Source organism: Lagenorhynchus albirostris, chromosome 12 (assembly GCF_949774975.1).
Source record: "Lagenorhynchus albirostris chromosome 12, mLagAlb1.1, whole genome shotgun sequence".
In the NCBI taxonomy this organism is placed as follows: domain Eukaryota; kingdom Metazoa; phylum Chordata; class Mammalia; order Artiodactyla; family Delphinidae; genus Lagenorhynchus; species Lagenorhynchus albirostris.
Window position 1 is genome coordinate 2,819,090 of NC_083106.1, and position 1,153,433 is coordinate 3,972,522.

At 42.4% G+C, this 1,153,433-nt stretch overlaps 5 protein-coding genes, 2 long non-coding RNA genes, 2 other non-coding genes and 1 pseudogene across 13 annotated transcripts; 7 read left to right on the forward strand and 3 right to left on the reverse strand.

The window, feature by feature from the left end:
* Positions 1-760: 760 nt before the first annotated feature.
* Positions 761-14,581, reverse strand: LOC132530409 (uncharacterized). 2 transcript variants are annotated; one of them, XR_009543793.1, is made up of 4 exons: positions 14,374-14,581; positions 11,759-11,844; positions 9,910-10,020; positions 761-1,853 (listed from the first exon to the last, which is right to left on the reverse strand). It is a non-coding gene; the product is annotated as an uncharacterized LOC132530409 (long non-coding RNA). The 2 variants fall into 2 exon arrangements; XR_009543792.1 differs by having other exon boundaries at positions 14,129-14,581.
* Positions 14,582-20,429: 5,848 nt separating this feature from the next.
* SFT2D1 (SFT2 domain containing 1) lies at positions 20,430-35,895 on the forward strand. 2 transcript variants are annotated; one of them, XM_060167910.1, is made up of 9 exons: positions 20,470-20,579; positions 21,367-21,480; positions 27,960-28,046; positions 28,625-28,707; positions 29,840-29,921; positions 30,865-30,900; positions 32,283-32,341; positions 33,878-33,907; positions 35,363-35,895. In XM_060167910.1, exons 2-9 carry the CDS (start codon positions 21,478-21,480, stop codon positions 35,400-35,402), a joined length of 420 nt encoding a protein of 139 aa, XP_060023893.1. In that variant the 5' UTR covers positions 20,470-20,579; positions 21,367-21,477; the 3' UTR covers positions 35,403-35,895. The 2 variants fall into 2 exon arrangements, with proteins under 2 accessions (XP_060023892.1, XP_060023893.1); XM_060167909.1 differs by lacking the exon at positions 21,367-21,480 and having other exon boundaries at positions 20,430-20,579.
* Positions 35,896-36,755: 860 nt separating this feature from the next.
* LOC132530629 (uncharacterized) lies at positions 36,756-39,309 on the forward strand. Its single transcript, XR_009543840.1, has 2 exons — positions 36,756-38,861; positions 38,958-39,309. It is a non-coding gene; the product is annotated as an uncharacterized LOC132530629 (long non-coding RNA).
* Positions 39,310-43,695: 4,386 nt separating this feature from the next.
* PRR18 (proline rich 18) lies at positions 43,696-47,252 on the forward strand. The gene is made up of 2 exons (XM_060167609.1): positions 43,696-43,945; positions 44,043-47,252. The coding sequence occupies exon 2, from the start codon at positions 44,074-44,076 to the stop codon at positions 44,875-44,877; it is 804 nt and encodes a 267-aa protein (XP_060023592.1). The 5' UTR covers positions 43,696-43,945; positions 44,043-44,073; the 3' UTR covers positions 44,878-47,252.
* A 96,815-nt stretch (positions 47,253-144,067) lies between these two features.
* On the reverse strand, positions 144,068-144,171 carry LOC132530956 (U6 spliceosomal RNA). Its single transcript, XR_009543962.1, has one exon. It is a non-coding gene; the product is annotated as a U6 spliceosomal RNA (small nuclear RNA).
* Positions 144,172-169,499: 25,328 nt separating this feature from the next.
* TBXT (T-box transcription factor T) lies at positions 169,500-177,781 on the forward strand. 3 transcript variants are annotated; one of them, XM_060167948.1, is made up of 8 exons: positions 169,500-169,705; positions 170,189-170,453; positions 171,211-171,345; positions 172,175-172,236; positions 172,352-172,413; positions 174,288-174,464; positions 175,509-175,638; positions 177,508-177,781. In XM_060167948.1, the coding sequence occupies exons 1-8, from the start codon at positions 169,500-169,502 to the stop codon at positions 177,779-177,781; spliced, it is 1,311 nt and encodes a 436-aa protein (XP_060023931.1). The 3 variants fall into 3 exon arrangements, with proteins under 3 accessions (XP_060023931.1, XP_060023932.1, XP_060023933.1); XM_060167949.1 differs by having other exon boundaries at positions 174,291-174,464; XM_060167950.1 differs by lacking the exon at positions 174,288-174,464.
* A 99,524-nt stretch (positions 177,782-277,305) lies between these two features.
* Positions 277,306-278,298, reverse strand: LOC132530907 (putative uncharacterized protein FLJ36797; annotated as a pseudogene).
* A 414-nt stretch (positions 278,299-278,712) lies between these two features.
* PDE10A (phosphodiesterase 10A) lies at positions 278,713-858,886 on the forward strand. The gene is given in 24 exon segments (XM_060167479.1): positions 278,713-278,842; positions 278,845-278,931; positions 520,138-520,272; positions 683,332-683,460; positions 747,806-747,834; positions 767,380-767,500; positions 767,990-768,039; positions 777,221-777,361; positions 779,364-779,519; positions 780,867-780,917; positions 781,728-781,786; positions 783,720-783,771; positions 791,454-791,596; positions 794,014-794,106; positions 795,453-795,639; positions 807,129-807,271; positions 809,691-809,774; positions 811,340-811,490; positions 814,937-815,092; positions 824,690-824,862; positions 849,655-849,766; positions 852,824-852,904; positions 855,356-855,444; positions 857,682-858,886. Coding segments are annotated over 24 exon segments (2,670 nt in total). The 3' UTR covers positions 857,800-858,886.
* On the forward strand, positions 512,808-512,914 carry LOC132530960 (U6 spliceosomal RNA). Its single transcript, XR_009543966.1, has one exon. It is a non-coding gene; the product is annotated as a U6 spliceosomal RNA (small nuclear RNA).
* A 25,846-nt stretch (positions 858,887-884,732) lies between the features above and the next one.
* On the forward strand, positions 884,733-900,500 carry C12H6orf118 (chromosome 12 C6orf118 homolog). The gene is given in 8 exon segments (XM_060168318.1): positions 884,733-885,386; positions 886,477-886,599; positions 887,698-887,757; positions 890,136-890,260; positions 893,085-893,143; positions 896,039-896,220; positions 898,441-898,494; positions 900,450-900,500. Coding segments are annotated over 8 exon segments (1,224 nt in total). The 5' UTR covers positions 884,733-884,816.
* Positions 900,501-1,153,433: the final 252,933 nt, after the last annotated feature.

Sequence of the window (1,153,433 nt, forward strand, 5' to 3'; positions counted from 1 at the left end):
CCAACAATATAAAGAAAAATGGTTTCTCAGTCACACCATTATTACTGTAAACAATGAAACTACTGAATACAAGCCCGAAATTTCCCTTATTCTTTGTCCTTGGAATGAACGTCCCAAGTATGTAGGTTCCAAGTAATCGTTCTAAATTCACTTAAAATAATCTTTTGTCCCTGCTACGCAAGCACTTCCCCAATGTAGAGTTCAACACAGTTGTTCATATTTATTTTCAATGTGAAGGCTCTTGCATTCTAGCGGCTGCTAGTTCTTAGAAGGTGGCAGCTCCTGGCTCGTGTTCCTAGTACAGGAATTGGAGGCCAGGCTAACAGTTAAATGACTATCGGGGAAATTCCATCTCTATGATCGCTTCAATTCTCCAGTGTAGACGGTGAAGTCTGTCTACACTCATGGGTTCTGGCTGAACAAATCAACTCTACCTTTTCCTACTTAATTTCTAGTACTGTTACAACCTACATAGTTTAATTTTTTAATCTTGTACTGACGTGCAAGTTTTATCTTGTGCCCTTTTTGAGCTATCACTTTTCTCTTTAAATAGAAATAATAATATCCAAATTTTCTGCATACCACGCTCTGTATTTTCACACCAAGGCTTACATTATATACATTCAAATAATTCTCAGTTAATATTTTCTTAACCGCATGCAGTCAGTGTTTAATTTTCTTGTACGGAGATTTTGAGGAGACACATGGTCCCAAGATTCCACAGGGTAAGCAGAGGCAACACATGTAAAAACAAGCTCTCTTTATTTTTTAAATTTTTGTCTGAAATCCTCTCTTCACTCAGAAGTCAGAATGCAGGGTTTGCTTTCTTAATATATTTTCTAGCACAATCAGATACCCTCTAAGTAGTTCACCCACCTCAAACCTTATAGTGACTATAGTTATGTCCTTTAAAATACAAATAAAACACAAGAGTTTAGCCAGACCACATGTGCTTAGTTTGCAAGAGCAGCACCACTTTTGACACAATTTTTGCCAAAAGTCAGGGTAAAGGTCCAAGCGAGCCAGCTGGAAGTCTAATGTGTGCAGCAGTGACTTTCGCTGCAATATCTTTGCTTCTGGCCAAGAGTGAAACAAGAGCACGGGGTGAAACACGTTCAAACAGGCTCCAGTCACCTGCCCTGGGCCTGCCGAAGTCCTTCCTCTGTATTTTTAAACCAGCACTACAGATATAATAATCTGCATTATTATATAGATGATAATAACAGTCTATAATGGATGGATCCAGTCTTTCAAGTTTTGCTTCATTTAAATCCAACCACATTCCATTTTCTTCTAAAAGTCTTTCTAATTAAGCCTCCCTGGCAGCCGGGAGGCTTGGAGGGCTCCCTCTGTGCCACACAGCCTCCCAGGTGACCCTGCGTTTGGAAGCGAGCATCCCAGGAAGCAGGCTCTCCACACAACGTCCACTTTGTGGGTCCACGTGCAGCTTCCGTCACTGAGAAGGGGCGTCAGTTCCGGCAGCAGATGCCCAGGCTTTAAGCAGGTGGAGGCCACTTTCTCACTTGTCCAGTCGCATCGCACGGTCCAGGTGTTGGTCCTGGAAACATAGTCTTAAAACTCATTTCCATTCTGCACGATTCCGTGGTGGACCTCAAAGCATTTAGTAAATCCCTTTTCTGCTTAAACTGGTCCAAGTAGATTCCACTGTTTGCAATCAGCAGCTCTAACCATCCTGAGACAAGGAACGTAACGTCTTAGGCTTCATGTCCACAATTCCTGATGAGACATCAGTGGAGCCGTGGGCATCTGGAAATATCCTTTACGATTAGCCCAGTGTAATGTCATCCACAGGGGATGGGGCTCCTGACTCCGCAGGCCCAGAATGCCTAAGGCTGTGAAAGCACTCAAAAATTAAAATGTACTGGAGACAGAGGTGCAAAACAAAATCCTTTTAAAAAATTTGCAGTAATAAATATACGGCTCACATAGACTGAAAGAGCTGTTGGCAGGATAAGTGACTCTCTGCATTTGACTACAATGAAGAGTCTGGGAGTGAAAGAAATTACAGCAGGAGTCACTGGGACATAGATGCAGGAAGGGAAGGGAAGGAAGGAAGGAAGGGAGGGAGGGAGGGAGGAAGATATGGCTCAAATGGAAAGAATTCATAGAAGACCAAGTAGGGGACAACAGAAAATCCACACCTAGGGACTTCCCTGGTGGTTCAGTGGTTAAGAATCTGCCTTCCAATGTAGGGGACACGGTTTGATCCCTGGTCGGGGAACTAAGAGCCTGCATGCCTCAGGGCAACTAAGCCCCCGTGCCACAACCCCCGAGCACATGGGTCACAACTACTGAGCACGTGGGCCACAGCAGAGGATCCTGCCTGCTGCAACTAAGACCCAACGCAGCCAAAAATATAAATAAGTAAATATTTTAAAAAAGAGAAAACCACACCTAAAAGTGTTATAGCAAAACCCAAGAATATCAAATGAAAGAAAATTCTAAAAGCTTCCAGAGAGAAAGAAGTAATCATCTATAAGTGGGGTGACTAAACCACCTGTAAGTAAGCAGAGTATTATGTCTCAGTTTACGCAGGATCATCCTGGTTTACACTGACCGCCCAAGCTTAATTACTGGTAGTGCCCTCTTTACTCTCAAATGTGTCCTGGTTGAACGATAAATTTTATCTCCACCCTAACCTATAAAGGAGTAAGAGACAGACTGGTAGGGAAATGGTACAAGGGGATACTGGTGTAATGGTTTTAAAGTAGTAAAAGTAAAGAACTTTGAATGTCAGATTTTTTAATCCAAATTGTCACTCAGATGTGAGGATATAAGTATTCTCACTCATATAAAGCCTCAAAAATGTTATCACACAGTGGAAACGCTCTTGAAGGAAGGATTCAGACAAGAAAAGAGACAAATTCAGGAGACTGCTATAAGAGGTGTGGAATTAAGGATAATCAAATGCTTAGGTAAAGTCCACTATAGGACCCAAGTGGGAAACAGACTGTCCATAACAGTCTAGAACTAAAATCTCAGCACTATGGGGCTGAGGGAAGAGGGAGACCAAGGGACATGATCGTGGGCAGAAAATCCTGACTTATAAGGGCACAATAAGATATTTCTAAGTTTACTACTACAGGTAAATATGCATAATTATAGGTTTTAAGTAGAGGGTAGCCACAGTAAGAACGAAAATATAATGTTTAACTTTTTAAACTGGCAGAATACTCAAAATGACCAAGGAAAACAGGAAAAGAGAATAAAGGAAGCCAAACAAAGTTCAATAAAAGCAAAATATGAAATAAGATAAATCCTAGTATATGGTCACCATAATAATTATAAATAGATAAAACTTACAAATATAAAAGATAAAGACTCTCAGATTGACTATTAAAAAAAATCAATGTCCGATAATATGATGTCTAGAAGAGACATAATTAAAACAGAAAGATACCGAAAAATTGCATATAATGGATGATAAAAATACAAATAAGATGTTAGTAAGTAGAAGTCAATACCACATTAAGAAAATAATTCCCCATGACCAAGTGTGACTTATTCCAGGAAAGCAAAGTTGGTTCAATATTTGAAAATCCATTAATATTATTCACCTATTTACAGATCCAGGAAGACATCATATAATTACAGTATCTCCACATCATATAATTACATCATATAATTACAGACATCATATAATTACAGATGCTGTAAAAGCCTTGGAACAAAATTCAGAACACATTCCTGACCAAAATTACTCAATGGATTTGAAAGATGGTTTCTTTTGTTGTTGTTGTTAATAAATTGATTGATTGATTTTTGGCTGCATTGGGTCTTCGTTGCTGGGTGCGGGCTTTCTCTAGTTGTGACGAGCGGGGGCTACTCTTCGTTGTGGTGCGCGGGCTCTAGGTGCACAGCTTCAGTAGCTGTGGTGCATGAGCTCAGTAGTTGTGGCTTGCGGGCTCTAGAGCACAGGCTCAGTAGTTGTGGTGCACGGGCTTAGTTGCTCTGCAGCACATGGGATCTTCCCAGACCAGGTATCGAACCTGGGTCCCCTGCATTGGCAGGCGGATTCTTAACCACTGTGCCACCAGGGAAGTCCCCAGATGCTTTCTTAATATGATAATAATAAAGATAACATACATATTCCTTGGTCCTGAAGCCAGCATCTTATTTAATGGAGAAACATTAGAGGCATTTTTACTAAGATCGAGAACAAGGTTAAGGATGCCCAGTATCTCCTCAACTATTCAACACTGTATAGGGATACTAGGCAATGCAATTAGAGAAGGGTAATCAAGTACAGGTGTAAGGATTGGTAAAGAAGAAGTAAAAACTCTCTCTTTGGGCTTCCCTGGTGGCGCAGTGGTTGAGAGTCCGCCTGCCGATGCTAGGGGATACGGGTTCGTGCCCCAGTCTGGGAAGATCCCACATGCCGCAGAGCAGCTGGGCCCGTGAGCCATGGCCACTGAGCCTGCGCATCCGGAGCCTGTGCTCCACAACGGGAGAGGCCACAACAGTGAGAGGCCCGCGTACCGCAAAAAAAAACAAAAAAACAAAAACAACTCTATATATGATATGAAAATATACCAGGAAAACCCTAGAAAATCAATGACAAAACTAACTCAATAAAATAATTTAGTGTAGTAGCAAGATATAGACCTCACATACAGAAATCAAGAGTTCTTTTACACAAACAATAACCAATTGGAGGACACGGTAGTAGAGAAAACCCTATTTACAAAAGCAACAAAGGAGATGAAATACTTAGGAATAAACAGAAGATGAAACACTTAGGAATAAAAAAAACATGAAATATGCAAAAACTATAGGAGGAAAACTTTAAAGTACTCTGGAAAGACACAAAATTAGACTTGAACAAATGGAAAGACACCACCTGTTCTTGGATAGGATGATTCAAACTTAGAAAAATGTCAGTTCTCCCTAGATTAACTTATGAATGCAATAAAACCCCAATAGAAATTAAAATATCCATAGGCTTTTTTTATGGAGTTAGACAAGTTAATATTAAAGTTCATTTCGGGGACTTCCCTGGTGGAGCAGTAGTTAAGAATCCGCCTGCCAATGCAGGGGACACGGGTTCGAGCCCTGGTCCGGGAAGATTCCACATGCAGCGGAGCAACTAAGCCCACGCGCCACAACTACTGAGCCTGTGCTCTAGAGCACGTGAGCCACGACTACTGAGCCCACAAGCCACAACTACTGAAGCCCGCGCGCCTAGAGCCCATGCTCTGCAACAAGAGAAGCCACCTCAATGAGAAGCCCGCGCACCACAACAAAGAGTAGCCCCCGCTCACTGCAATTAAAGAAAGCCCGCGCGCAGCAACAAAAACCGAATGCAGCCAAAAATAAATTTAAAAAAATTTTTAAATTTCATTTGGAAAATTAAACATGTAAATATAGCTAGGAAAATACTAAAAAAGAAAAACTATGAGGGTGGCTTATCTCTGCCAGAAACCTTTTAAGCTACAATACTGTGGTGCGGGGGAATGAGCAGACAGAGACCAGTGGCAGAGAAAAGGAAGCCCAGGGATAGATACAAGCACATATGAAAATTTAATATACTCAGGTCACTGGGGCAAAGAATAAGTCAGATTGAAGTGGATTCTCAATAGCAAAACAGGACACCAGAGGACTTTGATAAAGTAAGAGAGTGGCATGGACATATATACACTACCAAACGTAAAATAGATAGCTAGTGGAAAGCATCCGCATAGCACAGGGAGATCAGCTCGGTGCTTTGTGACCACCTAGAGGGGTGGGATAGGGAGGGTGGGAAGGAGACACAAGAGGGAGGAGATATGGGGATATATGTATATGTATAGCTGATTCACTTTATTATAAAGCAGAAACTAACACACCACTGTAAATCAATTATACTCCAATAAAGATGTTAAAAATGAAAAAAAGAAGAAGAAGAAGACAGTCAAAACTCTAAAAAAAAGAGGACTTTGATAAATGTTGCTGGGACAACTGGGTAGCCATTTGCAAATAGACATTGTCACAGTCCTACGTCACACCATACACGAGGATAAACACCAAATGAAACAAGGACATAAGTGGAAAAGGAAACCATTCAAACACTGGAAGAAACCATGGGTGAATTCCTCTTTAACATTAGTGGACAGAAAGGCTTTTTAACTATGACTCAAAATTCAGAAGTAATACAAAAAAAGGTGATAAATTTGACTTACCAAAATAATTTAAAAATTTTGCATGGAAAAAGCACTATATGCAAAGTCAAAAGGCAGCTGTCAAGCTGGGAGACAACATTTGCAACTCATGTTACAGAGAAAGGCTAATAACTATAATATATAAAAAACTCTTTAAAATTGAAGAACAAAAAACAAAATTGTGATACAAAAATAGGAAAAATACACCATCGGACAATTCACCTAAAAGATATTAAAATGGTACTTAAATGTATGGAAAACATGTTCACACTCACTCATAATTAAAGAAATCAAAATAAAACAACATTGAAATATTTTTTACCTGTCAAATTGGTCAAAATAGAAATGCCCAATGATGCATCGTGTTGTCCAGGCTGTGGGCAAACACACTCGTACCTGTGACTGGTGGGAATGCAAATCTGTGTAACCTACCTTGCGGGGGAATTCAGTGATGCCCAGCAAACCTACACACACGGACTCTGGCCCAGCAATCCTCTGCTTTACCCTGAAGATTCATTCTGTGACAGGCAGGCTCTGCAACGGCTCCCCGGCATCCCACCGCCTGGAATTCAGGCCCCCGTGCACTCCCCTTCTTCGAGTGTTACCTGGACCTACTGACTCACCTCTAATGAACAGAATGTGGCAAAGGGATGGAATGCCACGTCTGACATTAGGCTGCAAAAAGCCTGTAACTTGGGTCTTGTTCTGTCTTGCTCGCTTGCGCGGATGGAAGCCAGCTTCCTGTGGATGACCTGGGGACGGAGAGCAGCCTGCAGCCAGCAAGGCTCTCAGCCCAGCGCCACCACGTGACTGCATCCTACCAACAGCCGCGTGAGTGCGCCTGCACCTGGGTCCTCTCAGCTGAGACCGCCGCCCTGCTGGAACCTCGACGGCGCTCTGGGACAGACCCGAGACAGATGACCCAGAGAAGCCGTGCGTAGATTCCTGACCCCCGGATTCCGTGAGGTGATAAACGTTCGTTGTTTTAAGATATTATATTTGGAGGGAATTTGTTATGCAGCAGTAGATAGCTCATAACTCCACATACACATATGTATATATGTATGTATGTGTATATATGTATGTGTATCTATATATGTATGCATTGTTATTCATTGTAACATTATTTGTTATGGAAAAAAATGTAGAAAGAACCTAAGTAGTCATTAAGAAAACTGCAGAACACAATGTAGCATTATGCAGCTGTAAAAAAAAAAAATGACCTCTAAGAACCGATATGGATATTCCAGAATATAGTGCTAAGTGACAAAAGGGAAATACAGAAGGGTACCTTAGTATACCAGCCTCGTGTAAGAGAGGAGGGTGACGCAGGAAAATACGCATGTATCTGCTCTTTGTGCAAAAGAAATGCAGAAGCACAAACCAGAAATTAATGAGATTAGTCACCAGCCAGGGAGGTGTGGGAATGGGGTGGAGACAGTGAAGGGAAGGGAATGAGGAAAAGGAGGTGAGGGGAGAGAGACACCTCTGTGTATCCTTTGGTTCTAGAACAACTCCCTCAAATAAGTACTTAAAGTCAGCCAGGATGTGGGGTAGCCCGGATGTAGTGCACTGGTTCCAGATGAACCTGGCTGTGGGGAGACTGGATGACACAGGCAATGAAGCGAGTGGGGAAGAAGATCACGAACCCGTTACGTTTGGAAAACGGTACATCGACTACACGGTGACGCTCAGGACAAAACGATCCACATTCAAATATCTCACTCTCGTTCGGAAATGTGTTTCCCAAGGAGTGAGGGTAAGAAATTGTGAACTGAATTACGTTTAATCTAGGATTGAGCAAATATGTAAATACACCACGGATGATAAAAGCCAGGTTTCTCACTGTCAGAAAAAGACAGTTATGAGCCAGGCAAAGGGGAGGACAGGATGAATGGGAGGTGTAAGAATCAACTCATGGTGTCTATATATTGATCCAGTTCTGTCTGCTTGGGTGGCTGAGAGTCAAGGACACCCAGGGGCAGCACAACCGAGAGGTCAGATACCCGTTTCTAAGTATGAGTTTCCAATAAAAGAAACAGTACTCCTTGGAAAATGGTCAACTCCAGCGTGGGGTTAGGAAAACACACGATGAGCTTGGAGCATTTTTATGGTGCCAGAAATTAAGGAAGTGCTGAAAAAATCATGAGGGCATATGTTGCAAGAACACAGGAGCCTGCTTGAAGAGCCCCAGTGGCCAAATCTGGGACAGTTTTGGCAATAAAATAATGATAGTAATTACTAACCCATAGAAGAAAATCAATACCCATAAGTCCATAGTCATATCAATGAAGAACGAATGAATGAATGGATGAATGAATGAATACACACACACACATACACACATACATACATACATGCATACATACATACATACATACATGCATACAGCAGAGAAGGGACAGTTCTTCCTTACAGTAGAATTACAAAGGTAAATGTAAATGATGGAAATAGAAAATTTCCCTTAGGCTGACACCACAGTAATAATGGGCCTAGGCCAGAACCATCTACCGGTGCTAAACGTGGTGGGTGTGGGCATGATGAGGAATCATAGCTGCAGTCTCAATGTATCTCCTCCGAGGTGTGTACCAATTACAGATGGGAAAACAGTGACTCTACGGCGAGGACACGTGGCTGACGCCACTGGAATAAAGTTAACAGAACAGTCGTCCCTCATTATCCAAGGCTGACTGGTTCCAGGACCCCCCTCGGACACCAAAATCCGCAGGTGCTCAAGTCCCTTGTATACAATGGTGCAGTATTTGCATATAACCCATGCACATCCTCCTATACTTTAAATCGTCTCTGGATAACTTACCATGCCTATTAAAATGCCAATGCCGTGTAGTTGTAAGTACGATGTAAATACTATGCAAATATTTGCTGACACCTGAAACTTAAGGTTTGCTTCTTGGAACTTTCTGGAAAAATTTATTTTTAATGTTTTCATTCAACCTCAGTTGGTTGAATCCACCAGATTGGGAACCCATGGATACGGAGGACCGACTGTGTCCGTAATAAGACATATCAACACACGTCTTTCCTGACAGGATGCACTGAGAATTCTGCGGTATTCTTGCCCCAGAATGCGTAAGCTCAGTGTAATTGTGAGGCAATATCAGATTAGCCCAAAGCAAAGGACATTCTACAGAATCACTCGCCAGGAATCTCCCAAAGTGGTCAGGTTGTGAAAGAGGAAGGAAGCCTGCAGACCCGCTAGGGGCTGAGGAGTCGTGGCCGCTGAACCCATTGGGACTGGGTCCCGGACACAAAGAAGCACGTTAGGGAGACAGTTGGAGAAACACGAATAGAGCCTACAGCTTAGTTAATGGTGTTGCATCCACGTTAATTTCCTGGTTTTATCCCTGCGGTCTGGTGATGTAAGATGTCAACATTAGGGAGAATTAGGTGAAGGGTATGAGCAAACTCTACTATAAACATTATGACATTATAATAACAAGTGTATAGGAAGCACTTAAGACGCTCTGGGTACTTTACATGCCGCTATGTTCCCTCTTCCACAGATAGAGACTGGACACAAAGAGGTTAGATAGCTTGTCTGAGATCAGTCACACAGCACGGGGCTCAGGGTTTGAACCCAGGTCTTTAAGACCAGAACCCACCACCCAACCACTAAGCAACATGGTCAACCTCAGTCCCCAGTAATCGTGGAACGTTCACCTAAGACAAGTTCTGTCTGACGTGTTAATTGCCAGTAGTCGCAGCAGCAAAGACGTTTGTCTTACTTTACCTGATCTCAGCTCAAGTTCCGTAAGAAGAGTACGGGCATCTGCCGTCCAGCTGGAGTTTTCCTAACTGGAACTCAGATAACACACAACAGTCAGAGAAAATAATTTTCATCCTGTGGAAGCAACACAACCAGTACGAGAAGAAGTCCTCCCAGAAAGCCTGGAGCACAGAGCTGCCCTCCCAGGTGCGGGCCTAGCCCTCTGCGCTTTCCCCCGTTTGCACTGGCACTTGTGGGCTGGTCCCCAGGCAGAGGTGCAAGATCAGGGCCAAAAGAGGTAAGGGGATGGGCCTTCCCTGGTGGCGCAGCGGTTGGGAGTCCGCCTGCCGATGCAGGGGACGCGGGTTCGTGCCGCGGAGCGGCTGGGCCCGTGAGCCATGGCCGCTGAGCCTGCGCGTCCGGAGCCTGTGCTCCGCGACGGGGGAGGCCACAACAGTGAGAGGCCCGCGCACCGCAAAAAGAAAAAAAAAAAAAAAAAGGAATAAAGAAATGAAGGGGATGGAGTCTCCTAAATATGAGTTAGAAAGAAAGAGAAGGGCGGGGGAGGGAGGAATTTGTGTGTCGTCAGTTTTAGCAGCCAATGAAATATTTGGGGTTTTCAATAAAATACACAAATCATTAAGATCTCCTATGCCCTCCACCTGTCTGCAGGGAGGACACTGCTCTTCCTGTGTTAAGTTGTGATGCCCCAGGGACACAGTCACTGGGTTGGGCTGGAAGAGACTCTGCCCCCGGCTTTGGGAGCAAGGAGCACCTGAGGGAGAAGGTGGAAAGCGCAGACACCTGCTTCTCCTCCCGGATGCAGGTGGTTCCCAAAGCGGCTTTGCTCTCCTCGGCTCTCTCCAGGCTTGAGACTCTTTTGTGGCCAAATTACGCCCCCTTGTGGCCTCACAGATTCAAACCCTGAGGTCATGGAGTCGTGATTGTGTTCAGCTAATGTTTGTTGTAGGGAATACAACAACACTTTTAAAAACACATACATCCTCCTTATTAGAATCTCCCTTTCACCTCCTAACATACACATGAAAACCTAGGACAAAAATCTCACACGTTTCTGAGATTTAGCATCTGGGCCAGTTCAGGCAGGGCCAAGACTGTCTGAAAACACAGCGCTTTAGATTGTACAACTTTTATTTTTTTGTTTGTTCGTAACCAACCCTTCTGCAAGAGTGATTAACAATGAAATTGATGCAAAAACAAATCTACCCCTTAACCACCTTCTGCTTCCATAAATATCTCTGGACAGGAAACGCAAGTGGTGAGTGAAGAAGACCCTGCATGTCAGGAAGGATGTCTGGGAACCGTCCTCGTGACCTCTCTCCCACTCAGGCCGAGCAAAATGAGCCAGTCTCGTCACCAACGGCCTGTTGATGTGGGTGACATTTGCTCAGCTCTTAACCAGCTGTAAGACCGCAAGAATGTTACTGAATGAGGATGCTTGCCTTATTTATTTAAAAAGGAGGAAAGATGAGATAATTTCTAGTGAACTGTTGGAACTGTTCAACTAGGATAATTTCTAGTGAACTGTTGTAGTGAACTTTTTGTTCGTTCATTCATGCAAAAAATATTTAGGGAACATTTACTATGTTCCATGACTCTCCCAGACTCTGGGAATACATAAAGAAAAGGAAACAAACAGAATGACATCGATGTGGTACCTGAGTTCAACAAGCTTACCCTGAGGGGAGTTGTTCCCCCTCTTCACTGGGAAGAGTGTACAGTGTCATGGGCAGGGATACCACAATCACAAGTCCAGACTCTGATCCTAGGAAAACCATGCAGAGAGCTGAGGAAATCACCTTGCACCTGCTCAAACACCTTATAGCTTATGGAAAAATGACCCTCTACTTACTGCAATACACCAACCGCCGGGTAAAGCTGGAGAGCCCCCGTGGACATATGATCCAGGTATACAGGTGTGCTCCCATGGCAAAGGTTCTAGAAGGATTATTGAAAGGCTAGTTAGAAAACTAGTGCACACATCTCTGGGTTACCCTGGCTTTTATAATAATTGTCACAAATCATCCCATTTACATCAACAGAAACTCATATGAGCACCTAGAATGGACAGTTTGCCGTTTAACTTTTTAGGCACTTTTATCAGCATCAGTTATATTTCCTGCACTTGCAAGAGCTTTTTATACAACATATGAAAAGTCCCTGCCTAAATTCCTGTAAAATACATTCACTGTTCTGATGACAGGAAAACAAAGACAGACTTGACAATCGTGACAGACGTCTATACATTTTCTGAAGTTGAAATATGCATTATTTTGGCATAAAGATAGCTTGCGATTCAGTCAGCCCACGTAATGGAGTACCAAGAAAGAGAGTGCTGGGTGCTAAGTGAGACCCCAGCTCATGCATCTTGGATGTTAATATTCTTTGTAGCAGCACAAAACAGATGTTTCCTTTTAATCTTTGCTTATCTTAACACAAATTTGCAATTCATTTTCTTAACCAGGGAATAGAATTTCCAAAAGACGCAATCAACGAAAAGTGCATGAAATAATGTTATTTCTAAGCAGAGACATGAAGTAAAAAAACAGCAACAGAAAACCTGCACAAGGTCACAGCACCTAAGAGGCCAGGCTGGAATATAATTACAGGTTTATCCAAATAAATGATGCTAATACCCATTATCACTGAGCAAGCGTTCAGTGTGTAGCAGGCGCAGTCCAAGATCACTACTTCACAACGTCCCTATCATGTCGGTACTATTATGATTCCCAATTTACAGAGAAGAAAAAGGAGACAGAGACAAACACGAAGTGAATGGGTCATATAAGTGACAGGATTCAAACAGAGACCCAACATTGGTATAAGCGGTGCCCAAGCTGTCTGTAAACTGACTTCCTCTTCAGCCAAACCAGCTTCAAGGACTCAGGGGTATGGGTCTAACTCAGCGCTCTCTGTTCCCACATGAGTCCCCCTGTGGCCAATAACCTTTTCTGGCCACGGCAGCTGTAGCTGCATCTCCCCGCCCCACTCACACTGGCCGGCTGGCCATGGCTGCTGCTGACGGTGGCTTAGCTCCTGACACTGACCTTGCAGTTGGCCCCACGGTGGTGCTCACTTCTCCTTGGTTCCCAGGCTGACTGCCCCTCTCACACATAACCTCGGTGAAGCCACTCGAGTGCTGGCTGAGTCCTCTTGGGGAATGGCCGCCTCACACCAGGTCACGCCTGTCCCCAGGGGCAGTCCTGTCCAGTGACAGATGGACGCAGAAGTGGAGGCCTGGACCTTTGCCCTCATGATGGGTTGCCTCGCGGGAGGGGCTCGAAGCCTCTGCCTAGACTCTATGCCATCGTCTGGGTGCACACCTGCTCCTGTCACGCCCCTGCCGGGGCTGGTCCTGCGTCCTGCACACAGACACCTGCCGCACTGTCTCCGTGGGAACCCAGTCAGGGCAGGTGGTAAGGACCTGACCTGTCTGTAAGGGAGCCGCACGCAGGTGTGAAAGCCGAGGGGCTGTCACCTGCGTTTCACTGGTCAGCGGGATGGGAGCCGCATCAGAGTAGGAGAAGGGATGCCCGCCGAGGGGGGCCGAGGCTTGGGCTCTGCAGAGAGAGTTGAGATGGAGAAAGAAGAACGGAATCGATACAGATTTGGAAAGTAAGGTCTCTGGAATTCGGCAGCAAATCCTTGTTTTTATACAAGTATCCCTCCAAATCCGCCTCCTGAATAAGGCTGCCTCGGGATCTCCCTGTTTCCCTAGTGGAGGCCAGCGCTTGCACACTTCGCTGTGCATATTCATCACCCGAGGGGCCCTGTAGCGGGAAGCCCTCACTCCAGGGTCTGAGGCTCTACGCTTCCAAAACAGTCCCAGGTGCTGCCTTCAGGGGCCACGAATGTCCAAAGTTAAAATTCACCCTGTGCTGTCTTGCTTTTGTTCATTTATGATTAAATATCATTTCAAAAATTAATTTGTAACTTCTTCAAGGGTGAGATAGTATCTTTTTCTTCTCTGAACAAAATAACAAGTACACAACAAATGCACGTTAATCTACTAATTCCTTAAAAGGCAGATTGGGTTATTTTTAATTGGATTGTCATTTAGTTGCACTGATACACACTCTTTTTCTATAGATTGCATCCTGGTCGCAGTTACCATGGGAACATATTTTAACCATTCGTGTAATACTGCAGTCATGTTTCCCTCATCCAGTAGGGATATAGCAAATGGAGCGGGAGAAATAAATGATCAAAATGCTGGATTTACCTTTGCTTTTAAGCAAGCAACATCCAAAACTCGTTTATAGCTGGTTCACTCATTCAAAGTCGTGAGAGGGTCCCTTGCTTTGAGGAACTAGTGAAGGAGTTTCCTGAAGACCTCAAATGGACATTAATAGGGTGACTGGAAGCTCCATTTACAGCAGAGCTGTGACCTCAGCAGGGATTTTATGGCTGACAACACCACCTGTTGACAGAAAGACAGAGAAAGAGCAGAGTTCTGTTCTTACCTACCAGGCTCTCTGCTCTCTCTCAGGAAACAGGATTTGGGGGTGGCATTTTCTCTCGTCAAGGGGTTTGAGTTGCAAAAACTTTTCCCTTGGGGAATTCCCTGGAGGTCCGGTGGTTAAGACTTGGCCTTTCAATACAGGAGGTGCGGGTTCAATCTCTGGTCGGGGAGCTACGATCCCACATGCCTCGGGTCCAAAAAAGCCAAAACGTTAAAAAAAAAAAAAAAAAGAAGAAGTAATATTATAACAAATTCAATAAAGACTTTAAAAATGGTTTACATCAAAAAATCTTAAGAAAAGCAAAAAAAACCTTCTCCCCTGGAAAGATATAATGCCCAACAGATAATCATAAAAAGAATCACCTTTGTGTCTTTCTTTGGAATAACATATTTGAGCAAAATTAAGAAGCAGGATATTTTCCAAAAGAGCAGATCTTTGGGGGACACACCCCTTCACTCAGCACTCAGTGGTTCACGCGGCTCAGTGTGTGAGAAGGGAGCCTGAGGGTCAAAGCACACTGCACACCACTTAGCTCACACATGGCAAAGGTTCGGACCTTCTCCTCCTCAGTAGTGGAGTAAGCCCCGTGAGCACCCACGGTGGAAGAAACGCCTGGCTTATCTGGGCCGTTTGAACGCTCAGCTGTATCTTTCTAGACCTCACCAGCCCGCTGAAGGGACAGCTACACACAGAACGTGCTCAACACATAATTGTTCATTTATTGACACCTAGATTTACTTTCACCCCTACAATGAACTTTAGACGTCGTATTGAGGCAAATTATGTCTCAGATCCTTTAAACGTGCTCTCGTTACTGTTACACATGTATTCATTCTATAAACATCCTCTGAGCTTCCATCACGGGGTGGGGTCTGGACACGAGGCAGTCTAGTGGGATGACCGACCTCGGCCAGGCAAAGCTGGGGAGAGACTGGTGACCCCGCTTAGGGCTGGACAGAGCATGAGGAGGGCTCTGGGCTCGGACCCCTGGCCACGTCGTAAAAGGTCCAGGAGGGCTCCCCCGAGGAGGAGACCCAGAGGTCAAGTGGGCATTGGCCAAGAAAGGAAGTTTGGAGGAGTTGGGGGTGGGCCTTGGGGGACACGGGAGGCAAGATTTCAAGCAACGAGAACAGGCCTGAGGATGCTGCAGACGCTGAGCACGGAGGCCTGGCTAAACAGGTGGGTCTCCACGTGTGTTTACACGGTGTGCGTGCAGGCATGCACGTACGTGTGCCCCTGTATGTGTTGTGGAAAGAAAGATGTGGTGATGTGTGAGGCTGGAGAGAAGAGCCGGGGCTGGGTCAGGACCAGCTCTGTGCGTTTCTCTAATCTGCCCTGCCCTTTGTTATCACCATAGTGCCCTTTACTCTGAGGCTGGAGTGGAGTCCTTGGAGGTTTTTCAGCAGAGGAGTGAGATGAATAGATTTACAATGACCTCCACGCCACGTGTGGAGAACGGCCGGCTGCGGGGCCAGACGAGGGATTGGCTGGAGCTGACGCCGGCCACTTCTGTGCCGTGTGCGTCCTGGGACAGTGGCGTTGCCAAATCACATGCTGTTTGTCTGCCTGCCCGTCTGCCTTCCCCTGGGTGCGGGAGCGGTCTGGCGATCATCTCAGGGGCCCTGCTGACCCGGGAGCGTGGCGACGGCGCCCACCTCCTGTTCCAGTGGGACACTCTGAGTGTCGCCCTTGTGGCAGGGCCTGTCAGGGCGCTCCGCTTTGTTTCCAGGGGTGTGGTCGGGAGGCAGAAAGGAATGAAGGTCTCTCCATCCCCACCCCTGCACAGTGACAGCTGGTCCGCACCCTCTGCCTGGGGCAGCCTCACGGCCTTAACGGGCAACCGACTTGGTTCACTCACAAAGCATTCTGGGGCCTCAGTCCTCGAGGAAGAAGAGCTATTGTGTTGCATTTTGTGCCCAGCTTTGCTATCAAGTCCAGAGAAGGGATTAAGGCAAGCTTATGAGACAGAGTAAAGGGCCAGTGATGAACTGTCACCAGCTCTATCCCAACTCATGGCTGCTGCACTCTAAGGCCCTTCTAGCTGCTCAGGGGCTCAGATTCAAGTGTAATTTCCTACCTGAATTGTCACTGGAGAGTGTCTGATACATTTTTCTACAAAGTACTGTATGAAACTTAAGAAATGGGAATAGGAAACTTGAGATGTTTTGTATTGTCTTTGTTTCAAAATGCTTAAAATGTTTCCATGGGGAAGGGTTCCCGCAGAGGCTCACCAGGTGTTACCTCTCCTAAGGCCCCTCTGGGAACCCAGCCTCTTTCACCACAGTCAGCTGGTGAAGGGGTGCTGGTTTGTGCGTGGGGCCCCTTGGGGGCAGAGGTCTTGACGTGGGATGGAGTGGCCTCTGGGGGGTGGGCTGGCCCTGGGCTTGCCTCCGGAAAGGACCACACGTCTCCCGGGGGGACCTCAGCTTCCCTGACCGAGGGCTCTGCTGGAACTTGTTGTTGCTTCCTTCACTCGGGCTCCCCTGCGGGCTGGTGAAGGGACAGAGGGAGGGTGGGTGGAGGGAGGAGGGAGGAGGGACCATCGCAGGTGCGGAGACCCCCTCTGGCGGGCCTGGAAGGAAGCGGGGACCCTCATCTCGGGGCCCAGGAAAGATGTTCTCAAGCTTTGCATCTCACCACTTGGACCCGCCTCCTGCTTGTCCGGCTGCCTCATGTTTGGATAGGCCATCGCCTCTGGAAAGCCCTGTGGCTAAGAAGCAGGAAGAGGAAGGAAGTAGGAAGCTCCCGGCTTTTGTTCTAGGATTCTGGGCACGAAGTACAAGCTAACTTCGGGCTTCCTTACAGACTGTTCACTAGGATGTGTCAGACAAAAAAAAAAAAAAAAAAAAAAAAAAAAAAGCAGGGTGCAAATAGGAAGAATCTATTTGGGGTCTTAAGAATTGCAGTCTGGGAGACAGATTCAGGGCAACCCCAAAGAAGTGTTCCAAGGAAGAGAAAGGATCAGGGGCTTCTGAAGACACAAAGCCAGGAAAAAAGAAAACAAGCCAGGAGGCTGTTAAAGGTTGCCTGGCAAGAACCGTGATTGACAGTCGCAAGTGAGAGAAGATTTGTCCTTAAGGCATCGTCAGTTGTTTTAGGGCAGGGGTCCAATAAGTAGATAGACTGTCTCAAGTTATTTTAGGGTAAGCGTCCGATAAGTATCTTGCGTTTCTGGCAGGTGCTCTGGACAACTTCATCAGGTCAAAAGGTCAGAGTCCATCCAGGCTGAGGCATGCATGTCACCTTCCTCCGTGGCTTCCTGGTTCCAGGTCACAGAGCTCTCTGAGCAATAATGACTCCGTTTAGATCTTCCTTTCACAGATGGGAAGGGAGACAGGGACCCAGAGCAGACATTAGACACGATGAAACAACAGTAATGGTTAGAATCACAAAACCCAGCATTTGTTCAGCACTTGGCATGCGGTAGGCCCCGTCCTTACACCTATAGTCAATCCTTGTCATCTGCAGGTTACGTTTGATAAAGTCGCTGCAAACACTGGTTTACGAAGACTGAGGCCCCACTCCTGCAGACACGGGTCAGGGTCCTGCGAGCCTCTGACTGCGCGTTCCTCAACTGATCAACCCATAACCTTGTCTGAAGTGATTCTGTTTAAAAACTTCATATTCAGTATGTATTATTCATTAATGTGGAACTCACAGACATCAGCATACAACAGCCTGAATGAAGCTTCTCTAACACATACTTTTTTTCCATAAGCCTTCTTGTGCTTAGGACCCTAGACAGCACTTCAGCACTAGGCTTGGGGGCTATTTTAAACAGTGAGATCACCAAGAAAAGGCACAAGTATGTGAAAAAATGTAGCACTAAGCAGACCGCAAAAACGGCGCCTCTTTGCAGTATGAGTTGAAACAGGAAGGCACACCACGGCCTTGTTCCACCCCAGCCGTGATGGTGAGTGTTGGGTGTCTGACTTTTCACTGTTCTGCACATGTCCTGAGTGACTGCGAGAGTGCTTGCAAGTATTGATCTCGGGGTTACAAATAAATTTTGGCATGTAGGTGAATTTGTAATATAGAACCCCTGAATGATGAGGGTCGATTGATGTATTATTTAATCCTCATAACAACCCTGCAAGGTAGGCACTATTATCACCTTGATTTTCGCATATCAGAAAGTGAAACAGGAGTTTAGGTTGACTTGCCCCAAACGTCACAGCTACAAAACGGGGGAGCCAGGATTCTAACCCAGGCAGTCTGACTATGGAGCCTAGACTCTTATTCAATTATCTCCATTGGCTTATGACTTCAGTAAATTTTATGTGGTATTTTTTAGGAAACCAAGCTTGGCTCATAGGGCATGAGAAGTGAAAAGGCCCAAATCACATTCTTAAATCTTCAATATTCTTTTCTAAGTAAAATTTCTTACACCCAGGTACAGGTTGAAAATCATGAAATTGCCCTTTTTAGGTTAAACACAATTGGACACTGGCAAATTCCATGGCTCAACCTCACATATCCTTGGAAAGCTTTCTCCCCATTAGTAGAGGTATCAGTTTGTTTCGTCTTTTTGCATACGCAAAACTAAAGATACTATACTTCAAAAGGAAAAAATTTAGGGAATGTATAGATGTACTCTTATTATAGAAGCACACAGGTTTATTATTTCATAGCATTTTTTCCGCTCTATTTTCTGATCTTTTTAAGTTAAGGACAAAAGAATAGGATCTCACACTTCAGTATAAACAGGCCAAATATAAGTATTTTCCACCTAAAAGATGCTGAACATTGGACTGTTTTATCAGAGCAAGTGTATCATCTGTGTTTCTAGGGGTCTTACCATGTGTTTTCTATCTCATTGAGATTAGATAAAATTCTACTGAAGGCAGTAAGGATGGGCAATAAAAGCCTTTGGGGCTCCACCTTTTAATTGTTACATTTTAGGGAAGGAACGGAGTAGGTGATGTAATAAAACAAAACAGCAGGCATTTCATCACGATCACACCAAACTGGAAAGCAGGAGTGTATTTATGGAAAACTCCTGGATTCTCTGGAATTCACACTGTACAGGAAGCCCTAGTTTCTCATCTCTCCTTAGCAAGGTAGAGAATAAGAGAGAAAATAAGTCACTACCGGCAGACTGAGGAGACGGCTGACTAGTGTCTCCGATAAACCACCTTATCGGGGTTTGGATGCCAGCTTCTTTTATAGCACAGAAAGGGGTTAGAGACGAGGAAGCAAAGTAAAAAGGCCATACGTTTTGCAAATATTCCCTGGAATTGCCAGCCTGAGTGAGGGGATGTGTTAATGTCTTTTTTTTTTTTTGGCAGCCATCTACAGGTGGGCGGGGTGAGACTGTCTCCTTGGGAAACGAAGAGAGGCTCTTCAGTTTAACATTCAGGCAGAGGGGCAGGGTTCCCTGGGGCAGGCCATAATATATGTATATGATTACACCAACAAAAGCGACGAAAAACAAAGGCTGAAATCAAAGAAACAGACGGAACAGGGAGTCGCATTTAGCTCTTCCCTGTTACACCACCAGCGCCCAAAGCCTGCCCCTTGTTCCCGGACTCCCTTCGAGCGGAGATACTCGGCGAACGGCAGTTTAGAACGGAATCCCTGCCAGTATTGGCACAAGGGCCCCAGCCTTCTTCTGTCGGGCCTGGAAGCGGGTCTAGGGCACGGGGCCTCAGTACTGGACCTGAGTCTGCAGACCTAGACTTCTAGTCCCGGCACTGGAGCCCGGGTCCGCAGGCCTGGACGTGGGCCCAAGGCACGCGGCTTCGAGGACACTCGTGAGGATCCGCGTTCGTGGGTCTGTTCATCCAACAAGCAACGGCTGTGCGCACCTCTGGGTCCCGACTCCCGGAGGTCGGAGGCAGCGACTGCTGAACCCGAGCGCGGGAGACCGCGGCTCTCCGCGTCCTTCCCTGACAGCTTCCACCCCGCGGGCCGGCGAGCAGCTAGCACAATGTGGACGCCATACCCCACACACCCCCGCCCGCGGCCACAGGGCCCACACAGGCCAGCGGCGGAACCCGGCGCGCATGCGCACGCTGCTACGGAGGCCGCAAGGGCCGCGCCGACGTGCCGGAAGCGGACTACCCGGACTTCCGGTCGACCCCAAGAGTTTCCGGTTCCGGGTTTCTCGGCGGGCGAGAGGGGCCGTTGCGGCCCAGGAGCAGGGCCATGGATAAGCTTCGGCGAGTCCTGAGCGGCCAGGACGACGAGGAGCAGGGCCTGACTGCACAGGTAGGGAGCCTGCCTCCGGCCTCTGGGGTGAACGTGTGTTGGGGCGGGGCCGCGGAGCGTGGGCAGCGGGCCGCTTCTACCTGCAGAGGTGATGCGGGAGGGCGCCACGGGCCTCCCGGGAAGAACTTGGGGCGCTTTCCAGGTTTCCATGTAGTCTACAGAAGCTCACTTTGAGACCCCCCCCACCCCCAATTTGGCCTTGCGACTCTCAGGAACGTACTTCGCTGCATGTCTTCCTTTCCCAAATAACCCATTTGCCCCCACGCTGCTCTCCCCCAGCCTCCGCTTGGTTTTCTGCGCCTGGTGTGGACTTTGAACTCGGGCTGGCAGCGCAGTAGCTGTGCGGGTACTCGTCCTGCCAGCTGCATAAGCTGAAATCTTAAAGCTTCGTTGCATCTGTTAGACCCTGGAATTAAGTGAGGTGTTGTGAGTGTATGTTTTTTGGAAGGAGGGAGACTGGAGGGAGAAAAAAAAAAACACAGGTCATTGAGAAGTGAAATAATACTGAATGAAAAGTTGTCAGTTGAGCCCTCATAAGCGGTTTTTTTTAAAAAACAATCCTTGTCTGCGTACTTTACCCACGAGACTTGAAAAGGGTTACTTCCTTTAAAAAGAGGGATAAAAATAGTGCAGGAGGAACTGCTTTGTAAGTATCTTTGTCATTTGCATGCAGACAAATTCTTGCCTGCCTGTCACAGAAGTGGAACATTTAAAATGAAACGGTATTACATAAGGACCTTTTATTTGTCCCTTCTCTTGTCCTAACTTCCTTCCTTGTTATAAACAGCACCTCTTGTGAACAGGATTCTGGACTAGTCTGTGAGGGTTCAGAGACTGAAAGCCAGGCATCTGCTCTAACCAGTTTGGCGAATCGTAATGGTAATACAAGAACCCATAAATGGTAATATGAGAAACGTCCATTAGGCAGCAATGGCTTACCCAGCTCATTTATTTATTTTATTTTATTTTAATTGTTTTATAAATTTATTTATTTTATTTTATTTTTGGCTGCGTGGGGTCTTCTTTGCTGCGCACGGGCTTTCTCTAGTTGTGGCGAGCGGGACTACTCCTCTTTGCAGTGTGCGGGCTCCTCATTGTGGTGGTTTCTCTTGTTGAGCATGGGCTCTAGGCGCGCGGGCTTCAGTAGTTGTGGCACGTGGGCTTAGTAGTTGTGGTGTGCGGGCTCATTAGTTGTGGCTCGCGGGCTCAGTAGTTGTGGCTCACAGGTTCTAGAGCGCAGGCTCAGTAGTTGTGGTGCACGGGCTTAGTTGCTCTGTGGCATGTGGGATCTTCCCAGACCAGGGATCGAACCTGTGTCCCCTGCATTGGCAGGCGGATTCTTAACCACTGTGCCACCAGGGAAGCCCCCAGCTCATTTATTAAACCACTGTTTTATGCTTCACGTTATGCTTTAGGTCTGTGCTATACAAACAGTAGCCCTAGCGACATGCGGCTATTTAAATTTAAGTTAAATAAAATTTAAAATTCCTTTCTCAGCCATACCAACCATGTTTTAGGTGCTGGGTGGGCAAGTAAGTTAGTGGCTGATGCATAGGACAGTACATGCTTGGGGCATTCCATTGCAGAAAGTCCTGTTAGACGGAGCTGCTCTAAACCTTGGGGGCGTGAAGGTGGTGGTGCCACTTCTCTTGAGCCCACTCTCTAGAGGGGAGAAAACTTATGTAGAGAAGTCATTGACCAAAGATTGGAGTGATTGACTGGAATGGACAAGTGCATTGAGTTCAGAAGAGGTGATCATTTATTCATTCAACAAATATTTTGGCGCCTGCATATGTTTGGCTCTGTTCAAGATGCTGGGGTTATAACAGTGACCAAAAGAAAGGCCTCTCCTACATGGAACTTACATTTTAATTGGGGAAAACAGTTAATAAACAAGTAAATATAAAAGTATGTCAGCCAGTGATAAGTGCCATGGAAGAAGGTAAAGCAGGTGGATGAGGTTGGGATCATCTTGTTGTGTTGGATGGTCAGGGAAGATGTGTCTGTTAGGGTGACATTACAGCATAGATCTGAAGAGCACTGGGATATCTGGGTAACCTGTACAAGTAAATATCTCCCAACTCATGCAACTATAGATCCTGAGAACAGGCTCAGCACGTTCAAGACCCGTAAAGAGGCCTCAGGGTGTCTGGAGCCAAGGGCCAGGGAAGCGGGAAGGTGGGAGGTGGGCTCCAGGTCATGTGGGGTGTTGCAGGACACAGTAAGGACTTCAGCCTTTACTCTGAGTGTGCTGAGGAGCTGTTGGGTTTTGAGCAGAGCGGGCATGTGACTGCCTTGGATTTTAAAGGGTCGCCCTGGCTGGTCTGTGGAGAACAGACTGCAGGGGCAAGAGTGGCAGCTGGAGCCTGGTCAGAGGACTAGGGTAGTGGTCCTGGGAAGAGACCTGGGTCAGGGAGGTGGGAGTGACGGTGGCTTAAAGTGAGAGTGGCCAGGCTCTGTAAATGGTCCGAGTGCAGAGCTGACGGGTTGGGTGTGAGAGTGCTGCTGGAGGGGCCCGGGTGCCTCTGGTTTTGACCTGAGCCGCTGGAGAGATGGAGTCGCCCTTGACTGGGACATGGAAGGCGCATGTTGGGGGGTCATCTGGATGTTGAGTGAGATGCCAGCTAGCATCTGAGTGCAGGTTCTAGAGCTCATGGGAGGAAGTACTTGAGATAACCAAGGGATTGTGGGTAAGTAGAAAAGGGAGAAGGCCCAGGGTTTGACCTCTGGAGCTTTCAGTGAGGAGCTCAGGAGACTGGGAACCTGGAGAAGGCCAGGTCCTGGCAGAGACAAGCTCAGCAGCTCAGGCAGAGCCAGAAATGAAGGGGCTAGTTCAGCCGCAGATCACTTCCTGCGATGTAACCAGCCCGGGGCTAAAACCAGGGACGGGGTGGTGATCTGGGGTCTGATGGGGCAGCGAAGGCCTGGAGTCAGGCAGTTTTATGGACTCTGAGGTCGGGGGAGGAGGGTGATTGGGAGGGCTGAGGGGGATGAGTCAGGAGGAGTGTGTCCCCTGTTGGACAGGGAGCTCTCCTAAGGGCCTCAGACAAAGAGCCTCGGGGCTGGGGGTGCAGGGAGGTGAAAGGGCAGGACCAGCCGCTGTCCTTGCCTGCAGCTCCTCTCAGGGGCTGTGGGCCTGGCAGCTTCCCCCACATGCCTTTTTTTTTTTTTTTTTTTTTTTTTTTTTGCGGTACGCGGGCCTCTCACTGCTGTGGCCTCTCCCGTTGCGGAGCACAGGCTCCGGACGCGCAGGCTCAGCGGCCATGGCTCACGGGCCCGGCCGCTCCGTGGCACGTGGGATCTTCCCGGACCGGGGCACGAACCCGTGTCCCCTGCATCGGCAGGCGGACTCCCAACCACTGCGCCACCAGGGAAGGCCCCCCCCCGCGCCTTTTAACCAAGAGCCAGGCCCTCACCCCGCACTTAGCACCCAGGAGTACCCAGTAGGTATTTGTTGAGTGAATCAGTGAATGACTGACTGAGCAGAGGCTGGAGGGTGAAGTCAGGCTTTTTGTCTGTTTAAGATGGAAGAGGCTTACGCGTGTTCACAGGTTGATGGAAGGGGGTCTCCGCAAGAATGTGGTTCACTGTTGTACACGGGGAGAAAAGCCAGCTGTGTCGGTTCCCTGGGATGTCAGGGGGCTTGGCCTCTGAAGCAGGGCGGCCACGTTGGCCTTTGCCCCTGTGCTGTGGTCCGGGGCCAGGAAGGGAGGGTGAGTGTTCCTAGGGTGAGCTTGGTGTTTGGCAACAGCAAGCGGTGCAGGGCATCCCCACGGGGCTTCCGTGTTCTGTGGGAAATAGAGGCAGTGTGTCTGCTGACTGGGGAGGTGCCAGGGCAGGAACTGGAGGTTGAAATGGAGGTGGGTTGGCAGGGTCAGGGGGTGACAGTGAGAAGGCAGGTCCGTGTGACTCCACCCAGAGGAAGAGGAAGGAGGGCTTGAGTCATGCCAGGGTTTTGCTGGTGGATAGAGCAGAAAGGGAACTTGCGCTTTTGTATTGAAGTAAAGGAGGGGATAAAGGGGCCCGAGAGGCTGCGAAGCATCCAGGCAGGAGCCCTTGAATCAGTGCCCTGGGGAGGATTTCGCAGCTGGAGAGCAGTGTGGCCTGGACTTGGAGTGATTTCGGGGAGTGCGAGTCCCAGGGTCTCTGAGTGGAGGGGAGAGCAGAGGCTGTCGGAGAGGAGAGAGTGAGGAACAGAAAGGCTGGGCTGTCAACGTGCATGTAGAAAGCACCCGAGACTCTGCTAGGATCTGGGGCAGGACCTGTGGTCGGGGCTGCTGAATGAGAGAGGATGCCTGGGAGAGCGGTGGGTGACGGCGATGAGGAGCCTCTGAGTAGGGGAGGGGACCCCTGGGGAGGTGGGTCAGGACCGCACTGGAGGGGCCGTGGGCGCCTGCTTCTGTGCTCGCTGCTGTCCTCTCGTCTTTATCTCATCGTCCACCACTGTCTCTGGAGGAGCAGTTCTAGGAATTGCATGTATGCGGTGGTTGCCTTTATTCGAGTGGTGGTGGCCCGGGAGCCAGGCCCAGGTGCCCACGCTGTTCCCTTGTGATGGTGTCCTTCTCCTCCCGGCTTCTCCATCCCCTAGGAAGGCAGCTCGTATCTGTGCCATGGGTTCATTCATTCACCTGTAATGTTGGTGCTGTGGTGAAGACGTTTTCCTCCATTGTTTTCAACTTTTTTTTTAATAAGTTCTGGTTCCAGGTGAGGTTGATTTATTGCAGCAGGAAGAGGGCACCGGCGAATGGGAGAGTCGCTCCTGCTCTCACGAGGTTTATTCTTGGCTTCCTCTTCCTTTGATAACAAATAAGTAAAATAACTGGTGGCCACTTCAATGTGTGTTTCTTTGCTAAGACTAAATTTACAAGATCAGAATAGTTGCTGGTTTTGGTGGGCTCCTTCCTGATCCCGTTGGACAAGCACGTCACACCTACAAGCACATGTTAACGCGGGTCTGCGGGGTCAGGGCTCCCTCCGTCTCCCTCATGGACAGGGCAGTGCCTGGTTTTCTTGCATGGTGGGCACTGTATCATTTTCCCAATTGGGAGCTAGGGAATCTGTGATTTGTTTCTGTATCCTGGGCAATCTGAGGGGCTTGCGACAAGTCATTTGCTTGTGGATCAAATATTCCAAATTTACAAATGGAAAGAATTTGTTACATGTTTTGATTTGAAGATCACTTGGCTGATGGTAATGAGAGGAAAAATATCTACTATTTATACAAATGACTCTGCTTAATACTGAGTTGAACTTAAGAACAATGGGGTGATTGAAACTTGTAAAGGAAGTAAAAACAGATGCTTCTTCCACTCTCATAAGTCCTCACGTCATCCTGTATTCGCACTGACCACTTAGAAACCCTGCTTACTTAGGGTACCGTTTCTCCTTTTTTACAAACCAGTAGATTCCCGGTGCGATACGCAGTCTTCAGGGTTTATTCTGTTCTATGTGTATTCTACCTAATCAGATAAAAATGAAATTTAGATGTTTTTATAGGCAGGTTCATTCTTTGTTTAAAAAACAGTGATCAGTTTTAGTATAAACAGATGACATTGCTGGAAACAAGAATGTCTGTGGATTAAAGCAGATTTTAAAAAATATTTAAAATGTGTTCAAAAGTGATGGATGTTACATTGACAGAATCTTTAGTTGTTTTTATCTGCTTTTCATGCTGCATAAGGATTCACAGATCAATCTATTGAGGTAAGGAATTTTGAGCTTTTGCATATAAAACTTTGTATTTTTGCATCATTATTCTTGAAAATACATTATAAGCATGTGGTCTTTTAAGTATATGATAATGCAAGTTAATAATAATTTTGGAATATAAATCCTTATTGTATATTTCTAGTTTCTTGAAACATCTGTTGTTGATACTTTTTCAGCCTTGTTGGGAAAATGAGTTTTAATGGTGTACTTAGTAATGTAAATGTGTACTTACCATTTGCAACAATGTAGATGGACCTAGAGAGTATTAAGCTTAATGAAGAGAAAGACAAATACTGTATGTTATTGCTTATATGTGGAATCTAAAAAATAAAACAAATGTGTATAACAGAACAGAAGCAGACTCACAGATACAGAGAACAAACTAGTGGTTACCAGTGGGGAGAGAAGGGGGAGGGGCAATATAGGAGGAGGGGATTAAGAGATACAAACTGGTGTGTATAAAATAGCTAAGCAGCTGAGATGTACAGCACAAGGAAATATCCCCGTTATTTTGTAGTAACCTTAAAGGGAATATAATTTATAAAAATATTGAATCACTGTGCTGTACAGCTGAAACTAATGTAATATTTAAATAATATTAATAATATTGTTAGTACTTCAGTTACACTGTACTTCAGTGAAAGGAAATGTGTGCTTAATCGTTACTGTGTGCCGCATCATAGTGTGACGTGTGTGGAGTGCGGCCCTGTATAATCTGGTTGGAGTCCACGTGACATGCGGGGATGTTGTCCCCCTGCAGATGATTCGCGTGCGTTCCAAAGTGCGTTTCTAATAACGGTTGTGAGGACGCCAGGGCTTCCGTGACTTGTAGCTGAGGTTGTCAGATGTGCCCCGTGGTAGACGCTGCGGGGGCTCCCCAGGTCCCAGTCACTGGGCGGACGTGCCCGCTGCCCTGCAGCTCAAGCTGTCCTCTTGTGCTCACGCTGTAGCTCCTGCAGCAGCCTGGGCCCTCCGCCCTCTGCCTGCAGCCAGCCACCAGCTGCTGGGAGGAGGGTTCCAGAAGGGCGGCCTGGCCTCAAGCGGCACAGACAGTGAGGTATGGTGTTAACCGAGCTCCAGCTGCAAGCAGGGCCTCACTTGTCCCTCCCCTTCTCTGTCCAGCTGCCCTCCCTTGCCTGAGGGCTCCCCCCCCGCCCCGCCCCCAGAGAGGTTCCGGCAGGACAGTCCCCGTGTCAGGCTCTGCGTGTAGGGACTTTGCCCAGATACCCTCGGACATAGAGATGTTGAGAGAAGGTGTGTGTCCATGAGTCCACCTCAACACCTGTCAACATTTTGCCTGTGTTGTTTCATCTTCCCCTACTTTTCAATCAATGAGTATTTTATAAGGTATCTCATAGCTTATGTCATTTCATCCACATCAGTGCTTCTCCTGTCCCTAACAGGTGAGAGCTTTCTAAAACCGTATAACACAATAATGCTGTTATCTCACCTGGCAAAGTTAACAGTGACTCCTCAGGACCGTCTCATTCCCAGACCTGTTGATATTCCCCTTTACGGCCATGGAATCGTAATGTTCTTAACACTACAATGTGCAGAGTAAAACAGATTCATTGTCTATATTAACATGAAGCTTTGCTTTAATGTAGTATAAAGCATCAGGTCGGCAAGTGATGATTTAAAAACACGTTCTGATTCCCCTTCTTTCCTCAGGTCCTGGACGCCTCGTCCCTCAGTTTCAACACCAGGCTGAAATGGTTTGCCATATGCTTCGCCAGTGGCATCGTCTTCTCTATTCTTGTGCGTTAAGGCTGTATGTTGCTCCGTAATTTCTATTTTGTGTGAGACTGATCATTCCATTTAGTCCCAACATGCAGTCCACTTTATCTGGACTGTTCTGATGGGACATATTTAGTCCCCTGAAATAAAGGGGTAGAGATCAATAAAAAGATGCAGAGATTAATATTTTGGGGGGTTTATGGATTGTTAAAATAATTTCATTTAAGAAAGATCAATGTGTATTAGGAGAGTTGCAGTCAGTGATTTAGATGTGATTTAGATTTTTGACTTGCCATTTATAAAAAGAATACTTAAGTAGAGTGAGATTTACTCAGATGTATAAATAAAGTTATGTAATGGCTCATTTATATATACTTATATGCAAATAGGCAGAAGATTCAAATTAGCAAATAACATTGAAAATTAACTACTTTTTAAAAAACTATATAGAGACTATATATTAACACATTTATACATAAACTTTATAATATATGTATATTCTATTATTACTGTTCTTTTATTACTACAGTAGCACATTTATATTTTAATCTATTACAGTGGTAAAATTACTTTTAAATAACTATAATATCTTAACTCAGGGAACTGGATTACTGTGGCTTCCTGGTGGCATAAAGCTTTTTGCAGTGTTTTATACCCTTGGAAATATTGCTGCCTTAGCCAGGTATGTACAGAAGTTTGGCTTCTCAAAATATTTCATTTGCCATCATTATCAAAATTTTCTTTTCTAATAGGATATATTTCTGTAGATCTATACATACTGTGAATTCAAAATTTACATTCATTCAATAGATACTTAGACTCCTGCTGTGTCCCAGCTGCCATCATAGAGTGTTCATGGTGGGAATAGCCAGCATTTGGAGGTACTTACTGTGCGCCAGGCCCTATCCTAAGTGTTCTGTGTCTGTCACCCCATTTGTGAGGTGGGCACTGTTATCAGCCCATCTTATAGCAGGGTGTAGTAGCATGGGGCGGGGGGGGTCACTCCCCGGGGAGGTGCCTAGTGAGGTGACCAGGCCTGGTTCCCACCCGAGAGTCCTCCGGAGCCCTGGCTTGTAGCTGCCTCGGCGAGGGGACCGTCAGATGCCCAGCCGACCAGCGGCGGAAGCAGATCGGGGGTGGCAGTGCCGGGCCCAGGAGTCGGACAGGGCCACACAGTGGCAGTGACTCTGAGGACTGTGCACTGGGCGCTCAGGGAGTCCCCCCCGGGGGCCTTGGGTGCATCTCTGGGGGAGTTGATGTCTGTTAGCGTAGTTGTCACGTTTACGAGCTCTCAGCTTTCAGAGGTGAGCTCCTGCCTCTTCAGGGACGTTCTGCATCAGAGGTGCTGCCCAGTGCAGAGGCGTGAGCCGTGGCCAAGCTCGGTCCCCTCTCCTGGGCTCGCCCCGATGCCCCTCCTCAGACCGCAGCCTGGAAGAGGCCTGAGGGCGCAGTTGCACACTTTTGCCCTTAGACAGTGCTTGTGGGGCTGTTCTCCCCGTTATGACGGGGAACGTGCGTAGAGGTGAGGAAGCAGTGGCTGAATTGGCACCAACGGAGAGCAGGCTGCCTTGTCAGCCTGGACCGGCTCAGCGGTCGCGCTCACCGGCACTGTGAGTGATTTGTGACAGGCGTTCCTGTGTCTCAGAAGACAAAAGGAGTAACGCTTCCTTCTAATGTTAAGGAGAAATGCAGCAGACTCAGTGAGATTTTCTAATTAAACTAACATAGGGTTTCTTTTCTTAAAAGTACTTATTTTTACACAGCTGGACAAGTTAATAGCTCCCTCTCTCATTTCTTTTATTTGTTTCAAATAGTACATGCTTTTTAATGGGACCCGTGAAACAACTGAAGAAAATGTTTGAAACAACGAGATTGCTTGCAACGATTGTTATGCTGGTAAGTAAATAATGATACTTTTAAAAAACTTTTTTCGAATTTTTTTTTTCTTTTTGCATTACTTTGTGAGGTACTAATGTTATAATTCTCTTGTTGAATATGACAGTCACATTCTTCAGGCTGTGTGTTTAAAGAGTTTGGATTTGTAGCATTACCTAAAATGATTGGCTGGGTGAATCCTGTTTTCTTTTGTGTATTCTAACAGTGTAGCTCTGTGTATTGCACGTGAAAATGAGAGCTGCATGTATTTCATTTTCAGGCCCCATGGAGCACCTTAATGGACCCCTGTGTGTACTTTCTGGAGGGTGGGCCTGGAAGACGGGTCACTTCTGGGTCCATATGAGGCTTCTCAGGGAGAGTTGGCTTAATTTTGGTGGCCTGTCACCTGGCCTTTGTCGCTCCCCCGTTGGACTGTTGCACAAATACCTAGGCCTCTGTCTCCACGCCTGCCCCACTGCTTTCCCTGCCTCTCCTCGTCTCTCCCCTGCCTCCTCTGGGGGACATAGCTGTGGAATGACAGTGCAGTCTTTCTGTGTGAAATCATTATAACAGGTTCCTTTGTAAAGCTAAGTAAAACAGAACTTACTGTACAGGAGCGGTTGTACTGAGTCCTGCGGTGGCGGCTTGAATTAGTAAACGTTAGCGCAAGCATTCATAAATCCATAACAACAGCTGCTGTCACTCTCATTCATTCTTGAAACAGTCTCTCTGTTGGCTTAGTCAACGGGTGATTTATTACGTGCTTTCAGTTTACCAAGGAATATATATTGCAGCAGTCACAGACTTTAATACTCAGGGAATATATAAGGACAGCTAGAGTAAGCGGTCTCATTAATTTTGTTCTCTAGTGTGTTACCATGCAAATGAATGCAGAATAGTGTATGCATTTTTGTTAAGCTTTGGAAAAGGCTCAAATTGACGATTTTTCTTTCCTTTCCTGTAGTTGTGTTTCATACTTACCCTGTGCGCTGCTCTTTGGGTAAGTTACCTCAACCATATCTGTTTTCTACTAACTGTGTGGCCCCTCACCAGGTAGACTGTCATCGCACCATCATTTCCAAGGAGCTCAAAGTCTGGTTTCTTAAAACCCACCAAAGACTGGGTGTCCCTAAAACCTAGTTAACAGCTAGACTTGCAGTGGATTCTGCCACCTAAAACAGACAGAAGTGAGCTCGTGCTTGTGTCCAGGTCAGACTGGCCCCTGTCTCAGGCCCAGGGCCGTGAGAGGCCCTCGCTGAGGGTCTGCGTGCTCTGTCAGCTGTGCTGATAGCCTCGCTGTGCTGTGGCTCTAGGGTGGGGGGTGCATCGTGAGCATCAGGGTGTCCACACAGTGAGGAGAAAGGGCCGGAAAACAAACCCAAACAGATTAACACAGAGGGACAAAAGGACTTAAATTATTCTTGCACCACTTATGGATGAGGTGAACGGCTCCTCATTAGCCTTCAGAGAAGTTACTTTATTACAATTCAGTTTACTCGTCGATGCTCCTGATTCTTCATTACATTTGCTTATTGTTCCTTATCCACCTCCAAAGGGGTCTGAGGAGGTTCTTGAGCTCCCAAGAACACTGCGCACTTTAAAGAAGATGGGGTGGCATACGACACACTGCAGAAACGTTCATCAAAAATGTTCTGCTTTTAATTTTGATGATTTAAGGACCGGACTTTAGTTATGCAAGAATGCACTTAATACATCATTTCCCAGTGATAACTTAAAAGAATTTTCGTAAACAATCTTCGCATTTCCCTATGGAAAATTGATTTCTGGTTTGGAAAGGTCCAGCAGTCTGTTTATAAGCAGTAGATTAAAAATAAGTGAAAAAGTAAATAAATAAAAATTTAAAATAAAGATGGACAAGAAATTCTAAAAATAGATCATTTTAAAACAACTGTGGAAACTTTATCTTACATTATTCCAGAAGATCACAATAAAATACAATTTTAGTTCAAAAAATAACTCAAGAAAATGAACAAGTGTGAGTGAGAAAGATACGTAAATTCCACATAGGATACAGGTCTAATAACCAAGTGGGTATTTTAGAAAGGTTAACCTTGACTTAAAGGACCTAACATGAGAGAGATTTAATATTTTCGGCCTGTGCACATTTATTTCATTAATGTTTAATGCCATATACTTAGCAGCATTTGAATAAATGGAATCAGAGGATTCTAGAAAGAAGATACAATTTATAGATATGTAATTCTCAGATCTCCTGAATCTTAAATTTGTCATACTAGGATTTAATGAAACAAGTTGGAGCTATCGTTTATATTTTTGAAGGGGAGGAACTGAACTTGCTTGTGAAAAATATTTTTTAAAAAAATGTTTAACTCATTATTTCTTTGTCTTTGCTGTTGTCAGTGGCATAAGAAGGGGCTGGCCTTATTATTCTGCATATTGCAGTTCTTGTCAATGACCTGGTAAGTCTTACACTAAATAGAAAGTTAAAATTTCCCAAGCAGTGCCACGCATTTTGTTCTGAGCCTGTAAGCCTAGGAAGGTCATTGGCATTTTACCGGGTCAGGTAAGCCTGTGCCTTGGAGGGGAAGGGCTCCTGAGAGGTCAGGTGCCTGAGGTCTGCAGTGTGTCCGGGGGCCCAAATGTGGGAGAGCTGAGGAGAGTTGGGGGCTGCGCTTGCCCAGGCGCACAGGGCTGCGTTCACTTCCCTAACGCGTGAAACAGAAACGCAGGACGTGCCACACGCACCCTGAGGTCCAGGCCGAGCCACAGGATGAGCCCGAGGGCACGGCGGGGAACCACTCACTGCCTGGTATTGCTGAGCACCTGCCCAGTGAGTTCGTTCCGGTGCCGACTCCTCGGCGAGGCTGCTCTGCCCTTGCCTCTCCCTGAGGCGCCCTCCCCTCTGAGCGTTCAGTCACGCCGTCCTTCCTGATTGCTCCCTCCCCAGGCCACGTTCAGGTCCTGGGCTGACGGCCCAGCGAATACGATTGAGTTGAATGTGCCCTCCTTGCACGCTCCCGCGTCAGACCAGAAAGGTGTTCTTCACGTACAAAATATTTCTACGAGTGTTTTTCCTTTTTCTTTAGAGCTCAGTCTTGTTTGCTTCCTTGCAATCGTCAGTAAACCCCTTCCTGACTTTGCTGTTTTAAATTTCTCCTTTTTGATATCACCCAATCTGAGATCAGTGGTTTTTGGTTTTTGTTTTTTGTTTTTTTGCGGTACGTGGGCCTCTCCCTGTTGTGGCCTCTCCCGTTGCGGAGCAGAGGCTCCGGACGCGCAGGCTCAGCGGCCGTGGCTCACTGGTCTAGCCGCTCCACGGCATGTGGGATCTTCCCGGACCGGGGCACGAACCCGTGTCCCCTGCATCGGCAGGCAGACTCTGAACCGCTGCGCCACCAGGGAAGCCCCAGTCTTTGTTTTGATGCTGTTTCTACCTTTCCGCTGATGGAATGTCAACAGATGTTAAATGCAGTTCTCTGCATGTTACAAAAGAACCTTATGATGTTGTTTTACTCTTTTTCAGTGAAATGTGGAAAAATTTAAATCTTTGTTATTTTCTATTAATATGTTGCTTTTTATTGTTAATCTGTACTTAATGATTGCTTTATCCCTGAAGGAGAGTGCAGTTTATTCTGTTATTTTATAGTTTTTATTTTTAAAAAATAACTTGAAAAGGGTAATACAACAGGCTTTTTTTTTTTTTTTTTTTTTTTACAACAGGCTTTTTATTACAGCAGGCTTCAGCAGGCATCAGAATCAGAGTTTTTTAAAAGCACATTGCTTACTGAGACGCAGTTTCTCATTCAGGAGGTGTGGGGGGGCAGGAATCTGCGTTTTTAACAAGTTCCCCGGTGATGCTGTATGCCGTCAAGGGTCATACTTTGAGAATCACTGTGCAGTAGTCTACTGCTTCATTTTTTATGGTGTTAGAATATGGCCATTTGGCAAAAAGGAAAACATCATTCAGTTTCAACGTTCTTGAATTTTTCTTGCAGGTATAGTCTGTCGTACATCCCGTATGCAAGGTGAGCTTGTTTCAATTCTGTCTTGTTTCTGTTCCTCTAATGCTCTTTACACAGATACGTGAATTTTAGTAATTTTCATATTAAAATGTGATTTAAAAGGCTGATTTTGGTTGACTTTGTTCCCAGAAGGAAACTATTTTTTAAATGAGTGGAATAGAAGCTTGCCATATCAAGAAAAAACATGTTGAACAGATGTAACAGGTAGGCTAGGAGTGTACTTCTGATTTACCACCTGAACATTTGCAGTTAGTGAATTTTGGCAAGAGATTCTAGATCCTTCCGCGACTGCAAGTATTCAGTAAATAGGATATGGAGACTTCAGCAAAAATAAATTCTACTTAAAAAAAAAAGAAAGTTAATGAAAAAATGAATCTGATATAGAAATGTTTAAGCCAGTAGAAACATATTTATTCTGTATGTCAAGAGGTAATTGCCCTTTGTATATCAAGAGGTAATTGCTGTTTTCTTGTATCTTTTCAGAGAAATGTACTAATTTAATTATGGAGGAAAAAACAAATACTTAATTGCAGTCTTAAATCTGACCGATTTGGAGGAATATTCTGTTGAGGCACAGCTTTGTTTCTTTGTGAAATTTGGAAACATAGGTTGCATATGAAAAACAGCAGAATTGTATGCCTGATACGAACAGTGAAGGAAATTGATAGCAGTTCTATTTTTATTCAGTTTCAAATGGATGATTCTTTTTGATGAACACCTAAAAGGAGAAAAAGCAAAGCGGGGTCAACTAAAGGAGAGCAGGCTTAGAACAGGAGCGCAGAGGTAACTTGCCAGTCCTCAGGATCTTGGCTGGGAGAGCTCTTGCTGTTTCTCAGCGAGGGGAAAAGGTGCCCCAAATGATGTCCACTGCAGTAGAGCTGGAGCTCACAGCCAGGGCAGGGCGTCTGGGCAGTGACCACCCTCCCCAGAAGTGTCGGGCCCTGCCCTTGAGAGCAGCATACAGTCTGTCCGTACATCTCCAGTCTGTTGGTGCTCGCCTTAGCAGTCCGTATTCATATAACAACAGTTCAAACTAACTGTTGTGAAGAGACACGTGAAAGGCGAATGAGGTTTTTCACATGAATTTTTTTGGAATTCTTAGGGACACAGTTATAAACGTTCTGCTTTTTAAAATCCAGTTCATTGTTTCTTTTTAAAAATACTTTCGTTGTTTTGGGTATTTACATTTATTTCTTCATAATAAAATTAGCATATGTGTTGTTTAAGATTTTGAAATAAATAAATACCATTTTAGCAACTAAGAAATTATTTCCATGTCTCAGTTCTTGATTTCAAGTGATATTCAACAAAGTTTTAATTATGGAAAGGTACTGGGGGTTCCGCTGAGTTCTGACGGGAAAAGGTGATCGTGTATTTGTCTCTCGGCAGGAATCTTTTTGCAAGTTCACTCTGGAGGCAGGTTATTATATTGTTTTTCCTCTTTTGTTTTTTCACCAGGGATGCAGTAATTAAATGCTGTTCTTCTTTGCTGAGTTAAAAATCAGAAACTCTTTGAAAAGACCATTTGAAAGCTGATGTTCTGTTTTTGGTGAAGTATACTTTTCCTGATACAGTAATCACTCCAAAAAAACAACTGCACTGACCATTTAAGACCATTTTGTATACTGATAAAAACTACATGCTAATTAAACTGTTAAATGCTTGTGATGTTAAATTCATTTTGTGTCATTAAGATGCTCTTCCAGAGATAAGGAGATTTTAATCATTGCCACTTGTAAATGATTTTTAGCCAGTTTCTTTAATCTTTTCTAAACAGCATCTGAGATGTGTATATTTAAGGGTAAACCTATGCTGCAAGATATATTCAGCTTTTTTGGTGGTTTTAAAATGTCTACATTTTAAAAATATCTTATTAAAATAAAAACTTTAAATGTGAAATTTTTTATAAGCTAAAAATTGCTAATTATATGTAATAAAAATAATATATAAATCTGTATAATTTTGAAATAAACCCACACTTGGGAAAAACATTTTCTTGATCAAATTTATGTTTTAAGTGGGTGGTACATTGATTCAGTTGAATAAAATTTAGTTTGGGCACTTATGCAATCTTTCTGCAGAAAAACGAGTAGGATACAATCTCTGTCCTAATAATGGGGCTGAGCACAAGTCTGTGAAGGATGAGAGGCCGAGTAACAGTGAAAGCGTTTATCCATCAGTGTGCTGTTCAGGGTGCGAGCCCGGACACAGAGCCGGCCAGGACGGCCGCCCGAGGAGGCGGGCAGGCGGGGCGGAGCAGAGGAGCGAGGAGGGCTGACCGGCCAGGTTGGGTCGGGGAAGCGGGCCAAGAGGAAGGAGCCGGGCCGCCGAGGAGGGAGAGCCTGCGTGGCCTGCGCCAGCTCGTCTGCAGGGAAATGGCCCGGGCCCGGTGCCGGCACCACACCTCCCTGGGCAGAGGGAAGGCGGCCTCGGTGAGGAGAGCGGGGGAGGACGGGCTCCCGGGAGGGTGTGGGAGAAGGACTTGCTGAGTCGGTGAGGGGTCTGCTGGGGGCCAGCACGAGGGCTGGGCTGGTGAGCAGAGAGCAGACACACCCCGTCCTGGACGGGGTCCTCGTCTCCAGTCGAGCCCACGGTTGGAGTCATGCTTTAGAGCCACGTGTCCGCAGAGCCGACTGGAAGCCCGTTGCTGTGTGGGTGCAGAGGATCCCAGGACGGTACAGAGCAGCTTCGGGTGAAGACGTGCTCCGTGGAGGTGGGGCGTGGCCTCGGGACGGGGGGTGGGGGGGAGGGTCACTGAGTCCGCTGAGATGGTGCGGGAGGGAGGGACAGAGCCCTGAGACAGCCGGGCTGCGGCCCCTCGGAGCTCTCCGGCTTCACGGGGACCCTCTGTCCAGCCAGGCGGCAGCAGTGCAGATGCTCCTGGCGTCCCCCCCATAGCTGCTCCGTGTCCCCCTACAGGGGGTGGGGGGACAGTTCAGTGAGCTTCAGAGCCTGTTGGCCTGGGTGGGACACGGTGCACGTGTGACCCCTGCAGGCAGGGACGGCGTCCGAGGTCTGCCCGCGCCGCGCTGGGCCCTGCCTTGCGTGGAAGTGTGGACCAGTCTCTCGTTACTTGCAGAATTCCTCGTCAGACTACTTGCGGCAGCCCTTCGGCAGGGGGGTGCCCCTTGGGAGGGGGCCTGTCGTGGTCGGAGGTCCGATCCACAGCAGGATCATCACCAGAGCGGCCCTCACCTCCGGGTCACCGCTGGCCCTGCGGCCAGCCGGCAGCGCGCACGGAGACCATGGCGGCCCGGGCACCTGCCTGCGCCTCCCTCTCGGCCTCCCCGAGAGCAATTCGTGCTGCTGCGGTCCCCTGGCGGGTCCCTGGGGAGGCTCCCCTCGTCCCCGCACGTATGCAAACCTTAGAGTTCCTGTGTCCCATCGCTTTTGCCAGCTCCTCAAAGGCACTCCCCCCTGAAGTTACAATCTGCCGTAACCCCTGAGGGGCCTCCGCTTGTGGCCGCGGCAGCCGTCAGGAGGGGAAGCGGGGCTCGGTGACCTTCACCAAGACTGCCCGCAGCTTGGCCACCCTTCGGAGGACAGCGTGTCTCGGGCGTGGGGTGGCCCTCCCACGTCTGGCTATTCGAGCTTGGACAAGGTGCTTACTTACCTCTGTCAGCTTCCATTTCCTCATCTCAAGAAAATGTCTAAACATGGGGTTCTACCGGTGTTTCCCTGGCAGGACAGCTGGGAGGAATAAAGGAGTGAGCAGTGCCTGGCGGCAGCCTTCTATACACGGACCATTCAGAAAGCCTGTGGGCATCTGTTGGAAAGGCTGCTTTACACTCATCTCTGCGAGCCTTTGGGACACAGTGCATTGTACCCGAGGGGCCCCAGAGTGACCCTCAGGACTGCGGGAGGGGACGCCCAGCCCCACAGGCCCGAGGGCGTTAGGATCGCCGTTTAGGAGCTTCCGCGGGAAGCGGTGCCAAGGGTGTCCTGCTGGAAATGGCAGCGATGACAGGGCTTTGGGGCGGCCTCTCAGGTCCTGGGGCGTCAGTGGCTGGCGTCCAGTCAGGAACTGGGCTGGGAGATGACGGGCCCCGTGTGGCAGTGTCCACAGAGGACCCGTGGGGGTCTGGGAGAAGGACCCGCACCGGAGTCGGGGTGGAGCAGGGCGAAGAGACAGCAGCTCCTGTTTGCAGATCCTTCATCTTCTCTCTCCCCGACTCGTGTGATCCGGGAAGATGGGGACTTCGCTCTGTTCTTCTCTTCCAGTGGTAATTAAGCCATCTCTTGACATATGAACTAGCCGTGAAAACATCTGCAAGGTCATTTAAAATCACGGTCTGCTTCTACAAAGCCGCTTTAAGCCTGTCGTTGCACCTGCAGTGCTGGATTGGGGGTACGGGACACGCACGGGAGTCGCGGCCCACGTGGGACTGTCCGCGTTAAAGAGCGCCGTCCTCAGTGGCCTTCTCGCCATCCTTAATTTAGGCACTTTTCTTTCAAGTGAATTATTTAAGGAACAGCTTACAGCGAGATGCTTTTGTGGGGTGAGGAAGCACATCACGCCACCTGCCTCTCGTGGAGACTGTCTAGTGCTTGTGTTTAACGTGTCATGGGGTGCGTGGAGGTGAGCAGGGGTGCAGTCACACAGAAGGGTTCCGCCCTGAGAAAGCACGCTCACCTGCGGGTAATGTGGGCGGCGAGGCCCCAGCGAGGCACACCTGCCCAGGTGACGGCAGTGGTGCCTCCACAGGGCCGCGCGGACCACTGCTCTTCTGTCCTCCACCCGCATTTCTTTCACTCCACCAGGACTGCAGCCACCTAACTCCATTTCTCCATTCCCGGAAGCATCTGCTGGCCTGGGGTTTCTAAGAAAGCGTTCATCTGCACACACGTTTCAAGCACAGGATAAATAAGACTTACAGCTGCTGCTTCTCCCTGCCCTATGGGAAGACTCTAAGTACATTTCATACATCTAAAAACCTGAGCTTTGCAAGAAAAAGGGGTAATATAAACTGAAGGCGTATCATTTTTAATAGTACAGCTTGTGACTTTTCTTCCTGTGTGATCTCATGTTTTTACTTGCTTCCCTTTTTTCTAGGTTGTTACAAGAAGGAACCAAGTATCAAGTTTTGCTTTCAATGGAGGACATGATGATGGTGATGGTTGGTGACATCAGAGAGGTGTTCCTTGTGCCGCCTGGCAGGCAGTGTAGCAGTTCTCAGTGTGGCCCAGGCCAGCAACATGCCTGGGCGTCCCGGAGACCCTTTCAGGGTCCACTTTGGTAATTACCCCGACACTGCACTGTTCACTCTACCGCGAGTGCACAGCGGCGTCACAAGGCTGTGGGCGTGCGACCGCGCAGGGATGGAGCACAGAGCCCGCCACTCATCTCTGACTTGTTTTAGAAAATACTATTTTCATTAAATGTATTAGTAAACATTTTTTTTAAAGTCTCGGTTTAAATTCTTTTTTTTTTTTAAATCCTTAAGCCAACTATTTTTTTTATCATTAAGTTATTTTTGGCTGTGTTGGGTCTTCGTTGCTGCGCGCGGGCTTTCTCTAGTTGTGGCGAGCGGGGGCTACTCTTTGGTGTGGTGCGTGGGCTTCTCACTGCAGTGGCTTCTCTTGTTGCGGAGCATGGGCTCTAGGCACACGGGCTTCAGTAGTTGTGGCTCGTGGGCTCTAGAGCGCAGGCTCAGTCGTTGTGGCTCGCGGGCTTAGTTGCTCCGCGGCATGTGGGATCTTCCCGGACCACCGCTCGAACCCGTGTCCCCTTCATTGGCAGGCGGATTCTCAACCACTGCGCCACCAGGGAAGCCCCTCGGTTTAAATTCTTAACAAGGTTAACATCAGTAGATAGAGGCCACAGAACAGAAGCTCTTTGGGTCCTGAGAGTGTAAAGGGGTCTTGAGACCCACTGGCGCTGAGTGGTGAGCGTGCTTTGGGCTCTCACTCCCTGGACGGGTATCGCCCCCGCCATGCTCTGGGGCTATTTGGGTAAACCTTCATTTCTTCATCTGTAAAATGCAAGTGTTACTGCTGCTTCTCTCATAAGACTCTCAAGAGGTTTCAATGCAGTAATCTCGATAAAGCAGATTATTATCTTAATGATGGGAAAAAAGAAAGACTAAAGCAAATAATATCTGAACAATTTCCTAAATGTTTTCTACTCGCGAAGGCTTTCACGGTAACAGACCAGTGTTACAAGGAAAAATGGAGGTGTTTTCCAGTTATTGGCCAAATTCTCTATGTCTCAGTAATAAAATAGGATTTTTAAAACTAGAATGAGCTTTCCACATTTTAAAATTCAGATTTAGTTTTAGTTCTAGATGTTGGATCTAGAACATTTACTTCTCGCTCTATTAAGTAAAATGCTTTGAATTAAAATATAGAAATGGAAAGAGGGTGTAACTGGAAAAATAAGATTGATTTATTTTCCTTTTTGAAATTTTTCTGAACATTGAAGTATATGCCTTAGTAGAACCAAGAACCTAAAACGTTAATGAGGAAAATGAAACATTTCTTGAAATAATGGCTAATTTCCTGGTATTATGGTGCGATCACTGGCTGTAATTTAATCAACTTGTAACTCTGTGGTGATGACCAGTTGATCACACATGTCTGTGTGATAAAGAGCACACGTCCATTTTGGATGTATCTGTGGGGTCCAGGTGTGAAGTGGGAGCATGTCTACAGCCATTATTTGCAGAGCGGGGTCATCATACCACAGCCTCCATAATTTTCAGTTCAGTTTCAAACCTGTGGACCAGTAACCCTCTATAGTTTTACTTGGGATATACTCCTGGATATGCTCTTCTTGGTATTTTATTTTAATGATTGAAATATTTTCTGCATTTATTTGACTCATCCTGGAAATACTTTAAAGGGTTGTTACAGTGAAAAGTCTTTCTCCATACACTGACTCTGCTACAATAGTAGGAGAAAAACTTACCATTAATTTCCAAACGGTGGAAAAGTATTGTCCTTGTTTATCTGAAATTTGAAAATAGAATAAACATAATTTGAAAATTAAATATCATAAGTAAAAAATGTGGACAGTTCAAATACATATATTTGATTTTTCCTTTCAAATTAACAAGCTTATTTGAAATAGTAAATTTCACATCCTCGAGGTGAAATGTAATCATCGTGTTTTTTGGAGATCAGCTCTTTCTGATGATCCCAGAAACATGTTTGTGCAACTGATAAGCTTACCACAGTGTTCTAGTGCTAAGTTGTACTATTTAATATATAAACAGTTTATCCCCAATGTTGTGTTCTGGGCTTGTTATGCAAAATCCTATGTAAATTACGAATTAAATTGTACCATATTTCTTGACTAATCCCTTTTCCATCTGAACGTAAGTTTGGCGGTCTTCTCCTGGTGTGACTTGCCTTACTGGTAACTGTCACCGGCTAGCAACTCAACCAAACAGAATGTGTAAATAGATTCTTTAACAGCCAGCTGCCCGTGACAGTGCCAAGACCCGTGCTGTCTTCCCAGGCTCCCTCCCAGGCCCTTGCTGGGGTTTCTAGTTTCTAATTTTCGAGGGGCTGGAGGTTTCATGTAGAAGAGGTCGCGGGCAGGGACCAGTAATGCTGTCATTTGGGTGCGTCGGCAGAGTCTGCGGGCCGGAGTCCCTTCAGAAATGCTAACTCCCCTGTGGCTCCTGGGACAGCAGCCACCCGCCACGAGGCACGGGAGCTCCTCTTCCCCCATGGGTCGGGGGGACTGTGGGGCCTTCAGCGGGGAGGGGGCAGAGGAATGCCCTTCCAACTTGGGCGGGTGATGGGGGGCAGGCACTCAGCATTTACTCTCCTGCCTCAGAGGTCTGGCGGATTATAGTCTCCCAAGTCCCCAAGCTTCTGGGCTGGGACAAGACATGGGGGGGACTGGGAGAATCCCGTGACCAGGCTGGTCAGATGTGCTGGGCAAACTGAGGACTCTTTCTCTTGGGGGAAAGTGCTCAGTCTCTGCTGGTGTGGGTGGCGGAGGCTACTTACCCCCATCACCCCTGCCCAAAGACTGTCCTTCTCTTCGTTAGTGTGATGGCTCAGACGCGGCTCTGGAACCCCGTTGCTGGTACTGAGGCTCATCTCCATCCCATTGGGTCCGTGTGCTGTTGGGAGGTGTTTCCGCACCTAAGCCCCCATTTTCTAGTAGATTGGAGATAGTCAGAGTGCCTGCCACGTAGCACGTCAGTCACATCCCTTAGCTGTTATAATTATGAGATGCCAATCCACACTCACCTCCGACCCTCACCCTTCAACTGTCATTACTTCTGAAGCAGCCTAAGAATTAGGAAATCGGAAGGAGAGAAACCCAGTCGCTGATACGGTTACAGCTTTTGAACTGCTGGGGACCCTACTCAAATCGCTGGGCGTCCAGCTACCGCTGGGCTGTACCTGCAGAAGTGGTACCATAGCCCCCTCCTTGTCCTCCGGCCTCCAGCCCCACCCCCCCACCCCCCCACCCCGTCTTCACTGGCTTCACCTCATCTCCTGCCCTCCACACTCCCGGCAGGAGTGTCCACCTGCTGCCGCGGCTAACATACCTAGTCCACACCCACCCAGAAATACCTGGAATAAAATGCACGTGTGATTTCGGGACCTACGACACAGATATCTTGTGACCTAAACGGTCTCAAACGTATTCACCCAGGGCTATGGGAGGAGACAGGTTGCCTCGAGGCCCTGGTGGGGAAGGGGAGAAGGTCCATGTCTGGAAGCTGTGTTTGCATATTTTATGGAGAAGAGGTAAACGGGGGGTGGTGGGGTGGTGGTGGTGGTGGTTTTGAGGGTGCTGGTGGAGATGATGGGGCCTAAACCTACCCCCACCCCCAGCCGTCATGAGAAATGTTTCTGGTCACCTATCAAGTTTCCTTCTTGGGGTGCCTGACCCAGTGGGGACACATCAGAGTAGGCAGGGGGGAAAGTGACCGGTGCCCTCGTGGCCACCGACCACAGAGAGGTGCCGGTGCCACGACAGGAGCGTTCAGAGAGCTGGGCGGGGCCGCTGGGGCCGTTGGTCACATACGAGTGTACCCACATTTGAATGCTCTTAGCTAAGCTGGGGCCATACCCCACACAACCTACTTACGTTCCTGGGTTAGCCCAGAAGAGCATATCCTATGGAAAATGTTTTTTTGCAGATCTAAACAACCGACAGTTCTCCATAAGTAATGCAAGGACTGCTTGTATGAAACTTTGACTTTATGACGTATTGCTCTGTAATTATTCACTGAATTATTCATGTATTCAACAAACGTTTGAATATCGAAGGAGTGTTTTCGTGTCTCTACCACTAGAATCTAAGTTGACGGTGAAGCTGTCTCATTCATTCTGAACCACTGCTGCAGCAATAAATACTCTCCTTTGCTCACAGGAATCACTCCTGAAAAGAACTTAATGTCTGGTACTTCCTATATCATGATTTCACTGAAACTGGTCTATTTTGCCTATTCAGGGAAAACTAGGTTTTTAATTTTAAAATGACAGTCTTTCAGCAGTGGCATCAACATTATATAAAAGCAAAAGCAGGAAGATTCCCTGAAATGTCTTTTCCCCACCTCTGAGCTCCAGCCAGCTTTCTCCTCCGACACCGGACTGCAAGGCCGGCCCGGCCAGAGGTACCACCCGCCGCCGCCGCCTGGCCCACCATCTTAAAGGCACCGAGAGGCTACTCAGGATTTTCTCTCCAACGTGCAAGGACTCCGCCTAGGGCTTAGGACACGCCCGGCTCTCCCCGCCTCTGGTGGATTAAAACTAGCCCCTGGCGGTGGAAGGCCAGCTGGGGAGCCTCGCCCGGTCCAGTCGCTCGTGACAGCAGCCGGGCGCAGCGGCTCCTCGCCCCGCCGCGTCCTCGGCCACCGCGCTCGGCTCCTTCTCCCGCCGGCGCGTCTGGCTCGGCGTGGCCCGGGCGGACGGTGCTGTGCCCGCCGAGCCAGGCGAGGAGGCCCGAGTCGGGGCAGAGCCCCCGGCCCCAGAAGGGAGGGAGGGAGGAAGGAGAGAGGGGTGCCTTGGCGTGAAGCCCTGGCTGTGGGCGCCGGGACGTGAGGAAGCCGGAGATGCTGCGGCCGGACCGAGGTGGGTGCGGAGCGAGGACGAGGGCCAGACCCCGGCCACCCACGGGGAGGGCGCTGAGCCCCGCGCACCGAGACTAAAGCCGCCCCTCTCCTTCCAGGGCGCTGACGACCCGCCGGCCTGGCAGCACCATGCCGTTCCCGCCCCTGCAGCCGCCGCCGCCCACCCCCGCCCCGGGGGTCCCGGCCGCGCGCCCACCGCCCCGGAAGCCGGGCGCCACCCGCAAGGCGGCCGTGCCCGCCTGCGCCCCGCCGGGGCCCTTGCCGCCCGCCGCGGCCGCGGAGAAGAGACGGCCCCCCGAGCGACCCCCGGTGCTGCTGTCCAGCTCCTGGCCCTCTGCCACCCTGAAGAGGCCGCCGGCCCGCCGCGCCCCCGGCCCGGCCTCCCCGCGCGCCCCGCCCCCGTCCGCGCCCGGCCGCCCGCGCGCCCCGGCTCCGTGCACGCCCCGGCCGGCCGGCTCCGGCGACGGCCCCGCGGGGGTCGCCACCTCCGGGGCCGGGCCCGACGCAGCCCTGCACTTCTCCCTGAGCCTCACGCCCGAGGCCGTGCTGGTCATCCAGCGGCGCCACCTGGAGAAGCAGTTGCTGGCGCGGCCCCGTCGGGCGGCGCCCGCGCCCTCGACCGACGCCGGGCGCCCGCTCGCCCCCTGGCCCCGGGCCCGGGCCGCAGGCCTCGGCCGCCGCCCGCTGCTGCCCGGCGGCCTGCAGGGCCCCGACCCCGGCCCACGGCCCGCTGACCTGCGCCCGCTGCTCAAGGTGTCGCTGCTCAACGAGCGGCACAAGTACGACGACGTGGAGTACGAGGAGGAGGTCGCGGCCGCCGACGAGGGCCTGGTGCGAAAGTGCACCGAGTGGCTGCGCGGCGTGGAGTCGGCGGCCGCCGCGCGAGACCGGGCGGGGCCCCTGGACGCGCTGCCGCACCTGAGCTCGCTGTGACCGCGCCCTCGGGGGGACTCGGCCTCGCTGACGCCCCGCGCCCCTCCCGGGAGCGGAGGGGCCCAAGCGGGACGCGGCCCACCTCCCTCGGGGGCGGACGGCCGCCGACCTCTCCCTGCCGCACGCCGGGGCCTGTGGGTCTGCCTTCTGCACCTGCGGGCCTCTTCCACACCCACAGGTGTCCTCGGGGCTCGTGGTGGTGGTGGGGATGAGCGGGGGTGAAGGTGCCTCTCAGCTCCCACTCCTAAGGTTCGCGTAGGTCCCGGAGACCCTCCGCGGGGCGCGGGCCCCCGTCTGTGGGTGTCGCTCTGCGGGTGCGCTACGCCAGGTGCCCTGGTCCGAGCAGTGGGTGACAGCCACGTGTGGGTGCGGGGCGAACCAGGAGGGTGGCCGTCTGGTGCAGAGCTGGACATGGTGCTGCACTTAGGATTTTGTTTCTGCTGAGTAGAAACATGTCCCGGGGACTGGAAGGCCTGGGGGCTCAAGTGAACCGAACTTCCCAACGGGAAGGGGGAGGGTAGTGACCACCAGGAAGGTCCGCCTGGAGAGTGGGCGCTGTGACGGGCACAGTGCTCGGTGGTCACAACACTGACTCGTGGGGGCTTTCGAGCCCACGTACACACTTACACACGCACACTCACATGCTTACACTCACACACGCACTCAGCTCTCACACTCATACTCGTGCTCTCATGCACACTTAACACACCTCACACTCATGCTCCTACAGGCACACATGCTCACACATCCTCACACTCACACTGGTTCACATGCATGCTCTTGCCGGCAGTCCTGTCTCCACTCACAAACCTCACACGCGCGCGCACACACACAAGGCTTTCTGAAGCACAGCTGCGGGAATTGTTTTCAGCGTCTGGGGTAAGGTGTGAGCCGGAGCGAGGCTCAGCTTCTGGAAAATGCATCCTCTGTACTTGAAGTGCTGCTCACAAATGTCTTTTGTGCTACAGAAAGGAAGGGTAGGCAGAGGGAGGGGGCAAAGTGCAGAGAGCTGGACCCAGACGCAGGACAAGATGTGCCGGGCCAGAGAGCCGCTTGTTTAGGGAGCAAAGTGGGGAGTGCAGAGCAGATGTGTGTTTTCAGTATTTTTAACCGCTGTGTGAAAATCAGTGACGTGGTGGCTTTGTACATTTGTATATAGTGATTTGAGAAAAGGAAATTTCTATTATTTGAACAAAGGGTGAGACTCTTCTGCCTTTCAGGGGTCGTGCTCTTCCCCACTAACTCCAGGCTGATTTTTCTAGATTTGTTTTTTTCCATGCATCTATTTCACTCGAAGGTTGAGAAGGGGGAAAAATGTTATAATCAGATAAAGCTCGTTATAGAACAGTGTAATGTATTACCTCAATTTTGGACTTATTTTGTAAAAGTTAATAACTAGTTTGATGTTTATCTCATTAGACTTTAATGTGTCAAGTCTTGATTATATTTACATTGAAGCTTTACATTTTTAAAAACCAGTTTGTATTTTTCTTGTGGAGATCTTTGCTCTAATCTCGCTCTCTCGGGCCAGGCACAAGTCTAGGTAGACACGGAGCATCTAATTTTGTGGGAGCTAGATCAGCCGCCAGATGAGATGCAAAACCAAATACCCCGCCCGCTGAATAGCTTGCCTCCTGTTTGAATGCACAGAGCTAGACCGTCTTTTATTTTAAATGAGTGTATTACTACCAGAGAGGCAAAGTCAGCAATCGTTCGGAGGTGAAATTAAGACACGTGTCTCATGAATGCTCCGGGCACCCCCGGTGGCGTCTGCAGAGCTGGGTCCTGGGGGAGAAATGAAAGCTCGTTCTGGACGTCAACCAGCAGGTTGAGAGTGAACTGTGAATTCAAGGTGGGCAGAGTCGTAACTTGCTCTCATTTGCACTTAGCGCAAATACCGGTGATTAAGAGGCCCAGGGTCCTGCCCATCGTGACGATAACAGCATTTTAAAGACTTTGCTAAAGGAATCGACGTTTGCAGAGCGTCTTTCTGCGTCTGCCCGTGTGTGTCTGGGTCCTGCTGCTGCTCATGCGTGGTCTCTGTGCCCCTGTGTTATCCTTTGTCTGTTTCCCTCTCCTCACCCTCCCCCCTTTTCTGGGCTCCTAGCCCCATCTTGCTCTTAACTGGCAGCAGTAAGACACCACACACATTTTTCTCCCTTGCGACGTCGGGTAGAGTTGTGTGCCTTGTTCGTCACTTTAAAAGCAGATGTGTGGAACGTTTATACTACGCTGGTTGACGACCCTCAGTAAAACGCGAGAAAGGTTCTACACATGACACGTGACGTCTGTTCATGTTGTAACTGATGTTTTGAGGATGTTTTCTAAGTCACTGTGCTGCAGCTTCTTAATGCTTAAATAAAAGAGAAATTTGATGGCTGTATTTCTTTTTAGGAGGCTATTAAACACTGATCAGGAAGAGATCACCGAGATATTTAGAGATCTTCTGTGGGAATTCCCTGGCGGTCCAGTGGTTAGGATTCAGTGCTTTCACTGCCAAGGGTGAAGGTTCGATCCCTGGTCAGGGAACTAAGATCCCACAAGCCCACAAGCTGAGCAGCGAGACCAAATAAATAAATAAAGTTCATCTGAGATGGTCTCTCCGTGGTGCTGCCCCACCTGGGGCTCTGGAATTTCCAGGGGTTGGCAAAGGGTCATTGGCCTTAATTACTTGCCAGCAGTGACCAGGATTTTAATAATTCTAATGCTAGTCAAAGAGTATTGAAATAAGGTTGGCAACGGTACTTAACCTCCTGTCGTGGCACAGACCCCCCCATGAAAGCTGTATTCAAATATGCTCCTAAGGATATGTTGCAGAGCGTCTTGCTGGAAAGCAGGTGCATCTTTTCCGGAAATAGCAGATGCCAGAAATCAGAAACTTCAGTTTTGTGGTTTCACAAGAAATGATACAATTCTGTGGAAGGTGGTGACCTGTGGGATCTGGGTCTATTAAACTGACTCTGAAATTGTAATTTTGTACCTTTGACGTTAGCATGGACATTTCTGCGAACTGTGAAATGAGCAGTAAAAACACTTGCGTGTTACAGACCTGCACACAAACGCCTTGTCACCAGTGAGGGGCCCAGCGTGACCTGGTTCAGACCAGCACTGCCTTTGTCCAGATGCTGCCCGGTGAAGAGGGCTGCTGTTCCCGTGGCCTGGCATGGTGGCCCTGTGCTCAGCTTAGAGACTGAGCACCTCCCCAGTGTGGTCCAGGAGAATGTTCACTTGGAGGTCACAGGTGGCCTTTGGAGCCGTCCAGCCTGCTGTTCTTTGTCAGCCATCTCTCATTAAATTTCTGCGTCTCCATCTCTTAAGTGTTATGGGGATAAGAGGACACGGTGGATCCTGGTAAGGATTATGCTGAGGTGTGTGTGTGAAGCGTTTGGGACCACACGGTGCACCCCCAGCTCAAGGTCAGCTGTAATTACTACTTCAGAGAATCTTTACTCTCCAGAAACATGATTCTCTGGCACTTATGTGTGCAAAATCAAAACCCTCCCTGGCTAGAGTGTTCTGAGATTTTTCTCTCTAACCATTGAATGCACATGTGTGGCGAGGGCTAAAGATTTATTTCCCTGAGGAGTTTAAAATAAAAACCTGTCTTGTGGTTCACCTCCTTATTTCAGACTTATTTCAAGCCAAACACAAAATTTAGCTCTGAGCTTCCTGGTAGCAAAGGCAAAATTTAAAGTAGTGATCTGTTAATTTCCATATCTAATAACAAGACACACTAACACATTACAAGAGACAAACCTTTTCTTGGAGGAAACTATTTCTGTGTTATGTATATATTTGTATTACATACAATATGGTAGAGCGAATCCCTAAATGCAGTTTCCAGAAGATGCATAAATGTCCTTCATATTACTCTTAGTTCTTAATGAAAGCCAATGGGATAATTCAGTTGCATCCTCTCTCATGTTGGGCCGTCCCACGTGATGGAGGTGGATTATATGGAAACCTGAAAAAATAATAATAGAGAGTCTTTAGGAAGTAGTTTTAGATCTGCTTAACTATTTAGCAACAACAAGCCTAAAACACCAGAAAATTGTCTGCAAATCAGTTCCCAAGCTTTTTGGTCTCAAGACCAAAACTTTTAAAAACATATTATGCTTAAAAGTTATTGAAGGAGGCCAAAGAGCTTACATCTATGTAGATTATATTTCTATCAATACTTCTTGTATTAGAAATACAAGCCAAGACCCTAGAGGAATCTGGGGACCCTCAGAAGCCCCTGGAGCCCGCTTTGAGAACCACTCGTTTCCACCATGTGTATCCTCAGTTCCTGCTGCCTGTCATCTCTTTGGGGGGTGGAGGCCTACGTCTGAAATCCTGGGGAAGCATTTGAAGACACAGACCATCCAAACCCCATCTAGATGTCCTAATTCAGCAGACCTCAGGCAGGGCCAACTCAGACAGCAGGACCAGCTTCGGGGCAGCGCGGGGCCCAGCAGCCTCAGACAGCAGCTCTCGGAGTCTCTTGCTCCGGCAGAAGGGAACCTGGCAGCCGCGTGGCCTGCAGGGACCACCGTGGACGACTCAGGCCGACTGCGTGTCGCCACCACTGCCGCCGCCCTTCTGCGTTCTGAAACCCACGTGCGGTGTTAGATTCCCTCTGCCTGAAATGGCCGCAGCGCGCTCTACCTGGTGGAGACGCGCGGGAGAAGACAGAGCCGGGGCTTGCGGCCTCTGCGGGATTCCCGGGGGGCCTCTCCATGTGCCCCAGGTGGAGCCTCTGCCAGTAGGAGGCTCGGGATGCAGCCCCGGCTGCAAGGACACAGCAGCCTTCTCTCCATCTGCAGATGTAGAAGATGAGTCTAGAGGGGAAAGCAACTCACACCAGCACCTGTACCACCACCCAGTGGTAGAGCTGACCTCATACCCAGGTCTCCTGATTCAACTTCTTAACCTTCACACAGAGGGTCCAGTGAATGTGGAGGGCACGTGGGCGAGCGAGGGGAGGACCCTCACACGGCGCCCCTTCCAGGAACCTCCCTCGGTGGGTTTTGGGAATCTTAAATTTTCCGTGGAGCATAGATTTAAAACCTTTTATAGACAAAGATCACACCAGAAATCAACAAAGTAGGACACTTACAATAGAGAGAACTTACAAAGCCATAAGTTGGTTCTTTTTAAAGATTAGTTGAAATGAGGGCCTTCCCTGGCAGTCCAGTGCTTTAGACTCCGAGCTTCCACAGCAGGGCGCGCGGGTTCGAACCCTGGTCCGGGAACTAAGATCCTGCATTGCTGTGCAGCGTGACCACAAAAAAAAAAAAAAAAAAAAAAAGCATCTAGTGTGACTGATCAAGAGAAAAAAACACACAAATCGCCAAGATCAGAAGTAAGAGGAGGGATTTAACTGCAAATCCCACAGATTTTAAAAGGGCAGTTAGACCGGGAGACAGAAGGAGGCCTGCCTTCCCACCCACCGCCGGCAGTGCTGGTCAGAGCAGGCGCTGGCCAACGTGTTTTCTTAGTGTTAATTAGCGTTCGCTGTTTATTTTAGAAAAAGTTCCTTTCCAAGGTCAACATCTAGTTTGCCGAACAGTAAAGCACCTGGTATTTGCATGTCGGAGGCACACGTGTTTATTCTGCACTGTGACTCAGTTGCCTGCAAGGAGGATTTTGCTTGTTTCCTTAAGCAAAAGATTAAACAGAAAGCCTCCAACGTACAGTCACAAAGACGCTGGAAAACGTCACTTCCCTTCTGCAAGGAGCGCCTGGTTTGCGGGCCACGTCACTCGCGGTGCGGGGCCTCTCCCGTGCCCTGGGCATCCCCCCTCTCTGCCCCGGGGCCGCTCGGGCTCACTCTTCCCCCACAGCAGGCTGTGCTCTGTGGAGCCGCTGGGTTGAGTCTCTGCCCTGGTCCCTGGCGCTGTGGATCTGCCTGCCTGCAGCCCTGTTTGCCTTTTTATTGCATCAGTAACAACACTAGCCTTCATTTCAGAGCTCTTACATTCATCACCAGTTTGGATGAAACACTTTGGCCAATTTTATAGACAAAAGGGGCACCTGTGATGTGTCCCAAGCACTCAGGTATGAGTGGCAACAAGCAAACTGTGGCCGGTGCTCCCCGGGTGCTGGGGCGGCAGAGGGGGGTGTGCCCGCCCCTCCCCCCGGCTGCTGTGTCCCACGCCCACAGGGAAGCATCCGGGGAAGTCTGCCCAGGACGCCTCCTGACCTGGACTCTGTAGTTTCACGAGTTAGTTTCACTCTGTAGTTTCACGAGTCGGAGGGGCCACACCCTTCAGTTATGATGCTTGTGAGGTGTTACAGTCACCTGAGACCCACGGGTGTGTCACACAGCGGAGGGGTTGGGATGGGGTGATGTGGTCTCCAGGCCAAAAGTATGAAAACCTTATCCCAGGGACTTGCTGAAAAGGCGCTCTTAGAAGAAACCAACTTTCTGGGTGAAAGAGAAAGCAGACCCTGAGGGAGACTCAGTGACCCTGAGGGTCTCTGTGTCCAGGTGTCACCCGGTGATGCCGGTGGGCCGGCAGCACCGAGCCCAGTGCCTGGCCCATCCCTGGTCCCCACGTTCTCAGTGACCTCTTCGGTCACTGCCTTCCCGGCTTCCCCCTCTGGACCAGGGCGATGGGAGCTCCGGCCGGGGGGCCGGGCCTGGCACGCGGTCACGCGGTGCTCGCCGTCATTGGGCACAGACCCCTGAACATGACCCCGCTGACCGCAGCGCCGCACCAGCAGAGAAGGCCCAGCCAGAGAGTGCTGGAACAGTCTCTTAGTGGTGGGGACAGGCCTTCCAACAAAGGGCTCACTCATGACTAAGCACAGCCAGTACCCGCTGCTGTGCTGTCCTGGCGCCTGCAGAGAAACACCACGGGTGATGGAAGGGCCAACGACAGACGATCAGATGATTTCATCCTTGTTATAGAGCACAGCTGTCCCGGGCAGACTGGCCGGCGGGCGCCCACCGCCCCACGGTCGAAGCCACGTTAAGGAGATTGTTTCACCCGCGTCCCTCACTTTCCATCTCCACAGAAGGCGTGTCTGAAAGTCAGGGGCACCTTTTCAAGGACGCCTGTCTGTTCTCAGAGCCTAGCAGCTCCTGGCAGAAATTACACCCGCTCTTCCACTAACAACAGAATAGTTGACCAAATTTTAGAAAAAATGCCCTCAAAATGTTAAATATGCAGCACAAAGAGAAGGGACCCCTCATCGGTAGAAAGGAAAGACGAGCAGACGTCCGGGCAAAAACGGAGTTGTGATTACATGAGTGAGCGATGCTTCGCCATTTGTGGTCTTCTAGAATCACCAGTAGATCCTCGTTAGGAAAGTAAATGAGCTGGGAAATGGCCGACGTCGGCCTGGGGTACAGATGCTCTGCACCGCCCCCCGTCACTGAGCTAGGAGTGCACGCGCTTACTGTCAGTGGCGTGAAGATTCTAGTTCTGCCCTAAAACGCAGGTAAGTCTACATACAGCTGTGCAGGCAAGGCCGACAGGGGCCTCTCCTGTCCAGGAGGGTGGCCCGTTTGCTCCAGGACAAGCTGTGGGATGTTTTCTCCCAGGGGGTGGAGTGGGGAACATGATGCATCTGAGGAGGTGGAGGGTGGGCGGAGCGTCAGGGCCAGGAGAGATGGGATGCAGGATCCGGACAGCCGCGTCCACTGTGGCCGTCGTGTCTGCCAGCCCTGCGGGAGGGGCAGGAGAAAGCCAGTGAGCAGGGAGGGAGTGGGCCCGCCGGGGGCGGGCTCTGTAATGTGCCCAGGGGTCCCCGTGGGCCACCCTCCTGGGAAGGGCACAGGCCAGGCGCCCTCCAAAACCTCCCTCGCCCTCATCCTCCGGGTCCGAGCAAACTCTCCAAAGCTTGAGGCAGTTCTGATCCCTCTGTACAGAAAACACCCTGCGTCCGTTTCTCAGGAAACACACCCAAATCAGTACCATGACATCATTGTTCAAACATATATTTGAGCGTAAGACATGTTTGGGGGCCCCATTCTTGGGAGGGGCGTGAGCAGAGGCTCCGGGCATGCCTGCTGGCGGGGTGCCCGCCTGGGAGCACGCACACCACGTGTGTTCAGATGCCGGCCCATTGGCCGGGGTGACTGGTATGTCCCGGGCGGCTCTTTCCTTCTGCACGGCAGCACAGTGAGGCTGGCTGTGCCTCAGAGCCCTGACTGTCCGTTAACTGTGAAGAACCATTAACGTCCCACACTGAACCGCAGAGAATGAAGAGCTTGTTCACTCAGCTGGGGCCGCAGAGCCCACCGTTTCCAGAACGTGACTGTTCGCTCTGGTCGGTATTGGTGCTCCTTCAAGAGATCCGGAGCCCCGGTGCTCAGTGCCGTGGATGCCCCCCCAGGGCACGTGCCATCGTGATGTGCTGGTGCTACCAGGGACACACCCAGGGGTCTTCCGGGGACCTTGAACGGGTCACGCAGATTTACTCCTGCACGTCGCTGAGCTGTGAGCGGTGTGTGCTAGTGGGTTATGCTGAGCTGGCTCGTGTTCATTTCCCGGTGGTGCTGGAAGGACCCAGAAGCTGTCCCACGTACCGTCTGCAATCCCAGATACGTGACGGAGACAGCGATTCTCCCACGTCAACTGAATAGCAGGCGTCGCACAGGAGGATGATACCGTCGCAGCTTGCTTTATCAGATTTTTAAAAATTATAAAATTACACGTGCTGATCGTGACCAAAGATACCAGATTTTTAAAGAAAAAGGAGTCTGTGTCGCCAGGATGAACCCAGACTGGGTTCCTTCCAGCTTTCTCCACTCGACCTCAGATTTGCTGTTATCTCTGCTGCTGGGGTTACTAACCTGTGCATTTTGCAAAATTAAAAGAACTGAAGACAGATGAAATGATGTGTTTTTTTTTAAAGCTTATTAAAAATATTCATCTGATATTAGAAAAAAAGACTCCCCCATTTGCCCACCAAAAGACTTTGATGGTTACGGGTGTGACTCAAAGGGGCCCCGGGCCCCGGCCATGTGTCAGCAAAACCCTAGGCAAACGTGCTGGTGGTTGTCAAGGTCTCAGCCACTGGGCTGCAAGCTGCCAGGACAGTGGGCTGTTTGAACAGCTGCCCTGGCCGTACTTCCCTGGGGGCCTCATCCGCACCCGTTGGGAGGAGAGGGAGGGGAATGCAGTTGCCCAATCACCACACCCACGAACTCCGGGCTTTCCAGGGACGTTCTGCTTCACTGAGGTTCTTCCCCCACGTCGACTTTACCTCCTGTTGGGAGAAATCGAGGGCCACTGCCCAGGTCAGGCCTCTCTCATTTTTCTCCCTCCTCTTGTCTCCTCTGCCGGCTGGAAGGATCCGGAAGGCCCCGATGTATTCCTCCAAAGTAGCCCCTTCCAGCTCATTGCAAATAAATAAGGGACGCTTCGGTGCACAATAAACGCAGAGAGAGGAAATGATCGCCTTTATTCAGAATTCTCTCTGTGTCTTGGTCAAATAATAATATCTTAAAATAACAAAACCACAATAAAGAATGAGCCCAGGGCAGAGTACATACCTGAACTTGTGGATTAAAGCCACCATGGAAACAATCATAAACAGGAAAACCTTTCCCAAGGTCTCCACGATCCCGGCTTCTCAAGAAGTTGGTTTTATTTGTCTATCAACTAATTAGACTGCAGGACCCTCTTCATTTGGCGTTTCCTTTCTCAAAAAACTTAGTATCTTATAAAAGCTTGCGATCAAGTACACAGCTTATAATTTACAGTGAACAGAAATACTAGATTTCCCCGCATAGCTATGCAATATTAAAATCAAAAACATAAAGGATCAGTTGGGAGCAAAGATGCAGGGAAGGCTCCCCATGATCCCGTGATCTTGGTCAAAAAGATTAACTCTCTCTTGTCGTCCCTTTTCTTAAAGCAGGGAAAGAAATAAGATTTAAACAAAAGTATTTCATGCGTTATGTGCTTGGAATTAAATATCAATTCAAATCTGAACACTGCTGTGGTTCAGATTGAAATTGGGGTTTAATTCTAAGGATGAAAGAGTTTGGATTAACCCTTCCCTAATCTTCCTGTTGCTTTGGAAGTCAGGAAGAACCACGTTTTTCCCCTTAATTAAGATCTGATTGGCCTTCTCAGCTCCTCTAAATGCATTTATTCATACTGTACTCATATTTAACTCCCACCTTAAGTGTGAGGGTCCGAGGAGATTTTAAAGGACAGGTGCTAACGTAGGGGCAGGGGCTGGGAGCTGTTCTGAGCAGGCGCCTGGCTCTGCCCCTCAGGGCTGTCCTAGAGCCGGCAGTTCAATCCCTGGGGCCCCCTTCGTGTCAGGGGCTCTTCTTGCGCAACCTCCAGCCCCCAGCGGCTCTCCCGCTGCGCTCGTGCTAATGAAAGCAGACGTCACTGTCACACCTGACATCTCAGTGCCCCCTCCAAGCTGGAACCGTCCCGGCACCCGCAGCAGAGTTACCTCCCTTTCTGCCCCGCTCTCCCCTGACGTGGGCCGTATTCTGCCTTGAGTTGGAGCTGTTTTTGCACCGTTCTCTTCTCCCCTCTTAGACACATCCCCGCCAAGGGCAGGACCTGGGAGCTGCGATTCATCGCTACACACAATACCGGTCCTGTGACACTTGCTTGAACGTTGTCAGTGTGTAAAAATGCCTCTTGAATGAGTGAATAGTGAATGAGTGAGTGAATGCCTTTTGATTAAATGAGCAATCTATCTGGCTCAATTCACTAATCAGAAATCGTTCATACAACACCCGTAAAAGGGGACTTGGATTCTCCTTTCTCAGCACGTGGAGAAATCTACAGGCAGGTAGGACCACTGAGCAAACACTTCCGGAGAATCAGCAATGAAATAGTGTTGCTCTGTTCACCAAGTTTTCTACCCACTAGTTCCGACCGTCCCTCTGATCTGTTAGAGTTTTAGGTGGGGTGGGACTACCCATCACCGATAGACGTTAGCTCTCCAGTTAGTACTTGAAAACTTGCCACGTTCACTCTTCAATTATCTTTCACATTCATCTTTACCTAAAGTATTAAGTAGCCAAATGAGATGGTGATCTGACGACTTCTCAACAAGGCAGCAAGAGAGCTGGTAACTCAAAAATCAGTTCACCGGGAGCCCCTGTCTCAGCCAGAGATGTGGGCAGACGAAGTGAGGTGCTTTCTGCCCACAGGGTCGTGATGTGAGTGAGGGCTCCGGGCCCTGGGGTGGACGGGAGGATTTTGACTTTATTTCTTTGGTATTGGGTCCTGCTAGAATTAACACTGGAATTCCTAGTTCATGGATCCGCTAGGCGTAATCTGCCGCTCTGCTTGCCCCTGAGCGGCTCCCACGGTCTGCAGAATGTGGGGTTGCTCTGTGGCTTTCCAGCTCTTGGAAGTGACCAGTCAAGGGTTATTTGGGCAGGAACTACACACTCAGTCCAGTTATTAAGTAAAAACAAACAACTTTTTAACTTTGGTTTTCACCATCCATAAGAGCATTTAAATAGGGATATGGAGAAAGCAAAATCTACTTGTAGGGTTCTTTGGTTTCTAAAAATAGAAGCTAACTTTGCTTCAACATGAACAAAAAGAGAGTTCTGCGAAGGTTATGGACTCTGAAAAGAATGGAAGGGGGAGGGGTGAGAGACATCTGTGATGGAGAGGGACAGGTACAAACTTCCAGCTTTAAAATAAACGAGGCGGGGGGGGGGCTTCCCTGGTGGCGCAGTGGTTGAGAGTCCACCTGCCGATGCAGGGGACACGGGTTCGTGCCCCGGTCCAGGAGGATCCCACATGCCACGGAGCGGCTGGGCCCGTGAGCCATGGCCGCTGAGCCTGCGCGTCCGGAGCATGTGCTCCGCAACAGGAGAGGCCACAACAGTGAGAAGCTCGCGTACCGCAAAAATATATATAAATAAATAAATAAACGAGGAGGGGCACGCGCGGCCTAGGGAATACAGTCAGTAATATTGGAGCAACTTTGTATGGTGATAGATGGTAACTAGACTTATCGTGGTGATCATTTTGTAATGCATAAAAATATAAAATCACTATGTTGTACACTTGCAACTGATACAATATTGTAGGATTGTAAGTCAATTATACTTCAATGTAAAAAGAAAATAGAAAGAATGGGAGGAAAATCTGAGGAATCAGGCTTTGGAGAGGGCGGGACCAGAGCAGGCTCGGGGATCCAGGGCGCAGGCACTAATGGGGAGCCCGCCTTGGCTGACTCTGTGTCACTCCCTGCAGGATGCAGATTTTGGGGAGAAGACGGCTGTGGTTTGTCCTCACCCAGTGGGGGTGGGGAAGTGAGGATGTCTGCCCACAGGAGGGCAGGGTGGATGCCACCGGCCACTGCAACTCAGAGACGCAGAGCACCTGCTCTGCGCTGGGCACCTATGCGCATTGTCTCATGCGGCGGCCACGGGCATTCACTTACCAGATGCAAACATGTGCCGGCACTGGTCTGAGAGCTGGGCGTGCATCACGATGCCCCGGCTCTGAATCCCCGGCTGCCTTTGCTGTATTTGGAGCCGAGCCCAGTCTTTCTCCCTGTCGTGACAGTCTTGACCGTAACGCAATAGTCCCGAAGAGCATCTTCCTTACCGCTTTCACAAGTGCCAAAATAATTTTTTCTTTAACGCCACACACGGTATGTATATGAACTCATTGAATTATCTTGACACCTTGTGAGGTAGGCGCTATTCTGCAGACATGAAGACTGAGGCCCAGAAAGGCTGCTCAGCTTGCCCACTGTCACACAGCAGTGAGCGTGGGAGCGAAGATTCAGCCTGGGCCAGTCTGCTCCTAACTGCTGCTACACGTCCAGTCTCACAGGATTTAAGGATGGAGGGAAGGGGGCTTGTAGATTTATAATCGATAAAGAAATCCCCTTCCAAACGGTTCTATTTTTCTTTGAGTTGTTAGATGGCGCTCTGCCCTTAGAGTCCCGTGGGCAAGGTTTGTGTGGGGTAACAGGAAGCCTCCATTTGAGGGTAACTGTTCACTCTTCCCAGCTGGGGTCAACAAATTAAGTGCAAAAGGGAGGAACTTCAGATGTGTTTCCTGCCACCAGAACCTTCGCCCCTCCATGAATGTGGGTCCACTCAGAGCTTCCCGGCTCCCAAATCTGCCCAAGCCACACTCCTCACCCTCCTGATGCCAGGATTCATGAAAGCACCTGAAAGGATGGAATGATGTGATTGATTGAATAATAAACAGAAAGTGACTTCTATTCCCATACTTATTTAGCCTGATGAGGTATTACCACACTATATATTTAGTATAATTCTCAGTATCACAAACGCATGCAGCTTTTGAAAATGCAAACACTGGGGGTGTTCCCCAGTGCTTACTAATTTCGAGGCAAGACCAAAAGTCCAAAAGCTCAAGGAGCTTTCTTGGGGGAAGGAATCTAACAAGAGCAAGAAAGTTATACAGCGAGGACAAACCAGCACTAAATTCCCACATGAACCAGCAGCTGTTGGTAGAACGGTAAATGAGAACAAAGGATGCTGGAGCAGCGCCTGGGAGCACCAAGGTGTCACCAAGCACTGCTCGTGTGTTGTGACAGCCGGCTATGGAGACGTGCGGCCCGCGGTGAGTCCCGGGCCGGGACGTGCCGGGACTGGGGCGTCGCGCACCGGACCGACCGGCTGGAGCTGCGCCCCAGAGAGCGCAGAGGGGGGTTGGGCACGCGGGGCACCAGAAGGGCGTCTGGGGTTGGGGGTGGGGGGTCGTCGTCAAAATCAGGGCTGGAGCGAGGCGTGAGGAGTGTGAAAGGGAGCGGAAGAGAGGAGATGGGAAGGACACGGGCATGGGCGCCTTGACCCCTGCCGGGTGAGGCCACTTGGGCACCCTCTGTGCTGGCCCGGGAAAGACTGCTGGCCTGTTTCTCTAGGGAATCAGGAGATTAATATCACGCATGAAAATGCTGCAGCAGGCCTGTGAGGCCTCTTTATTTAAAATAGCACCGTGGAAAAACAAACATCACCTTGTTTGGTATCTTTTGGATTTGTTTTTGTTTTGCAAAAATAAATCGAGCAACGGAGATTAGATTGTTATACTCCTCTAATTTTCATGAAAAAAGATTCAAGAAAAAAAAAAAGAAATGTATTATATTCTTAAATACTCCTGGCAGTAACATGGAGGGTTTGGGGTTGTTTTTTTTTTTTTTTTTTTGAGTCATTAAAATGACTTTTAAGTGGCAGTGACATTAAACTATCTTTTTCCTTCCCAGCTGAGTTAATGGCTGTTCTCTGTCATGGGCGGGTGATCTGTGTTCAACTCTGGCTGCCCCTGGGTAATTAGAAACAAAACAGAACAAAACAAGAGACAACGCCCGGTGATTCAGAATCCCGGGATGGCCTGGACATCAGGCTGAAACTGCCCAGGTGATTGTAATGGGCGGCTAGAGTTGGGAATCTCTGTCTAAAACTTTACTTCCCACACTAACCGCCCTGCCTCATGTAGTTCTCTAAATACATCACACACACCAGCAACTTAAAACCCGGGCGTGTTTTATTTCCTTCCTCACCATCATTTGTAGAGGAGAAACCTTGGAAACGCAGGTCCCAGGAGGGCGCCATGTTCACCGTGTAATGGGGGTGGGAGGGGAATAGAAAGGGATGCAGGGGAATTTCAGTTCCCGATACAAAAACCCGGGGAAGCAGCGTTCTGGCTTTCAGTAATGTTGAAACTTGTCCAAGGCAATGGGGAGAAAAGCCACACATTTTACTGAACAAAACAGAGCCCAGTCGCCTCCAGCAGGTTAGGGGTATGGACAGGATTAGCCCCTTAGAGTGTGAAGCCACAAGGTCCCAAGATATTGACTGGGACTCCCGGCCTCCGGCAGGTAAGGGGTTCTTCCAATCCCATTTAGAAATTAGGTAACTGAATTTAAAGGGAGGCCGAGCAGTCCCTAACAGATCAGGGTGTTAATACACGTCGGAGTCGGGGTCAGAGTCCCAGGGGAGAACCCCTGTCTTCCCACGTCTTGGTTACCTGAGCTTGGAGTTGAGTGGCCAAAGTCACAGTTAACGGCAGACCCTGGACACTGGCCCCAGGCCTCCCGCCTTGCAGGGCCCTTTCATCGCTCCAGGAGCCCCTTGCCCCCAGGCCTTCTCTGTGATCGGGACAGACGACAGAGCCTTGAGGGACCCCTCACGTGCACCCTGACTGCTGGAAGAGCTCCTGAGAAGCCCCTGAGTTTCCCTCCGCTTGAAGGTGCTTCCCTCATGGACCAGATCATCTTCTTCGTCATCGTAGGAGCACACGTTATTATTGAATGTTTTCCTGTGGGTACCGAAGAGGTACCGAAGGTCAGCCTTGACCTTCTGACCAGCCCTCCCCCTCCCCCCGGGGAGACTGTCCAGGAGGAAACCAGGAGGAAACCGTGTCCGTAGAGTAGCAGCCGCTTGCTCTTTCTTCATCCTCCTGTTGGCCATCGTCCCAGCATGGTCTGCGGGGAGGACGGTGGAACTGGGGGTCCTTGGAGTGGCTGTGACCCTGCTCTGGTGTGTCACACCTTGGCGAGTGTCCTCAGGAAAACCGATCCGACTTTGTCCTCTGTCTTCACAGCAGGTGGTGGAGCCCCTTCTGGGTGATGGCGGCTGGCCCTCACTTTTACCAAGAGATCACATTTCCCTCTCTCCCAGTGGCCCCTGCCGTGTCACTCTCATGAACTGGTCATATACTGGATAACTGGCAACAGAGGAAGTAAGTATATTCCAGTTATAGAAGTGGAACGGTGCCCCCCCTGTCTTTCCCCCTTCATTTGTTTGGGACTGTCTCCATGACGGGCCTCTAATAAGGCCGGATTTGGGATGGGAGAAAGTGTGTGGAAATCCAGGGCAAGGCGGGAGTCATGGAGAGCTGGCCACGTAGAGGGACGCGGTGTTTGTGGAGAGACCCGGCACTCAGCGACACATCGGAGGGTCTCTGCTTCCCGAGCAGCTAGTCTTAATGAGATAAAATGTTGATGTTGATTTTAACACAATTACAACTCGTTCCCAGCGACAGGTAATATTTTGTGTGTTTGTAAAACGCTGAGCTTTGTTCCAAGGCCCCCTGAATATCCTGGTAAAACAGAAATCCCAAGTTCGGCAAAGCTTTGGCGCTGACCCTCCCAGGTGGTGCTGGGTCCCGGGGCGTTAGCAGAAGGCATGTGAGTGAAGGTGGGCCTGGAGGGGTGCTGTAAGAATCAGCAGAGCATCTCTGAATTGTATATGATGTTTTTGGAGCTCTGGATGTGGCCCTTCTCAGAAGATGTGGGCCCTGGAGACCGGAGTTTCTCTAACTGTGAACGTGTAATCTGTGAAGAGACCAGATGGTTCCAGGCTCCTTCCCGCATTCTCCCTGTGTTCCCGGACCTCACGGAGGACATGGGTGCTCCTGAGGGTATGGGGCTCAAATCACCCATCCGTCCCTAAGCTGGGCCTCTTCCTCTGACCTGAAATGTCTGCACGTAAGTAGGTGGAGACCCACAGAATCTGGGCGGTCCCTGGTCACATGGGTGGAGCTCCTGAGAAACCTGCAGCTTGGCCTGTGTGTCGGGCAAATGGAAACATCTTGACCGAGGTCCCTTGAGATGGTGCCTATCCTACTCTGGAAGAGGACACTTTCCAAAAAGATGGCTGAACCGTTTCCCGGCTCCTGGTCCCCTACCTAAGACGAAGGCTTGAGGTTACATAGCCGGGGGCTAGGAGGATTCATCTGGAGATGGTCATTGGTGTTCTGCGGGTCCCGACATGGGGGTCACGGCGGCTGCTCTGGTGGAGACAGACCCTGCCCCGCGCCGGCCATGTTGAAGCCCCCCTTAGGTGCCCTCAGGTTCGGAAGTCAAGCTCGCTCCCACTTAGGAATCAAAGGCGCTGCAGCGGCTCCCGGGACACAGGAGTGGCTGCCTGTGGACCCTCCCTCACAGTTCACGACCCAGTTCTACGTCGGCTCATTCTGTCCAGTTTTACACCATCAACCTCAGAACAGGCGGCTTAGGTTTTCCTTTCTGTGCGCCTGACGCTGGGTCATGGGCTCTGTCCTGTGGCTTGCCAGGCTGCGCTTCGCCGATGTTCACACCTGAGTCCCCGCAGCGACGCCCTGTGCCCCCGGCCCGCACGCTGTGACCGCAGGCACGGCTCCCCTCTCCCTGCCTCCCTGCAGACAAAAGCCTCCGCTTCCCTCCCCGCTGCAGCACACATCACAGACACCCTCCCCGCTGCAGCACACATCACAGACACCCTCCCCGCTGCAGCACACATCAGCTGAGATGGATCACGCCATGCTAGCCTGGATGTACCCAAGTTCAGCGTGAATACGTTTGCAAACACCCGGGAGGGTTAGAGCTTTGATCCTGTGGTGAGAGTGTCCGCTGAGTGTGGTCCTTCTGGGGTGTTGATCCCTACAGCTCGGTGGTGGCGTCTGAGTCACGTCAGCCGCAGGCCAGGCTGCCGCCTCCTCAGCGTCTCCCTTCGAGGGGCCTGGGGCTGGCAGGGAAGCCTGGCAGGGACGGTGCTTAGGGCAGAGGAAAGAACTGTGGTGCAACTTGGTGACAGTCCGCCCGGGCACACGCTGGCCAAGGCCCAGTGCCCGACTTCAGGGCTGGGGGCTGTGCCCCCGAAGTGCAGGCCCAGGAGGGGCAGACAGCAAATGGGAAACAAATAAGACCATCCACCATCCTCTTCCTCCTTGTCACAAGGAATTGCTTCTCTTCTCTTCCACGTGCAAAATACACTGCTTCCTCCCCAAGGGAGACCCTCCCCAGGCTCCCGGGCTCCACGTCCAGGACTGAGGATTCTGAAATCCCAGGGGCAGTGCTGCCAGGGGCAGAGGGATGGAATGTTCCTCGATTAGCTCCTGCGGCTTCTCTTCCTGGAGGTAGGTCCCAGGCTGTGTTCTCTGGCTTTTGGCTCAGCCTTCTGGAAGGTTCTTCATTTTCCTGGTAGGAAAACACCCGGGGGAAGAGTAACAGAATATCAAACAAAGAGTTCACTCTACCACATCAAGCTTTGCCCCATCTTAGTACTTTCATTCTATGCTTTTCCCCCTGAAGATTGTTCTATTAGAAGTGAAATACTGATCTGACCGATTTTCTACAAACTATTACTTCCATCGATCAGCCCATTATTTTATTTTATTTTATTTTTTTTTTTCGCGGTACGCGGGCCTCTCACTGTTGCGGCCTCTCCCGTTTCGGAGCTCAGGCTCCGGGCGCGCAGGCTCAGCGGCCATGGATCACGGGCCCAGCCGCTCCGCGGCATGTGGGATCTTCCCAGACCGGGGCACAAAGCCGTGTCCCCTGCATCGGCAGGCGGACTCTCACCCACTGCGCCACCAGGGAAGCCCAGCCCATTATTTTATACGGTATCTTTGCTTCTCAAGTTGTCTGGGGTGAAGAATCAGGTTTTTTCTATTCTCAATTTCAATGAAAATTTAAAAGACCTACAAAATGCAAGGCAACGTTTTCTCTTATTAATTTCACAGGTGTAAAATATCTACATTCAATTTTCTAAACAGTTTCTCGTTCCTCACTGTCAGTTTCTGTACTTAACGGCCCATGAACCACGCTTGAGCATCATTGTTCTGCTCTTTGTGTGTTTGCACATGGCATAATGTTTAGAATCTTCTAGATGTGACTTTTTTTTGTGATTAGGAGACTGAACTCAGCTCCTGACAAACTGAAGGAGAGAATTTCTCTGGATTAGGAGACTTGCACGGCACACTTTTTATTGGACCTTTGCTTCAGGCTTCACCGTACCTCTATCATTAAGCCCCACTCTATTTAATATTCTTCTGTGTTGTTTTCAGTTAAATCATTAGTTTTACACAGTTCCCAGTCATTCTTCCTGCTTATTTCATGTGCACAACAAGTGTGGGCTCGTTGGATTTAACCCCAGAGGTGCGTGTGTCCACCACAGCACCCATCCTTTGCAGGGTCATTTTCCTTTTTTCTGACTCTGTTTTGGAAAATACTTCCTTAGCTTTGGGATGAGGCTATAATCTAATCCATCTTCCATTTACTCTGAAAAGCCAGCGTGGTAGTACAGAGGCCAACTGTATTTTTGGGCAATAACTGTCTTGCCCCATCCACGATGCTATGACGTCCGCTGAAAGGGTGACTGCCGCCTTGCTGGTGGACTGGAACGTCCAGATTTCCCTGGTTTTATGTAACCATGCATTCTTTTCACTTTCCTTCTTAGTAATGACATTTATGGAACAAATATTTATTGAGTTCTTTTTAGTGCCAGACACATTGAGTAACAAGGGCTGTACCAGTGAGACTCTTGGCTACAAACAGTAGAAACTAATTCTGAGTAACTTTATAAAAAAGAGAATTGATTGGAGGGGCGGTAAGCAGCTCACAGAGCCGACAAGGGGTCTAGGTAGCGAGCGGGACAGAAGGAGACCGGGTGTGGGCAAAGTCATAGACAGGGACAGTCATCTAGCGCCACGACTGACCCTGCTCCGCTGGGGCGCGGGCGCCCCACTGTATCCTGGCCACCACATCCTCTGCGTCACCCCCTCGGGAATCACATTACAAGCCAAAGCTCTTGTTTGGGCAGGTGCAGGTCCCACGCCCGGCTGAAGCTGCCAGGACCGGGGATTTGGAAAGAAGGTGGCGGGGGCTTTGACGAGCACGGTGAGTGGGGACAGCAACCAACCATGGGTCTTGTTGAGGGTCTTCCCCGGGGACAGCGCTCAGGGGAGTCAGGGGGCCTCATGTGCCCTGCGGAGGAGGGGACGGAGCCCCCAACCTCCACGTCGCTGATGCTTTATTTTATTTTATTATTTCAAAAGAGTAACCAGATTGCAGACTTTATTCTATTCTACAGAAAGGTTAACAAGAAGCAGGTGGAAAATGCTGGCTAGTTTAAAGATTAGTACCAAAAAAAAGATACACTGTTGTTTTAAAAAAATTCCTTCCCTTAAACACAATTACATCACCAGCAAAACGGTCCAGCGAGTTGTTTGAAAGAGATAGGGAACAGAAGAAGAGTATTTATTCAGCGCAACTTTGAGTCCAGACACTGATGCCTGAGGCTGGAGAGCTCTCGGCGCTGGTGGGCGGGTGGACTGCCCCGCGTGCTGGGAGATGTTGACCAGCATCCCGCCTCTGTTCACTGGACGCCACAAGCGCGCCCCCGTCCTCCTGCCTGCGGCCTCCCCACCCCACTCGAGAGTTTTGTTAAAGTGTTAGGTTCCCGTGCCCGCGTCAGAGCTCCTGGAGCAGAACCTCTGGGATGTGAGGTTAGACCCTGTCTTTTCAACAATCTTCCCAGATGATTTTACACACGTTAGAGTCTGAGCGCCGCAGAGATGGGAAGAGCTTGGAAAGGAAGCTTTGTAAGTGCGCGCGGAGAGGGTGATTAGATTTCCCTTCTGGAAAGATCGCTCTGGCAGGCGGAGGAATCTAGGCAGGCCGCTTAGAGAGGGTGAGGGCCGAGACAAAGGGCAGCGATGCACCTGGAGCAGAGGGACTGAACCTGAACGCTCCTGGTGGGGGGATTTCACAGGATGTGCTGGCTGATTACGGGCAGGGGGAGGTGTGTCCGAGCACCCCGTCTTCTGATTTGGTTGATCGTGTGATGTTGCCCGAGACAGGGAATGTTGGTGTGCGGGGGACCCTCAGGAGAAGAGAAGGAGCTCAGGTGTGGACGCATGGGGCTCCGGGGGCTGACGGGACCTCCCGATGGATGTGGAGTTGGGGTGTGGCCCCCTCCGCATCCCGGGGTCACGGCAGAAGGGCCAAGAGGGCCGAACAGAGCCCTGACTAACCAACTGCACGTGGGCAAGTGGGAGGACCCACGAGGTAGACGGAGGTGAGAGGCCATGGAGACAGGAGGGGAACCAAAGGACCAGCAGCTGAGGGAGAAAACAGGGGAGGGCCAAGGGGTCGGGTGCCACAACGAGCTGGTGGGAGAAGGGCCCGTGGGTCTCACACTCCGCGGATAATTAGTGGCCTTTGCGAGAGTGGTTTCGGTAGAGCTGCGAGGGTAGAAATCAGATCACAGCGGCAATAAATAAGAGGCGAGCTGGTGAAGGAGGTGAATGTCATCTTTAGAGGGAATAAGACGGTTGACAGGGGTAAGAGGGGCCTGAGAGGCAAAGGAGGGTTTTTGATTTATAGTTTTTTGCTGTGTCATTGACATACAATCTGCTGCGCTTATGTAAACCCATATACTTTGGTCAGTTTTGACGCATGTGTGCACCTGCGAAACCATCACCATGTTCAAAACAGTAGATGTGTCGTCACCCCCTAAATATCCTTGTGTCCCTTTGAAAGTCCTCCCCCTTATCCTCCACTGATTGGCTTTTTGTCACAATAGATTAGTGTGCATTTTCTAGAATTCTATCCAAGAAGTATCTTCCCACATGCACTCTTTACTTTTTTTATTTTTTTATTTTTGCAGTACGCGGGCCTCTCACTGTTGTGGCCTCTCCCGTTGCGGAGCACAGGCTCTGGACGTGCAGGCTCAGCGGCCATGGCTCACGGGCCCAGCCGCTCCGTGGCATGTGGGATCCTCCCGGACCGGGGCACGAACCCGCGTCCCCTGCATTGGTAGGCGGACTCTCAACCACTGCGCCACCAGGGAAGCCCGCGCTCTTTACTTTCTTTTGTCTGTCTTTTTTTTTTTTGCTCTTGGAGAATTGGTCTTGTTTCAGGGTGCCAGGTGTATCAATGACTTACCCCTTTCCACTGCTGGGTAGCTTTCCATTCCGCCGAGTGGCCTACGAGCTCTGCTGTCTACGTGCCTCTTGATGGACACTGGGTCATTTCCAGTCGTTGGCTGTGACATGTAAGGTTGCTATAAACACGCATGTACACATAGGCACATACACTTTCTCCTGGGTAAATACCTAGAAGTAGAAAAGGGCTCCAAGTGGTAAATGTACGTTTAACTTTTTAAGAAACTGAAGCTGGTTTCCAAAGTGGCTGCACGTTTCACATCCTCACCAGCCAGAGGCAGAATTCCACGCCCTGGCCCACACTTGGTGTGGCCGCCTGTTGACGTTTAGCTGTTCTCTTAAGCCTGTGGTGGCGTCTCACCTTGGTTCTGATTTGAACACCGTCTTCATCTGCCAGCCCTTGGTCTTCTCCGGGAGGAGCGTCTATTCACATCTTTTGCCCGTTTAAAAAACTGGTTGTTTTCTGATGATTAGCCTCATTCTAATCTTAAGGAGTCCCTGAACTTACTGAAAAGGCATCAGATATTTGACGAGGAGAAATTAGATTTAGAACATACTACGCTTACACAGATGCAGTTGTTGGATGTGGTTTTCTTAAACAATTTCCTTTGTCTCTGGTATTTTTGTCCTTATGAAGGTGTCTTCTTTTCTCAGTGACTGAGAGATGAAAATGCAGACACTAGATAGTGAAGATGAAGCAGGCTCTGAATAGAAATACTGAATCTACGTCTCGATGAGACCACTTTACAGTGGTCCCCAGGGCCTGCTTTTGTGGCCCTTCTGTCTCTGGAGCGTGAGGAATGGCACTCAGTGCCCTCTCCTTTCATCTTGTTTCCTCACCAGCGAGGCTGCTGTCCAATCCTGCGCCACAGGTTCAGGCTGTCACCAGGGAAACAGGGACTGTTTTCTGTTCTTTCCACTCCCCCCCTCCAAGCCCTGTAAACGCTTTTCTCATGTAACAGGAAAAAACACGACAGTAGAGCTTTGCCTGCTGATGAGAATCGTTGGGCCCCGGGGCGGGTCTCCTGTGCTGGCTTCGGCCCGGGGGCTTCCCATCGGGCTCCCTCCTCCCCCTGGTCTGTGGGTGTCAGGGGCCGGGGATGCATGGGGACCCCAGACAGCGGGTTCTCACAGGCCCATCGGGGAGAAAGACAGGATCCTGCAAATGTGGAGACTGCGGGAGCGGTTTGCCATGGCAACCCAGGGAAAGGCCAAGTCTGCACAGGCACAGCCTGATTTCTGCCTGCTCGGTGGGTAAGAGTGTCCTCTTGTGGTTAGAGGGTCGCGGCCCTCTCCCGGCCCCCTCACACCTTCACTGTGACCTGCAGAGGAAATGTGCTCTACACTGGGACCGTGTGTGTCTGAAACAACCAAAATGTAATGATACCACCCTCACCCTTACTATGTGAAATGCAGTCTCTTCTGCTCTGTTACATTTACGTTTTATAGAATATACGTTACATTGTTTTCTCTGCTATTACATTGCAAAATGCTGGCCAGATCCCCTGAATTGGATACGTGGAGCAAGGGGTGGCAGACTTGAGGTCTGGAAAACTGCCCGAATTGACATGCCTGCGCCGGGCGTGGGGAGCTCAGGCTTCCCTTCTCTCCGCGTCCTGTCTGGCTCTCCCGTCCTCAGCTTTGAGGGCTAGCAGGAGGAAGGATCAGCTAAGGGAGGCGAACAGCCCACGATTCTGAATTCACGCCTGTTGGTTCACAGACTTCCAGGGGGTCAGAGGCTCGCTTTCTTTCTTTCGTCTTTCAGGCGGGGAGAAACTGAGGCACAGACTCACGGCGTGCCCTCCTGTGGTCCCAGCTGAGGTGGCAGGGCCTGGGCAGCCAGGCCGCGGGCTTCCCCGACATCCACTGCTTCCCCTCTCAGGGAGGAAGGAGCGTCCAATTGCAAACGAGAACTTTGCTTTCCAACCCTGAGGTTTTAGTAAAGTTAAGGCTGAAATACATCAGCCTTTACTGGAGGGCTCTAACTGGTCCGCAAAGGCACCAGAACGTCATTGCTTTCTTTCTTTTGCTTTTCTTGGAAAACATTTTGTTTTCAGGGATAAGAGTTAATATTTTTAGGATTTCCAAGTCTCCCAAAGCAGTTCACCTCAAAGTTTAGAAAGTTTTCTGGGGAGATTTCCTCCAGTTTAGAAAGTTTAGGTACATTGTCAAAACATTTTTGTCTAGGAATGCATTTCAATTTCTCTTTATTTGTGTTTTCAAAATTGAGTTCGTTCAATTTAAATTCTTCTGCTTTCTTTTTAGAATTTAGTGCTACAAGCTTCTAGGTTGTAGGTAATCTACATGGTAAATCAGGAGGGGCCCAGAGCCATTAGTATAATTACTTACTGAAAAAATAAAACTCTGCAAAGAAGCACAAACTTATGAGAATTCTCACAGGAGTGTAATATTTATTTCAAATTGCAAAAGCTGGTTCTGTGTTTTCCTCTATTTTTTTTCTACCCTGTCTTTTTTTTCTTTCTCTTTCTTCCTCTCTCTCTCTTTCCTTTTCTTTTTCTTCCTCCCTTCCTTCCTTCCTTCCTTCCTTCCTTCCTTCCTTCCTTCCTTCCTTCCTTCCTTCCTTTCTTCCTTTCTTCCTTTCTTCCTTTCTTCCTTTCTTCCTTTCTTTCTTTCTTTCTTTCTTTCTTTCTTTTCCCACTTAATCTCTTTCCTTCCCATCCATCCTTGAGGCTGAGTATGACTGTCTGTTTTGAAATGGCAGCAATATTTCTCTTTAGGCATTGGTATTATAGTCCAGTTAAACATCCAAGCCATTCACCTTTCTGTCTTTTTCTTTTTCACCCTCATCACCTTCACAGCGATGAGGTCTGAGCTGTCCAGAGACCCAGCACAGGCAGGAATTCTGATGAAATGAAACGGAGAGCACCATTGACAAAGATTCCCTCTAAAGTGAAAATATAAAAGGTCCTGGAGTTTAGCAAGGGAATGCTGAGTTTGGATGTGACAAACACAGTCGATAATAATGCCATCTTTCTTTGGGGAAACAAGGCTTTCCTAGGGGTGTGTGGGAACAGCTGCAGTCGGCAATGACCTCACTTCTCATGGGAGGGGACAGGGGAGGTGACTGGCTCCCGGCCCATCCACCAGCCTGGCTCCCCGGCCACTGGGCTGTGCTGACCACCATCAGGAAAGATGACACAGTACCTGCTGGAGACAGAGCTAAGCAGCAAACCCACGATGAGTCAGTGGCTTTTTTTTTTTATAATAACATGTTTTTTGTCAGTTTTACTTTTTAGTTTCTAATTTCTTTTTTTTTAACGTCTTTATTGGAGTAGAATTGCTTTACAATCATGTGTTAGTTTCTGCTTTATAACAAAGTGAATCAGCTACACATATACATATGTCCCCATATCTCTTCCCTCTTGCGTCTCCCTCCCACCCTCCCTATCCCACCCCTCTAGGTGGTCACAAAGCACCGAGCTGATCTCCCTGTGCTATGCGGCTGCTTCCCACTAGCTATCTATTTTACATTTGGTAGTGGATATATGTCCATGCCACTCTCTCACTTCGTCCCAGCTTACCCTTCCCCCTCCCCATATCCTCAAGTCCATTCTCTAGTAGGTCTGTGTCTTTATTCCCGTCTTACCCCTAGGTTCTTCATGAGTCATCAGCTTTTTTTTTTTTTTTTGCGTTACGCGGGCCTCTCACTGCTGTGGCCTCTCCCGTTGTGGAGCACAGGCTCCGGACGCGCAGGCTCAGCGGCCATGGCTCACGGGCCCAGCCGCTCCGCGGCATGTGGGATCTTCCCGGACCAGGGCACGAACCCGTGTCCCCCGCATCAGCAGGCAGACTCTCAACCACTGAGCCACCAGGGAAGCCCCGAGTCATCAGCTTTTAATGTAGACTCCACCGACCTGTCGTGAAAGGCCAGCTCATAACAATCCCTTGGGGGCAGAGGCCAAGGTACCTAAGTGCTAATTGCTTAGAAGCAAGTGTCGCTCTGATCCCCTCTCCACACAGGACTCAAAGTCCCCCCAACTCTCTTGCACACAGACAGCTGCCACTTCCCTCCCCAAGTTTCAAGAACAGCTTGTGGGGCAGAAACGGGATCTGCAGTTTGTGGTGGAGTCCTTGTCCTTCATGACGCGAAGTGACCTTGGCCGCACGGTTCCCTCTGCTGGGAGCACCGTGTCCCCATGCAGTGTCCCCGTGCAGGAAACTGGCTTTGCAAATGTTTTGGAAAGCGGGATATTGGCATTTATAGTTGCATAAATTCTCTTTCAAAGCAACAGTTCAATTTGTCAAACTCTCACCAGACAGGGAACTGGGGCTTGGAGCTCTGGACTTGTGCTACTACGGAAACTCCATGAAATTTTGAGTCAGTGGCATCCCATTCACTCAGAATCAGTATCTGATGCCGAAAAGAAGAAAAGGATCGACGTGAGAGCTGAAATCCTCTTCGGTTACAGCGTTTAAGAGTCACAAACATATTCATGCATGTTATGTAATCACTATTGTTAAAGGTAACCGTATTACTTCAGGAGTTTAGCTCCAACACCTTAAAATTTACAAATTACGTACTCAGATAAATTTTTCTCAAGAAAGTTAACTACAGAAAAAGGAGTATTTAATACTCTGTCACACAGAAAATAGCATAATAATTATAATGCTTTTAATAGCCATGCCTTCAATTAAGACTATTTTCTTCTACGAAATACCATTGGTATGAAAATCTGAATGTTTTAGTTGGTAGGGGACGAAATAGAAATACTGAAAAGTTGAAAACTGGTTTCCTGGCAGTGAAATGAAGTTGCCAAAATCCAAGGAATCTGGACTTGAGGGGCGTGTGGACGGTCGCCAGCGGGAGGGGCGTCCCGTCTGCTGTCTGTTGTCGTTTCGGGGATGGCGCCTGTCCTGTACATCCTGCGCTATGGCTACATTCATGGGTTGGGGTGAGAACCTTGCTTGCAGGGAAGGGACTGACAGGCACCTGGTGGAAACAAACCACTAGAACCACAGACAGAGGATACGTTCTCTCCCTGGGGTCAGGTGGCAGGTTGGGAAATGGGGGCGGGCGGGGAGGGTGGTAAAGGGTTAAAGATGGAGGGATAAGGCTGCATCCAGAAGCCAGCTGGGAACAGCTCCCTTTCTTGGGCTTCTGCAGGGAACAGAGCTGCCATCACAGAATGTAAACAAAACCAGGGAAGCGTCTGACCACACCAGGGCACACGTGCACACGCGTGCACACACAGGCACACACACGCACACACACGCACACACATGCACACACACACGCGCACACACACGCACATGCTCAAAGAGGGAAATTCGGCAGCATAACTGAAGCTGTGTGATCCAGAAGGAGATTCTCCTCCGGCAAGAGACAGGGTGTCAGTTTGCTCACAACGACACGCTTTGGGGGCAGGTGTGACACTGCACAGCTGCACGCGTGTGGTGCATGCAGAGCTGGGGGGCCCAGCGCCTTGAGCACGTCAGGGAGGCCAGTCCGCCAGGACGGAGAGGACAATGAAGGCTTCCCTGAGGAAGAGGGAGTCGAGCAGGAGAAGCCCGGTGATCTTCCCTCCCGGGCACAGAGAAAGGCGGTTGAAAACACAGAGATAAGAGAGGGCTGCGCATGGGGGTGCGGGATGGGAGCTGCTAAATGATTAGGGACCACATTAGGTCACACTAAAGCATTTGGGAGCAGCAGGCCACGGGATATTTTTTAAATGGGGTGCTGATGTGATATGGCCATCGTCCTGGAGACACTGCTCTGAGGCCAGCCATGGGCACTGGTTTGGAGACCAAGGGCCGGAAGTCCAGGTGGCAGGATTTGCCCAGGTGAGCAAGGCCTGAACTGATGTGGTGTCGAGGGGATGCAGAGGGGATAACGGGTCTCAGAGGGTCCAGACGCAGAAGTGACAGAGCTGAACTGATTGAGGGCCAAGGAGGGAGGGGCCGAGCACGGTCACCAGGCTCCCGGCTCCCATGCCGCATCACCAGGGGCTGTGCGCCCGGCAGGAGCACGCCGGGGACGGTGTGTGCCTGTGAGTCAGTTTGGGCCGTGTTGCCTTCCAGATGTGTCTGAGATGTCCAACTATTTCCACCCAGTGACTGTTACATATTGAAGAGAGAGAAGGTGAGACAGTGTCTGGAGGGCGGGGTGTCTGGAGAATTCCAGTGACAGCGACAGGACAGGGGAGGGCTCTGGGGGGCTGGGGGTTCCAGGTGGGGGGCAGGGGCCGGTGTGAGGATAGAGTGAGACAGAAGTCACTGGGTGAGAGTTGGGTGTTTGGGTAACAGCATCAGATGTGAGATAGGGACCAAGAAGCATCCACAGATGTAACTACATGCAGATCACCAGTGTCCTTGCAAAAGCCATGTCCGTGCACTGCGGGAAGGAAGACGAGACTGGGGAGGGTGGACAGATGGACAAGAGACGTGCGGCTGGAAGCAGCTGCCGGGCCGCGCTCTCAGCTTCCACTCTGCAGGGAAGGGAGCAGCTGCCGGGGTCACGGTGAGGTGTATGCTGGCTTTCTTTTCTTTTTCTTTTTTTTAACATGGAAGAGGTTTGAGCATGTTTAAATCATGATGAAGAGAAACGCAGACAGAGAGAGGCTTACGGCGGGAGAAGACAGAGCGAGGCCCCGGAGAGGTGGGAAGGTGGGGGCACGCCCGTGAGGAGGGGGGATAACGGGAGGGAAGAGGACGCTGGAGGAGGGGCCGGGTCAAGGCGGGCGCGGCGATGGGACGGGGAGTGGAGGGCTCTGCAGGGGGCCGGCTTCTCCCTGTGAAGTAGAAACTGAGGTCGCATCATCCAGGGGGGCGGGGGGGGGGGCGGTGCGCAGCCAGCAGAGCAGGGAGGAGAGAGGCCGCAGGAAGTGGACTTGGGAGCTGGAGACCTCGCTGGGCGGTGGGATCACGAGCCGCCGCGGCGCGGGACCCCCGCTGCGCTGCAGGCTGGCCGCGGGGAAGGTGGTCGGCGGGGTCCGCGCGCAGATGCAGATGCGAGCAAGAGGACGGCGGCGGGCTGCGTCAGGGGCTCGGCCTGGCCACCGAAGGTGCGGACAGCGGCCCTGGCGCGGGCGAGCGTGGAGGGCAAAGGGCCGAAGGGCCGAGGACGGAGGCAAAGCAGGGTGCGCACGCGGCGTGGCCCGGGGCGCTGCTTCTGATGGAGGCGCTCCAGGTGACAGCGGAGGAGGGGGAGGCGGGCAAGGTGCAGGGGGACAGGGCGGGCCTTGGCGAGGCAGACGCGGACGTCACCCGGATCCCCGTGTGGGACGGGCTGGCCAGGAGGCCAGCAGGTGACGAGCCCGCCTGCACCGCTCACACTGAACCGCTGGCCTCTCTCTGCCTCGCTGACCAACGATGGTGCGAAGCGGGGCCCAGGGACACCAGCCGTCCACGTGCTTCTGGGGGATGTCACCCACGATGGACTCTCTTTTTTTCAGTCAACTCGTTAATTTATTTTGAGACAGTAATAAAGCCATTGCGCGTCAACATAAAATTTTTACGGAAAAAAACCGCTATATTTTCCAAACCAAAGGAAAATGGTGTTGTTTTATGTTTCTGCAGATTTCTTTAAATGTATGGCTTAATAGAAAACAGCCAGATTCTCATACCTGCCTCTTCGTTTGATCTGTTAGAAAATCATTTGTCATAAAGCCCCTGGAAAACCCTAATGTACACTCACGACGGGATGAGAGTGAAAGAAAGAAAAAGTTCTGACCATGGAGAAAATTGGTTTGCTCTCCTGGACTACTCGGAAGGGTCTTGGGGATTCTGGCGACACTGGACCATGTCCTGAGGGCTGCTGGTTCACAGTCCACTACTCTCTGTGCCCTGGACTCTCTTAACGACTGAAATGCGGGGAGAGGAGACAGGTGCAGCCTCTAGAACTAAGGGGATCCTCAAAGGAGAGGCAAGTTGAAGATACAAATGGATTGGGGGGCTTCCCTGGTGGCGCAGTGGTTGGGAGTCCGCCTGCCAATGCAGGGGACACAGGTTCGTGCCCCAGTCCGGGAGGATCCCACATGCCACGGAGCGGCTGGGCCCGTGAGCCATGGCCGCTGAGCCTGCGCGTCCGGAGCCTGTGCTCCGCAAAAGGAGGTCCACAGCAGTGAGAGGCCTGCGTACCGCAAAAAACAAAATAAATAAATAAATAATGGATTGGGGACTGCTTTACCCAGCAAGTGGTGAACTTCCACATCTTATCCCAAGACTAGCAGGCCACAAACAAACGACAAACAAAACAAACAGAAGCCTTAAGAAGTATTTATTAATTTAATAGGAGACGAATCTGTGATAGACTAACATCTCAGAGACATTCCTGACGTCCTTGGTTGGACTGTTAGAGGACGTCCCTGTGCCCCTCATCACGGCCCCTCTGAGCCACGGCCAGGGCTGCACTTCTGCACTGACGGATGCAGGACGGGGACCCTTTTGTTCTGAGCCCGTGGCCGCCCCTCTAGAAGAAGAGCCGGCCAGTGTCTCGAGGACATTCGTGAGGCAGGGGTGGCTTTCCGAGAAGCAGCCTCCATGTGTCTCTGGCCCTTCAGATCTCCTGTCTCCAAGGTGACAGTGCGGCCACACAAATGGAATTGCAGTTTCCTTGATTTGGGATCTCAGTACTCATTTTTTTTCTCAGAGTTTAACAGTTTAGGTTTCTCCTTCCTTAAATTAGTGGCATTCATAGCACCAACCCTCAGGTCAAAATCTGACACAGAATATTCTGGATTTTAAAAATAGCTTCCCCCAGCCAACTAGACAAAGATACCTGAATTTCAGCTATGAGTACTCTGTTAGTTTGCTGTAACAAAGTGACACAAATTGGGTGTCTTCAACAGCAGAACTTTATCGTCTCATAATTCTGGAGGGCGAGGTGTGGGCAGGGCTGGGTCCCGCTGAGGCTGTGAAGGAGAATCTGCTCCAGGCCTCGCCCCCGGCCCCGGCGATCCTCAGTGGCCCTGAGCTGTAGATGCATCATCCCAAGTCTGCCTTCACGTTCACGGCGCTCTCCCGCGTGGGTGTGTCTGTGGCCAAGTTTCTGCTGTTTTTAAGGACCCCAGTCATATGTGATCAGGGCCCATCCTGCTCCAGTATGGCCTCATCCTACCTACTTACATCTCAGCCACCCTATTCCAAGTGAGGTCACCTTCTAGGTTCTGGGGGTTAAGACGTCAACATCGGAATTTTCAGTGAAGGCAAGTCAACTCGTCAGAGTTGCGGTCCAATTACTGTTGCCATCTTTCCTTTATGAACTGTAGCTTGTTTTTAGTGTAATGTGTACCCGGACCTCAGATCTTCAGAGGTTAATTCTGTCATCAGCAGCGGGCTCTGTGAGAGTTACGAAGTTAAAAAATAGATTTCAGAATGCCTTGGTCGTGCTGGCTTTAGTCCTGTTTTGACCAGACCACCGTGTTCTGATGCAACACTAGGAAAGAAACGTTTGGGTTTAATGTGATGATGATTTCTTTTCGTAAACCTCTGTGACATCATTTGGAACCTTGCTGCTTGTGAAATAGAAGGTCTGGGTATATTTGTACTTCAATCATGTGTGACATTTCCCACCTGTTGTATCTTAAGATTTTTCTTCCTCTGAAGCCCTCCCATTTCTGTTACCAGGGCGAAGCCCAACACTTGTCAGGGAGAAGTTTATGGAGATCTCAAGGACTTTAAATAATTACTTTAAAAGCACAGATTCAAGTTTGACATGAAAAGATCTCAATTATATTATGGTATTTCATGATCAAAGTTTAAACACATTCCTTTAAGATGATCAGAGTCGCTGGGTTACTTGAACTTGAAGCTACTGCCTCTCATTTTCTCCTCTGACGGGGTTAGGATCATCACGAGAGTGACCAGGGTTTTCATCAGCTTGTTGGGTTTTCTTTCTTCCTCTGAGCAGTGTAACACACGTTCAGCTCAAGGAACACCATGGTGCCCCTTCTGTGTGCCAGGCTGTGTTCTGGTGGTAGAGATGCAACAGGTGAACAAAACGCAAATCCCAGGTCTGGTGGGCATTGATTCTGGCAGAGGGAGACGGCCAGGAAGTCAGAAAAGTAAAACATTTATGAAACTACATAAAATCTCGCACAAGTAAATTATATATATAAAAATAGTTTGCTAAGATGTACTAAGCAGTATGGAGGAAAACGAAGTAGGGATGCGGATAAGGACCAGGGGTGGGGAAGGCCCAGAAAGGCGCATGCTGAGAAGGCAGCTGGAGGGGCCCACGGAGCAGACGCCACAGCAAGGGCAGTGGGCGGCCGGGCTCCGTGGCCTGAGCCTGAGCTGGGGAGGTGTAGGGGCGCAGGTCACAGGGGCAGAGGAACTTCCATGGCAGCAAGCCTCAGGGAGTAAAGGGGCGACAGAGCTGTGTTCTGGAAGGGCAGCGAGAGGGGCAGCCTGGGGACCATCACGGTGGGAGTGGGCTCTCAGAGCCTCTCTGGAAGAGCCCATCCCAGAAGCTCACAGTGTTTGTCAAGCACCAGCTGAGTTTGCAACCTTGTGTGGGGAGGATGGTCCAGGGAACCGACAAAGTCACTCTGAGCAGGAGATGATCTCTTCCCATGGGAGGAGGACACACATGTACATGTCTGTGCGTGCACACACACACACCCCCCCCCACGTGCACACACACGTGCGCACACGCACACTTAGACAAGGTCAACACTGCCAACCTGGATGAGCTACAAAACCATCATGTAAGATTCGATAATGGGCCTCACGACCATTGATTATGTTTCTGATGTTTGTGAAAACATTGGAAAGGGAGGCACAGAGAAGGAAACTATGTTACGTTCCCCATTCTCGACCCAAAAGAACACCGTAACCACAACCAGCTGTCTCACTAACTAGAGTGGCCTAATAAAAGAGACAGACGGTAACAAGCCTTAGTGACGATATGGAGAAAGCGGAGCCCTTGCACGTCACCGGTGGGAATGTAAAACGCTGCGGCCGCTTTGGAAAGCAGTTGACAGTTGCTTAAAAAGTTAAACATCAAATCACCGTGTGACCCAGAAATTCCACTTCTAAGTATGTACCCAAGATAATTGAAAATATATGTTCACGCAAAAACTCGTACATGCTTTTCATAACAGCATTATTCTTAATAGTCAAACAGTGAACACAACCCAAATGTCCATCTAGTGCTAAATGGATAATCAAAATGTGGTCTATCCCTACGATGGAATACTAGTTAGCCATAAAAAGGGATTAAGTTCTTATATATCTGCTATAACACGGATGAACCTTGGAAAAGTTTCACCTTTTGCTAAGTGAAAAACTACATCTGATTCTATTTGTATGCAATGATTCTATTCGGATGAAGCATCCACAACAGGAAAGGCTATTGTATTAGTCCGCTGGGGATGCGCTAACGAAAGACCAGACGGGGGAGCTGAGACACTTATTTTCTCACAGGTCTGGAGGCTGGCGCTCCAAGATCAAGGTGTCAGCAGGTTTGGTTTCTCCTGAGGCTTCTCTCCTTGGCTTGCAGACGGCTGTCTCCCCGCTGTGTCCTCACATGGACTCTTCTCTGTGCACCTGCATCCTTGGGTCTCTCTGTGTCCGAACCTCTTCTTCTTAGAAGGGCAGCAGTCAGACTGGATCAGCACCCACTCTAAGGGCCTCATTTCAACGATCCTCTCTTTAAAGGCCCATCTCCAGATACACTCACGTTCTGAGGTCCTGAGGTTAGGACCCCAACATGTGAATTTGGCAGGAAGGAGGAGGGCACAGTTCAGCCCCTAACATCTTCAGAGACAGGAGGGACTTAGTGGGTGCCAGGGGCGAGGGGGGAGGGGCAACAGGCGTGACTGCTAATGGGGAGGGGCTTCTTTTGGGGGCAATGAACATGGTCTAAAACAGGTCCTGGTGACGGTCGCACAGCCTTGTGAATTTAAAAGGGTGAGTTTTATGATATGTGGATTATATTTCTCAATTAAAAAAAACAATATTCTGCTAACCTCCAGAAGAGGTTAATATAGGCGCCAGTGGGAGAAAAACAGGAGAAATAAGGACAAAATCATGAAGAAAGTGTTTCCTGTAGCTCTCCTGGGCCTCCTGACTGTTTCCCGATGCCTTTGCTGAGCCACCTGCTAAGGACGCCATGCTGTTGCCAGGCTCCGAATTCCAGGAAGGAAAAAAGCCAAGAAATAGAACAAAGGTTCCGTGGTGGCTGAGCTCCCCAGGCCCAGCCCTGGTGATGGCTTCTGCGGGCAGAGCGGGTCTGGACTGCGGGCTGCTGTGCTTGGGAAGACATTCCCTCTGCAGCGTCCCATACGCCTGGGTCTCCGCTCCTCTCCTTGTCCACAGCCTTCTTCTTTTGTAAAGATCATCATTCCTGTTCTGAGCCCATTCTGTGCCCCAGACGAGCCCGGAAGGGGGTGGTTTGCGGAGCCGTCTTCTGCTTGATCGATTCCCCGGGCCTTGGGGCAGGAGGGCCTCCCACTGGCGCTGGCGGCTGCCTCTGTCATCTGCCCGCTCATCCTTCTGGCTGTGAGTTTGCACAGACTGAACATCCCAACATTGTTGGGACCACACTTGTTAAGTGTGGGGAAAAACACAACGTGAGCCATGTCTTAGAATAGAAATTATCCTGATCCAACATTTGATACATTTTTTTAAATGTGTGACTTAATACGTCACGAATCTTGAAAGATCTAAAACAGCGAAGGGAAAGAATGTCAGCAAGAGACATTTTCATGCTGCTGAAGACAAAGAAAATACAACAGGTCCTGCCGGAGCAGGTGGTAGCCATTTGTGTCACAAGTTGAACTTGTGGTCTTTAATATTTGTCTATTTAATATCCTCAGTCCATATGTGACAACACGGCCATGATTAGTGGTGGAAAATATCCCTGTGCCTTTATACTAAAAGCCGATAATTCTGGCAAAATTAAAACTTTTTTTGAGAATATAAATTTGCACCTTCTAACCTTTCAGAAAAAGGTCACTTTACATGAATGCATGTGAAAAATTCACACAGCTCTTGGTCATCCACAGTCACAAAAGAGAACATGAGTTGAAGTCAACCAATAATGTGGAAAATCCAAAGACGTCGCGTATTTTAAATTCTTTCCCTTGCTGTGTCAAGATTTGCGCTAAGTAGCAGAGGGAGCGGCGGCTCCTTGGTCCATGGCGCCCTCTGGAGGAGGAAAGGGGAAGCGACGCGAGGCGGGCGGGACGTCGAGGTGCAGCAGATGTGAGCAGGTGCGCTCCTGGGAAAGCCAGCTGTGTCCGCAGGCAGGATCTCAGGCTGTACAACCGCTCGGGGGTCCTCTCAATTTCAAGTTGAGAAACTCGCATCCAGAGAAGAGGCGGTGTCCACCCTGGCTCTTTGAGGCCAGGACCCTGGAGGGGGGAGACCCTAGTCACTCCCCCCCTAACCACCGGCGCTCTAGGGCGCGGCAGGCAGGTCCCAGGATTGGATGCAGTGAGCCTGAGGTCATCCCGGAGCTTTCTGTGTTCTTTTTTTTTTTTTTTCCTTGCGGTACACGGGCCTCTTACTGCTGTGGCCTCTCCCGTTGCAGAGCACAGGCTCCGGACGCGCAGGCCCAAAGGCCATGGCTCACGGGCCCAGCCGCTCCGCGGCATGTGGGATCCTCCCGGACCAGGGCTCGAACCCGTGTCCCCTGCATCGGCAGGCGGACTCTCAACCACTGCGCCACCAGGGAAGCCCGCTTTCTGTGTTCTTTATGAGGGAGCGCCAGGGTTTGCAGCCCACGTGTGTGGGTAGTTTGGGAACACTGGAAGATGTTCCAGGACACTGCACAGAGTGAGCCAGCAAAGGCCAGAGCGGGGCCCGGCTGAGGCTGGGGGGTGTGACTGGACGGCAGAGGTTGGAAGCTTGTTGGAGCAGGTGGTACCTGTGTTCGTGTTAACAAATTGAATTTGTGGCCTTTACTATTTCTCTAGTTGATTTCCCGGCTCACGTTCTGCCCTGTGTGGCTCGGGCAGCGTTGCTTAACCCCTCTGTGCTGAGGTGTGTATGACTGGAAGTTAGGCTACTACCCACACCTATTATACATCTTGGGTTGCCCTGAGGGTTTAACGGGTTAATTTGTATATAACACTTGGAGCTGTGCCTGTGCTCGGCACACGGCTACCACGAGGAAGCTAAGGTCCGTGAAGGTGGTGATGATGAGAGTGTTTGAGCCAGTCTAGCGAGGGTTCTGGGGGCACAAAGGCGATCTTGTCACACACCGCGGAGTTCAGTAAGGTCCTCCACCTCCGTCCTCACTCGGGGCCGCAGAAACGAAAGCCGGGTAAAGCTGCTAGCTCCTTTGCCGTGTCTTTACCTCCAGTTGGCTAGATTAAGCAACATAAATAACTTTGCCCCTTATTTTGTTGGTAGATTAAAAGATACGAACGGGAGACCCACAAATTTCGAAAAAAAGTTAAAAACATAAAGTATCAATACTGAAAAAAGCATAGGCCCTGCCACCTAAAGCACCACCTCCCGTGCCTGAAATTAATGAACTTACAAATGCACATGAACAGGGGCATATACACACAAACACATATGTGAGCATATGAGAGCATACACACAGACCCACACAGAGACACACACACATGAGCATACACACACAGACACACACACACAGACACACTTGAAGAATAAGAAGACAGTGAAAACAAATGATCAGACACAGAAAAGACTCAAAGGTGTAGGACAGGGGAATCATTTTGAGGTTTCAGAGTAATTAGTATCATACAAAACAAATTTACTTTTTAATACAGGGGAAAAAAACTAAAGGCCTCATCCTGTTTGAGACATTATTTCATCCAACAGAGGTGAGATCAGCAAAGATTGCGTTCAGATTAAAAACACGATTTCATTTTTAAAAGCAATACAAACAAAAGAACAGCTGCACTTACCCTTCAACCTGGCAAGCCCACTTCTGGTAATCTATCACGAAGGTATACCTGCACAAGGACAAAGTTACCAATTGCAGAGTTAGTTGTGCTAGTACAAGGCTGGAAACAACCGAAATACCCATGAATAAAGGGCTGGATTTGAAGCTACACAAGAAACAGGAAGGTCTCTCTGTGTACTGAAACATTAAGACCTCCAGGGTCTTGTATCAGGCGAACAAAAGCAAGAGTCAGAACAGAATAAACAGAACCTGCCTCTTGTGCACAGTGGGTGGGAGATAGGATATAGGTATGTACACATATACCCAAAGAGAAACAGATGAACCACAAGCTCGCGGTTCCATGGTTACCTATGGGGACAATTCAGGGAGAACAACGATGGAATGAGAGTGAGACTTCAATCATTAATTCTCGAATCCTCCTTGATTTTCGAATCCTGTAAATGTGTCATGTAATTAAGCGAAAAAAGCAAACCGTAAAATTGAAAGCCATAACTAGTGAGGCTAATTGTAAATATGTCAAATTGGTAACGTAACCACATAGAGAAAAGCAATCACTTCATGGGTCCGTAAAGCATAAGATTTTTATGATTTATATTTCTGTGCATGTTTAGAGGAATACAGTCAAAGTACAAAGGGAGTTACAAAGAAATCTTAAACATCATATAGTCATTTTGTTCTTAGTCATAATATTAAAATTATTATTTTGAAACTATCTTTTAAGTGTTATTTAAAAGAACTAACGTGTTAACATAGTGGATTAAATAGATTGATTTTAGAATACCAAGCAGTCTTATATACCTGAAATAAAACTTAGCTGGTTGTGGTGCATTTTAAAAAATGTATTTGCTAAATTTTATTTGCTAATATTTTGTTACAGATTTTTGTGTCTACAGTTGACCCTTGGACAACATGGCTTTGAACTGTGTAGGTCCTTCAATGGGTGAATAGTTAAACAACCATACTGGAATATTATTCAGCAGTAAAATGGAATGAACTACGGAGACACTCAGTAATTTGGGTGAATCTCCAGAGGGTTATGCCGAGTGTGAAAAACGAGCCCCCAAATGTTACATACTCTATGATTCCATTTCTATAACTTTCTTCAAATGACAAAATTATAGAAATGGAGAACAGATTTGTGGTGGCCAGGGGTTATGGCGGGAGTGGTGGCAGGGAGGGACATAGATGTGGCCACAAAAGGGAAACACGAGTGATCATTGTGGGAATGGAAACCTTCTGTATCTTGAGTATATCGATGTCTGTATCCTGGTTGCGATAGTGAACCATAGCTTTGAAAGGCGCTATCATTGGGTGAAATTGTGACGCTATCACTGAAAGACGCTATCATTGGGTGAAATTGTGACCCTATCACAGATCTTGCATCATATGACTCTACAAATAGCTCAAAATGGAAAGTTTAATTAGAAAACAAATTATATATGTACAAATGTATAAAATATATATAAGTTATGTAAGATATATATTTATATATGAAATGCTTTAAAACACTCCTGAAATACACACAATTAGATCTGAACAAATTGGAAGACATACAATATTCTCGTATAGGAAGACTCAGCAATATAAAGTTGTCAATTCTCCCAATTTTCAAAAAATTACGTAATTCCAAATAAAAACCAACAATGTTTTCCCCTGAAGGTAGATAAATTGATTATAAAGTCTACATGAAAAATAAACAAGTAAGAATAAAGAGGAAAACCTTGAAAAAGAAGAATTTAGTTTGGGGGACAGGGCTAGACCTTCCAGACATTAAAATACACTATAAAGTCTCTATAAATAGAGCAAGGTAGGATTAGCGCATCACCGGAACAGAACAGAAAATCAAGACGTTGACCCCTGTGCACATGGAAATTTAGGGTGATAAAGGCATCATCTTAGATCTTAGTGGGAGAAAAGATGGGCTTTTACTAAATGATGTTCAGACACATGGATAGCCTTTGGAAAAATGTAAATTACATCCATATTATCCCTTACTGTACTCAGGATAGATTCCAATGCTTCAGAGATTTGAATGTCAAAAGTGAAACCACTAGTACCTGAAGAAGGGATTGGTGGTATGTCATGTGATCCTAGGCCTATACGTGTGTAGTGCTAAATTTTGAGGCCGATCCTACCACGGAAGCTGTGTGGCGTTCCCATCGCTAAGAGCTGTGGATTTGACAGTCGGTTATGTGTCAACTGCATGGACTCAGCACATTTCCGTTCGCTGGTGCCCAGGCAATGAGCGTTCTCACTGTGGTTCATGGCACTGGGTATCCAACATCCTAACTCTTCAAAGAGGAAGAGACTTCACTGAGGCGAACTTCCTCAAAAGTGAAAGGATTAAAAAGGACAAAAGCAACAAGAAGTTAAAGTGCAGTTACACCTTTGATTTAAATAACATTGCTACTCCCCAACTCTGAAAGAGATAAAAAAGGTCTTGATCTGAGACAGAGTACCGCTTTTCTGGGTTGGAGTGTTCCCGAGCGTGGTGGATGACAGCCCACCGACCACCAGGAAAAAGTGTGTCTCAACTTTGGAGAGTGAACGTTTCTTCAAGTCCTTCCTCCTATGTTTCCCTGAGTGAGGCTAGAGAGCGATCTGGGAGGTCTTGGCTCCCTCCTGCTTTCTTTCTATCTTCTTCCTGGGCCCAAACGTGTCATTTTTTAAGGTTAAGTCAAAGGGATAAATGTAATTCTCAAAGACGACTGTAAATTGCCCATGGCAATAGATTGTGTCCTATATTATATTCTTTTTTTGACTATTTGATTATAAAATAATAAGGCTGATGTTCATGCCAGCTTAAGGGTATTAACCTTATTTCTTTATAATTAAAGCTTGTTTATATAGAACTTTTCTTACCAGAAGAATCATCTATGATGTAAACTAAGACGGTAGAGACCAATTTTATTTTATTTTTTAAAAAAATCATATAATTAATCGACCTTATTGAGGTGTAATTTACACACAACAAAAATTCACCCATCTTAAGTGTACCGATGGATGACTTTTGACGACTGTATATCTCTGTGGACCTTCACCCTAATCAGGATATAGAATACCCTATCCCTAGTAAGTCCCCTGTGCTGTGGGCATTGTTTTAATGACTAATTCCTAATTCCGGAACAGGATATTTCTTTTAGCACGACCTTGAGTGCCGCAGGACAAGCACAGACTCAGAAACGCTCTGTGTGTGAAGACGCTCCATGAGCAAATGAAGACGCAACGGGTGCAGATGAAACGCCCGACCTTCAATTGCAACAGGACCTTGAGAATCAGAAGAGAAAGGGATTCTGTTTCCTGTCGTGCTTTCAGGCTGGATTTGTCTGCTGCCTTTAACGTGCTTTGGGAAGCGAATTTCAGGCTTTCCATCCTTAGCACGTGCCTAGTTACATTTCATCTATTTTGTTAACGTGCAAGCCCTTCCAGTTGGGTTTTATTTAGACCCATTTCCCAGATGAGAACTTGGCTGGGAGAGGTTAGAGAATCGACCAGGGGCGCAGCTGGCCGGTGGCAGAGCCAGGGTTTGCTCCAGGCCCGTTACTATTCCTCACTGCCTTTGGCAGAACGAGGTCTCAACGGCTGCCGTCCACCCCGCCTACTCCTTCGTCGTCCAGGCCCGGCATCCCTGTGCCCATTCAGAGTCGAGTCCGTCTCTGAATCCCTTCTCTGTCTGAGTTTCCTTCTCAAGGCTCCCCAGACAGGCTGCCCGAACATCTCAAACATGTTCAAGCCCTAATATTTATTCCTCCCTAATTCAAGGTTCTTCTCAGCAGACTGTGTGCCCGACGGCGGGAGGCCTGGGGCTACCCGCCATCCCTCCGGTTCAGGGAGCTTTCGTCTACTTCCGGCAGCACCGCGCACACGGAACCGCTTGTGAAGTTTGCCGGCCTCGGGCCTCTTGCCCATCACCAGCCCCCAAGCCCCCAAGTTCCGAGCACGTGGGGGCCTTCTCTAGAGGACATGACGAATGCACTTTGAACCTCCATGAAGTTTACTTGGTGCAGATGAGGGACAAACCATGTAAAAATTTAAAGCAAAGATAAAAAATAAATTGGACAGTATGATGGGAGAGGATACATGCTGTGAAAAAATACAGGGCAGGTTAAAGGATATTTGGGGTGCTGGGAGGGGCTGGCCAGGAGCAGCTCCTTCCTGTGTCCCCTGTGGGTATCTGGGTCCGACCACCCCAGGAGAGGAGCGGCAGGTGCGAAGGCCCTCGGGTATGTGTGGTGTGCAGGGAACAGTGAGGACACCAAAGCGTTTGGAGAGTAGAGACGCCACGGTCAGGGGACGGAGCGCGGATCACGTGCCTCCAGGGCCCAGAAGGGACTCTGGCTTTGTTCCGGGTCAGACAAGGCACCACTGCAGGGTTTCCGCAGAGAGTGGTGCAGACCATTAACGAGCTCACAGTTTATTCCCGAGTTTCAGAATCCAGTCTGATGCTTCCAAGTGTTTTTGCCTCTTGCTGTCTGGGTGTCCTCAGGTGTATTTATCTGTGCTGTGTTTCCTTTGAATGCAGCACACTGAGGGCTGGAGTGTGTCTGGAACGCGCCCGTCTCCTAAGATGTGATAGCACCTTTCTTTTTTCTGCTGCGCCTCGAGGCTTCTGGGATCTTAGTTCCCCAACCAGGGATCCACCCTGGGTCCTCGGCAGTGAAAGTACCAAGTCCTAACCACTGGACCGCCAGGGGAAGTCCCTGGCCGTGCACCTTTGTGAGGTTGTGGGGAGACATCACGTCTCAAGAGAATCCAGTGCGCGCCCCAGGCCACAAAATCCACATTTATTAATTGTGCTGGGCAGGTGGCTCTTGGGATCCGGACCCCACACAGGGCAGTTGACAGGCCTTGGCAAACGGTGGAGGGAGGAGAAGGGCCCACAAAGAAACAAGTGTGTCATGAATGAGCTCTCTGTCATAGGTTGTATTGGGTCTCCTCAAAGAAAGCTGCTGAAGGCTTACACCCAGTAACCCAGATATAGGGTCAGGGAAGGTGTGATTAGTTAGATGAGGTCGTCCGGGAGGGGGACCCTTATCCAGTGTGATTGGCATCCCAATAAAAGGGGAAATCTGGACACAGGCCTGTGAGGACAGAGGCAGAGAGGGGAGGTACCTCCAGGGCCTGGGGTCCCTGCCGAAGACTGTCCGCACCACCGAAAGCTGGAGGGGCCGGAAGCATCCTCCTCTAGGGCCTTGGTTTCACACTTCTGGCCTCCAGGACCACGAGAGGAGCCATTTCTGTGGTTCTAAGCCCCCGTCTCTGCTGCTTTGTCAGGGCGCGCTCAGAAACCACTGCTCTCTTGAGTGGAGTGTGGATAGCCTCCTCGGGCACGTGTGTGTTTGCTGGGAAATCACACAAAACCTCGGACCCGCCCGGCAACCCCTTCTCTCTCTCTGTATCCAAACCTCATGGCTCTTCCCCATATGTGGAACCTGTCCCTGGGGTCACCTACCCACGGCCCTGGTCCAGGCCACGTCCCCCAGACGACGGTAGCACCTCATTACCGGCCCTGTTTCACCTTGTGCCACTGCGGTCCCATCTCTGTCGGGTAGCCACACTCAGTCTGGTCCGGGCCGCTCGCCGTTCTGGCGTCCTTGCTACCTCCTGGGTCCACAGGTGGATCCCAGGGTCGGAACTTTGCCCAGACAGCCGGCTTCCTTCCCCCTCACCTTCTCATCTTTGTTCCCCTTGCTATGCCTGCTCAGCTGTCCTCCCCACGCCCCCGTTCCTCTGCTTCTCCTTCTGCCCCGCAGCCCCGGCCACCCTCCCAGGCCGCGTAACTGACTTAGTATGTTTCTCGCTGGTTGCCCCCCCTAAACTCCACTGGGGAGGAAAGGGTTTATCTGTTTGGTCTGTCTTGTTCCTCAGTGCTTCCCGAAAGCCCGCAACAGTGCCTGCCACAGAGGAGGCATTTAAGAAATGTTTGTGAAGCAACGAACAGCTGCATGAATAAAACGCAATTAGTGTTTCTCCTGTGTCTATAGCTTATAGCACAATGCAACCTGTAGTTAAATGGCTTTTATATCCCTACCAGGGAGCAGATCTGTACAAAGACAACTGCAAAAACAAAACAAAACAAAACACAACACAACTGCACGACCTGAAAGCGTGGGTTTCCCTCACCTCCTCACCCACGACCTGACCCACAGGCCTCACCCTGTGGAGCTGGCTAGGCTTCCTACCGGCACCGATGAGCAGAACTCCCTCACCCCGTGTGTAGCGCAAACTCCAGTTTTCTTCCCCCTTTTTAGGAACAGTGCGAGCTTGCGGGGGGCGGGGGCGGGGGGCGGTCTGAGAATCTAATGGATGCTGAGAGCCGTGGGTCTCCGAGTTTGGTCCTCGGACCAGCGGCATGGACGTGAGTGGGAAACGCCCGCCCTGACCTGCAGAATCAGAGCCTGGGGGCGAGGCGGGGACGGCAAAGGGTGGGCGGAAGCTCCAGGCGATTCTGGTGAGGCCCCTGGTTCAGAGCCCTGCTCTCGGCGAGCGGAGTGGGGCTAAACAAACACCGGCACCTGGGGACTCTGAAGGAATGCTCACACCTTCAGAAACCTCCTTGATGTGGAGGTCATACTGCAAAGCTCTTTGCTCGCCACCCAACTGTAAGGCAAACCCGGAATTCGTTCCCAGGAGCCCCCAATACCGCCCCCACCCCCACCACCCTGACAGGCACCTTGATGGGATTTAAAAAATACACCCAAACCCTTTCTGTTGACAATACTTCGTGTCAAATACCGCTGTCCTTTCGGGAGGCTCATTTGCATTCTATTAATATGTGCATAAAACGTTGTCTGGTCTCAGCCCAAATACACAGCCTGGGAAATCAAAGGGAACCTCTTCCCACCTTTTGCTGGCTTCCTCCTGAACAGTGATTTGTTCTAAAACAACTTCCTCAGGGAATTTCCTTCCCAAAGAAACTCCTCTCCATTTTAAAGGAAAATGACCCCTTATTCCCGGCTCCTTAAACAATTTCTGACAGGGAGCCCTAATGAGAGCGGGAGTTTGCAACTGGCGTTTTTCCTGCCCTCCTTTTTAAAGCCGTAGGTGAGACCCTTTAGAAAATATTCTGAGGAAATTTAGTGACTACAAAGGACTTGCATTTTGTGTGGAATTTATACGAACACCTAACTAATGCTTTTATTTTGGGGCGGGGCAAACAATTACTGAAATGCGGTAGACTTTGAACCATGTTCCTATGAGGAAGTTATAAAAAGATCTCTAACCAAATACTTATGGACATTAAAGAATAGATTTCCTACTCAGAATAACACGCCATGGTTAAAGGAGATTAAAAATGGTTCCGGAGAGTAAAAATAGAAAAAAACATCAACTTTTAATGCAAAGGTTTAAAGTGTTTAATAACGTTCAGCAAATATTGTCGGTAAAATTTCGATGCTTCCAAGAAGTTAAAATGGGGGGAGGGGGGGTTGGACAAAATCTTCCTGTCTCTGAGACTGATTTATTGAAGATCCTAAAGACGTTAGTGGACTTGTTTAGTTACGTCATCTTTCTCATGACCGAGGATGTGAAACTCTTAAAATTTGTACAATTGCAGAGTTAGATGGAGCTTAGAAATCATTTGGTCCAGCACTTTATTTTCCCAGTAGGAGAGTGCGGAGGGGGGTCCCTCCCAAAGTTCTTTCCACGCTCAGCCCTCTGTCTGATCCAGATGCTTCAGAAATCATTCCTTTTTTGTTACAATGTTTAACAAGTTTTTAATCACTGAAGGAATCATTTTCTTACTGGTTGGAAGTGAATGGGATGCACATGTACTGTATCAATATCTGCAATTCACCAGGATTTGGGAGAAGTGATGCTGCCCTGCTTTGCATCAATTTCATTAAGGCTCAACCCCATGAAAAGTGCCTGCACTTACTTGTAAAACCATCCCTTGGACTCTAAAGTCTGTGTTAACTGGACTCTGGAGAGGGGATCTGAATTGCAGTATCCCGAGTTCTGGGCTTTCCGCCCCGGTTTCCTGCTCTGTAAAGCGGGATGTGACTGGGGGGCAGGCCTCAAGGGCTGCATCAGATGATGCCTGGGCTCCTTTGCTCCACTTTCTGAGATTCTCTTCCTATACTAAACCTTCTTGTACCACGACTTTCCTTTGGTCACATTGTCCTTACCTGATTTTCATGGAATTTCCTTAGGCACAAAAGCTCTGTTTTAAAACACATTTTTGTAATTGACTTTTGAGGGATTGGACAGATTTTATACCAAGAAACATTAGAGTGAGTTTCCAACTTGGAAAATGACTCCCCGTTGTTGCCTTGTTTGTGTATTTAAGATATGATTTACATCGTACCTCGAATTTCCAGACTATATGTCTTCGGTACAATGAGTCATGTCTACAATACAGACCTATTTGAGAGGGATGTGGTGTCATTTGGCAAAAGGCAAAACAACTGCTTTTGTTTTATTTTCTATAGATAAGCTAAATATCTTGGGCTGAAATACAAAAAGGTATACTTCATAGCACAGTGAGGTCCACAGTCATTTTCATCATCACCGCATACATAGCGCCTGATTGATGCTGGAGGAATGAACAGAAAGATGAGCGGGGGAAGGTAATGGGTTGGTACATAGGGCTTTGTAAGGAAGGAGGAAAGAGGAGGACCTTTTCAATCAGCTCAGGGAAGGACTTGTATTTTCCAGTGAGAAGCGCCAACACCCAGAGCCAGGAGTAACTTGTTCGGGACCATCTGGTCTCCCCGCCAGGGGCTCGCAGACTCACTGGGGAGTTAGTACATGGCACATGGACAACGACAGCAAGCCATGCCTTTATTTCATTATCTACTTAATTACACTTACACCATGAATATATTCTAAGTTTTTAATGAATGTATGTTGGTTTGAATTAGTTAACATTAAAAATGGGTAATTTCCTCCATAGTATATTTTATTGATTTCTTCTTTCAGCATTTCCATTTTGAAGTTCTTCTGCCTAATTTCATTAGGATGTAATGACACCTTTTAAGGACATGTGATTTGGAGTTTTTTTGTGTTACATTTGCTAAATGGCTAAATTTGAATTTGTTTTTACTTTTCGATGGTTTTGATTTTTTCCTTCATTGGAAAGATCTAGACTTCCACATTTAACCAAATCAATAGATATTAACATCAAGCAGACTGTTGAAATAGAATTAGTGGGAACTAGGGCCACACCTAACTACCCACGGCCTCTCCCACCCTCCGCCAGCCCCTCACATGTAGATTCTCTTACCATGTGTTTCAAGAGGGGCCCACGAAGGGGCTTCCTGGGCGCCGCCATCTTTGCTGGGAAAATTCAGCGCCCATTCTTTTTCTTTTCAAGTAGCTGTGAGCGTGTATGCCACTTATTTGTCTCAAGCATAGCGTAGTGGTGGTGGCATTTGTTGTTAGGAGGATTAAGTTTCTAGAGGAGAGAGCTGGACCAATGCAAAGCAAGATATTTTTGGGAGAGTTGGCGACAGGCATCAGCCCGTCGATTCTCCAGGGACTGTGATGCCAGGGCTCTTTTCCATGAGCTGGACAGTCATTCCATACACACGGCCAGTGCTTTTTTTTTTTTAATTTTAAGCAGCTACGCTTAAATTAATTAAAATTAATTAAAATTTAATTTAAATTAATTTTAATTTTAATTTTTTAAGCAGCTATGCTGCTTGTAGCTTGAGGGATCTTAGTTCCCCAACCAGGAATCGAACCCATGCCCCCTGCAATGGAATCGTGGAGCCCTAAATACTGGACCGCCAGGGAATTCCCATGGCCAGTGCTTTGAATGAAAGAAACCAGCCCCGCCCTAACCCAGTGCATGGAAGAGGAGGTTTCCCAACCTCCACTCCCAGAAAAGAAGAACCTGATATAAGCTTGTCCTCTCAGAGAGTTAGTAATTCCCAAGATGAAATTGATAACTTAAAGCATATTAATATAATAAATGTGAATAATTTAGTAGGAACTGAGGCTTATGGGAAAGTGCTAGCATTTGGCAGACTTTGATGGGTTAGAAATAGCATATCATTCATTGTTTTCAGCAAACATTTTTCAGGTGGGCATTGTTCTAGTAATATTGTACTTGAAGACATATCAAATAGATAATAAAAATATATGTATCAGTAATGGAAAAAAGGATTATAATTAAATTATTTCTGGTACCAGAAATAATCGAATGGTTTTCAAAATAATAGAAAATTCTATTTCTTTTGCTACTTTGCATACATTAGGTGAACAATAAATATTTGTTTTATGGGCTTTGCTTACAAAACACTGAAAAAATTGATTTTTTTTTTAATCGAAACGGTGCTTTGTGTCAGGGAATCTACAATTTCCTGTGGTCTTGAACTCAGTGGAGAAGACTATGCCATGAAAACCTACATTGTAACCCAAAAAGAAAGTAATCAGAATTAAATTGAGACAATCCATTTCAATACAGTAGCATTATTATTTTCATTGCTCTCAGGAGAGTGCTTTTTGCTAGTCATGATGACATTAAATCTGCCTTTATTATTTTGCACAAATGAATGCCTGAGATGTGTGCATATGTATATGTATGTGTGTCAATACATGTGTGTAACTTTTTTTTTTTTTTTTTTGTGGTACGCGGGCCTCTCGCTGCTGTGGCTTCTCCCGCTGCGGAGCACAGGCTCTGGACACGCAGGCTCACGGGCCCAGCCGCTCCGCGGCATGTGGAATCTTCCCGGACCGGGGTGCAAACCCGTGTCCCTTGCATCGACAGGCGGACTCTCAACCACTGAGCCACCAGGGAAGCCCCCCGCATGTGTATAACTTTTAAAATCGTACTGCAAAGACAGAACAAGATCAACCCTCTCTATCACATCGTTAATACATCCCTGAAGCATCTGTGATCTCTCTCCCACACAGGATTAACTATCCAGCACCCTGAGCCCTTCTGAACTTTACTGATTATAGGAAATAAGCCCAATGACCTTAAATAAACAAAACAGATGTCATAGAGTCCATGTACTGTATATAAATTGATATTGATAAAATTGATAAAAATATAGTAACAACAGGCACTTCTACAGGCCAGACCACCTCTACGTGCTTTTATGTATCAACTAACTTGGCTCTTACAAAAACCATGTCAGCTAGACACTGTTATTTTCAACTCCATTTTACAGATGAGGAAAATCGAGGTACCATGAAGTGAAGTAACTTGTTAAGGTGATGTAGCTTGTAAATGGCAGAGCTGGGATTTGAACCCAGGCAGGATGCCCTAGATTTTAAGCTCCTAGACACTGTTTTAGTTGACCTTCCAGCCTTTCAAATGGCCTTTTGTATAAAGGCATTCATGTAAGCTCATGCATTTTCCTGGTAGGCAGGATATCAGGACTCTGGAGACGTTTTATTTTCTGTGCAGTTGGCCAACCAAGTATCTGATTTTGTTGCTGTTGTTTATAAATATGGTCATGATACTCATAGGCTTTTAAAAACTCTTAGTTCTATCCAATTCTAACAGATATGTATCTGTTTTCCAAGCCCATGACAGATTAGAAGTAGAGAATTAACATGGTAAGAGGATGCAATAAAACAGTAGGAATGACAGTCTCAGGGCAAAAAAACTGAGAGAGAAAAAGGCAACCAGGATGGTTTGCGTAGCTCCTGAGATTGTCAGCACAGTAACGCACAGAAGAGTTATTTGTGGACCTAGGCACGTGGCTGAGTTGTGAGAAATGTTTCTCCCTGTTTGAAATCTAGCAAGGCCCTGGGCAGGCCTGGCCTGGGCCCTCACGCGCCTCACAGGCCTTTGAGGTGATGAGGAGGCAGGGACCTGAGACTCTGGGGCCCACAGGACCGCAGGGGCACCTCAAGACGAACCCTAGACTTGAAGGATTGAGCCGCCGACTGACAGACAGCAGGAAAGAACAATCGGATGTTTAAGTCATTAAAGTACCTTCCACCTTCCCTTCTCGGAACTTAGGACCAGAGCTGCCCTTTAGTTGGAGACGGCAGAGCTGTGAGCACGTATAGGGGCAACCCTGCCCCTCCCCCTCAACCCAGTGGGGACGAGGTTTGGGGAGGGGCACAATGGGCGGCACAGAGAGGGCAGCGGCCCCAGACGGGGCCAGACGGGGCAGCCGGGGGGACAAAGAGTGGCACCTCTGTCCCCAGAGCAGGAAAATAGGCCTCTGGGGACCTGGCCGGCCGTGGCAAACCAGCCACCGGAGGGGGGCGGGGTGGCAGCACACACACAGCGGGCAGGCCTTCGGGGCCGCCACGGGGACAGGCTCGTGGCTTCGGAGAAAGTGGAGAGGGTCCAGCGCCCGAGCGTCTGCGTGTCCTTGAGTGGCTCCCATTCCCTGCCTTCTCCACTCTCTGGACCAGGTTAGAAGGTGAACCCTCTACTCCCCAGTGAAGTCACGAGAGGGAAACGGCCATTATACAGTGCTAATTATCCGTGTGGAACTGAAACAGGCCGCGGGAATCAACCGCAGAAAGAAATCCAAAGTTACATAGGCCGAATCTGTAACAAACTGGAATAATAAACCAGAGGAGCGGGGAAGGCCTACAGAATAAATGCCTTACCTTAGGTTTACTCTTCACACACCCCAGTTTCAAGCCAGGTGAACAGCGAATAGCACATTGGTTTTTTTTTAGTGGATCAATTTGTTCATCTCAATGATGGAGAAGTTAATTTTTGCCTATTGGATATAAATAATAGAGTCAGAGACACAGCTGTTAGATTTAACCCAATAACATTATAATACACAATGAAAAGAAACTTCATATAATAAGAAAGACACTGAAATCTAAAAATAATAAATGTGAAAACAGGATAAAAGTTTACATCCAAAATGTATATGGATTGATACTGATAAACATATAACACACTTGGCTAATCAGATATTCAAAGGATATTAACAGTTCCACATCGACAGCAACAACGTGTGTTTACCGATTATATGAAGCCTCATGACCCCACAGTGAGGGACAGAGCGCACATGGCAGAACCAGGACTAGAGCCTGGACGTGAGAGAATAGAAATAACGGACTTCTACATAAAAAAGTTCAACTCGGGCTTCTCTGGTGGCGCAGTGGTTGAGAGTCCGCCTGTCGATGCAGGGGACGCGGGTTCATGCCCTGGTCTGGGAAGATCCCACATGCCGCGGAGCGGCTGGGCCCGTGAGCCATGGCCGCTGAGCCTGTGTGTCCGGAGCCTTTGCTCCGCAACCGGAGAGGCCACGACAGTGAGAGGCCCGCGTACGGAAAAAAAAAAAAAAAAAAAAGTTCGACTCAACTGGTAAACTTAAATTAGAGTCACTTGAGTTATAAGCATTTTACTATCAAAGAAGCCAGAATAAAAATCCCCACCCTGGGCAGGCCACAGGGGACCAAGTAAGCAGAGTCCTCATTCTGGGGAGCAGTCTGGTCATCAGACTGTGCTGGGCAACTGTCCCCACCCTCTGATGCAGCAGTCCCACCTGTGAAATGATCATCTGGGGTAGACAGAAAATATTTGTAAGAGCGGCATTGGTAACAGCCGAGATAGCAATAACTCTATGTCTAATCATTGGTAAACACACGTATCGCATTGCATTACACTTAGTTTTTCACATGTTTGTCTCCTGGCTAGATAAAAGTTTGAGGGTAGGGACCGTATATTGATTACTTTTGTGTCCCCAGCATTTAGCAGGAGCCAACACATAAGCAATCAAAAAATATTTATTGACTGGAAATTAGCCGAATCCAGGTAGCTAATGGGATGTAATAATGTTGCCATAATAATTATGTAAACCTACATCACTTGGAAATGTGCACACAATATAAGTAAAAAATCAAAACACCAAACTGTGCACACCAGCTCCACTCTGTAAACTACAGGTGTCGATGCCCATCACAAGAGGACGCATGGGGCAACCCAGTCAGACCAGCCTGCATTGGGGTCACCGAGAGACCTGGTTCTAGGTCAGTTTTCCCACCTATGAACCAAAATGTCCATCTTGCAAGGTTGCTGTGGGTTCATATTGAGTTCAATAGATCCAGAGCACAGAACAGGGTTTGGCTTATAATATGTTCAATACACAGTTGTCGAATTAGGTAATGAAAGCAGAACCCAGCAGACTGCAGGGGACTTGGAAGGTGCTCAAAAGTGGAAATCACTTGGATTATTTTTTAGAAACATAATGTGAAGGGTTGATGATTTAGTCTTATATGTTTATTTTTTTTTTAAATTCACTATAATAATACACAGCGAAAAAGAAAAAGCCAGGGAAGGAGCTGACGCATTTTTGAAAAGAACAAATGAAAAATGAATGTAATGTTTTAAACTTTATTCAAAATCCTGTTATCTGGGCACCCTGACAATCCAGCTTATCTCAGTCCTTTAAGCCTCTGAATGGCTGAAGTTTTACTTCTTAGATTTCTGGAGTAGAAAAGGGCCTGATGAATTGTTTTTAATTTATACTATTGCCTGAAGGAATCTGATGCGGCTTATGGTAAAGACACACAAACACATATAATGATACCTTTAAAAAAATACCAAAACGAATTGAATGTTTAGGACAAAATATTAAATCATCGCTCATTCCACAAATGTTTGCACCCTCAGCACAAGAGGTTATGACACACGTGCCCGACAGCAAGCCCCCCACTGCCCTCTCCAGGGAGGTGCTCTTGCGACACTTTACATGTATCAGTTCAGCTGTCTTCACAACTGCATGGGGTGGGTTCTGCTATTCCCCTTCCCCTTCTGCAGATGAGGAAAATGGAGCACGCAGAGGTCAGGTATGTCCCGGAAACCCAGCTAGAAAGTGCGGAGCTGGGAGTTGGGCTCAGGCAGTCTGGTGAGGGAGGCCACATTCCAAAACTCAGGAGATTTCTCAGGAATTCAGCCCAGGAGGGGACAGAGGCACACTGGCAGGCGACGTGTAAAGTAGACATATGCAAATGACCTTTGCGTGGAAGTGAAGATGACCTCACAAGACCACCAGCTGATGTTACTCCAGGTACACTGCTCGCTCGTTTAAAAAGCAGCTGTATCTGTTCTTTAGTTCAGCACATTAGTCCCCTAGGGCTGCAGAACACGTGGCCACACACTGGGCGGTTGATACAAAAGTTTAGTCCCTCACAGTTCTGGCGTCCGGAAGTCTGAAATCGAGGTGTCAACCTCTCCAGATGTGGTAAAACATATTAAAATTAAGACATTATGTTTGGGAGGAGAAGCCAAGGACGCGACTGTACAAAGTTTTGATGAGGCCTCAGAAGGACACCAAGGTCGGGGAGTCCAGTCACACCAGGACCTTTTCAAGGGGTTAAGGGGGAGCCTCAGAGCCTATCAACCAATCCTGGGGCCTCTAAGGAGCTTCAGGGCATCGACCCAGGGTCATCTCAGCAGGATCCAGACAAAAAGGGGTCTTCTCCAAAAGATCTATGAGCGAGGCCTTAGTTTCATGGAGTGAGTCCCATTGAAGTCCATGGGAGACACACAACGTTTCTGAGAAAATTACTTCTGCAAGAACACTGGCAGCTTGGGCATAAAGGAATGAGGAGAGTACAAACCCCCCAAGTTCCACTGTCAGGAAGCAGGCTGAGAAGGCCACTCAGCTGCACACATGTGCTACCTTTCATTTCAAAACAAAGGAAAGACTCAGAAGGTGGAACGAAGAACCCAGACGGTGAAGCCATGAGAATTATCCTCAGGCCTTGAGGCTTAATCAAGGAACTTCCAAGCTCACCCATCTGGCTTCAGGACTGCTATAGAGCAGAGACTCCCCTTTACCTTCCTTTTTCTCCTCTTCCGAACTGAACTGTCAATAGTCCTCATCTGCTGCCTGTACATTGTACATTGGGTAAGTTGAGGACATGACTTTTCAGTTTCACAGGTCCATAGATGGGCAGAAATTGAACTTAAAGATTGTTCCCAAGAGGCTTCTCTGACCTTTGACCTGATTTAAATGAGGAGATTTGGGACTCTGAGTTGATGCTATAAGAGATAGGAATCTTGGGAACCCTGGCAGGGGCTGAATGTCTTTTGCATATGACAGGGACATGAATAATAAAGGCCAGAGGGTGGATGGTGGCAGACAGACTCTGAGGTGGCCCCCTGATTCTTGCCTCCTGGTACTTAATGCCTCCCCTGAGTCACAGAACAGGACCTGTGACTTGCTTCTAATCAATAGCTCACGGCAAAGGTGATGGATATCGCTCTGGTGACCATGGTACAATCTACAAGATTCCATCTTGCTAGTAAACGCACTTTCTCTCCCTTTGTTGATTCTGAAGATGTTGGTGACCATAGTCCCATAACTAAAGGAAACTGGATACTGTCAACATCTTCATGAGCAGTGGTATGCATGCTTCCCCAGTCAGACCTCCAGATGAGAACACAGCCTGGCCAACACCTTGTGAGACCAAGCAGAAGACCCCACTAATCCATCCCTGGACTTCTGACTCACAGAAACTGGGAGCTCATAAACGTGTATTGTCTGAAGCTGTTACAGCTGTGGTAATTTGTTACACAGCAACACATAATTAGTGCATGCAATTTATTCCTTTAACACAAGTAAAGGGTGTGATGCCAACAAATGGTAAAAATGTCAATGGCTCTATGATCATTAGTTTGCATCATTATTTTTATTAATCTGAGTAGATCTTTAGAATATTTATAGCCCAGGTAATTTATGAAATAGATAAACGTTAAGATTTTAAGACAATCTTGCACACAGTAGTAGTTTTTCTGTAGTTTTTAGCCCTCCAGTTTTAGTTGATAGTTTACTAGATCAAACGTAGACTCATGGGGTGTAAAAGGGTTACTTATTGTGCTTTGATCGCCTACTGTTTACCAGATAGTTCCAGGCACTTTCCAGACATGATCTTATCCTTGAAACAATTCTGGGAGAAAGATATTATTACTACGTCTAGTTTAAAGCTGAAAAAACGGAGGGTAGGAGATGTTAAGTAACTTGCCCACAAGGGCAGAGCTTGGATTTGAGCCCAAGTTAGGTGTACCCCCAAAACTTATGTCCTTTACATACATTATGCTGTTTATTTTTTAAAATTTTAAATGTTAGAGAGGTAGAAGATTCTTTTCCCTCAGTTTTTTTCATCTGTTAACTTTTACCAATACATTTTTTAAAAGGAGGATCTTTAAATAGTTTTAAATTTTCATAATTGTGTTGAACACATGAGTAGTGGAAAGGCAAACACTTTCCTTTATTGTTTCAGCAACTTTTCCAAGTTCATTTTATGAAGCCAGCGTTATTTTGATACCAAAGCCAGACAAGGATGCCACAGAAAAGAAAATTACAGGTCAGCATACGTGCAAAAATCCTCAACAAAATGCTAGCGAGGCAGGAGTTCCTTGGTGGCCTAGTGGTTAGGGTTCTGGGCTTTCACTGCCATGGTCCAGCTTCAGTCTCTGGTCGGGGAACTGAGATCTTGCAAGACACGTGGTGAGGTCCCCCCCACCAAAAAAAAAAAAAACTAGCAAAGGAGAGAATATTTGCAAATCATATATCTGATAAGGGACTAATATCCAAAATATATAAAGAACTCATACAATTCAATAGTAAAACCCCCAAACAATCCAATTAAAAAATGAGCAGAAGATCTGAATGGACATTTTTCCGAAGAAGACATACACATGGCAACAGGTACAGGAAAGAACGCTCAGCATTATTAATCATGAGGGCAATGTAAATCAAAACCACAATGAGATATTGCTTTACACCTGTTAGAATGGTTATTAAAAAAAAGACAAGAAATAACAAATGTTGGTAAGGATGTGGAGAAAAGGGAACCCTTGTGCACTCATGGTGGGAATGTATATTGGTGCAGTCACTATGGAAAACAGTACGAAGCTTCCTCAAAAAATAAAACTATCATATGATCCTGCAATTCCACTTCCAGGTATTTATCCAAAGAAAACAAAAACACTAACTCAAAAAGATATCTGCACCCCCATGTTCATGCAGCATTATTTACAATAGCCAAGACATGGAAACAACCTCAGTGTTCGTTGATGGGTGAATGGATAAAATAGATGTAGCACACATATACAATGGAGTATTATTTAGCTATCAAAAAGAATGAAAATTTACCATTTGTGACAACATGGATGGACCTCAAGGGCATTATACTAAGTGAAATAAATTAAATGTAGAAAGATACTATATGCTCTCTCTTATATGTGGAATCTAAAAAATACCCCCCCACCCCCAATCAAGCCCATAGATACAGAAAACAGATTGGTGGGGAGTTGGAAGGTGGGAGAAATGGGTGAACTGATTTTTTTTTTTTAGTAAAAAAAAAAAAAAAGTAGCAAAGATTTAATTCAACTAATTAGTTAATAAGGGGATAAGATGTTAAGACCCATTCAAAACAGAATCTCACATATGAAGATCTATGTAGTGGCTGGTAAACAGTGAGTTCTCATTGAGAAAGACAAACCTACAAAAACATAAAGGCACAAAAACCCAGAAGACAGTAGAATCGGCTTAGTGGGGAAATAACCATGCTGCACTGCAATTCCTTTTAGGATTATTTAGTTAAAGTGATATGTGGTTTTAAAATAAAAAGTGATTTGTGGCTATCTCTCCTTAAACTTTACCAATGTTCATATCTTCATATGTATCTATAGATTTATGATTAAATATCTTTTCTTCTTCCTACAAAGGGAACTTATCACATATAAAGAAACCATAAAGAATAATTCTCAAGTCTTAGGTGATGCCTAGTGAATCCTTGCTTGTGGGAGCATCTAATGCAGATTTTTCTGAAATTTACCGTAAGCACTTTCTCACTTTCTTAAAAAAATGTTTAAGGTAAACAGGCTTAAAAGGCAGGTTCTGTTGGAAGCTCCTTTGCATACCTCTCTAGGTTTCTAAGCCCATCTCCGTGTGTGGTCTGGTGCTGAACCCGGGGAGGGAAGACCCTGGGGGTTCCCAGGGCCCAAGTACCCGGGGGCCGAGGCGGACGCGGCAGGGGTTTGACTGGGACGCCCGGGCTGACCGCGGGGTGTCGCTGCAGCAAAGACCTGGCCCATCGCCGAGGCCCGGGCTGGGCCCCGCGGAGGACGCACCGGGACCGCGGGTGCCGCGCCACCTGCCCCGGCGCATCCGCCCGAGTCCGGGGAAAGAACCATCGCTCCGCAAATCAAAGCGAGCTCTAAGGCATCTTAAATAGTTCAGACGGCAGAGTTAAAGTGAGGCCGTCAACCCTTGCTTGACAAACCCCTGCTACTTGAAAAAAAGTTGTAAAGAATGGTTTAAAATTTAAGGGCGCACAAAGGAACATTTGGTTATTCAAAAGGACTGATTTTTACGAGAAACTGTTTCAAAAGACTCTCTGGAACGTGCGCTGGTACTCACAGCTCCGAGTCCCTTTACCTGGGAGCTGGTGGAGGCCCCTCCCCCTCCCCGCCCCCTCCGCTGAGGTTTCCACTCGCTGCCCGGCAAGGCGTGCGAACGTGCGAGATCAAGGCATCCCAATTTTCTTTTCTTTGTCCCCCCGGAGTCCTCTTATTGGGGACGACAGTAATTGCGGCTTCTAATGGCTCGACTTGAAGGGGACAGAAGAGAGCGGCAGGTTTACGGCCGCCAGCGGGGCTCCGGGAGGATTGGGGGCCGCGGCCGCTTCCTCGACGGGCGGGGCGCGCGGCGGGCGGCGGGTCCCCGCTGCGCGCTCATTAGCGCCCACTCTGCTTAATGGCTTCCTGTGGCTGGATGTTTACTTGTCATTTGTTTTCGCCTTTGTTTCCCAGCTACTGCACCTCAGACTGACCGCGACTTCTCTTTCCTTCTCTACAGCGCGCTGCTGGAGCTGGACGGGCGCCCCAGCGCACAGCCTCCGCGCGCACAGCCGGGCCCCCCGCGGGTACACCGCGTTCCGGCGCCTACCTGGTAGGACACGGGCCGGGGCTGGGCGCACGGCTGAGAACCCCGGGACAGGCATTCACGGTCCGCAGTATTGTGTGTCCGGCCTCAAATGCGCTTCATCGTCAGAGTGACTCAGGAATCGGGGGTCCCGGGCCCCCTCAACCCTTCTGGGGCAAGGCTTTGCTCTTGGAGCCCCTCTGCCCAGGTGTTAGGTGCAAGCAATGCCGGCCCTCATCAGCCCCTCGGGGTCACGTGAAATGCTGGGAGCTGGACACTAGGAGAGACCCGACCACCACGGCCCCCAAACCCTTTACGCTCTTGGGGAACTGTCCGTGCCAAAGCGCGGACTGGTGATGAATCTCATTCCAGACCGACACTTCATTTTGAGCAGAGTCCTGAGAACAGCCCCGGTGAAGGAGAAAGCTCTTCCCTGTAAGGGACCTACCTGGAGGGGCCGCTGCCCTGAGTATCTGAGGAAGTCCAAGTTGTCCACATAAAACAACCTCATGTATTAATAAATGAGGAATTGCTCTAGACATTAGACTGAAAAAATTGTCTGATCGGTGCTGATGTAAGCTACACTGGCAGCCTCCAAAACTTATCCCCCAACTTGACTTGAATGGAAAATTCCACCCTCAAGTTATAAATCCTTGGGTAAATTAGAGGGTTCTTCTGGGGAGGTACTATTTTAAAGAAGTTATTTCATAAATCTAGTTATACCTCCTAAAACAGGCCTTATCAGTTTGATGTGTCCCCCAATTTCTAAGAGATGAAATGATATTTAAAAGAGGTGAGACTCCTGGTGCCTGTTTTCTATGAACTTGGCAAATACGTCATTTATCACAAGCAGCATATTCCTATGGGACAATTGGTTTACAGTGTATGGTAATTCTAGCGTCTCCATGTCAAAGGGAGATAAAGCTAGAAATTGAATTTTAAGGGAAAGATACCTTTATCTACTTCCTCTCATTGCCCTCAAGCCTACCCACCCCTTTCTCCCTTCCTTTCCTAAAGCCCTCCTCTCCCCTGTCATCCTCTCCAAAGAATTCCCCTATATTAACTCCTAGTTACCACTACCTAGGATTAAAGAAAGAAAGGAAAACAGTTTACTACCCCTCAAATTGTTTCCTTTAGTTTTTAAATATAAATACCCCCTAGAATTAAGGGACAGAGACTTTCAAAGACGTTATTTTTTTGGTGTCAGTTACTGTTGAAAATAACCCTTTCCTAACTAGATAGCTGCCAGTTATCCAGATGTTATCCTTTGGTGCTTAGAAATGGGATTTTACATTTCTAATTACCCACTGACATAATTTGCCATTAAAAATGTCACTTTGCTATATATATGTATCAGTATACATACATACTGTTCTTTTTGAAAATAAGATTGTAGGGTTGCAAAATGAACTGACCGAATGTGGAATCTTGAAGAACATGAACGCCAATGAGAAGTTTTGGAAGCTGATTCAGGAGGAAACTTGTGGAACAGAAACCAAACAAAAACTCCAGAATATAAAATTTAAAAGTTTGTATTTACCCTTTTTTTCTTCTGAATTTGAATAATTTTTTTTCACTTTTTAGCAGTTAATTCTGGGAAATAGTGCTATAATCTGCCTTCCAATTAGGTTAATATTACAGGAGAACCATTTTTTAAATACTTTAAAACTATATTTTTAAAACTATATTGATTTTTAATATAATTTCTTAAATAAGCCTGTAATATAGTGCTTATGTGTTCGAAGTTTTGTTTAGTGTACTGACATCAGTGATAGCAATAATCATCAAAAACTACAGTTCAGAGGGAGAACAAAACTACACGTTGTTTTCCCTCAGTACATTACTTGGGCTGCTTCTCTCACCAAAGAAGAAATCCATTTCACTAAAAGTGGAGCACGCACTTCTTGCTCAGAACTGCACACAAATGCAAATTGCCTGAGTGATGAGAAACCAGGGTTCCCAAAGCCTGCTTGAAGTTTGAGAACATGAGGTTTTCAAGTAAGGCTGCAAGGAAATATGTAAGCTAACTCTTCTTTATTGAGTCATATAACGCTAGTAACATCCCACAGCATCACTTATGCTAATGGAAGCATACTTTTTCAGCAAGTACGAGGTTGCAATCATTTGGAAATAAGTGAAACTTACACCAGCACCTCTGGGTGGCTTGTGGCTCGTTTGGATAAACTGGTTGGTTCAAATGACCTTCATGAGAACCTCATAGAGTTTGGTGGTTGAGTGCCACCTTCCCTTAGGTCTGCAGTATTCTATGATGAAACCCTCTGGATTCTTGCATAAATATTTATTAACTGCTCACCATGTCAGGACTGGTTTAGGCAATGTAGATACATGGGGAACACGACAGGCTGATAGTCACTGATAGTTTTTCTATGGACAAAATGCTGAGGCAAAGTATTTTGAGGTGCGCATCACCCTTTATTAACTATGCATTCACGTTAATGTCCTGCATGAATATTCTAGTCTCTCTTCTCTAACCTACTGATAAATGGACTATTTCCTGCCGTATCAGTAAACAAAGGATGTAGCTCTCTCAGGGTTACTTGACATGCTTCCTCCTGGGCTTGAAGTCCTAAAAATTCCTGCTGAATAAAACAACTCAAGTTTTAGGTTGTGAATATTTTTTTTATTTTTATTTTTTGGTTGTGAATATTTTTTAAGTTGACACTACGTTCCGGGTTTTACAGGCAGTATTATCTTTCACATTACCCCATATATGGTTGTGTGCTGTTTCCATAAAAATGTCTAAAGAAATTTTGCTCAAACTTGCATATTTCTTAAGTAATTTGTGCATTTAATCCATTTAACATGAAATTTCCAGAGAAGATTTCAACACCGTCAGTTAGAGTGACTTTTTTTTTAGAATGGAAAAATCAAGTGCAAATTTTGGAGTGGTGTGTTGAACTTGCAGCCCTCCTGAAGGGAGGGGATGGCATGCCGGCTTCTGGGGAAGCTCCTCTGAATAGACAGTTATGGAAAGGAGCCAGCGGTTTGATCCCGGTCAGGAAGCAAGGAGTGCGGGACCCAGCCTGGAGCTGGTCACTGTTGAATGCAGGCTTATGTGTGTTCACGCTGACCTGCCCATTTCTCTCTGTAAGCAGGACGTAATCCTGGTAACTCAGGGTGTACCTTTTTGAATGGACACAGAAAGCTGGGCTACCTGAACAAGGGTTTTAAATTAGAGATAGAAAGTCAAACAAAAACACCTTCCTCACTACTGAGACCGTGTATGTGTGAAGGTGAAAGATGCAAGTTTTTTGTGTTGTGTAACAGACCAGTGTGATGAAGGGGTCCTCATTACCACTGGGAATCTCAGTCATCGTTGGCAATCAAAGATGTCACAGTTGGGAGCTGAGGCTTAGGTGTCAACCATGAGGGAATCTGAGCACCAGGTTGGCAGCCTGTTCATAGACACTCACAAAAGAAAAATTGTACATTTTCTAGAAAGTACAGGACTTTGATCTAAATAGGTGTCTACAAACGTTGTTTACTAAATTTTGGAATTAAAAAATAATTTATTGAAGTATACTTGATTTACAATGTCCTGTTAGTTTCAGGTGTGCAGCAAAGTGGTTCAATTATACATATATGTATATATCTATTATTTTTTAGATTCTTTGCCCTTCTAGGTTATTAAAAAATATTGAGTATAGTTCCCTACGCTATACAGTAGGTCCTTAGTGTTGGAATATTTAAATAATGTATATAAAATGTGGGGTTTTTTTTGTCTCTACCAAGATACGTTTCATTTCTCTCAGAATTTTAAGAATTAAAACGCATTGATATATTTTTTGACTTTTATACAATGATAAATTTAAAAATCTACCAGCAGTTATGTTTATAAATAATAATATTAAATACTGAAATACCAGAGTAAATCTTGAATAGTTGAAAGGACAGTAAATTTCCAGTTTCGTGCCAAAAGGAAGAACTTATTGTTCAAATGTTAAACTTGGTCTTAAATATTAAGCAGTATATGTCAATGTGAATTCATATTCTTTTCTGTTTATAAGGTAATGAAAATTTACCATATGAAATGCTACAATACACTACTACATGAGCAAATAGGGCCTTGATAATGAAACGTTCTCTTTCCAGTGTCTTCTCCTAGGAGAAGAGGAACTAGGCTATTGGTCAATGTTGACCAGAGGAAAGAGGTGAGATTTCTCTTATTGATGAAAAGTGTGTTTTCTAATACTATATTTTAATTTTCATTTGGGAATAGTTCTTTGCATGTCTACTATGTTCCAAGCTTTTTAATTACTTAGAATTAACATATTCATTTCAGAGAAGTGGTTAGTGTAATAAGCATTTTAAAATTCTCACTGTATGCAGAATAATGTTTTGCATCATCCAAATGGTTTCATTTGATTGATGTAAAAGAAGGAAGTCATGATCCCTGACTCCAAAGAGACTGTAGTATGTCTGGGAGAAAAAACATACACTAAACGTGACTCAAGGAGAATGATGAAATCACCAAATAGAAACGCGTTTAGAGAGAAAGAAAATAAATTATTCTTATCCTTTATTATATAAAATCAGGGTGAAAACAAACTAAGGAGGTTTCCTATAGATAATAGGTTTCAGTACAGTCTTAAAGGATTTGCTTTTCTAGAAAGGAGAGGGCTCGTCCCGTGTGTCTCTGGTGAGTTTAGGTAGTATGGTCTCTAAGTTCCCAGCTCTACTACTGCCGGACCTGAGAATGGGTTTCTTCTGATAGGATGTGTGTTTTCCATCCTTCTGCCTTTGCTGTTCTGTGCATCGCCATTCCCTCCCGAGTGGCATTTTAACTGCTATTCCAGAGCTCAGATAACATCTTCAGCAAGAAACTAACATGGCCCAACTTAGAAACTGAAAGACAGGAGAATCTAGGATAGAATGTGAAATATCATGAGCTGTATTTTCATACCTGTACTTCACCGGTTGGGTTTCAAAATGAGATAATTTTTTTGAGTTGGTTCATAGCGTTGGATTTTTATTTGCATACTCAGACATAGCAGCAAGGATAGAGGGACCCCTCAGGTTTGGAGTAAGACAGTCTGGGTCTGACTCCTTGCGTTGCTCCTTTACAGGCATTCTGAGCAGGTCCTCAGACCCCTGAGTGCATCTAGGAAGTGGTGATGATCATGCCTATTTCATGAGGTTACCATGAGAAGAACCTTAGGGGCAAGTGCCCGGCACAAATTCGCTTAAAGACAAAAGTGAAGAGTGTATGCTGTTTCAAATGGATTTTACTTTGTCGTGTATGGTTTTTATCAAATTCTTTTTCTGAACAACTCGTTATGCTGTGTCCTGAACCTTTTCTTCACCAGAAAATTGTATGGGTGTCTGTGGTACCCAAAGCCGTTGGTGGAGGGCAGGTGTTTCGGTTTGTCTCTTGTCCCTGCGGTGCGCTGGTGGGCCAGCGCACCGGTCTCTGGGTCCTCCTAGAGGAGCCCGGTGGGCCGGGCCTTCGCACCCGGGTGTCAGGAGCACAGCCTTTTCCATTGCTAGACAGGGCAGGATTTGGGGGCCGCTCTGTCAGACGGTTGGAGACAGCTGAAAGTTTAATTTGCAGCCAACATTCGTCTTCTGCCCTGCATTCTCTGGAAAGAAGACAAGATGCTTTCATGACTGCAGACTCAGAACTTCCATTTAACACTTTTCAATCAAGATAAACCTTACATATTAGACTAGGAAGGGTGGTTTTCTCAAATAATGTTAGAAATGTGGAGCTTTTGAAAAAATATCATGATCCACCTGAAAGTAAGGCTTTATTGTCTCTGCAGAAATGAAGAAATTAAAAGTGTTTTTGATGTTAATTGTTTCTGGTCACCCCTCTGCATTCAAAGAAGAAATGAATGCAGTTTCTTTGTCCACATGTACATGCATGTGTATAGAAGTATTTATGCTGGCAACAGTGGGAAAGGTTTTGGTAGGCAGCTTATAAGATTTCATGGAAGTTTCAAGACAAGGATGGAAATGCCCTTTAAAAAATCCCCCCAGAAAAAAAAAACTGGACTGGATGGTAAGGCTCTAGAAACTTCCACACAGGAAAGACTCAGACAGGTGACCTGAGCCTGGGAAGATATGTTTAAGGAAGCATAAGTGGCCTCATACACTTGGGGTTCTCATGCAGATTTCATATTTAATTCATATTCCAATGAGCATATTTCATATGTATTTCATATTTATCTTAAGTAGCTTCAGAGACCAGACTAGGACCAGTGGGAAGTAATTACAAAGAAGTAAATTCCAGTTCAATATAAGAGGAATTTTTTTAATGACTAAAGGTGTATCCTTGGTCCAGGCTGACCTTTGGTAACTTGGAAGTGTAGAAGCCTAAAGCGAACACTACCATCCCCTTTTCTCCCTAACTAACCCCCTTCACCCTGCCCACCCTGGAATTTCAGGTTTGAGATGGAGTTTCACCTAAGTGGATGCTAGGTGAATCCACCTCAGTGGATGTTTCTTCCAATTCAAAGTGTATAATCATCTAAATACAGAGAAAAAACAACTAGAAAAATAAAAACACACAATGTGGAAAACAAACACACTAAACAGAAAACCCCTGTACAGAAGACTGCATATATACACTAGTTCATAAACCAGAAACCATGATACACATGTAAGTGCTTGCTAATGTGTGATCCTACAATTAGAGTTTTCCATTTTATAGCTTTCTAGGAGATGGTAAGACTTTACATATATATATAAAAAAATAGCTGAATTTAAATAAGACTTACAGGCTTCAATCTGTGATATTTACAGTGCTATGGGAAAAGGCTTTACAGAATGAACTAAAAATAAAAAGTATCCTACATATAATAGTATAATAAGGAGCAAAATTGTTCTTATGTTTTTTAATTAATTAATTTTTAAAATTTAATTATTTTTTTATACAGCAGGTACTCATTAGTTATCTATTTTATACATATTAGTGTACATATGTCAATCCCAATCTCCCAATTTTCATCACACCACCACCACCCCCTTTCCCCCCTTGGTGACTATACGTTTGTTCTCTACATCTGTGTCTCTATTTCTGCCTTGCAAACTGGTTCTCCTGTACCATTTTTCTAGATTCCACATATATGTGTTAATATACGATATTTGTTTTTCTCTTTCTGACTTACTTCACTCTGTATGACAGTCTCTAGATGCATCCATGTCTCTACAAATGACCCAATTCCGTTCCTTTTTATGGCTGAGTAATATTCCACTGTATATATGTACCACATCTTTTTTATCCATTCATCTGTCAATGGGCATTTAGGTTGCTTCCATGACCTGGCTATTGTAAATAGTGCTGCAATGAACAATGGGGTGCATGTGTATTTTTGAATTATGTTTTTCTCTGGGTGTATCTCCAGTAGTGGGATTGCTGGGTCATATGGTAACTCTAGTTTTACTTTTCTAAGGAACCTCCATACTGTTCTCCATAGTGGCTGTATCAATTTACATTCCCACCAACAGTGCAAGAGGGTTCTCTTTTCTCCACACCCTCTCCAGTATTTGTTGTTTGTAGATTTTCTGATGATGCCCATTCTAACTGGTGTGAGGTGATGTCTCATTGTAGTTTTGATTTGCATTTCTCTAATAATTAGTGATGTTGAGCATCTTTTCATGTGCCTCTTGGTCATCTGTATGTCTTCTTTGGAGAGATGTCTATTTAGGTCTTCTGCCCATTTTTGGATTGGGTTGTTGTTTTTTTAATATTGAGCTGCATGAACTGTTTATATATTTTGGAGATTAATACTTTGTCCGTTGATTCATTTGCAAATATTTTCTCCCATCTTGAGGGTTGTCTTTTCATCTTGTTTGTAGTTTCCTTTGCTGTGCAAAAGCTTTTAAGTTTCATTAGGTCCCATTTGTTTATTTTTGTTTTTATTTCCATTATTCTAGGATGTGGCTCAAAAAAGATCTTGCTGTGATTTATGTCAAAGAGTGTTCTTCCTATGTTTTCCTCTAAGAGTTTTATAGTGTCTGGTCTTACATTTAGGTCTTTAATCCATTGTGAGTTTATTTTTGTATATGGTGTTAGGGAGTGTTCTGATAAAATAAATAAAATAAAACATTTTTATTTATAATAAATAAATAAAATAAAATAATAAAAAATAAAATAAAATAAATAAAATAAAACTGTCCAGTTTTCCCAACACCACTTATTGAAGAGACTGTCTTTTCTCCATTGTATATCCTTGCCTCCTTTGTCATAGATTAGTTGACCATATGTGCATGGGTTTATCTCTGGGCTTTCTATCCTGTTCCATTGATCTATAGTTCTGTTTTTGTGCCAGTACCACACTGTCTTGATTGCTGTAGCTTTGTAGTATAGTCTAAAGTCAGCAAGTCTGTTTCCTCCAGCTCCCTTTTTTCCCCTCAAGATTACTTTGGCTATTCGGGGTCTTTTGTATCTCCATACAAATTTTAAGATTTTTTTGTTCTAGTTTGTAAAAAATGTCATTGGTAATTTGATAGGGATTGCATTGAACCTATAGATTGCTTTGGGTAGTATAGTCATTTTCACAATATTGATTCTTCCAATCCAAGAACATGGTATGTCTCTCCATCTGTTTGTGTCATCTTTGATTTCTTTCATCAGTGTCTTATAGTTTTCTGAGTACAGGTCTTTTACCACCTTATGCAGGTTTATTCCTAGGTATTTTATTCTTTTTGTTGCAATGGTGAATGGGATTATTTCCTTAATTTCTCATTCTGATCTCTTGTTGTTAGTGTATAGGAATGCAAGAGACTTCTGTGCATTAATTTTGTATCCTGCAACTTTACCAAATTCACTGATTAGCTGTAGTCGTTTTCTGGTGGCATCTTTAGGATTCTCTATGTATAGTATCATGTCATCTGCAAACAGTGACAGTTTTACTTCTTCTTTTACAGTTTGTGTTCCTTTTATTTCTTTTTCTTCTCTGATCGCCGTGGTTAAGACCTCCAAATCTATGTTGAATAATAGTGGTAAGAGTGGACATCCTTGTCTTATTCCTGACCTTAGAGGAAATGCTTTCAGTTTTTCACCATTGAGAATGATGTTTGCTGTGGGTTTGTCATATATGGCCTTTATTATGTTGAGGTAGGTTCCATCTATGCCCACTTTCTGGAGAGTTTTTTATCATAAATGGATGTTGAATTTTGTCAGAAGCTTTTTCTGCATCTATTGAGACGATCATATGGGTTTTTGTTTTGTTTGTTTTATTTTGTTTTTTTGATCATATGGTTTTTATTCTTAATTTGTTAATATGGTGTATCACACTGATTGATTTGCGTATATTGAAGAATCCTTGCCTTCCTGGGATAAATCCCACTTGATCATGGTGTGTGATCCTTTTAATGTGTTGTTGGATTCTGTTTGCTAGTATTTTGTTGAGGATTTTGGCATCTATATTCATCAGTGATATTGGTCATTAATTTTCTTTTTTTTGTAGTATCTTTGTCTAGTTTTGGTATCAGGGTGATGGTGACCTCATAGAATGAGTTTGGGAGTGTTCCTTCCTCTGCAACTTTTTGGAAGAGTTTGAGAAGGATGGGTGTTAGCTCTTCTCTAAATGTTTGATAGAATTCACCTGTGAAGCCACATGGTCCTGGACTTTTGTTTGTTGGAAGATTTTTAATCATAGTTTCAATTTCATTACTTGTGATTGGTCTGTTCATATTTTCTATTTCTTCCTGGTTCAGTGTTAGAAGGTTATACCTTTCTAAGAATTTGTCCATTTCTTCCAGGTTGTCCATTTTATTGGCATAGAGTTGCTTGTAGTAGTCTCTAATGATGCTTTGTATTTCTGTGATGTCTTGTAATTTCTCCTTTTTCATTTCTAATTTTATTGATTTGGGTCTTCTCCTTTTTCTAGATGAGGCTGGCTAAAGGTTTATTAGTTTTGTTTATCTTCTCAAAGAACCAGCTTTTAGTTTTATTGATCTTTGCTATTGTTTCTATTTCATTTATTTCTGCTCTGATGTTTATGATTTCTTTCCTTCTACTAACTTTGGGTTTTGTTTTTTCTTCTTTCTATAATTCCTTTAGGTATAAGGTTAGATTTTTTATTTTGAGATTTTTCTTGTTTCTTGATGTAGGATTGTATTGCTATAAACTTCCCTCTTAGAACTGTTCTTGCTGCATCCATAGGTTTTGGATCATCGTGTTTTGTTGTCATTTGTCTCTAGGTATTTTCTGATTTCCTCAGTGATCTCTTGGTTATTTAGTAATGTATTGTTTAGCCTCCATGTGTTTGTATTTTTTACAGATTTTTTTTACTGTAATTGATACCTAGTCTCATAGCTAGGTTGTGGTCAGAAAAGACGCTTGATATGATTTCAATTTTCTTAAATTTACTGAGGCTTGATTTGTGACCCAAGATGTGATCTATCTTTGAGAGTGGTCCATGTGCACTTGAGAAGAAAGTGTAATCTGCTGTTTTTGGATGGAATGTCTTATAAATGTCAATTAACCTATCTAGTCTATTGAGTCATTTAAATCTTGTGTATCCTTAGTAATTTTCTGTCTAGATGATCTGTCCATTGGTGTAAGTGAGGTGTTAAAGTTCCCCACTATTATTGTGTTACCATTGATTCCCTCTTTTATAGCTGTTAGCATTTGCTTATGTATTGAGGTACTCCTATGTTGGGTGCATATATGTTTATAACTGTTATATCTTCTTCTTGGATTGATCCCTTGATGATTATGTAGTGTCCTTCCTTGTCTCTTGTAACATTCGTTTCTTTTTTTTCTTATGTATTTTTTTTTTTGGCTGCATTGGGTCTTTGTTGCTGCATGCGGGCTTTTCTCTAGATGTGGTGACTGGGGGCCACTCTTTGTTGCAGTGTGCGTGCTTCTCATTGCAGTGGCTTCTGTTGTTGTGGAGCACGGGTTCTAGGCACGTGGGCTTCAGTAGTTGTGGCTTGAGGGCTCTAGAGCGCAGGCTCAGTAGTTGTGGCACACGGGCTTAGCTGCTCCGCGGCATGTGGGATCCTCCTGGACCAGGGCTCAAACCCATGTCCCCTGCATTGACAGGCGGATTCTTAAGCACTGTGCCACCAGGGAAGCCCCACTTTCTTTATTTTATTTATTTATTTTTTTTGTGGTATGCGGGCCTCTCACTGTTGGGTCCTCTCCCGTTGTGGAGCACAGGCTCCATACACGCAGGCTCAGCGGCCATGGCTCACGGGCCCAGCTGCTCCGCGGCATGTGGGATCTTCCCAGACCGGGGCACGAACCTGTGTCCCCTGCACCAGCAGGCGGACTCTCAACCACTGCACCACCAGGGAAGCCCACATTCTTTATTTTAAAGTCTACTTTATCCGATATGAGTGTTGCTACTTCAGCTTTCTTTTGATTTCCATTTGCATGGAATATCTTTTTCCATCCCCTCACTTTCAATCTGTATGGGTCCGTGGGTCTCTTGTAGACAGCATATGCATGGGTCTTGTGTTTGTATCCATTCAGCGAGCCTGTGTCTTTTGGTTGGAGCATTTAATCCTTTCACATTTAAGGTAATTATCAATATGTACGTTCCTATTACCATTTTCTTAATTTTTGAGGGTTTGTTTTTGTAGGTCATTTTCTTCTCTTGTGTTTCCCACTTAGAGAAGTTCCTTTAGCATTTGTTGTAGAGCTGGTTCGGTGGTGCTGAATTCTCTTAGCTTTTGCTTGTCTGTAAAGCTTTTGATTTCTCTGTTGAATCTGAATGAGATCCTTGCCGGGTAGAGTAATCTTGGCTGTAGGTTCTTCCCTTTCATCACTTTAAATATATTGTGCCACTCCCTTCTGGCTTGTAGAGTTTCTGCTGAGAAATCAGCTGTTAACCTCATGGGAGTTCCCTTGTATGTTATTTGTCATTTTTCCCTTGTTGCTTTTAATAATTTTTCTTTGTCTTTAATTTTTGTCAGTTTGATTACTATGTGTCTCAACATGTTTTTCATTGGGTTTATCCTGCCTGGGGCTCTCTGTGCTTCCTGGACTTGGGTGGCTATTTCCTTTCCCATGTTAGGGAAGTTTTTGACTATAATCTCTTCAAATATTTTCTCAGTTCCTTTCTCTCTCTCTTCTCCTTCTGGGACCCCTATAATGTGAATGTTGTTGTGTTTAATGTTGTCCCAGACGTCTCTTAGGCTGTTTTCATTTCTTTTCATTCTTTTTTCTTTATTCTGTTCCATGGCAGTGAATTCCACCATTCTCTCTTCCAGGTCACTTATCCGTTCTTCTGCCTCAGTTATTCTGCTATTGATTCCTTCCAGTGTATTTTTCATTTCAGTTATTGTATTGTTCATCTCTGTTTGTTTGTTTTCTTTAATTCTTCTGCATCTTTGTTAAACATTTCTTGCATCTTCTCGATCTTTGCCTCCATTCTTTTTTCGAGGTCTTGGATCATCTTCACTATCATTCTTCTGAATTCTTTTTCTGGAAGGTTGCCTATCTCCACTTCATTTAGTTGTTTTTCTGGGGTTTTATCTTGTTCCTTCATCTGGTACATAGTCCTCTGCTTCTTCATTTTGTCTCTTTCTGTGAATGTGGTTTTTGTTCCACAGGCTGCAAAATTGTGGTTCTTCTTGCTTCTGCTGTCTGCCCTCTGGTGGATAAGTCTATCTAAGAGGCTTGTCAGTTCTTATCTTATGTTAAAGCAATAAGATATGGTCTAGGAAAATGACTACAGTAATAACACTACATATTTATTAATGTGATATTTCAAGCATTGTGCATGGATTATCCCAATCAGACCTGCACAAATCCTGTGAAATGGTATACCTACTATTTTTTAGTAAACCCATTTTGCAGATGAGGAAATGGAAACTTAGGACAATTGATAACTCACTTGCCCAGGATAACCAGTTAGCACAGCATGGACCCTGTGTCCACGGACCCAAATCTAGCCTGTCTCCAAAGCCCATAGATGTAGCCACACTGTTGTATCACTGTTGTACTGTTCTAGGATAGAACACGAAATTACTCGATGATGTACAACAAATGCACAGAGAAGGAGCTTATGACCAGTGAGCATTAGTCCACCGACTTCATTATTAACGTTAGTTAATAAAATGATATAAAGTACATTACAAGAAAAGACAGCTACAGACCAATATCTCTCATGACATAGATGCGAAAATTCTCAACATATTAGCAAATCAAATCCAAAAAAGTATAAAAAGAATTGTACACGTTGACCAAGTGGGATTTATCCCAAGTAGGCAAGGCTGGTTCAACATTTGAAAATCAATGCATGTAATTCATTAGATCAACAGACTAAAAAGAAAAATCACATGATCATGTGATCAGTATCCTGCAATTTTGTATCCTACAATTTTGCAATTTTGCTATATCCTGATTTTCCAGGATCAGTAGATGCAAAAAAAGCATTTGACAAAATCCTATGCCCATTCATGATAAAAACTCTCAGTAAACTAGAATTAGAAGAGAATTTCCTGAACTTAATAAAGACTGTCTACAAAAATCTACAGCTAAGATCATAGTTAGTGGTGAAAACTCAAAACTTTCCCTGTGAGATCAGGTACAAGGCAAGGATGTCCTCTCCCACAACTGCATTTCAACATCATACTAGAAGTTTGTTTATGCAATTAGACAAGAAAAAGGAAATAAAAGGTATACAGATTGATAAGGAAGACATAACTCTGTCTTTGTTCACAGATGACATGATTGTCTATTTAGAAAATCTGAAAGAATGAGCAAACAAACAAACAAAACACCTGGAACTAATCAGCAGTTATAGCAAAACTGCAGGATACAAGGTTAATATACAAGTCAGTTGCCTTACTATATACCAGCAATGAACATGTGGTATTCGAAATTAAAAACACTATAGCATTTACATTTGCACCACGCAAAATGAAATACTTAGGTATAACTTTAACACAATAGGGACAAGATCTATATGAGGGAAAGTACAAAGTTCTCATGAACAAAATCAAAGAACAATAAATGGAGAGATATTTCATGTTCACGGGTAGTAAGACTCAGTATTGTCAAGATATCAGTTCTTCCCAACTTGATCTATAGATTTAGTGCAATCCCAATCAAAACCTCAGCAAGTTGTTTTGTCGATATCAACAAACTGGTTCTGAAGTTTATATAGAAAGTAAAAGACCAGAATAGTCAATACAATATTGAAGTAGAAGAACACAGTTGGAGGTTTGACACTAACCTATGAAGCTACAGTAGTCAAGGCGGTGTGGTATTGGTGGAAGAATAGACAAATAGATGAATGGAATGGAATAGAGAGCCCAGAGACAGACACATAAATCTAGCTAACTGCTCTTCAGCAAAGGGATAAAGGCAATGCAGATAACCAAAGATAGCCTTTTCAATGTTCATGCTATAACAATTGCAACATGCAACAAAGTGAACTTGGGCATAGGCATTACACTTTTCACAAAAATTAACTTAAAATGGATCATAGACCTAAATGTAAAAGGCAAAACTGTAAAACTCCTAGAAGATAACATAGGAGAAAACCTAGGTGACCTTGGTATGGTGATGACTTTTTAGATGCAACATCAAAGGCGCAATCCAGGAAATAACTAATTAATAAGCTTGGCTTCACTCAAATTTAAAACTTCTGCTCTGTGAAAGGCAATGTCAAGAGAACGAGAGGGCAAGCCACAAGACTAGGAGAATATATTCGCAAAAGACAACATCTACTAAAGGAGTGTTATACAAAAACATATAAAGAACTCTTAAAGCTCAACAATAAGAAAACAAACAACTGCCTTTTAAAAACGGGCTAAAGACTGTAGTAGACTCCTCACCAAAGAAGATATACAGGTGGGAAATAAACATGTGAAGAGATGCTCCACGTCATATATCGTCAAGGAATTGCAAATTAAAACAATAATGAGATATCACTACACACTTATTAGAATAGCCAAAATCTGGAACGCTGATAACACCAAATGCCGGTGAGGATGCAGAGCAACAGGAACTCTCATTCATCACTGGTGGGAATGCAAATTGTACAGCTACTTTGGAAGACAGTTTGGTGGGTTCTTACAAAACTATACATACTCTTACCATACGACCCAGCAATCACGTTCCTTGTTATTTACCCAAAGGAGTTGAAAACTATGTCCACACAAAAATCTGCACATGGATGTTTACAGCAGCTTTATTCATAATTGCCAAAACTTGGAAGCATGTCCATCAGTAGGTGACGGATAAACAAACTGTGGTACCTGCAGGCAAAGGAATATTATTCAACACCAAAAAAGTAGAGCTGTCGAGCCATGAAAAGACATAGAGGAAACTTAAATGCATATTACTAAGTGAAAGAAGCCAATCTGTAAGTGTACATACTGTATGATTCCAACTGTATGACGTTGTGGAAAAGGCAAAACTAGGGAGACCGTGAAAAGATCAGTGGTTGCCAGGGGTTAGGGGTCGGGAGAGATGGATAGGCGGAGCACAGAGGATTTTTAAGGCAGTGAAAATACTCCGTATGATATTATAATGTTGAATGTATGTCATTATACATTTGTTCAAACCCATAAACCACCAAGAGTGAACCCTAATGTAAACTACAGACTTTGCGTTGAAGTAGGTTCATCCTTGGTAACAAATATAGGTCCCTGGTGAGTGATGTTGATAAACAACGAGGCTGTATCAAATCTGTACCTTCCCCTCAATCATGTTGTGAACCTAAACCCACTCTAAAAAACAAAGCCTTCATTAGAGACAAAACAAAGCTATAAACCGTAGAACACAACATTTATTTGTATGCTGAAAATAAGAAGGCTTCTTTCTACATTTCCCAATTTAGAAAAATGATAGAGAGTGACTCTCAAGCCCGAAAGTCCATTTCTGATCACTGCTTTTGGCAACGTGTAAGTATTTTCCCCTGGAGCCTTTCTGCACAAGGACCCTTCAGGTGAATTTGAAGCCTGGTGGGTGCAGCTCGCACGGAGCTGTGAGAAAGCCTCCCGGCCTTTCATCTGGCCCGTGGGTCTCTGCCGGCCTCGAGCTCCTGTTTGGTTTGCCTGCACCCCGGCAAATATATCTCCGACTCAATATTGTTGCTCCAGAGCTGACCTAAGGAGGAGACTGTTCACAGAAAGGCGAGAAAAAAACAAAGCTGAAACGAGGCAAGACCCCTCTTAACATGAAAAGGAGAAGCGCCACTTGAAATTAAATTCAAAATGAGTTTAAGGTGGTCCCTCTAGCAGTTTGTCAACAGAGAGGATAAATGAGTGTGAACAAGCCAGGCTTTAGAAGAATGACAGGGAGGAAATTAAAGAAACAGAAAATAAGAGTGGGACGTGGCCAGCCCGCGTAATTCATGCTCATATCTGTGGCCTGCAGTGTGGGCAGTTATACCATTTTTGCCTGTGTAGTTTCATGTTTTCTTTCTAAGACCACATTGCACTGGGTTGTGGTTTCTATGGGTGAAGTGATCCAAGCGGACCTGTGAGCACGGTCGCCGGTATGAGGGGCCGGGCGATGTTTAACCAGTAAGCCTCACAGAAATCCCCGAAGGGATGCCCTTGAGGTGCTGAAACCAGGTCACGTGGGTGGCAAGCAGCTTGGCCCACGTGGCCATAGGTCTCCTTTGAGAGGCCTTGTGTCACCTCCCGGAAACCCAGACACCAAGCAGTCTTGCTTTTCATAGACACGACAATTGTACTTTCTGCTGCTTGGGGGCAGCTCGGAAGGCCTGGGATGAGGCCGCCTGTCATGTTGGTGGAAGTTGGGCCCCTCCGCCAGCTGCTCAGTGCCTGCATTCTGACACCTAGCCCTTGATCACGCGGGTGGACTGGCTTGGCCGGGAGTGATGTAATGTACTTGTGTGCGCAGGTGTGGGAGTATTAGCAAATCTGCTCCTTTTTATATTTGTTGGGATGGATCCTGCACCCCCATCAGAAAGCAGCACACCCGACCCCATACCTACACGGCATCAGTAGTTTCCAAGAGCGGTCCTGACCAGAGCAACTCCAGCGGACTTTTAGAAATGCAGATTCTCAGGCGCAGAGCACACTCACTGAATCGGAAACTCTGGGCTGGGGCCAGAAGTCTGCTTTAACAAGCCCCCCCTGGTGATTCTGATGGAGGCTCGAGTGTGAGAACAAGGGCCCCGGCCAGCACCCTGCTCGGGGGGTTAACTGTCCCATCTGATTGTAGGAACGGGGTCCACTTCTGGATTTGCCAGTGGGCGCCTGCTTGCCTTCAGGCGATGCGCACCAGGGCTTGCCTCTGAAGGTGGGTCTTTTCCATTCTGCCCGCCAGCCCCAGGGGTGGGGGGGCTCTCGCTGCTGCCCCCGCCCCATGCCTTTGCTGTAGGACACCTGCACTTCAATCAGCCGTCAGGTGGCCGGGCTCTGAGGTGTTTCCTTACTGGTGGCAGCGGACTTGGCCCGTGCAGTTACCCGGCGACCAGTGGCGCGCATCGTGAGAAATTCATTGCTGGTTAAGCTGTTGCCCGCTGTGCTAACGCCGCCGACCCTGATTCATTAGCACGAGTCTGAGCCCTGGGGGCTGCAGGGGTGAGCCTGCGAGGTGCTCTCCTGCCGGGAGGAGCAGGGAGAGGAGGAGACTTCCCTGGGATGTGAACAAGTGTGTGTGGGAATCCCGGCTCCGCACTCCCTAGAATACAGGTCCCGGGCCCTCCCAGCACAGGGCGGTGACCACAACTGGTTCCCAGAGGAGTTTGCGTGTGCTTCCAGATCACATGAATTGCACACACCCTGAATCCTCTGCAGGCCTTCGACTTTAGTCTCACACCCTGTTATTACTGATAACAGCTGCCGACAGCCCTCACACGTTCTACCCAGGATTCCACGCGCTTTAGGGTACCCGGTGGGCTTTCAGCTCTTCCTCTGCTCAGTTAAGTGAGATCCGTCGTTTTGTCTCCACAGCACGAGACGTAGAACTGACACCGGCCAGGCTCTGTGTAAACGCTGTCCCGGGAGAGGAGAGGAGAATTAGCTGGAGAGAAAGCATGGGGAGGGAAGGAGAGGGGAGAGTAGAGAACGTAACACAAGATGCAGAGCAACGTGGCAGCGTTTCAGCCGTCTCTGCTGTGCGACAAAGTGCCCCCAAGCCCAGTGGCTTCAAACAACACGGGACTGTTTCTAAGCGCTGTTTGGGGCTCAAGTGGAGGGTTCTTTCATCGGTCTCCCCGAGGTTCAATCACGTGGCTGCATCTAGCTGGGAGCTGGGTTGACTCTATTACATCTGGGATGGCTTTAGGCTTCTTTCTCTCTGTCTGTCTCTCTTTTTGTGCCTTTCCCTCTCTCTCTCTGTTATTTTCTCTCTCTCCGTTTCTGTCTCTGCCTCTCTCTCCCTCTGTCTTTCTCTGCCCACTCCCTTTCTCTCTCTCTCTCTCTCTCTCTCTGGCAGGGCATCCATGTTTCCTAAATGGTGCCTGTCTTCTAAGAAAGAGGCAGCTGAAACTGGCTGTGCTTTTCAGGCCTGGGTTTGGAAGTCTCAGAATTTCACTCTGTCATGTTCTGTGAATCAGGAAGTCACAGGGCTGCCCAGGTGCAGAGGAGGGAAATCCATCCCACCTCTTGATGATGGAAGCAGCCACATGTCTGTGCAAAGATGGAGAAGTTGGGGCTGCCTTCGGAGACCAGCTCCCAGGGCTGCCAGCCTGCTCCTGTGAACTCCCGGCCGAAACCCTCCCATGGCTTCACGTGTCGTAAAAGCCGAGGTCCTGCCTCGTCTGCAAGCTGACTTGTTTATTTGCTTCTTGTCTGCTGTCTGTCTTTCTTCACCTGGTTGCAGGTTCCTCGTGGGCAGGCATTTCTATCCATTTGTTGCCTGCTGTCCTCAATGCCCAGCGTGGTGCCGGGCACGTAGGAAGAATTCAACAAATGTTTGTTGAATGAGTAAAAAAAAGTGCACATTCGAGTAAATCCAAACATATGTTTTTATCTAATTGCCAGATTGTATTTTTTTTTCTTGTGAGTGGCAATACTTTATTTTGGTGTAAAGACAGGAAGCTGGAAAATACGCTGTATTTAAAGCTTTCTTGGTTCCCCTTCACACTGTGGAAACCCCTCCCCCCAGAGCTAATCTGTCCAAACTCAAATACTTAAAAATTACAGCAGCGAAACAAAAGCGTAGAAAACATAAAACCAGATGGAGAAGGTAGCCGGGCCAGTAGTGTCACTTGGTGTGGACGACTGAGGTGCTGAACAGGAGCTTCTGTTTCTGTTTTTTTCTTTTCTTTCCTCCTTTCTCTGCAGAGAGGGCATCTGAAGTGGCTGGCGCATCCAGTCGACAGTGTCATAGGTACCGCTCTCACTTCCGCTCACCTGCGAGTTCAGCATCTGTGAACTGGCTCTGCAGCCTTCTCTGGTCTCTAAGGAAACCCTAGAGATATTCTCAGGTGACATTGAGAGCAGATTGTATTTTATAAGCATGCCCTGAAGGATGCTGTATAAGACAATACCCCGTGGGACTTCCCTGGTGGTCCAGTGGTTAGGACTCCGCGCTTCCCCTGCAGGGGGTACAGGTTCTATCCCCGGTCAGGGAACTAAGATCGCACATGCCGCTCAAAAACAAAGACAAGGCCCTTAACTTCTGGTTGTTGTGACATATGTGAGACAGAAAATATCATCCTGAGTCTGGCTGGGTTGAGGTTTTGAAGAAAACGTGTAACTGAGCTGAGAGCCCAGCATGACTGGAGGGGGGTCCCACGTACCCTGGCTACCGCAGCGCGCAGAACTCAGCCTGCACGGGACAGTGGGGCATCGCCTGTGCCGTCACCCACAGCGAACGATGACACAACACCCAGGCCCGTGGGTGCTGGAAGGCAGCTCCGTGTGGGACCAGACTGGGCCTGTTGCCTCCCAGGATTTATCAGAGAAGCTTCTCTTCCTGTTAAACTAGTGCTCAGTCTTAGAGTGATGGCTCTCGCCTTCCCTGGTATCTTGTTAATTTGTGAATTCTTACCAAGGGAATCTTTTCTTCTCCTTCTTCTGGTTGGTAAACAAAACCGTGTCAGCTTTAAGATGAAACTATGTTAATATCATATGGCAACAAAGTGGCGCTAGCTCTTCAGGGCATCTCCAGAGCTGAGTTCTTTCCTTCCGTTGCCTTTGTTTTGGGGTGAGTGGTAGTTAAGCCGCTCAGCTGAGAACCTGAGTTGAGTCTATTCACAGGGTATGATAAATGGCAAACACCAGGTTCTAATTCTCGAGGCTTCGTCCGTGACATTTTGTTCAACATTAGGGCCCTTACATTTGGGAGGACCCTTAGTTTTTACACTACAGGGAAGAGACCTGCTGATGTTTTCAGACAGGATGGAGGTAAAAACAAGTGATAGTAATAGTGTGTCTAGGATGACAGTAATAAGGAATTCTTTATGCTTCTAAAACACCAAGGATGTCAGAAACACGTGAGAGATTCTTTTAGAAGACCTTTATCTGGCCATTCTCCACTTCTTTTTTTTTTTCACTTCTTTTAAATTGTCATTTTTACCTATCTTTCACAATTTTGAAGCCTTTATAGTTTAGCGGTGAAGTTTTGTCAATCCACTCGGTTAGAGCACACACTCGCTCTTAGTGGATAATGTTGAAATCTGCATTTTCCTTAAATGTAAATGGAAAAAAATATTTGTTGTTGATTTATCAGGAATAATAAAACTTCTCTAACTTCAAAAATGAAAAGACAAAATGATTACCATTATGTGAAATATAGTCTAATTTGATTTGACCCAGTTTTAATGAATCTGAAATTGCAAAGTATATTAGTTCAACTTTTCTAATGATAAGTTATTTTTCTTGACAGTCTGTCCGTCCATCCTTATTTTGACCAGAGGGCTGTGCCGAAAGCATATCTAGATATTCTGAGAAGCAGTAAAATAATACGGCTTTTGGATACTTAGTTCTATGTTTTACAAATATTGTTCATCGCTAATATTCACATAAAAGGACTTCAAGAACCAGAGATAATTTTCCTCTAAAAATGACGCGGAATAACAGTACATTTGGGGCATCTTATTATGTGCAGGCGTTTGTTACATGTGGAGAAACCAGACAGATATAAAGACTACATTTATTTGAGCGGGGGAAACGTTATGTCAACTACCAAATACCAAATAGACATGCGACAATATGTTTTTAACTCCAGAAATATTGAAATACATGATAATATCTCCAAATAAGAAGTGTTTTATTTTTGTGAAATGCTTTTGTGCAATGAGGTGTCTCTTCTTCAGAGCTCACCGGCTGTTGGAATTGAGGATTTATTGTTCTTTACAGACGCTGATGTCTCCCCCAGCATCAGCACGGGAGGTATCTCAGCAGCCCCCTCCCTGGGTAAGTGACAGAAGACGCCTCAGTGCGGCCTGGAAATCTTAAGGTTATTTATCCACTTGATAACCAAACCAGGACTGAGTGTGGTGAAAAGCGGTCTTCCTCCCCAAGACGTTCACTGCACAATCTCTAAGTTTGTGGGCTCGATAATTACGCTGTCCCTGTGACGGCCTTTTCTCTGTGGAGATGAAGCTGGCTGTGTATTACTGCTGTCTGTGTGCTTTGTCCTTCATTTTATCAGCATCCTTCATCTGTACTTTAATACTCACCCTAAACGGTTCTTCATTAAACATGGAAGGAACACTTCAGAATGATTTTTGCAGATGCTGCTAAGAGGTAAAAATACAGAGCCCTTTCTGCAGCTCCCATAATTGGACTTGTAAAGAATCTTGGAGTTCCAGGGTCCCCCAGGGTTTGGACAACCCCCTAGAATAGACAGAAGGGGGGTGTGATAGGGTTTTTTTCCCCCGTTTTTCTTGCAATTTCAGCAGGCAAATCACCCGCTGCAAAGAGTTTCCTCCCTTTTCACGTTGTAAAATAAAAGGTGGAGAGACTCTGACTGGCTTTTACAAGATAGAGGTGGTGTTGGCGTGAAAAATAAAGTTCCCTAAGAAGAGGCTGCACGCTGTCCCTTCTAGGACGAGGTGTGGACGCTGTGAGCCGCTTCCCGGTGCCTGAGCCCGAGGGGCTGAGTCGTGGGTGCTCAGGCCATAAACAGCCTTCAGGGCACTTAAAGCATCTGCATTTTGTGGGCGTCGGCAGAGCGCACTGGCTTTCTCACCGCCGTCTGTGCTTTGTGTCTGAGTCTCCCTTTGAACATTTGCCTTGGCTTGTAAACACTGCCATTTATTCACTTCCGGCTTCAAGTCGATGCCATTTTGCCAAATGCGCTTGCGGTCTGTCCGTTCCTAAAAAAATCTTCATTTTTGTTCACCAGACTCGGCTTTTCTTGCTGGTTTTAGGGCCCCCCTGAGAGCGGGCGCTTCCGCTGATGACGAGGGCGAGGATGGAGGCCCCTTGAGACCTCACATTCAACCCCAAAGCCCCAAGTTAGAGTGCTCTCCAACCAGCCTCAAACGCAGTTTTCTTCGTTGTTGACTCATCAGGGCTGAGTCAGGGCAGAGGAGGTAGACCCGGTGTCCCCGCCCGTCATTTACAGGGCATCTGAGAAAATGCATTGTTTCAGGGTTTGTTCCTGAGAGAAACCCACCTCCCTACATGGGCTGCTTCCTGGAGGATTCCTCCTTCTTCTGTAGTTCGTGCTTCATTGATTTCTTCATTGTGTGAGGTGAGCAGAAATAGGTCTAAAGATGATCCTGAGCTGCAGTAGGAAGCTGCCTCTGCTTCATGTCACCCCGTTGGCCGTCTGCTCCTGGCTCTTTCTGCCTGGCCACACGGGCCTCCTGTTCTCTCAGCACAGCAGACGTCCTCTTACCCCAGGGCCTTTGCACTGAAGTTCCCTTTTCCAGGAATGACTTCCCGCAGACTTCCCCACGATACTCCCTCACTTCCTTCTGGTCTTTACTCAAAAGGCCGCACCAAGGAAACCATGTGATGTTTCCTCACTGCCTCCACGCCCTGCCCGTATTTAAATCACCTTCGCCTGCCTTGGTTTCCCTTCTCAGCACTTAACCACCATCCAACATAATACACGTTTCATTTATTTATTTTCCTTAGTGTTTTTCTCTACCGTCTACCCTCGAGCATCTTTCTCACTCTGTTACATAGTGTTTTCTGTAATCCCCAGTGTCTTAGAAAAGTGCCTGGCATTCAAGAAATACTTGATGAATAAATGAAAAGAGTCGGGAATTTTCTAAAAACTGTTATTTTCCTTGGCAATACTTTTCATTTTCTTTCATTACACGCAGTCTCTGAACCATGAGCCTGGACACATGAAGACATTTAGCTGTGGACGTGATCACTGGGCTTCCCGGCATTGGCCACGCGGCCCCTCTGTCCCTTCCACCTGTCCCCCATGCTGTCCTTCTCCACCTGTCCAGACGTTTCCCTTGGCCAAGCTGGCGCGTCGCTGCAAACCCTCCCCCATGTATCCCGCTGATGACGTGCGCTCTCCTCTCCAGTTTAGCCCGCACGAGAGGCTGTACATGCCTGGATGGGGTGGGCCGCTTCTTCTGCTTCAGCTCCGGCCCAGGGCTGCCAGGACTCCTCTGCCAGGAAGCACCCGGGGTGGGAGTCCTCATGGCTGGCCTGTGAGCGCACAGCTCGTCTGCTTAGTCCGTGGGGTTTTATCCTCAGCCTCTCATCCCCAGGAGAGCGCTCAGCACGGCACCTCGGACGAGTGTGATTGTGATGATGCTTAGCGCTCAAAGACGGTCTACAAAAGTCACCTTCCTTTTCTAAGAACTTGTCTTTTGGTCCAAAATTCCATTTTAGGAAATCTCTTCTTCCTTTGCAATGAAGAACATGCCATGGCTTGAGAGAAGTGATCAGCCTTTATACTCTTTCATAAGCAATATTAGACCCTCTGTGAGACCTAAATGTGGGCCTTTAGAATGGAAGGAATAAGGGCTAATATATAAAATGAAGAAAAAATAAGTGGTGATAATCATCTCACCAGCGCTGGCGTCTGTTTTTAAAGTGTTTCATTTTCCTTTGGGAATATACTAATTATTATTCAGTTATGTGGATTCAATTTGGAGTGTTTTCACTCATCTTGTTTTCTTATTTAATCCGTGTATGAGACTGTGAATGTTTTTAGGCCTGAACTAGATCTTTTTGTTTTTATCTTTATGTATCTACCTTCTAGCACAGTTGCAGGTACAGAATTAGTAGGACACAATAAATATTCAAGTATGAGGAACGAGTGAATGAATGTGTGAATGAATGAGCCCTAACGCACCATACTGGGTAACGAGGATGATCTATGATAACACGTGTGGCAACATCTTACAAGTTGTCACCAGCGTCAGTGACATCATGGGGCCCTTCATTGGGACCTGTAGATTCGTGGCTTCATTTCAGGGCAAGGTCAGCAACTTTTGAGACACAATCCCTACCGCTGAGAAGGTTCAAAATTCTTTCTACTCAATCAGGATGCCAAGAGAGAGGTAGGAAAAATCTTCTTTTAAAGCTTACTTACTGCCTACATATAGGATTTTCACAATTATGCCTAAGAGCACTTCACTTTTTTAGCTTTGTTGGAAAAGTTTTTAAACTGCAAAGTGCAATATTGTTGAATTATTCTGAGTCAGCCAGTCGTGGGCTTTGAACCTGGTTCTTCCAGTTGCCTGTTGCAGACCCTGGGTAAGTCTCTTCTGTCTGCTGCATCTCAGTTTTCATATCTGTAAAATGGGAGCAGTAATTCCTACCCCATTTGGTTACTAAAGAGTTTAATTAAACAAATTAAATCATACGAAGTTCTGCTCACAAACTTATCACCCAATGACTGTGTTTGCTTCTTTTTTTATTTCTCCAACTGAGTTCAATTAAAAAAATAATACCCCTGGGCTTCCCTGGTGGCGCAGTGGTTGAGAGTCCGCCTGCCAATGCAGGGGACACGGGTTCGTGCCCTGGTCCGGGAAGATCCCACGTGCCGCGGAGCGGCTGGGCCCGTGAGCCATGGCCGCTGAGCCTGCGCATCCGGAGCCTGTGCTCCACAACGGGAGAGGCCAAAACAGTGAGAGTCCCGCGTACCGCCAAAAAAAAAAAAAAAAAAAAAAAAGTCCTGATAGGAGTGTGAAGTAAAGAATTGAAAATAGTGGAAAGAGAGCATTACACTGTACTGTACCTCTGCTTATAAGTTTGTCGTCAGAATAAACTCAGTATTCAGGTGATGCTACAGCCACTTTCTCTAATTGTTTCATAAATGTAAGAAATGGTCCCACATCACATCGATCCAACGCACAATTTTATTCTTTTACAGGTAGAGCTGGGCTGGGAAGGTTTAGCTGATGGGCAATAGATGGGTGCTGGCAATCAAAGGTGAGGCCGGCTTTCAGTGTTTCCATATGCTTTCCGACACCAGGCTCTCCTTGCCTGAAGGGGCGCCTGGTTTCCTGCCGAGGGGAGTTAGCTGCTTGCCCGTCAAATACAGACGGCATTCTGCTCACTTCGGCGGTTTTGCTGAATAAGAAGAGTCACGTTCATGCTCCTCAAGATCTCTTTTCCTCAAATTTCTTGGGAGCATTTAAGAAAGTCGGCAAGCCTCTTTTGTCTTCAGATTTACTCCAATAATCTTTAAATAATGACTTGTGTCTATTTTGTAGCATTTCTCCCCTGAACTTCCAAGTTGGCAGAATCCTCTGGGCCACAAAAAAATGTGTCTCATTATGTTCTATGCAAAGGGATTGAACGAGAAACCCTGGGAAAGTGTGTAGCTGTAGCTGACAGGACGGCTTGCCTTTACGCAGATTTGAAAACAACATTTTTTGTCCTTAGTTTATAGCTTCAGTTGGGAATTTTACATGCAGTTGCCTAATTGTGGCAGGCAACGTGTACTTAATCAGACCCTGCTCGTCCCGCAGGTAAGTTGTCATCTATAACTCAGTGCCTGTCCCTGTTGGGTCCGGCCGGCTGTGAAATGTGGCTGTAGCCCTGGGTAGTACAAATGGCATTAATTACCTCAAACAGGCATAAGCCAAATGGAGTCATTGGTTTTAGGAACTAACCATATCCTCCACTTAGATCAAGGATCAAACTTTTATTCTGCCTACTTCCAGGAAAACACGTTTTGTTATGTTTATATTGAGCAAACATGTCATCAGTAAAACGAGGAAAGTCCCAAATAAACTTTCTTCTAATTTGATTTACTTTCTATGCAGATGCTCTGCATATGCATAAAGAAATCCAGGCTGATTGTTTTTGCCTTAATATCGCAAAATGTATAAATTCCTCTTCACTCCCGAGTATATAAATATTAAAGTATGCTTAAAAGTAATAGAAAATGCGTAAAGCAGAAATTCTAAAAATTCCAACTTTAACATATGAGTAGTTTACCAACTGAAAGAGAGTGATGAAAAGGACAGCATGTAAATTTATCCGTGGAAATCTAAATGGCCTCACTGTTTACTCCTGGTAGAAATCAACAATGTCTGAGATCTTGCTCAAGCCATGTAGTTTATTAGGGAGCACAGACATAATTTAGTGATTAAATAAAGACTTGTCTTCAATTATATCTGAAAAGTAGTTTTGTCCCCAGATGAAACAATCTTTGTGGTTTAACTGCGATTAGATATCATGGCTCTTAAAAATGTATATTATTCAATATATGTATTTATTTTAAGCAGGTAAAATGTCTGGGTTATAAGAGGTAGCATGGTGGAGTGGCCAGAAAGACCTTTCAGAAATCAACAGCATTTGAATACTGTTAAAATGTTTAATGTACTGATGCCTTCATTAAGAAAAATGTGACATAATCAATGGTAAACCAGGAATTCAGATGAATTTAAAATGAACCTATATTAGCACTCCAATATCTGAAACCCTGAGAACTCTAGGAACAGGAAGATGATAAGCTGGAGAAGCGTGGCCCTTCTTCTAGATGTTCTTCTAATCGAGGCCAACATTTTCTGGAAAGGACAGATGGCAGTCATCTTAGATTTTGCAGGCCACATTCATCTCTGTGGCACCTTTCTTTCTTTCTCTCTTTCCTTCTCTCTTTCTTTCTCTCTTTCTCTTTCCTTCTCTCTTTCTTTTCTCTCTTCCTTCCTTCCTTCCTTCCTTCCTTCCTTCCTTCCTTCCTTCCTTCCTTCCTTCCTTTCTTTCTTTCTTTCTTTCTTTCTTTCTTTCTTTCTTTCTTTCTTTCTTTCTTTCTTTCTTTCTTTCTTTCTTTCTTTTTCTCTCTCTTTTCTTTCTTTCAAAAGCTCTTTAACAATCTAAAAACCACAAACTTGGCCCACAGGCTATAGCTGGCAGACCTCTGATCTAGTATGTTAACTTGGCGATTCTCCTTTCTGGGCTTAAATTATAGAAGAATGAATTGAAATATGTCTTGCATCTTTTGGAATCTATAAGTACCAAAGCCACCTTCTTTATGATATTGCATTCTTCTGTCTACTACAGGCTCTATTATGTTTCTCCTTATATGCTAGGATCCTAACCCAGTGCCTGATACATGGTAGGCTTTCAGAAAATCCTTGCCATATGATAGCATTTCTTATTTCATCTCATCCTACAGCATTGAAAGGGTGACTTCAATTCTGAGAGATGGTTTTTATAATCAGTCTTAATAGAAATATTTTCTTGGGCCACCCCATCCCAGCCCTACCAGCTTTCTGTAAAATTTAAGGTATGGACCCCAACAGATACAATTTATCAAAACTGTTTATCACCTCTATGAGCAATAGTTATGTATAGTGCAAACACAATAGAGAGTGAAAATCATTTAAAGGTATAAGATAAATTCTTAGCCGCTGAGTTTTAAAATGTGTTTAAGTCCATATCGTGTTTATTTGTTGGGTATCTCTGATTAAAAATAGTGTCTCTGAGGGCAAAACCAGGACTCTTTCTTTCTCTTATTTCTTTCATGCTTCTTTTTTCCTTCATTCCTCCCCTCAAATGGCAAAGAACTCACTACTCAGCACACAGTGGGGGCTTAATAAATGCTGCAGACCCCTTGCGCTGGCCTTCTAGACTCTCTCCAAGATGGTTCTTCTTCTTTCCATTCTCCTTTCTTTTTTTGCAAAAATGCTGCAACCACTTCTCCATTTCTTTAAAAAAGTATGTATTTCTCAATCTGTCAAATAAACACTATATGAACAATTTAAGATTGCTTTAAATAAATTTATTTTCTGTTTTTCCCCCCTTCTTAAAAAAAAATATTGGCACTAAGCCATGAGGCATAATGAGCTAGGGGTTTGCAAAGTCTGATTACAATTGACTGACAGGTAGTGTATAATTATTAATTTCTTCTATCACTAAAAGAAAAGGAAGAGGGCAAAATTATTACATTCTTACTACTTAAAAAAAAATTTAAGTCTAGTTGACTTACAATCTGTTAATTTCTGCTCTACAGCAAAGTGATTCAGTTATACGTATATATACATTCTATTTTTACATTCTTACTATTAAATACCAGCAGAGATCTGCCATCTTTGAAAACACATATGATGTTTATTCATCTCTCCCAATTTAAGGAAGTAAAAGAACCTGGTCTTGTAGATCTTAGAAGCATTTTGTTATGGTACTTGGTGCTGTTTAAGACATTTTTTAAACTTGGGTTATAAATGTCAGAGTTAATTTGGCTTCCGTCCACTTCCCTCCTTCTGTGGCCTGAGTTTTGGGGGACGTGAGTCCCACTAGAGCTTTCTGCTGGGAAGCCACGCAGACTTAAGGGTCTGAGGGGGTCATGAGACTCTGGCCCCCCCCATGCCCCGGCACATGGAGCACGGAAATTTTGGGAATCATTTCAGGAGCTAAAAGCCTTGCTGGGGAGCTGAGCTGAGCTGGCATGGCTCCCAGGCAGGGAAGCTCCGTCCTCCCCAGCTCCTCTCCCGTTTCTCAGCATGGGGTGTCAGGGGAATCATTAAGGGGGCATCCTGGCCTCGGCCTCCCACACCTGCCGGTCCTGGTTCCCTGCTGTAATTTTATGGGCCGTGAGGAGGCAGGTTTGACGCCACGGAACACAGTCTCTGCCAACAGCTGCAGACAAGTCAGCTCACCAGACAGTAAAATGTAAAGAGGGGGAGGGAGAGATAACCTTTGAAGTTTACAAAAAAGCATGACTTTGACCACTTCCTTTTTCCTTTTTAAATTGGTGTCCCAGGTATGTTGAGAGCAGCTATCGGCTAACTTTACAAGGAAAGATTCACTTCCTCCCAACACTTAGGGGCTTCGTGGTTCTCAGCATTTTAATTCCAGAGCTGAGTGGCCTTCATTTCAGAGACAACGTCTGTGAGAAGCAGATGAGAAGTGTGGCATTTTGACTGAGGTGTATATTAAAGGATGATGCACTGAAAATACACACCCACACGTATACAGAGAGCTCTCTGGATTCAAGTTTAAGGTTAAAGGGTACAAGCCATCACTGAGCCCCCTCATCTTTCCCACGTGTTTACTCTGCATTGGGCCTTCAGGCTTTTGTCCTTTAAAGGAAAAACGCTAAGAAAGGGAATTGAAACTCTGGCGCTATGTTTTCCTCTTTTTTCACATCGCAATTTTAATTTCCCTTTAATGCTTTTCCTGTCTACTTTTCTTGCAGTATTTTTCTCTCTTTGTTTAAAAAAGGAGTCTGGGATTTTCGTTGTTCTGTCACTTTTATACAGTTTAGCATGGAATGTCCCGGAGGGTGTGTGTGTGTGAATCCCAGAGCACTGATCTTGGGAAGACCCTGCTGGATTGTGGGATTTGAGTCTCCAGTTTGAACCATGCACGTGAGAAAAGCATAGAAGATTCCTTGCAAATTACATAACATACCTTACATTTGGCAGCACTGTGATTTCCAGACGTCACTTCATGCATTTTAACAATGCTCTTAACTTTCTGTTTAATGAAATGTAGGCAGAAGGGATCAAATTTAGACTCTTTGATGTTCAGTTCTAAAATAAGAATTAGGGTCATTATAAAAGGCTGTTTCCAGGCCAGCATAATGTTTAGAGAGAACCAAAAACACCTCACAGTTCTCTTACGTTTTCTTCAAAACTACTAAAAGGAACATAAATGCTTGCATCCTTCTTTTTAGGGTGGGAATTAACTTAGAGACCAATCCATGGGTCCTCACAATTCCATCACTGACGTGCTCAGTGATGAGCACTTACAACGTAGTTGTTACAACGTAGTTGTTAGACTTCAAACCAATCCCTAACTCCCTGGGACTCCGAAAAAGTAAGGCAAGTGGTCTCGACCTCTTCTGTCTGATACCGTAGCCACTCATCATGGGTGACAGTTTAAATTTAATGCAGTTAAGTAACATTAAAAATTTAGTCCCACAGTCGACTGGCCACATCTCAAGTGCCCAACAGCCCTGAGTGGCCAGTGGCTATTGTACCAGGCAGAGTGGGGAGGGAAAGTTCTGTGGGACAGGGCTGGCTGGTAAGTGTGTGACACCGTACAACCCGAGAGACAGCACCCAGGGCAGTGCAGGCGGCTGGGCTCCAATCACAGCCTTCTTACCCTCCCCTTGTCGTTGAAAGCTTGTTGAATCACTATTATGTTATTTGTCACAACAGTTCTGCAGAGTCATTGATTCCTTAAACATGTGATGAGCACTTGCTGTGATCCAGGAATTGTGCCCTAGGCTGGGGACAGAAGGACAAAAAGCGTCACGCTAGTGTGCTAGGTGCCTACTGCCTGCAAAAGAAGACCAGCAAATGGACAATGCCCCAATGGAGAAGCAACTCGGACGCTGTACGGAGGGAGCAGGGCATCGTGCAGGGGTTGCTTCCCAAAGGAAGCTAAGCCTCAGTGGGGGACAAAAGTTTGTGCACAAATCATTACATAAGAGCGCCATGAGGCGAAGGTTCGGAAGTGGTGTTGCTGAGTTAAGGTGCACGATGTGTCTACAAGAACTGGTGCCTAGATTGTCTTGTTTGACAATAGAAGAGCATCCGTCTTCACACTTTGGCCAACACTGAGGCGTTTCAATATTGCAAATAAAAAATGGCTAGTTTTGCATTTCTTTTATTACCAGTGAGATAGAACACACTTGCATTATTTCACTGATACACGTTCATAGGTCACTTTCATCATCATCAGTTGGGCCGGTGCACACATATGAGTGTATTGATGGTCTGATTTCTTTTTGATTTCTACGATCTCTTCCTTGGAATATTAACCTTGTGCCTGCCATAGAGTTGCAAAATTCAAGTTTGTCAATTCCCTTTTAATGCTTCTATATTTTACATTTATGGAAGCAACAGATAGTTTTAATTCTTAGGTAATTTAAAAGCTTCCTTTTTTTCCTTTATGTTGTATATCTTCCCAAAGCAAATATTATATAAACACTGACCTATATCGTGGTTCTGCACATTGACGGCGGCGGGGATTCCTCTGAGGAGCTTGAAGAAATATGGATACCTGGGGCCCACCCAGCTACCCAGGGAATTCCACCTTGCAGCCACGCGTGAAAGCCATGATTCACATTTTTTTTTAATTTTAAAATTTTTTATTTATTTTATTTTTTGGCTGCGTTGAGTCTTTGCTGCTGCGTGCGGTCTTTCTCTAGTTGCGATCAGGGGCTACTCTTCGTTGCGGTGCGAGGGCTTCTCATTGCGGTGGCTTCTCTTGCTGCAGAGCACAGGCTCTAGACTACTGACTTGTGGCACATGGGCTTAAGTTGCTCCGCGCGGCATGTGAGATCTTCTCGGACCAGGGCTCGAACCCGTGTCCCCGGCATTGGTAGGCGGATTCTCAACCTGTGCACCACCAGGGAAGCCCCATGATTCATATTTTGTAGTAGTTTTATAATTCCATATTCTACGTTTATTTCATGTGACATTATATTTCCAAAATATTTAGCCCTTTGTCTTAAAACCATTTGTTTAATAATCCAATCTTTCCCAACTTCTTTGGAATGCTATCTTTACCACAGACGACACTTTCAAAGACATTTGGGCTTTGTCTATACTTTCTATTCTGATTCCTGTGAGAGCATCTTACAGTATCCCATAGAATGAATCCTCCCTGGTTACTTTTATGGATGTGGAACTCATGTTTTAAATTTATTTATTTTATTTTTGGCTGTGTTGGGTCTTCGTTTCTGTGCGAGGGCTTTCTCCAGTTGTGGAGAGCGGGGGCCACTCTTCATCGCGGTGCGCAGGCCTCTCACTGTCACGGCCTCTCCCATGGCGGAGCACAGGCTCCAGATGCGCAGGCTCAGTAGTTGTGGCTCTCGGGCTTAGTTGCTCCGCGGCATGTGGGATCTTCCCAGACCAGGGCTCGAACCTGTGTCCCCTGCATTGGCAGGCAGATTCTCAACCACTGCGCCACCAGGGAAGCCCCAGAACTCATGTTTTAAATAGCACTCATCAAGTTGGGTGGATTAAGTAGAGGGGACCTAGAAAGTCATGGTCTGAATATAATAATCGATAGAGCCATCTGGATTGGTTGGTAGTGAGTTAATATTAAAAGTTGGTTTATTCTTGGCTCGTTCAATGCAAATATGTTTAAAGCTAAATATGCGTAGTTCATTAACAACTTCTGACGGGGCCAAGGACTTCTCCTTTGAGGTTGGGTCTGCTGATGAGTTTCCTGTGAATTTTCTCACGTCACCAACAACTTCAATGCATTGTCCACGTTTTAGATTTCTGGTTATGTGATTACCTAAACGCCCCTGGCATCCAACCTGACTGCAGAATCCTTTTCAGACTCTGATACAGTTTTCTCGATTGACCCAGTCCGTTGGGGTCTTTTACTGTTATCATGTCTTCCCAAAGCAGTCAGCACGGCGGTTCTTTTTGTTTAGAAATAATTCCCTCTCACAGTCATAGTTTTCCAGATTATGTAAATAGTTCACTAAATTATAAAACTCTGATTATAACTACACTTGGCTTCAGTAGGAAACAAATACAGATGACCGCGGATAACTGTCACCTTGATGGTGGATAGAGCCACGTGGTCACACACGGAGGTCCTGCCACTTGGCTCACGTGGCCCTGGTGCCTGTTAGTATATTCCAAAGGGCGCTGTGGGCTAATCTGGTTGGGGTTTCAGGGAATTTCGGGGCGCTCGTGAAGTGGGTGTAGCACGGCGTTGGGAAGCCGTGGGGGAACCCAGTGCCCCAGGGGCTGGGAGCATGGACGTTACTTCCCTCCCCGCACCCCACCCCCGGTCCTGTGCCCACAGGGTGAACTGCTGGGTCCACCTGAGGGTTCAGTGTGGTAACACCAAGGGACTGTTATGGAACCAGAGCCCTGGGGACTGCCCCTCGCCTCACTCTGTCCCCGCCTCCATACCTAGTCCACCCGCACTTGTGTTTTACACCCCAGACTTCAATGTCACTGAGGTCCAAGCCTTCTCTCCATCTCCGCATCCCACGCTGGGCCTGGCCATTGTCATCTGCACCCAGACCAATGGCCTCCGCATCCACTCTTGTCCTTGTGATGTGGATTTTCATTAGGATCGTGGCTTCGAAACACGCCCAGGATCATGTCAGCCTCCTCTTCAAATATTTCAGTGCTGTCCTGGTGCTCCTAAGATAAAGACGAAAACCCTGATCTTGGTGGGCCCCATGCCCTCAGCTCCCATCTCACTGGCCTTTGGGCCCCGAGGTGGACGGAGCAGCTCTTCACGGGGAGCCTTGCGCACACTTTTCCCTTCTGCTCCCTCCTCCTCCGTCTGCCTCCTTAGAAGACGCTCATCCTTCGCAGGTGGACCTCGCTCCTGGAGGAGCCCTTCCTCTGCCCATCGTCCCCCTGCTATTCTAGGTTCTCCGGTGGGGTCCCCATTCTGCTCACCCACCTGCAGCTGCGGGTGTATTTCTGTTTGGTTAATAGCATCTGTGTCCCCTGAGGAGCTCTGGGCTCCTTGGGGGCAGGAATCCTGGCGCTCGCCAGTGGGCCCACCACGGCTGGTACAGGTCTCAGCAAACGCTCAATAAATCGTTGATGGAATATTCATCAGAGTGGACGAGAAATGTAATAAGGCCTGTAACAGAGTCTGACATGTAAGACGCACTTTTACACATATATTTCCTTTTTCCTGTCCTTTTCGTCAGTCAGACAGGATCATGTCACCTATTAAACGACATATGCAGCTTTGGGCCAACTGCCTTTGATGTGGAGGGAAATGAAATGGCATCTACCTTCAAAATGATTTCTAGATCATTCGATATAAGCGAACCTGAGAAAATGTCTTAGCAGATACAAAGACAGTACATTTTCTACAGAAAAGTGGCAGGAGGATCCTACGTTAGTACTGAGTCAACTGCTCTCCATAAACCTTCATCCTCAGTAGCAAGGCGTCACGGTTGCAGACGGTACCAAATTGCAGCTTATTTTTAATTATATTAGACTTTTTTCTCCCCTGTGGAGAGCGCGGGGAAGCCAGGCTCCCTTTGATCCCGGGTAGGTATGTTAATGCTAGAACAACAGGAAGCCCCGCCGGACCGGATTGCGTCCCACCCCCATGGCCACCTTCACCCCGCCTGCTGCCACGCCATTCATCTACTCCGCCTGATTAAGGAAACCAGCTCCAAAGGGCCCAGGCCCTCGGTCGTATCGTATCTACGTCAGCTGTATCCTTTCGCGGGAAGAAAATACTTTAAGGAAGAAAAGTTTAAGTGATTCACTGGTTAATTTGAGTCAACAGTTAGTCCAAGATCTGGACCTTTTAGTTTCTCTTTTGCAGGGTCTGCAAACCTTTCTGTAAAGGGCCGGGGCGGGGATGGGGCACGTCTCACTCTGCTGCTGGGAAGCTCTCAGCCCTGCCTCGGGCCCTCCCCGGGGGCGCCGCTGGAACTACACCCCGCCTCGATCCTCCACAGGCCTTCCCCAGGCCGCACACCCATCCTCCCAACTGGAAGATTCCACTGGCGGGCCAACACTCCCAGTCCCGCCCAGCTGCCTGCTGGGCTAAGTCGGATCCCGGGAGGGGGGTTGGCGACCACCCTCTTGTCTCCCTGGCCCGAACTTTGTCTCACCCTCCGCCCTCTGACTTTGGCATTTACATTCCAGGCTTTAAGGGTTTTCCCACCACTTAAGTCGTCTTTTTTCTCCCTCACCTGTTCAAAGCGTTCCGGTCAAAGACCACCCGATGCCACACTCTCTCCACTGTTTCCCACCTTCCCTTTCCCCCAACAGTCCAGCTGCCCGCTGAGAACACGCATCTCCCTTTGCTGGGTCCACCTGGCGTTCTCCTCACCCTGACTTCTCCTCCTAGCTGCTTGCAAACCCCGACAGCACAGAACACTTGTATTCCTTTTGCATCTTCCCCAGATATGACAGGTTCGTTAAACACTGAATGAGCAGAATAAATCACTGTTCGTGACTTCATGTGCAGGGTTTGCGGATTTGCATCCCCTGCGGTGGCCCAGGGAGGCCTGGTCACCAGCCGCCGTGGTTGCCTTTTAGGTAAGAACTCCCCGGCAAACGGAAGCATCATTCAGAAACGTAAGCCTGGGAGTCAGTGCCCTCCAAAATAGGCTGCTCAAAATTTCCCATTTAGGGGAGGGAGAAAACGTCTATCCATAATTTTTTTCTAAAAATAAAAAAGGAATTAAAGGTAACCCATTTAATATACAGGCTGACCCCGAGCTCACTGTCCCATGTGTCAGTGGGTCACACAGCGCCAGGGCCGGGCCAGGAATTGCGGGACCTGGAGTTTATACAGTTCTGGGGACAAAAGTGGGATTTGAGGAACTCTTTACCAAAAAGAATTCATACCGGTAAGTGAAGTACCCTGAGGCCACCCAGTGCCCGGACGGTCAGTCTGAATGTATTGGTGGGCTATTGGAGGTGACACCACGTCGAAATACTTCTCTGCAGGTTGGTGAACAGCCTCTGCTCCCAGGAAATATTTCCCACGTCCCCCATTCAGGCCACAGTCCAGCAGCTGAACCCCAGGGACAGCCAGCTTCTGGTCGAACTCTTAGGTATCTGTGCAGTACCGTTTTTAAACACTTTGAATATCACCCATGGGTGTATACAATAAAGATATATTCTTAAGAGTAAATAACTTCTTAATTTAACAATTATGGAAAATCAGTGAAAATGCAATTGCTGATGTAGTGACAGCTTTGACAGGAATTACAGAGAATGAGTCTGGGGCAAGGTTATAGATGCCGCATCATACGTGAAATTAATTCATTGCATCATTCCTGGGTAAGCTCACGCAGAATGAGTGGAATCCAGAAATGGGCAAAGAAAAGTAGGATATCATTAATATGATTATAAAAATAAAACATAAAATATGTCAGGATTGTTATAATGGCATGTGTCACGACATGGGCCCTGACCGTGGCACTCTCGTACCTCACAGAGGTGCTTACTGGTTCCTTCTGAACGGAGCACTTGGAAGATTTCAATGTTTGATGAATTATATACCTTTCTCCTACACAGGGAAAGTGTTAGAAATTTGCTGACCTTTTCTGTGATAACAAATGACTGCTAGGTTGCTACCTTTTAGAGTTAAAAAGAAAAGTCTAACTAAGATCCTTCAAAGCAAAGATAAAATTATCACATTTTATTATTATTATCATTATTTTTGAGGTACGCGGGCCTCTCACTGCTGTGGCCTCTCCTGTTGCAGAGCACAGGCTCCAGACGCGCAGGCTCAGCGGCCATGGCTCACGGGCCCAGCCGCTCCGCGGCACGTGGGATCTTCCCGGACCGGGGCACGAACCCGTGTCCCCTGCATCGGCAGGCGGACTCTCAACCACTGCGCCACCAGGGAAGCCCACATTTTATTATTTTTAACTGAAGTCCATTGTTTGCATCGGGGTTCACTCTTGGTGATGTATATTCTATGAGTCTTGACAAATGTGTAATGTCCTGTATCTACCACTTGAGTGTCATACAGAGTATTTTCACTGCCCTAAAAATCCCCTGTGCTCTGCCTATTCATCCCTCCCACTGCTCAGCCCCTGGCAACTAACAATCATTTTACTGTCTCCGTTGTTTTTCCTTTTTCCTCCTGTCTTATAGTTGAAATCATACAGTCTGTAGCCTTTTCAGATTGGCTTCTTTCACTTCGTAATATGCATTTAAGGTTCCTTCATGTCTTTTCAAGGCTTGATAGCTCATTTCTTTCAGTGCTGAATCATATTCCATTGTCTGGATGGACCACACTTTATTTATCCATTCACCTACTGAAGGGCATCTTCGTTGCTTCCAAGTTTTGGCTGCTATAAACATCTGTGTGCAGGTCTTGGTGTGGACATATGTTTTCAAATCTTTTGAGTAAATACCAAGGAGTATGGTTGCTAAATCATATGGTAAGAGTATGTTCAGGTTCATAAGAAGCTGAAACTGTCTTCCAAAGTGGCTGTACCATTCTGCACTCCATCAGCAGTGAAAGGATCCTGGTCAGCATCTGGAATTGTCAGTGTTCCAGACACTGGCCATTCTCACAGGTGTGCAGTGGTATCTCGTTGTTGTTTTACTTTGCATTTCCCTGATGACATATGATGTGGAACATCCTTTCATATGCTTATCTGCCACCTGTATATCTTCCTTGGTGAGTTGTCTTTTAAGATCTTTGGCCCATTTTTTAATTGTATTGTTTTCTTATTGTTGAGTTTCAAGTGTTCTTCGTATATTTGCAATACAAACGCTCAGATATGTTTTTGCAAGTATGTCTTCCCAGCCTCTGACTTGTCTGTTCAGTCTCGTAACAGTGTCTTTCACAGAGCAGAAGTTTTAAATTTTAATGAAGTCCAGCTTATCAATTTTTTCTTTCATGGATTGTGCTGCTTTCAGTGTAGTATCTCAAAAACTCATTGCCAAAGCACGGTCAGCTAGATTTTCTCCTACGTTCTCTTCTAGAAGTTTTATAGTTTTGCCTTTCACTTTTAGGTCTCTGATCCATTTTGAGTTGAATTTTTGTGAAAGCTCTGAGGTCTGAATCTACATTTTTCTCCCCACGTGGATGTTCAGTTGTTCCAGCATGATTTCTTTCTTTTTTAAAAAAAAATAATTAATTTATTTTATTTTTGGCTGTGTTGGGTCTTGGTTGCCACGCGCGGGCTTTCTCTAGTTGCGGCAAGCGGGGGCTACTCTTCGTTGCAGTGCACGGGCTTCTCATTGCGGTGGCTTCTCTTGTTGCAGAGCACAGGCTCTAGGAGCGTGGGCTTCAGTAGTTGCAGCACGTGGGCTCAATAGCTGTGGCTCACGGGCTCTAGAGCGCAGGCTCAGTAGTTGTGGCATGCGGGCTTAGTTGCTCCGCTGCATGTGGGATCTTCCCGGACCAGGGTTCAAAGCCGTGTCCCCTGCATTAGCAGGCAGATTCTTAACCACTGCGCCACCAAGGAAGCATGATTTCGTGAAAAGACTGTTCTTTATCTGTTGAACAGCCTTTGCTCCTTTGTCAATGATCAGTTGCGTGGGTCTGTGTCCTGGCTCTTTACTCTAGTTCGTTGATCCATTTGTCTGTTCATTCACCAATACCCCATTGTCTTAACTTTTGTAGCTTTACAGTAAATCTGGAAGTCCAGTAGGGTCAGCCTCTGACTTTCTTTTTCTCCTTCACTATTGTGTTGGCTACTCTGGGTCCTTTGCCTTTTCATCTAGACTTTAGAATCAGTTTGTTGATAATCACAAGATAGCTGGGTAGGGTTTTGATTGGGATTTTGTATTGCATCTATAGATCAAGTTGGGAAGAACTGATGTGCTAATGGTATTGAGTCTTCCTGTCCATGAATGTGAAATCTCTCTCCATTTACTTAAATCTTCAATTTCTCAGTTTTGTAGTTTCCCTCATATAGATCTTGTACATGTTTTGTTAGATTTCTCCCTAAGTACTTTTTTCAGTGCTAATGTATTGTGTTTTTAACTTTAAATTCCATTTGTTCACTGCTGGTATATCAGAAAGCTGACTTTTAAATATTAACCTTGTATCCTATAGCCATGGTATAATCACCTAATTCGAGGCATTTTTGGGGCTCAATTCTTGGGATTTTTTTACATAGACAGTCAGGTTATGCATGAACAAAGACATTTATTTCTTCCTTCTCAACCTATATACCTTTTCTTTCCTTAATGCATTAGCTAGAATACAGTGTTCCAATACAGTGTTGGCTAGGAGTGGTGAGAGGGGAAATGCTTGCCTTTTTCCCGTTCTTAGGGGAAAAGTATCTAGTTTCTCACCATTAAGCATGAAGTTAGCTGTATGTTTTTGTTTTTTTTTTTTTGCGGTACGCGGGCCTCTCACTGTTGTGGCCTCTCCCATTGCAGAGCACAGGCTCCGGACGCGCAGGCTCAGCGGCCATGGCTCACGGGCCCAGCCGCTCCGCGGCATGTGGGATCTTCCCGGACCGGGGCACGAACCCGTGTCCCGTGCATCGGCAGGCGGACTCTCAACCACTGCGCCACCAGGGAAGGCCAGCTGTAGGTTGTTTGATGTTCTTTATGGATGAGGAAGTTCCCTTCTATTCTCAGTTTGCTGAGACTCTTTTTCATGATGGCATCTATCTCATCTATTGATGTGATGTATTAATTGATTTTTGAATGTTGAACCAGCCTTGCCTACTTGGGATAAATCACACTTGGTCATGGGTGTATACTTTTTAAATACACTGTTGGATTTGATTTGTTAATATTTTCTTGAGAAAGGTTTATTTTATTTTATTTTGCCTACAGTTATTAGTTTGCTCCAGCACTATTTGTGGAAAAGGCTATTCCTCCTCTATTGAATTGCTTCTGCACCTCTGTCAATTTGATAATTTCATTCTCTAGTCTGTTTCATTCATCTGTGTGTCTAACCCTTACCAATATCATAGCAATATCATATCAATCATAGTCTTGATAATTGTAGCTATAGAGTAAGCCCTAATATTGGGAAGAGGGATTCCTCCCATTTTCTTCTTCTTTTTCATTTTTGGGGGACTGTTCTAGGGTCTCTCCCTTTCTGTATAAATCTTAGAATAAACTTGTGTAAGTTTACAGAAATTTTGCTGGACTTTTGATAGAGATTCCATTAAACCTATGGATGATTTTGTGGAGAATTGACTTCTAATACATGAGCATGACAAGTCTCTCCAACTATTTACATCTTCTTTGATTTCTGATATCAACATTTTGTCGATTTCTATATTTGACTTCTGTTTCACTTGTCCATTTTTAAGATATATAGATGTAATTAATCTTGTGTGTTTACCTTGCGTCCTGTAATCTTACTAAGCTCATTTATTAGCTCTGGGAAGTTTTTTGGTAGATTGCTCGAGATGTTCTACACAGACAACCACGTACCATCTACAATACAGACGGCTTTATTTCTTCCCCACAAATGTGGATGGCTTTATATCTTTTTATTTTTCCCCCTTATTGCACTAGAACATTCAATGCCATGTTGAACAAGAGGGGTGAGCACAGGCATCCTTGCCTCATTTCCAGTCTTAAAGGAAAATAATTCAGTCTTTAACCTTTAATTGTGATATTGGCTGTGGGCTTTTTGTAGATACTCTGTATGAGGCTGAGGAAATTCCTCTCTATTCCCAGTTTGCTGAGAGATTTTATATCACTGGGTATAGAATTTGTTCAAATCCTGTGTCTGTATCAATTGATTTCTTAGCCTGTTGATATGGTGGTTTACGTTGACTGATTTTTGAACGTTGAACCAGCTTTGCATATCTGGAAAATCTACTTTTTCATGGTATATTAATTTTTTTAGACATTGCTAGATTGGATTTGCTAATATTTTGTCGAGAATTTTTGAGTCTATGTTCATGAGAGAGATTGCTCTGTACATGTTTTTGGAGGGAGGCTGTCTTTCTCTGCTTTTGCTGTCAGGGTAATATTAATCTCATAAAATGAGTTGGCAAACATTCCTTCCTCATCTATTTTCTGGAAGAGATCGTATAAAATTTTGTGTTAAGTCTCACTTAAATGTTAGATAAAATTATCTTGTGATACTATCTGGGTCTGGGGATTTATAAATTCGATTTCTTTAACGGTTTTGAGACTTCTAAGGTTACTAAGGTTACCTTTCTCATCTTGCCTGAGTTTTGGTACTTTGTGGGTTTTGAGAAATGATCCATTTCTTCTACGTTGTCAAATTTATGTGTATAAATTTTACAGTATTCCCTTACTATCGTTTTGATGGCTGAAGGATCTGTGGTAATATTTCCTGTTTCATTCCTGATGCGGTGATTTACGTCTTTTTATTTTTGTCAGTATTGCTAGAGGTTTACAGATTTTATTGAGTTTTCTTAAAGAGCTACCTTTTGTTTCATTGATTTTTTTCCTATTGTTTTCCTATTTTCAATTTTATTGAGTTACACTATTATCTTCATTATTGCCTTCCTTCTGCTTGCTTTGGGTTTCTTTTGCTTTTCTTTTTCTAGTTTTCTGAGGTAAGAACTTAGAACATCATTTTGAGATTTTTCCTTTCTATGTATGCATTTAGCGTTATAAATTTCCCTCTTAGCTGCATCTCACAAATTTTGATATGTTGTGCTTTCATTTTCATTCAGTTCAATTTATTTTAAAATTTCCTTTTAGACTTCCTCTTGGACCCATGGATTATTTAGGAGTGTTGGCTACTCTCCATATTTGAAGATTTTCCTTTTGTCTTTCTGTCATCAATTTCTAGCATGACTCCTGTCATTGATTTCTACTATGACTCCATTATGATCAGATAACAAACTCTGTATGATTTCAGTTTTTTTAAAATTTGCTAAATTAAAAAAAAAAATGATCCAGGATATGATCTGTCTTGGTGGGTGTTCCATGGGTGCTTAAAAGGAATGTGCATTCTGCTGTTCTTGGGTGATGTTGTTTCATGACATTGCTCAGTTCTTCTGTATTCTTGCTGGTTTTCTGTTTAGAGGTTCTATCAATTGCTAACAGAGGGGTCATGAAGTTCCTAACTGTAAATGTGGATTTCTCTTTTTCTTCTTTAAGTTCTTTCAGTGTTTTCTTCATGTTTTTGAAGTTCTGTTGTTTGGTGCATACATATTTAGGATTGCTATATCGTTTTGGTGAATTGATTCTTTACTAATTGTGCAATGTCTCTCTTTGTCCCTAGTGATTTCTTTGCTCTGAAGTCTACTTAATCTGATATAATGTAGCCATTCCTTTTTTGATTTTGCATTATATATCTTTTTTCACCCTTTTACTTTTAAACTACTTTTGTACTTAAATTTGAAGTGAGTTTTGTGAAGACAGTGTATATTTGGGTTGTGTGTTTCTATCCATTCTACCACCCTCTGTTGTCTAATTGGTGTATTTAGACCCTTTACATTTAGAGCAATTATTGAAACTTAGGGCTTATGTCTGGCATTTCAATTTTTGTTTTGTTTCTTCTGTTTCTCATTCCTTTGTTTCTCTTTTCTTGCTTTCTTGTGGATTACCTCAGCATATTTTAGAATAGCATTTTTATTTATTTATAATGTTTTTGATCATATCATTCTATATAGCTTCCTTAGTGGTTGTTCTAGATATTACAACATATATAAGTAACTCATCACAGCCTCCTTATATCAACATCTTACTATTTTGAGTGAAGTATTGAATGTTTACTCCCACTTGGGTACCTTTAACCCTTTTCTACTTTTTAAATAAAATTGTCTTAAGTATTTCCTCTATACACATGGAGCACTACATCAGGTAGTGTTAAGTGTTATAATGTTTGCTTTAACCATCAAATCTAATTTAAGAATCTCATGAGAAGGATGGTCTATGATTTTTACCTCTATTTTTACCCAGTGAATTAAACTGCTAGAGTTGCCATAGCAAAATTCCACAGATGGGGTAGCTTAAACCACAGAAGTTTATGTCTCACAGTTCTGGAGGCTGGAAGTCCAAGGTCAAAGTGCCAGCATGGTTGGGTTCCTGGTGAGAGATCTCTTCCTGGCTTACAAAGGGCTTCCCTCTCCCTGGGTCCTCACATGGTCCTTCCTTTGTGTGAGAGCACCCCTGGTGTCTCTTCCTCCTCCCAGAAGAGCACTGGTCCTATTGGGTTAGGGCCCCACCCTTATGTAACCTTACTTACTATTTTAAAGGCTCTATCTCCAAATATATTACATTGAGGGTTAAGGCTTCAACATAAGGACTTGGGGGGAACATAATTCAGTCCATAACACTCAACCATTTCTTTCCCTTTCTGAAAAAAATATTGAACATCTCAAGAATTTGTGTATCATCTTGTGCAGGGGCCATGCTAATCTTCTCTGCATTGTTTCGTTTTAGTATATGTATTGCCAAAGTGATCCTTCCAATAGTTTTTTGAATACTTAAATAATTCTTGTTGATTGAGTCTGTTTCTCACCATAGACTCTGTTTCTCACATAGATTTTTTTATCTTTATAATATATTGAATAGATTCATTTTCAAAAGCAAGTTAACATCCGCTTGTCTATGTTGACTAAATTTCTACATGTCCTTAAAACATTATAACTTTACCAGTGTATTGGAGCAATTGGTGAAATTTAGGATGTAAATTAGATAATACCGTTATAGCAATATTCAGGTCTTAAATTTGGTCATTTTACTGAGGTTATATAAGAGAATGACGTTTTTATTGGGAACTATATGATGAAATATTTAGGAGTAAACGGTCATTATGCCTGTAACTTTCTCTTAAATGGTGAACTAATAATAATAATAGTATAATTATATGTACATGTACATACATGTATACATATAAAAACATATGTAAAGAGAGAGAAAGGGAGACATAAAACATGCATTTTATGTGACACAAAATGAAGTATGTTTACAATTGATACATCTAGCTGAAGGACTTATGGGAGTTCATTGTACGATTCTTGTACTCTTGTATAAGTTTGAAATTTTTTCAAATTAAACAGTTAGAAAAACCTTAGAGTTAAAAAGACAATTCCCTCTCAACTTTACCTGGGGATATCATAGATTCCAAGATAAAAATAGCCTTAGTTCTATTTTTCTTCAGTATATTAGCATTACTAGTAAAGATAGAATGAAAACAAAACGACAGTGCTAACTGCAAATATAATCAATAGTCAGTATGTGTTTCCAAGCACAGAAAACGGTTCAACAGAATTTGGCATTTTTGATTCCCTTGGACGGTCCAGTGATATTGTTTAAGATGTGCAGAACCTGTGGGAAAGCATCCTCTTCATAAGCCAGTTGACAAGCTTGTTATGAATTAGAAATCATTTGAGACAGAAACCGTAGGCAAATGAGTTCTCTGCAGCTGAAGATTGGAAGAAATCCAACTAAGCTCTTATACAGATATGGCAGCGGATTGGATGGTACTCTGATTAAAGTGGGTAAGCCCATGAAACATTTGTGAACAAGAGCAAGTTTCTGGAAATGGAGGTGACTGATTTGATCCCTTCAGTGCAGGCAAAATTTCAAAATGGGTTGAGAAAATGAATACAGGTCATAAAGGGAAAGCACGTTAAGTGACCTAAGATCTAGATTGCAATATCTAGACATATTTGAGAATGTTTATAAACTCTGAGATACAAAAAATTCTAGACTAAAACAAGGAAATAAAATATTTGAAAACCTTTACTTTTGTTTTGCCTGGAGGACTGGAAGGATAGGCCTACTGGGGTGGGAGAGACAGGATGCTTTCTGGCAAATACACTGATCCCGAGGTTAGACAGAGCATACATTTGGCTCCAGGAATTTGGGCCAGTTTGAGAGGGAAGGGACTGAGCAAAACCAGACAGGCTGACCTGGTCCTGAGTCCCAGGTGCAGCGGGTTAGCACAAGAGGATCACAACTAACCAGTTTCCCTGAGCATCTCCTGTACTATGAAGTTTTCTTCATCTGGGTACCTTGTACCCCAGAGCAATACCAGGGTACTCTTAGTAAGGAAGAAAATGGGTGACAGGTGTTGGGTGGGCAGCCAGCAGTGAGGCTACCAAGCGAGAGTCCTGGCCACCCACCGGGCCCGGCAGTGACTCCACACTGACACCGGGCAGATGGCCGTGAGGCGCCTGCACCTGGTGCTCGGAATGCTTGTAGAACCAGCAATGAGAGGAACCAAAACAAATAAGCAGGAAGTCGTCAATACTGTTATAGATCTGATACACTGCATTCATACTTAACCAGAGAACAAGAGACCAAACACAGCTGCTGTCGTTCTGCATAAGACACAGTGACACCATCATAATTCAGAGATAGGTTCTGGCATCATGAAACCAGAGAGAAGAGGCACACCTCTTAAAACCGGGGATGAAAGTTATTACTGAAATTTGGGTCTTGGCCACCCTGGGCTGCATTTGGAATCTTAGCCTTAAATTACAGGGGACCTTGCCCCTTGGCCTGGTACAAAACGGTGAGGCAAGTTTCCCACTTTGTACATTGTGGTGGAAATTGGAGGGACACAGCTCGGCTGACAGTGTTAATAAACTGTGGCATTGAAGGATATTCGTAAAAAGATATCTCACATTTCCCTCTAAGGGCCTTCTTTCTCGGCTTACAGAGCGGAGGGAAAAGTGTGAACAGCGAGAAACTGCAGACAAGTGACCCCGAGGCCCAGAGAAGGTGAGTTGTGTGCGTGTGTGTCCTTCACTCTCTGCTGGACCCCTCCACACTTCCCGCCCCGCCGCCCTCCCTCCCGTCCGCCTCCTTCCACACTGGGCCCCATGTGGATTCAGCTGGTTCAGCCTGAGAGAAGGCCTGAGGTGGTAGTGGAGAAGAAGAAAAGGAAGGTCACAGACAAATGCTTTTCTTTATCGTGAGAGTACCCACAAAGCCTGGCTGAGGGCTGAGCAAAGGTTCCCGTCCTATAGGTGTTCCTACAGGGGCTATCTTTACTGATCTGGACTCAAAGCCAGATATATTGGCTCAGTTTCCCAAAAGCATGTTGAGGTCACGTTAGGATAACCTGAGCCATATTTGAGCTTCTTAGCGAGCATGTGAATTCTTGAAACTTGTGGAATTTAATGAACAAACTTTCTTCCAAAGGCTTACTGTCATGGATTATGAAAGCTAGCATTGGACTCTGTTTAATTCATTTACAGGCTATAGGTTAAGGGTGTAGCCTCCAGAATTCCCCTAAACTCAGAAAAGGGTCAAAGACCCACACCTATAATATGCACTGTTATATGCACAGATGTGCAAACTTACAAGCACACAGGTGCGTCTCTTGTCTGTCCAATGAGGGAGTTTGAGAAGATGATCTTTGTAGAGACTCATTCAGACTGTAAAATGCCATGAATATACACGTCTAGAAATCTAGGGACCAGATACCACCACCCCAGGGGGACAAGTAAACTGGAAACACACACACACACTTACTAATGCCTTTCATGTGTAAAACGAATCTTGTCCTATCGCTAGTATAGTCTAGCTTTACATCTGATTCTTTAAGCAAAGACTATAATGGTGGGTCGTAGGCACATGCTCTGGGGCTGTCTGAAAGATGGACCCATCTCTTTCCTTACTTCCGGTTTCTCTTCCTGAGTCATCCTTGGCTGAACGAGTGTCCCCCAAATGTGCTGGACCCCAGTGGTCACTGGGGGCCCCTGGTGGAACGTGCAGTTCTAGGCCTTTGCCTGAAGACTCTGATTTAGCTGGTCTGTGTTGGGACCCAGGAATCTATATTGTTATCAAGCTTCTCAGTGAATTCCTGTGACGATTAGACAAACTTGAGAAATCCTGAATCAATGCACCTGGCTGTGACCACTGGTGCTGATTCGATCCGGCAGACATGAAATTAAAGGCTGTTTCATGATCACAGAGCTCCTTCCTTGGAGCACTGAATGAGAATGAGTTCTGAGTTACCCATGAAGTTTCCTCACCAAGGTCTTAGGGTTTGAAAACGCAACACTATGCCATTGATTTCTTAGTCCTTCCATTCTTCTGCCTTGCTGGTCCTACTTGTTTCTTGGTTTATTTTCATCTGTTTGGAATTTTCTCTAATCTGAAATTCTATCCCATGGGACTACTCTAGCTTTCCAGCTATTTCTATGTTCTTTTTTTTTAAATTTCTCCTCATCTTCTGCACTTACAGTGATGTAATTTACATCACTACTTTTGGATTTTTAAACTATTGTCTCAAATACTGCACTTGATACCACCCTTAATTATGCTATGCTAAATAATATCTTTTTGTGTGTACCAATCTTAGCCTGGGGATCTAGCTGTCTTTCAGATGTTTTTGCTGTCCAATGGCATCAGTGTTGTCTTGCCAACTAATTTACACTGGAAGGCCAAGGCAGAGAAGTCTAAGTATTCATAGCATACCGAGAATATTTTGACATGCATCCAAAAGCATTATAAATGTAAAGTATGGAGAATAACTGCTGGGTTTACTCATCATAAGAAACAACGTTACCGAGTCCAAGCTGTACTGCTCTGCACGACAGGCCAATAAATTGAGAGACGAGCTGTTGGGACAAGGAACAGTGACTTTATTCAGGAAGCCAGCAGACGGAGAAGGTGGTGGACTCGTGTCCCAAAGAACCATGTTGCCTGAGTTACAATTCCGGCTTCTTTTATACTAAAAGGGGAGGGAGTAAAGTCAAACACTTCCTGGTTCTGGTCCACCTCAGGAGGGAATGTGTTAATTTCTTCCTTCCTGCAGTCATTCACAGATGGGCCTGGTCATAATGTTTCCTGTGAGCTAAACAAGGTATTTTAGCTTAATGCTCATGACCTGCAAGGCAGGGTTCCCAAAGATGGGCCACTATGTATAATTTAAGCTTATTGGCAACATCCCTTTAGTGATTAACTTGTAATAGAAGACAAGGGTCCTTCCCTATCACAACAATGCAGGGCACACTGACTGTGTGTAATACGTGAATCTGTGCATTAGAAATATAAAGAGGGATAAGTGCCCTTTTAGACAGTCTTAAAGTCTAGCCTTGGAGGTAAGACATGAACATAAAAAATAAAAATAAAACATTTCTTTCAGAACAAGACTATGTGTAAATCAGACGAGAAGGATTCTCGAAGTAAAAGGTATCTTGGTCACTTACGTCAGATGTGTTCTACTTCCCTTGCTAACATGCAGTTCTCCAGGAGGTAGGTCCCTTTCTAACACATGCATGAATGCCTATTCTGAATACCTTTTGCACAGTCATATTCATGGTGTTTTCACAGGTATATGAAAGAACTGTCACTCCACAATATGGTTTCAGTACTATTTCCCAGTAAAAGAAGCGTCATAAATAATCCATAAGAAAGTAACCAGCACAGTGTAAATCTGAAAAGTAAACAGAAGTAACCCCTGTCCTTTGAGGTTGCCGGGACTGTAGCGGGGGAGGGTAGAGAGGAGAGAAAGGGATGGCTATCTTGGAGGATCATGTAACAGCTCCCTTGGGGCTGCAAATTGTTAAAGCCTCTTAACTCATGCAGATCTAAAATCAGCGTTGCTCCCACCAAACACGCAAGATTCCAGAATAGAGCCAAGTCCAGCCAATGCACCAGGGGCTCGAGGGTGTAGCCCTCGGCGAGCAAGGCGCCCCAGCTGGGCACGGGGTGGGTGCAAAGTCTACATGTGCACGACTGCGTGATTGGTGGGTAAGGTGAAAAAGCAAACGTTGAAAAGACACATACTGTGATAATGGCAGCGAGGCATAGAGACTGAGGAGAGAAGTTTTGAAAACCTCTGTGTCATCCCCCCGATGCCTCGCCTGCCGGGTTCCCGAGTCCCACAGCGCAGGCGCCCACACGTGGCGCGGCGTCTGGTGTCGCAGGAGCGGCTGTGACGTGGAAGGGCACTCGGGCGGGAGCGCTAGCCCACCTGGTCAGGGCCGGGCTAGCGTGGAGCTGCAGTCAGTCTGGCCCGGGCCCCCATGCGTGTGTGTGCACAGCCCCTCACCTGAGTGGGGAGGTAGGCGCTGGTCCCTCTCTGCCCTAAGACCGCACTCCTGAGGACGCAGCGTGCAAGGGGCACACAGGGCAGAGCCTGGTCACGGCCCGAGCAAGCGGCAGGGCTGGAACCTGGATCATCGGCCGAAGCCTGGCTGTCTCCAGCTACCCCCGCAAGCAAGCAGAGCACTGGGCTGCCTGGTGGGAGGGCCTGGGGGGATGCGGCCACAGCAGCTGAGGAGACACCTCCTTTTCTCCTTAAAGCCAATGGGATCGAGGCCACCTCGGAATCAGGACGAATTAGGATGATGGCAGCCAACCCTCAAACTGCCACCTTTTCCAACAAAGAATTCCAAAGCTGCTTCAGAGGTGTTCCCCTCTTCCTGGATGTGCAACAGGGAGAAGGGGCGTTTCCGCAGAGATCCTGTTCCTTGGGTCAGAGCTTTGCTCAAATTGAAGGTCCTCTTCCCTTCCCCAGAAGCTGCACCCTAAGCAGGCTGCAGCCCGAGACCACCTCCGGGAGGTTTCCCATGAAGCAATTTCACAGACGTCCAGCTGGAAGGGTCCTGCAGATTCTTGGGCAATGGAGTGACTTTCTGGTCATTTGCAGAGAAAAGTGTCTCCCTCTTTTAGTGGCCAATTCAGACCCCCGCTATTAGCATTTGAATCAGGCAGCCGTGCTGTTTTGATTGAAAAGAGAAACCCAGCCTTTGTTGTTGCAATTCAGGGGCGTAAGTAATTTTCTACCCTCCTTTAATCAGGGCAAATAGTTGGGGAAATGGCAATATATGGGAAAAGTGTGGTCTGGCCTCGGAAATGCAAACGCAGCTCCTGTCCCTCCCGCAAGTGACAGCTCCCAGGAGATCAGAGCCTCCCTTGGCCGGCTGTCCTGCCCATAAGAATTTGGCTGAATGTCTTCAGAATATTCTCTTTCTTTGGGTTAAACCAACTCCAATAATTACAGAAACGCAGCAAGACATGATTGAATCATGGACGGTCAAGGTCTCCTCTTCAGTCCGCTGATCCATTTCCTGCACACAAGGAGAGAAGCGGGGAGCTCCATGGCGGGTACCAATGTGACACCAACGCTCTCTTAGAAGCCAAGGCCCCAGCTCCTGGGAGCACTTTGTAATATTTAATCTGTGCACTGGGGAGACACCCTGTTCACTTTTCTAACGAATAAGAACTGCAAAATTTCAAATTTAAAAAGATTGCAAGACCAGGTTTTCCAAAACCTTCATATGCCTCATTGTTCCTTTATTTTGCTCCCATTTTCCCATATTGTGTACGTGGAAATGTGAAGATTTCAGATTCTTAGAAGCGCAGATGACTAAGGACAACCCATCTGGGGAAAAAAGGTCCTTGCAAAGTTGAGTTTGCAGCCAAACTCAGAGCCAAGGTTAGCGGGACTCCTTACTTCTGCACCAGATACTGCAGCAAAGGCCACCACCCTTGTAGGAAGCTCCTGGCCGCCCTTCGGGGCCTGCAGCTCCTGGGCCGCAAGGATGACAGGCTTGACCCTATCCCCACTGAGCATCCAGCAAAGTTGCCTGTAAAACACCAGAGGTCGTGTGAGCCTGAGGCCCCAGCCCAAGGGAGGGGCCCAGGACCCCGGCCTTGGCTCCAGCTGGGGGGACCAACACAGGCAGCGATTCCGAAGCTGCCCGGCTCCGCTCTGCATGGCTCTGCTCTGCGTGTTCAGAGACGCAAGGAGATGCTTCTCCCCTCCGCTACCCAAGACCCGGTTCAGCAATTAGGAGAAACTGCTCCCGGCATCACAGCGGGCCTTCAGAGGGTATCCGTGCAAACCAAAGCACGTTTTGTCCACTCTTCTAGCTAAAACGTTTGCTAGCTTCCTTTACTGCTCCACTTGCCTTTGGATGACAGGCGAAGTCCCTCCTCTGAGACTGGGTTGACTCACTGCCTTTCCCTCCCCTTCTTGCCCACAAATCCATCACCCCTTCCAGGAAGCCTTCCAGGATGCATTCCCTCCACCCATTAGCTCCTCCTAAGCTGGGGCTGAAATTGCCCTTCTTCCACTTACATTCTTTAGCTGTTTGAGCTCTGTAAGAGCCTCAAAGGCAGGTACCGCGTCTTCTAATTATTGTGTGTCCTCCCGTAAGCCTGAGTACTTTCCCAAGGAAAGCAATTTGTCAAACAGCTGTTCCCCAGGAGGGATAAAAGGCTGTGTTTGTTTCTGCCTCGGTGTTTGCTGTATCGTGTGTACAGAGGCAGACGGCAGGCAGGGCGTTCAGGCATCTGTCTCATCCCAGTGTGAGGGGCACCCGTGCTGAGGGAGCCCGACTTGCCCCCCACTGCTGGCGCCCCCAAGCCTTGCCGTGCGCCCACCTCGCCAGAGCTCGCCCGCGGGGCAGGCGGTCGCCCTGTACTTTGCTTCAGCTGTTCTGGCCTCACCAGGAGAAGCAACGCAGAAAGAGAGGATGAAGCCCCGGGGCCTAGCCTAGGGCCACCACTGGGAGCTGTGACACTGGGCACTTGTCTCACCAGCTCTAGGGCCTGTGTCCCCACAAATCAACCGGTGACGACAACCGTTACACCGCGTTCTCTAGAGCCGCTGTGAGCACCAGGTGAGGCCGTGTGGGGCCTGCGGCTGCCACTGCGGAGGGACATGTCCTTGTCACCATCCCTGTGGGGTCCGAAACTGTGGCCCCAAGGTAACCCTTGGGGCCCGGCCTCCTGAAGGGACTTCCCCATGAGACCGCGGCCTCCTGGCCTCTGTCCCCATCTTCCCAATCCTCCCAGGATGCAGGCAAGGGAGGGAAGGCACAGCCTGGTGACAAATATTGCATCTGTTATTAGCATTGAGAGGGAGGCGGCAGCTAGTGAGGCCGATGGTGTTACAGACACCAGACAAGCATCTCCTGCAAGTCCTTCTCTGAGTCACTGGTGTTGCAGACCAGGAAGCAGGCTCAGGGGCTCGTGAGTGCTCTCGTGTCCACAGCAGTGAGCAGCCCGCCCGGGGGGGGGGACAGGCGGGAGAACTGAATCCTCACCCGCTTCCGGGAGGCACCCCTCCAGCCATGCGCTCTCCTTCAGCCCCAGACTTCCCGGGTTTAGGCCCAGTTTGTGCCAGGTGTGATTACTGATGCTCTAGAGGAATAAAAGGAAAGCGCAGTTTCTTGGGCTATAATAATGGGTGGATTCAATATGCTTCACACAGAATCCATATAACTGTCCACACGTGAATGCACACTGCATGGGGTCGGGAAATGCTTTCTTCCCCCCCCCCCCGCCCCACCCCGTCGTTTGCTGTTGCTTCTTTCAGGATGGGTATGAGCGAGCGGCTTCCAGCGAGGAAAAATATGGAGGCATCCTAATAACAGCACTGTGTGTTCAAGGCGTGCTGAACCTGACAGCTTGCTTCTGTGTTTGCTTTTCTCTGTTTGGTGCTACCTTGAGCAGACTGCTGGAGAGGAGCGGCCAGTTTGCAGATGTGGGCCCAGAGGGCAGAGCTGGCGGTGTGGTCAGTGTTGTCTTGGTCTGGAAGCTGCACAGTGAGGCTCTGTCTTAGATCTGGGGTGGGGGGCGTGGGAAGGGGCGGCCACAGCACAGTACCCTCCCGGCTGCGTGTCAGCAGACTGTGTGGTGAAAGTCCTGACACATCCAGGGGGGCTGCCTGGAAGCAGTGGCCACCATTTATAACTAAGCATGAAAGCACGTCCATGTGTACTGAACTGTGTTTTCATTCTGGGTCTTGATGTGACCAGAGGACAGAGACATTAGTTTTGGTCTTAGAGACATAAAAATCTAATCTTGAGTCTAATTTACAAACAAAATGAAACCAAAGCAGCGCCCGCCTTTCTGTGGTCTGATTTTCCTACCACTTTTCTCCATGGACTTGTACAGCCCAGAGAAGCTGCCCCTCGGTAGGCGATCACAGACGGGATGAACCCTGACTTGAAGGGTATTTCTTAGCGATAAGGTACTATCTTCTAAAATATCAGGTAGTATATAATGAAAATTTGAAATATGAATAAATATACACATTTTAGTGATTGTTGTTAGTCCAACTTTACCAAATTCTGTTTTAAAAATTATTTCTCACATTTTGAATGTAATGAAAACAATAACCACAGAAATCATGTTTGCTTCCGATAGCCGGGTCCCGTGTTCCCCAGGGCACACAGGCAGCGTGGGGTGCGGCCCCAGGGAGGGGGCCAGAGGGCTCCCGTCGGGCTGGTCACCAGCCCAAAGCATGGCCTCCCCTCAACTTCCTGGGCTTCCCACAGCCCAGCCAGTGGGAAAAAAGATTCCAATCAGAAAACAAGAAGACACCAAGCGGCCCTGGGTGGCATGTGAGTAGTCTAGAAAAACACCAGAAATGAGAAATATTTGAAAAATAACAAAAAAAAGAACAAAAAAGCCCTGCTGTTTTTGAGAAGAATTTGGTAGAGAGAGGGGAAGGGAACTGAGGGATTCTGGTTTCATGTGGCTCCTCCTTAATGTTATTTTATTTTTAGTTTTAATTTTGGCTGTGCCTCACGGCCTACAGGATCTTAGCTCCCCCACCGGGGATCAAGCCCGGGCCCACAGCAGTGAGAGCCTGGAGTCCCAAGCACTGGACGGCCGGGGACGCCCCTGTGTGGCTTCTGCTTTTGATCTCAACCCAAATATCACTTCCTCCAGGAAGCCTTCTGGGATGCCACAGGGCAGCAGGGGACACGCACTGCCTCCCGTGGCCCTCACCCTTCCCATCTGGTGTTTTCCTCCTCTCATCACCGTGGAGGGATGGATGCTGGCTTGTCCGTCTGCTCCCCTCCTTTCTCCCTCCCCCACCCCACCCCATGTTGGCAACCCAGCGAGGCGGCAAGGGCTGTCTTGGTCCCTGCAGGGTCTCCTGCTTCTGGAACAGTAACTGGCCCACAGAGGAAATCAATTAATTTTTCCTAAATGAATGAGTAAATGAGCTCCTTCTGGCTCAGTTTTCCATCTATAAAATCTGTGTAATGCCCCCCCCCACAACCCTTCTCGCCCGGAGGCAGGATGGCGCCGCAGGCCGGCAGGACACGCCTGGTTCAGCTCCTGCCTGACCCTTTCTACCCATGTGACCTTAGTGAGGCCCGGCCTTGGTGTCCTGGTTTCGTGCGGTGGGTACAAGGATACCTACTCCAGGGTTGCTGTGAGGATGAACTCAGCAAGGTAGTTAAGGTGCTTACATAACGCCCGGCTCATGGTACAAGCTCTTTGACTGTCCAGTACGTTGTACAAGATGGGTTGCATCCATTCAGGTGGTGGTGGTGGTGATGTTTCTAGTGTACGATGGTGCACGTCCTCCATGCCAGGTACAACCTTTCCCAACAACCTCGTAAATAACCGGAAGGGGAGGCTTGGGCTGCCTGCTGGGGCCCCATGGGTGAGCCGGCCTCCGACTAGAAGCCCAATTGCAGCCTGGTCGCTGATGGTGGCCGATCGCATCTGTGAGCCCAGATCGACGTTAGTCCCGTTTGACGTGGCAGGCACGGGAAAGCCTTCAAGACAAGACCCTGGGATTCAGTCTCTTACTACTTGCTCTCTGGTCAACTCCCCTTGTCTTTTGGGGGTCCTTATCAGACGGAGTGAAATGAACAGAGTTCAAGTTTTAATTAAGGGACCTTGCACTGTAAAGAGCCCCCATCAGTCAGAGGCCGAGGCCTTGCAGAGAGGTCGGGAAAGCCAGGCTTCTGGGGGCGCCTGAGAAAGCCGGCCCGCTGCTGGTGAGGTGTCGGAAGCTCCCCTCCAGTCCAGGCCGAGCCTGCCTCTGCCCTCCAAAAATGTCACGGATGGCTTGCTTCTGGGCACGCAGGTGCAGACCTATCACTGAAGACAGGACAGGGTCATCTGCTACCAATTGTCCTCTAGGCGCTGTCTCCTGGGGAAGCCTTCAAATTCTATCCATTTATAGGTGTTTTACAGATATTGACTTCCAGTCAGCACATAACAGCAGATTTGGATTCATCAGTCATTAGTTTGTTTGGATTTTCATGCAAGTTGCGGTAGAGATGATTTTTTTTCCTATACACACAGACACACATACACATGTACACATACACACCCTTATTAGTAACTATTTGTTTTTATTTCTCTGATAATTGATTTTGGTGAAGATTGATTAATTCGTCTTGCTAGAAACAGATGCTGTTTTATCTATTTAGCCAGTACCTGTGGTTCTCAAATCATCTTCCCAGGCAGGATTGTTGAGTATGAAATGCTAATCCAAATTTTATATGCTTTTTCCCCAAAATTTTGGAGAACGTTTCCATAATTTCCCCAGTGGTCAAAATTTCCAATTTGAGATATAAGAGCTTTGTGAATTTACATGATCAGGAAAGAAAGTAGGAATATTGGTAAGGGTGGGTAGATACACAATGAGAAAATTTACAGGTAAAACAGTCTTGAGAGAACCACTGAATTGGTGAATCTATTGTCAAACTTAGCGTAGACCAGGGTGCTTAACATAAAATTCAGAAACTTTGGGGGTGTAACCCCCTTAAAATATGTTGTATATGATTATGTACATATGATTTTCTTGGAGACAGGATTCATAGTGTGTGTGTGTTTTAAATTAAGTTTTTAAGGAGGTCTGTGATCCAAAAAAAGTTAAATGTCATGAAGTTTTATCCAACGAAGTGGATAAAACCTTTTATTTGCAGAAAAAATTATACATTGGTATAGTAACCATTGTTAATATTGGTACTGCCACCATTTAAAGAGTTTATGTATAGAAAAAACGATTTAAATACAATTTCTTTTCCAGTTTTGTTGAGAAATAATTGACATGCATCACTGTATAGGTTTAAGGTGTACAGAATGATGGTTTGATTTATGTATATTGTGAAATGTTTACCACAATAGGTTTAGTTAACATTCATCATCTGATATAAATACAATAAAAAGAAAAGAAAAAATATCTCTTGTTACGAGAACTCTTAAGATCTACTCTCTTAACAATTTTCCTAAGTATCACTACAACTTTCTTATACGCCACACACAGCAGTGTTAGCTATAGTCATCATGTTATACATTACATTCCTAGTGCTTATTTATCTTATAACTGGGAGTTTGTAACTTTTGATCAATTTCTTCTAATTTCCCTTTCCCGAAGTCTTGCCTCTGGTTCCACATATAAGTGAGATCACACAGTATCTGTCTCTCTGTCGGACTGACTTCACGTAGCATCATGCCTTCGAGGTGCATCCATGTTAAGATTTTTTTCTACGTTTTTTTCTAGGAGTTTCATGGTTTCAGATCTTACATGTAAGGCTTTAATCCATTTCAATTTGATATTTGTGAGTGATGTAAGAGAGATATCAAGTTTTACTCTTTAAATGTGAATATCCAATTTTTCCCAGCACCATTTATTGAAGAGACTGTTTTTCCATTGAGTATTCTCGGCTTCATTGTCAAATATTAGTTGTTCATATATTCTTGGGTTTATTTCTGGATTCTTGGTTCTGTTCCATTGGTCTATTTATATGTTTTTAATGTCAGTACCATACTGTTTTCATCACTATAGCTTTACAGTATAGCTTGAAACCAGCAAGTTTTATGCCTCTTTCTTTGTTCTTCTTTGTTCTTCTTTCTCAGAATTTCTTTGGCTATTTTGGGTCTTTTGTGTTTCCGTATAAATTTTACGAGTTTTTTTTCTACTTCTGCAAAAAATGCCATTGGAATCTTGATAGGGATTGTGTTGAATCTATAGATGACCTTTGGTAATATTAACATTTTAACAATATTAATTCTTTCAGTCCATGAACATGGGATACCTTTGCATTTATTTGTGCCTTCTAAGTTTTCTTTCATTAACGTCTTATAGTTTTCAGAGTAGATATCTTTCATCTTCTTGGTTAAATTTATTCCTAAGTACTTAATTGTTTTTGATGTTATTGTAAATGGGATTGATTTCTTTTCTTTTCTTTTTTTTTTCTTTTTGTGGTACACAGGCCTCTCACTGCTGTGGCCTCTCCCATTGCGGAGCACAGGCTCCGTATGCGCAGGCTCAGTGGCCATGGCTCACGGGCCCAGCCACTCCACGGCATGTGGGATCCTCCTGGACCGGGGCACGAACCCGTGTCCCCTGCATTGGCAGGCAGACTCTCAACCACTGTGCCACCAGGGAAGCCCTGATTTCTTTTTCAGAAGATTCATTGTTAGTAAATACAATCTTTAAGAGAAGGCTCTGTCTCTTTCCTTTAGGATTAACCTCCCAGAACACGTGAGGGGTGAGCCTACTTCTCCGGGGATGACCACAGTACCCAGGACCACAGTACCCTTGACCCTGGAACAAGCAATTCAGATACACCATGTTGTGGTTGGCTCCTGTCTTTTCTCTGCCCAGAGACTTAGAAGATGTAGTTCCCCAGGAGATCAAAGAACAAGTTAGAGAGGGATTAAAAGCAGGAGATGCCAGAGGATGAGAGACTGTGGTTGGAGCAGGACACTGAGCTTAAGATTTGAGTCCGCACAGCGCTGGCAGAGTGGGGGTGAAGGTCACTGAGATTTCAGGGATGCTGAATTAGAAGGGTCAGCAGCCTGAAGAGATGGAAAACCCAGGACAATGGCAGGGGGAAAGTGAAGGGCATGAATTGTTTCCCAGTTCCTTGGTGAATAAGAGCCAACAGCCAAGAACTGCAGTGGGGGTGGCACATCTCCAAGGCACTTTGCCTTCAGAGTACGTACATGTAGTTTTTTCCCTTTTTTGCTTCTAGGAGGCTAAGACAGCAAGTCAATACTGGATTAAGTATGCAGATTGAGAATGAGACTGTAGTATCCTACCTAGAAGAAAAGGATGAAGACATGCTGAAACTCCCAAAGAAGTAATTAAATGGCAGATATCCTTTTCTTTAATTCAAAGTTATGAAGAGCAATGATGGTACCATCAAGTAAATAATAATATATTTATTATGAATGTGACATTTCCATGGAGAAACCCAGAACCATGAATAAGAACCAGTAGAAATCAGAATCAGCAGAATTAGATTCACACAAAAAAATCAAGATAATGGAAGTTATCAGATGTGGAAAGTAGAATAAGTATGACTGATACAGTTAAATAACTTTCACAAACAAAATTTAAATTATGAGTAAAGAGTAGGAGACTATGAAAATGAATCAAATTTGTTTGAAAAAGGAAGAAATAGAATTTTTAGAGTGGAAACAATAATAAATAAAAATATGTAACAAGTGGGTTAAAGAGTAGATTAGACATATATATGAAGATAGAATTAGTGAATTATGTAGATCAACAGAAATTACCCAAAATGCAGCACAGAGAAACAAAATGGTGGTAGAACATATAAGAGAGCGTTAAGGGACATACAGGCCAGAGTAAGAAAGTCCAACATACGTTTCATCACAGTTCCGGTGGAAGTAATCAAGAGGATGGGGAAGAAGCAATATCTGAAGAAAAAAGTCTAAAATTCCAGAATTGACGAAAGACACCAATCCTTAGATTTATGGATTCCAAAGAACCACAAGAGCAATAGATAAAAAAACAACAGGGCTTCCGAAGTGGTGGCGCAGTGGTTGAGGGTCCGCCTGCCGATGCAGGGGACACGGGCTCATGCCCCAGTCCAGGAAGATCCCACATGCCACGGAGCAGCTGGGCCCAGGAGCCATGGCCTCTGAGCCTGCGCGTCCGGAGCCTGTGCTCCGCAACGGGAGAGGCCACAACTGTGAGAGGCCCGCGAACCGCAAACAACAACAACAACAACAACAAAAAACACCAAATGTAAAGTGAAGTTCTTTAAAGAAGCCAGAGAGAAAGGACAGATCACTCACAAAGAAATAACAATTAGAAATACAGACGACATCTCAATAGCAACAGTGGACAAATCATTTTAGTAAGAAGAAATAGAAAAATCCAAATAGTCCTGCAATTATTAAATAAATTGAATCCATAATTTGAAAACCCTCCCACAAAGAAAATAAGAAAATTCTAGGCCCATATGGTTTCACTAGTGAATTTCATCCAAATATTTAGGGGAAAAATAATGTCATCTTTTCTAAGTAAACTCCCCAGAAAATGGAAAAAGAGGGCGCGTCGTCCATTTCTTTTTGCGATACCTGCATAGCCTAGAAGGAAAAAAACAGGCTAATCTCACTCAAGAATGTAGTTGCAAAAATTTTAAACAAAATATTAACAAATTGAGCCCAGTAATATATTCTTTATTTCAGTAATTTCTGCTCATAATGAAAATGATAGCAAATTATAAATAAGAGGGAAATTCCTTAATCTGTTAGTATATTTTTAAAAAAATTGTAAATAAATAATGTACTTAATGGTGAAATGTTGAAACTGTTCCTTTTGAATTTGGGAACGACAGAAAGATGCCTATTTATTCCTATTTCTCTTCAAGCTGGGACTGGAAGTTTGACTAGTATAATAAGAAAGAAAAGGAAAAGCCATAAAGTTCATAAAAGATATAAAACTGTATTTTTTAATAGAAAAACACCAACAGAGAAAAGCAAGAAAGTAATTATTATAATTTTCCGGAAAATGTTTAACTTTAAAGGGGAGGTTGGGGCTTGTGATTAGGAAGTGAACCCTCTGGGGTGCTGCGAATGGGCTCTTTCTTGATCTGGGTGGGGATTACTAAGTGTTTGTATTATAATGAGGTGTTATATGAGATTTTGTAATAAGATGAAAGTGTTTACATAAATATTATTTAAAATGCGTGATTTTATAAAATAATTTGTAAAATATTCCATTTACAATAGCAGTAAAAATTAATTATCTAAGATTAAATTTGGGGAAAAAATGTGTAAACCCTTTATGAAAAAAATTGTAAAACATTACTGCGAGACACTTAAAAAGACCTAAATAAAAGGAGTGTCATGCTCATGGAGAGAAATACTATATATTTCAAAGATGTCAGTGCTCCCCAATCGGATCTTTAGAGTTAATGCAATTTCAATCATTTTTCATGGAATTTGACAAGCTAATTCTTACGTTTATGTAGAAGAGCAGCCAGTTGTAACAGACAAGACACACTGGAAACAGAAAATAGTAAGGGCTGGGGCTTGTCCTACATGTCAGGCCCTAACTTAAAGCCGTAGAACAATTAAAATAGTGCTTCATTGGCACCAGCATAGATAAAACCATCCATCAATGAATTAGAATAGGGAGCCCAGAATCCGAGGGCCCAGAATCAGATGCAGAACAGAAACTATTTATGGCAGACTTATTGCCGATCTTTAGTGAAACAATGGATGATTTAATAAGCGGTGCTTAGACAATTGATTTTCCACATTGAAAGGGGATCTCTATCTCATCTTATGCACAGAAGGCAGTTCTGAGTGGTTTAAAGTCCTCAACTAAAAAGGCAGGGCTATACAGCTTTCCAAATATGAGAGACTATCTTGGGAGTTGGAATGGCTCTCTTAAACAAAGGCACAAAAACCATAGAGTGGAAAGGAAAAGTGTGACACCTTTGACCATATTAAAATTGAGAATTCCTATTGGCAAAAGGGTATCATCAAGGACATGAAAGACTCGTCATTAAGGGAGAGAATGTTTTACTATTTATAAAATAGCCAAATGATTAGTATTAGCGTTACAAAAAAACCTCCTGTAATTGAATTAAAAAAAATTCAATGGACAAATTCCATACGATATCACGTATATGCTATCTAAAATATGACACAAATGAACTTATTTACAAAACGGAAACAGACTGACAGATAAAGAAAACAAACCTATGGTTACCAAAGGGGAAAGGGGGTGGGGGAGGGGTAAATTAGGAGTTTGGGATTCACAAATACAAACTACTATATATGAAACAGATAAACAACAAGGACTTACTCTATAGCACAGGGAACTGTGTTCAATATCCTATAATAAACCACAATGGAAAAGAATATGAAAAAGTTATATATATGTATAACTGAATCACTTTGCTGTATACCAGAAACGAACTCAACATTGTAAATCACCTATAGTTCAATTAAAAGAAAAGAAAAAGATTCAATAAGATGCTCAAAATCCTTAGTAATCTGGGAAGCGCCTTTTGAAACCATGACATTCTTTTTTATACCCTTCAGATTGGAAAAATTGTAAAATTCGACAATATCAAGTGTTGGCCAGGATGCAAAGAAAGAGGAACCTTACTCACTGCAGGTGGCATATAAAACTGGTGCAACATCTTTTGGAAAACAATTCAGCCAATTCTATAAATACCGAAGGTGGACCTTACCCAGAAATTCCCTTTCTAGGCTTACAGCTCATCTATGGGAACTCTTACTCACGGGCATCACAAGATGTATAAATTTATAGCTGTATTCAAACCTCAGCAGATAACACTGTACAAGTTCCCACAACGTTCCAGGTTTTTCTTTCAGTGCCTTTATTTATTTATTTGGCTGTGCGGCATGTGGGATCTTAGTTCCCTGACCAGGGATCGAACCCCGGCCCCCTGCATTCGAGACATGAAGTCTTAACCACCGGACCGGCGGGGAAGTCCCTTTCTCAGTGCCTTTAACCTCATCAATTCCTCTAGCACCCAAAGGAAGTAGCTACAATAGTAGAGTGGTCTTTTTTTAAAAGCCAGCCTCTGAGGTTAATGATGATCTTGAAAGTTATACAAGTTGACAAAAAGTGAATCGGGCAAAGTCCAAGAACACAATTTGAGTCTTCCTACGTACTTCTCTTCTGGAATTACTGTAGTCCACTAGTATAGCTTGGAGTTACAGTTCCACATGAACTCTGTGACCCTGGGGAGACTTCTTCACCTCTCTGATCTACATTTTATTTTATTATGAAAATTTTTAAAAGAAGGAGGATAATAATTCTGTCTTGTATAGGGTGCTTCGGAAGCACAATTAGGATGATGTATTCAGGCTTAAGCACTATTTAGCCTTTGCTTTTCTCTCTAATTACCAGCATCTCCGGCTGGATTGTGAGTTGTTTAAGGATGAGATGTTTTCCTCCTCCAGTTCCTATTATATTGTCATCCTTCGTATTATGAAACTGTTTTTTCAGATTTTTCAAAGTATTTAAGCCAACCAGTTCCCCTCCCCAAACCACACACACACACACACACACACACACACACACACGCAGACGCACACACATGCACACGCACACGCACACGCACACACATGCCACATTCCATTTATAAATAGTTTTTTGAACGTGGTGGGTAGGAGAGAGATAAACACATTTGTTTCCACTTGCCATATATTTAACCTAGTTTGGTGGAAACAAGATGAGTCTAAAGTAAGACAAACCAGAAATCCAGCTGCTCTCCATTTTTCCTTCTCTCTGGAGCCTTAGTTTCCTGAATATAAAAGAGGACCTCTCACCACCTTGCAAAGCTGATGTCTGGCTGATAACATATGCGGGACTCCTCGCATATAATAGACCCGCGGGGAATATTACTTCCTCCTGCCTGTGTTCTCGGGCTGGGACACTTGGACCCTGGAAGCTGTGTGAGTTGAGGTTGTAGAACGTGCTAATCCTGATTTCCAAATGGGTTTTCCCCCTCAGCGGCTTCTTTTCAGCTGGCAAGCTCCCCGTGGTGGGAACCATTGACTGGGGCCCTTTTCTCACCGACATGCCAAGCCCTCCCCTTTGTCCCGTTTTTTACTATCAGTCTGGTACTTGATATGGAGGGAGGATGCATCTTAGCTCCCCCTTCTTGTCGTACCAGCCCCCAGCTCTCCCTCGGGGCGCCCCCCATGGACACCCTCCGGCTCTCTGTTCTCACCCCAGCTGCGGCATTTCTGCTCAGGGCTCCGTCTGTCTTCCTGTCTTTCCCCCTCCCCCAGATAGGCCTTCCCCAAATATCCTTACAATATCTCTCCTTCTCCCTTGTTTTCGTCTTGGTCTATGGTATTTATGGGAATTTCTACAAGAAGTCTCTAAAAGTGCCCCCAGAGTTTCTAGGATACAGTGCAGACCTTTCTAGAGTTCTTCCTATCTAGTCCATGAAGATCCCAGAATCCCACCGTCTCAAAAGCCTGCCCAGTGCCCCCCCCCATACCTGCCTGCTGACCTCTGCCCTCCGGTGTCCTCTTCCCAAACCACAGGGCACCTAGCACACCGGCCTCACCTTAAGCTTTCCCACCAGACTTGGCCCTCCTGTCTTAACGTCCCCTTTGTTCTTATTAAATAGGTGATTGGGTCTTTGGAGTCTCCACTGTCATTAAAAGTCCAGTCTCTCTTAGTTGTCCTCAGCTTTGCTCCAGAATCAAGGCACTGCATGCTGTTTTTTCCAGCAGCCTCCCTCCCACTCCTGGGCCTGGGACCTTGCGCTCTCCCTGCTGCTTCCTCTAGGAAGCGTCAGGCTCCTGACCCTCTGGGCTCAGAGCCTTCGTGCCAGGCCCCTCTCACCGCAGCAATCACAGGCTGGCCTCATTTGGGACATAATGTCGGCCTTTCCTGTTGAATAGTTGCACTGGGAACCTCAGAGCTGGTCCAGCACAAGCAGTGTACGCCACTCATTCCCAAATCCGTTCGTGTCCAGCATTCTTTCCTATAAGAGAATTGGTTTGGGACTTCAGATTTAATTCAGTGCCAAAGGAGGATTTTCTAAAATAAGGTATAGAGAAAGGAGAAATGCCATTTTATAAGGTCACCGATTAAATGATTGGGTAGAGTTCCCGGGCATGATTTCTTGAGTAACTTTATACCCGAAAGGATGTTCCTACTGCTTCACCCTCACTGCTTCCCTTGGAGGAGCTGATTTCTTTTCATTCTTGGGTCTCATTTTGTACACGACTCCGCAGGGGACCCCTGCTTTACCGTCTTCAGGACGATGGGCGATTCAAGTCAGTGAGTAGTGGCTCAAGAAAGGCCGCTCCGGATCCCGTGGCTCTTGCATTTTCGTGAATGTTAAGGGTTCATGTGTCGCCCACGTGTTGTTAAAATGCCCCCTAGCAGGTCTCCAGGGGGGCTTGAGAGCGGCTGGGCCCGTGAGCCATGGCCGCTGAGCCTGCGCGTCCGGAGCCTGTGCTCCGCAACGGGAGAGGCCACAGCAGTGAGAGGCCCGCGTACTGCAAAAAAAAACAAAAAAAATAAACAATAACAAAAAGCCCATGCTGGCAGCATCCCAACTTTGCCAGTCTAGGCACTCAACAGCAGGAGTCCAGTGCTGGTTCGAGTGAGTAAGACAGACCCTACCCTGCACCTCGCCTGTCCCACAGTGTGGCTGAGGGGTCCCTGGGGCAGCCAGCAGGCTGGGGACCCCCGGGCACCCCGTCCCAACGGAGGAGAAAGAAAAGAGCAGGGAGCCAAGTGTGAAGGGTGAGGGGCAGTGCGGTTATTCCTAGAACTCAGAGGAGAAGCAGTCTCTGGAAATAATAGACGGCAGGAAGCAAAAGATGAATTCAGAAAACTGTTTGGCCTTTTCAGTGAGACACAAAAGCATGGCTTCTAAGAAACAGCGCCTCAAGGAGCGAGGAGATTGTGATGCAAGGCAGAGGCGAGGGACTTGGGGGATCAGGACTGTCAGAAAACCGAGGCGACAGCAGAAAAAGAAACTGTTCATTGGAGGCAGTAAAAACCAAAAGTGACGGAGAAAAGCAAACTGACAGAGTGGTGTGGGAACAACATTTCACAAGCCACTTAATACATGCAGAAGAGGCTAAGGGATGAAACAGTGGAGAAGCTGAGAACAGGCAAGAAATCTGATTTGGAAACACAGATAAGGTGGAAACAGAAGGACTGAAATTGTTACCACAACACAGGCCAGGGCTGAAGAGATGGCTGAAAGGGCTTTCGCGGCCTTCCTGGAAAAATGGGAGAAAGACATTCCACCCTGAAGACAAACTATGAACTACGAGGCCTGAGAAACTCAAGAACCCAGGAGAACAAGCTACCCGCCACAGAAGGGACCATAGTCCAGCCACCTACAGATTTCTCTTCTGCTGCCTGGGATTCCAGGACGGAGGCAACTGCGCTGGAGTTTTACGGAGAAAAGTCACAATCCCAGGCGTTCAGCCTCACCAGGCTTGTTTGTTTGTTTTTGGTGTGTAAACGCCCATCAGGAAACCGTACACTGTCATCTGTGACAAAGCTTTGTGGCTGAGAAAGTATAGCCAGGATGGATTTGGTCTGGAAGCACTTCCTCGGGCTAATAATCCAACTCCACACCTGCCAGGGCCACACCCTCGCGTGCACTTCCGGAGAGAGGTCTGGAAGCTCAAAATGAGAGCCCGACTGCCCTCTTCCTGGGGCTGCAGTGACAGGTCAGCCAGGTCCAGGGCTGGGACACTACTGGGAAAGGCTTTGAGAAACAAGTCTTTGCTCTCTTCCACAAACCAGAGATGCCCCAGACAACCCAGTGGCCTTTGAAAACTTTCAATGCTATGGAGTCTGAAGAATTATATTGTGCAACTTTAAAAACCATAACAAAATTCATCGGGTTTCTTTCAGTGGGATAGACAGAAAACCCACTAGTGACAGAAAAGATTTGCTATCAAGCGCCCTTTATATGTTGTCTTAAATTTAGGACACAGATGCTTTTGTTAAGTCCGCTTAACCAGGATGGAAGAAGGGCTCACCAGAAGAACAGAATGAAAAAAAAAAGTTGAGGAAAACACACCCACACATGCAGTGATCAGCGCTTGAGGTTTGCATTTTCATAGGCGCGCGCACGCACGCACACACACACACACGAGCACACACACATCATGTATATACAGATATGTACGTCCATCATGTGTCCAGTATATTCTACAGTGAGCACAAACTATCTAATCAAAAATCAATTTATTTTTTAAGGAAGAAGAAAAAATAAAAGAAGGTAACTGGAGGGCATGGCGGGGGTCCCACAACGCTGTCCCTGCCCTGACTGCCCTTGAGCCTGTTACGGCACCATTGATACCCGCTCCCACAAGACAAATGGTTTTGTTGCTTGAGAGGAGGGTGGGTCTGGGGAAAACCGCCTCTCTGGGAAATGAGGGGTGTGTGTGTGTGTGTATGTGCTTTTTTGTAAAATGTTTCCTAAGTTATTGGTGGAGTCTAAGGCCTTCACTTATTTTTCTGGACCGGCTGGCTAGACTTCCCAACGGGAAAAAGACCTTGGGAAAGAAACATCTGGGGAGCCCTGGCCCCTCCTCCCCGCAAGGAAGCACCTTGTTATTAACTGGGAATTCTTTATAGCTGGGCGGGAGGAAGTTTTTGGCTGTAAACTGTCATGCACGGCAGCCTTCATTGAAAGGACCCGGAGAGCGGAGACGCTTATCCTGAGAACCAAGAAACAAAGATCCAGAAAATCAGGCACAGAGGAGAAAGGAAAATTACTAGGCGGTGACAGTCCGGGGACCTCCGCAGCTACGGCGCAGCCCCTAAGCCCGCGTCTCGCCCAGCTGCGCGCTGAGCTTCCCGCGCGCCGCTCTGGAACCCTGGACCTTCCTTCTGGAGGGAAGAAATGTCGCTGCTCACGTTTGAGAGCTAACATTCTTTTCTGCCGGAGCTTTATTCTTATTTGTCCGTGCCCCCTCCCGTTTGTGGAGCCGAATTGAAATCGAACCACAGTTACCGGAGCGACCTGGTAAACCCGCGGGTCCTCACCCGCGCTTCTAGACTTTGGGAAAATCGACCCCGAAGCATCAGCGCCAGGAGAGCTCCCGCCTCAGGGGTCAAGGAGTGTCCTAAGCTTCGCTCCCGGCCGGGGGTTTTAGAGACCCTCAACTGCCTGGTACCCACGCTTCTTCCCCCTCCACCTCACACCCACCCCCCTTTATTCTAAGTGCGCAGGCTCGGGAGGTCTCAACCGCACAGATGACCTTTAGACATCTTTAATTTCTCCGGAAAGCCCCCCAAAGCCTATGGCCCGAAGAGCCTGGTGGAAGGCGACTCAGCAGGGTCCGGGTGCCGGGAGCAAATGAGGTCCTTTTGCTGCCTCTTTCCAGAAGGAAACTTTCCCCCTCGGGTCAGCTCCCTGGGCATTTCCTTGCATCCTAGACAACAGCAACAAAAAAACTGAGAAATGCGACAGTGGCGGGGTGCGCCGGGCCTCGCGACTCCGCAGGCCCCATCTGGAGAGGGGCGGAAAGGTAGCCGGGGGAGCGCGCTCACCCCTCCCCAGGGGGCTGCGGGCGCGCGGTCCCCCGGCATTCTCGACCCCGGAGAGAGCCCGGCCCCGCGCGGGGCAGGGCAGGGTTAGCGCGGGGCGCAGATTCCACGACCTCCCCGCAGAGCCAGCCCCCTTGCTAAGGCGCAGGGTTGTTCGGAATGGGTGCCCCGCCGATGCGTGGCTTTTCCCAGAGGGCGTGAGGTGGGGTGAGCGCCGAGCAGACGCGGGGAACCGAGGCTGGGACCACGCGCCCTCTTTACCGAGGCGCGCAGACCGCGTCCCGACGCCGAGCATCTGCTGCCGTCCCCCTTCCTGGGCTCCCGTTTTAGGAGGAATGTTATTGTCTGAAGAGACCCTATTGAACTATTTCCTGCTCTTTGTCACCTTTCCTTCGCTCTCCTGGCGGAGGTTCTCCCCGAAAGGTGATAAACCACTCGAGCCGCGCACGGCCGGGCGCTGCGGCCGGCCGGGTGGGGAGACGCCCCTGGAACCCGGCTCGCCAGGAACGCCTGGCCCGCCCCCCTCCCACTCTCACCTTCCGCGAAAGCAGAGACCAGAACCCACAGAAGTGGAGCCACCTCTCGGGTTACATTCAGTGCGCGCACAGACCTCGTCCTCAAAGTCCTGCTTGGATAAGGGGGGAGCGAGGAAACATCCCTCAAGGGGTCGTTTGGTTGATTTCGGCCTATCATCTCCCTCTCGGGACGCTGGATGGGCCCGTGGGCAGAGACTCCGAGCGTGGGCCCTCCCTTTCCAGACAAGCGAGGGCTGCGGAGAACAGGGGACGCCGGGTGGGCTGATCCATGGTCGTGGGTGTTAGCGGAGTCACCTGAAGCGCCGCGGGCCGAGGGACGTGTCGGAACGGGACCGGGCTCGGTGGCGGGCTGAGCCTTCGGAGGAGCGGAGACCAGCCCGACCCGGGCTAGGCACAGGGCGCGCCCTTAAGCGTGGCTGTGCGCGATGGTCGCTGGCGAGGGACGGACACAGTCTCGGGCGCAGGTGAGAGCCGCGGTGCGACTCCAGGCAGGCACACCTGCGGGGTCCCGGGTGCACTGAGAGAGAGAGAGAGAGAGAGAGAGAGAGAGAGAGAGAGAGAATTGGAGGGCCCCGCGCGCGAGAGTTGGGGAGCTTCGCGGGCAGCCGGGTAACTCCTCGGCGAGGTGCGTGCGGGGCGAGCTCGGGAGCCCTGCCCGTCCATCCCCACCCCGTCCGTCCCCCATCCCCTCCCGGCCTTCGGGGCCAGCCCGGCCGCTTTGATGGAGGTGCAAACATTTGGAGGAGGGCGGAGGTGTAGGCGCTGGGCCGGGGCTCGCGGGGCCTGGCTCCGGATTTACAGAAGGCAGGCGCGGGAGCCCATTGTTGGCCCCCCGCCTCCGCGGCGCGCCCGGCTGAGTCTGATATGGCCGCTCGCGGCCAATGGGCAGCGGCCCTGGCACTTCAAAGGGCGCGCGGCCCAATCCGCCGCGCCCCCTCGGCGGCTCCCCAGGCTCTATTTATGCCGAGGGGCGATTTTCTCTCCCCGGAGACCTCCTCCAGTAGCTCCTTGCGGGAGTTCAAGTGGAATAACCTTCCCCCCACCCCTTTCCCCCGCCCCTCCCCCCCGGATCTCTATCCTCGCCCTCCTCCCAGGTCTGTGCTTGCACCCGGGCGCCTCGCAGGTCTTGGCCCGAGCGGCCCCTCTTCCTGGAAGAGCGGCCGCCTACTGGGGCGAAGGTGGCTCTCGGGTAGCAAGTCGGGGCTTCGGGGGGCGGTGGGGAGGAGCAGGCGGGAGGATGAGCTCCCCCGGCACCGACGGCGCGGGGAAGAGCCTGCAGTACCGAGTGGACCACCTGCTGAGCGCCGTGGAGAGCGAGCTGCAGGCGGGCAGCGAGAAGGGCGACCCCACGGAACGCGAGCTGCGCGTGGGCCTGGAGGAGAGCGAGCTGTGGCTGCGCTTCAAGGAGCTCACCAACGAGATGATCGTGACCAAGAACGGCAGGTAGGCGCGCACCAACCCGGCGTGTGCCACGCACTCGGGCGGGCGGGCAGCCGGGCTGCAAAGTTCCTTACCTTCCAACACTTTCTCCCGGTCTTTTTGCTCATTTCCGCTCAGACTGGGGAACAGACCCTTGTGGCCCCTAATTGTCCCTCTGGGACTTCTTCGCGTAATCCTCACTTCTGGGCACGAGGGTCTGCCGGGGGACTCCCTCGAGCCGCGCCTCGCCCACGCTTGCCCCGCGGGCTGGACCCGGGTGCTGCAACCCTCTGCCAGGTCCCCTCCCGCCCTGCCTCTGGAGGCCGGGGGGTGGGTAGTGAGGAGGGTTCCTGTGGATCTAGGAGAGTCCTGGGAAGGGGGGCGCTCGGGCGTCCCCTTTGTAAGTTCCCAAGGGGGCTCCTCTTTGCTCCAAATGCAGATGCCCCTGGCTTCTTCGTTCTAACGGGTCAGATCCGGGGTCCTCCAGCTGCGCTCCTTCCTTTCCAGGAGGATGTTCCCGGTGCTGAAGGTGAACGTGTCTGGCCTGGACCCCAACGCCATGTACTCCTTCCTGCTGGACTTCGTGGCGGCCGACAACCACCGCTGGAAGTACGTGAACGGGGAGTGGGTGCCAGGGGGCAAGCCTGAGCCGCAGGCGCCCAGCTGCGTCTACATCCATCCCGACTCGCCCAACTTCGGGGCGCACTGGATGAAGGCGCCGGTCTCCTTCAGCAAAGTCAAGCTCACCAACAAGCTCAATGGAGGGGGCCAGGTAGGTGTGATGGGGTGCGGGGACGGGGCGGCGGACGACGCGAGGAGGGGCCCCCGAGACTCTGCACCTTGTCCCCGGGGAGCCTTGGAAGGGCGCTGCGCGCACGGAGGTGACATCTGCCTTCCTCGGTTCAGCCTGCAGTGTTGTTTATAGTAAACTGACGACGGTAACACCAAGGCCTGGAGAGCGGGGAGAGGGCGCAAAGCCTCCCCTTTGAACACTCAGGCAGATCTCAAGTTTGGGGGAACTTTTGCGTCCTAGCCCTCAACTTTCCTAGGGGTAGAGAAAATACCAGTCTTGATAGTTAAACGGTCGCTTTAGCGCTGAATACGTCCACATATTTACTGCGTGGAGTCTGAACAAACTTGTAAATCTGTCCTTTTCTACAGAACGTCTTTACTTGGGGATTGTTACTGGGAGACCCGGTGTTCCCGTAAGCTGTGATCTCGCTCAGGCATTTAAAGCTGTCTGCAGCTGCCCTGGAAGCCTTAGAACTTTACCAGGTCAAAGCATTTCGTGATGGGCATTCATTGCCTTTAATGGTGTGCAGCATCTCACATTCCTTTTCCAAACTAGTGGTGAGAGCAGCACCTAATGGGAAACCTACCGACTTCAACAGGAAAGACGTTTTCCTGCGAGCTGCAGGATTTTCTGCATCTTGGATGTGTTTTTCTCCTCCTCAGCAGGACACGTGGATGTTTTCTCGTCTTAACGGTAGGACTTTGATGATCACCATTCCCGTGTTTATGTCTCTCAGATCATGTTGAACTCCTTACATAAGTACGAGCCTCGAATCCACATCGTGAGAGTTGGGGGTCCGCAGCGCATGATCACCAGTCACTGCTTCCCGGAGACGCAGTTCATAGCGGTGACCGCTTATCAGAACGAAGAGGTGAGAGGGGCGCGGGCAGCCATCGGTCTGGCGAAGGCTCTGCTGGAGGTTCCTGGGAATGCCAGGAGCCTGTGTGATGATTGTACTTTTAGACTGATAATTAGTGCCCTTTCAAGTAATTTACCGTAACTATAAAATTGGAACAGCGGGAGAAAAGTTTTAAAATAAGTACTCATTCAAGCACTTTCCCCTTTAGTTTTCCATAAAAGTGTCCACTACTAAAGGCTCAAAATGAAAAGATGAATAAAACATTTAGGTTAAAGGACTGTAAGAAATTAAGAACAGGACTTCAGAGAAAGGGGCGGGGGGGCCTCTCCTTACTCTGGGAATCTTCCTAAAAGGGTTGGGGGCATCCCTCCAAATCTGTGGTGTCAGGAGTCACCTAGATACAGAATCCAGTCTAGTGCCTGTAAATCCGTATCTAAGTCTGACCCCAAAGTGCAGGCGGTTTGTGATTAGCGGGTCAAGCTGTCGGTGGGTGTTGACTGCCAGCTAGAACCAGTCACTGTTCCCAAGCAGACCCGGGTTATGTTCTGAGCCCTGTTTGTCTGGTTGATACACACAGCACATTGTCAGCAGGAGGTTAAACGTATTGTGAATTCCACTCGGAAAGTCAGCCTCTAAAAGCTTTCCGTGACTGTGCTCTTCCTTATAAAATACGATGATTCCTCGGCTACTTCAGATCCAAATAGAAAGATACACCAGGAAATAAATCTGATTGCATTTGAATATGTAGAGGGGGCGCTGGGGGTCCCCGATTTCTTGGGGCCCGATTGAATCCTCTGGCGAATGAGCAACCTACTAGTAAACGCAACTTCTTGTTTTTCAGATCACAGCTCTTAAAATTAAATACAATCCATTTGCAAAAGCTTTCCTTGATGCAAAGGAAAGGTGAGAGAATTCTAACTATACCCTTTGAGCAAAGAAGTGTGCAGAAAGCTGAACTATTGCTGCAAATACTGTGTCTGAATGTCCTCCTTGACAATTCGCTGCACTTCTTTGGCAGAAGCCATCACAAGGACGTGATGGAAGACCCCGGAGACAGCCAGCAGTCTGGGCACTCCCCATGTACGGTTTGTTGCGCTCTGGCCAGATGTACCTTGTTTCAGGGGCTAGCCTGCTGGGAGCTGGAAGCCGGGGATGGAGCAGACAGGGCTTCTGGGTGCCCTTGGGGAGCACGTTGCCCTTTGCTGTGCGAGGCACCTGGCCCTGTGTGTTGATGCTGTTACGACTGGTCCTCAACCTACTGGCCCTCAGCCTCTGCTCCATCTGGGCTTGCGGATGCTCCCCCCGCCCACAGGACTCCTGACAGAGAAGCCTGGGGAGAAGTTGCGGGGGTTCTTTTGCTGTGCTTCAAGGCAGCTCCAGCCATGGCCTGGATGGGTGTTTACACCCTGCTGTGTGGCACAAGAGGAGAGCCCGGCTCGTATCCACTTTGAGATGGTTTCTCTTTTTGTTAATGACTGAAAACTGGAGGACCATGTTTGGGATGATGCTTGTGATCACGTGTGGTTTTCCCCTTAGCCTGCTTCGGTTCTGGGAATGGCCCATCAGCTCATGCTGGAAGCAGTGGAGCGTAGGATGGAAAAGTCTGCTTTAAGTCTAGCTTCCTTTAGGAGTTCCATGAGCCAGCGAAGTGATGCAGGTCTGCAGCAGAGTCCGTTAGGAGGAAGAGCTGTGTCTAGCCCTCCTCTCCACGCAGGGAGGGGACCCTGAGAGAGGAAAGTTAGTGTTTGCTGCCCACTTCAGGAGTCTGGACGAACCAGCGTGGCACCCTCCTCAAACTGTGTGTGTTTCTTTCTTTTTCTATTTCTTTTTCTTTCTTCCTTCCTCCCTGTCTCCCTGTTTCCCTGTCTCCCTCCTCCCTCCCTCCCCCCTCCCTCCCTCCCTTCCTCCCTCCCTCTCCCTCCCTCCCTCCCCCTCCCTCCCTCCCTCCCTCCCTGTCTCCCTCCCTCCCTCCCTCCCTCCCTTCTTGTCATCTTCTGGACTAATTTAGCAAACAGCTCTCCTAAGTGGCTCATGGGCTGCCGCGTCATAGAGCAGAATATGAACAACTGCTTTGGCAAGTGATGGAGCCCAAACTTTGTGGCCACATCTGGACCTTCCCCTCATTTGAATGCTGTCTGAAGAATTGTTTGTAGTTTGGGAATTGGAGCCAGAGTTGTCGTCCTCCTAGTGGTTGTTTTTCTGATTTCTTTTTTAAAGTTAAAAAGGAAATGGAGAAGAAATTGGCGTTTTAAAGGAGGGCAGGGCAATGTTGGAACAATTTTCTGATTGATGTGTAAGGCGGGGAGAGTGTGGGCCTAAAGCAGAAGAAAGGTGAGCGGAACACGGGTGCCCCTCCAGCCAGGACAGCAGCCCCTCCGTGCTACGGTGTGGGGTGGGATGAGGGGGACGAGGGCCTCCGCTGCACGGCTCGTCCTGTGTGTCCTGAACGCGCCTGGCTCTGAGTCTGAATTCTGTCTTTTTTTACATTATATTCAAGCTCAGAGGGTAGGCCCTGAAAGCCAACCTGCCTGGGGGAACGGAACATCCCGTAAGAGGCCGGGAGGATTCTGGGTGTTTAGGAGGCTTCAGGCTTGGCTGAGGTCGGGGTCAGTCTCCCAGGGTTTCGGCTGTCCTGTGGGTTTAGAAACCTTGGCCAGCCTGAGGCACCTGAAGACTCCGCTGGGTCCTCGGTGTTCCCGAATCCTGAGCAAAAGATCTGCCACTTCCTGGCCTCTGCCCTCCCGTCTTTTGGTAGTTTTTGTTTGTTTGTGTGTTTTGGGGTTTTGGGGGGCCATGCCGCTCAGCCTGTGGGATCTTAGTTCCCTGACCAGGGTGAACCTGGTCCTGGGCAGTGAGTTCGGAGCCCTCACCGCTGCACCTCTGGGGCTTCCCCTCCTGTTCTTTAAATAATGGAAGTGGTGAAAAGTCAGGCACTCAGCATTCTTCTCTCACAGCAGGGGGGTGGTTGATTCCTGGAACCAGCACCCTGTGTCCACCTGCCACCCCTCACCCTCAATTTGGAGGCCCCCTCTCTCTTCCCTCCACGCACGGCTGTGAAAGGTACCCGGCCCTGAGGAACCACCGCCCAGCCCCCTACCCCAGCCCTTACGCGCATCGGAACAATTCTCCAAGTAAGTCCTGAGCGGAAGCAGGCCCGGGCTTTGGGGGTGGCCAGAAGACCTCTGGAAAGGGAAAGGCAGTCTGCAGGGCTCCAGAGGGACCTTCTTTTCATGTCCGTGTTACTGCTGGCTCGACCACAGAGACGTCCAGTCCAGGGGGCCTTTGGGGCTGAATGTGGCCGTTGTTGCTCCAGTGTTCTTACTCCAGGACTGTGGGCCCATGTCTAGGCGCCCAGGTTTGGATATTTCATGAACCCTTCGAAAGTGATGATGTCGGGCCAGCCAGGCACTCGAGTTCCTAGCTTGACTGACACACGGGTGTTTCTCCACGTATGGTACCCGGGTCAGCAGCCCCAGTATCATCTGAAGAGCCCCCAGATTCACGGAATCAGAAGCTCTAGGGGTGGGCCCAGCACTTGGTGGTTTAACAAGCCCCTAGGCGACCCTGGTGCAGGCTCGAGTCCTGTGATCAGCGGGCCAGACCGTGAAGATCCCTGGACCTAATTCTCTCGAACACCATGGATGCCCAGACTTCATTTTGTCTGGCTCCAAAAGGAGGGAAAAAGTGAATGAACACCATAAAACAATGAAGCAATTAAAGCTGATTTGAAATGAAAGGAGCTTATTTGGGAAGGAAATAGTTGTCCAGCCAGAGGCTAGAAGATCATATTTTAAATTTTGCCTGGTTTCTAAAGCCCTTTTAATTCTTAAGAAATAATCCTTTGGGGAAAAGTCAGGTTAAAATTGCATTGATTTTATTTTTAAAGGTAATTAATCCTCAATCATGTGATTGTAGGATTCCATTTCTACAGGGCAGCTGTTGATCTAATGATAAAGAAAAAGCCTGGGGACTGGAATATATTCAAATATATACATTGGACAATAAGTGTTAGCCTCTGATGACCAATTTAGCAGGCTAGTGGACTGTTTTCTCTACTTAATATCGCACACATTTTGTTTTCAACGTTGGGTAGCTCCAGCTATTGGTAGTATTTCAATGCACTTTGTCACTCTTGGAAGATCCCACCAGTAATGACACTTTCTTACGTCCCGTAGCGTATTCTGACAGTTCATCTGCGTGTTTGTCCATGCTCCCATCCCACGACAATTGGTCCAGCCTTGGAATGCCTGCCCACACCAGCATGCTCCCCATGAGTCCGAATGCTGGTTCTCCTACGGGCTCCAGGTAACGTATGTCTGGGGAATGATGCAAACCGTCCTGGGAGTGCCTGTGACTTCATGCCGTCTCATTCACTGGCCTCTATTCCGCCCTTCACTTATGGGTGTCAGGTTTTTGTTTATAACTTGACCGTTTAGCCAGGTGTGTCCGGGGACCCCAGGTTACATGAATGCTGTGAGTTCCTGCTTCAGCCTGTCCTCTGGGAAGACCAGTTGCTCCCTCAGGCTGGATGGGAGCTGGGCTGTGACGCAAGGGAACCAGGAACCCTATCCTGCCTTTGCTGTTTACTAGTTCTTGTGATGGACAAGTCTCTTGAGCCTTGTTTCTTCAAGAAAAGGGCACTAGATAACCCCAGCCTCAGCCTGTCTTTACAGGGTTATTGGGGTCAGTAGGTGAATTTTGCAGAAATGTTTCCAGAACCTTTTTTGACAGGCGGATTTAAATTAAGGAAATAACTTTGTTGGATTTCTGTGGATGTAGAATCAATGTTCTTAACGAATATGCCGGGCAACTTGTAAAGAATGATGACTATTTTCTTAACTCGAAAATTATATAGAGGGAGACTGGCTTAAAGAAATCGAGCCGGTCGGTAAATGTACTGCATTTCTTCATAGGATTATTACAATAGAGAACTAAAATAACAAAACTAGAGGTCAGTCCACATTTTCTAATGAGGAAATGGACTCAAAGATATTAAATGATTGGACAAGTTGGCTTACAGCAGACTGAGTCTGTAAACAAGGCATCTTGACCTCAAAAGCAGAACAGTTTCTGTGTATAGAATATCGCTATTTGCCTAAGATCTTAATTCTTTATTTTTAGGAAACAATTCCTTTAAAATAAGATACTGTTAAAAGTAAAGCAAGCAATACATAATCCGGGGCTCTTCCAAGGCTAGAAAACTAGAAAATCTAGAAAACTGCTGTAAATTGGATGATCTGTAGGTTACAAAGGGCCCCCCCCGCCCCGAGGATGTTAGAGGTTGTCAGTGTATCTCGGAGCCTTGTTTCTCTGCATCTGTAAAATGGGGATGGTAACCTACCTCACTTAACTCAGGCCTGTTTGCACGTTCAAATGCATCTGAAGTGCAGGACATGGCTTGGTGAACTGTATAGCCCACGACAGCGTATAGTCTCATTATTCATTTATAAAAGGATTCTACTATAAGAGAGAGACATTTTCCTGAAACAAAATTGTAGCCTAGTGTCATGCTACTCAAGCCTGTGTTCCCAGATTGGGGGGTTTAATACCCATTTCCAATTCCTTCTTTCAGAGATGGGGAAACAGAGCCTCAGAGGTGGTCGCAGAACAAGGCTAACGTGATAAAGCTATTTAATTGGGATTTGCTTCCGGGTCTCACTGCTGGTGCACTTCTTCCTGCCGTGGGTCAGGCTAACTAACGCGTGCTGAGATGTGCTGCCCATACAGCAGTCACTGGCTGCTCACCCTCCACCACTCGGTGTTTGAGAAGCCTGTCGTCCCCCTCGAAGGAATCACTGCAGGGTGGGGGGCATGCTAGTTAACAGATACTTAAACACATCCTCTGAAACATCTGATTCAGTATATCTGAGAACTTTGGATTCTGAACATGAGCAAAGCTGGAGTGTTTTGCTCTGCCAGGAGTTATGTCTACGTCAGCAGCCTTTTTAACTATTGATTTTGTCCTAATGATTTTGTTCATTGTTAATACATGAGACAATAACTTCTATGCACGTCAGAGTGTGGTTTAGTGACACAGAGGAAGGGGCCCGTTTGAAAGAAAGCTGCCATGTAACCCACTTATCAGGAGTGGGATTTGGGGGGCTTGTTTTCCCCTCCTGCAGCTGACCTGGAGCCCCTTCCCAGGTCTCTGACTTGTCTGTTTTTCCATTTCAGTCAGTACCCCAGCCTGTGGTCGGTGAGCGGCGGCACCATCACCCCCGGTGCCCAGGCGGCAGGGATATCCAACGGGCTGGGAGCCCAGTTCTTTCGAGGTTCTTCTGCTCACTCTGCCTCTCTCGCCCATCCAGTCTCCGCTCCCCCCTCCTCGGGATCCCCACTGTACGAAGGGGCCTCCTCGGCCACAGATATTGCCGACAGCCAGTACGATGCCTCCGCCCAGGCCCGCCTCCTAGCCTCATGGACGCCCGTGTCACCTCCGTCCATGTGAGCCGGAGCCTGTGTCTTAAAGATGCAATGACTTTCTCGTGGCAGCAAGTCTTGGTTTGATTGGTAGGCTCATGGGGAGGGGGAAGGGAATAAGGCCTTAAAATAAATAAGAGGAGAACACACGTTCGTTGGAGAGCCGCACTGACACCACCTTTGTTCATCCTCGGTGGTGGCAGTGCCGTCCTGGGTCCCTGTGTGCTGCAGGTGAATTCAAGCGTGCAAGCAATGCAGCTGGCCTAACTCGCCGTGACTCACAGTAAAATGACTTGCGAGCGCGCGGAAACGTTGTTTCCCCTACAGCACGCAGGTGACTGGCACTTATGTAAACTCCACTGGTCCTACGCTCCTGAGATAAAAAGCACACTTTTAATTCTCTTCCTTGTTGCTTTCAAGTAGCCTTCAGGTCCCCCTTGCGGCAGGGGTCGCAGTTGGAGCTGAGCTGTGAAAGACAGAATCAAATCATAGTTGAGGACGGCAGATTGTAGTTAAAGTGGAAGTGTCCAGCTCTGCCCGCTAGCATGTGTTTATTTTATGCATATGTAGCTAATCTCTTGTACTGTTAAACCTACCACTGTTTATATTTTTCTTCTGATAATGTAGCCAAAGACAATCAGCAGAAGGCATTTTCTGCAAAATAAAGGCGATGTGCAAAGTTGGTTGGTCTAGTTATTGTTCAGACTTCTCCTCTTTCGGAATGAGATTTTGCTGTTCGTTATAGCTGGTGGTTAAGACTGTCCTGGAGAAGCGCTTTCAATCTGTTCCAGACTTTAATATTTGACCTAATCAGTTGCAGGACTGGAAGTGAAATTTGCATGTATTTATTTACTCAAGGCTAATGGCCACAAAAGGCAATGTTAAAAGATTTTCCAGAGAGTTAAATAGTCGGCACTGAATCATGAATATGGTAATGGCAGAATGTAGGACATACAGATGCCATAAAGATTAATATGGGATGTCTACCCCATTCAAGCAAAAATACATAAAACGAATTGACAAAATGTTACAGTTTATAAATGTAAGGTGTAGTTGCCACAGTCATTTAAGCAATATGGCCCTTGTAAATATCTTTCCTGCAGGTAAGATTTCCCAGCAGGGAGCCAGAACCGCGCTTGTGCTAGACTGGGGCAATTTCTCCATCTAGTGGCAGAATCCTTCCTTTAATCCTACTGGTTCAAGCTTGATATTCTGAACCTCTGCTTTCTAACTTAGAATGCAAGTGTAAAGGGCTGTATTTTTACTGTGTGTGTGGCTGCTTTCCAAGTGGGACGTGCTTCTTGTAAACTGTTTGCCGCTTAAAGTTTTTCTGGGTTTTATTCCTACTAGGTTTTATTGCAACTCATGTAGAAATACCCCAGATCAGAAGACTTCTTGATGTAAAAGTATTGGAAGAATATTTTTTAAAAAACCAGTGCCCAAGTAGGACTGGGAAGTAAACTGGCCTCAGTGGTCTGGCCCCAGGCGTAAAGTCTACTGGAGAAGGGTGAGGGGCCTTAGGGAAGGAGGTGAGGGGTGGATGGTACACGCTGCGATCCCGGGATCCTGTAGTGCAGGTGTTTCCCAGGAAGCTTGTCTGTCTCCTCCATCACCCGGACTGCTCTCTGAAGGCTGGGACTATATTCCAAGGACCTTCCCCAGCCCCTGTCCCTTCCTGGGCCTTACAGAACGCTAATGAGCAATGACTGACCTGGGCTCCAAGAGGAGCCTGGGTCCACTGAGACTCGGATGCTGCGGCTTCTTGAGGAGCTGTTCCCAGGAGCACCGCCGGGGGACGTGGCCCTGCCCCACACTGGGGGCTGCGGGGAGACGGAGTCACACAGTCCTGACCCCAGGGACCTTCCACTTAGGGCTTTGACATGGTTGAGTTTCTAAAGGTGACCCAGAGTCCAAATTCAAGGAGTTCCTATTTTAAATATACCAAATAGCATCTTTTCAGCTACGCAGCGGGGCAGTGGCAGCCGCATAGCCCCAGGAGCCTGCAACTTGGTACAAAAGGCCTGGATATGAGTGTCCATTTGCCTCCCTTGCTGTTGGGACCCCAGGAAAGTTAGTTACCGCTCCAGAAGTTCAAGTCCCTTATCTGTCAAGGTGGAGAAAGAAAAAACTGGATGGTGTTAAAATGGATCTGTTTTATCCTGAGCACACATCAGGGCCTCAGTTTGTCCCATCGGCCAATTGAAAAATGCTGTGAAATCGATACAAGAAGAGACTTAACCTATAAGATACCAGGAATTTTCATCAACAGCATAGAAAGGAAAAGGATTGTGTCACACAAGAGCAGGGAAAGAGGCCACCAGGGAAAGGAGAAGTAGAAGTTACTGGAATGACAGCATCTGAAGAGGATTTCACGTTGCTGGGAGGGGTGCTGCATCTGAGCCTGGGTGACAGCAGAGACAGCAGAAGATGGCCACAAATAGATAGAGGACAGCTTACGCCCCTTTTATCCTTCCCTGCATTTTAACCTGTAATTACTGTCTACCACGGACGGACAGAAGACCTGTGTTAGCAAACATTATTCTTAAAATAAAATTTGGCTTTAAAAACAAGAAAGGGGACTTCCCTTGTGGCGCAGTGGTTAAGAATCCGCCTGCCAATGCAGGGGACACAGGTTTGACCCCTGCTCGGGGAAGATACCACATGCCGCAGAGCAACCAAGCCCGTGCACCACAACTACTGAGCCTGCGCTCTAGAGCCCGCAAGCCACAGCTGAGCTGGTGTGCCACAACTACTGAAGCCCATGCGCTTACAGCCCGTGCTCCGCAACGAAGAGTAGCCCCCCTGCTCACCGCAACTAGAGAAAGCCCGCGTGCAGCGACAAAGACCCAGTGCAGCCCAAAATAAATAAAATATTTATTTAAAAAATAAACATAAAAACAAGAAAGCACTGTAATTACAAAGACATTTATTAATGGGAATAGCAAAATCCCTTAGAAAACCAAAAATACAAGTAAAGCAAAACAAAACCTACAGCTGGACGCTTCCATGTGAGCAGGTGCGATGTCCCATGGGTGAATGCACGGGAAGGGGCCCTGTAAGACGTCCGATCCCTGGTATAAGGGCTGCAAAGGAGCACCCACACCTGCTTTCTCTGCAGCGCGTCTTCCTCTGGTGAACGTTTGTATGGACACGTTTTCCCAGATCCTCAATCCATATTTCCTCTTTCCTAAAGCTGGTCTGCTTGAGAAGGGCCTTGAGGTGGAGGGTCCCCCTTCCCAACCTCTCACTACTGCCCCTTTTCCACTTAGAAGAAAGGTTTACGGCCCACTCACCAGGATCTTCATTGACTCAGGTGTAAAAACCTCCGGACATCAAACGAAAAGACAGTTGTTCAATTCTAAGGCCTCATAAAGGTTCCCAAGCTCCCCTCCCCAGTAGATCCCACCAAGGATCCACATGGTAGAGGGTGCTCGCTTCCCGCACCCGAACACACATCACTTCTGGCTCCCAGCTTTAAAGTCCCGGGAGAGGATAACAGCTGTCATTTTGGTGCTTATTATGTGCCTACCCCTGTTCTGAGTACATTGCTTGTGTCACTTTGACCTCCTAAGAAACCTCTCCTCTTCTTACAGAAAAGCAGGTGGAGGTACAGAGAAGTAGAATGTCTTGTCCAAGGTCAGGTCGTACAGCCAGCGAGTGGAGGGTAAGAGACGCTCCCGGGAAATCTGAGTGTGGGGCCCCTGCTTGCTCCTGTGTGCTTGGCCCAGCAACGCGAGTCAGGCGCGCTTCCCTGGTCTAATCACGTGGGACCACGGAGGCTCGAGCGGGGTGCACGGAGGTGCCTGCCACAGTACTAGGAGAAAGGTCTGGTGAGCTGTTAGAATCCCAAGAGGCATCTGATACCTTGATGACGGCGTGCACCGGAGACGTGGCTTACCCTGCCTTACAAGGACCTGAGACTGGATGCTGAGGTGTAGGTGGGGCTAGGGCGCAGCGACCAAGATGCTGAGGTGTGAATGGACCGTGAAAGAGTGAGAGCTGCCCGTGGGCCTGCAGAGCATCCAAGCGAGGTAGTGGGTCGCCCCGAACCTCCACGCGCTGCTGTTGCCCAGCCCACCCCCGGCCCTCCCTCCCTCCCTTCGCAAGTCTGTGCTGAACACACCTTATGTGCCAGGCCTGGGCATGCCTGTCGGAGGTGGTGAGGGAGTTTGTTACTTTACCCAAAATTGTGAAGATATCCTCCAAGTTTTCTAGAATTTGTGTGGTTCTTAGTTTTATACTTAGGTTTGCTCTGTACCACACATTTTTTTTTTCTGAGTATGGAATGAGGTAGGGGGTTACTTTTCATTTTTTTTCCATGGAGATGTCTAGTTGTTCCACCTACGGTTGTTAAAAAAAAATGTTCCCTTCTACATTAGTTAACGAGTAACTGGCCATACAGGTATGGGTCTATGCTTGACTTTCTATCCTGTTCCAGTGATCTGTTTTCCTATCTTTATACCAGTGTTTCACTGTCTTGCTTTTTAATTAATTAATTAATTAATCATTTTTGGGCTGTGTTGGGTCTTCGTTGCTGCGCATGGGTTTTCTCTAGTTGCGGCCAGCGGGGGCTACTCTTTGCTGTGGTGCACGGCCTTCTTATTGCGGTGACTTCGTTTGTTGCAGAGCACGGGCTCTAGGCGTGGGGGCTTCAGTAATTGTGGCACGTGGGCTCAGTAGTTGTGGCTCGCGGGCTCTAGAGCGCAGGCTCAGTAGTTGTGGCGCACGGGCATAGTTGCTCCGCGGCATGTGGGATCTTCCTGGACCAGGGCTTGAGCCCATGTCCTCTGCAATGGCAGGCGGATTCTCAACCACTGCGCCACCAGGGAAGCCCCTCACCGCCTTGTTTTATAATAATTCTTGAATTTAAAGAGTGTAAGCTCTCCAACTTTATTCTTCTTTATCACTTTATAATATATATATACACATACATATATATATATCTTACAAATGGTTATTATTTTTGGTTTAAACCATCAATGTATGATGTAATATTTACCCTTTCTGGTAATCTTTACCTTTTCCTTCAGATCTGGAGTTCCATCTGGGAAATTTCTATTAGCATTTCTCATAGGATGGGTTTGCTGGAAAGGAATCCTTTCAGTTTTGGTCAGTGACTATCTTTAGTTCACTTTCAATTTGAATAATATTTTTACCAGGTATAGAATTCTAGTTTGTTTGTTTGTTTATATACTGTGGGTGTTTTTTGGTCATTCCCTTGTCTTCTGGCCTCCACTTTTTCTGGTGAGAAGCTGGACGTCATTCACATCACTATTATATATTGTGCTATACCTATACCTTTTTTCTCTGATGCTTTTAAGGTCTGTTATTTATCTTTTGTTTTCAGCAGTTTTACTACGATGTTCCTAAGTTTATTTTTCTCTGCATTAATCCTGCTTAGGGTTTGCTGAGGATTTTGTATCTACGAGTTAGTGTTTTTCACCAATTTTGGGAAGTTCTTAGCTATTGTCCCTTGATAGGTTTCCTCTGTTGCATTATCTCCTTTTCCTCTGGGACTCCAATTATTTGCATGTTTGATGTTGTCCCACAAATATTGTTTGCTCCTACCTGATTTTCCTCTACTTTTTTCTCTTTTTATTCAGTTAGGATGCTTTTCATTGACCTGTCTTCGATTCACTGATTCTTTCCTTTGCAGCATCCAATCTACTATTAAACTTATCTAATGCATTCTTTATTATTAATTGTTTTGTTTCTAACATCTAGCATTCTAGATACTGGTTCTAATTTCTAGTGTTCATGTGTCTGCTGAGTTCATGTGTTCGTGTGTCTGCTGAGTTTAGCTGTCTCTTATACATGCTATCTTTTTCCACTGGATTCCTTAGCATTCTTAACATAACCATTTAAAAGTCTCTGAAAAAAAAAATAAAAGTCTCTGACTCTTAAAAACTCTCTAAAACTTCTGAGTTTATTGACAATTTCCTTTTTTAAAAAACATGGGTCTCTTTTCGTTACTTTTTCACGTGTCTTGTAATTTTCCATTTTCTGCTGGATATTTTTGTAGAAAAGACTAGTAGAGGCTAAAGTAAATACTATTTACCTCCAGACAGAGGCAAAATCTTATTTGGTCAGGCTGAAGTGAGGGGATAAGCCAGTCTGATCTGTCATTCAGTGCAGTGTGGGTTTTGTTGCCGTCTCACTTTGATTCAATTCACTGCTGGCTTACATATTTTGATGGACGGGTCAGCAGAGCCTGGGATTTGAACACTGGCATGGTTCCAGGGGCTGTCTCAGCTGTTTCACATCTGAGCTGTGGCCCTGCAGTCTTGAAAGTCTCAGGACACCTAAGAAGGGATGCTCGCAGCTCTCTTGGGCACCTCTGGCCTTCTGAAAGGGATTCCCTGTACCTGGGTGAGACCCACCTGACTGGACTCACTCTCAGCTCTCATTCCCTGACCAGCTTTTGCTCTCAGCACCCAGTGAAGTGCTCAGTGGAGGCCTATGGGGAACGGCTGGCAGTTGGGAGCAGAATTGATTCAAGACTCCGGCTACTCAGGATTCTACGTAGCCCATCCAGCTCATGTGCAGATGTAAAAAATTTGACTATTTCTTCTTACCTTCAGCCATGGTAGATTCATCCTAGTGTTGCCATCCGTTGTCACGGATGCGAGCATTCTTGGGTGTCCTCCCTTCTGTGAATGGCTTGTCACCTTCTAGACTTTAGTTCATTTGCATATCTTTGTGTCCTCAGAAATCTGAACAAATTTTGTGATTTTGTAGCTTATCTCCTTTTTCTTATTAAGTTAAAATCAGTGGTCTCAGGCAACTTGTTTTTTATTCAAAACAGAAGCAAAAACTCCTCTGATGTGTCAATGTGTTATTCCCCTATCAAATGCTTTCCTTTTCCTTTCCTCTGACTTTTTTTTTTTTTGAGATTTAAATGTCTAGGTATTGAGCTGGTTACATTTTCAGTGCTCATCTTTACATAAAATGAGATTTTTTTCCTGGCCAGCTATTGAAAGGAAAGTATAAGACCATGCTTTACACTAGCAGGAATTTCCCTCGTTCCCCAGTTGTGTGTGTGTACACGTGTGTGTGTGTGTGCATGTGTGTGTATGAGCATGCATGTCTCTAATGGAGATAGGTGAAAAAATGTACTGTGCTTATGACGTGGTGTCACTCTTCTGTCTCTATGACACACTTATTCCTTCCAATATAACCTGTCTCTGGATATCCTCACTTCCAATTTAACTTCTTGATTTTTAAATTCCTAATGATCATAATTTAAGTCTGAAGTTCTTGAGCACTTCTTTTTGAAGCATATAATTTAGCATGTAATTAAATGTATAGTAATTTGTATCGCAGTCTGACTTTCATGGGTTACGTTAACCATGTTATCTGAGTTTCTGGGGCTTCATCCGAGTAATAACCCAGCTACTATTGACTCTCATTCTCAGGCACTGAGGTAGTGTTCTGGATTCCTTAAGATTTCCCTCTCGTAATTTTGCAAGTCTTTGGGACAGTGCTGTTTCTCTACTGAACGGTGTCACCAGAGCTGGCTTTAGCCCATATGGAATCCTTGTCATATCAGAGTGAAGACCTGCTCTGGACTGATGCAGCCATGTTGGGTGGGCAGCATGGGGTGCAAGCTGGCTTTCGGCCACAACTCTTCTCTCCCTGGTGCACTCAGACAGACACATCCTGCACTGTTATATACAGTACCTGCGTCACCTGGAGACTCCTGTAGTTTTAAAAATCTGAATGTGTGGCCAGATTATTACATCAAATATTATTACATCAAGTATTATTACATCAAATATTACATTATTACATCAAATATTACATCTCTGGCTGAACACCGAAGGCTTTCACTGAAGCTGTCCTTGCCTGGGGGCTGCCAGGTTTGCCTTGGAACCCTTGTGATGCCAAAGGTAAAAGATGACTGGCATATTTGGGGAAAGCGTGCCCCTCTCACTTTTGTATTTCGCTCTGTAAGAGGAGCTCCAAATTTTTTTTCATTTGTCCCTTAGGGATTAAGAGAATTGTTAGTGAAATGTTTTCTTTTTTCTAATTCGAAAAATCCTTACAACTGTCTTCTGCCTAAAGAGACGTTCACTACAGCACACAAAATGACAGTTAACACCTTGTTCCTGGGTCAAGCCCATCACACCGGGCTCTTCAGCCGTCATAGAAATCAGCTTCTACCAGATCCTTGGTTAAACAGGTGCAGGTATGTGTGCATGCAATTAGGTACAACTTAGTGCCCCAACACTGGGCCATGCAGCAGTATCGCTCCAAAATCCACCGAAAGCAGGTTGCATGTAGGGGGCATGTACCTACGTGCCTTTCACTCTTGATTCTTCCTTGCAGCCCACCAGAATTCTAAGTCCACGTGGCTCAACGAACATTTTTACTTGATTTAATGTATATGGGATCTGAGGCTCTGATTAGAATTTATTTATACCCAAGAGGGGTATGAGTTTTGCAAAAACCACATGGCCCCAAATAGTCCTGGGTAAAGTTGGGCCTTCTTTTTGCATCACATAATGAGAAACTGGCGAAGGGTAGTCCAGGATTTACGATAAGGCTTCATGTTGCTGACAGGAGCCCAGATTCTTTTCTCTGCTCCACAGTCTTTGCCATGTTGAATTTAACCCTTATGTTTTCGCCTTCTTCGGGGGGCTGCTACATTTCCAGGCTTCCAGTGCGGGAGGCTGAGAAAAGCTCTACAGACAGCTTTTATAATCTCTGTGGTAACAACAAACAAAGTAAAAGAGGGCTGAGTAAGCTAAGAAAATGTGCAGATTCCTGAAGCTTCTCTAGGAGATGGAGCTTCCAATATGACACGGGTGTTGAAATGTTGACAAATGATGGTGGTGGCCAAGGGAGTATCTTTCGGGTCCTTCACGAATGATACCACCATCTATATAACCTTTTGTCCAGCTCCTTCTCAGATGGTACTACATATTGTAGCTTCAACCTCATCCCTTTTCATTGCTTTGAATTTATGCCTAATTTTCTAGAAGCAAGAATTCTGCCTTATTTTCTACTTAGTAATGTTGCTTAATAATATACTAGAAGACAGGCCAAAAATGGTTTGAAAAATTACAAGAAGTGTAGAACAGATTTCTTTCATGACCTTGCTCTTCAAATAATCTCCTCCAGCCCAGATAGGGCTTCCAGAGTACTTCTGCGACTATATCACGTTCTTTTAGGCAACTTCCCTCAGAACGTGGACATACCATTTCTACGGCAATACTTGGACATGCTATTTTCCTGTCAAAGACCAAGATTTTGTTAAAATCACTTTTGTTGATTCATTTTACAGAGACAAGAAAGCACTCCCCCGACACAGAGCTACGACGTCTTTCTGGTAGGAATCGGGGCTGCCCTGAGGCCAGCACACGCGGGGACAGGGGGTGCGTAGCTCCGATCTCCCACTGCAGGCTGCATCTCCATCCAAGTTTTGTGTGTGTGCTCTGCTCTTAGAGGCCCAGTGTGTAAATGAATGCCATTCCTCACCTATGTAGGAGAATTTTCTCATCAGGAAAAACACATAGTTCAGACAGCGTTGAGGAAAATTCCTTGGGTTTGAGTGATTGATGGAAGGTGGGCTGAAAACCAGGAGGTGGTGCGTATTCCAGTTAAATGGTACATGTTTTTGAAGAAAGTGGCACAACTTCAGAGTGTCTAAAGGGCTCGTTTTTGACACAGATAACTAGCTATAGTTGAACCATGACTTATATCTGACTTTTTAAATAAAGTGTCTCATAAAAACAATTGGCATTCGTGTGACTTGTTTTTAACACGTATTTTCGTATTAGGGGAAATGAATACCCTGAGGAACATACCCAGAGAACAGTATTTCGTGAACTAAGAGTGTTTCTGAGATGCTTTACATTGTTATTCGATATACTGAGATGAGATTAAAGAAAGAGCACGCAAATTATTTTAGAATTAGAAATAACCTAGTTTTGCTGTTTTCAAAAGAATGCTACTATGTTGAGAGTATTCAAAAGCAAGAAGGGACTGCATTTTTAAGAATCTTGTATTAGAAACGTTGTAAGCACTCATGAAATATGAATCATTTGTTTGCAAGTTTTAGTCTACTGTACTACCAGAAATAAACTGTTTTGTTGTGTTACTTAATTCTGGGCTTCAATTTTTGGTTTTGAAAATGTGTCCACTATATCTGTGTAAGTTTTACAAGGAATAGATTAGCATAATGGCCTTAGTCTTAATGAATAGCTTTGTGTATCTTGTTTCATTTCTGCATGAAGACCGTTATGGAGAAGAACACTGAGTATAGTAAGATAAATTCTATTTTTGAATGGTTATTCCCCTCATGTCTTCTACCTTGGTCGGAATTAGCTGCTTTCCATAACGTGGATGGTTTTTCCCTCTGTTCTTCTCTTACTAACTTCTCACCTTCTGCTCCTTTCATAGCATCTCTTCCATAGTTTAATTTTCTGTTTCTATTACAGACATTGACCTTTCAAAAAGTCCGACAGAACCTTGAAAAAGCGTGGTCATCATAGCTCACAGACTCACTCACTCTGTAGACTCACTTACTCTGTGCCAGGAATTATACCTAATAATGTGTTCTTATTTTCTCTCCACACTAACCCGTTGGGGCAAGCGCCGTTCCTACATGCAGTTTATACGGCAGAGCCCTGGGACCTCAGAATACAGCACATTCCCAAATTCAGATGTGAACTACAGAAAACCAGAGGAGGACAAAGGGAAAGCAACATGTCAGTCTTATGCTGGACAGTGAAATGCCCTGCCATAGCTATCTGTCACCACAACAACTTTGATGGGGTAGGGGTTACACAACTACTTTTATAACCTTACCGCATCTTGGAGTTTCCAGACGCTAGGCCAAGCTTACTTACTTAATGGGTCGCTGAAAGTGAAACCCAGGTCTGTGTCTGTCTCTAAAGCCCGTGACCTTTCCACTACTTCTTGCCCAGGATGCTTGCAGGGACAAGACAGTTACCATGGGACGTGGTCCCTCTCACCTAATGTAACTAAGTTAAACTTGATTGTTGGATTAGTCATTTTAAAAGTCATTCTACATAACTCTTTTTTTTTTGTTTTAAAGACTCATCTCCCTTTTTTATTTTATTTTATTTATTTATCTATTTATGGCTGTGTTGGGTCTTCGTTTCTGTGTGAGGGCTTTCTCTAGTTGCAGCAAGTGGGGGCCACTCTTCATCGCGGTGCACGGGCCTCTCACCATCGCGGCCTCTCTTGCTGCGGAGCACAGGCTCCAGACGCGCAGGCTCAGTAATTGTGGCTCACGGGCCCAGCCGCTCCGCGGCATGTGGGATCCTCCCAGACCAGGGCTCGAACCTGTGTACCCTGCATCGGCAGGCAGACTCCCAACCACTGCGCCACCAGGGAAGCCTCCTACATAACTCTTTAAAGTATAACAGTGTATGCTTCAAACGGGATGACACTTGGCTCAATTGTTCAAAATTTCTTACCGTCTAAGTTTAAAGTATTATTGTGAAATCTGTTTAGTTCTTTTCTTTATCGTGGGAAATTAATGCCATGGGTAATGCATTTGAAAACAAGTTCCAGTGAATAACACTGAACGTCACAGAAAAGATTTAAAAAATCCTGAAGATGTGATGGAACCATATTTACTGAGATGGTTTTCTAGCTTCCTGTAGGTATAAAGCCACAGGGATTTTTACCCCTGGTGTCCATGTGTTCTCGGGCGAGGTGATCAGCACAGGAGAGTGACTGCACGAGCCAGAGTGGTGGCTGAGTTACCTTCTGTGGATGACGAGGTGGCCAGGGTGCCTAATTGTTGCTTTCTGTCCCGCTAACTGAAAGTTGGGTGGGCATAAGATTCTCCCAGGGCGCATCTGGCACTGGTGTGGATATTTTCTTCATGTCATGGCGACGACTCATGAAAAAGTTTCTGATGCAATTTTTAGGAAGAGAACATGTTGAGTTGGAATTCTTTTTTTTTTTAAATTCTATTTTTTTAAATTTTTTTATACAGCAGGTTCTCATTAGTTACCTATTTGAGTTAGAATTCTTTAAGATGGAGTTCTCATTTGTTTCCAAAACACCTTTTAGGCCCCATAACTTTTAATTAGATGTGGCTGGCAGTGTAGAGTCGTCTTCCTGCGTGTGGGTGGGGTGGCAGTGGATCAAAAACGTCAAGGGGAGGAGGGTGATATACGACTCTGCCTACTGCAGTCCTGACTGTGAGAATATTCCCTCCAGACGAAGCAGACAGAGCCCATGTGTGTTCTTGGACGCGTGGTTACTCAGGAGGGTAAACAGCTCTGACTGCAGGGCTCCTCGGGCTGGTTGAGTGACTTGCAGAGGTAACTGTGCACAAGTTAATAGTGGGCCCTTGCTCTGGAGGCTTTACTAGGTTGAAGGAAAGTCTTCCAGTTCTGAATCCAAGGGCAGTGGGGGCAGAGGCGCAGTGGGAGGGAGATGAGCTGGGGCCTGGGGCGTGGAGAGAGAAGGACCGCCAGCACCCGGGGCTGAGACCTGGCCTTTGCCTGACTTTCGGTCCTAAGGGTAAACGTTGCGACATGCAGCATTGCCCTCAACATTTCACATATCTTACCGTACTTGGCCGAAGCCAAATAGCATAGCTGTTGTGAATGTGGGTAGTAATTGGTGGGGATTGAATCCACGCTTGTCCAGCTCCACAGCTGGTGATTTTCTGTAACTCTAGGTGGTCTCTCTGTCAAGTGCAAAGCACGGGGCAGATAGGAAGTAATAATATGAAGCTCACAGTGCCATGGGACAGACATGAATTGAACTTCAGTGACTACATGCTGAGCCGCTCTGCTCACCCTCCGCACAGCCCACCACTGCTACCGCCTGACCTGCTCCTTCTTGGTCCTGCTGGCTCTCCCACAAGCCCCTCACAGACTGACCCCTTCAGAACTCTCTCCCGCCCCCCGTCACTCCAACAGTAATTTGACTTCCTTACTTTACCTCTTATGTAAAGACTTTTTTTTCCTTTGAGTAAAACTACCAGGATCAGAGACTCTTGTCCTGTGTGTCTGACCTGCAGAAACATTTCGTTTGGTCACCTAGTTTTAAAAATAATTTGAATTTAAATGCCTTTTCCAGGTAGGTCCCATCAATGCCTGTTATTCTGTTCTGCTTTTTTACTTAATTAGCTGTATCTTCCCGGTTCTTGCAAACACTGAATTGAGACTTTTATATACAGTGTCATCTGTGGAAAAGAAAAAGTCATTGTCTCACTTCAGACGGTGGTCCCATTTCTCAGGCGAGACCATTACCAGCTTCTCGCTCAGTTGTACTTCGTTTTCGGTGTTTTTTTTATTCTTTTCAGTATTGCATATGTTAGGTTTTGCCCTTTGATTCGATTTGAGAGTCTATATTTTACAAATGAGATTAATCAAATGAAACTAATCTCATTTTATCCTCATTGTTATGGAGGATGTTTTTAGTATTTTGTCATGATTTTTACGTTACATTTACTATTTTTATTGCTTATTTAAAACATGTTTTCCACTAAATCGATCTGTGTTTGTTTTTGTGGTTGTTTTGTTTTACTTGTGTACTACTAGTAAGCTGGACATTTGTATTTTGTTCTAGCAGTTACTTTTTTTTTTTTTTTTTTGGTACGTGGGCCTCTCACTGTTGTGGCCTCTCCCATTGCAGAGCACAGGCTCTGGACGCGCAGGCTCAGCGGCCATGGCTCACGGGCCCAGCCGCTCCGCGGCATGTGGGATCTTCCTGGACCAGGGCACGAACCCGTGTCCCCTGCATCGGCAGGCGGACTCTCAACCACTGCGCCACCAGGGAAGCCCTAGCAGTTACTTTTATTACTATCCATTTATACTTCCTGTTCTATCCTTTTATATTTAAGTGACAATTTGGCTTGGTAGAAAATTTATCGGTCACATTCTTTCTTAGAAAACCTGCAGATAGTTTTCCCCAGATGGATGGAACGTTTCTCGGAATTACTCTGGAGCCAGTCTGATACTTTCCTCTGACAGGTGACTTAGTCTTTTTTGTCTGGATGTTTAAAGGTTTCTTCTTTACGTTGCTTTTCAGTCACTTGTGAAATGTTCGGTGTCTGTTTTTCAGTGGCTGCTGTGGACTTTTCAACCTAAAGAATACATTTTAAAAATTTCTTCTAACTTGTTGTGTATTTCTGTATAATTTATAGCTTGATACTTGTCCTGTTCTTTTGGTTCCCTGTTTTGGGGCTATCTGTTATACATTTGTCAGGCATTATATGCATGTCATTTGCACTCATCACTTTTACCTTGACTTCTTTGAATCGTTATTCATTCCCACTCTATTCCGCTTGCTTCTGAAGTGTGTCCTAAACCTCACTCCTGTGTCTTAAGCAGTTTTCCGTCCGCTGCCAACCCCATCTGAATTTCTGTGTGTATTACAGACACACTGACTGTAGTTCCAGCAGTCTCTTTGACCTTAGATGGGAGCCTTGTGACAACAATGATAGAGAAGAAATCTAGAAGGACCTGGGCCTCTAAGACATCATGGACCTTCAGTACAAGCCTTGAATTGCCTCCCTCGAGATTTATACGTTAGAGAAAATTAAACTTCAATCTTTTCAATCTACTGTAATTTGAGTTTTCTATTTTATCTAGTAAAACTTGTCTCTTACCTGATATGACATGGATGCATTACAAATTACCTAATTATGGACATTTATCTTATCTGTAATATCTTGCTGCAAAACATTGCTGAGAAAAATAAAAGAAGATCTAGGTAAATGGAGAGATACACTATGTTAACGGCTTAGATTAGAAGCCGGTATTGTTAAGACGCTGGTTCTCCTTAATTTGATCTATAGATTCAAGGCAAAATTTCAATTAAATCCCAGCAGGCCTTTTTTGTTAGGTGTTGAAAAGCTAATTGTAAATTTTAAATGGAAATGAAAATGACCTAATATAGTCAAAGTAACATTGAAAAAGGACAAAATCCTAAATGATTTCAAGACATATCATAAAACTACATTAATCAAAGCTGTGTGTTACTGGCATAAAGATAAAAAAGATAAATTAAATAAAAACTACAAAAATAGATCCACATATCTATAATCAGTTGACAAATGTGCAACCGCAATTCAAGGATAATCTCCTCAACAAATGGTCCTGGGGCAATTGGTGGCCATATAAAAACAAAAACAAAAGTGTAAACACCTACTTCTCACCATTTAAAGCATCAACTTGAAATAGGCCCCAGGCCCAAATGCAACAGATAAAACCATAAAACTTGTAGAAGAAAACAGAGGAGACAAGCTTAGTGACCTTGAGTTTGGCAAAAATTTAAAGAAATTTAAACCCCAATGCCACAAATTGTAAAAGACAAAAAAATCAATAAGTTTGACTTCCTCAAAGTGAAAATGTTTTCTGTTTAAAATACCAATACATTGTTATGAAAATGAAAAAGCAAGTCACAGCCTGGGAGAAAATATATATCCAGCAAAGGACTTGTACATATACAGACCTCTTACTGCTAAATTATATGAAAACAAACAACTCATTTATAATGGACAGAAGATTTGGACGGACACTTCACAAAATAAGATATATAGATAAAAAATAAAAATGAAAATACACTGTATATAATTATTATGGAAATGCAAATTGAAACTACAATGAGAAACCACCACACACCTGCTATCATGGCTAAAATTTAAAAGACTGACTGTAATCAGTATTGACAAAGATTTGGGAACTCTCACACACTGGTGGTAGCAATGTAAAAGTGTACACCTACTCTGGAAAATGTTTGGTAGTTTCTTTAAAAATTAAAGACATATCTATATGTGGTCCAGCTTTTCCACTCCTAGATATTTGTCCAAGAGAAATGGATATTTTGTTCCACAGAAATACTGGTGTACAATGCTTACAGAAGCTTTATTTGTACTACCTAGCAACTGAAAACAGCCCCAATGTCCATCAACAGGTGAATGGATAAGCATATTTTGGGTGTATCCACACAATGGAATACTACTCAGTAATAGCAAAGAATAAACTATCTATACATGAAATAACACCGAAGAATCTAAGTATAATTATGTTGCATAAAAGCAGACAGACAACAAAAAGGACAAAGTATATTTTTCCATTTATATAAAATTATATAAAATACAGTTACAGAGAACACATCTGTGGTTGCTGCAGGGTGGAGGTTGGGAGGGAGAGATGGCTCACAAAGAGGAAATGGTTGGGTGTAATGGACATGCTCATGACCTTGATCGTGGTGATGACCTCACAGGAGCACACACACGTCACAGCTCATCAAACTGCACAAATTGAACACGTACAGCTTATTATATGTTACTTATATACCAGTAAAGCTGTACAAATTTGAAACGAAAAGAGCTTTCAGATGTGCAGTGGAAGTGTTTGGGAGTGCACAGAGCAGAGGAGAGGGTCTGGGTGAGGACGATCTGGGTGACAGAGTGACTTGGTGTGACAATCTCTTGGAGGAGTCAGCTCAAGCTGGACGGTCCTGGGGATACTGGCCACACCTTTGTCCTGCAGAGGCTGGTGTGGCCCCCCCAGGATGCAGGAGGGGAAACCTCTGCAGGGCACTGCTCTCAGGCAGGAAGGGGGCTCTGGGACCTGGGGTGGTGTGGGTGCAGGCAGGCGGCTTGGCCTACCTGGGGCAGCGGTCAAGGAGGTGATCATGTGATGGTCACTTTACGTACCACATACATAGTCATATACATATATACATGCTCATTTAGGCATACACACATATCCATGCACATAGGTACATATTCATATAGGCTCACATGCACACATATATTCATATAATGTACATATACTTATCTTATACATATACATAATGTACATGTTAATACACACATTCATAAACATATATACATACCCACACACACATATATTTTAATTTTTATTTTGTTTTACTTTTTCCCAACCAAAAGCTTTATTTCGGCAAGGGTGAAATTAAAAGGAAAATAGCGATAAAGGTGCTTTAACTGTGAATAGTGTATACAAGTGCACAAAGAATAACACAAAGAATAAAATGTTTCTTGCTGTTTTAAAAGTTCATCTGTCAGGAAAACCCAGTTAGGAAAAACTTAATCATTGCATTTTTAATCTTTATTACAATTAATGGAGTGGTTCTCTCCTCATTCTGCCATTCTGAGCAAGATACATTTCGGAGATAGGAGGGAATTTGCACAGTAAAATTCATAATTAATACTACGTAATTAATGATGAACACATGCAGCCCTGATCGCTCCCTTGCCCGAGTCTAGAAGGGGGAGGGACTTCCTCGGCAGCAGTCCTGTGAGCCTGGCGCCGTGCCCTTGATCCTCGACCCTGTATGGCCGGCCTGGCTCGGCCGAGCTGATGAGGCTCACTGCCCACAAAGGACCCTCCTTAGCCGGCTGCGGGCTGAGCCTTCCCCATGCTCCCGGCACTCCCGTTGTCCCCACGCCTCCAGACGGCCCGTCCCCTCCACTGCAGACCTGGCATCTGTCACGTACACCGTCCTCCGAGCCGTGACTCAGCTTCTGTACGTGCCCCACGGTGCCCCTTGGAATTCGGGGGTGACACCTTGCCAGGGTATCCCACGCACTCTCACTGCGGCGCTGCTCAGATGGACGGGACAAGAAGCTTATGTGTCTGAGAAGCAGGTTGGCTTCATGGAGACGTGCACAAACAAACTGTTATGTGTTGTTTCTAAGTTGTTTGCCCTCCTCCAGGCCTACGAGACCTTGGGGTGATGGGAGGGGAAGTCGGCTGTTTCGGGAACTTGCTGATTTTCACACAGCTGTCATACTCTGGGAACAGTTTTTACCTGGGGGAGGGGGCAGAAAGTTGATCCCAGTAACTGGAAAAATGACACATCACTCTCTCGCAGGCTTCCCAGTTGCAGCCTCGCAGCAGCAGGGACAGAGCTGTGCTCGGTGGGTGACACTCCCAAGTCTCCCACCTGCTGCAGGAATCCTGGCTCCCCTGCTCCCATATTCCCTCACCTCCAAGGAAGCACTGTGGAGGGAAGTCTCAGCCCAGCGTGCCCCCGGCCCCGGCCCCGGGCAGTCATCACCTGTCACTGCTCTGGCCCCGGGACTGAGTACTGTCACCACCATCACCACGCCCTGTCCTCCATAAAGTGATGCTGGTGGAAACGCAGCCGCCCGAGAACTCTGTGGGGTGTCAGAAGGGATGTTGCCTCCCCTGCTGCCCCAAGGCACTTGCATTCCAGCCCCAAGAGGGAGATTTCCCTGGAAGAGTGAACAAGATTCGATGCAGCTGAGGCGCCAGGGGCAGGGCGACGGCGGGGCGAGGGGGTAAGCGTGTTGCTCAGCTAGGTCAGTTTGCCCCACATGCAGCAAAGCCAACACTGAGATGCAGAGGTTTGCTGCAGAAGAAGTGTTGAAACTCGAGGCAACCATACGAGGAGATGGGAGAACAAATCTCAATTCACTTTCCCCCAAGCTCCCCGGGCCTCAGACCACCCTTTTTCTTTTTCCCATAAGTATCCGGAGCCCTTTGCCTTCAGGAGGAATACTTGAGATTTGCCCAGACGCAACCGCGCTACAGACTTCTTCATGGGTTGCGTGCTCAGAAAATGGCAGCGTTAACCAGCTCTGAGGGTGGATTTTCTGGCTCTCTGACATCAAATGGTCACCTGTCAGACACTCGCATGTGCCCAGTTGGAGGGTCGATGGGTCCCAACCAGTCTTAACCAGCTTGAACTGGAACTGGACACAGCTGACTCCAAGTTCCAGAAAAATAACTCAAGCAAACATCTTAATGTTTAGGCTACATGCCTCTTGGAGGCCATGCAAGTTTTTGTGAAAACACAGAGAGCTCAATCAGTGAAGGCAGGTTCATTATTTATTAAACCAATTACAGTTTAATGGATCTAACTGATGACTACCCTGACTTTCAAGAGTGACACCCAGGTCAGTTACGAGGGAGAAGGGAAATGATGGCAGGATTAGGGGAGGTAGTGAACACTGGGGGAGAGCACATCAGGTGGGAAACAGACAAGTGAAGACATATCGTTTGATTCAGCTGTGAGGTTTACACATGGATTTGTCAAATACCATTTTAGGAAGTCTGAGCTGGGTATATAAATCTGGGAGTTGCTGTGCACGGGTGGATCATGAAGTCAAAGAATGGATGAGTTTCTTAGCAGACTTTGAGGTGAGGCACAGAAGAGGGTTCTGCATGGAAATCGGAGGGACTTTTTTTTTTTTTTTTGACCAAATCGTGTGGCTTGCAGGATCTTAGTTCCCTGACCAGGGATTGAACCCTGGCCACGGCAGTGAGAGAACGCCGTGGAGTCCTAACCACTGAACCGCCAGGGAATTCCCCAAGGAGGGACTGTCATTTACAGATCAGAAAGGGCAAGGCGCTGGCAAAGACCACAGGATGGTGACATGGAAGGACTAAAACAGCACTGATGGACTGACAGATGAGGGAAGAGAACTTCAACGGGGACTTAAGCCCTGCCCGGTATGATGAGGACTAAAATGTGGAAGCAAATCCTAAGAACCAGGTTTAAAAGAAGAATTGCTAGAAAAACAGCTCAATTTTCCTCCTGTTTATTCTTATCCTTCTGCAAATCTGCCGTGGCTATTCACCTTGCTCTCTGCAGTGTTTTATTGGATGCTCGATAGCAGTACCCAGGATCAGGATGCCATACGAACCTTGTGTGTCTGGTCCAGGGTCCATCCCGTCCCGGAGGCCAAGAAGCAGTTAGTAAAAGCCAAGAGGAAGCTGAGATGACTCCTCGTAGCTGTCCCTCAGGGTTGAAAAAAATACGAAGGCAGTCTGGCGGTTTGAGGAATTTGGGTTCGCTACTGTTTCTTTCCTCTCGTTTTGGCTCAATCCACATCTACTCCTGCCGATAAGAAAGCGTAAAAGCTGGGAAGATTTTGCTTGTGTCGCACAAGGATTAAAGCAAGAAGCAAATAATGGTCTCCATAGGAATCTAGAGACGTAGGAAACGTCTGGGGGAAAAATGGTGCATGGTTGCTAGGGACTGGCTACTGTTCTCTGTCGAAGCTGTGAGTTATCAATTCCGACAAAAATAGCTCACAGGAGCCTGCTGAGCCTGGGCAGAGAAGCTCACTGCACCCTCCTGGATGGGCAGATGGCATCTCTCTGTGAACCAAGACAGCTCTAGGCACGGAAATCATGGTTTTTGAAGGATTTTCCCTCCTTCTCCATCTGATTCCCCTTTCTTGCATCGCAGGGACACAGGGCATCCCACAGAAACACTCTTTTCCTTGGAGGCAACCTGCAGTGGAGAAAAAAGTACCACCGCGAAGCAAAGGTATTTGCTGACCCTGTCAAGTTTTTCAAACCAGAAGCTTGAATCCTGGATCCTGTGGGAAGTTCCCAGGACATTCGTGGACTCATGACGTTGATTGCAACCATTTTTGTATTGTCCTTTTTCTGTGCACTTTCTTTTTCTTTTTAAAATTTTTATCGGAGTACAATTGCTTTACAATGTTGTATTAGTTTCTACTGTACAGCAAAGTGAATCAGCTATACGTATACATATATCCCCTCTTTTTTGGATTTTCTTCCCATTTAAGTCACCACAGAACATTGAGTTCCCTGTGCTATACAGCAGGTTCTCATTTGTTGTCTATTTTATACATAGTATCAATAGTGTATATATGTCAATCCCCATTTCCCAATTCATCCCACCCCACCCCTTTCCCCCTTGGTATCCATATGTTTGTTCTCTGCATCTGTCTCTATTCCTGCTTTGTAAGTAAGGTCATCTATACCAATTTTTGTGCACTTTCCTTTTAATAATTTGTTATAAAAACATATACAAAAATTTCAAAGAATAATGCAATTAGCACCTAATATCTATCATGCAAAATAAAGTCACCTCTCTAAACATCTTTCTGATCGTATTTTCCACAATCCTGACTGCAGGGAACTGTTCTGAATTGTGTTCATTTCCAAACAAACACCTATTTTTTGGCTATTATGAATAATGCTACTATAAACATTTATATATGTTTTGTGTAGACATATGTTTTCATTTCTCTTGAGTATATTCCTAGGAGTAGTATTGCTGGGCCATACGGTCACACTATATTTAATGTTTATTTAATTGAAATATAGTTGATGTTATAAGTGTACTACATATTGCTTTGACATTTGCATACATTAAGAAATGATTACCAAGTCTAGTAACCATCTGTCCCCAACCAAGTTATTACAATATTATTGACCATCTTCCTTATGCTGTATATTACATTCCCACGGCTTATTTATTTTAGTTTGTTATTATTTTAATTTTTATTTATTTTGGCTGTGTTGGGTCTTCGTTGGATCCACGCTGCGCGTGGATTTTCTCTAGTTGCGGTTAGCGGGGGCTGCTCTTTGTTGCGGTGTGCGGGCCTCTCATTGCGGTGGCTTCTCTTGTTGCAGAGCACGGGCTGTAGGCGCGTGGGCTCAGTAGTTGTGGTGCACGGACTTTGTTGCTCCATGGCATGTGGGATGTTCCCGGACCAGGGCTCGAACCTGTGTCCCCTACATTGGCAGGCTGATAATTAACCACTGCGCCACCAGGGAAGCCCTGGCTTATTTATTTTAAAGCTGGAGGTTTGAACGTCTGAATCTCCTTTACCTATTTTGCCCAACACCACCCCCGCTCCCAGCACCCACTGTTTGTCTTCTATTTCTAGTCATCTGTTTTCATTTCATTTGCTTGCTTTGGTTTTTGACTTCCACATATAAGCGAGGTCGTGTGGTATTTTCTAGAACATATGGCAGTTTGTTATTTGTTGTCTTTCTGTTGATAATCATTCTGACAGGTGTGACGTGGTATCTCATTGTGGTTTTGATTTGCGTTCCCCTGATGATTATTGACGTTGAGTACCTTTTCATGTGTCTGTTGGCCATCTGTATGTCTTTTTTGGAACAATGTCTATTTAGGTCCTCCACCCATTTTTAATTTTTTTTTTTTGATGTGCAGTAGTAAGAATTCTTTGTATATTTTAGAAATTAACCCTTATTAGATATATCATTTGCAAATATCTTCTCCCATTCAGTAGGCTGTCTTTTTGTTTTGTTGCTACTTTCCTTCACTGTGTAAAAGATTTTTAGTTTGATGTAGTCCCATTTGTTTATTTTTGCTTTTGTTTCTCTTGCCTGAGGAGGCAAATGCAAAATATATTACTAAGACCAATGTGACAGAGTATACTGCTTATGTTTTCCTTTAGAAGTTTTATGGTTTCATGTAAGTCTTTAATGGTCTTACATTTAAGTCTTTAATCCATTTTGACTTTATTTTAGTATATGGTGTGAGAAAGTAGTCCAGTTTGATTCTTTCGCATGTAGCTGTCCAGTTTCCCAGCACTGTATTGAAGAAGCTGTCATTTCTCCATTGTATATTCTTATCTCCTTTGTCATAAATTAATTGACCATATAAGTGTGGGTTTATTTCTGGGCTCCATATTCTTTTCCATGGATCTGTGTGTGTGTGTTTCTGCCAGTACCATACTGTTTTGATTTTTGTACCTTTGTAGTATAGTCTGAAGTCAGGGAGTGTGATTCCTCCAACTCTGTTTGTCTCTCTCAAGATTGTTTTGGCTATTCAGGGTATTCTGTGTTTCCATACAAATTTAAAAATTATATGTTTTAGTTCTGAGAAAAATGTCATTGGTGTTTTGATAGCAATTGCACTGAATCTGTGGATTGCCCTGGGTAGTATGGTAATTTGAGCAATATTAATTCTTTCAACTCATGAGCATGGTATATCTTCCCATTTGTTTGTATCATCTTGAATTTCATTCATCCATCAGTGTCTTATAGTTTTCTGAGTACAAGTTTTTTACTTCCTTGGTTAGATTTATTCTTAGGTATTTTATTGTTTTTGATGAAACTGTAAGTGGGAATCTTTTCTTTTCTTTTCTTTTCTTTCGTTCTCTTTGGCCGTGCTGTGTGGCTTGTGGGATCTTTAGCTCCCTGACCAGGGATTGAACCCAGACCCTCAGTAGTGAAAATGCAGAGTCCCAACCACTGGACCAACAGGGAATTCCAAGTGGGATTGTTTTCTTAATTTCTCTTTCTTATAGTTCATTGTGAGTGCATAGAGATGCAACAGATTTCTGTGTATTAATTTTGTATATTGTAACTTTGCTGATTCATTTATTAGTTCTAATAGTTTTCTGGTGACATCTTTAGGATTTTCTCTATATAGAATCATGTCATCTGCAAACAGTGACAGTTTTACTTCTTCCTTTCCAATTTAGATTTCTTTTATTTCTTTTTCTTCTCTGATTGCTGTGGTTAGGGCTTCCAATACTATGTTGAATAAAAGTGGTAAGAGTGGACATCTTTGTCTTATTCCTGATCTTAGAGGAAATGCTTTCAGCTTTTTACCATTGAGTATGTTGTTAGCTGTGTGTCTGTTATATATGGCTTTTATTGATGTATGCTCCCTATATACCTACATTCTTGAGAGTTTTTATCATAAATAAATGTTGAGTTTTGTCAAAATCTTTTTCTGCATCTACTGGGATGATCATATAATTTTTATTCTTCAATTTGTTACTGTGTTGTATCATGTTGATGGATTTGTGGATATTGAATCATCCTTGGGATAAAGCCCATTTGATCACGGTGTATGATCCTTTTAATGTATAGTTGGATTCAGCTTGCTAATATTTTGTTGTGGAATTTTGTACCTATGCTCATAAGTGATATTGGCCTGTAATATTTTTTGTACTGTCTTTTTCTGGTTTTGGTATCAGGATGATGCTGGTCTGAAAGAATGAGTTTGGAAATGTTCCTTTGCAACTTTTTGGAATAGTTCATGAAGGATATACTAACTCTTATTTAAATATTTGGTATAATTCACGTTTGAAGCCATCTGCTCCTGGACTTTTGTTTGTTAGTAATTTTTAAAATTACTGATTCAATTTTGTTACTGGTAATTTGTCAGTTCATATTTTCTATTCTTCCTGATTCAGTCTTGTGAGATTGTATATTTCTAAGAATTTATCCATTTCTTCTAGGTTGTCCATTTAATTGACATATAATTTTTCATGGTAATCTTTTATGATCTTTTGGATTTCAGTTGTGTTGGCTGTAATTTCTCCTCTTTCATTTCTGATTTTATTTATTTGAGACCTCTTTTTTCCTTGATGAGTCTGGCTAAAGGTTTATCAATTTGGTTATCTTTTTAAAAAAGAGTTCTTAGCTTTGTTGATCTTTTCTACTGTTTTTCTACTCTTTATTTCATTTATTTCTGCTCTTTTTTTTTTTGCTCTACTTTTTATTTTAGGCTTAGTTTGTTCTTCTTTTTCTAGTTTTTTTTTAGGTGTAAGGTTACATTGTTTATTTAAGATTGTTCTTGTTTCCTGTGGCAGACTTGTATTGCTAAACTTTCCTTTTAGAACTGCTTTTGCTGTGTCCCATAGATTTTGGATCATTGTGTTTCCATTTTCATTTGTCCCCAAGTATTTTTTGATTTCCTCTTAGATTTCTTCAGTGACCCATTTGTTGTTTAGTAGCGTATTCTTTAGCTCACATGTGTCTGTGGGTTTTTTTCTAGTAGTTAACTTCTATTCTCATACTGTTGTGGTCAGAAAAATGCTTGATATTATTTCAATTTTCTTAAATGTACTGAGGCTTGTTTTGTGGCCTGGCATGTGATCTATCCTGGAGAATGTTCCATGTACACTTGAAAAGAATGTGTATTCTGCTGCTTTTGGATGGAATGCTCCATATGTTTCTATTAACTCCATCTGGTCTAATGTGTTTACTGTTTCTTCATGGATTTCCTGTCTGGATGATTTGTCCATTGATGTAAGTGAGGTGTTAAAGTTCCCTACTATTATTGTGTTACTGTCAATTTCTCTCTAATGTCTGTTAATATTTGCTTTATGTATTTAGGTGCTCCTATGTTGAGTGCATATGTTTACAATTGTTATATCTTCTTCTTGGATTGATCTCTTGATCATTATGTAATGTCTTTCTTGTCTCTTGTAACAGTCTTTATTTTAAAGTCAATTTTGTCTGATATAAGTATTGCTACGCCAGCTTTCTTCTGATTTCCATTTGCATGGAATACCTTTTTCCATCCCCTCACTTTCTGATTTCCATTTGCATGGAATACCTTTTTCCATCCCCTCACTTTCCATTTGCATGGAATACCTTTTTCCATCCCCTCACTTTTTAGATCCGAAGTGAATCTCTTTTAGGCAGCATACAGATGGATTTTGTTTTTAAATCCATTTAGCCACTCTCTATATATTTTTTCCTTTTTAACATATTTATTGGAGTATAATTGCTTTACAATGTTGTATGAGTTTCTGCTGTATAACAAAGTGAATCAGCTATACGTATACATATATCCCCATATCCCCTCCCTCTTGCGTTTCCCTCCCACCCTCCCTATCCCACCCCTCTAAGTGGTCACAAAGCACCGAGTTGATCTCCCTGTGCTATGCAGCTTCTTCCCACTAGCTATCTATTTTACATTTTGTAGTGTATATATGTCCGTGCCACTCTCTCACTTTGTCCCAGCTTACCCTTCCCCCTCCCCACGTCCTCAAGTCCATTCTCTATGTCTGCATCTTTATTCCTGTCCTGACTCTAGGTTCTTCAGAACCTTTTTTTTTTTTTTTAGATTCCATATATATATGTATTAGCATATGGTATTTGTTTTTCTCTTTCTGACTTACTTCACTTTGTATGGCAGACTCTAGGTCCATTCACCTCACTACAAATAACTCAATTTCAGTTCTTTTTATGGCTGAGTAATATTCCATTGTATATATGTACCACATCTTCTTTATCCATTCATCTGTCAATGGACACTTAGGTTGCTTCCATGTCCTGGCTATTGTAAATAGAGCTACAGTGAACATTTTCGTACATGACTCTTTTTGAATTATGGTTTTCTCAGGGTATATGTCCAGTAGTGGGATTGCTGGGTCATATGGTAGTTCTGTTTTTAGTTTTTTAAGGAACCTCCATACTGTTCTCCATAGTGGCTGTATCAATTTACATTCCCACCAATGGTGCAAGAGGGTTCCCTTTTCTCCACATCCTCTCCAGCATTTATTGTTTGTAGGTTTTTTGTTGATGGCCATTCTGACTGGTGTGAGGTGATACCTCATTGTAGTTTTGATTCGCATTTCTCTAATGATTAGTGATGTTGAGCATCCGTTCATGTGTTTGTTGGCAGTCTGTACATCTTCTTTGGAGAAATGTCTATTTAGGTCTTCTGCCCATCTTTGGATTGGGTTGTTTGTTTTTTTGATATTGAGCTGCATGAACATTTCTTGTAAAGGCAGTTTAGTGGTGCTGCACTCTTTTAGCTTTTGCTTGTCTGTAACTCGTTATCTCTCCTTCAAATCTGAATGATAGCTTTGCAGGATGGAGGTATAGAGGGTGCAACAGGTCTTCAAGTCTGTGGGACAATATAACTCTAGGTCAAATGTGAAAAGTTAGGTATGTATATTTTAATCCATAGAACAGCCACTATAAACACAAGAAATATAGCTGAAAAGACCATAGATAAATTAAAATAAAATAGAAAAAAAATCAGATTTTCCAAAAGAAAGGAGAATCAGAGGAACAAAACAAGAAAATAATAATAAAATGGAAAACAAAGACCCCACTATTTCAATGCTTACATTAAATGTTGATGGTCTAAACATGGTAATTAAAAGCCAGAGATTGTCAGAGCAAACTATATGCTGGCGACAAGAGACATAATTTCAGTATAAAGACAAAGATAGCTTGAAAGAAATGGAACAAAAAGCATACACCACGAGCAAGAATAAGTACGATATAAGAAAGCTTGAGTGGTTGTTGTAATAGCAGAGTATTACCAGAGACATTTTATTATCATAATAATAAAAAGTAACCATTTGTCAGGAAGACTTAGCAATTAAATATGTATATATGCTTAACAACAGAGAGTCAGACACATAAAGCAAAAATGGACAGAATTGGCACATATAGACAATTCTGCAATTATGGCTAAGAGTTATTATGCCTCTTTCTGCAACTGGTAGAACAGACTGACAAAAAATTAGTAAAGACACAGATGATTGAACAATACTATCTACCACCTTTATCTAATTGATATCTATAGAATACTGCATTGAATAAGTGCAGAATACAAATTCTTTACCAGTGCACATAATACATTCACTAAGATAGGCAATTTGTTGGCACATAAAGCAAATCTCAATAAATTGAAAAAGATCGAAATCTTGCAAAATGTATTTCTGAACACAATGGAATTCAGTTATAAATCACTAACAATAAAATATCTAGAAACCCCCCCCCCAAATATCTAAACAATACAGTTCTAAATAATTCTTGGGCCAAAGACAAAATCAAGGGGAAATTAGAAACCATTTTGAACAGCATGACAACAAAAGAAAGAAGCTTATATCTGTGAATGCTTAAATGAGGAGTCTGAGCTTGGGGAGTCCGAGGTCAATGGGTGAGACATAGAATTAACGGCCATTAGCATGCAGGTGTAATGGGCCAACACACACTTCCCAAGGAGAAAGACAGAGGCCGCACATGGACCTCAGCGAACACTGACTCTAAGGGATGTGCACAGACACAGACAGAAAGGGAGGTAAGAGAGAAGCAGGTGAGCATAGGAGATCTGATTAGCTTCTGACCTAGTTCCACCAGCCCATGGGCCAGCACAACAAGAATTATCCTCATCTGGAAAACAGCTGTGAAAATGCAGTTCCGCTGTCTTCCGCTGCAATAGCCTAAAAGGCCACACGATGGCGGCACAACATCGGCAGTGCTTCCCAGGGCCCAGTGTCATAAAATGCTTGTGTGTTAGCGCACCCTCTTCTGTTGTGTGACCACACACTCATCCACTTACTACGTCGCTTATTGTTCTGCCAAATATTTATGGAGTTGTTGCTGTGTGTTAGGTACAAGCCCTACTACTGAGAGCAAGACAGTTTACTCCCCACGTGTGGGATTGGGGTGCAGACAAAAAACCGTAAGTCAAACAGGATAATTTCAGAGAGCAGTAGATGTCTGAGAATAATAGAAATCCACTTTCTGGACAGCAAGTAGTGCTGGTGGAGAAGCAGAGCTGTAGGCGAGACTTGGCTATCACTGTATGGTCAGGACCTGCCGGTCACACACTGACGCACAAATGTCCGGGACAAGCAACACACACACATCTGACCATCGAGGCTCATACTCAGCTTTACTGCTCTTGTCACCCTTCAACACTGAGATAAACAGCTTTTATTTTGCCTAGCTGTGGTTTGACTTTCCTTCTGATGTACGGATCCAGTTTACCTGTCTGTCTATCTATCTATCTACCTACCTATCATCTATCCATCTTCTATCCATCTGTCTGTTCCTGTCTGCCCATCCCTCCATCCCTCCATCCATCCATTTAGGGCCCCATTCCACTATCGACCCCCCCCACACACACACACACTTTAGATGCCACTTACTTCTTCTTGGGGAGCGTCCCTCTATGTGCTGCACAGATCCTCTCAGGCAAGCAAAATTCAGAGTTTAAATCTACATAAATTGGGACAGGCTCAGTGACAGGAGAGTGGAGAATAAGAAATCATATCTTGGGTAGCAGTTGAAGAAACTTGGGCTGTTATCTAGAGAAAAGAAATCTCAGAGTTTCGGGGCAAAGTCAGGGCAAGGTGAGAGCCTTCCATACCTGGAGTGATTGCGTGAAGGGCAGGGATGGGGTTTGCCCTTGGTGACCTCAAGCGCAGAAGTGAAAACGGCTGTCAGAAGCCGGTTTTGATGGGATACGTGATAGAGCTCTCCACAGTGTTCGGTAGGCAGGGTGCACTGCCCTGCATGTGGGCGTTTAGAGAGGGATATGGGGGTGGGAGAGGTCAAACAGTGGATGGCAGTTCAACCAGGTAACTTTTGAGATGTCTTATCATCCTGAAATTATCTGATTTTTAAGAGAAAATGAACAAGTCAGGAGTAACTAGAAAGAGGAGTCAGGAAAAGCAGTCAGACAAGATGACAAAGTTGGAGAAAAGCAAGAAGGTACAAGACGGGGTCAGGAAGCCAAGGGGAGGGGCTTACACATATGTACTAGTAGCCAGATTGCAAGGGGCCAAAGAGAGGGGCCGACGCAGGGGCTAAAGAGCAGACAGCATCTTAGAAACGTGTGCCCTGCGGGGACACGTTAGGCCTGGAGCTGGAGGGAAGGCAGGAAGGAGAAAGGGGTTTTTGTCTCTTGGTCTGTTTGTTTAAGGATTTTGTGAGCAGAGGGGATTTACCAGCAGAGAAGATGGAGAGGGAACCGCTGAAGACAAGTGGTCATGGAAATACTCAGTTTATCAAGGAAGAGACCTGTTGGTGTTATGGGGTATTCTTGGCAAAGGTCAGTGCTGTCTGTGAGGTCACCACAGTAAGACAGTGTGAGAAAGGCGGCCAGGAAGCACGGCAAGAGGAAGGACTAGGGATTGAAAACAGAACCGAACCTGGATTTGAACCCTAGCTCAACCTCTTCAGATTGTTGGGATCTTGGGCGAGTCATGCAACTAGAGCAATCTTGGGTTCCCATCAAGTAATATTCAAATGATTGCTATGATTTATTGAATGTTTATTGAGACCCAAGTGAGCGCTCCCCATGTGTCAGCTCACGGAATTCTTAACACTGCGTGTCTGGTAAAATGATTTCCCGAGGTCGCAAAGCTGACCCCAAGCACTATGGGATACGGGGCCTCCCTAGCTGTCTGCCTCACAGTTGTTCTAAGGGTTAAAAAAATCTTTACTATTCAGAGTAGTTGTGATTATTGTGGTGGAATAAATATGCTTTATTTTATATTACTTACTGTTTCTTATATTACTATATAGCCCAGTGTTTTCTTTTTTTTGCGGTACGCGGGCCTCTCACTGTGTGGCCTCTCCCGTTGCGGAGCACAGGCTCCGGACGCGCAGGCTCAGCGGCCATGGCTCACGGGCCCAGCCGCTCCGCGGCACGCGGGATACTCCCGGACCGGGGCACGAACCCGCGTCCCCTGCATCGGCAGGCGGACCCCCAACCACTGCGCCACCAGGGAAGCCCTGTTGCCTCTTTTTGAAGGACCTTGAAAAGATCCTGCTGCTTGTTAACAGTTTACCAGCTGCAGCCATGCTGACTTGGTCCACACGCAAGCATCATGCAAAGTGCCGGGGAAACCCGGGGTCTCAAGCTCCCCAATCCAGGCGCTACCTGTTTCACCTTTTCTCACAGTGAAACATACTCTTATGGTTCTGGTGTCTCCTCCAGTGCTGTCTTAGAGGGATGGCAATAACTAGGTATCTGTCAAGAAAATAAATAGTGAGTAGTTTATTGCGTTAAAATATGCAACCAAAGCAAAGAGTATAAAATGCAATCTTAAGATGAGTAGGTAATTTAAGATGTGTTTCACAACCTGGTAAGTGCTATAGTTATTAAAAAATGTTATGCTACAGTGCTTTTATGCACTTTTTCAAACATATTTTTTGAGCCCATAATGTGTGTCAGTGGCCTTGCTACATGACAAGGGTAGAATGATGAGCAGATAAAATGGTGTAAGTCTTCATGAAGCTTGAAGTCCAGTGGGGCAGGCCATATCGGTCACATAATCAATCAACACAATGTCACACTTTAACGGTGACAAGTGACATGGAGAAGAATGCCCAGGTCAGTGATGGCTTCAGAGTGAGGTGTGACCTCATCCAGGAGACCAAGCCCTCAGGGAACCAGTAAGTGAACTAACATCTGTTGGATGAGCACAGCTGATTCTTTTAGAAGCTCTGAAGCTCATTTTAGGGCTGATTTCGCTCGTTTATTCCCCACTGGCCTTTTGCAGATTACGATTTGCGATCTTGAAGGAAGGGGAGTAAAAACCAGAATTCATCCAGGTCGTTGAATTTCCCTAAAATTGCCAACCTTCCCTCCAGTTTCCCATAGAACTTGCCCTTCCTCCACATGTTTAGAGAGTGCTTTATAAAAATCGTACTGTCTTTTTAACGCAATGTAAACAACTATATTGCCAATTATATAGATAGCACATCTATATGAAGCAAATTCAAATGAAACAGAAAATTAAAAAGAATAAATTAAAAATCATTTAAAAACTCGTAGCCACTAAGATTTCAGTAAACTTTCTTTCCAGATCTGTGTCTGTACAAGAACAGACATGCTATATTTTTAAACTTTATTGAAGAAAACTGACAGACACAATTTTATACATGTAGTGTACAATATGATGATTTGATATACATACACAATGTAGAATGCGTACCTAGATCAATGCGTACCTAGACAATTCACACATACATCACCTCACATAGTCAGCTGTGTGTGTGTGTGTGTGTGTGTGAATGCTTAAGGTCTATTCCCAGCCGCTGTCAAATCTGTAATACAGAATTATTAACCATAGTCACTAGGCTGTACATTGGATCCTCAGAACTTATTCTTGTAACTGAACAATATATCCTTTGAGCTACATCACCCAATTTCCCCTCCCCCAGCCCCTGCTAACCACCATTCTATTCTGTTTCTATGAAATTTTATTTTTTTAGTTTCCACATATAACTGATACCACCCAGTATTTGCCTTTCCCTGTCTGGCTTATTTCACTGAGCGTAATGTCCTCCAGATTCATCCATGTTGTTGGAAATGGCAGAATTTCCTTTTTTTTTTTAAATTCCAGTGTGTGTGTGTGTGTGTGTGTGTGGTGTGTGTGTGTGTAACTATATTAAATTTTCTTTATCCAGTCATCCATTGAAAGACATTTAGATTGTTTCTGTGTCTTGCCTATTGTGAATAACGCTGCAGTAAACATGGGATTCCAGATGTATCTTTGAGATCCTGATTTCACTTCTTTCAGATTTATACCCAGAAGTGGAACTGCTGGATCCTATGATAATTCTAGTTTTTATTTTTTGAGGGCCTCCATACTGTTTTCCATAGTGGCTGCGCCAATGTACATTCCCACCAGTAGTGCACAAGAGCGTTCCCTTTTCCAGCACTTGTTATCACCAGCACTTGTTATCTCTTGTCTTTTCGATGACGGCCATTTCAACAGGTGTGAGGTGATACCTCACTGTGTTCTGATTTGCATTTCCCTGGTGGTTAGTGGGGTTATGCACCTTCTCATGTACTTGCCGGCCATCTGCATGTCTTCTTTGGAAATGTAGGTATGGACGTGTTGATATCAATTGTGGCTCCGTGCTGGGCAGCCTTCTTTGTGGTACAACACGCCAGGTCGGTGTTACAGATGGGTGTCACTCTCTCCATGGCTGTGTTGTGGTCACGGGCAGGGAGGCAGTCCCACACTGAGGACATGAATTCACTGACCCTTTGCCGCATACGAGGGCTGCATTTCTCAAGATGCCTTCTCACCCTCCGGTAGGTTAAAAATCTGGTGCCCTGGGACCTTCTTATTCCTGGTAACTCATTTTTCTCATCCCTTCTCTCTCTAAGGTACTGCAGATAAAGAATTTCACCGAGAGGAATCATGGGAGAAAAAGAGGAGACTTGGGTGAGGACACCCCAGCAGGATGAGGACGGCGCTGGTAGGAATCCTGCAGGCTGGCCGGCTTCCCTCATTGGAGCGCACAGCAGCCCTGGGGCTCCAGGTAGAACACGAAAGCCCACACTATCGCTGCCTTTCGCTGCAACATAGACTTGGTAAGTTGTATCTTTCCATTGCAGTAAAATGATTGGTTTTGTAGAAAGGCGTTGCACGGGTAATTCGGTTTTAAGAGAAAGTGGGTGAAGACGGACGGGGTTTGCTGGCTTGTACTCTGTTAGCCTGCGGGACGTGCCTTCACGTGTGAGAAATCACATTCCCTTTGCTTTAGGAGGAAGCTTTTAGCCAGGGTTTTTTTAACAGGATTCCATCCAGGTTCCAGTGCTAACTCTGCAGCACACTTGGGCGGAATAAAATGGGGTATTTCCCTCCCACTCACGTGTTACTAGTTAAGAGCAGTCCTATAGATGTCATTAGTTTTGTTTCTTTTTTAAAAATTTTTGTGTTATATTGGAGTATAGTTGATTCACAATGCTGTGTTAGTTTCAGGTGTACAGCAAAGTGGTTCAGTCATATATATACATGTATCTATTATTTTTCAGATTCTTTTTCCATGTAGGTTATTACAGAGTATTGAGTCTAGATCCCTGTGCTATACATTCGGTCCTTGTTGATTATCTATCGTATATAGTAGTGTGTATATGTTAATCCCAACCTCTTAATTTATCCCTGCCCCCCCTTTCCCCTTTGGTAACCATAAATTTGTTTTCTAAGTCTGTGAGTCTTTCTGTCTTGTAACAAAGGTCACTTGTACCATTTTTCTAGATTCCACATATAAGTGATATCATATGATATTTGTCTTTCTCTGTCTGACTTACTTCACTTAGATAAGTTTGGTTTCTGATTTATAGAAAACTTCCCTTCTGGGGAGTGCAAATGTGTTTTCTGTTTATCCTCTTAATCTCTCCTGAGAGAGGTTTGGTGATTTCCGACGCAGGGAGGTGAGCTCAGAGCCCAAGGTCCCAGTGACGCACGGCACCATCTGTGGCATCCCTTGAAGTTGGTTGATAATAGGAGTCACGTAAAGCCTCCCAGGTTTGGAACTCTTTGGTCTTTTTTTAAAACTTTTATTTTATTAAAAATTTTGCACAAGGTAAAATTCACCTGTTTTTTTGGGGGGGTACTGTCCTATGGGTTTTCACACATAATGATGCCTGTCACCACGACACAGACAGGATACAGAGCAATTCTCACACCCATGAATTCTCTCCCGCTGCCCCTAATCGCTGGCAATCCCTGACTTGTTCTCTGACCCTAGGGTTTTGCCTTTTCCCAAGAGTCGTATGAATGGAACGGTGGGGTGTGTGTGACACGGCTCCTCCTGTTCTCAGCAGAATACTCTTGAGGCAGGACTGTGCCATTCTCTGTATCAACAGCTCATTCATTTTTACCACTGAGTGGTGTCCTTGGCGTGGACGGACCACAGTGTGTTCACCCATTCACCCACTGAAGGCCATTTGTGTTGCTTCCAGTTTCTGGTGATTATGAATAGTAGTGCTATAATTATTCATGTATAAATTTTAGGTTTTTGATAAGGTTTTTGTTTCTCCAGGAGAGATACCTAAGACAGTATACGTGGGCAGAGTTCATAGGTTGTGCTAAGTATAGATAAGTAGTTAGTAGCATGAGAGTGTTAAATAGCAAATAGACAGCTAATATTCATGAGTAGCCTGGGTACTGAATATTCATAATACATCAAACATACAAAGGTCTTAAATATTCATAATATCCTGAACCATTATATGCAGAATATGCGTGATGCTGAATGCCTACGTCACTAAATACTTAACACTAAATGTACATGAGCACTTAATATTAATGAGCCCACGTATCAGTGATTCCATGTGCTCTCTTCCCAAGAAGCACAATTAAACCCATAGCTGTTCCTTAGGCTAACTGGTAAATCACAGCCAGGCATACTGGCCCCCGAACTTACCTAATGGAACCACTATGTGTTATTGGCCTGAGGCACCGTCTTAGGGTGGGCTCCCTTGCTCACAATTCAACTCTGGTCCTTATAATGGCATCATTAGTGGGAAAGTCTGACGCAGCAGAGTGGGCGGAAGGGGGAGAGAGAGAGATGTACAGAAATACAGATGATAGACAGATAGATAGAAAGATAAACGGGACGGAGGGAGAGAGAGAGACAGAGAGACGTATAGCTATACAGATGATAGATAAACGGGATGGGGGGAGAGAGAGAGAGATAGACAGAGAGACGTACAGTTATACAGATGATAGATAAACGGGACGGAGGGAGAGAGAGAGAGATAGAGAGACGTACAGTTATACAGATGATAGATAAACGGGATGGGCGGAGAGAGAGAGACAGACAGATAGACAAACAGGAGAGAGAGAGCACCGCGTACCCAGGTTTCAGGTGGTGCGACCCACCTGCTTGCACCTCATCCTAACTAATGCTAACTCTCCCCATCTCTTTCCATTTACTTCGTGCCCTGTGTTTGTAACTGATGTTAGTAACCTGTGTGACGTGAGCATTTTATTCTGCCTGTGACCTCCGGTATAGCTTACCCAGTAGTGTGCCTGGAGGCTGCCATTGCGTCCAGGTGATTTCCTACATGACCTGCTCTCTGGGGGCGGGGTGGTCAGCTGTCTTCCCCTCTTTTGCATCCCTAGCAGAGTTGTAAGAGCCATTGTGGTTGAATCCCCAGCAAACAGCCATTCTCCCCCCAAATACTGAGCATGAGCTGGTGGTGGCAGTCTCGTGCTCTTTAGGGATGGGCTGTCGCCCCAACGAGACGGGAGTCTGCTCGATTGCTTTGGGAAAGGTATCTCTGTTCTCAAGAAAGACACGCGCTCCTTCGCTTTCCAGGGTTGCTGTGGCGAGATCTGACCCGTGGAACTGCTTTGGTCATTTTGTGACCAAGCTAAGAAGAAAGCCAATAGCAAGGTGTAATAGAAAAATTTTGCACCGGACACTTGTTAAAAACAGCAAGACAGATTTTATTTGAGCTCCTGACTTTAGTACAGAACTGAGCTCAACTCTGAATGCAGCAAAGACAACTGGGGACTGATAGCCTAAGAGCAGAGTGAGGGGCTCCGTGGATGGGAATTTACTAAGAGGAGCTTGACTAGACATCAGGGTGGGGATTCTCAATAAACTGACTTCGCAGGAGTCTTTGATAAAATTGGGTTCAGCAGGCCAAGGGCAGGCAGGCCATGGGCAAGGCTGGTCAAGACGAGAGCTCGGAGGAGACTGACCGCAACTGGTCGAGGAGAGGGTCTTTGTCAAAGGACAGCAGAGTGGAAAGATCTTCCCATCTGGGACCTTGGGTCTCAGACGACATCCCTAAGAGATTGTGGGCTAATCCCAGTGTACAATTAACCTCTGCTGTTCTTGTCATATGAGATTATAAATTCCTTATATTTTAAGTCACCTTGAGTCATGTTGTTGTTATTATTATTTTGGTTGTAGTTTTGTTTGTCACTTGTAGCCAGAAACATCCTAACTGATAAAACACGGCTTGCCACAGAGTAGGTTGCTAAATATAATTTGGGGTGAATAAAAGAATTCTCCCACATAAATGGCGTGGGTATTTAAAATTAATTTGCTGAAGAGAATTTTTAAAATCAGCATGTGTATTCTTGTAAAACATTTCAATGACTTTTATTATTATGGGATTAGACATCTTATATATTAAAATTTTACCAGTATATAGGCATAGAAGGTAAAGACCTAATATACTTACTTAAATTGTTTTACAAAGTATTTTCCAATAACATGGTTTAATTTGATTTGCCTGCTCCTGAAGTATGCAGCATGAGTTTTATTATTAAAAATAATGATTTTCACTCACTCTTCAAATATTTATTAAGTGCTTGCTGTACATGCACATGTTGTGCTGGGTGCTGGGATGGAAGGTTGAATTGGACAGTCTGACCCAATGCTCATGGCATGTGCTCTAGAGCAAACTGACATGGTTCTCATAATGGTATGTGTGGGCGGGGGTCATGGAATAACTTCACGTGGTGTGATATTTCGTTAAGACATAAAGCATGAGAATATGACTAGTCACACAAATAGTTTAGTTGCAAGGATTCCAGAGAGAGGAAACACAGTGCAAAGAGCCCTTGAGGAAAAATACAATTTGGCGTATTCTAGGAAGTGATGAAATTCCACGTGAGTGAGCGAGAGAGAGAGCAAATCAAGGAGAGGGTGGAGAGATGGGTCAGGGCTTATCCAATAGGCAGGGTCTTAAAGGCCATGATAAACAATTTAGGGAAAAGAGATGGGCTGGTGGGGGAGGGGAGCACAGTGAACTCAGAGGACATGTTAGGGGCGGGCAGCCCTCCGTGTGAAAGATGAGAGCCCAGGTTGTAGGGCCTGGAGAGGGATGAGAGGTGGACCGACATCTGGGAGTTGGTGTGCCTGGGTTTGCTGGGAATTGGGTGTGAACACGAAGAGAAAGGGGCGGGGAACTGAGCTGTTTCTGTCTGTTTCTGTCTTGAGTAACTGGATGAACAAAGACCCTACTGACTGAGCTGGGGGGACTGGGTGTTGGGTGCATATTTTAGGGGAGAAATCCAAAGAGTTTCCTTTCAGACACCTGAGTTTGAGATGCCTGTGATTCCTATCGGGTAATCAAGTTTGAAGCTTAGAAGAAAGTGTGGACTAGAGATGAACGTTTAGAGTCTCCAGCATGCAAATGGTAACTGAATTTCTGGGACAGATGAGAAGAAGGCTTAGAATCAGGCAACATTTAGGGTTCAGGAAGAGGAGCAGAAGCCCGCCAAGGAGAGAGCGATGGAGCTGCTGTGCAGGTGGGGCATCCCAGGGGAGAGCCAGAGGGAAGAGGTCAAGGGAGGAGGGGTTTCCAACTGGTGTCAGCTGGGAAGATGCTCCTCCAGGTAAGATCAGGACAAAAACATAACAAGATGGAAGGTGTGGTGAAGACTGCGAGAACCAGGTCCGGGCATGTTGGGCATGGAAGCTAGACCCAAGAGAGACCAAGGGTACATGGCCCAGAGTGTGCAGACAGAGTGTAGACAGTGTGTAGACAAATCCATGGAAAGATTGTCCATGAGGAAAACAGGAGTGGGGTGTCAAATGAAGCAACAGTGTTTAGAATGTGCTGTCCTGGAGAATGACTGTGTCCTGATGGGAATCGTCCAGTGGAAACAGAGAAACTGCTAATGTGGGACGTCCCTGGGATGTGCCTGTGCCGGGGCCCAGGCCATGGATGCGATGTGCTGGGTCCCTGTTGACGGCCAGCATGATAAGTCTCAAAGCCATGCTGATCGGCCCCTGATAATCCCACTTGCAGGTGAAGAAAACAAACTCGCAAAGAGATTAGTGAATTTACCCCAAGTTATGCAGTAGCGGGACTCAGAACTGGTTTGCTCAGCCTGGTCTTGGTCTCTCCGCTCGTGGTTCCTGCAGTGACAAGTTTACTTATGAACAGTCAGCCACAGAGCTTCCCTTGAACCTTCTCAGGTGAGAAACCTTCTCTGTCTGTGCCTGGGCCCTGCTCCCCCCGAGCCACAGGCAGACGCGCTGGGTGGGGACACTGCTGTCATCGTGCGAGGCCATCGGGAAGGGGGCAGACCACGTAAGGAGGTCCCACCCAGACCTCACCTTGGTCACACTGTCCTCCGGACTGTGGAATGAAGGAGGTCTGCATATTCTGGGGGGGATCCTGAGGGGAGCCGGAAGATCCTGAACGCGAACCTTTGGCAGACTGAAAGTAGTTTTCGTTATTTGAGATCAGAATGCGTGGAATATTCAACTGGAATAAATGAACAAATAATAAATGGAATCCATTTATTCAACTGGAATAGCTTCAAAATATGACCAGCGATCAAAGTGAATGCCTTGAAAACTCCGCTGGTAATACTTTTCCAAGCCCACAGCTACTCTAATTTAATTCTAAGGTACTTAAAAGTAAATCCATGATTAGCCTTGTGTGTGTGTGATTTTTGGGGTGGCCTTTGGAAAACAAATCTGGACTCAAGATTCCTTCCTCCCTCCCTGCCCCCTTCCTCCCTCCCTGCCCCCTTCCTCCCTCCATCCCTCCCTCCCTCCGTCCTGCCCTCTTCCCCTCCTTTCCTTTCCTCCATTCCTCCCTCCCTTCCTTCCTTCCCATCCCCGTTTCTCTGGGAAGCTAAAGAGCTACCTGGGAAACTGGGCCTTGGAAAGCTGACTCTATAATTTATCTTTTCCATCTCTACCCCTCTCTTGGCCCATCACATTTTTTCTGAGTCTGTGTTTGTCATGATAAGACATTCAAATGAAAAAGGATGATTCCAGACCGTTGTCAAATAAAACTTGTCAAATTCACACTAAGTCTTATTCTGTGTTCCCTCTCAGTGTCTGGAGACGGTGAGGAGGGGTCCCCGAGGCTGGCACTCCTGTGGGTGACAGAGGAGCAAAGCTCCAGGTGGAGGCTTTTGGCTGCCGAGTCCTGTCTATTGTATGTCCGTCTGGCTCAAACCATTTACTAAAATTTTTGGATGTTACCTGAGATTTTCCAAAAGGCAGTTGACTTTGCTCATGTTAGGAATTAAATTTCCAAAGTGGGAACGTGTGTCTCCTGCCATTGGCTCAGTTCTTTCAAACTCAAAGAACTAGAATCATTGTTAGTCTGCCCATGTAAATTTTTTTTTAATATTTATTTATTGCCCATGTAACTTTTTATAGCAGGGCTTTTATTTCACACACAACCACGCGGGCTGAAAACATGATTAGAATCAGTTTCAATTTAAAACGGAAGTGAGAAATGAAGGCCTCTCATCTCAGATGGGGGGCTGGCCTGAGGTCTAGGTGAGGTCACAGACAGTCATTTTTCACTCAAATTTAAACCGGAAATTGTGTCATCTAAGTCGGCATCTGTAGGACGCATTTGCACTAAACTATGAAAAACACACTTTGGTGTTGTCAACAAATGTTTCCACGTGGCTAGGTTTTCTGCGTTCAGAGTTTGAAAAATAATTGGGCAGAAACCTTGGTGATCTGAATACGCCGAGTCTAACACGTACATTAACTATGACCAGCCTCTTCTGTCCTTCCTGGACACACGTGCACACTCACACATGCACACACACACACACGCCCCTGGGGCAGTCCAGTTAGGCTTGTTTAACAATTACTTCCACATCCTGAGGAGCAATGCCCTGTATGTTTGGCCCTGGGGTAGAATAGACCTTTGGAATCCTGGCTCCCCCTCTTGGCGAGAAACTTCCAGATCCTTCCTGATTCTTCATGTGTTTAACTACAAGCTGGGGATCGTATCTCCTCCCCCTAGACTATTGTGAAGGCTGTTTGATAGGCACCAGGCCCTTCTTCCCCGCTGAACCTCCTCTGAGTTTTGGGGGTGCCCCACTGCAGGGATGGGCTTGCCCACGGTTCCTCAAATATCCACCTCCCCGGGTCCGAGGGGTGGCGTGGGCACATCCCAGAACTCTTCAGATCTCAACCCTGCTACGCGGTTAGGATCCACTCCTCCAAGCCCAGTACATTTGTCTTCATTCAGACCGATAGGATGGCTAAAAGTCAACTAGGTGGTACCTCGGAGATAACACTCTGTGTTGCCTTTCCTCCTGGTCACACGGCTGGACCAGGGTCGCTGAGTTAAGGAGCCACGTGCCTGAGTTCTCCCTGATGGGTGGGGTGATGTCCACACTCCAGCCTGGTCCCCACTCTGCCAGCCCCCTGCTCTTGCCCATCTGTCACCTGAAGGCAGAGGACCCAGGGCCCCTGGGGTTCCAGGGGAGGGAGGAGCCGTGAGCCACCAGATGGAAGACCCTGGGCCCTGGAGGGACCACGTGCCGCCCCCAGTGCCTCGCCAACCAGGGCTGGATGTGACGCGGCAGTGACACGGGTCAGACTCCCGGGGCCGTTATTCTCTGAATCAAAGGCGAGGATTTACAATCTCACTGAAACGTGTGCTAAAAGGAGCAATGAGGTAAAGCTTTGAAATTAAGACTCTTCTGGGAAATCCGGGAATATGAATAACGTTCCTTTTCTCAGCCCTAACTAGGTGAATGTCAGCCAGAGGCATGAACTGGATGGTACACTGAGAAACTTCCATGGCTCCTCCTTGCCGTCCCATCTTATCTCTAATAAAAGAATTTGCTGCGGTTTGACTCTTGAGAGTCATTTTGGCATTTGCATATTTCACTTTAAAATGTATTCACTGTTCTTTCTTCCCATCTGGGAATGGCCGTTGCTGCCCCATCACCCTGCTGTTCACCGGGTGGGCCCCAGATGAACAGAATCAGCATCTCCCGGGGGCCGGTGGGAAATTCAGAATCTCTGTTCTCACCCCAGACATGCCAGATCAGATCCTGCATTTTAACAAGATACTCAGGTGGTTTGCATGCACATTAAATTTAATGTTTTTTCCTCTCTCTCACAACACTCCATAATGTGGTATCTGGTCACCCGTTCTGTGAACTAAGAAATTGAAGCTCTTAGAAAATGTATTTCTTCCCAAGAACCTTATTCCTAGAATCAGAGTAGTTTTTTTTTTTTTAATTAAGAAAACACGGAAGCTGTTTTATTAGACTGTAAGGTCGACATAGATTTAAACCAACCCTTACCGTACCTTCAAGTATGAGAGTGATGGACGGACACTATGTAAGGCTGACATACAAGCCCAAGAGTTGTAGGTACCAAAGGCCTTTGCTTTTTATTCCGAGTCTCACCATCACCTCGCTGTCTTTTCTCTGACGCTCTGTAGCTCCGACCTACCTGGAGCCCAGAATAAGTTGATTTGTGCTTCTTTCCATGAGAGCGCAGAACAGTCTGGAAACTGGCCACTGATGACCTGAAATGTGGCCACTGTCACAGCCCCTGCCTTGCATGCTCCCTGTCCAGTGGGTGTTGGTGCCCACACTTCCCAAGAGCTTGGCCCCAGAGCAGGTTACCCCTTCCCACCCATGCTGGGGACAGAAATGGCTTTTCTCTGCCTCAACTCTCCTGGAAAGAAAAGGTGATCAAGTGATTCAAACCATAGCAGATGTCCACCTCTATGCTGGCCCTGAAAAGGGATTTGGAGGCTTGTAAAATGACCAGTCATGTGCCATGACTGATTTGAGGGAAGTTGGGTTGTTTATTTTTCCAAGTGGAGGTTCTACCCACGTTTCTGGAAAAATCTAATAGCTGTGTCTCTTAAAACATATGGCCTCTTGCTCCTACACAAAAGGGGTGAGTCAGCACTTCACCAACCGTCATAGCTATGGGCAACCTTTCAAAGCTTTGGAGAGGCAGTCGATTTTGTAATATTGATTCCAAAACTCAGATTTTTTATTCCTAAGCTGTTTCAACAGTCAACAAAATTGGCCAGAGGAGGCTGCTAGCTGCAATATGCTTAAAGATATTTAAGGGTTGCATCTTCTGTTAAGAAAATCAGACACCGAAGAGAGAAAAAGGGAAAGATAGAAGATTGGCAAAGACATGTCATTTGAGGTTCTTAATTTTACAAGAGCATGTAAGAGGAGACCTTGGGTGATAGAAGTTCCATAACAAACATGATATCACTTATATTTTTACCTCTTTCCAGAACTAACATTTATAATAATACTCTGTGTGTGTGTGTATATCCCCTAAAAATGCAGAAATTGATCTCTCATTTTAAAGTAATTCTGCAAGTTTGCCTGTCTAATCGGTAAGCAGTAAAGCCTGGATAAGTACTTGTTGTTTTAAAAGTGTATGGTTTTGATAATTCAAAAAGACACAGGTATCCCAATGTTCATTGCAGCACTATTTACAATAGCCAGTTCATGGAAACAACCTAAATGTCCAGCAACAGATGAATGGATAAAGAAGATGTGGTACATATATACAATGGAATATTACTCAGTCATAAAAAGGAACGAAATTGGGTCATTTGTAGAGAGATGGATGGACCTAGAGTCTGTCATACAGGGTGAAGTAAGTCAGAAAGAGAAAAACAAATATTGTGTATTAACATATACATGTGGAATCTAGAAAAATGGTACGGATGAACTTATTTTCAGGGCAAGAATAGAGACGTAGACATAGAGAACGGACATGTGGACACAGCGATGTGGGGGGATGAATTGGGAGATTGGGACTGACATATACACACTATCATAAAACAGGTAGCTAGTGGGAACCTGCTATATAGTGCAGGGAGCTCAGCTCAGCACGCTGTGGTGACCTAGATGATTGGGATGGGGGGGTGGGAGGGATGTCCAAGACGGAGGGGATATATGTATACATATAGCTGATTCACTTCATTGTACAGCAGAAACTAACACAACATTGAAAGTAATTATACTCCAATTAAAAAAAGTATATGATTTTGAAAGATCTAACGCTCTCCCCAGTAGCTCAAAAAATATAAGGGCAGAATACTTTATATGCTTATTAACACTTAGATTTTTAAATGCTTGATACAGATAAAAACTACCCCTTACTTAAAAAAGAAGAAGTCAGATGGGTATGTTACTCTATTGCTACTCAGCAGTTTTAAATCTAATTTTCCGTTTCATTAAAGAGAATATGGTACAATTCAAAATAAAATTTTTTATTGATGTTGAAATCTGAGGGTAAATTTTTAGTAGAAACAGCAACTCAAGCACTTTTGTATTGATGCAAACAGAAAGGATCTTTGCCATGTTAAAGCTACCAGAATTTAAAATCCTTAGATTAATCTTTATTATTTTGGAGACTAACTTATTCACAATTAAAATGCAATTGCCTGCAGGAGATATAGCTACTTGGTAAAGAACTCCACACATAAGGAACTTGTCTGGTATATTTGTCAAGGCTTCACCTTTTAGTTGGTGCCTTGAAATCTGCACTGCCCATCACTCTAAATATGTTTGTAAAAGTTTCAGCCAACAGCAGGGCACGGGCGTTCACTCATGGGCTGTTTAAAAACCAACAATCCACACCAAGAACTCCATTCCCGACAATGGGGTATGATGTTTCCCAAGGGAATTACGTTCAAATACGACTTCTGTGCATTTCAGGACAGGACTCAAAATTAAGTTTTCTCCTTTTCATGTCTTTACATATTTTTCCCTACTCTTTTCTTGGAGTGTTTTTCTATTTAAACATTTTGATCCTTTTAGGTAACAGGTGTCAGTCCCTGTGAAACCGGCCCTGCCATAATTTGGAGGGTTGTGTCTTCAATGTGTTGTTAGGATTCCAAATTATAAAACAGTAATAAAAAACACCCATTAAAAAAGTTTACACGCTCTTTTAAAAAAGTATAAAACCACATTGATGAGTAACATTAATTCATTTACGAATTTGAAATATTTTGCATCTTACCACATGCCAGGAGCTGTTCTAGGGGGGATTGGCCTGAGGACAAATACTCAGTTTACCCTTAAAGATGTCACATATCCAGAAACGGTAAACGCTAAAACCACCAGATAGCAAAAGAGTCATTAAGAAGAGTTTACTGTGCACGTAAGCACAGTTTGCCAACTAGGAGCTTTCAAACCCCAAACTGATGGATGTCAGAGGCATGACAGCACAGGGCGGCTTATGAAGAGAAAAGGTGGAAGTTGTTTACCCTTTACAGTGACTGGTTACTACAATGGGCAGGGGATTCGTTAAAAGTGATTACCTTATACCATTTTAGAAGATAACCTCAGTTTCTTTTATGAGTATCAGAGACACTCATAAGAAATAACCTAAGTTCAGTTTTGCTTACGTTCACGAAACAAGTTAGATTTAGCTTTGCTTACCTGGCCTGCTTGGTTTTGTCTGCTTGGGAGGGTTTTAAGCCTGGGCTCCCTTTTATTTTATTTTAATGGGGTTAATGCTCTATTGGAGAGACAGGCTTGTGAATAAAGTTGATGTCTGTGAACAGCGCTGTGCTGCGGGTGTGGACCTGGTCACGTCTGCTTAGAGCTGACTTGCTTCTCGGGGAGAGAAGACGAAATAGCAAATGCATGGGTGTTTCCCACACACTCTGTCTTTGCACTGTGCCAGGCACTTGAACTTTTACAATCTGATTTTAGTTTGAATAATCTTGGGAGGTGGATACTATTTTCATCGCTATTTACAGATATGGGCAAAGATGGTACTGAAGGGACACAACATCATTTAACTAGTAGATGCTAAGTGCCAAGTCCTGACCTGAATGCCAAAGTCAAAATTATTTTTAAAAATGTTTAATGCGTATTCATTTCATTTTTCTTTTTGCGTATTCATTTCTATTATAAAAGCAAAGATGTTCATGAAAAGATTCAGAAAAGCATAAGGAAGAAAAAAAATAATATAAGTTTCCACCAAACTATTTTCTTGCATAACTTTAATGTTTGTATGTTTTATATACATAACTTTTTAATTCTGACAGCCACGTGGTCCACTTGCATTCAAAGAAGCACAGTCTAGCAACGAGTACAGTAATTTGAAAGGAAATCCAGTCTTTAAAAGTCTTCCTTGAAGCCCGTGAAGAGAGGTCATGGCACCGCTGACCCCTCCCACAAGACCTCTTTCATTGTCAATTCTTGTTAAATTGCTGTTGAGGTGCACGTGTGGGTTCCATAAAGGCAAGTAAAATAGTCAAACTTTATTGTGTGTGACCTTGGGGAGGTCTCAGAACTTGTCTACTTATCAGTTTCCTCATCTGGAGGGGGTCTACTGACGATTAACGAGATAAGTTATGAATAATGCCTGACACAGGGTGGAGATTCAATGTATATTGTTCTATTCCTGGTTTCCCTTCACTCTTTCTTTCCAATAGTTTTTCATGCTGGAGTATTGCACAGTACATGGATGAAAAATAGTGTAGGTCACAATCCCTCCACAACACTCTAGTTAGGGAGAAAACATACATACAAGAGTTAAGAAGTAATACATAACTATCTATGATTACAGAAGAAGTATAATGACCATTTCTCCATTCATAGAAGGTCCTGACATGCTCATCCCTTTTGCAGTAATTCACTTAATTCCTGCTCTGATGGGACAATTGCGCGCTCTAAGAATCCAAGAATCTTAATTAGAATTGAAGGTTGTACTGGGTTGAAAAGTGTCCTGAATTATGAATGCCTAGAACCTCAGAATGTGAACTTATCTGAAATAGGGTCTTCACAGATGTAATTAGTCAAGCGAAGGTGAGGTCATGCTGAAATAGGATGAGCCCTAATCCAATGATGTCCTTATATGAAGAGGTATATTCGCACATAGATACACAGAGGGGAAGACCGCGTGAAGACACAGAAACACACAGGGACAACACGTGACAACGGATGTAGAGATTGGAGTTATGCCCTCACGGGCCATGGAACGCCCAGGATTGCTGGCACCTGCTGGAAGAAGCTGGAAGAAGCTGGAAGGATCTATCCTTAGAGCCTTCAGAGAGAGCAGGGTCATGCCGACATCTTGATTTTGGACTTGCAGCCTCCAGAACCATGAAAGAACAGGTAACTGTTGTTCTAAGTCACCCGGGCTGTGGCACTTTGTTGGGGCGGCCCTGGGAAACAGATGCTGAGGGCCTCCAGCCGGTTCCCGCCCGTCTGCAGCTCCCTCACCCCGTCCTCCTCTTCGCCTTGTTGCCGAGCTTTTCTCCATCTGGATGGAGTTTCTCTTCCTACGCTCTCTTCCATCCACATCTCTAGCTCTTCTATGTATTTAGAGGCTCTTCACTAAACCCACTAAATGCAAGGGCTTTAGAGCAACTATTTCAAAGTCAAGTCCCTAATTTTGGGCAGATACGTATCTTTTGTGAGGGTTGTTTTACACAGTTCTTTACTGAAAGGACTTCCTGGCTCTGTAACCACAAATAACTGTGCTGTCCTTCAGCATGTCACTAGTGTCCAGGCAACAGCCTACACAGCCCTTTGATTTATTGAGTCAATCAGGAAGTAACAAGGCTTAACAGTAGACGGTTGATTGCTTTTTTGGATTTGGGGAGGAGGTGGTCTTCGTGGGTATTTGGATATATGTGCTTTACATTTTTCCCAGTGTGGAGCTCTTTTAGTAATCTAATGCCATTTGGCAAACTAGCCCAAAACTCAGTGGCTGAAACCAGTAACCGATGGTTTGCATAGGACCCTTCAATCTGGACTGGGCTCAGCTCAGCTGTTCTTCTGCTCATCCTACTTGGTATCATTCGTGTGGCTCCATGATGACTCCACTCACATAGCTGGTGCTTCTGCTGAACGGCCGTTTCAGCTGGCAGCTGGCCCAGCCTCTTTCTCTCTGTGCGTGGTCTCTCCAGCAGGGTAGCCATCCTTCTTTCCATGGTGTCAGACTTCGGTTACATCTCAGTGAGCAACTGATAAGGGTCAGGAGCCTTCAGGCCACGTGGTTGTACCCCTGGCTACTCTGTATCCTTCGCAGTGCTTGTTTGCTCTTCTGGTTGTAAGACAAACTGCATAGAAGCCTTGAACCAAGTCTTCATTACAACCAGTTCTTGAACCCAGCCTAGACTTTGTGGGATGGTCTCATTAAGCTGAAATTGCCTTGGCCATTCTCTGTGTTGTAATCAACCCACAATTGCTTTCTGAGGAAAACTTTGAATCCATCTTTAGATACTGCTCCAGAGCTCCTCCCTATGAGGGGGAGTTGGTCCTCATAGGACCAACTGAATGGTCTAGGGATGGTACCCATCCTGCATATTGACTAGAGGGTATGCAGTCCATCAATTTCCCCTGCTAGACCTTCAGAGAGCTGTGGGCTTGGGTTGCATTATTTTGACCCCCAATAGAATGTCTTTTACCCAGTTATGTTTGGTTGCTGTGCCTTAAGTCTACATTAGGGAGAGCTGTTTTCCTTTCAAGCTTTTCTTAATGTACAGAAGTTGTCAAGGATACTGTTCAATACATCACAAAGAATCATCCCATGTTGGGGCTCAGTTAGGTTAACTTGTGTTTCTCTGGAACAACTAATTTTTAAAAATTTTGTTTGTGCTGTCAGTTAGGCAATTGATTGTATTTTCCTCTTTTCATTGGTTGATTGGAAGTATGGAACCAAATATTCAAGTGTTCAGCAACTTATGATACCTTTTTTGTGTACTGACCCTGCTTCCACATTTATTTTGTTTTCTCTCCAATTGTCTCATGTCCCCAAATTCTTATTATTTATTTCCAATTATATAGATATTGTTCTTTATCTTTTTATTCTCATGACTTCTGGTACGGTTTCTTGGGCATGGTAAGTACTTTATGATACATTTTCATTGCCTCTCTTCTGCCAGGCATACTCTCCTCTTACTTAGCTGCCTAGAAAATCTCGAATTACTTTCCATGTTTTAGTTCAACAATGGTAGATAAGCTTTGTGAAGTTTTCACAACTCTTTCAGGAAGAGTTAGGTACTCATTTTCCTATGTAACATGTATTTCATCCCTCACCTCCCAGCCCGGAGGTCTGACCAGAGTGTTATTGCATCACAAATACATATATATATATGTATATATATATTTTTTCTTGGCGTGGGGGCGCTCGGGATCTTAGTTCCCTGACCAGGGATTGAACCCGGGCCCTCGGCAATGAAAGCGTGGAGTCCTAACCACTGGACAGCCAGGGAAATCCTGCATCACAAATACTGTTGGGAATTCCCCGGTGGTCCAGTGGTTAGGACACCATGCTTCTAATGCAGGGGGCACAGGTTCAATCCCTGGTCAAGGAACTAAGATCCCGCATGCCATGCAGTGTTGCCAAAAACAACAACAACAAAAAAAAAACAACAGGGGCTTCCCTGGTGGCGCAGTGCTTGAGAGTCCATCTGCCGATGCAGGGGACACGGGTTCGTGCCCCGGTCCGGGAAGATCCCACATGCTGCGGAGCGGCTGGGCCCGTGAGCCATGGCCGCTGAGCCTGCGCGTCCGGACCCTGTGCTCCGCAACGGGAGAGGCCACAGCAGTGAGAGGCCCGCGTACCGCAAAAAAACCCCCCAATATTGTTGAATGATTAATGGAGTGATCATAGTTTTTGCTGGGTGTAGCTCAGACGTGATCTACTTCTCACATAACTGAGGAGTGCAGGGGTTCTTTTTTCAGTGATGACAGCTGTTAACCCTCCCCTTCTATCCCCACCAGCAGCCACCAGCAGCCCCACCAAGACGGTACCAGAGAAATTCCTATGTCCACATCTGTATTGACACACATCAAACGGAAGCCTCAAGTAGCCAGTTATGGCTCAGTGCTTTTTGCTTTGTACCCCTAAAACTTTGAGCCAAACTAAAAGTGTATCCATTATACTAGGAAGTAATGACCATTATAATGTAACTTTTGGTAAAATGTGCTTAGATTTCCGGTTCAATAAGTTGCTCTCGGCTGTGTGCAGGCTTTCAGTGCAGTAATAATTTGATAGCCATGAGTTCCCTGAGAGCTTCAACAGTTGGTTCTTTATCCCTTCTCATGTGTAATGCCGAAATTGTAGAATGCGTGATATTTTTAAACTAGTTATTTCTACATGGTACTGAAATATATCATAGCCAGGCTACAGGCTGTGAGCTGAGACCATTCACACCTCCCACATTTAGCATTTTCTTGTGTTCCCATAAAGAACTGGTTTTCAAATATAGGAGGAAAAGAAATCCATGAAATCGGAAATATTTACAAAATTCGGAGGTACATATGATTCTGGTTATTTTAACTACAGAAGTTTTGTTCAGGAGAAATCTGTGGAAAAAAATGTTTGATGGTTGAAATCTTTAGCATTCACATATTTATGCATTCATGGTTTTAAGAAATGCCCTCAGTTTCACAATACTTAATAGTGCCATATGGCTGCTTATTAGAAATTGCTTAAGAATATATGGTCTGAGATAACTTTCTATAAAAAGGGGGAAAAACCCAAAGAAATGGCTTATTTTTTGAATAGTAGCAATTGTTGGAAGGTTTAGTTTGTGTCGAGATGCTGAAAATTTTGTGTTTTCTATAGCTCTAAAAGAGTATATAAAACAGCCATGTAGGTAGCCACTCTTTTATCATCAATAATGTGGGAAAATTGCAGAGGAGTTTTATTATGTGGTAGAAAGAGGACTGGGTGGGCAGCTGGGGACATGGGTTTAACTCGACGTTGACCACTGCCCTTTGAGATGTGACAAAATGGGCTCCAGACACTCCCTTCTCTGATGATCCGTTGATTCCATCAGCGGAGGTGACTCCCTGAGCTCATTTTTAATTTAGAGATTTGAGTGGGCATTTCCTCAGCTTTAGGTGCTGGTACCAATGGTTCTTGCTTAACAAAGAAAGGTGCAAATCGAGGAGGGACAGCCCATGGGTCTGTGGGCATCGCCACCTGCAGCCCTGGCCACTCAGGCCCTTCAGTCAAGGGGTCACAGAGACATGCCCCTAGAGCGATGTTCCAGGACCTGGTGACCTTGCGTCTGTTAGAGCCGCCCATCAGGTACCAGCTTGACAAGCCAATTCTCACCTGAATGAAAGGAAACTGCACCAGTGTGTGCTGAAACGTGTTCTGGGTTTAAAATGCCACCTGGACGACAGCAGACATCTCTCAATTTCTAGACCAAGATAGGGAAAAAGCAGAAAACTCAAAAGACCTCTGACTGGAAGATTTTTGGTCAAATTCTTTTCCGGGGACTTATGAACCCTGTAATTGATGGCTTTGTTTCCCTTTCTTGAGGGAATAAAATGGAATTTAAAAACTATATCCATTAAGGCAGTTAGACCACGATCTAAGTGTTCTCCCTGAGACAATAACTTATACGCAATGCAACAAGGGAAGAAAATGTGTACTCTTGGCAGAATTCTGGTGAGAAGCCTGCTGTTGTCCAGAAAGTCGGCTTGCTTGCCGACTGCGTTTCAGCTGGATGGGGCGGGGGTGGGGGCGGGGGGGCGGCGGGAGCTCCCCTCAGTGCCTGACCGTCACCCCAGCCCACTGCTTCTGCCCCAGGGGGCACAGAGCCCAGCCCTCTGAACAGTTACTTGATGGTCTCTCGAGGTGCTGGCTGTGTACAGGAGCCACTGCCCAGTTTTCTGCCCCCTGGAGCGGATTCTGTGGGTGCTGCTACACGTGGGGTGCTGCTTCGGTGAAGTTGCCCCTGGAGAGATTCCTGATCAGTGGGGCTGAGTCTAACCCTAAAGACAGAAGGCAGCTGGAAAACAATGATGGTACTGACCTGAAGGTGGTGGGCGAGATGGTCAGATGGTACAATTGACTATAAAGGGCCACGTGCACGAAGCGAACCCGTGAAAGCCTGGAGGAGAGTCAACTAAGAGCAAATTCCAGCTGGATCAGACCAGCCAAGCAAAGAAAAGTAGAGGACGCACTGCGTTTCACACCAGACAAAGGCATCTAGTCAATAAACGAACTAACAAGAGGCCCCCAAAGCCCAGACAAACAGAAACCTTGTTATTTTATCCAGAGCTGGGAAAGCCCGGACCGTAGTATATGACCTACCGGGACACCACAAGTTGGTTGTACCATAGTCTCACTGTGACAGTTTTTCCTAGTCTTTGATTGTCTCCAACACCTACCCCATGATTTGACTCCACATAAAATAATTGGTGTGTATGTCCTCAAGTATAAAGCTCTCTTTTTATCCCTTAAATTGTCAACTGTATGTTTTGATCAACAGCAACTATAAATGAGGTGAGGGGAAAAATTGGTTCTCCGAAAATACGCTCTTTTCTTCAATAGTGACATGCTTATTCAAATTTGTAATGTTTTTATGTCAGTAAGTTATTTTCATCTCAGTGTTTAATGATAAACACAAATAAAAACCCTTTATACATTCCTTGATAGATTTTGCTTTTAATTTTTTTATATATTCCTGTCAATTGTAGGGCATTCTCTGTCTTTGAATAGGACTAAATTATCCTAACAAAGCTGATATGGAATAAATTCTCCTTCAAGTCAAGCATCTTGTTTTGTACAGGCCACACATTCTTTAAAAAATCAAGTTCATGAAAGACAAAGAAAATCAAGGAGATGTTCTAGATTAAAGGAGGCTAAATAGACGAGACAACCAGATGTGGCACGTGATCCGGGATTGGAGTCCAAACCAGCACTTTGTCTCCTTGTTTGTTTCTCCATCAGCAGCATTAGTGGGACACTTGGAAAAATTTGGAAAAGGTCTGGAGATTAGATGTTAGTCTGTACCAAGTTTACCTCCTGATTTTAATCATTGCACTCTGATTAGATAGAGCAAGCACTGGTTTTTAGGAAATGTGCACTGGGGCTTCCCTGGTGGCGCAGTGGTTGAGAGTCTGCCTTCCGATGCAGGGGACGCAGGTTCGTGCCCCGGTCCGGGGAGATCCCACATGCCGCAGAGCGGCTGGGCCCGTGAGCCATGGCCGCTGAGCCTGCGCGTCCGGAGCCTGTGCTCCGCAACGGGAGAGGCCACAGCAGTGAGAGGCCCGTGTAGCGCAAAAAAAGAAGGAAAAAAAAAGAAATGCACACTGGAGTATTCATGGGTAAAGGTGGCATTATGTCTGTGGCAGTGTGTTTGTGATGGTGGCAGGTGGAGGTCTAAAGATAAGGGCCACCAAGAAAATAAGAGAAAAGATGCAAATGCATGATGTTAAGACTGAGGGTTGCTACGCAATCATACGTAAAGAAGAGATCAAGAACATTATAAACATATACTCTGCACAATTCTATAATGATAAACTGGAAAATTTAGTCAGAATATCAAGTCAAATTCTCAAGAATCAGAAATTGCACTCATGGACTTCCCTGGTGGCTCAGTGGTTCAGAATCTGCCTGCCAATGCAGGGGACATGGGTTCGAGCCCTGGTCAGGGAAGATCCTACATGCCGTGGAGCAACTAAGCCCGTGCGCCACAACTACCGAGCCTGCGCTCTAGAGCCCACGAGCCACAACTACTGAGCCCACGTGCCACAACTACTTTGGCCCACGCGCCTAGAGCCTGTGCTCCGCAACAAGAGAAGCCACCGCAATGAGAAGCCCGCACACCGCAACGAAGAGTAGACCCCGCTCACCGCAACTAGAGAAAGCCGGCGTGCAACAACGAAGACCCAACACAGCCAAAAATAAATAAATAAAATAAATAAATTTTAAAAAAAGTCATTGCACTCATTATTAAGCTTTACTAGTGATTCAAAAGGTACAGGTGACCATGAGACAGCAGTGAGTCTCTAAGTGGCAATTTGCTTAGAATGAGGGAAGACAGGTAGATTTCACTAGGGCTTTTGGCTAGAAAAGAGGCAATCCACGACAGCTGCCTAAATCTGATCAGTTCAGTTCAAGCTCTGCACCAGGCAGTGTGACTCATAGAGGAATATAAAGAAGAGGGTGGTATGTGGGGGGAGAGGGATAGAGCCCTACAGACAGATTATACAAGAGGTAAGTGGTCCACTGAATCCCTTGACCAGGGCCTCTGAAATTGTTTTAATCATACTTTCAGCCGGCACCCAATTCACACACATAAATATAACACTTAAAAAAATCTCCCTCCTCACCCAAACGCTAAATCCCAGATGGCTTTATTGATAAGTTCTCTAAACCTTCAATGAACAATTAATTGCTACTTTATAATGTTATTTCCTGCCAAAGTTAAACTGACAAAAAATTGCACTTTTCATTCTATAGCTAGAAAAGGACAATTCAAGAGAAGAAAATTATAAGTCTAGTTTATTCTGAACACAGTTGTAGATATCTTAAACAAGATACAGCTAAGAAAATCCAACAGCATATTTAAAAAGACACAATAATTAAATGACATTTTCACGAATGCAAGATGGTTCACCATCAGGGAACATGTCAGTGGAACTCACCACACTAACTAAGACTCAAGTGTAAAACACATGATTATCTGAGTTGATGTAGAAAACGTTCTTGGTAAATTTGACACACATTTGTAGTGAAAACTGTTAACAAACTAGAAATAGAAAGAGATTTCTTCAACTTGTTAAAGTTATATACCTTGAAAGTTATAGCATACTTTAAACTTATGAAGGTCATTTTAATATTTCCTCCAAAATTGTGAGCAAGAAAAAGACGTCCATCACTACTCCTATTATATAACATTTTTACTTAAGCTCCTGACCAATGTTATAAGGAAAGAAAAAGAAATAAGGATTGGAAGGAAGAGATAAAGCTGTTGTTATTTGAAGATGATATAATCATTTATCCCCCCCAAATCCAACTATTAAAACTAGGAAAATAATTCACCAACATTTTCAGATACAAGACTTGTGAAATCTTAGCATCTCTCTACAATGACAATACTAACTGAAAAATATAATAAAAATTCTATTCCAAATAGTAGTCAGAACTCTAGAGTACATAGGAATGAATCATTAATGCATAGAAAAAATATTAAATGTTAATGAATGACATACCATGAAATGGAGAAATGGGGAGACAATCCGTACTCTTGGACAAGACCTATTAATGTTATAAAGATGCTAGTTTTCCCCAAGTTAAAGTACGAATCCAAGACAATTCCACCAAAAAATTCCAGTCAAATTTTTTCAAGGGATGCAAAAACATTACTGTGAAATTTGTATGAAAGAATAAAGGTCCATAAAGGTAAGTAAAACTTGAAAAAAAAGTACAAATAGGGGAGACCTGCCTCACCATATATTAAGACATACTACAGTGTTAAGATCCTAAAAAATATGGGACTTCCCTCGTAGTCCAGTCGTAAAGAATCCGCCTTCCAATGCAGGCGACACGGATTGGATCCCTGGTCAGGCAGCTAAGATCCCACATGCCGCAGGGCAACTAAGCCCGTGCGCCACAACTACTGAGCCTGTGCACCTCAACGAGAGAGCCCGCGTGCTGCAAACTACAGATCAAAGTCTACTCTTCTTACTGCATTTAAATCTTTAATAATTTGAGGACAGCTATGATTTCTTTTTAAGCTGAACGTTACCAGTTACTTGAGCCTTGCCCAGTCAACAACGATTTTGTTATTCCCTGCCCTCACCCCAGGACTCGGGCTGCTCATAATGGAGTTTATGCAAGTTTGCCAACATCCCCTGAGAAGGGTGCCCACAGACCCCACTGCAGATCTGGGTGGAACAGCCACAGCAGGATTAACATCTCCTTTCCTTCTGGAAATACTTTTAATGTAGCCCAAGAGCACAGTCAAACTTGGGTTTTTGGTCAGTGGATTGTGCCAAAGTTGCCCCTGGAATTCTAGAGTTTCTTAATCCCCGAATTTCTTAATTATAAACTGATGTTAAGTTGTGCTGTCCTGGTGCAGAATTCAAACGCAAGACTTGATATGGTACTTATTAAGTTTCATTTTTTGGGATTTAGACCAATATGTCAGACTGCCAAGGTTTCTACTTTTTGTTTTATATGGTTTTAAAGCCAACCTACACATTTTCCTATCCATGAGAGCTTTCCATATTGAATAAATGCTACACGCAGATCATTTTATTCCAAGACTGGTTTCTAAGACTGTAGACCGTATTAAAAGCTTTGTGGTGTTCCACTGGAAACCTCCTTCCATATGGCGTTATTCCATTAACCAGTGCACCAAACTTGCTATGTATCCACCAATCTGTACGGTCGTCCAACCTTTATAGAGATGGTTTCCGTTAATGAACGAGGACAATGCATTCAAAAATACCAAATGTACTGGGAAGTGAATTTCATGATTGTTAATGTGATTTTTATTATACCTGAAAGTAATTTTCTTTCTGTAGGAGAGTATGTCTGAAATTATAATGGAAATTAATGAGAAATGTGACTCAGTGTATAAGCTTTCACTGACACTTTCTGGAAAAGCCATGTGAAGATGTACAGACGAGATGTGGATGAGTAGAGGAGCTGCTAGACACCGTAGAGCTGTTTCTTCAAAAAGATTTCAATGGAAGTCAGATTCAAAGAGCCTGAGAATGAACAGAAGGATCTAGAAAGAGGAGGTATCCATACATTCAGGCAGGTCTGAAGTGAGTAACAGGGAAGCTGGTTTACTACTCCTAACCTGTTCAGCCTGATAAACATTGTTCAAATTAATGCTCTACTTTATTTAAAGGAACAACAGGAGGAAAAAGAAGGGCTGATTAAAGTCACAGATTTTAAAGGAACAAAGGTTTGGGGTGACAGTCCTCAGAAGTTGGGAACAAAATGGGCTGAAATCTTAGAAGAGGTGAGACTAAGGGTGAGCTCATAATTAAACAGGGATGAGATGGAGACAGAGAAAACCAGGGAAGATAGCAATTGTACTGTCCGTCTTAAAAACTGATCAGGACATGCCTGGAAGTTTCCCAGAATAGGGTGAGTGGGGGGAGGGAGGAACATGGAGGGAGAGAATGCACGCTGTGGAACTGTCCCTGAGAATATGGGCGAGAGAATTCTCAGGGACAATGGCGCCATGTTGCCTGCTATGCAGCAGGAACGCTGAGGACCCAGGGACCCTGGGCTCGCCGGTCAGCCAGGTAGCTGTCCATAGGACTCCTTCACTCTTCCTCTTCCTGTTTCTGTTTTTGGATCTTAGGCACTCACGTCCCCTAATTAAACTAGACAGCCAACATAGCGGGAGAAATGTCAGATTAAAGCAAATGCTAGAATAAATGAGATTCTTTAAGAAAACCTTTCCTATTTATATCATGAACTGTGTTAGTTTGGGGTTCCCCCCCCCCACTCAATTATACACTAAACTCTCATGCGTTTTGTTGTGTGATTTTTCTATTTGATTTATTTGCACACTATAGTGACAAAGAGGTATACTGTTCAACAAGCCTAACCAAGGAAGCTATTGGTCTTCACACACAAAGTGAGAAAAAATAAATTCATAGACCTTAGCAAGCAAGTGAAGAGAACTGGTACATCAGTTGTCATAATCCTCTGCTTTGCACTGCTCGACAGCTCTTCTCTGCAAAACTCTTCATCCTCCTTTCAGATAGAAAACCTAAAACCTTAAAAGGATGGGTTCGGGTATTCTTTAAAAATTACCATTAATACCTTGAGAAATAAATGGCTAACTAAAAGTGTCATGAATTGTTACTATTCACACTTAATTCCCATCTTTTTCACTGACCTATTCACAGGTTGAGAGTAAGACTGAAGGGTCTAGAAAGGTCACAGATTTCCTTGTTGAGGAAATTGTAGGAGATGAATTTGAACACTGAGAAGCAAAAGTTAGCTGATAGGACTGGGCAGAAAGAGAAGCGCATGGGAGGAGGTGGAGTGGGGGCTTCTTCCAGGCTGGGCTCTGCCAATGACGTCAGCAGCCGTGAGCTTCCCCAGCTCGACCAGCTGGGCCGCCCAACTGTGCAGGCCGTGGGGTTGGCGTTAAAATATTTGGATACGGCCGAGGAGTGTGAACAGACTCTTAGAATCACAGACTGTTTTTAGCAGAAGCCCTGGAGATGCAATTCCTAGGAGAAAGGATGTTGTCCTGAATTCATTTTTGTCAGTTATATAAATCAAACGATCCTTAATTTCCAATCAGATTTGAATTTAGGAGTGAGGTCTAGGAGTTAAAACCTTTTTTTTTTTTAATATTTATTTATTTATCTTCGACTGCATTGGGTCTTCATTGCTGTGCATGGGCTTTCTCTAGTTGCAGCGAGCAGTGGCTTCTCTTGTTGTGGAGCACGGGCTCTAGAACGCAGGCTCAATCGTTGTGGCGCACGGATTAGTTGCTCCGTGGCTTGTGGGATCTTCCCGGACCAGGGCTCAAACCCGTGTTCCCTGCATTGGCAGGCGGATTCTTAACCACTACGCCACCAGAAAAGCCCCTAGGAGTTAAAACCTTTTGAAAACAAATCATTTTGGAAGTTCTTGTTTTAGGGCTCAACTATGTGACCTTCCATTACGTGCATGAGAATGTTTTTAAAAATTTGGGTAGCATTTGGAGAGAAAGCTAGTCAAGCTCAGTAAGCCCGGGTCTCCACGTCAGCCGCTGACGGAGTGAACAGTTACTGAGCGCCGCCTGTGTTGAAGGCACCCAGCGTACATCCGTGAACAGCAAGCAGAACTCCTGCCCCTCCTGGGATGGAGAGCCCTAGTGGAGGGAAAGAATAACAGAAAAGAATAACATGAATAGGTGAACTGCTTCGTATGCTGTAAGATGGAAATACTACGAACGACACAGCCGAGTCAGGGGGTTTGGAAGAGGTGCTGGTGAGGGCTGGGATTGGAACGATAGAGTGTGGGCCTCACTGCTGGACAGTTATTTGGGCAGCAGTTTGGAGAGGGTGACAGAGTGAACCACGCAGGTGTCTGGGGAAGGTGTTCCAGGTGAAGGCCCCCGGGTCGGACCACACGCAGTAGCACTGGGAGATGTGTCCACGGAGGGGTCGGGGGACCTAAGGGGCTTCGCCATTGTAAAGTCTCAGCCTTTGACGCAATGGAATGGAGCTCCACAGAGGGTTTTGAGTCGAGGAGTGATATTATCTCATTTACATTGTTGAAGCATCACTTCGGCGGAAGTCTGCCGCACACCAAGGCAGCGGCAGTGAAAGGGGAAGAAGAGTCCAGGTTCCGGATACACTGCATTTTGGAGGGGGAGCAAACCGGAAGAGGTGGAGGGATGGGTGTGGGAAGCGAGAGGAAAAGATGAGTCAAGACTAGCTCAACGTGTTCGGCCTCGGCTCCTGGAGAGAAGGCGTTTCCATCAGCAGAGCTGGCGCTGCAGTGTGATTCTGTCACCCGCTCTGCATCAAGCATGGTGCCACATGCCAGCTGAAGCAGGAGCTAGGTCAGTATTTTTCCATCTCAGGACATGACCAATTACGATTCAGCGATTCTCAACTAGAATTTTAAAACTTAAGATCGAATGCTGTGGTGGGTACTCTGATGCCCCATGACGTGCCTGGGAGTGCCCTCAGCTCAGAGCTGCCTTCCTCACCGCGTGATACCTGTGACCACAGGGACCACCTTGCTTAAGGAGGAGCACGTGGCCAGGGCCTGGCTGATGGGGGCACGGAGTCTGAGCTCTTGACTTCAGCTGGGTAAGCAGGAAGGATCCACCTAGTGCCAGGGCTCCCCGCAGGATCGGCCGAGGCCCCGGGGGAGAAGAGCTCCATCTTCTATTCTGGGAACTAGACGGATATCAAGGGTCAAAGCCTAGTGAAGTCCAACTGAGGATACGCTGGGCTCGCCAGGAGCATAGAGGGAGTGTGGGTGGATGGGGAGGGGCGCTAGGATCTGAAGATCTCTGCTGGCAAGGTCCTGGGGCATAGGCAGAGCAGGGAGAGGTCTGGAACACCAAGGAGGCTCTCTGGGGCTTTCCTTTCCACAGGACATACAAGATGATGACCCAGGGCAGTAGGTGAGGTCTCCAGGTAAAGTGTAGGTCACCTCACACAGCAGGGCATGTCATAGGCTATGAAACATCCCCATTTTATGCCCAGAGGATTGTATTGCCTATGTGACATTTTCCAGCGAACTATGGGCCATAAACCCACAGATTTTAGGTTTGTTTACCACAGGTTTACATTCAGCTAAAAACATTCAACAGTTAATGACTCCTCTAGAAAATGCCATTTGTCATGAGATCCAGTTATCAGCGTGTTCAAAAAGAGATCAGACTGGGTCACCTAACTTTTTCCTTTTCTTTTAGTGTCTCCCTGCTAATTACCTACTGTACCTGGAGCGCTTTGCAGTGACATAAGGTGTAACACCCTGGCAAGGACCCCAGAGGATAGTGGAAACATACAGTTAGACTGACCTGGAATTTTGGAAAAGTGATGGATTTTTCTATTAAGTGAAGCAGGAATGCCAGAACTGCCATGGTAGATGATGGAGGGAGGGATCTTAGAAAAATGGTCACGAGTGGCTATCCAACCGAAGTCCAGAGCGCCCACAAGCTGCTTATGTTTTGTGCAATGTCCAGAGGACACCCATTCACTATGTAAACACAGGAAGTGCTGGGAACTTCCAATTCTAACTCAGATGGAGTAATAGGAACTGGATTTACCTTCTCAACTAAAGCAACTATAAAACCAGACAAAGTGTAAAACAGGGTTTGCAGATACTGGACAGTAGGCAGTGCAGGATTGAGAGCCCCGGGGAAAGGAGACAAATGAGGCTCCAGAGGGAATTGATTTCCTTGCTCTTTCCATCTTCTAAAGCCACATTCTTTGCATTACTTGACTCATGACCCCTCCCTACATCCGCAAGACCAGCAGTGTATCACCTTCAAATCAACCTCTGCCTCCCGGTCACAGGGTTCTTGTGATTACGTTTTAGACCCATCAAGATAATCCAGGATAAGATCCTTAACTTAATCCCATATGCAAAGTTCCTATCACCATATAAGGTAACATTCACAGATTGCAGGACTTGGATTTCTTTGGGGGCCATTATTCAGTTTACAACGACCATCCAGATTGAGAGCATTGACCTTTGTAGTAGACTCTGTCCAACAACAGCAGTTTTTCAAGTACAAATAAAACATTTATCAAAAAAGACTATATTCTGGGCCATAAAGCAAGTTTAAATAGATTTAAGAGAACTGAGAGCATAAAAGCATATTCTCCTTTCACAACAGCAAAATACCAGAAATTAATAACAAATTATATTGAAAATATCCAAATATTTGGAGACAGAACAACACATTCTAAATAACGATGGATAAAAGAAGAAATCACAAATAAAGTTTGAAAATACTTTAAATTGTATAAAAATGAAAGTACAACATGCCAACATTTGTGGCATTCACATAAAACTGTGCTTACAGAGTAATTTTTTAGCATTAAATGCTTATATTAGCAAAGAAGAAAGGTCTTAAATCAATCCTAAGCTTCAACTCTAAGAAATTAGGAAAGAAGACAAGTTAAACCTAAGCAAGAAGAATGAAGAAAATGTTAAAGAGAATAGATCAGTGAAATAGAAAACCAGTAAAGAAAACCAGTGAAGCCAGAACTGTGTTATTTGAAAAGGTTGATGAAATTACTAAACTACAGTATAATCAAACTGATTAGAATAAAGTAAAGAAGACAAAGTTGACCAAAATCAGATATGAGAGAAGGTCATCACTACAGTGCCTACAGGCATTGAGGGCATAATAAGGGAAGTACTTTATTTCATAGGAACTAATATGTCACCTTACATGAAATAGATTCCTTACAGACAGGAGCTACGAAAGTCACTCAAGAAGAAATTGATAACCTGAATAGCTTTATAACTATAAAGTAATTAAATTCTAGTTAAAAATATTCCCACAAAAACACCCCAAACAAGCAAAACCCTCCAGGCTCAGGTAGCTTCACTGGTGAATTCTATGATACACGTAAGGAAGAAATAGTACCAGTTGTACACAAATTCTTCCCGAACATGGTAGGAGTTGAGACACTTCCTAACTCCACTTAGGAGGCCAATATGACCCTGACACCGAAAGCAGATCAATATACCTCATGATCAGAGACCTTAACCAAATGAATGCTGCCTGTTAAAAAATATAATACGTCATAAATGGGTGGGTATGATTTCATGAAAGTAAGGTTGATTTAACGTTTGAAAACTAATTAATATAATTCACCGTATCAAAGGACTAAAAAAACCCACCATATGATCATCTTAATAAATTCAAAAAAGATGTTTACAAAATTTAATATTCATTTTTAGTAAATAAAATTCTTGGAAAACTAGGCATATACATTAATTTTATCACATGATAAAGCACAGCGATAAAAAACCTACAGTAGCCAACATTGTACGTGATGGTGAAAGACTGAATGCTTTCCCCCAAGATCTGAAACAAGGCAAGAAGACTCACTCTAGCCACTTCTATTCGACATGATTTTCGAGGTCCTACACAAGCAAGGAAAAGAAAAAAAGAAGCATATAGATTGGAGAGGAAAAATTAAAGCTGGCTTTCTTCACAGACGACATGATTGTCTACAGAGAAAAATCCCCAAGAAACTATGAAAAAGCTACTAGAACTAATTATTTTAGTAAGGTTGCAGGTTACATGAGCAATACACAGAAATTAACTATATTTCTGTATGCTAGCAATGACTGATTGGAAATTAGAATTTAAGTGTGAGCCTTTACATGAGCATCAAAAGGTGAAATACTTAGGGATAAATTTAACGAAATGTGTCCAAAACCTCTATACTGTAAACTAAAAAAAAAAAAAAAAAAAGTTGAAAAAAATTAAAGACCAAACAAGTGTAGAGAGATTCCATATTCACGGAGCAGAGGAATCAATATTGCTACGATGCTTCCTTTCTCAAAACTGACCTATGCTTTCAATGCAATCCCAATCAAAACCCAGCAGGTATTTTGGTAGAAATCAACAAGCTGATGCTAGACTTTATTGACAAATGCAAAGGACCTGGAAAATCCAAGATAGTTTTTAAAAATTATGACAAAGTTGGAGGACTTACACTGCTGATTTCAGGGTTATTACAAACACATTGTGGTATACGTATGTAATAGAATTCTATCAGGCAGTATAAAGGAGCAAATCACTCCACCCGAACATGGCTGAACCCCAAAATCATGAAATTAAGCCAAGGAAACCAACCACGAAAGGCCACATACTGTTTGAGTCATCTCTATGAAATTCTAGAAAAGCTGAACAGAGACCACATTGGTGGTCTGGGGGAGTTGGCATGGGGGTATGGGAACTTTTTGAGGTAGTAAAAAATGCTAATCATGATAAAAATCCATGAATTCTACACTTGAAACTGTTGAATTTCATTGTGTGTAAGTTACACCCCAATGGAGCTGATTTAAAAAATAAGGAATGCCCTCGTAAGAGGAGCACCAGTGCTACTGCAAGTCTCTGCCCTAATCAGTGACCCCTAAGTGGTGCTATGTCCCCAGCAGCTATGCTCTATGGGGCTGGGGACAGGGCAGGAAGGACAGTGGTCCCACCACCATCTTGATCCAGTCTCTCAGTGGAACGTGTTTGCGACGTTCTACAAGTCCTGGTTCCCAGAGGGCAGACATTTCTGAATTCCCATCTGGGGACACTGTGAGAGTCCTATGAAAATTCAAGCTGTGGCTGTCACCCAGGTGTTTCAGGGTCCTGGTACCAAGAAAGCAGCAGGCAAGGAAAGAGGAGCTGAGCTGGCCTCTGGGAATTGACGGATCTTCGGGAAGAGCGAGGCTGTGGCTTCGCGTGGGGAGGGAAAGAGTGTATTTGTTGTTCAGACGAGCCACTCGTGCTCCTATGCTCAGCTTTTAAATCGAAAAAGATTAATCTCAAACTTACAAAAAAGTTGCAATTCAGAAAATACACAGGATGGTTTTTTACCTGCATCTATTGAGAGTAATTTGCCAAATTGATGCCCTGTTACCCCCTAATACTTTAGTGTGTATTTCCTAAATATAAGGGTATTTTCCCACATACCCACAAAACAGCCATTATAAAAGATTAAAGTATAGTTGATTTATAACGTTGTGCTAGTTTCTGGTGCACAGCAAAGTGATTCAGTTATACATACCTACATATATTCTTTTTCATATTCTTTTACATTGTAGTTTATTACAAGATATGGAGTAGAGTTCCCTGTGCTAGACAGTAAGTCCTTATTGTTTATCTATCAATATTTTACATATAGTAGTTTGTATCTGCTAATTCCAAACTCCTAATTTATCCTGCCCCCCTTCCCCTTTGGTAACCATAAGTTTGTTTTCTACGTCTGTGAGTCTGTTTTCTATTTCGTAAATAAAATCAGTGACACACGCCTTCTACCCGATCTGCAGACCTCGGTCAAGTTCCACCAGGGCAAGCTTGTTGGTGACAGTTGCAGCCCTCGTGAGGTGGCATTTTAGTGGCAGATTCAGAGCCAACGATGCAGCTGTGGTGCAGGCTTGGGGACCCCAGCTCAGGGCCGTTAGCTCCCTGACCCTCGGATCAATCACTTCATTTTTGATCTTCCTTCCCTCTCCTCCCTTTTCCTCTCAGCATTTCCAGCTCTGTAGAACTAAATTCCTCTAAGCTTGAAATACCTACAGTAGCTTCTGTTGTCTCGAACGGATCCTGGCTGATATGCAGTTTTAAAGGATAAAAGAAAAAAGGTTTGGCTGCAAACCTTGGTGATACTCACGAGACCCTACAAAGTCCAGGGCTCCCTGGATCCTTTCATCTGTCCCCGTGGTTTTCATTAGGTTTACCCGTGAAGATCTCAGTTCTCTTCCGCTCCCAGCCACTTTCCCACCCACTTTGAACTTAGCAGTGACCATGTCACTTGCTTTGACAAGAGCCATGTGCCACTTCAAGGAAGAAGGCTGAAGAGTCACTGCAGATCCTCCACGGCCCTTTTCCTCGCCCGGCTACGGTGCAAGCATGTGCTAAGTTCGGTCCCCGCTGAGCTAGTTCCTAAGTGACCACAGCGAGTAAAGACCTGCCACCTACACACAGTGAACAAGAAGCATGAGCAGGAAATACATATTGCTGTTCCAAGCCACTTAGAAACAGGAGCTGTTTGTCACCGCAGCATAACCAAGCCCACTGATGCACACAGTCAGGCTGCCCCTGACCTTTCCCGAGGGCTGCCCCTGACCAGAGCACTAATATGTTTGGACTGGGCTGCAGAAATCGGCGCAGGGTTTGGTGAGGTATCCTTGATTGAAGAGTGGAATTCCCACCTCCTAGAGGTTTGTCTCCCTCTCTACATTTCTGGCCTCCACACTGGCATAAGGAAACTGTACCATCGAGGACACCTTCTCGGGGTAATGGATTTCCCTGAGGCCAGAGAGGCCTTCCCTTGGCACGTTGCAGGCTTGTTTCTTTGTTATTGTTTGACTTTTGTTTTTTACCACAGAAGAGCTTTTGTTACTTATTTTGAGTGATTTTAAATTTTAAATAAAGAATTCAACATTCAGGAATGCATCATGACATAAAATAATCAATAACCGATCATTCAAGTCTCCTCGTGCATTTAATGATTATACATGTTTACTCTGGCCTCATAAAAATGATGAGTTTGACGGACTCTAGTTAAGATCACCTTTGAGGAGACAGAGGGGCGTGTGTCCTGTTGGTTACAACAAGCTCTTTCCAATCCCAGGGGTGTATGGATCCTGAAATCCCTGTGACACTGCTTCCCCCATTCTTCCTGCCACTAACCCCTACTCAGATAAAACCTGTCTTAGACAACTTAAAGAAGCCCACATTCACTTTAAGTTCTCCTATGGTATTTTTTCTTCTTAATCTCAACAAATTGGCCATTGTTTATTTCCCTTCACGGTGACGTGTTTAATGTCTATATCCACACTAGATTGTAAAGACCAAGAAGAGAGGGACCACGACAGCAGAAAATAGTTCGCCATGGTATCTTCATCACCAAGAGCACTCCCTGGCACACAGTAATTGCTCAACCTGTATTTTGTTGAATAATTTAGCTGATTAATGAAAAGGCAGGACATACTCATTCCCTTGTGCCTCTGTTCATCACTTAGCATTGCAATACAACTTAGCGGCTGTGTGGCTTTGGATGTGTTATATAACCTCTCTGAGCCTAGGTTTCCTCCTCTGTAAGATGGGAATAATAATAATACTTACCTCTAATTGGCTTTTTTTTTCCTGCCCAGCATATGAACACACATCCTTTTGGATAGTAATGGCTTATATTATGAGTCTCGGTGGAGGCAACCCACCTCCCCCCAGAAAAGCCCTCAACCCTGGCAGCAAAGACAAGAGCACATAACCTAAGCCCACCAATCAGATGCTCTCGGCCAAGCTGCTGAATCCCGAGGGAGGGTCACAAAGACGGAAGGTGGGTCAGGATGGACAGCAGAAGGGGGTCTTAAGCGGACCTACTTCTTGGAGGTGACATTTGCCCCATCCCCGGACCTCGACTGGTTTCTGCTCATTGAGCCTTTTTCCCCAATCTTCTCACAGATTTTATGAAATACATAATATGCATCCGAAGTATTCCCTTTCTGTACGTTAGGCACTTGATTTTCATGAGTAACGGCCAGGACCCCTGACCATATGAGACTTGTGAGGGATCCATTACACGATCATGCCAGGAGCACCGTAACTTGGTGTCTGATAAATGCTCGGTACATGTTAGCTTCTGTGTTATCCACTGGCTGCTCTGCCTAGAAATCCCTCCCAGACACCAAGTGAACAAAGAGGATAGCCCTGCGTGTACTGTCTCACTTTTAATTATACAAATGTGACAAAATGGCACGGCTGAGACTGTTTACCTGCAGAGCCACAGTAAACATTCCATTTTCCACGTGTCTATTTACGCAATGAATACAGTCATTCAGTAAATATTTACAGATGTCTTCTATGTGTGACGCCCCATGTTACTAGTCAATGGGAAGCAAAGCAAACAAGAAAGAATAAAAAGAAGGAAAGGAAAGAAAGACAAAGAACTGGTGGGGATGGTGACCCGTGACACATCTGGGAGAGGTCTGTAGCACCTGAATGGATTCTGGTGACGTCCACCCCGGGCAGCAGCCTCATTAGCTGATGACATCTGGTCTGGGAAACAAAGCTCTCAGCCCAGAATCACCTCTGGAGGAGGCTGGCGTCCCCACGAGCACAGGGTGCTGCTTCCTTACTTTGCACGGCTGGAGAACGCAGTCATGCAGCCCACTTCCTCCTAGAGATGTAGCGAAGAAAAATACGATCATAAACAGGTAGTTGCTCAAAAGTTCTCAGAGGAAAGTTATTTTAGGTTGCATATGATTTTAGGTTGCATATGATATCATTGTTACTAATATTAAAAATAACGATGTACAGTTATGATATAAAGATTGACATTTTTGTCCTAACCTCAAATTACTCATTCCTAATTCTCTGGCTAATGATGAAGAAAACGTTTCTTTCCTCTCTAAACAAAATTCAGTGGACACACACACAAAAAATGCCTTGCCATTTTATGGTAAATCTTTAAAAGATAGTTTTATTTAAAGCCCTTTGCTTTTGGGAAACTGAGGAGGAAGTATGTTATAGGTTATTCTCTCCTGAGAAAAATAAGATCTTCAAAGGTAGTTTCCAGTTTACATTTCAGCATTTAACTGAATTCCAACAGAAATATAGCTAATATCACTCCAGGTGTCACCGGCCAGGACTCTGCCCAGCGTCTGAGACCTGATTCCCAGGACAAAGCCACGGTTTTACTTTATCTAAGTCGAGGAAGAAATACAATCTTAAAGGAGGGAAGAACTTTAAATATGATCTGGCCCAGCTGCTTCACTTTACAGGTGGTGAACACAACCCCCAAAGATAGGAAGCAACCCCCCCCACCAGTCCCCAAGTAACAGCCGAGGCCGCTCTCCGCTCCTCCTCCGCTCGTGCTCCGTCACCTCCTGGTTCCGACTTCTGTTCCTTCTCGTTCACATCTCCTTCCCCTCAGGTGGGGCCGGTTGCACCAGAGGAACTTCCTGTGGAAAACGTGCACGGGTTTGGGGTTTATTCCGTGTCCTTTTCTCAGCAGCTGGCGTTAGCCTTGTTGCTAATGCAGTGTCCTAAACCAGTCTCCTCATTTATCAGATTAGCTTCCCTGGTCTTTTTTTCTCAATGCACCAAAGCAAGTGACAGAGCTTTGATTCCCTGGCTAGTCCCTGGTTTGCCCCCTCTGAGGAACGCCACTGACCTAAGTAGGTGGAAAATTGCTACCCCGTTGTCCATCACGCATTAGACAAAGATCATGACACCTGGAACCATTGCTTAATTTCCACTTATTGATACTTCTAAGACAACACAAGGGTCCCTCACGTGTTTAGCTGCTTTAGGAAGACGACCTGTACAGTCATCAGTCTTCCTGAAGTAGTCTGATCAGAAACAATTTGAAAGGGACTACCTCCACTTCGGCCGTTTCACCAGAGGTGGAAATTCCAGGACCACCCTTACACGGCGCTCAGGAAATAAATTCTCTGCACCTTTCACCAAAAAGTCCTCTGCTACACGTTTACTGTCAGCAGGTTTTCCAGGACGCTCTCTGCCTTTGATGCTAAGCTCCCCTGGCTGAAGAGTCAGCTCCATAAACTCACTGGGGAACGTGTCCTCTGCGTACACCAGAAACCAAGCATCCCTAAACGTGGGAGTGAAGGAAGGAGGAAAATAAGTTGGATTAGTTCCTGGTAAGGATATTATTCCTGGGGACAGAATATACGCGAACATCCAAATCATGAGTTTGCTTTTATCTAGGACAGCTGTGTGTGCTATAATACACAATAAACATTTGATCTTCTGGTCCCTGGCACACAGCTCCAATAAGCCTTCGGATCCCCCGAGTGCTGAGTGCCTCATGTGTGCTAGGGAGATGTGTCTCGGCCCTTAGATAGCTTCCGGATGGAGCTGGTTGCCAGAAAGACCACAATTAGAGGGATGGAACCTTCAGACCCACACCCCCCTCACCTCCAGGGAGGGGAGAGCGGCTGGAGATTGAGTTAATCACCAACGGAGAGTGATTTAATGAACCACACCTACATAGTGAAACCCCCACTAAAAAAACCCTAAACAGCGGGGTTTGGAGAGATTCTGAGCATATTCTTGTGCTGGGAAGGCGGTGTGTGCAGCTCCACCAAAGCTCCTGTGTTGGGACCCTTCTGCACCTTGTCCTATGTGGCTCTTCATCTGGTCATTCCTCTGTATCCCTTATAACAAACCAATGGTAGTAAGTAACCATCTTCCTGAGTTCTCTGAGCCATTCCAGTAAATAACCGAACCTGAGGAGGGAGCCATGGGAACCTCCTGACTTATGGCCTGATGGTCAGAAGGGGGACCAGTCTTGTGGGACCGAGCCAGTAACTTAGGAGCTCTGCAGGAACGCCAGGCGGTTAGTACCAGAACTGATGTGAATTGTAGGGCGCCCAGTTAGTGCGCAGAGGGAATTTGTTGGTATAAAAAAAACCCTATACATTTGGGGTCAGAGGGTTGTGAGTAAACACAGCTCACGCCATATGCAGCACGTAGCCTAGATATTCCACTCTTAGATGTCTACTCTGGAGGTACCTTCCGTGCAGGATATAGAAAGCTGCTAAGATCAATCTCATCTTATTAATAAGAGAAAACTAGGTGATCTACAAATCATAACTGTTCATCATGCTGAGTTTGCAAGGCACCATATCACCTGAATTCCATAGACAAACACTTCCAAGGAACGATGGGCACGTGGACGGCTTTGCTTTAGGAGAGCAGGGGAGAAAGATGCTTTCGAGACAAGGGGGAGGAGAAATCACCTAGATGTCGCCAAAGTGCTAAAAGCCAAGGGTGGCCAGTGGGCAGCGTGGAACAGCTGGGGGTCTCCAGGCGCAAAGGTGCCTGTGCCCACTGAGCAGCCCTTTGGCTGGGCCTCCCCTTCTGCCCGGCAGGCAGGGGAAGAGCAGCCGGTGCTGAGGGAGAGGCGCACAGCTCTGCTAATTCCCGGATCCTTTTCTCTTAAAAACAAAAGTCTCAAGTCGCAGGAAGAGAAGCGGAAAACTCTGTCAGCTCCAGGACACAAGCGAAGATCTTGACAACCAGGGAAGGGAGAAGAGACGTTTTCTACTCCTGGATAAGGGGCAACCCTAGGAAACAAATGCCTGTGGCAAAGTATCAGGCACCTAGTAGATCTGCAATAAACTAGGTAAATAGCTAGGTGTTCTCCCACGTTCAGAGGCGATTTCTGAAGCCTGTGCCACAGGGAATCTTTGACATAAAGTTCTTACGTTGTACAGGCAATTCCATATGACTTTCAAATGTAAGTGTGAGATGTTTTTGTCTCCTGAGGACGCCGTGGTGCTTTTCAGTTTTCTAGTACTACTTTTTGATCTAATTGTTAGTGAATATGTTCCTTTCTCTCAGACTATAAAGAGCTGAAAAAGAGGGAGGAATGAGTGTAATGTCTATTTCAGTCAAGGACAGAAATATACACAGCAATAGCTCTGCTGGTGTATTTGATTGACTCATATAACAACCTTAGGGAACTCAAGACAATTCTCTAGGAAAAGGACTTTGAAATACTGGAACCAGAATGTCCACAGGTCCTGGATCGAGCAGTGAAGCCAGGACCCCACCTGCCAAGCAGACCCCCGTAGCCGGCACCCACGCTCCACACCACACGGCCGCTGCGCCCTCTGTTTCTCTCGGGCCTTATTCTGCAATAGCTGGTTCTTAAAAACTGGTCTAAACACTGAATATAAAAGAACCCACTAATCTAAAGAAATAGAAGGAAACTGTGTCAATCAGAGCAAATCCTTAAGATTCTAAATTCTCCAAGGACCCTAAAACATCCCCAGAAGGGACAGTGTCATGAAGTCAAGACACTCAGACTGAACAGACCTTCCTTTGAGCAAAACTTATCCAGTGGATGTAGTTTGTTTGTTTCCTTCTCGTCTCTTCTTACAAAATTGAATGTGTATATTTGCACGCTTCTGTGAAGGAGAATAGGGATATAAAATACAACTTCCTTTGTTTTCAAAAATATTGATGATTTCCTGCTCTGAATATTTTTTTCTAGGTCTAGTAGGAAAACCAAGAGATTTTGGAAGTCAAGAGTTGCTAAATTTCATAAAGTTTAAATTCTTAAAATTCTGTTTTCAACCAAAAATGTAAAGCATTTTGAGATACATTTATTAATTCTAACTTTATTTTTAATAAACCATTGTTTCATATTTAATGAATCATTTGATTAAAAATCAAGAAGGGTCTGTATCTACATGTTATCTTTCAGAGGACTGAACTGTGAAAATGAGTTATTGATCTGGAAAACAATAACATTTGATCCATACCTCACACCATAAACAAAAATCTAATCCAGATGGATTAAGAACTTAAACGTCAAAAGCAAAACTTTAAAACTGTCCCTGTCATTTGCCTGCTTTTTCTCAGGTCAATTCCCTCCTCCTTCCAAGTTCCTCTTTTTTGTTCCTCGAGGCCGAGGGATGTTTGCGAACGTTTGATGCGGTTGGTCTCTGGGCTGTCTTATGCTCCTAAATATCTTTTCAACTCTTTCAACATCTTTGTAAGGAGTTCCCCATTTAACATGCCCTCTCTTGAGCTACCTGACAGGCACTCCTTTATACTGACTCCACCTGCTTGACTGACACAAACTCTAAAAAGAAAAAATAAGAGACTATCATTATTCTATGATGTTGAAACAGGACTTTTGTTTACCAAATGAGACCTTAAAGAAGGTGAAAGTGAGCTAAAAACTGGGAGAATATATTTGTAAAGTGTAACCAACAGAGAATTGATATAAAGAGTATTTAATAACTCATACTAATCAATAAAAAAATGCAAAATCCAACAGGTAAATGGGTAAAAATACAGAAGCAGACACACAGAGGCTAACAGTCATGTGAAGAGCTGCTCCGTGTCACTATCATCAGGGAAATGCAAATCAAGGTCATAGTAAGAGATCTTTTTATATCCACGTGATTGACAGCATCAATCAGATGATCAGTTCAATAGACACTTATATCTTGCTCATGAGAGTGTGCGTTTGGAAAACAGTTTGCCTACCCCAGCGATTTCACACATGTTCTCTAATTGCCAGGAATTTCTTGTTTCATTTTCCCCTGGGATAAATCTGGCATGTGCACTGAAAACTTCCTGAAGTTTAGATCTCTAATTTGGTATAATTCAGAAAACATATACCTTCTGGGCTTTCGGCTGTCTGATTTCCTGTGGAACATTCAGAATAATGATATTAACAAACTTGAAGTAAGATTCAAAATTGTGTGACACTTGGAGAAAAGCAAATTCCTACTGCAAGGTGTTATTGTTGTTACTTTAGTTGTTATCGTCATGTTTTCTGAAGTGTTGTAAGGTTTGTCCTTTGGGAATCTTGCAAAATTTCAAATCCTTTTGGAATGATCTTAAAGATCTAAGTATGACAAAAGTGCTTTGCTTGCTCGAAGAGAAGGAAGACAGATATTTTTAGATATTGATGGAGAATTTGGAAAGTATGTCTTCAGAAGTCTTCCCAAACATCATGAAAGAGACCTTGTCACTAGACAAGGAGGCCGGTGGACAGGTGGCCCACACGCCTCCTAGCCTAGTAAGCCGGAGTCCATGCACTTGAACTGGAGAGCAATGGATCCCAAGAAGCCAATGGGCTTTCCCAAATAAGGCAACCTCTTGGGCTGTAGCCAATCAATGGTTTCCTTGCTTTGCTTCTGCAACTTCTCTCTAAAAACCTCCCCCCTGGCTCCTGTCAGTAGAGGCTCCTGACCACTTTCTGTTTGGTGCTGCCCATGTGGATTGATGTTTGCTCAAATAAACCCTTAAAACTTGAACGTAACTCAATTTGCCTTTTTACAGGCCTTTCTTTGTCACGTTTGAGAGATGTTAGAAAACTTTAAAACGCTTTTCATCATTGTGGCTGTGTGGCTGTTGCTTCTTGGAGTGAGTCCTGCACCAAGGTGGCTGCAGGCAGGGTAAGCCTGAGCTACGGATCCACACGAGAGAGAATCAGAGCTGACCCAGCACTGGGGACCTGTTGCCCACTGATGGAATCGAGTGTGGTCAGATGTTGAACTTAGCAGACAGGCCTTCGAAGCAGCACTCTAAATAAATATGTTCAAAATACTCAAGGGGAAGTTTGTACTATTAACAGGAATTTGACAAACTCAAGTATAATGGCGATGGTTGAACACCAGCTGTGGATTCTGATGTTTCCTTCTTGAAGGTACTATTGCTGGGGTCTTTATTGTAGCTCGTCTAGACTAAATCTGTGGAATCAGTTTGCCCCATGGTGTAAAAAACCCTGGCTGGGTTTTTTATTCTTGTTTTCATTTTTAAGTGTAGTGCCCCAGGGGTCATCAACGTGGAGCTCAGTGGTCAGCCGATGACCACTGAGCTCCGACAGCCGAGCCAGTAGGGCTTCCACTATCGGCCAGTAGATGGGAGTGTGATGTGGAAAGCACATTCAGGTCTGTCCTGGCTCTAACCTCCAGTGGGCCCCTTTGCGTCTCCTCTGTGTGTCTGTGTAGGGTCACGGTCAGCTGCTAGCTAGCTTGGGTCTCTCCAGGCTCCCCCATGGAACTCATTTCCTGGATCACCCTGCTAATTTCCTGGCTAGTCTGTTTGTCTGTTGCTTGTCCCTGTCAGGACTACAGCCTCAGGCTGGCTGACCATTGCTCCTCCCAATGTGTTTGCCACTAAGATCTCCACTGTTACTGACAATACCACTGGGGGTACGGTTGTTGTTTGCTTGTGTTTTGCACTCCACTCCAAATCAAGTGAGTCTCCTTTAGCAGCAAAGATGCTGGCTTCCATGGCCTGCCCCCAATTGGTACAACTGCCTCACTGATACAGTGGAGAGGGATGGGGTCAGCCACAGGCACAGACCCTTTGGTCTCCCACTGCTATTATCTGAGCTTCTCTAGGCTTTCATGAATTACCACTTCTCAATTTGTTATATGTTTTTGGTCAATTTTTAGAACCATGAGGTTGTTTTTTTTGTTGTTGTTGTTTGTTTGTTTGTTTTTTGTGGTACGCGGGCCTCTCACTGTTGTGGCCTCTCCCCCTGCGGAGCACAGGCTCCGGACGCGCAGGCTCAGTGGCCATGGCTCACGGGCCCAGCCGCTCCGCGGCATGTGGGATCCTCCCGGACCGGGGCACGAACCCGTGTCCCCTGCATTGGCAGGCGGACTCTCAACCACTGCGCCACCAGGGAAGCCCTGAAGTTGTTTTTTAACATAATTGTGTCCAGTGTTATTTTTAATTTGTGGGGAGAGAATTTACCAAGCTCTTCACTCTACCATATTAGAAGTCCTGTCCCTTTACTACTTTCCTTAAGCTGGAAGTTAGATCATTGATTTGAAACACTTCTTTCTTAATATAAGCATTTGATGCTATAAACTTTCCTTTAAGCACTGCTTTGCCTGCATCCCACAAATTTTGATAAACTGTTTTTTATTTTTATCCAAATCAAAATATTTTCTAATTTCTCTTTTGATTTCTTCTTTGAAACATTGCATATTTAGAAGAGTGTTGTTCAATTTCCAATATTTGGGAATTTGCCACATATATTTCTGTCATTGACTTCTAATTTAATTTTATTTTTTTCAGAGAATATACTTTGTATGATTTCAATCCTTTTATTATGGATACTTATTTTTTGGCCCTGAATGTGGTCTGTCTTGGTAAATGTTCCACATTCACCTGAAATGAATGTGCATTTTGCAGTTTTCTGCAGATGTCAGTTGAGACAAGTTGATGTTAGTGCTTGTTAAGACTCCTATGTCTTTGTTAATCTTCTGTCTCCTTGTTTTGTCAGTTATTGAGAGAAGGAGATTGCAAGCTCCAATGATAATTACAGATTTGTCAATTTTTCCTTTCAGTCTAATTTTACTTTAAATATTTTGAGGATATGTTATTAAGTGCAAACCAATTTAGCACTATGTCCTCATGATGAATTGACCCTCTTGTCATTATAAAATGTCCTTCTTTATCCTTGGTAATATTCTTGGTTCTGAAATCTACTTTGCCTACTGTTAATCTTACCACTTCAGCATTCTTTTGATTGGTGTTCTAATAATATATGTTTTTCCAATATTTTACTATTAGCCTCTCAGTATCTTTATATATATATATCTTTACCTTTTAATTGAACTGTTTAGACCAGATGACCGTGAACTATGACCCCTGTCCCAAACCCCACCACCTGGATTTGTAAATAAATATTGTTGGATCACAGCCACACCCATTCATTTGTGGAAAGTCACTGATTTCTTGTTGCAAGAGCAGAGTTATGTATTTGCAGCAGAGATCATATTGCGGGCACAAGTGTCAAATGTTTACCATCTGGCCCTTGGCAGAAATCCCTGGTTTAGACCATTTACAGGTACTGTGATTGTCAATATGTTTGTGTTTAAATCTATTATCTTGCTTTTGTTTTTGATTTGTTCCATCTATTATTTGTCTATCTTCCTCTTTTTTTTTGTATTGACAGTTTTTACAATTCAATTGTATTGCCCTAATTGGTTTATTAGTTGTTATTTCTTTTGTGTGTATACGGTTGTCCTGGAGTCTACTGTTTATTTAAATTGATCAAATCTACCTTCAGGTAACATTTATACTACTTACTGTATAATATCGTGCATATTGGAAGGAACTTATGATTGCTTACTTCCTTTTCCCAATCCTTGTCCCCTTTGCTTCTGTTCTGATACATTTTACTTCTTCATGAGTTATAAACCCTAGAATATATTTTTATTCTTTTTACGTTAAGCAATTAATATCTTTTAAGTTAATTTTTTTAAATGGGAATTATGTTTTGTTTAACTTTTTAGTCTTCTGGGTTGAAAAGTAATCTCATCTCTTTTTCCTGCTGTGATCTTTGACAAATCTTGATGACATTTCAAATTCAAAATCCACAAATGAAAATTGAGTGTCAGTAACATTCAGTCGCTTTCTGGGTGTTTCCACATGTGATGTCTCACTCAATCCTCCTATGAGGATCATACCATTATTCATATTTTATAAATGAGGAGAGGAAGGATCAAAGAATTAAGCAACTTATAACATCAATCTCAGAAAGACACAGATATTTGAAAACTTATCAGGAAGAAGAAAACTACTAATCATTATCACTGTCAATTTTAGTGATTCTTAGAGGTAATGCTTTGAAAATTCAACCTTCAGTTGAGAAATGTGGGTTCTGAGTTTTTCCCTACTTACAAGCTAACATGTCAGCCTGCCCAGACCATGGGCGTTGGTCAACGCGAAGGGGGTTTCTCACTCTCAGCTTTAGCTACAGCCAGTAGCTCAGACCCCCCAACCCCACCCCCATTAGGCAAAACCCAAAGAGGACATTTTAATGTGCAGTCGCTTGTAGTCCAGGAGAAGAACCCTGACGTAGGAAATGTAAAGCGTATGTAATGGGCAAGGGTGCCGTTCGCCGGGAAGGGGACATTATCTTTTTTACACTGGATGCTAAGCACGCCTGCTCTTTGCCGGGGACGAAGGTTCTAGCTTTGTTTCCCAAGGCTGTTCACACACAAACATCCTTGAAAAGCTGTCCAAAACAAACGCAGTCAGTGCCTCCTGTGCAAGACATTCAGAGACACAAAAGACCCACAGAGAACTGTCTATCAACGTTCAGCTCTTAAAAAATTTAAGGGATCTCAGGCATTAATTCTTTTCATTATTCTAGCTTCAGGGCCATTCTCTATGTGTACATGCTGGATCCTTTACATCTTGTAGGCATCCATCTTATGGTCTGAATGGTTAAGGAAAGCATCCATATGGGTTGGGTGTTGTTTTATTTCTAGATTTGTTACAGTTACTTGCTTCTATAAAACTCTGTCCTTCTGAGTTGAAATTGATTTTGAATTAGCCTTCGATAAGTTACATTCTCAAGACAAGAATGCCATGGCATTTTAGAAAGTGGACTCACAGTTGGCCTGGACCTAAACTTCAACAATGATGTGATTACACGGGACACCCAGCGGTGAGTGATAGAGGTGAGATGAAACGCCAGGCCACTCAAGTCAGCCCAGAGCTCTTATCGTTGCACTCCCCTGCCAATCTCAGGCGTGTCAACAGAAGATAATTTGTTGCTATTTGATAGTAACGGTCACTGGGCTTAGTATCTTCACCAAAGTGGGGTACAGTGTTAGTAATCATCAGATATCAGATGAGTAAAGACAGCTAAAGTATAAATTCTAGATTTTTCTAACCTTAAATATACAACTTGATATCGACATCAATGAGATTAATATGATAAGAGGTGAATCTTCGCGTTTCATCTTGTTACTCAGGCATGCTTGTATTATCTGTAAAAAACAGACCTGCATTTTGAGTTACTATATATGAAATAATCAGCATTGAATACAACCCTAGCATTTTACTATAATTTGGAAAATGCATGAGACCAATACCCTCCTTGCTTTTCTTGGTCTTTCTCTGAGAGTGTCTGGAGAAACCACATGTAGCCTACAATATATTCAGTAGTTTGATACACAAATAATTCCTATCACACAAGACTGTTCATTTTAGGTGATAACTGTATACTAAAATGTCTTAACTGTTCATTAGACGCTCTCAGGTTTTCATCTACTATGATTTTTGTAGCTAACGGAACAGGCTAAATATAAAAGAAAATGTTTACAAAATCTATTATTCTTCCCCTCACACGTGGAAAAATTTAGAACCAGGTCATTCATGAAACTTGACTCATATATACCTCCATGCAGACGTCAATAAAGGCCTAACACCCACCCTTTCTCAACTTAGTCCTTGTGATTAGAGACGATCTCTGTCACGTGCTCACCGTCTGCCCTGTAGGCAATCTGACAGGTGCAGAAGTGTGTAAAGTGAAAAGGACACACACACACATCACACACACGATCTTCTTACCCCAAAGCACCCACAATTAACACTGGATGTGTTAGATGAATTGTTCTTTCTGGTGAAAAGCATAAGAGGGAGAAAGAGGAGGGGACCTAATCATGTCACTTCCCGAACCAGAGCAAGGAATCCAATCGAATGGGCTTTCTTTTCTTTTTTCTTTTTTTCTTTTTTTTACTTTTCTTTTTATTTATTTATCTTGGCTGCGTTGCTGTGCGTGGACTTTCTCTGGAGCGGGGGCTACTCTTCCTTGCGGTGTGGGCTTCTCATTGCGGTGGCTTCTCTTGTTGCGGAGCACGGGCTCTAGGTGTGCGGGCTCAGTAGTTGTGGCTCGTGGGCTCGGTAGTTGTGGCGCACGGGCTTAGTTGCTCTGCGGCACGTGGGATCTTCCCAGACCAGGCCTCGAACCCCCGTCTGCTGCATTGGCAGGAGGATTCCCTGCGCCATCAGGGAAGTCCTCGGACTTTCTCATTGTTGGCTTGAGTAGCTGCCTCTGTCTGAGGAACCGACCCGAAGGCTGCCAGGCCTTTACTTGCAGGAGAGATTGAGGAGTCTCCCCAGAGAGGCGGCCTTGGTCCTTAGTCCTTACCAGCCATAGGAGGTTTGGGAACAGGGGAGATCCTGAGAACATTGTCACTTAGATAAATGCGGCCCATTTCCCCCACCACCAGGATGTCATCTGCCAATAGGCTGGGGATGACGGAAAAACCAGAACAGATATTTCACTAAAAACTCTGCGTGACCGCTGTGGCAAAGAGCCCCGCTTTGCAAAGTTTGTGACGGAAGGAAAGCGTGTCTCCTGCCGGCTGAGGTCGCAGGCCAGGCTCTGCGGCTGTGGTTTCCAGTGTGAGCGGCCCTGAGCACCAGTGCTGGGTGGGTGGGTGCATCGGTGAGGGGGGAAAACACCCCGAGATCCTTGAGCCCAGAGGATGCGAGGAAGGGTCCGCAGATGCTTGTTGCTGCGTGACAGTTAGAGCCAATGACACTTCAGTTAAAATTCAGTGTGTCCCAATCTTGGCCGCAACTGGAGTCCCTGGGAAGTTTCTGGAAATGACCTCTGTCTGGGGGGTGGATCCTGGAAACCCGTGGTGGTGGGAAGATCCCTGTTGCTGACGCGCTGGGAACCAGAGCTCTGCGTGCAGTGTGGTCCCGAGACCGGCAGCAAGGAGAGCAGGAGTTGGGGGCATCCCAGCCCGCCCTCCGGGGCTCTGCCGCTGTGAAAGTCCACTGAGAATGGCTGGAAGCTGCCCCCTCGGGAGAACTGCCCTGCGAGGTTGGGGAGCTCTCTGCCTGCTGAGGGCAGTGAGATACTTGCTCCAGGGCCCCCTGGGCTCCAGTGGAAGCTGGCCTCCCCCTGAGAGCACACCTTGGTTTCACTCTTCCCGGCCCTCTCCTCCTTTTCTCCTCCTGACAGCTGCTCTGGGAACTCAATCGCTACTGAGACAGGAGCCCAGCGTAAGACAAGAGGCGACACCCGGAGCTGGTGAGAGAGGCAGAAGCTCCGGGCCAGCCCAGACCTGTCCGGCAGACTCCACACATGAGCAGGATGGATGCCCAACATGACCGGCCTGCTGCATCCTGGAGGGGCAGGTGACAAACTCACCTGCCCTGCCCACGCACCCAGTTCTCTCGGTGAGCTCTCCTTAATGGAAACGGAAACTTTAAAGAAAAGAATAGTCTAAACAGACAGCCAGAAGCTGGTATGTGAAGGGAAAGACCATTTTATATGTTAGGCGTGGTGGGCGCAGAGGCCCTACTGTACTAGGGTTTTTGAAATTTTTAAGAACTACAGAGGGAAAAATATTGTCTGCAATTCGTGGTGGGAAAAACACAGAAAATTTGAACTAAATGTTTAACTAAATGTCCACAGAATATAACATTACACCAGCTGGTCTCCTGCGATGTAGCTAAACCCATATATATTTAATGTTGGATGTGAAGTTTTCATCTGTTTGCTCTGTAGTGGCTTGGGACCCCTGCAATGAAGGATGCCTGAAGGTATAAAAGGTATAAAAAAAACATAAAAAAATGACTCTGAAAAGAGGAGCCCGGGGCAACTTTCCCTGGAGGGGTGGCAGGCTGACTCAGCGCTCCCCGTGAGTCGCCCTCCTCCCACTGCCTCTGGGCTCAGATTCCAGGACTTGGAGGCTGAGCGGAGGCAGGGCCAGAAAGAGGCCCCACGTGGAGGTGGGCGCTGGGCCATTCAGTGCCTCCTACTTGCCTCCTGACCTCCGGAGCCCAGTGTAAGGTGGAGAACCAGGATAAGGGTGGGGATGAGGGCCAGGGTTCTCTGTGTCTGGTTTCTGGCTTTTTCTGTCGATTTGAGCACGCTGCCCACCGACCAGCACCTACCTTCTCTTCCATTAAACAGGAATTTTAATGTAATCTGAGTTTGGGATGGTTTCTGCCCAGCTCCCACCATCCCCGCCAGCACTCCCTGGCTGGGGGAAGGACCGTTATGGCCACGGGGGAACAACTTGTCACTTGGCAAGACTTTTAGAGCTTGGTGTGTTGAGCGTCACATTTCTTCTTTTTTAGGAATCGGTTTATTAAGTGGACTTTAACTTTGTTAAAGTATAATTTGCACACACTGAAACACACCCCATTTAAATGTGCAGTTTGTTTAGTTCTGACAAATGTATACAACAGTATAACTGCCACCATAATCTAGTTATAGAATATTTCCATTACCCCCAAAAGTTCTCTCTGCAATAAATCAGTCCTCCACTTCCAGGCAAGCCCTGATCTGCCTGCAGTAGTTGGACTTCTCCTCTCTAAAATCTCAGATAAACGGACAAAAGTCTCTATTTATCAGATAAATATGTAATGTATTAATATAACATGATGACTAGATAACATTGCTGCATGTTATATAGGAGAATTGTTAAGAGAGTAGGTCCTAAGAGTTTCATCACAATGAAAAAAGCATTTTCCCTCCTTTTTTTGTATTTATAAGAGATGATGGATATTAACTAAACTTACTTTGGTAATCAGTTCAAAATATATGTAAGTTGAGTCATTATGTCATACGCCTTAAACTTTTACAGTGATGTGTGTCAATTATGTCTCAACAAACCTGGAAGAAAACAAACGGACAAAAGTCAATTCCAAGACCATGTTGAAACAATGATGAGAGGGGACATCTTTGCCTTATTTCTAATCTTAGTAGGAGAGCTTCAAGTTTCTCACGAATAAGTATGATTTTAGCCGTACATTTAAAAAACTCAACCGTGGACTGTACTTTGTTCTTCGGAAGGTTCTTGTTTTGTTTGTTTGTTGATAATTAGCTAACCTGGAACTGAACTGAAGTGTCGTTTTTGCCCTGTGCACCCGCTGATATCTCAGATAAATTCTTTTTTAATCTGACACTTGGAGCACTTACTGTATGTGATAAGGTTAATCTATTGACTGTAACCAAAGAGCTTATAAAAATCTAAAAATAAGCTTTTATTTTCTCTTATAACTTTTATTTTTAGAATCACTTTAATTCTTAAACTTAATTTTAAAATTTACAGTTTGACATTATTATCTAAATTAGAGAAGTAAATTTACCCCTGCAGTGTTCCTTAGGGTACCTCTTCCCAGCTCTAGGATTCTGTGGAAGACAGCTAGAAATCACTGGCCTGGCTGGACTTCACCTGCGAGTTATTTCTATAGACTAACACACAACGTAGTCACACATGAGTCTTTACACGACCTGACACACATCAGGATGAAATAAAAGATCCAGCCACTCAGCTGGTTAATTTGTGCTCAGCACACGGATGGTCATTCCTGCTTCCCCAGATCTCACCAACTGGAGAAGGACTGGAGGGGCAAGGGCGGAGACGGGTTAAGCTGTGGGCGCTGAGCCTGCACCCAGAGTCACTAGGGCCCAAAGACCCACAGGTCCCCTCTCTTCCTCTCTTCCCCTGGCGTGGGCTCTGCTGTGCACAAGTCCTCCCGGGTGTCTGAGAAGCCAGCCTCACTGTCGGTGGGTCTGCCCCTTCATCGCCCCATCAGTACCCGCCCCAGGATCAGGTATCCCTGTAGCTGCAAGCTGGTTTTTGTTGAGGCTGCTAATGCCATCAGGCTTGAAGCACTGTAACCCAGACAGTGTGAGAACTCCCGACTTAGTCCCTCTGTTTCTCTTAGTTTCGTCTTTTGAGAAACTCAGGACTAGTTCCTCATGGACTGAGTTAGTTGCCATCCAAATGGTGCAACCCCAAAACATCAGTTGTGTGTTGAATCATGGCCTCTGAAAAGTTATGCTGAAGCCCTAACCCCCGTACTTGTGACTGTGACCTTATATGGAAATAGTGTCTTTGCAGCCGTAATCAAGTTAATATGAAGTCTCTTGGGTGAGTCCCAATCCAATACGACTGGTGTCCTTATAAGAAGAGCAGAGGATGCACAGAGAGTGGGCCATGCGACCACAGAGGCAGGGATTAGAAGCTGGAAGAGGCCAGCAAGCATCTACCCGATCTCAGAGGGAATACGGCCCTGCCCACACCTTGATCTCGAACTTCCAGCCTCCAGAACTGTGAGACCATACACTTGTTTCCTCCCAAGTGTGGCCCTCTCTTACAGCAGCCCTGGGAAGCTGATCAATGCTCATTTGCTGTCATCTGTTAATGGTTCCCAAGATAGACACCAAACACCTTGGCTTTCCTTCTGCACAATGATTTCCCCACCTTCCTGTCTCCACCTCTGGAAACTTCCTCAAAGTTCCAGGAAACATCTGCTGCCCCTACTTATTCAAGAGCATTAACCCTGTAATTAATCCACGCGTACCCAGGCCCAATGACCAGTTCTCAGAGTAGTCGCTGTGATCCTTCCAGAAAGTCCCCCGTGTGCCCGCATAGACAGCGTTCCCACTGCTGTTACCTTACAACCTGTAAGAGCTACGCAAATATTAATTATGGTTCATTTGTGACCATTTGTGCTCAATTCATATCTCCCATTACCTTTACACAATGAAATACATTAGAAAGCAAATGTAATCACACTTAATCTTAAGTGGTGAAGCCCCTCAAAAATAATTGAGAAGAATAACACGTAAGGATTGACAACACATTAAAAATTTTTTTCCACATAGTTTTAAACACTGATATACAAAGAAAAGAGAAGCGGTACCGTCAAGAGATTTCTTTCTTCTCGGGAAGAAATACTGACACAATTCCACAGGACTCAATTTGACACCCCGTTTAACAAGAACATTTTCAGGCGTGAAATCTCTCTCTAATCTTACCGTGTCAATCTTTCACACAGGAAAAAGCATTTTTAAAACACAATCCTAAAGTCCTTTAATATTTCCTTTTTTTCCCCTCCTCCTTTCAACTAATAAAATTAAAATATACCAAGAGTACGTAGCTAAAGCCACGGTAAGGTGGAGGATTTCGTAGCCAGCGGCGCATGTGTATTACTGCAGTGGCTGGGACCTGCAGTCACTTTGATGGCAGCGGAACAAAGCACGAGGTGCAGACGTCAGCGGAGCTACAGCCCACTTCCTAACGCGCAGATTACATATCTTGCTCCTGTGTTCCCTCCCTCCACACACCGCGGAGTGTGATAAAAATGAAGATGTAGAGTGTGTACTGAAATATCTAAAGGATACGTATGCACTGAAAAATAAATTATAGGCAGTACATGTTTTCTATACAGGACTACTGTTTGCTTTTGTGAGTGTGTATGCGCAAAGGATGCGCTTACAAACGCGTGCGCGCACACACACGCACACGCTGTACAGTCCTCCAGAAGGGACAGGATGGGAGATGGCGCATTTAACATCTCGCTGTAGAACGTACATAGCACAGTCCTCATTTTGGCTTTCCCTCCCCTAAGGGCAGTGCTGCAAACGATGTCTGTTTACTGTGCGTCCCCCGGGTGCCGTGGCGCAAACCGCACCAAGGCGCCCTGCTCGCCCGCCCTCCATTTCTTAGTCTCCGCTACAGCGTGAGGAGGCCTTGCAGCTCGGCGCCGATTCGGTGGGTCTCTCCACCCGGTGGCCGCTTCTGCCCGGCCCCTTAGAGCAGGGTGTGTCCGAGTCTCCAGGGCTGGGATCCGAGCTACGCACGGGACGCTCTCGGGAACCGCATGGGCGGAGCCAGCCGCTAGCAGGCACCTCCCACCCCATCCGGTCCTTGGTGAATGTCAGTGGCAGGACCCGCTCCTCCGCCCTTACCAGGCGGGTTTCCTCCCCTCAAAACAGATCCTACTCCCCTTTCTCCTCTCTGGCAACCATTTACGTCTGTATCTTCACGTATTTGCAGAATGTATCATTTCTCTCCTTTGGATGCAAAAAGTAAGCGAATAATTTTCTGGTGGCATTCGTTATGTCTGCTGCTCGAATTGTGTATCGAAATCGTTTTGCAGTAGGACCAAATTCAACTTATTTTGTGCAGTATGCAAGCTGCCTATTGGTATCTTCCACTGAAGTCCATCAATCCACAAGTTAAGATAGGTTTTATATTTATTGCACCTAACCTACTTTTGCAGTGCATAGATATTATTCACATCAGAATATGGGCTTAAACACTGAAATGATGCAGGTTATATTTGAAAGTGTCCTAAGGCTGCAATGTCTTCATGCCAATTTCTTCTTTTGTTGTGCACCCCAAATTTCTGGGTACCACATTCAGTGCAAAAGATGTCATCCTGGGGGGCTTCCCTGGTGGCGCAGTGGTTGAGAGTCCACCTGCCGATGCAGGGGACACGGGTTCGTGCCCCGGTCCGGGAAGATCCCACATGCCGCGGAGCGGCTGGGCCCGTGAGCCATGGCCGCTGAGCCTGAGTGTCCGGAGCCTGTGCTCCGCAGGGGGAGAGGCCACAACTGTGAGAGGCCCGCGTACCGCAAAAAAAAAAAAAAAGATGTCATCCTGGGCATCTGTGGGTTACATCCGAATGACGCAAACGAAGCTGTAAGTACTCCTTTTTCTTTTCCTGGTGTCCTTCCTTCAGCTGCTCCTGAGTCCTCTGTAGGTGGCTCTCTCCTCAGTGTTTTTGTTTCCCTCTCTGCTGGCTGCAGTGAAACACTGTGGGGAATCAGGGAGTTGCTGTGATCCCTCTTTCAAAACCCGCCTCTCTTAGCGGGCAATAGTTGACTTATTAACTCCTATGAAGGAAGTTCACACACATGCAGAGAGCTTGTCCTGCTGTAAATGCAAGGAGAAAGAGAAGGCTTGGCTGAAGCCATCCACCCGGGCACAGCAGTGACCAGAGGATCCACCTGGGCACAGCAGTGACCAGAGGCGAGCAGACAAGCCTCTCCCTTGTTGCAGTCTCCGGCTGGGACCGCTGCAGTTTTAAGATGAGAAACGTCTGGAATTGGAAAGAACAGACACAACCACTCTGCTCCTGGTTGTTATTTATGGCCATTGAAGGAATTTGGAGGAATGGAGGCCACAGGTTGAGGGAAAGAGAGTTAAAATTATTATGAATTTGCAACAAATTAGGCCACACTCTTTATAGCTATTTTATTCCAAGTCCGCTGCGCTCTGATGCTCACTTCTGGTTGAAGGCAGTTTGCTCTTCGTTCTGAGCAGGTAGATGTGGCCCAGGGAAGACCCAGGAGACAGAGCGGTTCTATCAGGGAAGCTCCCGGAGACCTGCTTAAGGAGCGCCCAGATCACCTGCTTGCAGAGGCTCTTGGGTTCTTTGTGGATGACAGGCCTGAATAGATGGAGGTTTTCCTAAGGGTGGCTTCCAGAGGTGGAGCTCAGTTCTGCATCTGGTCCACATCTGAAAGCCAGCCGGGATATCCCCCCTGAGGGTCCCTACCCCCACTAGTCCCTGGGCCTGCCTGTGAAGTTGCTGGGCTTCTGCCTGTGGTCGACCCTACAATGGAAATACCAAAGGGGCTCCTGGGACTATCCCCCTGGGGATTAACCTGGCCTCCCACCTTCCAGCGCTCACAGGGGCTCCCCAACTGTCTTGTTTGCCTCCAGGCCTTGATTAGATACATCAGTGTCTATTTATCTTATTAGAAATCTGCGTGCACCGGGCATTAGCATGCAGCAGCATGCAGGATTCCTGCCGCTCCAGACTGCTGCTGCTGCTGACGTCTTTGCTCCCTGATTTGCATTCATAGCTGGTGTTCTGTTTTGTGTCAATAACACACCCACACAAAAGAAGCCGGGTAGGAGAAGCTACCGACTCTGCACCAACAGCTCCCACCGACACGACGTTTAGCAGCGGTTTGGACTAGTGGTCGGTGGGTCTGAGCCCCCCATTTGCCTGCAAATCCTGTTTTTACTCTGTTCTTGTGTGTGTGGTACACGCAGGACCCACAGCCCTGCAAAGGCTCTTCCACTGATGGCGAGGGCCGGCTCCACCGCGGTCCCCGGCACCCCAGCCGTGCTGGGTGCAGAGCTGCGGTCCTCACCACGCACAGATGAAATATTTAAAGCTTTTTCTATAAAGGTGGAAAGGCAGCTCCGCCCCTCTTTGCGCGGGGGGCAGAGGAGGGGCGCTAAGCACGTGCCAGGCGTGATGGTCCCAGCGGTTTGATTTATGAGTCTGATAATAAAAATCCCATTAGGCTCCTCTCATTGAGAAAAAGGAGCAGGAGAAAAAAAAGCTGTGTGTGTCACCAAGCGGCATTGACGCAGGCAGCTTTGACGGCAGCAGCCGCGAGCGGGGGACGCGGGGATGGGGGCTCAGGGGGCCCGCGAGGGGCGCGCGAGGGCCGGCTTCCTGGGCGCCGCGGCCCGGCTGCCCCGGGTCCGCGGCCGACCCCCCCTGGGGCTCCCCCGTGCGCCGCTGCTCCCCCTCTGTCGCCCCCGCGTCCCCTGCAGCACGCCCCCGCCTTCCCTGCTGCGCCTCCCCTTCTGTAGACCTGCATCTCCTGCGGGCCCTTCCCCTCTGTGCCCCCCGCGCCCGCCTCTGCCGCACCACCCCGAGATCTACCAACCGCCCCATATCCGCACCTGCTCTGCAGCCCCCCAAGCCACGCTGCCGACCCCCGAGCCTCCCCAGCGCCGTTCCCCCTTGCCTGGGAGAGTGCTGGATGGAGAGGGAGGGGTACGGGCCTGGAGGCCGCAGGTCGCAGCCCTCAGGGGAAGGGAACTAAGGTTGGAGACAGGGAGGCACCGCATTTCCCATGTGATCCAACGGGATGCCTAAGCCCGGGGGTTCCTGCCGCCGGAAGCCCCTGCAGACCCGCACACCCCCAGACATCGCCTCCAGCCCCTCTCCGGCAAGCCCACTGGGCGTGGCCTGAAACCTACTGGGGTCAGGGTTATTTATTTTTTTTAACCTCTTTATTGGAGTATAATTGCTTTACAATGGTGTGTTAATTTCTACTGTATAACAAAGTGAATCAGCTATACATATACATATATCCCCATATCCCCTCCCTCTTGTGTCTCCTACCCTCCCTATCCCACCCCTCTAGATGGACACAAAGCACTGAGCTGATCTCCCTGTGCTATGAGTCAGGGTTATTTTTATGTTAAAAAAAATTCTTCAGGATAAGAAAAAAGATGAGTGATGCTGTGCTCTGAGTGTGCCTGTTGGATCCAGGGCCCTGCTGTCATCCAGGCGTGTTTCTCGTGCAAAGCTCTGGGGCCGAGCCTCCTATGCTGGGGCCACGTGGGGACAGCCCAGAAGAAGGGTGTTGGTGGGGGAGGGTCAGATGCAGCCGTTGTGGCCTGCAGGTAAACGCCGCTTCTCTATTACAAGGAGCAAAGTTCTGACTGAAGGGAAACATCTAAATTTCCAAATCAATGGGTTTCCATACACTCTCCACAACAGAATGGCTGGCCAGGTTTACCCTTCTCACAGTGTGCTAGAAAGTCCATCATCTACGACTGACCTTGGCAGCTACAAGTTAGCCTCAGCCGTAAATTCTGACATCTCTCCTCTCATATCCACTTGGTGTGGTAGATATATTACTCGTGATGTCCTCGTGGCATGGAACTTTCCAACTCAACTGTAGCAGGCAGCAGCCTCGCTGGTGGAGAGAGATTCTGAGAATTCCCTTCTCATCCCCAGCAAATCCTAAGTATACCTTAGAATTCAATACACGAAAGTCTGATACTTGTACACCAATATTCAAAGCAGTGTTATACACAACAGCCAAAGGGTGGAAACAACCCAAATGTTCATCTGTTGATGAACTGAAAAACAAAATGTGGCCTGTCCGTGCCGTGGAATGTCATTCAGCCATAAAAAGGAACAAATTTCCAACACGTGCTACAACATGGATGAACTTGAGGACAATATGGTTAAGTGAAGTAAGCCAGGCATAAAAGGACAAATACTGTATACGTCCACTTATATGAGGTCCCTAGAGTAGGCGGATTCATGGAGACAGAAAGTAGAAGGGTGGGTGCCAAGGGCTGGGGAGCGGGGGATGGGGACTTATTGTCTAATGGGGACAGAGCTGCTGCTTGGGAGGATGAAAAAGGTGGGATGATGGGGACGGTTGCACAACATTGTGAAAGTGACCAACGTCACTCAACTGTGCACTCACAAACTGCTATGTTATGTACATATTTCACCATAATAAACAAACGAGCAAACACCAGCCTCTTCTAGAGATGCTGCTTCCCCCGGGGTTCCTCCTCCAACTGTCGATTCCAAGGACGGCACCCCTCAGGCAGGGCACCCGAGTTGCAAACACCAGCTTTAAATGTACCTTCTGTTGCCTTAGAACCCACATGAGGTAAGAAGATACTAAAAGTCACTAAGGGCTTTCTAGGCCTTTTATGTCGATTTGAGAATGTTCCAGAGTGGACTAAATCCTTACACCCTCTGGATCTTCCCTGTGATAGTGCCCCGCCCCCAAGGCTACTGCAGACATACATTAACGGAATGGATCCGGGGGAAGAAAAGTAATTTCCACTTTTTTGGTTACTGCTAACCTAAGTGCACTAGTGTCATACGGCTACGGTAAGATGGACTCAAATCTGGTGGCTTAAGGCAACATAAATTGACCATCTTCCGATACGGGAGGTCAGAAATCCAACCCCGGTCTCACTGGGCTAAAATCAAGGTGTGGGCAGGGCTGCGTTCTTCCTGGAGCTTCCAGGGCAGAATCCGGTCCTTGCCTCCCCCGATTCCTCTGCTCCTGGCCCCTTGTACTGTCTTCACTGGCAGCAACGCTCCATTTGCTCCATCCCCTTCTGCCCATGGCTGGGAAAGGTGATGAAATTGAGCTGGGACCACCTGGGTGATCTCAAGGTCCACGCCCCAATCACACAGCAGAGTCTTCTTTGCCATGTCAGGTGCCACAGTCACAGGTTCTGGGGTCTAGGGTATGGACGTCTTTGGGGCCGTGGTTCTGCCCGACACACCAAGGCTCCTGTGAGGGCTCCTGATTCTATATTAAAGAATATTGCTCTAGGTGAACTCAGCGGCACCAAGCAGTTTGCTCAATACTCAGGAGAGAAATTAAGTGAAGATCTCCTGTGTGCTTGATTTTTCAGTGGCTTTGTTCCTGTTTTAGAGCCCTGGGAGTCCTCCTGGCGCAATTGTGGTACCCTGGAATGAGTGGTGGGTGTTGACTGGGAGCTCATCTTTGCAGCTGAGACCCCAGGCGACAGTCATCCACCCTGTGTTCAGCTTGCTGGGGGGTTGGGCAACACAGGTTCCCAGGCGTGGACTCCGTGGAGAGGGAAGGTGGATGCAGGGCACCACCGGTGACTTGTGTCTCAAGTCACCGAGGGTCTTGCGTCGGTGGGGCTCAGGCTTGTTTATTACTGGCCTGTCACCTTCTTAAAACTCTTAGTGTTTTTGAACAAGAATCCCCGAATCTTCATTTTGCGTGGGGCCCAGCAAATCGTGTAGCCAGCAGTGGGTGGCTGGGACATGCTGCCCGCCGGGGGTCCCACGGCTGGTCCTTCCAGCTGAGCCCCGCTCACCACCCTGAGCACTGCGCTGCCCTTGCTGCCCTGAGCGCAGGCGTGCCTGGATATTGACGAGGCTGGCTGTCCGGTTCCTGCCGTGGGTGCCGCATGGGGTCCAGGATGGGGCAGGCCTGCTGCCCTTCGGCACTTAGTAGTCAGAGAGAAGCGCTCTGCTGCTGTAACGGGTGACCTGACCATGAAGCCACTCGAGGCTAAGACGAGGGTCACGGTCCTGAGGCTGGCAGCTCGTGGCCTCCAAGGTCGCACAGATATTCGGGCCACAAGGAAAGGAAAGCCCGGAGCAGACACGCCCACCGGGTCCCTCCTGGGCTTCTGCTTGGACAGGCGGCACCTCGGCTTCTACCCCAACTACTCAACAGAACTCAGCGTGGCGGCCACATTGAAGGGCAGGCGAGGACTGGGAAATATGTCGCCCCGTGTTGGGCTGTATTTCTGTTCCTGGGGCAGCAGGGGAGGGTGGGGTTTGCGGGTGGTCTCAGCTACGCCCTCTGCTTCCCCGTTGGTCCCCCACTGCTGCTCTGGGCCTGCACTTCTGGACCGAACCCCACGGTCGGTCCTGCCCTGTGGTTCCCATCTCCCCTGTTGGCTTTGCTTCTCGGAGGATGCTGACAGTCTCTGCCTCTGAGTGCAGCCATAATTAAATTATTTTTAAAAAATTCATCTTCTAGCTTTTGGTGCAAGGCAGGGAGACTCTAATGCATTTTGTTTGCTCTCTAAAAACTTTGCAGAGATCATCTTGGATGGTTACATGGGTAAGAGGGAGGGGAAACAGCTGGACCTTGGAGAAAAGAGAGCTCATCTGAGCCTGTCACCTTACTGAAAACACTTGATGCCCACCTGTTGCCTTAGGATAAACCTAATTCTGAATACTCTCTCCTTTCCAGCTTCTCTTTACTTTCCTCCTGCTGGATGAGGGACATCTTTTTTTAAAAATTAATTTATTTTATTTTTTGGCTGCATTGGGGCTTCGTTGCTGCACGTGGGCTTTCTCTAGTTGCAGCAAGGGGTAGCTACTCTTTGTTTCGGTGCGCGGGCTTCTCATTGCAGTGGCTTCTCTTGTTGCAGAGCACGGGCTATAGGTGAGCAGGCTTCAGTAGTTATGGTGCGGGCTCAGTAATTGTGGCTCATGGGCTCTAGAGCACAGGTTCAGTAGTTGTGGCACACGGACTTAGTTGCTCCACAGCAAGTGGGATCTTCCCGGACCAGGGCTTGAACCTGCGTGTCCCCTGCATTGGCAGGCGGATTCTTTCTTTCTTTTTTTTTTTTTTTTACAGTCTTCCTTTTTTAGCCAACTAAGCTCAAAATAATTATCCTAGACCTTAGGGAAAGACAAGGGATAAGAACCTAAGTACTTTCCACTGGATCAAAGGTGGCTGGTCCTGCACTTTCTGGTAGAAAAATGATCTTAGACCTTCAGGAACTGTATCGGCCTCTTTGTTAAAAGTTCCATTTTCAAATAACTTATTTCTTGGTGAAGATCTTTAAAGAGGGGGCGTGGCATTCTTCTCAAGCCTCTGGGTCCTCTCACTGCTGGCTTAACATAGCCTCCTTGAGGAATCTGCATGCTTTGGGACCGGAAAGAATATTACAGGCGAAGAGGTCAACCCTTTTATTGTATAAAGATGGAAGATACAGCCCAGAAAGATGGAATAGCATTTCTAGATTCAAACGGTGTGTTAACTGTAGTGGGGATGAAAATGAACAAAAAATGCAAATTTCTGAAATTTCAGTTAAATGTTCTTTCCCCTCATTCTCTTAGAAGTGAGACGTTTCAAAGACTGTGGACGTATAGAAACAATAGATAGATAAACAGATGGCACTTTGTCATTTATGTCTATAAATGACACACACATTTGATCCTTAAACCAAACTATTATGTAGTCGGGGAACATATTGTTTTATCCCCATTTTACAGATAAGGAAATAGAGTCTTAGTGACATCAAGTGACTTCCCCAAATTCACAGAGCAAGAACTCGACAGAATTGAGAACACGAATCATGCCTGGTTCCAAGTGATTTTTTCCAGTATATTTATTACATAATATAGAGGGACACAAGGTTCAAAATGTATGTGCTCCTAACAATGAAATATCAGAAAGAGAAATTAAGGAAACAATCCCATTTACCATTGCATTGAAAAGAATAAAATACTTAGGAATAAATCTACCTAGGGCAGCAGAAGACTTGTACTCCAAAAACTATAAGACACTGATGAAAAAAATTGAAGATGACACAAACAGATGGAAAACGATACCATGTTCTTGGATTGGAAGAATCAATATTGTTAAAATGACCGTATTACCCAAGGAAATCTACACATTCAAGGCAATCCCTATCAAATTACCAATAGCAGTTTTCACAGAACTAGAACAAAAAATTTTTAAATTTGCATGGAAACACAAAAGACCTGGAATAGCCAGAACAATTTTGAGAAAGAAGAATGGAGCTGGGAGAATCATGCTTCCTAACTTCAGACTATGCCACAAAGCTATAGTAATCAAAACAGTGTGGTACTGGCACAAAAACAGAAATATATATCAATAGAACAGGATAGAAATACCAGAAATAAACCCACACACTATAGTCAATTAATCTATGACAAAGGAGGAAAGAATATACAATGGAGAAAAGGCAGTCTCTTCAATAAGTTGTGCTAGGAAAACTGGACAGCTACATGTAAAAGAATGAAATTAGAACATTCTCTAACACCATATACAAAAATAAACTCAAAATGGATTAAAGACCTAAGTGTAAGACAGGATACCATAAAGCTCCTAGAGGAAAACATAGGCAGAATACTTTTTTTCTTTTTTTTCAGTACGCAGGCCTCTCACTGTTGTGGCCTCTCCCATTGCGGAGCACAGGCTCCGGACGCGCAGGCTCAGCGGCCATGGCTCACGGGCTCAGCCGCTCCGTGGCATATGGGATCTTCCCGGACCGGGTCATGAACCCGTGTCCCCTGCATCGGCAGGCGGACTCTCAACCACTGTGCCACCAGAGAAGCCCAGCAGAATACTTTTTGACATACATCGCAGCAATATTTTTTGGATCCATCTCCTAGAATAATAGAAATAAAAACAAAAAATAAACAAATAGAACCTAATCAAACTTAAAAGTTTTTGCACAGCAAACGAAAACCATAAACAAAACAAAAATACAACTTATGGAATGGGAGAAAATATTTGCAAATGATGCTACTGACAAGGGATTAATTTCCAAAATATACAAACAGCTCATACAGCTTAAAAAACAAACAAAAACCCCACAACTCAATCAAAAAATGGGCAGAAGACCTAAATAGACATTTCTCCAAAGAAGACATACAGAGTGTCAGCAAGCACATGAAAAGACGCCCAACATGGCTAATTATTAGAGAAATGCAAATCAGAAATACCATGATGTATCACCTCACACCAGTCAGAATGGCCGTCATTAAGAAGTCTATAAATAATAAATGCTGGAGAGGGTGTGGAGAAAAGGGAACCCTCCTGCACTGTTGGTGGGAATGTAAAATTGGTGCAGCCACTATGGAGAACACTATGGATGTTCCTTAAAAACATAAAAATAGAGTTACCATATGATCCATCAATCCCACTCCTGGGCATATATCCATAGAAAACTCTAATTCAAAAAGATACATGAGACCCAATATTCATAGCAGCACTATATACAATAGCCAAGACATGGAGGCAACCTAAATGTCCATCAACAGGTGAATGGATAAAGATGTGGTACATATATTCAATGGAATATTACTCAGCCATAAAAGAGAATGAAATAATGCCATTTGCAGCAACATGGAAGGACCTAGAGATTATCATACTAAGTGAAATAAGTCAGTTAGAGAAAGACAAATGTCACATATCACTAATATGTGGAATCTAAAAAAATGATACAAAAGAACTTATTTACAAAACAGAAATAGATTCACAGACATAGAAAACAAACTCATGGTTACCAATGGGGAAAGCAGGGGGTGGTGGAGACAAATTAGGAGTTTGGGATTAACATATACACACTACTATATATAAAGCAGATAAATGACAAAGACCTCCTGTATAACTCAGGGAACTCAATATCTTGTAATAATCTATATGGGAAAAGAATCTGAAAAAGAATATATATATGTGTATAACTGCATCACTCTGCTGTACACCTGAAACTAACACAACATTGTAAATTAACTATACTTCAATTTAAAAAATGGTTAAAAATGTATGTGCTCAGTTTAGTAGACGAGTCATAGAAAAATATGTTTATATTATATCCTGATAAGTTCATCACACCCCAAGTTGCCTGAGGATAAAGCAGTCCCTAATCTTTCCAGTTCAGTGAACAAAATTACTTCCTTAAAACATTTTTTTTCATTAATATAGATCTGTTTACACTTGGGAAATTTTATTTGTTTTTCTTTTAAAAAGAAAATGACTGGTGGATTGTAAACTGATGTAAACCCTTTGAAGAGAGTTCGACAATATCTAACAAGACTATGTATTTCTTTTTCTTTAATTAATTAATTTTATTTTGGGCTGCGTTGGGTCTTCGTTGCTGCGCATAGGTTTTCTCTAGTTGCAGCGAGTTGGGGCTACTCTTCTTTGCGGTGCATGGGCTTCTCATTGCAGTGGTTTCTCTTGTTGCAGAGCAAAGGCTCTAGGCGTGCAGGCTTCAGTAGTTGTGGCACGTGGGCTCAGTAGTTGTGGCTCACGGGCTCTAGAGCGCAAGCTCAGTAGTTGCAGCGCACGGGCTTAGCTGCTCCGCAGCACGTGGGCTCTTCCTGGACCAGGGCTCAAACCCATGTCCCCTGCATTGGCAGGCGGATTCTTAACCACTGCACCACCAGGGAAGCCCCTAACAAGACTATGTTTAAATTTACTTTGCAGCCCAGCAATTCCACTTCAAGGAATTTACCCTGAAGTTATACCTTCCATAGTATGAAAATGTAAAAACAGAAAGTAATTTATTGCACTTATTTGTAATTGTAAAGTATTGGAGATTGCCTAATTGTCCAAGCATAGGACATGCACACAGTAGAGCTGCTGTTAAAAACTGAGGAAGACACTGAAAAACAATAGGGAGTGATTTCCAGGAGATGTTACTAATCCCAAACAGGAAATTGCAAAAGAGCATATAGAGTATAAGTTTTGTGGAGAAAATAAGAAAACAAACACATCTGCCACCTTTACAAAAGGAAACAGAGTTGAGACAAACCAGAAAACAGTGAAATTGGTTTCTAGCCAGGCCTGGGGGTGGTGAGGGGAGATGGAATGGAAAGAATTTAGAAGGAGGGGCCTCTCTCTGTGCATTTAAAGTAGAGTTTTGACTTTCAGAAGCATATTCAAAACTACATGCTCAGAGAATAAAATTAAATCGATAGGAACAGGAAGGGGAAACCCCTGAACCTGAAAGGGCAACGCAACAAAGGAATCCTGTCATCCTTCAAAGGAAAGGAAACGGAAAGTAAATACAGAAGACAGAACAAACTGAGAACTTCTGAGCAAAGTGTAGTTTATGGATCACCTGGATTTTGTACGAAGTGGTGAGAGGTGCTGGGGCGAGAATGCAAAACTAATCTTGACCTCCTTTAGTTGTTTTTGTTGCAGGGGTGAGGGCAAAGCAATTATGAAACTTTCAGACACATCATGGCATTGAGCAAGTAACGAAATATGTTGATGTGGTTAGAGTGGGGTCAGGAGGGCTCTCACTGTGCTAAAGGGACATACACAGCTGCCATGAGAAGGCAAGAAAGACTCCTGAAATATGTAAATGCATGTATATGTGCACACATGTTTGTCTATGTATGTGTGCATGTGCATATATTTGTGTGTGTGTGTGTGTGTGTGTGCGTGTGCGCTCACTAATTGCCTAGATCTGTCTGCTGCAAGGGTCAAGAAGAACGGTCACCCCACTAGCAGTGAGCAACCTTGGTACCCAGATCTTGGTCTCTAATACCACTACAAGGACCAGCGTTCCTTGGGGGAATGGCTGATTCCAGGCTGGGGCAAGGAAGGTACAAGATGGGTCTGTAACATTTTACTGTGCCAAAAGCAGGGAAAAGCTCAGAAAATGACAGGGCATTTCGTGTAGGCAGGAGCCAGCTTACGGGGCTCTCACTGGTCCTTTTTTTTTTTGCGGTACGCGGGCCTCTCACTGTTGTGGCCTCTCCCGTTGCAGAGCACAGGCTCTGGACGCGCAGGCTCAGTGGCCACGGCTCACGGACCCAGCCGCTCCGCGGCACGTGGGATCCTCCCGGACCGGGGCACGAACCCGTGTCCCCTGCATCGGCAGGCGGACTCTCAACCACTGCGCCACCAGGGAAGCCCTCACTGGTCCTTTTATGGACCAAATATGAGGAAACTAAGTGCATGCAAAGATGAATTATAAATTATCAGGCCTAGGACTCTGTGTCCTGAACACTTTAATACTTGCAGATACATAAAGTAGTGAATGAGGGAAGAGGGAGGGTTCTTTCCCACCCCACCGCTGATGAGTGAAAGTGGAGGGTGTGCTGGGTTCCAACGCTAAAGAAGCAGGAGTGGACCAAGTTGAAATCCTCAGCTGGAGCCGATTTGGGGCGGAATATTAGCCAGATCTTCACGTGTCTCTGCACAGACTACTTATTAGTTGCAAGTGAAACAAAAAGAGTGATTACACAGTGGAGACATCAAACAAGAACCTCATCAGGATTCAGACACCCAGTGAGAACTGGGTGGACGTCAGAGCCTCCGACATGCTATTCTGAAAAAGACACAGCCTCCTCTCGGTAGTGTTCCAGCTGAGAACGCATAATCTGAATCCAGTCCTGATGAAACATCTAACTAACCCACACTGAGAAATAGTTTATTCAGAAATGGGGGGAGGGGATATCTATAGTCTTCCAAAATGTCTGTGTCATAAAAGACAAAGAACGGTTCAGGAAAGTTCCAGATTGAGAGCATCTGAGAATAGAGCAATTAAATGAAATCCTTGCCCCTAGACTGCATTCTGCTCTGAAGGGGAGGACGTGTCTAAAAGACATTGGATCAATGGAAAAAACTGGAATATGGATGGAGATGAGATAAGAGTACTTTATCAGTAATGTTCATTGACTGAAGTTGACTACAGTGCTGTGTTTATATAAGAAAATATTCTTATTTTTAGGAAATACACACTGAAGTATTTGGGTGGTAAAGGACCAAGAGGTACAACTCACTCTTAACAGATTAGAAAAGTAGAGAGCATGCAAGTGACAAGGAACATGGAGGTAAGAGTTCACAGGAGGAGAGTCTGAGTAACAGGTGCATGGAGGTGCCTTGTACCATTTTTATTCTTGCACGTTTTCTGTAAATTTGAAGTTATTTCCAAGTAAAAGTCTAAAAAACGTGAATGATGAAATTTAAATAGATGAAATATTTAGGATAATTAAGTCACGCTACTTATGGAACAGATATGACGTAACTAAAATTTCTGCATTTATATGCTCGGTTTCAAAATCTGAACACAATCTACAGTTATACTGTCCTTCCTTTAAAAAAAAGAGCCTACTCAGAGCTCCACTACTATCTGGCTGTGTTACACTATTTACCCTCATTTTCCTCATTTATAGCACAGCATTTTGGGGCTAGGGGATTAGTCTCATTAGTTAATTGAATGTTCCTTCCAGCTCTGCAAATCAGTGATTAGACTCTATTTAACCCATTCACAGTGTTAAATAAGCTACTTTCAGACTTTCTACATCTGCAATACCCGTTTGAAAATCACTTCCAACAACTTAGAAATTCTTCCAGGCACAGAGATGCTTGTGCTCGGCTGGTTGCACCAGAGATCCCACCCGTGTGTGCCAAGCAGGCCACTTTGTCAGGAAGCCTACACTGATTTTGCTTGTCTTCCCCAGACTGTCCTTGGAGGTGGTGAGAAATAACGCTCCATTATCCAAAGATCTCACTTCTTCTCAGAATGAGAAGAACCTGGAAATGCTCTTCCAAGAACCAGGGGAATGGAAAGTCTCCGTGGGACGCAGCTCCACTTGCAAGCTGAGCCTCACAGGGGTCAGGAGAAGCCCCAGGCTCCCTCAGAGCCTTTTATTCTCATGGCTCTCCTCAAGGTGTCCGGAGGAGAACAGTCATTTTGGAAGCAGAAATGTGGAGGGCGCCCCGAGGAAGCCAGGTCACCGTTGCGACGTCCTGACGGCAGTCTCGACGGGAGTCCCCCTCAGAGCCCATGTGACTTTCGCTGGCTGGCACCACCGGTTCATCACCCCTTTCCACAGCTTAGACGAAGTGGCCTTGAAGCCCATAGAGTGTCCTGTAATCTGATGTGTTCGTGGGAAGGGGCGGCCGGGGTAAAGGAAGAGGGGAGCCCAGCCCTCACAGACTCACCTCCCTGGGATGAACGAGGCGGCCTGGCTTATACACCCATGTCCCGTGAGTCTTCACCCGAGAGCCTCCAACCCCCATCTGCTCCGGCTGGCAGGTAACGTGGAGTTTCCAGGTGTGCAAGGTGGGTGACAGATCTTAAAGGGAACTTATCTGTAGCATCCAGCGGAGCCAACCTGTCTGACCCTTGCCGTCGATCTCCCTGGACTCCTCAGCACAGTTGGGCTGAATTTTCAGATCCTACTTCAGGAGATGGGCCACCACGTATGCATCCTAGAACCACTTCCGTCTTCCTCACCTCCTACATCCTCTCACGCACGCTGCCAGCTCTGCCCACTCCTTCAACTCCGGATCTGTGAAACAGCCTCTCAGCTGCTCTCCCTGTCTCTGGTCCCAGCCCCTCTCCACCGCTCCCCAGTTGTCTTCCTGACACAAATAGGACTTTATTTCATTCCTTTCTGAAAACCCATCCAGGCCTTCAGAATACACCTCCAGCTCCTCAGCGGGGCCTGAGCCTGGGGCACTGGACCTTCTGAACCACCGCTGGCTCCTGCCTCTGGCCCCCGCCGGCCTCCTGGGTGGGGCTCCGCCTGCAAGGGCACCTCCTGCACAGCACACAGCCCGGGGCCCCTTCCCCTCCCCCATCAGAGAGCCTGCGGGGAGATCTGGGCCTTCAAGCTTTGGCCCCTAGAGCTCAGTGGCTGCTGAATGAATATGATGTTTGGCACATAGAGTGGATGTCCTACAGTTTCAGGATATTTACTTGCTGGACGAGAAGGGGTGTGAACACTACAACAGGGCTGAAGGGGCTTCCCTGGTGGCGCAGTGGTTGAGAGTCGATGCAGGGGACACGGGTTCGTGCCCCGGTCCGGGAAGATCCCACATGCCGCGGAGCGGCTGGGCCCGTGAGCCATGGCCGCTGAGGCTGCGCGTCCGGAGCCTGTGCTCCGCAATGGGAGAGGCCACAACAGTGAGGGGCCCGCGTACCGCAAACAAACAAACAAAAAAAACAACAAAAAAACAGGGCTGAAGGGAAGGATTGTGGTCTCTGAGGACCCAGGGCAGCTCAGCTCCCCTTTACCTCCTTGTGGCCCATGGCAGGCTTAAGGCTTGGACAGGAAAGAAAAGGCCAACAGGGAGAAAAAAAAAGAGAAAGAAGCAATGGAGTAAGAAAGTGAGTGGGGAGAGAATGGAGTCACCCAGAGGCCTAACAGTGGCCTCGGGCGGGGCTCCCACACTCTCAGATGGGGAGTTTACTTGGGGACCACTGTGGTGGAGAAATGCCCCCGGACAGTCTCTACGCGCACCTGCTTCTATTTGTCACCAAACAAATCCAGCATCTCCTGAATGTGTGGTGAGGTGAGGAACTTCGTGAGGCTAAGTCTAGTTTTTAATGCAATTCTAAGCCAAAGCAAAGCTCCGTGTCCTCGTGAAGCTAGTATTTCAGTGGGGAGATAGAATAAACAAGGCAAACAAGTAAGCCAGAAGGAATGCCAAGAGGAAAGTGAAGCAAGGATGGGGGACAGGAAGTGAGTTGAAGTTTTAAGTGAGGTGTCCTCTGGAGGCTTCTCCGAGGAGGCCCCAGAGTAAGTGTGAGAAAGAGGAAGAGAGCTAGTCCTGTGCTTCTTTAGCAGAAGGTCTGGAGAGGATCCGCGGACGCAGAGTTCTGAACGGGTTCTATAAACGGCCAGTGGGGCTGGGGACCAGGGAGTGGGGCTGAAAGATCTGTTGACGGAGGTGGGAAAAACCGTGGGCAGAGCAGGTTTGGGGTGAGGGTAAAATCAAGAACCCACTTTGCCCTCCTGAGTTTCGGATGCTTTCTAGACACCCAGGTGGAGGTGCTAGTGAGACATGAGTAACATTTAGGGGAGAGGTCTGAGCTGAATATATAAATGCAAAGTCTTCAGCGCTGAGACAGGACTTAAAACCAGGAGGCGGAGTGAGACCACCAAGGGGGCAGGTGGTGAGAGAAGATAAGGGGGCCGTGGGCCACTCCAAGGTCAAGAAGTTGGGGGGATGCAGATTCATCAAAGGTAACCCAGAGGGAAAGGCCAGAAAGGTAGGATGGAAACCAGGGAGTGTGCTGTCTTGAAAGCCAAGTGAAGGGTGTGTCCCTTGGAGGAGGGAACCGTAGACTCTGACCCACTTGGCTGGGAAGTCAGGCGAGGGGAAGGCTAAGAACTGACCTTTCCACTGAGCAGCCGGGGGTGGCCGCTGACCTGGGGGAGCTGAGTCGCTGAGCCAGAACATCTAAGAACATCTAAGACGGTCTTGTAGGCCTAGGTTCAAGAGCCAATGAGACGAGAGAAACCAGAGACAAGAGTCTAGGGCAACTGCTGGGAGCTGTTTGTTGTAAAGGGGAGAGAAAGCGGTGGGAACAGCAGAGGAGATGTGGTCACCTCTAGCAGCGAGAGGGGCTGCGGCCAGGGCCCAGGTGGGGGGGGTGGCCTTTAAGGGGGTGGGGTGCAGGCGCACGGGGAGAAGGCCCCCTGAGCGGCAGCTTCTCAAACAGCCTGGGCCAAACCGGGCTCTGAAGGGCTCTGCGGGTCGGTCTCCACGCTCCTGGGCTTCTGCTGTCACCCAGACCGCGCGCGCGGGTCCTGGGGTAGCAAAGGCGCTCTCGGATTCCCTCGGCCACACTGTGCTCTGGGTCCCATGGAAGCTTTCGTGCGCGTCCATCAAGCTCCAGCGGGGAGCAGGGCGCCTCAGAACTCCATCCTGCGGGATCCTGAGCGAGAAACGGGGGCAGCGCCCAAACGGGGGCGCCGCGTCCCGCTCCGGGCCGGCGCGGGCCTTGCCATCCCTCAGCTCCCAGCAGCAGCACGCGGGAGACGCGCGCCCACGACCCCTGCGAGCGGGGCTCTGGTGGGGCACCCGCCCTGCGATCTTCCGCAACCCCACGCCGCGCCATGGGGTTCGGGAGCGGAGAGCGCGCCGGCTTGTGCAGCCAAGGGTGCGCACAGCGAGGTGACACCCTCGGCCCCAGCCACTGCCCTGCGCCACATGGCCGCTCCCCGGGACCGCCGCCGCGTGGCCCAGGCTGCGTCCGCGTCCCGGCTCTCCATGGTGCTGGGGCCGAGCGCAGCTCGATTCTGCGGTTTGCGTTCCAGCAGGGGCATAAAAGAACTCCGGGGCTGGAGGAGCCAGAGGGGGCAGGCCCTGGGTCTCTTAAGGATGGTCGTTTGGGGTCCTCCCACCCGCCCCTAGGCGAGGGAGCAAGTTCCCGCGTGGGAAGAGCGCCTCCCGCGAGGGCGACACCCTGCCCACCCAGTGGTCCCCGCGCGCGGTCGTCCATCCATTCACTGCGGCTCCTGGAGCCGAGCGGCGGCCCCAAGACTCAAACCGAATCTATGAATGGGAAGAGGGAAGAGAAGCAACGTCCGTTTCCACTCCCTGCTTCCCCGCCCCCTCTGCGCCTCCCTCCCGACCGAGCGAGTCCAGCGCGAAGTGACAGGGGCAGGGGCGGGGGCAGGGGCACCGCGGGGGCTGCAGCGGAGGGGTCGAGTCTGGCTGGAGACAGCGCTATTTATAAACTCTGGAGCTCCAGGATAAAGAGGGCAGAGCGGAGTCCCCTCCTCCTCGAGCCCCGGAGCCTCGCCGGGCCCCTCCCCAGCGACTTTGATTTCATTACTCCCCCTCCTCCCCCCGCGGGCTGGCTGGCAGGTGCGGGGGTGGGAGCCGTCTCCGCCCGAGCAGCTTTGCCAAAGGTCCGGCTGCTGACGTCGGAGCGCCCGCTCCTGTCAATGAACGGCAGCGGCAGCCTGGGGACTGTCTGGCAACGAGGCTACAGACGTCATCGCCTCCTGTTGGACGCGGGGGGGGGGGAGGGGGGGTGTCCGAGCAGCAGCTCCGGCTTAAAGGAAAACTCTCCAAGTTCCAGGCAGCCAGGGAGAGTCGTTCCCGAGAGCACATGCGCCCCAAAGCCCGGTGCGCGCGGGCAGACAGGCTGGCACACTCACGCGCACACACTCAAACCCACACGCACACTCGCACTTAGGTTCTCTGTAGGTGTGTGGGTCCAAAGTTGCGGCCGCGGGAGGATGAGCTGAAATGGACCGGTCTTCCTTGGCGCCTAGAGCGCTCAGCGCGGCTTTCCCGGAGACCCCCCGATGGACAAGAGGGACAGAGGAATGCCACACACCGCTTAGAGTTGTCTGCTCCTTTTCAGGGGAGATCAGCGCGAAAGGCAGACTGCCCCACGCCTCTGGAATATGCCTGCCGAGTGGAGCAGAAGCGAGTGTTCTTGGAGAGGTCATGAACTTGGGCCACCTGGGCTCACTGGCAACTTGTTGTGCGCAGTTCTCAATGGAGCCCTGGACCCACGGGGCTCCGGGCCCGCCCGCTTTTTTTTTTCCTCTTTGCTTTTTCTCTCTTTTTCCAGTGTGTGAACTTGAAGCGGAAAGCAGACAGGCGCTTCGCATACTTCGGCGGTGAGTGGACTGTTCCTTGTACCTGTTATTTAACCCTTGAGAGTCCAGAAAGACTCCAATCCAACCATTTAAAAAGTTACCATCGTTTCCCTCCATCCTTTTCGGCAATAAGAAAGTGTGTGTGTGTGTGTGTGTGTGTGTGTGTGTGTGTGTGTGTGTGTGTTGTTTGGGGACATGACTGTTTTGGAAGAGGGGTGATGAGTGGAGGTGAGAAAAAAGAGACCTGAGTGGATAAAACCAGAAGACTCAGGGGTGGCAGAGGAGGTGAGAGGGAGGGCAGCCGAGCCCAGCGCCTGAGCGATTGCCTCCGGCTACTGCTTCTTGGACCGAGTTTCCAGCTCCAAGTTCCCTGCAAGGCTGCCCTCCAGCTGCAAACGGCCGCCTCCGCAAGGCTAGACCCAAGGGGGCCTTGGGAGGAGGCCCCCACCCTCCTGCCTCCTTTCTGGGCCTCCTTCCTCAGTTCTGAATGGGGACAAGACCCCTCCCCCTCCCCTTTCTGCCTCGGGCCTCTGTTGCCTCTCTCCTTGGTCCTCCCTGCACCTCCCCCAACCCCTTTTGCAAAAGCTCAAATGATGTCACAGAGGAGGAGGGGGTCCTGTGCCCCTAGCACCTGAAGGCATCACTATATTGCATCCTGCAGCATTTTGTTTTCTTCATTCTACCCAATTTTCCTTGTAATCCACTGAAAATATTCCCTTCCAAACACCATTAACACCCTCCCCCCTCCCAACACCTCCCTTCCCAGGACACCAGTCCTTTACAGACAGGGCTAGAAGTCCCCATACCCAGCACCCACGCTATCCCCCTCCTAAATTAGAAAGAAATCAGCTGAGCACCCAAAGAGCCTCTCCTCCCTGGTGTTTTGGTCTCTTTTTCCCTCTGGGCTTACCCTTCTAGTGGAAGGAAAAAGAGGAAGGAGGAAGGAGAGAGGGAGAGAGGGAGAGGGAGAGAGAGGGAGAGAGAGAGAGCAGAGAGCCCCCTAGACGGAGGACTGCTGCTGAACTGATTGTAGGCTCTCTGCGCCGCCTGCCCGCCTGGTTCCTGCTTCCCCAAAGTGCCTTCCCTCCTTCAGCAGCAATTCCTCTCCAGCCATCTCCCTCCCCGGCCTCTCCTCCCCACCTCTTTTGCCCGTCTCTCTCCCCTCCACCTAACCCCACCTTCACTCTCCTCTCCGAGGGGGGAGGCTGGGGGTGCGGAAAGAACACCCCAAAGCCCCAGCCCCGGCAGAGATGTCGAAGAAACGCAAAGCCCTGGAGGGTGGAGGACAGTCGGGGCTCCCAGAGGAGGAGCCCACTGCCTGCTTTGAGGGCGGCAGCCAGGAGGAAGGTAGGGAGAGCCGGGCTGGAGGAAAGGAAAGGAGCCTGCAGGGAAGGTCTGGGAGTTGAGATGCTCTGCAGGAATGCTCCAGCCGGTGCTCGGCAGCTCCCTGTGTCAAGGCAACTTGAGTAGACTTTTCTCCCCACAAATGGGATTTTACATGTGCCTCCAGGAAATGGGGGGCGGGGGAGTGGGAATGTGCTGATTAGGCTGGCATTGAAGACCCAAATTTGGGTGAACTTGAAACTCTGTGTGGAGAAGGGGAGGGTGGGGTGGAGTGGGAGAGGAGGCTGGAAGAGGCTGGGTATGGATTGGGGATGGCTGGCCATTTCCCATCCTCTGCCTTGCTGTCACATACATGGGGGTGTCGAGCTGTCCTGTGGTTCCGTGGCCTGTACTGACGTCTGTGCAGGACGCCTGGGTCTGCAGAGTGGGTGCTGATGCTGTCCCCTCGTGTGTTGCTGGCAAGGGGCGTCAGGAGGGCTGCTGCTTCTCCCAGGCTTCTCCAGTCCAGGGATGCTCAGGGTTGCGTCATGTTGAATCCCCATCTGCTCAGGCAGCCCTTTGCATCCTCCCGAAGTTGGAGGTGAGGCTTGAGGCAGATCTAATGGTGGACTGATCTCGAGGGGAGATGCTGTGCTGCAAGCATCTGGGGACTCCTTTCCCTAGAATCAAACCAACGAAAAAGTGAAGATGGGAAATTTCCTATGGAAGCAAAAGTAATTCTTGGATATCTGATTGCCACATAAGAGCAACCCAGTCAGACACCTTTTATTTCACTTACAGTATTCTGAATTTGGTTGAAAGTAGGCCCCAATGGACTAGTCAAGTTCTTTTCTGGACTGTAGTTTAAACACAAAGGAAATATGAACCAGATGCAAATGTTTTGTTATCGGTTAAGCTGTGGAAGGGGAGGTGAAAGGGCCTGTGGGGGAAAGGTCTGAACCCAGGCAGGGAGAGGAGCTGTGTTTTGGGGTTGCTCTTCTTTTCAGAGGGGAGCCCTGTGGCCTGGTCGGTGGCAGGGGCTGGTCGGAGCACCAGGGGACTGGGCGTGTACCTCCAAAATGGAGTCCATGGCTTTTCTCCTTTGACGTCATAAGAAATACGAAGTCACCAAAGTCCTTCCTGCTCATGAGACATGAATCTCTGTGTCCCCTTGCAACCCTTTGCATGGCTTGTGTGCGTTTTAAAGCAAAGGGTCTGGTTTTGGTTCTCCCTGGTCAGTGGGATTTAATAGAAGCAGGTGAGAGCAATGTCTCCCACTCACCTCAGAAGCGGTTGTATTTCAGTGTCTGCCCATGTTTGGACTTTCTTTGCTCAGTTGTGATCTTAGAGCAAAAGTTAGTACAGCTCTTCAATTAATTTTACTGAAAAAAATGGCATTTGGTAAGACATTCAAATATGGCAATGATTCTATCTGAATGGTATTTTGGTATTTTTCCATCTTTGGGGAGAATAATTCGGTATCACCATGGGTGTCTGACAAATTCATCGGCTCTATACTCAGCATTCAGTTTTGACCCGAGGTTACTCTCAAAGGTGCATACTATCTATGTTCTTTTGGTTAAGCAACTAGTGAAGTCTATGGGAACTGACATGATTATCCTGGTATATAACAGCCTGGATACATTTTATGCCATTTTCTAATAATTAGTGAATGCATGGCTGGCATTTATAAAAGCAATAAGAATTGTATTTTAACAAACATTTATCGTCCTTTTGGTGGAAATGTGTGGTATTAGAATTTAAAAAGCTATGTTCTGGAGGTCCTGTACTAACAGTAGTAGCAAAATTCCCACACTCCCTAGTGTGATAGGACCCGGCCGAGAATATTTTGTAAGTCGTAACAGGCAATAGTAAGTATTTGTATCTATGTTATTCAGAGATTATCATAATTTTGAAGTGACTTATGGTACAGATTGGTTTTGTTAGAGCTTAAAAATGTCTACTGATTTTACTATATCCTTTGCATTTGGCAAATAAAAATGCTACTAGATAATTGCCTATGAATATGTAACTGTAGAAACCATTAAGTGTGTGAATACTCAAGTACCATAGGATTGTGAATGCATTTCCTTGAGAAATGGTAGTCATGGCACTCACCGAACGTGATGGAAACACATCTCTACATATGTGGGAGGGTGTATGGCTGTGGTACTGTGACCATGGAAGATGGGGAGGCCAGGTGTAAACCAGTGTTTGAGTGACGGGTGGTTATGCACCTGCAACAAAATATACAAGGACACTTACACATGGTTAAGGACCTGGATCTTATCACCTCTCCAACTCAAGGCTGTGTCTTTCCTTTGAGTCTCTCGGCCAAACTTTACAATATGCACACACTGAACAGGAGAGAAAAGCATTTACATCAGTCTCGCTGACCTTGTGTATCAGAAGGGGTTTCTTTTGAGCTCCAGCAACTTGGAAGGCCGACGTGTTTGTTCATTTCAACCACTGAAAGCACATTATAGCATCTATTAGATCAAGGCAATTGGAAATTAAGTTTCATTGGGAGTCATTGATTTTAAGACCGTCTGTCAGCAGGTTGGTTTGGTCTAAAGTTTTAAACAGCCAGTAAGCATGCAGACTGCCTGGAGGGAGTGGAGTGGGAACTTTGAACAGAAGAACGGAAACCATTGCCCCTATTCATGCCCTCACCCGCCACCAATCTGTGCCCCAGTCACGAGGGTAGGTGTCCACTCAGGCCCTAGGTGGCTATTTCCTATAACGGCTCCTGTCCTGTTAATCATTTCTCTTTAGGAGATTCCTTATGAGATGAAGGTAAGACGGTGAACGGGTTGTTGTGAACATACACGGATGGTTTCCTTTTTCTCCCTGACTTATTTGCTCAGCTGCGGCAAGGGGACAGTGAAGTGTCCCGTCCTACAGCGGACGTTTATTTGGAAGGTCCGCTGAAGTTATCTGACGTGTGTGCGTATGTGTAAAGTCACGATCGGGACCAGGATATGGTTCTCTTGTGGGCCCCAGCTGGCTCTGTGTCCACCGTGTGTTCAGACTCTACTGATGGGAGATATTTGCATAAAATGTTAAACATACAAAGATTTGTCTTTACAACTTAGAGAGATCTGGTGTGCAAACGGACAATGCCGGCCACAATTTTCGCTTTGCTTTGCATCTACTGTCTTTCATGGCTTTGAACTTAGACATGAGAGTGTGTTACAGCATTCATCTGGCTGTGAAGGTGATGGTTATGTATGTCGAAGACCATGTGGGAAGAGGCTCTGATGGAAACACTGAATAATTATAATTATTGATCTTATCCCATAGGAAGATACTTCTATTTTTTCATTCTCTTCACATTCCCTTCATATTGGTCCCTTTTCAAGGAATTGTTATCTACTTAGATACTTTGGTCTAATCACATGATGTTGCATTAGTTACTCTACACTGAAATATAACATTAAAGCCTATTTTCCAACACTTACCCTCTAGTTAGAAACCTGTTCTCTCAGCCCCTGTGGGCTCTTCCTAGGATCTCGGAAACCCATTTCTGTTCTCCCCCTTCCCCACCCACACCCTAACAGTTCTGTATTGTTTTGTCTTCTGACTTTAATTCTCATTTCTTTTAAGATGATTTTTGGATATAAAATGATGTCAAATGTTTATTATTACATTCAGTTAATCTCATGAGTGTTTTAAAAGTAAGTAGTTTCTATCTTTGATGAGCTTGGTTAAGATCCTATCCAGCCCAGTCTTCTGGTTTCCTGTCACTCTGGGGTGTAAAGTCACCCGAAGGGGGCCTCTGTAGTGAAGGAGGTCAGGGGAGGTTTGAACAGAACCCATGACCTACTCATGTTTTATGCTCCTCAGGTTTCCTGAGCCACAGTGAGACTGTCTATGGGTAGCTATTCCTTCATCTGACGAGGTAATGACTGAAGTAAACATTGGTTTCTTAAAATTGTGTTCCTGTTTGACGTCACACTGGCTTTTGGGTTTTGTGGCTTCCCTGTATTATCCACAGGCCATTGGCTTTGGGGGCATCCGGAAACAGGGGCAGGGGAAGTCTTAGCAACTCCGTACCTCTAAAACCAGTTAAAGCTGAACATCTAGATTGTTGAGTGCCCTACGTCTACATGACCCCCTAAAACCAGTTGAAATGATTTTTTCCGAACAGATTAATTGTTTTAGAATAGTTGATCAGATTTTTAATTATTATAAGAAAAATCTCTTAAAGGGTTATTTATAATCATTAATATGAAAGAGTGGGCTTGACCCCTGGAAGAAAATCTTGACCCCTGAAGAAAATCTCACAAGCGCACGTTCCATAGAAGCTTGATGGCGAAGAGCGTTGCAGTTCAGATGTTCTTCAGTTCTCACCTTAGTTTCTCTGGCTCCCACCAGGAAGGCCATTTTGCCCTCCAGTGTGCCAAAGCTGGTTGGCGGGGAGAGGAGAGTTTCGGGGAAAAGAAGCACAAAAATACAGAGTAGCATCCGGGGGTGAGTCCTCACACGTGGACCAGAAAGGAAGTCCCATTAGTCTAAAAAGACATGCCTGTTGCCGGGTTCCTCATCTGTAACATCAGAAGGTTGAATCAGATGACCTGGATGGTGACGTTTTTAAGACTTTGAATAGGATTGTGTGAAGAAGCAGGTAAACCATAACCGACTCCAAATGAAATGGTAACTCGCAAAGGAAGTAGATAAGCAGCAGTTCTTGCTGACGTGAAAGGCTGGGGAAGTCACTTAACATCTGCACAATTTGGACAGGCTGGTGGCTGGGGCAATGCTTTCTCTCCATTCTTTCCAGAACTACCAGACACTCTGAGCATGGTGGGGTGTTAACTGAGGGTACCTTCTGATCTATGGTTTAGAAGCAACTTTTTAGGTTGAAAGCAGTTTTGTTTATACTCTGATTTGCTAGCCCCTTCCCTGCCCCCCCGCCACAAACACCCACCTTCCCCCTTCCCACCAGTGCAGAAACAGGATTGCAAATAAACAGAGGTAAGAGCTCTGTGGAGATGTTTCCTTCAAGTGCTTCCGTGACGGAACTTAACCGTGCAAATGGAATCTTGTCTTCTTAGGTAAGCTGAAGTTATCTTCACTGTCTTGGCTGGAGGAGCAGCATTGTTTAGTATAAGAACGGCTCAACTGGGATATGAGATTCTTGTTAAAAGCTCTTTAACTTTCTGTCCTCTTCCTTGATGAATACAATGTGGCAATCACAATGATCAACATCATCATATTATATATATATACACACACACACATATATTATACACATACACGCACATATACACACATGCACATGGTAAAAAGTGTAAATATCACGGCAGGACTTACAGAAAAGATGCAAAATATGTCCCCCTCCAACCCCATTCACCTTTCCCAAAGGTCACCCACGTTACAAGGTTCTTATGACACCAACCAGAAATGTTCTGTGTGTATACAGTCATCCCTCAAAATCCTCAAGGGATTGGTTCCAGGACCCACTGTGGATACAAAAACCCAAGGATTCTCAAGTCCCATGGTCAGCCCTCCCTATCTTTGGTTCCACATATGCAGATTCACCCAACTGTGGATCGTGTAGCACTATATGTATTTATTGAAAAAAAATCTGTGCAGAAGTGAACTTGTGCGGTCGCGCAAGGGTCACCTGTGCAGGAGTGCATACGTGATATCCCTTTCTTACACAAACACGAGCATCCTCCACCTCCTTTTCTGCTGTACCTTTCTTTATTCACTTACTTATGTATTGGAAATTTACCAGCATATATAGATCTACTTGATTTTTATTGTCTGTATAGTATTCCACGGCACAATGTAACATAACTGATAATTCTTATGGAATTAATCTTTTTATACATAGTGCTATAATAAGCAACCACACAGTAGTTTTTTGAGCACGTGTATAAATCTATCTGTTGGTGAATTTCCAGATAGAGAAGTTGAATCAAAAAAGATGACAACAATTGAAACTCCACCAAAGGCCTATTTGCCCACACCTGCCCCAATTTTCTTTTGCAGTGATCTACTAGCCCTATGGACACTACACTTTGGGGACCTAAAAATGGAGTGATTAGCAAATGTAAGCAAACTCCTCAAATCAGTGGGATAGCATATTTGAAGTCTCAGAAGTACTAGATGTAGGGCAACAGTAGCACCATGCACTTTAGGATTTATGGGACAGTTTTTCTTCTCCAACTCTCTGTTTAGAGCAGATGTGGATACGATATTGCATTCTGTCCACGTCAGTTACTATAAATAGGCACAGGTTTGTGATTTTGCTATAAATTTATGTAATAACAGGGAAAGAATTACGTTATTTAACATATGCATTATTATAAAATAGGATACGAATACACCTTCTGGGGAGCCCATGAAAATTATGATTGGTATAAGTATGACTCTTAAATTCTCACGTAACTGTAATGGTATGTCTGGGTTGTGTGACTTTTATACATTTTATATGCTTAGATTCTTAAATATTGACAGAATATAAACTCACAAAGGGCAGAGGGGAATGTCTTAACTGGTGTGTTAAGACACTGAGCTTCATCTAGAACTGATAATTCCTGTCTTAGTCTGTTTCATCCCTGTTTTATCTGTTTTATCCCTGCCCCTAATACAATGCCTGTACATATTCTGCGCTCAATAATTTCTTCTTGAGTGAAATGACCAATGTTTCTGTAACTAAGACATCTTAAAGTATTGAGTATTCCATTTAATAGTGACCATAATAATTATACTTGTAAATGGATAGAGATAAGAAGGAATATTTATATTGAGCCGTAAAAATCTTTCATTTGTGAAAGAACACTGGCTTTGAGATTAAGCGTGCACAGATGATTAAAACATAGCATCATGTATTTACAAAAATAGTTTTCCTGAGGACTAAATTGATTTTAAGGTATTAGTGCCTGGTACTCATGTGAGAGGACAGTAGGCTCATCTTCCCTCCTCCCACTTTTTATTTTGAAAAGTATTCCACCTACAGAAAAGCTACAGGATGTGTGCAGTGCGTACTGAGGTCCTCTTCACCTAAATCGCCAATGTGACAATGTGATACAGAATCTGACTCCATTTCTGATGGTTGGCTGCTGACAGCTTTCAGATCCCACCACCCAGCTTCCTGTCTGCTCCAAACCTGGGCAGGCTGATGCGACAGCCCACGTGGTCCTTCCATTGGTGCCAGTGGGAACTCAGTCCACGTGAGCCCTGACTCCTACGTGAGAATCTCCCAGAACCACCTGTAACCACAGTGAAACCTGCACCTGTTGGCTCTCAAGCCATTTCCAGACATGCTTGGGAGTCTGCACTTCTCCGCTAGCAAAGCCTCGTTATGAAGCAATAAACTTTCCCACACCCTCTTGGTGCCTGTGTGGGACCACCAGTCTCGACATTCGAACCAAATTTTGGGTTGAGGTGGGTCCATCTCACTCCAAGTGATGGGGACAAACGTTTGGCTACGTTTTCTCCTCTTCCTCCCCCTCCTCCTCCTCTTCTTTCTCTCACAACAATTATTATTTTTGGCTGAACCACTTGAGAGTTATCTGTAGACATTATGATGATCTAAGAGTTCAGATTTATTTTCTAAGAGCAAGACGTTCTCCTAAAGGACCACAGTCCAGCAACCACACCAAGAACACTTAATGTTGATATAATATTAGCTAGTGGGAGCACATGTTCACATTTCCCCAGTAATAGCCCGCTTTTTCCCCCTCAATCTAGGATCCAATCAAGAACCACACATGGCATTTAGTTGTCACATTTCCTTTAATCTAGAAATGCTCCCTGATGTTGACATGTTTGAAGGGTCCAGGTCAATAATCTTTTAGAAATTCCCTGTTTGGATTCATCTGATGTTCCCGAATGATCAGATTCAGGTTAAACATTTTGGACAAGGATACTATCCAGGTGGCATTGGGTCACATCAGAGGACACATGATGTCATTAGCGATGTTAAGCTTCATCACTTGGTTAAGGTTGTGTCTGCCAGACTTCTTGCTCTATTACAAAGACAGGTAGAAACATATTCTGATAATTCACTACTTATGCCATGACAAAAAGCTCTTTCTGAAAGTATAAAATGTTGAACACTCAAATCTGCAGTACAAGTCAATTCATAACTATATAAATTTGGATTTTGCTTACATACCTATATATATATATTAAATGAATTATAACATTTTCAGAAAGTTCACTTTCTTAGGTGAACAGCTTAATTAATGTTAACATATATCCATACCCAGATGAAGATGCAGGACATTTCTGCATTCTAGAAAGCTCCTTGTGCTCTGTCCCAATAAAACCCCTACTCACTATTCTGAACTCTATTGCCATTAATTGGTTTTCCTTGCTTTGGGACTCACATATGTGGAATCAAACAGCACACAGCCTTGTGTCTGGGTTCTTTTCTTCAACATTATGTCTGTGGGATTCACCTACGTTGTTACAGTTGTTTGTTCTTTTTGAGTGCTAAGTAATATGGTATTAATAGTCTACAATCTACTTGTCCTTTGTACTACCGATGGGTATTTGGGTTATTTCAATTTAGGGGTCATCACAAATAAAACTGACATGAAACAACTTGTGTGCATGCCTTTTGGTGGACATAATAAAACTCATTTGTTTTAAATATATATCCTACACACTCATTTTTGTAATAATTTGTGGAATGTTCTTTAGCAGTCATTGGAGCCCATCAATGAAGATGTATGGTTTTCTATAAACATGTCGAATCATGTCTGAATATTATAAACCTTATATTCATGAGAAAAATCCCTGATGCATTCCAAGCCCTTTAACATGGCAACATTTGCAATCCAGATGTAGGATCTTGATAAATGAACTAGATCTTGTTCTTAATACTAAAAGTCTATACATAATTTTGATTCACAAATATTTGTTATTCTTCTCTACCACGGATGTTGACTTTGATTCTTATTCATTTTTTAATATATTTTAAAATATTTATTTATCTTTGGTTGCGTTGGGTCTTCGTTGCTGCGCACGGGCTTTCTCTAGTTGCGGCGAGCAGGGACTACTCTTTGTTGTGGTGCGCGGGCTTCTCATGGCGGTGGCTTCTCTTGTTGCAGAGCATGGGCTCCAGGCCCGCAAGCTCAGTAGTTGCAGCACGCGGCCTTCAGCAGTTGTGGTACGTGGGCTCTAGAGCGCAGTCTCAGTAGTTGTGGCACACGGTCTTAGTTGCTCCGCGGCATGTGGGATCTTCCTGGACCAGGGCTTGAACCCGTGTCCCTTGCATAGGCAGGCAGATTCTTAACCACTGTGCCACCAGGGAAAGCCTGATTCTTGTTCATTTAAGAAGTATATTGTGCTTGCTTTGCTGGCTCTGAAGGAGGAGGTATTGAGAAGGAAGATGAAATATCCACCAGGTATAGAATCTTGAGGTGAAGTTGCTCATAAGGAAGATCTTTTACTTCTGTTTGGGAAAAGCTTACCCAACTTAGGAATCTCTGCCTAGGAAGGTCCATAACTTCGTTTCAAGAAGGGAAGTATAATCAGGAGGCTTAGTTTTCTTTTCTGGACTACCCTTGAGCGCTGCCATGATGTTGATTTTTGCCTCTTTCCATTTTTCTACATCAAGACAGTCACTTGCCTGTCTTATCTGGGGCTTCCCTGGGCTAACTGTGAAGGAGAAGGAAAAAGGGACAGATGTGACTTTATGCCACCCCCTGACCTGCAATACTAAAACCCATGTTTACATAACAGGTGCTGTAGCTGGTGGAGGACTTGCAATCATCCTAACATTTAGCTCCAGAGTATCTCTCAGGAAGGGAACAATCTTGGTTTGGAAAAATGCTTTGGTGCACACCAACTGTAGAAGGTGAGACCCTGGGGCCTCAGGGGCAAGGGCTTTGGTTGCTCCCGCAAAAGGGAGAGTCCCTGAGTGTAAAGAAAAAGAGAATGTGAGAGAGAACAGAAAGGAGGAGCTGTGGGGGCCAACTCAGAGGAAGACCCCTACTAGTGGTGCGGTTGACAGGGAATCAGAACCCAGGAGTGACGGATGGTGACTGCACGTTAATTTGGTAGGTGGTGCAGGCTGCGCTCCTCTGTGTGTCCTGAATTCTTTGATAAGCCTACCAACTTCTTCAACATCTCATTTGTAAATGGAAACCAGTGCAGGGCCTGAGTCTCATGTCTGGGTTGACGTGGAGCAGACCTGAGTGTGTGGAAGTAGCAGCCAGACACAGGTGAGCCCATGGGGTCTTAAGTCCTAGAATATTTTTAGGGCTGTTGGTAGGGCTTTGAGTATCTCCAGGCTATAATACGCTATTCAGGGCAAATCTCTCAATCCCAAGCCCTGACTTTGAGCTGTATTTGGCCACATGTTCCCTCTAACTTGAAGTTAATTGGAACATTTTGGTTGTTGTTACAGCTTAGTCTCCTGTTCTTAATACAGTATCACCTCTGGCTTGACATCCAGCAAAAGATTGCACGGCATTGTTAAAACCCTGGTTTCACTTAGACCCAGTGGATTTTGATGACCCAGTTTAAAATCACTGGGATTGGATAAAACCCAGCTGCCTATTGTAAGTGATTAAAAGGATAACTAACACATACAAATAACAATAACTTGTAGAGCAGTAGGAGTTTCATTTAACTTCGTTATGAATGTCCAAAGTAAATATAGGGAAAAATAATTTGTTGTAACATACAAGAAAAATCCATTATCAACTGATAGCATGTTAATTTAATCCATCCCTCTCTACCTAATATTAAGCTCTTTTCCTGCCCATTCCCTTTAGTTTTTGTTGTTCAGTCTCTCTGATTGTCAGATTTGAGGTCATTGTCATTTGACGGTCTCAAGTGCAAAAGAATTGCAAAGTGGAACTGAAATGTTACAGTGACAGGATTTCATGAAATCCGTGAGAGTGATGTTGGGAACAGCTCCATTTCTGTGCTAAGTCATTGAACATGAGTTAGACTTTCGTCTGAAGAAAGAAAACCGGCAAGAATTACTCAGTGTCCCCACTACAATATATTTCTATCCCATTCTGTTTTCTTTTGTCAAACATCTTCTGGGTAAGCACTTGACCTGTGCTCTCTGCTGGCCACACAGGGTCCTGGAACCTTGGGTCACTGTGGGGATGTGATGTTTCACTCGTAGGACAAAAATGCTATCTGAGGTTTTCTTATTGTGCTTCCTTTTTTATAGTCTGCCTCTCCCTGTGAGAATGCGTTCTCCATAAAGACAGAAACCTCTTTGGCCATTTTTTCCAGTTAGAGTAAAGCCTGGCAAATATTAAGTGCTCTGTAAATATTGTTGAATAAATGTATGAACAATGGAATTCCCTTTTTAGTAGAATTTTTCTGTAGACTTAGGATGCCCAGAAAGTAGTGTAGAAAAGGGCTAAGGGGGACTTTTAGAAGAGCCCCCTAGATGGACTCTCTGCCCCCAGCTCTCCTGCTTCAGCCCATCTGTGCCGAGGTCCCTGTCAGTTACAAGCAGCAAAATCCGAAGAGAACAAATCTCAGTGGAAGCCGGTTTTCAGGGAGTCCCTGGGAGAGTCAAAGATGGAGCAGTGGGACCTCCAGGGCTCCTTTGCCTGCATGCCCACCCCCAAGGTAACAAGGTAAATGGCAGCTCCAGGTCAGACCTTAGGACCCCAGAGCAGAGAGGAAAGAAAACCTTGACCCAGCTGGCCTGGCCCAAGTATCCCAAAGACAGAATTTCTCGTTCTGACAGATGGGGCAGAGTCCACTTCTCAAAGAAAGTACGTGCATCAGACACAGCAACGCTACCCCTCCAACAAGTGCAGGCAGCCTATCGCTGGCCCTTCTCCTACCGGGAAGTCTCCAGCTCTCCTTTTATTCTCTTGTAAAGTACTAACGCTCTCCTTGGGCGTGAGGGTCTGTCGCACTGTAGTCCTGAAGAGATGGCACTGAGATAATGGACGTGCCAATGCGTGGTCAACTAAAAGTAGCCACACAAAGGGAAAGCCCTAACATCTTGTGTGCTTCTCCCACTCCTCCCCTTACAGGACCCTCCCGTTCAGCTAAACTGATACTTACTTTCTAGGAGCGCTTATGAAGTTTCCTCTTCCCAGGACTCTGCTCACCACTCAGTTTCTCTTCGTAGAACCTTTCCGCATCCTTGGAGGCCCCTCGGAACGTCTACCCTCTCCATGAGGCCGTGGTCATCTCCACGAGAAGGATGGGGGTGTCTTTCCTCCTGGGTCTGGGGCACTGGGTGGCCTTAGGCGCTCACCACATTCTGTGTGGCATGAGGGTCATTTCCATAGTTCTGGGATCCCCGTTGGCCTGAAAGATTCTAGAGAAAAGGGGCTGTTTCATATGCACTCGTGTAGTCATTCCGCTAAAAGTTATTACTCCATGCTTAAAAGTAGAGGGAAGAGATGAAGAAAGAAAACCACATATATTGGCCTTGATAAGCTCTGCATTAATTACTAGTGATAGTCTATATATGGTGTGGGAAAGCAATTTTTAAATTACTACAAACTTTTTTTTTTAACATCTTTATTGGGGTATAATTGCTTTACAATGGTGTGTTAGTTTCTGCTTTATAACAAAGTGAATCAGCTATACGTGTACATATATCCCCATATCTCCTCCCTCTTGCGTTTCCCTCCCACCCTCCCTATCCCACCCCTCCAGGCGGTCACAAAGCACAGAGCTGATCTCCCTGTGCTATGCGGCTGCTTCCCACTAGCTATCTATTTTACGATTGGTAGTGTATATATGTCCATGCTTCTCTCTCGCTTTGTCCCAGCTTACCCTTCCCCCTCCCCGTGTCCTCAAGTCCATTCTCTACGTCTGCATCTTTATTCCTGTCCTGCCCCTAGGTTCTTCAAAACCATTTATTTTAGATTCCATATATATGTGTTAGCATATGGTATTTGTTTTTCTCTTTCTGACTTACTTCACTCTGTATGACAGACACGCACATATAGTCACCTTATCTTTGATAAAGGAGGCAAGAATATACAGTGGAGAAAAGACAGCCTCTTCAGTAAGTGGTGCTGGGAAAACTGGACAGCTACATGTAAAAGAATGAAATTAGAACACTCCCTTACATCATACACAAAAGTAAACTCAAAATGGATTAAAGACCTAAATGTAAGGCCAGACACTATCAAACTCTTAGAGCAAAACATAGGCAGGACACTCCATGACATAAATCACAGCAAGATCCTTTCTGACCCACCTCCTAGAGAAATGGAAATAAAAACAAAAATAAACAAATGGGACCTAATGAAACTTAAAAGCTTTTGCACAGCAAAGGAAACCATAAACAAGACGAAAAGACAACCCTCAGAATGGGAGAAAATATTTGCAAATGAAGCAACTGACAAAGAATTAATCTCCAAAGTATACAAGCAGCTCATGCAGCTCAATATCAAAATAACAAACGACCCAATCCAAACATGGATGGGAGACCTAAATAGACATTTCTCCAAAGAAGATATAAAATTACTACAAACTTTTGTAGCATTATTCAATAATGTAGTGGACTGATTCAAGTGGTATTTTTCAGACAGTAGAAAGTCTAAGGGTAAAACTTCTTTGCTCCAATGACTTTGCTCCAATGACTGGGTGGCTAATTTCATAAGCAAAAATGCTTAAGTTTTGACAAGAAATTCTGTCATGTTATTGAAGAAGGAAATTGCCCAGATATCCAAGAAGCTGAATTGTGATAAAGAAAAATAAAAAGAAACTTACCTGAAGAATGGTTACTCTATTTATAAATTAAGACTCGTAATGCCCAGTCATTCCACATTTATTTCGATATTTTTGTAAAGGTCCTGCCTTCACCCATCCTTGGATGGTGGTCTCGACAAGCTAATGATGTTGTTAGTTCATCTTTATCTTCCAAGGGCACCTTACTGTACCACGTACATCTTTATTTATTTATTTATTTTTGTGGTACGCGGGCCTCTCACTATTGTGGCCTCTCCCGTTGCGGAGCACAGGCTCCGGACGCGCAGGCTCAGTGGCCATGGCTCACGGGCCCAGCTGCTCTGCGGCATGTGGGATCTTCCCGGACCGGGGCACGAACCCGTGTCCCCTGCATTGGCAGGCGGACTCTCAACCACTGCGCCACCAGGGAAGACCCCACGTACATCTTTAGACTGCCAAGGACTGTTGGATGTTTCTTCAGTACGTTTGTTTTTTTAAAAAGACTTCAAGCTTTTGTTAACATAATGCCCTTCTTAGTCAGCTTCAACTAACCTCAATAAACCCTCCTCATATCTTTCACTCACAAACCATAGGCGGGGATCCTCAGAGCCCTCGATTCCATAACATTTTGAAATGGTCTCAACCAGTGCTTTTCGGATTGTGGGTAGCAACCTCTTTGTGAGTCATGAAATCTATTTTTAGTAAACCCAAATTGTATTTCTAAAAACTGAATAGAATGGGGGAAAGGGGGAAGGGGATGGGAGGAGGGCGGAGGGGAAAGGATGGGGGAAGAAAAGGGGGAGGGAAGGGGATAAGGGGGAAGACAAGGGGTGGAGAGCGTGAGGGTGAGTCCCACAAGCGGCAATTATTATTTAGTGACTTGTGTGTGTGCTCATTTGGTCCTATTGTAAAAATAAATTTCATATTGTGAGTTGAAAAAGTAACAAAACCCTGGTCTAGACCACATTTTACAGATATCTTCATGACAACGGACAGCCCACAACACCAGAATTTTTATGGCCCCTTGGTGAAAAATAATAAATACTTTAAATGAATTCATGCAAATTTCTTTGGATTCAGGACCATCTGAAGAGGGCTCTGAACTGCCTGTGTTAACTGGAAGTGAAACCCATTAACATAGGGGCACCTACGGGGCCTCAGTCCCAGGTGGTTTATCACATCCCTGCTCTGGTAGCTGCAGTCCTCTCTCTGCTTTACTGTCAGCTAATACTCCTGTGTGAGCCTTGCCTCCCCAGCTAGATTGGAGACATTGTCAAGTCATGATCAGGTCTTCATTCCAGTTCTTCTTCCAGTAATGAGCACGGAGTAGCTGTTCAACAAATGATTTTATGTTAATGACTGAGAACCTGGAACACACCTGAGAAGTGTGTCCCCACGAAGAGGCGGAAGGTGAGAGGGAAGGAGAACAGGAGGACAGGGGAGAAGGTCCATATTGGGTGCTCCTGTCGGGGCAGATAAGAAGGCAGAGCAGGGAGCCTGGGACCAGCTTGGAGGAAACAATGCGAATCCCTACGGGTCTTTGCTTTGTGGGGTGGTAATCCCCACCAGTAACTCGAATCCTTGTTTCCCAGTGACTCCACCTAGTGGGTAGAACAAAATGTGCTCCACCTTCCACGATAGAATGAAAGGCACACTTTCCTTTCTAAAATCATTTTCCCATTCTTGAAAACTTTTCATGCCTAATTCGCCATCTTTATGTGCTTGGGAGTAGTTATCTGCCTGTGCTTTTTAAAGTTACGTTCTTCTAGGCTTGTTTGATAGAACGTACCTTTTCACCTCACGCCCTCACAGGGAGTGGACTTAACCTCTGTTATTTATGCCTTGACTGCTACTTTGTCTAGTCTCACTTGTTATTTTATACTTTAAAATGTTTAAAGTTACATCAGAGTCAACGTGATGGGTACATATACTTCTTTAGTTTTCTTCTTTCAGTGTGAAATCTTTCTACTCTAGATTTGATAGGTAAAGAGGTAAAATAATGAGATAAATAAATAAAAGCTCTGTGGCTGCCTACATGCCAATTTGCAAAAATTAATGCCAAATTGTCTCTGGAATCGTCTGGAGCAGCTGTGGTTGTCAGTATTGCTTCACCCCCCCAGGTCTGATGATTTAAACTTTCCATTTCTCTTTGTAAAAATTAGAGAAAATAACTGACTATAGTTTTACTCCCCTTCCTCCCATCATCAGTAAAATATATGTAAAACTTGGTTCTTAATTGGTGAAACACCATTTACAGTTTGGGTCTGAGTTGGGGTCAAGGGAGAAAGAAAAGAAAAGGAAAACTTCACAGTCACACAATCACACGTTTACGATGTGCAAAGCAGCGGAGAATTGCAATGAGTGATGGACCAGAGTTTATTTTCTCAGCCCTAAGGAATTTTCAGTCTTTATGGAAGACAAGCCTGTGTTACAAGAGCCATTAAGTGAGCGACTTCATGGAAGTCATTCAAAGGGTTACAGAGGTTTCTGAGAGGGGGTGATCCATTTCTCCCAGCCTTGGGTCAGTTGAATCATGGACGGCCTTGATGTGCTCATTGGGTAGTGAGGAACCATTCCTTGTGTTTAAGCACATTGGATCTTACAACCAGAGTCTATTTCTGTGCAATTTCTTTCTTTATTTAAAAGCGATTTCTTTTTTAACAACTTTCAGTAGATTCAGTAAGGGGTCAATGCATGTTTTCCTCAATGCATTGTCTTTGCTGTAAATTTCATTCACTTATTCTTGAATAAAAACAAATGCATTGGTAAAAATTCAAAAGGTACAAAAGCCATATAATGAAAAATGTCTCTTCTGTGTTACTTAGTCCTGCTTCAAAGTTTTCTTCATATAGATATTGCCAATTCCTCTAAGTTCATTCTTAGGTATGTTTATCCTTTGTTCTGAATTGCCCTTATAAATGTAATCATTTCTTGCACTAAATATTTTGGAGTAGTTCCTTATATATGGTGAATGCTATGGATATTTTTATAAACTGATTTTTAAATTTTGAAATAATCTTAAACTTACAGAAAAGTTTCAAGCCCAATAGGAAGATCTTTTATTCCCTGAACCATTACCCTGTGCAAGTTCTACAAACTAGGACATTCTCTTACATGAACACTGATACATCTCTACCTTCTATTCTTCCACTCCTTCATGTTTTGTCAGTTGTTCTAATAACGTCCTTAATTATGAAAGGATCGGGTCCAGAGCCACACATGGCATTTGTCACTTTGGTCTCCTTCAGTCTGGAGCAATTTCTCAGTCTTTCATGGACTTTCATGACCTTTGTGGTTTTGAAAATTATGAGCAAGTTATTTCGTAGCAAGTATCTTGGGGGGGGGGGAGAATGTCTTAGAAATGATGCTGTGCTCTTCTTATGCACCTTAACAGGTGACCCACGAATTGAATTTGTCCCATAAGTGAAGATGTCCACTTTGACCACTCAATCAACTGATTATGGGAGTGTCCTCCAATTTTCTCCATTGTAAGTTACATTTTTCCCCCTCGTGAGTTAGTAAGGAATTTGTGGGAAGGACTTTGATCCATGTAAATGTTCTTTTCCTTTTCAAACTTTCAGTTATTAATTTGCTGATTTACATAAGTTTGTTTTTTTACTAATAAGTTGTATGAGCTGTTTGTGTATTTTGGAAATTAAGCCCTTGTCAGTCGCATCATTTGCAAATATTTTCTCACAGTCCGTAGGTTGTCTTTTCGTTTTGTTGATGGTTTCCTTTGCTGTGCAAAAGCTTATAAGTTTGAGTAAGTTCCATTTGTTTATTTTTGCTTTTATTTCTATTCCCTTGGGAGACTGACCTAAGAAAACAGGTACAATTTGTGGATTTACATGAGTTTGGACTCTTGCTTTCCTGTTTTATTCAGTGGGTTACAATACATTACTACCACTGTTCATTTTGAAGCTCAAGTAGTCCCAGATTTGGCTGGTGGAAGCCCCTTCAAAGCGGCTTCTGTATCTTTTGACATATTTATCTCTACCTCAGTCTTGATCTCTATATCTATCTATGCTGAGAGACCAAGGGATGCACACATATATAAACGCACTTACATCTGTACTTTTTCTATACTTGTCTATATTCAAAATATGGAGTTCATGCCAACATCTTCATTCCAATCCACTGTCACAAGGTTCATTCTAAGTTTGCTCCTTTTCCCTATTTGCATGTTTCTTCTCTGGTAAAGGGAAGGAACCTGGCTATATCTGCACCTGTAGCCAGTGCCCCATAACTGCGGCTGCCCCTCCCCTGCGTGGTGCTCCCCTCATCCATCCAGCCCTGACTCCCAGATCTTGGCGCCACAACTTCTGCCCACCCTTGGCCTTGGCGAGGCTGCTTGTCTTGTTGGCCCCTGTCTCATAGCTTTGGGACTGAATTGTTCAGGAAAGCATAGGGTAGAGGAAGCAGAAGAGAAAGAGGAGGAGGGGTGAAGGACATTTGAATGCTGTCTTTGTACTCATCTACTTTACTGACTCTTACGTCCTTTATATTTGTCCTTCAGATTAGTTTTCCAAGTACCTCAGGTGGTCAGTTACAAGAAATGGTAATTTTACTTCCCCTTTCCAAACTGTGTACCTCCTTCTTCTCATCTGATTGTACGGCTTAACACTTCCAGGAAGTCATTAACATGAACGATGATAAAGACGCTATGGGAATGCTTCTTTCATTTCCCCACTTATCATAGTACTTACTGGCTTTTGGGTAGAGACAGGTAAATCCATCAGGGTGGTCTTTCTTAAATGCAAACCTGATCACATCACACGCCTGTATCAAAGCTTTAGACACATTGACAGATGAATAAAGAAGATGTGGTACATACATACAATGGAATATTACTGAGCCATAAGAAGAATGAAATAATGCTATTTGCAGCAATATGGATGGACCTGGACATTGTACTAAGTGAAATAAGTCAGACAGAGAAAGAAAAATGCCATATGATATCACTTGTATGTGGAATCTAAAAAACAAATGATACAAATGAACTTATTTACAAAGCAGAAATAGACTCAAAGATGTAGAAAACAAGCTTATGGTTACCAAACGGGAAGGGGGAGGGATAAATTAGGGGTTTGGGATTAACATATACATTCTAATGTACATAAAATAGATAAACAACAAGGTCCTACTGTATAGCACAGGGAACTATACTCAATATCTTGTAATAACCTATAAGGGAAAAGAACCTAAAAAAGAATATATATATATGAATCATTTTGATGTACATCTGAAACTAACACAATATTGTTATTCAACTGTATTTCAATAAAAATTTTAAAAAACAAACAAAAACAAACAAAAAACTATTTAGACAGATTCCCATTGATCTTAAAACTCCCAATGAGGTCAGATGCGCTGCGTCTCCAGCCTTGCCTCTGGTCTTTTATTTTTATGTTAAGATATTTATTTATTTATTTATTTTTGGCTGTGTCGGGTCTTACTTGTTGCATGCGGGATCTTTTGTTGTGGTGCGCGGGTTCCCGACCAGGGATCAAACTCGTGTTCCCTGCATTGGAAGGTGGATTCTTAACCACTGGACCACTAGGGAAATCCCCCGTCTTTTATCAATAGCTTTCTTTTTAGTAACTTTCCTTTTAAAAGAGTGGACATTGAATATAGAATTTTTTTATCAAACTACTTTCTAGCTCCTATAGGTATAATCATATGATTTTTCACTTTTGATCTATTAATTATTTTCAGAACATTTTAAACTCCTCAGTCACAAGAAAGCTCCCGATTAGATACAACTGAGGTTTCCCATGTCATTTGGTCAGGATAGGTGACAAAGAATGCCATGGGACTGAGTCTATTTCCTTCTCCTCCCTTCTCTCTCTCTGTCTCTCTGTCTCTCTCTCAGTCGTGACAACTCACCATGGTGAACATCTTAGAGGTGCATGCCCGATTCTGCTCCTTCTTGACGAAAACATAATCAATGTCTTATGTCTTTGGCCCACTTTCTAGAAATGCATTTGGGTACGGGACTCCCATGGTGACAGTGGGTCACCGTGATGGGCCTTACTGAGTGGTTTGGCATGTTGCTAAGGCTTTCTGCTTGTGCTTCACCAGTGTGGATGACCCCACACCGCACAGCCCAATAGGCTTGGATCCGGGTGCCGTACAAAATACAACCATGGCTGTGCATTTGTTGTATTGAAGCCTGACTTTATGCAGGCGCACCCTGTACCCCCCACTAATATCGAGCTTCTTGGCGAGTCATCTTCACTCGCCTGCTTCTCCGATACCTTCCTCAGAGCTGATACCCACTGTCCCTCCTCCATCGTTTCCACTGGGACAAGGACATTGCTGCAGATCAACTCCCTTGATTTCAACCTTTTGTGTCACTTTCCTATAATTTTTGAATGACTATCAACATCTTTTACCTGCATTGTCTCCTAATCTTGGATTTCTCTGTTGGATGCTGTAGCTGATATCCGCCTGCACCGGGATTCCTGTATGTATATTTAATATTGACATCTACATTCCATGTTTGAGAAAGGTTAGCAAGAGTATAATTTTGAGGAACGCTGTTGTGAAACCTAGGAGGAGATGGAGTTTGTGGGGAAAACAGCTACCCACCTACTCACACATTTAATGAAGCAGGGGAATCACACCATCTCTGTACAAACGCATAAAAAAAAGATTAGAGCCTGGGAAGATAATACCTGAGCAATCGCTGGGCTGTCTCTCAGGCAAAGTTGGAATTCAGTCCGAGAATTAAAGATAGACATGTAGGGGACTCCTCTGGTGACGCAGTGGTTAAGAACTCGCCTGCCAATGCAGGGGACATGGGTTCGAGCCCTGGTCCGGGAAGATCCCACATGCCGCAGAGCAACTAAGCCCATACTCCACAACTACTGAGCCTGCGCTCCAGAGCCCGCAAGCCACAACTCCTGAAGCCCGTGTGCCACAACTACTGAGCCCGTGCGCCTAGAGCCCGTGCTCCGCAACAAGAGAAGCCACCGCAATGAGGAGCCCGTGCAGCACAACAAAGAGTAACCCCTGCTCGCCGCCACTAGAGAAACCCCGTGCGCAGCAGTGAAGACCCAACACAGCCAAAAATAAGTAAATTAATTAATTAAAAGAAAAAAGATAGACATGTTACATCCAGGAAAATGCCCCAGACATTTCTTTCTTCTGCCCTCTGTCTCATGTACAGATGTCATTTCTTAATTTAAATGACCTTTTTCCTCATATTTGTTTTAAACTTTTCTTCAATCATTCAGGAAAGAAGATTAGTAGTGATGGAGTTCAAAACTTATGGCAGCAAAATAATTTCTTTTTGTTTGTTTGAGTCAACATTCCTTTTCTCTCCATCCTACAGCTTGTGACACAGCCATCGGAGTGAGATTCGAAGTCCAGAGCGTCTCTGAGCCTCAGCCAGGCCCTCGGTGATTAGTGAGCCCTTTATGATCCTGACTGTGTCCCTCTGCTCGTTCAGTTCTAGGAACCATGGGGCCCATTTCTTATCTCCTCTGAAGACTATGAGGATTTTACGGCGACCCTTTAGTGCACGGGCCTCACCGCCTTTCTCCTCTTCTCCTTCCTCCTCATTCTCCGCCGTTCCGTCTTTCTCATCTATTTATTTTCTTTTCTTTTGCTCTGGTGGTTGGGTGTATATTTGTAAGCTGTGTGAAATCCCTTTTGGCATAAAATCAGGAGAACGTGAGTAACTATAATGAAACAAATAGATACATTATGATGTAGCACCTGGCACACACTTTACCTAATTCCTGCACCGTGAGGCCAGGGACATGACTGTTATCCTCCCATCTTCCCCTGGCTACAATGCCTTGCGAAATCGTACCAAAGACTTAATAAATGTCTGGTAAGTTGTAGAGAATTGTTTCTGAGTCCCTGTGGCAAAGCAGGGGACTTTCTGCCGGGTGACGGCAGAAAAAGTGAGTGGGATTCCAATACCAGTTACGTTTGAGCATCTTCGGTGTGCTGGCCTGTGTGTGCGTGTGGTGGGGGGCAGTATGCCAGCCCCCGGGGGCCCAAAGCGCCGTGGTGTCCCAGACACAGGGAAGTATGCAGACGGCAACGGGAAACACAGCGAGGGCACAAAATGCAAAGGAGAGGATGGCCGGGGCGGGTGATGTTAACTCCCACGGGTCTCCCGCCTCCGTCTGAATGCCGTCTCCGTGAAAAACACAGGAAACCAGGGTCCACAGCCGAGTGAAAATAACCCACAGCGACGCTGACTTTCTCAAGCCTCCACGTTGCAGCACATGGAAGAGGGAACTCTTCGGCTCTTTCTGCAGATGGTGTAGTTCCCCATCCCCTACGTCTTCCCCACCGGACGCACATCTGGTTCTGAGAAGTGAGGTGTCATAGAAGTTCCAATGTCTTAGATCTCTTGGAAGATAAAGACCCATCTTTGTAGCTCTCTGGTCTGATGGACTAAGCCGTGACGTCGGTGTTCAACCATGTTTTCTGAGGACCTCTATCTCCCTAAACTCACATATCCGATGTTATGAAGCAGGGTTGGTGAGTCGTAACAGATGATATGGTTTCCTGAACACTTGGTGTAGTTAAGGCCGAACCCCAGGGACTCAGGGGCCACGGCCGCACCCTCTTCCTCGGCCCGTCCTGAGCGGCTTAGGCGCTGCTCGGCCCCGACACTGACCCCACCGCCTTCCGAGGGAGCCCCGGCTGCATGCTGGGCTGTGGACCACATCACAGAGTCAGCCCGGGGCTCCAGATTAGAGTCCAAGGCCAAGCTCAGACTGGCCCCGGCCCAGACACTTCTCCGTGGAGACGCACACCTGGGAGTCAAGAGCACAAACACCAGTCTGCACCAGGTTCTATTTTCTAAGCGGCATGACGTGCAGCCGTGTGTTAAGTGACGGAGAAATAGGCAGGTGAGGCCTTGCTAGCGAAGTCCTGGGTGGGAGCGCAGTGTCCCGGTGGTCACACCCCAGGGAAAGGTTAGGGTCTAGACTGCAAAACCCTCCTGTCCTTTTCGGACAGGGCTGTGGGTTCTGCCTCCAGAGCTCCTCGCGCCCCATAGTCCCAAGTTCAATGCCATGCTGCGTCCATACCTGGGTTTACACTCCAGACTCAGGCGAAGTCTGGTTTATCTTGTGTGTGCTCAGATCAGCTTTTCCTACCGAGCTGTCCACGAGGGCACGGCCACACCCTTCACCGTGTCACCCACCAAAAACCTGGGCCGTCCCTTTCCTTGACAGTTGTGTGGGCCCTGCCCCTGTATCATCTCTCTCCTCTGGGTGCTGACATCTTCCCCGTGCCCGGGCCCCAGCTCAGTCCCTCACCGTGTCACTCGGAAGGCTGGTTTCCCAGCTCAGGCTCACGTGCTTCCCATACCATCTCTGCGCTTCTGCTAGAGAGCTTTCTAAAATAGAACACGTCCACAGAATGCCCTGCTAAACACCAGTGGGGCGTCTTCAGGGTCAAGTTTGGCAAAGGGGTCCTTCATTTGCACTCCCCCCACTCCACCCTCTTGGGCCCACTCGTGCTTCCCACCTCTGGGCCCTGGTACCACCCTCCTCTGCACTTTCCACCTCCTCATCTGCGCGGTGAGCTTCTCTCCTTAGTGACCACGGTGGCTTCTCCTGGTGAAGTGCTCCTTGATTTTCTCGCAGAGCTGCCTCACCCTTTCACCATCATCACTATACCTGACACTCTTCTAATGATTGTCTGCGTTGACCTGTGTGCCCAGAACAAAGTGTTTAAGCTGTTACTGCGTTCACACATCTACCTAGTAACTACTTGTTTCCACGGCTGTGTCCCCTTCAAGTCTGGGCACTGCTCGGTAACAGGGGCTGGGCCTTATAAAGTTGGATATCCCGTGGGCCTTGTGCCGCAGCTGGCGTGTCGCCAGGGCTCTGTACATTTTTGATGATGACGGGAGAGGAATCACAACTAGTCTCGTGGTAAGTTCCATTAGCATCACTCAACTGAAATTGGTTGGGTGTTTTTAAAAATTACGAATATTTCAGAGGTATTATGTCCAGATCTTCTCTCTGCCTTTCAAAAAGGAAAGTGGTAAACTGGCAACGATACAAAAAGAATAGAAAAACCAGTGATTAGAGGATAGAGAATTTTGGTCCCACGAGAAAAGAAAGGAGTAGCTCAGTTGCGTGTTCCTTGCCCTCCTGGACTTTACCTCTTTTCTCTCTGAAACAAGGAGTTGTGTGCTGTCTGGGCCACTCCCAGGTCGGAGGGACCCTGATTCGAAGCGCAGCCGGCGGCTTCCGGAGGACAGGACACAGGAGTTTCTGTGGGTGAACTTGGACAGTTTGCTCCCTGTCACTGCAGGTCTGATAATGAGGAAGTGGGTTACATTTATAGGGAGGGTTTATAGATAGAAGGAAGCATTTCTTGGCAATAACAGAGAGAAAATAATGAGATAGCTTTGCCTGTAGATTTCAAAGAGGTGACTTCCTTGGATTGCTTGGGTTTTCACCTGCTGGGAACCCAGGTAACTACGGTGTGGCCGACACCTTGGCTGTCCCTGCTCTGCCTTCCTTCCAACTCGGTGACCTGCTGTGACCCAGGGGTTCGAATCCAGAGTTAAACGCACAGCACCTGCCCTCAGAGTGCAGCCTGTGAGGTGCCAACACGGCCCTTGCTGAGAGAGGGCAGAGGGGCTTTACTGTGGCCCCGGTGGGCGAGGAGGTGATGTCTGGACTGGGTGAGGAAGTGCAGGGGAGTCAGCACGTTTGGAAAATTAGGAAGAGACATCTAGACCGAGAGGGAAGCCTGGAAGCAGGAGAGCAGGTTGGACGCGTCTTCCAGCGAGGCCGAGAGACATCTCTGCACTTCTCACCCAGGGCTCTGGCTCCGTCACTGATGCTCCCTGGGCTGTTTTCTTTCTCGGTAAAACCACTAGTCCGTTTTCATGCTGGATGCTTTCAATGAAACGTTCACCACAGTCGCTGGGGCTGGCTTTATCCTCCCATTTTAGACGAGGAAATTGTGACCCAGAGATGTTAGGTCACTAGTGAGAGGTCACACAGCAAGGAGGACGTAGAGCCGGGCTTTGAACCCGGAACCGTTTGGCTCTTGCTATGTTTTAAAGCACCGACTCGTCCTCCGTGAACATGATGACCATACACACTAGGCCTGCGTGTGTACCAAGGAGAGGATGTCTGGGGAAGTATCTGGAAACCTGTGAGGCACTTTTCAAATGTAAGGTCTTAGGAACGGAGGCAGATTTACTTTACAGCCAGAGATTTTGTGCTGCCCTGGACTCTAGTATTAAGAATACTTTCCCTCTTTCCTTGTGTGAGTGTGTATGTCAGCATGTGTGTGAGTTCGTGTGTGTGTGTGTGTGTGTGTGTAAGAGAGAGAGGGAGGGGGAGTAGGAAACCACGCAAATCTTGATCAGTTACTTCAGAACGTTCATTTAAAGGGCGGAAAGGTTGGTTGCATTCTTGTCAGCAGCTGAAAAATTTCCATTCCTGGCGCTTCTCTGTATTTGTCAGATCGGGTGGTTGTATGTGTGTGTGTATGTGCGTGCACGGGGCCACATGTGCTTATTTTATATTTTAACTCATGAAATAATCAGGTTCAATGTACAGAACCAGCAATGCTACGGGGCACAGTGGACAGCTATTGCTGGTCACATACGTGCTGTGGTACATGTGCAAAGGCTTGTCCACAAGCAGATGGACTTTGTTCCCCCAGGGAGGGTGACTGTGGTGCCGATAGTCAGTGAGTGGGGCATCTTGCTATAGTCTCATGACCCTGAATTCATACAGATGATAATGAAGACAGTTGATCTTTTGCCTTTACTGGCTAGTGTAGGACTAGTTGTGATAGCATCCACTGCCCATCTGGGAGCCCACGCTCTGACCGTTGTCTTCCAGACACTTTGCAAACCACTTGCGGCTGACATCCCGTAGCAGGTGACCAGAGTCCGGAACAACTTGGACCTCATCACATCTTGCTTTAGGGCCCAATGGAAAACATCTTTCTTCATGATGTTGTCGGACTGTTCCTTCCCACCTGAGTTGTATGGCGCAGCAAAGCTGAACGTAGCCAAGCAATGAAGAGTGAGTCAGGGGTGGGCGTCCACGCTCCCGCCTGCGGATGTGACAAGCGGGAATGCAGCCCGGATGCCCGGGAGCCTCTCGCCTGTTGGTGGCCCCTGTCCGAGCAGACGCCCAGCTGGCCGGTGGTGTGGCTCCTGACATCTTTCATCGCAGGTTAAAGGTCTTCCCCAAGGGACACACCAACTCCTGATCAGTTTTCCTTGTGATGGTTGGCGTTGGCACAGGTGGTCTTGCCCAGTGGACAGGCTGGGGGCGAATGAACTGGGTTCAAATCTCCAGTGCCTCCCATCCACTCTGAAACCTCGGGCAACATAAGTTCTAAGCCTCGGTTTCCTCATGTTTCTGTATCTCCAGGGCTGTTGTGGGAACGATCCTGGAGCACGGGGTCATTGTAAGGATTTGCAATCACATGTGTGAAATGCCTCGGGTAGGGCTTGGTAGCGGCAGTCAGATGACATAAAGTGATAGTACGGTAATGTCCAAGGGTCCAGGCATGAATGTTGGCTGACATCTTGGGCCAACGTCCTTCCTTCACTGCCCACAAACGACCTGTTCACCACAGATAGAGAAGGTGCAGGGGGATTTCTGGAAAGGGTCTCGTGGGACTCTGTGCTCTGCAGGAGGGCACGTCTTGCTTGAGGACCTGCTGAAACCTTGGGTCTGGTGGAACCTGAGCCCAAGCCTTGCCATCCGGCCCAAGGAGCCTGTGCAGAGCCCGGGAAGCCCACTGGAGCGAGGGCTCAGGTGGACAGACTGCCTTCTAGCGGCTCACAGGCAGGTCCAGGGGACTCTCCAACCAGACCCGGGGGAGTGGAGGGCTGTTGACCAGGCCCTGGCATCCGCCCAGCCCGCAGGTAAGGCTCTGATACCATGGGAAGCCAGCCACGTCCTGCCCGCCTCGCCCCGTTTGTTCGTTGTGATGAGGTGGCCCCTCATGGTCGTGTAGCCCGTTGGGGTGTGCACAGCTTTCTCCTGACTCTGCAAGGTGGGCCTCGCCCCTTGTCAACCAGGGCGGGAGCCCATCTTACAAAGAAGGCAGGCAGCAGGCCGGCCTGCAGTCACCCGGCTTGTGACCTGGTGCTCAGGACCCAGGGCGGGGCCGCCTCCACGCCCAGCTTAGCGCTCTCTCCGGGCACTCACGTTCCGTGGGTGTCAATGTTTGAATGAGAACTTTTTTTTTTTTGGCCGAACTGCAAGGCTTGTAGGATCTTAGTTCCCCAATCAGGAATCGAACCCGGGCCCTCAGCAGTGAAAGCGTGGAGTCCTAACCACAGGACTGCCAAGGAATTCCCAGAGATAACTTTTAGATGAGTAAACTTTGGTGGCTCTCAGCAAATGCGTCCACACGGATCTCCGCTGCCCCTAGCCTGGACCCCCCCACCCCGTCCCCAGACACTGGGCCCCGGCTGGCCCTGGATCTGGCCCAGCCCAGCTCTTCCATTGCCACCCCCTGGCAGTGCCTCTTCTGTCTTCCTCCTTCTACCCCACAGACACATTGAAAGCAAGGGGGCAAATTCCAAAGACTCATACCTCATGCCCGCCCGTCTTCACGCTGAGCCTTCCCCTCCTGGGTCATCAGACATGAGCTTCTGTCTCGTCTTCTGCTGTCACTGTGTCCTCCTTCTTCCCTCCCTGCCTGGACTCCACCTGTCCTCTGCACGCACCTCTGCCTTCCCAGCATCCAGGGGCCACTGGTTGCTCCTTTTCACTCAGATCTTCATTTTCACCTCATCTGCTGACTCACTCCCCCTCGTGTAGAAAGCTGCTGGATCGTCACCTTGTTCTGAACAGCCTCACTGGATTTCCAGCTACTCCCCGCCTCTCCTTTCATGACAACTAGCTTCTCTTGGTCCTTAATGTTCTGGAATTGAGTGACGGCATGTCTCGGTGTGGGCTTAACATTTGATCCGGGATGCAATTCAGTGGAAAATAACCTTCGAATTCGAGGGCTTTCCTTTCTCAGCTCTAGACGGTGTATCGCTATTTGTTTGCACGCTGTGTCTCTCCCATTCTCTGTCTTCTCCTCCTAGAACTCCTTCCTGCTGGTCCTCTGCATCCCTCACGTGTATTTATACTTCCCATTTCTTTATGGTGTGTTTTTGGAACCCATTGCACTTTGCTCTGGGAGAGCTGCTTTGCAATAATTCTCACCACATTATTTTGGGCTTTGTATGCTATTAAGCCCTTATGAAATTTTTTTCATCTGAAGAATTCTATTTTCCTTTCCCATAGTCTTCGTGGATTCTTGTTTCTTTCACCTGTTCTCGTTCGATTACCCCTTTTCGTGGCTTTGGAGATGCAGTCCTTGCCCTCTAAGCATTCATGCTTACAGAGCAGCCCGGTTTTAGCTTTGGGTGGTGTTCACTCTACCCTGTGTGTTGGGCTTGTTGCCGCTCTCTCATCTCAAGGGCTGTGCTTTCTTGCTAGACTGTCCCTTGCTTCTATACATGGCAGGCTGACTGCTGGGGGGTGGGCTGAGGTAGCAGGAGTGACCTCACGAACATATACCCTTGCTGATTTCAGGAGCTGTGCTGCCTTGTAGGGAACCTTGGCTGCCAAACTTTTGGGGTCACTGCTTCCGGTTGTCCCCTTGGTTGTCCATCCCTGGGCCTGGCCTGTCTTCCAGGAGGCCGACAGCTGGGGAGGGAGGGAGCTGGGGAGAAGGGGCCCCCCGAGCAGCACGAGTTACTTCCAGGGAGTCCTCTTCTCTCACAGCTTTCATTACCCTCTTCGTGTTCTTTTCTCTAAAAAATAGAGGATCTGGATGAAATATTACCCAGGGAATCAATTTTCTAGGCTGATTGCCACAAATCTTCCAAAGATAGCCAGTCTCTCAATGTGAATGAGGAAACTAGACATAAATTATCGTGTTTCTTTCTAGAATGGTATGTAATATGTTTCATAGGGACGGCAGTGGATAAATGGCTCATTATATTTTTATGGCAAAACACTGTTTTTTCTTCACAAAATTATTAGAGACAGAGGGCAAAGCCAAGCACTTTGCAATGGCCCCTCTCCCATCCTCTCATCCGCACTCCTCCCGGCTCTAGGGAAGACGGTTTCTTGCTCGGCAATACGGAAACCATTGGTTGGAGGAACATTTTTTAGGAATGTCCTCTCCTTGGCTTCCCACCCCACGGAGCATACTGCAAATTTACACTCTGTTCTCCACGGGCCATGCCTGCCAAGAGCAGCCTGCTAGAGGCGTTGAGCTTGAAGCTCTGCGATGCTTCCAGAAGTAACTCTGACACGTCACCACTCCACATGTGGCCCGACCCGGCTGCTGGTCTAACTCGACGAGCCTGGTCCAAGAGCGCCTGTGGCTGAGGACTGTGTTTCTACCTTTTCCTTTCAGCCCTCCCGTGAAGGCTGTCACCTCTCATTTCTCCAGAAAAAGTGACGAGAGAGGCATCAGGGAACAAAGCCCTATTCATACGTGTAGGGAGCTGAAACTTTTTCAATCATAGGCCAAAGGGATAATTATCGGTCAATACTTCTTTCCGCAGAACAAAAGTTTCTTTCGGCTTTTCCCGTTCACTCTGGGCCACTGTGTCCTTCGCTTGTGTGCACGTGAATGTCCAGCCCTTCCGCTCTGGGCAGGTCCTGCTGTCTTTGGTGACGTGAGGCCGAGGGATGAGATGCTGGGAGATCCTGGCTTGAAGACGCACATGCAGCCTATGGTCCTGGGGGGGCCGGGTCTCTGTTCATTAAACCAGCGAATCCTCCTTTTTGCTTCTCTTGCAAGTGAGAAACTCTCCATGTGAGTTCTGATCTGGGAAGGGTCAGAAATACAAGTTTCAATGCTTTTCTACTGAGCTGCCCCAAAGCTGACTCTAGGCTAACATGAGCTGAGTCGGGCCTGTGGTGTCAGACTTGGACTCCGGTCCCCTGCCTGGCCCTGAGCACTGCAGTGCCTCTAGGGTGATGTGGGCCTGGACTCCTTCAAACAAAACTATTTCAAACCAAGATAGAACCAATCTGTTTAAAAGACGGTTCCTGCTTTTGTGTTATTATCTGTGTCTGAACATGTTTTCCTCCTTCAAAAGCCTTTAAGCTCTGGGCCGGGGGCTGTATCTTGCGCACGTTCCTCATTTTATCCTCCCAAAGCCCAAGCACAGCGCCCTGGGCACCGGAAGCCCTTAACTAATAGGGGGTCCTAGACCCCACTGGGCTCTGGAGTCCAATTGCCTGAACGTCATTCATGTGAAGAGCTTAGCACAGTGACGGCCAGAGGGGGCACCTGGAAAATGTTAGTTTCCATTATTAGTAGGGACGGATGTTCCTTGAATGAGTCCTTAAGCAGTTTTTCAGGGAAAGGTGTTAGAGAGAACGCTCCCACCCCCGACATCTGACAGCCTCCTGAGTGCATCCTGCCCACTGCACGATGTCTGCACCTCGAGCTGTTTTGGCAAATGCCCCCGTCCTGCACGGCAGGGCTGGGCAGCTGTGGGACTTGCTCCCGGTCCAGCCGCATGGCTGATGCTGGCTTATCATCAACCTCCGGGCCGCCCATCACTCCATCAAATGCTCCGAGAGGGCAGAGGTTGAATCATGACGTAGGCAGTTAATCCCTCTTGAGGAAAAGATACGTTTGAAAACGCACCACCCTATGTCTACGGCAGAATCTTAAGATCCCTCTCACCCTTTGATTCTATGACACGGTTGAATTCTGAACCACAGCAGACATGACTTCTCTTGTGCTCAGTGGACAGAGAACGATGTAAAGAGAAAATCCTATAATTCACTGCTTTCTTGTACGAACAGTTATGTTTTGAAAATCAAGTGAGAGCCGCAAGAAGATGTGGAATCTGGTGAACTGGGCCACGGTTTAAATAGAAAGTTTTAAAATATTCCTCACATGTGGATGAAGGGTTAGTTTCTCCACTCACAGAAACAAAAAGGATCCTGCAAGTGAGCATCATAGGATTTGCAGTTCTGCACATGCTGACACTCCACAAAAACTGCTTTTCTTGTACGACTTTCATCATTCTTGTTAGGTTTGTAGAGACATCAGTAAAATTTGGAGCTGGGTAGAACCACTTGACAGAATTAAATCACAGGAAACCACAGAATTAAGTCACCCAAACAGAGGTTTTAGAAAAGGGCTAAGTGAAATGGAGAGAAGCTGCCAGGGGTATTGAGTCCTTCTCTTGACTCTTAAAAACAAATGTGGAGAGGGTTTCCCCGGTGGCGCAGTGGTTGGGAGTCCGCCTGCCGACGCAGGGGACGCGGGTTCGTGCCCCGGTCCGGGAAGATCCCACATGCTGCGGAGCGGCTGGGCCCGTGAGCCATGGCCGCTGAGCCTGCGCGTCCGGAGCCTGTGCTCCGCAATGGGAGGGGCCACAGCGGTGAGAGGCCCGCGTACCACAAAAAAAAAAAAAAAAAAACGTGGAGAAACAATAGCAATTTAGGTATTTCTCATGCTAATGCAGTATTGCTCCCTCCAGCCTAGATTTGCCTGTGTATTAGTCCTGTGCTTACACAAGTTAAGGAGAGATTGCTGGAAATAAGAGGCTACTATTATGAAACAATTAAATAAATACCTAATAGTATTGGACATTTTAAAGCTGGAAAGACCTCCGACAATTTTTTTAGTCTCTCTCCCTATCTTCTGTTCAGTTTATGAATATGCCCCTTTTATAAATGTGACAGTTGAGGCCCAAAAGATTAAGGAATATGCTCAGAAATCATAACAAAGGAGTATAAACAATACGCACTTCTCTATGTAGCTTTAGAATTTTTCATATGAATGAATGCGTGTACTGTTACGTAAGCTACCAACATACAGCTCAGGGATTGGCAGCTTCCATCTTTATTTGTTGTCGTACCTTGTTTGCACTACACGTTATTACTCTACCAGGTTATTGAGGTTTTTTAAGGATACAGAGTCTTTAAATTCTCTGGTCTTCTGTAGTTCTTTTTCCTTGTCCATATTTTAAAAACATGTCTATACTGAGAAATGACTCTTGAACTCACATTTAAAATGCTTTAATATGTGTCTTATATTAGAGTTTTCTAATGTGGATTAGTGTTTGGTTTTCTATGCTTTGTGCATTGAAATCCTGGATTTTTATGAGAAGAAGAACACAGTACAGACAGAGGGAACAGCATGAGTGGAGGCTCAGGGGCAGGGCGCATAGCCAGACTGGGGATGGAGAGATGGAGACAGATTGTAAAGATGCTGGACGTCAGGCCAGGGCATCAGGACTGCACCTGGCAGGCGGTGGGGAGGCAGCAAAGGTGTGTGAGCAGGTGAGGGACCGATTTGTTTTGTGTTTCAGGAAAGCTCTGCTCGAAACCCTGGGAGAAATGAATTGAATGTGGGGGACTGGCAGAGGGAGACAATTCTGAAGTCATCACAAAGATCTAAGGGAGGGATAACGACGCCTAAATCAAAGCAATGGAAGTGGCAAATAAATAAGAAATGCCATGAAAGTGAACTTTTTGCCTCTTCTATGCTCTCTGTGCTTCCAGCCCTACGTTCAGAGACTGATCTTCAACATCAGAAGGTGGGAAACTTGGGTCTTGTACACGCCAAGCGACTAGTCAAACAGGAGGTTGGTTTGTCCTGGCATGTTCAGTGCACGTATTGCTGAGCAGTGATGGAAAACGGGACTGTGGTAGCCACCAGGAGATGTCATGGAGCACGGCAGCCCGTCTGAGCATCTCTTTCCAACCAGGTCTCCCCACGAGCAGCAGGGAGATCCTTGGGGGCTGCGAGGTGCTTAGACGGAGAGCAGCTGGAGCTGTGTCGAGTGTGTTTGCAGCTGTTGTTGGCTATTTATTCACCTGTGGGGTTAGCCAGTCTGATAACCAGTCCCCTCGTCCTTCCCCCTGATCTCCTCTACCACAGAGCTGTGAAGAACTGAACGCTTGCCTCGGAGCCTCCCCTGGGTCCAAAAGTGGCCATGGGACGCTGCCTGGCCAGTGAGATGCAAACCAAAGAAACCCACGTAGAAGCTGCAGGGACACCGGGTGCTTCCTTGTAAAGGCCATGCTGGCGCCGCCCCTTCCTGTCTGCCCGGCTCGAATGCTGCCACACCCACTCGGCAACCGTGAGCTGACAGGGACGAAGGTGGCAGAGATGGTGTCAACACTGACGGTGGGAGGGAGGATATGGGGAGACCAGGGGTCTGAGGATGGCACCGGCGGCTGCCGCCCTCCCCTCCTCTTATCTCAGACAAACAAAGCCCCGTTGTGCAGGCTCTGAGAGCTGGGTTTTCTGTTGCTTCAGAGTGTGCTCCTACCTGACGCACAGTGGCTTTTCTCCTTCCTTGGGAGCCAAAGGCTTCCTAACAGGTAGATGTTAAGCCCTGAATATCTAGAAGAAAATCAAGGGTCCCTGTGGATGTGGACGTTCTATAAAATATGCTTCAACTGTTAAATTACCACTGCTTTTGGCTCCAGGTTTGCCAACACAATCTTAATAACATCAGTAATCACAATAGTAGTAATGTCGGACGCGGCATCTGCTGTAATACTTTTATTTTTAAAAATTTAACTCAAAAATTTCCTTCTCTCCATACAAAAACCTGCACATGGGTGTTTTTAGTGGTTTTATTTACAACAGCCAGAAACACTACAGAAGCAACCGGGATGTCCTTCAGTAGGTGATGGATAAATAAACTGTGGTGTATCCAGACAGTAGAATATTATTCAGCACTAAAAATAGATGAGCCCTCAAGTCAGGAGAAGACATGGAGGAACCTTAAATGCATATGACTCAGTGAAAGAAGCCAAGACGAAAAGACTGCATACTGTATGCCATCAACCGTGTGACACTGCGGAAAAGGCAAAACTGTGGAGGCAGCACAAAGATCAGTGGTTGCCAGGGGTTAAGAGGGAGGGAGGGATGGACAGAGGGAACATAGGATTTTGAGGGCAGTAAAACCACTCTGTACGTGGTTTTACTATATACGATACTGTAATGGTGGGTACGTGACATACGCATTTGATAAAGCCCATAGAATGTTCAACGCCAAGCGTGACCCCCAATGGACCTAAGTTAATAATAATGTATTAATATTGGTTCAGCAACTGTAACACATGTGCCACATCAATGCCAAGTGTTAATAATAGGGAACCCAAGTCCAGGGCAGGAGGGGATGTGTGGGAACTCTCTGCACTTCCTGCCCAATTTTCTGTAAACCTAAAACTGCTCCAAAAGAAGTGTATTAATTTAAGAAAATAATAAACTGCTAACAAAGAAACAAATTTCCCTTTCCTACCTCTTGAAGAAGTATTTTAGAAATTAATATTTCATCATTGAATGTTGTAAGGGATAAGTTGGGAGAGCTATGAAGTAAGTGGTTTAAAAGCACTTCTGTGAGAACAGAGAGGAGAAAGGCTCAAAGTCGCAGAGCAAAGCCATGGAGCCAAGCCTAGCGTGTAAAGTTCAGTTAGACGGCTTCCCTGGTGGCACAGTGGTTGGGAGTCTGCCTGCCGATGCAGCGGACGCGGGTTCGTGCCCCGGTCCGGGAGAATCCCGCGTACCGCGGAGCGGCTTGGCCCGTGAGCCATGGCCACTGAGCCTGCGTGTCTGGAGCCTGTGCTCCGCAACGGGAGAGGCCACAACAATGAGAGGCCGGCGTACCGCAAAAAAAAAAAAAAAAAAAGTTCAGTTAGAAAGTTTCAGTGAACGCCAAAATGGTAGCTCAGCAGCAACTTCAAAAAGATAGATTTTTCATTTTTCAGGTCTCTCTGTTTCGGTTCATAATTTCCCCTAATGCTGGATTTGAAATATAATATTGAGGCGGCCAGGAGAGAGGCTGCTCGCCTGTTTCAAAGTTAGGAGAGGTGTTGGGAAACACACAGCTCTGGGTTAGGAATGTGCTGTGGCCACTTTTTGCTCTTATAAAAATAAGTGGCCAAGGAAACACACAGAAAAGTTTTCCTTAGCAAAGCGAGTGGAGCCGCGTTTTCGGGCCTCGTGGCCTTGGGGGACCCGGGCGAGATAGTTCAAGGCAGCCACAGACCCAAGTCCACACCGGGCTGTCCTGCTGGGGTGGGGTTAGAGGGGTGTGGCTTCCTGCCGTTCCCAAAGCCCTTAGGCTTCTGGTGACTTTTCCCTATTTCTTTAAGAAGACAGAATGAAAATCTACGGCAAAAATGTCGCAGGTTTTATTGTAATAGTAATATTGCAGGACAAGCTCGATAGAGGTGGCAAGTTTCAGGGGAGGTGGGAAGTGTAGGTGAAACTGAGAAGCTGTATGATTTCCCAGTGTTTTCCCCACATACTATAAAACGTAACAGTTCATGTCATACACTTATTACCATGATTCCAACATGGAATTCCGGCAAAATCTCATCATGACTGGGTGAACCCGACTGCCCCAGATGCTGTGCTTTTGTGCTCATTGAGAGACACGGAATTTATTAAAGTTGGGGAGACAGGATATGCACAAGCGAAACACTAAAAATGGTGCCAGGAAGCCCATGGCAGGGGCAGTGGTGGCCAAGTGGGGAGAGACCAAGCGGGATAGTGGCTGAGAGGGGGGTTCCGGAGCCGGAAAGCCAACTGTGAATCCCGGCTGGGAAAATCATTCAATTTCTCTGTGCCTCACTGCTTCGTCTAAGAAATGGAGGATACCAGTCCTCACTTCAGAAGGTTACTGGGAAAAGGAAATAATACACGTCGGGAAGTACTTGACACACTGCTGGGAGCAGTACATTGCTGATGAAGGTTAACTCTTTATTATAAATTATTAGAGCAAGTGTGTGATAAAATGCCAATTGAGGAGTTTTGACTCTCTAGCTAGAACAATGCCTGGCACATTGTAGCTCTGCGATAAAAGTTTGTTGAATGAGTAAATGGATCAAGCATCCTTCATTAAAGGAAAGCAAGGTCCCCACTTGCATGGAGAAGGCAATGACTTGTCCTGGATCTGAAAAACTCAGAATTGTGGAGAGTTGGAAATTAAACCAGAAGAAATAGCAGGTGGAGGACACTGCTGAAGGGGGTGATCAGACCTCTGTAAATGGAAGAAGTGGTGTTGGGAGGAGACCAAACCAAAAAGGAGGATCGGAGCCATTGAAGAGGACCTTGAACCTGAGGGTGAGGAGTTGGAATTTCACGTCATGCACATGTGGGTGAGGTTCCAGGAAGAGTAATCTAGCATCGCTCATGGAACCAACTGGAAGGGCAGCCAACTGCTGGTGGGAACCAAGCAAGCGGAGGTACTTCAGCGGTGAGATACCGAAGATGTGAACCAGGGCGGCAGCCAATAGCTCAGAGAGTGTCCCGAGGAGGGGGTCTCAGTCTGGACAGGACCAAGTTTGATCTAGCTATTCATCCTAAATTGAAGTTCTGCGAAGCCTCAAAGGGAAAAAGAGTACAAAGGTAATACCCTACTAGAAGACATAAAATAAATTCAGAAACAGAGTCAGCATATTGACGTTTGTTCCGTTGCTTGTGATCTAATTTGTTACTTTACAGAGCTGGTGAGTCTAGTATGATTCTGTGTCAGTTCAGAAGTGGCTTTTCAGACCCTTCGCCAGCTGATGGGACACCACGAAACAGTGAGTGTCGCTTATGTCGGTCTCGAGAAAGGCCTGTAGGGCTTTGGTCCATCCCCTAAACTGACCTTTAGAGCTTGAAGGCATATACAATGACGTGACATGTTCGAGCCAGAGATAACCCACATCTTACATCATTCGAACTTATATGAGCAAATAATGTACAAAGAAATCAGTAACTTTCCGAAAAAGACACAAATACTTTCTCAAATCTGGATAAGAGACCAGATCTCCCAACTTGTACTCCAGTTTTACATTATTTCATTGAATTTTTGCCATTGGTTTCGTTTACTGTGTGGTCTGCTTCACGTCTGAGGATTTAACTAGATCAGGCTGTGAATCACCCTTTAATACGGATTTCCCGTTTTGCAGTGCTTTGGACTTCCCAGGTTCAGCTGAAGACTGGTACGGTTTAAATTTGTTCTCATGACCACTTCCAGGCTGGCTGCCGTCTTCCTGACTCAAAAGGCCCCTTTTTGCATTCCAGATGGATCTGCTCTTCCTAGGTATTGGGAGTCTTCATGAATGCCCACTTGCAGAAAGAACTCTCTCTGCGTGCAAAAAAAGAAGGCGCTAAGCAGAAGGAACCACCCGTGGGAAGGCTTTGAAGAACCACAGCTTTTGCCAGGATGTCCTTTCTAGGGCAGTAACAAATGCAAAACAGGTAGGCGATGCTCCCACCTTAAGACAAAATTGCCAGAAAGCAAGCTCATTTCTCCTCCTCTCGACAGAAAGCATAAGATAAAGGCTGCAGAAGCGCTCGGTGTGCAAACTGAAAATGGTAAAAAGACTATAAACCACGTGACTGTGAGTGAATCATGTTGGATTAAAGACTTAACATCAAACCACATAAGCCTGTTAAAACAGTTAGCGAAGATTGGAACTTTGTGTATGTAAGGATAACTGTTGAAGCATTCTCTGGGCTCTCCTACTCAGATCATAGAGCACATTTTAAATTCTGGAAATTGGCCATATTTTGTAAGTCAGTCTAACTTCACTTTTTAGGGGAGATAATATAACAATAAGGAAGTCCAGCTTAACAACGATAAAGGAAAAACAAGAGATTGGACTAGATTCGTGCAAAATAATATTTTTTAAAGAAATCTCTTACACCAACATTCTTATTCTTCCTCATATTTTAACCCTTATTATTATTCTATGATTATATAATATTTTATATTTTTATTTTCCCATTTTTTTCCCCAAGTCATTTTTACTTCCTATCAACAACAAAAAAATAGCCAGAATGATGTTGGAACTCAACAGATAACTACAAAAAAGAGAAATTTTATAACATCCGACTTTCTCAGCATTCATATAGGGTTATTTTGGTAAAAATAGTTTTTTTTATCAATTTTCTTAAGGACTGGACTCTTCATCATACTTTGATATTCAAATCATGTTGTTTGAGGACCCTACCCCATCGTCGTTCTTGTTGATTCTCTCTTCCCCCATCTGGTCTGACTGTCAGCTTCCACCCTGTCCATGGAGCGTATGGTTAGGGCACATCTCTCACATGACTCACAGGCTTCCTGAAATCTTCCAGCTCTTGAAAGAATTGCAGTTTTGTTTTGCAATCCATTGGCATTGAATTCTGTCTTAACATATCCATTAGCAAAAGTAGCAAAGACTGACAAGCAAAGGTATTGATGAGATGGTCTGGGATACACGTTCCTGTGGAGTGGGGAAGGCTTGAGTGAGGACTCAATGCCTTAGGTATTCAATTCCTTCGGGAAAATGTGTTACAAGGACTTCTGCTTTCCTACCCAACCTTGCAACTAGGGGATCAGATACCAATTTATTTTCACAACAATACTTCAAGCAAGGTATTTTTATCCCCACTCTACAGATGAAATAACTTGAAGCTGGGAAAGTTCATTGATCTGCACGAGGTCCCGCAGCTCATTAGCTGGTGGCCTGTGGAGCGTGGATGTGGATCCAAACGGGGATGACTCCCAGGCCAGCTCGCCAAGGCCAGGGAGAAGGGGAGGAGCACTGCTCCCTACCCGGAAGCAGAGGAGTGCGGCCCAGTCTTCCCAGGCGGTGAATCCATCAGTGTAGACACCACAGATGGGGCTTCCTCAATTCCTCTCACCCTGTGAGGGTAGAAGGAGGGCAGGGGTGGTGTGGCTCCCAGCTCCCGCAAAGGAGAGGCACAGGGGGGTCTGACCCTCAGGCAGTGGTCCTCGAAGTCTGCCCCAGCAGCATCAGTGTCGCCTGGGAATGATAGAGATGTAAATTCTGAGTCCCACGCCCCAAACACACTCCCACTGGTGGGTTTCAGTTACCACCGGGACTTCACTAATGCAGAGTTGGGGAGAGATATACACACACAACCAGCTCTTCCAAGGGGAGTGGGCAGTTACTTCTGCTGTCACGTGATGTCTGCATTCCTCAGATTCAACCCATTGGCAAAATTGTGCATTAAAAACCACGGGACTTAGAGTAAAAGGCAGTCAGGGCCACAACACTCAAGAATTTGTAGTGACACTTAATAGAAAGATAGTAACTCAATAAAAATGGCAGCACAGTTTGTCCATGCTGACTGGTTAAGAAATGTGTGGAGACTGTGATAGATGTGTCACTTCGGAAAGGTCACCCTGATAAAGTCTGAAGTTTGCTCGTGGAAGTGAGTGCTTACAGTGCTGGGGCCCCGCCATGCCCAGCATCCTCTCTGCAAGGGGAAGAGAAAAAGAGAGGGGGAGAGAGAAAAAAGATCCCAAGAGCAAAAGAACAGGAAACAGAGGGAAAAATACAAAATAGGGGAGAGTACAGGGGAAATTGAGAACAGGGAGGACCGAGGGGGAAGGAGTGCAGCTGATGTTACACAGAAGTAACATCAGGAGGGTCTTCTGAAACCAGACAGAAAGGGTACCACCAGCTGCGGTGGGTGTGGCTCGTCGTCCTGGTGACCCGAACGCGTGTGCCATTTGTGTGCTCCTGCTTCTGTCACCTGGGTTCTCAGGGATGAAACACACGTGAGCAAACTGAAATTCACGTTTCGCTCAAGTTGTTTCCTAATGTATCAATCATGCTGGGACAAATCCTCAAGCGTCAGAGCAAGCACCCGAGCAGAACTGGCTGCATTTACACCCTGGAAATGGGCAAATCCTGCAAGTCAGGGCTGCCCCCCGCGCCCACCCCGCCCCGTGCACCTGTTAAATCCTTCCCAGCACACTGCTGGTTGTAAAACACTGAATGGAATAGTTGGTATGTACTAAGTGCCTAATAAGTGCCTAAGAATGAATGTACTTTTCCCCAGGCGGAAGGCAAGTGGGATTCACGAAACAAACTGAAAGTAGAAAGTAGACAAGGCAAAGCAGGTGGCCCAGAACTGGAGCAGAGTAGCCAGCACAGATGTGTGGGGTCCCGCTGCAGACAGAGAGGAAAATAGTAACTTCCAGAACACATCTACTCTACCATCCCCTGCAGATGCAAAGAGACACTAAAGAAAATGTGTCACAAATTTTTAGCATCTTTTGTAATTATTTTCAAGGTGGAAACAAAACAGGGAACGATAATAAGCTCCAGTGAGACTTTAATTATTTTGTGAAGATTTTTTTTTATCATAAATTGGCATTTTAAGCTCTCCTGCCAACTCCCAGTGCATACATGGTTTACTATGCTTGCTTGTTGGCAAGCCCAAATGGGATATTTAATAAATGACTCAGCAGCATACATTTGTCGAACAAGATTTTGTGAGGAAAAACAAAATGTACGTGTTTTTAGGGTGCTTGCCATCAAGCATGAGCAGTAACATCTAACTCATAAATCATCGTGCAAACAGCATGGCAAGATGAATGCTACATGGATGCAGAAGAGAACAAAGACCACGTGAGTTGGAAGAGAATCCTTCTGCCTGGCGTCTCCAAGAAGTCATCACATATGGTGCGGTATTTGAGTCTGGCCTCGAGAAGAGGGGAAATTGCAGGTGGAAGACAGACTCTGTGTGGAAGGGCAGCAAAGCCTGGAGCGTTTTCAAAGGACTGGAATAAGTTTGGTTTGGGTAGACAGTTTATGAAGGGGTATCTCTGTACCTCTTGCAAGACAGTACCTTCATGGCTGTAGAAATGGAGAGACTTCTGTTGGTTTCAGGCAGACTTGTCACACTTTCCTTATTACAGGTTTACTGTTAATGAATTATTAATAGCTCTCATTTACCGATCATCATTCTGAGTGATCATTTTCTCACTCAATCTTTACAACAACCCTATGAAGTCGGTAATATTACTATCCCTCTTTTAGATGAGGAAACTGAGGCAGGAAGAGTTTAAGTAACTTGCCGGAAATCACACAGTTACTGAGTTTCAGATTTGGGTGCAAATCCCAGTCGGGGCTCCTAACCTTCCCACTCTACTGCCTGCAGGCAGTCCTCAGGTTAATGTTGGATGATGTTTCTTGAAAAGACACTATGAAGATGAAGCAATTTAAGTTCTGTGCTTTTCATAGAACATATGTTTTCATAGAAAAAAATGAGCTATTATTGCATCAAAATTTGGAGAAAATTAGCTTCATTCCTTTATTTCATCAATGACAAAGGTTATGGAATTGTGCACATCGTTAGCTCATTCCCAGTAACTAATCACGTTTCACTTCATTCAAGACCTTTTAAAAAATGGAAGCTATGGGCTGAGGGTGGAATGGCTCAGAGCTCTAGGGAGAACCCGCAGGGAGGCACAGGCCAGAGAAGGGTCCTCAAGAAAGAGGATCAGAGCCTGGAAAGGATTGCTCTGTGGGCCATGTCTGCAGAAAGTGACGCAGTGAATCCTGGAACCATACACCCAAATGTATCAGTGCTGTAAGTGAGAGTGGGACCACCAGTCCTGCAGATTCATCACGGTGGAAAACCGCACCAGAGCCTCACATGAACTTTCCAAGAGCAAATGTATAAGAGGCAGGGCTGCTCTTTCCAGTTGGTTCCACCTTCCAATAGGAAATGGATTTGGTCACTTTTCCCTGATTATGCTTTATCCTTGGCCTGGTTGTAGGCAAGCAGCTGCCGGTACGTCTGTGTGCTCCCTGGATTAGCTTCCACTGCATGTGTTTTAATACAGTCTTCCTTTTTCCACATTGATTCAGGCCAACCCTGTCTGCAAAGACTCAGTCTAATAAAAGCTTGAGTCTGGGTGCTACAGACTGGAAATGTGCTAAAGATGCCATAATATATGGCTGAAAGAGCCTTTATTCTGAATGTGAAGGAGACACCTGGTAAATCCTCTTGAATAAAAAAACAGCTTGCGCCCATGTGCTCAGCTTCAGGGGTCTCCAGGTTAAAGGTGGGTTGTCATCGCTGTGAGGTTTACCAGTTGCCTCCACTGTGCAGATGTGGGATTGTTGAGAGCTGAGGATGCTATGACCTCCTCACTCCCAGGGCCTCAGTCCCAGGGCCCAAGAACTGGAGGTGGTTGGTACTTGGAGTAATCAACATATTCAGTGGCAGAGGATGCTTCCATTGTTGGAGCTGATTCTGTCTGATTCTCCATGGAGGTCTTATGGCTCCTGTGAGGAGTAAAGAGGGTTTTGGAGCTAGGCAGACTTGGGCTACCATCCGGTCCTGAGTTATGTGAGCTTAAGCAAGTGACTTAACTTCAAGGAGGACATTTTTCTCACCTAGTCTCCCTCTGAAGATTATTATGAAGACAAGATAATACGTGTGATATTTCAAACATTATCTACACAAAGTATAGATAGAATTTATTTTACAGGAATGAAAATACCAGAAGAAAACAAATGATAAAATGTAAACAATTCATCTGTTTCATTTCTTCTTTTTAAAAATTGAATATAGAAATTTATTATATGTATTTACGCAGATATTTTTATACATGCAAAAATATGGGATCTCGGGCTTCCCTGGTGGCACAGTGATTCAGAGTCCTCCTGGCGATGCAGGGGAAATGGGTTCGTGCCCCGGTCCAGGAAGATCCCACAGGCTTGGGTACCACAAAAAAAAAAAAAAAAAGGGATCTCATAATGCTGTTTGTTGATTTATAGATGTAAATATATACACATATACATGTACAGGTATCCTTCACTATATGAAATCTCATTATCTGAACTTGTTATCTGAACTCAAGAAGAGGATTTGGAAAGAAAGGGATATTCGTATATAGTACACACAGCTTTTAGGTTATACATGTTTTGTATGCCTTGGCTCAAGTGACAGTACTTCCTAGAAATATCACTAAGTAAGCTGATATACTCTAATTAATTCTTCATACTGGCTGCATAATATTCTGTAGATGTACTATATTCTATTCATTTTCCTATCAGTGGTCATTTACTTTGCTTCCAGTTATCTGAGGCTGTATACTATGCTGCAATTAGTATTCTTGTATATACATCCAATGTGCTGAAGATTTTACTTCTCCAAATAAAATTTCATTTTCAGTCTCTAAACAGAATTTTCTCTCCCATTTTATCCAATGTGCCCTTCCACACACATGCAGATCAGTTAACCTGTTATTGTTATACCCTGATTACTTCCAGACTTTATTTCTTGAGTACATGCTTTCAAGGGATTCAGAGACAAGTGTTTTGGAAAACATCAGGGCTCCCCACCCTGAAGAAAGCCCCGGGCAGGTTCCCTGAACTGAAATAGTAGCCCAGGGAGGAGGGCTCCATCATCCAATGAGCACTAGGGCCCAGGGTGTCCTCACCTCAAACTCTTCCAAGCTTAGTAACATTTTAGCCTAAAGTCATCTTTCTGGCATGGTTTCATTCAAAAGTATATAGCATTTCAATAAAATAGGTAAATTATATACAGAATAGCTATTTTAATGAAAACAGCAAGAGATATGAGTTGATGTCCTCTCTATTGGAGTTGAAGACTTAACCATATTTCTGCAATTTATTCAGGGGTGCCCATAACTGCTAATAAATTCTATACTATAGTTTTATGAAACCGTGTTAGCTTTTGATGACCAGCTGTTCTGGTTATGTCATCAGGTTGTTCTGATTCTGAGCTGGTTTCATCTGGATGTTTTACCTCGAGTTACCGACGTGTTCATGGTTGTGCTTCAAGGGTGCCAAAGCTCTTGACTCAGTTTGCAAATCTTCTTGACTTACTGGGGAGGTGAGAATGCAGTATATTTAGACTTTTGATATTTATAGACCAGTGTTTGACTTCTAAAGTCTTTATGGAGAGAGATTAAGAGGGAAAGAATGACTTATGATCCATCTATGGCATAGGATCTGTGCATATGTCTGGATTTTTAAACATTTATTATCTGACGTCATACAGCAGAAGCTGGTTTACAGGGTCCTGAATTTAAGACTTGACAGGTAAGAATCTCTGAAATTGTCAAGACTATTGTTATTAGCACTTATGAAAAGGCCAGTTTGGCTTAGGGCAAGTAAATTATTAGTTATATCCTGTTTAGACAACTTGGGTAATTTTATGTTTAAATTGTGAATTGCTGCTCTTGACGACAAGCTTTGTGTAACTGACAGCAGCTTATTCTCAGCTGGTTTTTACCTGTTTGTCAAAATGACTATTCACTATTCTTTCATTGAATAATTACTGTTGACTCTCCGTTCATTCAACAAATATTTATCGAATCCTACTATGTGCCAAGCACTGTAGAACCTGTAACAACGTCTTAACATATACTCTTCCAATAAATAAACTCTTCCAATAGATAAATAAATAAATTCCAATAGATATTTCTTTCATAAGTTGTAAAGAATTGCTCAAAACTAAATGTATTACCTTCTCTTCCCAATTCCTCCTCTTCACTCCCTGCCCCATCTGCTTTTTTTTCTTCTTAAAATTATTACCATCCTCCAAAATTTATGAGCTGAAAACCTCAAATCTTTCCTGATTTCTTTCTCTCACTACCTATATCCAAATAATTACCAGACCCTCTATTTTTCCGCCCTAGAAAGATCTCTCAAAAATATCCCCCATAGTAAAAATTTTTAAATCTTCCTAAAAATTAAAAAAATATATATCCCTTCTCCTCAAGTTCCATGATCCTTGCCTTAGTTTAGACCAGAATCATATCCTGCCTGGGCTTTCTTGCCAACAATCTCCTCCCTTAGAAGTCCATCTCCTCTTGGGACTTCCCTGGTGGTCCAGTGATAAAGAATCTGCTTTCCAATGCGGGGGACACGGGTTTGATCCCTGGTCGGGGAACTAAGATCCTACATGCCGCAGAGCAACTAAGCCTGCGTGGCACAACTACAGAGCCCACGTGTCCTGGAGCCTGCGTGTCACAACTAGAGAGAGAAAACCTGCACACCACAACTAGAGAGAAGCCCAAGTGCTGCAACGAAGAGACTGCGTGCCGTAACGAAAGATCCCTGTGCCACAACTAAGAACCGACACAGCCAAAAAAATAAGGAAAATAAGTAAATATTAAAAAAAAGAAGTTCATCTCCTCTCTACTGTCAAAATAGTTCCAAATTCAAATTTGATCCTGTCTTTCTCCTGGTTAAAACCAACAGTGGCTGCCCATTGGCTGTAAGATAAAGTCAGATCTCCTCTGGGTGCACGCGATGGCCTTTGTCGCCTAGCCCCGCTTTTCCAGAAACCTTCTACATCCTTCACATGCACACATACCTTCAGTGCTTTGGTGTCTCTGGAACTTTGCCCACACTTCTTCGTTTGGAACCACTTCCTCCCATCCTTCCCCTCTTCCCTGCTCTACCTATAATCTTCTCATTCTTCAAGGAAGCAACCCAAACGTGGCCTCACTGGCCAAGTCTTCCCTGCCCTCTCTTGCTGGTGGTGGGCTTCTCCTTTCTGGAGCGACCACCTTCATGTCTCTGGGGCCCTTTTCACGTGTTGGTTTACACCTCTGCATCCACCACCAGATCGTGTACTTCTTCAGGGAAGGAGCGACATCTTATCCATGTTTGTAGCTTCATGGAAGCAGTGCCTGACACATAGGAATCTTTCTGGGCCCTGAATTTGCCACCTTCTTGCATGCTTTACGTTGAGGAAGTCACTTGGTTACATGTTTTCCCCTTTAATGTAATGGAGGTATACTGCCTGTTATATATCACATGGGGTTATATGAAACGTGATAAATGCAATAATTTGTATAAAAGTGTTGCTCAAACTGAAGTTTTTATCCAAAAGTAAGGTATTATTATTATTGCTGTTGTTGGCGTTTTATCCTATTTATAGTTTTGTTACTGAAAGTCGGGTCCAGCTGCTGGCCACTCGAAAACCAATACTTGAAAGGCAAGATTGGTGGAAAGGGAAGTTTGCTTTATTCCGGAGGCTGGCAACTGGGGCAGAGGGTGGACTCGTGTCCAAAGGCTGACTCCCCACTGACCATCAGTGGGCAAGAGCTTTTAAAGGGAAATTTCCGGGGTGTATAGGAGGGGGGAGGGGACCCCATGCAGAAACAGCACAGTCAGCTCTGACAGTCATTTTGAAATTGTCATGCTCATCTTGATTGTATTAAGTACAGTTAGTCTTCAGTTCCAGGGTTGGTTTTTTCCCATTTCTTTGAGGCCGGTTCTCAGAATTGTGGCAGTTTTTGTCGTGGCTACCGTCTGCTCATCATGTAGTTAACTTCTCCCACCTGGTGGGGGTTTCAGTGTCTATAAGACAGCTCACAGGATGGGGCTCAGAATATTATCTATAGCCCTCGAGGAGGAGCTCAAGGTCCTTGACTTTGCTTAATGACTCAACTATTATTATTTTGTGTTCTTTGACTGCTTTACTTTGCTTCTGTATTTTCTCACTTCTCTGATTAAACTTATTCTTTGACTAGAGCTTTTCTACAGACAAAAGGCAGGCGGAGGACATGGGGGGAGAAGTACCATAAGGTTCTGCTCCTTTCAATATTTTTTCATGATTTTCTTTAAAAAATTTTCTATTTTATTTTTTTATTGAAGTATAGTTTATTTACAATGTGTTAATTTCTGCTGTACAGCAAAGTGATTCAGTTATATATATATTCTTTTTTCATATTTTTTTCTATTATGGGTTATCCCAGGATATTGAATATAGTTCCCTGTGCTGTACAGTAGGACCTTGTTGTTTATCCATCATGATTTTCTAATAGCAAACTCAAGGCATGCGCCCACCTCCCTGCTTACAGGAGGGCTGCTACATTGAGGGCGTGTCAAGGTCACTCCTATTGGAATGCTTCTGATGGTACCTCACAGGAATGTCCTCACAGGAATGTTCCACAAGAAATGTGGAACTTATCCCGAATACCAGGGCAAGTGCAACAGTATTCGCTGGATCAATACCAACTCTGCCCTTCCCAGAAACAAGCAAATATGAGGTGGAAGGAGGCATTTGCCCCATCCTTCATCCTTCCTGGTTTCCACGCACTTTCCAGCCACCATGCAATCTAATCTACAGATGAGGAAGCTTTACAAACGTCTCATTTTCTTTCATTTTGTTCCCTACACCAATCCCTACACTAATAGTCAGTTATTGGATGCCTACAAACAGCAAGGCTGTGGCTGGAATTAATTTCTTGGTGAGCAACTACTGTGTGCATGGACTTAATGCACAGGGTTTAAGGCCGTCCTCCCAACAGCCCTAAGGAGGGAGGGATTATTTCCCTGGTAGGCAAGAAATCAGGAGCTCAAAGAGGCAGTCCCTTGCGGAAGGACACAGCTCTCATGGGAGAAGTTTGGCAGCACGTAGAGCTCTGTGGCTTCCCGTGCCCTCTCCCCACTGTTTAATTCCTCTTCTGTCATCGCAGCAGACAGGAGGGAAGCTTCTCAGTCACAAGGTCCAAAGCTCTCACTTTTCCAACCCCCAATACCGCTTTTGGGCGTTCGGTGTTCAGCGTCTGAGTAATTGCTTATCCCTCTTTTTTTAAAAAAAACAAAATTCAAGTGTAGTTGATTTGCAATGTCACATTAGTTTCAGGTGTACAGCACAGTGATTCAGTTATATGTGTATATATATATATATATATATATTTTCAAATTATTTTCCCTTATAGGTTATTACAAAACATTGGCTCTGGTTCTCTGTGCTGTATAATAAGTAGGTCATTGTTGGTTAGAAAACAAAGTTATGGTTCCCAAAGGGGAAAGGGGGGTGGGATAAATTAGGATGTTGGGATTAACATATACACACATACGCATTCCTCTTTGAGGTCACAGCATCTACCATAGTCCCTAACACTTAGAAGAAGGTGCCCAACAAATGTCTGTTACTGCGAATGTAGGGGAGCCAGCAACACCGGGACCTCGAGGCCAACCCTGGGTGCCGGCACCACTAGCTTTCAAAGATGAAGACAGCTCACCTCCTTTCCCTGCAGAGTGAGTGCCCAGCAAGAGATTTCCCCCTTGGCTCCGTCATTGTCACTCTTAAGACACTTCTTTCCTTTAGTTCTAGCAAGGCTTAAGGGCCCCTCTAGATCAAGAGTGAGGGGTTGAGCAGTCCACGGCCCTGTGCTCTGCAGTTAGATGGAGGGTGTCTGAGCACTTGCTGGCCTGACTGCTCGCTAATTCTGCAGAGGCTTCCAGAAGGTTCTGTGGCAACCACATACAAGCCCACTCTTCTCTTGGGCTCTGTTTGGTTCCTCAAACCCTATTTTAGTCTCATCCTTCAATAAATCTGCTCATAGGGTAAATAAAAATGATTCTCCTGCAGAAAACTTTGAGATCTCATTTCTGACTCAGATGAAGACCCTTGAACACGTGTCTGTGAGATGCCCACAAATGTCCAGTGCTTTTCCCCTTTTCTACCTAAGTCTGAGCCTTAATATACTTATTTTTGATATATAATGTATACAATATATATAATTATGTATTAATATTATATATAAATATTAACTATATAGTGTACCTTTTAAATATTACATATAATTTGTGTATATATATATATATTTATTACTTAAAATACAATTAATTTATATTATTCTCCTTAATAATATGAATGAAAGAAAAGTGAGAAAATACAGACATAACTAAGAGAAGATGCAAGGCCTCTTGAATTCCACCCACAGACCAACACATAGAATAACTGTGTACGTTCTTCAGACTTTCTGCATATAGTCATTTACACGTTTATATTTTTTCCAAAAATAATGTTTTATTGTGGTTACTATTTATAAACTGCCTTTAAAAAACTTACTGTATTATAATTATCTTTCCATATCACTAACATATTTTTATGTTATCATTTTAATATATACATGTGAATAATTTAACCAATCTTCTGTTGTTGGCTTTTAGGCCATTTGTAACAATAATTGTTATAGCCCAATCTTTAACTGCATCCTTAATTACTTTCTTTGGCTGAATTACTGGTAGTTTAAGAGCTGGCCTAAACTTTTTGAAGGATCTTAGTATCCTTCCAATAAGTTTGTTCTATAGCTATAGTAGCTGGAGGAAAATCCAGCAACCTTTCTCCCTCCCTGAGCAGGCCCTGGTGTGCAACTGCAAAATCTGTAGAAGTGCAACCTATTTCTATTAGAAAATTAAATCCTTTTTGACGTGAAGTAGAATATCCTTATTGGGAAAACAATGATTTGCAGTAGCTCTGAGGTTTAATGCTTTGCAGTGACCTGTGAAGTCATCTGAGGATAAGGACAGCCGAGTCTGCCTGAGGGTCCTGGATGTTTGGCGCTAGGTGGGCTGACGTGTAACGTCTGATCCTTCTCAGGTGGGACGCTGTGCTCTAATGATCCAGGGCTGGAAGCCTGGCTTGTTTTGTCTCTCCTGTTGGCAAGTGCAGGGACCTGCAGGGGGAGTGTGAACACAGGTGTGTCCAATCTCACAATCAGGATTGCTCAGTTAACTGCAAACTGGGATTTTTAAACGTCAACTGAATGTTTTTGACTTTTCCATTTAAACTGGAACATTTGCGTTGGAGAAGAATTTAGACATTGATACAAACACTATGAAAGAAATCAAAATAGCAGTGCTTTCTCAATACTAAAGGACACAAGTGCATTTAATTCTAGGTGAATGTGGTTAAAGGGTGTCTTTTGCTAGATTAGAAGGGATGGATTTAGTGCCAAGCAAGAGCTACATGACTTCTAAGCACAACTGGCTCTGTCAAAACCTCTGGTCTTGCCTTGCCCTGGAGCCTCACCTGCATGTGAAATCAAGGACCACACGTCAGCAAGTGCAGCTGATCCTTCACTCACCTCGCTCTGCCAGGGGGCGCTTCAGGTGGAAACCTCAGGCAGAATGCATCTGCGAAACTAATGTCCTGGGATCGTCTCTGCACACCGGCCAAGAAATCATATTTTTAAAACCTTTTATTTCGAGATAAATGTGGATTTTCATGCATTTGTAAAAAATAATAGAGAGAGGTCCCCATACCCCTTATCCAGTCTTTCCAGTGGTAGCAATTTGCATAACTGTGGAACAGTATCACAGCAGAAATCAACATTATATAAGCAAACCATCTTACTCAGCTTTCACAGCTTTTACTTTCACTTGTTTGCGTATTTAGTTCCATGCGATTTTAACCTATGAGTAGAATTGTTTGACCACCATCATAATCAGTGTGCACAGCAGCTCCGTCACAAGGATCTCCCCCTTTAAGAGAGACAGCTCCCTCCCTTTCTCGCTCTGACAACTGCTGATCTGTTCTCTATCTCTATAGCTTCGTCATTTCGAGAGCGTTATATAAATGGAATCTTATCCTACACAGTCTTCTGAAACTAGCTCTTTTCGCTCAGCACAGTCTCTGGAAACTCATCCACGTGTGTCTGTTGCTGCGTAGTGTCCGTGGCAGGGAGGGACCACAGTTTGTCTCACCCACTGGAGGACATCTGAGTTCTTTCCAGTATTTTTATTGGACATCTGAGCACAGATTTTTGTATGAACATAAGTCTTTGTTTTGTTGGGATAAATATTCAGGAGCAACATTGCTGGGTCATATGATAAATGAATGTTTAGCTTTGAAAGAAACCGCCGAACTATTTTCTAGAGTGGCTGCACCGTTTTGCATTCCCACCAGCAATGTAACGATGATCTAGTTTCTCTGCATCCATGCCAGCATTTGGTGTTATCACTAGTTTCTAAGATCTTACCCATCTGATAGGTGTGTCATGATAGCTCGTGGTGGTTTTCATTTGCATTTCCCTCATCGTTAATGATGTTGACGATCTTTTCATGGGATTATAAACTCCATTATCAGCACACATTGCACTTTTGTGCAATGCTTCTTTCCCAGCAATATAAAAAGAAGCAGCTAGTTTGTGGCATCATAATTAGGGTAGAATCAGTTTTTGCTCGTGTAATTTGTCTGCTACCACCTCCCCAAGCCTTGAGGTAACATCCTGTTTTTTTTTTTTCTCCTTTTTGGGGAGATGGTCCCTGTTTCAGTGGGTTCGGGTATTTTCACATTTTGCTCCCTGTGAATTGTCTCCTTTACCTGTGTAGACATGAGGGCTTGTGCATAAAGTCCGGCCCCAGAGTTTGGACCACAGGCCTCTGGGATGCTGGTTTCCCGCCTGGGGCTGTGAGGCATGACTCGTGGGGGAGGGAGGCTGGTTCTGATGTCCTCCAGGCGAAGGCCTCCACTCTTGGCACAGAACCAGTGACTCAACCTTTTGCTACCCATTCACAAGACTGGACCCAACGTTTCCAAGGTGGAGAACACTTCTGTGGGCCGATCTACCTCCCCCTTGGCAATGCCGCGTCAGCACACTTACCTTCCTGACTCTGAATCAATGCGGGGCTCACGGGAGGTGTCAGAGTCGGTTCAGCTTAACCCTCACATTCTCATAACTTTCCCGTGCTTTTCCACAAGGCCACCCGAGGGGGTTTGGCTATTCTTGAAAATTGGTGTCATTGCTTGATCAGTTGGAGAGCACGTATATTGTCCTAGTTTAAAAAAAAGAGAGAAAAATGGGTCACTCCCAATCTGCATATCTAACTATCAAATATTGAAGACACCCTTCCTTTACTGTTTTACTTTTTAATTTTAAGACACATAGACTCAGCTGAGTAGCCCTGGCGGGACTCATGTACTCTGCCCCTCACCTGTGTTTGCACCACATGGTTTAAGAGGGGCTGGTGACAAGGGAAGGTCTGACCACTCATCAGCCATCAGGAGGCTTGATCACATTGTTCCTGCTGCTTTGGAATCAGGATGGAGATTTCCTAACAGTAGAAAGTCTGTTTCTGTGATAACACTGATTTTATCTTCCATGTGTATGTTTTTTCTGGTTGGCAATCAGGCTTTTGCTCTCACAAGAGTAGGATTAGAACATAGCATTTGCTTTCATTGTTACAAAGGTGATGTCATAGAAAATTGAGAAATGATAGTTTCATTATCTGTATCTTCGTGGGTTTATATATTCCAAGGGCAGAAAGTAAATATCAGTGATATTTTTCTGTGTAGATGATGTGACTCTCACCTCACACAAATTGAGGGCATAAACACTCCAAGGTTTAATTCTTCTTTCTATACATGTAAATATACAAATGGAAAATAATATAGTTGTTCCAACTTCATGGCATCCAACGCTTAGCACAGTTAAGCAAAATTCTCCACCATTTTGAAAGAAATTCTTTTAACAGCAACTTTTCTCACCCTGGCTCCCTCTTTCTAGCTACCCCAACTCCAACAGCCCAGCTCCCGGCACCATTGTTGCTTGTGCTGACTCCACACTGCTACTCACCAGCTCAGATCCCCATGTCCATCACTGTGTCACGCCCTCACTTGCACCCTTGACCTCCCTGCCCGCCTCCTGCCTCACTTTAGCAGGAACTTGAGCGTGTTGAAGTCCATCTCTATGTCTCCACCCGAACAGCTGAAGGTGGCTGGAGAAAACACACACACACGCACCACACAGCCACACACACACACAACACACACACACAACAGACACACAAGCACACACCACACACACCACACACCTGCACTCTACACGCACCCAACACACAATCACACCACACACATAACACACACACCACACACAATACACACACAACACACACCCACACTCTACACACACCCAACACACAATCACACCACACACATAACACACACACAACACACAACATACAATCGCACAGCACATCATGCACACAACTCCTGGGGCAGAGGAGGAACCAGCAAGGAGCCTGAGGAGACCACTGAGTTTGCAGAAAACCCAGCAGAGCGTGGTGTCCTGGGACCAGGGGAAGAAAGCATCCTGCGGCGGGAAGGAGGACCGAGGGCTGGTCAGCTGGCATATGCGCTGGTGGACCAGGGAGTCTGAGGACCGGGAATTCACCACCAGGGCCAGCAACACAGGGTCGGTGCTGCCTCTGACAGAGCCGGTCCCTGAGGAGGTGGGCTGAGCGTCTAATGGGAGCAGAGCCCGAGAGGGAAGCGACGGGGAGAGACTCAGTCACAGACAAGTCATCAAAGGAGTTTGCGCAAGAAGAGAACAGACGGTCCGGGGGCATGGGGATCTTACCCAGACTCCTGGCGTTCAGTTATATCTGCTACCAACAATGGCCAGAATCATGTCTCTAGTCCTGACTTCTCTGTCCCAATGTCAAGACTGTCCACCTGCCCGATGTCCCCACCTGGATGTCCAGCAGAGACCTCAGACCTAAGTCCGGGCCCCTGATGCCTCCCCAGACTCCCTTACCCTTCTGCCTCTTGTATTTCAGCAATTCCGTGCTTTCTCTTGCTCAGGCCCAAACCCTTGACATTATCTTCGATTCCTTTCTTTGTCTCACATCCCACACCCGATCCCCTCAGAAAATCCTGGGGACTCAGCCTTCAGAAGCATCTGGAATCCTGCCCCTCCCTACTCACTGCTGCTTCCCGCCCCGCCCACTGCCTCTGGTACCTGACCTGCTGCCCCTAAGCCTGCCTCTCTTCTTCCACCTTGCTTCTCTACTGTCTAATCTCAAGCCTGTGCCAACCTAGGTCTGTCTCAGGCCTCAGCTCCAAGCTTGCCAATCCTCCCAATTGCACTTAAAGTAGCAGCCCAAGTCCTCGGAAAGGCCAACAAGGCCGGCCTTGGCCTGGCCTGCCCCCCCCCGGAACTAACCCCCCGGCTCACTCTGCTACGGCCAACTGGTCTGCAAGCTGACCTTTGGGCACACCGAGCCCTCTCTTGTCTCAGGGCCATTGCACTGGCTATTCCCTCCGCCTGGAGCATTCTTTCCCCAGGAATCCCAAGTATCGTTCCCTCGCCCCCTTCAGACCTGTGCTCAAACGTTACCTTTCTTTATGAGACTTAGGCCAACCGCACTGTTCATATTTCAGCTGAGCCGCAGCCCCCTGGTCTTCCTCACCGGCTCTTCCATCCACAGCACTGTCACCTTCTAACACAGCCAGTGAGGTTTAAATTTACTGTGTTATTCCTGTCATCCGACCTCACCCTCAGCTTCTAGAATGTAAGCTCCCTGAGGGCAGGGATCATGTGGTCTTTGTTCCCTGGTTTATCCCTATGTGCTTAGTAAATGAACCACCCCCAGGGCCAGGTAGCTCTCTCTCTGCTCTGTAAATGGACCATTTAAAGAGCAACATGCATCCAGCTTTAAGTCTGTTTTCACGCACAGCCCGTTGGCAGCTTAGACCTGCTTACCTTGGCTCTTACCTCTCAGCTGTTGGCGATGTTCCAGAATGGTAGCGAGGTGTGCAGGCAGGAGCTGGGGAAGCCTACCTGGGGACCCATGATCCCGAGAATGCGATCTCCGTCCTCGTGGAGAGATGGCTGCCCAGGCAGCACCCCTTAGCACCAACAGGCCCACACTTGCCCCCTGCCCGCGGGAGCTGGTTTCCAGTGCCTGACAGCCCACGTCAGAAGGTACAGGCCTTCGCTCAAGGCCAAGGGTGGTGACAAAATGAGCCTTCGGGTTATTATGTGAGCATATATATACGGGTTCTTTCTCCAAGCAGACTTGGATCACATAGAGGTTGGAGAAGATGCTGTGGTGTCTTGAAAATGAATTTATTTTACTGATATTGGTTGAGCACGGATTGGCACACCCCAAATGATGGGGATACGGTAGCGTAAGATAAAACCCCTGACCCATGGAATGGAACATTCTAGTGGGTTATGCCATGTGAAACAAGTAAGTCAACAAACACAAATAATAACCTTTTAGATAATGATAGAAAAAGGGAGGTGAGGGAGTACCCAGGCGTTATGGGCACAGAAAGAAAGGTGGAAACATCAAAAACAGTTTTTAAATCAGTTTCAAAATATAACAAAGGCTGATCATGCCCATTGCTGACTTTGATTTTTGTCCTGGGATTTATAGTAAGCAGGTATAGGAGAGTGTGTGTGCGTGTGTGTGTGTGTGTGTGTGAGAGAGAGAGAGAGAGAGAGAGAGAGAGAGAGATAGAGAGGGAGAGCCTACACTTGGAAGATAAGCATTCGATAGTCAATCAGTATAATTACACCAGGGTTAGAAGACCAGTGGCGTTGTTCTTAAAGATCAGAGTCCTTGTACAATCTCCCTCCAGATCGACAGAGTGCCGTGCGCATAGAAGGTTGTCAGTAAGAATTTGGAAGGAAGGAATAGGTGCAAGAATGCATGGGGGCAGGTAGGTAACAAAGCATTTACTGCGGAGCAGAAAGTAGATGTATGAATGTGCTTGAGCTGCTTTAGTGTAGATCAGGAAACTTTCTCTGTAAAAGGCCAGCAGTAAATATTTTAGGTTTTATGGGCCATATGGTCTCCATTGCAACTACTCAACTCTGCCGTTGTAGGCTGAAAGCCGCCGCAGACAACTGTAACCAGTGAGTGTGGCTGCGCCCCTGAAAAACTGTTCACCGAACAGGCAGAGTGCGAGCAGCAGTGTGTTTAGATTACTGTCGTTTTCTAGGGTGATTAAAGCGTATCTAATGACGCATGATGTTAGAAGCCAGACCTATAGAGACTCAGAGACTCCAAGGCATGCAGAGAACGGGTCCAGAGAAGTATCCTTTCTACCATGAGCTTTCTGAAAGTTACCAATAGCTGGGTTTCTGCCTTGGTCAGACTTTGGTTGGAGCATTAGATTTGCTTTCATCTGCACAATAAAGTGCAAGGATCAGATTGAAGAGCCACTGAGTGATCAGAGTTGTAAAAATAGGATTGTAAGGATAGCTTTGGATGGGTGACCAGGGCTAGCAAACTGCAGTCGGTGGTCAGCCAATCCAGCCAGTGGCCTGTTTCTGTCGAGCCCCTGAACGATGAATGGCTTCTACATTCTCAAAGGGTTGTAAATCGGAGGAGAAAGAGAAAGACGAGGAAGGGGTGGGGGAGGACGAGGAATAAGAGGAAGAGAACACGGAGTGAGAGACTCTCGGTGTCGCTGGAAGCCTAAACTTGCTCTTTGGCCCTTGCAGAGGAAGCTGGCCGCCCTCTGACTAGAGAGTAGGAAGACCATGTTGGCAGAAGACACTAGGTCTGTGGAAGGACCAAGCACCGTCTGTTAACAGGAAATGCCAAGGGGTGCCTGGGTGGGCAGGGCTCTGAGCAGCTTCACCCCTATCGGAGCACGTGCCCCGAGATGCCTGCACTCCCCATGCCCGGGTATAGCATCCAGTGCGGCTGCCCGGCTGCCCTGCCCGAGGGATGGTGCGTGTTCACATGCTGGGTGGACAGACGTCACTGTTGGAAAGGGAACGGGCACAGGGACAAAACTCTGGCTCTGATTTCCTCTCTAAAGAACTTGGTCAATCAGAGATGGCAGGCGTCAGATCTCTGTGCTTCCTGACAGAGCATAAGGAAGAGAAAGTTTTCAGCGTTAAGATGGGCTTCTAGGGAGGGAACTCCCTTATTCCCATGTTTATTCAAGAATAGAGTCAGGTTTTTAAACCTTGACAACTTGCCATGTCTGTGGCTACAAAGCACTTCCCAGAAGAATGTGATTTACATTCATGCTTCTGCTGTTTGGTAGGAGCCAGAGTTTCTGTCATCTGTCATTGAAAACAGCTCTCTGTAACTTATCACGAGGTTGCAAACATGTCCCTGGAGAGAATTTGAGTCCGTGTCACTTGTATTATTCCTTCCCAGGTGCCCTCACTGCCACCCCTGAGGGAGGCTTCGCGTGGGAAAGCCTGGGAGGAGGTGTGGTCTTTGCTCAGGAGTGCTTCTGGAAACAAGAGCGTAGCCAACTAGGTTTAAAAAATGTAAACTGACATGCTTTATTGTAGGTAATATATTCAAATGGAATATTTAAATCCATTTTCAAATGCAGGTAGTTTAAGTGCAAAAATCAGTTTGTCATTCAAGCAATTCTATGAGAAAAAGTTGTAAATCTCAGCTGAACTGTTGGCAAGTAAAATAGTTATTGTTTGGAAAGAAGAATTTCTGGCCTTCCTTCTGGAGTCAGGTAATGGGGTTTACAATCAGTTAAGTATCAGTGACATTAAACCTCAATTCAATAGAGATTGACTGTGGTCCGAGGTCTATTTCTGAATGAAAACAACCCAAAGCATTCGATTCACTTGTTTTAAACCTGGAAATGCATATGGCATTTTAATTATCCATGTTTTCCAACACTATTTGTAACTTGAGAGGACACAACCCATGGGCAGGGGCAGGGCGTATGTGGGAACTCTGTACTTCCTGCTCAAGTTTTCTGTGAACTTAAATCTCTCATTTAAAAAAGTTTACTGAAGAAAAACTACATACATGTTTGATCCCACCTTCAAAGAGTTCTGTATGAGACCATCGTGGTTAAAAATTCCTACAGCTTCTAATATGCGGAATTCAAATTTACTTTATTAGTCTATATTTTCTTACATCACCCTGGGATTGTTGGATTACAAAGTTATTTTCCTTTTTGGAGCATTAAGTGAATTAATTTCAGTGGGCTTTCTGTATTTACTGAGCATTTATTGGGGGATGGTGAGAATGAGGCCCAACCCCCAGAGGGATAGGGAGCCGGGTCCCTCACTCGGAAGCAGATGGTTGGGTGCCTCAGTGAGAAAACACAAGCTGGAAGGCACAGCGTACTAAGATACAGATCACAGACTTCAGACCATGTAGTTTCCCCTTCAGGTGGAAATTAAATGTACACATAGATTTATAACAGTGGAAGCCAAAATCTTATTCCTAAATTTGCTCCGATTCTGCCTTAGAACTAAGCGTTAGATTTCAGCATCTCCCAGGTACGGAGACTGTGCCAGGATGTGTAGCAGACACTCTTTGCAGCCATTCTCTCTCCCTCCTTCTTTGCCGCTGGCAGAATCTCCCTTTGTCCCTGTTTTTACCTCCCGAGTGTCCTGGGATTGTGGCCGCCTCCTAGTCCAGGGCTGAATTGTAATTGACTTAAGACAATCATGGTAATTCAGTTACCCCTGTTAGTGGTAGTTTAGCATGGGCCATGTAACCCAGTCCTACCCTCTGTGGCAGGAGATAGTTGCTGGGAAAATGTTTTTTTCCTAGAATAAAATGAAGTTTGGGGTGCGAGCCACGACCCTCTTCTTCCCTGGGATGAGTGCAGGGATGGGAGTTACTGCTGCCATCTTGCTGCAGTGGAAGGAAATCCAAACAGATTTCAACAAAGCTTTGACTTTGAGCTGCTGAGTTAGCCAACCTCGGAACCACCCAACCCTGAGACTTATGTGAAATACTAAATTCCAACTATTTAAACTATTTTTCATGCAATATTCTGCTCCCTGTAACTGAGAATATCTTATCAACACCAAACTTGGACAAGAGAGATGACTCTTTGAAGATCCCCATATGGTAAAGACAGAAGTGGTGGTGTCAGTTAACAGAGGACATTGTTTTAATTTATTATAACGACAGTACGGTTGGTCCACATCCCACAGAGCAAGTTAATATTTAATTTGTCTGACAACCACTCAGAAGAGACAGAATTGTTAATAATTGAAGACCAAAAGGAATCCATTTTTTGTTTTGTTTTCTTGTTTCTACAATCTTTTAACCCAGAGCCACACAGCGTCACTCTCAATATAGACGAGTTTAGTGCACATACAGATCTAACACAAAGCAGGAGAAAGAGGCAGCAGAAGGAAAGCACTGGTGTCTTGTTTTCTTTTCTCTTTGTCATTAGCTTTGGCTGTTCTGTTGTCTTGTAAGATGAAGCCAACAAGAAGGCTTGGCCTTAAATTCCAGTTTTGAATCTGAGTACTTACTGACCCAGTTATAGCAAAAAAAACATGTGGAAATCAAACTTGGAATTAGGTCATGGAGCCTCATGACGCTTGACAGATATTTTATGTTTTTGTTACTGGCAGATTTTGCAGAAACATGTTTAGATCAACAGATTGCAAAGTAGAAACTGGCATTAATTCCCACAATTGCTGACAATATATTTTTAAAGAATATTTAAAGCAGAATCATTATACATTCCCAAATTAATGTTCCCATAGCAATGCCACCTTGTGCAAAAGTCATTACGCATTGATTGTTATAGTTTACATCTTAAACTGGACTAAGCATTACCTTCACACCAAAATGTCTTTTACTTGTGGACTCATACATTTTAATTCCAGGATTGTCTCAGACTTTGGATTGTTTCAGAAGTACAATAAAAAAATAGGAACTAAAAACAACGGTCATCAGCATGTCAAAGGTGCTCCGATCTTTGAGCCGCGGTGTTTGAGCAGACTGAGTGATGTATTGAAGAAACAAGCTGGAGAAGCTTTGAAGTATGTGCGTGGCCATGACCTAGGCTTGTAGCAATAATCTTGGCTTTTAGGAAAGCAAAATCAGAGCACATTGGACCATGGGGTCCACTGATGCAGCACTGTGCTATCTGATTTGATGTGCAATGCCCTGGGGCCTCACCGTGCAGGAGCCTTTGAGGGCTGGCCAGGTCACTGGAAACAGGAATCGCCAAAGACGTAGCAGTGCTCTGTCGTAGGCAGGGGAAGTGTCTTATACCTTCCTCGGTTCTGTTGTCTTGCTGCTTCTCTGCTGTAGAGAAAACATGGCCTGAAGTGTGACAAGCTGCAGCTGGGGCGGGAAGGCCTACCCTCCTTCTTTAGCCTGCTGTGATCTGTAACTCTTCACTCTAGCCTTCACATGGAATATATGGTCTATATCAGGTTTTAGATTTCATTATATTTTCTTGTCTTATTCTCAAGTTATTTCTCATTCTATTTTATAATTTTCTTAAAATTCACTGTTTTTTTTTCTTCTAATCATTACAATTTGAGAGAAGAGACCCTGTCTTCTCTCTCAGCCTCAGCCTTACACTTGTCAAACCTAATGTTTGGCTGGCCTGAGAGGCTGGGCCTCATCCTCTAAGCCTGGTTCTCACACTTCTGGTTGAACATGAGCAGTTAGAGCACACATTTTCCTTTTGCAAAAGAAAGTTGGCTTTGGACGTACTCTGCAATTGTACATTTTCAACTTAGAGCTCCATGCTGATGGTTAAAAGCCCCCTTTGGGTGAATTATAAAGTGCTTAAATTATATTTGATTATTTTGGAAGAAGAATATGCAACAGGACAGTGTTTCTGTGCCTTGAAATCAGGACTGACATTCTGTTCTCTAAATTTCACTTTTTCTCTAGAAGCATCCTGACCACATCTGTCATTCAAACAAACCAGTTGTGAGACGAATTGGAAAAGAACATGGAATCCTTTTCCAAGTCTAGGTTTCTGGTCCTAAATGCACTTTGAAATACTCCCCACTCGTATAACTATCTCTTCCACACATGTGCGTGTAGGATAACTTCCTGTATGAGATTACATACTCATGGAACTATTAATAGAATGAAACCAAGATGGGTGTATCTTCCTACATGTTGGCTAATATCACTTGGTTTGAGAAAGGAGAAACTGGCCTTGGGTGGTTCACGTATCTCATCAACTTTTTCCAGAGTGGCTCCTACTGCCTGAGTTGGTGACAGCATCACTGGACATCTTCCATTTCACCCTCTCCCTTATGCCTTCGTGCAGCTGCAGCATATTCCCCCAAGATGCTGTGCCTTCATTCTGGCATCTGTTCTGCAGCTGGGAGAAATCTCCATGGGATAACATGAAGGACAACTTGCTTAGTGTTGTAAACCCCTTGAAGATGAAAGATGCTTTAACAGGTCAAATCCTGGAATCATGTTTATGAAATTGTCCTCATAACTCTTCACGAAGCTGCACTTGGTACGTTGACCGTCTAAGGCTTGGAGGCAACTTTGAGATGTGGGGACACTCAGGAGGAAATGTCTGTTTGTTTTCCAAGTTAGTTTAGCTCACTGGTGACATCATAAGATCACTGTCACCTAGGCAATGGAACATGTTGCTATGGGAACCTCAAAACTGATAACACTGCTTTAAAATGTTGACAGTTGGAAAAGCCTCCTTTTTTTTCTATGCTCACGTCAATAGAGATGCATGTATTGGGGGGGTGTTTTGTTTAAAACATTAACATTTAAAGTTTGTTAATATAAACTATTTGGAGACAAATAATTTGTGACACTTAAAATATTTAGAATATTGAAAATTTGAGAAAAGTATTATCATCTAGCTGCATTAAAAGTAGCTCTTGTGGGCTTCCCTGGTGGTGCAGTGGTTGAGAGTCCGCCTGCCGATGCAGGGGACACGGATTCGTGACCCGGTCCGGGAGGATCCCACATGCCGCGGAGCGGCTGGGCCCGTGAGCCGTGGCCACTGGGCCTGCGCGTCCAGAGCCTGTGCTCCGCAACGGGAGAGGCCACAGCAGTGAGAGGCCCACGTACCGCAAAAATCAAACAAACGAACAAACAAAAAAGAAGCTCTTGTGTGCTGGAACTGTCACAGGCTTGATGAAGTTAGAGTTGTTATAAGGAAGATATAAAATCTCCCTGCAAAGCTAAGAGAAACACAGACATGGTACTTCTCACTCACGTCTTATCCTGGATTTGGGATATCACCAATGAGTGATTTATGCACAGACTCCTGATGCATTTCTTTTAGATTTCACTTCCCATCTCCTGAGATTTCCAGGTTTCACAATATAGTTTATTGAATCATGACAGTCTCCTTTCATGAAACCATGACCATACATGCCATATCTTCCCATGCATGTTTATGTAGTCACATGTACATGCATACGTGCATATCTATGTATGCGTGCATGTATATGTACATACAGTCAATTCTCCTTGTCATGGTAGGTCTGTTCTCTAGTCACCACAAACATGGAAGCAGTGAACACTGAACCACTGCTCCCAGGGGGAATACAGGTTTAGGTTCCTGCCAGCCTCTGGTCACACATTTATGTTCACTTATAAATACAAAACCTTATTTCATGTGTGTTTTTGTTTAAAGACACCTTATTTAATATACACTGCTGTTTCGTTGACACTGAACTCATAGTCAAATGCAGTGTAACTCATGCCTGAAGAGTTTATCTAACAAATGTATTTTCCCCATAAATCACTACACAGCACTTCAGCATTGGACTTGGGAGCCGTTCTAAACAGTGAAATTGCACACACACACACAAAACACAAAAATATGGAAAATGTGGCACTAAACAGACTCCAGAAGGGGTACTTATTTACAGTACGAGCTGAAACAAGAAGGCAGAGTGTGGCCTCGTTCAACCTCAGCTGGGAAAGCATGCATCAATCAGGAGACTCAAATTTCTCTCCTCTCTGCATGTGTCCACAAATGAGCAAAAGCACCACAAGTGCTGACTTGGGTAACAAATAAATTCTAGCGAGTAGGTGAATTCACTCGCAGATATGGAATCCGTGACTGATGAGGACCGACTGTGTGTGAATAGATATAACGTCTTCACACCCGCTGGAAGATCCAGTGGTGAACCATGTGGAAGCAAGGGCAGACCTCTCCCAGAGAGAAGATACTGCTCACTTCCTGTCCCTTGAGAGCTTCCTCTAAGCACCTGGAAATGATCCCCGCTCCCCCCGCCCCGGGCTCTTCAAACACTGGCTTTTACCCTCCTCACGTGGCACTGACCATGCACGTTGGTGTGATGCTTTCTCCAGGTGTGTGACCTGCCATCCCTTCTAGGCTGTGCAGATTTGGAGGGTGAGCCAGGGTCCCATGTCCCATGCAGTTCTCTGCTCCTGGTGGAGAATGTTTGCAATAGAGGAATGCTTGTGCCAGGGCACCAGAGGTGGGCGAGGCCTCATTTGAAAGGATGTTATAGGCCTGGACTCTCCTTTCCACGGTTTATTCATCTCTTTACTGGCTGCCCCGGTCACAGTGCCGATGACAGCGTCATGACTTAGTCCGGAGACTATGCCAGGTCTTGCTTGTACAAGCAGATGGGAGCTGGTCTTCAAGTCCTCATCTGTAGAACAAGATCATTTGTTTAGGGAAAGTCTATGATTCTAAAGTCCTTTTTGGGGAAAAAAACTTAAATTATGTAATTTTGAGAAACTCAGAGTTATGTAACAAGGTCCTTGCATGCCATTTTAGGAGCCCTGTTCTTTGCGAAAGTGTTCAGGGAATAATGCAACAGGTACCTTTTATGTTTTCCATGAGTAAGTTGACTCATTGGAATAAAAAAGACGGATTTGTTGATGGCTTTTGTTGATGTTTTGGGTTTCTAGAGTTATGAGAATTTTTGAGTTGTAATAGCATCACAATTCTTAAAAATCCTTTAATAGCATCAAGATGAGATAGGCTGTTCTGTTTTGTTTTTTAGTGATTGACTGGTAGCACCACTCTGGAGCATGTGCTGCACGCAGGGCTCTCTGACGGTTACTGTAATTATACCGGTTCCAGTCCTTACAGTAGGCCTGCAAGGTGCACATCAGGATTCCCATTTTTCAGATGATGAAACCAAGGCTCTGAATAGCTAGGATGTCTTATCAGCAATTCAAATCCAAGTGTCCTTATCCCAAAATCTACATTCTTTTTCTTGGGCTTTCCAAAGTATAACACTGTAAATGCATGTTAGGTTTTATTTGCAAAATTTGGAAATTATTTTTTGCAATTTTTAACTGCAGTGTAGTTATAGGATCTTCTAGTATATGCGAATAAAGAAATTGAGGAAGTAAATTCATTTTACTAGGAACTAAAGCTTTATCTCTTTTGAAGAACCAAACTAGACTTTTTAAAAAACCCAAGATGTTATTAAAAGAAAATTTCAAATACAGTTTTAATTCTGGCAGTATTGTCTTAAGCTGGTAGACACTACGTACGTCAGTTGCTTTGTGAATCTTCCAAATAGAAAGCACTGTACTTAGCAAATTTGTCAGCAATTTATTTAGATGCCATCTGACTATCTGATGAGCAATCAAAATATTCCCATCTGTTCGTCCGGGAGAGTCTGAATGTAAACATGTCATCCCTTCAGCTCCCGGGCACTGTCTCTGACTTCCTGAGTCTTCTGCCCAAGTAGATTACCTTGTCACCAACACCCCACTCATTAAAGGTTCAGCACATCCTTGAGTAATGCCCACTCTTGGTCACCTTGGATTGGGTCTCAATCCAAGATGGGATTGTCCTATCACGTCACATCACATCACATCACATCACTTCATATCACATCACATCATATCATATCACTCCACATCACATCACACTGCATCACTTCACATCACATCACATCTTTCACTCAACATGTGTTTGTGGAGCATCTAGCCCATGCCAGACACTATTCAAGACACTGGGGACACAATAAAGAGAAAACTAGAGTAAAATCCCTGCCTGAGGCTTACATTCTAGTGGAGAAAAGAGAAAATAAACAAGTACATTTTTAAAACAGTGATCAGTACCAAGAAAAAAATAAAGCAGGGAAAGGAGCTATTAAGTGCATGTGTCTGGGGTAGTATGGGGGAGCAAGTGTTCAAAGTTGGGTCTGGCGGGAGCAAGCTGTGTGGACCCCTAGCTGAGGAATCCTGCAGCGGGGAGCAGCCAGTGAGGGGAGAGTCCTGAGAGGTGAGCTGGGGACGCCTGGAAGGCTTCTGTGAGGCTCCTGACTCTGTGGAGGTGACGCCTCCCTCAGAGCAGCAACGGCCGTGGTGGGGGGGTGTCTGGGGCACTGGGCACACCGTGAAGCCATCAGGCACCAGGACTGCAGGGGGCTCGTGTGGTGGTGAGAGGGGGCGGGTCAGGAGGACTCCGGGATTGAAGTCCTGGGCAACGAGGAGAAAGGATCTCCCATTGACAACATGGGAAGCCTGGAGGAAGTGTGTCAGGGGTGCAGGTTTGAGCACAGCTGGGCTTGCAGTGGGATGTCTGGGTCTGGGGTTCAGGGTTGAGGCTCAGGTGGAAAATTAAACATGGAGTCACCGGCACCGATGCTATTTGAAGCCAGGGGACAGGGAGGGGTCAAGACAGGAAAGGGAAGCAGTTCCAGGGTCAGGGCCCTGAGTTTACGAGCTCTGATGATGGGGGGCAGCAGGAAGGGATTAGGACAGGGGTGGACGCAGGGGAGGAGGAATAACAGGGGAGCAGCCCATCCCGGATTTCGAGTGAGCAAAGCCCTTCAACCGCGTGTGCTGAGCTGTGCCCACTGCTGCTGGACCCTGGTGGGATGGGGAGCGGGTGTCCATGGTGGACCTGGCAGTGTGGGGACGTGGGAGGGACTAGAGGGAAGAGAGGACGCCTGAGAGGCCGAGGCCCTGAGGGCACAGGAAGCCCGGCGACCAGTGAGGGAGGCCACGCACGCTGGAGGGGGGAGAGGACGGGATGGAGGAGGTCTGGAGGAGGGCCGAAGTGTGGGGCGCTGTGAGCAGTGGGAGCCCCCCTCCCCCTGGGGCTGGTGACCCACAGTGAGGCCCGTCCAGCAGCACCACACATAAGCCGTGACCACTGAGAGCAGAGCCAGGGATGGGCCCGGGGAGCTGGACACGGGCGGCTGCCAGCCGTGGTCAGTCACAGGGACCGGGTGGAAGTGTCGCGTTACCTGACACTTTCCAGTCAGGCCCCAACCAGGGTCCTCCTGCCTGGCGTCGCTTGCGCCAATGGGAGATGGAGTCCGGTTCCGAAGGAAAGGAGAGCTTTAACCTTTGATCAAACAAGAGAGAGGCGCCAGCTCTAGAGCACACGCTTCCCGCTTCCCGACAGGCCCGGGGCAGGGCCGCTTTATAGGGACCCAGTCAGCGGGGAGGGGAGGGGCGGGGCTCTCGAGGGGCGGGGCCGCCGCCCGCCCCCAGATCCAGTGCGCAGCCTCTCTGCACACTGCCCGCCGCCATCTTGAGTTGCCGTGTTGGCCGCCTCTGCGCGCCCTTCGGGGCTGAGGGGCGGCGTCCCGGGAGGAGCTCACGTCTGAAGGGCCCGGAGAGAGGCCTCTCACAGTGCGCGGTGCCCTGTGAGCAAGTGACAGAAGACTAAGCACAAAGGAAAAAAAAAAAAAAAGGTTAGATTCTATTTTATTATCCAGATTCTGGTTTTATTTCCCGGGACGTGTTAATGGGCTTCTCCGGTGACGGTTGGGCGGCTGAGGAGAGGAATGCAGCCCGAGGTGGACAGAGGAGACCCTGGTGTCGGGAGAGCCGCGGCGGGCAGGGGGTGGCGCCGGCGGGAGTCGGGGCGGGGGGACCGGCGGTGAGGTGTTGCGGGCGGCGGGGGGCCGGGGGGGATGGTCGTGAGGGCCGCAAGGCGGCGGGAGGAGAAGGCGCGGACTGAGCAGCCCTCGCTGAGAGGGCCGTCGTCACAGCGCAGGGATCTGGACAGGGGTCGTGTTTGAAGGAGGAAACCCTTCAGGAGCGCGGGGGGACTACCTGGGGGTCGTTGGGAGAGACCTAGCGTTGGCTTGAAGAAGGGGGTCGGCGCTGCTATGTATAAAGTAGGTAAACGGCAGGGACCTGCTGTATGGCACAGGGAGCTCAGTGTCCTGTAGGGACCGGTGATGGGACAGAATCGGAAGAAGAATATATATGTGTATCACTGAATCCCTTTGCGGTGCACCTGGAACTAACACAGCATGGCAGATCAAGTAGAGTCCAATTAAAAAAAAAAGTTATTCAGGGGAGGACAGGAGCGGAGCGATCCGTGCATTGACCGTGCTGTGGTGACAGTCGCCGACTTCCAGCTCCCTGTGCGCTGGGCTCTGCTTTCCTCCCGTCCATGACGCGAATGCATCTGACCCTCCACCCCGGGGTGACTGGTCGATGCTACAGTGCGCAGATGCAAGAGGCTGTGACTCGCTTTAACCGGGAGTCTCCCCGCGCGGGGTCCCCAGGGTCTCAGCCCTGGGATGCCAAGAGCAGCCAGCCACGGGGGGACCGACTCTCCCAAAAGCCCTGGCGTGAGAGGAGCTGGGGCATCCAACCCCTTCCTGACTCCCCCGGGGCGGGGCAGAACCCCAGGTGGATGGTGGGGCCCCCCAGATGGGAGTTTCATCCCAAGGTCCAGCAGCAGAGGAGAGAGAGGAGACACAGGGAGGCTTCTAAGAGGAGGCACTCGGGGCTGTGCCCGGTGGAGGGTTCCCTCTGCCTGGAGCACCACCACCTGCACCCACTTGCGCTTCATAGAGCAGGTGGGACCCCCGTCCTGGAGAATGCTGGTCGGGGGCAAAGCATCGGCGTCTTCCTTTGGCCTCTTCCCATTGACCTTGGGGGGCTTGCTGGCCAGCCTGTGGCCAGGTGTGGGCTTGGCTGGCCTTCTCAAGTGAGGTCTTGGAATGGCAGGAGAGTTGCACCACGAGCTCCTGGGTGGATTCCATCCTTCAGGACCAAGGCCCAGCCTTGGGAGCCTGGTGCAGGCCCAGAGGAGCAATTGGTGGGCTTCTCGGGTCGGCCTGCACCAGCTTCCACCTGGAACCAAGGAGGTGGCCAGTTATAGATGCCTTTTCAATGTTGCTCCCGACACCTCTGTAAAGTATCAAGCCACCGCTTCAGTTAATTTTATCTTGAAGCCATTTTCTGTTTTATTTCCTATTTGCCCGAAGGGGTGGTATCCTTGCCCAGCAGACAGCAGCCGACAAGGTGAGCAATCGTAAAAATTTATTATAACTTTGTAAAATTTCTCATTCAACTGCCTCCCATCGTCAACTCAAGACCTATTCACGGAGTAATTAAAATCCTACAATAACTGAAAAGCATCTTTCCTCCTGTCCTCTTTCTCTCTGTCTGGCTGGTCCTGACCAGAGGGCCTTAGTGAGAGTGCCTTCTGGTAAAGTCAGGACCTTCTTCAGAACCTGCAACAAAATTCGTTTTCCCTGGAACAGATGTGGATCCTTCTGCTGCTTCCAAATTCCAACACAACTCTGTGACTTTTGTGTTCCATTTTCTTGACACTCCAATGAATTATCGAGATAAAGCTTTGTATCAAGATAGAGAAGCCAGCTTTCTCCAGACCCTCATTTCTGCATGGAAACCACGACCCCAAATCCCAAATGCATCTATTTGGTCAGCTTACAATCCAAACAGCTATTGTCCTAAGGAAGTGCAGAGTTTGCAGGATCTGGTAACTCTCCTACAGTTTACACCTGCTCTGTTGTCACCAGTTACAGATTACAGCAGATGGCCTGTGGTATGTAGAGGAAGGTGGTAGAGGGGGAATCAGAAGAGAGAAAAGAGCAGCGTTCTGGTTCAGTTTCACCAAACACTGTTAAAAGCGTACAGTTTATCAAGACTCTAGCTTGGAAAATCCCTGCTCAATTCAAAGCCATCTCCCGTCAGTAGATTGTGACACTGGAGTTTCCAGGTACTCGGATAACATCTTCTGTCTACCCTTAGGCAGACTGCCTTTCACCGTGAAAAATTGCATCTTAAACCCCACTGTCAGCTAACAAGTGTGTAACGTGCATTGGCAGCACCTCCAAGTTTCACTGGAATTTCTCATCTGTTTATCATGTGCAGGCTGTGCATCAAAACTTCCTAATTCCCCTTGCCTCTTTGCAAGGGTTTCTGGACCCCAGCTGGCAATGGAATCCACATTTGTAATAAGCAACTCCCAAGGAAAATTAAGCGCTCTGCTTTCCTTATGATCATTGCTCTTTTCCCTGTATTTCTTCAGAATGGCCCAAGACATTTTAAGTCTGCCATGTGGCTGCTGTCTTTGACTTCTGCTCAGAAAACAGTGCCTCCTGGTTTCCTCATCTGCTGCAAATGGAGAATCTACCTTTTCCCCTCCCATTTCTTAACCCGAGCTGTGAAGCTGTTGCTAACAGTGATTTGTTAGTCCGTGCTCTCTGGGGTCCAGGGAGAGCCCTGCAGGTGCTAAATGCTCCACCTGAGAAAGGCCAAACCAAACCAAACACCATGGCTTTACCCAGTTTTTCAAGTCCGGTGGCAGAACAGCTCCCACAGGAAACAGAACCTCCCATCAACAGTCTATCCGCCTTGTCTATCCGCCTTGTCTTCTCCCAGTAATTTTCATGAAGATTGCCTGGGCCTGCAAACATCGTCTTACTTTTCACATGGTTCTTGTTCCTCCTCTCCCAGGTATTTAAGAGGCTTCCTCCTCTTGTTAGAACAAAACTTGTGGGAAAGTTGACCCTAGTCTTCTGAGGGTTCCTCGTGCTGTCCCCAAACCTGACAGGTACTTTTGTTAGTTTGTTAGTTTAAGTGGCAGAACTGAAGACTTTCCTCTAACCAGCCGACTGGTTTTCCCTCTGCCTCTGAGCGAGCTTCATTCTGGAGTCAGAGATTTCCAGGCACAGCCTGGTAGTTCACTAACCTCTTGATTTAGAACCCTTCACCAGGCTTTTCCTTCACCTCCGCCAGAAGATGAGCCTTAGCCATGGATGAGGACGTCTGCGCCTCGCTGGTAGCACCACTGTTTTCCTGGGCTGGAGCCTCCATCCTGGACCCATGACCATGCTTACTGTCCAGGCTTAATAGCAAACGTGTGTTACTGGTTGAGAAACGGGATGAAGAAGAAGGAAAGAAGCAGAGGTAAGGAACCGAGTCTCACTGACAATCCGTAAGCCACAACGTCAGAGCTGTGTGGTGGAAGTTTAGTAGAACAAATATTTGGATGGTTGGCTGAAGAATCATAAAATACCTCTGGTGCATCAGGACTTTACCAGCAGTAGTTTCCAGACCCTTATTTGCTAAATAAAGTAAATGTGTTTACTTGCACTCTAAGCTACTGTGTGACTTGGTCAAATCACTTCACCTCTTCCAGCCATAGTTTCTTCACTGTAAACTGAGAGGATGGGGGTACCCGAGTGGTTCCTGGAGCATCCTGGTCCTGAGGGAGGAAATCTAATATTTGTGGAGCATAAATACTCTTCTTTACCAATCACGGAGCATGTTTGCAGGGGCTGCAAGACAGTGTTGCTGCCTTTCAGGACCCTCTTGTCTGATGGGAAATGTGTGATGGGCTCTTTCTGAACCCCCTGACCAACCCCTCCCCGTGATTAAATAAATTCCAAAACTATTTTAAGAGATCTCAAAAAGACTGAGATGAAAGTATTTGTACTTTAGATGTCCCCAAAATGATTCATTTATTGGTTGATGAATTAAAAAAATGTGTGACTGGATTTATTCTGAGATCACAACTCCTTTCTTATGAAATGTTTGCGCAGCTAGAACCCATCTCTTCATTATCCTCTGGGACTTGGGTAAGAACCTCATTTGGAAGTCATTGCCAGTGCGGTGTGTGCCTGGGTCTAAGGATTGCAGACAATGGGGATTGTTCCGGGTGCGTGCGGCCTGAGCTTGGCCAAGTGTCTGAGTCCTTCTGGTCCTGGTTCATACAACTCAACTGGATTACCCACCGTCACATAGTCTACTGAAATGTTTCACCTACATACAGTGTGTCGGCAGCAGTCCAGTGGGGCCTGGGACAGCTCACGACGGAGTGGGGAGGGGTGGGAGAGGAGGCGGAGGGGTCCAGAACAGGCCTCTTCAGGGGAGCACAAGGAAGGTATCTCTGTCACCACTGACCACCTCACGGCACTGTGGGACTTTTTGAGGGAGGGAGGGGGTGGTATGGAAAAATAGCAAACTCAGGATGTGATATACACGTTTATGTTTTAGACTTTTTACACGTATAGCCATGACATTGACAATTGATAAAATGTGTTAATAAAATTAATAAGTATTGGCAAGATTCATATGTTTCTTAAAGAGAGATTAACACATGTAACTGTTAAGGACTGAGTTGCTTGGGAATAACAATTTAATTCTGTCTAGTACTTAAAACAGCCTCTCTGCGTAGATTTTATAGACATGAGTACAAAGTAATATCATTTCTTTACAAATATTCTAAAATTTAGTCTTTTCAACATTTCAAATGATTCTCCTCTATTGGTTGAAATTAGGAAGGTTTTATTATGAAATTATTATTACTCTCGAAAAGTAAAAGAATTTTGTAGTGAAAACATTCAGCTTTGGGTAAAAGGCACAACATTCCTCACAAACATCAACATCATGGTAGTTTGGCAATTGGGTGGTGGTGGCGTTTCCTTTTATACAGTAAGTAGACACATTCTATTACACAAAAGCTCATAAGGATGGTGAATAAAATAATGAAAGATGTGAAACATTTGTATCTAAAGAGGATGAAAGAATTTAGCCACATATGTGAAAGAAGAGCTAAAATAGCATACAAAACCACAAACCCATTAATTAATTAGTGACATAAATTATTCTATGGTGGTCATCATTCCGTGGAAGTCTTTGAATGGGACAGATTTCGTGCTGATGGAAAAGGGGGAAAAGATAGTACATGACTCGTGGGGTTAAATTCTTTTGGGGTGAGATTCCATGGTTATGCACAAATGAAGTACTAAGTGAAAAAAAGTAAGTGAAATTAATGGAAATTTAAACACTCTTATTTAGAGAAAAGGTAAAGTAAAAAAATAACACCTCTTTTACTTACATTTACATTTGTTTGTTTAATAATCTAGAGTATAGGAGGTCCTTGCCATCCAAGGAAACTTGGAACCTGAGAAAGTCCCCTTAGAGAGATTCTCCAAAATCAGGGACCAAAATGATGTCATAAATAGGTAAAAATATTGAGTGGAATTATATTTTGAAAAATTAAAGCAAGTCATTATATCTTACATCATTAGGTATTAATTTCAATTATGAGTTACTTCTTAGTTTTCCTTACTCTTGGCCAGTGACCTCCCTTCATAGTTTACTGCAAAAATAGAATCCATCTTAGAGACTTCCTTATCTTTTTCCTGACTTGCGTACATCCACACCCGTAGAGGTCCCTTTGTTCCCTTCTGTTAAGACAGGTGAGATCCCCTTGCCCCTCCTCTGGTGTTCAGGACCCCACCCCCCTCTCTCTTCTCAAGACTTTGTCTTGCAATTCCTCTCTTCTTTACCACCAGTGATTCCCTGGACTTGATCATTCCCTTCAGTATAGAACATGCTCTTGTATCTTTCATCTTTAATAAAACAACCCTCCTGAATCCCATAATCACCTCCGGCTACTTACTTCCTCCTTTTCTGCTCCCCCTTGGAAGCAGATGTTTCCGTCCCCACTTTCTCAGCCTGGGTTGTCTCCTAGCCTGTTACATCAGCTTTCATCTCTGGACTCCGAGGAGACTGTCCTTATTAAGCTCCCTAGTGACTGCATCTTCCAAGTCCAGGGCTCACACCTCTGTCCTCTTGACTCCTTAACAGCATTTCAACATCGTTGACCACTTCCTCTTCTTTGAAGTGTGCTCTTCTCTTGGCTTCTGTGACATCTTACCTCCTATTTTCTAGCTGCTGTTCTCAGTCTTCTCTCTTTGCCAGGTGTTGGAGTACCCAGCCTTTATCTGTATCTACACTCTCTCCCTAAGTGATCTCATCCAAAACGATGGTTTTAAATATTATCTTTATGAAAGTAATTTCCAAAATTTTACCTGCACCTTTCATCTTTTCAGTGAGTATCAGACTATAACATGCAAAGTTTTCTGGGCCTCTCCACGTGGATGTCTAATTGAAATCTCACACTTAACATGTCCAAAGGAGAATTCTCACTTTGTACTCCAATTGCTTTTTTCTCTTCCAGGCTTATACATCTCAATAAATGGCATGAACCTCCAACCAAAGCTAGTAGCCATCTTTGATCTCTTTCCTTCCTTACCTGTGACATTCAAACCTTAAAGAAGTCCTAATGTCTTTATTGCCAGAATCAATCCTAAATCCACCCACTGCTCCCCAGCTCCACTACTAAAAGCCTTGTCCAACTTCTGTCTGAAGTAGCCTTCCTTCTGGTTTCTGTCCTTTTCTCTTGTCCTACCACAGTGTAGTCAGAGCAGTCAATTTTTGGAAACGGAAACCATATAAAACTCAATTGATTAATATTCTCCAATGGGATCCCAGTGCACAAGAATGAATATTCAAACTCTTTACCTTACTACTTCTTATAAAATTCTATAAAAGCTAGACCCCATCTAGTTCATCAACATCCTATGACTCTCCTTCACCCTACCTCAATTTTACTTAGGAAGTAAAGCAGCAGGACTTGGTAATGAATTAAATATAGGACATGAGGAAAGAGTGTCAAAATGACCTATGTTTCTGCTTTGCTCAATTCGATAGGGTACTAGTGACCTTGACACTTGTTGCTGTAAGAAATAGGCCACCAAAAAAAGGCTGAAATACAAAAGAATTTTATTTCTCGTTCACATGACAGTGTGTTCCTGATACAGGCAGGTTTCTGCCACTCAGAGATTCAGGGACCTAGGCCCCCTTCATCCCAGCCTGCCACCCCCAGGAACCCATATATCTGCACTCAGACTGTGTAAGGAGAAAAAGTGTGGAGAAAGCACATCTGTTTGTACGTTTTGGTCCAGAAAGGACACTTGGTGCTTCCACTCACCTGCCATTGGCAAGGGCCGTCCGTGAGGCCGTCTCTGGATGCAGAGTAAGGCTGGGAAATATCCCTGGTGGGAAGCCACTTTCTAGAACTCTCTTCTGTGGATGGAGGACACAAATTCCAGTGGTCATGTAGCCAACTCTGCCACAGATAACTGTCTCTGACAGGGAACACAGACCACCGCAGAGAGCAAGTTCTGTGAGGGAGCATCACGCTTTCACATGATATCAAGCAAAGTACAAGAAAAAGAACATACTATCTATGCATATGATGCCAAAACCCACCAATCAGTTTGGATAAAAATCAGTTAGTCAACTGATAGTTTGAGACTTTGAAGCCAGAAACACAAATCTAAGGAAAATATTCATTTCCCAGAAGCTGTTTTACTTCTTACGTATTTCAGCATCACATACGTTCAGCCACTGAAGCCCAGATTCAAATCATGACATACATTCTGTGGATCTCTGATGAGATGGGGTGGGTTTCCCTGAACAAAGATTCTGGAAAGACCATGAGCTTATGAGACAGAAGTGTAATCTGCATATGTGGCCAATGCACTTACTGAAAAAAAAAAAAAGACTCATCTTTGTTTTATTCAATTTGGAAATAAATATTGACGACTGTTTTCTACAGCTCACACAAATGATGTAAGAAGAAGGATGACCGATTGTTAATAACAGACTGAGACTGTTTGGAAAGCAACTTTGACTACAGAATGTACAAATATCTGTAAATACTCAGACTTCAACAATGAATATCAGATCAGCTAAACCTGTGCACAGTTTTTTTTTTTTTTTCGGTACGCGGGCCTCTCACTGTTGTGGCCTCTCCCGTTGCGGAGCACAGGCTCCAGATGCGCAGACTCAGTGGCCATGGCTCACGGGCCCAGCCGCTCCGCGGCATGTGGGATCCTCCCGGACCGGGGCACGAACCTGTGTCCCCTGCATCGGCAGGTGGACTCTCAACCACTGCGCCACCAGGGAAGCCCCCTTTGCACAATTTTATGTGACAGGACTGTGCTTGGCCTTGGGAACAAAGAAACAAGAGAAACACGTCCCCTCTGGGGAGTCACACCATATGGCAGAGAGGTAGCAAGAAAAGTTGATTATCTTAATGCCCTCTGATTATTTCTAAGGCTGAGTAGGAAAACTCGAGCAGGGCACCACAGTGCAGAAAGGGGAGGACCCCTGGCAGAGGGGGTTTCTAGGTTGAGTCTTAAAGGAACAGCTGAGAGAGTCAGGAGGCCGTTCCAAGCAGAGAAGAGAGCCAAAATCAGGACACAGCTGCACAAATCAGTGTGCAGGGCCATTCTGCACTGGTGGAGGGTGGACAGCAAAGGGTGTGGTGTGGGGAGGGGTGAGGGGGGTGGAGGTAGGCTGTGCAGGCCCGTAGTTTTGCTGAGGACCTTGGGCTTTTACTCTGTGTGCATGGGAGCCACTGGATGTCTTACAACAGAGGAGGATATGATCATTTGTTATATTTTAGATGAATTGCTCTGCAAAGTGAATTTGAAGAGATACCTGGTATGGAGTCAGGAATAACAGGAAAGAAAGCCCGTCCTTTCCTGTTTGGTGTGGAGGTCCATTCGTTCATGCATGCATCAGTTCATCCAACTAGTATTTAGGGAACATCAGTGTCATGATGGGCACCTGGCTAGGTGCTGGAGATGTGACAGAAAATGATAACAGGGCCCCATCCCTATGGAGAAGGTGCTTCCAACTGGGCGAATGTTTCCCTTGTGGAATCACCAAAACCTGTCCATCATAAATTAGATTGACAGTTCAGTATGTGTGCAGGTGTGGACCACACTGGGGCTTTAACCCTCTAGATCTCACACTCCCACTCTGGGCTTCCCACTGTGTTGTCAACCACGCCCAATGACAGTGATCTGAAACACGATCTCTCTGCCAAGTAAGAGAGGGCCTGTGTCTGGCTTTAATCATTAGCTTGCTCAAAACTTTAACCAGACTCTGTTGCCAATATTGTGGTTAGTCCAGGGAATATCGAATATTTATTCCATGTAATATTTGCTGTGCTATCTGGTAACCAACTGTATGAAAAGTGCTGAAGAAAGGTGAAGTTTGCAGTTTTGCTTTGCAGATCAGTGACTGAATTGGCCTTGAGAATGGAGTTTGGAAGGAGGGTTAAACTTTTTCACTCATTTGTCCTGTACTCTTTTTTTCTGTTACTAATCACTATTCACCGGGCTTGTAAGGTCTTCAGCTTCAGTCCCTCGTCCTTTCCTATTAGGTGTGTGTGTGCAGGAGAGAGAGGTGACTTCATGCTCCGTGGTTGGATGTCTTTACTCTTGAGTGCTACCTGGAAAGACCCCCATGTGCCTCTGAAAACCTCCCTGTGGCTCCCTCCAGCCTGAGGCTGGGGTGGCAGGCCCCCGGGTTTGGCCCAGGTGGTCGGCCGGCATCTGCAGCAGGCCTGTAGGAGTCCTGCTTCCCTCCCTCATGGCATCACAGTCCCCTTTGCTCTCGCCAGCATGACTCATCAGATTGTTCTGACCAATCAGCCCTTCCAGATTAATTACCCAAGGGGCCAATGAAAAATTAGTGTATGGGGAGATTCAAAAAGAAATAGGAAAAAACCAGGTTGCTGAGCAACCCGACTCCATAAGCAGAGGGAGATGCTATTTTTACACCGAGAAGGTGGCTGCAGTTGATTTTGTAGCAAACTCCTGGACTCAGCCAGTAGATCGACCTCCTGAAGACCTTGGAATGAGCCGCACAGCCTGGCAAACATGCACTGGTGTCCTCCTGTAGGTCTCTGTTGAAGTGGGGCCTCTTCAGAAAGGTCTCCACGTTAATTACATCCCTCAGAGCGCCCTGTGCCTTTTCTGCGTGGCACGTGTCGAAATTTGTAACCACAAAGGTATTTTTCTGTTTTTATAAAACATCTCTCTATGCACTGGACTGGAAGCTGGCCCAGGGCAGGTGCAGGGCCTACTTCTGTTTCACACTGTTTATCTCCAGCACATATTACATCGGTTCACAGTGGGTCTCAATCTTTGTAGAATGAACTAATGGACAAGTGAAAATTAAACTGATATTAGTGTATTGGATGTGATCACCATTAAATGTCATCTCTAGTCAAAAAGTGGGGGAGGATCAAGACCTCAGAGGTTTTTTTCAAGTTGCTAACAGAAGTATTTTTCAGCAATAAAGTACCTAAATTCTGGCAGCTGAGTGCTGTCCCCTAAGTTAGCCAGCATGCTTGCACTCATGGCGCAGATCTGTGGGTCCCCGTGCTACGTGACCGTGCCTGCAGGCCGCCCGCACAGAACAGCAGGGCAGTGACGGCCCAGGGGTGCCCACCACTGCGGGGGAGTAGCAGTGTGGGCCAGGGAGCCCTCTGGATCAGTTGACTTCAGAGAGGAGACCTAAGAAGTGATGGAGTGCCGGGTGTGGCAGACACAGCCAACCACGCTCGCCTCCTGGATCTCCTTCTCCTTTCCCAGCACCAAATGCTGCAAGGCCCCCTCCCAGCCCTGTCCTCTCGTGGATCTTTTCTCTCTCCGCCTCTCTTCACACACCTGTCTCTCCAGGTGGTTTCACTCAGGCTCACGTTTTTAAATCTGGTCCACACACAAATATCTCCCAAATGTATATCATCCTCTGGAACTCTCCTCAGAACTTTGGCTTGTAAATTCAACTGCCAGAAGCCCTGACCAAACATCAACTCTTTCTGCCTTATGTTTCCAAACCCAGAGGGCTCATCCTTTCTCTAGGCGGCTTGTTTAATTCTTGGGCACTCGGGGTTGCGAGGAGGTTCATTTTGCTTCTCTGAGTTCCTTTCAGTTCTGGAACCACAAAAATAAAAAAATGCCCACATTCCTGCCCAACTGATGGTTAAACATCTCAAGGTAGCTAGTATGTGTCTTTTTCGTCATCTCCTCTGTACACATTCTCATGTTTCCAGGTTTTTAATAAATATTTGCTACATGTGTGTTATGTGTAAAGCACGGTACCGGGTGCTTTGGTTACTGAAACGATGGTCATGGAGTCCGTCCTCTGCATCTCACGGCTCTGTAGGGACAACTGGGTGTGTCCTATATCAGCTAGGACACGGCGAGTGTGCTGCAGCAGAGACCCCAAATGCAAGGGCTCCGATCTGATGAGGTGCTGCTTTTGGGGGGTCTGGGCGGTGGTGTCTGTGTGGCTTTATGGAGGAAGCACATGGGAGCAGGAGTGTGGAAGGTCAGCAGGACTCAGACACGTGGGGCTGGGGAGGCTGAGAGACCGTGTGGGCGAAGCCAGGAGGGACTGGCAGGACCTGTGCAGGGGCCAGGAGGAGCTCGCTTTTGTGGGGTGAGGACCCTACACAGAGGGGTGTCTTAGTTCCCTGGCCGCTGTAATGAAGTGTCACAAACCGGGTAGCGTAAACAACAGAATTTTATTGTCTCACAGCCCTGGAGGCCAGAAGTCTTAAGATTCAGGTGTGGGCAGAGCCCTGCTCCCTCTGAAGACTCTCGGGGAGGATCCTTCCTCACCTCTTGCAGCTGCCAGTGGTTCCAGGCGTCCCTGGGCTCCTGGCAGCATCACTCTGATCCCTGCCTCTGTCTTCACACAGCCACCTTCCCTCTGTGCTTGTGTGTCTCTGTTTTCTCCTCTTCTAAGGACACCAGTCATGTTGGATTGGGCCCGCCCTAGTGGAGAATGACCTTATTTTAACTTGATTACATCTGCGAAGACCCTATTTCCAAATGAAGTCGCATTCATCCATGGGAACTGAGGGGTAGGATAGGACTCCAACGTGTCTTTTAGGAGGACACAGTTCAACCCACAACAAGTGGAGAGTGGAAGTTAGGTAGGAGGGTGGTCTCGAACCTATACTTCTCTGAAATCCAAGCTAAGGAGTTCAGACTTTATTCCTTAGGTCAGTGACTCTAAGTCCGAGCTATTCATCAGAAACAGCTGGAAATCTTATTAACATGCAGATGTCTAGATTCTGCGTCAGAATCCCCCAGATATGAAACTTTTAAAGCTCCCCGGGTGTTTTTGATACTTAACCAAGCTTAGAGCCACTCATCTGGCTGATGAGGACCAGTTGAAGGGTTTTTCCTTCTTACGATGTCGGTTTTAGGACACTTCAAAGTCTGGAACAGCCATGTATAAGTGTTTTCTAGTGTTTCCATCTTAAAATGTGGCCCTCCAAATTGAACATAATCCTCCCGCTGTTGTGTGGCCAGCCTGAGCACAGTGGAACCATCACTTATTTTGTTCTGTTTATTCTTCCTCTGGATGTGGTACTGATGGTGGTCCCTTTCACAGTAGACCGATCTGCACTTGGCTGCATGTAGAGTTTGTGGTCTGTTGAGACTCTTCCCATGTCTTTTCCACATGAACAGCTATAAATCTAGGTTTTCCCTATCCAGTACTTGGGCAATTGATTTTTGGATCCTAGATGCAGGCCTTGACATGTATCTCTGTTTAATTTCATCTTGTGGTTTCAGTCAAGTGTTCTAGCCTGTTGGGGCCTTTGTAGTTCGAGTCTGTCATTTATCATGTGAGCCACATCTCGTAAGTCTGTCATCTGCAGATTTGATAAACATGTCTTTTCTGGCCTGGCCCAAATTGCTACAAAACAGGTTAAACATGTCACAGAGAGAGAGACATATGATATTCCTCCAGAGACGGACCTCCACTGGCAAATACCCTTTCGGTACATAGTTCCTAAATCAGCTGTCGTTTTGAACCAACTCTTAGTTAGTCAAGTCATATTTTATTCTCAGAGAATTCTTTGAAACTTCTGTCATCCAGGAGGTGCTGCAAATGTATAATTAGTCCCTGAAGTACAAGTCAAGAAGACGAAAGAGTGGCAGGCAAGGTTGACCAGGGCCATGCATACATCAGTTGGGCTCCACCGAGAAAACTCAAGCCACAAAGAATTTTTATTGTCACCTTTGAACCGAAAGCAATCAATGAGTCAACCAAGCACCAAGTGGCTATATGCTGAGAAACAAATTCAGAGTCCATATAGCACAACTTTTGAAGCTAGAAGCTAGAGCATGGTATTCAGGTTGCTGCAATTCCAAACCCTATTTAAGTTAGAAAAAAATACTTGGATTGTGCAACTGCACGTGGAGATCCTTTACTGAACTCCTACTGTACAGTTGTCACGGTGCTGCATGCTCTGGAGTATATTAACATGTGGATTCCTGGGACAAGAGAAAGACATGAAGGAAGACGGGATGGGGCTGTTACCTGTGATCTGGCTGCCCAGCTGTATGGACACATAAAGTGAGGAGTTCAGGCTCCTGAGAAGGATGGATCTGGTTCAAACACTAGCACCGCAGTTGATTGCTGTGTGACCTCTGTCAAGATCTTTAACTTCTCTGAGTCTCATTCTGGCCATCAGTTAAGTGTTGACCATAACAGAAGCCAAACTAACAAGATTGTGAAGATGAAATGAGATGTGTGGAAAGAGTCTGACTTAGGAGCAGGCCCAGCACTTCGTGGTCAAAAACGTCGACTTCTATGAAGGCTTGACAAGTAAAGGTAATACGTGATCCTGAGCCGGTAAAAGGACATTAGTGGGAGAACTGGCAAATTTTGAATAGTGACTCAGGAGTTAAGGTAGTTGTATCAGTGTTGACTTCCTGATCTTGATCATTGTACTGTGGCTGTGTAAGATTTGGGGAGGCGGAAGGACTTTATGTTCTTTCTGCAACCCTTTGCAAGTGAGTGGCTATTTCAAAATGAAGTTAAAGAAAGGTAAACGTCAACCCTTTTAACATGTGTGTCTCCTCTACTCTATAAGCGTCTTCTACCTAAGTGGAGAGACTGGTATAAAATGAGACCATTATAGAACAACACATGGTTGTTACAGATGATTCATTGCAGGTAAAAAAGAGAGTATAACTCACAAGCAAGAGCCCTGTGTTGTGTGTCTGGAGATTCTTCCCAAGTTCATGGTCAGCCTTCCTTTGGACAGAATCATTGCCCTGCAGTGGGGACAGGTCTTCAGTTTGGACAGGATGGAGACGCAGTGCAATTCCCCTGGATTATTTCTGGGAAGGGTGAGGCTGGACACTCACAAAAGGGTGCCCTGTGAGCGGCTAGAGGTGCCGGGCAGGGCTGCACCTCTCAAAGGCCTCACCTCCTGACACCATCAGGGGGACACAGAGCTGAGTGACGAGAAACACCTGCATCCTTTGATGCCTTTGAGCCCCCAGATCCATCCACACCTGAAGCTCTGATATGAACTTATCATTGACATGAGCCTGTACATCTCAAAAGAGGTACAAAGACAGAACATAGAAAAAGAAAACTACCTTAAATGTTGAACTGCCATAATGTAATGCTACTCTCATATTGTTTGCAAGAGTCCTTCCAAACATTCTTAAAATGAGACAGAAAATCAAAACCCATTACGGAACACAATGGATGACACATTTTCAGAACATTAAAAGGGGCTGAAAATACTATCCATGGCTGTCAGCCGCTAGTCTTAGAACATGTTCAAGGTTTGCTACTTTAGAAAACCAGTCTACTAGAAAGAAAATGGTGGTGGAGGGGAGGAGAGTTTCCTGTTTTCTTCTAAAATTCAAAGGGGATAAGATAGTCTGGGACAGGGGATGGTGAATAAAACTGAAACATTGTTTAGACCTGCCTGCTGGTACCAGATGCAGATCCCTTCAGAAATATACAAATTAGTTCCCTTGTTTCTTTCTCAATTTGAAAATAAGGACAGCTCTTCAGCTTTTTTTTTTAAATAAATTTATTTTATTTATTTATTTTTGGCTGCATTGGGTCTTCGTTGCTGCCTGTGGGCTTTCTCTAGTTGTGGTGAGAGGGGACTACTCTTCGTTGTGGTGCGTGGGCTTCTCATTGCGGTGGCTTCCTCTTGTTGTGGACCACGGGCTCTAGGTGCGTGGGCTTCAGTAGTTGTGGCTCGTGGGCTCTAGAGCACAGGCTCAGCAGTTGTGGCACATGGGCTTAGTTGCTCCGCAGCATGTGAGATCTTCCTGGATCAGGGCTCGAACCCATGTCCCCTGCATTGGCAGGTGGATTCTTAACCACTGCACCACCAGGGAAGCCCAGCTCTTCAGCTTTAGATGGCGTTATTTCTAAAATAACAGGGATCTAATGTCATTACGTCATGACTCACACCCCATGTATCCTTTTAACTGTCTCACGGGTAGGGGGAGGGGTGCTATCTCATCCTCTGACTTTCTAGCTGCTTCTCAGAGCATGGCAGGAAGGTTCCCTCTACACCCAGGGACACTCTGGAGACCATGGCAGTATATATAGAGGAAAAGGAGTAACCTATTATTGTGTTTGTTCTTAAAGCAATTCATAAGCTTGTTTTTGAGGGCAGTTTCAGGTTCACAGCAAAACTGAGCAGAAGGTAGAGAGTTCCCGTTGAACCCACACACACACAGCCTCCTCCACTGCCTGTTGTATTTGGTACAATCAGTGAACATGCATGACACGTCATTAATGGTAGTTTTAATGTTTTTGTATTAAGGAGAGTGAAGAAAAGTGGTTCCTGACAAAACTCATTAACTTCTCATGAGGTCTAAACATAGTACAGTCAAAAATTGAGGATTTAAAACATGACTTAGATAGCTGAAGCCATCATCACGAGGCCATTGATCTGTTATTGGTCATTTCTCACTCCCTCCCCCATCTGTCTATCTACAGTTTTCCTGCCTGAAAAGTAAGTGTCATCGACAAGCAGCCAGGCCACCTTCCTGTCTTATTTTCCTGAGGGGTCATGTTTTCCAGGGTTTGCTGCCGTCCACTGGAAACAAGAAATAGCAATCTCTGTACTCTGCTGGGTTAAAAGTCCGTGAGATGATTTTTTATTTGCAAAATAACACAGAGCCCCTCTTGTTTCCTTGTAAATGATTCCTTAAATTACATTTAGCTAAGGTCACTGCGAGACCGTGGTTTGAACTTGCCGTCTGAAGGAGTCATCACCCTGCGTTGGGCTGGCCACCATCTCTTAGGGTATCCATGGTCCCCAGCACCCAGTGATCTCAGAGAGACAGCAGTGAGCGGTCCTGAAGAAAGATCTCAGTTCCCTGCCCAGGAATTGGACCTGGGTAGCCTGGATGAAAACCAGGAATCCTAGCTGCTAGACCACCAGGGGCTAGAGGCTAGAGGCAAAGTTTCCCTGGCTCTTGCTCTGTTTGAAAGGAAGAATGTTTCAAGGAGGCAAAAACTGTAAAAACAAGTACAGAGTTTATTATTAGAGACACAGTGCAACGTATGGGAGAGCACACAGAGAAGCAGTTTATTGATTTAAGTCAGAAGCTAGCCAGAAATACACAACCAGAGAGAAAGGGTGTGGACATCCTCTCTAATGAGGAGCACAGTGAAGAGGTGATTGAAATCACTTATGTAGGATGGTCCTTCCGGGCTTTGTTTACCTTTGCCAATTATCTTGTTTCATTTTTCACACCTGATTGGTCCTAGGACCCTCCCCAAGATGTGTGTGCAACTTTTTGCTAAGATGGATCCCACTGCAGAGGCCTTTGGGGTGCATGTCCACACTGATTATGGGGTGGTGCCCCCTCCCTTTTTGACCCCCAAGGGGCCTTCCTGCACATGTGCAGATGGGGAAGTTTTCCTTGACCTCAGGAGTGGTCATCTTATCTCTTTACTTCAGCACAGCTCAGCTTCTGCCACTAGCTTTGTCTTTGGAGTGTCTGAGTGAGAATGAAGCTTCAATTTTAGTCCACTTGACAAACACCAGCTGTCCAGCCCAAGGGCCCATCTATCTCCTACCTCATCAGCACAGAGCAAGTGCTCAGGAAATGCTGGTAGGGGCCCATCTCTTAGGGTGTCCTTGGATTCTCAGCACCCAGCACAGAGCCAGCGCTTGGGAGTGCCTGTGGGGAGGGAGAGAATGATTAAATGAGTGACAGAAATCATAAGCCTCCGGGTCCCCTGTGAGGAAAGGTTCCTGGGCCATTGGTCTGGGTGGTCCGTAGAGTTTCTCGATACCAGATAGTGTTCTGATTGGAGGACGCTGGGTGGGGAAAGGAAGAGAATTTCTGAGATCCTCTCCTGCACTGAGAACAGGAGAAGCTCAGGGAAGTGCCGGTTTTATCCGGGTCTCCTAGTGTGTGCCTTGATGGGTTAGCAGCTCAAAAGGTACCTCGTGAACTAGGCCTCTCCCTCCAGGCTTGCTGGCCCCCCAGTCCCCACAGAAGAGGCAAACCAGGGTATCCACAACTGTTTGTTTTTCTTCTGTGGCGACCAGTATATTAATATTTTACCAAGAAATGGGAATGTCCCTGCTCAGGGATGTGCTGCACATGACCAAACACATTAGGAGACAACTACCAAGAGTGTGCTTTTGGATAAATAGCAGTTTGTGCAAACAATTAATTATCTGGGACTTCTCTCTGGTCCCTGTAACCCGTACTTCTCAGTAAGCAGTGTTGCCCAGTGACATGCATCATGGATCATGCGTTCTCTGCAGGGGTGATGTCAATCCCAAAGGGACAAGAGCTACTAGATATTACCATGGCTTGTGGAACCCTTCCCCACAAAATCTCATTCCTTACCATTTCACCTCTCTTGTTGGGTTTTCTTGGGTATCACACAGGCAGCATTGACCCTGAATTCATGGAAGATACATAAAATGTATGCAAGGTCAGGGTTCTGAAACTGTGGTAAAACGAGTTGTCTGTGATGGGAGGACTTTTGCTTTATTGCTTGATCTCTGCCATGTTTATAATGTGGATGTTGTAATCATATATTCTACCTGAGGTTTTTTGTATTTCCTAAACCTGAGGATTGATGCCTTTCAAGTACTCTACTAGTTTGTCTTTACATAGTGTTCCTCTCCTTCGGGAACTCCAATTAAATGTATGTTAGAGCTTGCTTTCTATGCTCCACAACTTTTTTTTTCCATATTGCAGTCCTTTTAATTACCTTATCTGTAATATAATTCATAGATGACTGTGCAGAGATCAAGGCACCTTCAAAGAGAAGGAGAAACTTGCTTGAAACTTCATATGAAACTTGCTCTTTTGAATTGGTCCAGGACTCCATCGAAGCCTTGTGATAATTTCATATAAATCCTGGTGTTCCATATCTGTATCTTTGAACCTGTATGTACCATTAACACACTACATTTCAGAGACATCAGAGGCTCATCTAATTTGTATCACCGAATTATAATCATCAGCAGCGCATCATACTGATTTTTAAAAATTCCAGTGGAAGCTTGTCATAAAGACATTCACAGAGTTCTCATTTAGTCATCTCAAAAGGGCTATGATGGGGGCAAAAAACCACATTCCTGAGTTAAAACCTTCTGGTTTCTTGCAGTCAGATCCCGCTATGGATATTTAGGTTTTGAAACTGCCTTTTGGCAGGATTCGGCAGTCTTGTAGCGTCTTGAGTTGCCCTACCATGGACATTAACAATCACAGCTCATCACCGTTTGAAGAGCCAATGTATTTGTTTACAGATTCTCCTTTGTTTAATTTGGGCAAATAAAATAGTTCTACAAATTTTGATTTCATAAATATTACTATTCTTCTCATTGGTACAGTCATGGGCTTTCCTAATCATTCATTCACTACTGTTGTGTTTGGTGCTGTAAAAAGTGAGCCAGAGGGGCCTTTATCCTCACACTGCTTCTAAGAGAGGAAATTGTGAGTGGTTAGAGAGAGGATTAATACAGCCGTGAAGGAGACACACAGCCTCCCATTCCTGTGAGGTTAACTGTGGTCGTGCCCACGTGGGGGCTACAGACTCTAGTCTTCTTCTGACTGGCTTGGAGGTTGCGCGGGGTTGAAAGTCAGGAACTAGTAACTCTTTCTTGATGTGTGGGTGCCCTGGGGCATCTGTAACAAAGCACCACAACTTGGTAACTTACAAATCAGACGTTTATGCACTCACAGCCCTGGAGGCCACAAGTCCAAAATCAAGGTGTCATAGGGCCACACTCCCTCCGAAGGCTGCAGGGGATGATCCTTCCTGCCTCTTCCAGGTCCTGGTGGCGCCGGGTGTTCCTGGGCTTGTGGCTGCATCCCTCCACTCTCTTCCTCCGTCCTCACACAGCCCTCTTTCCTGTGTGTCTGACACTCAGGTCCCCCTCCATAACTTTGAAGTTGCCTTGTAATGGTCTTCAGCTGATTGTTGGTGCTACCAATCTGGCAATGCTTTAAAACAATTTTCTTTTTATTGGAGTGTAGTTGCTTTACAATGTTGTGTTAGTTTCTGCTGTACAATGAAGTGAATCAGTTATATGTATACATATATCCCCTCGTTTTGTGTCTCCCTCCCACCCCCCCATCCCACCCATCTAGGTCATCACTGAGCACCGAGCTGAGTTCCCTGTGCTGTGCCGCAGGTTCCCCCTCGCTATCTGTTTTACACGTGGTAGTGTATTTATGTCAAACCTAATTTCCCAATTCATGCCACCCTCCCCTTACCCCGCTGTGTCCACATGTCCATTCTCTATGTCTACGTCTCTCTTCTTGCCCTGAAACTAGGTTCATCTGTACCATTTTTCTAGATTCCACATACATGCATTAATATACAATATTTGTAAAACAATTTTCTTGTTTAGCTTGTGCTCATAGCGTAAATTTGAACCCCAAATCAGGTCAGCTCATGATTACAGTTTCACTGGTTGCGTATCTTCCCCTCAAGGAACTGAGGCCACCACGAAGTGTTCCCATTTGTGATCATTTGCGGGTCTGATTTTCATCTTGTTCAGCCTCACTGAGCATCTTCTGGGCTCTGGGTTTATGTGGGGGCCTCGTACCTCCACTCACTTCGCATGGGTGAGCCCAAGGCCTGTCTCTGGACTTCCTGGGCGGTCACTAAACCCTCAGCAGTAGCAGACACTGTTAGGGCTGCTCCAGCTCCGGGGCTCCAGGGGCAGCTGGGGTCCACACTCCCGCCTAGGATTTCACTCGTGAACTCAGCTATGCACATACAAGGATTTTAAAAACATTTTATCTAACACTTTTAGTTTGTGACAAGAGCGTTTTCAGGCTGTCTACACTATAGTTATTGACAGAGATGAATGCGATTTTATTGTCTTTACAGTTTCCTTGGCACAGTGTATATAGCTCATCATAGGCTTCCAATAAATATGTGAGGAGATGATTAAACACACACGTAAAGTTACATGAAATACATAAAATCTCGTAGTTAAACTTAGTAATTTCTATCATTCCTCTATATAGATACAGATACATTTGTGCCCCCTTATCCGTGGTTTCACTTTTTGAGGTTTCAGTTACCCACGGTCAACCTTGATGCAGACATATTAAATGGAAAATTCCAGAAATAAACGATTCATAAGTTTTGAATCATCTGAGGAGCCTGATGAAACGTTTTCTCTCCATACCCCTCGGGACGTGACTCATCCCTTCGTCTGGCGCGTCCCGCCTGTTAGTCACTCAGCAGCCCTCAGTCATCAGGTGGGCTGTTGAGATATCACAGTGCTGGTGTTCAGGTGACCCTGTTTACTTAATAATGGCCCCAAAGCGCCAGAGGAGTGATGCTGGCAATTCGGAAGTAAAGTGCTTCCTTTAAAAAGCGTAAAGGTAAAAAGTTCTTCACTTCATAAGGAAAGAAAAATAATCATATGCGGAGGTTGCTAAGATCTATGGTAAAAATGAATCTTCTATCTGTGAAATTGTGAAGAAGGGAAAAGAAATCTGTACCAGTTTTGCGGTCACACCTCAAACTGCAAAAGTTATGGCGACAGTCCATGATAAGTGCTTAGTTAAGATGAAAAAGGCATTAAATTTGTATAACAAGATATTTTGAAAGAGAGACCACATTCACATAACTTTCATTACAGCATATTGTAATAGTTGTTCTGTTTTATTATTAGTTGTTGTTAATCTCTTACTGTGCCTAATTTATAAATTAAATAGGTATGTATGTACAGGAAAAGACATTGTATATATGGGGTCCGGTACTACCTTGGGTTTCAAGGATCCACTGGGGTCTTGGAACGTATCTGTATAGATGTAGATGTAGACGTAGAAACAGGTAGATATCAGACCAAAGGACATGGTAGGTTAGTTCGCTTAGTCCTTCTGTCCTCCCTCTCAGCACACACACGCATCCGTATATCTGCATGCACAGCACACGCCAGGGCTAAGAGCTCAGCAGAACACAGCCACTCACCTGGCATTTCCCTGGGCTGCCGGCACACGATGTGAGAGAAGGGCGGATTGGGACAACCCAAGGAGGCTGTCACCAGCCACCCCATGCGATCCTACCTCCACAATTTGAAGCTAGTCTCCAGTCCCTCCAAGGGGCTTCCAGGCGATTCCGAGAGGCCACCCTCCCCCAAAGCCCACCGTCAAAACCACCACACACACAGGTTTGCACCTGTTATTTGTGGGCCCCGGTTCTTAATAACCAGACTGTGATCTTTACCTTTCTTTGCTGCAGCTCCCACCTTATGTTCACCTACGTTCACCTATGGATTTTTAAAAGAGATATTAACATGCAATTTGGAATCTTAGTAAGTCTGGAAAATCACAACATACACACCTAAAACTTCCAGTTCTCAGGCTGGCTTGGCTTCTTTATTTGGTATACACTTCCATCTAGTGGTGAGCCACTGTGTAGACGTGCAGCTTACAGCCTCTGTTGTGTAGTCCCCGCAGAGCTGTGTGATCATACCCCACACAACGGCATGTGTAAACCTTGTAATTTCGACGCCGTATCTGGCACCGTCTTCCTTCCCTCTGTGTGTGTATCCTTCCCCCGTGTTCTTTCCAGTTATCCCCAGAGACCCCACCGCTGAACACGTTTGCAGTAATTTTCTTAAACAAAACCTCCCCTCGGGACTAAGAAGTTCAGTCAGGGAGACCCGGGATTGGAGCGGGTCGGGCAACGCAGGGGGCGCGGCCTCTCTTTGGGGTCTGGACCGTTCAGCCCGCGTCACACATCCTGAGTGTGGATCGGGGATGAAGCGCCAGGTCGGCTATTTAACTTCCCACCTAGATTAACCCTTGCCACGTGCTGAACGCACTGAGCACTGCACTCACCTGCCCCATGTTCCACCAGGGCCCCCAGAGGGTCGATGGCAACACGGAACGTTCCAAACCACAGCCCCGTGGCTCTGGGTCCCACCCACCTTTCCTTCCTCTCGGCCAGTTGACCTCTGGGTGAGGGAGGTGGAGGATCCCAGCAGCCCCTCCCAAGCCGCCTGGCCCTGCGTTGCTCTCCGCTGTTCCCCAAACCTAAATGGACTCGCGGGTGGACTCAGCAGTGGGACTTGCTAGGCACGAGCACTTGACATGTGCCTGTCCCAGGCCTGAATGCTCTTCACTTCGACCTACTAGTAGCTACCTGGATGCTTGGTTCTGCAGTTCACCTGGCATTCGTGATTGATGTCACGGGCTCGTTCAACCAAGACTAACGTTGTGCCGTTGTATGCTGCATATGGTGGGGGCACCTGGTCGGGGTGAGGGGCACGGATGCCCCTTAGCACAGCCGTAGTCTAGCGGACGAGTCAGACACGTCCGCAAATACGCGTAGTAAAACCAGAGACGCTCCGTGAGAGATCTCTCAGGGGACCATTGGAATCAGGGTTCCTTCTCTGACACGGTCAGCGATATAGCAGGGGCAGAAGTCGGCCACGTATGCCAGTTTATTCAGTGCTGGAGTCGTGTCGCCAAGATCAGTGGTGTTTTGGCCGAAGAGCTTGTTCCTACCTGAGGGTTCTCAGGAATCAGGGGACGAGATGGAGCCAAGAGGTGAGTGTGGGAACGGGTGCTGGGGGCGCGGCCCTGCTGCAGATCCACCGCAAGCCGTGCGGCAGCCCTCTGCCCGGGAGCTGTATTTTGCATGTGGTACAGATAATATCACTGGGCAGCATTTTTCCACATGACTTGTATTTTTGCAACAATGAGGAAAATTGTGAAGATGTGTGATGGAGTCGGGGGCAGTTGAATAGTCAGGGAGAGAAAAAAGAATAATTCACTATGGCTGTTTGGACTAATATGATCCTTATTTCCCCCACGATGTATATTTAGTCAAGTGCATTTCCCCAAACCTGGAAATTGCTTGTTGCCCTGTCCTCAGCTAGGAAACTATTTCTAAAAGGTGCGATTTGTTTGTATTTAGAGAGTGTTTTACCGTATTGCCGGATGGAGTTTAGATGTTATTTATTTAAACATTTCTGGTTTGGAAGTGTTGATTTTTTTTGAAATTAGTTGCGATTTTTCCATTCCTAGTAGCCAGAGCATTGCTCAACATTCTGGTTGAGAAGTGAAGAAGGTACAGTGCCCTGGACAAGCCTAGAAGCCATCCAAGCATCTTGGCATTTTCTTAATGTACAACCGATTTTAAGTCTTTTAAAACTCTGGTTGTTTGCTCTTTTTCTTTTTTGTTTAAAAAAATGTGGCTTACATGGTTTAAAGAACAAAAAGAAAGGCTTATGAAACTACACAGAAGGCTTCTTGAACCTCAAAAGCTCTTACGAAATGACAAAATGATGAGTTAAGTGTGAATGGATGAGGAACACACGGATTAAATTTCCCTTGAGATGCACATGGATTTAAGAATTAGAAGGAAAACTTTCCTGGCAAAAAGTGCTTGGCCCAGAAAGTTCGATAAATGACTTGTAGTTTTTTGCTAAACCTACCCACCTGCTAGCTGAGCCTGTTCCCAATGAAAAGTCTTCACGTGGTATGATTTTATGATTGGAAACTGAAACACTTAATACCAGGGAAAGATGGCATCACTACCCATCAGCAGGCCTTGGCCCAGCTGTGACAGAGAAGCTTGAGGTAGGAGCAGAGGAACATAGGAGACTTTCAGAAATGTCAGAGGACTCAATGGGTAGAAATATGCGTGGTCAGGAAAACGTTAGGAATCTTGTTGGAAATGGAGGTGTCCAGGACGAGCTGAGAAGACAGTTCTCTGCATCCAGCAGAGACCCCAACACCTTCTCATCTTGAACTCTAAAAAACAGATACATCCTTCCAGGAGCAGGGGCATCTGTCCACATAGACTAAAACCCCGCTTCTGGTACCAGTTCTGTATCAGTCTGGGTCTAATCAGGCAAGAGAAACCACACGGTAAATTGAGCAGGGGAAATTTAGGCCAGAGCAACACTTTCAAAGATCTAATTCAGTTCATTGTTGAGCTGGAACTGTGAAGAAAATACATTGTATTGATCCTACACTTACTTCCAAAGGAGGAGTCCCAGGGATTTAGTGGCCCAAGGATGCCGTATGGCATATGGTGCTTAGGGGCTGCCCCTACAGTCATCAGTCACTAGAATAAGACCTTTGGATGTTACCTCCCTTCTGTCTGAGTGTAAAATGGGACTAATGATCATACCCCCTTGACTGCGGTGTTGTGACAGTGTATTTGAAGTGCTCAGAAGAGTGCCTGGTACCGTAACTGCTTAGTAAATGTCACTACTACTACTTTTTCTCAGTTTCTAGCATGTTTCTGACTGAACCAGGAACCTGCCTCCTTGAGGATGGGACCAGCCAGGGCTGACTTTATCTGCACACAGGGTCCCTGCTTCCCGCCTTATATAACCTGCGATGACAGAAGGATTTAAAAGTGTTTTCCCCACCCTCCTGCCCACCATTAAAATTTCTTTACTCTTTACTTCTAAGTCTTGCCTTTTTCACTGTGTTTTTCAGAGGCAAATACTAAAAATATTTTAAAAATAGAAATGATTTTATTCTTTAAAATGAAAATAAAATGCAAAGACCCTTCTGGGGAGCACACCTCGAGTTACTTGTTCCACACTTACTCCTCGGTGTGGATTATTATGTTTGAAAGCCTTCCACTGCATTGTGAAGCAACACATGGGCTCAGACATCTGTGTGGAGAGGGTGGTGGTGGAGGACAGGGCTTATAAAGACAGGTATGGAGGATACGCACGAGTAGTAATATATATATATATATTTTTTTAATTTTTATTTATTTAATTTTATTTTTGGCTGTGTTGGGTCTTCGTTTCTGTGCGAGGGCTTTCTCTAGTTGCGGCGAGCAGGGTCCACTCTTCATCGTGGTGCGCGGGCCTCTCACTGTCGCGGCCTCTCGTTGCGGAGCACAAGCTCCAGACGCGCTGGCTCAGTAGTTGTGGCTCACGGGCTCTAGAGCACAGGCTCAGTAGTTGTGGCGCACGGGCTTAGTTGCTCCGCGGCATGTGGGATCCTCCCAGATCAGGGCTCGAACCCGTGTCCCCTGCATTGGCAGGCAGATTCTCAACCACTGCGCCACCAGGGAAGCCCCATGAGTAGTAATATTAATTCACAGTTTTGTTAAGGATTGGCTCTGGGAAAGCCGCTCAAGCGATGATAATATTGTTTAGCTGTTTGAGTGGAGAAGGCACACAGAGTATGTTAGCATTTTACTTTGTTTCCTCAAATAATATCACTAGGAAAGGTAAAGAATTCCGAAGATTCAGCACTATTGTTATTTTCAAAAGAACAATTGAAAAAAAAACAACAACTATCTACAGCAAAGGACGTGACCTGGGTTTTGTCCTTACTGCCTGTTCACATGGGCGTGAGTCTGAATGAATCAATATGGTGCCCAAGCTGACCTGCGAAGGGCCCAGAGAAGACCTCAGACTGGACACCAAACTGGAAGCAGCCTCAGATTTGAACATTGAACTTGGTTTGGGAAATTACTGATCATGACAGATTTCCTGTAGAACTGAGGCACATTTACATGGAACACATGGAGTTTCTTTGCCTGAGGTTTTTGGGGTTTTAAACAATTCTGCCCTTCTATGTAGGATTCGTTTTATATATAATTCAGGTATTACTTAGATTTCTCTGCCTATTGAGTTCGGAACCCAAGTGAAGGTCCTGACCTACCCTCCCGTTTCCTTCACCCTCCCCACAGTGATCGCCCCCACCCCCCATTCTTGGGTCTTTGCACAAACTGGGCTGGTAATGCTGCAGCCACATGCACACCTGGCTCTCACCTGCCACTTTCTGTAGAAATCCAGTCACACGTGCATCTCCAAATAGACCACCTTCCACCTGCTGGAAAGGCAACCACAGCTCCATCCACATGGCCCCTCAGGAGGTGAGTCCAGCCCCCTCCCCTCCTTGGTGTAAAGCAACCCCACTGGCCCCTCCTCCCCACCCAGTCTTGCATGTTGGAACCCTTGTGAACCAAACTGTCTTCACCTCATATACACATAATCCATAAGTTTGGAAGTAAAACTAGCTATAGTATCAGATCACATCAGTTAATGTAAACCAAGGATAAGCAGTGCAGTGAATATTTTCAAACATGATTTCTTCCCATCCTTTTCTCCAGAGAAGGGAGAAGGAAACCATGCAGAGTGTCACATGACTTAAAGAAAAACGGATAGACATTTATTCGAACTCTGGCTTCACCTCCTGCAACCTCTTAGCCTGGGCCTGGGTTACTTAAGCCTGAATTACTTAACTTGTCTGACCTTAAATTTTCTCATCTATAAATGGGGGACACATTTCTACCTCATAAGTTTATTGTTAGGATTAAACAATATGCTATGTGCCACGTATTCAGCTCATAAGTCAAAACACCATAGATAACAGTAGAAATACTAGTATCCTTTTTGCCTGAGGGATTTCTCCAAAGATGACTCTTGATCCAGCTGTTTTTGTAAAGATCTGTTCCTTCCTGTGGTCAGGCCTCACAGGAACCCACAGTGTGTGCCAAAAGCCGTCTAGGAGACGAGGATGCCAACAGGCTGAGACCCGCCCATACACTGGGCGGGGCTGCGTCCCCTGCCTTCTCAGGGACAGCTGAAAACAACAGCTCTAATGTTGCACTGGGTCTGCTCTGCCTCTGAGAGGCCTCTGGGAGAGTTTGGGAGGTTTGCTTGACGTTTCAGAAACACACACTGTGGGTCCAGCGTGTGGCCAAGTGGCCTCCTGCTGCAGTGCCCATGCAGCTGCTCCACTCAGCCCCTAAGGCCTCCTGATTCTCACCTGGTTTGATACTTACAACCTCCATGGTGTGGGGAAAATATTGGTCTATGTTTCCTACACCTGCCATAACCAAAGACCGCTCATTGGGTGGCGTAAAATAACAGAAATCTGTTCTCCCCAAGTTCTGGAGGCTGGAAGTCTGAAATCAAAGTGTGGGCCGGGCCATGCTCCCTCTGAAGGGGAGGGTCTTTCCTCGTCCTTCTACCTTCTGGGGTTGCTGGCAGGCCTTTAGCTTGCAGCTGCATCACTCCGATCTCTGCCTCTGTCTTCACGTGGCCTTCCTGTAAGGACACTAGTTATCGTGGGATGTAGGACTCATTCGAATCCAATATGACCTCAGTTTAATTATATATGCAAAGTCTCTATTTCCAAATAAGGTCCCATTCACAGGTTCTGGGTGGACGTGAATTTTGAGGGGACTCTATCCAGCCCAGTCCGGTTGGGAAATACATCACAGCACGATTATCTCTGTTATGATCCACGAATCCCATAAGTATCAACAGATGGAGAAAGAAAGTATTACTTTCTGGAAAAATGAAAATAGTTCCACTGTATGATCCAACAGTCCCACTCCTGGGTATTTATCCAAAAGAATTAAAATCAGTATCTCAAGGAGGTATCTGCGCTCCTATGTTCACTGCAGCATCATCCACAACAGTGAAGGAAAGAACCCAAGTGTCCACTGACAGATGAATGGATAAAGTGTGGTATATACATACAGTGGGATATTATTCAGCCCTAAACAAGAAGGCAGTTCTGCCATTTGCAGCAACATGTATGGACCTAGAGGACGTTATGTTAAGTGAATAAGCACAGAGTGAAATAAGTCACTAAAGACAAATACTGCATGATTCCACTTATATAAAGTATCTAAAACAGTCAAACTCATGGAAGCAGAGAGTAGAATGGTGGGTGCTGGTGGCTGGGGGAGGGGATGTGGAGAGTTGTGGTCCAGTGGGTACAAATTTCAGTTATGCCAGATGGAAGATTTCTAGAGATCTGCTGTGCCCCAAAGTGCCTATAGTTAAAGTACTGTGCTGTACACTTCAGAATGTGTTGGGGGTAGATCTAATGTCGTGTTCCTACCACACACACCCACACACACACACACAACAACAGAGACACAAGGAAACTCTGGGAGGTATTGGTTCTGTTACCTTGGTTGTAAGGATGGTATCACAGGTGTTTGCATTTGTCCAAATTATACTTATTAAAAATGTGTAGTTCTTGGCATATCAGTTACACCTCAATAAAGCAGTTTTTTTAAAAAAAGAAAAGCTCCAGAATTAGGAATGATTTCTAGAAGTTTCCGTAGGAGGATTTCCTTCCTTTTCCTCGTGGGAGGAGGATGGCCCAGGACTTTTGCTGCCAGGGGTGATGTGCCCCCTGCAAGGCATGGATGCTGTGAGCTGTGTGGGACTTGAAACAACTCCAGTGAATCAACAAATAGGGCTCAGGGATGTGTGAATCCCAAGTCCTGTTAACGCTTGAAAACTTTTTAGACCTTCCACCTAAAAATCACATTCATAATTAAAAATAAATTGCTCAACCCAAATAGACCCAAGGTTCATCTCTCAGTCTCTAAGTTATCAAATAATCTGACAAAGATAGGCAGAGATGGTTCCTAAAGTTGACAAAAGGATTAGGACGAAGGATGGATGAGCTTCATCACCCTGTTATTTAATTCCAAGCCTTCCAGGGTTAAGCAGAAACTTACCCACTTAGAAAACCCTCGGTATCTGAAATACTTGAGCTGACAAGGGGGTCCATCCCAGTGAGCTACTGTGCATCTTGGCCAGAGTTTTGACCAGGACTTGAACCCCAGAAGGACCAGCACTCCTTACAGCAAACATGACCTTTCAGCCACCTGCCCAGCCAGCCAACGTTTCATTAAGGTTTCCATTCCTCCCACAATCCCCGGACTCTCCTAAGGGGGCAGGGAGGAGAAGAATACCTCCTGTGAGGCTTTTCACTATTGCACAACCTTTCGTTCCAGCCTTGTCTCCCTGAGCGCATACCAAGTGCAGGGAAAGGTGAGTCCTTTTCTAGTAAGTGGTCCCACCGTGAAAGCTGCATCCCATGGAGGCTGTGGAGGGGACCCTAGCGGGGAGGGGAAGTGATCAAAGGGCCACTGACGACAAGGAACCCTGAGAGGAAATTGCTTATTTGCAGCCCCATTCTTGCCTGTGCAGTGTGGTTTCAACAGCTTTGCGTGCGTGTGTGTGTGTGTGTGTGTGTGTGTGTGTGTGTGTGAAGAATGATCGTGTTTCTTAGAGCAACAAAACCAGATTAGGACAATCCATTCTGCGGACCTCTTGCCAAGTTGGAGAGGGTCAGTCTGTGTCACTGGAGTGGGGTCTGAGGCGCCGCCTGCTTTGTGCCTGAAAAGACAAGCGCATGGCAGGTCTGTAAGGTGGGTGGGGCCGGCAGCCCCACAACTTCCACAGATGCTGCTTTTTTCGAGCTGCATTTCTCCTGTATACACACAAACCTATTTGTACTGTTTTTTGGAAGCAGGGATGGAGAAAGAAAATAGAATGGAAGGCATCTTTGTCATAAGCCTCTTGCTCAATATTTTAAAAATGTCTATGAATACTGTTGTGTAATTGAGGTGCTGTGGCTTTGAAATTAGTAAGGCACAATGCAGCCTTCTCATGCTCAGGATGCTAGACTTGGGGGCCTTTAAACATTTTGGTAAATTATACATAATAAAAATTTACCATTAATAACACACATCACTGTGCAGCCATCACCACCGTCCATCTCCAGGACTGGATTTGGCCTAGACTTTAACGGTAGAGGTTCCAGACTTCCCAGCAATAGGAACTCCGAGTGTATTCTCTCTGGATGGATATTCCATAGACAGGTGAGAGAAGAATTCACATATGAAAGGACTGAAAGGGAAGCTCGGTTGCTGGCAGCTGCCTTCCTTCCACCTGTGATTCCTGCCGTTCTTAGTGGAGGCACTTCGCTTTCCCAGGAGGCTCCTGAAGTTCGCAGTGATGCCCCTCGGTCTATGCGGCCAAGTCTCCCGGTGGCAGCCACTACGGTGAAAGCAAAAGGCCTGCTGGTTACTGCTCCAGTTCTCGAGTTCTTGCGAAAGGAGGCATGTGTGATAACTGAATAGAGAGAGTTACCAAATAAACATGCTGTTTTTATGAGCTTAGACACATGATTTCACATTAGTAAAACATTGCCTGCACTGCAGTGGTCCCCAGCCTTTTTGGCACCAGGGATGGGTTTCATGGAAGACAGTTCTTCCACGGGCAGGGTTGGGGCTCATGGTTCAGGCGGTGATGCGAGCGATGGGGAAGCAGCAGGTGAAGCTTTGCTCGCTCGCTGCTCACCTCCTGCCGTAAGGCCCGGTCCCTAAAAGGCTGCAGACCGATGCTGGTCCTCGGCGTGGGGGTCGGGGACCCCTGGCCTACAGTATTTAAAAACGGTCCCTCGATTTCCCTCCACTTCCCTTGTAAGTTTTAAGTGTTGAAACAGCTCAAACTCACAGGCAGCATAAACCGGGGAGGACCCCTGGATGCGCCCATTCAAGGTGGAGAGAGGAAGGCTTTAGCAATCTTGGTAAGGCTGGTTCTTACTGGATCTGCAGTCCAAACTGAGGACTGGCTTACAGGTTAGGGATCTGTGGATGCCCCCCTGCATTACCAGATAAACATGGATGGCCACTCCACCACCCCTAACAAACCAAAGGGTGACGATGAAGTTTAAGCCACAGCAGTTTATAATGAGGAAGCCAGGAGTATGGTGAGCAAAAAAGCCTGCTGAACTCACGACAACACCAAGGAGTGCACTGATGACAAAGTGTCCTGCCAGAAAATGCGCAGGTGCTGCTTCCTGTGTGCACAGAGCGCTGGCTCCAGGAATCCTGAATCAGCCTCAACAAATTCAGTCGCACACACAACTTAATTCGCAAATCCCACATTTTCATAACCCCTTAATAATGGCTAAAATGCTTTTAGCAGCATGCAAACGGAAACCCCATGACTTGCGTGCCAGGGGGCCATAACAGACTGAGTTTGGGAGCCGTTTGTGTCCCCTCCAGAGGAGCTGCGGGCCTCACTTTGAGGAGTCTTGCTCCAGGGGTCCAGGGTCTTTGCTGCGTCTGTTGTCTTTTGGGTTTTGATGACTTAGCTTTCATCAGAGGACAACACTCAGAAGCTTACCCTGAGTTTGCTCACAGCAGTGGAGCACACGCTTTATTGCTCAGGAAGCCTGATGGCTCAGTGAAGCCCAGTGAAAATTTACTTTGGGGGCAAAACACTAGAAAACAGGCTTCAGGTTCTTGGGAAGAAGGGGCACTGAGTCCCTTTGGACAATATATAAACCAGATAAACGCCTCCATCTACCTGTTAACATTGGCGCAAAGCTCAGAGCTTAACCTGAGGTGAAATACACCAGCTGCCTGATGTGACACAATTTAGCACATTTATTTCCTTTCTCTTCTTGTCTTGGCATTTTCTTATTTATAGTTCCTCTGCTGCTGACTTCTAAATTTTTAAATATTTAAATTTTTGAATATTTATATTTTACAATTACTTCATCATATGGGAGTTAGTCATAAATCACCTCACCACCATCAATAAACAAAATGAACACATATATACTATAGTAGCTCTGAAAACAAAATACAGGGACTTCCCTGGTGGCGCAGTGGGTAAGAATCTGCCTGCCAATGCAGGGGACACGGGTTCGAGCCCTGGTCCGGGAAGATCCCACATGCCGCGGAGCAACCAAGCCCGTGTGCCACAACTACTGAGCCTGCGCTCTAGAGCCTGGGAGCCACAACTACTGAAGCCTGCGCACCTAGAGCCCGTGCTCCGCAACAAGAGAATCCACCATAATGAGAAGCCTGCACACCGCAACAAAGAGTAGCCCCTGCTCACCACAACTAGAGAAAGCCCGCACGCAGCTATGAAGACCCAATGCAGCCAAAAAAAAAAAAAAAACCTGCTTAAAAAACAAAATACGGATACCAACACGCTATAAATATGCAGGAGTTTAGGACAAGGTACTTCCAGAGTCCAGAAATAAAGGGAACCTTTGTGAATGCAGTTACTGAAGATACACTTGAAGTGTGAATGAAGAGGTGACCTAAGGACCCCAACCAAGAGGTCAGGACGTGAGCGGACTGGACGTATGGTTGTGTGAGGCTACAGAGGGTCATGAAGCAAGGATGCTGCGTGTCTGAAGGGAAGCGTTTCCACCAGGGGCTGGGCTGTGGGCAGGCAGAGGGCTGGGTGCCCACTCTGTTGCCATAAAGTGGCCTGTCACTGTGGACCCCAAACTACACCTTCACTTCTCCAGACCATCCCCTGCACAGCAGCTGGAGTGACCCTTTGCAGAAGAAAACCTAATCTTGGGCACCTGCTTCAAAGACTTCCTCTTGCCCTTAAGGTTTGTCATCAGAAGTTGCCAAAGACTTTGACAGAATCACATGCTATTGTATTATACAACGGAAAATCCTCAACAGAATTAAAAGGCGAAGAACCAACTAGAGAAATGTGTTCACTATAAACAGAACAAAGGGTTTATGTGGAAGAGCTCTTACACTGTGATCTCTCCACCCCCTCCCCTCAGGAATGGACAAAGGACAGGAACAGAGCCAGGAGACGAAATATTGACTAAAACAACCAATAAGGGTTCAGCATCATTAGTCAAGGACTGAAACGTGAAAAGAACCAGCTTTCCCACCCAGCAAATTAGTAATTCAGACTGAGATGTGAACTTTCTTATGCTGCTGGTGGGGATAAAACTTTCACCTTCCTTGGCAAGTATCGAGAGCCTTAAGGATATTTATTCATTTCAATCCACTAATTCTATTTCTGGGAATCTAGCCAAAAAATAGGAATGTGGACAAATATTTAAGTCTAAATTTGTTCATGCAGTATTATATTATAATAGCAAAAAATTAAACGTCCAAAAACTGGGAAATAAAGTATGATAGAATATTATGTGACCATAAAACGCCAAATGAAGGAATCTCAGTAAAAGAAAAATGTTCATAAAAGAATGTTGTGCGGAGGAAAAAAACTCAGCCCACACCACCATCTGTACAGCATGGTCCAAGTAAAACCGTTAATGGGGATCATCTAGCAGTTGTGACATAGATTTATCATTTTACTTTTAAACTATATGTTGGTATGTTTTTAGTGTTCTTTAACATGTGTGCTTTGCTTTTTAAACTGGAACAAAAATCAGTAAAAGCTGCAAATATTTTGAACGTAAAGGGATGCTGTGGGGATGTAGATAGCAGTGCCCTGAGTGGTGCTGAGGCAGCAGAGCTGACATTGCCTGGTCACGTGAACACAGGGAGATGAGAGGGTCGGTGTCAGGTGGAGGGAAACTCAAGCTCCTCACATGGCTGATTGGGTGACACCAACAACCCAGAGAAACAACCATTCAGCAGATGTCTTGAGGGGACTGAGTAGAGTAAGATCAGTTTGGGAAATGCTGGATTTGAGGCCCCCAGTGAGGCATGGGCAGGTGGTGGCAGGTGTGAACGCATCTCCCAGGTATGACACACACCCGGAAGAGAACGCAGAGGCGTGGGGTGACGAGGACCCAGGGCTGCAGCCGCTAGAGAAGGCTGCCTGGAGGGAGTGGGATTTGATCCTAGTTGCAGGCTGGAGAAAGGGGAGCCTTCCAGGGAGGAATGAGGGACATAGTCAAAGGAGGAGATCAAGGTGTTTCCACAAAATATCAAAGTCGGGTGAAGGTCTCATTAGAGAGTAGAAAATATGGAAAATTCACCTGCATCAAGATTTCAGAGGGCTCGAATATCAGAAGTGACTGACAGCCTGGCACTCATTAGGAGCTCTGTTCAGTGCCGTGCACTCCTGCCCTTGCAAAGCCTCGACAGGGCAGCCACAAAGCAGGCTAGATGACGCCCTTATGAAGTGACTTAGTGCATGCTTCTGCTCGTGCTATTATTCCCTTATCAGTCTTATACCTGAAACATGTACATTTGTAATAGTCTATTTTCATTTATGTCTAATGAATGAAAGCAAATAAAACATCTTTTTCCGTTTTTAAAACTAGTAACTAGAAAACCTATTGAGAAGTCCTGCTTTCATTAACTTTGCAGCAAGGAGACCCAGCTCTCCTTTATGTGCTGGAAGGGTTTGGACCTGGATTGATGTGTCACCGTGGGGTTTTGCAGGGTATCGGTGCCGCAAGCTTCACTGAGCGTATAGTAAGGGCCAGGGACCTGCGCTGCCTGCCTCTTCTGCGTGATCCCCGCCTCCCTCCTAGAGAGGACCGCCTTTCCCGCCTGCACAGTGAGGGCTGACACTGCTCTCACCTGGGCTCCAGGAGTGAGCCCCTCCCCCCTTATCTAAAGCCCACCAGTGCCCTTCATTTCTTTGACCACAGCGATTGGCTCAGGTGGGCGGGAAAGTCACCGAGACGGGAGGGAACGATGAGGGACGACTGTGTTTTCCTTCACGACAAGCGGGGGTACTACTTTAGGTGATGTGCGAGACGTCACTAGGATAAGAGGAATGCATTTAAACCCACGCAGGTTCAGTAGTGGCCTCCAGTGGGACAAAGGCTGTCCTTAGACCACACAGCCAAGGGGACCAGGGACCATCACCACTGCTCACAGAGCTGGAACCCAAACCCCGGGCGTTCAGTCGAGACGGGGCCGGGAGCCAGACCTCTGCCCTGGGTCTGGGTCTCAGCGTCAAAGGAGAAATTGCGTTTGCTGAGGGAAACTCCCAGTGCAGGAAGCAAATGAGGTCAAATCCTTCGTAGGCTGGAAAATGGAGAGTTTTCCACCATTATTGGGCAAGGTTGCTCCTTGGCCTTAGGCCTGCCTGAGGGGGAAGCAGAGGCCCTTGGGGCAGAGGGAGTGTCCTCCAGGGATGCCCGCGGGGGTGTTTCTGCCTTAAGATTAAGGCCTCACTTTGAACTGCATGCTCAGGAAAGATTACATCAAAATGATCTCTTTTGCTTAAAATCTCTTCAACCACCAATTCTTTGAACTCCTTAAATGGTGAGTTCTCAACACATCCCCAAACAAGAATAATATTCCTGGAGTGTTTCTGGGAATGAGAAGAAAGCCCTGACAGCAGAGAGGAGGCTTGGGCTAGCTTGCTTTCTGGCTCGCACCGTCACTTGCTCTCCCGGGAGGGTCAGTTAACCTCTGTCTCTGTTCTGTTGAACATCTGCAAAATGGTGATAATTTATCGCTTCGTATTATAAATTCAGAGCTTGAAAGGCAGTAGTTTTCTTAAATTCATCCCTCCCCTCGAGAGAGCAAACATCTGCTGATCTCATTTTTAAAACACGTTTGTTTTAACAGCTAGTGTTTACTTTAGGTTTTAAAAGAACTTTCCTTAACTTAGAAAACCCCCCACCAATTTGGGATTAAACTAATGAATATTCTTGCTATCAAGAGACCATCTTGATAGATGTATGTTTAGAGGAGATGTGAAGGATGTGTTTTAAAACTTAGATGCAAAAATAACTGTCCCCCTTAATTTGGATGATGAAAATAAGGTGGGCTTTTCTCTTTTTATTTTGCTCATCAATCCACTGAAACATATACTATGAAGCGAAAGGGTAAATACCTAAAAATAATCCAGTATTCTTCACTACTGGATTTTTCTTTTTAAAAATGATCATTTAAGAATTCAAAGTGTGTGCGTGTTTTGACTGTTAAGTATTATGATGAAAATTCTGCTTCCATAAATGGAAAACATAATACAAATATAGGTTCCTATTATTACCAGCCTTCCCCAAGGGACTGAGGCTGAAGCTTTGTTCTCTGAGCCCCAGCAAACAGCATTTTGTGAGAAAATGAGGCATAAATGGTATCATTGCAACAGCAAACTGGTCAGAAAATATAAACAGCCGGAGCTGCTCACTGGGCAGGGGACAGTGGGGAGGATTACTAAAAGATTGATAAAAATTGCAGCAATAATCATACCTCACATATAAGACTTCAGATTTTACAGCTCACACAGTGTTGCATTTTCTCATTTTGTCTTCATCCCAACCCTGAGTTACAAATGCGGAGAATGAGATTCAAAGTTGGGAGCTATAGCTAATGAACCTACTTGCTTTTGGGGAAGATGCACAGTCTTTTCCTTGGTAGCAAACTTACCCACATAGTGAAAGAATTTATTTTGCATTAGGAAAAGTGACCAGGGTGCCTTACCTTGGTTCTCAGATCTGAGGTTCAATTCCTGAGACACTCTAACTATGGTGTGAATTTGTTCTGTGAATTCATTTCTTCTTTTGTGCAAGATAAGGAAGATGTTATTACTAGGTTTGTTCAAATTAATGTTATCAATGGTCATTCGCTGACTACAAAATAATTTTTTTTTTTTTTTTACGGTACGCGGGCCTCTCACTGTTGTGGCCTCTCCCGTTGCGGAGCACAGGCTCCGGACACACAGGCTCAGTGGCCATGGCTCACGGACCCAGCCGCTCCGCGGCATGTGGGATCTTCCCAGACCGGGGCACGAACCCGTGTCCCCTGCATCGGCAGGTGGACTCTCAACCACTGCGCCACCAAAGAAGCCCACAAAATAATTTTAAAATCAATGTACTTTATGTAAATTATGGTGCCGAATGTTTAAAAGCATGTGTATTTATGTGTTCTCTTAATATTATTTTGCAAAAGTCTGCACAGTCCACAGTATTAGCAATTGAAATTAGGAAGTAGAGGGAAAACTTAAAACATATCTCCAATCCACTAAAAAAATTCCATCAGATTCTCAGCGGTGTATCTGTGGGTCAGTATGACGCACTTCGTCCCCACTGGGACATTCAAACTTCCTCCCAGTAGCAGACCCCAAATTCCCAAAGGCAACTTATAACCCTGTTTGCTTCCTCACCTCCCCAGAGCTCAAAAGTAGATAAGTAATTTAGCCCAAGAAAGGACACTGGTCAGGGTCAGTAGGGACATTGGTTATTATTAAACTGGTAATCAGTTTCCTAGAGAGGAACAGGAAGTGGAAAAAAATGTATTTGAAACGAAGAACTGTGCACAGTTTTTAAGAGTAATACAAAAAGACAAGCGATGCAATCATTAAGAAATGCTTAGGGGACCGACAGTTGGTGTAGGTTGGGATCGGCTGCCATGGGTCCAGACCTCACACTTTATTTAGTAGATAAATCAGTATCTTCTCTAATTCTTCCAAAATGATTGGTGTCTGACATCCTCGTGTATGGATCTCAGTATTATGAGGGTATCGTTAGGAGAAGAGGTAGTTACCCTCTGTCTTTTCTCCCTGAGTCAATGGCAGAGTTACAACAATTGGACTACAGTACAAGCAACCAGCTTGTTTAACTAAAGCCCGTAATAACTGAGAACACCACATGGGTTACATTTCTCTGTCATCTGTCACGACCAGTTCTGTTGGGTGGTAGACTTAATGCCTGGTATACAGTAGGTGTCCAGTAGTTTATATTATTGCTCAGCTTCATGTAGGGATATTTGGTAACCATTAGGGCTGATCTAAGTACTTCACAGGGCTGATTTAAGTACTCATGGGGGTGATTTAAGTACTTCACCTTACTAGCCTCCAAAGGATTAAAATCGTAAGTACCCGTTGATCAACACAGGCTGAAGCCATTTACATTAGAAGTTTACTCAGGAGAACGCTCAAGTCCTAGAAACTGACACAAGCCCTCATTTTCAGTCCTTCCTGGGAATACGCATTTTGTTCTTTTCTTCTGTCATCACTAGAACCAGGATAATTCCCTGTGATTTGGCAGGGGGTTGATTTCTGATCTATTTTCTTCTGCTGTTTTCTTTTGTTTTAACTCAGATATTTAAGCCTACCAAATGTTTTATAACTGCTCAGACTGCTTCCTTTATTGGCTTTTAAGAGCAGGGTTTGGACTTCGGAGAAATTAAGTGACTGGTTTACGGTCAAATAGCTGTAAAGGGCAGGGCGGGAATTGGAACAGGATATTCCTGATAACTAGCCCCGGACTCTTTCTACAACAACATACTTGCATAAAGTGGCTTTTGAAGAAGCTTTTATGGATAACGTGAGATGGGCCTTTGGGTTTGGCAGCCACAGTCAGAATTTTAAATGACTCTCATATATTTGAAAGTTGTTGAGGAACTCTTGAGGTAATTAATGCCACAAACATTTATTATGTGTCTGATACATGCTGAGCACTAACTAGGAGATGCACTGGGGCTTCCAGGCAAACTAAACACAGCGCCTCCCCCAGGGTCAGGAGACCAGCACACAGAGGGGCAGGGAGGGGGTCTGCCTAGGAATAAATACATACGTTCAATAAGAAGGCAAAAACAACCTGTGATGAACCCACTAGCTCATCGTAGATATTGTCAAATGAGGAAGGAAAGGAGTATCTAAACATTACTTATTTCAGATGCTGGTATGTTTAAAATAAGCGAGCATGTCATTCTCATTTGAAGACTAGTTCATCTCTATTTATTAAAAGAAAACCTAATGTAATGAATTAAGCACTTAAACTAAAACTTCAGACGGGCCAACTCTTAGGCACTTGAGAAGACAAACAAAAATGGGGGAAAGATTTTTTGGAATGTCTTTTCATTCTGACTAATCCTATCTGAAAACTGAAAAACACAGAAATTGGGATAGCAAAGTAAGTGAAGCTGTCGTTCCCAAATATTTCCTGTTAGATTTTTTCTCTCCCCAAAGTTACAGCCACCTCTGCACGAGATACTACTTACTTGGGATCCTCAATAGTTAAGAACCAACCGCCTCCCAGTTCTAAGAGCGGCTGCCAAACCTCTGTGCGTCACGGAGCAGAAAGGCTGCGAATGATCATAACGTCCCAGGGAGAAGAGTTCGGAGACTCAACTCAGAGCTGCGATCTCTCTGCCGGCCTTGCAGAATTCAGTTTGAGTTTGCTTTGCTGTGAGGTTCGGCTGCAGTCCCAGGCCAGGAAGAGGGCCAAGGGGGGCACAGTTGTAAGAAAGAAGAGAATTCTAAAACTCCCCATCCGCGCACTCTCTGACCAGTGCACGCTGACCGTCAATTTGGCGTATATAATCTAATCCTGCCGATTTGACATTTAGAGTTGAAGTACCAGCATTTAGAACGAGGGTGGCCTGGATTCTCTAGTAAGCACGCCTGATGTTTTCAGTTCAAGGAAAATAATTTTTAAGTGATTACTTTCGTTTCTTCCTCAAGGCACTCTGCTTTCAAAATGAATAACTGTTCTGACCTACACGTGGCTCTCAGAATCTAGGACTGGTTGACAAGCCCCGTCGTTTAGGCTCCTTTCAGAAACGATGCGTTTCTGCCTGATCTGCTTTTGCCCTCATTGTGAGTTCCAGGACCTGTTCGCTGAGGGTGCCCCCACCTTCCCTCACTCCCCAGTCCCTCCGAGCGCGGCGGCTGAGGTCACATATTCTCTCAGTCGGCCTCCTCCAGGCCTTGGTACACCACGCCCTACTCGTGCGGTCACTCTTGCAGATTAGTGACCAGGCCCAGAGGCTACTTGGCCATCAGTTGCCCCTGCAGTCCTCTTCTCACCTCCAAATTATCCTAATGTGATTCTTTAAAGAAAATCACTTTTGAAATTAGAATCCTTTCAATGAAAGGATTGAAAGTTCTATCCACCCTGTCTTTTCACACTAAGATTAATAAAGTTAACTATAATAATATTTCACACAACATTGTAAATCAACTTAACAATAAAAAAATAATATTTCACATTCTCCGAGAGTTTTCTGTTTGCCAGGCACTGAGCTAAATCCTTCACACAGGATCACGTTTGGTCTTCACACAGCAACCTTCTGTGGAAGGCAGGGTTATCATCCCTATTTCATGGAAGCAGGGCAGCTAAAGCTCAGAGAAACCAAATCATTTGCCTGAAAGCACACACTTGGTAAGTGGTAGAGCCAGGCTTCAGAACTCTTTCCACAGAAAAGGTTCTACTGCACCTTCTCTTGCACAGAGGGAACCTGGTTGATAACAGGAAGATTCCATCAGTTACTGTTTCCCTGTTTACTGCACAATAAACCTGCTAAATGTTTTAGAATGAGAGTAGAAACCAAACCAGAGATGCCCCCATTCAGACGTGTACAGCGGGAATCCACAGCCTAGTGTCTGTCTTTGGTGAGACTTTCCTGCTGTGATCCCCGGACTTCAGGAGTCATCCGTGGTCATGAAGCCACGTTCAATGGAAGAGCCAATTCATCCGAAAGCAAGCTATTGCCACGGGATTTTTTGGGGGGAAACTGCTATTGGTAAGGTCAGCAAATAAGCAAAGGCAATCCAGGAGCAGCAGCCACTTCCTGTCACCCAGTTGGTCACCCCATCGCTCAGGATGACATTCCTAAAATACTGAGGTGCTTCCAGGGTAAAGGACAAGGAACACGTGTAACATATTCAGAAATCTTGAATAAATGGTGAGACTTGTTTTTTCCTAGTTTAAAAACATGTTGCGGTAGACAGAGTAATGGCTTCCCAAGACATTCTCGTCCTAATCCCCTGAACCTGTGCATGTGGTACCTTACACGGCAACAGGGAGGCTGCAACGTGGTTCTAGATGATCCACGTGGGTCCAGTGTAGTCACAAGGGACCTTGTAAGAGGGAGGAGGGCCAGAGTCGCAGAAGGCAATGTGATGACAGAGACAGAGGTTGGAGTCACGTGCTTTGAAGATGGAGAAAGAGGCCATGGGCCAAGGAGTGAGGGCGCCTCCAGAAGGTGGAAAAGGCCTGGAAACAGATTCTCCCCTAGAGACTCCAGAGGGAATGCAGGCCGGCAACACCTTGATTTTAGCCCCCCTACTACACAGTTTGAATTTCTCACCTCCAGAACTATGAAGATAATAAATGTGTGTTGTTCTAAGCTACCAGTAATCTGTTAGAGCAGCAGTAGGAAGCTCATATGATGTCAGCTTGTAATTTAGGGGTGAGATCGACCTGGGCACCACGCCTCTCAGCCGTGTACAGGTGTGGAGGCACCTGGGTAACCAGGAACATAAACGTGCACTGTATACAATTAGACTCAGACATATGGTTATCATGCTAGGTACTTAAAGGTATTATTTATTCATCCAAGGTTACAAATGTATTAATTTAATTTTATCTTTAAAATGGCGAATTTTTTGAAAATTGCTAATGGAGCACAAGCCGCCGAAGTTTCAAGCCTTAGCTTCACTGTGGTTGGAGCAGCCCTGGAGGGTCAGCAAGACCCCTGGCAGCAGAGGAAGCCTCCACCCCAGGGTGGGACCGAGCGTCCCGGCTGGCTGTCCACCCAAGCCCAGCTCGGGCTCCGGACGTGTCCCGGGCGTGCTGGGGGCTCCCCAGGCCCCTTCAGCAGCTGGGACTCCCCGCGGCCCTGCTGGTCTAAGCCCACCTCAGTCTCTCTGTTGGCCTGATTTCCATTGAATGCTGGGGCGTCTCAGGGCCTTGAAGACACCTGCCTTCCTACCCTCTTTCTCACCACAATCTTACCTCCCCTTCAAGGCCCAGGTCAAGCGCTACCACCTCCCGAAAGCTCTCCGGACCCTCCAGTGAGGCGGGGGGCCCCAGCCACCCACGATGTCTCCTTTGGCCCCTCTTTCTTCTAGTTCGTTGTTTTATACTCGACTTGCCCTGCCCACTGGTGGCAGAGCCCTGGCGGCCAGTGGGCCTGTCCCCTTACCTTCGTTTCCCCCGGTGCATGCGGCCTCCCACGAGACACCTGAAGAAGGTGTTTGACGGAGGGACTCGCAGCTCCTGAAGTGGCTGCAGGAAGCCTGGCGCGCAGGTCGCAAACGACAGGCGCCACACCGTGAGATGTACGCCTGACGCCGCCTCGCCGTGCACTTGCCTGCAAGTCCGCGTCCCGCAGACGGGTTGGCCCCTGGCACGCACAAGCCCCCGGAGGAGCCTGCACCCGAGGGCAAGGGGCCAGCAGAGGGGCGCCCAGTGGTGCTTCACCGGGGCTTCCCGCAGTAACTTGTGCGATGCCCCCTTTTCATGGCTTCTCCTCCTTCCCTTTTCCGCACGTCCCGACCCGCACCCCTGCTCCCTGGGCTCTCTTTCCAAGTAAACAAGCAGCACCAAGTCGCCGGGTCGGGCACTCCTGTCATCTGAGGCCAAACCGAGTTAGTCCTCCGCACGACTTCAGCTGGACCTCCAGGCAGGTGGCAGGTTCTCAGCCCAGCCTCCCTGCCTGCGTCCCTGCCGCCCACTCACCGGTTGTCCCGGTGACCCTGACTCCACGGCACACAGAGCGAAGTGCTGCAGTCCTCAGGCTGGGAAGGACCTCACAGCTCTGAGGGCATTCGGACCTCTGCGCGTCCATCTGCACGTCTGCCCTCCACACAATCTATCTCCTTATTCACGGCTTCTGCTTGCTCAGCCTCAAGACCTAGACTCGCCTCGGGCCCCAGCTTGTCCTGAGAGCGTGTTTCCAAATTAGCGTTTCCTGAGTGTGGGGACTGTGAGCCATTTGCGGTCTCTGGCCTTCTTCCAAGTGGCTCGGTGGTTTCAGAACACAGGTAGTAAAGCTTCCGGGGTCACAGACATTTTACAATTTGAAATGTAAGGCTGATTATCTTATTCACAGGAATCCAGTTACATTCTGAATTATTGTTGCATTCCTAAAGTTATAGGAGTGCAACAAGAATTGCATTCATTGGTTTGATAAAACATGGTTGACAAAGTGAAGTTTTTTACATCATTTCTTTTCTATGTTCTATCACTTATTATGTCATTGGCATTGCTCTTTCTCTGTACATTGCTAATTCACAAAAAATGAATTATGGCACAAACTTGATATCTTGCCACAGTGTAAGCAGTCTTAACATCTATGTGAACACTGCAGTTCCAAGTAATTTCCTGAGTGGAAATAATGGAGTGAGTATGACTCCAATGTGAAAATGAACGGAATCTGCACACAGGATGGTTTTGGACAAGTAGGTAAAAACAGACATGTTTGGAGAGCAAACATAATAGTAAATTTCCGAACTTGGGCTTTCTTCATGACTCATTAATTCCTAGTCCTTAATATATTTCTATCATGAAATTTTATCAGCTCTGTGACACCATCAAACACTTTATGTCATTTTCATCCAAACACGGTACCTCTTCAGATAAAGCAAATGAGCACTCAGAGAACGATGCTTTGTGAAAAGATCATTTTTACACTAGAGGAAAAGAAGTTGCTAGAACTACAGAGGTGTCACTCAGAGTCATACTAGGCAGGGGCTACAGGTGGCAGTACTGCAGACGACTTAGTGACAGCCACCGCCACCGTAATGACAGGGCTATCTTCAGAGGAGAAGCAAAACAAGCTACTGGAAGAAATCTTTGTCAGACGGCACCGTGGGTGTCGCGCAACATCAAGGGCAGGGAAAGTGGAAAAGGAGGTGTCGTCGTGGGGCGTCTGGTGGAGTCACTGATGTGCAGAGAATAAGCCGGCTCACACCCAAGGACAGTGTGTGCCGCCACCCCTGTTCTTTTGTAGTTGCATGCCTGCGTCTTAGGAAAAAAGGTTCTGAAGTTAATTCATGAGCCGCGAGCTGTGCTGTAACGTGGGAAAAGTGCATGACCAAGGCCCAGCTCTGGTGCAGAGAGGATTTGCCACAGACTCAGCAGCTGCAACTGCATCCCCCTGCCTGCTTCGCACAGAGCAGGGTTGGGGGGCAGGGAGAATAGCTGGAGTTCATCCAGGTGATTCCCTCCCTGGCCAGCCTGCAGAGGGAACAGCACAGATATCAGACGTGGTCAGGTAATAGCCCGGAGAGGGCACCTCCTCAGCACTGTCCGTGAGGAAGGGCGGCCAGGCTCCCCACACTGATGTGTGCAGACCGTCAGTGGGAGGCGGATCCTAGGAGCATTTTAAAGGGGAAGAGGTTTAAATATTGTTTTCATGACACAGGTAATGTGCACTTCTGTGATTTCAAGTGGTTTATCTCAGTAATACATTCAGTATCTTGAGTGGCTTAAACCTGCTAAGGATGACACAACATGGCTTTTCACGTTGGGGCCCAGGCATCAGCTTTTTAAGAAGGCCAGCCACCAGAGAGGAGGTGATTTCCTTCCTCATCAAAACAGGGCAAAGTGAGTATCTTTTTTTTTTCTTTTTTTGTGGTACACGGGTCTCTCACTGTTGTGGCCTCTCCCGCTGCGGAGCACAGGCTCCGGATGTGCAGGCCCAGCGGCCATGGCTCACGGGCCCAGCCGCTCCGCGGCATGTGGGATCTTCCCGGACCGGGGCACGAACCCGCGTCCCCTGCATCGGCAGGCGGACTCCCAACCACTGCGCCACCAGGGAAGCCCAAAGTGAGTATCTTTTTAAACCATATCCACATGCTGTAATAAGCTTCAGGTACACTCTGCAAAGTCAGATGAGGAATCACTTGGCCAGTTTCCGAGCTGAATCACCCAACTTCCAGTTCTCAGTCATGATCTGCTCCTTTAGCACAAGAAGATGCGTGGTCCTGGTCCAAGCTCGCCATCTGCAACCATCCTAGAGCACTTTCCAGCACTGCTGCCGCTACCAGAGCCCTGCCAGTGAGGCCTGACTTTCCATTTCAGTAGAAGTCGGGGAAGAGGAAAGGGGTCATCGTGAGGACTGGTCTGCGGCTGGCGTCACCCACCGCCGGGCTGCCTGTGGACGCTCTGGGGAAATGTGGTCTCATCATTACTTCCATCAGTAGGAAACCACTATTCCTCAAGTGGGGTTATAGATGTATTTTAAACGTGAGGCTTTATTATTCTTGTTTCCAGAATACAATCAGAACATCTCTGATTTAAGGCTTTTGTTCATGTGATCTGTCAAAGTGGAATACACCAGCCTCCCATCTGTGCCTGATAGAATCACGACAATTCCGTGAAGCCAACTCAGATTCTGCCTCCTGACTGATAACGCCCCCGACCCTCGGCGCCCAGGGCGGCCCACCCAGAGGGTCCACAACGGCCCGCCTACTGCTGGCACTGCTGGGCAGTACTGGGCTGCGAGGCTCCAGCAGGGCTGGAGATGCACCTTATTAACCTTTGGCCTTTCCCAAAGGCCGGCACAGTGTCCAGCACTTCGCAAGTGCTCGGGTAACGTATGACATACGTCCATTTAGAAGAGTATATGGTGGGTAACTGATCAGGAATGGCCAGCGAGCCTCTATCAAGTGGGCAGAACCCCTGGGGTACATTCAGAACCATACATCTGACGGAACCAAGCTGATTCTTGCTAAATAAAAAATAGTTCAGTTGTTTTTCTCTGTTTTGTGACGGATTGTCAATGTAAATTTATCCCAAACCTGAATAACGCTTAGAAGAGTTTTAATACTCGCAAGGCATGATCATAACCTCCCTTGAATGTGTGATAATGGTAATTATTAGAGTAAAGATATAGGTAGAAAGCTGTCTTCTATGTGTAAATTGAAAGTTTTCTTTCCATAGTCTGTTTTCTCTTACTTGAATCTACCTGTTCATTTTCTTTCTCTCCCTTTACACACATACAGACACACACACACACACACACACACACACACACACACACACACACACACACGGCTCCCAAGAGCAGTAGGACTGGCTAATCAAAATATTTGCTTAATCCAAATCACAATGGCTCACGAAGATAAACAAGTAGACGACTTTTGGTTTATGCTTAAAGTTACCTAATGAGGTGCCTGGATGTCACCAAATATTTTTAATCATTTGAATTCTGACATCATAACCTTGACCTAATAAACATTTTAATTATTGAAAAGTAAATTATTAAAAGTAAATAAAGTATGTAGTTGATAAAACGAGTACCTTCTGCTTAAGGGGATACTTGACAGAAGGAGCCTGGACCATTAGAGAACTGCTAGGTCAGTCATTTCCCAGGCTGACCAGCAGAGGGCACCCACCCCCAGGCGCCGGCGTTTCCAGGCTCCACCAAACCCAACGAAGAGAACTGATTCCACTATGAGTCAGTTTTATTTTGAGAACACATCGTATTTACAGGAAGAATACAACTAAAGTTAATTGATTTTACTGTGGTTTTACAGTATGTGAGGCGTATAACAGACTTCTCAGCTATTAACGATAAGAAACTGACTAATTCCTGGGGACTAAGAGGCATATTCTCCTCTGCAGATGTGACCCATGGACTACCCACCCACCCCCCGCCGGGGGTCCCAACACACTTTCGGGGGCGGAGGTCAACGTCTTCTCCTGACAATGCGAAGACATTATTCGATCTTTTAGTAGGTTGACATTTGCTCTGAGAGGTGGATGGAGCTGCTGCTTCCCCGGCATGAATCAGGGTCTTCACCACTCTGCTCTCATTGTAAAAAATAGAAAACCGAAAGCTTCACTTCAGAATGCCCTTGAGGGGCTTCCCTGGTGGTGCAATGGTTGGGAGTCCGCCTGCCGATGCAGGAGACACGGGTTCGTGCCCTGGTGCGGGAGGATCCCACATGCCGCGGAGCGGCTGGGCCCGTGAGCCATGGCCGCTAGGCCTGCGCGTCCGGAGCCTGTGCTCCGCAGCGGGAGAGGCCACAACAGTGAGAGGCCCGCGTACCGCAAAAAAAAAAAAAGAATGCCCTTGAGGAAGCAGAAAAAATAATTAGTTTTGTTAAACTTTGATGCTTACTGAGGACTCCAGAGAACTTTTGTGTGAATTTTATCTATTGATACTAATGTATAACCATAGTCGAAATTAATGCTGTGAAAACCATATATGAACTTATTTAAAAGAACAGAATAAACCCATTATATGTAGTATAAACAACAACATATTGCCATGAAAAACAACTGTTTTCAAAAACAGAAAAAAATTAGAGTGGCATTGGTTTACATTTTGCAGATCTCTTTAATGGCTGGCTTAATAGAAGACAGTGGATCTTCAGAAATGCCTCTGCAGTCAGTCTGCTGAGATGCTGCTTGGATTGAGGTATATATGAAAGAGGTCCCAAACCAGAGAGCCTGAGAACAGCTGGTGTGGACCACAGTAAGGGCGGTGGAGTGGAAGGAGAGGATGGCCCGCTCTACCTGAAGACACAGGAAAGCTGGGACTCGAGAGATGATGTGAGCTTGTTACTGGGTGTTGGCACCAAAGGGAGTGAGTGGATGGGAATCCCGAGTCAGAACTGAAACAAACGATGGAAATCCAGACCCCCAAACCCCACAGAGGCTGGGAGAAGAACAAGCCTAGCTAGGAAGCTGAGCAGGTAGGGGCCACAGGGGTCAACCACCAACAGGGAAACAAGGCCTGCAGCAGTTTGCTGGGGTCATGACAAAATACTACTGACGGGGCTTAAGCAGCATGGATTCATCCTCTCACAGTCTGGAGACTGGAAGTTCGAGATCCAGGTGTCGGCCCAGGTGGTTCCTTCTGGGGCTGTGAGAACCTTTCCCAGGTGCCCTCCCGGCCTCTGGTGGCTGCTGGTAATACTGGGTGTTGTTGGCTCCTAGAAACATCACCACCATCTCTGCCGTCATCTTCACATGGCATTCTTTCTGTGTGTGTGCTGTGTCCAAATTTCCCTTTTTTATAAGGACAGAAGTGACATTGGATTAGGGTCCACTCACCTCGAGTTAGACCTCATCTTAACTAATTACACCTGCAATGACTCCTTTTCAAATAAGGCCACATTCTAGGAACTGGGAGTTAGAACTTCAGTATATGGATGTGGGAACACAGTTCACCGCACCACAAGGCCTGAAGGAGTCTTCTGACCCGAGTTGTTGCCTAATTCCGTGTGCTTGGCCATTGGTGTGGATGTGCAAGGAGCAGTTGGAGAGACTTAACCGGAGCAAAATCGAGGAAGGAATCATTTCCGAGGTCTCCACACAGCACGCAGCAGAGGCGTCCCACCCCTTCGTCCACAGCTCCCGCCCTCACATGATGCACTGGACCGTCCACGACCTTCACCTAGAAGTGCGTTCGGCAGGTCTGAGCAGAGGGCGTGGCTGCGTGGGAGCTGGGGGAACCCGGCGGACGCAGGTGGACGCTGCCGCTGGTTTTCTTTCCTCGTCGGAGAAAAGTCCCGCCGCTGAGGTAGTGGGGAGTGATGTTCCCATCAGACCACTGCCACACCTGGGCACATCTGGCCCAATCACTCGGGCCTGAGCAGTTTTAAAACCCAGGTGACTCTTGAACAGGGAGGGGTTAGGGGCGCCCACCTTCCTCGCAATTGAAAATCCAGGCATAACTTACGTGGCCCCTGCCTCCGTATGCGCGGTTCTGCATCCGCAGATGCAACAGCCGGGCCCGTGTAGGACTGCAGCAGTTACACTGAAAACGCCCATGTGTAAGTGGACTGGAGAAGTTCAAACGCGGCTGATTCAAGGGTCAGCTGTATTTTAATTAGTTGTCAGTAGTTCCAAGCCAAGAGGTTTTATGTAAGTATCTAGACTTCCTGACTGAAAAATCGGGAGCTCTGGCTGCAACTAGCTTGACTCATCCAGAGGTTGGGGGCCCCTGACTCTCACAGCCCCCCTTCTTCTTGGTTCTCTGGCTCTAAGGTCGTGTGAGGTGGCTTCTCCCACAGTGGAATGTGAAAGACCTGGTGTTGGGTTGGGCGGGGGTGGATGCGGCATGTTTGTGTCAAAATTGGAAAATGCTGGGCCGGGAGGAGCACGGGTTCGAGAACAGGGAGAGAACAGGTCTCTGTGAAGGAACTGTTACCTTGGGGTGGCTCCCGACCTGCTCCCCTCGTCCTCAGGGGAAAAGCCAAGGTCCTACAGAGGCCCTCGCGGTGGATCCCACCCCCCCTGCATCCCTCTGGGCTCACCTCCTGCCCCCTCCAGCGCCCAGCCTGCTTCCTGTCCCTGGGCACACCGCCTGCTTCTTGGCAGCCCCACCCCGAGTCCTTAGGGTCTCTGTTCATAGGTCACCTTCTCTAGAAGACCTTCCCCCATGACCCAATTTCACGTTCTCCTCCTCAGCCCACAGACAGGCCTGATGTCCTAACCCCCTGGGGGACACACCCTCCCAGTTATCCCACATGGAAGCTGCTCAGGAACAGGGCATGTGGCCCAAGTTGTTGGCTGTCATAGTGCCAAAGCACGAACCGTTCCGGCAGGTAGGAGGTGCTCAGTAAATACACGTCAAACGAATCAGCCTGGGCAGGAGTGAGCTGTCCTGCAGGTTGCTTTGTCTCTGTGGTGCATTTATGTCCCAAACTTGCACTTGAGAAAGAAGGAATAAAATGTCATACGGACATTTAATCAGCAGGTCTGGATGACACTCAAGAGGCAATGTGTTGTTGACTGGTGGAATAAACAAAAATCAAGAGAAATGCTTCAGTAATTGGTACTTCATCTCTTCTGAAAGGTCCACAAGACTTTAACAAACTTGACCTACACCACTGAAAAACAAATTTGGATTGAATATAATTTGTCACCAGAAGACCCAGGGAAATGAAATGAAGATTGAGATTCAGGCAAGTTTGTTTAGGTTCAGAGAAATATGACAATTCACACCTCAATGCTTCAGGTTTAAGTTAACTTTGTTCTCTCGATAAATGAAAAAAATCATCTTTTCTCCCTTAACTGCTGCCAGCTGACCTCCCGCCCCCGCCCAAACTAAACCAAAAACCCGTGGACTTACAGTATGGGAGTCAGCTTGCTTCAAAGCAAGACTCTCTATCAGAAGTGTTGTCAAGGCAGGTCTGTGTTTCTGAAGAAGTCAGCTAATTTGCATTTGAGTGTTCTCAAACTTTTAAGATTCCTGCCCCTTTGTTTGGCCGCAATTTATCTTCCTCCTGATTTTTCATATGCCTTACTAACTTGTTCATGATCTTCCATCAGATTGTTTTTATATAAGGCAGGGACTTTGCCATACTTTTGTGCTATCCTAAGTGTTGTTTGTATTGTGTATTGTAACGATGCCAGAGAAACGTTCTTAACGGTGATAAAAATCTAGCTAATAAATCAGAAGCCATGGACCTCTGATAATTTATAGCCACTTGCGTCAGCTTAATTACACCCACTGTGTCAGCGTAAAGAACAGCTATGCTGGGCTTCCCTGGTGGCGCAGTGGTTGAGAATCCGCCTGCCGATACAGGGGACACGGGTTCGTGCCCCGGTCCGGGAAGATCCTACATGCTGCGGAGTGGCTGGACCCGTGAGCCATGGCCGCTGAGCCTGTGCATCCGGAGCCTGTGCTCCACAACGGGAGAGGCCACAGCAGTGAGAGGCCCGGGTACCGCAAAAAAAAAAAAAAAAAAAAAGAACAGCTATGCTCTCATATAGTGATCCCAACTATCACTGCATGTACTGAGGGCTTCAGCAGTGGGGTGCGGCGTTTCTCGAGTTCCTTGCTCATGCGTTGCCGTTGTGTTTTGTGTAAATCCTAAAGGGCAGGAAGTTGAATGTTAGCATATCTGGCTTTACCTGCAGTGATCAGATTTATATGTAGAATAAGAAACTAATTACTTATTTGGGAAGATGCTGTCAAAACAAGGCGTACTGCCATTGGATGCACCTATTCCAAATGCCATGGTATGTCCAACCCGTACCTGGTTGGGAAAGTCATTCAGAAAGAGCAACACCACTTACTGCACTGCTAACTGGGGGAGCCGCAGGCCCGCTCTCGAAGCCTAAGTACTAGTTTTTAATAGGACAGAGTGTTCAGGCTGCAGGATTTTCTTCCCAGGGACAGGAAGAAAGGAAGGAATGCATAGTTTTGCTTTACTCCCGCAGGGCTTGTGGCATTCACTTCTCATCCAATTTTGCTTTTATTTGGTTTCCAAATTGTCCATCTAGATTGCTCGTTTCCTCCTTCCACAAACTGCTTAAAGGAGAAACAGCTCTCTTTTTTGGAGTTCCTCAGGGAACTGTCTGTCCCTAGGGTTTGAACTGAAACTAGGCTCAGCCTGTGGATTGACAGTGATGGTGAGAGGCGCGGGGGAGGGGGCACCAGGAAGGAGGAGCCCCTGGCGCCTGAAGGAATGAAGCAGTTATTGACATCCACCTTGTCCCCTGGGCCGCTTCGCACCTGCCCTGACGCCAGGTGATGGGTTGTCAGAGCCGTCTGGGTAATTTGCCACTCGGGAGGATTTGTAACTGCATCAGTCCTCAGTGCTTCAGACAGAGGCGGATGGAATGATAGTTCTGGGCTTCTGTCAAAATTTGGTCGAGCTTCCTAATCTACAAACCGTGGGGCATGGCTCTGGACCCTAGTTCCGCAGGGCACGGCTCTCCCTGAGCTTCTGCAGCGATGATAGCATTTACTGTTAAGTCCCATCTGCTCGGGGCACCAACAGCTCATGGCCAGAAAGGCACAAAGTGCCCATTCTCTGTTAGATGCCTAAAGATGACAAAGATTGACTACGAGCTAGCATGTGTTCTGGAAATTGCCCTGAAGGATCTACCCTCCCCCAGATTTACTTTCCCAGTTCAGACACCTCTTTGTGTTTCTTTACTCACTGTTAGAATCACTGCATTCTACAGACAGCCATAGTAGGGAATTTTTTTTTTTTTTGCATTGAGATATTCCTGTTTAACTAATTAATGAAAGTCTGGCGTTCTCATACCTAGTCTTTGGTCAGATTTACTGTCTTCTTATCAAACACACCAAAGAGAATAAAATAAATCACTTACATATTTAGCAGACGTTGGCAGATTCATGCACCTTCGGAAGTTGTATGTCAAACGGTACAATTTAATCTTGTTTCGTATGTTTGGTTGATTCCAGAGAGCTTTAAAATTTCCCTTATGAGGTTTAAGAGCACATAAATAATGACCACCAGCAGTCTTTAAGTTTTAGAGAGAAACACACCCCTTGTTGAACTGACCATAGCTGTCTGAACCTACTTATTAGATCCTGACCGTTCTGATCAGCTCTAGCAGTATTTTTCCAAATAAGTGGGTTAAATGTTTTGTTCCAGCAATGATGTGCATGAGCCTGGTAAGAGATACATCGTTCCTGATACGTGTCTCTGCTTTCTTCATGGGTAAGATCAACCACACGGGTGTCGGGGGGATGGTTCCGATGCCTGGTGTTAAACACCGACTTCCCACATTTCATCGCCCTTGGTTTTCAGTATCTCAACTTTATTTCTTCCCAATCCTTTCTCATGGTCACTCAAATTTTCTCTTTTCTTTTTTCATGAGTCTGTGGTTTGCCAAGGTCCCTCCCATAAGGTGCCCTCTTTTAGAATTCCATTAATATAGCCATCATAACCTTGACTTTTGTCATTTTGGTATAATTTGTAGAAAAACATATAAAATGCTATCTTTTCTGTCAGTTTAGACTGGACTGCCTTCTGTGATAAATTTCAAATATAAAAAAAATTGTTACTAAGTCTACATCACATCAGGTATTTAAGTTTGTACCTCCAGCTTTTGTATCTCAAGTTCACTGGAACCTTTGAATCAGACCCTGTGATATTTAAACCATTTCTCGTCACATGCTTTATCTCAGAAGGTTTGTTTGCAGCATCACACAGTGACTCTCAGTACAGCCCACCAAGTAGGTTACAAGAATGCTTTAAATCGGCAGAAGTTGTTAGGTTCAGAATGATATTGTCTGTTCATGTTTCATTAACTCTTAAGCTGTTCTGATATAAAAAAAAACATAACAGTTGATACTTCCATAAATGTTAAGGTAAGAAAATACAGCACACTGTCCAAAAAGTGCATCCAGGGTGAATTGATGAGAATCACCTCTTGTGTTTTTTTTGTTTTGAAAAAGAAGTGTGTTGGCCACAATCCAGAACATCCCTTGGGGAGTGGGACCCACAAGTCCTCATTTGAACAAGATCCTAGGCAGTTTTTATAGTGTCCTTTCAGGCTCCCTACTCTACCCAATGACGCTGGTCTTATTATACTGTTATTCCTTTAATATAATTCTTTCAACCTCCTTAAATTATGACTAAAGAGTAAAAACAAGAATTGGGGATATTCCTGGAAGATAAAATGAAATTTATTAGGTCAAATGAACAGGGTTTAAAAGCTATCTCTATCCTGCCCTATGGTTTTTAAACATATTGAACTTTTAAGTTAACTTTTATGTAAAGAACTTCAAATTCTAGCCTTATGATAACTCATAAGACATTTCCAAGCTCAGGTTCAATTAGAGGGTGTTAGATATCACAGGCTCATTTTAGAAAATGGATAACGGAGTGACTTGGAGCACCTTAGTTGCTCCCTGTTAAATCTCACTGGGGAGCGATTTGCATATTATGCAACGCGCTCCTCCGAGAGTCTTCACGATGAGCTTTTCACAAGAGAGGCTGCGCCTAGAGCTGCTCACAGAACCTCAGTCTGGACCCAGGACGCGTCAGCTTTCCTCCATTCTCCCTGCTGTGCTTTCAGTGTTCTGAGGCCCTTTGACCTCGGTATGAATGACCTTCAACTCCACAGCTCAAACTCGGCCCCTCCCACGTTCCAGGCCCTGGTACATATGTCTATTTTCCGCAGGAATGACCTAGTTGGTGAAAATCAAAGTCACACTACAACGAAGCTCTGCTTTTGTCCCCTCCTGTGCTGTGACCCCCACAAGCCTCCCCTCTGCTTCTGACCTGATGCTCCCGTTTCAGGACCTTCTAGGCAGCTTGCCCTGGAGGCCTGGGGGCGTCCGCTTGTGGTGTTCAGAGCTGCCTCTGACCCGCATCCTCTGCCCTCCGAGGGTGGGGCAGGCCCCCATCTCTCCTATCTCTCTCTTTGGTGTCTCTTTATGGATTTAGCTCAGTGCTGCCAGGACAGGTCTCTTTAAGCGGTTTGACCGTCCACTCTCCTCCTAAGACTGTCAGGGAGCACCCTGCCCTGCAGGGATAAAGCTCAGGTGTTTATTCTGCTCCCTCCCCCCGCCCCCCGCACCCCCCACGCCTGCCACACTGACATCCCCATTCCTGAAGAGAATCCTCTCCGTGCGTCTTTGCCTTCTCTGGATGCCAGTCGTGGCTCTTACACCTCGGGCAGATGCTACCCTGGGCTGGACTTCCATCCTGTCCGGGATCTTCTCCATCTTCCCAGGGCCTCCTCTTGTGCCCACAGTGGTCTCTTCGTGCCACAAATTCCTTTAGCTTATCCTGTCCACCTGCCTCATTTAGCACGGGTTTTTTTAAAAGTCTGTGCGGGAGCCTGTCTTTTCACCCGAACTCAAAGGGGTGCATCTACGGGGTGGGCCCTGACCCATCTTGTCTCCCACACAGGTCAGGTGCAGTGGGAACTTGTGTTTTTGTGTGTGTGTGTACACGTGCCACGCCTTATCCCACGCCATATATCCACATGTTGAAGGCACTGCAGAGTGCCTTGCATGGGACGGAGCAGTAAACAGTAAACAGCTCTGAATAAATGAGTGACTTAGCTCTCCCAGGCTGATAACCAACCGCTTCATCTTAGTGTTTCAGTGGCCATAGCAGAGCAGGGCTTCAGTTCATGTTTGTCGAGGGAAGACGAACACGTCTCTGCTTGCAAAGATCTCACCCATCTTCACAGCAACCTTTCAGGTAGACAAGCAGACGTGACCCAGCTTCATTGGGGAAGCAGCCCAGCTTCAGAGAAGTGGAATGAACTGTGGGAGGTTAGCCAGTGGCCAATAAATGTCACAGTGAGAACGAGGGAAGGTGGGCATTCTAACTGCGTGAGATCATGTCCGACCTCGGAGGCTGAATCTTGCCTCTTCCACCGCTAGCTTGCTGTGCGACCCTGGTTACTTCACCTCTCTGTGCTGTGTGAGAGAATGATGAGGATAAAAAGAAATGATCCTGCAGGGTGCTTTGTGTAGTCCTTGGTGCCCAGTACATGCTGGATGCAGTTGAGTGAACCTCAGTAAAGTTAAAATCAAAATCATCAACTGTCCCATATCGTCTACCAGGAGAAGGCCTTGATGAATTTCCAAAGTAAACTTGCATTCACTCTGTTATTCATTTTAACTCACTTGGAGAGTTAAAGTAGGTGGAGGCAAGGGAGTTGGATTTAAATATGAATGCCTACGTTTCTTTAGCATGTGCAAAGATTTAACCACCAAGCTCCTCGCAGTAGTAATTACAGAACTGTGGAGGGATTCTAATGGGTACATTTGTGGCACTAAGTGGCTCATTTAATGGAAGTCATGCAGTTACATCACCAGGCTGGGTGAAAATAGAGAGATCAACGTTGTCATCTCTGCCTCTGAATTACCCGGCTTTGTCTGGTTGATTGATTATGACAATCTTAACATTTTTTAAAATGTGTAACGTTATCTTTCAAGTTTTTAATATGTCAAAGGCAAGCACATTAAGATTTTGGTTAGATTAAGTTATCAAGCGTGTATCATTTCAAGAGGAATAGGGCCTTTGTTATACTGCGGTGGCCAAAAAGTTCGTTTGGGTTTTTTTGGTAACATCTTACTTTTTAAAGCACATCTATAAAATCTTTTGCAAATTGTTCATATATTTTTTTCTTTCTTTCCCCCGTCCTATCACTTTTTCTAATGTATCTACATGAAAGTGAGAAATACTGTGAAGCTGCAATAGAATCGTGTAGCAATTCAGGTTGAGCAGAAGTCACAGCAAAGATGCAGGACTCTGGGCATAACTTACATCATATTCGTAATTAAAATATTTTTTGTTTTCCATTCCAGTTACTTTCACATTAAAGTAAGCAAGGATGTAGTTACCTCTTCCTTCGACAAATATGAACTGAAGCCCTGCTCTGCTATGGCCACTGAAACACTAAGATGAAGCGGTTGGTTATCAGCCTGTGAGAGCTAAGTCACTCATTTATTCACAGCTCTTTACTGTTTACTGCTCCGTCCCATGCAAGGCGCTCTGCAGATGTCTCTCTCCCTCTGGGCCGTTCTCCCTCTGCACCAGAGGGAGGAGGACCCCAGCAAGTGCCCAGCAACCACAGGGACAGCTCAGATCACCAGCTGCCCAGAGTGGAGGTGTAGGCCTACTCACCGCACTGTCGTGTGGTTCAAAGGGCAGGTAGCTGGGCTCACCTTCTGCAGTGAATACTCTAGTACATTCTGCTCGGAAGCAGCAAAGAGATGTCCACATGCTCAGGCTGGGCTGAGGTCCACCAAGGACTCTCAGAAGTCAGCAGTAACAATAACCAGCCCTGGCCAGCATTGGCCGAGCCGTCTGGGGCAGTGGGTGAGGAGGGTTGAGCATCAGGGGCTCTTTGGAGGGTCTGCCTTGTTCCCTGCTCTGCACTTAGTCAATGTAGAGGTTTTCACTAGAGAGCCAGAAAACAAAGTGAGACTGGGTCTTGCAATGGTGACAAGCTAAAAGGAAATTGAGATCCAAAAGTAAATGAGAGAAACGGCTATTCAAAATCCTGAAATTAATTGCTGGACACCTACTGTTTGCAAAATACCGAGCTGAGATGCTAAGTCTACAAATGCGAATAAAACCTGGTGGTTTTAAATACAGTCAAATATAACTGAATTTTGAATCCCCTGGTAAGGAAGAGTATAGACAGAGATTATCCAAATTAAGTTCTAGAAAGGCGGTCTCTAAGATAGGGTGCTCTTGTTGCATTTTGTATTTTAGTGTATACTTTATAATGCACATGGTATGTTAGTGTATTGATCCTTTCCTCTGTGTATAATTTGGTAAAAAGTAGACCAGAAATAGGAGTGTATTAAACTTCTTTTGCTGATAGGAATGGGCAATCAAAGTCATTAGAGTACTCTGCCTTAGAATATACTAGAAACACAAATGGGCACCCCTAAGACTCACAGACCCTCCTTTGTGTCTTCCCACATCCCTCTCCTGCAGTTTCAGTAACTTGTGAGAATGTGTAATTAATGAAGTGAGCCAGCACCTTCATCTGGCTCAGTCGTGCTCAACTGCTGTACTTCTGTGGACATCTGCTTTTCTGATATGTTAATGACTACAAGTGATTATTGAGGGAAGGGTAAGCAAATAGTATTTCAGGGAAAGAAGGATCAGCTCTAGAATGGTGCCAAAGGAAATTCCTGCCAAGTAAGATAAAAAACCCATGCCTTTCAATGCTCCTTTGTTGCTGAAAGGTGGTTCTTAGGCTACAGACAACACAACCAAGGATGCCCAGTCTGACTGGAGGCATCTGTGAGAGGTTGCTGGGAGATGAGGATGGAGATGAGGGAGGAGATGAGGAGGTAGAGGAGGATGAAGGAGAGAAAGGAAAGAATGGAGAGGAGGATGGAGAGAAGGATGAAGGTGAGGATGGAGAGAATGGAGAGGAGGGTGGAGAGGAGGATGGAGAGGAAAAGGGAGAAGCTTGGAGAAGCAGAGGCTGAGAGCCCATATGGATCTGCACTGTGGACTTAGCAGGGAGGACCTTCTCAACTTTGCAGAATCGTTCAACCCTATGAATTGGAGACTGGAAGTACCCCGGAGCCATAGAGATCTTGCGTTGTTAGTCGACCTATTGAGAAGAGGGCTGGAATAAAAGAAATCTAATTTACATTTTTATGTAAGTTTCTCTCTCTTTTTTTTTTTTTTGCAGTTTCTTATACTCAAAAAGTCTTGACCACTTCTTGAAGGGAAAATTGGCAATTGTAGTCGATTTCTCATTAAAAGTTTGAGATAAATATGATAGTTCTTAAAAAACCTCTTTATAATTTATTGGACAGCTATGGTGATTATAATTCTTTGAGATCCTCTGCTGAAAGGCACTATTTAAAGCATAAAGTACTTTTGAATATTAACTCATTAATCCTAACGACACCCTTGTGGGGAAGGTAGGTGGCAAAATGACTCACCAATAAGTCAGTGGTAGAGTTTGGCATGTGGAAGAAGAGTTTCTAGACTTTTTAGAAGGGCTTTTTTTCACCAAATTAGTCCTGTCAACTCGGAAGGAGTTCGCAGGTGGGAAACCAGCGGACAGCCCCGGATGTCACATATTTTCATTCAGTCCGCATACTAGTCAGGGCTCTCGTTTGCACAAACCAGCTCAGAATCAGGGAAGGAACCTATTGGGAGGACATCCCCTGGCTCAGAGTATCATGAGGCGTCTCAGGAACCAGGCCCAGGTCATGGACAGAGGCAGGACCAGTCTGGACCATGGGCACCTTGGATGGTGTGCAGTAAATCCTAGACCCTTGGCTTTTCTGCATCAGTCATCCAAAGTCCTAGAAGAAACATCCAATTGACTGAGTTTACATAATACTGGGTTCTGGATAACAAAAAAGGAAAGCAACAAAAGATATTTGAAAAGGGTTAACCACCCCCCATGTGCTGGGAGAAGATCAGAGCCTGTGGTTACAAGGTCCATAACAGGAGTGAGAGACAGAATGCTGGGTTGGGAGAGGTCAAGGTGGGCTTCCTGGAGGAGGTGAGATCTTACATGGATCTTGAAGGACACGTGACCATTTACCATGCAGAAGAGGAGGGAGATGCTGAAGGAATTCCTTCAGGCCCAAGAAATGGCAAGGTCAATGGCACAGATATAAAGGGGAACAGGTGAGCTTTGCTTTGTGACTGATTTGTGATTCATAGAATAGGTGGCAGGAGAAGGTGGAAGAGGTGAGCTGTGCTGGAGACCTTGGACTTTTCCTGGGAATTAACGGAGTATGGCAGTAAGAATTTGATGGCATTTCTTAACGAGGACCACATGGGGAAGCCTGGGGTACTGGTCGACCACTGCTTCTTCAGGTTCATCATGTTCTGGCTGGGTTTTGAGCCTTTGCATGTGCCGTTCCTTCCTGCTGAGACACCCTTCCCTCATTGTGCCTGGCTTCTCTACATCTGCTCTGCAGGAGGGGAGGGGATAGAGCAGCCTTATGGCTAGACATCAAGCCATGAGTTGGAAGCTGTGGACAAGAATGTACATCTTCTTTCTGCCCAGTATAATGCTGAGCTACTAGCACAAACTTAATGAATGTTCTTCAAATGAAGGAATGAATATTCCCACAATATGAAGTTGAAAGAAAGAGGAGGACCATCATTTTAAGAGCAAATTCACAGTCTCTTTACTCAACTTAATACCTGAATTTTGAACACCGGCGGCTCTTTTCTTTAACCTTGACTTGAGCAAAATATCAACGTTAAATCTCAAGTGTTTTGTCAACTAAATATTCAGCCCTGCAGTGACTTGCATTCCCTGCTTTGGGGTACCTAAGCAGAAGCGAGATTACTGGTTCATGTCGTAATTTTATGTTTAATTTCTTAAGGAACCACCATGCTAGTTTCCACTGTGGCTGTACCATTTTACATTCCCACCAGCTACACACAGAGGTTCCAATTCCTCCATGTTCTCAGCAACACGTTTTTCTTTTCTTTTTTTAAAAAAACAGTGGCCCTCCTAATGGGTGTGAAGTGTTATCTCATTGTGTTGGTTAACCTCCTAAATGCTTCTCAGCTCCATCCCGTCTCTCCATTCTCCTCCGCGTCATCTGGTTCACTTGGATTGTTACAGCTGTTCCCTGCAGGATACTTTGCCTGCAGTCTTAACCCCCTCCCCAGCGCTGACGTCTGCACAGTGGCGGGATGCTGGCCCTGGGGATGGGGTGGGGCGTGCACAACCTGCCGGCCTCTGCTGCCCTGCCCCCCACGCTGCAGCCTCCAAGCCTCAGCTGCCATAGCAGTCTGGGCTCGCCTGGATCCTTACACCGACCAAGTCACGATCTTAACGATCGCTTGTCAGTGACTCATGGGCCACAGAGGTGTGAGGCAACAAATAGGTTTTGTCACTTTTCTGTCCCCTGAGCCTCACACAGTCCCAGGCACTAAGTAAATGCTTCACAGGTGTTTGTGGATTCACCGAGAGAAAGAGTGAGTTCACTGCTCTTCCTGACTCCATAAAGCTCGTCCCTGTCGTCGCCGGTCCCCTCTCATAGAAGGCTCTCCTCTCTCATCCCTTTGACTTTCTCTCAAGCTGCACCTCCTCCACAGAGCCTGGCCTTCTCTGCTCCAAATTCATCTCCTCCTCCTTTGAAGAGCATCGAATCCACTCTACAGTTCACAGAGAAGAGCACAGAGACCAGCGCACTTGTGTGAAAGGCCCATGTCCACTCACTGGCGCCATCTGGCCTGGCATCAGGTCCGCCAGCCCAGAGCTGGTCCTCAGCATCTCCCCTGCCCCGTTCTCCTCCTGCCTTGGAATTTCACCACCTGGAACCTGGCTCTAGCACTGTTCTGCCCAACGCCGCCCGGAGGTCTTTGTCATATGCTAATGCTCCAGCCCCAATCTGGGCAGCTGGTAGTTTGGTATCTGATGGATTTACACAGCACTTACTTAGTGGAGTCGGGGAGTTGCTGATTCTCTGTAAATAAATACAGTGTATCCCTGTATTCAGATCGAACTTTGAGCTGCACTCCATGGAAGTATGTTTCATGAGCATTTTTCTGTCACTCATGATAGGACAGTGTTAAATCACTTATATTCATTTACTCATTCCTTGGACATTACGGAGCACTTCTACGCCATGCCCCACCCATGCAGGAGCTTGGGTTCCTCTGCGCGCAAAAGCAACCGCAGCTCCTGCCTGTGGGGCAGGGAGAGGGGTGCGAATAAGCATCTCACCAGTGAGTGTGCAGAGGGGGCTGACGCGAGGTCAGGGAAGGCTTCCCTGAGGAGGGGCGCCCGAGTGAGCCCTGGCGGTGCTGGTGGTGTGGCTCGTGTGGCAGCTGACGGGGCCGGGGCGGCCGGGGCACAGGTGGGGGACCGTGGGACGAGACCTCAGGCCTCGGCACTTAGGACATTAATCCTGAGCAGAAAAGCCAAGGGGAACCCTGGACAGCATTCTCAGCCCGGGGGGCCGTGACAGGGTCAGGTCTCCCTTCCAGCTGCAGCTCAGAGAGCAGCTTGGAGGGAACTAGTGGCCCTGGAGACGTCTGGAAAAGAGGTGACAGTGATTGGACCAGGCTAGTGCCGGGGGTCAGAAGGATCTGAGACATTTAGGGGGTGGAACCAACAGAAGTCAGCGTGGGGGGCTGGGTGACACAGAGAAGGTCTAGCTTGTCCAAGTGGACGGTGGCCCGTGGGAGAGGGGACATTGGAGGGTGCGCGGTGGGCACTGGGCTTGGTCTCCTTGAACCTGAGGCGCCTTTGAGACGTCCTGGGGAGACACCAGGTGCACATGGGGTGAGGGATGGCCTTCAGAGGAGGGGTCTGGACTCTGCCGGAATGAGGGTGGGAGGAGCTGGGACTGAGCGCAGAGGTGACCCAGCGGCCCTGGGAAGAGGATGGAGAACAGGCGACCTGGGAGTAGCGGGAGGGGGTGTTCACGAGGCTGCGGGGGGTCACCTGAGAGGCCTGCTGAGAGGAGGACTTGACATGTCCCTTACATTTAGGAGCGAGAGCTGAGTCCGTGGAGGGAGGGGGCAGAGCCAGACGACTGTGGGTCAGATCATGCGTGGAAAGTGGAGGAGTGGCCAGTGGCTGGGACACATCTCTGTGGACTCAGGGTGACAGGGAAGAGGGACTAGGGGGCAGGCTGGAGGGAGAGCCAGGTTCCAGGAGGCTCCCGCTGGCGTGTACGAAAGAGCTTGAACAAATCGAGAGCTCTCAGCAGGAAGAGCCACTGCAGAAGGCGCTGCCTGTAGGTCAGAGGCAGGGCAGCTGCTGGGGTCGGGTTCGGGGCAGGTAAGAAGCAGGAGGGCCAGGCCACAGAGATTAGCCTGAAATAAGACGAACACTCTATCCTCTAATTTAATAGAAGGGAGGAAAAAAGATGGGGATAGACATGCAAGGTGGCATGACCTAGTAGACCGGGAGGGAAGATGTGAGAAGGATGGAGAAAGTTGGATTTGCAGACAGTGAACCAGCAGGCCAGAAACTGCAGTTAAATGCCAAGTGGTTTGCGGGCCTGTTTGAAGTCGTGATCGTAAGTAAGGGCTGACACCAGGGTCCCATTGTGTGTCTTGAAATCAGCCCCAAGCAGCCCCCCATGATGCTCCAGAGAAAGAAGATATTGGGCTTTTTTTTTGAGTAGAGGTTTTTCCAGATGATGTGCAGAAATGGAGAGGGGTGGAGCTGAATGTCCCCGTCATGGATCCAACCTGAGTAAGAAGGAAAGTAAGGAAGAGGGAGGGTCTATGGAGTATGACAAAGTGAGAAAATAGACCAACTCCCATGGTTCCTGGGGAGACGACACCGCACAGGGGCTGGTGTTGGGGCCAGAGTCTTAGCTGACCAACCCCTGATGACAGAGCTCAAGCAACACGTCTCCACAGCTACCTCAGTTCTTCTGAGCAGACCTGTCCCGGGCTTTGCTGACCAAATGGCTGCAGAAGCTCCAGCCCTCACAGCCACTAGTGCAGAGTCTGGTGCCCATCATCAAACCAAGTCCAGAGCCCAGGACGCTGTCATGTTCCTCCTAATACAGCTGCCCCCCAGGAAGCAGCCCCCCACCAGCGTGCACAGCCCCACGGGGTCCTGTCTCACAGGAGGTGGCTTTCCCTGGAGGACAGGGGCACGTTGTGAGTATCTACTGTGCGCCGGGGCCTTTGGCACAGCTGGCATTGTGGCCCACTTGACTAGCAGTATGATCCCTGACGTGCAGACAAGGAGACAGAGGACAGAGTCAGGAGACCTGCCTGACCTCACACAGGTGGCAGAAACATCACTGGAATCAGGACTCAGCCCTTCTAAAGCCACCGAGTGCCCACTCTTGGTCACCCAAAGCAGCCACAGATTCCTGAGAAACACTGACTGGATGAAAACCAACTGCCCAGGGCTGGGGGAGGAGAAACTGGGGAGTGTAAAACCAACTGCCCAGGGCTGGGGGAGGAGAAACTGGGGAGTGACGGCAGCTGGGCTTGGGGTTTCTTTGGGGCTGATGGAAGCGTGCTGCAGTCAGTGGTGATAGTTGCACAATCTCGTGACTATCCTAAAACCACGGAATTGTACACTTTAAAGTGGTGAATTTCTTGGTGTGTGAATTATATCGCAATAAAAAAGTGGAAAAGTACTATGTCAAAAATTATCTTACATAAAGAATACCAAAGGTCAAAAAACATCTTAGAAAACCCTTGTTTATATCCATCATTTCATGGCTTAGCTTCCCTTCATCCAATAGGCATTCCATCAATGTGGGCTTTTTAGTAACTGTAGAAAATGATGAATGGGAAGGTATGGTTTTAAAGTTATTCCCCCAAAGGGTTTCAGCGAGGTCATAAATCATGGGAAGGGAACAGAATGGTTTTATGGTGTTTCTCGAACCCCACGATTACAGGAGGGTGAGGTCATCCACTCACTCCTGCAGTCCTCGGGCACAGGAAGGCACCTCAGCTTCCACTCAGAGCTCCTGGCTCTGCTTAGTTTTACAGATGAAGAGGTGTAAGCCACGCCTAAATCAGCAGATTTCCTAGGGGGACCTCAGGACTCCTTGAGTTAAACATTATTCACGACCGGTGAGGTAACTGGGTGGGTCTGTTTTCTAAAATAACCTCTGGCAGCAAATGTTTACTTACATTTTCAAAGGAAAAACTTGAGCAAAAGATGAAACATGGAACCCACATAGTAGGAAGTAGGGAAAATAATAAAAAGGGAAAAGATTACCAGGTAAGAAAACAGACCACCACTTCAACTCTGTGGCCGTACGTGACTCTGCAGATAACAGCATTTCAGAATTGCAGCGTGAAGTGTGTTGGTTATATTCTTAGTAAGCATTAAAATCTCATCCGTCCGTCCAGTATTTCATTTCTCCAGGCCTTCAGATTCCTTGTTTGGAGTTTTCATTACTCTGAAGCTCTGGGAGGATGAGTTTCCATGCTCCTCTCTGGCCTTCCCAAGCCCCACTCTCTAGACGCTCCCAGGAGGCAGTGGCTTCCTAAGGGTCCAGCAACTCTGAAGACCCCGCTTTTCCTCTTAGGCCTGGGATATGGATGACGGTAGACAGTCACCATCCTGTGGCATGATTCTCTCAATGACCCATCTGGAAATAAACCTAGTCCGAAGGCTGCTGTCCGCACGGGATCCACTTTAAACTGATATAAAGAATGACCAGCAGCAGAAAGACACCGTTGCAGAAGCGCGACAACGTAGCGTGAGCATCTGTCCGCAGTCATAGAGATCAAAGGGCTGATCGTGTATTTCCAGCAGCTATGAAAGACCCTGGAGAGGCGATAAACCAACCTCACGACTGGTCAGAACTTTATGAAATGAATACAGTGGGTGTGAGATGCTTGACATTTGGAAGACAGTGCTCTAAAGTTCCTCAGAAACTAGTGAGACCTGGAGTGGGGATACGGTCTAGTAGGATCCTGGTTAATCCACTGCAGTATGACCCCCGGCTCAGAATCGGAAGGCCTGGGCAGGCAGCAAAGAGGGGAAGACATTTAGACTGGGCAAATGGTTTGAGCGATGTCACAGAGCTGATGCTTTCCCTGATAGGGACAAGATCACGATTCAGAAGAGAAAAATTTTGGGGTGTGAGAGTCACTTGTCCAGACCCTGGGGATGGCACGGCCTTAGGCTGAACCGCATGGAATCACTAATATTTGACTATTTTTTGACCTACAAAAATGGCAATTTCATATTCAGTTCAAATGATTATGTCCAACGGGCCAAAGAGTTGGTTTTTTTTTATTGATTTGTTTTCTTTCGGTGAGGAGGGAGCTATTGAAGGTTTTCATTCTTTGGAGTCATCAAGGAGTTTTTGCCCTTGGGAAGTTACCTTAGGAAAATCTCTCTCTACCTGGTCTACCCTTCCTTCTTCCTGTTCATTCCTGCTCTTACCTGCGGACACTCTCCTCCTCCTTCTCTTCCCCTTCCCCTCCTGTACACACCTGCCTGCTGCCATTCGCCTCCTGAGCAGACAGCTGTCTCCCCAGGTGCTCTCTGCTCCAGGTGCATGGGCTGATGCACCCGGGTGGCTGCAGTCTTGCAGAGACCTCTCACACTGGTTCAGTAAGCTGAGAGCAAAGAAGCCCTCACTGGAAGCCTGGTGGGAGGCCAGCCCCAGATTCCTTACCTAGTAAGGCTTCTCCAAGGCTCTACGGTGTCCAAGCGCTTAGACCAGCGGGGGAAGAAGAAAGGTGATCTCAGTGGAATCCCAGCTACCCTGTCTTTGCCTTTGCTGCAGGAGCGGATGTGCCTTTGAGGCACAATGTCTTAGAGAGAAAGGAGATCAGGATACAAAGGGAAATTGCCGGATGGTGACCGGTGGAGTGGGACCAGGGCATCCTAGACATCTGCAAGGCTCTGTTCTTATAAAGGGATACCCTGGGGCATCCAGGGTAGGAAGCACAGAGAAAAATGAGAGTCAAAAAATAGTTTCAGCCTCATGATTTGCTAAAATATAGCTTGAGGTCTCGGGATGGCGGTGGGGTCATCTACCAGCCCGTTACGTTGAAAAGACCTGCTTAACTGCTGACACATGCTAGAATATTTGAGGCTGAGGACATTCCTCCCGACCCTGGGGCTCACTCCATTTCCTGCCCACCCGCCCCTGCCCCTGGAGTTCTGTCTGCAGCCCGTACGTATAGTTCCGGCACAGCCTTGTCTGGCATCCGTGTGCCCTCTTGGCGCGTGTGCTTTCAGCCCTGGATCCACCGTCATAGCCCTGACCTTGCACGTGGGTTCAAAAGGGACCGAAGTATTAGTGCTTCCTGCCTCCCGGGCACTGGGTTGGAGTTTGCACTGGTCAGGGTCAGACCCCACTCCAGGCGACGCTTCCCTGCCGGGAGGGAGCCTGGCTGGCAGGGCTTCTCTCCACACTCCGTGGACCTCGACACACCCACCCTCTCTGCACACGAGTCCTGGGGGACAGCAGCTGGATTTCTCTCCCCTGCAGCCTCCAGGGCAGGGCCAGGGTCAGGCCAGGCGGTGTTCAGGGAGTAAGGGGTGCTGTGCTCTCAGGAGCGGTTCTGAGGCTCAGCGGGGAGCCACCTGCCCATGGCGGCGTAGTTTGTGGAAAGTAGCAGAGCTGGACTCGGGATGTGTGACGGCGAGGTCCCTGCCCACCGAGAGGCTCCCTCTCCACCGTTCTCGCGTTTGTTCCCTGAACTGGCCAGACGGGGCTCTGACTGCAGCGGCAGCCGGGAAGGATGACGAGGTACCCGACCCACCCAGGCACTCGACCACCAGGCAGTGGGGCTTCCAGAGCTGCGGGACTTTGGCGCATCTTCTGCAGCGCCTGGGGCCGCTGGGAGCTGCTCGGGGAGGAGCCGTGACCCTCGGTTAGGAGGTCTGGCCTCCGCCCTGGCGGGGAACCGAGAGCTGCGCGTTTGTTGAGCTTCTCCCCGTGTCTGGGCAGGAGCTCCCACCCCACCGGCGACAGGGCCTGGGTTTCACCTGCGTGCCAGGCCCAGGCTGCTGCCGTGGCCCCGCAGGTCAGGTGCTCTGTGGAGTCACACGGGGGCTCACACGGGCATCCGGAGCCCCTGGAAAGTGGGCCCACTGCCCACGGTGCTCTGCATCCAGTGGTGTGTTTCCTGCTCTCTCTCCAGCCACTCCGGGGCAAAACTGCCCGCTCTGATCCCTCTCCAGACTGGGCCCCTGGTGCTTGCAGGACGTGTGTCTCTACAGGTTGTCTGCCCCTTAGGTTGCACTAAACAGCATGATCTTGGCAGGACAACCTCAGCATCTTACGTCCAGTTTAAGCCCTTGGGCTAATTGTGCACCCATCTGTGAGCCCTCAGCTCCCAGTTGGGGACCCCGCCTGTGTCTACATCTTTCCTGGGATAATGAACTGTTAGCTTGGCTCCCTGGGATCTGACACCTGACCTTCACCGGCTCTTACCTGGAATGGAAATCAGAACCTTCACAGGGCTGGCCTTTTTGTCCATTGCCGGTTGATACCTGTGCCATGAAAGGAGATGAAGAAAGCTTCTAGGACTCTGGCCGGCTCAGGTCAGCACCAGGGCAGCTGTTCCCTTGGCACCTCTGCCCCCCACATGCCAGGTGACCAAGTCGACACATGAGGCAGGGCGCTGCCTGCCCTCTAGCCTAGGAGTCCCCGCAGTTGGGCAGCTCTGCTTGTCTTGGGCAAACCTCATCAAGTGAAAGCCCCTCAGGTCCCAGTAGGAAGCAGCAGTGGGGCAGCTCCCGCCCTTCCTGCAGCCCCTCCTCCTGGCTCCCGCCCCCTCCTCTCTGTCCAATGGAAGGAACGTGTGATTATCTGTGACAGGAACCAAGGATTTCCCATTTGGCTTAAGAAATACATGTATATCTCTTTTAAAAGAAAATCGTACACTTTCCTAGTGTGGAAGTTGAAGGTCCTCGAAAACACCTTCACTTTCTTAAAGTTCCATGGTTTTCCATCATAAAACAAAACAAGCATGGTTCTGTGATGTGTCTTCTGATGTCCTGTTGGCCTGGCATTAGATGTCTTTGTGTGTTTTTTTAATTGTTTCCTAGCTTTTTTCTTTAAGCAAAAAACAACAACAACAACAACAAAACCAGAACAAAACAATGTGGTATCTTGACAAGTGGAAGAGATAGAGAAATTTTTGAGGTACAAAAGAAGCACAGAGTACAAAGTGCCAATAAGTATCTTAGAAACCAGTAAAAAAAGAAAGAAAAAAAAAGATTCCTGCAATTTTTAAATACACAGAAACATAAAATAGTAAAGGTAAATTTAAGTTAGAACTCCTATCCTGGGCAATTGTTTCTTACCAGAAGGGACTGACTTCTCGCTTGAGAGATATGAATCTGTTTTTAAAAAGTTACGTAGGCTATTTATGTAGATAAAATGTCATCTGGTTGCCAGTTAGGATCAGTGAGTGGACATTCTCAGAGAAAAGGAAAGGTGCTTTTCTATGACTCCTTCTCGAAGTTCAGAGTTGGTTATTTAGGTTTGAATAGAAAAGTGGATGTTAAAGATCTGACAGCTTCATCCTGCTAAGAATGAACACTTTAAAGTTAGCGTCTGGATTTCGTGAGAATCATCCATTTGTATCAGTTTGGCCCTGTAGGAATGGGTATATTATTGGCACAAGGAACGGAGAACTGAAGTTTGATCAGCTCTTCATTTGCTTTAGTGGTCTCAGCTGCTCAGACCATGCTTCACAGAGGGGACTGGACGTCTCTGTTTTATCGTCCGCACAGAAGGATGGGTCATTAGAAGCTGGTCTGACTCCCTAGGACACTGAGTTCCAGTATCACAGGGACAATTCGTGGGCTGCACAGAGGGAGGCCCCCTTCCACTCCTGAGCATGTGGAGAAGCCACATGTGACGGTTACACGGCTTACCATGGCTTCGTAACGTGGTGTGTGGAGAGATCTGTGCTGACGTCCACCTGAATTATTTTTGGAAAGGACCAGAAAGCTGGCTTTTGAATGTATTCTAGATGAGAGCATTGCTCATTATTTACTGTGGAGGACTGTTACTATTTTTGCTTGTTTCTCCAATGTTTAGGTAGCATGGCTCCCACTCCAGGGAGAGGGGTGGGTGGCAGGGTGAGATTCTGTCTGGAGACCAACTTAGAGCCGGAGGAGCCTTCACAGAGGAGTCCCCAAAGCATTTCCTACCGAAAACAGTACAAGCAAGGCGACAAAGTGATGATTCTGTTTTCATTATAACTTGTCAGTAAATTTTACTTCTAGACCTCCAGTCTGAAAAAGCATTTCTGACCCACAAAATGCTCACCAGTTTTCCAGCTCTATGCAAGATACTGAATCTCCACGTCTCATCAACTTAGCTGTTAAGTAAGATTTCCAGAATATTTGCAGGGGTGGGGTCTGGAGTTTCAGCTTACTACCAGGTCTGCCAGGGAAGCAGACCCTACATTTAAATTTTTGTGTTTCCCTTCACCTCTGCAGAATTTCTTCCATGAGCATAGTTACCTGTTAATGGAGCAAGGATTGCTTTTTTCTTTTTTTTTAATGCTGTTGCCCTGAGCCCTGGGACGAAGAGTGAGGGTTTCTGCTCACTCTGGCTGAGAGGTTGCAGCACCCACAAAGGCCCAATGAGGGTGACCTTTCTTTTGCTGGAGAAAAAGGAAACACCTCCTACATGGTAGATACCAACATAAAAAGGGATCAGGTCTGCCAACAAAGGCAGCATTTGGGAAAAATAAATGTTCAGAAGCCTTACAGTAGGATCTCTCTCCATCAGATGAAACTCATAGTTCAGCTTTGATTTTGATCACAATCCTGACTGGGGAAAAAAAGTGAATATTTTCTCTCACAGAGTAAGCAAGCTGGGCTGCTTTGTGAGTTCTGCAGCCGATTGCAGGGATCAAATTTCACACTCCGTGTTTCTGACAGTGAAAACACGCCCCTGCCTGGGACAGTAGGACTCTTAGGAAATCATCACAGAAGGGAGCCTGTGAGTGTTTCAGGCAGGAAGGACAAGACAGGCAGCCAAGGTTGGAACCAATTAACGCCCACTCGAGGATATCATTTCACTTAGAGAGTAAATGCAGCCTAGGAGCGCCTAACTTTGCACGCTGGTTCATAGTACTCGCTTTTACAGCGGGACTGCCTGTCTGACAAAACCACCAGCCCCTCAAGGGGGCTTGACTGGGAGAGCAGTGATACCAGGGGGCCGCTGTGCCCTGTGAGCGGGCTCTTGACGGCGCCGCAGAGCTTCCACGGGCCTGTCCCAGCCACAAGGACGGTGGGCTTGCCTCAGCATCCTGGGAATGACAGGACGCTTTTCCTGCCCCGTTTCTCCTTCTTGCCTTTTCTCTTCAGGTGAGAGCCTCACCACTTCATCTTCCTTCCCTCCTCATCCCTGGCCCCCCGCCCAGACCAGCGCTAACCCAGTTAAAATCCATCAGAGGCAGGGTCTTCAGTATCTGCTGTTTTTACAATACCTCCTAGACTGGCTAACTTGAACTCATTAACATTGATGCGTTGCCCTAAATAAGCCTTTGCCTCCTTAAGAGTGAAAGCATTTTTCTTTGTTAAACAAATGTCAGGTATTACTAAGTAAGGAGATGCTTGTGGGAGGGAGCTGGACTCCTTACCCAGCCCTGAACAGGAAACTGACCCAGCGTGAAGGCTGTGGGCACTCCCTGCCCCCGCCGCCAGCCTCCTTCCCTTAGGACATTGGTTATTGCTGCTGAAGGGTTAGTTCCAGCTTTGACAAGTCTGGTTAAAAGATGCAGCTCTAAGGAACAGACAAAACTGCATTCAGATTCTCAAACTGAAGTATTTCTGGCTGTGCTATCTTGTCCATTTTACCTCAGAGCTTCAATCTCTTTATAAAATGGGAGTATTAACATTATATATAATTAAAATTATATATGTAATTATGTGTGCACATACTTATAAATGTCAGATACATATATATATATACACATATATTTTTTTTTTTACCTGTTTCACATTTTTTTAAACCTTCCTTAATAGTCCCCAGATAGCATTATTTTTCAGACCTAACTTGCTCTCACGTTGGTATGGAATGATTTTCATGCCCTAGGCTTTGAAATTCTTCCCCACAAGGAGTTTACCTGTTTATATTCCATACCTACTGCAGAGTCCAGCCCATAATAGTAGGTATTCAATAAATTAAATAATGATGCTGCTTCTAATTACATTTCTAAGGAAGGAGTATGCCTTAGAACAAATCATTTTCTCTAGATAGAATTGTTTCTTTCTTGTTAGAGTTCCACTTCTTAAGCCTGATTTTGATCTTTTCTCTTCTGCAGAAGGTTGGTTCCAGCAGGCTCTGAGTCACTGGGGGAGTTTTCTGGCATTGAAATAAGATCTGTATCTTCCTGTGTTAGTCTGGACCAGATTCCTTACTTTGGGGAGTTAATGGGCAATCATTTTTTCTCATTAACCTTTAAAATGCATTAGAAAGAAAAATAGGCTTAAAGCCATGTATCAAAATAAGTAATGTGTGTTTAATAATATCATCTCAATTTTTAGCAACCACTGAAATACTGTTGTAATTTGGATCCACTTAGTGACGGAAAATCCGTTCCTAAATTTAAATGTTCCTGTGTGTTGTTGGCTTTAGTGGTCGTTGCGTCTTGGGGGAGGTGGCATGGGAGGCGCGGCCGAGCGTTTCCGTGGGTTGGAGAGAAATGTTCACCGTTCGCGTGGAGCGTGGGGTGCAGGTCCGACGTCACTAGCAAAGCCCCCGCCGCTGCTCTGTGTGTTTTGACTGCCTGACGAGTGCGGGGCTGAGACATGGGCGCGGCCATTGCCGTCATTCCTGCGTTTGTCCTGGCCGGTCTGGCCTGGCGCGGGGACGCGGTGACCTTGGCCGCGGTGGAACGTGCGCGCCCAGCCTGCCCTGCGCCTGTGGGACGCGCCGGTCCGGTCTGGACGCACGCAGTCCCTGCGCCCTCCCGGGCCGGGCCGCCTAGGGCTCTGTCCGGCCCGGCCGTCGGGCCACCTCCTGGGCAGGCAGACGACCCGGAGGCAGGTGGCGCCGCCCCAGGCGGGACGGGCGGCCCCCTCCCGGCCCTTCCGACGCCCAGACTCCCCCCGTCCTTCCCCGCTCTGTGTCCTCTCTGTCCGCGCTCCCTGCTTTTCCCCTCCCAGTCACTTCCCGCTATGCGCCCCCTCGGTGCCCCCGACCCCCACCTCCCCGACAGGGTTTACTCGCGACCTTCGCTCCCTGCGGAGCCCACTCAGCACGTGACGTCGCGCCGGCGCTCACCCCGCAGGCCGGTGCGCTGGACCGAGGAGCACCATCCGTCCTGCGCCTACGTGCAGCTCTGGGCTTGGTACCTGGGGTTCTACAGCAGCGTGTTTTGTTTTGGAAGAAGAGAGAAGGCCAGGACATTTCATCAGCTCTGTGAATAAAGAAATCCAATTTCGGGAAAACACTGGGAGGAAGACCTGAAACTTCAAAGGCTGACACAAAGGAAAACCATTCTTTTGTAATTTTGTGATAATAGGGAGTTAGGTGTGTGGGGTTCATTTCTAAGAAGCTTGAGAATTCTTTTTCTTTTGAAACTGCATTTTGTTCAAAATTATGGCTGTAATATTTTAGAATTTCTGAGGAAAAAGGGAGTTTCTTGATACTAATTTTTAAGGCCTGGCCTCATGAGAAAATCATGAAGGCGGTGAGGTATGATAAAAAGAGGGTTGGAGTGGCTGGGGCTGCGGTCTCTCGGGGTTTGAGGTTTAACTCGGGCGATTGGAAGGCGATTCTTCCGTGTGGTGGGTGGAGAGCCTGCCCCCCAGCCCCAGACTCAGGGGCAGCCACTCCTGCGGGGTCCTGAGAGCAGGCACCGTCGTGGAGGCTTCCCAGGCACGGGGACCACGGGCCAAAGAGCCTAGCTGGAGGCCAGCTAACCAGCTAACCAGGTCGACCAGGGCAGATCCCGGGTCTTGCTGTTTTCCTCGTGGGCCTCGGCCGGCTTTCCGGCAGTTTGTGTTTTTCTGTCTTGACTCTGTGGCCGACCAGATGGCCTGAGGAACCCAGGTGGAATCTTCTGTAGACTGCATGTAAGGGCTGGGCTCCAGAGTCCCCGGCTTCAGGTGTTCCTTCCTCAAGTGTCAGGGAGCTGCAGTGTGGCTGGACTGTTCTCAGTTGGCCTCAGTTGGGGTTTGGGGACCCCACAGCTTGAGGCCCATGGCATGATGGGCGGTGGCCCATGCCCGCAGATCACTCGTCCTCCTTGTGTTGCTAAGAACCACTTCGCCTGAGACAGGGGAAAGGGCTCCTAGGTCTCCAGGGATCTGTCTCCGTGCTGGCCATCCAAGACCCGCACGGTAGTGACGGGAGGTCAGTTCACACGCTGCCACAGCGGTTCTACCTGGGGTGGGGTCGCGCATCTCCCACCACCTGGTGGAGCCACCTCGGGCTAGCGACTCCAGGCTGACCCTGGTTTCAGGCGAACAAGTGGGTGTCTGACACCTGCTGGCGCACAGGGCCTGTGCTGGGTTCCTTCTTCCTCCTATGCCCAGTAGCCACGCCACTGGGGCAGACGGGCGTCAGGACACGGCCCAGCTATCTGCTGTGCGGCCCTGGGACGATGGCGGGCAACCGGAGCTGTCCTGAGTCGCCCCCAAACGGGCCTGGCCTCCCAGTGCGGGTGGGCGCGAATCCGGAGCTCTGTGAATTGACGAGAGCAGGCGTGGATGAGAAGGCTGCTTGAGCGTCCTCGCCGATACTGTTTCACTCAGTACGGTCAAGAGGAACGTTTCTCCATCGGGCCCAGCTGCCTTCCTAAGACGTCAGAAACTTAAGGAGAAGCTTCCGCGTCTGATTGGCTGACCCAGCTGCCCGCACACAGGCGCTGAGCCCTGCTCTGTGAACACGTGGGGTTTTAGGGGTGCGGCGATAAACACAGGAAACAAGGCCCCTGCTCTCCAGAGCTCACAGCGAGGGAGACAAGCAGTAGAACTCAGAACAAGTAACTATGTGGTGTACTGTCAGTGCTAATCGATGTTGACAGAAACCAGGAGTGAAGGGCCGGGGAGGGATGGGGTGTGTGTGTGAGCTGGGGTTGCTTGTGAGGAGTGTCTTCGGTAGGGGACCCTGGAACAGAGATCTGCACAGTCCTGGCACCGCCTGGAGGAAGAGTGTCAGGGCAGAAGGAACAGCAAACACAAAGGCTCCGAGCCGGAAGCAAGGACGCCACTGTGTCCGAGTGTCGCGGGGTCAGGAGGCCTGGGCTGCCTGTTGGGCTGAGGGGGGTAGAGCAGGGAGGAGCCCCTGCAGCGGTCTGGACTGGAGGAGGTGGGCCTGGCCCAGGCTGCGGGGACGTGATGAGAGTTGCTCAGACTGGAGCCGTGTTTTTAAAGTGGTTTTAGTTTGTCACAGGAACGTCCATGTTAGCACATAGACACCGTCTCCAGGCATCAACATGCACCTTCTGGCAGTGACGTGAACAGCTGAGAGCTGGAATGGTATTACTTTGCCTTTGTAAAGAGTGAAGCTGCCGCATAAAAATGTGACCTGCCCAGGTCTCCGTGGTTTTCCCTCCTCGTCCAAGGCTCTCTCACTTCCATGAGCCTGACAGATTAACCCAGATATGCCATTGTTCTGAGAGCATCCATCGAGGGGCGAATTTAAAGAAATGTCTAAATAATGCAGTAAACAACTCTGTGATTCCATAGATTTAAGATAAATAGTTTAAGACAAATGAATGCAACTGTTCAAACAATTCAGTGGGTGAGAATGAAATGGAAATCAATTTTTTGCAAGAAATAAAAGATAATAGATTGTCCTGAAAAAAAAATCAAGACATAAAGCTGCTGAAAAACTCCTTCCAAGAAACATAAAGAAGGCACCAAATACTTTGTGATGTTGACGTGTTAAAAAAGGTCTTTGAACCCGGTTATGATCTGCAAATACAAATAGCAGTACGTCCTTTGTTCTGAGGTGAGGATTGAGGTAAAGTGACTTGCACGAAGTCGGGAGCCTAGGTATTTGGTAAATAAGATGAATAAGCCCTTGCAAGATCCGGACAAGAAGATTATGATGAGATAAACATAGATTGTGAGGAAAGTGCATTTTCAATGGTTGTCCATATGAATTACATAACAATTATGTAATTTTGCCCAAAGCAAAAGCTTCTCAAATCCATATTACCCCCATCAAAAGCTCATTCATAATTTGGTCATGCTATCTGATATTTTGAGATTGATTTTTTTTGCAAGCAATTTTTTTCTTTTGGTTTCATCTGTCACCCCCCTGGGGAAAGACTCAGCCTTTTTGAAAATTAAATAACTATCAAAACTTAAATTTTACTGAAAATAATTAGTCATAGGAGAGGAGGGCTACGATTTCCAAATACCCGCTGTGTGCCAGGCCCTCTCTGTCTTCTCAAGTAGCTTCCCAGCAATCCTATAAGGAAGCACTTGAGTCACCAGGAGATTAGATAACTTTCTAAGGATTGCAAGGCACTTAAACAGCAGAAACATAGATTTAACCCAGGCATTTCTAAATTCAAAATCCACGGGACTTTGAAACAGCAAAAAACTTTCAGGCAGCAGTAAAAAGGATCGTCATCAGTGAATCAGGGCATATTGGAACGTGTACATGTCATTTAAGCATATATATTTAAGTTTGAGGATGTGAGATTAAAAGGGAAAGTTTTTGCCAAGTTCAGATGCTTCAAACTCAGAACACCATCGGACTTGCTTAGGCTTAAAGTTGACCTTTCTGAAGTCATCTCTTTGCGTGAACAGTGATTTCCTAACCCTACCTCCCATCCTTCAGGGCTAGAATGTCATCACTTCTAATCACAAGGTGAAGACAGTCCAGTAGCTCACTCAAGTCAGGTAGCTGACTCCGATCTTTCTATTCTGTCAAAAAATATATATATATATAGACAAGCTGGAACACATTAGCATAACTTAAACTTGTCTTCTATATTTAAATAATGCCATCTCCTATGTTCTTTTGCAATATCATAATTATCAGTAATTAAAATGTTAAATGCTTCATCATCAAAGTGGTTTCCATTTTTTTCTCCAGGCTGTCAAGACAATGATTTTTCACTTTAGTTCTGGAAGGGGAACAGGGAAGGAAAGGGCTTGTTGAGGAGAAGCAGGTAGGGAAATTGAATGTGAGGGCGGAGCTCTGAGAGGCTACTTCAACATCACTGAAGCACTGTTAGCCTGGGTCAGGAATCCGGCTCAGGATCTGCTGTTAGAATCTAAAGCTTATGCGTCTGAAATTAGTTGCTTCTGCTCTGTGTCCTTCCTTTCAATTCTGGGAATGCATCGAGCAGGGAGCAGCCACTCAATCTTTTATTTGCTGAATAGCACTAACTATGAGCGACCACCTGCCCCATCACAGCTGACTCCCAACTGTTTCGTTCTTTCTATCACTAGTAATTTACATTTTTGAGGAAGAGCGAGGATTGGGAAGTTTTTTATGAGTTTGGAAGACAGATCATAGATCAAGCTGTCTAAGTCCACACTAACCACTCACTCTTTCACCAAGTATTTATTGAGCACTTACTATCTGCCAGGCTCTCTTCTAGGTCTTTCCACTGAGCATATAAGTGGTTTGTGCCATGCTATAAATAGTGCACTTAGAATGTGTAATACTGAGCTCCTGATTTATTTTTTTGAGAACAAATTGGGAAGCATGACAATAGCCTTCCTTGGGGTTTTCATTTTGTTTTTGGTTTCTGCAATGGAAAAGGAGTGCTTGCCTTCATTCCAGGTATACATCTGCTTCTCTGCTAGAACTCATTAAAAAGGAAGAAGTCCTGCTCTGTGGTGGAGTGATGGGAAAGCCGATGAACAAAAAGTTATTCTGGATGGTTTACATATTCACAAGTTGGTGAAGGCTGAATGAGACATTGGATCTCTAAAAAAAAAAAAAATAGTTTTCAATGCTACATTTATTTATTCGACAATTATTGATCACCTACTCTGTGCCTTGCACTTTGCATGTTGTTCCTGCTATGCTGTCAAATAAGACCCCCTTCCTGAGGGGGCTTACATTTGGGGGTGAGGGTTGGACAAATAGAAAAGAAGCACTAATCCAGAGGAAGAATATTACAGGTCACCATCCCTGGTACCACCTTGGTTACTAATTAAAGTTCAATAGAATCGATGGAACAAGAAGTTCCGTTTCAAATTATCTCACTGTAGTTTTGTTAAATGTGGTCAAATACTTGTGTCTTGTATGAGTATGTTTACAGTCATCTTGGGGCAGCTGGCTTTGTTGCAGAAACTAATAATTTAATAAGCCTCCTGGAAGTTGAGCGAAAGATTTAGGAATTACTGTAAGACTGAGATTTATTTTCTGGGTGTTGATTTCTAATATGCATAGTTATAAATTAATTTTCTCTTCAATACTAAAGTATTCTTTCCCCTTTAAAAAGCTGATTCTAAGATTCTGTTCTATATAAAATCCACTTATACGGTATTTTCTTGAGCTATAAGTTTTGAGCATAATGCTATCTTCAGGCATTGTATAGTCTTAGCTACTTTTCAATTATCAAAAGCATGAATAGATTTGTCATGCCATATGTGATTAATATTTGGTTTTAATTGGTTGAGTTGATTAGCACTTAATAAATAGCTTTTAGCCATCATCGAAGTTAAAATGTTGACAGTGCCATTAATTTGATTTACGTCTAATGGAATAATATTCTAATGTGTATTGATTCCAGATTACCAAATAGCCTGTCAAATTTATTTTCTCCACTCACCATATCATAGTATTTTCCCCAATTTTAAAGCCATTGAATGTTACTGCAATGAATATGCAGTATATTATGACTAGTAAAAAGATTGCTTTGGACAATAGGCAGTGTAGTTATGAAAGTATGTTTTCAGGGAGAGTTCATCTGAAAGTGTGATTGATTAGTGAAAGAACTGAGGTCCATTAATATGTCATTTTGCTTCCTTTATGTTAAATAGTAATTTACGTTTTGCTTTTACTGAAGTAAGCTCTTGTGCAAATGCAACATTCCATGAATTTCAGCCTGCAGGAGGGAAGTGTCCTGGGAGCCCTGTGGTTCTGATGGGGCCCCTGTTGGGTGGTGTCTTCTCTCCGGGATGCTCTGAGCCACAGGACTGTTTTTTTTTTTTGCGGTACGCGGGCCTCTCACTGTTGTGGCCTCTCTCGTGGCGGAGCACAGGCTCCGGACGCGCAGGCCCAGCGGCCACGGCCCACGGGCCCAACCGCTCCGCAGCACGTGGGATCTTCCCGGACCGGGGCATGAACCCGTGTCCCCTGCATCGGCAGGCGGACCCTCAACCACTGCGCCACCAGGGAAGCCTGCACAGGACTGTTTTTTATACTCCTTTAAATAAACTAGAGATCAAGGTTCACATTTAATTATAGAGCTGATAACACTCACTTGTTAGAGAAATATAGACCTCAGGAAGTATGGGGAGAGAGGAGAGGAAACAACTGATTATTTATGATGAACTTTTGAAGTGATCCTGGTGATTTGTGGCAAAAGCTTACAAAAGATTTCCTGTAATAATGAATATGCGCTATAGGGGAGTTTTGAAGTAAAAATTAAAACTCCTAATCCTACATCAGTGATAATAATCCCGTTAGAACCTTTTGCTACAGATTTTTGTGGTATATATATATATATATATATATATATATATATATATATAACAAAAATAAATCATACATGCCCTTATAATCTATTTTTTATTTAATATAGCAAACATTCTTCTACACCATTTTTAATGGTTGTATTTGTAATAATAGACATATATTTTGCCAAATATAATTTGTAAGATTTAAAAGATACTTTATTTAAAAAATTCCCTCCTGAATTTTATATTATTAACTTGTGTTTGGGGAGTTACAAAAAAGATTTTTTAAAATAGTGCCTTGGGTTACTGAATAAAGTATTAACCAAATAGGTTGAATAACACTGAGACAACCTAGCAAACATCTCTGAAATTATTCCAGCCTATCATCTGTCCATCTATTCACTTAAAGAAACTTTTCTTTTTTTTGTTTTTTAAATTGAAGTATAGTTGATTTACAGTGTGTTCATTTCAGGTGTACAGCAAAGTGATTCATATATATATACATATATATGTGTGTGTGTGTGCGCATATATATATATATATATATATTTTTTTTTTTTCTTTTTCAGGTTCTTTTCCATTACAGGTTATTACAAGATATTGAATGTGGTTCCCTGTGCTATACAGTAGATCCTTGTTGTTTATCTATTTTATATATAGTAGTATGTATCTCTTAATCCCAAACTCCTAATTTATCCCTCTCCCCATCCTTTCTTCTTTGGTATAACCGTAAGTTTGTTTTCTATGTCTGTGAGTCAATTTCTGTTTTGTAAATAAATTCATTTTTATCATTTTATTAGATTCCACATATAAGTGATATAATATGACACTTGTCTTTCTCTGTCTGACTTACTTCACTTAGTGTGATCATCTCTAAGTCCATCAATGTTGCTGCAAATGGCATTATTTCATTCTTTTTTATGGCTGAGTAATATTGCATTGGATATATGTGTGTATATATATATATATATATATATACCACATCTTCTTTATTCATTCCTCTGTTGATGGACACTTAGGTTCCTTTCATGTTTTTGCTATTGTAAATAGTGCTGCTATGAACATTGAGGTCCATATATCTTTTTGAATTACAGTTTTCATCTTTTTCTGGATATATGCCCAGGAGTGGGGTTGCTGGATCATATGGTAATTCTATTTTTAGTTTTTTAAGGAACCTCCTTACTGTTCTCCATAGTGGCTGTATCTAATTTACATTCCCACCAGCAGTGTAGGAGGGTTCCCTTTTCTCCACACTGCCTCCAGTGTTTATTGTTTGTAGACTTTTTGATGATGACCATTCTGACTGATGTGAGGTGATATCTCATTGTGGTTTTGATTTTCATTTCTCTAAAAATTAGAGATGTTGAGCATCTTTTCATGTGCTTCTTGGCATGTGTATGTCTTCTTTGGAGAAATGTCTATCTAGGTCTTTTGCCCATTTTTTGATTAGGTTGTTTTTTTTTTATATTAAGCTCTATGAGCTGTTTGTATATTTTGGAAATTAATCCCTTGTTGGTAGTATTGTTTGCAAATATTTTCTCCTATTCCGTAGGTTGTCTTCTCATTTTGTTCATGGTTTCCTTTGCTGTGCAAAAGCTTTTGAGTTTAACTAGGTCCCGTTTGTTTATTTTTGCTTTTATTTCAATTACTCTGGGAGACAAACACAAGAAATGTATTGCTATGATTTACATCAGAGTGTTCTGCCTACATTTTCCTCTAGGAGTTTTATAGTATCCAGCCTTACCTTTAGGTCTTTAATCCATTTTGAGTTTATTTTTGTGTGTGGTGTTAGAGAATGTTCTAATTTCATTCTTTTACATGTGGCTGTCCAGTTTTCCCAGGACTACTTATTGAAGAGACTGTCCTTTCACCATTGTATATTCTTGCCTCCTTTGTTGTAGATTGATTCACTGTAAGTGGGTGGGTTTATTTCTGGGCTCTCTATCCTGTTACATTGATCTTTGTATCTGTTTTTATGCCAGTACCATACTGTTTTGATTACTGTAGCTTTGTAGTATAGTCTGGAGTCAGGGAGCGTGATTCCTTCAGCTCCATTCTTCTTTCTCAAGATTGTTTTGGCTGTTCAGGGTCTTTCATGTTTCCATACAAATTTTAAAATTATTTGTTCTTGTTCAGTGAAAAATGCCATTGGTAATTTGATGGGGATTGCATTGAATTTGTGGATTGCCTTTGGTAGTATGGTTATTTAACAATAATGATTATTCCAATCCAAGAACACAGTATATTAAAAGAAACCTTTCTTGAACTCCACCTGTGTGGCAGAATGTGTGTCAGGTACTGGGGATGTGGGAAGGGCGATTTGAGAGGCTTACCTGGATAAGCCCTCAGCTGGGGCAAAAAGCCTATATTGCAAAGCCACTGAAATGCAATATAGTAAGAGTGTCAGTAAAGGTTTGGGCCAAATACTATGAAAACCAGAGGAGGAGCAGTGGGATCTGCCTGATGGGGTTCAGGACAAACTGGAGTGGGGATCAAGGCACTGGATGAGGCCTGGAGGATGAGTGGATGACTACTCTTTGGAGAACTAAGGAGAATAACTGCAACCTACAGTCAGATGGGGATGTGCACAAGATGTAAGAATGTCTCTGAGAGGAGCTCTGCTTGTGGCAGTGTTGAGGGTGGATGCAGGTGATGGAAACAAGAGGCAAGAGAAACATGGATGGTGCCACTGATGAGGAGCTGAATTTCACAGCAGAAGTGGCATTTTTAAAGAAGCAAGAAGTGCTTAGGATAGAAAAACTGAGACCGGCAACTGACACAATGTGGGCGGTGAGAGGAGGAGTTGAAAAATCGCAGCAAGGTGTGCAGATGGGGTGCACACAGGGTGAAAAGGAGTACAGGTGATGGAACAGGTTTAGGAAAGAAGATGAACTTGGCTTTGGAAATGTTGAGTTCGAGTTGCCTGCAGGACATCACACAGCCAGTGGAGAGGCAGAACTCAAGCTTAGATGGAAGCTTCATAAATGTACTTAGGGAAATGCATATATTTTTCAGCTATACATTAAGCTTCTTGTTCAGCCCCTTACATTTCATATATATTTAATTGACATTTTAAAACCTAGAAGTAAAGAAATCATTAAAAGTTTCAAGAGTTTAGATGGATTTGAAACTCAACATCTGCTAAACATAAGTTAATACTGTCCAACAGAACTGACGTAAAAACAGGAATTTGTCTTCTATTTATCACTTTGAAAGACGTTTTCACCATTAGTATCCAAATAAATTATTGAGAACATTTAGCAACCATTTTTGGAAGCCCTTCAGATTTTGCTGCTCATTATTAAGAGAACAGGCTCATATGAAATCTGCTCTGAGTCTGAAACAATCATTCATACAATAATATGATTCTTTCTTTAAAGTCTATGAATCTCATTTTTACATTTCCCATAGGCAAACTGATTTGATAGGACCACATCACACCTCTAAACTAAAGGCTAACCATAGTTAACAAATTTATACATTTTTTCTTCATAAATTAGCTTACATCCTGCTTTTAGTGTTGTGTTTGGCCACCCTTACCCAGGGATTGAAAAATACTTGAACTTAAAGACTTTAACTGACTTTCTTTACAATTCCCCAAAGACATGCATTTTTCTTTCATTGCCATTACATCCAAGGAGCACAAAGGAAACAAACCTAGGCAGCCTAGACTAGCAAATGAGTAACGTTATTTTAAGTTTCTTTTGCTCTTTCTCCTTCTTCATCATTTCCCCCTTTTGGTTCTTATTTAGAGAGGACTCTGGGAGAAAAGGTGGTTGTATATGGGAGGAGGCAATGGAATGAGGGTGGGGATGGGGAAGAAGTGACAGCTGAGTGAGCCGACAAAAGCTTACAAATGAGTGAGAGAGACCACGAAAGGCAGAGTCTCATCCCTCCATTAGCCAGTGACGGCCTCTTTGCAACTGAGTTTCCCATCTGTAAAATGGGCTAAGAATGCCTACCTCTGAGAGCAGGTGTGAGAAACGAATGCCGTTTATGTGTGATGTGTTCGTGTCAGTACCTGGCGAATGATCAACAGCAGGGAAGCATTATCCTAGGAAGTGGAACAAATAGGATTGGATAGGCTTGCTCTACCCTTCATTCTGCAAACGTTGGAATTCTATGGTACGTTTTAATTTCATGGGTACAGTCTCATTTGCCACCAGATCCCTGTGAGATAAACAGCAGAGCATATATTATTTTACAGATCAGGAAATTAAAACTGAGTTTAAGCTGTTTTTTTCTAAACTCACTGGCAAAGTCAAAACTTGAACCCAGTTATCCTATTTCCAAATCCAGTGTTCCTTGCTCTGATCTCTGTCTCCTCTCTCCATTCCTGTGAGATGGCAGGGACTGGGGAGGGTTCTGTAGAACAGTAGCTCTTGCTTGCTTGATTCACTTTACACCAATGGCCCCCATACATGATACTGCGTGTCCGCTGCTCGACCTGACATTCAAGACCATCTTCAATCTGACCTTAATATTCAGCGTATCATAAGCATATCTCTAGCTTATCACATCCATGGGTGGGGGGCAGTATCTGTGGACTGGCTGCCCCCTCCAGTTGTCTCTTCTTCTGGGGAGCGTCCTCCCCTATCCCACTGCCTTTCCCTCACTGCAGAGCAGCAGGCTGCAGTCCACACATGACCCTGCCATTCCCCGTGCCTCAGTCCAGGGGTGAGGCCCTGACCCACTGGGCCAGTGAATAACCTCTTCAGTGGCTGGAGCAGTGAGATCTGATCTCTATAGCTGCCAGTAGCCCTGTTCTCTTCCATATGAAACACTCCGGTCTGCTGTGGGAAGCAGGGTGCAAACATTGAGCAGAGCAAAGAAGAAGCAAGAGGTGGGAAGAGCATCTTGAGAGTTTTTGAGTTCTGATTTCCAGGTATTTGCCCTTCCTGTAGCTTGGGTATTGAGTTTTCCCTCTAGGTTTCTTGTCTTCTTTTTTTCTGTGACACTGGCTTATGCTGTGTTCCTACCATTTGCAACCAGAACCATCTTAACTGCTCCAGCATCATTTCTCTCCAGCTTCTCACCACCCTGTAATACCCCATGTCCATCATTCCTTCTTAGGGGCTTCCTGCTATCTGCATTCTGCTTCCTATGCCCCACGCCGAGTGCATCTCCACCAGGAAGAAAGCCTGCAGTCCCGTTTCCTCCGTGAATTCTTCCCTGGGGCTGTGCTTCCCTCTCTTTCTCTCTCTCTGCTTGCGGAACACCCACGGCGCTCTGCACCATAGTTTGGTGTTGGCTTCTAGTCAAAGCCTTATCAATAGATTTTGTGCTGCTTGCAATTATTTAACTGTTTTGTGTGTATCTATTTAATAAACACTTACATAGTACCTAATACTTACCAGGCAGTGTTCTAAGAACTTTTCAAACATGAATTCATTTAACCGTCATAACATTCCTACTACTGTCCCCATTGTACAGAGAAAACCCTGAAGCAGAGCCCGAGTTCCCATGGCCAGCGAGTGGAACCACGCATATCAAGCAGGCTCTCCCCCGAGCGCCTGCTCCTGACTACTTCTGAGCTGCTTCTCTCTCACCAGCTGGAAGCCTTCATAAGCTTCGTGACGGTATCAGCTCCTTTAATAATATCCCCTATGGGAACTAGCAGAGGGAGGATGTAGGAAATGATTGATCGATAAATATTAAACTGAAGCCTTCCTCATGTTTCTTTATCAGGGGCTGACTCTCCTCTGGGAACAGGCAGCTTTGGGAGGGCTGAACCTGGAGGGACGAGGCAGAGAGGGGAGTGTGGTGTATGAGGCAACTCAGCTGAATGAGCCACGGATGGGGTGTCTGATGCCTCAGCTGGACCATCCTTCATACCCTGTGGACCAGAGCTACCCCCTCCCCCACCACACCAGGTCTACGGTGAAAGGGAACAGAATGGGCTAGTAGGAACAACTATATATATACACTTTTTAAAGTACAACATTTCTATCGTTCTGTGAGCAAAGGAAATAAAACTGGAAGTTGGAAAGCCAAATATAGTCCTCAAAGACGACCAATCTCTAGATGACATCACACAGCCAGGACCTCAGCACCTTTCTTGAGCTTTGCCCTCTTCCCGGTACCCCTCCCCAAGCCTGTGCACATCTGCCTCTTCACTCAAGTTCAACACTGTCATGATATCCATGCCCCAAGCTGGGTGACTCAGCTCCTGACTTCTCCCTCCCACCGATCCCTCTCCCATCAGACATGATTGATCTTGCATTCTTTCCTCTCTGGGCATTTTCCTTAACAGCAGTGTCACTGATGAGTTAATTGATTGCTAAACTATTCTCCTTGACCTCTGCCAAATGTGAGGTCTAGATTTTCCTAACAAGAGTTCAAAACCCAGCTAAAATGCCTACCCCCTTAAGAATAAAGACACCCTGCCCTGCATGACTTGGGGCAAAACAGCAGGGAAGGGATTCTTTTGCTGTTGTCAAGTGACGGACTCACTCAGCCACTGATATTTATGGAGCACATTCGTTGTTGAAGGAGCTGGGCACTGGAGTGTACAATGACGAGAAAGATTCATTCCCTGCCTGTTTTATCTGTTTCTGCATGTAACGTTGACCTTGACCGTGTTTATTCTTTTGTTTGAACAGGAAACTGGAGATAAAATCATATGCATTTTTTTTTACTCTCAATCTCCTTTCAGAATCATAGGTGCACACAGAGAGTCCATTTTCACTGTATGATTCTTTCATCTTTCTGGTGCCAAGGATCATCAGCAGAAATAGCTCAATGAACCTCAATATTTGATTTGTCAGTTGCCCTATAATACCAGACTTACTGGGCACAGCAGAGAAGCACAACTGATGCCTACCTAGCCTTGCACATGCAACGGAAGGAATTAAAGATCCTTGTATACTTTCCGTTTGTCATGGGCCGTCTTATTGTTTGCCCAGCTATAATCATTTTCCACATGGGTTTGGCTCTTTTCTTAGGGTTTTTTTGTTTTTGTTCTTCGGTTATAGCAAAAGAACACCAAGCTGAGGAATATGACTATATGAACAGTTTTCTAGAAATTCTATATTTTGATTTCTACTGTATTGTATTCCTATGTACATAAGGAAGTAGGAATTTTTAAATCATATGAAGTGAATCAGAATTTAAAGAATATGGAAAATCATGGAGGAAACTGTTGTAAAATACTTTATCAAAAATAAATATGACTCCCTGTTTTTCTCCATTGGTCCAATAATTTAACATTAGGATGAAATCTTTTCAAAAATGTATGAATCATTTTATAGGCTTTTATCTATTATTTCATTTCATATTCATAATAATCCTTCATGGAAGGCAAGGCTGGGGTCATTTCGTCCCATTACATGGTCAGTGGAGGGGGATTTGAAGCTGCTGGGTGGCCTGAGAAGCCGGGTGGGTAACAAGCAGTACAGTGAGAACCCTGGTAGCCTGACCACCCATGTGGTGTTCTTTCCAACCCTGGATCAGGTTCCCAGTGCTGCAAGCCCACAATCCCATACCCAAAACCCTCAGGGTCCAATGTAGTTCCAAATTCAGAATTTTTTAGATTTTTAAAAGGCAATAAATATACCACATCTTTCATAACACCCTTGGCACCCTCGTATCAATTTAGGTCAATTTGCTAGAGCCACCCACCTCAGAGAGCATGCGGTCGTTTCAGATTGGCTTCTTTCACTTTAGAAATAGGCATTTGAGGTTCCTCCATGTCCTTTCTTGGCTTGATAGCTTATTTCTTTTTAGAGCTAAATAATATTCCTTTTGTCTGGATGTATCACAGTTTATTTATCCATTTACCTACTGAAGGACATCTTGGTTGCTTCCAAATTTTGTCAATTATGAATAAAGCTGCTATAAAAGTGCAGGTTTTTGTGTGAACATAAATTTTCAACTCATTTGGGTAAATACCAAAGAGTGTGATTGCCACAGTGTATAGTAAGCTTATGCTTAGTTTTGTAAGAAACTGTCACACTGTTTTCCAAAGTAGCTGTACTGTTTTGCATGCCCACCAGCAGTGAATGAGAGTTCCTGTTGCTCCACGTCTTCGCCGGCATTTGGTGTTGTCGATGTTCTTGATTTTGCTTATTCTAATAGACGTGTAGTGACATACTTATCATCTCATTGCATTAATTTGTGTTTTCGTAATGACATGTAATATTGAACAAGTTTTTGTATGCTTATTTTCAATCTGTATATCTTCCCTGGCGAGTTGTCTGTTCAATTCTTTTGTCTATTTTTAAATTGGCTTCTTTGTTTTCTTATTGCCGAGTTTTAAGTGCTCTTTGTATATTTTGGGAAAAGGCCTTTATCAGATATGTGTTTTGTGAATATTTTCTCCCATTCCGTGACTTGTCTTCTCATTCTCTTGACATTGTCTTTCACAGAGCAGAAGTTTTTAATTTTAATGAAATCCAGCCTTTCAGTTATTTGTCTCGTGGAACCTGTCTTTGGTGTTGCATCTAAAAAGTCATCCTCAAACTGTAGGTCACATAGGTTTTCTCCTATGTTTATCTTCTAGAATTTTTACGTTTTGCATTTTACCTTTAGGTCTGTCACCCATTTTGAGTTAATTTTTGTGAAGGGCGTAAGGTCTCTAAGTTTGTTTGTTGTTATTTTTGCATGTGAATTTCCAGGTGTTCTACCACCATTTATTGAAAAGAATATTTTTGCTCCATTGTGCTGCCTTTACTTCTTTGTCAAAGATCAGTTGACTGTAGTTATGTGAGTCTATTTCTGGGCTCTCAGTTCTGTTCCATTAATCAATTTGTCTATTATTTCACCAATACCTCACCGTCTTAATTACTGTAGATTTATAATGTCTTGAATTCAGGTTGTGTCAGTTCTCCAACTTTGTTCTTCTTCAGTATTATGTTGGGTCTTTTGCCTCTCTATTATAGAGTCAATTTGCTGGTATCCATAAAATAACTTGATGGAATTTTTATTAGGATTGTATGGAATCTGTAGATCAGTTTGGGAAGAATTGATATCTTGACAATATTGAGTCTTCTTATTCATGAACATGGAATATCTCTCCATTTATTTTTTCTTTGATTTCATTCATCAGTTTTGTAGCTTTCCTCATATAGATCTTGTACATATTTTGTCAGATATACCTAAGTATTTCATGTGGGCATCAATTTAAAGTTACATTTATATAGGATATCCTTAGAGCAAGCTTATCCTTGTAGCGTATTTGTGAACTAATCTTAGTAAAAACTTATTTAACCTCTGTCAGATTCAATTTCTTCTTTGCAAGGCAAAAATCATCGTGCCGTCTTTGCAGGTTGTTGTGTACAGAGTAGAAATGAATATAAAGACTAAATGATCAATACATTGTACCATAATAGGTAGCAATATTTGGAGAAAATATATAGTTTCAAACATTCCTGTTTTTAACTTCTGATCTCCAACTTATATTTCACTAATCATTAATTATGATATTGTTATCTTAAACTTTATTAAAGCAACTTGAAACTTTTGAAAAAGCCCCTATTCACATTAAAAATAGCTCGGCTGATTGGTCAGCTATAATCTTGCACTCCATGAACAGTACTGGTGGTGTGAAAAAAAGCCAGTTTTCTTATTTCACGTAGAGCTGTAGGAGGACACTTTCTTTCTTTCTTTTTTTTTTTTCTTCAGGATCCTCAATGTTTCTTGCTTGACTACTAATCAATTGTGTTGAACTTATTAAAAATATTTTTTTCTTTAAAACACTGAACCTGGAAATTAGAAATAGCATACTTTGTGTGCACAATATATTATTATCGTCTGAAAAATATTTGTCTGCTACCTACCGCATACATAATACAATTTCTGAGTGGATAGAAAGTAAGTAGATGACAGAAAATGTGTTTGCAGCTTTCCTGTCTCCCAAAAGAACTTGAGGTTGTTTACAATAAAAATGTTCTCATTAAGATCAAAGACCGGGGAGTTCCCTGGTGATCCAGTGGGAAAGAATCTGCCTTCCAGCGCAGGCGAGGAGGTGATCCCTGGTCAGGAACTAAGATCCCAGATGCCGAGGGGCAACTCAGCCTGCATGCCACAACTGTTGAGCCCGGTTGCCTCACCTAGAGAGCCCGCAGCCGCAAACTACAGAACCCACGCTCTCTGGAGCCCACGCACCACAACTAGAGAAGACAAAACCCACAGGCCGCAACTAGAAAGGAGCCCGCGTGCCACAAGAAGAGCCTGTGCGCCGCAACAGAAAAAAGATCCCACATGCCACAACGAAGATCCCGGGCGCTGCAACTAAGACCTGACGCAGCCAAAAAAAAAAAACCAAAAAACAAAAAAACATCGAAGACCATGAGCATAAGACAAAATTAAATGAACAACTCCATGGAAGTGGTAAAGGGAGCAGTTTGTCAACACATTTCAATTCGGAACGGATGTTGCCTCTGAGCGCACACTCTGACCCGAAGGTCCCAGCAGCTGAGCAGAGAGCTAAGTGCAGTGAACGTCAACTCCCTGCTGTTGTCAGCAGGCAGCCTGTGAGAAGGCAGGAGACACTTCATGCCCTGGGGAGTCAGACTGCAGCCTACTGCGTACACCGGACCCAGACGGGAGACGGAAACGGCCAAGGAGAGGGAGACCACAGAGATGGAGCCCAGGAAATGAACCGGGTTGGGAGATTTCATTAAGCAGCCCTTCTAGAATGACTTGTTTATTTAGGTGAGGGCCTGGGGACAGAAAACGTACTTCCTGGGATTCTAGACAGGCCAGCTTGGCCTCAGTGGAGATTAGTGACGAAGTGAAAGGAAGGGTTGAAAAGACAATTCGAGTGCGATTGTCAGTGACCCCTGAGTCCAGTCTAAGCAGCTTGGACTATAGCTTCTGGGCCGTTCTGTGCTGGCTTTTTTTCCTTTTAACCAGAAAAATGTTAAATGAAAATATCTTAAAAAGATTAATCTAGGAGTAGTTCCAGGATGGTGTTAGGAAAGGCACTGGGCCAGACAGCCTGGCTATGGTCGGACAGAGAGAAGGAGGTGAGCTGTGAGAGACATTTCAGAGGAAAGAGCCATGGGGGGACAGTTACGGGGCAGAAGAAGCCAGAAAGGTGAGGGGCACACAGCAGGCTGTACTTCTGCCAAACAAGTTTTTTGAGGAAGGGAAAGAGTTTTGTTTTAAAGAGGTTGACTTTGAAAGGATGGTGGTCAACCCTCCAGCAGACAGAGGCAGAACGCAGGTGTTCAGGGCCACGCACAGCGATGGATGGTATAGTTTAGGAATTATCCACGTGGACATGATAGTTGGTCAATGACAGTTAAGCATTCTGAAGAAGTAACTCTGGAGTGAATAAAAGGGCAAACGCAAGACTTCGGGGCACAAGTAGCCATCAAGACCACCAGGAGAAGATGCCCGTAAGGGAAGGGGGAAACCTCATTCCCACGTCCCCCAGTAAAAGAAAGGCAATGGTCATAAAATAGTCAATGAGTTATCACACCTCGAAATACTTAATCAGATCCGAATAAACTTTGGGCATTTTTCTTGGACAAAGTTGAAAGAAGGAATGTCAGTGGACAGTCAGATGCTGGTTGCAGAGCAAGCCTGTGCTCTCTGCTAGTCTGTCAGAATTTAACGTTTTCTTGTAGGTCAAGAGGGAGTAATTCCTGTTCACCTCTCCTGAACCACCTGCCCTGCCGAATGTGAGGCCAGAAAGTGTGGATGTAGAAATCCTCATCCTCGGGGCAGGCTGCTAGATGCGCCTTTGGTCCAGAGGGGAGTCTTCAGAGAGCCATGGGAAGGCTGCCTGCCAAGCCTCTTACAGGTCCCGCCAGCAGATTCCATCACGTTGCACAGACAGTGAATTTATTTATCATCTAGGGGGGAAAATCAAGTCTGTTTTCTGCGGGGAGGTATTTTTGTGTTTTCGGCTGACTTGGGGAATTCATTTCACAGGTTGCATCAGTAGTTCTTTCTGTGGAGTCCCCTGCTCCCTGCACCCCATTACAGGCTTGATCCCAGCATGCATGCTAGCATTTCACCTGCTGATAGAGCCCTGTAGAAAACAAGTGGTTCAGCCTTGTCTTGTACAAATATTAAAAAGTAGACCCTAGGCATCATTGTTTACTTGCTAGGTTTGTCCACTAAGTACCCAGCATGCTTGCTGGGAGCCAGACGTGGTGCTGGGCCAGTCAGAAAACTCAAGAGTGCTTGCTGGTCTGTGAAGACGGAGTGATTGAATTCCTCCTGCAATGTGAGTGTGAGGGGCCTTTGGGAGAATCGCTAAGGGGAGAGCAGGCAAGTGGTCTGGGGTGGTGGGTGGGTGTTGCTACGGAGATGCTCCTGCAGGGGGCTCGGCAGCAGCTCAGAGCTCAGGGGCGTGGGCTGTGAAGTCAGTAGGAGATGGAGAAGGTCAAAGGCCGGTGAAGGAAGAGCCTTGCTTCCTAAAGGAGGGCAGTTGAACTTGACCCTGAAAGCTACAGGGAATTACAAAAGGGGGCTAAGTGGGAGAGCAGCAGGTTGGGGGTGGGTTGGATGGGGTGGGGCTAGGGCACAGCAGAGGCACTTAGGGCCGCGCCGTAAGCCCAGGGCTGCAGGGGATAAAGGGTCCCTGACATTTCAGATTGCCTCTTCCGGGAGGAGCAAGGCTTCGCTTTCTCAGTGGAACGGCACATCTTAGAGCCTCCCGGTTCAGAGCATGTGGTTCTCTGCTACATGAACTGTATACACTTACACTTTAGTCCCGTGGCAAATAATACTTAGGGTGAAATAATTTGTTTCAAAAGTCTGTAGTGTGCTAAAACTGAGGATGATTTGCTGACAGGAGTTATTTACCTCCTTAACTGTGCCCGGTGTTGGCAAAACGTTTGATGTAGAATGCTCTAATTATATTTAATGTCCACATTGCCAGTATTATGTCAGAGAATATTAGCAAGCAACGATGCCTTTTACTTCACATGAAAGAAAATCACAGCCTGTCCTTTTAATACACAGCCTCCATCATTTTAAATGGAGAAGAGTGCTTTCAACTCAGCTGGATTTAAAGGATACTTTCCACGTTGACACGTGCAAAGGCCATAGTGTAAATCAATTGACATAGTGATGGCTTCATGTTTTGATTGCCCTCGGCAAGTAAATATGAAAGGGATCTTTGCCAGGAAATCTGAGTACCTGTATTTATCTAGACTCGTACATAACAGCCAGAACAAGAAACAAGGTAACTATGAGAAGTAACAGAGATAAATGCTTCCTGAGAGTGAGCTAGAAAGGGAACCTGGAATGATTTGGCAACACAACTACAGAGCAAGAGATGAAAAAGTAAACAAAGGCAGTGAAGGTGAGGCAATCGAAATTTGGCTGTGCACAGAAGGCTCCCTCGGCCTTCATTGAAGGGCTTCACAGATGGCTTTCAAAAATATGGATCCTTTTCTTTATGTTGTGACCTTCCTCCTCTCTTAGTCCTGAAGAAATTCTCAGTTCTCTACATACCGGCACATTGGAGTTAGTGGCAGGAAGAAATGCGAACGTGGTTTTACAGACACATGTGGAAACTGGTACCAGGCACACCTAACTCCAAAAACAGTCGAACTCAAGCCACGCTGAACATGTGACCATCACCGACTCCCACTGACCGGGGGGGGGGGGGGGGGGGGGAGACCTCCTGTGCGACGAGCCATCCGCCAGCAGTGCAATAGCTTTTGTGTCTTCAGCTCGAATCTGAATTTCTAAGAGGATTTTGGGAACTTAACGCACGATCTTCTCAAATTTCTAAAAGCTCTGAATAACTAGAGGTTGACGTTGAACTTGCCTCCTCTTCTTTCCAACTTAATGGTCAACGTTTCCATGACCATACCACTCATTTGACCTCATGGCATCGTGGTTCCCAGTCTCCCTCAAGTCTTGGGCCCAGGTCTGCTCTGCAAACTTCCTTTTCTACTGTACGCCCGATCGATCTGCTGTTGTCACTGCTTTCCTGCCAAGAGAACAGGTTGTAATCCAGGCCTGCTGTGCTGTGCGCAGGGCAGGAAGGCAGCTGATAGGAGTGAAATAAGGAGTGATGTGTGGAACTCAGGACTTAACACTAATTTTGTACAAATGGGGAGAGGCTCAGGGAGAGGCAGAAAGTGATTGCCTCTGTTTACTAAGTGAAGATCCCAACAGATGAATCAACTTCCTGTACTGTCAACACACATCCTACTAGTATCAAAAAAGGGCAATATGCATGCATGTCCCACATCTGTATATTTAACTTATGAATAATGCGGACTTTTTTTCTTTTTGAGAGAGAGGATCAAACACACACGTTAATAGCTGACTGAAGGACTGTCTTTCCCCTTCCTCATCTCAAGTTTTCTCTTACATTCGGACAGGCGTACGACTGAAGCTGCAAGAGTATATGCTGGTCCTAAAGAACTCTTTGTGATGGAAAGACTGGAAACTTGCAAAATATATTGGAAAATGGGCCTCACTGTGGTATATGGTAGACCATGCAGCGTGTAGTTATTAAGTGCAAAGAAATAAGGTTGTAAGGGGACAGTGTAAGCACTTCAGTTATAAGGATTTCTGTTGTTTTATAATCAACACGCCTTTTAAATTTACTAAATAAAACCCAATATGTAAAGCAGTTGATTCTGGTTCTGAAGGTGCATTTGCCGTCAGCGCATGAGGTCCTAGCAGGCTGAGGCTCCCAGTTTCTAAAGGAAGGCCCTGGAGACAGGGAGCCCCACTGAGGAGAGTCCCCACTACGTAAACAGTGGAGTCTGGGTTGTGTCGGGAAGCACGTAGAAGAGTACATCTCAGGATAGAGACAAGTTTGTAAACAGGAAGTGAGCTGTAGGGTAATGAAGACCCCCCAGTTCCAGGAGGACCTGGAGCAGACTGGGTGGCAGAGTGTGAAACAGGTAAGGACGAGTGGGTACTGGGCGCTGAGACCCACATTCATGTGCCGCATGGGCAAGAAGCGCGGGGCCCTTGGACGCAGGTGCTCCTCTAACATCAAGTGATTCCTATGTAGGAATCCCTCATCCTTTGTGGTTTTGCCATAGTTATGCACCCAAGACTAGAAACTCGTCTTCTACAAAAGAAGACAATATTTACTGCTCCTGACTCCAGTAGACTTATGGGTATGTCTGTGAGGTCGTTTACAGAATTGCCTGTTTAAACTCTGGTGCTGGAATGCACAGAGAGGAGGGCAAGCCCAGAAAAAGACGTTCTTATTCATCTGATCCTTTTGTAAGAGGCCAAGCAGTTACACAATCATTTTGACAAGCCTTTAACTCTTTAACAGGGGATCATGGAAATGCTCAAGACATTAAATTTCAATCCAACAGCGGCTGAATCAAATGCAGTCTCTGCTTAATAAACAATTTGGGAGGAAAGTCAGCCTCAGTCAGAACACCTCAACCATGTTTCAGGAGAGAGGTTACTTACTGGGGTCAGCTTTTAGTCATTGAAAAGTCTGTTTTATTTTGGAAGTAGGTGCCTCTGGAAATCTGATTTGCTTTTCATAAAAATATCCTCGATGCTATTTTTATTATTTATCTCTGACCCATTATTTTTTATGACCCTCTGTGTCGAGTGGCCTGGGTTTTGCCGGCCGTGGAACATTTCAAAAAGTAACCCCTGGGGGTGGCGAAGGATGGCCATCTGTAGATGATGTGCAAAGTCTGCAGCCTGGCAGAAATTGACTAATTAATTAGGCCCACACTGACGTTTATATTCTAAAACTAAAAATGTTTATTTTAGTAATATTTGCTGACCACTGAAGAGATTTGAAGACCTAAAAAAAATCCTAAAATTTATTTTCAGCTCAAAAGAGTGAACACAAGTATGCTGCTCGAATTTCCAAGTTTACTAAACGTGGTTCCCAAATCCAGCGGCTCTGGGTGAGAAGGGTCACTAGGCTGCTGGACTGACGGTGGACGTAAACATGGTTCCCAAATCCAGCGGCGCTGGGTGAGAAGGGTCACTAGGCTGCTGGACTGACGGTAGACGTGCTGACATCAGCACACGCTAATCTCCCAGTATGTGCCTACAATGAAGGGTGGCCTCCGAGATTAAGGGTGGGCACAGAGCCGCAGAAGAGCCTCCGTGTGGGTATCGAGAAGAGCAGGGCCCTGGGGAGATGAACCATACCTCTCCTTATACATTGCTGTCCCCTTTCTCTGCCCGTGGCCCTGGGAAGGGATCAGACAGCCCCAGGAGACACCCTGACAGTGGAACGGGCAGACAGGCTTATCCTTTCACAGACCTTTGGATGTGTTAATGCAACGGCCTCATCAGATGAACAAAAACAACTGCAATGACTGAAGAGGGGTCAGGACTTCCACGCTGGACAGACCAAAGCAGTCGGTCCTTTGCTCCGGAGAGGACAAGCGGGCGGGGGAATTAGCAAGATTGTAAAGCAACCCAGGCTGTAAAAGGTGGATCGTGGGTTTTCTTTTTCATCACATCCCAGCATTCTGGAAGTAGGCTGACACCTCTTAAGTTGGAAACAATTTCATTCATCTTTTTCCGATGGTAAATGTATGGGGCCAGTTGTTGCATGGATTCCAGAAGAAGTCGAGGAATGTGGATGTTTGAGATTTCCTGCTGTTTAAGGGACCTCTTTGTCAGGCTGTCAGCCAGGGCCCCACAGAATGCCTTGGGGTTGAAGGGAGCAGAGGAAGAGGTAACGCTACTGATCATGATACGTATTACTGGAGATATGCTTTTCCACTTGACCCTTACAAGAAGCCTAAGCTATACAAGATTATTATTTTTCTTTGGTTAAGGGACTAGGCTAAGAGAGATTAAATCATGGAGCATTCTGTGCAGAGCTCAGGAACTGGGGCCAGCGTCCTGACCCAGAGTGGTGACTGTGAGCCCAGCCTCTCCGCTGTCTGGTCCCTACAGAAAGCTGGGTCCCAGGTCCTTACTTCCTGTGTGTTGCTTTGCAGACTCTCCCAAGTTTCAATCAATTCTTTAAATGTTTAATGATGATAAAGGTGGCACATTCCAAAAAGGACAAAATTAACTTTGCCAAGTAACACCTAACTCAATAGGAATAATATAAAGACATATTGGTCACTTGCCCTGAGAGGAGACAGCCAGAAGGGGAGGGCCCTGATGCGATTTCTGTTTCAGACCATCTAGGACCCCTTCTCTTCCCTCCTGTCACCTTAAAAAATAGCTAAATATACTTGTAAATAGAGTTAAAAGAGATTCGGGGCTGGGGAGGTGGTTGGTGTGAGGACTGGGGAGGAAGGGACCGGGTTTGGAAATGGGGAGCGAACCCTTAGGAAAGGGGGTGACCCAGATACCCAAGGACAGGACCTACCCCTCTGATACCTTCCATGGGGTGGGGGAGTGCGTCTCTCACCCCCCACTGGGAGCCTTCCTGCTTGCAAGCATTCATTTACGAGCGCGGGCCAAGGAGATGCCCTCGCGGAGGCTGGCTCGGGCTGAGTCTGGTCCCTGGGGCCCTGCACCAGGTGAAGGTGGCCCAGGCCATCACAGTCGCTGCGCCACGCGCTTCCCCTTGGAACTTCCTCCTCTGGGACAGATGGGTCTTCCTCGACCTGGGACCTGGGCGCACTGGAGGTGCTCTGCGGTTCGAAGCTCTCTCCCGCTTTAAAAGGCAAGACAGGTTTCCGCACCTGGCCCTCAGCTGTCTCTGCAGCCAGAGCCCCCAGCCCTTGGCTGCACGCCCTGCCCTCGTCCAGCACCCTCAGTGCAGGGCTATTCCCCTAACGCCGCTGCACTGGGACTGCTCGGATCTCACCTGACATCCCTCCTGCGAGCACCCCGCAGTGCTCAGGGCTCCCTCCTCCCTCACCCTCCTGCCCCTCACTTAGGCACCCCGCCCCACACCCCCAGCTGCACACCCCAAGTTCTCAGTAGCTTCTTGGCCATTCAGAGGAAATCGACCTTGGCCACATGGCCAAGGACCCCATCTTCCCCGGCACGCTTCCTTGTGCTGGGCTCCGTCGTTTGATTCCCCTTCTGCCGGGTGCATCAGCCCTCACCACCACCCAGCCTTTGACAAAACAGCGTGAACATTCCTGTCTTCTTTGTCAGCATAGGGACCAAAAACCAAACAAAACAAAATAACTGAAAGCAAATGAATGACTGAAAGTGGGAAAATTATAATATCAGGATGGAATTTGAAGCACATTCCTGGAGCAGCTGTCAACATTTTAACGTGGATTTAGAAGAAAATATTACAGTGTGAGGACGTTTGAATATAGAATGAGTCATTGTTTTGATAAAATATTTTCCGTTTAATATTCCCTATCAATCTGCCCTATCAACTCACCCTCCAAACACACCTATTTCCTGAGTTTTTAGTATTTCATTTTTTAAACCAATGTTTTTACTCATAAAGTAAAATTCAGTTGAAGGATACTTCAGTTGGTTAAACATAGGCTTGTTTTCTGTGTTTCATTTTTTTAATTGAAGTACAGCTGATTTACAATGTTGTGTTAATTTCAGGTGTACAGCAAAGTGACTCAGTTATATACATATGTATATATATATATATATGCATATATATATGTATTCTTTTTCAAATTCTTTTCCCTTATAGGTTATCACAAAATATTGAGTCTATTTCCCTGTGCTCTACAGTAGGTCCTTGTTGGTTGTGTATCTTATACATAGTGGTCTGTTTGTTAACCCCGAACTCCTAATTTATCCCTCCCCTCCCCCCGCCCCCCGCCTTTCCTCACTGGTAACCATAAGTTTGTTCCCTATGTCATTCATTTATTTATTTGGCCGTGTCGGGTCCTAGATGTGGCTTGCGGGATGCTCGTTGCAGCACGCGGGAACTTTCATTATGGCGCACGGGCTTCTCTCTAATTCTGGAACGTGGGCTTAGTTGCCCTGCGGCAGGTGGGATCCAAGTTCCCCGACCAGGAATGGAACCCACGTCCCTTGCATTGGAAGGCAGATTCTTTTTTTTTTTTTTTTTTTTTTGCAGTACGCTCACTGCTGTGGCTCCGGACGCGCAGGCTCAGCGGCCATGGCTCACGGGCCCAGCCGCTCTGCGGCACGTGGGATCCTCCCGGACCGGGGCACGAACCCTTGTCCCCTGCATCGGCAGGCGGACCCTCAACCACTGCGCCACCAGGGAAGCCCCTGGAAGGCAGATTCTTAACCACTGGACCACCAGGGAAGTCCCTCCTATTTCATTTTTTTAAGTTCTTCAAAGTCGTCTACTGTTGCATTCTTGGTGTCAAAAACAATGGTTCTTTCATTTAGAAAAGGAGAGAAAAGCAGAGGCCACGGGTGTCACACGTGAGGGAGATGGGGTGCGCTTAGACGGCCAGCTCATTCCTGTGCCATTGTAGGGGCGGGAGGGGAGGGAAGTTCAAGTTGCCTCCCCCTGCCTAGGCCGGGTAGGAAGGGGAGTCCCCTCAGGCTAATAACCACCTGCATGCATGGAGCAGTGTGTGGAGGCAGGGAGATGATAAACACCCCGTCCAAAGGCTCTTGTGAGTGGAATGTGCAGCACAGGCAGCCCATGAAGACGTCCTGTGAACATTTTATATACAATGTCCATTTTTAGCGATTCACCGCATGAACTCTCTCATAATTTTGCACATTATTTACCCTTTCAAAGATTTATTAAATTCCTACTTTGTTCCAGCATAGGTTGCGTGCTGAGCATTTAAAGGTGAACAAGACTCATTTCTACCTTCATAAAGCTTCTGGTCTAGTACAGAGACATAGACATGAAAATAGTTTTAAAGATATTTTAAATTTTTTTCTTTCTCACAGCCGCCCTCCTGTATTTAGTTGTGGATGTGATTAGTACTGGTTCCGTAGGGACACAGAGACATGATGGTGAAGTTAGATATATGACTTTGGAGCTGGGCCAGAAATACATGTCTGAAGGCCCTTACACATAAGAAAGAGTTGAAATCATGGGAGGAGTTGAGATGACCCAGCGAGAATATGTGTAATGACAAGAGAACAGAGCAAGGGTGTAATTTCAGAGATGTTATGTGCCTGAATGATGAATTTTGGGAGGTTACCAGTTTATATTGAGATGACTCATCTGGTAAGACGGGCTGCACTATAAAAAATATGCCCCTTGGTGCCACTAACTGTTGGTTTCAAAAGGTGGAATATTACCAAGTTCAATCATTCCTTCCATCTATGACTCAAGCAAGTTGTAAGTATCTGTCATATCTTCAACGTCATGCCAGACACAGCGGTTTTCTCCACCATAAAACCAAGCCCTGCCCTCTTGAGATTTATAATTTATTTGCCAAAATAAATCTAACCTGAAACAACTGAAAAATTCTATGGGATGCTGTAACGAGGGTCGCCGTAAGCAGGTGGACGATACGCTGAACAGAATTAACTGAAAACCGTGAAATCAGGAATGGCTTTACAGAGAAATTGGGATGAACGGGGTCAGGTCAAGTAGGTAGAACTTGGACAGGGAGAGGGGATTCCAGGTAGAACATGCTGGATCAAATCCCTTTTTAAATTGTATTGAGGTAACATTGATTTATAACATTATATAAGTTCCATGTGTGTGGCATTATATTTCTACGTCTGTATACAACACAGCATGCTCACCAACAGGCTCCACCATCACCATACAGTTAATCCCCTTTACCTGTTTCACCCTCCCCTCCTCTTCTGCCCCTCTGGTAACCACTACTCTGTTCTCTGTATCTGCGTGTCTATGTTGGTTTGTTCACTTATTTTGTTTCTGTTTGTTTATTAGTTTGTATATTCCATGTACAAGTGTACAGTATTTGTCTTTCTCCATCTGACTTAAATAACTTAGCACAATACCCTCATGGTACATCCATGTTGTCACAAGTGGCAAGACTTCATCTTTTCTGAGTAGTATTCCATTGCATATATATGTACCACATCTTCTTTATCCATTCATCTGTTGATGGGCACTTAGGTTGTTTCCCTGTCTTGGCTGTTGTAAATAGAGCTGCAGTGAACACGGGGGTGCATGTATCTTTTCAGATTAGTGTTTTTGTATTCTTTGAATAAATACCCAAAAGTGGGGTACCTGGATCATATGGTAGTTCTATTCTTAAATTTTTGAGGCGTCTCCATAGTGTGGATTAAACTCTTGAGCCAAAGCACAAGGATGGTGGTGGAGGGTAAAGACACCTGCCTTGCAGTCTCACACACGTGAAACATACCTGAAAGCCGGTGTCTTTGAAGCTAAGCTTTAGGGCATAGGCCTCATCCACACAGGCCCCTTCTAAGGCTTGTTACCTAATTTTGGAGTCATAATTCTGTAATGTTTTTCTTAAGGACTATCCCCATGATTTTGTAAGCTCCAGGCCTGACCAACCTGGATAGATCCCTGGTCACACCTTTGTGGGAGCCCTTCCCAAGGCTCCCAATTCAGATCGTCCTTTATGTGTTTCCATGCCAGCCTCTCCTAGCAGGAAAGCTTTTCACTTCATCATCTGAGTATCACTGTAGGGGCCTGGTAGAAAGTTCACTTAATAGGTATTTCAGTCCAGACGACCCTAGAGCCAGGTCCAAGTTGTGAAGTGTTGAAAGTGATGGTGGCTATATTAGTACCTCCTCAGCTTGGGGATCAGAGCTGATGGAGTAGGCAGGGGGGAACCATTTTGAATTGCTGGGTGTGGAGTGGAAGTCGTGTGGGAAGAAAATGAACCCCACAGCAGGATGCAGATGGCAGGGCGATGAGAGAATCAAGGGCAGGGGAGGAGAGGCTCAACCTTAGCGCTGGCAGAGGTTGTCCCGGGGTATCTGGCACTGTTTATAACTTTTGGACTCTGGTAGTACAGATCTTTTTGTTCAGCATAATTATCAGTGACCATGAGACTCACCTTCATCCGTCCCTTCTCTGCATGCCCTTTTCCACTGTTGGTACCGTAACTGCCCACTTTAGTGCCTACTGGGTCACCTGTAGGAGAGGCCGTCTTATTCAAGACCCTAAAAGACCATTGATAGAATGCCGAAACCAGAAATAACTGTCCTTTAGACAGGCTTTCATTTTGATCTTTAACGGGGGAACATGAAAGGCTTAAAGATTCAACCCTAGAAACATTTTTCCCATGGCTCTATGACAAAATATATATCAAGAATTATCTAGTAGAAACACAGTGTTGATCTGGCTTGAAAATGAGTTTAAACTTGTGACTGCTTGAATCTTTGAATCAGGACAATTAATATGTCCTAGTAATTTAGCAATTTCTTTATATCCAAACAAAATACCGCCTTAGAGTTCCTTAGCCAAGCCAAAGTGAAACGATGAATGTAAAAAGAGGGGAGGGGGATGCTGTTGAAATGCCATTCACTTTGATGAAGCTGATGTGCTCAGGCTCCACTCTAGCCCCCTGCATGAGGAAGGTCTCTGCAGAAAGAGACAGCGGGTTTAAGGATTCCAGAGGACAGTTCAGGAAGCAGTGATGATGCAGAGATCTGAGCTGACCAGCTGACTGCTAAAAACTCCTGCCTTTACAATGAGCCCCCGATCTGGTGTGATGGCTGTAGTTCTAGACCAGGATCCAGGACAGGGAGACTCATCCCAGCTCCGTCACGAGAGCCGTTTCACCTCTCAGTGGCCGGTTGACTCATCATTGCCGTGACAGCAGTGGTGACTCCCCTCTCTGCGTCCTCTCAGGCTGCTGCCGCCACGCAAGTGGATTTAACTTGGTGCTGCAATCTGCAGATGTGGACCCGCAATACCAACCACTGCACCCATTGCTCTGGGGCTACCGGATGGGACATGTGTTTCAGCTGTGCCTTGATCACTAATTAACAGTTTGACCAGGGACAAGTCCCTGCGCTTCCCTGAAGCACATCAAGCTACCACCAGGTACACAGACCATAACCCGCATCTTAAGTGGCAGGTGGAGTTGCAGCACACAGGTCACTCCTCGCTGCCGGGATTCTGGCAGAGGCTCCGAGGCCCTGCTGGCCACACTGTGCGGGGGGGTTTCCTTTGTGGCCAGAGGGGCTTTCACTCCAGAACCCTGCGGGCAGCACGGCTGCTTCCTGTAGGTGCCCCCAGATTTTTGGCCCCCGCCTGTCTGTATCCACCTCCCATGGCAGGGTTTCCAACCCACAGGGTGCAATTCCCCAGTTTCCTTACACCTTTACCAGCAGACCGTCTCCAGGCTCCTGTGACATGACGCAGTCCATTATGAGAAGATGGAGCCTGGCTTAGGCAGGTCTCAGCCCCTGACAAGTCGCAGAGAAGACAGTCTAAGCTTTCTTTTCTCCTGCTCTCGTTCACGGCTCCCAGGATGATACCATCCTGCCTGGGGAATCGCGTGAGTAACTTGCGTTTAAAAATGTTCCTTAGCCTAGTTTTACAGAGCTATTAATCCTGGATTCTGAGTACATCTGCTCAGAAAGAAAGCCCCAGGGATCTCACTCTCACACAAGGAACGACTGAAATCTGCTCCTGGAAAAGCATAAATTCCAAGACCTCCCTCCGCCTTTGTCTTTAATACGTGCTCTCACAAGAACTAAGGCGAGTAGCCCGACGAACGGCCCAGGGCAGCTGCAGGCCACACCACCAGCGAGGCGACCTGGTTACCGAAAGGAGGCATGGGCTGCAGGCCAGGAACAAAGGCCTGCGCTTCGGAGGGTCCGCACTTGAGGGTTCAGTACTGATGCTCCCAAGTTAGGACCTGTTTAGTAAGGACAGTAATATCCGTGGAAGAGGGACAGAGACATCAGGGTTAGGCCAGTGCTAACCTCATCTGACACAAGTCTAAAAAGAAAATCACCATCAATTTCTGAAGATCGTTAAAGATTAAGTGGAAAAATCTCCTAGTTAAGAAGACCGTAGGGAAAAGTAAAATGTGGTGTGAACTGTGCACACTGATGCTCACCGCACACCTACTGAATGGATGAACTAATTAACAGAGGGGTGCAACACTGCTCTGTGGACTGAAATCCAAAACAGAAAGCGTGTTTCCAAGCCGCTTCTAGGGAAGAACATAGTTGCTATCTGCCTCTTCAGTGAGAGGAGGAAAATGAGGTGACGTAAGCTGTCACCAAGAAGCAGGACAGAGATTTGCCCTTAAAAATATATTTAAAAAATTTTAAAATAAAAGGGGGAGAGATAATTAGGAGTTCGAGATTAACATATATACACTACTGTATATAAAATAGGTAAACAACGACAGGGAACGACATTCAATATCTTGTAATAACCTATAATAGTGACGAATATGAAAAAGAATATATATATATAATATATATTTATAAATATATAAAACTGAATCGGGGAATTCACTGGCAGTCCAGTGGTTAGGACTGCTGTGCTTCCGCTGCAGTGGGCATGGGTTCTATCCCTGGTCAGGGAACAAAGATCCCATATGCCACACCGCAAGGCCAAAGGAAAACAAAAACTAAAACTAAAACAAAAAAACTGAATCACTTTGCTTTATACCCCAAACCAACAACATTGTAAATTAACTATACTTCAATTTTTTAAAATGGTTAAAAAAAAGTTTTGAAAAGGAACAGTTATCTCTAACCTCTGCTCTTCTGTGTAGGTTAGAAATCCTACCCAGGTAGTCATTAGTTTTGTAAGATTTTAAACCCACCAAAACATATAAACAAAAAGCCCTGGAAGCTGGCAGAGGTGGGGTGACCGGTGAAAGCACAGATCTATCCTGATTTTCTGTCCACGGCATCTTCTGTTTCACAGATTTTCATTCACTGCAGAAGCTAGATTAGAGCTCTAAATCGGAGACAGGGTTTGCAGGCTGCCAAGGGAATTCCACTTTTGCGGTCTTTTTTTTTTTTTTTTTTGCCAAAATTTAAATTGGACCATTAATGTTCCCATGGAGCCTCTTTTCGCTAATTTTTATCATTAATAATCATATCCTCACTGAAATTAATTCAGCAACCCTTAGATGCTACTGGTTTAAATATAACTTTGATGATTAATGTCATTAAAATATTATATTTCCATGTGAGGATTTTCAGCTTTTCCCATGAATGATGAGGCAGCTTCACATGTGGTGGTGGATCCCAGGCTCCTCTTTCCCATCCACAGGCCCGCTCTGAGCCACCACTTAAAGAGATGACTGCTATTTGCAGACTTTGGACAGCGGTGTGGGTTCTGCAAACACATGAGTGGAATCTGTCTTCTTGTGAGGTCGGGGAGCGGCCAAAATGGCCAAGTTCTGACACACGCGGGACAGAATGCCTTAACTCTGGGACCCACTGGATCAAACATCAAACATTCAAAAGTCTCTACTGACTTTGTACCTTGTTTCCCCATAATTTCTCTGTTATAGTTTTTATCCTGAGTTTTCTGTTACAAGGACCTGATTTCACAAAATCTACCTTATTCACTTTTCATTAGCAAATAGGCAGAACACAGTCAGGAACTTTACTGTGTATTTACAATTGTTCACGAAGATTATATTTTTGAGAAATGTAATGTTAATAAAATCTGAAACTTTAAAGCTACCTAAGCACGGACGTTTAAAAATTTTCCAGCTAAGCACTGACATTTTAAAATTGTATATATATATATATATATATATATATATATATATTTTTTTTTTTTTTTTTTTTTTTTTTTTGCGGTACGCGGGCCTCTCACTGCTGTGGCCCCTCCCGTTGCGGAGCACAGGCTCCGGACGCACAGGCTCAGCGGCCATGGCTCACGGGCCCAGCCGCTCCGCGGCATGTGGGATCTTCCCAGACCGGGGCACGAACCCGTGTCCCCTGCATCGGCAGGCGGACTCTCAACCACTGCGCCACCAGGGAAGCCCCTAAAATTGTATATTTTTGAGTATGTATGAAAGAGTAGCGGGATGTCTGCCCCACTGCAGGGCTTCAAGAGCTATTTCTTCAACTGGATGGACGCAAAAGACAAAAATACTAACTCTATAAGCATCTCACTTCAAGCTTTGCCTGGTAATGGAATCCGACCTGAATTTACTGACACCCTCACCTACCTAGGCTGCTGTATTCTCAGAATAATTAGATTATATAGTATCACATAAAGTAGAGAAAACAGAATACACAGAAAACCATAACGAGTGAGCAAACTGCTCCGCTCTGCTCGAAACCAAAAGCATTTGGTGTGTAAACGTTATGTTTGTCTTTCAAGGTCAAAGATTAAGAATATCTTCCAAATATACATATTGTCATTTTAAAACTGACTGCAATGCTTTAGTCATTTGCTAAATTTTCAGACTGTAATACTCCTGAACTTACGATCATATTAAAATTTGCTTACCATAAAAAAGAATAATTACTATGAATGATTGTAAAATATTGAGTAAATAAAACATCTTCAAACGATGGTAATACTTAGAAGAAAGAGAGAATATACACTGCTCCCCCTTTGGATGTGACTGTCACCCCCAAGTCGTCATTCTGACCATTGTAAATTACAGGGAAAGGATTTACCCTGTCTTTATAGGAGGGACTGTAGTCTACCCTGGATAACGAGGAAAAGCTCTCTATTATGAAAAATGCAAGCTCTTATAAATGTAGGATAAACGATAGATTTAGAAAATAACTATTTCGCAACCCCCAAGGAAGTAATAAATCTAACAAGGATCAAAAATGGGTTCAGAACAATTAGATGAAAGCTGCTGAAGGACAAGATATTCTCTAGGCACACCATAAAATAATCACTCCACAAATTACTTATTAATTGCAAATAGTAAAACCAAACCCATACAATGGGGGATCCCACGATCACGACTTAACCAGGTCATGAGACAGAGCATCGTGACAGTGTGAAGTGGACAGTATCACCTAGGAGGTGTCCTTGCCTGAACAGTTCACTCGATCAAGCCTTCGGACCAAGGTCACCGCTCACCTATTTGCACCTATTTCCTATTTCCTGCCTGGTATCCAGGTACAATTATTAATAAGGGCCCTTTTTACTCTCATAGGTATTCCAGTTAGGAGGATAAGTTATATGGTTACCCTGTTTAAATCTAACTTCTAGTAAACAGGAAATACAAGTTAAAGAAGAAGCAGTTAAATGACACTATGAGGAAACGATCAGTAAAATCCAGAAAGTGGAACATTCTACAAAAGAATTGGCCTGGTTTCTTCACAGCTTCAATGTTGTGAAAATGAGGGGAGTGTAGGGAACCAGGGCACGAGGCTTTATTGATTAAAGGCACTCAGGACTCATAACAACCAAAATGCAATGCATGAACCTTGATTGGATCTGGGTTTGGAATAACAAAAAATAAAAGTTGCTATAGAAGACATTAAGGAATAATTGGGGAGATTTGATTTTAGATATTCGAGAATAATAATTATTATTATTTTGTGAAATTTATGTGAAAGGGAGATAGTATTGGCTACTATGTTGGAAACTCACTAGTTGATTCTCACACATAACCGTATGGTTGTATATATACCACTCAGGACTGCTGGACATACTACTACTTGGCTGTACCATTCTGGGGAAAACTCCATTGGCCCAGATGGGTAGGCAAATGGCTAACGAGACTGACAAAATCTCCTCTCCAATTTTTGGATGAGTTGAGAGGTATTTCAATGCAATCTAGTTATAGAATATTCCTGGTCAAGAGTTCTCTTTTGACTGTGTTGAATTCACCAACTTTTTATGAGCAAGGGCTCCAGATGAACATTGAGAACGTAAAAGCTAAGGAACACCAAAACCCAAAAAACGAAATACATAGTGTAGCTGCAGGGCCGATCCAGAGGACAATGTGAATGAGTGTCGGGAGCGGAGGACTACAAGACAGTATTCTTTTTGACCTCAGTTGTGTACCCAGGTCACGATAAGTAAGGACATTCCCCACACAGGAGAGGAATGAATGTCAGAGACGCAGTCTGCTGAACTCAGCTGACTGCATCGGTCCATTTTCACCCCTGGAAGCCCCCCGCCCCCTGCGATGTTCCATGAAGACCCCTCAGTGGCCAGCACAGCCCATACTGGGCGCCGCTGTATGGCAGCCGATGAGGGTCATGGGCAGTAAAATCACTGCTGGAAATGCATTTCTTTAGACAGCTTAATGGCCAAGTGAATGTGCAAAGGACAGAAGGGTTAGAGAATTTCCAGAGGGAAGAACAAAAGAAAAGTGGAGGGGAGCAAACAGAGAGACGAGGGCGTCGGCAGCCACCCTCCAGAGGGGGTGCCTTGCGTCAGGCTCTTCAGAACCACCTCCAGGAAAGTCAGTTCAGGCACCTCGAGATGACAGGAACAATAGCTGGCAGAGTGGGGTACGGAGATGCAGAAAAATTAACTCCCTTTTTGACATCGAAATGACAGTTCTGTTTTGACAGAGCTCTAAAATAAGCTCATGTCACATAAGGTTTTCTTTTATAATAGAGTATCTATATAACTTTAATTTTTTCTATTATAGGATTGTGTGCGGCTCAAAACAATAGGCAAATTCATGTTTATTCATTAATAATTTTGTAGACCATTTTCATTAGCACTGTAAGTTCCTTATTCCAGAAAGTTTCACTTACTCCCAATTATTTATGCAATTCAATGATAAAATCATTACTTCACTTTAGACCTGCCCTTTAAAGCGCAATGATGTCTGGCAGAAATCAATTCTCAGAGGGTCTTATTGTTTCAGTATTAGGTTGCCTTTTGGCTAAATGAGAAATTCATTCTTGTGAGTGCTTGAGTGTGTGTGTGAGCAAGTGTGAATGTGCACGAGTGTGGGTGCGTGTGCATGTTTGAAGGTGAGGGTGAGTTGTGGGTGTGAGTGTGCAGAGTGGAATTGCATTAACATAAACGAGACCCTGGGTTGTGGAGGCAGCTCAGGCTTGGGATCCTGACTCTGCCACTTACCAGCTTTGAGTCACTGGGCAGGTTTTAATTTTTGTGAGGCTCTGTTTTTGGATCTGTAAAACAAAAATTATACCTATTTTACACACGATTTTTTGAAGGTAAAATGGGGTGATATGAGTAAGATGTCAATTCCAGTACCTGGCCCATAATAAACACTTAATAAATTCAAATTACTGTTATTTTGTGCATATTTCTTTTTCATTAGATGTAGAAATCTTTCGAACAGGTCTTTATTCTCTTTTAACATTGGAGAGCTATAAACAGAAGTTAAAATGCAAAATGCCAGCCTTTGGCCCACGTATCTAACTGCCTATCCTTAGCTCTGTTTGCAAGTTGGTGGAGCCATTGGCTAGCTCAGAAGCAGCTGCCCACTTTCCTTAAAATCACGAGTAATGGGGTGTGTATCCCTGATGGGGTGGGTAGGCAGGGACACCCAAGGAGGAGATCCAGCAGCAGGCCTGATGAGAGCAGCTTTCACGTGGTACTAATGATCTGTAGTTGCTTAAACTGCTGTGAGTCTCAGTCTTCTCATTGGTAAAGCTCATCAGGCAGGATGGTGGGGATCCCCTCAGCTGATGGAGAGCAGTCCCTGGTGCTGGGTGAACTCCAGGGCACCATGGCTGATCTCACCCCCATGCTATAGTGTGCTGTAGCTGAGAGGAATAGCAAGGGGAAAAAACTGTCCTCTTGTCAAAAAACCTTGCATTACATTTTTATTTCTGATGACGGGATTTTTGAGTCTGTAAAGTGGAATTTTATCGTCTTCATAGTGAATGATTCCTTTTCTTATAAGGCCTGTGCCTTGTGATAGTTCTCAGTCATTAACTTATTGTAAAAAGATGACATTGATTTTTGAACTATCAGCCATGTGGGCCCAGCCCTAAAATAGATTATTCCCGTTGGTGCCCCTACTTTTTGTATAGATTTTATTTTTTAGGGTAGTTAATAGGTTTACGGAAAAGTTGAGCAGAAAGAACAGAGCATTCCTTATATCCCCTCTTCTTCTCTTCTACTCCTTCCCTGCAAAGGTTTCCCTTATTACTAACATCTTGCTTTAGTGGGGCATATGCGTTACAATTGATGAGCCAATATTGATACATTATTACTAGTTGAAGTCTATAGTTTACATTGGGGGGGGTCACTCTTGATGTTGTACATTCTATGGGTTTTGCCAAATGCAAATGGTAGGTAATGCCATGTACCTACCATTACGATATAAAAGAGCATAGTTTCACTGCCCTAAAAATCCTCTGTGGCCCACCTACTCACCCCTTCCTCCTCCCTGGCAGCCATGATCTTCGCATTGTCTCCACAGTTTTGCCTTTTCCAGAACGTCTTGTAGTTGGAATCATACAGTATGTAGCTTTTATAGGTTGGCTTCTTTCACTCAGTAATACGCACTTAAAGTTTCTCCCTGTCGTTTTATAGTTTGATAGCTCATTTCTTTTTAGCGCTGAATAATATTCCATTGTCTGCATGTACTAGTTTACATCCTGGTTGGTTCGTGGTTTTGGCAATTATTAATAAAGCTGCTATAAATATCCATATGCAGGTTTTTGTGTGAACCTAAGTTTTCAGCTCATTTGGGTAAATACCAAAGAGTTAGATTGCTAGATCTTATAGTAAGATTATGTTTAATTTTGTAAGAAACTGTCAAGCTGTCTACCAAAATAGCTGCATCATTTTGCATTCCCAATGTGATGAATGAGAGTTCCTGTTGCTCCACATCCTTGCCAGCATTTGGTATTGTCAGTGTTCTGGATTTTGGTTATGCTAATAGATGTGTAGCGACACAGTTATCATCTCATTGTTTTAATTTGCTTTTCCCTAATGACATATGACATTGAACATGTTTCATATATTTATTTTCAATCTGTATATATTTTTTATTGAGGTATATTTGATTTACCATATTATATTAGTTTCAGGTTTATAACATAGCGATTCAAAAGTTTTATAGATTATACTCCATTAACAGTTATTATAAAATATTGGCTGTATTTACTATGCTGTATGATATATCCTTGTAGCTTATTTATTTGATACATAGTAGTTTGTACCTCTTAATTCTCTTACTAATCTTTCCCCTCCCCTTTTCCCTCTCCCCACTGGTAACCACTAGTTTGTTCTCTATATCTGTGAGTTCTGTTTCTTTTTTGTTATATTTGGTAGTTTGTTTTATTTTTTAGATTCCACATTTAAGTGATAACATAGAGTATTTGTCTTTCTCTCTCTGACTTATTTTACTAGTCATAATAACCTCCAGGTCCATCCATGTTGTTACAAAGACCAAATTTTCATTCATTTTATGGCTGAGTAGTAGTCCATTGTATATCTATACCACATCTTCTTTATCCATTCATCTGTTAGAGGACACTTAGATTGCTTCCATATCTTGACTATTGTAAATAATGTTGCTATGAACATGAGGTACATGTGTCCTTTCAAACTGGTGTTCTCATTTTCTTTGAATTTACACCCAGGAGTGGAATTGCTGGATCATATGGTAGTTCTATTTATAGTTTTTTTTTTTTTTAAGAATTTTTTGAGGAAACTCCATGCTGTTTTCCACAGTGGCTGTACCAATTTACATTCCCACCAACAGTGTATGAGGGTTCCCTTTTCTTCACATCCTCGCCAACATTTATTATTTTTGGTCTTTTTGACAATAGGCATTCTGACTGGTGTGAGCTGATATCTCACTGTAGTTTTGACTTGCAGTTCTCTGATGATTAGCAACGTTGAGCATCTTTTCCTGGACCTGTTGACCATCTGTATGTCTTCTTTGGAAAAATGTCTATTCAAGTTTTCTGCCCATTTTTCAATCAGCTTGTATGTTTTTTAGATATTGACTTGTATGAGCAATTTATATATTTTGGATATTAACCCCTTATCAGTCATGTCATTTCCAAATATTGTCTCCCATTCACTAGGTTGTATTTTCTTTTTTTGATGGTTCCCTTTTCTGTGCAAAAGTTTTTGAGTTTAATTAGGTCCCATTTATTGATTGTTGCTTTTATTTCCTTTACTTTAGGAGATGGATCAAAAAAGTATTGCTTCCATTTATGTCAAAGAGTGTTCTGCCTATGTTTCCCTCTAGGAGTTTTATAGTATCTGGTCTTATATTTAGGTCTTTAGTCCATTTTGAGTTTATTTTGGTATATGGTGTGAGAAAATGTTCTAATTTCATTCTTTTACATGTAGCTGTTCAGTTTTCCCAGCACCACTTATTGAAGAAACTGTGTTTTTTCCATTGTATATTCTTGCCTCCTTTGCTGTAGAGTAATTGATCATTAGTGTGTGGGTTTATTTCTGGACTCTCTATCCTGTTCCATTGATCTATGTGTTTTTGTGCCAGTACCATACTGTTTTGATCACTGTAGCTTTGTAGTATAGTCTGAAGTCAGGGCACGTGTTTCAGCTCCGTTTTTCTTTCTCAAGATTGTTTTGGCTATTCAGGGGCTTTTGTATTTCCATATAAATTTTAGAATTATTTGTTTTAGTTCTGTGAAGAATACCTTTGGTATTTTGATAAAGATTGAATTGAATCTGCCTTGGGTAGTATGGTTATTTTAACAATATTAATTTCTCTAATCCATGAACACAGTTTATCTTTCCACCTGTTTGTGTCATCTTCAATTTCTTTCATTAGTGGCTTATAGTTTCCTGAGTACAGGTCTTTTATCTCCTTAGGTAGGTTTATTGCTAGCTATGTTATTCTTTTCAGTGTGATTGTAAATGGGATTGTTTCCTTAATTTGTCTTTCTTATAGTTCATTGTTAGGGTATAGAAGTGCAACAGATTTATGTATATTAATTTTGTATGCTGCAATGTTACTGAATTCATGGATGAGCTCTAGCAGTCTTTTGCTGGCATCTTTAGGATATTTTATATGTAGTATCACGTCATCTGCAAACAATGACAGTTTTATTTCTTTCTTTCCAATTTGAACTCCTTTTATTTCTTTTTCTTGTCTTGTTGCTGTGGCTAGGACTTACAATATTATGATGAATAAAAGTGTTGAGAGTGGACATTGTTATCTTGCTCCTGATCTTAGAGGAGAAGCTTTCAGCTTTTCACCACTGAATATGATATTTGTGATCATATATGGTCTTTATTTTGTTGAGGTATCCCTCTATACCCACTTTCTGGAGAGCTTTTTATCACAAATGGATGTTGAATTTTGTCAAAAGCTTTTTTTGCATCTTTGGAGATGGTCATATGTTTTATATTCTGCAGTTTGTTACTGTGGTGTATCACATTGGTTGATTTGCAGTTACTCAACTATCCTGGCATCCCTGGGATAAATCTCACTTGATCATGGTGTGTAATCCTTTTAATATATTGTTAGATTTGGTTTGCTAATATTTTGTTGAGGATTTTTGCATCTATGTTCATCAGTGATATTGGCCTGTGATTTTCTTTATTTGTGATATCTTCGTCTGGTTTTCCCTCATAGAATGAGTTCAGAAGCATTCCTTCCTCTGCAATTTTTTGGAGTAGTTTGAAAAGGACAGGTGTTAACTCTTCTCTAAATGTTTGGTAGAATTCACCTGTGAAGCCATCTGGTCCTGGACTTTTGCTTGTTGGGAGTTCTTTTTTATTACTTATTCAATTTTATTACTTATAATATGTCTATTCATACTTTTTTATTTCTCACTGGTCAGTCCTGGGAGATTGTACATTTCTAGGAATTTGTCCATTTTTTCTAGGCTGTCCATTTTACTGTCATAAAGCTGTTCATAGTAATCTCTTATGATCCTTTGCATTTATGTGGCATCTGTTGCACTTCTCTTTTTTTCATTTCTGACTTTATGGGGTTTGGCCCTCTCTCTTTTTTTCTTGATGAGTCTGGCTAAATGTTTATCAAGTTTGTTTATCTTTCCAAAGAACCAGCTCTTAGTTTCATTGATATTTTCTATTTTATTTAGTCTTTATTTTATTTCTGCTCTGATCTTTATGATTTCTTTCCTTCAACTACCTTTGGGTTTTGTTTGTTCTTATTTTTATAGTTCCATTAGGTGTAAGTTTAGGTTGTTTATTTGAGGTTTTTCTTGTTTCCTGATGTAAGCTTGTATTGCTATAAATTTCCCTCTTAGAACTGCTTTTGCTGTGTCCCATAGATTTTAGATTATTATGTTTTTGTTTTCATTTGTCTCAAAGTATTTTCTGATTTCCTGGTGGGTGGGGCTGTGTTAGTTAGTTAGTTGCTAGTTAGTTGCTTGGCCTGAGGAATTTCAGTATGGTGCCTATGGGTTGTTGGGCCAGGGTGGGGCTGGGTCCTGAAGCTCATAAGCTAGAAGGAGGATTCCACAATGGTGCCCACCAGCACCAGTGTCCGCGTGGTAGAAGGAGCTCCCCAAATGGCTGCCACTAGTGTCTGTGTCCCCTGGGTGAGCTGCAGTTGTCTCTTGCTTCTCTGGGAAACTCTCCAAAGTCAGCAGATAGGTCTGACCAAAGATTCTTTCAAATTACTGATTCTGCCCTGGGTTCCAGAGCATGTGAGATTTTGTGTGTGCCCTTTAGGAGTGGAGTCTCTATTTCCTCCAGCCCTCTGGGACTCCCAAAGTAAGCCTCACTGACCTTCAAATACAAAGGTTCTGGGGACTTGTCTTCCCAGGGCAGTACTCCCAGGCTGGGGAGCCTGATGTGGGGTTCAGACCCCTCACTCCTTGCGGAGAACCTCTGCAATTGTAATTATTCTCCCGTTTGTGGGTCACCCACCTGGGGTAATGGGTCTTCACTATAGTGTGACTCCACCCCTCCTACCTGTCTTGTTGTGGTTCCTTCTTTGTATCTTCTGTTGTAGAAGATCTTTTCTGGGAGATTCTGTTTTTTTCATGGATAGTTTTCTGTAAATGGCTGTAATTTTGGTGTGCCCATGAAAGGAGGTGAGCTCAGAGCCTCCCTACTCTGCCATTTTGGGAGCGTCCACAACTCCGTCTGTACACCTTGTCTGGTGAGTTGTCTGTTCAGTCCTTCTGCCTATCTTTAAACTGTGTTGTCTGTTTTCTTATTGTTGAATTTTAAGTGTTCTCTGTATATTTTGGACAGATATGTATGTTAATATTTTTTCTCAGTCTGTGACTTGTCTTCTCTTTGTCTTTACATTGTCTTTCACAGAGCAGAAGTTTTTAGTTTTAATGAAGTTCAGCCTATTAGTTATTCCTTTCATGGATCATGTCTTTGGTATTGTATCTAAAAAATCATCCTCAAACCACAGGCCACCTAGATTTTCTCCAATGTTATCTTCTAGAAGTTTTCTAGTTTTGCATTTTAACTTTAGTTCTGTGATCCGTTTTGAGTTAATTTTTGTGAAGGAGATAAGGTCAACATCTAGATTCATATTTTTGCATGTGGAAATCCACTTATTCCAGCCCCATTTTTGAAAAGACCGTCCTTTCCCCGTTGAACTGCCTTTATTCCTTTGTCAAAGATCAATCAACTCTATTTGTGTGGGTCTATTTCTGGGCTCTCTATTCTGCTCCACTGATCTATATTTGTCTGTTCTTTTGCCAATACCACACCATCTTGATTATTGGGTCTTTATAGTGGGTCTTGAAGTTGGCTAGTCACTGTTCTTTGTTCTTCTTCATCAATATTGTATTGGTCCTTAGGCTCATCACTCTTACACAGCTCTTGTCCCCCTGGATTCTTAGTTAGTTCTACCTCTGTCTGTTTGGCTTAGCCTTAATCCAAGCCCTAATTAATAAGGGATACCCCACTTCCTGTCCAAAGCCAATCCCTTCCCCTACGTGCCTGAGTATTTCTCTTCCAGTTCTGGAAGGATGTTGTTTTGACACCGGTGTCTTTTTCCAATCATATCAAGCCCCCTACTCTATGGATGCCTTTGCATATAGATGGGTCTCCATTGTCTAAAAGGAAACACATTTTCATTGATTTTACTTCTCTGTCTGTGCCTATGAACAAGCAAGGTCCCTGAGCTCAAGGAACCAACATTCTAGTTAGGGATTGGAGTCAGTAAACAAAAAACTAACAACATGCATCTGGAAGTAGTAAGTATCAGGAAGCAACATTACCATGGAAGGGCTATGCTACTGTACAGAGAGTAGTCAGGGAAAGCACCATTTGAAGAGACAGTCAGGTCAACGAGGAAGTAAGCCCAGTGGACATCTGGGGGCAAGTGCTCCAGGCAGAAGGAGCAGCAAGTACAAGAGAACGTGCTGTGTGTACCCGGAGGTGAGCATGGAGGCCAGAGTGGCTGGAGTGCAGCGAGCAAGAGAAGTGTGGAGGGGGCAGCAGGGAGCCAGACGGGACAGGCCCTGTCGACCAGAACCAAGGCTTGGACTGTATTCTGGGTGTTGGAGAAAAGCCATTGCAGGGTTAGTGCAGAGGGGCGACATGATAAAACCTGTGTTTTAAAAATATTATTAAAGATATTGTTTAGATAATAGCACACAGGAAGGCAAGGAAAAAGCAGGGAGACCTCTAAGGAGGTTATTATAAAGATTCAGGTGATAGAGGATGCATTTTTAATCCATTTTGCAGGCAGAGCCAATCAGATCTGTTGCTAGATCAGAAGGGTGAATGAGGGGAGAAGAGTCAAGGCTGACCTGAAGGTTCTGGCCTGAGCCACTGGAAGGATGGAGTTTCCATCTACTGAAATGGAGCAGAGGAGGAGGTTTGCCTGGGATCGTCAGGAGGTCATTTTGGATGGTGTTAATCTCATATGAATGTTTCATCAAAGTGGAAAAGGTGTGAGAGGTTGGATACTTGAGCCTGCAGTTCAAGGAGAAGTCTGGGCTGGAGATGTAAACTCGGGTGTGGTCAGCATGGAGACAGCATTTAAGGCCGAATGCCAGTGGGGTCCCTGAGATAGAGAATCAAGTAGAGAAGAGCAGTGGCCCCAGGACTGAACCCTGTGGAATTTGGGGCAATGAAAGGGATCCAGCAGTGGAGGCTGGGGGGAAAGGTGCAAGTTCCTAAGAAGAGCCAGGGAGAGTGGCATCCTGGAAGCAAACAAACATCTCAGGGAGGGGGTGTACCACTACCAGGGGCTCCTGAGTGGCGCAGGGTGAGCGCTGATGACTTGCTATTGGAAGGGGCTACAAGGGAGACCTGGACAAGGGTGTTTCACCGCGGTGGGGGCAGTGCCGATGCACGTGTGCTCCTCTCTGCACCCTTTTAGGAGATGCCCTCTCTCCCCTTGATCCAGCAAGAGGCAGAACACAAGGGGCAACTTCAGTGACATCTTTCTGTCTGACTGAGGAATTCATATTAGAGGTTGGAACCCTGCTCTGAATGGTTGGTGATTCCTGAAAGTGGTCACATTTGTCTTCAGTGGATTAGGGCAGGTGGGGAGGGGACAGCATTCCAGGCCTGAGAACACCGCATGCCGGGTCTGGGCACATGGAGGAAGGCGGCTCTTCTGTGGCACTGACGGCGGTGTTGGAGGGCAGGAGACGAGCCCACCTTCAGCAGACAGGCAGGGCTACATGGTGAGGGCTATGTTGTCAGGCCTGTAACAGCAGGAAATCATTGAGGGTTTGTACCCCATGATGGGAGTGTTAGACCTATGCCCCGCAGAGCTGGCTGCAGAACCCCACGCGGGGGGGAGAATGAGAGTTAGATGAGCTCCAAAGTACGAAGTCTCTGAAAACACATATTTCACTGGAGTGTGGTTGAAGAGATTCTGCTCACCATGTCCCTGCAAGGGAGAGAAGAAAGGATACCTTTCCTAAACTCTGAGTGTGGACTGGGGAGAAAACACTATCATGTCACAGTCAAGAGACCCTCAGTATGGCAGCGTGAACTGGAGCAAAGCTGGGAGGGATGCGGGCCTGCAGAGCTGTAGAACTGCTCATCCTTAGGTAGAGGTTAGCGGTGTGGGGAACTTGTGACATCACAGCCCCAGTGGGTGCATTTAATGTAAACAGCCTCCCTCAGCTCTCACAAGGTATCATAGGACCATTTAACAGATGGGGAGACTGGGGTTGGGACAACTGCACAAGGTGTTTAGTGCCACATAACTTGTAGAAAGCAAAGCAGAGTCTCTTTGAAGTTTACAAGGAGGTTGAATTATCCCACTAAGTTTTAAGTCTTGGATTTTACATGGATGGTAATCCATCCTTCTTCTTCTGGCATTAGGGCTTATTATAATAGAGGACCTGTGAGACTTTCGGAGGTTAAAGGGTAACATTTGCTTCAGGTCTTCCCACAGGTACCAATCTACCAGGAGTTCTCCCTGGTACTGAAAAGTCCCAGCCCCAACTCTACCTGACCTCGTTTGAACTTGTCCAAATGGGACTAAAGCAATTATATACCAACAGTCACCTTTACTTATCTTCATCCCATCTTGTCTGTACAGTTTCCACCTAAATCCTGTTACAGTCATCGCCACTCAAACCCAATCTACCTTGTCTATCCCAATATCCATCATTTTCCCACCCTCTGACCAGCTAACTTGGTCTGTGTGAGAAAAAAACAAAAAGAAAATTACTGGGGACATTGGAACTTCACTAGAAGGTTGCTATTTGGATGGTGATTTTCAAGTGCACATTTAAATAAGAGTTTTAGCATCACTTGCTATTTTTTACATTTAACTCCTATTAAAAATAGAAACAATACCTTTCATTTCATCTTTTGTTCTATATTATTCCATATTGGAAGATGAAAGTTTGAATTATTTAATTTTATTCAATTTATATCAATTCTTAATTTCCTTACCTTTGTAGAAAGGGCTAAAAATTGAAAAGAAAAGAAAGGATTTAATTGTCAAATAGAAAGACCAGTAGAGTAAGCACACAAGCAGGAAGTTAATGAAGAAAAGTAGAAAGGAGAGGGCAAACACCCACAAGGTGGACATGGGAGTGGGTTGTTTGATAAACAGTCCTGAGGGCCAATAAAGTTAGTTTTACACCACACTGAAGTAGGCGCATTACTAGTCAGATGAGCTACAGACACACTTTCGTACCTGCATTGCCTTCTCTCACTTTCTCCTGACACCAGTTCATTCACTTCATATCGTCAACCTGGGTTGCTCCTGGCTTTCAAGTTAACTAGCAGGTGGAACTTGACAAGTCGCTTAACTCTTCTGTTCTAATTCCCTCTTCTCTAAAATGAATGGGGTGTAATTAGATGGACTCTCTTCCATCACTCCTGGTTCTCAAACAGTGTTTTTTCAGACTCTTTAAACTGACCTAGCAACAGCCAGTTAAAAGTTTGTGGAGCAACGATTCTATGACACTTTAGTACTGAGTGTGAGATTTCTCTAAACCAATAGTCTTGCCATGCCCTGATGCTTTCCTTCTGTGCTTCTGGGAAAGAAATCTTTCTTCTTGAAAAGAATCTTCTTCTTCTCTTCTATGATCAATGCCCATCACTCCTCTAGAAACCAGGCTTAAAAAAGAATTATCAAACTACTAAAAAGCCTCAGTCTGAAAAGGTGACCTCTTTTTTATTGTACACATAACTGTTTCTTAATATTATTCATTCATTCTGTAGAAATGGTATGAATGAGTAAAACTGTGCCACATTACATGCTATGGTAGAGGATAAAAATCTAAACTATCTGTTCCTGACCTTTAAAAAGAATATACCCTAGTAGGACTGATAGGACACACATTAAAAAATCAAAGTAAAGTTATGACTGTGATAGTAACTTACATTATATTCTGTAACAGCCCCCTGGGTCTGTGCAGCTGGATGGTTATGATAAGATGCTCTCCTGTAGAGTTTTCTTATCTCCAGTTAAGCAGATACTCACCAAGCCCTTGCTAACTGAATACTTTATTTCAGATTGCCAGGGAGCCATAAAATGGTTACTGCCTTCAAGGACTACATAGTTTTTTAGAGTATGTAAGTCATTTACTCATCAATTTATAAGGCAAGAAAGTGTGTGTGAAACATCAGAGAGTATTACAAAGTAGGTGTTTAAAACCTGCAGTAATATGAAAATAACATACTAAAATCTATATTTATATAGGTCATTTTGTTCTTTTCTTTGTATTCAGCAGCATTTAAAAATTGTACATAATTTACTTTGGAAATTTGACTACATGATTTACTGTTCCACACAACGGGTATCAATTAGGTCATGAGGCAGCTGTAGAGGCAGTAAAGATGTCACTGGGCACACAATAAGATGTGGTTCTCGATGTTCTTCTGAATAGGCGTCTTAGTTTCAGAATTAGTTTATGATGGATACTACGTTATATGTGGACCCAGGGGAAATATGATGGATTGAGTTAGCAGAGTTCCAAGTTCCACAGGAAATGACAGGGGAGGGTTGGGTAATTGAGTCCAGTGTTCATCTCTGAAAGGTCAAATGAAACACAGTGAAACCATATTGATCTTTAACTTTGAGTGTAATGCTTGGACACGTCAGAGCTGCCACTGGGCTCAATCTATTTTTGGGGCAGTTTGTAATCCACTTAATCAGATTTCCCACACCTGGTCCCCACTCTAGACCCTCTGACTAGGTTATAGAGTGATTTTCAGTTAGGGTGACCAAATCAATTTCTGTGACTTGAGATGAGATAAGGTGGTGTGTCTATGGCAATGCCTGGGAGGCAGACTTAAATTAGTAATATCATTTCTCTGAAGCAATAAATCAAATTCACGGGGAGGATGACAGTGAAATCCCGGAGGCCAATTAACTTGTCAGTGATTCACATGACTTTAGTCCTTTTACTGAGCTATATGCTAACTTCGTGATTAAATTTTGAATTATTAAGAAACTTTTGATTTAAGGACTTCAAGGTGAACATACTTTAATTAGAACTTTCAGATTACACTTAGTTTAGACAGCAGATCAACTACCTTTATTCCCACATTCCTGCATATTTCTCCCTTCTGTGGACTTTTTTGCTCTTAATTTGGGACAATGTATTATTTGCTATGGCTGATGTAACAGATAACCAAAAATGTAGTGGACTAAGACGACAAGAACTTATTACCTTACAGTTCTGTGAGTTAACCAGCTCAGCGCCGGTCCCACTGGGCTAAATCAAGGTGTTAGTAGGCCTCTTCCTCCATCTTCAAAGCCCACAACATCTGGTCGAGTTTTTCTCATGGAATATCACCCTGACCTCCTCTTCCATAGTCAAGTCTCCCACTGTCTCTCCTTCTATCTTTGCCTTCCACTTTTAAGGTCCCCTGTGATTACATTGCGCCCACCTGATAAATCCAGGATGATGTCCCCATCTCAAGATCTGTAACTTAATTACATCTTCAGAGGCCCTTTTGCAACATTAGGTAACATTCACAGTTTCCAGAAATTAGGACATGGACTTCATTTGGGAGGGGTCCTTATCCTGCTGACCATAAGCTCTCACCTTAATGTGATGGTTAGTGTGTGTGTACTTCATCTTCTCTACTACATAAACCCCTGAAAGGATGATAATATTATTGTCTTTGCATCTCTGTGAATTCTTTTTGGTTCATTCTGCACCGATACCCAGTCTTGGGGCTGAATGCACCAAATAAGGAATAGCAAAGCATCACCCAGAGTTGTACCTGCCCATGGTCAGACACCAAACAAATACAGAAAGTTCAACAACAAGCAAATGCTAAGTAGAGCACAGTCAGTATCAGATATTACAGCAGAAGAGTTGAGAGTCAGAGACCTCCGGCAAATTCAGACCAACAGACGACACCAATGCGGGAAGGTGAAGCTCGGTACTGTGCCTTGTGCACGTAACCTCAGTAGTTATTTATTATGAGGATTTGGTGACTATGAAGAGCGCAGAGATGGTTGGAATAAATCCTCATAGATGATGCTGTCCTCTGGCGTGGACGTTGTTAACCAGGCATCTGCCTTCCTGGGCTTGTCAATTTGCTCTCCATCCTCCTGAGAACCCAGTGTCGGATGGTATTTGCTGGGCATCTGCAGAACTGTGCTATTTTACTTACCATTTTCCATTTATAACTTTCACAGACTTTCTTTTTTTTTTTTTTCTGTAACGCAGGCTCTAATGTATTATCTGGAAAGTGCAGCATTTCAAATTAATCACATTAGGGGGTTATTAACTGTTCTCTTATGATTTACCCGTTTTGGTTTGGTATGAAGATAATTGTTACAAACGCATTTTTGTCACTTTACTAGATTCAGCATCTCTGTTATTTTCCATATTGGGATTCATTAAGCATGAAACTTCAATTACGTTTTGAAAGAAAATGACTGGCCTTTCTGAATATTAAAGACTATTTTATTGCATTTTCACCCTGAATGTTGAGGCAAAAAAAAGTTACTAGACATTATTATTTTTATTATTTGTCATTGTTTTTGCTTTCTTTACAAGGCTTTTTTTTTCTCCTTTGAGATTATAGTGAACATGGTCACACCACAAGTAAAGTGAGAAGTAGGACAGAGAACGCTCTGAAGGCTGATTTGGTCATCTGAGAGCATTAAAACTGGAATGCTCGGAATAAGATTGTTTTTCTGTTTTTGTATTTTTATTATTTGTCAAGTTTCAGTTTCCTTAGACAAACTCAAGGCACTTTGCAATTGAATTCAAACTTGTACCACTTAGAGATACAAATGTGAATAATCTGAGAAGGGGAAAATTGAATATAAGGAGAGGACATAAAAGGCAATAAAACATTCAGACTTGAGGCAAGACAGGCATCTGTCCTGAGAAAGGGAACTTATTCCAAGTAGCATGGACTCTCTTATACAAGATAAATTTAAAATTCCAAATCCTTTCTGTGTAACAGCTGCTTTGATGTATTTGAATAGCAACATCTGTGTTCTCTTTGCTTTGGCGTTGGTTGATTGATTGTCTTTCCCGATGCAAAAAGGGAGATTTTCCTGGTTTTTGAGTGCCGAGTAATTTTGGATTGTATCCTGCATAATGCTTCCCATGTCTTGGGCCAATGGGAGGATAGAAAGAGAAAAGGGCAGTGGTAGTCTCTGCCCCACTCTCGGATCACGGCTCCATGGTGGGTAGAGGTGGTGAGCAGCTGTAGAGGACTTTCCCCTGAGCTGACGGCAGGGTTGAGGGAGGATCATTTAGAAGAATGGAGACCTAGAAAGTCTTGTAGACTGAAAAGAATGAGCCAGAGGAAGAGAGGTGTTGACGTGAGAGGGAGAGGATTATGGAAGGAGCAGTTTCAGAAGAGGTGGTAGAGAAGTTCTGGAATAATTTGAAGTTCCACACATTCACCATGATATGTTTCTCTTATTTCCTTATTTCCTTTGCTCGTGTTTTTCCTTCTCTATAAAATAGACTCTTCCTCTTTGCTCTGCCAGATCCCACTCACCTCCAGGAAGTTGTCACTGAGCACCTCCTCCCCCAGCCCTGAAGAGGGTAGGTGTCCTTCCCAGGTGTGCCCTTTAATAGAATGCTTCTCTGTCTTTGAACTCACCAGAGCAGTTTATAGTTGTCTGTCTGTGTTCCTGCATGCCCCACTTACTGTGAGCCCCCTGTGGGCAAGAATCATGTCTTATTCAGTTGTATGTCAACATCACTCTCTCTCTCTCTCTCTCTCCATATATATATATATATATATATACACACACACACACACACACACACACACACACACATATGTAGAGCACACATTTAAATTTTTCCAAAGTATAAAAAGGCTAAAAATTAGGAAAATTTGAGAATATCCATACTAAGTCTCTCTGCTTCTGTCTTCTCCTGGTGAATTACAGCGACATCCAAATAGATCCAACAAGTTCAGAAGTTGGTACAGTCATTGGCCATTTTTGCTCATTTCTGTGAAGTCAAGCTACTGCAGTAAAATGTACAAGGCAAATGAACGTTTATAAATATAATAGAATTGCTTTCACTTTAACTCCTTACAAAACACAGAATTTTTTACGTACATATAATAATTATTAGCAGTAATTGACCTTAACAATGGCATTACTCACTTTAAATTAACTTTTGTGAACTCTCTCAAGTTCACATATATATATGTTTGTTGACTGAATACAAGAGCAGATTTTGTAGGTGTGAGACTATATGAAGTAGCAGGTGAGATGGTTGTGGTGAATTGAGAATGTGGTGAGTTCTGAATGCTGGGGTTGAAGTTTCCTCAAGTGCTTATAAGGTCTTCCAAGGCAGTATATTGCAGGATCAAGATGAAGGTCACATGAGTTCTTAAAAATCATTTATTCAGAGTTAGAGCATATGATGATTCATTAATGGGTAAGTGAAATGATGCTGAGGGCCAGAAAGATGTCAGCAAAAAGGGTGGAGTGGAAAAGTGCAAGGAGGGCCCTGACCTCATCCTGGAGGTCGGTGGGAACGTGGCAGGACATTGTGGGGCGCGTCACAGATGATGAAGAGAATGGAAGAGGTGTGGTGAGATCAGAATGCTATATGAGAGGTTATGTGGAGTGAGGGTGGTGTGGAACGGCCCTGTTAAGCTTTTCATCCTTTAAGAGACAAGCAGGGCATGATGTATGCTCTGTGACTGTGTGTGGACTGGTGCAGGGCATAGGCAGCAGTGAATTGGAAGGTGGCAAATGGTCCTTTCTCAGCAAATCAGAGAAGGAGGGGGAAGTGGGAGAAGCAGCTTGCTGTGGCCACGTGGGAAGGTAGGAGGTGAAAGACAGCTGCAAGACAGGAACCCATACTGCATCATGACAGTTGAAAGTGAATTCAGATCTGCTAGGGGTCCAGGGATGTGTCCAGTGGCTTTAGAGGAAGCCCGAAAGTCCATCAACAGGAGGATGGAGGAATAAAAATTGTTTTATTCGCAGAGTGGAACGTTAGACAAAAGTGAAAATGGCTATGTCATCTACACTCTATAAAGTGGATGAATCTTAGAAACAGAATGCTAAGTGAAAACTAGCATATTATGATTATGGTGACATTGTTGAAACCCCAAACCAAGCAAAGCTAAACAATGGATCATTCAAGACGTACATATATATGTGATAAAAATGGTTTCTTTTTAAAAAATATGTATTTACTTATTTATTTTGGCTGTGCCAAGTCTTAGTTGTGGCATGTGGGATCTAGTTCCCCGACTAGGGATTGAACCCAGGTCCCCTGCATTGGGAGTGTGGAGTCTTACCTACTGGACCACCAGTGGAGTCCCAAAATGCTTTCTTTAAAAGGAGGTAATGATTAACCCAAATTTCAGAAAATGAGGCCCTCTGGGGAGAAGTTGGAGATGGAGCAGGGAGGAGCAGGCTAGCGCGGCAATGAGAAACCTTGTTCCCGTTCTGCGTTTGATGACTGACTCACAGTGGTCCATTTATTCTCATGCTTCATAACTTACTGCTGTGCTTTATACAGACATTCTTTTGTGTGCATTAAATATTAAATAACAATAAATGCAGATGTCCCGGGGGAAGAGACCCTTTCCATCTTATCCATCTTCTGAGTGGTTTTGCACGTCTGGTACTTTCCCTAGACTAGGGATGGTAACAGGAGAGCACCTACCTGTATTTAACAGAAAGTTCACCAGATTTACGTTCCTGCTTAGAATGACTCAAAATCATAGTTTATCCTTCCTAGAGGTACACTGCCGTTGATCGCAAAGATGAGGCTCTGGCTGTATTCTCATGGGTTAAATCAGGGGTTCCCAACCCCTGTTAGGGACCGGGCCGCACAGCAGGAGGTGAGCGGTGGACAAGGGAGCGAAGCTTCATCTGTCGCTCCCCATGGCTCGCATGACCACCTGAACCATCGCCTCCAATCTGTGGAAAATTGTTTTCCACGAAATGGGTCCCTGGTGCCAAAAAAGTGTGGGGGCCACTGGGTTAAATCATCAGTGCCTTGGTCACAACCATTCCTTAGAAAAGGGTCATATGTGAAAACTATGATAGTAGCAGAGAGAAACCGCTCATTTCTCAGGAGAAAAATCAGTCCACTGCCTCCCTTGAAGACCCATGATGTTTGTCCCGTCTCCCTCTATGCCTCCTCAAATAAATTACATTCTAGGAAAGCAGCTTTTCTGCTACTCCAACGCAACCTTGAGTCCACTCTCCGACCCGGTGGCCACCCCATCTGCAGTGCCAGCCTGCCTCCATCCCACCCGCACACGCCAGTCCTAGGGAGGGAAGCCGAGGTTCAGCTGCAACTAACACTGGACCCAACACTGCTCTTCAGGAAACTGGAGAGCACCAGATACCAACATTGATTCGTGTTTTGAAGATAACAGGGGAGCAGAATCCAGACTCTCTTTCCCTTACCTCCCTACATCATACCCACTGCTCCTTATTTTTAATTTTTATTTTTTTTAACAAGAGAAAAAACTTATTTGTATGCACTTGGAGCTTGCAAAAGAAGTAGCTCTTTTTTCACACACACACACACACACACACACACACACTGTATTTTATTTTTATTTATTTATTTATTTTTTTGCAGTACGCGGGCGTCTCACTGTTGTGGCCTCTCCCGTTGCGGAGCACAGGCTCCAGACGCGCAGGCTCAGCGGCCATGGCTCACGGGCCCAGCTGCTCCGCGGCATGTGGGATCTTCCCGGACCGGGGCACGAACCCGTGTCCGCTGCATCGGCAGACGGACTCTCAACCACTGCACCACCAGGGAAGCCCTGTATTTTATTTTTACAAGAGGTAAATAAACTGACACCAAGCACTGTAAATGGATGACCACAACAAAAGCAATGATTGCAATTACCAAACACGAAACACACTCACACTATGTCATAATATTGACATTCAGTCCAGGAATCCTCCACTGCAGCAGCTCCTTTACTTTGCTGTGAAAATTGATTTGTATGCTTTTTTGCCCCTGAGTCCTTGTGGGATTTTTTTTTTATTCAAACAGAAAGTCACAAAAATTATAATCATCCTCATCAGTTCACTCAGTCCCATTCCTTATTTTTAAAGTGGAGAGAATGAGAGGAAAAAACCCACACATACATATGATTAATTTTGTTATATGCATCCTTACGTGGAGGGAAAAATCTTGCTGGAAAAACAGCCAGGAGACTTAAGTCCTGCTGCTGATTTGAACAAACCTTAGGTAGTTGTTCACCCTCTCTGAACCTCAGTTTCCCTGTCTCTAAATGGAATGATACGTGCCCTGCTAACCCCCCTCCACTCTGCTGACTTGCCTGTGAGTTTCTCAGGGATCAGGGACACGGCCTCCTAAACGTTTTCAGAGCTGAATACAAGGCCCTCGTGGGATGGAAAGGAAGGAGGGAGGGAAGGAGAGGGAAGGGGAAGGAGGGAGGAGGGCAGTTCAACCACAGACCGTGAAGAATAGTGCATGGAAAGGCTTTGTGAACTTGAGAGAGTTCACAAAAGTTAATTTAAAGTAAGTAATGCCATTGTTAAGGTCAATTACTGCTAATAATTATATGTATATAAAAAATTCCCTGTTCTGTAAGGAGTTAGAGTGAAAACAATTCTTTTATATTTATAAACATTCATTTGCCTTGTATATTTTACTGCAGTCTTTTGAATTCATAGAAATGAGCAGAAATGACCAGTGACTGTACCAACTTCTGAACTTGTTGGATCTATTTGGACGTCACTATAATCCACCAGAAGAAGAGGGAAGCAGAGAGACTTCGTATGTTTGGTCTCAAATTTTCTTACTTTTTAGCCATTTTATACTTTAGAAAAATTTAAATGTGTGTTATTATATATATGCATAATTAGTAAGAAAAAGCTACTTGGTTTATAAAATTAACAGGACTCATTCTGAAAATGAGTTTATTTTAATTAGTGTGGATTTCATAGCTACAAAACTTTGATGAGAAACAGTTTGAGTATTTTCTTCTCATCAAGTAGAAGGTTTTGAAAATAGTTAATAAATAAAAGCATCTCAATACTATTGGCAAATCTCTCTGATTTCTTCTCAGATATACCAATGTGGTAAAATTATTTGAAGACATTGGCAATGTGAAAGCTGATTAAATTTATTATTCAAGTGAATTTTATAAGAATATGAAACCATCCCTTTCTGGAAGTAATACTAATATTGGTCATTTTTTTCCAGCTGAAAATTAAGTATAAGTCTTAAAATCTAATACTAGTTGAAAGTTGAATATGAATTAATTTTGTATTTTTGCTAACTATGAGCTTTACAGGCATACTTTAATAACTAACCTTAAAAGGTAAACCAAAATGCTTAAAATTGCTTCGACAAAATGATTTGTTTTCAATCAGTTTCATTCTTTCTATTAATCAGTAGCAGAGGAATAAAATATGGGCAGTCAACATTAGGACTTTTTTCTAATATCCCCAAAGTAAGATTTTATTTTCCCATTAAAGGTGCAAACAGTATGTTATTTTTTCCTCAAGGAATTAGGTTGTACGTCCTCAGAGTAGTGGGTACGTTTCATGAATAGGGGAGGTGGTGAGTCACAGGAAGCAGGCTTGTTTTCAGCTGATGATCTTTTAAAAGTTCATAAACAGCAAATATTCTTCCTGTTGCCAAAATAATGGATGATTTAAAAGTCAGGGTGTTAAATGGTTGCCAAGGAAGTGTTAACGATGGATGGTATTGTGCGGCCAAAGTGGTCGTTATGGCCACTCTACATGTTAGGAAAACGTCAGCTGTTCTGAAGAGGTTGGAGTTCTACCTGGCATCCTCTCCACGGCAGTGATTACCATGCTTGTTGTAGCAACAAGCCAATTCTGAAATGGTTTTGAATGGTTTGCTCTTGTTTTCCCCATTGACTGTGTTGTTGATAATATTACTGAGATAAACTAGAAAAAACTTTCCACTTGGCCTGCTGGAAGTATCCACATTTGTCTTTAGTAGAATGTGGATTGTTTCCAAAGACCACCAATAAGCAGCATCAGCTTCCACATCACTCAGCCTCACACCATTTCCCAGGCTGCTTGTGGTTTGTCTTAACTTTTCTTTTCTAAATAATGATACGGAAAGGTGCCAAAAGTAAAGTAAAGTACCTAGCCCCTGACTGTCCTCAAAGTCATGGCCATTCTGTGTCATGCCCAGAGAGGGTTCTTTCATGCTTATTTTTTTAGAACAATTAAAGCAACAAAAAACTAAAAAAAGAAAATTAAAGAAAGTAATAAAACAGAGCTGTATTTCAGCCATCCAGAATTGTGTTATAATTTTGTCACAATAGTTCCAAGTAATGATCTTTTCCTTTCAAATAAAGAAAAAAGAAACAATCTTTTTCTTTCAAGTAAAGGAAAGATTATCAGTAACATTGGAATTTCTTTCTTTTTTTAAAATTTATTTATTTATTTATTTTATTTTTGGCTGCGTTGGGTCTTCGTTGCTGTGCCTGGGCTTGTCTCTCGTTGCACCGAGCGGGGGCTACTCTTCGTTGTGGTGCACGGGCTTCTCATTGCGGTGGCTTCTCTTGTTGCGGAGCACGGGCTCTAGGTGCTCAGGCTTCAGTAGTTGTGGCATGCGGGCTCAGTAGTTGTGGCTCACGGGCTTAGTTGCTCCGTGGCATGTGGGATCTTCCTGGACCACGACTCGAACCCGTGTCCCCTGCATTGGCAGGCGGCTTCTCAACCACTGTGCCACCAGGGAAGCCCGGAATTTCTTTCTGATCCTGAGGCCCAGCCCTCTCCTGACTCTCCAGAGCAATGACTATTAGGAATTTGGTCTGTTATTTTCCAGGCCATTCTATTAAACTGTTACATACATATTCAAGAACATATATTATGTAGTCGTTCTACGTGTGTTTTAAAAATACACCTAAAAACTCATATTTATTTCTATATGTCCCTGCAATTTGCTTTCTCCCCTCAGCATTCTCTTAAAAGAGATATTTCTCATTTCTAGTGTTGCAAATCTATTCCTAAGAACCTTGCTATTTAATAGTTATTTTTAGAGTGAAATTGAGATGAAAAGAAAGCACAAAATTAAAGATAATCGCGTCCATGTCACATCCATCTACCTTCACACTTGAAGTTCTTTCACTTTACATTGACTTCTTACTTTACTTTTTTCTTTCTATCTGGCTTTCAGAGGGAGAGAGTGTTTAAATTTAAAAGGTCTCCATTTATTGGGGGTTCTTGAAGAGACTGGTTATATGGAAGTGAATTTCTCAGACAATTGAAATGCCAGATCTTTTTTTGATGGTAGTCTTTCTGAAATAATGTCTTAAACAATCTCAGCCTTAAAAATAAAAACAAAAGACAAACATAAAACCCCTGAAACATGTTGAACATACTTGTTGAATCATATGGTTTAAGATTTTCCAGGGTTGGGCTTCCCTGGTGGCGCAGTGGTTGAGAGTCTGCCTGCCGATGCTAGGGCACATGGGTTTGTGCCCCGGTCCGGGAAGATCCCACATGCCGCGGAGCGGCTGGGCTCGTGGCCATGGCCGCTGAGCCTGTGCATCCGGAGCCTGTGCTCCGCAACGGGAGAGGCCGCAACAGTGAGAGGCCCGCGTACAGCAAAAAAAAAAAAAAAAATTTCCAGGATTGAGAGCTGTTTTCCCTGTTGCGCTGATGGCCCCATGTGATTTTTTTTCTTATATCTAGATTTTATGGTGTTTCTGTCTGTTTACTTATTGTCACACTGACAAAGTCACTTTTTGCTCTCATCCTTGGTTAAGATTCTGGAAACCCTCTCCTTCCTTCTCTTTCCTGCTTCTTAATAGGCCGTTACTTGGAAATTTTGACCATAAACTATTAAACCGAAACTAGCCTTCTATCAGTGGGGAACTCATTTAATGCCTAAATTTGAGTCAGTGGCCTCTTTTCTGTCTTATTTTTGGTTCTTGGCTGTGTCCTGGTCAAAGTTACTAAAGTTGAAGATCTGAACTTTTCTCTGTAGGAAGAAAAAATAAATATTTGAAAATTAGAAGTGTTTTCTGTTTTTTAAGCTAATACTTCTATTTGAGAATATGAAAAAAGTAATGAAGCGATAGGGAACAAGTTGTCATTGCAAAATATAAGAACAGCTTTTCAAATATTGTCTCTCCTAGCAACGCGAGGCAAACTTTATCCTGAACATTATTTCGATGTGGAAACTTCTAAGAGGACCCATAATGTCAACATGCATTTCTCAAATAAGTAAAAAAGAAATATTTTCAAGAAAAAAAGTGATTATTTCTTCTGCCAAGGATGGAAGAGACCAGTTATGCATGTGCATATTTTAAAAATAATAATTTGTGCTATTTGAATAGAAATAAGTAAAAGCTCATTAACTTGAACCTGAAGTAATAAAAAAAACAAAAATTCAGAGGGATGCATGCTTTCACAGATCATTTTGCCTATTAAAAAGTGATTTGGCCCAGGGAAATGATAAAAATGAGTTTGTTGAAAGAATCAGGTTTCTAGGGATGAAGAACTCGCTTTACTGATTTCTGTGAAAATGATGGTTGGTTCACAGGCAAGTCCAGGAATGTGTGTGCTTTGCAGGGCTGGGGGCTGTGCGTCCATGTCACAGTGCATGCCTCCGAATATCCCAGCATTGCTGCTGCTGAAATAGACTGTCCTTCAGACTTTTCACTCTGTCCAAGTCTTTGCTCCCCATCAAAATCAACAAGCACAATCTTTCCTCAGTTATTATAGGAAAAAAAGGGGGTCAGAGCCCTTGCGCCCCTCTCCTCCTACCCTGTTTTCCCAACTAGACTCATTTGGAGAGTAAAGTACTAATTAATATTGCAATAAGAAGTGGTCATAATCACTAGATCATAGAGTTAGAAAGGGAACCTAGAGGTCACCCAGCCTCCCATGTTTATAGATAAGGTGATGAGACCCCGTGAAGGAAAGCAGCCCTGCGAGGTCCAGCTGCTCACCACGCAAAGTGGGTCCCCATCAGGCAAGGACCAGCGTTTCAGAAGGACTGAATGGAAATTGGCAGAGGAGGGTCCCGGATGCCGCAGTGAGAACTTTGGATGTGATGCGATGTGATGTTTAAAATAGATACTAGGAAGCAGCAGGGTTTTGAAAGAGGAGTTAAAGTTTAAAGGGTTGGGTTTCTTCCTTCTCTTTCTTAGGGCTTTACTATAGGTGAAAGGTGGATATGAAAATGTTGAGGAACCTTAAAGGAGCATTTAGTCTAATTATGCTGCATAATAACCAAAGTGTATCCTATTTGAACATGAAAAATAATCCCTATAAAATAGTTGGTAGTTTCCTTGTCAGACTTTTTCAAATCACACAATGCTTTATTCTTTGTCTTGCCAATGGGACTAAAAGCAGTTTGTATTTGTTTAAATATTATCAGAGTTAAACATCATTTCAGTTTCCCAGAAATATGAATATTTAAGGTGGATCTTTTAAAGAAATATTTTCAAACACAATAGAATATATATGGTGGCGTGAATGTTAAACTTCTGGTGGGGGAGCAAGGCGACTTCTGAAAATAAACCCAGCAGCCCTCCCCTGACGTCAGTCAGAACCCACCAGCTACACGTTCCCAGCTGGTGCACCAGCCCCAGCCAGTCAGATGGACGCAGTCCACAGTCCAGTTCCACTACAATTGACCAAGTGTGGCTGTCGTTAGGCCCCTCGTGCTGTTCTAGTGCAGGCAAGGTTACACAGTCCACAAACTTCCCAGGACTGCCACCAGCTTACAACCTAGGGCCTAATGAGGTAGGAGAGAGAAGCAGGGCTTTAAAATTTTTCCTTTTGCTTTGTTTGCTTCTTTTCTTTCTTTCTTCCTTCCTTCCTTCCTTCCTTCCTTCCTTCCTTTTTTTTAAGTGGAGATTTGGTAGAGGTGAGATCAGGATCTTGAAATTATATTATTTGCCATTGTCACAAATGTATTATTTGTTTTATTTACAGAATTCTTGAGGAACATAAGCTTTGAGGGAGTAAGTTTTATTTCCTGTTTATTTCATGGGAGTGAGCAGAAATCTCTCTCTGGTCACTTCACCCGTATCGGAATCCGGTTGTTGGATCTGTGAAATCGGGCTTATGCTGATGAGCCTGGAAGCATTAAAAGTGCGGGTTGCACTGGAACCACTCACAAGCCTGTGGGGCTAATAGCAAAATGGAGCTGTGCGAACACTAACAGCTGTGAGAGGCTTTGCAGTGTGGTTTAGCAGTCGGTGTCCTGTGTGATGAGATGCAGCCCTGCCAGAACTGGTTCCTGGGCCCCCGGGGCTCTGCAGACACAACACAATGAAGCTGGTTCAGCTCCCGCGGATTTTTATATTCGCTTATTCCATAGCGACCCCCTAGAGGCTCTCGGGCTCTCCTCACCATTTAATAAATACAGAGGCTGCAAATATCTGGCGTCCTGTCATTCAGCCACAGATTGTACTGGGCACAACAGGTAAAAATATTAACAAAACAGGAGCCCTGCCCTGGAAAACTCAATCTATCAATCAAATTTTACCAACTGCAGTGGGCCACGTTAGGAGCATGAATGAGGGTGTGCCTGGCAGGGAACAGGGACTGCAGGCCAGAGGGACCGACAGCAGGATGAATGGGAAGGAAATTCGAGGCAGAGGCGTGGACTGGGCACATTAGCAGCAGCGATGGGTGCGCCTGGGAAGGATCAGCCAGGGGTCCCAGTGCTGTGCTCCTGAACTTTGCATTTTCTCCTGCAGGTGATGTCATGACATCACATGGTTAGAGAATGAAGTGACACACCTGTGTTTTAGAGCCCTCACTGTGCGGGGACATGGAGGATGGTGTAGAGTCCAGCTTGAAGGCTAATAAATATTTTTAGAGCAGAGGTGATGAAACCCAAGCCTGAGATGACACCCCTCTTGCCCACTCCCGGGAGCATGGGCTGTGTGTTGTATGAACAGGAGGGGAAGTAGGAGTCCAAAGTGACTCCATTGTTTCTAGGGTGGAAATTCAGAGCACATCTTCAAGCTTGTGAAACTTACCTAACTTGTTGAAATAAAAGACTGCCTATTGTGTATGACTATCTGCACAGAGAACATTCTGGAAGGATAAAGGGGGAAATTTTTTTTTTAATAAGCAACTATTTTATTTTTAAATTTATTTATTTTATTTTTATTTTTGGCTGTGTTGGGTCTTCATTTCTGTGCGAGGGCTTTCTCTAGTTGCAGCAAGCGGGGGCCACTCTTCATTGCGGTGTGCGGGCCTCTCACTGTCGTGGCCTCTCGTTGCAGAGCACAGGCTACAGACGCGCAGGCTCAGTAGTTGTGGCTTACGGGCCTAGCTCCGCAGCATGTGGGATCTTCCCAGACCAGGGCTTGAACCCGTGTCCCCTGCATTGGCAGGCAGATTCTCAACCACTGCGCCACCAGGGAAGCCTGGAAATATTGTTTTATCTAGGCAGTGGATATGGAGATTGGGGGTTGGCAGGGAGACTGGCATTTCCCATTTAACACCTTTCTGCGTGTTTGCTTTCTACATTTCAGAGCATATTATTTGGCAGTTCTTAAGTCCCTGAGCACTGCCTGTGGACCCTCACCAGACTCTGTTCTAGTCCTGAGAAGAAAGGACCTACCTTTTTTTTTTTTTTCAGTGCTTCTGCATTAGGTTGCCTTTGTTTGTTTTCATTTGGTCATATTTCTATTGCAATGTTCACTCCTCTGTGTGTTACTCAGGAATAGAAATGGAGACTAGGACCGCCTGGAGGGGTGGGATAGGGAGGGTGGGAGGGAGGGAGACGCAAGAGGGAAGAGATATGGGAACATATGTATAACTGATTCACTTTGTTATAAAGCAGAAACTAACACACCATTGTAAAGCAATTATACTCCAATAAAGATGTAAACAAACAAAGAAAGAAATGGAGACTAGGATCTTACCAGGACTCTTCTTTTAAAAAATTGACATATAATTTACATATAACATATTAGTTTCAGACATATAATTTACATATAACATATTAGTTTCAGACATATAATTTACATATAACATATTGGTTCAATAGCCAGGACTCCTTTTTGAGTAAAGAAATTGTTTTCTCTAGATATTAATATATCTGTCAATATTTTCTGGAATTACATTATAAGAAAAAATCAAAATCACATAGTAGATTAAGGATGATCTCTTTATCTACAAGGAATTATGTCTGTAGAGTTCTTTCCAATTCTCAAGATAGTATGTTGCATGAGTAATTTATTTTTGTATTATACACACAAACTCATGAAGACTAAAGTGTTAAGTAAGTGAGCAAGATAGTTTTTAGAACAGAGCACTGAGGCCCCTTTCTCTTCTCCGGTCCATGTTATAAAATGCTTTATACTCTTTGTCTAGATATCAGACACTGTACTGTTTCTTTGCTCACAGACAAACTTGCTAATGTTCTACATTTCTATCTGAATGTGATTATGTGCTTTCCAAGATTTTCACAGGGTATAAAAAAAAACTATTAGCAATTAAACTTTTGCTTAATTTTAGTTACATGCTTGGCAGCGTATAGGATATATTCAGCCAGAAGTCTGCATATATTCTTTTCTTTGGCAGAGAGAGAGGAAATGAGTCTTGAGAGATGCATCACTATTTAAATTAACCAATACAGATTACCACAGGAGCTAGATCTCAACTTTTTCCTTTTTCTGAAATAGCTTACAATTTCGGTAGACAGCCTCATCTACTCTAAAATGTATTTGTTTTTTTAAGCAGATTGTAGCTACCAGATGATAAAGGTGTGGCATCGGCAGGGCAGCCACCAACTACCTGTGGTTATTTAAATTTAACTTAACTAAAATTAGATAACATTAAACATTTAATTCCTCAGCCAGCCTAGCCACACTTCAAGCACTGAATAGCCACAGACGGCCACCGTGTGGGACAGCACAGATATAGAATATTCCAGCATCTCCGAAAGTTCTATTGGACAGCACTAATCTAGAGTAAGCATATGTCATAAACAGAGTCAAAAATGGAAAAGTTTCTGTAATGATTTGTGTAACGGAGGAAAAGATGCAGTTTCATGTATATTCTTTTTTTTTTAACTTTTAAAATTTTATTTTAGGCTACGTTGGGTTTTTTGTTGCTGCGCTCAGGCTTTCTCTAATTGCTCTTCGTTGCGCTGCGCGGGCTTCTCATTGTGGTGGCTTCTGTTGCGGACCACGGGCTCTAGGCGTGCAGGCTTCAGTAGTTGCAGCACACAGGCTCAGTAGTTGTGGCTCGTGGGCTCTAGAGCGCAGGCTCAGTAATTGTGGCGCATGGGCTTAATTGCTCTGCGGCACGTGGGATCTTCCCGGACCAGGACTCAAACCCGTGTTCCCTGCATTGGCAGGCAGATTCTTAACCACTGCACCACCAGGGAAGTCCTTCATGTATATTCTTTACAGAGCGGAATATAAAGTGCACATCAGTACTTCACAGTTTACTGTGTTCTGTTTTCACTTAGCGTGTAACATGTTTGAGTTTGTGGAGCTCCATGCTTGGTGTGTTTTATTTGCCTTTTTAGACAAAAGGAGGAAAGTATGAGAATAATAAGGTTAATGACGGTCACAGTGTTTCTCTGGTTTAATACAGCAAGATCTGATTCAAGTTCAGACACAGCGCTCCTTTGGGTGGAGTTAGGACATTAACTGACCTTAACTGCCATTGAAGAGGCCAATCTTGATTTCCTACCTTTTCTTCCTAGTATTCTTTGGATTTCTAACCCTAGGTTATCATAATTTTTATATGTATCATATATATGTATATATATATTTGACCCTTGAATGACACAAGTTTGAACTGGGTGGTTCCGCTTATGTGTGGATTTTTTTCAGTAGTAAATACTACAGTACTGTGTGATCTGCAGTTGGTTGAATCCACGGATGCAGAACTGTGGATACGGAGGAACCACATATTGAGAGGGCTGATGATAAGTTATACTCAGATTTTCAACTATGTAGAGGGTCAGTACCCCTATCACCAGAGTTGTTCAAGGGTCAGTTCTTTCTCTCTATATATGATATGTTGAGCTTCCAAAGTGCTTAGAAATGTTACAGGATAGGATTCTTTCTATAGGTGTTCTAATGCTATTAATGATGTTGGATCATTTTCTGTTTCCCTGTAAATATGGAAAAGTTTAAGAGCAACGTGAAGGACATTTAAAGTAAATTACTACCTTACACTATATACAAAAATTAACTCAAAAGAGATCAAAGGCCTATATGTAAAAGCTAAAACTGTAAAACTCTTAGAAGAAAACATAAATGTAAATCGTTATGATCTTAGATAGGCTTAGATGGTTTCTTACATATGACACTTAAAACACAAGCAACAAAAGAAAAAAATAAATTGTACTTCATCAACATGAAAAACTTTTGTGCTTCAGAGAACACTATCAAGAAAGTGAACAGACCAACCTGCAGGATGGGTGAACATGTTTGCAAATCTTGTACCCGGTAAGGATCTAGTGTTCAGAGTATATAAAGAACTTTTGCAACTCAACAAATAACCCAATTTTAAAATGGGTAAAGGATTTGAATAGATATGACTCTAAAGAAGATACACAAATGGTCAGATAGCACATGGAAATATGCTCAACATCATTAGTCACAGGGAAATGCAAACCAAAATCACAATGAGATACCCCTTCACAACCACTACGATGACTAAAATAAAAAACAAAAACATCAACTGTAGACAAGGACAGGGGGCATTAGAACTCTGTGCACTGCTGGTGGGAATCTTAAAATGGTGCAGCCACTGTGGAAAAGAGTTTGGCAGCTCCTCGAAAAGTGAAACGTAGAGATATTATACAACCCAGCAATTCTACTACTAAATATATACCCAAGATATTTGAAAGTGTATAGTCACACAAAAACTTGTATTTGAATGTTCAAAGGAGCAATATAATAATAGCCCCAAAGTGGAAACAACCCAAATGTCCATCAACTGATGGATAGAAAAACAAAATAAGGCATATCTCTACCATGGAATATTATTCAGCCATGAAAAGAATGAAGTACTAATACACAATCACAGAGGACCACACATTGTATGATTCCATGTATATGAAATATCCAGCGTAAGCAAATTCACAGAGATGGAAAGAAGGCTAGTGTTTGCCAGGAGCTGGGGCACGGAAGGAATGGGGGTGACTTCTAGAGGGGATGGAGTTTCCCTTGGGGGTTATGAAATGTTCTTTAATTAGATGGTGGTGATGGTTGTGGAGGCCTGTTAATACTCTAGAAGCCATTGAATTGTGCATTTCTTCTTTTGCCGCGCTGCGTGGCTTGTGGGATCTTGTTTCTCCAACCAGGGATCAAACCTGCGCCCCTGGCAGTGAAAACATGGTGTCCTAACCACTGGACCACCAGGGAATTCCCGAACTGTGCACTTTTAAAGGATAAATTTTATGGTATATGTATTATATCTCAAGAAAATTTTTTTAAATAAGTGTGTAATTCTTGGTTTCTCTTTTTAACACTTAGTCTGATAATATGTAAGTTTTTTCAGTGCCCTCTGACCCCGTCTTTCAGGGAACGTGAGTGGGGGGAAAAACTCGATAAGAGCAAGTGTCAGAGTGAAGGATAATAGCAAAATCAAGTCCATGTTTTTATGTAGAAACATAAGAAAGCAGCTCTTTTCACTTTAGCTAAAAGTATAAATTATAAGTGGAGTGTGTTATTTGTAAGCGAGAAAATTTAATTATAAAACAATGAAGAGTTTGAAAGACTCAAGTAGTTAGCATCTTTTTTAGTCAAAATTGCATGTTATGTAATCTTTCAACGGCTATATAAAAAGAGCTCTGAACCACATAGGATTTTCACACGTCTCTAAAGTTTTAAATAAATGGAATGATTCTGAGTGCACCGGCAAACTATTAAACACATTTATTTCCACTTATTTGTCACTGTCTTTGCATTTATATTTAAATCTCTGAAGCGCCTGCTTCTCTCAGGAAGGGGGAGCAGAATCGTTGCAGAGCTGCAGGTCTGGCGGCTCTATTTCCTGGGTTATATAAAATCCCAGCCTGGACAAACTGCCTGCAGGAAGTGTTTGCCACGTGACAAATGAACAATAAAAGTAAGGGCATAAAAAATTTTAAAATTCAGCTAGTTTACAGAAGAAAACGATTGCATGGAGAATTGACCTTAATCTGCAAAAGACTTCAGACTATCTGCTAAGGTTTCCAGTTCATTCTCTAAACTTTATACAGAGTTTTTCAACTGGGCACTGAACCGCGGTCTCCGTGCCAAATTGTGAGGACAAGACGGATTGAACATTAAACTTCTTGCTAAGGCCTTATAAGCAATGTGTAACTAAATAATATAATCATATGTAAGAACGAATCTTCCCAAACTGAAAAAAGCTAGCTCTTTGTAGGCTAAAGGTTTTATTTCAAGGAAGTATTGGTGACTGTCCTACCACACATGGGATGTGCAAAAGCAGCCAGAAATACACCCCTTTCTCCTGGGTCCTGTCATCGTAGCCTGTCAAGGACTGCTACTCACTGCTTTCACGAGCACACATCTCTCTACGTTTCTCTCAGTGTTATTGTGGAGACAGTTGCCCAGAGGACAGTGGAAGTGGAGTGAGTTAGGTGGGGGAAAGGCGGCAGTATGTATGGTGACATAAGAAAAAAGAGTGTAGCAAAATTTTTGTGGAGGTATACTTACTTGATTCGTAATCATTATGTATTTGTGTTCTAACTCACTTAATTTGTAAAGATCTGCTGTATGAGTGTAAGATATAATTACAGAACAAGTCTACAAAATTAGAAATTACCCCCTTTTCTCTTCCCCACTCTCACCATCATTTTTTTTTCCTTAATGTTTCTGAAATCTGAAGATCTGGTGACCACTGACAGAGTAAGTTGTAATGAACCTTTAAAAAGGCATTACTTAAAAAGACCATTCAGTGGATTTCCATTAAAGTAACTAGAGAGAGGATCACTTACTAGGCATACAGTTACTTCTTATTGTAGGAGGTAGTTCTAGCCACACAATAGGATGTACTTTAAACTATTTATTTTATAATTTACATCTCAGTTTCCCTAGAAAGGGAGTTTCTTTACTATATATTAATTATAGCAGATATAATAAATACTCATTTAAAAGATTGTAATATATTTTAATTATTTGCGTCAAAACACTAAGCGTTTTGTATTTCTGATAACCGAGACTGCTTTTTCTAATCTGCTGTTTTTAAGCATCTGTTGGTGACCTGATGTCTTAACCTCATGTAGATCATCTTAAATTTAAAGAAAAAGCCATGCTCATATATTAAGCAAAACTGAGGGGCAATTTAAAAGGTCTTTGCAAAATTGTGATGGATCCAGCAGAGAGATTGCAGATGACCAGGTGATAGAACTTTCAAGGGAAACTGAGATGTAAATGATAAAATAATTATGTCTTGTGTGGCTAAGAGGGAAAAGCAAAGCTTTTTCTCTCTGTCCTTGAGAGAAAAGCAAAGCCTTTTCTCTCTGTCCTTGAGAGAAAAGCAAAGCTCCACGTCCTAGGCGCCACGGACTGATGATTTGGATCCCCAAACGGGCAGGTCCTGGCTTTACCGATCCTGTGTCTGGACAGGAACTTGAATACTACGGGAATCAGCCTTCTGTGCTCAGGTCCTGAGAGTAAGTGGCAGAAGGACAATTGTTGGGGACGTGCTCCAGGCACCTCAGCGCCCACGTTTTTGCTACTGCGCTGGGCTTGTTCAGAACCACTGAGTGAGCAGTCTCACTGTGAGTCGTGTGACCAGGTGAGGTGATCGCTGGGCTCTCTGCCGTGACCCCAGGGAGCTGCACCTGGCGTGAGACAGAGGTCTTCTGTCCTGCCTCTTCCAAATGCGGTGTGCTTTCCTCTTTCCTGTCTCTTCTTCCACAAACCTCCCTCACCCCAATTTTTTCCCTTTACTGTCTTTTGAAATATTAAACCCTATCGTTCCTTGGTTTAAATCACTGTTTATCAGCCATTCTTCCAAATTACTAGGTGAAGAACACCTTTGAAGCTTATTTGATAATGAAGACTAGACACCCTGCTTTTTTTTGTGGGGGGGGCTCTCACTGTTGTGGCCTCTCCCGCTGCGAAGCACAGGCTCCGGACGCGCAGGCTCAGTGGACATGGCTCACGGGCCCAGCCGCTCCGCGGCATGTGGGATCTTCCCGGACCGGGGCACGAACCTGCGGCCCCTGCATCGGCAGGTGGACTCTCAACCACTGTGCCACCAGGGAAGCCCGACACCCTGCTTTTTGTGCTATATTTTAAGGAAAAGAGTGATTCTAACAGCAATGTCTTTGAGTGATGGTAGAGTGACATTTATACAGAGAAGTCTGATGAGAAAGACTTGTTTAAACACATAGAGCTTTTTCTTCAGATGCCCGGCTGTGTGATCGTTTCCAAAGCCTTACTTCCCCAGGGCAACTGTTTATTTTACAAGTCTTATAAGTAAGTTTAATTAAGCACTTTAGAGTTGATAACTTGTAATTATTATTTTACAACATGGTGAGAGCCAGGCCCCTGTTATCATGAAATAATAATTGCTACTAAGTGATTTCATTAAGAGTGCTGTTTTTCATGAGAATGCACACACAGAAAGATTCAGGACTCTGACTCTCCTGCCAATCACAGGTCCATGTCACGTCAATGCCATTTGGTTTACTGTGAATGCAGGACACAAGCACCTCTTCAGAGAAGTTCAATAGAAAAAGAGAAGTATTTTTAGGAATTTATTTCTGCTTTGCCCTGTCCTCAATGGAATCACATCCAGAGTGGAGGGTGGGGAGGTCAGGGGATGGCTGTGTCTTTTTGCTTGTTGTTTAATATATAAGATAGACGCAGAACACTTCCAAGACATAGATTTGGACTTTTTCTCCTAACACTCCTAACTTACGGATTAACATTAAAACTGACAAAAACCACACAAGTATTTTCAAGTGAGATTTGTGTGTGTGTGTATGGGTCTTTATTTTTTTAATTTTTAGCTTTATTGTAATACAATTGATAAGCAAAATCGTAAAATATTTAAAGTGTACATCATGGTACACATATTAGAAAATGATTTGTAAGAAACAATCAGGAGAATTTTTTTTAACTAGGTGGCTATTGATACATACTGTTTTATTGAAACACATAGCACTGCTCCCACATCCCTCACTGACTTAGAAATAGAAACACTGACGCTGGTTGTCAGATGCCCACTGTTCTCAAAGACCAAAGACACTGACACTCATGGCTCTCTGCCACAGTGCTGCTTGGATGTATAATTTACGTCGCTTTCAAAACCTTTTTTTCTCTCCTGAAACTGGTTCTCATTAATAATGTCTCTAAGGAAACAAGCCTTCTAATATGGCTGTGAATTTCAATTGCCTATAATACTGGTCACAAACTGCCCAATGGTTTTATTTGGACATGGTTAGTCTTTATGGAACTTCAAATATTGTTCACATATTCGAAGAACTAAAGCAGGTCTGTCTATATAAACTCTTTTACTACTTGGGGTTTTTGTTCAATTTTAAACATGAACATTCATTACTGAAACAAAAATTGACTTTTTGTAATATTTCTAGATGAAATTCAAGATACAGGCCATCTGAGAGAAGCTTGTTTGTTGTGCCACAGAAATCCTAATTCTAGATTGATTAAATGATTTGACGTAAGATAGGAGTTCAGATGGGAGTGATATATTTCTATTTTTGACCCCAAAAGGGTGACTAGCTATGTGCTTTCCATGTTTTATCTAATTTATTCTTAAAACAACACAATGAAGAAGGTCTCATTATTATTGCCATTCTGCAGATGAAGAAACTGAAGCTTTAGGAGGTTAACTGACTTGTGCAAGTCCACATTGTAAGTGGTGTGGAGTTGCAGCTCTCTGAATCCAAAATCCATGTGCTTAGCCACCAAAGATAATAATAAAAAGACACACACCACATATGTATATAAAGTATGTTTTGGTTGTCCATACCTATAAGAACTGTTATGTTAAAATTTAAATTTTTTTTTCCAAAAACTACTTCTAAATCAGTGTTTGTCTCCAATAGCACACTGATTAGTATTAGTAGTATTAGTATCCCTAGTACTAGGTCTTCATTCCTCCATACCAGGAAAATGATTTGTTCTAGTTTGCTCTCTGGGGAGATGTCTCCAATCTGTTTTTCAAAAACATTGGAGGTTCAGTTGCACAGTCACTTATCAAGCGCTATGTTCCTGGCACTGCATTACAAGTGAGCAAGCTCTAGTGCCTTTGGCAGCCTGGCATGTACCTTAATTATGTCTGTCACTAGTTGGACGTGTTTGAACTTTACTAAATGATGAAAATGAAGCAAATGATTGTAGAAGAATTATTGTCTATGTTTTCTTATATCTAGTTAATTGTAACTATGCTTACTTATCTCAACATGGAAAAAACTGTGTAACCATTAACATTTCAAAGTACCACAGCATTGTAAACGCTGAGGAATTCTTTACTACTGTGAACTAGATGAGATTCTGTCACTGAAAGGAAGTTATCCAAAACTTTAATAAGCTTATAATAAATTATCGAAATTCATTTAGCTTAAATTTAAGCAAATTTGCATCCGTGGTGGGGCAAAAAACTAAACACTAAGATTAAAATTATGACTATCCTTTAAGAAATAAAACCTGTGAGTTCTGACACTGTTATTTAAAACGAAAACAAAGTTGTACACTTGGCCTAGGTAAAGGAAAGCTGTTCATGTGAGCCTTCTGTATGTGAAATAAAATTCCTCTTTTAGAAGTTGTCTGATGAGATACCATCAGGTGCCCCTCCCATCAGGAGTTTGGCCCTCTCACCTTGTTAGTGGCTAAACTACCTGAATAGAGTCCAAAGGTGGACACTGCCCATCTGCCTACCCTAGACGGTGGTGAAGTGCGTTCCTTCACCTTAACCTACCAACTCCCAGGGAATTGATGCCTAAATTTGACTTGTTAAATATGCAATATAAGATAGCGCTGACTTACTGAATACATTTCCGACAACTCTGATTTGTTTCGTTTACCTAAATTCAGGTAATCTAGTTTCATGTATTGTTCACAAAAACATTTCATTGATAATCAATTTAAAGGCTATGAAAATTTCTCTCAAATGCTAACAATATACTGTAATAATGCTGACCTAGTTTAGTAAAATATGAGTTACGTGTTTCAAATTGTTCTTAGTTATACATGGATACACACATTTAATGTGCGTATGTGTTATATAGGAAATGAACAGGCATTTCCTAATGTGATATAATTTTGGTATTGACTTTCTCGCAAGAATGAAAGAAAAGGGCTTCCCTGGTGGCGCAGTGGTTGAGAATCTGCCTGCCAATGCAGGGTTCGAGCTCGAACATGGGTTTGAGCCCTGGTCTGGGAAGATCCCACGTGCCGCGGAGCTACCAGGCCCGTAAGCAACAACTACTGAACCTGCGCGTCTGGAGCCTGTGCTCCGCAACGAGAGGCCGCGACAAGTGAGAGGCCTGCGCACCGCGATGAAGAGTGGCCGCCGCTTGCTGCAACTAGAGAAAGCCCTCGCACAGAAATGAAGAGCCAACACAGCCAAAAAAAAAAAAAGTGAAAGAAAAGCATCAGAGGATACATAACTCTAGATAATGTACTTCATATTTTAAGTAGCATCTCTTCAAAGGCCATTTCCTTACAGATATTGACACTAGAACTGATATGCTCAGAGGCCCTTCAGTGTTCTAACCTGAAGGGAGAAGTATTTGAGAATTTTAAATACTCCTGCCGGGTTGATGTGTTAATTATGACTCTTTCGGGTACAAACGACAGAGCCAGTTACACTGGTTATCCGTTGCTGTGTAACAAAAGTGCCCAAGTCCTGGTAGTTTAAGGGGCACACACTTCCTGTCTCTGGGCTCCAGCGGGGGAGGAGTTGGGGTGCAGCTCAGCGGGTCCCTCTGGCTCTGGGCCTCTTGCACCTCTCATCCCACTGTTCACTGCCAGGCTGGCCTCTCCCCAGGGCAGTGCCCAGTGCAGAAGCTCGTGCAGAGCCGCAAGGAGACGGGAGGACAGGCTGAACTCAGCCCCCAGCGGCCATCCATCCCTCTGCTGTGTTCCAGCCATCAGAAGCGAGTCACGGGTCCAGCCCACCCTCGAGGGGAGGGGCGACACAAGTGTGACCCCCAGGAGGCGGGCACCACCGGGGCCACCATGGGAATGTGTTAAGCAGATAGAGGGCCCCTCATGGTATCTGGGCCTGAAAGCAACACCACCTTCCTGGGCGGACAGCCAGGGAAGAGTGGCTTCCTGTGAGCGAGCACCCAGTGCCCTGTGGACAGAGACGGCGCCCACCAGGCACCCCCGTGGGCAGCGGCCCGCCCCCCGGTGGGGACGCCCCAGGCCATGTGACGCCTGAAGGGGGGGGGTCAGCTCAGAGCCCCAGTTTGGTTTCCAGCAGCAGCTGGACAGAGCACGATGTCTGTGTGCTCCTGGGAGTTTGTGTACCGGGAGACATTTGCGAAATAAAACGAACATCTGCGCCTGAGACAGGAGCCGAAAGACGCGCCTGAAACGGAACCAAAGGAAGCCGGAAGCCCTCACCCACGCCGGGTAGGCCCGACCGGAAGCGGAAGGCAAGGTGAGCCCCCGTCCCTCCGCCCTGTCTGCCTGTCGGCCGAGCCGAAGGCTGAGTCGGCCACCTGAGACCCTGTGTGCGGAGAGGGAACCGCCGGCGGCCACCTCGAGCCCAGGGGCGGACACGGAGCCTCGCGAGGCCGCCCGCAGCCCCTCCGAGCTCCTTGCACCCGCTCCTCCAGCCGGCCTCCTCCTCCTCCGACTGTGGCCCCTAAGAGTCCAGGAAAGTTCCTCGGTACTCCAGTCCTTTCTTGCTTTTCACTTGACAGTGTTTTACCACTTTGATTTGGGGAATTGAATTCAGATAATTCCCGCTAATCGTTCCAGCGCGCTCACCGCTCCTCCGTATCTCTGTGACCTGCGGCTCTCATCCAACACCTCCTCACGTCAGCATCTCTCTCTCCAGTGAACAAGAGCCGGTTCCGTCCCCTTCCTCCTCTGCACGGTCCCCATGCAGCCCCCCCGCCCACCCTGGGCTTTCGTCGTGTCAAGGCTTCTCTCCCTTCGGATGGCAGCTGGAGAAACCTGTCAGTCAGCCAGGACCAGGAAGCGGCAGGCCAGCAACCCCACGTCTCGGCTTCTGCCCCTAAACACGGCCCATGAGTTATTCCAGGACACTTCAGGAAATGTGAGTGCCTAATACATGCCAATCCTGAGTAAGTCAGGGTTTGAGTTGGAAGCCTGAGACCTTTCAGATTCAGTAGGTGGCGTTTCTCTCTGCCCACTTAGTAACAGAAAAGGTAAATGCTAAAAAGCAGAAATCTGAAGAGCAGATGTTTTTCACACACCGGCAAAAGTGTAAAGAAACTAAATCTGATAGGTGGCCGGAATTAGTTTGTAAGTGTACCAGTAGGGAAGTGGGTAAAAAGGTGCACCCAGCTGGAAAGATTTGAGGTCTGACCAATACTTCAGGAGCTCTTAGTTGCCTATTTTGGATTTGTTGTTTCTTAATAATTTAACAATTTCTTTACTGGAAGAAATAGTCCGTGGATGGTGATGATGGTGATACCGTCGATAAAGGTCACGGTGATGATGGTGATGAGGGTGGTGGTGACGGTGGTGATGGTGATGAGGGTGGTGGTGACGGTGGTGATGGTGATGAGGGTGGTGGTGATGGTGATGAGGGTGGTGGTGACGGTGGTGATGGTGAGGATGGCAGCAGTGGTGTTTGGTGATGGTGAGGATGGTAGCTGTGTCTACACTGAGCACTTGGTATATGCCAGATTCAGTGCTCATGTGCATTAACTCAATTCTCATGCCAGCTTTACAAGATGGGTACTAATATTATCCTCACTTTGCCTATGAGGAAACTGAGGCAGAGAGGGGCTAAGTAACTCGCCCAAAGCACACAGTGGTAATGGCATATATTAGAAGTCCTAACCTGAAGTCTATGAATTGAGCTACACTCTGCTGCCTCTCCAGTGGGTCCCTCAGGATAATGTAATTCTGTTTCCTAATCATAGTGCCTCTTCACAGGTGGATCTAGTCACACACACACACACACACACACCCACCCCAGAAGTGCAGTGGGCACTCAGATTTCAACACTGGGCTTCTGGAACCTCTGTGCAGACTTCCATGGCAGTCCAGTGGTTAAGACTCTGCGCTTCCACTGGGAACTAAGATCCTGCCTGCTGCACTGCCCCCCTCCCCCCAAAAAGTCATCTTCACTTGAACCTCTGTGCACTTCTGTACATCTGTTTTCTGCTGTGAGGTTTGCCTCTTTCCAGATAACTGCCCCTCATCTTTGCCTTTGTAGAACTGTTGGTAGTTGTTACTGTGAACAGTTTGCTGCTACAACCCACATATTTAACTACTTCCTTTGGCACAGGCAAGAAAACATAAATATTTCTGTCATGTCCTTGACTTTGAAATAACAGCGGTGGTATTAGCGGAACCAGAGGCTGAAATACACTGGAAGGAAAATATTTGAAAGGGGAAAAAATACAATCCTTACAGTTCCAGCAGGGAGAGAGTATGCATTCATGCTACAAAGTTAGAAACCACATGACGAAGTAAGAGTACCAGAACCCACACTACACTCTCCTTTTTCTTTAAAGCCTTAGGTAGCTTAGCACTTAATATTTTCTAATGGTTTGTGTATCCATTTTCAGGGCAAGAGCCATCGCAACACTTCTGTGTTCCAAGTACCTAACCACTATAAATAGTAAAAGTGGAATTGACAACTGAATACTAGTGGGCCTTTTTGGAGCCAAAAGATCCATGTTTAAGAACGAGGCCCTAGAGTATTTTCCCTGGGTGTCTGGCATTTCTTTTGCTCATTTTCCATTGGGTTTTTGATGTCTTCCCTAACAGATTTTTGGTTCTTTAATATTGCTGGATACTTGTCCTTTCCTATTTATATTCATAAGTATCTTCTTGCTGTTTATGTCTATTTTGTTTTAATTATTTATTGTTCCTTTTGATGAACAGTAGTTTTTAATTTTAAAGTTCTCACTTTTGTAACCATTCTTTTTATGATTTGTTCTTATAGAACCTAGAGGTACCCTCCCAAATTTTCTTCTAAGCGTTTTGAAGTTGTCCTTTAATATTAAGGGCTTTTCCCCATCTGAACTGTTTTTTGTATGGGGTGCAAGGTAGGAAGCTGATTTTATTCAATATGAAAAACCAGTTGTCCAAGCACTGTTTATTTTAAAATGTATTGTACATTTGTCATATTTTAATTTTCATTGATGTATGAGTCTGTTTCTAGGTTCTGTCTCTTATTCCTTGGTCTGTTTGTCATTTCTGCACAATTATCTTATTGTCTGATTCACCACAGATTAAAATAAATCTTGATGTCTGGTATGGCAAGTGCCCCAACTTTTCCTTCCTCAAAATGATCTTGGCTGTTTTTGACCGTTTGTTCTTCCGCAGTCATTTTAGAACATCTTCTCGAAAAGCCCAGTTGAGAGTCAGGTTGGAAGTGCATGGAACTTTCAGATTAGCTTGGGAAGAACTGATGTCTTTCTAATGATGAGCTCTCCCACTGCATGACTGTGCTATCACTCCATATATTTAGGCCTTTCAAAAATGTTTTTGAATAATGTGATCATAGTTTTCAGCTTAAAGATAATTAACACCTTTTATTAGATTTAGTACAGTTACTCTGTAGCTGTAGTTGCTATCAAAACAGCATATTATTTAAATTACATTTTCTAAATAGTTGTTACTAGCTATAGGGAAGCATTTGGTCTTTTATTCAACACACTTGAATTCATCCTAACAATTTGTCTTTCTGTTTCCTGAGGCTCTATATAGTTAGCAGTATGATCTGTAAATATGACAGTTTTATGTCTCTCTTTCCAGTAATTCAAATGACTTCTTTTGCTTCTGTCCGTGACTGTATTGAGTATTGACAGTGCTAGTGGCCGTCTGTGTGGTGTTTCTGAGATTAAATGAAATGCCAGGAAAGGACATAGGAAAAAAATTGTAAACCAGTTCCTCCTGTGAATATATAAGCAATAATTCTTTTAAAAAAATAGCATATTGAACCTGACTGAAGTTTTAAAAAATTATGACCAAGTTGCATGGACAGTTTCACATTGTTAAGCTGACGAATGTTGATGTAATCTATCACAGCCATCGAGTGAAGGAGAAAAGCCCTGTGATCATCTTAATGGCTGCAAGAAAGGATTCAGCAAATTTTGTTTACTGCTTATTAAAAAAAAAAAAAAACCTTAGAAAATCTAATTTTTCACAACCACTTCAAGCAGTCATGATCATGCCTTAGTTCTTATGCATAGTTATTTTCAACATATTAACTGTTCTAAATATTGTCCTGAAATCAAGCTAAATGGTCAGAAAGTTGGCTTTCTGACCCCCGTGTAACTTTGTTTCTTTTATGGATTTGCACTCTTGAGTTGTGTGATCGCTGTGCTTTGGGAGGATGCTTGTCATCCTGTGTGCTTTAGAGATGTTACTGAGTGTAAGTTTGAGTTTTGAGCACAACTCTCCAGGCCTATCCATTTTCTTCTAGCAAATGGTCTTTTTTCAATCATGTGCACGCTGTGAGCTTGGTGTACATTTTCCTCATGACCTCATTCGCCTGGGAGCTCAAACATATGCTGGTCCTATAGCCACTTTCTTAGAAAGTAGAGCAAATAATTTGATGTTGTGGGCCCTGGATTTTATTTAATGTTCTTAAATTTACTTCCTGAGGTCTCAGTTTCTTCTCTGTTAATTAATCCTGACCTCTTTTACCGGGTACTTTTTAAAAGGCGTGTTTATAAAACAACATTTAGAAAATAAATCTGAGGCGAGTCACCTAATTAGTACGTTCATCCTGTTCTTGTCCTCCTCTCAACCAGATGTTTAGTGTCTGGATCACTCCTTTTGTGCTTATGACTTTCTGCCTTGACTTTCAATGTTTCCTGGCCTCCTAAACAAATTGCAAAATACTTGAGTGCAAGGTTCAGTTCTAATATGTCTTTCCCACCCCTTGGAGCCAAGAGGCATGTACCAAGCACTGAGTTAGAAGCATATGAGTGCCTGTCCTGATCTTATGCTAGACTGTGTAGAAGTGATTGCAGAGAGGCTTACGTGTAATAAAACAATAGCTTCAAAGTTGTAAAAGTGTTTATTAGCAATTAGAGAAAGGTAAGGCCAATGTTGGCTGTAATCAATAAGCCACGCCTGAGTTTTAACATTATTTGACTAAATTTTATGTGATGCATTAAACACATTTATGGTGAAGTAGTGGTTTACTGGGAATGAACTAAGTTTTCTAATCGTATTTGGGTCAGGAGTTTATTTTTAAGTCAAGAAAATTGTAAAAATATTATTTTGATTAGTTTTAAAAGGATATGTGTTAACTCTTCAAAACTGTTAATTTTCTGCTAATGGAAGCACTTTAAGGGATTAAAAATTAAAAGCTCAAAGACCTGAATTTTGTACCATGAAAACCAGTACAACTAAAGTACAACTAAAAGTGAAGAAAAAATCATGGACAAACATCTGTAATAAATGTGATGGTCAAGGGTCAATATATACAGCACATTATACAAGTAGCAGAAAGTAAAGAGTGTGTGTAAATGTGTAAAGAAAGTTCAAAGACACTTTATGTAAAGAAACCGTGACATGAACTTTCCCACAACTCTAAGTGCCTGATGTCAAGAGATTATTTTCATTGAACTCACTGGGAAAAATGATTAAATTAGCTTGTATCTAAATAAAAGGGAATTAAAATACCAATGAGCTACAATTTTAATCCTGTAAAGCTAGCAAAAGCTATTCTAAAAATGAAATTGAATGTGGGAGAGTCTGCAAGGAAATAGGTATCCTGAAAAATTACCAATAATATTGTAAATCAGAATAATACTTTTAAGTAAAAACATTTGTACACTTTAGGCCAGGAATCTCACTACTAGAAACTTATCAAAAATAAATAACTTAACTATTAAAAAGGCAATACTGGTCCACAATCCCTTATCCAAACCCTGGGCCAGATGTGTTTCACAGTTCAGGCTAATTTTTTTTTTTTTTTTTAAAGATGATATGATGTATCGTCTGTCATGACACCACAAGGGTCTGAGGTGACGCCTTATATTGAAACACACTGATATCTCTCCTGTGGAACATGCAAGCAAGATAATGACTCGCAATGAATTTTGAGTTTAAACTTAAGGGAAAATAATAAATTTTGCTTTCAAACTTGTTAAAAAAATTTAGGTTTTAGTGCTTTTTTATTTCATAAATATGTGTAAGACTTCATCTCAAAAAGATATTAATACCAGTATTATTTCTGTCACAAACAATATAAACAAACTACGAAACAATTTAAAATGAGTATTATGGAAAGTCTTAAGCAAATGTTGGTGGCGTAACTCAGTGAAAAACTAGGAAGACTAAAATTAAAATTAAGGTAACTATGTACCAATATGCAAAACTGGTTTAAAAATGTTTAAAAATTGGCTCCGTCTTTACTATGAGATCTTTAATTATTGTAGACATGAAAATGCAAGCTTGCCTGCGTCATCTGTTCGAATGTGTTTGCTCCATAAGGATTGGATGAATTTGGAATTCTTTTTTCTGTAGACATCACTACTTATAAACATGGATTATGTCAGAAATTTGTAAAGAATCTAGGGTCTTATATTATTTCTGCTGTTTTCCTAGAGGGACTGTAAAACCACTTATTTAAAATATGCGTTTCAAATAGATTAGCCTGAACCCTCCATTTTACCCTAAAGGCAATATTGGGAGGCGATAAATCACCATCCAAAAGTCACAATCGACTCTCTGGTTGTACATTCCCCGTGCATTCCATTTTCCCGTGCGTGGATAAACATAGGTGATACCGCCTATTCAGTTTGTCCATGTCCTAGATGGAATGTTCATTAAAATAAAAATAAAGTTGGCCTGATCACAGGGAACCTCTATTTTCTCATCTCTAAAATGAGCATAGTACCACTTACCAATGTTCTTGTTGAAGATTAAATCGGGAGCCAGAATATCTCGTTTAGAATCCTGGCTTTTCACTTGCTTAGCTCTGTGATGGATGCCGATTTAGTAAGTGGCCTATGTTGTGCCGTTTACTGTATTGAAACAATACAGTAAACTGGAGGGTCTGCAGTATGACAGTGTCTACACTACCTGCAGGAGCACATTGATCCGGTTTACGAAGTAAGAAATCGAGACTCATGAACACCGACTGAAATAACTCAGATCTCTCCTAGAGCTCCTTCCTTGTCGCTGCAGGCAGAGGGTAGAAGTATGGACAGCCTTGTATGAAAATTAAAGACGAGCAGGAGAGGTACTTTCAAAGTAGTCCTCAGAGTAGAACTTGAGAAATGTGGTCTAGTTAGTAGGATCGTGCCAAAGCTAACTTCTTAATTTTGATAAAGGTGCCGTGGTAACGTGAGGTGTTAACAGCAGAGGCTACAGGTGACAGCATAGGATAACACTGGGCGCTATTTCTGCAGTTCTTCTATATGTCTAGAATTACTGCAAAATGAAAAAAGTTTTAAAAAGTGACATATCCGGGAACATTTATGAAATAGGTCCACTAGAATATCGTGGACTTTAGTCCTGGTGCCTAGGTAGTAATTAGCACATCATAGGCACACAGTTACTATTAAAAGAATGAATGACTCACTCATTCCAGTAATAATGAATGACAGCTAAGATACAGGCTCATCATTAGGCTCTGAAACAGCTTACTGGCAGCTTTTTTTTTCCTCTATAAAAAGATAAGGGAACATCAGGGCAGGCATTAATTGAACACCTCCTTGCAAGTGTTGGTTACAGGGTAAATTATCTAGTTCATTCTTGGTTAACCCAAGCAGGCAGTGGCTGAGTTTCAGTTTTCTGTCCGTGAACTAGGAAGGTAAGCCTGTACTTCCATGGTGGGTCATGGTATGTGTGTCAGGAGGTGGGACAGCACAGAGAAGAGGGACAGACAGTGCTGGAAACAGGATATCTAGGAGCCAGTCATCCGCACAAGGGTTCCTGTCCAGAGCACTGTCTTGCTGACCAGATTGCAGGCCAGTGGCCGGAGATCGAAGTCTAGTCTGCTGTGGTCATCACTGTTAGATACACATCAATCTCATTTTCTCATAAGTGTGTCTAAACATCGTAGTCCGCAGCCAGAGGCAGGGTGCAGTGGTCTTGCTGCTGTGTGGGGGCCCCTTGACGTGGCCTATGGATGGGGCTGTGGAGGGTGCGTTCTGGAGTCCGACGGGCTGGGTTTGGCTCGGGCTGCCTCTCTCATGGGCAAATTGCTTAATTTTGCACTTCATTCTCCACCAGTGACAGCGGGTAAATGCTAGTGCCCCATCTGAGTGATTGCTGTCGTAATGATGAAGAGATTTTGGAGATGGAAAGGACTGGAACGGAGAGGCACTTGATATCATCTCTCATTAGGGGGACCGCCTTCAGTTCTGATGGGGAGACCGAGGGGAGGTGCAGTAGCACAGAGTTTGAAGGCATGCAGGCTGGTCTAAAGTTAGGTTTTGACATTTCTCTGAGCCTTTGTTTTATCTTCTCTAAAACTGAAGGAAATGATATTTACAAGGTCAGTGTGGCAATTAAATAAGGTAGTGCCTAGCGGGTCCTCAGGCATCAGGAGATGCTCCTTGCCATGACGACTGCCCTGACCTGTACCAAACACACGTGGCTTAGTTCAATCCCTCTGCTCTTTCACGCCTCGCTGCCAACACTTAATTGCAGCATGCATTTTATGGTCTCAATATGTCATCTTTGCAAATGAAATATCAGAAAAATGGAAGTAAAATCTCTAGAGAAAACCCTTTTGCCTATAGTTTGTGGTCTTGTAAATTTAGAAATCATGCTCTGCAGATTTTCTTTTAAAAGTAAATCATGAAAGATATAAATAAATCTTCCCGTGTACCCATAATCAATCCCATTTCCTTCCTACCCTCTCCGTAAGAATCCACTCACCTAAATTTAGCAGCTTTTGTTCACGTGCGCATTTTAAAACTTCTACTGCATGTAAGTAGATTCCTATATAATACATAGTATTGCTGTGCTTACTTTTAATGTTATAAAATGACATCCTTTTCAAAAAAAATGTATTGTCCATGGGGTAAAGTTGCTAGGTGGTAAGATACGCCTATACTCAAGTTTACTACTTACCGTCAAATCCCTCTTGAAATTAACTGTGTCAGTATTAAACTTCCATCAACAGTTTTGGATGATCTAGATCTCTGTCAGCATTTGGACTTGTAGCATTTTTTAGTTGTTACCCATCTAGGAAATGTAGAATGCTACGTAAGCGTAGAATGGTTTTGTTTTAACCACTGCCAGCAATAATAATAATGGCAATGACAGTGAAGCTGGGTCACGGTCTCTTTCTCAGACGCGCCTGTGTGTCTGCCGTCTCCCTTGGATTTGCTCACACAGTTGCTGCTGTCATTCTGGCCACCACTTCCTTCTGAGTGCAGTTTCCACCTCCTGAGAGACATTGTGAGCTCGAAGCTGCAAACTCCCTTAGTCCTTGTATTCCTGGAGTAGTCTTTATTTTGCCCATACTCTAATAGATTGAGTAAAAAACTCCTGTTAATGTTTATTTTTCATCAGCAGTTTGAAGATACTATTTAAATATTTTCTGATCTGTGAAGAAGTCCCTGTAGCCCCATTTCATTCCTTCACAGGTCAAATGACTTTCTTCTCTGGCTATTTTAATTTTTTTCCATTGTCTTGCGGTGTTGTGTAACTTCACTAATAAGAAATACGTGATGGTTAATTTTATGTGTCAACTTGACGGGACCATGGGATGCCCAGATATTTGGTCAAAGATGATTCTGAGTGTTTCTGTCAGGGTGTTTTTGGATGGGATTAGCCTTTAACTTGGTAGACTGAGTAAACCAGCTTGCCCGTCATAATATGGCTGGGGCTCATCATCCAGTTGGCTGAAGCCCTGACTTGAATGAAAGACTGACCCTCCCTGAGTAAGAGAGCATTCTGCCAGGTGGCCTCGGAGCTGGAACGTCAGCTCCTCCCACTTCTACGGCAGCTTCCAGCCCTCACACGCAAACTGGGACAGACCATGATTACGTGAGCCAATTCCATATAATAAATCTCTTTATATGTATTATTGGTTCTGTTTCTCTGGAGATCCGTTGCTAGTACAGAATGAAGTTAAATACCAAGCACGTGGGTATTGGTCCTGCCCAGAACTGTCGTACTTCTCGTCTGAGGGTTCTTGACTTTGAACACTTTTGAGAATTCTCTACCGTTATCTCTGAGAACATCTTCTCTGTCATCTTCTTTATTTTCTCCTTCTGGTGCTCCGACTAGGAATGTGCTGGAAGTTTTCCTTCTATGTGCCTGGTCTCTTACGGTTCCTTTCATGTTTCCTAGCTCTTTAGTCCAGCTTTCTAGGTAATCCTCAGTTCCACCTTCTGGTTCACCAGTTCTCTCTCATTAACTTCATCCAATATGCTGTTTATTTCTTTTTTTTGTTTTCAGTGACTATGTTTTTATTTCCAGAAGCTATGATTTGGTTCTTTTTCAAATCTGCCTCTTTCTTCATAACATGTTTTTCTTTGTAGTCCTCAATCCTTTTCTGTCTAAGAATTTCAAGTAGACCTATAATTTTTTTCTTGTTCTAGTTTCTGAAATTTTGGGAATGCTTATCTTTGCGTTTGCTGTATGTGCAAAACCTCTCCTGTGTGTATTTTCCCTCCCGTTTCGACATCTTTTTCTGTGGGAAGCATGTGTGCCTTAGGTGGTAGCCACGTCCCTCCAGATGGATTTTATTGTGTTTTTGGCAGGTGGCCAAGGAGTATCACTCCCCCTGTGAACCATCCTTAGGCTTTTTTTTACCCCAGGGGGTGGGTTCCCACACACCTGCAGACACAGAATAAGTTAGATTCTGACTCCATGCAGCTATCACGTTTTATTCCTCAGAGACCTTTCTTTTCACCGAGACCAGGGACATATGTGCTCTTTGTAGCCTCTCCCTTCCAGTGAATAGATCTTTCTTGTTTCCTTCTTCCATGGCGAGGTAGCCTCTGAAGAGTCCCACTTCTGAGCTGATGTCTCAGCTTCATTTCCCCAACTTGCATGGACCCCAAGCCTCCTGCCGTATCCATGAGCAAGAAGTGAAAGTTGCCTGTGCACTTGGGTGTTGCATTTTGGATCCTCCATGTAACCCATGACTGTAGGTGCTGTGATTGACAACAAGGCATCGCTTCGTTCCCCTCCTGACCAGATTGTCATTTTACGGTGCATCTGTACAACAATTTTTCATATACGGAGCTTTCTTGACTTCACTGAAAGCTCTGTGCAGGAAGAAGAGATTGTGAAGTACAGAAAGTAACGAGAAAGTGGCATTCTATCTTTTGAGATAGGAGAACAGCTTAATTTTCTCCTGTCAAACAACTGGGTGTTTTAATAATCCCAGCCTTTTAAAGTCTCAGACTTTTAAGTTTCCTTACATCTTTGACATGATTTCTCTTTGCAATTCCACCCACACCTTATGAGCATAATAATGTGCTAACACTCTATTCTTCTACTGTGCTTTTTATTCAGAGAATTCCAAGCACTTTATAGACGTTGCCATTTATCCCGACAACACCTTTGCACGCTGTGGAAGCTAGTTGGTTAGTAGAAAAGTCTGTTTAGTGGAAAATGAGGACCAGGTAGCCCAAGTGCGACAACACTGAAAACAAAATATCATATTATCCCATGAATAAGTTCACACAGGTGCAACTAGAAACATAGGAAGAGTCTTCCCCCACTTTCCCAGCTCAAGGAAGCTGTTATTCACCTAAAAAAATGTACAAGAAAATACATCACCCTCCTGGATACTCTTCAAAGAAGAGGTTTAATATGATAGCTTCTTGCTCGCTTATGTTTTATGTCTCGGGTCTTTATGGGACATATGCCTGGTGAGGTTTTTCAGCAAGACGAGAGCAGGGCTTACTAGGATAATTGTAGCGGGAAAGAAACCAGCACATCTGTAGCACTGACTGACAAGCTGAAGGGCACAGAGGGCGTGCTATTTCTGGAACAGTGCAGGCTTCATTGGCAATAAGAACCCATGGAACTTGGAGCAGGTGGTAGTCAGTCATCCAGACAGTCAACTGGCATCCCAGAGAACTGTCACTGGGAACCAGGGACCTAAGAACTAAAATACCAACGGACTCCTATAAGACAGTTGTCAAAAGATGAAAGGCTGCCAGGATGTCATTTGGAGTTGGCTTAAAACTGTGAAAGACCTGTGGAGTAAAGTAGGGGTTAGGGGCACGAAATAATAGAAGGGCTAAGGCTTTTTCTGTCAGAAAGCTGGTCTTGTTGCTTCAACTGAGTAAACTCTTATCTTCCTGTTTCCTGAAAACTACAGCAAAAAGAGAACAGGATGAGTTAATTCATTCAAAATGAGAGGGTACTCACTATGCGGTCCATCCTGCAGTAGGGCTGGTGCAGCTGTAACTTTCTAATAAAAAAACACTAATTTCCCTGCCAGAAAAGTTAGTTTTGTGAGCTTCACATAAAGGGATCTGAAAACCATGGGCGTGTCTTCAGTAGCGGTTTTACCCAATGTATAGAGATATCTTTATTGTCTACTTCTTACCTTGACCCCTGATACCAGGTGAAAACAAAACACTGAGTTTTCTGCAGATCTAATTTCTTGTAAAGGTGATAACTCTTTTTGAGCACTTACTATATACTAGGCACAGTGCTAAGTGTTTTAATGCCTGAACTCATACAGTCGTCACAATAACACAGTGTAGTGTGTCCATCTTGCAGATAAAGAAACTGAGGCACAGGAAGGTTAGATAACTCACCCATTGCCACACTATTGAAAGTGGCAGAGTTAGGGTTCAGACCGAAGTCTTGGCTTTAGAGGGTGGGCATTTTAGTGCTCTGCAGTGTTTCCTGGACCAGTAAAGCTTGCATAGAGCTTAGAGAATTATCCCTGAGACACACTCAAACTTTGATCCCACATGACATTTTTATTGGTTTGCTGTTACTGTTTTAAACTATTAGGTTTTCTCTTTATAAAATTAATACTTATTGATGGGAGCAGTTCATTTTTCCACTCTTCCAGTTACTAATGCAAACCCTGGAGTCATTCTTCTCTCTGCTAATTCTCCTCCAGCCAGGCTGGTCTTTGCTATTCCTCCAGCACCCAGGCAAACTCTGGCCTCAGGACCTGACACCTGATATTCTGCCCTGCACCCTCTTCCACAAATATGCACAAGCCTCCCTCCTTCAATCCTTCATCTCTGCTCAAATGCCCACCTGGCGAAGGAGGGCCCAGATCCCTCCCCTAAGCTGCAGGCCCCTTCCCAGCATGGCTCTCCTCCATAGCACCTGCCACCATATCACACCCTGCCTGCCTGGCTCTGTTCCTCTACTGTCTGTCTCTCCCAGGGGCTGAGTTTTGCCTGTCATGTTCTCTGTCACGTCTCCAGGATCCACAGGACCATGGTTCCATCTGGGGATGCGGGGACATAAGGAGGGGACCCCAGCAGTTTCTGGAGTGTGGTGGTATTGTGTCGCTGGCTTGAGTACATGAGTTCTGAATTATTTGCTCACGTTTTTGTGTGCATGCTATAGTTCGGATAATGCAGAAGACACTCTGGGGTCAGAGGAAGTGATGTATTTGACAGGGGGACCTGAGACTACAGAAGGACTTCAGAGCAAATGTGGTTTTTGGGTTTAGCCTTGTAGAATAAGTGGAACACTCTGGTAGAAATAGAGGAGGGCTGTGCAGGTGCTAAAAAGGAGTGATTTCCATTCAGCTTTGTCTTTGCTTGGTCTCAGGATTCCCTACCTTGGGTTTTTTTTTTTTTTTTTTTTGGTCATCTTTTAATTGGAGTGCATCTTCTAATAACTTTCTCAAAAAACGTATACAGGTGTCATATTTATTGAAAATATACACACATAATAAGATATATACATATATATATATATGTGTGTGTCTATTAGTTGCCTTCAAAACACAGCTTGACTGTGTAGATCATTCTATCACAAACAACAGAAATTGCCCCACAGTCTCCAGCTTGTGATGTTATCTAGAAGCCTGAAGCTGGACTAGTTTGCCCTTAAAATAACTTTAGACTTTTTTCTGCCTTATAATCCACTGCAGGTATGGTTATCTGAGAACAGATGTGAACACTTTCAATATTTGCTCTCCCCTTTACAATTTCTTCAAAATGCCCACCTCTGAGATACTCACCACTGTAGACCTTGCTGAGCGTATGGTTTTGAACTGCTTAAATCAGAGGTTTATTAAGACTCTGATCCCGTTAATACAGTGATCACCAGGAACTTTGGACCCATGTGGCTGGGCGCCACGGCTATCCATTGAGTACCCCCATTAGGTGAGTATTGGGTTACTGCCCCCCAGTGGTAGGAGCAGGTGGTGATTATTTATTATTTTGTTATTATCTTTGTCTCCTAACACAATCCTTTTTTAAAAATAGATTTCCAACTCTCCATATTTGAAAAGCCTGCTTTAAGTAATTTATCCAAATATTATAATGTTCTATCTCTTCATGTCTATAAGTTAGAAGGTAAAATCAGGATGGAAAAAATCGGTTATATTTTGGGTATTTTCCATCTGAAGAAGGTTGATATTCAGTTTTACTGAAATTAAATTTTCACTGGAAAGCTTTAAATACATCCATTTGTTCCTGATCTCTCTTTAATTAGCTTCATTCCAAATGACAGGTCTTCGTCTTTTATGATAAATGTTTATAACTCTTACATAATATAAATTAGGCAATAAAGAAAGCAGAGTCTCAAAAACTAAGGAGTCAGAGACCAGTCACGCCCCACAGATGTTGATCTGTTTGGTCTAAGAAGTGGTCTAAGTCTCCTTCGGGGATGTCGTTGCCTTTAGATGTTGCACACAGTCTCTCCCAGGTCAAGGCCACCGTTCTCTGTTTTTATTCCAGGGTATTTTACAGTTTTATGTATCTTACCTTCACTTTGGATGGCTTAAAATGCATTTTTGCCTAAATATGTTGTCCTTGCAGCATCCCTCTTTTTTTACCGTTCCAGCTTTTCCAGCGTTCTCACAGTCATTAGCGTATTACATGTTGGGGGCAGTTTTTCTGCGTGGTGAAAACTGGTGTGTTGGAATTGTGAATGGATTCTTTGTCTTCAAACCATCACATTTCTCAAAATGCGTATTGTTTCTGGCAAACTCCAAGTGGAAGCGGGAAAGCTAATCTTTGTGCTGGGTCAGTGCCATGCACCCACACATCACCTCTGAAGGGAGGGGTGAACCCAGCTTACGTTTGTGCCCTCTTCTCCCGGCACGTGTGTAGATCTGTGAGTTTCTTCTTGTGCCCCAGAAGCTGCTCCAAAGGTGCTTAGAAGAATAGCTGGATAAAGTGAAAGTGGTGGTGTGGACTCTGGTGGGAAGCAAGCACGGAAGAGTGCCGGCTGCTCTGAGGGCTCTCGGAGGCTCCGCTGGGGGATGACCTTTATTTCTGGGTGCTGGGCGTCAGAAGAAACCCTGCCCAAGCAGTGTTCCTGGGAACTGCCCTATTTCGTCACTGTCTTATCCCCTGAAAAATGTATGTGTTAGGGGTAGGCGGGGATTCCTTGAACTGTTGGATTTTTGCCTAGTTTTCTGCTGAAGACTAAGGCCTAGTTGTCTGAGAAGAAAAAAATGTAAAATCCCTTTTGGTTTTTTCTCCCCCCTCATCTCATTTTTGCAAACGTACAAAGCAGCTTTGAATTTTGGTCTTTTCAGCAGCATAAGATGAAAAAGCAGCTGGACAAAATAAAATGTCTTCATTTTTCTTTGGAAACATGGATTATTCAGGTTATGTTTCATTAAATAAACAAACAGACTAAGATTTTTCCTTGCAGTGATCAAGTGACTGGACAAGAAAGCAAATGATTTATTCATTTCTTTTATAATTTTCGATCTCCTGGCCCTCTTCCTCCTATCCGTTCCCTTCAAATTTCCATAAACATTTTGAATTCTTGAGTGTACCACTGTGGCTTCAGCCTTAGGAAAATAACCAGTGAGCTGGCCCACTCAGGAGACACTCCCAGGGCTATCTGTCAGTTAGGGGCCGGCTTTCTTGTAGTGATTCCTTCCTGGACCCTGAACTCGGTTCAGGGAGAGGAAGGAAGAGGAATATAGGCGTGGAGAATTGTCTTTTTTAGAACATCCCTGGGCCCCTGGAAAGGCCCCTCGTCTTCAGCAGGCATGCGTTGCACACGATTCACGGGGGTGGTCTGGATTCTCTGACAAGCTCTGTGTGCTGACCTCTGATGTGAGCTCCTGAGATGGAATCATGACACAAAGGTGAGTAAAATTCGGCTGCGCCGTTAGTACGTGGTTTGGAGGAGGAAACTAGTGTCAATTCTCAAGAACTCTCCTCCGTATTAGTCACTGGTCTCCTGTGGTCAGTGCTTGTGTCTGAGGTCAGCCCTCAGCTCATGCACGGTGGGGTCCAGTGTGTCGTCATCACAGCTGGGGAAGCGTTTCCTGTCCAGCACGGGGCCCACAGCGCAGACTCTGGCGCGGAGGCAGGGTGGATGCAAGGGCAGACATGCCTCAGCGCTCTCTCCTCCTGTGCCCTCAGAGGAACCCTTTCCCTTGGGCTATCTATTGACACAGTGGTGTATCGCATTTTATTCTCACTAGACTTGCCCATCTGTCCTTGGGGTGCTTTCTGTTTTGTTGGTTTGGAGCACGTTTGGGCTTCTCTGTAATCTCCAGTTTGGTCACGAATGAAGTGGAGCGCTTTTCCCAAAGGGGAGTTTCAGCTTGTTTTCCTTTCATAGGCAACTGTGCTTATAAAATACTGTGCTGTGTGTTCAGCTCAGCAGGGGACGTCCTGTGCTAGCCTATGTCCTGATGTTGGGAGGGCCGGGTTTGCCCAGGGAAGCTGATTCTCAGGCTGTGTGGGATCTAACCACTGGATACCCCCAGCCCCGCTCTTACAAGCAAATCAGCAAAGATTACTGGCCCAGAGTCCTTCTAACTTGCAACCACTGGGCTTTTGCAACACCCTGCCCGCCACCTCTCTCCCCATGCTTAGCTCCGTGGTCATCGCTTCAAGTTTTTGCTGACAATGCTTAACTTATATTATCTGAGAACTCATTTATCTTGCTTATCACCAATGTAAAATTTTGAATATTTTCATCTAACTGTTGAGGATAATTCTTTTCCCCAGGAAAAAATTTCTTTGTTTCCTCATTTTTTTTTCCCCAACATGATAGTGTTTTCCAGTTCTATAAAATATTTATCAATTTATATATTTGATTGCTTCAGGGAATAGAGGATTGCTGGACTTCCTTTATCTTCCTCCCTCTTTCCCTCCAAGGGCTGGAACGTTGCAGGGCGTGAACATTCTTGTGGGATGAGTTGCCTTTGTTCATTGAAACCCTGGAAATTTGTCCTGTAAATGATGTGACTCCTTGGTTCTTCCTTCCCCTGCCTTGCATGTGTACTGAAGCACAATATATTATATACTTGGGGCTTCCCTGGTGGCACAGAGGTTAAGAATCCGCCTGCCAGTGCAGGGGACACGGATTCAAGCCCTGGTCTGGGAAGATGCCACATGCCGCGGAGCAACTAAGCCCATGCGCCGCAACTACTGAGCCTGCGCTCTAGAGCCTGCAGGCCACAACTACTGAGCCCACGTGCCACAACTCCTGAAGCCAGCACGCCTAGAACCTGTGCTCCACAACAAGAGAAGCCAACAAAAACACAACACAACCAAAAATAAAATAAATAAATAAATTTTAAAAATTCTCTTAAAAAAATATATATATATTATATACTTGTCTATATTAAATCAAGTAGAAATAGAGCTGTTATTCGTAAGAGCATATTCTCTTAGCAGGGAGCGTGAGCCTCTGAAGAAGACAGAGTGTGCTGATGTAACTCAACTTCTGTAGCTTGTACCAGGTAGACAGGATCCTTCAAAACGATTGCGCTCACAGCCAGGTCCTTCACCAGACAGATAGAGAAACTGCCACATTGAATTTTGCAGACGATGACATGGAGCTGCAGATGACACATCAGACACATGTTGATGGTCAATTGTGGCAGAAAGAGTGTGTCTGTATGGGAAGCAACAAAAGAAGAGCATGGAGGCAGAAAGGTGGTGGCAGGGGATGCCTTCAGTCAAACACTAAGAGGAAGGGATAAGTAAACATGGTTGGTTTTTCCAGTAACTACTGAAAAGCAATGGCAACGTTAAGAAGAAAGAGCGTTGAGAAGCAACCGCACACTTTAGGGTAAACTGTAACCAGTTCCTCACGCCACACCTGACTGCACGAGTCTTGTGGATACCACAGGAAATGATCTTAAATGAACAACTACAACGGCTCGGTCTTCTCCATCCCTGAAGAGGGAACCTGCATCTGCCGTGTTGAGAAAGGCGACGCTGGAACCTGATGTTGTCTCCGTGACTGATCAGCAGTCTCCTGACTTCCATGCGTTTAACCTGCTTGACTGCGCCCTGTTGTTTTCACTCTGCATTTCCTTCTACCTAATCGCTGGTAATACAAGTAAACCTCATTTGATTACAGCCGTTTCCCAGTAAATGTGGAAATTTGAACAGACTTCCGTTAATTTCCCTTGTAAGTATAGCTTAGAGGAATTATAAGGACCTGGTAGGCGTGATAAAAGAAACTTTGAAATTACACTTGGCATATTCAAAGGCTAAGTGACTAGATGGATCTCACGAAGATATCAAAAAGAAACACTACTATATCAGGTTTGTAAAGACAAGATTACAAGCCTGATTTTTAGCTAGTCTTTTTCTAACAGTCTAGTTGTTTACCTATTTGTCTATCAGAATGATGGTAATAGGAATAATAATTTAATTTTGCATTTGTATAGCTGTTCTAATTTTCTCGCCATACTTTTCACATCTGTGACACTCTTGGTCTCAAAATGGCCCTGAGGAGAGCAGGAAAGATTTCATTAGCTCATTTTATAGATGAAAAATCTGAGCCCCTGGGATATTAGACTTAGAGACTTCTAGTGTCTTTTTCAATTCCAACATCATAATGCTATGAGTTTAAATAAAACTCCAATTTTGCATAGTGAGTATATGGGGAAGTCTGCCAGCGTCTTCCTAGTGTGACCCTGTGTATGCACACAATAAAGGTCATTTTATATGTAGTGGTTTGCTGAATAATCTTCAAAGTTTTATTTTTGATGAACTAACTACATGCTACAAACTTTAAGCCTGTAGCATACACGGAGAAGCCTGAATAGTCCTGATTCTGGAATAGCTTTTACATAGTTCACGGCATGCATTTCTCAGTGAAATAAAGTTTCTTTTTTTTTCAGCATCTCTCAGAGGAATTTTATTATCTGAATAAAATTCACAGGCTGACCTCCAAGGGAAAATAAAAAAATAATCAGACCCTTATTTTATTCCTTGTTTGTTCATATACCTTCAAAACTGGCTTAAAAATGTTTAAGTAATCAATTTGAGGCAGCTAATCAGAAACAGCATTTGTGTTGTAAACAAAGCTCAAAGTGAGACAGTTAAAGTTCAGGTCCTACCTTACTTCTCCGGAAGAGGCTTGAAGTCATGTACTCATTTCCCTGCTGTTTCTAAAATATAGAATCCAGCGTATGGAATTGTTAACAACTATAGCAAAATATGCGGTATTTTGATCACTGGGAGATTCAGAATCTGCACAGCCCACCGGGGGCTTTGGAGGGCGATGGACACAACTTGGATTTCCAGCTGCACTGTTTCCACCTGTGCCCTTGTGAGCACATCCCTCCGCTGAGTGTGAGCACGTGGAATTTCATGGGGAAGGGGACAACGAATGCTCACTCTTTTTGCAGGATATGTCGTGTCGTAAATGAAAGGACTCAGAGATCTTTCCATACTAGATAGTAAGCACTCACCCCCATCTCCTGAGAAAGCAAAGGAGAGAGAAAGCAAGGGGAGAGGTGGACAAAGGAGAAATTGGGGTTTGTCTAGAGTGAATCTCAGGAATTGTGATTGCCGTCCAGGTCAGAGTTCCACAGCCTCGCTTGCTGGGGACGCTCACCTCCGCTGAACCGCCACAGCCCATGCGATGGTGGCTCTGGCCACGTCTGCTCTGAAGTCATAGCTGTGTATTTATCCCCTGCCCCGGCTGGATTGTATGTAACTGTAGATAGGAGGTGGACGGCTAAGCATTCACGTTATTGTCTGAAGCGGAGGGTGATGGGGCTGTGTTCATGTTTTGTTTATATTGGATTGAGAGGAATTATTGTGTCGAAGTCAAGCAAAAATGCTGTCCAAATTAAGCTTCTGGGTGGAAAATATAGATTTATTTATTTGGGAACAAATTTCATGAAAGGATTCATAAGGGCAGTGGGCCACGTTGTTTTACCTGTGGAGGTGTGACATGATGTGAACTGTTTTATCAGCTCAGCAGAAGTAGAGACCCTGAACTTTGTATATACCAGACTTTGCAGGTGTCTTACCTTACCTGGTATTGTTCTGGCATGAATATGAGTAAAAATGAATCCTCTAACGCTTGTGTCATAGTTATAAACCAGTGGGGCAGGATTAGGTCGAAGGGAGCCACAGATAATGGTAAATGGGTAAAGGTAGCAAGGAACCCATCATATTTGCTTTATATCACAGCACTGGACATGCCTTGGAAATAGATTTCCATAAAGTTCATCCAATCTCAAGATGAGGTTAATCTGGTAGAATTACCTGACGTAATCACGTAAATAATTCCTTACCACTCAAAAAATTGTGGGGAAATATATTTGATGAAATATATAAATTTGTGGTTTAACGCCCATGTAAGAAATCACTTTGGAATCCCTAGGTTTAGAAGGAGTGTAATGCCATGAGAACTGTAATTTAAGCACCAACAATTTGTAGCTTGACGTGACAAGATTGTACTCAGTAGTCCTCAGAGGAAATTTTTAACGGCTTTAGTAATTTTATTAGTCTCAGCCTCTCGTAATTTATATACTACTATCTTTTTGTATAGACTCTACTCGCTGTATGTTATTTAAAACAATCAGTGAATTAATTAAGAGAAGGAGTGCAAACATGCATGAGATGGGTGATATTTGTGGACCAGTGAGTCTACAGATGGGGCTCGCACGCTTACTGGGTGTGAAGCGTGGGAGTGAATGTGGTAGAGGAGGTCAGTGAATGTCCTTCTTGTTCTGTTTATTTTTCCTGCAAAGAAGCTGTTTACCGGCAAAAGCATCTGGATTCTGTGGCTTGTTAATTCACTGTGGACCCCTGACGGTGTCTGGAACCACTTATGATGTCAGTGTGTAAGTGGCATTTAGAGTAAGGGCAGGAATGAAGGGTGACAGAGAAGCCTCCCCAGAGCAGCTGAGAAGTTCAGATCTGCCATTCTTAGAAGATTCTCTTGGGTGTTAATTCATGCCCCAAAGTATCATTTACTTGGAAGCACACAAAAAGCAATACAGTGTTTTCAAGTTAAGAAGTAATGAATTGGATTGGGGATGAAATCATTTCTCACCAACCACTTAAATCAAATATTTTTGAAGTGTACTTTCTAGCTCAAGGTTCAGAGGAAGTGATAAAATGCATTAAATCATAAACCCTTCACACTAGAACTTGGTCTCAGCCAACAGGGCAGAAAAGCCATGTGACTTTGCCCCCCTGTTCCCCCCGACAGGGGCCCACTTCTAATCCCAACAGTGCAAGGCAACCCATTTTATTTTGGAATATCTCAATTTGAATTAGAAAGTCCTTTATAATGAGTCAGTCTCTCTCTCCATTTAACTTTTTTTAATCCTCTACATTTAAAAATGTCTAATGTATTGCTGTTCTGTATGATGTTCTAAATTTTTTTTTTTTTTGCGGTACGCGGGCCTCTCACTGCTGTGGCCTCTCCCGCTGCGGAGCACAGGCTCCGGACGCGCAGGCTCAGCGGCCATGGCTCACGGGCTTAGGTGCTCCATGGCATGTGGGATCCTCCCGGACCGGGGCACGAACCCGTGTCCCCTGCATCGGCAGGCGGACTCTCAACCGCTGCGCCACCAGGGAAGCCCCTGTTCTAAATTTTTAAGACTACAGACAGTGCCCACGTTATGATGGTTTGGCTTACCATTTTTCAACTTTACAGTCATGTGAAAGCAATACTCATTCAGTAGAAACAGTACTCCGGATTTTGAATTTTCATCTTTTCCAGGCTAGTGACATGGGGTATCATCTTCTCTCATGATGCTGGGCAGTGTCAGTGAGCTGCAGCTCCCAGTCAGCCCCGAGATCATGAGGGTAAACAACCAGGACACTTAACAACCATTCTGTTCTTCACTTTACAGTATTCAATAAATTACATGAGATATTCAACACTTACTATAAAACAGGCTTTGTGTTAGGTGATTTTGTCCGACTGCAGGCTAATGTAGGTGTTCTGAGTACATTTAAGACAGGCCTGGCTAAGCCACGATGTTCAGTGGGTTAGGTGTATTAAATATATTCTCGACTTCATGGTACTGTCAGATGATGATGGGCTTATCAGGTCGTGGCCCCTTCGTAAGTTAAGGAAAGTCTGTGGTTACAGATACCCATACTCTCCATGTGATTGCTCTTTGCCAGTTTCAAGACTCTGCATAAACACAACCAGTGACCTCCTTAGACCTTGGAACTGAGAACGATACTGCATACGTGGCCTGGCCAGAGCAGAGGGTTGGTTGTGACAGTCTTCCGTTTCTTGAGACTGGACTTGCATTTATTCATCCTAAAATTGTATTACAACTCCCTACCTCTAACCAGTCACATCACATCACCTACTAATTTTCTGTGATGGAAGTGAGGACTAACTCTCCTGACACTCACTCCCGCCATGCACCCTCATGAGCTCAGTGTGTTGAGATCTCAGTTATTGGCTAACGTGGTGGCATTTGCGTTATTTGGTCCATGTAAATATTCCTCATGCCTGAGCCCAATTGGGTACCTGGATTCCGTTTCTTCTCTTGCATCACTTTTATTTTCCCTTCAATTAGTATTAACCTTGTTTTATGGGTGCTTTGTGTTTTAGCTATATCTTAGTTTGGATTTTTTTTTTTTCCAGATGCTCTAACAGATTTGTCACAGCTAACAATACAGTTTCCAAATTTATTCCAAACATGTTTAAAGCACGGTACTAGCTCGGTGGTCTTTTCCCTTGGAGCACTCCCCCACCACCTTTAGCTCTGACCCACCGGAAGGGCTACATGTGTTGCACGCCTGCTGCCCTGGGAGCCCCTATCATCGTCAACCTGGGACAGACCTTGGGAGCTCCCACTGTCTCGTGTTTCTCTTTTCCTTGGTGTGCTCCCTCACTTTGTCAGATCCCATCGTCTAGTGACTTTCTGACCAAGGGTACCTGGGAGATAAACGTTTTGAGACTGTGTATGTCTAAAGATACCTTTTTTCCTCCCTCCATGATATTTTCAACGGATACAGAATTCCAGGTTGAAACTCCTTTTTCATCTGAGCTCTGGACACTTCACTCCACTGTCTTCTAGTGTCCAGTAATGTTCTTGAGGAAGAGAACACCATTCTCCTTCCCTTTCCTTTGTTTGTGGCCCCTTTCCTTCTCTGGGAGCTCTTGGGCTCTGTTCTGGATCTCCACTGATAATAAATTTCACAATGATGTGTCTTGGTCTCTTTAAATTTATTGTTCCAGGCATGTGATGTACCATACAGTACAGAGACTTGGATGCTTCAGCCCTCGGTTATTTTCCTGTATTATTTCTTTGATAATTTCTTCTGTTGTTGTTCTTTCTGTGTTGAATGAATCCTTATATTTTCTTATCTTTTCTCTTCTTTCGCTATTTTTGTATTTTTGCTCTACTTTCTGAGAGAGTTCTTCAGTTTTATCCCTGAAATTCTCCACTGATTTGTACCATTTTTAATATTCTATTTTTAAAAACTCCCTTCTCTAGTTGTTCCTTTTATAGCATTCTTTTTACCATGAATGTAATATATTTTCTTCTCTCTCTGAGAATATTATAGTGTTAAGAACTATTTTCCTCCCTGTGTGGTCTCTTTCCAAGGTTCTTTAAACTGTTTATTATTTTAGCCTCAGTCTTCTGTGTTGGAAGCTTTCCTTGATTATCATATTATCCTTCATCATCCTTTCCTACTGAAGAGTGAGGCGCTGAAAGCCAACAGGGAGCTCCAGCGAAGTGGGGAGGAAGTCAGCGATTTTGGTCTGGTGAGCTTGCTGTAGAGTGACTGCCTAGGGACACCCTCACAAACGTCAGAACGTGTAGGTCTTTTCCTTGGTACCTTGGTTCGGTTTCTTCAGGGAAAAGTGTTCCCGTGTCTTGTCGGGGCAGGGGTGGGGCAGGAGGATACCCCTGGAAGCGTGCACTCCAGCAGCAGGATGGGGGGAGGCAGTTGGGGCAGTGGTGGGCACCTTAGAGTCTGAAACACTGAAATGCTGACTCTCCCTGTGTTCCTGTCGGTCTAGAGCTTCAGCTCTGCCCTCCTGCATGTACAGTGTTCTGAGTCCTCTATCCAGTCAGTGTGTCTGAGTTTAGAGTCTCTCTGGTTTAGTTTGTCCCAAGAATAAATCCTCTGTTTCTTCTAGGGATGGGGGAAAGTACCTGAGGGGCTAGACTCTCAATGTAAGGCTTTCAGTCCAACCCCCCCTTGTTTAAATCAGTGTCTCAATTCTTAGAAATATGTCCTTATCACAGCTTCCATCTGAAAATTATGGAAAATTAACAGCAGGACCTAAAAATCTTGCTGTGACCCTGCTGGCTTGGCATTGGGAGTGGGAAAGATGCTGGCCACGCACGGAGAATGATTATAGAATGTGTGAGAGTCAGGGTGAGAACCTTAAGGAAGAGCTTCACTGAGCACGCGGGAGGCGGAGCTGGGCCTGAGGACCCGGGATAAATATGCTGAATCCCCAGGACAGAGAGCGAGAACACTTATTACTGTAAGTGTAACACAGACAGGTTTACTTTCATACATTTGTGTTGAGGAATTTCCTCCAAGGGTTTATTTACTTTCGGTGCTTGGTTTGTCAGGACATGTACTAAGCTTGGAACTATACAGAGAAGGTGAGCATGGCCCGTGTGCAAGGGTGACAAGTAAATTTGTGCCATATTTTCCATTTTCAAAGAAATTAACTCAAAGTTGACCAAATACCTAAACATATGAGCTAAAACTATAAAACTCTTAAGAAAAAATAAAGGAGAAGAGCTCTATGACATTGGATTTACAGTGATTTCCTGGGCATGACACCAAAAGCATGGACAACAATGACAAAAAGAAAGGGATAGCTTGGACTTCATCAAAATTTAAAACTTTTAATTTGGGGCACAATAAAAAAGAGTGAAAAGGCAGCCCACAGAATGGGACAAAATATTTGCAAATCATATATCTGATAACGGATTGATATCCAAATTGTGTAAAGCACTCCTACAACTCAACAACAACAACAAAAAACAACCTGATTAAAAAATGGGCAAAAGACTTGGATAGACATTTCTCCAGAGAAGATATACAGATGTCCAGTAAGCACATGAAAAGGTGCTTAACATCACTGAGCATTAGAGAAATGCAAATCAAGACCACAATGAGATACCACTTCACAATCTTAGGATGGCTGTTATTAAAAAAAAGGGGTGGGGGAAACAAAGTAACAAGTGCTGGTGAGGATATGGAAATATTGGACCCTTGTGCATTGTTGATGGGAATGTAAAAATGATGCAGAAGCTGTGGAAAATAGTATAGTGATTCCTCAAAAAATTAAATATATAATTATCATATGATCCAGCCATTTCACTTCTGGAAATATACCCAAAAGACATGAAAGCAGGAGTTCAAAAAGATAGTTGTACATCCATATTCACAGTAGCATTATTCACAATTGCCAAAAGGTGGAAGCAACCCAAGTGTCCATCCAGAGATGAATGGATAACAGAATTTGGTATATCCACATAGTGGAATATTATTCAGCCTTAAGGAGGTAGGGAGTTCTGACACATAACTACAACATGGATGAACCCTGGGCATTATGTTAAGTGAAATAAACAAGTTACAAAAAGACAAATACTGTATGATTCCACTTATATAAAGTTCCTAAAGTAGTCAGATTCACAGAGACGGAAAGTGGAATGGGGGTTTCCAGGGCTCGGGGTGGAAAGAATGGGGAAATAGTTTTTAATGGGCACAGAGTTTTAGTTTGGGAAGTGAAAAGACTTGGAGATGGATTGTGGTAATGTCTGCACAACAGTGCGAATGTACTTAATGCCACAGAACCAAACACTTTAAAAAGGTTGAAATGGTAAAATTTTATGGCAAAATGTTATGCATATGTACCACGATATAAAAACATTTTAAATCAGGAATAGCCATTAAAAAGAAAAGATTTGTGTTCACAGAAATTTCATCTCACTCAAACGTTCAAAACCATCCTTTTTTTGTTTTCTTTTGGCTGCTCTGGGTCTTCATTGTTTCGCACGGGCTTTCTTTAGTTGCTGCGAGCGGGGGCTGCTCTCCGTTGCAGTGCACAGGCTTCTTTTTAAATTTTATTTATAATTATTTTTTAAACATCTTTATTGGTGTATAATTGCTTTACAATGGTGTGTTAGTTTCAGACGTAGAGAATTGACTTGAGGACACGGGGAGGGGGAAGGGTAAGCTGGGACAAAGTGAGAGAGTGGCATGGACTTATACGTACTACCAAATGTAAAATAGATAGCTAGTGGGAATCAGGTGCGCAGGCTTCTCATTGCGGTGGCTTCTTTTGTGGAGCGCGGGCTCTAGGCGTGCGGGCTTCAGTAGTTGCAGCACGCGGGCTCAGAAGTTGTAGTGCACAGGCTTAGTTGCTCCGCGGCATGTGGGATCTTTCCGGACCGGGGATTGGACCCGTGTCCCCTGCATTGGCAGGTGGATTCTTAACCACTGCACCACCAAAACCATCGTAGTGCTTCCTCTCTCTTACTTTTCTTCATGACAGAATTCTCTTTGTCTTCACCCATTGTCCCCTTTTTCCTAAATGCAAGGAAAAGAACTGTCTTCCCTCCTTCCTGAGGAAGGAAAAGAACTGTCTTCCCTCCTTCCCTCCTTCTTACTCCTTCATCCAGTTCCCTCACACAGCGACCAGCCTCTGAACCCTGGTTGCTTGTCCATAAACGTGAGGCCCTGTCACCATCAGCTTCTTATTCCCTCACTAAAGCCGAGCTCATTAGCCTAAGAGAATGTCCTCCTGCAGCACGCTCTCCATGCCGGCCACCACCCTGTGCCCTCAGCTCCACGTCTCCAAGTGTTGCACTCTTCTCAAGACAGTTCTCCACCACACCTCCACTCCCTGCCGGAGCACCACTGAAACGGTTCCTCAGGCCTAATCCTCTGAAACCTGCTTACAGCAAATGATAGCATTGCCTCCACGATCCTCCTAAAAGGTCAGGTGCTCACTCGATATCAGATCCTGCGCACGAGAACTGCCCCTCGGCGGTCCCTGTGGCTCACTCTCTATCCTGAAGCACCCTCTCTCTCTGCTTTGCCCTGCAGTGTGCATGAGCTCATTGAGAAAATAAAAGAAAATGAAGGAGCCGCTATAAAAAAAAAACCATACTGTGAATTTCACAAACTGAATCAATTGTAAAGAATTTGTGAATTTTACAGTTGTGGAAACTTACAACCCAGGCCTTGGTGCCCAACTGTCAGAAGGGCTCCCTGACTCTTGGTAAGTGCAGGACACAGGGCTGGCACCGGGGCACCTGGGGCTTCATCAGTCTGGACGAGAGAACACATAGTGTTCTCTTTCTGTGGTCTTCCTGTTAGAACTGCTGTTCGTGCTGTTTGTCCTCAGTGGGTGAAGTTACTCTGTGGCCTAGGGCCTAAGCGGGAGGCCTTGTGTGGTCAAGGAGCCTGCATTTCACGTTACATTGACTCCCAGGAATGGTTTATAGAAGAAAGGGAATCCCGACTGCTCTGGTGGAACAGAATAAGGCTGGGGAGAAAGCGGTTTGCCGTAGTAACCTGAGTGGATCCGTAGCGGAGGACACAGATGCTGGGAAATGAGGTTTGAGCCTCACACTTTTGAGAACGCAGTTAGAGCTATTTGGTCACCCTCTGTTTTCTGTCAGGCAGCTTCATCTCGTCTTCTTTCCTGGACCTTGGTCCACCTGATTGGTCCTCCATACCGCCAACCCCTCACACTCTGAAAGAGGCTTAGTGTGTGTACGAGAGTGTGCATACGTGTGCACGTGTGTGCATGTGTGTGTGTGTGTGTGTCCCCTCTTTTCACCTCTCCCCCTCCTTCCTTCCTTCACTCCCTTGGAATCTGTTACTCGCCGACAAGTCCCTTCCTTCAGGAAAACGTGGTCTCCTCGGTGGCCCCGAAACACAGCATTCCTGGAATCTGCTGAACGGTTTCTTTGGGGAGAAAATGTCTAAACTCGAGATTGGCTCAGACTCAGATGATGTTTCTCAGCGCGTGTGCGGCTTCTGCTGGCTGAATTTCCAGTCTGTGTGCAGCATATCGTCTAGGATTAATGTTTTTCAGCTTATTATTAAAAATCGTTAAATCCTGGTTTTCATCTGTGTAAAGATGTGGTTGCTTATCTCAGAAACGTTTGTAATCTGTATGTCCCCAAGCCTCACCAGTTTTGAGTGTGAACAAGGGCACAGTACCGGTTATGGCTCGTGAGTGCACACGGGTGTCACCAGCTCCCAGCCCCAGCGCTTGCCGAGGTGCCGTTTTACTCCGTCTCATTCTCTCCCTGGTGCCCGCTGTCCTCAGGGCTGCCAGCCTCTGCTGCGCGTGTGCGCCTGGGCTCCTGCCAAGGGCCCATCATCCTGCTGGTCCGGCCCCAGAGCTCCCAGTTCACACAGGTCTCTGCTCAGCTGAGCTGTGCAGGGAAGAGCAGTCGCCCCTGGTGTTCTGCTGGCCTACTTGCTGGGCCGGGGAGTCCCTGGACCCCCAGCGCGGCTCCCTGGGTGTTCACACACACACTTTCTTCTTTGCGCATCACTTTGTAGGCAGAACAGTGACTCCCTACAGCCTTAGATCCTGGGCTCAATCCAGCTAGTCACAGCGGATCCTATTTCATTAATGTGTGAATTAATGGAGTTCTCTCAGGGCCCCCGGAGGTCCCCTTTGTGATTCAATTCCTGTTTTCCCTGGTGTGACAACCAGCCTGTTTGTGCCGGTAACGCAGTGCTGGACATGATCTCAGTTCCACGCAGGGAGGGTCCAGGTCAGTGCAGGGAGGTGTCACCTGCCTCACCTGCCCCGGCTTTTCAGGGGGAGCGACCCTCCTACCGACCTTTAATGTCTGTCCTTCTTCTGCAGTCTTCATGGTTGAGTTTCAATCCGTATCTATTCCTCTTATTTTAGAAAGAAACTTTGGCCCTGGTCTTTTAGACACAGTAATCATTAGAATGTCCTAAAATTTTAAAGGAATATGTGATCTGCCACACAGGGCTGGAGGCTAGAGGGGTCAGGAAAAGCAAACGTGTGGCTGCCTCCACCTCCAGCCCCGCCCAGCCTGGTGGTTCCTGGCACTCCTGCCTCAAGGACTCTTGACAGATTGGGGGTGGCCTGAAGTAGGCAATATCCGTGGCCCACCATCAAGCCCATATGAGGCATGTCACGTGACTGGACCGATACTGCACGGGAAATACCGAAACCGAGACGAGACTACTAGTCATCCAACTCCTGCATTCTCCGTGTTGTGCTTTTGTTTCCACACAACTCTCATTACTCAAAATGTTATGCCGATGGTTTCACGGGTGCATACATAGATCACAATTTATCCAAGTGCTCTGTTTAAATATGGGCAGTTTAGGTGTCAATTATACCTTCGTTAAGCTGTCTTAAAATAATTCATATGTTATGGGACATTTTAATCCGAAATATTTATTACATATCAAAAGTCATCCTCTCACCAATAAAGCATCCTAGAATCTGTACATAGGACTTAGAAATTATTTGTAATCGGTTGTTGTATGATTTTTCACTTCAGACATGTGACCTCAGCTTTCTTGTTAGTTATTTACACATCAAAGGTAAGAATAGCAACACAGAGACCCATGAACACTAGTTAATAGTTGCACGCACACAGATGTACCTGGCAGTCCTGGTTCTACCCCACGGCCCCACCCTGCTGTTACTGGCGTGGAGAGGGCTGGATTAAACTTTTCAAGGCACTGATGTTTGGCGTGGTTCTGGTCTTATTTGCTCTGATGCCCTTTGTCGTCAGCCGCCTCTGCTCCTTTCCTCAGTCCTTGCCTTTTTTCCCGACACACAGTGCCCAGCTCTTCTGCCCATGATGTTCGGTGGTCCCCACCCCAAGAGTCTTCCTTAATGACAGCAAACCTCATGACCCTGTGGAAAGAGACCAGGCTGAGCCCGACATCGCCCCGTGACACACTTCTGAACCGAACCCCCTGTGTCTATAGCACCCCAGCACACTGCCATTCTCCCAGTGAGAACAAGTGCACCACACGCTGCACGTGTGTTCAGTAGCTGGGAAGCTTCTCCCAGCCGTGGCCCCTCGGCTGGCCAGATCAGCCCTGCCGGTGTGAAGCAGCATCTGGGTGCTTTAGGCGCAGGAGCTGTGCTAGGAAGGTGTGGTCCCCCAGAATCGGGACACAGAGGGCGCTCTTCATTGCTGCCTCGTGGTTTTGCTGCAGCACTGGGCCCTTGAGGGCGAGGCTCCAGGAAAGTGGTCTCCAGCCCTTGTTAACCACGATGGCGTTCACTGCCACAGCTTTGGAAGGGTATCCAAGGCCCTGGGCAATTCCCACTGGATCATGGGAACTCTGTCCCCGTCCCTTCCTCTCTAGAAAGCTCTTCAGATCGCACACGAGAGAGAGGAATCTACTCATTCTAATTTATTTTCAAGAAAAAGTGAAACCTTTATTATTAAAAATCACATTTACTGTTACAAGTTACTTTCAAGAGCAGAAGAGCTGAAGTTGCAAACTGACCCAAGCCACTTAGGTATTTTCGAAACCAGGTTCTTAATGGAAGATGCCCGTGGGCCCCAGTAGTTAGAGCTGGATGAAGGGTACAAGGTGCCTTTCCTATCTCCCCACTCCCCAGTTATCTTGTGGATGAAGTAAATCTCAGACCAAATCCTGCAACTGAGATGAACCTTTGTCAGGGAATGGGCACAGGGACACACAAAGGCAAACCATTTACCTGTGATTGGAGACTTCCCAGGAGAACCCCACTCCTGGTGGTCAGTGCTCTGCCCACTGTCATCTTGGGCATTCTGCTGGTCTCTCAGGAGATGTTCACTCAGGAAAGGTCGGTACTGTTCTAGCAGCAGCATTCAGCTAACCTTTGAGTCCCACCAGATGTTAGATCCCTCCACTTGCAGCTCCCAGAACTGGAAAGAATTGCTGGAGTCTTTTACCTTCTTCGTATCACCGTGCAGAACCCCAAATCTTCTAACCAGTTCGTCCTTCTTGAATTCCCCTCATTTCACCGCTGAAATGCCATATCTATACCCATTATTGTGATGACAAACCCTCCAGTATGACCAGCAATAAAGACAGTTGAAGAATCTATAGCGGCCACCTGCGGAGTGTGAGATTTCGATGCTGCTTTCACATGTGAAACGCTTCTGAAGTGCGTCACTGATCAGGTGCTCAGATGCTAACTGCCTACCCCAAGGACGTAGATTGAAACTGGCTAACGACGCAACATCACGCTGTCTGTATTAAAGGCTGTTAGAGTGAATTACAGATAATATACCACCAACATCACTGTGTCACAAGAATGCGTCTGAGACCCAGGCCTGAGGAAGGAACAACACAATTCTGGGTTCTTAAAGAGGTTTGTGGCTAAGCTGAACATAGGTCGGCGCTGCACTGAACAAGCATGTTAGTCTAGCCCTTCACCCTCCACCTTCCCTCTCGCCCTCATCTCATCTCCTGACGCACCAAGACGCACATACTCTCACATTCCCTGCATTTCGGGTCCTGCCGGAGGTGCTAGACAGTGCAGGCTGACCTGATATCCCCCTAGGAAAACCTGCCAAATTGAGTCTAACTCTTAAAGCCACCTGCAAATAGCTAACTCTCAGAGTCCACTGTACATGAACAGCAGCAGGATGTTCTAGCCAGTGTAAGTTTCTGACCACAACAGCTCTGAAGCCACAGTTTGGCTCTGTGTGTGTGTGTGTGTGTGTGTGTGTGTGTGTGCGCGCGCGCGTGCGTGTGCGCGCGCGCTCCTGTATTGAGGGGCAGTTGCAGCCCTGGTCACGCTGTGTAAATGACCTTCCTGGGATTGGAGACTTCCTAGGAGAGCCCCACTCCTGATTGTGACAGTACATTTCACTAGTAGTTGACATTAACACATACCCTGTTGTTCTCTCCAGCCAGCTGCCTCCCCTTCACACTTAAAAGTGGGAGCAAAGGACCCGCTTTGCTGACACTGAGAAGCAGGCCAGACACCCAGGAGCAGATGAGCAATGACCCAGCAGAAGGCAGCCTGGACTCTTGTGATGCAACAGGTACAAGGAAAGCCCCGCTGTGACGTTCCCCCTCCCTTAAGACTGTCTCTACCTTCCCTGATGATCCCTCTTCATCTGAGCAGGGGCTTCGTGGACAGTGGCCAAAAAAACTGTCTGTGATCGGGAAAGATATGGGGATTCTCCATGTTAGAATAGTTGCCAGGAACACGGAGGCAGTCTTGCATGAGTTTTCTAAAACACCTGTGTGGCTTTTTTCTCTTTCACTTATTTCTCCTATGTTTGAAGGTTTATTTGACCAGTATACTTGCTCTTTACCTCTCTTTTTTGCGAGTCGGATCAGGCATCTTCTTGGTTGAGTAGACAGTGAGATGTCTGATGCTTGTGCTGAGGGGACCAACAACAGTCATGAGAAGGTGCGTGGCATGTGGGCTTACTGCGATAGTCGCGCTCTCCTAGAGAGATGCCAGTAAACAGCTGAGAAATGAGCCCAGCAGCCTCCGGAATACGGGAAGAGGAGATGCCACCAACAGTGGCTGAGAGGAGCAGGAAGGCCAGGCATATGGTGGCCCAGAGGCCAAGAGGAGGAAGCATTTCAAGGAGAAAGCAAGCAACGGTGACAGAGGCCCCAGGAAGTTAATAGTGGACTTGGCAGTGTGGATTCCAGGCGGACCTTGGGGAGAGCTGTTCCGTGCAGGGACAGGAGGAAGGCCTGAGGTCCCAGGGCAGGACGGGGGGAGCGGGACGGGAGGCAGCCAGTGTGGGAAGCTCTTACAATGGGTTTTGTTTTATAGAACAGGGAAGTAGGATGATAAGCTGGCAGGGGAGGTAGGGATCAAAAAGGTTTGTTTATTTTGTGTTTTTTTTTTTTTAAACATGGGGCAGGGCAGATTGATTGAACCCTATCAGTAGCAAATGTGATCATCCTACAGCCAGGTGGAGACTTTCTCCTACCTGTAGAAGTCTCCAAAGCAAAATCAGTACCTTTTCAGCCTTATCGTAAGAAAAAGACTGCTTATCCCTCCAGTCAAGAGACCTTAAAGCAAAAACAATGCCAGGAAGCTGTAGATAGACAGACAGACAGACAGACAGGCACACACACACACACACACACACACACACACACACACGCAAATTCAATTCCAATGTCAAATTCAGTTCCAGTGGGGAAACCAATAACAGCATCTTTACATTTTGGGGTAGCCACTTGCCCTATGTGGCTACTGTAATTTAAATTCGTCAGAATTCAGTGAAATTAAAAACTCAGTTTCTCAGTCAAACCACCACATTTCAAGGGCTCAATAGCCATGGTGGTGAGTGGCTACTTAGGGAAGAGCATAGAAGTGGACTATTTCCTAGTCACATTCTGTTGGATAGGCTGCTGCGAATCCTAAGGGAAAGAATGTTCTTAAAGAAAGACTGGCCTAGAAGAAGAGGAAATATTTGTTGGAGAAGGGAGCAAAGCAAACTGAGAAGGGATTTGTCAATCCTGAATAAAATGTAAGAAAAACATAATGAAAGCAAGGCCATGCATTTGAAGAATTAGGAGACATGAAATCATAGGTTGCTCATGAGAACTGAAGAGGTGAGCACCAAATCGACAGCTACTAATCAGAGTTTACTGTAAGAGAAAGAAATCGAATGCAAAAACATCAGTAAAAATATAGTAAAGGCAGCTCCAACAATTATATTTCAGTTTTTTATTTGTAATTCAATTTTTTGCAACTCAGAACAGGATTCCCTTGAAACTGAGATAGTTTAATAATTCACAGAGGAGGTTTCTGCCCCCCGCCCACCACGGTGTCCTTGAACGCTGGGCTTCTTAGCACATTCAGGTGTGACTTCTGAGGCTTAGAGAGGCTAGTTTCCTAAAAGATGGAAGGACACGTAGAAGGTGGACCTTTGAGTCCTGGCTCAGTGCTCTCTCTGGGATCTCGGCGGGCAGGGGCCCTGACTAGAGTCTGGGCACCCTGAGACTTGGTTCTGAGCAGAGATGAGGGGTTCATGCCAGGCCCGTTTTGGAGCAGAATCAGGGCTAGGGCAGCCACTGTGCAGCCTGGAGCAACCTGGCTCAAGGTCCAGGGACCAAAACGTGGTATCTGATCATGATTGCTATTAGCACCATTTCAGCTACATTTGGGGTCAAATAGGATTTCCTGGGCTTCCCCCTAGTAATTACCATAATTTTAAGACTACTATTTTCATGGAGAAATATTTTGTGTTTTAAACAACTGACTTGAAATAAACTTCTGGATCTCAACTTTTATATGTTAACATTCCTAGTTAGGAATACAGCATTAGCATTTTTCAAAGACTTAAGCAAATTCTGAACTACTTACTTGATAGGGATAGCGCTGGGGTTGAGGCTAAGAATAGTGTTTCATCTTTTGAAAAATCTTCTTTCCTTGAATGAAATCATGTAAAACTGTTACTCATAAGTCTTTTTCTCCCTACAGTCTAAATGGTAGATAAAAATAGGATTTTAATATCTCTTAATATTGGTTTCCAAAAGGATCCTTTTATCGGGTAATGAGAACTAATTATCCGCCAAAGTTTCTTGCCCTTTTTGTCTTGGCTACCAGGAAGCTCCTAGAAAAACGAATTGATTTAATCACAGTCTTTGAAGTTTTCATGAGGAAGGTTTAACACTGAGGCCAAAGAGAGTTATTGGAATTGAGTGAGAGAACAGGATGGGGGAAAGGAACAGTGACTCTGGAGTCTGACTCTGGTTCAAGCTCTGTCCTTAGCTAAGAAGGACCAGAAACTCAACTTTATCAGTTACCCTACATAAATAAGTATTTCTGTTGGGTAATTGACTATTATCATAAGTATTTATCAGAACACTAATTTATTTTATTTATTTATTTTTGGCTGCATTGGGTCTTTGTTGCTGCATGTGGGCTTTTCTCTAGTTGCAGTGAGCAGGGACTACTCTTCTTTGTGGTGCGTAGGCTTCTCATTGCGGTGGCTTCTCTTGTTGTGGAGCACGGGCTCTAGGCGTGTGGGCTTCAGGAGTTGTAGCACGCGGGCTCAGTATTTGTGGCTCATGGGCTCTAGAGCGCAGGCCCAGTAGTTGTGGCGCACGGGCTTAGTTGCTCCGCGGCATGTGGGATCTTCCTGGACCAGGGCTCAAACCCATGTCCCCTGCATTGGCAGGTGGATTCTTAACCGCTGTGCCACCTGGGAAGCCAAGAACACTAATTTATTGACTTATAATGTCAATGATCTCTTTGTGGTAACCAGAATGTTCCTGTTTGTAATCCATGGAAACCTCTTTCCTGATATTGAGATATCTAGGAAGCCAAAATACTAATTAGCAGTTTGCTTAGGATTAAGGCAAAGGGAAATAATATCTTGAGGGATGTTTCATCCAAACCATAGTTATATCATTGCAGTACTGTTGCTGCCTAGTTGAGAACATTTTTCTGGTGACAGGGATGCTTTTGCCTCTCAGACTTTATCTTTTCCCTTCTCTACAAAGCTAAGCACTACTAAAATGTGCTTTTCTGACACCACTACACCATGTCAGCTGTCCCTCCACATTTTTCAGATGTGTTTCTATCGCCAGTGTTGTTAGAGTGCTGTACTAGGAGGATGGCTGTCCCACTGGGAAGACGATCATTCCCAATACCTCCATGTTCCTGGAGGGGCGTGGCCCTGTCCACGCTTCCTTCTCTCTGGCAGTGCCTGTGTCATTATTGTAATCAATCGGACCTCCTTTTTCTGGGGGGGGGGAGAATTCACATTTTACATGCAAATAAATAAAATTTTCAATATTTAAATGAAGTGTTCATCATTAGCAAATGATTGCTTTAGTTATTGTCTTAATAACCCATAGGCAATTGTAATATTTTTAACGTTATGGCATCTTTTTAAAAAACAGACTCCGTATTTCACCTTTTATCAAAATTATCTAGTACCTAAAATTATAATAGCCATGTTATATATCAAAAATCGGTAACCAAAAGCTGTGTATGAATAATTTTCCCGCTGAAGGTCTGCTTATTGTCAGTCGTCTTTGAGGCCACGCGAGTCTGTAACAACAGAGACCATCTGCACAAATGCTTGAATTCCTGGCATCTTCCTTGCCACCCCAAGAAGTAGTTTTTAAAGACTATTCTGGCTTTGGCACCATGCTAGGTGCTATGGGGAACATAGCCTAAAACAATCTCTGTACTTTAAAAGGTTTTACGTTACAAATCCTTACAAGAATTCCTGAGTCCGGTCTTCATGGAACTATCCCAGGAATCTGGGTGGTTGACAGGTAGGTGGAGCATTGAGAACTGGAGTGCTGGGTGCCGGTGATGCAGGAGAAGCCACCAGCTATAGCATCAAGGTTTGTTGTGCTTTGCCCATGAGGACAGTAAGTTCTGCAGTGAAAAGGGGATGACCGCTGAAAGGAGATGATGTAAAGGGCAGAGACAGGAAAGAGGAGAATGAGGGGAAGTCACGGATGTATGCTATAATTGTATATTTGGTTACGGGCTATTATCAATTGATGATGGAATTCATTTGTTATATCTTTCTATACTATGGCTTTTTTTTCCCCTTGACCAAAAGCATGAGATGATCAAATGTATAACAGGAAAGATGTGTTGGTTTATCTGTTTGGTTTTGCATCTCTTCGTGTGTTTATTTTAATCTCTCACTGTTCTCCAGATCTACAAAAAGGGATATTTTCTGTTCAGTGAAGCCTGCTCACAAAATCTAATCATCAGGGCTTTTTGCTGTTGATCAAATCCCATTGATTTTTTCCCCCTCTTAATGGTCAATACATTGGTGAATTTGCAGGTGTGATGGTAAGGACAGAAATGCCTCTGAGGAGTGTTAGTGGCGACAGATAGGACGTATGTAAACTCTGTGTGAACTCTTCTTGGAAAGGACACTGTGCAGAGAAAGCCAAGGTTGCAGGGAAGTTTTAGCATCCCTAGCGTTTCTGCTGTCAGCTCTCCTCGAAGTTATCTCAGCCACACCCCGTCCTCTGGCAGGCAGGCAACGGTGGTGCTGGTCGACTCATAGTTTAAGTGGGTACTCCGAGGTCTCTCCTCCCTTTCTTTCCTGATCTCCATGCTACTCTCCCTTTCCTTGAAGGAGCGCACGCAGGTCCCTCCAGAGCTGTTGGCACTGTGCGCATCTGTTCGTCTGGTGGTAGGTATTGTTCAACACCCACAGCGTTGGCTGGCCCAGAGCCTGAGAACTCGAGCCCGTTCCCAAACGTATATAGAATTTCTCTGTTAGGGACAACATATTGTGTGTGACACTGCTGCAGCTGAGTTTACTCCCTCCTTGGTGAACATGTGTGAATATGTTTGGGTGCATGTGCAGCAGCCTTGAAAAATGTGTGGGGAAAGAAAAGGCTAGAAGCTGTGTTTTCCATGACTTGTTCCACCCCTTCTTCCTGGTGATCTGACTTGTGACTCGCGAAGTCACATCCTTACTGCCGAGGAACTAGCTACCTCCACTCCTTCTTAGAGAATCTCAGGGGATGTGAAAACAGGAGAGACAGGCTGGCTGGTCCCTGGTTGGCTTCTCAGCCCCGCACCATCCCGTAGCCATTGGTGAGGGTCGGAGGCGAGGGGCATCCGCTGTTGGGAAGGAGTGATGGTTAGGAGGTGCCGAAGAGGCAGGATGGAGACGGGGGGCTAGGAGGTCCCAAAGAAGGTCAGGTCACATTTTCTTGCTTTTGGCCTAAGCCCAGGATTTACAGAGCTGAAGAGTAAAGTACACAGTCGTTGGAGTAATTCAGCAAATTGGACAGAGTTTCTGAGCTTTCAGATGCATAATGTTTCTCATCTTTGTTCTCAAAAGAGAGCATCAGATCAATCTCCATGTTCCTTTAACTTCACATCTACAACAACTTTTGAACTTACTTTTGAAAGCCTTGAGCTGGTAGTCTCTGCTCTGCTTTGTGTTTCTTTGGAACTCACGGAGGGGGAATGTGAATTCACGGCAAGAGTGAGCACAGAAGGAACCCAGTTGTGTCTTATCCTGTGCTCTCTGTATGGCTTTGTCCACAAAACCCTCTTATGGCTCTAAAACTTGGCAAAGTGACACCCGTGTTTTTGTCCCACTTGCCATCCCTGGATGAGGCTAAGCAACAGCTGCATCAGCTCAACATCCCAACCACAGAACTCCTCCGCGACGTCACTTCTTAAGAGGCTTGGAACGCACACCGGGTATCAGACAATGTCACTGCAGGGTCTGCCACTCTAACAGAAGTAGGGAGTGCCTGCAGTTTTGTCTTATTAAAAATAATTGTTTGCAAGTTTACAAACAACTCCAGAATCTGACCTTTGCAACACAACACAGTCTTCCCTTCTCCAAAGTGAGTTGTTTTTGAGTTAGTGAGATGTGTGCACTTTACCTCTAAGAGACACTCTCTAGTTCTTGTTCAGACGTATTTCAGATTGCATAGCAAGGTGGAGAGCGTTCTGGTGGCCAGAGATCGCTGCAGTGGGTTCTCGTTGGTCTGCTCATTTTCAGTATGTGACCTTTCCCAGAGCACGTCCTGGTTCTGAGAGGTTTAATCTTGTGTAATAAGAATATCAGAGACCCTGTGTGCATTTGGTTCCAGCAGATTAGATAGTGAGGGCGCATTATTGTAATGAGCCGCGCTCCCCCCTCAGATGACGTGGGAAGTCCAGCGATCGCGGGCCAAAGGCCAGCTGCCAGCTCGGCTTACTCAGTGCAGAACCGAGCCTGCCCTTGTCCTCTTCTGCTTCTCGCTCCTTTGAATTGTGTAACGCTTGTCAGCTTAGCACATTTGTGAGTGTGCCACGTGCTGTCACTCTCCCGCGGCAGGTTGGTTGATCTTAACGGTCTACTTCTTGACACTCAAATAGGTTTCTGAACGTTTCCTGTACGTGCGTGTGTGCCCCAGATGGCAGCGTTGGCCCATTTCAGTGTGTGATTGCTGCTCTCCAGGTTGTGGAGGGATGCTGCTGGCCCATGTGCCCGAGATTAGAATCAAGCCCTTAGGGTCGGCTGTGAGGTCCTTACTCAGGCAAAAAGCCCATTGACGTCAGCAACCGGGGAACATGGTCTGGTTTCATTATAAGTTAAAAGTGTTCGCCGTCAGAAGGAAATACAGAAAGGGCAGGGTGTTTTTAGAAAATTAGTTTTAAAAAATGAACCTGTTCTCTGCTTTGTGTGGTTTTTCCTTTGCAATTTACTGCACACAGAGTTTATCCTTAAGCAGACTCTCTGTCTCAGGGCATGTTCTGAACTCACACAACCCTGACCCTGACTGTGAGGTGGCTCCATCCATCAAGGGCTCAAACATTGTTTGCCTCTTGAAGGAAGGATAGACATACTCTAACATAGCTGGGGTGGCCCTGCCTACCTCCTGACCGCCCCTCTGACACCCGAGGCTGCAGCACCCAGGCCCGGACTGCCCGAGGGTTCCCTTGCACATCTCCTTTGTAGCACGTGAGGGTCCCTCCACATGTCTAATTTCTCCTCCCTCAGTTTATCAGACAGTCATTCCTCAGGACTCATCTCAAGCCCATGAAGCCTTCCCCCACCCCTACCCCCACTCCACACCCACACATTCTCCAGGAGGACGAAAGCTGATGTCTTCCCCTCCGGGTACCAGCACATCTTTTTCTTACATCTCTTGGTATTGTGCAAATACTTCCATCAGCCCCCTCTCCAGACTGACTTTCCTGATGGCAGAAACCATCTTATTTACTTCTGTATCCCCAGCACCTACTGCAGTGTTGGAACATGTTAGAAATTCAGCAAAACAATTTTTGTGGAATCAAAGAAAGCGGCATAATCCAAGCTGGGATTGGCACAGAGCTGCCAAGTGGTCAGACCCCTCCTGAAAGAGTACAGAGGACAGCAACGGTGGCCCATTCTGCTTGTGGTTTTTCGGTTCTGAACACAACCAGAGGACAAAGGAAACGCGCCTGTGGAAGGCGTGGAGTCACTGGAGACCAAGTTGGGGCATTTGCCTGAGCAGTGCTGGACAGGTGGCCCTTCTGTAAGCTTTCCTTTTTCCCAGGAATTCACGCCCAGGCATCTGAAGTCAGGGCATTTTATTTGAACAAAATATCTCTCTTTCTGTCTATCAGTAGAGCCATGGGGTGTTTTGTAACTGATTTGTTTATTCTAAATATGCAAGGCATTTAACTGAGGTACTATTACCTATGAGGCACAAAAGAATCTGATATTACAAATAGGACCTCTGTCTTTGTTCTCCTAATTATTATACTGACAGAATGCAGGTATCAGACATAAGTTGAATATCCTACAATTTCCCAACCAGTGCGGCCAACGAACCTGCGTAAATAAACCCTTCAAATGTCTCACTTTTTCTCATTGGTGCTACCTATAAAATCATCTGCATGATAGCTTTATCCTCTAGGAGAAAAAAATCATGTGAGCATTAAATTGTACCTTTTTCTTCAGAGGTTCTCCTAAGGATACAAGAAACCTAGTAAGTTGCATAATGTATATGTGGTTTTGACATCAGAGATAAGCTGATGGTGAAATACTTCCAGTGACGGTATACTTGGCAAATACTCTTACCACTGGCACTTAGAAGATGAGATTTCATTCCAATCATGGTAAACTCTGAGCATTATCTTTATAAATAAAGTAGGTATAAAACTGCTTAGGATAAACCATGTAATCTGCAGCAAAAGTTAATTTAAATTCAAATCTGACTTTCTAATTTTCTTCAGTCCCCAATCTACACAATATATTGGGTAATGAATGACATTTTAATTCCCCCCCACCCCCCCAGTTCTCTAACATCTGTATGATGTTACCTGCAAAGAGTAAAGGAAAAGGACATGCTGTGTATGTGCTAATGTTGGGAGATGCTAAGAGAGGTGATATTTAAAAATAAAAAAGCTTTCTTGAGGTATAATTTGCCCATTTGAAGCGTGCAGTTAGATGGTTTGGGGCATATTCATAGATATGTGCGACCATCACCACAGTCAATTTTGGAACATCTTCATTACTTCAGAAGGAAACTGCATGCCCTTTAACTCTCACTCCCTAACCCTGGCCCCATCACCCCCACACGTCCAGAATCAGCCGCAGATCTACTGTCTGTCTCCATAGATCATCCTGTTCTGGACTTTCAAAGGAAAGGAATCACATAGTATATGGTCTTTTGCAACTGGCTTCTTTCACTCAGTGTAATGTTTTCGAGGTTTATCCATGTTGTAGCATGTGTCAGTGCTTCACTCCTTTTTATGGACAAATAATATTCTGTTTGATGGATATACCACATTTTGTCTCTCCACTCATCAATTGATGGACATTTGGGTTATTTTCACCTTTTGGCTATTGTAAATAATGCTGTTATAAACATTTGAGCTTTGTTGATTTTCTCTGTTGGTTTTCTGTTCTTCGTTTCATTAATTTCCACTCTAATCTTTATAATTTCTTTCCTTCTGCTTGCTTTACGTTTAGTTTGCTCTTTCCAGTGTCTTAAGATTGGAAGGGTAGGTTACTGATTCGCAGTCTTTCTGCTTTATTGATTGTAGGCGTTTACAGCTATACATTTCCACCTAAGCACTGCTTTAGCTGCATCCCATAAGTTTTTTTTTTTTTTCTTTTGCGGTACGCGGGCCTCTCACTGTTGTGGTCTCTCCCGTTGCGGAGCACAGGCTCTGGACGCACAGGCTCAGAGGCCATGGCCCATGGGCCCAACCGCTCTGCGGCATGTGGAATCCCCCCCAGACCGGGGCACGAACCCATGTCCACTGCATCAGCAGGCGGACCCTCAACCACTGTGCCACCAGGGAAGCCCATCCCATAAGTTTTGATATGTTATGTCTTCATTTCATTTATCTCAGAGTATTTTCTGATTTCCTTTTTAGTTCTTCTTTGACCCCTTGGTTGTGTAAGAGTGTTGCTTAATTTTCATCTATTTGTGAGTTCTCCAAACTTCTCCATGTTCTTGATTTAAAATTTTATTCCATTGTGGCCAGAGAACATACTTTCTATTATTTTTATCTTTTTAAATTTGTTCTTTTATGGTCTAGCATATGGTCTATCCTGGAGAATGTTCTATGTGCTCTTGAGAAGAATGTGTTCTGCTGTTAGGTGGAGTGTTCTGTAGATTGAGTTGGTTTATGGTGTTATTCATGTCTTATGTTTCCTTGTTGATGCTCTGTCTCATTATATCCATTATTGAAATTGGGGTATTGAAGTCTCTAACTATTATTGTTGAATTGTCCTTTTCTCTCTTCAGTTCCATCAGTTTTTGCTTCATATATTTTGGTGCTATGTTATTAGGTGCATATATCTTTGTAATTGTTGTATCTTCCTGATGGATTAACCTTTTTATCATTATGAAATATCACTATTTATCTCTAGTAACATTTTTTTTTGTTTTAAAGCCTATTTTGTTTGGATATTAGTCTAGTCACTGTGCCTTTCCTGTGGGTGCTTTTTGCCTTATATATCTTTTTCATCCTTTTACTTTAAACCTATTTATATCTTTGACTTTAAAGTGTATCTTCAGTAGACAACAAATAGTTTTCTTAATCCATTCTGACAGTCTCTGCCTTTTAATTGGATTGTTTAATCCATTTACATTTAATGTTATTATTAATATAGTTGGATTTAAAAAATTATTTTCTATTGGAGTACAGTTGATTAACAGTGTTGTGTTAGTTATAGTTGGATTTAATTCTGCCATTCTACTTTTGTTTCTATGTAGCTCATGTCTCTTTTGTTTCTCTATTTTTCCTTGACTGCTTTCTTTGACATTGCATAATATTTTCTGAAGCAGCATTTTAATTTCATTAATAATTTTTTCATTCTATTTTTCTTTTCTGATTTCAAACCCCTCACTCTTTCTACTATATCAAGCCACTTCTCACATTTATGATTACAAGTAGTGTTCCCTCCATATGGCCCCAGTTCAGGTTGCCTGCCTTCTCCTTAGGTAGTAGCCCTTACTAGGGTTATTTATCCCAGTTTTCATTTTTTATAACACTGGGGAAAGGACTAGAATTTAAGGATTAACCTAAGTGTTTCAGTCGAGACAGGAGATTGCTAGCTAGAGCCAAGGGGCCTCCTGCTGTGACTGTTCAACCAAAGGTGCCTTAAGCAACTAGTAATTGTTACTGAATGATCTCCCTGGTGTTTAGGTGAGGCATTCATAACACCTAAAATTCAGTTAGGGGGAATTCCCTGGCAGTCCAGTGGTTAGGACTCCACATTTCCACTGCAGGAGGCACAGGTTTGATCCCTGATCAGTGAAGTAAGATCCCTCAAACTGTGTGGTGTGGCCAGGAAAAAAAAAAAAAAAAAAAAAAAAGGTTAAAATTTAGTTAGGTACTAAGGAAATACTGGATTTTTTTTTTTTTAATAATAGGAAATTGGGATGTTTAAGGAAAAGGAAGGATTCACTTCATGAGTTTAATTCTACAAAGCCAAGCCTGAGGAATAAAATAATTCTCCGAGGTGCTTATTATTATGAAGGTTGATAGGAACCAATACTCACTACTCTCAGCAGGAATGGTAACTGAGTAAGACTGGAATGTTTTCTTTTTATCTTTACCCTGTAGTCACAATTAATTTTTTTTATTATGGTAAAATATCCATAACATAAAAGTTACCATTTTAATCATCTGAATATTATTCCATTGTATGTATATACCACAATTTGTTGATCCATTCATCCACCAGCAAACATTTGGTTGCTTCCACCTTTTGGCTGTTGTGAATAATACTGCTAGGAATATGAGAGCACAAGTATGTTTCAGTCCCTGCTTTCACTTCTTTTGGGTATAAACACAGAGGTAGAACTGCTTAAAGTTTTGAGAAGTTGCCATGCCATTTTGCATAGTAGCTGCATCATTTTACATTTCCATCAGCCATTAACAAAGGTTCCAGTTTCTCCACATCCTTGTCATATAACATTTGTTATTTTCTTTTTGTTGTTGTTTACTTTAGTTTTTTGATAATAGCCATCCTAGTGGCTGTGTAAATTGGTCACTGTATTTTTGAGTTACTTTTTAGTGGTTGCTCTAAGGCTTACCATATACATCTTATTAGAAGCAGCTTCAAATTTATACTAGCTTAAGTCCAGTGATATATAGAAATGTTACTCCTATATAGCTCTATTCCTTCCCCCCTTTTGATGGTATTATTATTATACATATTAGATTTATTATAATACAAGCCGAACAATATGTTCTTATAATTATTAATTTACGATCTGTCATCATTTCCTTAGCAATTATAGCTTTACCCCCACCCACTTCCTTTGTGCTGTATTGGCAAGTACATTATAGTTCTGTCGCATTTTTTATGTTACAGGACCCAAAATATATATCTATTATTTTATATAATTATTTTATATAGTTGCTATTTTAGTGAGTTAAGAATCAGAAAAAATATGCATTTATAGTGTCTTTTATAATTATTTCTACTGGTCGTCCTTACGTGGATTAGAATTATAGTCTTTAGGCTGAAGAATTCCTTTAGTATTTCTCATAAAGCAGGTCTGCGAGCAACGAATTATCTCAGTTTTTGCTTTGGGAAAATTCTTGATTTTCCCTTTGCTTTTGAAGTCTATTTTTGCTGGGTATAGAATTCTTTGTTGACAGGTTTCTTCCCCTTTGAGCACTTTGAGTGTGTTATTTGGCTGCCTTCTGGACTCCATTGTTCCTTCTGAGAAGTCAGCTTTTAATCTTTCGGTGTTCCCTTTTATGCACTTCATTTTTCTCTTGCTTTTTTCAAGGTTTTCTCCTGTCTTTGACATTCGGTATTTTTACTGTGATGTGTCTATTTGTGGGTCTTTTTGAGTTCATCAGATTTGAAGTTCATCAAGCTTCCTAGGTGTGTAGGTTATGGTTATAGTTTTTCAGTAAATTGGAGGCATTTTGGCCGTTATTTATTTGAATATTTTTTCTTCTCTTTTCTCTCCATCCTTCTCTCCATCCTAGTATTATGCATACTGTTTTTCTGGTACTTACATTATGTGTGTTGGTGTGCTTAATGGTACCCCACTTTTCTATGAGGCTCTGTTCGTTTTTCCTTTTCTTTTTTCTCTCTGTTCTTCAGCTTGCATAATCTCTATCAGACTATCTTCAAGTTTGCTAATTCTTTCTTCTGCCTGTTTATATCTACTGTTGAGCTCCTCTAGTTGATGGTTTTATTGTACTTTTTGACTCCACAATTTCTACCTGGTTCTTTTTCATAAATTTCTCTCTCTTTTCTGACATTGTGTATTTGATGTGACATTGTCATTATGCCTTCCTTTACGTCTTTAATCATGGTTTTCTTTAGTTCTGTGAACAAATTTATAATGACTACTTTGATATCTCCTATTAAATCTGACATCTGGTTGCTCTCACAGGCAGTTTCTGTTATCTGTTTATTTTTTACTTTCCCTTCCTCCCCCACCCACTTCCCCAGTGTGTGGGTCATACCTTCCTGTTTCTTTACGTGTCTCATAATTTTTTGTTGGAAACTGGACATTTCAGATAATATATTGCAGCCACTCTGGCTACTGGTCCTCCCTCTGCCCAGGGCTTGCTGTTGTATTTGTTTGCTTATTTGTTTAGTTATTGCTGGATTATTTTAGTGAAGCCTATTCTCTCTCTCACACACACACACACGCACACATGCAACACATGTAGCATAACCCTATGACTTGCTCCTCAGCACACACACACGCAACACACACACGTGCACACACACAGCATAACCCCCTGACATTGCTCCTTAGCACACACACGCACACACACACACACACACACGCACACACGCAGCATAACCCTCTGACATTGCTCCTTAGCACACACACACACACACACACACACACGTGCACACACGCAGCATAACCCCCTGACATTGCTCCTTAGCACACACACGCACACACACACACACACACGCACACACGCAGCATAACCCCCTGACATTGCTCCTCAGCACACACACACACACACACGCACACACGCAGCATAACCCCCTGACATTGCTCCTTAGCACACACACGCACACACACACACACACACGCACACACGCAGCATAACCCCCTGACATTGCTCCTTAGCACACACACGCACACACACACACACACGCACACACGCAGCATAACCCCCTGACATTGCTCCTTAGCACACACACGCACACACACACACACACACGCACACACGCAGCATAACCCCCTGACATTGCTCCTTAGCACACACACACACGCACACACACACACACGCACACACGCAGCATAACCCCCTGACATTGCTCCTTAGCACACACACGCACACACACACACACACACGCACACACGCAGCATAACCCCCTGACATTGCTCCTTAGCACACACACGCACACACACACACACACGCACACACGCAGCATAACCCCCTGACATTGCTCCTTAGCACACACACGCACACACACACACACACACGCACACACGCAGCATAACCCCCTGACATTGCTCCTTAGCACACACACACACGCACACACACACACACGCACACGCAGCATAACCCCCTGACATTGCGCCCCCACTGGAGGCACAGCTCTTCTGGTGTGCCCACAGTCGCGCTGGGTGACAGTGGTACTGGTGGGGCTCTCTTCCTGCTTTCCTTGACTAAACAGTTGTTTAACTCCACTAATTGCGTTGCTGGCTGATTGCTCAGTAGCTTTCAACAATGCCTAGGGATAGATTGATTTACAAACTGATCTAATCAAATTCTGGCTCCTTTGAAGGAAAAGTTTCTGAGGTCATGTTTGATATTCTAACCCTAGGAGGGCTCCCACCAGCGATCTTATCCCCCAGTTCTTGAAAGCAGGCAAGCCAGCCTACAGCCTAGACTGTCTCTTCCTTAAAACCACAAATCTCCTCGCAGCTGCCTTTTGCCACACCTCCGTTGTTCTAGAGAGCGCCCTCAATCTTAAACTTCTCCAGTGCAAGCAGTTCCTTCCTCTTCCCAAGAGATGGGAGCTGTTTTACAGCCTGCTTCTGCCCCCAGGCCAAATCTCTGAACCAGGGCTCTGGGGCTGAGAGTGGGGACATTGGCTAGCTTCTCTGTGTGTGACACTTCTGCGCTAGGGGCTGAGTGCTTGTAGGGGAGGAGAGGTAGACAGCAGCCTGGGGTCTTCTTAGCTCACCTCTCCTGGCTTGGAACCTCCACCTTGCAGCTGGAGGAAGGGTGACTGAGGCCCAGTATTCTGAGCATGCCATGTCCAAGGGAGAGCCTCCATTCCATGAATGGAGTCTGGGCTGAAGAAGGAAGCCTCACCTTTCCACTGTACTCACCGGGACTTTGCCTTAGCCACAGGAAGCTGGGGCAGGATAGGAAACACTGAAGTCGTCTCCCCTCCACCCCTGGGCCCCTGGGAGCTGGGGGAGAGGGAGCCCTGCCGCCTTGACTGCAGCTCTCTGAAATGGAGTCTCCACCTTGCTGAGCTGGAGGGATAGAGTGAAGATGCAGTCTAGTTCAAGTATCACAGACTCTCTCCGTTCTTAACAAATTTCTGTAGATTTTCTTGAATAGATGTTTCTTCATTTGTTGTATGCTCTTAGGATCATTTGTAGAGGCTTTAAGTATATGCTTTTTGGGTTTTTTTTTTTTTCACAGTTTTCCCCGGTTTCATTGGGGAAGGAGCCCACAGAGCTCTTCACACTGCCAAGCCGAAAGTTGATCTCTAAATGATGCACCCTTAGTATTATGCATACTGTTTTTCTTAGGGGAAAAAACCCCTCATTTGTATCTCTATATAGAAACATTGTTCACTTCAGGGGAAAATGTGTTACAGAAATGGGGCTGAAAAATAAACATCACTTTCCACTGACTTCATTTTCAAATAAGAGATTTATTCTTAGGGAGAAAAACGTCCCATAATTAATTGAATGAAAGGCTATGGCAAATACAGGGGAAAGCTACCAACTGGTTAAAATTGTGTTTTTAGGGAGTTAACATTCTCCACGAGTAGGTTTTTGTTTCATTTTGGAGCCTGATTTTGTTCTGATTTTGTGTCTTGTCTTTACTGTCAGTGCTCCCTTCTCATCCACCCTGTGTCCCAGATAGTTAAAAAGCAACAAAGCAAAACCTTACTGGGTGATATTTTGACTCAGAGAAGCTTCTAGCTCAACAGGCACTTACAGACCGTGGACTGCACTCTCCTCTTTTCTCATAAGTGAGGAAATGCAGTCCTCAGGGGTAAGAAGCCCCTTGCAGCCATCATCCCAGCGTCCAGAGCCCTGGTCTCCCAGACCCCCTGCTGCTTGCTACCCCACCTGTTGCTGTTACAGGACACTCTGGGGGTAGAGTCGAAGGGCGGTGAATCCCAATCTCCAGCATTATGTGACTCACCAGTTTTGTTTATAGATCTGACCTCCACTCCATGTGATAGCAGATTACTCCTGACTTCTCCCACTGCCGCTCTGACCCCTTCATTCCCAACATGCTGATGGAGGGGGCTCCATCACATGGCCTTGTAGCCGCTACAGTGAAACATGGTGCACAGTGACCTGAAAAGTGATTAGGTATAAGGCTGAGGCTAATGTCAAAAAGTTAAAGAATTTCCTACTTCCCTGATTTTGTAAGTTTGTCTCTGTATTTAATTAACTTGTAATGAGATATACCTGTGCACTGCCCACAAAGGCAGGAAGCCTGTTACGTGATGAGCCACCTTTCCTTCTGGTTTATGTTACATTTACAGTGCCTTGAATTATGTACACATTATCTAATATTGTTGTGCACAGATGTTGTGTGGTTTTGTGAGATGTTTCAACCTGGATCCATTAAAAGTAAAATATTTACTTCAAACTAGATTTATGAAATTCAGAATACATTTTAGAAAAATAATAAGTTGATTTCACGTAACTGTATTAGCTAGCAGGAAAGAAAAACTTTAAAAAACTTTTATGAGCATTATGGGAACAGCAAGCATTATTTGAAACCCGAAAATTGCTCAGCAAGGCCCTGTGAATGTATTAGTTTGCCTTCTTGCCCGAAGTTAATTGGCTCCACAAAAAAATTAATTCCTGAGATCAATTTTGTTGGTGCCAACATGTGGGGAATACAAGGCTGTCCTTTCAGATTGGTGAGAATGATTCAAACAAATCAGGTTCTTAAAACCAATACTATGTGACTTAGAGAACTTACAGGTTTTTAAATAATAGTCAGAAGAGAAGCCACGATGGTGATGTGGAGTATTATACTTGGCTGCTGTGTATATTCTAAAAACGTCGCTGTGATTTTAAATGTTTCACTTAACTCACGATTTCACACAATATTCTCCAGAATGAGAATCTGAACTAACTGTTGCATAGATGCCCAGAGTGAAGCTCAACTCACTAAAGCCAGTGTTTCTAAATCCCCAATTCATAGATTCAACACTTAAAACAAATGAGGGGGCGTAATGATTTTGTTTAAAAATTAAAATGTGACACCTAGAACTGGTACATCTTTTAGGCCATTGATGGTTATCTAGACTTATTCTATCCTCTCTGTGACGTTAACAAGATAAGAGAGGAACCAGTTTCCTGCAAACTATAAATGTACTGCAGGCTTATCTCTGCAGCACAGCCACTATGGATTTAGTTGGAACTTAGAAATAAAACGCAGTACTCCACCACTTCTGGTTGTATTAGACAACACTTTTTTATTCTGTTAGAAAAGGGAAGATTGAAAGTATGTGATCAAAAGTGCTCTGGTAATTTCTAAATATGAATTTTCTCCCAAATGCAAAATCTGTTTAAGATTTGCAGGATTTGTTTGTGTGCTGTATGTGTTACTGCGAAGAAAATGCTTTCTGGACTAAGGGTTTAAAGAAAAACGCTTCTCTAGATATGCTTAACTCCTGGAAGTTTTAGCCAAAAGGCAGAGGGAAGGACAAGCAGAAGAGAGAGGGCATTGGGATCCTGTTGATAGTGGTCATGAAGTGTGCCCCCTGGGGACAGACAGGATTCCCGAGCCAGCGACCCAGAAGCCTGAGCCCATCACTGCCCGAGGGAGCAGTGGTCTTTGTAATGCAAAATTAGAGGGAGCAGTGGTCTTTGTAATGCAAAATTAGAGGGAGCAGTGGTCTTTGTAATGTGAAATTATCATGATACAGGGCACCAAAGGCCCAGTCATAATCTTGTCCTCATTCACAGATGCCCAAAAGAGGTGGGAGTGCCTTTTCCTCTTCAAAGCACAATGGTCTGCTACAAAGTTCTGCCCTAAAATACAGGCTAGGTAAGCCCTTTGTCCCACCCGCTTTCAGCGTAACTGTGGATCTGAATATAAGGAGAACTTGGCAGGTGCTCTCCCAGCATAAAGCACCTTTACGATCTCACAACACTCTATGAGGCTGGGATTCATGATCAGCTGTCCGTAAAGGCAGATAGATCTGGGGTTGGAGCTGGGTATGAACCTGCGTCGAAATCCCCCTCGCTGTCACAACTCATCACCTCCCTGCACTTTTGCATGAGTGGAGTCTGGTGAACACAGCACTATACTGCTCTAGACTATACCGGTCTATATTTGAGGGTTAGTCCTGCCACTAGTGAGGTACTTTTAACAATTATATCTTTTAACTTATAATTGCCGAGCAAGGGGCACCTATTCAAGGGATGGTTCATTGTAAGGTGGTTCATTTCTTCACTTAAAGAAAGGGATGATGTAAGCTGCCTGCTTGTCAGTTCATTCGGTGTACAGTCAAAAAGTGTAAGGGATATAATCAAAATCCACTAATTCAGTAAGCACTTAATGAGTGCTTATTTCAAAAGTGTAAGATAAAATGGTAATAAACAGGACCAATGCAGAGTTTAGAGCCCAGTGTTGCCAAGATGAAGAGCCGGGAGCTTGGGCTCCTTGGGGAGCTGAGCTGCGCAGCTCAGGGAGGGGAGACAGCCCCCGCTGGGACTCCTGATGGGCGCTTGGGGGCTTGGGGAGGCCTCCTGAGCACACCTGGGCTGCGGCAGCAGGAGCTGGCCCTAAGGAAGGGAGGAGACTTGAGGAAGGGCACCCAGGGAGCTGGAGGCTGTTCTGTACCTTCAAGCATCTGTAGGTGGTGGCAGACGAGGCCGGAAAGCCCCGTGAAGACCCCACGGGCACGCCAACAAGTTTGGACTCGTCCCCAAGGACCAAGGGGGTGGCCAGATCAGATTCGCCATTTCTGGAGCTCACTCTGGCTTTATAAGGAAATGAATTGAGGAGGGCAGAGCCAGGAAGACCAGAAAGCAGGCGGGCTGGAGTGATGGCAATCTGTACAAACATTTGATGTGAGAACTTGTGGAGAAGCATGCCAGAAGAACAGCGGCTGAGCAGCCCAAAGCCAGAGACTGTTCATTTTCTATTGGGATGAGACCATGTACAAGATTGGAAACTGTCGACTGAAAAAAAAATGCACAACCTAAAAGTTGAGAATCATCTTTTATTTGGCAAACAAAACTGAGGATTTAAGCCCGGAAGACAGCCTCTCCGATAGCTCTGAGGGACTGCTCCAAAGAGCTATGGGGGGAGCCAGGATATATAGGAGTTTTGCAACAAAGACCAGGTAGTCAGAACATCAAGAGAGTACTGTTAAGTAAAGAAAATCAGACATCTCAAGGTAAGGAATTCAGTGCTTTTCTGTATAAGGGAAGATGCAAGAGTCTGGGCTTCTTGAAGTCATTCCTTTGACACGCACCTTAGCTCTCTAGGGCCGGCATCCTGTTCTCTCCCATCCCGGTCCCCTCAGGGTGCACCCCTGGGGGCTGATGCCCTGGCGGAGGGCTTGGCAGAGGGCAGATCGTTTGTCTCCATCCTGAGCTCCCGCAGGGCTCATCTTGGGCTGCGGCAGTGGCTGAGGGCTTGATGGCCTCAGCATCCTTTGTTTGTTGATAGGCAGGGAACAGTTTTCATTAACAAAGCCTTAGGATGAGGTTTAAACCAGCTGGGAAATTCGTAGTGGTCCCTGCAGAGCAGCCCCGGGGGGTCTTGGGCTGAGCCTATTTGACACTGAATTGAAATAGGAGGTGGCCTGTGGAGGAAGAAGCCTGAGCTTTGGCTTGAGACGGAACTGGATTCAAATCTGAACTCGGGCAGTTCTGCTGTGAGACCAACAGAGAGCCACAGGGTCTCCCAAGTGCAGGCACTCAACATTCCATAGTTAACATGCTCAGCAAATGAGACCATGCACGGCATATAAAGTACCTGGTTGGCAAAAAAAAGCAAAATAAGCTCTATTACTTACTAGGGAAAGACACAGCTGCCCGTGATGCCTGCCGAAGACCTGCGTTTACCCACATGTTGGCGAAGCCCGAACTCGCACCAGAAAGCGGCGTTCTGTGATCAGTCACTGTTTGTCGGGGACACGCTGGTGCCGGGCTCTCTAGAGACAGGGCCTCGTTTAACCTGCGCAGCAGCACTGGGGCTCCTGTTGCTCCGTCTGTCTTGAAGGCACTCGAGCTGAACTGCCCCACAGGCTGTGTGGGTTTTGTCCACATTTAAACCCAGGTCTGAGAGATTCTAATGCTTAGATTAATTCTACATGAATTCCGTGCATAAGTTTTCTGTACTTCTGCTTACATCCCATACACATCCTGCATAAGCAGTGCCAGTAGGGGATGTTTTTTTGGTCTTCATTTCTGGTCTTTTGTTTAACGCATGACAGATTTTTTAAAAATTAATTTTATGACTTTAAATAAAAAACATAAAAAGGGGTATTTGGGGAAGTCACACTCTTAACCCTGCTCCCTTTCACCACTCCCATCTGTTCCTAAACCCATGCGTGTGCACACGCACAGTGCGAAGGGTGGGGGGAGAGAGGGAGAGAGGGAGAAGGAGAGGAGAGAACCACTTCTATTCATTTCTGCAATAGCTTTCCAGAGTTTCTTTAAACAATACGTGCACATATGATTATATATTATTTTTCTCTCTTATACAAAAGGTAGCATTCCGTATTCACTGATCTTCATCATGTTTTCTTTAATGTGTCCTGGAGATCTTTCTAGATCAGTATATATTCCATTCCCCTGCTTGGCTGCCCCAGTGGTTATCTGATTAGAATATTACTATTTAAGAGCATTCAGACGATGCCCTGCCGGTCCACAGAGGCTGCTCTTAGCTGGGCTTCCTGCCTTAATTTCTAGTTGAGGGAAATCCCGCTAGTTGCCAGCTACCTATTCTGAGGCTTCATCAACTGTGCCATTAAACCACTCAATACTGGTCCATATTAGAGGGGGCTGAGATAAACCTGTGGATTTGAGATCCATTGGAATTAATGCTCAAGTTAATTCCTCAGTTTGCATTTCCTTTCCCTTGACATTTCTTCAAAGGCATGTAAACCTACTCTGTTTAGGTTTTTCAAGTGCATCACTAGGGGAGAGATGCAGAAGCTAGACATAAGTCCCACTCTTGTGAGAAGATGTATACCCATACATGGTACCTGCTGTGTGTTTTCAGAGGCTCAGGTGAAACCACACCAGCAGTCTACATTTGTGGGACCCACTAGCTGGCCCGGGCTGGTGGCTCAGGGCGGGATCTGTGGACTCGGTCAGTCCCAGCTCAGATCTCCGCTCTGCCACTTACCGGCTGTGACTGCGGTGAGCTCGTCACCTCTGTCCACCTCAGCCTGCTAGTCTTCACCTCATGAGGCTGCTGAATTGTGAAGAGTGACTATTTGGGAAACACTTAATGTCTGGCAAGAGTGAATCCTGCCTATAGCATTTGCTTATATAATAAAAACCTCTCAGGGAACCTCAACCTCTGTATCTAAGGCTGCCCATCTGAGTGTGGAGCCAGCAACAGTGTTTCATGGAAGCATTGTGAGACAAAATATAAAGGAATGACTTAGAAAAGACAAAGCCTGCTACGTTATACAAATGTTAGTGCATCTCTGCAGTTTATACTTGGAGACAGAATCGTTTTAACGTCGGCCCCTCGGAATCACTACCAAACTAATGAACATTATTGAAAACTGCATCCTGCTAATGGAACTAGTGGGAAAGTTAAGCTGGTCGATGATATTTAAAGTAGTCTCACTGAGTGAAAACTTTTATTTCATGAACTTCTCGATTTTGCAGTTCTTCTCTTCTTAAGAGAGTGAAATACAAGGTATTGATGCTCATCTTTAATTTAAAGAACCGCTTTAGGTTCCCCTAGTTTGGCAACTTTGATCCATAGTTAAGACATCTTCATAAGTGACGTGGAAATAGAGCTTCCTCACAAAGAGCATGCCTTGGCTGGAGCAGCAGCCTGCCTGTGGGCATCGTGTGGGAACTTGCAGGGCGGGATAGGTGCTTTAAAGTGGCTGCAGGATGGGCTAGAGTGTAGGCGCGCTGGGGGGTGGACAGAAAGGAAGGCAGGTGCTGGGGAACAGCCGTGCTCTGACTTGTTTTTGCTAAAACTTTGAATAGAGAGAATTTTGAAAGTCATTTAAAGAACTGTTGTTTTTGTTCTAGTGTTATTTATGTCACTCTCCTTAACATTAGACTGTTGTACATTTTCCAAAACGTTCCTGAAGCACACATAATAGCATTCAGTGGAGAAGGTGGCTCTGCAGAGCGGTTAGGTAAGAGCTCACGCCCGGCTGGGCTGCGGAGGTCCCGTCCCATGAGAATGCTAATGCCCACGACAGCCAGCAGACGAGTGGGTGATGCCCGTGCTCATATCTGTGCCCTGGTCTGAATGGCAAGCCTCCATTCAGACACTGCGTCCACCGCGTCTCTAAGGGTTTTCTAAAAAGCACTTACAGAAACGTGTTGGAAACAAAAGGACAGATACAAATACAGCTTACGATTTGATTGGAAAAAAGGCTATTGTTCTTCCTACCACATGCATATATTACAGACCTTCGTGTTAGACATTGTTGCACTCTGCCCTCTCTATGTGTCATTCTAAATGCTGACGCTGCAAGAATTCAGTACTCACCCTAATGTTTAAAATAGGGCCAAGAAGCCAGAGTCTGGGAGTAGAGCGTGGCCACGGCTCTGCCCTGAGCAGCAACAAAATGAGAGGCTCACCTGAAGGTAGGAGAGGCCTCATGTAGCAAGCATGGCGGCCAAGATGGGAAAGAGCAGACATGCAAGGAGAGCCAGACTCATGGGGAAATCAGATCCGGAAACGTTGCTGTCATCATTCCCCAGGCACCGTGCCCAACATGAAAGACCCAAGAGTTTGCGGCTTGAGACTCTAAACACATCTTACGTTGGGACCCCCGAGGACTCCTCGTGGGACGATGAGTGGTGCCTCATCAGACAAGTGTGACTGCAAAGCTAGTTCACGGGGGCCTTAGTAGGCAACGTGTGTGTGTGCGTGTGTGTGCGTGTGCATGTGTGTGTGTGCGCGTGTGCACTTTTTGTTGTTTTTTTAATCTTTACCTGACTTTTCCTTTGGGATGCCTGCTGTCTGGGCTGTTTCCTAGAAGGCTGTGTTGGTGATGCCCCACCTGAAGGTCTTCAGTGTGTCCTGAATCACATTCTGTCTTGTTCATGCTCCATCTATCCACCTGTCACCTGAGATCTGCGTCACTACTCTGGTAATCAGTCCCTTTCAGAAAACTACCCCCCTCATCCCGAGTTATTGTCTATACATCTTCCTGTCATCCATTCATTCAGCACGTTTTAGTGAATACGTGCTGTGTGCCAGGAGCTGTGCTAAGTGTCAGATACAGTGATCCACACAGACCTGGTCCCTGCCCAACGTTTGCATTCTAGCGGGGGTAGGTGAGGGGTGAGGAGAGACCCAGATCAGAGGGCGCCCCGCCCAGACCTGAAGGTGCAGGTGCAGCTCGCCAGAAGCAGGGACGCACCAGCTGACATTAGCCAGATTCTGGACTGTCGCTGTTGATCTTCATGTTCCCAGGTGATGGTAAATACGGTGTCTACATGAATTGGGCTGTTTTAATAATTGGGGGAAAATCAGCCAGTCAAAAACTAGATCAAGGACAACTTAGCACGACTTCATCATGGCCATTGGAAACAGATTTTCCAGAAGGACACCCACCGTTCTGTGAGTGATTATACACTCCTCTGATGGCAATAAATGATTTCAGAAAAATTAAACTCCTTATCATTAATACACATGGACGGGTCATCAAGTTGGTTTAGGCGGTCGCTTACTTATCTACGCTTCTCACCCCCCCTCCAGTGGCTCTGTTAGGGCAGAGCACGTAGTGGCGGCCAGTGCCTTTGTCAAACCCACCCATTTGGTCTACAGCTGCTGTTGACTCTGCAAAGGTCACACGTTTGCTAAGCTGATGCAGCTCAGAGTTGATTCTGAGTAAACGACAAATGTATTTCAAAACACTCATAGATGTTGCCTATATCCGTCCACAGTTTGCTGTTTTTAGAAGAAGGAGAGAAGTATATGTAATCACCATAGATTCCTTTATAGTTTTAAGGAAGTAGTAGTGGTATGCTGGCCCAGCATCCTCAGTGTCACCTGGGGACTTATTAGAAATGCATATCCTCAGCCCCACACCAGACCTGAATCAGAAGCTCTGGGGCAGGGCAGTCTGTTTTGCAGAGATCCTCCAGATGATTCTCAACCTCTGCTTTAAGGGAAAACACACACATACACACACATTTCCAAAACAATTATTATTATTGTTATTTTTTGTGGTACGCGGGCCTCTCACTGCTGTGGCCTCTCCCGCTGTGGAGCACAGGCTCCGGGCGCGCAGGCTCAGCGGCCATGGCTCACGGGCCCAGCCGCTCCGCGGAATGTCGGATCCTCCCGGACTGGGGCACGAACCCGTGTCCCCTGTAGCAGCAGGTGGACTCTCAACCACTGCGCCACCAGGGAAGCCCTAAATTGGCTTTTAAATAGAGCTAAAATACCACACCCCTCTTCTCTTCTCCCTTCACCTGGCGTGCATTTTGGTCTCCTGACCTGTTGCGGTTGTTGCGGAATTCAGCTGAGATGATTGATAGGACAGCCCCTTATTCTGAACACCCCAGGCCACGGTTACCTGACGTGACCACATGCCACACACTTAAAAAATACTATCAAAATACCCTTGGGAAAATTCAGGAGTCCCAAACTGATCCTTTCAATGGGATTTTTTCCTGGACAACCTCCCATCTTCTTTCATCTTCTAATGTACTCCTTAACATAAAAGAATCTGGAAAAGTCTGGCTGACTGCTTTAAAAGCTGACTGCTTTCTTCTCTTTCTAGAAGAAAACAGACCAGATCCTTGGGGATGACAGTTGATTTGGTGGCTGTTGCTAGGGTAAAATTTCTGCCACGTGTAAATAAGAATGTGATGCTAATTTATCATTCAAAGAGAATTTTTTTCTCTTTTGGTAAGGGCTAATGTGCAAAACCTGTTAGTACAAAGGGAGAAAGAGACAGAGAAGCTGAGTGTTGGCGGAGGAGGGTTGTGATCTAGTGAGTTGGCAGCGAAAGGGTTTGAGATTAAAGCAGCAAAGGACGCTGGCGGGGGCTGGGGGCTGGGGTTTGGCACCGAACACGCAGCACGAGAGAAAACTGTTGCCATGAGGCAAGCAGAATAGGAAAGGGAGACAATTTTTACTAACTTTATTTTGGAATCGAAATAAAATGGTTATGAGGATTTGTGCTTTCACACTTGCAGTTTAAATTTAAAAAAGAAATCCCAAAAGGTTATTGCTACGTAAGAGATAATACAGATGCATTTCCCAGAAATACAGAAGACCAAGTTCTGAATACAGGCTTAACAACAGGGAAGGAATCATGGGGAAGTGTTCTCCAGAGAAACAGAACCAAAAGCGTTGGATGGGGGGGAGGGGAGAGACAGAGACAGACAGACAGGGAGGAGAGCCAAAGTCTACCTGTGTAAATGTTAATCTCATCTAAAAGATGCCTTCCCTGCAACATGCAGACCAAACATGGGCACTATGGCGAGGCGAATTGATGTATAAAGTGAACCATTGCAGGAAGGAAGAGCATCGATAATTTAAGCAAGATTTTGTACTTTTTCTCTGAAAGTTGTTATCAAAACAGTTCCATTTCTTGGGAATAAGTTAGTGCCTGTCCTGTGGGAGGAGATGGCCCTTGGGGCCGCCAGTCACCTTCACCGCTCTTTGAACGTCTTCTTTCACCCACTCCTGAGGTTACAGGCCCATCCTGACACACAGGGAAGGAAGCACAAATGGGGATTGTCACCTTGTCAGGCTCCTAGCACCTCCATCCTTCCAGAGCAATTCAGGAAAAAAAAATACGTGAAATGTGGATGATTTTTTTAAAAACAAAAGTCAGATCATGTGAGTCCACCAGTTCCCCCATTTCAGGAAGGAGGAAAACCAAGGTCAGTGGCCTAAACAGCTCGCAGGAGTGGGTCACCATTCCGTTTCTGCCTCCTGGCCACGGCCGCCCCTCCCCCCTCAGATCTGCTCCAGGCTCCTTTTTGAGAAGCCGCACACGGGTCCTTGTGGGGCCTTCACACAGACTGTCCCCTGGAGCACTCTTCCTCCCACACGCCACAGGGTCACCCTCATCTCCTCAGGTCTTGGCTCACACACCAGCCTCTTAGTGAGCCCCGCCCAGCCACTGCTGGAAATCTGCCAGCACCTCGACCCACCTCACTGTACCCACCACACCTGCCACATTACACAGTCGCCTTATTCGTGTTATTTGTGGCTCTGTATTCTCCATTCTGGAGTATAGGCTTCATAAGGGCAGCGGTTTGTATCTGTTTGGTCCACTCATGTATCCCAAGTGCCTGGAATAAGGCCTGGCACGTAGCAGACACCCAGTTAATTTTTGTCGACTGAACACGTGAGTGATTTCCTAGTGAGCCGCAACAGTTGGTGGTCAGCTGCCGCTAAATGCCTCACTCAGCATTTCTGGGTTTTCCTCATTGGCCTGATTGAGGCAATCTTGGGAAAGGATGGGAATCCTTTCCACTTTGCGAATATCCTCTGGGGGCATCCGTGCATATGGGCACGCCAAGAGTATGTGTACATCTGATTTTAAATGGTCTTATTTCAGCTAAATATAGAATGTAAATCATCCAAGGAAAATTTGAATTAAATATATTAAAGACTTCTCTCTCCTTCTCAGTACACAGAAAATACTTAGAGAATTATGTACTTTACTCTTATCAAATAAAAATAAATCCTTACTTTAGACCCAGGCATAGGTAAGCACTGGTAATGACTTGCCAGCATGCAGTCTCATATTTTTTTTTTTTGCGGTACGCCAGCCTCAGTGTTGTGGCCTCTCCCGTTGCGGAGCACAGGCTCCGGACGCGCAGGCTCAGCAGACATGGCTCACGGGCCCAGCCGCTCCGCGGCATGTGGGATCCTCCCGGACCGGGGCACGAACCCGCGTCCCCTGCATCGGCAGGCGGACTCCCAACCACCGCGCCACCAGGGAAGCCCCATGCAGTCTAATTTTATTTACACTTTCCAGTGACTCAATGTGAAGTTCTGTGGTTTGGTCTCTTGGCTTCAGAAGTGTCTTCCAAAACAAAAACAAGCAAACAAAGCAGATACTTAAATCTCAAGCTTTCAAACGCATATAAAAAATGGCCTATTTGCCGAAGAGCAAATTCACATTAAAAATATAGCCATCATTTCAGAGCAGGCAGAGATGTAGAGAAAACCCTGGACTATCAGATTATCTTGATGTCTTCACCTCTCTTCTTATCACCATGATGGCTTATTCTAAAAACTCCAGCTTGAAAACTTTGCTCCCTTTTTCCAGAAGAAAAGGCCCTGGTTGCAGGGATTTGCTGTGTGCTGTGGGCATCTGAATGGAGAGCGCTGAAACTCAGAGAGGAGGCCGAGGGCTGAGTGGGTAAGGAAAAGGCACTTGGAATGGAACCACCTTTCTCCGAGCTTCGAGAATTGGTGATGGGAGATGCCCACAAAACACATGAAGCATGCGTACCTGGAAGCCGGTGTTGAAAGTTAGTGTTTCAATGTTCACAGACTGTTGGCTGCACTCTGCTCTGTGGTCTCGTTTGGAAGAGCAATCTCTGGGCACTTTGAGTCCCGGTGGCTTCTGCCCTTCTTTTGTGAGAGGGTCAGTGGTTTTCTTTGGCCTGGTTAGGCCCTCAAGAATCATCAGTTAGGCTAGCTCATTAGCTAAAAACACAGTTCAGTCTGAGTTGTCTCATTTTATGGCCCTAAGTAGCAGGCCCCAGGCATGGGGCACTGGCTCTGTGTCAGGCATCCGTCTAACAGCCTCCATGCACTTTCTCTCTGAGTCCCCACAGTTACGTCTAAAATGACTTGAAAGAGCTGCCAGGGTGTGGCAGACCCAGGATTCAGAACCAGGCTGCTCTGACTTCACAGACCCATTTCTTTTTTCCCTTCTTTTTCCTTAGTAGTATTTCTGTCTGTTGAGTGCTTAGGACATGCCAGGCACCATGTGAGGCATTTCACACACATAGTCTTCCATAATTCTCACAGCAACTTTAGGAGGTGAATGCTATTATTGTTCCCACTTTCAGGATAGAAAACGACGCTCAGAGAAGTTCTGTATTTTGTCCAGAGACACACACCTGGAAGGCGGAGTAAGCAAGGTTTGAACCTGGGCAATTTGTCTCCTCACCAAAGACACGAGTCTGCAAAGCTCAGATTCTCCTTCCCCACCAGACCTTTATAAAGGTTGAGTATATACATGGACACAAAGAACACTTTAATTTAAATGTAAAATTAGAGATTTTACAGGCCACATACTTTCACTATAGCCAAAAAAAGATTAAAAATGATAATAATGTGACTGAACATATTCTTCACTACTTGGAAATTGATAAGCATACTCCTGTATAACCCGTCTATCAAAGAGGATATTAGAACTGAAATTAGGAATCTAGAAACATACGAAAGGGGGAATATTTTATTTTGAAGACTGTGGGATCCCCAGAAGTTCAATGTATGGAAGGAAATGCCTTCAATATGAAAGAAGAAAGACTAAAAGGAGCTGAGAACACATCATAACAAAGTAGAAAACAGACAAAAAATGAAAGCGCAAAGAGAGAATTCAGAACAGCCGAAACTAATAACATATAAGAGAAAGTTCAAGTAAATACGGAAGCTGAGTCTTTGAAGCTGGAAGTGGCTGAGGTGGCCTGAGTTGTGGGCGGGGCCTCAGCATCTCTGAGGGGCCCTCTTGCCGCCATAGTATGGGAGCTCCTGCTCTTTGAGGACCTTAGCCCCCGTCTTTCCAGAACTGGCAAAGAAGCTGCATTGGTCTAATAGAGCCAAACCTGCTACGGCATGAAAGGAAACAATTAAAAGTATTTGATGGCTCTGCTTTTCTTAGTTTGGAATAGTGCGCCTCACAGTGGGGTTACAGGTTCCTGACATGTGATGCTGGCTTTTGTAAATCAGATTCCACTTAAATGCACCTGGGAAGCTTGCACACAATAGGGAATCTGCGTTCCGTTCACCTGTAATGGTGCATGTCCTCTTCCCTTCCCTCAGTCTCCTTTGTCTACTGATAAAGTTACATGTTCTTCAGAGTTGTGCTGTGCTTGCTGACTGCTTATTCGGCAGATAGGCCATGATTTATAGACCCTCTTTAAATTCTTTGCCACTCAAAGCTCATGTATCACCACTGATTTGGGCTTTTGGGAGGCAAGCTTTTGGATTCGTCTGTTATTACAAACTTTGTATTTTGTGATTGTGAATCTGCACGTTCACTTTCCAGTTAAGATCTGCCCTCCCAGATAGACTTCACAAACCGTTCCCCCATCCAGCCTGTACTGCCACAGTAACAATGTCACAGTGCAATTACCAGCACAGGAGTTGTGATGGTAATTCTTCTACCCTATAATGTTTTAAAATAAGATGTGACTTATAAAACAAATGAAAGATTTGAAAATTAAATTCTTTTCACTAATTATGCTTTCTTCAGAGTTATACTGTGTTCAGTAACTGTATTCTGGATGAATTCACCTCGAAATGACAGTTCTGGGACATGTGAAGTGTTTGGTTCCAGATTTAATTGCCGTGAGCAGTGTGGGCCCACTGCTGTTACCTTATTTTAATCTGCTGTAGAAGGAAGTGGGGAAGGACTCTTTTATACCCAACAAAGACTGGCAACTCCAGTAGCCACAGTGAAGGGCTGGAGTTATGTTAAAAGGCTTTGGTCAAGCTAGAAGCCATTGCTTTGTAGGACCGTTGACCCAGGAGATGTATATGAGTAATGCATACTTGTATGCAGTTAATGAGTTTCTGATAAACTTCGTGGAAGTACTCTTTTTAAAAAAATTTTTTTAACATCTTTATTGGAGTATAATTGCTTTACAGTGGTGTGTTAGTTTCTGCTTTACAACAAAGTGAATCAGCTATACATATACATATATCCCCATATCTCTTCCCTCTTGCGTCTCCCTCCCTCCCACCCTCCCTATCCCACCCCTCTAGGTGGTCACAAAGCATCAAGCTGACCACTACCAAATGTAAAACCGAAAGCTAGTGGGAAGCAGCCGCATAGCACAGGAAGATCAGCTTGGAAATATTCTTTTTTATAATTAGAATCAAGTTCTAAATGCACGATTCAAAGGGGGTACTTTGAATCATAGATCTATCACTTTGTATTGCTCTCTCTTCTGAAAACTTATTTATATTGGATTTGTTTAAATCAGAGTTCAAAACACAAAATCAGACTTCACCTGTATTTTATGGTTACTTAAGAAATAAGATTTGACTGCAAACAGATGGATCGATTTTCATAGCATGTGTACTAACCCAGCTATAAAGTCGGCCTATGTAATGCTAAGCTTGCTTTTATATCAGAAGAGCATTTTAATTGAGCCCTCTTGAAAGTGATCTCACCTTAGTATATACAAAAGTTTGGAAATGCTGAATGCAGACATCCTGCCTTGGAGAATAAAGCACACATTACATACCTAAAGGGGAAATCAAAAGGCCTAATTTGCTTTCTGTAGCTACTTTTCATCAGGTTTATAATTCATGTGCAAAATCTACAAATGGACCTAAATCCCAGCCCATAAAAGCCACCTCTGAGGACTGTTATGCACAGTTATGGGAGGTAAATTAGCTGTCTTTGAGGGCAGTCACAGTGAACACACTCATGGAGAGACACAGAAAATAGTCACGTCAAGGGGGCAGAATGAGCAACCTGTTCTCTCCTGGGCTGACTTAACTCACAAGTGCTGTGTGGATGGCACATGATCAGTTCCTGAGTTAAGTGGGCGGGAGTACCTGGGCTGCGTCGACGCTCTTCAGGGTTAGACATACTCTGTGATCACTCCTGGGGTATCATGCTCATTGTCTCCCGAAAAAATTAAATTACCAAGTTTGCCAGGCTTGGGAAACGAGGGTCGGGGAAATTTAATCAACATAGTTAAAAAACAAAGCAAAACAAAACAAAAAACAAAACAAAAGCCAGAAGAGGGTTTCACTGTAGCCTATCATTGGGTGATATTCACGAAAACAAATAGACTTTGGGAATTTATAGCAAAGATCATCTGCTCTTAATTCTTTAAAAATAGTGAACTTCTTTTTGCCCAAAAGGGTGATTTAACATTGATACATTGAAAACCTATGAAATCCATCTCTTTACTATTGTAGCGTAATGTGAAAGGTAGGCCATGGGTATACAGTATCCGCGTGTTAAGACTCCAGCAGTTAGCAAGAAGGCAGGGGAACACGGTCAACAGAGACACCACGCCGCTATCAGATAATATGATCAAGGTCTCCTTCATGGTGGGACCCTACCGTAATTCATCTAAAGGGGCCCTGCCGCATGAAACTTCTCCGTTTGTTTGCATACATTTGTCTCCGTTCTTGTTCCTCATGTAAGGCGTGTATAGTGTCGGCAGTTTGGGGTATGCTAAGACCCCGGGGATTGTAGGCCCTCTCTATCACCTGTAACCTGGGCAGCTTCCCCAGAAATTTTGCCACCGCTTTTAGGTAACTCCAGAAACAAGGAATAAGGCAGTCATAGGAAACACTCATGTTTAAATTAAGGTGACTATATCACCATTTATTTGTCAGTTATATAAGATTGTCAGGTAAAAGTCACAGTTATTTAAAACTTGGTTTTAATTGTTCAGTTTCATTTTTTTAACCAAGTAGAATTTTTCAGAATGCACGTTAACATTTCTAAACGTTTGTTATCAAATGAGTTGAATCTGGGTTAATGATGTTCCACTAGCTTTCTCAGTGCACCTGTGGTAAGGACTTTACACTATGGATGGGAAAACAGCAGCTGAATGGTAACTATGGTATAAATGCCTTAAAGCCACCCTTTGTTTTCTGTATTTCACTCAAACGCATTTTTTGCTGACTCATATTAAGAAGTGTATTAGGTCTACACACCGTATATGTCAGCCTGTACACCATCTGTGGCTCACGAGGCTCATGTCCGGACCAGAGGTCCACCCTCACACCCTTTGGAAGGAGAAGATGGGCAAAGTCTACACAGAACGTGCCACGTTACTTGCCCCTCTGAAGCTCTCTGTGTCTGATTCCCCACGAGCCACCCTAACCATCCGTGTGTGGCAGGATTGTCTTCCTGGCCCCTGCCAGGTGGTGCAGCTTTAGCAAATGCAGCTTCCAGATGTTCCCTTCCTGCCCTGTTCAACCACAAGTGTACAGACTTGGGCTTGGGCCAACTGGGTCCTTTAAAAAAAGGACCAGCGTAACATGGAAAGCAAAGCTAACAAATTATTTAACGCCACTTAACCTTGGTGTGTTCTTCTGTAAAGATGGCATTTGCCTTGTGGGCCATAGTCATGTCGCTCAGCTGGAAGCTCTCAGGGCACAGCAAACTGAAGAAAAGTAAAACGGAGATTTATTACGGAGATTTCCAGTCAGGAGGATACGTGGCTTTTTAGTATATTTTCTCAGCTAGGGTTGATACGCTAAATAGTTGGGTTTTGTGGCTGATAGCAGCGATGGTGGGTTATTTGAGTAGGGCAAGCGTCCTTACAAAGGACTGTTTTTTAAAATACTTATTTATATGGCCGAGCCGGGTCCTAGTTGCGGCACGCGGAATCTTCGTTGTGGCATGCAGGGTCTTTAGTTGTGGCATGTGAGATCTAATTCCCTGACCAGGGATCGAGCCCAGACCCCCGCATTGGGAGCACGAAGTCTTAGCCACTGGACCGCCAGGGAAGTCCCCCATAGGACTATTTTGAACACCAGTAGGCAGAGTATGGATTAACATGCCAGGAGCACGAGACTCCTGGGTGGAGACTTCTGGAAATTCCCTGTGGAAATCTCTTCCTGTGGAACTTTCTCCCTCTCCTGGAGGGAGAAGGAGGGAATTTTCACACACACCGTTGCAGAAATCTAACTGGAGACCGGGGATCAGTGAAGGGGCAGATTTGAACTCAGGGGACCTCCAGGTGCTTGGCCAGCACTCTCCTGTCCTCTGTCTGAAACAAGGAAATCCTACCACGTCACTGCTCACAGGTCAGGAGCTAGTGTGAATGCGGATGAGCTCCCTGGGGAGGAAAGCCCACTTTTTGACATTGCTTTTGTTGATGACTGCAGTAGGAATTAGTGCAGAAGATAAAACAAAGTTACTAACCCGCCCCCCCACTCTCAACCAAACAAAAGGGATGTGTCCAGAGGTTATGGAAGATACATTGTCTCAGCTCCCCCTTCTTCTGCCACAGGTCTCTGGCTTTGGGTCAAGTCACACAGACAGCAAGTGTGGCTGAAAAACCAAGGCTGCTGACCTTTTGGCTTCTGTTTGTTTTTTTCTGTGATAAGAGTCCTTTCAAAATTCTAGTGATCGTTCACAACGTGTCGCTTTTCCAGACTCCGGATGGTGTGTGTGTCAACAAGGAGGGAATGACTTAGTCTGGACAAGGACCGTCTGTATCACAAAACCCCAATCCTGAGAACAGTCTGGGCGCCGTGTGTCTAACGTGCGTAGCGCGCGTCAGCAGCCCAGGGCGCTGGACGGCCGCATGAACCTCTCGCTCCATCTCCTTTTTCCTTTGGGCACTTTTGTAAGAGGAGCTCCGGGAAAAACCCGTCTTTGTAATAAGTCAAGGCCTGACGTCAGAACAACTCACCCGTGTGAATGAACGTGGCCTTTGCTGCATGCCCTTAAATGCCCATCCGATACTGGTCCAGATCAGAACACTTGTGCCCCAGGCCATGCCGTGGTTTCTCTTGTTTTGTTTTGAGATGAACAGAAAGGAATCACATTCTCTGGATTAAGTGAGCCATTTTGATCCTAATTTTTGAGACAAATCCGTAAGAGTCAACAGTTTTGCTTTTTCCCATAATTGCATCATAAACCCCTTGTATAAATGTCAAGGCACATTGTAAGAATATGACTATTAAAATAATGTTTGCAAGGAAAGGATTCCCAAACCACAGATGAAGACCTGCTTATTTCAAATGACTTTAACAATACACAGTTCAAATATCACATGATAATTTGTGTGGGCGCTAAGGTACTCATCATGGGGGGACAGACTGAGTAGGAATTTTGACAACCTTTTATGAAACTCTCTGCTCGTTGTATGTCAGGTGGTCGTAGGGGTCAGAGAATCTAAGCCATTCCCTAGCTCATCCTTTTTATCCCTGATGCCCCCATGGTCACGTTCTACTTAAGTGCTTTAAATTGACTTGGCTCTCTTAAAGAAGTATTTCTTTCGTTTAGGCCTTTTATGTATATAATTATATATAAATATATGTAATCTCTCATTCAGCTTCTGTGTGACTCTTAAGACAGCCTCAAAGGAAATTGATTATCGGACTTGTGAAAGTTTGGTGATAGTGTTGGTTATTTAACCAGAACTCACTGTTGTGTTCTACTTTGTGTGTTTTTGAGAAGTGAAAACTGCTTCAGCATTCTACAAATCTCAATGGGTTTCTAAAGTGATTCGATATTTTCTTAAATGGCAACATTTTCAAAATTTAGTTCTGTGTCATAACACAGTAGTGCTATATAAGAAAGTAAATGCTCACAGGGCTATCACAGGAACTTTGTATTGATCATATAACTTAAGCAGGCCTTTTAACTGCAGTCTCCTAGGGTCTAGATATTCACAGCCATTAAGCGGAGCTTATTTTCATGAGGGAATTAAGTGTTTTGCTCTTGATTAATGAAAATGTCTACTTGATCTTGTTATTCATCAAGAGACACACTTACCCCCTTTTCAGAAGGTATGGATACCTAAGGAGATTTATTTGGAATATTAATGTTTTAACAATTGGCCTGTTATCAAAAACATTCCCTCATTGAAAATTAAACACTATTTTGGCGTTTTTTAATGAAAAATAATATAGTGTTAGTTGTTTAATAACATAAAGCAGTACTAAAATTGTAGTTTTCTAGTTAATTTGTTTGGATTCATAAAAATAATTCAATCAAAACTGCAGATTTAGGAATATTAGGGCTGAAGAAGTTGTTTTCATCAACTCTGGTCTATTTTCAAGGCAGTCCCATTCAGTGTATTGACTTTATGATAATATTTTTCTTACTAAAATTATAATGCCCTTTTTAAAAAATAGGCCTGACTACCACAGTACTGTAAGAATGGACCTGTCACTTTAGTCAAGATTTGTTAACGACGATGCTAATAGACACTTGTAATCAGCTGGCATGCAGGTGACAGGTAGGGGAGCGAACACTGAGTGCCTCTTGTGTGCTGGCCTTTATGAAAGGTTATGAGTGGCAAGAGAAGCGTGACTTCCAATATCAGGCTGTTTAAAATAAAATTGTCAGTGCAGATTATACGTGCATTAAATTTCTTAAGAGGTTTAGTGCAACACGTTCATATATGCAGATAAAATGCATTAGTTCTAGGAGTCTGGACAGCAAAGCTATGATGGATTGCGGATGAGAAAAATTAAAGGAGGCTTTGAGAAAGAAAAACGTAGAACTAGTAGTGAGGGATTTGGGGGACTGGGGAGGGCATGGATTAGTCCCTGGCAGCTGAACTCCACTTTAACATGCCAGACAAGGAATAAGTTATCTTATTAGAATGCAGAGAGTTTGTGTGATATGATATATGTTGATAATTGACTAGCAATTAAATGGAAAAGTCTGACACATGTTTCTATTGAGCTTGGGAGCAAAAGACATTTGCTTATGAATTATTTTGCTCTGATAGCTGTGTATTTTAAATAAGTCACAAAAATTAAAATCAAAGTAAAAAGAATGTGTCTTTTTATAGACCTTATCTATATAAATAGAGGAGTTTAACGTTTAATCAATCTTTGTCTTATATCTTTATAAAGGTTACTAGCATTTTAAAAGTGAAAACAGATTATTCAAAAATCAGTTAGCACTGTAAAATTTACGGCTGTAAGCACTAATGTTAAAAGTTGTAAACTAAAATCAATTAAGACGCAGGCCCACATGTTGACCAAAGAGTTCATAAAATATTAATTATATTTATTGTAAACCTAACTCTTAGGCTATTAAAAGGGGTTCATGGTTCAATTATCATAAATAAATTTTATAATTTTATGAGAAAAGCAACATTTTAACATTTCTTATTCTCTTCCTTGACCCATATTGTAAAATGTTTTTAAGAACATATCTTTCAAATTAGATAATAATCAGGCAGATATTGTTTCCTCTATATATGAATTATTATGCATAAAATACTAAAATTAATATAGAATTAAAGTAATTGAAAAATAGCAGCATATGGAAGAATACTTCGAGAATTTAAATATACTTATAGTTGCATAGGTCACTAATACAAGGTTTCATTACCGATATCAGTTTCTTCCTTGATCATTTTCCTTGCTAAAGGGCAGAGACAGATGCTTTACATTCTTTTGAAATGCTGAACTACTAGTAATGATCATCATAATTTTGGCACCTTTCCTGGTGTTAGCCTCCCTCTTAATATTCTTTTAGTTTTTATTCTTTGCAGTGCGGGCTGGCGTTTCTTCAACTGAGAATGAGGAAGATTGTTCATTTCACAGAGGGTGCACAGTCGTGGTGTGACCTTCTGCCATTGCTCTTCTTTAGCTGGAGTTACAGCTAATAATTTCAGTTGTGCTTAAGCTGTGTTGTAATCTGATAACATTTTGACATATAGCTAAATTGCTAATTTTATGGGGGCTATCAGAATGCAGAGTGCACTTAACTGTGAGCCGGCGTGTTTATTCCTAAAAGGCTTGGAGTAACAAATGTTTAGTGACAGTCTTCTTCTGACATATCACTAAGGAAGCTCAAAGCGAAGGAAAAGAATCCCCAAGAAACACATTCTACAGGTGTTGGCAACACCTGAACACAGGGGTGAGTGACAGCGCCTTTATGTCTATGTGTTTCTAATTTACATCTTGACTACACAATATTTCATGAAGAAAGGAACTGTGGCTGGGCGCCTGTTAGACTTATATTAACAGAAGTGGACTCCAGCATTAAGTAGGGAGAACACTTAACAGATAGATGTAACCGATAATCAGTAAACTCCTCATCGTGTTTCTTTTCCGTTGTCAGGCTTTGTCGTTTTTAATTTGTCCAGGAAATGTGTGCCTTCCAGCAATCATTTGGAGAAAAGAAGGAAGAAAAATAGAAAGAGGTTTCAGTAACCCAAAAAAGGGTTACTGAAAATTCTAAAGTTTGCGTCCTGGTTTAACAAAGAACCGGAGAACAAATATTTGATGTTTTCCATCCCGCGCCCTGCACCCTGCGCTCCTACGGCTTAATTCAAGTTAAAGGCAAATTTTCTTGTAACAGGAAAGTCACTTTAATGACTCCAGAAAGGCAACTAAAGAAACTTAAACGACAAGTAGAAACATTTTGCCTGTAAAAGAACGAACGGTAAACACTCCAAGGAGAAACACGTCCTCCCCAAACCTGCGGGCAGCCCAGGACACCCTCCCCGCGGGGCCGAGTGCTTAGCCCGCGCGAATTGCCAACTCGCAGGAAAGTAACAGGTGTCAGAGCTGCGCGGCCCAGAAACGTCAGCCTGGAGGCTGCAGCAGCAGACCAGGCAGCACGGCTCGGTCGCTGTCGTTTCTTCTTCGCCGGAAAAAAATTGCAAATGCCACGGGCAAAATCCCCCCTCAGTAAGGTAAGAACCACCAGAATCTTTTGCTTCTTCCGCAGAGTTACGAATTCCGATCCAGTGAGTGCCAGGGTCGGCGCGCGTTAACAAGCGACGGTCCGAGTCCGCCCCGCAGTCGCGGAAACGCCCGGGTACTTTGGAGAGGGAGGGAAGCCGCACAGCCTCCCAGGCGCCCCACCGGCCCAGTTTGGTGCAAATACCAGTATGCCCTTTTCCACTGTGGGTGTCTGGATGGGAGTGGGGAAAAGCAGACCAGGGAAGAATCTGGAGTACGTTTCAAAATAAAAACACCAGACTACTGGACGGAGGGAAGAAAAAGTTGAGGGCGAGAAAAGACCCCCCAGGCCAAGCGCACACTGGGGGCCCCGGGCCCTGCGTCACCGGAGCGGCTGCACCGCCGCGCACGCCTAGCGCTCAGGTGACCGCCTTGACCTTCGCGGAAGCTGGGCATCGGCGCGCGTGCTGCAGTCCTGGGAAGGTGACCTAGTCCAGGGAGTCTGGACAGCCCGTCCCACCGTGGGTCAGCAGGCCCGATGCCCCGGCTCAGACCCGGAGCGCTGCGGTGGCCCCGCTGCGCGCGCCTGCCGGACACCGACACCAGCGCATCCGTGCGTGCAGCGCTCCAACTTTCCTAACTTCTGGCAGCCGCTCCTGGTTCTGAGCTTCCATTGGGCGGCACAGTTCTCTTCAGTGGCAACCGTGTGGATTGGGGCTGGGGAAGGAGAGACGGGCCGTTGTCCAAGAAAGCCAAAGGTGAGGACGCGGTCCTGAAGGCTTTGGAGTGATGGTCTCCTAGTTTTTAACCAAGGGCAGCCATAGTTTGCCCTTTCCATTCTCTAACGTGGCCGGGGCAAACTGGGTTGTGCACACAAAGTTCGCTATAAAGTGAGTATTGGAAAGGGAGTACTGGGGACGAACCAGGTTTCTAAACCTTAGCTTATTGGAAACAGTATGCCTTGAAGGGAACTCCAACCAAATGTCTTGAGTTTGCACTCTCCTGGGAGCTCTGAGCACAGCTCAGTTGGAGCTGCTGGCCCGCCATCAGTAGGGCTCCCGGGCTCGGGCACGGAACAGGCCGACGTGGCTCGCCCAGCAGTGCACAGCTGGAGCGGCTGCAGGGCGGCGGGTACCGAATGCGGAACACTAGGATTTGAGAACGCCTCGCAGAGACGCAGCGTTTCTCGGTCCTCCCTCCCGGGCCTGGGGCGCACTGTTAGCAGAGAGCCGCCGGGGTGCGGGGCCTGGCGCGTTGAGGCCGAGAAGCTGCGGGGCGCGCTACGTGGGCGCGGGCGGTGGCGGCGTGGGGAGCGCCAGCTCCGCCAGTGGGCGTCTTCTGCAGCCGCTGCCGCCTCCACGGGCAGCGGCACTGCGGCGCTTCTCTCCGCTGCTTTCGAGCAGTCGCGGAGGCTCCGCCAGCGGAGCGCGCACACACCACGCCACGCTTGCTCGGCAGCCCCTCGCCCCGGCCCGGAGCACGCCTCAGGTCCTCCCACACCCAGGGCGGAACACGACGTGAAGACCGGGCCGAGAGGGAGAGAAGGGCTAGATTGACTGTCGGGCCGAGTGGCCTCGGAGGGCTGGTTCTGAGGGGGCGGAGCCCGCCGAGTCCCGGCCCGCCGCGCGCCCCTCCTGCCCGCGGCCGGCCCTCACCGGCGGCCCGAGGAGGAGGGCCATGGTCGGCCCCGTGGAGCCGCTCGTTCCCCGCCCCCAGGCCCCCCTGCCCGCGGCCGGGGACGAGCCCGGCCCCGGCAAACTCCGCCCGGATCCCGGGGGCAGCGCAGCCGGCGGGGGGAGCGCAGCGGTCCAGGGCCCGGCCCCCGAGTAGCCTGGTCGCGGCCGGGCCGAGCGCGCCGTGTCCCCGCGCCCTCCCCCCTCTTCCGCAGGCCGCGCCAGCCCCGCGGGGGGCCCCGGCGCCCTGCCTGCGCGCGGCGGCTGGGTCGCAGCCCGCGCTCCCTCCGCGCCAGCCTTCTCCTCCCCTGTCCGCTCCTCCACTCCATCTTCCTTTTACTTCTGGCCGCCGCCCCCTCCGCCCCCTCCTTCTCTTCTCCCCTCCTCATCTGCCTTTCACTTCCCCGTGCGTCTCCCAGGAAGGGAGGGCGCGGCGGCGGCGGCGGCGGCGATGCTGGCGGCGGCGGAGGAGGAGGACAAGAGGCAGCTCCCTTGAGCGTCCCCCCCGGCAGCAGTCACCGCGGCGGCGGGCGGCGGCGGCTCTTCCTCTCCCCTGCGCTCCAGGGCTTGCTGCTGCCAGCTCGCGCCGGGCCCCGGCCGCCGCCGCCGCCCCGGCTCCCGCTCGGCCCGGCGGTCCTCCGCGCGGGCTCCCACGGCTTCCCGGGCGCCGGCGGGGGCTGCCCCGGCCCCGGCCCCGGTCCCAGCCTCGGCGGCGGCGGCCGAACTCCGCGGTGGCCGCGAGGCGCCGGCGCCGCCCTCGCCGCCGCGTCCCCGCTGCTTTTCGGTTCCGACATGGAAGATGGACCTTCTAATAATGCGAGCTGCTTCCGAAGGCTGACGGAGTGTTTCCTGAGCCCCAGTAAGTGCCTGGCTCCACCTTCCCCGCGGTGGGCGGCCGGCAGGGTGCGTGTGCCCGGAGAGTTTGGCGGCCCGCGGGCTTCTCTGGAGGGGCGGGGGGCTCGGCCAGCGGCGGGACACCGGGGTTTCCCAGGCTCCGTGTGCGTGCGGGAGAAGGGTGACCGGGAGAGCGGCGGGAGCCGAGCGTTTACAACAGGACCTGCTGCCCGCCTTGGGGTCCCGGTGCTGTTTCTGGCCACGCTTGCCCTGCACGTCTTTATACTCTCAACTCTGTGGCCACTGACGCCAGGCTCCTCTCTTTAGCCTGCGGCCACTAGGCTGGAGTCGAGGCGCTTCTTTCCGCTTGGGGTCCCGCCCGCTGCGTCCCCAGGCTAGGGGAGGGCAGGCCAGGGCCCCGGGACCCCGCGCTCCCAAACGTGAAGGCACTCGCGGTTCCCCGGGCTGGGTGTCGGCGCCTGGCCGCTCTACCCCCGGTCCCCGCAGTGACCCTGTTCCAGAGCGTGGACTAGCCGCGTGGAAGTGGGTGCGCCTCCGCCGAGAGTCCACTTTCTCTAGATCCTGGGGGTTAGCTGGTGGTCGGGATGGTAAGGGGAAGGACAATGGGGCGTGAGGGTGGAGGAGAAAGGTGCCGCCGGTTCGGACTCCCGGCCCCCCCAGCCCCCACCCCGGGATCACGGCCACTCCGCCTCCCCAGCCCCGGGATCGGGGCTGAGAGCGCGCTGGAGCAGGGGTGGCAGAAGGCGTGTCACGGGGGAGGGGGACAAGACTGAGCAGAATCGTCAAGGCAGATATTTGCTAGAAGGCAGGAGGCGGGAGATGTTAAGGGAAGAGGCGCCGGGTGCACAGAGGAGGGGGTCGCCGTTGTCTTGGATGGAGGGCGAGCGAGGTGAGGACCGGAGACCTGGGGCGGGGCGGGGAGGGAGGTCGCGCCCGCGGAACACCGGGCGACTCCGGCGCCAGCCGGGGCGGGCGCGGCCCCTCGAGGCCCTAGGCGCGGGGCTCCGGCGCCACCGTCCACCGCGTGCGCACCCGAGCCTTTGTCTGCTTCTCGCCGGGGAACCGCGTTTCTGCGGCGCCTTCTCCAGGCAGACTCTTCCAGGGTTGCTGTTGCGGCTTCCGTCTCCCATCTGCCGCTCAGTCCCCAGTCCCGGCCGGCCCGCGCCTCCTGGGTACCCGGGGTCTAACCCCTCCTTGCGGCCGGAACTTGTCTGGGCTCACCGCCCGCAGGGCGCCTTTGGGGTGCAGACCCTGGGCGTGCGAGCGTGTACTGTGCTGCCTGGCACCCCCCACCCCCTCCCCGCCCAGCCCCGCCCCGCCCCGAGATCCCGCCTCCCTGGCGAGGTTCAGTCCGAGGGGGCCGCGTGGTCCAGCGGCCTCTCGCTTGCTGGCTGTGTGGAGCCGCTGGCGGCTGTCTCTGCTCATATCTGCCGGTGGACCCGATAGGACATCGGGGCGTGGGCCCTGGACTCGCAGCTGACTCCGCCATCCTGTAGCCTCCCGTAGTCTGACCCGCACAGCAGCTCCCAGGGGTCTGCCTCCCTTGGGCCCCACCTGCGGGTGTTGATTAATTCAGAGATGTTGCGGTTCAGGGAGGACATGGACTGGGCAGGAGTGGCCTCGCCAGCTGCCCTTGGATGTGTTAGGAATGGACATTTTTATTTGCTGAAACAGAGCCTAGTGGCCATGAACTGAATGAAGGTTGCGGAGAGGACGGAGCTCCCAACCAGCTCTGACTTGTGTTGGGTTAGTCTGGGGCCTGGAATTGGGGCTCCTGTCTTCCCCCCTTCTCCTGCACTAGTGATTTCCTTCTGTAAAAAATAAACATCTCTTTACAGTTGGCAGCTGGTGGGGTAGGAGGAGTGAGGGTGTGCGGGTCAGAGGCTGCCACATCTTGCATATGAACGTTTTGGTAAGAAGGCTGTGCTAGGGAGACCAGCTGTGCAGGGGTTTTCCTAAAATGAAGTTTCTGTTTGTATGTTGTTACTGCTGTTTGTCTAGGGTGGGGCAGGTTGTGAGGGATACTGGGGAGAAGAATAAAGATGAACAGCTCAGGTGGGATGGAGATGTCCTAGGGGAATCCCTAGCAGGCTTTCCTTTTGGAGAGACAGAGGACCCGGAGAAGAGGGCCATCTGACCCCATTTCCCACCCCCCTCACCCCTGTGGGGAGTTCCCACAGGGAGAAGCCCAGTGAATATAGACTCAGGAGTTGTTGGGTTTTTTTGTTTGTCTTTTTCTCTAACTAAGTCACAGAGAGGTAGCTTGGGGTTTGAATAGGAACCAGAGGTTATAAAAATCTTCTTTGGGATGTTACTAAGGTAGTAAATACTAAGGTTCTTTTAAGCAAAATCTATTATTAGATCCACCTCACTGCAAAAGTGGAAAAAGGCTAGATGACGACTTTAAGGACCATTGCCAGTTTCCGCTCTGACCCTGTATCCTTCACGTTGGGGGACTCTGTTTCTGTCTGTTGCTGCGTGACAAGCCACATTTGTGTGAATGACTGAAGTACGTGAAGCTTGGCAGACTTTTTTGATATTTGTCAATAAAAATGAGTCTTTCTGAGAAAACTTTGGAATTCTGGAAGAATGGAAGAATGCCCAAGCGTATACAGATGTGTCGTGATTGGTGCATGTTTATTTCTTTTTTTTTCCTTTCAGTTTGATCTCCTCTAGGTCTAACAAGCAAGTTGTCATGTAAAGGCTGCTGGGTCCAACTGCTGTTTGTAGGAATGCCTGCTTTTTATCAGCATCAAAGAGCAAATTGTGTTTTAAAAGTATAATATCCTAGTTCCATTCCTGTCCATTTTGGCTCACACAGATTCACTGGTTCGCTCAGTAACGCACGGAGCAAACACTTGCTAAGAGCTACTGCCACTTGCCAGGCGCTGCCCTAGCCGGGCTGAGGTCTAAGAGTACGTCACTCACCAGGAGAAGAGAGCTCCTAGAAGCAGGTGCAGCATTGATGCCCAGTGCTAGAAGGGTCAGTGGTCACTCTACATCCCTATCAGGGTGTTGCTGACTTCACCTCATCTGCCGTCTACCTTTCTTTGCTGACCTCTAAGCTTGTCCTCAGGCACTGGGCTCGAGCACTTTACTGCTCTGAGAGTTGTTGCTGGTTGGAATAGAAAGCAAGCCTCGCGCAGGGAGAGCCCAAATCCTCCCAGAGCGAACTGAGAAGTCCACTTGGCAGCGATGTGTGTGTGTGTGTGTGTGTGTGTGTGTGTGTGTGTACGCATGCACATACACACAGGAAAGGAAATCCAAGAAATTGTGCTTCGATAGGCCAGTAGGAGCTGCATTCAGTCTTCCGGAGGAAAGAGCTTACCTTGAGTACACTTGGTGCCATGGCGGGAAGTGCAGGAAAGATACCTTTATATATATATAGTATATATATATATATATATAGTGTATATATATATATATATATATATATATATATAAAGTATATATAAATATATTTTACCAGTCGAGTTGGGAACCCTGCCTTAAGGACTTCCAGAAGTTAAAGGAAGGTCATTGTCTTTCTGTCCCTCTCACGCATGCTCCCACCGCTCTGCTACTGTGTGTTTCACCAGTTGGCTGCTCCGAATGATGCAGAGTGCTGTAGAAAAGAAAACTGTTGGTCAATGAGAGATCAGAGACAGCAAGCAAAATGAGCTAGGAGAGATTTGTTAGTGCAGGTGGGAAATATTCAATACTTCTTCACACAATTTGTATATTTCTCAAATATTCCGAACAGAAAATGTGTATGTGTCTAGGAATCCTAGACTTTAAATATACCCCACATCCATCACCGACCACTGTTGCTGTTTCTTGAGACTTAAGATACTGTGTGGCCAACACTTGAGCAAATCGAGATAAATATGATCCCTTTTAAGAGCAAATGTGTCTACCGCATGGAAGCTACCCTGGACTTCACGTTGAACCTGTTTTTATGGACCTGTTGAGACTGGGACTGCAGAGGGGTGCAAGGCCAACAACACAGCAACCAAACTGGGTATAACTCAATTAATAGCCAACTAACAGGTAATTATTGAGGACCTATTCAGTGCAAATCATTTTAGGGAGATGCAGATAATAGGAACTAGTCCCTCAAAGGACCTGAAATATAGATGGGATACCTACCAAGATAACTAGCAAAGGAAGGCTGTGAACTCTTCCTGCCAGGCCAGTGTGCAGGTCAGGAAATGACCAGGCGTAGTGGAGGTGCCTACGTGTGTTTTGGCTGGAGTGATCAGGGCTTAAATCCAAAGGGCAAACTGTTTAAAGCGGGTGGAACTATTTAGATTCATTAATTTTAATTTCATGAAATTCCTTTTCTAATTTCAAAAAGCTTCCACGAACAAAGATAATCCCTAAAAATTTAAATGAGCAATGGTGGAAACAGTAGAAGATGGTGCCTTCTACAGTGTCAACCTGATATATTAACTTTAGGTAATTTCTGCATCTAAAACTTTTTCTACCCCATTAAGAAAAATGAATGCAGTGCGATAGATAAATAAGTGATGGTAACGTAGCGTGGTGACTGTAGTTACTGAGACTGTACTGCATATTTGAAAGTGGCTAAGAGAGTAGATCTTAAAAGTCCTCATCACACACACACACACACACACACACACACACACACACACAATGCAGCGTGCTAGATGATTACGAGAGTTCGTTTACGATAAAGCAGGTTAAACTTGGTGTGGTGAACATTTTACCAGTTAATACATTGTTAGTTTTTGTTTGTTTAAAAGCAGCTCATGAGGTCCTAGGAGGAAAGAAACTATAATTTTCATGAGAAAGGAATATTTCTGTCTTAAAAGGAGAACTCTTAGTTTTAATTCAAAACATTTTAATTTCCTTTTAAAAAGTAAATCACGTTCCTTCAGCTGATCTACGTCTGTCTAAGGGAAAACTCCACAGTGATAGAATCGCTCAAATCTTACAAAGGAGGCAGAGGACACCTAGCACTCTGTTGTTATTTGTAGCATTTACCACTTTCTGGAGTTCTCGTGCTCATTTACTGGCCCACTTGTTTATCTGCCTGTCTTCCCTGTGCAGAAGGCAAGCTTGGTGCCAGCCTGAGGGCAGTGGCTTGTCTTCCTTGGTTACATCCCTGAGCCTGTAAAGGTGGCGGACGCATATACGGAGGGAGCTCAGATATTTGTGTTGAAAATTCAAAGATGAGCGGAAATGAATGACAGCGTGGTGTCTGCCTTCAAAGAGCTCAGAAGTTGAAGCCACTCATCGCAAGCGTCCTTGGTCTTGGCCCTTGTCCTGAGGAGCCAGAATTCCACCGTGGGTGAGAAAGAGCCAATGTGGTAAGGGCGCACGGCCGAGCACAGAGACAGGCCAGCTGACAAGCAGGTTCCCGGCGGAGGCGGTGCAGACGCTCCAGGACCCGGAGCTGAGCCCCGTCTCCTCCGAGGGCTCCGGAAAGGTTCCAGAGGAGATGCGCTGGGTCTTGCGGTGGAGGGTGCTTCCAGCCAGGGCTGGGGGGAGCCGGGCTCTGGGGAAAGCCTTTCTGGCCAGGGGAGGCACATCGGAGGCTGCTCTCAGGAGGCAGGTGGGGCGAGGCCTGGGGAGGGAGGCCGGCGAGGCTGAGAGGATTCTTCTGGACTCACGCCGAGGGCCTCACAGTTACCCTTTGAAGGACTCTACAGAAGAGGTGAGGTAGGAAGGCAGGAAGCCCACCTTCCGTGGGGGAGCTGGGCTCGTGGGCGACGGAGACAGAGGGCTCGGGCCTGTGGCGGACACCTCAGGCGAGAAGAGGTGGGCCTGCGCCAGCCAGCCAGCACGCGGAAGGCGGCCCGAGGCAGGGAGGACGGCGGGCGGCCGGGTGAGGTGAGGGCGGAGGGCCGCTCGGTTCCTGACGGGGGGCTTGGGCTGCGTGCGGTGGCTGGGTCCTGAGAAAAGAGGGGTCGGCGCTGAGCCCCTACCCTGGGCCGAGCGTCGTCGGTGCCTACGTGCCATGGTGGAGACGCTGAGCGATCAGGCGTACAGCCGTCAGGAGGATCCAGTGCCGTGAGGGTGGGCGGGTTTGAGCGGTCGTGAGGGTCTCTCTGGGTAGAGGAGGTTAAACTGCAGGTGTTAGAGAAGGAACGCCCCGGGCCGAGGGAGACCCAAGGCAGCGAGCGAGGACCTCGATGCTGGGGCTCTGACCCAGGGGAACACCGTACCTGTGGAACGAAGACCACGAGTGCCTCGGGCCAGGCTAGCGCTTTGTAAAACGTGCACTTTACTCCCCGCGCAAGGGGCAGGTCCTGGAAGCAGGTGGCTGATGTGTGATTTGTGATCTCAGAAGTTCATTCTGGTGCAGTGTGGTGAGTGAATCTAGGGTCTGAGGTGGAAACGGAGGACCCGAAGGCCACCACGGTAGCCAGGACAAGAGACACTGGTGGCTTGGACTAGGGCGATGGTGACGGAAGTGGAATCCGTCGAACCCCGTACCTTCGGGAGGTGTTAGAACATGTCAGACGAGCGGGCGGGTCAGCTGCTTGGAATAAGGGGGAGCAAGGACCAAGAATAGGGCCCAGGCTTTAGCTGGAGCGCAGGCCGCAAGGTGGAGCTGTGCCCAGTGTGGGGAGCTGGCAAGGGGGCCGCCAGGGACCAGGCGTCCCGCTCGGCTGTGGTAAGTCTGAGATGCCTGCTGCACGGTTTAGTGGAGGTGGTAAGAAGGCAGTTGGGTAAGTCAGTCTGGAAATTAGAGGGTTGATGGACCAAGACTGGAGAATAAAGACTATAGTCATGGTGTCTAAAACCCTGGGGCTGTGTCCCCCACTGAGAGTCAGCAGATGCTCTACGTGACCGGGAGGGCTTCGATGGAGTCGGCTAAGAAGCAGTCGTGTGGTGCGGTGTAGGTGCTCCCCAAGTCTGATGAGTGACAGGAGGGAACCCTGCAGAGGGAGCTGATGAGCTTTGTGACTCTCCAGGTGGGCGTTGGAGCCATGGTTCTGAATGGGAACCTGAAGTAAACAGGGGGAGTGAGAGAAGGGCAGGAGTCAGAGCTGGAAGAAGAGGAGGAGCCGTGGAAGCCCTGAGAAGGAGTGCAAGAGCACGGAGGTGAAACGGGCCAGGATGAACGTGCTGTGCAATTTGGAAGAAGAACCTCGAGACAGAGGCAGCCAGGGTGCCACCAGTGACCTCTGTCCAGGGCTTCCGAGGGGAGTGGCGGAGGCGGAGAGCCATCTTCAGGGGCCGAGGAGCCGGCGGGGACGCATCTGTGTGGCACTGTAGTCCTCAGAGAAGGAAAGGGGAGACGTCACCCCGTATCTACAGGGAGAGAAGAGCTGGCTTTTCCCCACGTAGGACTGGCTGGAGAGTGTTTATTTGTTGAGGAAAAGGAGTTTGAAGAGTAGGAAAAAAGAGAACAAATAGAACCTTAGAGAAGCTGGGAGGAATGGAATGTAGTGGGCACGAGAAGCCTTGGCACAGCAAGGGGACCTTGTCCTCAGAGAGAACGGTGGGAAGAGCAGGTGTGGGTGCTGAGAAGGGTTTGGGTGGAGAGAGGGAACGGGGAGAATTACAGCACCTTCACAGGATGCTCTCTTCCCACTTCCCTGACTGGACAACCTTGTGGGCATCTGGGAGTGAGTGGAGTGGGAGGTCCAGCCCCGAGAGGGACGAGCTGCCCGGGGCCACGTAGGAGTCGAGAGCACGACCGAGGGTCCTGTCCAGGCTGGAGAGGATGGGCTGGTGACTGGATGGTTAGCTGGTGGATGGGAATGAGTGAGAACTTTTTGTTTTCTTTGCAGTACCCGGGCCTCTCACTGCTGTGGCCTCTCCCGTTGTGGAGCACAGGCTCCGGACGCGCAGGCTCAGCGGCCATGGCTCACGGGCCCAGCCGCTCCGCGGCATGTGGGATCTTCCTGGACCGGGGCATGAACCCGTGTCCCCTGCATCAGCAGGCGGACTTTCAACCACTGTGCCACCAGGGAAGCCCGATTGAGAACTTTTTAGAAGGGAACTGATCTAATTGAAGGAACAGTTGAGGAAGACTTATCCATCAGTGGTGTGTAGAGAGGCTTGCGTGAGAGGGGCCTGGCACAGAGCCTGCGCACACACAGAGTACGCTGAACACTTGTAAGCTCTCAGTACACATCTTGGTGAAAAGGGCCCAGTGGGATGAAATCTGAGAGGTGTCTTGAGGGAGAAAGAGTGTTTGGTATGTGGAGCTGAGCAAGGCCCTGGACAGAGGCAGGAGGGTAGGAACTTACAGTCCGAATCCAGGAAACAGGAAGTGGGATGATTTGATGGTGGTGAGGGCTTCACGCAGAAGAGAAGCGAAGGTAAAGCTGGTAGGATGGAGCAAGGAAAGACTGTCAGGTCCTCCCCGGAGGTCATTCGAATGTGTCACCGGGGAAGGGGTGGGAGGTGCCGAGGAGCACAGTGTCATCAGATGGTGTAGCACACAGATGTTTATCGCGGGTCTGCTGTGTACCACTTGGCTGTCGTAATCACCAGTAATGGATATGTCCAGACCCATCCTTGCCTTCAAGGAGGGATGCGGACAAGATAAAAGGCCATCACGGACAGCGGATGGAGGAGTGCGTCGGTGTGAAGAACACTCTTTAATGGCATCCGCCGCCCACTGTCCACAGGGCCATTTGCTTGATATCCTGAGCTTCGGGCCCAGGTCATGACGTCTCCTGTGACGGGGCTTCCTCCCCGATGCCAGCTGCGGGGACCCCTGGAGTCCCGCCCCGCTCCCCAGCTTGCTCGCCGGCCCCGTCCGTGTCTCCCTAATGCCCGGCGCTTGTACTTATCCACGCTTGCGGGTGCTTCTTGGGGGCAGGCAGCATGTTTTATTCTTTTTCTTAACATCAGTGCCTAGCACAGTGCAAAGCACAGCAAGTCTAATGTATGAGTAAGTGAAGGTGTTTAAACGGGAGAAAACGATCAAAGCGGTCCTTTAAAAATGTTAGTTTTTGCGAAGGAAGGGAATAATAAGTAATGTGGTTGATACATTTTGCTAGCATAACTTGAAATTCCACTTGATTCTTTTTTCTTTTTCATGTGATCCAAGTACACTGTTTGGCACCAGTGACCAGGGCTTCCGGGTTACTGAGAGCACAGCGTGTTTGCCCGCCTGAGCTGCTGGATGGGGAGCTCCAGGGGCGGCACCAGGAGACGATGGGAGGAGTGGGGCATAAGTGTGTAGAGCATTTTGGATGCCTCAGCTTTAGTTCCTGAGGCGGTGATAAAGAGCTTTTTACTTTGATGAAAACATTTTCTACACTAGGAACGAGAAAGTGTTGCTTGTGAAGTGCTGAAACAATGCCATGTGTTTGGATGTGATGAATTATTTAAAAGAATACAAGCATATTTGAACTTGTAAGTTGGTAAGTACTCTGTAAGGAGCAATTTTGCATGAAGAGCAGGTGACTGCTGGAGCAAAGCACCATGAGTGTATGGTGTTCAAGTTTACTTCTCTGTGCGTGACGCAACTGTGTGCTTCTGTATTGGAGTTTTAGCAGCTTCCAAAATAAACATCTAAAATGATATCCAGAAGGGCTTGATTACTATGGTTTTCTAGATTTGGTAATTATATATTAATCTTTGCTATTAGGATTACATACATTTTCACATTTTCTTTTTCTCCCAGGACCAGAAGTTTACTTTGAAAAACATTCTTGTGTCCTCAGTCATCACGCCTTTTTAGGATAATACTCTTTGTGTCTCATGATTAAATATGTCATCTAATTATTTTTTTAATAAAACTGCAGTGATTAAAACAATGTGGTACTGGCGTGTGAATAGACAGACCAGTACAACAGAACAGAAAGGCCTTAGAACAGAGCCAGACTCATAAAGGAATTTAATATATTTTAAAAGTGTCATCTCATATAGGAGGAGTAGACATAGACTACTGAATAAATGATTTGGGGACAACTAGGTAGTCATCTGGAAAAAAAATAAAATTAGAGCATACCTTTTACTATACCTCCAGGATAAATTCCATATGGATCATATATTTAAATATATATTTAAAGATATACCATAGATGCTGGCCCAAAAACAGAAAGATAGATCAATGGAACAGGATAGAAAGCCCAGAGATAAACCCATGCACATATGGTCACCTTATCTTTGATAAAGGAGGCAGGAATGTACAGTGGAGAAAGGACAGCCTCTTCAATAAGTGGTGCTGGGAAAACTGAACAGGTACATGTAAAAGTATGAGATTAGATCACTCCCTAACACCATACACAAAAATAAACTCAAAATGGATTAAAGACCTAAATGTAAGGCCAGACACTATCAAACTCTCAGAGGAAAACACAGGCAGAACACTCTATGACATAAATCACAGCAAGATCCTTTTTGACCCACCGCCTAGAGTAATGGAAATAAAAACAAAAATAAACAAATGGGACCTAATGAAACTTCAAAACTTTTGCACAGCAAAGGAAACCATAAACAAGACGAAAAGACAGCCCTCAGAATGGGAGAAAATATTTGCAAATGAAGCAACTGACAAAGGTTTAATCTCCAAAATTTACAAGCAGCTCATGCAGCTCAATATCAAAAAAACAACCCAGTCCAAAAATGGGCAGAAGACCTAAATAGACATTTCTCCAAAGAAGACATACAGATGGCCAACAAAGACATGAAAGAATGCTCAACATCATTAGTCATTAGAGAAATGCAAATCAAAACTACAATGAGATACCATCTCACACCGGTCAGAATAGCCATCATCAAAAAATCTACAAACAATAAATGCTGGAGAGAATGTGGAGAAAAGGGAACCCTCTTGCACTGTTGGTGGGAACGTAAGTTGATACTGCCACTATGGAGAACAGTATGGAGGTTCCTTAAAAAACTAAAAATAGAACTACCATACGACTCAGCAATCCCACTACAGGGCATATATCCTGAGAAAACCATAATTCAAAAGAGTCATGTACCACAATGTTCATTGCAGCACTATTTACAATAGCCAGGACGTGGAAGCAACCTAAGTGTCCATCAACAGATGAACGGATAAAGAAGATGTGGCACATATATACAATGGAATATTACTCAGCCATAAAAAGAAACGAAATTGAGTTATTTGTAATGAGGTGGATGGGCCTAGAGTCTGTCATACAGAGTGAAGTAAGTCCAAAAGAGAAAAACAAATACCGTAGGCTAACACATATATATGGAATCTAAGAAAAAAAAAAAGTCATGAAGAACCTAGGGGTAAGACGGGAATAAAGACACAGACCTACTAGAGAATGGACTTGAGGATACAGGGAGGGGGAAGGGTAAGCTGGGACGAAGTGAGAGAGTGGCATGGACATATATACACTACCAAGTATAAAATAGATAGCTAGTGGGAAGCAGCCGCATAGCACAGGGAGATCAGCTCGGTGCTTTGTGACCACCTAGAGGGGTGGGATAGGGAGGGTGGGAGGGAGGGAGACGCAAGAGGGAAGAGATAGGGGAACATATGTATAACTGATTCACTTTGTTATAAAACAGAAAGTAACACACCATTGTAAAGCAATTATACTCCAATAAAGATGTAAAAAAAATTAAAAAAAATAATGTACCATAGAAGGAAGAAAAATGAGGAAATTCCTTTGTAGCCTTGGAGTAGGAAGAGCCTTTAAATGTGACTCAAAATCTGGAAGTAAATAAAGAAAAGATGGAGAAGTGAGTCTGCATTAGCAAAAACACCTTGATGGCCCTAAATACCATAAGCAAAAATCACAATATATTCCTGCTCATCTCCCATGCGGTGACGCCCTCTGACTTCCTGTGCTGTCTCTACCCTGCTTCCTACAGGACAGCTAGGGCTCCAGCAGCACCAAACTGTTCTTAACCGTCAGCTCTAGAAAAAAACTAATATCCCACATCACAGCATAGGGCCAACCTTCCTAACATATGAAGAGCTCCTAGAAATGCTTAAGGAAAAGAAGAGCCCAATTAAAAATTAGTCAAAGGATATGAACAAAAAGATGCTCAACCTCATTCATGATAAGATAAATGCCATTTAAAATCACACTGAGGTACCGTTTTCTCCTGTCGGGTTTGCAGAAATTAATACATTTTATAACACACTATTGGCAATTTTATGAGGAAGCAGGTACTGCCATGCATTCCTGGTGGGAGCATCCACTGGTACAGCCCCGGAAGTGGGCAGTTTGGCAGTATCGATCAGTATTAAAGATGCATGTACCCATTGAATCAATAATTCTACTTCTGGGAATTTATCCTTCAGATAGACTCACACTTGGGCAAGATGGTTTAACAAGGTATTAATATATTGCAGCGTTGGTTGAAGAGAACGTTTGAAGAAAGCACCTGAAGGCCTACCTGTAGGGGCCTGGCTAAATAAAATCTGTAGCAGTGAAACAAAGGTACTAAAGCTCTTCCAGATACATTGCTACATGAAAAAAGCAAAGTGTAAAGCAATGCACACAGGTACACACACACTTTTGTGTTAGAAAGGACAATAAAAGCGTATACCTGTGTGTGTCTGTGTTGCATAAAGAAACGGGGCAGAAACTCAGGCAAGTGAGCATAGCACTTTCTCTGCAGGACTGGTGGAGATGGCGGGAGTGGGAACTGAGGGGCTGGGAAAGGGATTTGTAGGGAGACTTCAGTGTATACCTTTTATATTTTTTGATTTTTGAATAACAATTTATTACCCGTTCAAAAATTAAATTTAAAAATAAGTACGATTTTACTGCGATGCCGTTTAACTAACTGTAGTCGTCTTACTTTGTGGTTGACGTTATCCTTTTCTTTTTTATTGTCCTCCTATTGAGATCATAGTTGATTTTTCAGCCCCTGAAGTTTGTTCACTTGATTTCTGCCTTTCTCTAGCCTCCCACTTACTTCTCCTACACAAGATCTCAAAATGTCAAACCATGAATATTAAAAAAAAAAGTCACATGCATCAATACCTCTCATACTTACCAACTCCTTTTCTACGTCATGCACAGATTTGAAAATGGAAAAAAAAAATCACATCTATTTTAATGTAATTTCTGACTCTGATAGAGTCTATGGATTCACATTTAAGATATGAACTATTGTTTACACTGTTGGAGAGCTGCCCAGCCAGCTTCATCTGGTAGAAATCACTACATTTTGGCAAGAAACTGAACGTCTTCCCTGTGAAAACGTGGGTTTTACATCTTAGCGCTTCTTAAGTGAGTGGAAATGTAGCTTCGAGTTGTCTTGCAACTTAATAATACCCCTCAACAGGGGCCACAGCAGTTCATTATAATTTATTCTCGTTACAGTGATTGGATTTTCCCTTTTGAGCAGGGACAGTGTGAACTCATGCATTCATTCCTCAGCAGACATGTATGTGCTGAGCCGCTGTGGGAGCCGTCTGGCAGGACCAATGGAAGCCTGCCCTTGACCTCAGAGACCTCGCTGACCAGCAAGGGTAGAGCCCTCCTTCTGGCTGTGCCTCTGTGGTGGAAACATTCTTTAGATCCTCACGTTTGATCTATTCTCTGATTTTATTTTGGGTTTAAAGTTAATATTCACCATTTCTCTCAGTATCTAAGTGGGTTTCTTTCTAACCTCCTTAGTTATCAACGCTGCTGATTTTCCTGTGTTCTGTGTATAATGTTGACATTTTTCTTTGTCTTATCGCTTAGTATTATTTCCTCCTGTAGTCCACCCATTGGTTTTATTTTAGCTGCTACTTCCTTCCTAGTTACTGGATTTTGTGCAAACCCTTTTCTAACCTTAAATGTCAGCCTTCCACTACCCTAACCAAGTTCTCTGACCCACATATTCATGCTTCCGGGGTCTTGACACAGTTAATCCATGCTACACACCCTAGCCTTGGGGATGCAGACATTGTCAGCTTGCTCAGACTTAAGCCTCTTTCTTGAAGGCACGGTTTTCCCATAGTAGCCAGGTTTTCAGGGAAAGCCCTGATGATTATTGCTCTTTTTTCCTGGAGTGAGGCATGTGCATCAGGTGTGTGTGTTTGGGGCGGGGGTGTATGTGTGTGTGGAATCCTAGTCCTTTGCTGAGCACTGCAGATACTTTCAGAGGATTTTCAGGTCGCTGGGAATGCCTCTATGTTAAAGGTTATTATTATTTTTTTTCTTTGCGGTACGCCTCTCACTGTTGTGGCCTCTCCCGTTGCGGAGAACAGGCCCCGGACGCGCAGGCTCAGCGGCCATGGCTCACGGGCCCAGCCGCTCTGCGGCATGTGGGATCTTCGCGGACCGGGGCACGAACCCGTGTCCCCTGCATCGGCAGGCGGACTCTCAACCACTGTGCCACCAGGGAAGCCCTAAAGGTTATTTATTAACGTTAACGCTCTAGTTTAATTGCATTTCTCCTAAGATCCTACCATAGCTGTAGAGTTTTGACACCTGTGTGTCTTGTAACTGTTCTGTTCTTTTTGTCAAATGGGCCATCATTAGGAAATTTGTCATTTTTTTTCCTAAGTGATTTTTGGACTCTTTTTGTTCTGTTGGCACATTTTTTTTAATGTATCCTGGCCAAATTTTCAAGATACCAGATTATTACGGCTTCTTGTATCTGGGTTATGGTCTGGTGAGAAGTACCCCATATTGCTATTACAGCAAGGTACCAGGGTGTGGGACGACACAGTCTTTTTGCAGATGTCATTATGAGACAGAGATCTGCCCTGGGGAGGGGGTGTGTATGGAGAGAGATACGAACAGTTCATACTCTTGTTCATTTTTTCTTTCTTTGTTGATACACTGCTGGCCCTGGTCAGTATTTCCTAGCGCGTTGGGACTGATGACTTCTCAGTAAGGAAAAGCAGAGAGTCTGGGGTGTTGAGAAATGGGTCTGTGTCGCTGTTTGTTAAGCAGATGCCGAGGACACAGCATAACGTGGTGCTTGTGGAGTTAGGCAAGCCCACGTTGGAGCGAAGAGGAAATGAGATGATGTGTGTCCCTTGTTGGCAATAGCGCCTTGAACAGAGTTAGTGTCAGAGTACACGCGCTGTCCTGACGTCCCTGGGCTCTGAGCTAACCCTGTGAGACAGGCTTTGCTGGGAGGGAAGCACGGCAGCCCTGCGAGGGCATCATTTGGCCAGGGAGATGGTCAAGTGGCAAAGGGAAATGAAGAAAAAGGCTGCCTAAAGCATCCGATTGGCTGGGAAAGGTGTTTCTTTGTCGTTACAGGGAGTACAGCTTCTGGAAACACTGATACCAGGAAATGGCTGGAGCCTTAGAGCAATTCCAGTTTCTTGGCAAGGAGTTAAAGGAAAGTGTGTTGAAAATAAAAGGGAAGAATTTTTGGAAAGAGAAAGAACGGAAAAACAGTGATTGTCATTAGAATTCTTGCATTTAGGGGAATCTATTATTTGAACGGCTAATCTAATCATTTTCCCCCTTTGTGGAGCCTCTGCAGTTGCAACATCTTTGACCTCCATTTTCTCGTGTCCCTGAACTGTTCACTCTCACTTGGCCTGACTAAAGAGGGACGTTTCTGTGGGGCCTCCCGGCTGCTTCAGTTGAGTGGGAAAGTGCAGCAGCCCCGGACGCAGGGACAGGCCTCACGTGAGGCGTGTGCCGGCCCAGGATGCTGCTGGGCCTGTATCCAGAGGACAGGATGGATTAGATTTGGTTTGTACGTATACTGTTACTTTGCACCTGGCTCTTTATACGCTTCAGACTTCTGTAGAGTTTTGGTCTATATTCTTAGTTAACTACGTGAATGGTCTTAGTTAGTCCTATGTATGTGTTACATTTTTCTTCTGTAATTTAATAGGCTCTGACTTGGAGAAAGGTGAGAATGTGCCCATGAACAGTTACCTCCTTAAGGGTGAATTTTGAGGCTACACTTGGAACTATTTTAAAAAAACATTCTACATCTGGTTTACATTTATCTGAAACGAAACTGTCAACGAGTTATCTCATTTTCATTGAAAACTTTACAAATAATTTGAGGAATTACACTTTTATCTGTTATGATCTTTTGGAATTCTTTAATACTATGTAGTAGACATGTATATTTAAAAAAAAATACTGAATTGGCTTCTGCTTTACCGCAGAGAATAGTTCATAAAAATTAAAAGAAATTCCAGACGGGCGTTCAGCGGTGCGGCCGTGGCAAAGGCTCCTTCCCCATCATTCTGGTCTTTGTATGGAGACCTGGGTGATTACTCTGTCTTGATGCCGAAATTGCTCACCTGTTCATCTGTCTTTCCTTGACACTGTGAGCTTGAAGTTTGCTGTCTTTATATCTCAGATGACCAGCGGAGTCTTCAGTAGGAATCATTCACTAAGTGTGTATTGAATGAGGGAAGGATTTCCGAGAAGCAGGAGGGTGCACTGGAAACATGTACTTTGGAAAAAAAGTTGGGTTCAGATCTCAGCTCTGCTTAACTTCTGAGCTAAGCTCTGCTTATCTGTAAAATGGGTGGTCAATACATGTTAGCTTCCCTTCAGTACTTTTCCCCAAAGAAGAAAGAGCAGACCTAAGCCATAACACTTTGGAATTTTCTTGAATTGTAACAAGTTTAGGTTTGTAATGTTTTCATTTTGATTTTATGTTAAGTATCCGAGGCTCAGCTTAGTTCTTTTGCATTAAGAGAGACAAGAAAATGCAGAGCAGTTTTCAGAATTCCTTAAAATATTGCCTCTGATTCTTAAAAGAGTCTGTGACTTAGCGGAAAGGTCTGTAAGGCAGCGTCAGGGCTGGGGCTGCAGGGCCTCCACCTGCCGCAGGGCTGGTCCTGGGGGCCCGTGTGGCCTCTCCCTGAGAAGACTGACGCAGGGTTCAGGATTTGACCTGAAAACCCAGTGGTTTCCATTGCTGGGTGATTTTGCCTCTTTTATTCTCCTTTCTTACCTTATGTAAGGCTATCGTCCTCAAGTGGAAGAGTCTGTGAAACCATTTGTGGTTGGTTCGGTAGCGGCTTCGGGTGGAGTCCAGTGATTGGCTGAAGCCAGTGGGAGGTTGAGGGGCTCCCAGCTGGCCACTCCTGTAGGTTTTCCAGAGTAGAGTGTGGTTGCATTGCTGTGAAATCACCCTGCACTCACACCTCTGACTCCAGTGGTTCTCTTAATTACTACGTTTCCCTTGAAGAAAGATTTCGAAGAGCTCTAGTTTTTTTTGTTTGTTTGTTTAGCATCTTTATTGGAGTATAATTGCTTTACAATGGTGTGTTAGTTTCTGCTTTATAACAAAGTGAATCAGTTATCCATATACATATGTTCCCATATCTCTTCCCTCTTGCGTCTCCCTCCCTCCCACCCTCCCTATCCCACCCATCTAGGTGGTCACTAAGCACCGAGCTGATCTCCCTGTGCCACGAGGCTGCTTCCCACTAGCTATCTATTTTACGTTTGGTAGTGTATATATGTCCATGCCACTCTCTCGCTTTGTCCCAGCTTACCCTTTCCCCTCCCCAGATGGGAATAAAGACACAGACCTACTAGAGCATGGACTTGAAGAGCTCTAGTTTCTTTTTTTTTTACATCTTTATTGGCGTATAATTGCTTTACAATGGTGTGTTAGTTTCTGCTTTATAACAAAGTGAATCAGCTATATACATATACATATATCCCCATATCCCCTCCCTCTTGCGTCTCCCTCCTACCCTCCCTATCCCACCCCTCTAGGTGGTCACAAAGCACCGAGCTATCTCCCTGTTCTATGCGGCTGCTTCCCACTAGCTACACAGACCTACTAGAGCATGGACTTGAGGATATGGGGTGTGCGTAATTTCTTTTGGCAGAATGCTTTAAATTTTTTGTACAGTTGAACTGGCTTGGAGAGATGATATTGATATATCCTTTTTTGGGGATAAATAGATTAATTTACACAGAGGCCAATGACCTAGTACTCAGAATAGCCAATTTGTCAAAAACCCCTGTTGTCACATACATACATGCCCGTCTTTCTTTTTTTCTTAATGTATTGATTACGGATCCTAGGGAAGATTTGGATATGCAGCCTGACTTATTATTTAGATATGTTAGGGAAATTTTTCCAGGGTTTACATACTGAATGCATGCTAAATATATTTGTGTAATAATATATATACATTACATGTGATAAACTGTTGTTATTATTACAGTGCATGTGTAATAGTGATGAATGAATTATGTAATGGCTACGTTAAAGGAGAAGCCTGAGGGGAAACCGCTGGGCCTGTCTTCACATGTGTGATGCCCAGGGGTAAAGGCAGCCTGTAGGGATGCTGGAAATGCCCTCGCTCAGGGGAGGTGACAGGAGGATCCCAGGGCTCTCTCGAAATGGTGGGAATTCCTCATCAGCTGTCTTCAAACTGGTGTACCCACTTCCAAGAGGGGACTTGGGCAAAGGTTTTAAGAACTTAAGAAAAGGATTTAAAGAAATCAATTGCTATGTCCTCAGTGTTCATATAGACTCTTGAAAAATGAATTTGCTTCCCTTGCACGATTGCGCTTCTCCCACTTGCAAAAGAAGAAAGGCTTCCCACTTTCCTATCCAGAGTCTCACCATGGCTTGTTGCCCCGGGGTGTAGACGTGGGTCCTGAACCATCTGAGAAGGCTCTGCTCTGAGGGAGAAGGCTCTGCTCTGAGGGAGAAGGCTCGGCTCTGGGGGAGAAGGCTCTGCTCTGAGAGAGGGTCCGGGGAGAGTGAAGGGAGCAGAGCTCCTGTGGACGTGGAGACTCTGCTTCTCACGTTAACTGATCACTACCGAGCTCCTTGTGTGTCTCCATCCGTCCTCCATCTTCGAATTCTAACACAGAAGTGAGATGCAAGTTAGAATGTGTATCTAGATTATAAAATAATTCTTTCAGACCGAAATTAGGTCTGACTTAAGTTATTTCTTGGCATGGCTTTCCAGTATGGCTGTGTGGTGGACAGACTCCATAGACTGAATGAACTATTCCTCAGCTCCAAGGTTTTGATAGAAATACATGTAAGACATATTTGTTGTAAAAAAAAAAAAAAGAAACATGTATCATTCACATCTATTTAAACCTGTGATAAAAATTCTTACGTGTCAACCTAAGAATGCGTGAGAGGGTACAGTCTCTTCTGGAAGTAAAATACGCCGCAGAGGAGTGAGTAGATGTGAAAGGTGCCCTTGACCTGAACTGACGTGCTGCACGTGGGTGAATTACCTGGGCCGTGGTGTCCCCCACCTAAGAGTACCTGAAAGCCCTAAAAGGTGGAGGGAAAGCCAAAAGGGTAAAGATGACAGGTGGGGATTATGCTTGAGGTTTGGCTGACAGATGTCTTCAAGACCAGAGAGGACCCCAGAATTGTCTTCCTACTGTCAACCAGCTCCTACCCCTGGTGTCATGACCAGGGGGACTGTTTGGGATTGCTTTGCAGAGCTCGCCCTCTGGATATCTCTGTGGTGCACTAAGTTTATTTGAAATTCCACGTTGATGCACCTCAGTCCAGTGAGTGTCTTTTGAGGGCTGCATGTTGTCCATACAGAGGTGAGCAAAGCTGGCAGCGTCCACAGCCCCGTGGCCCGTGGTCCAGCTGTCCAGGCAGACCTACACCAGCATGCTGGACCCGTGTGCCCAGGGGCTGAGCTAGACTGCGCCTTTGACCCCCTGGGGAAGAGACAGAGAGAAGGAGGAGGCTGATTAGCCGGTGTGGATGCTCTGAGGAGGAGGGAGGGGAGTGCAGGTGCCCTGCAGGAGGAGCAGTGGGTGCAGAGACCTGGGGAGAGGGCGCTTGTCGCCCAGGTGCACGTGTCTGGAGCTGGTGTCTTGGGGCCGTCTCGTCACCGTCACAGCGACACGCTGCAGTCCCCACAGAGTGAACAGATGGATCACACGTGCGTTTGTGACAGCACCTCCCTGATGGATGAGGAAACCAAATTCACGGGAGGCCACGCCCTTAAAATGGGGGTTGACGGCCGGAGGGCAGATGCGGCCAGCAGTGCTGCCACAGCCGCCTGTGGAGGCCTCCAGTGACCTGGAGAGTTCCAGGGATAACAGCGCTTTACAGACCTGGAGGCGTTTTCAGTTTGTTCAATCGTTTTATATTCATGATCTCACATGGTTTTTTTGTTGTTGTTATTTTTTTGAAGTATAATTGACTTACAATATTATGTTAGTTTCAGGTGTATAACAGTGATTCGATATTTTTATACATTATGAAATGATCAACTCAATAAGTCTAGTTACCATCTGTCACCCTACAACGTCATTACAGTATTATTGACTATATTGCCTAGGCTGTACATTTTGTCCCGGTGACTTACTTATTTTATAACTGGAAGTTTGCTCTTTTGGTTCTTAAAATAGTCCCAAGAGGACAAATTGTAAGCAAAGAGAGGCTCAGAGGCGCAGACCTGGGCCCCAGCGCTGTAGACACAGCGAGCCTTGCTACATGCTGGCTTCTGTACCTGGATGTACTTGTGCGTGGTGACCTCCTTGTGCGTTACCACCCTGAAATGGGCTGCCTCTGCCTCCGTGATCCAGCCTTTCTGGGAGGGGAAGCTTTTTCAGATTACTCACGTGTAACTTTTAAAGCATCTACTTTTCATAACTTATTTTACATAGAAATCTTCCAAAAATGTGTGATGCCTTTCTTACCTTATTAGATGTATGTTGTTAATCTAATATTTTCCCTTTTATCCTGTGAGCATCAATTACTGTTCTTTTATAATACAGGAGTGCCTTAAAGAACTCTTAAGGTTTATGGGTCTATAGGCTCTTTTAATTAATTATCTCAGACAACTGTGTATTTTTATTTATCTTTCTTGCAACTTTTAAGGTTTTTCTTCCCCTTTTTTTCTCTGTGGATCCACGGGCATCAGCCATAGAGGCTCTCCTGTCCTCCCGTCCCTAGGCAGCTTGCTTTCCATCTCCTCTGGTCAGGAAAAGCAGACACCACATTTGTGTGCAGGTTACTAGCCCTAAATATGGGAACTGCAGGCCTGCCCGTGGATGGAGTGCACCCACTGCTTGGTGATGTCACTCCTGACTGCGTGGAGAATGGTCACTGGAGTAGTGACCTTGGATGAGTGACACTGACTGTGTGTGCATTTTCAGTATTTCCCGAGAGCCTGCTGGGCAAAGTAACAATCAGGATAAAGTTATTGTACTTATTGGGTGAATTATGTTGTTCTCTGCCAAACTTATAAACTATTTTTAATAAGTAATTTTTATTAAAAATGTATAGACCATTATTTACACAATCCAGGTTTGATCTAAATTTGGATCTTACAGAAACAACATTGCATAGTTTATCAAAACTTTATTTTATACATCTGACATCCAGATGAGAATCTGGTGTAGTTTCAGTCCTTTGTGACAAGAACTTTTGGAAGAGAGGAAGAGGGAGAGCCTCACAGCAGTTACTAATAGTTAATAGTAATGTATAGGTTATTACATGGAAGTTCACCTTAATTTTTACTAGTTTTTGTGTTCTTTACATTTTCTTTGTGCTAAAGTAATTAACCGCTTTTCTCGCCATTTTGGAATCAAGTGAGTAAACTTGTTTAAATTTCACAGTACAATTTGTTGATAAGTAACGTGAAATTTTTACTTTTAAACCTTTACAAACCAAGAATAGTATAGTTGTACTTGTTTAATATGTGTTTACTGAGTAAATGATGTATTATGGTTGGTGATTTGAAAAAGGTGTAAAATCTTAATATTACATATAAAATAATACAGAAACAGAAAGGCATGTGACTTTTAAAAGATTTAAAAGAAAATGGTATATAAAAGCCATCAGAACTTTTATGATTTGAAATGTCTTAGCTGTTTAAAAGCATTTTCAACATCTAGAAATTTCACATTGTCTGCATGTCTTGTATCCTAATGGAAAAGAGTGACATGCATGCAATTTAAAGAACTTTGCTCCATTTGATGTTACCTAGGTTATTTTTTGTCTCCCTTCATTGTTTATCTTTTATTTTATTATTATTTTTTTTTTCTTTTTTGCGGTACATGGGCCTCTCACTGATGTGGCCTCCCCTGCTGCAGAGCACAGGCTCTGGACGCGCAGGCTCGGCGGCCATGGCTCACGGGCCCAGCAGCTCCGTGGCATGTGGGATCCTCCCAGACCGGGGCACGAACCCGCGTCCCCTGCATTGGCAGGCGGACTCCCAACCGCTGCGCCACCAGGGAAACCCTGTTTATCTTTTATTAATCGCAGTTGAGAATTGTAATAGGTATGACTTCCTATAAGAAATAAAATTAGTTTCTGAGTTTTCAGTTGTACAAACTAAGGTAATGAATGAAAAGTCATAATAGCAGCAAGTCAATAAAATACAGGTATCAGAGTGTAATGTAAAGAATGCATGCCTTGGAATTGAATGGCCGGAGTTCGAATACGGAATAGTTTAAACACTGGTCCCTCCACCTGCTGGTTATGGATGGCTGGGCAAACCACTTCATTTCCGAGGGTTTTCCCCAATCTGGAAAACGGTGGCAATCTTACTATCTGCCCCTCCGTCTCCTTCCTCCCTTTTTGGTCAGGATAAAGATGAAATAATGAACGTGAAAGTGCTTTGTAAACTGTAAAATTCACCACCAATGCGATGCACCCTTAGGGTATTGTTACAAAACCTGGGGGACAGAGAATATATAGTTAATAGTTCTCACTGTCATATAGTGGTTGAGTGGCAGTTTTGTGCTCTAGGCCCTCAGAGACCAGCCCCCCCTCAGTACAGTAGTTAATTTGCCATTGTTGTTCACAGGCTCTATTTTAGATTGCTAGGCGGGCAACTAAATACATAACCTTGTACAGTGTGGGTGACTTAACCTTGGGATGATGAACTTAACTTTTACCAGTATGACTAGTATATATTTAAATGATCAAGTTTTAAGATTTTATAGTATATGCTTTTTAAAAATCTTACTCTCTTTGCATTTATCTGTGTAGTTATGTTAACAGCATAGAATATACAGTGTAAGTGTTCTATCCCAAACGCCAGTGTAGATAAGGTGATCTGAGCAGAGGAATAGGATTATGTGTATCCTTTCAGAATGCAACACAACAGTGCAGTAACTGGTATACGAAAATTAAATTATTTTTCTTTTAATGATAGGTTTTCTTTGATATCAAAATAACTGAGCCCTTCCTTCCTTCCTTCCTTCTACCCTCCCTCCTTCCCTCCCTCCTTCCCTCCTTTCCTTCCTTCCTTTTTGTTAAAATTTCTTTGCATTTACTTTTGACTCCTGCTGTGCTTACTCTGAATTGTAAAGTGGAAATAAAAGGGAAGGGTGGATGTGCTGCATATTAGAATCATTTCCAAATGGAAAAGGTTAAAATAATTTCCTTTCTTTCTTTCTTTCGTCCTTCCTTCCTTTCTTTCTTTCGTCCTTCCTTCCTTCCTTCCTTCCTTCCTTCCTTCCTTTCTTTCTTTCTTTTGGCAAAGAGTAGGAGGCTTTACTCTGAGGCATTTTACAAAAGGCATGATCTTAGAATCTGATGAGATATCCATTTTGAGTTGGACCTTTTCCTTCAGCATAAAGAAATCCTGACCCATTTTTAGAAGCGAAGTTATTGACAGCATTTACTAACAGCAAGTACTGGATGGAGGAAATGAGGACCTATGGGACAGTGGGATTATGGAGAATAATTGCTAAAAAGCATTTTCTTACTTCAAGAGGTAGAAAAGGCACGTTTTTAGAAATTATTTTTTGGCTGTAGGGAATTCAAGCCAGAGTTTGCCTTCTGCTTTGGCACCCTGCCTTTATTGTAAATATCATTGCCCAGGGAATTCAGTGAGAACTCTCGAAAGGCTTTACTGCGAATCTGGGAGGATCTCCCGCCTGTGCCTGGGAGCTGCACACTCAGGTCTGGGGGTGCCTGGCCCTTGCTCTTCTTCTCCGCATGTTTGGATAAGAAGAAATAAGAAGAAGTTTGTAGTACTGGGGCAAAGCCTCTTACACACCATTAAAAATGCGGCCTTTGTGTTTGTGGTCCTGTGATGCTGCTTGACACACAGCAGGTGCTCCAAAGAGTACTTACTGAATATTGACTGGAGGTAGCATCTGTTTTCTCATGGCAGATACGGGTACTTTTCCAAAGCCTGTGTGTGTACGTCACTGCCATCCACCATAAAGCTTAGTTTTGGGGACGGAACAGATTGCACCCAGTCTTTCATGGTCAAGTACAGTCGGTGCATGTCAGCGATAGATTTATCTGGTCATAAACACACCTCGAAGCCCGGGCGGGACTGGGTGGGTGGACGATGTGGGCAGTGGCTGGAGGAATGGAAGCCCGGGGGAGGCAGGGGGCCACTCTTTTGCCGGTTCTCTCTGTGTCAGCCGTGTTCCTGCCCTTGGCGTTCGTACTTGCACTTTGGTTCAGGTGGGGAAGTGCCTCAGCCCTGACCTGTCACTTACTGTCTGTGAGCAGTTAGTTGTATAACTTCTTTTTGCCCCATTTATCTCATTTATAATATCGAATGCAAAGAAGTACTTTGTTCTTAAATTGAACTACTTAAATAATTGGAGTCAGGGCAATGCACTGAATGCATATCAGCTATTATTTCCTTTATTGAGGATTTTCAGGTTAATTATCTCAAGTGTGATCATAGCCATCTTGCTAGAGAGGCAAACTATTGTTTTGCAGATCATAAAATTGGTTTTGAGGTGTCAAGTGGCTTGGTGACAGTCACTCAGCCTGAGTGGAGGTTTTGACATTGCCGCGCCCTCCCCGTAGCCTGCCCTGCCTTCCTCCTGGGGTGAAGGGTGTCTGGGCCCGGGGCTGGTTTGGGAAGCAGGGCTTTTGTACACTAGAGCAAGCGAATGGGTGGCGTCAGAAGGAAGCTGATTTCTATACCTCCAGTTAATTTTTCACATCTATTTTCATGTGGGTGCATAAACAGCCTATCCAGTTTTTGTAGAATAATTGCTTGTGTAGCAGATTTCTCTGCTTGAATAGTGAGTGTTGCATTTACTGTGGGAAGTAGACGGGAACAGACAGCTGCCGTTCCTGGGATTCACTTGAGCCCACGGTACGTCTGGAATGTGAGGTTTCCTGTCAGGGCTGCTTTTGCCTGCATTCTTCCTGTGAAGATTTACCAAAAAGCTGTAAATTGTAATCAGATTAGGGTGCTTCTTTTTGACGATGGATTTTTTTTTTAACATCTTTATTGGAGTATAATTGTTTTCAATGTTCGACGATGGATGTTTAATCCTCAAAGTTATATATCAATGGAAAGACTATAGATACATAAATGTAACTTATCAAATTATATTCCCATAGTTTCACCCTCAATTTTGCCCCTCAAAATAATTGTTAGAACTTTGTTTTGAGGTGTGTGTGTGTGTTTGTGTAGTGTGTCAAAATTTTCTTTGTACGGAGCCAATGAACTGGCTTGTATGTTTATTAATACGACAAAATGTATGGGGGCAAGCATATGGGATTTATTTCCCAGGATTCTAACCCACGGATAGAAATATGGGATTCTTTTGATAATATGCATCACATGTCTCAGGTGAACAAGAGATTTTTTATTTACCACATGAATGTAAATGTCTACCTATAGATAGAATTATGCATTTGAAATTTGTAGAAAAAATAAAGGACAAACACTAAGGGACTTCCTAGAGGGCATGGGAACAGCTTGCATTACGAGACACTTAACAATAATGATAAGCCTTAGCTTGTGATATTTGCAGTTATTGCGAATGTTACTGTTTGAAACACTGCAGCCAGGCAGATTACTGTAATTATATAGCATTTAATATTTTTCTGTTAAGAAAGTAGAATCTTTGGTTCTTATTAAAATATGATATTCCTGTCTCTTTATTTTTTTGTTCCTAATTACTCCTCAGATGGTTATTAAAAGTTATCTTCTTTGTTGAATGCCTCAAATTATATATCTCAGCAAAGACTATGGTCTTTAACATTTTTTATTTGAACAGACCTATGCATTTATTTGAACGTAATTTAAACTGTTCGCTCTGAGAAGTATTTCCAAATCTCTGAAAAAATTTTACAAAATGCATACATAGGAAAATGTTTAGACTTGTCACAAATCCCTTTTAAAGTAAGTTAAAATAGATATAAATGTACTCTAACTAAAGCATCCACTTGTTTTATCGTATGGCATAATTCTGAATCTGGTATGATACTTGCCACGGACAGTGGCTTCCTAAGTTAATTGTCTATAAATACAGACCTAAGACGTTTTGCAAGTTTCTTTACCCACTAACTGATTTAATGGACTGACTGTGATTGTACAATCAGAAAGAAGCTGCATATTATTGAACTCCCCGGCTTCCCAAAGACAACGAACACACACACACACAGGCACCGTTTGACTTGGTACTGATCTGTGATGGTACGCTTATGCCAGGACTAAACTCGTGCCTATGTTCAGCCTTGTAACCTGATATATAATAACCCCTACTCCTCACAAATGACAATAACAAGTAAGATCCCTTTGTGGATATTCCCTATTCTGACGCCTTTTATAAACCCGTTCCCTGTGCTCGGCACGTGCCCACAACACTCGTTTCTCCTGGGGTCTTCCTTGCCTGTTTGTCCCTCTGATGCTGCCACCAACTGGGGGTGGGGCCGCGGCTGTTTCTCGGTAACTGTGAGGTGGCCTCTGTGAGGAGTGTGGCGTGGCTGGTCAATTTTAGGAAAAATATCCCCTCTCCCCTCTCAGCCCTTAATGAGGTGCATGAGTCTTCGTTTCACAGACCACAGCCTGGAGGAGCTGTAGTCCAGCCGCTTCTCGGGAAATGCAGTAGGTCAGCGATTGCCACATACAAGCTGGAGTTAGGACAGGCCGGAGGGCTGTGCTGCACGTGGACTCTGGACTGTGTCCCATCGGACCCGTCAGTGTGAACACGGCTCTGTAGGGGGACGTTACACTGAGGTGGTGTCTACAGAAAGTTTGCTGCGAAAGACCGGCCGCTGGGGGCCGTGTTCATTCTTTTGGTACCGGGAATATTGTTCTGTTTTTCCAGAACAAGTGGCCTGCTTCTATTCTGTGGATGCCGAGTTGTGTAAACGAGCAGTTTGAGTTCTCACCTTGACTGCTGAAAGTTTGCAGGCGAATGTGTGGCCTATCTGTAGTGTGTGTCGCTTTCTGTGGGATGTGTTTTGTCTTATCCACATTTGTGCTATTTTATTTCCCTATTTTTGCTTAATGTATGTTATCTTGTTTTTTCACTACTCTTGATGTATACTTTCAGTACATACTCTGGAACAAGGCGAGGTAAATAATCTTCATTTATTCATTATTTAGTATAGTCTTGAGATGGTAGGGTGTATTATCTTTGTTTTACATAAGAAGAACCAGTTTTAAGGTCACACAGCTAATAACGTGAGTGGCAGGATTCAGGTTCAGCTGTAGGTCCCTTTCCTGGAAAAGCCAAGCTCATTCCACCAACCCTGCTGTGTTCTCTCTCAGGAAAACCAACAATTACAATGTGACAACTCGTGACACTCCACAAACACAAATGAACTTTGCCTGGGGAGCTGCAAACACATCCACGCCCCAAGCCAAGCACATCCAGATTGTCCAGGCTGATCCCGTAGGGTTCTCAAAGCGCGTGGGCCCTACCCCACACCTGCATCGGAAGCTCAGACAGAGCAGGGGGCCCAGCACCAGCTGATGCACTCTTTACTTTGAAAACCACTCGGTATTATGTTTTAGAGAAAAAAAATTGTTTCCTTAAATAATGGGCGCTTCAAGTCCATGTACATTTGAATTCAATTTTTAAGGATTCAGTTTTTAGACACCGCTTCCATAACATATATGTTGGGTGAAAAGAGTAAGTTTTAGAAATAAAAACGATCTGTACTATTCCTGTTCCTCAATACTCCTCCAAACTACCGGTCCCTGTTTCCTTTGGAGAAGTGAACGCAGGGTTTTTTTTTTTTTTTTTTTTCGGTACATGGGTCTCTCACTGTGTGGCCTCTCCCGTTGCGGAGCACAGGCTCCGGACGCGCAGGCTCAGCGGCCGTGGCTCACGGGCCCAGCCGCTCCGCGGCATGTGGGCTCTTCCCGGACCGGGGCACGAACCCGTGTCCCCTGCATCGGCAGGCGGACTCCCAACCACTGCGCCACCAGGGAAGCCCGAACGCAGGGTTTTTAAATGTTTACTTGTTGTTTTCTTTTCTTAATGATTCCATCCTTTCTCTTTTCCAAGGGGAGTTTTTCAGTGTTTTTTTCCAGCCTGCCATTCTGTAACTATAGAGAAAAAGCTAACCTATCAGTAAAGCTTTTATAATATGTTTACAAAGGACATCCCACCTGAAGATATTGAGGAGAATCCTTTGCACTCAGCCCTTTGGTTGCAATGCTCACTGACATCAGTACGTGCTCTCGCGGGCTCTTTCCTTCCCCTGCCACGAGGAGCCCCACAGCTTTAATTTTCTTGCACATCACTCTGATCCCCTTTCTGCACAAAGGAAACCGGGCCCCCATGTTCCTGAAGCGTGTGCTCCTGTGAGCGTGCGACGCCCTCATCGTGGAGAGGCAGCTTCTGAGCTAGATTTCAGGGGCATTAACTTAATGGAGGGGGTGCCTTATTATTCATTATTATGGACCTTATGATTACTTTCTCCCTGGCGTTTTGTTTGGATGTAGAGAAGTAACCCTACGTCTCACAAGTGCATAAACCACGGGCATTGACTTCAGTGTGCAGTGTTAACATCAGACCGAGATAAAAAGCTGCGTTTTTCTATACAATGACTTTCTTTATTCTCTGAAGTGAGCATGGTACCCTCTTTACAGAAATTGTGAAATAATCTCTTCCGCATTGATTGACTGAAAAACACACAAGGTGATGGTGATGTTTTAATCATGCAGCCCCCGGATCTCGGATGGAAGGAAGCCCTGTGCCTTCAAGCTACAGCTGGGAGCCCATCTTGGCAAATCTGAGTAATTCCTGGGTGTGTAACACTAAAGAGCAAAACAGATGTTATAGAAGCATGTCAGTCAAGATGTCCTGGAGCTGGTGTCCTGTAAGCCCTCCAGGGCTCTTTCTAGTTGGAGTTTATCTGCCTGAAGGAACCCTCATTCCCATATTTGTGGCTAAAGTTATTGCATGCAGCCAGCCTCTTAGGCTCTGGTGTGTCTGACTTGTGCAAGGACAGCCTTCCCCACACCACTTCATCCCCAAGGGTTGTAGAATCTGGGCAGAAATTCTCCCCCCCACCCCTGAGATTTACCGGGGTACTGGGACCCAAGTCATAGGAAGTCCATCTTTTTTTGTTCTTAATTTGAAATCACAAGATACGGCGATTGTGATGAACCCTTATCTCACAGCTTCTTGGAGCTGATAAGAATCAGAGCAGAGTTCAGTTTTCTTTCGGAGTCTCATTATCAAAACAGTGCATTTCATGATGGTTCTCTGAAGTGTTAGAAGTTCGTTCAAATTACAGTGTAAGAAATTTCTCAGGGGAGAGAGGGAGCCCACTGTTCTCTGTCCTCAAGGGCCTTCTGTGTAGCTGTTATCTGACATTTTGCCATCAGTCTCCTATCTGAGCTTTCTTATGAGCTTTAAACTCAAACTGGAATTCCATTTCGTTTGATTCTAAAGCAGCATAGCTTCTGTGGCTTCCTGCTTAGCGAGGGATGGCATTCACCCCCAGGCCTCTGTAATCTCAGCCTCTTAATATCCTTTTTTATTTTTAAAAATCTTTAGTTGTGTCACTATCCCCTTGAGTATTAGGTACTGTCTTTTGGTGGTGGCTGTTTATAGTCTAAGGGTATAAGGATATTTTTGTTAAACTTAGGTTTTATGTAAGATATAATTTCTTTTTTTTTTTTGGCGGTACGCGGGCCTCTCACTGTTGTGGCCTCTACCGTTGTGGAGCACAGGCTCCGGACGCGCAGGCTCAGTGACCATGGTTCACGGGACCAGCCGCTCCGTGGCATGTGGGATCTTCCCGGACCGGGGCACGAACCCGTGTCCCCTGCATCGGCAGGCGGACTCTCAACCACTGCACCACCAGGGAAGCCCATAAGATATAATTTCTGAATGACATTTGTAAGACATTTGCAACCTCCATAGGCTACTGGTTTGGGGGATGGTGTTCCTTTCTCCCCTCTTTACTCTTGGTAATTACTAACAGTTCTTATTTCTACATATAATGTTTTGTTTATCCATGGTTTTGTAACAGTAAATTTAATCTTGTAATAAAAAACATGGAGAAAGGTATTTAAGACACATAATTAATGGCATACTGTAATTAATAAATCTGTAGTGAAACAGATAACGCAGCATTTATTTTTGGAAGGAAATTATTGATGACAGTTTACTTTTGTCCAAATTGTCTCATTCAAACAGTCCTAAGGGGACTGACTTTTTTTTCCCCACCCCTGCTTCCAGGTCACTAAGGATGATGTGTACATTTATGACACGTCAGATGGTTAAGTTGAAATTAAACCCTCCTTTATTCCATCAAAAGAGAATAGTTAGGTGGCCTCATACATACTGCACAGGAAAACAGTAATTCCAGTTATTTTGACACTTATTTTATTGTTAAAACAAAATTCATTGCACTGGGGCAGTTTGCAGGAGAGCTAGACAGAGCTTTAGGCTTGGATCAGTGAGAACTCCACCCAGCTGATTCTGCAGGAGCTGTCCCTTGGGTTCTGTTTCTCCAAGATTTCCTTCATTCTTCACACTTTCTACTCAGAAAACTTAATGTGTGTACAGAGTCTCAGACTTAGGTCTTTTTCTAGGCTGTCAGCATCATACTTTCTGTGAGATTGCTTCAGCTTTTCCCCATCTGTATGTAAAACATCAAGGTTGTCAAGTGTACATTTCTCTAATAATTTACAGTAGAAATATTCTTCGTTTCCAAATATGCTCTGAAATGTGTCCTACCAGTGTTAATTGTGGTGGTCAGAATCCAAATGTTCTAGTGTGTAATGCAGAGTAAGAAACAGGACAAAGAATGAAAAGGAAAAACTTTTTTCAAAAACAATCTATATGGGAAATGGATTCTAGATATGACACCAAAAGTACAAGCAACGGGGCTTCCCTGGTGGTGCAGTGGTTGAGAGTCCGCCTGCTGATGCAGAGGAAACGGGTTCGTGACCCGGTCCGGGAAGATCCCACATGCCACGGAGTGGCTAGGCCCGTGAGCCATGGCCGCTGGGCCTGCGCGTCCGGAGCCTGTGCTCTGCAACGGGAGAGGCCACAACAGTGAGAGGCCCGCGTACTGCAAAAAAAAAAAGTGCAAGCAACGTAATAAAAAATAGATAAATTGGACTTCCTCAAAATTCAGAACTTTGGGGTATTAGGGGACACTGTCAAGAAAGTGAAAAGACAGTTGATGGAGTGAGAGAAAATATTTTGAAATCATGTGTTCGATAAAGGTTTAATAGCCAGAATATATAAAGAACTCCTACAACTGAAGGATAAAAGATAACTCAGCTAAAAGATGGTCAAGGGACTTCCCTGATGGCGCAGTGGTTGGGAGTCCACCTGCCGATGCAGGGGACACGGGTTCCATCCCTGATGCGGAGGAACTAAGCCCGTGTGCCACAACTGCTGAGCCCACGAGCCACAACTACTGAGCCCACGTGCCACAACTACTGAAGCCCACGTGCTAGGGCTTGTGCTCTGCAACAAGAGAAGCCACCGCCATGAGAAGCCCGTGTACTGCAACAAAGAGTAGCCCCTGCTTGCCACAACTAGAGAAAGCCCGCACGCAGCAACGAAGACCCAACACAGCCAAAAATAAATAAAAGTAAAAAAAAAAGATGGCCAAAGGACTTGAGTAGATATTTCTCCAAAGAAGATATACAGATGGCCAGTAAACATATGAAAAGATGTTGAGCATCATTAGCCATTAGGAAAATGCAAATAAGGGTGGGATAAGGAGGGTGGGAGGGAGACGCAAGAGGGAGGGGATATGGGGATATACATATGCATATGGCTGATTCACTTTGTTATACAGCAGCAACTAACACAACACTGTAAAGCGATTATGCTCCAATAAAGATGTTAAAAAATGCAATGAAATACCATTTCACTCCTAATATTGTACAATAGGTGTAATTTAAAAATGGAAAGTTATTGTTGGTGAGCATGTGGTGACATGTGGACCCTCCTGCACTGCTGTTGGGAATGTAAGACGGGGCAGCCACGAGGGAACAGTGTGGTGGTTCTTCGGAAAGCTAAGCACAGAATTACCGTATGACCCAGCGAGTCCGCTCTTAGGTATACGTCCAAAGGAACTGTAATCAGGGACGCAAACAGATACTTGTATGATAATGTTCATTGCAGCACTATTCACAACAGCCAAAGGATGGAAACATCCCAAATGTCCATCGACAGATGAATGGATAAACAAAATGTGGTACATACATACAATGGAATGTTATTCAGTCTTCAGAAGAAAGGAAAGTCTGACGCATGCTGCAACATCGGTAACTATTTATTTATTTTACTTTTTATCTTTTTTGCAGCATGGATAAATCTTGAAGACGTTATGTCATATACAAAAGGATAAACATTGTGTGGTTCCACTTATATGAACTATCTAGCATAGGCAAACTTATCAAGACAGAAAGTAAAATGGAGGTACCAGGGGCTGGGGGGAGCAGAGAATGGGGATTTACTGCTTAATGGTTACGGAGTTTCTGTTTGGGGTGTTAACAATTTTTGGAACTAGATAATGGTGATGGTTGTGTAACATGGTGAATGTCATTACTGCCATTGAATTGTACTCTTAAAGAAGGTTAAAGTGGCAAATTTTATGCTGCGTATTTAATAGTAGTATGTATATTTAATAGTGTGTGTATATCCTAATTTATCTTCCCCACCCCGTCCCCCCGTCATCCCCTCTGGTAACCATAAGTTTGTTTTCCACGTCTCATATGATTTGTCTTTCTCTGTCTGACTTACTTCACTTAGTATGATAATCTCTAGGTCCATTCATGTTGCTGCAAATGGCATTATTTCATTTTTTTATGGCTGAGTAATATTCCTCTGTGTATATATACCACGTCTTCTTTATCCTTTATTTAAGACATGGAAGCTACCTAAGTGCCCAGTGACAGATGAATGGATAAAGAATATGTTCGCATATTTTTTTACCACAATTTAAAAAATGTTATGTACCAAAACGATTGAATTGAACACTTTAAATGGGTTAATTGTATGTTATGTGAATTATATCTCAAGATAGCTGTTAAAAAAAACCCCAAATAATACTAATATTTCAAAGGACCTAGCTGACTTTGTGACATTTAACGGTGAAGGAAAATTCCCCGTATCCTGATGTCTGTCATGGAAAGCTTGACCCCATTGGTCCTACTTCTCTGCTTCCACACTCAGCCCTGCTTCCTGGGCCGTACAAGTGGAGGGAACTTTTGCTAAATGTTCATGCAGACACACGAAGGGCCGCAAACGTCTACCTGGAGAAATTTCAATTCCATTCAAACATGCCTCCCTTGATAGTTTATTTAAGAGAGAGCGGGAGGGAGGGAGGGTAAAAGAGAGAGAGAGAGAGGAGTCTGTGTCACTATACATTAAATTTCATGGAATAATCACAGTCCATTTTCCACATAACTACAGTCCTTACATACATTTAAATCAGTGTCGAAATAGCCCTGCTTGGATTCTCTGGTTTTGTACTGAAGTTAAGAAGATTTCAAGGAACTTGAAGTGTTGTTTGATGAGGGTTTCACGTTTGATTTTTCCTAATTGGGGATGAGTTCTTTATATTGACAATGGTGTTTAATTGGAACCAAAATGAAATCGGTACAGTAAAAATGGTTTAATATGATAACAATTTATTCTTGTTCGTTTTTAAATTGAAAGCAGTTGCTAATCCTGAGCTGGTTAAAATTCTCTAGTGAGCATTAATTTAAAAAAATCTCGTAACTCAAACTAGGCAACTTGAAAGTAGTTTTTAATATTAACGTATACACGCTACTATATATAAAAAAATAACCAACAAAAACCTACTATATAGCACAGGGAACTATACTCAATATTTTGTAATAACGTGTAAGGGAAAAGAATCTGAAAAAACAGATATATAAATATAACTGAATCACTTTGCTGTACACCTGAAATTAACACAACAGTGTAAATCCACTGTACGTCAATAAAAAAAAATTATTCATGCTTTACTTAGAAAGTTTATAAACTAATTTATATCTAATTAAGAAAATACAAAGTTTGGATTTGAAAATGTCATTCAAGTGACTTGTTTTCTGGCTTTCTGAATTCAGTATTATGATATTTAAAGACTCCAGGTCAGGGCAAACGGTTTTCTATGGGACCTTAGCTGTATGCTGTTAGGATCACACCTCACTGTGGCACACAGCCTTCTGGGATTCTCCTTTCTGGAGGCATCTAAGGAGAACGTAGGATCCATTCCGTAACTGCTTGCTGGAAGTACGGTAGACTTGGTGCCCTGCCTTGGAGTTCGCTGCTGCTTAGCCTACAGCTCTGTCTTATCTGCTCACGCACTCACTGCACAGCTTAACTTCTCCAACTCTTAGGAACCCTTCAGAAGTTTTTTTTCAACGCTTAGTCATCACATCCTCCCACACTTTCTGCCCACTTGCACATCAGAAATACTGAAACAGTGTCAAGTCATTCATCTCTGTATTAAAAAAACAACCAGCACCGCGAAAATCTGGGTATCAGGGATTCTGACAACTGTGATGAAAGTCTGGGCTTTTTAAACACATACGTCCGCTGCCCTCAGTTAAGTAAGGGGCCTTTTCACTATCTAGATTTTTTTTTTTCTTCAATCCAGCACTTGGATTATTCAGAGCATTGCAGTGCTTTTTACTGTGAGGGAAACATGCAATAGTGAAATCCTGGTTATCAATCATTCTGGAGGTTTAGACCAGCTTAGTGAATTTCACCACCCCTTGAAGCACCCCACTTGAAAAACTTACCGTTTTGGATGGAAATGTTTTAAATTTTGCTTAAAAGTTCTGCGTGCTATTCTGACTTCCAAATCAGAGCAAACTGATATCACTGAGCGTTTTCTTGATAGAAATAATAGAAATAACAGAAATCAGTGCATCCTTACTCTGTGTCAGGCACTGTGCTTAGCGTTTTGCCTGGATTGTTTTATTTGCACCTCAGTCCGTCCCTGTGAGGTAGTGGTGATATCCTCATTGAATATATAAGGAAAATAAATGTCAGAGGGATTAGGTAACTTGGCCTGTGAGCACAGAGAGTTTCAAAACCCAGGCAGGCTGATCCCAGAGTGGCACTGTTCTCTTAATTTTTTCATGCTTGAACACTATCACTTCACACTAGTCTCTTAAATTCCGATGGTTTAAGATTTTTATCATTTACAGCTGTTTGTGTTTGTTACGCTGATGTACCGTGGCACTGGTTTATAATCCACATAAGCAAGGTTTAAGATGATGTATAAAGCAAGAATAAACCACTTTCAAGTAAAAGATTGAGAGGAAACCTTATTGGTAAATTGCAGTCATTGAAATCTGGAGAATTTGTCTTCCCAAGCTACCATTCCTTTTTCCTTTAAGTAACTTTAAAATATATTAATACGTTTGTACCATTAAAAAAGTTTCTGTTTCAAACGTGCTTCCCTTGATGACATTTCTGGCAGCTCCTGTTTGAGGGTGTTTAGGTTGCTCTGGTTTCTTTTCTCTCCCTCTTCCCATTTCCCTGCTTTCTTCCCTCCCTCTTGGTCTTCCTGCAGTTCTTGTTTCATAGGTTAAAAGGCGTAGGACGTGATAGAGTCCCTTGGCATCTAAGTTGATTGTAAAGAAATTTTTTTTTTTTTTCCGCCGTGCCCTGCGTCTTGTTCGGCAGTGAAAGCGCAGAGTCCTAACCACTGGACCGCCAGGGGATTCCCCAAATTTCTTCCGTTTACCGGGTTTCTTTCTCACATGAACTTTTCAACGGAAGGTGTTTTCTGTTGGCTCCACTGTGTGTGTGTGTGTGTGTGTGTGTGTGTGTGTGTGCATGTGTGTGTGTGTGCGTGCGCACACGCACATGTGCATGTTTTACCATAAGGCTTTTATTAGGTATTTTAGGGTGAAGAGAAAGTGTATTAGTCATGGTTTTCCAGGAAAACAGAACCAATCCCAATTAGAACCAGTTGCAGCTGACCTAAAACGAATGCTATTCCTGACCTCTCACTTGTGTTAGAAAATTCCACTTAAAACTATGAGCAATCTTAGAGGCTCTTATTCTTCGGAATAGTCTAAAACAAAAAACCAAACCAAACCAAAGTATCCACCCACCAAATCACAGAAGTGGTACCCGCAACAAACAAGCAAACAAAAAAAGAACCAGTTGTGTGTGTGTGTTTGTGTGTGTGTGTGCGAGTGTGGAGAGAGAGATTGATTGATTGATTTTAAGGAGCTGGCTCACATAATTATGGAGGCTGCAACTCTGAAATCTGTATGGCAGGCTGGAAGTTCAGGTAAGAGTTGGTGTTGCAGTCTTGAGTCTGAATTCTTCAGGGCAGCAGGCTGGAAATTCAGGTTGGGTTTCTGTGTTGCAGTCTTGAGGAGAATTCCTTCTTCTTGGGAGAAACCTCAGTCTTTGCTCTTAAGGCCTTCGACTGATTGAGTGAGGCCCACCACGCTATGGAGGGTGACCTGCTTTACTCATAGGGGCCTGATTTAATCACATCTGAAAAAAGACTTCCATAGCGACATCGAGTCTGGTTTGACCAAACACTTGGGTACCATGGCCTAGCCAAGTTAACATATAAAATGAACCATCACAGGAAGAAAGGAAACAGTTTTGGACAATTATCTATGTGTTAGAAGCCTTAGGTATGATAGAAAATGAGGGGAGAAACCTCTTGGTATCAGGGATTTTGTCTTCTGTATCGGTCTCTTATAATCCTTTACTGACAATTTAGATCTTATGCAACCTGTTAGAGACCCTGATCTGAGAGGTAAAAGGCCTTTTCAGTCCCAGAAAGAGTCAGTTTTGACTTTCCGAATTTTATATTGTGAGCGTTATAGGCAAGTCATACTGTAAGAAGCGTAGTCATTTTTAAGCTTAAATTTGGTATGTGATGCTTTCCTGAACGTCAGTTCCAGTTTTTAAATTTTTTAGTTCTCTAAATGTTATGAATGATATCTTTAAAACATGCAGTTTGCTTCACCGTGTAGTTTTCATCACAACAGTTACATTTGATCAGGGTCTTCAAATTTTTTTTTTCTCAAATTGTTTCAGGACGATATATGGAATAAGAATTGGAGGTAAGAATCAAAGTGTGAGCAGTTGTACCTTTCTCTGCCCTTCTTGTCCTGATATAGCATCTGCTCTGGAACCAAAAATTGAGTCCGAGAGGTCTGGGCTCTTCCATGAAACTCGCCAGCATGTGAGGTGGCGTTCTTCCTTCCTCATCCTTTGCCTTTGGCCACCCTGCTTCACACCTTATCCATTCCTTTACTTGGACATTTGCTCTCTTCCTTTGGCCTTAAGTAGCTCTGCTCAGCATTTCGCCAGGTCCTGGGCTGCTGCCAGCCTAGGGAACAGTCAGGTTTTCCACAGCTACCTGGTTACAGACCCTCAGGGATGCTCTGTGGCATCAGTAAGCACAAAGCTAGTAGGCAGCTGCTCTAGCTTCGACATGTCACAAGGTATTTCATTTGGACACTGACGAGACGCATCCGCTCTTCCATTTCTACTGCCCTTCGTCACCTCCCCACGTTTAGGCACTGCTGGGATGGGGTGGCGGCAGGAGTGGAGACATGAAAGAAAACAAAAAACCCTGCTTTACTTGGTGTCTTTATTCTGTGAGCACAGAGATTGGTCCTTGGTATAAAAAAAAGTAACATGACCCAGAGTATTGAGTGGCCTGTCGATTTTTTTATTAGATGGAGGGTAGGAATTGGTAGGAAAATAATACAATTAATGGAGGCGAGTAAAGGGATACGAGTAGGGAAAGATTAAAATGTATTCTCAGCTTCTTTGGAACAGATTCTTCAGTTTAGAAATTATTAAAATTCTGCCTTACTGTTGGTTGAGACCTTGAAAGTTAGCGCAAGGGTAGCTAAGAGTCAGTTATTACAAGCTCAGAGTGACTGGGTGCCTATGAAATATATCATCTCGTGTAATCGCCACTGCTGCCCTGCACATAATCCAGGGATTACAGATACTGCAGCATGCTCAGGGAGTTTAGGTAACTTATTCAGGGTGCTCTGTGGTGAGTTAGAACCCGGTTGATCTGGCTCTCAGGATGACACCCTTGATCATTACCCTGCATGTCTTTCTCACGCTGGCCAGGGGCTGAGCCAGGCCATACTCTTAGGGCTCTTTGGTTACCTACTAACACTGCTTTTTTCTTTTTTAATGCTCACCCAACACACTTCATCCTTCACATCGTGTTGGAGGGTTTTGTGCTTTTTGCTGTGAGCTCTCATGTGAACATGGCTATGACAGGAGGAGGGGAAGCCGGTAGAGGTCATCACCGTCTGGCCCAGGGGGCGTCGGGTGATGGGTGAGGGGCAGAGCTGACATTTTTGTGTATCAGTACAAACTGCCCTTGCTGGAGGCCTGAAAAAAAATCGTAGGGGGCACCAGAACCCCCTCTTTGTGACTGTGCGGAAAAGGACCGTGTAATTCTTGGATTCTCTAGTTCAAGTGACTGTTTTCTCCCTCTGTGTCTTTGGTCCTTCCTTCACATAGACCACTTTCTACTGGAGCATGTGAGCCATGTGCCTGCGAATTGCAGCCAGTTTTATGCTTGGTGTTGAGATGGGCCCGCTGTGGTGTGAGGAGACCAGGACTGACATAGGCGGCCAACACAGGCCACCTCCGGAAAATCCTCACATGCCTTTTCTGTGTTTGCAGAATGGGTGGATTTCATGTGTGATGTAGTGTCCAGGTTTCAGGGTTTCAGATCCAAGAATTGCTATCAGAGTGAACTTTGCTCCTGTTTCTCTTTTGCTTGTGCAATCTGCAAGTTAAAGGTCAGTTATACTAACGTAAAGTAAAGAAGAAAACCCAATTACTAGACAATTATATTAGCCCAAGTGATTTGCCAAGTAAAACAGTAGCAAATACACGTTTAAACAATACGTATTATGTATCTATACTTATATATCTATACCTGTACACAGTACATATTATATAGCTGTACTTACATATCTATACCTGTACACAGTACATATTATATAGCTATACTTACATATCTATACCTGTACACAGTACATATTATATAGCTGTACTTACATATGTATACCTGTACACAGTACATATTATATAGCTGTACTTACATATCTATACCTGTACACAGTACATATTATATAGCTGTACTTACATATCTCTACCTGTACACAATACATATTATGTAGCTGTACTTACATATCTATACCTGTACACAGATTATTTTTGCTCTCAAAAAAGCAGGGTCACTATATTCTTCTCTGAGTATGTCATTGGTCAGTTTTCAATCTTTAATGCGTGCAATTTATTTTGGAGAAAAAGCACCTTAGTTGCTGTGTGATTATTCCTCTGTGCTTCACTACTGAGGATTGTGTGAATAGCGTGGATCCTTAAAGCTGAAGCCCAGTGGGGTTTATTCTGCTCATGAGATTGATTTTGTGTTTGCTTGACCTTTATTTTGGCTAAATCTCACGCTGCAGTTGCAACTGTGCCCGTTAGGCCGGTCTGCTGCCTGGTCCTGCTTGGCCTGGGAGTTTCCCGGTTTCAGTACAAAATGTCTCATGTCCTGGGAAACCCCTCGGTCCCAGGCAAGCCGAGAGGGTTGCTTACCCTAGGGCCAGACTTTCCGAGGAGCACATTGCTGCAAACGCCTGGCCACCTCCTGGCCCTACCTTAGTGCTGACAGTTGGTAGCTGATCACCTGTAACAGCTCATTTTAAGTTGTTCGTGCAGAGTTGAAAGGTGTGGCCCTGCTGTAGATATTGTAACCCCTAAAGCTGACCCCTTCCTGATTTCTAGGCACTGCTTTGTTGGGTATTTTGCCTTTGCAAGGGGTCAACTTGCCTATGTCGGAGTCAGAGGACAGGAAGGAACCCTGCCCCCTTTAGAAATGGGCTTCACCCTTTTAGGCTTGCCCTGCTTGTTTTCCCAGAGGTTCTCCTGACATTTCAGGACTTAAGGATGTAAACGTAACCACACTCGAGAAAGCCTCTTGCACTTGAGAGAATGTCAATCCTATGTCCTTACGAGTATCTCTCGTACCAAGATATATTTTCTTGAAGTTGTGCTCTTAGTTTTGATTCTAGGCATCTAACACAGGAATAGTATTGACTAATTCTGCAAAGATTCAGGAGATGTCTGCCAGTATAATTAAATAAAATATTTATTTTAAATAAAATATATTGAAAAAATGGTCTGTTGCATATTTGTATTGCTTTCAATTTTTGTGTGTGTGTGAAGATGCTGGAGATGTACAATATGTGTGCCTTTTTCTCTTCCGTTTAGAAATCAACTCTTTTATTTGTGTAGGAAATTGTAGTGCACATTAACTTGTTGGATTCAGGAGAAACTGATTGTAATAAGTTGTCTATTAACAAAATAATTCATTGTGCTAGAAGGAAGCTAGTCTTTTTGAAATTCAGTGGCTGTGTAATAATTTGCTAATAGGATATTAATTTGACATCCAAGTGCACGTAATAATAATATTGGCTTTGCCTGTATATGGTAATATCTTGTTATAATATCTTTTTATGTATCTCATTACATATATATATGTGTATATATATGTTATATATATGTGTGTGTGTGTGTGTGTGTGTGTGTGTGTGTGTGTGTATATGACATACACATCATGAAAATATCACAAAGAAACTTTAGAAAAGGCCACAAAAGATCTATCCCCTTTAGGCTGTCTGCCTAAAGAAAACGTTTCCCTAAAGGAGTGAAAGCTACTTGGGGAAAAACTGGAATTATTCTTTAAAAAGTGTTTACTGCGGCTGCCAAGGATCAGTTACTTCATGAACTCATGGGACGTGTGCTGAAGGTTGCTCCCCGGGACCTTGTGCTGTTTCCTTGCTAAATATGGTTTGGGATGTTTGCCCCTTCAAACTAGGCTTTGTGCTAAAGAGAGCACTTATTTTCAGAGTAATTTGATACATTGGTTCCTGAGAGGTTTCTGGGTGAGGAAAGTAGAAAATACCGCAGCCACTGCTTACCTGGATTTCTGGTGACTTGCGTTCCTGTCACGGGGGTAAGGCCAAACGGGGGACTAAAACACATCTGACCTGGGAAATGTCTTCTCTTCAGTTGGAAAGAATAACAGAGGAAATCAAGTTTAAGTAACTTACTAGAAAGTCAGTATTTTCAAACTGCAAATCAGGTATAAAACAAAAGGAAGAAAACTCAAGGTTGTGGACAAAAATCAGGGTTTTAAAATATCTAATGTGAATCAATGAAAACAGATTTTGCTTTATTTCCCTCCGTTTTGGTCTTCAGGGTGTGATTCATGCATTCCCCTGCAATGCTGCAAACACAGCAAGGACGCAGGGTTAGATCACAGGAACCGGAAAATGAAAGTGACCATAAACGGGTAACGGTGTGTAAGTGGGTCCTGAGTGAGGCGCTGAGAGAAAGTAGCATAACTGTGAAAAGACATTTGAATTTTATTAAAATCAACTGAGTAGTAACCTATTAAAATGAATCAAAGCTGAATGAGTAAGCGTTATTATGCATAAAGTATTTCTTTGCAAAAAGGAGTTTTAAGATAGAACTTTTGATATCCATCATATTTAGAAGAACCTCAGACTCACACATCTAATGCTTTATCATTGCTTTGTTTTAAATATTTCTTTTAAGAAAGCAGCAAAGCAATACTATCTCATTGCTTTCATCATAGCCTCATGATCTTCACCTTTCGCTTCTGTTCGTCACTCGTGGAAGAAATCCAGGCTTACCTTTGTCACTTTGGTATCAGAAACATTCCAGAGTTTGTTGAGAGTATCTGAATAAAAAGCTTTTTTGGAAGCCTGACATTTAAAATGACAGGTTTTACATAATTATTATGACTTTAATTAGCTACCTTATCAAATTTGTTTTATCTTAACATAATGAAGGCAAGTTATTTATTTTATATGCGTGTTTGTAAGTTCCGTGCAATGAGTTTATACCACTTTGCTTAGATTCTTATTTTGTCACACCCCTTACAGTGAACAGTTCCCTCATCCAGTCCTTATTTCTGTTTGATCAGTCACTGCACCTGCATAGAGATTTTAACATATTTTCTCTGTTTTACTTCATTTAATCAGTTATTCAGATGTTTACTGGCTGCCTCTTGTGCAACAAGAACTGTGCTAGGTGCTGGGAATACATCAGTGAACAAAATAAAAAGTAGTCCCCGTTTCGAAAGAGGCCCAGGGGAGAACAGCTACCGCAGGCTGGGCGCACTGGGAAGCTTCACTGGAACCAGGCACGTCCTGATACGTGGGCTTAAAAGATACGTGGGCCTTAGGCAGATGGGGGTGGAGGTGGAGGGGGCGTTCGGTGTGGGGGGGAGCCAGTTTACAGCCAGGCCACGGGTCAGGCTCCCGTGGTATGTCCCAGTGTCCTGGGGTCACTGTCCCTGCGCTTACAGTAGGGAGGTGGGTGGATGAGGGGAAGCGGAAGAGGTGATTTGGGGTGGGATTTGGGGAGGCTTTCTGAGCCACAACCACAGTTTTGATTTTATCTTCAAGGCACGAGGACTGGCTGAAGACTCTTAAGGAGGGAGTGTGAGGAATAAGGTCGAATGAACATCGACAAGGACGACTTTGGCATTTTTGGCCACTGGTTTGGAGGGGCACGAGTTAAAGCAGAGAGGAGGCAGCAGAGTGTTTAAGACCCAGTCACTGGCAAAAGGGGTGGAAATAATGGAAATATCTGCGAGGTGTCTGATGGCATCGGCACAGCTTGGAGCTGTGGTGTCCTGTGGCAGAGAGGGGAGGATGGCGGGGCCCCGGCGGACCTCCAGGTGTCAGATCTGGGCGGCGAGGAAGGGGTCCCAGGAGGAGGGCCGGCTTGGGGAGTGAGAGGAAGAGCTTCGCTTTGGCCAGCTGAGTCTCAGGTACCTGTTGGCTGGACAAGTGGAGAGCGCGGGCTGGTGTTAGCAGTTCGAGCACGGGTCTGAGGCTGAAGAGAGAGCAGTCAGTTGTGAATGAGAACATTGCTGTATCTTTAACTTTTATGCTGCCTTTGGAAGAGGAGCTCTGCAACAGATTGACTCAGGTAATTGCACACTGAGCTGTGACTAATAAGTTCCACGACCTCTGCTTTACAGTTCCGTGGGCTTCCTCAGTATCCACGAATAGGCAATTTATTGACTGCAGTCAAATAAGTATTTGGTTCATCGTCTGCTGGGTAATGGAGTGAGACATGTTAAGAAAAATATCGAGACACACACAAGGAATGTATAACGTCACTCTTCAAAAGGCAGCGTCTATTGGGAAAATAACATTACCGGCTATTACACCACCTGATGCAAGGAACAGAAACAAAGGGAGACATTTGGGTTTCAATTTAAGGTATGAACGTAGGAAAGAACTCTAGTAAATATAAAAGAGAGCTATCTGCTAAATAAAAATATTCTTTTCTGTTGGAGTTTTAAAACATTTTATATGTCAAGTTTGAATGCGGTTTCCTCTTTACACATTGCTTCTGGTTACAGGTGTAATAAAGGATTTCGCTAGTTTCCACGTCATTCTGTTTGAATTTCTGCCCTGTTGATTAAAATGGTTTTTGATGTGTGGAAGCCTAGATATTTTTATAGTTATTCACGAAAGAAATGTAGTGAGGTGAGAGTCTCTTTCTGGAAAAGATGTTTTCTGGGCTATTTTAGTACCGTTTCTCATAGTCTACTTCAGTTTGCATTCTTGGCATTAGATAAAACCATATAGGTTTGTTTCTCACACCACTTTCTAATGTGAAGACTGTTTCAAAAGTGTATGCAGATAAGGAGAGTGTACCTGATGTTTGCTTACATGTGTTGGGTTGGGGAGAGGAATGAAAAGACCCTTCCCTAGGGTTGCCCTACTTTGGAGCAATACAAGAATAACAAATGCTTCCCATCAGAAAATTACTGTCTGTTCTCTGAGCGACATAAATCTCATTTGGTCTACCTTTAGATTTATAATAGGTAATTTAGCATGCATATTCTTGTGTTGATATTTTTTCATAATGATGTTGTTCAGTATATGATGTTTCGAAACCCTAAATGAGATGAGTCGTCTTCTGCGTGTGGACAATGTATGTTTTCAGTACCAAGGAGAAGAGGACACATGGGTGCGTGAAAGAAGTGGGGGAAGGTTGTATCCCATCTTGGCGACCGGCGGAAGTCGTCTGCAGTAGTTACTGATGACAGTGTAATTTTCAAACGGAATTTGGCAGGTCTTCACAGGCTGGGAAAGAGAGCTGATTTTTGAATGAAGGACACAAAATACACTAAACAGTACGCGATCTTTGTTTTACTTATGGTTGCATAAAACAAACACAACTTGTTTAATCCAAACATTGTGGCCGGCTTTCTTAGAGAAAATTATATTAATATTTATGGGGAATTTTCTGCATGTTGCTTTCAAGGGAATGAAACTGTGTGACGGCTGCACTAATAAAGAGGTAGGCTTGCAGGTAATTGCTCAGAGAGTAGGTAAGTTTTAGAGAGAGTATTCCGTGGGCAGTAGTAACTATGGCTCACCTGTCAGCTTTCGGTCACAGCCCCCGCACGCCTGCTGGGTTAGAAGGCGTGTGTCTCGGGGCTGGACCTCACAGCGTCCCTCCGGTGCAGGGACTCGACCACGGCCAGGCTCATCAGAGCCCTCCCTCAGGTCTGGGAGGGGCCGCTGGGGGGAGGGCGTCTCTTGTTCTGCTGAGGCTGGTAAGCAGGGGTGGGTTTGCGTGCACTCGTGTGGAGGAAGCTTGTGCTTCAGTCAGGATGGGCTAGGTTAAAACGCAGTCACAAGTGGCCTGGAAATCTCAGTGGCTCCACAGGATGGTAGCGTATTTCTTTTTCACACACAGTTTTCCGCAGGCCCAGATGACAGCTTCAGAGCTCCGTGCTCTTTGCTTGCTTGTTTGTTTGCTGAGCTAGCATGAACTGGGATTTTGTCTCTTGCAGTTGAAAGGGTCTTTTGAGAAACATACTGGAATTTTGTCCAGTGGAAAGGAACACCACCTTAGGAGAGAGATACAAGCGGAGCCAATGGTTAGGAATGGCATTAGGATTCACTGTAACATGGGTACGGGCCCTCAGCTGCTTCCACTGGAAGGCTCTTAAGTTAAAACTTAGACTAATAGTTTTCCTTATTTTATGAAGGGAAAGCTGAGGTGAAGTGACTTGGGCCTCCTGTTAAAGGTCAAATAGGAATGTAAGGACTGGGGCTTAAACCAGAAAAAGGGTTTCCGACTCCACATGCAGTGATTTGTCAATGCTTTACAATCTCTGTCTCACAAATGAAGGTAGAAAAGTTTTGAGGGCCTCGCTCATAAAGTATCTAAAGAAAAGGCAAGTGTGTATGAGGTTAGCACACACAGTAGGCGCGTTGCCCACAGGTTGGGAATTGTATTTAAAAATCCTGTAAGTTATCATGGATGGCAGCAGAAGCACTGCTTGAATTGGAAGAACTTTTTCTAGAATAACAGAGGGTGACTCTTTGCCGGGACAAGCGTTTTGGCATCATCTCATAACACAGAGGTCATGTTGGGGGTCTGTGCTCTGTAAACTCAGCTGACACCAGAGACCCTGGAACTCAATTGGGGTGAGTTCCACATGCCTGAGCTCCCTTCACTCCGCACCCGCCCAGCTCCAGTCTGAGTCGGCATTTGAATAATTACATTAGAGCTTTGCCGTCCACACCCCATCAAAGCCTGGGACGGGCGGTGCCAACTTCGCCTCATTCTTCCAGCCAGGGGAAGCCGCTCCTCGTGGAGATGGCTGTGCACTGTAGGTCTTTCAGGTCCTGTGGTTCATGAATTTCCGAATTTCACTTTCTTTCTCCATCTAAGTGGGGAAAATACTTTGAAAAAGTTGTTTTTCTGTTTCCAAGTTGTGAAGCAAGAAAACAGATAAAACATGAGTATAATCATGACGAGGTACCAACAGAATAAATATACTTCCTCTTGGAATATGAAGAGCCCTAGGTTGATCACATTCAGTTGCAGATACTATCGTGTCAGTCTCCTCAGCTCCCACCGCTCGTATGACCGCTGACGTAGCGCAGAAGCCCTTTGCAGTCTGACCACCCTGCCTTCCTCAGCCCAAGCTCCCGCAGGGTCTCCACACACTGCGCGTTCCAGCCACACCACGCGGCAGCTGCCTGTCTCCCAGCCTGACTTACTGTCTGCTCTCTGCCGACCTTTGTACATTCTTGTCCTGGTGCCTCCCCTGAGCCTTTCTCCCACTTGCTGTACCTGGTACGCTTACTGCTCCAAGAAACGCTTTTCTGTTCCCACTGTAGTCACTGGTGATGTGGGGTTTCTGGGTTTGCCCCTGGTTATGAGGTAAGATTGCATTTCCCCATCCCCTTCAACCTTGTAATCATGAGACTTGCCATGGCCAATAAAATGTGGAAGGAAGCGAGCTGTGTTACTTAACAGTGGACGTCTTTGATAGCCGGTGCACAGTTTACCATGTTGCCTTCCCCCGCCAGGGTAGGTAGGGATGTTCTAGACGCTCATTTTGAGTGGCTGAGTGAGAACAAAGTAGGGGTAAATCCCCAGAACTTCAGTGGGCAAGTATAGTGAGTGAAAAGAAGTCCTTGGTGTTTTCAGTTACCAAGATTCTGGAAGAGTTTGTTACTTCAGTGAAATTTAGCTCTTACTGACTGATGCATGCCCCCTGTAATGAGCTTCCCTTTCCTCAAGGTTATTGTAACTGCTGATGGCATTTTTTGAGAATTTACTGTGTCTCGTGCTCTGTGCAGGGTACTTCATTTGTGTTGTCTCAATGAATCTTCTCAGTAGCCCTACAGGAAGTTCTTTTTATCACTATTGCACTTTTAGGGAAACTGAGGCTTGGAGATGTAATATAATTTGTTCAGGGTCATGCCGTGTGTCCCTGGAGCCTGTGCTTCCAATGACTGCTCTCCCTGACCCCCTGGGCCGCAGTATCCTGCAAGTATCCCTGAGCTCCTGTTGTGGGCCCAGCTCTGTACTAGGTCTGAGGATGAAAATGTGAATCAGAAATAGTCTCTGGGGCTTCCCTGGTGGCGCAGTGGTTGGGAGTCCGCCTGCCGATGCAGGGGACACGGGTTCGTGCCCTGGTCTGGGAAGATCCCACATGCCACGGAGCGGCTGGGCCCGTGAGCCAAGGCCGCTGAGCCTGCGCGTCCGGAGCCTGTGCTCCGCAACGGGAGAGGCCACAGCGGTGAGAGGCCCGCGTACCACAAAACAAAACAAAACAAAACAAAAAAAGTCTGTGTCCATGAGAAGATTAGGATCGTACAGGGAGAGAGGGACCTGTAAGTACCATGAAGTCTTAAAAGTAATGCAGCATAGTGGGTACTCAAAGATTTGGAATCAAAACCTGTCCCCTGCTGTATGGTCTTGGGCAAGTCCTCATCCTCACCCCCACCCCCACTTCCTGACTTCTATTCTGTCATTCCTAAAATGGGGGAAGTTTCAAAATTTTATAAGCTATAAAATTCAGAAGCCCATCTACCTCAAAAATAGCATTCACATGAACAGATCAAATATTTAAAGTCCCTGGCACTTGGCAGCCTACAATACCTGGTAGTTCCCAGTTGATCTTGTTGTTTCAGTAGAAGATTGAGGAGAACATGAGGAAGGAGCCCTCCATCTGAGAGAAAAGGAGCCGGAGAGTTTCATGGAGGAGGTGACGCTGGGCTTGAGCTCTTGAACAGAAGTGCACGTTACTTACAGGAGGTGGGAAAGGGAAGCACGTTCCAGGCTAAGTGGAATAGCATGAACTAAGTCATGAAACATTCAGGGAACTGCAAGAAATGGATTATTAGAAAAATGCAGAGCACAGTGGAGGAAATGGCGAGAGATGACGTTCTGGCAGGTGTCCTGGGCCGACCGAGTTGCTTCAGCTCTGTTGCTCAGGCCTTAAGGAACCATTGGGAGGGATAAATCTGCGCTGTGGCTTTTTTTTGTTTTTCAAAGTGTGGATTCAGGAAGTGTGGAAGCAACGTCAAAGATGGATTGGAGGGGGTCACAGATGAAGGAAAGGAAGCCAATTAGTAGACTGCTGGAGAGGGAGAGATGATAGTCTTAAATTAAGGCAGAGGGGATGGAATGGAGAGATTAGATACAAAGCAACATTAAAGAATGAAAGTTGAGAGACATATTCCTTTATACAATTTCAGGAGTGAGGGCAAGAAAGGAGCCCAGGAGAGCTCCCGAGTTTCGGATTCGGTGACTTAGATGTTTGTAATAAAGACTGGGAATGCAGAAAGAGTTCTGTTTTTTAACTAGCAAATTTTCTTTTTTGTATAGGGATTATTCACTTTAAAAAATAAAACAACGTGAAAAATGTTCAAAGTAAAGGAGGAATTCTACACCCCATACGTGATGACCCTGTTAGTTTTCCCCATTTGTTTAAAACCACATGTCTGTGTAATGATCATCTTAAAAATAGTACCTTTTGCAGGTTTCTTTTGTCATTTAATAGTATGGGATGAGCAGCTTTCCACTTAAGTACATAGAGATGGATCTGTTTTATTTACTAGTGTAAAAGGATAAGTTGTATTTCATTCCATTTATAATGTTTCTGTTTACTTCTTTATATTTGCTTTTACAGGTAATGCTATAAAGGATACTCGTGTATCTATCTAAAAATTGTGATAAAGTTTACAAAAAAGAAGATGTCCCCTGCATCGGCTGGTAGGAGGGACTCTAATTCTTAAATTCAGTGGTAGGGAAAACCCTCCCTGTTTGTCATATATTCTTTTTTGTTTTTTTTTGCTAATCTCAATAATATTTTCTTTATGTACGTGTCTTGATTGTTGTACTTGCCATGTATCCTAGAAGGAGCACACGGTGTAAAAATTGGCTTAAACAAGTAGAAATACTCTCAGTTTGGATGATAATTTGTGTGTTTTTATTACCCGCTTTAGCTAATTGGGGGATAGTATTCCATTGTTTGCTTATACCACCTTTTGTTTTTTTCATTCCACAGTGTATAAACATTTAGGTTATTACCAACTCTTTGTTATTTATTTATTTTTTTTTAAAAAAAGCTATTTCGGGAACAACACATCCAACACTGAACTTGCCCTGTTTCACTAGTTAGTTTAGTACTAGTTCTCTTTGCAGGTGTCAATGTGCCAATGATTTCTCCTTGCTTGGAGGCGTGCTTCCCACCTGACCCCATCCTTACTGGTACACTGTCCTCCCGGACCCTCTGCAAAGGCCTTTCCTCTGAACAGTGTAGGAGGGGCTTAGCGTCCGAATGCATAAGAAGAGGACACTATGTCTTCAGGACTGTGTGCTGGCAGGAAGACCTCTCTCTCTTACCCGAAAGCCTTCCTACTGTGGACACAACATGGGGTATTAGAAGTGTCATTTTTGCTACTGTTACTTCTCTGATTCCGTTTTAACTGTTTCCTGCTAACAACATGTGGGTTACAACTGCCTTGGGTCTTATGTCACTAAAGTACAATGCTAAATTATCGTAAATGTCAGTGAGTTTTTAAAGGGTTGCCATGGAGGTTCATCCCATGAACCTTTTGGTGCATTAATTTTCCCTCAGTCTGATTGCACAGCAGAATCCTGTGGGAGAGTCAACGTTCCTGTCCTACACTTATTCATGCAGACTCTTCAGACAACACAATTTTTTTTTTTTTTTTTTTTTTTGCGGTACGCGGGCCTCTCACCGCTGTGGCCTCTCCCGTTGCGGAGCACAGGCTCTGGACGCGCAGTCCCAGTGGCCATGGCTCACGGGCCCAGCCGCTCCGCAGCATGCGGGATCTTCCCAGACCGGGGCACGAACCCGTGTCCCCTGCATCGGCAGGCGGACTCTCAACCACTGCGCCACCAGGGAAGCCCCAGACAACACATTTTTTAAAAAGATGCTCATGTGTTACCAAAGCTGGTTCATGGGAGATCTGAAAAGGAGGCATATCATTAGTAACTATCATATATATATATATATATATATATATATATATTCTTTTTTTTTTTTTTAACATAATTCCTCCGTCATTTTGTTTGTTTATTTTTGGCTGTGTTGGGTCTTCGTTTCTGTTCGAGGGCTTTCTCTAGTTGTGGCAAGCAGGGGCCACTCTTCATCGCGGTGCGCAGGCCTCTCACTATCGCGGCCTCTCTTGTTGCGGAGCACAGGCTCCAGACGCGCAGGCTCAGTAATTGTGGCTCACGGGCCTAGCTGCTCCGCGGCATGTGGGATCTTCCCAGACCAGGGCTCGAACCCCTGTCCCCTGCATTGGCAGGCAGATTCTCAACCACTGCGCCACCATGGAAGCCCAGTAACTATCATATTATATAAATATTTTTTCTAACATGAAATTTGTTTTTAACTTATTTCCCTTCTTTTGAAAGTTAACCTAATTTTGTTTTCATATTGGAGAAAAAACGACTTGCAATGCCACATAAATAAATATAATATGAACTAGTTTAGACTTCATATTATCTTTTAATTAGAGCCTCATACCTGTATAAGACATAATTTAGGAGCACTGGATTTTTGTGAGGTTGAACTTTATACCGTATGGGTGCCTATTTATGAAGAAGAACACAAATGTCTCACTTTTGCAAATTTCACAAAAATATGTGATCATGTGAAATTTTGCAAATTTCACAAAACCTTATCATTAGGGTCTTTCCCGGGAACCTGGAGGGGCCTGTCCAAGTGCTAGGCCTTGAAACTTAGCTTTTTGGTAACTCATCCTCTACCCCAAAATATTGTTCCTAGTCAGTTTCCACGGTGGCTGAAGTTGCATGTCTGGGGGGGCACTCCAGTGGTACATTGCTTTTTCTGGAATTCTTCCAGTAAAATTGAAACTTCTGAGAGAGACTGAAACAGTTAAGCCACAGAGACCAGTAGGTTTATTCTCCAGGCCCGACTCCCATGGGCGGTAGCCAAATCCTGGAGTGTTTTGTTGAGGAAGGGTGTGATATAGATTGGGGTGGTGGGATGGGGAGGGGGAGTTGTCTGTGGGATGGGGGGAGAGGGAGGGAGACCGGGGTGGGTCAGCAGGACTTGTTTTCTGTCCCTGCAGTTTGTTACCATTGCCTGACACCTTAGCATGAGTTACTTTATGGATTTATGATATTACTTTTCCCTGTCCTTGTAAAAGCCTGTGGAGAATGCTGGGGCCTAGAGAGTAGTGAAGAAGGACGAGGGCAGTGGATCTGGAGGAAAAGGGCTGGATGAAAAGTAAAAACTCAGACCCAGAGACAAACTTGTTTTATCAACCTGTTTAGCTCGGTAGATCCTGATCTCAAGTGTTTGTTTGTAAAAATATTGATTAGAAAAACAATTTTCTCCTTTGTTTCTGACATCTATCATATAACAATAATTATTGCAACCAGGATAGAGTTGGGTTAAATGCTGTAGTAGTAGGTATGGGACCCTTTATATTTGAAGACTTTGAGAAGAGACAGTATAATCATAAACTCTCAATAACTCAGACAGACGTGAGAGACCCTACCTATTATTTAACTCAACTAAGAGCAAATAAGTAAAAATATCAGGAAATAGCCTGCCTGACTACTCTCTGAAAAATTATAGAAGGACTAAGAAGTTGTCTGTTCGCAAGTTCCTTTTTCTTTTTAATATTTATTTATTTATTTATTATTTATTTATTTTTGGCTGCGTTGGGTCTTCATGGCTGCGCACGGGCTTTCTCTAGTTGCGGCGAGTGGTGACTACTCTTCATTGCGGTGGCTTCTCTTGTTGCGGAACACGGGCTCTAGGCGCGCGGGCTTCAGTAGTTGTGGCGCATGGGCTCAGTAGTTGTGGCACTCAGGCTCAGTAGTTGTGGCGCACGGGCTTAGTTGCTCCACGGCATGTGGGATCTTCCTGGACCAGGGCTCGAACCCGTGTTCCCTGCATTGGCAGGCAGGTTCTTAACCACTGTGCCACCAGGGAAGCCCCTGTTAGCAAGTTCTTAATGTAAAAATGTCAGGGGATGAGGCATCCAGAGACTAGGAAGTCTTGAAAGCAGGTACTCTTGTGAAGTGAATTTGAAGGATGGGGCAACTGGACATAAGTATTGGAGTCTATCAACTTTTGTGTATTGGTGTCTTCATCTCTACCTCCTAGAGAAGTTGTAACCATGACATGTTGTAATGCCACTAGTCACATGAAACATTACATAGAACGTAGCAGGCACTCAATAAATGTTAGCAAATCGTGTGTAATAAATTATGTGTGATAAGAACTGTTTGCAAAGCAGAATGCTAGGGGGAGGGATAAATTGGGAGATTGGGCTTAACACACACACACTACTATATATAAAATATGTAACTAATAAGAGCCTACTGTATAGCACAGGGAACTCTATGCAATGCCTTGTGATGACCTACATGGGAAAAGAATCTAAAAACGAGTGGATATGTGTATATGTATGACTGATTCACTTTGCTGTACACCTGAAACTAACACAATATTGTAAATCAACTATACGCGCATAAAAAAATTAAGAAAAAATAATGCTCATATTATCGCATTTGAGTAGGTAGAGAAAAAATATTGAAGTCATACTTAATCTAAATCTTTGAGCACTAGATTCGGCTAATATTGCTTTCAGCAGCAGGTATGTTTTAAGAATTAATTCCTTATTTGTGAGACCAGACTGGAGCAGACAGAGAAGGAACAATGTTGCAAGTACCAATTTGTGATTGCTCTTGCTGTAATCCTGGCAGAGAAGTTAAAGGCAGTTAATAGGCCCTGTGGGAATGTCTGTGGGCAAATGCTGTCTGTGTCCTTGCTTAAATAGCCTCAAGACCTTGATGGAGTACACCCTGTGGGAGTGAAAGGTGTGGTGAGGGAAGATATGGATATAAATCTGCCAGCGACAGCTAGAAAACCCAGTGAGGAAAAAGCTAATACAAGGGGAGGTGCACCAGCTGAGCTGGCGTGCAAGGCAGAGGGGAGGGAGGGGCCTCCGTGACAGGAGCCCAGGAAGCGGGACTTGCTACGCTGTCCCCGGAAGGGCACAGTAGAGCAGTTTAGCTGGACCCGTGTATCCACACACACACACACTCGCACAGTTTGGTTCCTTGAACAGAAGCACAGACCCTCAAAAGGCAACCAACCCACTTTCCCATCAGAGTAAGTTTTACACTGATCTGAAAACTGTTAATGACCAGGGCTCTTGGCCTCCTTAGTCAATAGAAATCAATCAGAGGCCAGACAAGAAATCCAAGCAAGGCTTTACTGGGGCCCCTGCTGCAGCAGGGGGCAGTGAGAACGAAAAACACGTTCCCTGGCTTGCTCGCTTGCCGAGGGCAGGGGTGGTGAGCTGGGGGTAGGGGGGGTCCGGGGCTCGGCAGGAGGGGTGGCTTAGGCGCTTCGCCCACCCCTTTGGTGGTGGTGTGTCCAGGGGGCGTGCGCAGTGCCCTGCTTCTGCTCCCAGCTCTTCAGAAGTGACAGTTGGGCTTTTTGGTCTCTTTGTATCTTGTGGTCCATAATTTGCCCCGACTGTGCAGGGACGCAGTTGTTGTTAGTCCCTTATAGTTTTTTTTTTTTTTGTATTTTGTTGCTGGAGGAGACGTTTGTCCGGGTGCAGGCACTGCAGCAAAGGGGCCCAGGTCCTAGGTCCTAGCCTGTCTCAAAGCCAACTTTCCTGAGAACTCATTCCCTGCCATTTCCTACCAATCGGCCTTTAGAACTGTGTGCTGGCTAGCCTCGTGCTCCCTACCAAGTGGTGAGCACCTCGGAAAAGCTCAGGGCCCCTTGGCCATTCGTCGCCATCCTGGAGCGCTGAAAACCCCGCGAGGCTTCCCTGGAACCCCCTGAGAAGTGAAGATGATCGATTGTAAGGTGTCAGATTCTCCCTGGGGTGGGAAGTGTTGGTGGAGAGAGACTCAAGCCTCTGGCTGGGGAGAGGTAAGTGAGGTGTGGTGAAGTGAAGGTTCCGGGCTTGAACTGTGATGTCAGCGGCCCCGGAGGGAAGAAGCTTGTACTCAGCCCACGGCAGTTGGAATCTGTTGGAGGGCGGTTGGCCAATCCTTGGCCTGAGAGACTTGGGCAGCAGGAGACCCCGGCGGTGCATCGACTTTCACTCCAGGTGCAGAGGAAGTAATCTGAGGACTCGTGCAAGTCCCTCTTCCCAGGACGGCCTGCAAGCCTGATTCCAACCCCAGGAGTCAGGCTGCCCCAGAGGCCGGAGAGGCCAGCTTAGCAACTCTGTGCTGTTGGCCAGAGAAGCACTCCTGCGCCCGCCCCCGCCCCCCAGTGGCTGATGGCTAACTGGGTGATGGCAAGATTCTATGGTGAGGTGGAGCCTTGTTCAGCCCTTACTGTGTACCGGTGTGCCGAGCCTGTTTAGAAACCCTTGGGTTCTCTTAAGTAGCTGTTTTGTGGTATCATGATGTAATGGGGACACCTAGCATTTTCCTAATTAATGTAGGTTAAGTGATAGGAGCAGTGGCTTCAAGGGTTCCTCTGACTTTTCATTATTCTAAAAGGCCAGGAGAGAGACAGATGAGAAAACAAAACCAAAAACTGACATTAACACAGTTTATCAGAGAGAAGCTTGGAAAGAGGTAGAGCGGAAAAAAGGGGAAAACTGTAGAGGCACTGTGCATTTGTGGAACAGAGAGAAATTCAACCCCGTTGCAAGGGAGTGAGTGAAACTGAGCAAGGGCTGCACATAAAGACTTGTTTGCCTCATGAACGCGAGGGCTGACATTTTGCAACTGCTTCTTTCCGTTTGCTTGCTTTAGTATGCTTTTGTTTTCAGCAGAGCATTTATTACTCGGCAGAAACACCGGCAGGAAGGCAGGAGTTGGCATAAAATTCATGATGATGATATGTATTCTTTACAATTCATCCATAATTGTCCTATAATATGGCATTTCTAAGATTACCAGAGTGAAATAGAGATTAGAATGTCTGGATTAGAGTTCGGGTTAATCTGGACGTACTTTATGGTAGGGCTGTTTCTCACCTCTTTTGAAGTGTTGGAGAGGCGCATTTGGGTAGGGTAGAACATGCATGGGAAGGAGAACATTCCGTAAGAGACAGCTGGAGAGCTCTTCCAGAGCCAAGAGGGGATGGGGTGATGCGAAGGTTGTTGTGATGTGCTGATCTGGTCACTTTATTTTACATAAGCTAAGGTCCAAAGCCACACTCCTAGCTGAGAGCGAAAGCAAGTTTCTAACTCCTAATCCAGGGTAAGTAGTTTAAAGTTCTCCTAATTTATTTGACAAAGGATATAGGGATAAGGATTTTTTTTCTTTGAAAATTGATTTGTGATTCTACTCACTGTATGAGCTTAATAGAAAATAGAAGAACCTCAGGAACCATTTATTGAGCAGTTATGTTCTAGGCAGTATATTGAGAATTTTACCTGCATTATTTTTATTAGTCTTTACAGTAATTCTTATAAGACTGGTACTGTTATTATCACTGTTTTACAGATATGAACCTTAGGGTAAGTCCATTGTCCTACATCACACAGTAGGGACCATACCATCTGTACCCTGATTATAAATGAAGGGAAGGACTTCCTTTCTCGTGATGTGGAACAACTTCTGTACCAATGACTTAAGTGTGGAAGACTTGCCAAAAAGTATTTTTTTTCATTTATTTTTTCTGTTTCAAAAGATAATTTGACAATAAGTTGCCACTGCATTTGCATGTAACTCTTAAAAGTTATATTTTTAAGGTCTCTTTCATATCGTTAGTCTTCTGGGGCTCTCTCCAAGATCTGGAAATAAGGAGAACAGAAATTAAATATCAGTAGTAAAGTTTACTTTCAAACTGTTACAACAACTAATTTTACCATTCTCAGATGCAGTGAAAGAACTGCCAAGATGTACGTTGGTATTTTCAGATCTAACCAGCAAATGCACAGGCTTGGAGGTTCTCCTCAACACAAAATAAGTGGGAAAAAAGTCTTGTTAAATTAGACTATGAGTGGTTTGTTGGTCTGATTCATGGCCTTGAGTAAGCCAGGAGGCCAGGGACCAAACTGTTACTTATGCTGGTGAAGTTCTTGTTGTCATAAGTGTTTGGTTCATAGGAGACATCTATTTCACTCTTCCATGTGGGTTGCACACAGCAGATCTTAGTTGCCTTTTCTCTTCTTTTCCATTATACTAGCCTTGCAGTCTTTTTTCTGTTAGCCTCTAATTACATTCCATTATATATAAAAATAGGACTTCAAGGCATATGAGGGACACAACTAGACTGTAAGTAAACCTACTGTCATTTAATTTTTTCCTTGTCTACTTTAGTTTGACATTGCTAAGATCCGTCCACAGCTACTAAGCAATCTGGAAAATAATTAACTGGAACAAGTAATACAGACATTCTGTTTCTAAAGTGGATTTGTTTCTGTCCTACAAAACTTTCCCAAGTCTTTGTTTATGCGCTACCTTTGGACTTGATGGATGACTTCTTCCTATTAATTACAGTATTCACATTTTAAATATCATATACTGTTCTGTAGTCAACACAGATAACCTAAGGGAGAAAACATTTTTGTGGCTAAAACTTGAGTTCTGTGTAGGAAAATGCTTGGGTAAAAATACAACCAAAAGCTCATTGGCTTACTTTTCTACATATAGTTTGTTTTAAGAATTAAGATAACTTCATGATTAGTTCAACATTAAAAACTGATTAGAAGAAAGTGGCTTAAAAAAAACACAACCCACAAGGGTAATTTTCTTTTCTTTTTTTTTAGTTATTTCTGAGATATACATTTTAAAGTAATAACTAGAATTATGACTTATAACATTATACCAGAACATATAAGATTTTTAGAAATTTCATGTAATGTCTGAAACATTTATATTAACATATTTCCATACAAATAACCCAAAGAAAGTTTAGTATTAGTTGTTTTGTTTGTTTGTTTTTTTATACTGCAGGTTCTTATTAGTCATCAATTTTATACACAACAGTGTACACATGTCAATCCCAATCGCCCAATTCAGCACACCACCATCCCCACCCCGCTGCGGTTTCCCCCCCTCAGTGTCCATATGTTTGTTCTCTACATCTGTGTCTCAACTTCTGCCCTGAAAACCGGTTCATCTGTACCATTTTTCTAGGTTCCACATACATGCATTAATATACGATATTTGTTTTTCTCTTTCTGACTTACTTCACTCTGTATGACAGTCTCTAGATCCATCCACGTCTCAACAAATGACTCAATTCCATTCCTTTTTATGGCTGAGTAATATTCCATTGTATATATGTACCACAACTTCTTTATCCATTCGTCTGTCGATGGGCATTTAGGTTGCTTCCATGACCTGGCTATTGTAAATAGTGCTGCAATGAACATTGGGGTGCATGTGCCTTTTTGAATTATGGTTTTCCCTGGGTATATGCCCAGTAGTGGGATTGCTGGATCATATGGTAATTCTATTTTTAGTTTTTTAAGGAACCTCCATAGTGGCTGTTCTCCATAGTGGCTGTACCGATTTACATTCCCACCAACAGTGCAAGAGGGTTCCCCTTTACTCCACACCCACTCCAGCATTTGTTGTTTGTCGATTTTCTGATGATGCCCATTCTAACTGGTGTGAGGTGATACCTCATTGTAGTTTTGATTTGCATTTCTCTAATAATTAGTGATGTTGAGCAGCTTTTCATGTGCTTCTTGGCCATCTGTATGTCTTCTTTGGAGAAATGTCTATTTAGGACTTCTGCCCATTTTTGGATTAAGTTGTTTATTTAATATTGAGCTGCATGAGCTGTTTATATAGTTTGGAGATTAATCCTTTGTCCGTTGATTTGTTTGCAAATATTTTCTCCCATTCTGAGGGTTGTCTTTTCGTCTTGTTTATGGTTTCCTTTGCTGTGCAAAAGCTTTGAAGTTTCATTAGGTCCCATTTGTTTATTTTTGTTTTTATTTCCATTACTCTAGGAGGTGGGTCAAAAAGGAACTTGCTGTGATTTATGTCGAAGAGTGTTCTTCCTATGTTTTCCTCTAAGAGTTTTATAGTGTCCGGTCTTACATTTAGGTCTTTAATCCATTTTGAGTTTATTTTTGTGTATGGTGTTAGGGAGTGTTCTAATTTCATTCTTTTACATGTAGCTGTCCAGTTTTCCCAGCACCACTTACTGAAGAGACTGTCTTCTCCATTGTATATCCTTGCCTCCTTTGTCATAGATTAGTTGACCATAGGTGCGTGGGTTTATCTCTGGGCTTTCTATCCTGTTCCATTGATCTATGTTTCTGTTTTTGTGCCAGTACCATATTGTCTCGATTATACTGTAGCTTTGTAGTATAGTCTGAAGTCAGGGAGTCTGATTCCTCCAGCTCTGGTTTTTTCCCTCAAGACTGTTTTGGCTATGCGGGGTCTTTGGTGTCTCCATACAAATTTTAAGATGATTTGTTCTAGTTCCATAAAAAATGCCATTGATAATTTGATAGGGATTGTATTGAATCTGTAGATTGCTTTGGGTAGTATAGTCATTTTCACAATGTTGATTCTTCCAATCCAAGAACATGGTATATCTCTCCATCTGTTGGTATCATCTTTAATTTCTTTCATCAGTGTCTTATAGTTTTCTGCATACAGGTCTTTTGTCTCCCTAGGTAGGTTTATTCCTAGGTATTTTATTCTTTTTGTTGCAATGGTAAATGGGAGTGTTTCCATAATTTCTCTTTCAGATTTTTCATCATTAGTGTATAGAAATGCAAGAGATTTCTGTGCGTTAATTTTGTACCCTGCAACTTTACCAAACTCACTGATTAGCTCTAGTAGTTTTCTGGTGGCTTTTTTAGGATTCTCTATGTATAGTATCATGTCATCTGCCGACAGTGACAGCTTTACTTCTTCTTTTCCAATTCGTATTCCTTTTATTTCTTTTTCTTCTCTGATTGCCGTGGCTAGGACTTCCAAAACTACGTTGAATAATAGTGGTGAGAGTGGTCATCCTTGTCCCGTTCCTGATCTTAGAGGAAATGGTTTCAGTTTTTCACCATTGAGAAGGATGTTTGCTGTGGGTTTGTCATATATGGCCTTTATTATGTTGAGGTAGATTCCCTCTGTGGCCACTTTCTGGAGAGTTTTTATCATAAATGGGTGTTGAATTTTGTCAAAAGCTTTTTCTGCATCTATTGAGATGATCATATGGTTTTTATTCTTCAATTTATTAATATGGTATATCATATTGATTGATTTGCATATATTGAAGAATCCTTGCATCCCTGGGATAAATCCAACTTGATCATGTTGTATGATCCTTTTAATGTATTGTTTGATTCTGTTTGCTCGTATTTTGTTGAGGAGTTTTGCATCTATGTTCATCAGTGATATTGGCCTGTAATTCTCTTTTTTTGTAGTATCTTTGTCTGGTTTTGGTATCAGGGTGATGGTGGCCTCATAGAATGAGTTTGGGAGTGTTCCTTCCTCTGCAGTTTTTTGGAAGAGTTTGAGAAGGATGGGTGTTAGCTCTTCTCTAAATGTTTGATAGAATTCACCTGTGAAGCCATCTGGTCCTAGGCTTTTGTTTGTTGGAAGATTTTTAATCACAGTTTCAATTTCATTACTTGTGATTGGTCTGTTCATATTTACTGTTTCTTCCTGGTTCAGTCTTGGAACGTTATACCTTTCTAAGGATTTGTCCATTTCTTCCAGGTTGTCCATTTTATTGGCATACAGTTGCTTGTAGTAGTCTCTTAGGATGCTTTGTATTTCTGCAGTGTCTGTTGTAACTTCTCCTTTTTCATTTCTAAATTTATTGATTTGAGTCCTCTCCCTCTTTTTCTTGATGAGTCTGGCTAATGGTTTATCAATTTTGATTATCTTCTAAAAGAACCAGCTTTTAGTTTTATTGATCTTTGCTATTGTTTTCTTTGTTTCTATTTCATTTATTTCTGCTCTGATCTTTATGATTTCTTTACTTCTGTTTACTTTGGGTTTTGTTTGTTCTTCTTTCTCTAGTTCTTTAGGTGTAAGGTTAGATTGTTTACTCGAGATTTTTCTTGAGGTAGGCTTTTATAGCTATAAACTTCCATGTTAGAACTGCTTTTGCTGCATCCCATAGGTTTTGGATCGTCATGTTTTCATTGTCATTTGTCTCTAGGTATTTTTTGATTTCCTCTTTGATTTCTTCAGTGATCTCTTGGTTATTTAGTAAAGTATTGTTTAGCCTCCATGTGTTTGTGTTTTTTACGTTTTTTTCCCTGTAATTCATTTCTAATCTCATAGCATTGTGGTCAGAGAAGATGCTTGATATGATTTCAATTTTCTTAAATTTACTGAGGCTTGATTTGTGACCCAAGATGTGATCTATCCTGGAGAATGTTCCGTGCGCACTTGAGAAGAAAGTGTAATCTGCTGTTTTTAGATGGAATGTCCTATAAATATCAATTAAATCTATCTGGTCTATTGTGTCATTTAAAGCTTCTGTTTCCTTATTTATTTTCATTTGGATGATCTGTCCATTGGTGTAAGTGAGGTGTTAAAGTCCCCCACTATTTTTGTGTTACTGTCAGTTTCCTCTTTTATAGCTGTTAGCAGTTGCCTCATGTATTGAGGTGCTCCTATGTTGCATGTATATATATTTACAGTTGTTATATCTTCTTCTTGGATTGATCCCTTGATCATTATGTAGTGTCCTTCCTTGTCTCTTGTAACATTCTTTATTTTAATGTCTATTTTATCTGATATGAGTATTGCTACTCCAGCTTTCTTTTGATTTCCATTTGCGTGCACTATCTTTTTCCATCCCCTCACTTTCAGTCTGTATGTGTCCCTAGGTCTGAAGTGGTTCTCTTGTAGACAGCATATGTATGGGTCTTGTTTTTGTATCCATTCAGCAAGCCTGTGTCTTTTGGTTGGAGCATTTAATCCATTCACCTTTAAGGTAATTATTGATATGTATGTTCCTATGACCATTTTCTTAATTGTTTCGGGTTTGTTTTTGTAGGTCCTTTTCTTCTCTTGTGTTTCCCACTTAGAGAAGTTCCTTTAGCATTTGTTGTAGAGCTGGTTTGATGGTGCTGAATTCTCTTAGCTTTTGCTTGACTGTAAAGCTTTTGATTTCTCCACTGAATCTGAATGAGATCCTTGCCGGGTAGAGTAATCTTGGTTGTAGGTTCTTCCCTTTCATCACTTTAAGTATATCATGACACTTCCTTCTGGCTTGTAGAGTTTCTGCTGAGAAATCAGCTGTTAACCTTATGGGAGTTCCCTTGTATGTTATTTGTCGTTTTTCCCTTGCTGCTTTCAATAATTTTTCTTTGTCTTTAATTTTTGCCAGTTTGATTACTATGTGTCTCGGCATGTTTCTCCTTGGGTTTATCCTGTATGAGACTTGCTGCGCTCCCTGGACTTGGGTGGCTATTTCCTTTCCCACGTTAGGAAAGTTTTCGACTATAATCTCTTGAAATATTTTCTCGGGTTCTTTCTCTCTCTCTTCTCCTTCTGGGACCCCTATAATGCGAATGCTGTTGCCTTTAATGTTGTCCCAGAGGTCTCTTAGGCTGTCTTCATTTCTTTTCATTCTTGTTTCTTTATTCTGTTCTGTGGAAGTGAACTCTACCATTCTGTCTTCCAGGTCACTTATCCGTTCTTCTGCCTCAGTTATTCTGCTGTTGATTCCTTCTAGTGTAGTTTCCATTTCAGTTATTGTGTTGTTCATCTCTGTTTGTTTGTTCTTTAATTCTTCTAGGTCTTTGTTAAACATTCCTTGCATCTTCTCGATCTTTGCCTCCATTCTTTTTCCGAGATCCTGGATCACCTTCAGTATCATTCTTCTGAATTCTTTTTCTGGAAGGTTGCCTATCTCCACTTCATTCAGTTGTTTTTCTGGGGTTTTATCTTGTTCCTACATCTGGTACATAGCCCTATGCCTTTTCATCTTGTCTATCTTCCTATGAATGTGGTTTTAGTTCCACAGGCTGCAGGATTGTAGTTCTTCTTGCTTCTGCTGTCTGCCCTCTGGTGGATGAGGCTATCTAAGAGTCTTGATGGGAGGGACTGGTGGTGGGTAGAGCTGACTGTTGCTCTCAAGGCTAATTTTCTTAATCCATGATTGTATGTATGAGTTTGTCATATATTTATCTATTTGATATTCATTTACACAACAGATATTAGGAGCCTACTGTTTTAGGAATTGGGAATATAGCAATGAACAGATTAAAAAAAAAAAAACCTCTGTGCTCCTGGATACCTACATGATGGGGGTGGGCGGGTAGACATAAATAAACAAGTGAAATATATAGAGTGTCCGGTTGGTGATAAGTGCTACAGAGAAAACTACAGCAGTGAGGGGGGATATAGAGTGTGGTTATAATTTTAGTTGATATAAGCAGGGAAAGCTGCACCAAGAAGGTAAAATCTCAGCAAAGATTTCAAGCAGGTGAGCCAGGAAGATTGCTGGTGACAAGGTTTTCAAGCAGAGGGAACAACCAGCAAGGCAAAACCCTGATTGGAGAGCATGGCTGGCATATTTAAAGGCTTTGCAGGGAGGCCAGTGTGAGTAGAGGAGAAAAGCAAAGATGGTGGAGGGTGCTCAGGCCCCCATTAAGGGTTTTGTCTGTTCTCTGCGTAAGATAGGGAGCCATTAAAGGATTTTAAGCAGAGGAGTGATCTGACTTACTAAAATCACCCTGGTTGCTGCTTTGGGAACAGGCTCTAAGGAGAAGAAGGGTGGAGCCAGGGAGACAGGTTAGGAAGCCAGTGAGCAATCCAGGCAAAGGATGATGGTGGCTGGGCCACAGCAGAGGCAGTCGACTGGATGAAAAATGGCAGGTTGTGGATACTTTAAAGGTACAGCTAACAGGATTTCCCAGTGGATTTGGACGTGGGGTGGGAGGGAAAGGCATGAATGATGGTGTCAAAGTTTTGGCCAAGTTTCTTGGCCAAAGTTTTGGAAGAATGGGGGATCAGATTGGTGGAAAAATCAGGTGTTTGGTTTCGGACATGTTAAGTAGAGCTATTGAGTAGGCTTTTGGCTAAGTTATGACAGAAGTCTGGGTGTTAAAACTTGATTAAAATGGGCATTGATTTTCATTTGAGGCTGTTGTAATGGACCACAGGCAAGCATTTCATGGATATTTCTCATGGTTAATTTTATTCAGTCATTTAAATTGACTAGAACAATAAAATAATAATAATCTTTTAATTTTGGTTGTTCCATGGGCTCATCTTTATTAACTTTGCAGGCATCCATCCCTGTAATAATTGTAATAATTTTCTTGACTATAATACAGCCAAAGACATCTAGCCATCTTTATTGTAACCGTGCTTTGGTGGTGGTAGTGTATTCTAGCTTGAATTTCATAAGGACTAACGTAGAGACAAGTAGGTTAGGAAGAGGAAGGACTGAGGCTGGGGCAGGTAGGCTCCAGGGCTGGCCCTGAAGGGGTGGGCTGCTATTTAAGGGAGCAGTCTGCAATCGGCTGCATGTAGACTTTAGAACCAGTGGTGGTTGAGGTTGCCTGGCTCCTGTACTCAGAATAATCTGGGTTTGAGAATCAGGTGCACTTGGTTTAAATTTCAGCTTTGGCAATCACTAGATACTTGACTTTGAGAAAGTTATCAAATTTCTCCGAATTACGGTTTCTTTATCAGCGGATTGGAGATAACCCTAATTGCGTGATCTGGATCTTGTTTACCACACCAGCTTTACCTCCTGCCACCCCTGTATGTGTGACTTCTCTTTCAAATTATGCAGGAGAGTATATGGTTCTCTGGCTTAGCACAAATTCTTATTGCATCCCATAATGTCAGTTCTATTTTTGGAGATCCTAAATTTGCTCACTAGGTTCAGATGGTGTCCACCAGATGTCTCTACTATAAAGGTATCTTTTCTCCTTTGTAACGAGTAATCTGTGGAATGATACTTTGAGATGGTGTGAATATCATGTTTCTAACACCCTTTCATTCAGTGGTTTTAGCATTCATTGATTATCTTTGCTTGAATCATTACTTTGGGGCTTACAGAATGATGATTTTGAAGAATTCTATTTGTTGTACATTTAAACCTTGAATTATCCTTATAGGCTAGGTGAGCTTCCCTCACCACCCACCCCCAATCCCCTGCTCTCTCTCTCTTTTTTTTTTTCTTGTTGTTGTTTTGCTTTGCTTTGTGTATCATCATGGATTCCTTTTATACTCAGTGTTATGATAATACATTCCAACATTTATTCTTTTTATATTTAATATGTTGCAATACATTGCTGTATTTATTATTTCTGATCCTCAAATTGCCCCGTATTTGGGCAGTATCAATTCTCTCAAAACTTTTCCTCAGCCCATTTAACATGTCTCCATTAGCCTTAGACACTTACTTGCCCTTCTAGCACAAAATTTTCCATAATTATTTTATACTTTCCTATCTCAGACCTGGAATTAGCCGTTTCTCCAAGGAGCCCCAGTCCTGTTTAATGGGGAATGGTAGTTAGTAGCCAAGCCCTGAGCACCAAGTGTGCTCACTGCAACTTGGCTGTTATTCATTCTAGGCCCTTTCAGTGGGTAAAGCTAGAAGTTTATACTGCGAGCTCCAATGCAAATCCAATACCACAGGGTTCTTCGTCACTACGAAAGGCAGTTAAAAAAATCATATCAACTAATCAGCATAGAAAGCAATTATTAGAAAGTCGATGTATTACAGGTTAGTGTGACTCAATAAGAATCTCATCTTATGGTACAAGTATTAATATTGATGATTTAGCTCACTTAGAATAATATCTTTTGTGGGCTATGATAGGACAAGAAATCCGAGGAAAATTTTTGTTGTCTTTGGAATCTTGACTTGATAACTCTTTGCATCCCTAACTTATTCAGAATGACTACATGATGCATAATATTAGTGTCTTTACAAGTTGGATAGTTTAGGAGTACACTTACCGTTTTAACTTTTCTTAAATTATAGCATAAATATATTTATTAAAACATAAATGTTTACTAATAAGACTTTGAAGAAATTGAAATGTGACTAATGTAATGTCTTAATATTTGCTGTAGATTTTGTTGATGTGATAGGCAACATATGAATTTTGACTTTTCAAGTTTCGTACCCCATATTTGTGCTGCTTTTGTTCATTTTAGAATGTAGAATCATATCATCAACTCTCCTAATTAGGATATTTTTAAAAATTAATTTAAAAAATAGAGGTAGTATTGGTTTATAACATTATATAAATTCCATGTGTGCAACATTATATTTATACTTCCATATACCCTACAGCATGCTCACCACCACAAGGTTAGTTTCCATCCATCACATACAGTTGACCCCCTTTATCTGTTTCACCCTCCTCCCTTCCCCTTTCCCTCTGGTAACCACTACTGTATTCTCTGTATGTGTTTGTTTTTGTTTGATTTGTTCATTTATTTTGTTTGTTTTTTATATTTCACATGAGTGAAATCATACAATATTTGTCTTTCTCCATCTGACTTATTTCACTTAGCGTAATACCCTCAAGGTCCATCCATGTTGTTGCAAATGGCAAGATTTCATCTTTTTTATGGCAGACTAGTATTCTAGTGTATTTATATATATGTATCATAACTTTTTAATCCATTTGTTCATTGATGGGCACTTAGGTTGTTTCCATACTTGGCTATTGTAAATAATGCTGAGATGAACATAGGTGTGTGTATATCTTTTTAAATGAGTGTCTTCATATTCTTTTTTTTTTTTCGGATATTCTTTGGATAAATACCCAAAAAGTAGGGTTGCTGGATCATATGATAGTTTTATTATTAATTTTTTGAGGAATCTCGATGCTGTTTCCGTAGTGGCTGTACAAGTTTACATTCCCACCAACAGCCTGTAAGGGTTCCCTTTTCACCACATTCTTGCCAACACTTGATATTTCTTGCCTTTTTAATAATAGCCATTCTAACAGTTGTGAAGTGCTATCTCATTATGGTTTGGATTTGCATTTCCTTAATAATTAGTGACATTGAACATCTTTTCATGTGCCTGTTGGCCATCTGTATGTCTTCCTTGGGAAAATGTCTCTTCAGCTCCTCTGCCCATTTTAAATTGGATTGTTTGTTATTTTGTTGTTGAGCTGTATGAGTTCTTTATATATTTTGGATATGAATCCCTTATCAGATATATCCTTTGCAACTATCTTCTCCCATTCTTGGTTGTCTTTTCATTTTGTTGATGGTTTCCTTTGCTGTACAGAAGCTTTTTAGTTTGATGTAGTCCCTTTTGTTTATTTTTGCTTTTGTTTCCCTTGCCTGAGGAGTCATATCTGGAAAGATATTGCCAAGACTGAAGTCAAAGAGTGCATGTCTTATGTGTTCTTCTAGGAGTTTAAAGGTTTCAGGTTTTCCATTCAAGTGTTTAATCAATTTTGGGTTGACTTTTGTATATAGTGTGAGATGGTGGTCTAGCTTCATTTTTTTGCATGTGGCTATCCATTTTTCCGAATACCATTTATTGAACAAACTATCCTTTACCCATTCTATGTACTTTGCTCCTTTGTTGACTTGTAATTGTCCACATATGTGTGGGTTTATTTCTGCACTCTCAATTCTGTTTCATTGATTTATGTATCTTTTTCTGCTAGTACCATGCTGTTTTGATTTGTAATATAGTTTGAAGTCAGGAAGTGTGATATCTCCAGCTTTGTTAAACTTTTTTCTCAGGATTGCTTTGACTATTCAGTGTCTTTTGTGGTTCCATATAAATTTTAGAATTTTTTGTTCTATTTCTATAAAAAATGTCCTTGAGATTTTGATCAGAGCTGCATTGAATCTGTAGATCGCTTTAGGTAATATGGACATTTTAACAATGCTAGTTCTTCCAGTATCTGAGCACAGATCCTTACATTTATTTGTGACTTCTTCAATTTCTGTCAACAGTGTCTTATAGTTTTCAGTATACAGACCGTTCACCTCTTTGGTTAAATTTATTCCTAGGTATTCTTTTTGTTTTGATTGTAAATGGGATTGTTTTCTTAATTGCTAGCTCATTGTTAGCATATAGAAATGCAACAGAATTTTGTATGTTGATTTTGTACCTTGAAACTTTACTGCATTAATTTATTATCTCTAATAGTTTTTTGGTGGAGTCTTTAGGGTTGTCTATATATATAAACATGTCATCTGCAGAGAGTGACAGTTTTACTCCCTCCTTTCTAATTTGGATACCTTTTATTTCTTTTTCTTGCCTAATTGCTCTGGTTAGGACTTCTAATACTGTGTTTAATAAGAGTGGCAAGTGGGCCTCCTTGTCTTGTTCCTGACTTTAGAGGAATAGCTTTCAGTTTTTCATCATTGAGTATGATGTTAGCTGTGGGTCTGTCACATATGACCTTTGTACATTCCTTCTATACCCACTTTATTGAGAAGTTTTTTAAAAAATCATAAACGGGTGTTGAATCTCGTCAAATGCTTTTTCTGCATCGATTGAGATGATTGTATAGTTCTTAGCCTTCATTTCGTTAATGTGATGTATCATGTTGATTGGCTTGTGGATGTCGAACCATCCTTTCATCCCTGGCATAAATCCTGCTGATCTTGGCGTATGATCACTTTAAAGTATTGGTCTATCTGATTTGTTGAGGATTTTTGCGTCTATATTCATCAGAGATACTGATCTTTAATTTTCTTTTTTTGCATTGTCCTTGCCTGATTTTGGTGTCAGGGTGATGTTGGCCTTGTAAAATGAGTTAGGAAGCGTTCCCTCCTCTTTAATTTCTTGGAAGAGTTTGAGAAGGGCAAGTATTAAATCTCCTTTGATTTAATGTTTGCTAGAATTCACCTGTGAAGCCATCTGGTCGTGGACATTTTTGTTTTGGGGAGCTTTTTGATTACTGTTTCAATCTCTGTACTAGTGATTAGTCTGTTTAGAGTTTGTCGGTCTTCATAATTCAGTCATGGGAGGCTGTATGGTTCTAAGAATTTGTCCATATCTTCTGGGTTGTACAATTTGTTGGCATATGGTGGTCCATAAGATTTTCTTATAATCCTTTGTATTTCTGTAGTATCTGTTGTTAGTTCTCCTCTTTCATTTTTGATTTTATTTAGTAGAGCCTTCTCACTTAGTGAGCCTAGCTAAAACTTTGTTAATTTTATCTTTTCAAAGAACCCAGCTCTTAGTTTTTTTTATTGGTTTTCCCTGTTGTCTTTATAGTCTCTATTTCACTTATTTACATTCTGATATTTATTATTTCCTTCCTTCTACTAACTTTGGGCTTCACTTCTTTTTCTGGTTCCTTTAGGTGTAAGGTTAGATTGTTTATTTGAGATTTTTCTTGTTTCTTGAAATAGGCTTGTATTGCTATAAATTTCCCTCTTAGTATCACTTTTGCTAATTAGAACATTTTAAACTATATATATATATATATATATATACACACACACACATATATATAAAAGAACATTTTAAACTATATATGAATATGAAACGATTTGAATTAAACTGATTATGTTGCAATGAGTGTTTATTATGCTAGTGTGGCATTTTGTCTACTTATATTTTGAAATATTTGATATTTTTGTTATGAACACATAATACCATCTTTTAAATGAAAAGCATTGCCGAATGACTGGGTCAGCTTTGTGGATTAAGTTCTTTCCTTTCTTCTGGCAAATAGCATCAAATCCATTGAGGGCAATCTCAGGTAGGTTATATTCTTAATTTATGTCATGCTAATATATATCCAGCTGCCACTTAACGATTTTTGATCTTTCGAAGAGCCATTTAAGCTCTTTGTTTGCATGTCCCAAGTGTGAGGTGAACTTGACATTGCATTTTGACCAGGATCGAGGAGCAGGGCAGGACTAGGTGAGTAATACTTATAACGGTTCAAATTTCTGGGAACCCATTCCATGCTGCCGCAGTTCTTGCTATCGGAAAACCTGGCCTTTGAATGAGAGGCAGCAGCCAGAACTGACAGGTTTACTGTGGTAGAGTAGAGCAAAGAAAAAGAAAACAATAAACAAATAACTTCTGTGTTGACACCAACTACAGTTGCACCAGTTGTATTTCTTTTTTTTTTTAATGTTTTATTTATTTATTTCCTTTATTTTTTTGGCTGCATTGGGTCTTAGTTGTGGCACGCGGGATCTTTATTGAGGCATGCGGGATTTTTCACTGTGGCGCACAGGCTCCTCGTTGTGGTGTGCAGTCTTCTCTCTAGTCGTGGCATGCAGGTTTTCTCTCTCTGGTTGTGGTGTGTGGGCTCCAGGGCATGTGGGCTCTGTGGTTTGAGGCACGCAGGCTCTCTTGTTGAGGTGTGCGAGTTCGGTTAGTTGTGGTGCGCGGGCTTCGTTGCGCCGTGGCGTATGGGATCTTAGTTCCCTGACCAGGGATCAAACCCACATCCTCTGCATTGGAAGGTGGATTCTTTACCTTTGGACCACCAGGGAAGGCCCTGCACCAGTTGTATTTCAAGTACAAAACTTAAACTTCATCCCAGGTTCTGCCTTCAAAGAATAACAAACAAAGGTTGACTGAAAATACTTGTCAGGGAAAATGCTTGAAATCTATTCAGCTGTTTTGGGGGTTATGAAAGAAAAACCTCCTTTTTGTTGGCTGTCAGGACTCACAGACAGGAAGGTTGCAATGTGATTCCCTTTTTGACCATGCTATCTAATTTACAGTGAATTATGCACAGTTAAAACCTTCCCCTTTCACTCCACCCTCTGCTCTTACTTCTCTTCCCAATGAAAATACCTCTTTTGTTGCTTTACTGCTTTTGTAATCCAGATGACTAATAAGATTCAATGGGAAAGTATCCAGGAAAAACAACTCTGTCTCATCTTCTTACTTAGTTTGGTCTAAACAATTTGTTAATTGAAGGGAAATAACTCTACAAATTTATAATTTCATCCTGATTGTTGTAATTTTGAGTTAAATGTCTACACTATTTAAAATTATATTTCTTTAACTTAAGTCATTTTCAGCATCTGTCCAAACACTGAAATGTATGCATTAAAAGAAGAAAAAAGGGCTTCCCTGGTGGCACAGTGGTTGAGAGTCCGCCTGCCGATGCAGGGGATGCGGGTTCATGCCCCGGTCCGGGAAGATCCCACATGTCACGGAGTGGCTGGGCCCGTGAGCCATGGCCGCTGAGCCTGCGCGTCCGGAGCCTGTGCTCCGCAACGGGAGAGGCCACAACAGTGAGAGGCCCACGTACAGCAAAAAAAAAAGAAGAGAAAAGAAGGCTGCAGTATTGCAACTGGTGCATCGTAAGCCCTCAAAAGGTGTTCGGGTAAATATTAAAAGCATAGAAAACTCTATATGTTTGACATATGTTTGCATTATAGTTCAGTTTAATTCAAGAAGTATTTCTGCCCTTGGAATTAAGAGTGTGACTCTGGAGGCAGACCCCTGGATTTTAACCCCAGCTTTGCCACTGACTCGCTGTGTGACCAGCTCTTCAGCCTTCCTCTGCTTCCGTTTCCTCTGCTTCTGTTTTCTCATCTGTAAAATGGAGGGAATAGCAATTCTCATCTGAAAGAATTGTTGTGAAGAATAAATGAGTTAATATGTGTAAAACAATGCAGTGCTTAGTCCATGGTTAATACTTAATAAATGTCAGCCATTATCATTATTATGACTACTTTCCTGTAAATCACTATTACCTGACTCTTAATTAGTAAACTTGCGGGAAAAAAAGCCCAATCCAAGATTTTCTTAAAATAAATACTGGTGTTATTTTATATGAAAACCAATTATTAAAGATTATTTAGTCATTATTCTTCTATCTGAACCTCTTCTAGTCTTTATAAACATCCCTGAAACATATTCACTAATAATCCAAAAATTTATCTTATCCTCAGATATATACAACTGAAAATCCAAATTCTTCAATTAACTTTCAGAAGAAACTTTATACTTTTTTATTTTTGTCTTAAAGAAATAATACAGTATGCATATTTAAGCTAAACATTTTGCCTCTTGAAGTGTTTTTCTTTAACTTAACACTCTTTAAATTTTCTTTAAATTAAACTTAACACTTTTAAATTTTAAATAAAACTCAAAATTTCTAATATACTGTATGGATGGACGTTTTGAAAACCTATTCCCTCAATTTCTAGTTTGTTATTGAACTTTCAAGTCATACCACATTGCAGATAAGTTAGTTAGCCTGAGCATATAGTCTAAGACTTTCTTTTTCCAAATTCACAGTTTTTCTCATCCATCCACTTGGCTTTCCATCGGTCCATTCATCCATCCATCCATTCTCCATCCATCCAGTAACAAAACTTTTCTGTGTTCGGCACTTTTGTGTGTCTGTGGATAAATGTAATTAGTTTAGAACATGAGAATAAAATGAACACCCATGCAGTAACAAACCACTGTAAGAAATACTAACTCGATTTTTAAAGTTAAAAGGTTGTAATGTTCACTTTTTACAGTTTTTGATTGTCTGTTTTACTTACACCTAAGATAAGGAAATAAAACATTTTTCTTAATTATAAACCAATGTATTTAATTAATTTATTTATAGTTATATACTTTTATAGTTTTTTCTTTTTTTAAACAAATTATTTTTATACAATTTTTAATTAATTTTTCTTGGAGTATAGTTGCTTTACAATGTTATGTTACTTTCTACTGTACAGCAAAGTGAATCAGCTATACGTAGACATATATTCCGTCTTTTTTTGATATCCTTCCCATTTAGGTCACCAGAGAGCACCGAGTAAAGTCCCCTGAGCTATACAGTAGGTTCTCACTAGTTATCTATTTTATACGTAGTATCAATAGTGTATATATGTCAATCCCAATCTCCCAGTTCCTCCCATCCCCCTTCCCCCTTGGTGTCCATACATTTGTTCTCTGTGTCTATCTCTATTTCTGCTTTGCAAGTAAGATCGCCTATACCATTTTTCTAGATTCCACATATATACGTTAATCTATGATATTTGTTTTTTTCTTTCTGACTTACTTCATGCTGTATGAGTCTATAGGTCCATCCATGTCTGTACAAATGACCCAGTTTTGTTCCTTTTTATGGCTAATATTCCATTGTATATATATATATATATATATATATATATATATATATATATATATACACCACATCTTCTTTATCCATTCCTCTATTGATGGACATTTAGGTTGCTTCCATGTCCTGGCTATTGTAAATAGTGCTGCAGTGAACACTGGGGTGCATGTGTCTTTTTGAATTATGGTTTTCTCAGGGTATATGCCCAGTAGTGGGATTGCTGAGTCATATGGTAGTTCTATTTTTAGTTTTTTAAGGAACCTCCATACTGTTCTCCAGAGTGGCTGTATCAATTTACATTCCCACCAACAGTGCAAGAGGGTTCCCTTTTCTCCACACCCTCTCCAGCATTTATTGTTTGTAGATTTTTTGATGATGGCCATTCTGACTGGTGTGAGGTGATACCTCATTGTAGTTTTGATTTGAATTTCCCTAATAATTAGTGACATTGATCATCTTTTCATGTGTTTGTTGGCCATCTGTATGTCTTCTTTGGAGAAATGTCTATTTAGGTCTTCCACCTATTTTTTGATTGGGTTGGTTTTTTTTTGATATTGGGCTGCATGAACTGTTTGTATATCTTAGACATTAATCCTCTGTCAGTTGCTTCATTTGCAAATATTTTCTCCCATTCTGAGGGTTGTCTTGTTTATGGTTCTTTGCTGTGCAAAAGCTTTTAAGTTTCATTAGGTCCCATTTGTTTATTTTTGTTTTTATTCTCATTACTCTAGGAGGTGGGTCAAAAAGGACCTTGTTGCAATTTATGTCAAAGAGTGTTCTGCCTATGTTTTCCTCTAAGAGTTTTATAGTGTCTGGCCTTACATTCAGGACTTTAATTCATTTTGAGTTTATTTTTGTGTATGGTGTTAGGGAATGTTCTAATTTCATTCTTTTATATGTAGCTGTCCTGTTTTCCCAGCACCACATATTGAAGAGGCTGTCTTTTCTCTATTGTGTATTCTTGCCTCCTTTTTCATAGATTGGGTGATCATAGGTGCGTGGGTTTATCTCTGGGATTTCTATCCTGTTCTGTTGATCTATATTTCTGTTTTTATGCCAGTACCATACTGTCTTGATTACTGTAGCTTTGTAGTATATTCTGAAGTCAGGGAGCCTGATTCCTTCAGCTCCGTTTTTCTTAAGATTGCTTTGCGGTGGTGGGAAGTCTTGGTTGTTTCAGGGTTAGTGGAAGCCTAAGCATATTAGAAATTGATAGAAGGGGATAAAGAGAGTTTGAAGACAGGAGATGTAGAAGGGAGATACTTGAGTGAGCAAGGCAAAGAAGTAATGAAGAACCAAGAGGGGTACCTAGCTGAGTTAAGAACAGAAGGTAGAGAGAAATGTTGAACAGGAAAAGTGAAGGATGCTCTCAGGAGGAAGAAAAAAAGGTCAAGTCACATGTCAGGGAGATAATTATGTGTCTGGATGTTAAGAGTAATGTAGCAGTCTTGGTTCAGCTGCTTTGGGATCAAGATAGGGAGTCATCTTGGGGGAAGTACAAAGTATTGGCATGACTGTGCATTTTTCTCTAAACAATTAGAAATACCAGTGAAAGGAATTGGATGGTGGGTTTGCCTAGTGTTGGGGATATGCAAGGGATTCTGTGGTGGTAGTTAAGCCATCATTGCAGTAATTGGCAAAGGTTTCCAGACTCAATAGTGAGATAAAATTAATTCTAATGGCAGAGAAACCAGGTGAACAGGAGCCAAAGTGTACAGTTGAGGGCAAAGACCAGGCTCAACAGGAATGAAAGAACAAGGCATAAGGATAGGAAAAGGTGGATCAGTCCGCTAGGGCTGCTATAACAGATTACTATAGACTGTGTGGCTTAAACCGCAGACATTTATTTCTCACTGTTCTGGAGGCTGAGAAGTCCAAGATCCAGGTGCTGGCTTGTTCAGTTCCTGGTGAGAGCTCTTTTCCTGGCTTGCAGATGGCCCTCTACTTGCTGCATCCTCACAGCAAGAGAGACTTGGCATCTCTTAAGGACACTAATCCCGTCAGGAGGGCCCCACTCCCATAACCTAATTACTTCCCAAAGGCTCCAGCTCCAAATACCATCACACTGGGGGTTTAAACTTCAGTGTAGAATTTTGCAGGGTTACAGTGCAGTCTGTAACAGAAGGTGTGGTCAGACAGGAATTTTGTCATGGGGGAGCGAGAACAATTTTTCAATCCATGATTTATGACCTCCAACCCATATAGAGGAGTATTTGGGTGCAAATTAATTATTTATTCTAATTTAACCAGTAAGCTTGAAGGAATAATAAGCAGTGGGTTTACTGTAATTTTATGTCTATAGTTTTATTAGCTGTATAACCCGGATGACAACGTAGTTTGTGGTGTGTAGTATTTTGAGATATAAATCATCATGTAAAGGTACTATCATTTTTTTATAGAGAACCATTTAACATATAAGCCGAGTTGAGAATAGTAAATAAAAATTTGTTTTGGACATTCAAAATATAAGTGTTTATTACATTGACAGAATTAATTTTTACTTAGCAAGTATGATCTTTCCCAAATATTTAAAATTTGTTTTAAAGTGATTTTAAAATAAATTACAGTTTTTTAAAAAATTAATTTTTAGGTAGTTTTTATAAGTCAGTTTATCTCTGCAGGAGACTCTCAGTCCTGGTTTGAGTGACGTGACTGAGCTGCACCCGGGTGGTTGAGTGTATCTCTCTGCCTCTCAGATCTTGTGTTTAAGAGTTGCGAACATTGGCGAACACTTGAAAACAGTTTAAATCTCAGTCCCAACCCCCAAATGACTGTTTTAATGGAACTAGTATAAGAGTTACATGTACATTTTCTAACAAATTGCTTTTTCTTTAACTCTTCTAAGTGGAATATAACAGAATCATTCTTCTGGAACTGTAACTTTGACATACATTTGCGTAAGTAGGAGGAGAGGTGGTCGTCATATAGCTAGAGAGCCTTTTTAAAAGAACTCTCTTTCTCTTAAGGTTGAGGTTGAGGGCAGAAACTTTCATTATAACTAACGTATCACGTTGGACTGTTTTTTTTGTTGTTGTTAATAAGTGGCTAAAACCTGCTTAGCTCACAACTGTAACCTATACCCTCACAGTTATACACCTTCCTTCCCCCCAGGTTCGCACAGTAACGGTGGAAGTGCCAGACACTGTAAACTGATAAGATAAGCAGCACATGGTCCACTGCCATGAGCCAGGGGTCCCTGCTGGGCTGGCTGACGCACACAGCCCTCCCCTGATGTCAGACAGCCGATAAGTAGCGCCTTGGCTCCTTTCCCGCATTTTCTGCCAGAGGGAGAAAAGGCTCTTTGTCTGAAAAATCAGCTCTATTGAAGTTTTTTTTTTTTTTTTTTTTAACATGTTATTGCTTTGCTTGACTGTAGGCCAGATTCCTGTCTGTTTAAACCATTTAATATTATTTCTGAGTTGTTTGGCAGAAATGTTGGTCAGCAAAAATATGTTTAACTCATTATGCATGATTTCTGTGATATATTTGTTACCACTTACAAGGCGTCGCATTTGTTTTTGTATTTTTTTGTGAAAAAATAAGTGTAGCAAATTAGATGATACCTGGGTATCACCCCAGGTATCTTAATAAATCTATGAGGAGGGGGAAAAAAACAAGTATCGACTAGGATCAATTCAGCAGCCCTTAACATCTGACAGGCCATTCATCTCAACACACTTATTGGTGTTTATACTGAAATAGGAGAAACATTAGTTTCATGGGATTGAACCGTTAAAACTGGTGATAATCTACTGGTGTGTACACCAAACATATTCTCTCTCCTGATTAAAAACATCCAGATATCAGACCACAATCTCGAGCCAAATTATCATCACAGTGATAAGGTCTGAGCTTTATATTATCTGGTAAAATGTCTGCTTGACTATATTAATGGCTATTATGAAATCCTTGAGAATAAAGAGAGCTTCAAATCTGTAATTTTATGACTGCCTTGTTAAAAAGGGGAGCCCAAGGTGCCTACAGCAAATTGAACGGATGGTCTGCAAACCTAAACATCCTGGCACATTTTATATCAAAATTATTAATTATTAATTCAGAGATCAGCTCAGGTTAGTGAAATTCAGATTTTTCGTTATCATCTAGATTTTCTATTTCAGAATACACGCTTTTGACTAAAGTTAGCGTGAGAACTCTAGATTACATTGGTAAGCATGTACATCCAATTGGAATAATGGAGAAGGGTAAAATATGTTGAAATTGAAAAAGCTGTGAAGAATGACTGTTGAATGTCTATGTTTTTGTCACTCAGGAAGGTGAAAAAAAGTGCTTTGGGAATGTATAAATGCCACTGAATTCCTAAAGTTTTATTTTGAAGCTGTGATATTCTACTGCGACCGCTTTTCTGATGACATAGTGTTATGTCTTCTGCTAATTAATACATAAGCTAATGTTTTATATGTATGTGCTAGCAGTAGCTATCAATTTCTGAGCACAATTTTAAAACATTTTCATCTCATATCCTCCCTTAATCCTTAAAACAGTCCTATGAGGTATAGATACTATTTTTGTCTCCATTTTACAGATGAGGAAATTGAGGCACAAAAAGGCTAAATAGCTTGTCAGTAACTCAGTAAGTGGGAGAGCTCAGAGAAGGACGCTGATAGTCTTTCTTTAACACACAGATTAAACGGTGTCACAGTGACCAGAAAAATAATGCACCTTTTCTTTGGCTGCCAACTTAACTATCATTATAAGTGATTAAGTATTGAGGAAGGGAACTGGAGCTTTAGAGATAATAGGTGACATTTATGAAACTTTCAAGAAAAACCCGAAAAACCTGAACGAACTTTGGGCCAACCCAATATTTAAATTTTTCTCTAATATAAATGAACACAGTTCTCTTACTTCTGTGCAGCAAGTTTAAATTAGTGTGCAGAACTTAGATGTTTATATTCCTAATTGTGGCATTTCTTAGTCACCAGGGAGAAACTGGGTCATTAATTATTATTATTACTTTTTAATTTCTTAAATTATTTTTTAATCATTTTTTAAATTGAAGTATAGTTAATTTACAATGTTGTGTTAGTTTCAGGTGTACAGCAAAGTGATTCAATTTTACATATACATGTATCCACTCTTTTTTAGATTCGTTTCCCATAAAAGATTGTGACTTACTTCACTTAGTGTGATAATGTTTAGGTCCATCCATGTTGCTGCAAATGGCATTCTTTCTGTCTTTTTTTATGGCTAATATTCCATCGTGTGTGTGTGTGTGTCTGTGTGTGTGTGCGCACGTGCATGCACACATACATACCACATCTTCTTTATCTGTTCATCTGTTGATGGACACTTAGGTTGTTGTAAATAGTGCTTCTATGAACATTGGGGTGCATGTATCTTTTCTAATTAAAGTTTTCTCAGGGTATATGCCCAGGAGTGGGATTGCAGGATCACATGGTAGCTCTGTTTTTAGTTTTGAAGGAACCTCCATACTGTTCTCCATAGTGGCTGTCTCAATTTACATTCCCACCAACAGTGCAGGAGGGTTCCTTTTTCTCCACATCCTCTCCAGCATTTATTTATTTATTATTATTATTTTTTGCGGTACGCGGGCCTCTCACTGTTGTGGCCTCTCCTGTTGCAGAGCACAGACTCTGGACGTGCAGGCTTAGCGGCCATGGCTCACGGGCCTAGCCACTCCGCGGCACGTGGGATCTTCCCGGACAGGGGCACGAACCCATGTCCCTTGCATCGGCAGGCGAACTCTCAACAACTGCGCCACCAGGGAAGCCCTCCAGCATTTATTATTTGTAGACTTTTTAATGATAGCCATTCTTACTGGTGTGAGGTGATAGCTTATTGTACTTGATTTGCATTTCTCTAATTATTAGCGGTATTAAGCATCTTTCCATGTGCCTGTTGGCCATCTGCATGTCTTCTTTGGAGAAATGTCTGTTTAGATCTTCTGCCCATTTTTTGATTGGGTTGCTTGTTTTTATATATATATATATATAAATATATATAAAAATATGTATATAAATATATATTTACATATGTGTATATATACATATATATATATATATATATATATATATATAAAGCTGTATGAGCAGTTTGTATATTTTGGAAATTAATCCCTTGTCAGTAGCATCATTTGCAAATAGTTTCTCCCAGTCTGTAGGTTGTCTTTTCATTTTGTTTATGGTTTCCTTTGCTGTGCAAAAGCTTTTATGTTTCATTAGGTCCCATTTGTTTATTTTTGTTTTTATTTCCCTTACACTAGGAGACAAATCCAAAAAAATGTTGCTGCGATTTATGTCAAAGGGTGTTCTGCCTATGTTTTCCTCTAGGAGTTTTACAGTGTCCAGTCTTACATTTAGGTTTTTAACGCTTTTTGAGTTAATTTTTATATATGGTGTTAGAGAATGTTCTAATTTTCTTTATTTTACATGTAGCTGTCCAGTTTTCCCAGCACCACTTATTGAAGAGACTGTTTTTCTCCATTGTATATTCTTGCCTCCTTTGTTGTGGATTAATTGACCATAGGTGTGTGGGTTTATCTCTGGGCTGTCTATCCCATTACATTGATCTATAAGTCTGTATTCATGCCAGTACCATACTGTTTTGATTACTGTAGCTTTTTAGTGTAGTCTGAAGTCAGGGAGCATGATTCCTTCAACTTTGTTTTGGCCTTACTTTCCCTCAGAGATAACATTATCCACAGCAGTGATATTGACTCTTAAACATAGGAAGTTTTTAATATCTCAGTGCCAATTATAAATAGTGTGTGATTTCTTGTTCCATTCTATTGGCAGGACTTGATTCCTTAGATTTCCCAACATAATTTCATGGCATGTGCTGTCTCAGTATATTCATATTTATCAGCAAAAAGCTAGTAGAATAAACAAAGAAGGTAACCTGCTTGCTAGGTGGGCAAGGCAGAGGGCTTAGTTCCCACAGACTCAGGTTGTTAGCTTGATGGCTAACAAACAGCCTGGGTCATGACATGCACAGCTTTTCCTGCCCTGGTGGATTCAGTGTCATATGGGTATGTTTTAGATGGGATCAAAATAATGAAATTACTAGAAGTAAAGGGAACATCTCATTATGATAGTGATTTCATTCATTTATTCCTTCAATTCTAAGACATTTATCAAATGGCTACGATGTGAAAATGAGTTGAATCTCTTTATTTGTGGATTCTGCATTTGCAAATTTGCCTACTCACTAAAATTTATTTGTAGCTCCAAAATCAGTACTCACAGTGCTTTCATGTTACTCATGGGCATGTGTACACATAGAGCAGTGGAAAATATGAGTCATCCTACACACACGTTCCCAGCTGAGGTCAAACAGTGCCATACTCTACCTTACTGTTTCAGCTCTCACCCTGTAAACAAAAGTCCTTTCCGTGGTATATTTAGTGCCACGTTTTCCCCATTTTTGTGCTTTTTATTGGTGACTTCACTGTTAAAAATGGCTTCCGACTAGAGCACTGAAGTGCTGTTTAGGCTTCTTAGGCACAAGCTGGCTGTGATGGGCCTTATTATGGAGAAAATACAGGTGTCAGATAAGCTCCATTCAGGAATGAGTTACAGTGCTGTTGGCTGTAAGTTCAATGTTAACTAATCAACAGTATATGCTAAATGAGGTATACTTATTATATATTTAAGGTATCTTTAAATAGAAACACACATAAAACAAGGCTATATATTGATCGGTTGGTGAAAATGTTGTGACAGAAGTTTATAGGAACCAAACCCTCTATTTCTCCAAGGGCAGTGTCTCAGTATTCACTAATTTAGTGTTTGCTTTGGATTTATAGAATATAACTACTGCTACTAACAAGAGTCAACAGTAGTTACAGGCTCTGGGAATAAGAAGATAAATAAGTTATGGTTTCTGTCTTCAAAGATCATGCTAATGGTGGAGAGGGTCTTAAGTTAGAGTTTAGAAAATTGATGTACCGAAGATCCCATATAGCATTGGTCTTTTCAGCAAAGACTTTGAAGACTTTTGGGGGATGGGATGCTAGTTTATTAACTTTATTAAAGGGAATTGAGTTATTCCTGTTTTAAAATGAAGTAGTACTTGAGTATATTGGTTTTGACTTGGAAAACATTTATCTTAAAATATAATTTTTTGATATTAAAATAATGAATAATAAATAATGAATTAATAAAGTAAAATAATGAATTGCTATAATTTCAAATATGTATTGTTTGCAAGTGTATAGTAAATCACATTATTATATGCATTGTGTTAGTTCTTAGTCGGAACTCTCCCATTTATCTTGATTGTTCTCCTAGTGAGTGCAACTAAATTTAAGCATTAGGAAGACTGTAGTTATGCATTTGCATGGCTCAGATATCAGATCAGATTAATAGTGTTTTTTGCATGTTTATTATTGGACACAATATTTATGCATTTATTAGAAAGATTCATTCTGCCTTTAAAAACAGTTTTAGAAATAAGATTGTCAGAAAGGAGAATGTATTGGTTTGCGAGGGCTGCCATAAGGACATCAGTCACATTGGATTCTCCATCTGTCCTTCTACATTTTATTACTTCCCATTGTTTTTCAGCATGTAAAATGCAGGTCTGAGTTAGTGACTGTCCATTTTATTTCTTGAGCCAAACTGCCTCTGAGAATACTCTCCCGGTGGTACTTCTCTCTGCTCTATTTAACATTAATTCTGTAAGGAAATGTGGGCCAAAAAATATGAAACCAATAGTAAAGCAATTACACTCCAATAAAGATGTTAAGAAAAACAAATAGATAACAAGCAAGGAACTGCCGTATAGCACAGGGAACTCTACTCAGTACTCTGTAATGACCTATATGGGAAAAGAATCTAAGAAAGAGTGGATATATGTGTATGTATAACTGATTCTCTTTGCTGTACAGCAGAAACTAACACAACATTGTAAATCAACTGTACTCCAATAAAAATGAATTAAAAAAAAAAGACCAATAGTATCTCCAGGGACGAGTCAGCATCAGCAATAAAGATTGCCCACAAATGAGTGCAGTTTAGTTCAGCTCTTAGAAGAAAACTACTTGCACTTGTGTTTCAGGTTTGTGCTTCCAGCTTGGCAGGTCTAACTGTACTCTTTCTTTCATGGGGCACCACTATAGTAGGAAACAAGGTTTTGGGAAGAGACTGCAAATTTGCCTCCCTTTATGCAGATGTGTTCTTTTCCATAAAACAGTTATTAAGCATAAACCATATGCAGAGCGAGCCAACCTTTTAACGGAGATTTGCAGATTTGATTTGGTATTTAAGGTAAACGTAGACGTTGAATTCTTTTGTAAAGCAAAGGAACCTTTTGTGAAGCACATAATAACTCATCCTTTTAGGAAATTTAGATGTTTTACACCCTGGATTTACTTAAGGTTGTGCATGAGAGGTGTGTGTAGGTTTTCTAAAGATCCTTCACTCTGTAAGGTAAACCCAGATATTGTTTGACTGAAGGCATAAATCTGAAAAAGAAGGTGGGGCAAGGTAGCCTAGGTGATGTTTCACAGTGCTGACGGTTTACTTTTTTTAAGAAAATGCAATGATCATAAAACCGCATAAGGCAGGTGTTATTACTTCTATCAGAAGATAAAACTGAGGCCCAGGGAGATTAAATAATTTATCCAAAGTCACACAGTTAACCAATGTTAGAGCCACTTTTGGGGTCCATGTCTGCCTGACTCCAAATCCTTACTTTTTCCCTAATCAATCATCGGTGTTTTATTTTTACTGCTCCTGGGAACAAAAGCCAGGACATGTGAACTGGAACATAGAGCCAAGCTACTTTACAGAGCAGTGGCTCTGGGGGGCTGCAGGAGAGCATGGTGGGTTGAATGGTCCCTCCCCCCGACCCCCACAGAACCTGTGAACGTTACCTTATTTGGAAAAAAAGTCTTGCAGATGTAACTAAACTAAGGATCTCGAGATGTGTTCGTCCTGGATTACTTGGATGGGCACTGAATCCAATGACAAGTGTCTTTACAGGAGAGACGGGGAGGGAGATCACACAGCCAAAGAGGAAACGGGAGCCTGCCCAGGAGGCCTCAGGGCATAGTCACCGTCCCTCGTCCCTCGGCCAGAGTGAGGTCCGCCCGCTCCGCCCCGCGCTGCCCCCAGAACTGTGAGAAAATGAATTTCTGTTGCTTTAAGTCGCCCGGTTTGGTGTGTGGTGATTTGTTATAGTAGCCACAGAAAACTAATGCAAAGAGTAATCTCTTATTCTGAAACACCCCTGAGATGGGTGTGAAAGCCTGGCTTGAGTCTCCACTCTGCTAATGGTCAGTCAGTCGTATATTCTTGGGCAGATTACTTAGCCTTGTTTCCGGTTTTGCATCATAAAAGGGGATGAGAATAATAGCCCTAGCTCCCTCAAGCCTTTTGTTAGAATCACATGAGACAATGTACTAGGTGATCTATAAAGGTTTAAAGAAATTATGATGATGTACATCACTTTATAGAAATCAAAAGCGTTATTTGTCTTACGTGTCAATCACTTAAAAATAGTAATGTCAAAATCAATTTTTAAGTAGGTTGGCAAAGTTGGAGCATGTCTTTTGAATACTAATACAGTCTAAGAACACTCTTGCAAGAGAAGAAAACACAATAAATTTACTTCTCTATGTGGAACCCAGGACAGAGGATGGCAACTGAATGGACTGTCAGTTTCTGCTGTGCATTTTAATAGCCTAAATTAAGGGAAAGAGATCTTGAATAAGCAGGAAAACAAAAAGTCCTCAGAGCAGTGCTGTCCAATAGAAATGTAATGCAAACCACATATGTAAGTTAAAATTTCCTAGTGGCCACTTAAAACACATGCACCCCAATGTTCATCGCAGCACCATTTACAATAGACAGGACATGGAAGCAACCTAAATGTCTATCAACAGAGGAATGGCTAAAGATTTGGTACATATATAGAGTGGAATATTACTCAGCCATAAAAAGGAATGAAATTGGGTCATTTGTAGAGACGTGGATGGACCTAGAGAGTGTCAGACAGAGGTAAATACGTCAGGCAGAGAAAAACAAATGTTGTATAATAACGCATATATATGTGGAATCTAGAAAAATGGTATAGATGGTCTTAGTTGCAAAGCAGAAATAGAGACACAGACGTAGGGAACAAAAAGGTATGGACACCAAGGGGAAAGGGCTGGGGTGGGAGGAAGTGGGAGACTGGGATTGACACATATACACTACTGATACTCTGTATAAAATGGACAACTGATGGGAACGCACTGTATAGCACAGGGAACTCACCCGATGCACTGTGGTAACCTAAATGGGAGGGAAGTCCCAAAGGGAGGGGATAGCTGTATGTGTAGGGCTGATTCATTTTGTTGTGCAGTGGAGGCTAACACAACATTGTAAAACAGCCATACTCCAATAAAGATTAATTAAAACAAATTTCCTAGTGACCCCTTTAAAAAAGTAAACAGCTGAAATTAATTTTAATAACACATCTAATCTAACCCAGTAAGTCATCCAGTTACTTAATATTTTTCAGTTACAGTCTCACTGTTGGCTTTGAAATCCATATATATTCTACACTTACAGCGCATCTCCCTTTTGGAGAAGCAGCTTTTCAGGCGCTCAGTAGCCACACGTGGCTAATAGCTACTGTGTTGGACAAGCACAGCCCTATAGACTTTGTGACAGAAGAACGTGTTTCTAATTCTTACCCCAGAAAATGTCAAGTTTCTGGGGGTGTAGGAGGCACTTGGTGAATGTTTGTTGAGTGATCTAATAAGCACCTGTGTATTCTTATAGAGTCTTTATTTTTTATCTTCAGAGGAAATTATACCTATTAATTACTTAGTTCTTTTACTAACCCTAACCTTTAATGAGCTCCTGTTATGTGGTAGGCATTCTACTTAGAGCAGAGGATCCAAAGGTAATAAGTTAGAGTGTCTTGACTTTCAGAGAGATTAGAATCTTGAGGTCAAAACAGATAAATCGATCATTAACAAGGTAAAGTGAAAGATGGAAGCTGATGTCGTAGAACTTTGGATTTGGATTCAGCAAGACTTGGATTTGGATCTTAGTTTTGGTGCTTTTTAGCCTTGTGACCCCAGAGTATTTATCTCTTGAACCCCCTCTATTCTTATTGAGAAAAGGCTGATAAATGCCAGGCACTTATTAGTAAGCCCTTAATAAATGATAATTTTTTAAAAAGTATTTTAAAAGTAACTTTCAAGCCAGCTAGTTTCCTGATCTGTTGAGGGTGTAGGGAGAGATTGGGGCAGGTTTCACTTAGGAGAGGCGCGGACGCTCGTGTGGAGATGGAAAGGCAGTGCTCGCAACGCGGTCAGCCACCTGAAGGCCTGAGGAGAACTGGTTAAAGACATGACAGTTTTTCTAAGTAGCTTTTAACCCCGGGCTGTATAGTTTTCATAGTTTTGTAAACCCGGGTTCGAATGTCGTTTCTACCACTTGCTAGTTCGCAGTAATTTAACCTCTCTGAATTTTGGCTTCCTTGACTGAAAAATGAGGATAATCTTACCAAAGCCCTAACCGTGCCCCCTTCCAGTTACTACGCCTTAGGATACCCACCTTTCCGACTTCTTACAGACGGTAATTGAAAAACAGTTTATAAATGGAATCACGCAGTATTTACGCTTTTGTCTTTCGCTGCTTTTGTTCAGCGTTCTGTCTGTGCACTTCACCCACACCGTTGCATGCAGCTGTAACAAATTCTTATTGTTATATGGTATTCCGTTGTGTGAATATACAGCTTTCTTTTCTATTCCGTTGACGAACGTTTTGGTCTTTCCATGTTTGGGCTCTCAGAAAGAGTGCTTCCTTGAATATTCTAGTACTGTGTGTGGCTTTTTTTTTTTTAATTTATTTTTTTTTGCGGTACGCGGGCCTCTCACTGTTGCGGCCTCTCCCGTGGCGGAGCACAGGCTCCGGATGCGCAGGCCCAGCGGCCATGGCTCACGGGCCCAGCTGCTCCGCGGCACGTGGGATCTTCCCGGACCGGGGCACGAACCCGTGTCCCCTGAATCGGCAGGCGGACTCTCAACCACTGCGCCGCCAAGGAAGCCACCTGTGTGTGGCTTTGATGGTCAGAAGTATGCAGTGCTGTCAAGGGGGATTGCTGGGACATAGGAGCTGCATATGTTCAGTTTCACTAGATGCTGCCCAACACTTTTCCAGCGTGATCACGCCGATTTACCCTCCCGCCAGCAGCATATGGGAATGAGGGTGGAATTTTGACTTGCTCGTTTTGCCAGCGCTTACTCACTAAAGCTGGGATTGTTTTTTACAAGTGTGATTAGGATCCTGTCACTCCCATGCTTCAGTAAGCCCTTTAGTAGCTGTCTTTGCCTTCAGGACAAAACAGTTTATGGCTTACCAGGCCTGTTGTTATCTGACCCTGGCTTTGCTCTACACATTTATCTCTAGAATCTTCTCTTGGCATTGTACTTCTCAGCCGGAGTTAGTTGCAATATCCCCCCCCACACCCGCCACCCCGCCACCCCACTCCCAAACACACACACTCATTTCCAGACTTTGACCCATGCTGTTCCCTTTGCCAGAAGGCCTTCCCTCTCCCCCTTGGCTAACCCTCGTTAGTCCTTCAGTGCCCAATTTAGATATCACCTCTGGTCCCCCTGTCAACGGACTTTTCATATAGATGTTTGTGACTCCCTCACTAAATTTGGAAATGACAAGCGAAAAAAAGCAAAAACAGAAACAAAACAGCAAAAAAAAAAAGGGGAGACTGTACTATTGTTTGATTTCAAGACAGACCCACTGGGTTTTAATTCTGCCTTTGCCCTTTACTAATTAGACCTTGGACAAATATTTTATTCTGACTCTCAGTTTTCTGATGTGTGATATGGAGGAGAAAGAGGGGGAAGAGGAAGGGGAAAGAGGACAGAGTGGGGAAGATGGGAGAGAGGGAGGACCGAGGGGAGGACGAGGTTTCGATGTTGGGAAGTTTGCAGTAGGGAAGAGCACTTAGAACCTGGCACCTCGAAAGTGCTACGTAAATGTTAACTATTATCATTTGCTAACACTGAAGTGCTTTTGCACTTTTCCTCGCTGATACAGGCGGTTCCAGACCGTAGTTTAGTTTTGAGATCATGATCCGCTCTGCTTCCTCTGGAGCCAGGGACCAGGTCCCAACACCGCGAATGTGGCTGCTGTCTTCAGTACCACTGCCCAGCAAGGGAGTGGGTGGGACGATGGCGAGTAGAAATGCACAAAGCCCTTCTGTTTTTAAGTTGCATTTTTCTGGATCTAATGTATTTTGGTTGCTGTAAACATCTGACTATTTTCCAAAATTCTGACAAAGTTGATTCTGACAGTTTTTGCTCTGTGGAGGGTCAGGCCTTTTGAACTCCCTACTTTACCGTTTTTGTTAAGGTCACTCCATCTATAAAAAACTTACAGCTAATATTATACTTTGTGATGAGAAAGTTGTTATTTTATAACTAAGATGAGGTACAAGGCAAGGATGTCCTGTTTCGCTGAAACCATGCACCTCATATTGGGACTTGAACCCACACAGCGGGGACTTGAACCCGGCCAAAACCCATGGTCTTCCAACTGAGATCACATACCTGGTTTGAGGACTTCATGAAGCTCAGGTTCTTGATGTCTAATTGCAGAAAGAATTCAGTGAGAGTCAAGGTGATACGTAAGAAGTGGATTTGTTTAGAGAGAAACACACTCCACAGACAGAGTGTAGGCCATCTCAGAAGGTGAGAGAGGCGCCAAGGTATGGGGGTTGTCAGTTTACATAGGGCTGGGTAAGTTCACAGGCTAATGAGGGGGAGGAGTATTCCTGCTATTTCTGGAAGGGGCAGGGATTTCCAGGAATTGGACCACGGCCCACTCTTTGATGCTTACTGTCCGCCTTGGAACTGTCATGGAGCCTGTGGCTGTGTCATTTAGCTTGCTGGTGTGTTACAGGGAGCGTATACTGGGGCTCAAGGTTTAGTGGAATGCAACTTGGACCCATTTGGTTCTAATCAGTTTATGTCATGTCCTCAGGCTGTGTCATTCTTTCAAAGGTTGTGCCCTGCCCCCTTCCCTCCTGTTTGATCACCACTCCTTTTCAACCTTGTACTGAAAGACCTAGTTAATGCAATAAGACAAGAAAAGGAAAACAAGGTATCCAGACTGGGAGGGAAAAAAATAAGTCTTTTTTCACAGATGTTGTGATTGTCAGTGTAGAAAATCTGAAAGAATCAACAACAAAAAAACTCCTGGAACTAATAAGCGATTATAGCAAGGCTTCAGGATATAAAGTTAATATGCAAAAGTTAGTTGCTTTCCTCCGTACCAGCCATGAACAAGTGGAAATTGAAATTAAAAACACAATACCATTTACATTAGCACCTCCAAAAATGGAATACTTAGATATCAACCTAAGAAGATGTACACAAAATGTATCTGAGGAAAACTGCAAAACTGAGTGAAATCAAAGGAGAACTAAATAAACAGGATATTCCATGTTCATACATAACAAGACTCAATACTGGCAAGATGTCGTTTCTTTCCAGCTTTATCTATAGGTTCAGTGCAGTCCTAATCAAAATTTCAGCAGGTTACTTTGTGGATATCGACAAACTGATTTTAAAGTTTACACGGTGTGGCAAAAGACTCGGAACAGCCAGCACAGCACTGAAGGAGAAGAACAGAGTTGGAGGGTTGTCACCAACTGACACCTGGACTTAACTACAAAAGTACCGTAATCAAGAGCGTGAGGTGCTGGTGAAGAAAATAGACAGACAGATCCGCGGAACAATACAGAGCCCAGAAATAGACTCACATAAATATAATCAACTCATATCTGACAAAGGAGCAAAGGCAATACAGTGGAGCAAAGATAGTCTCTTCAGCAGAGGGTGCGTGAACAATTGGACATCCACAAGCAGAAAAAGAAATCTATTCACAGACCATAAACCTTTCACCAAAAAGTAACTGAAACTGAATAGTAGACCTACATGTGAAATGCAAAACTATAAAACTCCTAGAAGATAGCATAGAAAAAGCCTAGATGACCTTGGGTGTGGGCGATAATTTCCTAGATACAGCCTCAAAGGCACAATCCATTAAAGAAAAATTGAGAAGGTGGGCGTCACTAAAACTAAACATTTTTGTTCTGTGAAAGACAATGTCAGGATAATGAGAAGGCAAGCTACAGACTGGTAGAAAATATTTGCAAAACACACATCTGATGCAGCACTATTATCCATAATATACAAAAAGCTTTTAAGCCTCAACAGTAAGAAAACAAATAACCTGATGGCCAGCAACCTTAACAAGCACCTCACAAGAGAAGATATATATATATGGGTGGCAAATAAACATATGGAAAGATGTTCCAAATCATTTGTCGTCAGGAAAATACAAATGAAAACAACAGTGAGTTACCACTACACACCTATTAGAATAACCAAAATCTAGGGCACTGACAATACCAACTGCTGGTGAAGATGTGGAGCGACGGGAGCTCTCCTTCACTGCTGTTGGGAATGCAACGTGCTGCAGCTACTTTGGAAGACGGTTTGGTGATTTTTACAAAATGAAACATCTTACCACACAGCCCAGCAGTTGTGTTCTTTTACCCAAATGAGTTGAAAACGTATGTCCACCCCAAAACTTACACGTGTATGTTTATAGCAGGTTTATGTATAATTTTCAATCCTGGAAGCAACCAAGATGTCCTTTGGTAGGTGAATGGATACATAAACTGTGGTAAATCCACATAGTGGACTATTATCCGTTACCGGGAAGAAGTGAGCTACCAAGCCATGGTAAGACATGGAGGAACGTTACATGTATCTTACTAAGTAAAAGAAGCCCGTCTGGAAAGGTTAGATACTGTATGGTTTTTAACTACATGACATTCTGGAAAAGGCAAAACTATGGAGACAGTAAAAAAATCGGGGGTTGCCAGGGGTTGAGGTGGGGGAGGGATGAACAGGCTGAGCACGGTGGGGGGGATTGTTAGGGCAGTGGAAGTACTGTGTATGGTACAGTAATGGTGGACACACGTCATTTCACATCTGTCCAAACCCACGGAAAGTACACCGAGTGAAGCCTAATGTCAACTGTGGACTCTGGGTGATTCCGACGTGTCAGTGTAGGTTTATAGACTGTAACAAACGAACCACTCTGGTGGGGATGTTGGTAGTGGGGGAGATCACACGCACGTGGGGGGCAGGTGACATGTAGGAAATCCTTGTACCTTCCTCTCAATTTTGCCGTGAAACCTAAACCTGTTCTAAGAAGTTGTCTTTAAAAATTGCGTTGAGTGTTTTGAGCTTATTCTCTTAGACTTGAATATATTGCAATAAGCGTCACTGTAATTATTTTCCCCTAAGCACTCATATTAGCTAAGGGATGTGAAAATGTACTATTTTTAAAGACACCCTTGACCCTGTTAAAAATATTTCCTCTGCAATTCTTTGGACTAAAAATTTGTTAAGAACCTAGCAGCGTGTTGTAGTGTCAGAGACAGGAAACGTCTTTTATCACCAATAACAGTTTGGAATTCAGCATGCCATTTGAAAGCCACTGAAAGATTTTAAAAGGGCCAGGGGGATTTTTTTTTCTTTTTAATGAAAAAAAGCAGAGACTTAGAATTCTTTGGGAGAGATGGGATTGGGTTGGCCAAAACGTTCTTTAGGTTTTTTCCGTAAGACGGCTCTAGCAGCGCTTAGCTGTCTTTAACTTCATTCGAAACAGTTCTGTTAGATTGTATGTGACAGCTGTCACATCAGCATGTATTTAAAAAAGACTCACCAAAATTGGTGAATTTTTGTGTAGCCGTTTTAAAATTGAAGGTGGAAGAAAAAAAGCAACATTTTCGGCATATTATTCTTTATCATTCCAAGAACGGTAAAAATGCAACCAAAACGAGCTTTGTGCAGCATTTGGAGAAGGTGCTGTGACTGATCAAACGTGTCAAAAGTGGTTTGTGAAGTTTCGTGCTGGAGATTTCTCACTGGACGATGCTCCACAGTCGGGTAGACCAGTTGAAGTTGACAGTGATCAAATAGAGACATTAATTGAGAGCAATCAACTAACGTTGATTGTGGTATAACTACCACACGGGAGATAGCCGACATACTCAAAATACCCAAATCAAGCGTTGGAAATCATTTGCACCAGCTTGGTTATAATGCTTTGATGTCTGGGTTCCACCTAAATTAAGCGAAAAAAACCTTGACCGTATTTCCACATGCGATTCTCTACTTAAACGTAATGAAAACATTCCGTTCTTAAAACAGCTTGTGACGGGCGATGAAAAGTGGATACTGTACAATAATGTGGAACAGAGGAGGTCATGGGGCAAGTGAAATGAAGCACCACCAACCACACCAAAGGCCAGTCTTCATCCTAAGAAGGTGATGTTGTGTATATGGTGAGATTGGAAGGGAGTCCTCTATAATGAGCTCCTTCCGGAAAACCAAACAGTTAATTCCAACCAGTAGTACTGTTCCCAATTAGACCAACTGAAAGCAGCACTTGACGAAAAGCGTCCAGAATTAGTCAACAGAAAATGCATAATCTTCCATCAGGATAAAGCAAGACCCCATGTTCCTTTGATGACTAGGCAAAAACTGTTACAGCCTGGCTGGGAAGTTCTGATTCACCCGCCATATTCACCAGACATTGCACCTTCAAATTTCCATTTATTTAGGTCTTTACAAACTTTTCTTAATGGAAAAAGTTTCAGTTCCCTGGAAGACTGTAAAAGGCACCTGGAACAGTTCTTTGCTAAAAAAGATAAAAAATTTCGGGAAGATGGAATTATGAAGTTGCCTGAAAAATGGCAGGAGGTAGTGGAACAAAGGGGTGAAGATGTTGTTCGAGAAAGTTCTTGGTGAACATGAAAAATGTGTCTTTTATTTTTACTTAAAAACTGAAGGCACTTTTTGGCCAACCCAGTATTACAGTGAGATGTGGGACATTCAGCTTTTACTGTTCTAGTGCACCTGTTTGGTCACGTAGCTTGACCTTCCCCTTATTGGTGATCTCCCAAATTCCTTCCAGTTCTAAGACTTCAGTTTTATATTCCATGTTGATTCTTAGCAGTAATACTTTTATGTCTTATTGAGAAGTGGAATTATGCTAATAAAATATTCTCAGAATTTTTTCATATATTTTCCTTTTTAAAACTTGGAAATAGGATTGATTCAATAAAATGATTCTTGTTACTAAAAATTTTTATCTGTATTCTTGTCTGTCTTTATTACATGCTTTGCATATTTCCCCTGGAATATTGTTATAAATTTCATTTCTTGAAGGAAATTCCTATCTTCTCAATGTATACCACAGTGTCAACTCTCCTCTTGTTTTAATATGCTATGATGATAATGTTATAATTTTTGACATACTTTGGGAAAATTTTTGTTATAAGCCTAAATGTAGCTGTCTTTACCCAGTCTTTTGCTTCCCTTTTTAAGTTAAAGTTGTTGGAGAGGAGTAGTTAATTTTTCTCTCCCATGAAGAAGCCCTGATTTATCTATTGAGTTTCTATTTGATAAGTGTGGGATAAAATGTTTATATTAAAGTAAGGTATATTAGGTGTCAAATACACTCCTAGTCTGTCAGTTACTTAATAGTTACTGATGAGTATATATCAGAAAATGAGAGAGACTCTATATGGAACTTAATCTTGCATTCATTAAGTAAATAATTAGAAATGATGACCTAACAAATTAGAAGTATGCAATACACTGTGAAGGTGAAGGGTCAAATGCTTCTTGGGGGGGCAATGGCTCACTGCAAAGAGTTCCTGGACCCAGTTCCAACTTGGTGTGTGTGTAGGCTTCCCAACACCAACAAGCAATTCTCCGACACCGGCAGTGTGTCTGAGAATTTCGCTCAATTTTGACACTTATCTACCCAGAAATAGAATCAGATTCCACAGGTAAAGGGCTTAGTGCCACAAGACCTCCCCTCCACTTCAGACGCCAGTCCCAAGCCCGGGTGGTTACCTCCGCTTTGACCTACCGGGTACAAACTGGAGGTTTCGAGGACCTTCTCCTACTCAGAATGACAGTCACATGTCCAGGTTGTTAACCTGTACTTCTGACTGACTGGCTATAAATCAGAGCTTCCCAGAACCCCCTCCTCTGGTTTGATTAATTTGCTAGAAGGGCTCATCGAACTCAGAAAGACCATTTTACTCTCACTAGATTACTGATTTATTATAAAAGGATACAAACCAATGGCCAGATGAAGAGTGTATAGGGCAAGGGCCTGAACAAAGGAGCTTATGTCCTTGTAGGGCATGGGACCCGGCCGCTGGTACGGTTCGCCGTCATGAAGCTCTCAGAAAGGGCACAAAAGCCATCTCTTCTGGATTTTTACGGAGGCCTCATTGCGTGACTGAATCATTGGCCAGTGGCAGTGGATTCAACCTCCAGCCCTTCTCCCTTCCCCAGAAATCAGGCGGTGGGACTGAAAGTTCCAACCCTCTTATCACATGGTTGGTTCTCCTGGGAACCAGCCCTCACCCTTGGGTGGGACCCAAAGGCCACCTTCCCTGAAGCCTTCTCAGGAACTGAGGACAAGAGACTGAATATTATTACATTGCTCTTATCACTCAGGAAATTCCAAGGGTTTTGGGAGCTATGAGCCAGGTACTGTGGATGAAGACCAAGTATATATTTTTTCTATAAATTGAAGTATAACACTCACTAAGTTTTTGGACTAGGCAAGGAGAAAAATCTGCCTATAGTAGGTCTGTCTAGCCCACATGGGTGTGGAATATGCCAGGGCAGGTGGCCACCGGTGATGTTTTCTACGATTACGTCTGAATGAGTTTGAGGAAAGATTTTTGAAATAAGTTTATTTGAGTGATCTCTGTTTTTCAGGAAGATGTTCCTAGTCCAAACATTTTATTGTTGTTTGGTCAGGAGTGTCGAGGGGTCTTGTCTGTCCTTGTCTGCCCTCTTGCGTTTATGTGCGCTTGAGGATGAGAAGCAGGCCTGCAGAGCCTTGGCGGCCTTGCTTCACTCAGCTGCCAGCTCTTTGTGTGGTCAGAGGCACAAACACCAGCCCTGTGCTTCTTGCTTCTGTCCACAGCCCTGCTTTGGAGAACAATCTTGGACTTCTCAGGAAACCTTTGCTCAGAAATCCACTATTTAACAGTCTTCGCTGTAAATACTTCTTCTGAAGTATAGGGGTTTGAGTTGAGGATTTTTTGTTCTGGGATTTTGGGGGAGAAGAATTTCAGACCGAGGGTTTTGTGGCTAAGAGTTTTTTAAATTTCTTCCGCAGAATCTCAAAGAATAGTCCCTTCCCTTTGAATGCTGTGTGTTTCTGGAGAGAAGGCTGGCCTATGTGGTTGAGGGGGAGGGAGAAGAGTGGGGGGAAGAGGACGGGAAGGTATATATGTGTATATTCCTTCATCTGTCTCATCATCACAACTACCGTTTCTTTGAGCCAAGTTTTAGGTCTTTTCCATACGTCAATTTTAACTCTCATCAGAGCCATGAGATGGGTGTATAATTATTACTCATAGATCAGAAAACAGGTCAGAAAGCCTCCCTAACTTGCTAAGTCATTCTGCCTATTAGTGGCAGAACCAAGATTTTGAAATGATTTTTGTCTGATAAACATGCACATATATACCTTTTAAAGATATTTATGTATTTATGTATATATTTATATGTACACAGATATAAAATTAGTATATTAGATATAAAATTAGTATACACTACTGGCATACTCATTTGAACTTTTTGGAATAAGAAAAGCACCTTCTGGCAAGCCCCCTTTTATTCTCCCCCATCCCCCGAAGTAAGGCATATTACTTTTTGTAAAAAACAGTATCACATTTTAACTGATGTATTTTGAATTATTGGCAATGGCTGCACCTTTAGTGTTATATTTCCTGTGATAACAGACTTGCACTGATTTGTAAATAATAGCATTCATTTGCAAGGTGGTTTGCAAATGTAGAATATCTCCTCGATCTTGGGTTAGATTGAAGATAAACTGGCCCAACTGGGGAAGAGACCTTGGTCTGTTGTACAGTGGTACAGCTGAGAAATGAGAACTACATCATAATGGTATAATTTACTCAAAACATAGAGCACAGTAGTTTCATTATTTTATTATTATGTCTTTAATGTGGTCTGAATTGTGGTTTCTTACGAGGTTTCTACCCAAGTGCTCCTAATGTCAGAGGAAAGGTGAAAGCATACCTGCTTGGGCTCTGTGTCTGTAGTTTGGTTACTTCCTTACTTCCCCAACTCCCAACCCCAAATAGATGTTGGCACTCGGAATTCCTCATCTTTACCTTTTGTATCCCCACCCAGAACACCTTCTTCTGCCCCGCCGGAGACTCTTGTATCCTATGTTGAGAATCACAAACTTCTCCAGTTTCTAAATGTGAAACAAAACCAATTTGCCTGTTGAAGTTTGGGTTGGATTCTTTAGGCTTAAGGCTGCTTCTTATTATTAGTTAAAAGAAATGACGGATAATCAGCTTGTAAGGTGTTTTAGCTGAAATAGGGGAAAATCCATTCATTCAGCAAACATTTGAGCACCTCTCTTTTTACACACCACACACCGTTCCAGGTGTTGTATATAGAAGTGAGTCAAACCCACAAAATGTCTGTTCTCCTGAAGTGGATGTTACAGTCGGGGTTGACGGAGAACAGATAATCCTGTAAATAATTCAGTTTCCAGCAGCGTCAAGGGCTAGAAAGGAGGTAAAGGCAGCTGGAGTATCGAGAATGACTGTGGAGTGTGGTGGGACCTGCCTCAGCGGGTAGGCAGGTCAGGCTGCTCTGAGAAGCACACTTGAGCGGAGACCTGAGAATTGGAAAGGAAGTTGTTAAATCTAGAGAAAGGGAGTGGAAGGAAAAGAGAGCAGGAAGCTCACAGGCCCTCAGGTGTGAACCGCCTGCCTGGACTTGGGTACCTGAAGAGCAGGGGGAGGGGTAGGTAAGCTGACCAATTTAACAGAGCTCGTATGAATACACTAGAATGAATAAATACGTAATAAGAAAATACGTTCTTATGCACTTTTTAGCCTCTTCAGATCTTAAAGGAAATGTTTGATGAATGTAGTGATCATAAATAAACTTTATAGTTTCAAAACCGTCTGGACGATAAGAATTCGTACATGAATATATTATTGGTTCTTTGGTACAGAGATCCTGTTTAATTTCCTCCCAAGAGAGTTCTGCATACAGTTAAGTACTGAACCTTTCCTATAGAAAGTATAGTTTTTTAGTTTCCTAGGCAACACACAAGGATCTACAGTATTATAGCGTAGTGATTGAGAAGTGAACACTGTGGGATCAGGATAAACCACCTAGTAGCTATGTGACCTAACCTCTCTCTGCCTCAGTTTTCCTATCTGTAGAATGGGAATAAGTAGAAGTAGTTATGCCTGTAATGATTGCATAAAGTGCAGAGTACCATGCCTTCACATTGGAACAGTCAACAAAAGTTTTAATTGTAATTTTAGGATGGGATATAGTTGACACTAAAATAATTTACACAGAGGCTGTAAGTTGGCTGGCTTATTACTCTCTCCAACTCTTAGATATTTATCCTGCTCCTTATCTGTCTCCCTTTTAATTTTGTTCCTTCCCTGCCCCTCCTCTTTGTTATTTGTTAAGACTTCATTAGGGATTCAATAAACTTGGTTCAGTGCTGTTCAGCTTGGGGTCCTAATAATCCGCATTTACACTGCAACTCGGTGCAGTTTTTTCTAGTCAGCAGTACGTTCTGAATTAGAGCTGGGGTGGCAGGGGTGGCGCGTTTTCTCTCATTCATCTTCTCTTTGCTGTGGTTATTGGGCATCCCCTCTCATCTGGAGGTGGGCGCCCACTCCGGGGGTGAGTTGATGCTTCCGGGGAATGGAGGGTTTTGCCGAGGGGGAGCAAATCCTGGCAGTGGTCAGAGCAGCTGTTTACCGCGCAGGAGATGAAAGTGGACATCTGTACTCATTTCTCCTTGTTCATGCTGACATGGATACTTTTGGGTGCCCCTTGTTCCCTAACATACTTGGGAAATAAAAGCACATTGCTTATGTTTGTTTATCTACAGTGCCACAGGAAATTAGCATCTAGATCTCATTACTAAATACACATATATCATATTAGTAGACTTCCCTTTTATTTTGTTCTGGGATGTTTAATTTCCGTACACCATGCTTTTAAGTACTGAAATGATCCTGATTGGAGTATTTTATACACTTGTCTTTATAAAGTCCAAATTATATGAGGAGAGACACCATATTTTGATGAATTAAAAGTAAAGTCCTGGATTTCTGAAATGTACCTTAACCTGCATTTCAAATTTACTTTTTCCCCCAGTGTGTGGCTTACAGATGCAGAGAGATGGAGATAACATCAAACCATTATTATACAATGAAAGGAAATAGACATCTTTCAAAGAACTTTCAGCTAATACAATGTTCAAATGTTTAAAAAATTAAAAAGACAAATCAGTCTTCCGTGAGGATGGGCTTTAATTGACTTTTCCTGGTTTGGTGATTGCATTGCACAGAAAATGGTTTCCTTGGTTAAAAAAGTCAATCTAAAAATCTCAGCTCAGTGGAGGAACCAAATATGGTGTATGAACTTTAGGACATTATTGAAGCAAAAGGATTAGATTCTACTTTAGATGATGGGACCACAGAACTCCTTGAGAATCTGATGAAAGCATGTTGAGCCTTCCCCAGAAAAATGTACATATGTTCAGGAATGCAAAATGCCATTCTCCCTGAGTTAACCTCAGGGAGGTATCTGGATATATGAATATGTGAATTTGGGGGACTACAATTCAACATATAACGTTCCCTAAGTGATTTTTAATTGCCATAATTTCAAAGGCCTTCTGTTTCAGATGGTTACCAGAAGTCCTAAAGTCCAGATGCCAAGATACTTAAATCAGTGTTGTATCAACATCTTCAGCTACACTTAGCACATCTCCATCAGTTATCCAGGCTGTACTTTTCAGAATCTCAGTGTTCTCCATCTTCTTAATTTTTTTCCCTCCCTTCCTTTCTTTCTTTTGCTTACATTCTTCTTAAACTTCCACATGTGGGAAAGTTTCTAGTATCAATTCAGGGGACACTTATTGAAACCAGGATTTCTCAACCTCAACACTGTTGATACTTTGTGCGGGGGGGTTCTTTGTTATGGGGCTGTCCTGGGCACTGCAGGCTGTTTAACAACATCTCTGGCCTCTACCCACTAGATGCCAGTACAACTCCTCTTTCTTCCCCCTCCTCCCCAACTGTGACAGAACGTCTCCAGACACATTGCTAGATGTCCTCCTGGGGACAAGGTTGCCTCCTGCTGAGAACCGCTGATTTACACTTTACTATGTGCCAAGCCAAGCACCGGGGGATCCGAAGATTTGACTCTGACAACTCCCGTCCTCAGGTGACTCAGGTCACCGACACTGGTTACACACGTAGGCCGTGCAGGGCCGCAGAGAACAGCGTATCAAGGAAACTCATAGTCAGATTGTGCCAGGGGTGAGGAGGGAGTAGAACAATCTGGGAATCTAGAAGCTAAATTAAAAAATCAGCAGCGTTTTCACACGTATCTTGAAGAAATCTTAGCTGTTGTTTCTAATCGTTAGGAATTATCTCTGATATTCTCTAGACTTTTTTCATCTTTTGTCTTAAATTGCACTTTAAAAAATATTTATCTGAAAGGTATGTTGAAGAAGAGCTAACACCAGTGCCTGTGCTTTCATGTAAAATAGTTGGAGAATTGAGACCTTTCATTGATTTAAGATCAAATTCATTCCTTTTCTTCATGGATATAAATTTAATAACTGACTATCTTCTGTTTCTTTGTGATAGTACACCCTACACTTGAATGTAAACGTACATTTTGTTTCTAGCTTTTGAAATATTTTAAACATTATAATTGTTTTGGTTATTAAAATCATAAACAGCTATAGTGAGTTTAGTGAGATAATGATGGCCACGTGCTGACTTAGTCATTTCTATGGCCAAGGAACAGCTTTGAGAGAGTACAGTTGCTTTTCCTGACAGTCCAAAGAGGGAGGTCATGTCACCGTTGTTTTGTTGTATTTGTTAGTGCAATTACATTAGGAAATCAATTTTAATTTTGGAAATCATTTTATCTGATATTATTCAATTGCATTATAATATTTAAATCATTTAAATTTCCAATGGAATTTTGAAACAATACACAGTGGCACTAAAAAGTAACAAAAATGACTTCATACATGACTCATGAAAACTAATTTTAATACTTCATAAAATTTTGTATGTTGAGGGAGGGATTTTCTGGGTTTAAATATAGAATTGAAGTTAATATGGTTAATCTTTTATGAGTTCATGTTGGTGATTATTGGCCTAATTTCTTTTATCAGTGGTCAACATAATGTTTTAGGGGAATCAAGACCTTACTATTCGAAGGTATTAAAAGCTCTTGCAGCATTGCAAGTCAGAGGCATTTTGACCTTAATTGCCCTAAATGGTCCTACCGATTTTTGCTTGCTCTGTTCTTGAAAACAGGGAAGGTATCAAAATATTTATATAAGCAACCTACAGAACAGAGGGGCATGGTGTCATATGTGTTTGTAGATGGGCTCAAAATTTTGTTATTTGGATAAAGTCTGGTTGAGCAACGAAGCCAGGATTTGGAGACAGAGGTTAAAGAAATAATCTTTTCAAAACTGTAGTCTTGGGTGAACTCCTTTGTTCTATGATGCCTCTTAGATTTTTAAAAAATGGTCCTTCTGGAAGACAAAAACTGAGAGCTTTTATTTCTTACAGAGTTTTTGGCTTTGTTTTTCTTTTAACTTCCTGGAAGAAAAATTGCTCACGGTTTCTCCCTCCATGAAGGATATGAATCTTTTTTCTATTTTAAGAGATATCATAAAGACCGTATCGTGCAGTAGAGTAAGGTGTATTTTTAGTATTTCTTTCCTCCAAATTCATTTCTCTAACTTGTCAAAGAGCAACTTGTCAGCTTTTTTAGATTTCATTTTTATCCCCAGAAATATTCGTTGTTTGGAGGTCAAATTTATTTCTCAAATAAAAATGCACTGACTTAAAAAAAATGTTTTGTTTATCTCTCTGACAGGATTTGGTAAATAATGGTTACAATTTGGTAACTATTAAAAAATAATGCTAACATTCTATGACTCCATAGTTCTTTAGATTATGCAAAAATATGTCGTTTTCTTACGAATAAAATACATAAGTTAAATGAAATTTGATGATCTGCAGCAATTGCAATTATTTTAATTTGTAGTTAAAGATATGTGTCATAATTCTTCTTCTCAGAGATTTACTTCTGAAACACCTGAAACACATTAATTTGGTATGCCTGAAAAAAGCACAGTGCCACTCTTTTACAGCAATAAATGGTATGCTTTTGTTATCATTTTCTTTTTCAGATGTTTTCTTTCAGACTCTTCTGCCCAAATTCCAGACTCTTATGGGATTTTAAACAAGTCTTTATTTGAACTCTACACTTATTGATATAAAAATCAGCTTACTGGGTTTTTTTAATGAGGAGTTGTCAAAAGACATACACATTCATTCTTTCAACAGATAATTTGTTGGGTATTTATTATATGCCTGGCACCATTCTAGGCTAGGAATAAAGTAGTGAAGAAAAGAAAACTGGTCTATAAACTATATATACCAAAGGGAAAAATAAAGTAGAGAAGAGACTCTTCATGTGTTTGTTTTGAATGGCAGAATTGGCTGTTTCAGAAAAGATACCAGGGAACCCTCACTGAGAAAATGACAACTTGAGTGGGTTAAAGCCTGGAGGAGGTGAGGGACCGGTCCTTGGGAAAACTGCGTTAAGAGCGTCCCACAGGTCAGAGACCTTCAAGACGGTGGAGGAGTAAGACATGGAGATCACCTTCCTCCCCACAGATACATCAGAAATACATCTACATGTGGAAAAACTCCTACAGAACACCTATTGAACGCTGGCAGAAGACCTCAGACTTCCCAAAAGGCAAGAAACTCCCCACGTACCTGGCCGTGTGGCTGACAAGGTCTTGGTGCTCCGGCCAGGTGTCAGGCCTGTGCCTCTGAGGTGGGACAGCTGAGTTCAGGACATTGGTCCAACAGAGACCTCCCGGCCCCATGTAATATCAAATGGCGAAAGCTCTCCCAGAGATCTCCATGTAAGCGCTAAGACCCAGCTCCAGCCAACGACCAGCAAGCTACAGTGCTGTACACCCTATGCCAAACAACTAGCAAGACAGGAACACAACCCCACCTGTTAGCAGAGAGGCTGCCTAAAATCATAATAAGGCCACAGACACCCCAAAACACACCCCTGGACACGGTCCTGCCCACCAGGCAAGATCCAGCCTCATCCACCAAAACACAGGCACCAGTCCCCTCCACCAGGAAGCCTACATGACACACTGAACCAACCTTAGCCACTGTGGGCAGACACCAAAAACAACGGGAAGTACGAAGCTGTGGCCTGTGAAAAGGAGACCCCCAAACACAGTAAGGTAAGCTAAATAAGAAGACAGAGAAACACTGCAGATGAGGGAGCAAAGTGAAAACCCATCAGACCAAACAAATGAAGAGGAAATAGGCAGTCTCCTTGAAAAAGAATTCAGAGTACTGATAGTAAAGATGATCCAAAATCTTGGAAATAGAAAGGAGAAAATAAAGAAACGTTTAACAAGGACCTAGAAGAACTAAAGAACAAACAAACAATGATGAACAACACAATAAATGAAATTTAAAATTCTCTGGAAGGAATCAGTAGCAGAATAACTGAGGCAGAAGAATGGATAAGTGAACTGGAAGATAAAATAGTGGAAATAGGTACCGCAGAGCAGAATAAAGAAAAAAGAATGAAAAGAATTGAGGACAGTCTCAGACACTCTGGGACAGCATTAACAGCACCAACATTCAAGTTATAGGGGTCCCAGAAGAAGAAGAGGAAAAGAAAGGGACTGAGAAAATATGTGAAGAGATTATAGTTGAAAACTTCCCTAATATGGGAAAGGAAATAGTCAATCAAGTCCAGGAAGCACAGAGAGTCCCATACAGGATAAATCCAAAGAGAAACACACCAAGACACATATTAATCAAACTATCAAAAATTAAATACAAAGAAAAAACATTAAAAGATGCAAGGGAAAAACAACAAATAACATACAAGGGAATCCCCATAGGGTTAACAGCTGATCTTTCAGCAGAAACTCTGCAAATCAGAAGGGATTAGCAGGACATATTTAAAGAGATGAAAGGGAAAAACCTACAACCAAGATTACTCTACCCAGCAAGAATCCCATTCAGATTTGATGGAGAAATTAAAATCTTTACAGACAAGCAAAAGCTAAGAGAATTCAGCAACACCAGACCAGCTCTACAACAAATGCTAGAGGAACTTCTCTAGGCAGGAAACACAAGAGAAGGAAAAGACCTACAATAACAAACCCAAAACAATTAAGAAAATGGTAATAGGAACACACATATCGATAACTACCTTAAATGTAAATGGATTAAATGCTCCAACCAAAAGACATAGACTGGCTGAATGGATACGAAAACCAGACCCCTATATATGCTGTCTGCAAGAGACCCGCTTCAGACCTAGGGACACATACAGAATGAAAGTGAGTGGATGCAAAAAGATATTCTATGCAAATGGAAATCAAAAGAAAGCTGGAGTAGCAATTCTCATATCAGACTAAAAGGTGGTTCATTGAGAAGATAATCAAAATTGGTAAACCATTAGCCAGACTCATCAAGAGAAAAAGGGAGAAGACTCAAATCAAAAGAATTGGAAATGAAAAAGAAGTAAAAACTGACCCTGCAGAAATACAAAGGATCATGAGAGACGACTACAAGCAACTATATGCCAATAAAATGAACAACCTGGAAGAAATGGACAAATCCTTAGAAAAGCACAACCTTCCAAGGCTGAACTAGGAAGAAACAGAAAATATAAACAGACCAATCACAGGCACTGAAATTGAGACTGTGATTAAAAATCTCCCAGCAAACAAAACCCCAGGACCAGATGGCTTCACCGGCAAATTCTATCAAACATTTAGAGAAGAGCTAACACCCATCCTTCTCAAACTCTTCCAAAATATAGTAGAGGGAGGAACACTCCCAAACTCATTCTATAAGGCCACCCTCGCCCTGATAGCAAAACCAGACAAAGATGTCACAAAGAAAGAAAACTACAGGCCAATATCACTGATGAACGTAGATGCAAAAATCCTGAACAAAATACTAGCAAACAGTATCCAACAGCACATGAAAAGGGTCATACACCATGATCAAGTGGGGTTTATCCCAGGAATGCAAGGATTCTTCAATATACACAAATCAATCAATGTGATAAACCATATTAACAAACTGAAGGAGAAAAACCATATGATCATTTCAATAGATGAAGGAAAAGCTTTTGACAAAATTCAACACCCATTTATGATAAAAACCCTGCAGAAAGTAGGCATAGAGGGAACTTTCCTCAACATAATAAAGGCCAAATATGACAAACCTACATCCAACATCATTCTCAATGGTGAAAAACTGAAACCATTTCCTCTAAGATCAGGAACAAGACAAGGTTGTCCACTCTCACCACTGTTATTCAACATAGTTTTGGAAGTTTTAGCCACAGCAATCAGAGAAGAAAAGGAAATAAAAGGAATCCAAATCGGGAAAGAAGAAGTAAAGCTGTCACTGTTTGCAGATGACATGATACTCTACATAGAGAATTCTAAAGATGCTACTGGAAGACTACTAGAGCTAATCAATGAATTTGGTAAAGTAGCAGGATACAAAATTAATGCACTGAAATCTCTTGCATTTCTATACACTAATGATGAAAAATCTGAAAGAGAAATTAAGGAAACAATCCCATTTACCACTGCAACAAGAAGAGTAAAATACCTAGGAATAAAGCTACCTAAGGAGACAAAAGACCTGTATGCAGAAAACTATAAGACACTGATGAAAGAAATTAAGGATGATACCAACAGATGGAGAGATATACCATGTTCTTGGATTGGAAGAATCAACATTGTGAAAATGACTCTCCTACCCAAAGCAATCTACAGATTCAATGCAATCCCTATCAAACTACCAATGGAATTTTTCACAGAATTAGAATAAAAAATTCCGCAATCTGTATGGAAACACAAAAGTCCCCGAATAGCCAAAGCAATCCTGAGAAAGCAAAATGGAGCTGGAGGAATCAGGCTCCCTGACTTCAGACTATACTACAAAGCTACAGTAATCAAGACAGTATGATACTGGTACAAAAACAGAAATATAGATCAATGGAACAGGATAGAAAGCCCAGAGATTAACCCACGCACATATGGTCACCTTATCTTTGATAAAGGAGGCAAGAATATACAATGGAGAAAAGACAGCCTCTTCAATAAATGGTGCTGGGAAAACTGGTCAGCTACATGTAAAAGAAGGAAATTAGGACACTCCCTAACACCATACACAAAAATAAACTCAAAATGGATTAAAGACCTAAATGTAAGGCCAGACACTATAAAACTCTTAGAGGAAAATGTAGGAAGAACACTCTGTGACATCCATCACAGCAAGATCCTTTTTGACCCACCTCCTACAGAAATGGAAATAAAAACAAAATAAACAAATGGGACCTAATGAAACTTAAAAGCTTTTGTACAGCAAAGGAAACCATAAACAAGACGAAAAGACAACCCTCAGAATGGGAGAAAATAGTTGCAAACGAAGCAACTGATGAAGGATTAATCTCCAAAATTTACAAGCAGCTCAATGTCAAAAAAACAAACAACCCAATCCAAAAATGGGCAGAAGACCTAAATAGACATTTCTCCAAAGAAGATATACATATTGCCAACAAACACATGAAAGCATGCTCAACATCACTAATCATTAGAGAACTGCAAATCAAAACTACAATAAGGTATCAGCTCACACAGGTCAGAATGGCCATCATCAAAAAATCTGCAAACAATAAATGCTGGAGAGGGTGTGGAGAAAAGGGAACACTCTTTCACTGTTGGTGGGAATGTACATCGATACAGCCACTATGGAGAACAGTATGGAAGTTCCTTAAAAAATTAAAAATAGAACTACCATACGAGCCAGCAATCCCACTACTGGGCATATACCCTGATAAAACTATAATTCAAAAAGAATCATGTACTACAGTGTTCACTGCAGCACTGTTTACAATAGCCAGGTCATGGAAGCAACCTAAGTGTCCATCGACAGATGAATGGATAAAGAAGATGTGGCACATATATACAATGGAATATTACTCAGCCACAAAAAGGAATGAAATTGAGTTATCTGTAGTCAGGTGGATGGACCTAGAGCCTGTCATACAGAGTGCAGTAAGTCTGAAAGAGAAAAACAAATTCCGTATGCTAACACATATATATGGAATATAACAAAAAAAAAAAAAAGGAAAGAAAAAAATGGTTCTGAAGAACCTAGGGCCAGGACAGGAATAAAGATACAGATATAGAGAATGGACTTGAGGACACAGGGAGGGGGAAGGGGAAGCTGGGACGAAGTAAGAGAGTGGCACGGACATATATACACTATCAAATTTAAAATAGATAGCTAGTGGGAAGCAGCCGCATAGCACAGGGAGATCAGCTCCGTGCTTTGTGACCACCTAGAGGGGTGGGATAGGGAGGGTGGGAGGGAGACAAAAGAGGGAGGAGATGTGGGGATATATGTGTATGTATATGTATAGGTGATTCACTTTGTTATATAGCAGAAGCTAACACACCATTTTAAAGCAATTTTACTCCAATAAAGATGTTTTAAGAAAAGAGCTTCGCAGGCAAGGACCCAACATGCAAATGCCCTGAGGCAGCGTTCTTAATACCTCTGACCAAGTGCCTGGAGTGAAGTAAACAAGAGGGAAAATAGAGAAGTGAGGGGTCAAGGGGGTCATTTGGGGGAGGGACTATTATTTTGAAGATACGGGAAGCCATTTGAGCCAAGTGACGTGATCTGACTTGTATCAGTATTTTCACAGCATTGCTTTGTTGCTGTGTATAGAATAGAAAGAAGGAAGGCAAGGGTAATAGCAGGGAAACCATTTAGGTTTCAGGAAACTACTGAAATGTGTGGGTGAGTGAGCTTGTGGCTAGAACCTGGACAGCAAGAGTAAAGGTATTGAGTGGTTGGATTCTCGATTTAGAGCCCACTGGACTTAGTGACAGAGAGGGGAGTTAAGGCTGACTAGAGAGATTTTGGCCTGAGAAAGTCAGAGAATGGAGTTTTCATTTATAGAGATGATGGAAACCGTCAAGGGGAAGGTTTTGGAAAAGTCTTATTTTGGAAATATGTGGATTAAACAATTTTAGATAGAATGTTGTAACATGAGTGTATTATTAATTTGTTTTTAAGACATACTATTGTAACTTTATAGTCAGTGTCAAACTTCGGTATATAAGTCTTATCTTTTTTCCATTTTCAAGATTGTTCTGGTTATTCTAGGTCTTTTGAATCCATAGCAATTTCTTATAAAAAGCTGTAGATCAGTTTGGAGAGAATAAATACCTTAATGATACCGAGGCTTGTCATCAGTATATATAGTATATCTCTCTATTTAAGTGTTCTTTAATTTGTATTTGCTGTGTTTCTAGTTTTCAATGTATGGATCTTAAATTTATTTTGTTAAAGTTGTTTCTACATGTTTTATTCTTTATGATGCTATTGTTTTAGTTCATTTTTTAATTACTTCCTACTAGTGTTTAGAAAAATAATTGACTTTTACATATTTATTTGTATCCTGTGACCCTGCTAAATATGCTTGTTTGTTCTAGTAGTTTCTTGTAGATACTTGAGGATTTTCTACCTACAAGGTTATGTGTGTTGTTTGTGAATAAAGACAGCTTTCCCTCTTCCTTTCTAATCTGTATGTTTTTACTTTTTTTCTTGAGTCATTACATTTTTTTTCTTGCGTTAGTATACTGACTGGAACCTTCAGTACAATGTTGAATAGAAGTGGTGAGAGCAGACATCTTTGCCTTGTTCCTTGTCTTAGAAAAGCATTCAGTTTTTTACCATGAACTATGGCTTTTGCTATAGGTTTTTTATAGATGCCTTTTATCTGGTTGAGGAAATCTCCTTCTGTTTCTATATCATGAGTGGATGTTGGATTTTGTCATGTAACTTCACCTGTATCGATATAGGTGATTGTATGATTTTGTATCATAACTTTATTGTTATGAGTATTAACTTGCTATGTTATGTTAATTTATTTTTGGATGTTATACAAACCTTACATTCCTAGGATAAGACCCTCTTGATTGTATATTCCTTTATATATATTGTTGGGTTTAATTTGCTAATATATGTATTTTAAAATTTATTTATTTTATTTATTATTTATTTTGGCTGCGTTGGGTCTTCGTTGCTGCACGCAGGCTTTCTCTAGTTGCGGCGAGTGGGGGCTGCTCTTCATTGCAGTGCACGGGCTTCTCATTGCTGTGGCTTCCCTTGTAGCGGAGCACGGGCTCTAGGCGTGTGGGCTTCAGTAGTTGTGGCTTGCAGGCTCTAGAGCGCAGGATCAGTAGTTGTGGCACACGAGCTTAGTTGCTCCACGGCATGTGGGATCTTCCCGGATCAGGGCTCGAACCCGTGTCCCTTGCATTGGCAGGCGGATTCTTAACCACTGCGCCATCAGGGAAGCCCTAATTTGCTAATATTTTATTAAGGATTTTTGCTCTGCATTCATGAGGCATATTTATGTTTGGTATGAGGGTAAAATAAAATGCCTCATAACAGGAGTTGGGAAATCTTCCCTCTTGGCTTTGTGTGGGATTGGTATTATTTTCTTCTTAAATATTTTAGATAGTTCACCAGTGGAACCATATGCTTTTTAAAAAAATTTATTCTCAGTAATTTGCTAACTGTTTAACTTTTCACAGGGTTATCCTCCCGTGGGCTATTCCTTATGTACCTGCTGTGTCTGCTAATTGAGCCTTTGATATGAACACCTTTTAACCACTTATCCTCACTCAGTTAGGTATTTAACCCCCTTTCTAACTTAAATTTATGATATTTGCCCACTTTTTGCATTCATTGTTATTTTAAAATTCAAGAAAATTTAAGAAACCTTTTTGAATAATATTATACCACAAATTGAACTAATTTAAGATACTTGGATTGGAAATCTCTGCTGCTGTGGACTGAATTATGTTTCCCCAAAATTCATATGTTGAAGCCCTAATCTTTACTGGGACTGTATTTACAGTAAGGACATAATTCAGGTTAAATGAGGTTATAAGAGTGGGCCCCTAATTCCATGGGATTAGTGTCCCTACAAGAGGAGATACCAGATAACTACTGTTCTCTCTCCACCATGTGAGGGCGGCCTCTCCAGAAACCAAACTCTGATGGAACCTTGACCTTGGGCTCCCCAGTCTCTAGAACCGTGAGAAAATAAACTTCTGTATTTAAGCTGCCCAGTCTGTGATATTTTGTTATGACAGTCCAAGCTGACTAATACATCTCCTTTATGCTGTTACTTTTGGAATGTGTTTTCCTAATTGTGCTGTCATGTAACTGAATACCTGATAGGGTCTTCTGCATGGGCTTTTCAAGAATCCTGGATCGAATGCTTGTTATGGTCTGCTGGGAGTGTTACAGTAGCTAGTTTTGTGAATGCTAGTTTTCACAAACTATAACCTGTCAGGAATGTTCCACCACCTGTTGGTGTGTTCCCTCAGAATCATGTACATATTCCTCAGAACTGTTAGTGTCTTTCAGTGCTAACGTGAGCTTGGGAAAGTAGAGATTTACTTTTCCAAGTTTGAACTTCCATTAAACAAAAAATTTTTTAAACTTTAACAACAGTTGGCAGTTATGCTTTTTGTTAAACTGTATACGGGTCCCGTAGTTTGGGAACTGTATTATATTCCTTTTTACTTTTAAGTGGATTCATGTTAAGAATAATCCAACTTTCAAAGGAGTATTTACTACTTTTGCATAACAAATGCCACAAATTTAGTGATTTAAAACAATGCCCATTTATCAGCTCACGGTTCTGTGGACCAACAGTCTGGTGTTGTGTGACTTTTTTTTTTTTGCTTAGGGTATCACAAGGCTAAAATTAAGGTGTTCACCTTACTGAGTTCTCATCTGGAGGCTCTGGGGAAAGTTCAGCTTCCTAAACTCGATCTCATCATTGGCAGAAGGCAGTTCCTGTGGCAGTAGGACCAAGGTCCCCTTTCCTTGCTGGGCCCCCAGAGTTTGACTGCATTCCTTGACGCATGGCCCTCTGTCTTCAAGGCGGCAGTGGAGCTCTGAATCTTTCTTGTGCTTGAATCTAGAACTGCCCTTTCTGCCACCAGCAGAGAAAATTATTTGTTCTTCAAGGGTTCGTGTGATTAGGTCAGACCCAACTGGCTAATCTTCCTATTTTAAGGCCAATCTACAATGTAACATAATCTAATCATGAGAGTAAAATCCATCATTTTCAGTCCTGCAAATTATGCAGGGTGCGTACACCAGAGGAAAATCTTATGGGCATCTTAGAATTGTGGCTGTCACAAAAGGGTTTTCTGTAAGTGAGTATGTCTGTGATTTTGAATCTTGATGATTTGAATAAAGAGGGACTGATCAAAGTATTTACTATGCAATCCAACTGACAAAAACCTATACATACGTGTTTTACGTTTTTCTAGAATGACTTAATCTTTCTAATGAGACAGTGTATAATACAGCTTCCCTCCATGATTTAAAAAATAGTATAGGGATGGGAATGAGCATTTTCTTTTGCTATGTATGACGCAGTGCAGTATTCCTGAGAAATCTAGTCCATTTGTAAATCTGTCATCAATATGAGTGACTTCCAAAGTGTACACCTCTTAGCTTCTACTTCCTTCTTCTGAGCTGCAGATTTATATTTCCTACTGCTTACTGGAAATCACCACATAGGTAATCTGATAGGCAACTGCATTTCAGCAGATCTCAAACCAAAACCATTTTCTTTTCCACGCATCTTTCACTAACTCCTGTATCTCCTATGACTGTCCGTTACCTAAGCTAGAAATGGTGGAGTCACCTTTGATGTATCCTACTGCTTCACTGTCTTTTTAATTTGTCACTAGTTCGTGTTGGCTGGCCTTACCCAGGATTAAAGAGAATTTTAAAACTTTATAAGGGTAAGGATATTGTTTGTTTATTGTATATCAACCACATAGATATGCTGGCTCATAATAGGCTCTCAAGGAACACTTATTGAGTGAATAAATGAATCTCAGTGTTTAGAACTAATCATGTCAGCCAAACTCTGTGTTCAGTTAATGTACCTTACCAGCCTTGCAGCGTGGTTATCTGTCTGACTACCCCTCTTTCTACTCCTTTCTGAAGTCCCTCAGAGTTCACTTAGAGATTTGTCTTCAGCTGACTTTATCCCCTCCGCACGCTGTGGGCTGTGCTTATAGACTTGCCCATGGCCTCCACACCGCTCTGGCCCTCTCCAGTATCTAATTGGCTTAACCCGGGCTTTGGCATCCATCGCTGTGTGGTCCTGCCTTCCTGGAAGCTCTCAAATTAGACCTGCTTTGGTCCCTTTGAGTTTAGTGTTCAAATACACATTCTGGTTAATACGGTGGTTAGCGAGACAATTTATGGATTTGATAGTTCTCAGTTTAAGCACTCATGGGTATGTATAAAATGTGTTACTATTCTGAAACACACCTAGATGAAACGGTCTTTAGGTAAATAAAGGTTTTGTGAAGTCAAATTGCATTTAAACAGTAGCATGATTAGATACCTGTAAAAATCTTAAATCTCATAATATTTCTTGATATAAAGGTGCCCACTGTTTTGATGAAGGTGGATAATTATTCATTAATCACTTATCGTACGTTCAGATCTTTGCATGTATTGTGTCCTTGTGGGGTAGGTACTGTTATTGGGCTCATCTTTCGTTGTGAGGCCAACAAGGCTTAGCAGTTTAAGTGGCTTTTGCTTAAGGAACATAAGCCTGTGCTTCAGCATACATCTGGTGACTCAGAACCTGGAGGACCAAGGCATGCTGCCTCCCACAGGTTACTGTACGTTTACAGGTGAACCTGAGTTAAACGGGTGAGCGTCTTAAACCCTTTGTGCTACAAGGTGTGTGCCTGAAAGGCTGCCTCTGTTGTAGGCTTTCTCTTTGCTGGTGGTGTTTTCTGAGTCAGGAGAAGGGTAAAGGTTGGTGTCTTAAGCCTTCCTTGTGGTTCTACTCCAAAATCATTGTTTTCCTCTATGTCTTATCACTTTGAGCAGCTGAAGGTTTTATTTGGCTTTCTCAGTTAAAGAAACTTTCATCGATATCCTCAGCCAAGGGAAAACATAATTTCATTTTGGTTTAGAAATACAGCAGTGTGGGATTTGCCTTCTGATAAATGCAAATTACGAACAATGAAAACGATGTCTTCTTTGCAGCCAAGGCACCCTTCAGGCTGTTAATTCACTTGAAATGAGCAATCAATTAGGTAGGTCAAAATCCCAGCAGTATGTTCAATTAAGGTTCATTAATTGACTCCTTTTTAGGGCATAGGCAAATCTTCTTTCAGTAAGAAGGTACTTGGGTAGGAAGGAATTATTTAGGTTATATAGATAGACAGATAGAAGGCAAGAATAATGATTACAAGGCATTTAAATATTTTTTTAGCTTTATTGAGGTATTATTGACTCACATGTATCTGTAAGGTATACAACGTGATGTCTTCAGATATGTATTTATTGAGAAATGATTACCACGATAAGGTTAGTTAACACCTCTATCCCCTCACATAATTACCTTTTTGTGTGTGTGTGATAACTTTTAAGATCTACTCTCAACAACTTTTAAGTATATAATATGGTGTTGTTAATTACAGTCACAACACTGTATATTGGATCCCCAGAATTTATTCACTAACTCATCTTATAGTTGGACCCCGTTGACCAATATCTCCCATATCCCCGACCCGCGAGCTCTTAGCAACAACCAATACTCTCTCTTTGAGTCTGGCTTTTTTAGATTCCACATACAAATGAAATCATACAGTATTTGTCTTTCTCTGTCTTATTTAACTTAGCATAATGCCTTCAAGGTCCATCCATGTTGTCACAAAAGGCAGGATTTCTTTCCTTTTTATGGCTGAATAATATTCCTCTGTGTGTGTGTGTGTGTGAGTGTGTGTGTGTGTGTGTGTGTATCACATCTTCTTTATCCATTCATCTGTTGATGGACACTCAAGGTCGTTTCCACGACTTGGCTATTATGAATAGTGCTGCAAAGAAGATGGTGGTACAGATAGATCTCTTCAAGATAGCATTTATTTCCTTCAGATATATACCCAGGAGTAGGACTGCTGGATCATATATTAGTTCTATTTTTAATTTTTTGAGGAAACTTCACACTGTTTTCCGTAATGGCTGCACCAATTTACATTCCACCAACAGTGCACAAGTGTTCCCTTTTCGCCAACACTTTTCATCTCTTGTCATTTTGATGATAGCTGTACTAACAGGTGTGAGGTGATACTTCACTGTAGTTTTCATTTTCATTTCCCTGATGATTAGTGATATTTAGTACCTTTTTATGTACTCATCTACTGACCATTTGTATGTTTCCCTTGGAAAAATGACTATTCAAGTCCTTTGCTCATTTTTTAATTGGATTTGTTTTTGCTATTGAGTTGTATGAATTTCTTATATATTTTGGATATTAACCATTTATCAGAGAGTTTACAAATATTTTCTCCAATTCTGTGGGTTACCTTTTTGTTTTGCTGATTGTTTCTGCTGTGCAGAAGCTTTTCAGTTGGATGTAGTCCCACTATTTTATTTTTGCCTCTATTGCTTGTGCTTTTGGTGTCATATCCAGAATAACTTTGCCAACAACAATGTCAAGAAGCTTTCTTTTCCCTTTGTGTTCTTCTAGATGTTTTATGGTTTCAGGTCTTACATTTAAGTCTTTAATGTATTTTGATGAGTTAATTTTTGTGGGTGGTGTAAGGTAGGGGTCCACTTTCATTTTTCTGTGTGTGGTCATCCAGTTTTCCCAACCCTGTTTATTGAAGAGACTGTCTTTTCCCCATTGAGTCTTCTAGACTCCCTTGTCAAATATTAGCTGACTGTATATTTGAAGGTTTACATCTGGGCTGTCAGCTCTGTTCCATTGGTCCGTGTATGTGTTTTTATGTCAGTACCATACTGTTTTGATTAGTATAACTTTGTAATAAAGTTTGAAATCAGGGATAGTGGTGTCTCTAGCTTTGCTGTTCTTTCTCAGGATTGCTTTGGCTCATTGGGAGTGGATCCTATGAATTTTAGAGTTTTCTTTTAGTTCTGTGAAAAATGACATGGCATTTGCTTTTATTTTCCTCCTTGGTTAAAAAAGAATGATATCACTGGCTATGGGGTTTGACAGAACTCCAAAAAAGCATCTCATCTATTTGTTTTTATTATAACTTTGGAGCTATTTTAATGATATTGAAAACCATTTACATCTCTCACATTTTAACCTTTATTCATTGCATATAAAGGACTTTGCCTTTCTAAATAAAGAAGCCAAAATGGAAATTAACTTTAGAGCCCATTAAACCCTTCCTTTATTTGATAAATGGCAAGAAGGAACTGCTGTAAAAATCCTTATGTTTATAAACTCACGTACACCAGCCCATTGTGGGCTAGAACTTTGATGTAAAGATTTCATATTATAGTATACACAGGGATCTGTTTCCAGAATTGGAGCTACATTATAGGTGGATTGAAAGGTGTCAGAATTAGAAAAACATATTCAAGAAGTAAAGAAATTCTTGTTTTTCAGAAAACTTCATATAGACATTCAAACCGTTTGGATGGAAAAATAAACGTGAAGGTAGTGTAAAAGAAAGCAACGAATCTCATCTGGTCTCAGGGAGGATTGGGAACTTGAGTGGGAGCTGTGGGCTACTGAGAGGTGGGGTCCATTGCTTGGACACTTGCTTTCTGGCCTGGGTGCATCTGTGATCTTGCAGGGCTGGGCACAGTTTGCAGCAGCACATCTGCACATCTGTGAAATCACGTGAGAAAAACGATGACTCATGGATTAGTTCACTAATTGATGATGGTCCCTGTGTTGGGGATTCCCAAGACTACTTCTGAGTTTGGTGATTTGCTAGGAGGACTCCAGAACACATAGTCATGCTTATGGTTAAGGTTTCTTATAGCAAAAGTGCCAAATCAGCAAAGGGGAATGGTGCACAGGGTGAAGACGGGGGTGGGGGGGATCGGGCACGAGCTTTCAAGAGCCACAGGGGAGCCACACAGGACTCGGACAATTCTTCCAGCAACGACTGTGACAACACGTATGACGTGCTGTCTACTAGGGAAACTCATTAGAGACTCAGTACCCAGAGTTCCTGCTGGGGGCTCCTCGCATAGGCACCCTCTGCCTGTCACTGTCCAGCATTGCAGCCTCCCAGAAGGAGAGCAGGTGTTTGGCATAAATCATACTGTTTGCACAAGCAGGCTAGGCCAGCGGCTGCTGGAAACACTCTCAGGGCCGAGTTCCCAGGTGCCAGCCTTGCAAGCAGCCTCTCAGAACAGTTTCAGGCCCGCTGTCAAGTCTCTTCTGCACGGAGCCAGGGACTGTGCTCTGTGGACAGTGGAGAATGAGACAGATCAGCTGTCCTCATGGAGCTTATAGTCTACCAGGAGAGGCTGACGTTTAATAAGAGAACAATAGGGCTTCCCTGGTGGCGCAGTGGTTGAGAGTCCGCCTGCCGATGCAGCGGACGTGGGTTCGTGCCCCTGTCCGGGAAGATCCCACATGCCGCGGAGTGGCTGGGCCCGTGAGCCATGGCCGCTGAGCCTGCGCGTCCGGAGCCTGTGCTCCGCAACGGGAGAGGCCACAGCAGTGAGAGGCCCGTGTACCGAAAAAAAAAAAAAAAAAAAAGGGAACAATAAATAAATAGGGACTTCAGCTTGGGGTGAGTGATTTGGAGTATGAGAGAATCACGGAAAGGGCAGTGAATGTAGAGTGTGTGGTCAGGGAAGTTGCCTCTGGGGAAGTTGCTTTGAAATTGGTGAGACGTCTCGCTTAGCCAGGTGAAGAGTGGGCAGACATCAGCAGAGACCACAGATGGGGAAGGGCTTGGCGCATTTGAGGAAACAGAGGAAGATGGGGGAACGTGGGATCTCAAATTAGACTTATTTTCAGGGCTAGCCTGTGGTTCCAGGTGGTTTCTGCTCCAAAGATTTCTTCCTGCCTTCTTATCAAAGTCTGAGGTTTAGCAGTCAGATTTCTCAGTTTATAATTTGAAGTAACGTGTGTAATATCACTCCAGACTGGGAGGCAGCACTGATCAGTAGCAATCCCGTTAAGGTATGATAAGCTCAGATGGAGAAAGTGTCAAAAACAAGAGGCAGTTTGCCTTTAAGAGGTAAGCTCTTGGGCTTGTATCTTTGTTCCAACCTTAATTACTGCTTTTGTGGTGAAGAGAAAACTAATTCAATTACTTCCCTGTGCTCATTTTCCTTTTTTATACTTTGAAGATTAGGATTTATTTTTCAACCAATATTTATTGATCATTTACTATGTGCCAGATACATGATGCTCTGGGGCTTCAGTGAACTAATACATGCCACCGTTGTAGCATAGAATCATATGCAGAGAGAGCGTTGCAGTGAGGCCAGCCGTGATTAACGAAGGCTCTTAGCTGGTTTATCGTTTTGTGAGGGAAGGAGATTAAGTGGTTGGAGCAGAGGTGAAGCGAGATCAATAACCAGTAGGGAGAAGGTGTACAAAGTTTGTGTTGGGGAATAAACACAGAAGGTCATGCTTAAAAGCATACACATACCACCCAGGAGAACGCTTACCTGCAACTTGTGTGAACACACACACACACACGCACAGACAACTTCGCAAAGCGTTGCCATTGAGCACCGTGACTGTCCGCCACTGCTTAGTATGACATGAGATATCTTGTTTTAACTTGACAGATTTTGTTATTAAGGCACGAAAATGATTACTGTACATTTAGAATATTTGCTCTTTAAGACATGTATTTTGGAATTGTCTTTTGAAGCTAATAGAATTATTTTTGCAGTAAATTGTTATATACGCCTCTCTCCTGGATAGTGTGAGAATGTGATGACACCTCAGACTGTAAGGTGGAGTCCACTGGATTCCCCTCTCCTGAACCTCCAGACCCAGTTACAGAAGCTTTTATATCCTAAAAATTTCTGCCCGATATCGAAGTACAATTTGGTTTCCTAAAATGTTAATTCTAGTTTTGTCCCCTGGGTTCATACATGGAAAACAAAAAACAGAAAAGAAAAACCAATCCAAATTTCTTAACCTTTTTTACTTAACAGCATTCAGATTAAGCAGTAATAGTGTCCACCAGGGATCTTGTGTTCTCCCAACTAAGCATTTGTAGTCATTCCCTGACTCCTCACGTGACATGCGTTTCAGCCCCCTCACAGTTCAGGTTATTCTTTGACAATTGAGCTAATATAGCACAATATTTAATAGCATGAGAGGTTTTGTTTTGTTTTGGTTTGGTTTTTTTTGGTTTTTTTTTTTTTTTTTTGGTGGTATGTGGGCCTCTCACTGCTGTGGCCTCTCCCGTTGCGGAGCACAGGCTCCGGACGTGCAGGCTCAGCGGCCATGGCTCACGGGCCCAGCCGTTCCGCGGCATGTGGGATCTTCCCGGACCGGGGCACGAACCCATGTCCCCTGCATCGGCAGGCGGACTCCCAACCACTGCACCACCAGGGAAGCCCTGGTTGTTTATTTTTAATCAAATGCTATCTTACGGTTGAATTACGACTTTAAGAATCTGAAAAGTATTTACTTATTCTTCACGCCTGGAGTAAACATAGGGAAATTATAAAATTGAGACAATTATTGTGATCAATCAGAGAAAGCACTATTAGTAATGTATACCTTAGAATTTTAAAGTATACGGTTTCTTCTAGTCTAGCCGAGATGAACTACAGTGAGATAATGGGGCAGGAGAAGACTTGATGATAAGACCCCTAATCTGAGAGGAAAGAATTCTTTTAAGATTGAGAAGACCTGAGTTAGGGTAACATAAGGGCACTGTGGAATGGGGCTCAGGAACCACAGCTCAGGAACAGGGGTGGGCGGTAGGAGGGTGCTGGGCTCCTGCCGTATGATTTTGACTGCTTTTTAAGAAAAGAATACGGACATGTATTGGGATTTTTCTCCACAAATTAAGATAGCAGAATTAATACTTGAAAAATTGTGCTTTTTCTTATTTCTAACAACAGATCCTTTAGTACTTATAATTAACTTAAAAGTATCCCTCTGAGTGAGAAAAACAATAGTTCTTTAGCCTCTGATTTGAAAGGGATTTTCTAATTTTTTATGAATATAAAGATGGTAAGATTTCAGAAATAAAAAGTTCTTCAGCATGTAGATACCCACTTTTAGAATAATAATTAGTTATAAAGACACATTTACAGGTATATCTGGTGAACCTAAATGTGTATCCAGTTGGTGACAAAATCAGAGAGAAGAATATTCCAAGTGACTTTAAAATATAGTAATTTGTACATTTCTAGTGAGATATATACTAAAGGAGAAAAAAACCCACCTTATCTGTTTACAGCACTCATACTGTTACATGTGTATTGTATGATAAAAACAAATGAGTAGTTATGTAATCTAGTCCATCATTCCTGGAACTGAAACACCACTGCCCACCAAAAGGAACCAGAGATCCTAAGGAAAATTGTCTGTATCCATATCTGGGGCAGAAAATGTACGAGCTGAACCTGAAACACCCTATCCTCGCAGATTGTAAGGAAGCCGTCAAGAGCTACTGGATTCTTGTCACAGTGACTTGGGAAGCAGCCTGAAGAGGCTCCTTCCACTGGCCAAAGGATGGGACAGTTTGAATACCAGCAAGGAAAATAATTACAATGGAAGAAACAGATCAAATTTGTTCAAATCTATGGGTTCATAGTAGTAGTATTTTTAGTTCCTCACCTACAGGAGAATGCTACTGAACCAACTCATTGTGAAAACTGGTAAATAAAGTGGAACAAATTTATCCTGTCTTATCTCAATGAACTAACCAAATACTAGATGAGGTGAAGTTTCTCTTTGTATTATTTCAGCTAGTACATGGAAAAGGCATTACAGAATTAGGAAACCACCATTTTCAAGGCATAATGAATCAATAGCTCGTAGATCATCAGTGCTGCTAATGTCACAAAGAGAGACAGCCAGATGGTGTCAACCTTTTGACAGAAGAATACAATGCCGCTTATAAAAATTGACTACTCACCTGCGTGTTGAACCTCAATCTGCTGAGGTCTCTAGATCTAATTTCAGTTTTCAGGAAATGCAGAGGGAAGATGAACATGCTAAACAACACAACAGGGGTACGGTCAGAAAACTCCAAACTCTAGAAAACCATAGAACAAAAGTTCTGTTTTCTTCAGTAATAAATATATGGGGAAAACAAAAAAGATAGAGGGGGAACCTATAGGATAAAGAAACCTATGAAAATACTGAACAACTATAACTGCAGCATGTAGACCTACCAGGGTCGAGGTTTATGCAAACAACCTGGTCAAAAAATATCTAGAAAAATGGTACAGGTGACCCTATTTGCAGGGCAGGAATAGAGAGGCAGGCATAGAGAATGGATGTGTGGATGTGGGGCAGGGAAGAGAGGGTGGGATGAACTGGTAGATTGGGATTGACATATGTGCACTGCCATGTATAAAACAGATAGCTAGGGGGAACCTGCTGTATAGCACGGGGAGCTCAGCTCGGTGCTCTGTGGTGACCTAGATGGGTGGGATGCGGGGGAGGGGTGAGAGGGACCTACAGGAGGGAGGGGATGTATACAGCTGATTCACTTCGTTATGCAACAGAAACTAACACAACATTGTAAAGCAACTATACCCCAATTAAAAAAATACATTGAGAATTAGAAACTCAAACACTTGGATATTTGATGGTTTTAAAAATGATTATTAATTTGTCTTTATATGTGATAATAGCATCTTATAATCTGTATGCAGGCAAACTATTGCATAGATGAGAGAATGTAGTTCATTAGTGGAAATGAAGTATTTTTAAATATATTGGTTCAAATGTTCATGTTACCTTGGAATAGACATTAGTATCTATCTGTGTGATTCACTGTGTGGATTATTGGTGGCAAAGTTTTAATCACTGGATGCTAGTGTGTGCTAATGACAGCTGTGGTCTGAGCCCACTGCTTTCATTGGGTTTGTTTCAAAGAAACACTAACCAAGTCTTTTATGGACATAAACAAAATGTACAGGCCATGAGAAGCTATGGAAACATTAAACCAAAGTCAGACAAAAACAAAAGAAGAATGATTTCATCATCCATACACCTGCCGTTTTCCAGGAGTGTGGATAATTATTTCAGTGTCTTCTATTCTGGGTTGGTCCTGTGTTGGCCCAAAGGTCCTTTGCAAAATTGCATGTTAATAGGAAGTAAAAATGGATAAAATATTAGAAAAAAGTGCTTTTGTTGGCTAAGAAAGTTGAGCATACTTTAAACGATAAAACGAAAAATGGACATTTTAGAAAGTTTGGAGTTTCAATGCTAAAGAAATGAAAAGTTACAAACCTGTGATTTGATTCTGTGGAAAATCCAAGAATTGGCTTTCATACAGGTGAAAAATGACTTTTTGGTACTATCGATACTAGTAAATGTACTCAGCAAAAATGCTGTATGTGGATTCGCTCATTGAATTATTGTGACACTGTGAGATAGATATTATTGTTCTCATTCCTATTCAAATCCCATTCCCATACAAATAAGAAGCCAGGCTGAGAGAGTTTAGGTGCTTTGGCCAGGCTCAGGCCCAGGTGAATAGGTGAAATGAGGAAACTAACTTTTGCTTTTTATCACTTTTAATCACCAAGACATAATGACTCCCCCTGCCATTCTCATGTTGAAGGCGGTAGTTATTTTCATGAAATGTGAATGGTAACTTGGGGAGAAAAATTGTAATTAGGTATTTTGAGACATTTGAGATATCAAGCTATGTAATAACATTTGCACTCTAAAAGGATTTTACAACCAAAATGGTCTATTTTCCATCCCATTCTCTCCTACGTACTTAAATCCAGGATTTGATTAATTTCTTTAGAAGTTTACTTAGACATCACAGCTCATTTATGACTCAATTGATCTTTAAAAAATATTTTGGGTAATTTATACAAAATAAGTGTCACGGAGTGGGGAGTAATGCTGCACCTTCTTGAGGGCAGAGTATCTGCATAAATTATTTGGAATTCTTCTGTGTGGAAGATTTGTCTACTCTCCTCTGTTTGTTCATTTATTTATTCAGTCATTTATTTATATCAGTATGAACTCATGGATTCTCTTAGTCCATTCAGGCTGCTATAACAGAATACCACAGACTGGGTGGCTTACAAACAACAGAAATCTGTTTTTCACAGTTCTGGAGGCTGGGAAGTCCAAGGCCATGGTGCACCTTGGTTGAGTGAGGACCCTCTTCTGAATCACAGAGTTTCTATGTTCCCGCATGGTGGAAAGGGGCTTGGGATCTCTTCGGATCCACTTCTATAAGGCACTAATGCCATTCATGAGGGTTCCACCCTTTGCCTCTCACACCTGGCAACCAGTGATCTTTTTACTATCTTTTTCTGTAATTTTGCCTTTTCCAGAATGTTGCATCATTAGAATTATACAACATGCAGCCTTTTCAGACTAGCTTTTTGTACTTGGTAATATGCATTTAAGGCTAATCCATGTCTTTTCATGGCTTGCTAGCTCATTTCTCCTCGTTGCTAAATAATATTTAATTATATGGTTATGGCACAACTGATGTATCCAACTTGCCTTCTTTAAACCTTTTTAATTTTTTTAAATTTTATTTATTTAAAAAATGTTATTGGGGTATAGTTGATTTACAATGTTGTGTTGGTTTCTGTTGTACAGCAAAGTGAATCAGTTATACATACACATATATCCATTCTTTTTTAGGTTCTTTTCCCATACAGGTCATTACAGAGTATTGAGTAGAGTTCCCTGTGCTCTACAGCAGGTTCTTATTAGTTATCTATTTTCTGTATAGTAGTATAGTGTGTATATGTCAATCCCAGTCTCTCAATTTATGCCTCCCCCCCTTCCCCCCCGGTAACCACTTTTGCAGGACATCTTAGGTATTTCCAATTTTGGTCGATTATGCGTAAAGCTGCTCTAAACTTTCACATGCAGGTTTTGTGTGGGTTAATCAGTTGGGTAAATACTTGGTAGTGTGACTGCTGGGTCATATGGTAAGATTATATTTAGCTTGGTAAGAGACTGCCAGTCTTCCAAAGTGACCACCATTTTGCATTCGTACCAGCACTGAAGGAGAATTTTTGTTACTCCTCATTCTTGCTGAAACTGATAGTAGGTTTTTTGGATTTTAACCATTCTCATAGGTATGTAGTGGAATCTCATTTTTGTTTAACTTCAACTCGCAAATGATCATCTTTGCATATTCTTATTTGCCATATCTATAGCTCCTTTTGCAAAGTGTCTATTCAGCTCTGACTCATTTTTAATTGTGTTTTTTTCTTGTTGAGTTTTTGTTGTTTTTTTTTTGCGGTACGCGGGCCTCTCGCTGCTGTGGCCTCTCCCGCTGCGGAGCACAGGCTCCGGACGCGCAGGCTCAGCGGCCATGGCTCACGGGCCCAGCCACTCCGCGGCATGTGGGATCTTCCCAGACCGGGGCATGAACCCGCGTCCCCTGTATCGGCAGGCGGACTCTCGACCACTGCGCCACCAGGGAAGCCCTCTTGTTGAGTTTTAAGCATTCTTTGTATATTTTAGATACGGTTCCTTTATCTGATATGTAATTTGGCAAATAGGACTTGTATAATATGCACTAAGATGAAATGAAATGACAGTGAGTCAATTATGCCTTTATATTTTCAGCCTGGGTTTCTGGAAAAAACGGAGAGTAATAGTAACAGAACACAGAAAGTTGAGAGTTAAAATCACTTTGGGAATAAGTGGGAAGGAGATGACTCATGTAGTTTTGAGTCAAGATGGAGCTTGAGGTGATGGAAGAATTTCCAAACTAGAGATTAAAAATATAATAAGATTTTGCTGTCATCATCATAGATTATTGTAGAGAAAGCAGAAGTAAAGAGCAAATAGAAGTTAGGATAAGAACCATATTGTGTCACAAAAGTGATAGAAGGAAGTTTTAAGAAGGAATCAAACGTTGAATATGTACCACTATGACGGACATAATGAAAGTCTGAAAATTGCTTTGTCTTCTTGAGGTCAAGTCAGCTGTCAGCTTACTTCTATATTCTGTGCCTTTTGTATCTGGGGACCCGAACTTGCTTTGTCAAGAGAGCTCTCTCTCTTACTTTAATGAGTCTCTTATCTTGAGCACCTTGTAGAATTTCTCAAATTGAACTTTACGTCACTGAGGCTCTTTTGCAGGGTGAACGTGGGCTGGATCTTGTTTTTTTTTTTTTTTTTTTATCTAATACAACTACATAATTATATATATATTATATATATGAGAGATCTGTATATCTATATAGTTTAAATTGATTTTTTAAACACTGAATTCATTGAAATAAATCAGTTGCCTTCTCAATAATACCAGTCTGTTGTAGAATCACAGTTGTGGCTTTAGTCCCCAGCAGAATTAATTAATATGTATAAATTCTGTGCCTTATCTGTGCTAGAAACATGCAGCCTATTCCCTGAAGTCATAAAGATATACTTGCGTTTTCTCTTTTCTGCATCTAAAAGTACAACTTTCCATTGTCTTTTTCACCTAACCATCCTTAAGGATGGTAATTTATTGAATAATTCACAGAGAGTGTACAGTAGTACAAATAATTACAGTCACTGAGTAATAATTATTGATAGCCTATTTGTGATTTTGAGTTGTTTAGTGAAATGGCATACCAACATGAAGCATCAATTTGAAAACATGTAATTTTATATTTTTTTAAGTGAAGATATGTGAAAGTTCTTTGCTTGAAAATTCTGTGTATATTCAGCCGTTATTATTAGACTATGAAAATTATTTCAGTGAAACTGACTACATATATTGAATATCAATGAAAAAATGTCGAGTATTTTGAACTGAACATTAGTTTTATCATTGGATTTAGTGACCCTGAGAAAAAGGAGAATTTGTGTTGTAAACAGTAAAAGATAAGAACTTATTCATTAAGCATGTTTTTTAGCACCTAAATTGTACCAGTGCTTTATTCTCCCATTTGATACTGTTGCTAGAGCTTCACTTACCTTAAGTCTTAAATCTATGACAATTACTTACAAAAAAGTGGAAGTACTTTGCAAGGCTTAACCGAACAGCAGTGGAATACAGCATCAGTTCAGATATGACACTGAAATTTACTGTTGCAAAACAGCTGTGTAACATGATGCAATATCTATAGTTTAAAATTGCTAAAGTTCTAACTTTACTCTTTTCCCCCTACTTTTTCATAGTGGTAAAATATAAATAACACACAATTTGCCATTTTAACCATATCAAGGATATAATCCAATGGCACTAATTATACTCACTATGTGTGCAACCATCACTCCTGTCTACTTCTCAAACTTTGTCTTTACCCAAAGCAGAAATTCTGTACCCGTTAAGCAAATAATTCCTCATTCTCCTGTCCCTCGGCCCCTGGATGCCCCTAGTCTACTTTGTCTCTATGAATTTACCTGTTCCAGATATTTCATATAAGTGGAATCATATAATGTTTGCCCTTTGTGTCTAGCTTATTTTATTTACTATATCATTCTTAAGGTTCCTCCATGTTGTAACAGAACTTCATTCCTTCTTATGGATGAATAATAGTCCATTGTATGTATATACATCTTTTAAAAATATTTCTATGCTAAATCAATCTGCATAAATGTCATTTTTCTATATCTTTGATGTAAATGAAGGTTTCGTATTGATTAATTTTATTCTTTTCAATTCTTTTACAGGTTTGACAGATGAAAAAGTGAAGGCATATCTTTCTCTTCACCCCCAGGTATTAGATGAATTTGTATCTGAAAGTGTTAGTGCAGAGACTGTAGAAAAATGGCTGAAGAGGAAAAACAACAAACCAGAAGGTAAGATCTCATTCAGATTGAATGTGGATCATTTTCTATTTTATAGTGACAAAAAAGGTATTTAATACATGCTAGAAAGTAAAATATTGGTAGTTTAATTCTGTAAGAATTTTATTCTGTTTAAAAAGATAACTTAAAATAAGTTAGAATGAGGGGAAACAAATACAAAAGGATGATCTTTAAGAAAATGCCTGGCAAAGAATTGAAAATTTATTTAGATATGACCACATTGAAAAATGCAAAAGTCAATATTAGATTTGATTTTATTTAATGGTTATTATTGATTATAAAAATATTCTTTATATATTTCAAAAATAGAGTTATATTATTATATTTTGCAAAATGAATTATTCAAACAATTTTTGTATGTGCACAGTAGGAAAAGAACTCTTTTTTTTTTTTTTTTTTGTGGTACGCGGGCCTCTCACTATTGTGGCCTCTCCCGTTGCGGAGCACAGGCGCCGGACGCGCAGGCTCAGCGGCCATGGCTCACGGGCCCAGCCGCTCCGCGGCATGTGGGATCTTCCCAGACCGGGGCACGAACCCGCGTCCCCTGCATCGGCAGGCGGACTCTCAACCACTGCGCCACCAGGGAAGCCCGGAAAAGAACTCTTGACTTGCATTAGACATTTTATTTACACTCATAAACTTAAGATGTGGTTATATTTATGGAAAAAAGAAAGGTGGACTCAAAAGGAATGTGAAATCAAATAAATTTCCCCCCAAATTGAATCTATGTTAATATATTGGATTTGGTTATTCTGGTATAATTTTAATTTTGGATTTAAATGAATTTATATTTGGCCAGTCATGACTTCTCATTTCTATGAATGTTGCTTTTATAGTGGAAATTAAAATTTATATATGATTCTAACTACATGGAGAAGTTTTATATTAAAAAAACCAAAATATTTACTATTTTTCTGGAAATTTTTTTTGTGTAAAAAAATGCTACATTTAAAGTTCAAAAATGACCATTATTAAAATATTATGCTGTAAGACCTATGCTAATAGTGTGCTGCCTAGAGCTGATTTTCCTCACTCTACATATGAAAGTTTCTATAATTTTCTTACATAATTTTTATAATAAAAAAGAGGTGGATGTTTTTAAAAAGAGAGTTTTTGGTATTGAAACACAAAGTTGTTTTTAAAGTGTCCATGGGTAGGTGTGAATGTGTATGCATGTATGTGTGGATTGAGAGGGAGGGAAAAAGGGAGAGAGGGAGAGAGAGAGAGAGAGAGAGAGAGAGAGAGAGAAATATACCTAAATCAGAGACGCATATTCTTTTCAAAAGGATCACGGCATTAATAGTAAGAACAAAGCTTGACATGGCATGTTTCATCTATTACAAACCTTACACATTTCGAAACAGTTCTAGATGTCTGAAACTTTCAAAAGTGTGACCGAGTTGTACTTAAGGCAACCTGCTATATAATGGCGGACAGTAATATAATGCAAACATATATGCTGCCAACATTGTTAATCAACTACACTCCCATATAAAATGAAAAGTTAAAACTATATATTATGTCTCTGATATATGAAATTGAGCGTAGGTCTTAGAAAATGAAAAGAATTGCATGCTGTTTTAGTGTTACAGTGATAGTTAACTTTTAAAGTTTTATAAATATTTGAATGTCATTCCACATCTCCCGAATCTGTTTTCTATATTAGTTAACCAAATAATACTTTAAACCTCTTAATACATATACTCAAGAGTTAAATGATTATTAAGAATAGCAATGTGTAACTGAAACAATACTCAGTTATGCTGGAAGAAAAACTTGTCCTTATAAGGAGATGATTTTGACAGTGACCCTGTGCCGGGCTAGAGACTGTTGATGCCACCGAGAATGTGAATGAATCGTCCACTCGGGGCTCACTGTCTAGTGGTGGGGAAAGGCATAGAAGTAACCACAGCACAGAATGCATCAGAAGTAAAAAAGGATGCAAGCAGTTTGCAGTGGAAGGGCATTGAAAGGAATCTTTAATTCTACTGCTGCGGTCCAGTAAGACCCTTTTTACCTCCTCTTCCAAGGAGTTTATCACAAAAATGTATCTCATTACATCTGCTTTATATCCTGTGAGATTCTGTAGCGTGGCCCCTGCAGACAGCTTAAAGGCAAGGTTTAGCACTAAACTTGTGTGAGTAGCATGGAAAAAGCATTGCCCAGTCTTCTTTGCGATGTAGAAAGCCAGTTAAATATGTTTATTTCATTTATATAGTCGTGGATTAAAGTAGTGGTTCTTTGAACCATCTTCTTTCTTTTCCCTCACCCCGCCCTTCTCATTATTATCCCTTCATTGAAAATGTCTTGAGGAAGAAAATTTTTGTCAGGAGGATTTTTTTTTTTTTTTGCCGTACACGGGCCTGTCACTGTTGTGGCCTCTCCCGTTGCGGAGCACAGGCTCCGGACGGGACGCGCAGGCTCAGCGGCCATGGCCCACGGGCGCAGCTGCTCCACGGCATGTGGGAGCTTCCCGGACCGGGGCACGAACCCGTGTCCCCTGCATCGGCAGGCGGACTCTCAACCACTGCGCCACCAGGGAAGCCCAGGGTCAGGAGGATTTTTAGGGAGTGTTTCTATTTCCAATGTGTGGACCCAGGAACAGAAAGTGTGACAGCTAGAAGGTCTTGGAGAATATTTTGTTGAAAATGAGAAAAGCCCATCCAAATACTTTCATTTTGTGTCAGTTTAGTCAAAGAAAATGAAGTAAGGAAAACTGCCGGAATAAGTAATTTGCACAACACTTTGTACATTATAAGTACTCAATAAATATTTATTTAATTTATTTTTTTAAACACTGATAAACCAGCCTCGAATGGAAATGATCTACATTATGGGAACAGAAAAGCATGTAAAGGCATATTCTGCTTAGAGAAAGATCCTATATGAAAATTCAAATTTTTAAACAAATGAATAAAGGGGTGATTATTTAAATTACAAAAATTATATTTGCCTTTAAAATGGTCAGCTTTCAGACTGCTTGCACGTGTTTCTTAATGATGACTGTGCTATCCAAAAAGCTAGTTTTTCTTCAATCATTTAGCATTTTATTCAGCACCTACTGTTTGCTTGGTGCTCAGAAGGCAAAACTTAAAAAATAGAGAACGCATGACATTTTATTTAAACTATGGTAATATTTATAACGGACTAATATTGTGTGACCATAGAGCAGTTGTAATTTTCAAGACAGCTCACATATATTGACCCTTTACATCTGGTTGAATTAATGAAGGTTAAGTAAGCTCATGTTCATTTGGCAGATGTTGGAACTGTGCAAGGGAAGCTAAAGGGTCACTAACGGTCCAGCGTTTATCACAAGACTGTGTCTCATTACATCTGCTTTATATTCAGTGAGATTCTGTAGCAGAGCCCCTGCAGACTGTTTAAAGGCAAGGGTTAGCACTAAACTTATGTGAGTGGCATGGAAAAAGCATTGCCCAGTCTCTCACGTGCACCTGTAAATGTCAAGTAATTAACAGTGAAAATGTTAGTGCTGTCAGCTGCCTTCAATGTTTACAAGAATGGTTTCTTTTTTTACCCAAAGAATATAGTTACATTTTTTCACCTCTCCATGATTCTGGAGATGGGATTTAATTTTCATTCAAATAAAACTGTTAGATATTTCATACTGAGAATTAGTGGGATTTAATTTATGCCCTCCAAACCTATTATATACAACCTAATATGTGGATTAAGTAGCATTTGCCCTACTTGGTATCTAACATACAGTTTCTATGCTAGTGTATATAATGTAGCAGGATATTAAGTTAACAGAGCATGAATTTGCCAAAGCATACAATGTTAGAAGACTTCAGTTAGTAAGACTAATCAGTGATGTGTTAACTATTAGGACATACCAGGAATAAGAAAAAACACATAATTGAAATAGTTTACTTGGTACTTCATTTGGGGCACTTTCTCTCTTTTCCTTAAAATTACGTTGTCTCAAATGGTGAAATTACATTTTCACATAGAACTTTCGTATTCTTTTTCATAATGGAAAACAGAAAATGTGTTGAGTGTTGCATGCCTTAATCTAAATTACAAATAAACGTGAGTTCACCATCTGGTAACTAGAAGGGGGATAAAGTTAATATTAATTCATTTGTAAAGAGTTACTTGATGTATTTCGTTAATTCTGTTAATTCTACATATTACTGTTAAAGGTGTATCTTTAATATATTCTGTTTGAGAGTGTTTGGGCTCCTTAGCAATCCAATCAAGTTGATTGGGATTTTGATAATTTCAAAAGATTAAGTCAGGGCTTCCCTGGTGGCGCAGTGGTTGAGAGTCCGCCTGCTGATGCAGAGGACACGGGTTCGTGCCCCGGTCTGGGAGGATCCCACATGCCATGGAGCAACTAGGCCCGTGAGCCATGGCTGCTGAGCCTGCGAGTCCAGAGCCTGTGCTCCGCAACGGGAGAGGCCACAGCAGTGAGAGGCCCGCGCACCGCAAAAAAAAAAAAAAAAAGATTAAGTCAGATCATCACAAATATTTTTAGTGATTATGAAACTAATTCAAATAAATTTAATAGCTTTGTTATAGACTAGATTGATTTCTGAAGCAATTTTTATATTATCTGTAAAGATCCTATCGGTGGTAGCTATTATTCTTTCATTCAACATTGTTACTACATTTCCTAAATAAAAATTTTGTTTGCAAGGGATTCTAACTAATGAAAATGTTATGAGCTAATGGAGTTTTGAAAATACTTTGTTTTTGTTTCTTTTTATAAAAATTGTATTTGTTAATTGCACATATTATAGATAAAGATGTGTAATAGAAGTCATTGCATCTATTTAATATAATTTTTTCGGCATTTAAAATTTTGTTTCATATAACGCAGATTTTTAAAAATAAAATAAAAAGCCTGTGAAAGATAAGTGATATAACCATTTCTGTGTGTGTGTGTGTGTGTGTGTGTGTTTTAATCTACCCCTTAAAAACTTCCTGAAGATTTAACATTGGTCTGGATTATTTGACCAAAGGTTGAATAATCATTTTTAGAAACATTCATTTGAGTGGTGAGTTGTAGCTGGAATGTGACCAGGTACTACTCATTTCTCTAGCTACTTATTCAGCATGCCAGTTGACAAAGATCTGTGTAGTACCTACTATGGGAGTGTAGTTGGAAAACAAGGAATATAAATTTGATTCCCTCAAGGTCACTTTCTGATAGAGGAAAACAGATAATAAACACATAAGTTAAGAATAAGATTTATTTCAGTATTTGTTGACTCTGTATATTTGAAATCATCTAGCATAAGGTCTAGCAAATAGAAATTTTTAGAATTAGATTTGTTTGAGATTTTAAAATCCACATTGTTTGCTTTTGGATAGACAGAGCCTAAGTTTTATATTAAGCATGTGTGCCTGTCCATCTGTCCTGTCCTGGGCTCTTTGTAAGTCACAGGAGCACTACTTCTCTGTTTACTGCCCTTAAGGGACTCATAATCTTGTGGTGTGGAAAGAAGATATGAAACTATGAGAGTATAGCAACTGAGGGTGTATAATCAAGTGTTAAATTGTGTGGTATAGTTTATCAAGGCAACACTTGTGAGAATTGGGGTCATTAAGAGGTATGAAAATTGAGAAGGCTTTTTGTAGGAATTGGGTTTTGATTTAGGCAACTTGTTCCCCAGATCACCGCCAGCATCACTTGGGAACTAGTTAGGAATGCCATAGGTTGGGTCTTAGCCCAGACCTCCTGAATCAGAAACTCCTGTGGTTGGACCAGCCATCTGTGATTTAACAAGTGCCCACCATGGTCTCTGGCCCCAGCCCTGGCCCCGGCCACAGCCCCCATCCCCGGCCCCCGGCCCCGGTAATTCTGATGCAAGCTAACACTTGAGAACCACAGCCTTGGGCACTGGGGTGGGGGCCTGTGGAGGAGTAAGTGTGGTGCTGCTGGGGAGCAACAGGAGAAAAGGCAGGGCTGCAGGACTTGCTGGGATTTCCTTCTGGGAGAGGCTGAAGAGGGAGGATTTGTCACAAAATTCTGGGTAGAAGCAAGTTGATAGAAAGCAGTAGGGTGGTCGAAAGCAAGTTGGCTAAAACAGCTCAAATAGAAGTTTGGTTAAAGAGAATACGTTCAGTCACTCTTCTTTTCTTTTTAGAAAAGTTTCTGGATTTTTGTTTGTTTGTTTGTTTGCTTTTGTAGTGCTGGCAGTTTTGATATGCTGTGGAGTCACTTGGTACAGATTTTACATCTGGAAAATATTTTTTCTTATTCTAAGAATGGGAGAAGTTGCTGTTAAAATTTTTGTCTTTCTACTCTCATTTTATTTTAGCTATTTATTCATGTCCTGCATTGACTGTAATAGGAAAAGCAGAAACAATGTAAAAATCCAAAATAGGTGTTTAACTGATAGCTTTGCTAAAGTACGGTGAGTTGCAGAGCTACGTATATTATCACATTTTTGCAAGATAATAATCACACATAAATGCATAGACAAAGGGCTAGTAAAATATATGTCATTGTGGTTGTTTTGGAGGATTTATAGGTGTGTTTATATCCTTATATGTGTTGCTGTTATAATAAGAAATAATTAGAAGAAATATTAAAAGAAAGTTTTTAGAGTTTTTCTTTTATGGAGGGTTTTGCCCCAAATTTCAGTACTTCTAATTCAGTTTAAACCAGTTATCCACTGCTTGTTTGGCTACTTTTCTGTTGCAAGGGATAATAAACATTTATTCTATATTTACTAATCCCTTTATTATTGGCTTTTCCTCCCCCTCCCCCATGTGTTATCTTTGCTGACATGGATTATCGCACAGGAAGTTGGTGGCTGAAATGGGGTCTAGCAAAGCACACAGCTTAGTTTTTTCCCAGAGTCATCATTTTGGGTTTACAAATTATTTTACTCAAATTTACCAAATATCTTCTGTATGTTTAGCCTTTGCTAATAAGCATCAGACATGAATTCAGTTGTAATGGAATTTGCTGTCTAAAGGGGGCAAAAAATATTAAGTAATTTGACCATAATTATTTATATCAGTTATATAAGTTTTTTCCTTGTGATGAGAACTTTTAGGATCTACTCTCTTAGCAGCTTTCAAATACCATGCAGCCGTGGTAACTCTAGTCATCATGCTGTACGTTGAATCCTCAGTATTTACTTATCACATAACTTGAAGTTTGTACCTTTTGATCACTTTCACTCAATCTCCTCATCCTAAATCAGTTTACAAAGTGTTAAGGTTGAAAGCTTTTTCTTGAAGGTCAGGCACAAGACAAGCTTGTCCACTCTCACCACTTCTATTCAACATGGTACTGGAAGTCCTGGACAGAACAATAAGGCAAGAAAAAGATATAAAAAGCATCAGAATTGGAAAGGAGGATGTAAAAGGGTCTCTATTTGCAGATTACATGATTTTATATAGAGAAAATACTAAAGACACTGCCAAAAAGTTGTTAGATCTAATCAGCTAATTCAGGAAAATTGAAGAACACAAAAATCAGTAGTGTTTCTATACACTAACAATGTATTATTTGAAAAAGAATAAAACAATCTCATTTACAATAGCATCAAAAACAATAAAATTCTTAGGAATACATTTCACCAAGGAGGTGAAATACCTCTACTCTGCAAGACACTGATGAAAGAAATCAAAGAAGACACAAATAAATTGAAAGGTGTACTGTGTTCGTGGATTGGAAGAATTAATATTGTTAAAATGTCCATACTACCCAAAACCATCTGTAGATTTAACGCAATCCCTATCAAGATCCAGCGGCAATTTTTTTATAAAAGTAGAAAAAAAAATCCTAAAATTTACATGAAACCATAGAAGACCCTAAATAGCCAAAGAATACTGAGAAAGAACAAAGTGGTAGGTATCACACTTTATGATTTCAAGGTATAGTACTTAAAACAGTATGGTGCTATATGAAAAAAGACAAATAGATCAATGGAATAGAATCAAGAGCCCAGAAATACACCCAAACATATGTCAACTAATACTTGACCATGGAGCCAAGAATACTAAAAGGAGAAAAGACAGTCTTCAGTAAATGGTGCTGGGAAGATTGAATTTTCACATGTAGAAGAATGAAACTTAGGCCCCTATCTTATACCATTCACAAAGATTAACATAAAATGGATCAAAGACTTAAATGTAAGACCTGAAACCATGAAACTCCTAGACAACAACAAAGGAAAAATAGCTTCTTGACATTGGTGTTGGCAATGATGTTTTAGATATGACATCTCCAAACACAAGCAGCAAAAACAAAACTAAGCAAGTGAGACTACATGGAGCTAAAAGCTTCTGCACAACAAAAGAAACAATGAATAAAATGAAAAGCCATCCTATATAGAATGGGGAAAAATTTGCAAACAATCTCATAAGAAATTAATACATCAAAATAAGTAAGGAACCCATTCAATTCAATAGCAACAACAGTAAAAGAAAAAAAAATAATCCAATTTAAAAATGGGCAAAGAACCTGAATAGACATTTTTCCAAAAGAGATAATGGGAATAGCCAACAGGTACATGAAAAGATGTTCAACTTCTGGAATCATTAGGGAAATGCAAATCAAAACCACTTCACCCCTGTTAGAGTGGCCATCATCAAAAACACAAGAGCTTTGGGACTTCCTGGTGGTCCAGTGATTAAGACTTCATGCTTCCACTGCGGGGGCATGGGTTCGATACCTGGCCAGGGAACTAAGATCCCACATGCCACGTGGTGTGGGCGAAAAAAAAAAGACCAAGAGCTAACAAATACTGGCAAGGATGTGGAGAAAAGGGTATCCTAGTGCACTGTTGGTAGGAGTCCAAATTGGTCCAGTCACTGTGGAAAACAGTATGGAGTTCCTTAAAAAAATAAAAATACTATTATCATAGGGTCCAGCAATTGCACTCTTGGGAATATATCTGAAGGAAATGAAAACACTCTGTCAAAGAGATATCTGCACCCCAATGTTTTCCTGCAGCATTATTTACAATAGCCAAGACATGGAAGCAACCTAAGTGTCCACTGATGAAAAAATAAAGAAGTTGTGGTATATATATTACAACGGAATATTATTCAGTTATTTAAAAAAAGGGGAAATCCTGCCACTTGTGACAACATGGATGGACTTTGAGGGTATTTTGCTAAGTCAGAGAAAGACAAATGCTGTAAGATCTCACTTTTTTTTAACGTTGAATCAAAAAAAAAATAACTGAAAAGGAGACCAGATTTGTGGTTACTAGAGGTTGGGGGTGGGGTGATGGGAGGGGGGATTTGGATGAAGGTGGTTAAAAGGCACACATTTCCAATTATAAGATAATTAATACTAGGAATGTAATGTAAAACATGATGACTATAGTTAACCCTGGTATGTGATACACCAGCTGTTAAGAGAGTAGACTGTAATGTAAGAGTTCTCATCACAAGGAAAAATTTTTTTTCTTTTTTTCTTTTTTAAAATTTGTATCTATATAAGATGATGGATAGAAACTAAACTTACTGTGGTAACCATTTCACAATATATGTAAGTCAAATCTTTATGCTGTATACCCTGAACTTGTATAGTGCTGTATGTCAATTATATCTCGGTAAAACTAGAAAAAAATCTTTTAAAAATGTGCTAAAAAGGAAGGTTGGTGTTTAAGCTCAGGCCTGAAGGATGAATTTGCTATTTTTTTGGCTGCACTGGGTCTTCGTTGCTGCGTGCGGGCTTTCTCTAGTTGCGGCGAGCGGGGGCTACTCTTCGTTGCAGTGCGCGGCCTTCTCGTTGCAGTGGCTTCTCTTGTTGCGGAGCACGGGCTCTAGGCACGTGGACTTCAGTAGTTGTGGCACGTGGGCTTCAGTAGTTGTGGCTCGCGGCTCTAGAACGCAGGCTCAGTAGTTGCGGCACAGGGGCTTAGTTGCTCCGCGGCACGTGGGAATCTTCCCGGACCAGGGCTCGAACCCGTGTCACCTGCATTGGCAGGCAGATTCTTAACCACTGTGCCACCAGGGAAGTCCAGAATTTGCAATTCTATTAGAGGAGAGGGAGAAAGAGTTGGAGGACTCCAAAGGTGGAAGGGGTTTTGTTGGAGAATTGTGGAGGAGGAGGATGCGGATGTGAGCAGAGAATGATCCTACAAGACTGTTCAGGTCATATTTAAGGGCTTTGGATTTTATCTTGAGAGTAACATGAAGGTATCAAAAGATTTGAAGGAAGTCTGATAAGACATATTTTGAATGGATTTTCACAATCTATAATATCTTGTTTGGTATGAAAAAAAATCAATGCAGTGAAGTTTCAGCCTCTGGTCAGTTGTCATCTTCCCAGAACTCATCAGCACATCTGTCTGATGGTTTGTTGTGTCAGTATCAGTTGATAACTTACTTGCAGATATCTTAATGCAGTAGCTCAGTATTTTGAAATGGAAGCCAAAAGTGTGTATCTCTAACGTTTATGAAATATCAAGGAATAAAGTTTTGCTGGGAACTTTTTATAGAACCTGTATGACTAATATTTTCAAGTGGAGTAAATAAATGTTCACGTTGGTTTTGGCACGATTTAAAACCTAATGGTAAAACATTGAATGTATTTGGGGAAAAGTGAACATTGAGTGAACAAGATTCAGGAAGAGAGAAAGCACTCATTTCTTTAATCTGTATAAATCACGAAACATTATCAAGAATGACTCATAAAGCACAGAACATTGAGAAGAGACACAACAAAACAAGAATGGTTCTCAAACTTCCAAAACAACTGAACAGAAAATGATAAAAATGATGAAAGGAATGATTTATCTTGGAGTAATTTTATAAACAAATGTAATCAACAAATGAACCATTAATACTAGGGATGTTTTAGAAATTAATCTCAGACTAAGGATTTTAAAAGTCAAGGGTCCTTAGAGTAATCAGAGTTGAAACTCCTTATTTTGGAATTTATGTGATGTTCTTCACTTAAAGAGTTTACCTAAAATAGATATAAACAAGCATATTTATTTTCCTAATTATATATGTATGAGATTTATTTGAGATGGACTTATTAGTAATATTTCTCACAGCCTTGAAATTTTTTTTAGACATCAATGGAGGCACTCAGATTTCAGTGTGGCTTATAATGGTCCTTATACTGTAGTGCCTATTCAGCTTTCTATACATTCTTTTACTGTGGGGCTAAGAAAATTAAGTTCTAGACTGAGTCCTATTAGAACTTTCTTCATAAATTTTTTATATGAAAGTATAATACAAAGAAACTTAAAATGTGTTAATTTATTGGCAATTTCTAAGATACGTGACTTCAGTTCTTTTTCTGTGTTTGATACTCTGAGGAGGAAATTAGAAGTGACTTTAGAAGCAAAATACTTTTTCTGATATTTTTTCACATAAAAAGACTTATGCATTCCCCATACACATTTAAAAATGGAACATGTAGCATATATTTAAATTATTTTTGTTTTAAGAGTTGCAAATCCATTTCTTAGAACAGTATCCCGTTATGCAGAATTCTTGCTCTAAATATTCATTGAAGGAAGGAATTCACTTAAGTTAAATATGGACATGCAAAGTTTCAGTAAAACTGGGGATTACCAATATAAATCAATCAAAGCTTTATGAAATGAAATTAATGCCTGGCTAGTAAACACTTATAGAAAGAATGAATAAGTGAATGTAGTGAAGCCCATAAGATTACAGAAATTCCCTATACTGTTTTGTAAAAAGAAAATTTTAAAAACTGGTTTTTATGTTATTAAGGAAAAACAACAATAACAATACTCTAACAGGAAAGAGCAGGTATAGGAGATGCTCCTATGGATAAAAAATATATATATTAACTTACTCAAATAGTAAAAACAAGCAGAGATCTCAGTAAAGTTATAAATTGTGTAAAAAATGATTTTTTTCAAATGATAATGGCAAATAATAATGTGGTACTTATTTGCCAACTACTATTTTAAGTGCTTTAGATAAATTAATTCAGCTAATCCTTACAACAATATTATGAGGAGGATATTATCACCATCTCCAACTTACAGATGAGGAAACTGAAATAGATCTGTAAAGCATCAGAGCTAGGATATGAACACAAGTATTGAAAGCAGGGCCTGGGGCTTCCCTGGTGGCACAGTGGTTAAGAATCCACCTGCCAGTGCAGGGGACATGGGTTCAATCCCTGGTCTGGGAAGATCCCACCTGCCACGGAGCAACTGAGCCCGTGCACCACAACTACTGAGACTGCACTCTAGAGTCCGCGAGCCCCAACTACTGAAGCCCGCGTGCCCCAACTACTGAAGCCCGCGTGTCACAACTACTGATGTTCACGCACCTAGAGCCCATGCTCTGCAACAAGAGAAGTCACCACAATGAGAAGCCCGCGCATTGCAAAGAAGAGTAGCCCCCGCTCACTGCAACTAGAGGAAGCCTGAGTGCAGCAACGCAGCCATAAATAAATAAATAAATTTATAAAAAAAAGAAAGAAAGAAAGCAGGGCTTGGAAGATATATTTATACACCTATGTGCATCATAACATGATTAGCAATGGCCAATGGTGGAAGCAGCCCTAGTGTCCATTGATGGATGAGTGGATAAGCAAAATGTGGTCTATCCATACAGTGGAATATCATTCAGCCTTAAAAAGGAAGGGAATTCTGACACATGCTACAACATAGATGAACCTTGAGGACATGATCCCATCACAAAAGGACAAATACTGTGTGTTTCTACTAATACGAGGCACCCAGAGTAGACAGCTTCTTAGAGACAGAAAGTAGAATGGTGGTTGCCAGGGGCTGGGGGAGGGAGGGATGGGGAATCAGTGTTTAACGGGTACAGAGTTTCAGCTTTGCAAGATGAAAAAGTTCTGGAGATTGATTGCACAATAACGTAAATATAGTAAACACCACTGAACTGCATGCTTGGAAGTGGTTAAAATGGTAAATTTTATGTTGTGTATTTTATCAAAAAGTTTTTACTTAAAAATTTTAAAAAAATTCCAATCAACTATCACATCATTTAGGAAGCCTTTGGGGGACACTCCCAGGTTGATTTAGATGGGCCAATTGCTTCCCATGGCACCCCGGCTTGCTCTCCTGGCTCTGGGATACTGTGCATAGGAGTAAGTCCATGGTTTGTGAGGCTTGAGAGAGAGACCCTCTTGAAGAAAATTTGGTATAAAAGCAAGTATTTCTTTTCTTTTTTTAATTTTAATTTTATTGGAGTATAGTTGATTTACAATGTAGTGTTAGTTTCAGGTGTATATCAAAGTGATTCAGTTATGCATATACATATATTCATTCTTTTTTAGATTCTTTTCCCATATAGGTTATCACAGAATATTGAGTAGAATTCCCTATGCTATACAGTAGGTCCTTGTTAGTTATCTACTTTATATATAGTAGTGTGTATATGTTAATCCCAAACTCCTGATTTATCCCTCCCCATTCCATGTTTCCCCTTTTGTAACCATTAGTTTGTTTCTGATATCTGTAAGTCTGTTTCTGTTTTGTAAATACGTTTATTTGTATCATTTTAAAAAATTAGATTCCACATATTCATATGATATTTTTCTTTGTCTGACTTACTTCACTTACTATGGTAATCTCTAGGTTCATCCGAAAGTGAATATTTCTTTGGATTGGGAAAATAAATGACCTTAAATTAAGAATTTTTAAAAGCTGAAAAATCTATGAACATTACACAAATCCAGAAAATTAACGTAATACTGTATTAACTTTAGTTATTTCCACTTTTGAGGAATTGTGAATAATATTAATGCAATTTTAAATAACTCCCTAGAAGAACAGTTTCATGGGAAATGCTGGGTCATGTTGCTTTCACTGGAGTGTTTTTATTTGTTGACTTATGTTTTGGTCTTTCTGATGAGAGTTTAATCTTATCTCTTGGATAGGGATCTTTGAGTCTTCTGAGTCCATTTAAGGCATCGTAAGATGTGTTTAGATGTGTAAAAAATATCATCTGTTTCATACTTATCCTACTTAGCTTCGATTTCTTAGAGATTTATTTTATTTACTAGGTTTCTAATTGTAAGAAGGAATCATTTGGTGGCAGAACTTTCCAGGATTGGCTAAGCCTCTAATCTCTTATGCAATGTTTGACATAATGGGCAATATTAAATGTTCACTTAATGAATAAGAGATTGAATAAGTGAATGAATAATTCACAAGCACTCTAATGTATACAATGAAATTCGTTTTGATTCATGGTAAGATAGTGATATAAGGTTATTATCTTAGCTCATATATTAAAAATCAGCATTTTGTATTACTTTGAACTGGAATCTTTAGAGTAATTTATATATTGCTTACCACAGAAAATGAGTCACTTGTTAGTGCCCAAGGACACATTGTCTAAAGGTAGCTGTTATTTTATTCTACTATGTCCTTGTAGTTGTCGAACATGGTAAAAAGGGAATAATTATATATGCAATTCAAAGCGAAATATGATATTTATGATTATTTTAAATATTTTTCAATTGCTGTTTTCCTTTAATGATTTAATTTGGATACATGATAGAGGGGAAGGGTGTGACCAATTTATTCTAAAGCCCCAGAAGCTCTCATAGGTCTCATGTTAACCTCACTTTTCCATTCATTAATGAAAAATTACTTTTGGAAATGTAAAAGTTGCTTATAATTTGTTCTTGCTTTTTTTTTTTTTTTTTTTTTTTTTTGCGGTACGCGGGCCTCTCACTGTTGTGGCCTCTCCCGTTGCGGAGCACAGGCTCCGGACGCGCAGGCTCAGCGGCCATGGCTCACGGGCCCAGCCGCTCCGTGGTATGTGGGATCCTCCCGGACCGGGGCACGAACCCGTGTCCCCTGCATCGGCAGGCGGACTCTCAACCACTGCGCCACCAGGGAAGCCCTGTTCTTGCATTCTTAACATGCAAAGTGGTGTCAGACTACTAAGTGCTTTTATACTGTCATCAGAAATAGTGCCAGCAAGTAAGGTTTCATGTGTGATGTGGTAGTAGAAGGTTCTTTGGATCAATAAAAACAGGTGAGGGACAGCCTGTTTTGGATGTGTGTAGATCTTTGGGAATAATGTAACTCAATAAAGCAATCATTAATTTGACAGTTTAGGAGTTTTATATTTTTGAATATCAGGGTTAGAATAGGGAAGCAGTATGGTGGTTATAGGTAATTACAGTCAGAAAATATAATTAAAATTGCAGTATTCAGACAGTTTGCTGTAATTCTGCTGTTTCTCTGGACTGTTTGTAACATTAGAATGATCCTATATTTACCTTCTGATTCTTACTATGCTTTCATGCTTCCTGAGACAGTAAATTGAGTTGTAAAAAGTTAATTTGACTGAACGTATACATCTGTGATGCTGTTGGGAGTATATTTTAAAAAGAAAACCTAATAGGGATACCATCACTTGGTTGTTAACTCTATAACTTATTTCTGGAGAAGTTCGAGAATTAACTTAATTTCAATATTATTGTAATTACACTGTAATTATACTCTTATTTCTTGGTAATAGCACACAGGTAGACTCAGTTTCACATACAAAAATACTAATCTGTTACTTCCTGACTGCCACTCCAGCATGGTGGGCTTCCATAAGTATTTGTCGCACCACCTGCAGGAGGTGTAGCTTAGGTTAGCTATCAATTTATACAGTTACGTGGTTATTGTATTCGTTATCCACTCATTTATTTGTTCACTCATATATTTACTACATGCTGGTCAAAGCGGTTCTAACTAAATCAAGTGATTCGGTGTATGATTAGGCCGTCTGGTCTGCCAGCCCAACAATGTTAGATGAAAAGTTGGAGAATATTACCTTTTGTAATTTATTGTCATTTAAAATATATTTATCCTTTCCTTATTTTCTTAGCAAAAAAAAAAAAAACAACACACAGGCGGGTTCTCCTCATTCTAGTAGATGTTCTACTGCAACCAAATTTTGGAAATGCATATTTGTTAATGAAATTAAATTTGTTTCACTTTTAAAGTCAAGTGCTGAAATTAATTTCATAATATTTTCCTCTCTTTTTGATAGATGCAGTTGAGGTTCTGTTACATTTAATTATCAAATAAGATTTAAATCCTGGGATATATTTATTTAACATAGGTTAAATTAGCTTTGCCCAAGAAGAACCTGATTTCTACTACCAGATAATTAAAAAAACTGGAAACAATAGTTTCCATAAGTTTAGAAGGGTGGCTTAAACTGATGTTGAGGATTCCCATTTCATTGTGTTTGACTTTATGTACACAAGTACTTCATGACTTAATGGACATGTAATTCCTTCATAGCAAACTTAATGGACATGTAATTACTTTGTAGCAACAGATGTGCTGGGCCTATTTTAACAGGAATTTTTAACTTGAAAGCATCTGTTTAATCCTAACTTTAGAAATAGGGAGAATTTTGAAGATGAGAGGAATACGGGTAGAGCACAATTTTGGGGGGGCAGTGCATATTGGGAGTCCAGTTATGGACATGTTAAGTTTGAGATGTTTATTAGACATAAAAATATAGGGTCAGATAGGCAGTTGGATATTTGAGTCTGAAATTCAGAGTACGCTTAGGGCTGAAGAAATGAATTTGAAATCATGAGCATATAGACAGCATTTAGAGCCACGAGACTATATGAGTAAGTGTAAACAGAGGTTCAAGGACTAGGCGCCCTGTAGAATTTCAACATAGGAGTTTGAGGAAAAGGATCTAGCAAGGGAAACAGAAGGGAAGTAAGTGTTCAGTGAGCTAGGAAGACAACTGAGAGAGTATGGTGTCCTGGGAGCCAACGGCAGAAAACCTATGGGATGGAGTGAACAGCCGTGTCAGACGCTGCTGGTGAATCAAGTGAGATGAGGATGAAGAAATGATCGTTTACTATAGCAATGAGGAAGTATTAGTGATTTGGCTAAGCGCGGTTTTGGTGGAGTGGTACAGTTGATTGGGGTGGGATTAAGAGAGAGTGGGAGGAGAGGGCTTGGAGGTGAAGTGTATATACAAGTCTTTTTTTTTTTAACATCTTTATTGGAGTATAATTGCTTTACAGTGTTGTGTCAGTTTCAGCTGTATAACAGAGTGAATCAACTATACATATACATATATCCCCATATCCCCTCCCTCTTGCATCTCCCTCCCACCCTCCCTATTTCCACCCCTCTAGATGGTCACAGAGCACCGAGCTGATCTCCCTGTGCTATGCGGCTGCTTCCCACTAGCTATCTATTTTACATTTGGTAGTATATATATGTCAATGTTACTCTCTCACTTCGTCCCAGTTTACCCTTCCCACTCACCGTGTCCTCAGGTCCATTCTCTATGTCTGCGTCTTTATTCCTGTCCTGCCCCTAGGTTCATCAGAACCATTTCTTTTTTTTTTAGATTCCATATATATGTGTTAGCATACGGTATTTGTTTTGCTTTTTTTACTTACTTCGCTCTGTATGACAGTCTCTAGGTCCATCCACCTCACTACAGATAACTCCATTTCTTTCTATGGCTGAGTAATATTCCATTGTATATATGTGCCACATCTTCTTTATCCATTCATCTGTCGATGGACCACTTAGGTTGCTTCCGTGTCCTGCTATTGTAAATAGAGCTGCAATGAACAGGCTGTTCATTGTGGTACATGTCTCTATTTTAATTATGATTTTCTCAGGGTGTATGCCCAGTAATGGGATTGCTGGGTCGTATAGTAGTCCTAGTTTTAGTTTTTTAAGGAAGCTCCATACTGTTCTCCACAGTGGCTGTATCAATTTACATTCCCATCAACAGCACAAGAGGGTTCCCTTTTCTCCACACCTTCTCCAGCATTTATTGTTTGTAGATTTTTTGATGATGGCCACTCTGACCAGTGTGAGGTGATACCTTATTGTAGTTTTGATTTGCATTTCTCTATTTATTAGTGATGTTGAGCATCCTTTCATGTGGTTGTTGACAATCTGTATATCTCCTTTGGAGAAATGTCTATTTAGATCTTCTGCCCATTTATTGGATTTGTTTGTTTGTTTGTTTTGATATTGAGCTGCATGAGCTGCTTGTAAATTTTGGAGATTAATCCTTTGTCAGTTGCTTCATTTGCAAATATTTTCTCCCATTCTGAGGGCTGTCTTTTCATCTTTTTATGGTTTCCTTAGCTGTGCAAAAGCTTTGAAGTTTCATTCGGTCCCATTTGTTTATTTTTGTTTTTATCTCCATTTCTCCAGGAGGTGGGTCAAAAAGGATCTTGCTGTGATTTATGTCAAAGAGTGTTCTTCCTATGTTTTCCTCTAAGAGTTTTATAGTGTCTGGGCTTACATTTAGGTCTTTAATCCATTTTGAATTTGTTTTTGTGTATGGTGTTAGGAAGTGTTCTAATTTCATTCTTTTACATGTAGCTGTCCAGTTTTCCCAGCACCACTTATTGAAGAGACTGTCTTTTCTCCATTGTATATTCTTGCCTCCTTTATCAAAGATAAGGTGACCATATGTGCATGGGTTTATCTCTGGGCTTTCTATCCTGTTCCATTGATCTATTTTTCTGTTTTTGTGCCAGTACCATACCGTCTTGATGACTGTAGCTTTGTAGTATAGTCTGAAGTCAGGGAGTCTGATTCCTCCAGTTCCATTTTTGTTTCTCAAGATTACTTTGGCCATTCGGGTTCTTTTGTGCTTCCAAACAAATAGTGAAATTTTTTGTTCTAGTTCTGTGAAAAATGCCATTGGTAGTTTGATAGGGATTGCATTGAATCTGTAGGTTGCATTGGGTAGTAGAGTCATTTTCACAATGTTGATTCTTCCAATCCAAGAGCATGGTATATTTCTCCATCTGTTTGTATCATCTTTAATTTCTTTCATCAGTGTCTTATCGTTTTCTGCATACAGGTCTTTTGTCTCCTTAGGTTTATTCCTAGGTATTTTATTCTTTTTGTTGCAATCGTAAATGAGAGTGTTTCCTTAATTTCTCTTTCTGATTTTTCATCCTTAGTATATAGGAATGCAAGAGATTTCTGTGCATTAACTTTGTATCCTGCTATTTTACCAATTCACTGATTAGCTCTAGTAGTTTTCTGGTAGCATCTTTAGGATTCTCTCTATATAGTATCATGTGATCTGCAAGCAGTGACAGTTTTACGTCTTCTTTCCTGATTTGAATTCCTTTTATTTCTTTTTCTTCTCTGTTGCTGTGGCTAAAACTTCTAAAACTATGTTGAATACTAGTGGTGAGAGTGGGCAACCTTGTCTTGTTCATGATCTTAGTGGAAATGTTTTCAGTTTTTCACCATTGAGAATGTTGTGGGCTGTGGGTTTGTCATATATTACCTTTATTATGTTGAGATAAGTTCCTTCTATCCCTACTTTCTGGAGAGTTTTTATCATAAATCCGTGCTGAATTTCATCGAAAGCGTTTTCTGCATCTATTGAGATTATCTTTTGGTTTTATCTTTCAGATTGTTAATATGGTGTATCTAATTGATTGATTTGCATATGTTGAAGAATCCTTGCATTCCTGGGATAAACCCCACTTGATCATGGTCTATGATCCTTTTAATGTGCTGTTGGATTCTGTTTGCTAGTATTTGGTTGAGGATTTTTGCATCTATGTTCATCAGTGATATTGGCCTGTAATTTTCTTTTTTTGTGACATCTTTGTCTTGTTTTGGTATCAGGGTGATGGTGGCCTCGTAGAACGAGTTTTAGAGTGTTCCTCCCTCTGCTATATTTTGGAAGAGTTTGAGAAGAATAGGTGTTAGCTCTTCTCTAAATGTTTGATGGAATTCGCCTGTGAATCCATTTGGTCCTGGGCTTTTGTTTGTTGGAAGATTTTTAATCAGTTTCAATTTCAGTGCTTGTGATTGGTCTGTTTATATTTTCTATTTCTTCCTGGTTCAGTCTCGAAATGTTCTGCTTTTCTAAGAATTTGTCTATTTCTTCCAGGTTGTCCATTTTATTGGGATATAGTTGCTTGTAGTAATCCCTCATGATTCTTTGTATTTCTATATTGTCAGTTGTTCCTTCTCCATTTTCGTTTCTAATTCTATTGATTTGAGTCTTCTCCCTTTTTTTCTTGATGAGTCTGGCTAGTGGTTTATCAATTTTGTTTATCTTCTCAATGAACCAGCTTTCAGTTTTATTGATCTTTGCTATTGTTTCCTTCATTTCTTTTTCATTTATTTCTGATCTGATCTTTATGATTTCTTTCCTTCTGCTACCGTTGGGGTTTTCTGTTCTTCTTTCTCTAATTGCTTTAGGGTTAAGGTTAGGTTGTTTATTTGAGATATTTCTTGTTTCTTGAAGTAGGATTGCATTGCTATAATCTTCCTTCCTAGAACTGCTTTTGCTGCATCCCATAGGTTTTGGGTCATCGTGTTTTCACTGTCATGTGTTTCTATATTTTTTGATTTCCTCTTTGATTTCTTCAGTGATGTCTTGGTTATTTAGCCTCCATGTGTTTGTATTTTTTTACAGTTTTTTTCCTGTAATTGCTATCTAGTCCTATAGTGTTGTGGTTGGAAAGGATACTTGATACGATTTCAATTTTCTTAAATTTACCAAGGCTTGATTTGTGACCCAAGATATGATTTATCCTGGAGAATGTTCCATGAACACTTGAGAAGAAAGTGTATTCTGTTATTTTTGGCTGGAATGTCCTATAAATATCAATTAAGTCCATCTTGTTTAACATATTGTTTACAGCTTGTGTTTCCTTATTTATTTTCATTTTGGATGACCTGTCCATTGGTGAAAGTGGGGTGTTACAGTCCCATTCTATTATTGTGTTACTGTTGATTTCCCCTTTATGGCTGTTTGCATTTGCCTTATATCTTGAGGTTCTCCTATGTTGGGTGCATAAACATTTTCAGTTGTTATATCTTCTTCTTGGATTGATCTCTTGATCACTATGTAGTGTCCTTCTTTGTCTCTTGTAATAATCTTTATTTTAAAGTCTTTTTTGTCTGATATGAGAATTGCTACTCCAGCTTTCTTTTGATTTCCATTTGCATGGAATATCTTTTTCCATTCCCTCACTTTCAGTCCGTATGTGTCCCTAGGTCTGAAGTGGGTCTCTTGCCGACAGCATATATACTGGTCTTGCTTTTGTATCCATTCAGCCAGTCTATGTCTTTTGGTTGGAGCATTTAATCCTTTTACATTTAAGGAGTTATCGATATGTGTGTTTCTATTACCATTTTCTGAATTGTTTTGGGTTTTTTGTTGTCAGTCTTTTCCTTCTCTTGTGTTTCCTGCCTAGAGAAGTTCCTTTAGCATTTGTTGTAGAGCTGGTTTGGTGGTCCTGAATTCTCTTAGCTTTTGCTTCTCTGTAAAGGTTTTAATTTCTCCATTGAATCTGAATGAGATCCTTCCTGGGTAGAGTAATCTTGGTTGTAGGTTTTTCCCTTTCATCACTTTAAAGATGTCCTGCCAATCCCTTTTGGCTTGCAGAGTTTCTGCTGAAAGATCAGCTGTTAACCTTATGGGGATTCCCTTGTATGTTATTTGTTGCTTTTCCCTTGCTGCTTTTAATATTTTTTCTTTGTATTTAATTTTTGATAGTTTGATTAATACATGTCTTGGTGTGTTTCTCCTTGGATTTATCCTGTATGGGGCTCTCTGTGCCTCCTGGACTTGATTATTTTCTTTCCCATATTAGGGAAGTTTTCATCTATAATCTCTTCAAATATTTTCTCAGTCCCTTCCTTTTTCTCTTCTTCTTCTTCCAATTGGAATGTTAGTGTGTTTAATGTTGTCCCAGAGGTCTCTGAGACTGTCCTCAATTCTTTTCATTCTTTTTCTTTATTCTGCTATGTGGTAGTTATTTCCACTATTTTATCTTGCAGGTCACTTATCCATTCTTCTGCCTCAGTTATTCTACTATTGATTCCTTTTAGAGAATTTTTAATTTCATTTATTTTGTTGTTCATCATTATTTGTTTGCTCTGTAGTTCTTCTAGTTTCTTGTTAAAAGTTTCTTGTATTTTCTCCATTCTACTTCCAAGATTTTGGATCATCTTTACTATTAGTACTCTGAATACTTTTTCAGGTAGGCTGCCTACTTTGTCTTCATTTGTTTGGTCTGGTGGGTTTTTACCCTGCTCTTTTATCTGCTGTGTGTTTCTTTGCCATCTCATTTTGCTTAACTTACTGTGTTTGGGGTCTCCTTTTTGCAGGCTGCAGGTTTGTAGTTCCCGTTGTTTTTGGAGTCTGCCCCCAGTAGCTAAGGTTGGTTCAGTGCATTGTGTAGGCTTCCTGGTGGAGGGGATTGGCGCCTGTAATCTGGTGGGTGGGGCTGGATCTTGTCTTTCTGGTGGGCAGGGCTACATCTGATGGTGTGTTTTGGGGTGTCTGTGAACTTAGTATAATTTTAGGCGATCTCTCTGCTAATGGGTGGGGTTGTGTTCCTGTCGTGCTAGTTGTTTGGCATGGGGCGTCCAGCACTGGAGCCTGCTGGCCTCTGGGGGGAGCTGGGTCTTAGCATTTAGATGGAGAACTCTGGGATGGCTGTTGCCAACTGATATTACATGGGGCCGGGAGGTCTCTGGTGGTCCAGTGTCTGCAGTTGGCCCTCCCATCTCTGAGGCTCAGGCCTGACAGCAGGCCAGAGCACTGAGACCCTGTCAGCCACACGGCTGAGAAGAAAAGGGAGAAAAAAGAAAGAAAAACAAACAAATTAATTAAGTAATTCATATAAAATATTATTAAAATAAAAAATAATAAAAAAAGAGAGCAAGCAAACCAATAAAGAAATCCACCAATGAAAACAAGTGCTGAAACTGTACTAAGATATATATAAAAATCAGAAACAAATCAGTCACAGACAGCAAACCTCAAGTCTACAGTTGCTCTCAACATCCCCCACCTCAGTTTTGCATTGATTCGTTATCTCTTCAGGTATTCCACAGATGCAGTGTTCTTCAAGTTGATTGTGGGGATTTAATCCACTGCTCCTGAAGCTGAACAGAGAAATTTCCCTTTCTCTTCTTTGTTCTTCCCTTTCTCTTCTTTGTTCGCACCGCTCCTTCAGTTTTGGATTTGGGCCTGCCTCTGGGTGTAGGTCGCCTGAGGACGTCTGTTCTTCGCCAAGACAGGATGGGGTTAAAGCAGCAGCTGATTAGGGAGCTTGGCTCATTCAGGCCGGGTGGAGGGAGGGGCACGGTAGTCATAATTGGAATGCAGGGTGAGCCTGCGTTGGCAGAGGCCAGCATGACATTGCAACAGGCTGAGGTGTCTGTGTGTTCTCCCAGGGAACTTGTCCGTGATTCACGGGACCCTGGCAGTGGCAGGCTGCACAGGTTCCTGTGGAGGTGTGGAGAGTGATCTGTGCTTGCATACAGGATTCTTGGTGGCTGCAACAGCTGCATTAGCGTTTAATGCCCGTCTCTGTTGACTGAGCTGATAGCCGTGGCTTGTGCCCGTCTCTGGAGCTCGTTTAGGCGGTGCTCTGAATCCCCTCTCATCATGCACCCCAAAACAATGGTCTCTTGCCTCTTAGGCAGGTTCAGACTTTCTTCCAGACTCCCTCCCAGCTAGCTGTGGCACACTAGCCCCCTACAGGCTGTGTTCATGCAGCCAACCCCAGTCCTCTCCCTGGGGTCTGACCTCCGAAGCCCAAGCCTCAGCTTCCAGCCCCGCCCGCCCCGGCAGGTGAGCAGACAAGGCTCTCAGGCTGGTGAGTGCGGGTCAGCAGCGATCCTCTGTGCGGGAATCTCTCCGCTTTGCCCTCTGCACCCCTTTTGCTGCACTCTCCTCCGTGGCTCCGAAGCTCCCCCCTCCGCCACCCGCAGTCTCCACCCGCGAAGGGGCTCCTAGTGTGTGGAAACCTTTCCTCCTTCACAGCTCCCTCCCACTGGTGCAGGTCCCGTCCCTATTCTTTTGTCTCTGTTTTTCCTTTTTCCTTTTGCCCTACCCAGGTATGTGGGGAGTTTCTTGCTTTTGGGGAAGTCTGAGGTCTTCTGCCAGCGTTCAGTAGCTGTTCTGTAGGAGTTGTTCCACATGTAGATGTATTTTTGATGTATTTGTGGGGAGGAAGGTGATCTCCACGTCTTACTCCTCCACTGTCTTGAAGGCCCACCCTGTATATACAAGTCTTAAGGCTTGTTGTGAAGGAGAAGAGAGAGGGCATGGTATCTGAAGGGTGTGAGGGCCTTTCTTTTTTTTTTTTTTTTTAACATGGGTGCATGGGTTTTGTACTGACAGTATTCCCAGGGCAGGTAAGTTCATTACCCACTGGGTAGGATACACCGCAGTATCTACCACAGAAACCAAGTGCAAGAAGGTCAGAATGGTTTAGAATTCACATTTCAACCCGTCTGTAAGAAACTATTATATGCCAAGTGGTGGTTTCATTTCAAAGCAGAATATGTACAGTTTTCTGCAAAGTCTATGAAGTACTCCTCCCTTCTCTAACTACATACGTATCTTTATGAGTTCAGATTTTCTTTGATTACTTCAACCATAATAACATGCCACAAAAAATTAGGTTCAAGAGTCATTTTAAAAAGAATCTAGCCTTTTAAATTAGGCAGACTTTACAAGGATTTATAAAAATGTAAAAATATACCCCTCTTCCCAGTAAAATTTTCTTTGTTTTGGAAAATAGTAGTTTTTTTGTAAAAATTTATATGCGTGTTATGTGTAATGGGATTATTATTATTTTAAAAGTAATAAATACACATTTAAAATGCCTGTTTTTATTTCTATTACAGCAAATATCAGTACTTATAAAAGACATAAATTAAAAGCTCTCTGGGCTCCTCATTAATTTTTGAGTGTGAAGGAATGTAAGATTAAAAACTGAGAACCACTTCAATGTAAGAATCTCCCAGATTTCCCATGGCTGGCTTTTAATGAAAGACTAAAATCTTTTAAGAAATATGGTCTAAAAAAAGAATTCTAAATACTCTGTGTAAGTACTTTATGCAGTAGAGTTGTTCATAATGTATACATTCATTTAATTTCTTCAGTTCTATAATATATTAACATTATTTTCTGATATTGTTGAGCATATAAAATATGATGTATTTGTCTTACTAATAGCTAGGGCTTTTGTTAATTAAAAGGCAATTCAATACATTGTGACATTTTTTATTTGCTCAAATTCATTAGCATTCCCATCTTAACTAGCATATTTAGATTTTACATATTAGAAGCAAATCTAGAGTGTGGAAGTAAAGGGAGAAGGAACTTTTGGGACAAGTATTGTACTTAGAAGCATATAAGTTCTAGCATTTGTTTTCATAAAACAAACAAAAAAATCACTGTGCAATCACTATACAATTAGTATCAGTCATGTAACTGGAAGTGTTGTATACTTACTGCCTTTTAATGAAAATATTCTAGTCTATAAAAAATATGCTTCTTAAAAGTCTTGTGCCAATAAATGACCTGCCTCTCATGTAATCTTTTTTTTCCAATTTTTAAAATAGTGATAAAATGCATATAAAATTTACCATCTGCACCATTTTTTAAAATTTTTTATTTTTGCGGTACGCGGGGCTCTCACTGCTGTGGCCTCTCCCATTGCGGAGCACAGGCTCCGGGCGCGCAGGCTCAGCGGCCATGGCTCACAGACGCAGCCGCTCTGCGGCATGTGGGATCTTCCCAGACCGGGGCACGAACCCGTGTCCCCTGCATCGGCAGGCGGACTCTCAACCACTGCGCCACCAGGGAAGCCCATCTAAACCATTTTTAAGTATACAGATCATTGATATTAAATGCATTCATAATGTTATGCTACCATCACCACCATCCATCTCCAGAGCTCTTTTCTATACCCATTAAACAATAACTCCCATTCCCCACTTCCCTGTTGCTCCCAGAAATCACCATTCTACTTTCTATCATTTTGACTAAGTATCTCATATAAGTGGAATCATACAGCATTTTATTTGTGACTGGCTTATTTGATTTAGCATAATCTTCTGAAGTTTCATCCATGTTTTAACATATATCAGAATTTCCTCCCTTATTAAAGTTGAAAAATGTTCCTGTACGTATACACTACATTTTGCTTATCCGTTCATATGTTGATGAACACTTGGATTGCTTCCATGTTTAGCTGTTGTGAACAAGGCTGCTATGAACATGGTTATACAGATATCTCTTCAAGCTCCTGCTTTCGATTCTTCTGGGAATATACTCAGAAGTGGAATTGCTGGATCATATAGCAATTCTATTTTTAATTGAGGAACCACCATATAGTTTTTCATAGTAACAACACCGTTTTACATTTTCACCAGCAGTGCACAAGGTGCCAGTTTCCACATCTTCACTGACACTTTTTTAAATATTTTTGATAATAACCATCCTAATGGGTGTGAGGTGGTATCTTGTAATTTTGATTTGTATTTCCCTAATAATTAGTGATGTTGAGCAGCTTTTCATGTGTTCATTCACCAGTTTCCTGTCTTCTTTGGAGAAGTGTCTATTCAAGTCCTTTGCTCATTTTTAAATCTGGTTGCTTATTTGTTTCTGAGTTTTAGGAGTTCTTTATATATTCTGGATGTTAATCCCTTATCAGATGTGTTATTCAAAAATATCTTCTTCAGTTCTGTAGGTTGCCTTTTTAATCTGTTGATAGTGTCTTTTGATGAACAAATTTTTATGCAGTCCAATATTTCAATTTTTTCTTTTGTTGTCTATGCCTTTGGTGTTGTGTCCAAGAAATCACTGATAAATCTAATATCATGAAGATTTTGCCCATTATTTTCTTTTAAGAGTTTCATAGTTTTAGCTCTTACATTAAGGTCTTTGATCCATATTGAGTTAATTTTTCTATATGATGGTATGTAAGGCTCCAACTTCATTATTTTGCATGTGGATATTCAGTTTTCCCAGCACCATTTGTTGAAAAGGCTGTCCTTGCATCATGGAATGGTCTTAGCACCCTTGTCAAATTATTTGACCGTATATGTAAAAGTTTATTTCTGAGTTCTCTATTTTATTCCACTGACCTACATGTCTGTCTTTATGCCAGCACCACACTGGTTTAATTACTGTAGTTGTAAAAGCAGAAAGTGTGAATCCTCCAGCTTTGTTCTTTTTGAAGATTGTTTTGGATTTTCAGGGTCCCTTGAAATTTCATATGAACTTTAGGATAGGTTTTCCTGTTTGTTCACAAGTCATCTTTGGGATTTTGATATGGACTGTATTGAATCTGTAGATTGCTTTGGGTAGTATTGACATTGTAGCAATTTTAAGTCTTCCAATCCATGAAAACGAAATGTGTTTCCATTTATGTCTGCTTTAATTTATTTCATCAATGTTGTGTAGTTTTTATGTACAAGTCTTTCACTTCCTTTGTTAAATTACTTCCTAAGTATTTTATTCTTTTTGATGCTAGTGTAAATGGAATTGTTTTCTTAGTTTCATTTTTGGATTGTTCATTGTTAGTGCATAGAAATTCAGTTGATTTTTGTGTGTTGACTTTGTATCCTGCTACTTTACATTTATTAATTCTAATAGTGTGTGTGTGTGTGTAATCTTTAGGGTTTTTTGCATATGAGATCATGTACAAACAGAGATCTTTTTACTACTTCTTTCCAACTTGGATGCCTTTTATTTCTTTTTCTTGCCAAATTTTGCTGGCTAGAACTTCCTGTACTATGTTGAATAAAAGTGTTGAAAGTTGGCATTCTTAAATTTTTTTTTAATTAATTAATTAATTTATGGCTGTGTTGGGTCTTCGTTTCTGTGCGAGGGCTTTCTCTAGTTGTGGCAAGTGGGATCCACTCTTCATTGCCGTGCGCGGGCCTCTCACTATCGCTGCCTCTCTTGTTCTCTGTGGAGCACAGGCTCCAGACGTGCAGGCTCAGTAATTGTGGCTCACGGGCCCAGTTGCTCTGCGGCATGTGGGATCTTCCCAGACCAGGGCTCGAACCCGTGTCCCCTGCATTGGCAGGCAGATTCTCAACCACTGCGCCACCAGGGAAGCCTGAAAGTTGGCATTCTTAAAGGAAAGGCGTCTCTTTTTTATTATTGAGCATAATGTTTGCTGTGGGTTTTTCATATATGGGGTTTAATTTTGTTGAGGTAGTTTCTTTCTGTTCTAGTTGAGTGTTTTTATCATGAAAGGGTGTTGAATTTCGTTAAATGCATTTTTTTGATTCAATTGACATGATCGTGGGTTTTTTTTTCCTTCTTTCTATTAATTTGGCATATTACACGGATAGATTTTTGTATGTTGATCCATTCTTGCATTCCAGGAATAAATCTCACTTGATCATGGTGTATAATCCTTTTAATATGATACTAAATTGAGTTTGCTGGTATTTTTTGAGGATTTTTGCATCAGTATTCATAGGAGATATTGTTCTGCAGTTTTCTTTTCTTGTAGCTTCTTTGTCTGGCGTTGGTGTCAGGGTAATGCTGGCCACAAGCAGAAAGTTAGGAAATGTTTTCTCCTCTTCAGCTTTTTGGAAAAGTTTGAAAAGGATTGGTGTTAACTCTTCTTTAAATGTTTGGTAGAATCCACTAGTGAAGCCATCAGGTCCAGGGCTTTTCTTGGTCAGGAGTTTTTTTTATTATTATTATTGATTCAATCTCCTACTAGTTACAGGTCTCTTCAAATTTTCTTTTTCTTCACAATTTAGTCTTGGTGTGTTTTGTGTTTCTAGGAATTTTCCATTTCATCCAGTTCATTCAGTTCGTTGATGTGCAGTTGTTCATAGTACTCTCTTATAGTCCTTTTTATTTCTGTAGAATCAGTAGTAATATCCCTGGTTTTGTTTTAGTAATTGGAGTCTTCTTGTTTTTTCCTTAGTCCATCTATCTAGGGTTTGTCAATTTTGTTGACCCTTTCAAGGAATCAACTTCTGATTTCACTGATTTTCTATATTGTTCTCTAGTCTTTATTTCATTTAGCTCTGCTCTAATCTTTTTTTATATCCTGCCTTCTGCTGGATTGGGGCTTATTCTTTTCCTAGTTGCTTTAGTTCTAAAATTAAGTTGTTGTTCTGAGATCTTCCTTATTTTTTAAATAAGCATTTATAGTTATAAATTTTCTCCTTAGCAGTACTTTCACTGTGTCCCATACATAAGGTTTGGTATGTTGTGGGGTTTTTTTTTCATGCATCTTTAAGTGTTTTATAATTTCTATTGTGATTTCTTTTATGAGCCATTAGTGTTTAAGAATGTGTTGTTTAATTTCCATAACTTTGTGAACTATCCAGCTTCTCTTTTGTTATTGATTTCTAACTTCATCTCATTGTGGTTGGAGAATATGCTTTGTATCTATCTTTTTGGTATATTGAGACTTAATCTGTGGACCATCGTATGATCTGTCCTGTGAAATGTCCCATGTGCACTTGAGAAGAATGTGTATACTGTTACTGTTGGGTAGAGCGTTCTGTATATATCTGTTACATTTAGTTGGTTTATTATTTTATTCAAATCCCCTATTTCCTTGCTTATCTTCTGTCTGATTGGTTTGTCCACTATTGGGAGTGGGGTATTAAAGTTTTGAACTATTATTGTGGAACTGCCTATTTCCCTCTTTGATTCTGTTAATTTTTGCTTCATATGTTTTCATGGCCTTTTATTAGTGTGTAAATGTTTGTAATTGTTATATCTTGTTGCTGTATTAAATACTTTATTAACATATAATGCTCTTCTTTGTTTTTTATAAACTTTTTTCACTTAAAGTCTATTTTATCTGATATTAGTATAACCACCCTTGCTTTCTTTTGGTTATTTGCATGGAATATATCTTTCTGACCTTTTATTTTCAATTTATGTGTCTTTGGATCTAAAGTGAGTTTCTTATAGATAGCATGTATTTGTATCATGTTTTTTTTTAACCTATCCTTTAAATCTCTGTCTTTTGATTAGAGAATTAAAATCATTTACATGTGAAATAATAACTGATAAGGAAGAACTTACTTCTCTTTTGCTATTTGTTTTTCCACATGTCATATATATTTTTCCCTTATCTCCTGCTTTATTGTTGTCTTTTGTGTTTGTTTAATTTCTTTTTGTGACCCATTTAAATCCCCTCTCATTTCCTTTTGTGTATATTCTTTAGCTATTTTCTTTCTAGCTATTACTACGCAGATTACATTTCACATTCTAGAGTTATAACACTTGAATTTATACCAGCTAAACTTAAATACAATACACAAACTTTACTCCATTAAGCTCTATCTCCACCCCTTCTAGTTGTTTGTTAGTCATAAAATTACTTCTTTATACATTGTGTACCCCAAAACATATGCTAATAATTATCTTAAATGCATCAGTCTCTCAATTATGTAAAAAACAAAATGTGGAGTTACAAACAAAAGTTACACTAATACTAACTTGTAAACTAGCTTTAAAAAAATATTTTAGCCTCAAATCATGTAGAAAACAAAAAGTGGAGTTTCAAACAGTTAAAATAATACCAGCTTTTATAGTTTCATGCCTGTTTTACTGAGATATTCATTTTTTTCATGTGACTGAGTTACTATATGATGTCTTTTTATTTCAACTTGCAGAACCCCCTTTCTTGAAGAGCAGGGCTAATGGTCATAAATTCCCTTTTGTATCTGAGAATGTCTTAATCTCTCTTTCATTTTTGAAGTATAATTTTTACTGATATAGGATTCTTGGTTGATAATTTTTTTCTTTCAGAACTTTAAATATGTTGGCCCACTGCCTTCTGGCCTCCAAATTTTCTGATGAGAAATCTGTGGATAATCTTACTGAAGATCCCTTGTGTGTGAAGAATTGCTTCCCTTTGGCTGCTTTCAAGTTTCTTTGTTTTTTAAAAGTTTGATTATAATACATCTTGTATGGGTCTCTTTGAGTACACCTTACTTGGAATTTGTTAACCTTCTTGGATGTTTATATTTATGTCTTTCATTAACTTTGGGAAGTTTTCAGAGATTTCTTTAAAGATTCTCTACACCTTGTTTTCCTCTTCCAGGACTCCCGCAATGCATGTGTTTGTTCGTTTAGTGGTGTTCCACAGGTCCCTTAGGCTCTGTTTGGGTATGTTTAAACAGTCTTTTAAAGTCTTTGTCTATTGATCTTCCATTAGTTCATTTTTAGGGAGAGTTTGTGTTGATCTGTTTTTTCCTTTGAATGGACCATACTTTACTGTTTCTGTGTGTGCCTTGATTTTTTTGTTTGTTTAAAATTGTATATTTGAATGAAATACATAACTCTGGAAGCCAGATTCTCTGCCTTCTCTAGGATTTGTGATTTTTGTTAGTTTGTTTTTCAATTGCTGCAAGCTATCTCTGTTCCAAGGATCAGCCTAAGGTGTAAGCTCAAAATGTTCTTGGATCTTTTCTGAGCCTGTGTCTTTACCTGAGCATGCATGGTATATGCAGTTGTTTTTGAATGTTTCTAATGTCTTTAATGCTTGGCTCCCAAGGGGAGGGGAAAAAGAGAACTGGCCTTTTAAGTCCCCTGATAGTCTCTTTAGCCAGAAGAGAGGGCCTTGTAACAGTTGGGGGAAGTGTAACAACAATGGATGCCCACTGTTTTGCCAGCACCTCTGAAATCAGAAACAGCAATCAATGACCAGATTGTAGGCCCTTGATATCTGGAGGAGAAGGTCATTTTTTCTCACCCTGACTCCCACAAGCTGTGTGCAAACTGCTACAGGAACACTGCACAGCTGCCTGCCATGGGAGTAGGGGGAAGGTAGCTGGTACTGTGCTAGGAGCCAAAATCGACCAAAATTAACTGTAATTTACTATCCAAGCTTTCTCTAGAAGTTACAAACCTTCAATAGACTCCAGACTTTCAAAATAATTACATCCAACAGACTCTGCCAGTGCAGTTGTTGTCTAGAGGGGGAGACTAATTTTCAGAATTCTCTCTGTCCCTTCATGCAAATCTTGTAATATGATGTATTTTTCCCATTAGTTTGTATTTCCTTGTTTTTAAGATGTAATTTTTACCCCAACTCCTCATTCATTAAAAATCCTTTGACACAATAAAATGAAGTAGCATCAGTTGTATTGTATATTCTAAATTTAAAAATTTTATCCGTAGTGCTAATTTTTATTGCTTTGAAAGACAGTTTACAACAAAACTAGATCTTTAATACTTTGCTACCTAATCTGATTTTATATATATAAGTAAGTAGTGCTTACTTTTCCTTTAAGTGAGCTGTTCCCCTCAATTAAAGTTCTGAAGTTTGGACCCTTATGAACTGTACCACCATTTCCCAAACCTCTTCAAAGTAAATCTGTGAAACAGATTTTTTAGAAAATAATTGTGAAGTGTTTCATACATGTAGCTTTAGGTCCATACATATTACAGAAATAGCTTATTGAGCATTTACATAATGTGTTGAAAAAACAAAGTTTTACATGACAACAAAATTAATGACAAATATAAATGAAAGAACCGGCAGTATGTTGGAGTGGCTTGTATTGGCTCAGCCAGTTGATACATTTTCAGGAATTTTATGATCCAGATGATATCAAAGTTGGTAGCTTGAACTCAGTCATGGTGGAAGTATTCACACCACAGCAATCAACAAATGCTATCAATACAAATCAGAGTTTTGCTTCTTTTCCTTTGATAGAGCTGGTAAACGTTTACTTACAGAGCAGTGAATTCCTCCCATCCTAGTCCATGGCAAGCTACCAATGTGAGGCCACCAAACAGGGAATTAAGAAGAGAGAAGCAGTAGCACAACATTATATAGTATTTCTATCATACAGATACAGTAGATCTCAAGAGTATAGATAACAGTAAAATGTCATAAAATAATTAGAGAATGATGAGTTTTCAATATTTATTACCTTTAAAATATATTCTGTTTAAAAGTTTATATAATTAAGTTTTTAATAACGGCTATTTTAACAACCATCTTGACAAATTCTTGAAAGTTTAATAATTGGTTCTTTCGAGCCCATGCAAGCTGGTTTCAGCACACGATAGGACTATTTATACCACAGGGACTGGAAAATGCTACAAATCAAAGCATACTCTCCCCAAGGAGTGATTTGTTAAACACTTACCAGCTCACCACTGGAGATAAACCCTATAGTGATTCAGACGTCTGCCTAAAATCAGCAAAAATTTTTAGGGGTTCGGTGATCCTGGGTCAGTGCCTGCAAAGTAATATGGAAATTACTACATCTTGCACCTCCCATTACAAAACAGTTAGCATACTCCTGGTAGTCTGTTCAGGTCTGGAGGAAGCATATTCCACACCTGAGAACACTCTCCACCCTATATGCTGGATAACACAAAAGGCTGGGCTTTGACTGGGACCCAGAACAAGCTCAGTCTGCCTGTAACAGATCCAGGCCATGATGCAAATGACTCTGCTTCTGGTGCCATATGACCCAGCGTATCCTGTGATGTAAGATGTATCAGTGACGAGAGGGACTGGGTTACACAAAGGGGTATGGAGGTTATGCTTGGTCCTGAGGTCATGCACTTGGGCACCTATTTGTGACACTTGCCTTCTAGTGATGTTAGATGGGCAGGTTCCACAGCGGTGGCCTGCTTCATTAAGAACATCCCTAGGACTTCCGTGGTGGCGCAGTGGTTGAGAATCTGCCTGCTAATGCAGGGGACACGGGTTTGAGCCCTGGTCTGGGAGGATCCCACATGCCGCGGAGTAACTGGGCCCCGTGAGCCACAGCTACTGAGCCTGCGCGTCTGGAGCCTGTGCTCTCCAACACAGAGGCCGCGATAGTGAGAGGCCCGCGCACCGCGATGAAGAGTGGCCCCCGCTTGCCACAACTAGAGAAAGCCCTCACACAGAAACGAAGACCCAACACAGCCATAAATAAATAAATAAATAATTTTTAAAGTAAGCTCTCTAGGACTAGTTTCTCTAAAAAAAAAAAAAAAAAAAGAACATCCTTAAATTAAACTGACGTTTTTTCTACGAGTGTGGGAGAGCCTTAAAAAAGTTATTCAACACTTAGCATATTTTGTTACTATTTCTGCTTGTTGCCTAATATTACACAAAATACTTATATTTTTTGCTACTGTATGGCATAGAAAAAAATTGCAGTGACTACTAGCACAATTTGGAGTCATTGCCATGATTTGTGCTATAGCCACAGGCTGTTTTAGCAGAACAAATGTCAACACAGTTGTTCCAGGATAAACTGTGATACTTGAAAAAGTTACTCAGCTCTTTGAGTATTTCAGCACCGCTTGTATTTGTTATCCAATATTCATATAAAAGGTCTTTGATGATTCTTATGTTCTGATTTTAGACAAATGTAAGGAAAACAATGACACCAGCCACATCTATAGGTTCATTCATTGTAAGGCAAAATTACAGCTTCGAAGATACTAATTCAATCTTTATGTTTGCAACTAAGTCTTTAATGAGTTACCTTATCACTGGAAACATGACAACACTGTGGATTCTTTTGCTGACTTTTCATGCAGCAGGCATTCAGCAGTGTCAGCTGTGCATTTGTGTGTGCCTCTCTGGTCAATACAATAACAGTAACTTACCCTGAAGCCAGTGGCTTTGACATTTCTAGTTTGAAAGCTATTCCAAACAATTTTGGGCTTTTAAAGAGTGCATCATGTCTACATTTAAAGTGTTCAGTTCTATTTTCTTTATACACTGAATGATTGGTCTCAAAATAACCTTGCAACTTAACTGGTACCACAGTACTATTTGAAAATGTTCTGTTGCATAAGACAGGATAAGGTAAATCTTTAAAGCCAGGATAAGGTAAATTATTAAAGCCAAGAGAGTGATCTTTTATCATATTTTTGTTTCTTATTTACGGTTTCACCCTGTTTCTTTGGAGTAGATTACTCCCTTCCGTGAGTCAGAGAATCTTCTGATAGGTCCGTTTCATCTTTTTCAATATCTTTAGACATAAATAGTGCAGCTGTAGGTTGAGAAAATGAGTTTACTATGCCCCCCCTTTTAAAGCCAATGATCTATCCTTAAATATAAGAAAATATACTATATATGAATTTTATATTTAAGATAAAATAATTAAAATATTAAATTATAAATAATAATAGTTTTGGATGAAGTGTACTTTTTCTGTGTGTATATAGATACAAAGAAAACTTGGGAATTCAAATAACTATTTATTGGATGTTAATGAAGTTGCAGAGACTGTAGCAGGTGTGACCAAAGGTAGCAAATAAAAGCACTGTGAAAGGACTGAGAACATGAATTAGCCTCTGAATACTGATATGCTAAAGCTATGACCTTAAAACATTGTAGAAAATATTAGGGTACAAAGGATGCATTCCACAAATCATGAGAGGACATATGGCCTCTGAAAAGTACAATTTACGCTTGTGAGAAGAAGGTGAATAACATTTTAGTGTGATTATGAAAATATCAATAGTTTTTACCTGTGAGTCCTCTGAATTTTCTTGGGAGGCCAGAGGTCTCTGAAGTACATGTTGATAATTGCTGCTACTCAGTGAAGATGATGACTTTGAATGCAAAGCTAGACTTCCAGCTCTGGCTGAGTGAAGAAAGCAGCAAATTCTCTTCTCAAAAAGCAATTATAAAATGGACAGTCATGGACAAAGCCAGACATTTTAGTCTCTGGATATCAGTCAAAGGCATACGACAATTCGAGAGGCATTTATGATGTGTAAACTGGGACATTCAGGTAAGAACTGTGGGTATTCGTCATGTTATGGCCTGGAGCTTCTTCCATTACTCCCTGTCCCCTTGGTTGGAGCAGAGGTTCTGACAACTTCTCTGCCACAGGTGAAAGGGCTCACTCAACTTGGAGGGCATCCCGTCTCCCCCACTCACTGGAATTTTGGGGGCCAGTGAGTGACGGAGGGTTGGCAAACAGCCGTGAGACTTCAGTCAAGATTGAGGCAAACATGCTCCTGGCTGAGGACATGCACACGTTCCTGGAGAAGCCCCTTGTCTCTTCACAGCTTCTGCTGGTCACCCTTGGAAGGGGCCCAAACAACATAAAACTCAAGCATACCTGAAAACGGTTTGGATTTTGGATTTGATCCCCTTCTGATGAACAGACCCATCAGCAGTTGATGAAGGAGGAAAAACTTCATGTCAGAAATTAGACGACTTGAATGAAACAGATTACTGGAAAAATCAAATCACCAAAACTGAGGCAACAACAAATAGAAAATCTGAACAGGTCTTCAGTGATTAAACATATTCCCACAACCAAAAGCTTGTTTCCAGATCACTGTACTGATGAGTTGTATCAAATATTTTAAATGGCATCATACCAATCCTTCACAAACTCTTACAGAAAACAGAGGAGGGGGAAAAGCTTCCCAACTCATTCTATGAGTAACATATTAACCTGATATGAAAACCAGACTAAAACAGCACAAGAAAAGTATAGATCAAGTCCTTCCTGAACATAGATGCAATAATCCCTAAATAAAATTAGGGAACCAAATCTAGTAAGATATGAAAAAGATGGTATAGTATGACCCAGTACAAATACCAATGGGTTTAATATCAATAAATCAATTATTTAAATTTATTAAAGTTAAAAAAATGATCAGCTTAATACAGAAAAAGCATTTGACAGAATCCAACATCCATTCATGATAACTCTCACAGAAGTAGGAGAAGGGAACTGTTAACTTGAGCAATGAGAAACAAAAAGTATCCAGATTTAAGTGGAAAAACTAAATCTGTCTTTTTTCCACAGATACATGGTTCTGTATGTAGAAAATTTCAAATATTCCACAAAAAACTACTAAAACTAATGAATGAGTGAGCAAGGTCTTGGGATTCAAGGGCCAATATACAAAAAAAAGTCAGTATACAAAAATCAATTCCATTTCTATCTACTAGAAAGGAACAATTGTAGATAAATTAAGAAAATAATTTCATTCATAATAGAATCAAAAATTAAAAGCTTGGAATAAATTTAGCAAAAGAAATGCAGAATTCATATACTGAAATCTATAAATCATTCTGAGAGAAATGAAAGAAAAGTCTAAATAAATGGAGACATTTTATGTTCATGGGTTGGAAGATTCAATATTGTCAAGATGACAGTTCTCTCCAAATTGATCTATAAATTCAATGTAATACGTATCAAAATCCAGGAGGTCTTTTTTGCACAAATTGAGCAGCTGATTATAAAATGTAAAGGACCTACAAAGAGCCATAATCATTTTGAAAGTGAAGTTTCATATTGAGGAGTCACATTACTTGATTTCAAGACTTACTACACAAATGATATTTCAGACTCTTTGTTACTGCCATAAAGACAGGCATATACATCAAAGCAACAGAATTCAGAGTCCAGAAAAAAATCCCTACATGGTCAAATGATTTTCGACAAAGGTGGCAAAACAATTCATTGGGAGAAAGGATAGTTTTTATAGAACAATTGGGTATCCACATGCAAAATAAAAAAATACCCTTTCCTCATATTGTAAACTACAATTAATTTAATATTGATATTGTATCTATTTGTAAGAGCTAAAATTCTGAAATTTCTGGGAAAAAATATTCATGATGTTGGGTGAGACAGAGTTATTTTATACAATACCTAAAGCATGATCTGTAAAATAAAAAAAATTTTTTTGAAAAATAGACTTCATTAAAGACTAGTATCTAGAATATATAAAGAATTCTTAAACTCAATAAGAAAATAAATAACCCAATTTAAAAATAGACAACAAATTTGAATATGCATTATCCCAGAGGAGATATGCAAATGACCAGTAAAGGCTGCTCAACATCATTAATTATTAGGGAAATGCAATGAGATACTGTTCTACGCTCACTAAATACATTAAAACAGGCAGACAATGTCCAGTGTTGATGAGCCTATGGATAAACTGGAATCTGTACGATTCACTTTTGGAAAAATAAAATGGTAATAGCGCTTTGGAAAACAGTTGGTCAGTTTCTTAAAAGGTTTAATTTACCTCATTACTCATCAAATCCACTCCTAAGTATCTATCCAAGAGAAAGGAAAGTGTGTCCATACAAAAGATACGTATACAATTGCTCATAGGCGCATTGTTCAGAATAACTCCAAACTGAAAACAATTAAAATGTCCATCAGCTAGGTAAATGGATAAAAACAAATGTGATATATCCATATAATGGAATACTATTTGACGATAAAGAGAAATGAAGTACTGATGCATATTCTAACATCGATGAACCTCAAAATATCGTGCTAAGTGAAAGAAGCCGGATGCAACTAGCTCCATTTTATGTGATTCCATTTATATGAAATATCCAGAAAAGGCAAATCTGTGAAGACAGAAAGCACATCACTAATGTGGCTGGGCTACGGATGGGAGCAGAGATTAAATGTAAATGGGCATAAGGGAACTTTCTGGGGGATGGAGTGTTCTAACCTGGATTGTTGAGAGGGTTTCACGCCTCTCTAAATCGACTGGAATCACTGAATTGTATACTTACATTGGGTGAATTTTATGGTATGTAAATTCGACTTCAATAAAACTGCTAATGAAAAAACAATATCAATGCACACTTCTTAAGAGTGGCTACAATTAAACACACTGACCGTATTGTTACAAACATTTCTTAGAGAAAATGTGGGCTAAATTCTCTCACAAATCTACATTTTAAGATGTAGCTTTACAGCACGACCACTTTAGGCGTGTTGGGAGGAAAGGTGAGGTCAGCTGTGCCACGCCTGCGTCAGAGTCTTACCAGCTCTGGCAGCCTGGCTCCCACTCAGCTCCATCCTTCGTCTTCCAGAAGATCCACCTAGTTCTCTCAGTGTGTCTGTACCCTGTCCCCAGCCCATGTGAATAGATTCAGTGGGGGTTAAACACCTGTGCTTGTCCTATGGGGAGAGCAGAAGTTTGGGTCCATTCAGAGACTCTCTCTGATGGCAGCAGCCTCAGCGGTTTATCTTCTTGCACAGGTGGTCATATCCTGCCTCATTCAAACTGCTGGCTTCCTTGACTCCTTCAAAGACGTTAGATCCTTGGCTCTCCAGCCTTGTACTTCACTACTAAACCGCCTGTGGTTGCAGCCCTGCCAGAACCCCGTTTCTTCAGGGCTTGTCACTACTCTGCATCCTTTGCTTGTTCAAATCCTTGAAATGACATTGCCTTTTATTGGGAACTCTCACTGTCTTTCCCCTTTAAAACGTGAGTCCACTCCAGAGTTTCCCTGGATCTGATCCCCTTTTCATTCCTGAACACTGTCTGTGAACTGGGCTGAATCTAGAATTTTTACGATTAGACTGTCCCACTCCTCTCCACTTTGTTCACACGTACCCAGAGATAAATGCAGGTGTCTGGAATATCCTAATCACTTGCCAAGAGATGGCCTCTTTTTGGCAGTTGGAACACGTAGCTACGGAGTCTGGTGACCCAGATGACAGTCTAGACCGGCAGTAATAGGAGAGACTCTAGTATTGATTGATTTCAGTCAACAGATAGATAAGGAACAACTAGTCCACGTGCAAGCAGGAAACTAGGCACGGGAGGTACAGCACTGAGTAGAGACAGCTGTTTGTGTCATGGAACTTAGTTTATTTTAGCAAGGAAAGGGATGATTTAACATGCAGACAGATGGAGTAATGGAGAGTGAGGAGGGTCATGATGGGGAACTCTGGATGGGCACTGGGGTCAGGGCAGTCTTTCAGCAGGTAGGGAGGCTCTGGTTTCATAAGATTGGACTACATGCTCTCCAAGGTACTGTTTAGCCACAAAATTTTACATTTTGTGAATTTTTAAAAGGAAAATGTCTAGCTAGGTATTCAAATACTGTTGATTTAAACCAACCATCCTACTGAGGAAAGGCTTTACTTTTAGAACACTTAAAAAACCAGCAATGATGCCATTTGAAACCAAAGATTTAGGTCTTAAATTTATTAGCATGAAAAATATACACATATACACACAGGAGTGCATGCAAGATTGTTTCCTTTAGTATTGTATATGATACTGGGGACCTTTCCGTGTGTGTGTGTGTGTGTGTGTGTGTGTGTGTGTATGATTAGTTCAATCAAATAATATAATGTGGCCAATTGACTTCTGTGTAGTTTATGCAATGTAGCATATACTCTGTGGAGCAAAACTGCACAGCATGGTCATAACGTGTTGGTTATACGTATATTTACTTACATATAAAGATGTTAATAATATAATTTGGCCAACTGACTTCTGCTTAGTTATATACAATGTAGCATACGCTGTGGAGCCTAATACTGTGTAGCAGAGTCATAATGTGATGGTTATACCTATATTTACTTACATGTAAAATGTTAATAATATATATTACAGTTTATAAAAGCATTTTAAATATAGTTTAGGTAGAATGACACTATTTTATGAAATGTGAATTATATTTACAGTGTATTTAGGCATAGAAAAAATACAGGAGACACCTAAAATTTCAATGATGTTTAATTCTGATTTTTGTATGGTATTAAGTGATTTAAATATTGTTTTCATTTATTCATATTTTGTAGTCTTTCTCTGCCCTTTACATATTTATATAGTAAAAATGAAATAATAAAATTTACATTTATGAACATGACTGGAAGCCATTGTAATATTATGATTTGATTTCTTCAGATATTTGCAATGTACTCATCACAATCTTACAGACATAAAAATAATATATACGCCTAGGAAAAGTTGATTGAACCATTCCAAATAGATGTTGAACTACTGGACTATAGAAACATAATTTTACCCATTGACTTTTTTATTTTGTTTTTTTTTCTTTTTTTGTTGTCTTTTTTCTTTTTTCATTTTTTTCTCCTTTTTACCCATTAACTTTTTCTTTTACTTTGTTTAATTTATAATGTTTTCTTTTGTTGTATTTCTTATTTTCAGAAATAATTTATGTATTTAGACATTTTTGCTGCGAACATTCAGGTTACTGAATCTCTTAGCATTATAATGACAGATCAATAAGGAGATATAATTTATTTTTACAAGGATCATAAAAGTAAAAATAATTGAAACAATTTTTGAAAAGTTTTATCCAGCATGTATTAGGTAGGCAAGTTAGAAATGATAAAAGAAAGGGTGTTTCTGGGGAGGAGGACATTTGTTTCTCTAGAGATCACATGAAGAACTGGGGTGTATGAGAGAAGGAACAATAGGCTGTGAGAATTCCTGGTTTCCTTTTTTTTTTTTTTTTTTTTTTACATCTTTATTGGAGTATAATTGGTTTACATGGTGTGTTAGTTTCTGCTTTATAAGAAAGTGAATCAGTTATACATATACATATGTTCCCATATCTCTTCCCTCTTGCGTCTCCCTGCCTCCCACCCTCCCTATCCCACCCCTCTAGGCGGTCACAAAGCACCGAGCTGATCTCCCTGTGCTATGCGGCTGCTTCCCGCTAGCTATCTATTTTACGTTTGGTAGTGTATATATGTCCATGCCACTCTCTCGCTTTGTCCCAGCTCACCCTTCCCCCTCCCCATATCCTCAAGCCCATTCTCTGGTAGGTCTGTGTCTTTAGAGAATTCCTGGTTTCTTATCTTAAATGTGTTTAAAGGGTGCGGGCTGGCCTTGCTGACGATTGTCCATGGGTTTCTCACTGCCTTTGCCATTGTGATGATGGTCTTTTTTAGAAGAGTTTGTGCTTCCATAGTCTGTTATTTCTCCCATTGCCCCTGTGTCCTCCAAACCACTGCAGGCCACACACTTATTTTTCTGCATTCATTCAGTAGCCACTTTTAAGTACCTACCATTATCTGGGAGATGGGGTGACCTTCCCGCAGGGATGGTCAAGTCCCACGTTACCTTTTAAGAAGCTTTAGGTGCTATAGATCACTCTAAAGTAACATAAGGTAGACTGAAACTGTCTAAATTGTCACCTCAAAGAAATTTAGAAATAGGAGATAGTTTTGTTAAAAGCATAGTTTAGTCTACTGATCTATATTTAGTTTCTCCTCCTTTGTCTAAGGATTTAATGATTGAAGACACCTAGAAGATTTAAAGAAATGATTGTGCTGCTAGCCATTCATTCACTCATGGAGGATAACAATGGAATAAAAAAGAATAATAATCTAACAGGAAAAAGAATCTTTTCATTTCCTCATAAGATCCTGGGGAGATGTTGTTTTATATGTATTTGATATACTTGTCTACAAATATTAGGGTTTAGTATTTTTACTATCTCACAGTATTAAAGTAAAACCACCTATCGAAACCTTTTGTGATTTTTTTCTTCTTCCTATAACATTAGTGAACATCATATTTTCTTTCTAAGGTGGTAAGAAGAAAATTATCATAATATTAGTTGCCATTTTGGCCTCAAACCTCCAGGTTATTTTTATATTAATATCTGTGTTCCCGTTTCCACAGCCTTGAACCTTCTGAAGTGTATGGTTAGGTGGGTTTATATTTTGAAATGTTCATTTCATTTGTTTACTCATTTTAAACTATTATCAACATTTTATGAAAATAGTTTCTGGTAAATTAGAAGAGCTCATGATGTCACATATGAATGAATTCTTTGACCTATATCAGACAGTTGTTTAAATTTTTTTTAATTTATTTATTTTTAATTAATTAATTTATTTTTTGCGGTACACGGGCCTCTCACCGTTGTGGCCTCTCCCGTTGCGGAGCACAGGCTCCGGACGTGCAGGCTCCGGACACACAGGCTCAGAGGCCGTGGCTCACGGGCCTAGCCGCTCCGCGGCATGTGGGATCTTCCCGGACCAGGGCACGAACCCATGTCCCCTGCATCGGCAGGCGGACTCTCAACCACTGCGCCACCAGGGAAGCCCTAAATTTTATATTCAGTATAGTAGTGGCTTCAGGTCTATTATACAAGGTATTGATTTTATTTATACTTTTGGTGCTGTGGTAGATATGAAATTATTAAATCTGTTCATTCACTGACTGAAGAAATTATATCTTTTGATATTTTCAGGCTGAGAACATAGTGGGCAGTGAATAAATATTTATTCATAATCATCACTAATAAATGTATTTACTGTATACTCATGGATAAATATGATCAAGTAGTTATATATCCAATCATTCATTTAACAGATATTTACTGAATTGTCTACTTCGTGTCAGAAATAGTTCTAGGCACTGAAAATATAGAATTCTATAAGAGATATTTTTGCCCTCATTAAACTTTCACTGTAGTGTGAGTAGAGGGAAGACAGACAATAAAATAGTAAATTAGCACTTTTTATATTATGTTTGAGGTATGAAGAAAACAAAAGCCAGGGTAAGGGACAGATGAGAGGCTGTAATCTCTATCGGGTATTCACAGACATAGAGCTCACTTTGTTGACTAAGGTGGAAATGCCTAGGCACGTGGGACTTCTGTATAATGGGAAATCCCAATGAACATTATTTTAGAACTAAAATAGAAACACATTTAAGTGTATGCAATAAGAAATGAAAGAGATAAAATGCTAAAATTTCAACCCAAGGGAAATATTTGGGGAGTTGAAGCTTGTGTACCCAGAATTTATGTAAATCTTGTTGTGTACCTGAAATTAGATTTAAAACGTGATTATCTAGGCCAAGTGCCTCATACCTGAACCCCCATGCCTATTTTATTTGAATATATTTCTTTTTATAGATCATTCTCAGACCTATGATTAGGAATCTTCTTTTTTCTTTTTAATTGTGGCATAAAACAAAAAGGAAATAACGGGAAAGAGAATCACATAAATAGTGGTTTTCATGCTGTGTTCCTTAGAATTATGTACTTCTACAGAAGTGCTTCAGAGGCTCCAGAAATGTTTCATTCAAATTTATTTTAATATTTAAAACTATAATAAAATAGTAGGGATGTTTAAATGTACCAAGTTTTAATCTATTGGAGACCACCAGGAGAATAACTTTGTGTTGTTGGTTCAACTTATTTTTAAGAAGAACTCAGATAAAACTTATAGCAACCTATCTGTATATTTGTTTGAACTTCTTATAAATGTGTCATATTAGTCAAGTTTTGGCTCTGTGCTCTCAGCTTTAAAAAAAAAAAAATAGTTCCGTGCATATTTAATCACAAGAACATATACAGGAGTTGGCTTATTGTGTGTTTGGGTGTTTCTTGTTATAAGAAATTTGTATTTGTGTTTGTTATATATTTAGTGATTTAACATTGAAAGAAAAATTTGTAAATATATCTCTTTTAAGCTTCTGAGTCTTTTTTTTTGTGTTTTCTTAGATTAAAAAAAAAATTTTGGCTGCATTGGGTCTTCGTTGCTGTGCGCAGGCTTTTCTCTAGTTGCGGAGAGCAGGGGGGCTACTCTTCGTTGCGGCGTGCGGGCTTCTCATTGCAGTGGCTTCTCTTGTTGCAGAGCACAGGCTCTAGGCACGTGGGCTTCAGTAGTTGTGGCTCGCTGGCTCTAGAGTGCAGGCTCAGTAGTTGTGGCTCACGGGCTTAGTTGCTCCGTAGCATGTGGGATCTTCCCAGACCAGGGATCGAACCTGTGTCCCCTGCATTGGCAGGCGGATTCTTAACCACTGCACCACCAGGGAAGTCCCCTGAGTCATTTTAATCAAGAGACTTTTGAATTTGTAAAGCAGTCTATAAAACAAACAAGGAAACAACAAATGCCCTAAAGCAATATCTTTTATATCTTGTTACTTATGTGAACTGTTATGGGTCTCCAAAAAAAATTCAGAAATGAATCTGATCCTCAGACTGATGAAGACTACAGATGTCCTTTTCTTCTGAACTGGTTTTAACATTTTTCTCCATAACTGTTTGAAAGCAGTTGAACTAAGATTTTCCCCAGGAATGGGAAATAATAATTTTAATACTACCATGAGAAGAAATAATGATTCCAGGGCACCAACCAGTAAGGCCAGCATCCCTATAAACCTGCTACAAGAGGGAACTTCATTTAAATGAGTGTCTTCTGGGAAAACGGGCAGAATCATTCTAAAATACTCTTTAACATAAGAAATAACATATACTTGTTAATTTCCTAGTTACCAAAGGGCCAGATTAAAAAGATTTGTTGCAGTCAAGGGATTTTTCAGGGTTATAATATCACCCATCAAACATCAAAACATGAGATGCCCAAGACTCTGAAAAAATTCGATAACTTTCAGTTTTACATGCAGTAGTGAGTCCCTGGGAAGTCAGTAGATGTCCTTGACACTGTGCTATGGTTAGTTTCTGCTGCTCCAGGCATTTTGCTGAACACTGTTTTTACCTTTATCGGCATGCAGTCATAAACAGTGCCAGGGAATGTTGAAATAAGTACGTGAACTTATTTGGTCTTGTTTACAGTAAGAATTCAGAAAACATGGGACTCAAGAATAGAATGAATGCTTATTGTTTTTATGTGTTTAAATAATTGAATATGGTTGTTTTAAAAATAAGAGTAGAATAAATTTGGAGCAAAAACCAAAAATAAAAAAAAAGACTACAGATGTCCTCCATGAACGTCTGTTTCAAAATTTTAGGTTAATCAAATAGCTTCTTTGTTCTCATTTGTTGACCTTGTAATGTGATATATAATAATTTTTAACTCTGACAATAAATTTTTACTAACAAAACACGTCAATTAAGGTTTGGTTATAGATAATAGAAACCAATCTAATTTAGCTTAAAGAGAAAGAAATGTATTGGGCAACTTAAAAAGCATTGGAAGGGCAGGAGGGGTCAACTCTAGGTGGAGTTACCAAGACTGCCAGTCCCAGAATTTCACTTCCTCAGCTGGGACAGGAAAAATTGCTCCCTTGGCTCCAGGAAGCCCAGAGAGGCAGGAATCTGGTGGCTGTGGATCCACGCTGTCCCTGCTTTCATGCTCCCACTTCACCCCATTCTGAACTCAGTCTCCCATTAGCAGTACATCTGATTAGATGCAAGGAAATCTGACAATGTGCTTTTTCACTTTCCAGCCTGTGCAAAACAGGAAGGAGCTTTCAATGGAGGTTGGAATTATATCTGCCGCTATATTTCTTTTAATCTACTTAATGTATTGGGTTATTCCATATAAGACTTTATTTGGAAATAAAAACCTGCCCTGTTAGAAAAAGTTTGGAAACTAGTGATACAAGCACCAAAATTTAGATTGTGATATTCAGTACCAAACACTGTAGATCTTCTGATAACAAGTGGATGGCTCTGCCTGTCTGTAAGCACGTTGATTTGAAGCCCCTAGAATCTGCTGTCATGGCTGCACCTGTGCTCCAGAACCATAGCCAGTGTGTTTAGAGACCTCAAGTTTATTGGGATCATAGTAGAGATGAAGAATATTCAATCATTTATCTCAAATAATGCTGTAATTTGTTTTTAAATTCTAGGTATTTAATACTATAGCTATGTTTGGTTATTTTTTATAGTGTTAATAGAAAGTCATCAGGCTTCCCTAATGGTGCAGTGGTTAAGAATCCGCCTGCCAATGCACAGGTTCTTCCCAGGTCCGGGAAGATCCCACATGCCGCGGAGCAACTAAGCCCGTGCGCCACAACTACTGAGCCTGTGCTCTAGAGCCCACGAGCCACAACTACTGAAACCCACATGCCACAACTACTGAAGCCCGCGCGCCTAGAGCCCGCGCTTCACAACAGGAGAAGCCACCGCGATAAGAAGGCCGCGCATCGCATCAAAGAGTAGCCCCTGCTCGCCGCAACTGGAGAAAGCCCCCACGCAGCAACGAAGACCCAACGCAGCCAAAAATAAAAATAAATAAAATAATAAATTTATTTTAAAAAAAGACATCATAGTGTTGGTCTCTAATGCATTTTTCTATTTTGTGGTTTTTTATTGAAGTATAGTTGCTGTACAATATTGTATCAGTTGCAGGTGTTCAATATAGTGATTCACAATTTTTAAAGGTTATACTCCATTTATAGTTGTTATAAAATATTGGCTATATTCCCCGCGTTGCACAGTATATCCTTGTAGCTTATTTTATACCTCATAGTTTCTACCTCTAATGCATTTTAATTTAGGAATGTGACCTCTTGTCTCTGCTTAGTGGTTATCTTCTCGAACTTCCAAAATAATATTCTAAAAAAATTATTTCTCCCTGGGCTATACTTGTTCTACTGATCTCTACTCCATAGGATTCTGGAATTATTCTGTTACCAGTTCTTTTATCAATTTCCAGAGAACTACAGACATAGCATTTTTTAATTCAACAGTCTTTTCTGCAAATAAATGTTTGATTCACTTTTATAATTTATTATTAATGGATGCTGAAGAATAATGAATTTCATAACAATATTTTAGCCTTCCTTGTAGAAGTACAGCGGCAGGATTGCTTTGGATGTGCAGAAGAAAATGTAATTTTGTTTTCTTTATCTGATTTTCTGCTGCTTATGGACATTTCCTACTGGTAGAAAACATATAATCTCAGCGATTGAAGGTCTCAGTTACTTCTGCTCTAAAGCCTACTTTTTTGCATTAACTTGGTCTCTTTTGGAACTTGGTATTCTCCATACTTAGTCTTAGAGTACCTAGGACTAGCATTATTAGAAGGTGTCAGACTGTTGTCCGAAGTGGCTGTGTGAGAGTTCCAGTTTGGGACAGCTTCTTCCTAAATTTTCTTTCTTCTCTCTGACAGTTGGGCACGTAGGGAAATTAGGAAACGAGGCAGTGATGGTGAGCAGCCTTTGACCCTTTAACACCGTCCTCCTGGGCTCTGTTGAGCTCACTGCTCAGGCTAACATGATGCAGGGCCTGTTAATTCCCGGGGAAGCGGGATAGGGCTTCAGCCGCCTGCCAGCCCTCCGCGTGGACTCCTGCTGCTGCCGTGAGGCCCCGAAACCCACACCGAGTTCCCAGCGACCCATGGCTGGAGCGGCTTTGCCCTCCCCGTGGGAGTCCCTCGGCTTGCTGCCTGTGCCCTCGCGTTCTCCAGTGCAGCTGCTGAACGCCTGCAGGGTGCTTTGAGGCGGGCTTGAGGGAAAGGAATGATGCGGGTCAGGTTGCGAGGTTCGCAGTCAATATGGAGGAGTAACTTGGAGGCTGGGGACGGTGGGAGAATGGAGGGAATGCAGGACACGTTAACGTTCCCTCCCCGCCCCCAGTGCCCCCAGCCTGCACTGAAGTGTAGGGCCGGAAGATGTGCTAGACAAGACGGTATCCTGGATGGTCCTGGCGCCCGCTGCACGAGGAGCTAAAGCCTAGGGCGAGTCATGCTTTCCTGTTCAATCAGCTTTAGTAAGGCAGGATTACATACAATAAATCTGACCAATTTTAAGTATGCAGGTCAGTGAGTTTTCGGGAATGTATTGTGTCATGTAACCATCAGCACATCAGCATTGCTGTCACCCCAGAAAGTCCCATGTGCCTCTTTGCAGCCGAGCTCCCCTGCCTCATCCCTCTTTAGTCTCTGGCAGCCTCTCAGCTGCCTTTGTCCTGTTTACGGAGTTTCACGTGCATGGAATCATACAATAGGCAGTATTCGCGTCTAGTTTCTCTCACTTGGCGTAATGCTTTTCAGACTCGTGTCTGTGGTGTGTATCAGTGCTCTGTTCATTTCCGCTGCTCAGTAATATTCCTTTATTTGGATGTATGACACTTTTAGCAATTTATAAATTTCCAGTTACTTCACATTCTTTCCTTTTAACTTTACCAACCTAATGGGTATGTGATGGTATCTCATTGTAGTTGTAGTTTGCATTTCCCAAACAACTAAAGATGGTGAGCATTTTTCTTTTTCAGTGAGCTTACTTGACATTTCTATGTCTTCTTTTGTGAAGCATCTATTCAAATATTTTGCCCATTTTAAAATTGGGGATATTTGTCATCTTAATATTGAGTTGTAATATTACTTTGTATACTCTGAACACAAGTCCTTTATTAGATATATAATATTATGTATCTCCCAGACTGTGGCTGTTCTTTTTTTTTTCCCAACAGTGTCTTTTGAAGAGCCAACGTGTTTAATTCTGATTAAGTCTGTTTTATCAATTTTTTCTTTTATGATTTTTTTCCCTAATCCAAGAAATAAATTAACTCAAGATTTTCTTTCATGTTTTATAGTTTTCACTCTTTTGTATATGTTATTTCAAATTCGTTCATTTCAAGTTAATTTTCCTATGTGGTGTGAGATAAGGGTCAAGAGTTTTTGTTTTGTTTTTCTATATGAATATCCATTTATTACAGCAACATTTGTTAAAAAAGATTATTTTTTCTCCAGTGAATAAAACTTTGGAAGCTTTGTTGAAAAATCGCATATATCCGTATGTTTATTTCTGGATTCTCTATTTTGGTTCATTATCTACATATCTGTCATTAGGTTGTTTCCATCACACTATTTTAATTTTGTTTCCAGCTTTATTGAGGTATAATTGACAAAATTGTATGTACTTAAAGGGCACAACATCAACATCACTAATCTTCAGGGAAGTACAAATAGAAACCTATTAGGGAGTCTGTTACCAAAAGACAAGAGATAAATGCCAGTGAGGATGTGGAGGAAAGCACTATGCAGTTGTGATTAATACAGCTTTATGGGAAGCCTTAGAACGCAGTGTAGCTCCTACAACTTCCTTATTTTTCAAATTGACTTGGCTTCTCTGGGTCATTTGCCTTATCATGTAACAGGGTATCTTTCTCTATTTAGGAGTTAAATTTCTCTGATCTTGCATCTTGTGACCTTACTGAATTCACGTATTTATTCTAGTAGTGGTTTTTTGGTGTGTTTTGTTTTGTTTTGCAGATTCCTTAGGACTGTCTACCTAGGTTATCATGTCATCTGTGAATAAAGACTTTTTTTTCCTTTCAGATCTGTATACCATATATAATATTTATATTATATGTAATATAAATTATATAACACACACTTTTTTGTCTTATTTTTCTGGCTAGAACCTTCAGTACAATGCCTAATAGGGGTGATGAGAGAAGATATTCTTGCCTTCCTCCCCATCTTAAGGAGGAAGCATTTGGTCTTTCACCATTAGGTACGATGGTACTTGTAGATTTTTCACAGGTGCTCTTTATCAGGTTAAAGAAATCCGCTTAAATTCCTAATCTGCAGTGAGCTTTTATCCTGAAAGAGCACTGATTTTTTTTCAAATATTTTATCTCTGAGATCACAGTCTTTTCGCTGCCCAGTGGCCACTGTCTAAAAACCTTCGTTTCATGCATTTTGTCTGTTTTTCTAGTTGTTGATGATTGGAAGGCCATTTCTGTTTCAGTTAATCCTTCATGAGCAAACGTGGAATATTATTTTAATACTATAACTAATGTCACCCATATCAAACTTCAGAGAAAGTGAAAATGAATGTTCAGTGATTCATTGCTATAAACTGCTGTTACTTTTAAATTAAGTAAAAAGTCTTAATACGGAATTATTGACAAGTCATTACTTCTTAACTGATACCAGAAATGTTGAAGAAATAGGGTTGTGGTAACAAGAAAGAGTCAATATGCTAAAAATTGTAGACAATTAAATTCTTTGTTCAGTTCTAGTATTTTTTTGTTAGTGTCTCAAAAACATGAAGTATTTGCCTTGTTTCTTTGTTTTATTCCTTTGGTTGGTATCAATAATAAATAAAATGTATGTCCAATATAAACGTACATATTCCTAGAGAATAAGCAATTTTCAGACAGAGCTGTACTTCGTATAGGGCCATCCTCACCCCCATGGTTCAGCTGCCCACTCCCCTGCTAAGACCCCTTTGCTCCCACTGGCCTGAGCAGACTCCGTCCCTGAGGGTGTTTCCCTTCTTGGCTTGTCAGCTGGTCTGAAGCAGAAAGAGAACTGCTCACAAACGTCAGCTTTCTGCAGATTTTTTTTTTTTTTTTTAGCAAAATGAGACTCTTCAAAAGTTTTACCATTTTCAGTGTCACAGAAACAAAAAGGAGAGCCAGTGTCCTAAACTTTGTCTATCGCACACTTGAAATATACTGCAGAATAAATAGAGTGAATATGAAGTAACTTCAGAGAAAAATAATAAAGCCCTTACTTTAATTTTTCCTCTGAACAGTTTTAGATTAGAACTTCCAAGATGTACAGATTAAGTTAGCAGTAATTAGGCTATAATAGACAATAGTAACAAAAACATCTTCAATCAAAAGTAAAGTAAAAGATTTGCACAGAACTAAAGACTTTTGTATCACAATTTCCACTTTATTTTATTTATCTTATTCATGTTATTACAATTCAAAATGATATGACTGAGTCAGTAAAATTTAAACCTTTTACTGAGTTCCTAATGTTTATCATCTATTTAGGCCCAGGATCACCTCCTGTTTTCATATCGGTTAAGATCTCTGGCTAGAGGCTCTTCAGTGGGGCTAATGGCAGACTCTGGGAGGGCTCACGCCAAGGAGTACTTCCCAGAACTTCTGCTCCCAGTGCCCTTGTCCCCATGGTGAGACACAGCCATCCCCCACCTCTACAGGAGACCCTCCAGCACTAGCAGCCATGTTGCTGACAGGATTTCGGTGTTCCAGCTGAGTGTCGGGCCTGAACCTCTGAGGTGGGAGAGCCAAGTTCAGGACATTGGACCACCAGAGACCTCCCGGTCCCATGTAATATCAATGGGCCAGAGCTCTCCCAAGGATCTCCATCTCAACGCTAAGACCCAGCTCCACTCAATGACCAGCAAGCTACAGTGCTGGACACCCTATGCCAAACAACTAGCAAGACAGGAACACAACCCCACCTGTTAGCAGAGAGGCTGCCTAAAATCATAATAAGTTCACAGACAGCCCAAAACACACCACTGGACGCAGTCTTGCCCACCAGAAAGACAAGATCCAGCCTCATCCACCAGAACACAGGCAATAGTCCCCTCCACCAGGAAGGCTACACAATGCACTTAACCAACCTTAGCCACTGGGGGCAGACACCAAAAACAACGGGAACTATGAACCAGCAGCCTGCGAAAAGGAGACCCCAAACACAGTAAGTTAAGCAAAATGAGAAGACAGAGAAACACACAGCAGATGAAGGAGCAAGGTAAAAACCCACCAGACAAGACAAATGAAGAGGAAATAGGCAGTCTACCTGAAAAAGAATTCAGAGTACTCATAGTAAAGATATCCAAAATCTTGGAAATAGAAAGGAGAAAATACAAGAAACATTTAACAAGCACCCAGAAGAACTAAAGAACAAACAAATAATGAAGAACAACACAATAAATGAAATTAAGTTATTCTCTGGAAGGAATCAATAGCAGAATAACTGAGGCAGAAGAATAGATAAGTGACCTGGAAGATAAAATAGTGGAAATAAGTACCGCAGAGCAGAATAAAGAAAAAAGAATGAAAAGAATTGAGGACAGTCTCAGAGACCTCTGGGACAACATTAACCTCACCAACATTCCAATTATAGGGGTTCCAGAAGAAGAAGAGAAAAAGAAAGGGACTGAGAAAATATTTGAAGAGATTATAGATGAAAACTTCCCTAATATGGAAAAGGAAATAGTCAATCAAGTCCAGGAGGCACAGAGAGCCCCATACAGGATAAATCCAAGGAGAAACACACCAACACACATATTAATCAAACTATCAAAAATTAAATACAAAGAAAAAATATTAAAAGCAGCAAGGGAAAAGCAACAAATAACATACAAGGGAATCCCCATAAGGTTAACAGCTGATCTTTCAGCAGAAACTCTGCAAGCCAGAAGGGATTGGCAGGACATATTTAAAGTGATGAAAGGGAAAATCCTACAACCAAGATTACTCTACCCAGGAAGGATCTCATTCAGATTCAACAGAGAAATTAAAACCTTTATAGACAAGCAAAACCTAAGAGAATTCAGGACCACCAAACCAGCTCTACAACAAATGCTAGAGGAACTTCTCTAGGCAGGAAACACAAGAGAAGGAAAAAAACTACAATAACAAATCCCAAACAATTAAGAAAATGGTAATAGGAACACACATATCGATAACTACCTTAAATGTAAATGGATTAAATGCTCCAACCAAAAGACATAGACTGGCTGAATGGATACGAAAACAAGACCTGTATATATGCTGTCTACAAGAGACTCACTTCAGACCTAGGGACACACACAGACTGAAAGTGAGGGGATGAAAAAAGATATTCCATGCAAATGGAAATCAAAAGAAAGCTGGAGTAGCAATACTCATATCAGACAAAAAAGACTTTAAAATAAAGAGTATTACAAGAGACAAAGAAGGACACTACATAGTGTTCAAGGGATCAATCCAAGAAGAAGATATAACAATTGTAAATATTTATTCACCCAACATAGGAACACCTCAATACATAAGGCAAAACCTAACAGCCATAAAAGGGGAAATCGACAGTAACACAATCTTAGTAGGGGACGTTAACACCCCACTTTCACCAATGAACAAATCATCCAAAATGAAAATAAATAAGGAAACGCAAGCTGTAAACAGTGTGTTAAACAAGATGGACTTAATTGATATTTATAGGACATTCCAGCCAAAAACAACAGAATACACTTTCTTCTCAAGTGCTCATGGAACATTCTCCAGGATAGATCATACCTTGGGTCACAAATCAAGCCTTGGTAAATTTAGGAAAATTGAAATTGTATCATGTATCTTTTCTGACCACAATGCTATGAGACAAGATATCAATTACAGGAAAAAGTCTGTAAGAAATAAAAACACATGGAGCCTAAACAATTCACTACTAAATGACCAAGAGATCACTTAAGATATCAAAGAGGAAATCAAAAAACTACCTAGAAACAAATGACAATGAAAACGCGATCACCCAAAACCTATGGGATGCAGCAAAAGCAGTTCTAAGAAGGAAGATTATAGCAATGCAATCCTACCTCAAGAAACAAGAAAAATCTCAAACAAACAACCTAACCTTACACCTAAAGCAATTAGAGAAAGAAGAACAAAAATACCCCATGGTTAGCTGAAGGGAAGAAATCATAAAGATCAGATCAGAAATAAATGAAAAATAAATGAAGGAAAAGATAGCAAAGATCAATAAAACTAAAAGCTGGATCTTTGAGAAGACAAACAAAATTGATAAACCATTAGCCAGATTCATCAAGAGAAAAAAGGAGAAGACTCAAATCAATAGAATTAGAAACAAAAACGGAGAAGTAACAAATGACCCTGCAGAAATACAAAGGATCATGAGAGATTACTACAAGCAACTATGTGCCAATAAAATTGACAACCTGGAAGAAATGGACAAATTCTTAGAAAAGCACAACCTTCTGAGACTGAACCACGGAGAAATAGAAAATATGAACAGACCAATCACAAGCACTGAAATTGAAGCTGTGATTAAAAATCTTCCAACAAACAAAAGCCCAGGACCAGATGGCTTCACAGGCGAATTCTATCAAACATTTAGAGACGAGCTAACACCTTTCCTTCTCAAACTCTTCCAAAATATAGCAGAGGGAGGGCCACTCCCAAACTCATTCTACGAGGCCACCATCACCCTAATATCAAAACCAGACAAGGATGTCACACAGAACAGAAAACTACAGGCCAATATCACTTATGAACACAGATGCAAAAATCCTCAACCAAATACTAGCAAACAGGATCCAACAGCACATTAAAAGGATCATAAAGCATGATAGCAGGGATTATCCCAGGAATGCAAGGATTCTTCAATATACGCAAATCAATCAATGTGATAAACCATATTAACAAATTGAAGGACAAAAACCATATGATCATCTCAATAGATGAAGAAAAAGCTTTTGACAAAATTCAACACCCATTTATGATAAAAACCCTCCAGAAAGTAGGCATAGAGGGAACTTACCTCAACATAATAAAGGCCATATATGACAAACCCGCAGCCCACATTATTCTCAATGGTGAAAAACTGGAACCACTTCCACTAAGATCAGGAACAAGGCAAGGTTGCCCACTCTCACTGCTATTATTCAACATAGTTTTGGAAGTTTTAACCACAGCAATCAGGGAAGAAAAAGAAATAAAAGGAATCCAAATCAGAAAAGAAGAAGTAAAACTGTCACCGTTTGAAGATGACATGATACTATACATAGAGAATCCTAAAGATGCTGCCAAAAAACTCCTAGAGCTAATCAATGAATTTGGTAAAGTAGCAGGATACAAAGTTAATGCACAGAAATCTCTTGCATTCCTATACACTAATGATGAAAAATCTGAAAGAGAAATTAAGGAAACACTCTCATTTACCATTGCAACAAAAAGAATAAAATACCTAGGAATAAACCTACCTAGGGAGACAAAAGACCTGTATGCAGAAAACTATAAGACACTGATGAAAGAAATTAAGGATGATACCAACAGATGGAGAGATACACCATGTTCTTGGATTGGAAGAATTGACATTGTGAAAATGACTCTACTACCCAAAGCAATCTACAGATTCAGTGCAAGTCCTATCAAACTACCAATGGCATTTTTCACAGAACTAGAACAAAAAATTTCACTATCTGTATGGTAACACAAAAGACCCCAAATAGCCAAAGCAATCTTGAGAGATTAAATTGGAGCTGGAGGAATCAGGCTCCCTGACCTCAGACTATACTACAAAGCTACTGTAATCAAGACAGTATGGTACTGGCACAAAAACAGAAATATAGACCAATGGAACAGGATAGAAAGCCCTGAGATAAACCACACACATATGGTCACCTTATCTTTGATAAAGGAGGCAAGAATATGCAATGGAGAAAAGACAGCCTCTTCAATAAGTGGTGCTGGGAAAACTGGACAGCTACATGTAAAAGAATGAAATTAGAACACTTCCTAACACCATACACAAAAATAAACTCAAAATGGATTAACGGCCTAAATGTAAGGCCAGGCACTATAAAACTCTTAGAGGAAAACATAGGAAGAGCACTCTATGACATAAATCACAGCAAGATCCTTTTTGACTCACCTCCTAGAGAAATGGAAATAAAACCAAAAATAAACAAATGGGACCTAATGAAACTTCAAAGCTTTTGCACAGCAATGGAAACCATAAAGAAGACGAATAGAAAACTCTGAGAATGGGGGAAAATATTTGCAAACGAAGCAACTGACGAAGGATTAATCTCCAAAATGTACAAGCAGCTCATGCCTTTCAATATCAAGAAAACAAACAACTGAATCCAAAAATGGGCTGAAAACCTAAATAGACATTTCTCCAAAGAAGATATACAGATGGCCAAGAAGCACATGAAAAGCTACTCAACATCACTAATCATTAGAGAAATGCTAATCAAAACTAAAATGAGGTATCACCTCACACCCATCAGAATGGCCATCATCAAAAAATCTACAAACAATAAATGCTGGAGAGGGTGTGGAGAAAAGGGAACACTCTTGCACCATTGGTGGGAATGTAAATTGATACAGCCACTATGGAGAACAGTATGGCGGTTCCTTAAAAAACTACAAATAGAACTACCATATGACCCAGCAATCCCACTCCTGTGCATATACCCTGAGAAAACCATAATTCAAAAAGAGTCATGTACCAAAATGTTCATTGCAGCTGTATTTACAATAGCCCAGAGATGGAAACAACCTAAGTGCCCATCATCGGATGAATGGATAAAGAAGATGTGGCACATATATACAATGGAATATTACTCAGCCATAAAAATAAACTAAATTGAGTTCTTTGTAGTGAGGCAGATGGACCTAGAGACTGTCACACAGAGTGAAGTAAGTCAGAAAGAGAAAAACAAATACCATATGCTAACACATATATATGGAACCTAAAAAAAAAGAAAACTGGTTTTGAAGAACCTAGGGGCAGGACAGGAATAAAGATGCAGACGTAGAGGATGAGCTTGAGGACACAGGGAGGGGGAAGGGTAAGCTGGGACGAAGTGAGAGAGTGGCATGGACATATATACACTACCAAATGTAAAATAGGTAGCTAGGGGTAAGCAGCCGCATAGCACAGGGAGATCAGCTCGGTGCTTTGTGACCCCCGAGAGTGGTGGGATAGTGAGCGCGGGAGGGAGACACAAGGAGGAGGAAATATGGGGATATATGGATATGTATAGCTGATTCACTTTGTTATACAGCATAAACTAACACACCATTGTAAAGCAATTATACTCCAATAAAGATGTTAAAAGAAAAAAAAGATCTAGTTGACATAGCAGTGTGTGATGTCCAAATTTCATGGAATCTTGTATGCTCCAGAGAATTTGTGAAATCTAGAGGTGATCAATACATTCTGGGATTTTTTTCCCCATCCTCAGAAAACTCCTAGACCATGTAGACTTTGATGCTAAGCCCTTTTTTGTTGATTATTTTTATAAATATGATAAGAAAGCTTTGGATTTCTCATATCCCCACATCCTCAATATTGAAGCATCATTATAAAGATATGTTTTAAAAGGCACAAAATATTGTAAGAGTTTTAGGAAGCCTCAATAATTTTTTATTTATAATTTTTACCTATCTATTATAATAAATTTTTAAGTTCCTTAGCTGTTTTTAAATAGTTACTTGAAACTATGAATTTTGGAAGACATTATTGAATATAGAACTTCCCATGCTAAAAGGTGACTAATTCTCCAAATGTTAACAGAGTTTACGTTTAATTACTTTGGTTTCTTCTGTCAGAATGATAGAATTGCTTCTCTATTTCAACAGCTCACATGTTATCAATTGAGAAACTAAGATCAGCTCTGCCATTTGCCTCTGGGAGAGATGTTGCTCAGGTTGCTAATGGTGAACCTTACAGTGAGTTACAGTTGTCACGAACATGATACCAAAGCAGAGTTCAAAGACACAGAATCCACACAGCTCCAGGACATTTAGAGATAGCTAAGTTCTATAACGCAATATATAGAAATGGAGAGAAACATAGTAAGTGAATGTTTAATGATACCTAATGATTGTTTAATGATAACTTTGCTTATATATATATATATATATATATATATATACACACACATATATTTATAGGTATAAGGAAGGTACTTTGTAAGTTATTACATTATATATAGAAGACCACCTGCAATTCACACAATGCCTTTTTAAGCCATCACTTTTCATTTATAGAATTGGAAAGCTTCATGGACTAACTCTCACTAGGAATGGTCTCCTTCTGGTTATATAGAAATAAATGCAAAGAATAGACTACGATGGGGTGTGCTAGAAAATGTGATTCTGTAAGTTACTGAAAATCGTTACAGTCCTTCAGGGAAAAAAAATAATTTTTCCTGTTTTGTGATATAGCTTGTAAACTTATTATTTCCTCCCCCCTTTTTGACCAAGACTACAATAAGTATATAGTTCTTTATACTGTCCAATTATTTAGTGATTTGTAGATTATTTCATGTTTCCTCATCAGTAACTGCAAAATAGAGGGTTTATTGGCAAAAATCAATCCATCTGGTACTTCAGGTCTTGATTACATGGCTCATATTCTTCCATAAATTCCTGGTTTTTAGCGTTAGAAAATTGAAGTAAGAAGCATAACAAAAGTGAAGTGATTTGAGCACTGTTTAATAGTTAGGCCACGAGATTTTAAACCGTTGGCAAAGGTAACAATCTCCTAATGTTTTACCACAACGTTGCTGTCTGTATGCAAAAGAATCATTATATCTTAATCATTTAAGGATCATTTTTTGAGATGCCTCCACCCCCCAGTAATGTAAAAGAAATATTAGATGCGGCCTCTTGTCTCCAAGAACTTGTATTCAGTGAAGAAGTTAAGTCATTCGTATGTATATAGTTATCCACACAAAGCAGAATGTAGTCAATGCCAGGTTGAATGCGGAGAAAGAAAAGTGCAATTTATTGAGAGCCCGCTCTGTGCAAAAACTTTATGTACATTATCTCCCCTGATCCCAGCACCTCCTGAAGTGACCTCATTTTATACATGTGAGATTACCAAGTTTGGAAGGTCAAGGAGCCCATGTATGGTTTGTAAGTGAAGCTGAGAGTTGAAAACCGATCTCTTTGGACTCTGAGCCTATCTTCTTTTTTAATGTAGCACTCTGCTCTCCTCACAGGAAAGCAGTGTGTAAGAATTCTGAGGGAAGACATATAGTGGGCCTGTGTGCTTTTGAGAGGGCCTCAGAGACAAGATACAAATTGAGCTGAGTCTTGAAAGACTTCAGTGTGTGGAAAGAGGGAGGAATCAACTTTGAGGAAACAGCAGGCGCCCTCATGCCTCAGTGTCTTTGCTCAGGCCGATCCCTCTGCATGGAATGCTTTTCCCTTTTCCTCAGCTGCTTCTATAGCCCATCCCCTGGAGAAGGTCTTCTCTAACCACACTTTCATCTGCAGCCTGCCCCCAGCCACTCCCCGCTTCCTTTCTGATCCTTCTTAACCTGGTCTACTTCGTTACCACTTCCAGCTTGCTGTATAATTTAGTTATTTATCATGTTTATGGACCATCTTCTGCCTTTAGAATAAAGCTTCAGGAGGACAGGGATTACTGTCTTTTTTTGTTCTCAGATATATTGTAGGCACCGAGGATAGTGCCAGGAACTTAGTTATTGAGCAGGTGCTCAAAAAATACTTGTTGTTGGAAGGTATGAAGATTTTGGGTTAAGAGTGAGCAAAGCGTATTTGGGGCTCTAGTAAGACCAGTTGAGTCCTGCTGTTACAGATTCCAGTTGGAAAAATAGAACCAAATTGTGAGGACTTGAATCCTAAGCAAAGGGATTCGTTTATTTTTGGTAGGAATCGGAGAGCTTTCTGAAGATTTTATTTTAAATAATGATGTATTGATTTAATGATATAAAAGTAATATCCTATTAACATTTTATTACATTTCCTTCATTTCCTTTCCTCATTTCCTTTTGAGGGCTTTCTGTTTCACCTGGTAAAATTGGCTTAATCAATAGGGAAATAAACTGTCTCACATATGAAGAAGCTTTTAGGTAAGGCAGTCTTCAAGGCTGGCTGATTAAATTGGTTAGAAATGTCTCCAGAGATCCGGCTTTTCTCTCTTTCCTCTCCCCCAGCTGCCCTCTCCTTCTGCCCAATGCTCTGTGCCCGCCTCCCCTTCTCCTCTGTTGCCCTTGCTGGGTTATTGTTTGGGGTTGACTCCTCTCATGGCTACAAGGTGGCTTCTGCCACCAGCTAGGGCCAAAGGCTGCCTTTTTGTTTGCTCTCAAAGCCATGGAATTTAAGTCCTCCCCTTTGGTACGATTGAGCCAACTGAGACATTTATTCAGTATCTGGCCGTATTAGACATCTGATAGATATTTGTGGATTGAGTCGTTAAGATTGCATTGTTAGAAGACACATGGCTGTCTCTAGACAAGCTCCATAGCTGTACCAGAAATGGCTGGAGAAGGCTGAATGGAGCCGCACCAGCTCCTAAGAGATGGAGGTTTGTATAAACGATGGCTGGTTTATTAATGTTCATGGGAAATACGTATTTCCCACAAGGAGAAGACAAGTATGCTCCATTTACATTATCTGCAGAGACTGCAAGGCAAAGTGAGATGGATAATCTTGAAGGACTGAGGTGCAGTGACATCTTTGCAATGATCCCCAAGTTCTCTATCCTGTGGTCCCTGTTTCTCCTCTCTGGATACATAGTATCAACGCGTGACTTCTTAGACTTCTCTTCTTATACTACAGGATGAGCACTGAAAGCCGAGAACTTAACCGTGGAAGATTTAGTCAAAATAACTTATATTGTACTTCAAGGAAATGATAATCGATCTAAAAAGTTTTCTTTTTAACAATATTAAAACACGTTTATACATGTATAAATTATACACGACCATAATTGTTTTCATTTCAGACTTGTAACATGATATACTGAAGAAAACATAATTTGTAATTGAAACCAATTTGTGTGTCTATGTATATAATTTATAAAATGTGTATGTGTTTACATACACTTATAGATTAAATACATATACATATATTTTAACTTAACCAAATCATGAACAATTTTTCATGTCAATAAATAAACATAAACATTCATCATCATTTTTAGCAGCTGCAGTCTTGGATTATGTTGAATCTGTTTTCTTTATTGTAAAAAAATATATATTCTTTTTCAGTAGGAAGATTTTAAAAGATCAACAAAGAATAAAATTACTTAAGGATCATAAGACTCAATCAAAACTCTTTAATGCTTGGTTTTAAGTGGATCTTTTTTAGATCTATAATAATTTATTAAACTTATTTTGTTATTCTATTTGTTATTTTTCTTTATCACATTTTGTTTTTCTTTAATGGTATTCACTTTTGTCTATAGTTTTTATGCCTCAAATAGTAAGAAAATTTAATAATTTCTTATTGATTCTAAAGAATATGAGTTTCAGTGGAATTTTTGTCTACTCTGTATTTCTGGAGCTCTTACTTCAAGGCTAAACCCCAGAGTAAAGACGAATATTAGAAGCAGACACAGAACTTTAAATCAGTCATCATAATGTAAATCCCTTTAAGTTCTGCTTATAAATTTGGATTCATTCCTGAAATCCCATTTCATATTAAGAAATATCAAAATTGATCACAAAAAACAATGTACAAATGTGTGCACAGTTATAAGGATTTATAAAATTTTCCAAATTAAGTACTTGCTGAAAGGTGTACTTACTAAGAAATCCTCCAGGGGATTTTTTGTTGCATGAGCTATTCTTCCTAAGGCTTTAAAAAATTATTAAAATGATGCTTACATTGAAGACGGTTTCTTTTTTTTAAAAAAAATAAATTTCTCTTTAACAAGCATCAATATTCCCTTTCTGAAATTATTTAAAATTTTTTCTTGTTTATTCTTCCCACTAGAATTTAAGCTTCTTGAGAACAGGGTTAATTAAATGCCTGGCACATAATGGATCCGTAGTACACATTTCTTGAATAAAAAAATGTTTACAGAACCCTAAAGCCACACAAAAATTAGTGTCTGCTGTTGCTCACATTTTTGTTGCTAATCTGATGCTCATGAAGGACTCAAAATCTCCCATCCGTGGCAATTCCCTTCTTTTCCATGATTGCCTGTCCCTTCGCTTTTAAGTGAGCTTCATTCCTGAACCATGTGAAATGCCAGTCAGACAGTTTTGCTGGGAGTACGTGTTGGAAGTGTACAGAGACGTTCCAGAGTTGTGGGTTCTTAGGAGTCATTCTAAGTTGTGGTCTCTTAACCTTACACTGAAAATGTTTTTGTGGAAAAAAATATTTTTCAGTATCAAATTATATTGATAGGATGTTGTCTCACTTCAGGCTTATAAGGTGGCAAAAGAAGTCAGACACCTTGCCAAAAAGTAAGACAGCAAGTGACTGGCCATGTGGGCTTCTGACCACAGTGCACGCTCTGAGCCACTAGCTGTGCCACCTCTGCCATGCGGTCATCCTGTCCTCTCCATTGTGGACGAGAAAGTGAATGGATTGTGTGCAACTTGCTGAAACTTGCCTTGGGCAAGAGAGTTCGACAAAATGAAAATTCCAAGTATAGGAAATAGGAAGGAAGCTTCCCTTATCCTAACAAATTCACTGGACCCATTAATTTCCTCAGCGAAAAGACCATGTTCCCTAAATATAATGGACTTGATATTCATTTAACAAAAATTGTTTGGCTTCTAAGTTGGAGGAAGAGATAGATGATTTATTTCTAAATCTGTACATAAGGTGAAAAATCCAGAAATAAGTTATAGGTAGCATTTTTCTTTCAAATACTTTGTCCATAAAGCAAGAAAAAAATTGGTTTTTATAAATACTTATCAATAGAGTTTCTTATGCACACTCAAGTTTGAGAAGCACTAAGCAAAACTAAAGGAAAAAGCAAAGGGGACGTTTATGTACAGATGTCTGGACATTCGAGCTCTTCTTCCTTTAACTAACTTTCAGATCATACTGATGACTGGAGAGTGGAAGGGGCCAGAGGGTCACAGCTTGAAAACTCCATTCAGTCCCACAGTAAACTTGTTCACACAGCTGCTGCTTTCCTTTGCATGTTTTAATCAACCTTGAATTTTCAACCCTGTTCATTGAATTTCTTAGATAAAAATTAAAAACAATTTAAAACATATATGCCTCTACAACTTTATAATCTGTTAATAAATTTGTCATGATGATTAAATCAAAGAGTCCCATCTTCAGAGAGGTTTAGAAAAGAATAAGAGGTTAGGAGTTAAAGAATAAATGAAAATGTTTCTATGATGTGACTTCAGTGTATAAGATAAAATAAATGTTTTTCCTATAACATGGTTACATTCTTAGGGAAATCAGAGGCAATGCTCAAACTGTTATGGAACAATTATAAGAAAAATGTATAAGCAAGTATGTATTAATACAGTAATACAAAAAAATAGGAACTGCTTATTGAACGCTTACTATCTGATAGTCCCAAGCTTGCTAATTTTGAAAAGGTTCCCAGGTAAAGGCAACATGCAGCAAGTTTTGAAGTCTAATTTACTTAAATTATGAAGCGTCCAAGGGGCATGATAGATGCGATATTTTTGAAAGATAAACTGGGTGGGGGAGTGTGTGTGTGTGTGTGTGTGTGTGTGTGTGTGTGTGTGTGTGTGTGTGATTGTGTGTGTAGGCATGATTGCCAGGGCAGATATTGGATTCAGGGATCAGCTTAAAGGTTACTGGTTGATAGGTGATTTGGAACTAGACTTAATGTTATTTGTGGAAATGGATGGTAAGCAGTAAATCTGAGAAAGATAAGGAAAAAGAGGAAACAAAAGGACTCAGTGGTTTAGTTAATAAGAATATTGGAGGAGAAAGAAGAATCCCAGCCCTGTCTGGGCTTGTGAACTTTGTCAGTGTTGAGATAGGTTAGGCTGTGCTTTTATGTAGAATACATTAGAAATCTGCTGTGTTAAGTGTGTGCTGGTGGTGGTAGTCAGAGAGGGTTTGGTTGCTAAACAAGGCACAAGATAGCAACAGCATGAAATTAAAGGCTGCCTCCCTGTGAGCGGTCTGCAGAGGCCCAGCTCCAGTCACCCTTCCTCTGGAAGGGCCATATCAACACCTTTTCTCTGGGTCAGAGCCAGTTACTGGGCATGGGATACTCTTAACCAGTGGACCTAAAGTGGAGTCTTGGACAGTTTGTTTCTTGTACCCTGCTGGTGGACACAGGCATATTCTTGCCCTGTAGCCAGATTCGTGGGGAGAGCCCTTCAGAGGGCCTCAGCTAGACCAGGTCAGTCCACGAGTCTGATTTTACTAGTAGAGAATGCTGACGTGCTGGTACAACCCCCCCGCCCCCGCCAACTCCTGGGACCCATGGACAAAGCAGCACTATTAATAGGTGTGTTTCACGCCTTAACCAGGGAGCCATGTAGGCACATGTCTTATTTCAGCAAATTAGAAATGCTGGAAATAACCCTCACAGCACAAGTGTCCATGACCATTTGAGATATTCACGTGGGTTGTGTCATTTAGAATATTGCAAATATTACAAACCCTTTCTAGGTATGTGTATTTGATAAACCACAGTGTAGCCATATTTGCAGGTACTACCATTTTAGAATCTCTAAAAAGGTACTCTTGAAAATGACTGGCAAACTGTTGTGTTATTTCATTTCCCTCCAAAATTAATACATACATCTAGCTCTAAACTTACTGTTTAACTTTTATAGAGTTTTAAAACCAAATTCCTAGATTTCACAAGCGGAGGCATTGCAAATAGCCTTCTAGTTTATTGAGCGTGAAAGACATGTTCTGTATTTCAGAAACTACTCAGACTTTCTAATTGTATTTTTTCTCCCTTCCTTCTCCATCCCCCAGATGAATCATCTCCTAAGGAAGTCAGCAGGGTAAGTAACGTGAATATCATTTTTGATACCACAATATAGGAAATAAATTCTTTTGTATATTTTCAGTGCTCTAACGTGTTTAAGTGTTAGAAGAATAATTACAAAAAGTGAGTGCCCTCTCCAGCGTATCACTCATCAGTATGGAGTAAAGCCAGTGAGGAGAGAGGTGTGAAATTGGAGGCCTCAAACTGAATACAGCTAACAGATGCGTTCCATTTGGCCTGCCCATGCTTATGGAGTTTTCTGAATTTGTTGCCAACATTTAGATGTTGAGAGAGTGCATATTAAGATTGGATTTCTGGCTTCTCTTGAAAAACCATAAGATAAGGCAGCACTGACACCGAGTTCCCATGTGGCGACGGTCTGCTCAGGCCGCTTCCTCACCGTCCCCTGCTCAGTGGCTTTGCACGTGTGCTACCGGGCTAACCCTGCCTTTAAGTTCATGCACCTTCTTTCTGGGAGAACAAAAGGTGACTACTCGTGAGCTGAAGACGTGATGTTCTTCGGTACTTTTAGAAATACTAAATGCGTCGTCCTCACGTTCAAGAGAAATACTTAGTGTTAATGTTATGAGACTTAAATTTAAAAGCTTATGGGAAATGAGTATCGAGAGCATTTTAGCATGCCATGTTTAATGCTACAAAATTATAATTCTGTAATTACATATGAAAAAGAATCAACTATATATCCTGTTTACAGATAAAGATCTTAAAATGTGGATTCAGTGTTGAAAATAATCAGAATTGTATCTGATGCAACCTTATGTAAGAGATCACTCTTTATCATAAGATATAAACTGAAGCACTGTTATCAGGATCACATATATAGATCTATTCCTTTATTTTTGATTATCTGTAGAAAGGAATCTTTAAAATGACAAGGACCGTTGTTGGAGACTGGGCCGAATTTCTTCTGTCCCTAGCAGCCTAACAGACTCTTAAGGGTTCTGTAAGTCTCAGGGTTTTCCTGGGTACATGCACTATTAACTTCACATTTACAGGATTCACACCTGGAAAGTTCCCAAGACTGAGTGCTTCGAGGTATACCAGGGGACAGAGGGATCAGCCTGGAATTTTACAGCTACTGAGAGCAGCAGAAATGGCTGAAAAGCCATGTTTGAGGATAAAAGAATATTCTCACAAGTGGACCTGGGCCGTCTTAAGATACTGGGGTGTCGATATTGGCAAAGCTACTATCTCAGATCTCTGAGATAGTACCAGGTGTCTATAAAACCAGGACAGTAGGAAAAAAACCTACAACTTACTCATCAATATTCTTGTTTTAGAATAACTTTAGTTTATAGGAAAACCCTGACCTCAATTTAACCTTTATAGCCTTCAGAAGATTTTAGACATTGTTGTTTTTGAGAGAAGTGGGAAAAGAGATGCCCAAAAAGGCGGTTTCAACCAACCCCGTGTTTTCCTTACACCCTGTTCTGCTCACGGCAAAGACCAGAGCTGCCCTTCTGATACCTTGCTTATTTCAATATATTAACTCTATCCACCTGTTTGGTGGAACTCGCCCTTCGCCTCCAGGGTCCCCCAGTTTAAAGATTGTGTACCATACTGTCTGTCATAACTGATTTTGTTACTGCAGCTCACTCTTTCAATTATAAGCCAGGCTCTATTTGGGGAGAACAGCTATATAGACAAGGAGTAGACTTTTTAATTGAATGCATTTCTATATATTTTAGTTATGCAAAATACCGCCACAAGACATCTTGGATTCAGATTGCCACCTACTTCTTACTATGCCAGTGCCTTCTTCCGGGTGAAGAGAGAAGAGATGCAGACAATACCACACACTATCTTTAAGCCCATTAGAAATGATGATAAACTATACATAGTCATTTTTTCTTTGCTATTATTTTATAAAATTCTTTTACTTTATACCAAATTTGGAGAAAATGCAATTGCAGGTGAGAAATGATAATTATATGAACAGATAACCTAGAATAGTATCAGTTGCCAGGATCTTTAAAAGTTGGTTTTTTTTTTTTTTTTTTTTTTTTCTGAATATACCCCAGATCTTGGTCAGTTCTGATACATAGAATTTGCATTATAAAATAGTATACCAATGTTTTAAGTTAAAATTAAGATTTAGAAATACTAGTGCAAACTTTTGGTAACTGGTGACTGGCCACAGGGCACATCCATTGTCAAAAGCATGCTCTTGAGTGACGCAGATTCTTACCCCTCCAGGCAGTTCCGGTTATTGTGACATACTTTCTCACTTAGCGCCAAACAACCTCTCTTTAACTGCCATCGACTAGTATTGTTTTGACTTTTGTAGCAGCTCCAAAAAGGCTATACCCCCTACTCCATACAGAGCTCTTTAATTGGAGGGATTGTGTTCTGTCTTTCCCAGTGAGACACACTCACTTAAAATAATTTTTTTTCCCATGGGCCTCCTTAGGGTCTGGGTTGACATTCTCTGGACAAAGTATGCATTATTAATATATTTTTTAGAAGGTGGAGGCAATGCCATGACATTATAGACCAATTGTGGCTTGACCCTGATAAGACGAGGTAGGCCAGGTAGCCCTCGGACACTATGTATCTGTAATAGGGTTTAGGGAGAATTAGCTTTTCCAAGAAACTATAGGACATTTCTGGTTATTGATCCAGAAATGGAAGATGTTTTTTCCATGAAGTCAAGTCAGATCTATAAGTCTGAAGCCCTTTCTCCGTCCCCTCTTTCTTCCTCTCTTTCTCCTTCCATCCCTCCCTCTCTCCGTGTCTTCCTCCTTACCTGCCATTCCATAGACAAATATTTCTTGGGCATTTATATGCCAGGCACTGTTCTAGGTTTTAGGGATACAGTGCAAAACAGTATTCCAGTTATCATAGTATGGAAGGTGGTGGTGGAGACAGTTGCAAGTTTTTTTTTTTAATTTTTATATATCAGGCAGTGATAAATATTATGATAAGTACATAGAAGAATAAAGCAGAATGAGCTGATAGAGAGTGATGGTGGATTAGGAGTGGTCTTAACTGTAGAGACAAAGCCAGGACAGAGGATGTGGTGCTAGGGGTGTGAGTGTGCAGCCAGGGATGGCTTACCAGGGTAATTGAGGAAATATTATGGGAGGTGAAGGAGGGAACCATGCTGAGAACTGCGGGAAGAGCACTCCAGGCAGATGGCACAGCAAGTGAAAGGGCCCAGAGGCAGGAAGGTTCACGTTACAGAAGGAGGCCATCTGGGCCAGAACTGAATGAGTGCAGGAAAGAGCCCTGGTCAGAGAGGTTGAGGCAGGAGGGGGTCTAGAGGGATGTGGTGGCTGTCATATCTGTGTCATTTGTTTTCATCTAGTCAGCGAAGTTAATCTTTTATTTGACTATTATTGTTGTTGTTGTTGTTAAGTGGTTCCAGCTTCTGACAGGAAAAGAGAGAGAAAACAAGATAAGAAGAGTGTTTGGGTCCTGAGTGCTAGAATATGAGAAGCTTAGCCAGGTCTAGAATTCGTGGGGACTGTCTTTGTCGCTCAAAATGCTGTAGATATGTTTCATTATATTCTAATTTTTATATAGCAGTTTTAGCCTTATGAAATATGTCCTGAGGAAAAACACTGATTCAAGGCTACTTGGTCAAAGGACACAAATATTTTATGACAATTAATATACATTGTTAAGTTGGTTTATCAAATTATTGTTCCAATTTAAGGTTTCATTTTAACCCAATTTGATTAGCAATTATATCTCTTCTTGTGTAAATGGCATGCCATTATTTTAATATTTTTTAAAGCAAATAAACATATTGCCATATGTTAACTATGTTTCTTTTTGTGTGAATTGCATCTCTATGTCTTTTGCGTGTGATACATTCAAAAGAACTTCTCTGGTATAGTGTAAATCACACTTAGATTTGAATTTCTACTTTGCCACTCTTCATCTGGGTGACCTTTTAAAAAAATAACTTTTAAAAGGCTCAAATGTAAAATGGGGACAAAATCTACCAAACCTAAGGTGTGCAATAGGATGAAAATTTATATTCTTATATTCATTTCTAGAACACCAAAAATAAACTTTTTAAAAGCAGAGGGAATTAATGAAAAGAAATTAATGGCCCACAATTTAAAATACAGGCTTGATTAATAATGAAAAAGGTATTTTCTTAAATAGATCAATAAAATAGGCTGTGTTTGGCAGTCTATTCAAGAAATAAGAAAATAACAAATATTAAGGAATGCGAAAGGAAAGATAACTATAGTACAGGCAACAGGGCGATTATTACTAATTTAATAAGGAATAGTAGATACTAATGCATTTGAAAAATTAGATGTAATGGGAAATTTTAAGGAAATTATAAATTATTAAAATTGATTGAAAAAGAGTTAAGAAACCTAAATATATTGTTAACCAACCAAAAAAAACTGAAAAGTTATTAAAAGACCCCCTAAAATGGCGCGATACCCAAAAGCTTTTACTGGATAATTCCACCAAACATAAAAAAGGAGAAAATTCCTACATAATATAAAGTATGTATTTCCAAAGCTAAGAAAATAACTTATCTCACTCAAGACCGAATTTTATTCCTAAAACAAAAATTAGAGCATTATACAAAATAGAAAAAGTATTGACCAGTTTTACTAGCGCAAACGTAAGTGCAGAAATCTTAATAAATTCGGCAGGACTTTCATTGCCAAGGGTGGTGGCAGGTAGAGGCTAGTGCGGTCATCCTGGTGAGAGATGAAGATGGCTTGTCCCCGGCTGATGAGGATGGAGGTGGGGAGAAGTGTTTGGATTTGGTAGACTGAATTCTACGTATATTTGGAAAGTAGAGTGAACAAGAACTGCCGATTAATCAGACGTCTGGTATAAAAAGAGACAAAAAAGAGCAATGATCGCATCGAGGTTTTGCCTGAACAGATGGAAGTGTGAGTTGCTATTACTTAGATGCGAGTGTTTGCCAGAGGGGCAGGTCAAGGTGTGTGTGGAGGAGGGGGAAACAGAGGCCACTACTGGGTGCTTAGTCTTAGATGTGCTAAGTCTGAGATACTAGTACATTTCTAAATAGAGATGTTAAGTAGTTGGCTGGATATTTAAGTCTGGAGTATAGGGAAATGATCTGGATTAGAGATAGAACTCTGAGAAGTCTTAGTAACATGGGCGAGTTGAGAATCATCAGCATGTAGGGTGGTATGTGGAGTGGTGAGGCTAGATGAGATCACCTAGGAAGTGCCTGTGGTTTGAGAAGAGGATAAAAACCAAAGGCCAGCCCCGGCACAGAACATTTAGAAGCCTGAGATGGGAGGAGGACCTACAGAGACTGAAAAGAGGTGTCCAAGGGGCAAGAGGAGGACCAGGGCTGTGTGCATCCTGGCAAGGAGGAGAAATTATGTCAAGACAGAGAGAATGATCACCGGTGTGTTAAATGCTGCCTGTATTTCAAGGGTAATGAAGCCTGAGAGTTGACAACTGGATTTGGCAAAGTGGAGTCATTGGTGACTTAAGTAAGAGCTGTTTCACTGGAGATATTAGGTTGAGTTTGAGAGAGAGAGAGAGAGAGAGAGAAAGAGAGAGAGAGAGAGAGAGAAAGAGGGAGAGGGAGAAGGAGAGGGAGGGAGAGGGAGAGGAAGAAGAGAAATTGTAGGCAGCAAATACAGACAATTGTTTTACAGAGTCTTGCCTTAAAAGAGAGAAGAGAAATAGGGTGGTAGCTAAATAGGGAGCTGAGATATTTTTCTTGAGATATAATTGACACATAATCTTTCGTTAGTTTCAGGTATACAACATAATGATTCAATATATGTGCATAGTGTGAAATTATCCTCACAATGGGTCTAGTTAACATCCACCACCACACATAGTTACAAATGTCTTTTTCCTTGCGGTGAGAACTGTTAAGATTTACTCCCTTTAGCAAGTTTCAAATATCCAATACAGTCTTATTAATTACAGTCACGATGCTGTGCATTATATCCCCAGAACTTACTTATTTTATAACTGAATGTTTGTATCTTTTGACCACTTTCCACTCTCCACCCCCGAGATATTTTCTTTTTAAAATGTTGGTTTGTCTTTTTAAAAATGGGATAAAAAAAAATGGGATAAATGACAACAGAAATATACTAACGGAAATAATACAGTCGAGAGAGAAAGCGTGATGATCTGGGACAGGGGGCAGGTTGGCTGCCGCACAGCCCTTGAGTGCTCAAGGGGCCTCACCCACCTTCGGCAGCCTCCCCAGTACACAACAAGTCTTTTCCTTCGCAACTAATTCCCATTTACTCACTTTCAATTTCTTTTTATACTATATCAGTCTTAAAAAGAATTTTTAATTGGTTATCAGAAAACAAATATAACCAAAGAAACAAAATAGGGGACGAAACAGAAGAGGAGAAATAAAAATTGGAATAGTCAGTACTTTTCTATGAATAAGCAGGCTGTTAACTTCCAGTTATGTGAAACTGAACCAAAGTAGGTTGCTTCACTTGTGTAAAGTTGACCTTAAAAATAAAAGACAGTTATTTTACCAGCAAGATATGTTTTTTTCAGGAGTAGCAGAGAATTGCAATTTGGGATAAGAATGTTATAGCAAAGACTGTAAGCAAGTCCAGACAAAGAAGAGGAATGGTCTTTTACAGAGGAAAAGGGGAAGTTTGGAGGGGCTCTTAATAAGCAAGGAGTCCACTGGAGGAAACTGGGAGTTCAGAGTGTAGTGTCTTTTCATTGGCTGAGTTGTGACAGTCTCTTGTTGGCTGGGCTGTGCCTGGGCGGGGTGAAGATTTTCTTTTCTTCTACTGGGTAGTTAGGTAGTAAGCAGCCTTCTCCCAGTTGGAGATGCAAGGTAGTCTCTTCCTGTTTGGGGTCTGCATGAGAGTTCCCCCTTCTGCCCTTAACTGATTCCAATTTAAATAAGGTTTCCTTTATTTATTTTTACATGTCTTAGGGAAGGATACCAATCAATTATTCTTAAGGGCAAAGTTTTTATTGTCATTACTAAATTTCATAAAAGTACAAATCTGTTTATATAATCTTACATCCATCTTTAGTAAGTTTCAGAGACATACTATTAAAATGTGGTTCGCTGTTCAGTAAGTGAAGGTGATATACAAACAGCGAGAGTAGGTAGACACATGGCAGAATTATCTGGAGTAATGTTTCATGTTACCTGTACCCCGCCTCCAGCTGATAATCACGGGGCTCATGTGCTGTGGCCCAAGGACAGAAGTTAGAATGTGTGGAGAAGCAGACAGAAAGCATGTCTTCTAAAATCTCCCTGTATATAATTTACTTTAATCAGGATTTGGCTAAGAGGTGGGGTTTGGACAGTTGAATATGATACTTAGAAACAAGGCCCTAGAGGACAGGCAGGTCACCGTCCCATTGATTATCAGCATATCTGTAGGACGGAGAAGCCAGAGCTGGCAGAGATGTAGCATTCCTATCAGGGAAAGTGAAATTCTGGCATTTTGGATTTTAAATATCAAAGAGCGCAACAAGTATTTCTCACCCTGATGGAAAATCACCCACTTTCCTGAGGAATACTGGCTGGAAGCCTGCAAGCAGGGTCTGTGTTTTCCATATCACACAGGTCAAAATAGCTTCAGGCACTCCAACTTGAGTTTTGTGGAAACCCAAAAGAAAAGCATGGCATTGTTTGTTTTAGCTAAATTTCATTTCACAGGCTTTGCCGCTAGTTATTAACTATAGCCATAGAAACCCGTGTGGAGTATCAGTTCTAAGCACCTCGGTTTCCTGAGAGAACTAGTTGCAAAATATTTCCCTATGTAACTGAATGCAGCCATCTGCTCTACGAAAATATTTCATTCTATTTACATACTGGAAAACGGTGGTCAAAGATAGTGATTTTTGTTTGCTTGTACTAAGGATGAAACCCATAATCTTAACAATAAATTAAACATACCAATCATCTGTCTATTAAAGTTTGTTCCTGATCAGTGATAATAAAATGATATGAGTGATGTATAGAAGAATACAGATCCTATTAATCATGACGGTGGTGATTAAAAACAATATCAAACCATTATGATAATTCTTTTAAAAAATGGGAACTGAACACATTCTTCTTTCACAAGATTTTAAATTATTACCTGTTTTTTAAGACCCTTCTTGGCAACCACAACTTTATTTTAGAATATAGATGCTGAAAAGTGTTAACAATGGAGAAACAGTATTAAGCTGTTTGATCTTAGTAGAGTTTGGTCTTGGCCACAGAACCAAAGGCTAATTAAAGGCCATTGTTTTGTGCACATTTCCTTATTGAATGAAAAACGAAAATAGTAATGATCCAGCCAAAGAGTAGTTGTGCATAAAATCCAGTTTCTCCTAGATCACAGTTTATTACATTAAAGGTGGCAACAAAGTCATAAATATGTTTCATTTTTGCCGTAGATGTTATCACAAGCTGATATTTTCTTGTTTATCACTTTCTCCTCACTGGAATTTAAATTCCTTGAGCGTGAGAGCCTTATCTGATACTTACAATAGTGCTTGACACGTTGGTGAATAAATATTTGTTTAAAAGGACTTATTGACTTACTGACATTCAGAAGTATACCTACTAGGTAAAGCCCTTAGATACATCTTTTGTTTCTCTAACCTTCTCTTTATTCATCTTCTCCTGATAACTTAATTTGTTTTCTATTAGCGGTCTTAAGTGATTTGAATCTATTTTACTTGAGTTATTTGAAACTATTTTATCTTGAGTGATTTGAAACTGTTTTATCTCCTGGAGTCATTCTTCCTAAATTAAACTTTTATTATGAAAAGCCCTTTCATCTCATGGACCTTTTTGCCCTAAATTAAATTAGTTAATAATAGTCCTTTGAAAACTTAAGTGTTCTTTAGGAATATTAGTTTTTATTATTTCTGTCCCTGTGTTGAGCTGATGATGTGTTTTCAAAAGAATGCCTCCCTCATTTATAGACTCTCAGCCTGCTTGCTTTCGCCGCTTTTAACGTGAATTTACTGTCTTTCGTAAGTGTAAGCTGTGATCATTCTGTCCTCATGTCCTGCTCGTTGCTCTCCTGCCTGTTTTCTCCATCCTTTGCAGCTTTTCGTAAGACGCTTCCTCTGAACTAGCGCCACGTGTAGCCTTCCCTCTGCACTCAGTTATGTGGCAGGACAAGCGAGGCAGCTTCCTCTTAGTGTTAGGATGGGCTCAGGATGAATATCTACTAATCCCTTGCTTGCTGTCGAGGACTTTTAAAATAAGCATTTGCAAAAGGGTCAGTAGCACCCTCTTTCCTAGCCCTGTTCTCTTTTTCTCCCACGATGCCCTTGAGGCCACAGGTTTTCTTAACTGTTCATTGCGATTGCTCATCCTTAGAGTAGTTAGAATTCTTCTGCCTATGGTGTTTGTGTGAAGTAAATGACCTATATTTATAACTTATTTTCCTCTAAAATACTCAAATCATTTTGATAACTTGATCTTTAATATATAACATTGAAAAATGTTTGCCACTTTCTTGTCAAGTTAAACATGCATTTACTTTTTGACCTAGGAATATCCCTGTCATGTATTTGCCTAGTATAATTTTGTTTCTATTTTTTTCTGAGAATTAAGTGTTACTTTTTAAAAATTTTATTTTTTATTGAAGTATAGTTGCTATGCAATATTATATAAGTTACAGGTATACAGTTTAGTGATTAACAATTTTTAAAGGTGATACTTCATTTATAGTTATTATAAAATATTGGCTATATTCTCCATGTTGTACAACATATTCTTGTAGCTTATTTTATATGTAATATAATAGCTTGTACCTCTTAATCCTCTACCCCTGTATTGCCCTTCCCCACTTCCCTCTCCCCACTGGTGACCATTAATTTGTACTCTATATCTGTGAGTCTGCTTCTTTTTCATTTTATTCACTAGTTGTATCTTTTATATTCCACATATGATATCATACAGTATTTGTCTTTCTATTTCTTATTTCACTTAACATAATGCTCTCCAAGTCCATCCATGTTGCTGCAAATGGGAAAATTCACTTCTTTTTTACCGCTGAGTAGTACTCCATTGTATATATATAACACATCTTCTTTATCCATTCATCTGTTGATGGACATTTAGGTTGCTTCGATATCTTGGCAATTGTAAATATTGCTGCTATGAACATTGGGGTACATGTATCTTTTTGAATTAGTGTTTTTGGTTTTTTTTGGATGTATACCCAGGAATGGAATTGCTGAGTCATAAGGTAGGTTTCTTTTTAGTTTTTTGAGAAACCTCCATACTGTTTTCCACAGTGGCTGCACCAATTTACATTCCCACCAGCAGTGCACAAGAGTTCGCTTTTCAACAACATTTGTTATTTGTGATTTTTGATGATAGCCATTCTGATAAGTGTGAGGTAATATCTCACCGTGGTTTTGATTTGCATTTTCCTGATGATTAGTGATGTTGAGCATCTTTTCATGTGCCTCTTGGCCATCTGCATTTCCTCTTTAGAAAAGTGTCTGTTCACTTCTTCTGCCCAATTTTTAATCAGTTGTTTTTTTTCATGTTGAGTTGTATGAGCTGTTTATGTATGTTGGATGTTAACCCCTTATCAGTCATATCATTTGAAAATATCTTCTCCCATTCAGTAAGTTGTCTTTTTGTTTTGTCAATGATATCCTTTGCTGTGCAAAGGCTTTCAAGTTTAATTAGGTCCCATTTATTTATTTTTGCCTTTGTTTCCTTTGCTCTAAGAGATACAAAAAATATTGCTGTGATTTATGTCAGAGTGTTCTGCCTATGTTTTCCTCTAGGTGTTTTCTGGTATCTGGTCTTACATTTAGGTCTTTAATCCATTTTGAGTTTATTTTTGTGTATAGTGTTAGAGAATGTTCTGATTTCATCCTTTTACATGTAGCTGTCCAGTTTTCCTAACACCACTTACTGAAGAGACTATCTTTGCTCCATTGTATATTCTTGCCTCCTTTGTCATAGATTAATTACCCATATAAGTGTGGGTTCATTTCTGGGCTCTCTATTCTGTTTCATTGATCTTTGTGTCTGTTTTTGTGCCGGTATCATACTGTTTTGATTACTGTGGCTTTGTAGTGTAGTCTGAAGTGGGGAAACATTACTCCTCCAGCCCTGTTCTTTTTCTCAAGATTGTCTTGTCTATTCGAGGTCTTTTGTGTTTCCATACAAATTTTTAAACTATTTGTTCTAGTTCTGTGAAAAATGCCATTGGTATTTTGATAGGGATTGCACTGAATCTGTAGATTGCCTTGGGACGTATGTCATTTTAACATTATTGATTCTTCCAATCCAAGAACACTGTTTATCTTTCCAAATGTCTGTGTCTTCTTAAATTTCTTTCATCAGTGTCTTATAGTTTTCCAAGTACAGGTCTTTTGCCTTCTTAGATAGGTTTATTCCTAGGTATTTTATTCTTTTTGATGTGGTGGTAAATGAGATTGTTTCCTTAATTTCTCTTTCTGATAGTTCGTTGTTAGTGTATAGAAATGCAACAGATTTCTGTATGTTAATTTTGTATCCTGCAACTTTACCAAATTCATCGATGAGCTCTAGTACTTTTCTGATGGTGTCTTTAGGGTTTTCTACGTATAGTATCATGTCATCTGCAAACAGTGACAGTTTTACTTTTTCCTTTTCAATTTGTATTCCTTTTATTTCTTTTTCTTCTCTGACTGCTGTGGTTAGGACTTCCAAAAGCATGTTGAATAAAAGTGGCGAGAGTGGACATCCTTGTCTTGTTCCTGATCTTAGAGGAAATGCTTTCAGCTTTTCATCATTGAGTATGATGTTAGCTGTTGGTTTGTTACATGTGGACTTTATTCTAATATAATTGAAAACCTGTGTTCACAAAATGACTTCTGCAAGAATGTTCATAACAGCTTTATTCCCAACATTCCAAAGCTGGAAACAAAAACATCCCAGATATCCAACAATAGTAGAACAGATAAACAATTTGTGGTATATTTATACCACAGATGCTACCAGAAATAGAAAGGAACAAGCTACCAGAACACACACCAACATGGATGAATATCAATAATACTATGTTGAACAAATAAAACAAGATTCAAAATAGTTCATGTTATGTGATTCCATTTCCATAAAATTCTTAAAACAGGCACCACTCTAGTGGGAAGATGGTTACTTAAGAAGGACCATGGGAGGGACTTTATAGAAAGATGAAATGTTCTATACCTTTATTATTATTGCTGAGATGTTTATTATTTATTTTAAAAATTACATTTATTTTAAAAATTATTTTCCTTTTCTTTTTTTGACAAATAATAATAGTATATGTCTAAAGTATACAGGGTGATGATTTGATATATGTTGTAACATGATTACCACAATAAAGTTAATTAATACAGTCATCACTCACATAATTACTTTTTTCTTTTTTTGTGTGTGGTGAGAATGCTGAAGATCTACTCTTAGCATATTTCAGGTATGCAATACAGTATTCAGGTCTTACATTTAAGTCTTTATTTCTAGTTGATTTTTGTGTATGGCATATGATAAGGGTCCAATTTCATTCTCTTGTAGATGAATATCCAGTTTTCCCATCAACATTTATTGAAGTGACTATCCTTTCAATGCTGTGTATTCTTGTTGCCCTTGTTAAAGAGTAGTTGACCTTATATGCATGGGTTTATTTCTGGGCTCTCTATTCTGTTCCACTTCGTAAGTGTCTGTTTTTATGACAGTACCATACTGTTTTGATTACTATAGCTTTATAATATAGTTTGAAACCAGGACGTGTGATGCTTCCACCTTTTTTCTTCTTTCTCAAGATTGCTTTTGCTATTCAGGGCCTCTTATGGTTCCATACAATCTTAGGATTGTTTATTCTATTTCTAGGAAAAATGCCACTGGAATTTTGATAAGGATTGCTTGAATCTGTAGATCACTTTGGATACCACTATTTTAACAATATTAATTCTTCAAATTCACGAGTATGGGGGTATCTTTTCATTTATTTGTGCTTTCTTGTATTTCATTCATCAGTGTTTTATAATTTTTAGCATACACATCTTTTACCACCTTGGTTAAATTTATTCTTAAGTATTTTATTCTTTTTCATGCTATTGTAAATGAGATTGTTATTTTAATTGCTTTTTCAGATAGTCTGTGAAAAGAAATGCAACTAATTCCTGTATGGTGATTTTGTGTGTCTTAATTAGTGTATATGTTACAAGAATGTATCTGTTTGTCAAAACTTAATGAATTGTACATTTCATTTTTGTATATTTTAGTATTTCTTACATTTACCTAAAAATCTAAAACATATTGACAACTAGTTAGTAGGTTTGCTATTTTCAGTGACATGGCTTAACAATTCCGAAACTACTTCCATATGTTCTAGGCTTGAGAAAATATGTAAATATGTTATAGTCATTGCCAGTAAGATATTTCATTGTTGGGTAAGGAATTACAGATATAGAAATGGGGACTATTAGAATGTGTACACTGTGGTGTTTGGTTGAAATTGAAAGTATCAGTAAGAACTCATAGTTTTTAATCTTTTACTCTACATGTATTTATAAATAAATAAGTAAAGAATTACATATTTGTATATATGTATATATATATTTATGTAAGGCCCTCTCATATATATATTATATTTGTGTTGATAAGAAGCCTAGAAGCAATGACAGCAGTGGACACATATAGCTCCAGCTCTTAGATTTTAAATGTCATTTGCCACTAAAAGGATCTAGGACTTCTTTTAAGAGACAGAAGTGGCTGGTTCAAGCGCTAGCAAAATATTTGATGAGAAAGTAAGAAAGTCTTGAAAGCATCATGAAAATTTGTCAAAAGGGCACAGGAGATATCTTAAAGGGCTTCCCATTGGTCAAATCTGGGACAATTTGAGCATTAAAATGCATGTATAACAGTATTAATTAATCTTAATTACACATGTTGAATAAAATAAGCATCTGTGAGTCCAGTCTCATGTAAATGAATGAATGAGGGAAAACAGAAAGCTCTTCTTCCCAGTAGAATGCCAAATAGCAAATGTAGGATGGTTGATAGTATTCTAGCTTCATCACCTCATTGTATTGTTGCCAAAAACACAGAACCTGAATCTAATCTTGAGAAAATACCAGACAAATCAAAATTGGCCCATATTCTTCAAAAACATCAAGTACAAGAAAGGCTTGAACACAGAAAGGCTGTGGAATTGTTCCACATTAAAGTATACCAAAAAGACACGACAGCTAGATGCCATATATGATCTGGAGTTCAAACCTGGACCACTGAGCGGGGGATAATTATAAAGACATTATTGGGACAAGGTATGAAATTTGAATGTGAATTTTTTAAATTTTAATTTAATTAATTAATTTTTTATACACCAGTTTCTTATTAGTCATGTATTTTATACATATTAGTGTATACACGTCAATCCAAATCTCCCAGTTCATCCCACCCCCCACCCCCAATTTCCCCCCTTGGTGTCCACATGTTTGTTCTCTATGAATGTGAATTTTTAATTAGCTAATATTGTTGTAGCAATGTTAATTTTTCTGATTATGATAACTGCATTGTAACTATGTCTCTCACATTCAGTGTACAAATTCAGTGTATTCTCTTAATATTCTTTTTCTTAGGAAGTATATACTGAAGGTTTGGGTAAAAGGAGCATACCAACTTGTTCTCAAATATTCAGAAAATAATATTTATTACTGTTATGTGTATATATGTGTGTGTGTATAGATAGATAGAAAAGACGGAGCAAGAGAGAGGAAGAAGAAGGAGAAGGAGAAAAAGAAGGAGGAGAAGGAGAAGGAAGGAGGGAGGAAGGAAGGAAGGGAAAGAATTTACCAAGAGGATAAAGCAAATATGACAAAATGTAAATAATTGTTGGTATGCAGGAGTTTCATGTACTAGTCTTGTAGTTTTCTGTAGGTTTGAAATTACATCAAAACAAAAAGTTATTTTTTTAAAAAAAAGGTAAATTTAAAAAAGAAACAGGAAAAATCTAAAGAATGATGATGAGAAGATATTATTCAAACATTGAGCTTCATACTGGAAACTAAGAGCTCATTTTGCATGCTTTTAAGTATTTATCCAACTTAACACCCATGTCACTCTGTTTCCTAGTGTGTTTGTTACAGTGCTTCGAGATATGTCAGTAACCCCTCACGGAGTCATGGGCTCTTGGGGCCAGCAGGCATCACAGACTTCATCTTGTTCTCTCTCCCATTCCGTTCTTGAATTGCCTCTAAACTCTTGTGGTGGTCTTCCAATCTGTGTTTAAACGCCTAATTCACTTTAGCAAGTCTGAGGACATTTACTCTTCTGGTGAGACCAGGTCTCAGCTTTCTTTCTGAACCAAGAGTTAATACTTCTCCATTCATTACCACTGTGTCTCATAAAATACTATTTCCCTCTGGGTGAAAGAGTGGCCGTTCCCCTGCTTCCCAAACTGTGTTCCAAATGCCGTTAGGCACCACAACAAACCCACAGGGATGATTTAGGACATGCTAATGGGATTTAGGACATCCCATTGTTTCATGGGAAACAATACCGTCTGTCAGAGCTTGCTGGAGCTCACAGTTTCAGTAGTAACCTGACATAGTTCCCAGTTTTAATGTTAGGTCACTACAGTCCTGTCAATGAAGTCATATCTCTGCAAATCCATTGTTTTAGTGGTTGCTCTAATGAAAAGCAAGTACTGCATGAAAACCAGCGTGGAGCAGAAAATGAGGTTGGCCATGTCCAGTTCGATTCTAAGGTTTATACCGCCCAACTCATCGTACCTTAGAGTTCTAACTCAGCTTGATTGAGGAATGTCTCAGTGATACTCAGTATATACTTTACATGGGTTCTTTTAATAAAGGCAGTGGTGAAAGGACTTTGTGACGTTAAAAATGCTGTGCAAACACAAGTTCTTAACAACTTCATTAATATACTATCGTAATTTTCTATTAGTCAAGACATAGAATTGAAAGTTTATTCAACTGAATGGAATTGATCCCTTAGTAAACTTTCTTCATCATGTTGTTTCCGTAAGAGAAGTGCGTTTTTGGATGTTCATCTCCACTTGTTGCGTCTTCCTTCCCTCTCGTGTTAGGGCTCATGACCAGCAAGATGGCCATAAGGCTAAGAACCAAATAATAATTATTCCTGTTATTCACATTTATATATAATTTAAAATTTTCAATATATTATGGTTTGAATGATCCACTAACTATGGAGGTACGTCTTTAATATTTTAGAGGTAATATTACATTTGTATAGTTTAGTAATCATAATTAAACATTTTTCTCTTATGAGATTTATGCAATTGTCATTGCTTATCAAAGCAAACAGGGTGTACTGACCCATCTGTTAGGTTCAAGATTAGAATTTGAAGTTTAATATAAACAACAACAAAATCGAGGTCATAGATCATCACAGAAGGTTACTGTTGAAAGGTATTTTAAAGACAATATATTTCAATCTTCTTGTTACACAAAAGAAAAAAATGAAGCCCAGAGACTTGAAAGGAAATCTCATGATAAACTGTCCATAACCCCAAATGTCTTCTTGTTCTCACTTGTGTGTGACAACCCATTTCCTGTCCAAAAGAGATGGAGAACAGCTGGTCATTAATGTCAGCGCTGCATTCTGGTCATTTTAAAGGGCCTATTCTCAGAATTACATTGTCAGAGAAAAGGGTCAGTCTGTATATCATTTTTATAGGGACTCCTCTATTGAGTGACTAAACACCCACCTTAAAACTAGCTAAAGTATCCCTTCCCCACCAAAAAGAGGGTATATTCGAAGAATGGATTGATTCATGAAAAAGAAATGCCTAGGGATAGAATTTTAGGCTTGATGGCTTTTGCATGGCTGGGTCTAGGGGTTCAAAGTCTGTCATTATGACTCAGTCTCTATCTCTTGGCTTCAGTCTCAGATAAGCTCTTTCCCGGGACTTTGGGGTGGGGGGGTTATAGAATGAGTGGTTCTGATGAGCAGTAAGGAAGAAAGGGTATATTAGAGTAGAATATTTTCTCTGGAGTTCTTCAAAACTTGCAATAGCTCAAATAGGATCTTTTTACAGATGATAAGAAACAACAAAAGCTTTTGCGACCCCACACAATGCCGTCACGTTTTGTAGGCATCGGAATTTCAAGTGTTCTTGATTCTTATGCACCTTTTCACTATCACTCTGCTAATTTCCCCTTCGCCCAGTGCACAGTTACCCAGCTTAAAGACAGCAGACCTCTTTGGGGAATGTAGGAAGAAGCACTGTAAAGTTGGGGCTGTGAATCAAAATCCTTCCTCAAGGGGACCTGGTCTCCCCTGGCTTTATTCAAGAAGTTCTGTGAAGTGGCTCAAGTCTGGAATTCATGGAGGTACCTGACTTCCTGCCATGGTAACTAAGTCCGATTTTTGTTCGCTTAACCCAGAACTTCTCTCTCCAGACAAATGGAAAAATAGTAGGTCGCCCTGTCTATTTCAGTTCCAGGAACACTGATCGAGTGCTTGATCCAATGTCGAAGAGCTCTGCTGGCCAGGTCATTCTGATAGCAGCTTCCGTTTTGTCCGTTTTGCTAACAGTACCTTATCTCTGGAGATGATGTGCTGCCTCTTGTCCCCTCGACGCCAAGATCCCATCTTCTCAGTGAAGCAGGGGACCCTGTGGGAGGGCGGTGGTGCCCCTAGTCATCCGAGGCCCACACCGCAGAGCTCTTCACACAGGCCAGGCGGGTGTGGCCTCGGGATGCATTTTTCATGGCCTTGATGAAGGGAGTGCCCAAGGGATGTAGCTAGGGGATGGGTAAACGGATCGTACAGGACAAATCCACTCTAGCATTCCAGTGTTGCCAAGGTTGGAATATATACCAGGGAAGTTCTGGTTTTCAGCTTCATTTAATGTCAGCCATTTTGGGGAATAGGGTTTAGCCAAGCAAGCACTGGCGCACTGAAGCCAGTACTTGTGCTTTTTGCACCCATATACATTTGCCTTCCACCATCGTCTTTATTCTAGCGTGTTCCAGCACCTGCGAATAGCACCAGCCTATGCCATTCTCCTTTGTTTCCGAGGTTTCTATACCTCAGCTAAATCTAATCCATTCCCTTCGGTGTGTATTCATCTCTTGACAAGTCATCCTTGATACTTGATTTTCTGGGTAATAGGTCAGAAGCCAAGAGAGGTGGTGGATGATGGGCAGACTTCAGCCCTTACGGGTTCTAAGTTTCATTGGAGTCTGTCCCCATATCTCATGTCACTGAACCTTCCCTTCCCTGACCATCCTATTTAAAAGGTAGCCCTCTCCCTCCAAAGGCATTTACTGTCAGCCGTCCCAGCTCTCCTTTCTGCACCGTGACCACTGCCTTCCTTCACACCGTGTAGATTACTTATTCTCTTCCAACGGGAATGTAAGTTCCTTGAGGACTGGAACTTTATTTTGTTCATGCTCTAGCATCTTTTGTTTCTAGAAGTGTTCCTACGTATAGTAGGTTGTCAGGATTGGCTGCGCATGTCTGTGGAATGATTGACTGACTGGTTCAGCCATTCTTTATTCATTTCACAGGTGTTTACTGAGTACAGCGCTCAACAGTAACAGGAAGCAATAGGCCTGCTGAGAGGGAGAGAGAGAGAGAGAGGGCGAGAGAGACAGAGACAGAGACAGAGAGAGAGAGACAGAGAGAGACAGAGAGAGAGACAAAGAGAGAGAGAGAGAGGAAGAGAAAGAGAGAGAGAGAGAAAGAGAGAGAGAGAGAGAGAGAGAAAGGGGGGGGGAGAGAGAGAGACAGAGAGAGACAGAGAGAGGTGGCTTGAGACGGATTCCAAGGCAGAAAATAACCACATCTTGCAGTGCGAAGGCCACGCTGGGAGGAGGCTGTTGTTCTAAGTACAGTGGGAAAAACCCCAAGAGTGTTTTGAGCCACAGAATTTTATTTTATTTTAAAGTTCGCCATGGTTGATGTTAGAAGAGGCTTAGGAAGGCAAGCTGTGTAGCAGGGAAGCTCCCTAGAAGACTGTTTTCAGCCCTTTGAAGAAGACACAGTGCTGGTTATAGCAGTTTCGCTTCCACCTTCTTCCCAGACCTTTGTCCACCTGCTGTTGTTCCTGCACCGCGGTGCAGCCTAGGGCCACGGGCTTGCAGCGGGGCTGCTGCTACTACGGCGGCGGCTCCTGAGCTCGTTCTAGTGACAGAATTGAGGTCAGACTAGAGTGGTCGCCACGTGGACCCAAGTGAGTGGAGAGTAATAAACTTTGTTTCACCCGGTGCGATGCACGGGGGGGCTTTTCTAGCATATTAGGATGTTTCATTCAGTTAGCAAACTTTCGAACTGTTTTTACTGATCTAGTTGCCTGATACATCATATATCAATATAAAACTTCAGAAACAAAATTGTAATTTGTAACATTCGATGTTTTAGCATAAATAAGCATGCATGGAGTCTATAGATAATTCTGAGTAAGTTGTAGCAATTTTAATTTTCAATCTGTGTTTATAGTAGATCATAATATTTACATCATGCTCTATAAAAGCATAATGAATAGCTATTACATAACATAAAGCCATATATATTAATAGTATTTTTTTACAAACTAAGGAATTTTTATTTTATTATATTTAATTATGTCTTTTCTTTTATTCATAGTATCAAGATACAAATATGCAGGGAGTTGTATACGAACTAAACAGCTATATAGAACAACGGTTGGATACAGGAGGAGACAACCAACTACTCCTCTATGAATTGAGTAGCATCATTAAAATTGGTAAGAAACGTTTTATATTCCTCCTAGTAGAAAAATTAAACCGAAGATAAAGTTAAATTATGTTCTCTTCACTGATGATATGTAAGCATATGTACATCATTCTATCTGGTTGATGCCTATATTATTGGTTATCCAGTATTATGAATATCCCTTTGTCTAGTTTTAAATACTTTAAAAATTAAATGTAAGTCTCAAATTTAAAAAATATTTTCTAATAGTTCTGATATGCACATTTTGACAGATGTATTATTACATAGTACATTGCTGTATGCATTTGAGGGTGTCACATCTTAAAAATTGCAATAGCTAATATTCTAATTATGTGATTCAGTAAAGCCATAAATTATTTTGTTCAGTTTACTGCATGACCGTTAATTTTGCTAACAAATCCATTCAAAAGACTCATATTTGAGGTCTCACCTTAGAGAATTCACGCATGTTATATTCTTCCATTGAGATTAGTTTCTTCCTTTTTTATTACTTTGGCAGCCACGAAAGCTGATGGATTTGCACTGTATTTCCTTGGAGAGTGTAATAATGTAAGTATCTAAATTTAGATATAGGTGCTCTAGATAAGAGAATGTTATAAGCTTCTTTAAAAAGATAAACTATTATGTTACAAACAACTTAATAGATGTATCATAATTAAGTACCTTAAAGCTCATTTTGTATTTTGTTTCGATATGTGGTTATTACCAGTTGGGAATATTGCCAATATGGTGACATTTAGGCATAAAATCATATAATTTAATTGTTTTGGTTTTGGTTTGTGGCATCCTATTTTCTGAATGGCATTTCTAGACTTACTGTTTGGTATAGAAGGTCTTTCCTCACTGTGGGCTGGGATGTCAGGGACAGTCTATGCCTTTTTCACACACAATCTGCAGTAGAAGAAAATGAGAGCAGAAGTTTTATGTGACTATTTTAGATAGTTTTTAAGATGACTCTCAAAGTGCAGGGATGGAGTTGCTAGGTATAGATTCCTGAGCTGTGGCGGCCATGGCTCAGACTGTTTGGTGGCATGGGGCTGCCCAGGGGTGCCTGGTCCAGCCTTTGGTGCGCCAGGCAGACCCTGTGTTTCTGGTTTGACTCACTGCAAGCACAGTCCACTGTCAAGTGCAGCTTGCATAGGCACTTTCAAAAGTATTTCGAGGCATTCCATTACTGGCATCTGAGTTTTATTATGGTATTAACACATATGTAACATTTTAGAAAAATGCTCTGAACCAATAACACCTATATTCATAGCCGAAATATATAAGACTCTGTTACAAGGTTATTTTGCAAACTTTTACTGTGTATTTCTTGTGCGTTTGGTATTGTTATTTGAGATTTGGGATGTATTTTTGCAATGTGATATTTGTTTTTGTGAGTAATCAAAACTCACAAAATATATAGTATAATATTATATAATATTTATATTATATAAAATGTTAGTAGGAATAGAGACACAGTAGTCTGAGATTTTTAATAGTATTCATGTGCAAAGCACAGCAGTAGTTGCACAAAAAGTATTTATTGGCTGAACGACTTAGTTCATAACTGATCCTCTCCATTTGCACGGCCCTCGTTTCCCCTTGCGTTGTGATAATCTATGTTACAAGATTAAAAGCTCTTTAGGACAAGGACCTTTCCTTATTCACTTCTGTATTCACCTAGCATCTCTCCTAGTGCCTTTCGCATAAACAGTCAACAAGAGGGTTTAGTAAATTGAATTATTCACAATTACTCCCACTTGTAAATACTTTATGTTTTACATACCGGTAGTATTTTAGAATGGCTAAGCTACTGAAATAGCAAACAGATCTCTTTCCTCTTCATTCCAAAAATTGTTTCTAAAATTTGAGATTTTTACTTAAAAATCAAAACTTCCTTTCAGAAAATTATTATATAATTTGCCATAATTTTTATGATATCTGGTATGTTTATTATCATGTAACTGCGATAGTCCGCATCTCATTCCTCCTTCCCCGACATCTCCAGACAAACCCACAGGGGTTGGCCATGGCAGCCGTGTTTGTTTCATGTGACCCCTGACCTTCAGTCACAGCTCTTTGTGGCCCAAACGGGGACCAGTCAGATTCTCTACTGAAACCTGGATCGTGGACTCAGCATTCTAGCTGTTTACCTGAAAAGAAATGATATGAACCCTAGGCCGAGGCTGCCACGGTGGGTCGGCCCTTTTCTGCTCCACTTGAAGGAGAATGGGGAGAATGGGGAGACCTTGTTTGCAGAGGTCGAAGAGCGGCGGGCGCCTCGAGGCCTGGGTCTGCAGTGTGGGCATCTCCAACGGTGCTTGACTCTTGGAGCCTGGATTTAGACTCCCAAACCCCATGCTGTTAATCACTTGGCTATACTTTTCACTTCATTGTTTGCATACTTCTGCGTGATTATGATTTAGAAAACACTTCTGTATCAATGTATCAATGTATTGATCAATCAATTGATACATTGTATCAATCAATGTATCAATCAAACACTTCTGTCAATCACCTAAGGCAGTATCAATTCAGGACAATTTTAATCAAATGATCTAGTTGAGATTTTTTTTCAGACTACTGAGTGGTACAGATGCAAGCCTCAAATCCACATGATGTGCAGTTATTATTTTTCAGAGGAGATTTTTATTTTCCCTCCAGCAATAAATCCAAGATAATCTGGTTTCCTTGTAATCCCCTTGCAGCTGTAAGTATATTCACCCTTCAAACTAAGATGAGCCCATAGCCCTTTGCTGGTCCTGGCCCCATCCATGCAGCTGAAAATCCACATGAAACTTTACAGTCGGCCCTCAGTATCCACGGGTCCACATCTGCAGACTCAAATCAGCCGCAGATGGGTAGTACTACCACGACATTTACTGAAATAAATTAACGGATCCACACAGTTCAAACCCATGTTGTTCAAGCGTCAACTCTATATCTAGGCTTTCGTTGATGCTCTCAAGAAAAAGACAGTTTGGGATTTGCTTACCTCACAGGGTTCCTTTATCTGCTTCCTTTTAGATTTCTGTGGATTCCTGCATTCTTCTCAGCCCAGCAATGCATTATAAAATATTTGTGAAATATACTTTATCCAGCTTTTAAATAATTTTAAAATTGTTTTTTTCAGGAATGTCAAATTATCTAATCTGCCATATTGCTTGCAACAGATGTTGACATACTTCTAAAATGTAAGCTAACCATATTAAATAAAATAAAACATTTTTTTTAACAATGAGCAGATACATGTATATTTTCTTATATTTCTTCCTTTGTACGTGAAAGGTAGCATATTATAGATATTTATCAATGTTTTTAAAAATTGTCTCTCGATTTTGAATCATAGTTAGAAAGTGTTTCTTAATAACTCACTTTCAAAACAAAATATATATACTTTAGTGACAAAATTATAATAATGCAACCCAAATGGACTGAGATAAAATTTTTAGTCTATATGAATAAATACCAAGGATTAAGACAGACATGGCAGGGACTATAACATTCTTATACTTATAAAAGTATTAATTTCTTTTTTCATAAATGAGAATCAGTAGAAAAAATTTAATTTCTGAAATTGATGCATTGAGAAATATAATTTAAATAATATTTAAATACATCAAAAGTTATACTAGGAGAATTTAAAAGCCACATTCATATTACCAGAGAGGAAAAATTTAAAGAAAACATAGAAAGTTTAGGAGATGATAGAAAACAACCTAAGTGGTATTAAAGCACTAAAAATAAAGCATAAAATATGATTATCACAATCATTTTGAAGATAATTTAAAAGGTAGTAAAACAATAGAGTGAAAATGACAAATTATGAGAGGATACTTATATTAATAAATGTGAAAATCTAGATAAAATGGACAGTTTTTGAGGAAAATATAAATTGCTCCATTTAATGCAAACGATGATAGAAAACTAATAGACCAGTAAATGGAAGAAATTGAAAGCAGTGTTGAAATAATGTGTTTTAAAAAGCTGGTAGGACATTTATTGAACACTGTTTCTTGAGCCCCAGCCTTGGTCAGGCAGTCGCTAGCCGTGGGGCACATTGATGAACCAGAATCGTTTCCTGTACTTCTGTACTCACTCCACTGGGGACAGCCCTTCAGGAGAGACAATTCCTGTGCTGTCTACACTGTCTCAGAGCTTGGGAAGAGAAGGCAAGTTTCCCAGTTAGCAGCTTAGTTTTCCAAAGAATTTTGATTCTGGAGTTGGATTGTGTGAGTTCCAATTCACCACTTTGGGACTTTGACAAGAGTCTTAAACTTTCTAAGTCTGAATTTAACCTCCATTGGTTAAATGTTACATCATGCATGTTATTTAACAGACCATTTCAGACACCTGCCATATACCCAAAACTGTGCCAAATTGCTGAGCATACAAAGATAAATAAAAAATCATTCCTGTCCTCAAAGAAGGTACAACCAGTAGGAGAAATCAAGAAATCCACAGTTAATCACAGCACAGGACCTTACGTGCGAACAGAGAGGAACCAAGGTGTTGATGGGGCTGCCAGGGGTGCTGGGGTTGGTGACCCTGAAAAGAGCTTAGACGATGAGCCCTCTGGTGGAGCAGGGCTTAGGAGGCCTCTTCCTTAATAGACAAGAAGGGACAGTAAAGGAAGAAGCAATTTGTGAGAAATCTGGAGCTGGGAAAGGAAGCCTTTTGTGTTCTGACCAATACCAGTGTCTGACACATAACATATACAAGATGCTCTTGAAATGTTTGTTGGGCAAAACTGATTTTTCCATGATTAAGATTTTGCTTAATTCACTTTTTAATGTTTCTACAGGTTTTCTCTTTCACACCTAGTCACATACTCCACTTACTATGTAACATTTTTTATAATGTCATTACTATAGTTTTTCTTGTGTTACCCGTAATTAGTGGTTTGTGAAAGCTGGAAACCTAGTGATCTCTAATTATACGTCAAACTTTATAATTCATAAAGTAAGTTCATAGATAGCGTTTGTGTATTAGCTTAGAAACCAGTTTACAGCCAGTAGTTTAGAGTAACTGTGTGGCTTTGTTCAATGCACAATGACTTTAGTAGGCTTATTTCTAAGAATTATGCTAACGAAGTTAGGCATGTGGTTCAAGGTCCAGTGTACATGGGGTTCCTGGCTCACGCCCTCTGCCCGGATCTACATTCATCTACTCTCCAGTGCCATCTAGTGTCTATAAGAAAAATAACTTAATGGTAAGCCTAAATAATGTTTTTTCTTCTTAAAAAGTGGTTCCAAAATTTAACTGGTTGTGAGTTGAAGCCTTAACATGCAAGTGAAGTTTCACGAATCAATTGATCTTTGAATCGTTCATGGAAAGAAAGATGAGAGCGACTGTTTACCAAGTGAAGTAGACTTCTCTCTTTAGTTGATGTCAGTGAATCAGAGTTTCCCAACTCATCAAAAAACCCTGTTTTTTAAGAAATAATGTGTGATAATCTATTCTATGGCTCTTTACCCACCAAATCTATTTCTCAAAATTAGATTTTTTAACTAATTTGAATGCTTTTTAATCCTTCGTTGAGCCAACTTATTCATTATGACTACCGTTACCAATCTTCTCTAGTTTAAATTATTTAACTTTAGAAATACTTATGAAAATGTACTGTTTTCACAAAAATATTGGGTAGTTCATAATGAGTTTCTTTGAAATATTGAAAGAGCTAATTCATCCCCTACTACTGCACGACCTCGCCTCTGGATTGATTTCTAGCTCTTAGGCCAGTCTCCTTGCTTGTGTTGGGAGGGGAAAGGCCTAACAACAGTCAAGCCACCTGCAGAGCTGTCAGGTGGGAATGAAGGTGCAGAGCATCAGTGGGCAGGTGCACGCCCTGAATGCAGTGATGCTCTTCTCTGGAAAGGGTAGAGGTGGTTGAGGTTTGAAACTTTGAACCTTTTCCTTGTTTTTAGTTTTCGTGTAGTTCTCATCTCTAGCCTCTAAAAAATGTTTGTGTTAATAAAAGTTTTCATAGATTCATACAACATTAAAGCAGAAATTAATTTTAGAGACTCATTTCAATGCTGGATGTTATAGATTGTAAAGGTATGCATAATAGTCTTAATACTTTTAAAATGTTATGTAGTGAGGTTTGATGAAAGTTTTCATTCATCCACCTATGAAAATAAATAGTGAGTATAATCTTTTTCATTTTATTAATCTGAACATCCCAGTCAAATTCTTATGTCAAAATTCATAATGATTGGCATGGAGGAGTGGAAGGTACAGACCACTGGGTGTAAGATAGGCTTCCGAGGATGTATTCTACAATACAGGAAATATAGCCAATATTTTGTAATAACTTTAAATGGAACGTAACCTTTAAGCATTGTGTTAAAAATTTTTTTAATATGTCTTTAAAAATTCATCATGATTGATTTTGAAAAATAAAGCCCTTACTTCATTTTTAAGTTTCTTTAGAACTTATTTACACCCATCAGTTGTTAATGCATTAATGCAGGCCCTTCACCAATGAAAAATGCAAAATATGTCTTATAAATTACGATTATTTTGAAACATGAAGAACCCAAGCAAGACTCGCCTTGCCAGATCACAACATGTACTGTAAACTTACGGTAATTAAAATAGTGTGCCAGGCAAACAAACCAAGTGGTACAAGATTGAGAGTTCAGAAGCAGACCCAAGTGTACTTGGGGATTTAGTATATGATGAAAGTGTCAGTTCAGCCAGCGCGAAAACGAAGACTGTTCGATACACAACTATCTGTTCGATTATTTCTGTGGAGTAAATAAAGGTATATTTAATAAACTTTTCTCCATTCCTGAATACATGTAAAATTTAGCCTCCAATTTGGAGGTTCGTTATCGACATTGTCTGTTTGCAGTAATAGCTGCCCGTCGGCCTGTTCCACTACAAAGATCATACAGAATATGCTGTTGCAGAGCACACAGTTCAAACCAGTGATAGATCTTTCATCAGAAATGGAGGTCACGGACGGAGCTGTTGCACAGGTGAATCGTGTGGAGTTAAAAAAAATGCCACCCAAAAAGAGTAGGAAACTACTAAGTGCACAGAGGAGAGAAACTGAAGCTGTAAAAACATCAAAAAACAGGTGTCTGTCTAGGTTGGTCCTCATTTTCCCTTCCTATCTGAGCCTTTGGCCTTCATATGACAACTTATTCAAAATTTTGTTAGCACTTGCCCTCAGCTCTCATTTGTAAACATTTCTGTTTGGTAAGTATGAACAAAAATCATAACCTAATTAGTAAAACAAGTATAAAGTTCCCACTGTAAAAAATTATTTAGTTTTTTGATAATTATTTTCCACAAGGAGTTTTCTACATCAATCAAGTAATTGAAAGATTTCTAAATCATTTATTTTCAGCAAATCTAGTATGTAAAATAGCTTTCCATATACCCAAGGTGCAGTATTTGCTTGTCTGTTTCTTGTGCATCATATAGAAAGCCTACACAGAGGCAATAAATGTTTTATATTAAATAAATGACCTAATAACCTAGGAATGTGTATGTGTAAGCTATTTTGTCATTGAATTATGAAGCTAAATGAAGATATTATTATGAAGATATTATGAAGATACTATTAAATCCAGCCTTAAAGGGCATATAGCAAAGTCATCCAAAAGAGATATCTGTTGTATATCTTCAAACAACAAACAAATAAAGTCAACAACTATTTTTAAAAAATGCAAAGCTTCTGTCGGGAGCTTGCTTTAGAGTTTACTTTCTATTGCTGTCATGGGAAGTTCTTTAAGACTTAACTAAACGATTCAGGTCAATTTAAGTTCATTTCCTGCAGTTCTGACTCTGGTTGAGTAAAGAAACATTACTCAGCATCCTTCTTACGATTAACTTTGTCATAGTTTGGAAAAATCATTGTCAATTCTGACTTTTATTCAGGCTAAATATACCATGTCCTTTAAAATTTTTTCTTGCAGTCATCTCTCTTCCTGTTCTTGGATCATTTCGCTACTGTCTCTCAATCTCTCTCAATACTCTCTCTCAAGAAGGGGTGACACACTGCATTGTATTGCCACATAGATACTAAATCTAATGAAAGTCTTACTTCGTTTATGTCATATGTGTATTGGTGCATTATAGTAACTATAAAAACTGACTTCTTTCTAGCCTCTTTAAAAATAAAGTGCATTTGTCATTTATCATCTTACGTGTAGCTGAATTGTAAAAATATTTTTAAAGTGTATAACTTGTATGTAAACATTTTAAGCTTAATCCTTTTTAAAAGATGCATTCAAAAAGCATTTTTCACAGGCATAATAGTAAATTGCTGCTTAAACACAATCCTAACTAATGTAGATATATTAATGAATAAAAATATTTTGAACTTAACTTGTAATCTTTAGATAATGACGACTTACTTACAGCAGATGGGGTGAGAGCCAAAGCTCTTTTCCTCCTCTCTGCTCCCAGTGACTGAAGTAGCTCAAGTTTATAGGGTTCACCCTCTTGTGACTGTAAGGTTTTACTTGAAGAAAGGGCTCTTCGACATTACGAAGCTTGAAAACCACGTTGTCTAAAAAGTAATAACCACATCCAACTCATTGTCCTCAGCTGGACCTAGCTTAGTGCTAGCAAAGCATTAATAGGAGCATCTTTAGCTTCAGAGGATTGCCTAATACTCACTGCTTCAAAAGGGCATCATCCTTAAGTCACAGCACTCCAATTAAAAATAAAATAAAAGTATAGTGTTGGGGGCTTCCCTGGTGGCGCAGTGGTTGAGAGTCCACCTGCTGATGCAGGGGACACGGGTTCGTGCCCCGGTCCGGGAAGATCCTACATGCTGGGGAGCGGCTGGGCCCGTGAGCCATGGCCGCTGAGCCTGCGCGTCCGGAGCCTGTGCTCCACGATGGGAGAGGCCACAACAGTGAGAGGCCCACGTACGGCAAAAAAAAAAGTATAGCGTTGGGAGAATTTAGCAGAACTTTAATACTTTTCAAATTGAGTAGATAATCATAATACAGTTATGTCAAAATATTGCTCCCCATGCCCAGATGACTTGTTTGGATGAGCAATTCTTATTTAGTAGAAATTTATTTTAAAATATAATTTGGTTTAGTCAAAATAACAGATCATATTTTTAAAAACATTTCTTTTAAAATAGTTTCAAATGTTACCCTCCCACATAGTCTTTTGAGACGGAAAGATACACCCAGCTTTGTCCTTTCTTTTTTTTTTTGGTGTGTGTGTGCAGAGAAGAGCAAAAATTTTACCAAGAGTATTCTGAATCTGTAATTTTATGGGCAGGTCAGTTTTAGGAATGGAGTGGTTGAGTATTAAAAATAGAAATAATGTTCTGAAAAAGATTTTTAATGAAAATGAAAAAATATAACCAAATCACGTTGACCTGTAGTTACAGAGCCATGTGGCAAATCTTTAGGGTGGTGAGGTGCAGTGTGTGTTTCTTGTGTGATAGTTTCTTGAGCCCAAGGACAGCTTACATTTTTTTTCATTTTATTATTTTCTGTGGATAAAAATCGGAGGCTATTTTAAGAGATTATCTGCACCTAGACATTTGTGTGAGTCCTGTATCTAGCCTGTGTGTTGTGTGCGAAGGACATATGAAAGAGAATTTCACCTCAGATGCTCAGTTTGGTCACGCAAAGCACCTTTCCGCATCTTATGTCTCTACTTTTCCTTGGCTCACAGATTTCTCGCGATTGTTAAGTAATCTTTTCGTCCTGTGCCAAAGACTTTCCTAAGTCTATAAAACATATTCCTTTTTTCTTCCTAGAGCCTTTGTGTGTTTACCCCACCTGGAATCAAGGAAGGAAAACCCAGGCTCATCCCTGCTGGGCCCATCGCCCAGGGCACCACCACCTCTGCCTATGTGGCCAAGTCCAGAAAAACGTTGCTAGTAGAAGACATCCTTGGGGTAAGTGGCTTTTTACCCTTCGTGACATTCGTAACCTGAAGTATTTAATTAAGAAAGGTAACATATACTCTTGATGTTTTAATTTAAGCCATTTTATAACAGCTTTAAAGCAAGATACAGATCAATAAATGCATTTGTATATAAACTAATTCTTTGTACTCCAAGAATTATATCTTACGTACCCCTAAGGTATAGATTTGAGTAGTTGTTCTTTCAACATTTGCCAGTATAGTTAAGCATAAAAATGTATACTCATAGTCATATAGACTAGATGATTACTGTTTTATGTTTCATATCCTAGCAGGATATATATGAATGAGTCAGCTATTGCTGTGTGACAGACTACCCCAGATTTTAATGGGGTCATACGGCCACCACTCACTGTCTCTGGATTGGGCCATTCTGCTGATCTGGGCTATCTTTGACTGGGCTTGCTTATGTGTCTGAGATCAACTGGCCATCACTTAGGAGCTGGCCAGTCTTAGGTGGCCTTCGATCTCTGTGTGTGTCTCACCACCCCATCCAGTAAGGCTAGCGTCATGTTCTTATGATGGTGGCAGGTGTCAGAGAGAAGAAGTGGACACACGCAAGTGACTTTTCAAGCCTCTGCTTACATCAAATTCACTGCCCTCAGGTTAGCCAAGCAAATCTCATGGGAGGCCCAGACTGAGTGTAGGAGGGTCTGACCAAGGCCATGGGTACAGAGAACAGGACAAAACAGAGCCCTCAGAGCAGTCTGCCACAGTGCATGTGTACACTGTGATGAAATGTCACTGCATGAGCTCAGACTTTGAAACTGACAAGCATACAAACAAGTATATAGGTGTCATGAATTTGCTCTGAAAAAGTACTAAATTGGAGTCACAAAATCTAGATACTAATTTTGTTTTTGCCACTAGTTATCTGTATAGCCTTGAACAAATCAGGTTACTAGTTACTTTATCAAAAATAAGAAAAGAAAAAGTGCTAAAAATAAATGTTTCACAGTATAATGTATATAGACAATAATACTGTATTATAATCATCAAACTTGCTAAGAGACTAGATCTTAATTATTCTCACCACAAAAAAGAAGAGATAATTACGTGGCTTGATAGAGGTATTAACAACGCTACAGTGGCAATCATATTACAATATATAAACGTATCAACATGTTGTATACCTTAAACTTCCACAGTGTTGTGTGCCAAATATACTTCATTTCTAAGAAGTAAACGTAAAAAGTAGATACTGTATAAGTTGTCATTTCAAAATGTTCTATTGTATGTATATGCAAGCTTTCAAAATATCTGTAAATTACAAAGTATAGATTTATACCAGCCTATTCATGAAAAGCTTCCTGTAGACCACAGAAATTGAATACATAGAATTGACGTTTTGATATTAATTCATTTGAGTTTCTTGTGTTCCTCTGAGTGATTTTGCTGAGCTAGAAAGTTAAGTCAAAGAACCGATTCATTTCTTATGATAGGTAATTGGTAATTGTTGGATGATTTGAATATCTAATATGGGCCTTTGAGGTTCAGTTACAATGACTTTCATTAACATATGCTTTTGTGTTATTCTAACCTTAAAAATAGAAGGGAAGAAATTGTATACGTGTAACTTCCTTCCTATGGCCTTTACATTTGGAGTGATTTTCACTTGTGACCCTATACCTGTAAATCCCTTAGTTCTGGCTCACACCAGGTGAGGAATAAATGAATGTTAACCATCATAATTACTTTTATTATTGCATGAAGTTATGTATATTCATTCACTAATTAAATTCTACTGTACAACGATAAGGAAACATTAAATCCATATTTGGGTATAAGTTCCTCGTTGCTAAAGATAAGCGTTTTCTTAAGCAGTGTTTATAATGGCCATGATCATCTGGTTTTCCTTTGAAAAGGACTGCTCATTACTGATGACGAGTATAAGGAATTTTCCGATAGAATCATAACTTGATGATTCCATTACTTTCACTGAGTTTATATCTTTTACGCTTCTGTTTTTTTAGGATGAACGATTTCCAAGAGGTACCGGACTGGAATCAGGGACGCGTATCCAGTCTGTTCTGTGTTTGCCAATTGTCACGGCGATCGGGGATTTGATCGGCATCCTTGAGCTGTACCGGCACTGGGGCAAGGAAGCCTTCTGTCTGAGTCATCAGGAGGTGAGGCCTGGACACTGCCCGTGAGGACTTTTAGTTGCACCTAGTTCGCTGAAGGTGCTTATTAATATTGTTCCGTTAATAAATGATGAATATTTAATGAGGGAATATTTAAAACCGTAATTTGCTTAATAATATTTTGATACTACTACTAACGATTTTTTAAAACATTTTTTTTGTCTTGCAGTTGTTTAGAGAGGAAACTCACTCAATATAGCGATATAGAAATTTATAGTAAGTTATTTTAGTAAGGATCCAATTTAACAACAAAAATAAAATACCATATTGTGAATCAAATGAAGTAGTAGGATGGCTTTGGAGAGTTTTCACATTCTAGTTGACCCCTTAAAAATGTCCTCTTCCTAGAGTATGTCCTGAATAGAAGTAACAGCCTCAAACCCATTTGGGAAACAATAACTTCCGTTCACTGTTCCCTGAACCGGAACGGCTCAGTCCTACTAAAACCAAACAGTACATGATCTATCTGTCAGACGAGGTGTTCACCCAGGTCCCTCCGTGGCCACTTACCAAGATGACCTGTCTTCTGCTGCTCCAGCCCCTTCCCTGCCTGCAGCCATGCTGGGCCCTCTCCTGCACACAGCCTGTGCCTCTGTTCTCCCTCCCCTTGCACTGCGCTTGTCCTGTACCCAGCCCCAGCTGCCTCCTTCAGGAATGTGCTCTAAGGTCACCCTCTCTGATCAGGCTTCACTGAACACCGCACACAGACGTGAGCGGCTCCTGTCCCTCTGTCGTGCCTCTTTTCCGCTATAGCCGCATCACCAGCCAGTATAACGTGCGCTTCACTTTATTTTCTTTCTCGCCCTTCTCTCTTCCTGCGCAGCAGCTGTGAGCTGTTCTGTTGTTCATGCTGTCTCTCCAGCATCTAGAACAGCGCCTGGTACCTAGTAGGCACCCAATAAATATTTGTTAGATGGACGAAAAATCAAAGAAGTGGAATAGCTAGACGTTTGAGCGCTTGTCAGTGAAGTCTGGGAAACACTTCCTCATTCTAAAGTGGTCATTAGAGGCCTTTACAGTAGTATTTTGGTTGAACTGAAAAATAATTATTTTATGTTAAAATCATTGGATGACAGCTCTCTTAATCAATTTATCTTCCTTTTTAACCCAAAGTAGGAGGGACAAGAGAGCATTAAACTCAATAATAAAGAAGTGGGAAATATAAAAGAGAAACTTTATATATATTTGACTATTCACATTTGGCAAAATATTCAAAAATGCAATGATCTTACAAAATTGTTCATATATGTTTATGCTAGAGTCCTTCGCTGGGATGTCTGCATGTGACTGATAAAAACTTGCTTCATACTCTTTTTTTTTTTTTTTTTTTAGGTTGCAACAGCAAATCTTGCCTGGGCTTCAGTAGCCATACATCAGGTTCAGGTGTGTCTTTGGGATGTTTTCACAGGGGCTTCCTAGGAGAAAAGGGTGTTTGGAGTGCAGCACTGGGGAACGGAATGGAGGTTAACAAGTAACCCAGTGCTTTGTTTTTGGATATTAGGTATTTTGTTGTTTCTAAAATGTTTGATCTATTCGCTTATATTTACTTACTCCCTGCCTTAAATATTTTCCAATTAATTATTTTTATATATTTACATATAATGTTAAATTATTTATGTTCCCTATCATGGTTTTTGTTTTCCACTGAAAGCCCAGGAATGACCTCCTCCTGGCAGTAACACTGATATTTTTATGACTCCATTTCCTAAATTAAAACATCCACTAAACTAAGTGTTATATGAAAACATTAATCTTAAACATTAATTGTTATTTAAGATACCTGATTCTCTTGAAAATGTGATCTAATTTAAAAGATCACAAACTGCATGGAGTTTTCCCGAGAACTAGAACTAGAACTAGGAACATGGCAGCAATAGAATTCTATTTTGTATCTTCCACTTTTTCTCGTTTTGTTCCTTTAAGTCCATTTCAGCAAACTCAGGTTGATGAGGAACTGTCTGATAGGGAGAAAATGTATATATATTTCAGGATAATGGTATGAGAAGCAAGGGCTTCCTGGACCTGACAGTATTGAATGTAGGTAGGATATGCACCCAAGTACAATTTTAAAAGCATTGAAGTAGTGATTGTGTTATGCCTTTTTAAATAAATAAGGTAAATAGTATTCTGGAATTTTTATTCTTAAATAAGCAGAACTCCCTTAAAATTAATAGCCATTATTTTGTATGGCAGGTATGCAGAGGTCTTGCCAAACAGACTGAATTGAATGACTTTCTACTCGACGTATCAAAGTAAGTGTTCATTTCTAGGGATGAGGTAGCTCTTATTGACCAACAGTTTAGATTAAATGCAGGCTCTGACAGTGATAGATTACTATCTAGTGCAGTCAGTAACAGAAGACCAATCTTTAATAGGCGAGTGATAAGGTAAGTATGGTCGTTCGTATTTTGGATCACAGAGTTACATCCTCATCCACGTTCACTTTACAAGTGAAGGATCGCAGATGTATATGTGATGATTTTAATTTACAAGCTGGTATATATTTTCTAAACAGATTCACTAGAAGGTGTTAGAGACTATCTAGAGAGATGCACTAAGTATTGATATTTCTATTTTCATAGGAGAAAACTGACAGCAGTAGAAGGAGAGGAAATGTCCTAGTTTATTATTTTCCAAATAGTCCTCTCTGGCCTTTTCAACAAATGTCAGTACATTAAAACAGACTCTTGATATTATCATTTTAATTATCTCATGTATAGTAGCTCAGATATCATTCTCCAGAAAATGCTCCATTTCCCTGAAGTTTGACCTAGAAAAACTCCCTTGAGCTGGCAGTGGAAGCAATTACAGATATTTATTAAATTTCAGGTTCATAGTGGGTTTGCTTGCTACAGGGAAGATCTCGTATCTCTCTGACCCATCTGCTTAATTGTTGAAATCTAAAACGCCCCGGGACATGGTAACTTCAGGTCCCATCCTCTGACAAGTTAACTCAAGGTGTGAGTACCTGTGCCTCCAAGGCCTCCAACACAACTCGGTGTTCTCACTCACTTGTCACCCTGGTACACTTCATAACCAACTCATCACCCCGTCTAGTAATTCTCGTCACTCATGATTCTGAAGCTGCTGCTTTGTGCTTTGGAATATAAAATTAGAGAGGTATGGGACTGAGGGAGTGCTCTATTGATCCCCTAGGCCAACTATCTTCTTTGAGATGGAATTAAACAGTATCTCTGGGACACATGATATTACGACTTCAGAAACACCTAGGAAGGGAAGCTGTGCACGTTCTCGTACTAATGTATTTGAATACTTTGCAGGTTTCCCAAAGTCCAATGACACCTTAAATCTGTTCCCCAGTGGGAAACCCATTTGCTTCCCCCTGTTGCTTGCAGGATATTCCTCAGTGGATGGTGTAACGAAGCGTATTAGTAGCTTCAAGCCAGATGATTTCTCTTCTAAAAAGAAGGGCATCGTTTATTGCTATAACTTACCTTAATCCTGAATACATTACTAAATTCTCACAAAACTAAACTGAAAGCAGTACCTTGCCAATCGGGTCTATATTAAGAGTATTTCTTTATAGATTCCCTGTAACACGTGCCTGTTGATTCCTCTGTTTCTCTGGTCTACATTGTAATGTATGTACCATATGCCTTCCAAATATTTACTTGCAGTTCAAAATGATGAATATATATTTTACTCGTGTAAAGTGGTCAGGTCCTTGCCATTATTTGTATTCTGATATCTCTTCTCAAATGAATTGCCTTGCTTTCTTAGTACAGTTAAACTACATTTTAACTTTTGAGTTTTTCCAGTGATAATTTACATTTTTAGCATATTAATGAGATTTAGAAAATTTAAATATTTTTATTTTAGATCAGAGTTATTTGTGAGGTATTAAGTTTGATGAAACCAATTTTATTTCTTCATAGTTTTAGTTAAATGCCCCAAACATTCTCCCTACCTTGAATACTTACTGATAAAATAATTGCTTAATGCAGCCTCTGGAATTAGAGTCCTTATACTAAAGTCAATGATAAACTTTCATTTCTCTCTTTACAATAATATTATTGGTTGTTTCCACAAAAGGACAAAAATCAAACAACATATACCTTTATGTTTTTAATTTAAATGTAGACAAAATTGGGAAATGTATTCAAAGTTTAACATGTTCTTTGTTCTAATAACATTACTTAAAGATTTTATCTTCCTTTTTTTCAGAACGTATTTTGATAACATAGTTGCAATAGATTCTCTACTTGAACACATAATGGTAGGTTGCCTTCTGTTTGGAAAATGACTTGATTTAATCCTTAGATTCGTGTCCTAATATGTGGTGGAACATTTTATTGTACGAGACACACATGCTCTTTTAAATATGATGAAAGGGTGGTGCTTAGTGATCTGGAGGTGTCACCTTGATTTATTTGTCACTTCTGTTAATTTTGGAGGGGTTTTGAATAGTGTTTTGAAAAATACCTCAGAGTTTTTGATTATTTAGTGGAGAGCTAATTTGGAAAAACGTTTAGTTTCTTTTTATGATTTCTTCAGAATACCTTTTGCATATAGGTTATATTAGGAATTTCCAGTGGATTCTTCCTATCTTGAGGTTCATTCTACTTAGTTTTAGTCATAACTATTTCTCTCTTCTAGAAGACTCACAGGCAACTGTGGTTGAAAGCCATATGAAATAGAATTTTTTTCTGCCACGTGTAGAGTTGCTGCTTTAGTGCTCTGGAGAGACTCCACTGAGGAAGTGTGTGTACCCATGGGTGCCAGGCTGGCTTGCTCGGTGCTGTTCATGCCCTGTTGTCTATTTTGATAAATATTCTTTCTCCTTCCCATCTTCCTGGTCTTTCTCAAAATATAGTAATCCTGTGCAACAAGGGTTTTTTCACCTCCAGGTTTCTGATGTGCACTGATCAATTTCTCTTTGATACCATGGCAGGCCAGGTATGGAGTGTGATTTGCTCAGTGTCTTGTAGAAACAGACAGTTTACCGAGGGTAATATTAGGGGTTATTACTTTTACACATTCTTTCTGTAATTAATTACATTGATGATTTTACAGTTGACCCTTGAACTGCATGGGTTTGAATGGGTCCACTTATGCATGGACTTTTGTCAGTACTAAATACTATAGTACTACACAATCTGCAGTTGTGGAATTTGCAGATGTGGAACCGTGGATACGGAGGAACCGCGTATGTGGAGGGCGATGTAAGTTATATAGGGGTTTTTGACTGTGTAGAGGGTCGGTGCCCCAACCCCTGCCATGTTCAAGGTTCAGCTGTATTTGGACAAAAAAAGAGAAAAATTGATTGCACAGTAAAAAAAATAACTCTTTGGTTGTGACACAATTTAAGGAATCTGTAAAGCAATGAAAAGTATTAAGAAGAATATGAAAATATGTAGATATAATATGGATCAACATAGAGCTTGTACAAGGAGTATTGACCAGTTCTTGTATTATTAATATTATACTTTAAGAAACAGTTTTATTGAGATATAATTCCTGTATGATACAATTAATCCATTTAAAGTGTTTAAATCAGTGGTTTTTAGTATATTCACAGACATTTGCAACCATCACTAGTCAATTTTAGGACATTTTCATTACTTCAGAAGGAAACTTCATACCATGTTAGCTGTCGCCTCTCTATCACCACATTTTGGCTAATGCAAATAGTGCTCTTTGGAACATTTGGGTACAATTTTCAGTTCTGATACCTGTTTTCAGTTGTTTTAGGTAAGAGTGGATTTGCTAGGTCATATGGTTACTCTATGGTTAACTTTTTGAGGAACAGCCAAACTGTTTCCATGGCACTTGTATCATTTTACATTCCTGCCAGCACACGGGTTCCAGTTTTTCCACGTTCTCATTAGCACTGGTTATTATCTTACTTTTTGATTATTGCCATCATAGTAGATGTGAAGTGCTATCTCAATGTGGTTTTTTTTTTGTTTTTGTTTTGCGGTTCGCGGGCCTCTCACTGTTGTGGCCTCTCCCGTTGCGGAGCGCAGGCTCCGGACGCGCAGGCTCAGCGGCCATGGCCCACGGGCCCAGCCGCTCCGCGGCATGTGGGATCTTCCCGGACCGGGGCACGAACCCGTGTCCCCTGCATCGGCAGGCGGACTCCCAACCACTGCGCCACCAGGGAAGCCCCTCAATGCGGTTTTGACTATAGCATTTCCCTGGTAACTAATGATGTTGAACATCTTGTCATGTGATGAAAGATTCAGATTCATTGGCTGCTTTTTACTTTAATGTTTAGTGTTATGTTCTAAGATTTCCTCAAGTATTATAGATACCGCTCCCTTATGTGATGTATCATTGGCAGACATTTTCTCCCATCTGTGTATTATCTTTTCGCTTTCTTGATAGTATCTTTTGAAGCACAGAAGGTTTTAACTTTGATGAGGTCTAATTTATCTTTTGTTGCTCAGGCTTATGGTGTCATAGCTAAGAATTCATTGCCAAATCAGATATTATGAAAATTGACTCCAATATTTTCTTCTAAGAGTTTTATAGCTTTAGCTTTTACATTTAAGGTTTTGACTTATGTTAGTTAATTTTTGTTTATGGGGTAAGGGTCCAACTTCATTTTTTTTGCATGTAGCTATCCAGTTTTACTAGCACCATTTGTTGAAAAGACTATTATTTCCCCTTTGAATGTGGTCTTGTTAGAATCAGGTGAGCGTAGACACATGGGTTTCTTTTTAGGGTCTCAGTCCTATTCAGTTGATCTATATGTCTAGCTTAATGACAGTACCACCATGTCTTGATTACTGCTGCTTTATAAAAAGTTTTGAAATCAGGAAGTGTGAGTCCTACACATTTGTTCTCCATGTTCAATTATTTTGTTGGCTGTTTTGGGCCCCTTGCAATTCCATATAAATTTTAGAAACCAACTTGTCAGTTTCTACAAATAATTCAGATGGGATTCTGGTAGGGATTTTGTTGACTCTGTAGATCAATTTGGGGAGTATTGCCATCTTAATAATATTAAGACTTCCGGTACATCAGCATGAGATGTTTTCCATTTATTTAGCTCTTCTTAATCTTTTCAACACTGTTCTGTAATTTTCAGAGTACAAGCATTGCTCTTCTTTTGGTAAAGTTATTCCTAGGTATTTTATCTTTTAGTGATATTAGAAATGAAATCGTGTTCTTAATTTTATTTTCACATTTTTCATTGAAAATATATAGAAATGAAATTGTTTTTTATATTTTGATCCTGTATCCTGCAACCTTGATGAAGTCATTACTTCCATTAGTTTCCTAGTGGATTATTCAGGGTTTTCTATATGCAAGATCATGTCATCCGTAATGAGTTATAGTTTTAGTTCCTCCTTTCTAATCTGTATACCTTTTTTTTTTTCTCCCTTGCATAATTGTTCTGGCTAGATCCTCCAGTACAATATTGAATTAGGGGGTGGTGAGTGTGGGCATCCTTGTCTTATTCCTGATCTTAGAGGAGAAGCATCCATTCTCCAGTCTTTCACCATTAAGTAGATGGATTAGTTGTGGACTGTTCATAGGTGGCCTTGATCAGGGTGAGGAAGTTCCCTTGTATTCCTAGTTTTTTGAGTATTGTAAATATTAATTGGACGTTGGATTTTGTCAACATCCATTTTCTCTGCATTTATTAAGATGATCATGTGTTTTTAAATTTTTAGTCTATTGCATTCCTGTGATGTATCCCTCTTCATCATGGTGTATGATTTATATTGGAACTACCTTAATTTAATAAAATCTTAAGTAGAGTTGATACCTTTAGCATATGTAGTCTTCTTATACAAAAACATTGTCTTATTTTCATTTAAAAATCTCTCTAGATTGAATGTGTTGACTTCGATTCCCCATATTTGCTAAGCTGTTTTTTTTCAGTTTACAGTCTTGGATTTTCAAGAAAGAAAATCGTTTATAATGATATAATGAGAGCAGTGGTTCTACTTTTCCAATGCTTACACTATTTCTTTTTTGTTTTTTAATGTATTCGCTAGGACCTAAGAACACTGTTGAAAGGAACCAGTGAGAGTGGATATAGTTTTCCTAATGTGCATACTGTTCCTCAGTGGGGGGTGATATTGACATTTTAGGCAGACCCTCTCCTCCTCACACAGTACTGGCCTGAGCATTGCAGGTGTTCAGCATCTTTAACCTCTGAGAACTAAATGCCAAGAGCTACTCGTCACCAGCCGGTCCACCTGAAATAGAAATGCCTTCACCGTTTTCACATTCTCCGTGGAGAGGTGGTTCATCAGCTAGTTGAAAATGAATGAATGAGACTTTCCAATTAATTTTTATAAATTTATGGACACTTTAAATATTCTTCTGATCTGTACTTAAATTCCCTTCCTCATCTGTAGTTCAATTAATGAATATTTTCTCCCACCCTCCCTCTCTCTCTCTCAAATCAGACTCGCCTTGATCTTGTTTGTTAATTTGGACTCTTTGGTGTAAAAGCCAAAAGACGTCAACTACCTAACTCAGATTAGTTTGAGAAAATAAAAGGAGGGATTTCTTGGCCCTTATCACTGAAAACCTTGAAATTTCAGACTTCTGTAATTGCCGGACCTGGGGCCTCAAATTATGTTTTCAGGAATATGTCCTTCTCTGTCTGTCCAGCTCACGTATGTGTGGTCCATGATAAAACACAGCATAATTTTACTTCTTCCTTTTTTGCATTTTAATCTTATATATTTTGGGGGCACAACCAGATATTTTTTAAGTCTTTTTTTAATTCGCTTTTTTATGTTACACCTGTAACTCCTTACATATCATTTCCTAGTGAATTTTACAGCTTCATTATAGTTTTAGTGGGTTCTTTGCTCATCACCTTTTCTTGTACCCCAAGTCTTCCCAGGCTTTCTTGAATTTATCTATTTGTTTATTTTTGCTCAAGCTCATCTGTGTGCTTGAGAAATGTCTTTATTTTGCCTTATGACTGAATGCTAGTTTGACTTGGTAAAGAATTTTAAGTTTAAGACAAGTTTTCCTCAGAAATTTGAAGATATATTTCCACTGAATTTTAAATCCTCTGTTGCTGTCAAAAATTATCTTCCGCTTGTAAATAAACCTGTGTGCGTGTGTGTGTGTGCATGTGTGTGTCTGTGCGTGTGTGAGAGAGAATGTGTGTAGGAGCGGGGATGGCTTTTAGAATGACCTTCTGAGGCTTGGAGTTCATCAGTATTACCAAAATATGCCTAGGATTTCTTTATTAACTCTTTTCCAGTATGTGAGTGTCATTTCAAACTGGAAGTTTAATATTCGGGGAGAATGAAGAAGTAAACGTGCTTAGAGTCACTCATCTTAAAACAGAAGTCTTTCTTATTGCATGTAATTGTTTTCAGTTGATTTTCTTGACTTTTCAACATACTCAGTAACATTGTCACCTAACAGTAAAACTTCTGTCTCTTCAAATATGTATACTCATGCGTTTTTTACCTAATTGTGTGTTAATACTTATAACATGTCTTTGTCTTGTTCATAACTTTAATGTCTTAATTGGTTAATTCTGGTATTTTATCATTTTGTATGATGAGGACTGATATTGTCACATATTATCAGGATGTGTATACATACTGATATATACACATGTACATATATATTTTTTTCTTCTCTTCCCATTTCACTAAAACTTTATCATGAATAATTACTGAATTTCATTACATATATTTTTTGACAGCCATAAAGACAATCATATGATTTTTCTCCTTTGTTTTATTGCCTTATGAGCTATAACAATAGACTTTACAATACTGGACAGTTATGAATAGAGTGTAATTTTAAAATATGGAAATTTTAAAATATTTATTCCTATTTGACTTGCTAATATGTGTATTTATAATTTTCCTTCTGTTTGCAAGGTAAATTGATCTGTGAATTTCTTTTTTATAGTATCTTTGTCAATTTTTAGTATCAGTGACATAGCAGGGGTTGTAAAAATAACTGGAGAAGTTTTGTTCTGTCTGAACTTACAACGATTTAAATTAGATGGGACTTTATTCGTGAAGACTCTTAAGTAATTCGTATTTGAAATCATTTGGGCCTGCTGCCTTTTATGGGAATAAATTATTTTTACAGTATTTCAATTGTCTTTATGATTCTGATTCCATTCAGATTTTTCAACTCCTTCTAAATTCATTTCCTTTTTCTAGAAAATTGTCCATTTCATCCAGATTTTTATAACTATTGACCTAAATATGTGCCCAAGTATCAAGCAGCCAGCATGACCACTAAGGATGCAGATGTCACTGTAGATAGTTTATTATGACTTAATAACTCAAGATCGCGTGAGTGTGCAGAATAAACGGGTGATGGTTCTGGGATCGCCAGCAGTGACACCCATAGCTCCCTTCCCACCGTCACGTTGTCCCTCCTCCTTAAGTATTTATTGAGAGCTCTTATATGTTCTAACCTAAGGGCTGGCAAATTCTTTTAAGGGCCAGTAGTAAAGTTTTATGCTTCGTGGGCCGTACTGTGTTGCAACTACTCAACGCTGCTGTTGTAGCAACTGTGAACCATGCCTAAAGGAATGCACGTGGCTCCGTCCCAGTGAAACTTTATTTACAAACACAGGCAATGGGGTGGATTTAAATGGCCTGTGGACTTTAGCCGTCCTCTGCTCTAGGCCTGGTTCTGGGCGTTTGGAATACCGTGGGGGAAAGGAAGCAGTTTCCACTGATGAGGTCCTCATCAGTCAGCTTGTGGCCAAGGCAGGTCACCTGGAAATTCTAACACTCATAATGCCCCGTACTTGGTCCGCGGCGTATAAGGCACAGCCAGTGTTTGCTGAGTGAATGAGTACAGCTTATAATAGCAGGAAAGACAAAGATACGATATGAGAATGAACCGGGGTACCTAACCCACTCTGATTTCTTTTTATTTAATCTATAAGGTATTTTTACATGAGATTATATGTTTTCCTCTATGTCCTATGTCCCAATTGCGTAGACTTTGTGATGGCTTTTTTTCTCTGAGAAGTAATTCTTTTTCTCTGAGCAATAATTTCACGTCTATCATCTTGATGTTGTCAGAATTCTGAATATGGGTAAATACAATTTTTTGTGACATAACTGTAATCCCAGCCCACTGGGGACAGTGAGAAATGTTAGGCGTTAAAGACATACTTGTTGAAGGGAATTGATGAACAAATGCATGACAATATGAATCCACAATTTTCCATTCAGAAATGGTAAGTCATGTTTGATAATAAGAGCACAGGCCATGGAAACAGCTAGTATGAGTTCAAATACCAGATCCGTTTACTAGCCACGTGATAGCGGACAAGTTAACTTACCTCTCTGTGCCTCAGTTTTTCTAATGTGTAGAAAGGAGGCTAAGTTTCCCCTGAATTAATATTGTTATTGTGAGGATGAAGTGAATTAGTGCACACGAGTCTATGAAAACTATCTGGCACATAGTAAACACTTACTAATTGTTACACATTATTGTTAGAGCAGCAAATAAAATGCAGCTGATGTAAATATGAACACTGCGTGTCTTATTGGACACACATTTCATACTTTTTACAACTGGTGTGTTGTAAACGCCAGCCAGTCAGAATGGATGCTGGCCTGAGAGCTGACAGAGGCTCAGACTAGGGCATCAGGGAGCCCTGAGAAGCTCTGGAAAAGTAGCCAGGGTGGCAGACAGGCTCTCAGGGAGAAAGGCCAGTAGCTGCTTTCCAGCCCACCCAGGAGTGTTGTAACATTCCAACATCTGCCCCCACAGCGTGGGTGGAGAGCGGCTGCCAGTGTCGGCACCTTGACAGTGACAGAGAGTATTATTTTTTGTATTTATATGCCTATGTGTATTTAATTATAATGCCAATTTCCTACCCAGTTACAGTATAGACTAGCTGAAATTAATAGTTATTTCTGATAAAGTTTACCTGTAAACTCTGTGAATCTCTCATCGGCTTACTCTTGTTTTCTCGTTTCCCTTTAGATATATGCAAAAAACCTGGTGAATGCCGATCGTTGTGCGCTTTTCCAGGTAGACCATAAGAGCAAGGAGTTATATTCGGACCTTTTTGATATCGGAGAGGAAAAGGAAGGAAAACCTGTCTTCAAGAAGACCAAAGAAATAAGGTACAGCTGGAAGTAGCGTGTCGGTCGCTGTGCTGGCGGCTGTGCAGGTGCTCTGTTACCCACTTGTCTGTGCCTATTCACAGGTGTGCTGACAGTACTTGTCATACTGTGATATCATTCCCACCAGGACCCGCCTCCTGAAGGTAGTGCTTCTGGGAATGACCTTGCAGTGCCAGCGAAACCGCGCCTAGGAAGCTTTAGCGTCACTCCTGGAAATGCCGTCTTCCGGAGGCGGTCCTTTTGGAAATCATGTTGGAAAAACTTACTAGTGCTGCCAGGTAGGTAAAGGTGCACCCCACCTGGAGTCTGCAAGGTTTCCTGTGTCTAGGAGCAGGTGTACTTAAACAATCCGGACCCCACCCTTCCCAGCTCATAGCGCTGTCTCAGAGTCCAGACCATAGTGGAAATTGACCTGGTATACTTGGTAACTTCAGCACATTATTCTATACCCAACAGTTGGCTTAATCGATCACAGAGAGCACTTTTGTTGCATCTTGAAACTGCAGCCTTCTTCGTTCTTTAAGTGGCAGCTGTTGTCAGGTGCACGGAATGGAGTTGGCTGGTAGAGGTGCGGTGGCTCAGTCCTATGACATCTGGGCACCTACAAGGGGTACTGTCACAGAACCGCTAAGAATCAAGCATAACATTCAGAAATGGTATTTTTTTTAGATATTTGCATTTCTTTTGCTTTATATTGATATATATCGTTTAACTACTTTTCCGCATAGTACTCTAAAGTACCTTGGTAGTTACAACTTGCTAGTAAAATGCTGTTCCTTATTAATAAGAATTGCTATTCACTTGGGCCGTCTGTCATACAAGGAAACATGGAATGTGGTCTGCACTGGGCCTCACTACTGCCCACCACTGGGTGCTTCCCATTCTATCGTCCTGGGGTAATAGAACCTATATTCCATACTCACATAACTCTGACTTACAGGCACCATTTAGGTTTTTTAAGAAGTGTTTTAGTTTTAGTTTGTTTGTTTAGAGCTCAGTAGATCCGTCTGGATATAGTCATTTAGGTAAAGTCATTTCTCTTGCTGAAGGTTTGAGTGTTCCATAACAGTGCTGGCATCGATCTCATTTTGAAGACATTAACTTGGGAGCCTGTATTTACAAGTGTGGGAAAAACAAGTGAGGGGGATATGGTTGGCTGTAGCTCTCTCGGCTGACCAAGTGATGCCAGCCATTTATGTGAGGACTGGCCCCTCAGTTATGGCTTCCACTGACCCGAGATAGCAAACCACACCGAGCTACTCCTAGACCAAGAAAATAAGCATAAACCATGAAGTGGATTCTGCTGCTCTGCTCAAGGCACTCTAATTTGTTGTGTTCATGTTGTTCAAAGCATAAGAAAACCGGGGCGAAAACAACCTCGCATTTTATGCTGTGCAAGGTTGCGTTCACTTTTTGGTGTTTTAAGAAAGTTAGCTCTCTTTAGTGTCAATTCTCCTTTGAATTTTCCTTAGGGAAATCCTTAGGGTGGAGCTTTATTTCAATAATGATTATTTTGTATAATGCTGAAAATGTAATATTATGGAAGTAATTTTTGAGCTATTGAAATATGTAGATATTGTGATTGTAATCATCTTAACTAAATTTTGAATGAATCCATGTTTGATTATAATATCGTAATGAGAAAACTATAAATATAGGAATATTTTTTAACATCTTTATTGGAGTATAATTGCATTACAGTGTTGTCTTAGAGTATATTTATGTATAAAAATGCTGATATTAGATATCAGAACATTTAAGTGTAGTGAGATAATGCCTGTATTCTGGCTGTTTTTAAATTTAACAAATTAGAGGAGTAAAAATACTACAAGTTGCAAATTGTGTTATTTTGGTATAGTACTTGTATTGCAAATGCCTTAAAATTCAAGTCCTGTATCTCAAAGATCACAGATAACCTGTGGTTTTGGTTACATGGGTGGTGGAACGTACCCTGGCGTTGACCTGCATTCTTGTTTTTATTGTGTCACTAATATTTTAAGAGTGTTGGCAAGTTATCGAACCCATATGGGTCTCAGTTCACAGTGAGAATTAATTAAGAAAATTTATGTTGAAGCATCTTGTAAATTATAAGGTATTTTGCAAATGTAAAAGATTATTATTGGTCAGTGCAGGAGAATGCTAGTTAATTTTTCAATTTCAGCTTGTGATTCAGTATAATTTAATACATTGTGAATTATATCTTAAAACAAGGTTCTCAAGTGGTTACTCTGCAATGTTTTTATGCTTTACCTTTATGTATTTTATAATAATATGATTTAGAGTGTGTAAATGTAAAACTGATACAAGCATTTAAAGTAAAACAATCTGTTTTATTCAGTATTTGGTGGTACTGAAATGTCTCAAATTATTTTACATCTGTATTTTAATTAGCATGTTCCTCTTTTTTGTATGTGCAGATTTTCAATTGAGAAAGGAATTGCTGGTCAAGTAGCAAGAACAGGGGAAGTCTTGAACATTCCAGATGCCTATGCTGACCCACGCTTTAACAGGTAGGAAGGAGTTTGTGTCCTCGTCAGTTTCTCCTTTCGGGTCCCGCTTGGCCGAAGCCTCTGAGTTAGAGCCCTAGTTCTTCGTGTCCCAACTCAATTTTTTTTTCCCCACTTGGTGCTGTTATACTGTCTTTGAACCAGCTTATTATCAGTAGTCAGTGTTTTCGGGTATTTATCAATATAAAATGATGGATTCTAAACCATTAATTATCTCCAGCTTGAGGGGTTTGAAATGTTATAAAAATAACTAAAAAGCAAGAGTTTAAATTTATAAAGTTACTTTTCTTCATTATAGTGTCATCATTTTGTCCTGAGCATATTCTTTATCAAATAATACCTTCAAAGGCTGTAACACATAGTGATAAAAGTACTTGTTTTGAATCCCGGTTCTGTCCTTTATTGGCTCTAGAATGACCTGGAGTAAGTTACTTAATCTGGAGCCTCAGTTGTTTTCTCATCTTTAAAATGGGCACAGTAATACCTATTTTGTAGGGTTTTTTTTTTAAGATTAAGATTTTAAGATTTTTAAAATATTCATAAAAGGTCTGGCAACTTTATGTGACCCAAAGTAGGAACTCAATAAGTTGCAGCCTTTGTTGGATATTATTCAAGTGGATATTAGGATTGCTTATAAAGATTTTTTATTTTGTTCTGAGTGTCTTTGGAGAACTAGAAACCAGTTTATATAGTTCGATTTTAATAAATGTCTCAAAATTGAAATCCCAAGGTTGACGCCCTGACCACTGAAAGTAATGGCTCACATGTCTCGGCGGCAGTGCTCTGTGCATTCAGACACTGGGCTTCCTTCAAGAGACAATTAAATACCATAGGCAACAGGAGGCTTTTCAGGCGTCTGATTGATTAATGTCAGATATTCATGACTCGCATATAAACACAGCTGTATCCCCGTAATAGATTTTATCAATACGTGAAGAGTATGCTGAAAATCTCAGGTTTTTTCTTAAAGGAACAAACTTGCTATTAAAGTACTTAAATACTGAAAATATTTACATATCCTTATATAAAGCCTTTATATAAAAATGTATGGATCAACTATTAAGAACCTGAAAAGGCAAGCGACAGATTGTGAGCAAATATTTGCAAAATATATACGACTGTTCTGAAAAACTCTCTTGAAAACGGAACAAGTTCATTAGAATATTTTTGAGAAGGTTTTAATAAAACACTTGTAGATGTCACGTTGTCTTTGAATTTAGACGCTAACAGTTCCATTACAGTTAGTTGTAAGAGAAGCAAAACTGAGTTGAGATTTACGATAGAACGTGTGGTTTATTTTCTTCTGCCTGTTCTTTCTTTTGTCGTCTTGCTCCTTGGCTCTCGCGCAGAGAGGTGGACCTGTACACAGGCTACACGACCCGGAACATCCTGTGCATGCCCATCGTGAGTCGGGGCAGCGTGATAGGCGTGGTGCAGATGGTGAACAAAATCAGCGGTAGTGCCTTCTCTAAGACGGACGAAAACAACTTCAAAATGTTTGCTGTCTTTTGTGCTTTAGCCTTACACTGTGCCAATGTAAGTAATACTTTTTAAACACCTTTTTTACTACTCAATATTAAATTCTATAACCTTTTAAATAAAGGTTGTTTTTTTCCCCCCACTTCTTTTAGAAACCCCAAACAGCGATTCCTGGTTGTGCATGTTTTAGGAAATACCTTAAAATGCCTTGGAAGAAAAAAAATCTCCTAATTTTTACACTTATTTCAGTGTGTGAATTTGTTAAAAAGAAAAATGAAGTTAACCTAAGGGTAAAACGTTCGAATGTAAGGTTTACATTTCCTGATAATCTACTGATGTGCATGAGAGGGTTATCCAAACCCTTAGCGTTTGTCACTTGTACCGCACTTGAGACTCTTGTACACAAAAAGAGAGTAATGACTCATGTCTTAACACGAGCCCGGAAAGTTTCCTTTGTGAGGAAGAGTGAGGCAGCCACTCAGCACATTTGTCAGATGCCTTGTAGATGTTAACTCATTTAATCCTCACAACAGCCCAACCCTGTTTACTGAATAATAAGATGAGGTCCCATTTATTTTATGAAGTCTCACTTTAAAACAGTTGAACATATCATCTTTCTTTTAAATTTTTATATTTTAAATGAATTAAACATTTAGTATTCTATAAACTCTAGTAATCCTTTAATGACATCACTGGAATTTTGAAGTGAAGGAAAATTTTAGTAACCTTTTATAAAGCCAAATCAACATCAATGGGAATTATCACCTTAGTAGTTTAGAGAAACTGTCTTTTCGGAAATAGGATGGAATTCCATAGGAACAAGCACATAACTAATGGAAACAGTTAAAAGAGAAACAAAAATGGCAAAAAACAAAAATACTCTGGTGACTAGGGATAACTGTTTACAATGCGATTAGTGCTGTTTAGTAAGAGCACCCGTCCCCTCTCTGCATCACCCGGGCCCTCGCGTGGGGATGTTTATTGTTACTCGGCCCATCGGAAATAAACTAGTGCAGTTGTCAGATACTTCCTACTTCAAACGTTTTCTGTACCTATGTGTCTCCTCGTAAATAAAATATTGACAGTATACTTTTTTTTTTTTTTTTTTTTTTTTTTTGCTGCACCACTCAACTTTTGGGATGTTAGTTTCCTGACCAGAGATTGAACCCGGGCCCTTGGCAGTGAATACGTGGAGTCCTAACCACTGGACTGCCAGGGAATTCCCTACATTTGTTCTGTTTAGTTTAAAAGTTTCAGAGAATGTAATTTCCAGTATATTCTACATATTGATTTTCATCACTTTTAAATGTATTCGATGGACTCTATGTATTAGAACAACTTGACATTTATTATATTTTTTAAGTCCACTTAAAAAACATAATGACTAGCTCTTACGACTGAAAAATTTAGCATCCTTCTTTTCTCTCTTTGAACATGTGTTTCTATTATGCCACAAAAGTTTATTCTAATCTAATATATTTTATGCTTTATTTTGTTAATTACCCTAGGATAATAGTCTAAAACAAACATGTATAAGAAGGATTACAAATGAATTTTGACCTATAGTATTATGTCATTATTACTATATATGTGATCAAAGCAACCATGTTATTAAATTTTGATAATTATCAAAAATGAAAAGTACACATTATTGGAAACTGTTGTTTCTTAATGAGATGGCTGTGGCTTAGAACAAAAATAGTTAATGTACCCATTCTTAAATTTTACCTATCATTAGAATGAAACTAGGCTTGCCATAAATTTTTTACACTTTTTATTTTGAAATAATCTCAGACAGAAAGCAAAGTTACAAAAATAATACAAAGGATTTCCTTACACCTTTACCCACGTTCCCCCAAATGTTAATACATTAAATGTTAATATATTAGCATTTTTGCTTTGATATTCTTTCTTTCTCCTTCGCTCTCCTTCATTCATAGGTATCATTTTTTCTCTGATACATTTGAGAGTATGTTTCAGACAATATGTCTCATGACCCCTAAATGCTTCAGTTTGTATTTTTTACAAACAAGGACATCTTCTTTTTCTACTGCATAATTAAAAATAAAGAAATTCACCTCGGTACTGTATTAGTTTGTTAGGACCGCCATAACAAATACCACAGACTGGGTGGCTCAAAGGACAGAACATTATTTGTCCACAGTTCAGGGGACGGGAAGGTAAAGGCGAGGGTGCTGGCAGGTTCGGTTTCTTTGGAGGCCTCTCTCCGTGGCTTATGGACGCCTTCCTCATCCTTGTGTCTTCACGTGGTCTTTTCCCTGTGCAAGTCTCTGTTCCACTCTCCTCTTCTTACAAGAACACAAGTCATGTTGGGTTAGGGCCCACCCTAGCGACCTCATTTTACCTTAATCACTGCTTTAAAGTCCCCATCTCTAAGACAGTCACATCTAAGGTACTGGGGAGTAGGGTTGCAGCATATGAATTTGGGGGGGACACGATTCAGCCCCTAACAGGTACTGTACTGTTGTCTAATCTGCAGACCCCTTTAATCTCCTTTAATCTGGAACCGTACCTTACTCTGTCTTTCATGAGTTGGGCATTTTTGAAGTGTGTGGGCTGGTGTTTTGCAGAGTGTTTCTTCTTGCGGTTTTGTCTGGCATTTCCTCATGACTGCATCAAGGTTACCATTTGACAGGACTATCGCAGATACTGTGTTCTCGTGGCAGCCGCTGCGGGAAGGCTCGTGGCCCATTGCTGGCGATGTTGACCTTTACTACTCTGTTACGGAGGCATCTGCCTGGTTTCTCCACTGAAACGTCCTTGCCCCTCTTTTCACTATTTTAGAAGAGAGTTTACACATAAGCCTCGATATCCTTTGTGCTCTCTCTCCCTGTCTGCATATCAATACCTCCGTGAAACGCCACGGAATGCCTTGCAGCCATTTCATTTCCATCTTTGGAACTTTGTTCTTTGACGTTCTTTCACGACTCAGCGTCAGTTTTATTTGTCCTTGTCGCTTTTACTTTTAGGGAAGCCGTAAGAATTGTGTTCGTTTTGGGTAGATGGGACAGGAGGAGTTTTATTATGGCAATCACTCTTAATCTGAACACCACCTGAGCTGAGAGGCCGAAAAGTACTGACAATTCTATCATCAAAAATTATTTTCAATGATTTATCAGCTGAAAATTTATTTAGGTCCACCTTCAGTGTCTTATGAAAGCTTTAGAAACCACTTTTAGACCTTATTAACACCAGTATTTTAAATTTTAAATTATCTCTTTGCTTTAAGAGGTTTTTGTATTAGTGCAATTTGAGAAAGGGGTGATTTGAAATGGGATGTGGGAAAAGGTCATTTTTAGGTAAATGTACGTGTGAAAGTTAAGGCGGTGGAAATTGATCCTCTTATAATCTATCCGTGTCTTCATGTATCCCTTGAAGAATTACTGTGCACTTCCCAGAATACATAAATGTCAGTTTCAGTGCTATGGAATTGATTCAGCTGTGCTGTGAGACGAGCTAGCCCAGTGGGTTCAAAGCTCTTCTGAACGCTTATTGTTGCATCATGAAACCTGGACTCAGTCACGATTAAATGATTATACCAAGCTGAATACCAAACTGAATCAAGAAAAATAACACTCCTTCTGAAAAGTCATGAATAAGTTAACAGGCATTCTATTTTTACGTTGATTATTTAGGATAAAGTTAGTGGAGTTCGTCTGTAGTGAAACAGACTTGTAATTTTTTTTTTTTTTTTTTTTTTTTTGCGATACCCGGGCCTCTCACTGTTGTGGCCTCTCCCGTTGCAGAGCGCAGGCTCCGGACCTGCAGGCTCAGCGGCCTTGGCTCGCGGGCCCAGCCGCTCCGCGGCATGTGGGATCCTCCCGGACCGGGGCACGAACCCGTGTCCCCTGCATCGGCAGGCGGACTCTCAACCACTGCGCCACCGGGGAAGCCCTGTAATTTTTATAAACACTTTGAAACTCACCAAAATTATTTCTGCTCTCCAACAATGACAGGTAGTGTATGTGCCACGGTTGTAGTAAGTCATCTCCCGCTGGCAGGCTCCGGATGTAAAACTCTCCCAGGTTGAGCAGACCCAGGGCTGGTTGCCTTGAAGGTGCATGTTGAAATCCAAGTAATGCAGCTTCAGCTCTCTGTGGAGTTAATTACCACTTCTTTTAACTGCAATATTTCTTCTCCTCATGAAAGCTTAAAAAAATTCTATAGTTTTTGACAGTTTCTCCAACTCAAAAAGAGTAACAGCTTCTGATGCTGCAGCTTCAGGGTACCTCTTCTTCTCCGCTTCCCTTCCCTGGCCTTCCAGTCTGGGGTTATTTCTGTTCCCATTCAGAAAAAAGACCAATTTACATACGTTCTTTAAAGTAATACTTGCTTTGTTGAAGCAAGCATCCTTCTAAAGGAGAAAGAAAAAGCAAACAACTCCCAATTTATGTCAGTTTCAATAAGCCAGCAGTTGGTTTCCTTACAAGAGTTTCTCAGCGCTTTCTTCAGCTGAGGATGTCAGATCGTAGACCTCTAGGGTAAAGGCCAAGACCTGGATTCCTGTCCTCACTTGGGCGCTTACAGGATGTTTCTTTGAGCAAGTCTGCTTCGCAGTTTTGAACATTTTTTTCCCCAAGCATCTTATGAAGCTTCGTTGAAAACCACAACTTGTATTAGCATTGTCCCAAGCAATTAATCGTATCCATGGCTCCCTGCTTTCCCTCAATGCTCTACTTGTTTCTAGAGAATGTACATGAATATTTGTTTAGATCGCAAATACGAAGAAGCGTTGTGTAGTGTGAAGTGTCTTGTAATCGCTGGCTACTGAGTCAGACTAAACAGGTTGGTCCTGGGAAATTCAAAATATTTCTGCTCCCGAACAGATTATTGTATCCTTAACAGGAGCATTTTACCACATGTAAAAGGCTTCTAATACTGAATGTGATCATGTGAGAGCATCTCTTACTGTTCAGCTCAGTGGTCTTGTTTGAGTGAAAGGCCTGTCCTGGAGGCATATGTCTTTATTCTTCTTTAGTTCATCTGTAGATCTCTTAGGTTACACCCCTTTTACTGGATTAAAGGGGCACGTCTCTGACTGGCAACATCTCCATTTTATTTTTGACAGATAATTGATAGTACTGTCAATGGAACGGTAACCTTTAAAAAGAGTGAAAGAGATTTTTAAAACTAAAAGAGCCAATTAATTTACTCATACATGTGATTTTAAAGAAATAATTTGATATGATGCAAAAAGCTAACAGGATAGTAAATACCTGTTATATCTTTTGCCTAGAAAAAAGGAGTCCTTTAAAAGCAGATTAGCTGTGTACATTTTGAATCGAGAGACATTTAACATTAAAGGAAGGTGGAAAAAATCGTTATTAAGATGAAACCAATTGGCTAGGAACAGATTTAATAAATGGTCCAAACTTTATTCATTCCTGAATTCAACCACCAAGTACTGCGTGTCTTTTCTCTACCAGAAGGTGACTATTAAGGTGACTGTAATATAAGAAGTCCTCTTAATCGATGTAACACTGACTCTGGGACAGGCACTATTGTGGACACTTGACGTATAAAAACTCGCTTCATTAGTCCCCCAGCAATCCTGAGTGAGTATCATTAGCTCCACTTGACAGGAGGAAGAATGGACACGTAGCGTTTAAGTGAGTTGTGGAAGGTCTCACAGCAAGTGTGTGACAGAGCCAGGCTCTGAAGGTGTGTAAGCCTGGCTCTGCAGCCCTGGCTATGCTCTCCTTCACTTGTCTTTAAGAAAGACAGCATTGTAAACACTTCTACCTAGGATTTGGTCAAGGAAGAAATATCATTTGCATTTGGTGCTGTGGTTTCCATAAACTAGAATAACCACGCAGGCAAAGGAAGTCACACATCAAATGGTGTATTTTTTCAACAGGATACTTTTAATCGCTCAATTCTTTTTTTATCAACTCAGTTCTTAGGGGGCGTAAATCTGTTGATTTTTCCTTGTGTTGGTCTCTTCTTTCTTGGATTCATTCATTCATTCATTCATTTACTTATTTACTTGATCTTTACTTATTTACTCAAATTGATCCGGAATTACTTGCCCTGCGGGAGACTTACGTGACCTTCTCTCTTCACAGAGTCCTCAGTTCAGTAACTGGCCACAGCCGCCACAGCGAGGTCTCTCGTCCCACACAGGCCTTCAAGTCCCGGACCACGAAGCACAGCCTGCGCTGGGTCTGGTGTTTCTGTCACCCACTGCAGCACTGTTTTATGCCGCTAAATACATAGCACAGGGTTTCTTGCTCATGCCCATGTGGAGTGTGCCTTTCATTTTAGGTTTATTTAGGGGACCAAATTAATTTTACTAACGATATCATTTAATGCTGTTGACAAACATCATATTGAAAATTTGTACTCTAGCAAATATTTTGTCAATTAGGTTGGAAATGTGAATTGTGTAGAAAGGGGAAAAGAGTACACAGTTTATAACAGCAGAAGTTAAGTTACTTTTATCTTGTGGATTGCCCATACCCAGTGGTATGCTGGTAAAGCCTGCTCTCTACCCAAGAAGAGGCCTTATTTTTAGCGTTCCCCAGTTTCTGTGGAGTGCGGGCTCCCACTACGGACTCTCTCAAGCTCCCACAAAACGTACTGAGTGCAGACTTGCGTGGCGATGTGCACAGTCGGCACTTGCAAGACAGCACAGATGCCCCTGCCACTCAAGAATCCTTCACCAGACTAACATCAAGGAGCCAAATGGAGTGGCAGTGGTGCTGGTGTCATCAGAGATGAGCAGATGGTAGCTGCCAACAGCACTGAGAGCTTAACGGCACTTGACCGAGTTTGTTCTCAGTTCCTTAAGTGTGTTACTGCACTGAACCTTCACATTCTTCCTGGCTTGGGTACTGCAGTGTCCACAGTCTGTACCTGGGAGACTGAGGCACAGAGAATTAGGTAACTTACTTAAAGGTGTACCGTTAGTGAAAGTCGGAGAGGAGATTCAACCCAGGCAGGTGATCCGGAGTCTGGCTCTTAATTGCTTTACCTTTAAGTGATTCCAGGCCTGTCATGACGTGAATAATATTAGGGCATCCTCCAGACACCACCATGTCTACTCAGAGTGATGATTATTGTAGAAATAGGCACAAGAGAAACATTCTGAAGCATCAGTACGTATTCTTGGATGCCAATATTTATAAAATTGTAAGTGGTGGCATTTTTACCATGTGGTAGAAATATGCTAGGTTACACTCCTGTTTCCAGGTCCTCTTTCTTCTGTCTTTTGTGACTTTTCCATATCCTAGAGCCTAAGATTGAAACACCATCAGAATAAATGGCAGCCACCTCTCCTTGCGGTCTCTTCCGGCTGGACAGGGAGCCCAAGATTAACTACTCAGCTGTCATAGGCAGTTCATGCAAATTCAACTTAGGCAGCATGGTTTTCTACTTCATTCATAATTTGCAGTAGGCGGCTTCCCTGGTGGCGCAGTGGTTGAGAGTCCGCCTGCCGATGCAGGGGACGCGGGTTCGTACCCCGGTCCGGGAAGATCCCACATGCCGCGGAGCGGCTGGGCCCGTGAGCCATGGCCGCTGAGCCTGCGCGTCCGGAGCCTGTGCTCCGCAACGGGAGAGGCCGCAACAGTGAGAGGCCCGCGTACTGCAAAAAAAAATAAAATAAAATAAATAAAGAAAAGTAATTTGCAGTAGGATGAATACAGTAAAATCATTTACTAATAATATTACATTATATTATTTTCTACTATTCATATTGAAGGTCATGTAGAAAATGGGGACCAAAGTAGCTATAAAATTTGCCAAAACGAATTATTTTTTGCCGTAAAGTTAAAATTCACGTTACTTCCCTACACTGAACACAAAATAGAATAAAAATAAAATAAATAAATCTAAATTGAATAATTTATATATTTGTAAACATTATAAATTTATTGAAACTATAAATATAAGTTTATAAATAAAAATAATCAATAAAAATATAGCTTATTCTAATTGGAGGTCATAAGCTTGTAAAATGATAAATGACAGTATTTTTGTGAGAGTTACGTGAAGTAGTGCATGCAAAGCACTTAGAACGCTGCCTGCCACAGAGTTAGTGCCCACTAGTATTCATGACTGTAACAGCAGTATTATTTTGCTGCCTAATGTATAATAGCTACTTTTACTAGCACCCCCCCCATAGAATTACACTGAATAACAGGTAATACCGAATCACGGTAAATACTGAGTAAATCCTGTTGACTGTTCACCCTCCTACAAGAACCTACAGTATCATCTCGAGTGGGAGGCAAGTGACAGTCCATTGAGGGGTAGGAGGGAAATGTGAGAACTTCTTTTAGGTAAATGATATTAAAGAAACTACAGTTTCTTGATTGGTCATACACGGATGTAGCTTTCATCCAGTTCATGCGTCAGGTGGTTGTGTCTTGTCCAGAGTGTGGAGTCCCCTGTGACAGAGTGGGACTTCTACAAGGAGGAAGAGGTGACAGAGGTGTCCAACCTGCACTTTTAAGCCCCATCCTGGCTTTTCCTCAACCATATCAGGAGGACAGCTTTGCAATGTACATTCATTTCCATTGTACCACCAAGGATTTGCTGCTGTGAGGCAAAGTACTTGGAATAGTTATTAAATTCACTGATTATTTACACATATTTCTTTCACAAAAAGGTAACTCCAAATTGCTGATCTTTTCTGATGACAAATGGCAATGTTTTGTTACTTAGAAGACATATTCAAAGAAATAAGCATTTAATCTGAACTTTCAAATTGCAAGTAACATTAACACTGAAAAAGAAGATAATTGCTTTTCCAAATAAACTCATGCCACAGAGTACTTTGAAAACGGATGTTTTCATCACCATCATGTGACTATTTTGCTGAAATTTATGTGTCACATATACAAATTATCACATACCTTTACAAAGACTGGGAGCAAACTTTTTTAAAAAACTTTACTGGGGTTTATAAATATACAGTGAACTGCATGCGTGTAGAGCATACGGTTTGACAGGTGTGTATGCACACAGCCCAGTGCAAGCATCACCACATCAAGATGGCAGATGTACCCATCACCCCCTCAAGCTTCTGGGGCCCCTTTGTGATCCCTCCCATGGGACCCTCCCCATCTTCATCCCCCAGTTTCAAGTAACCACTGACCTACTTTCTATAACTTACTTTGCATTTTCTAGAACTATTTTTTATAATTGGAATCATAAAATCTGTGTTCCTTTTTACCTGGCGTCTTTCACTTAGCACAGATTCATCCATGACATTGTGTGTGTACATAGTTCATTCTTTTTCATCACTGAGTATTCCATTGAATGGATATGAGCTGTTTATGTAGTCACCTGTTGATGGGCATTTGAGCTATTTCATTTTTGGCTGTTACAAATAAAGTTGCACATGTCTTTGCGTGGGCATACGCTTTAATTTCCCTTGAGTAAATCCCTAGAACGGTGGGGTCATCCGGTGAGGGGATGTTTAAGAGACTGCCAAACCGTTTTCCAAAGTGGTTGTACATTCCCAATATCATTGTGTGTGTTCCAGTTTCTCCACATTTGCCATCTCCATGTCTTCTTTGGTGAAGTGTCTTCTCAAATCGTTTGCCTATTTTTTGTTTGTGATTGTCTGTTTTTTTTTAATTGAGCTTTAATAGTTCTTTTATATATTCTAGATACAACTCATCTATCACGTTGCTTATTTGCAAATATTTGCTCCCAGCGTTTGGCTTGTCATTCTCTTAACAGTTTCTTTCTTATTTTGAAGAAGTCTAATTTATGATTTGTTCTTTTTATGATCATGCTTTCAGCATTGTATCAAAGAAATATTTGCCTAACCTAAGACCACAAAGATTTTCTCCTATGGTGTCTTCTAGAAGTTCTATAGTTTTACATTTTGAGTAAATTTTTGTGTATGGTACAAGGGAAGGATCAACATTTGTTTGTTTATTTGGCCCACCGGTGCCCACTGATCCAGATCCCTTTGTTGTGTAGACTTCTTTCTCCACTAACTCGCCTCTGCACCCTCGTTGACAACCAACCGACCATATACGCGTAGGAGTATGAGGCTCTCCTGATGAACTGACCCCTTTATCATTTTGAAATGACCTTCTTTATCCCTGGTAATAGTCTTTGCTCTGAATTCTACTTTATTTGATACAAGTACAGCCATTCCCACTTTCTCTAGACTGGTGTTAAATATCTTTTTCAGCCTTTTACTTTTACCCTATCTGAGTCTTTATGTTTAAAGTAGGATTCCTGTAAACAGCGTGAGTTGGGGTTTTGCAGTTCTATTCAATCAGATAACCTTTTCTTTTTAATGGGGATATTTAGACCAGGCGCATTTTATGTTTAGGTATAAGTCCATCAACTTGTTATTTGTTTTGTTTGTTCCATCTGTTTTTTATTTCCTTTTCCCTCTCTGTCTTCAAAAGTTGAATTTTTAAAAAAATTTATTTTATGAAACAGCTTTTAATTTATTAAAATCTTCCCCATGAATGATTTCATTGAGTGTCATTGGTTTTGAACCTGATTGATAATATATAAAGATGCAACTGATTAGTTTGCAAGATTAACTGATTTACATCAGGGAAAATGGAAATTTGTCTGAATTTCAGTCAAAAGTGTTAGTCATTAGGGAGCAAAACTGTAAGTGTGATATTTAAGAACAGTCAATACTACCTTTATTCCATCTGGATCCGCATACTTTTTGGCATATTCTTCTCCAATAGTACAACTGTTTCTAAGTATTAAACTTGACGCCACCATCTCACAAAGTAGTAAAGAAAAAACTTGACAGTTGATAACATACAATTACAGTGCTTCATTTCAAAATATATAATTGTTTAGTATGAACGAAAAGAGTCTTGTTTACTAAGTAAATAAAATAAAATATTTTTAAAATATGTACTTTTTATTTTTATCTTTTTAAATTTCTATTTTAGCTTGTTTCATAATATAAACAATATATTAGCACAGTGCATGTGCATATAATTGCTGAAGGAGTATACGTTTATTATGCATGCATCTTTAAATTTATCTTACCAGTAAAGAACTTTACAATCGAACATTTTTCAAACTCCCTGGACTAGAGGACCTTGAGATCACCAAGAATTAAGCTAAATATTTTTAAAAGGAGACATAGAAAAAAATATCTTAACTCTTGTCTCATTTAGTCTCTGTCTCAGTCCATTTGCGCTGCTGTAACAAAATACATGGACCACGTGGCTTATAAACAGCAGACATTTATTCCTCTCCATTCTGGAGGCTGGGAGTCCGAGAATAAGGTACCAGGTAATCTCTCTACCCAGAGATAACGTCCGGCAAAAAGACATTTGTTACGGAATTTAATAAGTCTTTTAAAAAGGAGATATAATTTTTTAAAAAACTATTTGTATCTTCAAAGTCACATGTGTCATGGATATCTTCAGTGTACATGGAAATATATATATAGTAATAGTAGTCAATGGAAAGTAATAGTGAATCCAATTATAGTTCTGATTTTTTTATACCAAATTCTGAACTTTAATGACAAAACCACTTTAAACATTCTTTATTTTTTATCTGTTGGATTTGCTTTCCAGATGTATCATAGAATTCGTCATTCGGAGTGCATTTACCGGGTCACCATGGAGAAGCTGTCCTATCATAGCATTTGTACTTCAGAGGAATGGCAAGGCCTCATGCATTTCAACCTTCCCGCCCGTCTTTGCAAAGAAATTGAACTGTGAGAGTTTTGTCTTGTCAGTTTCTTCAGGAACAGATTTTTAATTTGATTGAATTTAAAGTGAAATGGGTTCTAGAATTAGAATTATAAATACCATATTACATGTGTGGTTTCTTGTGTTGCCATTTTCCCCTTGGAAGGAAGGAAAGGCCAGATCTCTTTATCTTTAAAAAGAAAAGTGTGAACACCATTTTGAAATGATTTAACGTAAATGTTAGCTTTTCTCTTTAGTCTTTTGCACACTTTACACTATGTAAAATTTAATATTCAAAATGACATTTAATATCAGATAGCTGAAAGTTTTCATTTCCATATAATTTTAAATTTACAAATTAAATCTGAGAATTTAGTAATAAATAGTTCAACTTTCACACTTTGTTTTTAATCCTATGCTAATGTATTTGTTACTCGTGGTAGGACCTGCCCATTAGAAGTACAAGCCAACACTATATAACTACATAAAAAACCTTCAGAAGTGATCCAGAGCTGATATTTGTTTATACTTGGAAACAGAGTATTCTTAAATTAATTAAACAAGGAGGCCGTTAGACTGATGTGACTTTAATGCCCTGGCGGCTTAGTAAACGAACCTGTAAATCTAAACCTGTAAATGCCTCAAGGTAACGAGATGGAAATGCTAAGGACAGCCAGTTCTGAACAGCCAACTAGGCTTTAAGCTGTAGCCAATCAAATACTTTCTTTTCTTTGCATCTTCTCTTTAGATGTGTTTCCATGGCTCCTGTCACCAAAGCACTCAACCGCTTTAAGTTGGTGGTGCTCTATTCAAATGGGTTTTTGCTCAAATAAACTCTTAAGATTTTTAATACGCCTCAGTTTATCTTTTAACAGTATATGTATTATATAGTGTGTGTGCGTGTGTGTGTGTGTGTATATATATATATATATATATATATATATATATATATATATATATATATATGTAGCTAGTTCCTGGCACAGAGCTCCTTTTACTCTTGTAATTCCCTGAGTGATCTGGGTGAGAGAGGCATCTTTTGTTACTCACATTAAACCTCTTTCAGCCACCCTGAGTTTTTGAGTGGCTCTCGGAGGATGACGGCCAGTTGCCAGAGAAACCAGCCTATGATTAGAGGGTTGGAAGTCAGCCTTACCCTTGGACTCCTTTCCAGGGAGAACTGGGGATTAAGCTAATCACCAGTGATCCGTGATTTAGTCAACCGTACCCATGTCCTGGAACCTCCAAAAAACCCTAACCAAGGGGTTCGGCGAGTTTCCAGGTTGGTGAAGGCATCAGGTGCTATAAAGGGGGTGCCCCCAGAGAGGCATGGGAGCTCCGCAGCCCTCCCCCTACCTTACCCTCCCCCACCTTACCCTCCCCCTACCTTATCCTCCCCCCTACCTTGCCCTCCCCCTACCTTACCCTCCCCCCTACCTTGCCCTCTCCCCTACCTTGCCCTCCCCCCTACCTTACCCTCCCCCTACCTTGCCCTCCCCCTACCTTACCCTCCCCCCTACCTTGCCCTCCCCCCTACCTTACCCTCCCCCCACCTTACCCTGTGCCTCTCTTTCGCTTGGCTCTTGCTGCGTTGTATCCCTCATAGTAAACCGGTGAGAGTAAACACAGTGTCTCCCTGAGTTCTGGAACTGTCCTAGCGCATCATCTGACCTGAGGAGGGGTCGTGGGAACAGCCGATGCATTAGAAGTGTGGGTGGCCTGGGCTTGTGATTGACGTTTCAAGTGGGGGCAGCCTGTGGGCCTGCGCCCCTAACCTCTGGGGTCTGCGTTAACTCCAGGTAATGACAGAATTGAACTGAGTTGCAGGAAGTCAGCCGGCGTCTGCAGAGAACCGGAGAATTGCTTGGTGTGGAAAACTCACACATTTGGTGTCAGAAGTGCTGTAACGAGAGGAAAATGGTCTCTTTTAATACTTTCCCGTTCTGCTTATTTGGGTTAAATGTTTGTAACCAAATTAGCACATGAAAGATAGGTAATAACTTCGGATGTTAATATTTATGAAACTTTTCTCTGGATTAAAATAGGAAATAGACTAATTTTCATCTCAGAAAATTTCAGATGAGCTCCTCCCCCGTATCTGTGAGCTGTGTAATGTATGTGTAGGGCTCATAGTATAATTATTTTGGACTTTGTCATTGCTCTGATAACAAACACAATGTTCCTTTTTTACAGATTGCTTAATAAAGAATTAAGCAATGGCTTAGATCTTGGACTAAGTTCCTGAGGGAATGTGTGGAATTTCCTCCTGGAAACCTTTGAATACAACAGAGATGTGACTGAGAGAGGCAGGAAGAGGGGGCCGAACTCCTAGTATTTTTTTTAGTCTCTTGATAGGCAAAAAGTTAAATTACTCCCTTTACTTGTTATTATGTTTATCTTAATTAATTACATTTACTCATGACCTGTGCTTTCTGTTTATTTCAGGTTCCACTTTGACATCGGTCCCTTTGAAAACATGTGGCCTGGAATTTTTGTCTACATGGTCCACCAGTCCTGTGGGACAGCCTGGTATGTGTGACCCACACACTTGCTTTAAAATCCTCCTCCCCTACCTAAATGCCTCGCCACTTTTTTGGTTGATAATTACCTTAAATATGCCATATAGAAATTGTTTTTCTAGATATTTAAATTAAAAAAGGCTAAGATTATTGGACAAATGTGCAGCCTTTTTAGATTCCCTCAGAGGCTGCCCCTTGGTTAACAACCAGGTCTAACCAGGTGATCAGAAGGATATAGGTGGAGCTAAAAGAGACAGAGGTTACTTCTCAACATAATTGCATACTGTTTTTAGGTGTGTTTTGGAATGTACATACACATTTAACATCGACTTTCACCTTTAACTTCGATATATCAGTTAAAACAAGTGTGAAAGAAACAGGTCTCCTAATTCAAAGTCTAGTCCTTTGTTAGTAATGAAGTTATGTTGCCCTTTCCTTGCAAATCTCTCTCCTCTCCTTGTGGCCTGTCCCAGAGGCCTTTCATGACTTTGTATCTGTTTTTTTTTTTTTTTTTTTTTTTTTACAGCTTAAACACATACTTAAAACGCAAGGAATAATTTTCTTTTTCTCTTTTTTTACTAATTTAGTCATTAAGTGGCTTATAGAGGCTCTTAGCGTCTCTAGAACTAAATTGTCACTTGTTTCCTATTGAATTCTGTGTTTTCTCTTATTTCCATCAGTGACTTTTATAAATTATTGTCTCAAAAGGATGTACACAGGGTAACTAATGCCACTTATTTCTTAGATAGCAATTGAGAGTTTGACCAGTTGAAACTCTTAAAATCACATACCTTACACTTCAGGGACATCTGAACATTTTCAGTGGAGAAAGATAAAGGTTATATGTATTTAGAGGTTTTATGGGCTCTCGTCTCTTCGGTATTTCGGGGACCCCTGTTTCATATTGATATGCCTTTGTCTTAAGCTGCCTTAAATCCACTGAGAGAGTTGGTGGGGCTTTAAATACGTGTAAACACATGATACACATAAAAATTTATAACCTACTGTATGATGAAATACGTCATATTCTTTCATGGACTGCGTCAAGATTTGGATATAGCCATTTGCTACCACCGCTTAATAATTTGAGTGTCCCATGGTAATTTGGATTCCTCTTGAAAGGATAATCACTCACCTAGGAAATTCTTATAGTATGCATGGTCGCAGCTTGTGAATCTGAACATGCTTTCTGGAAAAACTTAGCTAAAAATACCCTTGAACAGGATGATGATATGCTGTTGTCTGTTGAGCACGATGGGATGCAGGAGGTGCTTGAAAGCTAAGGAAGAGGTGGCGGGTGTTCATGATGGGTAACGGTAAGCTGATTCTGGGATTTGCTCCCCCGTGGGCCCGTTACCGTGTCAGAGCACGAGCCACCAAAGAGTCTGCCTCTCTCACCTTGCTGGAGAAGCAGTGAGGAGGTTGGTGAGTGAGGCCCCCGTGCTCCTGCATCCCGTCCCCGCGGAAGTGTTCACCCGTGCAAGCGCATACAGGACAGACGTGCACATCTAGTGGTCTCCTGGAATGTACTGGTTCTTTCCCAGTTTCTGTCATGACAATTTCTTTTCCACACAGCTTTGAGCTTGAAAAGTTGTGTCGTTTTATCATGTCTGTGAAGAAAAACTATCGTCGGGTCCCTTACCACAACTGGAAGCACGCAGTCACGGTGGCACACTGCATGTACGCCATACTCCAGAACAACCACGGGCTCTTCACCGAACTCGAGGTGGGTGTGCACACGCTTTCTCTCTCCCGCTTCAAATAACCTGAGTGGGTTGAAGTACTCTATGTCTGGAGTATGTTTATGAAATAGTTAGGCGACTGTATGTCATTCCAGGACAAATTTTGGTTCCGTAACTTCACAGAAGCACACTTTTTAAATTGTTGTACCCAAGGATTTTCCCTATTATTTTGTATAAGGAATGTAGATACAGAAATTTCAACTTCATCAAAATATCCCTCAAGGAAACACTCATTTTTGTAGTCTTTCTTCCCTGTTAAAGCTGAATTCTTCTGAAAGGATGTAAACAAAGTGAATTGTTCTCTTTGCCCTAATGCCCTGGATAATGGAGACATATCCTACCCATCTGAGAACCCAGAGCATTAAATACAATTAAAACATAAATGCTTATTTGACCTTCTCTAGCATAAGGGAACAGGGGCTCGGCAATGTTCCACTGATTCACCGGACTTTACGGACTTGGAGTTGGTGATGCGCTCAGAGAAGACTTGGGGACACCTAGTCCATTCATGCACTGCTGTCGAGCCCCTTCCTTGAATGCCCAGCCCACGTTTGGTGATGGGGCGCCTTCGCCCCAGCTGTGCTCCTCCCAGGCGGGACCTTCCTGATGGCCTCGCTGCCCTCTCTCCACAAGGTCCCAGCAGCCCTATGAAAGCCCTAACTCGAATCCACCCTTCTCTCCTCCTGCTTCAGGACACGTGAAGAAAGGGAGCTGTGTCTCTGTGATAAAGAAATTGTGCTTCTCCCAAGGTCATGTCCACCAACATTAGAACCCTGAGGTCCAGTCCTGTCCTTTCCATCCTGTCAGACCAAATTCACAATTTGGATGGGAAACTTGAAAGACGCATTTTAGAAAAAAATGCTATTGTAAAGAGTCAAAACGTTCCTTTTTTTATTAATAATCTTTAGATTATTTAGATGGGGCTTTAGATGGGGCTTAGCCTAATAAATTATTTATCACACACACACGATGAAATTTTTTCTTTTTTAATATAAATTTTTCTAAACAATTTTCCATTTCATTGAACCCCATATTTTTGAAAATTTCAGTGTTTCTCCATTCACTTCCTTTTAAGAAAGCAATTTTATTATCTTTTCTGCCAAAAGTTAGCCTGTAAGCTTGAGAATTATAGAAATTATTCTTTTGGATTATATTAAAATTTATATTCAAAAATGGGAAAATTTTAAGACGAATGAGATGTTTTGTTACTACATATTGACTTCCATTTAAGTTTCTAGAATTATATCATTCTGTTTCTCCAGAAACTTCAGGTCTTTTAGCTAAAAATAACCCCCAAATAACATACATAAGTATTTAAAATATATTTTGTAAGGTGCATGTGTAATCTCTAGTAGAGCTTTAGAAATGATCCTTTGATGTTTTTAAAGGAAAAGTTAACAAAGGTAGTTCTTTACTTCGTAAGTTATTTTCAGATGCTTGATTCTGGCATGCACTTGACAAGGCTATTGAACATCAATAAAATAAAATAGGTTAAAAGGAATTAGAAAGCTTTTATCTATTGTGCCAGGTTTTACAACCTTGACATTTCTTACCAGATTCATTATGGCCGACGTTGCAGCATAAAATATGGGAACAGCCCCCAAACCAAACGACCCCCAGAACATACACAGTTCAGTGTCTTAAGACCTCCGAACACTTAGGGTTGGTCCCCTGCCTACCGCATAGTTGAGGGGTGCGGGTGCCCGGGGCGACCTCCCCGCCCATTAGGTGGCAGGAGAAACCAGCGCGGCTCGGCGAGACTAAGGCAGCAGCAGGGCGCAGGCGCAGTGCTCCGGTGGGGCTTTGTGCAGGCGCCGGCCCCGCGGCCGGTGGCGCCGCGCACTCCGGCTTCACGCCCTCCTCGATGCTGCCCGGGCTCCTGTCCAGAGCCGCCCTGCCAGTTGCCCTGGTCTCAGAGGTCCCTGCCCTCGCGGTTCTTCCCTCCCCCGCCCCCCGCTCCGTAACTCGCTCCCTCCGCGCTGGGTCCTCCGCAGGCTCTGCATCCCGTGCAGGTCGCAGGCTGTGACCTCCACCTCACTGCACCCTCTGCCTCTGCCTCTCCGCTCGGCTCCCTCCGGATTTCTAGGCTCTTCTTTGCCGCCGGCCCCTGGTGGAGCCCTTGTGCTGGCCGCCTGCAATTCCTCTCCTCCCCTTTTCTCTGAAACCAGCTCCGTCACCCCCCAGAAAATGCTCTGGTCCAGGGGCCGTGCGGGTCCAAGGGTCTGAGCTCAGTTCTCCTCTTTGCGTCGCTGTTCTCACGTGGCTCCCAGGACCCCCAGCACCCTCGGTTCCCGAGCGCTCCTCCAGCCCGCTCCCCTTTCAACTTTCCCTTCTCAGTGAAGACCCCGTCCATCAGCGTCTAAGGCTGATGACCTGGCCCTCAGGCTTGGCTTCCCCTCCCCCGCTCGCCGTCCTGCCCTCCTTTCTTCTCATGCCCAGCCTGCCAGAAAGTTCTGTTGATTCTGCCTGCAGAATCTTCCAGACTTTAGTCATGTCTCCTAAGCCTGCGTTGCTAGCTTCCTGGTCTAAGCTTCTGTTATGTTTTGCCTGAGTCACGACGAAAGCCTCCCCCAGGTCTCTCCCACCCTCCTAGGGTCTGTTCTCAATACAGTGGCCAGCGTGGGGATCTTTAAAGAGCGTCAGCTAGATGATGTCACTGCTCTGCTGAAAACCCCCGCCATCGGTCCCTGGATCACAGATAATACAAGATCTTTACCCTCCCCTCCCCTGCCCTGCCCTCAGGTTCCTCTCTGTCCTCCTCTCCCCGCAGCCCCTGCAGTGGTCAGTCCTGGTCATGTGACTCTGGTCCTGTGACTCGCAGGCAGGCTCCCCTGCCAGGATGTGCGCTGGCTGAGAGCCCCGCCCCCGCCCCCACCCCCGGGAGCCACCTGCGTCTCCCCTTCACCTGCACCTCTGCCTGTCTGAGGCCCATCCTGACTGCTGTACATCACAGCCACCCGCCTCTCACCTGTCCCCTTCAGCCTGCTCTTCCTTTTATCTTTTTGTATACAATTTGCCATTTTTCACATGCTGTATGATTTACTTGCTATATTCCTCATTTATGATAGCAGTAACATCGTTAGAATTTAATATTGAATGGATTTTTAAGTGAAGAACTGATACTGTCCTCTCCTTTTGCAGACTTGCTTTATCTGTGATTCTTTGGAACATTTGCTTTAATTTGATACCACCTACCCTTTTTACCAGAGTCGATCAGGAAAACTCAAGGATAATTTGATTGTTAAGTTCCTAAGCAGAAAGACAAAGAAACTGGTTAAAAAAGAAGTTAGATTATCTGTTATTTCAGGCATTCATGAGCATGTTGGCTGCATCAGTGACAGAAGTCAGTGTGATAAGAATACTAACCGTAACTTTCCTCATGTCCCATTTCTTTGTTTTGAACATCTGTGCACTGTGGTTTCTCCTTAAGCGCAAGGGACTGCTAATTGCGTGTCTGTGCCACGACCTGGACCACAGGGGCTTCAGTAACAGCTACCTGCAGAAATTCGACCACCCCCTCGCGGCACTATACTCCACGTCGACCATGGAACAGCATCACTTCTCCCAGACCGTTTCCATCCTTCAGGTGAGGCGCCCAGGGCCACGTGCCTGACCGCTGCCCCGTGTGTGCGTCGTCTTGTCAGAGAGACCCACGGTTTATACATAAAAGAGGCGTATTCTTCTGGCTTTCTTTAGAAACAGCAGCTACATTTTATCGTAAAACCTTTTTTAAAAGATTTGTATATATTTTGCAATTACATTTGATTTTTAAGTACGTTATACCCTAAGGCAAAGTTTGTTTCACGTAGTTAATTTAATCTACATGGATCATCATGTTCTTGAACCAGAATGTGTTGAACAACGAATCTTGAACGTTAGGCAAACAAGATTTTAAGTGCATTGAAGTTCTTTTATTTTTTCTTTTGTGTGTTTTTAAATCGAGTTTTCTTGCTTTTAAGATGTCCTTAGTGACTGAGCTGGATGCTGACTGGTCTCCCTTCCCTGTGAGATACGTACGCTCCTTCTTCACTTCAAACCTTTTTCTCAAAGTCATCTTAACTACGTAACTATCGCCTCGTAATGCTTTTACTCCTCTCACAGACAATTTTTAAAATGTGATCTCTGTTTGACTTAAGAATAGTGGACCCCGTTTCTTCCTCTCACTGTCAGCACCTCAAAAATAGGAAGAGAAATCTTATTAGATCTTTTGATTACGTGTCTACGGGAAGGATTTGGAATTTTCAAGGTTGTGACACAAAGCCCCGGCAGGACCTCAGCAGCGCCTGGCTGTGGGCGACTTGCGAAGCAGAAAGGTGTCTGCCACTTGGTGCAGTTTTCCTTTCTTGTGTAGCCCAGCCCTCCCCCGACCACCCAGGGCTCTTTTCCTCTCCGTAGCTTCTCCTAGTGGTGCCTCATGGTCCCAGCTGTCCCAGTGATTGGTAGTACTGCACACTCAGATCTTTTCAAAACCCAGCAACATGTACGTGGTCAGGCCCCTTTTCCTCAGGGCTGAGAAGGTAAATGGTGAGCTTGCTGAAGTGCAGGTGCTCTTCTGATGACCTGCGGGGCAGAGTGAAAGGTCTGTCAGATACGGAGTCATATCCGGCAGGTGGCTGAATGTCCCCCTTGCTCCCGGGCTGGTTCTATCCCTGAAAGCAATAGGTAGTCACCATTCCCGATGTTCCCTTGGCACCAATACTTTATTTTTTAAATGATGTAGGTTATGTATGTTTGGCTGACAGATAGATACATACATACATACCTAGAAATTTAGGCAGGATAAAAGATGTGTGTGGATATATGTATATGTGTTTGTATGTGTGTATGATATAGATGCATGTCCCTATATATGTGTGTGTATAATAGGTGTATATACACACACATATATTAACACACACATGCGTTAGAACATGCTTTCTGTAAATAGACATTTATAAAACTTTATGACAGTTTGTATCTACTTTCCCCTTAGGCTATTTATTTGCCCAGGAAGAAGGGTCTATGCCAGAAAGGACATCAGGATGCCTTCATTTAGAAATAATTAGGACTCCTGGGCCCCACGTGCATCCTGTGTCCTAAATGAATTCATACATATGACTGTGACAGCATTTCTGGCAACTTCATCTGCAAATGAATTTTAATAGCCTTCCTGAAGTTCCCTCAGAAAACCTATTTTAAATATAGGAGAATTTACAGAGGCCAGGGTTGCAAGGTACATCGCTGCTGGATGGAATAAGATATAAACTGTGTGATACAGCAGTGATACAAAGCAGAAGGGGTGGAGAGGGTCTGACCCAGCCAAGGAAGACTTCTGGCAGGAAGACTTACTCTGTTTGCCGCCGTTGACAGTGGAGGTGGCACAGAGCAGTTTGTCGCATTTTCAGCAAACCCTCAGCCACGTGGGGGCTCTGTGTTACATGATGCGGTGTTCCTAGAATGATCAGAGCATCATCACGGGGACTCAGGCAGTGAATTAAGTTCAGGCACGCTGCTGGCATCCACAGAGTTGTTGGAGGGTAGTTAGATTCCGAGTATTAGAGAAGGCATTTCAGTCACTGGTGGGGGGAGCATAAGGGCACCTTTGTTCTTGTGTCTTTAGAGAGGTGAGGTTCTCAGCAGATGAATGGGATGGGAAGCCAGCTAGAAGAACCGTCATGGCCACAGGTTCAGCCCATCAGTTAAAATCTGAATCTGTATCCTGGCTTGACCAACACCTCCTGTGTGAGCTGTGACAGGGAGAAACATAGGGGGCATAAACTCATGGCCCCATCTTCACGGGCAGGAGCATGGCGGAGGGCTCCTTCATTTTCTGGAGATCTCTAGAATCTGCTGATCGTACATGCTCACGATAACTCCTCTGAGTTTTGCTTCTCAGATCCATCTAACTGCCTCTTGAAATTCGTTTCAATAACGAACATATTTATTCACTGCCTCGCAGCTGCCAGCACATGTTTCAGGCCCGGGGGGAGAGTGATAGCAAAAGCACAGATGCCTGTTGTGTCCACAGCTCCGCCCTCAAGCGGACCTTCTTGCCGCTCCACCTGGCCGGCCTCCTGGGGTCCCAGCCATCCTAACAGGCTGTGGCTCTCACGCCTGAGTGTCAGCCTGGGGCACCGTAAGGTTCTGTTTCCAAACGCTTGAACTGTGTTTGGTGTTCAGTGTGGCCACAATCGTGCTGAGTTACTTTACAGCTCCCGTGAAGGTGCCTCACTCACCCCACGGGCCAGTGACCCTGTTAGAGTCCTTCCCCCTCACCCTGCCCCCAGCTCCAGTCACCAAGCCCTGCCAGTTTGAAGTTTTGTCAGGACACCTCCAGACTTGACCAATTAAGGTGATATCCTTGGCCGAGAGTAAAATTTAATTTCAACATCCAGTCACTGAATTATCAGACAGAACAATATGTCATTACATCACACGGAGCCCTCTGATAGGTCTGTCCGCCCAGTGGTCAGGGTAGGGAAGGGCTTCTCCTTCGGCGTCCTCATCTCCGCAGGCAGACTTCAGCGCTCTGGCTGCACAGAGGATCGCAGTCCCGAACTATTCATCCTTTGGCAACGTGGCCAAAGAGGAGATAAAAAAATTCACCACGATGGTTAGAGATGGTTCCCCACGAGGCCTCCTCAAAGCTGTGTGTGTGTCTACAGGCCACAGTCTCGTTAACCCGAATGCTGACTTTCAGTGTTGTTGCCACAATTACTTACGGGATAATCTGGGCGACTGGGGAAGCGTGGGGAAGAGGCCCCCTGTGTGACCACAGCAACCTCAGCAAACAGAAAGGGGAAGTAGATTTAAAAGCTAACCTCAGTCCTTCACACACTAGCACAGAACTATTCACGGTACAGCACGGCAGGAGGGCTGTATGTTCGTTCACACTTGCCTTCACTTCCATCACAGGGAGAAAGATGCAGTGGGCAGTTCCCACCCTCCCCCCCGCCCCCACCCCGAGTGGGCAGTGGGAGGAGATTAAGTCAGGAATGAAGTAAGGAGAAGTGTGAAAGCATCTAGAGGAAAGATAGGTTCAGATTCTTAACTTTTGCTGAGCTGCCCCTTGTCTCAACATTGGGTCTCAGGACTGTTTTCCCGGTGACTGGGGCCAGGGGCTGTGTACAGGCCGTGAGGGGCATTCATGGGAGACAGAGTTCCCATTTGGCGCCTGTAGTGGATGCTGAACTGGCCCCTCTGAGCGTACAGTCTCCTATATGTCCATCAAGGACCTTTCCCGAGTGACATCCCAAATTCCGCCTTCATTAGACGTTGTCTGTTTGACTGACTTTTCCCCCAGTTTTTTTTTTTTTTTTTTTTCTTTTGCGGTACGCGGGCCTCTCACTGTTGGGGCCTCTCCCGTTGCGGAGCACAGGCTCCGGACGCGCAGGCTCAGCGGCCATGGCTCACAGGCCCAGCCGCTCCGCGGCATGTGGGATCTTCCCGGACCGGGGCACGAACCCGTGTCCCCTGCATCGGCAGGCGGACTCTCAACCACTGCGCCACCAGGGACGCCCTATTCTCCTTTTTAAAAGCCACCAGTGGGTCCCATGGCCTCAAGAATAAATTTTGTTTCTTAATTGATATACAAGTCTTTTATGAATGGCCTCTGCCTGTTGCAGGACTATTGTATGTGTATTTTTGCAGTTCTGGACCATTTCTTAACTCTGCATTGTCTAGAGTTTTCTATTTTGGTGGCCAGCTTCTCCTTATCTTTAAGACTCAGCTCAGGCAGTACCTCCTCCGGTGAAAGTATTTTATGACGTCTCCACATAACTGGGGCACAGTTGTGTGCCTTTTCCACATGGCCCCTGCGTCCCTTAAACATACACGTATTCTAGAGTTCTCACGTGGTATAAAAATGTTCTGTTTGTGAGTTTAGCCTTCCTCTCCTCTGAATTGTAAGCCCGGTGAGGACAGTCGCTGCCCCTCGTTCATCTCCATCCGGCAGGCCTGCTGCCGGGTCTGTTGATGTGGGTGGTGGTGGTCACGTGAAGATAAGAATGTGGACCTAAGAGTCAGAGAAGGCAAAACAATGTGTGCAACGTTTGGCGACTGGTAACTGCCAGGTTCTATTTAGGGGAAACTGAGTAGATATGTCTCCTTAGGACAAAGCGTGTAGGTGCCTCAGTGGTGGAGGGTAAGTGGAATGACTTCAGGTAAGGAGACTGTTCTATGTGGACAGTGACAAGAGAGTGGGCAAGCTTTGTGTTCTGACCTAAAACTTACCCATCCATGCATTTTTATTTAGCAACGGTGATAGAACCATTAGCGTTAGAATATTAAATCCATTTTAATGTTCATTGAACATTCCTTTATTTAATATTCACAATTAATGTTCATTTTAATAGTCAAATTATATTTCATAATAAGATATTAATGATTATTTTGAATATTGAAGCTACCCTTTTTCTGTCTTTTGCCTTCTGTGAATACCCTACGTTAGGTACGCAGAAGTCAAAATTTTAGAAAACAGACCAATTAGGAATGGTATTCTCATTATTAAGAAAAATTTCTCATCATCCCATTAATCTTAAATCATCTAGTGCTTTTGAAATATGTTTACATTTTTAAAAAGTTATCTTTATCCCAACATTTTGGGATCCCATGACATTTTCATTACGTTTTATAGCAGTAGCATTTCTGTGACACAGCCAAGTCCATCTGCAGTGGGTAGAATTTACTGTTGTCTGTTGCAATTATAGCAAAATAGTTGTACTTACACTCAACACTGTCCTTACTTCTAGACTAAAATGGATTAGTTTATTACAGAGGTTAGCCTAAATCTGTCCTTTTCTACAGATGTATTCTAAATAGATAGAAGTGTTCTCTGGCGGTCCAGTTCAGTTCTGGGCGTATCGGTTTGTGTGCTTGTTTCTCCTTCTCTCTCTCCCTGTTTCAACTCTGACTGCAGAAGTTCTACTGGTAGGTTTTATCATCATCACCGCCATCATCATGGTAATCATTTCATCATTTATTAGGTACTTCCTATATACCAGAAACTTAAGAATTTTACACGGATCAGTACATTTGATTTTTACGGTATCCTATGAGACAAGTATTATTATTCATTTCCATTTTACAAATAAGAGTAATGTGCATCAGAGAGGTTCAGTAACTGGCTCATTGTCACACAGCTAGTAGGGGGCAGAGGATATTAAAACTCAGAGTTGTTTGACTCCAAAACTTGTGTTCTTAATTACAGTACTCTCATGTTTCCTAGTATATGGTTTGATGCAGTGGACAATTAAATGTCAAAATAAGTATTATGTATCTTTTAAAGGCATCACTGTTGTGAATGCTTGAAGCAATTAGTTGTGTCATTGACTTTGTTCATCCTGAAGCCCCAGAATGATTCAGCCTCCGCCTGTTGCTCCTGTGACAGTGATTCACAGCCCAGTAGGGGCAGGGCTGCTGGGGAGAGAGGCCTGGACTGGCTGGCATGCAGATACTGAAATCTGAGCTCCAAAGCCCTTCCGGGAGAATCTCTGTTGTAGAGCTCAGCACAGTAGGGCTTCGGGGAGAATTACATATGATTCATGGTAATATTTTAAAAGCGTGCTGAGGACAGATTGACCATCCGCCCTTCTGCCTCTGTTCTGACACACCTCCACGCGCGCTGTCGCCAGAGGGACTGCTCCAAAGGCCACCTCCGTAATCCTCAGTGGCTCCTTATTACTTTCCATATCGTATTTCAGTTCTGCATCCAGGCCTTTTTTTTTTTTTTTTTTTTTTTTTTTGCGGTACGCGGGCCTCTCACTGTTGTGGCCTCTCGCGTTGCGGAGCACAGGCTCCGGACGCGCAGGCTCAGCGGCCGCGGTTCAAGGGCCCAGCTGCTCCGCGGCATGTGGGATCCTCCTGGACCGGGGCACGAACCCGTGTCCCCTGCATCGGCAGGCAGACTCTCAACCACTGCACCACCAGGGAAGCCCTGCATCCCGGCCTTTTAAAAAAACTTTTACTTTAGTTCTTACCATTTCTGTATTAAATTTGCCTCAGCTGCACGGAAGTGTCTGTGCTTCCAGCGAACGCTCAGGGTCTCATGCCTCCTCTGTTCCTCCACCGGTCCTTCAGAATTCATGTCGCCACCGAGAAGAGCGTCCCATGTGCTCCCATGGTCTTCACTTACCTCATTCGTGGGGACCATGCTACTCTATTTTTTGTGTACCACTCAACAGCGAACGCCTTAAAAAAAATGAACTTACGTTGTTTAGGACCTTGGATATAGTAGCTACTAATATCCTTACCCAAAGTGAGACGCTACAGACTGAATATCTGCTCAATGAGACACACATTCCTCATTTTGTGGTGGGAAAGATACAGCTGTGGCAAGAAAGCAGTGCTCTAACAGTGAATCAGAACGCTGAGAATCCTTAGACCCATCATGTTTGAGAGTTAGGAGGGACCTTAAGGACCATCCGCCTTAAAGACCTTAAAGTGTGTCCCCGATAAGTCTTTCAGCATCGGGACCGTTTCAGCGTTGTTTCTATTCTCTCGTACATATCTCACAAATCTCAGCTACTTAAGCAGCTGAGCCTTTACAAACAGAGCCCACTCGTAAGCTTTCACAGAGGTAAGAATTATATGCTCCTTACCTATTTTGGGACTTTAGAAACATTGCTGGGTATAAAATGCTTGTTATTTTATGCTTGATTGATACAACATGGGATCAACTGCCTTGAATTAATATAAACTTTAAACAGCGTAACCTGGAATATTAGTTATAATAAACTTATCAGTTGGTATATAAAAGCATCTTATTATTTTGTGAGGTTTTATTAGGTTGTTAACTAATGTGAAATTGGAGCTTTCAAAGCATTTTCAGCGTTTATCTGCTGTGCTTGGTTGCTGTATCTCCCTTATTGTCTTTTGTTTTGGTAGGAGCAAAGTGTTGATAAATATATACTATATTCTCTTGAAAGGAAGGGGCCATTTATTGTTTTTTTTATCACTTATTCCCTTTACTCTTGTAAAATGTTGAAGGAAGTAGTCCAGCTGTTCATTATAAAGGTTCACTGCTGAACTTTTCCACCTAGTTTCCCTTTAATATCGAAAAGTAAAGTAAAAAAAGAAATAATCTGAAATAGCCAGCAGAATATACAGATCCTTTAAAATGGGTCTTACTTTGTCTTAGGTCGTGGACACTTTTGAGAATCTGATGAAAACATGTGTTTATGGATGCCACACTCAACGTACTATATACAGTTGTAGTGAGTTCATTGCTCTGTGGTCCCCAAGAGAATTTATAGAACCCAGGCTAAGAAGTCCCTATTTTAGAGAGGTTAAAACGTAAAATCCAACAGTATGTGAGAATATTTTATGTGCTATAATTTAATAGTTTGTTGGTGATAGAGAAAATAAATCATATAAATATATATCACACGTGATTCCTCTTCAGACGACCTGCCAAGAGCAGATGTGTGCATGCGTACCAGCCAAACACATCCAATGTGGAACATGTGTATGAGGGGGGGAGCCCAGGTCACAGAGCATTAAGTGCTGAAGCAGAGGCCAGCTGCTTTACTTGAGTTATGATCAAAGCAAAGCAGCTTTCTTAGCGCAAGTCAGAGTCAAGATTTCTTTCTTGTAACTTTGTACAATACAAGTTTAGAGTTGAGGTTGAAAGGGGCTTGGAAGTTAATTACCTTCCCAGTGACTAAATCCCCACCCCTTGTCTCCCATCAGTTACTAACCAGCCTGTGTTTTGAATGTTTCCGCAAACAGCATCCCATGCATAGTTCACCTGGTAACTCTGAACATTTAGATGGTTCTTCCTTGTGTTGAGCTGAAGTCCTGTCCTTATCATGTCCACCTCTTTGGCCCTATTGTATTTATGAAGGCTGCTTCAAGTGAGATTACATTACTAAAAATTACTGAAATAACCAGTTTATATAAGTACTGCAGTTTTTCTTTAGTCAAATAAAAATGTTGTTAATGCTTCAGCAAATACTTCGTTTCAATTAGATATCAAAGATGCATTTAAATGTTATAATTTGAAAGTGCAATCGTGTGTTTGAAAGTGCTTTATAACCTTAGAGCATTCTACAAACATGTCCTTACTATTATCATTGTCTGAAAAAGAACCAACTAGAACTAACTCCATTTATCATAGGATAATTTAAATATAAATACAATACCTTTAAAGTAAATAATACAGGAAGATTCTGATAACTGAAAATAAATGTGGCACATACAACCTTATTTCAGAGTAATAGGAAGCAGACGATATCTTAGTGAGATGTCTGATTTTGTAAAGAAATATACTTTAATAATTTCAAGTTTGTCATGTAATTTATCAGTCAATATATGTAGCTTAAGACAAGCGGGAACAATTAAACATCAGTTTATAGTACAACTGTGTTGACTAATGAATCATTAAAAAATAATTGATGAACCCACAAATTGAATATCTACCTTTTTTCGTTTGAACAAAAATGACCCGTTTTAACCTCAACTACAAATAAAACTTAAAACCCCGAGGAAGAAATTATTGTAAAAAGTTTTTAAAAGATTCATATACAGAAGAATAATTATGAGAAAACAGAATTCAGATGACCAGTGTTTGGTCTTGTTTAGGGTGATGATCTGCTGGGTCTATCTCCCATGAGGACAGAAGACAGGATGGCCTTACAGTTTTTGCACCTCAGGGATTTGTGCTTTATGTAAAAGCATTATTGCCTGTAGGGAGAGTTTTTAATATGCCTAAATTTTATGTTCAGGTCCTGGGACATTTTCTTCTATGATACAGAGAAAATAGTTTATTAATCATGAGGCTTGCGGAAGTGGACAAATATATAGATGACTTTTTAAGCCCATTAATTTCCAGTATAATGTGAAACTTACCGAAGTTCTTAATTAGTTTAAAAGGAAAAGTCTTTTACTTAAATATTTTGCATATTCCAGTCCTTTAATTCCTTACTAGAAATATCCCAAAACTAGGTGTATATTTAAATCACTGGGATTTTATGGTGGGAAATGTTACGTAGTTTAAATAGTTCATTGAAGTGGTAGCTTCATTGTTGTATCGTGAAGAGAAACCAAAACATTAATTTCATTAGTCATTTCAAACTATCCTTTTGTTCCCCCAAAACCTGTCCTGACCAAATGCCATTGACTGACTGTTGTTTCAAGTAACTGAAAATGTCATTAGATTGGAGCTTGTGCTTGTTATTGGTGGTGTTTATTTGTATTTTTTCCCTAGTTGGAGGGGCACAATATCTTCTCCACCCTGAGCTCCAGCGAATATGAACAGGTGCTTGAGATCATCCGCAAAGCCATCATTGCCACAGACCTTGCGTTATACTTTGGAAACAGGAAACAGTTGGAAGAGATGTACCAGACCGGATCGCTAAACCTTAATAATCAATCACATAGGTAAAAATAATTTTTGAAAGTTTATTAGCCCAGGAAGTGTCATTTGGAATAAATTTATATTTAAAAACAAAAATGTAATTTGGCATAAATTTATATTTGAAAAAAGAAATGTAAAAAGAATTTATGTGGTTTTTTTTGTTTGTTTTATGTGCACTTTATATTTACTTTGGATATTTCGTTTTGACAAGATTGCTGACAATGTATTGTGAAGGTCACTAAAACATGAATTAGAATTGAAACTGGTCACATAGGAATGGGTACTTTTAAAGGGAAGTCATTTTCCAAGAGGCCTCTCCTTGAATTTATCACAGTCCAGCGTTTGGTCATTGACCTCACAGACTCAAAAGCAAATGAAAATGGATTCATCAGAATCCAGATCTTATTAACCAAGCCAATGCGATTGATCTATAAAACCTGAATTCCATTTTATTGATCTGCAAGCATACATTCTAGTTATAAGCATCAGAATATTGGCATTCAGCGTGGTCACAGTCCTTCAGGAAGCCAAGTGGCAATCCAAAGTTGGTTTGAACGTGGGGTCAGAACAGAGAGAATGAGATTCCTTAAATGTTCTAATGCATCAGGCTAAGGTAGTTTGATTCCTTTTTTTCTGAGAAGGCGTGACTTGCCCGCTGGATTCAGAAACGTATCACGTGTTTTCATCGTGCACCTGTCCACCCATCTGTCCGTTAGAGCTCAGTCCACTGGCTAAAACCCCTCTTGGCCTTACCGGTGTGTAGGTGGTTACCACCAGCTTTTCTTTGTAGGACTTTCCTTTTGCTGCTTCCATGTCTGACTAGGTCCATCTTAAGTGATGCCGTCTTTATCTTTAGATTTGGGGACACTTGTTTATTGGTTCATCCTAGTCTTGGTGAAGTTGAATCTGTTCTTTTTTGCTCAGATGCTTTGAGTACCTCCTCTGTGATCCATTAAGGTACTGATCGTAACATTTCTTTCTAGAGAAATCTGCTTTCAGTTCTTAGGAGCAGTTCACTCAGGTACCCCGAACACAACACATTAGGTCTACAAATGACTAGAGACAGATACGTAATAAAGAAAGTTGACCTCTTCAAGAATATGATCATCAGAGTTTTTATGGGGAACCTTCTTTGAGGAAAAAAATAGACATCTTAATTTTACAGAGGGCAGTCTGGACACATTGCCAGCACCCTCCCAGGGTTGGCAGAAGGGTCAGTGTCATGCAGGACAACACACCCTCTTCTGCCTGCAGCCCAAGGGATGCGTGTGATTTAAAGTCTTCATGTCTGTAGAAACGGGAGTTTGTCCACGGTTCTCTTCCTTATGGCAATGGTAAGACTGGAGAAATATGCGCTGGGTTAAGGTATCCTTTGGCTTGCTGAAAACTATGTGTATACATTGTTGTTAAGTTATAAATAAGAGTCATGTAAGTAGTAACAAGTTTCTTGCATATGATTTTAGCAAAATGATTACAATAATAATATTCTTATAAAATAGAAAATTTAAAAATCTAATTGCAAGTAATATTATACTTGGTGCTTAATGCATATGTACCTTAGTGGTGTATACTGTATAGTTATGATGATTAAATCATTTTAAAGGTGTTGCATATTTGTTTTAAGAATTCAAAGAGTGCAGGTGTATACAAGAAAAACAATAATAGAGCCGTCCGTGGGTGTTCGTTCCCGGAGCCCCTGCAGGTACCAGAATACGGGTATTACGTCCCTTGTATAAAATGGCCCTGGACGATGAGTAGGGTCACTCTTCCATCTGCACAGAGCGGATGAGAGACCCGGGGGTCCGCTGGGTCCTGTTCTGCAGAACCAATAGAACCATGCATTCTCCTCTGTTTATTCTAAGCTGTTTATATGCACAAACATACATCTTTAAACAAAAACATGATTACAGGCCTTCCTCGGTATCCACAGAGAATGTGTTCCAGGACATCACCCGCATAACAAAATCAGTGGATGTTCAAGTCCCTAAATCCCTTCGTCGGCCCTCGGCCCTCGTGTCCGTAGGTTCCGCCTGTACAGATTCAAGCAACATAGTACAGGATCCCAGGTCGGTTGACTCTGCGGATGCAGGACCCACAGATGAGCAGGGCCGACGGTATACCAGATGCTTGCCTATTTTTAAGAGTTATGTGACATCACGTAGTATGGAGGACTAGCTAAAGGCTCACTAAACCTTCCTCCTATTGATAAGATGTTTCTAGAATTTTGCACCATAAATAATTCTGCAATAAACTCTTACAAAGTCATCTACTGTCCTTTAAAAATATATATCACATTGCATACGGTGCTAGAAATGTAGATACATGTTAAATTTTCTAAAAGGACGGTAGAAATTCACACTTCTCCTCACATAGGGTGAAAACTGTTTCTCTTTAAGTATGCCATTCTCTCACAACTCCCTGCATTAAAGATCTTTTCATGTTTGTTGACTTTGTTCCTACTTCCGTTTGTTCACAACTTTTGTGTAATTTTTGTTGAATTCTTTACTTTTTTTATAAGTCAGTTTGCATTCTATATTTTTGTTAAGGATGTTAACATTTTCTCTGTTGTATGTTACAAACATTTTCTTAGGTGCTTTTCAAAAGTTTTATTTAGATTTTATTTTAAATACAAAGAAATTTAATTTTATGAAGCCAAATCTTTCATTTGTTTTTATCAAATCTGGTTTCCTGTCTTGCTTATGAAGACCTCCCCTATCCTCAAAGTAATATAAATTGTACTTAAAATTTTCTTTGCATATTAATGCTTCTGGAGTTATACTTTTTATGAACATAACTTTATTTCTTCCTGATGGGTTGAATCAATACCATTTAATTAACAATCTATTTTCTTCCGCTGAATTGAAGTTTCATATAAACTCAAATACTTCTTTGGACTCCTTAAGCCATGTAATTGTTAATTATCTAATCCTCGACTGTGATCATACTGTTTTGATTATTGTAACTATGTTGAAATTTATCATACATACCTGGTAAAATAATCTTCATCTTTCATTTACTTTCCAAAAACTTCATGGAAATTGTTACTTAGTAAATGCATTTTTTACATTTTTATAAGGAAAATTTCAAACTTAAGAAAAGTAGAAATTATACTAAAATGTATACTCATACCCACATTCAAGAATTATTAACATTTTAACGTATTTTTTGCCTTTATTTTTTGACTGTGCCACTTCCTTGTAGATTATAGACATCATGACCCTTTATTTCCTTCATAGTGAATACTTAAAAAAGAAAAAGAATATTTTATCGTGTTTGTTTTCAATTAAAAATATCCACATTGGGATTTTGATTGCAGTTATATCGCATTTATTTCTTCACTTGTAAATGAGAGTATATTGGCTTCTCATCCAAAAGCATTGACATGACTTTTTAGTTTTGGATAACATTTTATATAGTTTATTTACACAGATCCTATCTTTTTTTAGTTAAATTATACTGGTCACGTTATAAATGTTATCACTTGTGAATGTGTTTTTTCCAGTTTTTAATGGAAATACAATTTCCAGTATAAAAAAGTTATGAATTTTTATATATTTCTCAATTTTGCTTCATGTTTTTAGAAACTTTGTTATTAGGTGCTTATACATTTGTGTATTTGTTATGTCTTCTCTATGATTTATCCTCTTGTCACTATGAAATTCTCTTTTTATTCTGTTAATACTTCTTGCCTTAAAGTTTTCTGTGTCTAATAGCCACACCAGCTTTCTAATGCTTACTTATTGGCATGTCATATTCTTCTCCAATCCTTTACTGTTACCCTATCTGCATCCTTATATTTTAAATGTGTCTTGTAATCAGCAGTAGTTGAGACGTTCAGTGGCTGCTTCCTTTAGGACTGTCAGTTCGTTTGCCTTTATTTTTATAATAATTATAATTTATTTATATTATGTTTTTTATGTTATATTATGTAATTATATTTATGTCTGTCTCATTATCTTGTTTGTTTTCTCTTTAACCCTTTGTTCTTTGTCCTTCCTTTCCTGTCTTCACTGGAGTTAATGAAATGTTTCCTTTGTTGCTGTGTTCTATATCTTCTATTGGTTTTTATTGTTACGCTTGTATGTTTTCAAGTGGTTGCTCTTGAGTTTACATGAATCTGCATTTTTCAGTCCACCTTGAATTAATATTACTCCATTTCTGTACAATGTAACAACCTTAAAAAGACAGAATCCAGTTATGCCCAGTTTTGTCTTTTATGCTGTTGTTGTTAAATATTATACTGCTACATATGTTGTATACACCACCAAGGTTGCTAATACTTTAAATTAAATAGTTAATAGATCATTAAAGAATTTTTTACAAAGAAAAAGATAATCTGTCATATTTTCTCATATATATACCATTTCCAATGCTTTGCATTCATTTGTGTAGATCCAGATTTTCGTCTGGTAATTATTTTACCTCAGTCCAGACAGCAGATTCTTTCAGCCTTAGTTTATCGCCTTTATTTTGGTTTCACTTTTCCAAGATATTTTTGCTGGATTTAGGATTTTGAGTTGACAGGCTTTCTTTCAGCATTTTTAAAATGTTATTCGGTTGTCTTCTGACCTCCATCTTTTTCTTTTTTCCCTGATGAGAAGTCAGCAGTCATGCTTATTGTTATTCTCCTGTATGTAGCATGTCTTTTTATTTAAGATGTTCTCTATATCCTTCGTTTTTCAGCACTCTGTTTATAATGTGCCTCAGTGTCCCCTTGTACTTGTCCTTCTTGAGTTCCTCTGAGGTTTCTGGGTCTCTGGGCTGCTGATTACAGGAAAACGTAGTAAAGTTTTAACCATTTTTCTTCAAATATTTTTTTCTGTCAACCTGTCATTTTTCTTCTGCAACTCTAATTGCACATGTGACAGATCACTTAATACTGTCTTACAGGTTATTAGGGCTCTGAACTGTTTTTTCAGTCATTTTTCCTCCCTGGGCCTCCCTGGGTGATTTGGTATGATTCGCCTTTAATTTCAATGATCCTTTAATGTTCTCTCCAATCTGTTGTCCATTCCATCCAGTGATTTATTTTATGTATTGTGTTTGTCAGTTCTGAGATTTATTTGGGGTTCATTTTTATAGCTTCTATGTCTCTTTTAAAATTCCTGTCTCTTCACGCATTGTATCCAAGTATATATTTTCCTGAGATTCTTTAGCATATCTATCAGTTACTTAACAATGCTTGTCTTCATTTCCACTAACTGAGTCCTCTGTGGGTCTTTTTTTGTTGACTTTTTTTTTTTTCTGAGTCATGGAACACATTTTTCTTTTTCTTTAGGTGTCTAGTAATTTTTTAATTTATATGCTACGTTGTAGATAATATGGATTCTCTGTTATCTTTCTGGATCCTGTTATCCTTCTCTGAAGGTAATTGACTTTTATTCTAGTGGCCAGTTAAATTTCTCATGGATTATCCTAAATTTATGGATATGTGCCTTAAGCATTTTTTGTGTGGTTCTGTTTCTGTTTTGGCCTTGGTCCTTAGGTCCAGCCAAGGATTTGAGGGGAATATGAATGCATATTTGGGGACTATCGCCTTTGTGGCTCTCTCCTTTCCAGGATTTTTCTCCTCAAATTCCAGGTGCTCTGACAGCCCAGATGCTAACCTCTCCACCATACTGTGACTTTTTGGGGGCCTCTAAATGTCTCATACCCCAACTGAGCCATAATCTTAGCAGAAAAGCTAATAAATGTGGATTATGCCCAAAGGTTTTGAACTCCTTTCAGTTTCTGCCTGCTTTTACGTACTCAATTGCCTTCAATCAGTTGTTTTTAAATTTTGTTCAGAATTTATTCCCTCATGACTAGAACTCTAAAAATGTGTTTTCTAGCAATTTTATTACGTTTTCTGTGTCAGTTGAAAATATTAATCTCTTGGATTTTCTAGGCATACTTTCACATCATCTACAGTTAAATATCATTCGTTCCACTTTTCTGATATTGATACCTATTTTGCTTTCTCATCTGACTGTATAATTAGAACCTACAAAACAGTATTGGATTATGGTGAAAAAGCAAGTATATCTAATATGTGTTTGATTTTAATTGTAGTGATTTTAGATTTTAATTTTTTATGTGATTTTTTTGGTAAATTATTTTCATCTGGTATGAGTTTTTTCCTTCATTTCTTGTTTATATTACTTTTTATTAGGAATTTTATCAAATTCATATTCAGATTTCAGTGATAATATGATTTTCCTAGTTTCTGTGTTATTGGTTTCTTATTTTATTAATAGATTTTTAAATTTCCTAATTTTGTGCTACCACTGAGTTCCTTGTACTCTAGTTTCCCATGGAATTACTTTTTTAAGATACTAAGGAAATCAATTTTTGCTTTTTTTTTTTTTAGCAAGTTTATGTTGCATCCGTTGACATGTAGTTGTTTTTCTGTATGGTTTCATAATTTGCTATTAAGATTATGATAGTTATGAAATTAAATTTCTCTGGTCTAGAAGGGTTTAAATAACTAGAGATATCCATTTGGGGAAGCTTAAATTATATTTATTTGTAAAACCATTACAGTCTGGCACAGTTTTTAATGGAAGATCTTTAACAACTTTTTAATGTCTTTTGTGGTTTGAGGTAATTGTTTTGGTTTTTCCATTTTATTTCACCTCTTGGTCAACTTACTTTGCTAGAAAATCATTTTTCCTTTAGACTTTCAAATTCACATAAAATATTTACACAAATTATTCTCACTTAAAATTTATTTATCTTACTATATCTGTAGTTATCTAATTTTCAACATTTTTATTTCTCCCTTTGTTTCCTAATCAAATTTGTCCTTTCATTTTAATTATTCCTTTTTTACAAACTTTTAAAAAATGTATCATTTCTTTCTTGCGTGTTTGCTCTTTCATTAATTTTTTTTTTTTTTTTTTCGGTACGCGGGCCTCTCACTGCTGCAGCCCCTCCCACCACGGAGCACAGGCTCCGGACGCTCAGGCCCAGTGGCCACGGCCCACGGGCCCAGCCTCTCCGCAGCATGCGGGATCCTCCCAGACTGGGGCACGAACCCGCGTCCCCTGCATCGGCAGGTGGACTCCCAACCACTGCGCCACCAGGGAAGCCCTCTTTCATTCATTTTAACTTTTATTTTTATACCTTCTTTGTACCTTAGTTGTTCCTTTTCTTCTTTCTCAAATTTCATAACAAAACATATATATGTATTATTATCTGACTACTAATTGAACTGTACCCGGCAAGTTTTTGATGAAGCATTCTTCTTTTTCTTAGTTTTTAGATAATTTTCATTTCTATTTCCATTTCCGCATTGATGTAGAGGTTAATTTAAAAGAATCTCCTAATTTCCAAGTACTTTGGGTATTTGCTTACTTTTTGTTTTGTTTCTAAGGATGCTACTTTGGATCCTTAGAAAAGGATCCAAAAGAGAATATGACGTATGAATTCTCATATATATCTCCTAATTTTTTATAAGATAAACGAGTGATTAAAGCAAAAATAATAATTGTACTAAGGTGAGGTTTATAGCATATGTAGAGATTAAATATATGAAAACAATCGCACAAAGAATGAGGGGTACCTAGAATTATAGCGTTATAAGGTTCTTATGTTTGTGAAGGGTGAGAGTGAAGTGCTAAGTGGAACAATATTAAATTTATGTGTGTGTTATAAGTATGTATATTGTAATGTATAGAAACCATGAAAAAATAAAAGTATAGCTTTTTTTAAAGAAAGGAAAAACGAATAATAAAAAGTACATTTTATTAGCCCACAATGCAGCAAACGGAAAGCAAATATGAAGACAGTAGACTTGAACCCAATCAAACTAACAATTAAACGTAAATGAATTAATACCTCAATTGAAAACCAAAAATTATCAGACTTGATAAAATAACAAGACTTAATTATATGTTATATAAGAAATACACACTCTAAATAGGAAGACTCAGATAGGTTGAAAGTAAAATGATGAGAGAAGATATACCATGCAGACACCTTAAAAAAGCTGCGTGGCTGTAGTAGTATCAGACAAAGTCGTTTTGAAGGCAGAATACTGTGAGCCAGTAAGAGGGATAATTCACCATGACAGAAGGGTCAACGCATAGAGAGAAATAACACTGCAAAATGTGCGCGTGCACCTAATTAACAGAGCTGCAAAACACATGAAGGAAAATCTCACAGAACAGAAAAGGAAACTAAACAAAACCATAGTTCAAGAGTTTTACATTTTTCTTTAAGTAATTTATAGAGCAAGTACATAAAAATCTAAGGCAAAGGAAAAATCAACACTGTCAACATAACCTATTTTATATACACTGAACACTAAAAAATGACTACACAGTCTTTTCAACTGCACGTGGAATATTTATAAGATAGACTGTGTGCTGGTACCTAAAATAAATCTCAATAAATTTCAAAAGATCGGATTCATAGAATATTTTTTATTGTGATGGAAATAAAAATCACAATAACCTATGTAGAAAAGCCCTACGTATGTGGAAATTAAACAACACACCTCTAAATAACTCATGTATCAAAGAAGAAATAACAAAGGAAATAAGAGAATATTTCAAACTGAATGATAGGGAAAACAAACTATCACAATTTGTAGGATTCAGCTAGAAGTTTATTTTTAAATGCCTTTGTTAGTCAGTGTGTTAAGATGACACCTTAAGCAGCTAGAAAAAGAAGAGTAAATTAAAACCTAACTTGAAATGAATAATCAAGAGAGGAGCAGAGCAATAAAACGGAGAGCAGCAAACAACAGAGAAAACCAATGATGCCAATAGTCGGTGCCTTGAAAATATTACTAAAATGTATAAACCCCCAGCAAGCCTAAGTAAGGAAAAAGGAGAAAATACCGATCACCAATACTAAGAGTAACAGAGAGGGTATTGTTACAGAATATGGGCAAAAAGAGGCAGTAAGAGATTATTATAAATAATTTTATGCTAATTTGAAACAGTTAAAAATGGAATAATTCCTTGAAAATTACAACTTACTGTACATGAACCAAGATGAAACAGAAAATCTGAATATCCCCTTAAAGAAATTCTATCCTTAAACAGAAAATTCTCCAGGACCTCATGGTTTCACTTGTGAATTCTGTCAGACGTTTATGGAAGAAATATCAATCTTACACAAAATGTTACTGAAAATGAGACTACTACTTACCACTTGATTTTATGAAGCCTGAATAGTACTGATACCAAAAGCTGACGAACACATTACAAAAACAGTAAATTAAAGATCTATATTGATTGACATGTATGCACTGCTATACTTAAAAGAAAATGCCTTTCCATGAAAAAATAAAGATCTATATTCCTTATGGACATAGATCCAATTCATAACAAAGTATAACAAATTCAGTCACATATTCAAAAGACAATATAACGAATGGATTTTATCTCAGGGATAGAATAGTGGTTTAACCATTTGCTAATTAATATAATTCACAGTAATGGAACAAAGAAGAAACACCATATGATCATAGCCAGTGCATTATACTGAAAATAAGTAAATAAATCAACAAATAAAGTTAGAAAGGAAAAAGTAAATCTGTCTTTATTTTTAAATCACATGCCATCTACTAAAAAATTCCTCAGGAATCTCCAAAAAAATCTACTAGAATTAATAAGTGACTTTAGCAAGTTCACAGGATACATTTAAAAATTAATTTAGTTTATATATGACTATTAATTGGAAATTCAAACTAAAGCAATTCCATTTGCAATGTCATTTAAGAAATAAATTTAACGAATGATATAAAGTCTCTTAAAAAATAAATTTAACAAATGATATAAAATCATTTAAAATAAATTTAGCAAATGATAAAATACAGAACATTTCCTGAGAGAAATAAAGAATACTAAACGATTGGAGAGATGTATCATGATTATGAATTGCAACACTCAATATTGCTATCGATTCTCTACAAACATTCCTCCAAAACTGCAATTCTAGTCAGAATATCCAGAGGCTACTTTTTGTAGAAAGTGACAAACTGACCTCAAATTTATCTAGAAATACAAAAGACCTAGACTAGTCAAGGCAATTTTGACAAAGCAGAGACAAATTGGAGGACTTATACTATCTGATTTCAAGACTTACTATAAAATAACAGTAATCAAGACTGGGTGTATTGGTGTTAGGGTAGACAAATGGGGACAGATTACAAAAGACCCATTCTATGTAGCCTGTTGATTTTCATCCAAGGGGCCGAGATAATTCAACTAGGGAAACGATAGTCATTTCAACATTGCTTTTTAATTACGGAGGTTTCAGATGGATGATAGACTTAAATGTAGAAGCTAAAATTATAAAATTTTTAGAACAAAACATAGGAGAAAGTCTTCATGACCTTGCATAGGCAAAGATTCCTTAGCACACAAAAAGCATTAACCTTCAGAGATGTCCGTCAAAGGGTACAAACTCTCAGTTATGAGATTAATAAGTTCTGGGGATCTAAGGTACAGCATGGTGATTACAGTGAGTAACACTGTACTGTACACTTGAAATTTGCTAAGTGAGTGGATCCTAAGTGTTCTCACCACACACACACACACACACACACACACACACACACAAAAGGTAACTGTGTAAGGTAATGGATGTGTTAATTAACTTAATTGTGGTACTCATTTAACAATATATACATATATCAAATAATCACGTGTACAACCTAAATATATGCAACTGTTTTTGGTCAGTCATGCCTCAATAAAGCTGGAAAAAACAAAACAGAAAAGCACTAACCTTCAAAGAGACAAACAAATGATAGATCGTCTTCATCATATTAAAAACTTATGATTTTCAAAACAGCTTTTAAGGAAATGAAAAGACAAGCCACAGAATGTGAGAAAATATTCTCAATATTTGTGTTTGATAGCAGTCTTCTATAACTCTTACAACTCAATAATAAGACAAATAATCCAAGTAGAAATTACATGAAAAAATTTCCTTTTCAATTTATTTAAGAAAAATTTGACTTACTTTAAAGGAGATTAAGTATGTTAGTACAGATGCTGTCAAGTGAAATACAGTATGTGAAGTGTACTGTCTGACATGTGAGCGTGTTGTGTCAGAGGCTCTTGAGGGATCGGCCAGTAAGTAACGGGAGAAGGGAGCAGAGACACCAAGGGAGACACCCAATTCCACAGCTACAGATTCGGTACCTTTCAGTGCCAAGCCTAGGGCGAGTGCTGGGTGTGCAGCCAAGAGCCAGACATCCCCTGGCCCTGCTGTCCTGGTCCTTCCAGTCTACCAGGGAGGTGGATGCATCAACTAAATAACTCTACAACACATTAAAATAAACTTGTGTTCTAGAAAATTCTTATGGGATGAATTGTGTCACCCCACAGATTCGTATGTTGAAGTCCAGGTTCCCAGAATGTGACAGTATTTGGAGATAGGGCCTTTATAGAGGTGATTAAGGTAAAATGAGGCCATGTGGGTGGGCCGTAACCCAACATGACTGATATCCTTGGAAGAAATTTGGACAGAGATGTGTCAGTGGGGAGACCATGTGAAGACACAGGGAGAAGATGGCCATCTGCCAGCCAACAAGAGGAGCCTGGAAAAGATCCTTCCCTCATGGCCCTCAGAAGGAACCAACCCTGCCAACACCTTGATTTGGACTTCTGGCCTCTAAAACCGTGAGACAATAAATTTCTGTCATTTAAGCCACCCAGTTTGTGGTACTTTGTTACGGCGACCCTAGCAAACTAATACAGAAGCTTAAGTGAGTTTTTGTCTTCTGCAATCAAAAGAGCCCAACTGACCCTGGGAGCAAATAGTCTTGAGTTTGGGAAGGCACGAGCCTGGCCAGGCCTAGAGACTTCACGGGGCTTCCTGGGGGTGGGGTGGCCCCCCACTGTGTGCCTGTTTGGCTTCACTGTCACCCCCATCCCCACTGCTTCCTCACCCCGGCCCACAATCCCTCCGACCCCAGACACTCATCTCCCGCCCTGGGTGGGGAGTAAGTGGGTAAGGAGACTCCTGCCTCACCCCTGCCCGGTCCTGGCCTCCCTGTTGTTCTAACCCTCATCAGCTGTCGCAGTCCTGCGGGAAGGACTGGGTTCACTGCCAGGAAGAGAAACTCCAGGGATCCCACTTTCTGCTTCTGGGGATAAACGGGTGGAGTGAGATTCTCCAGCCCTGACTAACGCGAGGTCTCATGGAGAAGGGAAGTTGAGAGAGTCACAATGACCGTACTGAAGAGCAGTTGAGCTCTTCCACTGCAGCATTACCCGGAATCACAACCTGCATGATTTGATCCTGTTTGCGGTCGCAGCTGCCGTGAACTAACACCCAAGCCATCGGAGCAGGGTGAGTTCAGTTTGTTTGGTAGGATATGCTGTCTGAACCCATCTGGGCCTGGTGATTTCTGTTTTGGAAGGTTATTAATTATTGACTAAATTTCTTAAATAGATACAGACCTGTTTGAATTGTCTATTTCTTCTTGTGTAAGTTTTGGAAGATTGCATCCTTTAAGAAATTGATTCATGTTATCTAGGTGACCAAAGTTGTGGGCGTAGAGTTGTTTATAGTACTCCTTCATTATCCTTTGAATGTCCATGAGATCTGTAGTGACGTCCCCTTTTTCATTTCTGATATTAGTAATTTGTATTCTCTTTTTTCCTTAGTTAGACTGGCAACAGGCTTATTGCTTTTGGATCTTTTCAAAGAGCCAGCTTTTAGTTTGGTTTATTTTCTCTGTTGATTTGCTGTTTTCAATTTCATTGATTTCTGCTCTAATTCTTACCGTTTCTTTTCGTCTGCATATTTGGATTTAACATGTTCTGCTTTTTCTAGTTTCCTGAAGTGGAAACTTAGATTTTTAATTTTACATCTTTCTTCTTTTCTCTTATATGCATTTAATGCTGTAAATTTCCTTCTAAACACTGCTTTCACTACATCCCACAGATTTTGTTAAGCTGTGTCCTCATATATGTTTAGTTACAAATATTTTAAAATTTCTCTTGTTTCTTCTATGGCCCATGTGTTACTCAGAAGTGTTTTTTAATCTCTAAGTATTTGAGGGTTTTCCAGCTATTTTTCTGTTATTGATATCTAGTTAATTTCACTGTTATCTAAGAACATACATTGTATGGTTTCTGTTCTTTTAAGTTTGTTAAAAAGTGTATTTTATGGTCTGGAACATGGTCTGTCTTGGTGAATGTTCCATTTGAGTTTGGAAAGAATGTGTCTTCTGCTGTTGCTGGATGAAGCAACCTACAGATGTCAGTTGTATCATTGATGAAATTATTGGATTCAAATATGTCCTGATTTTCTGCCTGCTGGATCTATCCAGTTCTCATAGAGGTGTGCTGAAGTCTGCAACTATAGTAGTGGAGCTGATATACTTTTCCTTGAACTTTGATCAGTTTTTGCTTCACCTATTTTGATGCTCTGTCGCTAGGGGAATACAGGTTGAGGACAATTATACCTTCCTGGAGAATTGATCCCTTTATTCTTATGAGATGTTCCTCTTTATTGCGGATACCTATCCTTGCTCTGAAGTCTGTTCTGTCTGAAATTAATCTGGCTGCTCCCATTTTCTTGTGAATAATGTTAGCCTGCTATATCATTCTCCACCCATTTACTTTTAGTCTATATGTGTGTTTATAGTTAAAGCGTGTTTCTTATAAGCAACAAATATTCAGGCCTTATTTTCTGATCCACCCTGATAATCTCTTTTAATTGGTGTATTTAGATCATTGACATTTAAAGTGATTTTTGATATAGTTGCATTAATATCTGCCATACCTGTTACTGTTTTCTATCCTTCGCACTTGTTCTTTGTTCCCAATTTTGTCTTCCGCTTTTTTTCTGCCTTTCGCACAAAGGCTTGGACGCAGATATTCACGGCAGCATTATTCATCATATATCTAAACCAGAAGCAGCCCAAAGGTCCAACAGCAGTGAATGGATAGACAGTTTCTGGCACTTACTCAGTGGAATACTGTACTGTTCAGCAATAAAGGAAATTAGAAACTACAGATTCATGCAACGTCATGAAGAAATCACACAGTCATTATGGTGAACAAAACAGTGCCTACTCTATGAAAACATTTTTACCAAATTCTAGAATAGGCCAAACAAATCAATAGTGTTAGTGATTGCGGTAGAATTCAGGCTGGCAGGTGTTGGTGTTGGATAAGGGATATTGAACGGGAAAGGGCAGAAGGTGTGTCTGGGTCATGAAAATGTTCCCTGTCATCACTGGTCTGGTGGTTGGACTGTATACATTTTCATACTCATTGAACTGTATCTTTCAAATTCATGCATTTAATTCCATGTAAGTTACACCTAAGTTAAAGTATGGGCAACAAAAATGTACAATGTAGAAGTATGATTCTGTGATAAAATATGATACACTTTTGTTTCAAGTGTTTTGTTCTTAAACAAGGTAGAGTATGTCAATTATATCAGTAGGCCTTTAAATGAAATCTTTAAAAAAAATTAAATAGAATGGTCCTTAATTCACCAAATGAGAGCAAATCTCATTTCTGTGAGGTGATTAGGAGTTGATGAGCTCATAGAAGCAGTTCACAGAATTCTGCATGGTACTGAGCAGCTTTTAATCTATTTTAGTATTATTAGTGAATTCAGTATTCATGCATTGGACACGGCTTTGTTGGCCTTTCATAGATTTTTCTTGTGAGGATTCCATAATGATGTACGTAAGAAATTGCATAATTTGAGCCATTCTGTGTTGTCCTAGGAAATGGTAGACATGGAGTTCAGCCACGGGGGGATTTTACAAAGGCTCAGGGCTGCCCTCGCTGTGGGAAATGTTTATCTTCTGCTTTCTATTTTCTAGAACCTTTACTACACTTGACTTAACACAGACATCATTTCCCCTGTGACTAGGGTACGTATTCCACCACCTCTGTCATAGACACAGGTTCGCTCCAGATGTTCTGTACATGGCATCATCTATAACTTGACAGCTGTTTCTCCAGTGAGAGCTGCAGTTTGCGGAGATAGCTCCATTGAGCATGGTACGAAGTGGACAGATATCGTCTCCAAATTAGGCTAGTTTTTACATCTAGCTCCTTGTTTTCTTGCTCTAGCAATTTCTGCTCGAAAGAAACATGGCAAGGGCTCTCTTTCCTGACTCTGCTGGTGCATTCACGGAGCAGGTGCCTCCAGGGCTGGCTGGTCCACATTCACGGTGGCCGGGGGTTCTCTGCATATGGTTTAAAAAGGATGCTTCTCCAAAGCTGTTTTCTATCTGTTAGTTAATGTGCAGTCTATAAGCTGGAAATATACTTTTGAATAAAGTTTATTATGTTATTTTACTGTCTATCTTTGCTTAACAGTGTGGTATCCTTCTTTGATTGTGAATTCTTGTTCTCTTTCGGGACCCTGTTCCAGCAGCACTTTCTGGTGCAGACGTTTACTTCAACCCACTGATGTTCTTCTCCTCTTACGTGCATATCCAACTTAGTTTAGTTTGTTTTATACCTTTAATTAATTATTTATCTGGTATTCGACTTTTTGTAGTTTAATATATGATTATATTTCTTAGAAGAAAATTGTTAGAGATAGTAATTGTAATTGCTCCAATAGATAGTTAATAAATGACAGACATGGCCTCTCCCTTTATACCTGGAATTAATACTAAAACACAAAAGATGCCACCATTCGTCTGAGGACATCAATGGCAGACTTTGGCCAAGAGTGAAGTAACCTAATATCTAGAGAAGTGCAGCCTTTATTTAAATTAAGAATCACTGTATTTCTAAACCATAAGCAGAGAGGTTAACGTAGTACTTACAAGAGCATTTTATTTAGTTACATGTGCATATCCATGTTAAGCCTAAAAATGTTTAGATGGATATTTTTTCTTCCCTACCAATTATTTGGTAAAAATTAATATTTAAGATTAATATTTTTCATAACAATTCTCAAAGTACTGATATTATCTTTATTTATTTTGTGATATTTTTGTGTTAAAATCAGGGTGACCAGACTCCCTAGTTGGTCTGGATCATTCTCAATTAATACCTGTTGTCCTGATATAATTAATATTAGTGCTCACTTTCACTCTCAAAACTCTCTTGTCTCAGACATAAATTATCATGGCATAATGTCCTGTTGAGCATAATCAGAGGACAGAATGTCACGTGATGGAAGTAACTACATTCCAGGCTTTTGTCCACTTGTTGGGCCCAGAGCTACGGGTAACTGTGACGCCGCTGAGCATGTAGGAGGGTTCAGTATTTGTCGAGCAAACAAATAATCCAAAATGACAAAAAACGAAGAGTGTAGGTTTCATAATGTGATCTTGTATTCTTATTATATCTTCAGTGGCATTTTGTGTCCTGGTAATTTACCAATATTTTACATGTCCTGATGAAGCTGGAAATCTGCCCTTCCTGGCATCCAGTCCTTTCTGAAAAAGGACAGTATCATGTCAGATATCTCAACTCTCTGGGGTTTTTTTTCACAAGTATTCTCTAGAGCATGACAGATAATCATTTTATATCAAAAGGTATAGTGTATTCTGAATGAAGCCAGACGGCCGCATGTGCATTAAGTGTTTTATCAGTTAGGAAGGCGTTTAGTTTACAAAAGATAAATCCTAATGACTAGTGTCTCAAAATATAAGGTTTTATTTTTTATCCTATTGTAAAGAGTCTGAAGATAGGTAGTTGCTGGCTTAAGTTCAGCTGCCCAGTGATGCTTTCAGGAAGCCAGGCTCTTTGTGTTTTTCTGCTCCCTCGTCCTTGGCGTGTTGGCCTCTTATTGGCCTCTTACTTTTGGGTCAGCTGGACTTTACACAGATCATTCTCTCATTTTATGGCTCTCTCAGTCTTTGTTCCACTCGGTCTGGAGCTGAATGTCACGTGATCTCTTCATCATTGCTGGGAGTCCTAATATTCTGACACTTCTTTCCTACCTTTTGTCCTTACCACTGGTCCTTGCCACCTGCCCTTTGACATTTACTATTATGACTATTTTAAATTAAATTTTTATTTTATATTGGAGTATAGTTGATTTACAATGTTATGCTAGTTTCAGGTGTGCAGCAAAGTGGTTCAGTTAGACATATACACATATCCATTCTTTTTCAGATTCTTTTTCTCATGTAGGTTATTACAGAGTATTATATTGAGTATAGCTCCCTGTGCTATACAGTAAGTCCTTGTTGATTATTTTATATATAGTAGTGTATATATGTTAACCCCAAATTCCTAATTTATCCCTCTCCCCCTTAACTTGACATGCCCTTAACATTGACTATTATGTCTTGTATGAACTTGACATTGTAGCCACAACTGTGCTTGAAAATATTAGGTTATTTTCTATTTTGAAAATGAAGCAACCAGAGACCAGATATGTATGAAAGTCATTGCCATGTGTCTTTCAAAATCAGATGAGTGACTCACTTTTATATTAGACATACATACAGTTTTATTTTCACAAATATCTCACATTTAGTAATGAGTATGTTCTTTAAACTTTTTAAATAACAGAGCCTGCCAAGTGATTTTAGGGCCCCAGAAATGAATTATTAGATCAGTTTAAATCTAATTTATAAAAGGGGACTTGCTAGTGACATAAAAGATGGAGAGGAGGAGAAATAAAGTGCACCAAAAAGAGAAACAGAAATTGTAAACTAATTTATTCCTTCACTGAAAATGTCCTTCAATACTCTTTCCCTAACCACAGTCAAACCACAGTTAACCACAACTAAAATGAATGTCACATTCGGAAACCAGCTCTGGACTCAAGGCAAAGGGTAGCTTAGTTTTTCCCTGAAACAGCTAGCTGTCCCCTTTTGACAAAAACCGAAGAGAACATCCATAGAAATCAGAGCACTATTCTTGAATTACAGCATCTTTCTTAATGGAGGAAAACATATAGTCTTACCTAAGGACCACTTAACAAACATTATAAAAGATCAAATGTTTTTTAAGTTATGAAATCAAGTTAAAGTATCCTTTTAAATGTTAAATGACAAATATATGAGTTAGTAGTAGCTTTTATAATTTTTATTTCCATGTATTTCATGTTGGAATTGCCTTCCTCAAACGTGTATTTTAAAAATCAACTAAGTGCAGAATTTTATCCTTAAAAGCTTTCGGAAATATATGAATGAAAAATGTTTATTCTCTTAATCTCAGGGAATATTTGTACCCTTGAAAGACATTCCTTTGCCACCATTCTTCCGAAGTCTTTCCTTAATTTAGATTTAGGTGCACATCAAAGAAAGGGTACGTTAAACACCTGACCAATTCTTTAAACAATTCAGAAACAGAGCTAGAAAAGATGTACACTTTCACACGGCTACTGCTCTGTACTTTGTTCGTGTGGTTTCCTTTATTCTTAGACCGTAATGCAGTTTCCTGTAGCATTTTGTCAACGTGACACCAGTGATGTGTCTTTACCTGCAGTAGTAAATGTACGAGGGCCTCGTTCTGCTAGGTGTGTGTTTTATGTTTCAGCCGAAGAACTTGAAATGTAGGGAAACTACTTTCTAGCGTGAAATCACTGATGTCTTCACTTGATTTAAAGTAATACAGAGTTGCCCGTGTTAGGAGGTCAGAGTCATCAACTCTGGGACTAACACAAGGATTCTGTTAGGCAAAGAAATTTTAAGTTAGAATAAGTTTTTAATAATGGCAAATCCCTCTGTGAGACACATTTGCTCAAGACTGATTCTGCATTGACAGATAATTTCGTTTTCTCTCTTCTTAATGGTGTTTTTCAAAAAGCAACACAGAGCTCCACAAAAATAAGAATTGAGAACGTAAAGTTTACTGAGTGAGATCATCACTATATCATGCTGATGTTTATATTAAAGAGTTATTGTTTGTGTCTTTGGAAGCAGTAAGATTCTGAAATCTTACCTATGATTTTGGTTCTGCACCTGTTCAAATAATATTCTCAGAATCTACAGCATCCTTAGTCCAGTTGAATGTCTAATAAATTAACCAAAATAGGTCATATTATGAGAGAAGTACAGTAGTTTTTATAGACATGATTTAAGTTAGTACAGTGATTTAAAAGTCCTTGAGGATAAGTTTTAAAACAAAAAAAATCATTAAAATGATAATTTTAGGGAAAATGGATTTAACCTAGTCTCTTTTCCCATGCTGTGTATGACCTAATTTTAAAATAAAGGGATTAAAATAAGGCTAGATGACAGTTTCTAAGGAAAACATCCACTTGTATACCCCCAAGCACTTGCTTTTTTTTTTTTTTTACATCTTTATGGGAGTATAATTGCTTTACAATGGTGTGTTAGTTTCTGCTTTATAACAGTGAATCAGTTATGCATATACATATGTTCCCATATCTCTTCCCTCTTGCATCTCCCTCCCTCCCACCCTCCCTATCCCACCCCTCCAGGTGGTCACAAAGCACCGAGCCGATATCCCTGTGCCATGCGGCTGCTTCCCACTAGCTATCTACCTTACGTTTGTTAGTGTATATATGTCCATGACTCTCTCTCGCCCTGTCACAGCTCACCCTTCCCCCTCCCCATAGCCTCAAGTCCGTTCTCCAGTAGGTCTGTGTCTTTATTCCTGTCTTACCCCTAGGTTCTTCATGACATTATTTTTTCTTAAATTCCATATATATGTGTTAGCATACGGTATTTGTCTTTCTCTTTCTGACTTACTTTGCTCTGTATGACAGACTCTAGGTCTATCCACCTCATTACAAATAGTTCAATTTCGTTTCTTTTTATGGCTGAGTAATATTCCATTGTATATATGTGCCACATCTTCTTTATCCATTCATCCGATGATGGACACTTAGGTTGTTTCCATCCCCGGGCTATTGTAAATAGAGCTGCAATGAACATTGTGGTACATGACTCTTTTTGAATTATGGTTTTCTCAGGGTATATGCCCAGGTGTGGGATTGCGGGGTCATATGGTAGTTCTATTTGTAGTTTTTTAAGGAACCTCCATACTGTTCTCCACAGTGGCTGTATCAATTTACATTCCCACCAACAGTGCAAGAGGGTTCCCTTTCCTCCACACCCTCTTCAGCATTTATTGTTTCTAGATTTTTTGATGATGGCCATTCTGACTGGTGTGAGATGATATCTCATTGTAGTTTTGATTTGCATTTCTCTAATGATTAATGAAGTTGAGCATTCTTTCACGTGTCTGTTGGCAATCTGTATATCTTCTTTGGAGAAATGTCTATTTAGGTCTTCTGCCCATTTTTGGATTGGGTTGTTTGTTTTTTTGTTATTGAGCTGCATGAGCTGCTTGTAAATCTTGGAGATTGATCCTTTGTCAGTTGCTTCATTTGCACATATTTTCTCCCGTTATGAGGGTTGTCTTTTGGTCTTGTTTATGGTTTCCTTTTTATTTAACCACTTGGTGCCACTTTACTGACCTGCTCTCACAGTTACAATTAAGACGCCTCCTGATAGAAGTCTGGTCTTTGATCAGCTCTTTCTATATGCACACTCTAAAATAAGCAGGACGTGCATTTGTTTTCTTTTTTTTTCTGTTGTTTTGGTGACAATCTTGTGCTGGGTCCCCAAAGCCTAATGGCATAGATTTTCTTAGATTAGTAGAAATGTTGGCTTTAAATTCATTTTTCTATTTCTGTGCAATTTAATATGTAAATGGTTCAAATTTCAAATGTATTTTTCCGTGTGAGCAACAGCTTTTTAGCTCCCCCTCTGGGCTACTCCCATGTGCTGGGCGGCCTCCTTTTGGCCCCCAGATCCACTAAGCTTGTCTTCCACTTTGACCCCCAGGGGCAAGTCACTCAGCTCCCTTGCCCTCCCTCCAGCTTCCATCTGGATTCAGCCACGAGTGGCATTGACCAGAGATCAGAGGGCAGGAGGAGAGAAGAGTTGCTGTGTTCATTCCCCTCGCTTCTTCCTTGTGGGTCCCCGGTTTAACAGCGCGTCTGGGGGCAAGACCTCAGGCCCTTGCTAGCTGTCCTTCGTCCCTCCAGGCGCAGGGTGGGAACCTGCCCACTATCACTGGCCCTCAGTGCCTTACTATTCCTTTGTTTCCCTCCAGGCCATGTGAATAGTCCCTTCAGTCAATCCTCCAATTCTCCTGGGTGTGTCATCTGTTTCAGGTCGGAATCCTGGCTGATATAACCTTGTATTGAAGTAGGTATTAAAGTTACTGTGTTTTACAACTGGACTATGTTTCTAAATTTTTCTCCCACTTAAAGACTTAGTTGGTATGTGGGAGGTTGCAATGAGGTCAGAGCCTAGTAAACAGTGAGGGTAGAGAATCAGAGGTACGGAGTATTACATTTCCAGCTCACTGTGGAAATCCAGCCAGCCTTTCAGTCTTTTTGAATTCCAGTTATTCACACAGTGAGTAATTGTAATAATAATCGTATGAGAATTCATTCTTTGTTTATCTTCACAGTGCTACCTGAAGTCTTTTATAAAGTTGCTTATATGTTTCATCTGCGTAGTTCTACTTCTTTTCCAATAGCACATCATATCCTCGGCTAACTAACTTTACAGAGTCTGTGGCATGGGATGAGGGGGCGGTGGGGGAGAGCTGGGGCTTCCTTTTTGGCCACCAGTAACTCACCTGAAATCCTGCAGGCTGTGTGGTTTCTTTTCTCTCCCTTTTGTAAAGTTCAGTGATTCTGTGATCGTGGGATGTGGGAAGAGAATTTTAAAATAGGCTGGCACTGGGAAGGTGGACGTACGCACTGGCGAGAGGCGCTCAGTTTCAGGTCGGAACCTCTGCTCACCTGTGACAGGCCCTGTGTTTTAAGTTGCTCTACCCGGTCTGGGATGATGCTGGGGGGAAAGACAGGGAGAGAGATGTCTCTTATTGTAACTCCTGTGGATGTTAACGTATTTCAACTTGGCTCTTCCTCTAACGACTAGAACCCTCCTACTTTCTTTGTCTCCACTACTGTCACCTTAATTCAAGCTGCCGTCCTTGCGCATCTGGACTGCTGTGTGTTCTCCTACACGGCCTCTCAGCAACCTCCCTCCCCCTACAATGCTACAGTTCATCCTCCTCTGGGCAGAGCTGAGGGATCTTTTTAAAAGTGTGTCATGTCGCTCTTCTACTCCCAGCTGCCAGCATCTCACCGTCAGACTTGGTCCTGTCTTGTCTGGAGACTTAGCAACGGCCTGGCACCTCCTTGCTCCTGCGTTTCTGCCAGACTGGCTTTCTCACCGTTCCTCCAGCACACCTCACCTATTCCCATGTTAGGACTTGTATGCACACTGCCGCCTCTACTGGACTCTCTCTCTCATCTTCATATTTTTGCCTCTCTTAAAATATTTATTTATTCATTTGTTTGTCTGTTTGCACTGGGCCTTAGTTGCGGCACGTGGGCTCCTTAGATGCGGCATGTGAACTCTTAGTTGTGGCATGCATGTGGAATCTAGTTCCCTGACCAGGGATCAAACCCGGGCCCGCTGTATTGGGAGCGTGGAGTCTTATCTTCCCTGCACCACCAGGGAAGTCCCCTAAAATATTTTTTATATAGACTTGTTGAGTGAAAATCTTTACCTTATTTTTTACTTCTCCCCGTTGGAACATTAGTTCTACAAGAGCAGTGCGTATTTTGTTTATTATTTTCGCCGTGCCTGATACATACAGGCATTCAAAACTTTTTGGAATAAATGAATGTAGTCAACACCCCCCGCCCCCAGAAATTACCCCCGTAGGAACCATCTGTGATAGAGGCGTTGTGTTGTGCTCTTACTGCGGTGCTCTTAGTCAGGGGGCGTTGCAAGATCATACCAAGAGCACAGTTGGCATAAACTCCATCCCTTTCACAGTTGGTTATTGGAATGCATTATGAATTCGGTCTCTATACCATTAGGTCTATATTCCACTCAGAGAAAGAAATAAAACAATTCCAATTCAGGTTAATATTTCCGGAAAACCATGACCATCTAGCTGATTTGTCATGGAGAGTAAAAAATGAGTAATTTTTATTTGCTAAAGGCATTTAGTACAAATTTTCTTATCTGTCTTATTTTTTACTTGTTTGGTTCACAGTAAAATACTCTTAAATTGTTTTGTCTAAGTAATTTTGATAGCGAAATCTAACGGATAACTAGATTATAAACTTTTCAACCCTAGTAGTAGCAATGCTGCCACAGAATCATATCCAGTGAGAAAGTTGGCTTCACATGCTTTCCAGTGCCCAGTTCTATTAACATTTATTCATAGATTTATGAGATAAGAAATCTTTTTTGAGATAAAGCTTATTACAATATTTAGCCAAAAGAAATAAATGCTGATTTTTTGTGTGAATGTAGATTGAATGAGATTGAATTATTTCTATCTCACGAAATAATTATTTGTTAACAAAATAATAGGTTTTTTTTCATGTTCTATTTCTGTTTAAATGAATTTATCTGTTGAGCAAACAGATAATATACTTGTTGCTTTAGAAGCCCAAATCCAGAAATAAATATTCTTCTTTTAAACCACAAAGTGCTTAGGAAACTACCTCATCAAGAAACCATGGGGTTTCCTGATCATTTTAAGGGATTTGCATCTTCACATGGCATCTGTTTGGGGGTCACAGGATGGGTACATGTAAGTCTCATTGATGTTTTTAAAGTTATCTAGGCTTCCCTGTTAGAGACATGATACCCTTTTGACATGTGTCCTTAATGAAAAGTAAAGTTGTAGAAGATACCATTTAATTAGGCTAATGGGCTAAACGAAATTGGCTGATGGGAAATGAAAGAACCTTAAGAGTGATTGGCATCAAAGGAACCTGCTTTAGGGAACACCACTGAATCAGAGACTCTGCCCACGCGACAGACAGATGCTCTTACTAGGCTGTGGGCCTGGTGGGCAGGCTCAGGACCCAGGGAGTACTGTGCCCACAGATGGGGATTGTCTGTGCACCTCCAGGAAATAAGGCGGCCTTGAGTAGCAGTGGAGTCCTCAGACGCATTAGAATTTAGGTAGGAGCTGGAATTATGACACCTTCTCACTTGTTATGTGGTTTTGTGTCTTTCTCGATAATTTTCCTTTTATTATTATGTAATTTGCTTTGTAAAAGTTAATGTCAGTAATATTAAAAGCTCTTAATAACTTGTACTTAGTGCCACCGTTAAGTGTAGACTTCATTTAGGGTGACCTCATGTCACTAGACCAGATGCATTAAAATTATAGGGGATATGTCTGTTTGAATTCTTTTAAGCAATTTTTATCTTTCTCCAAGAGGAAATATTAAGCCAAACCATAGTTAGAATAAAAAATCAGACCTAGAACACATAGTTGTGAGTGCAAAGCAATTGAAAAGAAAACTCCTTTCAGTTGGAAAGTTGGAGCTTGTAAAGTGTTCGGAGACATCCCGTTTCTCTGCAGGTGGGGAGATGGGAGAGAATTCTGGGAATCTACATCTACTCTGGCCTTGTCTTGAGCCAGTTATACCTTCAAGAAATCATTTCATTTATTTGCACCTCAGATTTTCCTTATATAAAATGAAAGGACTGGGACTTTTTTCTTCACGGTTTCTTCTCACTCTAAATTTCCAGAATTCCACAGAAGTCAAAATCTGGTTTGTGGCAGTAAAAATACAGCAGGGGATTTAGATGGTATCAGGGCCGTATGCCCACATAATATTTTATTTCAACAGCAACAACCAGGCAGCAGGAACACAGGATATACTCTTCGTGGAACTAGGGACAGAAGTGACTGATGTTCTTACAATTAAAGCTGCACTGTTCTTTCATTCTTTATTTTCTTGCCTGTTAGCTGTATCTGCTCTGTAACGCTATCGTTCCCCCATCATGAAGCGATGCCCACTTTAGGCCTCACTCACTCCTGAAAATACAGAAGTCTTCCCAGTTGTTCTTATAAATTTGCAAATGCTGCAGTGACCAGTTTTATATTATTGTGTTCTAGAGACCGTGTCATTGGTTTGATGATGACTGCCTGTGATCTTTGTTCTGTGACAAAGCTGTGGCCAGTAACAAAATTGACGGCAAATGATATATACGCAGAATTCTGGGCTGAGGTACGTCCTTGATTTTTATATGAACATAGATAATATCAAGAAATTAGAAACAATTGGGAAGAAATTAAATATAAGGATAATTTAGTCACAGTATCTTAGTGGCTCATGTTTATGTTTACTTAAAAAACTATTGTTTAGCATTTATACAGGTATGAAGTAAGAACAGTCATTCTGTTACATCTGACTTGAATATGTGTGTAAACTCTCTGATCTCCACTGAAATAGTTCAGGAACTGATGCCCTGAACAGTAGTGCAACAGTTTTCCTTATTTAATAGCCAATCTTTTGTCATCCATCCAATAAACTGTATTAGGCCATCTCCTTTATGGCAGCCACTGGAAAACGTACTAAGAGGGACCCACGATATCACGGGCTGTATGTGCCTACAGCTAGAAATTCGAGAGACTAATCACGTTGTACCGTAGAAACTGAGATGATGTAAATGTACCAAATGGTCAATTCAGCTGAAATTATGAGTTCTGTAGAATATGTGGGATGTTAATCCATGAATTCCTGACATGTGAAACAACCATGTGAATTACTTTCATGAATACCTTTTCTAGACTGAATTATCCAAATTATCAGAAACATGTGTTTACTCCTTGATTTGCCATGAGTAAGTAGAATATAATTCTCTTATTCAAATGAATCCACAAATACTTAGATCCCTGCATGTTCAAAGATTATGGAAAAAAACTAAAGTATTTGTACACCTCATTTGTTCTGAAGAAGTAAAAGTAAATTTGGAGGACAAAAAGTTCGGTAGTTGATGGTTCAGACCATAAATCTCATCCATGTAGAAGAGTGGATGTAAAAAGTAAAAAACAGTAAATCATTCAGCTAACGATTAGTAGAAATAGTCTATAATGTTGATCTGTCTTATAATTGTAAAGCCAGAGAATTTTTGTTGGATGAAGACCACGGGCCTTGAGTTGAATATACTCATGGTGTTATTTCTCAAATACACAATGCATACATTGTGTAGGCATCCTCTTGCATGGTTTTTTTTTTTTTTTTCTTTATTTTATTGTGTGTGTGTCAAAATCTAGTTACTATCAGACTCAGGAAGATTGTTTTTAGATGTACATGTCTGAGCTGTAATGTTTGACTTTATTATCACAGTCAACTTAATTTGCATGTGTGTCTAAAAGTAGTAACCTAGAATTAATTCTATAAACACCACATAAGAAAACTTGTCTGAAGCTAGCTTATTGTTTTGCAAATACTTTTATTTATTTAACTGTGACATACTTCATACCGTAACAACTATATCTGTATTCTAAAATACGAATCGAAATGTGAGAGACGTGTAGACTTTTTCCCTTTCTATTCCCCGTTGGTTAAACAGTCCACAGGGAGCGATTAGCTGCCAGTATCCTCATAGATGACGTCTGCAGGGAGCTCCCGGGGTGGAAACAGAAACGTAATCACCCAGTCTTGCCAGTTGATCTCCTAGACGTTCATAAAGTCCACGCTTCTCACCTCAGCCCCGCACTCTCTCCCACTTCTTCAGAGCTTCACCAGATCCCGCCTGGGTTACTGCAACATCTAACTGGGTTCCTTGCCTTTATCTTTTAAAATCAGTGTAGCAGTGATTAAGAGTATAGCCTCTGGTGTCATGTTGCTTGAGATGAAATCCTTGCCTTAGTACTGAGACTGAGCCCTCAGGCCAGTTCTCTGACTCATCTCTGTGCTTCGGTGACCACACTTGCCGGTTCAGGACGACTTCAATTCTGTTTATGTCAGTACCACACCTCCCGTCTTCCGTCTCTCCACACGGATATGATAAAGATGAAAATCACACGCTCGATGCAGCAAGCCCTCTGCCTCTCCAGGCTCTCCCACATTTCAGCCCCTCTGTCCTCTGGGTCCCTGACTGTGCTGTGCAGTTTCATCTGCCTGGGGCTCCCTCCCTTACCCCTGCAGCCCCTCACCCCTGAGCCCCAGACACCCCTGTGCTCCTGCACACACGGTCCATGGTGTCCCGTTGTTTTCCTCGTCAGCATCAATTCTTATTCGGGTACATATTCAAATCACTGCTTATTTTAAATCTTTTTATATGTTGGGCTTGTGAAATCCTTGAGCAAGGGGCCTAGTTATTTTCATTCACTTAGGACATAAAAGAAAAAAAGCTTGAGAACCACTGCTGTTCATATTTAAAGCAACAACACCAGAGCAAACTCTATACTTCAAGTGCCTTTAGTAGTCAAGGCAAGTGTCTTTGTCCTGTACACAAACATTCTTAACAAGGGTTATAGTAATTTGTCTCTAGACCTTATCTTAGCACATTCAGGGTGGTTTTAGCTGTTCTGTGCTTTGGATTTCTGAAAACAAGCATAATTAAAATAAAATAATTAAGAAATGTGAGGGAAGAGTGTGAGGTATTCAGGAAAAATTTTAACAATCTTTAACCTTAAAAAATAAATAAAAACAGTAAGATAATTTTTAAAATCTATAAAATGGGGATAATAAAATCTAACTCATAGTATTTCATGAAGATTAAGTGAAATAATAGTTCAAGTTGCCTAGCCCAGAGCCTGCGATATCATACATCTTTAATAAACATCTGTAATTTTTAACCTCTATGCTGATGTCTAGCCAGCTATACTGTATCTTTACTGACACGTTTTAGTAGACTATTGTTTATTATTGATGTATCAATATTCCTCTTTAAAGCCTAGCTCCACCCGGTGCATTGCATGTGAAAAATCATCTGAAGAAGTGAGATAAAGACCTTGCGGTTATTTCACATTTTGTTCTTGTGTTCCACCTCACACATTTATCTCCTCTTATTACTAACTTTCACTAACTTCTACAAAATGAAACCAGAAGAGATGGCTAGGTTTCTGGTAATTCAGTACAGGAGAGGAATATCAGGATAAAACCCTGCAATAATACATTACATTTTTTATTATTCTGACATTTGTTTGGGTCGTTAAGCAGCAACATTATTCATTTTGAAGAGAATTAACGAACAAAGGGAACCACTCATTAATACCAAAGTTTTATAGCAGTTTATAAAATTGAGAGAGCCTCGTTTTCCCCTGTTTCTCCCAGGGTGATGAAATGAAGAAGCTGGGAATACAGCCTATTCCCATGATGGACAGAGACAAGAAGGACGAAGTCCCACAAGGCCAGGTATGAATTGTGTTGTAAAGTCCAACCGTTTCCAGTGGCCATAACAGCGGGTATGAGTAAAAAGCATGTGCAGTCTTATAGGACCTGGAGCCACCTGAAATCTCCATTTAGACGGACTTGGAGGATAGTAAGACCACGAATGGGAAATCCTAGTTGCATTTAAAGGATTCACAGCTAGCCTTGTCATCATCACCTCTTCTACGGATGAAATTACAGTCAGTTGCAGGCTTTCTTTTCTTACTTGAAATAGAGGGGATGGATGAATTTGAATTGTTGATATTTTTAACAAGCAGAAAATATTTTGTCATCAAATGTACAAAGATAGTTTTTGGAGAATAACATTATAGATTTTGATTAGGTCCACTTTTCCTAACAAATGATGCATATATTTTAGTACATTTTGAGTTTTGTCTTACCATCAAGTGGCACTAATTGTTCTCTTTTCAGGTCTTACTACATAATTTATGTTAATTTTTTATGTTTCGAGCGCTCTTGTGCCTTGTTAGTTTTGCATGTGTGCATGTGTGGTGTGATATATTCCTTTTATTATGGTCCTTTTAAACTCTCAATCTTCTAACATCATAATAAGGATGTTAGTTATGGACAAATAATATAAAATTCAGTTTAGAAAACATTTCAGAAAATTCACAAGATGAAGGTTTTGGATAAGTTCTCAAACTTTCCTACTTTATTTATTTAAAGTTGAGTTATTAACTCTTAATACAAAAGTTTAAGCTTGTCCACAGCTCTTGGAGGACACGGCCCAGCAAGAGGTGGCGTGATTTTCTCGCCATCATTGCCTCTGGGGAGCAGTTTACTTGTTCGTATCCTTAACCAGTTCTTCTAGCAGGAGGCCCACTTTCCGTCTCTGCTGACTGTGTACTGACATACCTACCACGCATGTTGCAGTTTAGTTTTATTTTAACATTGTGTGTGGAACTTTCCCGTGTAGGTAATCACAGTGATTATCCTTTCCTGTCTTGTGCCTGCTTTTCACGTCACGTTGTAAAAGTCCTGTCCCACCCTGAGATTATATAAACATTTGCCTATATTTTCTTCAGTTATTTTTTTTATTTCATCACTTTATATTTAATTTGTTGATTCGTTTGGAATTTATCTTGTTATATGGATAAGATAGGGAGTTGATGACGTTAGCTTTTCCTTGTAAATAGTTGAGCACTCATCCCAATAGGGTGCGTAAGAGAACTGAAGATGTCGCCAGGGAATGAACTTTGTTCTCATATTACTTCACTAAGAGTAGTATGTTTCTGCCAAAATCCCAGATCCATTTATAGTATTAGAGAATTTTAAATACAATAGTTCTGTGATCAGCTAGTATTTTACCAAATATATTGCTTCCGACTTGAGATTACCATGAAATTATTCTTTGCCATAAAAATAAAAGACTCTCCTTCCCAATAATTAGTCTCTCTCTCGAGACCTTCTGCACCATGGCATCTGCTAAATATTGACATAAGAAAGTCTGTGCATGAACTGTAAAGTTAAAAATGGAAATGCATTTATTCTAGCAAGATGACTCTGATGATAGACTTTACAACAGGGGAAAGCAGAAAGGAACCAAGTATATTTGACTCTTCTATATTCCCTGGTGTGTCTCACCGAAATTCAGTTAAGAAACTGGTAAGCCATGGCTTGCCGGTCACTTTATCTAAGGAGCCTGTTTTATCTTGTACATGTTGTCAACCATTAGGGCAGTTATTTGTAGCCAGACAGTCTGTGTTGTCTGGTTAATCATCCAGCAGCTCTTTTCCATGTGGCCTTCAAAGGCCAGTTGGGGCCCTCATCACTTATGTGCACAGTGGCCCAGAATAATTCCTAATAAAATCTTTAATATATTTTTAAAAGTATCACAGACTAAAAACTTTAAATGCCGACATATTGAGAGAGCTGTTACCTGAGACGGCTATGAAAAAGTCAGTGAGATTTGTCGTAGGTCAAAGAAAGGGAGGGAGGAGATGAAGAAAATTTCAGTAAACCCAGTGGGTACCAAAGCTAAGAGTAACAAATGAGACACCCAACAGTGGGTGATTCCTGAGTATTAAGTTGGTGACGAGTCACCCGCGTAGAAGAATAGCAGATTTGACTTTGAAATGCTTAACACTTAAAGTACTCAATTTGACCAGAGATAAAAATAGGACCTGAATTATAACTGATCTATAAAGAGAATCCCATTGAATATTGTACTTGGGTTTTAGATTAACTTCTTTTTATGTTTTAAATGTTTATGTTTTACTCTGTGAATGTATTTCAATGAATTTTTAACCGTAATCTGCAGTAGTGTTCCTTGAGCCAAAGATTACTTAGCAAAACCAGAACATTTCGTTTTTTAGGTAGGCTTGAGAAGTAGAAAATTCACTTGAGGAATATAGCGCTACTAGAATTGCTAACGTGCAGTTGTGTTTCTTGTCCGTGATTTTTGCACTGAGGCAGCTTGGATTCTACAATGCCGTGGCCATTCCCTGCTACACCACTCTCACCCAGATCCTCCCGCCCACAGAGCCTCTCCTGAAAGCCTGCAGGTATGCACAGTAGTTCAACCTGGGATGCTATTTTTTAAAAGATAAGAATGTATAGGATTTTATCTCCAAGTATATATGTGTCTTCACTACAGTTTACAATAAATGGGCTGTGTGTTTGCCTATGTAACAAGGATACATCAAGAGTATTTATTCATAAAAAGTTTTCCAGTTTTGTTTGTTCGTTTTTATGACTCAGAGGTCCCCGCCCAATGCTGTTTTGAAGGAGACAATAATGTCTTTTCTGGGCTGCTGGTTTGGAAAGGGACCCAGTTTAAATCACACAGTTTATCATTTGAATGGAAGAGATGGAATCTTGAATGGCATCTTCTTTAAGTTTCATTTTCTTCCCAAAAGAAATGCAAGCCATCAACAGTTGATCAGAACAGATTTCTCTGTGTCCTCTCATCATCTTTTTGGAGGGCTAAACTCAGCTAAGAACGTTGGAAATTTTTTAAGATTTTCATCTTACTTTGAAAGGAAATTCCTTTGGGGAGGGCGAACGGTGATGAACATTGGCTGTGTGAGTTGATTCTCTGCAGGGGAATTGGTTTCAACACGATTTTTCTAACCACTCAGCCAGAACCACACTGAGGGGCTGGAGTGGATGCACCGTTGAGGGGAGGAGAACAGACATGTGACGAGATATTTGTAAACAAAATCCGAGGATTTAGTGTGCTCCCATTCTCTGCTGTGGAAACGTATCTGATGAACTCATTCTTTAAGGAAAACAAACTAACAAGCAAGAAAATTTTTAAAAGATCCTGCTTTTTCCTTTTTAAGTGATGCTCTTTCTTCTCTGCTCCTGTGGAGATGAACAGAACATCCCAGTGTATTTTGTGGCACCATCACTGACCTTAATCGGTAGCTAGTTTCTGAAAATATTATCTTATTGCCTAAGGGCTCAGCCATGTGGACAGTTTGGAGTGTGAGTGAGTATTCATTCTTGATGGAGTCAGGTTGGAAAAATGTATGTCCCACCAAAGCGAAAAGAGAGTATCAATTGAAATCCAAGCAGCATGTTGTAAAAAAAATAGATGCAGGCATTACTCAGAAGTTCTTTCTGTCCAAAAATTCTCTGTATTTGCGCTAAATATTTAGAACCAGCAGAATGAACGCTTGCTAATATCAAGCTCTGGGATTGTTATTCAGCTGTCTCAGCAGTTTTCATGCCTTCTTGCTACTGTGGACTTGGCTAAACCGCATAATCCCTTAAAGGCCATTTCAATACGATTAAAACTTGAAAAATTCATCATGTATCATTGTATCCAAGGAAACACAACAAAGTTAGTGGATGTTTTTTCCCCAATATATAAAAAAATCTCTTCAGGTTCCGGGAAAATGATACCTGATGACATAGGACAAAAGCTAAAGTGTTACATTTTCCAGGTTATATTTTAGGGGTTTCTTTTGTCCAAAGGTATCTTAGCAGGTCTTCTTTGCATGAATTTTGTGTTTGCTAATGATAAGGTTCCCTTCTGATTTTGACTTTGCGTGTGAGAAAGCAAGGTGCAAGGTGGGGAAATGTCGAGGAGGTCTCTGCGAGGTTAGCCGGGCCAGCAGGGTGGTGGTCAGGCAGCCGGAGTTCTCACACCATCGGAGGAGAGGAAGATGCTGCAACCCTTGAGCTGCAGATACTGAGAGGGGAAGATAGGAGGTGGGGGAGTGAGGCTGTGTTTGAGACTAGAGGCCACTGGAGCACAAATACAACCTCGTAACGAGGAACTTTCAAAAATTTGTAGCAGGTGTAACTTATGGTGCCTTTCTAATACATGACACGGTGTTCAAAATAAGGCTTCTCCCCGGTCTCGCATGTGAAGGGGGTGGAGCCGCCCCGGGGGGACACACGCTTCCCCCCATGGGGTGGGAAGGCCTGGCCGGAGGTGTCGTTGGTGGATGAACTTGCGGCTCCGGGCCCCCTTCCACCCTTTCCTCCCATCCCGGGTGTCCTTGGTGGTCACCCATTGGCTCAGTCCCCTTTCCAGTGAATCGCAACTAAGAAACGAGCTGGTGGGACGGGGCTTTGGTGGTTGAGGCTCCTCTAAGGAGACTGAGCAGTGGTGCTGAGTCGGGGGACGGGCTGGGAGCCTGCAAGCTGGTTATAGTCAAGGTCACCAGAGTCAAAACGACACCCTAAAGCCATCAGGCTGAGTTATGCCACAGGATGTGCGGATGATTGTTGGGACAGAGTCCAGAAATCCTTTCTGAAACAGCCCCTGTCGCTGCGTCTCTTATTCCAGGAATAACCTGAGCCAGTGGGAGAAGGTGATTCGAGGGGAGGAGAGTGCCGTGTGGATCTCGAACCCGCCGGCGGCCCAGGGGACCTCGGAGAAGCTGCCCGTGAAGATCGATGACTGATGGCCGCCCCTGAGCCCTCCCACCTGAAGATGTTCATCTTGCTTCTTTGACTTTTCTTCCTTTTATTTTTGTGGGGGGAACCTACACCTGGTAACTGGGATGCAGACCTCTTCAAGAAGGTACCATCAAGTAAACACATCCAGCAGACGGCTCCCTGCCAGGCTCCTCTGTACTGCGTCACAGACGGTGATCAGCCAGGACCAGAAATCCGCAGCCCCAGTGACTCCTTGTGAACTGGCCTTTTCTAATGGGCTAATATAGCTGAGGCCTTAATGGAAACGGACAATTGTTCGGAAGGGGGTACTTTTCCACTGTATCTTTCCAGTGAGGGTTAAAACGGTACTATTAGGATATTGTACTTTGGCTTTAACACCAGTGTTGCTTTGATGTTGTTGGTTATAAATAGGAACTTTTACGTGTTACTCTTGTGGATGTTCATGTGTGACCTACTTGTAATTAGCGTGAATCATAGCAGACAGCCTCAGACACGTGGCATCGAGGTTACAGAGTAAGAAGCGCCTTTCTGCAATCAGTGATGGAAAATCGATCCTTCTTCAGAGCCTCATGAACTAGAAGTTAGGTGGACTTAAAGCGTGTTCTGTAAGCTTATACTACAGGGCTTAGATGAATACATTTAACACTAAAGGAAGCAGATTTTCTATCCCCTTGAGACGAGATGCAGGTATACATCATACTAAATCTTAGAAATCCAAGTATCAATTCCAAAAATGTCAGAGAATATTTTTTCTTTATTTTTTTCTTTATTGTAGTCTTGGCAAATTTCCTAAACCCTTTACATAAAGAACAAAACAAAAGCAAGGCATACAATTTTTTTCAACGGACAAGTCTTACGGATGTCAAATGTGAATTTTTAACAATGATTCTTTGATGTTTTCACTCGATGTCATTGCAAAATCTTAAACTCACATTCCAAGTGAAAGGGTTGTTCTACAAATTATTTAATGACAAGACCATACATTTCTCCTAAAATCAATTAAACCATAACATCTAAGCCTCCTGGAGTCTCCACTGCGAGCCGCACATTCATCTCCTGTTCATACTCCCCTCGTGCTCGTGCGCTCTCGACGGTCTTTCGTAAGCTCTCTGCCCTCGGCGGCTGCCTCGGGGCCCATCTCTGTTCTCTTTGCGCTGCTCAAGGTCAGATATCTACAGAGACACCTGCGTCTGCAGAGTCTCTCCTGTATCAGTTTTGGTAGGCTCATATTACTCTACAATGTAAATGTTTTGAAAAAATATACAAAAGTAATAGTCTGGACCCCCTCCCACAAGGATTATAAACCAGTCACTTCTGGTGCATATTTAATGCTTTAAAGATTTTTAGCACAATGACATGGTAACCTCCGAAGCTGTGCAAGTCCTGACCTGAAGGAATTAGAGTCTCAGAAGCGCTAGGCTGAGCTATAACAAATGGCTTATCCGCGATCCTCGAAGCAAGAAGCTGGAATATTACTTTCAACAAAATAAATTTTTAAAAATATTCTTCTCCATATCCAATACTATACACATTGTTGTTCATATGAGCTTGGTTTTTGCAAAAATGATGAAATCAGGTGTTTCTATAATATGGTTTATTTGTGTTGCAGCAGAGTTAGCTATACATAAACATAGTTCTTATTTTAAAATTAACACTGTGTGTTCAGTTTCCTTATGGGCTTCTGAAAGTTGCCATCTTCCTTACATGGAGCTCCATTTGCTATTATAATTATACAATACGAGGTAAAATGAAATAACAAAAGAGAGAGAATACCACTGTGGCTAGATACACACACACACACACACACACACACGGATGTATGTAGCTGTGCACACATAGACATTCATGTAGGTACACACATGTATGTAGATATACACACATATATGTGTGAGAGAAAGGGAGAGAGAAGCAAACACATCTTTGAAAAGTAAAAATCAGCCCCATTCTTCAAAAAGTGATTTTTCATGTTGGAAAATGTATGTGGTTTGTTATAGGGCTGACTAGAAAGAGTCCTTTCTCGTGTTAATGTATTCACAGAACCGAATTCTAAAAAGTTGCATACATCCAAACTTTCTACAGCCAAATGTATGAAACTGGACCCATGAAATTCAACTTTAATCCCAAAAGTTACTTAGGTCATCTAACTGAACCTGGAGACTGAATTGCAAGGGGAAAGGAAATATCATTGAAGACTATTGTTTCATTAAAAGGATTTTAAAAGAATGCATGAATTCTGCTTCTTGAAACAGACAACAGTCACGGGGGAGGAAATGCTCTGGCTATGTTTGCATTTTTAAGGTTGCTGTTCTGACATGATTATTAGAGAAAAGTATCTTATTTTGGCATACCCAGGTGTATTGCATTGTGTGACCTGTACTTTGAACAGTAGTTTTCCAAAGAAACGTGTATGGAGTTATCGGTTGGTTGATTTCTTGTGAAATAGTCATATTAGAAGCAAAGTTTGAACAAAGGACTGTATTCTAATGTAAACTGTTACTATTACTTTTACCATGTGTAAGATTGACTTAGGAATCATAGATTTACCTAAAATGAAAGGGCCTCAGATGCAGTGATATTTAGTTAACAATCTGTTTTGGAAAACACACAGTTAGGAGTATTTCGTATCTCGGCGGACTTATTTAGCAGACACGCTTTTGAGTTCTGTTTCGTCTTTTCCCCAGATTTTTTCTTTAAAGGGCAGATGGTTTTTATGGCCAAAAGTTTTGATGAGTTTCTCATTAAAGTGGTATTTTATATTGGGCCACAATTTCCCTGTTCAGTATAAATTTGGTAATCAGCTGTGAGTATATGTAGAATATTTGATTTGCAAAATTTTTTATTGGTTGTGCTGATTTATAATAGATACAGTTTTATCATCAAATGCAATTATTCCATTCAGAGATAGTGAATATATTTTTTAACTAGAAATTTTCTTGGAAATGCATGCTAACAACGTGAACTATTGAACTTGGGCAGCGGAATAAAATTCTAAAAAATGCAAGTATCTGATTAATTACTAGTTGTGATTTAATTAAATAGAAAATCTTAAATGCAATTAATGTGGAAAGGGATTCTAAAAAATGACCCTTTTTTTTTTTTTTTTTTTTTTTTTTTTTGCGGTATGCGGGCCTCTCACTGCCGCAGCCTCTCCTGCCGCGGAGCACAGGCTCCGGACGCGCAGGCCCAGCGGCCACGGCTCACGAGCCCAGCTGCTCCGTGGCATGTGGGATCTTCCCGGACCAGGGCACGAACCCGTGTCCCCCGCATCGGCAGGCGGACTCTCAACCACTGCGCCACCAGGGAAGCCCAAAAATGACCCTTTTACTAGGGCAGGAATTGTGATCCATTTCCCAGCTTTAGTTATTTCTGAGAAGCACGTGAGAAACCAATGTTGGAAGAGAGACCAGGTTTTGAATTAGTCACACACCGTTGTCCTCCAGCCTGACTCTTCTTTCAATGGAAAAGCATCTGTGCAGACAATCACGGTACTGCTCGGGGTGACTTGTTCTCACAGCAGCAGAAACAGAGCTAATTCAGAACTAGATCCGCTCAGTGTAGGTTTCCTCTCTTTAGCATGCTTTTATGCAGTCACCCGCAGTGAGTTTTGCTTTCTTGGTCTATTCAAGCACAGTAGCTGTGTTTGTACATGATACACATAGATGCATAAATCCTTAGCTTCCTGGATTGCTTAATAGATTTAGTTTTGAGTATTATGTTGCTGGTCTTTTAACCCAGAGTAGGGTTTGAGTTTTAATAGGACTAAGTGATTCACCACGCCTCGGCCTGTGCCTTTATTTTAAACTCTGTAATCTTACCTCTTCATTCATATATTCATTGTTTTGCTTTCTTGCTTAACTATAATTAACAACATTTCAAGGGACACATCCATGGTTAATTTTATCAAGTGGAATGAGTTAGGATCATTCTCTCCTTATCAGATTTCTATCCCTTATTTTATTTCATTCACAGTCACCCTTGTGACCATAACCGATGAACTGTTCAGATTCAGTCTTTTTTGCAAGAACTTCCAAGAACTGTGACACTGATTATGATGTGATTTTGTTGGCTTTTTCAGGTACATATGCATGATTTAGATTTTGAAAATCACTTCTATCTTTGTATATTTCAAATGTATTTGCTTGGCTGATTTTATTCAGGATTTAATTCTTTAAAAACATATTCATTTAGTCACCTTAGTGTATCCCTTCTATTGCAAGTATTAATCTGATTTTAAAATCACTGTAAAATGTAAATTAGCCGAGTATGCTGTCAGTGATGGTTTCCCCAGGCTTGTCTCTAGTGCATGGCTAGTATATTTTTACCTTTGCATTAAGTATTTATCCTGATACACATTTTGCCAATTTCTTTAAGCACTTAAGTTTAAATTAGTGATACCCAATGCAGTGCTTACACTTTTTGTTTTTTGTCTTTTTTTTTTTTTTTACTGGATATTTTGGTTTTCTGAAGCACTAGATACATTTATGTGATGATAAGAATAGAAAAAAAGGAAGAAAACAGTTTTGATGCTGTTCTGGTTCTAAATTGAAAAGATGGGACAAAGTGAAAGACAAGAAACACGTTTGAAATCCAAAGAAGTATTACTACCTTCACCCGAACTCTAAGCTTTTCCCTTCTCTGACTGACAGTGGAAGGTCCTGCAGAGCTGACAGCCCTGAGAGGGTGCAGACCTGCGTGTACCTCTGCTGGGCACGGGTTAGCGTTACCCCAGGACCCAGGCCGAAACTTCCAGCCAGATCACTCTTGCCAATTAGGGTAGTCGGTTTCCACACGTCAAGTTTCAGCTAGTACTTTTGAGGAACCGTACATTCACTGAAGCTTAAGTGGAAAGGTTTTATTCCTATTGCAGGATAAGTTTTAAAAGTGTGTTATCCAGTACCCTAGTCCACCTAAAATATCACCCTATACTGGGCATTGCAGCTTTTGTTTTTTCTTTAGTTCCCAGTCCTGTGCCGTATCTCAAATATACTGTGTAAACGACATATGGGAACACTCTTCTCCATATGACCTGTTGTCTGGTGTATGCCCTTTATATTCACTTAGTGTGCACACTGAGAGTAGATGTCGTTGTAGAAGGTGTTTCTATACCACACCCCCCACCTGTTCACCAGAACCCACCCAGTGACCCACCGGAAAAAGTGTGCGTGCCCAGAACACTGTGAAACAGTTACCAAAATTTGTAGAAATGCAGCATCTTGACTCTTTCTGAAAAGAAGCGGTGACTTTTTTTTTTTACAAGTCTTTATGAACAAAGGAGATCCTCTATCCCTGCCTAGCCAAGGCAACTAAGAGTTTGCTGGTGATAATCTCCTTGCTGACCAGAAGCTGCTGGAGTGGAATACAGGTTACAAGCTGTCAAAAATACAACGCTCATAATAAGCTGATTCGTAGAGTCAATGGATCTGTATCCAAAGTTTTAATGGGCTCACTTTTGGAAGGAGAAGGAATTTTGAGTTAACAATGTCCAACTTCATTACAGTTAATAAGTTATAAATTTAAAAATATTTTATATGTATGACATATAAAAACTTTGTAAAATGCACAAGTGCAATAATTTAAAGAGGTCTTAATTTTGCATTTATAAATTATAAATATTGTACATGTGTGTAATTTTTTCATGTATTCATTTGCAGTCTTTGTATTTAAAAGAAACCTTTACTGTCATGTTTGTATAATATAACAATAATCACTGATTATAACCTAGGCAAGTTGTAAATAAATTCATAATTCAAACAGCCAGTATATATGCATATATGGGTGTTACTTTGCAAAATCTTTGTTTTACTTACATGCTTAGAGCAGCAAGAAACCTTTGTTGATATGTAATTATACATTTAAAGTATATATATATGTATGATACATGAAATATATGTAGAGATGTTCATAATTTTAATGGCTATCCTTCGGTGTGAATAATTGAATACAAGAGTTTTTAAAATATCACCTTTCACGTTTATCATTTGTTCTCACGTGTGGGGAAGGTAAGAGATATTTGCAGCTTCATAAAAGTTCATGTGCAAACACTCCAAGCCTTGTCTGCAGAGGAGAGACCAAGTTCACACTGGAGCAACGTGGTATGTTTGCTTCAGCCATTTTCTAGCAGAAAGGATGAGACAACATAAAACGTTAAAGTTTACACGATGATTTGTATTAACTCCACTGTGTCATTTGAAAAGTGAAAAGACTCTTTGGGAAAAGTGTGGTCTTTTAGAAAGACTGCTTCATGTTACAAAACTCATGAGCCCCAGTGCCAAGACTGGTTCCTGAAACAGCTTCCCCACTGGCAGGGCTCCCAGGACCAGTCCAAGCCCACACGGCTTAAGAGTGGGAAGGACTCCACGGGGCGGGCGTGTTTACACTAAGCGCTGGGATTCTCTCTGCTAGGAAAAAAAGATGTTCTCAGCTCAACTCACAGTATCCTCATGGCTTCATCTTTAAAACTCCGCTTAAAGTAATGGTGTTTATTTGGCAGTCTCTGCTTGCCATCAGGTGGGCAGGGAAATGATAAATATTTAGGACCAGAATGTTAAAGCTGAATGGCATCCCAAGACCCTCTCTAACCAAAAACATATTAGAGCTACATTTGGGAGTGAATGAAATAAATGTTTCCTGGAATAAAGACTTGTTGCATTGTTAAACATGGGTGTCCACGGCCTTGTTCCTTGTGAAGTAGACGAACGTAGAAAGACCTTAAAACGGAATTCTGCACACCAAACTCTTACTGATGGACTGCTCTCCGAGTGCACAGCACTGTGCATGTTGTAGACAAGATTTTTGTTAAATATTCATTTCCTGTGAAACTGTATCAAATGTTTACTGTGTTAAAAATAAATTTCATGAGCTAATATCTCCAGAAACGTATTTGGTAATCGAGCGTGCAGATTGGTTCTCTGTAAGGCTGATCTGAATTTGAACCCCTATCTTTATTACACAGGTTTGACTTTTCCATCAGACTTACCATAACCAAGAGCTATTTCCACACCAAAGGAACCCTAAAAACACAACACTATTAAGCAAACATTTATTCAGCAAGTGTGTCGGGCGCCTGATGTTCCGGGAAGTGCAGGGAGGGGCGGCTGGGAGTCAAGGGCAGGACGCAAGTCTTCCTTCCCCGAGGCCTTCTGTCACCTTACTGTGACTTGCTGTGCCCTTGTCCCCTCCTGTGATGACTGTTTTCAGAGGCCCAGTTCTGGGAGAGACAAAAGGGAAACGACGTATTTTTTGACCTGAGAATCTCACGTATTTAACAAGACAGTTTTTTAAATCTTCCAAATAATACACGAATGATGCGGTTTGCAAGAGGACACGGAGCCTGATGAAACAGAAACCTCTCCACCCTCCCCACGGCCCTCTCCCACCATCACGTGAAAGGGAGCCGTTGAGATTTGTCCTCGGTTGATGTTGAGGGGAGAAAGGAAAGGGACTAGAAAATAAAACCAGGCATTTATTTGAAACACCAACTTCCAAATGTTTATTTGGTAACGGTATACATTTCGATAATGGCGGCCTTGTTGATGTCCGTGTCATTAATTAGGTAGAATTCTTGCTCAGAACGATATTTTTAGAATAGGGTAAATGCTCAGTCATCAACAAAAAAGTCAAACATTTTAACACACAGAATGACTAAGATACATTATTATATTAATGTATGGTAAGAAAATAACACTTACCTGCTTACTTGGCAGTAACTAAAGAAGCCATGCATCGAAATACCTGTTTCCTAAGCCTTCCTGGTAAACTGAATTCTGTCCTTGTGAAACTATGACTGTCAGAGTTTGGACTTGAGGGTCACTGGTTTGACCTTCCACCAGCAACTCGAGGTCACTTACTCGCCGCCTCTGGTAGATGGTCCTCCAAGTGGACACTGCTTCAGGGGTGGAGAACACGTTCCCATAATGCAAACCAGACCATTGCCCGACGGCTCTGGCTGCCAGAGAGCTTTTGCTAAAGTTGTCCTGAAATCTGTAGCTTGATGATTTTTCTTCCGAGACGCTAGTTCTGTACTTGCAGCGACACAGGTACCTCCACTTCCTCTTTCATCGGACCGCCTTTCAGTTACCTATCTGGACGCTATCTGGCCTCCTGCGCTTAAGCTAGTCTCCTTTAAAACAGTGTAACTTGGCTCAGGGGCCCGTGCAATCCTCGACATCCTCCCCATAGAAATTTGCCAGTGGCCTTCTGCTGGGCCTGTACGTACTAGAGAACCAACTGTGGGGGTCGTCAGCTAGCACTCTGGGTGCATCTCCTACCCCTCCCGTCTCCGTGCCTCTGTCATCCCAAGGCGCACCTGTTCTTCGCTCTTCCCACATGTCCTTTCACGAACACGCCCCATAATGATCTCTCTTGGGATAACCTCCCTCTGGCTTCTGCTGAGTGCATGCTCAGAGGCACGAGTGTTCCCTCGTCTGTTCAAGAATCTCTGTTCCTCTCGCTCAGTGATCTGCTCCCTCCTGACTGTGCTCACTCAGGACAGGGACGCACCCCAAGCCCGGACGGAGATAACAGAGGTTAACATATATTGAGCACTTACTATGTGTCTGGCCCTCTAGGTACTACTTGGATCAACTGAGTATTGGACAATTCTATAAATTATGCATGCTGTTGCCCCCATTTAAAGGTGAGGAAAATGAAACCCAAGGAAGTTAAGTAGCTGGTGAAAGAGAAAGCAGGCTGGGCTCGTCCAGGGCCAGAGACCCACCCGCAAGCACCCTGCCGTCCTGGGTGAGCCTGGCTTCGCTGCCTGCTGGTAAAGGGCGCCTCTTGACTAACGTAGACACGTGGAACCTTGGAGACGCCCGTGAAGACCGGCCCCAGAGCACGTGGTGCTTTATAAGCAAGCCTCCTTCCCTGCCCTCCCTCGGTGAGGACCTGAACGGGGACTCAAAGGCGAGAAACCGCACTCAGCTGTCGATCTGCAAAATCACACGGGGAAACTCAGATGAAGTCTTAAGAGAAACGCTTCTATGGGTGTTTATAAGCTGACAGTCCGGCTGAAAAGAGTTGTCCCCAGACCGTTCTGTCCCGGTACTGAGGGTCGCATGGACCCGGGCAGGACGGACCGTGGAGAAGAAAGCTGTCGAGCTGTCAGCGTGCCGTCTCCACCAGGTGAGAACCGTGCAGGGGGGGATTCACCCCAGACCTGTTCTGTGGAATCTGGTCAACTGGATCCTGGCGCCCACTTTTTTCCTAGAGCTTGGAGAGTGGGTGCAGGTCGCAGCTGAAGCCTCCATCAGCCTGCGGGGCGGGCTGCCTGGGCCACCGGGTGAACACTGCCCATGCCCTGCTCTGGGGGTCACAGCCCCGCTCTGGGGGGAGGGTCACAGCCCCACTCTGGGGGTAGGGTCACAGCCCCGCTCTGGGGGGGTCACAGCCCCGCTCTGCGGAGGTCACACCCCTGCTCTGGGGGTCACGGCCCCACTCTGGGCGGTCACGGCCCTGCTCTGGGGAGAGGGTCACAGCCCCACTCTAGGGGGTCATGGCCCCGCTCTGGGGGGGGGTCACAGCCCTGTGGACCTCTTTCCTGTGAGGCAGCACGTGCTGAGTGGTTAGGGGGTAAAGGGGAGGGACACTGCCTCCGAGAAACCAGCCAGAGGAGCACAGACTGGCTCAGGGGACATCACTGAGCACTGATGGGCAAGGACCAGGCAGGAGAGAGCAGCCATAGCTCCCCCTCGCCCCCCAACCAGGCTACAACCCAGCACAGCCCGCTCCTGAGCCCGCATGACAGCACCCACCCCGTGACCCCGGCCCCCCTGCAGCCACACCCAGAATGCAGGTGGGATGGAGCAGGGAGACAGGCTTTTAATTTGACTGATTTAAAACCCAAGGGACTTCAGGACACAGTAAGTTTACTACAACTGACCCCATCATGCCTGAATTCAGTTTCCACATTGGACAAATTAGGGAATCAAGGCACGTTAAATACAGTTCTAGAAAACTAGTTACATTTTTTTTTTCCACTGAATTCAGGGCCAGTGAAATGTGTCTTTGCTATCTTGATATAGCTTATTCTGGGTTTCAAATTCTTCGTTCCAATAGTTTAGAGATTTATTTAACTTCTACTTTGCCAGCATTGGCCTGAGAGTGACGTGGAATTTACTAGAGTGAACACGTGCGTCTGTGCGTCACGGTGTTGACGAATCATAATGCGGTGCTGTCACCAAGGCGGAGTTTCCTCACTAGGGGAAGTGTTAAAATTCCCTTTGTAAAAGTTGCTTCTCTTTCAGAATAAAAGTGCTACTTTTATTCAATATCCTATTAACATTCACAGTCCAACTGAGTCAGCCCAGGAGGATGAGTCAGGGTTCCCCAGAGAAGCAGAGCCAATGGGCTATACACCTGCACGTGTCTGTACGTACGTACGAATGTCTCTATATATCCCGCTGGCTCTGTTTCTGTGTAGGACCCTAACACACACACACACACACACACACACACACACACACACACACACAGGCATTTATTACGAAGGATTGGCTCACGCAATTACGGAGGCTGACAAGCCCCACCATCTGCCGCCTGCAAGCTGGGGACCCAGGGGAGCTGGTGGCTTAGCTTCTAAATTCTAGTCTGAGTCCTACGACCTCAGAGCCAGGAGCAGCGATGGTGTCAGTCTCATTGCAGGGGCAGGAGAAGACCAGCGTCCGGGCTCAGGGTCAGGCAGAGGGAGCAGCCCCACCACCCCTGCCTTCTGTCTATTCCGGCCCCCAGCAGCTTGGATGGGGCCACCCCCACTAGGGAAGGTGATCCGCTTCATGCTGCACCGATTCCAATGCTCACCTGATCCAGCGACAGCCTCCCAGATGCGCTGAGACTTCCGTTCAGCCGAATATCTGGTCCCCGCAGCTCAGGCGTTGACACGTAACATGGACCCTCACATGGACCCTCACAGCACGACGGTGCTTTCTTCTATCAATCAGGGCGCTGACTGTTATTTGTAAATCGTTCTCCAGCTCACAAAGTCCTCCTCGGATCTCTGCTCTTTATGTGTGTGCTGTCTTGTGTTTTGGCCCTTTTGCCTCCTTCCAATGTGTGCTGCAGAATCCAGCTGCACACTGCCCTGCTCCGGAGGCTTTGGCCAGTGGTACTGCCACTCGGGCGCTCGAACAGCTCTGCTGTCATTTCCCCGGCTGCGGTGAATTCTGACCGCGAGTCTGGCTCTGTTCCAGGCACTGGGCATCCAGCCACGAATGAAAACAAGAGAAACACTGCTTTCAAGGAGTGTACATGCAAGTGTGGAAAGACGGATGAGAAGCGAGCAAGCCAGACAGTACATAACGTGTCAAATGGGGACAGCTGTGAGGAAGAAAAGCAGGGCGGGGGGGTGAGGGACAGGGGGGCATATCTCTAATGAGGTGGCATTTTAGCAGATTCCTGATCAAGCGACCTTGGGGTAGGTAACAGTTGCTTGGATATGACACAAAAACCATCAGCGATAAAACAAATAGATCAACCAGACTTCACTAACATTAAAAATATTTGTGCTTCAAAGGACAAAAAGTGAACAAAGTGAAAAGACAATCCCCTAAAATGGAAGAAAATATTTACACATCATAGATGCGATAAGGGACTTGTGTCCAAAATATATAAAAAACTCTTTCAACAATAAAACAACAATCCAATTTCAAAATAGAAAAGGATTTGAATAGATGTTTCTCCAAAGAAGATATATAAATGGCCGATAAGCACATACAAAGTTGTTCTACGTCATTCGTTGTTCGGGAAATACAAACCAAAGCACAATAGTGTACCAGGTCACTGCTACTGCAATGGCTAAAACCAGAAAGACAGACAGTAACAAGTGTTTGGCAAAGATGTAGAGAAACTACAGCTATCACACGTTGCTTGTGGGATTGTAAGATGGTGTGGCCACTTCGGAAAACAGTTTGGCCATTCCTCAACATGTTCAACTTAGAGTTTCCATATAACCCAGCTATTCCCCCCCTAGTTACATATTCAAGAAAAATAAAAACTTCTTCATACAATACCTTGCACACAAATGTTCACAGCAGCATTACTCATAATATTGAAAAAGTGGAAACAAACCCAATGTCTGTTGACTGGTGAGTGTATACTCAAAGGTGGTCCATCCACCCAATGGAAAATTATTGAGTCATGAAAAGGGATGAAGCACTGAGACCTGCTAAAACATGGGTGAAACCTTGAAAACATTATGTTCAGTGAAAGAAGCCAGTCATAAAAGACCACACACAGTATGATTTCATTTATATAAAATGTTCAGAGGAGGTGAATTCATAGAGACAGAAAACTAGATCAGTGGTTACCAGGGGCTGGGGGACATGAAGATGAGGAATGATGCCAGTGTGTAGAGGGTTCCTTTCTGTGATGATGAAAAAAACTGTCCTCAAAATAGACAGTGGTGATGGCCACACGATTTTGTGAACAAACTGTAAACCACTGAAATGTGAATGTAGCACTGACCACTGAATAGACACTTCAAAAGAGTGAATCTTATGGTATGTTAATTATATTTCAATAAAACTTATGGAAAAGAATGTGTAATTGATTATGTGACGTTGGATACATTACAAAGAAAAACCTACAAGTCCAGAATGCTCCTCAAAACAAAAAGAAGGAATAAATCCAATAGGCAGTTTTGGAGGTGACCACAACACCAACTCCTTTCTTGAAAAGAGGCAATTAAAGGTAAGAATAAAATACTTCCCTCTTTAGGAGATGAGATTCCAAACTGATGAGGGAAAGCCCTTTTTACAGAATTGCATCTCATCAGTGTGGATGACGTGAAAGTGGAAATAACCATTTGCAACCCCTCGGAGCTAATTGATTTGGGCGAGGAATATCCCCGGATGCGAAAGATTCTTGGAAACCGGGCGGCTTCATGACCTCAAAGCATTACCTCGCAGCATCCCTGCTGATCACAAAGGGAAAACGCATCACCACAGTAACAAGATATTGTGTTCGCCCCCTCCAGAGGCAGCGATCAGACTTTACATTACTCTTAGTGGAAAGTACAGATCACCAGCCATGAAGGACTCTTACTTACCAAGATGTTTTGACTTAAATATACTTGGGCCTTAGACTCACTTCCACTTTGTAGGTGATATAAGGCAGGCAGCACAAAACAACCACAGCACAAAAGAAATAACCAGGCACACCTCAAAGTAGACAGTGCATGAGACAACTGGCCTGGTCTTCTCAAAGGGCCACTGTCAAAAAAATGGAAAAGTGTGACTGTTTTAGGTGAAAAAAGCACAACTCTGCGACTATATTAGAAAGCATCAAATTGTAAACATTAAACGGGTGAATTGTACACTATGTAAATTATATATCAAAGCTGTTTAAAGAAAGAGGCAGCAACTAAATGTATGGGTTCTTGTTTGAAAATACAGCTAGGAATGATATTTTGTGGATGATTAAGGAAGGCCTGAATATCGGGCTAGGAATCAGCAGACAGAAAGCAAAGACTTACTTTTCTTCAGTGTGATAGTGTCCTGTGGCTATGGAGGAGAAGGCGGGTGCCGTAGTATTTAGGGCTAAAGACTTGTGATGTCTACCACCGATTCTCAAAACTGTCAGCAAAAAGGATGGAGGGAGAGATAAAGTGAATAAGTCAAAATGTTAATATTTGAATCCGGGTGGTTGTTTAGTCTACTGTTGTTTTTTTGAAAGAATAGTACATGGTACATTTAGTGGGCATGAGTTTTACTCTACAGCATAGGTGTATAAAAGTGGTAATTTTCAAAACTCAGATCTGACTGATCATTCCCCTTCCCGCCAGCTGGTGGGAATATCGCCCCATTTATCACGGGCGACCTCCTCAACGTCGTGTGAGAGCGCCCAGCTCTGGGTGCAGGGCGCCTCTCTGCTGGGCTCCACACTGGGTCCCGAGGACGTGCCCTTGTCAGGGCAGCTGGAGAGCAGGATTGGTGCAAGGCCCTTCTGAGATGGGGTCCACCCTGGATATCTGGGGGTCCACTCTGATGTCCTGCTCTTCGGACGCTATGAGAGACGAGTGCCGCTGGAGAAGCCCCACCTACTTCTCCTCTCGAGGCCTTGGACCCTCCTCTCTCTGTTCTACTACCCACTCCATCCCCACCCCACAAAGGCTCTTTTCTTTTCTTCTCGCCTGGGCACACTTCCTCCAATGAAATGAGGTTTCCAAAACACACACTAAAAACAAGAAAGGAGAGTCACTCCATACAAGGTCAGCTCTCTGCCTGCATCATAAACCTCCCCAAGAACTGAGAAATCTGGAGGACAGAGCACAGATTCTATGGCTGTAAATTCCCCTGCAAGGCCCCCAGTCCCACCACCAAAACCAGAGAAACAGCTGTGGGTGCCACTCCGTTTAAGGAAAAAGATGTTTTACGAAGGAAGTTCATTTAGCATTTCTCAAAGCATGTTGCACAGAGTGGAACCTTGAAGAAAAAAAGGTCTGTGATGAAATAACTTTGGGGGCTGCTGGAAGGAGAGAATGGGTGAAGACACTCCCACTCCCGCAGATGCTGAGTGTAAACCCTTCTCAGCATTGGCTCAGACTATCCGTCAGGTGCACCTTGCGCGGGACGGAGAAGGTGGCAAACAGGCACAGGGTGGTCCAGGGCCCCATCACTTGGCCAGGAGCCGGGAGCTCTGTGCCCTGCCAGGCGGGCTGGTGACAGCCTGGATTCCTGGCTGCAGAGTCGCACCTGGAACCAGACTCCATCTCAACTTTAAAATATCACTTAGACATATTTTTCTTATATTGATGTAAACTCTGACTTGATTTCTTATGAGAGTAACAGCGTTCCCCCACTTTTCTCTGCCACGTTGCTGGGAAAAGGCCCATTGGACGAACAGAAGGAAGAGCCCTCCTCTTCTGCACCCGATCTGCCTTCCCCAGGAGACCTTCTCACTCGCTCTCAAAACCCAGGAGACTCTGATAGATTCCTAAGGCTTGTCAACCGGGCAAGAGCAGCCGGTTGCCAGTGGTGCAATCACCACCGTTTCTGGGTTTGTTTTGGGGGAACCCACAGGCCGCCATGATTATTTCTAAAGGTGAGCAACTCGTTATCCCGATGAAAAACCAGCGATGCAAAGGATGAGTCAGAAACACGCCGTGTAGGGAAACATCCGGATGGTTTGTTTCCTGTAGCGACAGGGACTGTCTTCCTCCGGCTCTGCCTGCGTCCCTTGGGAGGGTCCTTGTACCTTTCAGACATGTACCGGATGGTGGAATTGAATGCCCCCCGTCAGTAGGTTCTCAACCTTCCCTTCTCCACGGCCCTTTCCTTAGCCATGCTCACATCTCTCCAGTCGTACAACATCAAACAAACAAAGCCCATCACACCCCAGGGCAGCACCATCTACAGCGCCTGCTCTGGCTCCCATCATCCCTCTGCTGTCCCGACAGAGACGGGTTGGGAGCCTGGGTTTCACCTCTACCTGGATGGAGCCTCACCTCCCTTTCCGCCTCCGACGCCAGAAGCCTCTTCCTCTGGCTCTGGGTGTGGCAGGCGGGGTCTCAGGCCAAGCATCACCTCCTCTGGGGGCAGATTCCTTGGCCAAGAGGAAGTGAGGCTGCAGGTGGAAGGAAGACTGCTGGGCAGCTGACCTTAGCCAGAGGTCATGGCCTGCGCTGTCCTCTGAGCCCAGGATCACAACGGTCCTTCTAAGGGGGAGGGGGAGGCAGGGATCTGTGATGTGATGTGAGGAAGACTCGACCAGCCTTTGACCATCAGGCACTTTTTTTTTTTTGCGGTACGCGGGCCTCTCACTGTTGTGGCCTCTCCCGTTGCGGAGCACAGGCTCCGGACGCTCAGGCTCAGCGGCCGTGGCTCACGGGCCCAGCCGCCCGCGGCATGTGGGATCTTCCCAGACCGGGGCACGAACCCGCGTCCCCTGCATCGGCAGGTGGACTCTCAACCACTGCGCCACCAGGCAAGCCCCATCAGGCACTTTTAAAAATAGTTTTCCTTCAGCTATACTGAGATATAATGGACATTTAGCACTGTGTACGTTTAAGGTGTACAGCACATTTCCAACCTTTTGGGGTCTTGTAGTGACTTTGCCCTCAAATACCACTTAAAAATAAAGTGATGCTGCAGAAAAGCACTGTTAGGGCAGAGTCAAGGCTGCACGTGAGAAGGTGTGAGCTGCGTGGAGACAGGACTGTTATGGGTCACCTGGGCGGCTGCCCCGCTGCATCTTCCCACCTCAGCAGGTAGTCCACTGCGCTGCCTGCGATGTTCTCTGACTACCACCTGTCCTGTCAACAGTAGCTATAAAAAGAAGCGCAACTGAGTTATTTGTAGTGAGGTGGATGGACCTAGATAGAGTCTGTCATACAGAGTGAAGTGAGTCAGAAAGAGAAAAATACCATATGCTAACACATATATACAGAATCTAAAAAAAAATGTTCTGAAGAACCCAGGGGCAGGACAGGAATAAAGACACAGACGTAGAGAATGCACTTGAGGACACGGGGAGGGGGAAGGGTAAGCTGGGACGAAGTGATAGGGTGGCATGGACATATATACACTACCAAATGTAAAATAGATAGCTAGTGAGAAGCAGCCGCATAGCACAGGGAGATCAGCTCGGTGCTTTGTGACCACCTAGAGGGGTGGGACAGGGAGGGAGGGAGGGAGATGCAAGAGGGAGGGGATATGGGGTATATGTATACGTAGAGCTGATTCACTTTGTTATACAGCAGAAGCTAATACACCATTGTAAAGCAATTACACTCCAATAAAGAGGTTAAAAAAGTAATAATAAATGCGAGGGCGCCTTTGCCTTAGAAAGAAGTGGAGTCACAGCAAAGGTTTGCTTTTATATATATTTAAGATTGGAAAAAACGAGAGCACATTTGTTTTCCCGATGGAAATGTTCCATCAGGTGGAGGGAGGGAGGAAGAAGGAGAGAAGGGCAAGGGCAGAGGGGAAGACCCACAGGTGGGGTGCGGACCCCGAAAAGGGAAGCAGGCAAGGCAGCACAAAACCCCGCTGTGGGCCTTTGATGGACGAGACTTTCTTTCCTCCACGTCCGGAGGGGGTGGGATCGGGGTGGACTTGCAGCCAGCCCTCCTTTCAGTGTGTGGACCTGGAAATGCCCGTCTTGACTCTTACTACTGCCCTGTCACTGTCTACAATACAGCACCAGATTTATGCTTCTCAAACGGAAACCTGTGCTCACCTCTCTACTGTGTAAACTCTTCCAACAACTCCTTGCCATCTACGGGACCAAACTGAATTTCCCTCGTGACGCTGCCCCGTGCACCCGGCAGCTCTCAGCATCCCTACATTCCCGCATCTTCCCCACTCGGGCTGGCATGTAATTTCCGTCTCACCTCAGGTTCCCTCTACGCATCTCTGTTTCACGCCTCCAGAGCTGAGGTCACAAAGATGTTTAAAAAGTCGGTTCAACTTTGCCCATTTCTGCTCAATGAATTCTAATAACGGAAAATGTTTACTTTTTCCAAGCCATTGGCTGTTCTGACCCACCCGAGGCTCTCCTCCCGCCCCCGGCGCTTCAGTCTGGGGTCCTCGACCACTCCCTCCTCTGCGCCTTTTCCTCTGGTCTCCGCAACGCTCAGATCGCCGCGTGCGTCCCCTAAGCTGTCTGTCTCTTCTCCACTCTGCATCTTCAGGGAATAAATCGTGCATCTCTGCAGTCTTGGCAAAGTGACAAGAGCAGACAATATTCTTTTTCTTTCTGGACGCGGAGTAGGATGGAGGATGCGGGGACACGAGCTGGGACGGCTGCATCTCACCTGCGTTCCGTCGTGTTTTAAGATGTGCTCCAGCGCCACCTAGAGCTGAAACACAAAATAGACCATCCATCCCGCTAGAAATAACTCCAAGGTGAGCCATTGTTGATTCCTACACTGGCGTCTGGCCTCCAGGAAGACGCCTGTGGTTCTGGCAGATCCGTTCGCTGCGCCCATAACGTACTACTTAAATACATTTCTGCTTCAGACACTTCGTTGAAATATTTAGCAATCGGAGAGCCGCAGGTGGGCTTCTAAGCCTTGCTATTGATTTGACCAACGACTCCCTGAACTGTAGTGTGTAAGGGGTAGGTTAATTTACTTTATGTGTGTCCATAAGACTTGACTTGGGAGACACTTAGGTCTTGGGGACAAATGTATCATTTTCTTTCTGATCTAAACCAAGACTGTGCTGTCCACGAAGAACGAACCCTGGCTGAACCTGGAGGCCGCCCACCAGCCGGGGCTGACACCCCCCAGCTGTCTCTACCACAGCCTCGGAGCCCTGTTGCTTCAGCCTGCCTGTGGGGCGGAGTGGGGACACCTCTGCCACCTGACTGCCTGCCCCTACAGGGTGGAAAAGGTGGGGTGCTCTGTCTACAAAAATAATCGGCCATTTTACTAAACCACTAAGCGGTTCTGAGCAGAAGAGCTCCCTGTTTCATCTCCAGTAGTTGGTAACATGGCAACCTGGATTGCCACACGTTTGCTCTTAATTTATAATTAACTGAAGGCGGGAACTTTCCTCTCCTGGGTCAATGCTTAGCTAGCCTCGTGTAATGCGGGCCTTTCCTGCCAGCATTTCTCATTATGGTCGGATGCCTAAATACTGTGAACGTTGGAGAGAGAAGATCAGTAAACATTTTCGTTATCTTTTTCCAGGTTAAATTCAAATACACCTGATTAGGGAGCCGTCTGAGCCTGCTAGGGTCATGACAACTTCATGGTTTCAGAAAGGCTCACATTTAAAGTGTCCGGCCAGCATCAGTGGAAAGAGAAGAAAACTACCATGTGCCCTGAATCTTTCACAGGCGCTGACTTCATCCTCCCAATTCTGTAAGGTCAGATGTGTCACCTTTGTCATCTGGAGGTGGTGAGTCTGAGGGCTGCTCAGCGTGACGTCTCCCGAGAATAGAGGAGCCAGCATTCCACTGCACTGAATTCCCTCTGCCTGGAAGAAATTTAAATCGAATACAGTGTTTAAAGATAAGAATCTTAAGAGGGTTTTAGAGTTTCCTCCCTTGACATATGGGGTAGCCTGAGGAAAAAGCACCGACTTTGCAGCCAGACGTGAATTTACATGCTTTTGTTCCCTGCTAACCGATCAACGGCAGGTTACTTCACCTCACGTGATCTCAATTCCCTACTAGGAGCTTCGGGATAATAACACTAAAATGACTAAATGATCATTAGAGACTGGCACCGACTATGCACTAGAACTCCAGGTACAGTTGGATGGGTCGTGCACTGTACAATCTGTACATCTCCATAGAGGATGCCCAACGAAAGGCCACTTACCTTTGGCTTCCTGGGCTTTGGAAAGGAATTAAAGGGTGCAAGGGCATTTTGATGTTTTTCAAATCACAAAAAGGAAATTTTAAAAAGGAATTTTAAAAAGGAAAACAGGCAAGCAAACCTAGTACTCCCTGTTCAAGAAGGCCAGAGGCATATGAGGAGGTCAGAGGAGAGATCCCTTGGCAGGGGGCTGTGTACCCTGGTTGCCCAGCAACAGAGGAGCCCTGGGGGAGGGACTTGGAATGTTTGTCTGTCTCCAGGGCAACTCCCAGCCTCAGCAGCTGCAGTGGGAAGGTGGTGATGGCTGAGGATTCGAAGCCTGAATGTAAGTGGACATTGAGTGTTTCGTGTTTGGTGTTTGATGTTTGATTGCCTAGGAACCCAGCTTCTCTAACCCAGTGTGAAGAATCAAAACCTTTCTTGTGGCTGCAACTCAGCTCCTGGATCACCAGGGTTTAGGATTGGATTTGGGGATTGGAAACTTCTCAGAAAATCCAATGATAAAAGGCAGAGAAAGAGGTCGGATGTGTGTGTGTGTGTGTGTGTGTGTGTGTGTGTGTGTGTGTGTGTGTGTGTGTCTTCTGGGAGAAGGGAGGATGGGGGACATTTCTAGATGCTGTTAGTATGTTCTTTTTTAAAAAACCACATTTCAGGATTTTTTTTAGCACACGGCCCTTCCACAGTCTCGCTAAACAACCACAAAGCACAGGAGCTCCACACCGCTGCGTACAAAGTGCTTCCCCGTCTCTGATTTAGATTCATCTCTCTGGAGGCTGGGTTACTGTGATTTTACAAATGGGGGGCAGACTTCGCCCTGGGTCTTCGGACTCTGAAGCCCTTAGCTTTCTCATCACACAGGGTGCATGAAAATGCTGACGATTCAGATGAATTTGGGACAGAGAGAAAACTTGTTGGATTGAAGCAGTCTGAATTATAAAATATTTTAATGGGATTTTATTACTTCCAAGTGCGTTTGTACTGGCCTCTGTGCACTGGTTAGTGGGCAGGTGAGACCATGGGCTGTGGAAGCAGCTTTCCGGGAGCCGTGCACACCTGATTAACCACCTGTGTCTCAGTGTCCACATCTGCAAAAGGGGATGGTAAGAGCACCTATCTCCTGGGGCCGTGGTGAGGACTAAATGAGCTAGTGCATGTAAAGTGTTTAGGATACCAAATGCAAGTACTCGTTAAATTTGCCATTACTATTACTGTTTCTTCAACAAGGTAATGAGTCTAGTTCAAGGGTGGCTGGACCATATTTCTTTTTTTTAATTAATTCATTATTTATATTTTAATGTTTTTAACATCTTTATTGCAGTATAATTGCTTTACAATGGTGTGTTAGTTTCTGCTGTATAACCAAGTGAATCAGCTACACATATACATATGTCCCCATATCGCCTCCCTCTTGTGTCTCCCTCCCACCCTCCCTATCCCGCCCCTCTAGGTGGTTACAAAGCACCGAGCTGATCTCCCTGTGCTATGCGGCTGCTTCCCACTAGCTATCTATTTTACATTTGGTAGTGTATATATGTCCATGCCACTCTCTCACTTCATCCCAGCTTACCCTTCCCCCTCCCCATATCCTCAAGTCCATTCTCTACGTCTGCGTCTTTATTCCTGTCCTGCCCCTAAGTTCTTCAGAAGTGGGCCATATTTCTGAACATCCTCAAATGTCTCATGGAGACTTTCAGCCAGAACGAGAGCTTCCCTCACATGTACACTGGTATTGGTCTCAGGGATATGGCCCAGTCAACGCACTGCAGGAATCGCCCAACTTAACAAATAAAGGTGAACAGCAGCTGGTGTGAGTGCAAAAGAGTCTTGGAAATGTTCGCTGCTTAAAACGTGATTTTGTAAGTTCTTTGACTATTTCTTCTGTGTGCAATGACTCAACATACTAATTGCGTTTAAGAAAAACCCTCTTCTTTTTAAAGAATATAAACGATCGTGTCAGTCCCCTCCCTGGGCGAGTGTTCTCAACACTAGGAGGGAGAAGAATTTCTAATTGTGCTACTTTAGCTCTTGTCAAGCTCCTGTCTGCTTCCCGGTGTGTTGCCTCCGTCGTACCAATCATTCAGACAGTTCTGCACAAAATACCTGTTTCTTTGTGTCCCGTGAGGGTGTCAATGTTGTTCCCGGGAGGGGTGGGCGGGAAGGAGGTGGGCGCCCAGAGTAGAGCTCATGAGGTTGAGACAGAACCTCCAAGCCCACTTTGCCGGAACATCCGTGTTAACGTCCCTGACTCTCAGGAACTGCCCTACAGAGTTAAGTTCATAAAGTAACTTCATTTCACGTGTAAAAGTACAACTCGGTGGTTGGACGTAGAAAAGCATCTCACCTTATTTTTGTGTTTCTTAATAAGTACATAATCTGTAAATTAAAAGTAGGAAGAAAAATTAGTTGCCAGGCAAACCCCTACCAGGTAAGGTGGGTAGAAGGCCAGAGTCGGTGTTCGGTACCAGTGAGGCTGAGATGCCCGCATTCCAGCCGTGGGAAGTGCAATGGACAGCGGTGGCAATTCTTGGTCGGTCAGCCCTGGAGGTCGTCCTTTCTTTAATAGGCAAGTAAAGAAGCTGAAGTCGCTCTTCTCCATAAGTTGGGAGGTGTCACTGCTTTCTTCCGTTTAGGGTCCCTGGGGGAGGGAGATGGTGGGCTCTGCGTGGTCACCCGTCACCTCTTCTTGCAATGCCTGCTGTCCTTGAAATGCCAGTTCTGTCTAGGGATTTTGCTGCCCCTTCTGCTGGCCGCTAGCTTCCGCCACCCTGTCATCACTGTCCCACCCTTCCTATCACAGATCAACTAAGCCTACATTCCACTCACTGTCCCAATGTATTAGTTTTCTGCTGCTCCTATAACGGATTACCACAGCTTAAAGCAACACAAATTTATTATCTCCGTTCTGTAGGGCAGAAACCTGGGTGAGCTCAGGTGGCCTCTGTCCAGGGTCTCACTGGGCTGAAATCAAGGTGCAGGCTGGGCTGCCTTCCTTTCTGGAGGCTCCAGGGCACAAACTCCTTCCAGGATCATCAGGTCATTGGCAGAATCCTGCTCCTTGAGGTTGTAGGACTGAAGTCCCATTCCCTCGCTGGCTGTCTGCTGGGTCCACTCCCAGCTCCTAGGGGCCTCTCTCTAGTCCCTGCATCTGGACCCTCCACCTCACAGCTCCCAATGGTCCTGAATCCTTCTCAGGCTTAGAATCACAGAACTCTGCCCTCTCCTTCTGCCATCTCTCTTTTCTGACTTCAGCCAGGGAAAGTTCTCTGCTTTTAGGGATTTATTAGACTGGACCCAGATAATTCAGAAAAATCTCTTTATTTTAAGTTATAACTTTAATTAAATCTGCAAAGTCCTTTTGTCAGGAGCATGGCTTAGGAGGTGGACATCTCTGAGGCACCATTACTCTGCCTTCCACTCTCAACCAACTTAAGAAAGATAATTGACATAAGATCTCTTTTTCCTTTCTCAGTCAACACTGTAATGTGTTCTTCTTCCACAGCACCTGTATTCTCCCTTATCACAGGTGTTCATATCTTCTTCCTTATCAGACTTTAAGATTCCTGGTGGGACATTTGCTTTATCCCCTGAGAGAGAGCGCACAGTGTGCAGTACAGAATAAAATTTTAAATTATTATTTAAAATTCTGAAAACATTACGTCTTTTCCACATTTATTCATTAAACTAAACAATTACCCCTGATCTTTTCCCAAAGATGGTAGTGTGAATACAACATAGTTATTTCCCTTGAGGAAATTTAAGAGTCATAGCAGAAGTGTATGGGAACAGTCCCAATGCCATCTGCTGGGTTCAGGAAAGAAAGATGACAATCTTGAGAGGAGTTTTTAAATATCCTCCAGGTGGATAAGATGGAGCAGAGCAAAATAGCCAGAAGGAGAGGGTCCACATGGATGGAAAGATGCCCCTTGTAGGCTCTGTTAGGAGTTGGTAGGGGCCACAGAGCACAGGGAGGGACCGGGTTGTCTGAAGCCTGGCACCCCACCTGGCCTGGCCTGGTCTCTGAATTCTTGCTAATAACACATTCCAGGATATTTGCTGACTTCAGGATGGAAGTGGGGGAGACAGAGCACAGAAATCACAGGTGGTGTAGGATGTTCTGGAAAGAGACCAACGAGATTTCCATGGGATGCCAGGGTTCCCAGAGTTCAGATAACACAGGGCAGTGATTTCTAATAATTTTGATGTTAAAGCCCTGTTGCTTCTATTCTGAAAAAGGTGAGTTACTGAAAGACAACACCCCGTGTTTAAAAATATCAAATGCTAATAATGGTTGAAATATCTGTTAATTCAAATCTAGTCCCCCAAACCTATTACTGTATCTGCCTTATCAGTATCTATTCAAAAAGTTGGTTTGGTTTTACTTAAAGCAAATTTATTCCTTGATCATTTTGTAAAGAATCACATTTTCCATGAACCCTTTCAATTTTTTTTTCCTGGTTGTCAGCTTGAGATGGCAGGATACGCAAATCACAATGTTTACAGTTAGAAAAATCATTAAAATATTCATTGCTGAGATGGGACCCTTGGTACTTATCATAAGATCTTGGCAGAGAGAAACGGAATCTGGATTCTCCAAGTCTAGTGACACAAGTCTTCCTGCAAACTAAGGAAAACAAATTCTAAGTAGGAAACTGATTTTACTAAGTAATTTGCTGGTGGCTCTAACTCATTTTTGGAAATAGAATAAACAAAGGAAAACACAATTAAGTCATCGCCTCCCATTTTCCAAAAAGAGTGGGTCTAATGTGTGTGATGGTGAATTTTAGGCGTCAGTTTAGGTGGGGCTACAGTGCTGGATATTTGGTCAAACGTGCTGGATGTTTCTGTTGAAGGTGTTTTTGGATGAGATGAACGTTTAAGTAAGGAGCCTTTGAATAAAACAAATTCACATCCATGGTGTGGGTGGGCCTCATCTAATCAGTTGAAGATCTTAATAGACCAAACACTGACCTCCCGCAAGCAAGAGAAAATCCTCCAGCAGGAGGTATTTGGACGTGTACTCTGTCTCCAGCCTGCTACCTACCCTGCAGATTTTGGACTCTCCAGACTGCATAACTGTGTGAGCCAATTCCTTACAATGAATCTCTGTCTCTATATATTCATCCTGCTGGTTCTGTTTCTCTGGAGAAGCCCAAGTGATGCAATGTTTTTTTAGAGCTTTCTTTACGCGTTGGTGTGTTTGATGAATTATGATTATCTGTCTTGAAAACTTGTTCTATTAATGTTTTAATATTTCCTTGATACAAATGAACTTATTTACAAAACAGAAACAGGCTTGGATTGACATGTACACACTGCTATCTTTAAAGTGGATAACTGTATAGCTCAGGGAACTCGGCTCAATATTATGTAACCTAAATGGGAAAAGAATTTGAAAAAGAATAGATACGTGTATATGTATACCTGAATCACTTTGCTGTACACCTGAAACTGTCACAACATCGTTAATCAACTATATTCCAATATAAAATAAAAGGTTAAAAAGAAAAAAGGGATTCTGGCTGAAAAAAATTTTTTTAACATTTCTTAATTGGTTTCCAAACTAAACTACTTAGCAAGGAAATTCTCAAGGATCCCATTGCTAGAAGTGTTTGCTCCAGGATCCAACTGCACAGGAGGGAAAGGATGATTCTTTTCCACCTGGGACAGCGCAGAGGGAGCCTGGGCTCTGGGCTTGGGGTGGGCAGAGCCCTGGGGTGGCCTGAGTTCCCTGCCCCCTGCTGTACGTGCCCAGCACAGATCCCAGGACCGAACATGAGGCGAGCGCTCTGGTTGCACTGCGTCCCATGGCACCAGTGACCTCACGGCAGGGAGAGTGCAGGGTGGGCCTGACCTGATCACATGAGGTCAGTCACAGGGGAGGAGTCAGAGGGCGAGGCCTTGGGAAGTATGCAGAGTGCCCTTGCTGGCTCAGGGATGAAGGTGGCCCGTGTGACCAGGAAGGTGGGTGGCCCCAGGAGCCAAGAGTGACCCCCGCCAAAGGCCAACTAGGAGGTGGGGACCTCTGTCCAACACCTACAAGAAACTGGCTTCTGTCACAACAGGACTGAGCCCAGGGTCAGATTTCCCCTCAAAGCCTCCAAGGACCCAGCTAGGCCCACACCCTGATATCCTCGTTGTGATCCTGGCGTGGAGAGCTCAGCCCACAGGCTGAAGTGCTGACCATGGAGTAGTGAGCTAGTCTGGGGGTGTGAAGCTTCTGGACGTAGGGGGCTTCGCCACACAGCACGAGACGCTGTTACCCCTCCTCATACCCTCTGGGCCCTCATTTCTTCTCTCAGGTGGCAATGGAGACAATGACATGTCCTGATTTATGGTCCTGCTTTCAGACGTGGATTGGTCAGAGGAAGGGGTTTGGTGTGGGTCCCAGAAAGCCCTGCCCTGGCCCCCTTTGCTCGAGCCCTTGTGGAATGAGGGAAGAACCCAACAGTTAGGGTAAAGTCGCTGCATTCAGAAATCAACGCTGCCACTTGTCAGGTGCCGGGACTTGAATTGATCACAAAACTCCCCTCGGCTTCCCTGTCACCAAAGGGGCCTAGTTACAGGCGGGCCTGTCGTGTGGATTGAGGGGGTGTGGCAGGTGTGGATGTAGGTGAATCCTGGGCCTCTGAGAGCTCAGGCCAGGCCCTCGAGGGCCCCGATGGGCCTGGTTCACTGTCTTGTTCCCAGGGCCCCTCCCAGCTCGGGTAACAAGGCAGTGATACGATGACGTCTGCTGGCTGCTTCCTCCAGCGTTGTCTGGGAAGGTCGTGCACCAGGCCTGCCGCTCCGTGAGCATCTCAGCGACAGCCCAGGAAGAAAGCCCTCGCCCGTGTCTCGCTGGAGCCTGGGCCTACCCCTGTCCTACCAGAAGCGTGAGAAGGCGTTCCTTGGACTGCAGTCCTTTGATAAAACTAGGTGGCCTTTACGGAGTATCTACTCCATCCACGTGCTCGTTTGCCGAAAGCAGCTCCATTTGGTTGGCAGGCGGCCCTTCAGAGGAGGACGGCTCTCCTCATCGTGCAGAGGTCGGGGCTGCTTCAGAGAGGTTATGTAAGGTCTTTGTACTCACACAGTTAGGAACTGATTCAGAAGGCCGGCGTTTCCCAGTGCCCAGACGGACTCCTACCTCCGGGACCCTCTGTGGAGGGAGCTGGGGCCCCTGTCAACACAGCCACAGGTTTCACTCTGTGGCTCGTTTCCTTCCTACGCACGGCGGGGGATGTGTGAATGCCTCGTCAGTCACGGACCGGTTTGCTCAGGGACTCCTGAGATGTTCAGTTTTAAGGGAGAAAGAGAAACACCTTTATTTATTCCCTAGCATAGCTGTCTTTCAGCGTCATTAAGAATTATGACCATGCCTTTAGATTTTTCTTCTAGAGCCTTTGCTAAGAGAGTAAGAAATGCCCTGTCGGATCAGAATCCCCTTTTCCTTCTTCCTGGCTTTGCGGGTCCTGGGCTTTCTGAGGGCAGCTGCCCATCACGTGCCCTGGTCCACCCTTCGTCTGCAGTCAGACTGGCCTGTACTCTCTCCTCTCTGTATGTGTGGGTCCTGCTCTGGGAGAGGTATATGCCGGCTCAGCCAATGCACACAGCCCTCTTACAGCCTCTTTGTGGAGCTACAGTGGTATTTAACGTTCTTCTCATCTTTCCTGACCAGTTTACCTAAGGTGGAAACACTGTGAGACACCAGGTATTAAGACTCTGTGCAGTCTAAGGACACTTCTGAACAAACTCCAGAAAGACCACAGAGATGATGTCTACATGTACACCTCCAGACACCTGAACCCCAGCAAGCTCTACAGGCCTCTGGAGACAATCCTGCATCACTGGCCCAATGCCAACAGGCCCAAGGAGGCAAACGTCTTGGGAGGAGAAAAGCCATCTGACAAGAAGACTAAAAAGATGAAAGGTGCTTTAGCTTATTTTGCCATCAACACAGCTGTGGGCCCAAACGATGCCGAGAACACACCGCTCTTCAGGTATTTGAACCCTCTGACACGTGGTTCCCACGTTTCGGAGGAGGATTTGATTCCAAAGAAGGGTTTGAGAGAGGAAGGTGCCCCCGAACGGCCAGAGAGAGAAGAGCGAAGATGGCCCAAGATGAAGGTTCTGAAGTACAAAGAAGTGAAGTCCAGCCGTGAGTGTGCGATGTGGCCCCCAGGCAGGGACGAGTTCCTGTACCTCAGCTCACACTTGGCTGGCATAACAAAAGCAGACAAGTACAGGAAGTTCATGAGTTTCCAGAAACAAGTTCTTGCAAAGCAAGACGTCTTGAAGAGTGACTTCACTGGGAGCAAGGTGGCGACGTGCCATGAAAAGAAGCTGGAGCAGGTAAGGAGGGCAGTTCTGCGATGCTATCGGTACCGGTACCAGTCCTGGGAGTCTAAAGAGTGTGGGCGGGGCTTCCCTGGTGGCGCAGTGGTTGGGAATCTGCCTGCCAATTCAAGGGACACGGGTCCGTGCCCTGGTCTGGGAGGATCCCACATGTCGCGGAGCAACTAGGCCCGTGAGCCACAGCTACTGAGCCTGTGCGTCTGGAGCCTGTGCTCCGCAACAAGAGAGGCCGCGACAGTGAGACGCCCGCGCACCGCGATGAAGAGTGGCCCCCGCTCGCCGCAACTGGAGAAAGCCCTCGCACAGAAACGAAGACCCAACACAGCCAAAAATAAATAATAAATAAATAAAGATTGTGGGCGGAGGCTGGCTCTCCGACACCTCACTTACTTGCCCAGGTAGGCTGGAAAAGGGCTGAAAATATCCCACGCGATGTAGATGGTAACAGGGTGAAATCAAAGAAGGTTAAGTTTGGAAAGTGGTGCCTTGGAGGAGATGTTGTAATGGATAGTAATGGATGCTGCAGAGCAGCTACAGTCAAGCAAGTGCCCTGCGACAGCGGAAGCACCTGAGGAAGAGGTTGGCCTAACTCACTATGGAAGAGTGTGAAGAGAGGGCGAGGAGAGGGTTGAGGATGCAGGTGAAATCCACGTAGGAGCCAAGCGGTCTTTAGAAGGTAGTTTGGTGTCGTGGGACATGCTGCCATGAGCGACCGAGGGCTGAGAGTGGAACTTAGTGATGGGAAGGGTGAGGATGCAGGGAAGAGTCTACATATGAAATAACCAGTGATGAGATGTTTGGCTGAGAGGACTGATAGAAAGAGAAGGACCTTGAGGACCCTGCAGAGGCAGAGAGTGAATCCCTGATTCACAGGATGCAAGGGAATGAATAAAGAAAAATCAGGCAAACATAGGTTCTCAGCCCCAGGTGGTTTGGCACTCAGCTCTGCTGAGACCCAACGCTGGGCGGCGGGACCTGTGCCCCCTGATAGAAAGCCCCGTGGGGGGTCTGATTCCTCAACCTGAGAAAGTAATCAGAAAGGAAAACGAAGTCATCCTGAAATGGGCTGGTTCTCTTTTTCCTCCAGAAGCTCCAGAAAATATGTGTCTGTGACCCTGAAGAGTTCAACAGACTACAGGTCTTTGGAGAAGTCTTTGAAGATATTTGCAATAGTTCTTTGATATTTGGTGATCTCTTGAAAGAAATTAAGGTAAGAGAAACATGCTTTTCCCAGATAACAATTGAGAGCCGTGCATGATTTTTTGCACACATGAGCTCAGGCCTCACAGAAATTCTGCCGAGTATCATGGTGTCCATTCTACACATGAGGAAAACCATTCACGGAGCCTTGAAGGAATCTGCCTACAGACACATGAGTCATAAATGGGTCACGTGAGATAAACACCCAGCTAGCTCACTCCTGAAGCCCATATATATATACTAAAGCTTCCTAATTGTAGAGAAACTCTTATAAACTGCACATATGTAACACAGACACTTCTATGGTTATGCATCTATAATTTTATATGAATCTTTAAGGAGTTTTAAGTTTGTTGTGATTTCATGGTGAAAGTGACCATCACATCATAGCTGAGTTGGAATTAGGTTGCTTGTAGAATCTGCTATTGTCCAAGTCCCCAAAACAGGCAAGGCTTAAAAGCAGGGTGTGGTGGTCTGCCCTCCAGAGAACATCTCCATCTCTGGAAGGTCAGTAGGACCCAAATCCACGGAGCATCCTAGCAGGATGCTAGGACCTCCTAGCAGGAGGTCATATGTTGTACATGTGTCAAGGTATTTTGTGATTCTATCCTGAAGTCCTCAATAGTTAATATTCAAATATGCTTTAAAGATGGTGAGATTTTGTACATTTTAGTATGTATACTATTTAATATACTGTGGGAGCATTCTTACTTTTTTTTTTTTTTTTTTTTTTGCGGTACGCAGGCCTCTCACTGTTGTGGCCTTTCCCCTTGCGGAGCACAGGCTCCGGACGCGCAGGCTCAGCGGCCATGGCTCACGGGCGCAGCCGCTCAGCGGCATGTGGGATCTTCCCAGACCGGGGCACGAACCCGTGTCCCCTGCAACGGCAGGCGGACTCTCAACCACTGCGCCACCAAGGAAGCCCCTTACATTTTTTTAAATGATCTGAACTGGTATCCTTAGCCTCTATTTTATTTACATATGCAAAGAATATTACATTGTGCTGTAATCTCATAACACATTTCCAATGGATCTTTCTTTCTTCTCTCCTTTCTCCCTTGCTTCCTTTCTTCCTTCTTTCTTTTCTTCTCTTTTTTGCTTTCTATAGGATGAATATGAACTCTACATGTTATTACTTCTGAAGACCCAGCCCACAGAACAGTGTAAGGTAACAATCAATCATGCAAGTCTTAAGTAGAACCTATTTCTTCATATTTCCTGAGCCCTGGAAACCTGTCTGAATCAAAGAAGCCCCATTTGTGCCTCCATAATTTAGAACAGCTGACACTTTTAATAGGAATTGGCTTTATACTCATGAAGGACACTCCAGGTAAAGGCAACAGTGAGGGATGGGCGGAGTAGGCACACACGTTTCTTGTTTTTTGCAGTATCTCTGGCCACCAGTTCTCCGTGATCTCTGCAGGCCTGTCCTTCTGTAACCCAGTCCTCGCGTGTCTGCTTCTCTCAGAATCGGCCCTCTCTCTCTCCTCACTCTCTGCTGGTAGATGAGATCCCTTACACGGATGGCTCCTGGCTTTGTATGCATCTCCCCAATCTTTCCTGTGAGTTCCAGATTACAGTGTATCCAGCCAGTGTCCCCTGGAGGCTGACACTTACGTGTCTGAGGCGGCAGGTTACAGACCTTAGAATTGGGAGATGATCTTGAATTAACTGGGTGGGCCCAATCTAATCACACGAGCCCTTAAAAGCAGAGAACTTTCCCTGGCTGAAGTCAGAAGGGAGAGGTGGCAGAAGGGGAAGTCAGAGTTCTGTGATTCTAAGCTTGAGAAGAATTCAGGACCATTGGGAGCTGTGAGGTGGAGGGTCCAGATGCAGGGACTAGAGGGAGGCCCCTAGGAGCTGAGAGTGGACCCTGCTGACAGCCGGCAAGGGAATGGGACTTCAGTCCTATAACCTCGAGGCACCGGATTCTGCCAATGACCTGAATGATCATGGAAAGAGTTTGTGCTCTGGAGCTCCAGAAAGGAAGGCAGTGCAGCCTGTACCTTGATTTCAGCCCAGTGAGACCCTGAGCAGAGTCCAAAAGCCACTCAGATTTCTGCCCTGCAGAACAGAGATAATAAATTTGTGTTATGACACTAAGTTTGTGGTAATTTGTTATGACAGCAAAATGAAAGTAAGAATATGTCCCACAAACATCTCCAGTTTCCAACACTGTTGTTAAGCTGCTCTCTACTGAATATTTGCTGCCATAGTTCGTGTGTGGTCCTTGTCTCCTGATGCCTCACCAGCTCCTTCCAAACTGCACATTCTGCATTTCCCCAATGAGGTGAAATAGTGTCTACCTGGAAGCTGGGTGACCTCTTGGCAAATAAGGTTTGTGCAGGTGTAATCAAGTTCAGATGTGGTCGTTAGGGTGGGTCCTAATCCAATGACTGGTGTTCTTAGAGGAAGAGGGAAGTTTGGACACAGACACAGCATGGAAGTTGGAAGCAGAGATGGGATTCTCTGGAGTCCCAAACCGTGGAGTAGCTATAGATGTTAATGGCTTGGGAATATAGAGGGTGCTACGTTAGTAGTTACTGGAAAGCATGGACAGTTGTTACCCTCAGGGGAGAGCGAACAGCCCACATAAACTGTGGCTACCTCCTCTCACTGTGCCAACTTCCAGGGGTTCCCTCTAGGCTTAAGCCACACCTGTGGATGTTAATAAGGAAGATGGGCTACAGGAATGATGTTATCACTTACAAAACTAAGAGAATATAGCACTGTAGCTAGGATGTCTTTTGACATTTTCAATCAAGTTTAAAAATTCTATCTTATAAATTGGGAAGAAGAATGCCTTACTTTGTCTATGAAAAAAAAAATTCACAGCCTCATAAGGAAGTCTGTTCTAACTTAGCTCTTAATCGAAGATCACATGTTTGCATGGTGTTCTTTGTTTTGAGCTTTTTGTGCTTCAGAAAAAAGCTTTTGTTTGGCAGGAATAAGCAATGGCTCCAGCTGGGGGTCTACCCTGTTCTTTACTTATTGAGGTTAAGTCACAAAGGAACATATATGCCTATATCCCAATCAAACACCAGAATGAAAAATTCCCCAGGGCATCAAGGCACTAGATCCTTCTTTCTGCTTCTGGAAACTTGGCAGCCCATCACTTAAGAAGGCAGAGACCTTTGTTTCACCACATTTGAGAAGCATCACTTTATATCCATATATAGCCATCGAGTTAATATCGTTTCTCACTAATTAGAAAAACAATTGCAGTGCTGATAATAATGTGCTCGAAGCACTTTATTCAGCACTTTCCTTCCCCCACACAAACCAACAGTGAAACCCCTCCACTCTAAATTTCTTAGGAAGATAAAAACTTAAAATTAAAAAATATATACCTTACCCAGATCTTCACGTGGCTATCTATCCCTCCTCTGATATTCCTCCCTCCCTTCTGTCCTCCCTATTTACCTATTTTGACTAGAATTTGTATTTTGACTCAGGACATCTTGAACACACTGTATTAACAGAAAAAGGAAAATCCTCACCCTTGCTTTGTGTTTGTCTCACCTGTTACGGCCTCATTCTGCCCAGACTTTGCTGACTCACATCCAGGGGCTGGAGACGAGGAGGGTGAGGACCGCAGATGTCGGCCAGGCCAGGGAGGAGCTGAGGGTGCTCGTGATGGCCATCAAAGCAGCCCTGGACCGTAATGACAAGTGAGGGTTGATCTATGCTGGGATTACACTTATTTTACAATGTCTTAAAACCATGTGACAAGCATATTTTACACTTTTTCCTGCCTTGTTGGTTGTGGCACCCTGCCTTTATCAACACCAAGCTGGTCGCCGGGTGTCTTGCACAAACCGTCACACACGTGACTAGGATGTTCTACTAAATCTGGTGTTTCTATGAGGGGAGTTTGGGGAGGTTTTGGAAGGAATCTCAGGCCATCTTCTGTTGTCCGCTGAGGATTTATTGTGGGCTGAGTATGCTGCAAATTCGAGACAGCTTTTAAGAATGCCCTAGTTATTTTTCTAACTTAGAAAATCTTTTAACCTCTGTGATTAGTCTTTCAGGGTGAAACCACAATCTGATAGGGTATAATTTTTTAAAGAATTAAAAAAAAGATGAAAGTAAATCTGACACACTCATAGTATGCTCAAGCAAACAAAACAAGAAACAAAAACCAAAAATCAAAACTCTGCCTTCAGTGTAACTAAAAGACAGAAAGTGTCCTAATTTCAAAATACCTGAAAATAGAAAATAAACATTCTGTGCCAGTGAAACATTATCTACTCTCTCTCTGCAAAACTTGGTGAAAGCAAGGTCAGTCTGGGGCAGAGAGAAGAATGGAGTTAGTAGAAATCCTAAAATTGTCTTAAAAGCACTGTGTGAGAGAGAGTGAACCACCCAAAGTGAGAATACTGCACAGGTTACTGGGAGGTCCACCAGAGCACTGACTCAAAAGAAGGGGACATAAAAGTGAGTGTGGAAGCAAGGAAACAATTCTGAGATGATGATATGGGTGAGAAGAGGGTTAAGACGAAGTGATCAGCATACTTGGAAGAGAAAAATTAGCAAGGGAGAGAAATTTAAAACCCCTTAAGAGAAGAAAATCAAAGGGCACACAACCCCTCCCACTACTGTTTTTCCGTCTCTTCAAAAAAAAAAAAAAAAAAGAAAAGAAAACAAAATAAAACCCAAACAACAAAAACAACAGTATAATTTGCTCTGACAGAAAAGTGTCTTCTTGAATTAAGAATCTCACAAATTAGGAGCCCTAACCATAAAAATGCAGAGTCTGTGTCCACACAGCTGACTCTAAAAAGAAAACAGAAAATAAGGACCCATATGATTTAGCTGATGAAAATCCCTAACATCTGACAACAACAACAAACAGCTGGAGAAGAAAACTGTGCCACAGCCCTGCAAACTAAACCAAATATTCTCAAAAGAGCATTTCAGGGTATAAAAACAACCTTGCGTCATAAATTTAAAACCTAAACACAGAAATCAACAGCAGCAAAAGAGGAGGCCATGAAACAAGATTTGACAACTGAGGAAAGACAGTGAAAAAGTCAAAATTATATTATAGATCAAGACTAAACTAGGACATGTCCAGGGAGGAATTGTTTTGAATGAAAATGTAAAAAGGGGCATTAGAAAAAAGCAAGAAACAATCAAGAGAATTAAAACGTGATAAATAAAGTAAAAGAGTTGGAGAAAATGTGGTTGAAATAAAAGACAGGCAAAGAAGATCCAACTTATATGTAATGGAAGTCCCCAGGAAGAAAAACAAAGCAGTGAAATAGAAACATAAGTAAATTTAGAACTGTAACACATTAAAAGTTTTTCTTTTTTAATTTATTTTTGGCTTCATTGTGTCTTCGTTGCTGTGTGCACGCTTTCTCTAGTTGTGGTGAGCGGGGGCTACTCTTCATTGCAGTGCATGGACTTCTCATTCCGGTGGCTTCTCTTGTTGTGGAGCACTGGGTCTAGGCATGCGGGCTTTAGTAGTTGTGGCATGCAGGCTCAGTAGTTGCGGCACGTGGGTCCTAGAGCACATGGGCTCAGTAGTTGTGGTGCGTGGGCTTAGTTGCTCTGCAGCATGTGGGATCTTCCCGGACCAGGGATCGAACCTGTGTCCCCTGCATTGGCAGGCAGATTCTTAAACACTGCATCACCAGGGAAGTCTCATATAACACAGCACATCAAAAGTTTGTGGAGACTGAACCCTCTGAAATACATATTGAAAAGGTTTTCACCATTATTATTAACCCACTTAACCTTAATTTCTTAAACTTGGAGTCATAATACTTTTCTGTTTCTTTTAGTCTGTCATAAAATGAGTTAATGCGTACGAAAATCTTAAACCATCAAGCCCCTTGTAGACAAGGCAGTGTTAAAACATTTGTGGTGCTGATGTTTTTCACCAAATCACAGGGTTTCCCTCAGTATGTGCAAGACTTACTTGATTCCTTTTTCTCTCTAAATCTATTAGAGATAGTCAGTGTAGTTTATTTTGAACGAGGAAGAAGATACAAAGAGATAACAAAGGTTTTATTTCCTCTTTTTAAAATTTCTTGTGTTTTATTTTTAGTGGATTTAATATAGTGGAATTTGTAAATTGTATCTATGGGATACAATCATAATTAACAGGGAAAATGCAACATGTATTCCAATATCAGTAGGATTTTTCCACTATTGGACTCATTGTTTCATTATTGACTTCAGAGTGTAAAATGCTAGGTTTTTTACCCCCTTGCTTCTTAAAAATTCAAGTCACAAAGTAATATCAATAAATGCTGTAAGACCAGCTCCTTTACCAGTGGCTTAGGCAATCTTGGTAAGAAAGTATTCTTCTGTTTATTGAACTTGACTGATCCAGGCGCTCATACATCTTCAAATCACCTTTTTTGTTAGAAACTAAGAAGATCTGTTCTTATTTCTCAATTTTAGGACTGTTGTATAAAATAGACAAAAGGAAAATGGTACAAACAGGGTTCTAATACATCACTATGTTTTCTCACCAAACCGTAGACTCAGAAGTGAATTGGAGCTGGAACGCATGTTGCTGCAATCCACTAAGAAGAGATCAGGTGAGTGACCGTGTGATTGATCTTCTGACGTGACTTTTGCTGTGACCTTCGGGTGAGGAATCTTCAAACCTTGTCCACTGTTCATGGTCTCTTCTGTTAGTTGTTTGAAAGGGTTTTTCAGAGAGATTATTACGTTTTATTCCCTTTTTCCCCCATCAAGTTCTTTAGAAATTCAGTAAGTTTTCATTTTATCTGAAGTGGTTTAAATGAAATACTTTAAAGACACAAGGAAGCAGTTGATTTCTTTAAGAGATTATGTCACGGCCAAGATCATTATCCCAGTTTCTGCTGCTTTGGGCACTTTGGGTTATTGAGTTTCTCTGTAACAAGAGACGACTTGTGTGCATTTCATTTTCCTCCAGGATCTTTGTGGGTTTTAGTGGAACATTGAATGAATTCAGGACCTTATGTAGCAAGAATTAGGTCAAGCCTTGACCAAGATATTTGGAATAGATTCTAGGAAAATTGACCAAATGATATAAATATGAGAGTCAGCTCCCTCGAGGAAGTGCTGAAGGACTAAACACTGTTGATTTTAGAGAAAGTGTCTTGAAATATATAATAGTTTTTAGGGGCGGGGGGCAGACAGTGAACACTTCAGCGCAACCAAGTGAGATGGAAATAGAGGAAGTGGGGCCATGGCCTGTGGTTTCCAGGGTAACAGCAAGGAAGACAGCCCAGCCTGGTTTTCACAACCTTTACATCTTTATTCCTGGATCAGAGGAGTTAGCTTTTCCAGACAACAATGAGTTTCTGTCCAGGTCTGGGGTGCCTTCTCTTGCAGATGGTCCTCAACCTGCCCATCCCAGCGACCCACTCACATGGCTGTCATTTGAACTGCTTTCATCTCAGCTGCTGCCTGTTCACTGGGGACAGTGACAGTGCTTCCCTCAGTCATTAGGAGGATTCAGCCTGATGACCTGTGTGAGGCAAGAGCACAGGGCCAGGGCCTGGCACAGCGGAGTTGCTCTGCCTGTCAGCTCTTTCTTGTATCATTATTACATGTGAACAGGAACACACAGTTCACAGGAAATTAATTACATTTTGTGAACATTTATGAAGTAACATAAAATAATTTAAAAATATTAAAAAATTTTAAAGATATTTAAACATAAAATATTTTAAAGATATTAAAAATTATCTCAAAATTAGATACGCAACTTAGAGTTTGATTAAATAACCAAAATAAGTTCAATTAAGTATGCCGCTCATTAATCTTTACTGTTTACATTTATAATTCACTCAAATGTCATTTTTCCTCCAGGTTTGTTCCACACTAACTCATCCTGGAATCACTTTTCTCCTCTCGGCATCTCTGAGGCTGTTCTCACAAGTCTAACCTGTTTTGAGACTGGTTTTGAGAAGAAATCTGGTGTCCTGTATTCTTCCTCCTTTATTCTTTTTCTAAAGTTTTCTCATTCGCAAGCCTTCTCCAACCATACACATTTTCTGTGGCATTCCCCCCATTTTGACACGACAGTCTTGCTCTTTAGGTAAAAAAGAGGAACAGTTGGGTCACACTCCTTTTGGCTTCTTTGCTGACAGTTAATTGTTTCAGGTGAAACCCTCAGGTTAGATCAAGGTGGGGATCAAAGACTTTATTTTGTAGTATCTCTCAGAGTTCGTGTAGAGGCTTAATGACTGTTTCTGCTCTGTTAGCTCATCATGTATCAAAACTTACCTTCCCACTTTTCCCTTCTTCCAAATTTGGCAAGTTTGAGTGATGGCAATGACTTGGGTCCTGCTTACCTATGTATAAGTAGGCATGATCGCTCTTTCTGCCTTTTTTCCTGTCAAAAAGGAGTAGTCATTCTTTCTCAAAAAATTAAAACCTCCCACTCATCAGAATCTAGCTGTGCTGCTTGAAAACAAAGCAGCCTTAGCAGTGAGTTACTCTCTGTCTCCACCGCCTCTCTGTACTCCTTGAATACTGATATTGATTGAAGCCCAGCATGTTTTTGGTTCAATCCACATGTCTTTGATTCTAAATCTCTTCCCTGCTAAAATACATTTTTAGGCTTAAGATCTGTATATGCCACTGCCTACTGGACATGGCACGTGAGTGTCAACTCAACAAGTCCAAGGTTGGGTTCGCTCTCTCTGAATCTTCATGTCCTTGGAAATTTCAATGAATGGCATCTCCAAACGCATGGCAGCTCAAGTCAGAACACTACTGGCAGGCGTCTTCACTCTCCTCCCTACAACCATGTCAACAGGGCTTGTAGTAAGTGGCCGTGGCCAAGTTGGGTTTAAACCCAGCTCTTTCTTTAAAAACCTTCAAGTCAGCTTTGACTGATTTCTTCACGCAGGTTAGAAGACCTTTCCTGATCTGCCTGCTGTTCCTTTCTAGTGTCATTTCTTCATGTCTCTCACCGGTCCTGCAGTGCCCCCAGCCTACTGTGTAACTTTCCTTTTACTGAATGTGCCAAATTCTGCCCTTCTGCCTCCTCCCCACACCCTCCCGCTTGTCTGACTGCTGTTCATCCTCCTGGTCTCAACTTAGTCACACGTCTCTGGTAAAGTCATCCATCCACGCATCTTCCCCACACTGTGTTAGGCACTCAATAAATACTCATCAATTACATAAATGAATTAAAGGAGTAATCCCCCCATTCTTGGATCAGATAATTTTTTCCTTTTATCTCAGTTGCTATGCCTTTACTGTTTATATTTTTAATAGGAAAAGATTCACAACATAGAAAAATATATAGATACCAAGGCAATGAAATACATATACTTAACTTGGATCAGATAATTTTTATGGATGTGCTTGAAGTTTCAGTTACATTATAGTTTATAACTATATGCAACATACATAATATTGTTAATACATAATGTTGTTAATAGGACTAAGGTATTAAACATAGAATACTTTGCTTTTATAAAATATTCCAGAATCACCTGAGAAAAATGTAATGAAGGAGGAGTGCTTTACTCTTATTGAGAAGGTTGAAAAAAAGAGGTGTGAAGTGCTTAATAAATGGGATGAAATTCAAGCTCTTGAAAGAGAAATTAAAACAACTTTGGTTCATACTGGAATTTTGCATATCACCGAGAAAAAGATTAAAAGCTTAGAGGTATGCAAATTGTTTATTTGAATGTTTACATTGTTCTTTTGCTGGAAGACCTTGGCAAACACATGAAGCGTTTTGATTTTGCAATAGGGAAAAAATAAATAACATAACATTTGGTCCAAACATATTTTCCTTTCAAAACACTTATAGCAAATGATTAGAATAATTAAGACATACAGCTAAAACAACAAAAATGAAGGGGATAAAAATTCTGTACAGCTCTGTTAAGGGTCAAATTGGATCTCTTTCAGGTCGGTTGACATCTCTTAAACCTTAACAATTTTGTATAGAAAATGTTTATCATAAAAATTACTCCCATAATTCAGTGTCTAATATATACTATGTAGTTTAATCTGAAGCCCAGAGAGGCTAAGTGACCTGCCCAACTTGACACAGAATACAGGTGGCAAAGCTGGGATTCAGTTTAATTCTTCTGGGCCCCAAAGTCCTTATACTTACTATTGAGCCATGTAGACTCCATACAAGTTGTACAGTTATGCTGGAAGATAGGATTAGTTACTGCCATTGAGGGTCTACTGTATTAGACTTTATCAATTGTTGCTAACCATTTTCTTGATAAACAATAAAATATAAATTATGATCTATGTTTTGAAATGCTATGATGCCCAAATCTTTAATGTTATGACCTAATTTTTATTTGTGCAGAATCTGACTCAATACAACTTCTACTTAAAGAATTTATAAGTGATATTTGAATATTCTTTTCTTCCTGGTTATAGAGTTACATATATTTTTCCAGTACTACCTTTTTTTCTTTTTAAGTCAAATTATAAAGTGTATAGGAAGGTGGGGGTGGTCTAAACCTGTTTTGATTTCTCTCTCTCTATTTTAAAATAATCTGTTCAGATTTCCTTCTGTGTTTTCACTTAGAGTCTGCCCCTTCCTTTTTAAACTAAAACTGTCTTGAGAAGAAACACTAATTTATAGTTGAATTTTTAAACAGTGAAAACGAGTTGTAGCTTTATGTATTGTGAGCATGTTACAATGCAAAATCATGTAAACTTTTCTTTCATAATTAAGACCCCCTTTAAATGGATTGAACCTAGGAAATAGAAGATTCCCTATAATTATTCCATATCAGTAATTTATAATACTTTAAATATTTATTATTTATATTTGGCTCCTTAATTCAGATACTGGAGGGTACCATAGAATTGCATTTATTATCCTATTAAGTAACTGGTATCTGGATCTGGATTCGAAATGTTATTTCTAACCAGAAGAAAAAATAACTAAACATATCACGGATTTACAATGCACAGATATTGCTGTAAACAATACAAAACTACTATTTCATTTAGTTCCCAACAACCCTAAGAGATAGATGCTGTTAGTAACCCTCTTTTTCAGATAGGGAAACCAAGGCACAGGTATACTAAGTAACTTGATTAAGCTCACGGCATCAAGTAGTAGAATTAGGATTTAAAGTCAGCCCGACTTCTTAATTTACATTATCCAGCCTCATGATGCAATTGTGAATCCTTTTCAATATGGTGGATATCTGGAAGAGCAGATATCCTTTCTTCATCATTATTGTGCTCACAGTTATCTTGGATATTGTCATTTACAGTATTAACTGATTTTTCAGTTTCAGTAATAATACTCTTGGTATTTTTATTGTGCTTCTAATGAATTAGAAATTCATTAGGGAAGAAGTGACAGCTTTACAATGTGAGCACTCCATCTAGGATCATTTTGTATTTGTTTATTTTAATGCATTGGTCTTAAATATGTTTTATTAGTTTTGTTCTTGTGACGTTTTGGTATCTGTTACTATTGTGAATGGCAACTCAAAATTTTTTTCTTAACATTACAGTTTATAATCAGTTAACACTGATATTATGTGACTTATTGCTGTTTGTATTTTTATACTGTATCTGGCTATCTTAAAACTTCCATTATTAGCTCTGATAGATGAGTAACTCTTCTACTCCGGAACTTCCCTAAGCTTCTCCAGTTTTTTGCAACATCAGCTTCCACCTTCTCTAGTTTTTGACCCAGAGGGCCAGGATCTTTCTGTTTTAATAAATGTCCTTCAAGTCATGCTTTGTTTATTCATTGTTTTTAAGTGGTGTGCTGCTGAATACTTTTGAAATTAGAATAACAGCATTCACGTAATACTTTTTGTTCCATAAATGGGGAAAAATATTTAACAAATATTCTTAACCAAGTATCTTTCTTTTCAAACCATTTTTCCTTCAGACTGAAACTAAAAAGTTGGAGACAGAAAATAAAATTTTAAAGAAGAAAATACAAGTAAGTTTGTGCAAATCTATATTTTTCAATAAAAATATTCCCCTAGTGCCTTCTCGTACTACGTCATAAACCAAATATGAAAGTATATGCATAATCTTTCTAAACGATAACTTTCTCTCATGCCAGGAATATCTCGCTATGCAGACATTAGCTTAAAACTGGACAGGTGTAAACTAATGTATTAATGAAAAGAAAAGCATTCTTTTTTTACTAGTTGAATGTGTCAATCAGAATTGACCATTTCTCTAACCCCTCTGCACATAAAAATTAATTGTAATAAGTTTATTTGGTGACAAGGAATGTAATGAACTGGCTCCCTTAATGAGTTTCCAGGATAGCCCTCCGAAATGCGTGGTAACAATTTGTTGTTTCGTAGATGGTAGTGCTGCCTTAATTACATATGTATTATATATAGTATGAAGTAGTATGCTATGCCTGATCTAGAAGTGGTAATGCATTTGGATGTAATCGGCAACGTCACCGCCATTACCCATGAGCAGTATCATGCATTATACATGACAAAGTGATTTCTGATTCTTGGTAGTTTATTGAAAACCATGTGAAGCGGATCATGGGGAAGAGCAAGCTGAGTGAGGGGGAGCAACAGTGAGTACTGATGCCCTGGGAAAGGAACTGTCATAATAATCTGATGTTGAAACTATCAAGATCGTCCATTTACAACTAGATTACACTGGACGGTACTTTTGAAGTGTTTGCATTCCTGAGTGTTCACTTCACACATGCATGTCACACATCCTTTCCAGTGCTTAAGAATGCTTAGTCCAAGATTTCAAGCTCCACTGTATATATTATTCAGCAATCTAGAAATAAATTCTTTGGACAAATCTGATGGATTGAGGGTGAATCCTCATGGACAGGGATCAGGAAGGTGGGGAGGCGTGGGGCTCCGAGTGGCTTCTTTTCTCAAATTATATGGCTTTCAGTGATACTGAATCTTTGAAACAACCTATACAGGTATGATTCTGAAAATTTTAATTTAAAAATAAAATGCTGATTTGTATTATCTGTTACACACGTTTAAATTTTATAGAGTTAATTTTTGTTTGAGTTGGTACCATAGTTTAAATCTCAGGATTTGGAAAGCCTAGGAAAACCATTGATGGTTTAAATATGGAAAGAGCTTATTGTATCAACAAGTAAAAAGACGTTTAGTTGTTGGTGGCGTAGGTTCAATGAAATCATCAAGGAACCAGGGTTCTTCTCTCTTCCTTCCCTGCTTTCCTTAAGGATGGTTTTCCTCCTCAGGGCCTCAGCGTGGCTGTCTTCAGGCACTGGGTCCGTGTCCCATGTGGGAAGAAAGGGGAAAGTACAGGACAGGTGGTAAAGAGCTTCTCATTATGGGCTTATTCTATTGTATTTAGGAAGGAAAGCCCCTCCCAGGGACTTCCACCATATCTCACTGGCCAACACCACATCCCAAGGCCACCCTTAGCTGCAAAGGAGTCAGAAAACAGAACCATTCCACTTGCCAGTTTACATGGCAGAGAGAGGAGAAAAGGTGTTAGTATGGGTGTTGACTGAGCCACACAGGTAGATCCAGGCTCTGTGAGGCCTTGTATTATCCTCAAAGGAAAAGAATACAGAAGTACAAATACAAAAGAGGGAAGATTCCTTCCATAGTCTTGGCAGTGAGAATGAACTGACCTGACGTTTAAACATCATTATCGTCAAGGTAAATCTACCTCTGCTGCCACGCCCTCCTTAGCCTGGAAAATGTTGCAGGGGACTGTGCCCATATGTAGAGAGAGAAACTTTGCTACATTCAAGGCCAAAAGTCTACTACAAATATCCTTTGAAAGAAAGTGGAGGGTTGCAAAGTCTTACTCTAAGTTTTTGAGTAAATGTGTCCTAAATAGATGTTTATTTTGAAATTTTCTTTTATGCTTCATGTACTTTTTTCTAACCCATTGTACTCGTTTGTTTTGTATTTTAAGGAACCTTTGGGAATTTATTAATGAATTTGTAAAATTAAAACAGACAGATAACTCTTAAGTGACTGGAAGAAAGACCCAGGAAAACTCACAGCCACCATCTACATAATGTGGCTGTTTGCAGAGGTATAAATTAATGAAGATACATTCCATTTTGTCAGTTTTAATCTCCAATAAAATTAATGTGGTATATGTATCCTACTCAAGATATTGAAATAAGGACATGTATTCATGTGATTCGTTTTACTTTGTATACATATTCATAAAAATAGTAGTTCTTAGAGTATTTTCTGCTTCCATTCAATAACTTTCTCCAGGAAAAAATACTTTCAATTGTTTGATAGGGATAGGAAATTCAGCACTGCTGCAATACAGATTAAACTTATTTCTTATTTGCCAATGCAAGTTTATGTATAAGCATTTAATAAAATGTAGTAGTCATTGAATAAATATCCGTTTAATGAAATGACACAGTGCTCTACTGCCGTTACAAAACTACCATGGGGATTTGCACTGCACATGACAACCTTTGTACCTGCACTTTGCCTATAACATGGTCTGAACACTCAGAGTAAATGCAAGTCCAGTTACTTTGGACAACTGTATATAGGGCTGCAGTGAAGATCAAATGTCAGTGATAGGTATAAACATGAGGGTTTTAACCCTAACTTGGAACTGTAGGGTTTGAGGTTAGAGAGAGAGAAAGAGATAAGCAAGGTTTACTTTCTATGGACTGGAAGGTGTGTTCATCACAGGTCTCCTTAAGATGTCCATCTCTTCCTAGGGCCTGATTCCCTCTGCTTTCAGAGACACACGGGTGGCAACTGAAACAGAAACATTTTACCATGTATAGAAATAAATTAGACTTTATTAATGTTTGTTGAGTTCTCTATGTACAAGTTGCTTTCTATGGGTTATTTATGTTCTTTGGAATCTCATTGAGTAGGCACCTGATATCCCATTACACAGGGGAGAGAATGAAAATGTAAAATGGTGAGTTGATTTGCTTAAAGTTCACTTAAATAATAGAACTGGGATCCAAACCCAGGTGTGGCTTTTGCTCAGTTCCTAAACTCTTATCACTGTAACGTGCCATCTCATTTTGATACATCACCAGTCAAGATATAGGGAAATGAATTTCTGCAATGTCAAAGAGTGACATAAAGACCACTGGAACTAAAAACAGACCAACACACAAAGCTGCATTTACTTGCTTGTCAAGAAAGGGAGAGTTATTCACTCAAGAGATGGGGTCAGGGAAGATCTACTTTGGAGGCAGAGAAGCTGGATGTAGAGGCAAAGGGATGTGTTATTCCATGTTATGAGGGCTACTGTATTTAGAGACCAAATGGATTTGTGGGGGAGAAGTGGAGGGGTAGGAAAATCCTTCTTTTAATTGGCCATTATTCTGGCTAATGCCACAGAAACACTGTTTTTGAAGAGATATGAGATAAACTATAACAAACCTTTGTCAAGATCAAAGTCTTGTAGCAGTCACTTTGGTATGTATATCCTTGGGACTGGTTACTTTTTCTTTTAAAAAAGTCATCCTACTATTCATCCTACTATTCATTCATTTATTCAAACAACATTCATTGCTTGTCATCCTATTATTCATTCATTTATTCAAGCAACATTCATTACATCAACATTCAGGTACATTTCAGACAATATGCTAGTTGCTGGAAGTATGGGAAAGAAGACACAGTCCCAATCCTTAGGGAGTTTACCGTTTGCTGCACAGATTTCTGAACAGAATAACAACAAAAAAGAAAGTCTGCTAAACCTAAGTGCACACAAGGACATGGATAAGCTAAGTCTTACCCACTGCTGAAGTGAGTGTACATTGATACGAACAGGTTAGAATGTAATTAGTCCACAAGTTGTGCTGGTCAGCGAATATCTGTGTTCCTAATGTGTCCCAACCCCCCTTGCAGGAAGACCAGGTAACACGTTTGAGCCAATGTGGGAGGGTTGTGATAACATATTACAAGAAAGGTGAGCACCGGAAAGATCAACTTATTTGTAAAAATAAATAAAAAGGAATAATACAAAAGAGTCAGAAATTTGGACTTCTTACTATGAAAAAAAATGACTGCTTTGAGTCCAAAGATGTAAGAGATGAGATTATAAAATCTCTGTAACTTGACTGACCATGTGAAAATAAAGAGTAAATTACAGGTGTGGCCTTTCCACCAAAGCCCCATTGCCTCCAGGAAACTGTCCTTGAATTGCAGATTAGAGCTGGGCAGTGGGAAAGAGAAAGCAAAGAAAAAGATCTGAGAGCATCTCTAAGCAAACAGTGGTCACCTGGAAGTGACTGGAAGCAAATGGAGTGGACATCTAATGAGTTTTGAGGGGAGTTTTACTGCCAAGGAAATTGGAAACCTAAGGCAAGAAAGTCCATTGCTGTTCAAAATCTTGAAACATCCTTAGACCCTAAACTTCAATGAAGAGGTGAAGGAAGGAAGCTGAGAAAATGTGTATCTCCCAAGGAAGCATGTTCCGGGAAGCCCACGTCAAACGTGTCCAAGTGGGGAACAAAGGAGGGTCAAGCCAGTGACAAGGACAACGAACACGATGGCTCCATTCAGATGCAGAATCAGTACTTAAACCGAGCACTTCACCCCATGCTTCCTAGGGACCCTTACAGTATCTCTCTGCAGGCCCTCAAAACGCTGCACAGCAAGGGCCGCTATGTGTATGTTCTATTCTCACCTTTTTTAAAAAAAAATTATGTATTTTATTTATTTATTTTTGGCTGCGTTTTGTCTTTGTTGCTGCACTCGGGCTTTCTCTGGTTGCGACGAGCGGGGGCTACGCTTCGTTGTGGTGTGCAGGCTTCTCATTACGGTGGCTTCTCTTGTTGTGGAGCACGGGCTCTAGGCATGTGGGCTTCAGTAGTTGTGGCTCGCAGGCTCAGTAGTTGTGGCGCACGGGCTTAGTTGCTCCGCGGCATGTGGGATCTTCCATGACCAGGGCTCGAACCCGTGTCACCTGCGCTGGCAGGCGGATTCTTAACCACTGCGTCACCAGGGAAGCCCTATTCTCACCTTTTCTGTATGAAAACACACTTGTACATTTATTGCAATTATTTCTGGTTATCAGCAGATGGAGAGACTGCAGGGTATCCCCCAGTGATCGTGGACTTTGAGCTGGATGCAGTGACTGGATGGGAAGTTGTCTCCCTTAGAGAGCTTGGGAGGCGCTCCATGCCAGGAAGGAAGTGAGCACAAAGATGCTGCTACTCAGAGTGTGGATTGTGACATAAACATTTCCCTGTTGCAACATCAGTAAGATGTAAGCTTTATTACAGCTATATATATTATACATGTCAATAGGTATTAGGATTAACTTGTTACTGCAGCATAACCTATCCTGATCTACCATGAAGGTTGACCCTAGGGAAGTCCCTGGCGGTCCAGTGGTTAGTACTCCACACTTTCACTGCCGAGAGCCCGGGTTTGATCCCTGGTCAGGGCACTAAGATCCCATTATCTGTGTGGCTGGCCAAAAAAAAAAAAAAGTCTGACCCTAAAGAAGAAACTCATGTACATGTACCCAAGGAGATTTCTCTCTCTCATTTGGTCTGTCTATTATCTATATATCTATCTATCTATCACCGATCTATCTATCTATCTATCTATCATCTATCTATATCTGTCTATCATCTGAATACCTATCTATCAATGGTCACTGTATAACTGTGATAGTGGAAAATGGAAGCAACTTAATGGTTCCTGAGTACGGTAGTAATGGTCCTGGTGATGAAATCTTTCAATGGAACACTATAGAGCAATTAAAAGAAATAGAGCTACATATGTTAACATTGCTAAATATCAAAAATATAATGTTAGGTGAAAAAAGCAAGTTTCAAGAGGATACATATATCGTGGTATCATTAATTAAATATAAAATTAAACAAATAAACAATTATTAAATAAAATTAAACAAACATATAATTAAACACACATTGGTATGAAGCTCACGAATTCTAGGATGTCGATTAGCTGTAGGGAAGAAAAGAGAAGGCACAGCTAGCTTTAATGGTTTAGTATATCTGTAATGTTTCATTTCTTTTAAAAAAGAAAAATTTGAAGCAGATATTCCCAGATACATTCCTAATGTATGTTTAATATTGATAGTGGGTTCACAAGTATTGATTATATTATTTTCTATACATTGCTGTACAACTATTACGCTAGCACCTAACATGTATTCAACACTCACCGTATACTAGACGCTAGTCTGTGCGCTTTACGTGTGTTCATTTAATTCTCACATGACCCCATGTGGTAGATTACAGTTATCATTCTCATTTTATAGATGGGGAATTTCTTACTTAAAATGTTTCACAATTTAAATATATTTTATAAAACGATGAGTGGAATAGCCCCGTTATGGGGCTGTGGTGTAAGTATTTGTAAATGGTATAAGGAGAGTAAAAAGATGGACCCAAAGGATTCATGAGCACTACCCGTGGGAGAGAAGGGTCAGAAAGGCCTGATGGCCTTTTTGAGCCCTTTGTTACCATGAAGTTACCAGGAACAGTACCGCCCTCCCAGCCTCTTCCTGCGCCCAGTCCTGCAGCCACGATCTGGTACTCGGGATGGAGTGAGAGAGAAGTGGCCCTCACAGGCTCACACCTTCCCCCGTGGAAGATCATGAGCTGTCTTGGCCCTCAGCTGGGCTGCCCTGGGAGAAGGATGATGTGGTAAAGTCAAACTTCTCCTCTTACCCACGCGAGTGCATCCAAACTTGTATTTTTTGCTCCAAAGTTGTGCAGGACCTTCTCCTCTGGAAACCTGGACTTCACAGGCTCCCTTGACTGTAGGTGATTGTCTAAGACAGCGTTTTTCAAGGGCTCCCATGGCTGAGAGGGGCTGGTGCTGGTTCGTGGGCCCCAGCAGGGTGCACACCTGGGACCAAGGTCTGCCTGCCTATCACCAGGTGCGTGCGTGGGCGAGGCTGTCCCTGGGTCCCTTGACATATGGTGCTGGATCCCACAGCTTCCACAGAGGCACCTTTGTCTGTGGATGAACCATGAATTGTTGTTGTGGAGTCGGGGTGGGGGAAGAATGAGGGACATATTATTCAACAATGATGTTGACATCCCTCCCTGAAGACTGGGTTGTATCGCAAATCTCACAGCATTTTGGAAAGAGTCTATTGGGTGACATAGATTTATTTATTTTTAAATTTTTTATTGGAGTATAATTGCTTTACAATGTTGTGTTAGTTTCTGCTGCACAGTGAAGTGAATCAGCCCTACGCATACGCACATCCCCTCCCCCTTAGACCTCCCTCTCCGCCTCCCATCCCACCCATCTAGGCCATCACAGAGCACCGAGCTGAGCTCCCTGTGCTATACAGCAGGTTCCCACTAGCTATCTGTTTTACACACAGTAGTGTATTTATGACATAGATTTATTTAGAGAAACATTTAACTGTCCAAGTCCCAACTGTTAGGATATAGGAAGAAATTGCAAGGTCTCCGGGGGCTTGGTGGTGCCAGGAGGGTCCATCAGAGATGCTGCAGGAATGCTTGGCTTTGAAAGGGAATGAGAATCATAGTAGAGAGAAGCCGGAGTCATAACAGAGATGTCTTAAGCATTAAGTTTGAAGTGAGGAAGGAACAGGAGAATCAGTTGCATTCTGTGATGAAAGTGGCCACTGGAGTCCAAGGGAGTGGGTGGGGGGGTATCCCAAGGGTGAGCAGGGCGTGCTGGCATTCGTGAATGGGGACCATGGGCCACGCTTTCTCTTCTACACACGAAAGCCACGTTCCCCAGTCCTCTGTCTCCTACAGGTCACCCAACAGGCAAGCTTCAATTTCCTGCAGGTGGCTTCTGCTTATAGACAGGGCATCTCAGCCTGTAGCACTCTCCACTTGTTTCTGGGCACAGGAGAAGGTGTCTCACATCTGTTTCTGAGAGGGTTCCTTTCTGGTAGGCCCTTCACCAGGCGCTGTGTCTCCCCCTGAGCTCTCCTTTCCCCCGCAGCCAGCACACCACAGCCCTCATGCAACGCGAGTTTGCGTGAGTTTGCACGGCCGAAGGGAGCTAGGAAGCACACCTCCAGCATGCTTTATATCCTGTGCAATGGAAACATCCACACAGCATTGCTTTCATGCCTTCACCACGTGAGGTGGTAAAGCCTTCTAGGCAAAACATATTCACTATTTACTTTTCCATGAAAGGCAAAATTCTAGACCACAGTCTGCTCGTGGGTCTAACTTGCGTATTGGAATTGACATGAATCTTGGCTTTTAATCTTGTCTGTGTAGTTGTAAACCTTTATCTTGATTGTAGAGATAATACTACACATGCTATCATCCCAGGGATCTATCTCCCAGAGATACTCATAATATTGCCTCAAGGGATGACCTTCTGGATGGCCTTCTATGTAATTGGTGCATATACATATCTCTATAATAGGCTTGTGCACGTATATTAATAATTAATGATAAATTAATTGTAACTATAAATTAATAAGTGCATAATATTTTAACAAAACTGGGTCAACTTATAATAGCTTTGAAACTTCTCCTTATTTGACATTATACTAGCATCATCTTTTAAAATAAGGACATGAAAATCTGCTTTTTTGTTGAATGGCTACATCGTATTCTATGGTGTGGCTATATTTTAATTGATTTAACCATTCTCTCATGGATTACTGACTCTTAGCTTGTTCTCAAAATCTTTTTGCAATGAAATGGACGTTTGCAACTGCCATGAACAACCTTTATTTGAGACAGTAGTGTTTTAAGATAAACTATTCAAAGTAGGATTTCTACGTAAAATGGTACATGCATTAATTTTTTTCTAGCTTTGTTAAAATTGGTCCAAATTGTGAAACTGTAATTTGGTTGTACCAAAATTAAACCCTCATCAACCATAGAACACCCATTTCACCTCTTTGTAACTAGCAGCTATTGGAGTTATTCTTTCTAATTCAATCATTACTCACAATTATTTATTGAGGACATACTGTGTGTTGGGTGTTATCCTACTTGATGGAGACACAGCTGTAGATGCCAAATACAAAGCCCCAGGAATCCTGGGCTCAGGAACCCCAGTTCCTGACCAGTTCCTGACCAGTTCCTCACCAGTAAACTGGTGAATAAGTCAGATGGCAATTAGTGCTATGAGTGAAAGTAAAGCAGAGGAAAGGAGACAGGGTGTGTGGAAGCGAGTGAGGACGATGCCATTCCACATAGAGCGGTGAGGGAAGCTCTCCCTTCTATCATTATATTGGAGCAGACACCCTAAAGAAGAGAGGTGAAATCATACAAGGGTCTGGTGAAAGAGAGCACGTGCAAAGGCCCTGGAAACAGGCAGAAAGAGAGCACGTGCAAAGGCCCTGGAAACAGAAGGACGTGGGACTTCAAGGCACAGCAGGGATGTCCATCCAGTACTGCTCGTGCTATCATCCCAAGAATAGGCTCAGCAAGGAGAGAAACGCAGCAGAAAGGAGGGAGCAAGGGAGAACGAGCAGGGAGAGATGCCCGGAGTTAGGGCAGGGCTTCTACTGTGAGGACGACGGGCAGTCACTGGGGGTGAGAGTAGAGGAGAGAGGACCAGTCTGTCTCCTGCGTAAGGGGCTTGGATGGTGAGTTTTATGGGTCAGACTCTGCAGGCCACAGTGCCCAGGGATTTAATCAAATACTGTTGCGGTGTTGGTGCAAAGCTATGTGGTAGGTGGGGTTAACATCTGCCATCAGTTGGCTTTAAGTAAAGGTGATCACCTTCCCTAATGCCGGTGGGCCTCACCCAATCAGTTGAAGGCCTTAAGGGCAAAAACAGGATTCCCTGTAAAAAAGTTCTGCCTCAAGATGGCAGCATCTACTCCCACCTGTTTCCAATCTGCTGGCCTGTCCTATAGATTTCAAGCTTGCCAGCCTCCACATGGCATGAGCCCATTCCTTTAAAAATGCATTTTAACATGTATAGCCTACGGGTACCTTTTCCTGGAGAACCATGGCTGATACAGGCCCCAGGGCAGAAACCTTCTACACAGGGACCCCACGAGGAGAATTTTCCAGGAATACAGGCAGGAGGTGATGCTGAGCCAGCCAGGAAACTTGGGAGTGGCGAGAAGTGGTCAGATGTGCTAGAAACTGGGGGTAGAGGAAAGCAGATCTGAAGGGGAAATGGCAGGATTTGCTCATGGTTTGGCTCTAACGCTGGAGAGAGAGCAAGGAATCTAAGGCGACTTTAAGGCTTTTTGTCTGAGCAACAGGCAGGAGCTGACTGTGGGAAGCATGGGTTTTGGGGAAATGGAGAGAGTGGAGTGGGAGGGAATTATGAGTTTTTAGTTAATTTAAGATTCTTGAGCTTTTAAAAATAAATTTTATCTGGCCATTTAATGTCTTCTTCTTAAGAAGATCAAGCATCTTAACATATGCATGTTAGCTATTCTTTTCCCCCTTCTCTGTACTTTTTGCATGTGGTAGATACTCAATAACTATTTTTCATTGCTTATGGGCTACTCATTTATGTCGTGCCCAAGTGTTTTATGGGTTTTTCATCTGAATTCTGTGTGACTTGGCACACGGACCTTGTGTAGCATTCAGCAAGTACAAAGCATTGATTTCTGTTTGGAATAATAGCAATTGAGACAATTGGACTTCAGTTGTTAAGTAATCATGAATTTATTCACCTGTCAATTGTACACAGAGTGTATTCTAACATTTTTTTTTTTTTTTTTTTTTTTTTGCAGTACGTGGGCCTCTCACTGTTGTGGCCTCTCCCGTTGCAGAGCACAGGCTCCGGACGCGCAGGCTCAGCGGCCATGGCTCACTGGCCCAGCCGCTCCGCGGCATGTGGGATCTTCCCGGACCGGGGCACGAACCCGTGTCCCCTGCATCGGCAGGTGGACTCTCAACCACTGCGCCACCAGGAAAGCCCCAGAGTGTATTCTATTAGTACTACTTTATTTAATTAAAACCGCAAGAAAGTTGAAATTATTTTTTTAAGGCGTGTGCCTGCTTGAGTGGGGTTCTGAAGTGTGTGGATGTGTATGTTTTCACTGTAAGGGGTCAGGCTGGTTGCCCCACATGGCTGGTTGGAGCACAGCCAGCTCCATCTGGAATTTGGGGGGCCAACCTGTAAATAGGTAACAGCATTCTGAAGGAGGAGGGGGCAACGTGCAAAGTTCTCATGGTTCTCAGAGCTGATTAGAACCTCTCGAAAGCATCTGGAGAGCCCTTCTTTCAGGAAAATCACATTTTGTTCCCATTTTGCAGATGAGAATACTGAGTCTCAGCTGTAGGTGGCTGGGGGCCCAGGCACCAAGATGGTCCATCTAGGTGAATCCACGTCCTTACCTGCTTGTGGAAATCAGGTCAGATGTATCACCGTGGATGTCCACACTGTGCCTTTTGTGGACAACAGATCTCGGCTTGGGCCAGTGACTAAGAGACCTTTCCCTCTGTCCTGAGCTACAGGACACCTCCATAGCCCCCACTTCTTCCATGCAGCTTCAATTTCTGCTACTGGCCTTCATTCCAACTTGGCAGAAAACAATTTTTAAAATGATACAAATGAACTTATTTACAAAACAAAAGCAGACTTACAGATATTGAAAACAGACTTACAGTTACCAAAGGGGAAAAGTTGGGGGGGGGATATATCAGGAGTTTGGGATTAACATATACACACTACTATATATAAAATAGATAACCAACAAGGACCTACTGCAGAGCACAGAAAACTCTACTCAATATCTTGTAATAACCTATATGGGAAAATCATCTGAAAAAGAATGGATATATGTAAATATATGTCTAACTGAATCACTTTGTTGTACTCCTGAAACTGAAACAACGTTGTAAATCAACTATACTCTAATAAAATTTTTTAAAAAACAAAGAAAACAACTAAGACCGGAAGTCATCTGATCAGAGCCATCTTTATGTCCTGCTCTTTGCTGACAAAATCATCCATATTCACAACCATCGTTGCCGCCTTCCTCGAATTAACCAGGTGTCGTGATCACAGTAAGAGCCCAGTGACGGGCTCGCTGTTCTAAACAGAGGAAGGGGCTGCTATTATCCCAGCCCCGCAGATGAGGAAACCGCGGCACAGGAGGTGAAGGACTCGCCCAAGTTCACAGAACCTTGCGGCCAAGCCGTGCTGTCTGGCCCCGGGGCCCTGCTCCTAAGTGCTGCTGTGTAGCCTCTGGAGTCCAAGCTCATTCCACGTGGGAGACTTTTCTGCCCACATCCTCATCCTGCTCTTTCCTTCCCTGGCCCCTCGACTCAGTGGTGTCTTATTTCCTTATATTGTCAGATAGCCCTTTTCCATCGGTTCCTTCGCATCAGGGTAAAAATGTCTAAATCTCTCCTATTAAAAACAAAAAGAACCAGAACTTCTTGACTCGATAGTCTTCTTAGGGGAAAATCTTTCTTTCAGAGTCGAGCTTCTTAACAGACCGTTTGCCTGCACTTTGTGGGTTTGTGAGCAGACATCCTGCCCTGTGTGCCAGGGACTGCAGTTGGCTGCACACACATGAGCCAAACAGAGGGTCGCTGCCTGAGCCCATGGAGCCTGAGGGTCTGCGTGGCACGACAAGGTGGCAGGTGAGCACGAGCGTGCAATTTGCTCCTAACACACATGGAAAGCCAAGTTGCTTTATTTCTAAGTCGCATTAAATTTGGCTCTGAAACCCTTATCCACCTGGTAGAAAGATAGCTCATATCAATTATTAGAGTTCCTCTCTCCAGCTACTCTTTGGTGGGTTTAAAAATCTTGGGGGTAATTTCTTTTCTAAACCTTGAAAAGACAATTTAAAAATTTATTTGGAAAAGTGAAGGACCAAGAATCAAGGACATACTCTACCTGACATCAAAACTTACTATAAAGTTGATCAAGAGAGTATGGTATTGGTAAAATGACAAAAAGTAGAGACCAGAAATAGACTCACCCATATATGGTCAGTGTTTTTGAAAAGGATGCTAGAGCAATCCCACGGCGAAGGAAAAATATCTTCAACAAATGGTGTTAGAATAACTGAGTATACGTAAGGGGAAAGTGCTTTCTCAAGTTCTACTTCACACCATCCAGGAAAATCAGTTAGAGATGGGCCTACACTTGGCAATAATGCTAAACAATAAGCCACCAGAGGGAACAAAAGAGAATATTTTCATGAGCTTGGGCAGCAAAGACATTCTTTTTAAGTGAGGGCACAGGAAGCGTGGGAAGAAAAAGTAAAAGGCAATGTGGAATTCTGGATTGGATCCCGGAACAGGACAAAGACAGTAGTGGAAAAACTGGTGAAACCCAATCAAAGCTGGTAGTTTAGATACCAGTTGTGGACCAGTGTTAATTTCATAGTTTTCACAAATGCACTGTAGTCACATAAGATATTAACATTAGGGGAATCTGGGTGAAGGTTCTTAGGAACTCTCTGCACTTTTTTATACCTTTTAAGTAAATCTAAGAATGTATTATTTTAAATGTCAGAAAGCCCAGAGGCAGGCAGCTTAGACCTGATCCAGTGGCTCCAGTGTCCTCGGTATCCAGGTTCTGTCCATGGTTCTGCTGTCCTAGTATTTTGGTTTAATATTTAGATTTCTTCCCTCATGGTAAATTTGCCAAAGAAGAGAGGCATTTCATGTTATTCCTCGTTTTTGTATCAGGAGGAAAATCCTCCTGATTAGAGGATAATCTAATGGACCTATGTTGTATTTAGGATAATCAATGGACCTATTTTGACACATCCTCACCTTAGGGGTTCACTCTTGGTGTTGTTTATTCCATGGATATAATGACATGCATCTACCATTATAGTACCATGTAGAGAAGTTTAACTCACTGTCCCCCAAATCCTCTGTACTCTGCCTATTCATCCGCTTGCTAACCCCTGGCAACCACTGACCTTTCTACTGCTCCATAGTTTTGCCTTTTCCAAAATGTCATATAGTGGGAATCACACAGTATGTAGCTTTTTCAGATGGGCTTGTTTCACTTAGTTGTATGCATTTACGTTTCCTCTATGTCTTTTCATGGCTTGATAGCTCATTTCTTTCTTTTTTTTTTGGAAAATTTTTTATGTAGTGCATATTTTTCTTCTGGTTTTATTTTTTTTTAATTTTAATCTTTTATTTACTTTTATTTATTTATTTTTTGGCTGCGTTGGGTCTTCTTTGCTGTGTGCAGGCTTTCTCTAGTTGCAGCGAGCAAGGGCTACTCTTCGTTGTAGTGCACAGGCTTCTCATTGCGGTGGCTTCTCTTGTTGCGGAGCACGGGCTCTAGGACACACGGGCTTCAGTAGTTGTGGCATGTGAGCTCAGTAGTTATGGCTCACGGGCTCTAGAGAGCAGGCTCAGTAGTTGTGGCGCACGGGCTTAGTTGCTCCACAGCATGTGGGACCTTCCCAGACCAGGGATCGAACCCATGTCCCCTGCAGTGGCAGGCGGATTCTTAACCACTGTGACACCAGGGAAGTCCAGCTCATTTCTTTTTAATGCTGAATAATATTCCATTATCTGGAGGTATCACAGATTATTTATCCATCACCTAGTGAAGGAAATCTTGGTTGCTTCCAACTTTTGGAAATTATGAATCAAGTTGTTATAAACATTCATATGCACATTTGGGTCATTTGGGAAGAGTATATTTAGTTTTGTCAGAAACTGCAAGACTCCTTCCAAAGTTGTTGCACAATTTTGCATTCCCACCAGCAAGCAATGAGAGTTCCTGTTGCTACACATCCTCATCAGCATTTGGTGTTGTCAGTGTTCTGGATTTTGGCCATTCTCACATGTGTGTAGTGGTACCTCATTGTCATTTTAATTTGCATTTCCCTGATGACAAATGATGTAGAGCATCTGTTCATATGCTATTTCCCATCTCTATATCTTCTTTGATGAGGTATCTATTAAGATCTTTTGCCATTTTTTATTTGGATTGTTCATTTTCTTATTGTTTAGTTTTAAAAGTTCTTTGCATATTTTGAATAATAGTCTTCAAACTTGAATTAAAAACATTGACCAAATAAGCAGAATGAGTGAAATAGCAATAACTTTAATCAAACACCATAGTCTTTTTTTTGTGAACTATTTTTATAAACTTCATTAATTTGCACTTGCAGTTAGTGAGCTCATTTAAAACTGATTTATAATATGTCTTTATCTTTATAATGTTCAATAAAGCATTCTGTTCAGAATGCTGAACATCCTAACTTGAATCTGGTCCCATATTTTAATTTGCTCTAGGTCCATTCATAAATGTAAAAATAAATTGTTAAGAGGAACATCTTTGCAAGAGTAAACTACGATTTTTCAGTCTCCATTGATTGTTATCGTGGAGACTTGATCTAAAATTATTACTTTATCATCCGAATTTGCTTAGCTTTGGCTCTCAGCTGAGCCTTCTAGTTATAATATTTAAATGGATATTATGTTTTATGTTAAATATATACAAAATCCCTTGGATCTAATTGATTCAAAATTTATGACCTTAAGAACTATTTATTTGGTCTATGGATGTGCCATTTCTCCCACGTTTTCTTCTCGCAACGCTTAACAGCATTTTCATTCCAAGATGAGTTTTTAAATGCTGCTATCAGTGTGTGTTGTGGATTTGTTCTTGTACCTTTCTTGCCTGGAATAGTAAGAGTCAGGGCACTCTGAAGGGTTTTCCAATGTCCTAAGGATGCAAAACTGTTCTGAGCTGCAAACAGAAAGTGAAAGAGCACTGCCTTCCAGGAAGGGGGGAAATAACTATTGATTTTAAGAGTGTCCTCATAGAGCACTCTCCAAGACTCACTCCCTCTTTACTTATAACTTCCAGTTGCTAAGCAGCGGCTCTTTTTGGATCTCAGAGTCTACTCTTATTTGCAAGGGACTCAACGGTGTGTTAACAGAGCTTCTCTGAGCATTTAACTTGTGTACGCTCTAAGCCTCTGGAGATACCCATTTCTGACTCTTCAATAACCTTGCCCCATCAATCAGACTCTCTGTCCTTTATCGCTCCTTTCCTGGGTCTTTTCCCTTAACTTGTAAACATGGCCAAGTTATCCATGTTACAAACAAACATACAGCAAGGAAAAAGAACAAACTTCCCTTGATTTTACTCTGCTGTAGTGTGGGCTGCCTACCTAGCATCTGTTACGCACTCTGCCTTCCTAAAAGAATCCATGTTTTTCAATTGTTTTATACTTTTAATTTTTTTCCACCGTACCCACACCTCCTCCACTATAGCCCTTGTAATGTGGCAGACCAGACCTTCCTTCTACATTCAAGAGTGGATCCCAACTTCGACCGTGCCAATAGGTCTCAATTTTATCTGAACATTAGACTCCTCCGTGGGAAATTAAGAAAAAATAGATGCCTGAGCTTCAACCTGGACTAATTAAATCGAGAGATTGGTGAGACTTGAGTATTAGAAATTTGTATAAGTTCCCCTGGTTCTTCTGACGGCTGAGCTGGTGCTTTTGACTTTATCCCTCCCCAGTATCTGGGCAGGAACTCAGGCTGAAGACTGGTATAGGGGACTCTTACTGTCTAGGGGTCCAAGACCTACATTGGACCAATCAGATGAAAGCCAAGGATGCTACTGTGCAGTCGGGAGCAGTGTCCTCTGGCCCCCGAAGGTCAACAAGGAGGCAAGTTGCTCAGTTGCTGCTGACAACTGTCTGGCAATGATGAAGAAGGACATCAAGAGAGCAGCATAGACACACAGAGATTGGCACAGGGAGGAGAGGGGCATGTGGACTGTGAACTGATCTGACCACAGTCTCCCAAAGGCCACCCTCCTCTGCCTTCTCAGTGAGTTTTCTTATTTGAGCCACATTGACTCAGGCTCTACTTCTTGGGGCCTTCTTCACGTCATCGCTTTCCTCTCCAAAGGGTTTAGAGCCGCTGTCTTCTGACCTCCTCACATCCAGTTGAAGGGCTGGCATCAGGCGTTGATCCAGGACACCTGACACTGTTCTTGGTCCTTTTCATTGGTCCCCTGTTCATCCCGTTTCACGCGCTCTGTCACAAGCACCCATTCCTGGCCACACAGAGCATCACACCATCTCTGCTCCAATGTCACAGGGAAGGTTTCTCAGCCTAGAACAGCCTTCCCAACCTTCCTGCTATGGTAAGTAGGATCCATCTTTTAGAATCAGATGTTCACCTCGTCTAGGAAACCGTCCTAGGGGCACAAAGCCCCTCCTGTGTACACATTGTCACCGATGTGGTGATTTTCTGTTTGTGGGTCTGTGTCCCCCCACAAGAAGGGTGGCTCCTTGAGGCAAGAGCCACAAGTCATACCTGTTGCCTTCAGTATCCTCATAACACGTAATGCGTTTTGATGACGTTATGGGTTGAACTGTGTTCTCCCCAAAGATGCTGAATTCTTAATCCCCTGTCCCTCAGAATGTGAACTTATTTGGAACTAGGGTCTTTGCAGGTTATTAAGTTTAGATAAGGTCATAGGGTGGACCCTAATCCAGTATGACTGTGTCCTTATGCAAAGGGGAATATTGGACCCAGACCCGCACACAGGGAGAGCAAAGCCAAGAAACCGCCAGGAGCTAGGAGAGCGGCCTGGAACAGAGCCTGGCTCTGCCGACACCCGGATTTTGGCTTCTGGCCCCCAGAACTGTGAGAGCATCATACACTTCTGGTGTTTAAGCCACTCAGTCTGTGGCACTTTGTGACAGCAGTCACAGGAAGCAAAGACAGAGAGGAATCCCTGCATGTGTGCTGGGTGACTGAGGGAACGAGTGAACAGGGAAGCTAACCTTGACCACAGGAGCTAAGCTCTGACCCCCAACGCAGGTAGAGCTTTTACTGAACGCAAGTTCTTATGCCTGACGCAGAGTGAGGCCAAACAAACCGAAGTGTGGAGTTTGAAGCAGAGAAAGGTTTATTGCAGGACCATTCAAGAACAGGGGGCCCATCCCCCCCCCAAACCCCTAACTGTCCAACGGGTTTCAGCAAAGCATCTTTAAAGGCCAGGTGAGGGAGGGGAGTGGTTGGTAGTTGCAAACTTCTTGAGCAGGAATCCTTTGTTTTTGCAGCTGTCCATGTAGGTCAGGTCACGTGTTCCTGTAAACCTCCAAGAAGACAAATGTTCTCTGTTCTGCAACTTTTTATCTCTGTATGAGTGAAAAGTGTGTTATCCTTAAAGATCAGAGCCTTGAGAATGAGCTATTCTGTATATTTCAGGCTATAGGCAACATTCTTAAAGCAAAGCGAAAGCAATAGAATACAAAGGTTAAAGTAAAAGACAGATTTAATATGGAGTCAGATTTGTTCTTCCCTATTACAGAGCCAAAGGGTGGGGGAGGCATGCTTAGTGCAGGGCTATGTTCTGGGGCTCAAACCTAGACGGGCCCTGCTCAAAATGGTGTAAATATTGGATGTGACTTTTTACTTGTGAATTCACACTCCTCATTTTTAGTTAAGAAAATTATCTTTTAACCTAAATTTTGTCTAGATTTCTTATTCTCTGGTCTTTTAAGAATTTATGTTAGACTTCTCTGAAACGCAAGCATCGTATAAGCAATTGCATATTTAAAATTTATTTCCAGGTAATTATTTGCTTCACTGTATCTTCCATTTCAAATTCTCTCGGTTCATTGAAAGTAAATCAGGTTTTCCCTCTCTACAGACAATGCTTTGCTAGACATTTTCCTACACTTTCAAAACATACTGAACTCAGAGTCCTTGGCAGAAATGAGAAAATAGTGGTGAACTTCTCTTCAGGTAGTAAAGTGAAACTGACCTATTTGATTTTTCAAATCTCAAGGAACTTACACACAAATAAAGTTGATTTACACTCTTGTAAAATGGCTGAACAGTTATTATCTAGTTGTTTCAGAAATGCCAGTATTAGCTTATTCTTTCTGAGAACATTACTCTTCACATTTGTACAATAAGAAGCCTATCTGGCTACTGTATTTCCTTTTCCCCTGTAAGGCTTAGGGCATGAATGTTCATGTCCCCTAGAGTCTAAATCACATACTTTCAAGTTTCATTGGCTTCTGCAGAACAATGGCTTTTGGAGCTGAGTTAACTCTCATTGGCATGTTATCCAGAATATGACAAAGAAGAACCCCGAGTATTTGATGGGACCTTCCTATCCCTGAAGAGAGGCTAATACAGGTGACATTTCCGTCTCTGCCCTGGCAGGGCCGGGGAGGCCAGGTGGAAGGTTACCCTTGTGTTAGTGCCTTAATGTCTTCCAGTTTCCCTCTTTCAAAACAGGAGGTGATAATAATAACTCATGATAACTACTGTGAAGGTCAAGTCCCAGATAATTGCTTTGGCAATAGCAGTAATTGTGGTGAGATCCCCTTCAGAGGGCATCCCACACGCGCCCCTGCGTGGGCAGCAGGTTACGGGGCACCAGTCCTCAGTGTCACAGGATGGACACCTGAGCCCCAGGAATGCCTAACTGAAAGCATATTGCATGTCTGCTGTGGGCAGCTGGGATGCTCAGGGAGCCTGTACCCAGCCCTGAATGATCCCACCCAGGAGGGCGGAAGCTGGGGTATGTATCGCCAACTTCCATCTTGCGTGGGTTGAGAGTTGCTTCTGGGGGTGCATCATGACCCTGGTGCTCCTGAAGGAGCCAGCAGGCCTCTGTGGACAGAGAGAGATCTCAGGAGAGGGGCCCAGGGGTGCGTGGGAACTTCCTGCCAAGCTGCAGGTGACATCCAGGGTGGGGTGAGGGGCTCTGGGAGGGCAGGGACCATACATGATGCTACAGGGAAGGGAGAAAGGCCAGGGGAAGCCCGACAGAGAGGACACGGTGCGTAACTGCAGACACGCTGAGGTGAGACATGCCGGGTAGCCCCTGGGGACTGAGAGACGCTTCAACGCCAGACTTGTGTGTCTGAGCTCTGGCCTGTAGGGTCCTCATAAAACCTCTCCTTTGGCAGTTCGAATAGATTTCCGTCACTTGCACCCAATAGCCTGATCAGAGCCCCTTTATGATTTCACAAATTCAAGCATTGATTCATACGACTTGACTGAGTGCTATGGGGCCCCCTCTGCGGAAACAAACATTCATGAAATACAGGAATTGTATGGAATTGCTTCCATTGTGTAGAGTTGTTTAAACTAAAACCAGTTACGATTCTTGAAAAAAGGACGAGGAGATGTTAATATGCAAAGACATGTTTTAACATATGTGTGGAATTCAGGTTTATATATTAGCGTCCTTGGAAAGGAGCACCCCTAGAGAAAAGTGTATTGTCTGGATCTGGTGTGCCGGCCTGACCTTGTCACCTGCTTGTCACGGGCTGGAGGTTCTGCACTGCCTCGGTCACCCTATATGGAGGGTTCTTGGTGACATGTCCTCCTCCCTCTGTCAGCAAAGTTATCTTTCTGTATCCTGGGGGGTGGTCAGCCTTGAAACTATGCAAGAGGCTTCTTCTGCTTTTGGAATTTTTATTACCCCAGTAGACACCTCCAGAAATTCTTAAATTTCTCCGAGAAAGATGACTCTTTTTTGCAGATATGATTACCTCTCTAAAGAAACATTGTTCCACATGTCTAACCTAAAGCATATTTACTGCAGTTTAAGTGAATTTTTGCTGCAGGCAGCAGGGAGAGTTAGCAATTTTGATACTATTGCTAACTTTGAAGCCGCTCCCATTTCTGTACATTTCACAGAAAATATGAAGCCCTGAACTGGAAACAAAATGAAACTTCGTGACGAATGACACAGTCCTACACATCACACATTGCAGTTTCTGGGTAGATTTTGCTTTAGTTATGCGTGCTTGCTGGCAAGAATTCAGGGCTGACCCTTACAGACTCACGCTCACGTCTGCTGGTGTTTTCAGCCTGCTCATCCAGGAAGAACTTTTATCTTCAGACTTGGTGCACATGCCTAAGCCCCTCTACTCTCAGAAAATAGGAATACTTTGCAATCTATATAAATATGCTAATTAAACTTTGACTGAACTCTACTTATATATTGTAGATGTTGTAATGTCGTGGAGCGCAGACACGCAGATCGTCCACCTCTGCAGAATCAGAGATCGAACATCTGGGTTGGCAAAATATTGTAAAGACAGGGACAACAAACATTTCCGTTTCTAGCTGTCTGTGTCCCACCACCTTTCCTCATCTGCTGTGACAAGAACTCATCAAGAGAGCAGGGACAGACACCGAATGTCACGGGCCCTGTTGAAAATAGCTCCAATACCACCTGGGCACCACCTTGCACTTGGCCCGGGTTATACTTTTCTGGAATTATAGTGATTGCCTCCCGCTGGTCCCCCTGCTTCTCTCCTTGGTGCCCCCAGCTCAACACCCAGAGGGATGCTTCCGAAACGTGAGGCAAGCACTTACTCTGCTCACGGGCCCCCTGGCACCCAGTCCTGAAGAGTAAATTCCCAAGTGTTTAGGTGCCTGTCTGGCTCTCATGGCTCCGCCCACCATTGTTCTGCGACCCCCTCATCCCAGCTGGTTCCAACCAGAACACTCTGGCCTCTCCCTGTGGACTGAGCCTCTGCTCAGCGTGCCCTGGTGGGGCCGTCCATGACTACCTTACTCAAAATTACAGCCCTCCATCTCCCATCCTTCATACCTGCTTAATTCTTCCCCCAGACATATAGATCATGTAACACCCCAATTAATTTACTTATTGACTCTGTTTATTGCCTGCTTCCTCCCAGCCTGAATGTCAACTCCCAAAGTTGTAGATTTAAGTTGGTTTTGTCCACTCTGTCCTCCGAGCCTAGAACAGTGATGGGCACAACGAATTTGTGACACTTTTTCTGATGCTTTATGTGTCTTGTGTACCTCAGTTCCTCTAATCCTCCTTCCACCCGTAAGAGTAGGTACCCTGTTATTATCCTCACTTTATAAAGAGAAAGCTGAAGCGAGCCCTGCAGGGCCTAACAACTGACTGAGATCCTGGGGTCTGTAAGCAGGGGAGGTGCCCTGGCTCTGGAGTACGTGTTCTTTTTTAATTTTTTTTTTAACTTTTGATTTTATATTGGAGTGTAGTTGATTAACGATGTTGTTTTAGTTTCAGGTATATAGCAAAGTGATTCGGTGATACATATATATGTTCTTAAGTCTTTTATCATCACTCAGGAGCCAGGGCGGTCCACACCTCCTCAAGTTGAGTGTTTTCCCTTCAGAGCTGGGGCCCCGGCCTGGGCTCAGTTCATTGCTTTGGGTGTGTTTCGGCATCTCCATTGGTGCACAGTGGTTGGTTTGCTCCAGGCACACAGATATTTAGAGATATTTAAAATAAGATTTATTTTATCTACACATTTCTTAACTCCCTTCTTAACAGGAGGCTCTAAGGAGCTCTAAGTCCTGCTCTTATATCCTCGTCACGTCCTTTACTTCTCAGAAGACTTCATTGTAAGAAAACTTGACTCCTGCTTTGCCATCTGCTTTTTGTCCCATTTCTGTACCCAAACCCCAGTTTTCTCTTTTTCTAATTATCCCCAGGGGGAGACAGTGGAATTCCATATATCCTAGAGTTGTAATCCTTGCCGCTGTTGGGAAGATATTCATAAATAAATGTATGCATACTAGAATTTTGCATAAGTGCAAATATTTGGTTGTGGATAGATATTGAATATGATAGTTGAGGCATAAAGTAAGCATGCATTATGAGTACAGTGGATAATTGTTAGAAAACATCAAATAGATGAAATAGTCATATTTTCATAGGAAGATTTCTAACTATGGATTATTAATTTGATCTGTTGATTGTGTTTCTCCAACAAATTCCACACTTTTTCTCTACCTTATTCTTCCATGTGCCTCATACAATGTGACCCACTTCTGCTACCTTCCTTTGTTCCTGCTTCACTTTTTCCCCCCAGAGTATTTATCACCTTCTAGCATGCTATATTATTTACTTACTTATCTTTCATCCTCCTTTGCCAAAATTTAAGCTCCTTGAAGGCATGAGTATTTTTGTCTTGTTTTGTTTTGTTCGCCAGTGTATCTTAAATGCCTTGAAGAGTACCTGGCATGTAGTAAGAAATTAATAAACATTTGATGAATGATTGAATTCGTTGTTAAAGGGTGCTTGATCTTTATTTATCATAACATTTTAATTTAAATTAAAGTCCTTTCTTAACCTTGACCAAACCGAAAAGATATAGACTCTGACTTATCAACCACTGTTCCTCTAACACATGGACTCAAGACTGTGCCAAAATACAGAAGCTTCGCATAAGATTTTCTGAAAGGGCTTGTTATTATTATTTTTTTAACCTAGCATAACTTAATTATAAACTCTTCTTGCAAAACACCATAATTGAATAAAATATACTGAAATGTGCAACTTGATTTTTCCTAGTAAAGCTATCAATCAAAGCAAAAGTTTTTACTGATTAAAAAATTGTATAATGTTTGCAAACTCATTGCAGAAATTTTTAGATTACTTCTTTCTGCAAGTGAAAATGAACACATATAGGATATGATTAGATAGCTATGAAAAGATTGAATAAAGAAGGGAAAAGTATAATATAAAATACAAGACAATGATATAATACAAGAACAATTTCAATTTCACTTCCAAATTGATTGATTGATGCCTCCTATGTGAGAAGCACCGTTTTAGTGCCTATGGAGAACGTAAGGCAGAACGAGATAGTCTTTTCTTTCGGCTGCTTCAATCTTGGGGGTTGAAGTGGCAAACGCATCTTATTTGAAAGGGCCAAGAGAGAAAGAGCATAAATTCAATTCTCAATATCCAATGGTTTAAGGAATTTACAGATACTTGGAAGATAATCTGGGAGCAACAATGACAATTACAGGTAATTGAAATAAGGGTAATATGGCAAAAAAAAAACCCTCTATCATATTTAACGTTGCATATTTTCTGACAAGAGGTCTTCTGTAATCTCCTGTATTGTTACTCTGTGTGTCATGTATTTTTATCTCTGGTAGCCTTCAAGAATTTATTTTTACTTTTGACTTTTAGCAGTTTGAAGATGATATGTCAGAGTTTCTGCGTGTCTAATAATTTTTGAGTGCTGAGTATTGTAGACTTGTAGAGACTGAACTCGTCTATGGGTCCACGTTTCATCTATAATGCTTTGAGTATGGCACGTGAAGTCAGTCCAGTCAATATCTGAGTTGGATTTAGGTTTTATTGTTGCCCTGGTTCCACTCACTGCACCCCTAGCTTCAAATTCTGTTAGTATTGCTTTGTGTTGAAGGTGGTGGCTGGTATCCTGAGGGCTTTTCTCAGGTTCATCTTCTTCCATCTTCAGCTCTTAATCTTTGCTGTGCTCCTGTGCCTGGGGGGCTGGGTATTAGTTTCCCAGGCCTGCTGTAACAAATTACCACAAACTTGATGGCCTTCAGCAACAGGAATGTATTCTCTCACAGTTCTTGAGGCCAGAGGGCTGAAATCAAGGTGCCAGCAGGGCCATGTTCCTTGCAGCCTTCCAGGGGAGGATCCTTCCTTGCCTCTTGCAGCTTCTGGTGGCCCCAGGTGTTCATTAGCTTGTGGCAGCATCTCTGCAATCGCTGCCTCTGTTACCGAGTTCAAGCTCATACTGCTCACCGCACGACAGGCCAATAAATTGAGAGACAAATTGCTGGGGGAAGGAATAGCGACTATTCAGAAGGCCAGCAGACTGAGAAGATGGTGGACTCGTGTCCTAAAGAACCATCTTGCCTGGGTTTGGGTGTTCATTTCTTATATAGAACCAAGAGGGGTAGGTGAGGAGGTAAAGTAATAAAGGTGATAAGTTGTTACAAATATTTCCTGGTTCCAGCCAGACTCTGGAGGGGATGGGTTAATTTCTTCCTTCCTGCAGCCATTCACAGGTGGGCCTGGTCAGGATGTTTCTTGCAGCTAAACAAAGGTATTTTAGCTTAACTTCAGGCATAGGAGACAGGGTTCCTGGTGATGGGCCATTATGTGTAATTTAAGTTATAGGCAACATCCCTTTAGTGATTAACTTGTAGCAAAATCAATAGACTACGAAGGTTAAAGTAAAAGAAACAGATCCAATATGGAGCCAGATTTGTTCTTCCCTGTTACACTTCTGTCTTCGTATGGCCATCTTCTGTCTGTGAATGTCTCTTCCTCACAAGGCCTTTTCCACTCTGTATGTCTGTGTTCAAATTCCTTTTATAAAGACACCAGTCATTGGATTAGAGCCAACCTGATCCAATAACCTCATTTTAACTTGATAACAAATCCAAAGATTCCATTTCCAAATGAGGTCACATTCACAGGTACTAGGTGTTTGGACTGACATATAGTTTGGGGGGACACAATTCAACCCAATGCTCTCACCCCCCTCCCAGTGGTAGATTGCTGTCACTTGTTCCTCGGTGCTTGCTAGCCTGGTGGGGGGCACTGGGAGGGAGCATTTCTCTGTTTCCCAGTGTAGCCTCAGTCTTAGGCTCTATGTACCTGAGTCATGATTTTTTTTTTTTTTCAGTGATTCTGGGAGGTCTTTCTTTTCTTCCCACAGTGGTAAAAGACCTCACTGAATTGATTTAGGATCCTGGGTCCAGGAGTTTTCCTTCACCTTCCCCAGGACAGAAGGCTTTTGTTCCCTTTACTCTTTCCCCAGCTGCAATGGGTCATCACATGAGCACTGGGATTGGCCGGTTTCTAGTAGTGGCTTAAAGCTTAATTTTCAGAGGGGAGGAGTCCTTTTATCTTGTGCCTTTTCTACACTAGTAAACCATCGCCTCCCCCAGGCTGCACCAGAGCCCATAGCTCTCTCTGCCCTGCCTTTCTGGGAGGACCCAGCAGAAGTATGTAAGGATCCAGCGAGAGGGTGTGACCTCCTCTTGTGTCTCTGGCTTCCAGAAGTTCTGTATTCTCAGGCTTGCCCACACAAGCCTTTAGGAACTTCTACAATTTTTGGATCGATTCTTGGTGGCTACTGTTTCTTCCCGTGCTCCGCTACAAGTGGGCCAGGTCCATCACCTCTTTCCTTGGATGGTTATGCTTTTCCGTAGATTTTAGGTTATTTGCTCTGTGACCTTAGCTCTCTGTGGGGATACCAGTATCATGTTTTTGAAATTATCTAGCTTTTTCTCGTGGCTGGAGTAGGAGGAATGTTCTTCCCAGCTTTCTGACTCCCAGGCACAAGGAGAACACCTTCCTTCCGTTGTGTTTCCAATTGCAAATCTCTACTAATAGCTTCGGACATATTTTGTCAATAGAGTAATTTGTTTTTACAAACATAATCCTCATGTGTTAGAAAATCTTGACAGGCCTTTTGAGTCATGTGAGAGTCTAATGATTATCTAGCACTGCTTTGGGATCCTATTTACTTAGAGATCTAATTTGTTGAAACTTGGTTGTACTTGCAGGATGTAGCCACGATGAACGTCAAGACTCCAGACCCACTTCTCAGCTTTGTGTAACAGCCCTTGGGAATTGAGAGGGAGGGAGATGTTACCATGGAAGCAGTCAGGCAAGGGGTCCCAGGTAACAGATCGCACTGATCTGCTCCTGAAAATCATCACTGTTGAGAACTGTAGCTTGGAGTTGCTGCTGCAGTGGCATTTTGGGGCTTATTTGTCTGTTACCAGGTCATTATCATACCCATCCCACACCCACCCTGCCCCACGCTGCCTACTCCCCACTTCCAGCTTGATATTTTTATTCTCAAACCAAGTCATTTAAAATAGTTAGAAGTATTTTCCATTTTGCATTCCATTTACACTTATCATTTTTACCCAAGACTTTCTATGGAGACACTTGAAAACATAAAGAAACATTTATAGTGAAAGGATGAAATATTCATTTCAGATCTCACTTTCTCTCCAGGAGTGTATGGGATACGTTTGTGATTGCCAGCTGGAGTGCCACCAGTGGAATGAATGGGTAATAGGGGTAACTATGCAGGAGAGAATAGAATAGAGGATTTCTAAAAAATTGGGTATCTGGAGGTGTTATTGAAACGTTTTTGAGCTACATGAAATATTTTATCAAAGTTTTCCCTGAAGTAATTGCTTACTTTTGAAAAGCAATGCCATTTTATTTAAATTGGCCTGAGTCTCATGGGTAAATGAAATATAGTATGCAGACATATGAAGGAATAAGGAAATTTACTGCTATTTAATTTTGTCAGGTTAGGAGTTAGAGAATTCAGCAGAAAGAAATAATAGATTTCACTCAGCAACTCATTTCAAAATTCATGGGTTCTTTACATTATTTATTTTGTAATAATAATAAAACACTTTTATTAAAAGCTTTCTATTCTATTCCAGGAAAACGTAAGTCTATTCCTATGGAGTTGTTCAAATATTTATTCAGCCCCTTCTATATGTTACACACTGTGATGAATAGAGCTTAGCCCCTGTCATCAAGTGGTTTACATTTCTCATGTAACTGACAAGAGTCCAAGCTAGATTTACACACATTTTTCATTTCCTTCAGTGGATAAAAGAAAGAGTTCTTATGGCATTGTGTATTAAGTCTTATAAATGTCTTTGTGTTTTTATAATATTTTACCTGTTCAAATGGAAACTTTAGGAGTCACCAGGGTTTTTCTTCTAACCAGTTTGACTTTTGAATTCATTTGGATTGATTGCATTGACTGGTGGTTTTGGCTCTGAGAACACATAGACAAAAATCATTTTCTATCTGATCTTTAGCTAAAAATGTCAGTCATGTAAACTTCCATGTAGTTATTATTCTCTAGCTTTTTAAAATATCATTATAGGCCACTTAAATTTTCTTGCCCCTATTTCCTATTGATCCATGGGATACTGAAATAGTTTCAAGGTCAATTTACTAAATTAAGTATGTTGTGCATTTCATTTGTGTCCTCTTTTTAAAGCCCTTAGAAAAATGTGAAAATATTGCTGTGAAGTCACTGATCAGGATATGTTTGAGGGGCAACTTTAGAGTTTCATCAGTAGGGAAGGTAGGACCATGTTCACTTTTAGGGAACACCTGTAGCCTAAAGATGGAACTTGGCACCAGGAGAGTCCAAGAGGACTTTGATCCTAGTGCTACCTCATTCATAAGGCATAAGTGAATTCATAAGTGCAAAAACCTTCAGATGTGGCCAGTGGCTTTCTATTATGATCAGCTTGCTAGAGGTCAAGATTTAGAGAAGGAAAGGATCCATTTCAGCGAATAAATCAGGTGATAATATTACAAGGGTCATGGCTCTTTGAGTCTAATAAAAGTAGCAGACTCTAGGAGAACTGTTGCTGAAATTGCAGGCTTAATCATCTGTCCACTCTGATGGTGTATTCTGTTCCTTTGGCTTGTGGACATTCTTATACACCTTAATTTCCTGGCTAGGTGAGGGCCCTTTGAATGCTCTTTCTCAGTGTGGTCCAATGACCACCTGCATCAGAATCTTCTCAGATTTTGGAAAATTTGGATTCCCTGCTCCTATTCCAACTCAGAGTCTCTAAGGGTGAGGTCTGGGAATCTGTATATTTCCTCTGCTTCTTGAGTGAAAATGTCTTCTTCATTTTGGGGGGCCTCATTTTCCAGAGTTTTAAATCAGGGGATTAGACTGGAATGTGGTTTTGAAGACCTTTCCTGTGGGATGCAGGCACACGTCAAGGAACGCTGACAGCCCCCAGAAGCTAGAAGAGACAAAGAATGGATCTTCTCCTAAAGCCCCTGCGGGGAATATAGCCTTACCAATACCTTGATTTCAGATGCTGGCTTCCAGAACTGTGAGAGGATAACTCTCCGTCATTTTAAACTACCAAGTCTGTGATAATTTGTTATGGAAGCCACAGGGAGCTAATACACACATTCAGTTTTCACTGAATATCAAAAGATAACTTCCTGGGAATTTTCATTTTATCACTTGATGGATTATCTGGGATTAGATTTGCCTTCCTACTCTAAAAATCTAGAAACTGGGTAAAATAATGAAAGAACTGCTTACAGACATTGGGCAACAGGCGATGTAGTACTGTGTTCCCTGAGAGAAGAGAACAAATGAGGGGGCCTTAGAGCAGGAGGGAGGTCACCAGTGAGTGTTGGTAGTTGGAGAGACAAAGAGGCTGGAATTTGCAGGACAGTGGACAGAAGAGTTGTGAGCTGTGCAGAGAAAACATTCCAGAAGTCTGCTTATGTGACTCTTTGAATCTTTGTTAAGTACTTATCTGAACATCTGTACCTCCTCATGTGTACTGTACACTTGTAGTGTGTTGATGAAAAATTAATCAGTTGATCTAAGAAACCATTGGAAAATTTTATTCAAACCAAATCTGAGGATTGTAATCTGGGAAGAGCATCTCAGAAAGCTCTGAGAACTGTTCCACCCATTAGAAGTCAAGACACGGTTTATATAAGTTTTTTGAGACAGAGAGCTGTGCATCAACTGATGTACGTATTATTGACAGTTCACACAATCCAGAGCTAAGCGCCACGTGGCCCCTTACGAGATCAAGAAGGAAGGTTACTTTTAAGGAGTCGTCGTGTTGACGTTGGGAGAATGCTGCTGTTTATGGTTGAGCAGGTGTTCCTGCTGATGGGGGAGGTCTGGTTGATGCATAATGCAGATACACAATGTGCAGTGGAGGGAGAGGAGAGGCCAAAGGGCAGAGAAGAATTTTTATGTTTAAATTTTTCTTGTCTTGTCATAAAATATGAATCTTATTTCACAGGTGTGATGCGTATCATTAGTAAACAGGACAACGCATCCTGAAACCGTAGAGAGATATTCCAGCATACTTGCTCTGTCAGCTAAAGTGAGGTGTCCACTGTCAGCATGGATATGGTGCAACAGGTACAGTCATACACTGCTGGTTGGAAAATAAAATGATATAACCACCTTGGAGCAAGTTCAGGCAGCTTCTTATAAAGTTATTATACACTCACGATATGACCTTGTGAATTTACTCCAAGGCATTTCAAGAGAAATGAAAAGACTTGTGTACAAATGTTGACTGACTTATTTATAATTACCCCAAACTGAAACTACCTAGACATCCATCAGGTAAAGAATGAATGAACAAAATATGGTATATCCGTACAATGGAATACTACTCAGCAAGAAAAAAGATTAAGTTCATGGTACATGCAACATGGGTAAATCTCCAAGTCATTATGGTGAGTGAAAGAAGTCAGGAAGCAAAGCAAATATATTGTATGTTTCAATTTATCAAAAATTTGAAACCTGGCATAATATAAAAGAAAGCAGATCTGTGGTTAGGGCTGGTATGGAGGGGGCAGTGTGGCAAATAGGCACGAGGGAAATTTGGGGGGGTAATGGAAAATTTTATTTGTGGTGGTGGTGCTAGCAACAGTTTTGTTTGCATTTGTCAAAATCCATTGAACTGTACACTCAAAATAAGTGAATCAATAAATTTGATGAGTAACATGTTTCTCATGAATCTTTATTGAGAGTTCCAAGTAAGTGTTGAAGAGCCCATGGGGATGGTTGAAGTTGGGCTAAGTTGAAGACGCCTGCCACCCCCTCTTCTTAGTTCAGTTCTCTGGAACAGTCCATCTTGGAATACGGACACCATCCTCTCAAGAAATAAAGATCGAGTTTTGTGTGTCAATTTTGAACAGAAGATTTTCTTTGCATAATATCAACCACAAGATGGCAGAGCAGCCTGCTTTACAACATTTTAAAACGCTCCATCCAAATTCAGTTATGTTTGGCTTATTGTTATGATCCTAACAACGATTATTTGGCATTTTGGTTGGCAAACGTCCCTCCGAGGCTGAGAGAGGGCTATCCTTTCAACCAGGGACTCCCAGCCATACCTGGTGCATTTGAAGAGCTGTGCACAGACAGCTTCCGTTACCCTTACATTTCTATTCCCCTCCAATGCTCAGGGAGCGCTAGTGTAGAGAGAGGCAAACCTTATCACGGCCACGCACCACTTAGCAGGCACTCCCGCTTGTTTGTGACGTCAGAGCTTTTGAGACGCATGTCATAATAATTTGATTCAATACACACTGTTATGACAAGGTCTTCAGCAGCCGGGTCAAGAGGCTGCAGTATTATTGAAACTGTCTTGGAATGCTTCCGTCACTGGCTTGCTGTGCCCAGAGCACTTTCTTTCACACCTGCTGCCACCGTGTAGGGGGAGGAGGGGCAGGCGAGGGAGGGAGGACGACCACAAGAAGCACATTACTCCTTGGTGGGCACAGGAATAGACGCTGTCTTCTTCTTTTTTAATTTTATCGAAGTATGGCTGACTTACAAGGTTGCGGTAATTTCTGCTGTACAGCAAAGTGACTCAGTTATACATATATACATATATATATTTTCCCATTATGGTTTATCCCTGGATATTGAATAGAGTTCCCTGTGCTCTACAGGAGGACCTTGTTGTTTATCCATTCTAGATACAATAGTTTGCATCTGCCGACCCCAACCTCCCAATCCATCCCTCCCTCACGCCCCCCTTCCTTGGCAACCACAAGTCTGCTCTCCAGGTCTGTGCAGACTCTCTTCTGTTGGCCCCTGCTGCCCAGGTGCTGGGCAGGCTACGGGCGGGGATGACCTCTAACTTAAGACCTGAGTGAGAGAAGTTCTCTTTAATCTTCAGCCTAATTTTGAACTCTTTGGACTAATTTAATCTTTGGCCTAATTTTCAAAATATACTTGGACACTTTTCTTCTTTTATCCTCCCATGGACTCTTCGTTTCCACCTCATTAAACGCTTTCTTGGCTTTCTGACACCTTATTTACTTTTCATTATTTTCTCTGATTCCCCTCTTCACCTCTCCCCTCGTGTTCCCTGCCTCAGTGCTTTCCTGGAAAGACTTCTTTTTTTTTTTCATTTTTCAACAATTCATTTCTCTACTTTGCCGTAAAACTTTACATTACTACAATGAAAGTATTTAGCTATAGTCAGTGAAGAATCTTAAAGACTTCACAATACACTCACATATTTAAACAGTACCATCAGATGAGAGAAATAACAGCTGATTGATGAGCATACAAAAGGCATATTGCAGAAATGTGACTCCTTATTGCTTGTTATATTATTGTTGTACCTGGGATGTTTTGCAATTATGAATGTTTATTTGACCTTTTATATGGCTGGGAAAATATATTTATTGTTATTATTTTGATGTAGTTTACTAGTAGAGGATACCAAATGTGTAAAGTCTCACTTACCGGATTTACATGTTTACAATAATATTTTTGAAAGGAAATATAGCTTGTTCTTTATTTCTCTTTCTCTCACATATTCAAACACATGTATACATGGGGGATATGTGTCCAATTATTCAGCCAATGGAACTTATTTATCCTCACACTGATAAAATCAGCCTTGGAAAACTTAGAAATGACTAAGAATAGTAAGAATGGAGCATTTAAATGTTGTAAAGGTAGTAGCTATGGTGAGACAAAGCATAAATATCGGCAGAAAAGTATTTTAAAAATCTTTATGAAAAACCTTTGAACTTAGAAATTATACCCAAGAAAATTAGGTATAAATTTAGGTGCAGTGTAAGAGTTGTTCAAGCCTTCTTCCAAATGATTTAAAACTAATGTTTATTGCATTTAGATTGACTTTAATGAGAAAATGTATTTCTTAAGTGAGAGCACATTTTTCTCTCTGATAAAGCAATATATGGAAAGTTTATTTCTCAAATGAATTTGAATATAAAACTCTAAAATTTTATTTTGGTTCATTTTTACCTAGAAGAGTTGTCTTGCAACTGATGGACAATGGATATTATACTGTGTGTTCCACAGTAAATAATAGAGGTTGGAAGAAAACTACACCTTGAGCATCTATGCAAAATAAATGACAACTTGTGATAGTAAAGCCAAAAAGTTATTAGTGGTTGACTATAAGATCAATCGATGAGAGAAGTCAATGAAACCATTGGAAAGAAGCTCATGAAGACATGCTTAAAGCTACTAGGTTTAAGGGAACTGAAAATTAAAACCACTGTGAGACATACCTTATAGACTATCTTACATGAAAATGAATGACCATGCAAGTGCTGACAAGGTTGTGGAGGACCTGAAACCCTCATACAGCACTGGTGTGACTGTAAAATGGTACAGTCACTTTGGAAAAGGATTCAGCAGTTTCTCAAAAACTTGAACATACACCTCCCACATAACCGAGGCATCCTACTCTTAGGTATTCAGAGAAATGAAAGAACCCGTCCTTGCAAACATTTGTACACACGTTCATAGCAGCTTTATTTGCAAGAGCCTCAAACTGAAGAAAACCTAAATGTCTATCCATAGATGGATGGATAGATATATCCATACAATGGAATATTATCCAACAATAAAAAGGAATAAGCTATTGATATGGGCCACAAATGGATGAATCCCAAAACACGATGCTGAATGAAAGAAGCAGGAAGGATATATGGCATGGTTTCACTTTGAGATGCAAACTCACCTATAATGACTGAAAGTGGGTTACTGGTTCTTGGGGATGGAGGTGAAATGAAAGGGGCAGGAGGGAAGGATTTCAAAGGGGAGAAAGAAACTTTGCACATGGTTTTTATTTCATGACATTGATTACAGGATATAAACTTGTGAAAATTCTTAAATTGTACCCTCTAAATATGCAGTGTACTCTCTATTAGATAGATATCAACAAAGCTGTTAGAAATATAAAAAAAGTAATAAAGAAGTAATCTACTAGAGAATATGTTCTAACCACCCCCAAATCAAATACCAATTACTTTAGAAATTTTATGGCATGATGCCTGATTTTGTTAACCTGAAGTGATTTGCTTCCTGGACGTTAGACCCACAGCCCGTTCAGTCTTAGGCTCCAGTGGCTCTGTTGCCTGCCTGTTGTTTGTGATGCATTGTCCTGACCAGCGATTGCTCATGGACAGTGTGTGTCCTGGTTGACTGCTTGTATTACTTTGTTCCTAGAACCAAGTCAGTAATTCCGAATTCTTTGCTCCTCCCTGTGTGTGCACGTGACCTTCCTGGTTCTTCTATTTTCTTTATCCAGTACGCACAGCTAATTTTGTTTATAGTGAATCTCAGTGATTATGTATTGTGTTAATGCTCTGAGCAGCCTTGGTCACTCAGGCCAATGCTCTTCCTCTGCCACACCGTGTCCAGGGCAGCCAGCAGGCCGCCTGCAGTCTCCTGAGCCGGAGGATGACAGCCTCTTACCTGCCGTGTGATTCCAGACCAGCACTAACCACGTCTCCTAGGCTCTGGTCTCATGGTGCCACACCCTGTAAATCCTTACATATATAATGGAATATTACTTGGCCATAAAGGAGAAGGAAATGATGCCATTCGCAGCAACCTGGATGGACCTGGAGATTATCATGCTAAGTAAAACAGACAGAGAAAGACAAATATTATCTGATTCATTTACATATATATATATATGTAATATATATAACTGATTCACTTTACTGTGCACCTAAAACTAACACAACTTTGTAAATCAACTCTACTTCAATTTAAAAAAAATACTTAATCTCAAAAATAAAAAAACAGCATTTGCTGTGTGGGCAGGGATATCGGGTATGGGAGTGACGCTCTGCAGTCCGTCCCGCTGGGGGTGAGGGAGTGGCGTCCTGTCTCGGCGTCCAAAGTCCCCTGGAGCAGGTCTCATGGCAACGCGTGCTTGGGTCTGCGTCCCGTGGGCTCCGAGAAGCCTTGGGGATGAGGTCCGCTGCTGGCACCTGTCAGGTGTGAGCGGCGTGGGCTGCACTGCCTGTCCCTCTAGGGCCGGGGCTGCCCTGGGCTCTGAATCCGTGCGCCAACGTGAGCTACTCTGTCGCTTTGCGCTCCCCCGTGGGGGGCGGGGGGCGTGGCAGCCCGGGGAAGCCAGGGGCCCGCAGTGGAGCCTCTGCCCTTGGTCTGCGCACCGAGTCGGGCTGAAATCGCGTGGAGGGCAAGACACGATCCCTGAAGCACAGGGGGCTCCCGACCTCTGCCTCGGGGCCCCGCGAGGCTGCCACCTGGGCCGCCTGCCGACGCAGAGCCTGGGGTCCCGGACGCAGAGGGGCTCTGTCTGCAGTGCTGGTGGGATATACCTAGGGGGAATGAACACATTTATTTTCTCTTGGGAATTAAAACAAAATAACCAAGCAGATCCTGTTATACTTGCTGACTTCTATTCAGATTCTATATTCAGACACTAGTATTTAACTTGCCACCCTGGCTGGCCTGTTCGTACCTGTGGAGGAGAGCCAGGCCCTGGGACAGACAGGCCGTGAACACCTGGCGGTACCTGACCAAGGCAGAGCTCATTGGAGATCCTCCACGCTGTGCCCTTCCGGCGGCTTCCAGGGGGCAGGCACTCCAGCCTGTGGCCTCACTAGAAGGTCAGCTGACCCCTCAGAAGGAGACCAGCTCTCCCCAAGCCAGATTTTAGGCAAGAAAGGCAGATGGAGCAGAAAGGTTGAAAGGTAGAGGAGAGAAAGTGACAAGATGGATCCAGTTATATTTTAAACCGGGGTGTAAATATTTCAGAATCTTAAGTAATATGAAAGTGACATAGATTTATATTCAGCGTGTAGCCTCTTGGGTACCTAGACGGAGAGGACCTGGATGTGGTGGGGAATTTTATGTCAGCTTGGCTGGGCTGTGATGCTGCTTGTTACATCACATACCATCTAGGTGGTGCTCTGAGGTTACCCCGTAGATGTGATGAACATTTGCAATCACTCTGCGTTTGGTTTAGGTAAAGCCCATTACCCTCCATCATGTGGGTGGGCCTCATCCAATCAGTTGAAGGTCTGAAGAGGCCTCCTGCAGAAGAAGGAATTTGGCCTCAGGATCCCAACGTCAGCTCTGCCTGCGTGCCCAGCCTGCCCTCCTGCCCTGTAGATTCTGGACCTGCCAGCCTCCACGATCTCCCAAGCCAATTCCTTAAAATAAGTCTCTCTCCCTCTCTCTCTCTCTCATTGGTTCTGTTTCTCTAGAGATACCTGACTGATACGGCATGGGAGAAAAAGGGTTTAAAGACAAAAGAGGATGTTTTCATAATTTGCTGGTATAAAATTGGCTTTTTGAGCACGAAGAGACACTTGCATCCTTTATGCTGACTCCAGGGGAAGAGACCCAGGTTGGGTCTCCACCGCCCCTCTTGCCAGCCTCTGAGCGGCTTGTGTGGGATTGCCTGTTTTTTCTGGAACTCGTGGACTCCCCTGTCGTGGCCCCAAGGCTGGTGAACCGTGGCACGTGATCCCGCAGCACATGTGTCTTTGGGGCACACTCCTCCAATATTTAAAGAGTTTTCCTCACAATCCTTGGGATTAGGATCTGCAGCAATCCCAGCTCTCACTGCAGGAGTGGATTTGCATCTTTTGGGAAACATTCCCCCCGTCGGCTGGCGGGGTCTGTTCCAAGCGTTTGTTTTGGAGGCGTGTGTGTTGAAGCTTTTCTCAAAAGGATCCAATATCATACTGACTTTTCCTGGAGGCAGGACATGGCACCAAAGGGACTCTTCTTCTGATTCCACATTAAATACAGCCTTATTTCTGTTTTCTCACCGCCTGGAAAGAGCTACTCTGGGTAGTCCTGAAGCCTTCAGATTTGGCGGTATTTAGTCGTGCTGGGTCAATGTTCCTCAAGTCTGATCTTTCCCGTTTCAATGTGAATTTTACATCCTCTTTTCAGCATACTTTGTTTTTCTCACAAAGGGCTAGGATTCAGCCTTTGATAAATTCTCATCTGCAGAAGGGGAGTCAAAGGAGAAAAAAAGCACTTGGACCCTTATAACAAATAAGGTTTTACCGTGCGATGGTTTTGAAGTTTGAAGGGTAACACGCGTGCGCATGCGCACACACACACACGTGCACTTCAAACATGAAAAGAATTTGAAATAAATCAGGCACCATGCAAAGGGATGGAACTCAGAGAAGAGGATTCTGTAAAGGCTGTGACAAGCCTTTTCTTTACTCTCTTGAGCTGATTGTTTGTGCCCCTTGACACACTGGCGCCAGGAGTAGTGAAATTCTGACAGGCTAATTCGAGCTGGTGGTTCCAATGAAATGTACATAAGGCACTAGTTATATTTAATGACAATCAGGGCCATTTTTCTGTTTAAAAGCAATCCATTTATTTGGTCGCCTGTGAGTGCAGTAGCCCTTTGGAGGGACCTAGAGACTTAGACCCAGTAGGACAATGCGGGGGGAGAGACCAGAGGGCAGAGAGAAGGCCCTGGTTATTGGCTGCTTCGGGTCACCCTGCGGGCAGGGCCTGAGAAAACGCAGGATGGTGACACACGCTTGCATTTGACAGTAAAAATGGGCTTACACCTTGCCTGGGTGATTTCAGCCCTATTTCGCAAGATCTTACAGATTTTGACTAGCAGAGATTCAGATGGTGATTTTATTTGGTTATAAGTTCAGCCTGTGGCTTTAGGTAGAAAGTTAAAAGCTAATTCCACATGGATTCCAGGAAGCACTAAGTGTCAGCCCGGAAAAAAATCAATAAAATGAGAAGGGGGGGGCGAATATATTTTGCCAGTAGGTGGCAGTATCGAACCAGGCAGAGCACAGCTTCCTGCTGGGCTGAGGCAGGGAGATTAGAGCTGTATAAAATTTCCCGTTAGCATAGAAGGTGAAGTCAAGGGTTGTAATAAAGACCACTTTGAGTCTTTGAAAATGCCGCGTGTCAGCAGCAACCAAGACCGACCCTTTGAAAGAAAAGCCCAGGGACCGGCTCACCGAAGAGTGCACTGAAACAGTGTCCTAGTTGAAATAATGTCTGATGTCATGCGTGAAAATAGACAGATCGCGGCTGTTTATTTCGACCACAAAGTGGTCACATTTCTTAGGCGTCTGGAAGTTATTTCATTTTAAAAGAGAGAGGCATATTAAAAGAATTTTTATACAGCTTATTTTTCAGAAAGATAAAGAAGATATTCTAAATAATATATATCTCCTAAATCTTGCGTGTGCCCCTCAGGAACCCTAGTGCTAGAACAGCAAGGTCAAGGTAGTATGTAATTACAGTGCCAGATGGGAGACTATTTCTGCCATCCAAAATTCTAATTTAGTCCTCTTTATCCAGCACTAAACTGACTCAACCTAATAGAACCACACACGGCCAACATCACCACTGCTGTGTAGCATTCTGATTTGTGCCTATCTTGTAACATTTCAGAAAAGCCACATTTTCAGATTGAATGAACATGAAATAGGAATGTTACAAGAATAACTAAGTTCCAAAGAGACTGCAGAAGATTTAAACACAGTATAAACTAGCCTGAAATGGTACTCTGACCCTATAAAACCTTACCTGGGGGAGGTGAGGTGATGTCCCGATTGGTGAGCTGTCATCCTAAGCTGCTATTTCCTTAATGTTGAGACCGGACTGTCCTAGCAAGATTTTTGTTTGTTTGTTTTGCTCAAAAATCTTTATTGAGCCAATTTATTTCCCCCTTACTGAAAGCGATCATCAGCTAAAGCTGTAGCAAAACCCCTTTCCCCCCAAATCGCTATCGTTTCTGGGCAATGAAATGGAATCAAGTCAGAGGTGTGCTGTTTTCTAAAACAGTGGTCCAGCCATGAGGACTTGGGGATCTCTCTTCCTTCCAGAGACATGTGTTAGTGCCATTTTATTAGGGAACAGTAAAGTTATGGGCAGAAATGTAAGAAATAGGGCTGAAAAATTGGTGGGAGAGAGAGCTCGGAAGAATCCAGGTGTGGTCAAGTGAAACAGTTCTGCACTGGGCAGCCTGATTTCGGGAGCCCCATATTTTGTTTGGCTTATTTTTTTCTTGCCAGAATGAACAACTATTGATACGAACCAAGTCAGAGTCCTGCAGAGGCAACTATGGCAATTTTCCAAATGGAATTTAGGCTTGGTCAATTTCATAAACTCCGGTAGCTAAATTCTTCATTATTACTCATTTGGCCTCTCAAATTAATGCTGCTTTATTGCAGACCTCCAAATTCACTCAATCCCAATGCATACAATTACTGCTCCAGGCAAATCTTTTACCCTAATGTTCTCCTTGTGGAAAGAGTCTGGATTTGGAGTTACAATCTCTGACTTCATTCCTGGTCTATAATTTGCTAGTTTGGGCTCCACTTCTGATCCAGACCTGGCCAGGCCCTGATGATTCACTTCAGGACCGTCCTTCCCATATTTCTGGACACACTGGGAAGGAGAGGGGTTGTCAGGCTCTCTGCTCTCCTCTGTGCTTCGAGAGGGTTATCCTATCATGATTCCTTAACAAATGCTTCCTTTTTTCGATCGTCACCATCTGATTACATTGTCCTTTTCAAGCCCTCATTGGTCCTGGTCCACTGACATTTAGCCTATCCGGACACCTTCTTTGGAGCCACAGCGAGGCTCTCTACCTTGTCATAGTAGGGACAGAGTAAAGGGACAAAGTAGGTGATTAAATAGTTAATCCCACTAACGGATCCTAAGTAAAGGAAACAGTATGGGAGACCCCTGTAACTTGATGATCACTCAAGAAAGCAGGTTTGCTTAACCACAAAACCAAGCAGGCTTGTTTAGCAACAAGACCATGCAACAGAAGCATAAGACATGCCCCCAAACAATACAACAATGGTGGCCTGAGACCCACATCCTGCCCAGTGAGCTCAGTAAGCTAATGATTCCTAGGACATGCTCTTCTGGGCACACTAAAAACAAAAATATAAGGAAAAGGTGACTTTACACTGAAATCTGAGAAGATTTACCATATTTTAGCATATGTTACCAACTTTTTGCTCATTTCCACGGCACCATGACAGTCCCAGTTTGACCATGTAGGGACAAGAAAACTCCCCCGCCCAACGTGGACGAGGGGCACGGGCTGATGATGGAAGCTCGACATCTACTCAAAAATGAGGAAGAAGGTGGTCTTCTCCCCCTCCCCACTTTCCTTTTGATTATAAAACTGTAGCCCACTAAGTTCTCAATGTGGCACTCTCTTGCCTGCCAGCTTGTATTTCTCACAAGCCTCCTATTCTAATAAACTCTTCCTTACCTGTCACTCTGTCCCTTACTGAATTCTTTCTGCATCGAGACAGAAGAACCTATGCTCTACTAAGTACCTAGATGCGTTCTACCAGTTTTAGTCACAGGGCCAGTCGAGTGTCGGTTAAAAAATGGGTGGATGTCCTGGAACACAGCAGTTGTGACGTTCTGCTTGTGGATGTACCACAAACTCATGCTTTCTCTCCGTAGCCAGCTATCTATCTTCCTTTCCAACCATCTTAGAGTAAGAAGGATCTCATTTCCAAGGCTAACCCTTCCAGTTGGCGTCTCTGTGTCCTTCAGGATTGTATTCTTTTAATGTTCCCTTTTGTCCCTCTTTTATCTCAATGTCCTCCCTCCCCACTGCATCTCCTCTGTGCCTGCAGACATGGGTATTTCCCACAAGAATAAAAATGGGTAAACATTTCCCTGGAATACTGTCAAGGATCCCCTCTCATACCCAAATCATGGCCTTTTCTCTGGAAACCACCTCCAGGAGTCAGCATCCTACCTCTGGAGTCACGTAACTGGTATCCTGATTTCTGCTTACATCCCCTCCATTCCATTCCACACATCAGCATGCGTGATTTCTTTTAAGCATAAATTCATTATGCCAATTAATGGCTTAACATACTCCAGAGTGTGGCAGTTACTCTTAGAATAAACACCAAGCTCCTTACCGCATTGCCCTGGACCCATTTGCCATGGAAGGCTTGGGTTGTGACAAGCACTGTGACCTCCCTTTGTGTTGCTTCATCTTGTCTGTACCCCTGCGGTCACCCCAGTCTGCTTCTACTGTCACAACGCGTTGAGTTCTTCACACCACAGAGGCTTCCCATTTGCTGTTCCCTCTCCTGGAATGTTCTCCCCCAACTCTCCTCAATCTTATAGAAACCTGCTTCTTTCTTTTCTGGCACTTAACATAATATTTAATTAGTGAACTTGTTTAGCTTCTGTCTCTTCTAGTAAAATGTAAGCCCCATGAGGGCAGGGATTATTTCTGTTTGGTTCACTCTTGTATTCCCTGCACCCACTCAGCAGGACCTCTGGTATATTAAACACACACAGTAAACAATTTATTGATCTAGGGAATTAACAAAGGGACGGATGAAGTAATTAACCCTGTGACCTCAACCAGCCATCTGCCATGTGGACATTTGTCCACTGAGCCCTATTACCTCTGCTGCTGTTCCATGAATACTCATGCTTCTCCACGCCATTGATTTAGTGAGAGCTAGTTCTGAAGATGCAGACCTCATTTCACCTACTCAAATTATTCCACTCTTAATCAGCTTAGCCTAAGCGCATCTTTCCCTTTTCTCTGAGTCATAGTATATTACCTTGTACTATTTAAAAAAGGTAATTTTTTCATGAAAACATGCTTTGTTCTTTTAACTGGATTATGGGCCTTGACAACAAAAAACGTGTTTAATATCTTTTCAATTTCCTAGAGTTTTTAGCACTATAATGACTGACTGCTAGACTTGAAAAGGAGGATGATGAAAGACACTTACTGAATGTTTAAGCTTTCATCAAGATGGAATAAGTCATATAAGAGTGACTTTCCTAATCTTTATATCCTTTGCTCCGAGATTTCCTTCCACTGTGATGAAAAAAAATAGAATATTTAAAAAATACTAAATAATCTGTAATATACTTCAGTGGATATGCAAATATGGCTCAATGTAGCAGATGAAAATATAGTGTCAGCAATCCTTGTACCTTATCTTTTGAGGAGAAATTCTTCCCCTTTTCTTTTAATCTCTCAGGTAGGGTTGGAAACTACTTACCCAAGAAAATCAATGGAGGGGAAGTCATTTGGGAGCCAGACTGCTGCCAGTTTTGGATCAGAAGAGGTTTTCAAGTGTTTTCAGACAGTAAGGTAGAGCATGGTCTACACACGGTGGCTGGGGTGCTTGTTTGTGTGAATATAGCAATGCTGCTACAAAATGAGTTCATCATATTACACTCATGTAATGATGTGGATTTGGTGAGACGTGCTTAAAATCAGTTCAGTGTCACCCACTGCTGGAGAAAAAAAATTCTGAAATTGATTCAAACAGCTTTGTGGTTTGGCTCTGATTCAATGGAGTAGAGTGATCTAAACCACTTGTTACCACTCTAGTACCCAGGAGGCTGTACAATGTCTTCTAAACAATATGTACTTGAACAAGGTATCAAAGGCCAGTGCCATAAATTGAGGATTAAAAGGTAATACAGAAGGAGACATTTGGGACAAGTTAGAAATTGAAGGATAAGTGTAGAAACCCTACTTGAAAAATGCCACATGATTGATTGTCACTCGGATATAAAAAAATAGCAAACAGATTCCCGGGAAAGAGTTGGGTTAAAGCCAATTAATCAAATTAGAATTGGAAGCAAAGATTAAATCAGAAGTCAGAGGAAAGTCTCAAGTGCTCATGGAACATTCTCCAGGATAGATCATATATTGGGTCACAAATCAAGCCTTAGTAAATTTAAGAAAATTGAAGTGGTATCAAGTATCTTTTCTGACCACAATGCTAAGAGACTAGATATCAATTATAGGAAAAAAAATCTGTAAAAAATACAAACACATGGAGGCAAAACAATACACTACTGAATAACAAAGAGATCACTGATGAAATCAAAGAGGAAATCAAAAAATACCTCAAACAAATGACAATGAAAACATGATGACCCAAAACCTATGGGATGCAGCAAAAGCAGTTCTAAGAGGGAAGTTTACAGCAATAAAATCCTACCTCAGGAAACAAGAAACATCTCAAATAAACAACCTAACTTGACACCTAAAGCAATTAGAGAAAGAAGAAGAAGAAAAACAAACACCTCCCCCCCCACAAAGTTAGCAAAAAGAAAGAAATCATAAAGGTTAGATCAGAAATAAATGAAAAAGAAATGAAGGAAATGAGAGCAAAGATCAATAAAACTAAAAGCTGGTTCTTTGAGAAGATAAACAAAATTGATAAAACATTAGACAGACTCATCAAGAATAAAAGGGAGAAGACTAAAATCAATATAATTAGAAATGAAAAAGGATAAGTAACAACTGACACTGCAGAAATACAAAGGATCATGAGAGAATACTACAAGCAACTATATGCCAATAAAATGGAAAACCTGTAAGAAATGGACAAAGTCTTAGAAAAGCACAACTTTCTGAGACTGAACCAGGAAAAAATAGAAAATATAAACAGACTAATCATAAGCACTGAAATTGAAACTCTGATTAAAAGTCTTCCAACAAACAAAAGCCCAGGACCAGATGGATTCACAGACAAATTCTATCAAACATTTAGAGAAGAGCTAACACCTACCTTTCTCAAACTCTTCCAAAATATACCAGAGGGAGGAACACTCCCAAACTTATTCTACAAGGCCACCATCACCTTGATACCAAAACCAGACAAAGATGTCACAAAAAAAGAAAACAGCAGGCCAATATCCCTGAAGAACATAGATGCAAAAATCCTTAAAAAAAATACTAGCAAACAGAATCCAACAGCACATTAAAAGGATCATACACTGTGATCAAGTGGGGTTTATCCCAGGAATGCAAGGATTCTTCAATATATGCAAATCAATCAATGTGATAAACCATATTAACAAATTGAAGGAGAAAAACCATATGATCATTTCAATAGATGTAGAAAAAGCTATCAACAAAATTCAACACCCATTTATGATAAAAAACCCTCCAGAAAGAAGGCATAAAGGGAACTTACCTCAACCTAATAAAGGCCATATATGATAAACCCACAGCCAACATCATTCTCTATGGTGAAAAACTGAAACCATTTCCTCTAAGATCAGGAACAAGACAAGGTTGCCCCCTAACACCATTATTATTCAACATTGTTTTGGAAATTTTAGCCACAGCAATCAGAGGAGAAAAATAAATAAAAGGAATTCAAATCAGAAAAACAGAAGTAAAACTGTCACTGTTTGCAGATGAAATGATGCTATACATAGACAATCCTAAAGATGCTACCAGAAAACTACTAGAGCTAAACAATGAATTTGGTAAAGTAGCAGGATACAAAATTAATGCACAGAAATCTCTGGCATTCCTATACACTAATGATGAAAAATCTGAAAGAGAAATTAAGGAAACACTCCCATTTACCATTGCAACAAAAATAATAAAATACCTAGGAATAAACCTACCTAAGGAGAAAACAGACCTATATGCAGAAAACTATAAGACACTGTGAAAGAAATTAAAGATGATACAAATAGATGGAGAGATATACCATGTTCTTGGATTGGAAGAATCAACATTGTGAAAATGACTATACTACCCAAAGCAATCTACAGATTCAATGCAATCCCTATCAAACTACCAATGGCATTTTTCACAAAACAAGAACAAAAAATTTCACTATTTGTTAGGAAACACAAAAGACCCCAAATAGCCAAAGCAATCTTGAGAAAGAAAAACAGAGCTGGAGGAATCAGGCTCCCAGACTTCAGACTATACTACAAAGCTACAATAATCAAGACAGTATGGTACTGGCACAAAAACAGAAATATAGATCAATGGAACAGGATAGAAAGCCCAGAGAAAAACCCACAGACATATAGTCACCTTATCTTTGATAAAGGAGGCAAGAATATACAATGGAGAAAAGACAGCCTCTTCAATAAGTGGTGCTAGGAAAACTGGATAGCTACATGTAAAAGAATGAAATTAGAACACTCCCTGACACCATACACAAAAATAAACTCAAAATGGATTAAAGACCTAACTGTAATGCCAGACACTATAAAACTCTTAGAGGAAAACATAGGCAGAACAATCTATGACATAAATCACAGCAAGATCCTTTTTGACCCACCTCCTAGAGAAATGGAAATAAAACCAAAAATAAACAAATGGGACCTAATGAAACTTCAAAGCTTTTGCACAGCAAAGGAAACCATAAACAAGATGAAAAGACAACCCTCAGAATGGGAGAAAATATTTACAAATGAAAAAACTGACAAAGGATTAATCTCCAAAATATACAAGAAGCTCATGCAGCTCAATATCCAAAAAACAAACAACCCAATCCCCAAATGGGCAGAAGACCTAAACAGACATTTCTCCAAAGAAGATATACAGGCTGCCAACAAACACATGAAAGGATGCTCAACATCACTAATCATTAGAGAAATGCAAATCAAAACTACAATGAGGTATCACCTCACAAAGGTCAGAATGGCCATCATCAAAAAATCTACAAACAATAAATGCTGGAGAGGGTGTGGAGAAAAGGGAACCCTCTTGTGCTGTTGATGGGAATGTAAAGTGATACAGCCACTGTGGAGAACAGTATGGAGCTTCCTTAAAAAACTAAAAATAGAACTACCATATGACCTAGCAATCCCACACCTGGGCATATACCCTGAGAAAACCATAATTCAGAAAGAGTCATGTACCACAATGTTCATTGCAACTCTATTTACAATAGCCAGGACATGGAAGCAACCTAAGTGTTCATCGACAGATGAATGGATAAAGAAGTTGTGGCACGTATATACAATGGAGTATTACTCAGCTGTAAAAAGAAATGAAATTGAATTATTTATAGTAAGGTGGATGGACCTGTAGACTGTCATACAAGTGAAGTAAGTCAGAGAGAGAAAAACAAATACCATATGCTAACACATATATATGGAATCTAAGAAAAAAAAAGGTTCTGAAGAACCTAGGGGCAGGACAGGAATAAAGACACAGACATAGAGAATGGACTTGAGGACACGGGGAAGGGGAAGGGTAAGCTGGGACGAAGTGAGAGAGTAACATTGACCTATATATACTACCAAATGTAAAATAGATAGCTAGTGGGAAGCAGCTGCATAGCACAGGGAGATCAGCTTGGTGTTTTGTGTCCACCTAGAGGGGAGGGATAGGGAGGGTGGGAGAGAGATGCAAGAGGGAGGAGATATGGGGATATATGTATATGTGAATGTATAGCTGATTCACTTTGTTATAGAGCAGAAACTAACACACCATTGTAAAGTAGTTATACTCCAATAAAGATGTTTTAAAAAAAAAAAGTCAGAAGAAAGAACAAGGCAAGGAAGCATGTAGGAGAAGTTCCTGGGCCACTTGCTTCTCTCTAAGAGAAAAGAGAATATAGCAGATTGGATTGGACTGTTTTGTTGCTCTCCGACAAAACTGTTTGCCTATTGGGAGAAATCCAATTCATTCACTTGATAGAGACTGTCTAGAGCACCAGTTGGGTTCCTGGTGGTTGAGATTCATCAGTGAACAGAGAAAAAGATTATTGTCCTTCTGGAGTTTATATTCTAATGGAGGTGGTGGGAATGTGAAGACAGAAAGTAACAAAGACATATTTGAATATTTAATTTGTCACTTGTTAGAAGATGAGTGCTATGAGAGAAGACACGTACGGGGGCCTCCCTGGTGGTACAGAGGTTAAGAGTTTGCGCTTCCACTGCAGGGGGCACAGGTTCGATCCCTGGTGAGGAACTGAGATCCCTCAAGCTGCAGGGTGCCACCAATAAATAAATAAATAAATAAAACAGTTTTTAAAAAGAAAAAATACATACAAAGTAGGGTCAGGTGGATTTGACGTGGGAAATGAGATAGGAGTCAGGGTGATGAATGTTTTTGTTATGAACAACTCAGCAAAATGTGCATGTGAAACTAATGTATTTTTCTCACTGTTTTTCCTTTTCAGGGTGTCAACTAGTTTGGCATGGAACATGGGCTAACGTTAGTATGATTATCAGTCTGCAGCTAATATGGGCATCTAATATGGAGAAAAAACTCTATAGCCTAAATCCATCTAGTGAAACCATGAGTTGAGTACAAAAGAAATTGGGCAAGAAGTATGGATTAAGTGGCAAACACCATCTTCAGATGGAAATAAGTATATTATTGATTCTCCAAGTTCCTCTCCCTGGTGGGAAGCCTGGCAAAGTTGGCCTGGTGGTTGTATGTCCCAGGGGACCTGGATGGGTAGGAGGAAACACCTTTGACTCTCAGCCTTATATTTATGACCTGAGGGACGTTTAATTTGGGTTAAGCTTAATGTTTGCTGACATTAATCACTTGGGGGCCTATTTCCAAATGGATTGTCAAGCAAGCTGAGTCTGAGCCTCAGCAGTGAAACTAGAGGGTAGAAAGCCAAGAACTCTCACAGGTGTGACGAGAGCAAGAGAAACAGGTGGACAGAAGGGAAACCTTATTAACCTCAAAGACAGAGTGCATGCTCAGATTATGATGGTATAATCGTAAAAGCTTCAGGTAGCGTAGACCCGAAGGAGTCTATAGCCTTCTCTGATTTATTCTGGAAGGTATATTTTTAGATACCATTGTCCATGTAATAGCTACGAACTGGCACATTTACCTGAGTAGAAGCATTTGTTTCTGATGTTACATGTAGGTGAAGAGGCTTGTGTAATTATAATACGACCTCAATATTTGGGATGGAGGTTGGATGGGTCCTAAGCAGTGACTTTACTCTGACATTGTCCTGTCCCTGGATCCTACATGGTGGAGCTCTCAGCCAGCTGTATGAAAGGCTAAGTACAAGAGAGAGACATTATTCTACAAGGCAAGGCTCCTGGGCTTGTTCTTTTCCAGTTTTCTCTTTTTCTTCCATGACACCTGTGATGGCTAATCTTATGAGTTAACTTGACTGGGCCATGAAGTGCTAGGATATTTTGTCAAACATTATTCTGGTGGTGTCTGTGAGGACCTTTCTGGATGAGATTAACATTTGAATCTGGAGACTGAGCAAAGCATATCACCATCCCTTATGTGGGTAGCTTCATCCAATTAGCTGAATACCTGAATACAGCAAAGCACTAACTGTCCAGCCAGTAAGATGGAATTCCTCCTGCCTGACTGTCTTCAAGCTGGAACATTGTTTTTTCCTTGCCTTTAGACTTGAACTGTATGATGGGGGAGAAAAAAAACTCAGTTTTTTCCTTCCCATGTAGGGAATAACCCAGTTCTTCCCTACCGTGTGTCCCCAGAAAACACTTCACTTCTGACACTTCTGGTTACAAAATGTGTGGAGGTTTCCCCACACCAAGCAATTCTCTGCGACCCCAGCTCTGTGTCCTATAATTTAACTCAATTCTGACACTACTGACTTGGACAGAGCATCAGATCCCCCAGGTTAAGGGCTCAGTCCCACAAGACTGCCTCCCCTCCTCCACCCCCCCCCCACTTCAGATGCTTGTCGCCAGCCTAGCTTATCATCTGTGGTTCTGACCAATTGGCTACAGATCAGAGGTTCCAATGATTCCCCTCCCTGGGTTTGATTAATTTGCTAGAGCAGCTCGCAGAACTCAGGGAAACACTTATTTACATTTACCCATTTATTAAAGGATATAATAAAGGATACAAGTGAACTGCCAGATGAAGAAATAAATAGGGTGAGGTCTGGGAGGGCCCTGAGCACAAGAACTTCTGTCTTCATGGAGTTGGGGTACATCACCTCCCAATGCGTGGATGTATTTGCCAGCCTGGAGGCTCACCCAAGCCCATACTATTGGGGTGTTATAGAGGCTTTCTAATGCAGGCATAGTGAATTATTATCTTCATTTCCAGCCCCTTTTCCCTCTATGGAGGATGGAGGTGGGGTTGGAGCTGAAAATGCCAAGCTTCTAATTCGGACTTGGTCTTTCTGGTGACCAGCCCCCATCTAGGAGCCTACCCAGACTCACCCCATCAGTACAAAAGATGCTCCTAGTTTTCTTACCATTGAGGAACTTACAAAGATTTTTATAAGCCCCGTGTCAGGGACTGAGGGGCAGAGATTAATATATATATTTTTTCTATTATCTCACAAACTGAAACATTGGGTTTTTCCGGGTGTTGACTCTGCCAGCCCCTGGACTCGAACTACGTCATCAGGATTACCGGGAACTCCATAGTGACAAACCCTGTGGTCACCTCTCTTTTCACAGTACATTTGACTACTTAGTATTATCTGATGCAATTGACATCATTTTTTTTCCCCCTAGATCAGAGGTTCTCTACTGGGGGTGATTTTTATACCCCATTTGTTAGTTGGGAATGTCTAGAGACATGCTTTGTTGTCCTGATGGAGAGGTACTACTGGCATCTAGTGGGGAGAGAACAGGAAGCCCTCACAACAAAGAATTATCCAGCCCAGCATGTCAATATGAAGTGCCAAGGTGCTGAGGTTATCTTTTATTTGTAACTGTCTGATGGTTTCAAGGGATGCTCCTGTCTCATTTGCTCTTATCGTCTTCCAGATAACCTCTAAATGTTAGAATTTTATAAGATTTGGTCCTGTACTTCATTTTCCATTTATGTTCTCTCCATGGGTAATCGAATACATTTTCCTGTTTTAAAATACTATTGGTATGCTGATTGTTCTAGCTTTAAACACCCGATGGCCTCTAGACTCACATATCTAATTGCTTACTTGACATTGCCATTTGAATGAATAATGGGATCACAAACTTCATATGTACAAAATATAATTTGAATTGCTTCACCAAACCTGTTTCTTCTCCACTTTTCCACTTCTCTGTAAAGAGTCCCATAACTTACCCAGTACATAAAGCTCTAGCGATCATGCTTGGTTCCTCTCTTTCCATAGCCCTCTATAGTTTGCACATTAGCAAGTCATATCAGCTTTATTTATATTTCCTGATTTAATTGAATTTTTTCCAGCATCTCATCTAAGACATCATTAAATATTGCCTGTTTTTCTTCAATTACTTCTAAATGATCACGCTGCTTCTGGTCTTGCAACTTATTACCTATGTAGGGTCCCTAAGTAATATTTCAAAACCATAAATTACCTAGCTTCTAGTGAGTTATACTGTATTTAGTAAAAAGACTACATCTCCTTACTTGGTCCACATGTCCTGAATCATTTGACTGCTGCCCATCTCTCTCATTGCACTAATTGCATCAGCGGTTGTGGTATAGATGGCAAAACAGCCCAAATATTACCCTCCCCAGATTCATGACTTACTGAAGCTTATCCCGTCAAAAGATGAAGTCTATTTCTCTCCCCCATGAATCTGTGTTGGCCTTGTGATTGCCTTGATTAAATGAGTGCAGCAGAAGTGATGGTGCATCCATTCTGAGTCCTGGCATCAGAAGACCTACTGTGCTTCTGCTAGCATCTCGAGTCACTATCCAGACACCATGACAGCTGCCTGCTGGAGGATGAGAGACCACGTGGAGCAGAGACTTGCTATCGCCTTTGAGGCAGTCCAAGATCAAGAAGCCCCCAACAGATCCAACAACTGACCACAGATCCAGCATGAGTGAGCCCCACTGAGACCAGAAACACAGTCTATCTCAACTTGCCCAAATTGCTGACTCATGGAAAAGTGAGCCACATTAATAGTTGCAGTTTTAAAGCATTAAAGTTTTTTTGGGTAATTCGATATAGAGCAACACCAGCTTTCATTCTGTTCCTCTAACCAGAAAAAACGGTTCCCTCATCTGGATGGCTCTGCACTTGCTCTTCCTTCTGCCTGGAATACTCTTCTCTTAGCTCATTTTAGTCATAGTTCTTCTGAGTCTTTGTGATCAGGAAGAAACTATTTAAAAATTTTGCATGGGTTATCTTATTTAATGCTGATGACATTATTATTTACATGTTTCCCAATAAGAAGACTGAAGTACGACAAGTAGCCTGTTAGTTTTCTCAGTGAACCAGTTGGGGAACTGGGACTCAAGTCAGGAGAATTATGATTCCAAGAGCCCATGCCATTTATTCTCCCTTTATGCATACACAGTAAGATACTAATAAATATTTGTTAAATAAAAAAAATGTGTAAGTGAATGCATAAGGCAAATGTGTGGCAGAAACACAAGAGTAGCAACCTTCTTTTGGAGACTGTGCTGGGGGACAAAATGTTTCTTAAGAACTTTTCCAATCATACATTTTTAGTATTTAAACATAAAGGGAGGGAAACTATATTAAGGAAACATTGAACATTAATGATCATAATAGGTTTATTGAATGATCTGAGCTCTGAGTACTGAATAAAGAAGCAACTTCTGTTTTGACTGCACTGCACAGCTTGCAGGATCTCAGTACCCCGACCAGGGATTGAACCCTGGCTGCAGCAGTGAAAGCCCGGAATCCTAACCTCTAGGCCACAAGGGAACTCCCCATGGCAACTTTTTCTGACTCATGTCAGAGGGCCCTCTCCCTAAGAACAAAGACTCTGGCAAACGCTCAGTCAATTTCAGATACTGATAAAGTTTCATGCACAGAAAAGACCTAAATCGAAGCTTCGGTTTCTCATTCAATTTAAACTCTCTTTTCCACAGGTCTTCTGGCCTAACCCAGAAGCTTATGTAGGAAGAAGGTGTGGTTTGCATTTTCCTCTTTCCTCCTTTTCTTCTCTTAGCCCTGGTTCTTCTGGCGCCTCCAGGGTGAGCAGAGAGAGGAGTTGTAGGAATGTAAAGGTCTTGCTTGACTGGTGTCATTGCAATCTGGTATAGTACTGATGTTTCTGCTGTGAAAATGCAGACACTTCAGTCTTGGGGTAAAGCTCACACAGCTTATTTCCATTGGTGTCGCTTCTCCCTGACAAGCCATTTTTGGGACGGGCTCTTTCATGGAAGTTCATGGGCTACTTTCCATGGTGACTACTCTGGCCCGTGGAAAGCACTTGGCAGGTCACTCTCCATGTAGCTACAATTTCTCACTCACCTATCGCAGATACCTACAGCCAAACTCTTGCTTTTGGATTTTTCTAGATAAAGGTCAATTACTCAGTCTCTATGCCTCAAACTTTATATGGTGGATGTAATGTTTCCTTTTACCTGACTTGAATTAGAGGAAATATACCCTTTCCTGGATGGGGGTATAGGACACACAGTACTCTTCAAACATTTTCCAAGGAAATCCTCCTGGTCAGTCTTCTCCCTTACTGATCAGTCTCCTGTAAGTACCTGGCCTGGGGGAGAGCTCCAAAGAGCTTTTGTCGTCTTGTGTGTGACTTGTTTGTTCTGGTGGTGTATCTCTTTCGAACGTGGGGATACTTGAAACCTAGAGTCCTTAGCAGCAATTCTGACTGGAAAAGCCTAATTTAACATGTTTAATAACTTGGTTCCCTAAAAGGTAGCTTAGATCTGATCACTGAGCAAATCAGTGTTAGGAGAGTTTGACGGAACGGGCTGAACATGGCAGGGTTAGGCAGGGTCCTAATGAAGGACCCAGTATGTTCCCAGTAAGTTCCCAGTATGTGGGAAGAAGACTGTATGCTGGTGGAGGCAAGGCAAAGAAAGCTTCTTACAGGACACGAAGTGCGTGCTCAGAATAAAGATCATTAGTCTAGTCTTCACGACAATGTCCTGCAATATCGTTATTCTCATTTTACAGATGAAGAAACTTAACGCTAGTTATATTATTTTTACTGTTTTCTAGACAAAGGAGAGAACAAATACTTAGATTGGTAACCGATGAAAATATTATCACCCAGTAAATAGGTATTTTGCTTTCTGTGTTCAGTTTGATAAATAATTTTAATTACACTGCTTTGTTCATTATCTGCACTCTAATGAGTAAAATGATCGTTAACTTTAATGTTCCATACGTTGCTTACTTTAACTTTCATGTTTCATCTCACATTGAATTCTCATCTACCAGGTGACAGATAAAGGTTTTCAGTATTGACAGGAATTGACCACTCGAGTTAATTCCCATGCTGATGTAGTTAAAAATTTTACCAGTCTGGGCCATTTAAAATAAGAATGCATAAGAACATACGAATATGCTCTCTTTTTGTCCCAATCCTCCCCCAGGTTCTTCTAAAATGACCCCACTCTTGCCAACTCTACTATCTTCTGTATTCATCTATTTCTATGGTGTTTATCTGTGGTATCTAGACTCTGAACAAATATTCATTCAGACTGAGGCAAAAGCACTCAGTGTAAGATTCCAAGGGAAACCAGTCATGCACTCTTTATCTGGACACATACAGAGAATGTAAAAATAGTTGTCAAGTCCTTTTTTGTCTATGTTAGAGATAAGACACTTTTTTCTCACCTTCCAATTTATCATTGCCCATTGGAATGTTTATCCAGTGTCAGGAAAACAACCCAAGCATCTATTTTCTACTTTAATAGCCTGCCAGACACAGGTGCCCAAATAGCTTTTATTTTGAACGATATCCTCATTCTTATTACATTTACTGTTTGTTGATCATATATCACTTGACATAACAAACTTGACTGTGTTCTTAAAATATATGACAAGACATGATAAGGGTTTAGGTTTCAGATAATTTTGACTGAGCGGTGTTGGATTCTAGCACTGCTGAACCAGACTGAGACTTTTCCTGATGGGAGAAATGTGAATACATTAGAATCAAATGTTCAGCCTTTCGTATCTGAACTAATGGGATGCAGAATTTAAACAAAAAATAATCACAGCAGCACTGTCAGCATTCCTCTCGGAGAAGCAGCTGTGCTAACACACTGCCGCCCCTCTCTTCCAAAACCTGTCTACATGTAAGATGTCAAAGGGTCACATTTGCTTACAGCTGTGATTCCCTGAGATCTTTCATCAAGATAACCAGCTTCTGGGGAATGCGATCAGTATTCATTTATCTCTGCAGAATGTTCAGTTTAGAAAAATGAAATGCCTGTATGAATTAAGATTTAAGGATACTTGAAGCCAAGCTGAAATCTCTATTAATTAATTTTTTTCCACACCATTGTCTCATCTGCTATAATAACATAAACATTAAATGCACACTAATGCAGTAACACTGAAAGATAAAGGCACAGGAAATTGTTTAGGTTTAGGAATAAGACAGAAATGAACTTTTATGGGGCAATTATTAATATTTCCCATGTGTATGACTTGAAGAAAAAGAAGATGATGTGTCTTGACTAAACTGTCATTGTTTGCCAGCTGCAGTTACAAAGGTCGCCATGTCAAGGTAGGGAGTGTGAAAGCCAGTTGATGTCGGCGGTGTGACACAGCTGTCTGTTAAGACTTTTCCTCAAGCGGAAGATGCCAAGGGTGAATGCTAAAATTGAAATGGCATCGAGAATATTAGGGCCACAGAATAGAATTACTTGAACTGAAAACTGACCTGATCATGAGGACAAATGCTCCCTATCTTATGAAAGTGTTTTAGGAGCTCTCCAAAAGAATTTTCTATCACGTATGCTGACTCAAGCAGCTGCAACTTTCACCAGCTACAAAGCTCTCCTCGCCCTGAGCTGTTCTTACTGCACATAAGAATTTTGACTCAGTGCCTTCATATCTTGTTTGCTTACCACCACAACCTCCATTGTTTTCAAGAACACCTTTAGGATTGAATTTCCCCATGTTTTGTTCCAAATAAAGTTAGTTCAACTGGGGAGAGCTTTGGGCGCTATCTGTAATTATGCCTTTCCTCTTCCTCTGGACAACAATCTCTGTACGACTGCTCTGGAGCTGGGCCAAGCACAGTACCACACTTCTCTGAAACACCCTGCTTCACAAGCATGGTGCTGGGCTCGGGGGAGAGCAACTGGGGCCCTGGTATTCTCCACCTGCCGTGCTTAAGGCCGAGCTTCTGCGTTATGAGTGAGAATTGGGTAGATAAAAGAGTCTCAGATCCCTCTGTTGCCATTGTCTGGAAGAAAGTCCTCTACAACATGGACCTGGGGCTTTGGTGAAAAAACACTGGTAGCTTTCCCCTCCTGGGGAGATACCATAGCCAACCACTGGGAGCTGGGGTGAGAGGAAGCTGTGTGTCCTCTCCTGTCCCCATACATGTGGTGCTTCTGTCACTATGGGTGAAGGAAAGAGGAGGGAAGGAGGGGATCATGGCTCAAATACTACAGACTGTTTCTATTCTTATTTAGATTTCATAGACTTTCTTGACAAAATGTTTATTTGTTTGCTATATACACTTAGGACAATTTCTAGAGACTTAAAAATTTTTTTTTTAAAGAAAAGTTTCACCAATCATGCTCATTTCACAAGAGAGTGAGTCCTTGCTTATGCTACCAAACCAGAAGTCATCCTCATGTATGGTTTTTAAAATTAACGTTATTAATGTATAATTTTCTTACAATAAAAGCACCCATTTTCAGTGCATCTTTTGATGAGGTTGATAAATTGATACACCTGTGTATCTACCAATGCAATCAGTAGGTAGAGCATTTCTGTCACAACAAAATAGTCCCTGTGCCTCTTCCCAGGCGACTCCTCAGCAGTGACCCCAGGCAGCCACTCATCTGCTTTCTGTCTCTACAGGTTTTTCTTTTCTAGAGTTTTAAGTACATGGAGTTATATAGTATGTACACTTTTATGTCTGCATTCTTTTACTCATCACTATAAATTTGAGGTTTATTCACGATATACCTTGTAGTAACAGTTCATTCCTTTTTATTCCTAAATTGTATTCCATGGTAGCAACATGCCACAATTTGTTTATACATTCACTTGATGGACATTTGAGTTGTTTTGATTTTTGGTTAATTCAAATAAAGCTCTTATGAACATTCTTTGTGCAGACAGATGTTAAATACCCAAGATTGACATTGTTTTCCAAAGTGACTGTATCATATTGCATTCTTGGAAGGAGTGGATCAATTTTCCTATTGCTCCACATCTTAACTCTCTGCATTGTTTTAAAAATTTGAGTCATTCTTGCAAGTTTATAGTAGTGTTAAATTGTAGTTTTAAGTTAGATTTACATAATAGCTAATGATGTTGAGCATCTTTTCATGTGCTATTTGCTGTCTTTATATAGCTCTTCTTTGGTGAAGTGTCTGTTCAAACCTTTAGCTTTTTTTTTTTTTTTTTTTTTTTGCGGTACATGGGCCTCTTACTATTGTGGCCTCTCCCGTTGTGGAGCACAGGCTCCAGACGCGCAGGCTCAGCGGCCATGGCTCATGGGCCTAGCTGCTCCGCGGCATGTGGAATCTTCCCGGACCAGGGCACGAACCCGTTTCCCCTGCATCGGCAGGCAGACTCTCAACCACTGCACCACCAGGGAAGCCCTAGCTTATCTTTTTAACTGGGTTTTAAAATTTTTTATTATAGAATTGAAAGACAAAAATATTTTGGTTGTAAGTTCTTTATTGGATACATGCTTTGGAAATATTTTCTCCCAGCTTCTCTGTTTATTTTCTTAAAAGTGTTTATTGTTATGTCTTCTGGGAAAATTGATCCCTTTATCATTGTGGAATGTGCTTCCTTGTTCCTGATAAATTTCCTTGCTTTGAAGTCTGCTCTGTCTGAAATTAATATAGCTACTCCTGCTTCCTTTGGAGCAGTGTTATCATGGTATAATTTTTTTCAACCATTTACTTTTAATCTATATATGTCTAATATTTAATTATATTATTTTTATAGGCAACATATATTTGGGTTTTATTTTTTGATTCATTCAGATAATCTTTTAATTGGTACTTTTAGATATTTGATGTTAAGTTGATTACTGATATAGTTGAATTAATATCTACCATACTTGTTACTGTTTTCTATTTGTTGTCTTGTTATTTGTTCCTATTTTTGTCTTCCACTTTTTATGCCTTTTGAGGTTTTAATAAACATTTTATATATGGTTCCATTTTCTCTCCTTAGCATATCTGTTATACTTTTATTTATTTATTTATTTTTAGTGGTTACTCTAGTGTTGGTAAAATACATTTACAACTAATTCAAGTTCACTTGCAAATAAAACTACATGGCCTTACAGGTAATGTGAGTATCTTATTTTTTTTCTTTTTTTTATTCTTTTTGTTATTTTGAGTATCTTATAATTACAAAATAATTGTAATTTCTCTGTACTGTCCCTTGTATCATTGCTTTCATTCATTTCAATTATACATAAGATATATACATAAGCATACATAATGGAATACAGTGTTATTATTTTGAACAAATTGTTATTGGTTAGATCAATTAATAAGAAAAATAGAAATTTTATTTTACCCCCCATTTACTCCTTCATTGATATTCTTCCTCTCTTTATGTAGATCAGAGTTTCTAAGCTGTATTATATTCCCTCTCTTTAAAGAACTTATTTTAACATCCTTTCAGTTTCTGTTTCTGAGAAAGTCTTCATTTCTCCTTCACTTTTAAAAAAATTTTATTTATTTATTTATTTATTTATGGCTGCATTGGGTCTTCGTTGCTGCGTGTGGGCTTTCTCTAGTTGCAGTGAGCGGGAGCTACTTTTCGTTGTGGTGCGTGGGCTTCTCATTGCGGTGGCTTCTCTTGTTGCAGAGCATGGGCTCTAGGCACAGAGGCTCGGTAGTTGTGGCACGTTGGGCATAGTTGCTCCATGGCATGTGGGATCTTCCTGGAGCAGGGGTTGAACCCCTGTCCCCTGCATAGGCAGGTAGCTTCTTAACCACTGCACCACCAGGGAAGTCCCTTTCTTTCACTTTTGAAGGATAATTTTGAAGGGTACAGAATTTTAGGCTGGTGATTTTTTTCTCTTAGCACTTTAAATATTTCACTCCACTCCTAGCTTGCATGGTTTCTGTGAAAAGTTGATATAATTCTTATCTTTTTTCCCCTTTAGGTAAATTGGTTTTTATCCCCTCTGGCTTCTTTCAGGATTTTTTTTTTCTTTAACTTTGATTTTCTGTACTTTGAATATAATATGCCTAGGTAGATTTTTTTGGGACATTTGTTCTGCTTGGTGTTCTCTGAGCTTCCTGGCTCTGTGGTGTGGTATCTGACATTAATTTGGGGGAAATTCTCAGTCACTACTGTTTCAAATATTTTTTTCTGTTCCTTTCTCTCTTTCTTCTCATGCTATTCCCATCATGCATATGTTGCATATTTTTTAGTCATCCCGCAGTCCTTGGATATTCTGTTTTATTTTTTTCAGTCTTTGCTCTCTTCACTCTTCAGTTTTCGAGGATTCTCTTGATATATCATCTAGCTCAGAGATTCTTTCCTCTGCTGTGTCCAGTCTGCTAATAAGCCCATGAAAGGCATGTTTTATTTCTGTGACAGTGTTTTCACCTCTAGCATTTCTTTTGGGCTCTGTCTTAGGGTTTCCATCCCTGTGTTTATATTCCATTAGAGTCCTTGGCATGTTGATGACAGTTGTTTGGAATTCCGTATCCGATAATTCCTTTATCTTTGTCATGCCTGGTTCTGATACTTTCTCTGTCTCTTCCAACTGTATTTTCTGTCTTGTAATTTTTCCTTTATAGCTGGATATGATGCACAGGGTAAATAGGTCTTTAGTAATGTGTTGAGCTTTGGGGCTGGGGTAGCATTCTATAGTCCCAGGTTATGTTGATAAAACCATGTTTACTTATGCTTATTTATGGCATTTAGAGGTGGGGATCATGAAGATTCTGGAATGATGCCCACATTTTTTGGATGGTGCACGGCAGGGTACTTCCGTGATCATTGAAAAGGGAATTTTACAGGGAGATGCTTGGAAGAAAGGCTGTCACTTCAGTTGAGGAGGTGCTGTCTTTGAGATGCCCAGGTGCAAAAGCCTTGTAGGTATTTGGTACCCCAATAGATATCTGAGCTGGAGAAATATATTTAAAACTTATGCACCTTGGGAATGGAGAGAGAGAGAGTGATTGCTTTTGTGGAATGATGATTCCAATAAGGAAAGAAAAGTTCAGTGTTTTGCTTTGATTTTGACAGAAAATCAGCACTCCTAAGGTGAAATTCATCTTATGGTATGTAGAAAATGCTCTTTTGTTGAATCATTTGTCAGGGTAGAGCTGCTTTTTGAGGCAAATCCAATATTTATTTATTTTGTACCTTGCCTTGTTACTCAAAGCATTTCAAGTGGCTTTCAAGGGTGGATGATATGTGACAATATTAAGTGACTCGATTACAACACGAAGAGGAAGGAGGAGGAGGGAGGGAAGGATGATGAGAACAAACTGCAGACAAGGATCACGTTAAACATGTGTTACTAAGGCCTGCATGTATTCTCTGATTGAGTCCTAAGGCATTCTGGTAGTGCATGTGGCCAAGACTATTTGTATGTATTCTATACTTAGAATTGGAACTGCTCTGGGGCTAATGTCAGGTGAGAATTCAGAGAGCGTGGTAAAGAATTACACTCTATGTAACACAACGTACAAAGTCCTCAGTAATGTCTTTATGGTAGTTACTGAGTTTTATTACTGGGGGATGCTTGTCCCCCACTCGTGATGTTTCCCTCCAAGTGGAGAATGCTTCATTATAGAAGCACGTCTGGCCTCTCTCCATCCTCTCATTCCCTTTGTGAGCTGGTGCAAAGCAAACCTTGGCATGAAGAGTACAGTGACTTCACCCTCTCCTTGGGAGTAAGGTGTCTGCTGGGATACAGACTTCCCTCTACTCTGAGTTATCACCTGTTACAGGGGAATCCCTACAGCCATCAAAAATAATGGGAAATGATGCCAGCCCGCTACTGCCTATGACTGGATCTGTGAATAAATCCGAGTAACCCCACTGACTGAAAATTCTTTAATATTCGTTTATCAGTCAAAAAATAGTATGTTGGATTTCCACCTGTTTGCTTATTTTCTATTTCTCAATTGGCTCAGCTCTCACATGGGGAAGAGATGTTTGTTTACTTACTGAAACCCTTAGAAATGCAATAATTTTCACAGTTATTTATTTGAAGATAATCAATGTAAGCTGACATCATAAAAAGAAAATGCAACTTAGTAAGTGATTCCACAAGTGTGCAAATTGACGTTGGTACCGTATTTTGCTGGATTTTCTAGATCTTGAAATGTATTGTAGAATATCTAGAAAACAGTAGATGGTCTGCATGACCTTGAGTTTGCTTTGTTTGCTGGAAAATAGTCAGAAGAGCAACTTGTTTGGGAATCAGGAGACCTTTATTGCAGTTTTACCTCTGCTTCTGGATTAACGGTTTTGGCAAGTCAAATGACATCTTGGGAACTCATGCTTCTGATTCTCTAAGGCTCTGCTTCCTAAACCTGCAGTTCATCACACTTTCTTGAGAGCTTATCCTGTGTTGTGGCCCGAAGACTCTGGGCCATAAATTCTTGTGTGCACTACTTGAATCTGGATTTGATCAGCAGCTCAGGAAGAGAGGTTTTTCCCACTCTGAGAATCCCTGATTCCCTGAACTTTCCAACTGATGGATGACATTTTCTGTCTCATCCTTAGTATGTCACCCGTCACACCATTCCCAACATCATCTTCACAGGTACGTTTTTATGTAAAATATATTCTCAATTGAGTGGTGATATGGTACCTGTAGCAGGTTGTGTACAGCAGAGTGTGGCATCGTGTTCTTACAATCACCCCGAATCTGAAGACTCCAGAGGAAGCAGGGCCGGGAGACTCGTCCATTTTGAGTAGTGCTGGGAGTGACGCACAGCCCACGGTTTTAGTGGCTAGTTGACAGGACCTGGTTGCTGTGAACGGGGCCCCCCTTGGTTCCCTTCAGATCACTCATTACTCATCTGTGCCCGGTGCTTCATGAAGGAACAAATGCTGTCCTCAGCTCGGAGCCTGGGGCCACCCAGTGGAACTCCAACAACGCATCCTGTCAGCCGGGTGCTCCTAGACATGAATAAGGAATCTTTTAGATAAACTATCTTGTCAATCTGCAGTTTGCAAATTTGCGTAAATAGGATTTTTGATGGGATGCCTTGGAGCAGCCCCACGTATGCTTTGTCAGTGTGCTGTGCTAACCCACAGAGAACTGTTAGGATATTAATAATGTCACAGTGTGCCAAGCTCATTTCTAAACCAATGAGGCAGATCTTATGGAAATGGCAGGGTACAAGGTGGGGAGCACTACAAAGATAGAAGAAAAGGGATTCACTGGGTTTTTTTGTCTATAAAAGGACAAGAGAGAGATTATTAATCGTTTGTTGTCAGCTTTCAGACCCCTCCACAAGGTACTGTTTGAATCACACATGATTTAGAGAGGAAATGAATTGGACAGTTTATCTAGTCAAATCTCTTCACTGCAAAAATGAGGAATATGGTCTTTAGAGATGTGAAGTGATTTTTCCAAAATAACACAACTAATTGATAATAGATCCAAAAGTATAGGATCATTTACCTTGTGAAAATAGTAACGAGATGTATTCTTCCTGTCAATTTCTGACTCTCTTTGTGGAAGTACTATTTTTTCATTTCTCAGCTGTCATATCAGACATATATATTATCTGATGGTTTCCTAATTTAAGCAACAAATGCATTACCTTCTTGTAAATTTTTTCCCCAGCGACTTATCAAAAGTGATACTCATGCCATTGACTCAGTGGGTTTCAGAGACAGAGCAAAGATTGGTGACATGTAACTGCAAGGGACTCAAAGACAAGAAAAGTCATAATATTAAGGAGCAGCCCATAGATCATTCAAATACGCATTTCTGGAAGGAAACTGGGATTATCCACTTTTAAACAGGGAACATTAGAGAAAAAAAGACTGTGAAATGCTGATTGAGATTGAGTCTGGAAAGCTTGCTTTGTGCAACAAGTAGCACAATATTTAGTTGTTTCAGAATAGGTAATACAGAGTAAGGTTCCAACATATTATTTAGACATTGCTAATTAAATATGGAGGCTCTGGAGTTCAAATTAGTAGTCATTACAGAAAACAGTAGTGCCCAGAAATACATGTTCTTGTTACTCTTTTTTTCCTCTTAAGGAGGTTAAATGGGTTGAAATTGGCCACAGTGAAACAGGTCATGTTACCATCTTACAATTCACATTTCATGTGTTTTCACTCATGGAGGAAGAAATAGGATATTGGTTTGGGACAGAATTTGAATAAAACTTGTGATCCTCAAACATTCAGTGTTAGCCCTTGGTTACAAATTGGCGGGAAAGGGGATGTTTATATATCTCAGTGTCAGAGCAGGTGCACGTTGGTGCTGCACCTGAGATGAGGTAGAATGTAGCACAGTTACCTCTCCAGGTAGCAAGTGGGATGATGACTTTTTTGTGACATTTTCAGAGGGAAAGTATTTTTTCCTTCATAGACCTTTGGTATTTACCTTTTGAATCATGCATTAAATCATCAGTATTATAGTTTTGAGAGTAACAGGGCAGGACTTCAACAAGAAAAATATTCCCTCACCCTCAAGTGCATGGGCTCATTAACCCATTCATCACGTTTCTTGCACACCTGCCATTACAAGGAGCTCTGTCAGGAGCTACGGGGACTGTGAAAGTGAATAAGGTATGAATGGGCTCTACACCCAAGATCAGAATAAGAGGTGTAGATCTCTTGTTACTTTCTCTACTCCATGTGTTTAAACATTTAGATAATGTCATAATATGCAGAAAATGTATTTTCTTCCATCACACCATGGGGATTCACCTCGTAGGGTTTGTTTTTCAAATTTAACAGCTCCAGAACTTGTGAAAAAATGAGGACTCCCCCCACCCAACACCCCCCTTCCCAAACGGGACACTCCTGTATGCTGTCTAGGTCACTACCTCACACAATTTCTGAGGGTCAGCGTTCTGGGAATGGCTTAGCTGGGTGCTTCTGGCTCGTAGTTTCTTGTGAGGTTGCAGCCAGTCTGTTGGTTGGGGCTTCAATCATCTGAAGACCCGATGGGGCTGGGAAATCACTGGCATGGCTGTTGGCAGGAGGCCTTGGTTGTTACCATGTGGTTTCTTTGTGGGGCTGTTCAGGATTTGGCGACTGGCTTCCTGTAGAGTGAGCAATCTGAGAGAGAAAGAGAGAGAGAGAGAGAGAGGAAGTGGAAGATGGAAGCACAGCATCTTTTACACTATCATCCCAGAGGTGACTCACCATTACTTCTGCCATTTCTATTGGTTGAATGGACCAACCCTAGCACAATGGGAGATGTGAGGTCTGGGGTCATCTTAGAGCGACCATGACTGGGAATGGACTGAATAGGATTGAAGATCCCTTTAGTCCTCCGACTATCTGATCTTTGAATTTATTTAGAGAATGAGACTCTTTTCTATTTGGCCCCATTAGATGAAAGTAAGAAAGGTTCTAATACACTTCTCCTTTGTAATAAATGGTGGATGCCAAAAATGCCTTATAAGACTCCTAATGAAATAGAACATACTTTTGTAAACTTTGGTCTCTTAGTCTATGGCCCTTATAGCCCACTGAATATGCTGGAGCTTGGTAGAACTAGAGGTATTCCTCTAAGCTGGAGGCTAGGACCAGAACACCTGTGCAGAGAGGCTATGGGAGATCAGAACCCTAGTAACAACTAGACACTCACTGGGTGGTGCTGAGTCCTGGACAGTACAGACGGTGGGCAAAGCAAGTGGGAAGTCCAAGCAGGTGAGGACAGAAAGAAACTTGGACAGAGATTTACAAGTGAGTCAAGGAGCAAGTGGGTCTAAATCATGTTCCTCAGAAAACTGACTTTGACTTGTGTGGATAAGTCTGGGTGAAAATCATGGGGGTTGTTCTTTCTGTTGTTTTCCCAAAGCACCTTTTCACCTGTTCAAATAATTCCAGCCCCAGCTGGCATCCAGGCATGGTGCAAGGTTCTGTCGTGTTGCCAATATAGGGCAATTGCATCTAATGAGATGGAGGCCCATTGTAGGATAAGGTTAGTGATTATGTAAGGTTATATTCCATCCTGAGGCTGTAAGAGGCTTACACAGCGGTGGAGATCTGCATAAATGTGATTAGCTTCAGCTAATTAGGATCCTTCTAAAGCTGAGAAATCTGGATTCCAGAAGCAGAGATGAGAACATTTGGACCACTTCACTGAATTACAAAGCAGCTTACATTTGCCTGTGGCCGGTGCTTGTTTAAATCCTCAAATAGTAAAGGCTTTAGCTGAGGATATTCAGTCTGGCCTGAACAGAGCAGCTGTCTGCAAAAACCTTGGATTTATCCGATGGGGTCTCTAAGGTTTTGATTGTTGGACTATAATTGTTCAGATGGAGTCCGCCCCATCCAAACCATGTAAAAAAGGCGAGAAGGCCCACTTTCTCCTAGAACATTGAAGAAAGAAGAGCATTTATTAAGATGCAACCTGCTTTCTGGATTAAGAATGGCAGAGGTGCTTCTTTCCAGGTGTTAGATTTGCCTAAAAACCACGGCTGTCCATAACAAGTGGAGAGGTCCTGCTTTTCTCCAGGTTCTACCTGCCTTGAGGGTGATACTTACGTAGCACCAGACAATCGTCTCTTCTCATCAAGTTCAGTCGCTTTGGGGTTCTGCTGAGCTTTCCGCCATCCCTTTGTTTTGCCCGATGAGCTGAAGAGCTGCGTGTTTTAGGCCCTCACACGCTTGCAGAATATCCTCAACTTTTGCTTAGGTATGTGTTCAAAATCCCTCTGATATGCAGCCTTAGTAACTGTTTCTGGTCTCTGTGTATTGGAATATGTGCTAGAAAGGAGAGCTGCATATCACCCCAAGAATAGCTCCTGTAGGCATGTGTCCGAAGACCCCTCTCCGCACTGAGTTCTCTGCGGCTAAGGTGTGGACAGGGCTCTTGTGCTGATTGGGAATATGGACTGAAAAATGGGCCTTTGCTTTGAAGCACTGTGATGCTGCCTAGGTAACCCCAGTAAATACTTCCCTCCAGAAATCCTGATCCCTCCTCCAACTAGTGCAAGCAAATGTCTGCACTGTGGGCACACACACCATAGATGCAGGGTTAACTATATCCAACTTTGTTGTATCTTAGACTACTATTAGCTTATTTGCTTAGAAGTGTAGAATAGTGGTTAAGGACTCCAGCTCTGGGGTCTCACTTCAGCTCCTGGTGTCTGAAGCTTGATTCTCCTCAATGTTTGACCTTGAGTGAATTACTTAACTTCTCTGAATGTCAGTTTCCTCATCGTCAGATATCTATCTATCTATCTATCTATCTATCTATCTATCTATCTATCTAATGTATCCTCTGTCTATCATCTTTCTCTGTCTGTCTCTCTCATATCTGTGTATCTCTATTGACTATCACTACATCTATCAATCCTCTGTCTCTCTCGTATCTCTGTATCTATCTGTCATCTATCTATCTGTCATCAATCTATCAGTCTTCTATCTATCATCCACATCTATCCATACCTCACAGGTTGTTGTCAGGATTAAACAAGTTGCTTTATGCAAAGTGATTCAAACAGTGCCTGGTCCATAGGAAATATTTAATAAATGTTAGCTTTTAAAATTGTCTAGTGGCACCCTTAAAATCACCCATTTTATAACAGCCAAGTTTTTCCTTCTCCATTTTCTCACTTGCATACATGCCCTGCTGTGTTGCTTTTATCTTTAACTGTTGTGTATGTGTTCATCCCTATCTGAAGGGCATGAAAGGAAATTGGAAATGCTGTTAATTTTGACTAATAAGTAGATCTACATATTTAACAAATTTCCAACCAAAATCGTAATGTCTTTCCTTTCATAACTAGACAGCACTTTTTCTGAAGTTCCTAATGAAGAAGTGCATGAAAATGAAGATATTTTTGTAAATTAATAAGAGGGCTGCTTGCCATACAGGTGAGACATTGCATTGATGACCCAGAGTGAGGGATTGAAAGGACTCACAGACTCCACAGGGTACACAGGACACATAAGTGAAGACAAAGGATGCAGCAAACAGGAGAAACTGCTGAAGGTCACGGTCACAGAGGGGTTCCGAATGTCCAGGTGCAGCTACTTTCCCTCCATCCCCCTGGTCCCTTCTCACCTTCATGGGGTGTACTTTATGAACCACTGAGAAATATAGCTCAACATCAGAGGAAATCAGTGAGGAAAGGGTAAAGTAGTCAATAAATTATAACAGTGTGTTCTAGGCATTTGTTGTTTTTCTGGAGTCATCATTTCTATTTTATGATATAAGTGACCTTTAATTTTACTTCCTGGTAGCCCAGGGACTCTTCTGATGGTCATATTGCAGTAAGATACCAAGAATACATAAATTTCAGGGAAAATATATTATTACAGTTCTCTGTCAAATTTTCAAAACTATGCTGTCCTACATGACTTCCGTGCTATAGGTATTGGAAGTAAGACCAAAAAAATGAGAGAGAGAAAAACACCATATTTTCTGTTTTATCCTAATTTTTACTGGAAGTCTATGAAGTTTACTAAAGAATCTCTTTTTATTTTATTTTTAGATATTTTCTTTTTTTTTTTTTGCGGTACGCGGGCCTCTCACTGTTGTGGCCTCTCCCGTTGCGGAGCACAGGCTCTGGACGCGCAGGCTCAGCGGCCATGGCTTACGGGCCCAGCCGCTCCGTGGCATGCGGGATCTTCCTGGAGCAGAGCACGAACCCGTGTCCCCTGCATTGCTAGGCGGACTCTCAATCACTGCGCCACCAGGGAAGCCCTAGATATTTTCTATTTTAATACAAGGCAGATGTCTATCTTATCATGAACTTTAACACCAGTATTCTTCCAGTTTCTTTTTTTATACAGCAAAGTTTTGATAGGCATACTTAAAAATGTCCTTTAAAGATATACATTTAAATGTATTTATCATCTTCAAAACCTTTGTTATTATTACTTGTGCTTGTTGAGTAAGGCACTCAATTTTGTCTTCCAAGCTCGTTTCTAGGACAGGAGGTTCCTTGGAGACCGAGCATAGATATGCTGGTCATTGGAAAATTGTCTATTTTCTCATTATTATAAAATAATATATTGGCATTCTGTGTTGCAATCTGCTGGTCTGGCCTCTGGGAGCCAGGTTCTTTTAATCAGTTCCCTAGGCTTTAGTTAAATGCTCTTCACCCTCCAGAATTGAGAATAAAAGGAGCATTTTACAGCAGATGTCAGAGACAAGCTCTTACCACACAGTGAATAGGGTGCAGTGCATATGAAGGTTGCAATGAACAGCTTTTTACTTCTTTGGTCAGAAAACTCTAAGATTCCACAATAACTTTGCTTCTAATGTTATCATTATATCTCTGTTTATTAGTATTCTAATGACCAGTTCTCAGCCAAATACACTTGCATATTTCAACAGTCAAGATACGTTTGCAACAGAAAAAGTGGGTTTTTTTGGTGGATAAAGGCAAATGAGGACTGGAGAAGATGTCGTCAGCACAAATGTGCTCTCTTTCTGCTCTTTATGAATTAGAAAGCATCGTCAGTGATTTCCTTTAAATTATAGGCTCCTAATCTTACCACCTAGCAGTCACATAATTACCAAGTCCTTATCTGTTGCCACTAATTTTCCATTTGTAACGTGTCCATTTTGGGATGAGAGAAGAATGGCACAAGGGATTCTCAAATAAGAAAGATAATGATAAAAACTTCAAATGTTCTGCCAAACAAGAATAAAGCCACTCTCATTTCATTTCCACACCATCTTCTTGTCTATATCACAGTCTGTCCTAAAGACTCCTGCAACGGCTGAGATATTAACAAAATATGGCTGATGTTTCAAAGTCAAGTTCAAGTTTGGCAGCAACACTGAACTTGATATAATAAAATAAAAGAATGAAGCTATTCAGTCTTAAATATTAATGGAAAGATCTGTTGGCTTCCTTCTTTTCTTGATGGTAACTTATAAGCACCTCTTGCTAATATGAATAAAACTCTTTAATTTTGCATGTATATGTAAAGTATTATTGAGGTATATTTAATTATATTAATTGAGTTTTATAGATGTTTTATATGTTAATTTCACAAAGCAAAACAGGATAACTGGAGAAGGAAAGTCATGTGATATTTAAAATATAACAAACATGGAAAAAACACTTAAGAATATTGAGACTTTAAGATGAGTTATTGTTCTGAGCCAGCCTGATCAGAGGTAGTGTAGGGTGACGGAAATACACTGGGAAGGAAGTCAGGAGACCTGGGCTTATTGTGATTTTTTTCCTGACAATTTTTTAACTGTCTCATTTTCTGCATTGGGAAAATGACTGTGTTGGGTTATTAGGTCTGAGGATGTCAAAACTCTCAGAGTTCAAACATTACCTGATATTTTCACTTCCTCATGTTGTCACTAAAGTATAAGGATTTTAAAAGCTTGATGAACTAAAGGTGAAGAATCACACAGAACCATTGTTTAATTTTGTCTGATGACATACTTCAGAGTAAATCATAGTCTGCTTCAGGAACTGTGCTAGGCACTTCCATTAGCTATTCTCCTAAAATAACTCTCCGTTTAACAGCTGAAGAAACTAAGAGAATTTAATTGAGTTTGTCAAGGTCGCACAGGCAGTGAAGGGCAGGCAGAGTTGGGATATGACCTGATCTGCTGTCTCTGAGTACAAAGCTGTTTCCCTAAATCTCTGACTTGGCATAATATTTATATCTAGATTATGACAATATTAATTAATGTTACACTGATGTTTTTTACTCGTAAAATAGAAAGTGATGTGTAGTACAATTTGAAGAAATGCTGATGGAACGACTGACACTGATCATTGAAATTACCTTTTATGAAATGATTATTTTGGAAACACGTTTCATTTAAATCTGCCTAAATCTGCCTGCATTATTAACTTCTCACAATACATTAGTATAACTGATAACAGAAATAAAACGGTTTTCCAAGTTCCCCGCTCACTGGTCAGTATTTACTGACATGGTCATTATCCCAGTATAACTAATAGATGGGTTCAGAGATGAGCAACAGTCCATAGAAAAGGGAAATGGAAGTTTTATATGGGGAACTAGACTAGGGATGTCTTCCCATCCACTGATCACTGATACAGTGGATTCTTGTGACAAAATAAATTTTGTGGTTTTAAAGTGAAAAAAAAAAGAGATTTTATTACTAACAAGAAAGGAAAATAGACACTGGGAAAGAAACTGAAGTCCCAACATATATCAAATAAGGTTCCAGAAAGACATAATAAAGTAATAGGGAAGGAAGTTTTCTGGAATCGAAAAAAAAAAGCCATGAAACTTCAGTATGAAAAAGCACAACGTCTCAATAACAACAAATAAAAACACGTTTATTCATAGGCACATTGTAGGAAAACTATTATGGGCCATCAAATATGAAAATAAGTATCTAAACAGCTATCAAAGAGAAAAGATAGAATGTCTACCAAAAATGACTATTGAAAAGTCTACTCTGCAGGAGAAATGAACATCGCAGGACAATAAAATGCGTAAGCTATAGTGTTAGGGGGATAATGGTAACGACCTGAATAGAAATCAGGAGAACTATGAAGAAAAAGACAAAAAACATGTCAGAAGTGAAAAAAAAATATTGGGTGGCTTAGAGTGAATCAATTGAAATATACTAAGAAACTTTGAAGAAAGGCAGAAAAACAATGAAGAAGATGAAAATGTAATAAAAGTGAAATGTTCAGAGGGAAAGAGTTTGTAATTGAATGCAGGAAAAATGGCCCCAAGTAGATATAATTGGAGTTACTGAAGAAGTAAAACAAAATAAAGGAAGAGAACCAATATTTAAAATAACAATCTAGGTAAATTTTCTGGGAAAGACTGAAGTTTATTTCTTGAAAATGGCCATTGTTTTCCCAGGAAATTGAACTGAAATCACTAAACCTGAGAGAAAGCCTATTAAAAGTATTCATTGGACCTCCTAAAAAAAAAAAAAAGTTACTGATGTGGTTAAATGAATTAGGCAAACTTGAGACCAAGTAGTCCTCCAAGTATAGGCTTTGGGAAAACAGCACTGAAGGTGCGGGAACTCAGGGGACAGAGTGGACACATGGGCTGCGTGAAACATCACCGAAAAGATGTCCATCATCAAGTGGGGAAGCCTTAGCAAAGAATCGATGCTGATAACTTAATCCAGTTAACTGACGAGCTAAGATTAAAACAAGAATATGTTCTGACAATGTAGAAAGAAACATGTAAATAATGGCAATTAGAGGACGAGACAAAGGGAAATTAGAGTAAGATCATTGAAAATAGAAAATCACCGAAAATAGGTGTGAGTCAAACAATACAATTTAAGCCTCACAGACCTAATAGTGGTGGTTATGTAAGAAAACAAAAAGAGGACTCTGCATTGTAAAAGGTATAAACATACATTTAACAGCTAGAACAAGTTTAAGCCTTTGAAAAATACCAAAGGAATTTAAAAAGTAATAACAGAGGTGACTCCCCATATAAAGAAACAATAAATATGACATAATACATACAGGTATTATAACAAAAAATTATGTGACAGATCTGAGACCAATACATCAGTCATATCAGTAAAAGGTGAATGGGCTTGACTCATCTATTAAAGCTAAAATGGGACTTCCCTGGCAGTCTGGTGCAGTGGTTAAGACTCCACACAACCAATGCAGGAGGCATGGGTTCAATCCCTGATCAGGGAAGTTCCACAAGCCATGTAATGCGCCCCCCGCCCCCCCAAAAAAGCAAAACCATCTTCACAGTGGCAGATAAAATAAAACCCCGCTCTGTGCTGTAAATAAAGACACACCCAAGGCACATTGATTCAAAAAGCTAAGAATAAAGGGATGAGGGACTGTATACCAGGCATGGAAACAATAAGAAGATTGGTGCTGCAATTCTGACTTGGGATGAAGGAGAATTCAGGCAAAAGAGCATCATATGAGGTTACTTTAAAATGCTAAGAGTAAAAATTCATAACCAAGAAATGATTATCTATGCCCCAAACAGCCACTACCTGCACAAAGCAGAAACTACAGGAGATGCAATGGGAGATACACATAAACACACTAATAGTAGAAAATTTTAACATACCACATGGTGAAAGACAGGTCAAGTGCACAGGTAAGTAAGAATATAAAGGATCTAAAAAACATCTAGAATAAAGTAGCTCTTATGTATATGTATATATACCTATATCTGTCTATATCTTTATCTATGTATCACTATATATAAAAATATATCCTGAAAATAGAGAATATACCTTCTTCACAACTGCACATAGATCATGTACAAAAAGTATGTAATTTTGATCATATATCAGATCATCAAGAAAGCATTCGTAAGTTCTATGTAGTAAATATATTTCAAACAAAACTCTTTAATCAAAAAAAACCCCTCCAAAATCCTAGAAATTTGAAAAGGAATTAAAAACTCCTCAAATTCCTTCTATTTGGAAATTTAAAGCCTTCTATTAAACAACTATGGGAAGAAGGGAAATATGAATTGAAATTTCAGAATTTCTGGAAAAAATAATAGGAACTTATATTACATGTCAGAATCAATGGGATACATTTAAAGCAGTGACTAGAGGAAAATATATAGCCTCAAATAGCTCTAGCAATGAAAGCAAGAGTGAAATAAACGTATTTACAATTTAAAAAGTTATTCAAAGTACAAGGTAAACAGAACAAAAGCACAATAAGAAAATAATAAAGAAAAATTAATGAGGTTTGGAACAGAAAAATATTGGATACATATAATAATCCAAAATGTTGGTTCTTTGCAGATATCAAAAAAAAAGAAAGAAAAGAAGAAAATCCACTGAGCAATTTCATCAAGGAAAATGGGAGAAAGCACATATATACAAAATATTTATTGATACAGAGGAATTTGAAACAACATAAAACACTTTTACACCGCTATGGAAATATATTTGCAAATCTCAGTGAAATGAACAGTTTCTTAGGAAAATAAAATTTATCCAAGTTAATCCCAGTAGAGACAAAAAGCTTCTATTCATTCCTATAGAAGAAACAGGAAAGTTATCAAGGCCACAAAAAGCACCAGGCCCAGATGCTATCACAGGAGACTTCCACCAAATCATTACATGACCAGATAATCTCAAAGTTAAAAAAAAATCGTAGAAAATGAATGAAAACTTCTAAATTCATTTTATGAAACAAGATTAACATTGACACAGATATGCCAAAGACAAAATATAGATCAATGTTGCTTATGAATATAGTGCAAAAATACTAGTTACAATATTAGTAAACAGGTTGAAAACCACGTTAAAAGTAAGTACACCATGACTAAGTGAAATGTATACTATGAATGCAAATCTGATTTAGTATTAGGAAACCTTTCTTTTTTTTAAATTTTATATTTGGCTACGTTGGGTCTTTGTTGCTGTGCACAGATTTTCTCTAGTTGCAGCAAGCGGGGGTTACTCTTCAACGCAGTGTGAGGGCTTCTCATTGCGGTGGCTTCTCTTGTTGCGGAGCACGGGCTCTAGGTGCGCGGGCTTCAGTAGCTGTGGCTTGCGGTCTCTAGAGCGCAGGCTCAGTAGTTATGACACACGGGCCTAGTTGCTCCGTGGCATGTGGGATTTTCCTGGACCAGGGCTCGAACCCGTGTCCCCTGCATTGACAAGCAGATTCCTAACCACTGCCCCATCAGGGAAGCCCAGGAAATCTATTAATATAACTCCCCATACTAATGAATCTAAGAGGAAAAATCATGTAATTATATCCAAACGTGGTTTAAAAACTTTGAATTTGGCAAAATTCAACACCTGTCCTATTAAAGACTTTCAAGATAATAAGTACGGATAGGTACTTTCTTAACATCATAAGATATAAATACCTCAGTCTTAACATCAGACTATTAACGGGGAGGAAAGAGGCATTCCTTTCGTGGTCAGGAACAAAGCAAGAATATTTAGCAGCTCATGGGAAGCCAATGCAATTAAGAAAGAGAGAACAATTAGGGACACAAGACTTAGAAGAAGAGTAAAACCACTATTCATAGCTGATATGAAAGTATGCTTGGAAAGCCCTAGAGAAACAATAACAAAACTAACTCAAACCATGAAAGGATTTATCAGGGTAGTAGAATATAAACTTTGCACACAAAAATCAATAGTCTCCATATACAGAAAAAAATAGCCAATTAGAGTATAATGGAGGAGAGACCCCATTTATAACAGCAACAAAAAAGATAACATACTTAGGAATACATTTAATAATTTAAATGGATTACATCCATCTAGTAAAAGACAAGTATTCTCAGAATGGATTAAAGAAAGTCTAGGTACATGCTGTTTAGAAGAGTTATCTATGTACCTAAAATACAAGGATATAGAAGGGTTGAAAATGTAGAAAGGGAAAAAGATAGACCATGGAGTTCTTATCTTAAAGAAAGCTAGATTAGCTATATCAGAAAAAAAGCTATGGGGAAGAGAATTAAGGAGAATAAAGAAGGAGATTTCTTAATAATAAAAGCAATATTTCCTCAAGAAGATATAAAAATCATGTCCCTTATTCACCTAACCTCAGGGTTCCCTGTGCTCTACAGTAGGTCCTTATTAGTTATCCATTTTATATTTGGTCGTGTGTATATGTCAATCCCAATCTCCCAATTCATCACTTCTCCCTGCATTTCCCCCTTGGTAACCGTAAGTCTGATTTCGAGATCTATGACTCAGTTTCTGTTTTGTAAAGAGGTTCAACCGTATCAATTTTTATTAGATTCCACATATAAGTGGTATCATATGATATTTGTCTTTCTCTGTCCCACGCCCGGTTTCTTTTTGAAGAGGCTCAGAGACGCAGCTGGGGACGCTCCCCTAGAATGCAGGGTGGCTCAAGGGGCTCACATTCTTGGGATTCTCCTGCTCTGAGTTCCCCAGATTGGCCAAGAAAGCAGGCACCTCATCCTGGGGAGGTTTCTGGAATTTCCACACTGCCTTCAAGTCCCAGCTAACCACAAGACTTGAAATTATCCCCACAGGTAATCCAGCCTGACAGTGGTCCCCAAGGAGCTGAAAGCACAGGACTTGGGATGGGTTTGGAGGCTGCCAAAGGCAATCCTGAACTAAACTCCTGGCTGGACCCACAGTGGGGTAAGACACCTCAGGGACAGTGCAGTGGACATTGTTTTTATTCCCTGCTCTGAAGTTTTCTTGTTTTCTCCATGTCCTGTATCGTAAATGACGCTTTCCAGTGTTTTCTCCTGTCTCCTTTACAGATGATTTTTGTGTGTGATTCCCACATCACACAGAGCACAGTGCCTCACAAGAGACGCACACTCGGTAAGGACTGATGGATTGACTGGATTGCCACTCCATGAGTTTTCTCATATTGTCGCTTGATCGTTCCCCTCGTATTTTAGCAAAGAAGATTACATAAAAGAGTACAAGAGATTCCAAAGCAAAGAACGTAATTGCAGCCTAGTGTGGGCAGATCTGCCACAGCTGACTAACAGGTACAGCTGTTCAGGCTTTTCTGTAGCTGGGCAGCTATGGCATATTTTCAAACTCAAATTATATTTGCATTTTCTTGGGTTGACATCCCAAGTTTGCCGTGTAAGGTTCACACTTAGGATAATAAAGAAAAAGAAAAAGCGAAGCTTTTTACACCTTGCATTTTTTTTTTAGGTCAACATCAGCAATTAGGAGGCAAAAAGGAGGTGGGGAGGAGGGAGAAATAAGAAAAACCTCAGCCCTGCTTTATAGAAATGCATCATACATCTCTACTGGAATATTTGACCAGAGCTGAAATGCAGCTTTCGGATTTAGCAGGAAGTTTTGCTGTCTAACCGGCAGGCAACTGGCAGCCCAGAGTCCAGAGTGGTTGCTCCTGGAGCTTCTGCTCCACAGCAGCTGGCCCTGGCTGTAACAGACATTCTCCTATCAGCTGAGAAGTGGGATTAGAGAGCAGTTAGGGTCTAGCAGAATCTAATCCAATATACTTCAAAATTTTATTTAAAATAGATATTTTATAAAAAATCATCTACTTAGTTCACAACCCAGTGGTGTAGATTTCAAATTTCCAAATCAACTTGAAATCTATTTAATTCAATAAATAAGGAATCAAATAAGCCAACCGCTGTACTAGGTATGGAGGTTGCTCTGGACATGCGGCAGGTTATGCCCTCCAGGAGCACGTGATCTAGCGATTCTTCAGAAAATATTTTCCACTGTTGATTTACATGCTGGCATATCTGAAGATGAGAAGCCATACGGTTCTTGGAAAAGGCCTTGATTTCTGTGCATCCTGGATGAGTTCACCACTGAGCTTATCCAGCACATATGGATTTTTCTTGGAGGACCTTCAGTAGATACTTTTCAGAGGTGCTGAGAAGGTCATTGACGTTCTTAAGCACTTATCTTCCAGGTCTCCGTCATAGTTTGAATTCCAGGTATTAAGGGCGACAAGCCCTTTAGAATTTCTCCTTGTGCTGTTCTTACCAGTGTTTGGCCTCCCATCTCATGGCACACACTGGAGCCATTGGGACTCCTGTCCGGTATGTTGTAATTTCACCATAGCAGTCGCTCTAATGCTGATGTCGTGTGGCTAAATGTACTTCACTAAGTACCTTCTGATGGCATCCGAGCACTAAAATGCCACTCTGTGGTGTGTTCTCTTTACTTATGATATCGGTCTCAATGCTTTTGTTTTTGTAAGAAGAAAAATATTCTCCACAGTTTTTTAAGAGGGAGAAAGAAAACCTCCCAGAGCAAAGACATCCCTCTCTTGAAATGCTGAGGGGCGGAAGATAGGTCAGAAAGCTGTCTGAGCTTTTCTCTTATAGATGGATCCCTGACTTTGCAGTATCTAAAATGCCACTCGCACGTGACAACTTTTATAAGAGGAAAGGCTATACCTTGGCAGATTACAACATGTTTTCATTCATTCACAGTGAATCTTCTGGACTCATTATTGATAAAAATGAGCTGGCCTTCCTTTAAAGAATGACTAAGTGCTTTTCATACAGATAGGATCTTTGGTCCTTTCTATTTTAGAAAAGCACATAGATAAGAGTTTTGATATTTTCTCTGGTCCTGAATGCCTTCCACAGACTGCAAAGGCTACCAGTAGCCATGAAGCAGCACAGAGGATGCCGGTCGGAGTGGTGTCCGCTGCCCGGCCTCCCTGTGCTGTAGGACCTGCTAAGGCCAGTGATGCGGGGTTTCTGCACCTGGCACTGGGGACTCCCACCTCCTTCTACAGGACCTGCTGCCACCTCTTGTTACACAAGGCAAGGCCGCAAGGGAACCTCTTCCCCTCAGTTTGTGTCACACTCTGGTGTTTTGGGCTCCTGACCGGTCATTCATTCATGCAGCAAGTATTTATTTATGTACCTGCTGTTGCCTGGAAACCCTGCAAAGTCTTGGGATGATGCATCAGTGAAGAAATAGACAGTGATCCCTACCCTGATGGAGGTTCATATTAAAGTGGGACCAAAGCAACCCGTGTGTGGAACAGAGTCTGGAGAAGCTGATTTGGGTGAGAAATCAAAGGAAGGAAAGGGGCGAGGGACCAGCAAGTCCTGGTGGAGAGCAGGGGCTGTCATTGCTGTGGCTAGAGGGGGACCACAGCCGGCCTTCCTGCCTGGCTGCCTGTCCTGCCCAGGGCTCCTTTGGTGTCACATGAACCAGGAGTAAGGACCAGAATCACTCACAGGAGGGTGAGGCAAGAAGTCAAGCGTGGACAAGGAAACCATGAGCCTTTCTCCAGAGCTGTGTGAACAGACCTCCAGAGGAGCCTCTCAGTGTCTGTCGGAAGCCCTTATCCAAAGCTTGGAGCTTTCTTTTCCCTTGTTGCTTAGAGTCACTTTGCACTTTATGAGTTCTCTACTCCAAAAAAGAGGGTGAATTAGTGAACTGTTCATGTTTCTTATGGCTTCAGCAAATATAAAGTCTGTAATATAATATTTCAGAGCATAAGGTATCAGGTGGATTACAAATACGGACCTTTCTAATCCATGGTCCAAATCTAGTCCGATGGTTTCTGGTCCTGGCGAAAATGTATTCTTCTGGAAAAATGTAACAGGGAAACTGGATCAAACCTGTCCGATTCCACTCTGGGCAAGTGTCTGACACACATTCAAGCTGGGTTGCCCACAATGCTCTTGTGGGCTGAACTAAAGGCCACGTCTTACAGTGTGAAATACGGGGAGGACTGTCTGAAAGAGGGGAAATCTCCGAGAGACCTAATGAAAATACTTCCAGGGGCTTCCCTGGTGGTGCAGTGGTTGAGAGTCCGCCTGCCGATGCAGGGGACACGGGTTCATGCCCCTGTCGGGGAGGATCCCACATGCCGCGGAGCGGCTGGGCCCGTGAGCCATGGCCGCTGAGTCTGCGCGTCCGGAGCCTGTGCTCCGCAACGGGAGAGGCCATAACAGTGAGAGGCCCGCATACCGCAAAAAAACAAAAAACAAGAAACAAAAAACTTCCAGTGCCCATCCTGGCCAGAACATCTTCCATCAACTATTATTTGGGGAAGAAAAGTAACTAGACCAAGGAAGATTAAACTCATGCTCATTTGTTCTGAACTTCTTTTCAGAAGCAATTAAAAATTCAGAATCAAAATCTTCCTCTGATTACAGGACAATAAGTAGTGTATCCCTTTGTCTCCCCATCCCTTTCTATTTTTCTCTCTCTAACATCACGGAATTGACTGATGACATTTTAAACTTAGGTGGTGATGATTCAAATTCCTTATGATGGAAGAGATAGACAAATATGCCATAGCTGGATTTTGAAGGCAAAACTGTGTGTAATTGAATATTTGCTTTCAATACATGTAACTTGAGGATCTAAAATAATTAAGTAATAATTTATTCAACACATATTCAGTCAGCGCTTATCAAATTCTTACTATGGGGGAGGTGTCCTCTGTCAGGCCCTAGGGGTTAATAAGATGACCAAGAATCTGTCCTTTTTCTTTCGAATCTTAACATCCAATCAGGGAGCCAGGCATGTCTGTAAACGATTTTATTCCAATGCAGATATAGAATAAGTAAGATACAATATAATACTGAGGGTAAAGGAAGGGAGAGGTCAGTTTTATCTGTGAATACTTTAAAAAAAATCTGTGTAATAGCTTCTTAAAGAATCTAGAACTGGAGAGGTCATTTTAAAGGTGCCTGGAATTCAGAAGGGCCATTCAGGCAGAGGAAACAACTTGAAGAAAGACAAAGGACTGATTATATTAGGGGGAATAGAACTTCATCGATTTAGGGGGCTTTTAACTACCAGAATGAAAAGTTTGAAATAGAAAGTAACTGACTGTTTTATAACAAAGGGGTGGCATTGTCTGCTCTGTATTTATGGAAACAAACCTGATGATGGTAGCTGTAAAGAGCACAGATTGGGAAGAAGCAAGATGGTAGGAGGAGAGCTATCAATTCCAGTTATGAACATGGGCAGTGGCTACAATAAGATAAAGGTGGATGCGAGGAAGTGGATTTAATGGTTGTTCAGAGTGGAATTAGTAGTTTATTAGTAGGAGTAGTTTGCCATGTGTCTGTGGGGATTCTGTGATAGATTCTGTTTAGAAAATGTTGTTTCCAAGGTTTGGGAATCTTGTATCAAGATGTTAATCAGGCAAATCAAAATGTGTTTTTGGGGCTTCCCTGGTGGTGCAGTGGTTGAGAGTCCGCCTGCTGATGCAGGGGACACATGTTCGTGCCCTGGTCCAGGAAGATCCCACATGCTGCAGAGCGGCTGGGCCCGTGAGCCATGGCCGCTGAGCCTGTGCGTCCGGAGCCTGTGCTCCGCAACAGGAGAGGCCACAACAGTGAGAGGCCCGCATATCGCAAAAAAAAAAAAAAAAAAAAAAAAATGTGGTTTTGGAGCTCATAAGATAGATCAAAGCTGCAGACAGGGTTTTGTATTCCATCAGCTTAGTATTGCTAGTGGAAGCCATCAGAGTAGAACATATTGCCAAAGGAGAATCTGTGGAGTGAAAAGGAAAGAGAATGAATATTAAGGTAGGTAGCAGCTATAACAATGATGACAGCCACAGAAGCAACTAAATCCCTATGTCAATGGCTGTGGCAGTGAACTTTCCAGACGGCCCCGAATGATTCTCAGCTCCTGGTGTCATGTCTGTTTTGGTCAAATAATGTCCCCCCGCAAAATCCTGTCCCCCTGGAACCTCAGAATGTGTTATTTTCTAGAAATAAGGTTTTTGCAGATGTAATCAGGTTAAGGTGAGGTCATACTGGCTTGGGTGGGTCTGTAAATCCAATGACTGGTGTCCCTATAAGAAAAGGGAGATCTGTAGACACAGAGTGTAGAACCCCATGGGAAGCCGCACACAGAGACCGGGTGATATGTCTTAAGCCAACGACAGCCAAGGATTGCCAGCAACCACCAGAAGCTAAGAGAGAGGCAAGGAAGAGATTCTCCCTTCCAGAAAGAAGCAGCTCTGATGACACCTCGATTTTGGACTTCTTGCCTCCAGAGCTGTGAGAGAATGCTAGTTTAAGCCACCTGATTTGTGGTACTTCACTACAGCAGCCCCAGGAACTAATACAAGGTCCTGTGCTGTCCTCTCTCGCATTGGACAGGGCTGGGCTGCCTGACCCATGGGATATTGCTGGCATGACGTGTTGCTTCCACCTTGCTCTCTCTTGGAGCGCCCTCTGTGGGGAGCCGGCTGCTGTGTCTGAGGACACATAAGCAGCCCAGTGGAGAGGTCTTGGGGTGAGGAACAGCAGCCTCGGCCAGCCACCAGCACTGACTTGCTGGGTCAGATGTCGGGCCACACTGGAAGAGATGCCCCAGCCCAGTCAAGCCTTCAGACGATTGCAGCCCAGCCAGCATCTTGCCCGCAGCCTCCCAAGGGAGCCTGAGACAGACCACCTGACGAAGCTGACTGCAGATTCCTGACCCACGGAAATTGGGCAAGCTTATAAATGCTTGTGTTTTGAGCTGCTAACTTTGCAAAATGACTTTTACACACTGAAACAAAATGGATTCTCATTTGGAAGGGTTTTCCTTTTCCCTTCTCCATGGCTACACCTAAGGCAGGTTATGGGGAGTACGCTCTCCTTAATGACTGAACATGCAGTTTGCTTTGGGCTTGTGCAATGTCTAGCTCCTCAAGGCTTTTTCAAGGCTCACCTAACAATCATGTTTTTTTTTTTTTCATACCAGAATCATGGTTTCCTGGGCAACACCCTCCCCTTAGAAACCATCATGCTTCTGGCCTGTTTCCGGTCAGTTGTGTGTGGGAGAACCGTACCCAAGTTCATTCCTGGACGTGTCTTTCATCTTTTCTTCCTCCTTCCATGCTTCTTTAACCATATAAGCATCTTAAATAACAGGCTTAGGGGTGGAGCCTGGTATTTACCGCAGCTCCAGGTCACTCTGTCCAACTGAGGAGTCTTATTAGCCTTTGTTGCCCAAAGCTCTAATCAATCTTATTCTCTTCTATTTAGGGCCAGAAGCACTTGGTTTTTCTTTATTTTCAGAAGTTCTGTATTTCCTTTAATTTCAGCTTGAAAACCATCGATGTTTTGCCTAAGCTTATTTCATATGTTGCTAAGGGCAGCCCAAAGCAGCGCAACACATGATGTTCTGACTCTGCTTTATTTATTTCCTGCTTATCTAACCAGAGCATATGGGTCAATTTCAGAGTTTCTAGATGTAGGGGATTCTGTTCCTTACATTTTATCCAGGGACTCAGGCTGCCAAAGCATTGCCATCTTGACATTGCCCTCCAATGTTCAGCCAGCACACATGTAAAGAAGATGCGGGATTATGCAGAGAATATTTTTATGGGTCTGACTTGGGACATATATAGGTCATTCCCACTGGCTGTGTGTGAAGCTGGGAAATGTAGCCTGACTGTAGCTTAAAATACAAGAAAATAGGATTGATGGTCAGCTAGCAGTCTCTGACACAGATATGGAATCTTGTAAAATACTCTCACTTAAGGAATAATTATCAGAAGAAAGAAAAGATGAAATTGAAGATGAAGCTCTTAGAGTGGGATGAGATGCAACAGAATCCAGTGACAAATACATACATACATACATAAACAAAACAAAAAGAAACAAGGAAAGCGATAATTCTAAGGACTGAGGGTCAGGTTTTGTGTTTAAGTCTGTAAATCTCCCTTGTCACCACTTATATCTTCAGAAAAATACACTATGCACATTACATATGTGTATGTACGTATATTTAGAAATGGGTTGAGATTAAATGTTGGGTTTATGCAGTAAATTATAGATCAGATTGCTAGTTACACATACCTAGACCATCTTTGATCTTAAAACTACATTGGAAATATCGGGTGAAATAAAGCATACTCATATTAAAATTATGTCCACACTGGTTTCAGAACAAGTTGATTTAGTTAAATTGACCAGTTCACCAGGCTATGTGGTGGAGATGTGAAGAACGAAGGCTCTGGGTTCAGACAGATTTGGACTAGAATTCCAGCTCTGCCTCTCTCCAGCTGTGAGGCCCCCTGGGAGCCTCAGCCTCCCATCTTTAAAATGGGAGTAGCAACCATAGTGCTTATTTTGTACAGGCTTTGATAGGATTGATTAAAATAATACATGGAAATCAATAAGCATCGTTCCTAGAACAAAACAAAATATACAATAATGGTCATTTTATTCATTTTTAAAGAAAGGGTCCAAGCAGTGGGTGATTGTAGCTGGAGCACAGCCTCTAGGGGGTTGCAAAATTTCCCACCTTCCTTCTCCCATAAGGAAGTGGCATGTAAAGGAATATGGTGGAAAAATTAACCCTACTATGACTAGGACTTTTATACTTTCATAAGTAAAGTAAATAGAGCTTTTGAGTGGAAAATCCAAGTGGTTCAAAGAGGTCTTTTCCATGTCCCTTTTTGATTTCTTTACCATTTAGATTTTCATCTTTTATTGTATTCCTTTTCCATGGGAGTAGTGATGAAATGTGATCCAGGATTTCCTCCAACCTGGGAGAAAATACTTCTCTCATCCCTCTTTCTACTAACTCTGAGTTATAAAGGCAGGTAGTTGCAACCCAGTGGGATCCAGGAGACAATAAGCATGAGAGAAACCTCTTAAGGTCACATTTTGTCCGGGCTTCAACCTGGAGGTAAAATCAAGATTTCTTAATCTGACTCATGTTACCACATGAGGAGCATTTACAGAGATATGTGGCTGAATTTCTAGTAATCACCGATGTGTGAATTTTTGTGGAGTGCCTTTTGTGACATGTGCCCATAGAAGACTAGTAGAGAATGAATTTTCAGAAATTCTGATTCCTGGCTCTCTTCACAGAAGAGAGAGAATAATAGTGATAAGTGAACAAATAAAATGAGTAAATAAGGCTTCCACCTTGGACTGTATTTTGTTCCCTTTCTTGTGCTATTTTAAAAATGTCTACATCCTATCTATCTATCTATCATCATTATTTATTCACCATCTATGTATCTTTTATTTTAGTAACTGTTGGGAAACATTAATCATTTCTAACCCATACATTGGAGATTGCTTGATAAAGTACTTCTTTAAGTACTATAAATGGTCCCAGAATGTCTTGTGTACATTTATTCATTTCATATTGCGTACATTTGCTTAGGGCAGTTTCTAAATATGATTCACTGTTGGAGTAAAGAAATTGTTGTACCCCTTTCCTATCATTATTCAGGCTGCCCTTATGTTAACGGGTAATATGGTTATGTCTAATTCTGTGCTATGCACTCAATAATGTTTTGAGGTCTAAGTCACAATTAAAAGTGAGCCCAAAATACCAATTGTATATCAGAGCATTAATTCATTAGCTTCTTTCTCAGTAACATTTTTATGATGTTACTTGTTTCTATCCTAATTTTAAAAGAAGATTGATTTCATAGTAGTGTCTATTAGAAATAGAACAAATAAGGAAAAATTTATAAATTGTTACATAAAACAATTATTAATACATTTTATATTTCTAGTTGTTTTCTTCCATGTAAATACACATATATAAACTTATGCTTATATGGTGAAAAAATTTGCTTATACAAATGTATATGTGGAGGGCAAAATTGGAATAACTCTGTACATGATGTATTGTTCATAATAGGGTCATGAATCTTTTTTTAACTTAACATGACATAATGAGCATTCTTAAATGTTATTAAGTAATTTAAAAACATTTTCTAATAGAATTACACTTTAGATTTACAATTTAATCATTTTCTGTTATTGATGCTTTGGTTTTCTGTTATAAATAGTGCTGTGAATGATATTTATTATTATAGTTTCTTTATAACAAATGCTAGGAAGTAACATTACTGATTTAAAGGGTACAATCTTTAAAAAAAGTCTGCACTGTCTCGCACTCTCACCAATGATACATATTCACAAAATAACTCTTTATACTAAGTATTTACTAAGATTAGAGGTGAATATAATGCATCAGTGTTTCAACTTGTATTTCTGTAATTACGCGTAAGATGGAATTTTCCCCATATTTTTATCAGGCATTTGTATTTCTTTCATGAACTGTCTTTACTTGGCCTTTGCCCACTGCATATTATGGATCTCAGAGAGATTAGATTAATAGCATCAAGAAAATAGGACGGTTCCATTATTTTCATGTGTTGATTATTGGCACAATTAGAGTGATCTTCCTCCCTTCCCTACTGTGTTCTCTTCTCTATCATCTCTTTTGAAATATCATACTCATAGAAAACAGAAAGTAGGTGGGGTAAAGGGGGGGACTGTCGGCAGAACATTGGTCACAAGTCAGGGGCCAGGAGGAGTGGGGTGAGGGGGAGAGCTCTGGAGCAGTGCATGCTGGGATTCATGGTGGGCTCTGTGTTTCATTGGTTGGGAGTATTGGGAGGTCCCGCTCTGGTCCAGCAGAACCCACCTGGATGAATGTCTACTGAACATGAGGATAGAGGGAAAGAAACTATGTCCATCAACTTATTCTGCACCTGAATATCCTATGAGGAATTTTGATTGTCATCCAAGTGGATGGGGAATGAGTCTAAAGCAATGCACATGCCTCTCCTGTTGGTACAGAATGGTTCTGTTGAGAACCTGCCTTACTTTAACACAAATAAACAAGGGTTCTATGGAAGACCAAAGGGGCAAGTGAATGACATCTTGAGTCATAGAGGGAACTTAACATTCTTTTCAATTGTTTTATTACATGGATAAGAAGAAAAATGTAGAAAACTGCTAAACATTCTTAATAGGTTGTACGATAGAATGAACTCTCAAGACACAGGGGCTGCTATACACTGGAAGAGAAGAAAGAGGATAAAAACTGAACAGGGGTGAATAAACATGGAGATGCATGAGTTAAGAAAGGACTGCAGTGAAATTTTTAAAAATGTAATAGTACCTTTAAGTCAATACGAAGGGTTCATTTACAAAATGATAACTGTATTTTGGAGTAATCGCTTCTCAATCTCTTTGAGAAGAGATTCATTCCTAAATCCACTAGGTATTTTTCTTTTCCTTTTTTTTAAAAAAATAGACTTTATTTCTTAGACCAGTTTTAGGTTCATAGAAAAATTGAACAGAAAGTACAGAGAGGTCCCATATGCTCCCTTCCACCACACACGCACAGCCTTCCCTCTATGGTGTTTTTCTTTTTAGTTATGAGAACTTAGAAAGATTCTGGAAGTATTGAAGAAGTATGAATCTTTTACATTCAAAGGTGCAAAAGCTTAAGTTGGCTTCCTTCTTTTCCTCTGCACCTAGTTTCAGAAGAAAACTGTGCCGTAGTCAACATTTATGAGATAAATGCTTGCTACCCAAGAAGCACATGACCAAAGAAGTTGTTTTTTACTCAGGAAGGCATTAAAGACAGTTACAGATGTACAAGAACTAGGAAAATACACTGTAAATTTGTTATTTTTATGGTAAAAAGAAACCTTGGAAACATACCAAGATGCATTGAAGCTATGACTTTAAAAGTAACATATTTGGGAAAAAAAAATAAAGGGCTTCCCTGGTGGCGCAGTGGTTGAGCGTCCGCCTGCCGATGCAGGGGACACGGGTTCGTGCCCTGGTTCGGGAAGATCCCACATGCCGCGGAGCGGCTGGGCCCGTGAGCCATGGCCGCTGAGCCTGCGCGTCCGGAGCCTGTGCTCCACAACGGGAGAGGCCACAACAGTGAGAGGCCCACGTACCGCAAAAAAAAATAAAATAAAATAACATATTTGGGGCTTTCCTGGTGGCGCAGTGGTTAGGAATCCGCCTGCCAATGCAGGGGACACAGGTTCGAGCCCTGGTCCAGGAAGATCCCATAGGCCATGGAGCAACTACACCCGTGCACCAAAACTACTGAGCCTGAGCTCTAGAGCCCACGAAACATGACTACTGGGACCTGTGTGCCTAGAGCCCGTGCTCTGTGGCAGGAGAAGCCACCGCAATGAGAAGCCCATGCACCCCAACAAGGAGCAGCCCTCACTCGCTGCAACTGGAGTGGGCCCGCGCGCAGCCACGGAGACCCAACACAGCCAAAATAAATAAATAAATTTATTTTAAAAAAAAAAGTAACATATTCATGGCTCAAAAGGGCTTGCAAGTCTTCCCTTCCTGGATTTCAGCAGAGACTCTGGAATTTAGCTGAGCTGTGTATTCCGACCGGTACTGCAGGTGGGCCCATGATGGATTTTCCTCACTGGTTACACACCTGACTACTCTTCTCACGACGATCCCTTTTCTCAGCCATGTTCTTCCCCCCATACATGGAAACAGAATCTAACGCTCAACTTTGTGTCCACTTCTTATGATTACTCCTTTTTCTCTTTCACTACTCGCCAATTTTGGTAAAATATTTCTCTAATTTGAACTCTGAGATTGGAAAATTACTTATTTAAAAAAATCTAATCTTAACTCCTGTTCAAATAATGTTGTGAAAGGCAACAAAATGGCCATTTATAAAAGAATTTGAATGGTAATTTTATTTTTTTTAAACCTCCTTTTGATTGATTTATACACTGCATATGTTAAAGTTAGGAAATACAGATAAACTACTTATTAATAGATATTATTTGTTTCCAAATTGTCTTCTGTTTCTTTTCTGTCTGTAACCTATGCCTACAGCAATGCTATCATTCTAAATATATTTAAGCAAGCATTCCTGGCAAAAATTCTGGAAGGAAATATTAGAAGTAATTATCTATTTAAAGCCCTAGAGGCGTTCCTTCTTTTCTTCTACACTGTGTGTTTCAAATTCACTTAGTTGTCCTGAATTTTTAATTTGGAAGAAAACAATTATTTTATTGATAAAATAAAAGTTATAAAAATACAATTTTAAAATGGCTTCCATACTTTAAAAAGAAAAAGAATTGACATTTTGAACCTGCGATGCAAGATATTGAGCAAGATATAGATTCAAAAGTATCATAGGGCTTCCCTGGTGGCGCAGTGGCTGAGAGTCTGCCCGCCGATGCAGGGGACGTAGGTTCGTGCCCCGGTCCGGGAAGATCCCACATGCCGCGGAGCGGCTGGGCCCGTGAGCCATGGCCGCTGAGCCTGCACGTCCGGGGCCTGTTCTCCGCAACGGGAGAGGCCACAACAGTGAGAGGCCCGCGTACCACAAAAAAAAAAAAGACAAAAGTATCATAGAGAACTTAAGTTTGCCCAACATTTCTGTCTACTCTTTTAATAGTAAAAAATAGGCAAATATTTTGAGTGAATATTTTTAAAAATTATATGTTTAAAATGTGGTACTTTACAAATTTACAATATTTTTAAATTAAAAACTCAACAACAGAATTTATTTTGAAGTGTAAATTAATATTTTAAAAATCAAGTTTGGGAAGTTTTCAGACTTTTAAAAAATATTCGATCCGCCCCTTTCTTTCTCTCTTCTCTTTCTGGGATTCTCATTATGTGTATGTCGCTACCATCAAAGTGCCGTAAGTCTCTGAGACCCTGTTCATTTTTTTAATTCATTGTTAATTTCTGTGATTTGGATTGGACCGTATTCATTGACTTAGCTTAAAGTGTACTGACTATTTCTTCTGCCAGCCCAAGTCTACTGTAAGTCCCTCCAATGAACTTTTCAGTTATTTCATTTTTCAACTCCTATTTAGACTTGGTAGCTTTTTCTAATTTGTATATCTTTTTTGATACTTTCTATTTGTTTTCATATTTCCTCTAATTCTTTAGACATGGCTTCTTTCATTTTTGAACATATTTATAATAGTTCATTTAACATCTTTGTCTAGTAAGTCCAACAGGTGGGCTACCTGAGAATTTTTATTGACTTACTTTTTCCTGCACAGGGGCCATACCTTATAGCTCCTTTAAATGTCTTGTAATTTTTTTGTTGTTGTTATTGAAAACTGGAATTTTAAATAACACAATGTGGCACCTCTGGAAATCATATTCTCCACCTGCAGTTTTCAGAGTTTGTTATTGTTGATTTTCTTTTCCTGTTTGTTGCTTTTCTTTAATTAGTTTCTTGAACTAATTCTGTAATGTCTGTATTCTTTCTCATGTACAGCCACTGAAGCTCCTGACATGCTTATCTTAGTGGTCAGGTAATGGTTGTACAGAGATTTATTCAAATACTTTGACATAATACTCCAGTGTTTGCTAATGAGCTCTGTGTTTGTGTTGGGGATCTGTCTACAATGGGTCTAGAGTTTACAACTCTGCCTCTGTCTTCCCTTCATACTTGCACAAAGTTTCAAGGTTCACCGAGATAAGTGTTTATGATCTTCTAAGGTCTTTGCTGGGAATGCATACAGCCTTGCATATGCATGTTGACTTCTAGATTTCCAGGAATATGTTGGCATTTTTCATAGCTTCTATGGATATTTCATCCCTCAGATTTTCTTTTTAATTTTTTTGTGAGCCTCTTGTTTTATCCAGATATTATCCCTTCCTCAGGCAGCTATGATGTTAAACAGTCACCATTGGTTATTTTCAAAATACGTCTGGAGGAAAAGAGTTCAGAGCCTGTGACTTCTGAGTGAGGTTCAATAAAGAGAAGTCCAGAAAGTGGGGGGTTTCCAGGGAGCTTCCAGACAGGTCAGATTGTGACAATTCACTGAGGATGGAGCTTTGGGAGTTCCAGCCCAGTTCTCTCCCATCCAGAGGTGCCTAGACTGCTGGTCTTCAGATCTCCTGCCATCGTGAGACTGTTGATTCTCAAGGCCCCACGAAGATGGGGTGAGGAAGATGGCAACAGAGCAGGTTAAAACACCCAAAACCTCACTGTTTTTACTGAAGTCCTGTCATTTTCCTTGAATAAACTGGATTGTTGCAAGCCTTTGTTTAATTTCCAGAGTTCTGAAAAAGATGATTTGCCATTTTTGCTAGTGTTGTTGTTGATGTTGTGGAGGAACACATTCTCATAAAGTGGTCCTTACTATTATAAGTGGTCCTTACTCTATTATTCTGGATGTTGTATACCCCTCTCCTTATTCCTCTCACCAGGAACATGGAAGACATGTCTGGGGGTGAACAGAATCTTGTTATTATGAACACAACTGTCCCACAGTAAGGATAGCAGAGCAGGAAGATAAATGGGGTCTAAGTCTTTCATGTTGTTGAACCATTGAATCCATTCTGCCCTGGGATTCCATTTGTGGAAGAGGAAAAAATCCCTTATTTTTAAAATCATTGTTTGATGTCTGTTATTTTTGTTGCCATTACTAATAACTGAATGCAAGCGCAGCCTGGCTTACAGCATAGAACACTTGTTTAATGAATCATTTTTGAAAAGCGTTAGTTGATTGATAATCCCTAAGCGTAGGTTCACTAGGGAATGCTACCTGGATGGCAGTTTATGATAATTTACTGAATAGATTCATTAGATATAAATCTATTAGAGACGTTCCTTGAAGGAATTCAGTGGGTAGAGCAGACCTGGAGGAGGAAGGTGTCAAAGCATGGCATGAAGAATGGCATCGAGGCAGAGAAGTGGGAGATACAAAAGGGGATGTTGGGGAAATGCAGGTTCCATGGTGGGAGCTGAATTAAGAAAGTTATGCTGAAGTCAGTTGTCAGAAGGCCTTCAATGGTGTGCTAAGAAGGTGGTTTGGTCCTTCTAACATATGCAAATTTGGTGGTGGAGTCTGTCTTTTCCCAGACGTTAAGAAACATTTCCTTACAGCTATCTTCAGTCTTTGCTTTAAAAGAATGAGAGTTACACACCACAGTTTCCTGCCTGCCAGGTCTCAGCGGGCATGGAGAGATAGGACCAGTCCAATTTCAATGTCATTTTCTCTTCTATAAACACATTAGCGCATGATCAGCAGTAAACATGGAAAACTCATCCCACAGCTCGATAAATACCTGTTGAGAAATGCCAGCCTTCCTAGGGGCAGCTTCATCTCATAAATGATGGGAGCCCTAATGATAAGGACCACTCTATAAGTGAGAATTGATGGGAAAGAAAATGCATAAAATATTTAATTTAAATTCTTCCCAATCGCATATTATTGTTTCACAGAATTTCTCCACAATAATAATCTTCCGTGTCACTTTGAAGCAAAGCAACTGCTTTAAAACTGTTTAACAATTTTTAGTAAAAGCTCTAACATATAGAAATGGAAAATATGGGCTTGGCTAGTCTTTTTGTCATAACTTTGGAAAACAGATCTTATGAAAAAATGACATTAACATGAAAATATCACTGCATATTAAGTTTGCTTATGATATATATGACAGTAGCTAGTAGAAGACCCCAAAACAGATTATTATCAATTAACTAAGCCTGATTCTATGTTTAAGCCATGGAAGGTCCTTATGAAATATAATTTTTATGTTATTAACATTCCTACCTGTAAACTTAATGAAATTGAGAATCAGTCAGGACACATTCTTTCTGGTGGGAGCGTACCAAACCTCTTAGTTATATATTTAAAAAGAGAAAATAATGGTTGAGAGGAATTAATCTTTTGCCTATGTGGACAGTAAGTGTTGATGTTTGCTGTTCCTTCAAAACTTGCTTTTACATCAGCTTTCACATGTCTTCTTCAATATTTAATCAGCTCACAGCTTCACAGACCTTCATTTGCAAGCTCTAGTTGGATTGCATGACAGAAACACTTATTTCCCATGATAATCTGCCTTGTGTTCTAACCAAGAACCTTCTGAAATAATCATTTCTCTCACTAAAAAATGAAATGTTGAAAGCTCTAAGTTTCCGTCACCTAGCCTCCACACATGCTGTTTCTAAGTACTTCTACTGTATTCAAAAGAGGTCTGGAAAGAATGAAGAATTAATATCTTTTTTCCATTTCAATCTGAAAAATAGTGTTTTCCTTGTGAGTAATTTTAGATAGTGCTGTCCAGTAGAACTATCTGCAGTGACCATTGAACACTTGACATGTTGTTAGTGCAACTGAGGAATTCTTACTTTTTTTTTTTTTTGCAGTACGCGGGCCTCTCACTGTTGTGGCCTCTCCCGCTGCAGAGCACAGGCTCCGGACACGCAGGCTCAGCGGCCATGGCTCACGGGCCCAGCCGCTCCGCGGCATGTGGGATCTTCCCGGACCGGGACACGAACCCGTGTCCCCTGCATCGGCAGGCGGACTCTCAACCACTGTGCCACCAGGGAAGTCCTGGATATACTTTTAAAAAATATTTGCCTCCAGCAAGTGGATTGACTTATAAATTTTTAAGCGCCTCTGAAAGAGAAAAAAATTTAATTTTGAGGAAGTTCAATTTTTAATTTTTGTTTTGTGGTTTGTGAATTTGTGTATTATCTTAGAAATTTTTAAAACAATTTTAAATTAAAGTTTTATTAAATATACACATTAAATATGGAGAAATTGACAAAGATTTATAGGAATCATAAATCTGTATCCATTAAACAAGAGAACTTCCAAGTAAACTTATAAAGGTTTATAACTTAAAAAAATTATTTTATGGTTTTAACCATTTCTCTAAATTGAAGTATAGTTAATTTACAATGTTGTGTTAGTTTCAGGTGTATAGCAAAGTGATTCAGTTATATTTATGTACTCTTTTTCAGATTCTTTTCCATTATAGGTTATTGCAAGATATTGAATATAGTTCCCTGTGCTTTAGAAATGTATTTTTTTTTGTGGTACGCTGGCCTCTCACCGTTGTTGCCTCTCCCGTTGCAGAGCACAGGCTCCGGACGCGCAGGCTCAGTGGCCGTGGCTCACGGGCCCAGCCGCTCCGCGGCATGTGGGATCTTCCCGGACTGGGGCACAAACCTGTGTCCCCTGCATCGGCAAGCGGACTCTCAACCACTGCACCACCAGGGAAGCCCTAGAAATGTATTTTTAACCCACAGTAATAAATTATTTTCATCTGTTTAGTTCTCAGAATATTATAGATTTAGCTCTGACATTTAGTGCTATGCTCTGTTTGAAATTTACTTTTGTTTGCAGTGTAAGGTGAGAATTTAAGTTTATATCTTCCCCTTTTCCTTCCTCCCTCTCTCCTTCCCTCCCCTCCTTCTGTCCTTCCTTCCTTTTTCCGCATCTATGTATCTAGACGTTTCAACACCAGCTGTTGAAAAATTCTTCTTTTACCCATTGAATTACCTTGGCAACATTGTAAAATATTTATTGACTGTACATGTATGACCTGTGTCTGGACTCTCTATTCTGTGTTGTTAGCTTGCATGGCCACCTCTGTATCGTGTCAAAGCTCCTCCTAAAATCAGCTGGGTGAATTATGCTGTGTGCAACTAAGAATGATGACTAGGAGGTGCACTTTCCATCTAACTTAATTATAAAATTTTGCTCTGAAAAAAGTGTTCATTTTGGTTTTTGAAAAGTCCGTATGACAGTATATAACTCTTGAGATATTAGAGATGCTTAATGATAAAGCTGGTTATAGGAAAGGAATTTTCTTTTTTCCACACTACACGATTTTGGAGTTGCTTATTCAGCAGCAAGGCAGGACAGTCTTTTGATTGTCCTTAGTCAAGTGGCTTACTTCCCTGCTGAGTGAGCCTCATGAGTCACTGTCCAGTTCTACCAAATGTAAGAAATGAGATACCCCCTTGTGAATCAGAGGAAATCTGGTGTCTGCCCCCTGAAGTTGATTTGAAGCTAGTTAAACCCACATAAAAGCTTAGAAAAATAATCTTTAGATTTTTTTCACATCCTTAATTTCATTTTTACTTTAGAAAAAAACAGTAATTCTTTTGGGAGAGATGAAATTTTAGGCTAAAATTAACTAGTTAAAAACAGGCAGGAAATTATGATGGCTTTTGCAGAGGACATATACATTGTACAGCTCTTAATTCCTTCTTTGTTTTCAGAAAACACCATGAAGCACCTGTCTCTTGGTTTCTCCAGCTCTTAGATTATTCCACGTTTCATCTCTTACCCAGACAATTCAAATCTAGCATCCCCTATTCTCACTTTAAAGTTTCACAACACCTAGTAATTTTGGCCCTAGGGTTTAGGTAGAATCTACTATCTGGAATTTATTTTACCCGTTGACAATCTTTTATTCAGGGATACACAATATACATTTGCCTACCACATCCATCCCATTAATGTTTACACATTCATGAATGAAGAGAAAGTGGTGGGCACTTTAAAACTTAGATATGGAAGAAGGCACACATTCTGAAATTGACTTGCCTCTTATCTTGCATTTGTTTTACAAGCATATCGATCTTATCTTTCTAGCTAGATCAAAACTATTAGCAGTTCGGGCCCTGGGTCTTAACCCATTTTTCTCTTTTTTACCATTTAAGCATAGCTTTGAGCATTCAGTTGTACTGAGTAAATAACTGTTGATTGATAAGTGGAAGACATTGACGATTGTTGTAGACTTTTATAGAGAGTGGGAGGCTCATGTTCACAGAGATTGATGGAAATGGATCTGACTGGTGGCATGGGAAAAGACTGAGGGGTGAGGATCTGTGACACCAACAATGGGGTGATGGATACCACCTCCCACTGGGAAGTTTGCAGGGAGAACAATACACTCCCAAGGGGTTGAGATAAATATTCTTGTAATGAGGGCTAACTGGAGGTTGGTGAAGTTGCTAATGGAATTGTACTCTAAGGGAAGTTAGAGGAATCCAAGATATTATAATAAGGCCAAAGCCTTGAAGAGATCTTAATGTTAATGATGTGTTTGGGCCCCGATTCATTTTGATCCCCTCGGAAGCACCATGAACTGTGTTATCAGCTACAGGATGGACAAGTTACCTGTTCTCTCTACGTTTCAGTGTCATCTCAACTTGTTTCCTCAGCTGTAAAGCCAGGTTGAAGGTCATAGCAGTACTGACATAATAGGACTATTTTGAGGATTAAAAGGGTGGTTCACGCTAAGTGCTTAGCCTAGTGCCTGGTACCAGGTTAAGTGTTCAAACTATTTTAGCAATTTCGTTTTCCTGTGATGGTATCTAAACAGCTTCCATGACTCCAATCTCTGCTCCCTGCCTCTGAACAGACTTGATTTTACTATTCCCAGATCTACAATCTTCCATGCTATCTTCTTATGTGATAAAATATAATTCTCTTATCTGGATTTCTTTCACTGTCTTTTACAATCTGGCATCTGCTCTTTCATTCCTTATTAAAACCCTCATTCACAGACCCTAGTTTCTGAACAATTTCAGAAGATGGAATATTTCATGGCAAAATTATAGAGAGTAGATAAAACATGACCTGACGTTTTGCTTTTTATGGCTTTTTATCTGTAATTTCCATTTCTTCTTTCTACCTGAGCTTGAAGATCTAGCTCACTTTTAAAATCCTCCAGGAAACCTTTTTTAATTCCCTTGTCACAGCGAATCTGCCTGGATTAACCCTTACAGAATGCCTAGGATATAATTCTCTCTGCCTTTGTACTCTTAGAATTTTCATGTACTTCCACTATCACACATATTACATTTGCTGTATACTGTGGTAATTTGTAAAAATCTCCCTGAGGGAAGGGATCTAATTTTTATATGAATTTTTCTTGAAGCCCTTAGCACAGTAAAACATGTAGCAGATCTTTATTAAATCTTTGATGAGTAGGCTTAAGATAGGATAAACAAAGCATCAAGATTTCAGAATAGAGTGATGAACCAAGAATAATAAAAATTATGTGAATTTTCCTGTTACTGTACTCTCACCCACTTCGTGTAGATGGTTCAAAGCTGTCCATTTCCTAATGTATATAGTTTGCTTAAACAATAGGTCTCATCTTCATCCTTCTCTCATTCGCATCTATCAGTAGAAAGAATATATTTCTTTACACATTTTACACATATTACATTTCTTATTACATGTAAAACTCAACTACTGTTTAAATGTGCTAATGCCTCTTATTAGGAAATAAAATCTTAAGGAAATTCACCTTGAGATAAACCCACAAATGACAAATAAATCAAAATTTCTTAATAGGTCTTTCCTACACAGTATTTGGTTATTGTCTGTAACATAAATTCAGTTGCATACATATCTTTGTACATTTAGAGTATTTTGGTCTTATAGCTACATGCGTACGCACACTCACACATGCACACACACACAGCCAATTCACCCAAATGTATTTATGTTGTGTCTTTATGTTGAGTGTCATTACTTTTCTTTAAAGATATTTAGGGTTTGTTTTGTTTTGTTTTTTACAAAAGCTTTAACTGGAGTTAGTTTCTCCAGGTGTTCCTCATGTTTTATGTTACTGGACTTTAATCTAGGAGTAGGATTTTGTTGCCAGTCTTTTAGATTTAAGCATTAGTTAAGACATCTAAGAATTAGACTTCCCATGGCCCAAGAGCATATTGAGTGATGTAACTTATAGTTAAAAGAAACAAGAAAAAAGATAGTGCTGAGTAGAGCTATACCAAAGAAATGATCCATTTATTACCAACAATTAAAATAATTTAATACATTCATTTTCTTATGAAAAGGGACAAATGAAATCCTGAGTAAAATTTGAATGTTTGACTAGAAATCCATTTTGTTAAGGAAAACAATTCCTATGCCTTAAAAATGATACTTTGTTAAATCCACAGTATTAAGTTGTTGTTGGTGGGAATGTGGTGAGGACCCGGGGGTTTTGTGGGTTGCGCTGAAGAAGGTAACTAGAAGAAAGCACCAAATGAGCTGAAAAATAAACCGTTCCACAAATATTGAAGCAAAGGATGGGTGACCACTGGGAGATAAACTATAAATACTTTGTTATATAGAATGTGCTTTGACTGGAGAGTGGGTTTATAAGGAATTGGCATTGGGAACACAATCTGACCTGCTAGTGGGACATTAGTCCATAGGTTCACACTGTCAATTTACTTTATTGATGTTTTCTATCTTGATGATATTTGCAAATTTTATGCTTTTATAGAGCAAATGCATCTCACAACTTACAGAACTGAGTTAATTAATATATAATGTCATATTTTATGTTCTGTCATATTTTTAATAAATGCTTATAATTTATCCACATGTATTGGGATTTTAACTTGTTATGGTGGAAATTTGGGGATTGGAGATAATATTGTGTCCTTGGTGTTTCCCTCATTCTATCCCCCATATATGATCAGGACCATGGACAGCACACTAATGGTGATAGTTGATTCTAAGCTTTCTGTTAACTTGGATATTTTAATGATTTAATGATTTTAATCTCCCTCTTCCCTAGGGAGGTTAGATCTTAGTGTATTGAACACCATGGTTTTTATGCACAAATTTCTAAAGAAATAAACTAGAAGTTGTACTTGATTAATGAAGAAAGAGTTGAATTAAGAACTTTATTTTACCACATTTCAACTGTAAGATTGTCTCTGTTTTTACTGTTACCTTAGTTTATATCACTGCTCTCTTACACCTTTTATTATTGCATTCTTGAAATTCATTTTCCATGGGTACACAGAGTTTTGAGTATTTTATAAATTAATCAGGGATAGATTTCTTAGGGTTTTCCAATTTAATTATGTTTTAAAATTTATCTAGTTACTGAAAGTCATTTGACATCATATTAAACTACTTGACTCTGAAAATTGTGTTTCGGAAAAATTGAAATATTGAACGTGCAAATCTTCAAATGATCTGTAGATTTAATTCTACATTGACATTCATAAAATTAAAAAATGACAGATTTTAATCTGACTTTATTGGGTTTGACACTTCCATCCATATTCAGAGCACCCTTACCTCCAGATTCAGGAACTTAAATACCATTCCACACTGAAAAGAAGAAGGACCACTTAAATAAATGGCTGCTTCTAGGTCTGGGGAGCAGTATAAATTTTGGACATTTTTTCATTTCAGAAAGCAAGTAAATCATCAAAGACGACTAGAGGAGTCTTCTTTGAAGTTTTTCCATTGTTAGAATTAGGCTCCATGCTTGATCTTTAGCTCCATTTGCCTTTGGATTGCAAAATATGAAAATTCGTTCAAATGTTTTCAAAGGAGTTCACTGACCTTCACATTATGCTCTAAATTGTGCTGAATAGATCTGTGGCTGCCATTTTCTCTCTTCAAGGAATCTATGGCCCTTAGCCATGTTCATCCAAGTCTATAGACCTTAAAATTACCAAGTTCCCCATGTTTTTCAAATGACAGAGGTATTGCAAGAGCTAGTGTGTTTCCTTCTATGTTTATCTAGATCCTGTTTATCAGAGGTAGATGCCTTAGCAATCACACATCTACTTGCTAAGTTCTAGCCATACTCCACCCATCACCAATCATAAAAACCTCATTGCCTTCAGGTCTGCCAGGGATCCGATTCCAGAACCCCATACCAAGATTCTGTTTCTAGAGAAGTTGACTGTCACCAACCAACTTAAACTGAGTTCTCTAAAAGCCATCCCCAATCCAGTGTTCAGAGCATGTGATTTACAGTATTGAGTGAAAGCTCTTTGGGAAAAATCTGTAGGTTGTGAAGCAAGAGAGAGCAGGGGGAAAAGCTGAGCAAGCTGCTCTCAGGTCAAGCCTAGTGTTGGCCTGACCCACAAAGGGAGCATAATCCACACCAGGGAGTTGCTTCCCTCTGCCCACCTTAGGCTAGTGAGCCAGGCTTTCATGTCCCTACGTAGCTTGGTCATTGGCTTTAGGCCATCAGGTGTGAGATGGTGGGAGCAATTTCCCAGGCAAGGTGGCTCTGTCAGTTGTAGGTAGTTGTCCAGAGAAGGGGAACAGCTATAAGCCATCAGCATCCTTCACCCACAGTTCCTGGGGGATGTTTGCTGGACCAATAGCGGTGACCAGGGCAGGCCAGCACAGCATCATCCTCAACCAGGTAACAAAAAGTATGGGACAGAGAGAGAAATGTGTTAAATCCAGAATGTGGGTGTATTAATTTGCTAGGGCTACATCACAAATACCCCAGGGCAGCTTAAACCACAGAATTTTATTTCCTCACCGTTTTGGAGCCTGAAAGTCCGAGATCAAGGTGAGGTATCAGCCAACTTGGTTTCTTCCATAGCCTCTCTCATAGGTTGTAGATGGCTGTCTTCTTTCTGTGTCCTCATGTGATCTTCCTTCTGTGCACCTGTGTCCCAATCTCCTCTTCTTATAAAGAAACCAGTCAGATTGGTTTATGAACCTCCCTTCCCCCAAGGACCTCCTTTTAACTTAACTACCTCTTTAAAGGTTTTATCTCCAAATACAGTGACATTGTGAGGTATAGGGGATTAGAGCTTCAATACATGAATTTTGGGGGAACACAATTCAGTCCAAACAGTGGAAAATTCATCAGGACAAATAACCTAATCTCTTCAAATAGTCCAAAAAAGAAGGGGGGAAGGGAACTTGTTATAGATTAAAAGACATCAACAAAATGTAGGATATGGGTTTTCCTGGAATCTAATTCAAATAAATCAACAATAAAAAGACATTTTTGAGTGAATTAGGGAAAATCATATTTAGATTGGGTATTAAAAGATATCAACAAATAATTTTAATTTTGTTAAGTGCACTAATGGTGGTTCTGTTTTTATAAAAACGTTCTTATATGAAAACAGGTACTGAGCATATGTGAGTGAAATGATACACTGTCTGGGATTTGCTTTAAAATAGTCTGGATGTGCTCCCTCCACAAAAGAAAAGCTGAAGGTGTATTAATGAAAGAATAAAGGTAAACATTATGACATTTTTGAAACTGGGTGATTAAGCGTTCATTATACCATTTTTTCTATTTTTTTTGCTTTTAAAAATGTTCTTTAAAATGTTAATTAAAAATAAATTAAAAATCATGTTCAAATTGTTCCATGAAAGAGACCTATTCCTTGCACGTTTAGGTCAGTAAGGTTTTCTATTACTCTGCTAAACAGGATCCTCACCCATCTATGCTGTCAGGACACTCCTTCAGGGCAGCAGTTATATATCCTTGGGTTTTCTTTTTGCCACTATTGGACCTGTATCAGGCCTGCCCATGGCATTCCAAGTCTTGATTTTAAATATTCTTCAGACTCTGCTTCTAACTCATCTTCTCACTTGCACTCACCACATGCTGACCATACTCCTTTCTCTCACTATATTCTCCCATGTGTTAGGGTTATCAATATATTTGCTTTATCTTCCCTATTAAAAAGGGTGTTTTCTGAGGGCAGGGAGCATGTTTTGTTTATCTTTTATATCTACAATATTTTCACAGGCTCTTGCATAAAGTAAGTGCTCAATAAATATGTGAATTAGCTACAAATTAAAATGTTAAGTTCTTCTTCTTCTTCTTCTGCTTCTTCTTCTTCTTATTTTAGTTCCTGTTAAATGTTATACATTAAAATATTTTTTTGCATGTAATTTTTTTGTCTCACTTAATTTGGATACTTTCCCCAGGATATTTTTTTTCCGAATAACTTTGACTTCTAAATTTCTCATATTATATTTGTCAATATAGATATTAAATAGATTTAGATATAGCTATCATACAAATTTAACAGGCATAGGAAAAAAGATGGCACAAATGACAATAGAAATTCCTTCTGAATACTCTAAAAAACTCTATTATTATAAAGAGTTGTGATCTCCACACTGGTTGATGGCCAGTGTGTGAAGGGCTCATAAACATTTACAGGTTGAATTAACATCTACTCAAGGTCTGTACTTTAAAAAGGGCCTTCCCCCCTTGACCTATTTAAAAAAAAATTTTTTTTTGATGTGGATCATTTTTAAAGTCTTTATAGAATTTGTTACAATATTGCTTCTGTTTTTTTTTTTTAATGTTTTTGGTTTTTTGGCCCTAAGGCATGTGGTCTTTTAGCTCCCCGACCAGGGATCAAACCCACACACCCTGCATTGGAAGGTGAAGTATTAACTAGTCCCCCTAGTTGGCTCTATAGAAGGTAACAATCCAAAGCTTTAAATTTCCTACAGACTGAAAGCCAGTGAAATGCTTGGGTCTCTCTCTGTCTCTCTTTGTCTCTCGATCTCTGTCTTTCCCTCTCTGTCTTTAAATCTAGTCACAGGCAGGAGGCTTGGAACCTCAGAAGCAGGTACTGGTGACAATTGCTCAAATATTGGCACATTGGTCTGGCTTTTAATTCAGAAATGTTCTTTTCATCCCTATCATCTGCCAGATGACAGCAAACTGCCTTGCCTACAGGTGCCTGGCACATGCAGCCATAGGGTAAGAGGCTCACAGCAGCCACCCACCGAAGTCAGCAATGGAATACTTCATCCACTTAAGGGCAGAATGCATGGTCCTGCTTGTTTGACCCTTCTCGCACACAAAAGAAAGGAGCAAACCTAGAGGCTAAAATGTCTTGATATAGTTTACGATTTCACTTTGGAGTTTGGGTTCCTTCCCCTGCAGATTTGGTTTTCTTCTGCTTCCAGAATCTCTCTGTTGGCAGCCTGAATATTGCTGAGATTTCTGATAAAATTCGGGTTACAAAACTAAGTCCCAGCTGGAAGACAGACCCTTTGGCTTTTGGAGATTCCTTATTGTGACACAGGTTTGCTTCTTTTCATGTTTTCTGTGCTTGCTCTGTTTTGACCCTTGTTTTATTTCTTTGGTGGTAGCCTGGAAAATCTAGCATGGCTAAGAAGTGTCATATTCTAGAAAGATTAATTCATAAAATAACTTGTATTGATAGGCAACCTATTGGAATTTTAAGAATCCTTAGTTAAAGAAAGAATCCTGGGGATTGTTTCTGAAGTTTCAGATGAGGAGCCCAGGATTTATATCAATGCCACTTTATTCTTATGATTTCAGCTATTTTTTTCCTTTTAATGAAACAGGCAAACAAACCAACAATAATGCCAGCTTGGAAAAAGGGCTTAAAAATGTCATCACATAAAATGAACTTCCAGTTACCTTTGACTTGCATTTCCCTTTTTGCCACCTAGTTTCTATTTGGATCCAATTACGCTAAAATAGCAACAAAAAAAAACAAAAGCAGCTTCATTATTTCCCAGCCTAGGAAACACGTGAACCATATGGATCCCACACTGAAGTTCTGATATTAAATCTATGGCAGGACATTCACTTTTTATGTCCAGAAGATCAAGCAGATGGAGAAGCCATTTTACGTGGGTGGGAGACTCCTATTTGAAGCACCGATAGCGGAAATAATAATTAAATAAATTCAACAAAGAGGTAAACTGTTTTCAGGTGCAATTTTTCTTTCCTTTTATAACTTTACCAAGTATGAAAATTCACAGAAGTAAAGACACAACAGAGAAGAAAAGCAAAAAATATAAAGTTTCTATGGAAAGTGGTGAGAAAACAGCCATGGATCAGCGGGCTATAGAAATCACAATGATTCTGGTGTGTCCATCAGAAAATGCCACAAGAAATATCCTACATTTATTCTTTCTCTTCAGTTCCAAAGGTAGAACAAGGTATTAAGAATATTAAAAAAAAATGTATGTATATAGTTTGCTTTTTCCAGATTAAAAGAGGAAAGATTCATTTTCTCTTCTTCTAAAATGTAATTAAGCATACACACACATGCACATAACATCAGAGACGTGCACATACATGCACACACATCCACATGAGTACACGTGTATGCATGCACATAAGCACACACACAGATCACCAAACAAGTGCTGGTTGCAACAGCTCTCAAATGGCAGTAATGGATTGTACCAGATGGCGCAAGGTGGGAACAACTCTGCCAGTGAGTGAATTGTGTTTTTTGTTGCTATTTCAGAAAGTAGAAAGTATATCAAGTGGAATGTAATTTGTTTCTATAAGAGGAATGGGTAATTCTTTTGCAGGGTCACTGATGTATGACGAAAATCGCTATACTTCATTAGACTAGCTTGTCATACACTGTTTAGTGGAAATACCTTTTCAGCTCTTTTGTCAGTTATCCTGACAGACCAGAGAGACCTCAATTTTTCAGGAAATATTCCATTTTACAATGGAAAAGGGAGTTGTAGACTGAGAGGGAGTGAGGCATAAACACATGTGGAAAATATGTCTTCACAAGTTTCATTGGAGTATATTTCAAAATGCCTCAAAATGAAATTTAAGGCAATGTTTTCCAGAATATGATAATTCAGAAAACCCTCAAGTCTTTGGATTCTACAAGAAGGCTACACTGACCTGTTAACGTTAGAACAGTATTATTTTCATCTAACTCACTACTAATATCTGATGCTGTTGTAGTTTATTGAGGGTTACACCAGGGTAGATTGTGTATTAGCTTATAGGTTAGCCTTTTCTCAACACATTATTATTTTGCTGTTTTTGTATTTTAATTCTGGCATAGATAAGAGTAGCCATATCCCCTAGAATTAAAATGCAAACATCTATTTTTAATGCAAATTTTCTCATCTAAGAGAAATTTCCCCTTGACAATGCTGGCTCATTATATATGTGGCTAATAAATAGCAATTTATGCCTGGTATTATGGAAAGGAAGTCACAAAAAGTCTTTGACCTCTGTGGACCAAAGTAGATAAAACAGGATACTGCAATTAGCAACTAATGTAAGCCCTGGAGAGGCATAAAGAATGAAAAGAGGTGTACACATTTTTCTTTGGAAGGATTTTAAGAGAACTAAAGCAAAGAAGGATATAAAAGTGGTGAGATAATGGTTTCTTTTATATGTCTACCAGGATAACAATGTCCATTGTTATCTGTGTAAAAAAACATTCATTAAACGTCTAATGACACACCAAAGGATAATAATACTAATTCAATATTTTAGCCCAGAAATCATTTACAAAAGTTGTTAGCACCATAAAATTCACCTTGGAAAGTTAGATTCCATCAATATTTGCTAGGACAAGGATTCCAATCATTTAAAGCAGGGCATTCCACTGTTTTAGGAGATGGAAGTCAAATTCTTTGTGGACTTTTGTGATATTCTCATTGTCTCTTCAAACTATAATATTGTTTATTTTTTGAATTTCAAAGAAATTAATTTAATTTAATTTTGAGGATCTTTGAAATACACAAACATGCTCTTGAAACACCTGGCAAGAGTAGCAATGTCATAAAACCAGGCTTGGAACTGCTGGCCTATGGGAAGAAATTACACAAAGAGTTAATGGGATAAATTTCTAAGACTATGAATTTAAAGTAATAATGTTATAATTTTTCACTGCCAGATAACCAAACCCCGAAATAGTGACAAATCATAAACATACAGAATGTCTGACCACATGGGAACAAACCTAGGTGTTCATTATCCAGGGCTTGAAAGTGAACATTATACATGCCTCAGACCCCTTCATGCTGTATAGTAATCACTACCTCCCATTCTTTTCTTCCCCATGGGTAACCATGGTAACCATGACATGGGTAACCATGACATGGGTAACCATGACGAGGGTAACCATGACAACCATGACGTTGACTTCTAATATGATCAACTAGTACTACTTTTTGTTTAATGTAACACAAAAGGAATCACATACATGTATTCTTTGTATCTCATTTCTTTCCCTTACTATGATGCTTCTAGGTTTCAGTCTGGTTGTTGTGTGTCCAGGTAGTTTGTTCATTTTCATTGCTTTGTAATACTCCATTGTATTTCACAATTTCTTACTACATCTCACAATTTATTTATCATGAGAAAATACCACATAAACCCTGATTGAAGAACATTCCACATGTCTTTTTTAAGACTTTTGGTGCCCATCTATATGCATTTATGTTGGGCATACCCATTAGAGTGGAGTTGCTCTTTCTACAGTACATATGCATTCAAATTTAGAAGATAATACCTTAACTGTTTTCCAAAGTGGGTTCCAATTTACTGCTTGCAGAGTGTGAATGATCCCGTTGCTCCAAATCGTTGCCTCTTGTCCTGTGAGTCTTTAATTTTAGCTATTCTGGCGAGTGTATAGAAAAATCCCATTGTGATTTTAACCAAAATTCCTTAATGACTCATGACATAAGTATGATTTCTATTTTGGGGGGGGTAATTTTCTCATTGATTTATGGGAGGTGTTTTCAGATTCTGGAGACTTGTTACTACGTGGGCTACAACAGTTTCTCCAATTTTCCAGCTCACTGTTTTACCCTCTGGAAGATGTTGTTTGATGAATATAAGTTCTTAATTAAAATGTAGTCTCACTTATCAGTCTTTTTCATTATGGGGAACTTTCTGTGTTCTATTAAGAAGTAGCTGCCTACTCCATATTTAAATTTAAATTAAGTAAAATAAAGTAAAAATAAAAATTAAGTGATCCAGTTACAAGAGTCACATTTCAGGTGCTCAAAAGTGGCTAGTGGCTACCATGTTGAATGGTGCAGGTAGTAAAGCATGTCCATCAGCACAGAAAGTTCTATTGGATGACACACTTCAAGGAGTGCTGTTTTTTTACCTTTCACGTTTAGAACTCCAATCCATAAGGTATAATTTTTTCGCTGTGGTATGAGGCAGATGTCATTTTACTTTTTTGCCATATTGGTATCCAATTGACCCAGTACAATGTTTTTGAAAAGACAGTTCTTTCTCCACTGCTCTGTGGTACAAACTTTGTCATAACAAAGCGTCCACTTATGGGAGGTTCTGTTGGTAGACTCTTACTATTTTATTTCTATTTATGGATCCTTATGCCAATAACACACTCCTTTAATTACCGTGGCTTTATGTAATTCTCAACATCCAGTAGCTTGTCTTGAAATAATCTTGGCTTTTCCCTTCTGTACAAATTTTAGAAATGTCTTCTGAATTTCTACCAAAATGTTAATTTTCTAGGGATTTTGTTAGGATTTCATGAAGTCTGTATAACCTTCTTGAGGAGTGGGATGAGGCATTCAACATGCTGAAAGAAAAAGGATTGACAGTCAAGAATTCTATATCCAGTGAAACAATAAGAAATTAAGACAATTTCAGATAAAGAAAAACTGAGAAAATTTATTACTAGCAAGGTTTCCCTATAAGAAATGCTAAAGTGAGTTCTTTAGTCTGAAATTACAGGACACTAGACAATAACTCAAATCCACATGAAGTGATAAACAACACCAGTAGATGTACATACACATACATCATAGGTATATATAAAAGTATATACATAAAAGACTGTAAACATGATTTTTTTGTTTTAAAATATTTCTTCTCCAGTAAGACTGACAACCTTGAGCTAGACTTATCAAGAAAATAAGAGAAAAAATTCAAATGACTAAAATCACTAATAAAAGATGGGACATCACCACTGACCTCACAGAAATAAAAAGGATTGTAAGAAAATAGTATGAACAAAGCATGCTGACAAATCAGGTAACTTAGGTGAAATGTATAGATTCTTAGAAAGGCAAAGATTACTGAAACTGGTCAAAAGAAAGAGATAATTGAAAGAGACTGATTACAAACAAAGAGATTGAGTTAGTAAGTAAAAATCTACAACAACAACAAAAAAACCAAGCCCAGATGACTTCATTGGTGATTTCACCAAACATTTAAAGACTTAATGCCTATCTTTCACAAACTTTACCAAAAAAGTAAACAAAGAGAGAACACTTCCCATCTCATTCTGTGAGGCTAGTATTATCCTGGTGTCAAATCCAGACAGATAATACAATAAAAGAAAACAACAGATCAATATCACCTATAAATATAGATACAATATTCCTGAACAATATAACGCAAACAAAATCAATCAGCATACAAAATGATTATACATCATGACCAAGTGGGACTTATCATTGGATAAGAAGGTTGCTTCAACATCTGAAAATCAATGTAATAGAACAATGGACAAAACCACATGAACAACTCAATGGATACGAGAAAATCATTTGACAAGAACCTAATCTATTTTTATGATAAAAGCACTCAACGAACTAGGAATAGAGGAAACTTCCTTAACCTGGTAAAGGACATCACGGCCAGTAAAGCTAATATACTCAATTGAGAAAAACTGAATGCTTTCCCCCTAAGATCAGGAACAAGACAAGTGTGCCTGCTATCACCACTTCTATTCAACATTGCATTGAAGGTTCTATCTGGTGCAATTAGGCAAGAAAAAGAAATAGGAGGCATCAAGTTTGGAAAGGAAGATGTATAACTATCTCTATTTGCTGATTATATAATCTTGTATATGGAAAATTCTAAGGGTTCTACAATGGGAGAATGCAAGTTAAAATCACGATGTGATTGTTACCACTTCATACACACTAGGATGGCTACAGTAAAAAAAGTTAAGCAATAACACCTGTTGGCTAGGATTGAAAGAAATTCAAGCCCTCATACATTGCTGGTGGGGATGTAAAACAGTGTAGCACTTTGGAAAGCAACTTTTCAAAAGGATACATATAGAGTTACCATATGACCCTGAAATTCCATTAGTAGGTGTTGTGAAAGAAACCCAGTCACAAAAGACAACATATCTCATGATTCCACTTATGTAAAATGTCTAGAAAAGGTAAATACATAGAGAGAGAAAATAAATTGGTGGTTCCCAGGGACTGGGGCAGGAAAAGAATTGCAGAGTTACTGGTAATGGGGACAGAGGTTTCTGAGGTGATGAAAATGCTCTAAAATTAGTTATGGTGATGATTGTGCAACTTTGTAAATGTACTGAAAACCCATTAAACTCTGTATTTTAAATGGGTGCATTTTGTGATATATATAAACTATATCTCAATAAACCTGCTAAAATTAAAAAAAAGTAGAGCCTCTGGATTATGCAGTCTTCCTTCCTTTCTTTTTGATAACATATATGGAGTGTAAGTAATCACTTAAATTCTGATGAGGCTTGTTTCTAGCTTTGTTTATCTCAATTTTGCTGGTCAATTTCAGTTTTGCCCTTATTCTGAGAAGGTGGCCCTTCTGGTGTTTATTAGGACTGCTGTACCTTGGCCTGAACGCCAACATCTGTTAGCATTCTTGTGGCATTCTATTCCTCTTCATCAAAAATGGCAAATGTTGTCAGTAGAAGTGCCAAGATGAATGTGAAACACCCCTCGTTGTGTTTCCCTTCATAGAGGATCAGAGCCTCTCAATTCTTGCCTGTGTTGGCTACTCTTCAAAGTTTTTTAAAGTGTTTTTTTCTCCAATTCTCCAGATTTTATGTTTCTTTTTTCCAGCAGGAGAGATAGTAACAAACTGATGCTCTATGATGAGAACTGAATATCCCCCTATAATGACTGATTTTAGCCTAGAGAATTGCAAGACCCCCTGTAGTAGATGCCCTTTGTTTTGACACAGGAATAGCATGGACTTCCTCTGCCTAGAGGAATGTATGTTTCAGAGACTACTTGGACCTCGATTCCAACCAGGTGACTTGAGTGGGAGCTGCCAATCAGAGCACTCCACTCCTCAGGCCAGCCAATCAGAATCTTTCCCAAGTTGTAAGCCCTGTAACTAGAGAGAAGAATATTTTCCTCTCTGTGCAACTCTTTGAAAGAAGAATATTTTCCTCTCTGTGCAACTCTTTGAAAGTGTGAGTCCTGGAGGGAAAAGTTCCAGCCTTTGGGTAAAGGAAACTTGTAAAAGGAAAAGGTGGAGTTGCTGTACAGAGAAGGTAAACCATGAATGAAAGAATCAGAGAAATCTCTGGTTCTTAATCTTCACTAGTTACACTCTTTCCTGTGTAGTTAAACAAATACATTTATCTTATTGTGAAGTTAGTTCATTTTTTTTCCTGTCCTAAGAAATGAGCCATTTGATCTGTGGACCACATGGTGATTTTTGTGCTTCTTTTACACAATGATTTAGGAAATTTATATGAATGTTGCTTTTCTTCCCACAGTTTGGGAATCGTCAATATAGGCGTTAGGGAGAAATAGAGTATCCTTTATCGAAAGAAACGCATTCCTGGATTTATGTCTCAGAGAACTGAATTTGATCACACTTCAATAGGTGAAATAAGGAAGAGTCAGAGTCAGCAAAAGGAATTGAAAAGCTCAAGGTAAATTAAAGGAATAACAAACTATGGAAATTGCAAAAGATATGGAAAACGAAAGAACACTGGTTAAAGAAGAATTTTGGAAAGAGAGCTGAAAGGACCTGTATACAGATGAAAAAAGAAAAATAGAATTCAAATTTTAGAAAATGCTAAGAATTGTGATAGGAAGAGTAAGATAAAGGAAGAAATCTTTTGCATGTGTTTTCTTGGGGATCAGTCATTGAAAATATTGGTGAAAATCACATTTCACCCTATTTTTACAAGATCTAAATATGGACTTAAGACACCAGAAAAATTAGAATTCATTTATTCTTTACTCTCTCCCCATTCTCATTTTTTTTTGATCAGTCTACTATATTGCTTTATTTCACTATAGGTTTTGAGATATGGGGAATGTTATAGCCCCAAGCTTATCTGTAACTACAATGGATTGTTAGTGGGTTGCAAGCACTTCTGAAATAATACTGTTCCTCATGATGTGATTTTCCTTCCTCTATTTGGAAAGAGGTAGCACCTCATATTTCTGCACATCTCGGAGTGAACAAATTTCATTTTTCTAATCATGGCTTAGATGATAAAAGAAAACACAATAGCATGTACCAAAGAACAAATGAAACACTTTCCTGACTGGCTCAGTGTTAGAACAATGACAAAGCTTTGACTGAAAAATAACCTAGTTTCTTATCTGTTTAACAGTATGCAACACATTTGATTCTAATTTTGTTGTTTCTCTGTCATCTTATCTATGTTCTAGGAAATTATATCCTAAAGTTTTATTACAGTGAGAAGAAATATATCCAGGATGCATACAGTGGTACTCTTGAACATGTGACATTTAAAGGGCAATAGAATGCTAATGTGGCTAATAAAATAGAAAAATGGCTTTATAACAGGCCATGTGAGGATCCTAGCTTCTCCTTAACTTATAGACTGACTAGATTTGACAACTTAGTTTGTAAAGATCGAAATAGAGAAGCACCATGGGTTCAAAATGAAGTAACAGTAAAACAAAGACGTTTCTTACATTTCAATAAACAGGTTGTCAAGTTCTTCTTTTTTTGTAAGGCAAAATCTATTGGGAAAGGGCGGAAGAGTGTTCTTCTGTGAATGTGGTGGTCTATAATGATTTTTGAATTATTCTGGAAGGCAAGCAGTTGCAATACAAAAATAATCCTTCTTTGGTAATTGATTGCTGTACTTTCTTTTGAAAGCACAAAATTGGCTCCAGGGCTGGCGTGTTACCACGTGCCAGTGAGTGAGAATATTGATAACTATAGTCTATGAACTCAGCAAGCTATCCATTGCCATTTTTGCCCTCGGTGCTTACATTTAGCATACTAAAACTAGGTCTCAGCAGCTGGTACGCCTGTGCTCAGAGCTGAAGATCAGGGAACTGGGTCTGTCAAATGTCAGTGTACTTACATGGGAACATTGAGCGAGAATATTTGAAATACGGATGCTCCAGAAGTTCTAGGACATAGAGTTACTCTAGCTAAAGCCTGTTTTAAGGAGAAAAAAACGTGTTCATTCACTCACTTGTTTATTAACTCAAGAAGCATTTTTACCCAGCAATCCCACTAGTGGGCATATACTCAGAGAAAACCGTAATTCAAAGAGTCATGTACCATGACTCTTTGTAATTCAAAGAGTCATGTCTTCTTTCTTTCATTGCAGCGTTATTTACAATAGCCAGGCCATGGGAGCAACCTAAGTGCCCATCGACAGACGAATGGATAAAGAAGATGTGGTACATATATACAATGGAATATTACTCAGCCATAAAAGGGAACGAAATTGGGTCATCTGTAGAGGCGTGGATGGATCTAGAGACTGTCATACAGAGTGAAGTAAGTCAGAAAGAGAAAAACAAATATCGTATATTAACGCATATATGTGGAACCTAGAAAAATGGTACAGATGAACCAGTTTGCAGGGAAGAAATAGAGACACAGATGTAGAGAACAAACTTATGGACACCAAGGGGGGAAATTGGCAGGTGGGTGGTGGTGGTCTGATGAATTGGGAGATTGGGATTGACATATATACATTAATATGTATAAAATGGATAACTAATAAGAACCTGCTGTATAAAAAAATAAATAAAATATATTTTTTTTAAAAGAAGCATTTTATGCCATTTAATTGTCACCAAACACCAGAAAAAGGAGTTGGGAATGAAGCCATGAACAAGAACCAGTCTCTAGAAGCTCACAGTGACTCTTAAAGGAGCAATGAGAATCAGGAGACCCTGCTGACCTGGACCTTTTGTCCCCACTGGTTCTTCCATCTGAGGAGGACATCTGAGCATGGTCATTTGGTATGGAAGCCAGGGTCCATTGTGAAAGGTTGTAAGTGAGCCAGTGAACCTTCCTGCTTGGCAGAGCAGGGCAGGAAGAATCAAAGCCTTTCATGCAATGGCTGCCCTGGCAAAATTTCTGTTTGCTCCTGTCAGGTACTATTGCTCCCTCTCTAACCTGCTTGCGCCTCAGGAGGCTGCCCTCCATGAGCTGAGTCAATGGCGCCCTACCTGGGCCCTCTGGCTGTTGAGACTCACCAGGAGGAGACTGGAGCTCAGCCCCTGGACTCCCCCGCTGTTGGCTGCATCACTGTCTGTCTGGACAGCTGTGTCGTACAGCTGCATTGGCTCTCTCCAGGTTTTGGTAGCCACTTCCTCCCTTCAGGTCCAGCTGTGTCAGCCCCAGGATGCCTCACTATCTCTTGTTGATTTCTTAAAACTCCACACAGTTTTATAAATTGTCGCATTCTGGAACTTTTCTCAGTTATCCTGCTTGGATAGACCCTCTGTCTCCTACCTGGCCCTGACTGATACATAATGGTGGATTCAGCAACAAACCAGCAACAGACCAAGAGTGATGAGACACAACCAGTGTGGCACTGGCTAATGAGGGGTCCTGTGTAGTCTCCAGGGCATTACAGAGGCAGAGGCTTGGGGCGGAGTTTGGATGCAGGCTCTAGTTGGTTGCATTTCTTTTTCTTTTCTTCTTTCTTTCTTTCTTTCATTCTAATAATTGGGTTGGAAAGGTCCTTTTTAAAAAAATGTTTAAATTTTTATACAACTTTTAAAGGTTACTCTCCATTTACACTTATTACAAAATATTGGCTACATTCCCTGTGTTATACAATGTATCCTTGGGGCTAATAGTTTGTACATCCCACTCTCCCACCTTTATATTGCCCCTCCCCCTCACTGGCAACCACTAATTTGTTCTCTATATCTGTGAGTCTGCTTCTTTTTTGTTATATTCACTAGTGTGTTGTATTTTTTAGATTCCACATACAAGTGATATCATACAGTACTTGACTTTCTCTGTCTGACTTATTTCACTTAGCATAATACCTTTCAAACCCATCCACATTGCTGCAAATTTCATTCTTTTTTATGGCTGAATAGTATTCCATTGTATGCATGTTAGTTGGTCTCATTTCTACATTCATTAGGAAAAGGTGATATATAATTGATAATCCACTAAATTTTAAATTAGGAGAAAAATCATGTAATAAAGTTTTTGCAACTAGAGAGAGCCCTTGATGTTGACTCTCTGTGAAGCCTATTGAAGACCCTCTGATAAATCAAGAGTAAAAAATCTAACCGTGTGACTGTTAGAAAAACCCAGAAGTCCACTATTCTATGTTCAGTTTGAAATTAACTTTTCTACGTTCAATGAAATTTGAAAGGATGATGTAACAGTTCAAATGGGTGTGTCCAGGCCAATTTTTTTCTATTACCTCTGCAATAGGAAGTAAGTCTCTCCACAAAAAAGAGGTTTAAAGTGCTTCTCCCATCACTGTGGAGTACAGGAGACTGATACTGGCAGAGAAAAGCTGCTAGTTTGGCAGAAAACACTGGCACAAGGCAGAGAACTACATCCGCACACAATCATTTCTGTTAAGCAAAGCAGGCAGCCAGAACTCTGCAAATCTTGATGGTGGGAAGCAGAGTCTTTAACAACTGTTCTTTGAGTACATAGATAAAGTGAGGGTAACAGCTTGGGGCAATAAGTAATAAGAACCCTTAAGTAAGGAACAGACATGCCAGTGTAAAGAGTGCATAGAGCGAATATCCTAGCAAGGAAAGAAGAGTCGTTCACATCTCTGTTCTCTTGGAAAAACTGGTCAAGGATTAGTGAAAATGATCACAAGAAATCCCTGTATAGTATATGACTTTACATGAGTACAAGCCTGCAGTTCACATTTCTTTTCTTTTTTTTAAATTTATTTTTGGCAGCGTTGGGTCTTCATAGCTGTGCAAGGGCTTTCTCTAGTTGCGGCAAGCGGGGGCTAGTCTTCGTTGCGGTGCGCGGGCTGAGTGAGCTGAGTACTTGTGGCTCACAGGCTTAGTTGCTCCGCGGCATGTGAGATCTTCCCAGACCAGGGCTCAAACCTGTATCCCCTGCATTGGCGGGAGGATTCTTAATCACTGCGCCACCAGGGAAGCCCCTGGCATCTCACATTGCTAATTTCGTTTTCAACTCTTCTCAATAAGTCATTTTTTCATCTTCAGAAACTTTCAAGAACTTGTCTGGATATTGTTACATACACGTTTGTACCTTTCCTCTCACACCCACACCTGTGTCTAAGTTTAGAAAGGAAATGTAATAAAGCACTGCTAAGGCATCTGCTGGTTGCATAGGTATCTAGAATTGCATCCCCTACTACGGACTGCGGTCCGTACATGACTCTCCTCCCTTGTCCCAGCTGCGTGGACCAGGTGTGGACAAGAACTCCATCTGGGATCATAACTTTTCTCTCTGGGGATTTAGAATTGTGACCCAGGACCATTTGCTCTGTCTCTGAGTGTGGCTGAAATTGAAAGGAGTGTGGCTAAATGGTGATGGCATGGTGCTTCCAGGGTTGAGGGGGTCACAGTCCTGCCTCCAACTCTTTCTGCCAGAGCATTAAATTGTGGCCGCCTAAGAGCCACCAAATGCAGTGTTTTGTCCTCCTTCCCCACAACCACTGTCTGTCACATCGGCCAAGGAGAAACGGCACATTCTTGACAACGGGAGACCGGGGGGTGCGGGTGGAGAGTTGTTGTGGAGACTGTGCACAAAGGAGAAGAGGATTTTCCCTCTACACCCTAGGTAGTAAATAAACTCCAGGCTGTGGAAAGAAAACAGCTTTGGAGGACAGAGTTTGGAGAAGAAAGGAGAACTGGGAATCACTCCACCTACCTAAGTCCCTTAGATTTCCCAGAGAAAAGGAGGCAAGATACAGCATCCATTAATTTAGTGAGAATAAGAGAGGAGGCATATCAGTCAGGATTAGGTTTGGCAAAAAGTAACAGGAAAAGATAATAGTGAATTAAATCGAGCAGAACTTTATTTTCTTTCATATAAAAAGTCTGGAGGTAGACTGCCTGGGGTTAGTTGGGCAGGTTTATAGTGTCAGAATCCAGGCTCCCTCTATGTGGCTGTGATGCTTAATTTCATTTGTCAACTTGGCTGGGCTATGGGAACCAGTTGTTTGGTCAAACACCAGTTAGATGTTGCTGTGAAGGTATTTTTTTAGATGTGATTGATGTTTTCAATCAGTTAACTTTAAGTAAACTGTAAGTCAATTATCACCCTCCATAATGTGATTAGGACTCATCCTGTCAGATGAAGGCCTTAAGAGCAAAGACTGAGGTTTGCCAAAGAAGAAGGAATTCTGTTTCCAGACTGCAACATAGAAATTCTGCCTGAATTTCCAGCCTTCAGACTCAAGACTGCACCATCAACACTTACCCGATTCTCCAGACTGCCAACTTGACTATGGTTGTTGGACTTGCCAACCCCACAATGGCATGAGCCAATTCCTTAGATGCTAATCCACTATTGAGAGCAGCTGATGTGAAAACCTTTCCTGCACCACTGCAGGTGAAGGCAGACATATGGTAATGGAAAGGTGCCTCCAAGTTTGGGAGGGGCACAGCTGTGCTGCTGACCCTTTCTCCCAGCTGGAGAGTGGCACATACAATAGCCAGGTGTCCCTCACAGTCTGTGAAGTAAGGGGCTCCTCCCAGCATGAAAATGGAGGTACACGTTCTCTGCAACCTCACAGAGATGGGTAATGAAAATGCAAACCTGGCCCATCACCACCGTCCAAAGGAATATCCAAACATTGTCCAAGCTGGGAGAACATGTAACTCATGATTTCAACAACACACAATATTGGGAGATTCCCGGGTGTGGGGAAGAAAACCTATCCCCACTGTCCTCCCAGCCCCCTGCCTTCCATATTGTATCATGAGGATTATTCCAAAGAAGGCGAAAGGGGGTCACTCACTGAAGGATTATGGTTTAGACGAAGAGTAACTTGAAATCTTGAAGAACTTATTTGCCAAACTACACTGAGTTTTAAATCAGAAATGGCTGTTGAATGTATCTAATTTTTTCACTGTCAAGTGGAAATGGAGACTCAGATCAGTAGTAGAAATGAGGAAAATTATATGTTATTTTCTTTCTTTCTTTCTTTATTGGCATGAGATGACATAACCTAAAACTAACCATTTTAAAGTGAATGGTTCAGTGGCATTTGGTACATTTACAATGTTATACAACCACCACCTCTCTCTAATTCCAAAACTGACTTGCTTTTCATCACCTCACAAGGAAGCCCTGTACCCGTGAATAAGTTGCTCTTCATTTCTCCCTTCCCCTAGCCCTGATCACCATCTACCTGCATTCTCTCTGTGGATTTATCTATTCTGGATATTTCAAATAAACCTATTCATACAATATGTGAATTCTGTGTTACTTGTCCTTAAAATAATATTTTGAAATTTCATCCGCATTGTACCCTGTATCAGAACTTCTTTCCTTTTTATGGCTAGTATTTCATGGTATATATTTAGCACTATTTGTTTATTTATTCATCCATTGATAGGTATTTGAGTTTTTCCATCTTTTGGTTATGGTAATAGTGCTGCTATGAACATGCATATACATCGATTTGTTTAAGTACCTGTTTTCAATTTTGGGGGATGCTTCGCATGGAGTAGAATTTCTAGGTCATAGGGTAAGTCTATGTTTAATCTTTTGAGGAACTACCAAACTTTTTTCCACATTGCTGAACCATTTTCCATTGTCAGCAGCAATATATGAGGGTTCTATTTTTTCCACATCCTCACCAACATTTGTTATTTTCCATTTTATAAATTATAGCCATTATCGTGGGTGTGAAATGGTACTTCTTTGTATGTTTGATTTACATTACCTTAATGCCTAATGATTTTGAACATCTTTTCATGTGTGCATTAGCCATTTGTATCTTTTCTTTGGTGGGATGTCTATTCAAGTCCTTTGCTCATGTTTAAATTGAGTTGTTTGTCCTTTTGTACTTTGGTTGTAAGAGTTCTTTATATATTCTGTACACAAGACCCTTATCAAGTAGAAGATTTGTAAATATTTTCTCCCATTCTGTAGGTGCTCTTTTGTTTTATTGATAATGTCCTTTGATGCATGAAAGTTTTTGACCAGTGAAGTTCAGCTCATCTATTTTTCCTTTTGTTGCTCATGCTTTTGGTGTCATATCAAAGAATCCATTACTGATCCACTCCTATGTTTTCTTCTAAGAATTTAATGGTTTCAGTTATTATATTTAGGTTGTTGATCCATTTTATGTTAATTATTGTATATGGTATGAAGTGTCCAACCTCATTCTTTCGAATGTAGAAATTCAGTTGTGCTGATATCACTTAGTGAAAAGACTATTCTTCCCCAGTTGAATAGTCTTGGCACCTTGTGTAAAATCGATTGGCAGGAAAATTGTATATTTTTGATACACTCAGGGTGTGATTAAAATCTATTTATCTTTTACATTAAACCCAGGGGCTCTGAGTAAACAATATCCTAATTCTGGAGCATGAGGAGGAAGCTAGTCTGGTGTGAGAGGAGATTGAGACAAAAATACAAAAGAAAGAGATGTAAGAGATGCAGAGTGCCTGTCACTCACCAGTTTCTGCTTCCAGTCTCTCCCTGAGGTACAATGCTGTTCCTGCCCTGGGCTTCCTGGTCACACATCTATCCTTATCATAAGTTCCACTTAACTTGCAACTAACAAGATTTCCTTTTATGTAGAATTAATAAGTCTAATCAAGAAGAATCAATTTTTTCATGGTACCCAAGAAAAATGAAAAGATAACTATGTTGGAATTACTGTATTTAATCCTACCTTGGGGAGATATTTATATACAATTACATGAATATTAGAAAGGAAGAATGGCCAAAACATAATATGCCAACAATGTTAAGGCTAGAAGTGCTCTTATAAGGTCATGGAGACTCCCTCTGAGCAAACTAATCCCTATGCTCTCAGACAGGGGCTCCTAGACTCTTACTGACAGTGGACATACCTTGATCAGAACTGGCACTTGTCACAGACATTTGATGTGGAGTTGCCAGGAATCCTTGATTCCCGGGCAACCTCTCCACCTGCTGATTTTGTCCAGAATTTTTATATCCCATTTCCGTCCTTTCGATTATACAGGCTTTGTTTTTGACTGAGGAGTGGTCATTAAACAATGAGTCAGACTCCATAAGTCTTATATTAAAACTTTTTTTTACTTTATTCATATTATAGTCCTTAAAATTTTTATTCCACAAAAATTTCTCCTTTCCTTTTAATTTTTCCAACATGACCCCCTTTCCTCAAGTTTTAATATAAACATTTTATTTTGATATGAATTCGCAGTGTAAAATAATTCAAAACCTACAGAAAAGTTGTAAGAATAGGTAAATAAAACCTGTATATTCTTTATCCTTTATCCTGATTTACTAATTGTTTACATTTCGTCCCATTTGTTTCAGTGTCAACTCTCCCTCCTTCAAAGAGAGGGAGCAAGAGAGGGAGAGAGAGAAATTATATATAATAATAATAAAGTTATAATTACATGTTAAATATATTATATATGTATAATTTTATCTTATTTTTCTGAACCATTAGAGAGTAAATGGAAAACTTAATGCCCCTTTAAGTACATTTGAATGTATCTCCTAAGGAAAAGGACATTCTCTTAAATAACCATAGTACAATTATTATAATCAGGGTACTTAATATTGATGTAATAGTACTATATAATTCATGGGCTAGATTGCAATTTTGTCAATTGTCCCAATAATGTCTTCAACTTTTATTCCTTGAGGAATTTTTCAAGGAATATAAACAAAACATTCTTAAAAGGTTTAATTATGTTATTTTATTTATTTATTTACTTTTGGCTGTGCTGGGTCTTCATTGCTGCATACAGGCTTTCTCTAGTTGTGGCAAGCGGGGGCTACTCTTCCTTGTGGTGTGCGGGCTTCTCATTGTGGTGGCTTCTCTTGTTGCGGAGCATGGGCTCTAGGCACGTGGGCTCAGTAATTGTGGCTCGCAGGCTCTAGAAGGCAGGCTCAGTAGTTGTGGCTCACGGGCCCAGCCGCTCCGCAGCATGTGGGACCTTCCCAGACTAGTGCTCGAACCCGTGTTCCCTGCATTGGCAGGCGGATTCTTAACCACTGTGCCACCAGGGAAGTCCTCAAAGGTTTAATTTTTAAAATTTGCCTTCTCTGGCTCTTTTCCCCTCCAACTTTATGAACTCTCCTTTGCTTTTTCTGTTGATTTTCATGGCATTCCGCTTCTGCCTTTGTAGCAATGAATTCCCAGTCAATACATCTCCCCTGATTTCCAGAGACATATATCTCTATCTGCATTTTCCAAATGTGACTTTCGTCATGTAGACCCATAGGAATTACCAAGTATTTGGCAAGAGAAGGGATGAATGAATGAATGTATTAATTCTTGTATCATGGGCTCATCAGCTTCTCCACAAACCTACCCAACTCAGAAACCTGGACAGTCATTTTGTCTCATTTCTTCCGCAAATAGTCAGTCACTCCCTATTCTCCATGATCTGTCTGAAGTATTTTTCATTTCTACGCTATGGTCTAAACCATATTCTTAACTCCTATGCTCATGTCCATTTTCTTTGGTAAGAGCAGAGTTCCCATTGGTCTCCCTGATTCCAGCCTTATCCGTTCCACACCACTGACAGAATGATCTCCATCACTTACAAATCTGATTCTTTTACTCCTTCCCTCAGTGTTTTTCATAGAGAATATTTCTCAGTAGAAAATGCATTCTCTCTATCATGGTAGAAAAGCCCTATGACTAAGTTTCTGTACTTGGCCAACTTCATCTCCATCCACCACATCTGCTCTGAGCTTTATGCCTCTGGGCCCTTGAGTCTGTAATTATTTTGTCCTGGAATGTCCTCTTTACTGTCTTGTAGAAACTTCTCTTCACACACAATTACTTATTATATTAATTTTTAAAACACAATTGCAATTTGAGTAATTTCTTGCTGTAATTTGCTGCTGTTTCCCAGTTGAATTTGTATTTAGACGTCAAAATTTTTGTAAAGCTGATGTTACATTGAACCTGGTCTGGTTGTTATTGAAATAAATTAGACTGAGAAAGATTCATACCAAGAGAAATTTGATCCCTACTATGGCCATCTGAAGGGACTATTGAGGTCCATTCCAAAACAAAGTCATGTAAATCAAAGAATCTGACAAGTGATGATGGAAAATTCAGCCAGAAAGCTAGTGTGGTGGTCTAATGTGAGGTAGGGGGAGGTCTACCTGCAGGCAGCATGAGGCAGTGAGGAATCTCAGCTGAGTGATAAGTAGAAGTTTAGGTAGGTAGACAGATGGCCTAGCAATGTATGTCCTCAAACACTGGAGCTCTATCTCAGGGCAGGGGCCACGGACAGGTGGATACCAGCTAGATGCAGGAAGAGCTGTGGGTGTAGATGCTCAAAGCAAGGTGGAATCCTAGTCCCACAGGACCACATGTACTGGGAGGCTGGAGTACTGAATAAGGATTTAAGCGTAAGGAAAAAGGCAGAAGCTCAGGTAGCTCAAGTGCTACCAGATCTGAGCAGGATTTAGAGGTGAGCATGATTTGGTGCTGATGCTGGACTGTTAAGCTCCTTAAATTTCTCTGAGTCAGGGATGGTGTAGAGACTGAGCTGTCTTGATCCTTCTATGCAGGACCAATGCCTGGAGTCTGATAGAGCAGGGAGTAGCCTGAGAGCATCAGGTTATGTTGACAAGTATAGATGTTTCATGAAAGCACCTACTCCTTTACCAATGAAGTCATTTGTTATTTCCCTTTCCAGTCTTAAAATCTCACCTGTAATCCAGTAGTTATTGAAATAATTGTTTGTGACTCAGTTTTATCAAATACTTTTCAAAGCAGATTGAGTCAGTATCCTGCTGATTTGAAAATGAAGGTTTTTAAAATAATCTTTGAAGAGGTTTTTAATTAAGCATGTAGTAGAGAACAAACAAGTGAAAATCTAGTGTTTCAACCAAATCTTACTGGTGTTTGTTGTTAAAATGAGACATCTCAAAGTAGCACATTTCAGAGACCTGCAGTTCTTTTAGTATCTTTAATCATTCTTTTAAAAATACTGGAAAAAGAAGAAACATGTTCCAGAAAATTAGAAAATAATGAAGACTTTGTAAAAATAGCTGCTGTTGAAATTCAGGTAAAGGCACACTTGGATAATTTAAACAAAATAAAATTAGTGGTTCCAGATGGCATTGAATGCAGTGCTGCAGCTGAACTAACTAAGAAACAAATTCAAGTACTAAAGAGTATTTTTAGAGTACAAAAATAGAGACCCAGGAAGGTATCGGAAGATCAGAAGATAGGAAGTAGTATACGTCTTTTAAAAAGAGAAAGAATAAGTGTGGTAATTACCTTAAATGTATAATTCTTGTTAATTTTATAGGAAATAGTAAGATAAAATAGCTCAGAAATCCGGAGTCTAATGGCGTTTTTAAAAATAAGGTTCATGGGCTTCCCTGGTGGTGCAGTGGTTGAGAATCTGCCTGCTAATGCAGGGGACATGGGTTCGAGCCCTGGTTTGGGAGGATACCACATGCCGTGGAGCAACTAGGCCCGTGAGCCACAAATACTGAGCCTGCGCGTCTGGAGCCTGTGCTCCGCGACAAGAGAGGCCGTGATAGTGAGAGGCCTGCTCACCGCGATGAAGAGTGACCCCCGCTTGCCACAACTAGAGAAAGCCCTCGCACAGAAACGAAGACCCAACACGGCAAAAATAAATAAATAAACTAATAAACTCCTACCCCCAACATCTTCTTTAAAAATTAAAAAAAAATAAGGTTCATCAGTTTGGAAATGTTGATTATAATTCTTTTGGCAGAAGTTCTGTTTCCCTTTCTCATTGGGTTGTGCTCTTTTGCCCACATTGGACTACCTTTCTATTCCCACTTCCTGCTTCACAATTTCTGTTCCTTTGAATCTTGGTTGCTCAGAGCTTTTTTCCTCTCTTATTGACCTCTGTCTTGCTCCTTATGTGAGATCATTCACTCCCCTGCCATAGGACACCGTCAGGATTAAGTGAGACCAGGTGTGGGGTAGCCACCCATGATGCTCCATTGTGTGTTCACTCTCCTCCCTCTCAGCATCTTCCCTTCCCTTCCCAGCCTCACATTCTACTTCTCGGCGGTACTTACTTTGTCTACTCACTGCCCTCTGATTACGAATTCCAGTTTCCTAATTCTGTGAATTAAGTTAACCAAACATATATCGAGCGTCTGCTCTAGTGAAGACACCAGGGTGGGATGTGATTAACCTGAGGGTACCTGCTTGGCTTACTTCCACCTTCCCAGAGTCCATAGTCTCTGCTTCAACATTCCACCTACTCGTGATCCCACACTTGGAAAGCCCCTTTCCTCCTTTTCTCTGATCTTCCCCATCACTCCACCTCGGGAACCCTCCAGGGTCCTCATCACAGGAGCTTTGCTTTACCTTGAGCCTCCAGAGCAGCATTTCCTGAACATGGCCTGAAAAACACTACTTCTTTGGACCTCTGATCTTTTTTTTTTTTTTCATTAAAACAGGGTTATGTGGTCAGACATCTTTGGGAGCTGCTGATTTAAATGAAGTTAATCGAGTTTCTTTGCCACAGTATTTCTCAGAGCTTTGAATATCCTAATCTGCATTTGGAATCCTCAAGTAGGGGTTACACGGTGTGTACAGTTGACTTTTATATTCGAGTACAAACCTGATTTCAAGGAACGACAAATGGGACTTGTGTTCCACAAAACACACCTTGGAAAAAAACCTTATATCATCCATTCACCATACTTTAAAGCATTTGTTTATATTAGGTTTATAAGTCCATTTCTGCAATTAAATTGACAGTTTCAAGTTTTTGAAGACAGTGCTTTATGCCTCTTTGTGCCTCACAAAACGTGGCACACTGTGGCTTGTCTGCTTTACACAAGGGACAACTTCCAACAAAAGACAAACTACTGCTAATCAAGAATTTATCATCTGCAAGGCCTGGGCAGTGCATCGTGGGGACTGTGAAGTTATGACTCATCTTGCACTTCCTTGCTTTCTTAATTAACATTTTGCTTGTTTGACGCTTTAGAATTTACCTTGTACTTTTAAAGAAAGTGTTTTATTTGAGCTTTTCAACAATCCCATGATGTTGGATAAGTGTTACTCTTCCAACTTAGTGAGTAAACTGAGTTCCAGAAAAGTTCACCAACTGGAGTGATTCTTCATTAATGACCAGAGCAGCCCTGGGTGCCAGTGCCTCTGCTTTGCATGCAGGAAGCTGTCCACAGCATCAGGGAGTCCTGCGAGAGTGTTCACTGTAGGGGGTCAAGAAGTTACCCCAAACACACATAACACTAATAACTACAATATTGGCGTTTGCTGGAGGGTAGATCGTAGAGGGCAACAGGCTTGCAAAAAGCTTCACACAACTTTGCATAACTTTGCACAACTAACAAGTTCGATGTGGTGTGATGAGCAATTAGACAAACAGACCTTTGCCAACTATAAGTTGTGTGATTTGGGGGCAAGTTGCCATCTTTACTGAGACCTTCATGCACCAGGTAGAACCCAGTACGCTGTATGCAAATCAAGGCGTTTATTCTGTCTCTGTTGCCATGAAAACACGACCACACTTACCTGAATCACCACTTGCACTTTTTAAAGGCACCCAAATAAGGAATGCCCCTTATTTTTAAGAAGAATCAAGTTTTCTGTCCTAGAAAGAAGTCAGAAATGTTGATGAAATTATACAAAGTTATTGGAAGGGCGTGAACTGAAGAATGTGGGTTGGGAGTGGTACTCATAATTCACATTTGGCAAATGATGATAAAAATACAATAAAAATTAAATCCAAACATATGGGAGGAGGTGGCAAACTTAATATAGAAATACTATAATTAAGTAGGGGCAGTACATAAATTCAAGAAAAAGAAAGGGTTATATTTACAAATGGATTAAGGCTGTGAAAAGCAAGTAACAGACTATAAAAAGTTTTGTATTTATTGAGGTAAGAATAGATATTTTGAATTATAGAGTTTTATAAACTTTAATAACTCACTTCCATCTACTTTTATATTTTGATTTGAAAGTTTTATGAATAATACTTATAAAATTATATTTTTAAATTTTAGGTGGGAGGTATGAAATTGTCTTTACTTTCTAAAAATTACTAGCTTTCTCAATTAGTAATGCAGAAATAATGTAGTTTTCCTGGGTAAAAGGGATATTAATGCTTAAAAATTCCAGCAAGGATCAAGATTTTAAATAGATACAAGGAAGTTTGCACATATGAAGAAAATTTTAGGTTCTTTCAATATCTTCATATTTTTGCTATCTTTGTTTAAATCATTGTGAACATAAAATTGTGTTGAAAGGAATTTTCCTCAGTTTGATAGCCTTTTCAGTTTGGGGTTTATCACTATTTTCTACAGTAATTGTTCATTAGTGGGCATCCTGTTGACTGATAATGTTTGCAGGAGAACTTTGAATTGGCTTTTAAAACAACATATGAATGACATATTACTAAAAAACATTTGGCAGTCTGTGCAGCAGACCGTGACAGCCATGCCCATTGCCGCTGGGTGTGGTTCCTGTTGATGACGTAGAAAAGGGGTTAGCAAACTACAGCCTGCAGACCAATTGGGCCTGCTGCCGATTTTTGTAAACAGCCATGCTCATCTGTTTACACATCGTCTATGACGGCTTTTTCACTGTACTGGCAGAATTGAGTCATCGTGACAGCTGCCTCACGGCCCACAAAAACCTTTTACTCTCTGGCCCTTAACAGAAAGTTTGCTTCTCTGACATAGAGGAGGTGTGGTAGAAATTTACTATTTTTCCCTGTCCAGTACCCAAGTTTCCCTTTTCTGGTAGCAGCTCATGATTTCCCTTTGGGGAACTGACCTCCTATACTTTCGACCCTTATTCTTTGATGGGTCCAATCCTGCTCCAACTCCAGGAAGGGGCACCTGGCCCATCCTTGGCCAACCAAAGTCAGGGTGATCAGTTCAAGGAAGGGTGCTTTATGTGCTTTGGGCCAACTCAGAACCTTTGATAAAAGTATTTTCTGTTAGGCAAGAGGGCTTTTTTATTCCTAAAAATTTGCTAAATTTATGGGAGATAACTCAATTTCCATGTTGAGAGAGCCTGCCTCAGAATGAGGCTAGCCAAAGTACAGCTGGTCCAGCACGGAAGAGGAAAAGATAGGGACAGAAATAAAATTATAATGAACTATATCTGTATGTATACATGTCTATCTGTTATCTATCAACCAAATTCAGATAACATGGCTTGTTGCCTGGAATCTAGCTGTACTGGGCCTCCCTGCAAATTTAGACCGCACTTTAAGTTGTGTTTTGGTCTCTCCCAAATAAAGCATCCCAGTGAACACAGTGTATTCTCAAGTTGGGGTGGGGAGCAGGGAGCAGATAGTGCACTGAAGAAAGAACCTTCCAAAATCATGACAATAAAAGCTGTAGAAAACAGTCAAAAAGTCACTATCTGGCAGAGGAAAAATGATGTCAAGGCAGAGAGAAAATCACTTAGAGCCAGAGGCTTATTTGCCTTCCCCGATGCAAAACAATTGACGTGGGAATCGCTGGTTCATAGGAACTGGGGCGTTGGGCTCCTCTCTAATGTGACAGACACGGTGAGGTTGCCAGTTGAATTCAAAAGGCCTTGAAGTAAGATTTTTAAAACAAAGCCCTCCTCAAAAGCATTCCACTAAGTGATAGAGTGACCACATACGCAGGATTCCATTTGTATGATTTGTCCTGAAAAGGCAAATTTATGGAGACAGAGGGTGGACCAGTGATTGCCTGCTGTTGGAAAAGGGAATGGGAATTAGCTGGAAATGGGCATAAGAGATTTTACTGGGGAGATGGAAATGTTCTAAAACTGATTTGTGGTGATGGTTGTATCACTCAGTAAAGTTAATAAAAATCATTTGAAATGGGTGAATTTTATGATATGTAAAATATACTTCAATACAGTTGTTAAAAAATAAAGAGGTACAACAGATAAAACTAAGATGAAAGTGAGATAAGTAGCAATGCTTAAAACAGAGTTTTATTTAAAAATATTGTTCCTGCTAAGTTGGTACATGGTGTTGATAATATCACTTACAGCCAAACGCAGTATATATACCTTGGTTGAATCTGGTGAAGAAAGAAAAACAATTATACAAGACATCCTTGGGACAATTGGAGACATTTAAATATGGATTGGATATGATAGCATTATGGAAGTATTTATTTATTTATTTATTTTGGGGGGCTGCACCGTGCAGCTCTCGGGATCTCAGTTCCTGGACCAGAGATTGAACCTGGGCCACAGCAGTAAAAGCCTGGAATCCCAACCACTAGGCCACCAGGGAATGCCCTAGAAATATTTTTACTTTTTTTAAATATGAGATGTGATCATTATACCCCAATTTTATGGGAGAATATTCTTTTATTTTTTTAAACATCTTTATTGGAGTAATTGCTTTACAATGTTGTGTTAGTTTCTGCTGTATAACAAAGTGAATCAGCTATATGCATACGTATATCTCCATATCCCCTCCCTCTTGCATCTCCCTCCCACCGTCCCTATCCCACCCCTCTAGGTGGTCACAAAGCACTGAGCTGATCTCCCTGTGCTATACAGCTGCTTCCCACTAGCTATCTATTTTACATTTGGTAGTATATATATGTCAATGTTACCCTCTCACTTCGTCCCAGCTTCCCCTTCCCTTCCCCATGTCTTCAAGTCCATTCTCTACATCTCTGTCTTTATTCCTGTCCTGCCCCTAGGTTCATCAGAACCATTTTTTTTTTTTAGATTCCATATATATGTGTTAACATACAGTATTTGTTTTTCTCTTTCTGGCTTACTTCACTCTGTATGACAGTCTCTAGGTCCATCCATCTCACTACAAATAACTCAATTTCATTTCTTTTTCTGACTGAATAATATTCCATTGTATATATGTGCCACATCTTCTTTATCCATTCATCTGTAGGTGGACACTTAGGTTGCTTCCATGCCCTGGCTATTGTAAATAGTGCTATAAGGAACATTGTTGTACATGACTCTTTTTGAATTATGGTTTTCTCAGGGTATATGCCCAGTAGTTGGATTACTGGATTGTATGGTAGTTCTACTTTTAGTTTTTTAAGGAACCTCCATACTGTTCTCCACAGTGGCTGTATCAATTTACATTCCCACCAACAGTGCAAGAGGGTTCCCTTTTCTCCACACCTTCTCCAGCATTTATTGTTTGTAGATTTTTTGATGATGGCCATTCTGACCAGTGTGAGGTGATACCTCATTGTAGTTTTGATTTGCATTTCTCTAATGATTAGTGATGTTGAGCATCTTTTCGTGTATTTGTTGGCAACCTGTATATCTTCTTTGGAGGAATGTCTATTTAGGTCTTCTGTCCATTTTTGGATGGGGTTGTTTGTGTTTTTTTTGGTATTGAGCTGCATGAGCTACTTGTATATTTTGGAGATTAATCCTCTGTCAGTTGTTTCATTTGCAAATATTTTCTACGGGAGAATATTCTTATTCTTAGGAGAGCACACTGACATATTCAGGGTAGCAGGATAATAATAATTTTAAAAGCCTGACATTTACAGTATTTCATTGTATCTAATACTCCAACTATTGTAAGAGACATGATTATTATTTATACCAGGAAAAGAGAAAAACATTTCCAGTAAAAATGATACAACACCTTCACACTAAAACAAAAGCAATCAACCAAATAAGCAAAGACAAAAAAACAATCTTCTGGACTAAAACAAGGTTTTGGAGCCACAAACCAGAGGTGCCTGAAAACCACTGGGAAGATGCAATCTGAATCCTCCTACTTCTTTATCCATCGTGAATGAAGTAAAATACATGGAAAGCAGTAATATCTGGGCGGCTTATGAAGTTTTCAGCCCCAAATGCATTCCACTGATTTAACATTTGTTTTATGTAATGATTTATTATTGAGAATTATTATTCAATAACTTTAAGAGTGGTAGCGAAAATGTTGAGTTGCACAGCACACACTGATAAGGATGCCGGGAAATGTACAGTCAGCTCATCAAGGTCAACGTGAGTAAAACAGGGACTTGGGGGGATGTGCTGGAGGGATGCACCTGGCACATGCTACTCACACCACGATGAGTAGAACCCGATTTCTGATTTCTGCAAAATCTCACTCTAATGTGGACCACACTAATGAGGAAGATACCCAGGCAAGCGAGAAAGGAGAGGGATGCCATGCAGCTGAATCTTTCAGGGTCCTACTTTCACTGCCACTTAAAAAGAAGGTTAGGTTAAATATAGGCAGTGAATGAATTAATACAGAAGTCAACAGAAAGTTGAAAATAATGGAAGGGGAAGACGTATTAGGAAGTTGTAAAGAGAGAAACAACAGTCAGGAAAGGGATGTGTATGTCTGTGTGGGGAAGGTGTTAGCTGAAGAGTGCATATTTTTAAATCTTGGAGATAAGTAAATGAAGCTACAAACAGTTTATTGATCCTCAGGAATATGTGTATATATATATATATATATATATATATATATATATATATATGTAATACACACACATTCTTTACCTGGAAAACTGAACAAGGCAAAAGTGAAATATGTCTGACTTTTTTGACTAAAGACAAAAAATGATATAACGTAAAAGTAGTTTGTTGTTTCTCTTCCTATTACCGATGACAATTTTAATTGAATAATTATTTATGTAATTATTGGTCTACAGTCTATTGCTCTACCAGACTACAAACTATGTGAGAACCAAACTGTGTCTATCCCCTGTATGGTCATTTCCTTAACTCTAGCTTGTTAGATTGCTCATGCTGATTCAACAATTTCTTAATGAATGATGGATGTAGTTTCTATCAGGTCAAAATATTTCAGAAGAATAAATGCTCCATAAAATATTAATGTAAAGACGTAAGGGAACAAAATGTAGTAGAGAAGCTAACACAGTAAATAATTTTTTTGTCAAAAGAATAAATGAGCTGGTCTGTGTGACAGGAACTAAAAAAGAAATGTAGGAAAAGGTATTTAAAAATGTGAGTCCTCTAGAGGCTGATGGTCAGACAGTTTTTATAGAAGTGAGTTTTGGGGGATGAAGAGGATTTTGCCAGGGACTAAGGAGTGAAGTTTAACCCAGTGAAATTACTTAGATACGATCATTCCTTGAGGTTTGGAATATCATTGTGTTGGTTGACTAGAAGCAATGGCAAGTGGTTTTGCATGGGTGGGATGTGAGAAGCATGGGGGCGGGCAGGAGGTGGAAGACAGCCTGAGAAAGGGGTTATCTGGAGACCAATGAGAGTGAGGGGAGTGACCCCTGAGGAAGGGTCAGGCAGAGTGCAATCACCAAGACATAGTTTACCTGCCAAAATTTCTCTGAAAGTGATGGAGGGCCTTTGGAGGGTTTGGAGTAGGAAGAAATATTATTAGTTTTGTTATTTAGAAAGATGAGTGTTTTAGTAATGTGGAGAATGGGTTACACTGGAGACCAATAATCCTTTTATGAAGCAAAGTTATAAGAACTTCATATAGGACATTGGTAATAGCAATAGAAGGAACAACTTGAATAGATCTTAAAGTGACTTTGTAACCTATTGGGTATGGAGTTTGAAGGAGAAGTGAGTGTCTCAGATAATAATTCTTGCCTTTTTAGAGTTCATGGGCTTTTGAGAACTAGATTAAATGTTGACTTGGAAAATGTTATCAGCACACAAACACACACATTTTTACTGAGAGATTTGGGGGAGGATTTCAATGATCTACAATACATCCCTCTCAACACGGCCTTGCTCCACCCCTGAGGTTCATTTAAATTTAATCTCTGTTAAGAACCCCTGGTTTAGGAAAACTAGCTGAAGTGAGCCTGAGATAGACTGCTGCACAAAGGAGTCATTACCTGACATAGGAAACAGAAACGAAAGTGAAGTTTGGAGGGGAAAGATGACATCAGTTAAAGAAATGTTGAAACCTAATAGATACTACTATTAATGTAGCTAAAAGCACAGGGTGTAAGCTAGGAGGACTATTTTGTCTGAAATAATCAGTTAATAGGTGGTATTCAAACATCAGAAATAAATAAGGAAGTCTGGGAAGAACACAGAGAGAAAAGAGAAGTGAACAAAGGATAGAATCTTGAGGGACATAAGAGAGTTCCTTAAAATATACTGAGAATTGGGCAGATAATCAGTAATCCATGCTGCTGATCTCGGAGAGGCAGCAGTGAGCAGTGGCATGAAGCAAGATCTTAATTCCTTGCCAAGGAATTGAAACTGGGTAGCCTGGATGAAAACCAGGAATCCTAGCCACTAGACCAACAGGGGCTAGAGGCTAGAAGGTATTTTTCCCTGGCTCTTGCCCCCATTGAAAAATACATTTCTCAAGGAGGCAAAAACTGTAAAAACAGGTACAAGTTTATTATTAGAGACACAGCACAACAACAAGTGGGAGAGCACACAGAGAAATAGTTTGTTTAGTTAAGACAGAAGCAGGGCAGAGATGCACCCCTGGAGAGAAAGGGTGTGGGCGAGTGCAGTGAAGAGGAGGTTAAGTCATTTACAGGACAGTTCTTCCAGGTCTTTGTTTACCTTTGGCCAATAATCTGGTTTCTTTCTCCACACCTGACCTCCCCTAGGACCCTCCCTACCGTGCTTACACAACATTTTTCCAAGATGGATTCCAGCCCAGAGGCCTACGGGGGGGATGCTTGGCATCACATGTCATGAGGTGGTGCCCCCCAAGGAGCCTTTCTGCCTATGTGCAGTGTCTCCCTTGCCCCAAGGATGGGAGATACGAGACCTGTGGATCTATTACTCAAACAAGGGTTAGCTCCTCTCTGTTCCTGCCATGACTGTTATCCTAAAGTGTCCTCAGGAGACAAAAGTCCAGCTATTTACCCTGTTTCTCTTGTAATTTCTATTTCAAAGTTCAAACAGGAGGCTGGTTGTAAATATCTAGCCTGGAGCCCACCTATCTCCTGTCTTGGGAAATGCAAACAGGAGGCTGGTTGTAAGTGTCCAGGCCTGAAGCCCATCTTTCTCTCTCCCCAAGAAATGTAAACAGGAGGTCAGTTGTAAATGCCTAGCCTGGAGCCCATCTATCTCCTGCCTCACTACTTAAAGAAAGATAACTTTGAGAAGAATGGGTGATCTTTTAAAAATGCCTCAAAGAGACCAAGAAGTTGAGAACTACACAGTCTCTTGGGCCTGACAAGTGGAGGCCATTGGTGGTGGTTAGTTACTAAAAGTTGTGTCATTGGTATGGGTGGAGCTGAGCTAAGACCCAGACTGCAGTGACTTGAGGTGTGAATGGGCACAGAAAACAAGGGGAGACAACAAGTGCAGAGTCTTTTCTTTTGAAGAACTCATTTGTGAAAGGGAAGGCCAGGAGAGGTGTACTTAAAGAGAGACACAATCATTGTGGATTCGCTACTAAGGTAAATTAAGATGTTCAAGGTGCATCCACTGCTTCCTGCCATGGACCCTGCCTTCAGAAGACTAGCACATGTCCCACTTCCAGACAGACCAGTAGCCGCGTAGACTCTTGAGTTGACCCAACTGACAACCACTGAAGTAAAGAGTCATACTGGATTGCATTTTGTGAGACTTTCTACTACTGAATGTGTGCTAGCAAAAGCAGAACTTCCTCTTAAATAGAATTAGTACCATGAATTCCTAAAACAAGGGGGTTATTGTTTACAACATCATCCTGCATTCTTTATCCATTTTTCCCTCATAAATAACACATATGAGTGTTTCAGCTATGTAGTCAAAACGGTAAAAATGCTCCTTTGAAGTGGAATAATCTTTGAAATTTTTTTGTCTCACTCAGTGTGTTTAGAATGCAGTCCAAACAGAAAAGAGGTAAGATCTAAAGTTATTAGTTCTTTGTTTTAATTAACATGACTTTATACGTTTTCATCTATATGAAAAATAGACCCTCGACAACTTCTTTACATATATTTTAGGAGCAAATGATAGGTTACTTTTACTATCTATATATTCTATACTAAAATTTAAAAACTGTAGTTTTGAGTAATGCACTTAAGTTCATAACATATAAGAACCTCACAACTCATACTGCTATTTGTTTCTCCAGGCTACTCAACATTTGTGTATTTCAATTATGTCTTCCTTTAATTGTCATAATAGCAGAACACTAGGCATAACTTCTTATTCCTCAATTCTTGTCTCAGGAAGTGTGTTTATTCTCTTATGAATTAATTAATTTATTCCTTATGTTGAAGCCAAATCTGGCCTCTGTACCCCGACACCGAATTAAATCTCGGAGACAAGAGTTTTGGGTGAAGTAGAAAAGAATAGCTTTATTGCTTTTACAGGCAAAGAGGGGCCGCAGCGGGCTAATGTCCTCAAGACTGTGTGTCTCCACCTGGAAGGGGTAGTGAGGAGTCTTACAGTAATGGTTCAAAGAGGACGTGATCAGCTCGTGGACATTCTTCTGATTGGTTGGTGGGGAGGTAAGTGGGAGTCGGCATCATCAACCTTCTTGTTCCAACTTGTCTGGGTTCTACATGCTTGTGGGCAGCATACATTTAACTTCTCCCACGGGGTGAGGGTTTCTTTATCTGCAAAACAGCTCAAAGATATTGTTATGTGTATCCATTGAGGGGGAGCCAGGATCCTGCCCCAAGGTTGCACTATTGTTTCTATTCCCTTGTTTCCATATCTGCTCCCTTCCCTAATTAGCAACTCTTTAAACCTGCTCTGGGAACTCAGGGAAGGTCATGGAGGCTGAATGAAGCCTATTTCCTGTAATCAAGAAATGGACACAGAAAGGCTTTTGTTCCCAGGACCCCCACAGGGTCCTGCTCGGGTTTCAAGGTCAGAGTTTATTATGTGCGAGGGTACTAGAGAAATAAAGAAGGAAAAGGGAGACATGGACTCTGCTTGCATGTAGTAGCTAACCATTTTACAAATAAGTAAGTGGTGGCAGGCATAAGAGAAGAAAAGTGCAAGGTGTTTAAAAAAATTTTTTTTATGGAAGTATAATTGATTTACAATGTTAATTTCTGCTCTATATCATACATAAATACACACACACACACACACACACACACATATCCTTTTTTATATTCTTTTCCGTTATGGTTTCTCATAGGATATTGAATGTAGTTCCCTAGTGCAAGGTGTTTTGACAGTGTGAGGTGGGGAGGGTCTTCTCTAGTTCTGGAGGTTTAAAGAAAGCCTTCGTGAGGAAGCAGCACTGATGCCAGTACTTGAATGAAGAGCAGGGCTTGGCCAAATGAAAAAGTGATGGAGAATATTTTAGATAGAGATGGTAGTGGTTATAGAGGACCTTGGAACATTTAGGGGAAGAAAGGAAGGCAACTGTGTCAGGGGATTAAAAACATCATGGATGAAATGAAGGTGAATGTAGTCAGGGACCGGAACATTCAGGACTTCGATACAGACAAGATGACAGGGTGTCTGGGAATGATGTCAGATTTGCCTTAAATGATCCCTCTGACTTCCAAATGGGGAAGAGAATTGGGAGTGCAGGAGTGGCTGCAGAAAACTGTTTGGGGACCATTGCAGGTATCCAAGAGAGATGATTAGGAGGTGGAACAGAGCTGTGCAAGGGGATGATGAGAAGCTCACAGAGTGGGACAGGAAATTCTTTTGGTTATGGTGAGAGGCAGACAGTTGGTAGTGGCTGCCTGGCTTCTGGCATAAGCCCCTGGGTGGATGGAGATTCCTCTACTCAGGTGAGGGGCACTGAGGGAGCAGGGGAGGGTGAGTGGGAGCCTGAGTTGTGAGAGGATAAGGTGAGAATCAATAATAATTTAAACCAGTTTTGGTTTGTATCAGAAAGCAACAGTATTATTTTATCTAATTAACAGTAACAGTTGAGCCAATGATATTATTTCCTTGATGACATTTCAGATAGCTTCAGGGTCTACTGACGTGAAGTAGATGCTGCAAAGTGTACTGTGTTTTTAAAAGACACATTTAAGACAAAAGGGGGTTATTTTCCTCTTTGGTTCTTTTTTTCCTCTATGGTATGAGATGACCTGAACTGAGAGAATAAGCAGATAAATTCAGTGATGATGATTTCTTGCTGTTCAAATGGCTCTCTGACCTGTGCCAGGGGAACACTTAGCGGTTTCGCCACAGCTCCCTCCACGGCAGTGGTCCCCAACATTTTTGGCACCAGGGACCGGTTTCATGGAAGACTATTTTTCCACGGATGGGGGATGATGGTTCATGCAGGAATGCCAGCGATGGGGAGCTGCAGATGAAGCTTTGCTCATTTGCCCGCCACTCGCCTCCTGCTGTGGGGCTGGGTTCCTAACAGGCTGCGGACCTTACTGGTCTTCAGCCCTGGAGTTGGGGACCATTGCTCTATGGCATCCGTGATGTCAGTGAAATCCTCTCCTTAAAAAACTATTTCAAAAATGTCCACCTGTTTCAAGGGTTCCTCAGCAGAGAATATCACAATGAGGACATTCTAGGGTTAGGATAGCAACGGAGGGTGTGGGAAATTCATAGAGAATATACACAGTATTTCTACTCAAAACCGGGAAACAAGCTAAAAAATAAGAGAATTTATTGTAAAAGAAATCTTGGAGGAAGTTTTCAGGATTAGTGAAAATATAATCTAGACTCTCATGGCTTCTAAAGTGGAGACGTTCATGTTTTTAGGGATACCAGGGATGTCCTGCAAGAGCCAGAAATGCCTTCAGAGATGCTTAGGAGGGAGCCCCTCATTCACTGCTCCTCCAGTGCAGCATATGAACCCACAGGAGGCGTACCCAGCGCCTCTGCCCCCCTGCACACAACTTGATGCAACTCTCGGCAACTCCCACTGGTGTCAAAAAGTGGGATCCCATGTTAGAGCGTATTGGCTTATATTTTCATAATTTGGAAATTGTTAAAGGTGACTCTCAGTTGATTTAAATAACAAGAAAATGCCATTTCTTAAATGTTTGTGTGCACTCCTCTGCATATTGGGTAAACCTCACTACTACCGCTATGCTCCTATGTGTGAAAAAGTTCTGTTTCTGGTTGTACAGCAGCTGGCTTTAATCCAGTTAACAAAAGATACAGGAGATGTGGGCTGGCAAAGAAAAATACCTTCAAATATCTGCCAATTTTTGTGCCTTTACTTCTTTCAGAATGGGGTGCTGATTGCCTTACATCAACATAGTGCCATTAGCCAGTTGTGTCTTTTCCTTAAAACCTAATATATCTTATCCTTTCCTAGTAAAGAAAACCCTTTTTCTTTTCTTTACCAGATCAGTAAGAGTTAATACTATTATTATTTTTTTAAAAGTCTGAAAATGAAATATGATCCTTAATGCTGCCTACATAAAGCTACAGCTATTTCAAAATCAGGTTTATTATCTTTCCGAAGGAGAAGAATACATTGTTTCTGCTTGGCTTGCCCAGGGAACATCTTAGACTGGGTTCTAAATTGTGCTGTTTTCTGAGTTTCCTGGTAAAAAGAGATTTAAAATGAACATGACACTGATGAACTTCTGGCATTGAAATTTGTGCTCCTATACAAGGGATTTAAACATTTTGAAGATTTATGAAAGTTCATTAGGAAAAAAATGTTTTGCATGGCTCAATAAAGATTTCTAAGAGCTCTTAAAATCTTTAAATTAGCACGCATAGCTACATCATTCAGAAATTTATTTTAGGCCATTACTTACCTTCAAAAAGGGAATAGGTTTGGATGGACCAATATCTGTGACAATCAAGCATGCGAATTGCATCAGGCAGCATACTGTAGTGATTTCATTCACTCGTCCATCCATCCATCCATCCATCCATCCATTTCTTATTTTGCATATTCCACAAATATTTATTGAGAGATTTCTAAGCACTTTTTTTTTGTTAGTTTCTGGGTGCAAAGAAAAATAAAGTATGTGTTTTACTCATAGTGTTGTGGGAAGACAAACATACAAACAAACAAGTATAATGTAGTTTAATTCTAGAAAATGATGGGAAGTGCCCAAATCAGCAAGATATGATCTTGAGAAGACCTTACTCTCCCTCTAGTCCTTTCTGAAAAATGACTAGAAGAAATGATCTTTTGTCCCCCTCCAAAAGTATTAAATATCTGCTTAGGACACACCCACTTCTGTGATTATAGATCCAGGGGTAGGGGCATTTTGTGTACACCAAACATGAAAACTGCAGCGACTTGAGGGCTTCAAATCAAATTTTAGGTCACTACTATTATCATAAATGAAAATAATAACTAAGTCGTAAAGCACTTTATGGATTTAGAAATAGATTTAACATTTAGCCTTGTAAACTCAGACCTTGTACAAAATCTATTTGTAATGGCTTATTCATGGTAATTGACATTTTCAGGCAGTGGTTTAAATTGAAGATGCATGGTGTTAGGAAACAAAACTGTCAATCTTGCCATCATAAAAGAATAAGACATGCAAAGATATGCCATTAGGAAAGAAATTACATCCCTAAAGCAAAAATCTGCAACTGTGAAATATGTTCAATCTTAGAAAACACGCTATAAAAGAAAGCAACATATTTCAAGCAGCATATTGTAACTGATGACTGTTAAAAGTGAAATGCACAGGAAAAATTTTTTTTAGGATAAACGTATGTTATTTTTCCAGGGCAAATCATCCAGTCTTTACTGCTTCGCAGACAGTTCTGCCATTTCAGAGGCTTTGGGAAAGGATCTCATAAAAATTGATTATAAAATGGCAGTTCCATTCTAAGCCTCAAGTCTTTAGTGTTTTGTTATAAATTTTTATGGTGAAGCACAATTGATTATGCTTCATAAAACAGTAATAGTTATCTACATAAAATTCAGTCTCTGTGATTTTGTTTAACCATTGCTGATACATAAACATTGCTGATCTATAGTAAGGCTTTATTCTTCTGGCTACAAAAATTACCCAAATTTGGAACTATAGTCAAAACTACATTCACCTAGGAAGTCACCTGAAAGAATTATGCCTTAAGTTGACAATTCAGTTGTCATATGTGAATTCTTGTCACACAAATGTCACAATTTTTTTATTTGTTTCTACATCAGATACCTCCCCCAAGGAGAGAACTATAACTCAGTTACCTTGTATTTTCAACTGCAGGAAAACTTTAATTAGGTGTAAATGAGTTTAATAAATGAATAATTAACTTCTATTGAAGTTTAAGGAGATTGCCTGATCTGACCATTCTATTATGAATTTAATCTGGAAAAGGCTGGATAATTAGTGTTCAAGGAATTAATGCCAGAGGCTGTCCTTCTCAGTGTTCACACTGAACAAGGTTGAGTCAGCCAAAAATTTAATTCTAGAGTCAACTTCTCAGGGCTCAACAGACCATAATGTACAATTTTACCATGAAATATAACCCAGAAGAGTTTGATTGTTCTCTTTGCTTTGGGAGGTTATCATTATGGAGTCTTGGTCATCCTTTGTGGAGCCTATTGAATACCTGCTGGTCCATGTTTCTTGGATCTATGATTGTAGAGCACACTTTCAAGTTTCATTAACAACCATTCATGCATTTCTTCATCTATTTATTTGCCTTTTATTTCATACTTACGATGGCTTCGTAATGTGCTAGCTGCTGGGGATAAAAAGTTAAACCAAACCCAGTCCCAAGTCTTAGAGAACTTACAGAGAGAGAGCCAGAAAAGTACATGAACAGTTTAAATGCATTGTGACAAGTGCTGTATTAAGAGTTCTAAGTGCTAAGAAACATTGAGGATGCAAGCCCTAACTATACCTGATGAATAGTAATGAACAATCTGAGCCTTTATGAATAATTTTTCTGGCAATACTCAATCACATGGAAGGAAGAAGAGTGGGATTAAGGTTGGGGACATGCAGGGCAGTGCTGTGAATCATTGTAGAGGAGACCTGTACTTGAGATGGTGCATTTGGATGCAGCACTTAGAAAATTTCACTTCTTACCTACATATTTGATCTTTTGCTCTACTTAGTTAATGTATATTAAAAATTGAGAAATTACAAAGTACAAGTTGATATAGAGGGTAAAGGTAAAAATAAAATAAGACATAGATCCTTCTTTTTTATAGTGTATAGTTTACTGTTAATAACAGAAAAATTCTATTTTGGAGATATTGAAGTATAGAATTTCTAAAAGCCCTGACTTCTAGGTACTTCAGTAGTACAACTATATGAAGCAGGTACTGTTATCCCATATCAATGTCAGGAAACTGAGCCGGGGATGGGGGAGGTATCACTTAGGGAGCTGTGTCAGAACCAGGTGTGGTTTTCAAACTGGATATGCTCTGTGGAGATTCTGATTATCCACCTCCCTGCCCAGTATGGAAGTGAAACTTAGCAGGACTCTACGGGGCCCACCCAGGTACAAATCCTTTCTGTGCCCCCCATTTCCTGTTTGTAGGAAATATGCCTCATTCAACCTCCTAGACCTTCCCTGAGTTCCAAAGGGCAGATTCAAACAGTAGCTAATCAGGGAAGTGAGGGAATGCAGAAACAAAGGAGGAGCAGTCAAGAAACAATAGTGTAGCGATTAAATCAAGATCTTGGTTCCTCCACAAGGGATATACATAACAATATTTTTGAGTTCTTCTGCAGGAACTAAAGCCTCCACCCAGGTGGAAGGTGGTAACTACTTGCTGAGACCCCAGACTGGCTGAAACCAGAAGGCTGACTATTGAGAGTCCTGGAGCCCCACCCTGTTACCTCCCCACCAACCAATCAGAAGAAAGTCATACACCCTCAGCCCTTTACCCCAAATTTTGCCTGTAAAAACTTTCCCCCCCAAACCAGCAAGAGTTCAAGGTTTTTAAGCACAAACCACCTGTCCTCCTTACTTGGCCCTGCAATAAAATTTTTCTGCTCCAAACTCTGACGTTTCGGTTTGGCCTCACTCTGCCTTGGGCCCACCAACTTGCATTTGGTAACAGAAGAATCATTAATAAGTCACTGCTGCTGATGAAGGAAGTCCCCCCCCAAGATATGATGTGTAGGGAAAAAATGTTGAGAACTGCTGGTTGAATCACTTTGGAATGAAACTGCTTTTGTGAAGAGTACTGTTTTATGAAAGCCACTGCCATAACTTAAATAATTGTTTTATGGAGATTAGTTGACTGTAGAAACTTAATGAAATAAAAGATATCTTAACTTTGTTCAACAATTGATTCATCTTGGGGAAATAAGACTATATTACATTCTTCCCCTTTGAACTCTTATGAAAGGAAATATAAACATAATTGTAATGTATATAGGTGGCAGAGGGTAAGGGTATGGGAAAGACAAAAACATTGAAATACTTGGGAAAAATCTCCACGTGAATTAAAGATTAACTTAGATGTAGGCTATGTTTCAAATAATGCTCTATTTACACAAAAAGTAGGAATTAAATTGAAACAGATCAAAATCACAAATTATCACAGAACCTATGAAAGTTAAAGCTGGTCTAGCTCAAACAGGAGCTTTGTTAAAGATATATAATCTTTCACGTAATCATAACGTTGCAGCAACTGGACAAGACTTTATTTAATATAACAAGTGTGCCACGGCAAAGGGCGTTTCCTGTGGCCCCAGGGGGGCGAGACTTCTGGCCATGCCATTTTGGGAGTCAGGACCTTGCGTCTGTGTGCATCGCTGGGGACGCCACGGCTGTGGGCTACCACGTGAGCAGGGAGGGCCTGCAGGTGGGGGCGTTCACCTCTGGGCCTTTTTGGGGCTGGGATCAGGGCGGGGCTGTGCCCGTGGGAATCTTCATTGCCCCTCCTTACCGAGTCAGAGGCCAGCATGACAATGATGACCTTGGGCCAGGTCAGTGGCGTCTGAGGATGGGCTGTGATCTTCATCTGGGAGGAGTGGGCATAGCCAGCCCGACCCAGAGGGAGGATCTGTGCAGGGACGTGATGCCGCACACCCACTGGATCACCAGAAGGAGCTGTGCATGGGAAAAGAGGTGCATCTCCTAAAGCACTAGTCCAGGACTTGTATATCCCAGGTCCTGCATCAGTGCCTACCTGGAGTTGCAGGGGGTCCCGCATGTCTGATGGAGTGGACAGGATGCCAGCCATGGCCATCAGCAGTCCTAGGGGCCTGGCCCTGTTGCAGTTGGACTTCCTGGACCTGGACATATCTTTTTGTTTAGCCCTCTGGTTACCAGCAGCCAAAGCTCTGCTGAGAGATGTTTACAGAAATTTGACTACAAACGGAGGGGTGCGGGGGTGGGGGGTGGACTAGGAAGGGAAAGGCTTATGTTTCAGGGCAAACCTTCACCAGCGACAGATGCAGCATATAGAAGGAAAACCCATCAGAGGTGACAAGGACAGGCTGATTTGTGAAGAGCTGTGGAAACCACACATCAGAGAAGCCTCTTGCATGGAAAGGACTTCCTTGCCAGCTTTTCCAGCACCCGGTGAGGGAGTCACATGGGAGACCCACTGTGTGGTGGTCTTCCACACTGTGTGGAGGCACTGCCAGTCCAGTGAATATGTGAAAGATTCAGCTAAGTCCTCACATGTTCAGCACCAGAGGATCCACACTGGAGAAAGGCCTTATGAGTGGCCAAGGCAGAGAAATCTTTAGCTGCAATTCCAGGCTTGTTGAATACTGGAGAACTCACACTAGAGAAAGGTCTTTTGCAATGAATGTGGGAAAGCCTTCATGTACAAATCCAGGCCAAGAAAATCTACACTGGAGAACAGCCTTATGACTGCAGCAAGTGTGGGAAATTCTTTAGCAGCTGGTCTGGCCTCCTTCAGCTGCAGAGATCACACTGGAGAAAGGCTTTATGACTGCCACAAATTTGAGAAATTCTTTAACTGCATCTGGGTCTCATTCAACGTGAGAGAATCCATGCTGGAGTAATGAGTACTTATGAATACAACAAATATGGGAAGTTCCTCGAACGTCTCATTAAACATTGAAGGGTTCATACACATGAATGGCCTTGTAAGTGTTGGGAATATGGGGAAGCCTTCAGTACTGGGTTCCTCTTCCTATACCACCAAGTTCACACCAGATGAAACCTGTATGAGTACAGTGAATGTGGGATAGCCTGCAGTCAAAGTTCTAGTCTGATTAGCACCAGAAATTTCACAAACTAGATAGTCCTTCCTTCCTTTCTTCTTCCTTCCTTCTTCCTTCCTTCCTTCCTTCTTTCCTCCCTCCCTCCCTGCCCCCCTTCCTCCCTTCCTTCCTTTCTTCCTTTCTTCCTTTTTTAAGGCAGTAAATGTGGGAAAACTTTTAGACCAAGATCTAAACTCTTTCAGCACCAGGAAGTTCACACAGGAGAGGGGCCTTAGTATTACAGAGAACGTGCCTTCTCCTTTCTCAAGGTAACAGTTTACAACAGAGAGCAGCTTTGAGAGTAGCCTTTATTATGGAGCTGTCAGCCAGATGTTGAACCCCATTCACCCAACCCTCCACATGGAAATGGTCCCTATGAGTGCCGGGCGTGTCAGAGGCTTTCTGGAGCTGTGGTGCAGTTTTTGGCCTGTTCATGGAGTTTACTGGTTTTGTCACTATTAGCTCCTGTGGCAGAAGTCACCTTAGCTCTACCAGCTGGCAGGTTTCCAGGTTGCACTGGCCACTTCAGTGTTCTAGAGAAGACAGACTGTCCTCTCTCTCCAGTCTCTGGAGAGGATCGTGAGTAACTTGGGCTCATTCATTGCAAGGCCTACAGGCTCAGGTAGGAATTGTATATTATATAGGAGCCCTGGGAGTGTTAATAGGGAGTGTGTTAGGCTATACAAACTAGAAGGAAGTCACCTAGTGTGAAGGTGCATCTACAGATGCTTCCATGAACATGGCTCTGCAGGGTGAGGGTCTGCAGAAATTCCCAGGACCTGTAGACCGGTGTCTCTCCTGTGCTCAGTGTTACTGGAAACACAAATAATCTAAAGCTTTTGTGGATTACTGTAGGCTCTATGGACTAATCATCTAAATGCCATTGCTGTATAGGCCAGAACGTGGGGATTCAGGGAAGGTAGAACCAATAGCCCAGCGATGTGACATTTGTGACACAGCATTCTTGATGACCCAAATGGAAAGGGCTCTCATTGCTTACTTGTCTTTGTAGCCAAGGTTGAGGACAGAGATGGTGGAGTGAACATGGGGTTACCCAATCTTCTGTTATGCTAAAATAAGGGGCAAATCCAGATTTTCCTGTGTAATAATATTTTTAAACATTTTATTGAGATATAGTTGATACACAATAAACTGTACATACCTGATGTATGTGCAGTTTTATAAGTTTTGAAATACACATTCATGGAACAGATCATCATAATTACAATGAACATATCCATCACCTCCAAAGTTACCTCATGTCCCCTTACAATCTGTCTTTTCCTTCCCTCTCAAGCTTCACATCTCTAGAAAACCCTTGATTTATTTTCTTTTATTGAATTGTTTGCTTCTTCTAGACTTATAAAGTGTTTATTCTTTCTTGTCTGATTTCTTTCATACAGCATAATTGTTTTGAGATTCTCCCTTACAGTGTGTATGAATGGTTCATTCAATCTATTGCTGAGTAGAATTCTATAAGATGAATGTACCACAGTTAATCTATTTTTGTTAATTGACATACAAGTTTTTAGCTTTTACAAATAAACATGCTATGACCATGAACATATAAACCTTTATAAGAAAATATACCTTTATTACTCCTGAGTTAATGCCCTTGTCAGAGAGAACATGAACGTTTAACTTTTTAAGAAACTGCCAAACTGTGTTTTAAAATGTTTGTACCATTTTTTTTCTTTTTTTTTTTTGTTTGTACCATTTTATTGGTATATTTCCAAGAGCAGTGTGGATCAGTGGCAGTTCTTAAATGTCCTAACTTAAAATTTCCATGGTAGGTGTTTTTAACTTTTTCTATTCTAGTAGGTGTGTATTAGTACCTCATTGTGGTTTTAACTAGTATTTCTCTAATGACCCATGATTTTGAGCAACTCTTCATGTATTTATTTGCAACCCACATCACTTCTTCAGTGAAATGTAAATTCATATCTTTTGTTTATTTTTAAATGCGTGTTGGTTAATAGTTCTGTTTTTATTAGGAAGAAAACAGTGAAACAGCAAAGAAATGTTGAAACTTCATTCATTTATCAATGATGTCAGTGACTTCTTTTCTGAAGGGGTAATATTTTTTGAATAGTAGATGAATATTTCATCAACTTTTTGTTCTATTCACAATGTAAAGCTACAGATGTGGTGTAATTTTAACTTTCATCTGCCTTATTAATATATTCTCTGCCACTTTAAGTCTACACAGTTAATTAAGCAATAAATCAAACTCTGAAAATAATTTAAAATAAAAATTAATAAATACCATTCCACGTCAGGCATTTAACATGTATAAATATGCAAAGATGCATATTCGAGGATGCTTACTCTGGCATTTTTATAATGAAAATGTAGAAACAAATGTTCATTAATAGGATATAGGTTAAATATATTATAGAGGATCCACATCAGAGAATGCTCTCTAATGTGGAAGAGACTGAGGTGGGTTTGTATGTGCTGCTATGAAAGGTTTCCAAGATACATTGTGGGAAATGCTATGCAGAGTATGTTCATATTTGTGTTAAAAAGCACCACCTCTAGAAATGGAACTAGGTATCACTAGGGTCAGTGAGGGTACTTTCAGTTTACATTTATACCTTCCTTTAGTAATTTACTATGGCTGGGCATTAATTTATGTTGGAAACTAAATATTTATATATGGAAATCAGTTAAGAGAAAAGAATGTATAATTTAGAACAAGGAATGAGGTTGAAATGTAGTCATGCATGTAATTCCAAATCAACAAAGTCGATATTTTTTTAGTGACTCATTAGACATGTTATAATAGTATGATTTACTGTACTGTTAGTGAAATCACTAACTTGTATAGTTCTATGGAAAAGCTAAGACCTAGGAAGTCAGGAGCCCTGAACTCTAAGCGTGGCCTGGCTAGCTGAGGTGCCATTCACACATCAGGTTTAGTTTAAAAGTGCTTGGGGTGTGAGAGCAGATAAGGCCTCAAAGTTTAAAAGTGGAGTCAATTGAAGAGCAGTTAAATATGAAGACATCTCCTAAAAATTATCTACCAATCAGAATCTTTCAGGCCTTCGTGTAGGTTATTTTGTTGTGTGCTTTTGTGTTTTTGGGGGGTTTCAGGGTTTGCTTTTTTGTTTCTTCTTTTTGTCCTATGGAGGGGAAAAGGATCATGTTACACCTGAGAAAGCATCAGCCTTACTTATGAAAGTCCCAGAAAACAGTGAAGATTCCTGATGTCGTTCGATGTTGCATCGAACAACAATTTACTGATCTAGTAGGCTTTTATTCAGTGATTATTGAATTGGGCAGCATCCAATCTAACAGATAGAAAGTTGCTATGGAAGAGCTGTACAAAGAGAGATTTTTACAGACCAAGGTGAGCAGGAACAAGGAAGTTATACTGGGCATTTGCTGATTGGATTACTGGGTTACTCTCCTTACGTGGAGCAAAAGGAATTCTTGGAGTGGGTCAGGTAAGCTGTGCTGAGCAGGAAAGCACTTAGTTGATTTGTTGCTGTTTTGTAGGTTGCTGATTTGTTGCCCTTCCTTTTCTGGGAGAGCAAGCATAGAAAACCGCTGATGTGAGGTTTAGCATGAGTGACTCCATCTTGGGCTTAATCTGGTTACTTTAAAATGTGTGAGCCACAGGGTTCCCTGTCTATGAGTTTCCACTCTTTGAGTTTTCAAACAATCCTCTCTTCATCTAAATTCAGACTTTACAAATATACATGTCAATGATCATGTGATCCTTTGTCATGTTTTATCACAATGTGTGTGTGCCAACACGTGCATTTGTGCAGTTTCTGTTTTGTTGCACCTTAAGTGGCTTTCATTTATTTGGTACTTGCTTGATTTCACTTCCAATTTCACTTAAAGATAAGATCCAGTGGAACAGTGAAGAGGTCATTTCATGCCTTGGGTAATAGCGGCAGATTGCCTTCTCTTATCTTGCGGTCGGTCGGGCTCTGTTGGTTCATTCTGGGCTTGAAACCAGACCTGTGATGCTCGTGCTTGATGAGGCACCAGGTCCTAGAATCAGTCCTAGAATCACCAAAAGCTGATAGCCCTTTTGGTCTCTAAAATACAGTCAACCTGGTCACTCATGGTCATGAGAGGTCTAATTTTACCAAAGGAAGAGTGACCAGACTGTGTCCAGCCAAAGCTCGAAGGCTTACTGGCTCATAAATTCAAAGGCAAAATAGGACTTTATTTACCCAAACTTTGTTTCTCTGAAACATTTTAGGATCTCATCTAGTTTACGATAACGCACATTGGAAAAATACCAGTGTAAACAACTTAGTCTCTACTCTACAAAGTAGATTTCTTTGTAGGTTTTTTCCCCCCAGTTATGTGCGTCCATGATGTAAACTTCAAAAATGACCAGGAACATGGGTTTCCCTGGTGGCGCAGTGGTTGAGAATCCGCCTGCCGATGCAGAGGACACGGGTTCGTGCCCCAGTCTGGGAAGATCCCACATGCCGCGAAGCGGCTGGGCCCGTGAACCATGCCACTGAGCCTGCGCATCCAGAGCCTGTGCTCCACAACGGGAGAGGCCACAACAGTGAGAGGCCCACGTAAGGCCACAGCACTGAGAGGCCCGCGTACCGCAAAAAAAAAAAAAGACCAGGAACAAAAATATTTATATCTCTTACCCTAAACCTCATCTTTACAATCATCTTTTTATATACTTAATATTTTAAAAATTTACAAATTTAAACTCAGTTTCAAAATAAATTTTACTTGCTAAATAATTTTCACAATTTCTTTTTGCAATTGTTTTAACTACAAATCTCAATTATATTCGTTACTTTCTGTTAAAAAGCCATGACAACTTTCTAAGAGAAAACATTAAGAATGAACTCCACACGGTACATAAAGTACATTTTCAAAATCCTGTGGGGCAGTTGTTGAACTTACTGTTTTACAGATTATAACACTGAGCTTTCCAGAAGTTAAGTGATGTGAAGGTCATGGGGACTTGGAAGCGTACCTGAATGTTTTCCACTAAATCCCACATCATTTTTCACTCCAACACTTTGGGAAATATTCCAACTGAGAAAGTTAAGAGGCAATTCTCCTGTATAACGATGTGGTTTCAGTGAAGACATATGGACTCTCAGAAACTCTAGTGAGGATCAACATTGTATTGGTTAATTATGTTACCTACGCAACTAAGATATCATTTCCTATAAAATGGGAATGTTGCAACCACTCACAGATCGTTGTATAAAGGCCTAGTTCTTTTAAAAAGGAAAGATTGAGGCAGTTTCTGCAAAAACTGCAAGAAGTAACTGAGAAGAAAAGAGAAATTATGGAATATATTAAGGTAATAATGTCCAGTGATTAGAAGGAAAATTAAGATATTGGTACAAGCAACAAAAGGGAAAGCAGAGGATGAAGAAAACCTGGTGCTCAACATCACTAATCATCAGAAAAATGCATATCAAAACCACAGTGAGGTATCACGTCACCTCACACCTGTTAGAGTGGCTATTATAAAAAAGACAAGACAAAAGAAGTATTGGCAGGAATGGAGAAGAGGGAACCCTTGTGCCCTGTTGGTGGGAATGTAAATTGGTGCAGCAACTATGGAAAACAGTATGGAGGCCCTTCAGAAAATTAAAGATAGAACTATGATCCAGCAATTTCACTTCTGGGCATATATCCAAAGGAAATGAAAACAGGGTATTGAACAGATATTGAACACTCCCATGTTCATTGCTACATTATTCACAATACCAAGGTATGGAAACAGCCTAAATGTCTGTCAATGGATGAATGGATAAAGAAGAAGTTATATATATATTCAGCCATATTGGAATATGGAATATTATTCTGCCATAAGAAAGAAGAAAATCCTGCCATTTGCTACAACGTGGCTAGACCTTGAGGGCATCTTTCTGTGTGAAATAAGCCAGACCAGAAAGACACATACTGCACTGTATCATTGATATGTGGAATCTAGGAAACAAACACGTGAACAAAAAGTCAAACTTGCAGAAATAGAGTAGAAAAGGGGTTGCCAATGTCTGGGTGGTGGGTGGGAGAAATAGGGAGAGGTTGGTAAAAGGTTACAAACTTTTTGCCATAAAACGAATAAGGTCTGATGATCTAATGTATAACATGGTAACTATAGTCATAACACTGCACTGTGTAATTGAAATTTGCTAAGAGTAGAACTTAAATGTCTCACCAAAACAACATCAACAAAAACAAATATGTGAGGTGATGGATGTGTTAAAAAAAAAAAAGAAAGAAAGAAAAGAAAAGAGAAGAAAGCTTGATGCAGAAGGTATAGAATTAAAAGGAGTGAAGAACTAAGGAAAGTGCATAGATGAAGGAATTAGGGAAGGTCAGAAATGATCACAGCAACGCTGATACTTATCGTAATATGTGCTATAAGCCCAGTGCACAAGGGGAGAAAATAAATGGTAGCACTGAGGAGAGACAAATACCATACACCATTGGGGCAGAATAGTCAAATGTCATTCTAGATAAATGTTTTACCTTAACGCTGTGGGATGTCAGCTCTCATGGTTTATCTGATGAATGAGGTTTGGGGAGCATAAAAGGATATGATTCATTAGGGAGCAAGCAAGTACGTAAACATGAACTTGGGGATTTTGCACACTTTGGTAGTAAGTCCTACACTCTATGATTTAGTTATATATTAAATCATTGTGTGTGTATATATATGTTTCACAATAGCCAAGATATATAGATACAGATACAGAAATATGCATACACATGTAATGAAACATTTGAGTAGTGAACTTTTTATAATGAAGTGCTTTAGGCATGGACATGTCTCTAAAAACAATGATATCTTTTCTCCAGTAAACATGGTTAAGAAATATATGTATTTCATCTTTCCAGAGTAAAAATACAAGTGGAGTGTATTCTAGACTTTTGGGGAGTTATACTCATATATAAAACATTATTCCTTAAAAATTGAGGTCTGACTATGGGAGAGGGAAAGGGGGGAGGCTAAATAAGGTCAGAAGAGTGAAATTACAATAGCGCAGGTAAATGAGGTTGTAGCAGAGGAGTAACAAAGAAGCATGAGGGGAAAATTGAATTAATGAACATAAATAAAAGGGGTAAGGGCAGATTTGGAAATGTAGGAAGCAAAAACACGGTGGCTTCATAAAGCCCATGAGGTCAGTAAAAAGGCAAAGAAAATTTATAAGAAAAGAATGGATGAAACTTCAGAACAATCCAGGAGGAATGACATACATAAATAGGAAATAAAGTTTAGATGGGGAAACTCACGCTAAACAACACTTTACCTGGAAGCGTGACAAATCACAGTGCACAGAGAATGATGGGGTAAAATAATATTAATAACATTAAGACCATGAAATCTAAGGACAGAGACTGTGTGACTTTGAAAACAGTAAAGGAACTATATTGTTTTCCTGTCCAGATTCAACCCAAAGCCTAAGGGAATGATGTGTAATGCCAGAATGAGTAGGACTGAGTGAATTTCACTGAAGTTTTTCTATGAGGAATTTATATGTGGCTGCCACTAACTGGATGCATGGTTTCTCAGCTATGATTTTTATATTGCTTTTTGGAACAATATTATTTAGAATCACTTCTTGACTTTCATCATCACTATGCTTTATATAATTTTGATAAATTGTTCTGTAATTGTTCTGTCATTTCATGTCACGTCTCCCTGAAAATATTTTAAGTTCTATGAGGTTAGGGACTTTGTCCTCTATTTTTTTTTTTTTTTTTTTTTTTTTTTTGGTATGCGGGCCTCTCACTGCTGCGGCCTCTCCCGTTGCGGAGCACAGGCTCCGGACACGCAGGCTCAGCGGCCATGGCTCACGGGCCCAGCCGCTCCACGGCATGTGGAATCTTCCCAGACCGGGACTCGAACCCATGTCCCCTGCATTGGCAGGTGGACTCTCAACCACTGCGCCACCAGGGAAGCCCCAGCCTTACATTTATGAGATAAAACACACTTTGTCATGAAGTATTGTCCTTTTTATATATTTGTGGATTTGATTTGTTCATACTTGTTAAGCTTATTTTTGTGAAATTTCATCAGGGATATTAGTGCATAGTTTTCATTTCTTATAATGCCTTTATCTGGTTTGCTTTGGTTATAAAAAATGAATTGCTGTTTTTTTTGCCTCCTCTAATTTCTGAAATAATGGCAGTATTTATTTTTTAGTCTTTGAATTAATTACTCGTGATACCAGCTAAGCCTAGAATTTCCATCCTGGAAAGTTCTCAATAATGAGTTCAATTTTTTAATATGTAAAAGGCTATTAAGATTTTCTATTCATCTTCAGTCAACTTTTTAAAAGTTGTATTTTCCAAAAAGTGTGACTGTTTGACTATGTCATTAACTTTATTGGCAGAAAGCTGTTCATTTTTTTCCCACATTTACCTTTTAATGCTTGTAAGATTTGTAATGATATCTCATTTTTCATTATGATTTTAGTAGTTTATGGGCTTAAAACAACTTTTTATTTTTAATCTCTCTAGCACTGTGATTTGTTATATTTTCCAGTTGTCTGTATTCCATTTCATTCTTTCTGGCCTTATTTTTATAGCTTCTTTTCTACTATTTACTTTGGATTTAATGTGTGCATCTTTCTCTAGCTTATTAAAGTGAAAACTTGAATTCTTGATTCTAAATGTTTGTTTTCTAATACAAATATTTAGAGCTATGACTTTCTCTTTAAACATTGCTCTAGAGGCATTTCACAAATAGCATGACTTTATTTGTTTTCTAATATAAATATTTAGAGCTATGACTTTCTCTCTAAACATTGCTCTAGAGGCATTTCACAAATATGACATGTTGTATTTTTTATTATTGTTTAGTTCAAAACATGTTCTAATATCCTTCATGATTTCTTTGTTGATCCATAGATAATTTAGAAGTACGGTGCTAAATTTTCAAATGTTTGGCAATTTTTTAGGTATTTTTATTAATGGATCCCTAGTTTAATTTCACTCTTATCAAAAAATGTACTCTGTATGATTTCAATCATACGAATTTTATTAAGACTCTTTTTTCCTAGCTAAATATATATTCTATCTTGGTGACCCTTTCATGCAAATTTGAAAAAAAAAGAAATTGCTTCAGTTGTTTGGTTTAGGGATTGTTACAGAAAGACTTAAGCTTACCTCCAAGCTTTTGCCTACTGGTATTTATGCTTTAATGTAATTCCTTATCCTTGAGGTTGGGTGGGACCTGTGACTTGCTTTTAACTAATAGAATATGACAAAGGAGAGGGTTGTTACACTTGTGATTATGTGATTATATTATATAAGACTCTGTCTTGCAGACTCATCTTAGAGTCATTCTCTCTCTGTCTCTGTCTCTCTCGGTCTCTGTATATCTCTCCCCTTGCTGGATTTAGTAAAGCAAGCTGTCATGAATTCTTTAGCTGTCAGGGAAAGAATTCTGCCAATAACTGGAGGAAGTTTTGAGGTTGGTACTTCCCCAGGCTAGCCTCTGATGAGACTGCAGCCCTGTCAACACCTACACTGCAGCCTGATGGGACCCTGAAGCCAAGGACTCAGCTAAACCATGTGCAGGACCCTGACCCACAGAAGCCACAAGATGATAAAAGTGTGTTGTTTTAAGCCAGTAAATTTCTGGTAATATGTTATGTAGCATGCACATGTTTGCCCTACATTACAGTATTTTATCTTTAAATGTGACTTAAGATAGTTAATGCTGTTCAGATATTCCTTTCCCTTATTAATTCTTTATCTTGTCCTTTTTTCTATTACTGAGAGAGAGGTATGAAAATCTCCAACTATTACTGTGGGTTTGTCTATATCTTCCTGAATGTCTGTCATATTTTTCTTTGTGTATTTTGAAGTTCTATGCTTAGTGTGATATTCAGTTTTATATGCCACCTTGGTTAGCCTATAGTTCCAGTTATTTAATTAATACTTATCTAGGTGTTGCCTTGAAGTCTAGTTTGTCTGATATTAATAGAGGCATTCCAGTTTCATTATGCCCCCTGTTTGCATCGTATAACTTTTTTTTTTATCATTTTGCTTCCCAGCTATCTCTAAAGGGTGCTTGTTGTAAATAGCATCTAGTTGGATTTTATATTTTTATGCACTGTAATAATTTCAGCTTCTTATTGAAGTGTTTTGTTATACCTAGTTTGTCTATGTTATACATAGACAGCAAATCTCTCCCACTGTGACAGCAGACAGGTAGCTAGGTGTGAGCAGAGACATGGGGACAGGGGCCAGGTGGCAGGAAACCACTCATCTTGTAAACAGCGGGGGTCCATAGGCAGGCAAAGAAAAGCAGGAACCTCCAGACTGACAGGAAACCACACATTCTGGGAGATAAGTGCCGGAGGAACAGACAAAGAAAAGTGGGGAAAGGCGGGAATCCCCTGCACTTGAATGTAACCTGTTGCCCATTATTCTCTCATTACAAGAAAAGTAGCCTTACGAATAAGACATACCCATCATGTACCGACACCATGACACGTCTGATCTAAGCTAAATAAGGACAAAAATCCCTCCTCCCCTCGGGAATATGGAGCTGGGATGAAAATCAGGGAATACGACCCCCCAAACTCCTTCCCCAGTGAACGTTCCACCCCTTCATTTGCATATGCCCCTCATCACCAGCTGGCGCAAGAAACCCAGGGCGGCAGCTCCTGACCCGTTCTGCCTGCTCTCCCTCTGAGAGCATATCCTTGCTTAAATAAACTCTCACTTTGCTTTCCTAACCTCTCTGCTTCTTCTCCAAATTCTTTCGCGATGAAGAAAGAATCTTAAATTCACCGGGAACTGACATTTGCTATGCAGCATAGTTGCATCAATTGTTATCCTCCTACCTTTCTGAAGGTACGAATGGTGCTTTAAAATTTCCATTTATGGTGCTTTTTATTTGTCTTTGGTGCCTTTCTTTCTCTGTTCATATCCAAGAATAAATCCCTAAAAAGCCCACTGAAAGCTCGGTGTGCCAGGCAAGCCTTGTTGAGGGGATGGCGCGCATTTAGAGTCATCAAGTGGCAAAGCAGATGTCTTGCTGGGTGGGCAGGGTGCGGAACACACGCTGTATGTGGGAGGGATTTGTCTGTGGCTATTAAGCTTCTCCAAAGAGGATCCTACAATATCCTGTCAGTGCGTGACATGAAACAGGCAGCTAGCCTTCTGGGAGTTTGTCAGGGAAAGATTTCTAAGTCAACACAGTCCAATTACAGAATTTAATCTCCCTGTTTTCAACCTCTCACCTCAGCCCAGGTCTCTGCCATATCTCATTTCTCAAATCCATGTTCCGCCCCAGGTCGAGTTTTTACAGAAAAGAAACTTTCAGTCTCGTGGATTGGAGGTTGGTGGTGCTGGTGTGTGTAGAAGGAGCCGGGGTCCATCACCTCTGTGTGGACACCTTTGCCCTCCTCTGAGCTGCAGCCCACCCCCAGCTCCCTCACACCAGGGCCTTGTGCTTTCTCTGAGACATCCTGGAAGTCTCTGGAAGTTTCAGCCAGCTGCTGGTCTCCAGCCCCTCACCTGCAGACCGCCTTGTGCAAATACAGTAACCACTCTCTTTGTGTCTGCTCTAGTGTTCTTTGTTGCTTGGGTTCACACCTCTTTTACTCTGTTACTGTAATATTTGTAAAGCTTAGGAGGGAGAGGGGCAAATATGTGTGTTCCATCCATTATTTTAAACTGGAGCCTAATATTTAATTTCCACCAGAGCTTTGCAGTCTTCCCCCCCCGCCCCCGTCCTCCTGATCAACATCATTACCAAAAGCACGTTGTGGCTTTACATCATGTACTGCATTGTGCTCTGAATAGGTGCTTGTCTTATACACACTCCTAAACTGTTCTTCAGGTAGCCAGGGACCATATTTTGTAGTTTTAACTCTGCATAGAGCCTTCACTTAGCAGAGGAGCAGTAAAAAGTTTGTAAACAAAGATAGTAACTTTGGTACTATGAGTAACAACGTTGGATGACTCTGAGTGTATGCTGCCGTTCTACTGAGAATGTTACCTTTTGAATCAAGTGCTTAAGTTCCTGTATGTTAATTGTTATATGATATACATGAGTGTACACACTCAGTTGTGTATGTATAGATATAGAAATAGATACACACATGCATACAAATATGTATATGTGAGTGTGGATGTGTGTGTGTGTGTGTGAGAGAGAGAGAAAGAGAGGGAAAGAGACTGAGAAAAAGAGAGAGATACTAGTACAGGTAATATTCTAGTGATATTCTGGTTTATTCTGACTCAGTTAAATTGACTTTGATTTTAAAGCCATAGAGTACTTACATAGATCATATGCATGTACAATCTTATTCTTGAATATTTGAAAATGATTTCATCAGAAGTTTATAAAGTTTAAAGTTTTGTTTAAGAGTGCTGGGAATGGGAGGGTTTTCTATGAATAAAATTTCATGTTTCCAAATCTCACATGGGCAGTGGGAACTTTTTTCATTGAATATATATCATCATTTTCAGTTTACTTTTAGGGAGAGGTTTTCTCCTCCTCCTTCCCTCCAGGACAATGTCTCTAGAGTTCTACAGATAGAAATCTCTTATAAAATGGTTCTTACTAGAGGTAATTTTAATTTATCCGTTTTTAGTAAGCACGCAGTATTTGATCAGTACAATATAGCACAGTTAGAATATGCACAAATATCTCTTTGTGTTTGTTTTCATCCAATTTGATTTCTCAAACTTCTTATGGTAAATTTATTGAAAACCTGGTCACACACAATACCTATTTCTAAATTTGTAATTCCCTAAATATCATATGACACTTAATATTTTTTGCAAGACTAAATTTTTCAGTTTTTAATATGGTAACCCATTTGAGAAGTGTTCCGAATGCAGAAACTCTCAGCCTCTCTCTGATGCTAAATGCTGTGAGACATTTTTCTGTAATCTCAATATCAGAGGTACAACTTAAACTTGCAGAGAGGTTAATAATTATGGGGCTCTTGGGCCATGGAACCGACAGCTTCTCGTGCCCTTGAATTCTGATTTTTCTTCACCAGGACCCTACATTTTCATTAACAGATGATGCATATTTTAAAGATGTAAGTGAGTAGCTTCAGGCAGTTGCAGAGAAAAATGGTTCTTTTTTGATTTCATCTTGTCTTCCCGTTCATTTCTACAAAGTTTCCCCTTCAGTCTAAGCATAATTCTGCCACAGAGAAAAGCAGAGTGCAACGTGAAGTCCAACAATCACGTTCTTTTTCTAAGATGACATAGAAGCTATATTAGATTAGTTAAAAGTTTTTAGAGAAAGGTCGTTCTCAGCTGAATTATTTCACCAGTTTATGTGGACAACAAAAACTATAATTCAATGTAAAGATAGGGAACCATTCATATAGCATTATATGCAATCCTGTACAAACACACCCAGCTTACATTCCTATCCTCAGACCCCCTTTTGCTGTATCAATTTATTCCATTTCCCTTCTGACTCACTGTTAAAATACTTTACATCTTTATTCTTTTTTTTTCAGATTTTGACTTAAAGTATATAGTATTTTTCTACTTTCACTGAGAAATAATTGACATACATTAATTACAGCATAAATTTAACATTTATGGCATGATGGTTTGATTTACATATATTATGAAATGATTACCACAGTAGGCCCAGGTAATATCCATATCCTCATATAGATACAATAAAAAGAAAAGAAAAAAAAAGGAAAAAATCTCTCTTGTGATGAGAACTCATAGGATTTACTCTCTCCACAGCTTTGCTAAAGATCACAGAGCAGTGTTAACTATTGTCATCATGTTGTCCATGACATCCCTAGTACTTATTTATCTTATAACTGGAGCTTTGTACCTTTTGACCACCTTTTTCCAATTTCCCCTCCCTCCACCCTGTGCCAGTGGTAACCACAAGTCTGAGCTCTTTTTCTATGAGTTTGTTTTCTTAAATTTTTTCTGTTTGTTTTAGATTCCACATATAAATGAGATCATGCACTATTTGTCTTTCTCTGACTTCTTTCACTTTGCATAATGCTTTCAAGGTCTGTCCATCTGTCACAATGCTAAGAATCCCTCATTTTTCTATGGCTGAATAACATTCCATTGTACCTACTTACCACAACTTCTTCATTCATCCGTTGATGGGTACTTAGATTGTTTCCATGTCTTGGCTATCGTAAATAATCCTGGGGGTGCAGATATCTTTTCAAGTTAGTGTTTTTGTTTCTTTTGGGTATTTTCCCAGAAATGGAATTTTTGGTAGTTCTAATTTTTTGAAGATTCTCAATACTGATTTCCATAGTGGCTGTACCAATATACAATCCCACCAACAGTGTAGAAGGGTTCCCTTTTCTCCACATCCAAGCCAACATTTGTTATCTCTCATCTTTTTGATAATGGCCATTCTAACAGGTGTGAGATGATATCTCATTTTGGCTTTACTTGGCATTTCCCTGATGACTATTGATGTTGAGCATTGTTTATGTACCTTTGGGCCTTCCTATGGCTTTGAAGGAATACCTGTTCAGGTCCTTTGCCCATGTTTAATTAGGTTAGTTGGCGGTTTTGTTTGCTATTGAGTTGTATGGGGTTTTAAAAATATATTTGGGATATTAACCTCTTATCAGATATATAGTTTGAAAATATTTTTTCCCAGGCTGTAGGTTGTCTTTTCACTTTACTGATGTATTCTTTTGTTGTGCAGAAGCTTTCTAGTTTGATATTGTCCCACTTGTTTACTTTTGATTTTGTTGCTTGTTCTTTAGGTGTCATGTCCAAAAAAATTATAACCAAGGCCTATGTCTGGTAAGTAATCATCTGAGAACACTAAATTTAACAAAAGGTCACGGCTGCAATTTGACTGGGCATGGAGTTCTGTATAAATCAGAGAGGTAACAGAGTCTAGATTACAGAGACTTGTTGAGTGGCATTGTTATTAGCGTTGCTATATTTAGCAAATAAAAACACAGGATACCTAGGTAAATTTGAATTTCAGACAAACAACAAATAGTTGTTGAGTCCAAGTTATCCAATTTAGTATTGGGAATACTGTTACCAAAATTCAGCCTCTGTGCACCGGGGCTGGATTAAATCTTGGAGACAGAGTTTTGAGTGAAGTAGAAAGAAATAGCTTTATTGCTTTGCCAGGCAAAGGGGGCCACGGCAGGCTAATGCCCTCAAAACTCTGCGTGCTGTACTGGAGTGGGTAGTGAGGAGTCTTAGTGTTCAAGGAGCAGGGCCTGATCAGCTCATGAGCATTCTTCTGATTGGTTGGAGGTGAGGTAATTGCGAGTCAGCATCATCAACCTTCTAGTTCCAACCAGTCTGGGGTCTACGTGCTTGTGGGCAGCATAGAGTTAATTTCTTCCACCTGGTGCGGGTTTCAGTATCTGCAAAACACCTCAAAGATCATGGCTCAGAATATTATCTGTAGCCCTTGAGGAGGAATTAAAGGTCCTTGACTTTGTTTAATGGCTAAAGTATTATTATTTTGTCTTGCTTGATTGTTTCCCTTTCTTTCTGCCTTTTCTGATTAAATTTATTCTTTGACTAAAGTTTTTGTATAGACAAAAGGCAGGTGGAGGATATGGGTGGAGGTCTATTCTGGGAAGGCCTCACAGGGTTCTGCTCGGTTATAATACTTACACTAAAAATATGAATGCTAAACATATATAATTGATGTACTCTTATACTTATCCCCTTGACTGTGACTGCTTCTTACGATGATGTTTTTGATGACCTTAACAGTTTTGAATGGTACTGGTCAAATATTTTGCAGAATGTCCCCCGACTGGGCTTTGTCTCATGTTTTCCTCATGATTAGACTGGAGTTTCGTGTCTTTGGAAGGAAGACGCCAGAGGCAAAGCCTCATTCTCATCACAACGTATTAGCATGCCATCACTATTGCTGTTGACCTTGATAACTTAATTGAGGTAAATTTTCTTTTAAAAGTTATACTCTATTTTGATAATTTTTTTTTTTTTTTTTTTTTTTTTTGCGGTACGCAGGCCTCTCACTGTTGTGGCCTCTCCCGCCCCGGAGCACAGGCTCCGGCTGCGCAGGCTCAGCGGCCATGGCTCACGGGCCCAGCCGCTCCGCGGCATGTGGGATCTTCCCGGGCCGCGGCATGAACCCGTGTCCCCTGCATCGGCAGGCGGACTCCCAACCACTGCGCCACCAGGGGAGCCCTATTTTGATAATTTTTAAAACAAAAATTGTCCTGGCATACTGCTTTTCAAATTAATTAACATATATATTGCTTAATACCATTTATCAAAGGAGCTAGAGGCTAAAAGATCCAGAGACAGGGCAATATCCCCGGTCAGACAGATGGGAAGTCAGCCAAGAATTCAGTACCTTGGCTTCTTTTCTGCTACTCTGGGAAAAATGAAGTAACTGAGTAAAGTCCCTAGGCTGCCAGGTCCACTAGGCAGGAAATGAGGGACATGACACAAAAAGGGAGTTGGATACATATTTCTTTGGATCAGAATGTGATCCTTGTTTATATAACCAATCAAATAGCTGCAGGGAGATGAGACCAAGAGATACTTCCGCTCAGCAGCAGGGGTGTGTAACTAACCATTTCTGCCTCTTTCTTACCCAGGGTAATAGATAGTCATAAAAGCTTGTGCTTATCCAGTACTACTACATGTGATTGAGAATAGACAAATGGTAACACTGGCCAGACTCTTACAGGTGCCAGTTCTATGAGTTGGTCCTCTTTCTAAATCTGAGGTCTTATATCAGGTTGTACCTTGGCTCTGTGTAAAAAAAAAAATTATGGCTAATGAAAAGAAAGGGGAGTGGTTAGTCACGGAAATGGAGTCAAGGAAATGGAGCCAATAAATGGATAATGGATAATGCAAAAAAAAAAAAAAGAAAAGAAAAGAAAGAAAAAAAGAATATCTAATAGTAACCAGTACTTACTGAGAGTCTGAGAGCAACAAACTGAACATATTGTTTAGCTGTATTACAGATGTCCTTAAGAGAGAAGCCAGCTGTTTGTCTGCAGAATTCCTCCTTTGTTTGAAGATGAAGGCCCAGCCAGGATGGAGTCCAGCACATTTAGGAGATGTTTCATCCAGATATGCCTTGATGATGCCAGGAACACCTTGTAGATGAACACTTACTTCGTATAAAATTATAACGTTACTTTGTCTTTTGGTTCCTCTTCTAAAGCTGCATCTCTTATAGAGGACCCGTCCCAGATTTAGCCATGCCTGGTGTCTCTCTGTCTCTCTCTCTCTCTCTCACACACACACACACACACACACACACACACACACACACACACACGCATTACTGAAATATTTTAAAGCAAATTTCCAGTTTATTTATAATTTTGCTGCTATATGATTAGTACATACCTCTTAAAAATATGAGCATTCTCTTACTGAGCCATAATGCTTTTATCACACTTATCAAAAATAACAATAATTCCTGGTAACATTTAGTATTCATTTCACACTTGAGTTTCTCTGATTATCTCAGAGATAGGATTTTACAATTGGTTTATTTGAAGTAGAATTCAGAAAGTTCATCCATTACATGTGTTTATTCAATCTCTTAGGTCTTTTTAAATACAATACAATCACCCCATCATTTTTGTTTTCACGCCATTGACTTGAAGTAACTGGGTCAATTACCTTGTAGAAAGTAACAGTTTCTTGATTTATTGATAACTTCATGTAGTCATTTAACTTGATCCTCCATCTTCTGGATTGCCTGTAAACTTAAAGCAAGATCTAAGGGATTTGTTAGATTAAAAGTTAACTTATCAGAGGACAGACCCCCTCTTGGGTGGTGCTGTATACTTTGATAGCATCAGCCTGCCTGGTGTCCCACTCCTACTGATGCCAAGATGAACCACTGTGTTTGGTGGTGGCAGCCTAAACCTTCCATGGGAAAGTTTGCCTTCTTTTATCAGGTGATCATCTTTGCCTGAATTAATTATTTTATTTAAATGTTGCAAAATGGTTAATTTTTTAAACTTTTTATTTGATACTGGAGTATAGTTGATTAACAATGTTGTGATAGTTTCAGGTGCACAGGAAAGTGACTCAGCCATACATATAGATGTATCCATTCTCTCCCAAACTCCCCTCCCATCCAGGCTGCCACATAACATTGAGCAGAGTTCCCTGTGCTGTACAGTAGGTCCTTGTTGGTTATCCAACAAAATGGTTATTTCTTTACTCTCTCATTTCTGTAGTTATTAGTTGGAATTTTTCTCTAAAAATATCTCTCATGAGCTAGAATTCTTTGATTACATTGAAGTACATTTCATACAAGAAGGACAGAAATATGTTTAATTCAATTCCTTTATCTGGCAACTTTCAGAGTGAGAAGCTGGTGCCTCTAGCAGCACTGTGATTCCCTGCCCACATTCCCGTCGGGTTAGCATTTCAGCACAAGCTCCTCTCAGCTCCTACCAACAGAAACTGCAGCTCTTTGCCTGACAACTTTCTCTGGTGACCAGACCTCACTTTGCCTGTAACCGTAGCAGACCAGAGGGAATTAATGCTGCCAACCCCCTCCTCCTTTCTGCTTTAACCAATACCTGACAGGAATAGGTGAAAAAAGACCCAAGATCCTTCTCTCCCAGGTGAGATATCTCTGACATGTTTGTTCTACACTGGCTTCCAGAATCCTCCATGAGGATCAAGCCCCAGTCCAGCACTGTGACAATTAGCTAATAACAAGCACTCTACACATTTTCTCAACCTTCCCTCTTTCTCCATCTTACATCCCCACGCTTTTGCTGGTGTTTCCAGGATTATTTTCCAAATCAACTGCATACACACAAATTCTTGTTCCAGGGTCTCTTTTGTGCAAGACCGAAACTAGAATGATGTCCTACTTTCTGTCAAAGGCAAACAGTGCCTTTGGTGCTTCCTCCACTGGTTCCCTTTTGTCTTCTCTCTAGCTTTTTCTCTCTTACTCCCCTTTAAGTAATAACATTCCATTTATGGATTTTATATATTCTTTGTGTTTCAGTGTATTACAGTCATTTTGAAAATACTCAAATTGTCACATTTTCAGTCATTGGCAGCCTTTTCCATGTTATGTCTTTAGTCCTTTCCTTGCACTTTTTTTTTTTTTAAGATTTTATTTTCTATAGAAATTTTAGGTTCATAGCAAACTTGAGTGCAAAGTACAGGGAGTTCCCTGTCCCACCCCAGGACACACACAAACCTCCCCTGCCATCCCCAAATGGTATGTTTGTCACAAAAGATGACTCAGCATGGACACATAGTTATCACCCAAAGTCTCTGCTTTACATTAGAGCTCATTCCTTGTTTTGTACATTCTATGGGCTTGGACAAAGGTATAACAACATGTATTTACCATGATTGTATCATACAGAATAGTTTCACTGCCTTAAAACTCCTCTGTGCTCCACCTATTCATTCCCTCCTTCTTAGCCCCTGACAACCACTGATCGTTTTACTCTCTCCATAGTTTTGCCTTTTTCAGAACATCATGTAGTTGGAATCATATAGTAGCTAACTTTTTCGGACTGGCTTCTTTCACTTAGTCATATACATTTAAGTCTCCTCCACATCTTTTCATGGTTTCACGGCTCATTTCTCTTAGTGTTGAAGAATATTCCACTGTCTGGATGGACCATAATTTTTTATCCATTTACCCACTGAAAAATGTTTTGGTTGCTCCAAGTTTGGGCAATTATGAATAAAGTTGTTCTAAGCATTTGTGTGCAGGTTTTTGGGTGGACACAAGTTTTCAGTTCTTGAGTAAATACCAAGCAGCATGATTGTTGGATCGTTCGGGAAAAGTAGGCTTGGTTTTGTAAGAACTGGTAGACCATCTTCCAAAGTGGCTGCACACTCCTACCATCAATGGATGATAGTTTTTATCACTCCACATCGTCTTCAACTCTTGGTGTTGTCAGTGTTCCAGATTTTGGCCCTTCTAATAGGTGTGTTGTATTATCTCATTATGTTTCAATTTGCATTTCCCTGATGGGGATGTGTCGTTCAGGTGTTTCACTCATTTTCAATCCAGTAGTTGTATTTTTTATTGATGAGTTTAAAATGAGTTGGAACAACTCATTTTGTCCTAACTGATGAGTTGGGACAACAGTCCTTTATCAAATGTTTCTTTTGCAAATATTTTTTCCAGTTTCTGGTTTAATCTTCTCGTTCATTTTACTCACACTTTTCTCAAAGTTTTTTTTGGCAGGTTAACATACACTAAGGAAAGTGCACAGATCATAAAAATACAGCTAAATAAATGATTACTTGGTGAATGTAGTCTTGTGGCCAACACCTCAGGAGTTCTCATGGTGCCCTGTCCAAGCAACACTCTAGATAAACTCTATGCTGGGTTCTGTTACCATAAATTATTTTTTGCCTCTTTTAAAACTTCATAGAAATGGATTCATTCTGTGTCTGGCTTCTTCGGTTCAGGGGTATACTTATGAGCTTTATTTATTTTTGATGGATAGTGGTAATGCATTTATTTATTTCCATTGTTGTATTTCATTGTATTAATGTAGCACATGTTGCTTCTCATTTTTCTGTTGTACATTTAGGTTGTTTCCAGGGTTTAATTATTATGAATAAAATTGTGATGAATGATATTGGACAAAGTTTTGAGGGTATAAATAAAATTTCTTGGGTAGATACCTAAGAATGATATTACTGATAAGTCAGTACGTATATGTTTAACTGCAAAATTGCAGTGGTGTTTTCAATTCCTGCTAGCAATGTATGAAAGTTTCTGCTTCTATATAGTAGTTTTCTTTTTTAGCCATTCTAGTGGGGTTGACATTATTCTAGACATAGTTTTTATACAGTGGGCATGGTTTGCATTTCTTTGATGACTAATGATGTTGTGTACCCTTTTATTTGCTTACTGGCAACTCATATTTCTTCTTTTGTTAAGTATTTGTTCAAATCATTTGCCAACTTTTAATTGAGTTTTTTTTGGTTTTTTATTGTTGAGTTATAGAAGTTTTTAATATTCTAGATGTAGGTCATTTGTCAGATACATGGAATAAAAATATTTTCTTACAGCGGATGTCCTTCCTGTTAATTATTTACCAGTGGCTTTTATTGAGCAGATGTGTTTTAATTCTCTTTTTTCTTTTTAATGTTGTTGAAGTCCAATTTACAAATTTTGTTTTATGGCTATTCCTTTTTCTGTGTTTTCTAAGAAGTCTTTATCCCGAGGTACCTACCTACTACCTACCTAACTAGCTAAACTAACAATATACATAATGGACATGCTTATTTACATATTTGTATATATTACACTTAACAGTTAATATATTAAATATTTTAAAGAACTCAGTGTACAGTTTATGTACCATAGATTTATTTATTTTAAATGTATTTAGTTATTTTTAGTGCCTCCATCACCACAATCCAGTTCTAGAACATTTCCATCACCCCAAGACCGTCTCTCAGGCCATTTTGCAGTCATTCCTACTTCCAGCACCGTGTAACTACTAATCTGCTTTCTATATCTGTGGATTTGCATTTTTGGACATTCATATAAAGAGAATCATACAATATTGTGATAAGTAGAATTTAAAGCTCTTTTCGTGACCTCTCTCCCCTGGTATTATAATGATGGACGCTGGTACTTTATATGACAAAAGAGAGATTATTCATGGGGGCCTAATCATATTAGCGTTTAAACACAGAGAGTTTTCTCTGGTTGGGAACAGAGGGAAAGACAGAGAAGAGATTCAAAGCCCTAAGAAAATCTGATGAGCCTTTGCTGGCTTTGGAAATGGAGGAGGCCCCATGCGGGGACAGAACAGCAGCCTCTGGGAGCTGACAGCCAGCAAGGAAAGGAGGAGCTCTGTGTTACAGCAGCAAGGAGCTGGGTCCTGCCAGCAACTTGAATGAGTTTGAAACCAGATTCTTCCCCAGAGTCTCCAGATTAGTGCTCAGTCTGGCTGACACCTTGACTTCTGAGCAGAAGATCCAGCTAGCTGTGTCCAGACCCCTAGCCCACAAGTGGAGGAGGAGTGTTGTGTCAGCTGCTGAGTGTGTGGCCACTTGTCATGTAAGAACAGAGAATGCATTCCCATATATAGTCCTTTGTGTCTGGTTTCTTTCACTTACATTGAGGTTCATCTATGTTGTAGCAGGTATCAACGTTTTATTCATTTTTATTTATTTTATTTTTTTAAATTTTTTTAATTTTTTGCATTACACGGGCCTCTCACTGTTGTGGCCTCTCTCGTTGCAGATCACAGGCTCTGGACATGCAGGGCCAGTGGCCATGGCTCACGGGCCTAGCCGCTCTGCAGCATGTGGGATCTTCCCAGACCAGGGCACGAACCCGCGTCCCCTGCATCGGCAGGCGGACTCAACCACTGTGCCACCAGGGAAGCCCTGTTTTATTCATTTTTAATTGCTGAGTAGTATTTAGTGCAGTTTTAAATAATTTTAATAATACTTACGTTTAAGCAGTTCAAAATAGACATAGGAAAACACTTCAGTGAATATATATTTGTAGTGTTAACACATTCTGTAAATGTTCAGAGGGGTAATATGGGTAAATTCATATTCAACAGAGTTAAATTTAGTTAGCTTTTACGTATGTAGTTTTATAGCTTTTACACTTAAATCTATGATCAAGCTCAATTTTTCTCATATATCAAAAATTATCATTTACTGGTAAATTCCTACCCCCCCCCCAAAAAAAATCACATTTAGAGGCAGTGACTGTGGCCTCTGACTTTGAAAAGTACGGGAGAATTCATTGTTAGAAATACCTATTTTACTTGACAGACTTGAATCAGGTTGACGAAATAAGATTTACTTTGTATTTTAAGGCTTCATATTTTTACATCCTTTTAATAGAAAATTTAGTTTGTTCTACAACTGTAGAGAATACAACCTAATTGTACATAAAAAAGGCACATCACTGCTCTCCACATCATGTTTATCAAATTAGTCCCTGAGACTAAAATGAAAGGATATACAGTTTGCAGATAGAATAAGAAAATGTCTCTGAAGCCATAGTGAAAAATACTGTAAGTGGTGCAAAAAAATAGGAATGTTGTTGATGTGTGGTCTATGGTCACATAAGGGTCTTGCCTGTGGTCACGACACTTTGTCTCTTTCTGCAAATGTACTTATTTCGATTATTTACACTGAGAGAAAAAATAGTGTAAATTAGAATTTGAGGCATGCTTCCCCAATTTGGACATAAAGTTGTTTCACTGCCTTTTGTTGAAGAAACGTTTCTTTCCCTATTAATTGTTTGATTTTTTAATTGAAAATCCGTTTTCCATTTAAATGTTAGTATAGTTGTGGACTGTTGATTCTGTTTCATAATATATTTGTCTATCCTCATTCAAATCCCACACTGTCTTGGTACCTGTCACTTTGTAATGTCTTGAAATCAGTTGGTGCAAATCATTCCCTATATTGACTTCTCTAACCTATAATCATAGTACATATCTCTCTTTTTTTTTTTTTTTTGCGATACGCGGGCCCCTCACTGTTGCGGCCTTTCCCGCTGCGGAGCACAGGCTCCGGACGCGCAGGCTCAGCGGCCATGGCTCACGGACCCAGCCGCTCCGTGGCATGTGGGATCCTCCCAGACCGGGGCACGAACCCGTCTCCCCTGCATCGGCAGGCGGACTCCCAACCACTGCGCCACCAGGGAAACCCATACATATCTCTCTTGATTTAGGATTTCCTTAATTTTGCTCAACAAAATTCTGTAAGTTTTTCGAAGAGATCTTAAATATCTTTTGATGGATTTATTCTTAATCATTTTAAGTGTTTGGTATTATTATAAATAGTATTGCTTTTAAATTTTATTTTCCAGTTGTTCACTGCTTACGTGTAAAATTACAACTGACTTTTGTATATTGATCTCGTATTTTGTTACCTTGAGAAATTCACTTACTAGTTTTGTTTTTGTTTTTTTTTGTAAATTCCTTTGGATATTCTACTTATACATACACATTATCTGTGAATAAAGCCCATTTTACTTTTTCCTTTCCAATCTCTATATATTCACGATCAAGATTATCCAAAAGTGGTATGTTTGTGTATTGGGAATAGTAATGCTGTTTGGGTTTGCCCAGAGTGGTTCTACCTCTGTCTCGGAAACTTTACAACTTTGTTTTCCCCATCCAGGACCCCTTCTATGTAAGAAGAGATATTTCAGTTTTCTATGCGACTATGCTGTCGAAGGGAGAGATTAAGTAAAATGACCAAGTCACGTGGTTATTAAATTTCTGAGCTAGGATTGGGAGATCTTTCTGATTTCAAGGCCATTTTGCTTTAGAACCATTATGAATGGTTCTAAAATCACTGAACTTGTGATTTGTCTAATAACCATTTTATAAGTTGCCTGCACAACACGCACATTTGTTGTCTTCTATATCATTGATAAAAGTTGAGAAAACAGAAAGACCTCCTATCCCACAAAGTAATACATGATATTCAACCAGCTGTAAATCCACAAATCCACCCAAGCAAATATCAACATTCCTTCATGGGTCTCATCTTTAAAAATTACTAGTAAAAGCCCTCTGACATGGATATATAATTAATGAAGGCGATACTGTATAATAAGCACTAGATGGACCCTTAAGTTCCGATTTACAGTGTCAGAGCTGTGCAGGTTATGGGGCATGGAGCAATGATGTCCCCATGAGTCTGATAGGCTGTTGAGCAATCTTTGTCCCCTGATTTATTTTTTGATTTATGAAAGGGCATTTATCAAATGCCCTTTGGGTATCCACTCAGCAGTGAGCATAAATTTAAAATACAATAAATGCTTCTTCTCTGTAACTTTTTTCTAACATACTGAGAAAAGAAAATGCTACAGGGAAACAATTTAACAGAGGAAATCATATGAGCATTAGACAGTCATTAAAAGTTGTGTACTGGGAAATATAACTGGGTTTCACTGAATATTTAATCAAAATTAATTAAAAAGAAATCTCTCACAGACTCTTATTGACTCTCTCTGTGTATATTTAAATAGTGTTAGATACTGTGGCAAAACAAGACTTCACTGGTATCTCTAAATAATGTCTGCCTCACTATTGATATTATACATTTTGTTTCTGAAATATGGGGTTGAATCATATATGCATATAAAATTATAGCTGATGATATAAACTCTGTGTTGTCATGAGACATGCAAATATAAAAATGTTCTTTGTGATTTCGCTTTTACATTTTTAAATTTCCATAGCAGTGACCTATAAATAGCTCTGTACTTCTGAGGTTGCACTTGACGGGGAGGGACTGGGGGATGAGAAGGGAGGGGAGAAGGATCATGAAAACATCGGCTGGACCACTGTTACTCTTCAAGGCCACAAAGAGAGTATGGTGAACCAGTGACCAGTGAGATGTTGGAAAGTGAAACGAAGTAAGAAGAGGTGTGTTAGGAGAGCTCTTGAGTGCCAAGGCTAATGCTTGGTTTCATTTATATCCAGGGTTTCCCTAAATGTAATATAAGCAATATAAATAGAGGTAGAGATGACACTGATGTAGAGAGACAGAGCTAACTAAATAATATTGTGGGTTTTCTTTTACATCTTCCAATGTCATTGACTCATAAACATTGTTTTCAGTGGCTCAAATCTAGTGAATGTACTATAATTTACTTAACCACGTTTGTGTGAATGGATTTCCACAAATAGAACTGACGTCAGAGCTTCAGCTAGAGACTCTTTATTATGGAAGCGGTAAGAATTTTTTAGAGGTCTAATGAGGGAATTGGGAAATAATCATTTGTTCATCAATTCCTAGCAAAAATAAATCATGTTTAAAGGCAGTAGCTGGTGGCCTCTGCCTCTGGAAAGTACGTGAGAATTTATTGTTAGAAATATGCATTTTATTGAAAAGAATTGGATCAGGTTGATAGGACTTATTTTATATATTAAGACTTTACATTTTTATATCATTTGAGGAAGAAATTTAGGTTTGCTCTAAGATTGTAGGCAAAAAGACACAGCACTGCTTTTTACTATCATGTTTACCAATTTAGTCCCTTGAGGCTAAAAAAATAGATATACAGTTTGCAGTAAAGAGAAAATATAATTATAAAATCATTATGAAAAAGTACTGGGAGTGAGGCAGGAAAAAAAAAAAAAGGAATGCAGTTGATGTTTAGTCTAGATTCATACAAGAGTCCTATCTGTGGTCACAACACTGTGTCTCTTTCTGAAAATGTATTTGTTTCAATTGCTTACACTGAAAGAAAAAAAAAATTTATTTAAGAACAGTGGTGTCTGGAGACAATTTTTGGTTTTTGTAATTGGAAAGGGCTACTAATAGCATTTAGTAGGTAGAGACCAGGGATGCTGATAACATCCTACAATGCATAGGACAGCCCACTGCAAACTGTCCTCCCCCAACAAAGACATATTATCTCATCTGCAGTGTCCGAAGGGCTGAGGTGAGAAGCCCTGATCCAGAGGAAAATGAGCCTTTCCCTAATTTGCCTAAAGTTCTATATGGACCAGCAGTGGGCCTCTGGGTCTGGTACTGCCAACTTCATTAATAGAGTCTGAAGGATATGTAGCACAGCTCTAACAATTTTTAACTGTACCTCAGTACTTCGGAGAATCCTCCGATGCATAGGCCCTTTGAGCACTTCCATGACAGGCAGTAACAGGGATAAAGGAGATCTTATTTAGGCCTGCATGCAGGGAAGTGCTCTTCCTTACTGGTTCTTACTGAGACTGCTTTAAAATATTTGGACAACTAGCACTTAACCACATAGTGTTTACTAGTCAGGTCATTTTAAGGCTAACATTTTCTCGCTGATGATATTACCGAGAACAGCTCCATGGAGCCCATCTGCCCCTGGAAAGCATCTTGCTAAGCATAAACTCCCACCTGAAGGAGATGAGTCAGTGTCTCTGTGTGAAAACAGAAATTTCTCCTGAAAATAACAGTTTGCATGGGAATGGAAATATTTCATCTCTTTGAGACAGAAACGTTAGAAAATCAAGAAAATTTACCACACATTTCTTCAATATACTTTATAAACTGAGGTTTGCCTTCCAGTTGAAGGATGAATTAATTCTAAGTTCACAGTGTGTCCAGGGACAGGAGATTCATTTCCACAAGGATTCAGTAGCCAGGTGTGAATGTGTGAGTGTGTGTGTGTGTGAGAGAGAGTGTGTGTGTATGTGTGTGTGTGTGTGAGAGAGAGAGAGGGCACCTTTTTGTGGTTGCCTGTGTGCACACATGTGAGTGTGTAGTGTAAGAGGGTGCATCAATGTGTGTGCACACACGTGTGAACACGTGCCTGCGTAGTGTTATAGACTTCTTCAGAGGGAGCAATCCTTGTATACTAAAACTGAATGCTTTGTAAACGCACACGTGGAGAAAATGACAGTTCGCTGACAGCAACTTCTCTGTGAGGGAGCATTTCCTTCCTTTGATACAGTACTCTATCATCTCTAGGAATTAGGATGGAACAGAATGGGTCATTGTCAAAGAGAGCACATAGACCTCTTTGATTATGATGCTTTTCCGATGGTCTTACATCTGAAGATCACTTATTAATTGTGTAGCGCTAGGTAGCTGGTAAGCTGTGTGAAAGCAAGGACCCTTCCTTTACATGTCCTTTCTTCTCTGTTTTTTCTTCCTTTGGCACCTAATACAAAAACCAGCACACAAGGGACACTTGAAATGAACTCAGCCCATATTTACTGTCTACTGTACACCAGTCGGTATGCTAAGGACTGGAGTCCCAGTGATGAAAAAGGCTGAACTGCTCTATGGCATGAGGGACCATAAATAAAACATGCAATATGATAACTGCTGCTACTGATATGGACAAAGTCCTGCAGAAAAAGTTAAGGCAGTTTAGAGTTAAATTTTGAGATGCAATTGGAATTTTTCTTGGAAGGGAAAGAAAGCTAAAGAGGAATTTAAGATAAGAAAGATCATAAGGTAGCTTATAGTGGCAAAAGATAATTTGCTTGTTTTGGAAGAATTTGCTTATTGTTTTGTACATATGTGTCATCAAGAAATGTTTCTTTCTTTCTCTCTATCTTTCTTCCTCTCTGTCTTAGACTGCTTGAGCTGCCATAACAAAGTATCATGGGCTGGGTGGCTTAACCAACAGAAATTTATTTCTCACAGCTCTGGAAACTGATGAGTGCTCTCTTCCTGGTGTGCAGACAGCCCCCTTCTCACTGTCTTCACATGGAAAATGAGAGAGAGAGAGAGAGAGCGAGAGAGAGAGAGCGAACTCTGGTCTCTCTCCCTCTTCTTAAAAGGGCATGAATCCATCATGGGGGCACCACCCTCATGACCTCACCTAATCCTAATTATATCCTAAAATCACCACCTCCAATTACTACCGCTGGGGAATAGGGCTTTAACATACAAATTTTAAAGGGGCACGATGTTCAGTCCATAACCTTATCTGTCTATCATTTACCAGTTTATGAATTAGCTATACATATTAGGCTGTTTGTGAGCTCATTCTGAAAACGGTAGGGAACAATTTCAGATTTTTATACAGAATGAGGAAGAATTATATGAGCAGACCTGTATTTTATAAAAGATATTCTGGTGGTAGTTGGGGAGGATGGGTTGGAAGAACAGAGTTGCTCATGTAATGTGCAGGAGATGATGAGGGTCTGAGTGGCAGAGCAGCAGAGATCTGGAGGGGAGAGGATGAATAAAGGGAAAATACAGAGATAAGATGAATAAGAGCCACTGATTAAGTGAATGTGGAGTGTAGAGGGAGATTGAAAAGTCATGGATATTTCTAGATATGGTAACTGTGCATCTGGTGATGTCACAACGAGACAGTGAACACAGAAGGAATGTAAAATATTTACAGGCAGAAAAAAAGACATAGCCATGGACATTACACTGTGAAAACTGAGCTCGTGAAAGAGCACGGGATTTGAAGTCAGGCAAATTTATGTGCAACACAAGATTTCTCATCATTGGATGAGTCACTTACCTCTTCACTCCTCTGTAAAATTGGGATAATTGAGCATTTTTCTGACCCTGTTGTAAGAATTACAATATATAGCTTATATTGTCCCTGAGTCATTTTCTTTGAAGACCCTGCGGCTGTGCCTGGAACATAATAAACAAGCAATTAATGTTATCTGTTATTACATAACTTTTTTTTTCACTCATCATGATAAATACATTAATAAGGAACAGGTATATTGCTCTTGCTCTATAAAAGGCAAGTTCTCATATCTTTCCAGAGAGCAATACACTGAGTTTTCAAGCAACATACTCTGAATAAAATACTACTATTATTTTTATTTTAGAGATGAAGAAAGTGAGACAGAAAATCCAGTAAATAAGGCAGAAGAGGGGAAATCACTAAATGAGTGATTTTCACTAAGGAGTGAAATAGGAGATCAGGCAGAAGCAAAGGAGGAAGCATCAGGAAAACATGTGTCAAGTGCCTTGACAGGTGGAGGATGAAGACAGAGAAGATACCAGGCTGTGTGCTGAGAGAGGGAGTCCCATAGGAGTTGGGAAGGAAAGGCAGGCAGCGATGGGACTGAAACACCAATGGAAAGCAATGGTATAGAAACAAACTGGGTGAAGACCAGCTTAGTAAAGAAATAAAGGAGAGAGAAAAATAAGAGCCAGACACAGAGAATGAATGTGGAGGAAATAACAAATTTTCATTTTCCTGTTTAATATCTAAGGTGATCCTGTGATGAATTCTCTTCAGTTATCTTCATTTTATGAATGAGAAAAATGAAACAAATGAGAGACAGCATCTTGCTTAGGACAACACTGCAAATCCATTTATGGTGGAGTTTCCATTAATATACAGACATTGAGATTTCTCAGGCCACCCCACTGAGCTACACATTTTACCACTCTGTCTTTAACTGAAGTAAAAAATAAAAACTTCACAATTTAAGGCAATTATCACTCATTTAATGTCTGCAGAACCACTTTGTTAGCAAGGAATATCACAGTATGTGGGCTCCGCATTCCAAAGCTATTGCTTTCAAAATATTTTCTGGATTATATCTCTACACAAACTGCTTATATTTTCTTATTTATAGATATTTCAGTTACCTCTTATTCTCTATACATTTAAACTGAAATATCGTAGAATGATAGGACTTTGATCGTTAAATTATGACCCTTTCTGTCTTGGCGTGTACGAAGCCGCCAACATGGAAAAGCAATGTGAGGACGCCAGCTGTTTATTTTGTTTTTATTTGAGGACTGGTATTTGACTCTTGCCTGAAAAGACTAAATATGAGACACTATGACTGGCCAGCTGTAGTGGGAAGGTTGAATAAGGAGGGTTGCGCTGTGAGGGAGCTGCCCTTCCACCAAAGAGACATGTTTTTCAGGTCTTATATATAGACCCTATGGAAAAATCCTGCTTGTTTGTACCACCTGAGGGGCAAGAGGGTGCAAAAATTGAAGCCTGGGACAGGAGAGTCTTCAGCAGGAAAGAGCCGTCACTGAAGCTGCAGAAAGAAGGAACCTCAGGTGAACCACACAAGCTTGAAAACCAGGTTACTTCCAGCATCAGACTACATCTGTCCTAGACAAGGAGCACGTTGCCTTCCCTCCAGCCCAGGGGTGTGATGGTGCTCAGAAAAGCTGCCCATGTACATCTCTACTCATCTCTGTGCTCAGTGATGCATATGCTGGTAGCATCAAATCAGCTCTCACAGGAGCCTTTCTACCAAGGACATCAGCAAGCACTATGGATCAAGATCTCTCTTATTCTTTGGAGAACTGGTTGTTGAACATTTACCAGCACCACTGCTTTAACTTCCTCTTTCCTTCACCCTGGCCGTGAAAGGGTCCCTAAAAACCACAAGGTGGAGGGGGAAAGGGAAAAGGAGGGATTCTCCACACACGACTTTCAAGCCCAAAGTAGACCCAAGTTGGGGAAGGCAGAGAAACTGAACAATCAGTGAACTTGGAGTTATAGACTGATTGTTGGCTAGTGAACTTAATGAAAACTAGGAGGGATCCTCAAAGACTAAGAGACCTGCCAGAATTTCTTCAGGAGCTAGAAAGTAGGAAACTGTCAGGGGGTGTATAGTGAGTACAGTAAGTGGAAAATAAGTACAGTTCATATTTTTATATATTAAATGCATCTTTTTAAACTGGTTACAACTTGATGATACTTTCCCATGGCAATTGAGTCAGAGTAGCGTGGTATTTTTGTGACTTAGAAATGACATGATTAAATATCATTTTATATATCAGGGGACTACTCTTCTCCCTAGTTACTATGAAATAAATTCTCCCTGTAGCTCTCATCTGAAGTTTCGAAACAACCATTTCTCTAGGAGTCTGTGGTTTAAGAACCTTAAAATTAGAAGAAACCTTAAAATAGTAATATCCATGTAGGGACTAAGGCTTCTGTGTTTCATCGCTGAAAATAGCTAGAATGAGGACAAAACAGATGAGGGGTTGTGTTTCCACCCTGCATGTCAAAAGCTTCAAGGGGATGCCACTTCAATACTAACACTGAGAAAAGGTCAGAAAATCTCTAGAAGATAACCTTCCTTGAACCCATCAGAGAGCAGCCAAGTGTTCCGAAAGGTGAAGGCTGCTCAGGCTGTCCAAGGAAATTAAGGGCACACGAACTGTTCTGCGTTTAGCGGAGTGAGGGAGAAGTGGGTGGCCCTTGTAAGAGAGGGTAAGAAGAAAGCAGCTAAAAAGTTTTAACAAATTCTTAAAAGCCAAGTGTTGGCCCGACAACAGCCTAAAATAACTGGGAGCTGGGATGTGAGAGGAGTCTACACTCACTTTCGCTCTTTCTTATGCTTCCACCAGGCGCTCCGGAGGAGGACAGGGCAAGGGGCTGGGGAGACTCCTCCCTGGATGGTGCGGGCATCCCAGTGATGATCAGTTGCTGCTGGGGCCAGCTAAGAAATATCATCCACCTCCTCAGACCCTTCTCTATGTGAAGTCAAAGCCTATGGTAAAGGGAGATGACCCTCCAGCTTCCAGCGCATGCGAAGACTACTGCTTCTGGAAGAGGGGTGTAAGCAAAAGGCATCTGAGAATGCTTGGTTCCTACCCCCTGAGTGCACAGGGCTTTCCGAGAATGAGAGCGGATCAGAAATGGCTTCTGAAAGCTGATGATGGAGTGGAAACACTGAGAAAATCCCTCTGTCACCTGAGCCCAACACCAAGCACAAAGAGCAGCAGTCCCCTGCTGCAGAAACTTGAAGCCTGGGTGCAGTGCCAGTGAGGAAAGTAACCACAGAACCAAGCTCAGCTCAACCAACCAGATTGAATCAACCTTCCACACGAATGGTCTTAGAGAAGAGATGGGCCAGTTTGGGGGTATAAGCAAAATTTACCTCAGTCTCTACCATTTTATTCTATACAATGTCCTATATTCAATTAAAAAGTGAGAAACACAATAAAAACAAAGATAAAAAATAAAGTGTGAGTTAAAGAAATCAACAGAACAAAATTTAGAGAAATCCAAAATGTTGGAGCCATCCAACAGGGACTTTAAAATAACTATGCTTATTATGTTAAAAGACAGAGTGGAGAGTATATAGTTCAACATGTATGACTAGATAGGGAATTTCAGTGAAAAGTTGGAGACTAAAAAATAATTAAACAGAAATACTATAAATTAAAAAATAAACAGGGGTTTCCCTGGTGGCACAGTGCTTGAGAGTCTGCCTGCCAATGCAGGGGACACGGGTTCGTGCCCCGGTCCGGGAAGATCCCACATGCCACGGAGTGGCTGTGCCTGTGAGCCATGGCCTCTGAGCCTGCGCGTCCGGAGCCTGTGCTCCGCAACGGGAGACGCCACAACAGTGAGAGGTCCGCGTACCACAAAAAAAACAAAAACAAAACAGTATCAGAGAAGAAAAACTTATTCCATGTACTTATCAGCAGGTTGGGCACAAAAATGGAATTAGTGAATTTGAATTAGTAACAGAAATTTTCACTCTGGATTATAGGAAAAAATAATATGAAAACATAGAGCATTCAAAGGCTGTGGGACATCAGATTGTCTAACATAATTGGAAGTGGAATTTTAGAAGGAGAGGAAAACGAGAAGTGAAGAGATAGTGAAAGTTAATGAAGAAACTAAACCACAGATCAAAGAAACTCAGAAACATCCCACATCCCCTGCAAAAAAAAAACAACCCCCCCCCCCAAAAAAAAAAACCCTCCACAACTAGTCACAACGTAGGAAGACTCCAGGAAACCAAAGATAAAAAGACAAAGCACTGAGGAACTTCACCTACACAAGAACAAGGAAAACTTAACAGAAGTTTTCTAATGGGAAACTGTGGATAAACAAGCAGACTTGCACTACAAGAAACATTAAGAAAATTCGTCAGGTAGAGGATCATGATAGTGGATGGAAATTTGGATCCAAACAGAAATGAAAATCACTGGAAACAGTAAAAATGAGGATAAAGATAAAATATAGTTTGTGTCATTTTTAATTTCTTCAAAAGAAAATTGTTTAAAGAAAAAGAGTAACAATGTATTGCAGTTCATGACAAGCGTAGAAGTAAAATGATTAAAGCAATAGCATAAAGCAAGAGATGGGAAATATGGACGTAAAATGGTATAAAGTTCTTATGACTATATGTGAAGTGGTGTAGTATTATTTGAAGTTAGATTACGATAAATTAAGAGGTTTCTTTTAAGCCCTATATCAGCCAGTAGAGATAAAATAAAATCATAAAAATATTTGTTAACCAAAAATAAGTTAAGTAACGAAGAAAAAGTAACAAAGAATCGTGGGGAAATAGAAATAGCAAAATGGTGTGTTAGATTCCAACCATGTTAATGGTTACATTAGATTTAACTGATCCCTCAATTTTACTTCTAAGTATTTACCCGGGAGAAATGAAAACTTATATCTACACAAGGCTTGTACATGAACGTTCACAGGGTGATTGAGAAGTTCTTTATCTTAATTATAGTTTTTGTCACACAAATGTGAACACTTGTCAATTGTGTACATTTTAAACTGTAACACTTTAAAGGGGAATATTTTACTAAGTATAAAATATACTACATTAACACTCACTTAAAAATCTAGAATAGGTAAAAATATTATTTCAGAAGCTATAAAATAAAACATATCACAATTATATCAAAAATTTCAAAAAGTATTTTTAATCATTAAAATATAATTTTATTTTACTTTGGGTATCATTTATTCATGATCGTGATTTGTGTATACTTGTCTATGTGTATGAGGAAATGGTGTAAATTTTAAAACAAACAATTTAATAATAGCAATATTGACTATTCCCTAGAAGTTACATATTCATCATTAAACAATCAATGCTCCTATTAGGACATATGCAGGAATAAAAAAATTTGTCACAATATTGTGACAATCTAAAATATTTTTCGTATTTTCTCAAATTTCACCATTTTTTCTTTAAAATAAATGAAATGTACTTTTCCTCCCCCTCATAAAGCTGTTATTAAATCAATGCATTTTATAATTTATAGCATTTTAGAAATAAAGAAACTAGCTAGTAGTTCAAGAATAAAATGCTGCATATTGTATCTTTTAAGTGCACTTTGAATTAATTGACCAGTCTAGGAAATGCAGAATAACTTTAAAAATACGTTGCTATATCCATTGAGGTTTGTCCTTTTATGACCAAATTGCTATGTGATGCATCTTGTTTTTTTGTCTCAAAACATTTATTTGGATTAATTTCCCCCTCTCCTCCAATACAGTAAGCCCCTAAGATCTATAAATTGAGTTTACTTGACTTAGCTTTTACCAAACATCTGGACCACATTCTAAATATACAGGTAAGGGGTCCCAGTTGGTGGGCATGACCAGTCCCAGATCAGATTAATATTGAGTTGTCCTGACTGTATATACAGTTGTTACATTTCAGAAAATAAACTGTCACTGACATCAGAAAGCTCAATGAAACAACTCTGGAAACAGAGAAGAGATAGTTTCAGTGTTTTTGCTTTTGGAGATTGAAATTGCCCCTGTTTTTATCATTATTAGCAGACCACATTTTCCTCCTTAGGGTTGGAGTATAATAGCAGGTTCCTTCTCTCATGAAGCCTGTCACAATGGCAGTACAATTCTATACCACAAGATACTTGCTTCTCCTTTAAAACATCCACAGATTTTATATTGCATCTTGAAAAAGTAATCAGGCTTCCCTGGTGGCACAGTAGTTGGGAGTTCGCCTGCTGATGCAGGGGACACGGGTTCATGCCCCGGTCTGGGAGGATCCCACGTGCCGCAGAGCAGCTGGGCCTGTGAGCCATGGCCGCTGGGCCTGCGTGTCCGGAGCCTGTGCTCCGCGACAGGAGAGGCTGCAGTGGCGAGAGGCCCGCATACCGCAAAAAAAAAAAAAAAAACAAAAAGTAATAAAACATGAGATATAGGTTTATTTTACTGGATGAAATGAGATACTTTACTCTTAGCAGTAGAAAATGACACTGATTGTAGAGGACAGATAATGTGGTAATCATCTCACCAAAAAGTGCCATTGTTCCTGGAATTTAGACTTTGAGAATCCACCCTCAGGAGGTAAGCATAACTGTTCACTCCTTAAAGCAGGCTATGCAATGATTTCCTTCCAAAAAAGACAGTATGAAAAGGAGGAAAAGAGCAACCTTACAGTGGAGTAACCTAACAAACACTACCTCAGCCAGGTGGTCAAGGTCAACATTAACAGTGATGATAGCAGGTATCCTTGATGTGATATTGTGAGCATGACTTTTATCTTTGTGATCTTCCTCCTCCAAACCCATTAGCCCAGTCTGGTGTTGAGAGAAACATCAGAGAAATCCCAGTTGAGGGACCTTCTAAAAATAGTTGATCAGGACTCTTCAAAACTGTGAAGAATATAAAAAACAAGGAAGTCTGAGAAACTGGCATAACCAAGAGTAGCCTAAGGAAAGAGGTTGACTAATTGTAATGTGGTATTCTGGATGGGATCCTGGAACAGGAAAAGGACATTGTATATAAGACTAAGGAAATCTAAATAAAGCATGGATTTTAGTTAATAATAATGTGTCAATGCTGGTTCATTAATTGTGACAAATATACAATATTAATGTTAGATATCAATAATAGCAGAGACTGGGCGTGGGGTATATGAAGATTCTCTACACATTTCATAATTTTCTGTAAATCTAAAATTGTTCTGAGATAAATTTTATTTTAAAACCTTGGGGAATGCAGCTATGAAGTGTGTTACTCCATTCTATTTCAGTTAATCTTGCTCTATTTGAGCATTCGGTGATGTCATTTACTAAACAGAGAATTTTATTTTATGTGTTTTAACCTAATTTGACATTTACTTGCTCAGATTCACTGTTTCCCATTAGTTGTTGGCAGGGGTTGTGCTCTCATCCATCTCACCAAATGCCTTATTTTCAGCACAATATTTAGTATGAGGAGTGAGTACCACCAATGCTTTTATTGGTTAAGTTGACCTATTTAGAATCACGTCCTGTGTCAAAATGAGTCTTGGAGAAGACTGAGTAAAACTCCTTGTCACATCAAGTTGGTGACAGTTCCAGGATTAGAAGCCCTGCTTGCTGAAATTTGGATTTATTGAACTTTTCATTGCAACCTAACTCACAAAGTAATAACCCCACTGGATCACATATAGTAATATACAGTTTATAATTAATACAGTTTTTCAGATAACAACAATTTGTTTCCCTGTCGATATTAACATTATTGGCTTGCTTCTAAAATAGGATTCAATCTTCTCAAAAGAAACAAATAGTCACCAAAGGAATACTGCTTCTTGAATTACTGAACACCATTGAGGAATTGTCATTGCCTGGAATGTCTTCTTCTTGTTCTTTTACTTTTTAATATGGAACATCTCTTACTAAGCTTAAAATAATTTTAGTAATTATAAATTCAATGTAAATTTGAACATTTTTTGATAATATTTGACATGCAGAAATTATTTAGAGCAGAAAACCACTGGCTTGTTCTTCCTGAGTGTCAAGAATCTTTTATCTCCTGTTTGGAGATAAGTTCCTTTGCCTCAGACTTCAGAGCACTATTTGGTGAACTGGGACATTCTGTTAACATATGGTGTCCACATTTCTTAAAGGAATAAGTTTAATATTAAAAAAAGAAACAGGACTTCCCTGGTGGCACTGTGGTTAAGAATCCGCTTGCCAATGCAGGGGACATGGGTTTGAGCCCTGGTCTGGGAAGATCCCACACGCTGCAGAGCAACAAAGCACGTGTGCCACAACTACTGAGCCTGCACTCTAGAGCCTGTGAGCCACAGCTACTGAAGCTCACATGCCTAGAGCCCGTGGTCCACAACAAAAGAAGGCACTGCAATGAGACGCCCCCACACCACAACAAAGAGTAGACCCTGCTCGCCACAACTAAAGAAAAGCCCATGAGCAACAACAAAGACCCAATGCAGCCAAAAATAAATAAATAAATAATTTAAAAAATTAAAAAAGAAACAATTTTCTCTTCACACAATGTTCAGAATAAGGTAGCAATTTTCTATTATAATTAGATATAAGCAGTTTAATGACAGTTGTTATCAAATGAGCCATTAACAGTGTAGTTCCAAACATCACAAAATAGGTTCTGCTCTCAGTTGAATCTGTGGGGTAGCTATAATTTGATATGAAACTCCAAATTAAAAAATATTTATCCCTTTCTTCTGTTTTGTATTAATTATTTTTGAGAAGAGTTATGGAGGCTTGAAAGAGTGTAAGTTCAGTGTGGCTGAAGCATCTCATCAGAGTTGATGGGCATCTAGAGATTTAATTGGATCTAGCCTGGAGTGGATGTTAAAATCAAAATGTTTACGGAGGACCTTCAAGATGGCGGAGGAGTAAGATGTGGAGATCACCTTCCTCCCCGCAAACACATCAAAAATACAACTACATGTGGAACAATTCCTACAAACACCTACTGAATGCTGGCAGAAGACCTCAGACTTCCCAAAAGACACCTGAGTGTGACCTACATGCAGAGGTGGGGCCAGATCCAAAGCTGAACCCTGGGAGCTGTGTGAGCAAAGAAGAGAAAGGGAAATCCCTCCCAGCAGCCTCAGGGGCAGCAGATTAAATCCCCAAACTCAACTTGAGGTACCCTGCATCTGTGGAATACATGAATAGACAATGGATCATCCCGAAATCGAGGCAGTGGAATGTGGGAGCCACTGTAGACTTGGGATTTCCTGTATGTGACTGACTAGTTTCTGATTTTTATGTTTATCTTAGTATAGATTTTAGTGCTTGTTATCATTGGTGGATCTGGTTAGTGGTTTGGTTGCTCTTTTCTTTTTTTATTATTACTTTCTTTATTTTTTTATTTTAATAAAATATTTTTTATTTGAACAACTTTATTTTATTTTTTCTTTCTTTTTTTTTCTCCCTTTTATTCTGAGCCATGTGGCTGGCAGGGTCTTGGTGCTCTGGCCGGGTGTCAGGCCTGAGCCTCTGAGTTGAGAGAGCCTAGTTCAGGACATTGGATCACCATAGACCACCTGGGCCCATGTAATATCAATCGGTGAGAGCTATCCCACAGATCTCAGTCTCAACGCTAAGACCCAGCTCCACTCAAAACCCAGCAAGCTCCAGTGCTGTACACCGCATGCCAAACAACTATCAAGAGAAGAGCACAACCCCACCCATTAGGAGAGAGGCTGCCCAAAATCATAATAAGTTCACAGACACCCCAAATCACAGCACTGCACATGGTCTTGCCCACCAGAAAGAAAAGATCCAGTCTCATCCATCAGAACACAGCCACCAGTCCCCTTCACCAGGAAGCCTATACAACACACTAAACCAACCTTACCCACTGGGGCAGACACCAAAAACCATGGGAACTGCGAACATGCAGGCTGTGAAAAGGAGACCCCAAACACACTAAGTTAAGCAAAATGAGAATACAGAGATATATGCAGCAGATGAAGGATCAAAGTAAAAACCCACCAGACCAAACAAATGAAGAGAAAATGGCAGTCTACTTGAAAAATAATTCAGAGTAATGATAGTAAAGATGATCCAAAATCTTGGAAACAGAAGAGAAAATACAAGAAACATTTAACAAGGACCTAGAAGAACTAAAGAACAAACAAACAATGATGAACAACACAATAAATGAAATCAAAAATTCTCTAGAAGGAATCAATAGCAGAATAACTGAGGCAGAAGAATGGATAAGTGACCTGGAAGATAAAATAGTGGAAATAAGTACCGCAGAGCAGAATAAAGAAAAAAGAATGAAAAGAATTGAGGACAGTCTCAGATAGCTCGGGGACAATATTAAATGCACCAAGATTCGAATTATAGGGGTCCCAGAAGAAGAAGAGGAAAATAAAGGGTCTGGGAAAATATTTGAAGAGATTAAAGTTGAAAAATACCCTAACATGGGAAAAGAAATAGTCAATCAAGTCCAGGAAGTGCAGAGAGTCCCATACAGGATTAATCCAAGGAGAAACATGTCAAGACAGATATTAATCAAACTATCAAAAATTAAATACAAGAAAAAATATTAAAAGCAGCAAGGGAAAAGCAACAAATAACATACAAGGGAATCCCCATAAGGTTAACAGCTGATCTTTCAGCAGAAACTCTGTAAGCCAGAAGGGAGTGGCAGGACATATTTAAAATGATGAAAGGGAAAAACCTACAACCAAGATTACTCTATCCAGCAAGGATATCATTCAGATTTGACAGAGAAATTAAAACCTTTACAAATAAGCAAAAGTTAAGGAATTCAGCAGCACTAAACCAGCTTTATAACAAATGCTAAAGGAACTTCTCTAGAAGGGAAACACAAGAGAAGGAAAAGACCTACAATAACAAACCCAAAACAATTAAGAAAATGGTAATAGGAACATACATATCGATAATTACCTTAAATGTAAATGGATTAAATGCTTCAACCAAAAGATATAGACAAGCTGAATGGATACAAATACAAGACCCAAATATATGCTGTCTAAAAGAGAGCCACTTCAGACCTAGGGACACATACAGACTGAAAATGGAAGGATGGAAAAAGATATTCCATGCAAATGGAAATCAAAAGAAAACTGGAGTAGCAATTCTCATATCAGACAAAATAGACTTTAAAATAAAGACTACTACAAGAGACAAAGAAAGACACTACATAATGATCAAGGGATCAATCCAAGAAGAAGATAGAAAAATTGTAAATATTTATGCATCCAACATAGGAGCACCTCAATACATAAGGCAAATGCTAACAGTCATAAAAGGGGAAATAAAAAGTAACACAGTAATATTAGGGGACGTTAACACTCCACTTTCACCAATGGACAGATCATTTGAAATGAAAATAAATAAGGAAACACAAGCTTTAAATGACACATTAGACCAGATGGACTTAATTGATATTTATAGGACATTCCATCCAAAAACAACAGAATAAACTTTCTTCTCAACTGCTCATGGAACATTCTCAAAGATAGATTATATCCTGTGTTACAAATCAAGCCTTGGTAAATTTAAGAAAATTGAAATTGTATCAAGTATCTCTTCCGACCACAACACTAAGAACACTAGATATCAATTACAGGAAAAAACAACTGTAAAAAATACAAACACATGGATGCTAAACAATACACTACTAAATAACCAAGAGATCACTTAAGAAATCAAAGAGGAAATCAAAAAATACCTAGAAACAAATGACAATGAAAACACGATGACCCAAAACCTATGGGATGCAGCAAAAGCAAATCTAAGAGGGAATTTTATAGCAATAAAATCCTACCTTAAGAAACTAGAAAAATCTCAAATAAATAACCTAAACTTACACCTAAAGCAATTAGAGAAAGAAGAACAAAAAAACCCCTCAAAATTAGCAGAAGGAAAGAAATAAAAATCAGATCAGAAATAAATGAAAAAGAAATGAAGGAAAAAATAGCAAAGATCAATAAAACTAAAAGCTTGTTCTTTGAGAAGATAAACAAAATTGATAAACCTTTAGCCAGACTCATGAAGAAAAAAAGGGAAAAGACTCAAATCAACAGAATTAGAAAGGAGAAGGTAGAGGGAACAACTGACACTGCAGACATACAAAGGATCATGAGAGACGACTACAAGCAACTATATGTCAATAGAATGGACAACCTAGAAGAAATGGACAAATTCTTAGAAAAGCACAACTTTCCGAGACTCAACCAGGAAGAAATAGAATATATAAACAGAGCAATCACAAGCACTAAAATTGAGACTGTGATTAAAAATCTTCCAACAAACAAAAGCTCAGGACCAGATGGCTTCACAGGCAAATTCTATCAAACATTTAGAGAATAGCTAATACCTATCCTTCTCAAACTCTTCAAAAATATAGCAGAGGGAGGAACATTCCCAAATTCATTCTACGAGGCCACCATCACCCTGATACCAAAACCAGACAAAGATGTCACAAAGGAAGAAAACTACAGGCCAATATCATTGATGAACATAGATGCAAAAGTCCTCAACAAAATACTAGCAAACAGAATCCAACAGCACATTAAAAGGATCATATAACATGATCAAGTGGGGTTTATCCCAGGAATGCAAGGATTCTTCAATATATGCAAATCAATCAATGTGATAAAACATATTAACAAATTGAAGAATAAAAATCATGAGGTATGACAGAAGTCAAGAAAATACTCACTCTGAAGAGACAAAGCAGTCCTTGGATTATCAGAACCAAATATGGAATTTAAGATAACTATTATTAATATATTACAGCCATTAATGGAAAAGGTAGACAGTATGCAAGAAGGGACAGATAATTTCAGGTGACTCGCAACTGTAAAAAATAATCACATGAAAATGTTATAAATGAAAAAAAAGCAGCAGAGATGAAGAATTCTTTTGTCAGTCTCAATGCAGCCTCTACAAATCTAAATAAAGAACAATGATCTTATACATAAGTCAATAGAAATTACCCAAACTAAAACATACAGAGAAAAAAAGAATTAAAGAACAGAGCAGAGAGTTCTAAACCTACTGAAAATTTTCAGGAGGCCTAATATATGTATAATTGGAATTCCAGAAGAGAGAATAGGCATAAACAAATATTAGAAGAAATAACAGACAAGGACTTGCAAAATTGTTTACAGACACAAAACCAGATAGCCAAGAACACCAGCTGGAAAAATACCACACAAACAAAAAAAACCGAACAAAACCAAACAAAAGTTAAAAATAAACAAAAACCAAAACTCCAAACTAAACAATAGAAAAGTTAAAGTAGCTATATTAATTTCCAATGAAAATGTTTACAGAATGAGTAATATTTTCAGGGGTAAAGACATACATTTTATAATGATAAAGAGGCCAACTATCCAAGATGCCATAACAATTATATAACAAATACATATATTGGTAATTTAGACAGCATTTTTATGTAATGCTTGCATAGAGCACACGTGTTTGAGTGCACATGTTGCACTCAACTCAAGCATTCTCTCATCTCTGTTCCTCAGTGTCTCTATCACTGTCACCACCAAGTTGCTGTTATCTACATCAAACTGTTATGGAAATATTTTCAACTTTATTAATTTATAAGCTACAAATTTTCTTTAGTTATTTATTCATGGTTAATTCCCATATATCTCACAATATCTTCCATTTCTTCCTGGGGTATTTTGCTCTGAGTGTTTTTAGAGAGGGTGTTTTTATTTCATGCTAATATCTAAATGATATTTAACTGGATATAAAATTCTAGTTTGCTTCACACAATATGTTTCCTTCATCTCTTTGAAAGTACCATTTAATTGTCTTCCTTTAATTACTATTTCTATTGAGAAGGCTAATAAGACTTCCTTTTCAGGTGTTCAATTGTTGAAACCTTGAAAGCCTTGACATTCTCGTCTTTGATGTTTCAAGATTTCATTCTCATAGGTCTAGTGTGGATTTTTTTTAATTTTTTAACTAATTTATTTTTTTTTGGCAGTATGCGGGCCTCTCACTGTTGTGGCCTCTCCCGCTGCGGAGCACAGGCTCCGGATGCGCAGGCTCAGCGGCCAGAGCTCACGGGCCCAGCCACTCTGCAACATGTGGGATCTTCCCGGACCGGGGCACGAACCCGTGTCCCCTGCATTGGCAGGCGGACTCTCAACCACTGCGCCACCAGGGAAGCCCTAGTATGGATTTTTAAAATCTGTATCTCCTATACAGCTCTCTGTGCCCTCCTGTAATCTGTGGATTTTCATCTCTCTTTCATTGGGGTTTGATAAACTTTTTCATTTATCCTTTGTACTAGTATCCTATTGCTGCTGTAACACATAACAGCAAACATAGTGGCTTCAAACACAGACACACACACATACACAGACTTATTCTCTTACAGTTCTGGACGGCAGAGTCTAAAATCAAGGTGCTACAAGTACTGTGTTCCCGCTGGAGACTTCAGGGCTTTTCCAACTTCATTCCTTGGTGTGTGGTTCCTTCTCCACCTAACTCCAACCTCTTGCTTTCATCATCACACCTACTGCTCTATACCCAGACCTCCTCAGCTTCCTTCTTGTAAGGGCATATGTGATTACATTTAGGGCATAGCCAGATAATCCAGGGTCATGATCCCATCTCAGGATCTTTAGTTTAATCACGTCTGTGAGTCTTGTCTGCCATGGAGGGTCATATTCTCAGGTTCTGGGGATTTGGACACAGCTACCTTTTGAGGGACGGTTATTCAGCCTCAACATCACTACTTTGAATAATCGCTCCTCTTAGGTCTTGTTTGTTAGTTTTCCTCTACTTCCATGACACATTTTGCTAACGCTTCTCTGTTTATCCATATCTTTAAACCCAAAGTATTGGCATCCAAAAACCGCTAGGTTTCTCTTACATCCTATCCTCCCAGTCTCAGGAAAATCTCTTTTTTTCTCCTCCACCTGCTTTCTAAGGAGTCCCTGAGCTCTTCTCTCAGGGATACACAGAATCATCTCTTTAAGGGGCTTGGGTTTTACAGAAAGAAAAGAAAGAATAAGGAAAGAAGGAAGGAAGGAAGGGAGGAAGAAAGCCTTGCTTCCAACTACATTGTCTTTCCTTCTTGCCATAAATATTCCCTGAGAAAGAAGCATATTGTCTGACCATCTGCTTGAAATGGAGGGAAGGAAAATAGGGAGAAAACACACAAACAACTCACTGCAGTTGGAAGTAAAAGAGCTGAGTTTAAATCTAGGTTTGGAGCTTAATGTGTAAAGCAGAGATAGTGATGCCTACCTCACAAGGCTGTTAAAAAATAATCATTGAACCTGAAAGTGCTATGCAAATATATGTTGTTATTGTTTTATACTGTTAGGGGCAAAAAATGATTCCATTCCTCATTCATTTTTGTTGTCTTTTTTTTTTTCTGGTTGTTTTTGACTCGTGATAAAGACAACTGTGGCTGAGTGAGCGGAAAATATATTTGTTCTTTTAAAATTGAGGGAAACACGGTTCAAAAGCCATTTTTTAATTTTCATGAAATAGCAGTGGATTGACCTCCACTAGATTATTTTGCTGCAAAGCTATGTGAGACTAACCTCAATGAGGCAATTGATTTTCTCATAGTTCCTTATGAAGCTTGTTAGGCAGGTTTCACAGTAGAGTCCATTACTGCATGGAGAGCCATTGGCCCTTTTTATGACTGGCAATATAAAAGGTTCATTAGCTTCCCGCACTTACACCATTCAGAGAGCCGGGGCCCAGAGACCAGGGCAGGCACTGGGCAGAGGCTTTTTTCTTTCTGCTTAGTAGCACATTTTAATGGACAGTAAATCACCACCTTCACTTGTCTGCCAAGGAATCCTTTGCCAAGGAACAAACACACACACAGAGGACATTAGTGACCTGTTCGTTCCCTCCTTGGTGTGGTTATTAAAATTTCACAGTGGCAAAGGCAAGAGATGTTTAAAGAGATGTGGAGGTCATCTATCTTCCCTCCCCCACTTCATGGACATATAGCACGAACTGATCAGTGAAATTTTGCTCATTGATTTAGTGTAAATATTTTCCAACTTAAGTGTACATGTTTCTTATATTTTAAACTAGCTTTTCCTAAATAAAAGAAAACTGGGGAGATATATATATATATATACACACACACGTATATATTATATAGAAGCATTACCAGGAAGAAAAATTTAAGAGCTGAGAAGCTCTTTTTCTTCTTAACTTGCCAACCAAATACTTGGGGGAAGTACATTTTTACATCTTTATTGGAGTATAATTGTTTTACAATATTGTGTTATTTTATGCTGCATGGAAGTATAGTTTAAATTCACTAGTGACATGGAACTCTGGCCTTCCTAAATAAGAAAGTTCACAAAACACTCAGATTTCAGATGGCCTGAAAATCCCAGGGACTTTGATTCCTTAACCGTTGCACTGCAGTTCAACATTTGATTCACTTTTAAAATTTAATATATAAGAAATAAATATATATTCCTTGGAAAAAATAAAACATGCAGGGTAATAAGAAACTATAAAATTTTCTAAACTATACTGTGTAGAATTTGAAACATTTCTATGCCTATACTTACTTGTATATAGAAGTTTTGTTTAAGGACTTCCCTGGTGGTGCAGTGGTTAAGAATCCACCTGCCAGTGCAGGGGACACGGGTTCGATCCCTGGTCCGGGAAGATCCCACATACCACAGAGCAACTAAGCCAATGCACCACAACTACTGAGCGCGTGTGCCACAACTACTGAAGCCCACACCCCTAGAGCCTATGCTCTACAACAAGAGAAGCCACTGCAAGGAGAAGCCCACACATGGCAACAAAGACCCAATGCAGCCAAAAATAAATAAATAAATTTATTTAAAAAAAGTTTTGTTTATTGTTCCATGTATACCAGGAACAGCATTTCTGATTAATGATTTTAATCTAATCATCATTCTTAATGTGCATTATTATATAAAATCATTATATATAAATATAAATTTATATATAAAATTACATTAATTCACATGAAATTTTAATAAATGTCCTGTTATGTTCAGCTTAATTTTTTCCATCTCCTCTTCCTTTTCTTCTTCCATATAATTTTGCTATTTTAAATACAAGTAGAATAAGCATCCATAAAGAAGGTATTATGGTGGAGTATGCAAGCATACAATGTGTGTAGACTGGGTTTGAATCCTGGCTTCATTCTGTAGATAGCTGTGAGAACTTGGACATGTTTCAAAACTGCTCTGAGCCTTTAGTTTCTTCATGTGCAAACAGGGATACTACCCACAGGGCTTTGTGACAATGAACTTAAATACAACTTGTGAGGTGTTTAGCACTGTTCTTCTAATGTAGTAAAAGTATTGTAAGTGGTAGCCATTATGCATTAATTCAATGCATAATTGGGCGTTTCTCTAACTACTTCTTTGGAATAAATCCCTAGAAGTAGAACTGCTGCTTTCCTAGTAGGATTCTTACTTACGAAAATCATTTGATGTACACTTAAGTGGTCGGCCAGAAACCCTGTGCCAATTTGCACCCTAAACAGTGTGCTTACATGTAAATTTTCACTTATTCCCACAAATATTAGGTATTTTCATTGATTAAAACATTTAGTAAAAGATTGTCCCATTATTAATTTCCATTTCTTTGGTTGCTAGTGAGATTGCATTTTTTAACAACACTTATGTGTGTTCTCAGCATCTGTATTTCTTCTTTAGTGGTTTGTTTATTCATGAATCAGCCTGTTTTTCTAGTGATAACAATTTCTGTAAGTAGTAAGAATTGTAACCCTTTTTGTGACATAAGTTGTCATTTTTTTTTTCAAATTTTCGTTTACTTTTCATCCTTACTTATGTTTGTTTTTTCAGGGCTATACAGGTTTTTCAATTATTTACGTTATCAAATCTCTTAGTCTTTCTCTCTAAGATTTCTGCCTTTGGGGTCATAGTTGGAAAGTATTTCTCCATCCTCTAGTTGAAATCAGAATGCCCTCAGATTTGCTGGGTTGTTGCTTTGTTTTTATTTAGAATTGCCAGGGAACACCTGCTTTTGTAAGAAGATTCCAAAAATGTTATACACTTAAACCAACTGTGCTAAATATTGATGTGGGTCACCAAAGGTTGGAGTGGTTTTAGGGGTCAAGAATTAGTGAGAAAATGCCCAAATATCAGTGTGAATTATTGTGATTGTGACTTTTACACAGAGGCCAACGATCTCCATTATGGATGGTGTTAACGCAAACATTTCCTAGAATCTGATTTTACCTAGCTGTTAATAGAACAAAAAGAGCAGGAACATTTCTTTAACCCCAAGATTATATAAATATTAATCTATATTATCTTCTAAAATGTGGTTTTTAGTATGCAATTCAATCTTTAATCATATAAATATTGTCGTGATAAAGCTAACAAGAAAAATCTATAATTTTATACATTTTTAGTTGGCTAATTGGCTCAAAATGCTAACCATTTATCATTGATTGAGATAGCATCTACTTGCCATTTTGTTGAATATTAAATTTTGCTTTTGTAATTGGGCTTAGTGTTATTAATTAGATATTATTTTAAATTAGGTGGTCCTTAAATAAAGGAAAATACAATATTTTCCTTAGGTCAGTACTTTCTAACTTAAACTCCTCCACATATTTCAACATTTTGCTTTTTTCCTGCAAAACGCTGTTTAATTATATGAAACTATGGATTTATGACCCCATGACTATGGAAAAACAACTTGTCTTTCTACTACAGTAGCTCGTGGAGCAATGTTAAAACATTAGCACAAATAGCCACAAGGCACATTCAACTGCAAAATTATGTTAGGAAAAGTGCATTCATGTCTCCAGTTCTCTACCTCCCTCCCTCCTCCTCTCTCTTTATACGGAACTGATATGATTACAGTATAGGACTCTGTAACTTCATATTCATAGTAATTGCCAGGCACTGTTCCTCAGCCTCTATGGTCATATTGTTGTTATACCTGGGGCCACCTGATATATATTTATAGGACGAGTCTCACCTTCGTTTCAAGGATTAACTTTAACCATATGTGGAAGACATTTATTATATCTAGCCCAACAGCATACAAGTTACTTTGAGTGGAGCTGTGCCTATTCACCCAATTCTGAGAATTTCACTTCTACTTTCTTCAGCTGAATTAGAAATTTTCCTGATCGCTAAGTGCTTCTATGATTTGGCTCTACCTCATTATAAGTAAATGCTTTCCTTCTTACTACTACCCTTCTCCCCACCCCAGACTAAATTCTGTACGAGAACCTAACCCAGCATAGGGTCCTCTGGCCAGACTTCCCTGATGCTATTGGTAGAGTCATCTGCTGCCTAACATTTATTCACTAAATATTAAATTATGTTGGAATCTTTGACACTGAGCTGGCTCCCATTACTATTTAGTTGGACTCTTTGGATAGCTGTGTTCTCAATATGACCTAGTTCCTTTCTCTTCAACTTGTGTTGTACATCAATAAATACCTCTAGTCCTTTGCTTTTGTCCCTCTTGATCTTTATTGTCCTGCCATAGTTAACATTATTCTGCCTGATTCTACATTATGATATGTCCATTTTTAACACTGCATCTTTAAATCTAGTTTTCAGTTTTGTAGATATTTTTTTTATTTCCCCCAATACAGACTAATATAATAAAAATAAAATTGCATTCCTACTGTCAGAAGGAAAGGTAAAATCTTTTAGGTAGTCTCAGAAAGTGAAGTTACGTGATATTATGGTGTATATTTCTTTGTGATAACATTAACTAGTGAATTTAGAATGGGCTGCAGAGCATGGTAAAATTAGAGCTAATTTCTAGATTAAAAGTGGGATTACCTGGAACTTTTTCTTTCATCTCTTACATGTAAAGAGCTTAAAAGTTGTCACTCCTATCCTTATAAAATGAAAAATCTGAACAAACTGAATATCAAGTACTTTTCTTGGATTCCTCAGAGAACTGACGTCACAAGGCAAAGTACCACCACAAAATCCAGAGAGATAGGAAAATCCAGAGTTATAGCTGAAATATACTTACTTATCTGGAGCAGAAGCCTCTGGAGATTTGAAGTCGTAGAATATTTAAGGGGGGTTGGAACTAAGAAACACTCTTGGATTTCACAGCCCAGAGACACAAACCCAGTGAGAATCTGAGATTTATTCATAATATTATGAAATGTTTCTCCTCTCCCACACGCTATTACCACACTAACAGAGCTCCAGTTACAGCTGAAAGAGCTGCAAGGTGCAGACTGTCTCTGAGGAGAAGTATTTAGGGAACCTCCAAATTAACAAGGAGACAAAAGCAGGGACACCAGAGGAATTTGAGGACTTTGGCACCTACAACTGCAGCAAAGATGAAATAGCCAAACTCCCAGCCAGAACACAAAACTTCACCCTAATGTCCATTTACATCAGATCCTATTACCTGGTACATTGTGTCTGAATTTCAATGAAAAATTATAAAAGGTAAGGAAATATACAGTTAAGAGACAAAACACACACCAGAAGCACACACAGATATTGGAATTATTAGATAAAAAATTTAAAATAACTACTATGATTAATACATTAAGGGCTCTAATGGAAAAAGCAGACAACATGTAAGAATAACTGAGTAATATTAGCAGAAAGACAGTCTAAGGAAAAAATCAAAAGTAAATGTTAGAAAGAAAAAGTAAAAGATGGGCTCGTAAGTAGATTGGTTATGGCTGAGAGAAGAATTAGTGAATTTGAAGATAAGTCAATAAAAATTTTTCAAGCAATAATGCAAATAGAGAAACTTAAAAAAAAAAAAGAACAGAATATCTCCAAATCTGTGAGACAACTTCAAAGTGTATAACTTGTATACCAGAAGAAGAAAGGAGAACAGAGTAGAAAAAACACTTTGAAGTAATGATGGACAAACTTTTTCCAAAATTAATAACAGACAACAAGCTATAGAACAAGGAAACTGAGAGAACAACACATAAGATAAAAATTTAATAAATTATACCTAGGCATAGCATATTCAAACTTCAGAAAACCAAAGACAAGGAAACAATATTTAAAAAGCCAGGGAAAATAAAACACCTTAAATATAAAAGAAAAAGAGTTGTCATCAGAAACTGAACAAGCAAGAAGAGACTGGAGTAAAGTATTTAGAATGTTGAAAGAAGAAAACCCCTCACCAACTCTCAATTACCTATCCAGCAAAAATTTTCTTCAGAAGTGAGAGAGAAATAAAGACTTTCTTAGATTAAAAAAATTTGAAAGAGTTCATCACTGGAGGACCTACAATGAAAGAAATGTTAAAATAATATTTTCAGGGAGAAGGAAAATAATTTCGATCATACACTTGGCTCTACATAAGGAAAGGAAAAGCATCAGGGTAGGAATAAGTAGCAGTAAAAATCTTTTATTTTTCTTATTCTTAATGATCTAATTCTAATGATCCCAAACTGTTTAAGGTAATAATAGTAACAATTTATTGGGTGATTATATTATACAAAGTAGGTGAAAGATTTGTACACTGAAAACTATAAAACACTGATAAACAAATTGAAGACGTCATAAACAAATAGAAAGATTTCCAATGTTCATGGATTAAAAGAATTAATATTGTCAAAATGTCCATACTACTCAAGGTGATTTATAGATTCAGTGCAATCCTTATTAAAATTCCAATAGCATTTTTCTCAGAAATAGAAAAAAATCTAAAATTCATACAGAATCACAAAAACAACATAAATAGCCAAAACAGTCTTGAGAAAGAAGAACAAAGTTGGAACATCACACATTTATTTCAAAATATACTACAACAGTATAGTAATCAGACAGCATGGTACTGGTGTAACAAACATATAGGGAAATGGAATAGACTGCAGAGCCCAGATATAAGTCCATGCATTTACAGTGAATTGATTTTGGACAAAGGTGTCCAGAACACATAATGGGGAAAGACAGTCTCTTCGGTAAATGGTGTTGGGAAAACTGATTTTCCACATGCAGGAGAATGAAATTGGACCCTATTCAATCCATATACAAAATCAACTAAAGATAGATGAAATAATTAAAAACCTGACACTATAAAACTATTAGAAGAAAACATAGGAACGAATTTTCATGACCTTGGCTTGGTTTTTCTTTTTGAATATGGCTCCAAAAGAAGAGGGAACAAAAGCAAAAATAGAATTACATCAAACTAAAAATCTTCTGCACATCAAAGAAGACAGCCAACAGAGTGTAGAGATAACCTACGAAAGGGGAGAAAATATTTTCAAACCATACATATGATAAGAGATTAATATTCAAAATATATGAGGAACTCATACAACTCAATAGCAAAGAAACCCTATTAAAATGTGGGTAAAGGACCTGGATAGGCATTTCTCAGAAGGAATACACACAGATGGCCAAGAGATATATGAAAAGATGCTCAACATCATTAATCATCGGAGAAATGCAAATCAAAATCACAGTGAGATATGACCATACAATATTAGAATGGCTATTTTCAAAAGGACAAAAGATAACAAACGTTGACAAGGATGTGGAGAAATGGGAACCCTTGTGCACTGTAGATGAGAACGTAAATTGGTTCAGACTCTTTGGATAACAGTATGGAGTTTCCTCAAAAAAATTAAAAATAGAGCTACCATATGATCCAGCAATCCCTCTTCTGGGTATATATCCAAAAGAAATAAAATTACTATGTCAAAGAGATATCTGCATCACTATGTTCATTGCAGCATTGTTCACAATAGACAAAATATGGAAACAACTTGATCTATAGATTCAATGCCATCCTAATCAAAATCCCAACAAGTGATTTTGTAGGTATCAATAAACTCATTCTAAGATATATATGGAAAGACAAAAGACATAGAATAGACAATGCAGTACTAACGAAGAACAAAGTTGGAGGATTGACACTAAGCTGATTTCAAATCTTATTATAAAGCTATAATAGTCAAGAGAGAATAGAATGGTAAACAAATACATATAGTTCAGTGAAATAGCATCCAGAAGTTGACAAAAATATTGCCAAGGATCAAAGGCAATTCAATGGAGAGAGGATAAACTTTTCAACAAATGGGGGTAGAACAATTCACTGTATATAGGCAAAAGCATTGACCTAGACTGCAAACCTTACAACTTTCACAAAACTAAAATTAAAATGGACCCTAGGCCAAAATGGAAAATGGAAAAATATAAAAGTTCTAAAAAAAAAATAGGAAAAAATGTAAGAGACCTAGGTTTGGCAATGAGTTTAAGATAGAACATCAAAAGCACAATCCATGAAAGAAAAAAATGAATAGGTTGTACCCAATTACAATGAAAAATTTACACTTTTCGAAAGACACTCTTAAGAGAACGATAAAACAAACACCGGACTGTAGAAAAAAATTTGGGAAACACATATCTGATAAAGGATTTGTATTCAAATTATGCAAAGAATTCTTAAAAGGTAATGTCAAAAAACCAGAAAGATGTGAACAAAACCTCACCAAAGAATATATAAGGTGGAAGAGAAGAATGTGAAAAGATGCTCAACATCATTTATAATTAGGGAAGTGCAAATTAAAAGAAAAAATTACAAGCCATTACACATGTTTAGAATGGCTAAAATCTAAATCGCTGACATTATCGAATGCTAGTGAGGATGCAGAGCATCAGGAACTCTCACATATTGCTGGTAGGAATGCAAAATTTTACCACCTCTTTGGAAGATAGTTTGATAGTTTCTACATAGCTACATGTAGCTTTATCATACAATCCAACTTTCACACTCTTAGTTACTTAACCAACAGAGTTGAAAATGTATCTCTACATTAAGATGTACACATGGATGTTTATATCAGCATTTTTTTGTAATCACCAAAAACTGAAAGCAAACAAAATGTCCTTCAGTAGAAGAATTCATAAGAAAACTGTGGTGCATCCATACAATAAAATATTATTCAGTAATTAAAAAAATAAGCTATCAAGCTATGAATAGACATGAGTGGAGCTTAATACATATTTCTAAGTGAAAAAAGCCAGTCTGAAAAGGCTACTCACAGTGTGATTCCACTTCTATGAAATTCTGGAAAAGACAAAACCATAATGATGGCAAAAAGATCAGTGGGTGCCAGGGACTTGGGGGCCAGTGGAAGGGTGTTAAAGGGATGAAGCGCAGGGGATCTCTTTATGATATTGTAAGGATAGACACACACAACTATAAATTACATTGAACTTTACAGCACAAAGAGTGAAATTAATGTATGTAAATTTTAAAAGAATCCTTTATGAGGTGGGAAGATTCTAGGACGGAATGCAGACAAATGAATGTGACAAAACAATCTAACTGTATTACGAATGTATCATATAACATCTCTGAAAGGGTGAGTGAAAGGGTGCTGATCTGAGTTCTGTTAGAAATGAGAAGAGTCTATAAGGTTAAAAACAAAAACAGCTACACATAGGGACTGCATACCAGATAATAAAACTGTTTCCCACAGGTTAACAATTCTGATACAGTTATACAGGTACAATGAATTAGATAATAGGTAACTAGGTGGCAGAAGGTGAGAGCCAGGTTTCTCACAGCTAGAGAAGGAGTTTACAGATAAGCAAGGGACCTCACATTTCTGGGTTTCAAAACATATTACAAAGCTACGGTAATCAAAAGAGTATGGTTCTGACATAAAGACAGATGTATTGACCAATGGAACAGAATAAAGAACCCAGAAATAAATTCTTGTGGATAAGGTCAAATGATCTTTGACAAGAGTGCCAAGACTACACAATAGAGAAAGGGTAGTCTCTTCAACAAATGTGTTTTTAAAACTGGACATGCAAGTGTAAAAGCATGAAGTTAGATCCTTATCTATGTAAAAATATTAACTCAAAATTAATTAAAGACAAATGCAAGTCTTGAAACTAAAATTGCTAGAAGAAAACATCATGATATTAGATTTGGCAATGATTTCTTAGAAATGATACTAAAGCACAGAAAATAAAAGGAGATATAGACTAATGGAACTACCTCAAACTTCATGGCAAAGAAGACAATAGAGTAAAATGGCAACCTATGGAATAGGAAAGAATATTTGTAAACTATATAGCTGATAAGAGGTAATATCCAAAATATATAAGAACTTCTACAACTCAACAAGAAAAATAATGTGATTAAAAAATGGGCAAATGACTTGAATAGCTATTTCTCTAAATATGACATACAAATATCCAAAAGACAAGTGAAAATATTCTTAACATCACTAATCATTAGAGAAATGCAAATCAAAACCACGATATACCACCTCATCCCATTAGAATGGCTACTGAATAAAAAAGAAAAAAAGAAGTAACAAATATTGGCAACAATGTGCAGAAATTGGAATCTACTCCCTGTGCACTCTTGCAAGCAATGTAAACTGGTGCAGCCACTAAGGAAATAGTATGGAGATTCCTCAGAAAATTGAAAAATAAAACCATCATGTGACCCAACAAACCACTGCTGGATATATATCCAAAATAGTTGAAATGAGGATCTTGAAGAGATATTTTCACAAATATATTTATTGCCTCATTATTTAAAATTACCAAGAGGTAGGAGAAACCCAGATGTTCACTGATGAATGAATGAATAAACAGAGTGTAGTATATACATAAAGTGGAATATTTAAAAAAAAGGAAATCCCATCATATGCTACAAAATGGATGAAACTTGAGGAAATTATGTTAAGTAAAATAAACTAGTCACAAAAGATGAATATTGCATGATTCCATTTACATCTGGTATCTGGTCAAGTTAGAAACCAGAAGTAGAATGCTGGGTGCTCAGGGGAGGGGGAGGAAGAGAAGAGTCATTCAATGGTTACAGTTTCAGTTTTGCAAGATAAAGAAAGTTCTAGAGTTCTATTACACAGCAATACACATATAGTTAACACTACTGTGCTGTACACTTAAATATTGTTAAGATGGTAAATTTGATGTTGCAGGTGTTTAACAATAAAAGAAACTACAAAAGAATTTACATTTGTTTAAAGCTTGTTATAACAGCAAACTTTGTTATTATGGTAATTCTTTCTCTGTTGAGATTTTATCTTTGCAATAAAATATCTTATAAAAATACATTTTTAATAAAGTATTGGGAAATTAAACTTCATTTTCTTTATTTGATCAACAAAATGTGATGTGTTCCAAACATATTATTTTTAAAAATATCAATACTATGCTGCCTAGAAGAAACTCATTGTAGGAAAAATAATATTTTGAAAAGTTGAAAATTAGAGATGAAAAAGATATGATAGGAAAATAGTAAGCAAAAGAAAGTTATTATAGCAATATTACTATTATAAAGAATATTACTTAATGCAAAACTACCCTGAACAAGGATAGAGGCACTTCATACTTGTAACAATAAATTCTCAACCAAGTACAGATATCATCATGAAGTTGTATACATTAATCAAAAGAACTTTAAATACATAAAACAAACAATTACATAAAGAAAACCTTACAAACCAGGGACCTAATAACTTATTTATTAACTTTCTCTCAATAACTCATAGTTTGAGTTTTCAAGTCAGCTGTGGAGGAATAAGTTTCTTGTAGCAGCGACTGTCCAGCGATGGAAGCATTGAGGGTGATTGGTTGGCAGCTGGTTCCTCACTCAGGGGTCAGTGACATTTTGGTGGTTTCATGGTGTTTGACCAAGCCCAGTTTGCCAAGTTTCCTGTTAATTTTGGAAGATACCTGGTGTTTCTCAATAGACTCTTTTATTGCCTGAGATAAATCAACAAATAAACAAAAGGAATAAGTGGATAGATATGTGAATAGACATAAAATAGTAGACTAACAATAATCATGGATAAAGAATATTTGAACAAATAAACATACTTTATCATATATCTATATAAATACATTTACAGATTTACCATTTACACAAAAATTAAGAATATGTATTATGTTTAAGAGCACATGGAATATCTAGCAAGAATAAATGTGAAAAGACCCATAATCCCAATATGAGGAACATGAAGAGGATATAATTACAGATTCTATAGACATCAAAAAGATCTTAAGATGATATCATGTGCAATTATGTCAATAAATTTGAAAGCTTAAAAGAGATGGACAAATACATAGATTTGGTTGGCTTTACTGGTAAATGTTTATCCTCTCTGACTCAATAGTTATTGGTTAAATGGATGCTAATCGCATTAAAATAGCCTCTGCACTATATCTTCTTAGCACTGTGAGTTATTAGAAGCCTTCTTGTGCTTTATTAGATTTGTAGGAATTTCTCTAAATTTTTTGTTGTAGTTTTCCTTTTTAATGTGGAAACCTATTTTCTACATGTAAGAAGTTGATTATTATTCACATGAAATACTTTTGTGTATCAATTGATATTATTACCTGGAATCAATGTGTTTGATTACAAAAAATTAGCACCTAATACATAAAATAAAAATTTTAATGTACACAGATATAAACCGTTTAAGGACAAATTTCTTCCCTATGGGGAAATACCACGTATCCTTTTCCTCATGGATGCTGGCTCATGTATCTCTCAGTATGGCGCCATCGCAGCAGTTAAAATGTGTACTCACAGATGTGCCCAATAAGAGAGGTTGTCATCTACAGGCACTTTGTAAAGTCGGTTATGGAAACAATGGGGAGTAACTACTCTGGAACTTGGGAAGCAGCAGGTTTTGATTTTCAACTGAACTACTGTCTTCTTTTCTAGGGTTTTCTTTTCCTCTTCCTCCTGTGATTCAATTATGCTTTTCATCTGTGTTGCATGCAATGTGATTGTACCCTTCTAGATTATTGAGTTTTATGAGATGGAGTAAGTTGCATGGTGCCCTTTGGACCCCACACTGGATTTACGTTGCTTTCTTATTTGAGAACTGCTGCTGTATGGCATTTCCATTCATTCCCTGGAATTGTAAGTCAGGCAAGCTCAGGTGCGTGGGGCTGTGGATCACTGCTACCCTGTGTGCTAACAGATCGAAAAAGGCACAAGGGCTGTCTTTTACAAATGAAAATGAAATGCAGAATTCTTAGCTTATGAATGCTTTCCTAATACTTTTCTGATCAACAAAATTGGACTTTTCATGGGAAGTCATGGTTGTTTCCAAAAGTTTTTGGCAAATATTACCAAAGCAATTTAACAGTTTCCCATGAAACTTGAGAAAAGTGGATGATTCCCTTACTTCTTCTCCAGTATCTTCAACATCAACTCCTGCCCTTTCGGGAAACAATGGGAACTAACTTATTAAAATAATGTGTTAAATTCTCATTTCTACTATTCTTTCTCTGAATCCACAAATACACGCATGCACATCCTGTGTGTATGTGTATAAGAATATGTATAGGTAAAAAAATAACAAAATGAACACCAAAATGTGAAATAGTCCATAAATTTGCGTCATCCTTGAGCATAGGCCTTATTAATTTTCTCTGTGTGGCTACAATTTCAGTGGCCTACATCACATATTATGAAATAGTATCTTTCTGAAGGATACTTGATGGTCTTTAACTCTTTTACTATTATAAACTATAATTTAAATAGATCAATATTCATAGAATATGCTGCACGTTTAGAATATTATGAAGAGGATACATCTATTATAGAATCCTTGTGTTGCAGAGTGCCTGAAATGTATGTTTTGGTTGATATTGCCAAATTGTGTGCTCTAAAGTTTGTCCCAATTTAATCTCTCACCCATCCATTTATGGGAGTGTCCACTCGTAATGATAAATATTCAGATAAGTTTGGGTATTTAAAAAATAAACTGGTGGCACTTATTTGAGATGCCATTGACTCTACATTTATTGGTGAATAAATATTGTTATGATATTATACAATCTACATACTTGAGTTTTTTAACATTTATTTCAACATCATTTGGGGGGTTTTAATAAATTTTCTAACTGGTTATTGCTGGTATTTAGAAAAATGATCATTGAAATATAATTGTAGAATTTGACACCTTTCTGCTGCCATCCGCTGCATAAATGTTTATGTGTGAAACCTCATCGGATACTGTGACCTTCATTATTAAATGATGCGTCCCTTGATCTCATTTAACACATTCTCCCTGTGGAAAGTCTACTCAGCTTTCTTTTTGTGAACATTTTTCCTGGAGATTTTCTGCTCATTTTTTGGGGGGGAGGAGAGGGTTCAACTTTTTGTGTTTGATATATAATAAAATTGCATTTCTTAACTAAGTCTTTGAGTTACTTTATTTTGATAAATGGATTTATTCTGTATTTATTGATTGATATTGAATGGATATTTGGACTTAATTCTGAGATCCTGAATTTGTTGTGTTTTTTTATTACCTTATATTTAATTAGATTGTATATTTAATAAGATTCAACACACTCCACAAATGAACCCTGGTTTTCCGCATAAGGTCCTGGTGAATTAGAAACATTAATGCTAGCATTTGAAAAACTGATTCTCTACTTTCCTGCAGTAGTACCCATGCTACGTGTCTAGTAAGCTTGGAAATTCAAGAAGCAATAATTCAACCCCCTAAAATATGGGTAGCACCTGGCTTTGTCAAATGAGCACTGCTTGCGTTTATTTGTTTTTAGTATTAGGTCCTTATCTATTACATTTAAAACTTGGGAAGAAAAAGAGGTCAGTTGAGTGGCTTGACTGTTCTTTCCACATCAAAGTATGTTACTAGGCCTACATTAAAAGTGGAAAATCACATTCTGAAATCCATTTCCAAGATTGTTAATTTTATATGCTGCTAATCACGCTGCAAACTCCAAAGGAACAATTATGAATAATGGCCAAATATTAGTTACTGAGACTAGAACAGAAATGAAAAAAAGTCTGTTTATTCCATCAGTAATTTGTGGTGCTTCTGGAAACTGATAGAAATTTCTTGTTATGAAACACTAATTAGTTTGTCAGCTAGTTTACTTTATGGACTGGCTAGATGTTCTTTTTTTTTCTCAAAAATATTTTATTACTTCGGTTAAGTAAATAAGAGTTCTTAAATAGCTTGTGTTTTGCTGTGTAGCTTATCTATGAATTTCAATGAACTTGGCGTGGCTCTCTTGCTGGGAATCCATTTGTGAAAACCCCAGGCTGCACTTGGGAGATGGCTTATGGGTCTCCAAAGCCCCTTGTACCTCTGTCATCCCAAGTGCCTGCCAGTGAAGCTTGAAACCCCAGGAAGTCGGGCCTCCTGTGGATGCAGCTGGAATGAGAGCCTGTGATCTGATGGAACCACCCTGGAAACTGTGTGCAGAGGAAGCTTTCTCAATGTTCCAGGCATGGAAACAGACCTTGGGAAGAGCTCCTGTTGCCAAGGAGCCACATAGCTCATCATCCCTCGTTGTAGAGATATCAGCACATGCCCCATGCCCCATGCTGAGTCCCCTCAGTACTCGCTTTTGATTAACCTCCCCTTCTCTTATTTAAATTTGGTGATTGAATTTGAGAGAATTAAAATGGATTCTACAGATAAATATCACTACTGGAACAGAGTACGTGGAGGAAAAAGACCTCATGTTACTGAAAAGACACATTTGAGACAGGGCAAAAATGCTAGGCTTGACCGTGAAGAGCAAAACCTTCTTGTAGATTATTGTACCTGTAACTGGAAAAACAAGCATTTTGAGTCTTATTTGTATTTGTGTATGTATGTATGCATGTGTGTATGTATGTATGCATGTTTGTGTGTATGTGCATATGTATGTGTTACTTTTATTCATCCCATTCAGAGTGGCTTCATTTTCTCCCTCAATATTTCTTTTCTTTTGGAAAATTTACAACATTTACAGTGCTATGATAACTGTACCATCATTCCCTATAGCTCCAGCTTAAAAGGTACACAGGGTCAGTTCATTTGTAATTGAATCACTAGAGTGGTATTTTGTTGTTGTTGTTATATTAAATTTGCAATCAGAATAAAAACTCTACATCTGGTTTTCACATACAACAGCTCTATTGAATGGCATGCACTTGAATTTTATGTAGCAAGGGTATTTGAACAGTTAATTTTCAAGTGTATCTTCTGTTGAATGTTTTGTTTCAAGAAAGAGTGCTTAAAGCTTTGTGGACTTCAGTTTTTGATGTAACTGTAGCCTTCTTTATGGGAAACCATAAGCAACATGGTAGGAGCAGGTTCCCCAGTGGCGTCTCTCGCCACCTGCAGATGGCTGCTTTATCACATTAAAGGCTTGGAGGTAGGACTCTCGTGTTCTCAGATATATTGCATGGGCAGCATTTTCTAGAGCACTGTACAGTAGAAACTAGAAAAGGCAGTATATTTCCCTAATGTCTGTCTGGTTATATCACTTCTGTATTATTGTTGAAAGGTTTTTTTTTATGATGTATGAAGCTCATAATATTTATAGATAAATTAGTACAGTTATATTATTGTTGTGGTAATGCCTATTTTCATTTGGAAATATCAATAGTTAAGTATGCACATGAGGGAAGACTTCTGGTTTACTGCAGTGTTCAGTCCTAGTTTTTACTTTTATTCTTAAAACATTAGGATTTGATCTCAATTTTATGGACCTAAGCTCTGAGATTTGCAGAAGTGGACAGATAGTTTATATTTATATATTGCAAATTCGTACACAATTCAGCATTGATGTCATATTATATTTTATAAATGATAAAAGCTCTGTACAAAGGCAGAAAAACAGTGGGCTTGGATTGCCCTTTCCATTACTGAGCCATGTCATGCTGGTTTCTTCCCTTTCTCTGGATTTATTTCCTCATCCTAAAATAATGGCATCTGAGTAGCTGTCTTATCAGCTTCATTGTTAGTTATCTGCACCCTTCATTTTTGTGAATAGAGATCCATCTTATTTTTTACATTAGACATCTAATAACAAATATGAAATTATAAAATACTAAAATACAGTTAACACCACAATGACATTAAATATATTTTAAAACTTCTTTCAAAATTCTAATAAAGGTGGCCCATAGGCAATAGGAATCCAATAACTGAGGTCGACCAACTTATAAGGGATCATTCCCAGTAAAAAAAAGTTGAACATGTGTATTAATAGAACTGACCTATTTATATACACACATTTCTATTTTTATTGATGTATGTGAATACTTGAAGTGAAAAAATGTTCTACATTTGGAATGAAATTTTTGAAAAATGTCACTGTTTTTAACCATAGCCAGTTGGAAAACTCACTCCTGTGAATAATTGTAAACCTTGCATATGTGTTTATCCTGAGACTTTTTTTTTTTTTTTGCGGTACGCGGGCCTCTCACTGTTGTGGCCTCTCCCGTTGCGGAGCACAGGCTCCGGACGCGCAGGCTCAGCGGCCATGGCTCACGGGCCCAGCCGCTCCGCGGCATGTGGGATCTTCCCGGACCGGGGCACGAACCTGTGTCCCCTGCATCGGCAGGCGGACTCTCAACCACTGCGCCACCAGGGAAGCCCTATCCTGAGACTATTTTTAGTTTCTCTCTCATTATACCTTTGTTAAAATTTTGTAGGTAATTTTTTATTGAATTATAACAATGGTAGTGGCACTCTTCTGAGTTTATATTTTTGCTATGCATTTTCAAACATCTGGGCAGTGAGTAGCTATTTATTTTGTTTCCCACTGATTCTAAATAAATATTCAATAAAGAATAATTTTATTTACCAGCTATGGAACTATTTATTCTACAGCAACATTTTCCTTTGGTTTTTACCTAATTTTCATCTTGTAAAAATCTGACTTCTGACGTTTTTTGGCACCTATTTTTTTCATAATCATTTAGGAAAACCTGAAAATTCCTTTAAAATACTAAAGCTGTAATCCAGAAGGAATGAATGAATTCCCAGGTGAACTGATATCCTGTTGCCTCAACTTATTAAAAAAGACGGATTTTTAAATAAACATGAGAAATTGTTAAACAGTTGTTGCCTTCTACATATGCAATTGCTATATTGTTACTTAAGGATGCTATGTGCATCCACTCACGTTACTGCCATTGTTTAGGTCATGTGTATAACACCTCCAAAATTTTCTTTGGAGACTGGAGCTTAGGCATCTGAATATTTTAAGTGGTAGTAAACTTTTGTCTTGCATGTGTATGTATGTGTGTGTGTGCATGTGTGTTAACTCTTGTTATCCAGAGTAAAAAAGTGCTTGGTGCTCAACCTGTAAAATGCTATTTGGGATTGGAAATGAGATGTGCTTGTAAAATAATGAACTTTATTTCATCTGTGTCTTGTAAACTGTTTCTTAAGTCAGTTCTCTGAGAAATGTAATAAAAGCTCTTTGAACAATAGCAGCTTCATTGTAACAAGTGCATAGCCTTTTGTAATGAATGGTTTACATGGAGTTGTAAATGATAAAACATCGATTCAGGTTGGCTTAAATAAAAACAAAATCCGTTAGATTAAATGACCAAAGGGACTGTCTCCAGGCATGGCTTGACCCAGAGATTCCAATGTTACCTGCTCTTGTTTCTACCTCTTGGCCTACCTCAATTATATTGACTTTGGTTTCTGACTCCGTTTAAGCCCCCCAGCCAAAAGTTCAAGTTGGACGAAATAGAGTTTGCTTCTTCCTGGCTGCTTTAAAAAAAATCCTGAGATTTACTCTTTGAGGATCAAATTGGATCGATGGGGGGTAGAATTGCACTATTTGATACTATCTGGTCCATGTATCTATCACTAAATCTACTGGACGAGAGGAGTTTGACATGTTATTGGCTAGACCTGGACTACATTTTCCATCCCTAGGCTGGTGTTGGAGCCCTAATCCAGTGCCTGCAGTAGGCGAACAGGACTCTTACTTGGTCCCTCTAAGCAAAATCACTGTTAACCTAATTAAGGAAAATAGATGTTGGCTTGGTTGGAACAAACGAATAGCCAGAAGGTGATGCATCTGAAGCCAAATGTTTGGACTTCTATTGCCAGAGAATGGCTTTCCAGTATTGTACGGTTAACTAATAATATAAAAATTTACATATGAAGGTCTGTAAGAAAAAGTTAGATTTAAAATTAGTTTTATTAAAAGTAATAAAGAAATACATGGATTCAAATTCATGCTTATATTAAATTTTATTATTTCCTCTCCATTCATCATACCCTGCAGAAAAAACTACAGGTAAGGGGCTGGCCTTATTATTGTTTTTTTTTTTCAGGAAAACTGTACATACCTACTTAGGCACAGCTGAGTGTTTAGAGATTTTTCCCAGAATGATTTGAAAAATAGTCTAATTTCTTTATTATCATTAATTTAGTTAAAATCTGTAGGTTATCCATATATTATCATGCATTTATCTTGAAGTTTTCACTCTTTTGGACTTTCTCTTATAATCAACTTGTTCTTGTCCTTTTATCTGATAAAAGATAGGTTAATACTCAGAAAGTTTTTCACTATTATATAAGTGACAATTTAGTGGCCATTTCCTTTTTCCATACTGTACGTTTAGATTAATTCACAAAGCATCCCTTTTCTGAGGGATAGTAGCTACTCACTATTTCTCTCTTTCCATTATAAAGTAATATAATACTACTTATTTTCTAATTTCCTGTTTCGTCATTACATTCAACCCATTATCTCATGAAGGTGCTCTGAGAGGATAGAGAGAATGGAATAGTAGGGATAAAAGAGGAAAACTTGGCCTTGCTTACCAGCGAAGTTTTGGGAGGACTGATTGATGGAGTTTTGCATTATTGGTACTTGTATTTTGCAGCACTGGTGCTGTTTTTTATGACCTAGACATACAACACTTACGCGAATTGAAAGTCAGTTTTAGAGGGAAAAGAAAAATAATAGAGAAAGGGATATACATTTTTAAATTGAATTGAAGACATGTCATTTGTTGCCTAATTTAGGATTCACAAAGATACTTAAAAAATTCCTGAAAATGCTCATATCCGATAGTCCTTGGTCTTCCAGTGTCTTGCCTCCAAACCTAGCAAATCTTCATTGTTTATGCCTTAACTTTTCTTAGTGTTATCTTTGGTTGCAGCATTTGCCTCATTGCATCTGACTTATATAGTCATACATGTGCCCTGTTTGACTCTGAGCTCCATGACAGCAGGCATTCGGTATCACTGATTTTATATACCAAATTTCAGCTACTCAGGGTAGCCATTCAAAAGTGTACAAAATTTCTTATCAGTGTGCCATTTCCAGAATCACTGTTTTTCTATGCTTCCAGCCACCCACGTATCCTCCTGAAAAACAGTAAGTAAGATGCTTCCTAAATCAGTGGACAATTAAAGTCAATTTACAAAGGGCATTATATGTAACATGAAGAGTTCTTTCACTTATTTTTCAAAGGAATTAACAACCATCTATAGTGTTTATAATGGTAAAAAATTAGAAACACACAAAAGCAGAAAGTTACTGCATACTTATCACACAGCTTCAAAACCTATCAACTCATGATTAACCTTGTTTTATCTACACAGAACAGCACACGCACACATTTTCTCCATCTCTAAGATTATTTAAGGCAAAGGCAAAATGTAAATTTATTTCATCCATAAATATTTCAGTGTGTACCTCTAAAAAATAAGGATTCTGAAAGAATATAACAATACCATTATCTCACTAAAACAATGAAAGTAAATTTTAATATTAATAACCATCTAGTCTGCGTTCACTTGTCTCATAATTTTAAAATTTATTTTTGGAATTGGCATCAAAATAACATTCACACATTGACATTAGTGGATGTGATTCTTTGTGTTTTTTTTTCTTTTTTCAGTACGCAGGCCTCTCACTGTTGTGGCCTCTCCCATTGCAGAGCACAGGCTCTGGACGCACAGGCTCAGCGGCCATGGCTCACGGGCCCAGCCGCTCCGCGGCATGTGGGATCTTCCCAGACCGGGGCACGAACCCGTGTCCCCTTCATCGGCAGGCGGACTCTCAACCACTGCGCCACCAGGGAAGCCCTGGATGTGATTCTTAAGCCTCTTTTAATCTACATGTACACCTTAAAATTCTGTTAATCCAATCATTATTTATTTATTCATTCTTCATTAATTAGCTGGGACACTATCAGGAAAACATTCTCATCATATTTGGTTATGCTGAGATAAAGCCCACAAAAGAAAGACAAGGTAAAGGCTTGAGTTTTTTTTTTTAATTGAAGTCTAGTTGATTTACAATGCTGTGTCAATCTCTGCTGTACAGCAGAGTTACTCAGTTATAAATATATATATATATATATATTCTCTTTTTATTCTTTTCCATTATGGTTTATCACAGGATATTGAGTATAGTTCTCTGTGCTATACATCAAGACCTTGTTGTTTATCTAAGGGTTTGACTTTTTTCAGCTTTTTAAAAATTTAGTTTTCAAAATAATGAGTATGTTCTCTAGCATCCTTAAAAGGTAACCAAAAAGCTTATTCATTTATTTTAGTATTTTTAAGAATGAAGAGATTTAAACATTGTTGTATTAAATCCACTGTGGTTTATTATACTTATTGATATTCAGATTTTGATCATTTTTTTGGCCAGTAAGAGCCTCTTCAATTTGGCTACTGGGTCCTTTTATAAAATTTTATTTTATGGAAATATAAAATTCATCTCTCATTCAGTGTATAGCTCACTGAATTTTCACAAATTTAGAACACCCAGATCATGGACTAGATGGCTACCAGAAATTAAGTGGGGAGGGTGGCTGGAGATACTATTTCTGCTGATTTTACAAAACCGTTTCCATTCATCACAAAGGGGGAATATGCAAAAAATCTCTTGAGAACAAACTGGTTAACTCTGCTTGGTAGAATTGGGAGTCCAGGGTCTTCCTTCCATCAGAACAATCTGGTACTGGAATGTGTTGACAGATTCTTAAAAGAATTCCAGGACCTGAGACAATTAATATTTGCAGATGATGATCAATTTTTATGGAAGAAGTTCTTTCACAACTTATTTTTATTAGAAGAGTCCCCCCTTACATAATCTATTCTTGACAAAATTTCTCTTCTTATATATGGGTCATATCTCTGTATTCTAATCTGCACATGATTTTCTAGTTATGTATTTCAGGGAATGAATCTTCATTTACCTAATCAGCTAAGGAATTTTCAAACAGGAGTGTAAGGTGAGGTAAAAAGTGGGAAATCAATATTTATTAAATACTACCATGTGTCAGGTACTGCCTTTGGTACTTTATATAAATATCACAACTAATCTTTACCAGAAGCCCCTAGGGAAGTAATAGTCTCCATTTTATAAATAAAAAAACGGAGGCTTTAAAATAAGTAAAGTGGGACTTCCCTGGTGGCGCAGTGGTTAGGAGTCCTCCTGCCAATGTGGGGGACATGGGTTCAATCCCTGATCTGGGAAGATCCCACATGCCGTGGAGCAACTAAGCCCATGCGCCACAACTACTGAGCCTGTGCTCTAGAGCCAGTGGGCCACAACTACTGAGCCTGCGAGCCACAACTACTGAAGCCTGCGTGCCTAGAGCCCGTGCTTGGCAACAGGAGAAGCCACCGCGATGAGAAGCCCATGCACCGCAACGAAGAGTAGCCTCCGCTCGCCACAACTAGAGAAAGCCTGCGAGCAGAAAGACAACAACAACAACAAAACACAGCCAAAAATAAATAAAAATAAATACATTAAAAATAAAAGTAAAGTGACTCATTCAAGAGCACACAATTGGCAAGTGGTTGATCCTAGAACTAAAATCCTTTCTTCTATAACACACTTTTTCCTCTTCAATCTCAGGCTGCAAGGGGAGACACTGTAGTAATAAACTTTTAAAATGGACTGGAAACTTGCTCCAAAGTGTTCTGGTATATCTCATTGGTAAAAATCAATGTGTCCACAAGAGTCAATTCTATTAAAGTTATGATGGTAAATTTACTTTATTGGTATCAATTATGGTACTAAATTTACAATACCCTATCCCAAGGAATCAGTGCTTGCCTGTATCTACACAGAGTCCTGAAGACGTAGGAGAGATACAGAGATACCCTGTACAATGCTTAGTCTACACTTACTCTGCCTACAGGGTAATCATCACAGAGGGCTGTGAGGCTCATCCCATTAAAAGTGAAGTCACAGAACCAATGCCAAGAAAGGTCCAGGAGGATGTTCCCATGTGGCATGGACAATTGGTCTGCGGGAAGGCTGTTTCTCCTGGGGTTACTTGGCAAAAGAATCATTGGAAACATTTTCTCATGCGTAATCTGGCTTTGAATTTTGACTATACCCCGGGAGTTTCACTGAGGATATATGGGGAAGTGAGTAACAGTTACTCTCTATTTTTGTTGTGGGACCACCTGTTACCCCATCCAGAGGCAGCTCTATCAGATAATAGTAAAATTATCAATGGAGGATATACACTGGTGGTTGAGATAACTGTCAGAAGACAAGCATATTATGTATGCCAAAGGCGACTGTAATTCTATATTCTTTGTGGCATCAGTTCATGCGTGTAGTTTGCATCCCACAGTGATTTTGCCAGGACTGCTTTTCATATTAGTAAAGCACTGTTAGGTTGAGGATTTTATCATCCATTGATAATTTTATTGTTAACCAATAAAATGTAGTTTTTAATAATTAAGACTAAGAAATTGGTCAGAAACAAAATTTTGAACTGAGTGTCTGTTCCATGAGGTTAATTCATGGGTTCTTGTCTACCAAAAATCAGAATGTAACAGAGAAGTCTTTTGAAGCACGTGACAGAAAGAGAGCTTCTCTTCTCAGTTTTAACAGTTGAAGAAAACTTCTCCAGAACACACACCAGCCTAAATGTAGCTCAGGCGTCTGGCTACTTCCTAAGAGAACAGCTGCTGCTGTGTCTCACTCTCCAGGGACAGAGAGCTAATACCTCGCTCACTCCTTCTGGTCTGGTGTAATTCGGTAACTGAAAATCAGTTCATCCACGAGGAAATGAAATTGATGGAACATTATCTCTTAGACCCAATTGATCTTCTTGTTTTCATCCTTTAAAGATAATCTCTGTCATCATTGCATATCCTTGCAGAGTATGTTCAAAGTAAGAGATGGTACCAGATAATCTAGGCAATTTGTAGTTGGATTATCATAGGTTTAGCAGACAGTACAGCAGTACAAAACAGTTTCACTGGGCTTGAATGCATGATACAGACTTTGACAACTTTATCTTTCATTTATTCCCATAGGAAAGCTAGACCTTGGGCATTTGAACAGGGAAGAGTCTATAAACTCACCACCCTCTGTCTCTTCCGAGTGCCAGTGACCTTTCAGGAAATGAGGAGATGGATTACCCCCTTTCTTCACTCTATATCAAAGCTTTGTCTCAAGAAAGAGTTGTAGATTAATTGAGAGGTGCGAATGACTGAACGTTATATTACACTTTCGAAAACTGTTTTCCTTTTGGTAGGTAAAATAACTTTAATCTAAAAATAAATATTTCCTGAAGAACTTTAGGAAAAACCTTTTCTGCCAAGGACATAATTTAGTAAATAAGCCCACTCACAATAACATACGCTCATTCTGGTATCGGTCTATGCAAGATAAACTTTACCAATGTTTTTGACTTTTGCGATGGATTTTCTATTTCCCTGTAACCTTGGTTTAACTCTAGGAAAATCCAGATCATTCTCTATTGATTTATGAATAGGAATGATAGTTCCAGGTATGGGTCATTAATTTTGGTCACTCAGTCAGTAACAAAACAATCATATTGAATAATGATCTCAAATCAAAACACGAGTGTTTGGTTCTTGGTATCCTTGTTTTAGGTTTTTTCATATTGCTAATTTAATGATTGACATCAACCTACCAGTATTCATTTAACAAGCCTCAGACTTAAATCATGTGATTGGGAAGACAGCCCCCAAATAGGAAACTTGGTTCCCTGGTGATGTGATAGATATGAAATATTATATTATTGGAGGCATAGAGAAAGGTGTATATCTTTACCTTACCTGTTTCCCTGTGTCATCAAATGACTTCAAAAGCTCTTTGGTCGTTTTTAGTTTGAAACAATAATTGGCCCATTGCATCTGTGATTCCTCCTCTTAAAACACACTCCCTCCTTCTTGTCTGACAGGATTCTCTTCTGTCCTTCTGGTCTTAGCTAAAAATACCATTCTTTCCCTAATATAGGCACTTTTCACCATATTTTTTGTTTTCATTTATTCATAACAGTATAGTCCTATCTGAATTTATGTTATTTTTGTTTTCTTGTTTATTGTCTGTATAGCCCCATTTGAATGCAAACTCCATGAGAATAGGGTTCTCTTCTCCCTTATTCACTGAGGTGTGCACGGGGTCTAGATGAGATCAGGCACATAGCTGGTATTCCACAAATATATGGATGGAAGGATGGATAGATGGATGGGCGTGGTTGGGTTCCTATTACCTTATGTGCCTGGATTAAAAAATAATACACTTTATTTATTTATTTTTTTACAGTAGCTTTAGGTTTACAGAAAAATTGGACAGAAAGAATAGCGTTCCCATATACTCCCTTTCCCCCTGCCCTCAGGTTCCTATTATTAACATCTTGCACGTCTGTTATGATTGATGAACCAACACTGATACATTATTATTAACTAAAGTCCATAGTTGGCATTAGGGTTGACTCTTTGTGTTGTGCAGGTCTATGGGTTTCTCCAAGTGCACAGTGCCACGTCTGCACCATTACAGCATCGTACAGAATACTTTCACTGCCTTAAAAAGTCTGTGCTCCATCTCTCCATCCCTCGCTCCCCTCCCTCAACTTTTGGCAACCAATGGTATTTTTATCACCTCCGTAGCTTTAACTTTTCCAGAATGTCATATAATTGGAATCATAGTTATACAGCCTTTATTAGATATGGTTTTTGCTAATATTGTCTCCTAATCTGTGGCTTGTCTTTTCATTCTCTTAGCAATATATTTTGCAGGACAGAAGTTTTAAATTTTAATGAAGTCCAACTTATCAATATTTCTTTTGTAGATCATGCTTTTGGTGTTGTATATAAAAACTCATTGTCAAACTCAAAGCCATCAATATTTTTCGATGTTATTTTCCAGGAGTGTTATATTTTTATGTTTTACATTTAAGTCTATGATCCTTTCTGAGTCAATTTTTGTGAAAAGTGTAAAGTCAGGGTCTAGATTCATTTTTTTTCCATGTGGATGCCCTGTTGTTTCAACACTATTTGTTGAAAGACTGTCCTTTCTCCAGAGAATTTCTATTGCTCCTTAGTCAGAGAGCAATTGACTATATTTATGTGGAACTATTTCTTTGTTTCTTTTTTTGACTTCCACTCTTTTTCTGCCTTCTCTGATTTTAACTGAGCATTTTATATGATTTATTTTTCTCTGTTCTATTAGCATGTCAGTTATACTTCCTTTTTAACTTTTTTAGTGGTCACCTTAGTGTTTGTAATATACAGTTACAACTAATCCAAGTCACTTTCAAATAACACTATATTGCTTCATGTTTAGTGCAAGTACCTTATAACAGAGCTCTCCTAATTCCTCCCTCCCACCCCATATTATATTTCATTTCACTTATCCACAAGCTACAGTCACTGAATACATTGTTGCTATTATTATTAGAAAAAACTGTTCTGTTCAATAAATTAAGAATAAGAAATAAAATATTTTATCTTCATTTATTCCTTATCTAATGCTCTTTCTTTTTAAATGTAGGTCTGAGTTTTGAACCTGTAATTTTTTTTTCTCTAAAAAACTTCTTTTCACTTTTCTTACAAGGTAGGTCTACTGGAGGTATATTCTCTCAATTTTTGTTTTCCTGAGAAAGTCTTTATTTCTCCTTCAGTTTTAAATTATAATTTCACTGGATACAGTGAAATTTTGTTTTTTTTCTTTCAACATTTAAAATATTACACTCAACTCCCTTCTTGCTTGCATGGTTTCTGAAGAGGACTCCAATGTAATTCTTATCCTTGTTCCTCTACAGATAAATTTTTTTTTCCCTCTGCCTTCTTTCAGAATTTTTCTCCTTGTCTTAATTTTTGGCAGTTGGAATATGATATGTCTAGGTGTAGGTTTTTGGTATTCATCTTGCTAGGTGTTCTATGAGCTTGCTAGAACTGTGGGTTGGTGTCTGTCATTAATTTTCCAAAATCCTTAGCCATTATTACTTCAAATATTTCTTCTTTTCCTTGCTTTCTTTTTTGGTATTCTTATTATGTGTGCCTTACATCTTTTGTAATTGGCTCACACTTCCTGGATATTCTGTTCCATATTTCTCATTCTTTTATCCCTTTGCATTTCAGTTGGGAGGTTTCTACTGACACATCTTCAAGGTCACTGATTCTTTGGCCACGCCCAGTCTATTAATAAGGCCATCAAAGGCAATCTTCATTTCTGTTACATTGTTTTTCATTTCTAGCATTCCCTTTTGTTTCTCTCTAGAGTTTCCATCTCCTTGCTTGTATTGCCCATATGTTCTTTCATGTTGTTAACTTTTCCATTAGAAGTCTTAGCATATTAATCATAGTTATTTTGAATTCCATGTCTGATCATTCCCAAATCTTTGTGATATCTGAGTATGGTTCTAATTCTTGGTTTGTCTCTTCATACTTTGTTTTTTCCTTTTTGGCATGCCTTGTGACTTTTTTGTTGAAGGAGGAAAAATATATTAGGCAAAAGAACCAAGGAAGACAGTCCTTTGGTGTGAGGTTTTATGTTTATCTGGTTGGAAGTTAGGCTGTGTTTAATGTTTGCATTAGCTGTGGGTTCCTCTCTGAGGTTAAAATTTCCTGTAGTGTCCTTGCTTTGTTTCCCCTATTTTCTCTAGGTGTCCCTAGAACCTGTGAAGTAGGATCTGGGGCTTGCAGTTCTTTTAGCAGCAATCTCCTGTTACTATGTTGAAGCTTTATTGATGCAGAGGTAAAAGGTTGGCAGAGGAAGAATTCTATGGTCCTAAGATTAAGTCCCGGTCTCTTAGTGGGCCTGAGTTGGGTATTTCCCTTCCCCCAGATCAGATAGTTTTCAGAAAAACCCCAATAAGCTAGGTTCTAGTAAAATCATCTCCCTTGAGGGCAGACCTTGTGAAGGAAAACAGACAGCTCTGAACTTATTCCAAAGCTGTCACTTTTCCTCACCCTCTGTAGGAAGTACTAGGGACTTTTCCTCAGATCTTCATTCTGAGACCATTGGAAGCTCCTGGTAAAACTCAAGAATGTGTGAGGATCTTCAAGTCTGAGGTCTTTAACTGTCAGGCTGCTTTACACAAAGGCTCCAGCATTTCATCAATTACAGTTTAAAGTATTTCTACTTTAAATGTTTAAGCAGCTTCAGCTATGGGTTTCTGTCCAGGGAAACCATAATTCTCTGTATTTGCCTGTCTGTCCCTCCAGTTTTCAAGGCAGCGATGACTGCAATTCTCTGATGAATATTTAAAAAGTTGTTAATTTTCATTTTCTTCAGCTTTTTTTCTTGTTATGGGGATGGGAATGATGACTTCCAAGCTCTGTACATGTCAGACCAGAAACCATTCAAACACTCGGCAAGGATTTTTTATGAGAATTAGTTAAGTACCAGGAATAATTGTCATTTCATTTTATTATGGTAGATGGATGGAAGGAATCAGGGTGAGTATAGAAGTAATATCTATGTATGGATTGAAGCCATATCTTATGTTTTCCTTTGACATGTTTAACTTGTGCTGAAAATTATGAACTACAGATCTGGAAATATGACTGTTTAATTTTCAGTTACATGTCTAAATTCATGAATTGAAATTAGATTGTATTTATATATATGTAATATAGACATATGCTATATTCCTATATATTAATATTTATATATTTAATGTATTTTATTTATTTATATTTAATTTCATATATATTTATGTATACAATATTTACCACCTTCTGTAAGAGAAAAAGGAATTAAAGGAGCTATAAGTCAACAAACCTATTAAATATACTGGGTTGAACAAGATGAGTCTGAAGCTTAGTTTCAGCCCCTCAATCCAACATCTTTATTAGTCAATGACCATTTTGTAGAAGTGGCCTAACTTGATGGATAAGAGCACATGCTTTGGATTCAGACAAACCGGGAGCAAGTTTCACAACCTCACCTGTGAACTGAGCTTTGGGCCTCAGTTCCTCATTTATTCAATAGTAATATTAATAGCATTTACCACATATGATGCATTATTGTGAATAAATGCACACGGGTAACCTGGAGCCTAATATGTTGTGAATACATGTTTTTATTATTGATGTTTTGTCATCAATGGCATTATAGCCATTACCATGCGTATTGTTTTTACTGCTCCTTGACACTTTTGTCACTTTTTGTTCAACTTTAAAGGAATTAAAAAATACAGTTGAGCACATAACTTAGGTGTGTATCCCACAACCTTCTGGTTTCAACACTCTTCTGTTTCCCAAAAACTCTAAGATGAATATCTCCAGCCCAGAACTTTTTTCCAGGCTCTGGAGCCATATTCCCAACTTTCTGTTGTTTTTCTCTATCTAGGAAATTAGAGAAAACAAACTCAATAGCTCATTTTCCCTACAAATCATTTTTGACACATTAAATTAGCAAAGATTTTAAAATATAGTGAAGATTGATAAAGAACAATGAGTTAGTACTTCTATATATTGCTATGAGAGTTCAAATTCCGTTGTGAAGCATTTTAGCTGTGTGTAACAAGATGATTTAGATATTCTTAACTTTTATGTCAATATTTCTACTGCTGGGAGTCTAGCCTAGAAGAATACTTTAAAATGTGACAAATATTGCTCTAAATTTTAATTATTTTACCTCTATTTATAATGGAAAAATTGGGAAGAATCTGTAGGTCCAATTATTGGGTAATGGTTATATATATTTTCATAGTATAGGAAATAGCTAGACAATGGTAAGTGAAAAGTAGTCAACATAATCCATCTATATTAATGTTTCAAAATAAATGTATGTATGCACAGTCAACGCATTCATGAGGAAAAACCTGAAGTAAAGACTTAAGTTGTTAACTACGTTATAGCTTGAAATGAGGATATTGTCAACTGTGATTTTCTTCTTTATGGGTTTCTCTAATTTCACATTTTATAATTCTGATAAATTAAATATTCTTAGAATACTATAGAAGAAGGGATAGCCTCATAGTTTGGAACCACTCTGTTTTATAAAGACTGTCTGCTCTCTTGATACTTTTGTTCAGACGTGAACAGCTGGAGGTTCAAGCAGTGTACCTTGTGATTTGTCTGTGGTATATTTTTAGGGTTATTATTTTAATGCTTATTTAGTGTCTCCCATACCTCAGGCAGAATAGTACAAATTATAGCTCTCATTTCTAGTGAGAAGAGTGAAAAATGGTCTGAGAAAAATGAGAGGGAAAGAGGATAGTGTGGGCTGAGCTCCTGGGTGGTTATGCCCAATTTTCTTGTAGGCTTCTTCTCTGGGGATCTTATACCGCAGTTGGAATGTGCATGGAGATGGTCGTTCTCCCGCCATGCCTCTGCAGTTCCTGGAGTTTTCCTAGAAAAACAAGAAGGAGCAGAGCAGGGTGCTCTGGCGTTGAGCAGGATGGGGGTGTGCCCGATGCTGCCAGGAGCCCATGAAGAGAGGGAAAGGGCAGAGGGGACCCAGACCGGCATTTTGTTTGCATTGCTCTCTCTGGATCTAGACACATCGCTGTTTTTGTTTTGCCAGTGAGGAAAGGAGGCTCTGAGAAGCTGACCAGTAGGTGGCATGCTCTGCTTTGTTGGGATAATACAGGGATCTTGTCTCCACTCACCCCACCCTCATTAGAGTGAGTGTGGGCTGCACCCGGGAGCTCACAGGGGGTCAGCTGGTCTCGGAGGGAGAGAACTCAGGAGGCCTGTGGATCAGACTTCTTTTCCTGCAATACCACAAGTCATGGGCTTCTTGCAGCTGTGATATTCCACTGGCTGGTCCCCTCCTTTCCCTGCAGTTGGGGTCTCTACACTGTTGCCAGAAAGCAGCCCTGAGCCTGCTTTTACCTTGCACAAAAAAACACCAGTGGCTGAGAGTCTGAAATCTAACCCAGCCTGGCGTTCACATCTCTCCACATCTGTCCTCAAGCAGCCTTTCTGACTTTCTTTCTCACTGTTCTCCCGTGAGCACCCTCGAGACCAGTCCAGGGACGCCAGCATCACCCTCCTCTTCCCAACATCACTTGTGCCCCTACCTCCGGGGACCCTGCTCCGGTTCTGCCTGGACGCTCACCCATACACGGCACATCTTTTAGGAAATAGCAGCAGTGTCGTTTCTCCCCAGCTGGGAAATAGTTTTTCCGTTACTTATGCTCTCAAAACATCTAATTTACATGCTTTTGACTGCGCTAGTCCCTTTCTTTATGGTGGTGCGATGGGGACAGCTTGACAAAGCACAGTGGTTACTGAACCCTCCGACTGCTTGTTGACCTTGTCACCCATCCCATATGAACCTAAGCCGAGCCCTTCAACTGCCCTCAGCCTCTGATTCCTCATCTGCAAAATGGGGAGATCACTGGATTGGTGTTAGGAACACAGTGATACAGCCTTGTACCTGCCACGTGGCAGGTGCTCCCAAATGTAAGTTAAGGAACTGCTACAATGTTGATCAGCTGCACTATTAAGTGCTTTCTGTGTATTAGATCATCTCATCTTTATAACTTTCCCATGAGAGGGCGTATCGTCATCAAGATGATGAAACTGGGGCACAGAGAGATTAAAGGACTCACCCACGCTCACGTGGCAATGAGGGCAGGGCAGCACCCATTCCCTCATGGTTGGTGGTGGAACCTGCACTTCTAACCTTGCCTGAATGGGGCCCTCTTGCATGCCTGCCTGCCCCAAGCCACCTTTAACCAGGTAGCCCCAGGACAAGGGAGGGGCCAGAGATTCGTTTCATCCCTTTAGGCAGCAACGCTGGGGACATAAAGAAAAGTGAGCCTGTTCAGAATGTGGAGATAGCATGGTGGAGTTTTTCTGCAGCCAAAATGGTCCATATCTGAATAGAGATGGGGAACAGCGCCATTGCCAGCCTCTCCCTGTCTGTTTGCAAACAGATCAAAGCCACGTAGCACTGTGACCCTCCACCTTCATCACAGCGTCCACTCCACAAATGTGCAGCTGTGTTAGTCGCCGCATTGTTCTATCACAAGAGGGTAGCATGGTGACTAAGTCCTGGCCCTTTAACCAAATTTTCCTCTTTAACTCTTCAGCTGGGATGAAGCTCAGTGAGTCCATCATATCCGTAATTCATTCTACACAGCACTGCCTTGGTGGGCTGCTCTGGCCACCTGGATCTCCTTCGTGTTTTCCCATCCTCGCTAATGACCAGGCATCTCCATGAGTCTTGTTACTCAGCCCCATGGGATGTTTAATAATCAGGTCTTATCCCTTTTCTTATGCAGAAGACATATCACCAATGTAACATTTTTATGACATTTATTTTAGAAATGAATTTATTTTGCTATGTTTTATTTAATCCATTTTATCAGGATGACAGGAAAGAATACATTTATTCTGTTCTAATATAAATATTCATTGGCCAGTAATCCAGGGAATTACACACCAAGACAGAGAAACAGGATAAAGAAGTGTGCCTGCTAAATATATTACTGGAGTTGTGCATAACTGGAAAGGAGAAAGATGTACCTCCAGGTATTTATAAACTTTTAAAACATTATTTCCCAGAGGAGCCCTTACTGCCAGCTTCTCTTTTACACAGAGAAAAGCAGTGTTGTATCCCAGAGCCCTTTAGGGTTAGTTTTCTCAGCTCTACCCATTGGGTGGTAACATTAAAATATCTATGTGCTCCACTGAAAGACCTCAAATATATCCTTTCCCCCTCCTACCACAGCTGTGAATGCAGCTCGGGAAACTGTAGGAATTGCAGCTTCCCCCCATTGTAATTAGTCTACTGTGCTCCAACCTTCCCGAGGTTTTCCATGCTCTTTACAGATGCCTTGTTTCCATTTCTCACGCAGTGAGATCAAGCAACACGCCCACAAAGGGCTGTGATCCCAGCTCCTGGTCTCAGCATCCTGGGCGTTCCACCAGGGATCCCACCTAAGGCAGTGAAATTGCTCAAGGCAGCGCTAATTAATTTCTCCCTGCTTATCCTGCACTCCCCTCTCAGGATATGTGGTCTCGGAATCGACTTCCTGGTCTTGTACTTTGTCACAATCCAAATTAGCTTAATGCATGATAGAAATCTCATCTCGACCTGACCTAGAGGTAGCAGCCAGACTCTAGGGAGAAATCAAATACCGAGTCAGTTTGGAAAAAAAAAGAAAAGAAAAGAAATACTGCATCGAATTTATTTTCAGCACCTTTGAGACCGGAAAGGGAGAGAGAGAAGTAGCGCTTCACTGCTGGATGAAGGTATGTGAGCATGCTCACAGAGTTATTGAATGTATTTTTTGGACTTTAACCAAATTTTGGCAAAACGCAAAGTGTTCATTGATTGACTGCATGGGGGCAGAGAATATCATAAAGTAACAACTTAAGTCATTACATCAAATTTATCTCCAGTTCGCTCTTTTAGTTCTACCTTGCTCTCATGTGTATATTATTTAAATTTATTAAATGAAGCGCCAGGAGACATTCAACACATCACACACCCGTTGGGTTCAGAATGTCTTCCCCAGCGTTTCTGCCGGTCTTTGGCATGCCTGTTTCCGGAAATGAATCAGAACACAGAGAGAGGGCTAGTTGACACGTCTGCGAGGCTGAAGGTGAGCTGTGACCTGCAAGGAGAGCTGCTCTCTTAATGAGAAAACGGCCAAACGATCCTGTGCGGACGCGCGGGCTCGGGTCTCCTCGACGCCAGCAGGTGGCAGCAGAGCCTGGGCGTCCGCCTGGCCCTGGGCTTTGGCTACTGTAAACGCCCTCCTCCGTTTCCATTCATCTTCACTTGTCAGATTCTTCATAAGTGCTTTCTGTAGACCGACCCTGAAATTGCATCATTTAATCCATAATCTTATATTGACAACATTTCTCCCTTTTACCGCTTATCAATGACATTAATTCAGAAAAAGCAGGGACCACCGATAGCTTTGGGCAGCCCTCTGCAAAAAGGAGATATTCATTAAAGGCAGACGCAGCGCAGGGACTGCCAACTTGCTTGAGATAAAGAAGTGGATTGGAAGGGAAAAGGGGAAGCACGCCGGAAAAATAATAGGCACTTTGTACTTCTTCCCTTCCTTTGCTTTTCTCTAATGCGTTTTAGTTGGCATTCAAAACATAGATTTTTGGTTGAAGATGCATTTGCTTAGATGTCCAGCTGAATATTTTCCTACGTTTAATAAAACCCTATCTGATGTAATGTTTTAATATGCCTTTCCCCAGGATATACAATCAGAAATCGGTGTCTAGGACTGAGTCTCATATGGTAAAAATAAGCCCTGAAATACCCCAGTCCCTTTTAGTGAAGTCTTCGTGGTCTCATGATTGCACAGAAGAGACGTTTCTCAGAAGAGACAAGATGTTATCAAAGTGAAGGCTACTGGCATACCATGGGTTTAATTATCAGCGTTAAACTGATGAGTGGAAGGAGGGGGGAAAAGACAGGTTTATTATTTTTTTCCTCAAACTCTCTAAATTTCCGGAAGCATAAAATAATGTTTTGATTATTAGGAAGATTGTCATGCTCTCCCGAGACTCTAGATGGTGCTGCAGAATCACCCTGTACCTTCTGCACACCGTTTATTACAGTTCTTCTTTTTATCCACTTTTTTTGGGCGTCCAGGGGTACTTACGTCAGAAAATATACTGAAAAGAGAACGTATTTTTTTTTAAAAAAAGGCAATGTTGTAAAATAAATCACTGAGAAATCTGCAGCATTGGAGGTGATGAACTAGATGTGCATACATGTGTTTAATTCCAGGCCCCATAGTTAGAATAATTTTCAGCTGAGTCAAAACGTTTTAGAAGTATTTACTGGTATTATGATGCAGCATTAATGAATTATGCTAAATTGAAATGAGTTTTTCATGAAACTTACCAGCAAGTAAAAGGAGGCAGAGTTTGTGGTGATGTAGGTACCATGTGCCTTTTTGCTCTGAGCTAACCCTCTGGGTGAGGGTGTCGTGTAGTCATACATCTGCATGTGCGCTGTAATTTCCTTTTAGTGAAGAAGCAGGTCTTTGCACAGGGCAATGCCTGTGGTTCAAACACAGGCGCGCACACACAAGCCTACACACACCTGGACCAGCTTTCCTCAAACAGCAATGCCATATGTACTGTTTAGAAAGCATACTGTTGCCTTTACAGAGAACAAAGTAGTTACTTTTGCCTTGTTGAGAACAAAGTAGTTACTGTTACCTTTACAAAGTAGTTAAAAACATCTTTCTTCCTGTTGAGGTATGGTGAGCCGAGGAAAAAGAAAGCAGGACAAAACTAAAAAGAGAGTAAGGCATGACTATTTACAGAAAATTTCATGTGACTATTTACAGAGATATTCAGGCAGAAAGCGGTTCCTTGCCATAAATTACGTGGCAGTGGCCCCTGGGAGAGGGTCTTCCTTCTTCAATCCTGTGTTTGCTGTTGGGTAAGCTGTTGCCATTAACCTCTTCAGGGTATCCTGAGCAGGTCTTTGAGATGCACTGTGTAAATTCCTTTTCCACGCTCTTGATTTCATTATTTCTAACCCACCTCCCTTCCGTTCACCCTCCACCAACAGCAAGTTTTACCTTCATTATCTCCAACACTTTCTTTAAATTCAGTCCCCCACTTTCCTATCATGGAATAATCCTCTTCTTTTCAAAACACACACACAACACAAACGGTCACTGAACGTACACTGTGTACCAGATCCTGTCATGTAAACTCTTCATCCCATGACCTAACTTTAATCCGTACATCATTCTTCCCCAGGAGGTATCATCCCCACTTTATCAATGAAGATAGTGAGTTTCTGAAAGGCTAAGCAACTTGCCAAGGACTCCAAGTCTCACTTCCTCACAATAGCAAGCGTTTATCTCCTGCTCACGTGGTACACGTGGCGGCTGTGGATCAGCTACAAACACAGACGCCCTCTCGGTGCTGCTCCAGGTCCCTCATCCTGGGGACCAGTCTGGACATCGGGGCTGCTGGTGCCCGTGAAGCTCCTGTCAGATGTGGCACATGTCCTGTCCACTCATGTCCCATTCGCTGACCGGAGCCTGTGTCCCGCAGTCCCAGAACTGAGGAAGAGGGCGTATAGCGAGTGATGGCGAAACACGAGGAGGCTTGATTGAGAACAATAAGACAACCTACCCCATGCGTGTGATTGCCCTGCAGCGCTGCCTGTCACACGAGTCCCGCTTGGGCCAGACGCCCTCTGAGACCAGCCTCTGCAACTTTATCAGACAAAGCAATGCCCTGCTCATAGGAAACATTGTTCAAGTGCTTATTGAACTGAACGGAACTGAACGAGATATATATATATATATATATATATATATATATATATAATAAATTTATTTTTTTTTGGCTGCGCTGGGTCTTCGTTGCTGCACACGGGTTTTCTCTGGTTGCAGCGAGTGGGGGCTGCTCTTCGTTGCGGTGAGCAGGCTTCTCATTGCGGTGGCTTCTCCTGTTGCAGAGCACGGGCTCTAGGCGCGCGGGCTTCAGTAGCTGTAGCTCGCGGGCTCAGTAGTTGTGGCTCGCGGGCTTAGTTGCTCCGCGGCACGTGGGATCTTCCCCGACCAGGGCTCGAGCCCGTGTCCCCTGCTTTGGCAGGCGGATTCTTAACCACCGCACCACCAGGGAAGCCCCCCGAACGATATTTAATTAAGGAAAATATACGATGAGAGAAGCCAATGGTCATGGAGATGACATAAAGATCCAGCTCAGCTTCTCCACTTAGCAGCCCCGTGTTTTGTGGACGCTGCTTAATACATGCACCTCACTCTCCTTGTCTGGTAAAAAAAAAAAGTAGCAAAGCCTGTCTTCGAGAGTCGGTGCAAAGATGAAAAGCAATGCCTGCAATGCCCTGTGTACTTAGGAAGCCTTGAGCACATTTTGCTAGGCTATTATGTTCCGTCCATCGAGAAGAATGTGATGGGCAGTTCGGTACAGGGTGGCTGCTTTGAAAATCCAAGTCTTCACCTCTGTGAATGTATCACTGCCATTGGCTCTAAAGTTAGGAAGCACAGAGTTCGGTATATGGAATGTCACCTATCAGATTATATGGCTGCAACGTACATGCAGACTATGTATATATCCATGTATCAGAGAACTTATAGAAAAGATTGTCCCAAATGAAGAAAAATGTGTATTTCCTTTCATCCTGTAATAGAACATTAATGCAACACTAACATAAACACAAGGCGTTTGGGAAAAGATGGGTGGGATCTCCTAGAAATAACAACACCCAATAGTTACAATGTGGTAAGAGCTCCATCAAAAGGGAAAATGAAGCCATTTGCCATGAAGGCTTCTTTTTCCTCCTGGAAACCTGGTTTTCTTCCATGGAGCAATGCATGTTCCAAGCCTGTGCAGCCTACTGTAACAGATTGCTTTGCTTTCGTGTATGTTACCAGTTGTCAAGAGACCTGTGTTTGGTTTGAGATAAAGTTTCTTTCATTATTTAAAAAATTTTATTGTAAGACATATATACAGAACAATGCACAGAATAACAGAATACTACCTTCAGTAATTAAATATTATCAGTATGACCAAAATTCCCTCCCCCAAGTATATACCTTTCCAATGATACTCTCCAATCTCTTGTTCCTGAGAAAAATAACTTTGAATTTGGTGTTTATCATACCTACACTTTTATAGTTTTATTTAAAAAATGCATGTATCATTAAACAGTGTAAGATATAGTCGTATATTTTATGTATTACATAATTGATATTATTAGGTCAGATAAATCCACGTTGATGTACGAGGCTGTCGTTCTTATATTTTCACTGTGGTGTAGTATTCCATTTTGTGAAAATATTATGAAATGTGTACTCATTCTTTTGGTAGTGGATATTTTTGTCATTTCCATGGGAAAAATATAGACAATGAGCATTCATTGTGTATGCCCATTTGTGAATATGTATTTCTCTGTAGTATTAAGATTAAGGAATAGATTTGCAGAGCTATATGGTATTTGTTTCTTCAGCTTAATATTGCCAATTAATTTCCAGTGTAATTGTATAAAGTTGTATGTTGCTTTCCATTCTTGATAACATTTAACATTTTAATTTGTGAGAAATGAATTATTGTATTTAAAAATACTTTTGATATTGACATTTTTTTGTAGGTTTACTTCATATTTGGGTTGGTTTCCTTTCCTATGGTCTGCCTGTTTATCTTTTCTACCCAGTTTTTATTGTGTTGTTTATCTTTTCTTATTGGCCTGTTATGCTGCTGTTTACAATGTAGAATCCAGTGTGTTTTGTCAGTTATATGCATTGTAAATGTCTTCTCCAAAAATGAATGCCATCTTTTCACTTTCTTATGGTGTATTTTGATACAAAACTTTATTGTATTCATGAAGCTGAATTTATCAGTCTGTTGTGTCACATTTAACAAATAATTCCCAAAATTATAAAGACATCTTCTATAGTTCCTTCCAATGTTTTAAAGTTTTTTTTTTTAAGTATTTAATCTTTTGTGTAGGGTGTTATATACAAATCCATTTTACTCTTTCCCACTGTATAATAGACAATTATCTTAGCATTGTAATTGACACATTTGCATACCGATCTGTAATTCTATTTCTGTGTGAATTTTTCACGTTCATAACTTTATAGAATCTTGTTATCTGGTAGGGCAAAATCTCTCACATTTTTCTTCTTGAGAATATTTTTGACTATTCTGAACTATTTTTTGTTCTGTGTACATTTCAGACTCTGCTTGATAAGATCCATGATATGTTTGTAGATACTTTTCATTTTCTATGTAAAAATTATAAAATCAGGGAATGTGACAGTCCCTATAACTCTTGTTTCTTTTTCTTGCTTTTGTGTGCCAAATAGGACTTCAGTAAAGTGTTGAATAAAATTGGTGCTAGCATATACTATTGTCTCTCCCTGATCTTAGAGGAATTGTTTCAGACTTTTCACAGCCATGCATCTTCTTTGCTGGAGGCTGTTTGTATTTTTGTAGTTAGTTTTCTTAATGTTAAAGGATATGGACTCACTTCTACCTTGCTAAGGTAATTATTACAAGTGAATGATGAATTTTATCCAATGCTATTCATTTATGAATTACATTAATTGACTTTTTAATTAGAAACAAACATTGAATTTCTGAATTTTCTAATTTGAGCATAATACGTTTTTTCATATATTCCTAAATTAGATTATATAACATTATATTAGGAGTTTTGCATTTATTATAATGATTCTGGTTATGATTTAATTTCCCACATCTTTCTCTCCATACTAGATTTAGTATTATAGTTTTTCTAACCTCACAAATTGGAAACTATTTTCTCATTTTTTATCCCTAGAAGGGCTTGTATACATCGGAATCAATTTTGTCTTGAATGTTTAGTAAATTCTGTTAAATAGTATGGGTTTGGCGTTTCATTTGTGAGAAGAATTTAAATTATTTAATTGAAATTGCTTAGGGTTATAGGACTATTTGGTTTTCTATATCTTCTTGAATAATTTTGGAAAGTTGTATTACTACAGAAATTTGCTCCTTTCACCTAAGCTTTCAAATTCATTGATATAAACTTGTGAATGATATGCTTTACTAGCATTTTAATGTCTACAACACCTATTGGATTGACCTCTTTTTATTCCTTAATGTTATTTTTCTCTCTCTCTCTCTCTCTGTCGTTCATATCTTAGAGACATATTGGTTCAAATGCCACTTTATAACTTTGTTGATCATTTCTACTCAATGCTTATTTTTCTCTTATTAATAATCTCCTTTTATCCTTATTATTTTCTTCCTTTAATTTTTAAAAATTTATTTCATTGGTTACTTCCCATTCTGACTTCTTAAGCAGATTAATTTTCAGTCATGACTGCAGCTAAAACAGTAATCTGAGGTAAATCTCTAGCCTTAAGTATGTATGTGTATATATTTATTTTAACCTAATGTACATCTTTAATCTATGAGTTATACAAATTGTTTATCAGTTGCCAGAGGTTTGTTTATTTCTCTAGTTAGATTTTTAGATTTTGATCTACTTTAATTGCACTCGGGTTGAAGACTGAATTTTTAGTATGTTATTCCTTTGAAATCAGTTGTCACTTGGCTCAAAGATTTTTATATGGTTAATTTTCTAAAATTCTCAGTGTGGCTTTTAAAAAATGTGGTTCTTGCTGTTCTTAGTTCAAGCTTGTTCATTGCTTAATCTTATTTTTTCATCCTTATCTATTTTAGAATAAGATGCTAAATTATCTCATGTTATGGAGGACTTACCAATTTCTCCTTGGAGCCCTATTCATCTCTCCATTATTTATTTTGAGGTATGTTAAGGAGTGAATTCATGCTTAGAAATTTTTGTTTTTCCTGGTGAATTAACTATTTATATCATTATATAATTATCCTTTCTTGTAGAGTTGAATGTCATTCCTTAACATTTCTATTAACTTTAGAACTTTACAAGGTAAAGTTCTTGACCAATGCATACTGTTTCATACTTTTACTTTAATATTGTCTAGTTCCTTATGTTTTAGATCTGTCTCTTACAAACAGCATAGAATTTTAGAACTGTAAAATTTGATTACATAACTTCTATCTCCTAACTGGAGTACTCAGTCCCTTTTTCGTTGTGTTTAGTCAGTTATTTGGATTTACTTTACTGTTTTGTGTTTTCTATTCACCCTCTTCACCTTCCCTGTGATACTTTTTCTCGTACGTAGGCAGTTTGTGGAAGCAAGATGCAGCTCAACAATGTTGTGCTTAACATCTGGCTGTGGTGTGGGACCCAGGTCACTGGCATGGTAGCCCTAGGAGTTTTAGTAATGTGTGTGGCTTCTCTGTGACCACGTTTCTTCATCTGCTAAATGTGAGTGTGACTATCTCGTAGGGTGGTTATGAGTACTAAACAAAATACATTGTGGAAACTGGCTCATACAGTTCCAGTCAGACAGCAGATGTCCTTTGATGAAATTCACCTCTTCCACTCCATCCGTGGTGACTTGGAAGGCATGTCAGCAGAGCGAACAATAAAACTATGTTGTGGCCGAACAAACAATCCTGTTCTGCATAGATCCTACTCTTCCTAATGATAACAATACTAATAATAATATGAAGAAGTTAAGTGAACACTTAGTATGTGACACTTGTGCACTTAATTCTTGCAAGAAGACCTTTTTATTTTCACCTATATTTTCTTTTTCAAAAATCTCTTCTGCTGAAACCTTAGAATCACGTGATTTGTCTTGTCTGGAAGCCCAGGCGCTTAGGAAGATTTAGCACCTTCATGTAATCTGATTACCCACATCCAAAGTCACAGCCCATTGGTGAGCTGGGGAACAGGATTCAGTGTCCTTGTGCAGCAGCTGGAAGTCACTGGTGTAATTCACATGCACTTGCCTTGGGATTAGGTGATTATCCGCCAAGGATGTTTTTCCCTGAACCTGCCATGGCGTCATAATGCTCCCCTGGGAAGTGCGGAGTCAATCATAGTGCATTAGGACCGCTGTTTCTCCTCCCCCGGCTACAGTTAACGCCTTTCTTCAGCCAGGGAACTGCTAAGTGGAGAAAGTACAGCATTTCTGTTTTCAGACTTCAGACCAACTAGAGCCCCTGATGTGTGTGGAAATGAAAGAGGCTATCATTTGACACCTCCAGGATGCACTGATCACCTGTGCTGTGAACAGAGCCAGCATGTCTTTCCGCTCTTGGCTAAAGACATGAAATAGCATGTGAAGATTTGTACAAGTAATAGAATTCACTTGTAGTCGCTCTTCTGAGCAGTAATTTCCTCAATCAGATCTCCTTTGTGGGATTAAAATATGAAATAAATATGGACTGATTTGTCTGATGTCAGTGAAGAAAGTCTAAAACCAGTAACTAGTCTGCAGATATGAGAGAGAAATCTCAACAGCCCAATAAATTCTGTGCTTCATTATTTGTTATTCATCACATGAAAAAACACAAATGAAAAGACCTGACCTTTTCCAGGCAGTAGCACTGCTCTGACAATAGTCAATAATAACAGCTAATAGATGTGCAATTTAAGATCTGCCATATGATGATACATTTGTAAACACATTTTTTTTTCCTACAGCAATGTGAGGAACAATCTACTGTCAGCAGATATAAAAATAAAATATCTCCTTCCTGCTGTTGTTATCCCTCTCCTATAATCAGAATTCATGGGAGATTCATCCAGGGAGAGTGGAGGCCCAGGATTGGTGAGGAGGGAGCAGGGAGAGGGGACGGAATACAGGCGCTTTGCACTCTTGGTGCCCAAGGCTTTTGGCAACGGAAAGTCTGTGTTTCCAAAAACGTTATATTGACTTCTCCTTGGAAAGCGGTATCTATGTTTGCCAGGAAGGGGATGTAAAAAAATACATGCAAATTGGGAGAAAGGGCATAGGTGATGGTGATGTAGTTAGAAATCTAGTCTGTAGACAGTCACTTTCAAGTCAAAGACATTATATCTCAGTTTATAATAATTATTCGTTATGTGTCCTACTTTTAAGCAATTCTTCACTGTCCCTTCGTAGATAGACACATGCATTGAAAATACTCGATAAGAAATAAAGTACCAATTTTTGTCGTTCGAAAGATGTGAATTTTTTCAGCTCACTAATTTCTCCCTGGATATAAACTGGCAGTCCCTGTTCTGGTACCTGCACATCTGGTACTTCATCAGGAAACTTGCCAAAACCATCAGAAATGCTTAACACAGGGTTTAGGCCAAATGCATGCTATCAATTCAGATAGCAACATGGAAAAATAAAAGGGAAAGAATGGTGCTAAACTGAATCAGACATTTAATTATCCTTCTGTACATTTACACACACACACACACACACACACACACACACACACACCCCTCACTAGAAGCTTTAAAATGAAATAAAATCAAACGGTGCTCATCTCCACTCCTGAGCTCCACACCATGCCCCACTCCTATGCTCCCAAACACACAGGTGTGATGCAGACACTGGCAGGGCCCGGGCTGTAGATCAAGATGAATCCACCCTGGCCCTTCACTGAAAGAATCACTGCCTAGTGGGAGAGACAGACAAACAAATAGAAAAGTATCCTAGCTCGTCAAGTAGACATCTCTAGGATCTGTGGATGAGGAAAGTATTACAACCAAGGCATCTATTGAGCTGAGCCTTGTCTGCATTCTGCCAGAGAAGATGCTATGGTCTGAAAAGACACACGGGCTTGGAGAAGCAGCCAGGGTAGGTGAGGAAACCAGAAGTCATCCACTACGTCCGAGCTCACACAAGGCACTGGATGTAGCAGCAGAGGGGCGCAGCAGTTAAATCCAGGCGCTCTACATACCCACGTGAGGCACTTGGTCTTTATTCCACAGGGAAAGGCTTTTTACTTGCTTGGTTTTTCTGGTTTTTTTGGAGTAACCTCCAGTTACTGACAATGGCGATATACCGGAGAATGTATGATTTATCAGTTCCCTTTCCTTGCTGCCTCCTTCTTCCTCTCCCCTCCTGGCTTGATTGGGATGATCTCCAAAATAAAGCGTCTACTCTGAAATGCTTCTCTTAGTGTCTCCCTTGGGGAACTGAATCTATAACAGTAAAGAAGGCAGTGAGGGAACTTCTAAGATAAATTTTAAAGAGAAAGAATCCTGGGGACACAGCTGACGCTTGGCTTCATAGATTAAAGTCAAATGGAGGGATTATGATGAAATCTAGGCTTCTGGTTTGGGTCACTGGGGAAATGGCATTGCCAGACATCAAGAATGGCCCATCAGAGGAACAGCAAGGTTGAAAAGGAAAGCTAGCCATTTAATTTTGGGATTTGTGGAATCTGAGGAGCCCTGGAGATATCCACAGTTGGCATTCATAGCTAGCTGTATAAAACCAAGGCTTAAAGGGAATTCTGAACTAAAAGTTGATATTTCTGAGCCATTAGTATGAAGTTGAAGCCATGGAGGAGAGGCTTCCGGGGTCATGGAAGAGAACCAGGGGCACTGGTGTTAAAGGGAGAAAAACAATGTTCCCCACAGCAAGAAAGAGGAGAAACGCCACTGTGGCTGGGTAACTTGGACATAACCACATCACAGAAGCCTAATGCAAAGGGACTGCAAGAGGAAGGGGGGAGACTATGTTCAAAATGTCCTTGGTAGTCAATGAAAATGAGGAGGAAAGGACTGTGGCCCTGAGGTAGACCTGGGAGGATGCTGACAGCAGCTTTATTGGAGTGAGGAGGTAGAAGTGAAGATTTAGCCAGTGGTGTAGCTGCGGCGGCAGTGCTCGGGTGTGGGCACTTGCAAATATTTTACACCAGGAGGGCACAGGTTCAGACAAATCCCAGTAGGTGCCGGCGGTGACTCTGGAGCAGGATTCTAGAGAAAAGACGCTGGACCAAGAGCTTCCTTTCCTATTGCTGGATTGTGGAGCAATCTGTGTTCAGGAAGAGGAAGGCCAGCGTGGCAGGAAAGGTGAGGGCTCAGGGCAACAATTATTTATCATTGGAACCATACCAAATCATACCTGACTCTCAGTCCTGTATGTCCTTGCACTTACATGTGAACCTTACATGTACATAATTTAAAAAATAATCTGGACCACACAGCAGCAGAACTGCCTGGGTGCAGGCGGCTGTTCCGTCCTGGGAGTGTGGTTGCTTGTGCAGCCTTGAGAAGAGTTGCTGATGGCAGGTTTATAGAGTCAGGGCAGGGCTGTTGATGGGGTCTCCAGAGAAGGAAAACTTGCAGAAAAGGGAAAGGAAGGCTAGGATACAAAGGTACACTCGGCAGAGACACAAATGAGTCAATGCTCATACAAATGAGGCAAGTCCTAGTATGAAATCAGGCCACTCTTGGGAATCAGGATATCTATGTACTGTGTACCATGTACCTGACACGAAGGACTTGGTGAAACTTAGGTTCTTCTAGGCTCTTTTCTGGGGATGGAGGAGATATTTGACACCTCCTCCACCCCCGGCCTATACCTTAAATTCTAGAAAAAGGTATGGATGCAAACCTTTGGTCAGTTGTCCATTGTTCTGGCCTTGATGAAGTGAGCAAACTCAGTCTCCCTGAGTCACGGTGGTTGGCTAGGCCATCGTGGTCCCTGTAGAGAGGCTGCGTTCCCAGGTGGGCTGTGGTTTGTCTCTTCTAGTCAGGGAGAGTCTTGGCTGGCAATTCAGCTCTCAGGAAGGTTAGTGGGTACAGGACGGATTGCCTGCTCCAAGGTGCACAGACAAATATTGGGAATACTTGAGATCCACAGGAAAATTCTAGGTGCTCAAATTTTCTGGGGGCATTTACGAAATTCACCTGTCCTTCTGGGAAATGGATTGAGCAGCTGCCATGTTCTTCTCCAGGAAAGGGCATTTGTACCCTGGAACAGAAGCACTGACATTTTTCCAGCTCACAGCCACATTTGGCAGCAATATTAATTTCTGTTCTTACAGTTGCAGCTGTGAACAACTAAAAAAGGTCATTTTTCTATACTTGAAATATAGAACACATCTTAATTTTCCAGTAGATTAACTTAATGATCAAAACTGGAAAAGAAAAGAACACACTTTTTTGGGAGACGAGTAGGAAGACAGCCATTTCCTTACCCTGAATCTTCTTATTTGACACAGTTTTCACCCTGCAGACATTCCATGGTCCTCACTTGATATCTATATTTAGACTTTGTATTTTACTACCTGTCTGAGATGATTCAGAATCACTTACAGTTGCCTACCCCAGTGAGCAGGTAGAGGGCTGCAGAACACAGCGCTTGTGACAAGGACAGAAACACTGGGTCCACAACACGTCTAGAAGTGTATACTATATACATACACTATGGAGTATATCCCTAAGTATATCCCATATACACTCTAGATGTAGGAGTATATCCCTAAACATAGTCCCTAACACTTGTTGTCACTTTTGCCTTTAAATCACTAGAGGCCTTATTTCCTTGATAGTCATACCACAGTCTGGGCTACTTGAATTACTTGAAACACTTTTGCTGACCTCTTTCACTTCAGTAAACTCCTTCAGTTTTCTGAGGTGCTCATAACATACACCCCATTCCCAATCACGATTCTGAGAATGATGAAAAATTATGTAACTATTTTGCTCAAGTTCACCACAAAATATCCTTATTTAACTTCAGCTGAATAATCTAATCACTTGGCAAACCTGTTACTCATTTGGGGAGCTCAACCCAATGGTTGAAAATATTTATTGAGTACCTAGGTTATCTCAGCTACTGCAGATTAAAATAAACAGTAAAAATAAGAATAAAAGAGGTGGCATAAGGATAGTGTCTATAAAAGAGGCAGTGGCATGAATGGGATCTTTGATCATGATATTGAAAAGTTAGGCAAAAAGAGCAGTGGTTTGGAAAACCAGGAGATAGTCATGTGAAGGAGGACAGTAGCTACTGTCCTTTGAAAACCCTTTCTTGCCCCTGCATTCTGTCTGAACTACTCCTATCTTCTTTATTTTAGGCTCCTTTTGACTTATAACATGACTGGCATGAGGCTGATATCATGACACCTGCATTTAGTTTACCTGATTCTTTATTAAGATCACAGAGAGAATGGAGAAAAAAAAAGAAGACTTTCTATCAAAGCCAAAAATGAAGAGTAATCACTGGGTTTACGTATGGGTTCTCTTTTTCATGTACAGATATTTTGTGTTTGTTCTTCTCTTTGGCTTTCTAAATACTTACCATTTTTTCTCTCTCTCACCTTTCCCCAAATGCTGGCGTTACATTAGGAAATTTTTTTCTTCGTTAAGGTTGCCTCATTTATTACTATACTTTACATGCCACTCAACTTTCTGTAACTAAGATGTGCATATTCTCTTCAGTTTACAATTGAACTCCACAAAGAAAATAAATCAAGCGCTAAAATTGCCTTCTTTGTGACTGCAGGTACGCCAGCATTTGGATTCTAAATTCTTTTACAGTTCTTTTGTTTGTTTGTCAGTTTTGACAAAAAAAATCCTTATGGGATTCTGACTGAGTTTGCATTGATTCTGTTCATCATTTTGGGAAGAACTGACATTTTAACAATATGGAGTCTTCCAGACCACAGACATGGAATATTTTATTTAGGTCTTTTAGAGATTTCTCTCAGCCAGGTTTTATAGTTTCCAGTGTTCAGGCCTTTCATGTTTTTTTTTAGTTAAAATTATTGCTTATTATTTTATATGTTCATACAATATTTTATTTATTTAAATTTCCATTTGCTAATTGCTAGTCTATAGAAATACGTTGATTTTTATGTGAATTTTCTACTCTGCCACTTAGTAAACTCACTTACTAGATCCAGTACTTTCTTTGTAGATTCTATCAGATTGCCTGTGTGGTGGTCTTGTCATCTATGAATGAAGATTGTTCTTCTTTTCTGCTGTGAAGCCCTTTACTTCTTTTTCTTGCCTGATTGCAGTGACCAGAACCTCAGCACAACATGGAAGGGAAGTTGCCAGAGAAACCCCCTTGTCGGTCTTTCAACACTGAGTATGATTAGCTCAGGCTTTTTGTTGATTTCCTTTATCAGGTTGAGGAAGTTCCCTTCTTTCCTATTCTGCTGAGAGTACTTACCAGGAAAGGATGCTGTATTTTCATCATATACCTTTACTGTACCTACTGAAGGATCGTGTGATTTTTCTTTTTTAGTTTTTAATATGTTGATATATTAATTGATTTCTGAATATTAAAGCAACTGCATTCTTGTGATGAACGCTGCTTAGTTAAGATGTATTTTTTGTTTTACATACCATTGGGTTCATTTACTAAAGATGTGTTAAGAATTGTTGTTTCTGTTCTGAGGGATATTTGACCGCAGTTGTCTTGTCTTGATGTCTTTTGCTGGTTTTGGTGTTAGGTATCTGTTTTTGGCCTCAAGGATTTGGGAAGAATTTCTTCCTCTTTAATTTTCCTGAATAGTTCATGTGGAATATATTCTCTTATTAGGTGCATAAATATTTAGGACTGTCATATCTTTTTTCATAATTGACTCCTTTATTGTTATAAAATGACCTTCCATCTTCCTGGTAATAGTCTTTAATCTGAAATACTTGTCTGGTATTAATATAGCCAGTCAGATTTCTTTTTGACTGGGGTTAGCCTGACATGTCTTCTTCCATCCTTTCCTTTTAACTAGTTTTTATTTAAATTTAAAATGCATTTATTGTAAGCAACATATCATTGGGTCTTAATTTTTCATCCAATGTGATACTCTCTGCTTCGTAATTGGAATACTTATACCATTATATTTTTTGTGACTATTATATAGTAACAGTTAATCCTATCATTTTTCTGCTTTTAATTTATCCTATTTTTTTTTCATTTTCTTCCTTTCTCTCTTCTTTTGGTTTGAGTACGTCTATGATTCCGCTTTATCTCTTTGATGGTGTAATAGCTAAGAGTCCTTGTTTTCTTATTTTACTCATCACTATAGTGTTTATAACATGTCTGAAAATATCTTGATTTTCACCTTGTTTTCTCTAGGTTTCTGGGGTGACAGATTTCTCTTCCAGTACTGCAGAGGTGACACCCTATTCTCTTCTCACTTGCATTGTTTCCAGTGAGAAATTGCCTGTAATCCTTAATTTTGTTGCTCTCCACAAATATCTCGTTTAATATTTTATCTGTTCATTTTAATCATTTGGATGATTCTTTCCTCATCGTGAGACAGTTTTTCATGCACGTGCACTGATTACACTCAGTCAAATATTTGGGGGGAACCCCGGGGGATCTCCAGGTGTCTTTCTCTCTCCTTGTCCCTCTCCCTGATCTCTCCATGGCTCTGTTCTCTCTGTCTCTGTCTGTCTCGCTCTTTCTCACTCTCTCTGTCCCTCTTAGTCTCCCATCTCTAACATTTAGTCCATTAAACTCCGGCGCTTGCCTCCCAAAGCTTCTGCTCTGTCACTTCATTGTGGAATCCATTGGATTCTGCTTGGGTTCCCTTCCCTGTGTTGTGCCCTGCAAACACTTTAAGGCATTAAACTGTGGTGGTTATAGGGTTCACCTCATTTGTTTCCCATATATTTCGGATATATATATCTCACCAGTAATATCTGTGGTGAAAAAACTACTGGAATTCTATTCATTTGGTAATTTTACTCACATTATTTGCTGGATTATTGACACTTGTACAATTGAGAAGTATATCATAAAGACTTGCCTGGCAGAATGTCAGCTCCCGAAGACCAGGGATAGTACTTCAAACACCTCTCTGTTTTATGTGGTCCCTGGCATAGAGTAGTGGTCCAATGCATTTAAGTTAAGTGAATGAGTAAACACGTATGTAAGAGTTTGTTGGTCATTCTCACTGCCAAGGTACCTATCTGGATTGCCCCTAGAATCCACCTTGTATTTTGTGATGGGCCCTCAGTTATCTCAAATCATGTTGTAAACAATGGCATGAGTTTTACTGGAGCAAAGCTGAAACTGTCTTATAGCCAAGACAACACCCTAAAGTTTGTTAGGCACAAACTTTACCAAAATTTGGACCTACCATAATAAACTGGGAATGAAAAAAAATTTTTAAAGTGTAAAAATAATTTCTGTATATACAGCAAGCAAAATATTAATATCTTTAATATTTTAAACAGCTCATAAATCAATGAGAAAACTAAATACACATTGATAGAAACAGTGGCTTAAGGATATAAATAATCATTTCCCTGTAGAAGAAATAGAAAAACTGTTGAGCGTATGCAAACATTGTTGATGTTCACTACCATATAGATGACAAGTTAAATTGAGAATGATAACAAAAATGATAATACACATTGTTGATGACGGTGAAGTGAAAAATGCAATGTTACAAATTTCTAGGAAGAGAGCAAATTGATGTAAACTTTCTGGAGAATAATTTGGTAATATTGATTAACATTTTCTACCAGGCAACTCTATATAATGACAGCCTGAAGAAATAGTTAGATATATTTTTAGATTTTGAATGTTATTTATTATACCAGAATATTGACATAACCGTAGTGTCTATTAAGAGGAATTAAAAAAAATAACAGCACACTTACTCATGGAATATTACGTGGTGAGTTAAACTGTTGTAGAGTAGTATTTCATAACCTGCACTTTTTCTAAATAAAAGGCACGTTGCAAAACATTGTATACTGTAGGATCTTTTTCTAAAAAAAAAAATCAAATAATAAATAGGAAAAGGACTTGGCATATTATAATAAATTGCAGAGGAAAAGTCTTGTTGTTGGAATTGTGGGTGGTTTTTATTTTCTTACTATTGTCTTTCTGTATGTTCTCATTTTTATGGTGTAAGTGAATTAATTTTGTATTGGGAAAACAATCACAAGTAAAAACAAATAAAGACTGGAACAGGATAGAGCTTGAGGCTATAATATCTTCTTTGATAGTGGTCTCACCAACTGAAATAGCAGGAAAGCCACCTGGAGCTGTGAATTTGAAAACATATGCACTAAAAACTTAAATCTTTTTCAAGCTCTCTTCAGTTTCACTTGATAACTTATTGCTATCTAAGTTAGATAACTAAGGAATTTCTCCCCAGTTATGGGTTAAATAATTTGCTTATTTCAATCAGAATGTAAACGATTAACTCATTCATTCAACATATAACTAATGATCATTGAGTTTCTGCTATTGTATTAGGCATCTAGGACATTTGTGATAAATATAACTGGATGCCTGCCTTCCGAATGCTTGGCATTTGTATATCATCACAAATCATTTTCATGTGTCTGGACTACCCATCAAAACCATAGTTTAAATCGTGATTAATTTAGCAAGTTAACCTCAAAATTGTCCTAATAATTAGCTGCATTATTGCATTCAATGTACTGTTTCTTACCTTGGTAACAACTTTTTAAGGTAGATCTTCTAAAAGACTATTGATGAATGGGTATCCATGATACGTGTAATTAAACTATTATAGATCTTCCTACCTAATGCAGAGGAAACTTTACAGGACACCTGCATTACCCTTAATTCTTTCCTCTTATATACTGCTTGGAATGATCTTCACATTTTCCATGTTTATAACTGGGAGTAAATTTTCAAAAATTATAGAATAAGAATAATCAATATTAAAGAAATGAAATTGAAGCTATTGTTTTTATACAGAAGGGGTCACATTATTCATAAACAGATCACAGGAGATATAATACATCACCTGGGTAATGTGCAGGAGGGAAAAATTACATGAGACATTGATGGAAACACAGGAATTACACTATTAGCCAAACTCCTTCCTGGGTAGGAAATATAAAGTTCCTCTTATACTCCCTGTTATCTTTCTGCATCTCCAAAAACCTCCTCTCTGGTTTACATAGTGACGTGAAAATGTCTGTAATATACCCAGAAGTCTGATGCAAGTATACAAGATCAAAGATTTACTTTCCGAAGCCAAGAAATAAAATGAGAGGAATATTTCTGAATTTCCTGTTTAACCAAAGCAGCTAAGCGTGATTATGGCCAAAGGCTGTCTTCCTCTCTTTTCATATTTAAGACATTTAAGTCACCGTCTCTCTCATCACAGCACTGAGTACTGCAATAGACTTTTCTGAAAGAGGATAAAAAAATTTCCCCTATATTTTTTCTGATAAAAATTTAGGGCAAAATAGAACTAGAAGTGTTTTTCAAGCTTCCTGGAGAAGTTCATGCTCTGCAAAAGGGAAGTAATTTGACATGACAGTGACATATTCTCGTAGAGAAAATAATTAAATCCTACTGTCTTCTGCATTGGAGACAGTCTGTAGATCTACTAGTCTTTATCTAAATGCAGTCCACCAAATACGCTAATGAATTCTTGATGCTAATTTAACATTAAGAAACCCACTGTTTGACTTCATATGATCACAACTTCTGAACTAGTTTGAGACAAACCTCTCTAACATTATTGTCTTTTGGGTATGAAGGAAAACTTTACTGACCACTCTGAGTTTGTTGAAAAGGTGGTTCAGATTTGAGAAACAGATATACTGGGCTTCTTAATTAGAAATGAAATGAACAGTAGACGTCTTGCTTCCACTCTTCATGCCTCCACTATAATCTGTACGTGCCATTCAGTTACTCCTCGTTATAAACTCTTTGTCGTGTGACTGCCTTGCTGAGAAATACGTTCAAGGTTCTCCATTTGTCAGTACCATGGCTAAACGTGGGTTGCAAGGACAAGATGCTTGACGGGGGATGAGGCCAATGTTGGAGACAGATTGGGCAGAGATGGAAGAAGCTGATCGCCAAATCAGTGTAGACAATTAGGAGTCCTTGAGCTTTGAAAGCGATGAAGTCAAAGTAAAGCAGAGCAATGAGTCAAAAGCAAGGCCAGCAACCAAGAGGCAATTAAACAGCACAAGCCGTGGAGCCAAAGTCCGGAAGCACACAGTCCTCAGAGCCATAGCTTAGATAGAGAAGAAAGAGCACCTGAGTATTACATTGACAGTCAAGGACCAAAGAGTCTGGAAGCACCTGGGACAACACAAAGCAGTGAATTGAATGTCCAGGGAAGTAATTCTACCATCCCTGGGGTCGGATGAATTGTGAGATTAGTGAACAAAATTGTATCCCATCTCATCTTAGTCTTATGTCATTTTCTTAAAGGAGAGATAAAAATGTCCAGTTACATCAGGAATTCAGTATAGTGTTATGTCCACCCGGGTTCAGTAAAGTGATTATGATAATCATCACGAACCTAAGGAGAGGGAAGACCAGTTTTTCACACTAATGGTATCCCATATCATATTCATCTGACATGGAAAGGGTGTTAGACACTTCGATATAAGATATTGTATATGATATTGTATTGTATGCATTGTATATCTTATATCTTATTGATATAAGATATTGTATAAGGTATTGTATTTGTACTATAAGCCTAAAGCCTTTTAATATATGAAATAAATATATAGAGACATATCGAATTAAAATGTTTGCATTTAAACAAGGAGTCTTTTATGAGAGTCGGGGGAGAAATTTAAGAGACATAATTGGGTAATAATGCCTATACAGTCTGGGCATGGAGAGATAAGAGAAACATTCTTACACAGATGAGATCCATTCAATTTATTTTCCTTAAGACATTCTCTTTTCTTTTCTAATGAATAATTTTCCCACTTGTTATAGCTGCCAGTTTCAAGGGGAACGAATACTGGTTTATAAAGAAAAGTGGCCACCACATGTTTCTCTCTGTAAAAATTGTTTCGAAGAAGTATTTATGGGTAAAACCTGCATGTTAAGCTAAATAAAATGTGTTTTCTCTTGTACGGTAAACTTGTTTCATATTAACTATTGTTTAAACTGACTGGAGGTTGGAAATAAATTTGTCCTCCATAAAATGGCCTAATAGCAGTGTTTAAATTATTACTCTTAGCTTACTCTCCTAAGCAGCTTTTGTTTCCAAGGGATACATCAAGTATTGTAGCTGAAGGGGTCAATGGCTCCTATCATCTCTTCTCCACTTCGCTGTTCGGAGCAGAGTTTCAGGTGCACATGGCAGAATTTATTTTCATTTGCATCATGGTTAGTTGTATAGGTTGCCTGAAGTTTTCACCCAAGTCGATCTTTAAAGCAATCAAATGTGGTAAGATCCAGATGTGTCTGATAGGATCACCCAAGATTCCAAAAGCACAACTGGTTTCTCTCAGTGGACAAAAAGTGTTTGCCTTGAAGCTGTTTCAGTTTTTCTGGTGAGCATCAGTGATGAAGATTAAAAGGAGCAATGAATTTTTGAGTGAGAGGAGAGAAGAGCACAAGTGTGCTTACTGATCTCTTCATACAGCAATACAATCTTGCTTTGCTCTCTTGTAAATTCGTCTAAGCTGTCTCATAGATGTTCACTGTGACAGAAAATTTAACCTCTTTATTTTTTTAGACAGCAAAGACAGCAGCTCTACCCTTGTTGATCTTAGATTATAAACTTCTCAAGGGCATGGCTCTGTTACTTTAATTCACTTCACATCAAGCGTAGCGCTGTTATGGAGAAAACGCGACTCTCCTTCCTTTCTCTGGGTGACTTTTTAACCACTGTTACTCATTACGCATACATTCCTTTTCCTGTTTGAGGTTCAGACTGGGGTGATACCTCTTTTATTCCTTGGAATACCACCACCAAGATGGTTGCTTCTCTAAGTAGCTGTGTATATAACCGATTTGCCAACATACTATATTCTTGCATTTCTAGAAGATTGTCTCAGAACTTTCTCCTGAATGCATGACCCTCTTACCACCTAATGGTCTTTACGCTTGAAGCTGAATTCATTCAAACAGGCTAGTACGATCCTGGGATGTCTTATATACCTGTGCCTTTGTATTCAAAGGTGCTAACAATGACGTCATCTGGATCAGGATTCTTAGGAACTTGATGGAGGGGCTTCCGTGTCGCCATTGGATTGTCATAGAACAGGTTGTTGGGTAGCACCATCCCAGTTTGCAACTCAGCCTTTAGATTTATTGATCCATCTGAAGGCTTTTCTTTAAAAGAGCAATTTTCCCATTAAATCTGCTAACCAGAATGCTTTGAGTTCTGGGACAGCTTCCTAGCCCTCCACAGCCTTGCCGCTCAGAGTCTGGTCCATGGTGTAGCATCATCAGCATCACCTGGGAGATTGTTTGAGACGCAGAAATCCAGGCCTCCAGGATCACTCCAGACCTACCACATCGGAATCCGCATTACAAGATCCGCAGGGGTATCTATGCATGTTAAATTGAGAAGCACGACTTGATACTCGGTCATATTTTCTGGGATTGTGACTTAGTGACTCCTTTTGGTTTTGCTCCTAGGGATCAGCTACGCTGCTTCAACAGGGCCCTGCTGAGGTGGCTATTGGGATCCACTTTGTGCTGCTGAAAGGTCCAGTAAGAATACTTTGTGGAAAACATGTCTTCAGCACCAGAGGACTTCCCATGTCTCAGAGCTTTGCTAAGGGTGATTCTGTCCTGTAGCTACTTTATATCAACTGCCACTGCTTTTCTATTTATCTAGTTCCTAACACAGTATGATAGATAAGAGGCTTTATTCACCTAAAGTCTTCATATAACTACCAGTGATGAAAGAGACCTAAGATGTGTGTGCCTGAGCACGAGTCTCCTGCTTTGACATCTCCATGTCCTGATGCTTTAAATTAATGTGATGTTGCTTTAAACTTCAGAGTAGGGCGTTAAAAAACTTTTATTCAAAATTAGTATATACACTATTAAAAATGTCAGACAAATGTGCTGAGCATTAAAGTGACTTAATAATTAAGTGGGCTCTTGGGGAAACATCTGGATGAAGGTGAGGGGGTAACACTGTACCCTTGACCTCCCCTTGTTCTACCCATATAAAGTACTTACCCATATGGAATATTAAGCCTTCCTAGAGTAGAGTAGAATACCCCTGTTAGGCAAGAATGACAATTACTCATCCACTATTAATACTGCACACTATTTTCATTCGAACAATGGTTTTGCAATGTCCCAACCACAGGTTCCTAAATGCTCCTTTTTCAGGATCATGTGTGCATAGAACAGAGTATAATCACATTGATCCCACCAGGGAATGCACTTGTCAGCTTTACCTTGGAATCATCTCTAAGCAATAGTACGCAATTACCAAAAAAAGCATCAAAATATTAAGTCTGGTGTGTTGACAAGTCTGTCCAGAACTCTGTCACATAGGATAATCTTTAACTTGCTTTGTTTGGAGTCTAGTTGGATGGTCTGGTGATTTCTCTCCTTCCCAAAGATAGATGATCTAATTTCCTATCTTTTATTTTTGAAGAGTTTGGCTTTATGCAAAGACCTGCCTAAGATACAGAGGTTTAAGACATCTTGCAGTGTCATTTAATCCATGAGTGGAGTCTCAAGCCCTTTCACACAATCATCAAGAACTCTCAAATGATCTTAAGCCACTTGTTGTTAGTGGGTATTTTCTCATATGTTCTGTGACACGATGATCATTTAACCATGGCTATTTCTGGATGACTCTCTTCCATATTGTTGGTACTGCCTGTAGAACTGTACACTGATAGCTTTTCTCAGATGTCTGAACATGTGCTCTGACATCTGGTTCTGGGTTTCTTGCTTCATCATGGGCATGGAGAGCTGACAAGAAAAACACTGATTTACACAGTAGCATTTTTTAATCTTGGGTACCTATGGCCTGCAGCCAGGTGTATATATATATCTGAACATAGATTGGATTTTTTTTAATTGGAGTATAATTGCTTTACAATGTTGTTCAGTTTCTGCTGTATAATGAAATGAATCAGCTGTATGTATACGTATATCCCCTCCCTCTTGGACCTCCTCCATCCCCCATCCCACCCATCTAGGTCACCACAGAGCACTGAGCTGAGCCCCCTGTGCTATTCAGCAGGTTCCCACTAGCTATCTCTTTTACACATGGTAGTGTATGGGGAATAGCATTTTTGCATTTCAGGTAGGAAATAGCACAGGTGACCGTTCTGGGAGAGAGAGAGAGAGAGAGAGAGAGAGAGAGAGAGAGAGAGAGAGAGAGAGAGAGAATATGAGAAGCATCAGAAGAGGTTGACCAGGTTGTAAGGACTTAGATTATATAAAGCCTTGTAGATGTTAGTAGGATTTCAGATTGTATTCTAAGTGTGGTTTTAGGCTGAAGAAATTTTATATTACACTTATTATGATTTGCCAATTATAGGGATCATTCTGACTGCTTCACAGAGAATGGATTAGTCAGGAACAAGGATGGAATAGGGGGCCAGTTAAATGACTATTGCATTAGTCCATCAAGGAGTTGATTCTGTCTTGTTAGCTGTTATAAAGCCATGAGGATAGATTCCAGTTACATTTTAGAGGTAGTCATGAAAGACTTGCCTTGAGAGGGAGAGTGAGGGAGACAGAGGTTCCAGTAATGATTTCTGCTGGAAATACTATTAAAGTAGCAGATTAGCAATTGATAGTTAAATTGTGAGGATTTGGTTGCTTTTTATGATACCTGTGACATCACTGGAAACATGTAAGCAAGTTGGTAGATTTGGAGATGTGAGGGGGAGGTGCCTGTTTAGATTCATCAGGGTGCAAGATATCATGCCACATAAGATGATGTATCAGGACTGAGCTCAAATTCCAGAATCTAGATACAAGCCAGAGGAAGAGGGACGTTGAAAAGAGAACGAAAGTGAGTTAGCACTAAAGACTGAAAAAGAGTGGCTGCAGAGGAGTAAGGAACACCTGTTCTGTGGCATCCTAAGTGTCAAGAGAAAAGAGTGTTTCCAGAAAGAAGTAGTGGCAGTCAGATAAGTACTGAAAACTGTCCACTGGATTCATCCACATAAAGTCACTAGAGGCTTTACCCAGAGTAGTTTCTGTTGGGTGCATATCCACTGAAGTGGGTGGAAAAGCTACCGGACTTTGAAGAGCAAAGGCAGGATTTCACACATGCATTTTTATTTTCTAAATATTAATAACTTGGACTGGTGCAATTATTCAAGGCTCTAGTTGTTGTGGCTTGCATAGGAATTTCCAGTTCCTTATTTGAAAATTTCAGCAGATGTTCCTTAAACCCTAGCATTTCTGGTGAAACTCTTTTTTAATATAAATTTATTATTTTATTTTATTCATTTTTGGCTGCATAGGGTCTTCGTTGCTGCCCGCGGGCTTTCTCTAGTTGCAGTGAGTAGGGGCTACTCTTCGTTACAGTGCACGGGCTTCTCATTGTGGTGGCTTCTTTTGTTGTGGAGCACGGGCTCTAGGCGTGTGGGCTTCAGTAGTTGTGGCTCGTGGGCTCTAGAGTGCAGGCTCAGTAGTTGTGGCGCATGGGCTTAGTTGCTCTGCAGCATGTGGGATCTTTCCCGACCAGGGCTCGAACCCGTGTCCCCTGCATTGGTGGGCGGATTCTTAACCACCGCGCCACCAGGAAAACCCAGGGAAGCCCTCTGGTGAAACTCTTAACAGTAATAACATCATTAGAAAGGGGGCAGAGGTCTGTTTGCTGCACCCCTGACAGACAGCGTTTGCAGGATGTCTTCATTGAAACCTCCCAGGGATGTGGCTATTGGTCTCCTGAGCCTTGGGTCTCACGGAGCATGCTGTTAGTTTGAGCTGGGAAGCCCAATATAATTTTTGCTAACAAAGAACATCAAGATATTAAACTGACATTCCTTTCTTCTCTTCATTTAACTCTCAATCTCAACCTCAAATGCAAATTATCAGGTACAGCTTAATAGTGCTAAATGTGTTAATTGTCTAATTGGCAATAGTCATTGAGTAAAATAATACAGTTAAATTGTCTGGCACATGGTTGTTGCTTAATAAATAGAATCCCTTAGTGATATTACTACTGGAAAATGAGGTAAAAATAAAGCCCTCATTTAATTATATGCAGAAAAGAAGATAAACTTGTTTTTTCTGCTTATCATTTGTGCGAGTAGTTTTATAAAATCTGAAAGAATAAACTTGTCCCATGCCTGTTCTCTTATATCATTGAACAAGGCTGATCCATGATCCTAGCAGAGATGCATCTACACCTGTAAGCCCCTCACCAGTGACAGAGGTAGTGCAGAACAGATTCAAGGAGTTTTGGGTGATATTTGGAAATAACCAGAACTGACCTATGTGCTACTTGTGTTAACATTCTCAGGTCAAAGCTTTGAAAACACCTTTGAGGTTGCTCTGCATTGATTATGTCCTCTCCTCTCTACACAACGCAACAGTGAAGATTAGAAGTTTATTTAGTTTCTGGAACGTTTGGACTCAAGAACTCAGTATTTACAGATTTCAGTACAACTATTCCTTCTTGATTCCAAGTATGTTTGAAGCAGTTGTATTATTGCAAATACGGCACATTTACCTTCTCAGCTACTAAGCTAAGGCTTTAAGCCAATTTAGAAAACAGAGCACACAGAAAATTAAATCAGCTAAATCAATTTATCCTTAGATGCATTCTATAAGAAGCATTTTAAACTCTCAAAAGGAATCTCATGTTAAATAAAAAACGTGGGTACCCAGGTCAAATTTGGGAATCACAGCACATTTCACAAAGAACATCATTTTATTTAATAATGAATACTGTAATTATATTTATTGAGTGCTTATTCCATGCATGGCTTTTTATCAAATGATAATATGTACTGTATTATTTATTTTGTCCAACGATCCTATAAGGCAAAACTATGTTTATGTCCAATGCACATATGAGAAAAAATAAAATGCAACCTGCCCACTTTCACAGAACAGGTAAATAGCATAACTAGAGTTTTAATCATGTCTGCCTACTCCAGGGACTATACCCTACCCTCTGCATTACATTGCCACTCAAATATTTATTCTTAAAATTTTTTATATCCCATAATTTTAACTTCTAGGTGTTAATACTATGGAAATAGCTAGAGATGCATTCCAGTAATTATCTTTAAGCATGTTTGGTCTCACTTTTTAAAATAACAAAATATTAAAAGTCATTCAAGCATATGAAAAAAAGATAATTGATTAAATAAATGAAAAAAAGATAATTGATTAAATAAATAATAAAGAGCCATATTATTTTATTTTATGGAGCCAATATAAATTAACTTTTAAAATTTTGTCAAAAATACTTCAATAAAATGCCAGTGAAACCATGAAGAATATAACTACTACCTGTTATACAAAGCATATACAAATTTTGATACATGTGCACACAAAATTATTTCAACACAAATAAAATGTAAACATTGATTGTTATTAGATTGAGGCATTATGACATTTTTTCCCTTGTCTCCTTTTACTTTTTGTACTTTCAAATTTTCTACAATGATTATATATTGCTTTTAAAAGGAGACCAGCATTAAACTAAAAAATAGATGTGATTTTTTTTTTGTATCTATTGCTTAAAGTTAATGAAAGAATCATTATACAAGTTTTTCCTTTAGGACAGAAATATAGTCACTCATTCAAATAGGGCCCTAAGGTCCCTGGATTTTATCAAACTGAAACTCCTTCCTGGTTTCATCCGGGTCCAGTTTGACCCAATATGGCTCTGCCTTCCCCTTGGTCCTCCTGAACCTCTGGGCTAGACTGTCACGAAGGGTCAGTAAACTCACGTGGTCTGGGCTTGCACTTCTAACTTCTTAATTCCGGCATCTGATTTCTTTATTTTTAACAAGTGCCGTAGCAACTACTGCCTTTGTAAGAGTGTCTCAGGGTACAAATCAAATTCAATAAGTTTTAAGTCAGACAAGGTGAAATGTTCTGTCAGACTCGACCACTGTGAACTTTCAAAGACCCAACACTAGTAAGGGAAAGAGAGGGATATTGATTACATCCTCCTTACTTGGGAGATTGGTCTTCGTGAAGCAAACACAGGAGGGAACCAGTGAAAATTTAGCTGAGGTTCCTGACCAGTAATTCTTGGCAACTAATTCTTGGCAACTAATAGGTTCTTTGGGGACATCCTTTGCTTCCCTTGCTCCTGTAGCATATTTGTCCCAATTTTAAGTGCTGTAAGCTGTCTTAGTTTGGTTCAGTGTAAATACTGAGCTTTATTTAACCAAACACAGAAATGACACACATAAGAACCTATATAAAAAAGACCTGAAGAAGTCGACTTTGGGGAAAACTCAAAGAAAACCTGCTTGCCAGGGACAAGAGCAGAGCACTTCACCTGCGTTCTCCCAGTTGATTATAAATCAACCTCATTGATCTCTATTTACTATTTACCATGGACCAGGCACCATACCAGCAGCTGCAGGAACAAAATGCTGCCTTCAAGGAGCCCTTAGACACTTCCTTTCCATGAACTGGAGTCTGGGAGCTATTTTTGCAAAATTTTAAAGTGTCAAACAGTCATCAAGAGTTGTGCCTCTCAAGGTGGTATATACATGCTTGCAGGCATACAAAATATATAGACACCCAGCAATGTCCATCTGTGGTGATGTAGACAACGCCGCTTTCTCATTTGATTCCTTTTCTGTTTCTGCCATCTCCATTCCCCTAGTGCCTTAGTTCACACCCTTCCCCTCAAAAAAAAGAAAAAGAACAAGAAAAAAAGCTGGTCTACTCAGTAATGTCCTAATTACTCTCCTTTCTCCAGCTGTGTTCCCTCTAATAAATGCTTCATCACGATGTCAGATTTTTCGCTAATACATTGGATCTTGAATATTCCTACATGAAAACATCAGATGATTTCCCACTGTCCAGAGCATGGACAAACTAACTTCCATATTTCTTTAAATACATGCATGTAATTGTGTGTGTGTGTGTGTGTGTGTATGCACATTCACATATGCACACTTGAATAGTGTTCATTCTATATGTAAAATTTTGATCATAAGTTAATATTTTGAATTTAATAATCTTTAAATATATAAGATTTTTGAACCAACATGTGATATTCTATGTATAACTGTATTATGATATATTTACTCAACCTACTATCATTGGGCATCTAGTTTATTGATTTTAAATATTGTAAATAATGAGAAATAAATGTCATTATATTAAAACATAGAAATAATATAGAAATCTTACTTTAAATCTCTTGTCATTTACCAGGATAGAATCAATGGAACAAGTAAAATAATTATTTTGGGTTGACTCTGAGTTTGTCAGTATACATCTTTTCTAAGTCAACGTTTAATGATAAATGTGTAGCTCTTTTCCCTTGGAAGCTCTGACTCTGGAAATCAACAGAGAAGCAATTACTTTCAAGTATAAAAACACATGCCTTTGACAATGGGTGGGGGAAGAATCCTGCAGATTTTAGCATTTCATACAAAATCTTGAGGTGATATTAAATGTTCATTTGTCTACCTGTAGTGGATAATGTGATAAATTCTCAAATTGCTTTTTAAAGGGAAATCACAGAATAAGAATTTTGAGTATGTTATATCCTCAAATTATTTCTTTTTAGGGAAACCACAAAATAAGCATTTTTGGTGTAGGAAGGGTCTTCATAATACTTACATAATACTCACTTTTGCTACCTATGAAAACAGTATGCTAGAACTACTGCAGTGTTGCAAGTATCCATTGAAACAGCATATCTGGAAGGAGCTGGTATGGAGTAGATCACGGTACACAGTAAATGCATACTGAATTTCCATTTTCTCTCTCCTTTCTCTTTTTTCCTCCCCAGTCCACTAAGGGAAAGATTCAGAGAATTGTGTCTTTAGCTTCTAGATTCTAGTCTAGTCTATCTTCCAGATGAACCACAAAAAGATAATAAATGAAATCCTGAGAGGGAATTAATGATAAAAATTCATTTCTATCTGTATGCATCAACTTGGTCTTTTATTTTCTGCTGTACACTGCAGCAAAAGAAAATTCATTGAGTAGTTGCTACATTGTAGAAGACTCTGAGGCTAAGTCTAAGCTTTCTAATATAATCTAGTATCAGTCAAGTAAGTGGAACAGAACATACGATTCTAAAATATTCTTCCTGAGAAGTTAGTTGCACACCTGCCACCTGCTTGCTGATGAAAGTGGGGACTATATTCTGTGCCAAGTGCAGCATATTGAACAGGCACAGGAGTAAGGACAGATTTGCTGAGACAGAGCTGTTGGCACATGAATCCTTGGGAAAGGAAAGTTAGCAAGTGCCCTGTGTGAATGGTTAAACATAGTTATTTCTTTAGTTAGTTGCAGGAAAGAAATCATAATATGCTTATTTTTGTGGGTTTCTAGATATTGGAAAATTTACATATTGCATTGAACTTATTTTACTAAGTTTTTTGCTTTAAAGTTTAGCTTTGCAATAAGGAAAAAATGTGTCCACTACAAATCTTGAAAATCTCTCTTGCTTTTGTAATTTATCTTAAGCACTTTACTTTTGGGGGCTTATTTTTTGCTTTTTCATAAGAGTAAAAATTTTAAAAAAATGACTCAAAACCTTGTCTGTTCTCCTGGAAGGAAAAATAAAAATGAACAGCAGAGGCACAGATTAGATTTTTATCCCATTTGTCCATGGTAAACAGAGACCATAAATGAGATAACTTTTCAAATATGTGTGGCTTTTCTCAGTGACATATTTGTTCTCCACAATGTACAGACTCCTAGACAATGGACTTCAAAAAATGATACACTTTTCTAAGCATGTGTGTACACGCTTGGCAGTAAAAATCATTTGGTATTTTTTTACTACATTTCATTTCACATGTGCATCAGCACATTAACACGTACATAAATATAGCTCTATATTCTAGCTCATAAAGATGAAATCATTACCTGGGATTGTGTTTACAGTTCCATTGTCAACTAAGGCATCTGTTGCTAAATGGTGGTGCCTTTAATTATAGACATTACTGCCTGTCAATGAAAATTCAGGTACTTACATTTAACAAGGAAGTTAACTACAGACTTTAGTAAATTTTCTAGTAGAGGGCCAAACTCAGTAAACACTTTTGTGTTTACTGGCAGCTTTTTGTGATATGGCAGCTCTGGAAAATATACATGTTGCCAATAGCCTGTGTCCCGTGGGTGTGAACAGTGATCTTGGTCAACAGGTGGGAGCAGAGTCTCGACAGCCACAAACTTGTCCCAGTTTGACACCCTCAGTACTGCCCAGCAAGTTACTGTGTTCCTTAGTTGTCCATGAGATGACTCTGACACTCTCTCCTCCTAGGACTTTAACCCTAAGCTTCTTCAGGCCACCACCTGGAAGGTGATCACACCTCATTCTTCAAAAGGAAAGTAGAGACAAGTACACCCAAACTCCCCTTACCCAAATCTACCAGCTTCAGTGTATCTGCTCTCCATCCTCTGCCTTCACTCCTGTCACAAAAGAAAGAGCATCTTCATGTTTCTGTGAAGCAGTGTTTCTCATTTATTCAAGTACCCTTTTTAGACCAGTTTTCCTAATTGTAACACAACAAACACACTGTATATCTGCCTATAAACTGCACAGTATCTATGCTTTAGGCAAAAAGAATAAGATATTTTGCCCCCTTGGGAGCATTTTTCAGCCTATTGGTGATAATATTGATTGACAATGCATGTTCTAAAGCACAACCATCTATATGTGCTGTAACAGCACACAGCGTGTGTGTGAGAGTGTGTGTGTGTGTGTGTGTGTGTGTGTGTGTGTGTGTAGGGGAAAGGGTAAGTAATTGAACAACCAGATAAAGTCATCTCAAATCTAAAAGAGAGGGCTTCCCTGGTGGCGCAGTGGTTGAGAGTCTGCCTGCCGATGCAGGGGACACGGGTTCGTGCCCTGGTCCGGGAAGATCCCACATGCCGCGGAACTGCTGGGCCCGTGAGCCATGGCCGCTGAGCCTGCGCATCCGGAGCCTGTGCTCCGCAACGGGAGAGGCCACAGCAGTGAGAGGCCCGCGTACCGCAAAAAAAAAAAAAAAAATCTAAAAGAGAATTTATTATTGACTCATATCTTCAAAATTCAAGTGAGAACAAATTTCATGAAAGGTGTGATCTGAGCTTCTGCTCCTCCTTGAGCCAGTGCTCCTCTCTTAAACTCTGACTTTGGTTGCCTCATCCTAGGAAGGCTTCCTTCATGACTACAAAGTGGCTGTCTATAGCAACGTGGGATACCCACTTCTTTGCTCACTTTCAAGTTTTGTGCCTTCCCCATTAATCATTCAAACCTGACCGATTAACTTCGGGATTATTATGTAGCTCTTGAATCAACGAATGTTATCAGAAAAATGCCAAAGTTTAGGCCTGGGCTTCCTGAAATATCACCATGAAATTGGTCAATGAGCTTCTCCTACATAGCTTAGACTATGAAGCTCCATCTTGAATCAGGAAGTAAGGCCAATGCCAAGCAAACTCCATTGTTCCTCTACAACGGGCCAGGGAAAAAGTAATCTTTTGAGAGATTATTAATGTCCATTTCATGATTCCATGATGTCAGCTGGTCCAGGGTTTTACTACTGCAGTTATTTCTTCAGTCTTATAATCATCAATTATTCCTCTCTAGTATATCAATCAAATGCAAATGCAAATAAATATAACCCAGTATCTCCCACTTTCAAATAAATCTTTTGATAAAATGTATCCTCCAGCCACAGTCCTATTGCTTCTTTTCCAGATGATAAAACTTAGTGAGTGTATTATTTCTGCTCACTGTCATCATTCCCATAATTACATTTCTCATTAATCCATTATAGTTGAGTATCTTTTAAAGTATGAAAATTGTTATTGTCAATGCCTTTAATGCCATCTATTGTGAGTTTATGTGTCAACTTGACTGGGTCGTGGGGTGCCCAGATTAAGTATTATTTCTGGATGTGCTGGTGAGGGTGTTTCTGGATGAGATTAGCATTTAAATCAGTGGATTTAGTATTAGATTGCCCTTCTCAGTGTGGGTGGTAACCATCCACTGTGTTGAGAGCCTAAATTGAACAAAAAGCAGAGGAAGGGAGGATTCTTCCTTTCCTGCCACCCTACCTTCCTGCCATCCTACCTTCCTGTCTGCCTGTTGAGCTGGGATATCTGTCTTCTGCTCTTGGACTGGGATTTACACCACTGACTCCTTGGTTCTCAGGCATTTTGACTCAGACTGGAATTACACCACCAGCTTTGTTGAGTTTACTGCTTGTTGATGGCAGATCATGGCACTTCTCAGACTCCATAATCCATGAACCAATTCCTCATAGTAAAGGGAAAGAGAAGAGAGCAAGAGTGAGAATAAGAGAGAGAGAGAGAGAGACGGGGAGAAGGGAGAGAGAGAGGAAGAGTCTGTTGTTTCTGTTTCTCTGGGGAAATCTGATGAATACATACATTTTGCAAAATCCAATTTTCACTTCACTCTCATCTCACATGATTTCTCAGCAGCATTTGAACTGGTTGATTCATCCTTTCTTCTTGAAACACATCACCTCTGTTGACCTTACACATTTTTTATTTTCCATCCACTAAGTATAACATTTTGCATTCCCATTGGCAATGCATTAGACTTTTATTTGCTTTTATCAGTACTTGGTTTAATCAGTTTTTTATTTGTCATTCTATTAGATATTTAGTGGTTTCTTATTGTTTTAATTTGCATTTCCATAATAACTAAAGATGTAGGACACTTTTTAATGTATTTATTATGCATCCATCTGTCATCTTTGTTGAAGTGTCTATTCAAATATTTGGGGCACTTTTTAAATTGAGTTGTTTGCTCATTATTATGTTTTGATATATATATATATATATATATATATATATATATATATATATATATATTTGGTGCCATGCTTAAGAAATCTCTGCTTAACCAAATGTCATAAAGATTTTCTTCTATACTTTCTTCTAGAAAAGTTTGACATTTAGATTTATGATTCATTTTGAGTTAATTTTTGTAGAATGTAAGATATGGGGCAAGGATTTTTCTTTTCCTTATAGATATCCAATCAATGTAGCACCATTTTTGAAAGGAACTATCCTTTTTCCATTGAATTGCCTTAGCACCTTTGTCTAACATCAACTGGCGCTCAACATGGTTCTATTTCTGGACTTTTTCTCCTGTCCCATTGAACCCACATGTAAATACTTTCTTCAGATATACTGTGTGTTACATATTTTAGCTTTATAATATTTAAATCGGATGGTGTAAGTAATCAAACTTTCTTCTTTTACAGAATTGGCTATTCTAGTTTCTTTTTACTTCTGTATAAATATTAGAATATTTTTGGTAATTTATATAAAAATTTCTACAAAAATTTCTACTAGTATTTGTCTCAAAATGAGTTGAATCTGTAGATAAGTTTTTGAAGAATTGATAGTTATAATACTGAATCTTTTAATCAATTACTGTGATATATCTCTCCACTTATTTAGATCTTCTTTGATTTATTTCACCAGTGTTTTGTAGTTTTCAGTATATAAATTTTTCATACATTTTGAAAGATTTATACAAAATGATTTTATGATGTTTGGACTATTTTAAATGACAATTTAAAATTTTTAATTTGAAATTGCTTGTTGCTACTATGATTTTTGAAAATTTACCTTATGATCTGTGTGATCCTAAACTCACTTCTTAATTTTAGTAGTTTCTTTGTGATTCTTTGTGAATATTAACAATCATTTTGTCTGCAAATAAGACATTTTTATTTCTTTCTTTCCAATCAGCATGCCTTTTGTTTCTTCTTTTTGACTTATTGCACTGCCTAGCACTTCTGATAATTTGTTAAATAGGATTTGTAAGTGGACAACCTTGCTTGTTTCACATCTTAGGGGTAAAGCATTCAGTCTTTACCATTACACATAATGTATCTGTAGGATTTTTATAGATTACTCTTATAAGGTTGAGAAATTCCCTTCCTATTCCTAGTTTGCTGAGAATTTTAATCATTAATATAAAAGAACAGAGGAAAATGGCTAAGATGGAGCTGAGAGGTACTCCAAGAGTGAGAGGCAGGGAGGAGAAGATGCAACAAAGGTATCTGTAGGATGCAGGAGCAGCATCTGAAGTAAATGTTGTTAGTGAATCCCAAAGAAATGTGTTAAAAGAGGTTGAGTGAGATGAAAAGTGGCACTGAATTTTGCAACATGGAGGTTATTTTTAACCTTGGAAAGAGCAATTTTAGTGGAGTGGTAGGAATGGGAGGAAGTTTCAAGTGTTACAAGAGTGAATGAAAGGTGTAAAGTAGACAACTACAGGCTCTTTTCATCTCTCTTTTCGGTAAAGGGGGTAGAGCAGTGGGGAGATTTCTTTTGAGAGAAATGAACATAAGAGCAGATTTCTTATGTTAACATACTACAGCATGCTTTTTGGCCAAAGGACATGATCTGAGAAAGAATGTGAAATCGATGATAAAAGAAGGAATAGTAATAACTTTAGATGCAAATTCATGAATAAAGAGACAGTGAATGGGGTTCAAATCAAAGTTAGGAGGACTTGGTCTTTAAAAAAAGCAGGGACAATACTTCTTGTTCAATATATGTGACAAAGCATTGCTCCTTTTTTTAAAAAAATTAATTTATTTATTTTTGGCTGCGTTGGGTCTTCATTGCTGCACGCGGGCTTTCCATGGGCTTCTCATTGTGGTGGCTTCTCTTGCTGTGGAGCATGGGCTCTATTAGCACAGGCTTCAGGAGTTGTGGTACACAGGCTCAATAGTTGTGGCTCATGGGCTCTAGAGCGCAGGCTCAGTAGTTGTGGCGCATGGGCTTAGTGGCTCTGCGGCATGTGGGATCTTCCTGGACCACGGATTGAACCTGTGTCCCCTGCATTGGCAGGCAGATTCTTAACCACTGCACCACCAGGGAAGTCCCAATTAACTCTCTAATTATACTAAAGTGTGCAAAAATGGGTACTTTGAAGTGAAATGCTGCGTAATAGAAATGATCTTAGTTGTCAGAAGGAAGACCGTGAGGAAACCCATATGGACTAGAAAGAGGGGACCTTTTATATACTGTGGCAAAACACGGTAAAATGTTGCCTATGAAAACTTGAAAAGCAACCTACATGCCTACTGTAGTGTAGTCTAGGGGAATGATTGGCAAGAGTCAAAATATATTGTAAAATTTAATTTTACTTTCTGCTTTTAGCAAGACATCAAAAGAAAGAGCTGAGCTTAGGCGAAAATTGCTTGAGAGAATAAGTAAAATAAAGTTAACCCAAATATTGAGATTTTGAAGGGTTTGAAAATTCAGCTGCTTCCTGATCCCTATGAGAAGAGACAAAAATGAAAGAAAAAAACTTGGGGACAAAAAAAGTTCATTAAGATTTATAACTTATTCATAAAGATTCATCCCTGAGAGTTTTTCCCTGTTTTATGCCTAATTTTCAGATAGTCTCATGATAATTGATATCAAATTAAGAGAGAAAGTCTTGGGACCAAGGGAATAAAAAGTCAGGCTTGAAAGTTATGTCTAGCTGGGGAAAAAATGTTGTGATTACTGGCACATGTAGCTGACTGGAGGCAAGTAAATCAGGAACCTATTAAATTTTAAAATAAATTATAGTGTTGAGAAGTGTAAAGCAATGCTTGGGCCTCCAAAGTACATCAAGATAAGGCCTGTGGAGGATTTGTAGTACCAAGAAAGGCCATAATCAAAAGTGCCCATCAGATTTGCCGTGGAGAATGAAGAGAAGATAGAATCCCTGGAATGAGTTGAACAGCAGAGGAAACTGCACGAACATAGTAGAAAGTGGGTGGCTGGACAATTGGTTTTCGGTGACTAACCATCTTGATTTGCCTGGCACTTTCTTAGTTCCAGGGAAACCAGAATGGTTGGTCACCCTATGATTGTTCTACAAATGAATTTTTCCAGGTGAATCATATGGTAAAATAATGGGACAAAGTAGTTGGTGATAGAAGTGAAAGTATGGTTGGTGATTCCAAGCCAGCTGGGGAGGGAAGGATGGTAAGCAGGGGGACGGTAGAAAGAATAAGGGACCAGAGGTCAAGATGAAGCCTGGGCTTAGCCACAGAGGAAGTAAAATGAAAATATGATGGCAGAAGAGGTTGCCATCTAAGCCAGGATGTCTTCATCCATGTAGGGCATGCAAATTAAGTTATTTTAACTGATACCAGAATTTCTCTTAGCAAGACAACTGAATTCAATTGTGAAAATACTTTGATAAGCCACATTGTGTGTGAAAGTGATAATTATTGTTATGTGTGCATTTATGTATTAGCCTTACTGTATTATTCATTTTTTCTTAGTTTTTTGGATATCATATGGTAATTTGACTCATAAAAGGCAATACATTTCATTTTTATACCACTTAAGTGGTGACTCGAAATTTATATCTACAAGTAAAGGATATTCCAAATAATCATTCACTGAAGTAGAAGTAATGTTTGCTAATTTAGTGGCAAATGTTCAAGAGTAAAGAGCACACACACCTGTTTTTACACACTCTGTATTGATGCAAAAAGCTTTAAAGCACAGTATAAGAAGTCATAAATAAGTACGTTGAGGAAAGATGCCAAGTTCTTATAAATCACTGATTTGTTTAACTCCAGGGTCTAATTTATATTGAGACCCTAATGCGGCAAAAGCCTTGGTGGGACAGTGTACGAAAAAGTATGAATTTCATCCTGGTTAATATCCTGGCTTCAGTCCCGCCATCACTCTCCATTGATACTAAACTAGAAGACACCAAATGGGTTTTATTTACAAGAGATGTTGTTTCCTAAACAATGTGGGTGGGTTGGGAAGAGTTAGCACGGAAACATAGAAAAGAAAGCAGAAGTGATTTTGGTTTCATTTTACTGTATTTATTTACTGTATAACTGATCTTGATAAGTTTGGATGAAGGCGTGAGGATATGGAGGGTGAAGTTTAATTCAATTCAAGGTGTATAAAGTGCAAGAGTACAAATAATGTGCAAAGAATCAGTCTTACTGGTGGGATGAGGGGACGAACTTGGAGCTAAATTACATGCTTTAGGCTCCTCCACATTTGTATAGGACAGAAATAATCAGTTCCTATTGACAAGAGACATTCCAGGCTGTTTACAAATGAGCACTCATCCACTCTCAGATTCGTGGTTATCTGTGTGGTGATGCAATTGTAAAACTTTTGTACAAACCACATTGCAAGCATCAAGTTCGAATTAAGGAATTTTTCTGATCGTTTGAATCTCAGTAAACAAAAAAAATCTAGCTAAACAAGTTACTTGTTTTGAGATACACTTTAATGAATTGTATAAAAATGATTTTGAGCAGTCAATTAAGAACAAGCTTAACTGGTACAACTCTCCTCATAGGAGAGAGAACAGCTGGAAAGATAAAGTGCTATAGGATCGCAAATGGTTGCTATACATCATGGATGCACCCTTGTGATGACTGAACGAACTCATAAAGAACACTCAAGGTACCATTTAACTGGTTCCTCGTCCCTTTTATTCATTGTTTAGAGGCACTGAAGTCCATCAAGGTAAATCCATGGCTGGCAGTTACCAGGAGAAAATAGCAGTGTTATGCATCAGGGTCTTGATTAAATGAATCAGCTAGCTTGAGACCCTGCAGAATCTGGAGGAATAGAGCAGAAGTCTCATTAAGCATAACAGGTGAGCAATCATGTTATTGTGGACTTCATTACCCTCCATCATTTGCCTGTATTTTCACAGAGGGCATAGGTTATTAGATGACTGTCAAGGGAAATAGGACTTACTAGGAAGGGGAATCTATCTTATTGCATATTATTATTATTTGGCTTTGATTAGCCCAATCTGAGTACCCACAATTACTAGAAATGCTACAGATGAACCTTAGCAGGGTACAAAATAGGATGTTATGGGCAATATAATGGACGCTGTCTTCTGAATTCCTCACAAAGATCTGGGGAAGATGTCTCCCTTCAAACTAATGGAAAAAAATGTTCTGTGGTTGTTGTTATTGTTGTTGCAGTGGTAGTTGTGTTGTTGTTAAAAGGACCCCATGAGGAATCAGATAACAAAATATCTTAGGCCCTGCTATGTCTGCAAACACCCACTCTTTATTTATTTATTTTATTTTACTTTCTTTATTGGAGTATAATTGATTTACAATGTTATGTTAGTTTCAGGTGTACAGCAAAGTGAATCAGTTATATGTATACATATGTCCACGCTTTTTTAGATTGTTTTCCCATGTAGGCCATTACAGAGTATTGAGTAGATTTCCCTGTGCTCTATGGTAGGTCTGTGTTGGTTATCTATTTTATATATAGTAGTAAAAACACCCCCTTTTGAATCTGTCCTTGTTTGCCTCTACACAGAAACCATTTGCCTTCCTGCTTTATAAAGAGGCAAGAGGCTTTGGACTCAGAGCTCAACAGACATTAATTGGCTACCTCACAATACGTATAACAAGGCATTGGGAAACCTCTAAAGACAAATGACAAGATCCTGCCTTAAAGAGATCAACAGTACACCAGGGGCTTCCCTGATGGTGCAGTGGTTGAGAGTCCACCTGCCAATGCAGGGGACATGGGTTCGTGCCCTGGTCCAGGAAGATCACACATGCTGCAGTGCAGCTAGGCCAGTGAGCCATGGCCGCTGAGCCTGCGCATCCAGAACCTGTGCTCCACAACAGTGAGAGGCCTGAGTACCACAAAAAAACAAACAAACAAAAAACAGTACACCAGGTTTTGTGCAATTTCTGTCTAAAATAACAATAAATTTCCAATAGGTGTTTTGTTGCATTAGCTTTACCAGTCAGTTTATCCTTGTTTTTTCATTGCTTACTTCACCAGCTGAGATGACACCATCACCAAGGGCAGCTTATGAATATATGAGACACACAGATACAAGGTATAGCTTGGCTCACATGAAGAGAAAGGTCAAGAAGGCTGAGAAAGACACACCCACAAAGCCCAGGTACAAAAGACCTATTGACGAGAGGCATGAGAGTAGATTATTTCACACAACCACCTCTACCACTGCCAAATGTGGATTTTATCATAACTATAATCGATTTGTAAATGGGTTTAGGATAAAACGTGGCCAGCCTATAAGAACAGATGGAGATTTAAGCAGACAGAAAGAAACTACAAGAAAGAGGTAAAAAAAATCAGAAATTAAAAACAATACAGTTAGAGAAATGAAGAATGCCTTAGATGGATACATCAGTCGACACAACACAGCTAAGCAAAAATTCAGTGAATGTGAAGAGAGATCAAAAGAAATTACATAAATTGAAACACATCATGAATAAAAGAATAAAGTGAAAATAAAACAATGCAGGACCTCCCTGGTGGCGCAGTGGTTGAGGGTCCGCCTGCCGATGCTGGGGACGCGGGTTCGTGCCCCGGTCCGGGAGGATCCCACACGCCACAGAGCGACTGGGCCCGTGAGCCATGGCCGCTGAGCCTGCGCGTCCGGAGCCTGTGCTCCGCAACAGGAGAGGCCACAGCGGTGAGAGGCCCACGTACCGAAAAAAGAAAAAACAATGCAGAATATCCAAGGACTGTAGAACAATATCAAATGGTCTAACATATATGTAATTGCAATCCTAGAAAAAGAAGGGAAAGTATATGAAACAAAGGAAATTTTTGAAGAGATAATGGTTGTAGTTTTTGAAAAATAATGAAAGATAACAAAAAATGGAAATCTAATAAATTCACTGATATCCAAATAGGATAACTACCAATAAAAATAAACATATTCAAAACACAGAAAACTAATGAAAAAGAAAAAATAATCTTGAATGCAGCCAGGTTGGTGTAATAAAACATTATGGAAAATCATTTGTTTGTGTGGGTTCCACAGCCATAGATTCAACCAACTGTGGATTGAAATGTAGAACCCATAGATAGGAAGGCCAGCTGTACTGCACCATTTTCTATAAGGAACTTGAGTATGTGTGGATTTTGGTATCCATGGGAGTTCCTGGAACTAATTCCCTGTGGATTCCAAGGGAAGATTGTGCACACAAAAGAGCAAAGGTAAAGACTTTGCCCTGTCTCATCAAAAACTGTGCAAACCATATGACAATTGTTGTTAAAGAGGTAAAAGGAAAAAAAAAACCAAAACAAAACACCTCATAGCCCCTAATTCTATACCGAACGATTGTTTTCAAAAATAAATATGAAATAAAAAATTTTCAGGGACTTCCCTGGTGGCACAGTGGTTAAGAATCTGCCTGTCAATGCAGGGGACACA

Excerpts from the sequence above, each read along its gene's own strand:
- SFT2D1 (XM_060167909.1), top strand. The coding sequence starts at position 20,517 with ATGGATAAGCTTCGGCGAGTCCTGAGCGGCCAGGACGACGAGGAGCAG. Across the intron at positions 28,708-29,839 it reads AATATTGCTGCCTTAGCCAG|TACATGCTTTTTAATGGGAC; the intron begins GTATGTACAGAA and ends TGTTTCAAATAG. Across the intron at positions 33,908-35,362 it reads TCGTACATCCCGTATGCAAG|GGATGCAGTAATTAAATGCT; the intron begins GTGAGCTTGTTT and ends TTTTTTCACCAG.
- PRR18 (XM_060167609.1), top strand. The coding sequence starts at position 44,074 with ATGCCGTTCCCGCCCCTGCAGCCGCCGCCGCCCACCCCCGCCCCGGGG.
- TBXT (XM_060167948.1), top strand. The coding sequence starts at position 169,500 with ATGAGCTCCCCCGGCACCGACGGCGCGGGGAAGAGCCTGCAGTACCGA. Across the intron at positions 172,414-174,287 it reads GCAGTCTGGGCACTCCCCAT|CAGGGGGGTGGTTGATTCCT; the intron begins GTACGGTTTGTT and ends CTTCTCTCACAG. Across the intron at positions 175,639-177,507 it reads GGTTCTCCTACGGGCTCCAG|TCAGTACCCCAGCCTGTGGT; the intron begins GTAACGTATGTC and ends TTTCCATTTCAG.